Below are 1,153,433 nucleotides of genomic sequence, written 5' to 3' on the forward strand. Positions count from 1 at the left end.
CATGTAGTTCATGCTATAATGGAGTGTAATTTAATTTTTGTTGTAGTCAACCCTTTGGCCTCTGCTATCCTTTTTTCCAGTGCTTGGCATGTAATGGAGACTATTTTTAAAATTAATTAACTTATCCAAAATAAAGCAGATAAAGAAGAAAGACCAAAAATCACATATTTAAAAACACTGACTTGAAATAAACTATGGAAGGAGAAGAATTAATTTTTTTCAGTAATAACCAGGAGGCTGCAAATTAGCATAAAATATTTTCAGTTCTAGATATGCATGTCCAATTACATAAATCCCATAACTCTAAAACACATGATCATAAAATAAGAAAGAATATGAAAAAGAAAAATTACAAAATATCTAGATCATGGAAACATGAGTGGTAAGGAGAATGAGATTACAAAAAATAAATCTTGCCAGACAAACTCGAGTGTTCAGGAAGAGGTCCTGAAGGACACAGAAGGAACCAAAGGGGGACCTTGATCTGCAAGGACTTCAGGTCTCCCTTTCTTCCATCGGCACAAGGCCCAACACTGAAATCCCAGGTCTCTTCTACCCCTGGGATCTGACCTTTTTGCCTTTGCTTGCTCTGGACACCAGTAGGAAGTTGTGACAAATTAAGTATTCCTACAGATTCCTAATACTCATTTTAAGTCTTACACTGTTAAGGGTCCATGCTGACTCCCTATACTGCCCAGTTAAAGGACAATTGCAGTGTCACAGTCTCTAAACAGCTTGCCCAGCACTTCTCAGGCCTAGCCACAGGCCAAGCAACAGTTTATAATGGCCACACCCTTGGTCAGGGCAGGCACCAAATAAGCACTTTAAACAGTCAAGGATTCAAGCCTCTCAGTAGGCTGAGGCGCAGTTTATAAGGCCTGCCCGTCAGTTCAGACAGAGCTTCAGAGCAACCATTAAGGGCCCAGCCGAGGGGGGGGGGGGGGGGGGGGGAAACGACAGCCTGACCAAGCAGTTTATAAGGTCCAGCCCTGGGATCAGGGCGGAGTGGACAGACAAAAGTGGTTCAATAACAGTTTTAAGCTCCAGCTGAGTGGGTTGGGTCTCCTTGGTGGTGGAGAGCCGACAAGCGTATGGGGTTTTGCTCCCACAGGGGGAAGCTTGCCACCCGAGGGGAGGAGTGGCAGGGGGGACACAGGCCCACCCACTCCACTGCATCCCAGCCCAGGACCTGACAGTGGCAGAGCAGTGGCAATGCAACATTGGGTTGGTGCAATACGCTGCCCAACCTACCTCCATCTCCTCAGCTGCCCTGGGGTTGGCTGTCCCTGGGCCGCTTCCCAGTTCCCCTCAGAGCCTACATGGCTTGGGCACTGCTCCTCGGGGTCAGCTGGGGATGGAGGTGCTGGCAGCATACCCATAAGTTCCAGCTCAGGCAGGGGCCCAGGTGAATCAGTCCAGTCATCAGGGCCCGACAAGGATCCGGGAAGTCTCGGTGAATCTTCAGACCATGGCAGCGGTCTCAGTGGCCCAGACCAGTCATCGGGTTGACAGAGGTTCTGATGGCCCAACCCAGTCCTTTCGTTGGGCACAGCATGGTTGGGTCTGTTCGGCAGCTGGGCTCCATCTTATCACTGAGCTCTTATACTCCTGTTCCCCCTGTTCCTGCTTCCTGAAGGTGAGACTGGGAAAGCCTGGACTCACCCAGGAAGGGCTCTTAAAGGCCCCTTCCTCTTCTCAGTCAGAGGGAGGCCATGTTGCTTGCCTAGACTCTTTACATACCTCTTTTAAACCTAAAAACTGAACCTCCGTGACACTGGGATTAAGGTTTTTTGTTTTTTGTTTTAAAACTTCCCCAAGCTTCTGACAATTTGTCCTAGTAGGAAAAATTCCTTCCTGAGACAAGCAATTGGTCAGATCCACAACATCCTTCTACTGTCTTCTACTACACTGTCTTCTCCTACAACTACAAGGAAGGAGGGTGGGACAGCTAACGATGCCAAATTCTCAAACAGAGGTTTAAATTAATGGGGGATGGGGCACAGGTCCAATCAGGTCCCAGCTTCTCCTAGCTGGTTAAGCATAAGTGAAGACTCCTTGGAGAAGGAGGAACTTCTGCAATCCCAGGCATGCCAACTCCACTCTGTGTTGTCCATGCTTAAGTCCAATCAAGTTTTCTACCCAACGAGATTGGGGGTGAGGTGACAGTTGCTTCACATGGTTGAACTACGGGTCTATACATTTCAAGATTCATACTTGCTACTGAAGCACATAAGATGTGCACAAAATAAGTCCAGCTGCCACATGATATTCCCCTTGGCTTCTGATAGTACAGGGGAGCTTGCATTGTTTAATTAGGCTAGAGAAAATATGAAAGAGAGGAAAATTATTTGGCATATATCCTCTTCCCTTCCTTAAAAGGTGCTGTAGTTCCATCGTGTTCTATATATCCGTGTAGTCATAGGGATATCTGGCCTTCCTATGTGCAAATTTTGTAGGGACAAATTGCCCCCATACCTTAAAAGGAAGGCATATTTCTGGAACTCTACCCCCTAATGTATAAAATGCTTTGGGATGCAACATGCTATATAAACATACAATCTTATTGTTGTATTATATACTGCTTTGCTGGGACTTGATATCTTTGGATAACTGTTTTGCCTGGACACCTCTAGGAAGATGATTCAACTGAAGGATAGAAGTTGAAGCTTAATTGGGATGACTTTAGAATAAATTTAGCTAGTGCAATTAGTTTAACGATGACTAACTAGATGTTACGTAAGTGTGAAATACTGCACTCTGACCTTCTGGTGTACAAATTGCCAAAGATTTCTAAACCTATTTTTCCTAGTGTTCAGAAGGCCTGACTCAAAGATGACTTGGGCTTTGGTGGCAACTTTCTGTTGCTACCTGGTTATATCAATATAAAGTAAGACATTTACATACTCTCTATTTAAAATGTTTTGCAATAAGAACTTGAAAGCTTTAGAGACTGTGGTTGGTCTTTTTCATTTCTCGCCTCCTTTTTCTTTTAAAAATAAAATAGAAAGTAAAATGCATAAAAAATTAAAAAACATTAATGCATGAAGCATAAAAGTTATATGAGTAACCTCACCAGTGTCAGGCAATGCAAATTTGCAATTGAATTCGCCATGCCAATGCTAGCCCATTGTACAAATATACTATAACACATTTCTAATTACATGCTCATATACTCTTTCTTGAATTGCACAATATAAATTGTGTATATATGTGTACTTTACGTGATCTTTCTATGTGCATAGCCCAATATTTTAAAATTTTGGCCTGACATTCAGAAGAACAGTTGCCTGTAGTTAACACTATAACTTCTTGTTATAGAAAGTCAGAAAAATCAGATGACCGCATGTATGCAAAATATATTTTTATTCCAATATTTCTATTTGGATTATTTTACATTGAAATTTAATGAAAAATATTTTCAGTGTTCACAAGGCAGTTTTATATTATAATCTGATATACTGTATATTAAAGGCTAGATATAGAACTAAGTGGAGAAAGGTAATTGTATATTATAAAGGATTTTGATATTTATACATTTGTTTTCATTCCGATTTGAAGTTTTTTTCAAGTGGAATGGAGCCTTAACTGTTAGGAAGTCTACCTGACAGGCCATGTTGGGTGGTGGAAGTCCTGGATTTACCTGACTGTTGAAAAGTCAGATAGGTGAACTGGAAGGAAACCAGGCAGTTTTAACAATGGAAACCTGTCTGGCAGGTAGGATTCCATCAGAATTTTGTCAAAACAGAACCATCTTTGCAGAATGTTACAATTTAGATCAACAGGGAAATTCTGACTAAAAATGTTTTTTCTGGATTTTTTCCAGCTAGCTCAAATAAACTCTGCTTTGTCTCTCTGTGTGTATGTTCAGGCTGAGAGAGAACACAAGGAGCCTTATTTGCCCCATGACTCCTTGTGTTGCCACTGGGCAAAATTAGAACACTTACTCTAGTGGAGGGCACTTACTGCTTTTCTTAGCGCCTCAAAAATGTGACCCACACCAAAGAGCATCAAAAGAAGGGGTATGTCTATATTGCATTCCTCCTTCAACAGAGGGATGCAAATGTAGACCAACGAAATTGCAAATGAAGTGTGGATTTGAATTTCCCGGGATTCATTTGCATAATCACATTATGATGCTCTTTCAAAAGAGCGCTATTTCAAAAGTTAAACTGCGGTCAAGACGTGGTTATTTCAAAAACGGCAGGCTCTTTCGAAAGATCCTGTGCTCCTGCTGTTTTCGAAATAACCGCGTCTGGACCACAGTTTCACTTTCGAAATAGCACTTTTTCGAAAGAGCACCATAACATGATTATGCAAAAGAAGCACGGGAAATTCAAATCCATGCTTCATTTGCAATTTTGTTTGTCTGCATCTGCATTCCTCTGTCGAAGGAGGAATGCAATGTAGACATACCCAAAGTAAGCAAGTGGCCCCACACTCCTTCCTAAAGCACCAGTGGAATTGGACAGATTGAATAGAGTAGATAGAAGTTTCTGACTCAATCCTCTATAAGGGTATGTCTACACTAGCTCATTAATTCGAGCTAGTTAGGCAAATGAGGCAACTGGAGTTGCAAATGAAGACCGGGATTTAAATATCCCAGGCTTTATTTGCATGTTTCCGTCCAGTTGCCATTTTGAAATTTCACTTGCGCGAACTCACTGCCCCGTGGCTACACGCAGCAGTGAAACGTTAATTCGAACTAAGTCCTTAGTTTGAATTAACTGTTACTCCTCATGGAATAACAGTTCTGGCTAGTGAAATTTCAAAATGGCAGGAATGAAAGTAAATGATAGGACTTAGTGGTACTTTGGGATCTTTGGATGGAGGGACCCTGTGCCCCAAGAAGGGGAAGTACCTTGGGCAGAAGGGATGGGGTTGGAGGCCAGACTCCCTCTAGTGGGTCTGTCCCCTGCTCCAGGGGAAAACGGTTAAAAACAGCCCTGGGAGAAGGCTGTCCTGGAAGCTAATCGGAAGTGAGCTAAAGTCAGCCAACCAGAGTCCAGGAGGGCTGTATGAAAGAGATGGCTGGCCAGGCTGAAGACACGCTCACCACAACTCTGGAGAGAGGACCTAGCTGCCTGCTAATGTAGGTACCACGAACAGAGCAGTGCTGGGAAAAGGCAGGATGAGCCAGGGAAGCCCTGGCCTGAGCAGTCCCAGGATGAGGCCCAGCAACAGGGGCCTGAGGGGTACTAGGTCTGCAGGGAGGCAGCCAGGGCAGGAGAAGGCAGCAGGCCAACAAACACCTTGCCTGTGATGAGTGGCCAGTTCAGGCTGAAGTTTTTCCCGAAGCAGAGACTAGATGATGACTGGCAGTGGATCACTGAGGCAAGGTGGCTGTATGGGGTTGAGGGTTCCCTGAGAGAGAAAATCCCAGAGTGGGGGGCACTGCAACAGTATAACACCCTGTGGGAAGGGCACTGCAGCCTGGGAGGGATGCAGTGCCTAGCATAAGGTGGTACAGCCATTAGCAGACAAACAAGTAACAGCAGGCAAGACACTGGCTGGAAGGGGGTGCCCCAGTGCTGAGCTGAGCTAATTGCTGAGTGACCAGCAGGAGGCGCCATGGTGGTGAGTCGCACCATGTTATACTCCCCTAGCCAGTCATTTCATGACTGCCACTGCTGCAGTGGCTAGGAGCCCCTAGGCTGCGCTGATGGCAGCAATTGCCAGGAGCTCCAGCAGCAATTTGAAGGATCCGAGGCTCTTAGCTGTTACCATGGCTGCTGCGGTAGTGGAGGCTGAGAGTCCTGGTGCCTTTCAAATTTTCAGGCCCCAGGACAACTGTCCCTTTTGCTCCCTCCCGTTAGCAGCCCTGCCAGACCCTTCCAGTAGGGTGCCCAACAAGGGGGAGCAAAAGGGGTAGTGATATTAAAGCACTACCATGGCAGTGCTTTAAGAAGGAACCTGCTTAAAGTGCTGCCATAGCAGCGTTCTAACATCAGCCATATACGGGCTGGTACTGGCATCTGGTTCTTACCAGTATGTCATACTGGCCCATTTTCACTTCTGGATCTAGAGGTCTTTTTTTTTTAAGTTGGTAACTTATTTTTCTAGCATAATTTGAGCCTGTTGATTTCTAAAATGGTTGTTGCCAAGCTACGTTTTGATGTTTAGATTCTCAAACTTGTAAAAAATAGGGATGACAAAATTCACCAGAAATGTTTGATATATCAACAGCGTGTTCATGAATTTGTCTGCAAAAGCACATTGTTTGGTATAATTCATATTCAGTCTATTAAGAACTAAAATGAGGAGACACACTTCATGGTTTTATTGCAGCCTAATATTCAACTTTCGTAGCATTTAGTCATCCATATATCCTAATATTAGAAACATTAATCATAACACCACTTACATTACTGTAATATGTGAAATCATTTTCTTGCATGCTTTGTATTTGTTTTATAGCACCTAATGCTTTTTAGTTAGAATAGAATTAACATATAAGTGATGATGACGGTATTTTTTTTACAAATAAAGAGAGTAGCTTGTGACACTACCTTAATTACAGTTGTAAGTAAATTTATAATAGTAAATAACCAGTAGTAAGTCTCAAAATACCCCCAGTTTGTGCATTATATGCCGATAATCAAGTAAAGATCATGTGCATGAAGTAGGTGAACAAGGACTGCATAGAATAATGGAGGCAACACCCATTAGAAAGAAACTGCAAGATGCCAAATATGGAGAGGCCATTGACAGAATTGAGTCCATCTTTCATTCAGAGTAGACAGCATCAGCTGTGCAGCACAGGAATCACTATGCCGAATACACTGTCAAAATCCAGAGGTTACAGAAAGTAAGAACATCTGCAACTGGTGTAAAATGTGTGGCAAGCTGTAGCATCAGTAAAAGATGATAGTCCAGTTTTGTGAAAATTATGGACTTGAGAAGGAGTTCTAGCAAAGGAACTTTGTTGTCAAGAAATCCCATCAGAAGTTCAGCCTAGTGGACCTTGATCAGATCCAAGAATGGCTGAGTGGCATAGGGCATGTCTTCAGCGCAGGGCAAAATTGACGTTGCTGCTATTGATGTGTCAGCATCGATTTAGCAGGTCAGGTGAAGACCCAATAAGCTGATTGGAGAGCTTTGAGTCCTTGACCACCTTGTGTAATAGCCATTGATGGACCTATCCCTCCATGAACTCATAAGATTCTTTTTTGAACCTAGTTATGTTTTTTGGCCTTCACAACATTCCTTGGTAATGAGTTCCACAGATTGACTGTGTGCACTGTCTCCACACGATTAATTACTTCAGACACCTCTATCATATCCCCTACTTAGTCATCTATTTTCTAAGATGAACAGTCCCAATCTTTTTAGGCTACCTTCATACCCCTAATCATTTTTGTTGTCTTTCTCTTCAGATTTTCCTTTAAAAAAAAAAAAAAAGATTGGATGGCCAGAATTGCATGTATTCAGGGTGTGGACATTGCATAGATTTAAATAGCAATACTTTGATGTTTTCTGTCTTATGTGTCCCATTCCTTATGGTTTCTACCATTCTGTTAGCTTTTTTGACTGCCACTGAACCATTGAACCCATGTCTTCAAATGCCTATCCACAATGACTCCAAGATCTTTCTTGAGTGGCAACAGCTTATTTAGTCACTATTATTTTTTATGCATAGTTGGGGTTATGTTTTCCAATGTTCATTATTTTGCATTTATCCAACATTGAATTTTGTTGCCCAGTCACACAGTTTTGTGAGATCCCTTTGTAAATCCACAGCTGATTGTGAAAGTTATCTATCTTGAATAATTTTGTACCATCTCCAAGTGTTGAGATTTGGACACCCCGGACGTCCCATCATCTCAGGTATCGGCACTCTCACTACTAGATTATCCAGCTATGTAGACTCTCTTCGCAAACCCTATGCAAACAATACTCCCAGCTATCTCCAACATACTACTGACTTCATGAGAAAACTACAAAACATCAATAACCTCCCTGATAACACCATCCTTGCTACCATGGATGTAGAAGCTCTATACACCAACATCCCACATGAAGACAGATTACAAGCAATTAGAAACACTATCCCAGAGGATACCACTGCCAATATGGTAGCAGATCTATGTAACTTTGTTCTCACCCACAATTATTTCCAATTTGAGGACAACTTATTCCTCCAGATCAGAGGCACAGTCATGGGTACCCGCATGGCCCCAAAGTTCGCTAACATCTTTATGGCTGATTTAGAACAATGTTTCCTCAGATCCCATCCCCTTTTCCCCCTTCTCTACTTATGCTACATCAATGATATCTTTATGATCTGGATCCAGGGTCAAGAAACATTGGATGCATTCCACAGAGACTTTAACAACCTACACTCCACCATCAATCTCAGCCTGGACCATTCTACATGAGAGATCCATTTCCTGGACACCACAGTACAAATCACCAATGGTAAATTAGATACCACTCTTTACAGAAAACCCACTGACTCATACAGTTACCTACATGCCTCCAGCTCCCATCCAGAACACACCGTACGATCCATCGTCTATAGCCAAGCCCTTCAATACAACCACATATGCTCTAATCCCACTGACAGAGACCAGAAACTTCAGGATCTCTACCAAGCATTTATAAACCTCAATTACCCACCTGAAGAAATAAAAAAACAAATTGAAAGAGCCAGATGAATACCCAGAAACCTTCTACTTCAAGACAGATCCAAGAAAACCAACAATAGAACACCACTTGTCATCACTTATAGCCCCCAACTTAAACCCGTCCAGCACATTATCAATAAACTACAACCTATACTGGAACAGGATACTACACTCTGAGAGGCTCTGGAAGACAGACCCATAGTCTCCTATAGACAACAACCTAACCTCAGGATGATTCTTACCAACAACCACAGGACATACCACACTAATACAAACCCTGGAACTTTCCCTTGCAACAAACTCCATTGCCAGCTTTGTGCACATATTTACTCTGCTGACACCATCTTTGGACCTAACAATTTCAGTTATAAGATCAAGAACACATAGCCCTGCTCATCCAGAAATATAATTTATGCCATCATGTGCCAACAGTGTCCATCTGCTATGTATACTGGACCAACTTCTCAGACACTTTGCCAAAGAATCAATGCACACAAAACAGACGTCAGACAGTTTCACAAAGAAAAAACAGTTTCTTGCCATTTCAACTAGACTGGGCATTGTCTCAACGACCCGACCACCTGCATCCTGCTTCAAAGAGACTTTAACACAAGATTTCAAAGAGAAACCTCTGAACTGTCATTCATGCTTAAATTTGACACTTTACAAATGGGCCTTAACAAAGATGCTAATTATTTTACCCATTACAAAGATAGTTTCCCCAATTATCACCTCTAATATCATTATCTCATAGACAGTAACCTCCCCTCCCCCATCCTTCCTCTGTTCTAAAATCTAATTTGTCTATTTTATATGTGTTCACTTTATTTGATTGTATCCCTTTGGTATATATGGTCATGCCAATTTTCTTCCACAATTTGATCTGAGGAAGTGGGTCTGGCCCACAAAAGCTCATCATCTAATAAACCATCTTGTTAGTCTTTAAAGTGCTGCATAGTCCTGTCTTTTGTTTCAGCAAGACCAGAGTAACACGGCTACATCTCTATTACTATTCTCCAAATGTTGCACTTCACTATGTATCTTTTTCCCCAGATAATTTATGAATATGCTGAACTGGTCCCTGTCCAGATTGTTAGGGGACCCCACTATGTTCCTGTCTCCACTGCAAAAAAATAATAATTTATTCCTTTTTGTTTGTTTGTTTCCTATTTATATAAATTACTGACCCATGAAAGAACCTTCTCTCTTAGTGCATGATTACTTAGTTAATTTAGGAATCTTTGAGGAGTCTTGTCAAAGGGTTTCTGTACAGAAGTAAAGCTGTCTGGAGCCTAAACTTTGGAGACCTTGCAGACACATTTGTAAAAACCGTACACAGATCTGGAGCAAACTTCCACAGAATAAATATTATGTTTTACAAGTACTACAAGGAATCTATTAAGGGTGATAGAATGCATAAATGATCAAGAGACACAAGATCCCTCCAAAGCGTGGTGGAAGGTAACTTGATGAATTTTATTGTACTGCCAAAAAAAGGGGATCTCTCAATATTATTATCTGGGTGGCTAATGACACAACCACCACATGATAGAGAAGATCATCATTCTGGTGGTTTTAAGGATAAGGCTGAAGTATGGTGCTCAACAGCAACAGTTGACACCAATCAACTGTATGCTCACCAGGAAGGAGCAGACGTAAGAATGATTTTACACTGTGTCTACTATAAGGCTGTCAATGTGGTTGTTTATTGTTTTGCTGGCTCACTATTGAAAAATGACATGTAGATAGCTTTGGATGAAAGCTGGCCCATCAAAAGAACTACAGTACTTTCATATTCATGCCATTTCTAAGAAACTACGATGTGCACCCACTTCTGGCATGCTGAGTTTTATGCTCTGACTCATTGTTAGGCTACCTCTTTTATACCTAGATACAGCAAGAAAACCACACAGCGAGTTTTTCATTGACACCAGCCACTTCTAACACACCATGAACAATGTGACCTGGACTCAGCAAAGATGAAAAGTGCAGAAGAATTTATTTGGCTTGCCTGAGGTCCACTTTGTTCATATGTTTGTGATCATCAGAAGCTATGCTCTCAGATAATGCTCTTCTGTTCTACATACAATGAGCTCATTATCAGGCACTAATTTGAAGACATGTCCACCACTCAAATCTGATACTTCCTCTGCCAGTACAATGGGCTTGGACTTTGGAACAGAAGAATGGAGGACTGATGCCAGAGGTTATGTAGTCATCATTGCCAATAGAATACGTGGAAACAGTATTCTGTGGCTGCACAACAAGGTATAGAAGTCAGTGACACAAATACAAAATACTATGATTTGTTTGTACAGGAGTATGCAAATGTAGAGAACTGGAACAAGGTACTTAGTGCTTAAGAACTTAGTGCTTAAGAACAATATTGGCAAATAAGTAGATGAAAAGTGATTCAAGTTACTACCGTATCACTTATTTTCTTAAAACAATATATTAAACATGTGTGCTTAACACGTATGCATTAAAATGTTTGTTAAATTTTTATATAAGAAAATATTTTCACTTGCTTTAAAAACAGATGTTTTCTGAGTGTGTGTTGTACTTCTGACAGTTAAATCGGCTTGTATATTTTTGTTCCAAGGTGTTAATGCTCAAGTCATGAGAGCCATGTCAACATGCACTTTCATGGTAACTTATAAAAATATTTCTAGTACCACTAGCAAATAAGAAGGTGAAATTCAGTAGCTTTATAACAAGGTTGTGCATATTATTTGATCATTTTTATTATACCCTACAGCTTACTGAAATATGTTAATTCTAAACGAAAGGGAAATAAAGATTAACACTTCAATGATTACCGTGTGTAATTTTGTTCCCTTTGAAGGGATCATTATACACAACATAGAGCTTACCAACCATATTTGGATTCACTATACCCTAATTATCTTTATAAGGCTAGTTATCAAATTATAACAAAGTTAGTCAAGATTGAGTATGGGATGCATGCCTCAGCTGCATCCTGAGAAGTTCGCTATAATATGAGGTTCTCCCATATGAGGATTATGGTTGTTCTACAATTCTTCTGTAACCTGAGCATCTTAAAACATTGCTTTTACTGTTTCTGCTTGGTTTCTCTGGGCTTAGCTGGTTGCTTGTCTGCCGTGTAACAGAACAGCTTTCCTATTGGCTCCTGCCAACTGAGTTGTGCAAAACTCCTGCCAGTCATGTTGTTCCATTCTGTGCACCATCATGCACAGATGGATTTACACTGGTCTGATTTTGCACATTTTAAATGGTTAGATAACAACTAGCTTGCTTTCCATCAGAATTATTTATGACTACATTCATTTGGCACTATTTTGGAAGGCTTAAAAACATACATAATCTTTGTTTATGTTTAAAGATGATAGTACATTTAAAACACCCCTTTGCTTCTGCTGCATTTCAACAGGCATTTACATATAAAAAACCCAACTGAGTCAGATAACAATTATGGCGAAGTGGCATCCTATTGGGGGAGCTGATGGGAATTTTTTTTCAATATCAGAAAGTCAAGTTCTTGCAAACGCTTTCAATAGTCCATAGATTTTTTGCTGAGTATCTCAACTAGCTTTTTCTGAAAACTTCAAATGACTCATTCTAACCAAAATAAGGTCTAAATTGCATAAATTTAATTTTGAAAATAGAAACAGCTTGGCTAGAAAACAAACAAAAAGTGAAACCATGCATATGTCTCTCCCTCATTCATCAGCCTTTGTAAACCAAAATCAGATGAAGTAATTTAAATAGTTTTTCTAACACAATAATATGAATAACAATCCTAGTAGCCAGCAATTTGGATCCCAGATTTTAGCCTGGGACAGATATAAACAACTAGCTATTAAGGATCCAGATTTGAAACATCCTCTTCTTTTTTACAGTTTATTGGCAAACCTGATATAGTTTAAGCTTACTATTTTCTCAGTTGGCTGATGAGAGTAAATAAGATGTCGGATATATTCAAAAATAAAGTGGAAGAACTTATTCTTGCAAATCTGATCTGCACAGCTCTTAAGCTTGTGCATAATTTTAAGCATATGAATAATTCCATTCAAGACAATGGTACTACTCAGGTGATTAAAATTACACTTGAGCATGTTGGGTTAGAGCTTTACTCTGGATTTAGTCTTCACAATGTGAACATGTAAGCAAGCCCTATTACTAATAGCAATTTTTTGTAGGATGGGTCCTTAATGCTATAAATGCCATAATGTATCTGTTATCTATATTACTGGATGGTGCTCATAAGTGATTGTGCTTACATAAATTGCATTGCTCATATGATAACTCCTATGTACCTTTATGTAAGCACAATCACTTATGCATCTAATGTCACTGATTGTACCCATAACGATTTATGCTCAGATTTATTTCAAGAACGAAGAGGGAGCCCACTTCTAAAAGGGGAGGAGGCACTCAAACCATAATCTTTGGTTAGAGAGATCTGAGACATGAACAGATTCTGGATGGTTACACAGCTTTTGTCACCACTCTGATTATGGTAGAGCAATAAAGAAAGCAAAGTGAAAGTTGTTTCAGAATTTTAAAATGGATAGGGTAAATATTCCATCTAATTCAATGTCAACTAATATCAAACTGCCAATAGATAGAAGTGTGGCATTGCAGCAGACAACTTGGTGTGCTGCACAGATTCACAGGAACTCATGCTTTTACATTATTTATGCCTTAACATTCGTTGGTTGTCTCTGGAGCAACAGGTGAAGTTCCTATGGGAATGAAGTGCTTGAATTATGCATTGCTATAGGTACACATATACCAGGGTTTAGAATACTGGATTTCCTGGGGCAATATTTTTATGGTAACTAGGGGACATTGGTTCTTCTGTAGGTCTTTTACATGCTGTTCTGTACCAAAAACAGGAACTCCAGTACCAATGATCCTCCGGTCTGCAATGTCCGATCTACCTTGGGATATAGATGTGTGTATGGGTGAAGTACATGGACCAGCCTTTGTGATTATACACTAAGGGTCTTTGACTTCACTGGGAATACAACATATAAAGAATTTGTATACTCAAATCCTTAAATTGTTAGCTGCAGCGCTCTTGTTATTACAAATGGCAATGTGTAATTGGCAAATGTGACTTCAGATCTGGTTTTAAGGTTGGGATTACTCATTTGTCTGACTAATAATAATTTTGGATGATAATGTTCATGCTTTGGTTTTGTGTTTTGTCACTATATACCTGCTTAGTAAACATTCTTATGACTAAGAAGGCCAATACGATTAATAAATATAATACCAGTTATTACATAAATACAGGAGGGCAAAAGGCAATTTTATTAAAATAATGGTTCTCTTGCCTGTTAAGCCCTTAATCATTTTTCTATCATACTCATTTACACATGCAAATGAAAAACAAACAAAAAATAAGGAAACAGAGTGTGGTGTCAGAGTCAGTTCACACCATCTGCAAACTTAAACCAAGATTTGTATATATTTAAGCACATGGAATTTGCATGACTTGTTGCAGAAAAAGTAGATCTGGTTTAATCTTGACCTATGTAACTGAATGAATAGAATAGCTTAGTCTGTATGTAGAAAGAAATGTTTCTGAATCTGGTGGCTAAATACAGGAACAAAGTTAACCAGCTAGCAACCACCTTTGATATATTTTATTGTGGTTTTGTGACTTGTATATTCTGGCCTGAGTCCTTCTGAACTGTCTCCTTTCACTGGCTGAAGAAATCCTTCTGGAGGGAAAATGAAGCTTCCAACCAGAGTGAGGAACAACCAATAGAATCTTTTCTGCCCGCCTAATACAAGAGAAGTGTCAGAAGCAACGTCAGCCTCTGTATATGGCATTCTTTGATTTGACTAAACCATTTGACACCATCAGCCATGAGGCCCTGTGGAAGATCCTGCAACTCTTTGGTTGTTTGCCAAAGTTCATCAATATATATCTGTAGTGGGCTGGAGTGGCCACCCACTGAGCAGGGGGAGGAGCCCCCTCCCGGACACCATGTTGGGCTGAGGCTAACCCCACCCTGTTACTTGACCAGAAGCCAAGGGGAAGGCCCAGGACTATAAAAACCCAGGTAGCAGCCTCAGTCAGGGCTGAGCCTGCCAAGAGGCTAGAGGCCTCCCCTGGAATCCCAGCCTGGGGAGGTGGGGTCTGAGGCCTGGCCAGGGTCTCCTACTTGCCGGGGCTCAGAGATAGACTACCGGGGGCCAAGGGTAGCCAGTCGACCCTCACGGGACCAGTGGAGGACCAGCCTGACCTGGTACCCCAGCGCCTGCCCTGGAGCCGGGAGAAGCAGCCCCAGTGACCTGGACTGGAGACACTGCCTGGGAACCCCACGGATCCTGACCCTGAGGCCTGGCCCTGCCGCCTGGCACTGCGTGCACCAAGAGCCCAGCTGAATTCCAGTGATCTACAAGCAGCCCAGGACTGGACCGGACCACCCCAGTGGGACGAGACCCTCCTGGACTCCCTGCTCCACCGCCCAACACCCAGGTACTGGCTGTGGGGGAGAACGGAAGTGGTCAAGGGGTTAGTGGAGGCTGGTAAAGGCCACAGGCTGGCGCATTTCGGGCTGGAGCCCCACTGGGCCAGAGCATCCTACATTGCTGCCCTAGGGCCCTGGGCCAGGGCGCAGTGGAGTGGGTGGGCCTGTGCCCCCCCTCGCCACTGCCACAGGCGACCCGCCTGCACCACTCCTGAACAAGGAGCTCCCGTGTAAACTGACTGTTTGTTTGTTGCTACGTCTTGTAAACTGACTGTTTGCTGCCACACCCTGCAAGGAGACTTGGGCCTTGTCTTAAAGGGGCAGGGTAGTGGGCCGCAGTGGCCACCCACTGGTCAGGGGGAGGAGTCCCTCCGGGGGGGGGCGGGGGAAACTGACTACAATATCTTTTACGCAACAACATGCAGGCTGGGATACTCAACACTTTGAGATCAAGCATTATATCCATGGAGAAGATCAGAGAGCCCAACGTAAGGAGCGTGCCCAGGCCTACATCAGCACCACTGGTGTCGGCACCAGTGGAGTGAGAGACTTCACATGCAGACACTGCCAGAGTGTTCCTTGCCAGAATTGGCCTAATTTCTAAACATTGCACTCATCAGTTATAGGTTTCCAAGGGCAAATCTTACTCGATTCAAGGGATCCCAGAGAGAGATTTTATTGTGGTTTTGTAACTTGTATATTCTCTTAGCTAAGACTCAAACCCAGGAGCACAGGATTGCTAGGAAGGAAACCATATGAGTCTCATTCCCTTGGCTGAGTCTATGAGATATATGCTAAGCTTTTCTTTTGATAGAGGCTATTCTCTGCATTTTCTGTGACAGATATAAACAGCAGAGTAGAGACAGCAGAGAAACAGCCCATTTATCCATTCCAAAGTCTAAAGGCCTGATCTAATATCTATTGAATTAAATACAAAGACATCCAGTGGATTCTATATACTGTAAATAGGATTTTCTAAACCATACTTAGTTCCCTCATAACCAAAAGAAGATGCAATCATAGACTCAGAGTTAATGGTAGGAAAGAGACACTGCATCCAACTCCCTGACAGTGAAGATTTGTTCCTTACATCAAATTGTATAGTGTTTTATTCGGGCCAGTATAAAATTCTCAAATGGTGGTGATTTTACCTATTTTGCACAGCCTGTTATGTTTCACTGTTAGAAAATGCCTCCTGATATTCAGCCTTGATTTATTCATTTCTTAATTGTAATCCCTATTTATTATACTAAACAGTTTCTCTACATCCTTTTCCTTCAAATATATGAAGTCCATCTAATACTTGTGTCCATGTAGCTGTTGCTTACTCACATTATGGGGTACATATTCAAGGCAGTGGTAAAAGGTAAAGACAAAGTTATGGTTGAGAAAATGCATTTTTGTGAGTTTCTTACCTATTTGGTGACTAAAGGATATCATTTTTAAAGAGTTCTTTGACTTTTCTGTAAGAAGATATTTAAAGCAAAAAAAAAAAAAAAACCCCAACTGCACAAATGCATGTTGATAAATGAACATACGAGAGCTTTGTTGGCATTAAATACAAAGAACTTAACTCACTTGAATAGCTATCATGATCTAAAAGATAAGTAGTAAGAGGTGGAATTAAAGGATATCTCTTTTAGCAGGTGACAATTCTCTAATCTCTATAAGGCCAAATAAATAGAGTGTTCACCTCAGAAAGATAAAGATAAAGAGACAGAGAAGCAAAACCTGTGAATGCTCTGCATGTTTTATTTAAGTGCCACAGAGTTTATGGTCATTAATCTTGAAAACAAACCTAATACTTTGTTGATTTGTATTTCCTTAGGAAACTTTTCCAAGTCACTACAACATCATATTCTAGAAGTTTCTCTTTAACCCCATTTTACCAGCGCTCACCAGTGTCTAAGCAGTCCTAATAAAAAAGGTTCAGACCTGCCCAGAGAATGTGCAAAATTCACTCTTGGTCCACAGTATCTCATTGACTTCTATTACTGGCTTCTCTTGATGTCTACAGCCTGCTACATGTTGTAATGGCAATAAGGAAATCAGTTTGTTTTCTCAGATGAAAGGGATGAATCGGAGATGAAAATTCCTTAGTTTTCTTTACTTCTGTGTTCACTTCTCCCTGTCTTTGTAAAAGAAGCTATTTGTCTAAGCATGAGAGAACCTAACTCCCATGCTACGCTAGGACCTTAGTCCGAAATAAGCGCCCCAAGGTCGATTCTGTAAGCAATGCATCCACACAACCAATCCCATTACTTCAGAATACGAGGCCAAAAAAATCAAACTCTATAGTCCTTTTTTTGATGAGGACTAATGCTATTCCTGAACTTGTAAGACTGAAGTGACTCTAGTATGGATGCTCCAGTGTTGCTAATTAGAACTAATTGGCCTCCGGTCTGCCTCCTGCATCTCCCCAGAATGCTTCCTGGGGCTGAATCTGAGATAGCACATCCACATTAATGGAGCCTGCCTCGGACTACATTAGATTCTTCACTGTAGTGAAGCCACAGAACTTTGAATTTGTAAAATTGGGCGCCAGAAGTCAAACGTAGTAAATTTGAAATAATCTCCTAGTGTAGACATGGCCTAAATAACTTAACCAGAAGGCAGACTTCATGATAATCATCTTCGCAAGACTTACCTACTAATTTTCCAAAATTTTTATCAGGGAGGGCTGGAGATGCAATAAGGATGCAATAAGTTCACCAAAGGTGGAGAATTAAAGAGGGTCCTCTTTCTCAGAATATAAATAGCCCTCATCGGTTCACTTTAGTTTAGTAAGCTTGACTGACCACTAATACTTTGCAGTGCACTTCTGACCACAGCTGAGAGGAACTGGGAGGGCAGATCAGCAGAAATTTGGAAAGGAAGTAAAAGTGCCCCTAAATACTCCCCTCTCCAAGGGAAGAAGAAGTCAGCCTGGTTATCTTCTGGGGTTATGCCAACTGTTCTACACTTCTTCCATCAGCACAGGGGCACGCAGACACCTTTCTGCATCCCGTTGGTGCATTGCCCCTTTAATCTGCACTCTGATGCTGTTGTGCTTCAGAATCCAGTACTGGACTGAGACACAGTGGGCACTGATTGAGGAATGAAGTTTCCCACAGACAGCACAGGGTACATTGACACATGCAGCTTCATTCTCATGTACAGTGACGCCAGTTTACACCACTTTGGCTGTAAATATAATCTTTCCCACTTTGGAATTTGGCCCCACCTTATTGTTCCATAGTGCCAAGTGGCATCAGTCAAAATCAGAATAGGATTTCAAAAGTACAAATTTAAAAGTCTAATAGGGGTAACAGAATCAGCAATGAGCAGCTCTGAGATGCTTCTTCTCTGGGGAAAGAAACCAAACCTTTCCAAGTAGATTTTTTTTCTCTGAGAATTGGGTGTATCTTGCTTGCCCTCAGTAGTACCTGGCATGGAGAAGAGGGGGGAAACTCACTGTGGCTGCACAGATGTCTCCAAAGCCAGCAGTGGGAAATATGATGAGTAGAAGTGACTGTCCCATAGAGGAAGGTTATACAGTAGGGAGCCCAGGGCGTCTTGTCGGCAGGAACGTCTTGAAGAGAAAAAGTGTGGAGAGCAGGTGAAAAGATGTTTATATTCTCAGTCTGGATAGTAGAACATATAAGGGATACTCAGCTATCACTATCAGAAATACCACATCATTTTTGGTATGTGGTGTTTTGGATTTTTTTTTACAGTTATTGGTAGCAGAATCCTGCCTGTCGTTACAAAGCAGGCTACTTGATGAACTCAGCAAACCCTTTTCATGTTGGAAATGGATGGCTGATGGTTACCATGAGTTTTATTGTCTTTCCTAGTAAAGAAGGTCCAAAAGAGCAAACCTTTGGGGAAAAAGTAGAGACGAAGCCATTTTTGTCTCTGAAAAGACAACAACATACCTCTCTTAGGGTATGTCTACACTGCAAAGTTAATTTGAAATAACAGCCGTTCTGTGCTGTGTACACACTTAATTGGAAATAGGGGGCCTCCAGCCCTGCCCAGTTTCCCCTGGTGGTGATTCTGGGCCAAACCAGGAAAACTCCTCTCCTCTCCCCAAGCCCCGGAGCCCTTAAATGGGTAGACTCTGGCCAGACTACACGTGCCAGATCCAGGCCTGCCAGCAGTCTCTGCCCCTGACCCAGTGGCCCCACCATGAGCTGGGCAGCCAGTGCCAGCCATCCATCCCACTCCCAGTCCCCCAGCACCCAGGAGCCAGCCTGTAGATGCCGCACTCCCTCCTGGACGAGTGAGGAGATCATGGACCTCATTGAGGTTTGGGGGCAGGCCCCCAATGTCCATGATCTCCACACTAGATGGAGGAACGTGGCCAACTACGGTCACATAGCTGCCACCATGGCCCAGAAAGGCCACAGGCATACCCAGGAGCAGGTGCGCCTGAAAATTAAAGAGCTGTGACAGGGGTACGCCAGGGACACTCGGGGCAGCTCCCCAGCAGGGGCAGACATCTGCCCCTATTTTGACACCCTGGACTGCATCCTGGGGGCTGGTGCAGTCCATGCCACCTCAAGGGGCAGTGAGCCGGGATCGGAGGGCCCTGACCAGGGCGCAGAGGAGGAGCTGCTATGCCAGCAAGACCCCCGAGCAGTCCCAGGAGAGGAGTCAGCAGGGTCGTCCGGTGAGGCCACACCATGTAAGTGCCGTCACTGTCCCCTTCCCGGGGGGGAGGGAGAGGGAAGGGAGGGAGATCAGGGACCTCGCTTATCACGCAGCAACCTGTGCATGTGCGATCACGTGCCGTGCCACCCTTGGCAGGTGGCTGCAGCCGCCTGCCACACAAGGGCCATGGCCTGATAGCCACAGGTGTGTGTGAAGAGACCTGACATGCTCTTGACCCCAGGGTGGGACACAGCAGGACGCCCTCCCTTCACAAGCCCCCTCTAACATCTCCCCCCCACCTCACCCACACTATACACAGCACAGAGGCATGGGTGTGGTCTAAGGGCAGTTCCCACTCCTGGGAATAGCAGGACATTCCTACCATGGCCTCTGTGCAAGCACAGCAGCTCTGACTGTGCAGGGCACGGTCATCCTCACCTTGGAGAGGGGGGCTGGGCTTCACCCACTGTGTCCCCAGAGAGAACTGACCACTTCTCTTCTTTCTCCACAGCCGCACCAGCTGCACATGCAGGGCACACCACCCCTCCTAGGACATGCTCCGGCAACCGAGGGCTCCACAGGACGACTGCAACACAGCAGGGGTACCGAGAGCAGCAGCTGGGGGCCCTGCGAGCCTTGACCCGCATCATGGAGCAACAGGCACAGGAAGAACTGGAGTTCCGGAGGGAGCTGCTTGCCCAGGGTCGTGCCATCTTTACCCATCTGCAGACCCTGGTGCAGAGCATGCTGCCTCGAGCCGCTCCAGCGCCTGCTGGCCCCCCCAGCTACGATTCCTCCTCCCACTTCTTCTCTCCCTCCTGCCTCTTCCTCCTCAACCTCCACACACCCCCACCTCAACCTCCACACCCTCCTCCCCATCCCCCCGGGGACGCCAAGACCCCCACACCCGCTGTACTGGGAGACATGTGGCCCAACGTGACCCCCACCCCTGAGCACTGAGCTTCCCCTCGTCCTTCCTCCCCTTGCTTCCCCCTTCCAGCTCCCTCCTCCCAGTTTCCCCTTTCCCCTCTCCCACCTTCTCTCCTCCCATTTCCTGCCTCCTTTCCCCAGTCTCCCCAGAGATTCTTCTCCCCACCACCACCATTTTGTTAAATAAGCAGAGTTTCTATTTTTGAAAAAAAGTTTATTTTATTTGACATCAGGAAGGGGGAGGTATAGGGAGGGATAAGTGGAAGGACGTGAGGGAGGAATGGGGCACAAGCCCCCAGTGGACAGACCGGGGAGACTCTTAGTGCTCCTCAGGGCCCCCTGGATACTGACAGTCCCCCGATGGACCTCCCGGATGGCAGCCTGCAGCAAGTGCAGTCAGGCTGATGGCAATGCGTCCACAAGATGCACCAAAGTGCACAGGGGCAGCTCTGGCTCCCTGTGGCAGAGTGCTGTGTTGTCCTGAGTGAGGGCAAGCAGAGCATGCAGAGACACAAATGTTTTGCTGTCCCTCATCGAAGTAGACAAGCAAGCAGGGAAACCTGAGAACTGTCTGTCCGGGGTGGGGATAGTGTCCTTTTAAGCACAGACCTCAGATAGCCTGAGGCAGCAGCCCCATACATTAAGTCCTGACCTGATGCCCTGCCGGCACTGATTCTGGCCAGCCTTAACTTTGGTTCAGGGTCCACTCGGTGTGGATGCGCTATTTCGAAATAGCAAAACGCTATTTCAAAATAGTTTTTGTGTACAGATGCGTTATTTCATATTAGCTTAATTCAAATTAACTATTTCAAATTAAATTAACTCCAATTAACACTGTAGTATAGACATACCCTTAGAGTAGTAGGAAGAATAGCATCCAGGAAAGGATGAAGGTGAATACAGAGCTTTCTATGAGCACAGCTGTGTTAAGTGACATATATTTGTAAATAAGAAGAGTTGCTAATTTGTTCTCTGATTTTATTCTAATATCTCAGAGGAATAAAAATATTCTAATGATTATTGTCCCTAATTGCTTTAACATTGTTTAGGATACATAATTACCTTATTTTATTTTCTGTTTCATTGTGTAAACATGCCACATTCTGTCAACTCTTTCAGTCTCTATAAAGGAACAAGAAAGTAATCTTTTAGATAGAGGTTTGGCAGTTAATATCCTGTGGTTTTCAAAAGACTCATTAGTTAACTTTAAGAAGAAATATAGTTAGATTACAGAAGTAAGTGTTTAAAATTTCCTCAATTCATTAAAATACATAGCATTCTTAAAAGTGCTATAACTTACAGACAAATAAAAACAACGTATCACTTTCCTTCTTTTTAACATATTGGTATGGTCCCCAAACCTAGCCTGAACAGTTATACAGCATACATTAAGCAGATTTCTTAAACCAAGAAATCCCAGAATACTCTGTAGTAACATGAACAAGCCCCATTTATTACATTCTGTGTCAGTTTTATATAGGTAATATTTAATAAATATTTGGGTAACCCCATGCAGCCAAAATACTGCTAGCTGCCTCCTTAGCTATTTCTGTAGATGTAGGAACATTTTGCTGAAATGTTTTAACTACAGCTATGAAAACTTGAAAAACTCTGCCATATAAATAACCTGTCTTCTGTTGCTTCCAAAAAACCCCAAATCCCCTAAGCCTAAAACCCTTCAATCTCAAAAGCCGAAGGGCAGCTTAATTTACAACTATAGGCTGCAAATAAAAAATATTACCACACCTGGGTGAATGTTGCTTTGAGAGACTGCAGGCATCTATGAATGAGAGAAGCCTAAGGAGTGAAACAAGGTCATTGTACAGGAGATCTTACATTTGTAGCAAACAGCTGGCTGCAGAGCAGTTTTACCCATTCCTTACTTGGATATAAAAAACAGTCACCATTGTATAGTAGTTACCATTTTAAAATATCACCATCTGTTAACAGTGACTACATAGTGGTAGATGAGCTTACTGTAGCTTTCCCCTATAACAGAAAAAAGAGATATCTGAAGAAATGCTGCTGTGTGGTGACAACTGCAAAGGCTGACATCATGACCTCCACTGAACACACATGCAGTTTGTATTCCCAAACAAAATACAATTAATTAAAAAGGAGTTAAGGTGGTAAATACAAGCCAATACGCTACACAAGGATCAACTCCCAACAACCCCACCACAGAAGTAATCCTCAAAATATATTGGTCCAGGGTCAAAATCTACTAACCCATCTTTGCAATAAGATGATGGTAATGAATTTAAGAACTAATGATACTTTTATGTGCCTGGCAAATCCCAGGCAAATGGGATATTAGAATTCTACAATGTTTTAATAAATTAAGAAAAAAATTAAAAATGAGAAAGTGTAGACTGGGAAAATTTTAAGATACCACACATCATTTTAACTCTATCCGCTGCACTTTGGTCTCTGTTTCCTTTCCACATTGATAGATGAGTGTCTGTGGTAAATACACAGCTATCACCAGCATGCCCCTTAGATCTGAAACTCTGTTAATTGTATCTTGTTGGTTTGACCCTAAAATATGAAAAACTAGCTGGGTGAGCGACAACTTAAAGGTAACATACAACTATATTTCTAAAAATATATGTAAAAATGTAAGATGTACTGGCTTTTTAAATTCTCAACCCTTGGGTATTAACATTAATCTTAATTCCATTTTAAAAAATTGAACAATAATATACAGGACTCAAACTGGCAAGACTTAAGTTTATGAGTAGACCTATTGATTTAAAATTACTTGTGTATGAAGCATTTTGGAATTGTGGCAATAGTTATCCATATCACAAAATGGTCACAAAAAGGAGGTTGATAAGTTATTTATGTGATAAAAGCCGAAAACTCATATTGTTACTGAAAATCAATGTTAGAACATAAGAACAAACATACTGGGTCACCAAAGTTCCATCTAGTCCAATATCCTATCTTCTGACTGGCCAATGCCAGGTGTAGCAAAAGGAGTGGGTAATCATCAAGTGATCTGCCCTCTGTTGCCCATTCCCAGCTTCTGGCAAATAGAAGCTAGGGACACTATCCCAGCCCCTCCTTGCTAATAGCCATTAGCTTTACCTTGATATAGTGAGGTCCTCAGCCAGCTATTTTTAAAACTCATGAATGCAAATTATCTGGACCTGCTGATTTCAAAATGTCTAACTTTAGTAGCTTCTGTTTAACTTCTTCCAGTAAAATGAAAACAGTATTATTACTGTATGATGAAAATGCATCATCTGCTTTTTCCCCAAACACAGAACTGAAATATTTATCGAACATCTCTGCCTTTTCTTAATGATAATCCTACCATTTCTGTCTAGCAGTGGCCCAATATCATTGTTCAGATTCTTTTTTGTGACAATATATTTTAAAAACTTCTTTTTATTTTCCTTAACTCGGTTGCCTATGATTTCCCCATGTGTACCTTGGTTTCCTTATGAATTTTCTACAATTCCTAACGATTGATTTATATACATTACCCAATTATAATGCATATTTTTCTGATTAAATTCTTGCCCCCAGCTGATTTGACACTGTTATGTATACATAGTATTCCTTTCTTTCAATTTCTATATGCTGCTCATCTTCTTAAATCATACTTAAAATCTACTGCATTTAAAATCATGATTAACATCAAGTCCTGAGTGGGACTTTAAAGGCTACTGTCACATAAATAATAATTACACAAATAACTGTCTCATACTAAGAACAGTTTCAGCCTATTAGTCCATTTAGATATATCTATATCTAATAATATCTCTATATATTATTTATGCTTTTTGATTGACTTTACAAAATGTTTAGTAAAAGGGTGAAGTCATTATTACTATTTGTAGATGTGATAGTGAAACTTCCCTGAAATAAATTTGCAAGCAGGGGTAAATTTCATAATATAACTATCAAAATATGAACCCTTTTTAAATGGGGAACTGATCTCATGTGTTCACTATACAATCACAAAAAGACAAGGCCAAAATACAAGTGTGAAAACTTTAATCTTTTATAAGTCAGTTATCATTTCCACGCTTCTCAGCTAAAAGGTAGAAAGAGATTTCTTTGTGGGGGGGGGAGGTATGTGGTTTTATAAAATGAGTTTAACATGCTGATATGTTATGAAAAATGATAACAATGTATATTTATCAGTGAATGATACTACTTCCTGTGCCATTCATTATGATAATAACATTAATTGTGATGAACTATCCAGGTATTCATGTAGATGTAATGCACAGTTCCATAGAAGTTTCACCGTAACTTAGTATGAATTAATGTCCACTTAATGCAAAGTGTTACTGAAAAAAATACATTTGAGGACTTTATATAGTGTTATACTCCTTAACTGTGAAAGAAACTGAACAGAGAAGAATGATACTGAATAGAATTCCTGCATAATAAGTAAATTCAGTTAAATACAGAGTGCACTTAATCCAATGGTGAAATAATGTGAGGCACTCAAAGCTGTTACATTTTCAATAGCTTAATCAAGAAAATGTTGAGACATTAGGATTGTGGACAGGATTGGGAGTCCTTCATATGTTGTTCTTAAATTTAACAACCCAATATAACAGACAATAATAACACTTTGCATTTATATAGCATAGCTTCTTGTATCAAAGATCTCAAAGCACTTTACAATCATTAATAAAGCAAACCTTATTGTATTATACGGCATAACTGCCTATTATTGGTTCAGATCACATTCCCTACCATGTGAAAGAACTTGCAGGCAAGTGCTCTCCAGAAGAAAATCTCCATGAGGATCTATTTGTGGGCTACCTCTCTAGTTGTTCTGTTGGGAAGGGTAAAGTTCCTCCCACATCACTCAAGCTGCAAAACTGTATCCCAAACTTGACAGATCCACAATTAACAAGGAGACCAAGGGCATCCTGCACAGAGACCCTGTGCCACTGTCTGCCCCCATATTCCCCTGGCTTCCTCCCAGGCAGCAGGGCTCCACTGCATTCTAGTCTTATGCCATTCAATCCATTTTCATGCCAAATGATAATGTTCTAATTGGGAATAATTTAGCTAAGATTTCATTAGATATTGTCTTAAATGGTTGACTGAGGAACCAGTACAGCATATGAAATCTACAGATCTTTCTTGATCTACTAATTTTATCTGTTTTTTTTTTTAAATAGAATGAATATTTTGGCAGGATTTATGGTGGATTCCTTGAAAGTGCTTAGCCACCAAGTTCTATTTTTAGGCTAAAAAGACATTCAAACTCTTTCATTGATCCAGGTAATATTTAATTATTCAATTATTTAACTAAAGTGCAACATCTTCAATAGGTGAGATTGCAAGATACCCACATTAGAATATTTTGTAGTCTAGAGGTTGGACACACCTGTGAGGTGGCTAATCTCTGTTCAAATCACTTCTTCTCAGCAGGAACCTGGGGGGTCTCTGATATCATAGAGGAGTATCCAGTCCCTTAGGGTAAAGGTTAAAAAATTAGACTTCTACTCCTCCCCAACCCTTGATATTTTGTTTCAGTGTCCACATGCAACTTAGGTTGCCAATGCCTATCTTCCCTCTCCAGTATATGGATCAAGGTGGTAGGATACTCTTCACATTTATTCTTCAGTTTTATGATAAAAGCATACTGCAAACTACATTCAGGTATCCATTGTATGTTCACACATCAAGCAAGCTGCAAATCTCTTCCTGACCCCTTAACTAAAATTAACTTGTTCTACTTTTTGCAGTCTTTAATATTTCCTGCATGTATTTGATGATTCTGTATTCTTATTTAGTTATTTCCCATGTTACACATTACCATCCCAAAGTACTAGTCCCTCCTTTTCCCCTCACATACACACAATTTTAAAGCAGTTAATTAGCTACCAAGAAGCATGGTTACTCTATCTAATAAATATAAGCATAACTAGAATTGTTCATGCCATCACAAAGGGGAGTGAGGACTAGTGATTAGAGTAGGGGACTGGGAGTACTTCCTCCTGGGTTTTATTCACAGGTCAAGTATCTTTGCCTTAATAAAATACAGTTTATAAAGTGCTTTGAAACAATTAAAGGTGATAAACAATTAAAGGTGATAAACAAAAATAAGGTGCTAATTATTATTATTAATTATTATTATTATTATATTGCATTTATAATTGAGATATAAAAAGAAACCCTGGATCTACCACTACCTTGTTCCAGATACTTGAATGTGTGGAGTCCTTTCTTTGTGTGCTGCTTAGTGCCAGCCACTGGTAGTCTTTCAATGCATATGCAACCCTTGAAGTCTTTTTCAGCCTGTCCTGGCCAGCAGCCTATCAACTGTTCCACAAACAAACATATATTTCTCTCTCTGTGCATCTTTCTGCCTCTTCTTTTTTCCCCCCTTTTGTTCCATTGTGCAGGCAATTAGCTATTGACTCCTTAATGAGCCAATTTTACTCCAACCCACAGAACTAATTTGCTGCTCATAAATCAATTAAGTCCTCTCACATAGAGTGGTTTGTCATATTTACAATATCACAGCTCTTTGTATAGAAAGTACAAAGGTAACGAGTAATTTTAGAAAAAAAAATCCAGTCCAAATTTTGTGGTGTTTCTGTTGAGCTGCAATACTACGGGGTTTGTTACGTCAGTTTGGGAAGGGGCAACTCAGAGTGACAAATGTTAGAATCACCAAAGGAGGAAGTGAGACTAGAGAGAAAATTAACTAGAGTTGTTTGCATGTTTTTAATAAGCAGCAAATCCTTTAGAATAGTGCACTCTCATACAGTCAAACTTTTACAGAAAAGTTTCCTTATATCTTTCAGCTTTTCTAATCTTAGGCGATGGCCTTTAAAACAAACAACAAAACAAAGCAAGAAAATCTTTTAACTATTGGAGGGGGAAATAAAAGAAGTTTCAGAGATTCAGTTCTGAGAATCATCTAAATGTCGAGATGGTTATGTGAACATTCGCTTACCTTACCTGCAACAGTAGCCTTTGGTCCCTGGAACATGTGCCATACATGCAACATACAGCCCCACAGTAACCACGTGCATTTGTTTGATCCTCCTGCTGACTACACACAGGCAATCTTTCAGATATATTTGGTCTTTAAATGGCCTGAAAATCAAGCTAACAACTTTCTAGGCCTGCAGTGAAAAGGATGATTGATACTCTTTTCAGCTTGTTCATATTTTTGATATTATTTGTTTGTATTACAGTACGCTAAGATGCTCCAGTTGGGTCTTTAGAGAACAAAACTTTTTTCTGCCATTTCCTCTTTAAATTGCACAGCTAAAAACTGGGCATCGTGTATTCAGTAAAATCCCAGGAAATTGTTTTATGGTCATTTTCATTCCACCCTAAAAATAAATGTTATAGCCATATACAGCCTTCAGATTGGGAACAGCCTATGTGGTAAATACAAATATATGCAAATAGTATGACCAAAGTTATTTTTATATGTGAGTTGTAATGTACAAAATACTCACATTTCATTTTGGTTCATTCAATAGTCCAGATATGTAACAATATATACTACTTATATACCTTTAACATATTAATTTCTGTTCTGATCTCTCCCTACCCCCATTTGGGGGAATAAAGAAATCCTTTTTCCTTGTAAAGACTAGAAGAAAAGTGTGTCCCCACTTTCCAAAGGCAGACAAATACTACAAATTCTTAGAAGAATTGGCCATATCTGATCTTCTGTTATGGGTGCATGGATTGGTGTTAGGTTGGGGATTTATTGGCTTTGCTTTTTTTAACCAATCTGATGAGAATTCAGTGCATCAAATTCTTTCAGTAAGGTATGTCCTGAATATAGAAGCTGGGTAATCAAGCTATTTAGGACATGTTGAATGAACCAGCTCCATTAAAAATGAGTAGATAGTCACTGTTGTACAATATTTACTGGCAGACTAACCAAAACTAAATGTTTTTCTCATTAATTTAATCCCTTGATTTGCAAGTGAAACATTGACATGGGCAATGCACTAATTAGATCCTTATGCACTAAATGAATCACACAATGGTTATTGTTAGCTTCTTTTTAAAAAAAAAATCTTATTCAGTACAACAAATTACTGCTGGGGGGGCACAATATATCTCTATTATATCCAAACTCCTTTGGATACTGTATTTTTGACTGACCGGGTTTCATTTGACTCTGGTTTCTCATTGCTGAACAGAGGCCAAAATCCTTCCAGGGCGGAAGATGTCCTTCTCTGTGGCGTAAGAACAGAAATTCCAAAAGCTACACAGAGAAGAGCTGCCATCCATCAACTTGTGGATTTTCCAATTATTTGAAGTTGTAGCCATGAAACATATCTTTATCATTTATAATGACATGGACTACTGTAATTCTATGTACTATAGCAGTTCTTTAAGGATTTTCTGTTCACTGAAGCCTGCATCTTGCTCTCCACTCTCTGTCCTTAATGTCTAGGGCCCTGCTTTTCAATATGGCAGCTGACTCCTTTGATCTCTGCAGCCACAGCATATATACTTACACAACAGCTGCTCCACTGAAAAGATGGTGACGCGATATAAGGAACTGGGGGCAGGATTTCAAAGAAAGAATTAATGTCACTCAGCAAATTGGGTACTACAAGGTGCAGAGCATTTGCTACAATAATACTTAGTCATCAATACACAATTCTGTAATCAATAGTTTTAGCCCAATAAGTGGTGTATACAAAAGTGCACCAACTTTGAGCATGGATTATACATTGTTAGTAATATGCTAGTGTTTATAGCACCTCATTAGGCTGTAAGAGTTATAGTGATTGAACTTTTGTGTTTGTTTAAAAAATGCCATGGTACAACATTGTAGTCTTTCTGCTGCAGTAACCACCGGTTGTTACAAATCCCTTCATGAATGTATTATGGAAAACTGGGGCAGAGTTCTTTACTTGTTAGCCACACGCATGCCTGCTGGGATTTTGTACTAGCGAACAGTGAGTAACATTTTTAAAGCCAGAGTACAGTAGAAACCTGTTCTACAGAAAGTAGCATGTTATACAAAACTAATTTTCATTAAAGTATCCCCTGCTGTTATGTGAAATGTATATTGTTTTGTTATTTTTCAGGCAATTCATTTAAAGGATTCATTTTCCTACCATATTTCACCTGCTGGTATCCTGGAAATAACTTATTTTAACAGTTCTATTCTTTTATTGAGAATTCATGCAAAAAGGTTTCACTGTATTTCTCGCTATGGTCTAGTGCACAGAAAATATGTTCTTTAAACAGATTAAGTGTTCATTTAAATCTCCTCTGGTTTATGTATTGATGTTAGCATAAGCAGGAAATGCCTTCTGCTATAACAGATGTACAGCCTGGAAACCCACAAGACCATTTTAAGTACCCCCCACCCCTTTCTCACCAATGACACTGTGGCATCTTTTAGCTGGGTAGGATCTTTTGTAATTTCTCTCAAGCCATTGTTATACATGTTTCTTGCAACAATAACATGTCTACATTTAGGAAGGGGAATCTGTCGCCACCACTAAGTTTTTGGTGATATTTTTCCTTATATTTCTGGCTCCTGATTTCTATAGCATTTTGAGGGAAAGAATATTCTTGGGAGTGGGGGAGGGTAACTGAATCCCAGTATTCAAACTACAGCAACTTCATGTTACAATAGATACATTTAGTTCTCTAGTCCTTACTTTATTAAGAAGACATTGGATTCAAGAGCTTTAACTACCTAGCCTTAGTTAATATAATGTATTCCAATATAATAAGTTAGGGTATGTCTACACTACCCTCCTAGTTCGAACTAGTTCCACGAGGTGTACCGGTAGTTCGGAGTAGGAACCTAGTCCGAACTACCTAGTTCGAGCCCCGTGTAGCTGCGCTACACGGGGTTCGAACCAGCGGGGATTTAAAAATGGCGGCTCCCCGCTTATGCAAATGAAGCCCGGGAAATTCAAATCCCGGGCTTCATTTGCAAGTGCGGTATGCCTACATTACCCCGCTAGTTCGAACTAGCGGGGTAGTGTAGACATACCCTCATATCTCACTTTGCAGAAATCAAAGGGGCTTGTTAGCAATTACTAAGTAAATCAAAAAAATTAACAATGTATGTTTAGGAAAACAGCTACACTGATAAAGTGACCCACTGATAAAGTGACAGTTGAAAAGAAATATTTGCAAAAATAAGTTCTTAGAATTCTTTTATTATGGATCTTGTATATTTTAAGGAGGAGAGAGAGATTTTGACATTTAAACATTTTTGCCTGGCGGGTGGTTAGCCAAATGAAGGACAGACAAAGCAAAGAATTTGGTTTTCAGTAGCTCTCTTCTTGTCTAGGCAAATCTCAAACTGAGCAGGTAAAGATGTCATGCCAGCACTTCTTGTCCTCTTGTTTCCTTTTCCTTACCCTACCCATATAGATTCTCTTTCTTCTCCCTCCAACTCAACGGACAGACAGAAAGAAAAGGAGGGAACATCTGGGAGCAAAGCAATGTCAGAAAGAGATACCAGACTGTGGTAAAGGAGAGACAGCAGAAACAAACAGAATGGAAATATAAGAGAAAGGAAAAGAGAAGAAAAGGTCAGAGTTATATTTTTCAAAGAAAAAGGAGATCTAGAAAGAGGAAGGGATGTCTGGAAAAAATAGCCATGGAATCTAGGAACGTTATCCTTAATATTTAAACAACCATCAACATTCCATCTAAATCCATTTATAAGGTCTCTGACCTTGATAATAACCAATGAATTACAAGTTTACATTCGAGTTTAAGTGTCTGGTAGGAAAGAAGTGAAATAACTGCATTATTCTGGAGAGGGCAGATGAGGCTCCAGCTGTAGATAAAGGGCAGAGTAAAGTAGCACCATAATTTTCAAATGGGAGCATTGATTTTAACATGCCATTCCCCAAAAAATAACAACCTAATGCCTGCATGGATATGAATTCTGACGAACAACACAACTGAATAGCATCTGGTCTACCTCATGCTCAGGCCCACTGATGGGAGTGCAAGCAAAGGGGGGCAGTTGCCCAGGAGCCCAGTGATTCAAAAGAGCCTGGGGCTCCCAGCCACTGCCTCCACTACTGAAGAAGAGGCAGCAGACAAAGCCGCAGGCCCTTTAAATCGCAAAGCACTTCAAGCAGCACTGAGGGCTGGCTAGGGAGTGGGGCACACTCCTGGCAGGCTGTCCAGCCCTACCCCTTCCACCTGAGGCCCAGCCCCACCCAGGACCACTGAGCTTCCCCCACCCCCTCCATCCTGTTCAGAGGCCCAGCAAGTCTATCAGCTCCCATGCCCATGCTATATCTGAAATGTTTCTATTTCTTGAATCAAATTAGAATGGATAAACGGTGCACATAATTAGCCCCATTAACTATTACTGTTATTTCCTGAAGATCTCGTTGTGGCTCGAAATGTCTCTCTCACTAGCTGAAGTTGATCCAGTAACAGATATTACCTCAGGCACCTTGATCTCATCACTGTTATTTTTATTTTCCTTCCCCATCTCCCACCTATTGCTTGTAGAATCCTGTGGCAAATTAGATGGTAAGCTTTTTCAAAGCATGGGACTGTTTCTTTCTTTTGTTTGTACCGTGCTTGGTATTGTGGGTCCCTGCTCTTGACAATAGTCAAAGTCCTCTGTATTTCCCACACTGTTCACAGTGATGTATAAAACTTTAAACACAAAGCCAGATTGGTTTGGGAATTCATTATAAACCCCCTCCTTTCCCTCACATGTAGGCTGATTAGCCAAAATGTTTTCAGAATCAGGAAATATATATAATTTCAGTGCTAACCCAGGTGAGACTTGGTAGGTGAGGTTATATCCCTGCGTGCAGATGTCAGCTTTCTTTCCTGCTAATAAAAGCAGAAATATTCCGCTGATTCACATTCTCAAAATATGTTGCAGAATCTCTTTTTGCATGGATGTCTGCAGTTTTATGCGTGGAGGATATTTTTAAAAATGTACCAAGTAAAAGTAGCTGTTAATATATGATGAAGAAGTAAAAAAAGAAGCATAATTGACTTGTTTCTCCCAGCAGGCAGAAAGTCATAGTTCTGCATCTGCTTGGCCAGTAACACAAGCATGGAAGAACCTAATATCAAATCTTTGAACCTAGTATCAAATCTTTTCTCCCTATCATTAAAGGCATTAATATTCTTCCCCCATCTCATGTGATACAAATCATCATCTGTTTTCTGTGTGAATAGCTTCTTGCTACTGAATCAGATGAGAAGTTAAGGGAGTCCAAATTCATTAGGCATACTCTATAAAGTTCATGCTCTAAAGTTTTCAAATGGCTGTTTGTGCAGTGGCCCATGAAAGAAAAATCTCCATGCCAAAAACTGATCTCAATTGCTGGTTATTTCTGAATGGTTGGCTTTCGTGATCATGGTAGATGTATTGCTCTAGCCCTTAGAGCATTTTATGTCCATGTTCACAGGTCCTCATTGGGCAATACTGTACTTCATATAATTCTGAGGTCTTGCACCTGTCTACGTTTTCTCCATGGATTGGCAGAGGAATGCCACCCATGTATGACACACATATTTGTATACTCAACATATGAAAATATCTTTGCATTGTTGAATTAACATGTTGTAATACCATTTCACTGGTGGCAAAAGGTATCATCAAGGTGGTTTTTATCCTTTGTTTTTATGTGGGATTATTTGTACACGACAAAACTTCCTGCACAATATTTCATTATACATAAAATATTGTATGAAAGAGATGGACATTGCTTTCTTGTGTGGCAATAATGGCATCTTCTGGAAATTAGAAGCTGATGTTGTTATCTTAGCTGTGAAGTCTCTAGATTGTTTAAACAATGGATGCTAGCAAACAAGAATTCATCTATATAAATATCCTCAGAATATTAATAAAAGGGCTTATGGTATCATTGAAGCAAATTCATGGTTTTTATTGAAACAACAATCTACAGACACTTCTTTTTGCAGCATTCACTGTGCTCTACTACATAAATTCTCCTCAGAAACAAAGCAGGAGTCAGTGATGCAGGCTTTATGATGCTTCCGGGTGTTACTAACAGCAGCAGACTATGATGTGGTACTTCTGCTCAAGATCATTCTCCCAGAGAATGATGTCACCAATGAAAGTGTCTGGTCTGGAGATAAATCCCAAGACTTAATACTGCAAGATAAAAGCACACAAAGAGCAACAGCTGAAATAAGCCACAAGACAGATACAGAACATCAAGATACATTTTCCATAGTTTTCTTGCTTATTTGTTTATTTATTTATTTAGATTAAATAATGATAAAATATTCTAAGCAAAAATTCTCATAAAAATAGTGGATTAACTCAGCCAGCCAATAAATCAAAGGAACCTAATACCCACTTTAAATCCCACCTCCACATACCTTTAATTTCCCCCCAAAAGTCTGTCAGATTAATTGCTTTTGCAGTGTGCCTATACTGCCTATCAACTTTGGACCATGGAAGAAAACAAATTTTCAAAGTCCCAGGGCTCACACTGAGAATGTCCTACTGGCAGCTTTCTTTCTTTTATAACCCACAGTATCCAACTTGAATCTCTTGACTGATCACAGCTATGCAGGATGTCATCTGGGAGGCTGTCAGGACCAGTCCACTTGGGGTTCAATAGATCAGGACCCTCTTACCTGAAAGTGTACCCAGAGGCTAATAAATATCCAGTACATTTGTCCCTTAATGTTTTGAATCATAAGTAAAATCTGCCCCTGAAAGGAAATATCATAACTCTTGTCCATGTGCAGACTGTAAAAAAATTGACTTGCTTACTGCTGTAATATGCATTGTACAACTGCCTGGGGTCTAAATTTGCCAGCAGTTGTGAATTATGGGTAAACACTCTCTCAATCAATGGGACTGATTTTATCTCCACAATCTCCTCTGGCTGTGTCCTTCTACTCACCAACATGACTTGAGTCTTGTTTCAGCCAGCTCACTGTCATCCATATCCCGATCCCAACAAGCCATCCATTGACTGAAGCACTGAACCACACCCTTGGCTTCTACAAGAAAGAGACTTTACATCTGGATGACACAAGCAGACTGAAAATATTGCACCACATGCTTCCTTATAAACCCCAAATACATCATGATCAGGATCAACACCCTGTGGTATCACACTTGTGAGATGAGGAACAATTGCCCATGACTACCATGTAGTCATTAAAGGACTTTGGGGGGATAATTATAATATTTAATAGGCAGCACCCTGAATTGCACACTATAGAAGCACACTGACATAACCTAAGGTGGCATGGCAGGATAGGAGATTAAGTGTGGTCAGGATGAGGGAAAAGCATATTTTGAAGGTCTACTGGGTAAATTGGTGGAGACACCAGATATTCACAGAATTAATCAAAGGCTTATTTTTGTGAATAAATATTATCCCCCAAAATCAATGTGGTTTAATCTACTTGTTCTGATTTTGTGCCTCGTTAAGTTTTATGGACTGTAGGTTGCAGTCCATTTGAGGTAGCTACTGTGCACCAGTTCCATTGCCACTCACCAGCCTATGTGGTAAGACTCCCTCCTGTATCACCCTTGCAGAGAACTCCCAGAACCCAGCCCAGTTACCTGAGCTCCGCATTGAGTTTAGCCTTTGTTTGGGATCATAAATAAACGTTATGTTGTTTATCTTTAAGATACTATGCATCATGTTGATATTTGTTTGAAATGAAATTAAGTTGTGAGTAAAGGAGCAGTCATGCAAAGAGTTATGGCAGATCTATTGATGAATTCTTGTTTAGAACAGTGGGATTTTTTTAAGGGAAGGGATCAAAATGCTAGACCCAAATTCAGTTATAATATTCCATAGAAATATATTGTATTTACTCTTTACAATTTTTACATTGTATTTTGAATTACATTTCCACAGAAAGCTACACTCCCTACATTTCCTCAGCTTGAGATGCATTCACTCCTCAGTCCAAACACCAAGGTGAGCAAAATTTCTATGAGTCTTTAACTATGGATGCCATGAGTATTTTACACTGTATTTTACAATGAAAAATTATAAATCTTTGCTTCTGTAGGTTCCATAAATATCCCACAACTATGGTGATGAATTAGAAAAGCTATTCATCTGGGGAGGATAATTTAAACTACGATTTGGCTCATAACAACCAACGATCACTTTAGAAACAACCTTACAATAGGTGCATTTGCTGCAAAAGTGCATACATTGTTTCTGAAATGTATATCAAATTTATTGATGGTGTAACACAAGGCTCAGCTTAAAATAGGAGCTGGGTTAGGCCGAGGACCAGTAAAGATCTTGCAGAAGTCCACAGCATACTTCCTCCTTCCCCAGTATGTTATTTTAAAATGCATGGTATAATAAGGAGCATTGTGATGGAAATGGTGGACAATTATCATATCAAAAGACTCCTGTAAGTTCCTAAATTCCCTACAGTATGCCACTGACCAAGAGTGAACATTTATTTAATGTTTTTTTTCTCTACCAGTCCTGTTGAAGGCAGATCTGAGTCTTGACCACAACGAAAACTGGTTGTTGATTAACCCATATGGCCTGTCACCTAAGAGATTTGTGATGTAAAATATTACTTGAACTCTTTAAATAAATAACTGTAATTTCCACTTAATTGATTTTTGACAATGAACAACAATTATTCAGTGGTAATTTACCTCAGGATAGAAGCTACTAGCATAGCAATCGGATATAAACTAGTGAGGAGGATGCAGTAAAAGTGGTGTGTATGAGAGAAAGTCTCCATTTATTATGGGTTAGCTTACATTTGCACTGTAGTCAGCTCAATACTGTTTCTTTTTCCTGCAATGTAATTATCACAGACAACATAATTTAGAAGGAAACCTTTGAGGAAACATATGGAAGCCTGTGCTATGCAAACAATAAAGATCCTGGTTTGAGAACAATTCTCTTGCCCTGCTTTTAGGGTTGTGTTTATTATTACTACAGCTCCTAGTGATCTACTTGTCACATCACAGAACAAGCAGAAGTGCATGGTCCCTGTCCTGAACAACATAGAATCTAAACTTTGCAACCTAAACCACTTAGAACCATTAAACAATGCCCTGTAGAAGCCCACTCTTTGTACCTTTCTGCAGTCATTTCCGATTGTGTCCTTGTAATGGGGCAATTACCCCCTCCAGGCATAAAAGGGGTTAAAATCAGCCCTTGGAGAGGGCTGTCCCAAGGAACCAGAGTGTGTATGTGGGGGGGGGGGGGGGGGGGGTTGGAGAGACAAGAATCAGCCAATCAGGTCTCATTTAGCCCCTACAAAAAGGGCTGTTGGTGCGGAGGAGCACACCACAGACAGGGCAATGCTGGAGAAAGGCATGCTGAGCAAGGACATCTCTAGCCTGAGTAGTCCCAGTCTGAGGCCCAACAATAGGGACATGAAGGGTATTAAGGCTGCAGGGAAGCAGCCAGGGTAGGCAAAGGCAACGGGTCCACACTTCTTGCCTATGATGAATTGGCAGGGTCACTCAGACAAAGTGGGCATAGGGGGTTGGGAGTTTCCTGAGGGTGAGAACCTCAGAATGTAGGGCACTGCAGCAGAGCAGTGTCTAGACTACATCCTGAGGCTGTGTCTAGACTACATCCCTCTTTCAACACAGGGATGTAAATTAGACACGTCAAAATTGCAAATGAAGCGGGGATCTAAATATCCTGTGCTTCAGTTGCATGATCACGTAATGGCACTCTTTTGAAAAAGCACCATTCGAATGTAAAACTGCGGTCTAGATGCGGTTCTTTCAAAAATGGCAGACTGTAAACAGGATCTTTTGAAAAAGTCTGCCATTTTTGAAAGAACCGCATCTAGACCGCAGTTTTACATTCGAAATGGTGCTTTTTCGAAAGAGCGCCATTATGTGATCATGCAACTGAAGTGCAGGATATTTAAATCCCCGCTTCATTTGCAATTTCGACATATCTGTCGAAAGAGGGATGTAGTCTAGACACAGCCTGAGGGAAGGGCTCCACAGTTGGGAAGGGACATGGGTCCCACTAGAAGGTGCTAGGGAATGTCTACACTTGATTCCTCCTTCAAGGGAGGAATGCAAATATAGACATCCAAAACTGCAAATGAAGCGGGGAATTAAATATCCCGTGCTTTATCTGCATAATCGTGGACTGCTGCTTTTCCGCAATAGCACTATTTCGGGACATTTAAACTCAGTCCCTGAGGTATTATTTTGAGAGAAAACCCTTCCCTTGAAAGAACCCTTACTCCTCAAAGGGCGTATCTAGACTATGTGGCACGGTCAAAAGAAGATATGCAAATTCCATGGGAATTTGCATATTTTCTTCTGATCACACTGTCGAAAGCAGAGCTTTAGAAAGTGAAAGTAATTAAGATGCAGCTTTTTCAGAGAACCACTCCCTTCGTTGAAAAGCCACTCTTCCTCTCAAAAGGAATTTTCATATCCTCCTGTGGAATTTGCATATCTTCTTTCAACCGTTCTGCGTAGTCTAGATACGCCCTAAGACATGGCTTTTTCTGTGAACCCTCCCTTTGTCAAAAGCCACGTAAGCCTCCTTTTTTGAGGAAGAGCGGCTTTTTGATGAAGGGGGCAGTTCGCCAAAAAACCCACGTCTTATTTACTTTCACTTTTGAAAGCTCCACTTTCAAAAGTGCAATCGGAAGTAAGATATGCAAATTCCCACGGAATTTGTATATCTTCTTTCAACTGTAGATACGCCCAAAAACTGAGGTTAAAGCATTATTTCAAGGGAAGGGTTTTCTCTCATAATAACCCCACGGGGACCAAGTTTGATGCTCCGAAATAGCGCTATTGTGGAAAAGTGGCAGTCTGCGATTATGCAAATGATGCATGGGATATTTAAATTCCCACTTCATTTTCAATTTCAGATGTCTACATTTGTATTCCTCCCTCGAAGGAGGACTCAAGTGTAGACATACCGGTAGAGAATAGACACATAAGTAACAGGAAGCAAGACATCATCTGGAATGCTCCAAGTGTGCTCCAAGGCTGGACTGACTAGCCTTGGAGTCCAAGTGGCTAGCAGGAGGTGTTGTGATCATGAGTCACAGATTGCTCCAGTCCTTTATCTATAGTTCATGATTTTGTGCTAATTCTAAGTTTTGTAAAAATGATTCTTCTTCACCTTGTTTCAGTGCCTGTCTGAAGGGCTATTCTACTGATTATACATTGCCCTGTTATGCTAACTAAAATGTATTGTAGTTATGCTAACTTATAATTAGTACTAATAATTTGTATTATGATACCAAAGGATTCAAAACAAGACTGGGACTCCATTGTGTTAGGCATTGTACAAACATAGAAAATACAGTCCCTACCAAAGGGTATGTTTACACTGTAGATCTATTTTGGAATACCGGAAGTATCCTGAAATAGCTATTCCGCATTTACTATAGCAGGCAGTTATTTTGAAATAGATTTAAAAATAACAGGTGGCTTATTCCAACGTCCTGATAACCTTAGTTCCAGGAGGGTTAAGGGGCATTTTGGAATAGCCAGTTATTTTGAAATTCGGCACTGCGTAGACAATGCAAAATTATGAAATAAGCTATTTCAAAATACACTCAAAATAAGCTACACCGTTTGTGTAGCACAAATTGCGTCGCTTATTTCGAGCTAAGGGTGCTGGGTAGATGTACCCCAAATGATCACAATTTTGTAGACAAGTCGGGAACAGGGCTGGAAGATGGGATATAATCTATAAACTGAGTGATGATCTGCACGTCTGTGATTTTTTTTATTATTGTTTTGTTTCAGTGCTTGAGGGATTTTTTTTTAAATACATAAATGGGGTTTATTGAGAGGGGATTAACTGAACAAAGAGTGACCACAAAAGGAAGTTAGCAAAAGGAGATGGGGAGAAGAAGAGAACCATACATGGCAGTTGGAATGAGGGTGAAGTGAAGAGACTGTATAAGAGGAATGAGATGGGGTTGGAGTAAATATTCAATCAGCACAAGCAAGAGAACGGCCAGAGGAAAAAATGAAAAAAACTGTTGTGCACTGATGGCATTATCTATGTCTAAATACCTTTGATGCAGATGCTTTTCTCTGTGCCCATGGCTCTAGCATACAGTTAGACATTTGTTGGTTTATTTGAGAAATAAAAATTACCGGGAGTAACCACTATATTAATCTTTTATATTTAATAGTATAAAATTAGGATATTGTCACCAGCTTGTCTGTAAAACTTATGACTACAAGTTGATGTTAGGGAAGTTATGAGAGTTGTTGTATCATGGAATTCCTCTATATGCACGAGGAATCCACTATTTGCTGACAAGCTTATAAGCATGTCTCTCCCAGTCCAGAAACAATGGAGAGATGGTAACCTTAATGATTGTGCTGTGGACTGCGCAGCTGATATGCTAAGAAATTTTCTGGCACTGAGAGAAGCTATTTCCTCCAGCATGTCTGCGGGGGGACTAGTGAAGCGAAGAGTGGGGAAGCACCAGGAACAGAGCAATTAAACCAGATATTGTGGGGATGGGGAGTTTATAAACTCAAGAAACTTCCTGAAATAGGAAGAGGAAGCTTTGGACAAGAGAGGGAAGAGTCGGGTACATATTTTTAACAGAATGATCCTGTTGCTAGGGTCCAACTAAGGTCAGAGAAAGTCAGTTGGTCAGGAAAGACTCCATGATTCAGAAGAGAAGTCATAAGCTGCAAAGGAAAGATCCTGGAATCCAAGAGGTCTCTGCCCATGTCCTAAAAGTGCTCCAAAGTGGCAAGGAAGTGGAGGCAGTGAAATGAGTGTAGGTGTGCTTCTTATTTTGTGTAGATCTGTGTATTGCTCTTGCTACTAGGTAAAAAGCGGTGGGCTGTGTCTACATTGGCATCCCTTTCCGGAAAAGGGATGCTAATGAGACACTTCGGAATTGCAAATCCGCGGGGGACTTAAATATCCTTATTCCTACTTGAAAGGGATCTCCATGAACTTGAAAGTAGGAATAAGGGATCCTCCGGAAAAGAGCTTATTTTCCGGAGAATCGTGTCTACACTGGCGCTTTTCTCCGGCCAAAACCCCGAGTCGGAAAAAAGCGGCAGCCATGTAAATACAAATGCCACAGGGAATATTTAAATCCCCCATGGATTTGCAATTCCGAAGTGTCTCATTAGCATCCCTTTTCCAGAAAGGGATGCCAATGTAGACACAGCTGTGGTGTTTTAAAACAGTGTGTCTGCTTGCTTGCTTTTTATTGTCACATGCCCTTGAAGAGGTCAACATTAAACCCAGAGCATCCACACAGCTGAACTTCTGGAAGAGGGTGTATTAAAGCTAAGAAAAAGTCTCAGGGGTCATCATTGGTTTAGGAACTATGCAGTTGGACCATGTAGTATCAGAAGAGGTGCAACTCCTCTGTCTAACAAGCCCTTTAGAGGAGACATTGTACTGAGAAAACTGTTACATAGAAGAGAATAGCCACAGAATCCACTCATGTAATCTGTTTTAGCTGGAACTGATTTATATCAGCTGAGAATCTAACTCATTGTCTACATTGGAATGCGGTTGTAGGATCGCGTGCTATGAAGCTGAAATTGGAGGAGGAATTCAAGGTGGCAGCTAGCATTCCTCTTGGACTCAGGTGGCATGTGGATTTCACACTATGTGTTCAGCATGGCCAAGATTGTGGCTGGTCCTCCAGCCATATACAAAGAGGTGTGAAGTTACGAGGATTATTATGTAGTATGGAGGGTGCCAGCCATGGCTATGCACTCATTCTGCTTCTCCCCAACCCTTTTAAAAAGTATCACTAGAAAGAGGAAGCCAAGATCATGCCCAACTGACTCCAAGACAGGTACTGAACTCTATAGAGGGGCTTGAGATGAAGGAAGAGGTTCTTGCAACTTGAACATGTCCCAGTGATGTCGGACAATGGCAGGAAAGCAATAGTCAAATAAATGTAAGCAGAAAAGTTAGGCAGTGAGAAATATCGATGTCGCCTAAATTCTTTACAGCCTATCTGAAAGAAGTTTTCTGCAAATGGAATAAAAATGGCAAAAGATGTAGACACTTGAGATTTACAGTCAACACTGTCCTTATATCAGATGAGATAATCTTGGAGGATAAATGTCCATAATAAGAAAACTGCAGCAAGAAAGTGCAAAGGTTGAAGTATGTACACATGAAGCAAGCACACATAATGTAGTTGCATTGATCAGAAGTAGTGCCTTCTGCAAAAAAGAAGCAGCCTAGTAAAAGCTGTTGATAAATTTAATATATGTTTTCAGCATAGCTATGGTAAGAACAGAGGGCAAGTTCTGAGAAAAGGAAAATCAGAAAGTAAAACTGGGTTGGAGCACTCATAAATTCTACAGTTTTCTGAAGAATTGACTCTGCTGGTTCTTCTGGTATTTAATAAATATATTCTCTAACCATGATGAAGTGGAGCAGAAACATAGGTCTCCACAGAGAGGATTTTAATACGGAGAAATAAATTATTAGATTTCTCACGGAGAGTCCTGATCAATGCATGAGTTTATATCAAGCAGATAGCCAGGAGACTATTCAGATCTGACATTTAGAGCAGTAATTGATGCTAATAGGATAGCTTGCTAAAAACAGGATACTCACTGTCACAAAGCAGAGTCTGCATCACACCTAGTCTCTGGGCATCCTAATGCACAGAGCTAACTAGTAGGATGTCCATTGGACTACACCAGCTTATAGGCTGGAAAAGTCAGCAGACCAGCTCTGAAGCCCAACTGCAACAACACTTCATTGGCTGCTTAATGCATGTGCTAACAGTTGTGATAGCCCCTGTGTGTTCCCAGACCTGTCCCTGCCTAGGACCTCACCTTGCCTCATTCCATGTAATTTATTTTTGACCCTTAGCATCAATTCCTGACCTCTGGCTCTGGCACCTGACCTCTGATTCAGAGCTCTCATTCCTGCCTGCTAATTCCTGTTCACAGCAGTAGGCTTATGTGCCCATGGCCTGGTCTCCAATACTCAGTGGAGAAAACCAGATGATAGAAAGCAACTGGAGATAAAAAAGAGGAATGAAGGCTGCCAATAGGTAATAAATAGGTGTATGATCACAGCAGTTTGCCAGGATGAAATAGATGCCTGAAGCATAAGACCAAAAGGGGAAAACAGTAGCTTTCAGTCTCTTCAGATGCTGGGTAATGTTGCTGCTGTTAAACGCGACACTATAATTGTTAAACTTGGTAGAAGCTTTATGCTTTCAAATAACTTGGAATATAGTATACTATATTATACCAAAATAGTTGTTTAAAAGAAACTAGAATGACTGACTGAGAAAGGATAATGACAAATCTCGAAGCGAATTGCTGCAAACATCTGCTGTGGCTGTATCTTTAAGGAGGAAACATCCTTCTTGAACAGTGAACTAACTTATTCTTTTCAAACTGTTCTTGCAGGGATAACTGTAAGAAAAAATCTTGGTTGCATGAGGATTTCAGAGGGACAACATGGTTGTCTGTTGCATGGTCTGTATCTCGCTACACTTTAGTGCCACAAAAAAGCATGTAGGAGGTGAGCTTCTACCAATGAAACTCATTAATTAGATGCCTATTACATTTTGCTAGTATAAGTCTCCACATCCCTTTCTTCAGTAGAATTCAAAGAAAGGGGAGGGAGAAAAGTTCAAACCAGTCATCTAAATTTTGTGAAAGTCTCAAAAATAACCAAGAAAGGTACTTTTCAATAAAGTAATTCTGTGACTGTAAGCTCCTCTGAGCTCTTTAGTGCTGTTGCTTGGAGGGTGTGGTAATGACGGAGTACAACTAAACAGAACAAGAAACGTGAGTGGGAGTATTTCTGGAAGTAAGTATGCCTGGCTGCACAGCATGAATCTGATACAATATGACTGAGCGACTGATTCAATATGGCTGAGCATGGGTAAAAGGGCATACTGATTCAACACGACTGCAAGGATAAAAAAGCACATGTACTATAAAGGATTCTAGCTGGATGTCAACATACAAGAGAAGTTGAATGGAAGGAGAAAAGTGAAAGAGTGGGAACACATCAGAAATGTAGTGGGACACCAGGGGAACACGTTGGCTTTCCCAGAGGTTCCAGTCCTGATAATCAGTAGAAATTACCTGCTACAGTATTGGCTTTTAAGACATTACCAAAGAACACTATGTCTTATTGCAGCTGATTTTGTCAATTCAGATAAACAGGGTGACGAGCTATCTTACATACCAAGTTAAATTGTGACAAAGTACCCAACTTAATCTTTCAGGACCTTATTCATGGGAGGCATTGTCTGACTACTCTAGACCAGGTTATGCAAATAGATAGAAAGGGACATACAATGAGCTGTGTGTGCTACAGTTATTTTCATCTTATTTTCTCCTACGTTAGAATGGTGATTTTTATCCTATACCATACAAAATATATTGCCCCTTCCTGCTGCTTATGACTTACATGATTTCCTATATGAATTCAGTGATTCACTAACTTGCACTGCAGTTATATCTATCTGCCGTCATTAGGCCTGATTCTCCATTGCTTCACAGTTCACATAGGCAATTGGAGCTCACCACAAAAGTCTGCAAATCTTCCTGAGTATCCTCTTTTTATCCCTCCTTTAAAACTCTCCTTTGCCATGATGCCTACAAAAAATTTACATGTTTAGGCTACTGATCTGCTACAACTACTGCCTAGCATTCTGGGCCGTATTATTTTGTTACTCCTTTGCACCCTCCAACCTGTCTGTATCCATTTGATGTCTTGTTTTTACATATATTTTAAGCAGGGACCATCTTATCATTCCTTGTACAGCATCTAGCACAATAGGATTCTGGTCCATGACCAGAGCTTTTAGGGGCTACAGTAATACAAAATAATAAGTCAAGTGAGTCCAAAGAGATAACATTTTATCAAATAAGACTACTCCCCAAACTTCCATCCATGTTAGCATAAATATATCCACTTTGCCCTCAATTGCTAAAAGTCAAAATGATGATGCAAAGCACTAAAGCAATATGGCTCTGAAACATGTAGGCTTTCCTGATGAGAAAGATAAGGATAGATCAATTTGCTTAAGGCTTATCTACACATAATATTGTATTGCTTCAATATACTAGTATAATTAAAGTAGTACAACTCTCTCTGTACTGTAGATGCACTTTTACCACAACTCTATTACCAAACCACACACACACATACACTCCTACCTGATATAGGTGTGGCACAAAAACCAAAGGTAAACGAGGCCTAAGAAAAAAGTAACAACAGAGAAGAAGATGCAGATGTAGTAGAATGAACGTTTCCTCACCTCTTGCTTCTTCCATCTTTTAAAATGTTCAAAAGGGGCTGAAGTGCCCAACTCCTCCTGAACATCAATGGGACTTAGATGGTTATTGCTCTTAGACCTCTTTGAAAAGCCCAGTCTGAACCCATATATTTCCTATTTCCTGAAAACTTCATCTGACTTTTTTGTATCCCAACTTGTGGAAGCCCATCCATAAAGACACCACATTATTGGTTTATTATCTTTATTGTTGGTAGATGTGGTTTTTTTTAATTGTTCCCCACTTCAAAGAATTTCTTTAACAATGAGAGCTCATAATAAAGGAATTCCTTTATTCCTTTAGTAATAAAAGAATCATTTTAAGCCATCACTTGGGTCTCAGATTGAGCATTCTTTTCATTCCTTTTCCATGTGGACTTAAACTTCCTTTTTCTGGGACCAGAAATAGTAAATGTTGGGAAAGTAAATATAGTCATATATGTATTTCCATTCTGATTGTGAAAGGCTGGGCTGAAAATCAGTTCTCCATAACTGCACTCAGTGCCATGGAGACATATAGTTTAAAACTTGATAAATAGGAATGAAAGGAGGAGCAACATTTTCAGCCAACTCTCTAAGCCACAAGAATTCTCATCAGTTAAAATAACTATCCTGACTTCTGGAGATTCTCAAAAATTAAACCAAATCTGTGACTCTCCCATTACTAGTTAAAAAAACTGAATGGAGTAGACTTTGCAGCTCTCTGCTTTGTCATGTTGTCAGCCTCTTGGATAATACAGCAGATGGTAACATTACTAATAAGCTTATTTAAAAGAATACAGGCTAACCCCCCAAGGGAACATGAAACCCCAAAATAAAAAGTGCAATGGAAGATATAGGAATCAAACTCATGGCAATTGTGGGAGGTCCCAGATAATTGGGAAAAGGCAAAAGTAATGTTAATCTTTAAAAAGGGGAAGATTGAGAATCAAGGGAATTACAGACTGGTCAGCCTCACCGTTGTCCCTGAAAAAATGATTGAACAGGTCCTCCAGGAATCTATTTTGATACTCTAGGAGAGGAAGGTGATCAGAACCAGCTAATGTGGTAAGAGTAAGTCATGCCTGAACAATTTAATTGCCTTATATGATGAGAACTGGCTCTATGGATATGGGGAAAGTAGTAGATGTGATATACCTTGATTTTAGCAAAGCTTTTGATATGGTCTCCCAGAGTATTCTTGCAAGGAAGATAAAGAACTATAGCTTGGATGAATAGACTATCAGGTGAATAGAAACTGGCTAGAGATAGGGTCCAGAGTGACCTAGACAAATTGGAGGATTGGGACAAAAGAAATCTGATGATGTTCAACAAGGACAAGTGCAGAGTCCTGCACTTAGGGCAGAAGAATCCCATGCACTCCTACTGGCTAGGGACTGACTAGCTATGTGATATTTCTGCAGAAAATGACCTGGGGGATTTCAGTAGACAAGAAGCTGAATATGAGTTAACAGTACACCTTTTTTACCCTTTTTACCAGGAAGGCTAATAACATATTGGGCTCCATCTGAATGGGTATGTCTACACTACAAAGTTAGTTCGAACTAACGGATGTTAGTTCGAACTAACTTTAATAGGCGCTACACTAGCGCTCCACTAGTTGGAATTTGAATCGAACTAGCGGAGTGCTTAGTTCGAACTAGGTAAACCTCATTTTACGAGGATTAAGCCTAGTTCGAACTAGCTAGTTCGAATTAAGGGGTGTGTAGCCCCTTAATTCGAACTAATGGGAGGCTAGCCCTCCCCAGGTTTCCCTGGTGGCCACTCTGGCCAACACCAGGGAAACTCTATGCCCCCTTCCCGGCCCCGGACCCCTTAAAGGGGCACGGGCTGGCTACGGTGCCCGTGCCAGGTGCAAGCCTGCCAGCACCCAGGGTATGTCTACACTACCCCGCTAGTTCGAACTAGCGGGGTAATGTATGCATACCGCACTTGCTAATGAAGCCCGGGATTTGAATTTCCCGGGCTTCATTAGCATAAGCGGGGAGCCGCCATTTTTTAATCCCCGCTGCTTCGAACCCCGTGTAGCGCGGCTACACGGGGCTCGAACTAGGTAGTTCGGACTAGGGTGCCTATTCCGAACTACCGTTACTCCTCGTTTCACGGTAGGAGTAACGGTAGTTCGGAATAGGACCCTAGTCCGAACTACCTAGTTCGAGCCCCGTGTAGCCGCGCTACACGGGGTTCGAAGCAGCGGGGATTTAAAAATGGTGGCTCCCCGCTTATGCTAATGAAGCCCGGGAAATTCAAATCCCGGGCTTCATTAGCAAGTGCGGTATGCATACATTACCCTCCTAGTTCGAACTAGGAGGGTAGTGTAGACATACCCCCAGCCAGCAGACCCTGCACCTGGCACGGATCGAGCCACCCACCCGATGTCCCCCAGCCCACCCCCTCTTCCCGGGACCAGGCTGGCGGCTCCCGGGAGCTTGCCCTGGACCGCAAGAGGCGGGCACCTTCCTGGGCTAGTGCAGACATCGTGGACCTCGTCCACGATCTCCGCACTAGGCACAGGAAAGTGGCCGTCTAGGGCAGGAGAGCTGCCAGCCTGGCCACCCAGGACCAGGTGTGCATGAAAATCAATGGGGTCCACTGAGACCCCCGACCCTGAGCCCTGAGCTTACAATGGCCGTCCTGGGTCAGACCAAAGGTCCATCTAGCCCAGTAGCCTGTCTGCCGACAGCGGCCAACCCTAGGGACCCTGGAGGGGATGGACCGAAGACAGTGACCAAGCCATTTGTCTCGTGCCATCCCTCTCCAGCCTTCCACAAACTTTGGGCAGGGACACCACTCCTACCCCCTGGCTAAGACTACTCCATGGACCCAACCTCCATGACTTGATCTCACTTCCCTTTAAACTCTGTTCTAGTTGTAGCCTTCACAGCCTCCTGCAGCAAGGAGTTCTGCAGGTTAACTATTTGCTTTGTGAAGAACAACTTTCTCTTACTAGTTTGAAGCCTGCTACCCATTCCTTTCCTTTGGTGTCCTCTAGTCCTTCTTTATGGGAACTCAGGAAGAACTTTTCTGAATGCACCCTCTCCACCCAACCCCTGCTTTTAGAGACCTCTATTCTGTCCCCGCTCCATCTCCTCTTTTCTAAGCTGAACAGTCCCAGTCTCTGTAGCCTCTCTTCATCTGGGACCTGTTCCCAACCCCTGATCATGTTAGTTGCCCTCCCCTCTCCCAGCCTTTCTCTTCCCCTCTCCCACCTCCTTTTCCCAGTCTCCCCCAGTTTTGTTCAATAAAGACAGAGTCAATGTTGGAAGAAACGTTATCTTTATTTTGTACATCAATAAGAAGGGGGGCTAGGGAAGGGTAAGTGGAAGGAGGTGAGGAAGGAATGGGGTACGAGCCCCCGATGGGGAGGACTGGGCTGGCTCTGCGGGCTTCTGGGGGTGGAAGCTCTCCTGCAGCCCCCCAATTGTCCCTCTCCCCAGATGGCAGCCTGCGGCAAGTGCAGCCGGGCTGATGGCCGAGTGGTGTGATGTGCCCAGTGTGGGTACTCCGGGCACTCCAAGCCAGAACTTCTTTGCAAGCGGGGCACCCCTTAGAACTGTGTGTCCGGGGTGGGGGTTGGGACCCTTTAAGCGCAGCCCTCGGCTAGCCTGAGACAGCATCTCCATGCTCTAAGTCCTCCTCTTATACCCTGCCGGCACTGCTTCCGGCCATCCTTAAGCCCTGTTCAGAGTCCACTCAATGTGGACTTGCTAGTTCAAATTAGCAAAACGCTAATTCGAACTAGTTTTTAGTTCTAGAAGCGTTAGTTCGAACTAGCGCTGTAGTGTAGACATACCCTAAGAGCCTTGCCATTAGATCGAGAGATTGTTCCCTCTATTCAGCACTGGTGAGGTCACATTTAGACTATTCTGTCCAGTTTGGGGAGCTCCTACTACAGGAAGGATGTAGACAAATTGGAGGGAGTCTGGTGAAGGGCAACAAAAATGATTAGGGAGCTGAAATGCATGACTCATGAGGAAAGGCTGAGGGAACTGGACTTATTTAGTCTTCAGAAGAGAAGAATGAGGGATTTTATAACAGCCGTAAACTACCAGAAATGGGGGAGGGAGTTCCAAAGAGGTTGGAACTAGGCTATTCTCAGTGGTAACATGACAGAATGAGAACCAATGGTCTCAAGTTGCAGTGGGAAGGAGGAATCTAGGTTGGATATTAGAAAAAACTACTTCACTGATGTAAGCAGGGACTGAACTGCTGCTTGCTATCAGCCAGCTAACAGGAGAGAGCTGCCCTGGGGTGGGTGTGCCGACTACAATTGTTTAGCTCTGCAAGATAGTTAACTGTTAACTGTCGATATGTAAATACTGCTCATGCCAGGATGAGGAGGGAATACGAGGTGCGGCTATGTAAATCCAATTCAGCCAGGGCCGATGGAGGATCAGTGTTGGAATGGAATGTGGTGTATTGTAAATAATTTGGGGCTCTTGCGGGAGAGTCACAAATCATGCTACCCCTAAATGTGGGAACTGTAAAACATGCCACCAGTGCTTGCAGGAGAGACACCACCAACGCTGTAAGAGGTCTCCGATGAACAAGCCCCCCCCTTCCAGAGTTGAGTGGACTAAGCTGGGGGGGAAGGGTTAAAGAGCTTGAGTCAGCCTGCTTCACACCTGCCAGGTGTGAGCTGTAAGACTGGTCCAACCTGCCCCTTTTCCCCCCTTTGTGTTAAGGACAGACCTAAAACAGACTCCATGAGGAGTCTTTTTGCTAATCCAGGTGGTGGCTAAAGAGTTGAAATCACCAAGAGCTGAAATTACTGGTATGGCTGGGAGTCAGACCCATTTCAGCCAGTGAAGCGGTGGCGGCCAGCAGAGTGGCTGGTGGGAATCACTGGCTGGTGGCGTGGCGTGGCGTGGCATGGCTGGTAGGAGCTGCGACCGGCAGCAAGAAGTGGCGACCAGTGACATGGCATGGCTGGTAGGAGTGGCAACCAGCAGCAAGGAGCGGCGGCAGGCGAGGAGCAGTGACCAGCAGCACAGCATGGCTGGTAGGAGCAGGGGCAGGCAACCAGTGGAGCATCTGGTAGCGTGGAACGAGACAGCTGGTGGAGCGTGGCAGAGTGGCTCGTAAGGTGCCCCCTATCTATCCCCCCACCCCCATTTCTACCCAGGTTAGGAGGTAAAACCCTGCTCGTGAACTTTTGGACTCTGGGTGGCACTGACCAGGGACAGAGACTTTGGGGGTGTTGGACTTTGGAACTTCAGGTGATTCTTGGCTGGGGAGGGGCTTAGCTCATGTTTGGGTTATGAACTCTGTTTGTGGTATTTTCCCAAGTTAATGCCGTATGACCTCTCTCTCTGTTTCATTAAATGTTTCTTTCCTACACTCAGACTCTGTGCTTGCGAGTGGGGAAGCATTGCCTCTCAGAAGCACACAGGGGTGTGTGAATCTCCCAGGTTACTGGGTGGGGACTTGAGCCGGTTCTGTGTGAGAGGGACCCCAAGATATTGAACCCAGCCCTGGTTGCTGCCAGGCCTACCCGACAGAAGGATTACGCTAGGAAGGTGGAGAAGCACCGGAATGGGTTGCCTAGGGAGATAGTGGAATCTCCTTCCTTGGAAGTTTTTATGTCCTGGCTTGACAAAGTCTTGGCTGGAATGAGTTAGGAGGGGTTGTTCCTGCTTTAAGCGGGGGTTTCATTTAGATAACCTCCTGAGGTCTCTTCTAACCCTAATCCTCCACAAGTCTGTGATTCTATGACAGAGAAATTCACTGCCCCGTTAGATCAACAATCATCTCATTTGGAACAGGGACTTTGTCCTTATCTCTCTGGTGGAAAGCATGCTATATGTATAAACTATGATTATAAAAAGACAAAAATTCTTGCACTTAAAATTAGAATGACAGGTTGTATAATTATATAAACAGTAGCATCACCTGAGCAGTTTCAGTATGTACCATATGTTCTAGAATTCACCACAGGTGTTCACCTGTTTAAAAATCCCACAACCCTAAATTTAAAATATGATTTTGGTGTACTCATTCTCTTTCACCAGGTTTTATTTAATATGTAATTATGTGAAACAACATTTCCCCTTTTAATTATAGGGAAATGGAACAATTCAGGATTGGAACTTTTATTTTTATTACCAGGCCTTTATAGTGCCACAGATGCTCTGCAACATTTACCATAATCTTCCTTGGAGGAGGGATGAGATGTTTTCTGGAACAATACCACAGTACTATAGTAAATGAACTGAATTCTACAAGGGCAACATTCTGTAATGCTGTCACAGAAAGATGGTGGGGTGGGATGTACAGACTCCTTCATATGGCCACAAGCCTGAGTCACTCCCTTACCAGTTTTTTGAACAAAAGGATTCGCAGCATCAGCCTACATATTGGAATAGATGGATTACTGTGAAAGCGTGACTCATGGAAGATTCCCATGTAGCTAAAAGGAATTGGAGAAAGGGATCTTTGAGTCTGGCTTACTGAAGGCAGCTTTGATGCATTTTGCTGGCTCAAATAAGGGAATTTTGTCTAAAGGAAGGGTCATTGGCAGAGGCAGAGGGAACCTCCCTCCATCTACAGGATGTTTAGGGGACTCTAGTGGTACAAACCTAACATAATTTGCAGGGTTTGACTCTTATATTTTTTTGTTTATGTATGTTTTTCTTTGAGTCATAAATAGCCAAGTAATCTCTGAGGGTATGTCTACACTACCCTCCTAGTTCGAACTAGCGGGGTAATGTAGGCATACCGCACTTGCAAATGAAGCCCAGGATTTGAATTTCCCGGGCTTCATTTGCATAAGTGGGGAGCCGCCATTTTTAAATCCCCGCTGGTTCGAACCCCGTGTAGCGTGCATCTAACATGGAACGAGGTGTACCGGTAGTTCGGAATAGGAATCCTAGTCCGAACTACCTAGTTCGAGCCCCGTGTAGCCGCGCTACACGGGGTTCGAACCAGCGGGGATTTAAAAATAGCGGCTCCCCGCTTATGCAAATGAAGCCCGGGAAATTCAAATCTCGGGCTTCATTTGCAAGTGCGGTATGCCTACATTACCCTCCTAGTTCGAACTAGGAGGGTAGTATAGACATACCCTGAAGCATTGTGCAGGATATCTGAGTCTGTTTTGTTTGCTTTTGTGACATCTAAAACTATTAAATGAAGTCTCTTTGACAATGAGTTTCTTGTGTTTACTGCAGGAGACCATTTTGTGGTTTTAGGTGGTGGCCTAGAAGTAGGCGTGGTCTCTGTTGGCTAGATGCTTAATTGAAGTCAGTCTGTACATTTCAGCTTTATCATATATTTCCATCTCTCAGCAAGGACTATTACTAATATCAAGTAGTTTAGAATGAACACAGAACTAGAGGTCAAGAGCTCTTTGTTTTAGGTTAAATACTTAAAATTGCGAGTCTTGTCTGGACTGGAATAAAACAATATGTTAGAAGCTGTCACCAGATGCATTGCAAAAGTCTGGTGTAGATGAAATCTTTAATTTGTGCCATGTTGGTCAAAGAAAGCCCTGGAGGGAACATTATCTCTACCTGTTTAAAACATGTGAAAGCCCACAGTGCCTGGTCTACTCTAGACTTTCCAAATGTCATTCCTGAGGGCATTCTGGGCCAACAAATAAAAATTCTGTGCACAATTTCAAAATTTGGCAAAAATACACATATTTGTTAAATGTAAAGGCTCTGGCATGGCATTGGAGAGGAGCAGGCCACTGGCAGCACAGAGGTGGAAGATCACCCCGCAGCCTCCCACCTCCCACTCTTGGACATGTACTCAGCAGTGAGACTGCACCCAATCATGACACGGCACAAGGACAAAGTCCAGCTCTGATACAGCCCAGGTCCCTGATCCTCCATGCCAGGTAGACCAGGTGTGAGCATGCAAGCTCAATAAAGCAGGATCCAAGTGTAGTGAGATTTAGCATTGGGGAGGAGGGAAATCCACGTGTGGATTGGGAGGGTTCTGTGTGGGCCAATTTGGGTGTGGGTGGCTCAGTGAGGGATCTGGGTGTGAGAGGATCTAGATGCACAGAGGCTTATTGGGTGGCGTTCTGGATGCAACGGTAATGGGACTCTGCTGTGGGGCTTAGGTGAATGTGCATGGAGTTCAGCCAGGGAGAGGTCTGGGTGTAGTGGAAATAAAGCTTGGCAGGGGGATTCTGGTTGTGGGGGCTCAGTGGGTTTTCCAGATGATGGGGGAGTGGGCTCAATGGGGCACGGGTCAAGTTGCAGCTGTTGCAGTAAGGGTCTAGGTGTGGGTGGCTTATTGGGGTAGTCCAGATGAGGGGGGAGGATAAAAGTGTGTATGGAGGTGAGGTTTGGTGGGTTGAGAATGAGGAAGTTTAGATGAAAAGGGGTTGAGCAGATGGGGGAGCAACTCCCTGTACAGGGAACCCTCCCCCTGCAGTTGAGGAGAAATGGGTGCTTAAAGGAAAGGGGAGTTTGTAGAGCTTCCTGCAGCTGAGGAAGAAATCTGGAAGGTTGAGTCTCACCCAGCCCCAGATGCCATGCAGGGGAATAGGAAGTTCCATTCTTCCCATCCCAGCTGGGACTAGCAGAGTAGGAGCCACTAGACAGATCTTGACCCCTGTCGCACAGTGACTTACTTCCCTGCCAGCTGGCAGAGCCTCTGAGACATCCTACTGGGAAGGGCTACATGATCATTCTTGTGGCTTCCCTTTGCTTCTCCATCAGAGTAATTTTTCTGTGAAAAGCAAAGAAATCTTCCTGGGACATATATTCTGTGTGTGTGCAGTGGCACAAAATTCCCCCAGGAGTAAACTGTGTTAGAATCTGTTTGTTTTAACAACACACCTGTAAATCCTAGTCTAGATAAAGCCTCTGAGTTAGGTTCACCCCTGCTGGTGTAAAATTGTGCAAATTGCTAGTTGGGCCTACTGCACCCGGAGAAGAATGTATTGTAGAGAATGGCAAAGCAATGCTGTCATCATCAGCTTCTCTGGGGACTTGCTAGAGGAAGACAGCTTCCATATCTAGCTAGAATACAACAGCTTCTTAGCTGGCAGAGGCTGCATCAAGAACACACGCCCCCCAGTGCCTCTCACTGTGTCGTGCTGAACACATGTAAGATCCCAAGGGGCTTCACTAGCAAAGTAAATCTGGCACTCTATGGCAAGGTTCCCTATTTGTACACTAGGACAGTGATACTTACCTATCTGACAGGGCTATTGTGTGGATTAATGGCATCTAAAAGTCTCTGAAGCTACAGATTAAAATTTAAGATCCAACTATTTATGCTACCTCCTGCAGTAGGTTATGGAAGCTTTTGTCGAGCCCATTTGGGTCTTGTAGAATTATAATTTGGAAACACACAAGATAATTACCAACAGCTACACTCATCCAAGGGAATAATTAGTAACATAGAACTTCAAAAAAATTGAGTGATTCACTTCCTCACCTGCCAAAAACTGGAGGTTACAGAAAAACGTGAGGAAAAAAAACCTCTTGAGAAAATATTACTGATGAATAGAAGAGCTTCCTCAAAGGGGAAGACATCTCTGGAGAATGTCTCAGTATTGCAGCACTCCTGGTTTGTTGGAGTGACCTTCAAACACTCTTATTACATGGGGAAATCCCATTGCTGATGAAAGATTAATTCAGTAATTCGTCTGGCTGCCATGCTACAAGTGGCTCCCTCAACCAAGACAGAACACCTTGCACCTGCTCCCCTGTTTCTGATAGAGACTGCCGTGCCTCGGTCCTGCTAATCCTCTCATCCATTTTTTAAAACCTAAAATCAAACATGAAATGTCCCCGAGCTTGTGAACTTATTATAAAAGCTATTTTTTTTAAATAAGGAAAGTACATCGGAGTGACCTTCTTTGACTGTAATCAAAGAGAAAAGTCATTCTTATGTTGTGCTGTCTACATGCTGGAGGCTGCCTTCTTGTTTTACCTCCCCCAGGTTCACCTGATTCAGAACCTGTCACTTTCTCTCTGAAGAGAGAAAAAAAAAATCCCATACCACTCTGGGGAATTCATAACAGATAAACACTGGCTTACATAACAGGTACTGGAGAGATGGGAGAAATAACTCTCAGTGTATCCTATTATCATTGTGATAAAGTATAATCCCAGTTGACACTGTTCTACCAAGGTTAAAGCAATTCACTGGTCTTAAAATGTTACTGAAATATCCCTCTAATGAGCATCTTATCTTTTACATCAGTATTCCAGAACCTACCACTATATTTATCAGCATATGACAATTTACCCCCTTTGTGTTTCCAGTTAACGCCGAATGTGATATTTTATATTTGTTAAAGAAGTACTATTAAAATACATTTAAAAAAATCAAACCACGTTCAAAAATAAGGCGCGATTGTGGGGCGGAGGAACACTTTTTTGTTGAAACTTTCGGAAATGCTTGGGATTTACAAAAGTCAGATGTAACAAAACAATAGCTGGGTCTGAATTCTTCTCTCACTTCCACTGATCTTCGTTAAGTCAAAGGATTTACGCTACTGTTAAGCTGCTGGGTGATCAGGAGCACACTGCAAATGTGGAAACAGATACCAGCACTATAAAACTGCAAGCAAATTGCAGGTAGTGTCTCTCCCAAGGGAAGCGTGCTGCATACACACAACACAGAGTGCTGAGAAAACTGTTCCCAGAGTATATCCTTAATGGAAAGGAAGCAGAGCCTAATACAAATGAATTTTGTATCTTGCACCCACAGTTGGGTTAATTTTAGCAAGGCTTTTTTTTTCTGTTTTAAATTCAGTGCTTCACTTCCCTTGAACCACGAGGTTAAATACTTCAAATCACATAAGTGCCCTAATATTGTGAAGGTCCAGTTGAATAATGAGGACTGTGAGTCGAAGCATTAGGAATGCAAATTATCAGCTAAGTGACAACTGTTAAACTGGATTTACTAATAAATTGCCTCTATTTAGCAGTCATTTATACAGGAACCATGCAAGTGTGGAAATGGTGGGGGGGATGGAGAGCTTAAAATCCTCTGGAAACATTTATTGTCTTGTCCTTTCATTTGTCTTCAAAGCAAATAAAAGAATCACCTCGGGAAATACACCACTATAATCTATCAGGGGACCATCCTTCACACAAGTAAATATAATAGGTATAAAGAAAAATATTGAATGAATCTTGTCGTACACGATCTAATGAATTATATAATTCCATTATCACACAGTGAGAGTCCATTTGTATATACTCTGTGAGTCATGACTAGTGGATGGATTATGGTATATACATTTCAAGTGTCTATGTAACCAGTTAATGTCACACAAATTAGGAAACTGCTAGAACTTGTTGAAATAGTTCCAGATATCAAGTTAATTTCTCTTCTCTCCTCCAAGAGAAAAATGTCGTTTACATTCCACAGCTTATATGAATTTAAATGTGATAAATTAGATGCAATTTTAAAACTCAACATTCTACACTCCAGGTATATTAATTCATGAGTTTTCTTGTCCTTTGAAGTCATCTTGTTATGAAATGTATTTTTTCACCAAATGCGTATTTTAAAAAGTTCTGGAAACAAATGAAACTTTCTACTTGATTATTAGTCATGATCTGCCTTCATGTCTACATTCCCTTACTAGCAGGTAAATTAATAGATTATTATGCATTTTAATGAAAATATTATATTTCTCTAAGAAAGGGTCTAATATACTTTGGGCACCGTGCCAAACATTATGGATGTTAAGATGATACTTAATCAGTGCAGAATGGCAAATATTGCAATTTTAATGGTACATATTTTATCTATGGTAGTTATACCATAAATTGAAACTTGAGATATGACCTCAAATTAGAAACAAACCAATAGAGTCTGTCCACTTCCTCCTTGCATCTGTGGAATTTATTTATTCCATTGTCACTACAAAATTCATTGGGTGAATTATTATTTACATTTTATATAACTAATTCTTTACTACTGACTTCAATAGGTGCAAGGCTTCTGCAAAGCATGGATACTGGATACTTGCCTTGCTTGCCTATGTAATTTCTATGATCTTCCTATGTCAGTATTTTCCTTTATATGATCTATGCCAATGCCATGCCAAAAACCAGCAAGACACTAATGACAATATTAATGACATTGAAGACAGCCAATAACATTTACAATGCTATTGGAACCAATAATGTTGCTCTCACTCACTGCAATTGTACTGCAAGCACTTTTTGGTGGATTGCATATGTCAAATTTGTTGTTTTGTTTAATAAAGGGTCTAGCATACACTGGGCCATTAAAATTACATTTATTCTTTAATGGCACCATGCCCAAAATATATTAGACCCTTTCTTAGAGAAATATAATATTTTCATTAAAATGCATAATAATCTATTAATTTACCTGGTAGTAAGGGAATGCAGATATGAAGACAGATCATGACTAATAATCAAGTAGAAAGTTTCATTTGTTTCCAGAACTTTTTAAAATATGCATTTGGTGAAAAAATACATTTCATAACAAGAAGACTTTAATATGGAATTGAATGATGTGCACTAGCTACAAATGTATTGAAAGGTGGCTCATGAGTATATCTAGTGTATCATACATGTTTCTGATGTAAAATATCTGCATTTATAATGAAATAACATTTTTACCAATGAATAACTTACCAGCCAAGCTCTGACATAACCTTGTTTTTGTGGTGCTATGATCATCATTATTTCATGAAGTGTCTTCTACACAAAGAGGCATAGCACTGTATATTTTCTAGATTATTCCTTGAGAAGTACATGATGGAATGGGTACACTCAGCTGCTTTGCTCTTGGCAGTGGGAGATGCATTTCTTTGGCATGTGGAACATTACTTTTTTTAGGATAAAACAAGCTTTGTTTTCAGAGTAGTTGCTGGAATTTATCTTTCTGCAAGATTTAAAGGGGTCCAGGACCACCTGCACCACTTCTACAGGTCCCTTTGAATAGCCAAGACCCAAGGCAACTACTCTCTTAGCTCCCCTCACCTCTCCTATCCATTGGCAGGCTTATTACACAGTTTAAAATCAGAGCAATGACAATCACTTCATTTGAATTTCTCTGGATTTACATGATGTACAGGGGAATGAGCCCAATATAATTTTATTCTTGTCATTTATGTTTGCTGAGTAGCTCCACAGAATTTCCCCTTCTTCCCTAATATTGCAATGAGTTGTCTGGAAGTATTTATAATGTAGCATTTATTATTATCACTATTTATGTTATTATTGATATCCAGTTCCAATATAGTATTTTTTTCATTAGTAGATCATAAAATGCTTTACAAAGCTGATAAGTACCACTAGCCCCATTTTACAAATAGGGAAACTGAGATACTGTGGTGAAAACTAGCTGTCTTCCAAACTTCTTCATGCAATGTTTTTCAAAATACAGATCTCTATACGAGCTGTTTACAGTTCATCAAGCACATGCTGATGTGAGAACAATGAACTATAATACATGCTGACATGTATAATTTTAAATTATCTAATCACAAACCCACATGTGAAGTGAGTATACTGTACTGCATTTATCCAAAGGGTCAGCCCCATAGAAAGAGACATTTTTTCCCTTGTGAAGTGTCTTTCACAATTCTTTTCTGAAGTAACACTGAAGAGGGAAAGATATCCTGTCATGAAAAACTGATCTGCAACAGACTGTGTGCATTGGATGTTGTGAAAGTGCAGTAGAACACACACATCTAAAGAGGCTGAAATAACACTTTTGGAATACTAAGTAGTTTGTTTAGATAAAAACAAACATATAATTTAAAACTTCTCTAAGGAACCATCTTGCTTGATTTTGAATTTCACACTGCCCATTAATAACTCAACCACTTACATGAATTTGGTCATGTTCAGTCCCTGACATTCAGTTAATATGACTTTGACTGACTGCACTGACTACAGGAATAATTCTGAGAAAACCATATCTGATAAGATTAAGGAAGTTTCTTTTCTCTACCCTTTCCTGCCATCTCCTCTCCTCTGGCCCCTTAGCACTAACACATTATGCTAAATTAAACTTAATTTCCTGGACCAAAATAATATGGACATTGGAATATTGCCTGCCATTATTTCCTATTGCAAACATGTATTTTGAACTTGTCCTAGTTGCAGTATACATTAAGATGTATAATTCCAGTATTAAAATATATAAATCTTAATGATGGAAATCACTCTTGGGTTGAAATTAGTTAATAATTAGTACATTTATGTTTTTTGTCTTTTATGTTTTTTGTGAATGAACTTTAATCTCTATGGACATAGGGGGCTAATGGCACTGGCTCATCCCTGCCATATGGTACACAGTAAGCTATTTAAACTTTCTATTTCAATTCTTCCAATGCATCTTTACCCTGAGTTGAAATTTCGTTATTATTCTAGTCCCAGGCGTTTCTTGATGAGAGACTAGAAGTCATGCCAAATTGCATAGTGCTTTTACATCAATGAGTATTATGAAAATTAAGGCTCTGTGATTTTGTAAGTGTATCTGATAATATTTCCAAAAATCCAAGCTGAACACAGTTCAGCATGTTGACACAATGCTGGTATCTGACACAATGTAGCTTCCAGGTGGCATGCATAGTTGTACCTAATATATTCAACAGGCTAGTGGGTAGCACTGCAGGCCTGGATTAGTGCCAGAATAGTTGAAAAACTCTATATGAGAGAGTATAATTGTTTCTAGAGCTTGGTCTCACATTGTACCATCCTTCTACTTGCATGCAAGCAGCAATCCCTAAAGACAATGGAACTGCTATTGTTCTGAGGAGGGACAAGGTGAGGGAATTAAGATCTTTTATTTATTGTTATTTCAAATATAAGTTTCCAAGAAGTCCAGCATGCCTGTGGAGTGTGTGTGTGTGTGTGTGTGTGTGTGTGTGTGTGTGTGTGTGTGTGTGTGTGTGTGTGAAAAACTTGCACAGGTGACCATGCTTAACAATTAATTTCTAAAACTTGGAAGTGGTAAGAGTTTTCAGGGGGACTGAGGGTGGAGAGAGTGGCTGAGCCTAACATTTTATTTTAAGAAGGGCTCCATCGACATTTTGAATCTAGTCCAGGTTGCTGTTGTTGACACCTTAAAGAAGGGCTACACTCCAGTTTACGTATCATTGGATAAAATGGCACATTGTTTCCCACCCATCCTAGAGCTAGTAACACTGGTTTTAGATGTACTGGGATTCTTTCTGATCCAGCCTTTCTCTTGTTTCTTTGATTAATTAAAGAATTCCCATACTACAGCAGCACAAATAAGTGTCAGCAGGATTCAAATGATGGTGAAATGTGCTTTAGGAAGGATCTATGTTTGCCACATTTCTGCTTCCTTTTCTTTTCTCATGTATACTGCTACAATATGTTGGTGGTCAGAGGGATGGGATTGGTAGAAGAATCAGTCAATGCCTCAGACCTTGAGGAATGACAGCCCTTGTAATTTTGTCCTAGTTAGTGTGACTACAAATATGACTGTTCATAAATACCTAACTCTTTTTATTTCACTAAACAATATTAACTTTTTAGTCAGACCACTTTGTTCAGAAATGCTCTTTACTGTCTGATGTATTCAAAAGGTCAGAAAATTCATCCATATTTTATTTCTGGATTTTTAAAAAATTCTTCTTGAGCTCAGCACAGATTGTTACATTCTGCTCAGACACAAACATTAAAATCTGACACACTCAGAAGACCAAAACCAAGAAAATGTAATGGATGAAATATAATCCTGGAGCAAATGGCATAACTCCATTACAATTAAGTGAATTGCTGCTCTGAACACCAGATTTTGCTCAAGCACTTTCTTAAAATGTATTTTATGTTCTTTTACAAAAAAAAGGTCTTTTCCTTTTGTGATACATTCCAGGTACCATCTGGACTGATGAACAGCTGTGTCCCCTCATTTCTTCAACCTGGAGTGCCTTTTAGTCTGCCTCACTTGAGAGCTACCACTTCTGGGCTGCTGACACAGAGCACTCCCAGTCCCAGATTTTCCACGGCAATGGACATCTTATGCTGCCCAGCTCTCTCCTGGTCAGTATAAGCTCATATAAAGGAAATACACAAATCTTGTTATCCCAAACGGAGTTTCCCAAAAACTGCAGTCCAAACAAACTGTTTCATTGTGTCATCTAAATCAAGTTTATTAACTACAAAGAGAGATTGTAAGTGAATACAAATAATGAGGTGTAAAAATGAGAAATGTTTACAAGAAAAAATAGAAGTAAAACTCAGATAATGCCTAACTTAAAACAAAGTTGAAGCAAAGGTCTCTCTCTCACCACATTTCAGCATCTTACTGGTTGAGATTCTTTCAGTCCATATCCCTCTTCCAGTCCAATGCTGTTTCCTTTGTTCTTCAGGGGTTGTGGGTACCACAGGCAAAGAGAAAAGGAGGAGCTATTTAGGGCATCTGCTTTCAATTCTTATAGCTCTTTCTTCCAGAACCATCTCCAGATGAGGTTCAGGAGATAGAAAGGTGTGTGTGTGTATGAAAATCCCAACCTGCTTCTTTGTCAAGATGTAGAATTTTTTTGGCCCACACTCTCTTTTCTGTCAAACAGTTGCCATTTTCCCAGTTGATGGTCCATTTGATTTTTGCTGATAGCTGGCTAAGGTGTTAGTTTGCCTTTTATCTCTGGGAAATTGGTTTGGGGCTGCTTACCAGACTTGGAATATGTCTCAGTTATTACATACAGAAGAATCGTATAACTTTACACACAGTGATGCCACACACATTTTACCAGGACAGTAATGAACAGCAAACTGAGTTTTCAAATGATGTGTCACAAGGCATATTTTATACAAAATGTATCTTGTGACAGAGGTGATCACAAGGGTACACACCATCATTCCTTTAAAATACAAAAATAAGCTTTTTATAGACACTACTTTCTCACAGACAGAGAGATACATCACTACCACTAGAGCCTTTGGGGAAAAAAACACTTCCCATTCTCACCTGTGACTGTTATAGAACCTCCAGGTCTGTAACACAGGATAGAATTGATATTTAGTGTGTTTCCTTGCATGACACTTTCCAAGAAATCTTTGATTTCACAGTATAAAATCATAGTTGTGCTGGCCTTGAGCTCTGAGAAGAAAGCAAGGGCTAGATTGTGGCATAATGTTGTGTAGGAGAAAGAATAAAGCTACATTGCCTCTGCTGGTAAATGGGAAGACATTAATTCTTAGGAATATATGAACCTCTTGCTGTTCCAGGGAGTATAGGGGCAGTTCACCCACTCTAGCAGCATGTTGAATCACTGAGACTCTGGTAGTGTTTTCTCAGGCTGGTGGTTATCACCTCCGTCTGCTCTTTGAAAACCAGCAGCTCCATATAGCCTCTCCTTCTCCAGGATGCATTAGACATAGACCTAACTGCTACCATAGGTGCTATTGTTGAAATCCCAGGCCTGGCTTACTGCAAAATGAAGCAGATATAATCACATTCCCAGCTACGCTTTGATATTTTATGTCTTCAATGAGAAAAGAATCTGCTCTTGCCCTTGACACATGATCAGACTCTGCTTCAGCTCTCTCGATGCTAAAATATATATCTCAGTGAGATAGATTTGGCAGTCAGAACTAGTGTCAGCTTTTTCAATAAGATTAAGTAGGCTGGGTGGAATTGATGCGACTGTTACCTTGAGTCCTCCTAGTATGATTTTGACTTCCTTTCTCAGTGGGTTGGAGGGAGGCCACTGGTTTGACATGGTAGCTTGGGCCAGGGAAAAAAGTTATCTAATAAGGTGGGGAGGTGTTCAACTATGCTGGAGATTAGCCCCTCAATAATCAGTGCAGATTTGCTCAGTCTCTGGACAGTCTATCCTGGTTTGAGGGGGCCAGGCACTGGTAGTATGGAGAAAGGCAATTAAACCATCCACTAGCTGCATTTGGCACTGGGAAAGCCATACACAGTTAGCTAGTTAACGAATCCTAAAGAACTACAGTAAAAGCCGAATCATATTATTGCCAAAGGGTTGTCTTCATGGTGCTGCAATGCATACTAGAGGAGTGTGATTTTTAAAGAGCACTAAAGTGATACACAAGAGGCTTTTGTGCAAAAGGAGTTGTGTAGACTGTTCCTTTTTGCGCAAAAAACTCCTCTTACACAAGAGCTGTTCTTCCTAAAAAAATGAAAACATGCACTTAATTATGAAAATGAAGCACGGCAATATGCTAATCTGTGCTTCATTTGCATAAGCTTTTGCAGATGAAGAGTACAGTATAGACGTAGCCTAAGAGTGCATTCTGACATTTGCAAGGTTTGAGTTAAGAATGATTTGTGGTGGAAGTGATTTCCACATCCAAGGGCCTTCCTCTGAGAACATCATACTGCTGAATCATTCAAAAGTGGACCTCTCTTCTCTCAGGTGTGTCCCTTTGGAATATAGAAAGGTGCAGAGACAGATGGTCACCCCTTAATAAAGATGTGTTTTTTACACCTCTAGTGTCAGTTACCAGGCTAAACATCCACTCATGAACATGTCCATGGAAGTCTAAAAAGCACCTGGGAAAAGCCATGGCTGCCAAAATAGTCATACGCCTTCGGTTTTGAAACATATTCTATATAATTCTGAAGTCCCTTCAGGTAATCTGTTGGTGACCCTGACACCAGACTTGATATTAGTTCAGTAAATCCTCAGAGGAAAGCATTGGATCTGTGAAGTGGCTTATGTACCCCCATCTACTTTATTTCAGGAACCACATGCTGTATGATATAGGTGAATGGGAAGAAGTTTGATCTATCTGTGAGGTTTTTCCTGTATTCTTTTTTCTAGCTCTATCCATGACTTGCCGTATGACTTTGAGTAACATTGCAGGCAGCAAAAGCTGCAGGAGCTCAGCACTTTTGAAAGACAGACCACTTATTATTTAGGATCCTGTTATGGATTTAAGAATCTAACCTTACACACCCACATTTTGAAAATGTCAGCATTTATTTAACTTACCTCAGAGGAGAGCCTTTATTTGTAATTGCAGCATTCTTTTAAATCATTGCATGAAAAATGTCACATGGAAATTGCTGTTTCCATAGTAAAAATAATAAAAACATTGAACATATTGTGAAACCCCCTGAAGGAAGTGAGAGGTCTACTCAGACTAGCCATTTTTATAAAATATGTGCATCACATATTTGGCAATAACCTTATCTGGGCCACCCATTCCATTTCAATAAATGTAATGTGACCAAGAGTGCATATACAAGGTAACTCTTTTCTACACGAACGAAGTCTTGAAGGAAAATTTTTATGGAAGACCTCACAGTTTCAAAATCTGGGCCCGATTTTTCCATTCATTGTGTACATAACACTCTCGTTGAAGTTAGTGCGTGTTTTGAGACATATCAAGACTAGTGGATTGGGCGCTGTTATTACATTGCAGATTCACAGAGATCTTTTTCCTTGTGTTCTTTACACATCTCATCAGTTTACCAAAGAACCTGCATAGTTAGCTACTATATTGACTATGCTGTTATTTTAAATCAAAGGAGGTAAGGCACGTGTGTAGCCCATAACACAGACAGAATCCCCACAGCAGCAGAAAAGTGAAGCCACCACCCCTGTTAATATGTAATGGATGCTCTCTTCTCAATCTGTGCCTCACTATTCATTGTACTAGCTAAATCCATGATATAAATAAACTGAAAGCTTAGCAAAATTCAAAATGTAATGAAGACTACGGGGGGTGGCATATGGATTTTAAATAGATTTTCTATCAGCTCTAGTTCTAGATCCCATTTTTCTCTTTGGAACAGGCCCGTCCAAGAACTAAATGTTCACAAATTGTAGACCTTTTAAAGAAACAATCACTTTGCCAACAAGACACACATGAGAAATGTAGACCTGTCTCTGCTTGGCATCACTGCCATCTCATGGATTAATGAATTCCATGTCCTCTAATTCCCCCTTCTTATGCATCTTTTTTTATTTGAGTAGCCAAATGTATCCAGACTCATTTTAATAAATGTGAGTCATTCCCTGTATTCAGGAGGCAGGGCTGTTTATGTTGTAAGTAAGTACACCATTAGCAGTGCTAAAAATAAACAAGCAATACCTGCAGGAAAACCTATACAGTAAAATGACACACATTGCTGAGCACCAAAAAAACAAAGAAGCCCTTCCAAACACGCTATATGCTATTTCCTTGTACTGTGCTTTAAAGAAACAGGGCCATATTTTGATCTCCATTACAATGGACTTACTCTGGATTTTCACAAGTTTAAATGAGAGAATAATGCCCCTCAGTTGTTTTAAAATGAAATTTTTAATACAAAAATCTTGAACTATAACATAGCTTTTATTCAAGCATATTTTGTAGTAAAACACTAAATACTAGTGTTTTAATTTATGAAAAACAGACATACAGTTCTTGCTAGCCACTGAAACCATCTTTTTGTATTTAAGTAACCATTTCCTTTTTGTCCCCAGAAGATTGCAAGGTCAACTTGACATTGCATAAATAAAACAAATATGACTGAACTGTGATGTGATGGGACAGATTCTGGTGGATTCCCTTTTAAAAAAACCTCAAGCTCATAAATCACTATTTGACGAACAATATGTTCTATGATTTTAATTTCTTTGTGGTAAATATATAAATAGACACTGACAATGAAGATACTTAGAAATCAAATTATACAAAGATTAACCTCCATGTGTGTAAAAGGCTAACAGTCTCATTTTCTTATCTATTGAAATATCAGTATCAAGGGTTATTTTAAAAAAGCAAAATGTCTTTAGTTTACAATAGGGGCTAATCATTCTCTGTTGAGCAGCTCTGTTGAGCATTTAATTTAATCATGATTATCTATTGATGCATCAGCTCCACAATACTTTTTACTTCACTCCCAGATGATGGTGTGTCCTCATGGACTGAACACGACACTGTGTTCTACATTCTTATGCTGGCTCTGTCCAACTCTTGGGGCTTGTCTTCACTTACCCCAAGATTCATAGAATCATAGAATCATAGGACTGGAAGGGACCTCAAGAGGTCATCGAGTCCAGCCCCCCGCCCTCAAGGCAGGACCAAGCTCCACCTACACCATCCCTGACAGATGTCTATCTAACCTGTTCTTAAATATCTCCAGAGAGGGAGATTCCACCACCTCCCTTGGCAATTTATTCCAATATTTGACCACCCTGACAGTTAGGAATTTTTTCCTAATGTCCAATCTAAATCTCCCCTGCTGCACTTTAAGCCCATTACTCCTTGTCCTGTCCTCAGAAACCAAGAGGAACAAATTTTCTCCTTCCTCCTTGTGACACCCTTTTAGATATTTGAAAACCGCTATCATGTCCCCCCTTAATCTTCTTTTTTCCAAACTAAACAAGCCCAGTTCATGAAGCCTGGCTTCATAGGTCATGTTCTCTAGACCTTTAATCATTCTTGTCGCTCTTCTCTGTACCCTTTCCAATTTCTCCACATCTTTCTTGAAATGTGGCACCCAGAACTGGACACAGTACTCCAGCTGAGGCCTAACTAGTGCAGAGTAGAGAGGCAGAATGACTTCACGAGTTTTGCTTACAACACACCTGTTGATGCAACCTAGAATCATATTTGCTTTTTTGGCAACAGCATCACACTGTTGACTCATATTCAACTTGTGGTCCACTATGACCCCTAGATCCCTTTCTGCCATGCTCCTTCCTAGACAGTCGCTTCCCATCTAGTATGTATGGAACTGATTGTTCCTTCCTAAGTGGAGCACTTTGCATTTCTCTTTATTAAACCTCATCCTGTTTACCTCTGACCATTTCTCTAACTTGCTAAGGTCATTTTGAATTATGTCCCTATCCTCCAAAGAAGTCGCAACCCCACCCAGTTTGGTATCATCCGCAAACTTAATAAGCGTACTCTCTATCCCAATATCTACATCATTGATGAAGATATTGAACAGTACGGGTCCCAAAACAGACCCTTGAGGAACTCCACTTGTTATCCCTTTCCAGCAGGATTTAGAACCGTTAACAACAACTCTCTGACTACGGTTATCCAGCCAATTATGCACCCACCTTATCGTGGCCCTATCTAAGTTATATTTGCCTAGTTTATCAATAAGAATATCATGCGAAACCGTATCAAATGCCTTACTAAAGTCTAGGTATATGACATCCACCGCTTCTCCCTTATCCACAAGGCTCGTTATCTTATCAAAGAAAGCTATCAGATTAGTTTGGCATGACTTGTTCTTCACAAACCCATGCTGGCTATTCCCTATCACTTTATTACCTTCCAAGTGTTTGCATAGGATTTCCTTAATTACCTGCTCCATTATCTTCCCTGGGACAGACGTTAAACTGACTGGTCTATAGTTTCCTGGGTTGTTCTTATTCCCCTTTTTATAGATGGGCACAATATTTGCCCTTTTCCAGTCTTCTGGAATCTCCCCTGTCTGCCATGATTTTTCAAAGATCATAGCTAAAGGCTCAGATACCTCCTCTATCAGCTCCTTGAGTATCCTGGGATGCATTTCATCAGGACCTGGTGACTTGCTGACATCTAACTTTCCTAAGTGACTTTTAACTTGTTCTTTGTGAATCCTATCTTCTAAACCTACCCTCTCTCTGCTTGTATTCACTACGTTAGGCACACCTCCAGACTTCTCGGTGAAGACCGAAACAAAGAAGTCATTGAGCATCTCCGCCATTTCCAAGTTTCCTGTTACTGCTTCTCCCTCCTCACTAAGCAGTGGGCCTACCCTGTCCTTGGTCTTCCTCTTGCTTTTAATGTATTTATAAAAAGTCTTCTTGTTTCCCTTTATGCTCCAGAGATCAATCTCCCAGGATTTGATTTAGTGGATCTAGGAAGTACCCACTGCTGATGCCACCCCTGTTGACCCTGGTACTCCAGTGGGTTACATGGAGTAAGGAAAGTCTATAAGAGCGTTTCACCCATCAACCTCCCACAGTGGGGATGATGCAGAAAATTGACTTAAGGTACATCGACTCCAGCTACTCTATTCTCATAGTTGGAATTGCCTATCTTAGGTTGACTTTCTCTGGTAGTGTAAACCTGGACTTCATGTGTGGGCTTTCCTTCTCATTGTTTAAGTGTTTTTTCCTGCAAATGTGGATAACAAACGTCAGGAGGACTCTATTTGCTTCACAGGTGGCCGTGAAGATCATTTAGTTAATGTTTGTAAAGAACATATAATAATATAACATAAAAACCTCTTTGCAAAGATTTTGCCAAAAAAGAGAGGTTTTGGGAGCTGCTCAACAGAGAGGTTTTGAATCAGCCTGTCCATGTCTCATTGTACTTGATTATTTACAAACTGAAGTTCTGTTCATTCAAATGTTCACAAACAGCTAATTTATGGCCCCTAACTGAAACCTCTTAAGTGAAGGAACTAAATTCTCTTTGGAAAAAAATTGAAATCATTAGGTTGGGTTAGGTCAAAGGTTACATTATCCATTCCAGGAAAATAAAACATACCTTTTGAATTTAGAAACAAAGCCTGAATAGCAAATAATCAACCAAATACACACTGCAAACTGTTTACAAATAACAATTCATAGCTCAAATATGTACATCAAAACTATTCACTGAAACATTAACAAATGAGAAAAAAAGTGACTTATCCACAGACAATTTCCAATTAGGAAAAAAAAGGTAAAATTTGAGAAACAAATTTTGCAACTAATAGTTTGACTAGCTCTGAGGACAGAATTTGTAATGTTTCAGAGGGGTAGCGATGTTAGTCTGTAAGGGTGCATCTACACAGTACCCTAAACTTGAAATAAGATATGCAATTTGCTCTGGTATCCCAAAATAGCTATCCCACATCTATTAAATTCACCCATTATTTTAAAATATTTTTCGATATAACAGGCACGCTATTCCAGCATCCCTGTAACCTTTGTTCCATGAAGATTAAGGGAAGTGTTGAAATAGTGCATTATTTCAAAATTTGGCACCGTGTAGATGCGTCTTATTTTGAAACAAGCTATTTCAAAATACAATCAAAATAAAATTGCAAATTGTGTATCTTATTTCAAGTTTAGGTTGTTGTATAGATGCACCTGAGGGCTACGTCTAGACTACATCGCTCCGTTGACGGAGCCATGTAAAATAGTTTATTCGGCATAGTCAAGGAAGCAGGGATTTAAATAATCCCCTCTTCATTAAAATAAAAATGGCCGCCTCCCTGTGCCAACGATCAGCTGATCCGGCACAGCGCGGCAGTCTAGAAGTGGATCTGTCGACTGGGGAAGCCTTTGCTAACCGATCCTCTAAACCTTGTTTCACGAGGCATAAGGGATCGGTCAGCAAAGGCTTCCCCAGCAGACAGATCTGCATCTAGATTGCTGCACTGTGCCGGATCAGCTGATTGTCAGCACAGCGTGGCGGCCATGTTTATTTTATGGAAGCGGAGATTATTTAAATCCCCACTTCTTTGCCTATGCTGGGTAAACTAGTTTACATGGCTCCATCGACGGAGCCATGTAGCCTAGACATACCCCTAGAGTGCATCAAAAAAGCGATCTGCTTTTTCAAAAGATATCATCCACACTGAATAGTCACTATCTCACATTTAAGCTGTGATTACTATGGATGGAGTGGCCACCAGGGCACCTGTGCTTTTTCCTTTTTCCTCTTCTTTCGAAAGAACTCCCTCTTTCCCATTCACACACGTCTTTTTCCAAAAGAGCTCTGTTAGAAAAAGTCTTCTTCCTCATAGAAAGAGGTTTACCAATGTCAGAAAAAACCTTATGTTTTTTCTATTTTTTTTAAAAGAACGCAATCGCAGTGTGGACATTCGGAAAAATTGCCATTTTTCTTTAAAAATTCTGTAGTGTAGTCATACCCCAGTCAGCTAAATTGTTAAAAATCTGTTCCTAAATGCTTATGAAGTGTTGAGCGTTTTTCACAAACTTGTCTTCATTGCAACAGTTAGTTCAAGTTTTCCACTTAAGATGGCCTACTTCAACTGGGAGCAGTGACACTACAGAGCAACACTGGACCCACACAGAGGGATTTGATTAGCAGTACAGAGTGTCTAGATTAGCAGTGTATAGATTAGCATTTGATGAGTTATGCTAATTTGAGCTGTAACCCTTAGCTGCATCTTCACTGGAGCCTCAACAGCACTGAAGCTTTGTACCAGGTCCTTGATGGGCTAAGGGGTTTGGGTATGAAGCACTAATTATCTCTAACTAGAGATTTGTGTGGGTGATCAAGAGTCAGGTTACAGGCAACATTAAAGTTATGCCTTCAGTTAGCATTGGAGAGAAGGCAACCACTAAATGCCAAATATTAGTTATGTCTATAAACTAAATATATTGGTCTTTTGTTTTTGAATATGCAATCCACTTGTATTAAGTTTTGTGATGCCTCTCAATGTAATGCTTCTTGATGCAGCTAACTGCAAAGCATGCCATTTATCGAATCACAAATGTAAGAAATGTTTGTTTTTGAAAGGGAGATAGTCTTCCCAAATTCAAAGACACCTTCATCACTCACAGGTGGAGCTATAGGTGGTCATTTGAAACCTAACTGGAGCCAGGTATATTTCAATTAGAAACCAAACTGAAGCAGATGAGTTTTTAACTGAAAACAAAGTTATGAAATAATAAATATAACAGCAACATAGAAGCTGGGTCTCTCCCGTCTGTCTACCCATATGTAACTGTAAAACAAACAACCACCAAACTAATTAGGAGCTGGCACTATTAATGCTGTTAGGGGCCATCAGTGAAGGCCCCAGAAAACAAAATGGTTCCCTGCTTTCCTTTCCTTTATTTTTATTTTTATGCAACAATTGTTGAAAAAGCAGAAAAAAGAGAACGTTTAAAAATAGGGCCTGATTCAAACCTATTGAAGACACCCTTGGGGTTCACTTGGCTTTTGAATCAGGAACTCCTAGTGAATACCTTATTTGGTTTTTTTGTTTGTTTCCTTTTAAATCTGTGAAATGTCTATAGACGGAGTATTTCATGAATGTACGGTATGAAATTTCTGTTTGTGAATAATTCTTCTTCTGTATATTGGTCACGAGCAGTTCATTGTGAGTTTAGTATGTAAATTAAACCAAATTGATAAACAAATACATTTTAAAAAGAAGAACTTTCATCCCATATGCTGATCATCACCATGGTCATTCTCTTTGTATATATGATGCCATCTATTTCTTCTGTCTATATGGTTGTTGTTTGTTTTCTCCTTTTTTTTAATGCATTCTGAGTGCAAGTTTTGGAGCTGGTTTTATGTTTCTCTTTATATTGTATAGCACTTAACTGCCTTAGCATATTTTGGGTGGTACTGCAATACAAATAGAAGGTCTTTTATGGACACAAATATTGAGTGGTATGTCTCTTACCTGACTGAATTAATGGAACTCTTACAAAATTAGGATTCCAGTGAAAATGCATAATCTAATTTAAAGTTAACGTTCCACACACATTTTGCAATTTTCAGCACCTTAGCAAACACTTCTGCCAATAAATCCACTTGCTAGAAGTCTGGTGGAAAGTAAACACAACAAGATGTAAACCCAATTGATAGGGATTATATTAAAAAAGGAATTAAAGAAATAACATTTTCGTATTTTACACATGCAGACACACCTTCTAGGGCAACAAAGGCTAGCTCGTCTTTGGCCTGTGAAACCGAAGCAGCTGCACAACAGGCTTCCTTGCATTTAATTTGCTTTCTTACTGCTTTGTCAACAAACTGGTTCCCCTAGGTGATTCTGGCATGTCCTTGGAAAAGTTGTAAGACTGGTTCCACAGCATAAACATGGCCAATGGATAGTGTGACAGATTTACTGCTTCTTGTTCCCATTCTAATCGCTGCCTACAACGTTATCCATACTTTGTTACCTTTCTTTCCAGAACTTCCTAAAGCACCTTGTTACTCCTTTTCAAAATCATTTATTTGCTTTCCAGCTACATAGAACATGGGCCTCAGGTGACCTAGGTGACATAAAGGTAGGAAATATGTACAGAACAAGCCACAATGAGGCATGTAAATGTTGCTGCATACACACTACTAGGAAAAGGTGTTACTAGACCTCTCATCATCAATCTAGTCATGGCCAAATTTTAGCATGATTCAGGAACATAGTTAATCTTAACCAGCCTCACTACAAAATAGAAATGTGGCTATAAGACAAAGGACAACCATCTTGTAATAGTATCAGAGGGGTAGCCGTGTTAGTCTGAATCTGCAAAAGCGGAGAGGAGTCCTGTGGCACTCCTCGCCGCATCTTGTAATAGGGTCCCCAAATGAGAGGTCTTGTAATGTAGACAAGACCATAGTTTCTGCTAATGCCTTTCCTTGCTTTATGTTAAACTCAATTTCCTGTTCTAAGACAGGTCTCTCCATCAGCGGGTCCTGCAGCACTAGTCAGTTGCAATAGGTGGGGTCCTGTTGGAATTCCTCTGACACAAAAAAGCTGTTTCAGTTAGTTGAGCCAGTACTGCACATTCTGCTGAGGTTGAAAGTTTTAAATGTAGCTATGGCATAACAGCAACACACTGCAGTACAAATTGAGCTCTTGAACCATCAAACAAAGCACTCTTAGAAGTGGTCAGAGAGTGAATAATGTTGATCTGAGGCAAGGCTTAGACAAAATATATACCCGAAGATGCTGAAGCTCAAAGCCATGTTCCAGTGGCCCAGGGGATAACATTTGAAACCCTCATGATGGACTGGGTATAAAAGTTCCAAGGGTATAAAAGGGATATAAAAGTTCTTTCTCTTATTATATTTTCTTTAAAGTTTCTTGGAATGTGGCAGAAACTCTTTAAATTCAGCATGAACAAAACTAAGTTAGCTATTGGATGACTTTTGAAAGTTACTGAGAATGTGAGGGCTGCAGTTTACCTGGCTAAAGGTCAAATCAAAACTATGTGATGCAATAAGTGAGGGCAACTCTTTGGCCTTCAGCTGTATCTTTACTGTGAGATGTGTTTCCTGTTGGCAAACTTTGCATCATAAGGATGAAAGAAGAGATAGAGAGCGAGACTGAGTGAAATTGGTTCCTTCTCTATCCAGAGGTGATAAAATGATTTTATAACCTTTTTTAGCAATAAATCATAGTAGATATTTTTTTTTCTACAAAACTTGGCCAGCCAGTGAAGTTTAGAGAGAGATAGGGGTAACTTTAGTTTTGTGTTTGGGGTTTACCCAGTCACCAGTTTGAATTATGAGTAATTCTCAGAATGGAAAGCCTGACAATTACAGCTGCTCAACTAAAATGGAAACTTGTGAAATTACTCAACAGCTTCCAACAGGCTCTGATGCATGTATCATCATGTATCCTGAAATAATACACACCATAAATCACTCTCTGCCATATATATTCAGCGCAAATTACAATATAACAATCACTATGGTCAAAAGCAACTTACAATTTTGACCCACCTTCTATTTCCCTGATTGCCAGAAGGTCAATGCTCAGCACTTGATGTAAATCAGGCCAGTTCAAGGTGTTTAAAACTGAGCGCCAAAACAGAGGCACTTTGGGAAATATGAGCTCATTGATCCAGTGTTCTGCTTTCACTAGATGTATGATTCCCACTTTGACTCCAAAGGACTTTTCATGTAGGGGAAAAACAGAACAGCTTAGTTAAATTCTAGAATGAGAATAGAAATTTACCCACATGTTTGGCATATATATAGCCAGCATTTAAAGATATGAACTGTGAGTCTCAAAACTTGAGTAATATCATTATTGGTCCAGTAAAACAACATATTATGCTTTTTTGTTTTTAAGCATCAATACGGCCACCTCAGAGAAGAAGCAGCATTAGTCTGTAACAGTGAGTCTTTAAGGGGCCACAGGACTCCTCAATATCACCATTTTCTTCATAAAATGGATAAGTCATCATAATACAAAATAGTTGTCATAATAACGAAATAATTAGATAATTAATAGTGTGTGCATTAAAGGTCTTAGTAAGTCTGGCTTTTCTGATTGGTCCTTATTTGACAACTAATTGCCTTGAAGTTACATCTGTATGTGCTTTCTTAATTATTAACTGCGAATCTCAGTAATCACCATGATTTTACTGATGGCATCTGAAGCACAAAATCAATTTGCTTCTCTAAGGTAGGGAGTTTGTTTAATTAGTAGCATCATTTAATAAGGAGAAAACATCACAACACTATGTAATAGTATCTCTTTTGAAAGTGCCTAAACCAATATGCTTTCATTGTTTACATTTTCTTTGTGTGTGTATATGTGTAGAAGATTTACCTAGCTCAGTCCCTTAACTCAATTAATTTTTGTTTTTATTTATTTAAATTATTGCTCTGGACCAGGGCTGGGAATGAGGGGGTCAGTATGTAGACTTCCCTGGCAGAAAGAACTAGCCTAGTTCTCTCTCACCACAGCAGCTTTGAGCCAGGTAAGAAGCACCTCTCCATAGCCGCTGCAGCTCCAGTGAGCACAGAGAGAGAAGGTCTGCACGTCCCTCAACTGGGACAGGTCATGGTTCATCTGCCCCTGGCCTTCCCCAGCCAGGTTGAGGAAAGGAGCAAATTGTGCACTTTTTCCTCACTTCCTGATGAGGGGACCAGCCAGCAATATCACTATATGAATGGGGAGCTGCTGCAGCCCTGCCTCCCTAAAGGTTACTGGGGGAGTAAGTGGCTTGGGGCTGGAGCAGTCTCAGACAGGCAGCACATCCTCACACAGGCCCTTTCACCTGCCTGGTGTTTCTGTCTCTTTTCTGCATGGCTTTATGTGTCCCCATAGGAATTAGGGGAGGGAGAACTTCAGCCCCCTTTTCTCCTACATGATCATAACCAGGGCTCGCCAAACCATGACGAGCCCTGCTCGCCAGCCACGCGGTTCAGCATGCTGCACATGCGCAGACTGCGCTGCACATGTGCTGACCGCACTGCGCAGCTGTGCCGACTTGTAATCTACTCGCCACGGGCAAGTAGATTACATTAATTGTCGAGCCCTGATCATACCCTTACCTTGCTTTCAGCTATAAGAGGAAACTGTATGCTGTAATTTGATGTTCCTAGCTCTTATCGTTTATGAGGAATTCTTGAATAAATGGATGGACAGACAGGCTCATGCTCTCACACACAGACAGACAAACTCTCTCAGATATACAGTAGATTAATAGATTGGTATCTTTATGATTACTTAACTATATTATTTGAACAGCTGTGTTTATTACAGAGAATAGTATTAGCATGAATACTAATAGAACCATAAATATATTTTTAAATAAAAAGAAAAGACATTTCTGTCTGTATACTCTAGTGATCATGATCTAGCAAAGGATGTTTGGCCAGTTGTTTGATTTGTACAGACATATAGGCTGTGTCTACATTGGCATCCCTTTCCGGAAAAGGGATGCTAATGAGACACTTCGGAATTGCAAATCCGCGGGGGATTTAAATATCCCCCGTGGCATTTGCATTTACATGGCTGCCGCTTTTTTCCAGCTCGGGGTTTTTGCCGGAGAAAAGCGCCAGTGTAGACACGATTTTCCGGAAAATAAGCCCTTCTCTGGAAGATCCCTTATTCCTACTTTCAAGTGCCTTTCAAGTAGGAATAAGGGATCTTCCAGAGAAGGGCTTATTTTCTGGAAAATCGCGTCTACACTGGCGCTTTTCTCCAGCAAAAACCCCTAGCCAGAAAAAAGCGGCAGCCATGTAAATGCAAATGCCGCGGGGGATATTTAAATCCCCCGCGGATTTGCAATTCCGAAGTGTCTCATTAGCATCCCTTTTCCAGAAAGGGATGCCAATGTATACACAGCCATACAGTCACACTCAATACACTGTTAGTCTTGAGGCTGAAAACATTGTAGTGAGTGCAATCACAGGGTCCAAAGGTGGACTAAGGTGAAATTCTGGAAGCATTTCTCAATTGAAAATGAGAAAGATATTTTATGAACTATAAATAATTGATTCAAGTGTCTGAAAGAGAAAATGACCCCGGAAATCTGAGGTCTTTAAAGAGGGTGTAGAATCTGCATAAAGCACTTTCTACCAGGCTCTCAATGCAAACAAAATACTACGATAGATTATTATAATAAATTTCAAAGACAGAGTAGCTGCTGTTCCACTGTAAGTGCCCAGCAACTGAATGGATTCTCTTCTGAACTGATCTTTTACCATGTAATTAGAAAAGATTCCCTAGAGCAGTGTTTTCTGGACAGATAGGCACACCGTAGTGCAGTGGTAGGCAACCTGTATTCCATGAGCCTCATGCAACTCATCGGGGTTTTGTGTGTGGCCCATGTGAAATTTTGTTTACTGTTGCCCATGCACAGGGTTGCCAGATTCCACTGGCTTATGTCCATGTCATTTTTTTCCTACTGGTATTACTAGAGTGATATGCCCATATGATCAAGGGCACGTGAAGTGAGGTGTGTGCTAATTGCATTGGCTGTTAGAGCTGTATGATCCCTCTGCATCCAGTCAAAGAGCTGTTATGGTTGAAGCAGCATACCCTGCAAATTCTAAGTACACAAGTGCAGTTAGCACAACTGCCATAGTCTGGGAGACTGTCTTGCAGCCCATTGAGATGAAGCAGGGAAACTCATGCCACCTGCTCACTAGCCTAGGCTGCCCATTTGCTGCTGTCTTACCCCTATAGTGTCACTATCACCTGAAATGATGAACTCTCTTGAAGCTTGGGATGACCCTATCCCAGCCATTACCTCCCTATTACAACACAAAGCAAGAAAGCAACTTGAAAGGTGCAGGCTAAAGACCAGCCAAGTGCCTAATAATGGCAAAAAAGCAGCAACCTTTTTGTATCAATCACTGTGAGATGCTGCAATTATATACCATTTATGTAAATTCTTAAGAAGATATTTGTGCTGATACATTTTCCCTTTGTCCCACTTCACAGCAACAAGCAGTCATCTAGCCTAAAGGACTAGTTTTGTCAAAATGTGTAATATTTCTGAGAGGCACTGTATAGAAGGCCTGGAGCCTCCAGGAGCTTTCAGGTGGCACTGCTATACCCATTAACTAAAGGTGTCTTCTTCAGCCAGCCAGATCTGTGGGCCAGTGGAGCATGGGGAAAGGGCCTTAGCTCCATCATTTCTTTGTAGGTAGCTAACAATGCCAGGAGGGCTGCTCATGGGAGCACATTGAGTGCAAGAAGTGAAGGCTACTTCCCATCTACTTTTACATACTGGTAAGCTGTCTAATATCAAATGAGGCTAATGAAGCTGTCATAAGACATCTATATGAACAAAAGAGGATAGTTTGAAAGAGTAGCATTGTACTCAAACCAAAGGTGTGCTTTGGTCCCTCTATATTTCATTAAAAATAAAGCTCCCATAATCTTTCAGTAACAAAGAGTTTGTATTTATTGCAGCTGCATGGCAGCCAGGCTCTCCATAAGCATAATTTAGGGCTCACCACAGAAGCTTTGAGCCTTCAGTATGAGAAAGCAGATTCTAAGAACATGCAATGAGTTTATGGGTTGGCGCCCAGATACCATGGTGAAGGTTCATTAACAAGAAAAACACAAATACAAAGGTTAAACATAATGTTAGATAATCTGAAGTCTATTGGAAGTCTGTTACCTAAAATGCTGGGTTTCTACAGTGCAGTGTGTGGAAGTCTTCAGCCACTGGACGACTGCCTGAGTTTGTGCGGAACTTGGCAGGATTTCTGTAGACTTAGAGCCATAGTTTTTGGATCCCTTTACTGAGCCTGAGGTGTGAGTACACAACTTTGCACAAGTGCCACCACACTTTGCAGTTGATAACATGAAGGCCAAATACAGTCCTCAGAGGCACACATGCCTAGGCCCTTAAAAATGTGGTTTAGGAACCTTTCTCTTGGCAGTAGTCCTCCACCCCTCCAGCAACCATGCATATGGTAAAGTAGAGGATTGTGGAGGTGGTAGTTATTTCAGAAGCTTTGAACCTATTCTACAGGAAACAAATTATCCAGAATGATAAAACTTTACTTTAAAATAGCAATCAGGCTGACTAATAAACCCTCAGCTATTTTTAATGTAAAGATTGCTACAAGTTCCAATTCTCACTGGTTATTTTGTTTTCTTCTTTTTTTTATTTTATTCATCTCAAGGGCAAAAAGACTGAATATTAGACACTATGTATATGCACAGTTGTATTATTTAGAACCTGCTTTCATCCTCAAAGCTCCATTCATGTTACTGGGAAGTTCTGACTGTAGAACATGCGGCCTGCAGTCCATTTGTTTGTGGCCCATGGTGCGGTTTGGATTTATGTGAGGCTCAACACACGGCCCGTGCGTGGGAGCCAAAACAAAAAAGTCATCAATATAACAGTCTTCTGTTGACATGGACTGTCGTTGTTCATTAAAAATGCTGTCATACGGGTGGAAATCGGGTAAATATTGCATTTTATTAATACCAGTAGAACTGACTTATATGGGGCCTGTGTGTTGTGTAGTCTTGCTTAACCTTTGTATTCATGCCTGTCAGTGTGAAAGAAGCTGTTTGCATATATTTGCATATATATGCAACCACACTTAAGTTGCAGTTCTCGGCATGTGCTGTGATTATTATTGTAGCCTCTGGGGCTTCCAAAGTTGAGTAGCCCTGCTGTAGAATGACTGAAGTATTGTATTTAAGGCCAGATTTGCCCTGCCTGGTCCTTGGCCAGGAAGCAGTGGCAGCAGTGTCACAGGGAGCATTCCCTCCTCTCTTATGTGCCAGGCAACATTCCAGTTCCTATCATAATGATGTGCCAAACCATTGGTTTCAGTGCACCAAAAAAAGCAATCTACTGATCTTCCAATCTGGTGAGTTGTTTTTGGCCACTATTGAATCTGGATTAGTGGTAAACTGGTGACCATTATCCCACCCCATGCCTGGAAAACACATTGTGGTCAGAAAATTATGGGAGATCTTTTTCTGAAAACTGGGAAGAAAATGATTTAACCATTACCAATAAAGAAATCGACATGCCATATACGTGACTGTTTTAAGTATTGATCATGCAATGGTAAAAAATAGTGCTGATATAACCTTACTGAGATCTTTAATAGCTTTAAGCAAACAAAGCAAATGTCCATCAGATGATGTCTATCAGATGATGTACACTAGTCATATGCCATTTGTCACAGAATATTTGGGCTGAAAGTCTAGATCTAATGGCAATAGAAAGCTATAATATCTTCAGATGCTGTAGATGACACATATATGGAAGCAGTGAACTGAGTTCCTTATGTTCCTTTATTGTATATACATATTTCTCCAACAGTTTTTGAAGTATGTTTTTCCAGAGCAAAAAAAGCATCAGACTCGTGACATAAAGCTTTTCATTGCTGCACCAAGGACTTGGGAAGAACTCATGAGTTAGTCAGTACAGATCTTGTATTCCTGTGTGCAGAGCAGAACTATTATTATTAGAACTGTTATTAGAATACATAGACTTTCATAGCACTGTTGAGTTCAAAGCATTTTACAAACATTAACTAATTATGTTATTTAGAAAATAAAGTCATATCTATCCTATAAAAAGTTTTATGGTTCCCAACTGAAATATTAATTGAGATTACATAGGAATAAAAAGAAAACAATATACTGTAAATGCTTGTTGTGGACATAATTAAAATATAACTCCAAGGAGAATTTATGGACCATATGCTTCTGTTATGAATTAAAGGTTAGCCAGCACATATATTGAATATTTGTGGTTATTAATGATAATGATTTCATTTTACATGTTCCTAGAACATCTGTGCAGCTGTTCAGACATTTCACTTCTGACCAGACATCCGACTTTACTGCCAGTGAAACCTCATCCTAATATCTAAGGATATGTCTACATAGCAGGGCTAAAGTCAAATTAAGCTATGCAACTGCACCTACGTCAATTGTGTAGCTTAAGTAGAAATAGCTTAATTCATCTTTTGGTGCTCTCTACACAGCAGAAAGTCGAAGGAAGAACACTCTTCTTTCAACTTCCCTTACTCCTCGTGAAATGAGGGTTACCATGAGTTGGAGTAAGAAGTCCTCCAGCTACACATTATTTTGAAATAAAGGCTTATAGTGTAGATGTGCAAGATGTTATTTCAGAATAATGTTAGTTATTCTGAAATAATGCTGCTGTATAGACATACCCTAACGTATTTGTTTGGAGGGGTTTTTTTTTGGGAGGGGTAGGAGAGGTTGCTTTTATTTTCCTATTTTTCTCTTCCACTTAGCTAACCCCATCAAAACCTTACAAATAAGTACCATGAAGGTTATTTTAGGATTTTCAATTCCTTTTGGGTGCCTTTGCTTTGATTTTTCAGGAATGTATTCTTTACTTGCTAGTGCTTAACAGACACAATTGGACGTTAAGAGCTGTGGGCTATATTTCTGAATCTACTACTAATTTGGTGAACAGCCATGCATAGGGACCTTACTATTATATTGTGGCTCTACAACACCTCGGTCTTGGTCTCTTGCTCACTACAACCCTCTGCTCATTAACATCCCCAGAGCCATGTTTTGAAAATGAAATGTTTTGAAAGTTAAAGAAAAGGAATCTAAGGAGAATTTTGAAACAGTGACCACTAGTATATGGTGAAATCTTTGACTGGTTTTGTCAAAGCTTCAAAGGAGTCTAACAGAACTGTTAATATTTCTGACAATCCAGAACAACATTGGTCATTTTCAGGGCAAAGTAGCTAAATTGAGAGACGATAGATTATTGAAGGAATTGGTTATTTTTAATATGGCATATATTTATTGATTTTAATTAATGGGGTGGAGGAGAAGGAGGAAGGGTACAGAGCAACTCCTAGTAGGTAGTATGGATCATCAAAAAAAATTTCCTGCATGTTCCTCCTACCTTTTGCTTGGACATTAACAAGTTATACTAAACATATAACATGACCTAGAAGATAATCTATCAGATGAGCCTGCTAGGTTTAGAAGATTCGTGATGCATATGCCATTACAATAAGCATTGTTGGTTCCAATATCCTCACTTCACACATCATCCTGTTCTGGTCTCTTATGATCTTCAGAACAATGACAGAGGAGCCAAAGAAAAATAAAAATGAGAACTTAATTAATCCAACAGACCAGCCACAATTTAACAGCAGAAAAATTAATGAAGTCTATTTGAGTTAAGGCTTTAACGGGTGTGACTACAGTCAGCAACCGTATCCATATGGAAGTCTGGGACTTGGAAGGAAGGCTTGCAAGTACAAACCCGCCTCCTCATCTCCAGGCTCCTGAGAGAAAAAAAGAGTATAACTCTGAATGCACAAAGCTATCTGTTGTACAGCACAAATTTTTGAAAACTTTCTGCATAATTGTGCCATCCTCACAAAGCAATCCTAGTAAATTTCACATACTATCAAGGGAAAAAATGGAGAATCACTATGTAAAAAGTCAAGCCAAGAACCTTAGCTATGAGTGAGGGTCACACAGTGCAGCTTGGAGGTGACCTTTGTGTTGCCTGATCCTGGCTATGTAGCTGGCTAGTTTTTATAGTGCAAACCTCATGCTGTTCTCACTGCCAATGGTCCCTGTCAGAAACCATTAGGGAATAAGAACACTTTAGCCATATCTGCCACACTGGTAGTGTGAAGGGAGTAATGCAAGAGCTGCTGTAGTGCAAGACCACCTGCAGAGGGACACACAAAACCAGAAGACCCCGTGCAATGAAACAGTTCTCTTGTGGCTGACAATGTCAGCTATAGAGCTGAATTACATAGGCAGTGAAATGTAACACTTCTGCAATCCAGAAGAGACTCTGAGCATCATATTCATAGAATCATATGACTGCAAGCAGTCATTTAGTCTAGTCTCCTGCACTCATAGCAGAACCAAGCCCCATCTAGAGCATCCCTGACAGATGCTTGTCTAATCTTCTCTTAACACCCTCCTGTGATTCCATTACCTCCCTAGGTAATTTATTCCAGTGCTAACCATCCTGACAGGATGCTTTTCCTAATGTTCATTCTAAACTACATTTGATGCAATTTCAGCCCATTGCTTCTTGTCCTATCCTCAGAGGTTAAGGAGAACAGTTTTCTCCCTCTTCCTTGTAAAAACCTTTATGTTCTTGAAAACTCTTATCATGTTCCCTCTCGGTTCTTCAGACTAAACAAACCCGTTTTTTTCCATCTTTCTTCATGAGTCATGTTTTTTAGACCTTTAATAATGTTTGTTTTTCTTCTCTGGACTTTCTCCAGTTTCATCACATCTTTCCTGAAATGTGGCACCCAGAAGTGGGCACAATACTCCATCTGAGCCCTAATTAGTGCAGAGTAGAAAGGAAGAATTACTTTTCATGTCTTGCTTACAACATTCTTGTTAATACATCCCAGAATGATGTATTTTTTCCTCAAATATTTATTTTACACTATCTGAATACATTTATTTTTTATTATTGTATTTCAGTGTAACTATGAAAGATACCACAATCATTCCATTTAATTACAAAAAATGAATACATCTCTAAAAACAGTTTCAAACATTTCAAAATAAGATGAATAATTAACCATCAGATCAGAAGCCACTATCAAATGAAAGCAAATTAAGGGCTCATTGTTGCAAACATATTCATATAGGTAACTTAACTGAACTTTCAAGAATTTTAACATGAATGTTGCATTCACACAAAAAGAATTCAAACTTGACGTTTGTATAAATAATGTAAAGACCAGCTAATGTTATTCTATATTTACATGATCTTTTTCTATTTTAAAAGTTTTAATTGTTCAAGAAGCAGAAACTTTATCATATGGTCTATTATACAATACAAAACCTGAAGAATCAAAGCAACCAATTCATGAATATCCCAAAGGCTGAAAATTATTTGCTGAATTCATTCACCCCATACTTAGGAAAATCAAAGATATCTGCCGAAAAAGGGTTTGATTCAGTAATTCCACTAAACAAAAGAGGAACAGAATAAGAACTGAAAGTAGTATTTATATCAGGTCTAATGTCAATAACATATGTAAAAAGAAGAGAAGAAAGAAAGAGATGCAAAGAGTAAGTACAATTAAATCTGACAACAGTTCCTATGATCTCAGGTCAGTTAACCACAAAACACGGATTTGTCATCTGTACTGGAAGAAAATATTTAACATCTTAGGGTATGTCTACACAGCAAAGTTATTTCACAATAACAGCCGTTATTTCGAAATAACTATCCTAGCGTCTACACAGCCATTCCGTTATTTCAAAATGACTTTGAAATAGTGGAGGGCTTATTTCAAAATTAGTAAATCTCATTCCATGAGGAATAGTGCCAATTTTGAAATTACTATTTCAAAATAGCAGGCCTCCAGCCTTTCCCAGGGTGCCCTGCTGGCCACTCTGGGCACAAACAGAAAAATTCTTCTTCGCCCTCCCCTTCCTGGAGCCCTTAAAGGGCCAGAGTTTGGCTACAGTCAGTTGTGGCTAACACCAGGCCAGACAGCCCAGAGCCACTCTGCTGCTGCTCCTGAGCCTGCATGAGCCAACAAGCCAGTAGCAGCCAGCCCTCCACCGCTCACCAGGACCAGTCTACTAACTCCCAGGAGCCTGCCAGGGGCTGGAAAAGGTGGGCACCTTCCTGGTCCAATGTGGAGATCATGGACCTCATTGAGGTTTGAGGGGAGTCCTCCAACGTTCATGATCTCCGCACTAGATGGAGGAACACGGCCGTCTACAGCTGCATGGCTGCCAGCCTGGCCACCAAAAGCCACATCCGAACCCAGGAGCAGGTGTGAGAAAACCAAGGAGCTGCAGCAGGCCTATGCCAGGGCCACAGGGGGCAGCTCCCAAATGGGGGCAGACCCAGACACCTGCCCCTATTATGACGCCCTGGACTACATCCTGGGGGGCGGGACGGTCCATGCCCCTGAGGTGGTCATTGACCCTGGGGCAGAGGGCCCTGACCAGAGCATGGAGGAGGAAGAGGGCGGCCAGGAGCTGCAGGAGCCCAGAGGGAGCATGCCACGCAGCCAAGGTCCCTGAGCCATCCCAGCGGACCTGTCGCCAATGCTGTCCGAGGCCGGGGAGGCAACAACGTGTGAGTGCCATCACTGTCCCCTTATGCGGGGGTGGGAGGGGAGGGAGACCAAGCACTACATGCGTGGGCCTTACTTGCCACAGGTCACGCAGCAACCTGTGTATGTGCTGTGCCATCCCTGGGGACGTGGCCCCAGTTGGCTGCCACACAGGGGCCTTGGCCTGTTACCCACATGCGTGTATATATGAAGTTACATGACATGCTCCTGACCTGGGTGTGGGAAGCTGCACAATGCCCCCTCACACAGAGGCAGGGGACTCCTCCCTCCCACCCCCACACTATATACAGCACAGAGGCATGGGTGCAGTCCTGGGGCAGCTCCCACTCCCGGGGATTGCAGGACATTCCGAACATGGCCTGTGTGCAAGTGCATCAGCTACGATGGTACGGACACCTGCCGTCCTCACCTTGCAGAGGGGGGCTGGGCTTCACCCACCGTGTTCCCCGTTGATAACTGACCACTTCTCTTGTTTCTCCACAGCTGCAGCAGCTGCGAGTGCAGGGTGTGCCACCCCACCCAGGACATCCTCCTGCACCCGGGCACTCAGCAGGCTGACCCGGAACCAGGAGTACCACCAGCGGCAGCACCTGGTGATACTGCGGGGACTGCACCACACCCTGCACTACCAGGTGCATGAAGACCTGCAGCTCTAGTGGGAGAGCTGGCGGGAGCTGCTTACCCAGGGCTGTGCAATGTGCAACCATCTGCAGACCCTGGTGCACAGACCCTCCTGCCACTCCAGCCCCTGCTGCCTCCCCAGCTACCGCTTCTCCTCCCATTCCTGTTCCTCCTCCCACATCTTCCTCTCCCCCCCAGGGACGCCGAGGCCCCCGCACCCACAGTGCTGGGAAACAGGTGGGCCAGCAAGACCCCCAACCCTAAGCTTCTCCTCCCTCTTCCTCCCCGTACGTCCCCCTTCCAGCTTCCTCAGCTCAGGTTTAGCCCTCCCCTCTCCCACTCTCTCGCTTACCCTCTCCGGCCCTCATTCCCCCACCTCCACCCCAGTTTTGTGCAATAAAAGAGAGTTTGTTTTCATCCACATGTGTCTTTATGGAACATCAGGACAGGGGGCTAGGAAGGGGTGAGTGAAAGGACATGAGGGTGGTGAGGCACAAGCCTCAGTGAGGCACATGAGGGAGACTTTAGTCTTCCTCTGGGTGGAAGCCCTCCCGCAGGGCCTCCAAGATACGGACAGCTCCCCGATGGACCTCCCGGCTAGCAGCTGTGGGCGGCTGTGTGTACAGGCCGACAAAGTGCTCGGCCTCTTCCATCCAGGTTGGCAGGAAAGCCTCCCCCTTCCTCTCACATAAATTGTGCAGCACACAGCAAGCTGCCACCACGTGAGGAATATTCCACTTGGAGAGGTCCAGGTGGGTAAGGAGGCATCTAAAACTGGTCTTCAGCCAGCTGAAGGCACCCTCCACCATGATGTGGACCCTGCTGAGCCTGGCATTAAAGGCCTGTCGGAAAGGGTTGAGGTGTCCCGTGTAGGGCTTCATAGGCCAGGGATGTAGAGGATAGGCCGCATCCCTCCCCAGGCACACAGGTATGCCCACATCCCTGACCCTGATGTGGTGCTTGGGGAAGAAAGTCCCAGTGTGAAGCCTCTGGCACACGGAGGAGTTGCGGTACACCCGCGCATTGTGTGCTTTGCCAGACCAGTCCACGTTAATGTTCACGAAGTGGCCCGGTGGTCAGACACAGCCTGCAGGATAACCGAGAAGTATCCCTTTTGGTTTATGTACAGAGAGGCCTGGTGGTCCGGGGCCGGGATGGGGATGTGTCCCGTCAATTCTTCCCCCCCCACACACACACAGTTGGGGAAGCTCAGGGCACCAAACTCCTTGATCACCACGTCCACATCAGTGAGGCAGATGACTCTACAGAGCAGTACTCTGTTGATGGCCTTGACCACCTGCAGAGGGACACACAAAACTGAGAGTCACTGGGGTTTCAGGGTGGCTGATGGTGCTCCTTCCCCGCCACTGACTCATGCCCCCACTCCCCAGGAGCAACCCCCCTGCAATCCTGGCCACCATGGGCAGTTCTTAGTGTGGGCGGGACAGACCAAACTCTCCCGTGGAAGGGACTTGCACTACCTCCCCCCCTTTTCCCTAGGGCAGCCCATCCCCTCCTTGCACCACCACCACGCCTCCTGGCACAGTGGCCAGAGACTGCCATACCTGCATGAGCACTGCTCTGATGGTGGATCTCCCCGCGCTCAACTGGTTCCCCACGGATCGGTAGCTATCCAGCGTGGAGAGCTTCCAAAAGGCGATGGCCATATGCTTCTGAAGGGGAATGGCGGGCCTCATGTGCATGTCCCGTCACTGCAGAGCAGAGGCAAGCCACTCACAGAGCTCGAGGAAGTTGTCCTTCTTCATCCTAAAGTTCTGGGTCCATTGTTGGTCTCCCCAGCACTCCAGGATGATGTGGTCCCACCACTTGCTGCTGGTGTCCAGATGCCAGATGCAGCGGGGCACACTGGCATCCAGGAATTGCAGCTGCTCCTCGACATACCCCAGGAGGTTCTGGAGGACAGCCTGGGGGTCGGGCTGCAGCAGATGCTGCGAGGCAGTCTCCAGAAAGTGCTGCCAGGCTTGCAGAAACACATCCAAAAGAAGCAAGAGAGTGCCCAGGGGCAGCTCCAGCTCCATGGTGCTGAGTGTTGTGGTGTCCCGAGTGAGGGCAACCAGAGCACACAGAGAAAAAAATGCTTTGCTGTCCCTTAGTGAGATAGGCAAGCAAGCAGGGAAACCTGAGAACCGGCTGTCCAGGGGTTGTCCCTTTAAGCATAGGCCTCAGATAGCCTCAAGCAGCAGCCACACAAAGTAACTCCTGACCTGATGCCCTGCCAGAAGTGGTTTCAGCTGGCCTTAAATGCAATTCAGCATCCAATCAGTGTGGACGCGCTATTTCAAAATAGCAAAAAGCTATTTCGAAATGCATTTTGTGTGTAGACATGTTATTTTGAAATAAGCTATTTCGAAATAACAGTTTCGAAATAACACTGTAGTGTAGACATACCCTTAGAGAGCAATATAACCACATTTTGTGCAGTCACATAATCATCAGAATAATAACTCATAAAACACATATTTAAAGGTAATAATATATAAAAGGCATTCACAAAATATGTATTGTTAACCAAGAATCATCTGATCCTTTCAGGGGGTATGTCTAGACTACATGCCTAAAATAGGCTACCCAGCATAGTCAATGAAGTGGGATTTAAATATCCCCGGCTTCATTAAAATAAAAATGGCCACCACGCTGTGCCGGCTCAGCTGATTGTCGGCATAGCGCGGCTGTCAAGACACGGATCGGTCGACAGGGGAAGCCTTTGTCGACCGCTCCTGTAAACCTTGTTCCATGAGGCATAAGGGAGTGGTCGACAAAGGCTTCCCCTGTCAACCAATCCACGTCTTGACTGCTGCGCTGTGCCAACAATCAGCTGAGCAGGCACAGTGTGGAGGCCCTTTTTATTTAAATGAAGCCTGGGATATTTAAATCCCCGCTTCATTGACTAGGTCTGGTAGCCTATTTTGCATGCCTCTATTGGCAGAGGCATGTAGTCTAGACATACCATCGATGTGCAGCTCTTTTCTTGAGTAGAAGTGGTGTAGGGGGAGGGAGCAGTTGCTTGCACACTGTAGGGGTAAGAGCATTTATCCGCATCCATTTTCACAGAACCATTGAAAGAGCTCTTCGTGAATCAGCAAATGGGAAAAGGGGGAGCAAACAGTGGGTTGGGAGGTAAACACCATCTACACACCAAATCTGTGAGAAACCCATTCAAGGGGTTAGCACGGCCTGACTTAATCCTCAAAGGAGTCCTCCCAAGCGATAGCAAATGAATCACTGGCTCAGAGCCAGATCGCTCAGCACAGTGAAGGATTAGGCCCACAATGATTTGATGAAAGTTCTGCCTTATGAGTTCTCTGAGGGCATGTCTACACTAGGAAATTATTTCAAAATAGCTAAATTTGAAATAACTCTGAAGTAACTATTTCAAAATAAGCTTATTCTCTGAGGAAAGCTGGAGTACAGATTTCAAAATAACCAGCCTGTTATTTTGAAATAACAGGTTTGGTAGTGTGACACAGCTTATTTTAAAATAAGGGGGTTATTTCAAACCCCAGGGCTGGGGTTCTTCTTCTGCTTATAGAGTTTGGGTTCCAAGTTCCTGCCCTAAGTAAAATAGGACACATTGTGCCACATTCATTCATATTTTGTATATCTCTATGGTTGAATTTTTCTCCCAGAAGCACAACTTTTTAAATCCATGTGCTTTATCAAGCAGGCATTCAATGTCCTTTGATATCACTGCATATGCTTCCTACCCTGTCGGCTTCATTTCAAAATCCAGTCAAAGCATGGAGGGGGAAAAATAAGCCATTTTTGCTTTTTCTTCTTTGCCCCAGTTTTCGTCACAAAACCTTTGGCCTTTGCCACTCTCCTAAGATCTTGTCTGCTTTGTGTGACACATGAACTGTGTGAAATTATCTCTGAGTGCATTTAACCCCTGCCCATCAATCCATTCCAAAAGCCTCTTTGGATTCAGTGTACCAAAATTCAGGCATTCATTGCCCCTCCTGTGGTGTTTAGCTCAACGGTTGGCTGGAAATATTAATACCATCTGAATGATCTGGTCTTGAAAGGACATTTCAAAGGAAGGCTAGCTCACCTCTTGGCCAGAGTACAAAGTTCCAGAATGAGGGGGGGAAGTGCAGCTCATTTCATCCTGGATTTCCTTACTTTCCTATACCTCCTTTTGTTGCACTAACGTTTTACAAAACATTTTAAAGGGAATCATTAATTCGTCAGACATATTTTACTCATCTTCTGAAGAGATTAGAGTAATGGCTAGTTACCTACATTTTCCATTACTGTCCTCTCCAACAGCAAAAAACAAAAAAAAGTATTGAAATACCAAGTGAAATACAGGATATAACTGCTGTAGTCTTTCTAGTGGAAGATTATATATATTTTCAGCAATTTCAAACTCTGCCAACAATGTGGTATTATTTTTCTCAGCATTATTTGGCTCTGCTCCAAAATTACATCTCTGCTGATTTTAAATGGGGTTGCCTGTACTGTACTTTTGGGGGACTAAGAGTGAGTTTTAAAGTTTCTATGAACAAGGAGATTGAAACTGAAGGTTTTGTTTGAGTTTGTGTGTGGTGCTGTTTGCTTTTGTTTTGCATCTCTTTTGCTCTCTCATTCCCTTTAATATTTTCCTCAGCCCATTTCCTCATAATGATTCCCTTCCTCCGTCTCTTGCAAACCACTTCTCATTTCTCCTCTCTCTATCTCTTTCTGAATCATCCACTTTTCCTCCTCCTCCTTCACTTATTTAATGGGGTAGACCAACACCTCTCCAGAGAACTGGCATCAGACAGGAAAAGGACATGGAGTGCCACAGTGATTGTCCCATCATATAGGAGATGTTTTGAAGAGATGCAGAGCTTAAGGGAACTGCCTCCTAAATCAACACATCATAAGAATTTGAGGTTGTAATGGCTCAGGTTGGGAGCTGCATCCCTGATCTTTCCAAGAGACAGGCTTTAATATTCACTCTTACTTTAGATTGATCGCCAGGATACCACATGCCATAGTCTCACCATCTGCCACAGTTACAATGTGGGTGGTGGCCAATGCTCCCTTGCAGTCCCTCACAAACGCACACCCACAGATGACAAGGTCTTCTGCCTTTACCTCTCTCCATGTAGAACTCAGGGGTCCTATCAGTCTTGCTCTGGCCCCGACAGTGGCAGTCTCCCTGTTTCCAACTGTGTTAACATGATAGACCCAGTGGCAAGACATTCTGGGTGCCTGTGATCAATGGCTTACCACAGTGATTCACAAGAGCTCTTTCCAAACAGATTTAATGTTCATTGGCCCAAACGTACCCAACAGAGAAACAGCAGTTCCGGATGCCTGGAGTTTGCCTGCAGTTCACCACTTTTCTCATAGGTAAGCAAACCCAGTGCTCTCTGCTACACTGTAACCACTGTTTCATATTTTCCTCTCACATACACGCACACACACATGCGCACACTACCTCCTTTGATTTAACTCCATATTGACAGATTATCTCAAGCAGGTAAACTGAAGTAAAGATGCTATTTATTAAAAAATAATAGTGATAACTTTAATATTCTCCACAGTGGTGAAGGGAAGTCCTAGCTACATGAGGCAAAGTTATCTGTGTTAAGGATCTTTCCATCTTGAGACTTTGCTGGGCCATCGTATTCATTGGCCGCTAGCAGGACTCTTTCAGGAACCTTTTTCGCATTGGTCGGTAGCAGTTAGAAAAGCATTTCCTCAATGGTCGGTAGCAGTTAGAAAAGCATTCAGAGCAATAACTGCTTGAAGCAGAATTGCCTTATGTTTGGACTGATACATGGAAATCCATGGAATCAGCCACAGATGCACTGCCCTTTTCTTCTTCACTTCCTAAGTGATTTTTGAGTCACCCTCAAACTCATGGCACAGCAACATCTGGGGCTGACAGAGAATTATTCCATAAAAATAGTATTATTCTCTTTTTGGACCCAATTCTCAGCCCCCTCTATGTTGTCTTGGCTTTGAAAGACAGAGGCACAGTCTAGTCTCTTAAGTAAGGCTATTAGAACTGAAACAGATTTACATAAGGCAAAGGAGAGCCACTCACTCTCAACTGTGTCTGGTGAAGCTGCCATTAGACTGCTTCCAGCTGGTTCTCAAAAGCCCCAGTTCAGTTTCCTTTAACATGAGTTCTGCTCTTAAAAGCACAGTGCACATTCTAACATCTCCCCTTTCCAGAAAGCACAGTCCCAAACAATTAACTTTTATCCAGTTTCAGTACAAATACCACAAGCTATTCAAGTTTGTTTGTCAGCTGCTCTGTGCAGCCTATTAGATCTATGCAGCACCATTTCAGTTCTTGCATGACCTGAATCAGCAGACTGATCCATTTGCTGATCTGAAGGTTCTCTCAGTGCTTTGTCCTGTAGTTGTATTTGCCTCCTATGTCTCTCTTCTTCAGGAAGATGTTGCAGATGTCTCCTGTTCGTCTGAAACAAGTACCCTTCAGGAGTCTGTACTTCATGAGGTGGTGGTAAACCTCACAAGTCACTACTTCCCTCTGGGCCCAGCAAGTATCATCATGAATCTACACAGCACATTTGGACTTCAAAGGCTCCACCACACTGGACCCATCATCAGAATGCTTCTTACCATGTTGTTTATAGATGCCAAAATCAGTATTACTATGAGGGATTACTACTAAATTGAGAAGTCTTGTCCTAACCTTCGTGCCAAACAATATAACTGCAGGTGACTATCCATGATTCACTGGTGCTACTCTACAGTTCAGTATAACCAAATATGGAGCTATACCAGCATCAGTGACCTCTCTCAAAAGTGGTTAAACAATTTTCACACCATTTTCTACAAAACCATTGGATTGAGGATACTTGGGACTTACAGTTGCGTGCTTACCCACAGTTGTTTTGTAATTCATGTCCATAAAACTGTGGATCATTATCACACATGATAACTTCAGGGATTCCATACCTGGAAAATATGGATTTTTATACCTACTGTAAACAGGTTTTATGTGGTATTTGCAAATGAAATAAATCTCTGGATAATGAGACTACTAATCAAAATGAAAACAGTAATTGCTTACATATGTAAATAAAACCACATGGCCTTCAACTGTTCATTGTTTATGAACGTAGGCTCTTTTTTCTGGTATTTTTGAAATGTTTCACACATTTTAACAGTTGTATTTATCTTGTTCATTCGTGGCCAATACATTATCTCTTTGGCTCTGCATTTACATTTCTTCCCACCCAAATGTCCTTCATGTAATCGTGAGAGCAAGTCAGCTTGGAATATCATATGTACTGCTATGTTATTTCCTCCAAACACTATGTCATCAACACCAGTTCCACTTTGAACTAATAATATGGACTTGGTATGTATTGTCCTCATCACCCTGTGGTCATTGCCTTAATCATCCTCTATAAAGTCTCATCATTAGCAGTAGCCTCTACTTTCTGAGATCAGACAATTCTTTTTTGTTAGGTTGACACGCACTATGTCAGGTTCCATTTCTATTTCTACCACAGTTTTATGAGATGCTTTGAACAATTTGGCTACTACCCCCACCTCTTTTCATGGTTTGCTTGCTATTATTAAACCATACAATTGGAGCTGAAAGAAAAACTGTATTCTGGGTGGACTGTCAGCTAGCCCCGTCTTTGCAATTGAGATCAGAGGCTTATGGTCTGTTTCTGTAACAAACAGACTTCCATAAATGAAGATATAACCCATACACCTGCTTGGAGTGGTCTGTCCCATTTAGTGGCACCAAGCTCACTTACAGGGAGAATAATGAGTGAGCTCCGTAGCTACCAGCCAGCTGCCTTTTAGCTTATACACAATGCTCCAGAGGTCCATGTTCAAGTCCACCTGGAGATGACTGAGAACTGTCAACATTATAAGCACATGGATTTTTTTTGTCAAAACGTGTAACTAACAGAGGCAGAACCAAACTACAGAATTCTAGAGCTGAGTGTAGGAACCTCCACAGCTTGAGCGATGAAGCCAGCTGGCTCTGAGTTTAGGCCGTAAAGCTCACTCATTCTTATCTTTTGCTGTAAGTGGTCTAAGTGCCACTACATGGGACACTAAGGCTACATATAAATTACACCCCTCTGTCAGCAGAGGGATGTAAATTAGATGTACTGAAAGTGCAAATGAAACCGGGATTTAAATATCCTGCATTTCATTTGCATAACAGCAGCCGCTGCTTTTCTTTGAAATGGGGCTTTAAAAAAAAAAAAAAAAAAACCAGCAGTTTAGATGGGGAATTTTCCACAGAAATGCCCCATTTCGAAAGATCCTGTACTCCTCAAAAAATTGCTGTGCTTCATTTGCATAATTAATTAGGGGCCATTTTGTACAAGAGGCTTTTGCGAAAAAAGGAGCTGTATAGACGACTCCTTTTTGTGCAAAACCCCCCTCTTGCACAAGAGCTGTTCTTCCTGAAAAAATGAAGAACAGTGGCTCTTCCACAAGAGGGAGGTTTTGCACAAAAAGGAGCCATCTACACATCTCCTTTTTGTGCAAAAAGCTTTTTGCACAAAAGGGCCTCTAATTAATTATGCAAATGAAGCATAGCAATATGTTAATCCATGTTACCCAAAAATATTCTCACTGGAGACCACCCAGGGTCTATCACTAGTGCTCCCTTGTGGTGTTTTGCGACATTCTCCACCAATTAATATTACCTTAAAAATATTCTCACTGGAGACCACCCAGGGTTACACTCGTATGGGTTTATTTCCACTAAATAGAACTAAAGAGGAGAAAGCAGCTACCAAAGGTTTAAGCTAAAGAAGCTGAAACTCTCTCTCTCTCTCTCTCTCTCTCTCTCACACACACACACACACACTCCATTCATTCACTCATTCACACCCATTAATTCCTGCCCTCAGGCAATCACACACTTACACAGACATATAGGTTGCAAAAGGAGTCAAGGCATGTGGATCCTGGAGGGTCTGTCTGCTCATCATGGCTGGAGAAGCTGGTCAGAGAGAGACACTGGAGAGGAGCTTCTCAGGATCAGTGGAAGGAAAAAGAGAGAGTCTCACATGTGTTCCTTCTCTTTATGTAATGTCTGAATGGCTCCTGTGACTCATTCACCTTGTCATCAGGGAGCATGCCCAGACTTCCCTTTATCCAGCAGAGAGCATGCCCAGACTGTGATGACTCATTGCCATGTGGTCTATTGTTCCAAGCCTTCCTCAAACACTCACACTCACACTCTCTTTCCATTCACTCAGGGGAGAATGCAGCTTAGGGAAAGTTACAAGCAAGGTGGCAGCATGTTACAAAGATTACAAAGTTGCAGTTTACAGTAAGTTTGAGAGTTACACAGATTGCAAAGATTGACAAGGATCACAATAAATTGCAATTTAAAACCTTAGACATTACAGTTTGGTGTAGCTTTAGAAAATCCATGTATATAAATCTAGTGAGCTCAGGCGGAGGCTTTTTTATGCACAATCCACACTTCATTTGCACAGGCTTTTGCGCAAGAAGGAAGCAGTAGGTATGTGGGTTACATATGAACCACGATTAAAGCTTACTTTTCAATTTGGATGTAATGGCTTCTGTTTTTGTAGGAGACCTGGATGCATCCACCACTTGTTTCCAATGGTCCTCATATTTTTGTAGCAGTGTTGTTTTTATTCCTACTTTGGAAGCAACAGTGGATATGTGGTTTGCTGCAGGCTGTCAAAATATCCCACGGCAGGGCCTTTCTGAATCAATTGTTTGAAGTTATCAAACTTTGTCCAGGATACCATCCCAAGTCTTACATAGACTATTCTTTTGAATGAATATAAGGAGATTGCTGGTTACTTTGTATAGTTAAATCAGCTATAAATGTACCAACATAATTAACCCTTCTTATAAATCTCTGTATTACCTCCTTATTTTCTGGGACTGGCATATTTGTTATAGTTTGTATTCTGATAAAATCAATACATACCCTATGTTTGATTAATCTTTCTCCTAATCAGGTAATTTTTCTGAGCCTGAATTTACATTTTTATTTATTCTGCTTCAAGCCTACTGCTCTAGCCCCATCCAATGCTCTCTTTAACCTGTAATTGTGTTCCTTTATTGTGCTGCCCGAGATAAGATAATCATCTATCTAAGTGCCTTCAATTCCCTAGCTATTTGCTGCATAGTTCTATGAAAGATTTCTGAATTTTAGGCCTCACAGTATTCTGAGAAACCAATATGGAGCCCTTCTCATCTAGGGGAATCTGCCAGAATCCAGACTATGTATCTAAAGTAGTAAAATACTTTGCACCAGCCATATCCCCAAAAATGTTTTCTTTAGTAGCTAACTAAAAATGTTATCTTTTGATATATTTGTTAAGATCTTTAGTATTTAGGCATAATTTCAATGTTCCATATCTTTCCGCCCCCTGCCATTACTAATGAGTGCACTTATTCTGGAGACTCTTCAGTTCTTCTAACAATGTCTGTTGTTATTAAACTATACAGTTCTTTAAGTTTTTTTCTCAATCTTACCGTAATATTTCTAGCAGCATGTACAATAGGGCATTTTGGTTCTGTTAGTTCAATTTTCTATTCGGATACTGGTTTCTCTATTCCTCCAAAAAAATTCCTGGTACTGTTCCTCTATGCCTGTGGCTCTTTTCCCTTCTGCCATGTAAACTCTTTGTATCAGGCTAAACACTTGACATGTTTTAAAATCCAATACTGTGCTTCACTCCCTTAAGCTATCACCAAGTTTGTCATTTCTATTTGATGTTTTGTCTTTATTTCCAGTACACATGTACGAGTAGGAACAAGGTCCCTATTATAAGCTTTCTGTTCAACCTGTTTGCTTACCATGTTACTTGTTTCCCCCCCCCCTTCAACCTTTAAACATTATTATCTGATATACCTTTTATCTGAACACCATTGTCAAATTTGTAGGTTATACAAGTTCCATTAGTCTCTCAGGAAATTGTCCATTCATCTGTTCCTTCCTATTCAGAGACAGCTCTTCCATAGAAAACCTCTTTTGTATTGCTGTCTGCACTCTTTTCCTGGATTTCTGCATCAGCATGCAGGCTTTACTTTCTCTTCTGCAATTGTTTATCCTGGTTGCAAACTTTGGCAAAATTATTATATTTCTTACAAATACTGCAGCACTCACCAGAAGCTGAGCATTGCTGAGATCTGTGTCTGTGCCCACATCTTGTGCAGTCCTATAAAATGTCCTTTGCAAACTCTTGTGCTTTGCTTTTTCAAGTTTCTTTTGTTCTGTCCTGACTTACTGATTGACAGGTTTTTTTTTCTCTTGTCAGTCTATCCAGAGTATCAGTTTCCTGTTCTCCTTCAATTATTTTTATTCAGTTCACAGTTATTTTTATTGTATGACCAGTTTTACTGCTTTTTTCCAAAGTGAGATCCGTATCTTCCCAAAGGTTTTCATTTTGTTTCTGTTTTGTTGTTGTTATTTGTTTGCAACTTTGGATCTCTGATTCTAATTACAGTTTTATTACTTCTAGCCAAATCTGTTAACTGTTCTTAGTGGCAGGTTTGGTTCATTGCTTTTAGCCATTCCTTTATCTCCCAAGGTGAAATTTTTACCTTTCAAATCTCTCACTTTTTAAGGGTATATAATAGTCTTCAAATTCCTGCAAAATTGTGTCCTAACTTGCTCTCTCTGCCTGACTTAGTAGCATGCTATTAAAGACAGCGACTGCCTCAACTCCTGCAGTGTTGAAGAAGATAGCTATTTTCTACTGGTCGCACTCTGTTTGAATCTCTACCAGGAGTGTGCAGCATTATCTGAAAGTTTCAGCTCCTTGGAGGCTTTTTCTGTCTTCATGATGTCTCCCTCACTCCTTCAAACAGACCTCTTTTGTCTGTCCTCCCTTCTACCTCTCCCCAATCTGTTGTCTTGTACATTCATAAGGAGGCACAGTCTGAATTCAGAATTAAGACTTTATTAGAGCTAAAACACAGTTTCATAAGACAAAGGAGAGCCAGGTGCTCCTAGTTGTGTGTCTGGTAAAGCTGCCACTAGATTGCTTCCAACTCATTTTCACTCAGTTCAGCTCCCTCTAATTTGTACTCTGCTTTCAAAGGCACACTGTGTATCCCTGACATCCTCCGCTTGCAAAAGTAGCAGAAAGAAACTGCTCCGATATCTTTTCTCTCTATATATATTTTAAAGTTTTTCCTGTTGGACCACAGAATGTTCCTGCTGAGTGACAGAATGACATCATCACGTCATCAGCGTCAACAGGCTTGGGGGAGGTGGGGATTAGCAAGCATAGCAAGCAGAGGGCACATCCCCCTAATATTATTTAAGGTAAGTTCCAGAGCATAACCCTGCTCCAAAGAATGAATGTGTCACAATACCACAACCACCAATATCCACAGGAAAAGCAAACTAGTCTTAAAGATGGGCCTTCTATTTGTCACTACAACATGACAAGGTCCAATTCCATTCCAGCCAGCAACTAGACAAATCAAGTAAAAAAGGTCACTAGAGTCTAGCCTAGCTTTTCAGACTACTGAGGGTTTCTCAATATCTGGCAAAGCTACTTCATGTAAGGTATGATACATAGCTTCAGCAATTTCAAACTGCCCAAAATGTGGTATTATTTTTAAAAAGGGAAACAAATTAATGAAGGTCACGAGAGGTAAATGAAAATATGTCACAGAATGAAACCCATAGTTCCAAAGTTCTTAATAAATTAAAATGAACAAAAGCAATTTACAGAGTGTTTTATCTATGTCACTCTGATGAGGTTGTATATTGGTGTGATATCATAATTTGGCTGTCTTTGACCCTGTCTCTTGGCAGCTCTTGCTCTAAAAACATTATGCACAGATCATGCCAGCTCACAAAACTGAATGCCAGAGGCCTGCTTTATTCGGGCAGCAATCAAGGGGACTTAAAAGTTTACACGGGGACACGTACATTTATTTTCCAGGGACAAAATCTTGAGGTGTTTACTCCTTGATTTCAACAGGAATTTGTGTTGGTAATCACTGAGTAAAGATGTCAAGATTTGGCCCCAAAATGCACAATATGGAGCTGTTTTCAATATTTCCTAGAAAATTATCTTTGTTTATAAATGTATTCAGATTTACTTTCATCTTTCTCCCTTTCTCCTGCCCCTAAAGATAAATGAATTCCTTTACATGTTTGCACTTGTGAATTCATAGATTTATACACTCATGCTGCTTTAATCCCTATTAAACTAATCTAAAGTCATATCAGGCCAACTATCAACAGTAAAAAGGATTAGACAAGTCAGTAGATCAGATATAGAAATGATTCTGGACACTTTTCCTGTCTACTCTTCATGCATTTGGAATACTAGTTTTACACAAATAAGTTTGTCCTTGCTAATTCCTTTGTTATTTAGCAAATTCACAAATAAAATCAGTTTGTAGAGAATCAATAATGTGAAGTACAGCAGACAGAGTTCTTAACAAGGGCTTTTCACGCCTACGAAATCAGTTCCATATTAAAAATTCCAACATGTGAATTGATTACTTTATTTCAATTTATACAGCAAAATCTAGATATTTAATTGCCATAAAACACTTCTAAGAACTTCTCAAAAGTAGCTGGCATCTCATTAAAAACAAAAGCATATTCCTTGTAAAAACCAATCTGCGCGTATGTCCATGTTTACAATTTTTCTTCCCTCATGATTTATTAGAATATAATAGAATTATGCAAAAAATCTGCACCAGTCCGTGGTGATTTTATACATAAGTTGTATTATTCCTGTTTATACTTCAGTCCCTTTACACTGTGCTAGCATTGTACTGAAGCCTTAAGATGAATGTAAATTATTTAAAACCATTTAAAGCCTTTATATTGTAAGAGTGGCATAAAAGGAGCCTTGGATTAAATGACAATAAGGCCTGTTCTGCAGAATTTTCAGAAAATAATTATGTTTTCAGTTTTCCTTAACACTTCCAAAAGTTAATGATTGACAGGAAGAGAGACATTAAAACACCTATAACATTATTAAAATGAATTGCTGGCAGAATTTAATTCTTCAGAAATTATTTTCCTACGGATGAAAATTTTGAATATTGGATTAAAATTTTTATATCATATATATAATTTCTACTCAATCCATAAACATTTGACTAGGAAAAAAATGTTGATAAAATAGTTTAATTCATAGTAAATTCTGCAACAACTGATCATTTTATTTTGAGAGAATGGGCCTGATTCACATTTATGCTAAAAATCCATTTTACAGATCTGATAGTGTAGAGGTATCTTGGAAGTTTTAGTCAGTCCCAAAGGCTTTTTAAAGATAGAAATATCTAAGGGCCCGATGATACAAAGCTTTAGTCATCTAAGTGTCTGCAAAACTGTGGACTCTTACATAGATGGTTTAAAATAATGATCCTCCTTGGATAAGTTTCAAATTCTGGGTATTTTTTCCAGTATATTTTTCCATTTCACTGTAGTAATTTTGAAGGGTGTTTGAATGCCTATAGTGGAGACAGAAGAGTTCTATTTATTCACACAAGTTACAGCATAGGTGGTATGATGTGGACACTTACGTAGCACGGACCGAGACCACCAAAATTATGTTTCTTTTGCTAATAAGAAAGTGCAGCCTCTTACCTTTTGAACTTTCAGAATGTGAAGTACTTTTCCTTGTGAAGCATCTGCAGAAAGTAAGTTTCTAGTAGGTGACACTCAAAAGGTTCATACAGATACCGGAAAGCATCTAAAACGATTAAAAGATTATGCAAAGCACTTAATTCAGCAAATCAGGCTAGACAACTAAAGAGATCCAGTTTTTTGTTGTTGAGGGTTTTTGGTTTTGGTTTTTTTTGGCAAGACTTATAGTATGTCTTTTCTTATTACGTGTTGATATGTGTGTTTCAAGTCCGGACTGTCACAAGGAAGAGAAAAGCTTTGAGAAAATTAACACACGGAGTTTGATGCAAACTTTTTGACGTTCAAAACACATTCAGGTTTGTTTCAAATACTTGAACTTGCCCCCAGCATTCTTTTTTGGTTATATCTATTCTATAAGCTAGGGATATGATTCCCCTGTTCATGTAGACATACTCTCACTAGCTCTCAGCACACAAGCATGAATATGAAGAGCTGTGTAGCCAAGGTAGCACAAGTAGTGGCTGCAGAAGCATAGCTTGGCAGCGCTGAATATGGCCCCAGCAGATTCAAGCAGGTTTGTAGTGGGGTTCAGTTGTGCCTCCACAGCTGATACTGATACCTACACTGCTATTTTTATTTGTGCCAGCCCAATGCGGAATCACACCTATCAGTATAGACATTATCTTTAACTGATTCTGCTGTAGCACTAGAGGACAAAGCTGAGAAAAGGCAAGAACAGGCTGCAGTAATCATTACTGTTAGTCTCCAACCTGTGGGAAGAAGTGAGGAGAGGGGACAATGACTGAGATATGAGGGAAGCAGCAGGATGATGGAATCACTGTTGGTGGTTCTGATGACCGCAGAGCAGTTGCACCTCATGTTTTCTATGTAAGTAACTACATAATATGATTACAGGTAGGGCTAGTAACTCCACCTATAACTATGAGTGTTCAGCATGTCCCATCATATGATCCTATTTGCAGTTGTTTGTAGTTTTGTGAAACTATAATCATTTGGTCCAAAATTTTTCACGCTGGGTGCCCCTGACTCACGCTGATATTTTGCTTTTTTCCTGTGTTGTTTGTTATTCAGCCACTTCTGAGAACAAGGCCAAGGGAAAACGTATTGTATTGCCCATGTTAAATAAATTGAGAGCTTTACTATGGAATGCTCTAGCATCCCCTCACAGTGGAGCAGGGAGTTGAAGTATGCGGAGGGGGTGGTGATCTCTTTGTACCAGGGTGTGCCTTTTGTCAATCCTCTGAAAATCCACCTAAACTGGAAACTTTTAAAGAATCATGGTTTGCCCTTGCTCAGTAGACACTGCTCATATTCTAGTAGCGAAAATCATCAAAAAGATTCCTTCTGCATAGTGCATGCTTGAGCCTCTCAAAGTTCCTGCAGGTGACCAAACTGTGTATATGCTATCCCCCAAGACAGACTAAGCATGCTCCAGCCCAGAAATATGGGGGCTCAGAAGGACTGTCAGGTGGATATTGCTCCTACCTGCTCTGAGCAGGCAATGAGTCAGCTACCAAAACTGCAGCAGGGAACCTGTCTCTTTTGTGTTTTCAGAAATCCCCACCTGGCACCCAGGCATCATGGAAGAGGCAGACATATGATCCAAATGCAGAGAGGATAGCAGGGCTATGTCTACACTCGCGGCTTCTTGTGTGAGTAATATGCAAATGAGGCTAAGCATGGAATATCACCGAGCCTCATTTGCATACCTAATGAGCCACCATTTTTTTTTCAGAAGAGGCTCTTGCGCAAGAAGGAGCATCTACACTGCCCCTTCTTGCGTAATGCCTTTCTTCCTGAAAAGTAATAGGTGTAACAACGGTGGCTCATTGCGATATTCTACACTTAGCCTCATTGGCATATTACTTGCGCAAGAAGCCGCGAGTGTAGACATAAAGCCCAGGAGTAGAAAGACCAGACCAGCAGGCGTAGTAATGATTGAGGTGAGGTGTCTGGTGAGCCTGGGGCTGGAAAGGTGAGAGAGAAATTTTGATTAAAAGGGGGAGAATGGGACTGATTGGTAAACAAAACTGGGCCTGAGAGCTTGGCATTGAAGACTGGGACTGGAAGCTCATGTGGGATATCTGGAGGGGACTGTTGCTTGAGGAAAGGAACACTGAAATTGGATGAGGAGCTATCAGGAGAGGAAAAGACTGGAACTGGTTTAAAAAGGAGACTGAGACTAGGAATTGTGGAGAAACAAGAGAGGAGAGGACAAGAAACAGGTGTGGAAAGCAGTTAGGATAAGGGATGGGAAAACTGGCACTATCTGAGCAAAGAGACTATAAAAAGAAATCAGAGCCATGGCAAGATACTGAGATTGGATGAGGAGATTGGGTAGGGACACGAGCACCAAGAACCAGAGGGGAAAGACAGATTGTCTAAGAAGGCGGGAAGGGAAAACTGATACTGTGGGCAAGGAGAGTGGGAATGAGAGGGGCAGAGACTGGGAGATGGAAGGAGACTGGGACATGTTCCCAGAGACTAGAAGACTCACAGAGGAGAGGAGGATGGCAAAATGTCTCATTGCCCTTCACTGCTGGCTATCTCAGGGTGACAACATACTATTGCTATAATTTACTCTGTTAGCTCAAGGGGCAGATGTCTGTGCAGTAGAGCTAAATATTCCAGTCCCTTGGTGACTTACATAGTTGTCAAAAGGATGCCACATGATGAAATTTCTGGGGCATTTTCAATCTGCTTTTTTTAAAATCTAGAAAACTACACACAAAAATATATATGAATAGCTATTATTAAGATTGCATGGTCAAGCACTCAAAAATTAGGAAATGCCATAATCAAGGCTGCCTGTGCAACCTTGTCTGAGGAAGAAGAGGCTTGTCCATAGGCTCCCTGCCTCATTTGTTGCAGAAGTTGAAATGTGTATCTGTGTAGTGAATAAGATAGGAGACTACAGCAAAAGGGAGGTCTCCTAGTTAAGATATTTGAATTCTGCACAGGGGAACTTGATTCTATCTCGGCCTCAGGCACCGGGATGCTAAGCAAATCACTTAAACCAAACTTTTCACAGAAGGTCACTAATTGGATTTGATTTGCAGAAGTGTTCACAACTGCAACTAAAGTCAGTAGGAGCTGTTCTTCAATATCCTTTTGACACCAATCTCTCCATGCAATTGCTCCATATTTGTAAAATGGGAATAATACTAAGCGGGGGACTACAACTCCTATCAGCCCTCCTGTCCAGTGCACTTCCCTTGGCCAGAGAAAGCTAAAGGTCCTGAAACAAGTAATGATTGGGGCTGTTGGTAATGAGAACCACATGCAGGGAGCTCAGAGCAATCAGAGGAACTATGGACAGGGCTGAATGTGAAACCAGTTGTGACTGCCTGACAGCACAGGTGGGTACAAGTCTGTGTGGGACTAATGGGGGAGCAGCAACTGCTGGGAAGGAAAATAGTGTAAATGATCCTTAGGGAGACACTGTAACAGAGCCTGCTTATTTCCTTGAATAGCAACTGAACTGGAGAAGGCACCAGAAGTCATAGGCCTGAAGAGCCCTGACTCCCAGTTGGACTGCCACAGGTACTCAAACAGTTTAAACTGTACTTGATTAATCCTCCTCAGCTGGAGTATTTGCAAACTTCCTCTTTCCTAGCAACCCCAGTAAAAACCTTTAGCTTAGCCATGTGTCTGAATAGTTATGCAGGGTTAGCACTTACAACGCCTGGCTGCTGAAGCACTAATAGTGCTTTCCTCCACATCCTAATATGCTGGGCATGATTAGCACCTGTGGGGTTTGGGTTACAAAGTAACCCCCAAAATTATAATGCTACTTCATGATCTCAGAGGAGTGTTAAGAAGATTAACTAATTGATTTTGGTGTAATATGGAAAAGACCAACAGGCAATGAATCTGTTTTCAGAGCATGGTTTCTATAATGTACTCTGTGTAGTAAGTAAGGTATAAGGCACACACTCAATAAAATACTGCTGTTTATTAATTATATACCATCCATCCTGTGCACTGAATAAGACAGGGAATGAGTTTAAAAAAAACACACGTCTGTGATCATGTAATTAAAAATTATATCAGAATGTGTTCATTCAAAAGAGAAAAGCTAAGACAGGCAACCTTAATTCTGATATTTCCTATATTGAAATGATTGACTTTTTTCAACCTTAATAATGTTCTGTTAATATAGTTTTTGTCTGTGTGATTTTTTTTTTAATATATACCTGTTGCCTTTTGCCCTCACTTCTTGTTGCGTGATATTTATCATATGAATATAAGATTTTCTGGGGCAAGGTATATGTCTACCTTTAAGTCTAGAAAGCAGTTGAGACATTTTTAGGCACTGCAGCAATATATCTATGATTTTATATCACAGATGGAGCATAACTGGAGGAGGGCATAAGCAGATTCACTCTCAAGAAACAAGATGACTCTTTTCATGCATTAAGTCTTAATACTAATGCACATGGGAAGGGAAACAAAGAAAACTTGACATTAAGGCTGGATGGGGGCTAATTAAAATGTTTTCAAAAGTTTTATATGAGGCACTCTGTGTATGGCAAGAAAAAGTGTAATAAATACATTTAACTTTTTCCGTATGAGTGTAACTTAAGTTGAGTAATGTTGTGTATGAAGTCAATGTAGGGAGTGAAGTCAATGTAGGGAGTGACAAGTTCTGAGCTGTATGGAAAAAGATGTAACTGAAAAGAAGTTGGGAGTAGCTTTTTAAAACAGTCATTGTTTGACATCTAAATCTGGGGCTTTTGTAATTGGGGAACCTGGTTCCTAATATTGGGCATGGACTTTCAGGACTTCGGCTAGAAGAGAGAGTCTAGACAGTGCCAAGACAGGTTATGCACTGAGCCTGTGGGACAATTATAACCCAAACAATGACAATTCACAAAGCGACAAATGGAAAAGAAGTGAGGAAGAATAATGACATTTGGTACTGAACCATATGTGCGTGGTTTGAAAGACATGACTGAATTGTTTTTGGTGCTCTATTATTCTGACATTTAGAATGAGGCAATTTTCCATTTCCATTAATATGCTGCCAAATAGAAGGGGAACTGTCGCAAATTTGAGACTAAAGAAAGCTGTTCCTCAAACTTGTACTAAGCATAATCAATTCACTCACTAAGCAGCAGACTCTTTTATAATGTATTCTAGAAATGGTGGTTATGAATTATGCCTCTTGAATAATATGGTATGTATATGATGATATAACATGAGCTTTTTTGATCTTTTTGGGGATCATGTCTTTGTATACGTCTGTACATGAATTAGTACAAAAGGATTCTGATCCTGATTGGTCCTTTGGCCATTTTTTGTAATAATAATAATATGTTCATTTAATACTAAAGTGATAAGCATAGCAGTATGAAAAAGTATTGCTAAAATGTAACAAAACAAAGCCATATTTAATTTATCCATATTATTTAATTCATATAGAAGCAGAGAACCTTAGCTTCTCGTCTCTGAGTTTCTGGAAATACCTTCTAACTTGATCCCATTTAGTATACAGTAGCAATTGAAATACATTATTACCTGATGCCTGTTCAGTGATCTAAGTCCAACTCCAACAAACTATTTCACTTATCACACCAATGTCTATCACACAAAAAACCAGCACTTTGGACACCTTTTTTGAGATTCTCAGAAGAGAAATCAACAACCTCCAGGACAAGTCTGAGGTATAGGTAGGGGGCAGCATGAATAAACTTGCTCTGTTTCCCCCTTCATTCTACCTGTCCTGTGAATAACAACAAGTGGGATCTATTTTCCATTCCGTTAATAAGCACTAAATTCAGTTTCCTTTGAAGGAAACTAAGGTAAGCAAATTGACCTTACAAAGCCAGCTTTTCTGTTTATATAGAATACATGATTTTTAGTCTATAAAGTGCTACCGGACTATTTGTTGTTTTTTCAGTTTATCTATTTGTATTTTGTTAAGGTTCAGGGTTTGCTGATCATGGATCCACTCTGAGGCAATGTCTACTGTGCAATGCCACTGCTGATTATTTTCAGGAATAAAATTGTGCAAGAGGGTTTTTCTTGTGCAAAAAGGCTCGGTGTAGACCACTCCTTCTGGCGCAAGAGCCTCTTCTGCAAAAATGGCGGCTCATTACATATGCAAATGAGGCTCGGCGATATTCCACACTTAGCCTCATTTGCATCTCTCTGGCGCAAGATCGTGCCAGTGTAGACATAGCCTGAGAAAATTAGTTGGGGGTGGGTGGAGGATATTCAAATGAAGCTTTGAAAAGCCATTGGCTTTTCAAAGCATTACTAAGCGAAGAAAATCATAGCTATGGGGTTTTTTTAAGTTCATATATGCCATTTCAGAATGGATGAAAAGTTTTACAAAAAAGAAAGGTGATTGAAGGTAACAAGCCACAGATTCATAATGCAGGACCTGACTTGACTAAGATATTCCTGATACATTCATTGCCTTTGCCTTCTGTGTGATTCTCTGCTTTTCTGCTGAATGACTCCTGCTGTAGTATGCTGAAGTCCAGATGGTCTGCTTTCAATATGCTTAAGAATACCCTGAATCAGTAATACTTTCCTGACCTTTATAGCATCAACACATCTCTCTGTATGATGGATGGGCCCAATGATAGCCCCCTCTTCTCCCCCCCCCCAAAAAAAAGTAGCAACATCCCGTGGTCCAAAGAGAAAAGACATGGGAGTGACTTTTTTTTTTTTTTCAATAACACTTCTCTGTCTGGGTTTTCTTTGACTCATTTACATGTTTCAGCATTACTCAAAGGATGTCTGACCCTGTAAATATGGTGGGTCTGATATAGCTCCCAAGGGCTATGTCAACACTGGCAGGTTCTTGTGCAAGAACACCTCCACACTGCCATGTGCTTTTGTGCAAGAACATCTATGGCAGTGTGGCTGCTCTCTTGCGCAAGAAAGCTCTGATGGCCATTTTAGCCATAGGGCTTTCTTGCACAAGAAACCCCTACCGTGCGTCCACACTGCCCTCTTGTGCAAGAGCTCTTGCGCAAGAGAAATTACACTTGTTAGAAAAGAGTATAGCTCTTGTGCAAGAAGCCCTCTCTTACCAGGCTTTACTGTAAAACTTCTTGCACAAGAGCGGGTGGGCAGTGTGGACTCTCTGCAGAACGGCCATTCTTGTGCAAGAACCTGCCAGTGTAGACCTAGCCAGGAGTCCAAAAGGGGTGTTTCTGTTGATTTTGAATGGGACCTGGTTCAGACCCTGAGTCAGTGCATTCTTGCCTAACTGTACATGAATTTCTGTAGTTTTAATACATTTGGCAGCATTATCCTAAAACGTCTCTTGGTGATGAGTTCAAATATTTATTTCCTTTCTGTAGAGTAAGCTCAGGTGCAATTTCTTTCTTCTCACTTGGGTCAGTAGAAAATCATCCAACTCAACCTCAGCATGGAGCTATCTACTATGCTATCACCCTCAAAAGTGCCTGGATCCAATCATGTGCATTTCTTTCTTTCTAATTAGGAATAACTTCGTCCTTCCTTGCCTAAGAAATTTTGGAAGCCTTTCTAAAAACTTTTTTTTTTTTTTTTTGCTAGCATGGTAAAGGTTAAGGAAAGACATAAGCTAATAAGACATTTCTAATTTACTTAAACAGTGTAAAGTAAATTTATTACTAGGTATCATATGGACAGACCTGAAATCCTTAACTTATCCAGGTGGACCAAACTAAATAGCAGTATGATACTGAAGAGCTATTTCCCCTCAAACACTCCACCAACATATCTCAATATTATGCTGTAGGATTCAGCTCGTACTAAGAGGTTAGCTCAGTCTCTGTGCATATACATTTGACAAGCTACACAGAAGCTACCAGCTAATAATAACTTTTAATAACTTCTGTTCTGGCATGGATTTCACATGTTTCGCTATGGGGCCCATTGAAAGTTCCCTGATTACTTTCATCTTATTAGTTTTGCCACTAATAGTCAAAAGAACCTCCAGGTTATTCCTTTCTTTCTGTGGAGGGGACTCAATATCTTAAGTTTGAACCTGCACCCTACACATTAAAAAGCTTTGAATCTCAAGTGACTGGAGCATAAATGGACCATGAGGATGTGTCTGTGCTGCAATAATATCCTACAGCTGCCCTGGATGTCTCTCCACTGCAGTTTTATAGCCTGCAGCCAAGCCAGAGTCATGGGTGCATGGCTTTTTTTTTATATATGTATTGCAGTTTAGAAATATCCATATGAGCGGCTAAGCCAAAAATAATAGAATACTAGAACTGGAAGGGAACTAGAGAGGCCATCGAGTCCAGTCCTCTGCCTTCACTGCAGGATCAAACACCATCTAGATCATCCCTGACAGGTGTCTGTCTAACCTACTCTTAAATATCTCCAGTGATGGAGATTCCATAACCTCCCTAGGCAATTTATTCCAGTGCTAAACCACCCTGATATTAGGAAGCTTTTCCTAATGTCCAGCCAAAACCTCCCTTGCTGTAATTTAAGCCCATTGCATCTTGTTCTATCACTAGCCGTTAAGGAGGATATTTTTTTCTCCCTCCTCCTTGTAACACTCTTTTAGGTACTTGAAAGCTGCTATCGTGTCTTCTCTTTTCCAAACTAAACAAACCCAGTTCCTCATCGTGTTTGTCTATTGACAGACTTGGAGCAAAATAACTAAGGGTAACTCACATCTTTAGTCTTTTAGTGCGATTCTATACATGAATTCTCGTATTTCAGGCTGGAAGGGACCTCAAGAGGACCAAGCACCATCTAGACCATTCCTGATAGATGTCTATCTAACCTGCTCTTAAATATCTCCAGAAATGGAGATTCTACAACCTCCCTTGGCAATTTATTCCAGTGTTTAACCACCCTGAGAGTTGGGAACTTTTTCCTAATGTCCAACCTAAACCTCCCTTGCTGCAGTTTAAGCCCATTGCTTCTTTTCCTATCCTCAGAGGCCGAGGAGAACAATTTTTCTCCCTCCTCCTTGTGACAGACTTTTAGATACTTGAAAACCTCTATGATGTCCCCTCTCAGTCTTCTCCTTTCCAAACTAAACAAACCCAGTTCTTTCAGTCTTCCTCATAGCTCATGTTCTCTAGACCTTTAATGATTCTTGTTGCTCTTCTCTGGACCTTCTCCAATTTCTCTACAGCTTTCTTGAAATGTGGTGCCCAGATCTTGACACACTACTCCAATTGAGACCTAATCAGCAAAGAGTAGAGTGGAAGAATGACTTCTTGCTCACCACACTCCTTTCAATGCATCCCAGAATATTGTTTGCTTTTTTTTTCCCAACAGTGTCACACTATTGACTGATATTTAGCTTGTGGTCCACTATGACCCTTAGGTCCCTTTCTGCAGTACTCCTTCCTAGACAGTTGCTTCCCATTCTGTATGTGTGAATGATTACTCTCTCATTACTATGCAGAGTATTAAATATTCTTCCCATATCTTCTTGGCAACAACCACTGTATTATTTCAGAAATAATTTATAAACTCTTTGTAATTTTCTTAGGGTCTAGTATAATCAAGGAAACTTTTTTCCAAAATCAGATCCATATAATCAGAAGCCCCACTTTCTGAAGGACTAACTTGTGTATGAATTACTGAATTACCATAGGAGACCTGTCTTTTAAAGGCTTTTTTTCCCACTAGTTCCTTAGTGGAAAGAAACTAAAATAATTATGTTCCCTTTCCCTAAGTCCAGTAATGTGCTCTCTACTTGACTTATAGACTGTGCGCTAACTTCTCCCTAATTTGGAAGAATTCATAGTACTGAATATTCATATAGCATATATGATACAGACATTGAACCCAATTTAGTAAATGAATACTTGTAATTTCAGCAAAGCCCCTCTGAGAGATTATTATGCAGATTTATGAAGGAATATTGCTGAAGCAATTCTTGGCTGTGTTTTCAGCCACTAAGGACTTAAAATATGTAAACCTAAAATAATTTCAGACTTATTTACTGCTGCTGAACTTTCCTGACATCACTTCTCTCACCATCTTGCATCCAACTTTCCCTCTCTTGTCCTTGCCCTTGAACAAAGAGCCAGTGTCACAACATCTACAAGTGTTGCCAAGTTACAATCAACAATATCCTTGCTGCCACAGTGTCGGCAATCTGTTCCATTCCTATTGCTACAAAATTGCAATACAGACACAAGGATGTAAGGACACAGGCAAGCGTGTGGTACTTTGTCACGCAGGGATATAGAGACTTGGAGTCAGACAAACCCATGAGCTGGATATTGATATTAGTCATGATGAATTTTGCCATATGATTTGTTTTGTGAGTATGTCTAATCATCATTGGAGCTACTTGCAAGGAATGGGATATTTCAGCAGTAAACTGGAAAGGTCTGATCCCGAATCTTTTTTGACTTTGTTTTGGAGATCAGCTAACTTGCTGTAAATTCACTTCTGCATTAATGTCATTTTAAAAGGATAGTAAGCCCACCTTTTTTGCAGTGACCTCCAGAACCCAGCATATTGCTACTTCAGTTTTGCTCCTTTAATTGTCAGAGTAAACTTATTGATGCTTTTCAATATTATTTTAGTATCTAATAGCCTATTGATCTCTTTGTGAGGTCTCTGGCATTGTCACCAAAAAAATTTAAAAAGCAGCTGTAGTAATAACCAATCTCATATTGCAGTCCTGCAGACACAATTCATTAAGGAAATGAGTCACCATCAGCTTATCTTAATTGTTGAAGGCAGAGGGCCAAATACTGAAGTTTTACTCATATTTTACTCTCAATTATTCCTGAGCAATGGGAGTTTTGGTGGAAAGAAAGATTAAGATCAAAAATTCAGGGTTTAGCCCAGAGACTTTGAGGCTACTGTAAGAGTTAAACCTAATATACTGTAAATAGCGTGCTTCTTCTCAGTTAGGATTCTTGGTATAAAATACAGTACCATATGTTATAAGGAAGTGAATCTTAAAGGCCAACTTCTGCTCTTGGATTCAGCTCTCAGTGACTTCAGTGGTATCCCACTGCAGTGGAGGCTGGTGACATCTGCAAATGGGTAAGCAAACATGACAGCGCCTCTATGGGGGATCTGGGAGAAAGAGCCAATAGATTATTCCTGAAGTATTTGATGTAAATTGCTGCAATGTGGTTCATTTATTTTTACCCATGTTTTGCATGTTGAATATGCACACGTACATACTGAACATCTGCTACACATTTATATAAAATAGGAGAAGCTGGGCTTATGGGCAAAAGAAGTTAAACAGGCCCTACTGGAGGGTCATATTCACTTTCCTCAAAAAAAAAAAAAAAAAAAAAAACCACCCCCGCAGTGAGAGACAAAAAGAAAAGAAGTGAAGATAGGCAAAGATGAGAAGAAGCTGCAAGAAGGAAACAGTAACTGAAGACAAAGAATTGAACACAATCCATTTCTTGTTTATTAGCACAATATACAAGCTTGCAAAATAAGATGTACACCTATCATTTCATCCAGTGTCTTTCTGAAAACAATGCATCTTATTTTGCAAGCTTTTTTGTTTATTAGCACAGTATACACAAAATAGTAACAGGAGACAAAGATGGAATGTAATCTATTTCCTTCTTGCAGCTTCTACTTTTTTTTTTCCTTTCCTACTTCAATTATTCCTGTGCTTTGTTTCAGCTTTCACATTCTTTTTGTCTTATTATTGTGTTCCTTCTATCACTTGTTCTTGGTCTCCCTTTCTCTTGGAAGAGACTAGATAGATGGGTTACGACTCGTGTTTATCTCTTAGGCCACGTCTATACTAGGAAACTATTTCAAAATTACTAAATTTGACTTAAGAGCTCCCGATTTTAACAAATTTGAACTAACACGTCCTCATTATGGGGAAGCACTGAAATTAGTCCGAGGCAGGCTCTGTTAATGTGGATGCACTCCCTCAGATGTAGAACCCCAGGAAGCATCTGGAGGCCAATAAGTTTGAATTAACAGCCCTGGAGAGTCCACACTAATGTTATTTCAAAATTACTATTTCGGAATTAGCATTACTCCTCATGAGAAGCCGGAGTAGAGAGTTCAAATTCTGCATCATGTTATTTTGAAATAACGGACTTGGGGGGAGGAGTATTTTGAAAAAAGGTCCTAGTGTAGACCAGGGTTTAATGGGAATATGCTGAAGTGTGAGCTCTCATAAAAAGTGTGCAAGGCAAAGATTAATAAGAACAAAACTCTATCAGTTGGGGGGACTGTTTTCTTTCAGGCTGGTTCATTGTAGGAGGGAGGGAAGACATTAGCTTTTAAAAAGCACAAGGGCGTACACAAACTACAAACCATCATGAAATGCACCACAGAGAGAGCTTTTGATATTAAATATGGAAAAGTGATTTTTAAAAAAATCACTCCTTCCTGTGTGCAATCCCTAGATGATTACAGGTGCAAGTAAAACCTGAGAAGTTGATAGAAACTCAGAATGGTTTATACAATGCCATATGTCATATTAGCTGCAAAATAATGAAAGCCGAGTTGTATTCCTTGTAGGATGAATCACAACTATAATTGACTAGACCAATAAATTATACATAGCATGGGAAAAATATTCTCATTGACAGGATTCTGCTTTAACTGGACTGAGAAGCATGGAGTGGTCTAGAGAAAGCTCTTTGGAAGTGCTGCTGTGAGTTTAGTATACTTTAGAATGGTATCAAAAAAATTTAAATGATAAACGTGGGAGGTGTGTTGAACATAAGATTAGTAAATGGCAAAGTGATTCCACAAAGATTTCTGAAGACTAATGTAGCAATCCTCCCACATATACTTCATCTCTTCCTCCTAGTGTGAATGCTTTACATCATGTGTCACCAGTTTGGGCCTGCTTGATGGTTGTTGTATGTCATTTAATAAAAGGACTCTGTTTTCTGTTAATGAAGGCAGACTTAGTATTGAAAACTTATTTGCCATATCTCCAAATAGTAGTAGATCTAGCAGTAATAGTAGTTGGTAGTTCCAGTGGTCAAACAGAGTTTTATAAAGTTCAAGCAAAATACAGGACTATGTAGCACTTTAAAGACTAACAAGATGGTTTATTAGATGATGAGCTTTCTTGGGCCAGACCCACTTCCTCAGATCAAATAGTGGAAGAAAATAGTCACAACCATATATACCAAAGGATACAATTAAAAAAAAAAAAGAACACACATGAAAAGGACAAATCAAATTTCAGAACAGAAGGGGAATGCGAGGGGTGGGGGAGTGTCCTTGTATCCTTTGGTATATATGGTTGTGACTATTTTCTTCCACTATTTGATCTGAGGAAGTGGGTCTGGCCCAAGAAAGCTCATCATCTAATAAACCATCTTGTTAGTCTTTAAAGTGCTACATAGTCCTGTATTTTGCTTCAGACCAGACTAACACGGCTACATTTCTATCATTATAAAGTTCAGGCAGTGAATGTGAATCTTTTTAAGAAAAAAAGGCATTCCAGATAAAGATCAAGGCCTCCAAGAAAGTTACTACAGTACCTTTGAAGTCCCACCATTTTCATAGAAAAACTGCAACACAAAAGGTTTACGGGAGTCATTTTCAAAAACACCTAAGGGATTTAGGAGCATAAATCCCATTGCCCTGTGTTCACAATGTTGCATTTTCACAAGCAACCATGAAAATTATTAAATGTATTGCTTACAGGTGGCTTTGTATATTAAACTTCTGCTGTATTATACCACTATAATTCATGCTTTGATCTGTGCCAACCTTCAGAATTCTGCAATTGAGAACACTTCCAGCTTGGCTTTGATATTTTTCCAAATTGTTTTTTCCCATCCATCAAAATGAGCTTGCTTTATTAACCAGTTGAAGATTTGGAGATGTGTTTTTACAGGAAAAGGATTGTGGTACAAATCCTTAAATAAATAACAGCATAATAAATGGAGCTACAGAACTTTACAATAGATATTTTCCCAAGGTTGTATACAATTTAGGTGTGAAAATTCCCAACACACCAAATTTACAATAGGTACAAATGAAATCTCTAACCCAGTATTCTGCTCAAGTCATTTATAGTAACAAGAATTTAACTTGTAGTATGGAATAATAGAAATTAGAGATGGAAAAGGTTTAATATGTCATCTGAAATGTGCCTCCCAGCTCCTGGTTTCCATATGGTGCTCTCCTTAAGGGACCCTCTGACTTTGAAATTCCCACACCATTGCAAAATAGTCTCTGGCAGGGCATGCAACAAAATATTATTTTCTCAGTATAAAAAGCCTTGATCTATGTACTCTATGATTTGATTGTAAACATATTTCACTAAACATTCTATAGTCAATATTAGAAAAGAATGCTACATTGATTAGTTAGGATTGTGGCCATAAATCACCTTCTGATCACTAATTTGTGGGGAGTATCATAATCATCAAAAATTTTAAGGAAACCATTAGGCCTATGAATCTTTTACAACCATTTGTGAGCAAGTGACACACAGACAGCATACGGGAATTTTTTAAAATTGTAAACTACTTCCTTTGTCGGTGTTCATGCAGGCCTGTCCTGAGGCGGCATTTAAAAAACACACACACACCCTGCTACTATAAATTATGCACCAAGTCAATAAATCTATATGTAATTTTCTTTTGTTAAAATGAAAAAAAAATTGCATTTAAGTGTGGTCCCAGTTACAAAAAGTGTAATCAGACCTTGTTTGAGCAAGCACGCTAGCCCAGCATTTTAGAAGCCCTGTCCCCACTGATTGTGCAAAACTGTATCCTATATAAACTAGACATTTCCTACTGAAAAGCATACAAGTCTTGAGCATGCAAGCTTAAAACTTGCTCTCAAAGAAGATTTGTGAGAGTAAAAATCAGTCTTTCAAAAGTTTGTGAATAGTGTGCGCCACTGCAGTAAATTCATTTTAAAATTTCTACAACTGCTCAGAGAGCTTTTTTATAGTCTGTTCACCCAATTCTAATATGAAAGTTTTCATGTTGCTCCTCTCTTGTTTTTGAACAATGATCTGAACTATATGCCAAATCATTTAATTTAAGCAAAAGCACCCCTTCCTTCCATTTTTTTACCTAAAGAAAGTCTGTCATTTGGCTTTGGAACATTAAAACCTCTTTTCCTCGTTTATCCCTTCTCATACAAGGGTGCTAAGTAAGTCCCAAACCACATGACTAATGCATCCATCACTTGATCTACAAGATCAAATTTCTCCTCTCATTGTTTGTTTGCCCTTAGTATGAGAAGGTTACCTAAATGGCCCCCCTCTTAAGCTATCTAATTAGGCTCCAGAAGTGATTCGTGATCATATAAAATCTTATTTCCTTGAGATCATCCTGTCCTTAAGACTTAGGCAGTTGCTCACACTGACTAGCAGATGGTTGATGAGAGTCTCTAACTGTAGTGTCTGGTCAGGTTATATTGAATATGAAGAGAAATCCAGTTAGTGGCACCAAGTTAGGATCCTTCTCACAGAATATTAACCAGCTGCTGCTCTAAAAACCCAGGGTTTCGCCCTCCCCCCCCCCCCCCCCCATGGATGGAGTAGAAGAAAATCTCGTTTCTCTTTTAAAAGTTGAATAATAAAGGTATTTGTAAATGTAACGTAAGCAGCAATCTTGCAGAAGAATGGATTAGATAACATTTCCGTCTATAACTTATAACATTTTTATTAATGTCTTAATGGCAATGTATCCAACTATACATGATTGAGCTTTTGGGGGGGTGGGCGAAAGGAAGTCAAATGCCTCTTCACTGTTCTTGTCCTCCAAAAAGATAAAGATAATCTTACAAAAAATCTGAAAAGCTCACTACATATATTTTTTTTTCCTAAATGTCATTCTGACAGATACTGGATATATCTTTAGGGACCATGTTGTATTAAGTTTATATAGCATTGAGGGCCAGGAATTAGATACAGGAGGGAGTGTTATCAGAGGTCTTCTAGGAATCAAAAACAGAGGGGGGGGGGGGGAAAGAGCCATTTAAAGTAAATCGCTTAGGTTGTAAACATCTCCAGAGAGGTATCACTACCACACCATGGAGTCTTCCATATACTCATTTAAACTGTTTTTTCCAGAATCAAACAAATAAAAATGACTTTTTATATTAAAAAGGCTGAGCTTAAGCCGACTAAGGCTTTCTTTTCAATCAAGCATATGGATAGGACCTACTGCCCAGTGAGGACTCCAATTCTTGCAGAAGGCTTGGAATGACATTGGCCTGCTAAGGCCACATAAGACTGATGGATTATATCTGGTAAGCTTTTAGCATGTGTATAGGAAATTGTACTGGTGGGGTTTTTTTCCTTCCCCTTCACATGCTTGCTATAATGCCTTTCCTTGAAGTGCTTGCTTAGAAAGAGTTGTGTGGTAATTTGTAACAGCTAACAGTGCTCTGTAGCTCTCAGAGAAAAAGCAAATCCTAAGTGTTTGCATTTGGGCAAACTGACTTGCTGGGGCCATCACTGTGGATGGGAAGGAGCTTTGCAGTTTGGGGGGAAAAACAGTTAAGGAGGGAGGAGGAAGCGGACGATGGCTAGGAGCTGATCTGGAAGTGCCGCGGGTCCGGCCCCGGGTCCTGCGCCGCTTTGCTCCCCATCTCCCTGGTCTGCTGGCTCCCGCAGCAGACCAGGGAGACAGGGAGCAGCTTTTCTCGCCCCGGAAGAGGCGGGCGGCGGGACCAGGCGTCCCGCCGCTCCAGTCCTCCGGGGCGAGAAAATCCCCGTTCGTATCTGCGGATCCGACATAAGTCGGATCCGCGTAACTCGGGGACTGCCTGTATTTGGGCATGTAAGCTAGACACATTCTTTTGTTATCTCTTTGTTCCCCACTTAAAAGTACAAGTTAGTCACCTGCATAACACTCACCCAGCTCTAAGGTACTGGTGAAAGGTCCTCCACACCACTTCAGCCAGGTCGGGTGGTTAATTAAGACACCTCAGTTCAGCCTTTAGTAGAGTCTCCATACCTACTACTTGCAGAGGGATATTTCACTTGCATAAGATGGCCTCATGGGCAGTAATCCTGGGATAGGCCAGAAGGTTTCATGGGATATTTAAGTATGCTGAGTGGGAACAATTGGGTCTGCATCTACCATTTCCTTTTATTATCCACAGTAACAGCCATGGGAAAGCTGCATTGATTAGAATATTGTTGGGGAGACAGCTACCCTAGTCCCGGAGTGCAGAGAGAAACTTACATAAGAATGGCCATACTGGGTCAGACCAAAGGTCCATCTAGCACAGAATCCTGTCTTCATCCCCCAACCTGTGCATATCGCCCACATAAAGCGCAAGAGGCTATAAAAATGAAGTGAATTTCATCTAAATAAATCACATAAAAGTTCAAACATAATAACAAAATTCCTTGTACAGCTGTAGCTGTTCCTTACAATATATGGGCCTAGTTCTTCTTTCACTTACAGCATGGTAAATCAGAAGTAACTATTGAAGTCAAGGAAGCTGAATAAAATTAATACTTCCTCTTCAAAATCACGGTGTAAATCAGAGAAAAATAAGCTTTCTCATAATTTTTCTTGCATCATGCTTCAGGAATTTCAGAGATGGTCCAAAATTAAAAATAAGGAACAGGAAAAAAGTCACAGTTTTGAACCTAGGAATACAGCCAACTTTTTTTTAGATGAATTCTTAATTTAACCAGTCCAGTTCACCTTTCTCTTTTTAAGGAGAACCACTCCCAAGATGTCCAGTTAAAAACACTATGATTTTGTTTTGTTTTGTTTTTGAAGCCTGAGGACAGAAAATGATAAATTAAATGGCTAATTTCTGCATATGGATGTAGAAATTACCTAGGACATAATATTGAGATCTGTGGGTATGTCTAGACTACATGCCTCTGGCGACAGAGGCATGTAGATTAGGCTACCTCGCATAGGAATATGAAGCAGCCATTTAAATAATCGCCGCTTCATTTAAATTAAAATGGCTGCCGTGCTGAGCCGATCAGCTGTTTGTCGGCTCAGCACGCTAGTCAGGATGCTCTGCGGATGACATCAAAGTCATTTGTCGACCGCCCCAGTAAACCTCATCCCACGAGGCATAATGGAGCAGTCGATATATGCCTTTGATGTTGACCGCGGAGCATCCAGACTAGCATGCTGAGCTGACAAACAGCTGATCAGCTCAGCATGGCAGCCATTTTAATTTAAATGAAGCGGCGATTATTTAAATGGCCACTTCATATTCCTATGCCAGGTAGCCTAATCTAAATGCCTCTGTCGCCAGAGGCATGTAGTCTAGACATACCCTGTCAGTCCTCTTCATTTGCTGTATTTTTACCTGAGACAAAGGCTATTTGTGTGACATGGGGCTCAAAAGCACAGTTTTGTTCAAAAGTAAAAGGCAAAAAACTGAAATAACATGGAGGGAGGCAGCTCAGACTATATTTGCTATATACCATCTGCACTGAACCCTGAGGTACATTATGTTCTTCATTCTCTTGTCTGTGCTACAGAGAGCTATTCTGGTGTGTAAACCATCATTTATCTTCTCTTTGATTCCTTTTATCTGACCTTTTTCAGGATATAGTAGTGTAACACTCATGCTATGCCAGTCTCTAAGACCATTTGAGGACAGGCCTCGTAAAGCCTGTCTTTCAGATTAATCAATCACCTTATTATAAGAGTAAATCAAAGCTGTTAAACTCAGATTCCCTCAGAAGGTCAAATGAGGGAAGAATAAATCTTATCCTGGCAAGAACGGTATGAACAATTCTTTCAGTCCTTCCCCTTTTTCCGTTGCCTTAAAGACATGACAAAATTGTATCCTGCATATACCATTTAGAGAACAAAGATAGCAAAAATATGGTGATATGTGGAGTGTGCTTATTGGATTGCCTCTTAATCTCTTCTCTGTGAATAATTTTGGACAAGTCCCTCATTTATGTCATGGGAAAGGGAAAGTGAGAAGGGAGGAAGAGGTGATACTTTTATCTCTTGTATCTCATTTCCACCTTATGGCAGCACAGCCTAGGAGTCAGAAGATGAGCGTATCAAGTGTTTTAACAGAAGATGAGCGTAATAGTGTTTTAACAGCCTTGATTTTTGTTTAATTTTACATCCATAGTACTACATTTTGAACAGTGGAAAAGTGCCTCCACCACCAAGTGCATGCTATCTACAGTGGCATGGAGACTCCCATAATATTCGAAGATGGGAGGAGGGCGGAGGGGCAAGAGACTGTAGGTTAAAGATTGTCTTGTTTCTAAAACAAATCTTACCTTGGACTCTTCCGTGCTTCTGAATACCCTAGTGACCTCAGCTGTGAAAATACTCCTTCCTTCTTCCAGCTGGCTTGGAGACTTCCCTTTTGTGACAGCAGAGCTTAATTACTCTAACACACAAGAGCTATGTCTACACAGCAAAGTTATTTTTGAAATAACAGCTGTTATTTTGAAATAACTTTATTAGCATCTACACATCCAGTAAAGAGCATATTTTGAATTTGGTAAACCACGTTCCAAGAGGAATAATGCCAAATTCAAAATAGCTATTTTGAAGTAAGTGCTGTGTAGACACTTATTTTGAAATGGGGGCCTCCAGCCTTTCCAGGGTGCCCTGGTTGTCACTCCAGCCTCAACCAAGAACACTCCTCGCCCCCTCCCTCCTGCCCAGAGCCCTTAAAGGGGTTGACTCTGGCCACAGTGTCTATGCCAGCTCCAAGCCTACCAGCCAGAGCCAGCAGTCACTGCCCCATACCCAGTGGCCCCAAAACATGAGTCAGAAAGCCACTGGCAGCCAGCCCTCTACTGCTCCCCTGGAACAGTCTGTCTGCTCGCAAGAGCCTGCCAGGGCCCGGAGAAGGCAGGCGCCTTCCTGGTCCAGGGTGCAGATAATGGACTTTATTCAGGTTTGGGGGGGATGCCCCCAGTGTCCATGATTTCCTCACTAGATGGAGGAACGCGGCTGTCTATATGGCAGGATAGCTACCAGCCTGACCGCCAAAGGCCACATGTGAACCCAGAAGCAGGTTTACATGAAAAGCAAATTGGTCTGGCGAGACCCCCAACAGTGAGCCCTGAGCTTCCCCTCCCCCTTCTTCCCCCTTCCAGCTCCCTCCTCCCAGGTTTCCCCCTCCCCTCTTCCACCCTCTTGCCTCCTTTCCCCAGATTTCATTTCCCCCCCTTCCCTGCCCAGTTTTGTTAAATAGAGTTTGTGTTCATGAAAATATATGTATTTTATTTTGCATCAGGGAGGGGTAAGTGGAAGGACGTGAGGGAGGAATGAGGAACAAGTCCCCAGTGGGGCAGACCAGGGAGGCTCTTAGTGCTCCTCAGGGTGGAAGCTCTCTCGCAGGGCTTCCTGGATACTGACATCACCCCCACTCCCTCTGATGGACCTCACAGAAAGTGCAGCCAGGCTCACAGCAACACGTCCACGAGAAGCACCAGAAGCAGCTCTGGCTCCATGTTGCAGAGTGCTGTGGTGTCCTGCGTGAGGGCAACTAGGGCACACAGAGACAAAATGCTTTGCTGTCCTTCACTGAGGTAGGCAAGCAAACAGGGAAAACTGAGAACTGGCTGTCCATGGGGGGTACCTTTTAAGCATGGGCCTCAGCCTCAGGCAGCAGCCATACAAAGTAACTCCTGACCTGATGCCCTGTTGGACCTGGTTCCAGCTGGCCTTAAATGTGATTCAGCGTCCACTCAATGTGGACATGCTATTTTGAAATAGCAAATAGCTATTTCAAAATGCATTTTGTGTGTAGATGCGTTATTTTGAAATAAACTATTTATTTTGAAATAATGCTGTAGTGAAGACATACCCAAGGAGTGCTACTGCCAACCTTATAAAAGATCTAGTTGGTTCAACAACATAGGCCAATAAGAACATATTTCCCCAGTAATCCACTCTTTGCACTGGGTCCCACTGATTAAAAAAAAATACCCAAAATGGTGAGAGCAGCAAATAATGAGAGGGCAGGTCATTGTGACAGAGATCTGGATCAATTGGTAAGCTGGGCACAAGCAAATAATGGTCTGTGTAATGTGGCCGAATACAAATGTATACATCTGTGAATAAAGAATCATAGGACATACTTCTAGGAGATGGGGGTTCTGTCCTGGGAAACAGTGAGTCTCTAAAGGACTTTAGAGTCATGATGGATTATCAGCTGAACATGAGCTCCCAGTGTGACACTATCACATTAAGCCTTTGGCCATACTTGGTTGTGTGAAATGAGGGAATTATTACTAGGAGTTGAGAAGTTCTATTACTGATGTATTTGGCACTGGTATTATTGCTAGTGGAATTCTGTGTCCGGTTACTGTGTCCACAATTCAAGAAGAAAATAGTTAAATTAGAGAGGATTCAGAGCCATGACAATGATTTAAATGATTAGATAACATGTTATAGTGAGAGACTCAGGAAACACAATTTTTTTAGTTTAACAAGTTTATGGGGTGACTTGATCACCATGTATAAGAACCTACATGGGGGGAAAAGAAAATGGACAATAGTTGACTTTTCAGTCTAGCAAAGGTATAGCAAGATCAATGACTGGAAGTTGAAGTGAAGTGAATTCAAACTAGAAATAAGATACACATTTTTATGTGAAGTAATTTTCCATTGGAATAACTTCTGAAAGATTGTGGTAGAAATTTTTAAATAAAGATTAGGTGCTTTTTAAGAAAGAGATACTCTTGTTCAGTTTAGAGTACATTTTAAAGCAGTCCAATGGCCTGCGTTATATTGGAGGTCAGACTAGATTAGCACAATATTTCTTTCTGGCTTTAAAATATGACTCCCAGGTTAAATGCAAGGTTTTGAATGGTCAAATCCCTCCAAGGGACTGGTCCAAAAGTACCTGAGGGACCCCCCACACTCTGCATGGCCATCCAAAACAAAAGCTATTTTTCATACTAACAAACATATATTTTATGCAAACTATTTAGGGCTATCGTTCCCACTTCTGCTTTCCCAAGCCCTCACTTCATTCCAATTTTCTCCCTCTGACAGGCGCTAGCTTTCATGGGCATAGTACAATGAAGACCCACTTACATACACTTTTATTGATGCTCAATAGTCTGAAAAACCAATTACATCTATTTACAGACAAAAATGCCAAATTTAGTAGCACAAAATCTTTGAAAATTAATTGTTAAACTATAGTGGCATCTCCACATAAATGAGGATTTAAGCTTTGAGGTTATTGGTGCCTGGCAATATCGATATGAAGGTGGCAGCCATCCTATTGTAATCATTTTAATTTGTCAGAAAGGAGAAATCGTGTTGTGCTTAGGCATAGACCCCAATTTAAGGGTCCTTCAGTTCAGTTCCAGCACTATTGCACAGTTCCTGTGTGATCTTGAGCAAATCCCATTATTCCTCAGTGCCTCAGTTCCCCATTGTAAAATAGTGAAGAAGAAGAAGAAGAAAAATAATTCTTCCTTTCTCTAACCTTCATTTGTCTTGTCTCATTCGTAAACTCTTCGAAGAATTGTAACTTCTTTGAATCTTGGTTCATGTTCTGATTTTTTTTTTTTAAATAAAGTTGAAGACTTTCCATGAATTGTTCTTTCTCTTTTCAATCTACCATGGATTTTTGAAGCTTTTGCAAACACACCCAAAGAGACAAGAAGATGTGGGACACAAATGAGATTCCTGATCAGAAGCACCTGACAATTTAACTATTTTCTTTTTAAGATGCAGCTCTTTTAAAAAGAGAGAAATTTGCTGACAGTGTGAATAACACAAGCACAAACAATGATTGGTGGTGGTGGTTGTTCTATTTACAGTGCTCAGAGTCCATAAGGGTACTTTCTGGAATAAATACAAAGACATTGTCCCTGCCCTGAAGAGCTTCTAATCTAATCTAGTCCCATTCTAAGGTACCCATCTCTACCTATTCGTTGTTTAGCGACCTTCCACTCCTAACCCAGGCCTCGTGAATTCCAGAATTTTTTTTCTAGACACATAAGTCAGGTGTGACACCACTCAGCAGCAAGCTGCCTATGTTTCTTTGTGAATCTAGCCCCATGCGACAAGTGAAAATAAACTGTAGGGGGCAAGTGACATGAAGGATAAAGGTTATGACAAGATGACACTATTATTCAGTATAGAGATGTAAAAATCTTGTCAGCTCAATTAAAAGTACAGGCAGTCCCCAGGTTACGTACAAGATAGGGACTGTAGGTTTGTTCTTAAGTTGAATTTGTATGTAAGTTGGAACTGGTACATATTGTAGGGGAAACTCTAGCCAAACATTTCTCCAGAGCTCAGTTTTATTCTCCCACACCTCACTTCCCTCAGTCCTTTATTCTCAAGCTGAGGTGTCTGCTGAGAAAAGCCGCTCCGCGTCTCCCTGGTCTGCTGCGGGGAGGGGGCGCTAGCTTCGCATCTCCCTGGTCTGCTGGGGGGAAGCAGCTAGTGCGGGGTTGCCTCACCCCGTTTGTAAGTAGGGATCTGATGTAAGTCGGATCCATGTAACCCGGGGACTGCCTGTATACGGGTTTGGGGAAGGGGGTTATATTTTAAGTGACCTTTGTTTTTGTTTTGCTGAGGATAAGAGTGATTATTATTGATTGACCACTTGTGCACATCATGAAAAGTGTGAGTCTTAGGGAAAGATTTATATGTATAATGGGCAGTGATTGGACAGATCAAAATTTGAAGGGCATTCCATGAAAAAGAGACAGCTGCAACAGAATCAGTGGAACATTAAGGCTAGCATTATAACAGAGGACAGAAAAGGTGGTGACATGGTATGAATCTAAGCTGGATAAGTAGGTAATAGTTATGTCGCATCTCAAAGGAAAGAAAAAGTAGTTTAAAATGATGCTATCAACTTGAAGTGTAATTCATGATTTGATATGGATTATATTACCATGTGACCTGGTCTTACACTCATGGTTCCTATTTTTAAATGCATGTTTTGCTCCTGTGAAAGACCACCACAAGCAGCAGGGCAAGCTGACTAACAGACTATATGGAAGAAAAAATGAGGAATTAGATGCTATCAAGTGCACAAAGTAAACAAACTGGAAAAAATTGAGAAATACTTTTCTCTCATCTCTTTCAATTATAGCAATATTAGCAATTACAATAGTAGGTTGGCAAAACCAATCAGAAATGTAATATAAGGGATGGTGTCCCTTTTAATTGATGTATTGGAAAGAGAATATGTGAAGTGATTAGTGGGTAATAAAGCAAAGTGAGGCATTATTGAATGGCAAGTACTTATCAAACCTTAGACAAAGAGACATACAGAGTGCAGGCACACAACAAATCAGAACTTCTTAGTTGTAGTTGTTTCTAGTGACAGGCAAACCACGAATGTAAAGATGGACCAATATCCTAAAACCAAACAGCTCATATTTAATGGTGAGTTGAAATCCAAACGTGGATCCAAATACACGTTTCACAGCTGACAGTTTTTCTGTAATAGGCAAAACCAAAAATCTGGATCTAAATTCCCCAAATTTTGGTAAGAGTTCTAGAGCTAAATCTAAATGTTGTGGCTCTCGCCCATTTCTGTTCAAAAGGACTGTTGGTTTTATTCGATTAAGCATTCTCAAGTTCAGATATCTGTCTGAATTCTACCTGAACAGTCTGTAGCTCCAGGAACTCTACATTTAGGAAGCATGACACTCTCCCAAAAAAGCCAAATTCAGTGCTGGCCAAAAATTATCAAGAAAATATCTTCTCTGATGCCATTTTAGCTTTTTCTGCTCCTAATCCCTGCTAGGATTAGGAAGTGGAGAAGTAGAACATTGTCTGGAATTCCAGCAAAGGATGATCTTCTGCATTAATTTGCCTAGGAGGATAAAGCTTTGGGCTGTTTCTCATTTCGTTTCAGGCAATTCATGTGCTGTTCTGACAAACTTTCATGGCTAGAGCTGTTTCTCTGCATTACTTTAAAAATACTTTAAAAATCAAGACATGTCTTCTAGCAGTTTCCCATGGAAACAACTTCCAACTGAGTGTTGTTTCTACGTTCAATGTTTGGCTTCTTTCATGTACCCCACTGAAGATGCTGTTTCAACAATAATAAAAAAATTATTACATCCTATTCAACATCAGACATCAAAATGCACCCTAATTTTTTTTAAATGAAAAATGACTATTTCCCGTAGGGTTATTTCCTAGATCAAGTGCATATCTCAAATCTTTGTATAAAACTGAATTTGCCTCAAAGCCCTGAAACAAGACAGTCATTATAATTCATAATGCATAGATTTTTCATTAAATGCATATTCTAGATGCAAAAATATGTGCAAAATATTATCCGGTAGTCTGAGTACTCTGAAAGTTAAAAGGTCTTATCTGAACTCCTCTTAGATCACTGGAAGCTGAAGGATAAGCCATATGGTAAATCTTTCAAAGGATAATTTTCTCTGGACTTAAAATTGTGTCTTCAGTGTGGCCTGTGATCTAAATAGCAGAGAATACTTATGTTCTCCATATGATATAGGTAATTATCAGGCAAACATATTTTATAGGCTGCTTTTGTAGATTTGCTAGAATTTGATTTATTCACAATGATAAAAATCTATTAACAAAAGTCATTAATTTCCAGAATGTAGTGTTTTACATCTAAGTAGCAGCATAAACACATTAGGTGCTTTAGTTAGATGCAACAAACCTGAACTGGGACATTCATATTGGCACTCCTCTCCCCATTTGCTGAAGTGTAAAAATCATTAGTAGAATAATTCTTTTCAAGATATATTATATTCCAAATCATACTTTATGAATAATCCATTATTTTAAAAATGAAATCTTTCCCCAAAATGTCATTGTTTAATGGAAAAAAAAAATAGAATAACCAACTTGGCAAATGTTGTATGTGAAATTTCAACAGAAACTATAAATTATATTAAATGACCAATAAAATGTTCAATCAAGAACTCATTTTAAGATATGTTGTTAATGAACTGTATGTAATGATGCTCAATCAAAACCCGACACCTTCCATGGGAGAAAAATTCCACAGGACCTTAGGAGCACTATTGTTCTGAATAAAAGATAACAATAGAACATCACAATTAATAGCTTGCAGTCATGTGGAATTCTCCAAGGAATCCCAATTTCTAAACGAGCTTCATTGTTTCTCAAAAAGCAGCATTATGCTGCATGGTATTGCTAAAGCCTTGAACTTGATCAAACATTAAGACATCGTTTGTCAGGCAGGTTTTGTTTGTTCTGGAGTTTTGATAATTTTTTAAAAGTGAAACTTTTCCAATAAAAAGACAGACTACAAGGGAGACTACTGCCTTCCAGCTTTTATGCACCACTGTGATTCTGAAAATACATATTACAATCTAGGAGAAAAGCTCGAACAAGATAACTTCACTAGGGTAGATACATCATTGAAAATGTAAATAGGATTATATCAAAATGCATAATAGATTAATTTTATATAGTACATATTTGATTTGTATTATTTGATGTATGCTAAATAATTATAGAAGTACCTGTTTAAATCATGCTTTGGTCATCATTTCTAAATTTTCCTGGTAAAGTTATAGAAGATCGAAAGAAAGAAAGAAAGAAAGAATAATCCTCACTCGGCAAGCAGAGAAACTACTTAAATTATCTGCAGTTGTTGTCAGCAATTGTCAGTATAAAGTTGTTAATAGTTTTTACTATACATTCCATGTGTATTTTTCTCTTTAAGCTCCCCCTTTAATTGTGCAAACTTACAAACTTACCCAAATGTGTATTGCACCTATTACAAGACACATCAACAAATATATATGAATTTTTTTAGCCCATTAGTCAGTTTCATTTAGGTATCTAGTAGGGATGTTAAATTTAGTTTAGTCAACTAATCAATGGAATTTCCATTCACCAATAAATTAGTCCAGTGTTTCTCAGCCATTGGTACAAGTACCCTTAGAGATTCTCGAAGTCTGGGAGGCGGTGAGTCAACACAACTGAAATTTAGAGAGAACTGAATTTTTAATTTAAGTTTTATAGCGCTTCATTATTTTTGTACTTTTTGCACCAAAAATTTAATCACCCACCCAGTTATGATTAAGTTGTTTAAACAAATGTGTTGCAATGGTAGGAAAAAAATGTGTGTGTCTGAAAACTGTAGGTACTGGGGGGTACTTATAACTTTTTTTTTAAAGGGGGTACTTTTTAAAAAAAAAAAAAAAAAGGTGGAGATGCACTGAATCAGTCAAGAAGAAGGGGAGCCACAGTGGGTTAGCTCCCAGCCCCAGTGTCGTGGCTCATTTGCCACTCTGGCATGATGAATGCAGAAGTGGAGTCCCGCAAAAGTACCCCAAAAACTTATCTTTCCAGGCTTTGGTATAAAACTTCCCCCCAAAATCCTAAAACCCTAGATTTTGGGGATAAAAATCTGCTGCCACCACCCAAGTAATGGTAAGAAAAACCAGGGAAGAAATCACTTGGAAAATCTCAGCCCTAAAGTAAAACCAGGACACACAAAATAACCAATACCAGGTTAATAAAAAAGAAAGAACTTTTATTATCACCACAATACTCCTGTTATAAGCATAATGACTAGATGGAAAAGTCACCAATTAATATACTCATGGGGAATTTTCTCATGGGAACAAAACTTAGTTACAAAAGAGGGGAAACCCCATTTCTAAATGCACAGACATGAGATTCCCATTCCCAAACAATAAAACTTAATGGATTTATCTAAACTTTACCCTACTTACAGATAGTGAAGAATCTTTTCTTAGAGAGAGATGTGTTGTCTGTCCCCCTCAGTCTCTGGAGAGTCAACTGCCCAGAGGCAAAGGAGGGAAAATCCCAAAATTCCTTTGTCTCAGTTTGAAATCCCTATCTGCATTTCTATTGGCTGACTGCTATCTGGCTAGGTACAGTTAACTTTTTAGTCCCCAGGCTGCTGGCTAACCCTCATGGTCATGACAAAAGGGGTACTTTATAAAAACAAGGGGGAGAAACACGAATTAGTCAATAAGTGGGGGAGCCACAATGGGGTTAGCTCTCAGCCCCAGTGAGCTGCAGCTCTGTCTTTTAAATATATTAACAGGCCGTGCACATCAGCCTGGGCTTTGGTTGCTCGACTTTGGTATGATAGTAACGCCTGCCGTGCAGTTTGAGGGGGAGCTAGCTGATGGGATCAGTCCCGCTAGTATCCAAAAGGGGCTGGAGACGTTGGACGTCCACAAGAAGGATAAGGGGATGCATCAGGCCGGATGGCTGTTTCTCAGCACGCTCTGCCGTGTGCGTGTGAGGAGAAGGAGGTGTTACAGCGAGAGGTGGCACAGCTTAAGGAGGAACTGGACACGGTTAAAGCTCTGTCTGGAGTACAGAAAGCCTCCTTAGAGTATGCACAGAAACAGACAGCAGAGATGGTTCAGAATCTGCAAGTTATGGCTGTCCGATATGCCAATCAGAAGTATAAGTGCAACCGAGACTCCGAGCCTTCACAGGCAAAGGTCTGTGCACTCTGGTTCATTGATTGGGACCCCACCACATAGGATGGGGATATTTGGGATTCAGGGGGGGCACACAGGGAGCCTTGAGGCCATATGTTCCCCGATCATCATGCAGGACAGATCCCACACAAAGTAACCGCTCTGGTGGACATTGGGGCAGAAGTGACTGTAATCCATGGAACCCCTAACCCACACAGGGGGCAGCCTGTTGTAATCCAGGGTTTGGGAGGCCCTGACCTTCCTGCAGTTAAAACTACCTTAAGATTGGGAATTGGAAATCTCTCCCCTCAGTCTGTCCTGTTGTAATTGCAAACACTGGAGGTGAATACATTCTGAGCATGAATGTGTTAAAAGGCTAGCAACTCTCCCTGCCAGGAGGGTTCTTTGCATTTGGTGTCTGGGCACTGACCGTGGGAAATGCTAAGTGGGAACTAGTAGTTGTACCTCCACCCCCTTGCCCGGTGCATACCAAGAAATACCGTATTCCGGGGGGAACAGCAGCAATCACGGCCACCATTAAGGATCTGGAATGAGCGGATGTAATCCGCCCTGCTGTGTCACCTTTCAGTAGTCCTATTTGGCCTGTTAAGAAAACAGACGGCAGCTGGCATATGACTATTGATTTCTGGAATCTGAACCAAGTAGCACCCTCACTCACGAACAAGCTGCCCAGTTTGGAGGAAGTTGGAAAGCAGTGATAGATCTCACAAATGCTTTCTTTTCTATTCCCTTAGGCCCCAAATCGTAAGATCCGTTTGCCTTTACCTGGGATGGCTGGCAGTATACGTTCACTCGGCTGCCACAGGGGTATCTGCACTCCCCCACTCTGTACCACAGGCTGATTGCCCGAGACTTAGATCAGATCCTCTCTGCCCTCTGGTATCCAGTGCCTGCAGTATATTGATAACGTGTTGATCCAGGGAGGCACCAAAAAGGAGGTAGCAGAAGCTTTGGACGCTATCCTGAACCACCTTAGGGAACACGGTTGGGAGGTTAACAGAGATAAGAATCAAGGCCCCAGTGAGTGTCAAATTCCTGGGCATAGTATGGACAGGAAAGCAATGTGTCATGCCAGAAGTTGCAAAGAATAAGATCTTAAGTGCAACTCAACCCTCTTCAAAAGAGAAAACGCAGCGCTTTACTGGGTTATTGGAAGGGCTTTATCCCCCACCTGCAGGCCATTCTAAGACCCTTGTACAAGGTCAGCAGGAAAAAGGCTACCTTTACATGGGAGAATGACCAGGAGGAAGCTTTTCAGCAAGCAAAGGCAGCAGTAACAACTGTCCTCACCTTGGGGCCGTGGGAACCAGGTCCTGTAGATTTGCAAGTCTCCACCCAGGGGAACTAAGCTGCCTGGAGCCTGTGGCAATGCAGCAAGGGCGTCGGGTCCCTTTAGGGTTTTGGAGTAAAACTCTTACCGGGGCCAATGCTAATAACACTCCCTTTGAGAAGCAGGTGCTGGCTTGCTATCTGGCATTATTAGATACTGAGCATGCCACTCAGGATCAGCAGGTGTTGCTGCGCCCCGAGCTCCCTATCTTGAGCTGGGTGTGAAATATAGCTGCTCCCCGATCAGTTTGAGTTATGGCCAGCACTCTGTTAAAGTGGAGGTGGAACATCCAGGAAAGAGCTAAGCCTGGACCCTCATGGGTTTCCCACTTGCATGAGTTAACAGCACCACTCCCAGAGGGAGATAAGGCTGAACAGCCCATCCCACAGCAGCCGTCTCCGCTGCAAGGGATAGCAGTGTGGGGCTCTCCTTACAGTGCTCTGACTACCGAGCAGAAATAGTTTGCCTGGTTCACTGACTGGTCTGCCCAATACAGCAGACCCGGAACATACAGATGATTAAAGAAGGCACAGGAGGATCCAGCCAGCTAGCAGAATTAGTGGCTATACACCTGTCACGCAAGCAGGCAATAGAGCTGGGGGATGAAACATGCCTCCTTTACACAGAATCCAGTTATGGCTGTCTTAGACTTACTCTGGCTGGCTCCAACTAGCTACCAAACAGTTCCATGGGTCCATTTCAGTAACTAGGGATAAGTGAGGCTCACGTCACACCCCCTTCTCAGGCTGCTCCACCCCAATGCTGGAACTGGAAAGAGAATGCTATAGGAGTCACTACAGCAGCTCTATGGTATAAAAAAATTCCACTCCACTGTAGAAATCCTTTTACCAGTTTGAAATACTGAATTTAACTTTTTTTTTTAAATACAGGATTTATGAAAAGTAGGTTGAGCCCAAAATCAGCCCATTTGTCATCCTTTGTGTTTCTTATATTTAAGTTAAATTATTTTATTGGATTTTCTTTGGCACTCAACAGTACCTCACTAATGAATTTATCCTCTGGAAACTAGGCAGGTTTGTGCACGACATCACACACAATATGTATGACCAAATAGGGAAGAGAATCCAGAACTGTCATATCTCAGGACTATGCTTTTAACCACAAGGCCATTTTTCCTCTCAATCCATCAGCCCATTCCTTAATTTCACACGTGCAGAGTTGATTTGATCCTATTATTGTCAGCTATTCTTTATAGATTTAATATAATTAGTCATTTTGTTTTTCAGTTAAATATTTTTCCCCAACTAATGATTTTTATAGGATTTTTCTATTATTTTGTTTCTCCGCAAAAATGGATGGACAATATTTTTTTCAGTTTCAAGTCTGATCCCTTCTCTTGTGCTTCCATTTTTTAACCTTTACTTTCGATTTCTTTTTCATACCCTGTAGGTCTTATAAAATATAAAATAAAAATGTAATGAAACATTCAGAGGTTCTCTCGCCTTGTGGGTCTTAGGGATGCAAGAGTGTGCTGATGTTTCAGCTTGCATTTTATTACTTCCAAGAGGGTGCAGGGAATAATAATAAACACCTGCCTGCACTTGTAGACTTACAAAAGTAACATGTTCAAAGACTCTCACCTCAGCTCTGAGTCACAAACAGATACCTAAGGGGAAAAGGTGGGGTGCTTATATTATTTTTATGTTTCTTTCCTCCTTTCCCCCATGAAAGTATTTTTAAAAGTTTGTTCAAATACCTTGCTCAAGTAATATTTACAGGATTTTGAAATGGAGAAAGTTGTAAGATTGTCTTAAGAATTATTAAATATCGTATCATTCATCCCTAGTTTGTCACGGTCACATTATCCTAGAAAAACTACCCTGGTTTAGTTCCTGCATTTTTTTTCTAAGTCTTTGTTGAAGATGGATCTCCCCACCATTTGTTTTGCAACTTTAAATTTCCTTCTTTCATGTCAAGCTCTTCTTTGTCACATTCTTTCTCCAGGTCACATGATTTTCTGCGGGGTAACCTAAGGTAATCAGTCCAGATCAGAGACTAAATGAGATTCCACCAGAAAAATCTGGTCTAAATCTTTCTCTTGTGCTCTTTCTCACTGTCTAAGAATAGTTTTTAGGTGTAACTGCTGCCTGTAGGTTATACCCATGCATGCAAACAAAGACATTGCATAATTTCAGACTCATTATGTGGAATCAGAAGTATTACCAAGATAAAGCAGTCTAAGAAAGGATGATAAAGTCCTGAAGTTTAATGGAGTTCAGTTGCTCAGAATTAATTAGGAAAGTGTGAAGCTCTGTAAGGTTTGTTGGAAACTTAAGAAGCATTCAGAGCATATTTTCAAGAGTCCCTTGAAATCCACAGTTTAGAAGGGAAAATGCTATTGGCCAGTCTGGGTTGAAGAGAAAGGTCAAGTCAAATATAATGTTTAGATACCTATGTTAGCTGAAAAGGGGGGGAAAATATGACATACTACAGTAGTTTGCTAAATATGTATTCCCAAATGTAAACGCATTGTTTGCTTGCTAATATTCTGTAATAGGGCAAGGGCTAAGTGAAACCATATTTGTAACTGTGTTAAAGTTGCTAGATAAGGATTGTTCATTGACTGACATGGGTGAAAGATTTTGTGTTGGGAGAGGTGTTAAAGAGTGTTGAGAGACGGATGGTGGCTGACCTAAAACTCTGATCATTTAAGCATTAATGAGCTCCACCAGGAATGCATAAGCAAACTGTGGGTTGATAAGCTAAGGAGCTCATTATCCCACCAGCTGGGGAGACTTGTTAAAAGCACAAGAAGGAATTTCAAAGGCCTAGCAAAACTCAGAGGAAGAAAGATTTTAAGGTGATTACCAACCAAAAAAGACACCCAGGGCTCTTTTTGAGGGCTCCTAGAACAGGAGAGACAACTGCCCTATTCTCAGTAATGTTTGGGAGAAGTCCACAAGAAGCTGATAAATCATGAAGCTGAGCTTGATTTAAACAAAGCAGCGTTATTGCTGGCACTCATAAAATGGCACAAACCCATCCAAAAATCCATGTCTCCAGAGGAGGCCATTTAAGGAGAAACACACCTCACCATGCAAATGTGCACATCCAAAAGAATACATGTGATGGTTACATCATCTGTACTTGGACTGCATAGTTGTGATCGTGTGCCCGTGACATGATTAAAGAGAGCTTTGGCTGCAATGGAGTCATCCTCACAGAGGTTACCAATAGAGAGAAATCTCACCAGGTAAGTAGATCCCCAAAAGAATTCAAACAAATAAATAGATCAAAAAGCCCCTTCTGCCTCCTACCAAAAAAGTGATTGGCTATGTGCTGACTTGCTGGAGGTGCAAGATATATGAATGCACTATACTAGATAAGTATAAAGGAGATGAAATATTAAATTCTACCTTGTAGACAGAAATACTTCCAGTTTTGGTTTCAGAGCATGCTTGAATCTTAAATAGATCACACTGACAATAACTCGGGGAGATACACTAGTTTTAGTGTCACTAATGCTTGCTAAGCTAAAAGACCTAATGGAAGAATATAAAAATGTATTTAATGGAGCAGAGCAGTTTCCTGGGAATACAGGACTAAAATGAATCCTGTTATACATGCTACATGAAAAATCCAAATTGCATGGAGAGATACATGGCTAAAAGATTTTGAGATTTAAAAACTGTAGGAAAACCATATATATACTCCATGGTAGGAGTGAAAAAAAAAACATGCATGACAAAGCTGCATCCATATCTAAAATCCAGATCTGAATTTGGCAGTCAAGGATAAAAATTACTGCATGGTGGTATTTGACAAATGAGAGTTTAAATGAGAGACCCAAGAAGATCTTGCCAAATGAAGCCATAGGCTGCCAGTGCTGCAGGTGCTATGTATGATACAAATAAAGAGGGGATGTGACAGTTAAAGTTTAGTAACTTGGGCTGTGTAAGTCAAAATCTGGAAAGCAGTAGTTCAGGCATCCACATCTGTTATTTCCATGAAAATAAACTATGCGTAAATCAAGAGAGCGAGAGTGACCCAGCATGATTTAGCTACAAGTGTATCTGCCAGTACATGTAAGAGAAAAGTTGCAATGGAATTCTGAGTTTAAACTATCCAGAATAATGATGGCCCTGCAGAAATGCAATATTGTGGATAAACCAAGATCTGACAGGGATACAGGCGGTCCCCGGGTTACATGGATCCGACTTACATCAGATCCCTACTTCCAAACGGGGTGAGGCAACCCCGCACTAGTGTCTTTGTTTAAGGTCACTAAGGGAATCTTAAAACATGCATATTGCTTCAAAGAGACTTTAACTCCAGACTTCAAAGAGAAGCTTCAGAATTGTCATTCATGCTTAAATTTGACACTTTACGTATGGGTTTAAACAAAGACTCTAATTATCTCACCCATTACAAAGATAGCTTCCCCAATTATCACCCCTAATGTCATTACCTCACAGAAACTTCCCCTATTTATCACCCCTATGTCATTACCTCACAGAAACTTACCTTCCCCTCCTCACCCTGACTCTGTTCTAAAATTTGATTTGTCAATTTCACATGCGTTCATTTTTTTTTTTGATTGTATCACTTTGGTATATATGGTTGTGCCGATTTTCTTCCACATATTGATCTGAGAAAGTGAGTCTGGCCCACGAAAGCTCATCACCTAATAAACCATCTTGTTAGTCTTTAAAGTGATACATAGTCCTGTTTTTTGTTCCTGAGTCAGTAATAGTTATGTACATTACTGTAATAGATGACTTGCCATTTAAAGTTGAAAGATTTGTCATTCCATGATCACTGAAATCAGAAGTGACAAAGACAAAAACAACAACAACAAAAATCTCAGGACATATTAGAAAAATATAAATGTGGAACCATGGAGCTACTGTTTTGGCCTGCTATTAATGTACAAATGGGAGAGCAAGCTTGCCAGTCCCTCTCTTACATCAAGATTGAAGACTTGCCTTATCTGTAAGGGGTAAGCGTGTGCAAACAAAACTGTGATTGACATAGACAATCTGACAATCAGAGCCACATTATGCATATTAAAAGATTATTTGCTGTGGACTGGCAATGGAGGATTACTTCAGAAATATTTGTTCAAATTGCAGGACATTAATTTTAGTCCATTTGGTTCTGATTATGACTCAAGAAATTTTAATTTCAGAACAGATGAAAGTTCTGTTTGGCATGATGATTTTGCATCTCTGCCTGACCTAAAAGTTAAAAGATATATCATCTTTGTTACTTGTGTTAGTTGTGGGTTTGTTGTAAAGCCACCTGAAAGATTGAATATACAAGTATTTGGTCTGATGTTAACGTTTTAAATAATGTTGAATGGTAAAAAGTAGTGATCTGGAATGTTAAATAGCAATATTTTAAATCTGTTTTAAATATAAAATTGATAGGGCAGACCCTATACCCCTGAAGTTATGACAACTTGTATCTGCTGAAGTCCTGCCCGGAGAAGAATTTGTTTCTGCTGTATAAATGGGGGATGTAATGTTGTTGAATCTTATCGCAGATATAGTCATATCAGTGTCCGTTTTATATACGTGAATGAGAGAGGAGAAATGCTTATCAGTTGTGTGGAAAAGCTTTTTCAAAGATGAGCATATTACTAGTATTGCCCTACCTAAATATGTCTAAGAAATATTTCTTATATGTAGCTGCTGCCTATGGACTACATCTACATACATTTTAAAGAATTACATCTCTGTATGTATATGTATTAAATGTTTACAGGGCTTTTTTCAGGACAGTCCCCCTACATCTGAGGATGGCTGAAACTGACAACCCTTACAAAATTTCCTTTCTTTTGAGACCCCTTAGAGTCAAAGTTTCCCAACAGTTCAAACAGAAGGGCTCTGTGACCCTGTCTGTCTAAAAAACATAGCCGCATGGACACTATCTGGTGGTAGAGCTCCTACTGGAGTCAGTTGTGCTGTGTGCATGGTGGTGCTTCACATGACATTCTGCTACATGCTGTTACAAAGGTGGTGTGTGTGTGTGTGTGTGTGTGTGTGTGTGTGTGTGTGTGTGTGTGTAAATTATACGTTAGATCTCTGAAGGCTTCTCTATTCTCTTTTTCAGGCTGTCCAGCCATCTGCTGGAGCCAAAAGACTATAATTATACCATGTGGACCAGCAGGTGTATTATAAAGGGTACCTAGTACATGTCAACATCTATGATAATGCATACTAAGTGCCTTTTAGAGTGCACCAACAGGGTCAGCCTGGAGCAGCTAAAGTGTAGCATGTTAAAGAACTTTACAAATCAGGCCTCCCTGGTATTTCTTGCTGCATTGTGTAGACTGGCTGGCAGGATTATCCCCATGCACCTGGACTGGTACAGAGACTAAAAAAGGGAAACTATAATAGGCATACAAAATATTGGTTTAAAAAAACATATTTCAGTGTATTTTACTGTAATATAATGGTAAAACCAAAAAAAAGCAGTCATGTAGCACTTAATAAATCATCTTGTTAGTCTTTAAGGAGATGAGCTTTTGTGGGGCAGACCCACGAAAGCTCATCACCTAATAAACCATCTTGTTAGTTTTTAAAGTGCTACATGACTGCTTTTTTTGTTTGTTTTACCAAGATCAGACTAACAGGCTACCTCTCTGTTACTTGTAATATAATGCACATTGCACAGGAACATGGCACAATTCACTCTTCGTGCTTGCAATAAAGACTCAGGACTTGTTCCACTCCATCCAATAAAACCAATAGATGCTCTTTCTGTTTCCTGGGTAATCACATTGGTTGTAATAGTTACAAAGTAATTTTGAATTGTTTTTTTTTTTAATCTCTTAATCAAAACTGCATTCCCTTAAACAAAAAGCAGAGTATAAAATCTACGGTAATAAAAAGTCTCAGCCAATTTGTTTACAAATAACACGTGTTTTAAAAGTAATTTCTCAATTATTTCTAATTGTTCCAAAATGCATCTCTCTGATTGTTACCATGGGAAAGCACATGCTTACTTAAATGAATATCTAATTATGATTTTTGTGCAAGACCTTTAAGAGTTTGTTGTATTTGAAGCCTTAATCTTTCATTCAAAATAAGCTAATCAGAGAAAACTATTTACATGTCGATTATTTAGCTTGCAGTGCCTGTGTATTGCAGGTGCATTTTTGCTGACCTTGACTATAACAAATAGGTGTAAATGACATTCAGGACCCTGTGCTTCTGTCATTAGGGGTTCTTTGTTATACTACAGGAGATGCATTAGCATAACACTGAGAGTACAGTATTGCAGGTGAAAGAGAAACCTGAAACTCATGGATATTACAGATTAACAGCTTTGGCTCAGGTTCTTGAGGCACTGAGCCAAGTCATAACAAAAAATGTAGGTAATATTAAATACAAGAAAACCTCCTATATTAGCACTAAAGCTCAGATTAAATTCATAAACGGAAAAAATGTTCTGAGTTAAGTCTACTTCAGGTTTAATTTTGAATTAAAGGAATCTGGTCAGATAGAATTTTATAAAATGGACTAGGTTTGGGAGAATTTTCCATTTTTTTTAAGTCTAATTTATAAAAGTGACCTTTAACTATATGTCATGGATTTAAAAAACAAAAAAAAAACCACTTTTTTTGTTTGTTCGGCTACCTTGTGGATAATTATATTGATCTCTGCAGTCAAGCAAAGCATGATCTGGGATCAGTGGGAATAATTCTATTAACTTCAGTGGGCTTCAGATCAGGCTGCAGTAAAATTGACTTAGGTACAAAGTTGCCAAATGGCCACGAACTAAAGGAATTGGAAAAAATATATAGAAAACTATTTTTAATTGCAACAACTCAAATTTTCCAGAAAGAGAAATAACTTCTCAAGTTCTCTTTAGAGGTTAGCAATTAATCTTGCAGTTCAGTTAGTGATTTTGTTGTGGACCTGAATTTGAAAAGTATTATGAGTAGTAGTTCTTCATGTGAATAAATCTCTGCAGTATCTAGCCCTATATATGCAGTGCTTGATCATAGTCCACCTTTCTCGTTTAGTTAGTTTTATTCCTTTTTAATTGGAGTCACCTTTGGATACTATAAAGAACCTGGGTGACAAGTTAAAATTTGTTAGATAATAAAATGTTTATAGTAGGGTGATCACCTATCCTGATTTCCTAGGGACAGTCCTAATATTCGGGGTTTATTCTTACATAGGCACCCCTCATCCCCCATCCTGGTTTTTTACATTTGCTGTCTGGTCACCCTAATCTATAGTGAACCCCTCAAAAATGAGGTTTAAAAATAAAATACCAAAACCGCCATGTTCTAAGTGATTCTTCATCATTAGATATGGAGAATAAAAAGTGACATTTGCTCATGTTGCAATTCTAAATGTAACTTTTTTATTATTCCTAGCTTCTTTTCTAGACCTTTTAATAATTTTTGTTTCTCTTCTCTGGACCTTCTTCAGATTGTTCAAATCTTTCTTGAAATGTGATGGCCAGAACTGGATACAGGATGCAAGTTGAGGACTAATCAGCACAGAGTACAACAGAAGAATTACTATTTGTGTCTGGCTTATGACACTCCTGTTAACACATCCCAAAATGATATTTTTTTCTTTCTTTTCTTTTTTTAAGTGTCACACTATTGATTCATTTTTAGCTTGTGGTCCATTATGACCTCTAAATCCCTTTCTGCAGCACTTTTTCCTAGGTAGTCATTTCCCATTTTCTATGTATGCAATTTGGTGATCGTTGCTAAGTGGAATACTTTGCATTTGTCCTTGTTGAATTTCATCCTATTTACCTCAATCCATTTAACCTCTTTGCCAGATCACTTTGCACTATAACCCAGTCCTCGAAAGCACTTGCAACTCCTCCCAGCTTGGTATCATCCACAAACTTTAAGTGTACTCTCTATCTATGCCATCATCTAAGCCATTGATGAAGATACTGGAAAGATCTGGTCCCAAAACTGACCCCTGTGGAACCCCACTTGTTATGCCCTTCCAGCATGACTGTGAACCATTAATAACCACTCTCTGGGAGTGGTTATCCAATCAGTTATGCAGTCACCTTATAGTAGCTCTATCTAGATTGTTTTTCCTTAGTTTGTTAATGAGAAGGTCACGCAAGACTGTATCAAGTTATTTAATAAATTTTAGGTATACCGCATGTACTGCTTCCCTTTTGTCCACAAATTTACTTTTAAAAAAGCTGTTGAGTTGGTTTGACATGATTTGTTCTTTACATATCCATGCTGACTTTTACTTATCTTATTATCTTCTAGATATTTGTAAATTGATTCCTTAATTATTAGCTCCATTATCTTTCCCAGTACAGAAGTTAAGCTGACTGGTCTGTAATTCCCTGGGTTGTCCTTATTTTCCTTTTTATTAATGGGCACTATACTTGTCTTCTGGAATCTCTCCTGTTTTCCATTACTTTTCAAAGTAATAGCTTCAATATCTTGAGTCAGCTCCTTGTGTATTCTAGGACACATTTCATCAAACTGTGTAACTTGAAGACACAGATCTAACTGAAGTAATTTTAACTTATTCTTTTCCTATTTTAACTTCATTGGCATTCACTATTGGATGACCACTCACCACCAACAACCTTCTTGATGAAAACCAGAACCAAGAAGTCAGCAAGCACCTATGCCACTTCCACCTTTTCTGTTATTTTCTGTCTCCTATCATGGGCCTCCCTGATCCTTGGTCTTACTCTTGTTTCTAATATAATTGTAGAATATTTTCTTGTTACCCTTTATGTCTCTAAACATGGAATAGTATGTAAGATTCATTGAGACGTACACATATATGAGACTATTTTAGTTTTAAAATAACTAACTATAGGGCTATCGTATCAGTAAAATTCAGCAGAAAAGAGAAGATTATCACTTGTCATTTTATTGGAACTTTTTCCATTTGTTTTTTTATCTCTGTTGTATTCTCTTAGGCAACCCTGCTTGAAGACTCTTTCTCCCATTTTTTTTTCTTCCATGTCTCTCATTAAGCCCAAACACCAGACAATAAACTGAAAGTCAATGAATAGAATGACTTCCATCTATCGGACATTACTTTTCATGCATAAAAGTCCAGCCATATATTAAATATTCTGTTATAAAAATTAATAATGAGTTATGGAAATGAAAGGACAAATAAATGGCATTGTAGCTTGAAAATGCACCAGAAAAAGATCTCTTGCTAATCTTGCCATTGAAAACTTCAGTTAGCTCACAATTTAGAATGAAAAAAGCAGCATATGTTCTTACATGTCGTGAACTCTGGGCAGCAGAACATAGTTTATATAGTTTTTATGCCAGCTATATAACCCACATCTGATTTTATGGTCTTTTGTGCACATTGTCTCACCCCCCCCCCCTGGCTATTTTTTCAGGGCCTAGTCCATGGACAAAGGGTTTTTTTCATTTGTATGAAAAGGCCTTTCTATCTGCCATGGGGAGATGAGGTTCAGTTCTGTCACAGCTCCACCCGTAGTGCTGAATATGTGATCCGTGTAGATGTTTGAAAGCAGGTAACTTATATGCTTCACAGTTATGGTCACAATTTCTGCTTCCCCAGTCAAGCAGTGGTTCTGTAAAGGCAGAGACCACATATGCCCTCCAAATAATCTGCCTCTTTCTGGGTAGCACTTGCCTCTGCTGATTCTAAAATGATCTCTAGTTTTTGTATCACATAGGACCAAAAGTCTTCTAACAAGTCCCAGGAGACTCTTATTCTTCTCTTCATGCTGCTGCTATGCTGCTACCCTGATTTAGACTGGCCAGCATATAGGATTGCCAACCCTTCCAGTTTTGCTTGGAGACTCCTGGAACTGAGCTTAATCTCCTGAAGGCTACTTAACTCAATCTGGGAGATTTAAAACGACTAAAAGTCTGGTAGCACAGCATGGCTAAAACAGTTTCCCTGTCTGGCCTGGCCACTGTGCCACTCCCAGAAATGGCTGGCATGCCCTGCAGTCCCTAGATGAGAGGAAGCCAGATTGTCTCCATGCACTATGCCTGCCCCGAGGGCTGATTGGGCAGCTCCCATTGGCTGGGAACTGCAGCCATTGGGAGCTGCAGAAACAGTGCCTCTGTGCAGGGGCCGCATGCAGAGCCACTTCTAAGGACCACATCCACCTCAGGACAAAGGGATGTGCCAGCCACTTACAGGAGCTGCACAGGGCCAGGTCAGGCAGGGAGCCTGACTATGCTGCCCATATTCTGTTATCCCAATGTGCATGATGTGAAGTAAGATGATTAATTTTCATCCAGTAGTCAGATGACTTGTATCATTTGGCTGATGAGAGCATGGCTTAACTGCTAGCTGATTTCCAGGCAAAAATCTAAGTTGGCAATTCCGACTTATAATCCGTAAATAGGCCTTGATCGCCTTAGAATCCACCTTTCACTTCTCATGATTCCATGGGTAGTTTGGATCAGCCAAGACATTAGTATTCCTCTGTTTGTATCACGTGGGGATGGGGAGATGTCCCTTGAAAAAGTGTCCTTTCCCACGTGACTCGTTACTGCCCAGATCTGAGTATCTTCAGAGCAAGCACTGTTTTTGTTGTTTTGTTTTTTTTAAAACTTGCTGTAGTTACCAGCTTAGGCATATAGCTGGGGAGAGGATTCCTTCAACAGTTGTCGGTTCAGGAATAGACAACAGATAAGCACCTTTAGAAACTAATAAGCACCTTTCCTCCCATCTAGTGGCCCAGCTTACTCCATGTGTAGAATTCTTGGATAGCTGTAAATGGCATGTAGCACAAATAGAGTGGGGTTTCAACATTCCACCATCTCCTACTCTGAAGGACAGTTCAGATGCGGCTGGTATTGCCACCCTCAAATGCTCAACAATCATGAGACAGTGTAAAAATGGTAGATTTGATTTCTTTTGTTTGCCTTCTACTTTTTGAAACTTAAGGGTGCATTGGGGTCACGTTTTGAAATTTTCTGCACAGCCACAAGAGATAGAAACTTTTGTTTCTTTAAGAATAAAGGGTGATATTATCACACATCCACTTGGATCCAGGAGCTAGGGTATTAAGGAAAACAATAATTATCATAAGACTCGGCACAAAATCAAGTGTTGGCAATACTACGGTGCTGAAGAACTTTTGGTACCCTGGCACATCAGGATAAAAGTGGCTCTGATATGGAGGCATAACAAGTTGAATTCCTATTCCTTCTCCGCACTACTGCCTTTTCCTCTCCGCTTCTCCTCCAGTCTGTCAGTGCTCCCCACTTATTGTTCTCTCTGTCTTTACAAATATACACTGTCTGTAGCTTTATAAACGTTAAGCTTTGGGCAGAGCAACTGGTTCACAGGTGGGATCTCAACTGAGTGGCGGAACAGAGGGGTCTTTCTGGATGTATTTAACCAAATCAAAGGAGGACACTATGCTGACAAACTGACAGCTCTTCTTTATCTACATGCCCAACTGCTGGCAGCTTCTTTTGATCGTCCCAATTATGAGAGGCAAGCTTAACCAATCAGGAAGATAGAGCATGTAATAGGTAATTTTACATGCCAGGGCTATGTCTACATTGCATCCTTCTTGCACAAAACCCTATGCAAATGAAGTGTGGATTAGCATATGGCCATGCTTTATTTGCATAATTAATTAGGGGCCATTTTTGCGCAAGAGGCTTTTTGTGCAAAAAGGAGCCATCTACACAGCTCTTTTTGTGCAAAAAATCCCTCTTGCGCAAGAGCCGTTTTTCCTGAAAAAAGTTGAGAGGCTCTTGTGCAAGAGGGGGGTTTTGCGCAAAAATGCCCTCTAATTAATTATGCAAATGTAGTATGGCAATATGCTAATCTGTGCTGCATTTGCATAGGCTTTTGTGCAAGAGGGATGCAATGTATATGTAGCCCAGGTGTGCCTGCCCACAAAGCCAGACAAATATCAGCCTTGCAAGATTTATGCATAAGCTGATAAAGCAAACTAATGTGAATTCAGTTATGGCAAAATATTGGTACAGACAGAAAGCTTTGAACAAACCCTGGTGATTGATTGGCTTTGTGCAAAGCCCAGACCCTTTGTAAAACCTTTATTCCACCCTAACTAGTGCATCTTTTTCAGACCAAACAAAATAAAAATGACAAAACAGTAAAGGTGAAATTATGCACAGAGTCTGTGTGAAGCCTGTTTACCACTTCAGCTCCATGATGGGCCCCCAGCATGGTTTAAAAGGGTCTTAATAAGTACAAAAGCCATCTGCAAGCACTCTGCCCAGGGGAGGGAATTTCTCCCTAAAATGAACAGATGTATGTTTTAAAAAAAATCTCCACAAACAAAAAACTCGTATGACTGATGCAGACACGCATACTATATTTCTCCCTGAGATAATCCAGCCAGAGAGCTTTTTCTCTTCAAGTTCTTCTGCATTCTTCTATGCTTTGTGTAACTTATACTCAATTAATGCCCTCCATGCCAGAGATGCATTATGAAGCCTCAGTAAATTCTGCAGTATTGTCACAGAAGTATGTGATACAGTAATGGCTTGGTTTAGAACATTCCCCCTCCCATCTCTACTCTAACAAGGAATTTATATTAGCTAAGGTCATGGAATTTGAACAAGGAGATATCCAACTGACATACCCCTTCGATAGGCTATGGAGATATACCGTATTTTCCGGCGTATAAAGCGACTGGGCGTATAAGCCGACCCCCTAATTTTTTAGTTAAAAGATAGGGTTTCGTCTTATACCCCAGCGCCCCTCCGCCTCCTTTGCTCCCGGTGTCCCTGGTCTGCTGGAGACGGTCCCCAGCAGACCGGAGGCACCGGGAGCAAAGCCGCAGCAGCGGCGGGGTCCCGCGCCTCTGAGGCTTTGCCAGAGCAAAGCCTCAGAAGCGCGGCACCCCGCCGCCGCTTCGGCTTTGCTCCCGGTGCCTCTGGTCTGCTGGGGACCGTCTCCAGCAGACCAGGGACACCGGGAGCAAAGCCTCTGAGGACGCCCCGGCAGCGGGACAGCCCCGGCGCGCCTAGGCTGCCCCGCAGCCGGAGCCCCTCCGCGGCTTTGAAAAGCCTCGGGGGAAGCCGGCGGCGGGGCATCCCAGGCGTGCCTGAGCTGCCCTGCAGCCGGAGCCCCTCCGCGGCTTTGAAAAGCCTCGGGGGAAGCCGGCGGCGGGGCATCCCAGGCGTGCCTGAGCTGCCCCGCCGCCGGAGCCTCTCCGCGGCTTTGCAAAGCCTCGGGAGAAGCCGGCGGCGGGGCATCCCAGGCGCGCCTGAGCTGCCCCGCCGCCGGCTTCCCCCGAGGCTTTGCAAAGCCGCGGAGGGGCTCCGGTGGCGGGGCAGCTCAGGCACGCCTGGGATGCCCCGCCGCCGGCTTCTCCCGAGGCTTTGCAAAGCCGCATACCCGGCGCATAAGATGACCCCCGATTTTGGGGGGATGTTTTTTAACATCAAAAGTCGTCTTATACGCCGGAAAATACAGTACTGCCTTTTAAAACATACAACAACAAGATATTCAAGCCCATGGCAATTCACACTGATCCACAGATACAAACATCTATCCAAACATGTACTTGTAAATGAGAACTACACTTCAAAACTGGTGATAGATTCTGACTGTACAGTTACTCAAGGGAGCCTTGAAAACTTGAACTTGTATTTTCCTGTTTAGCTAAATGAACCATTGTTTTATAATAAACTTGTAATACCTATTTTTGTAATCTAAATATTCCTCATTCTTCATGGCTCTGTGTGCCCCTTCTCTTATGTGATTGTGAAACGCTTCATCAGTTAAAGGTACAGTGCTAGTGCAATTGGGAATTGGCCCAAAACCAAATATTGCTATAATTGTGAGCTGGAATAACGGACCTATAATTGCACAGTAGCACAATATAATTTCAAAAGTCCTGGCAGTTTGGATCATTTTTCTTTCTTTGCTGGATATCTCCTAACAAGTGTATGAATTCTTGCCCCACTACTACTTCATACCCTGAGTTCATAACAGCATATTTCTAAAGATTAGACTTAAAGAGAAACATGGAAATAGCATATCAGCTACCTCTCAGGATGGCTGCATCAAATGGCCTCCTATCTGTCCAAAACATACGTTTAATGAAGGAGATTTAATCAACATAATGGTTTTCAAAAGGAGCTTTTGTGCCCTTAAAAGCAAACCTTAAAGTGATTGATCTATCCACTGTGGTTCTCTTGAAGATATTAATTTGTGAACCTATTTCATACCTAACAACTGAACTGTGAACTTTGCTTCTGCACAGTATATTAGGTTGTGCTCCCAAAACCCTAGACAGCGCAGTGGAAAAAAACTGGAAAAGGCAGTTATACCTCATTCACATCACCTGACTCTCATCTGTTCTTGACCCAAAGTTCACATTCGACTTAACTTACAAAATGAAACAGATATATAACAAGGGAAGCACGCAGAGGTGGTAATGGCTTCAGGCTGAATTGCGGAAAGAACTGGAGCAAGGCATTAGCACACAGAAATCACAATTCAAGGCAAAAGTAAATCAAATATAGTGAAAAGGATGCAATGTACCCAAGGATTTGGGGAAAGGGACAGTTATCCTAGCCCTAAAAAAGTTTGTCTGTAAGATTATTTCTGATATAATTTTCTTTGCTGTGTGTTTTCTTGAACTGCTCTAATTTTGCAGTACGCCTTGTAACATTGTGCCTGTTCTGTTGCATGCAACAAACTGACTCATCAAGTGATGTATTTTTACTGCTTTGTTTACACTACTGTACCAGCCCTATTTACAGTACAATAGTCCACTGCAATGTCTTAATAAAATAAAAATGCAGAGGCACTAAAGACAAAATATCCTCATCTTAGCTGTTCCCATCAGGACTTAGTATGCCCTGCACTTATTCCTTAGTAGGTCGATCTTATAGTCTCTTCTAAGTACTAAACAATGGTGCTGAATTCTAATAATCTTAGAGAAAAAGTCCCCGTGTCCTTATGCCCCAGTGACGTCAAGAAATCAGAGAGAAATATGGGCTTAGCTCTGAAAAGAGGATGGATGACAGGAAAAAAAGTAACTCAATATGATAATAAAAAACCAAATTTGCATAACCTGGCATGCTAAGGAAAAATATACTATAAAAATAACACTGAGTTGACCAAAGAATGTGCTTGCCTTAAGTGTTGTGAAAAGTTTTTAGTGTTCTCTTTTATTTTAAAAACCGGTTGAACTTTTTGCATCTGCATAATCAAGGAGTAGTGTGAAGTGGGCAAGTTTTAACTGCATGACTCTGCTACTGCACTCAGTCTCAATTCACTATCCCTCCTATTCTAGTTATGGGGCTTTCCTTGGCTGAGATTGCAAATTAAGTGGAAATAAGTGAAATTGCAATGTGATTTTTGTGACGCAAAGAAACACCCCCTGGAGACTATATTGAGACCACAGAAATCACTTCATGCACCATAAGCATTATCTGAACACAATTCTGCACTGCTCTGCAGTGTACCATTTGCAGATTTGCCATAGATGAGATCATGAATTTTGAAATGGAGGTGGGGTCATCTAGCTAAAGGTAATGTGTCCAGTGCTCAACTCCTGATAGCCTATTCTAATGCTCACTAATCAGGGACAGGAATAGCAATGGTGATAAGCAGCTACTAACAGCCACGTCTCACTGCTTTAACCAGTCAGCTATGCAGACAAAATTTGAAGAGAGCTGATGGGAGCAACCAATGCACCACCACTAATCAGGGAATTGCTCAAGACTGAGTACAACTCTGAAGCTACTGTTACAGTTACATGATAATATTCATAAATGTAATCCCACTGAAATAGTGGAATCACCCAACAGAAAAGAGAACTCAAAGCAAAGAGCTGCTTAAGGAATTCCCAGCTAAGTTCAATGACTTCATCTTTGACCATAGACCATAAACAACCTCCCAAATCGGTGAAATAGTAACTTTCTTCAATGACTACTCTAACTGCCATGTTTCTATGTAGCTTGTTTGTTCTTGAAAATATTCTGGGTGCAATTTTCCAAATGGGTAAAAACACTTGACAGTGCACAATTGCACATATCCAACTGCATGTTTAGTTTACATTCATAGTTAGCACAGCTATGTGGACGAAAACAAGCCTTCACTCTGCATTTGTAAGCAACAAGCATCCAGAGGCAGTTTTATTTCATTCAATTGTACGGGAAGCCTGATTCGGATGGGGGAAGCCCCCCCCTTAGGCAGATCTTTGAATATGAAGTTATGAAGCAGTGTATATACTTTCCCACTACATATACCAACGGCTAACAGTTATTTCTTAGTTCCTCCAAGATGCTACCTAATCTCAAGGTCTTTGCTGGAGTCAGCATTCCATCCTTATCTTTGAGAGTGAAGCAGAGAAAGTGTCTCTTAATCTCTCACTCTCGCGTTGTTAGGAATCAGAGTGAGGCTGACTCTTGCTCTGCTACTGACAAACTTAGATGACTTCACACATCCCTTTTTCCCCTTTTCTTTGCCTCCACACTCCCCTCTTTTGTGCTTTCAGCTACATGCAGAAATCAGGTTAACAAATATATAGTTCATGCATGTAATTTGTAATTTTCATGCAAAAATTTAGAACAAAACTATTTAGTAGCCCCGAGTCTAGCCCTTTCAAGAAAATTAGGACCTCAAAGGCTACGACTGATTCAAAGGAAATGTAATATAATAGGTATAGCACTGGAACCCAATAAAGAAAGTGCTGTTAGTCAGAGCCTTCTGAAAGCAGGAATTCACTGGTTTTTGTGGGAGTAGAAATTTGTTGCTCCTAGAACAAAACTTTACTACTAGTTCCATAGCAGCTTGTGTATAGAAAATCTCAAATTCCTATAGTCAAATGTCACTGCAATATGAAGTGCTGCAAATATAGGCCCTTGTTTTAAAATGAGGAAAAAAAAATAAAGAAAAGCAAAACCAAATGTACAGCAAAAGTCCCTTAACAAGGACATTTAAAAATCAACACCCAAATGAAGGTCATACATATGGTTTGCTGCATTGCTTGATAGCAACTCATTTTATTAGTACAATTGAGCCTTGTACAATCTACCCTTGACATCACTAGAAGGTGAGAATAGCTATACAAAGGATATAGCAGAACCAGGATTAAAGCAAAAGAATTGAGAGAGATCAAAACAGCTCAAAAAACCATGGAAATAAACTTATTTCATGTACGTACCTTTTTTCCAGTGTAGTTACCTTCACATTAGGGGGTTGTTGCAGAGATTTTACCTGGATTGATCTTAAAACAGTACCATTCAGACAGTACAAAAACTGCGCACACAAGTCCAGTGACCCATCTGCAGTAAAGGAATGCAAGAAAATGGACTTCAATGTGAAAAGCAAGGGGTTGGCAAGATATGGGAGGGTGAGGATAACCTAACATAAGACAGATAAAGTTAAGTGAGAAAAGAACTCTTTATGGAAGAGGACCCAAGGTATTAGTAAGTCATGAAGATAACTACTTTAATGAAAAGTAATAATTTTCATAAGCTTCATCTAACCATTATCTTTTACCATGTTGTGGTTTAGTCTTGCCTGTGCATTAGGACTAACCTTATTGACAAACTGTTCTCAATCATCCCATGTTGAAAAATCACTTGTTAGATGTGTGTGCTAAGAAATGAGCATATCACATATATCTGGGCACAGACTTGGCTCCAGGGGAATCAAATGTACTAGCAGGGCATATGCTATTACATTAGGTTGACATCTAGCACTGCAAAATTAGGTCCGTAGACATCTGTTTGGGAGGCCATTCCCTTCAAGACCTGAAAACATGTCTTATTTCAAAGAGACTTTAACACCAGATTACAGAGGGAGACTTCAGGACTTGTATTTATGCTTAAATTCCACACGTTATGAATGGGCCTTAATAAAGATGCTAATTACCTTACATGTTACAAAGATAGCCTCCCCACCTTTTGATATTCGTAGTAACTCCAGATTAGCCACTTATTGACTTACAATAAGCTATTTCTCGTAGAAACTGTCCAGTTTGGCCAATGTACATGGCAGGGAGGCATTGCTAGCATTTGATGGCATATATCACATTAGTGGATATGCAGTTAAATGAGTCTCTGATGTGGTTGTTTATGTGGTTTGATTCTGTGATGATATCACTTGCATAGATGTGTGGACCACGTTGACACCGGGACTGATTGCAGGGGTGGGTGGGTTCCTGGATGAGTATGATTAAAGTGTGCTGAATGGTTACTGGAAAGAATGTTTGTGATTAGGGGATCATCTGTAGGCGAGGATCGGCCTGTCCCCCAAGGCCTGTGAGAGTGAAAGATCATTTTCCAGGAAAGATTGTGGATTGTTGATAATGCGTTGAAGGGATTTCAGTTGTGAGCTGTAGGTGATGACAAGTGGTATCCTGTTTTCTTTTCTTGGACTGTCTTGAAGTAGCTGATGTCTAGATACTCTTCTGGCTCTATTTGTTTTTTCACTACTCTGGGTGGGTATTTCAGTTTTAAGAATGCTCTATATAGATCCTGTAGGTGTTTGTCTCTGTCTTTGGGTTGGGAACAAATCTGGTTGTATCTTAGGGCTTTGCTGTAAACAATAGATTGAGAAATGTGTCTTGGATGGAAGCAGGAGGCATAAAGGTGAGTGTAACAGTCAGTAGGTTTCCAGTATAAGATGGTGGAAATGTGTAACATCTAACTGTACTGTAGTGTGAAGGAAGTAGATCTCTTGTGTGGACTGGTACAGGCTGAAGTTGATAGTGGGGTGGAAGTTACTGAAATCCCTGTGAAATTTTTCAAGGGTCTCTTTCCCATGTGTCCATATGATGATGATGTTGTCAATATAGCGAAGGAGAGTAAGGATACTAGGGGGCGAGAGCTGAGGAAACGTTGTTCAAGGTCAGCCATAAAGATGCTGAATCATAGACTCATAGAGCTGGAAGAGACCTCAGGAGGTCGTCAAGACCAGCCCCCTGCCCAAGGCAGGACCAATCTCAACTAAATCAACCCAGCCAGGGCTTTGTCAACCCGAGACTTAAAAACCTCCAGGGATGGAGATTCCACCACCTCCCTAGGTAACCTATTCCTGTACTTCAGTACCCTCATAGTGAAATTGTTTTTCCTAATGTCCAACCTAGACCTCTCCCACTGTAACTTGAGACGATTGCTCCTTGTTCGGCTATCCGTCACTACTGTGAACAGCCTCTCTCGTTCCCTTTGGAACCTCCCTTCAGGAAGTTGAAGGCTGCTACCAAATCCCCCTTCACTCTTCTCTTCTGCAGATTAAACAAACCCAAATCCCTCAGCAGGAGTGGCTTGAGGCCGGCTGCGGCAGCTGGCGCCCCAGGCAGAAGGCGCAGTTGGCGCCCCCGCCTGCAAGGCCATCATCGGGTGCCCGGGCTGGCGGCGTCCTAGGCAACTGCCTAGTTTGCCTAGCCTAATGGGCTGCCCCCATCCCTCAGTCTCTCCTCATAGGTCATGTGCTCCAGCCCCCTAATCATTTTGGTCACCCTCCGCTGGACTGTCTCCAGTGTGTCCACATCCTTTCTGTAGTGGGAAGCCCAGAACTGGACACAATACTCCAGATGTGGCCTCACCAGAGTCAAATAAAGTAGAATAATTACTTCTCTACATCTGTTGGCAATGCTCCTCCTAATACAACCTAATATGCCATTAGCCTTCTTGGCTACAAGGGCACACTGTTGACTCATATCCAGCTTCTCATCCACTGTAATTTCCAGGTTCTTTTCTGCAGAACTGCTACTTAGCCATTCAGTTCCCAGCCTGTAACAATGCTTGGGATTCTTCCATCCCAAGTGCAGGACTCTACACTTGTCCTTGTTGAACCTCATCAGATTTCTTTTGGCCCAGTCCTCTAATATGTCTACATCACTCTGGACCCTATTCCTGCCCTTCAGTGTATCTACCTCTCTCCCTAGCTTATTGTCATATGCGAACTTGCTGAGGGAGCATAAAAATGTTGAACAAAACAGGTCCTAAAGCAGATCTTTGGGACACCCCGCTAGAAACTGGCCACCAACCTTACATTGAGCCATTGATTACTACCCATTGGGCCTGACAGTCTAGCCAGCTTTCTATCCATCTTACAGTCCATGTATCCAATCCATACTCCCTTAACTTCCTGGCAAGAATATTTTGGAGACCATATCAAAAGCTTTCCTAAACTCAAGGTATATCACATCCACTGACTTTCCCATATCCACAGAGCCACTTACCTCATCATAGAAGCTAATCAGATTGGGCATTCTCCAAAAACTTCCTGGATTTTCTTTGTACTGCTGCATCGGTCTCCCAACAGATGTCAGGGTGAAGTCCCCCATGAGAACTAGGGCCTGCAATCTGGAAGCTTCTGTCAGTTGTCTGAAGAAAGCCTTGTCTACCTCATCCACCTGATCCAGAGGTCTATAGCACACATCAACCACAACATCACCCCAGTTGCTTCCACCTCTAAACTTAACCCATAGACTCTCAACAGGCTTTTCCCCCTCTAAATATGGAGCTCCGAGCATCCATACTGCTCTCTTACATACAAAGCAACTCCTCCTCTTTTTCTCCTCCTCCCGTTCTTCCTGAACAGTTTGTACCCTTCCATGACAGTGCTCCAGCCATGCGAGTCATCCCACCAAGTCTCCGTTATTCCAGTCAAATCATAGTTCTTTGATTGTGCCAGGGCTTCTAATTCTTCCTGTTTGTTTCCCGTGCTTCTTGCATTTGTGTACAAACACCTTAGATAGCCAGTTGATCATCCTACTTTCTCCATTCAAATCAAGGGTCCTTCTTTGTTGCTCGTTTCTCCTTGTGTTTCTTCCCCATATCCGACTTCCTCACTTACCTCAGGGCTTTGGTCACCGTCCCCCAATGGACCTAGTTGAAAGCCCTTCTCACTAAGTTTGCAAGCCTGCCTGCGAAGATGCTCTTTCCTCTCTTGGTTAGGTGGATCCCATCTCTTCGTAACAATCCTTGTGCCCGGAACAGAGTCCCATGGTCAAAGAAACCAAAGCTCTCTCTCCGACACTACCTGTGCAACCACACATTTACTTCCTCAATTCAACTATCTCTACCTGATCTTTTTCTTCAACCAGAAGGATGGATGAGAACACCACTTTGCGCTTCAAATTCCTTGATCCTTCTTCCCAGCACTACGTAACCTGCTGTGACCTGCTCAAGGTCATTCTTAGCCGTATCATTCGTTCCTACATGGAGAAGTAGGAAGGGATAGCGATCTGAAGGTTTAATCACTTTCGGAAGACTCTCAGTCACATCCTGAGTGCGAACTTCTCGAGATTGCAGGTCTGGATGGCTGATGGATGACTCAGTCCCTCTTAGGAGGGAGTCCCCAACTACCACCACTCGTCATGGAACCCCCATCTCTAGAACTACGCATCCCATGGCTTCCGGTAGATAGTGTTCCCTTCTGATTTCTTCCCTGAGAGGTCCATGCAACAGCATTCTCCACCGCAGTGTCTGTGAAGAGAGCCTGAAAGTGGTTACTTACCTCTACATGAATGGGGGAGAACTGAGTTGGCTGCCTTCTTCTTCTAGAGGTTACATGCTGCCAGTTTTCTTCCTTGTCCTATACTGCCCTGACTGGCTCTTCAGCCTGCTGTGCCTGCAGGATTAAACGCTGCCTTCTGTTGAGGAAGTCTTCATCCTCTCTGATGGAACATAGAGTTGATATTTGGGCCTCAAGTCCCCTAATTTTTTTCTTCCAAAATGGTGACCAGCTTGCACTTAGTGCAGTTGCAATCCCTGTTTTCTTCTGGGAGCAAGACAAACATCAATATCCATACCTACCTTCCTTCTGAGAGATTGCTCAGATGCAGGGGCGGCCCGTGAGCCTAAGCCTAGAGCGCTGCTAGCCCGCGCACAGTGATGACGTCACAACAGAGTGCTGGGGCATCCCGTGATGATATCATGGCTATTGATGGCTGTTCAGGGGCAGCGCCAATTGTGCCGCCCGCCTGGGGCACCAGCTGCCGCAGCCGGCCTCAAACTGTTCCTGCTCAGATGTTATTCAATGCCTCCTTGAAGGGCAGGAGTGTAGCAAAAAGATTTTAAAGAATGGCGAGTGTATCTCACCCCCTTCCCACTCCCCTTCCCAACTCCCTCTCCAAACTCCCTGTTAGCAGTTGCTGTTAGTCGCTGACTCACTCCTTTATAAAGCCCTGGACTGCCTGATAGCGCCTCCCCATGATTAAAGCTCAACCAATGAGCAGAGGCTTCTAGATTTCAAACCCTAATTAGAAGCTCACAGCTTCCACCTGCCAGCCACAGCACACACTCCATGAGGTGGGAAGGAAAAAGGGCGGGGGGGGGGAAACAAACAGCCAAGCACAAGCTCAGCAAATAGCAAGTAACCCCCAAACACAAACACACACTACAGACAGCCACTTCCCTCAAGGGTCCTGTATTAGCTTCCTCACCAGGAGAACTCCCTCTCCAAACTCCCTGTTAGCAGTCCCTGTTCGCATGCTGACATATTGTGAGGCCATGCGGCTGCTCATAAGGCATCCTCAGCCATAACCCATTCTAGGTGCACTAGTTTACAATTGTTCACCATTACTGCTTGTTAACTTTAAGAATGTCTTATCACATTCAGTGTATATAGAAAAATATTCCCATTATGAGATACCAAGCTATGCACTGCACATACCGTCAACCTCACAGAAAAGCTACTGCTGGTGTTGCTACTGTGGGAGATGACAGAGAGAGGTACTGGCAGTAGAAGGAGAGAGGCTTAAAAGACCCCAAAGTTTGATGTGGGGACTACTGGGAGACCTCAAATTAGGAGCTCTCCTTCACTCGCTGGATTAAATATCAAAGTGTTTTGTTCTCCTGAGCTGTATACACAGAATTGTTATATGTACCTGGAAGGAGGTGACTGACTGACTGGTACCCTTTGAGTCTTCAATAGTCCCATCAAATGCCACTGTGGCTTAGAAGTACAGGGTTATAAGATACCTTGATCACCACAAGAAGAACTTAAGTCTAATAAAAACAGCTACTTAGAGTTGTTGTGCATGTATATCTAGTCAGTACCTCTGGAACACGGGTTTCTCTGACAAATACAGAAAACTAATGTGTGGCATGTGAATCCTGTTCCCAGAGTATAGTGGCTGCACTCCCTCATCTGCCTGAGTAAACAGGTTCATCACTTCTGCTTGTCTCTGACAGCCAGCTTTCCTTCCCCCCTTGTCCCTAACTTCCTGCCTCTTCTCCTCTCCAATTCTTTAAACCTTCCTTTCATACTCTTTCTCCCATTTTTAAGTACTGAACCTGCCTCAGCCACATCAGCTGCCTGTTTTTTACAACAGCAGCTAACCAGAAAGTCTACAAGCCAAAAAAAAAGGCCTGCCCCATGAAAGTGGCCAAAAAGAAGACATGTTAAGTTGCCTCTGTCTGTCACAGACAAGAAAATGAAAATAAATGGGGATGACCTATGCTCTAATCCACCTTTACAATCTACCTCCATTGATTGCATGAGCTCACTTGCGTATGGTTTGCATGTGCCCAAATATCTTTTTGGAATATTATGTGCATTTTTCCTTTCTATTTGTGGGGTCATCCACTTATGCATCTGGATTTGCTTTCATGCACGTCTGAAAATGTTTCGCTATATCTAGGCCATTTGAGAATTCTTTAGGCAAAACCAGCAGTACTCTGAAAGCCTTGTTAACTGATTTTACCTTCTTCCTAGAAGTTATACCATGAATTCTCTTTTTCCTGAGGCAGTATCTCTTTATCTGAGGTAGTATCTCCTTCTTTATTTGCATACTTAGTCACTTCAAAGAAAACTGCCTTGTAAAAGCTTAACAAAAGCAATAAAACTCATTCTGATTCACACTTTTAATGTGCTGTGTTCTAACACAGTGGTTTCTTACAATCCCTCCTTCATATAAAAGAAATCAGTCACCTAACTAGCCTTTCGTTACATATAAAGCCTTAGCAACCAAAAGTCCAATCACAAATAGAAGCAACATTCAGCTTTTCCATTTATCCAGGACACAAATGGAAACACAAAACCAGCAGACAGACACATTTTGAAATACTCTGTATTCTTTTGAGCTATTTGTGTAGAATTATCCACATCTTAAAACACTTCAAGAACTGTATGTTTAAGCCTCAGTGTATGTATTGTATAAGTATAATAAATATATATTTTGTGCTGATATTGTAATCCAAATTGGCATCACAGTTTCAATAGTCATAGTGAACTAAAGGACCAAAGTCTTAGACATCATAAAAAAGTGCTTTGAATCTTTACATTTCAGCCCATTCCAAAGCCATTAAACAAGGTAGGAATATAAGTTCTCCTTCATGGACACATGTTCTCAAACATAAGAATGGCCTTACTGGATCAGGACAATGGTCCATGTTCTGACAGTGGCCATTACAGATACTTCAGAGGGAATAAACAAAACAAGGCAGTTTACTGAGTGACCCATCCCCTAACATCCAGCTCTAGCTTCTGGTAGTTAGTGGCTAAGGGACACAATGAGGACTGGGTTACATTCCTGACCATCTTGGCTAATTGCCTGCCATATCATGTATAAACTTAACCCAATTCTACTTCTGGCTGTCGCAACATTCTTTGGTAACAAGTACCACAGGTTGATATTGTGTTGTGTGAAGAAGTTCTGTGTTATGTTTGTGTTAAACCTGCTGACCTATAATTTCATTGGGTAACCCCGGATTTGTGTGTTACATGAAGGAGTAAACTTATTCACTTTCTCCACACCACTCATGCTTTTATAGATCTCTGTCATATTCCCACTCAGTCATCTCTTTTCTAAGATGAATAGTTCTATTTTTTTTTTTACTCTCTCCTCAATGGAAGTTGTTCAAAACCCCTTATCATTTTTGTTGCCCTTCCCTGTACTTTTTCCAAGTCCAATATACCCTTTCTGAGATGATGCGACCAAAATTGTGCTCAGTATTCAAGGTGTGAAATGCACATTAATTTATTTACTAGTACTATGACCTATTCTGCCTTATTAGCTACCACTTTCATAATGAGCTTTCATTGGCACAGCCCACTTGTTCTCAAGAAGTGGGCTGTGCCCAGGAAAGCTCATGATACCATCTACATGTTTTGTTAGTCTTTAAAGTGCTACCAGACTATTTGTTGGTTTTTTTCAGTTTATCCTATACAGACTAATTCAGCTACCCCTCTGACACTTTCTTAATATTTCCTAAAACTCTGTTAGTGTTGTTGACTGCCACTGAATGTTGAGCAGATGTTTTCAGAAAACTATCCATGATGGATCCAAGATCTCTTTCTTGAGAACTAATTTAGACCCCATCATTTTGTATGCATAATTGGGGTTAATTTTTCGATGTGCATTACTTTGCATTTATCACCATTGAATTTTATCTGCTATTTTGTTTCCCAATGAACCTTTGTGAGAACCTTTTGTAACCCCTTGCAGTCAACTTTGGATTTAACTATCCTGAGTAAATTTTTGTCTGCAAACTTTGCCACCACAATTTTTTGCCTTTTTTCCAGAACACTTATGAGATAATCGACTACTCAGTTACATCCCTAGTAGACTAACCAATAAGAATATGCTTATCAATTAATTTAGTCAACTACTTGCTTCCCCTTCACCTTTGCTGCCTTTGTATCACCTTGCTCCCCACCCACCCATGCTGCTGGGGGAGAGGCAGGGAGGCTGCCGCAAAGCAGCCTCTGCCCACAGCAGGCCCAAGCTGCTCCACATCTTGCAGAGCCGCCTCTGTCCGCGGTGGGCAGAGACTGCTCAAGCAGCAGCACTGGCCACAGACAGAGGCTGCTCTGGCAAAAGCCCCTGTCTGCTGGGAGCCCTGTGGACAGGGGCTGCTGCCACAAAGCACTCAGTGGCCATAGCAGCCCAGGCTGGCCACGGACAGAGGCTGCTCTAGCTGTGTAGGCAGCCTGGCTTAGTCCCAGCCCGCCACTCACTACCTTCAAAATTCAGAGCCACAGCGGGGGTAGGTCCCAGACCCAGTGAGAGCCAGGACTGAGCCAGGCTGCCTTTCCTTATTGACAGGGCTCGACAAATAATGCAATCTACTCACTCATGGTGAGTAGATTACAACCTGGAAGAGCTGGGTTCGGACGATCTGTGCATGCGCAGAATGATCTGCGCATGCGCAGATCACCGGACAGCGTGGTTGGCAAGCCCTGCTTATTGACGAATCAATCGACTACTCGATTAGCCAATTAACCACGTCTTAACATCCCCAATATGAAACAGCACTAACAATTAGGGGACCATGTTATTTACCTCTCTCCACACTGAAAACTGACCATTTATTCCTAGCTTTTATTTCCTATCTTTTAACCACTTACTGATCCATGAGAGGACCTTCCATCTCATCCTATGACTCTTTGCTTAAGAATCTTTAGTGAGGGACCGCATCAAAGACTTACGGAAAGTCCAAATAAACTGTATGCACAGGGTTATCCTTGTCTACGTGTCTGTTAGACTTCCTCAAAGAATTCTAATATGTTAGTGAGGTATGATTTCCCTTTACAAAAGCACTGTTGACTCTCCCCCAATATATTGTGTTCATTTGCATGTCTGATAAGTTTGTTCTTTACTGTAGTTTCAGCCACATTTTCTTGGTACTGAAATTAGTCTTATTGGGATGCAATTGCTAGGATTGCCTCTAGAGCCTTTTTTAATGGTGTTGCATTAGCTATTCACCAATGAATGAGACTAGCTTTAATTTATCTTGTTTTGTTTTGTTCATTCAGGAAGACCAGTTTTATAAAAGCTCAGACTTAGGAGCCAAGTTCTTTTAAGAGAAACGAGTCTCTCTAATTTATCAATATGGTAAGCTGACTTCACTTAACACAAAACTGGGGCTTCTCCCTTATGAAAACAAAGAATCCACTTCTTCACTAGAGTAGGTGTGAAGCTTGCAAAACCCTGTATCTTTTTAATATAATTGTCTGACTTCAGGTGCTGCTTCTACATATAACCTTTCTGCTAGTAGATAAAATCCAAAATCTAGGTCAAATATTCAAGTGTCTTTCTTTCCATTTCAGTAGCAGATGGATTGGTTTATTACAGATTCTAAGGGCCATATACTAAGGAAGATCTTTCTTGAATTCTCCATACCCCTGAGAAAGGGGTAGATCCTTGAAGAACAATTTCTCCTTTTCTTTCTTCATCAAAGATTTCTCTCTCCTCAGTACATCCAGTAGATTTTAGTTTATTTTTCTAATTTAAACCGTCTTTCCACAATGCAAATAATATTACACACACTTATATAATCCCATGTGCATTTTACACACACACATGCTCTCTCTGTATCAAATTATTGTAGAATAACTATCTTTGAAAAATGACTGGTGGCTATGCATAGATTACAGACATAGTAAAAGATTTTAAACCTGCTATTGCTCAAATGTGACAAAGACATTTCATGAAAGAAATTAAAGAAAAATGCAGGAATCTTAAAATATTGTAGGATTCTTTCCTTTATAGTAAATAACTATTCCTGTATCCCCAGTTTCATGCTTGTTTATTACTGTTAAAATAATTTAAAACAATAAAATTAAGGGAAAACTAATTTTTATGGAATGTAGGGTCAACAACAGGTAGCTCCTTACAATGAGGGGCAATTGAGATGTATGGAAAAGAATAAAGGCTTCTATAAATCTTGAACTGCTCCTAACAATATGAATTCCTTGTGCATATACCTGCATCTTACAGAACTGGCAAAAGAATTCTTATAAATTTTTTAAAAAAAGAGCTTATGATAGACTCTGATTTCAGAGAAAAGCTATGGTTAATTTGTGATTCTTAATGACAGACTGTTATCAAAGAAGATTGTTGGGATAAAATTATCAAAGAGATCAACCTACTAATTCCCAGGATCTTTAAGTAGTATAATCTTAGAGTAATGCAGGTACAATGTACGTGTCCACATCAAACCACTTTAGTGATGACAAAGATGTGGAGCTAAATAAACTCCTGAATTCCCATAAAAAGGAAAGCTAGAGAATGTCAAAAACATTACAGAAAGCACAAAGTTTGATATCAGAATGAAGATGAATAAAACCAGAATCACAAACAAACCAGCATGTCAAATCCAAAGGTTTCATTATTGTACTAGAACAACAGATGACTTTGCAATACCTATGAGAGCAGATAAGTATTAACTACAGCATGAAAAAGATGAAAGAGATTAACTAGCTATTCAGCCTGTGTGTCCTTCCTGCCCTGTCCTACAAGGCTGTGCAATGCAATTTACTTTTTTATATAGAATACTTAACAGTCTCATAAAATGTTTCATATGGAGAGCCAGAAAAGGCATCCACAGAGCTAGAGAGAACATAGAGAAAACAAACCCATGAGGACAGAAATATCCATGGATAATTGTGGCAAGTCTACAGAGGTTTCCTGCTTTCCATGCCTCCCTAAAGAATCTGCAAATTTTTCTTTGTGTTTTCTACTCTATCCATCTTTGCTTCTATTCTATCCATCTTTGCTTTTGCATTTGAATATCAGAAATCATTGTGAGATGCAAATAGTGTCATTCCAATATATTTATAACTGTAACTTATTACCTCAAACAGCAACAACAAAGGCAGTTAAACAGAAAACAGAAAACTACAAAAACTGCACCTGATAATCTCATCCTCTTAGTGTGATTACTCTATTAAATATAAATTTGAAGTGCCCTAGCAAACAGAAGGTAGAATATTCACTGCTTTTCAAATTCAAGTCCTGAACCGTATAGAATATTCTTTAAATGAAGGAATCACAAGATATAACAAATATATCCAGCTACACCAAAGAATCATGTTACCTGGGTGTTTCTAGTACATCAGTCAGCTGTGAAAGGCTTAGCTACTTTTGTATATAAAATGTTGCAGTTAGATTTCCAGAATAATGGGGACATTTCTTGTAGTGCTATAGTATCAGGCTCCTTGTAGACTCAGGAAGTGAACAGCCTACTATAATAGACATCTTTGCAGACTGAAGGATAAGAAACCTTCAGCCAGAAAATGTACCACGATTATGTGAGAGAACCATGAATCTCGGAAATGCTTAACTTCTGTTGATTCTGTGGCTTTTTTCATAACAATTAATGGCTGAGAGGAAAAAAAGAAAGTCCCAGTAAAATATGGTAACAGAAGTCAAACAGTGATCCCTAACTGTACAGAATCTGGGGAGGAAAGAAAAGAGGCCAACATGGGAGAAGTACATACAGAAGCAATGGAGTCAGCAGCTTTGGAGTCAGTGAAGTAAAGTGGAACTGTAACAGGGCCTGTGGTCCGTTTGCTGATACGATGAAGCTGAACAAGTCTATAACAAGCTACAGAAGGAGGTTCTATTGATTAGGGCATTGCTAGAGTGAGGGTGGCTTGTCTTGAAGGTAGCTCTTAAAAGGCCAATTTCAGTGAGGCCCCTCCATAAGCCTTCCCAAGCAAATTCTCCCACAAGCCCTGATTCTGGTACCTTTCATCTTGATCCTGTATCCTACAGCAGAGTGATAATACTCATGAGGCTCACAATATATATCAGAAGTTCATGGGAAGGATACAAAGTGTGTTTGTATAAATGTTATAGAGAAGAAACTCTTATGCAGGAGTGGCTAATTTTGAGGGCAAACCTTGGAAGCACAAAAAACAAGAAGTTAAGGGAAAAGTCTCCAGCATTTCTTTTTTTCAAGAAAAAGGGTCCAGATCTTGCCTACAATGATGTGCATAACATTCTCCAAAACTCCTGTAGGTCTTCTAATTTGTCTTCATGAGGTATCAAAAAGTGAGAGGTACTCCAGCTTGGAGTATATGCTACTTTTGAGTTTTGATGGTCATCTGAAAGTTGCACAACAATTCTTATTTTCATGATTTCAACACTTTGGTTGAGAGAGGGATTTTTTGATGAAATCTACTGTGGTTCAACATAGGTTTTTGTTTATGTTAATTCCAACAAAATACTTGATCTTGGTAATCACCGCAGGCAGTCTGAGTCCTTAGGGCCCTGGGCCCAGGCCCTGGGCCCAGGCCCTCCTTTTCCCCCCCTTCCGCGTGGGGGAATGTGACAGATGAGGAGTACTCAATGGTGAGGGGCTAGAGAGCCTCGCATATGGAAGACCTGATGTCCCCGGACGGGAACGACGTGGGCAGGTCTGGTCGTGATGGACTCGCATCTTCCCGTCCCCCTTCCTCCAGGGCAGGAGAGGGGGCAAGGCTGTCACAACTTCAATGGGAGTGTGCAGACCTGAGCCTTTCATTTTAATTGAAAGATCAACCTCTTATATTGTACACACAGCTAACCTTTGAATCCTAACACTCTGAAATTGTCACAATAGTTTTATACTAAGTGAACTTCAATTATTGCTTAATTAGCACTGGTGTACACTAGGGAATAAGTTTGAATTAAGATACATAACTTCAGTTATGTTAATTGAGTAGCAACGTAACTTGAATTTTGGCACCGTGCACACTGCGGGAAATTGAAGAGAGCATGTTCTCCCTTCGACTTCTCTTACTCCTTGTAGAAGCAGGACTACTGGCATCAATGGGAGTGTCCTCTCAGTTCAAATCAGTGTGTCATCTCTAGACCCGCTAATTAAAATCCCGGAAGATCGACTGCGGTTGCTTTGATATTATCTGTAGTGTAGACATGCCTGACAGTACAATTCTTATGAAACTACTTATTTCATTCATGTGTGTCATGCTTATTTTCCAACTAATATTAAAATAATTTATGATTTCCCATTTAGGGCACATCTAAACTACATTCCTCTTTCAAAAGAGGAATGTAAATGAAGCATCTCAAAAGTGCATATGAAGCACTGATTTAAATATCCCACGCTTCATTTGCATATTCGCGTCCGAGCACTTTTTTGAAAAAGGGTTTTTTAAAAGTAAAAGCGCAGTTTAGATGGAGTTCTTTTGGAAATAAACAACCTTTTTTCAAAAGAACCCATACTCCTCATTTTTTCAGGAGTATGGGTTCTTTCGAAAAAGGGGTTTTTTTTTCCAAAAGAACCCTGTCTAGACTGCTCTTTCACTTTCGAAAAACCCTTTTTCAAAAAAGTGTTCGGATGCGAATATACAAATGAAGTGTGGGATATTCAACTCTTTGCACTTTTGAGGTTCTTCATTTACATTCCTCTTTTGAAATAGGAATGTAGTCTAGACATAGCCTTAGTGTGGAATCCTGTCACATGGAACTGACACACTACTGAATTAAAAAGAAGAATTACTGTACATAGCAGACATCAAGGTTATAGTAAGCATATTAGAAAATTATGTCATTAGAAACTGGAAATATGTGCATAGATCTGTTCACAACTTTCTTGTGTCTGTATATTCTATTTAAGAAATAACATCATTTCAATAAGTCTATGAAGTTTCATTAAAATAGTAAATACAATAAAATGTTCCCGGTTACTGTTTCCGGATTACTTTTATAAGATTCATAGAATTTTATGATGGAATATGATTTAGTGGTTAGAACAGATGACTAAAAGTACAGGGCTTCTGAGTTCTATTTCATACTGTGCAAATAACCTTGGTCCTCCACTTGTAACCAGTGTTTCCTGTAAGCTGTACACTTGTGCGGGCTCTCAGGAGAGATTCAAAAGTTGCCCAGATAATTAGCAGAGCTTCCTCAGCTAGGTTTTTTTGTTTTTGATGGTGGTGTACATTCTCACACACAAATATTTATTCTGCACATAGATGGAAAAGATGAGAGGGAACATTGCTTGTAACATGCTCATCACAATAGCATCTAGGAAACATAACATATCAAAGTTTACATGACATCCAGAGATTTTCTCTTCTCCGTTTGCTTGCATTTTGCATGTCCTTTGGAGAATAGTCTCTTGGTGAAAGGAAGATATTTCTGTGTGTGTTCTGCCATGTACACTAAAAGAACTGGAGGAGGAGCTCATCCTAATTTTGGTGGTAGGGAGTTTTGTAGTCATGAGTGCTATACCAAAAATTATTTGCTCCCATGTCAGTATCTCTAAGGACTTCTTCCTGGACACCATTGGCTATACTTCCCAGTAGGAATAGTATATAAAAGAAGTAGTTCCTGAAGTGAGCAGACTCAAAAGGATTTGTATATGAGGACTTGGACCTAGGACTATATTCAGAATCTGATGGTGAGCCAGTGTGTTGCACAGAACTCCAGTGGTTCTCAACATGGGCCATATGGCTCCCCAGGGGGCCACACCTTACTTCTAGGGGGCCACATGGAAAAGAATGGAACATTAGGGGACCACAGTAAGTTTCTGAGGAGGCCACCCAAACTTAACTGCCAGGCATATGATGAATGAGGCTCAGAAGGGGGCCATGAGCAAAAAAAGGTTAAGAAACACTGTTATAGACGATGTGCATTGATTTTAGTTCTTTTGTGGATTTGTGTCCTATTCATTAAAATAGTGTAAAAGCCAAGTTTCTCTCGTGATTTAAATAATCTTCATTTATGATTTGGTTATGATGTCATTCTGTTGTTTTCACAAACAGAATTTCAGCCTATATAAATAAACTGCAAACAGAATTACTCAGAATCATTAACATACTTTGTGACTTAAGTATGTAATTTTGTTGGTTTTTTGGAAAGAAAACAATCTCTTGCATTCCGTGGGGAAACATGCCAACACCTGATAAACTTAGCAGTAGTTAAGGGACAATTGATCTAAACATTTTCCCACTTAATTTCACATTTGTGACATTACTATAAAGAAATGTTTTAATATTCCAATCAAGATTTCAAAATCACTAATTTATAACAATAAAAATGTAATTGGCTTGAAATCTGTGTAGCTCAAAAGCTTGTCTCTTTTTTTTTTTTTTTTCCACCAGTTGGTCCAATAAAATATATTACCTTGCCCAACTTGTGTCACTAATGAAAACCAAATGGAATTTTTTATCTTTCCATTTTACTTTGTATTAGTATTTTCATAATCTTTTATCACTTCAGATTTTCTGGCTTTTTAAAACTTTTTCTATTCATGTCATGTTTTTCTATTGTACACCTGTGCACCACTTTTATGGAAGGCCTGTCTTGATTGGTTTAACTGAATCATGATGGCCATGTGACTTTTAAACTCTACTGAATTTATTCATTCAAATAACCACAAATAAAATAATGTTGATAATCTTTTAAAACTATAGTATTTTTAATTGACTACAACATAAGAACATTTACAGTACAGAGACTACATTTAAATGAAAATATAAAGTTTGAGTCTAATCTCATATCATTGTGGTCACATTGGTTTCATTCGAGCTAGTGTAAGAAAGATCAGTCTAAACTGATTGAATGTAGACTTACCTTAGCCTCTTGGCACTCTTACCAGGTTGACCTAATCTGCCCGAAAAGAGCATATGCATTCTCTTACAATTATTAACTTGAATAAGGCTTGACCCTGATCCTATATTTGTGCCAAATAATATTTTTGTTGTCTCTTGCATTGCTACAATATAGCTTTTCAGTTCTAAGCTAACCATTCAATATAGAGCATACTTCATATGGAAACTTTACTCAGCTATTTATTTTCAGATCTTCTAAATTAACTTTTACTTTGGATCTGCATATGGTCTATCTAGCCTTTCTCACATTGATCTTTCTCCACATTTTTTCCCTTATACAGACCTCAATCTAGTAATTCTTTATTTTTACCTTTTTTTCAGCCTACTTCCTTCTCACATTTTGGCTCCTCAGTTGTTAATTATCCTTGTGCTTATCTCTTGTTCCAGATCTATTTTAAAATGCTGTTGGCTGAACTATCACCTGTAACCACTTTATCCACGTCTAGCTTGCATGTAACCCCTTTTTGGCTTTTTTTTAACTAGTTGTAATGGGAGAGAAGGTGTAGTGCATGCTGTTTGGTGACATGATAATATAATTGTATGAAAATCACAGTAGCAAGTGAATAACTACACTGAACATTGTGGTTTCCTCTCTTTAATTTTTTTGTTACATGAATGATTTATATAGCTAATTTATATTTGAGTATCTGCATATTTATAATGGAGCCATGTGTGAGATTCCACTCCTGGGAAGGAAGATTGAGCAGAACTCTGATGAATTCCCATTGCGGTCATTTAGGGCTCCCATTTACATCATTGGCACAGGATTCTGGGCTGACTCTGAATGAAACCCTGCAGCTGCAGAGCCCTAAAGCTAGTAGCACCAAAGAGTACGGTCCTGGTCTTTTGTTTTACACCAGGAGTATCTCCAGGGGTCCCTCTCCTCTTTCCTCACTCTGGTTGTCTGAGCTCCCTTTCAGAGCTAGTGACCAGGGAGATACCTTCACATACAGTTTAGCACACATGTCCTCTTGCAAGTGTCTCTTCACAGCTGTCTGTCTGTCATTTAGCAATCTGAGATGCCAGAGAGGGACTGTGCATGATTGATGGCAGTTGTACCCTAATGTCTCAGACTCTACCCCTGCAAGGGGGGAGGAATTCGGAATCTGTTTAACCTGTATGTAGCAACTCTGGGCCTGCTTTCCTTTCTTGGCAGCTGCAGACTCCAAGCATGCCAGGTATCTCTACGCTTGAGTGTCATCACATTGACGCTATTATGCCGAAGTATAGGCCCAGCAGCAGCTCTATGCAATTAACTCTTGGCTGGTTATCTAGCCATATTAAATTCTTTACCATTCTCAAGATGGTGATCTGTAGTGAATGGGTTGAAACTGAGGCACAATCCTTTCTGCTCTTTACTCAGCTAATTTATAAATGATTCTTTATAAATGTAGGACTTTTAGGCAGACACCTTGGTGGTATTATACCCCATTGCCATAGGTCTATAGCCCATCCCACAGTCCTTACATCTCCAGCAACAAGATGAAAGGGTGGGGGGTGTTAAACTGCTTGAGTGCAGAAGGGGAGGGGCTGGTAATTTGCACATGCATAAGCTATGCTGTTCAGTAGCTCCCACTCATGGCACAATTGGTGATCCCCCTATTTCCTTCCAAAGCACAAAGCTTCATTTCTCAGAGGCCCAATACAAAGCTCCCTTAACTAGCTCTTTCCATCATATACTGGATTCAAAACATCATCCTGTACATGCATACTCCTTTGTAAACAAAGGGATAAACTCTGTGTCCTGGGGTAGTGATCAGCAAGCACTAAGAGGTAATGGAGAGGTACATATTTCATTCCTCTTCCATGGAGCAACACTGTGTGTTAGAATCTACAGCAACTCTCCCACGCCGTAGTAACCATTATCAAACAAAGCAGCTAACTCTGTGTTCCCCCTCCTTCAGTGGAGCAGAGAAGCCCTAATAAGCACTAGGGTTTAACACTAATGACCTTAGTACTTGCATAATGTTAAGACAAACTTGTAAGTGTTACTGGAACTGATTCAAGATAGATCCTCAGGAGTGCTGGTTACTGTATTGTAAACAAGAACTAAACACCACGTGTGTAGTAGATACCAAAGTATTAAACACATTTTTCTACTTAAGGCGAGGAGTTCTATTCAGAGAATTGTTTTCTGAAAAAATGAGTTTGCAATGACTAGTAGAGAGAAGAGCATGGCAGTATTTTAAGATTTTTTTACTTCTGAGTTGTTTTAATGGAATATAAAACCTCCTTTCAGCAGCAAATGAGAATAAAGTATTGTATTAAATACAGTTTAAGTCAAAGTTTAAAAATACTGCCACTTGGATTGTGATTTCATCTCCCAATTGGCTGCCTTTAACCGTATGGGAATGTTTATACCTAGTCATCTATATAACCTGCTATCTCTGTTTTGTTTTTGTGTATTAGAGTGAAGGCTTACAGAAATCTGTGCTGTGCAAATTCTTTGTTTTAAAACATAATTGCCATTTATAAGTAGGGATTCTCATCTGCGGAGGTGTGGACAGCCACTGGGGATAAATATAGTAGAGCTTGTCTATCCTATTGTGGAAAATTGATCTAAGTTACACAACTTCAGATATATGCATAACATAGCTCAAGACAACGTACTTAGATTTACTTACTACAGTAGCTTCACTGCAATGTGTCGACTGAGACTCTCTCCCGTCGATTCCCCTAATGCTCTTCATTGTGGTGGAATATTGGAGTTGACTCGAGAGCAATCAGCGGTTGATTTATCACATTTATACTAGACATAATAAATCAACCCCTGCTGCATCAATCGCTGCCACATCGATCTGTCCTATGGTGAAGATATGCCCCTAGACAGCACTCGCTCTTGTGCCTAACAACTAGTCTGTCTGCTTGCGTGCATACAAAGATGGGGCAGTAGGGATAGGCAGATTTTTTTTCTGAATCAGTTGAAACTAGTTGGTCATCTTAGCTATAAATTACACCATTAGATAGAGAATCCCAGTGTTAAAATATTTAAAATCTGTTTTCTTTCTGGATTGGCAAGATGTAGTTAAAACAAATAAGTAAATTTTACACTGATGTGATATGAATTACTTCTCTGATCTATTGATTAGTTGTTAGATTAAAACCTTTCCATAAGAATGTGAGGAAACCAGAGAAAAATAGAAGAAAAGGAGATCAAATAGGTTTATATCACAGCCTATGTATTCTTGTGGAGCTCTTTTACGTCTTGGTACATAATGATAATGATCTAAAACAGTATGCTTTAATCAAACCAGTAACTATTCAATTTGGTCATATTATTCCAGTTTTTTGTATACCAGAAGTCTTGTCAGTCACGAGATGCTTTTCCACTGAAGAACAGGAGATGTAATTTACCTCTCATTAATCATAAAAGCCTTGGGATGAATTTCTGCCCACAGACCTCACTCCTAATGTTATTGTAAAGGGATCCAACTTCTCTTACATATGATGAAAGAATACATGTTTTTGGCAATCCAGCTACAATAAGCTTTTAAACATCTATCTTCATGTATTATATCTTGGTGTTATAGAGAATACTAAGGTAACAAATTTTCTCTTCCTTGCCTTTATTCTCTGGAATGAGTTGGCCCATGAATTTTCCTAGTTAATTCCAAGTAAATGGATAGTACTTGTGTGCAAATCTGACCACCAGAACACTTTCTAGAATATCAGAGCTGTGTGTCAGAGCATCTCACCTCACTTAATGTGTGAGAAATGACATTGTTCCAGGGAAGAAAAAAATCCACTCTTTTACTTGATCTATGTTTATCATTTATTTAATATATTTTAATAACTTACTGAAAGCATTGTAATCAAAAGAACCAGTCTTGTTTATTCTTTTTTATTATAAAGAATCCATTTGTATTTGCTATGCCATGATAGTAAACAAGTTGAATATCAGTGCTTGTGGTTACCCAGAATGTGAACTACAAGTATCTGTTAGTTCCACTCAAAAGAAGGTGTATTCAATCTTTCAACATTTAAAACTTACATTTAGAAGATTGGGGAGTATAGGAAGACTGAAAGGAAGAGCAAATAGGCAACCATTGCTAGCTACATCAGTTTAAGAAAGCAACAAATTGGTAGATCCTATTTTTTTTTATGTTTTTAAAAAAAACCAATATTGAATCATACAATGGCATAAGATTTCTGAATGCACTAGCAGACGGCTTGATCATCACTTTGTGAGCTGCCCTCTGTAAAGGGTAGCACTTTGTTGCACTGCCCCCGGAACAGCCTGAGAAGCAGGTTGTGATTCAGATTGTGAGACTACTTATAATTCATAATAATTTTCACTCGGGAATGGCCTATTCTTGAGTAAAAAATAACTAAATGCTACCTAAGAGAGCACAAAGTTCTGTGTGCAGCACAGTTTAATTAACAAGTTTACAGTCTTGATCAAAGACGAGTCAATTTACTATTGCTTTAAGTTTTCAAACTCACTTTATACAGTTTTTGTACTTGTATCTCAAAAATTATAATTTCAGTGCAGTTAGCCAATATTTTATTTTATGTTAAGAATTTAGATGACTTAATATTTTACCATTTAAAAATAACGCTGTTTGAGTAGAGTTGCAGAACTTTCTTGCAGATTACTAAGATTAAGACTCAGACAGGAGGAATTATAGGCTGCTATTTTACAATTATTTCCAAAAGATACCTTCACAGTGTTTTTCAATAACTAGTTTCAAGTGTCAAGTTTTGATCTAGTTCTTAAGTCATAGATATGCTTGCAAATTTTCTTTACAAACTTTAGAGTTTCATATAAAAAAAATCAGTCTTCATTCACTTGCTTTTTCATCTTACTTAATATTTTACTGCTTGGCAATTCACAGGAATCCTGTGATACTGTGGATGAAGAGAAGAGAATGTATACATTAATTGTTTTACTACCAAAATCAGTAAAGTAAAAAAAAATACACAACTAGAATTGTAAAAAAGTTATTCAAAGAAAAGCTTCTAGTTTAGTCACTGTGGTCACTTGGATTGTTATTACATTAGTCTTCACTCTCAATATTAGCTACTGCAAAATCTGAGAGCACTATTCAAATTAAAACAAAATATTTCAGTTAAACATTTTCTTCACTTTAAAAGCTGATTATGATTGCAATCAACATAGCTCGTTTTAAATTATTTTACAATGAGCTGCTACAGATTAGTAGAGAAATATATGTTTTAAAGTCTGCAATATTACTGTTAGTTAATACAATGTAACTTTCCTCTTACTAGCTCTTGTTATAAATGACACCATTCATTGCACAAATTATAAGGAACAGAAAGTGATCTGGTGGTTAAAATACAAGGCTGAGACTATAGGAATCAGGGACCTACATCCTATTCTTGTCTTTACCACAGACTTTCTGTGCACTCTTAGATAAGTTACATAAGTTTTCTGTAACTTCACTTCTCACTCTGTAAAAATCTGTCTAGGTTCTTACAGTGATACTCATCAGTGATCATCACCACTGGATACTTATGGATAAAACTAATGTGAAATCAATCACTATACTAGGTCTAGGTTTCCTACTTATTTTTCCTAAACAAGTTGAGGGTTTGTAGCACTTGTTATCCTAATCTCAAGCCAAACTCAGGCTAAATGTGTGTTATGTTGTTATAATAGTTTGCTTCAGTCTGTTCTGACTGAAAGGTTTCTACAATTTTGAATTTGTTTTCAAATATTTGTTAAAATAGGAAGCTCACTGTAGCTGACTACTTCCTGTTAATGGTTTCAACAAATTGGTATTTTCTGATGAGGCAGGGAAAGGTTAATGGAAAAAATTGTGACCGGCTACACTAACTTTCACTTAAGTTATTTATTATTTCCAGAGGAAAATGACATCCAAGATTTGGATTTAAAAATGTTTGTGATTCCTAACATATGACAAATATTGCCGCTTATTTAAAGCAATTTTCCCTGACCCAGAACTTTGGTTTAATAGAGAAAAGAAATAGAGAGAAACAGGAAGAAAAGAACTAGAAAGAAGTATAGGACAATTTTTAAAAGTCTATTCTTGCAGTATTTCTGATCTGAACAAAAGCAGGAACTACTGAAAAAATCTTAAGAATAGGTGTGTGTGTGTGTGTGTGTGTGTGTGTGTGTGTGTGTGTGTGTGTGTGTGTGTGTGTGTGTGAAAGAGAGCAATTCTCAGACTGAATAGGCATAGATAATATGAATGTTTTGAATTTTTGCTCTGTTCAAACTAAACCTCTGAACTTCTCAAGAGTTTTTCATTACTAGCTGTGACATTATTTTAAAGCTTCTCAACTACCCTGAAATGACCTGCAAAAACACTCCCAACAAAACATTATGATTCAAATTGATCTCATAAAATCTATAATCAGGCAGGTTTTTTTAACACACTTATCTCCGAGTGTGGTAGCCTGTTTGTGAAGAAATTTAATTTCTGTGATATTTATTAAAGATATGGAATACATTGTATTTTTAGAAAATGCTTTCTTGACTAAAGCAGTCATAACACTGACTATCTAAAAGGAATGAACTTCCCAAAGGAATTATTTTAGGTTTCCAAAGAGATTTAAAATGTAATTTAATCTTATGCCAATTATGAACTGCTACATTAATACACATCACTAATGGCATATGGTTTGCTTTTTAGTCAAAATTAAGGCAAAGTAAAAATACTTAGCTGTAAGGTTTGCTTTCTATCTCCTACTTATTCGTTAGTGCAAAAAACCACTTACCTTGGCTTTCCATATATGGTATTTTACATCACTAGAATTATGGCAGGGAGTATGTAAAGGTTGAGTCAACAGTTCCATTATAAAACCATATTTTAACTGGTTTATAATTCAGCCATAAAAATTCACTCTAGACTGAAACTTGGCATATAGAATCTCAATCTGGAATGTACTTTTATCACCAATATTTTCTTTTTATACTGTTCAGCTGTTTTTTCAGTTATCTGAACAGCATATAAAATAAGACTACTAGAGTGGCTGGGATAAGAGGGCAGAGATTACATTTATTTAAGCTTTTCTTTATAAATAGCAAAGCAATGAAATACAGGAGAATTTATTAACAAAAAGCATCATCATTCACAAAGATATACATTGGGTTGAAGGCAACCGTGTCAATACAGGTCAGTACTTCTGAGCCAGCAATGCTCCTTATGTGTGCAACTCACCTAAAATATAAAGATCCTTTTTATTGGCCTTTGTTCCATTTCCAAAACCTCATGTGGAAAGAAAGGAGGGGGAATAATTAAATAAGAAGCCTCCTTGGAAAGCCAAAGCAAACAGCCAGAAGGCCAGCAGAATAAAAGACCCATGTGTGGCAGCAGCCAGAAAAGACTGGAAGGCTTTTGGCCATCAAGAAATTATAAAAGTCTGGATAAGTGAGTATATGTGGTCCAGATTAGAAAGAGATTTTGCTCCAATTCAGATGTTTCTACACTTGTTATAGAAAATGCACTGCTGAGTTAAGTTAGTCTTTTATATAGCAGATTTTGGAAGCTCCACAGAGTGAGACATTATAAGTGAATTATAAGTGAATGCTAAAGAACTGCCATAAGTATGTTGGTCTTTACTGTATTTGAAACTGGTGAATATTTTTTAAAAAAATGCCTAAGTGTCTTACATTTGGTCCACACCAAAAACTTAGATCCAGTTAATGATATTGCTAAGAAAAAAAATCACACCCTTGGAAAACATAATCAAATCAACCTACACCCCAGTATAGACACCGCACTAGAGACAAGGGTGAGATTTATTTCATGGCTAAAAAGACTCTTTCCATCAGTGTAGGAAGTGTCTACCTCACAATAGAGTAACTGCAGCACTTCTAATTAAGATAGGCTTCTAAGTCCCATTTTCAAAAGTGACTTAAGGCAATTATGCATCTAAGGCCCAGATCCTCAAATCTATGTAGGAGGAAAAAATTAATGGGAAGCTGGCACCTAAATATCCTTGGGGAGTGGGGTCTTAGTCACTTCTGAAAACTTCACCTTTTGTTCACCCGAAAACTATAAAAATAGAGATGCTTATGATTTTAAAATACTCTGATCTCTTTAAACCTGTCTCCTCCTGAGAATTCTGAGAGTCACTTGTAGCTGGGGTTTGTAACCAGCACTAGGACTGGTTGCACACTGTGATTTTTCCTGAGAGTAGCAATGGGGAGAAGTAGCCATCTGATGAGAACAGGCACTAAAACAAGGCCAGATATCTGTAACTGTGGCCTTAGGGCACATTTCTGTTCCCTTTGCACCACAGAGGGTGATGTGACAAGAGCTCTGCCTCTTTGAATAGTGCAGCTATTTCAGACATGACACTCAAAAACAACAGCTGTGAAGAGACAGCGCTACTTAACATTTGCTCTTTTTGCATCATCGGAGCGTCTTAAATCCAAGATTTTCAGCACTAAAAGGAAGAGCCTATGAGTAACTCCATTAGAAGCTCTAATAGACACCTATTCTTCCACTATTTGATCTGAGGAAGTGGTCTGGCCCACGAAAGCTCATCATCTAATAAACCATCTTGTTAGTCTTTAAAGTGCTACATTGTCCTGCATTTTGCTATTCTTCACAGACATTCAAGCTAGTCAAAGACCTGCACGCTCTTTTTGGGGTTACACATGTGGGAGGGAGTTCACCAGCAGTGGGGCATTATGCAAATTCATCCACAGGAGGCCCACTAAGTCACTGCTGCCTTAGGGAATGTTGTGCATCCTCCAAGATGGACAGATTTCCACTTTAGAAAGGTAGTTAGTCATACAAGCAAATGGTTCAAACTCCAGATATTTATAGAAATGCTCTTTTTTGAAAAAGCGAGTGAACTTTGATCTTGACGTTAGTCATCTTCAGCATTACACTGGAATTCCCATCAATTCCTTCAGTCAGTTCCTTTGCAGCTGACACTGTCCTTGGACCAATGCACTATATTTTAGTGTGTCACTGTAGGTATGGCCCTGTCTGGGCTATGATTATAAATTTTATTAGATGTTGTGGCAGCTTTGTTTCCAGTAAACCATTCAATGAGGATGTTTGGAAATCATGCAACTCTTGTATTAACACTTGCTGTAAAGAAAAATAAACCTGTGGGTCTAGCACCTCTATATTTTCCTGCATTTTGATAATGTGCCAGAAATCCTTTTATTTACAAATATTTACCATAAATGTAGTGTTATTGTCCATGGTCCATAGACAGGTCTAGATAGTACTGAGTCCTGCCATGAGGGCAGGGGACTGGACTCGATGACCTCTTGAGGTCCCTTCCAGTCCTAGTATTCTATGATTCTATAATTCTATGGTTTTGTTATTGGTTTTGTCACAGTCTTTTCCTTTTTCCTTATATACTATCTAGTTAGGCATAATCCTGCAAAGGATACCATGTGGGCAGGCCCTTATGCCCCTTTGTAGGATTTGGTAAATTCAATAGATCACGTTTTTCTCCCTTTATGTTCTATTTCTTTGTAAAGAACTTAGCTTTTTGTTTAAACAATTAAGAATACTTTCATGCATTTTCTTCATACTAATCATAGAAATACAGGGCTGGAAGGAACCTCATGAGATCTTCTACTCTACCCTCTCACACTGTGGCATGACCAAGTGCTAAACCATCCCCAGCAGGTATTTCTTGAACATGTCCTTAAAAGCCTCCAGTGACAAGATTCCCTTGGAAGCCTATTTTGGAGTGTAACTACCCTTATAGTTTAAACATTTTTTTTCTTAATTTCTAACCTAAATCTCCCTTACTGCAGATATAGCAGCTTACTCCCTGTCCTATCTTCAGTAGACACGGAGAAAAAAACTAATCATCTTTTTATAGGAGCTGTTAATGTTTTTGCAGGCTTATTAGGTCTCAGTCCATGAGGGTTTTTTTTCTCACAACTGAATATGCCAGTTTTTAAATCCTTTCTTTCCTAAAACAGTTTTTCTAAGCCCTTTATCAATTTGTTGTTTTCCTATGGCCTCTTTCCAATTTCTCCACATCTTTCTTAAAGTGTGGCACCAAAACTGGACTTAATACTTCAGCTGAGGCCTCATCAATGTTTAGTAGTCACGGACAAAATATTAGCCTTTTTTGAAACTGTCACACTGTAGCTGATGCAATTTTTGATCCCCTGTAAACCCAGATTCTTTTCAGCAGCACTACCACATAGTCAGTTATTCTCCATTTTGTAGCTGTGCATTTAATTTTTTTAATTTCTAAGGGTAGTACTTTGCACTTGTCTGAAATCAATAAATTGGTTTACAATGCAGGAACCAGGACTTCTCAGTCCGGTTCCTAATTCAATCCACCACACTGCACTGTGGAGACATAATACACCCTCGTAGGCTTTCCTTAAACTATCTAGTATCCTAAATTGATGGGGAACATTTTACTTTTGTCATCTAATTCCATTATTAAGGGAAACACTACTTTTCCAGATCTATCTCTTCTTTGTACATGGTTTCATGTCTATGTCTAGTTGTGTAATTGACAATAGAAGTATTTGGTACTGTTCTGGGGAGTGGAAACATTTATTTTTTCAAAGGATTCAACTCAGAAGTATTGTGCCCTCCCCCGCATTTAGGTCTGATCTGTAATACTGAAGGGTTCATTTACATAGTAAGTTACATAGAAAGCTACAGTGTGAATCTCTACCGCTCCAACTTGCTATGTAGTACCATCCCATGTGGGGACTGCTGCAGTGTAGTGAAAGCCCTGGATTGTGACTTGGCATGCTGTGCTTTCAGTAGTAGTAAGCTAAACCACACTTCAAGATCTTCCCTGCAGCAGTGTCTGTGTAGGAGGTGCACAGTAGATGTACAGTTAAGCAGTATCTTGCCTTGCAGACAAACTCTTAGCTGCAGAAAATGTGTGTGTGCACATGTACACATGAAACACACAGGGTATGTCTACACTACCCCCCTAGTTCGAACTAGGGGGGGTAATGTAGTCATACGGAGTTGCAAATGAAGCCCGGGAAATTCAAATCCCGGGCTTCATTTGCAACTCCGTATGGCTACATTACCCCCCCCCCCCCAGTTTGAACTAGGGGAGTAGTGTAGACATACCCACACATACTCACGCAGAATGAGTCTGGAAACTGCTAAGCCTTAAGCCTAAATTAAAGGTTCTCCCTTGAAATACAGATTCCATCAGCTCAAAAGTACCATTTCTTTGCATTTCTTTTTTTGGGGAAAAGCTATGAAGAAGATATCCTATTGGACTGGTCCACATAGAGTATAATGACCTATTATTGTGAACATGTGGCAAAGGTTTGTGCGGTGGCTCTAAAGGTTTCAACCCTGCTGATGATCCACATGTGTGTCAATATGATGCCCCATGATAGATTTTTTTGTTAATTTTGCTTTTTAAAAAAATACATGCACAAGCTATGTCATGAGAATATTATTATGGTTGCAAAGTCAACTCAAAAGATAGCAAATGCCCCCTTATGTGCAAGCAATATGACACAACTTCCACTTAAAACATTTTTTTCCTGGAAGGATGGAAAGGGGGGAAGAATTCATATTAAAAACTGGTCAAAAATTCTCATTTCTGCACAGAGCTCCCGCCTAAATTCAGTCTCTCCCTAATAACTTACAGAATAAGCTCTCCTGCTCAGGAGTTATTGGTAGAGCCCTGAAAATCCACAGTTATCCACTTTAGATCCATGGGTATCTGCATCTATAGATGTAGAGGCAGTTATCTGGAGCTCATTTTTGTGGATGCGGATATACATTTTGTATCCATGCTCTATTTACTGGAGTCCCCCTCTCTACATAGTTTAATCAAATATATAGATCTTGAGTTGGGTTTTCCTTCCTAGTGTACCAGTAAACTTTATGCAACTGCCCCCTGTCATCTATTGGCCTGATCTAGTGACTCCTACAAAAAGCCATTTTATGACCAATTTTCCCTATCAGGAATACATTACTGCTGTTTCCCTCTTGTCATTTTTCTGGTGCTAATCTCTAGCTGAACAATGTCTATTGTGGATAAACTCAATTTAGAGTTTGATTGACACTTTTACCAAGTATTACAAATAACGCCCTTAGCTTCACCAACTGTTCACTACATTTTTAACTTCCTTATATATTATGGCTACCTAGGAAGCAGTTTTGCTCTTCTACTCCCTTTATCTAAGTTACTGCTTTTCATTAATTTCTTCCCTAACAATCATAAATTCTATGTAAGAAAGCTCTGTAAGCCTAAAGGAAAACAATCAAAGAGCTAGATTTCTAGTTGCAGAGGAAAATTAAGGGCCTTAATAAAATGGAGCAAAGTATGATAGAAATGGAGTAAAAAAAACTACACTGCAGCTTTTGACTGTCTTGCACAACATGCTCTGAAGACCTTGCTCACTGAAAGGAAGCTATTCCCCAGGCAGCATCAGGTTTAGTTACGTTAGGATATAATGCCATGAAAATCTAAGTCAGATAGGAACATGAACACCTAGAGAGAGAATTCAGAGATTAATCAATTAATCCACACCAAGGTTCTCCTTTACTTTCATTGTGTGACAGCTGATTTGTGTAGATCAATCTGTTTAATGTGGGAACAGCTAGTCTTTCTTGTGGAAAATAAATTTTCCAGATCACTGCTCCAAGAGACATCCTACTAGCCAGTCAAAGTACTTCCAATAACTGTTTTCATTATCTGGTAGTGTTAGCAGTGCCATCAATAATCACAACAGAGATAGCGAAGACCTGGAATATGATTTAATCTGTTATGGTAACATGAGATTAATGACTGAGCATCATCAGATTGGTTTCTTTTTTATTATCATCCCATTTTATGCCTTGTAAAATATTTGGTATAATTAGTTAAGGGATCAAGTTGCAGCAAAAATTAACTCCAAGTGCTAGAATGAACATCTAAAGCCTGACTTGGATATCCACCGTGCATATCTTCTTTGCAAATGGAGATTGACCCAATTGTATTCATTGTATCATTGAGATGGTTGGCCTCCATACCTTGGATGCAAAGTATAAAGTCCCTAAGTGTTTTGACTAATTAGCCAAAAATTACTTGTTTGTAAATTTCTACTGTAGTATAAAGCAGCAATAACTGCTCTATATTTAATCAGATTCCTTTTTCAGAGTTTTATTCTGTCTAGATTTTAACTTTCCCAGGTATAAATGAATCCACTTGGCATTACTGTATCATGCCTCAGGGTACAGTCTTTCTGAAGTTTGGCAAAACATCAAACTAGGAATTAAAGTTGTGGGGCTTTAAATAATTCCTTTTCATTGTTTTTTTTTAATTGTTCCTATCTTTCTTTACCTCATACTATCTTCAGAATAGTTTGGTTTATGAACTCCCTGGGGACTTTTTGTTGAACAAAGTTATCTTTCATTGTGTGCCTTTGGGGGCAGAGTAGTAGGAGAATTACAAAGAAAGTAGAGAAAGATGAGAGAGATGGAATGTAAAGGGCTAACCAGCAGCTCATTATAGTAATGGCGTAAAGATGTGACACAAGACGCTCTTTATTCCTGAATCCTCGATCAGGATTCTCTCTGGCTCAGACCAAGTACCAGAAAGATGCATGAAGTGATGCACCATGAGAGATTCAGAAAGTGACAGAGTTAAGACAGGAAAGGGCAGAGTTCTATTAAATTGCAAAAGATTAAAATGTTTTAGATACAAAACGTCATGTATTTAAAGTTGGGATAAAACCCTCCACCTCCATCATCTTCTACACCCACGTTCCAGTCAGATGTATATCACACATACAGCCTGTCCTTTGTGATGTTATGAAACACTGCAGGATGGGAGCTCCATGATGGTGGGCCTTAAAAATGCTGCAAAATCTTAAGGTTTTTGCAGCAAAGTTTTTGTAAGTGCTTCAAATACAATCCAGCAAAGCCACAAAATATTGTTACAAACATTCTCTGTTTATAGCTAGCACGTCTTTTAAAAAGTCACGTAATTGGAAACGAGTTTCTTAGGGATTTGGCCACTTTCTTATGCTCCTTAATTGTTCATCTACTATCACCCCAGACAACTAACATAACTTATCTTTGCCCCTAACATTGGCAAAAATACATGTAAAGGTCAACATTACAAAAATCCCATTTCCTTTCCAAGGAATCTATTTCCAAAGTACTAAAACATGAACATATGTTACAACATTACTCACAGTAAAAAACTGCATATGTTAGTAGCTACACATTATAGTTAAACAACAAAATTACAAGGTCTACATACATTTACGTAAACCTGTAAAAACACCATATAATCAACGTAAACAGATCAATCTAATTTGATTCATAAAAATGTTATTCTACTCCATCTCATCACAATAGGAAAAAACCCCAATAAAACTCAGTTATATTTCTTTCAAAAGCTTTCCTATGCATTTAGTAAGAAATATATAACATCAGCAGTTGCCAACTCATGATTCTACTGTAAATCTTATGATATTTGAGGGCCAAGTTGCAGAAGACCAACAGAAGTAGGCAGACAGCTTATAGGAGATGCCCATGTGTGAAAGGACTGCAATATTGCACCCAGCTGCAAGATGGGATTTGAGGGGTCAGTGCCCCCTTACAATTCTAAACTTATGTAGTATTACCTTTGGCAAAATTGTTAATCTACGACAATAATAAGCCAATTTTGAGTTGAGCAATGAAGAATTATTGTGGCAATGTGTAGGATAAGGAGAGGGGGGGGAAATCCTGATTCCACTCAAATTAACCACAGTAGAAATAGTATAAAACAAGCGCTATGTCTACACTATGAGTTCTCGGCAAAAAATATGCTAATGAGGGACTCATTTGTATGAGTCACGATCTCATTTGCATATTTTCTGCTGATCCTTTTTTTCACAAAAACAAGCAGTGTGGATGTTTTCTTTTTGCACAAAAACCCCTTTTTCCTCAAGATCGGTATACCTGGGGCATAAAGATCTTGAGGAAAAAGGGGTTTTTTTGCACACAAAAAAAGTCCACACTGCTTGGTTTTGCGTGAAAACGGATCAGCAGAAAATATGCAAATGAGACTGCGATTCATGCAAATGAGTCCATCATATGCATATTTTTTGCCTAGAAATCTAGTAGTGTAGATGTAGCCAAGGAGAGCTACTTTACAAAACAAAATAAGAGCACAGAAAAGTAGGTTACGTGTAACTGCACCCAGCCTGCACCATGCTTTCTATCCCTTGCCACATTATATTAACAATAATATCCTACGCCCTGACCCACAACCTGCAGCCACCTCCCACATACTGAACCCCTCATTTTGGCCCCACTCAAGAGCCTAAGGAGGAGCCCACAAACTATTCTAACTCAACTCCCTCAGAAGAGTTAATCTAGCCCTGAGGAGATGCCCTGAGCATTGGCACCCCGAGTCCCTGAGATGCATGAGTGAGGTGTCTTTTTTTTTTTTTTCCTGCTTATCAGTTGCTGGCCATGTCTGTGAGAGTTTATTTGCTTGCTTCTCACTTTCATGTGGTTCCCGACTGATTTCTCTGTCTGTCAGTGCCCTTCCATCCCAGAAAAGGTTCCCCACCCTTTGTGTAGATAATACTAAATGGTGCCTTGAGAGGAAGGGACAGGATGAGATAATTTCTTGAGGTCCCTTCCAATCCTGTGACTTTTATGATTATATGTGATTCTAAATACAATCAGGTTCTTTTCTTAGTTACAAGGTCTTAATCTGATACAACACTTTCTCATACCAGAGGAGTCACACCTGATTTACACAAGTGTAATGGATATGAGAATTTGTCTTTTTGCCCCAAAGTGGCACCCATGGATATACATCATTAATTTGATCCTTTTTTCTTGATCTCACTGGCAAAAGTATGCTCTATCTTATCAGGTAACCAATTACAAAACACCCCTACTACTAATTCCCAAAATATGCAGAATTATGGTGAACATTGTAAAGCTAATATGGCATGCAAGATATTCTTTAGTATCTATGATCTATCATCATTTCTCTTAAAGAGAAAGTAAGATGCATTAATTATCTGTAACTCAAAATTATATTATGCATTAATACAAATTAAAAATCAGTTTAATCAATAGAAGAATGAATTAATGTCCTTGATACCTATTTTCCTTCAGAAATGATTACGTATAATTAAAGACTTAAGTCTTTTCAGAAAATATGAAAATCAAATTTTTTGAATTTTTAATTGTTTGAGTTATATTTGTGAATAGTATTAAGAAGGATAGAATCATAGGGCTGCAGGAGGTCATCAAATCCAGCCCCCTGCTCAAAGAAGGACCAATCCCAACTAAATCACCCTGGCAGGGCTTTGTAAAGCCAAGACATAAAAACCTCTAAGAATAGAGATTCCACCACCTCCCTAGGTGACCCATTCCAGTGCTTTACCACCCTCCTTGTGAAATAGTTTTTCCTACTATTAAACCTAGACCTCTCTCGCTGTAACTTGAGACCATTGCTCCTTGTTCTGCCATCCCTCACTACTGTGAACAGCCTCTCTCCATCCTCTTTGGATCAAATCCCCCCTCACTCTTCTCTTCTGCAGACTGAAAAGAAGCCCAAATCCCTCAGCCTCTCCTCATGGTCAAGTGCTCCAGCCTCCTAATCATTTTGGTTGCCCTCCACTGGACCCTCTCCAATGCGTCCACATCCTTTCTGAAGTGAGGGGCCCAGAAATGGATGTAATATTCCAGATGTGGCCTCACTAGGGCCAAATAAAGGGGAATAATCACTTCTGTAGATCTGCTGGCAATGCTCCTCCTAATGCACCCTAATATGCCATTAGCCTTCTTGGCTACAAGGACACACTGTTGACTCATATCCAGCTTCTCATCCACTGTAATCCCCAGGTCCTTTTCTGCTGAACTGTTACCTAGACAATCTGTCCCCGGCCTGTAACAATGCATAGGATTCTTCCGTCCCAAGTGCAGGACTCTACACTTGTCCTTGTTGAACTTCATCAGTTTTCTTTTGGCCCAATCCTCTAATCTGTCTAGGTCACTCTGGACCCTATCCTTGCCCTCCAACATATCTACCTCTCCCGCTAGTTTAGTGTCATCTACAAACTTGCTGAGGGTACAATCCATCCCCTCAGCCAGGTAATTAATGAAATTTTGAATAAAACCAGCCTTAGAACTGTTCCTTAGGGAAAAGCCGCGTAAACCTTCTTTTTTGAGGAAAAGTGGCTTTTCGACGAGGAGGGGAGGATTTTCACCAAAAAAGCTGTGTCTTAACTACTTTCAAAAAGTGCGATCGGAAGAAGAGATGCAAATTCCTGGGAAATTTGCATATCTTCTTTCGACCATTCCTCGTAGTCTAGATGAGCCCCAGTTTACCTCCCTCATCCAGTAAGGGCCCCACACCTTCTCTGATCACCCTCTTATTGCTAACATGCCTGTAGAAACCTTTCTTGTTACCCTTCACATCCCTTGCTAGCTGCAATTCCAATTGTGTTTTTATCTTCCTGATTACTTCCCTGCATTCTTTAGCGATATATTTATACTCCTCCCTAGTCATCTGTTCAAGTTTCCACTTCTTATAAGCTTCCTTTTTGTGTTTAAGATCACCAAGGATTTCCCCGGTAAGCCAATCTGGTCGCCTACCATATTTGCTTTTCTTACCATCGGGATGGTTTGTTCCTGTGCCTTCAATAAGGCTTCTTTAAAATACAGCCAGCTCTCTTGGACTTCTTTCCCCTTCATGTTAGCATCCCAGGGGATCCTGCCCATCAGTTATCTGAGGGAGTCAATGTCTGCTTTTCTGAAGACCAGGTGAGTATTTTGCTGTTCTCCTTTCTTTTTTTGGTCAGGATCCTGAAATCTACTATCTCATGATCACTGCTTCCCAGGTTTCCATCCGCATCTACTTCCCCTACTAGTTCCTCCCCGTTTGTGAGCAGCAGGTCAAGCTGCGCATGGCCCTTGGTCGGTTCCTTCAGCACTTCAGGTTCCTTCAGGATGATGAGACTGTTTGTTTGTCTCCTAACAATATTTAGTCTAATCATGTTTTATAAATATCCTGTTCAAATTAGTCATCACTGGGTGCCTAAAGTTAGTCTCCTAAAATTGTAATTAAGCACATAAATAAAAGTGCAGATTACCACAGTTCCTATTCACTTTATCAGGATTTCTGTGTATGCAATACTTGTGAAAATAAGGGCCTCTATAGCTGTGTCCAAGTATAAACAAAAGTTTTGCTTTAAGCAGCCAGTTTGGAAAATGTTGGCCTTTGTATCTTTTATGTGTCTTTTAATAGGTTAATTGGTGATTTTGTTGCTGTTGGGTTTTATTACGTTTTACAGATTTGGGGGCTTACGTGACTTAGGACCACCAACTCCACTGGCTTTCAATGGGGCTAATGGTTATAAGCCACAGTCAATTTTAAACATGCTTTTTTCATGGTTTTTATAAAAAATAATGTTTAATGGGTTTTTAAAGAATTTTATGTAAAGATTTTTACCCACAAAGGCGTATTTCAGTGAATGCACTTATCAGTCTATGGTGAGATCTGCTAGAGTTTAGAAAGTAGGATTGTTATAATTAATTGTTTACAGTTGGCGCATCCTCACAAGGAAAAACCTGTCAGATTGCATTTCAACCTACCTGGACATAGTCTAAATGACCTGACTTACATGCATCTTTCTTCAAAGAGACTTTAACACCAGATTACGGAGAGAAACTTCAGAACTTTCATTCATGCTTAAATTTGATACTTCACGAATAGGCCTTAACAAAGATGCTAATTTCCTTACACATTATAAAGACAGCTTCCCCTCTTATCACCCCTGATTAGCCATTCATTGATTTATAAAGAGCTATTCCCTCCTTCCCTCTCCCTCACCCCACTTTCTGTTCTAAATCTGATTTGTCAGTTTAATAATGTTCACTTTTTTCATTGTATTCCTTTGGTATACAGGCAGTCCCCGAGTTACGCGGATCCGACTTACGTTGGATCCGCACTTACGAATGGGGCCCTCTCCCTGGTCTCCAACAGACCAGGGAGAGGAAGCAAAGCGGCGGGCGGCGGGCAGCCCAGACGCCTCTGGGCTGTCCGCTGCCCGCGTGCTCCGGGGCTTTGCTCTGCTTTGCTCCCTGTCCCCCTGGTCTGCAGACCAGGAGGACGGGGAGCAAAGCGGCGGAACACGCGGGCGGCGGGCAGCCAAGACGCGTCTGGACTGTCCGCCGCCCGCGTGCTCCGGGGCTTTGCTCTGCTTTGTTCCCCGTCCCCCTGGTCTGCAGACCACGGGGACGGGGAGCAAAGTAGAGCAAAGCCGCGGAGCCCGAGGGCAGCAGGACAGCCATGGCGCGTCTGGGCTGTCCCGCTGCCCCCGTGCTCCGCGGCTTTGCTCCGGGCGCCTGTGGTACAGCAGCTGGGGCGCTGCCGGTTGGTCCCGTTGTGCCGCTCTGGGCGTTACAGGACCAACCCGGCAGCACCCCAGCTGCTCTGCCCCAGGCGTCCCCAAGTCAGCTGCTGCTGAAACTGACCAGTGGCTGACTACAGGAAGCCCCTGTCCGGGGCTTCCTGGAATCAGCCGCTGATCAGTTTCAGCAGCAGCTGACTTGGGGATGCCTGGGGTTCTAAGTTGAATCTGTATGTAAGTCAGAACTGGCGTCCAGATTCAGCCACTGTTGAAACTGATCAGTTTCAGCAGCAGCTGAATCTGGACGCCAGTTCCGACTTAGGGACTATAGGTTTGTTCTTAAGTTGAATCTGTATGTAAGTCGGAACTGGCGTCCAGATTCAGCCACTGTTGAAACTGATCAGTTTCAGCAGCAGCTGAATCTGGACGCCAGTTCCGACTTACATACAGATTCAACTTAAGAACAAACCTATAGTCCCTATCTTGTACGTAACCCGGGGACTGCCTGTATATGGTCATGCCAATTCTCTTTCAGAATATGATCTGAGGAGGTGGCCCATGAAAGCTCATCTTGTTAGTCTTTAAAGTGCTACATAGTTTTTCCTTTTGTTTTAGCAAGATCAGACTAACATGGCTACCTCTCTACTACCAGTTGGCTCATGACTGAGTCAACACCTAAAAAGTTAGTAAATCAGGCACTTACTAGCTTCTGACTTTTAAGCCTACAGTTTAATATTTATATTGATGAGAAATAGCTTTGGCATTTTGTATTTCAGTGCTCTACATTTATTAGTATACCATAAACACTTTCAGCAACAACAAATCTTTTCAATGTATAGACCCAAGCACTTTTCCAATTTATTGAAGTGCTGATATTTCCAGAGACAGAAAATGATTAATCTCATTAAATGATAAACTCAAAGGTGTGTTGTTTAGTTATTGTGTCAAAATGTACATAAAAGAATGAATTTTTGTCTTTGTAGTGATTTAACTGGTTTTCATTTATCATCATTTTCAGACTAGATGATGTAATATTATTGAAAGCCAAACCAAAGCTTTTCCTCTAAAAGGAAGAATGGAAAGTAATATAGAAAAGCTAAGAAATGCATCTCATTCATAAAGAAATTGTGCCACTAGAAAAATGTGTGCTAATTAAAAATATATAAATGAAATAGGAAGCAGCCAAGTGGACAGGATGTTGATATTTTTAAGACAGAAATAATGAAGCTCATTTGAATGTATAACAAAGATAGAGTACATTTAAATAAAATGCGCATTGGCAACCATGCTTTGGTTTTGGCTAAGTCTCAGCCATTGAACTTTTATATAAGGAGAAAACCCAAACCACCTATAATTGCCTTTTTCAATTAATGGCCCATAAGATAAAGCAGCCTTCAACTTGAAATAAACATTTTTAATAACTGGCATCAAACATATCTCTAATCCAACTTTTTCCATACTTGTACACTTCAAAATATTCACATCCTGAATTTAGATATGTGAGAAGCATGAAACCTCAGCTTTCAGAGGATGATGTGGCACCTTTTGATAAGTAAATTGCTGAAGAGGAAGTTGAAGTTGTAATTAAGAATTTAATATCCAATAAAGCTCCAGGTCCTGATGGGTTTTCTGAGTAGTATTGTAGAGCTGTAAAGCAAACATTGGTCTCTGTTTTAACTGAATTGTTTAATGGAATAGTCAAGAAACAAGCTTCATGAGAGGGGCAAAATTGTTGTCATTCTTAAAGAAGGAAAAGATCTTACCAACTGTGCATCATACTGATCTCTTGAATTAATGTGGATATGAATATACATGTCAACATGCTAGCAAAAATATTTAGGGTCATCTTGTCCAAATAAGTTCAGTCTCTCCTGTCTGGATTAGTTGCTGGCAGGTATCTGATAATATCGGAAGTACTCAGCATTTGATTTATAATTTTAATTTTTAGAAATTTTTCCTATGAGTTGCACTCTTTAGATGGTGAGAAATCTTCGACTGTCTGAAGTAGGGCTATCACGGACAGATTTAGTAAGATTTGGTTTTGGTAATCAGTTTTCTACAAGTCTATTGGTTTGTCCTCAAGCGACCCAAGAGCACACATTAACAACAAGGTTAATGTCAGCAATACATACAGTGTTTATTGGAAAAGATCTGGATACGAAAATCCAGCTGAAATGGTGGGGAAGGAATTTGGACAAAGAAATTAATCAGGATAAATCAGTCTCTATATCGGAAAAAGGATATACATCTTTAATTTCTGTCACTCAAAGAATTTATTGGGCGGCATTTGACAAGCCCAAAGAGCCATCCTCTTTTAGCTGTTAGGCAGGCATTCTGTTTGAGGATTGCAGGGAAAGAGGCACATAGTTACACATGTGGCAGTTGCACCCAGGAATCAGATCGTTTGGAGAAGAAATTATTAAACAGATTCATCTTATGACAAAATGCCTGCTTCGTGGGGTCCCTTGACTTGCTTATTTAATCTCCAGTAATGGATCTATGTTTTAAACAGCACAACAGATTCATTTCTTTTATTGCTAGCAGCAAGACTTTGTTTTGCACATTATTGGCAAAATGTAATTTCTCCTCCTTACAGAAATGTGGTAAAATATGAACTGTCCTTATAATGGAAGAGCTTTCATACTAGTACATATAAAAGAGAAGTGCCAAAAAAAAGAGCATCTATTCAGAAATATGGTTAACCTTCTTAGCATAGTCAGAAAAGGAGGTTTCCACAGCCAGCAAGCCAGAACCTTAAGACAGTTCTTGGAATATGAACTTGATTCTGAATAAGCAAAATGTTATCATTCTGCATTGCACATTACTTTTTATTGCAACTTTGCTGCAATAAAAAGCTTAAAAATCAGGTTATTTTACATTTCCAAGTTTCCAGCTCACTTGTCAGGTTCATCATAAAAATTATTCCCTTGTTTCTAGGACTTAAAAATATAATACAATGAAAAACATGCAAACACCACCATTAGCATTGTCCAGCAACACCTGCCTGCAAAACCTAATCCTCACAGCAATATGAAACTACAGACAAGACCATGCAGGAAGCTAGGAATCAATGACTTTCTCCCTTCTGGTGTTTGCTTGGTGTCTCACTGAGTGGGTCTATGAGTATACTCCCTTTCATAACCAATAATGGGGGAACAGGATGATCTAATGATGATTTGCGACTCAAATGAGGTGCTGCACCACTGGAAGAAGAGGGAGATCTCCTAGCCCCTGTCTCCTGAGCATGGGCTCAAGAGGGTGTGAATGAAGGAAGTGGGGAACCTTCACTGATTTGTTCAAGGAGAATCAAGACAATGGGATGATGAAGAAGGATTTTGTCACTCTAGATGAGGAGCAAGTAATGGAAGCATCCTCCCCCACACTATGACAGGCCCCTGCTTGAAACATCCCTTGGGTGTGAGGAAAGAGAAAAGGAGTGGATACCCAAGTGTGTGGCTCCTACCCCATCCTCCTTTCCACTCCTTGCAGACCAAGATAGGGAAAGCCAGGTGGGAGGGAACTGTGTATGAGAGCTCTCAATCCACCCACACTTATCATAGATGGCATAGCATGAACTTAGTGGGAAATCTCTTTACTAATGCAATTACTGTGTAATCAAAGGAACTCCACATATTTGCTGGCCAAGTTGGGAAGAATCTGACATCCACAGAGGGATCACTCTTGCATGGGACCCCAAGGAGGGGGGAGTTTACCCATGGTTACTTCGATTCAAATTCTCACTATACCATTAGTTTCCTGTGTGAGCTTGGGCAGGTCACAAAGCCTCTCTTTGCCTTAGTTCTCCTTTTATAAAATGTGGATAAAAGTATTATACTACCTTGCATGGACACTGTGAGAATAAACACATTTTAATGATAGTTAAGCATTTAGACATTGCAGGAATGGGAATAGATAAGCATCCTCAATAGTTGTGCTTCACGTCCCAGTGTTTGAGGCTACGTCTACACTGTGGCAGTTTTTCAGAAGAGGAAATACAAATGGAGCACTCATTTGCAAATCTCACTCTTTTATTTGCATATTCTCTTCTGATCCTTTTTGCAGAAGAGGTTTTTGCAGTAAAATCCCTGTGTAGATGCGGGCCATTTGTCGGAAAAACCCCATATTGCACAAGATCCTGTAAACTTCATTTTTTTGAGGAATGCTACCACCACTCCTGGCTACCTCTGCGACACCACTGACTTCCGGAGGAAACTTCAAAACATCAGTAATCTACCTGAAAATACCATCCTAGCCACTGGAAGTAGAAGCCCTTTACACCAACATTCCACATGAAGACAGATTACAAGCCATCAGGAACACCATCCCCGATAATAGCACTGCACACCTGATTACAGAGCTCTGCAACTTTGTCATCACCCACAACTACTTCCAATTTGGAGACAATTTGTATCTCCAAGACAGTGGCATGGCCATGGGCACTCACATGGCACCACAATATGCCAACATCTTTATGGCTGACCTTGAACAATGTTTCCTCAGCTCTCACCCCCTAACACCACTACTTTACTTATGCTACATCATAGGGACCCACAGAAAAGAGACTCTCTTGTTGAAATCCTTGTGAAATTCTTCAACTTCCACCCCACTATCAACCTCAGCCTGGATCAGTCCACATGAGAAATCCACTTCCTGGACACTACAGTACAGTTAAATAATGGACACATTTCCACCACTCCATACCAGAAACCCAGCAACCGCTACACTTACCTTAATGCCTCCAGCTTCCATCCCAGATACATTTCTCAGTCTATTGTATACAGACAAGCCCTAAGATACAACCGGATTTGCTACGCACAAAGACAAAGACAATCACCTACAGGATCTTTATATAGCATTTCTGAAACTGAAATGCCCACCTGGTGAAGTGAAAAAACAAATTGACAGAGCCAAAAAAGTACCCAGACATGAACTACTTCAAGACGGACTCAAAAGAGAAAATAACAGAACTTCACTTATTACCTATAATCCACAACTCAGACGCCTCCAGCGCTATATACACAATCTACAACCATCTTGGAAAATGATCCCTCACTCTCTGAGGCCTTGAGAGAAAAGCCTATTCTTGCTTACAGACAACCCCCAACCTGAAACACATTCTTTCCAGTAACCATGCCACACAACCACATCATAAGCATCCAGGAACCCAGCCCTGCAACCAAACGCAATGCCAACTCTGCCCACATATCTATACTAGCGAATTCATCACTGAGCCAACAACAGAAGCTACCAAACCAAAAGGTCATTTGACTGCACATCCAGTAATCTGATCTATGCCATCAAATGCCAGCAATGCCCTACTGCTATATATATTGGACAAACTGGACAGTCTTCGCGAGAAAGAATCAATGGACACAAATCAGATATACGTAAAGAGAACATACAGAAACCTATTGGGGAACACTTTAATCTTCCTAATTACTGTTTAAAAGATCTTCAAGTGGCTGTCTTGTCACAAACCAATTCTACTAGCCAGATACACAGAGAAGAATTAGAATAGGAATTAATCCGCCAATTCAATTCTCATGCTAATGGACTCAATCATGATGAAAGATGGTTGGGACACTATCAATCTAACATTCAATAAAGGTGCAAACAGCTCTTTGTGTAGATTCCTTTGTTAGGAAGGATACTATCTATTGACTTTGATTCTTATCTGCTTCATTTTAACTACCCAATCTTCAGATACTTACTGACTCCCAGCTCTACCTTCCTATTTTTCCCTTTGATTTTCCATACCCACTTCTCCCTGTCTCCCACTCTCCTCTTTTTTTCCCTTCCCCTCCCCCTCCTATTTATTTTGGGTCTGCACATACTAAACTCAAATCATCTGAAGGAAGTGGACTGTGCCCATGAAAGCTCATGATATCATCTACATGTTTGGTTAGTCTATAAAGTGCTACCAGACTATCTGATGTAACTTTCCCTATGTGAAAAAACTAATTAATGTATATGTTGATAGGAGTAGATTCTTAGTTATGACTAATCACAAGAGCTTTCTCCTAATAGTATATTAAAAGTTGTGACTCTCATTAAGACTTTAAACCTTAACCAAAAGCAACTGAAGAAAACACATGTTGCTTCACATTTAGGCATTTGCCATTCACATTGGGGCTGACCCTTCAAGCCTTGCTAAGTGATTTTTAACAAGTTTTGCCTCCACCAATGCAGCAGGGCTGATTCAATTATATGTAACATTATTCCTCTTTTTAATTTGAAGTGACATTTTAATTTATTAAATCTGCACAAGGCATCTGCACCACCACTTGGGGAACTGAAAGTGTTTGATAAGTAACAAAAAATTAGATTTTATACCAAATGTGAAATAGATGAATGTTATCCAAATTCTACACGAGGAAATTGAAGCTCGGAAAAGTTAAGTTATCAAGAGCACCGAGCAAATTGATTGCATATGTGAGACTACCACCCAAATCTATACATTTTCTTCAGGGAGTAGATGTCTTGGCACAAAAGTTTTATGCAAATGTTACTGAATATAAAATATCATACATATTCCATTTGCTTCCAGACAATCCCATTCACCCTCTCACCCAATTTGTTTTAAACTAATTTTCCTGTGAGAGAAACTGTAGCAAAATGCCACACAGTTACTCCTACCAGAGTAAACTAAGATCCAGTGAAAGCTATTTTTTAACTTACCTAAGTGGTTTTATTGCCTTATATTAACCTGGAGGGAAAAGAAAGTTAAAGTCAAACTAGTTTATGGTTTATGACTAGCGTTGATTCTGGATTTAGGTGTGCCTCCCAATATCAATGCTGCCAAAAAAGCCTGCAAGCAGGAAGGAGACATTTGAAACTGTTTTAGCACTTGGTGAACCAGGATGCTGGCAGAAGGGGAGGGAATGGATCTCACACAGAGCAACACAGTGACATTTAGAAATATTTACATTTTAAAATTAAATCAGCCTCTCTAGCATATGACTGATACATTTTGAAATAAAAATTGAATGTTTTTGTCATTTTATCATGCTGTCCTATTTACATTCATGTATGTTAGTTGCATGTAATGTGGCTCAAAAGCTTTCTAACAAAGAACAACTAGGAAGTCTCCATTTGGTAGATGATATTTCTAAAAATGCATATATCTCACATGGACGCATTAGGACAGATATATTTCACGAGGGAACAGCACGAATATTTATATGTGATGGAAAATGTATACAATACAATTTAGTGAATATTATAGAAACAGCTCCAATTAATATTCTTTGCAATTTCTAAACACTCACTATTTGTGTCAATGATTCTGTGTTTGCATACTTGTGACTATTTTAGCAATGGATTGGACTCACAGGGTATGTCTACATTACAGCGTTATTTTGAAATATCTTATTTCAAAATAGTAATTTAGAAATACCTTACTTAGAAATAACACATCTAGACACAAAATGCATTTCAAAATAGTGTTTTGCTATTTTGAAGTAGCATGTCCACACTGATTGGACACTGAATCGCATTTAAGGCCGGCCAGGACTGCATGCCCCTGTGCTGTATGTAGTGTGGATGTGTGTTGGGGGGGGATGTCCCCTGCCTCAATGTAGAGGGGACTTTTGGAGGGAGGGCATCCTGCTGTGTCCCACCCCAGGGTCAGGAGCATGTCATGTCTTTTCACACAGGCATGTGCTAACAGGCCAAAGCCCCTGTGTGGCAGCAAGCTGGGGTCACATGCCCGGGGTGGCACAGCACGTGCTCGCACATGCACAGGTTGCTGCATGATCTGTGGTCAGCAAGGCCCAGGTGCGCGGTCCCTAGTCTCCCTCTTCCCCCCCCCCCATAAGGGGACCGTAATGGCACTCACATGTTGTAGCCTCCCCCAATGACACCGGTGACAGGTCCGCTGGGATGGCTCGGGGGTCCTGGCTGCACGGCACACTCCCTCTGGGCTCCTGCGGCTCCTGGCCCTCCTCCCCCTTCACCATGCCCTAGTCAGGGCCCTCTGCCCCAGGGTTGATGACCACCTGGGAAGCACAGACTATTCCACCCCCCTCAGGATGTGGTCCAGGACGTCAAAATAGGGGCAGCTCTCTGGGTCTGCCCCTGTTTAGGAGCTGCCCCCTGTGGCCCTGGCATAGGCCTGCCGTAGCTCCTTAATTTTCATCTGAACCTGCTCCTGGGTTCGGATGTGGCCTTTGCTGGCCAGGCTGGCAGCCATCCATAGATGGCCGCATTCCTCCATCTAGTGCGGAGATCATGGACGTTGGAGGCAACCCCCCAAACCTCAATCAAGTCTATGATCTCTGAATTGGACCAGGAAGGCATCCGCCTTCTCCTGCTCCTGGGAGCTGGGGGCCTGGGCCTGGGGAGCGGTGGAGGGCTGGCTGGCACTGGCTACTTCGCTCATGCTGGGGCCACTGGGTCAGGGCAGCCAATACAGTTTCTGGGCTGGCAGGCCTGGAGCTGGCACAGACACTGTGGCCAGACACTTACCCATTTAAAGGCTCCAGGGCGGGGGGGGAAGGAGAAGAGTTTTCCTGGTTGTGGCCAGCGGGGCACACTGAGAAGGACTGGAGGCCCCCCCCCCATTTCAAAATAGCCCCTATTCTGTGTCTACACAGTTCTTAATTTGAAATAGCAATTTCAAAATAGGCGCTATTCCTCATGGAATAAGGTTTACCAAGTTTGAAATAAGCCCTCCACTATTTCAAATTAATTTTGAAATAGCGGTTGGCTTGTGAAGATGCTAGTACAGTTATTTTGAAATAACTTTTCTATGTAGACATACCCACAGAAAGGTTTGTAGAAACAGCAAATTTTAAATAACTGTCACAGAATATGTGGAAAATTAATTTTTAATTTGCAAACATAAATGTTCTTACCAGAAATCTGTTCTAATGAGAGAACCTCATCTATTCAAGGAACAGAACAGACTAGTGAAGGAATTCAGCTCAAATTTTGGTTGCTGAATACTTGTAACAACAGCTCACAATCTGCAGGCCAGGCATTGTCTCTAGAAACTATGCCATAAATATCACTGGATAAGAACAAATATTAATTGTAAGTTGCTGGTAAGAAATTTGCAAGCTAAGATAAATTACTTGTGACTCATTTCCTTACCTATAGCTTAATGCAGTTAAGTTAAGCCTACCATACATAGCTGTGAGTGAGATGCGTGGGAGAAGGAGTTTTTCCCTACGTGACATGTGAACAAAATTAGAGCATCCACGCTCAAGGAAGTGTCAGTACTGTTCAGGAACTAGAACTACGCAGGCTACCCACAGTCCCTCCCTCTTTATTCTAGGAACAACTCTCTGAAAAGAGGGAAGGAAGGTGACCACAGTTCTGTCCCCTCATTGTGATGTAGCCAGCAGAATTGGCCAAATATGCAGGGGGGGGGCAATATGTGGCAAACCAATAGCTAGGAAATCGTAATATTCCCTGCATTTCTTCTTGCATTCTTGCAAAGGCTAGAGAATTATATGTCCTGTGCCTGCACTGCTCATGACAGTAACTCAGGGCTGTGCAAGCTCTATGCTTCTATCAGAGATGGCAGACAACACCTCATCGTGCATAGATACATGGGAAATTGAAAACAGGCACAACATTTGTGTGTGAGAAATGATATTCTATGATGGAGAACATTGCATTATGGAAAGTTGATCCATTGCTCCCAATCACTCCTGCACCATGCTGTGCATCAACACAAGCACTCCTTGTTAGTACACTCAGCAGCAACTCAATGAGCCAAGTATTCAGATGCACAAGCAATAGACTAATTGTGGCGGCCATATGCTGTTGTAACTTGTGGCCACAAAATTTAATTGTCAACACGGCCCTATTTTCACAAAGCTTCAAGGACTGAAATTTTCAAACCAAAATTCTAAAAGGGATCAGCAGTGGGAAACCTTTTTTTGGGTTGGGGGCCACTGACTCACAGAAAAATCAGCCGGGGGCTGCACATAAGTGAGAACTGGAAAAAAAAACAACCCTTCACTGATGTGGCCCCCTCACTGAGAAGCAGAAAGACACTGCACACATTCCCCTCGAACAGCAGGGCTGGGAGAGGGGAGGCAGGCGGGGTGGACAGCCTAGTAGATTTTGTGTGCTCCAGCCTTCAGGGAGACAGCAGGGGGGCTGGAGCACAAGTTCGGGCTCTCCAATAATAGAAGGTGGCCCTGAGCTTCAGAGGCCAGATCTAGGCAAGCTGAAAGCTGCATCCAGCCCACAGGTCTGAGGTTCCCCACCCCTGGTATGTGTATAACTAGGCCAAGATTTGTTTGACAGACTCTTAAGTCATTATGAAATATTTAGGAGCCCTAGTTTATGTTTAGATTTTATAATAAACATAAAAAAGAACAGGCAAAATTCATATAGGCTGGAAATGAATGATATTTTTTAATGGAAATTCATGCAGTTTTACTTATAACTATTCTGTACAATATGGAATTTGTCAAATTCAGACTTCGTGTATTTCTACTCTACTGGAATCACTATGCCGCAAGTGAAACTTATCTTTTTCCTTACAGTTTTATAATAAATGACTTAGCGTCTCAGCTGGTGTATATCAGACTAACTTTATGATCATAAATGTTTCCTGGGAGAAAGAAAATAGAACAAAAGGAAGTCAGAAATGCCTGACTTTATGGGAAATTGCTATAGAATTTAATAGAAAATGAAAACTCTTTCATAGACTTTAAACAACCAAACATAACTTAATAGAAAGTTATATAACTGCTGTGGAGTTCTATAAAATGTTTTAATAATCCTAGAGTGCGGCCAAACATTCTTTATTAAATTATATGGGATTTTAGGTTCTTTATTTTAAAATTTGCTACATTTTTTTGGCCTCTGAGGGTTTATTTACCATTAACTTTCGTTTTACTATTTCCATAATGTTATTCTGAAGAAAAATCATAGATCTGAGGAAAAAATAAAACCTTTTTTTCCTTACAAATTGACTTTGGGTGTCTTGTAAACTATGGCAAGTTAAGTCTTCGGCAAAATCAGCCAAACACCTAAAATAGTGCAATTTGATACTCTCAAAGATTCACAAAACAAAATATGTATTTCAGAATAAATAAAGGCATTTTAATGGATGAAATCATAAAAAGAAAGTAACTGGTTTATGCAATCCAGATGACATATGGCTTTGTATATGGTAGAACCTGCTTATGGTGAACTTGAATATTGTGACAACATTTAAAGTTGAATTTTGTGTGTAATAGTGTCTGATATGAGATCTCTTCAATGAGGCACATTTCACTGAGGGTACATCTACACTGCACGCTTATTTTATAATAAGTTATCCCAGAATAGTTATTCCAAAATAGCTTATTTTGAAATAGCCCATCTACAGTGAAGGGAAGCCTCAAAATTATCTGAGGCAGGCTTCCCTAATGTAGACATGCTATCTCAATTTAGAGCCCCAGGAGGCACTGGGGAGAAATAACTTAGAATGGCCCTGGTAGGGGCTATTTTGAAATAGCAGAAGTGGAGCATCTACACATGCTTTATTTCAAAATAACTATTTCAGAATAAGCGTTACTCTTTATAGAATGATGTTTACAGATTTTGGAATAATCCGTCCATTATTTCAAAATAATTACACAGAATGGCTGTGTAGGCACTCGCATTGTTATTTTGAAATAATGCTAGTTCTCAAAACAACAGTGCAGTGATCCTTAGCGTTCAGTGTAAGTCCCAAATTACCTGCATGGCATTTCACTCCTCTAAGAAGATTTGAAACTTGGTTATCAGCAGAGTGAAGCTTCCCTTTCTGTTTTTAGAGACTGGTAAAGTTCAAGTTACGTCAATGGGAGAGTTCTCATTGAGGGCAATGGGCACAGATGTATGATCAAGTTTCATATGTTGGTGTTATGATCCTAATTTTTGAGAAATGTAATAATTAATATGTAAGTAGAAATTATTACTTCAAGAGCTGGAGACACTCAGCATCACTTAGGATTTGGCTTAAAAAGAACTGGAAGAATAGATTTAATTATATGCATATTGAGGGCATGAGCCTTATCCCGGTGGAGTCCATGGGGATTTTGCTCACTGACTGGAGTGGAAACAGAATTGGGCCCTAAATACATCAGTGAGTCTATTAAAATCACAAAACAATGTCAAATCTAGTTACTACTGAACAGCACCAAAACAACAAATGGGTGCTAACTTGTTTTTTTCTAAGGTGGGACAAATACCATGGGTGTAAATGTGTAAGTGTATTGTATGAACTAGGAATGAGCACTTCCATAGATTATTAGTAACTCATTTCTATGAATCTACAAAGAAAATTTTGTGTGTAGCACTTTGTACCATTCTTGACTTTTTTGGTAATGTAATAGCCTGTGGCACAAAAGAATTACTGCATGCAAATTTGTGTTAGCTACACATTTTTATGCAAGACGTATTATCTTTGATTTTAGGAATAGACAATCCCATTTATCATAAATACATAATAAATCACTATATATTTTTTATTTATACATCAAACACAGTTCCTTCTTCTATCCATAATTTGGATTTGGAGAAACCAAATGTATTTTTCTACATTTCATAATTTCCAGTAACATTTTGCAAATGTATGTCAGCCCTTCAGATGTTTTTGCAGCAGCTATATATAAAGACATTTTAACCCTGTACAGTCTATGGTCCAGATTCTGCTGTTGCATACACATGATATAGTCCAGCATCTCACTCTTATAAATAAAGTTATATTTGCATACATAAAATCTTTCAGAGTCAGGGACCACTTTTGTAATTATATAACACTCCCTACATTTCTAAACATTCTTTTGTCATCATAAAGTCCATGTAATTAAGGACCAGTAATGATATCATACAGATACAACATACATGCAAATAACAGAGGAATGTTAACCTTCTCACTCTTAAACTTGACTGATTTAAGAAAGGAGAATTTGGAATAGATATATACAGGCTTCACAGCAAAGTTTACTTCTGGCGGAGATCAGTACTTATATTTTAGTAATGCCTGCTAGGTAGGATGCTTAACACTTACTCCTGCGCCAGTTCCTCACCTACACCATCAGATTCATCCTCTGAGATGTATTTTCTGGGCTTTTCCAGGATATTAGAAGATCGATACATTTTATTTAAATCTCCTGTTTTACAATTATCTCCCATAGAAAAAATAAGACTGAAACTGGATCCCTCACTTTTGATTTGCCCTTTTCTCTGTAGTGTCTTGGTGAGATTGTCTTTAATTTTGTCATAAATATTAGATTTTCCTTTGGAAGCAGCATGTGAAACGGTGGAATCCTAGGTGGTAGAAGTGTTGTCTTTGAACACAGCACTGGGGTTCAGAATTCTTCAGTTCTAATAGCCATGACCTTAGGATTCTAGATGCGCACAATAGGTGTAATAGCATTTAGCTGTGTGTCAGAAGATTTGGGAGGCTTAATTAATGAATGTTTGTAAAGCAATTAAAGATCCTAGAATGAAGAGTGGTAGAAACAATAAATATAATTTACTATTATAAAGCATTTTTCTGCCATTTTGCCCACCACAATTTTGTCTTCACCTTTTGAATTATTTTTATCTTTGCTATTTTTCTAACAAAATAACAGTTTCCTTTCTGAGTTATTAACTAAGCTAGTTCTTGTAGTTGTTCTGCATGCATTATTATTACTTAATTGGGCTCAAAGGAGAAGGGAAGTATTTTTTCCCCCTCTTTTATGTCTGGCATCCCTCAGATCTTAGGTAGTTTAATTTTTAAAGTGTGAATACCAAGATGTTTTTTCTTGCAAATTCTTTGTGCGCAGCCATTACTGCATTCTTCTTCCTTGGATTATAATTAGTTATTTACCACTGTGCTTTGGGTAGATAGCGTTTAATATGGCTAACCAAATAGACACTGTACTTACCTTAGGGTCTGAGGGGACAACATTTCTGCCAGGTTTGTGATGGGTTGAAGAAGGTTCCCCCTAACAAAGCATCATTTCTACCTTCAATTAACCCTATCAGAAGAGCCCCCAAAGAAGATTTCAAAGGTTCAGGCTTTGCAGCTGGAAGTGTATCAGGAAAAAGTATGTTTTCTGTGCTGATCCCTCATTTCCTCCTAAATTAAAAGGAGATTTTTGAGAGCAGCAGCCAGTGGGGAAGCCCCTGGCAGTATGTTTCCAAGAGGCAGGTTATACAGGAGTTCAGAGGCCAGGTGAGTCCCATAGCAAAGTAAAAGTAAAAGTTCTCCATGCTAAGCTTTGGCACCCACAGTTTCCTAGATTTTGTACTGGTTTGGTGGAATGAGCTTGGAATTTGAGGGAAAAAAATTCTGCAAGGGGAGAGTCAAAGGGAAAGAGAAGGCTATATCAAGCTTTTCCCTTGGTTTCCTGTGTAGCCTGCTAAAAAGAAATTCAGGCTCTGAATTTTGTGGATCACATTGCAACACTGCTCCTAGTAACACAATGCCTCAAAAGTCTTGCGTAAGGGAGAGAAGCAGGCTGTCCATAGAGGACATGAAGTGCCCCAGAGTTTCCAGACACTTATGCCAGAGTAACCAATTTGATGATGAGAGGGCAATTGGATGATATAAACTTCTCAGGCTGACTCAACTAGTATGTCCGGCTGACGTAGCAAAATGTAGAAGTTCTTTAAACTAACTCCAGCATATAGGCTGTGTCTACATTGGCACCCTTTTCCGGAAAAGGGATGCTAATGAGACAAGTCAGAATTGCAAATGTGGGGGGGGATTTAAATATCCCCCGCGGCATTTGCATGAACATGGCTGCCGCTTTTTTCCAGCTCGGGGCTTTGCCGGAGAAAAGCGCCAGTCTAGACGGGATCTTTTGGAAAATAAAGCCTTTTCCGGAAGATCCCTTATTCCTCTTAAAATCAAGAATAAGGGATCTTCCGGAAAAGGTTTTATTTTCCGAAAGATCCCATCTAGACTGGCGCTTTTCTCCGGCAAAGCCCCGAGCCGGAAAAGCGGCAGCCATGTTCATGCAAATGCCATGGGGGATATTTAAATCCCCCGCGGCATTTGCAATTCCGACTTGTCTCATTAGCATCCCTTTTTTGGAAAAGGGTGCCAATGTAGACACAGCCATAATGTATATTCTTAATAGGTGTTTCCAGCTGGATCAAAGTACCTTTCTTACTGAAATAGCTAAATAAGTCCTTGGCCAATTTTAAAGCATCTTTTTACTATAGTAGGAGGCATAGGCAGCTATAGAAATGGCCAGAACACATTTGATTACCTTCAAATTACTTTCCAAATTTCCTCTCCTGCAAGAGTCATTTTTGATGGTCAATTTTTCTTGTTTTTTTTCTTCCTGCTAAAAAACATAACTGTAAGCCTGGTAATACAAGAGAACTAAGGGAAAAGTTAGGAAAGGAATTACCAGACTCCTCAATAAAATTGCCACTATTCTATGTGATATCTTCTGAGAAACCAACAACTTGTAGCATATTTGAAATAGATTCCACTTTGCCCATCCCCAGAGAGCATCAAAGAAACTATAGCCATGGGCCCAATCCTCTGAAATCAAAAGTCTCATTAACTATGCCCAAAGCAGCTTCTGCATCAGACCCTTTATCCATTTCCAATTTCACATATTCTCACTTTGAACTTAAGAGACTTTTTTTTTGGTAAGTTTATTACTTAAACCTAAAGGGCCAAAATCTTTTTCACCACCTCCATTGATGGTTGGAGTTGTTTGGATGTACCTGACTGTATATAAACACTTGGTAAATGAATTTTTCAATTTACTTAAAAAGTGTAAAACCAAAAAAAAGCAGTCATGTAGCACTTTAAAGACTAAAATGATGGTATATTAGGTGATGAGCTTTCGTGGGGCAGAGCCATGAAAGCTCAACACCTAATAAATCATCTTGTTAGTCTTTAAAATGGTACATGACCGCTTTTTTTTATTTTACCAAGATCTGACTAACACGGCTACCTCTCTGTTACTTTTCATTAAAAAATGTAGAATTTCTTGATTTGAGGGCTTAATATAAAAAGTCATCTACTTATGTCAGTACTGCTCTTTCCAGATATCATAGCAGCAAAATGATTGGTTGCCATTATGGAAATGAAATATGAACACCAACTCAAACCTCAAAACACCATCCCTATTTTCCCAGGAGATTTAGACACTAGGAGATTGAGGAGCAGAGGAGAGGAATGCAAAAACCAGGAGGCTCCCTGGGAGAAAATGGAGACTTAGTAGACCTGGACTGTTTTTAAATTGTGCGTTCCGTGGAACAAGGACTCATTTGCTAAATGTTTGTTCAGTACCTAGTACAGTGAGGCTCAACTTGACTGTAGCCTTTAGATACAGCTGCAATATGAGTACTATTAAGAAACAATGCAGACGTTACTGACTGGAAACTCCTTTGGCCTTCTAAGAGATTTGTTCCCACATAAGAATTGGGAAATAAACTGTAGAATTTAGCCTACTTTTATTTTCCAGTGGGATCCAAAGAAAGTGATTTTCCAGAGGTTGGCAATAATTTTTGGTGGGGAGCCACTCCAAGATTTTGGTAAGTGGTCAAGGGCTGCAGTTTGCTGTGGAGGAGGTGCGGGGTCTAGGGTGGAGATTGGGTGCAGAAGAGTGGGTAAGACAGCTGAGGATTGGGCTAGGGGTAGGGAGATCACACAAAGCTTCCCCCATCCCTGCAGAGCAGAGAAACATAGGGACTGCACTTTAAACCATGGCAGCTGTGTGTCTGAGGGTCCCGGCAGGATGGTCCATGGGCTGGATCCAGCCCTGTTCTCCACCATCAAATCAAAATTCTCCACAAATGTGCCTTAATAGTACCATTTCATTCTTGCACTGGAGCCAGATCTGTGTTTTTTGCCATGAATCTTGGCCCAGCAATCCAGCAAAAAGAGGCTGTCCAGTTAATCTAACTAGCTAGCTAGCTAGCTAGCTAGTTCGTTCTTCCCCTCCCCCAAGATGGGGAAATCTCAAGGTAGTGTAGAGTCAGCATAGACAACAATAGGTTTCAGCACTTCAGTGTTAACTGCAGGACACAAACTACACAAGATGGAGTGCCACTATCTCCTGGTTATCCCTTACTAGTGCAATGGTTCCCCAGGGAGCTATTGTAACTGATTTAACTTAGAACAGCAATGATTTAAGCTCTTCACACATAACACCGCTAATAACCCTAACTTTGCCCCCAAACATGTGACAATCAGAAATATAGTACCTTACCCTTCCATCACACCTCTCTATCAGGATTTCTATTCATATAGTCCAAGCAGACATTCAGTGTGACTGTGTCATCAAAGTGATAGGGGGAGTGACTACTGCTGGCTCACAGAGATTGCCCTGGACACATTGAACGGCCTTTTCTCTTTGTTTCTAGCTGCAAAATTGAAGAAGCTAATAATGCTGATGGGGATTTCCTAAAATTCTACAGTTTAGAGAAGAGAAAAACTCCCTTGCTCCCCAAAAAATAATACAAGGTAGTTTCATTTTTACAGAGAGTAAGTTAAGGTTGAGCGGTTGTGAGTGAAAGGGCTGTGCATTTCCTTGTTTTTGTACATTTGTGGTTTGTTTATTCTTGCAACAATAACATTCTTTGGGAGATTTGTGAGGAGATTTTAACTGAGTATTTCCTGGTTTCTGACGGGGGGGGGGGGGGCAGTTGTCGTCCCATATCCCGCAAGGGTATGAACTGAAAGAAAAAAAAACCCCACTATTGTATGGAAATATCTATAACTCCCTCTCAGTGATTTTTGTAAGTGAAAACAGCAAGAGCAATTCAGCCGCAATTGTAATTGTGGAAGGGAATAGCGAAACCCAATTTTCTTGGCAATATGAACATTTTTTATTTTTCTGTTTCTATATTTTTGGCTCCCACCCTGCTTCAATGAGAATAACACCAGTTAGGTCTGAATTTGATTCTATGAGATGGTTGCATTGGATTCCATTACATAAGGCAATATGTAAGGAGGCTTAAGGTTAAAGTTGTTTCTCTTCCTCGATTTTTATCGAAATAAATAGCAATTTAGATATTCATTGGATTCTAAAACAAGATGATCTCTCAGTTAATTTGTCTATGATCTGGGACAATGAACCAATCACTTTGCTCTTGGGAAACAAAATCTTAGCTCAGGGTTAACAGGTGTCATTTAAATGTTTTTGCTGTAACAGGATCTAAGGGAGTTTCAGACATATACAGGACTAAATCAATATCCTCTCTCTTTTTCTCTCAACTGTATGGCTCTGCTCCTAATTTCATTTATACCAGAATAAATCTGAAGTAACTCCACTGAAATCAAACATGTAAAATCTGATTCTAAAATCCCATAACTTTTTCTTTTCATATAAAAGGTACAGTGCAAAAGTTTGTTTTAAATTATGTCTACTTTTTTTAATCTAACACCCGATTTACATCCATTTATTGAACCACAAGCTTCTGACCAGACTTGGGGGAAGGGGAATAAAGCATTCTACTCATCTGTTACCCACGCTAGTATAGAATTTGGGGAAAGTAATAAAACATTATTTAAAAAATTATTTCACTTCCCTGCTACTTACAGGAATTAAATTGGGAAGTGACTTCTGTGCAAGATTGTGCTGAATTTCAGAAGGGTGTCTCAGAAAGGGCTGATGCAATCCCAGTCTTTTTGGGAAAAGCTTTCTGAAAGACTTTTTCATAGTGGGTTTCTTTAATGCTTTCTTATAGTTGGAGAGAGACATGGTTTAAGAGCTCCTCTCCATATGAACATAACAAAGGGGTCTTTATGTTGATGCTCATGTAAAAATAAATAACTAAGAAAAATCTTTTATTCAGTGATTTACTATATGCTTTTCTATATGCCCAGTGGTCATACTTGCAATTATAATGAATAAAATACATGTAAGGATTTTAATGATAAATCCGCTTCCTCATCCCACCCCATTTTTTGTTAAAGCTTTATTGATTATGCTGGTATGATCCCTTTTGATTAAGCAGCCAAATGTCAAATACTGATTACCTTTCAAATAGCAGAAATATCACTTGAATAGAGGTAACAACTCATAAGGTGTTAAAGGTGAAATGTCAAGTAAAAATGCAAATTGCCCTGTGTGGACATCTTGTATGGGAATTCATATTCTACTTAGCTATTGTACTGAAGCAGCATTCATGGTATGTTCCATGTCCTGCAATAGGGGACTCTGCACCTTGTATCTCTATATATCTTCCTAGTGCCTGGCACTGAGGCATGGATTTGTCCATTAGAACTAGTTGAGGATTTACAGTGGAATTTACTGAAAATATTATTTTTTAAAAAAGCATATCACTTCCATGCAGCAAGCTGGCATACCACGTGCACTTTCAAATAATACTGTCTAGTGAACTCAGCTGGGGAAACTTTTTGCACAGTACCAAAAATATAAACATAAGAGACTATTGGGCTGTTACTGTACATTGGTTACATAAATACATGGGAATTGCACCAACCCAAAACATGAGTGAATTGTAGGAAATGAAAGATGCACCTAAAAAAATAAACAGGGTTAAAGTAATTGTTGCATAAGAATAATTGTGTTAAATGATTTTATATTCTAGTTGTACTATGTTACAGGAATATTGCAGGAAGGGAGGAGCCTGTCAAGTAATAGGTGTAACGGCATTGCCAAGAGGGTTTTTCTTGCGTAAGGAGGGGCAGTGTAGATGCTTCTTCTTGCGCAAGAGCCTCTTCTGAAAAAAAATGGTGGCTCATTAGGTATGCAAATGAGGCTCGGCGATATTCCACGCTTAGCCTCATTTTCATATTACTCGTGCAAGAAGCCGCGAGTGTAGACATAGCCATGGAGTGCATCTAGACTGGCAAGATTTTGCGCAAAAGCGATCGCTCTTGCGCAAAAACTTGCCAGCTGTCTACACTGGCCGCTTGAATTTGCACAAGAGCACTGACGTTCTAATGTAAGAATTCAGTGCTTCTTGCGCAAATACTTTGATGCTCCCACTCAGGGATAAGCCCTCTTGCGCCAGTGTAGACAGGAACCTTAATTTTTTGCGCAAGAAAGCCCAATGGCTAAAATGGCCATCGGAGCTTTCTTGCACAAAAGCGCGTCTGATTAGGCATGGATTCTTTTGCGCAAAAGCACTTTTTGCGCAAAAGCATCCATGCCAATCTAGACGCTCTTTTGCGGAAATACTTCCGCAAAATCATGCCAGTCTAGACGCAGCCAAGAAATCCATCCCCTAAGGATTCTCCTTGTGTAAGGTGTTCTCAGGTGCTGCTGAGAAACAGCTGCTTCAGGGTCTCCTGTGCTTTCATTCCTTCTAATTGCACTGCAACATCTAATGTCTAGGTGCACTGAATTCACAAACTTTGGATTTGGCATATAGGTTCCATATATGATGGAGGAGAGAGAGAAGCTTAACAATGGGATCCACAGAAACCAGCGTGCTAGACGAGGAGCTGCTTGAACTAGCTGATAGCCAGTGCTTATGGTAGAGGTCCTAAACAGAGTCCCCCTCAAGGCCTAAGTGTGGGCTGCAGGGAGGTGCCTATCTCTGCTTGCAATTCACAACCAGGAACCCTGTTTTGGAAGGGAGATGGCTAAGCTGCATCTTGCAAGAACAACAGCAGCAAAATGGCTGACAGAAGAGGAGGAGAATTTCTTTTTAATGGTTGGGGGGGGTCATTGATTAGGTTACTCATCCAGGCTCACTTCCTCCCTCTGATGGATGTGGAGAAGAGATCTGAACAGGAGTTTCCTACCTCTTAGATGAGTGTAATAATGACTGGAGTCATTCTCACTCTGGTTCTAGCCAATGCCTATTTAATTATTTACACAGAGGGGAACAGCTTCAGCAGCAGAGCTTGAGAAGCTCCCCCTGTAGCCCAATAGTTGTGAGCACTCCCTGGAAAGTATAAAATCTCTGTCCAGAACCCTTTTGCACCCCCGCTACAGACTGGAACTGCATCACCAGCTCTTCACTTGCTTGCATCATTGACAGTGGGAGCTGCAGAGGAATGGTGCCTGCAGGTGTGTGCCAGTCAACATGGAGCCAGCTGGGCTCCCCCGACCAAACAGGAGCTGTTCCAAAAAAGTGCCACTCCCCCAGCCCTGAAGTACCCTCCTGCATTCTGACTCCCACCCAGACCTCTTCACCCCCTGAGCTCAGAGCACTGTTAAAGCAGCTCAAGTTTCTACTGGCAAGAAATGGCAGCAGGAAGAGGAGGGAAAGGGGAAGGAACTAGAGTTACCAGGTACTTTAAAAAAAAATACCAGACATGGCGGGAAAAAAATTGGTTGAGCAAAAAAAAAAAAAAAAATGGGGGACCAAAAAATAAGGGAGGGAAAGTCACTGCTGGACTTCTGACCAAGAAAAACTGAAAATACCAGACATTTTAGGACATTTTACATGATTTTTGGTATTTGGGGGCTTTTTTTACTGGACAAAGGCAGCAAAAACCAGACTGTACAGGTGAAAACCGGACACTTTGCAACCTTAAAAGGAACAAATATCTTCCCCTAATGTGAGGTTTGTGCTGAATCTTAGGGTGCATCAACACAGCACCCAAAATAAGATACTCAATTTACGCTACACAGCTGAGTGGAGGGTTTGTGGATCTCAAATCTGGCACCTAAATCTCTTTGTATATTTAAGCCCCTGTCACTGTCACCAAGAGCTGGTTGAGAAAAGTAATATTTTTATGAAACAAAGGAACAAGCTTTGAGGGGATGTTGGGTTTTTTTACTTGACTATTTTTGTATGTTTATGAAGACAAAATTACTAATTACAGGATTAAAAATTTTGTTTCAGTGGTGAAAACATTTTCTCTCTCTATTACATGGTTTTTTTGCTGGGGAAAAAAGGAGGGAAATTTTTAAAACAGGAGGTGTTTCTCCCTTTCCACAACACGCTCACACTCTTTACACTGCATAAGATGGGATGAAAAGGTTTTTGAGAGAGAGCAGCATAAGGTTTTCCCACCAAAAGAAAACAAAACGTTTAAAAAAAACTTTTAGACAAAAACTTTTTTCATTTAAAATGTAGACAATGCTGTGAAAATGGGCATTTTTCACAAGAACATTTTTATTGATGGAAAAGCCTTAAAAAAAAAACCTGATGAAAATTTAACCATCACTTATGTTGTCTCTATTCATCACATGTATATCTTGATTTCTTTTTCTTTCCTTTAGGAAAGCTCATTATTTTAACTTTTCCCTCAAAGGAAAATTCTTTCAGTGTGCCCCTTTCAGTTACTGACTTCTGCATTACTTACCTTTAATTCTTCATTCAGAAATATTATGGATGCTTCTCCTATAATTGACATGTCATACTGCATAGAGCTCTGCCTTTTAATGGTGTGGTAATGGAAGGATTTTCTGCATGCTTCTTCCTCTAAACTCTAGTCTGCAATTATTTTGCAACTTTTGCTGCTGTTTCCACACACACACACACACACACACACACACACACACACACACACACACACACACATTCATAATGCCATTTCAAAGCTGCAGTGAAATGTGAGGCCTTCCTCAGTCAATTGCCTCTGTTCTCAGTGTGGATTCTATATTCTAATGTGTAACTTACTTCAATGATATATAATTGTAAAGCAGGTAGCATTGTGACAGCTTTCTTAATTGAGCCACATAAGAGGAAATGGATTCACCTTCATGTTGATTTATTTTATGAACTGGATGATAAATGTTCATATAGAAATGTTATAATTTCTTCAAATCTTTCATCATCAGGGTTCTGTGGAACCTTCAAAGTGCACAGCACACTGTTTTTACTCTTGTTAAACCCAGCTGAGCTGGAACTTTTCTCTTGTGCTAGCTCATTAACTTCAAACTATTGCTTCAGCCTGCATTGGCCAGGCTTCTATAGAGCCCTATTCAAAAGGTACCCATTTTTTCAATATTTCTTGACATACTCTCTGTGCAACTGGGCATGTTATAGTGTTCACACCACATGCCTAACGCTGCTCAGGTGGAAACTGAAGAGACAGCAGTGTCTGTATCACACAATGGTAAAATCTGTGGGGTTGGGTTCCTTTTCTCCAAGCATAAGGTTCTTAAATGCTTATTGCTGGGTGTAGTGCTTAGTGGAACTTTGAATACAAGGCAACTATGCACTAATAACTCTGTGTATCATAACAGGGTTTTGTTTTCTGATACAGCAGTAATTTTAAAATAGCGCCACTTTCAAAAAGAACCATAAATACAATTAGTAACTTTAAGCAACTTGGGGACTATAATACTAATATGAATTGAATCTGAAGATTTCTTATGAATGCCTTATGTTTTTTCCTAACCCCATTTATAGGGTTTTTTTCTCTTATTTTAATTTTCATAATACAATAGTTCTCTTGTCTATTTTGGATGTATTCCACTGATATTTTCAATGTTCTGAAGTTTAATGCATTTCAAAATAATAAAATGTTGGTCAGTAATATCTTTTAGCAAATTCTCTTAGAGCTGGGTGAAATTAATTTTGGGGAAATACACCAAAGCTTTTTACAAATTCAGGTTGAATTCAGCAAATAATTTCAGCCAAAAATACTCATATTTTTTTTCAATGTCAAAACAAAATGACATTTTGAAAGAGCATTTTGTTTTAACAAGTTTTGCCTTTCTATTTAGAAAAGGATAGAAAATAGGACCCAGAATATCTTACTGCCCCTGTATAAAACTATGGTACGCCCACATCTTGAATACTGTGTACAGATGTGCTCTCCTCACCTCAAAAAAAGATATTTTGGCCTTGGAAAGGGTTCAAAAAAGGGCAACTAAAATGATTAGGCGCTTGGAACGGGTCCCATAGGAGGAGAGGTTAAAGAGACTGGGACTTTTCAGTTTAGAAAAGAGGAGACTGAGGGGGGATATGATAGAGGTCTATAAAATCATGAGTGGTGTGGAGAGGGCCGATAAAGAAAAGTTATTTATTAGTTCCCTAAATAGAAGAACTAGAGGACACCAAATGAAATTAATGGTGAGCAGGTTTAAAACTAATAAAAGAAAGTTCTTCTTCACACAGCGTGTAGTCAACCTGTGGAACTCCTTGCCAGAGGAGGCTGTGAAGGCTAGGACTATAATAGAGTTTAAAGAGAAGCTAGATAATTTCATGGAGGTTAGGTCCATAAAAGGCTATTAGCCAGGGGATAAAATGGTGTCCTTGGCCTCTGTCTGTCAGAGGCTGGAGAGGGATGGCAGGAGACAAATCACTTGATCATTGTCTTCAGTCCACCCTCTCTGGGGCACCTGGTGCTGGCCGCTGTCAGTAGACAGGATACTGGGCTAGATGGACCTTTGGTCTGACCCAGTACGGCTGTTCTTATGTTCTTATGTTCTTAGAAACAGTATTTCATTTTGAAAAGCAGCTAATTTTTAAAGGGTGAAAATAATTCATAAAGTGTCTTGACACCAAACAGAAAATTGGGTAGGAGAATAGTTTCAGGTAGAAAAACCATTGTGTTTGACCCTATTATTTTTTTCTCTCTGAGTTTTGTAGCAGCAAGAAAAAAATTGTTTGGGTTTGAACAAAATTGAAATGTTTAAAATTTGCCCCTCAAATCAAAACAAAATATTACTAGCTCAGTTCTAGATTAACTACATATTTTATATCCTTGCACGGTCCTCTACTTTAGGAGTTTAAAAAAACACTATCAACAACAAAAGGCCTCTAACAATATTTCTAAAGATACGTGCTATGTTTAGACTGCAGGCTTCTTTTGGAAGGAGCTTTTCCGGAAGAGATCTTCCAAAAGAGAGCATCCTCACTGCCAAAACACATGGAAAAAGCGCTATGCTTTTTCAAAAGATAGCATCCATTCAGTGTGGACACTATCTCGCATTTAAGCTGTGATTACTATGGATGGAGTGGCCACCAGGGAACCTGTGCTTCTTTCCTTTTCTACTTTTGAAAGAATTCCCACTCCCCATCCACAAGCACCTTTTCCCAAAAGAGCTCTTTCAGAAAAAGGCTTCTTCCTCATAGAAAGAGGTTTACCAAAGTCGGAAAAACCCGTCTGTTCTTCCGATTTTTTTTCCCAAAAGAATGCGATTGAAGTGTGGATGTAAGTGAAGTTTTTTTGAAAAACGGCCATTTTTCCAAAGAAACTCTGTAGTATAGACATAGCCATTGGGTTAGATTCTTCATTTGGAATTAAACTGGTGAACTTTCATGCCCATGCAGAGTCCCACTCATGTCAATCAATGTTAGGATCATCATATATGGATCAGATACATAGGTTTGGGCCAAAATTTATCTATAGCTAGATAAATAGATCAACAAAGCAAACTAAATTTTCCATTGATGTCAATGGGACCTTTGCCTTTGATTTGAATGGAAAGGGAACTAAACTGAATATAATAACAAGCTATTTTAAATTTAATAATATATCAATTAAATTAGGTAATTAAAAGCTCATAGAATGGCATGTTTCTTCTTTTTTTTTTTCCTGGAGGCCATCCTCTAATATGCTAGATTTGCTTTAAAGCATGGTTATCCACTGAAAAGGTGGTGCGGTAAGAACATCGTTGTGTTGATTAATGTTTGGTATCTTTCAACAACTTCCAAATTACATCTTTTTCAGTGTACAGTTTAAACCATATTTTTGTTGTCATCTCTGCAAACTCAGACTTAGCTCTGAGAATCACACTATATTCTGTGGCTCTGACATCACCAAAAATAAAGATTCTCCAGAATATATCTGACTATCTTAACTGAGCATTTGCATGTTAACACTGAATAGATGTGCATGTAATGCAATGATCAGTGAATGTAAATGAGATAATCAAGTGCACAAATGAACATGTGTGTGCACCAATTTTCTGTGAATCATGGGCCTCTTTATGAAGCTGTTCCATTTCAATTAACTAGTACTAGGGTGAGATGGTTCCCTTTCTAGGCCAGTGATGGGGCTTCTCTAGTGTGTAAGGGGAGCTGCTGGGTCAAATCTCCTTTCTGCTCCCTGAAAAGGGGGTGTGGGTAGAGGGATGTGCTACAGTCCATGTGCACACCTAGGTTATACAGTTAGCGATGGTGATGGAGGCTGGGGGGACCCCTTGAGCTTGCCTGTTGAAGCTGATACACTTTTGTTAAATATTAATTGAGCAGCAGCAACTTTGCATTTTACTGTCCAGCTATCTATCTTGTTTGGTGGTGCTGCAGGTTTGTATACTCCCTCTGCCTGCTTTAACAAGGGCTTTGGAGGGGTTTCAAACACAGTTATGTTGCATGTGCCCTAGATGATGTGGGTCTTACTTCCCTCTTCCCTGTGGAAGCTGTTTAATTAAATGTTGGTTAGGCCAGGAGCAGGGCCGGCCTTAGGCCAATTCAACCTACTCCCCCAAATCGGGCCCCGCATCCTAAAGCTGCAGTCCCCAACCGGTCGATCGCAATCGACTGGTCTATTGCAAGGCCTTGACCAGTGGCTCGTGAGGCGTTCGGGGCACCCCCACCCCCATTCTCCCTCTGCCCCCGAGAAGCCCCACTAGCTACCTCAAGCGTAGTGCCGGCTTCCCTGGGGTGGACGGAAGTCCTTCCTACAGCTTTGCGCCACTTCTGTGGACTCTGGAAGTGCGGTGGCTGCTCCCCTCCCCACAGCTCTGTAGCTTGCCGGGCAGGGGGTGTCAGCCCCGAGGAGGATCGCAGTGCTGGCGGCTTCCCTGCAGCACCGTGACTACAGGACTCAGGAGAGGTGAGTCAAGTGCAAGGATTTTGTCTGCGCTGCGGGAGGGGGTTTGGCCCTGGGGCAGTCGCAGGAGGGGTTTGGCTCCGGCCTCTGGAGCAGGCGTGGGACTGCAAGAGGGGTTTTGGATGTGCTGTGGGAGGGGGGTTTGGCCAGCTTCTCTCAGGGTGGGGGAGAATCCTGGGAGGAGGCTGTGCAGGGGAGACTCTGCCCCCACTCCCCTCCTGTTTCCTCTCCCCAGCTGCAGAAACCTGTCCCCACTGGCACGCTGTTCCCTCTCCCCAGCCGCTGAAACCTGTCCCCAGTACTATGTCCCCTGATCCCACCAACACAGTTGGGGCCACACTAGTGAAGCTCGGGGGGCGGGGGTTGAAGGGGTTGTTTTTGCATCTCACTTGTGTGGCCCCAACTGACTTTTCTGTGGGTCAGTGACCCCGACTCAAAACAGTTTCCCTGCCCTTCTCAGAAATAAAGATAATGCAGAATCTTTTTGTGTTTGACATAATATTTTATTTAAAAATGAAGCCTGGCCAACAAACCCCCAGTTGGGGCCAAGCCCCCATCTGGCCACAGCATCATTGCACTCCCCTTTCCCCCAGACCCTACATCTGAAAATCAGTTGTACAACTATCAAAACAAATTATTTTCCTAATATGAAAGTGAAAATCTATAATTAATATTCTTCAAGAACATGGTGACTTCTATCAATGGGTGTGTCTAGACTACATGGCTCCGTTGACAGAGCCATGTAGATGAGTTTACTAGACATAGCACAATGAAGCGGCGATTTAAATAATCGACGCTTCATTTACATCAAAATGGCTGCCGCGCTGTGCTGATCAGCTGATTGTTGGTAGATGGGGATCAGCCAACCCCAGAACCCTTTGTCGTCAGATCCTGTAAACCTCATTTCACTGAAAGATTTTGCTGAACAAAAAGCAAAGAAGATAAAGTTTTAAAAACATATAGGTGAGGTGTACAATAAAGTCCCTCTTAACCAACTTTGATATTTATAATAACCAACTTGATATTTATAACATATGACGTAATGTACCAAAACTCTTGTGTGTGGTGTGTTGGGTTTTTTTTTTTTTTTTTCTGCTCAACAAAAAATCCTGGGTGCCGGGGCCCTGTCAAAACTGTTCGAATTGGGCCCCACACTTCCTGAAGCCGGACCTGGCCAGGAGTAGCTTCTAACTCCCTCTATAGCAAAAAGATTTGGCGGTGGTCTTGGACCGTCATTGCAACAGGTGCCCGTCTGCCTTGGTGCTTGTATCTGCCCCTGTTCCTTGATAGTCTGCTTTCTTGTTTGTTGAAGCTGTTCTGCTTAAGTGAAATGTGCTTTGGGCCAGGCTCGTGGCTACCCTCACTCTCTAGTCTGGTTACTTAAACAAGACAGAAGGAGACTGTAGGCATTTCATATGCATTGTAAATAGTGACTGAGGGGCATTTTTGATAGTTTGATTTTACCAGAAATAGGAATGTATTATTGAGAACCAGCCTTGAGAAAACTAAAGTCCTCACTGATCATACAGCCTGCCTCAGAGATAAAGTCCCTGCAAACTGAGCCCTAAAGATTGGACTTAAGGTCAGGAGGAGATATTGCCCAGCCATGGACAGGTGGCAGCCTTGTGGTCATCCATGATTAATTTGCCTGTACCAGATCAGTAATAACTTTGAGGAGCTTTTAAACTCCTGGAATCAAGCCATGCAATGTGGTCGTGGACATTCAGCGCTATGGCCCCACGCTGCCAAGCATGTTGTTAAGAGCCCTCAGGAACCCTGACAGATTCGCAGCACTTTCAAGCAAGCCTGGGTTGTTTAAAGGCATTCCATGAGAACCAAGTAAAATCCCCCATTTCCAGACAGTTTCAAACTCTCATCTGGTTTGGTTTAATTTTGTGCATTCATTCTAACATGAAACGTAAGGTAAAGTGTGTGGGTGTGGGCATACTCCTTTCCATACTGAACAAATATTGTGGGGGGGGGAGGGGCATACTCCTTTCCATACTGAACAAATATTGTGTGTGGGGGGGGAGGGGCATACTCCTTTCCATACTGAACACATATTGTGGGGGGGGGGGGCATACTCCTTTCCATACTGAACAAAATATTGATTCTAGTTCTGGCCTATTTATGAACTCATTGTATAAGAGCCTTCAAGAGGAGCACTATAGGAGTTTCCGTAATCTGTGTGTGCTTGTACAACGTTTTACCTTATTTATATAAGCTGAAAATCTCTCCTTAAGTTGCTGCCAATGTCAGAGTCTCCATGTATCTGTGGGACACAGCCAGACACACAACTGGAATCTGTCTGGCTCATGTATGGGTTAATACAGTCTTGCTAGAATAGCATGGGCACCAAGTACTGTAGGCAGGAGGAGACTGAGCATCCCCAAACAGCCTAGTGTGGCCCCTCCCCCAGGCCAGTGCACTTCCCACAGGGACTTGGGGTTGTCCATCCAGTACTCTGGGGCGAAGAGCCCTGGGGCTGCAAGTGCACTGGCTGTGCAACCCAGAAGCTGTGTGATGAAGCTGTAGCAAGTCAGGGTCATGGGCCACAGTGGACAATGCTGGGATCATGGATCACAGTGGGCATATTTTGGCCTCCTCTAGGGGAGAGGGAGGTAGAAGAGAGGATCACAAGGGAAGGGGCCGGGGCTAGCTTAACAGCTTTCAGATCATTTACAATGATCCCTGGGGAGGAGAGAAATTATACCATATGACCTGCACCTGCCATTTAAAAGGTGTCAGCTACTCCTGTAGGGGATGAGTTTCTGTAGAGTCAAGAGTCACTGAAAATAATTGAGTGGGAAAACTGCATGTGTCTTACAGTCTATTAAGCACTGCTGTGTTCCAACACAGAACCAGGTTTCTAGAAGAGCTTAGCTCCCATTAGCACAACTTAGGATAAACTTGATTTTCAGAACCACCCAGCCCCCATTGTGACAGTTATGGTGAAAGAACTCCAACCAATGTGTCTTTTTACTCTTTTGAATATCTGGCCATGAGTGTGCATGGTGAGCAGTTTTGAAAATCTGGCCCGTGCAGTACATCTAACTCATGCAGACACTGAAAGGATGCTTCATAAAAGAAATTGCAGGAGATATTGTTGAAGGCTTTGTCTCTGGCTACTGAAATAATATGAACCAAGCGTGTTTCATGAAATGAGACTTCTCTCAGAACATTAGGGAAAGTAAAAGAAATTGGTTAACAAAAGTAGAAAACAATGGAATCAGAGGCATACTTTGAAAATATTAAAGGGCAGGTCCTGATCATAATTACAACAGTAACCTCAATTTGTCTTTTTAATTTTACTGTCTTCAAAAAGCAGCTTTGCTGACCTCCAATTCTGGAAACGTGTTGCTGTTTAGAGTTCCCCATTATGGAGCATTATAGTCCTCTTCAACACTACTGGAGTCATTCCTGTAGAGAGAAAAGAAAGGATGCTGGTATTGGAGCTACTTTTGAACATCATATTTAGGAAGACAAGTGTATCACTAAACTGCACACTGTGAAGCCACAGCAACTTAGGCAAGACTTTAATATTCATCATCACCAAACTGCTGCATCAGCGAAAAGCTTTAGGGAAAGGTGTTCAGGGCACAAACTCCAGAATCACTCAGCCATTTGGGATGGAGGCAGATATCAAGCACTTACATTAGTGAGTGAAATATGCAGAACTGACAGTGACTGTCACTGGTGGCCAACACACGTTTTTACTCATAAATATGCGGTGTAGTATGCCTATTGTCACTATCTGTACATCCCTTTGGGGAGGTGACAACATCAGCCTGCATGAGCATAATGACTCAATTCTGCAGTTGCTTCTCAGTTTCAATATTAGTTGCATAACCGTGCCCCGTATGCTAACACATCTTGTCCATTATGGGTGTTCTTATTCTGGTGGATATGAAATGTTTTCATAATCATAAACTGTTTGCTTTGGGTTTACCCATTAGAAGGCAGACACAGGCCAAATGCTACAACTCACTTCAGTATTTGTCTCTTGCTCCTGTGTCATCTGGCTATGGCAATGTGTGGACAGCTGCATATTTTTCTGCCCTTTGCATTTGTAGAGGCTTTTTTGTCATTCGAGGGTTGTGCAGTGACTTGTTCATGTTCTGTGAGTTTAGTGCAATTAATATGGTAGTACTCATTCCAGGAAAAAATATATTTTGCATATCTGTGATTCCCCCCCTCCTGCTGCTCTGTTACACTTGTGTTCCATAGTCATCACTAGAACTGGTTAACTAATATTAACAGGGCTGCATGAATAAAAGCAGAAAATTTGGCTTGATGTTATTTGAAGGGCTATAACATTAATTGTTTGCATAGATTCAGACAGCCATTTGTAAAAAGGACTGTGAATTTCAAGATGCATGGATTCTAGGATCTCTTCTTATCCAATCAAGAATTCACATCAGAAGTGCTAAGTTTCTTCATTCCTTATTCTTCATTTTGCTTCGTTCCCCCCCCCCCCCCCTTTGTTTTGCTGTGTAGAAAGAAAAAAGGTTGTATCTGAGGCTATGTCTAGACTACAGAAAAACTCCGCCGCATCCAGGAAACACATCTGCTCTTCTGTTGTTTTTTTTTGTGGAAGAGCAGACTTGCTCTTTCAGAAGCCCTGTCTTCCTCCTTCCATGAGGAAGAAGGGCTCTTTCAAAAAAGGAGGTTTTTCCAAGATTTGGCCCAGTGTAGATGGGCCAAATTTCAGAAACATCTCTTCCAACAAAACTATCAGAAAAAGGTACGCAAATTGTGGAGCGCAATTTGCATACCTTTTCTAATAAAACATTATAGTTTAGACCTAGCCTGAGAAATGTTAGTAGGAAGTAGTGTTAAAGTACTAGCCATTTTAGGAGGTGAGTGGAGCGAGAAGAACGATGACCCTCAGATTACAGGTCTGATGTTGTGGTTTCAATGTGCACAGAAAATTGCAGGAGTTAGGAGGGCTTAATAGGAAACATACACATTTCAGTTTTGGCTATATTAAGTTTAAATTCATGATGGGATATCTATGAGACAAAGCCAAGAAGACAGGCTACAATATGGAATCAGATTAAGGTAAACAGGTCAGTCTGTGTTTAAAAAACACACACAATGGACAAGTATGCAAAAACATTCTCCAGCTCAGTTTTTATATTGCCACCATCACCATAGTATCTGAACCTAGAAGTGTATACAAATAGAAATATTAATAAGAATATCCCTCCCTCCCTTTTTTCCTTCTTAACAGATAGTGGGTTTTTTTGTTTTTCTTCTACTTTTCTCTCTCAATTGTGAGCAACTTGTGTGGAAAATTTAGTCTCAAAGACTCCTCAATTCTCATAGATTCCAAGGCCAGAAGGGAGCACTGTGATCATTGTCTGGCCTCTTGAATAACATCAGGCCATAGAACTTCCCCAAAATAATTCCTAGAGCAGATTTTTTAGGAAAACGTCCCAACTCGATTTAAACATTGTCAGTGATGAAGAATTCAGCATGACTCTTGCTCACTAATTACTCTCACTATTTAAAAAATATTTCCAGTCTAAATTTTTCTAGCTTCAACTTCCAGGTACTCAATAGTGTTATACCTTTGTTAGCAAATACTGTTAGCAAAAACTTGTTAGCAAATACTGCTCCCCATGGAGGTACTTATAGCTTGTACTCAAGTTGCCCCTTGATCTTCTCTTTTTAGACTCAAGGAACTCAGTCCACATAGCATATCATTGTTAGGCATATTTTCCAATCCTGTAGTCATTTGTGTGATGCTTTTCTGAACCCTCTCCAGTTTACCAACATCCTTCTTGAATTGTGGCCAGCAGAGCTGGACACAGATGAGTTTTTTGCATTTAGAGAAGAGTATTGCATTTACCTCTGAATGTGGTGAGGTTGGCACTTCTGACCTCGTGATCCACATTATTGCTTGTGAGAGCAAGTTCTATAGTCTCAGTCCACCTACAGAAATTTGTGTCCAGCCACCACAAGCCATCCACTTTAGATAATTGTTTCATTACTCTAGTGCAATGCTTGCTGTTGTAGGAGGCCTCAGTTGTGGAGGTAGTAATATAAAAAGGTAATATTTTTCAGGTAAATAGAGCCAGTCCTGTGGAAGTGATTCTCGTAACATCAGTGCACTTTGAATCTGGCCTTTAGTGCTTATATTTTGATGCATGTAGATTAAGAAGCGTTATACTTTTTAATTTTAACTTGTGAAACTATTTTCGTATTGTGTATAATTTCTGTTACTGTCATTAAATAAATGATAAATAAACTGTATTGGTTATCCGTAAGAGGGCACAATCCAAAATATTGCTGTTAAAATATTTTCTTCTAAAAGCAAAAAAAAAATAAAAAAAAAATTCCTAACACTTCTTCCTTCTTAATTGAAGCATTTAGGACTTCTTAAAATGAATATGCTCTGGGTTTGCCTAACAATTATTAGATTCAAGTCAGCAGAGATTCAACACTGTTAACAAGTCAATACAAAATGTGTTGTTTGTCACTGAGACTGCTGTCAGATTGCATGATGCTTCTTCACTTGGCTTCTTCACCAGTCTGTTTGAGAGAGGTTTTAATGATTCAGGCAGTATCAGGCTTATTCAAAGAAACTCATGAAAATTAAGAGTCAGATTGAAAGTGATCTGATGAGGTACTTTTTGATGATCATAAAAAGACTTACCCTATGATGATGAATTAATCCCATCCAGAAAGTGAGTGTTGTTATATCATCTATGACAGCCTGTTGGCCTGAGTACACGATAGTCTTGGCACTTCCTGAAAAATATTGACGACAAGTGCAGTTCGGCACTGGGGAATATGATTCTGATAGTTTTGCATGGCTAATGTGGAAGAGATCACATAATTTGTGAGTCATGCAAAGAACAGAAAAGCATCATTCTTCAGTGGTCCACACCTGTTTGCTACTTCCCCTCGTGTTGTATTTTATATAATTCTAAATGTGACACTATCCAACAGTGGTTCCAAAACAAATTATTGGTGACCAACCATGCTTCTGGCAGAGTTCATTGTCAAGAGATATGCTCAGATTCCACAGTGATGATGAATGGAATGCAATGGCTTGATCCTGACAGATGCTGAGTACCTCTAATAGTTTGGGTTATCTTTCAGAATTAGGTATTAAATACATAGCTAGATTGGTAAAAAGATAAGAAAAAAGGGAAGATAAGAAAATGGGTGGTTTTGGCTATGTGGACAATGGCCTAAGATGGTCACTAAGGTTTCCTGTGAAATTTTATGCTATCTTTTGTTAAAAGCTACTAGTCAAATATTATTGGGAATCCACTAATATTAAACTTCAAAGGGACTAATCACACGCTTAAAGCTAAGCATGTGATTTAATACTTGGCTGGACTGGAGATCAAAACAGGTCTGTTTGTATTTGCATTGGGACTGTCCGTACAGCACAGACCACGATTTACAATTACTTGGACAAATTTAAAGGAAAAGGCTTCCTCATGTGATAACGAAAAGCTTTTATGTATTATTTCAGAGCAACACAAATTAAGTAGATTAATGTTAACATTTCCTTTTAACTTGGTGTATGAAATTGGCAAAGAAGAAGTCAGCTTTGGTGCATTAAAACGTACCTCAGCAGTTAACAATATGGTGCAATATGACATACCAGTTTCCATTTCATGTTGGCAAGGGAGTTTCCAAGGATGAGCACAGAGTTAGGAGTCAAGAAATACTGATTTACACAATTTCTGCTACGTATTTGCTGTTTGGCCTTATACAAGACACTAGGTCTATGTAAGACACCCAAGTTTATCAGGACACTATCTCTCTGCCTTATCAATAGAGATGATGATTTTTATTTACCTATTTGCATAGGTGTGGTGAACATTACTTAGTCAATGTTCCTGTAATACTTTGAATGTATAAAGGTCTTAAAGTGATTGTTTTTATGCTTTGTTAGAAATCAAAGCCTTTCTCATGACTGAACTCCAGGTTTGACTGGTATTCAGTTAGTTTTGCCCAACAGATTCAGCAACAACTTATCTTTCTAATTGCCCTCTGATCTCAGACATCTTTGAACTTCAGTTTATCCCACAATTTCCCGAAACTCATGGCTCTATGAAGTGTGGTGGTTAACATTTGTTAGGCCCCCTGTTTCCATCTGCTGCCAACAGCCACTGCTATTACTCTAAATCTCTCTTTTCTAGAGGATACTGGTCCTTTTCCCATAATCTTAGGAAATTCTATGCAGGTTTACGTTCCACATGGTAATCTTGGGAAAGGGGTAGGTGGGGTTGCTAGGACCAATCAAATTATCAATGGTACACAGATTACACTATTGTAATTCCTGACTAAGAGGGAGCATGTCATGACATGCAATATATACAGAATATTTTTTTAAAAACCCACTATTTCTATTTAGTGCCAGACAATGGCCTCCCCTTAAATTTCACGCGTCTTTTAATCCCTTATTCCCTACAAGGTGTTTCAATTGAACAATTTTTATTGATGAAAGAAAATTTTCAAGCTACAGAGCTCTTCATCTTACTTAATTATAAGGCACTTAATGCAGCCCTGACAGAACTTTCATCAAATGCCAAATGTGAAAAAAGAAAGCCAAGATCTGTTTTACAAATCTGATGTTTATACACAAATAGCCAGTCAGGGGGCTAAATTGACCTTGGGCCTCTCCTTCTGAAAAGCTGGCCTCCAGTTTCCACCCTTACCCTCTGAAATCAGAGAGCCAACATGCTGATTTGTTTATCTGAAATGCAAAGTAAAATTTCTGAAGGGGGGCTTATATATCATATGTCGAACTCACTTGCTCTTTAGTGCTCTGCTTCCAGCAACTGCCTGCTGCTTCAGGAAAAGGCAGTAAATCCCGCTACAATGCACATAATGCTGCACATGAGAGAACGATACACCATGCCACATTCTGCACTGCTACTTTTGACATGTCTCAATCAAAATATTGCACAAAAGAGGTGAAGCTAAAATTAAATGTTGAAATGAAACTTCAAAAATTTTACAAAATGAAAGTTTCTAAACAATATTATACAAATACTAGAATTTGATTTGTGGGAAATTTCAATAGTTGTTTTCATTCCAGTTCAGCATAAAACAAAATTAATAAATATCAAAGTTTCCCACTACATGGAGTTTTGAGTAGTCATAACCAGTTCCAGAAGGGGAAGAAGAAGGCAGTTGGCAACGGGGCACCCATTAACTCCTATGTCTATCCATAATGCTGATTCAAACATCTATTTAAAAATCACAATGTGACTCAAGGAACAGTTCTTTTTTCACAACCAAATATGCATTTTCTAATAACATAGTCAGACCTACTGTGGGTGAAGGGGGGGTGGAGCAATTGCCCCTATGTCCAGCTATTCAAAGGGGTCGGGGGCTCCGGCTGCTGCTGCCTCCACAGCACTAAAAGTGGTGACTGGTCCCAGGCCTTTTAAATTGCTGTCAGAGCACTGTGTTCTAGGCAGAACTAAGGGCCGAGGGGATGCCATGCTTCGGGCAGCACTGAAGGCTGGCTGCGTTTGGCCCTGCTTCTTCCATGCCACCCATTTTTCCTTAAAACCTTTTCTCTCCATAATTAAAGTGGAAGCTATCATTCCCCTATAATCCACACTACTTCCAAATATCCTCTTCAAAGTCTTCTGCCTCCTAAGGGAAGTATTAAAACCGTGTGTATTTGTTCCGCAGACTTATTCCTACTGAGTTTGTGATCTTGTCATCTGTCTATTAAAGAGACTCATTTTCAAGGAGAATGAAAAATGGAACTCTTCTATTATGAGAGACTCACCTCTGTATGCCTCATTGGTACCTTCAGCTATCATGACAGTGGCTACCTAGCAACCATGTCTTTCTAGTCTAGACAGCTTTGTGTGTGTGTGTGTGTGTGTGTGTGTGTGTGTGTGTGTGTGTGTGTGTGTACACTCCAGTAGAGGGACGGGGAGATGCCCTTCAATATTAATTTACTTGGCTGTGATAAGCTAAAGCATCTCCTTTTAGAGAAATTTAAAGAAATATATTAACAATATGGAGAAACAAAAGAGACATATTTGTCATATAGACGTTCCTGTTGAGTGTACCTCAGACTGCAGGATACAAAAATTGTAACCTGTTGCAAAAAACCTTCAGAACATTAAGAAGTACAAAAGTATCTTCTGATAACAATAACAAAATCAGCACTTTGTAGTAACTATTCAGACCGCTGCCAGTATGTGTTATTTATACTTCTGCTAAAGGAGGAATTGCTGTAATTCCTTTAATGTTACTGCATAAAACACCGACTTTTTTAACAGAAGGCAGGGGGAATTAGTTGTGCCTGATGTTCATATACAAAAAGCAACTGAGGTAGCAAGAAGGTCAAAGACAGAGGAACCTGACTTAACCCTGAACTAGGTTAATCATGAAGTTGTCCCCCAACTACAAGCAAAATTACAAAGGATTATATACATCACAGATCTTACCTAACTTTTTCCAAGCTATAAAGAAACAAAACCTAATGAAGAAGAAAATCTATTCCTCTTCATATTCCCATTGACACAGCTGCAGTAATTCATGGGAGAATAAAATCCTTTCAAAAATGTGAAATATGGTTTCACATTTAAACACAACACCATGGTGTTCTGAACATAGGCTTTTGTTAAATGTTCTCTCAATGAGCTTTTTTCCCCAGTGTTCAAACGTCAGACCAGTTCCTCCACTGCATCATTTTCACTTGATACACAAAAAGTGTCAGGAATACAGAAAGTTCAGATAAGGAGTTCATGTTATATGACATTATTCAAAACTCTTTCACTGGTAGTTGTTTTTCCCTGTCTCTCATTTACAGTTGGCTCATTCTGGCAGTTGTCCCACATGGTGTTATTCATATGACTGACATCATCAAGTGATCCAACCCCGGTTGCCCATTCCCAGCTTCTGACAGGATTTCTGCCCATCCTGATTCATCCGTTGATGGACCTATCCTCCATGAATTTATCTAGTTCTTTTTTGAAACTTTGTATAGTTTGGGACTTCACAACATCCTCTGGCAAGGGGTTCCTCAGGTTGACTGTGCATTTTGAAAAGGAATACTTTCTTTTGTTAGTTTGTTTTAAACCACCTACATATTAATTTCATCTGGTTCTTGTGTCATGGGAATAAGTAAATTTTCCTTATTTACTTTTTCCACACCAGTCATGATTTCATAGACCTTTATCATCCCCCCTTAGTCGTCTCTTTTCCAAGCTGAGAAGTCCCCATCTTTTTAATCTCTCCTGATATGGCAGCCATTCCATTCACCTAATCATTTCTGTTGCTCTTCTCAGAACTTTTTCCAATGCCAGGATATCTTTTTTGAAATAAGGTGACCTCATCTGCACAGTATTCAAGATGTAAGTGTACCATGGATTTATACAGCAGCAATAAGATATTCTCAGTCTTATTCCCTTATCCTTGTAATGATTCCTAACATTCTGTCTGTCTGGTGTTTGTTTTTAACTGCTGCTGCACGTTGAGTAGGTTTTTTTTTTTTCCCCCCTCAAGAACTATTGACAGAGACTTCAAGGGCTCTTTCTTCAGTGATGTGACTATCTTAAGAGCAGTGTGCAGGCAACACTTCTGAATATCAGGCCACTTTGGTTAGCAGTTTAAATATGGATTTAAGAATCTAACTTTAGACTCTCAGGCTTGAAAGTGTGATCAGAATATGTAATTTATTGCACTCATACAGTAAATGCTGTGGTTAAACTATACACAAAATGCAATTAAAAATAAATCATATTTAAGCAATGTTGTATTTTTAATGGGGCAGAATGAAATTACTATGATTTAGTCAAGATTTTTCTTTAGTTATCAAAATGCACTTCAATTAATCTCTGCTGTAAGCCCAGAGAAACCAGTGAAAATATACCAGGGATGAATTTGGCTCAATTTTCTAATCCATGGTTACTGCAGGAACCAAGAAACCTGATTTGAGGATGCCCGATTCCTTGCTGCACTCAGGCCCAGATCCTCAGATGGTATTTAGGCTTTGAACTTCCATCATGGAAAATACCTTTGAAGATCTGGGCCACAATGATACTAGTACTCAAATTTGGAAAATTAAACGCTTTATCTCAGTTTTCCCATCTGTAAAATGAGAATAAAAACATGCTTACCTCACCAGAGTGCTGTGGCTTAATCAAGTTTGCAAAGCTCTTAATGATCCAGGGGGATATGATCATTATCATTAATTAGAAAATTATAATTTAAGATTAATCTTTGATTCTAAGGAGATTTGATGCATTACTATTTTTTATTACACCTAATGAGCTTTGATTGGTTCATTTTCTTTGTCTGCACTTTTGAAACAAGAAAAGGTCATACTGAGGGCTCTGAGGTGTCTTCCTGGTATCAAGAATTCTATTATGCATTAAACTGGTACAAGTCTATTAATTTTTCAAAGGAGTATAATCCTATTCTTTAGTTTTCAAGGGAAAGCAGCAACTACCTCAGTTAATTACTGTTGCATTGTTAGTACCCCAGAGCAAGCACAATTAGATGTTCCAAAATAATTAGTAATGCCTTAGTAGAATGACTATAAACATATTTATAGTAACGACTAAGGTTAATTGGCAAAACTGAAAATAAGTGTAATAATTTAGCAATTATTCAGCACAGAAACAAAAAAAATAGTAACAAAACGCTGAATCCTATTTACAAGCCAGCATGAATATTTGTAAAACTAATAAATATGTATTTCAACTGCTGTGTAAGTAGATATCAAATATATCAATAACAAAAAAGCATTATCTAAGAGTCACCATCCAAATTCAATAGATGTGCAGGAAAATACACGTTGAAAAGATGAGAAACAGCTGTTAAAAGACCCTGATTATGTATTACAGATATGTGTCATCCTAACCACATTGCAGTAAAAAGGAAAAGAAAATATCCCAGAAGAGAACTCATAGCAAATAGCAATATTAGGGCATGTCTACAACAGGAAACTGTTTTGAAATAACTAAAATTGATGTAATAACTTCCAAAATAACAAAATCTAAATAGTGTGTCTACACTACGGGAAAGCCTTGAAATTAGTCTGAGGCAGGCTCCTTTACTGTGGATGCACTACTTTGACTTAGAGCCCCAGGAAGCATTGGGGAGTAATTACTTTGAATTACTGGGAGTAGTTATTTCAAAATAGCAGCACCAGATCATCCACACTAACACTATTTCAAAATAAATAATTGTTATTATCTGAGGAAAGCAGGAGTACAGATTTCAAAATAACCAGACTGTTTTAAAATAATGGGCTTAGTGTGGATGCTTTGCTTATTATTTGTAAATAAGGGGGTTATTTCAAAATAATTCACTAGTGTAGACCAAGGTTTAGTGATTTCCTAATTTCCCTTGTCAGTGATTGCTAACATTTACTCTCTAGAATCAGAGGCGTAGCCGTGTTAGTCTGAATCTGCAAAAGCGACGAGGAGTCTGTGGCACCTTATAGACTAACTGAAGTGTAGGAGCATAAGCTTTCATGGGCAAAGACCCACTTCGTCAGATGTACTCTCTAGTGTACTGTTCCTTGGGGCAACTTTTGGTAGCATATGCAAAGAACGTCAGTTTACAATAACATTAAAGCTAGTCAGATGCTAACTAGGGAAATCAAGAAAAAGACAGTTAGAGATGGAAATATTGGAATTACTAATCTGGGGAATGTGTGAAGGCAGACAATACTGCCAGGTTAATAACATTGGTAATTATGGTGACTAAATATAATTAGAATGATCATCTATTATAAATAAAAAGGTATACATTTGTAATCACATTCATATTCAAAATAAAATGTATACCTATTCTTAAAAATGTGCTAATAATGTACTGATTTAAGGAGTTTGTCTTGAACCACTGAGCAGGTGTGACTGAGATTACTTGGAGCAAAAGAACAACTCCGACAGCATGTATGTGCATTCCACTTTTCTCTTCACTCCAAACACTGTTCATCACACTGAACACTTACCCCACTGAACCACTTGATCCTGGTAAATACAGAGCAACTTCTACTTAATATAGCAATATGTCTTGAATTACTTTTTATACTTACAACCCAAATTAGACTAGATGAAAACCTGGAACATTCCATGTTACCTGCAGAAATGTCTCGAACTCCAACTTATCACATGAAAACCTGGGCCTGTCCCAGGAAAGCTAGGACAGATAGTTGTATAGTACTCAAAACCATATTAGATATTGCATTGTTTTCTTCTGGCATGTAGTAATTACTAGTAGCAGAGAGGATACATGACTTAAATATAAAGCATTTGGCAGAGCTAGGAAGAGAATTCAGACTCCGATATCATCTTGCAACACCGATACTTTCAAAATTTCAGTTTTGCGTCATTATTATAGACGTATTCTGCCAGAAACCTGATAAACTGCAGGTGTAATTATATCAAAACAGTCTGATAAATTTGCTAAAGGTTTTGCCACCAATTTAGACAGCATAAAAACAACCACAAATTGCTTATGTTTTCCTGTATTTCAAATATTTCATTTTTCCCACACTAAGGTTGAAGTTTCTTAACAAAAGATTATATTTATTAAAATTGTGCATAGTGAATTTATTGGCAATATTGTACCTTCATAAATGAAGTTGCTATACCTTTGGCAGCTGGTCTGATAATTGTTATTAGCAAAACAAGTAAGGATCAGACTTCTAGAATAACTTTATGATGGGGCTGGATAGTACACATCAAACATTTGCCATTTTCAGCAGGGAAAATGTTTCTAACTCTCATTCCTAACTTTCCTCTAACTTAGATCAGTATTAAACCAGTACAGCTCCATTGATTTTAAGGAATTTACTTCTACTGATGTAAATCAAGAGCAGGAGTAAAAGCTGGGTCATTGATTTGAAAAACCTCTTAACAGCCACGTATTCAAGGAATGCATCATCCAAAATTAAGTTAGGGGAAGAGGGAAATTTATAAGACTCACAAACTATTCCCAGCAGTCAATAAGTATTTGTACTCTATCACATGAACTTTAAATCCCTTCCTTTTTTACATCATTTTATAGGAGTTAAATTACTCCTGCTTATTACACATGCACAAACCCGACTGACAGTTAAAAATACACAGCAAAAAGACAAAAATATGTGTCTTAGATTGGACTAACTTGGGATACTGCCTGATGTGCTGTGATACTACTGAGCCCATATTGCTAGCCTGGGCTCCCTTTAACTCTATCTTGCTGAACCAGGAGCTTATGCCTTCTACAGCACACACATACATACAGGCAGGGCTGCAGTCAACTGCAGAATGATATAGACACTGAGATCTGCTTTGGGAAGGCTCAGCTTACAGGACGTGCCATAGAACCCACGTGCCACCTCCCTTGAAGTGCAAACCCAAAATTATATGAAATTTGCCTCCTGCCTCAATATGGAGGAAGATGTGCACAATTCCCCTCCCCCCATACACAATTAAAAATGACATAAATTGGATTATATGGTTTTAAAAAGCAATGTTAATTAACTGTAAAAGATGGAATGTAAGTGGTTAAAGTGGTAGAAAACAGAAAAAGAAGCAGATTAAGAAAATAAAACAAAGCATGAAAACTAAGCTTGAGTTACTAAAGAAATGTGTTACAAATAATAGTTCCTCACTCTAGATATTAGAATAATAGAATCACAGAGCTGGAAGAGACATCAGGAGATCATCAAGTCCAGCCCCCTGCCCAAGGCAGGACCAATCCCAACTAAATCAACCCAGCCAGGGCTTTGTCAACCTGAGTCTTAAAAATCTCTAGGGATGGAGATTGCACCACCTCCCTAGGTAACCCATTCCAGTGCTTCACCACCCTCCTAGTGAAATAGTTTTTCCTAATGTCCAACCTAGACCTCTCCCACTGTAATTTAAGACCATTGCTCTTTATTCTGCCATCCCTCACTACTGTGAACAGCCTCTCTCCATTCTCTTTGGAACCTCCCTTCAGGAAATTGAAGGCTGCTATCAAATCCCCAATCACTCTTCTCCTCTGCAGACTAAACAAACCCAAATCCCTTAGTCTCTCCTCATAGGTCATACACTCCAGCCCCCAAATCAATTTGGTCGCCCTCCTTTCTGTAGTGGGGGAGAGGGGAGGGCCAGAACTGGACACAATACTCCAGGTGTGGCCTCACTAGAGTCGAATAAAGTGGAATAATTACTTATCTACATCTGCTGGCAATGCTCCTCCTAATGCAACCTAATATGCCATTAGCCTTCTTGGCTACAAGGGCACACTGTTGACTCATATCCAGCTTCTCATCCACTGTAATTCCTAGGTCCTTTTCTGCAGAACTGCTACTTAGCCATTCGGTCCCCAGCCTGTAACAATGCTTGGGATTCTTCCATCCCAAGTGAAGGACTCTACATTTGTCCTTGTTGAATCTCATCAGATTTCTTTTGGCCCAATCCTCTAATATGTCTACATCACTCTGGTCCCTATTCCTGCCCTTCAGAGTATCTACCTCTCCCCCTAGCTTAGTGTCATCTGCAAACTTGCTGAGGGTACAATCCAGCCCCTCATCCAGATCATTAATAAAAATGTTTAACAAAACTGGTCCTAGAACAGATCCTTCGGGCACGTCGCTAGAAACCGACCGCCAACCTGATATCGAGCCACTGATCACTACCCTTTGGGCCCAACAGTCTAGCCAGCTTTCTATCCATTTTACAATCTATGTATCCAATCCATACTCCCTTAACTTGCTGGCAAGAATATTTTGGAGACCATATCAAAAGCTTTGATAAAGTCAAGGTATATCACATTCACTGATTTTTCCCATATCCATAGTGCCAGTTACCTCATCATAGAAGCTAATCAGATTGGTCAGGCATGACTTGCTGTTTGTGAATCCATGTTGACTATTCCTGATCACATTCCCCTCTTCCAAGTGCCTCAAAATGGACTCCTCGAGGATCCCTTCCATGATTTTTCCCAGGACTTAGGTAAGGCTGCCTGGTCTATAGTTCTCTGGATTGTCCTTCTTCCCTTTTTTAAAGATGGGCACTACATTTGCCTTTTTCCAATCATCTGGGATCTCTCCTGAGCTCCACAAGGACCGGTTTCTGGCAGCGTGCCCCAAGGATCTATTCTAGGACTGGTTTTCAAAGTTTTCAAAGATAATGGCCAAAGGCTCCGCAATGACATTTGCCAACTCCCTCAGTACCCTCGGATTCATTAAATCCGGACCCATGGATTTGTGTATGTTTAGCTTTTCTAAATAGCTCCTAACTTGTTCTTTCCCCCACCAAGGGCTGTCCACCTCCTTCCCCTACTGCATTGTCTAGTGCATTAGTCTGGGAGCTGACCTTGTCCATGAAGAAAGAGGCAAAGAAAGCATTGAGTACTTCAGCTTTTCCCACATCATCTGTCACTAGGTTAGCTCCCTCATCCAGTAAGGGCCCCACACCATTTCTAATCACCCTCTTATTGCTAACATGCCCGTAGAAACCTTTCTTGTTATCCTTTACATGCTAGCTGCAATTCCAATTGCGCTTTCACCTTCCTGATAACTCCCCTGCACTCTCGAGCAATATATTTATACTCCTCCCTAGTCATCTGTCCAATTTTCCACTTCTTGTAAGCTTCCTTTTTGTGTTTAAGCTCGCCAAGTATTTCCCCAGTAAGCCAATCTGATCGCCAACGTATTTGCTTTTCTTGCTGTACAATGGTTTCTTCCTGTGCCTTCAATAAGGCTTCTTTAAAATACTGCCAGCTCTCGTAGACTCCTTTCCCCTTTATGTAAGCATCCCAGGGAATCCTGCCCATCCATTCTCTGAGGGAGTCAAAGTCTGATTTTCTGAAGTCCAGAGTATGTATTTTGCTGCTACTCTCTTCTTCCTTTGGTTAGGATCCTGAAATCTACCATCTTATGATCACTGCTTCTCAGGTTGTCACACACCTCTACTTCCCCTACAAGTTCCTTCCTGTTTGTGAGCAGCAGATCAAGCTCTGCATGGCCCCTGGTCAGTTACTTCAGCACTTATACCAAGAAGCTGTTCCTAACATTCTCCAAAAACTTCCCGGATTGTCTGTGTACTGCTGTATTGGTCTCCCAACAGATGTCAGGGCGAGTAAAGTCCCCTATGACATCTAGAGTCTATGATCTGGAAGCTTCTCTCAGTTGTCTGAAGAAAGCCTCGTCTACCTCAACCACCTGATCCAGTGGTTTATAGAAGACACCAACCACAACATCAATGCTGTTGTTTGCACCTCTAAACTTAACTCACAGACTCTCAACAGGCTTTTCTCCCTCTATATATGGGAGCTCTGAGCAATCCTAGTGTTCTCTTGCATACAATGCAACTCCTCCTCCTTTTCTCCCCCACCTAGTCTTCCTGAACAGTTTATACCCTTCCATGACAGTGCTCCAGTCATGCAAATCATGCCACCAAATCTCCGTTATTCCAATCAAATCATAATTCTTTGACTGAGCCAGGGCTTCTAATTCTTCCTGTTTGTTTCCCAGGCTTCTTGAATTTGTGTACAAACACCTTAGATAACCAGTTGATCACCCTACTTTTTCCATTTGTGTAAGGGGTCCTCCCTTGTTGCCCGTTCCTCCTCGTGTTTCTTCCCGGTATACAACTTCCTCACTTACCTCAGGGCTTTGGTCACCATCCCCCAACGGACCTAGTTTAAAGCCCTCCTCACTAGGTTTGCAAGCCTGCCCATGAAGATGCTCTTTCCTCTCTTGGTTAGGTGGATCCCATCTCTTCCTAACAATCCTTGTGCCCCGAACAGAGTCCCATGGTCAAAGAAACCAAAGCCCTCCGACACCACCTGTGCAACCACGCATTTGATGATCCCTACCTGGACTTTTTCCTTCAACTGGAAGCATGGACGAGAACAACACTTGCGCTTCAAATTCCTTAATCCTTCTTCCCAATGCTATATAATCTGCAGTGACCCGCTCAAGGTCATTATTGGTTCTTATCATTAGTTCCTACATGAAGAAGCAGAAAGGGGTAGTGATCTGAAGGTTTGATCAGTTTTGGAAGACTCTCAGTCACATCTTGAATGCAAGCTCCTGGAAAGCAGCACACCACTTCTCGAGATTGCAGGTCTGGAAGCAGATGGATGACTCATTCCCTCTTAGGAGGGAGTTCCCAACCACCACTACCAGTCTTCTTCTTTTAGGGGGTGGTGGTCGTGGAACCCCCATCTCTAGGACTATGAATCCCATGCCTTCCAGTAGATGGCGTTCCCTTCTGATTTCTTCCCTGAGAGGTCTCTGCCAAAGCATTCTCCATCACAGTGTCTATGGAGAGAGCCTGAAAGTGGTTACTTACCTCTACAGGAATGAGGGATACCAGATTTGGCCTCCTTCTTCTAGAGGTTACATGCTGCCAGTTCTCTTCCCTGTCCTGTATTGTTTTAAGTAGATTCCTTGACAAGCCAGGTATCTTTCCAGCCTGGGTTACTCATTTCTTTCTTCATTCCACCTCTTTCCCTTTGTTTCCAGGCATTATTTAATATCTCTTATTGAAGGAAAGGAAGAGATGGAAAATACTGAAGACCTCAATTGTTTTCCTCACCCTCCTTATATAGTATTTCCTTAAGGCATGACTCCTTTGTTTTTCCCTACCTCCCAGTGGAAAAGGTCAACATTCCAAGATGGAGTTTAGTATCAGGTGACCAAGTCGTCTAACTCTATAGTATCACAGTGTCCATGAGTCAGTGGCAATATGGAGGGTATGCAAAAAGACCAAATCTTTTCATAGTCCATTGTTCTCCCTGATGGGCAATTAGTCCTGTCTCACTTTTGCATTGTTGAGCCTGAAGTGTTAGCAGTTGTCATCACCCAAAGTAGCATAGTTGAAATACAGATACATAATCAATATCCCTAACTTCAGACACAAAAATGATGCAGGCATACAAACTGGATAATTATGTTCAGTAAATTATAATCTTTCCAATGGTACCTACTTGAGCCATCTTCCATAAAGTACATCTCAGTTATGTCGTATCCATATCACAAACATATTTTCATAAAGAACATGGAGAGCAATATGTGAGCCTTCATAAGGAATTTTTATCTAAACTACTGAGAAGTCATTTTTGTTTCAATGTGAAGCTCCTTTTAGGACAGTATTACACCTGGGATTAGAGAAAGTGTTGTCAGAAAATGAAATCTTCTCCCAAAGATCAAGCACTATAGCCACCCATGTGCTTTGCTCTGATTAATTTTACATTAAATAATATTTGTTTTTAAATTTGCAGCAGTGTTTAAATTTGGGTTAAGTTTCTCAGGCAGCATATGCCGAAAGGTGTCCTTGTGCATTCAGTCATTTGACTTCACATTCCCTGGTGGTACTCTTCTAAAACTGTTACAGAATGTATCGGTTGCATATTTCATTTGTTTCCAGAAAAAAGTAATTAGCTGAGTGCTTAATTAATTGAGTGATTTTTTTTTTCCTTCATGAATCATGGTCAGCTGACTGAAGCCTTGATGACAGCTAGTAATAATTGATTAATACATTTATCAGAATAACTACAATGTCACCCTGTTATCCAAGTACACACACCTTGGAAATACCCAATGGCCTAATGTAAATCAGTGACTTTCACTGAAGTTAATGGGATTATTTTTGTTCTCACCAGTTGAGAATGCGGGCCAATATTTTTATGCAGTTCAAACCGCTTGAAGTCCTATGGACAAATTTTGCCCTAAGCTAAACCTTATGCAAATACACTTACAAGGTAGTACAGGATGCACATCAGAACAATTATTTGCCCTTTAATTTTGATGAATTCATGTTTCTGGAATAAATCATTTAATAACACCTAATATACCTAAAATATTTTAAAACTGCACAAAGGTTTGCACTTCAAGGTTTCTTTTATTCAAGCATCTCAAACTATCTCATAAAGACAGAAGCAGGAGGAAACTGAGGCACGGAAATTAAGAAACTAGTGGGGGTAGGAAATTTGGTCTCCAGACATCCAGTCTCCTGTTCTGTACCTACCAACAGCTTCAGACAAAAATGTGTCCAGAAGAATGTATAAATTTGTGTTGTTAGTTCTGCTAGTGTCCAAGAAAAATGATATTCTTTTGAATCAAACTTACTGGAATTCAGCTCCCCCCAAAAGCTCTTTCCCACTTTAGCATTCTCTGTATTTTCAGAAGGTTTAGATATTCCAGTGATGGATACTAGCAAATGCTGAGATAGTCAAGCTTAACAAAACAGGGAATGGGAAAGACAACGAGGCATACTACAAACTGGGCTATCAAGTAATTGACATGATAGAGACTCAGCAGCAGCATAGACAACCACAATCCCACTTACTCCACACATTACACTCTCCAACACATTCACGCCCCTAATTTATTCATTCCATACTCCGCATTCTCCTGCTCATTCGTTCTATATTCACTTCCCACGTCTACTCTTAAGCAGTACCTACCCACTGTGACAGGGTCTGCAAGGTACAACCTAGGGCACAGTGGTGTCCCTGTTCTATTAACTCTCTAGTCTTTCCAAGTGCTTTTATAGTGACAAGCAGTAACCCCCTGCAAGCACTGTTCTCACTTAGTCCAATAGCATGTGAAGCCTGACCAGTGTAAGTTCATTACCCAATCCACTCCTCCCCGTGATGTGGAGAGGACACATACCAAGCCTTTGTAAACTGAGTTAAGATTTCCCAAATACTTCTACCAAAGCACATTGTTTTAGGTAAAATATAAAACAGATTTAATAACTACAGACAAATAGATTTTAAGTGACTATAAGTGATAGGCACAAAAGGTTGAAGATAGTTACCAAAGAAAATAAAAGGTAAGTGCACAGTCTAAATCTTAAGCCATTTTTAGACAAGCCATTATTTGGATCAAGCAATTTTTCTTTCAATACTGCATGCTTCAGCTCTTAATACTGCCTTTCCCCTTTTAAGCCTGGGACCAGTCTCCTCAGTTCAAATCTTTGCCCAGCATTCTTGTTGCTTCCAGCCTAGGTGGAGGAGGAAAAAAAGCAAAAGCATGATGCCATTGTCATTTTATATTCTTAATGGAAGACATTATCCCAGGCATGCCTGGTAGACGTTGTTGAGTCACAGGGTTGATAATTCCAACTGTATGGTGCTTGCACAACTGTCACTGACTTGTAAATCCTTTGTTTACTATTCCCCTGCTGGCCAATGCCTGGTGATGATCATTCACCTTCTTGATGCTTGGTCACCTTCTTTGTTGTTGTCATCACTGGAGAGTTAGCATTGGGTGACTCCCAAATTCACAACATATTTCAACAACAACCATACTGCAAAATTTCATAACACATTATATATATGAAGGTTATGATCTTTCACTGTCAGATTCTCCATACATTTATTCCACACCAAGCTCCACATTCCACACCCAGTTTTGCATTCTTCAAGAGTCCACACTTATCCATTCACCCCCTGCTCCACTCCCATTCATTTTATAATCATGCTCTCACCATGTTCTTCCCACTTCTACATAGTTATTCAATCTACCTACAACATCCCCACAGCTTACTCATTCCACACATGGTCATTTATAGCCATTCATACTGAATACACACACTAACCATACTACACACTCAGGCTTGATTCAAAACTCTTGCACTCCGGTTATTTAATCCTCAGACAAACTCATACCTCTTCTTCTGATACTCCTTCCCTCCATAAGCACAACCAGTCATTCTAAATTCACACCTATACATCTGCCACCAATTGGAAGTAAGGTGGGAAAAGAAATTCCATTAACCCTTCCCAGAACCTACTGAGAATGTAGACAGAAAAGAAAAGGTCAGCAACAGGCCTTACTTTCAATAAGCAGAGCCCCCAAAAGTACAAGGGGACAGCACAAGTCCTATGCACTACTTAAATCCCATATATTTGAAGGCTTGTGAGGGATTTAAATGGTATATAGGCCATGTTCTGGTCCTCTGCACACAGAGTCCATTTCATCCTCGGAGCTCAGACTACATGGTGGTTTGGGCTTTGAATCAGGCCCAGAACAAAGCACTCCAATATTGTAAACGACTATCCATTTATAAATAATTACTTTATTTATTTTATTTAAAAAACATTTTCAAAATAAGTATTTAAATTAATTTTAATTTTCATGCAAAAAGCTCATTATTTTTATTTTGTGTTGCCAGTCTGAAATTGCACTGCATGCAGCTTTTCTCTTCTTTCCTAATAAGCAATCTAAAAATAAATGTTGCACACCTGCCTCCTCCCTGTATATTTAAATTTATTCTAAGAACCAAACATGTATACAGTACTTCATTAAAAGTTCTACTCAAGCCAAGGTAGGAAACATCATATACATTGCTTATTGTCAATCACCTATTGACTTCCTCAAAAAGTTCAGATTACTTTAGCATGATCTACATCTTTGTGAAAACATTTTGGCTGGCAATTATAGTGTCAAATGCCATTTCCTCTGTCTGTTCTTAATGCTAGCTTACTTTTACTTGAGCCTGAAGTTGTGCTAACTGGTTTATAGCTTCCTGATTCTTTTCCTTTTGAAAGATGAGAGTAACATGAGTAACCCTCCAGTCCTCTGCAATTACTCTGGCACAGACTGACTATGCACATCAACATTTGGAACAACTGAAAGGTCAGTTATGACAATCATAGAACCACATTCCAATGTTTGTGAAGATACCACACCTTACTCTTTGGTCTTCAAGGATAATCCAGAATTACACAGCCAAATTATACTATCTGTTAAAGATCCAGCATTTTGGGGAATAGGGGTGCCAGTTAATCAAAAATCCTGATTAACTGGGAGAGCTATACGTTACCAATGGAATACCTATTTTCAAAGAATTAGAATAGAACAAAATGAATTAAGTATAAAATAGTACACTGGTACTCACCAATCCAATAGTAGTACTGCAGTGCAGAATGGTTGGTTTCTTGAAGCACTTAGGTGTATGCACATACATTTTCTATAGAGTGGGTTATTTTATGACATTTCATGTCACTAAGGGCAGTACATAGTATACATCCAGATCACTAAAAATACACTTAACACTTAAACTATACTGACCATAATTTAATCTTTCTTTGGTTCAGACAGCAATTCAGGATCTTGCAGTGCATCTGGGTTCTCATTAGCAACATCAATTATCATTGTAGATGCAGAAGTTATAGGAGATTGGGCCCCTTTTGCTGCCCCTCTGGGCTGACCTACATGACACCATGCTTTGCATACCATATTGGGTATTTGGATTCTGAAGTTGGCACACTCAAGTGATTACACTTCCATTTGAATGTGATCTATACTGTACTTATAAGGGACTTAATCTCATGTACTTTAAGGCACAGTAAGGAGATACTAAAGTAGAAGTAAATGTAACTTATACCCACTTTAATGTAACTTCACATAGCTAGAATGATATAAAGGTTTTTTTTAATGAGAATCTGGTCGATAAATTATGTGGACATGGGACCCAATCCAAAGTCTTTAGAAGTCAATTAAACCCTTTCCATAGACTAGAATGGAGCTCGCAATGACCACTTTCTTTCTCATGTACTGCCCTGTTACTTGGTAAGGCTGAACCAATGTCATCAAATCGACATCTCAACATCGCTCACTGAAGTCCCATATTGAATAGCAATGGAAATTGATTAGAATGAGTTTTTAGATAAACCCTTACCCATAATGAGCTAAACTGAGCTCCCCTGGCAGTGGAGCTAACTCCACCTCCTGTATTTCACTGCTACCTACTACCCGGCAACATTAAAAGGCAAAAATGTAAAACAACAAAATGATTTTAATGGATTGTATAATTTAGCCCTAAGAACTCACCCTTGCAGGATACTATTGAGAAAAATATGCCAGCTACAATGCAGTTACAAAGGCTATTAATACTCCTGCTTCAGGATATAAACTAATCACTAGCTAGGGTCACAAAATATCTCTAGGATAAAGTTTACAATTGTGCAAAAAGGGTGTATTAAAAGGGAATTCCACCTTCCCCTGGATTAGCTTGTATAGGAGACAAGTTACTGGAATAGATTGGTTATCGTTCTGTTTCAGTACACATTCTTTTCTTCCTACAAATATACCCTATGAAAGACTAATATAATAAATCATAGAATCATAGAATACTAGAACTGGAAGGGATCTGAAGAGATCATCAAGTCCAGTCACCTGCCCTCACAGCAGGACCAAGCACCGTTCAGATCATCCCTGACAGATGTTTATCCAACCTGCTCTTAAATATCTCCAGTGATGAAGATTCCACAACCCACCTAGGCATTTTATTCCAGTGTTTAGCCACCTTGACAGAGAGAAAGTTTTTCTTAATGTCCAACCTAAACCTCCCTTGCTGCAATTTAAGCCCACTGTTTTTTGTCCTATCCTCAGAGGCCAAAGAGAACTGTCTCCCTCCTCTGTGTAATACCCTTTTAGATCCTTTGAAAACTGCTGTCATGTCCCCTCTCAGTCTTCTCTTTTGTAAACTAAGCATGTCCAATTCTTTCAATCTCATACATCATATTGTCTAGACCTTTTATCATTTGTGTTGCTCTTCTCTGGACCTTCTTCAATTTCTCCACGTTTTTCTTGAAATGTGGTGCCCAGAACTGGACACAAGACTCCAACTGAGGTCTAATCTGTAAAGAGTAGAGCAGAAGAATGACTTCTCATATCTCGCTCACAACACTCCTGTTAATGCATCCCAGAATCATGTTTGCTTTCTTTGCAACAATGTCATACTGTTGACTCATATTTAGTTTGTGGTCCACTATGAACCCTAGATTCCTTTCTGCGGTACTCCTTCCTAGATAGTCGCTTCCCATTTTGGGCATGTAAAACTGATTGTTCCTTCTTAAGTGGAATACTTTGTATTTGTAATTATTAAACTTCATCCTATTTACCTGGGACCATTTCTTAAATATGGAGATATACCTATCTCATAGAGCTGGAAGGGACCTCAAGAGGTCATCAAATCCAATCTGCTGCTGTCATGGCAAAACCATATACCATCCCTGACAGATTTGCCTTAGATGGCCCCCTCAAGGATTGAACTCATAACCCTGGATTGAGCAGGCCAATGCTCACACCACTGAGCTATCCCTCCCCCTTCAGTTTGTCCAGATCATTTTGAATTATGACTCTATCCTCCAAAGCACTTACAACCCCTCCCAGCTTGCTATGATCTGCAAACTTAATAAGCAGACTTTCCATGCCATCATGCACCCACCTTAAAGCAGCCCCATCTAGGTTGTATTTTCCTAGTTTATTGTTAAGAAGGTCATGAGAAACTGTATCAAATGCTTTACTAAAGTCTAGGTATATCACGTCCTCCCTTATCCAGAAGACTTGTTATCCTATCAAAAAAAGCTATTAGATTGGTTTGACATGATTTATTCTTTACAAATCCATGCTGGCTGTTACCTATCACTTTATTATCTTCCAGATGCATCATGTGCTTAGTTCCAGAAATAAAAAAGAGACCTTATAGAAAATCTGTTCATTACCAAGCAAGTTTTAAATATTTTGTTAATTTTAATAGTATGGTTTGTTTCATAGGAGCACTTGGGAACTCATATAATGGACCAGAACCCTTGGACTACACAAATACCTAACATAAAGAAAAAATGTTTCTGCTCCAAGAGCTTACCATCTATTATCTTTGCAGACAATGGAAAACTTAATGGTCATGATAGTTTTGTCAAAACCAGAGTTGGTGCAACAGTCCCTGAAATATGATTCACAAGAGAAATTGGGGATATTGCATAGCTACATACACCTGTTCAGTAATGACTCAGTGTAATTAGGAGCTTTTGAAGCAATTAAATAATTGCACTCACAAAGAAAAGAAATTTGTAATATAGTCAATGTTGCAGAATACTATTGGACTCATTGAATTTATATTATGTCAATGCCCTTTAGTCTGCACTAAACATGCTGGAGCTTAATCTGGTACAAGGATACAATTCTTGTTAAAGCCAGTGAGGAAGGAATGAAGATCCATACTATGGTATAAGTAAGGGAGGTTTTCATATAAGGTTACTTTCTTCTTGTATTTACAAATATTTGTCATGTACAGAAGAATACACTGCAAGGTAGTTCACCAGATTCACATACACTGAATTACTCTTTCAGCAGAAGCTTCAGAGGAGTAGCCGTCTTAGTCTGTAACTGGAAAAACTTAGAAAACAATGAATAGTCTAGCACATGTTAAATTGGCGTCTGGAGGGCCGCATGCGGCCCATCAAAGTTTTTTATGGCTTGCCAATAAATTTTGAGAAAGACTGAAGTGCGGTCTACTAGCCGCTCAGATCACATGGCCGAGTGCAGGTTACGCTGGCTGGCCGCTCTGCGCAGGGTTCCGCAGCGACTACTCAAGGCCAGTTGGCTGGGCAGCTCTGCGCACGACCCCCAGCATGTGGTCACAGACGGCCAGCCACTCTGCACATGCCCCCTCCTCCCCTAGCACGTGGTCACAGCCAGCCATCTTCCCTGCAGGCATCAAGAGCCTGCTCACAGCTGGCTGCTGTGCTCCTTAGGCCCTGGGGTGGCATGAAGTGGTGCAGCAGTGGCAACATGACAGTGGCGGCTCCAGAACCCAGGCTTTAGGTTGTGGGGAGGCTGGGAGGTGCCTGCCTCTGAGGGGAGGCATTAGGTTGGGGGGCTGGAAGTCCTTGGCACTGGGGGAGGGAAGGAGGCAGGTATTAGGTTGGGGGGGCTGGAATTCTTTGGCTCTGGGGGAGGGGGAAGGCATCAGGTTGGGGGGGCTGGAAGTTTTTGGCTCTGGGGGAGAGGGGAGGCATTAGGTTGGGGGGGGGAGCTGGGAGTTCCTGGCTCTGCAGAAGGGGGGAGGCATTGGACCACAGCTCTTTATCTCTTTGTAATGGCATTACAATACTTTCAGTATTATTTCCTTTCCTGATGAATTCAGTGAAATCCTTTCCTTATGGATTTCACTCTCCCTCTTCTCCTTTTAACATCTATCATGCATTGAGCAAATGTTATTTTTTTGTGTGTGAAGCTGGTCAAAAGGACAGGAAAATTGGGTCTCTGTCTTTGCAGCAGCTATGCTTATTATTGCCTTTTCACATTTTTCAAAGTGTTAATAATTCTGTTTTTTAAAATAGTGTTTCAACCATTGGTCCTGGTATTCAAGACCATGCTCTTCTTTGTAATTCCAAGATCCATTCCTAGTGCTTTTAAGATAGAAACAATATTCACCACTTTCCAGTTCTCTACCATATAATTTATTTTGATGAGATTGCTTAACTTAATTAGCAGCTCACCTAGTTCGTTCTGAAATGTCTTCCAAACACATGAATCATTTCATCTGCACCTGTTGCTCTTAGATTTATCACTTTGTTGTAACACCTGATCTTAAATATATCCACAGAAGTTCAGGAACAGTTTATGTGGAAAGGAAATTACTTAGCTTCTTTGCAATGTCTTTATTCTCCTTTAATTTTCTGTTTACTCTCTGCTAGTCTAGCAAACTCAACAATGTCTCTCATAGACTTCCTGCTTCTTAGAAACAAATATTTTTGTAATGTTTTGGCTGTTTGCTCATCAATTCCCACTTTACAAACCTGATATCTATCTTACATTTTACCTATCCTTATTTCATTTTCTGCTCTATAGACTTAACTATAGACACTGTGCTTCTTTAAAGAAAATTCAAAGGCTATTGTTTGCCAGGCTGAAGCAATTATTCTGAGATACGAGTCTCTCCCTTATTGTTTGGGACAGACCTGAATTTTTAGAACTAAAAAAAAAACCCATAATCCTCTGAAGTAAAAAAAAAAAAAAAAAAAAAAAATGAGGAAACCATACCAGAGATCAACAAGCTGGAGTTGTGCTAATTTACTTCTCAGTTCAGTTTAAGTTTACAAAACTCACAAGACATAATAGGGCAGTAGTGTTAAATTTAAAATACTAGTGTTGTGTGTTGGTTTTTTTTAGTGTGAGAATGTTACAGTATTTTTAAAGGTTTTTCATTATTAGCTTTTTGTGCTATAAACATTCCTTAGCTAAAACATAATCTAATAAATAACTATGACTTTCTGACAAAGTAACTTTTTTTTTTCTTTTTTTGCTTGACAAATTGGAAATGGCCCTGTTGCCCTGAAAGCTATCAGTTTTCGTTTGTGTGGCCCTCAGTAGGCTTCAAGTTTGACATGCCTGGTCTTGCAGCACCCATCTACATGTTTTGTTAGTCTTTAAGGTGCTACTAGACCATTCATTGTTTTTTAAGTTCTTTCCGCAGAAGCATTCATATTAATGAGACACTTTAAATGCAGGTAACTTTTTTTGAGAAAATAAGGAGCAATATCCCAATTAAATTGCTGTGATTCTTGAGCTAAAACTCTAGAAAAGGATCCTGCTTTAAACTAGAAGCAATGGCCCCTTATTTTGTGTATTTTTATTTATAGATTATATGATTTAAAAATAAGATATGACTTGATCATACACCATCATATGGGAAAGGTACTTTGAAGGATTTCAAAATTTTCTGTACATCAATGTAACTCCATTGACTTTCATAGGCTTGTGTCAGTTTACAACAACTAAAGGCCTAGCCCACACTATGGATATGTCTACACAGCAACATTATTTCAAAATAACTTAGTCCACATCTACACAGCAGGCAGTTATTTCAAAATAATGTCAAAATACTGGCAAGCTGGAGGACGTATTACTTCAACTTCTGTAACCCTCACTGTATGAGGAATAAGGGAAGTCAGAGGAAGAGTGCTCTGTTTTGAAATAAGTGCTTTGTAGATGCTCCCAATTTTGAAATAAGCTATTTCAAAATAAGCTATGCAATTGACAAAGCTCAGTTTGCGTAACTTATTTTGAGTTAAGCCCTGCTGTGTAGATGCACCCTTGGTGTGTGAAAGAGGTGCAGTATTAGTATTTTCCAGACTAATATTTTCAAGATTTCTCCTTTCAAAGTATTTCTTAAAGTGTAAGCCTTTTCAAGAAATGTTTAGAGTGTTATACATTATCTTTACAATGTCTGTTCATGTCCCTTTGAAAGAGATTTGACTACTTATGAATTGAGACATTAGTCAATCCATTAATAGGATTTAATCCAGCCAACAGACGGACTCTGAAAGTATTGAAGGAAAAAGACATAAGTCAGGAACATTTTTTTAATGAGTAGTAAATGATTTTTGACCCATTTCCAACTCATTAAAGTCTCTCGATCCTGCCTAAATCCCAGCCAGAATACCTTAATAGCCTTTAGAGTCACAATTGAATTGACTTTGGAATTAAACTTGTAAAAGTCAGAAGTAGCATACTTTAATGACATAGGAAATAAGGGTAATATTTCATCTTTTATTGTCTAACACTTAAAAGTACTGTTCATTTTAAATAAGAAAAATTATTTTAGGACTGAAAATATTTACATTTAAAACAGATAACTGTAGATTTCTTAATTGATTTAGTCTTCCATATTTTTACTTGAGAAATAGTATTTACAGCATATCAATTAAGAGGAAAATTGCCTTAACCAAAGAGAGTATAAGACTTCACCAAGGGTGTTGAAATGTTTTTATCCTCAGATAGAACATTCACACACACAGAAATAAAATTGTCTCATTTATGACTTGTAAGAAATATTTTTACTGTGTTTATCACTTGTGCATGCATATACACAGAATGGGGGAAACCATTATGATTGCTTTTACCAGAAATTCTTGTTTATTTTATGTTTTACTTTGTTATACTCTAAGAATAAGCTTTCAAAACACATGAAATACTCCAGTTGCTGGTAAGACTCTTTCCTTTGACTGAAGTATGTAACTGCATTGACATCCTACTATGATTTTCCAATATCCATATTCATAACTTGATTCCTATCAGATATATAAGCACAACATTCGTTCCTTGATTAAGAATGATTCTGTATGTGATTTCCATGAATTTCAGCATTTGATGTCAAGTTTCTAAATGTTTAGTAACTGTAGACATGCCTGGCAGATCTCTGTTATAAAAACAGCCATACTGAGTTAGACCAATGGTTCACCTAGCCCAGCATAGGCGCCAAAAGTCCATGGGTAGTACAGAAGCAGGTTCACATTTGAGTTTCTTCAGAATTCTTCAGTGAATACTATCTAGTCCTGCTATCTTATTACTGTTTAATGTATTAATTTGTTCCAGAACCCCCTTTGTTTCAGTCTGGTACAGTTCCTCAGATTTGTCGCCTAAAAAGAATCACTCAGGTTTGGGAATCTCCCTCACATCTTCAACTGTGAAGACTGAAGCAAAGAATTCTTTTGGTTTCTTCTTAACCATCTTATTTTGACTTGAATGCTCCTTTAGCACCTTGATCATCCAGTGGCCCTATTAGTTGTATAATGGACTTTAAAAAAATTGGTGTTACTTTTTGATTCTTTGGCTAGCTGTTCAAATAATTTTTGGCCTTCTTAATTATATTTTTGCACTTCACTTGCCAGAGCATATGCTCCAGTCTATTTTCCTCACTAGATTTAACTGCCACTTATGTATTCCTTTTTATCCCTCATTGCTGCTTTGACTCTTTTTTTTTTTAAGCCACAGTGACACTTTTATAGTTCTCTTACTATGTTTTTTAATTTGGGGGATACTTTTAAGTTGAGCCTGTTATAGAGAGAGTTCTCTCTGTTTTAAAGGTAATATGCTGATCTTTGTACCTCAGGGGGCTTTTTCCTTTAAAAAACAATACAATAGACAACCTGATGTAAGACATTAATGTTTTGTACTTTCTCTAACAAATCACTATTGATTGCCTGTTTGATCAAGAATTGTATTTTCAAAGAGATGCCAGAACAGATTTCCATTTTTTCACACTCTTCTATTTTCTGTTCTATCTATATCTGTATATCACACCTATCCCTGTGATATGTGAGTGCTTTTCATGCCTCTTTTGCTTTCTGCCTTTGGGACACACAATAAAGACATTTACGGAGATGATAAATAATGACCCAGAAGTCATGCCCTTCTCAATACCTCTCTAAATCAAACATACTCAGCTTTTTAGGTAGAGCTCATTACAATGATCTAACCACTAGATGCAAAGGGATAGGTGATGGTTATGAAGTTGGCCTCAAGGAGAGAATGCAATTGCCTGATCAATATCGGACACAAAGTATCTGTCTTGGTCGCTGTTCCTATCTCATCATTTCAAATGGGTAGAGGAACTGAAAGAGACCCCACAGAGACTGCACACCAGTATAAGAATTTTATGCATATATCCTTAAAAACAATGAGTAGTCCTGTGGCACTTGAGAGACTAACAAAAGTATATAGTAGCAAATGGGTTTTGCCCACAAAAGCTCATGATGCTTTCATTGCCTTTGAAAAAAGGGGAGTATAACCTGCTCCAAGTCATCTAATTCTTTCCTGCAACCTACCAATATCTCTTCAGTTTTAGTTGCAGTAAGTCTCAGCCAGCTAGCTTTCCTCCTTGTTCTGCTGCCTCATAGTGTGCATAGATAATGTTTATGTATTTATATACAGTACCTAGTTTTGAATGATTACATGTATCTGAAATTGAAATTTAATTACAAATATTAACAGTTATTTGACAGTGTGAACCCATGTTTCAGTGACTCTGAGAAGGGATATAGCAATCTTCATGGGATTGAGGTTTGGAGTTAAATCCCCACAAGTGGAATCACAATCCTCTCAGGCACTCTCATCTGTGAAGATATCGTGTGCAGCTTAGCTTAGTTAGGCTGAGAACATTAAGGTGAGTTGGAGCAGCTCTCAAAGATAGGGAGGGAGGAGAGAAGAAGGTACTTAGAAGGTTGGATATGGTGCTCTTGTGAGAACATGTCTGTCTTGTTTTGCTTACAAGTAATTTTTGGCGTTTAAGGATTTAAACTGACTGAAGGGAATGTGTCTTTCTGGTTACACAAATGAGAGTTATTTGCCTAAACTGGGTTTTCTATAAAGTAATATGCTCAAAGTGAAATTCATGCTGTATGCAGTGCAGAGCCAGCACAAGATCTCTACATCCTTGGTTTTGAGAGTTTCACTTGTCTGTGAGAGGCATGAACTTCCACTTTGCATGCACATTATAGGATCTGTCACAGTTTTTTGTAATAAAAACTAATAATAAATCCATATATTACTAATACAGGAGGATCTGTGTAGTGAATTCTTATATGCGTTACCATCACATTACTGGTAAGTATATCTATTGACTCCCTGCTCCCTATTCCACGAGGTACACGTACATGTGTGTGTGAGAGAGAGAGTGAGAGACTTTTGCTGGTCTAGCCCCAGTTTTTAGTAGCTCTCTTCTATAGTGTTTTATTTACCTCATGTCACTTCTCTTTAGCTTTCACTGTGTTTTTTGCCATATTCTTTTTATACGCTTTTGTGTCAGAGTAAAACAATATTGCTGCCAGAAATTCTCAGTGACATTCTAGATGACTCCTCACTATGAGGCTATGTCTACACGACGAGTTTTCTTGGCAAAAAAATGCAAATGAGGAACTCATTTGCATGAGTTGTGATCTCATTTGCATACTTTCTGCCAATCCGTTTTTGCGCAAAAACAAGCAGTGGGGATGTTTTCTTTTTGTGCAAAACCCCCTTTTTCCACAAGATCAGTAAACCTCCTTTTTTGGGGCATAAGGATCTTGTGGGAAAAGGGAGTTTTGTGCAAAAAGAAAATGTCCACACTGCTTGTTTTAGCACAAAAACAGACCAGCAGAAAATATGCAGATGTGACCCTCATTTGCATATTCTGCAGAGAAAATTCATAGTGTAGACATAGCGCAAGAGCCCTTGACTTTGCTGCTTTAAATATAAGACTTGGGTTAGTTGTCACCCTGGAAAGCAGTAATTGACTAGACCTAGCACATGCTGCTTGCCACCAGTATACATTCATTAGTTACACAGCATATTCATGGTAGTCTTAACTTTTGTAGACAGAACTGTCTCACTTGATCCTTCATTCTTCAGAACAAAACCTACAAAATTATGTGAAGACAATGACCCTAAAATAGTAGGTCTTTGCTATCTCAAACTTGGTGATATATTTTTCCTTGTTGTAATTCTGATTAAATGTTGAATCTCATTCTGAAATTGTCAAGGTTCTATACATATGATAGCTGTATGAGAATGATTTTTATGGCAAATTTAAGAATTCAGTGTCAAATGGTAGCAGAACACCAACCATATTATATAGGCTACAGTATTATTTTAGCTACAGTATTCCATTTTGAATGAGCTCTCACATCATGGTGACACATGCCTAGCATTATTTCATTCCAGGCAGCCATCTGTACTGATACTTTTAGCCAATAAATTACCACCAGGAATTAGTTCTTGGGGATATATTTTCCCTGCAGTATGATGAGAAATAGATCATTCTTTTTAAAAATAATGGATAACCTGTCTCTCTTGCTTTCGCCTTCATGCATTATGCCTATAATCATAGTTTCAATACATCTAATAGCATTTCTCCACAATCAATATGAGAATGTAACCTTGGATATTAATTCCCACTTGAGAAAAGTTCATTGCCAATATATATCTATCTAAATGGTTGACTGCAACATTTTGAAGATGCCAAAATTGTAAATATGGCCAATAGCAAGAAATTTTTTTTTAAAGATCCAAAGGAAGACTAATCCAGGTGGCTTAAAATGAAATATAATTTTAAATATACAGTTCAGCATAGACAAACATAGAATAATGATAATAGGAACAATTAATCAAAATATGGGATGTCAAAAATTAATTTGTCACACAATATGTTGAAAAAGGAAAAAATATTGATGTTTATCATGAAAAAAAATCCCTGAAGCATTCAGCCCAGCTAAAAAAAATTATATGGCAGGCTATGATTTTGGTATGGACATTTTCACTAAAAATCACAGGCAAAAGAAAAAAATAATAGATTTACTGAAGTCCAAGCCCCACCACATGGGGCAAAAATCCACACGTGAGCCTTGCTGCCCAGGACTGAATTATTGGAATTTTCAAGAAGTCACAGAGGTCTTGTAAAATCACAGAATTTGTGACCTCCTGGCAGATTTGCAGCTCTACTCATAAGTTAACAATCTTGGACCAGGTGTCCATTTTCTTCTATCTAAAATATATTATCTCCTATAGAGACAGAGACACCAATTGTACTTTCCAAAGATAGTGATAAATAAGGGCAGGGAACAGCTAACAGTGCAAATGCACATGAGAGGTTCAGCATTCAAACCAATAGTTCAGACCATATGAAAATTTGTGTTTATATCTCCTGATAGTTTTTGTTGCATTAGAGGGAGATAAGGAACCCGTGAGATGCTTAAAGCAGTAGTTCTCAACCAGGAGCTTGGGGTCTCAGGGAGTTCACCAAGCAGGGCAAGCATTAGACTCTCTAGAGCTTGGGCAGAAAGCTGAAGCCCCACTGCACAGGACTGCAACCCAGGGTAATGAGCCCCACCACCTACAGCTGAAGATAAAGTGTTAGCAATGTAACTTCCCTATGTTCCCTTCTGCATGGAACCATGGGCAAGTGTCCTGCTTGCTACCCACTAAGGGTATGTCTACACTACCACCCTAGTTCGAACTAGTGTGGTTAATGTAGGCAACCGGAGTTGCAAATGAAGCCCGGGATTTGAATTTCCCAGGCTTCATTTGCATATTGCCGGGCGCCGCCATTTTTAAATGTCCGCTAGTTCGGACTCCGTGCCCGTGGCTACACGCGGCACGAACTAGGTAGTTCGGATTAGGCTTTCTATTCCGAACTACTGTTACTCCTCGTGGAACGAGGTGTACCGGTAGTTCGGAATAGGAAGCCTAATCCGAACTACCTAGTTCGTGCCGCGTGTAGCCACGGGCACGGAGTCCGAACTAGCGGACATTTAAAAATGGCGGCGCCCGGCAATATGCAAATGAAGCCTGGGAAATTCAAATCCCGGACTTCATTTGCAACTCCGGTTGCCTACATTAACCATCCTAGTTCGAACTAGGGTGGTAGTGTAGACATACCCTATGGCTTTTGTATGGAGAAAACCAGTTATTTTGGTACAAATGTGCCATGGAGTTTTTATAAAATGTTGGTGGGAGGGAACCTCAAAAAGAAAGAGTTTAAGAAGTCCAGGCTTAAAAGACAGCAGTCTTGTAACATGTTAAAGGGGGGAGAGAAATTGTTTCCCTTCAGCTGACAGCAGTTTGACACTGACTTACAGAAATAATTTTTTAAAATAAATTTTTGTATCAGAGATTTTCTAGCCAAACTAGTGTTTTAATCAGAGGCTTCCCCAGTAGCTAACTCCTCTTTGAGAAGAGTTAGTTTTAAAATTTAAATTAATAACCTCCATGCCTTTGCAATTTGGGGATACCAGGAATTGGGCAAAGGAGAAAACTTGATAGCGGTGAAAAACATGAAGTCTCTATTATCCCTGATTAGTTTTCTGGGACCGACCAACAAAACAAAATGACAGGAGTTTGAAGGTCTTCCCTACACACCTGAAGGAATTTCAGAGAAACTAGTCAATCAGAGAAGGATTGGAGATTTGTAGTTTCTGTTGCAAGGGAGATTTTCTACATTGGGAAAAATACATGTCCTTCATAGGCATTAATTTTCTTTCGAGCACCCACATAATTCCATTTACAATAAATAGTTATTGTTAGTGCTTGGAAGAAAATAGGCCCATTAGTGAGGCCTACCTTATCTTTCCCAGGAGAGAATATCTATCCCTAAATGGAGGATAGTATTCATGAACCATCAAATAATTACTGTTGCAATTCACAAATTTATTATTCCCTGTCTTGGATGTAGTGTAAATGTTTGGAGAAATTATGCAATATTATGAAACTTGTACTTTACATAATAGTCCTCAACCAATTTGTATATCTGAATGATTTACAATTGGTACAGATATTATCATGAAAATATAGCTTGTGTTTTCTTTCTGTACAGGGTGGCCTTTAATTCTGTGCTGTTACCTTTTGAAACATATCATTGTTATGATGATTGCAATAAGCCTACAAAACAGACTTAGTGGGAGGGAACAAATTACAGTAGTGATTTAAGGAGGCAACAAAACTTTGTAATAAACCTTCCATAGCAGTCACGTTATAGATTTTTGAAAACATTGCTTTGTCAAATTAAAGCATAAGGTGTTGCAAAAATTCAGTGAGGGGGAGGGTAAAAAAGCCTAGAGAGATAATTAAGGCATCTACTCATTCTAGGGGCATCTGTTGTTAATTCTAAAATATACTTTTTAAAAGGTTCAGATTTTCCCCTCTGTCCTTGCTCGTTCACACCAGACTCCGGGAAGTGTAAAAGGGGCTTCTCACCACGTTAGCCCTGTGAGGTCTGCTAAATATCTTGGAAGCTCAGTATAGAATCTCCCCGGAGGCTTAGACTGTTTACTTTAAGGCTCTTCATCATGCTCTGGATTAGGGATATTAGCATGAGTTTAGATAACATGTACACCCTTTTAAAGCCCTTAACATTCCCAGAATGGAGAATCTGGGCCTAATCTGGCCCATTTCTACATTCAGTATTTCTGAAAAACTGCATACTTTAAATGCATACAAACCATAATTGCTTGCAAATATGTGCTGTAGCAGCATAATCTTTATAAAGTACAAAGATAGAGAAACAGAACCCAATGTGAGATAAAGACTTAAAAGGAGGGTAATTTTTTTAAAAAAATCAGGAAACTTAAAATGCTGTGAGAATCATTCCTTTAGTTTATTTCTTTCTGCATCTTCAGGTATGGGAGTCTTCATTTCTTACGTAAATAACTTCCAACAACATGACTGATCTGACATCAAATTTGTGCAAAATATTAATAATTTAGAGACTAAAATGAGTGACATCTTTTGAAATAAGAAACATTTCCGAGGTATGGGAGAGGGATTTCTTTGTAACCTGTATCTTGACAGTTCATTATTAACCTTTTTTTTAAGGTATTAGGAATAATATTTTGAGGCAAATTTCATAGCAGATCATAACTAATGCTGCATGAAATGCTCTGTCCCTTCTTGACCTTCTAGTCTTCCACGGGACAGTAAGTAGAAGAATAACTTTAAATGAGGATTCAAATATTAATTTCAATATAGGGTTAATAACTACTGCAAATACATTTACAGTAGTTGGATATGAAGTTGAAGTAAATGGAGCATTTAAAGAGAAATAACATGTCATCAGATGGGATGGATAATTACAAACGCTGAAGAACCTGTGGTTAATTAAGAGCGAGAGAGAAAGAGATTTGAACAGGGTTCCTTTTTCAGAGCATCAAGAAGCAAAGAGTCAGTCAGCCTTCTAATCCAACCTCCCAAGCCACATATCTAAGTCCATTCAGCATATTAAACAAAAGAATGCCATGTGATAGCAAGGAGTTTCTTAGAATTGAACCATTTTACACCTGAGGGGACAGCTGGAACAGTTTGATGAAACAGCAGTCACAAGCAGTTTGGCTGTCATCTTGAAATGGTCTACCTGGGAACTGGTCCAGAGCTGTTTTCTGGGATTTTAAAAGTTGCATTCTGCATCAGGGAATTATGGGTTTTACTTTGATCATATAACAGAATTTGCAGCCAAAAATGCACATACATGCATATGCATTTAGAAAAGAGCACAGTATACTGTGGTAAATATTTATTTACTAACAAGGGAATTAACTTTCCTAGAGATCAGATATACTTGACCATTTGGAAACCATGGAAATAATACAGGAGACAACATGGTGCATGTCTCCACCACCAAAGTTCATAGGTTTGTTGTCTGTGAAGCACTTTAAAATGATAAAAGGCACTTTTTATCTTCATTTTAAATACAGTTAATTTTTATTTCAGTGTTATATGTACACTCTCCTTTGGTTTCAGTTATTCTGTCTTCCACTATGATCATACTGAAGGAAACTATTTTGTTCCTCTCTCAGAAAATGTGAGTAAAAATGTTGGAATACTCCAGGGAAAGCAATTTTCTGTGAAAAATTACTTTGTATCTTGTCTTATAAATGTAGGCAGGAGCATAAAAGGGGGTATTTAGTCCAAGTGGTAATCTTTGCAAGAGAAAGAGAGAGATTAGCAGGCATGAAATGTTCTAAAACCTGTGCTGCAAAGCACTTCAGCTGGCGTGCATTGAGTGTGTTTAGCTCAAACTCTGTTTCATTAGAAAAGATAAAAAAAGACACTATCAATAAATGTATTGAATTCCCTATGTTTACAGTGCAATGTACCACAGCTGGACATCACCCTCTGAGCACATGTGGCTCTCTGAGCTTCCATTTGATATAATGGCACAAAGGTGCAATGCTTATAGTATGGCTAAATTTGGTCCAATATGTCCACTGTCTCCTACTTTGCTTTCATAACCCCAGATAAAGGGAGGAAGTGGAAAAAGGTGTTCTTCAGTGGTCACTTTTCTAGCTATTTGGAGCATGGGGGAGGGGATGCTGGCCCATGACTAGGACTCCTAGAAGCTAATGTGGTAATATAAATAATTAAAATGAATAAGGGGAAGGATCCCAGAGACTTCAGTCCTGTTTACCCAATGCTCCCTATTTTGACTTGCATATGGAAGGTAGTGTGAGGAGTACCCTCCTTTTGGGACCTGTAGCTACCCCCAAAGCTGCAGGCAAGCCTAGGACTATAATTTGATTATAATTTTCATGGAGAAATGGATGTTTGGATATAACTAAGTAAAGTTACAAAGCTACACCAAACAGTATGTTCCCTAGATTTGAGTATGTTTCAAGGGTGCTCCCTTTCAGATAATTAACACAGATCTCTCACTCTATTTTTCCCTTTATCCAGCTGTGTGTACACAGATTTAATTTCCAAAGTCATGCAAGCAGATTCTGGTGTGCTTTAAAATGCGGAAAATAATTGGGCCCTAAGGTCATTTTAGATCTCCTGATTGAAGAGAAGGCCAAATGTGCCTCAACTTATGCAAATATCAGAAAATGAAAAAAAGCCAACTGTGGATAGCTCTAACTGGGAGGCCACCTAAATAGGCAAATCCCCAGATTGTAAATGCAATCACCATTCTCTCCATTGTGAATTAGACATGTAGTTGTACTTACATATTTGCATATGGCTAACTTTATGCAAATCAGACCCAAAAACTCAGGCCCAGTTTTAGAAAAGTAGCATACTATAAGGAGTGCCTGCTTTAATTAAACCAAACTGAGAATCTGGGCAACAGGACAAAATGCACCATACAGTATTTGTAATCACTAGTACAGCAATTTATTTGTGCTCATTAATCAGTACACAAGGAACACACTTCTGATTCCATCTGCATGCCTAGGGTAATTCACTAATATGCATGCCACCCAAGTATTGCCGTGGCTTGAAACATACATTATGGTGACAGTACATGTCATACACTGGGATTTCCCTGTACAGGATATCTGACAACGACATGAGGATGCTGTCCCAGAAATACTCCTCAATTATGTGTGAGTGTGATTAGTGGCAGTGCACAATCATTTAAATGAGTTTGAGTATTCTGAGTGCTTGTGTTACATGCATGGATATGTTCTCTCGGTTTAGAGTAAGTGATATGGGAGCTAGATTTTGTCTTTTTTACATCAACTGAGTCTGGTATTGTGAGAATTCTTATAACTATTAGCCAGTGTTTCTTCCTGACCTTAACATTATCAGATTAACAGATCTAATAAATGCATACAACTGCCCACTGTATGCATCAGCCTTAATCGTTAGATTTACTACTGAAGGAAGAAATGTAGTTAATGTAATGGGTAAGGCAGATATCATTTTGATAGCAGGAATAACATTGCCCTTAGAACCGATTTTACACTGTCAGAAGTTGTGTCCTGTCTTCTGAAAAAGTTTGAGCACCTAAATCAACAGCTTTGCCCAGTTTTCACTGTTTTTTTCTCATGTTGAGAAAGTAGCTTTGAACAAAACGTAAACCATTCAGCTGTGTACGTGCCATTGTTCAGCTGGTAGACTTCTAAAGCAGGTGTTTGAGGTGAAATATCTTTAGTCGGGTCTATGACTGTGTTCTTAAGCATCCCACAATACCTGAACCTTAGGAAAAAGCCTCTGGCTTTTTAATTTTATTTCTCATGGGTTATTTCATAGATTTAATCTATATTGAAGATGAATGACGAGTGGTGTGGAAGGGCAGTTCACCACCTGTAGAGGGTGGAAGCACCTCATCGTGTTATCAAGTGAACAGAGAAGAGGCTATAGTTGAGCCCCTACCTGAAAGGTGGCTAGTGTTTGTATTGAATTTAGGCTCCCTGCAACAGATACTCCCAGGGGAGCATGAACCAGGATTTTGACTCTCCTTTGCAAGTGTACAAAAGAGGGGGAGAACCCAAAAGCCCTTTTCTGTCCACCTCAATGCCTTCATACAGGAGCAGACATAATTTAGCTCTCATAATAGTTTGGACATCACCAAAGTCGGGGTGGAGTAGGGGAACGGGTGTTCATTAACTCTTCCCTAAGTTCAAGTGGTAACTATGTGGCAGCCTCTACACAGGGAGAAACCTGCCATAAGATTTCTGCTCCACTGCATGTCAACTGAGTCAGACTGATCTGGGGAGTTTCCACTAGCATGGTGCCACAGAGCAGAGTGAGGCCAGGATCTGTCCCTTTATTGGTTTAAAAGGGAAAGTAAGCCCCTTTGGTTCTAATGTAAACACACTTATCTTTCCTTTTTGCTCGGTGTAGTAATTGACATCTCTCCTCCATACAGAAATATTGAGTTGCCCAGACTCTTACGCTTCGTACTGTGTCCACTGTGTGATCTTTGGGGATGAAGGAATGAAATTAGGTCATGACTGATTTTGTTTTTGTTTTGTTTTTTGGCTTCAGTGGGTATTTATTTGGCAACACTGAACGTGACTCTAGATCAGGAAGGCAGACATTCTTTGAAGTTTATACAAAGTGTTTGAGGAGGTATATTCCATACAGCTTTCGAAATGTACTGAAAGATAAATAACCTTGTTGTGCAACTTTGTTTGGAACTGTTAATTAAAATTAATTAACTTGCTACTCTGCACTGGCTTGTTTCTGTGATCCAGTTAGTCCTCTCTGACCTACTCCAGTCTAGGTCTGATGAGGAACCAGGAAGCCAATGATAAATTGAGGTTTAGAAATTTACTGCATTAAGTGGTAACTTTCTAGGTATTTTTTTATTTAAGACATGGCCATAAACAATAGGAATATGTTGGTAGTTCTGGCAAAATATGAAGGGATTTCCCTCCAAATTCTGTGGAATCTCAGTAAGGTTGGGAGGTACTTTTATCCCTCCTGTATCTGGTCCTACTCTTATTGTATTATGATGCCAGTTATCATTGCACCATAATCACATAATCATAATTGCACCTCTGTTACCTTGGGCTACTTAGCTCTTTTTGTTGACTTTTGTCACACACCTAGACTGTAAGCTTTTGGAGGAAAGTACTCTCATTTCATGATAATGGGTGCAGAATCTAGGGCAACAGGGCTCCAATCATTGATACATGCTTCTAGATAGTACTGCAACAGTAATAGGTAGTTCAAATATTTGTTAGCTTTCCCTCCTGCCAAAGTTTTATTGAAAACCCAACTGTCTCACATACTCTTCAAACCACACCCAGCAAAGCATGATATGATTTCTTTGTGAATCATTCCCAGGTTTGTTCTGACAAGATGGTTGCTCACCTGCACTATATATTTTAGTAATAGAAGGGCAGATACACTAATACATTCCTGGTGGCTTGCACTAGTCCAGTGATGCAGAATTACTCTAAACCTGGTCTAACCACTAGTTAAGGCTCACTTACAGATCTATAATGAGGAGCAGTGAAATGGGCTGGTGCTTACTGGTGAAATGTTCCCTAATTATATTATCTCTACAAACAGTTACGTTGTTTGCACTAGGTGTGCAGGGCAGGTTGCAGAGAAATAAAAGTGACGACTAGAGCTGTTTGATATTTCTCCCTCAAAATTTGAAAACTTCAATCAGCTCCAGGGACAGTCTCTGCAACAAGGAACTTGCAAAGTAAGGAGATGAATTATACACCTAGGCCTCGTCTACAGTAGGAGTCTAGGTCAAAACTGTCCGCGTAAGGTTGACTTTCTAAACAATGAGTCCACACTACCAAGCCCATTCTGTGACTTTAAGGGCTATTGAAGTTGATTTTGGTTGATTTCACTGGAGTAATGCAAAATTTGATTTTGCATGGTCAACTTCATGGATATTTGGACCCAGCATTGAGAAAGTCAAGGTTCTTGGCCCCCAGAGGCATTCCACAGTGTCCCGCTCTGACCAGAAATTGAGCCTCTACTTTTCTCTAGATGAGCAGGAAAAGCACCATGAAAGTTTGAATTTCATTTCCCATGTGACCAGCATTGCGAGCACACCTCAGAGCAGGCAGCGCACCTCGGCAGCACACATGGCCATGATTTTGAGTTCAAAGTCCAAGAGTTCCTGTTCCTAGGGGGGCAAAAGAGTGCCAGTGTGGAGTGAGCAGGAGATCTTGGACTTCATTAAGGCACAGGAAGAGGAATTCATTTGCTCAGCTCTGAAACAGCAACAGAAACGGCAATATCTACATGAAGATCACAAAGTGCCTGGTGGAGAAAGGATACTCTGGGGACTCCCAGCAATGCCGTGTTAAAAGAAAGGACCTGAGACAGTCCTATCACAAAACAAAGGAGGCAAATGGATAGTGTGGTGCATAGCCACAAACATGCCACTTCTACAATGAGCTGCATGTGATCACTGGGGGAAAATGGGGACCTGACCAGTTTCTCAAGCCAGACCATGGAATCTGCCCAAGACACTCAGGGCAACAACGTGGAGGACAGCATGATGGTGGAGGGTAGTTGTTCTCTTTACTGGGGTTCAGGCTGCCCATGTAAGGCTCCATGAGTCATGGGAGCAAGATGTAGGCTGGGTCACCAAGAATCACTATTGATATTTCCACCTCTCCAATTCTAATTGTCTATTTTCTGATGAGAAAATAGTTCCAACTTGCAACTTTCTAAAGAGGCATGAATTCTAAAAGATGCACCCCTTGTGGTTTATGTACTCCTTGGCAAGATGGTCGGGTTCCAAGGCGGGGATGTGTATAGCATCTGTTGTCCCACCACAGTCAGGGAACCCCATCAGGGCACAGCCATCCACTATAGTATCTACATTTGCCATAGTCACTACTCTCTGTAGCAGAGTGATATTGATTGCTTTGGCTAATTGGACTACAGCCCTCACTGTAGATTTCGCCACTCTGATTTGATTCCCAACTGATCAGCGGCTGTCTGAAATTACAAGTTTCCCCAGGACAATTGACACATGCTTCTCCACTGTCAGAGCAGGTCTCATTCAGGTGTCACTCTGCTTCAGATGGGGGAAAGCCATTTACAAGTTCCATGAAGGTGACCTTGCACATTTGGAAGTTTTATAGCCACTGCTGATTGTCCCATACCTGCAGCACTATGCAGTCCCACCAGTCCGTGCTTGTCTCATGGCATCAGAACCAGCATTCCACTGTTTCCAGAGGATCAAATGCCAACTGTGTTTCCAATTCGCTCACCACAAGGACTTGCCTATACAGCGTTCACATGGCACCAATAGATGAAGATTCCTCCTCATCCTCTTCGTAGTGTTTATGCTCTCGAAATGCTGCACCAAGGTAGACATCAATGTTACAATACTTTGATGCACAATGGTAGCTACAAGGGATTGGATTGGTCCTGCTTTTAGCAGGAGGTTGGACTCTATGACCTCCTGAACTCTCTTTCAAACCTATGTTCTATGAAGGAGGCCATGCTTGTGCTGCTATGGTGTCTGCACTGGTCACAGGACAACAAGGGCATAAAAACACTGTTTCCTGTTGATCTCAAGCAAGGGGGAAGGGAAGAAGTGAATGAATTTATGAAAAATGGACGAGATGAACCCAGAGCCACCCCGCTGCACAGTTTTGATCCCTGTGTGCACCAGGAGCATAACCCAGAATGCAAAGTAATATAGGCACTGAGGGATAGCTACCCACAATGCATCACTCTCAAAATTAATGGCACTCTTCCTACTGGGGATGCACTACTTTGAACTACATTGAATTCTTGCGTACGTGGATCTTTGACTTTACAAACTTGGGTGGAAAGAAATAGATCTTAATAAATTTGACCTTATCTCAAATTGTAGACATGGCCTTAGGGAGCAGATCAGCACACAGGGGAGGATGACACAAAACATCACCAATCTCTGCTCCAGTATATGCAGGATTAAGGTGTTAAGGGGTTAAAATATCCATGCAGGATCATTCTACAGATTCTTCTATAGTCCATTAGCCACTCAAAGCTGCTTCTGCAGCCATAGATCTTCCTAACCCTTCATTTAATATTTCATGCAAAGAATGAGGATTAACCTGCTTTAATGGGGCTTTAACTATGGAATATTTGACATAAGTAAATGATCATTAAGCAATGATCATTGGTTATACTTTTGATCTTTTTATACCTATTGGAAATAATGAAAATTGAAAGAAGAAAGGAAAAAAAAGAACAAACATCAGTACTCTATTGCCCAGACTCCACCATCCTTCAGTGTTACTATTATTATTTCCTGTAGCTCAGATCCACTTACTTCAATTAGAATGTCTATATGCTTAAAGTTGTGTGTGTGTTTTAACTAACTTGCTGAATTAGGATCTTGAATCAAGTAATTTGTAATCTTATTCCAATTAGTCTGTCATCTTTTTTATCTAGCAGTTATTTAGAAAAAAGCTTTAAATGATTTGTGCAAAAATTGTTTCAGCAAAATCTATACATTTTAATGATTCATTATGAAAAATAGAAACAAAACACACATCAGCAGGAACATTCTGATTATAACAAATTGCTTGTGTTTTCTTAGTTTTGCATATAAAAATTAGGATTTTCATAGCCCTTACTTTCAAGAGTTACTTGCATGTTCATGAAAAATGTAAGGGCTTTATCTTTAGTATAAGGGGATTTAGAAGCACTCTGTAATAATCATTTGTAGATTATATGTCCTTAAGTTTTAAATATTTACAGAAAGAAAGAGTAAGGGCCTAATTTAAAGAAAAGCATTAACGGCTTAATTTCAAAACATGATTGCACAAACATGTAAGTATTTGCACATGTAAAATGGATAATTGTGCATCCAATTACCAGTTTATATGAGGAGTTATATAAGCATGTGTGTTGGTTTTGAATTTAAAGCACAGCCCCATATGAAGTAGTCCAGTCTAGAGGAGATGAAGATATGGATCATGGAGCAAAACCCAGATACTACACAAAAGGCCACAACCTCCTGAACAGATCAGAAGAAATTAATGTGTCTTTACTGCTGTACCTTTGTGATCACTCTACTGCAACTGGCAGTCTAACCAGACCTTCAAATTGCAGGCTTTGGTCACAAATGTTAGCTGTATAGCTTCAATCTGTGGGACAGTTATAAAACCGGACAGCTGCCATAGTCACCTCAGTCTTCACAGAATTTAGCTTCCACCTGCTCACTAGCACCCATGGTCCAGTTGTACCCAGACACAGAAATGAACAGTGGGTTATCAGGGTGCTAAAAACATTTGAACACCAATCTCATTAAGAGCCTGCTCCACTACCAGTTGAGGTCAGTGGGAAGACCCCCATTAACTTCAGTAACCTTTGAATTAAGCCTAATCCTCCAATCAGCCAAATATATACACCGAGTCAGAGAGGTGACAGATTTTTATAGTATGGGACATGATTATACCCTCAGCACATAAGCAACTAACCAATATTACCTCTGGGACCTCTGTGAAAAGAACCCAAGCCATAGAAGTGTAGCTCCCATCTTCTCCTGAAGGATTCAAAGCCCATCAACACCTTATAACTATCAAAGACAGTAATAATTCTACCAGTATTAGTATTGACAGCTGGTATAAAATCCTGGCATCACTGAAATCCTACTATTGTCATCAGCGGAGACACTATTTCTCCACTTATCCATCTGAGGGGGGAAAAAAATCAGCCAATGCAATAAAAACCATCTTTAAGCTGTATCCAACTTGGAATCCCAATTGCTCAGGCATCCAGAAAAACCGAGTTCTCGTGTCACAACATTTTCCATCATTATAACCAAAAAATGAATATTGAAAAGCAGCCCTTTTATCCACTATGGACATACTCCAAGAATTCTGGTAGATTAGAGAAGGATTTTCCTTCAGTAGACATGATAGATTGTCCTCATGTCATCTTCAGTCTGGTTTATAGTTTTATTTTACATTGTTTCAGTTTTTCCGGGATGGCAGTCGTGCTCACTGACCTGTAATTCTTTGTGTGACCACAAGAATTTTTTTAAAAATGCAAGCATAAAACCTTTAGCTGATCTCAGTCACAGTTTGTAGCTTAGCTGCTTCATTCACAAATTCTTGGGTCAGCTTCTGATGCCTTGTTGCTCTTTAATTTATCAGTTTCTCCTGGTATATCTTCTTTTAACAACTCAGTATTTAATAGTGCCTTATCTCTACTACCTGAAAACAGTTAGCATCTCCTTCAAAATCCTCAGATTGGCAAAGATATATGTTCCTATGAATGATCTGCCTTCAGCAGAAGTTTGGTCTTTTAAGGGACTCCTTGCCATTCTCGATCCCCTCCTATCATGGGATTAGCTTCATCAGCTCCATGATCTGATCAGCTTGTTGATAGGCCACCTCCACAATGACACTATATCATATGTTGCTAAATAATTTCATTCCTCCAGATACCGTAAATGCCTCAATCATTGAGAACTTTACTCTGTGCTTACGATTTTAGGGCAATCAGATGTATAACATGTTTTGAGTCATCATATGCCAAGATGCAGACAATCAATTTTAATAGTTCTATAAAAATTAGCTGTCACAATGGAAGGTTATTAAATGCTGCCAGATATCCTAATGCACTGGAGATCTGACTAGAAGTCCTGCAACTCTAAAAGGATACTCTATTCTTTTTTTTTTAAAGCAATTACTACTGTGATGAGTATAAAACACTGTAGGAAAGTAGAAATAGACACTGCCACCACCACTCCATCTTAATTTGCTAAAGAAAAATGTTTCATCTGATACAAAGATGAAACATGATCATGTGTCAATATGTTCATAGAGAAACCCCTGTTTGTTCCAGCACCACATCAAAGGCCACATGAGGAAATCTAACACCACTATTTAAGAATCTAAAATTCCAATAGGGAACTCTGAAAAAAGAAAAGCCCAAAACAGATTTAAGAAGAAATGTATAATGCCCTACTAGTCACTTTAAAAATTACATTCCTTGTTTGTAACTATCTTTGAAGAATGGGACTCTTAATTGGACCCCTTACCATATCTTACTGCATTTGAAGCATTAAACAAGACCCATCTGGATTCTCTGTGGCCTGCAACAGACCCCAATGGCTATATTCCTTTGAACCGGTGAACTTCACAGATCAGAAAAGCAGAGGAAGAAATCAGGAGATTTGTTGTATTTCTAGCTCTGCCTCAGGCTTCCTACATATGCAATCTTGGCCAAAAATCAGTCTAAAGACTCACAGCTGGCTATGTTAGCCGACTTGAGACAAGGTGCAGTTTAAATCTGGTGAAAACATTTGGGCTCAGGTTCGTGCTTAGGCTCTAGGACCTCCAGATTTCAGGCCAGTCTGAGTCCAAATGTCTACCCCAAAATTCCACAGCACTGGCCCAAGTTAGCTGACATGGACCAGCTGTGGGTGTTTAATTGCCATGTGGATGTATCCTAAGCAATGGGGTAGTCAGTAGGCAGACTGCAAAGCAAATTCTGACCACCATACACTTTTGAACAGATCCCCAAATCCTTTTATTTACTTATAATTGTTGGGGAGGAGATTGTATCATTTTCTCTGGAGCCGGAACTTTGACTATAGGCTTGACCAAGAAATGTGATCCTTGAGAAAAAAATAGCTTACTACCCTTGCCCTAAGGCCCTGATTCAGCAAAGAATTTAAACATGTGCTTAAGCCCATCTCTATTCAGAAAACATGTAATCAGTGTTGGCCTTATGGGAGAACAACCATGCAGGGTGCCATGGTCAAGAGACAAGGAGTGAGACTAATTGGCTTGCGAGGCCACAGGAGGCAGCTTGAGGCAACCGAAGAGGGAGGCAGTGGGTTCTGGACGGGATAGAGGTTGGAGGCAGGGCTGTCAAAATACAAGTTTTCCCAGGGCATCATATTCCAAGGCCATCCCTGCATGTAAATAGACGCTTCAGTGCCATCGGCTTTAGTGACTTAATTGGGACTTGTGTACAGGTTTTAAGTTAAAACCCACTAAAGCGCTTTGCTGAATCAGGGCCTTAATGTTTTTGTGCCTTAGTTTCATGATCTATAATGAGGGGGCTGCGCCCCCTGCTCACTACGCTCGCCAACCCCCCTCTCAGCCCTTGCCACTGTTGAGGAGGGTCTCAGGCTTCCCAGGCCCCAACTCTTCCCTTCTGCCCCCCAACCATCAGGGGGGATCCAGCTCTGAGGCCACCCTGTCCAGGCCCGGCTCTGAGCCCCCCTCAGTCACCAGGAGGGGCCAGACCCAGCTCACACCAGGCCTGGCTTTCTGTCCCAGCCACCTGGAGGGGCCAGCCCCAAGCCCTCTGGGCCCAGCTTCCTCCCCATGGCTGCCAGTGGTTTGGGCTGGGTCCATCCAGAGGCTATGCAGCTCCTGTCTCCCCTGTTCCCCCCCCCCCCCCAGCACAGCGGAGAGGCGACGGGGGAGGCCGCACGCTTTGCGGCTTCCCAGAGCACAGAGGGAAGGACATGCGGCTGAGGATGGAGCTGAGGATGAAGGGAAGTGCTGGGGTGTGCATAACATCACTGTCATCCCACAGGAAACTTTTTTTTATTTAGATATAGATATATAGAGAGAAATGCCTTAAAACTTTCATGGATACTGTAAGCTTATATTAATTATGTTTGTAAAGCAAGATGGGAAGCATTAAAGGATGCTTAGTACTATAATTGCATTTAGTGTAGTAAATGGAGAAAGAATTTTGGAATACTGAGCAAGTTTAGAGATTGTAAGAGGCTGTTCTGTATGTTCAAAGTCTCAGAATTGCAAAAATCAGGGATTCCGCTAATGAGATTATTAAAAGAGAATGTTGCATCATTTGTCACTGGTGCTCCCTCAGAAGTGCATATCTACAAATAATGGTTTATTTGGTATTAACTCTTAGTACTCAACTTTGGAAAAGGGAACAAATTTGTCTTAATGAAAGTAGTGCTTTATAACTTTTTCCAGATCTGGCACTACCTGTCCTCAAATAAAGATGAGTTCTGTTATTCACTTCAGTGGTAGCAAGTATCGGGCACTTTTCTCCTTAGCCTCAGTACAGCTGATTGAAAAGTTTCCAGTGCAACCATTTGTTGTTGGCAAATACTGATTCAACAGAATTAAAATTTTTCATCGGAAAGGGCTGATTTTGTCCAACTGTGTGGAAAATTACTAAACTCCAATGAGAGGCTTATTATAAAAAAGGAGTCATGAATCAAAATGAAAAGTTTTCAAAATGCTTCATTTGCAAAAATGCTGAGATTTCAACTTTGGCCCATTCTGAGTTTAACTAGATTTTAAAGTTATGGAATTTCTGATGGGACAAACATTTAAAATGTTCATTAGCAACATAGGTTAAGTAAAGTACAACCACCAGATGACAGTTTTAACTCTTTCATCTCTGCCTTTTCAGAATGTTTAGTGTGCATTGTGCAGGCTCTTACCAAGTGTTCTGTCTTGGTTTCTCTGTTTACCTCTTCCCTTCCTAATGCATTCTGTAAAAAATACACTGTCGGTAAATTCATGAAGGTGTTATGATTAGCTCATGAAGATTTCAATGTAATATATATGAAAATCAGCCTTGTGCTTATCACAGCACGGTGGGAGGGGGTGTTAAACTGGGCCTTATTTCACAAATAAGTAGATGGTCAAAAAATACTTACCCTCTTTAAATTTTTTTCTAAATACTCCACATAAAAGCACCATGAAACCACTTCTAAAAATAAATAAATAAAGTGCAAAGAGCCAAATACCATAAAGCTCTGAGTAAACGTTCATGTAGTACATTTATGTGTACCAACTACAAGATATGTATTTCCCTAGAAACACCTAAGAAACAAATGTTGGTGTGAATAAATGTTGGTATTATAACTCACCTACCCTCAAAAGTAAGAAGGTATTACAGTGCACAAGAAATATTTTTAAAGCATTATTTCAGAAGGATTCAGGAAAGAATAGGTTTCAGTGACAAGATCAGAAAAAAAGTTCAGTGTAAAAATGATTGCAGAGAAGTTAAATCCGATATTTCTGAACCCATAGTGACAAGTACAGTATATTTTATAGGACCACATACGCATCAATACTGAGAAAAATAGGTATAACCATCTCAACTCTGCATAAGAGCCCTCAGCATATATATAGTTTTCAGATGGTCATTACTGTGTCCAAAGGAAAATGTTAGACTACAGATATCTGAGTGATTGAAAAACTTGTGTTCTTTTTCTACTAGGGCAAAATTCATCTTGCTCTTAACTTCTATTTTGATGTAGTGCTCTAAGAGCAAGAAAACATGTACGGCTTTTACTAAATTCTTTTATACCACAAACATTTCTTCCCAATGTGTGACTTGCACAAAAAGAGGTCTGAAAAAATTCAGACTACAGAAACACGTGGTTTGGATTCAGCTGATAACAGCTGTTACAGGGGCTATACTTTAAGAATGTTTTTTTGAGGATGCTTAGATAGCAGGGTGATTGGTGACCTAGAAAAATGTATATAGATAAAGAGTTCAAAGTGCATGTTTCTGATTTCCAGAAACAGGCCTCCTAGTTATTTCATTAACTGAATTATATACACATGATTTTCCTACCTTGCACAATTGTTCCTGCTATAATTCAAAAGATTAGTTCACAATGTTGCACATTTGAAAACTGCCACTTATTCTCAATAGAATAAGACATATCATATGCTAGACAGTCCAAGTTATGTCTGCTTTTTTCAAGAGGTTACATTCCAGAACAAAATACAGGTGGCAAAAATTGTCCCATGCATATTTTTGATGTAAAAGTAGGGCATCTGATTTTAGTTTATCTAATAAACAGTGATAAAACACCCTGATTTACAAAGGGGGGTGGAGAGAAAGTATAGCTAATAAACTCTGGAAGACCACAAAAAATGGTTACTTTCACTAAAGAGTTTGTCTTAATAGAGCAGTAATATGGACTCCAGGTATGTGCCTTCTAAAGTGCACAAACATCTTGCATATTTAATTGGTCTATGTAGACCCTGCTGGTACACACTAATTGTTCCATAGCACACTTTAACATTGTGCTGTTTGAAACAATACCATATTAAGGCACACTAGAAAACATCTCATTACTAATTTACATATACATAGATTGTGGCAGAGCCCCAGCTTTACCTCAGGGGTCCTGCATTTCTAGTTGGTTGGCACTTGCCTCAGAGGCTTGGTGTGAGCCTCTCTCTCTCTACTGAAGAATAGCATCACAGACAATTGAGTTCTTTTTAGTCCCAACCTCCCCTTTTCGGGTAGTCTCTATAATGGTGCAGGGAGGGTTAGGAAAATCAAGGCTCACCTTCTGCTTCAGGTTCTAGCCCAGGGAGCCTAATGAGAGCAGGTAGTAATTCTTCTACCACCAGAGCTGAAACCTTTCCCAGAATCACTTCCCCCAACCAATTCCTCCCAGTATCTTTCCCCTGGTACCAGACCACATCCTTCTGCTCTTCCTCAGCATATCTCTTCAGTCCTTGGCCTTCTGCCCTCACTGAAGGGAAGCCTTTTATAAACTAGCTCCTGCAGGTCCTTAATGGACTGAAGGTGTTATGATTAGCTCAGTGGTCCCCAACACGGTGCCTGTGGGTGATATGGTACCCGCCGGGGCATTTATGTGTGCCCGCCGAATGATCTGGGCCGGCCCTGGGTGCGTGGCGCATGGGTGGCCGCTGCCCCAGGCATGCGGTGCATGCGAGGCCCCACCCTGGATGCACGGCGCATGCAAAACCCTGCCTCGGACACGCGGTGCGTGAGTGGCCCCGCCTCGGATACATGGCGCATGAGCAGCCCCGTCCCCGGGCACCCGGCAACCACGAAAGGTTGGGGACCACTGGATTAGCTTGTTTCTTGCTTTTGGCAGATTCTTAATTAGCTCTAAGATCCACCTTCCTTTGCAGCAGCTTCCATTACCCTGGTTATCTAGGGTACGTCTACGCTGCAGTGCTATTTTGGGATACCAGAGGTATGCTGAAATAGCTACCCCGCATCTTTTCAATGCGTCTGCTATTGCAAAATACAGCGAATGCGCTATTTCAGCATCCCTGTAAACCTTGTTGCACAAGAATAAGAAACGTCTCGAAATAGAGTTTTATTTCTAAATTTGACACTGTGTAGATGCGCCAAATTTCAAAATAGCCTGTTTTGAAAAAGAATCAAAATAAGACATGCAATTTGCTTAGCGGAAATTGCGTATCTTATTTCAAGCTAAGGCTGCAGTGTAGACGCACAGGAAACAGAAAACTATTTGTCCAGAGGCCTTCTATCAATAAGTATATATAGTGACAGGTCTGAAAAGAAGGCTTTAGAAAAGTAGTGAAGAGGGATATAAAAGGCTCCATCTATTTTTGCGGAAGAGGAAATGCAAATGAAGTGCTCATTAGCATTTCTTGTGCTCTCATTTGCATATTCTCTTCCAATCCTTTTTGTGGAAGAGGTTTTTGTGCAAAAAAGCGCTGTGTAGATAGCGCCTTTTTGCGCAAAAACCCCCCTTTTGTGCAAGAACCCTTATTCCTCATTTTTTGAGGAATAAGGGTTCTTGCACAAAAGGGGTTTTTTGAGCAAAATGGCCCCATCTACACTGCATTTTTTCCCACAAAAACCTCTTCCGCAAAGTCAAGCCAGCCTGGGCTGATTAGGGCACCTAGGGTTAAGGAAAACCAGTTGAGATTGGCTATAAAAGGAACTTGCCTGCAGTTGGGGGATGGGTAGAAAAAGGACAGAGGAAAGTGCTGCTGAGAGTAGGAGGAAAAGAAACAACAAGTGGACACTTGGAAGAAGAACGGGATAGAAGGAAGGTGCTCAGGAAGGTGTAGGGAAGTATCCCAGTGGTCTTGGTGTTGTCTTGTAATAGGTGCTGAGGACTCACATAGGCAGCTACAGAGCCCTGGGCTGGAACCTGGAGTAGTGGGTGAGCCTGGTTTTCCCCCAACATCCAACTCCCCATTTCAACTCAGAGAAAAGACTGTGGAGATTGTTCTCCCTTTATATCACATGCTGGTCAATGATGAAAATAGGTCAGCAAACAGCAAACTAGCACTTTAGGTGTGGTGCCTAGAATTGGGGACTGCTGTGAGCCTAGAAGCACAGGACCCACAGAGTTTAAGTAGGAGCTTTGTCATTACACACACACACACACACACACACACACACACACACACACACACACACACACCAGAACTTTTAATTATATGTGTGTGTGTGTGTGTGTGTGTGTGGAGCCTGGTAAAATCCTGATTTTTCTGGACATCTGCACAGAACTAAAAAATTATTTAAAAAACCAAAACTGAAATTCATAAACTCTGAAAAACAGAAGCCCTCTGTAAAAAGGTATGTCACATAACTGTTCTGTGACTATGCGTGCCAAGCTGTGCTGTATCAGCTGCTAGCTTTTGATATGTCACTTTTCAAAAGCAAGAGTGTGATATGTCTATTACTTCAAAACACACACTTGTCAAATTAAAAAAAAAACACACGTCGCTGCCTTTCATGTGTTATATTATATTTTGTTCTCTCACTCCTGTGGCCAGATTCACTCCTGCAGTAAATCCACTGACAGTGTTTTTACACCCTGACTAAATTTGTCTCCTAGTGTATATAAGCTGTTAAAAACAACTGCACCCATTTTGTATTCAGTGTTGTTTTAGCCGTGTTTCCCCAGAACTGAATAAGAGCTCTGTACAATCTTTGAAGCTTCTCTCTCTTACCAACAGTTGTTCAAATAAAAAATATTACCTCACTTGTCTTGTACCCATTTGGCTCATTTTAAAGTTTGAAATTTCAAAACATGATGCTAAATTCATATAGAGCAATACAAATCTAGATGATATATATACACATTGAGGGGCTAGTTCATGCAGCATTATGGTTTTTATATTATGCAATCTCAAAGTGCTGGTACAAGACACACAAGTGCAGTTTTCATTTAAGCAGGTATATGAAGAAAAGATTATACCATATGTGCTATATAGTTGCTTTTTTCATTGCTGTAGAATCAAATGAATCCAACTATCAAATAAAATCCATTCTAGTGGTCATTCTAGAAATCACTGAAATCTCTTCAGGGAAGTAAGAGGCAGATTAACAATGTAGTCTAATTGCTCACAAACCCCCTTCTCCCACACACACACGATAAGGATAACAATATTTCCCAAAGTGAAAAAAGAGACACTGTGTGAGGCTGAGCCCCTCCACCCCACCCCGTTCCTGTGCAGGGCTGGCTCAACTTGCCTGTCACCACCATTATATTCCTCTCAAACGTTCCTCTTTGTCCCCAGAATGGCACACCACATTTGTTTTGGCAAAACTGGGCCTTTGTCCTGTCTGCTTTTGCTAATTGATGATCAGTTGGCAAGACCTAACAGGATAAAAACCCTCACTTTTATGAAAATGGCAACCATTTTAATAATGGTTAAAACTCAGTTTAAGCTTATTTGTGATTAAAAGGGAGGGGATTCACTAAACTATTCCGATTCATAAGCCTCTCCTTATATTTTATTATGAAGAAGTTTTTTCCATGCAAAATAGACTGTTTTGACTTCAGAGACAAACCCAGAAAAGATCCCACCTTATCATTAAATTCTACTTATGAAATGAAGAATCTACTCATCTGATGGATTTGGTTTTACCCATGAAAGCTCATGGTACTATATATATATTAGTCTCTAAGGTGTCATAGGATTACTCGTTGTGTTTAAAGTTACAGATGAACATGGCTACCCCTTCGAGGCTATGTCTAGACTGCAGGCTTCTTTTGTAAGAAGCTTTTCCAGAAGAGATCTTCCAAAAAAACTTCTTCTGAAAAAGAGCGTCCACACTGCCAAAGTACATCAAAAAAGCAATCTGCTTTTTGGAAAGATAAGAGTCCACATTGAATAGATGCTATCTTGTATTTAAGTTGCGATTACTATGGATGGAGGGGCACCTGTGCTTTTTCCTCTTTCCTCTTGTTCAAAAGAACTCCCTCTTCCCTGTCCACACACGCCTTTTCCTGAAACAGCTTTCAGAAACAGGCTTCTTCCTCATAGAAGGAGGTTTACCAATGTTGGAAAAAACCCTCTGTTCTTCAGATTTTTTTCGAAAGAACGCGATAGCAGTGTGGATGTAAGTGAAGTTTTTTTTCTTGAGCCAAGTATCACTTCAACCAACCCAATCTCCAGCTCTTATGAAGACCATTGAGAGCTGCAAGAGAACTATAGAGTCAGCCTCCTGTAAGTACAGTATTTTAAGACACCTTGCCAGTGAAAATGGTCCAGTACACGCTAGTTCTAAAGCCCCACCTTCACCTCCAAATATGGTCAGTGACAAATTAAGTATCATCCATTTTAAACTATTTGAATAATCAAGCAGCCTAAAAAGGCTTTTAGCTTACCTGCTTGCTATTATGTAAGTACAGAGAGGGAGCTAATGGGAGGCCAGCTATACCTCCGTATCTGTCCAGTTCTCTGCCGCAGAAAAGGCTAATTAGAGCATCTCCTGCTAAGGGGTGCCATTTAGGGGAGATTATGGGGTGCTAGAGCCCCCCTGAAGATTGAAGTTCTGCATTTCATACTTCAGACCTGCTTAAGAGCAGTGTGTGGGGTGCATGCACTTTAACTGCAACAGAGCTTGTGCTGCTCCCTGCTTTGCCTTTGGAGCAGGGAGTTTGTTTATAAACAGAGGGAAGCAGTGTGATTAAGAATAACAAAAGGCTCATCATTCAAATAATTGAAGAATGGTTCGATCATCATGAAAACATTGCCAGGTACTCTATTTAAAAGACAGGAAACAAAAGATAAAAATAAATATTGTGCTTCAGGAGTAGGTACTGGGACCAATATTATTCAGCTTATTCATAAATTATCTTGAAAAGGGGGTAAACAGAAAGGTAGAAAATTTTGCAGATGATACAAAATTACTCAAAATAGTTAAGTCTAAAACTGACTACTTAGAACTACAAAGGGACCACACAAAACTGTGTGATTAGGCAACATAATGGCAGATGGAATTCAATGTTGATAAATGCAAAATAATGCTCTCAGAAAAATATAATCCCAACTATACATACGAAAATGATGGGACCTGAATTAGCTGTTATCACTCAAGAAAGATATATTGGAATTTTTGTGGATAGTTCCCTGAAAACATCAATGTATAGTGGCAATCAAAAAAAAAAAAACTAAGAGGATATTGGGAACCATTAAAAAAGGAATACATAATAAGACAGAACATATCATATTGCCTCTGTAAAAAGTCATGGTATGCCTACATCTTGAATGCTGCAGGCAGATCTGCTCACCCCAGCTAAAAAAAAGATATATTGGATTTGGGAAAAGGTACAGAGAAGGGCAGCAGAAATGATGAAGAGTAAGGCATAGCTTCCATATGAGGAAAAATTAAAGACTGATGAGACTTTTCAGCTTGGAAAAGAAAAGACTACAGAGTGAGAGGGGAAATGTTAGAGATCTATAAAATCATGAATGGTGTGGAGAAATTGACTAAGGAATGTTATTTACTCCTCCACTAACACCAGAAGCTTTCCCAATGAAATGCATAGGCAGCAGATTTAAAACTAACAGAAATTATTTCTTTGCAGTCAACCTATGGAATTCTTTGCCAGGGGATGGTGAAAAGACCTAGACTGTAACTGTAGCTGGGAATAGGTGACAGGGATTGCTTAGTGATTGCTTCTTCTGTTCATTCCTTCTGAAGTACCTGTCATTGGTCATTGTTGAAAGACAAGATACTATACTAGATGGACCATTGGTCTGACCCAGTATGGTACTATGACTTCCTTATACAGAATCTAATGTATCTGTTCCCTGCTGTAACCCATTAGACCCCACTCCACTTCCAGACCTGAAAGGAACCCAGGAATCCTGACTCTGTGTGTGTCTCTCTCCGCAGAGTTAGCACAAAATAATATACATTAAAATGTTAAGACTAATCAACATCCCTAAAGTGACTTTTGACAAGATGTCAGAATATATTAGAATTAGAGCTGAATGGATGTAAATGTATTTAATTTTTTCTTTTATATAAGATTTAGATACAATGCTCCTGTCAGTTAATTATTAAGCTATCTGCCATAAATTAGAGTTTTCAAGTGCCTTAGTAGCCCAGGGAAGAAGGTGATGTGTAAGGGGAGAGGGAGGGGGACAGATAACACCAAAATCTGAAATGGCTCTTGCTGCTTCTTCCCCCTGGTCCTGCTTCTCCTTCCCCCTCCCCTGACGCATCCCACCCCAAGTCTGACACACATTCTGAGCCAAGAGTAAAATAGGAGACGAGCTAGTTAATACAGCTCTTCATCGACAGCAGGTGCTGGGGAATTTCCTGCTAGGGCACTGGCCATTTTGCACAGCCTGTGAATTGAATAAAGAAAAAGGTGAAGACAGAAAATTTATCACTCCCACGGAATGTTTTCTTATGATGCTTTCTCAAGTGCTCTATAGCAAGTACATTTAAAATGCAATCTTATTTATCCTGAGAAAATTATTCAAGTATTAAAGTAAATTAAACAAGTATGGCCTTGTTTAAATCTCATATCTTTCTGTTTACAAAGGACAAAATGAAGTAAACTTTCAGACAACTGTCAGTTAGAGCAAGGAAATGCAAACACTGAGTTGCGTACAAATTTATCTTTTGCATTTAACAATGAATATATACTTGATTTTATCATACTCTTTATTGCTTTTGGTTATCCTGCCTTAATAAGCCTTGACATTTTAAATCAAAACCTTTGAACTATACACAACTCCTTCTTATGCAATAGGACCTAAGCACAGTGCTATCTTTTACCCCAGCTCTGTAGTTGTAGCTAAGGGTCACTGTCCTTGACTCATGCATGAAGGCATCCCCATAAAATTAGGGGAGGGAGATACCACTGAGGCACAACCTGATCCTGAGATCCTACTGAAGGTCTCAATTCATAAGCTATATGCAGATTGTGTAAGGATTATTACAAATAATTATTGCAAGTAATTACACATGAGCAGGCCCACTGATGGCGGGGGGGGGGGGGGGGGGGAAGGGGGGCAGGGAAAAGGACGTATCTGCCCTGGGGCCTGGTGACTCCAAAGAGTCAGGACTCCCAGCCACCACTGATACTACTGTGGCACTGGCAGTGCCTGGTGCCCTGGGCCCTTTAAATCACCACTGGAGCACTACACTGCATGCTCAGGGTCAGTGTTCCCTCTAAGCTGCACAGCAGCACAGCTGATTAATCAGCCTCTTCCAGTCAGAGGCTCAGGGGCTGACTGACTGGATAGGGCTGATTAATCACGTATGAAGCAGTGCAGCTTAGAGGGAACACTGCTCAGGTTGTCTCTAAGGGCTGAAAGGGAAGTGTGGCACATTCCTGATAGTGCTGAGGGCTGGCTGTCATGTCCCTGCCCCTTCTGTCTAAGGTCCCACCCATTCCAGGAGTGCATAGCTGTGCCCCCCGCCCTTGCCCAGGTGCCCCAGCATGGTTGTCAGTGCACCAATGCATGAGTCCATACAGGGGAGCAAAACAAGAAACCACCTTAATAAGGTGGTTCAAGCAACAACCATCTGTGAAGACTTCCTGTGCCACATGGCTCCAGTGGAGTCAAAGTGAAGATATAGCCTCTGAACAGATGTCCTTGTGCCTCCAGCACATCTCACAGACCAACTAAGATCTTTGGGTTTGAAAAGCCCCTTCATTTTTTGCGAAAATGCAGAGCTCATCCCTCCAATGAAAGAATTGTCAATGAAATCACACAGGGTGTTTTCTTTTCCCACAGTCCCTTTCTTGCGTGAGCTTTTTATGTATGTTAGTTATTCCTCTTAAGTTAAAGTGTTATCCTGAATTGTTATCCAAACATGTCAGAGGCTAAATAGGTCACACTGACAGGAGCAATAGATTAGCTTCCCCTGAACTTTTCCAAGGCATCTACCTCATTGCCAACTTGTATCACTTCTATTGTTTCATGCCTGTGCTTGTTTTGGTATTTCACTCCAAGTCATGTTGGTAAATAAAAGTTCATTACAGAACTAACTTTAACGTTTGGCCTAATGAGGCTTTGAACCAAAGGCACAAAGTTAGTGTGTTAATCTACTTTACTACCTAACCCTCCATGGTTCATAACTCAGCCATGAATGTTTGTTTTGAGCAGAAACTTGTTATGCAGGTTCTCAGCCTGGGAGCAATTTCAGGGTGGAAGGAGAAAGCGCATTCAGGCAGCAATAGTGCACAAGTTCGCTGGAGGAGTGGGAGTGGTTGAAGGATAGGAGGTGGGGTGGCCTGGGGAGCAAAAATGGGAGAGGGAAAGTTACAAGGCGTGTATCTAATATCACATTGGAAAATTTGGTCATATGTTTTGTCTGCTATTGTTTGTTTGCCTTGACCTTTTTTAGACTTGACTTTCTTTAGAGTGGTGCCTGTGTTTTCCTATAGCTTTATACAGGACCTAGCCCTGTGTGCCCTGCCTGAGGAGTGATGTTAATATAGCAAAGTAATTACTAATTACGATAAAATCCATTTGGTGGCCTTTCATTTATACAAACTGGACACTTTGTGTTTGTCAGCACACATTTGTATATTTTTAATAATAATAACCAGGATTTTTATTTTTACATAGCTTTAAAGTTTTTAAAAAATATATTCTATTTGAAGTACTTATGACACTCATTAGAATGTCTCAATCTCTAATGTTGTTATTCTCACAACACTGATGTGCTAAGTGTTTTGACTGATGTCACACAGAAAGTCTCTGCTCGAGCAGACACACGAACTCGCGTCTCCTGACTCTGAGGCTTTGTATTTGACTCCTAGACTACTCAAAGGTGGACTATAAACTCTAAAATTAAAACATAACATGAAAACGTTACCTGATCTTGGAAAATGGACTTCTGTATATATGTCACGTTTCCCTGCATAGTTCCTTAGTTTTATTTTGGTTTAGGGTCCCAACTTTACATTAAGGATATTAATGGGTGGATCAATAAGAAAAATAACATTAAGGAGAGGTTTTCTGTTATCTTAAATTCTCATTCTTTTCTGATGGAGCTTAAGACAAGTCTCAGAGAACAAACTTCTGATTTTGCTTACATTACAATTTCTTTCTACAAGCATTTGTTCTTTGGGTCTTGGTTAATTATTTTAATTACAGTCTGCCTACAGTTTGAAACTTTAAATGAAAAGCTCAGAACATGAAAATAGCATTTAGAAAACTGTATAAATACACACACACACTTCTTTTTGGTCAAATGCATACATGCAATCCTCCCCCTCTCCCCCTCCACACACACTGTAAGCATGTAAATATGGCTGTTATGGATTATATGGGCAGAGGCAGATTATTAGCTGAAGCCAGTATTTGCCAGACAGAGGTGCAGAAGGAAGCTGTAAAAAAGGGACAGTAGTGGATTCCATACTATAGAACCAGATTTTGGCAGCTGGCTAAGACAGCAAGAAGCCAGTTTACTTCCCAGGGCTTTCTAGGTATGTTGACCAACCCCCCTTTCTTTTATTCCAAAAGCAGGAGGCAGCATAATGTCACTGTCCCAATTTACTCACAATGGAGAGTTATCAGGTAACTCGTTATACCACCTTTATGACTGATTAGACTTAGGTCAGCAATCCAAAGCAGCTAGAACAGACGCCAAGGATGGGAGGAGGGGAGGCATAATGTCTACTATAATGTGCAAGTACACTGTGAAGTGTACTCTTTAAAAATATGAAATAAACAAAAGAAAATTGCACAAAGTTTCACATGCACAATTCCACACAGTGTTGAGGCCCCCTTGAAAATGTGGGCCTTAGTTCCAGTTCCACAGGAAGCTCTGAGCATAAAATGATCAATTATCAGTACACCAACATAGCCTTCACCTTCAATAACAAAGTGAAAAAGGCAATGCTCATATCATAATAGCAGCTATCTATATCATCACGCAGTTTCAGTTACAAGAGAGCAAGAGCGTGATCTGAATTAAGCATGCCAATGTTATCGGTGTGATCTGAATTAAGTATGCCAACATTATCATTATGGAATGCGGGTGATGCTGTGTCACACAGGATACCATTCATGGTGCAGGAAAATGGTTATATAGCAGAGCCAAATGAACACAGCAGTCAAAATCAGTCATTTGCACGTAAACACTGGCCATGCAATCCCTTTTGCTATAATTCCATACAACACTATTGTAATAGCAAGTTAATAGCAAAGTACTTCACATATAGTCTTACTAACCAGTCATGTCTTCATGGGAATCAAACTATATCATCCACACCCTGAAACTAATGAGGGCCTTTTGGCCAGATAAATTACAGAAGAGCAACTGTCAGCAACCAAAATCACTTTGAGTGGTCATGCACCTACATCTTGACTTGCTGAGTCACTAACAAGGAAAATAATGAGTTGTTCAACACGTATAGCTTTATTAAGTATACTGTATCAACCAAGTCAAACTACATGACCCATTGTCATGTCTTAAAGAAAATTCTTCAAGTATGCAGCATCTCTTATACTCCCATCAAGCCACAAATATCACAAGAAAATGCATGAAATATCTGGCACTGAGAGCCTGCCAAATGATAATCCATTAGTGCAAAACTCATATAGCTCAGAAGTAGGTCCACACCCATAAAAACATTGGCTTACTCTACATAATTGTAGATGTGCAATAGACAGAAACAGTCTTCATATCTTTACACAAAATATTTAGACTCAATCAAATGCAGGCCCTTCCCCACAAAACTGAGATATAAGATTCTTGCAAAGTGGAATGAGGTTATGAGTATCTGCAGAATACCATGAGAGGAAGCCACTTCTTTTGCCAAAAGTGTCTGGCATATGCTCTGAATATATCGATTATCTCCAGTGAATGTGCCACCAACAAAAGTAAACAACCCTACTGCTCACCTATAGAGTTCCCATCCACAGAAGAATTAGAGATCAACTTTTCAATTATTCATGGATTTTGTGTCCAGACTAGTACAGTAATCTAGTGACTTCTTTCATAGTACAGGCCATAGAACTCAATTACCGGAAATGGTCTTCTAATGACTTGTAATAGAACCTGTGCATATCCTTCAGAGCAGTGCATCTCAACAGGTGGGTCATGACATTGTGGGGAAGGTATCACAAAAGGCAATTGGGAAATAGAGTGGTCGAGAGGTGATAAAACTAGAATTAGGTATTGTATTGGAATGTAAAGTAAAGAAAATCTCTCTCCCTGCTCCACAGAAACATATTTATCCTTCAAGTATTCTGTCAATCTTTGGAAAGACACACATAAATGAATTATATAGACTTATCATTGGTATCACTGATACTTTTAAAGTAAATGTAAGGCAATCACTTTTTTTTTTAAACTTCAGATAAAGGTTTGCCAACCTGAGAAGGCTGAAACAGAGATATATCGAGTTTTGGTCTAAAAAACTGAATCTTGTGGTAAAACAAATCTGAGCTGTCTACACTGGCCCTTTTGCCCGAATGGGAACAGCATAATATTTCCTCAAAAAGCACTGATTTCTTACAGTAGGAAGTCAGTGCTTTTGCGGAAATTCAAGCGGCCAGTGTAGACAGCTGGCACGTTTTTCCGGAAAAGTGGCTGATTTTTCAGAAAAATTGGCCAGTCTAGACACAGCCCACGTGTTTAGGGCCCAGTGGGGGATGATCCCTGAGGGAAGGCACATAGGTATAGCCCAGCTGCCTAATACCAGGGCTAGGTGGTGAAATCTGAACAAAGTAAGCGTTGTGGCTGCCTGGGGACAGAAGGACCAGTTGCTGGGGGTTGGGATAGTCTTGGTGGAGGGAAGCATGAAGGAAGCAGACTAAGTCCAGGATAGGGGGGTTCAGGTGCCTGTGAACCCCTTTCCCCCAAGAGGACTAGGCTCTCTACCCTGGCTCCTATGTCAATGTTGAGCCTATGCTGCGCTGTACCTCGGAGAAGCAATAAACCCTTTTTACTCTACTGCTGGCGGATAGTCACATCTGGCTGCGAGGGGGGGGGTGCAGAGTCGGGGGCTCCCTGATGCGCCACCACAAAGTCCAAGTCTTTTTAATCTCTCTTCATATGGGACCTGTTCCAAACCCCTAATCATTTTTTTGCCCTTTTCTGAATCTTTTCCAATGCCAATATATCTTTTTTGAGATGAGGTGACTACATCTGTACACTGTATTCAAGATGTGGGTATACCATGGATTTATATAAGGGCAATGAGATAGTCTCCATCTTATTCTCTATCCCTTTTTTAATGATTCCTAACATTCTATTTGCATTTTTGACTGCCACTGCACACTGAGTGGATGTTTTCAGAGAACTGTCCACAATGACTCCAAGATCTCTCTTTTGAGTTGTTGTAGCTAACTTAATCCCCATCATATTGTATATATAGTTGGGATTATTTTTCCAATGTGCATTACTTTACATTTATAAACATTACATTTCATTTGCCATTTTTTTCCCAGTCACTTAGTTTGGTAAGATCTTTTTGAAGCTCTTCTCAGTCTGCTTTGATCTTAACTATCTCTGGTATCATCCAAAAATTTTGCCAACTCCCTGTTACCTCTTTCTTTAGATCATTTATAAATAAGTTGAATAGGATTGTTTCCAGGACAGACCGTTGGGGGACTCCCACTAGTTACCTCTCTCCACTCTGAAAATTTACCATTTATTCCTACCTTTTGTTTTCTGTCTTTTAACCAGTTATTAATTCATGAAAGGACCTTTCCTCTTATCCCATGACAACTTACATTACTGAAGAGCCTTTGGTGAGGGACCTTGTCAAAGGCTTTCTGGAAATCTAAGTACATTATATCCACTGAATCCCCCCCTTGTTCACGTTTATTAACCCTCCCAAAGAACTCTGGTAGATTAGTAAGGCATGATTTCCCTTTACAGAAAACATATTGACTTTCCCTCGACAAATTATGTCCCCTTCACCTGCCTGGTGATTCTATTTCTTTTCTGTATGATTTTACGCATCCCTGTACACATCAGGGTGGAAGCTTCAGCCCCTCCTAAACCCAACCAAACCCTTACCTTATTTTAAGTTAGGATAAGAGGAATCTGCCTATCAAATTTGGTTGTCTTAGCTCTTACCATTTAGGAAGAGATCTTGAACAAACAGATGGACTGACAGACTCACTCACAGACAGACAACTCTCTCAAATATATGGTAGATTTGTTTCCCCATCAGTTACCTTTTTGTTCAAGAAATTGCACAGAAATAATACTTCAATAATTATTTTGAGAGTATAAAAATGGACTTCTGATGTTTTCCATGATGTGAATATGCAAAAATTGGTGTGTGAAATTTGAATAGAACTCTAAACCTAGAACTGAGGAACCCCGCATTCTATTGCTGGCTCTGACACTAGCCTTCTGGATGAGCTTGGGCAAATGACTTTGCTTCTCTGTGACTCAGTTTCCTAATTCGTAAACTATAGCTAATGATACTGACTTCCTTTAAAAAGGGCTTTGAATAAAAAACACTCAGTATTCATCAACCTCCACAGGATTCATGAGTCCACAGATGTATACTAGCTGATCTTCTGGCCCATTGATTGAGCTCTTTTCACTGTATTTCAGAAAAAATATAGTCTGAAAGAGCTAAGGGCAATTGTCTTTCAACGGGATTTAATAGCAAAAGTAGACTGAAACTGAATGCCTTTTTTACCATGCCATTAAATGGTCTTTGCATACAACATCAGCATTGCAATTTTGCAGATTTAATGTACCAGTGAGAATTAATAACATTTGCAGTTTGCCGCAGCTTGCAGAGCACTAACAAGGTCTTAGAGCTAGTAGCTTGATCACTAATGAGTTAAAAATGTAAGATGATTAATATTCTTAGACAACATTTTATTAGCTACAAAAGACTGAGAAATTTTGGACTTTCATTTACAGTGGATTACACATTTTCCATGGGCTTCTGAGGCAACTAAGAAGTCAGTTTTGACACCTATCAATAGCATAGAATGGTTGTTTTATTGTATACACACTGAATCAAACTCTGAATAAAAAGAAAGCAAGCAAGAAAGAAAGAAGCCTTTGTCAGTTAATTAAAAACAATAACATAAAATCCCAGAAAATCTATGCTATGTCCAAGGAACACGTCCACTTTTTTGGACCAATTTTTGAAAAAGTGGATGCGTTCTTTCACCATCCCTGTAATCCTCATTGTATGAGGAAGAAGGGATGCATCAAAAGAGGAGGTTTTTCCAAAATTTGGCTCCATGTAGACGGGCTAAATTTCAGAAAAGCCTCTTCTGAAAGAAAAGTGGGAAAAGATATGCAAAGTGCAGTTCACAATTTGTGTATCTTTTTCTGACTTTTCTTTGAAGTCTAGGCATAGCCAGAATGTGAGTCCTTCTCAAGGAGACATTCAGTATTGAGATTAATTATTTTATACCTTGGATAATATAGTATGGTTTAACCAAATAGAGAACCAGATGACTTTGGAAGGCTGTTCCACTTATACAAATACAAATGTTCCATTTAAAAAAGTCACTTTCAACTTTTCACAGTACAGGGAAACTGGTGAAGAACCACAGTTACAGACATACTTTGTTTCATATAAAAAATGTTCATAGTAAGTTAATGTAAAACTCTTTAGAGGGGTAGTTTAAATAGCTGATGTTATTTTGAATGCTTGGAACCCATTTCATTTAAAGCAGGTACAGATTTATTGTTCTGGCGAAAATGTATACATAATTATAAAAAATGCAGACATGACATAAACTCTTTATCACAGGATTATCTTCACTCCCTAAGATCTACATTGTGACATTACAATTTGTCCTGTGTAAAGCACAATGAACTGTTGTCACTGCAACAGTCTAGTCTTGATGCTGCTATTAGAAGAGAGAAAACTATGCTAGATGTAGAGTTGGTGCAGGGGAAGGAAGTAAAATGGGGAATTCCCTGCCCCTTCCATCCACCTGCATGAGAGGAAGAAACAGACATGTGTGGAGTCTCTTTTTTCTTCTGCACTACTACCAGTGATATAGTGCATAGGGGGTAGCCTTGCATATTCTTAACCTCTGTGCTATCATGATGGCTGGGCCATGATTAGCTCCAAATAAAGAGTGTTATTGAAAGTGTTTCTACCCTTGAAATACATTTTTAAACCACAGAAACTCCCATTTTTGCTGGCTATTGTGGTTAGTCATGTCACTATGTACTCAAAATTCTAAATTTCATAATAGCCACATTATCAGTACCCATTAATATTTATATTCATAGGTTTCTAAATGGAGACATGGTCACTGAAAGAAACAAATAGATGCAAGACTGGGTGGGACATAATTACAAACTGTTCACATGAAACCTCTTCTTTCTGAAGCGGTGCTCAAGATGATTTCCAGGCTCCAGATTATCAAATAGCTTGATACAGAGCCATCTATAAATGAGCTTGAAAAGGGAATCACCAGCCTAGCACCCAGAAAGGGTGACAGGAAAATATGGAATTTCAGCTGAAGTACTGACAGACGGAGGACAGGTTGTGCTTAAGCATCTGCACAAAATCTTGCTTGCCTGCTGAAAGAAAGAAGGATAGAGATGAAGGATGCCAACATCATAATGTTATATTAAAACAAAGGAGATCAGAGTGATTGTAACACCTACAGAGGAATTCTTTAGTGTTGGTAGCAAAGTATTTGCACAGGCCCTTTTCAAAAGACTGAGATTACTTGTTGAGCATGTGAGCAGAGAATCAGCACAGCTTTCATGCCAGTAGATCCACGGTTGGCATAGCCTTTGCATGAAGGCAACTGCAAGAAGAGTATCAATAACAAGTGGTGTCAAACTGGGATGCATTTTGGCTCTGACACTCTGGTATAGTCTTCTTTGTGCTGTTTCATCATGCTTTCTCTTCTAGCATTGCACATCTCCATACAAGATCAGATTGAAAATCTTTATCACATGTTTAAAAGCAAAGTGCAAAGTTAAATATCTGCTCATAAGGCAGTTCCTTTTCAGTGATGATGCTGTGCTCATTACATACAGTGAAGAGGACCTCCAGCAATTTTGCAATAGCTTTGTGCTAGCTCATGATGGCTTTGAATTAATCATCAGTCTACAGGCAACACTGATTACAGGGTGTTGACTACACCAGAAGGATTAATAGGTAGCACCACACAGGAATCTGAGCACTAGTTCTACTAACTTGTACTGGATAATCTATCCCTAGGTAACAACCTTAACTCTTGTACTGAAAAGGCAACTACCACATTTGGCCAGCTGACCAAGGGAGGGGTAAAAGGTAATTGACACTGAACACCAAAATACTTCCAGGAGTATTTTGCACACACTACAGTTTGGTGCTGAGATTTGTACCAACTTCTTCAGACACTAGAGAAAGCTGACACCTTTCATTACTATACTGTCATCACCATATTGTAACTATCAAGTCAGAAACCAGCGTTCTTGATGCTGAAGTACTTGAAAAAGCAAAATTACCAAATTGGTCACTATTCCCAAACACGAACATGTCTGTTGGCTGGGGCATCTTCACCACATAGATGATAGATATATTCCAAAGAGTTTCCTTCATGGAAAACTTCTCTTTACTCCAAGGCCACTTGGCTGACCTAGTCTCAGGTTCAAGAATGTTGCATGAGGGATGTAAAAACTTTCAACATTAATCCAGCACCCTGGCAATATGCAGCAAGTAATGGGCTACACTGAAGGTTTGTGCTGCTCCAGTGAGTCACAGAGGTTGAAGAGATGCTGTTGAGAGATTGGAAAGTGAAGAAAGCAAAAAAGGAAGCACAGACGACCTCAAGGATTAGCATGGTATTAGCTTCAACTGAGCCTGTGCTTTACACCTGTTTTATTATTGGTAAGAACTGTCACTCAAGAATTGGACTATTTAGCTATTCATGATGCTGTGATATGACATTAAGGGTTTGTCTACACTACATTGTTATTTTGAGATAACTAGCATTATTTCAAAATAACAATGCAAGCATCTACACAGCCATTCCATTATTTCAAAATAACAGATGGCTTATTCTGAAATCTGTAAACCTCATTCTACAAGGAATAATGCCTATTCTGAAATAGCTATTTCGAAATAAGGCCTGTAGATGCTCCACTGCTGCTATTTCAAAATAGCCCCTTACCAGGCTCATTCTAAGTTATTCCTCCCCAGTGTCTCCTGGGGCTCTAAATCGAGATAGCACATCCACATTAGAGAAGCCTGCCTTGGACAATTTTGAGGCTTCCCTGGAGTGTAGACGTGCTACTTCAAAATAAGATATTTTGGAATAATTACTCCAGAATAGCTTATTTCAAAATATCTGTGCAGTGTAGACGTACCATAGTAACCACGCTGCTTTGGCATTTATACATTATCTTTTGAAACTGACAGTTGTTATGATAGCAAGGGATTGGTGATTTTGTTCAGATAAAATTAAGTAACATTTTAATATCCAAACATTTCTGGTTTAATGTGCTGAAATAGCAGAAGAAATTTTGAAGAGTAAATAGGTTTAGTTAAGATAAGCATCTCTCTCAAACACCATTACTAACTGTATTAACTGACTCCAAAGCAGATTTCATTCTAGCCCACAGTTTGATTCTGATACCAGCTCATAATGGCCAATCAGAAGTAATTCCACTGAAGTCAATGTAGTTACTCTGTAAAACAGGTGTGAACTAAGTGAGATCAGAATCGAGTCATCTAGGGTATGTCTACACTACAGGATAAGGTCAAATTAAGATATGCAAATTCAGCTACGTTCACGAGCCGCCCGAGGCCGGCTGTAGCAGCTGGCGCCCCAGGCGGAAGGCACAATCAGCACCCCCTCCTGCATAGCCATCAATGGCCATGATGTCATCATTGGGCGCCCTGGGCTGGCGGTCCTTAGGCAACTGAGTCTGCCTAGGATCACAGGCCGCCTCTGGCTACGTTAATTGCATAGCTGAAGTCAAAGTACCTTAACTTAAATTTTGGCACTGTCCACAGTGCAGAAAGTCAAAGGGATAATACTCTCCCTTCAACTTCCCTTCCTCCTTGTGAAAGCAGGGCTACTGGCATCGACCACAGTGTCTCTTTCAGTTGGAATTAACATGTCTTCACTAGACTCTCTAATTCAAATCCTGGAAGGTCAAGAGCAGCAGTTTTGATCTTCTCTGTAGTGTAGACTTGCCCCTACTTACAGATTTACATGTTTCCAAACCATTCTCTGATAAGTCTGAAACCAACTTTATTATTTTGTTTTTTTGGTTTGTTTGGGTATTTTGTTTATTTGTTTTTAAATATAAGTAGCACCACTTCAACCATTTTTTATTGCAGAGAGCATTTGGGGGAGGGAGGTCTGGGAAGGCAGAACTATCATGCTAGGGAACAGCTCTATAATTCTAAGACTTTGTGTTTAAAAGTTTACATGTATACAGGGTTAAGATTAGTCCACTACAATAGTATATTCTGGTAAATTATGTTATTGTTGGAACAAAATAAAAATGTATTTGATCCAAAAATTGTTCTGGATAACTTCTTTTCACAAACAGGCATTTCTGCATAGGTTTTCTAAATTTTTATATAATGTTACAGCATTCAAAAGGTACCACTATAGAGCTGGTTTACAGAGTGAAAAATAAGTATTTTAATGGCTACATATATATATAGGTGCCAGGAGTCTCCTGACCTTGCACAACTTGTACAAGGACCTGTCTCAATTAAAATCATTCAAAGTAAGGAAGAGGTTCAGAGCTACTCATGAGGAGCAGAGCCAAGAAGCACAAGACTTTCTAATTTGCAAGCAATTAGTTCATATAAATATATAATTAAAATGAGGCTTCACTGGAAAAAAAAGCATTAATACTTTTTAAAAGAAGCAATTACAAATAGTCATTCTAGTGTTTGCTGCTCAACTGTGTATAAACTACTTCATAGAAAGAAAGATTCAACGTGTGCTTTATACTGCTCCAGAATTTTGTTTATAGTGCAGCAGCCTCAGTGTGAATTCAGGACAGCTTCTCTCTGATGTGATCAGCCATTGAAATTGCTCCTGCTCCCTACAACCAGCCAAGCCTCATATGTCTGTGCATACATTTTCCTGAGGTGCAGCTCTCCCATTAACAGTCTAATCCAAAAGAAAACAAATGGGTAATTTCCACAAAGCAGTAACATCCCACTTTAAATTCTTTGGTGAAACTATGAGGAGCCGTATTTATAAGAACAGTAAGTCAAAATATTTAAGCCCCACAAAAGCATGCATTTCCACTGAGGTTAACACATTTTTCCAAGGAGTTGTTTGGGATCTATTAAAGAGTCAGTTTGATAAGATGGACACATATTTAACATTTTTCAAACACACACAGAAACAGCTATCTGTAAAAAGGTCCAGGACTACCTCAACATCAAGATGACCTGTTCAGTGGAAAGGTCAGCCTACAATGCAAACCTTATACAGAAGGATAAAAACTGCTGCAGAATGGAAAGATAAAGAACTGCTTGCAGGAGATACCTTATTTCATACCAATGATCTCCCACCTTGTTCTCCACTCTTAGATGTAGTTCAAGACACGGAGAACAATGTAATCCACAAGAGTTATTATGGAAACACCTATTTCTTAGCTACAGGACAGGATCCAGGGATTTTGCTATAGGTATGTTTTGATGATTTATTACCATACTACTGTATTTATAAAGCATGTTGCAGATTTGCAAGTCAATGTACCATTATTATCATTGCTGTGCTATTATTTGTGGTAAAGTGTGCACCCAGTGAACACCACAGTCCAACTCTATAGCAGTCTCCTCTACACTGTCATACATGAGGTCTTAGAGTCAATGAGTGAGAGTCAGGGTCAATACATATGCCAGGACATGGTCCATCAACCATTTTGCCCTTCAGAGAAGCGATGCAAAGGCCTCAGACCCAGAATATTTTAATCTTGACAGTGGAGTGGCTCTGCTGCTACTCCACACTGCAATTCCTACACCCTGCATGAAGAGGCTCAACATCTAGCATGCAGGTGACAAATTAAGACAAAAATGTTCAATCATGTGTAGGGCTTTCTACTCTGTCCTGGGGCAATTGTTACCCATTACACCACTTAAAAGAGAAAAACAACAACTTCAGCCAACTCTCTTTACATAAAATTGAGTTTGTTTTCAGTTTCCCAGCTGACTTACATTATGTTTATAATCAATTTCCTAACTGCTCTGCCATGCAAACACATGGTTTTGGACATGGGCATGCCAATTTCTGTAAAAGATCAGGGAAGGTGCCATGACTTTACATGCTCTTAGAAGTATTGCTTCTGAAAGACAGCACGCTAGATATAGGGATCATTCCATTTGGCAATAGTGAACATTTTGGTGCCATTGCCAGAAGCACCATCTTCAGGAGTGACTGATACTTCTTTCATCTTTCAAACTCTGACAGAGATCAGCTCATATGTATACAAACCAGCTAAAAGGTTTTTAAAACCAGCTATGTTTTTTGGGACCCCTGAGCATACTGTTTTGAAAATACCTGAAATTTGCTGCACTACAGTGCCCTATGTCTAGTTTCTTATGTGTAAATGAAAAGACTAACTCTGTGCCATACTTATTATTAGTAACTTTTTATCCTATTTTAAAAGAATAGCCCACTTGCTTCTTATAAAAATAAGACAATAGGCTACTAGAAGGAGAAATACAAACCCAGAAATTCTGTGAAACTCCAAAGACAAATGATGAAATCCAGCCTTTATTGGTTGAAGTAATAATGGAGAGAACAGTACTGGGCCTTGTGTTGGTCACAAGACTTTCACTGCTGTCTCTTGAACAAGCAACTCCCTCACTCGATAGGGTCACACTGCTTCAGATGCCATGGATTGTCAGTGTGCTTGTTGCTAGCTGAAGCCTGGTCATGCCTTCTATTCAACTACAACTCTTTGTGGGTCCTGATTCTCCAGCCAGAGTATTACTGGAACCTGTTCTCCGGAATTCTCTTAGGAATTCCACTGCTGATGCATGGGGGAAAGGCTTACTATATACCCTCTTCTCTTTCCTAGTGAACCTGAGAACAATATAGTATAGCACTAAGTTTTATAAACACATTTCAGGAAAAAAAAAAACACTTTCAAGAAATAGTCTAATCATGTTCCATTCCTTTGGTGCTTGCTGTAATAACATTAATCATGATGCACTCAGTCAGTGCTAATGTCGATGTTATCTGAATCTGTGTAGAACTGCCTCTAATTCAGCATTAATTAGCTGAATCATTATTTTAGAGTGTTACTGAATTATCTTACGATTACCGCCTAACTTGGTGCTTGTAAATGAGACAACAGAAGGAAATGGCAATACTTTTAAATGTACTTAAAGTTAAGAGGGTATAATAAACACATCATTCTTTCCTCTTTAGAAGGTTCTTCATTATAATGTTCTATGAGATGTAAACCTGGTGTGATTCCTTCCACCTATAAAGCTTGCAGATTTATTAATTGTAATAATTTCAAATACAAATTAATATTATTCAGATTTATTATTCTGTAATTTTTCTTCATGAGCACAAAAGTAATCATGCTGCTTCTCCATCAACCTAACGCTAAGGACAATTGAATTTCCTCTGCCCAAAATTGCTCTCTGAAAGAAAGAATCATCTACTAATTCCCATAATCTCTCTGTTTTGTTAGAAACCCATCTTCCCTAATTCCCATCACAATCAGACCTAGTCATTACAGTCTAAGAAGCCCTGTTCCTGCTTGGATGAGGTACAGATTCATAGAATTCCACATGCATTTTATTGTCACTAATCATGCTCCTTTATATACATATTTGGAAGAAAATTCATCAGAGTATAGAATTGCAAATGATAATGTACCATATGCTCCTGCTTTATATATGCTGAAGTAATGGTAACCAAAAGAACTGCCAAAGCAAATAGAAAAAGTTTTAGAGCATCTAATTGGAATAACCCAATACTCAGCTGCATACATTTAAAACTGATTCTGGCTAGAACTCAGCAGAAGTATAAAAATAAAATATATATATTCATTCCCCAGGACATACATTCCATTCACAAAGTGGTGTGGAAAGGAGGCAGTAATGATGATTCTGCTACTGCCTCCTGTCCAACCTTTAGTCCAGTGATTAGGGTGCTTAGATGGGATATGAGACCTCTAGGTTCAATTCTTCTGTCTATGGAGAAAGTATCTGAACTTTGATCTAATTTACAGAAGAACATGATAACAATTGGCTATGAGGAGAGCCTCTCTCTTGTTGAAGCTGTTCTCTCTAGAAAATACTTTACTAGTCATTGAGCCAGAAAAAAATGAGCATAACAATGGTTCTGTAGCATGAGGGTTAGGACATTTCTTAGGAATATAGGAAGTCTATAATCCCGCATCTTTCAGTTGTTTTGTGAATGCAGTTCTTCCTTTCCTTTTCTCTTAAAAAGTTCCCCGAAATTAAATGTTTTGTTAGCAAAAAGTTCCTATTGGGTCAAACTTTTTTTTTGATTGACCAAAATCTTTTGGAATTTTCAAGTTAAGTTCAATCAATTTGTTTTTTAATTTTTCAAAACTTCAAATGAACCAAAGGGATCAATTATTCATTCTATTCTAATTTGAACACTTTGTTCAGCCTCCATGTGTAAAAGAGAAACTACGGAGTGCATAGAAAATACCTTTTATTAAATAATACTCCGAGCATGAGCATATATATCTACACAAATACAAAGAAGCATTTTAACAAATAAACCTCCTATCATTCTCAGAGTTTCCACGATCACTTTATTTGGGCAAAAGAGAATATCTGGAAGATCAACAAACTTATATCACTTAGGAAATGAATGTTGTGCAACAGGTTTTACTAGGAAGCATACATTTCTTTCATGCTTTAGTTTTTGAAAGTATTTTCAGAGATTTGCAGCAGACATTTATAGTCTAAATACTCACATGCTTCTTCCGTGGGAGTCACTGGCATAACTGAAGCCTCTCCCTTAATAGGACTGAGGACATTAAAGTACTTAAACAGCTAAGTAATCCTAAAAATGAAACAAAGATCAATATGTAGATATGAAAAATTAAGATAGATACTTGAAAATTCTTTGTCATAGATGTATTTTCAGCTTTCCTGTTCTTGATAATACATCCTGTGCAGAACTGAAATAATGAACTAGTTTATTGTGTATGATTGATTTATGCCCCCAATGTATGAAATATTAAACAATAATCTCCCTTAATATTTAAAGAAAGTCATGATTTTCCTGTCTTACTATCTGAGAGTAAGCCAGCTATTTATTAGGGTTTTCTCAATAGTTCCTAGAAAAAAAGAGTCTATTACTATTATACTTGCTCTTCTCATTAAAATCATGATAACATTCATTCCTCATAATATGTGGTTTAACTCATAGGAGAAAACACAGTACAGTTAAACAGTTTCATGGTAAACATAGCTTACAAAAGATACGGGAGCTACATATGACTATGGTTTCACAAGTAACAGGTGATTTTTCTTGTGGTTACCAAAATAAGCTTTCCATTTGTGATGGGGAGAAAAGCCTATACAGGCAGAGAAAGAGTTAAATGGAGCCCTAAACCATTAGTGCACCTGTTTGCACTCAGTGGGTGGGCAAACAGGCCCAATTTAGGATTAGGCTGACACAGAAGAGAGGTGGGGGTGGGGAGAGAAATTCAATGTCTGAATTAAGGATGAGTCCCAGATGAGAGGAACAGGGTGACTAATAAAGGAAGAACTTCAGGGTAGTAAGAAAAAGTTAAGTAACTAGGGGTGAGAGTAGGCTTGAGATCAACTTTTGAGAAGGAAAATGCTAGTCAAGGATTAGGTGAGGTTTTGAGAATCAGAGGCAGAGTAAATGTCTATGATGAGCCTTTGCAAAAGGATACGGTGCCAGGAGGCAGGTGAGGGGGGTAGTTTTGTTGTTTAGGTCTTGAGTTGTTCTTTGTTTTTGTTTTATTTATATATTTTATTTATTTTGAGTGAATAGAGGGAGCCTTGTGCAGAAGGTAGACAACAAATGTGCTTCCTTGGAGATCTTTCCTGCCAGAAAGAGCTATCTAGAGCTGTGCAAGAGGTGAAGAATCTGTGAAGGAGAAAGCCCAGAAAAAGGCTGAATTCAACAGCGGCTGAATCTGGACGCCTGGGACAGAGCAGCTGGGGCACTGTCGGATAGGTCCCCACTGCGCCACACCTTGGTGCTGCGGGGACCAACCCGGCAGCGCCCCAGCTGCTCTATCCCAGGTGCCCCCAAGTCAGCTGCTGCTGAAACTGATCAGCAGCTGATTCCAGGAAGCCCGGGGCAGAGCAGCTGGGGTGCTGCTGGGTTGGTCCAGTAGCGCTGCACCTCGGTGCTGTGGGACCAACCTGGCAGCCCCCCAGCTGCTCTACCCCAGGCGTTGGCAAGAAAAGCCTGGTCTGCTGGGGGGGGGGGACGCTAGCTCCGCATCTTCCTGGTCTGCTGGGGGGAAGTGCCCCCCGCGCCGCCGGAGGCGGCAACAGTGGGGGAGGCACCCCGCACTAGCTGCGCCCCCCCCCCATTCATAATTAGGGGTCCGACTTAAGTCGGACTGATGTAACCCGGGGACTGCCTGTACTTGAAACTGCTGTTATGTACCTTCTCTGTGTTATCTTTTTTAAAAACTGAATAAGCCCAATTCTTTCAGTCTTCCCTCATAGATCAACAAAAATGATCAAAGGTCTAGAAAACATGCTCTTCTCTGGACCTTCTCCAATTCTTTCTTGAAATGTGGTGCCCAGAACTGGACACAATACTACATGAGAGGCCTAATCAGCGCAGAGTAGAGTTAAAGAATGACGGTGCACCCTGGTATGAAGAACTGGTGTAAAGTTATTGAACTACTGTTCCGTAGGATTTTCTCCTATCCCAGAAGAGATCAGACTGAATGCAAGGTACAGTAAAGTCTCGGTTATCCGACCTTCACTTATGCGACCTTCTGTTTTATCCAACAGTGCTGCCTGTCACATGACGGTAAGGGGCTCCAGGGACACTTCATACCACAATTGCCTTGCTTTCCCTTTTTCCAGGGCTGGGCAGGAACTCTGGATGGCAGGTCTGTGAGGGCTCCCCTCAGCCCAGCATGCAACGTGGACTCGGCAACCTTACTTGCCCACCCCACACCTGGGGCAGCTCACGCCCGCACTATGGGCTCGCCCGGCGCTCAGGTATGCCGGGCCTGGTCCTGGCCATCCTGCCACATTAACAACTCTGCTTTTAGGAGGGGGCCTGGACCCGCTCCCCCCTCCAAAAACTTTGCGGGTGGGGGGAGAGGGAAGGAGTGAGTTGCCCCCCTGCGGAGCAAGCCCAGCTCCCAGCTGGAACAAGCGGGGATTCTAGGCCAAGGCAGGAAGGGAAGGGGGAGGCAGCGAGGGGAGGGGCCACCGCAGGCCTGAGGAAAGGCAGGAGTGCCGGGGCCTTGGGCACATCCGGGCGAGGAGGGAAGAAGAGGAAGGGGGAGGATGCTTTTAGAAGCGGGCCCAGACCCACTTCCTCCTCCCAAAACTTTGCGGGCTGGGGAGGGGGGGAAGGAAGGGAGTTGCCCCCCTGCAGAGTGAGCCCGGCTCCCGGCTGGAACAAGCGGGGAGTCCGGGCCGAGGCAGGAAGAGAAGGGTGGCAAGGGGAGGGGCTGCAGAGAAGCAGGAGCACCGGGGCCTTGGGCACGTCTGGGCAGCCTGGGGGAGGAGGGAGGAAGAGGAAGTGGGAGGACACGGTCCCTCATGAGGACGCAGCATCCGGAAACCACCGGGGAGGGGGCAATGTGTGTGCCAACAGCCCCCGAGACAAAAAACGGAGCCTGCCTGGGAGGCCTCCCACCCAGCCACTGCCACTGCTGCTCTGCTCCCACCCCTTGGCCAGAGCGCGCTGGGCCCTAGCACCATCCCTATTATTCGACATTACCGTTTATCCGACCATCCTCTGTTCCCGTTTTATGTCAGATAACCGAGAATTTACTGTAATTGGAATGAGAAGAATCATACCACTGGAGCAGGGAGTGCTGGAAGAGTAGCCTACTGTGGTAGCCCACTAACATGAGCCTCTAGTGTTGTCCATATACTATAGACTAACAATCCCCTATCCTTGGACTAGCAGCCTCCAGTTCCCTCTTGTATTCTAACTCTTCCCTACTTATCCCACTAGTGTAAGATTGATGGTGATGTCATATGAAAATAGTGAGGATGTGGCCCTCTAATAAAAGAATACACCATCACTTACCCCTGCAATTAACAGCTGAAACAAACTGGCTTGAGTTCATTATTAGGAAATATGACCTTACTGCAACAAGAAGCCTATAAAAGTCTAGGGGACGGGAACTTCTGCATATATTCTGCACTGCTGGGGTGGGCCAAAACTGCAAAATTCATATCTGAGTTTAGGTTATTTTCCAACTCCTCCCACAATTTGAGCTGTGTTGTGATTTGCAATATTGCAAATGATGATAGACATATTAACCAGAACCTGGATCTGAGTCTGAATTTTGAAAGCTCACCCAAAACTGAGTGAGATTTGGGGTTCTGCAGCATGTCCATCTTTATCTGAAAAGCCTGTAATACAGCTCCCTGTTTTGACTTTATTAGCTTTGAAAGAAGTTTGAGTATGTAACTTTATTCATTACTAAATGCAATGCTTTCGAAAAAGGTAACTTTGAAGTGAATCCATTAAAACAAATGGTTGTGTCTGGCTGGAAACCAGTAGTTGTTTTTCATGAGTAACTGCTCACCTATGACTTGAAGCAGTATCTTAAATATAACATGACTTGGAAATGCATATGAAGTAAAGCTCCCTTTCTACCTTTAAAAAAGGACAACATCCTTGGACTACAAATGTTTTATGCACACTATATTTGGAATGACTTCTAAGGACAGTGTTATTTGTAATGCATTTTCAGTAGACTGTAGTTAAAGCTAAATTCCAGGACTATGGAATAGACCAAGCCAGCAATGGCCAACCTAGACTAGTGAGTGGACCACATGAGTGGCCCTCCTTAATCTCAGTGGGCTTCAAGATTATCACCACCAGGATAGGATACTTTTGCTATCTGCATTTGTGTACCTAGAATTTGTGGGGTGTGCCTATCAAACCATAGCACTGTTGTGATTGGATGTAAAGGGAACACAACTCTCAGTTAATGTTGTGCACACTCAGCCTGCACCTTGCGTCATGTGCATGTCTCTTTAATAATATTGGTAGAAAAACTATCTAGATGGAAACCAATGCAATCCGGCAACCCTGCATGCGGGCAAAGGTACATAAAATGTCTTTTGGGCCACACACAGAACCCCAATAGGCTGCAGATTACCCATCACTAGATTAAAATGTGCTCTTTGCTCCCTTGCCTGATCCTCCCTGGCTGATAGGTATCCTCAAAAGTCACTGTATCAGGTTCACTCACTTTTACACACGGCTTCTTCCCTCAGGGTGGCTTGTAGGGAAGTCACCGGCTGCTCTGACGCCAACACGCCCCCTTTGGGTGAGGTGTTCTTTTCAGGTCACTGCCCTCCGGCAATGACCACTCCGCTCTTGGTCTGCACCCCCTTCAGGGAGGAGAGTCATTATTCTTGCTTTGGTCCTCCTCCAGGGTCCTCCCTATTCCCTGGGACCCCTAGTTCTTCCTGGGAACACCCAGCTTCCTCCTGGAACACTCCATTCCTCAGCACCCTCCTGGCCTCAGTGGCCCACTGCCAGTCCCTCACTAGCCCCTCCGGGCAGACTGCAGTTTCTCCGGGCCTCTTCTCCCTGGCCACGGGCGTGCCTCTGCCTCCTCAGTTGCCTCCTGCAACCCTGCCTTGAAGTCTTATGGCCTAGGGCAGGGGTTCTCAAACTTTTTGACACAGGGACCAGTAAATCCATTCACAAACTTTTGGAGGCCTGGTAATGTTAATTTGCATATTCATTAATCAAATGATGAATATTCAAATAAGTTGTTTCCAGTCCTCACAAAACCCCCAGTGCCAGCTTTAGCAAAGCTTTTGATATGGTCACCCACAATATTCTTGCCAGTAAGTTAAGGAATATGGATTTGATAAACGGACTGTAAGACAGACAGAAAGCTGGTTAGACCAGGGTTTCCCAAACTTTTTACTTTAGTTGGAACCCTTTTTTTCCAATTATATTTTTGGGTGGCAAAAAGCAGTAACACATAAAAAACAAATTGAGAAAATACCAGACATATAAAATGTCTGGTATTTTCTCATTAGGTAAGTTGTATTATTACTAGATGTATCAGTTTGTAGTTTCGAACTGCCTGGCTGGTAAATGTGCTCAGGCTGCATGAGTGTGTCTACCAGCCAGACAGTTCGCAACTACTCGAGGGGTGTGTGTGTGTGGGGGGGAGAGACAATAGAATCCCCGCGCCGGACTAACTCATCCTTTGTGCGGTTGGGCAGCACCCCAAGATCTACATATTGCCAGGTCAGTCCCACTCATAGACTCATAGACTTTAGAGGATCATAATGGTCCCTTTTGACCTTAGTCTGACCCACTGCAGGCCACAGAATCTCACCCACCCCCTCCTAGAATAATCCTCTCACCTATATCTCAGATATCGAAGCCTTCAAATACTTTGAAGACCCCAAGATACAGAGAATCCTCCAGCTGTGATCTGTACCCCATGCTACAGATATCAGAGGGGTAGCCATGTTAGTCTGAATCTGCAAAAGCGGCAAGGAGTCCTGTGGCACCTTATAGACTAACTGAAGTGTGGGAGCATAAGCTTTCGTGGGCAAAGACCCACTTCGTCAGATGACTTGCATCTGACGAAGTGGGTCTTTGCCCACGAAAGCTTATGCTCCCACACTTCAGTTAGTCTATAAGGTGCCACAGGACTCCTCGCCGCCCATGCTACAGAGGAAGGCGAAAAACCTCCAGGGCCTCTGCCAATCTACCCTGGAAGACAATTCCTTCCCGACCCCAAATATGGCAATCAGCTAAACCCTGAGCATGTGGGCAAGACTCATCAGCCAGACACCCAGAAAGTTCTCTGTAGTAACTCCTATCATCCCTCCATTGACCTATTTACCTCTGATAATGGTCAATTAGTTACCAAGATCATGTTATCTCATCAAACCATCCCCTTCATAAACCCATCTAGTTTAATCTTGAAGCCAGATAGATCTTTTGCCCCCACTACTTCCCTTGGATGGCTGTTCCAGATCTTCACTCCTCTAATGGTTAGAAACCTTCGTCTAATCTCAAGTCTAAACTTCCTACTAGCCAGCTTATATCCATTTGTTCTTGTGTCCACATTGGTATTAAGCTTAAATAATTCCTCTCCCTCCCTGGTATTTATCCCTCTAATATATTTAAAGAGTGCAATCATGTCCCCCCTCAGCCTTCTTTTGGTTAAGGTAAACAAGCCAAGCTCCTTGAGTCTCCTTTCATAAGACAGGTTTTCCGTTCCTCGGATCATCCTAGTGGCCCTTCTTTGTACCTGTTCCAGTCTGAATTCATCCTTCTTAAACATGGGAGACCAGAACTGTACACAGTATTCCAAATGGGGTCTCACTAATGCCTTGTATAATGGCACTAACACCTCCTTATCCCTACTGGAAATACCTCGCCTAATACATCCCAAGACCGTATTAGCCTTTTTCACGGCCATGTCACAATGGCGGCTCATAGTCATTCTATAATCAACCAGGACTCCAAGGTCCTTCTCCTCCTCCGTTACTTCCAACTGATGTGTCCCCAGCTTATAACTAAAATTCTTGTTGTTAATCCCTAAATGCATAACCTTACACTTCTCACTATTAAATTTCATCCTATTGCTATCACTCCAATTTACAAGGTCATCCAGATCTTCCTGTATGATATCCCGATCCTTTTCTGAATTGGCAATAGCTCCCAACTTTGTGTCATCCACAAATTTTATCAGGACACTTCCACTTTTGGTGCCAAGTTCAGCGATAAAAAGATTAAATAAAATTGGCCCCAAAACTGATCCCTGAGGAACCTCCACTCCAGGCCGATTCATCCCTCCCCCCTGCTGTGCCTCTGGCCAGCCCCACTTCCCTCAATCTCCTCCCGGGCAGCCAGTTCTTCCCCACTTCTCCTCTCAATCTCTCTTGGCCAGCCCTCCTTCCGGTGGCCGCTTCTTCCACTCCCTCCACATCTTCCCCAGCCAGTTCCCTGCCCCCAACCTTGCACCCCCCCCAGCAGCCCTGCTTCCACCAGCCACCCAACCTCCCCAGCCTGCCCCGATTCCCCCATCTCATGCTGCTTCCGGTGGCCAACTCTCCCCTCCTCCTCACCCCAGAATCTCCTGGCACCTGCACCTTCCCTTAGCCCTGCACCCTCCTGCTGCCTCCCCTTCCCTTACTGCCCCTGCCCCCTTTTTCCCTAATACCCACCCCCTCACCACTCTCTACCCCATTCCCCTCCTGCCCCTCTGTGCCCTCACACATGACTTGCTCTATCCTGGCCTTCCTCATGCCCACCCCTTCTTTCAAGCTTTCTCCCAGCACTTTCTCCTCCAGCCCCCAGTGCCCTTCCCCTCTCCTCTCCCAGCATCACCTCTCCCACTGACACCTCTCTTCCTGCCCTTTCCCTCATTGTCTGCACTTTGCCCCGTGGCATTTGTCTCTCTCTCCTGCACCCGGTCCCTTGGTGCCTTCCCCTTCCCCCACCCAAGCCCCTTCTCCTTCCACCCCCCACCTCCACCCAAGCCCATGCCCATGCCCAAGCCCAAGCCTGCCTAAGTCTGCGCCTCCGCCTCGCCACCCAAGCCTGTTCCCTACCTTCTGCCTTCTACATTGCAGGGCTGGAGGCCACACTCAGGCCCTGGAGGCCCTGCCACATGCCTCTGAAGAGTTTTAAAATCCCGGGCTGTGACATCACGTCACGCCAACGTGCATCACCGCACATGGGCGGCAGCAGCAGTCGGTGAGGAGGAGCCGCACACGGTAGGGATGCTCTGGGGGCAGGGTGGGAGGACATGCGGGGGAGCCGGCGCAGGGGCCCAGGCCCACTCTAGGCAGAGCCAGGGGAGAGACCCAGCTCCACGTATTGGTGGAGCAGGGCCCCCAGCTCTGTAACTCACTGGCACTTCCAGGTTCAGGGGCACGGGGCCCAAATTGGCCTAAGGCCGGCCCTGCCGGCAGCCACTAGGTATGCTGAGGCCCGGTATTTTTTTCCCGCAGCCCGGTATCAGGCCGCTGCCTATAGTTTGGGAAACACTGGCCTAGAGCTTCTCTGGCTTGAACTCCCCCACCCTACCGCAGCTGCCTCTGTGCATGCTGCAGCTGCCTCCTTGCAGCCCTGGGCCTCAGGCCAGGTAGCCTGGGTTCGGTAGACCAAAGCCTCTCTCATTGCAGGCCAACAGGCTGATCTATCTCCTCCTCTCAGGAGCTGCTCTTATAGCCCTCAGCTGGGCCCTCCTTATCTGCCACAGCTGGGCTTCCCTCACTTCAGCTGCCAGCCCCTTAACGGGCCAGTGCAGGGCAATGCCCTGCCACAGTCACCAATTAAAGATTCACTGCCCTAAAGGGGCTATGTTACATAGGAACAAGAAGGCAAGGGTTCTAAAGCCAGCACAGAATCAGACTCATAATTTATTGCTGCACCAGGATCACTTGGTAGCATTTCTGGACAGAATGGCTGTTTGTTCTGGGAACAGTTGGGAAAGGGAAGAGTCATGAACATTTTTCTTCTGTTGCTGTCTTTCAAGGATTGTGCTTCCTAATTGTCTTTAGCAAGAAAAGTGAAGTGGGAGAAGTTTGGACAAACTTCAAAAAGCCTCTTCTAAAGGTTCACATAATTAATTTAAAAACAGACTATAGAAGAAATAGTAGATAATATGACAATAAGTGAGCAAGTTAGAAAAGTACCTTTTTAACTTACTGGATTAGTTCAACATAATGGCTGTGTCTAGACTGGCAAGTTTTTCCAGAAAATCAGCCGTTTTTCTGGAAAAACTTGCCAGCTGTCTACACTGGCCGCTTGAATTTCCGGAAAAGCACTGACGATCTCATGTAAGATTGTCAGTGATTTTCCAGAAATACTATGCTGCTCCCGTTCGGGCAAAAGTCTTTTTCTGAAAGACTTTTCTGCAAAAGGGCCAGTGTAGACAGCACAGTACTGTTTTCCGCAAAAAAGCCCCGATTGCGAAATGGCGATCGGGGCTTTTTGTGGAAAAGCGCATCTAGATTGGCCATGGACGCTTTTCCGCAAAAAGTGCTTTTCTGGAAAAGCGTCCTGCCAATCTAGATGCGCTTTTCCGAAAATGCTTTTAACGGAAAACTTTTTCGTTAAAAGCATTTCCGGAAAATCATGCAAGTGTAGACGTAGCCATAGTGTTCTCCTGATGCCAGGGTTCTATTTTCTGCCAATGTAATGGATTTGTCACTAACCTCTTCTATTTCGAACAGCAGGTCCTAGTACTGCTCTCTTTAGCCTGAGTTGTCTACCAACAACCACATAAACTATTCTTCTTGTTCTCTGACTTCTTTTTAAGAAAGTGAAGTCTACTCTAATTATGGTAGCTTTTGGGACCTAAAGTATTTTTTTACACTGATTGATTCTAATAGTTCTTCCTTTTGCGCTTATTAGAACTTTCCTGAAATGTAATACCTCCATCCTGAATTCATTCAGTTTCGTGGTCATGATACTGTAGCATGCTTCTCTAGTATTCTCCTCTTCCATATCTGTAAGATGTAAATGTAGGATGACTTTTCTCCGCTTTTGGTTTATACTTTCTCTCCATACAACAAAATCTAGTAATTTCTTGTCCTACCGATCTGCCACAAAAATGGTATCTCAAGGCTTTAAGTACCAGGAATGTTGATCCAAGTTTTTTTTTCCTCCTCCAAGTCCAAGTAGTCTACAGTAGATGACCACTACTATACATATGGTTTAACAAGTAGTCACCTTCTTCTCTTTCTCTTTTGATACAGTCTGGTCTCCTCTCTCTTGACATTCCATCTAGGAACTCCTCCTACCAGGCTTCATTGTTCTTCTAAATCATAATCTCCTTCACTTTCTTACTTCTGGTTCTCCCTCCTTATTTTTCATATTCCTTCCGTAGAGACTCTCTCATTGGTGTACTGTTATTATTCTATTGAAATAAAACTCTTTTAGACTTGTTTGCATATTGAAAGTTTGAGTTAAATTTTCCTCTTCCTCAACTATCACTTCTGTCTTCATGTTTGTAATTTACCAAGCATAGTGAATCATAGTTCTCAAGATACCTCATCAGGAACATAAAAAAGAGTTCTCCAAAGGATCAGGTACAATGTTTCTGCTAAAACATATTTCTATGCACAGTTGCTACTTTTCAGTCATTACTGAGAATGATACTGAATACATGAAATATTTCATGGTATGTAAGTGATCATGTTCATTTTCCAACTTTAGTGGTTACTCTTGCGTGAACTGGATCGTATTCTTGTCAAATTGTTCATGGAAAGCAGACTTTAAAGTTGCATATTCAAATATGGTAAGGGTAATGCCAAACTTCAAATGCGAATGTAACACCCTCTTTTAAAGGAACAGAAAACAAGTGGAGTTAGACATCAAATATCTTGAGAATCTGGAATACTGTGACTTGAGTAAGCACATCTATGCAACGCAGTTTGATCCTGAAATAGTTGTGACTAAAATAAAAATACTGAAAACAAGATTGAATAACAAACTGTAAGGGAAGCATGAGCTGCTTGTTTCCTCATACACAATCAAATAATCACACAATCATCCTCATGCCAAACTGTCTGGAACAGCCCTGTTTACTACTTTAGGGCACTAAAAGCATAGGTACTTGTACACAGGGTGCCCATAATCTCATTTCTGTCCCTCTCCTTTCATCATGCTCTTGTGTGTGTGTAGCTGGCATGGGTGCTGAGTGTAGGGCAGGGGTGGGAAACCTTTTTTGAGTCGGGGGCCACTAACTCACCAAGAAAAAACAGTCAGGGGCTGCACACAAGCGAGAAACAAAAAACAAACAAACAAAACAAACAAATGTGGCCTCCAACTGAGAAGATACTTCCCACATTCCTTGTGCAATCCAGCTGAGTAGATTTTGTGTGTTCCATCCCTGTGGTAGGGTAGTGGGGGGGGGGGGGGAGGAGCTGGAGCACCAGTGCAGTCTCCCCAATGTTGGGAGGGGACCCTGAGCCTTGGGGCCAGATCCAGGCAAGCTGGGAGCCGCATCCAGTTCCTCACCCCTAGGCTACGTCTAGATTACATCCCTTTTTCGGAAAAGGGATGTAATTAGACGTATTGCAATTGCTAATGAAATGAGGATTTAAATCTCCCGTGCTTCATTAGCATAAAAATGGCCGCCACTTTTTTTCGGCACAGAGCTTTGTTGGAGAAAAGCGCTAGTCTAGACACTGATCTTTCGGAAAATAAAGCCTTTTACGAAAGATCCCTTATTTCAAGAGAGTTAAGTGGCCCAACTTTCTAATCTATGCAGGATGAATCTGAAGGTAAATTGTGGCCCAGCTCCCAGGTTATTTTGTGGAAGCTGGCATGCTGTGTGAGCGGCTCCTGCTAGGGCACAAGAAAATCTAAAACTCTTAGCCTTGGTCTGCACTAGAGAGTTATTTCAAAATACGAAGTTAGTTATTTTGAAATAACTCCTGCTTTCCATGAGGAATAATGCTTATTTCTAAATTATTATTTCAGGAGTTATTATTTGAAATAAATAATGTCCAGAGGGTACACTATGGGATAAGGTTGAATTAAGATATGCAACTTCAGCGACGTTAATTGCGTACCATAAGTCGAACTACCTTAACTCTACTTTGGCACAGTCCAAACTACAGGAAGTTGAAGGAAGAACATTCTCCCTTTGACTTCCCTTACTTCCTATGGAAGCAGGAAGCATTAACCAGAATGCCCCTGTCAGTACAAATTAGCATGTCTTCACTAGATCCATTAATTCGAACCCTGAAAGATAGACAGCGGCAGCTTCAATCTTCTCTGTAGGGTAGACATACCCTTAGAGTGCATCTACACTGCACCGTAATGCAAAATAAGATATGCAATTTGAGCTATGCAAATTACATATCTTATTTCAATGCTATTTCGAAATAGATTATTTTGTCATTTGGCGCTGTCTACACAGCAACAAATTTCTAAGTAAAGTGCTATTCTGAAACATCCCTTACTCCTCGTAGAAGAGGATTACAGGCTCAGAATAGTGTGCCTGAAATAACAGGCTTGTTGTGAAGATGCTAGATAGCTATTTTGGGATACAGGCAGTCCCCGACTTACGCGGATCCGACTTATGTCAGATCCACAGTTACGAAGGGGGCTTTTCTCGCCCCGGAGGACACGGACTGGGGGACCTTTTGGTCCCGCCGCCCGTGTACTCCGGGGCGAGAAAAGCTGCTCCGCGTCTCCCTGGTCTGCAGATCAGGAAGACGCGGAGCAAAGCCGCGGAGGGGCTCGGGCAGCGGGGCAGCCCAGGCGTGCCTGGGCTGTCCCGCTGCCGGCTTCCCCTGAAGCCTGATCAGTTTAAGCAGCGGCTGACTTGGGGACACCTGGGGCAGAGCAGCTGGGGTGCTGCCCGGTTGGTCTCCGCAGCGCCCCATCTGCTCTGTCCTAGGTGTCCAGATTCAGCTGCTGTTGAAACTGATCAGCGGCTGATTCTAGGCAGCCCAGGGCAGAGCAACTCTGCCTCGGGCTTCCTGTAGTCAGCCGCTGGTCAGTTTCAGCAGCGGCTGAATCTGGAAGCCAGTTCCGACTTACATACAAATTCAACTTAAGAACAAACCTACAGTCCCTATCTTGTACATAACCCGGGGACTGCCTGTACTCCTATATTCCGAAATAGTGTTGCAGTACAGATGTAGCCTTAGAGACCAGTTCAAAATCCCCCGAGGTCAGCAGGAGACTCTTTCATTTAACTGTAATGGAGGTAAAGTGTGTCCTATGTTATCACTTCCTTAATTATAGAATATATTGATTTCATCAGGCATGTCTGTAGAATTCTACATTAAAGTCAGATTCCATCTAAATTTTTTCTCTTGATTCTTGAAAAATATCTTTAATCCACAATATTACTGTAATTTAACATATATAATTTTGGAATTCTACATTCCTCATACCATAAGCAATGTAATATTTACAGGCAGTGTGCCACTGTAAAGGAAACTTTGTGGACTCTTGAAATCAAAGGAAATTAGCTTTGACATTGTCATTCTAACTTGGATATTTATCTGTTCCTCAGATGAGTGCTTCCTTTAGAATTTGTGAATAGCAACTAAATTTACTAAACTAGAGTGATTAAATGTCCTCAAACTTGCATCTGATATGTGATGGAAGATGTTTTGTTCTTTCTTTACAGTGTAAGTACAGTATTATTGCACTCAGAAAACCTTTAATCAGATCAGATACATATAGTGTAAAAATGCTAGCAGATAAATATTGAGGTTCAATTAGTTGCAACAAGTGTTTGGAAATTAATACCAGACTAAGTCTGTTCCACTAATTATTTTTTAGTTCTGGAATTTATAACTAATGCGAATATTAGTGCATGTTGTATACAAACTAGAAATTGAAAATAGGTACACTGATTTGTACACAAAGTTCTGGATGTTATTACTTGTGCAATACCTACCTTATCCTTGTCAACAAGCCCTAATACTTTAAATGCATAGGTCTTTGCAGAAAGTTCTGATTTGGAACTAAACTATCAGTAAAAATATTATTTGAAATCTGCTGGAAACATGTATTTTCAAAATGCATGTCTTGGCCCTGCACACTAGCATGTGGTTGATAATGTCAATATGCATTAGCAATGGAATTGTACTATACTTAGATGTGGTTGAACTACCTCTATGGGCAGAGCCATTAAAGAGCATTTTAAAAAAAGAAAGAAACTGGGCTAAAAGGGACTATGTCCTGTTCAGCTAAAACATCCACATATATCTATAATTAGTATAAATTGTTCAAAATAGACTGTAAATTAAATATTTATAGAAAGTAGAAAATAAACATACAATACAGAAAATATTACATGTTTTTATTGCTGAAAGACTTTTAAACATTTTGATCATGTATCAAGAACTTTTGACTTTAATAAAATTAACCATTGGGTTAGAGAAGATGTGTATTTCTCTCTCCTTTAAAGGACTGCACCTGTTTGAGAGGGAAAGTAACTAATTTATGAAGCCTAACCACTTAGGCTGCATCTAGACTGGCATGATTTTGCGCAAAAGCATTCATGCCAATCTAGACGCACTTTTGCGCAAGAAAGCTCCGATGGCCATTTTAGCCATCAGGCTTTCTTGCGCAAAACATTAAGGTGCCTGTCTACAAGTGCTTTTGCGCAAAATCTTGCCAGTCTAGATGCACCCTTGGTGTTTTTTAATTAGTACTACTCCCCTAAAGGGTAACTACAAAGCAATTACAAACTTCCAAACTCATGACCCTAAACAACAGAAATAAACACCGCTAAAGGAATAACATTTTTTGAATATGAGGTAGTTTGTGGGGTTTGTTTATTTAGTTAGTTAGTTATTTCAGCAAGACTGAGTATAATGAGAAATGCCCAGTTGCCTCAGCTGGAACCAATACAAAACCTCACCTGTTTTTGAGTTCTCAAACTAGGGCATAGGACCTCTAAAAAAGTACAATATGCTGAATTTTGGATTAGGTTTTCTCAATTCAGAAAGCATAGTTGGATGGGATAGAAAATGTGACACTTGCAGAACTTTGGTGTGTGGCAATAAATTAGCCAGAGCAAATGTACTCATCTTTAGGAATAAAGATGACAACTGCCACAGGTTGGTTTACTCTTGTCTGTCTGTCAGCCCACTTTCAATGTCATGTGTCTGATATGAGTTTATCTCTCATCTAATGCAAGAGAAGGGAATTTCTCATATAAGATGTCACATTACTGCTCTTGACCTACTTGGAAAACTATGACTACATGCTCTGCATTTGCTTATTGCTAGATTGCTGTGAGAGACAATAATACAATTTTGAACATATTACTTGTATATTTGTATATTTCAAAATTATATTAATATTTTATTAATTCCACATTTATCATTTCACCATAGTACTTATGGGCTCCTGTTTTTAGTGTCATAGCCACAAGTGTTTCTCTTGATTAAAAACTCCAAATTGCATTTTATTTCTTGATGCTTTAATTTGGCTTTTTAAATTCAAAAATATAATCCTATTTTTCTCCAAAGTTATCTGTTGGTAACAGCTGTTAAAATACATATAGTGCCAACCACTGACACGTGATATGCTTCTGTAAGCCACAAGCAGAAAAAAAGATAGGGGTTTGCCTTGAATTTGGGGAAAACTTGTGAGCATCCTATAAATGCCCCTCTGAAGTATGCTCTTCTTTATGCAGCTATCATTACATATTATAGAAAATAGACACAACATTAATACCAAGACAAATTGTCTGATATGATAAAATATGGAGGCAATCACAAACTCCTGATGTCAGGACCCCTTTCCATTACTTCAAGGGTCATCTATCTTTCCCCCTCTTATTAAGGAAAAAAGAGAATTTGTTAACAATCACTTATTATAAACTTATGCAAAAGAAAGGAATCTTTAATACACAAGGATAACAGGATCAATACTGTAATATAAAATCACACTGATTTGCATGATTAAGAGATGAAAGAGTGGTTTTAGCTGCCTGTGAACTGCAATTTCTAGCCCATACTTGGTAGCTCTGTTTAAACTACCTGTATTCTGAACCAGGCTTGCTAATGAGGACAGAAGAGAATAGAAGGTTCCTAATTTTTGTTAACCTACGTATTGATAGGTTTCACCTTTTCAGCTACATTATGCCTGAATGTAGATTGCTAGTGTGGGCATAATGAAATATGGTTTTAAATAACATGTGCTATTGAATTTTTGTCATCCCAAAGTCTTGCCTTGCAACTGTCTTATGCTTGTTTAACCTTTAAGTTAATCATAAACTTTAGATGGCTGCTTAGCATAGACAATAACTGAATTAAAGAGGGGCCCACTGCCTACTTAGGCTTCTGCAAATGCATAACTTGACTTTTATGAGTAGGGTTGTGAGTCAACTGACATCTGGAAAATTACTCCTGTATGCGGGAATACAATGACAGCCCTGAAGGGTCAGATAAATGTGCATGAAGTGGGGCATGTGCTTAAACATCTGACTAAATCAGGGCCTTAAGGGGCAGCCACCTCACCAACTTTTTCTCCATTAAAATTTATCATAATTTGTAAATTTGACGTTAATGTTTTACTGACTTCTTGAATTTTAATCTCATTCTCTTTAGCTTTAGTGATCACTTTTTTTAAATAGATGAATCTTTCCTGTGTTTGAAAGGTATGAAGGATAACAGTTACAAAGATAAGTAGTTGGTGGTATGCAGTATAATGGGTATTATTAATAGCTCTGTTTCACAGTTGTGGAAAATGAGACAGAGAGGTTAAGGCAAAACATTCAGACTTGTGTTTGGGGTGAAGTCAAGTTTTGGCACCTACATAAATGGCCTGATTGTGCAAATATGACCCTTCTGTTACTCTCATGGGAGTTCACGGTAGCTACAGGTGCTCAATATCTCACTGTAAGGAGCTAAATATGAGACTTTTGACCTAGTGATTTAGCAGAGGCTATCAACTAGCCAACCCACAAATGCCGGAAACAATCTGTAAAATTCTTTTGTTTAGTGTAAATATCTCTAACCTCAGTTACATAATTCTTCAATGCTGATGTAAATAACTTTTGTCCTTAAAAGCCAGGGCTGCAAACTTGATAACTCCTGGGGCTAAAGTGAGGGGCTGTCCTCAAGATCAGGGACAGCCAAGCAACATTAATTTCCCAGTCTCTGAGCTGACATTTAGTCCTTCATGTATGTGTTCAGTATTCGGGTCATGCTGCTTCTCAACACTCTTGAGCTGCCTCTTGCAGCCACCTGTTGGATGATCAGCAAAGATGGTTTGGCTGCAGGCAGTTTGTGCTGGTTTTAGCACCAGCTGTGTTAATTTGGTTTAACCTGGCTTCTACAATTGTGAAATGCTGGGGGGAGGGGCATCTTCCCTTAAGAGCTGGTACAGCTAGGGCTGTGGCTTTTCAGGACCCCATAGGCCAACTCAGGTGTCCTTCATTCATGCTTAGTCCCCAAGGAAAATTCTCTAACGGCTTTCATTCCTAATGAGTGGCTTGAGCAGGGGTGCGGGGGGAATTTGAATGGGAGTGTCTAGAGCCATTCTGTAAACCCTCGAGGTTAGAAACTGCTTGAAGACCCGGCCTGTATCTGCACCCTCCCTCTCCACCCTACCCCCTAGCGTTTTCCAGGCGCGGGCACAAGCATCAGGAGGAGGGGGTGTCGGCAAACTGGGCTGCCGCGGGGAACCAGACCTTACCAAAGGGAGGGCGAAGGCCGCCAGCCCCCAAGCGTGGAGCTAAGCTCCCGGGAGCAAGCCAGCTGCGCTTCGTGTCAGCCCCAGGCTAACTTCCATCATCGCTCCAGCGCCGTGACAGCGCGAGTCCGGAAGGGGGTCCCCCCCCTCCCCCAGTCGAGGGCAGACCCGGCCCGTCACGGCCCTTCCAAGCCAGGGCAGAAGGTGGCTCCCGTCTCGCGTCCCCTCCCGGAGCCGCGGCGGTGGCCTCCCCTGCCCTCCACTGCCGGGCGGCAGCAGCAAGCGCTGCTCTCCGCCCGCCCCGCGGTGCGGCGTGGCCCTTCCCGCGGGCCGGGCCTGCTCGGCTCGCCTGTCCTCCGCCCCTCTAGGTGTCTGGGCTCCGGCGCGGCGCGGCCGGAGCGACTCCGAATCCTTGCGGCGCTCGCTCCCCCTGCCGCCGCCGCGGGGAGGGCGGGGGTGGGCTCCGGCGCTTCAGACTGCTGCTGTGAGAGCCGAGAGACACGCTCCGCCTGGAGAGAAGGGAGGGAGCGATACTCCTCCCCCCACCGCCACTCTGGCCTGCCTCCCTCCCGCCTTCCTTCCTCCCTCTCCTCCAGCCGCTCCACAAACCAGGAACCAGCGCCAGCGGCAGCCTCCTGTGCGTGAGAAAAACACGGGGACGCCAAGCGGAGCAGCGCCAGGAGGAGAGGGAAGGTGAAGGAGGACGGACGCGGGAGGGCAAGCACGGCGGGCTTGTCAACATAAAAAGGGAGGAAAAAGTTTACACCGCTGCCACTCTCGCCCCCTCCCCCTTCCGTGGCGGCGTCGCCGGGAGTTTTATCTGGAATGACAAGTTTTTTTCGGGGTGGCTCTTTCTCTTCCCACGCTGTCGGGTCCGACTGCCCCCACCAGCAGCGCACGAGGGTGTAACACTCGGGGGGAACCCCCCCCCCCCCACAAACACACCCAACCCTTCATGGTGGTAGCTGTCACCCGGAGCAGAGAGGAGCTGATCTGGGTGGACTTCACTGTTTCCAGCTCTCCTGTTACGGTGCTGCAGCCCCCCGTGGGGCTAGCGTGAAAGAGGAACCTCTGCCGGGGTTTAGGGGTGTGATTTTTTTTTTACACCACCTTCTTCCAGGATATAACCAAAACCACCTCGAGCCTTTTCAGTCGCATCTTCACCATCATTTCCTCCGAATTCTTGCTGTTTCTGCTTGTTGGATGGCTTGTTGGCGGTAGCTCGGGGTCTCGTCTCCTCCTCCCGCCCCACCATGTCCTAGAAAAGGTGAGTGCAGTCAAATCACTTTACATAGAGTCCTAAGGAGAAAGGGCGGGTAGAGAGCGTTTCTTTACGGTGACAGCAATAGAGCAAAAAAGCAAGGACCAGATAGGTTAGTTTTGAGGGCAGGGTATTAAGAGGGGAGAACTAATAATTGTGTCTACGGAGATTTGCAACAGAAAAATTGTCCAGGTCAAGATCAATCCTATTAAAATTACTTAACTTAGGTTTTTTTAAAAAATAATGACCACTGCTTAAACATAACTAAGTAGCAGCGGTGTCCTCTCTGGGTAGCACTGCTGGATCTGGGAGGCTGGCTCATTCCTCGGCCCATGTCTCCTGCTGGGAGTGCAGATCAGTTTTTGGCAGAATATTAAAACATGGAAGGCACGTGACTTTAAAATAATCCTAAAGGTAAATACAGTTAGTGCGCCCATTTGGCAAAAATGTCTAAATTCTATGTCGAATTTTTATCTCAAACCGCTTTTATGGTACGATTCGTCTGCAGGTTCCCCCCTTTTCTCCAGCGTACCTCTAATTTTATGGGATTTGCTCGGGGCGTGAGGGACTTTATTCATGTCTGAAAATTAAATGGGGAGAAATGGGATCAAAAAGGGAGTGTGTGGGGGAGTGTCTGGGTTAGGCTTTAGCTGGCGAGAAAGAGACTCTGCACGGTTGTTGCTGGTATCAACCTGGAGAAGGAGGCATACATTTCCATCGACAGATTAGGATCGCCCATCATTATTGCTGATGTGCTTTAAAGCTAAAGGTTAAAGGATGTTTATATGGAACTTCAGAGAACTGTATCCTTTTAAATTGTATATTGTTTGTTTCCTCTTAAATATTTATAAACTTTGGAAACAAGCAAACGGGGAAGGTGAAATTAAATGCTTCAGGCTCTAGACAGAGACTCGACTTTTGAAACAGTTTTATTGCCCCCATATCATTACCCTCACCTGAAAGGAGGGGGAGAAAATCTGTGCGCAGCATTTACAAAGACTACAAGAGTAATAAAATGAAGCCCAAAGGCAAGCAAAGGACAAGTCCTTGAACCGTAGTGAATGTCTCTATTTTAAATCCTTACCGCATCGAATGCAGGCACACTCGTGCATTGTTTGAATACGGAAACTGAAATAGAAACGTGATAGTCTTGCTACACCGGTTTAGAGGTGATCCTCGTTAGCACAGAAAGGAAAAGGCTGCGTCCTTCCAAATTTGCTCGTCGGCTAGCGTAGCTGCTCACCTTGGCGCAGGTGGAGTTAACTTGGTCTCCAGGAGACTGCGGTAGGCGGGGATAAAAGGCTCCCTCTCTATAGACCTTAGTTTCTAGTTCTACCTGTTAGCAGTGCCGCAAAACAGAGCGGAACCAACCCCGCTCCCTAGCCTGCCTGCCTCCCGTCCAACGGGGAGGAGAGGGCGGGGAAAGCGAAATGAACAGCAGGAACCCCAGCAGAGGACACGCACTCAGCGAGAGCCCTGCCCAGACTCCGTTTGGAGGGGGCCTCCCTCGTTCTGGATTCACCTAAAAGCGGTTTTTAAAAATATTTTCCCCTCGCTAGTTTGCAGGGAGATGTTTAACTCCTCCCCCGATAGCAGCGGGCCGCCGTCCTGACTCCTCTCCGACTGGGGAAGCGAACTGGAGGGGTGCAAGTTGCACTGGGGAGAGGTAGCGTTTGTCCCAGGCTGCGCGCTCTCTTAAGCAGTTCCTGTGGCTTTAAGGCGAGATACATTTTCCAGCCTGTGTCGCAGCAACTTTGTATCAGTCATGTCGCCCGCCGCTGACTGACAACAGCTTCCGTCCAATGAGAAACCCGTCTGAGTCCAATAGCGCGTCTCTTTTTTTCCCCTTCGCCAGTGGAGGCAACCGAAGGGCGGGTTATCAACTTGAACTTTATCTGAGCATGTGACATGTTTTTAAAAGGACTTGGCACCTTTTTTTCCTCCTCTGCCCTGCTCCGTGTCATTGGGCGACAGGTTAAGAGGGAAGTCCGCGGATGTACCTGCTGGCGAGTAATTATTTCCTGCTTTCATGTGACACCATCAACATTTTTTGGCTTGGATGTTGGATTTAGGTGGGTTACACTTTTATGGAAATGCGGACTGTAGCAACAGGTAGAGACAGACAGCGCAGGTGTCCGGGGGAAGTACTGGTGTAAGCACAATGCAGGACAATGTAGCACTTTAAAGACTAACAAGATGGTGTAAGCACAGTCAGTCATTGTATCCACTTTGGAAAGGAGGTAGGGCTTTGAGAGTTGTTTTTTGTTTTGCAAGGGAAGAGGTTTCTTTTAGAGCAGGAGATGCTGGATGTTTTTATTATACTATGATTTGATTTAGGTTCTCTGTGGGTTGTGTTTTTTTTTTTTAAGAATACATATGGACATTTACAAGTGAATCTTGTACCTATGTTTTTCCAAACTATGGGAGATTCTCTTTGCTCACCCAAGCCTCTAAAAGTTTTATTTTTTGCATTTTACAAAGCAATCCACAGATCAGATTTGTAATTGGGTGATGTTAGGAAGAGGCCAGTAAGTTTCAACAACTTCAAGTATAAAATCTACCTTAAATCTAGATGGAAGTCAAACTGAATACATTAAGTGATCTGTTTGTTTTTTATCAATCTGTAAATTGTTTCACATATACATTAAGTAATCAGTTATATTTCATAGCTGTTTGGTTTCAATGAGGTTTCATCCTCAAAATATTTTTCTTGATTTTTTTTTTTTTTAAAATCTGGCATTATTTTGTTAAGTTAGTCAAAAAGGACTATTATGTTCCATTCTTGGCCTTTTTATTCAGATGCAGTATACAAATCCAGTTGTGCATTGTAGCCTAATTTTCATACACTAGATTAGAATTGTGTGTCTCGAATTTAGCTAGCTGTGCCTATTTTTTATTATCTAGTGTATATACATCTAGTTTTTCTATGGAAAAATCAAGTTAGTTTTTAAAATCTGGGAGGACATGAAAACATAAAGATATGTATAGTAAATGAAGTATGGAAACTTATATTGGTAATCTAATATATATGTGAGTGTTTGTCTGTTAAAGAACTCCTAAACGATAAGAGTTAGGGCAACCAAATTTGGTGTACAGCTTCCCCTTCTCATAACTTGAAGCAAGGTAGGGGTTTGTTTGTGCCAGAAAAACAGGATGTGCCTGGAATGGGATTTATTTTCAGAAAATCATATAGAAAAGAGACAATCACTTGGCAGGTGAAAGAGGCTGTTTGGGGATGTGCCCTGCATCCCACCTTCCATGCCTCCTTTAGAGAAGGCAGGGGGCTGAAGCTTCCCCCACCCCATCCCTATAGTGGGGGGACAGGACTTTTTGGGGTCAGAGGCCACTGACCCACAGAAGAATCAGTTGGGGATTACACACAAGTGGAAAGTGCCAAAAAAAAACAGACTCCACCCTCACTGACCAGACATCTGACTGAGAAGGAGAGAGATACGCCCCATGTTTCCCTCCTACACCAGAGCCTGGGGGGGAGGGCAGTCTATTAGATTTTGTGTGTTTCAGCCCTGTGGTAGGGCAGTAGAGGGGCTGGAGAACCAGCCTGGGCTCCCCAATACTAGGGCGAGGTGTTGAGCCTAGGCAAGCTGGAGGGGTGCACCTGGGCCTGGGCCTGAGATTCCCTACCCTTGTTTATAGGGACTTTGTTGGCAGTTCTTCCATGTCAGGGAGTATGGGAAAGGTTCAGCTTGCTGCATTCCTCAATCTGCCTGGGGAGTGCAGGAGGGAAAAGAACCCGGACCTGCCCCCTGCTGCGATGAGAGAGTTAGGGTAGTCCTCTCTCTCCTGAGCCCACCCCAGAATAATGATTTAAAAGAACCCAGTGCATTTTCACTTTTTCCAAAAAACAAAAATTTGAGTTAAGGACCCGAGCAACACTGGGTAAATTTTCAGGTTATTTATATTTGTGTAATAAGAGCTTTCTCAGAGATCCTAGTCTGAAGTCTAAATTCTGAGTTTATACATGACAGAATGTTGTCTTGAAAATAATTAAATCGTAAATTAAGCATCTTATCACTGTAGGATAGATGAGAGGAGGTGATGGGTATTAAGAGAAAAATCTAAATTAAGCATAGGCATCTTTGATAATTAACACACATGGCAAGGAAAATAAGGATTAGATGAAAAATAAATGATCTGTTTAATATAACAGCTTTGTGTTTTTTTAGAGCAAAAATTCATTTTTTAAATTCTGACTGCAAATAGGTAAATGGAATTCACTTAATGTTTTCAAAATATTTTATCTTGAATCAATAGCTTAAAGAAATAAACACAGGAAAATAAGTAGAAATCTTAAAATAATAGAGCAACTAGGAATATTCTGCCCTCCCTTTTGTAATGATCTATGTCTTAGGACAAATGGTGCAATAAATATATACACTTTTTTTTCCCTCTTCAAGGGGCATATATACCCTTGTGTTCCATATGCAAAACCTTTTTGCAGAATTGCTGTTACCCTGTGAAATGCTGCTCAAGTAACTGGGATTGCCTGGGAATAATTGATACAGAATGTGGTACCATATCCTTAAATTTACAGGGTAAGGATTTGCAGCTGTCTGTCTGAGAGAGACTGGACTAATCAGTATTTCATGTGTAGATGGTTCTCCTTGGACTTGGAACAGCCAAGTCTGAGGATAAAACCTATATCTCCTGAGTAGTATTACATCGGGAATCATCAAAGTGGCCACAGATTAATAATACTTAAATTGAACTAAAATAACAGTAGAAACAAAGACAATTTTATTTCCAAGTTTTAAATATTAAAATTCAAAAAATTGGGATTTAGTTCAGATTTTCTTATCTATGTACAGGACTTCCTGGTACTATGTTATTTGTATTTGACCATTGCTGAGAAAAGGGTTTTATACCTGATTGTCTGGATTGTTGGACTGCAAAAACTACATTTTATTGATGTGCTTGGTGAAACACTTAAACTGTAGATATTACTGCTTAAGTACATTTTTGAGATTTGGGGAATGGGTATGTTCACAATACAAATATCTATAAAATGGCATAATCATAATTTCCAACATAAATACAGTCCCTCCCTCTATTAGCAGCAGTTGTAGCCCAGAGTCTAATTCACTTCTTAGACATTTGTAAAAATAAATACACATGAAATATAGATAAAACGTTCATACACAAGTCCGTGAATTCTTGGAACAATTTTTTCTTTTTTAAAAAAGCAACCCAAAACCTGATCCCATCAGCAATCCTAAATAGACATCTTAGCATTAGTGCTCACTCAAACATTTGTTTAGCGGCAAACAGCTTCCTTTGTGATGTGGATTGTTGCAGAATTTTTTTTTTTTTTTAAGTTTAGATTAGGATATATAGAAATCTTTGTAAGCTTTTACTCTCTGAAAATATATCTTTGAAATAATGGAACTCTTAGTATACCTTGACTTGCCAGCAAGTAAAAGAGGTATACATTGGATAAATGGACTGTAAAGTGGATAGAAAGCTGGCTAGATTGTTGGGTTCAACAAGTAGTAGTCAAGAGCTCAATGTCTGGTAGGCGGTTGGCTTCAAGTGGTGTACTGCAAGGATTGGTTCTTGGGCCAGTTTTGTTCAACATCTTTATTAATGACCTAGATGAGGGGATGGATTGTACCCTCAGTAAATTTGCAGATGACCCTAAGCTAGGGGGAGAGTTAGTTACTCTGAGAGAAGGGATAGGGGTCAGAGTGACCTAGGCAAATTGGAGGATTATTTGACAATAAGAAATCTGATGAAGTTCAGCAAGAAGAATGCCAAGCATTGTTACAGGCTGGTGACCAAATGGCTAAACAGCAGTTCTGCAGAAAAGGATCTGGGGTCTATAGTAGATGAGAAGTTACATATGAGTCAACAGTGTGTCCTTGAAGCCAAGATGGCTAATGACATATTTGGGTGCAATAGTAGGAGCGTTGCCAGCAGATATAGGGAAGTGATTATTCCCCTTTATTTGTAACTGATGAGGCCACATCTGGAGTGTTGCGTCCAATTCTGCGCCTCCGCATTGCAGAAAGGATGTGGATGCATTGGAGAGTCCAGTGGAGGGCAACAAAAATAAGGGTGCTGGAGCACATGACTTAGGACGAGAGGTTGAGGGATTTAGTCTGCAGAAGACTAGCGTAAGGGGAGGGGAGTGGGATTTGATAGCAGCCTTCAAGTAACTGAAGGGGGGTTCCCAAGAGGATGGAGAGAGGCTGTTCTCAGTGGTGACAGATGAACAGAACAAAGAGTCTTGTTAGTCTTTAAAGTGCTACATTGTCCTGCATTTTGCTTCAGCTACCCCAGACTAACACGGCTACATTTCTAGAACAAAGAGCAGTGGTCTTAAGTTGTAATGGTAGTGGTTGGGGGTAGGATCTTGGTTGGATATTAGGGAAAAACTATTTTACTAGGAATGTGGTGAAGCACTGAAATGTGTTACGTAGGTAGGTGGTAGAATCTCCATTGCTAAAGGCTTTTATGTCACAGCTTGACAAAGCTCTGGCGGGGGTGATTTAGTTGTGATCTGTCTTGCTTTTAGCAGGGGTTGGACTTGATGACCTCCTGAGGTCTCTTTCAACACTAAGATTCTATTATAGCTTCTGGATCAGGGAAATTGCCACTTAAGCTGATGCAGGCTTTGACTTCTTAAACTTTTTAAGCTTGTGTCTAATGCTTTGGCACTCATGATGAAATGTACCCCTGTGTTGTGATGTCTATGCACCACTCAAGTCCTATGGCTTAAATAGAACATAAGTGCTACACAAATGTTCAGACCTGTGCAGAGGCCCAATAGAGGTTCACACTAAATCCATATCCTGCTTTTTTGGTTTCATTGAGAATTGGGGGTGCTCAGCATGTCTTCAATGTGTTTCTTTAGGTATCTAAATATAGGTTTACGTGGCACTTAGGCATTCATACATTTAGGCTTTTATGTTAGAAAATTTTAACCTGTATGAACACCATTTGGCATGTAAGACAACAGTGTATTGAAGACAATCAAAATGTTGACCGTGCAAAAAATCCATTGGCAACAAATATGCTTTTTCATAATTTTTCATGCAGCCCCTGTGGCTAAGGCACAGCTGTCTACTTTAAACCTCATCCTTGGCAGAACTGCCAACACTGATAAGCGCACATAAGTTTTTACCTGTTCTATGACTTTATTGTATTTCAACACTTTCTGTATTTTTCTTTTTCAAAGATGCATGTTGTATTCTTGTTGTTTATTATATGTCCAAATGGACTCCATTTCCTTCCCCTAGGTAGGAAGGAGTATAACCATAAATTCAAATGTCAGTTAATGATGTCATCTGTATTAACTAAGAATGGTAGACAAGTTGGAGATTGTGAAATTGATCATCTTACTTAATGTCCTGATTAAGAACATGATTAAAAGTGATCATGAGTCCATGCCCCCTTGTCTTACACCAAACTTTGACTTATATCAGTTGCTTGGTTTTCCAATGATTCTCATTGTAGTGCAGGAGTCCTCTTTCATAGCTTTTATAATTGTAATTACTTTGACTTTCCATAATGATTTCTTCCAAGCAGTATTACTCTCTGGGTCTGGAAGCAACTGATTTAATTGAGTAGACCTCTGAAGGCAGTAGAAATGAGAGGAGTGGTGGGGTTTTTTAATTATTTTTTTAAGGTAGCAGGTTTTAAGACACCCCAATTTAACATCCTGCTCTCCTTCTAATTTCTTCATTATCAGATTGGCTGCAATTGAAAAGATTACACTGGTGGGGACACTGTAGAAGATAAACACACAAGATGCCAAAGAATACTGTTGCAAACACCACCACAGTAGGGCCAACCTAGAGACTGATCACTTACTAGATGGTGGAACATTGTATGCAGGGACATGACAAGGCAGGCCTTATTAGAGGAGCAAGTTATAGATAGGGGAATCAGTGGTGATGCAGTACTGCTCCCTGTCTTTGCCAATATGCTTTTGGCTTTGGAAAATAGAGTTTGGAAAACAGAGTCCTGATCCTGAATTTCTCTCTCTCATGTTTTTCTGTTTAAAAAAAAAAAATCTTACTTTTAAATTATTTTGTGTAGGTTGACTACAAACTAAGTATGTTAAGAAATGGGTAATTGATTAATCGTGTCATTGATAAAATTTGTTTTGACGACACGATTAGTCACTTAGAGGAGGTGAGGTCCAGGAGCTATCCCCGCTGTGGTTCTGCAGTTTAATGTAGTAAACATGTAGGCAGCCTAGTTCCTACTACATTTAAAGTGCAAAGTCACAGTGGGGGTAGGTCCCAAACCCGGCACGAGCTGGGAATGAGCAGTCCTGGCTCACGGCAGCTCACTGACGGCTGCACCTCTTCCTCCCTTGCCCCTCTGTCCCCCCCTGCCCGTATTGAGGGAGACAGTGTTGGAGAGAACTGGCTTTTAAGCTGCTTCCCCCCCCCCCCCCCCCCCCGCTGCCTCTGAAACAGTAAGAGGGTGGGAGAGAGTAGTTACTCGACTAGTCACAACTCGACTAGTCACATCCCTACTACAAACTTTTTTTTTAAATGGGCAGTTTAATTCTTTAAATAGATTAGGCATTAACGTTGAATACTGAACATTCAGTTTAAAAATAGATTTTTTTGCATCAGGCGTGGAAGTACATCATTTTGTGCATATCTTTTTAAAATCACTAAAATAGTCACTGAATGAACATCTAATTCAATAAAGCCTCTCTTTTTTTCAAAATGTAGGTATAGATTGTACGTTTTATGCACAGTAATGAATAAACAACTGTTCTAGGTGAGGAATATTTTGGCTATAGTTTTTTTGTTTTTTTTTCCTGGGCACAGGTCACTTTCTAAGGGTGTGACTACACTGCACCCTTACCTTGAAATAGCTTCTTTAATGTTGAAATAAAGCGCTGTTCCGAAACGGCCCTTAGCTCTTGTGGAATGAGGCTTACAGGGGTGTTGGAATAGTGAGCCCATTATATTTCAAAATAATGGGCATGCTCAAAAGACGTGGAATAGCTAATAGGCTACGTCTACACAAAGGAGCTATCTGGGCTGGCTGGCATAGAGGGAAGTGTGGAACCATGGGTCCATTCACTGCCTGTCCCTCTGGCTTGCAGAGAACAAATGAGTAGGCAGGAGGTGATTTGAACACCCTCCTATTTATTAGCACGGCTGTGTTAGGACTAGTCAAAACCTATGGCTATTGCTGTTTTTAAAAATAGCATTTATGATGTTAAACTGCATATAAAAATACTTAACATGTGGTGATAGGGTACACTTTATTAACATCTCAGACTTTTATAATTTAACATATATAGCAATGCAATCATTTACTAATTTTACCTTTTTATTTTTCCTAGTTATGGAGACAAAAGGATACTACAGTTGCCCAGAAGGCTTAGACATGGAAAAACGGTGGGGTCAAGTTTCTCAGTCTGTGCAGTATTCTTCAGGTGCTGGAGAACAGACTGATGAGAGTAACTATATGGAGATTGTAAACGTAAGCTGTGTATCTGGTGCTTTTCCAAACAGCAATGCTCAAGGAAACTCTAAAGAAAAACCTGAACTACTCCCTAGCCTGCAGCAAGATAATAATCAGCCTGGTATTTTAAACTCTGACATCAAAAGTGAGTCAGACTCAAAGGAACTTTCAGCAACTGTAGCTGAATCCATGGGTTTATACATGGATTCCATACGAGATGCTGATTTTACCTACGATCAGCAAAATCAACAAGGGAGCATAAGTCCTGGAAAGACTTATCAAAATGTTGAGCAGCTGGTAAAACTCTACAAGGAAAATGGCCACTGTGCCTCTCCTTTAAACAGTGCAAATAGACCCTTGAGATCTTTGGTATCAGACTCTGGAAACTCTATGAATGGTGGTCTCATCCATACTATTGTCAAAAGCCCTGTAACGTGTCCTGAGAGAGCTCCTTCGGGCTGTAGTCCTCAGCGTATGACTTCAGTTTGTAGCCCTGCTGGATTTAACTGTGTATCTTCAACTACTTCTACTAATTTTGTAAATTTTCCAGTGCACAGCCCAATCAGCCAGGGAACTCCTTTGTCATGCTCTCCCAACATTGAAAACCGGGGCTCTAGGTTGCACAGTCCTGCACATGTTAGTAATGTAGGATCTCCTCTTTCTAGTCCTATAAGTAGCATGAAATCACCAATTTCAAGCCCTCCTAGTCACTGCAGTGTGAAGTCTCCAGTCTCAAGTCCTAACAATGTCACTATGAGATCCTCTGTGTCCAGTCCTGCAAATATGAACTCAAGGTGCTCTATTGCTAGCCCTTCCAATACAAATAATAGGTCCAGTCTCTCTAGTCCAGCTGTTAGTACTGTGGGATCATCTATCTGCAGCCCAGTAAACAATGCCCTAAGCTTCCCTGCTTCTGGCACACCTTCTGGACCTAACACAGGCCAAGATACTATTCCTAGTCCAGAAACAAAAGACAAAGGTGCTCAAGAAATCACATTTCCTAAAATGGAGAATGCCATCTCAAACAATTGTGTAGCTGGTCAGATGAATCTTGTTCAGTTTATAAAGCCTGACCCAGATGGAGCGTTCAGTACCTCATGTGTTGGAGAAAACAGTAAAATTAACTCTGATTCCCCATTTTCAGTACCAGTAAAGCAGGAATCAACTAAACATTCTTGTTCTGGTGTCTCTTTTAAAGGGAATCAGGGAGTAAATCCATTTCCATTTATGGATGGTTCATATTTTTCTTTTATGGATGACAAAGACTATTATTCTCTTTCGGGAATTTTAGGACCACCTGTTTCATCATTTGATGTAAATTGTGAAAGTAATGGGTTTCCAAATCCAGGCCTGTCTGTGGGTATTAAACAGGAGCCTAATGATGGCAGCTATTTTCAGGAGAGCAGTATGCCATCCTCTGCCATTGTTGGTGTTAATTCAGGTGGACAATCATTTCACTACAGGATTGGAGCTCAAGGCACGATATCTTTATCACGACCTCTTGCTAGAGAACAAACTTTTCAGCATGTGAGCTCATTTCCTCCAGTCGGTACACTAGTTGAGACATGGAAATCACATAGTGACTTATCATCCAGAAGAAATGATGGGTATCCAGTTTTAGAATACATTCCAGAAAATGTGTCAAGGTGAGCAAACTGAAATCATGTTTTTCATACTACACAGTGTCTAAATAAATGATTTTTTTTTGTACAATTTAGACTTCATAGTTTTTTAAATTTCTAAAACTGCATTCATATTTTTAGGTGCATTTCTATGATTTACTAATCAGCTTTTTCATTTAGGTTTTAATATAAAACTTGCCTGTTTAACTTTCAATATTTAAATAGTGAACATTATTTTATTATCATTAGGTATGGTACTGTTAGTTAATGTATTGAGCTTCTGTGGTGATATTTGTTTTTAATAATGGAGCTTGTTTCTTTTACTCTCATGTGCCCAATACTGGATATTCTTTCTTAGTTTTCACTTTAATGCTTTGTACTGTTGGTGATGGTGAGAAGAAAATAAACAAAATGGAAATGGCACATTAGGGACTTAAGTTTCTAAGTTTTGTGTTATGAATTTGTATTTATTTTTAATTGACGAAATTTAAAAACTGAGGGTCTGTGGCACACTTTTTCTGAATCATGATTGTATGAACACTGACTTATACGTACAGATAATGGAAGAGAGCTTTACAGATCCGACACATTTGAAACAACTACAATCTGGTTTCCTCACTTCTCGTTGAAGTGAAATATGCAAATATTGAGTTGTACACTATTTTTCTGAATCATAAGTAGTCATGCTTTATTAACAAATGGAGTACCCATATAATTCAGATTGAGTAACCTTTAGAATAACAGGAGATGTAAAAGAAGTCTGTAAGTGAATTGTTGATGGTATATATTTATCATAGCTCTGTAGTAACGCATAAGCACTTACATAATGCTTTTCAATCTGGGATCTCAGTGAATTTCATAAAATGGGTATTATATTTATTTTACAAGTGGGGGCACTGGGAATAGAAATTTGAAGGCCTTCTCTGCAGAGATAACAGCGGACCTATCATGAAGCACTGGGTGCATTTTTATTGTGTTCTCTAACTTTGCTCAGAGCACAACTGAGCTCTATATTACACCTTGTACTGTTGCTACTACCAGGTGAGATACACTGGTGAACTGCTTTGACAACTCTCATGCTGTTTTTGATCGTGAATGCAGCTAGATCAGCTTGTTGAAGGTTGTGCAGAGTAGTCAGAGGAAGAGTTGGGGACAGAACTTGAATTTTCCCATGCCAGGTCCTTTGCTTTGATCAGTTGATTCCCTTCCTTTGTGTGAACGCAACACTTTATCTTTTCCTTCATGGGGCTTGGGCTAAGAAATCGCAATCTATTTTTCTGGCTTTGATCAACTTTAAAAAAATAAACGTTTTCATTTAAAAAACTCAACTAGATTAAACTGAAAAAAGGATAATCTGTCTACATGAAGCCTCTGAGGCAAAACACAGAATTAAAATGTTCTTCCCCAAGCCTAATAAACATGTACAACTCGTATCTGGTCATTCTTCATCCACCCTATCATTTTCCAAACCATATTTCATTTTTGCTTTGGCTGTTCCATAGAGCACATAATCTGCTGGTATAATATGCATTTTCTGGTATCTGCAGGGGCAGATGACCGTTTTGCGGGGCCCCGGGCAGCATAATTCCGCGGGGCCCACCCTTTGCCACGGCGCATGCGCAGTGATGCCATGCGCAGCGGTGCCACTGCGCATGCGCGTGGCTTTCTGAAGCACGGGGCCCGGGGCGGCCTCCCCGTTCGCCCTGCCCTATATCCGCCCCTGGGTATCTGTCTCAGCTTAAAAAGTATATATTCCACCCCAATGCAGTACACTTGAGATTTGTAACTGGGCACATTTAACTTTAAATTCTGTTTACTGTATTCTTGAATAAAGATCACCAGAGGATTAGTGACATAAGTGGGTGGGGAGGGGGAAAGAGAAAAATTCACATTGAGGTACCGGTAATTACCTTGGCAAATAATCTTATTGACATGCATGTAAATACTCTCATGGATAAGTGCTGCTTATCATGAACAAGGGTAGCACAAGCTCATATGTTACAATGGCTCCTGTGTGTTTCATAGAGTGGTGAGCAGCATAGGCTAATGTGTGCTCCTCCTTCATTTCAGAGGGCTACAAAGATTGTCATAACCAGGGCTCGACAAATCCGCTTATCTACTTGCCCGCGGCAAGTATATTTCAGCCGGTCGTCCTGTTCAATGGCTGTTCATGCGTGCGCAGTGTAGGGTCTCTCACATGCGCAGTGTGGGCCTGGCGAGTGGTTTTCGCTGCAGTTTGTTGAGCCCTTGTCATAGCAAAACTACCCTGTCCCGGGAGACTGTCTTGGTTAACTGCGCTTGCATGCCTAGAATTTGCAGGATGTGCTGACTGAACCATAGCAGTGCTTTGCGAAACCTGTGCGCTCGCTCTGCATCAAACTATCAATGTGGAGTGCAATCAACATGCACCTCACTGGCTTTACGTGTGTCACTTTAGTAATACTGGTAGGGGAAGAAACCTACATGGATAGAAACTCAGAGGAATCTGGCAACCCTGTGAGTTGGCAGTAATATACACAATGTCTCGTGGGCCACATGTAGAACCCCAGTGGGCCTGCAGTCGCTCACGACTGGTCTATTTAGACTGGTAGGAAACTAATCTGTGCCCTCCGACTAGAATCCGAACACTTGATACGGATGTCAGTATTGTCCTTGGTATGTATGAGCCAGATCCTAAAATTTGTAACTTGCGTATACTGCTGCATCTGTGCAGAACCCTGTTGAAGATGTGGTGCTTTGCTTGGGCATAGAAGTCCACCCCATATTTCAGAATGGGGCATACATTATCATTTCCCTAGCATAACGCTACTTGATATTAAGGCAATACTACTATTCAGCTGCATCTGTAATTGTAGAGCCATTCCAAGCAACCAGGGTTCAATCATAAGCCTTATTTACATACTCCCTTCCTATAATTTAAGGGAAGCAACCTGACCTGAAACAAATTGTTCTTGGTTTAAAGATTTTATTCTTTGGATTGAAGTCAGAAAGAAATTATAGACTAGTAAATTTCATAGCTAATTTTGAAAGTAGAGTAAATTCTCTTGGATATCTTTTTGAATTAAAAACTGGTTTTGGGTTTTTTAACTTTAACGTGTGTTTGGAAGGACTTAAGTTTATTTGCTAATGTGGTTGTATATGGTATAGTATTTCATGGAGAGAGGAATCTATTTTAAGAATAGTTGTCTTGGGATACATCTAGACTACAGACTTTTTTCAGAAGGAGAAATTTCTTCCAAAAGAGAGTGTCCACACTGCAGAAGTGCATCAAAAAAAGCTATCTGCTTTTTTGAAAGAGAGCGTCCAGGCTGAATGGACATGCTCTCGTATGTAAGCTGTGATTGCAGTGGATGGAATGGCCATGAGGGCACCTGTGCTTTTTCCTCTTTCCTCCTCTTCTTCTGAAAGAACTCCCTCTTCCCCGTTCTCACACAGCTTTTTGCAAAAGAGCTCTTTCGCAAAAAGGCTTCTGCCTCATAGAATGACGATTACCAATGCCAGAAAAAACCCTCTGTTCTTTCGATTTACTATTGAAAGAACGTGCTTGCAGTGTGGACATAACTCAGGTTTTGTTGGAAAAATGGCTGTTTTTCTGACAATACTCTGTAGTGTAGATAGGCATACCCTCAAAATACAACCTTAACTCTCTCCATCCTTATCCACTCTATTAATGAGGCAAATAACTTGCATTATTGCTAGTCAGCCTTCTTAAAAAAAATTCCTTAGTTATCTTGGTGCAAACAAGCAACTAATATTTCTATGCATTTAATAGCTAATAGTAATTTGGATAGTATTGGGCTAGTTCCTCTCCTTACCAAGTAAAAATCCTTTGTGGCAGTCCCCCAACATTATCCCAGTGGAAAGTTGGGATTTGCCTGTACATCCCCCGCAAAAAAGACTAGTCACTGGCAGAATGACTCTCTGGTAGCTATACTACTAGGAACTCCTAATTGCTGCCTGGGGGTCCCCAAGTAGAGCTGGGAGTGAAAAAGATACACATTTTCCTTTTCTGGTCCCGCTATGATTGTAGCTTGCCCTCTTCTATTCCCCCTCCCCTTCTCCCGGCTCATCCTTCTCCCGGCTCATCCTTCTCCTCTCCAATCTGCCCAATCTCCACTTTTTCCCCTAATGTAGTTTCCATTCCTGTGCTAGAGTGGAAAGATCTATGCACAGATAGTAGAGGAGAAACAGTCCTATAGCACTGACTTACATTTGTGATTCAAACCATGTTCAGAGACAAAAGAGTATTCAAGTTTCTTATTTTCTAGAGTTTACGGGACCTTTTAGGCCAATGCCATTTCAATTTGGTGGGTGTCATTTTTACCTCTTTTCAGTTGGGTCCTCCCACTCCCCTATCCCAACACACACACGTTATTTTGAAGAGTTTTTGCACCACTCATTGAGGAGGCAGACCTTTCTTGTTTTACTTTAAATGTTTGGGTTTGGGCCTTTATTCAGGAAAGCATCCTCATTCAGGATTGCAATTCAGTGAAATTTAAGTTAAGAAATTTAGCCAAATGTTTAAAGCTAAGCACTTAATTTTAAGGGAGAAACTTTAATTGACTTTCAGTGAACCCCTTGCTGATTTTAGTAACCAAACCAAAACCTGAAGAATGCTTGTGTGATCTTTAAAAATGTTAGCAGCTTATATTTTAAAAAGACGTGTATTAAGATTAGATTTGTGTATTCTCTTGTTGATTCATTCACTTGTAGTATTTGTAGTCATAGCAATAGTTTGATACTTAAAACTGAAGTGTCAATAGTTTGATACGTAAAACTGAAGTGTATTAGAGTAGACATGCTAGAATATGTAACATGGCCCTAGTCCTGAAAAGCTACTTTGTAGTCATAGGGGTCTGCCTCTCCAGATTGTTGCTGACCCTGCAGAGCATATCTGCTTTGTACCTCTAACATAGAGTGCTAAAAAGAAAAACCCATATTGTGCTATCGTAGTTTGAGCAGAATCATGATTTTTAAATGGATAGTTCTGGTTAAAAATCTAGTGCCACGATATCACAAATATTTTGTAAAACTTTGTTTTAAATATTACCTAGAATAGTCACTTACTGAAAATCCTATCTGACACAGATAATGGCCTAACAAACATTTTTTCACTTTATAATTCGACTTGACCACTGTTTAATGGAGGATATGATAGAAAAGTATGAAGCTGCTAAGCTATTCTCCAGAGTTCGCAGGATTTTTTCCTGCCATAGCTTCCCCCAAGTATTACTACATAGAGTTTGTCAGTAAGTGACAATTCAATTAAAACTACAGTATCACATGTACATCTGACATCAAATGTTCAAAGGGTTCCTTAGCTGTATCGAGGCACATTTATGTGCCCAGTGGTCCACTGTTTTGTTTTCTGAGTTCTCTTTCTATTCATATTTTGCAGACACATAACACTTAATTTACAGGTTTCTCAGAAAACTTTACTTTTGAGACTTAATTTTCAATGAAACAGTGTTAACACAAGACGATTTCTGTTGGATGTTGTATTAAAAAAAATCTCTGTGATAGGCCCACATAGAACAGAATACATGACATGGTCATTTGTGCCATAGAGAGCTGCATGTTTAAATCTATGCAGCCACAAAATTGGCTTTTTAAAGTTTTTAATTTTTTTCTTAAGAAAATCTGGAGGTCAGAAGGCCATGGAGTACTGGAACACTTACGGTAGAAACTTAATAATTTGCCCTGAGTATTGCATTTCTTAAACTGGTAACTGAAAACACACACAACTAGGAGAAAACTGCAACAAATTTACTTGATTGATTTATTATGAATTATAGCTAAATATTATATTCAGTAATAAAAGACCTTTGTTACAGAAAATTCAGCAATTAAATCTTTGAGAGGCAGAAAGACGGCACCAATTTTGTGTGCTGAGAAAGTATGCAGATGAAAAATCCAAATGAGGAAAATACTACTGAAAATCCATATTGGTTGATAATTTTAAGAACTGGAAGGTGATTTCTAAAACCTCCTTTATGAAAATAATTACAGCCTTAAAGATGCACTATAAACATGAATATTTTACTGGGCATTTGATTGTTATAAAGATGGGTTTGCATAAAGGTATGTTTATTGAAATAGAATAATATTGCAAAGACTTTATTCAGGTAGTACTCAAATGGTCTAGAGTGGGAGTGTTGTGGGAGGCCTAGACTTAGTAAACCATCCTAATAGCGCAAAACATTTAACTTTAATGGAACTTAAGCATCTGTTCTATAGGATGGATTTAAATACTTAGGTGCTTTATTTAGATCATCATTGAGTTTAGTATCTACATTTTGTAAGGTGTGCTTCTGAAAGGTATTTTGTTGACTACTATCTCTTGTCATAATAGCAGAAGATAGAACTGATGTAATCCTGATATGAAATTAGAATTCATTTGGGAAATGTTAAAGGTGTACATACAGACTTAAAACTGTCCTCTGGTAAATATATGTTATGATGCGGGTAGATAAGGATGGTGAAAATGGGCACTGATAGATGAAAAGGAATGTTCAAAGGCAACCTATGAAAAACACTTCCAGTTGTAAAATTCATTCAATATTAATTTGATATAACTCACATGTATGCAGGGGAGCCAGCAGCTTCTGCAAGCCTCTGGAGAAGATGTGTTTTGAGAGGGCCCTGCACATATCTGGTGTTACATTGGTTTACTTCCACTGAAGCCCCTGTGGCTGAGGTGGAAAGCATACAGCTTGCTCCATGAATCATAGGAGTAGACCATAGCTCAGAAAGTTCCTATTATCTATGAGACTTATGTGAAATTCAGACATTGAATATACTTTGTCAAATAAACTTTTTAAATTGTGGTTTTGGCCTAATTATTTATTGCAAATGAGGGTTTATGAAAACATTAAAAAACTCCTACGTTCTTTTGTTGAAGGACACTCTCCTATTTTAAAAGAACTTCTTGAAAAATTTATTGTAGGGATTTAAAAAACAATACAGTAAAATCTGTGTTATCCAGCATGCCTGGGGATTAGGGCATTCTGTTTATCTAAAAATTCTGGTTATCTGAGGGTCCCACCAACCGAGGAAAAAACAATGGACAATAATAGTAAAACTCAAGTTTTTAATATTGGAAGTTTTGTAGTGTGAGGCAGTTGTTCTCACATTTCTATTTTGAGTTAAAGATGATTGGCTTAATTTTTTATTAAATACTAATCATGGTAAACCAAGTTAGGCCTGTGGACCTGAAGATGTGACAGTATTGTGGGTGGGGGCAATGCTGGTTAGCTGATTAAGAGTGCCAGATAACAAGGTTTCACTGTGTTTGTAAAAAGATAATTTTAGTTTTTATAGGAAATGTTCTGAGTAGCACAACATGTTTATGAACTTCTCAGTTTAAATTGTTTCTTTGGCTGTATATTTTTTGCAAGAGTCTGTTGCAATGTAACTCAAAGAAGCAGAAGTTCTCAAACTGTAGGCAGGTCAGAAAAGGCTAACTTTAAGTTGAATTTTATTTCTTAAATTGTCAGTTTTAACACATTCTAATGTAATCTAATAAGTTAACTGTTGCTACTCTAAGTCTAAAGTATGTAAAGTACTCAGCTATTTCTCTTGATTAAGGAACAATACTATTATACATTTTAGGTGTTAGGGAAATAAGTCGAGTACTTCATATATTTTAAAGAAATACTTTAATTAGTAAATAGAAAAGAATAATTTTTCCTTGGTTTGGAATGTTTAAACAAACTGATCAGAATTAACAGATAGATTACAAAAAACTCTGAGAAATATTTACTCTCCTAGGCTGTGTGTTAGAATACTGGGTTATTTCAAAATAACTGATTTTGAAATAACACCTGAAATTATTTAAAAATAAGCTTATTCCTCTTGACAAGCAGGACTTACCATTTGTAAATAACAAGCCCATTATTTTGGAATAACATTCTTTGTAGTGTGGATGCTTGCCTTGATATTTCAAAATAACTCCCAAGTGTAGACATGCCTAGATTAACATCTGAAACTCCCGTTTTGTGTGGTTAGTGAAGGTTGACAACAGATCAAGGTGTCGTGTAGTCCTAAAGGTAAAAACAAATGTGTTTTAATTTGAATGTTTTGATTTTTTTTAACATTCTAACTTCTAAACAAAATTTTGTTTACATACAGAAGCATAACTATTTTTCAAAAGGCCACCAGTCAAAAATATTGAAATGAGTACTTCACAACATCCTTTCCTCTTTTCTGGCATTTTAACTCTGCAAACATTTAAAAAAATCATCATTCAGACCCTCCAGTTACAAGATTTTTAAATGTTTTTTTTAACCTTTACCTTTATGATTTAAACTTGGGGAGAAGCCCTCAGTTATCTGATGTGTGATTATATCAAATTCAAAATGCAACTTTAAATGGATGCTTCTCCCACTCCACTTGTCAGAGGGGAAATACAGTTACTTATCTGATTGTGAGCACCATCAGTTCTTTCCTATCCACCTTCCTTATAATTACTGTCTCCTTCTCTTTCTGCTCCACCCTTCATGTTCCTGGCTGTCCCAAGCATTTGGTTCTTCCTGTGCTTCCCTTGCTTTTCCGGATTTAGATTCCTATCAGTCAGTCTCTTTTTCTGGCATTCATATTTCCTATCAAACCTTCACTCTCCCTTCTGTTCCTGACTTTCCTCCACCTCCTTCCTTATGCCAACATGAGAAACTTAAAAAAAATCATATTGTGCATCTCATGATAAAATCATAAGTTGGTGGCATTGCTTTACCCACAGACCTTATCCTTAAACTCTCTTACCAACATGTCCATTTGCTCTTGGCTGCCCCATGCCTACATCCACATACCTGCATCTCTGCTTCCACCCTATATTGACTGTCACAATTTTGTATATCAGCATCCACCTTATTTCTGCAGGAAGAGAAAACAGGTGCTTCTATCTGTGCTCTGATTCTTCTGTCTGTCCTGCTTTTAGCTATTTGAACCCCAGTGCTGAACTTTGAGCAGACAAAAAGAGCAGAGTACAGAGCAAAACTCCTCTTCCCTTGGCCTGACTGCATTTCATCAGGATACTGATAGGAACTCTCAGTACCCATTTTTAGCTGCACTTAATGCACAAATGCATTTCATCTGCACAAATGTTAGAGAATCTTTGTCTTTCTAAGTTTCTGCTTCTAAAGCATTGTTGTGTAATGCAGTTCTGTTAACTTTTGCATTAATATAATGGCTGGACCCTGCTGTCATTGAAAGGAATGAGTTTTGTCATTGATTTACTTTTAGGCATCCTTGTTCCTACTGCATGGGGGAAAAGTCACTAAATTCTAAGTTTGTCATGCTTTTTTATGTGTATATTTTTTAAGTACTTCTGCATCGCTTGGTTTTTAATTGCTAAGCTGTCCTGTCTTTCGGGGTGGTTTTTTTTAACATCTTTTAGTGCTTAGATTTACTTTAACTGAGAATGCACTGCATATTTTATTTGGGGCAAAACATTTTATAAGAATTTTATATCTAAAATTTTTCCAAAAATCTTAATAGAAAATAAGGACTGCATAGATTACATAACTAATATTTTAGATGTCCTTTTTAACTTTGAGTTCAGAATTCTTCAGTTACATACTTGCTAGGACAACATTTTGTGTAGTCTGCTATTAATTAAAATATAACTTGCTTTTTTTCTGAATTAAACTTTGTCCTTTTTTTGAATTGCTTTAATTACCTTTAGCATTTGAAATCAGCTCTTTATGAACCATGCTGTCTTGCAGGGCATTTTAAAGGTGAATTACCCAAGGAAAACATTAGTGTCAGTTTGTGTTGTCTGACAAGAAATTATGGTTGTCACAGTTAGTTAGCATCTGCATTAATTTCTCTTAAGCTTAAGCAGTTTTGTGCAAATATTGCACCTCACCCAAGGACAAGATGATATCTGATATGAACATATTTAACAATTGTGGTTGCACTGAAAAACCTTCACATCAGATGGAGGATGAAAATTTACCTTCCACCTCAGGTTATGAAGATTGCATCTTCTACGCTACTGCACACTGGGAGTAAAGTTAGTGTAACTTTATACATCTCCTGATGGGCAGTATAGGCTACCAGGATGTGAATTATTTATTTAACTTTTTAAAAAACTAAGCAAAGAGATTCAGCATGAAATCTGTTTTTGTAGGTGCAGTTTAATTATGCTTCTTCGGTCAATTTTTAAGCATAAGCCAGTAACAGGGAATAGTAACTAAATTTGTCCATAGTGCAATTGTAGTTTACCTAAATACAGGCAGTCCCCGGGTTACGTACAAGATAGGGACTGTAGGTTTGTTCTTAAGTTGAATTTGTATGTAAGTCGGAACTGGTACATATTGTAGGGGAAACTCTAGCCAGACATTTCTCCAGAGCTCAGTTTTATTCTCCCACACCTCACTTCCCTCAGTCCTTTATTCTCAAGCTGAGGTGTCTGCTGAGAAAAGCCGCTCCATGTCTCCCTGGTCTGCTGGGGGGAAGCAGCTAGTGCGGGGTTGCCTCACCTTGTTTAAGTAGGGATTTGATGTAAGTCGGATCCATGTAACCCGGGGACTGTCTGTAGTCAAACAATAGAGGTTTTTCTAGCCTTTTTGCTAATGGTTTTTTTTCTTTCTGAATTCGATGTCACCCTTACATGATACTGCAGTTATTTAGAACATGTAATAGACTACATCACTTTTTTTGTTGCTACTGCCTGAAATTGCATTTTTATAAAAAGAATAGTAATTTAGCATTAAGTAGATACTGTACAATAGTGCAATGCTGAAATGTATGCCTTGCATGAAGGTAGAAATAACTTCTGATATTTTGTTTCTTTTGCCTGTTATTCTTCAATATATGCTTATTGAAACGTATATGCTTATTGAAACGTATTATGAAACACGCTAGTTAAATAATCATGTAAACTGTGCTATTACTTATCTCATAAGGGTGCAAACAGAATGGAGGCACATTAATACAAAGCAGTAAAACTCCAAAGTATTATCTTTTGGTGCTGAAATATCACAATCTTTGTTCTTTCCCTTTATTGTTCAAAATACATTGAACTATTTTGAAGAAGAGGTTGCTCTTGAAATTTGGAGATTGCACTATGGGATTCTGAAATCCCTGAAATTGGTTTGAGCAGTTGGCTAGGCAAAGAGATGGTATGTTCAGAAAGAGTTTTTATAATCATGCTTTGTTTCACAATGGCAGATTCAGGCCACAGTGAAAAAGGAATAGCAGTTATGTTTAGTTGATTTTTGGATGGATCCAGAAGCCTGTATTTTCAAAAATGTGCATTGGAATATTCAGAAGGGCTTGCACAATTTGGGAAATTGTAAATATACATGTGTACTTCAGAACCTCACTTGTGCACTGCTCCCGTAAACTTGGCCATTTTGAAACTTTGTGTCATAGTCTAAAAGTCCCAGTTTACTCTGGCAACATCTTGTCTTTGAAAATCAATCTTGGTTTGTATACTTAGCTCTTTTATTAACGCTGTTCTAAATTAGAGTGATAAAGGGAGTATTTTAAGAATAAGGTTTATTCCTAGTTCAAGGACCACTGGTGGTTTTATTTGAAAAACATCAGAATTAAAGCTGGAAAGGAAAATTGGCCTTTTTTCATAGGTTCTTTGTAAACAGCACCAAATTGAGGGAAGGAGATGTTGTACTGAGACGATGCATCGTGGCACAATCTTGTAGCTCAAGAGACTAAGGACTTGGCTCAAAATGAGATTTTAGCATTATTTCTGCCATCAAAAGAAAAACCCCTGCACAACAGGGCACAAGTCTCAGGTGTTTTTGCTTATTTGTTATGTACAGTGCATATGCACTGTATATCTATGAGTCTTGGTATCTTATACCGATGATATGGAGAGTCTTCACAGAGATTTTGTGCCTTCCCTGCTCCAGGGAAACCACATGCATACAGGCAGAGGGGGAACTTTTGGGAGAAGTGAGCTGGGATTCCCTGGCTAAACACCTCCCAGGAATAAACTGTATAGGGAAGGTGGTGGCAAAAGCCGAAGACTGATGCTGTCCTGGGAGGCCAATAGGGAAATGAAGCTGCTCCATTCATAGCTTTGCAGCCCTGAGGAAGATTCTGTTCTTTCTGTCCCTAGTGGACAGTTTACACTGTGTTTATTCAGGTGTCCTGGGAGGAGGATTGCACTTTTTTTTTTTTTTTTTTTCAGTACCAAGGCTTATTTAAGTTAATAATTAAAAACAAACATTGGTCAATAAACATTCTTTAAGGATTTGGTTTACAAAACAGTTACTTATGACTAGCCCGTCAAGGCTTTACATCAAGCCTTTATCATAGACAAACATGTTGTAAAATAGGAGGTAAAACCCCATTTCAGTACGATTAGTTATGTAAACCCTGTATCACTTAGCCATTAGATTCCCTCAAATACACTGTGGAATAAATGAATAATTTAAATGAATTCAATTATAATTTCTTAAATCCTCATACGAATTTGTGCAAACTAACTGGAAGATGAAGTGTGTGTGTGTGTGTGTGTGTGTGAGAGAGGTGAGCAGTCAGACATGTCAGCTTCTAATCAGTATATGGAAGTAAATATTGAATGCAACCCACAATTTTACTACCACTGCCTGGTAACATTATTTCACTGCAGGTTTTTTTTTTTAAAGGTATCTGATTTGTACTTGTTTTGTAACCAGCCCTCTTATTTCTGGAGATTTATAAACATTTATAAAATCAACATCTTAGCATATGCACAGTGTGCCTCAGGTGGCATGTGACCAGGATTCATCGCCAAATTTGGTCCACTGGTTAGATGAGGGCTGGGCAAAATACCATCTACCGGATCTGGACCACCCTGCCAGGACCCTTAGACACACAGCTGCTGTGGTTTAAAGTGCAGTCCCTATGTTTCTTTACTCTGCAGGGAAGGGGAAGCTTTGTGCAATCTCCTCAGCCCCAGCCCAATCCTCAGCTCTTATTAGCCAGAAACAACTGGCCAATAAGAACTGCTCTAGGCCAAACAGCCAGCCAATCAGAGATGAGTGATTCGCCTGGGCATTGGAGACAGCACAATCCTCTTCCCCCACCTGGGATTGAGATCCACATGGAGGGAACAGCCTGTATTTTCAATCAGTCCTGGGGGTGCAGCGGGTAGTGAACCCAGCATGTTTTGGGAGTGCTGCTGGCAGGGAGATGCTAAGGCAAGCGCCTTTCAGCCAGAGCCTGCTTCTGGTACCCCTGCCCCCCCACACCACACCTCTCTCCCCCAGGTCACTATCCAAACCCTCTTCCCCAGGTTGCAACTCTCTCCTACCTGTTAGTCTGTAAGGTGCCACAAGACTTCTCATTGTTAACTCTCTCTCTCAGACCCTGTATCCCCTCCTACAATCTTTCCCTGGGGCCAGAATACTCTCCTGCATCTAAACACCCTTTCAGACCCCACTCTCCTGCATCCCAGTATCTTACCCCATACACCCTTCTGCACCCAACCTCCACCCTATATCCCACACCACTTCCACTGAAAAGTGTGGCCCTTGACCACATACCAAAATCTTGGCATGGCCCCCTCCCCCTCCAAAAATTATTGCCCACTCCTGGATTAGATCATTGGCTTCTTCAGACTGGGCTGAGTACAGATAGGGAGTGTGACATGACTATTGATCTGTTGCTCTCTCCACTATCCCAAATTAACATTCAGACCTAAACTACATGCTTTGTGGCTGATTTAAATATGGGTCAATGGCAGCAGCATTCTGCAAAATAAGATATGAAATGCTGTTCTTCATTTCATATCAAACTTTTGGTGGGAAGAGAGGGTGCTTTAGTTTTGACACTGGAATGTTTTCAACAAGTGTAATTTTTATTTTTTTTAAAAAAAGCAAGAGGGAGTTGTACAGAAACTTACATGATGAAAAGAATGATCAACTATTAATTTTTTTAATATTGTTAAGTGGGACCAGTGTGCAACATTAATTGAGCTAAGATTGCTCTAGTTTTACCAGTGAAACTCACCTCTGTGAGGTGGGCCAGCAAAAGTGACACCATTTGGTCTGAACTTGATGACCTTCAAGGACTCATTACAGCACTTTCACTTCTATACTAGGTGTTTGGAAATGGATAGGAATTGTAATTGTACCCATGGGAAATTATTCAAGGAGGAAAGAAATTTGAGGTGGGTTATTTTAAATTGATGCACTTATTTATAAGCTATGTAAGAAGTGCCAAGAACATATGTATGGGCTTCCTTTTTAGCACTACTATAAATAAAAATAGTCTGAGTTAAGTCTCAGAGTAGGACAATGAGATTTAAGTGACAGGCCTTGTGCTGGCCTCTTTACAGGAATGAATTTCCCCTATTTGAGATCCTCAAACAATTAGGCTCAACATATTTGTAGTCCAACATAGGAAAGATGAACATTGAGCATGAATTCCTCCATTGCAGCTTCATCAACTAAGCTTAGTACAAGAGCAGCATCATACCATGAATTGTTGTATGTTTTCAAAAGCTTGCCGTAAATGTTACATTGTTTCCTAGCAACAATTGTAAGGATAAATAAAATCTCATTCTGCAAGATATTACTTCCATAGCACACGCTTATTTTCATTTCCAAAGTTAAATTTTTCGAAAGAGGACCGCTCAAATATGCTACCATATACAAAAGAATCAAGTATTTTAAGATTTTTGTGTGTCTGGTGACAAGTAAACTCAAATGTTAATTTGTGGGTCAGGACTGCCTTTTGGTATGAGATGAAACCCTGTGCTAAATGAGGTCTCCAGATACTTCCACAGTATAATATTAAGACCGGGTATATGAATTGTATTGTAGCATTTAATTCAAGCAGGCCTGTATATACTATATTTTGGGGCTGTCTACATATCCAGTATAAAGGGAGAGAATATGCATTAATCCAAATTAATCTGCAGTCAAGTTTTGCTCAGAGTAGGGGGGGAGAGAAGGGAGGAAGAACAAAGAATGGGAAAAATTGGATTGATTGGTTTACGTCTGAGTTTTTTGAGTCTAGAAATGTCCCATTGGACTTGATTTTCCCCAGAACTAATTATAAATAACCCAACATGCAGGGAATTGGCTCTGCCCCAAGAGGGGGGAAAATGAGGCCTATGGAAAATCTAGCAGTGGAATCAATAAAGTAGAAAATTCCTACACTGGGACTTCAGTTTGTTTGTCAGAGCTGGATATTCTGAATAAAAACATATCAGCAATCTCATATAAGCCTGTAAAAGACCCAGAAAAGTATGCTAAGGAGAAAAATAAAGTTATAAAGAAGAAAAAGGGATATGTTACACTCCCATCTCTATTCTTTTTTTTCTTCAACATCTGAGGAAGTGAGTTGTAGCCCATGAAAGTTTATGCTCTAATAGACTAATTTGTTAAAGTGCCACCAGACCCCTTGTTGTTTTTTCTCAGGCAAATAGTTATTCACTTGCATAAAATGTTGGTAGGAGTGGGTCCTTCAATTGCTCTGAGATTTACTTTACCAAAAAAAAAAAAAAAAGTCAATGAAGAACAGTGTTTACTATAGAAATTTTATACCTCTCTGGATGGGATGAAACTAATGACAACTTTGTTGCTGTTCTGACTTCTGCATTGTTTTTTAAAGTAATGCATCTCAATTCTGATTCTATACTGAATTGTTATTTTAACAATAGGGGTTAGAGCAATGAATGACATCAAGAGTATTGTTACCTATGACAACCATCACCAAGTTTTTGTGCCTGCTTTTGTTGTAGCATAAAAAAGCAAATAGAAAACCAAATGCAATAAAATACTGAAGTGCCGAAACACTTAATGCTACTCTGTGACCCGACAGTTTCATTATAAACTTAATTTTTGTTCAATTTAATGCTTGTAATAATAGTTTTAAAATCCTTAGTGCATTTATTCTCAGTTTGTAGTACCTGTAACGTACTTCAGCTTTTCTGCATTAGTGAGGTCATATACTAAGAGGATGAGAACAAACATGATATTGAGGTGATGAGTGCAGTATAGAGAACCTATATCAAATGGAATAGAACTGTTATCTTTGTCTGCCAAGTAGTATACTGAACCACTTTTTGACTATTTGAATATTCATAGCAATAAAACACAGAATAAGGTAGCATTGAGATTTTTTCATACATAATTCTACAGTCTGAGCTCAGAATTATTTCAGTAGAAAACCAGAAAGGTTGGGGAAGAGATTAACGAGTAATTATTTTAGACAGCGAAAACAAGCAACTTGATAAAAGTAGGTGGTTTGTTCTTTCTCTGTTTAATTTCAAAGTAATGCATTTAAATTTGTCATGTACCTTTTTTGAAAAAAGAAAGCAGCAGCTCTGGATTTAGTGATGTGTGAGTCATTTCCAGTTTCTCGAATACTGGTGTCTCCAGTTTTCAGGACTGAAGGGCTAATGTCATCCTTGGATGCATAAACAGGAGACTGTGAAGTAGAAGCAATTATATTATATTAGCGATTGAAAAGGGCCTGGGGCCCTGCTGCCCCCACTACTATGATAGTGGCTGGGACAGGAGTCCCAGGCTCTCTAAACTGCTGTCAGAGTGCTGGGTGAGCTGTTCTTAGGCTAGGAGGGTGGGGGGAGAACCTACCATGATCTAGGCAACGATAAGGGCTGGCTGCCTCTACCTTCTGGAAATGTGGAGCTGAGGAGGCAATAACTTTTTATGCGGGGCACTCCCTGAATTGCGTAAGTGGTCAGGGTGCTCACTCTTCCATGATATTAATGGATGAGGTGCAGGATCTGGGATGGAGCAAGGGATTGGAGTGAGGGGTCTGGGAGGGGTAATGGGTATGGATGCAGCAAAGGATTCTGGACAGAAGGTGGAACATAGGAGGGGGTGCAGGGTCTGGAAGAGGGTTGTGACCTGAGGCAGGGGATTGGGGTGCAGGAGCAGGGGCAGAGAAGGTTTGGATTGTGACCTGGGGTATGGGTGCAGGAGGGGGACCAGAGAGTTGGGAGGGTGGAAGGACCTGAGATGCCGAGTGCAGGCTCTGGTCAGGAGGTGCTTTCCTATAGGCGGCTCCCAGGTAGGCTCCATGCCTTCCATAAACCCGCACACAGCTTAAAGCGGCTGGCTGAAGGGCAATGTGCTTTCTGCATGCTCTGTGGGGAGGTTGGTGCCCCTCTTCCAGGCCTCCCCTGGTCCAGAAAACTCCCTTGTCTGGGACTAGTCAGGTCCCAAGCAAGCTGGACCAGGGAGGTCCAACCTGTATTTGATAGTGAGCTCTTCAAGCAAAGGTTTGTACAAAGGTATAACCTTTATTCAAAAGTATAACATAGCATATGATATTTGAAACTAGATCATTTCAGACTAGGGGGAAGAAAAGAATGAACTGAGGGTAATTAACCATGAAAACAATTTACCAAGACTTGTGATGGATTCTCCATCCCTGACATATTTAAAACAAGATTGGATGTTTTTCTAAAGAGAATTATGTTGGTGATGTTTTCTCTGTCTTGTAATCTGAGAAGTAAGGACTAGATGATCACAGTGGCTTTCTTTTACCTTAAAATCCACATCCTGTATTTGCACTAACGTCTTAATCCTATATCCACTGAAGTCAGTAGGAGTTTGTCTGCAAGCTTCAGTTGGCACAGGATCTGGTACTAAGGTTCTGAATTTGCACAGACTTAAGTACTTATTAAAAACTTTAAAAAACAACAAATAATCTAGTAGTACCTTAAAGATTGACAAAACATGTAGATGGTATCATGAGCTTTTGTGGGCACAACCCACTTCTTCAGATGACAATGTGTGCTGTGCCCGTGAAAGCTCATGATACTATCTACATGTTTTGTTAGCTTTTAAGGTACTACTAGATTGTTGATTTTAAAGTTTGTCCTGTTACAGACTAACTCAGCTTCCCTCTGAAGCTTTTAAGCACTTATGTAATGTTAAACACATGAGTATTTTTGTTAAAGTCAATGGGACTACTTGTGTGTAAACTTGGATGCCTGACTCTTTGGAGGATCTGGTCCTTTCTGTTAATTTGTATCATTACAGATGTGTTTATTTGAGTGTAATATACAGTGTTTAATTTGAGTTGCTCTTTCTTGCACATGGAAAATGTGCTCTTGTTGTTCATACTATGAATTCCTTTGAACCTTTCAAAGCCTCCCGCTAATGATTCAAATCTTTCATTATTTTGTGATTAATTGTGGAGCTATGTACAATATCAAATCAAAATCCCCATAAGGCCTCTTTGAAGGAACTGTAATCTGACCTTTGATTTAACTGCCCCACAAATTACTTATCTGGTGGATATGTGGTTTTTTTTAACATCCTGCTACATTTGGATCAAGTCCATGACTTACTTTCCAAGATATCTGGAGAACAGAGAACCTGATCAGTTACTTCATTCCTTGCCCAGGTTCATCCATTCAGAGAACTTGCAAGGCTGCATGTTAAAGTCTATATAAAAAAGTGGTGAGTGCACTGTATCTGTATATTACAGTTTTAGTACAGATTTTTCTTGTCCAAGTCTGATTTTTCTTTCAAATGTTTGTGCACTGGTAAAGTACAACTTAGTTATGTACAATAAAATTGTTGTGTGAGAGAAGAGTTGGGCAAACAGCTCTCTTTGGTAGATGTTTCATGCATTGTTCCAAGTCATGGTTTTGTAAAAACAGATTTTGCCAATTGGGATCTAAGAAGAGGCTACAGACTTGCAGATTTATAAATAAAGTATAGGATACTGTATTAGATCTCCATAGAGAAAAGGTCAGTGGATGTCATATCAGTTCTGCTATGGGAAACTATATTAAAAACTAGAAACTATAATATATTATTTAGAAACACTACACACAAGATGGGCTGAGACACAATTGCAGAGTTTTATTTCCCTGTATTTCAGCAGCAATTGGTTTCTGGCTGTAATGCTATTTGTAACTGTTTCATGAAGCAGTAAAGTAAATTACTGTAGTGTACCAGATAAAATCAGATCCTGATTTTATTCTTGAAAGTCATATATCAGTAGCTGTTTTTAGTTTATAAAAGTATGTATGTATAAATCCATGACACACACACCTTTTCAATCCCAGAGGTCATTTTTAAAATGTGAAGACTGGAATTTTTTTTTGTACTTGTCATCTTTTAAGAGTTGTACAGTTATGCATAAAATATCTGGAATTTTTGTAGATGTTGGATTCTCATAAAGGCCTCTTGTGTGGTCTCCTATCGAAGGAACTGGTCTTATGTCTGAGTTAGTACCTTTACTTAAGAAAAGCATTATATTTGGTCCCAAGGGTTTAAAAATGTTTGCTGTTAGCATTATTGGCACTAGTTTTCCCACGTACTTTAATTTGAATATTTGTACACTTTCAATGATCTGCTTCAGAATTCTTAACAGCTTCCTTGTTAGGAAATTTTATGAAGATTTTGCACAGAAAGTTCCATATCACCTTTAGATAGGCTAGTTACTTTTCAGAAGGGTCTTAAACACAATACTACAGTGACTGGACTGCAATTTTCACAGGAAAATATTTTAAATCAAACACAATAAAAACTCCATGTTTTAAATTTGGAGGAAAAAAAATTGAGGTGTCTTGGGTATCTCAGGGCCACTGCAGGCAGGAAAGGAAAACAAACAAGTGCAGGAGATCTGGGCAGTTCTTCCACTTGAAAAGAACGATGGAGAGTCAAATTTTATAGCCACCACTAATAGATATGAATATCACAGTGAACACGTGATAATTACACACATCATACTTAAATAGCTGAGCCATTTATCCAGAGTTATAGATCTTGTATAAATTGGCGCAAGGACTACATTTTCTGGCATATTCTGAATAGTGCTGAACACACAGATGATGTCCACTGAATAACACAATGTCCATAATTGTCAGCTTCTTGGACCATGTGGATGCAGTTTGTCTTTTTTCTGAAATGGAGCTGACTACAGCAGAATCCATAAGAATCTGATATATAATCACATCTAAGACTTGTACAACTTTCTTCCTTCCTTTTCTAAAACTCAGACTAAAAAAATGACAAAATGGTATTCTTGTTAAAATCTAAAACTGCACAGCAGGCATTTCTGTACAGATCAGCTTGGGGCAGAACCTGCTACCCACTGGCAGTTAAATGCTCTCCTCTCATCTGACTCATTCTTTCTTTCTTCATCCTTCGTGACCTCTGTGCTGCTTTTCATACGGTAATCCATGACATCCTTCTCAGTCATGTGGGACCAATTGCTGGAGTCTCAGAGCTGGCCGCCTTGATTGTGCTTCCATCCATCAGAGGCTTTCTAAAATTTATTTTAAATGCAGCAGATCAGGCTAGCTCCCTGTTCACTGGACCAGTCTGAGAGACCTGGGTTCTACTCTCATCTAGCCCCCTCATCCATCCACTGCCTGTATGACTGCAGGTCAGTGCCTGCCTCTGTCTGGTACAGAGTTTTTCAAAGTCGTCTAGGCACCCAAAGATGGAATTATGCATCTTTTGGGGTTTACAAGGCACCAGACTTCCGGGTGCTTTTGAAAATCACACGAGGTACCTAAGTACCTCTTGAAAATTTGGCTGTTAGTCTCGCTGGGCCTCAGTGTCCCATCTGTACAGTGGGGATAAAAGCACAGCTCTACCTTACCAAAAGGGCTGTGATGTGAGGCACTCAGATACACAACAGTAGTGGGCCGGCAACATAAGTGCCATAAATAGTGGGAACTTTTCCATGCTACTCCTATCATTCCCGTGGGTTTTGGCCCCTTTTTTTCACTTGTGCTTCTCGCAAGTTCCTTTTTTCTAAATGTAACATTAGGTCAGAGGGTTTGGCTATACTACTTGAGTCCCTTGAGTTCCCTTCAACTTCCCACCCCAGTCCCTGGAGGGATTCCTGTTTTAAAGGATCCTTAACTTAATTACCTGTCTTTTCTCATCTTAATCACCCTGCCGCTGTTGGTAAACAAAGCACTGACTCCCTGCCCCAGGGACACCAACTGGGAGAGACACCTGCCTGGAGAACTCAATAGTTCTGTGCAGTGAAGAGCTCTGCCTGGGAGTGCACCTCCTGTATGAAACTTGGGGAGAGGGACAGTTGCCCCTTAACCCTATCTAATTGGCAACTTTGGATAAGTGTTTGTTTCAGCGGTTTAGCATTGTTTTTCATGCTGAAAGGCTAGTTTCTGGAGTGGGTATGGTTAGAAGACAATGAATTAGAGAGCGAAAAAGTTCTCCAAAGATTCCAGAATAAACGTGGGTGATAGTTGTTTTGAAATAAAGCAATCATGTGTATTCAAATTGAAAGATCGAGTATTTGTTAAAATATGTATATCGTTCAAACATTCTCTCCTGTTTCCATGAACATGTTTTTTTGAGCTGGCTCCTACATATGGGTAACTTAACATTGTTGCAATTTAACTTACAAATAAATGATCCTTCCTCAGCAGAACCATATTCAGTATACTCTGTGTGAGATGAGTGGGTGATTCCCCAGAAGAGTCCCTTTCCTTCTTCACTCAAGTACAAGCTGGCAAGTTCTAGAAAGTTGTGAGGAAGTTGACTGCTCTGTGCAAAAGAAGTGCTGGTAGAGGAATCTGTGCTTTGGGAAGGAGTAGAATAATCTTGGATAGACTAGAGGTCATTGAAATCGAGTTAAAGCTCTGCCTCTTTCCCTTTTCATGAGGACAGCAAGGATACACTCATGGAGACCTGGGATATACCAGATGCTTGAAGTTCTTTAGGGCTAAACACGTCGACTCACTTTCTGAAAGATGTTTTGAGTTCTGAGAGCCATGCCGGTGTGTAAAACTGAAGTCACCATTCCTGAAAAGGTGGCTTTTTGATAAAACCTCAGGTTTTAGCTTCATGCACTTAAAGTACCAGTAACAAAACTCAACACACTCCACTGCACCTTCTTCTCTCTCTGGGAGCAGGAGAGGAGAACAAACAACATGTGATGGATAAAAGTCACGATGCTTAGTGCACGACTGGAAAATGCTTGAATGTAAGTGTGATGAGCTGAATATTATAACTTAAACAGAATAGGCTAGAATGATGTTCCCTCATCACCTCCAGTTGCTTTATCAAACAGGTAAATGAAAAAAGTCTGGGCCAACCTTTGTTTGGCTTCCAAGTTTTTTGTATGTTTTTGTATGGTGCTGGGTGTTTATTATTTGTATTTCAGTAGTGGTTAGAGGCCCCAATGTATTGACTTTACAAATATTAGACAGTTCCTGCTGGCATCCCTGCTGTTTACGTCAGACTTGTTGCCATGCCATTCACAGGAAGAACATTTTGGGGAGGCCTTAATTCAAGCTCATTAGAACTTCCATATTGAGAAGAACATTTTGGTGGAGGCAAATCTTGATGGTTACTTTTTTGGCTCACCAGGATTGTTAATATCCTCATGGATATATTGCCTCATAGGGCTTCTAGCACGTGATCTTGTAGCAAAGCTCCAAGGAATGGATTCAAGGTGGCTGAGTTCACCAAGAAGGCTATGGAGCTTTTAAAAGTAATGGCTGTCAGTCTCTGCAGATCTGTTCCTTCCCCCAGCAACAAGGGACAGGAGAGGAGGTTACGGTGTCACTGGTTACTCTTCCATGATATCTTCAGCTTAGTTTTCCAGATTCTCATAGGCTTGCCCAATGTATCATTTTATTTTCTGCAAACCGAACAAGAAGCAATGAGACTTGCTCTTTACCATTTGGGTATCAAAAAGGTTTTAAGGGCCAGAGCGTGTGCATTTTACAGGGAATGTATTTTTTTCTACTCTTTTTGTAGTGTCAGAGAGGGGACTCTGAGTCAAGTGTTAAATCGTAAGTTCCTCAGTCCCCTCCATTTCCTTCTTGTTGTCAGCTTACACTCTTCTTTCATAAAAATACAAACAATATTCTAGGGTGGCTGCTAACATAGCTTTTGCTACCGCCTGGAACAAATGGTTTACCATTAAAATGATTTCCCTTTAAGCATGGAAATTGGTCTTACACTAAAAATAAGCTTTTTGCTTGTATTCATTTATCACAAACACATATATAAGAGTGCTTTGAAAAATCCCTTCCCTCTCCCCCACGTACTTCCTACTTAGCACTTTCTAGGTGGTGGTGAACATATCTCAGAATGAAGCCTGAAGTGTGTACATCTTAATGCTTTAAGTAGGTTACTTGCATTGTAAGACTCTGTTTTCCTGTAATTGTATACGTGCTTGTATTTTTACCCAGGACTACTGGAGAACAATGCTGTCTCCTCCCCCTAGCATCTAGTGGGTTTAATTAAGCCAAAGACTTTCTGAGAGCGTTAGATGGGATTGCCTGTTTGTTAGATAGAAATGCATGTTTTATAGTCCTGTTTACTGTCTTTCCTGTAAAATTCAGAATACATTCATTTAGAAATGTTTTTGTTTTTCCCTTCACTTCACTATATTACTAATGTATGCTGGCTTTATACAATTTTTAACCTTCGGCATCAGAGCTGACTATTTTAATGTAAAAGTTCATTTCAGAAAATGAGAGATCTATCCAAAAGGAAAGAGAAAAAGCAACAACAACAAAAGTGTGAGGTGAGAGGGAAATGGTGACTACAGGCAGTCCCCAAGTTACGCGGATCTGACTTATGTCGGATCCGCAGTTACGAACGGGGCTTTTCTCGCCCCGGAGGACGGGAGCGGCAGGACGCCCAGATGCGCCACGGTCCGCCGCCCCCATCCTCCAGGGCAAGAAAAGCTGCTCCCCGTCTCCCTGGTCTGCAGGGAGATGGGGAGCAAAGCCTTGGAGCACGCCTGCAGCGGGACAGCCCGGGCGTGCTTGGGCTGTCCCCCTGCGGGCATGCTCCGCGGCTTTGCTCCCCGTCTCCCGACCAGCAGACCAGGGAGACGGGGAGCAAAGCCTCGGAGCGGGACAGCCCAAGCGCGCCTGGGCTGTCCCGCTGCGGGCGTGCTCCAAGGCTTTGCTCCCCATCTCCCTGCAGACCAGGGAGATGGGGAGCAAAGCCTCGGAGCACACCAGCAGTGGGACAGCCGTGGCGCACCTGGACTGTCCCGCTGCCCGCGTGCTCTGTGGCTTTGCTCCGCATCTACCTGGAGCAAAGCCGAGGAGGACTTGGGCGGTCCCGCCACCCCCGTCTCCCTGGTCTACTTGCGGGGGAGGGGTGCAGCTAGTGCCCCCCCCCCCCCAGCAGACCAGGCTTTTCTTGCATACCCCTTGGGTAGAGCAGCTGGGGACTGCTGGGTTGGTCCCGCAGCGCTGCTCCGGACCAACCCGGCAGCACCCCAGCTGCTCTGGCCCAGGCGTCCTGATTCAGCCTCTGCTGGTCAGTTTCAGCAGTGGCTGAATCAAGAAGCCTGGGGCAGAGCAGCTGGGGTGCTGCTGGGTTGCTCCAGTAGTGCCGAGGAGCCGCACTACTGGAATAACCCAGCAGCACCCCAGCTGCTCTGCCCCAGGCGTCCCCAAGTCAGCCGCTGCTGAAACTGACCAGCGGCTGACTACAGGAAGCCCGAGGCAGAGTTGCTCTCCCCAAGGCTTCCTGGAATCAGCTGCTGATTAGTTTCAGCAGCAGCTGACTTGGGGACGCCTGGGTTTCTTAAGTTGAATCCGTATGTAAGTCAGAACTGGCGTCCAGATTCAGCCGCGGTTGAAACTGATCAGTTTCAGCAGCGGCTGACGCTAGTTCCGACTTACATACAGATTCAACTTAAGAACAAACCTACAGTCCCTATCTTGTACGTAACCCAGGGACTGCCTGTACTTACAAAAAGCAAACCCTCAAATTGTACTCAGTATTAATGTTTTCCATTCAATGAAATTTTTAAAGGTGAATTCTAGCTGAGGTCTTCATGCCTCAGTTACAATGTTTTGTACATATTTCAAATTAATTCCTCTAGTATATGTGACTTGCATTTGGGACACAATGCACATGTCCCTGTTGGAAAGGTAAATTAAAAATTTCAGGCAATACAGTACCAATCTAACTCTTGCTAGTCCAGGCAACTCCTTATTTCTGTATTAAGTCTTTAAAAGAATTGTATTGACTTGTAGTGATTTAGAAAGTGAAATGGCACTTGCAGCATAAAATTATTTTGAGACAATCTCCTTATTTGAACTCACTGAGTTTCTTTAAAAAAATACTGTTCTACTGTGAGCTGCTACTGTATATGAGACCAGAATAAAAATGATCCTGGCTGGCAAAAGAAGAGAGGTAGTTGGTAGAAAACTTGTGTGTTCTCTCAAGGATACTGCACCAGATGAATGTGGACACACAAAATGTCTTTGTTGGAAAGACAGACCCTGGAGTCCAGATCTGAGAGAGAATATAGAGAATTTAAAACAAAAACAATGACAACTCTCTTTATTTGTTAACAAAACAGTTACCAAAAATTCATTTAGAAGGTGTTTGTTCTTGAATTGGAACAAACATTTCAAATTGAAATCTTCAGAATCTGAGGTTGCTGTATGGAATATGAGGATCTTCAATGAATAATTAAACAAGTAATAGCTAATAAAATATACAGCACAGAAATTGTAACTGCCTTAGGGATGAATGTTTTTCATTATGTTTTAATTGTTGGCAGTGTTGACCTTCAAGGTCTCTTTCTGGCAAATGATTTGTTATAGTAAGGATGAGATCACTAAGTATTTTAGCAAACTGCATGATGCAAATAGTTTCCTAATGTTATAGAGCATTGATGTGATAAGAGTTTGTTTTCTTAGGTATTTGTTCTCAATAGTTAGTGATTCCTTACACTTCCCTCCTACTCTCTCCTCTCCCCCCCCCCCCATACCTTTAGCTTTGTCATACCTTTGCAGGACAATGACTATAGGTAGTGCAGTAGCAAGCATTAATAGTACCCAAGGGTTCTTGACAGGCTCAGAAAAAGAACAGGTGACTTGCAATTAAATATTACTGTACTGTAAAGTATCTGAATCTTGGCTGCTTGTATTATACCAAGAACAAATAATGATTTTTCTTGTTTGATTCATGAAAGCATCTGTATAGGAATTTGTAGGAAGTGAATGTCTATAGTCTTTTTAGTAACAGAAATGTAGCTGTGTTAGTCTGGTGTAGCTGAAGCAAAATGCAGGACTATGTAGCACTTTAAAGACTAACAAGATGGTTTATTAAATGATGAGCTTTCGTGGGCCAGACCCACTTCCTCAGATCGAATAGTGGAAGAAAATAGTCACAACCACTATTCGATCTGAGGAAGTGGGTCTGGCCCACGAAAGCTCATCATCTAATAAACCATCTTGTTAGTCTTTAAAGTGCTACATAGTCCTGTATTTTGCTATAGTCTTTTTAGCTTCCAGAGCCTGTATTCAAGAAACAGTGTTGCCAACTTTAGCTAGTTATATACTGTAACTCTGTATTACAATTTCAGTGTTTGCACAGATATTTACTTTATATTTTTAGTACCTACCAAATATTGCCAAGATTAGTATTTACCAATCTTCTATATTTGCAGCAATTAAATATACTGTTTGGTCCTGTAGCAGATACACCTGTGTGTATTGGTTTAACCATTTTTGTGTGTGTGTATGGCTTCTCTTATCCAAACTATACAATAAGGTATTTGGCCAGTTTTATAGTCCTAAATAGCAAATGCTTATTTTTGTAAATATGTACCTGCTGAATTTTTCAGTGGTTACACATTTACATGTGGAGGGGGGAGGTAGGAGCCGGTGTTCACGGGGAGCCAATTTTTAAGCTGGCTGGCTTCTTGTGAGCACTGGCTCCCACCTATCCCCTCATCCCTCCTGCTGCCTTTGATACAACAGCAGAAGTGTGGGCAGGGGGGCCAAGTGGCTCCACGGAGCTGGTACAACCAGGGAGCTGACTTAAAAGCCAGCTTCCTGCATGTACTGTCTCCCCCTGTTCCCCTTCGTGCTGCTGCTACTGTGTGTCAGCAGTGTGGAGGAGTGTCTGTAGTTGTAGGGTTAACCAATCATCCTGGGCTTATCGGTTAATCATGTAAATGACTACATGCTAACATTCCTAGAACAAACTGAAGAGTAGTGATTTGTTATGAGAGAGAATCTTGCTCACATTGCTGCCAGAAAATGGTCTGCTCTTGTCAGTCATACTGATGACATAAGAATTAATATTGAAATGAAAATCCAAAGAAATCTTTCTTTATTACAAACAAAGAATTGCCATGGGCCTGAGAAATATGTTGTGCATATTCTTGGACTTAAATTTTACCTACCACAGATTATCTAATGAGAAAAATCTACTAGATATAAAACATTAGCTGGTGGGGACTTTTTATATGACTGTTCCACATAAGGATTTTTTCTAAATAGCTGCTGTGTAAGACTCACATTTATTTGGCCTTCAATCTGTAGCCCCAATAATTGCTCAAGCAGTTCCTTTGCTCCTTTGTGGTTAAAAATTTGAGGAATGTTTTCCTATATGCAGATTGATATCAGAAGCTGACCTGTCACTCAAACTCACAAGATAGTCCCATGGAGTCTGCAGGGAGTTCAAAATTGTTCTGCTTCTCCAGAACAACAACTTTTATGCTCTTTTCCCAAAATTTTCATTGGGAATACATCATAATTTATTTATATTATCTAAAGATAGAGTCCTTGTGATTGTGACCAATAAATGTATCTTACTACTTGTTACTGGTGCCCATTTTACAGGTGAATGAAAGGGGAAGGTGAATTTTTTTCAAAGAAATAACCTAATATAGGAAGCATGTCTATCAGCTGAATTGAGGGAGAAGATGAATTAAGTCAGATAAACTAGTTAAAATATTGTATTTATTAACTCTTCTACCTTATAAATGGAGCCCGTGACTCAGTTTATTTACTATGTTTCCATTATTTTCATGAAATACTTTTAGTATAGTACCTGCACATTTCCATCGGGGACAGGACTTGCTCCTAAGTATCAGGTGCTGTTTCTATTTCTAGCTGCATGAAGAAGGGTGAAAACAGCTGGATTTTGATCTAAAAACTGGAAGAAAACAAAAGACTAGAGTTTGTTTTTAAAAAAAATCTTGTCACATTTTGAATGGCGGAGTAGCTCTTTTCTGAGCTACTCAAAGAAGCCACATTATGTCTGCAAGTGGCCAGTGAATTTCCCTGGCTATTGGAAATTTCTCCACTGGACAAAATTAGTGGAGTTAGCTTCTGAGCCAGCCACATGACTTCCTGTTTTGATGTAGGATGCTGTGTTGCATGGTGGAGGGGGCATACAGAAGGTGAGGGAAACAGGGAGTTCAAGCTCACTTATTTTGAGGGATGTTTGAATATATTTTGCAGCTAAATATGTAAGTTGCTTCTTTTAGTAGTAATCAGCTTAGTGAATGGTTAAAGAGCAAATACATTTTCATGATCTTTTTAGGCAAAATGTAGAATTGAAATCTTATCTACTTGTTCTAATTAAGAACTCTGACCAGCGCGACAATCTCATCTAAACTCAATTAAACCTAACCTCATGCTTAGTGTATTGCCTTATGTCATCAGATGGATTACACCATTCCTCTATTTAATTTTAGAGGTGGCTGTATTTCAGTAGTAAAGTGAATCCTCTGTGTAAACTGTACTTTGCTGTAAATGTAGAAGTACTCCAGGCGGTCGCATTTTCAGTATTTTGAAAAGAGGCAGTGCTGGTCAGAGGAACCCCAGTTAACGACCTTATTCTCTCTGTGCTCATGTCTTGCGCACATCTTAATATTTGTTATAAATGGGTTGTTCCTTTTGAAAAGATATGCAGCTGGGTGACATCAGCTTACTCTAGGTAATGGAGACTGTATTGTGTTCTTACCTCTTCTATAATTCTCATGTAGATATTGCAGCAGGAGAAGGAGCTGGATAGATACATGTGGGACTCTGCATGTGAAGCAGTTCCCTGTAGTCACTGTTTCTATACCTTGTTTGAGAGGAATGAAACCATTTTGTAGTTCTATGCTGGCTATTCCTGTTATATCATGTGTCGGTCACCAGCACCTTGGGGAGTGACTGTGCTGAAAGCTAATATGTGGCATGGTAATGGATGACAGGCATTGAGATTTGACTTCTGACCAGTGCTATGAGGTCATGAGACCCACTGTTTACAAGGTTTATGACTGAACAAGTTACCACAGCTAAAGAAGGGTGTAGGCAGACCCTTGAAGGCCTGTTCAGGGTCTGCCTACATTTAAGTCCCATTATTGTGTAGGCAGACCCTGAACATAACAGGCCTTCAAGGGTCTGCCTACTCAGTAATGGGACTTAAGTCAGCTGACCCATATCAGGGAACTTTGAGCTTGCATTTTAACCCTATGTTAAGGATTATCTGTCCTGTGCTCAGGCCTAAGGCTCTGCACTGGGGTGTGGATGCTTTAGACCAGAGTCAAAGTAAACCTCAGCGTTGATACTCTGTCTAGTGTTATGAATGTGTTGCACTGTGGGGCAACCCACCTTGTTTCCTAAATGTAGTGCTTATAAGGAGCACATGAGTACATGACCTGCATAATTAGTTTATTCCATGGTTGTCTCAGAAGAACCACTGTAGTTTGAGAAGGCTTTGAACTGCCACTTAATCTAAGAATTTGGCTCTCCACCTCTAGGCTGAGTCACAATCACGGGAAAATGCCCATATGCACCTATTCCAATGATTAGCACATCAGCCTCCAGAGCTGTCAAAATATTAAATGATTCTTATTTTTTAAAATGGTACATTAAATGAAGCTGTTTTTGTTGGATGAAGGTGTTTTTGAAGCTTGATCCCTAATATAGGTTTTGGGAGGAAAAACATACACACAGCCTAACCTGGCTGCTGTCAGCTCCAGAAAGGTGAGGTACATCCCCAGGACTTGGGTGCACTGTGCTCCAGAACCCCCTGGGGATCCCCTATCTCTGTCCCTACTACAATCTGGGAGGCAGGGGTAAGTGATCCTGTGAGAAAGTTTCGGGACTGGCTCCCATTTACTCTTCTCATAGTGCATGCTGCTTGGGTAGCTCTGCATATGGGAGCTCAGGAGCAAATTGAGGAGCAGGCGCCAAGCAGAAGCTTTGGAGGGAGGGTTAGTGGTAGAGCTTCTGGCTTAATACAGGCGGGGGGGGGAGGGGGAAGAGATGACCTCCAACATTTTGGGAATTGCCTCCCCACCTATCATCTTTGTAAGCTGCTCTGGGCAAGTTCTGTGCAACAGCAAGGAGGAGCTGCAGAAGACGGGGGGGGGGGGGGGAGTTTTGGGACTAGCTGCCTTGAGAGTCCTTCCAGAATGCAGCCCTGGGGAGGTCTGGGTGAGGGACAGGAAGCAGAGTACAGACCTAGTGCTGGATTTAATGCACAAGCTAAGTAAGCAATAGTGTAGGGCCTCTGATTATGTGGGGCTCTACATATAAAAAATTACTAGCTTTTAATTGCATCTGCGCCTATGTACCAATATATATGCAAATATAAAACTTTATTTCTAGTTTCATTGTCTTTGTTAGATTAATACACAATTGTTAGTAATGCTATCAGGCCTCTTAAATGTGACACATCTTGGGGCCTCAGCGTGTCTTAATCTGTCCCTTCAGGGACCAAGTAGCTGCCCTGAAGGGAGGTAGTACAGAGATAGTATGGAGAATAATGAATGCAAAACCATAAAGCTTGCAAAAAATCCTTTATTTCATGGTTACCTCCTATATTTAAAAAAAAAAAAGAGTATGAAGTCAGTAAGAGCATTTAAAACTGTGGGAACACCTATCTTAAATGTATATTGCTTGGCTTCAATTTCTAGGGACAAAAATGTGACACTATAAGCTGACAAGTCTTCCTTTAAAACTGAGGCTTACTATCTGTTTATTTTATTGAGCATTTCAAAATAGCTGAACTAAGAGAAATGTATAGTATCCTTGTTAATGGGCCATTTTAATGGGGAGAGGCAGAGGATCTTCCACAGCTGTTAGCCTGGGAAGCAGCTGCCAGCTGCTGTTCAGTCCCTGCTGCCCTGGACCAGCCCTGGGAAGTGTTGCTGGATGGCTTGCATGGCTCTGCCCTGGGCCAATGCCGGGTAAATCTTCTAGTATGTACTTATTTATAAGGTGAGATCATTTTCTTGACTCCTTCACTTAAAGTATTTTGAATACTCCAGAAATGGATAACCAGTACTTGTAGTATATAAGTGGGACATCTCTGAGGAAGAATATAAAGAAACTGATGTCAAAAATATTTTCCCGTTTTCCCTCATCATCTGTCTCCCATGTCTGTATTTTGGTGGACAACTTGCTTTTTTGATTCTTCATTTTTCTCTGAGACACCATCCTTGAAACTATGGTTGCTTGATTAGCAGAACTCTTAGCAGCCATACTTTAATTCAACTACTGCCTTATCAACCAACCAAAAACTAAGAAAAGCCTATTGTCCCTAGCCAAAAAAAGTTGATTAAACTTGACAAACAGCTGACTTATTTTTCTGTCATTCTTTAGTACTAAGTTATCTTTACTTGAACTGGAATGCCTTTATGATGTATCTGTCTTTGGCACAGAAAGGAAATTGGAGGATTATGGTTTCGGTCAGGTGGGTTACTCAGTGCAGAATGTGTTGTGTTAAAAATATGTATTCAGATTTATTATGACTTTACTATCTGTAGTAATTTGGGGGAGATAATCTGTCCGTAAATTAGTTCATGACCACAATTCTTTCAGATTTAACTATTGGCCAATATTGATTATTATTTTAATACTAAGAAGACATGTATGCCAATTTGTATAACTCATCTGTTGCTATAAATGATTTGTTAAATAATTTGTAAATAGTTGAACAGATACTGTATGGATTGCTGCAACACGTTCACTCACTTCATAGAATAAATGTATGCATTTTGTAGAATCAGCTTTTTTTAACCAAAACTCTACAATACTTGTGACCAGTGAAAAGAAGCCAAAAGGTATTTAGAAAATTGACTGTAATAATGGCTATTTCACAAAAGCTTTAATGATAAAAAAGGTCGCTTTATTTTTACATATACAATGCATAACACATCTGTCCTACTCTAATTGTATAGATAAGTCTAGCATCTCCATCTTCATTTAAAGTATGAAAACTTGATACTAAGAACAAATACCAAGAATGACTAAAGATTATAATTCCTACAAATGAAAGAAAAGGAAATAGGTGTGATTACAGATATTGTTTCTGAAAAAAGTACTGTGAGAAATACGTAATAGTGAAGTAAAATGTTGAGAAGCAAATACCTATTTATGTAGAAGAACGCCACATCATGAGAACATAAAGCATGCCTGAGATGAGAGGCTTAATACTTAGAAACCTCCACCTGTTTCATGTTAACTAAATTTTACTTTCATTCAATTAAAAATTCTAAGCTTAAATTTACGACCTCTAGTAGCATAACAAAAGTGACTGGCAAGATCACTGTGTAGTTTCTGGGCTATTCACTGTATAAACAAGAAGTTAACAGGCTTTATAGTTCCTTGTATATCACTTATAAGGAGACTTTTTAATAAAATCCTTCTGTATCACACATTTGCAACTGTACATTGTGCAGCTGACTGCTTATTCATTCAGGGGTCCATTTTTTTTTTTCCTGTAATGAATAGCAGGATAAGAGCCTTAAAGCCTGATCTAAAACAACTGAACTTAACTGCAAGACTACTATTGATTTCTGTCAGTTTGGGATCAGGATCATATTTAATTCTTTGCTTGTGACCTTGACTGCTGACCTTTAGCATTTACATTTTTATAAATGTTGTTTTTATAAAATAATTTGTGATTTGATACAATTTGCAAAATATGTAAGATTTGCTTAGAATTGTATTCTTCTGATGTGGTGATTTTATAAATGTTGGGGAGGATAATCAAAGTAAGAAATGTTTCAAATACTGAAGTCTCCATTTTTATGCAAATGTGGGTTCTTGTATTCCTGGCAGCCAGAGGGAATTTTGGGTGCAAAATCAGACCTGCTACTTGCAAATATTCTACAGCATTTTAAGTATATTAATATGTTTTGTTTCAAGGAAAAGTACAAGCTAAACTAATAGCTTTTAAAAATTATCCTGAAAAACACAGTGATCCTGACAGTATTTTTTCCCCTTTGGTTTCTCAACTGCTCCATTCCTCCTCTTCCTTCCCCTCCCCCATTATCCTATTCACGGAGGAAAATAGAACCCATTACCAAAAGAAGGATTATTATAGTGATGTAAGCCCTATTTCTTAAACAACATATTCAGTGCTATTGTCTAATATTAGTTTTTCTCTACAGTAACCCATTTCACCTGATTAAGGTTTTGGCAGAAACCTGGACCAGAAAGGCTCTAAGGCTTAGACCTGGAAAGTTTCAGCATTGAGGCCACATTCTGGGTCCAATTCTGCAAGATCAACCAGTTTCAGGCTTCAGAGTTGCTGTGATGTCAAAGTTTTAGTGCCTTTAAAAACTTAAAAAAATGACTGGTCTATCAGCACCTTAAAGACTAACAAAACATGTAGATGGTATCATGAGTTTTCATGGGTACAACCCTCTGATGAATGGAGTATTAAAAGTTCAGTTCCAAAATAAATAGGGGATGAGGTGGGGGAAGAAGGAAGGAAAAAATAGTGAATTAGAGTGTTCATGTTCTATGAAGCTGATAGAGAAAGTGCAACTTGTTCTTAAATATCCATTGTTTGGTTGGTTAACTCATTAGGATGTGGAAGGTAGCCATGTTTTGTTAGTCTTTAAGTTGTTGCTAGATTATTTGTTGTTTAAGTTTTTCCAGTGACAGACTAACTTGGCTACCCGTCTGAAGCTTTAGTGCCTTTAGTCATTCAGTTTGTACAACAGGAAATGTTCAACATTGAATGAGACCTCATGTACACTGAAGCATGGACATTGGAAGATGATACTCAACATTTCTACCCAGTGCTAACTCTGGGGATTAATCAGCCAATACTTCTGGTACCCCTAGCTCTCTTATGATAGTGATGTTAGACCAGATAATTTTGATACAGAGGCAGCAGGATATGGGTCTTACCCTCTTTCTCAGTTGTTGTGTTGGTGGTGTCCCAGGTCATTGCACCAACCAATGGTAATTCACCACATCATTCTGACTGATGATGGTTAGTGTCCTTGGTGATAAGGAAGTTTTGGATGCATCGGAGTGTATAACAATTCCCTGGTGCCTTCAGCTCATCTAAAGATCACCTCAATGCTGAAACGTCCAGCAAGCATCAGGATTGCTTTGAAGTTCTGCAAGTTTGTACTCACTCCACACATGCACAGACACTGTTGCAGCTACTTGAGATACTGTGACAGCTACTTGGGTGGAATAAGCTTGTTACTTGGGCTATGTCTAGACTGCAAGCCTTTTTCGAAAGTATCTTTCGAAAAAGCCTCTTTCGAAAAAGAGCGTCTAGACTGCAAGCAGTACTTTCGAAAAAGCAAGCCGCTTTTTCGAAAGAAAGCAGTGAGTGAGTCTGGATGCTCTTTCTAAAAAGCCATGTTGGCATTCAAGAACGCCTTTTTTCGAAAGAGCACTTTCGAAAAAAGGCGTTCTTCCCCGTGAAATGAGGTTTTCCGCCGTCGAAAGAAAAGCCGTGTTCTTTCGATTTAATTTCGAAAGAACGCGGCTGCAGTCTAGACGCAGGTGAAGTTTTTTCGAAAGGCTACTTTTTTCGAAAAAAACCCTGAGTCTGGACACAGCTTTGGATACCAACTACAATACTGTGAATAGAGACGAGGGTTTATCCAAAAATTGAACCTTTTCCTAGAGTATTAAAAGAATGACTAAACTCATTCACTTGATGAATCTGAGAAATTTATGGGGTATGATATCAAAATACCTTGAACAGACACACCCACAAATAGAATGAAAGTACCTACTATCCTTATTCTCTGCCAGATGGTAAAGTTTGAGGCATTATTGTTCTACTGCCCTGGCTAACTCTCTGTGGTTCTTTTTGAAAATATCTCTTATCCTTATCTTGTCCACTTTATTCTTCCTAACGATAGTCAAGGGAGGGAGACTGATGTGAGCAGCATCTAAATTGACTTGTACTATGGCACAAATGGCCCTGAACTTCAGCTTGAAGTACTGGATATTCTTGAACTCAGGGTTTACTAGTCTGTAGTGCAGTGCCAGTTCTAGCTGTAGAAGGAGTCTCATACATACCCAAAGAGAAAGCTGCCAGGAGTTTGAGGCTGACATAAGACACCATAAGTCATATGTAGCTGGCCTGGCACCTTTTGTTGTCAGCAACAGGGCAATGATGGCAGCTGTCTTTGACATGGATTCTTTCAGAACTGCATGGCTGCATTTGTCACTAGAATATCTAATCACACTGAATCAGGAAAGTAGGTGCAGTGTTTGTGTAAATGTTTCACGTTTTCTTAGCTGCTTGGAATGCTGCTCAACTGCCAGTGCAAAAAAAAAATCTGATATAAAAAGGATGGATCACATGGATTCTTTCATATGCTCCAACAGAAAGTGCTCAAATGCCTTTGTTTTATAGTTGAGGATAAAGATAATTTTCATTAAAGTCTGACAACTGTTTTAGTCCTTCAAAAAGAGGATGAAGGTGGTAGACAAGTGTTTCTGCAGCATTGTGAGATTCATGAGAGGATGGTGAATATTATATCCCAATTTTTGAAACTTTAGGTACAGTGTATTGTAAAACATTAACGGTGAATAAAGTTGATGAAAGTTGTTTGTTCTTTTCAATACCTATGACGTACAACATTTTGTACATGCAAGGTCACCTTTCTCTTGGTGGCAGTCATTTCAGCTTGCAAAGTAACTTTCTGACTCTAGTCACATGAGCTGACTTCCTAAATTCTTCAGAGGAAAAAGGCTCTAGATGCAGGCAGTGACACAGTTCAACATTAGTTGGTAAAAATTGACTTAATGGGACACTTTCTCTGATCATTTAGGCTGTTTTGAAGAGCCCCCCCCCCATTTTTTTTAAACTCACATGGGTAATTTCAGCAAAGTTCTTCCCACAAACCCAAAAAACAAGGTATCTATGCTTTATCTGGGGAGGTTTAAAATGCCTTTGCATTCCAACCCTGGTCTTGCTTCATTTAACACTGAATCTCATGGCTGTCAGCTGAGTAATAATTCTTCGCTCTTATACAGTACTACTTGGGCAGTAGCTCTCAAAGCACTTTATGAAGGAGGTCAGTACCATTTTGTAGATGGGAAAACTGAAATATAGGTGGGTAACATAATTTCCCAAGATTATCCAGCATACCAGTGGCAGATCAAGCTATAGAAACCAGGTTTCCCAAATCGACATCAGTCCTCTATTTGCTGCTTTCTGTTAAGTAGCTTGTTACTGCAAGATCAGGTGAAGGCCTCTTTTGTAAGACACATATGTTATTGCAGCTGACCTCTGTTCTGTACTCAGCAAAAGAATGTCAATCAACCAAGTTTCCAGGGCAAGATCTAGATTTGTTCTCTTTGTGTGTGTTTAATCTATGCATGTGATTTCTTACAGAGATATCCCAAACTAAAAACTATACATTTATTGCCCACTAAGGCTTTTCTGGGTGGCAATAGCCATATTGTATATAGAACAAAAGCATTTATATTTTGCATATTTACTTGTTTAGATTTTTAATATAGTAATAAAATATGTACTGTTTACTAGATTTGCCTAAATCAAATATACATTTCTTAAATCAGGGTATACGTAAAATAAGCCACACTTCACACCGTAAAGCTTACATTGACCAATATCAATTTAGGCAGATAAAAGTACTTTCACTCCCAAGAAGTTTGTTCTTCGTCCATTAAAGTTTTCAAAATACAAGAGACTTGCATATATACAAGATAAATTCATCCAGACTGTTTCCGACCAAGAATTACCTACAATTTTTGTATTTATAAAACTGTCCTGAATTTTAAATCCAATATTTCAAGACCATCCCGGACTGGAAGGAAGTGTATGCATTCCACCAAAAAGCTGGGAATATCTTCTTTTGAACATCAAATCCATTTTTAGGCTACTAGATACTGGAGCTTGAAATTATCACTGGCTAAGAACTGAATATTGTTGTTGGACCAGTGTAAATTTTATTGTGACCTTGAGGTGTAGGGAGGGGCCAAAGAGTGCACATTTAGGGAAGGGGAAAGGGAAATCTTTTAAGGTGGGTGGACTTTTTTCTAATTTGTTTTAAATGGCTTATTGAAGCTGCTTGGAAATTTGGAATACTGTCAGAGGCAGACAAATGTGTAGGTGAAGTCATCAAAAGTGCATGATAAATTGCACAGCTGTGATAAATGCCACATATTGTGTGGATTGATGTTACCTGTACATAGCTGGAAGTCTAAGTGCTCTCCATTTTGGGTGCAGAATGATAGGCTGACTGAGTGAGAGTTGAATACTTCTGAGCGCTATCCCTTATTCCTGATTTTGTTGATCCTGTCCATGTATTGATTCTTTTCCCATAATTATCTTATTGTCATTCACTTTTTCCCACTTGCCTTCTCATTCATTTTTCCCATTATTCACTTGTTTAAATTTTCCTCTTCTTTTTTTCTGTCCTAATCCAGGTCATTTTTGTCAGTTTCCCTTTCCCACTTTCATTGTGTCCCAGTTGCTCTCCTCTCTCATCCATCTAGTCATTTTTCTCTCATCTCATTTCCTCTTTCTTGGTCCCTCATCCCGTCTCTCTTCCCATCACTAATGTGCGTCTTACTCACCACTCCCCTTCAGTTCTCTGTGCACTCATTTAGTCATTCAAAGCTTCAAGGATCTTCACTCTCCTTTACTCCTGGTCTGAAATTGGGAAAGGGGATGTCATGATTTTCACTCAGTCTGTGGGGATATAATGAGATTTTCTTCATCTTGCAGGCCTGAAGGGATTAGAGCTGCCAGAATCTGCTCTTCCCCTCCCAAATCTGAAATTAGGGCATCACTAGGATCTTCATCCACCACTTCCCACCCAACAGTAATGAAAGGAGGCCTATGTTGTTGGGATATTTACTGCCCCTACTAGACAGGGAGCTGCACTGAGACTTTCATGCCTGGGTGGTCTGAGTGGAGCCATAAGGATGTTTACTCATTTTGTTTTGGGGCCTAAGGTATGGATCCTGTTCCTGAAAGTTGGCAGGCACAGCAGAAAGCAATTGTTCTTATCTTGGCTCCTCTTGCAATCCCTGATCTGTGATTCCTTCTCTATAGCTTCAATGCCTGGAATTCCTTGCCAAGTATCTCTGGAGGAGCCACTTAAGCACATAAATGAGGGAACCCTGGTGCATGTTGGTTTTCTTATTTATTCAACATACCTTTGTCTTGCTTGCTGTTTCTGGCTGTATACTGGAGTCTCTTATCTTTTTAGACGCTTTTGAGGCTTCAAGTGTGGGAATCCGTTGTGGTAGATATTTTCCCAGAGAAGGTAATTTCTTTGTTTATTCATCCTTGAAATAAATCTCAGAGGCTGCTGAAATTTCATATTGGTGTTTTAATTGGCTACTGTTATGGAGTTATTTTTGCCCCTCATTTCAAAGAAGCTGTTTGAATTACTACTGGGAGACTATCTACCTCAGCAAGGGAGCACCAAAATCTCTCTAGAAGGCCAAATAGATTCAAACATGGTGAAAGAATTTTGCATGAGGTCTTTAGGTAGATACATAAATACCCCCAAGAGTGGTAATCCCCCAAGAAATACATCTTTAGAGAAGAACATGTAAGAGTTCATAGTTATAGCATAATTCTTAGGAAAATAACCATGTTCATATGCTCTCAGAAATGAGGTTTAAACCCTCAAAAGACCAAATTCTGTTGGTGTACACTAGGGAGGTATTTTGAAATAATGAGCAGAGTGTCCATACTACCAAGCCCGTTATTTTGGAATAACTCCTGCTTTCCATAAGGAATGAATGCTTATTTCAAAATACTTATTTTGAACTAGCAGTAGTGTGGCCACTCCACTGCTGCTATTTTGAAATAATTACTCCCCAGCGCTTTCTGGGGCATTAAGTGAACGTAGCACATCCACATTAAGGGAGCCTGCCTCTGACTAATTTTGAGGCTTCCCTGTAGTATAGACATGCTATTTTGAAAGTTATTTCTGGAGTATTTCAAAATAATTTCCTCATGTACACATGCCCTTCTGGTACAACTCTGTTGAAACTAGTGGAATTAATCAACAGTGAATTTGGCCCTCAGAGTTAAGTTTGGAATCTAGTTTTAGCCAGCCCTGTTGTATAAATTGCTCAGAATTTCCAGGGGGTAGCTGAGTTAGCCTGTACAGGATAAACTTAAAAAACAAAAACTGGTCTGGTAGCACTTCATAGACTAACAAAACCATGTAGATGGTATCATGAGCTTTCGTGGGCACAGCCCATTTCTTCAGATGACCGGAGCTTTGAGTTAGGATGTGCAGACCCAAAATAAATAGAGGAGAGGGGAGAAGGAGGAAAGAAAAAAAGGAGGGAGGGGGGGGGAAACAAGGAGCAGAGGTTATGAAAATTGCTGTTAAGTATCTCCAAATCCTAGCTGATGTAAAAAAATATACATACAATATACTTCCAGGTTTGGGAGAGAGACAAATATGAACTAAACCACTTTAACCAGTACATGACTTTCTTATTGAACTAGTTGGCTTTAATAACTTAAATGGTTAATGACTACTACCCTAACTTTTCTTTCCTTTGCATGTTCTTTTCTGAACACGTTTTGAGTTTTCTTAATGTTCACAAAAAGAAATGGACTGTAAAAAGGGTTTAGTTGTATGAAGTTTTACTTTCTTTTTGACTATTTTCAAGAGTACATCTGAAGTACACAAAACCAGCTACACCACACTGAATCCTTTGTCCTTCCTGTTGGGTGAAACAGTAGATAGCTTACTGTATAGATGGATGGCTGCCAATCTGTGGCGCAGATTCTTTTTCTAATACTGGAACCTGGCAAGAGATCAAGAATTGCAGTGCTTCCTTTTTATTTACTTTCTCCATCTGCATTAGAGTTCAGTGAATAAGAGGCAAATACAAATGACTTAAATGTTGAGTGAAGGTTTCATATTGACTAGCTATTGCAAAAATGTTATTTTCTTCCTGATTCTTTTGCATTTTTTCCCATTTCCTTTTGATGAAACTAGAAATATCAGTTACTTCATCTGGAATAGATTAAAGCATTGAAAGGGCAATGCAGAGATTTAAGTGAGAACTGAATATAACGTATTATGCATAATATAAAATATCAAGTCAGAAGACGAAGTGCTTGTGCTTTCTGCTAACTCTTCAGATTCATGTCAATAATATGCACTTCATCTATGACGAGAAGTTTTATAAATGTTTTCTTTCTGATAAAATAAAGATTCTTGAGAGAGTTCCTGAGTTTTCTATTCTGAGGCTTTATATAAAAGAAGTACAGGGAAACTAAAAAGGAGAATATAGTTCCTCCAGTGGGTTTCTAAATGCAAAGCATGTCTTGAAGTTACTTTTGTTTTCATACCAGGAAGAGAATAGGAAATGTTATTTTTGTCTCATTGTGTTAATATAGTGGGCATTCCCTATTAAAAATAAGGGAAATGAAATGACTTTTTATTTATGTAAGATGTACTAAAATGTTCATGATTTATACATAAAATTCTGTAAGAATATAATTTGAAAAGTAAGTAAGGCGAAACATGACATTTGAAATATGGCTGTGTGTAAAATTGGGATTTTAAAGAAATACTATGAAATCTCATAATATAGTGAGCTAGCTATGATGCTCAGCTATAACATTGTGTAACATAGCTGTAATAAATTGTATTTACCCAGTTAGCAATATATAGCTTCAGCATATGTGTTAGTTGCCTGATTAACCTGGAAATATATTGTACGCAGAGCTAGGAAAGGTATTTAACAGCAACAAATATCTGTTTTATACAGTTGTATATTATGGCTGATTTAGGTGCTTAAGAGTCACATTCTACACATTTAATTGTGGTTTCTAATGTTAATTTGCGGTGCTGGGGTTATGAGAAGGGGGTTCTCTCTACCACGGAATTGCTCTCTCAGATTGGCCAGCTCATTAAAATCTTTGTGCCTTAGTTCCTCATTTAAGTGGGGATAGTATTATTTCTCTCCCTTAGAGCAGCATGGTTCAGATAAATCATTTGTGAATGTTTCTGAGTCATTGAGATGCTACTTGCCAGGTACTAGGGGTGTAGAATTTCAATTAACTGGCTAATCGACTAGTCAATGCAATTTGCATCAACTATTTGATTAGTCAATAAGGGCATCTCCACCTTTGGACTGTAGCAACAGATGCAAGGCTGTTGCTACACTTCAAAGGTGAAAGTGCTGCAGGGAGCACTGAGCCAGTGGGGGGACTCGAGCAGTTCCCCACGGTGTTTCAAAGCGGCAGCGCCGCATGGAGCCCAGGGTTAGGAGTTAGTTATCTTTTTATCCTTTATATTACCAAGGCGATGAGTCAGGCTTACTTCCCTTCCCAAGGTTCCTTCTGGATCAGGCTGGGGCAGGCCCTCTTTGTTCAGGGAGCCAGCCTGTGAAATCCATAATGGTAGCTGGTGTCCAAATAAGTAGTGAACAATGACATACCTGCCCCTTACAAAAAAAAAAAAAAGTCAAGATGCTTCACAGAATCACTTTGGATTTCTGAAGTAAAATCAGCTAAATTGGAGCTCTTCTCTCACCCCCAGTAAATAAATTCAGCCCTGCAAATAGCTCTCTTGGTATAATTCTTGCCAGTAATCCCCTGCTCCTTATGACAACCTTTATCTCTTCCTTAATCTTCCTTCATATGCAGGTCATAATCAAATGAAACCTGTCCATACTGGGTGGAAGAAAATACCCACCATCTTTATACACCAAATGCATTTCGGTTGAAATGTCATTGGAAAATTCAGAAGATTCTGTTTTCATAAACCACTAATTGCTGTAAATTGTGTCCATATCTGATGTTATAATGGATACAATTCACTGGTGTGTTGCTGGATTGATTCATTTGCCAAAAGCATAGATGAAATGCTAGTTAAAATAGATTTCCGCCCCCTTTCCCCCGTCAAGAAATGTACTCTGCTATTGTTTCTCTCTTTTTGGCTCTCTGGACCCCACATGAGAGGGCTACAAGCCAAGATCAGCCTAACCTTCACATTGTGGCATTCACTGGTGGTGGAAGAATAACTGTCCCATGTTGCTCCAGAATCATCAGAGCACCTCAGAGAATATTATTTAACATACACAAATTTTGGGGATTTGGGAGCTGTTAGGCCAGGGGTTCCCAAACTTTTTGACACAGTGACCAGTAAATCCATTCATGAGCTTTTGGAGGACCAGTAAAATTCATCTGCATATTTGCATATTCATTAAGCAAATGATGAATATTCAAATATGTTGTTTCTGGTCCTCCCAAAGCCCCCAGTGCCAGCATTAGCAAAGCTTTTGATACAGTCACCCACAATATTCTTGCCAGCAAGTTAAGAGAATATGGATTGGATACATGGACTTATAAGATGGATAGAAAGCTGGCTAGATCAGGTTTCCCAAACTTTTTACTTTAGTTGGAACCTTTTTTTTTAGTACTGTCTTCTGCAGCCCCAAAAGTATAAACACGTTAAAATGAATAAATTTTCAGTCTTCACCTGGCTGCATCCTCCATCCAGCCTTGGCCAGAGCTTAGGGGACCCGGTGCTGCATGGGCACTCCAGGAGGTGGGAGCAGGAGGAGACTGGGGGTAGGGTAGCTGTCTAGAAGGGTAGGGTTGCCAGGTGTCTGGTTTTGTACTGGAGAATCTAGTATTTGAGGGTTTTGTCTGAGAAACAAATTGAGAAATTACCAGACACATAAAATGCCTGGTATTTTCTAATTAGGTAAGTTTTATTATAATTAGGTGTATCAGTCCTTAGCTGTGAACAGCCTGGATAGTAGATGTGCTCATGCTGCCTGAGTGTGTCTACCTGCCAGGCAGTTCATAACTACTCGAGTGAGGGTATGTGGTGGGGGGGTGGGGGGGGGAAATGGAATCCCCAGGCAGACTCACTCCTCTGCCAGGGTCTGTAGGGTCTGCATGTGCCCAGGTCAGTCCTGCTCTCCCCTCCCCCCGCCTCCCGATCTCCCAGTCAAGCCCTGCTGCCCCCATCCAGCCCTGCTTCTGGCGGCCAGTTCCCTCTGCTTCCCACCAATCTCCCCCGGTCAGCCCTGCTCCCCCAACGGCCCCCCCCAACCAGCCCAGCTGCCCCTGTTCAGCCCTGCTTCCCGCAGCTGGTTCTCCCGTCCTCTTCCTCCTGTTCTCCCTTGGCCAGCCCCCCCCACCCACCATTCATCCCTGGTTCTGCCGCCTGCCCTTCTCGATTTCTGCTGGACAGCCTCGCTACCCCCAACCTTACTTCCACCGCCTGCCCTCCCCCCATCTCCGCAGGACAGTCTCGCTGCCCCCAACCCTGCTTCCGCCGCCTGCTCGCCCTCTGCCTCCTCCCCCCCCATCTCTGCGGGACAGCCCCGTTGCCTCCAACCCTGCTTCTGCTGGCCGCCCGCCCAGATCTCTACAGGACAGCGCTGCTGCCTCCAACCCTGCTTCCTGGTGGCCGGTTCTCCCTTCCCCCCTGCCACTACCTCCTCCCAGTCCACCCTGCTCTGTTCCCCTACCGGCAGCCACGCTGAGGCCCAGTATCTTTTTCCCGTGGCCCGGTAATGGGCTGCGGCCCATAGTTTGGGAAACGCTGTGTTAGGCTACAAACCCAAGGAACTAGCTTGAAGGAATCACACAAAACCTTAGAACTCATGTCACAGATGACAAATCAGGTTGTGCAGATTCACTGAGAACACGATGGTGGTGGCTTAAATTAATAAGCAGTGTGTTTTAGGAGCAGGAGATTACCATGTGTGCACTCTTTTAGGATGACGGTTTTTTTCTTTTCATGAATGTAAAATAAGGGGGAACAAATAATTATTTATTGGCCATCACATACTGTGATTTTCAGTTGTCTAACCCATGAGGAAAAGGTTTTTAGGCTTTTTTTTCTCTTCACTGGTAGAACAACTGAGTAGAGGTTCCAGGTGTCTGGTTTTCAACCAAAACACCTGGCTGAAAAGCAAACCTGGTGGCTCCCAGTCAGCACTGCTGACTGGGTCATGAAAGTCTGGTCGGTGGGGCTGGCAGGCTCCCTACCATGCAGTTCCTGGAAGAATTGGTTTGTTCCTCTGGCTCCTAGGTAGAACAGCCAGGGGGCTCTGTACTGCTCCTGCCCAATGTGCCGGTCTTTCGCGCCCATTGGACAAGAACCACAGCCAATGGGAACAGTGGGAGCCTTGCTTTCAGGTGAAAGCAGCTCCCAAAACTGTCTGGCTGCCCCTCCACCTAAGAGCTGAGGAACTTGCCATACCTTCTGGGAAGCCCCCCAAGGTAAGTGCTACCTGGAGTCCGTACCTCTCATCCCCTTGCACCCCAAACTTCAGCCCAGACCCCCCCTTTCCACACTTTTATCTCTGGCCACCTCCTGTGCCCCAGTCCAGTTAAAATGAGCCAGTGATGGTGGGATGGGGAGAGTGAGCCACAGAAGAGAAAAGAGTGAATGGTGGTAAGGCCTCAAAGGAGGGGTGTTCAGTTTTATGTGATTAGAAAGTTGGCAACCCTATGACTGAAACAGGAAAAACATGTGATAGCCCTCAGCGTATAAATAAAAGTGTGTTTATATGCAGAATAGAAATGTTCATAGAATCATAGAGCTGGAAGAGACCTCAGGAGGTCATCAAGTCCAGTCCCCTGCCCAAGGCAGGACCAATCCCAACTAAATCAACCCAGCCAGGGCTTTATCAAGCTGAGACTTAAAAACCTTTAGAGATGGAGATTTCACCATCCTCCTAGTGAAATAGTTTTTCCTAATATCCAACCTAGACCTCTCCCACTGTAACTTTAGATCATTGCTCCTTGTTCTGCCATCCGTCACTACTGTGAACAGCCCCTTTCCATGGGTTTTACCTGGCTACCTGAAGTGGAAATTCTGAGCCTGAACTGCTGGCTAACATTAAAGCAGAAAACGTGTGTTTGTTTTCTTGCTCTAATTTTGAATACACATAGGCTGCTGATATATACAACTACTCACAGTGAGTGAATCCAGTTAAGTATCTGTATTAGTATTTTCTGGATCATGAGCTTATTTTATGACTCAATGGCATATCATAATTGCTTTATTTACTAAGATATGCTCTGTCAACTTCATCTATTGCTGCTTTCTGCTATGACTTACAGTACTGATTGACACACTTTTCTGACCTTGCTAATTATCAAGCAATCTCAAAAATGAACTTGTAGCCCTTTGCTTTGAGGAAAAAGTATACTTTGGAGATTTACACAAAATATAATGTTAATATAACAGAAAATACTTTTAACTTGCTAGAGTTCAAGTGAGAATGCCCTTGACATTGTCTTTGTTTCTTATTGCTGAGGAATGCAAGGAGTGAGGTAAATGAAAAGGTTTATTTAGTTTTTCACCTCAAAACATTGATGCAACCTGGCTGGTTGTTTTCTCAGAAAGCTTAAAATGAAGGAGCCAGAGGTCAAGCTGAAGGGCATTTCTAGAACTTTTAAAAGTTTATTGTAAGATTAGCAATATATTACTTGTTTCCAAAGAAGTATATGTTTTGAGTGTATGTGCATTATGTCTGTTTCTTGCTCATACTATGGGTCCTTCACCTTCCTGAAAAGGTGGCCTCAACTTGTAGAAAAACCTTCATACAGATTGTATTGTAAGAATAAATATTTATCCAGATAATGGTTTTTTGCATTATTTCATTTATTTTTACTAGTTTCTGCTTAGTTGCTATACATCTTAAGTTACTTGGTCAGCAGCATTTCAGTATACCATAAAGTTGCAATGCATTTTCCATTAAAACAATTTTCACATGTTCGGGACTTCCTGAAATATTTTCTTTTTTTGTTAGGTGACATTTTCTATGCTTGACTTCTGTATGAGGTGTGTTTTGCTTGGAAGGAGTAAAAAAACCCTTTGACCGTTTTTGCAGTTTGAGTGAAAAAATGTTTTTTTATTATATAAAAAAATCACTTTTAGATACAGAAATGCAGAAGTTTGAAAGTTGTTATGAATACAGTCTTCATTAACGTGCATGCTTGAAGTAAAAAAATAATAGTGATTAAATGAGAATCACAGATGGAGAAATACTTATTGAGCACTTATAATAGAAAGCTTTTAATTGGTTTTTATGTGCGCATTTAAAGGCTTTGATCAGTGGGTTGGAGTCACAAAGATGATCTGTCGGTCATTGTATGATCTTTAGATCAACTAGATGCTATTTCGGCCTCCATCTTCTAAACTTTGCTTAGCTGGCTCATGCTCTAAAGTGCCAGTTCAGCAGCTGTCAAGTTGCCCCTGTGCTTTGTACTCCATAAACTGTTCCTATTTCAGGATCCAAAAGAGGGGTGGCACAAGAGGTGGCTATGCCAGGTTTTGTTACCTCCTCAACTGTGCAATCCCCTTGTGTAAAGAGAACATCTAGGTATCTCAACTTCCTGTCCCCTTTTGACACAGACAAAGAGACTGCAATAGAGGCAGGGGCTGAGCATACAACATGGTGCATGCAACATGCACCTATTTCAAGTCTTCTCTGATTAATTTAAGGATTTAACAAATTTTTAATATTTATCTTTTGCTGAAAGTTAAGAAATTAAATGGACATCTATGTTAATGCTATATTATGACTGCACAATGAAAATCTCATCAGAATGCAAAAGTATAGGTTCCACTAGCAAAAATAATTGTCACGTTTCACATATGCATAATTTTCTATCCCGGTTTTTCCTTATTCAGCATACAATGTAATAGCTGTCTATTTAGGTCTTATATGGATACAATCAGAGTAGTACCAAGCACCTCATAAACATGAATAATGTTTTCTTCACTACATCACTATGAGGAAGTGGAGCATTATCTCCATTTCACTGAGGGAGAATTGAGGCAAAGAGATCAAGTGACTTGCTAGAGGTCACAAATTCTGCCATTGCTTGGGACTGAACCCAAATCTCCTGAGTCCCAGTCCAGTGCCAAGTACAGGTTGCACCTCTCTAGTCTGGCACTCTCTGGTCTGGCAACATCCATGGTCCAGCATGATTTTAGTTACACAGATGGCCACAACAATAAGTGGACAAGTTTCCCCTGGTGCCATAAAAGTTTGTTTACAGGCTCTGTGTTCTGTGCTGCTATATAGCTCTTCCTACTGTTCAAAAGCAGAAGTCTTGCAGGGAGCACAGGGTCAGCAGGGACCTCCGACTGGCTCTGTGCTTCCTGCACCATCTGAGACTTTGAAATGCCTGATGGGGCTCTTGTACATTTCAAAGGCAGAATTGCAGCAGAGGTGGAGCAATCAGAGACTGCTTCAGTCTCCACTCTCACTGTTTCCCCTCCTGCACTTCTGCCTTCTCTGCCCCTCCACAGAGATGATGCTGGGGGGAATCATCTTTTCAGCCAGCTCACCCCAGTACTGGCTCCTGCTCCCCTCCTTGCTGCTTCTCTCTAATATAGGCAGCGGGGGAGGGGAGAGTGACTAGTCACATAAGCTCATGCTTATTGGATAGTTGACTAGTCACTTAACATCCCTAGTTCAACATCAATCAGGTCCTGAGGGTGCCAGACTAGAGAAGTTGAACTTCTATATTACTGTTTGATGCACTTAACAATGCATGCATAATTGTATGGGATGTTCAGGGAGACTAGGCTAACATTACTACTACTTAATTTTTGCTGCCTTCTACTCTTTCTAACATTAATGGTGTGCAACTATTGTGATCCTTATGAGAGAGAGTGAGAGTGTCCCCTTTGCCAAAGATTGCAGGGAGAGTAGTTACTAATAGCCCCAGCAAAAAATGGTGGTAGGCCTTGAAAACTCCAACCAAATGCCTGAAATCCCTGATGAAGCTGGGGGTTCACTGAAAATTCCCCCTCTAGTGATGGGTATGTTGATCTTTGTTTTGGGGAGATAGTGATTGGTACATGGATGGCTGCAAGAGGACAGTGAAAACTGTTGCAATCTTAACTATTGTAGAGCCATCAATCTGAATGTATTCATTCTATATTTGCCATTGGTGCTGAAATAGTTGTCATGTTGGCATTTTTAAGAAGTATAATTTGAACCTCTCTAGTCCAGGACCTCTGGGACCTGATGAGTGCTGAACCAGAGAATTTGCTGAACTATGGGAGGCAATGTTGTTGAGTAGCATTATCAACACTTCCACTGCTTACTGAGCTCTTACAAGACATTTACATTTAGAAGTAAATTGAGTTAAATAACAGCACAGAACACTGAGAGCCAGGACTGGTGGCTGCAAACAAACTTTATGGGACTGTGGGAAATTTGGTCATACTCATGATAAGTGGGCATCTGGCTATCTAAAATCATGCCAGAGCAGGGAAGTTGTTGGACCAGAGAATGCTGGACAAGGAGGTTTGACCTGTAGTTCCATATTTATTGTGCCACAGTGAAATATCTGATCTGTGGCTTCCTTCCTCTTCTGTCACTTTCAAGTAATTTCAAGCACTATTCCTTTATAATGTAGATGGTATATATTTCCAATTGTAATTGAATGGCTATTACTTTGAGAGAGCTAATGAACTGAAGAACTCAAGTTGATCGCCTTGTTATTCAGCCCTCTAGCTTGTCTTTAAATTCTTGGCTAATCACCCTTTATACATGATTGCATAACTAGAATCACTTTTGGTACTTGAACATTTTTTTTTATTTTAATTCAAATACAAAATACTGTTAATTTTCATGCATCTTTTCAAAAATTTAATATTTGATTTTGTTTGAAATAGCCTTGGTAATTTGCACTAATGATGGAGACGCCCTTGCAAATTTTGTAAACTGGTGAATGAACAAATAAAAATATCAAGACTAATGCATAACAAAATACACGTAATGCATGTGAGTATAGCTTTTTTAAAATTTAAAACCGTTCATGTTGTAGCAAGAATTTCTGCATTATATTTTGTAAAAGCAATATAGTTTTGATAAAATATGACTTCACAGCCAAGATGGAAGGAATGCAAAACCACAACTCTGCTTTTATATCACTGTTCAACAGTGGAGAGAAACTATAATTATAGGGAGCATGAGAGTGTGTATATTGACTGCACACATACCAGTGTGAATTAGTACTATGCAGACTTATTTAATTAAATATTTATGGACTCAGTGGAACTTGTAAGAACTCAGTTCCTGTCAGGAGTTGGCAGTTTGATTCCATTTATAATGTTGAGATGCACCAATAAATTAAACAGAAGTTACCAAGTGTGTTTTTACCCTGGATTGTGTGGAGAGCACCCTATGTTCATGGATCTGCCCTTAACTGTGAGGAAAGAGGATCAGCTCCTGATGCAGAATCTGGGATCTATGGGTGGGATGAAGTGGGTCTGGAAACATACACTTTTGTCCATCCAGCAATCCTGTGGGGAGTCTAATGCAACCAAAAATTTTAACAATGTTCTGCTGATAATGTTCTGTGCCAGGTGACTGTCTTTTTAAAGCCAAGCAAACATTTTTCTTGCTTGCAGGTTCATGATTTTATTGTATGTCAGAATTAGTGGAAAAAATTCTTCCCCTAACCCATTAGCTACCCCTAAGGGGTGGCTTCCCTGGCAGTCTAGCCTTTATATAAGTACTGTTCTCATACTTTTTTTTTTTTTTTAATTCCTCTTTGACTGCCAAATTATGTCACTCTGTTGCGGATCTACAGTCAACAGTGTTTCATCTTTGCACTCTTATGAACTGTCTGTACCTTGATTTCTTCTGTCACTGTTAGGAATCAAAGCGTCGGATTTGTTTACATACAGCATCTCAGCATGTAGAATACATCTTTGGATGCTCCCTGACTAGTAGTGGGAAAATTTGGTTGCAACCCACCTCCTTTGTTTTGCTGTTTCTCTCCATGCAGGAGTTTATTGTACTGGCAGGATAGCTCCTTATCAACAAATATTTTCAGTAGCATATGGTTCCTTATCTAATAGCCATGTGGTACTTGGAACCTTACATAGAAATAAAATACGGACTTCAGAGGGATGCCAATGTGATTTGAGATGCAATCTCCAAATTTTTAGTCGTAATTATGTTACATTTGAAAGACACTTTCTCTGAGGACCAATTATTCAATACACTAATTATACATTAATTGCTTTCTTTGCAGTATGCTTTGCTAGCCTGAACATAAGACATTTATAATGTGACTCAACTATGTTGTCACTATATATCTAAACATTAACAAGGAGTACACCGTTATATTGGGCTATAAACATCTCACTGTAGTTTTAAATTTGCTCTCATCCCGTAAGTCCAGTGGGTCCTGTAGGAAATTGTCAGGCTCCGGCTGCTCTTTCTTCTGCATTTGTATTATTGGCCATCAAGGATTTTGTACAGAGGAAAGATGGAAGTGAAGGAAGCCTAGCATGGTTTGGAATGGATGTTTTGGATGAGTGAGACAAAAGATGTAGGGTATGGAAATGTGTTTATTTTGTATATTTTATATTTTGAGAATGCACACAGACTTTCATGTCAGGAGTGTTATCCATAATATTATTTTGTAGCTGAGCCCTAGTGTAATCAACTTGGTAAACACTATCAACTAAGTTTAGTGACAATAGCAATCCTTCCAATTCTTCAGAAATTATATAGTGCTGTAATTGGAACACACAGGATAGTGTTCAGAATATTAGCACTATTGTTTTGCAGATACAGCACTGACATAACATTTGCTGTGCATTAAAGTTTTATTCAGTTACGCAAAATGTATTACAAAAGCTGTCAAAACATTTTTTTGTTTTTAATCTAGTTCTTCTTTCCTCTGAGAGGTTATTTTCACAACCCACTTCACCATATTTTTATTAGACTGGAAAAAAACTGCATTATTGACACTTTTTTTGTTTTATTTTAAAAAGTGCAAAGCAAATTGAGAAGTTTAAATGCACTACACACACTGTTTTAACCCTGCCCCGCCTTGAAATTATAGCTGTCCCACAAGAACTTTGATATGTATGTCCTAGTAGGGAGTCTTCATAAGAAAATGTATTGTAATAGGACAGAAAGCTATACAATTGATAACTTAATTTCACAAATTATTCTACAGTAACTGCTATGCTTCTTTTTGAGCCTTCATGTCTTTCTTCCACTGATGAAAGTATTGATTTTGGATCATTCAGTCCAACTTGCAAAATTCATGTCTTCAAAATAAGAGCCTTGAACAACAATTAACCTACAACACAATGTAAGGACTTTAATCTTCTGGTTTTCATACAGTCCACACTTTCACCCCCATCTATTTAAATGAAAGCTATCCAGTCAAACACTTTGTTTTATAAAATGACTTTATTTCTTATACAGAAAGTTAATTTGCATATGTATATGAAAGAATGGATGCACACATGCACTCTTTCACAGTAGTGTTTGGTCTGAGTTTGGATTTTAATAAAGAAATACTTTATCATGCGCATTGTGTTTTCCATAATTTTACCAACAAAAAGTAATCTTTCATGTCATGCAAAAGTACTGGTTACTTTCATACAGTAATGTGGGGATGATATAAAGCTCACCTTGAGGGAAAATGTATGAGTTGCTACCTTGTTTGTTTGGAAATGTACTTGTTCTTGTGTGATTGGTAGGAAGTTTTGTAAATCTTGTGATGTTTTTTGATACTTTATTTTTCCCTCTGATCTATAATATAGATCCCTTCAATGGATTACCACTCCCTCCCTCCCCCCAGCCTCCTCTTTAGGGAATTATGGGTTCAATAATATGATAGTACTTTCCTTCGATAGTAATATATACTTGTATTATCTGACTGTTTTTAAATGTTAGCCTCCATCTTAAAGACTTAACTGTTGGAATACTGGAAGTAGCCAAATAGTTTGGTAGGAGCAGTTGGGGGTGTACCTTTCTCAGTCCAGTCTTTAAAAGTATAATGTGTATACATTTAAACTGCTTGTGTTACAAAAGAATTTCCCTGCTTCCAGATATTTTTGAAAAACAATCTTTTCTGTGAAGTTAAAGTGTATATTAAACAGTTTTGAACTTTAGAGTCTGTTAAAGCAAAATTCTACATTGTATTTTAGCTATAGTTGTGCATAGAAAATTATTTCTGCAGTAAACAAAATGAACTACCGGTAAATCCATTTCCAGAGTGAAAATGTGATTCTTTTGATTTAAAAGTTTGGTGCTGAATAGCCTGTTCAAAAAACAGATCAGTCAGGGGAAGTAAGATGGGTTACTTGGCCATATTTTTCACACCAGAAACTCTAGTGACTGAATGTGAAGAGAGGATCCTTTGAGCAGATCCTTTTCTTAACAGGCTGAAGTCCTGCAGCTCCCTCCCTGCAGGATTCCAGTGTAGAAAGGTAGAATCTGGGTAAGTCAAAAGTTCCTGTCCACTATCTTCCACAGCCCAGCTGAGGGAAAAAATGAGACTCATGTTAGAAAGTCAGGAGCTTATTAACCTGAACTTTCCTTCCCCAGAATGGCTAGTTTTTCTACAGAGATTTTTTTTCTTTATTCAGGAAGTTGGCCTAACAGTAGAACCAGTGTAGATATCCTTTTGGTATTTGGGTTGGGTATCTTTAAAGCAAGATGTTTTCTTTAGCTTACCTTATTTAATTATGTTGCTGTTTCTTTATTTACATTATTAAGAACTCTGAAAATAAGTTTGCAATACAGTTTTATCAGCAGTGAGCATCTCTGGTGGTCTAATCTGTTGTAGTCTTTTTGAGGTAATTGGCCCTAATTTCTATGGGTTGCTAAGGCATATAATATATTGTGGAAGATTACTCTGTAATCACTTGATTACTCTGTGTCCAAGGAGCTGCAAATTCCCTCCATGGTTGACCAGGCATGAACAAAATTACTGCTATTCTGCCCTCTAAAACCTCATAAAAGGGTGTATAAACTATCAAACTTCAGGAGCTAAAGAGATAACCAAAAGAAATATAGTTGGGGCCAGGCATTATTTCTCTTTATTTTAATGTAAATCTGGTCCACAGATGTTGCTGGACCTGAGAATCCTGATTTTGAGAGTTTCAACCTGAACTGCTATGCCAGGAGTAATTATTTTAGTCAATGGTAATCAAACAAGCAGATGAACAACGATGGGAATCATTTATGGCATTTGGGAAAAAATGGAAGTGGAAAACTTCTAAGAAATAGATAACATTTTTATTATAAATCTCTCAAACTATTAAAAGGCCCAGTACATGACATGTGCTTGTGCTGGTGACTGATTAGCTTCAGTTATAAAATTTTATGTTTTGCCACTTCCTTTTTCTTTTTCCTTTCCTTCTCTCTCTCCTTTTCTTGTGGTATTCTATTTCTCTTCTGCAAACAGCTAGACTGAACTAGAGCATTCTCTGTTTTCCATTAGGTCTGATTTGCTACAGCTTTCTGCCTTTAAATTACTTCTGAACCAAGGAGTCTGGCAGGGCTCTTGGAAGGCATTTGAGGACAACTACTTGATCTGGAGTTCAGCCATGTACAGTACTTGAAGGCATAGAACAAAGCAGTATAAATTTGGATTGTTTTAATAAATGTTTATGCTCTTCCAGAACAGCCAGTAGAATTAAAGATTTTTATTAGGACACAGTATGTAAATATTCACTCTTATTGTATCAGGAAAAGCATTTTCTGTATGAAGAGAAAAGCCTATTTAATGGCCTTTCCTTGGTAGTGTCCTTAATCTAACACTTTTTTATCTAATCATAGCAGATTAAGCACACACAAATTGCTAACATCATACGTACTTAACAAAAAAATTGAGGACTGATCAGTTTAATCACTTATGATCACTTCTGTGACAGCTTTGCAGCCATAGCTGAAATTCAGTCTGGAGAAAAGCAAATGCAAATCTTTATAATCATGAACAGCAACTCCATTTTGAGTGTAATTGTTTTAATATTTTATGCCGAATTCTAACCTCACTTATGCCCATGCAGCATCCTGGACTTCAGGGTATTGTATGGTTGTGTAAGAGAAAGCAATCTTTGTCAATTTATGTGCTTAAAAAGAAGTTACTCAATGAAGAAAATTCTAGATTATCTACTTTAAAACAATAATAGTTTAGTGCCAGGTAGCAGTTCTCATCTGTAGGTTAAGGGTGTGTGTGTGTGTGTGTGTGTGTCCGTCCGTCCGTCCGTCCCCATCCTATTGTTGAAGAAACAGAAGCGAAGTGAAGTGATCTTCTCAAGTCAGCAAATAGGTCAGCAAGATATTGAGATGTGGATTTTATTCCCAACTCTTAATTTTTAGTGCCCATTCCACTGGATCATATGGTCTCCTCTTACTAGTTGATTAACCCCTTATGAAAGTATCAGCACTGATATCTAATTTTGATAAAGTGTTTGGGGGAGAATAGTGGCATAACACAGTAGGGATGTTAAATTTCAATTAATCAGCTAATCAAGTAGTCGATAAGGGGGACGTTTTACTATCCCGCTCTGGCTCTTGTACATTTCAAAGGATGAGGCACAGCAGGGACTGCTTCAGTTTCCACTCCCGCATTTCCCCTGCTGCGCCTCTGCCTCCACTGCACCCCCACAGAGATGGTGCTGGGGGGAAACCAGCTTTTAAGCCAGCTCCCCCCCCCCTTGGTGCCTCTGATACAGAGGCAGTGTAGGGAGGGGAAAAAGGGTAGTGACTTGACTACCCAATAAGCCTAGTTGACTAGTTGCTTACATCCCTATAACACAGAGAAGAATATATTATTAGACTAGCGCTGAAGCATTAAATATTCTTTTAAAGAGGGGGCCTCGGTCTATGTACTTATTGTAACTTGAGTTAGCTGCCTCTTATTCTCTGCAGCTTGTCTTCCTACTGTAACAATTTCATTGTGCCTCCAAAAACTTTTATCGTTACACATTTTCTAAATGCCGCCAGTATTTTTATGCACACTGCTTGGTGTATACAATCACTCAGTGTATTGCTTACTTTCCATGTGCAAAACAGAATTTGCACATGCAAATTTAACACATGTGAGCTCTTCCCATATAGATTACAATTTCAGTGTGTGAGGCAAATGGGAGTATAATTGTCTCAATATTTTGTGCCAAATTCTTGAAACTCTTTGAAAATTTGGCACAAATAGATGGTGCAGTTTTTTTTTATGTCTGTTGTATTTGTAGTGTTAAAGGTGATAAATTCTAAATTAAGGGCATTGCAGATGAACATGCAGAATAGCTCTTTGTTTTTAAGACTGAGAACTAAGTAACTGCTACTGGAAGCAGTGTGGTGTACTTAAACTACACTAAAGATTTTTGGCTCTCATGAAACAACGCCATATTTATTGTATAGCTCAGATTTGTTATTTGCTCTATAACTTTGTGACTTCCATGTCTGCCCTACCAGTGTACTACTCAGATGTGCTGCTTAAGAAGGTTATTCTGACTTTATAAGGCAGTTTGATTAACATGCAATGAATATACCTCTGAGAATTAGAAAATCTGGCCCTTTATACTCTGCTTTGCAGTGTTTATTGTTCACTTGATGAAGAAATACTAGAGTGCAGTGTGTGCTCCTTGTCATCCTTTCCAGCTCTCCTATATGTCTCTCTAAGCTAGGGCTGCTAGAAGCAAGGTATTGGAGCTGGTTGTCCCTATACATTCTGAGGCCTCCCCCATGTTGACTGAATCCTGATGTGGAGCGGTGCAGGTGTTTTCAGTTCCAACAGCAATGCCAAGGCAGCAGGTGGATGGTGCATCTGCTCTACATTGTGTAAAGGCCTGATCCTGCAAAGTACTTAGTATCTCTCGTAAGATGCTCATTACTTTTTGCGAGGACTGTAGAAAGGGAAGGTACACGAGGCATAGAAGGAAGCACAGAATCTTTCAGCCTCATGCCCCTACTCTTCAAAATACATTTTTGTTATGTTGTCAATGAAGACCTCTTTCACAGCCTTTACTTTCTTGTGAGGAAGAATGTTTTGTAAGTGTCTCTTTTGTGGTGAACTCTTGCCCAATGCCCTCCTAATTTGAAAATATAAAAAACCTCTATTGATTTTAATCAGATACTCTTCTAGTGTACTGCTAGTACATCCATATTCCTTGCATAGAGTACATCTTAATTAGTAAAATATATCATTTTAAAATAGGTCTTAAAATATGTCCTATAAACACAGAATTCCCTAATAGCTCTTTTACTAGGTTGATTAGGCAAAAAAATACCATTATGCTGGTGCTACTTGAGAGAGTGGGAGGAGCCTGAAGAATGGAATGTTTCTTTCATAATCTTAGAATGGCATTTTTTTCTTTCCAGGAATAGATTGACAATGTGCCTTTACTGGGCCAAAAGTAGAAATATTTTACATGTGAATCAGTTGCATTCATAGCAGGTTCACTTAAAGTAGCATGCTTCCTTATGCCAATTAAGTTTGCAGCAAAATGAGTCACTTAAAATAAAAGGCAGGAAAGTGAACAAAAGAAGCATGTAGCTATTTGTGTGTACTGGAGTCACATGATTTAATTAGAAAATAAGAAATATGTTTTCAGTTTTTATAATGCTAAAAAATGATTAAGGTACCTAGAGAGGAAAAAGCTACTTTATTTTTAAAGGCTATTAAGAGTTATTAAAGCCAACATTTAACATATTCAGATATATGGGAACAATATTACAAAGAGGACACACTTTGAACACAATCAGTAGTTATGTGACAAGAGGAAATATAACAGAAATGCAGTTTTCCAAAGATGGATTTTATGGAAAAGCCATCTGTTAATTGCTTGACAGATACTCAACACTTTATTTCAAGAAAAGCAGGGCCTAAAGAAAGTCCTGATCTGTACCTAAAACATAGGTTGATCAACATAAGTCAGGTTTGTGGGGAAAATTCATGTACTATGTGATGTAGTTAGGTTGAACTGATATCCAGTGTAGACGCAACTTGGTTGATGGAAGAATTATTCGCTCTGCCTAGCTACTGCCTGTTGAAGGTCTTACTGTAGTGATATAAAAATCCTCCTTCCCCCCCTCCCCCAACCACTGTAGGAAGTGCCTACGCAACACTGCAGAGGCTTAGCTGCAGCTGTGCCACTGTAGTGCTGGTAGTGTAGACATACCCTTGCCGACTGACTTTGAGCAGCTCTGCCACTGTTAATTTTCTCAGCCACTCAGCTTATTTGATTCCTAGCCCATCACTGTTCTGCCTCTTTAATTTCTCTGTTGAGAGGAGCTTCTCCATGCTTCACAGAAGTAATTCTGTTAGAAAAAAATGCTAAGGTATTGTCTACAATACAGTTTTTTTCTTCTAAGAAGCAAACCACGGTTTTAAACAGCATGGAGTAACTTGGCAGTGCTCAGTGCATTCCTCATTTGTGTTCTGCTGCAGAAGAGTGAAACAGATTGGAACAATACAGTGGTGATATTTAAAGATTATAGCACTATAGTAGATTAATACAGTTGTAGTAATATGACTCAATCGTAAGAGAATATTCCTTAAGCTACTACAATGCAGCTTATTTGTATTAAGCTGCAATACAAAAATAGGTAGGATATTTCAGTGGTAGGTACAACAATTGCCTTCCAGGCAAACAAAACAAACAAAAAACCCCAACAACACAGTAAACAGAAATAAAAGAGAAGAGAGATGAAATGTAAAAGCAGTAAAGATTTTAAGTATTCTCACAGCATCTGCTGGTATCAGTGGGGGAGAACTGAAGAATGCAGTAATGAAGGAAGGGGAAAGTGAGTGGAGTTTAGTGTCAATCAGATTAAAGTGTATAGGAAAGTTTTTAAGGTGAAAGTTGAAGAGATTAATTAAATTGCATGAAGGAATTTCTGATAGAAGAGAGAACAAAAATGAAAGGGCAGCCTCCAGCTGGGTAGTCACAGGAATGGGACAGTGAGGAATGCATGAGTGGGGAGTAATTGGATGCTAGATATAAGCCTAGAAATTTAGGGTCATGTGAGTCCAAGGAGAGTTTTAAAAATATCAGGCTTGTGACATGAACTGGATTCAGTGATGGATATAAGTGTGTTGCAGTTGACATAGTTATAACTCTCATAAAGTTTTACTTTCTGGAGTTGGAGTATAGTCCGGTAACAGAATTCTTGATCCCTGCAGTTTGAGTCTAGATTTTATGAAGATGACAAAAGAAAAAAAATGTGCTACTTGAGATGGGATATGCTTGAGGCATGAGTAAGGATTTAAACAGAGGATTACAAACAGAGTCTGGAACGGAAACAGGCAGGCTATCTATTCTCATTTGCTCAGACATCTTCTCACCATGATTATTGGTCTAGATACTGGTGTCAGTCTGAGTAGGAGGTGAAGGGGCTACCACTCAGCCCTATGCAGTGGTGCTTCCTGTTGGGTGCCCAATCAAAGCATCTAATGGCAGCATGCAGGTGTTCTTGGCTCCCATGAAGGATTTTACACATACATGCACACGCGCACAAAGGGAACATATTCTCTTTTCTAAACTAAACACACCCAATTCTTTCAGCCCTCCTTCATAGCTCATGTTCTCTAGACCTTTAATCATTCTTGTTGCTCTTCTCTGGACCCTCTCCAATTTATCCACATCTTTCTTGAAATGCGGTGCCCAGAACTGGACACAGTACTCCGCCTGAGCAGCAGCGGCTGGAACCCAAAAGCTCTTTAAATTGTTGCTGGAGCCATGGGGTGGTACACTCTGTGTGGTGCTTAAGGAGTGGCTGGGGGACTAGTTCCTAGCCGTAGCCCTTCTCCCCAAGGCCCTGTCCCTTTTGGAGGCCCAGGGCCGCCACCATCCCCTGGCCAAGTCTGTCCTTATGTCTTTAGCCCTGTATATAAATAATAAAAACACTTATATCTAAAGTGCTTTGTAATACACCCTTTCCTTATAATGTGTATTCTGGTAGAATTGCCTGGCAGTTCTGGTAGACCTACACTGGTAGTGCAGTTTCTGGGGGGGGGTTTCTTCAATGGTGTCCTTTCCAGCTTGAGTAACCTCCTACATTTTGTCTGTTTCATTTCTAAGCTCTTCAGGGCAGGGACCATGTCTTTATATGAATTTGTGTTTTAAGGGAATCTGTATGCTTGGTTTCTAACACACTAAAACATAAAAATGATAAAATCTGATAAAGAAAAGCTTACTGAACTATTTGTGTAATGATTTTTCTCTCCCTGATGGAAAGAGATGTCAATCCATAATTTTTCCCCTAGTCTTTCACAAGTAAAGTGAAGAAAATCCACTAACCTTGAAATTCTCAGAGAAAAAATATAAAAAATTAAAATGAAATATAATCACTTAATCATGCATTTATTAAGAAATGCCAGATGGGTTCATATGGTCATCTAGTCTGACCTAATGTATAACACAGGCCATAAAACTTTCTTGAGTTAATTCCTGTTTGAATGAGGGCGTATCTCTGATCTAAAACACGCTTCCTTATTGGTCCTTCCCCAGCTTGCAGCTTCACAAGAGAGATTATTGCAACCTGAAAAATGTAAATGCTGTCAAAGAGCCTATAGATAACATGAGCAAGATTTATCAGAGTAGTTCTATTGGAGTCATTGGGCCAGACCCTCAATAGCACCAGTATATCTGTCAGTAGCAATCCCCTTTAGCAGCCTTTCTCTTTTTGTTTTTTGTAGCCAAGTGGTCTCAGTTTTTCTCTGCACTTTGTTTTCAGAATGATCTTCCTCCTACAACCCTATCTCTGATGTTCCACAGGGCTCTGAGTTGAGCCCCTTCTTCTGTCTGTGCCTAATCTGAGTCACCCCATCTCTTTAAACCGTTTTAATCATCCCATGCATCGGGATGAGTCTTACATCTACTTCTGCATTATTGTCCTGTCATGTGCTAACCAATCTTGTTTTTTAGATAAACCTTCTAAATCTTTACCTTTTTTCCTAGTGTAGACATGCCTACCATTCTTTTCCACCCCAGTTTCACACAGGCGTGTGCTCTGTTCTTTTTCTTCACTTCCCTTGTTCAGGCTTTACTAAGTGTTGCTGCCTCTTTGTTTAAAAGTATAGAAAATATAGCCAACATAATTGTTCATGTCCTACTTCTCTTGCACTTGGATTACTGTAAGATCTTCCTCTCCCTTATCTATGTGCTCAATTTACTACTTTGTTCACCAGACAAACCAATTCGTTTTCTTTGAATCCCTTCCTTTGAATTTTGGCTCCCTCTTACCTACCATATCATGTATAATCTTGTTTTCTTCTTCAAGGTCTTGCACAACTCTCTTCCAACTTATGTGCATATGTATCTGAAGTAATGTTTTTTTACTAGTTCTGGCTGTCTGATACTGGAATTCAGCACTTCTAATTCTTCTTTTGAATGAATTTTTTCCTTGACTCTTCTTCATGAAGTGAATTCTCAGTGCAGCAGGGTCTCTACCTTCTTTCCTTCACATCTCTACTAAAATAGCACATTCTCTGTGATAACTGACAGACTATGATCTCTAGTTAAGTTCCCCTTCTACTCCCAACATTTTGAAAGAGGAGAAAGAGGTAATTTAAAAATAGTTTACGATTAGGCATAACAGTGCTTATTATTTCACTTTGAAATAGTTTTCAAAATAAAATCTGATCTTCTACTATGTAAACAATAACTATGGCTTCTAAATAGCCTAAATCTACAATACTGAAAATAGTATTTTACAATTTTGTAAATATGGACTTGACAATGAGTTTAAAAATCCTCCCTAGGAAAAAAAAGGAACAGGTGAATAGCAGCTAGGAATTCATTGCCTTGTGTCAAAGCTTTAACATTGTTCATGGCATTCTATTTATATCTTAATATTCTCATGCATGTGAAAAGTGAGCTATTGTGCGTAACAGACTTAAAGACTAAAAAGATAATTGACAGTTTTTTGTTGATTTAAGAATGTCATGTGTTTTGCATGATATAAATTTGTAAGCTGTTTGCCTATAGTGTGATCTGTCCAATAAATTGTTCATGACAGAAGGTAAAGTGAATGAGTCAGCCCATCAAATCATAGTTCACGAGTCTATTCTTTTAAAGTTTGACATGCTCATGCTGTTTATAGAATATGTGTTTCGGTTAACACCACCTTTGAATTGGAATCAAGAACATTTGCCTCTTGACACAGTTCACGTTGATGGGCTTAGAAATGTGTGGCATCCGTTCTGATGTTAGAATTAATGAACATCTTTCAAAAGACAAGTTGGGTAGACAAGATACTGGTCTTGCATATGACACGTCCTGTGTCTGTGAGATTGTTTAGTCCGTTCTCATACCTAAACTTCTTTAGTACTTATAAAATGCTGCATGTTACAGAAATGCATTGGCAGAAAGCATTCATAAATATGCAGTAGTATATTTGGGATATCTTCAGGGGTGTGTGTGTGTGTGTGTGTGTGTATAATATAAATAAAATCAGCATTTCTCTAAAGGTTATCCCAGGGGGATTTATAAAAGCACTTTTGGCACCTAACTCTCACTGAAGCCAATGGAAGTTAAGTATCTTAACCTATTGAGGCACTCATGAAAATCCCACTAGTCACCTATCTACTTGGACACTTATTTTTAAATATTTTTGAATATCTGGTCCTGTATGACTTCCTCATGAAGATGCTTCTCCCTTAAGAAGGGAGATGGTCTCAGGGACCATGTGTACACTGCAGCACTATTTCAGGATACCAGAGGTACCATAATAGCTATTATGCTTCTTTTGAGCATGCCGTTATTTCATGATATAACCGGCTTGCTATTCTGACATCCCTGTAAACTTCATTCCAGGAGGAGTAAGGCACATTTCGAAATAGTGATTTGTTTCAAAATAAGTGCTGTGTTCGCAGCATCAAATTTTGAAATAAACTATTTCAAAATAACATCGAAATAAGATACACAATTTGAGCTATGTTAATTGCATATATTATTTCAACCTACGGTGTAGTGTAGACACATCCTAAGACTGCTAAACCCTGAATGTCTGGGGTATAGCCCTACATAACCCTTTCTTTACAGGAAATGTGTGTTTAAAAAAAAATTAATTACTGTGAATTTCCTGTATAGCTATAATCTAGTTGAAGAAAATATTTTGTGATGGCTAAAACAGATTAGATTAAAAGCTATTTTTGGAGCATTAAAACTAACAATATGCCCATAAATCAAAATAGATATATACTGCATGCTTGGTATATTAAATTATTTAGTAGATTCTTTTTCTGTTAATCAGGTTTATTTTTGGGGGAGAGACGGGAGGAAGGGAGAAGAGCTTGGCCCACTTAGTGCTGAAAAAAGCCAACTTTATTTTTTGTGTCTTCAAATTAGTCTGTTTTTCATTGTCTATGTTCAGTTTGGAAAGTATACAGGCCTCTTTCATATATAATGTAATATCTGAAGCAGTATTTTTTGCAGTTTAGGCTGACTGATATTGGAATTCAGCAATTCTATATTTTCTATTTTGAATAAAAATATTATGGTGTTTTTGTTAAAGTGGTTCTCTGTGTATGTATAACTCAGCATTGTATGGGTCTTTTTACTCAGTTTTTGTTTTTTTGTAAAATAAAATGAAAATATACATGCTGTATTTAAAATCATTGCTCTGGGGTGGGACTCAGGATGAGGGTTCAGTATGCAGGCAATCCTGAGGAGAGCACAATTGCACAATTTAATCTGTTTATAAATGTCCAAATTCAGCCTTTAGACAGAGGTCATAATCAAATATTTTACTTTTAACATTTGAACTGTTGAAAAAAGATAAACTTTTGGAGTTGTAGCAGCAGAGCCAAGTGAAGACCAGAATTTAATTTTAGACTTCATGGAACAAATTCTGTCTTCAAAAAGTTTTATGGATGTGAAGTCAAAATAAAGGGGAAGGAAATCTACATGTTAATTTGAAAGGTACCCAACAATTTAATGCAGTTTAATTTTCCTTTTAAAATTATTTGTTCCCTATCAAAGATAGCAATGAATGCATAAACATTTTGTTTAAACTTTTACTGTGTTTCATATAAAAATATAAATTGGAGTTGTTAGCAAGGAATATGTTTGGCTTACTGGGAAGTTTGAGCTAATGAATATTGTGAGAGACTCCAGTGCAAAGTTAGGTTAATATTTGTTACCGATCTGACTGAAGTTGATTTAAACAGAGTAGCCAATTTAATAGCTGAAAACATTGTTTTGTCTCCAGATATATACAATTTTATCCAATAACTCACCACTGAAAGTTTCACTTTTTTTGGCTTTCCATGTTTCCATCCTTCAATATGGACTGGCTAATGTGTGACCCTTCTGGAGGGTGAGGGTGGAGAAGTCTTTTCACATTTGAATGCACTAGTAGACTCAGTCTGTCTTATCCCCAGAGAAAAGTCCACTGCCTTTTCTTGTTTTCCCTCCTCCCAATTTTCTGAAGAATTGGGCTGTGCCCAGGAAAGCTCATGATACCATCTCCATGTTTTGTTAGTCTATAGAGTTCTACCAGACTATTTGTTGGTTTTTTTTCAGTTTATAAGTCATATTCTCTAGACTTTTAATCATTCTTGATGATTTTCTCTGTACATTCTCCAATATCTCCACATCTTTCTTGAAACATGGTGTCAAGAACTGCGCACAATACTCCAGTTGAGGTCTAATCAGCGCAGACTAGAGCAGAAGAATGACTTCTCGTGTCTTGCTCACAACACTCCTGCTAATGCATCCCAGAATCATATTTGCTTTTTTTGCAACAGCATCACGCTGTTGACTCATATTTAGCTTATGGTATGCAATGACCCCTAAATCCCTTTCTGCAGTTGCTTCCCATTCTGTACGTGTGAAACTGATTGTTCCTTCCTAAGTGGAGCACTTCGCATTTGTCCTTATTAAACTCAGATTCAGATTAGAGAAATCTTAGAAGCAAGAATGACTCATGGTAAAGAGGGGTTTGCACGGATCCTTTATTCAGGTAAACTATTGTAGGAAGTGCTGTAAGCCAAGCAACCACTCATGACTAATTATGTAGCTTTGTTTGTTGCACCCATAGTCTGCAAAAATAAATCAGAACTAGGGTTCAAATCTGCATGTGAAATGTAATGATTTGCACGTGCATTCTCTCTCTCATACGCACAGGATATATATTTTGAAAGAAAATTTCCAGCACATAACTTTATATATAAAATCCCCTTCCATCTCAAGGTGCCTGTGGGATAGTACAGTAATTTATGCTACAGATCAGAAAAACATTATTCAAAAAACAAAACAAAAAACAATGTGATGAAACTACATAAACTATCTTATCTTCAGATTATGAAAATGGGAAGCAATTTGGCTATATTTTCTCCTTGAATGTAATCTGGCAACATGAATAAATGGCCTACAAGGGAAAAAAGAATGGGAGTGGGGGAGAACAGCCTTCTTGAACACTATTGGTTCATAGAGGGGAATCCAAGTCGGAACCTTTCTGATCTATTTGGGCAAATCAAAGAAGATACTTTTTTGCCCAACTGAATTTTAAAATACTTGTCTTTCTAAATCTTGTTGTCACATGAAAAAAAATCTAAATTTTTGAATAAATGAATCATGTTTTAGTAGCAGGATGTACTCTTCAAGCTATATCCTAAGTGGGCTAGCAGTCTGATTGTTTGTTTGAACAATATTCAGTGCAGATAATAGAAGGCTGTGTCTACATGAGAATTCAAAAAAAAGTTGAAGAACTATATTTAGAAATACAGGCAGTCCCCGGGTTACGTACAAGATAGGGACTGTAGGTTTGTTCTTAAGTTGAATCTGTATGTAAGTAGGAACTGGCATCCAGATTCAGCCGCTGCTGAAACTGATCAGCGGCTGACTACAGGAAGCCCGAGGCAGAGTTGCTCTGCCCTGGGCTTCCTGGAATCAGCCGCTGATCAGTTTCAACAGGCTGAATCTGGACACCAGTTCTTACATACAGATTCAACTTAAGAACCCCAGGCGTCCCCAAGTCAGCTTCTGCTGAAACTGATCAGCGGCTGATTCCAGGAACCCCGGGGCAGAGCAACTCTGCCTCAGGCTTCCTGTAGTCAGCGCTGGTCAGTTTCAGCAGCGGCTGACTTGGGGACGCCTGGGCAGAGCAGCTTGGGTGCTGCTGTAGTCAGCTCTGGTCAGTTCCAGCAGTGGCTGAATCAGGACGCCTGGGGCAGAGCAGCTGGGGTGCTGCCGGGTTGATCCAGTAGCGCCCAGAGCGGCGCTATGGGACCAACCGGCAGCGCCCCAGTTGCTGTACCACAGGCGTCCGGAGCAAAGCCGCGGAGCACGGGGGCAGCAGGACAGCCCAGACGCGCCACGGCTGTCTTGCTGCTTGTGTGCTCCGCGGCTTTGCTCCCCGTCTCCCTGGTCTCCAGCAGACCAGGGAGATGGGGAGCGGAGCAAGCGGGCAGCGGGACAGCCGCGGCGCATCTGGGCTGTCCGCTGCCTGCGTGCTCTGTGGCTTTGCTCCCCGTCTCCCTGGTCTGTTGGTCTCTAGCAGACCAGGGAGACAGGGAGCAAAGTCTCTGAGGACACCAGCAGCGGGACAGACACATCTGGGCTGTCCGCTGCCTGCGTGCTCCCCGGCTTTGCTCCCTGTCTCCCTGGTCTGCTAGAGACCAACAGACCAGGGAGATGGGGAGCGGAGCACGCGGGCAGCGGACAGCCCAGACGCGCCGTGGCTGTCCTGCTGCCGGCGTCCTCAGAGGCTTTGCTTCCCGTCTCCCTGGTCTGCTGGTCAGTCAGTCAACCAGCCTGGGACTGCAGTTCAGGTTCCCGCAGAGCTGCTGGCTGGGAGCTGCCTAGTTAAGGACCTCCCAGACAGAGCCTGCCCTATCCCCTCTTTCCCCAGGCCACCACCCAAACCCTCTGTACCCCTTTTCCCCCCTTCTCCCAGGTCACAACTCCCTCCTAGACCCTGTACCACCTCCTACATCCCTCTTGCAGGCCAGGAATCCTTTCTCTGGACCCTGCACACCATGATCTTGCCTCAGATCACAACCCCCTCCTTCACTTAAACCCCTTCTCAGACTCTCACCCTTTCCTGAAACCCAAACCTCTACCCTAAGTTGCCTTCTGCACTCAACCTCTGTCCCAGACCATGCACCCTCTCAACAGAAGTGTGGCCCTTGACCACTTGCCAAAATCTTGGAGTGGCCCCCCATTACAAATGTCCTGTCCCTGTTGTAGAGAATGTTTGGAACCCTGGGTTTAAACAGTTTAGTCCCTTTCAAACCATTTGTGTGAGGTTTTTGTGAAAGTCATCAGTGCAGCCCTTTTCCATCTGTTCTGTTCATACTTGTAGAATGAAAATTGTCCAATGTTTTACTGATGAAAACAAAATATAGCATCATCTCCGGTTCAAAATTGCAGTCAATTTTTTTTCTATAGCAGAGCACTTCTTAAATTCCTTCAACCCAGTTTGTTCAGATCAAGACTATAAAATTCAAAAAAACTGCCTCTATGGATTTCTTAAACCATTTCAGCAGAGCACTGTGAATTGCAGAGTTTTATACCACTAAGGGACTTCCCCATTTTCAACAAAGTTTCAGAAGTCTGCAGTAAACGTCTCTAAAGTTACTTAACCAGCATTTCAAAAAGTACTCAAAGGGAATGTTCCACACTGGGGATAAAACATATTTGGAAGTTTCTGGGCCAAAACATTACATGTTCCTTTCCCCATATAAATACATAATATTTTCCATAAAAATCCTTTCCAGCAATGTACTGCTTGATGAGAATATTGAAAACTATCTGTCCATTGAGATGGTTAGGGGCATACAAAATCTAGCAACAGGTAATAATGTCTTTTTTTTCCCCCCCAGCAGGACAGGATTTAAATATAAATGTAACAAGGCAACATAAGCAAAAGGAGTAATTAGAGGATTGCTGTTCTGTTTCACTCAGCAAGGAAGGACTATCCAGTGGTTGGGCAGTATGTGGCCCATCGGTTAGCTACTTGCAGGCTGCCGATGCTTTATTTACCTGCACAGAAACCATTGATCCACAGCCAATGGGAACTACAAGCAGCTATACCTGCAGCCTGCCAGAGGCTAACAGTTTCTGACCTGCAGGCCATTTATTGCCCACCCATGGACTAACCCCACACCAAAGTCTCTTCCAAGCTCCTTGCCTAAGGGGGGGGGGGGGGGGTACAATTTACTAATTTAAATAAAAACTTACAAATGAATATGCACATAGCTACTCTATGGACCAAACACAGATTTTTAAAAGTGGGACTTACTCCTCACTTCAAACTCAATATGCTTATTTTATTCTGGAAATATCAGCTTTTCCAAATATTATCCTTCTGGCAGCAAACCCTAATGAGACATTTCAGGCAAAAAGCTTATTCTGAGCAGAGTGTTGCCCAAACTGAGGTTAAAATGGAAAGCCATTTTTAGCTTTTGGGTTGATGGGTGGCATTTAGCCACTTCCTAGATGAAAGGAAAAATGAGGGAGCTGCATGACCCAGGAAATACCCTCTGAGAATTTTCCATGGTTGGTACTGTACAGTCTTTTGCCTGGTTTCTCTGTGTGCAGAGAGAGTGCCTTCATGTTTGCCTATTGCTTTGTATTCTAATCTGTACTGTTCAGATTCTGCTGTCTCCCTATCTCTCTGACCTCCCAAGAACACATCTGGAGATTGAAGTGCAAATATTGTATGAAGGTGAACTAAAAATACTTTTTGTTCTATCCTTTTTACGCTGGTTATTTGTAATCAAATAATACAAATTATACATAGCTCACTTGATATTTAGGGTTGCAATTAAAATCAATATATTTGAAAATTTAGACAACATCAAAATACTTACGTTCTGTAACTGTTTAATGTGATTCAAAATTTTAATTTTTTTTAAACCTAGCAATTCATATTTTAAATCATTTGACAGCCCTACATTATAGTAATATGTTTCTGGTCAGGATAATAATTTTAAATCTTCTGGTGTAATCTACTGATTCTGCATATGTCTGTGTGCAGATTAAGTCATAAACATCATTCATTCCTTTTCTTAATTGTACTGTAACAGTGGTAAGAAGAGTGGCACAAATGTGTCAGGAACTGTGGATGAGAATATTACTCTTTGTAACATCTGGGCCACGGTTACTCAGAAGCATAGGCACAGACTTCCCCTCTAGCTGAAGGTGATGGAGACCTACTCTGTCCTGCCAGTTCCCAATCTCGCTCTGCCTCCTACACAGTGTACCCCATTCCTTCTCCTCCCCAACTCTCCTGGATCTTCCTGAAAACCATCAGTCAGCTGTTTGCAGTGCTCCAGAAGAGCTGGGGGGGGCTGAAGAAGGACCACCAGTAGCCAAGAGTCATGGCGGGGAGGGAAGGGGGTAAGGAGGCTGAGGGCGAGCTTGGCTTCCAGGGAGTGCTCAGGCAGGAGGGAATATAGAGGAAAGATTCAGCTTTGATGTAAATGGTCTGATTAGCTAAACAAAACACTTTTCTTATTTTCAGTAGTCTGCCTGTGTTTTCATGGCATCTGAGTTAGACCCTTCAGTTGATAAAGTGAAATAAGTTACAATTATTTTAGATATTACAGGTCAGTCATTTCACTGAAACCATGAACCAAAATTATGTTGAGTGGTAGAGTAAGAAACATCGTAAAATTATATTATTCTTCAGCCTGTGAAAATTATTATTGCAGATGATCTAAGGACCATAAAAGTAAATTTTTCCAAGATCACGTGTTGTCATTTTCTCAAACATTTTGTATATGTATTTATATTACCAATCTTCCATGTGTACGTATGTATTTTATTCAATCTAAGCATAATTCTGCTATAGCAAAGTATCTTTTAACTTCAGGACAGCCAGAACCTGCAAGCATAATAGAATAAAAATACAGCAGATAAATACAATTTGAGATCCTTTCATTTTAGCAGTCGTTTTCACTCTTTGACAATATATAATTTGCTACTGTTCATATTGGTGTTTCTTATTTTTGGAATAAATTAACTTTTTTCTTGTCCCCCAAGTACAATGGTTGCGAGTCCCTAACTTATTTTGTTTTAACCCATCACACAGTAAGTTAGTAAATGGTACCCCCCATAACAACCTTTGTCATGCCCTGCTATAGTTGTTCTGTCTCTACTTCTCTCTATCCATTCACACTCTCCTTTTGTTACTCCATTATTTGTCCACATTATGGTTTTGGTTTGTTTATAATTTTTTTGCCTTACCCTTTGCCCCAACTTGTCAAACTATTAATTGGAGAAAAGGCATTGCTGGTTTGTTGGGGGCACATGCTGTAACGTCGTATCTCAGCTATGAGAGCAGATACTCAGCGTTTAGACTGGTGAACTATTTCCTGAATCTGTAATGCTGAATCCTTGAACTGGCATAGTGTCAATTTGTATTGAGCAATAACGTTTCAAGAAACTGTTCATTGCTTTATCCACAGCAATGTGTTTGTATGGGGAATATGAATATTATTCAGATTCAATAATATTCATTCTAATATCTGCAAAAGTGGCGAGGAGTCCTGTGGCACCTTATAGACTAACTGAAATGTAGGAGCATAAGCTTTCGTGGGCAAGGACCCACTTCGTCAGATGCATGTAGTGGAAATTTCCAGAGGTAGGTATAAATATGCAGGCCAGAATCAGGCTGGAGGTGACGAGGTGGATCCAATCAAGGAGGATGAGGCCCACTTCTACTAGTTGATCTGGAGGTGTGAATTCCAAGAGAGCAGAAGCTGCTTTTGTAGTTAGCCAGCCGTTCACAGTCTTTGTTTAATCCAGTGTTGATAGTGTCAAACTTGAAGATGAACTGTAGCTCAGCAGTTTCTCTTTGAAGTCTGGTCCTGAAGTTTATTGCTGCAGGATGGCTACCTTTAGATCTGCAATTATGTGTCCAGGAAGATTGAAGTGTTCCCCTACAGGTTTTTGTATGTTGCCATTCCTAATATCAAATTTGTGTCCATTGATTCTTTTACGTAGGGACTGTCCAGTTTGGCCAATGTAGATAGCAGTGGGGCATTGTTGGCACATGATGGCATATATTACGTTAGTAGATGTGCAGGAGAATGTACCAGTGACAGTATGGCTGATCTGGTTAGGTCCTGTGATGGTGTTGCTGGTGTATATATGTGGGCAGAGTTGGCACCGAGGTTTGTTGCAAGGATTGGTTTCTGAGTTCGAGTTATTATGGTGCGGTGTGTAGTTGCTGGTGAGAATATGCTTCAGGTTGGCGGGTTGTCTGTGGGCAAGGACTGGCCTACCTCCCAAGGCCTGTGAAAGCGAGGGATCGTTGTCCAGGATGGGTTGAAGATGACTAATGATGTGTTGGAGAGGTTTTAGCTGAAGACTGTAGGTGATGGCCAGTGGTGTTCTGTTGGTTTCTTTCTTGGGCTTGTCCCGTAGCAGGAGGCTTCTGGGTACACGTCTGGCTCTGTCAATCTGTCTCCTCACTTCCTCGTGTGGGTATCGTAGTTTACAGAATGCATGTTGAAGATCTTGTAGGTGTAGGTCTCTGTCTGAGGGGTTGGAGCATATGCAGTTGTACCTCAGTGCTTGGCTATAAACAATGGATCGTGTTGTACCCAGAACACTAAATGTTTTGTAGAAGTTTCAGAGAAAACAGAAATGGGTGTTTAGAGAAATCAAGTGTGTATAGTTAAGGCAGTGTTTAGAAAACACTTAATTTTGTTGGAAAATCAGTTGCAAGTTGTTGTTGTTAGTGCCAGTAATTTGCAGAAATATGGCTGCACAACCTGGTTCTCTTCCATCAAATTTGTCTGGCTGGCCTCTTTTGATTTTGTTTTTATTGATGAACATATTCTGATAACCAGTTAAGATATTAAACCAATAAACATAACTGTCTTCATGGATATATCTCTGTCCTTATCATATTTGCCCATAGAACCTATAGATGTTCAGTAATTCTGGCATATCAGCTTCACCGTGAGAGAGACAGGGTGCATGAGGGGTTTTTTTTTATATTGGACCGACTTTTGTTTTGATATTAAGGTATGTCTACACAGCAGCATTATTTTGGAATAACAAATATTATTCCGAAATAACATAGTCCACATCTACACCTGGATAACCGTACTCAGAGTAGTTATTAATGTTTCTCAATCCTGCTGGAAAGGCATAACAAGTGGGGTTCCACAGGGATCTGTTTTGGGACCGACTCTTTGGGACCATATTGGTTGGCATTATTGTATTACCTTCCTTTTCTTTCTCTCTCTTCTATTTTTGCCAGAGTATCAGGATGATAGGCCTATAATTACCCATATCATCTTGTGTATCGATTACACATTAACTGCTTTCTTCCAGCCTTCTGCAACTTCCCCAGTATTTTAAGAGTTATTCAAAAACAACAATCTAAAAAGCTCTTTGGCCAGATTTTTTTAAAACTCTTAGATAGAAGGTAATGAGAGCTGCTGATTTTAAATGTTTGACTTTAGTAGCTACTTATTACCATCCTCCTGAGTCCCTGTTTCTTTATAGTAATAGAGATGTAGCCGAGTTAGTCTCTGATTTGTCAATTTTATATGGGTTCACTTTTTTTTATTGTATCCCTTTGATATATATGGTCATGCCAATATTCTTTCAAAATTTGATCTAAGAAAGTGGGTCTGGCCCATGAAAGCTCACCACCTAATAAACCATCTTGTTGGTCTTTAAAGTGCTGCATAGTCCTGTCTTTTATTTCCTTATATTTATATAGATTTTACTCCCACTGAAAAGTCTTCATTGCATATTACTGTGTTTTGTTTCTCTCTAGTCATCTTAACCAATTTGTGATTTTAAAAAAAAAAATTCCTAACAAGCAGTGCGTTTCTGCAAAAGGTGTGGGGGTTTTTTGTTTTTTGTTTTAAAGAGATTATGTATTTGTGGAGGGAAGGGGCCATACAAGTATCAACCTCTAGAGATTGGTAAAATTTCTCAAAACCTTTATGATTCCAACATCAGAATTGATACTTGGGCAATGGAAATGGGTCCAAAATGTAATTATCTAAACATGATTTTTAATAGAGATCATGTGATGGAGAAGTTTTGATCAATGTAATAAATATGTTCTTTGAGGGCAAGTACTATTTGCCTATGTATGTTGATGAGGCCACAATCTTGATTGGGACCTTTTGGAATTACTGCAGTACTACTACTGCTAACTAATGCATAATTGATAAACAGGATGCCTAGAAGTAAAAAATCAGAATCCAGAAGCTGGGATGTATCTGGACATAAAATGTCAAACTCCATCATTCATCATCTGTATGTTCATGGTTCAGCATCAAAGGATGGTAGTTGAACAGGCTGACAGACTTTCACATGGACTGTGCTCTTTTATGATTACTCTCAAAACAAATCAGTATGAACTTTGTGCTTTATTGTTTCAAAGAAAAAACCTGTACAGGGTTACTTAGGGTTTGGATCTCACATAAGTGTAATTTTCTTGCACAGAGATCACTTTGCCTGCAGAATGAGAAGTGTTGCAACCCTTTAGGGCTGTCTGCTGCAAACCTGGCTTATATACCAGTTGTTATGTATGTATCAGGGATGTGTAATATGCTAATGAAAGAAATGGTCTGAATTCTGTTATACTCTGTCTGACACTTGAAACGGAACTATCACTGGAGCCACGTAAGTAGATTCCCAGCACCTTTACAAGGAAAGGGCATGGGATAAATTTATTACTATGTATGCTTACAAGTTTAATTGAACTATTCCATTATAGTTAGGCAGCTAGTACAACACAAATTTCAGGCATATCTTAGGACATCTGAAGTACAGCTCTAAAAGAAATTGTGAACTGATGTTTTTGGAAACTGGACTCATGCCATCCAGGTGTTTTATGATACAGGTTAAGTAGTCTTCTCATCAGCGGTGGATATAGGGCAGGGCGAGCGGGGCGGCTGCCCTGGGCCCCGAGCTTCAATAGGCCCCGCGCACGCGCTACTACCTGTCGGTTGTGGCCATGGCGCATGCACGAAATTGTGCTGCCGTGGGCCCCATGCTTCAATAGGCCCCATACCCTGGGCCCTGCAAAACTCTCATCTGCTTCTCTGTCTGATACTTTGCTGCTTCTTTTTGCCAAAACACTTATGCAGTGATTTTTCTAAAGGCCGAACGACCGTTTGCCTTATGGTTTTGTTTTTTACTACTTCCCTAGAATATTTTCTCTTTCCCATTAAGTTCAGTGTTGCACTACAGGCAGTCCCCAGGTTACGTACAAGATAGGGACTGTAGGCTTGTTCTTAAGTTGAATCTGTATGTAAGTCGGAACTGGCGTCAGCCGCTGCTGAAACTGATCAGTTTCAACCGCGGCTGAATCTGGACGCCAGTTCTGACTTACATACAGATTCAACTTAAGAAACCCAGGTGTCCCCAAGTCAGCTGCTGCTGAAACTGATCAGAGGCTGATTCCAGGAAGCCTTGGGCAGAGCAACTCTGCCTCGGGCTTCCTGTAGTCAGCCACTGGTCAGTTTCAGCAGCAGCTGACTTGGGGATGCCTGGGGCAGAGCAAGGGGTAGGCAAGAAAAGCCTGGTCTGCTGGGGGGGGGGGGCACTAGCTGCACCTCCCCCCCAGCAGACCAAGGAGACTGGGGTGGGGATGCCCAAGTCCTCCACGGCTTTGCTCCGTCTCCCTGGTCTGCTGACCTGGGAGACACGGAGCAAAGCCGCAGAGCACGCAGGCAGCGCGAGAGTCCAGGCGCGCTGCGCTGTCCCACTGCTGGAGTGCTCCGAGGCCTTGCTCCCCATCTCCCTGGTCTGCTGGTCAGACCAGGGAGACGGGGAGCAAAGCCTTGGAGCACGCCCGCAGCCGGACAGCCTGGGCGCGCTTGAGCTGTCCCCCTGCGGGCGTGCTCCACGGCTTTGCTCCCTGTCTCCCTGGTCTGCAGAGAGATGGGGAGCAAAGCCTTGGAGCACGCCCGCAGCCGGACAGCCTGGGCGCGCTTGAGCTGTCCCCTGCGGGCGTGCTCCACGGCTTTGCTCCCTGTCTCCCTGGTCTGCAGAGAGATGGGGAGCAAAGCCTTGGAGCACGCCTGCAGCTGGGGTTGGGGCTGCGGGGCAGCCCAGGCGTGCCTGGGCTGCCCAGCTGCCTGAGCCCCTCCGCAGCTTTGCTCCGCGTCTTCCTGGTCTGCAGACCAGGGAGACGTGGAGCAGCTTTTCTCACCCCGGAGTACACGGGCGGCGGGACCGCGAGGTCCCGCAGTCCGTGTCCTCCGGGGCGAGAAAAGCTGCGTTCGTAACTGCGGATCCGACATAAGTCGGATCCGTGTAAGTCGGGGACTGCCTGTACTGAAAATGAGGAGTATGTCTACTGAGGTAATTAGAGTTAATCCAGTATAACACAACGTAAAATTAAAATCAGGCCTACTGACTTTAAGGTAATTCCAAAATGGGGATAAAATTCTGTAGTCTCGATTTAGAACCTGACTCTGCAAAGAACCATTATTATGCATATGTTTATCCTCCTCCCCACACCTGTTGATGTCAGCTGATATACTTGAAGCTTCAGGGGGTAGCCAAGTTAGTCTGTAAAGGATAAACTGAAAAAACAACAAATACTCTGGTAGCACTTTATAGACTAACACAACATGTAGATGGTATCATGAACTTTCGTGGTCACAGCCTACTTCTTCAGATGACCGGAGTTTTGAGTTTAGGTGTCCAGACCCAAAATAAATAGGAGAGAAGGGAGAGAGGGAAAGTAAGTCCTTGAGTAAGGGCTGCGAGATTTGGGCCTAAAATTGCTTATGGTGGATTTTAAAATAAATCAATCAGTATATTTCTCCCACCTAAGGATTCTCAAATTTCCTATAATTTTAAGAGAAAAGTCTACTTTCCTTTCTGATCTGTTCTTCATGTAATTTTTTGCAGCAATTCAAGTGTATTGAAGAGCTGACTTATATTACCTATAGTAGAGAGAACCTAATATTTTTGAGAGAACTTTCACCAAATCATGGTCTTATAGCATTTGCTTGTTTCTTTGTTGTTTAACAGTACTACGCATCCGGATTGATTCTTTTTTCCACTACTGCTGTCAAACTAAAGTTTTATACATATAAAAGTGCATATAATCACAAAATACCTGTCATTCTGAACTGCAGTTTAGAAACCTAGGACTAGCTAACACATGTTTAAAATCTTTTTTCTAGCAAAATCATGGCCTCAGAGGTATTATACTCCCTCCTTCTTCTGAGCCTAAACTAGTCCCCCCACTGTTAATGAAGTGACCAAAGCTCTTTGAATTCTTCTAGAAGAAGAGTAAACTGGAAAGTATCCATTACAAGAGTGATAGGATATGAATCACTTGATGATTTCCTGTTCTGTTCATTCCCTCTGGGGCACTTGGCATTGACCACTGTTGGATGACACTATACTAGGCAAGATGGAAAAAAAAAAAAACCCAAAGAACAAAAAAGGCCCCTCGACAACCATTTTCTTTAAAGTTTGCAGACATTAGCATGCCCACAGAAAGCAGAATTGTTGTGTGAGAGAGGTGTCATTTTTACATAGTCACTTCTAAGAGAAGAACTGCACTTTATGTATACTTGCTTATTTAGTGCATATAGATGTGTGTTATTTTAGGAATGTGTTAGTTTTAAATTAAAGATTAGCAGTTAGATATTCTTTGTACCACAATGAATATGCACTGGTTGCAGGTTTCATTTGCTTGTGTTAGGGTGTCAGCAAAATTTAGATACACTGTATGGGATTTAAACTCAGTTTTGCTTACAAGATCTGTTGGCACAGATGGAGAAAAAAAGAAGAGTATTGAATATCAGTGGATCTTAACTTTTTGCTTAAAGTGCATTTAGTTAATAAGTAGGGTACAGAGATTCCCCCAATAGACTAAAATGTTCATATTGAGTCTCTTTTTTAAATTGGTTATAGAGATCTATGCACTGACTTGAACTAGTTGACACGCATGAGTGCACATCAATAATTGTTCTGTATAGTACTAGGTTATGTGGGACATGGTCTAGTGCTGTGCATCAATGTGAAACTTTCTAACGGAAACTCTGCTCAATGTAACTGAGAGAATCTTGGGCTGTAGCTCTCTCAGCCATCATTGTGACAGATTTGAGAGCTGGGGGGAAGGTTAGAAAAAGAAGGAATTGGAAGGGTGTAATTTTTGTACAATTACTTGAAATGTCCCTGCCACATACCTTCGCAAACTATTCATATAAACAACTAGAAGTAGTGCACTGAGGGACTTAAATGGCAGGCTTTTGAAGTATCAATATGGGGTTTTTTTTTGTTATTTTTAGTACGTGATTCATGTTACATGCAGGTATAATTTTAGTCTATAGTGGGATAGAAGAAGGTCATTTAAACCTGTGGTTCTCAGACTGTGGATTGGGACCCCAAAACATGTCACATCTTACCCTCTCAGGGGTTTGCTTTGACTTGCTGGGTCCCAAGGATGATGCTAAAGCCGAAGGGCTTAAGGCTTGGGCAGTGGGCAGGACTATAAAATATCAGGATTCATTGGGATGCCATCAGCCCCACCTGCACTCCACTGCTAGCCCTACTCTAGCTAGCTTGCTCTACCTAGTCTGTTAGCCCCAGATTGCCCCTTCTTCCCCAACCCCGCTACTGGCTTACTGTGTCCCACTCCACAATCCCCTAACCACCTCTTGCTGCCTCACTTCCTTGTGAGACACAACCCCCTTTCCCATTGAAAGAACCCTTGCTTTTTGTTTCACATAGGGATACTAGCAGTGTTCCCTCTAAGCAGCACAGCTTCATAGGTGATTAATCAGCCCTGCCCAGTCAGTCAGCTCCATGCCCTGAGCCCTTGACTAGGCAGAACTAATTAATCACCTGTGAAGCTGTTTTGCCATGCAGCTTAGAGGGAACACTGGTTACTAGGTGATCAGTTTTCGACTGGAATGCCTGTTGGAAGAGAAACCCTGGCAGTTCCAGCCATCACCATTGCAACATGTCTAGCTCCTATGTGTAGGGGTGACCAGGTGCTGCATCAGCCCTAAGTGCTGGATTTGCAGCTTCCGTTGTCAGGAAACCATGGCCAATGGGAGCTGCAGACTGGGCAGTAGGCAGAGCCACCTACTGGGGTGAGGAGGACGAGACCTCTTGCTGCTGCTTCAGAGAGCTGCTTGAGGTAAGCTCCACCAGGAGCCTGCATCCCTGAAGCCCCTTCCACCCCAGCCCTGACTCCCCCCCCCCAACTCCTTTGGCTCTGCTCCCAAGCCTAGAGCCCCCTCCTGCACTCTGAACTTCTCATCTCTGATTCCAGAGCCTGAACCCTCAGCCAGAAACTTCACCCTCTCCCACAGCCCAACACCCTGAGCCAGCCAGTGAAAATGAGTGAGTGAGGATGGGGAAAGCAATCCACGTAGAGGGGGGGAATGGAATGGGTGGAGGTAAGGCCTTGGAGAAGGGGTGGAGCAAGGATGCTTTGTATGAGTAGCATACAAAGGTGGCAAACCTAGGCTCACTACTTGCCTCCTCACTCACCCTCTGGCCCCTCCCATTTGCTTGCCATTGGCTCACCACTTGCCCCTTTCACCTCCCTGCACCACTTGCCTTGCCACTCATCTTCTCACCTGAACAAGACAAATGGTATTCGAATTATACACCCATCAGAGCATGTGCTAAAATGTTAAATTTTGGGGCATTATCTGCTCAACCTAGTAGCAGGACACAGGTTACAGTCCTCCTGCCTGGGGCTAGAGGCCTTGAGCTTCAACTTTGGCTCCCCTGCCCAAAGTGGTGGGGCTCAGGCTTTGGCCCCATCACCCAGAGAAGTGGGGCTTGTATGGGCCCAGGCTTCAGTCCCCCCTACCCGGGTTTGTGAATTAATTTTTGTTGTCAAAGGGTATTGTGGTACAATCAAGTTTGATAACTCCTGATTTTTCACAAATAATTATGGGAGCTTTTTAATACTACTTGTCCTATAAAATTGCTTATTTTAGCAGAATATGTAGTAATGTATTTGTGAGTGATTTGTTCCCACTTTACCATGAGTCCACATTAGTGGCAATTAAGAAATGCTCCTGTTTATTTACAGCTCTGTGAAATAATATGGAGCTTTAAGAATGGACCTGCAGAATTAAAACAACCTTTTATGGGTTTTTTTAAGTGGATACTAAATATAACTAGGAAACAATAACAAATTAACATTTTATTTTATAGTCTGCACAAATGCTTGCTGCAGTTGATTTGAAAAATCACTTGTAAGAATGTATTTAATAGCAGAGAAATTTCATAAAATCCATTATTTTAAAAAATAGAAATGCTATATTCCTTTTATCTTTCATCTTCCTACTATTGTAAATGCAGATCTGTTTTCTCAAGGATTCTTTTTCTTTTGGTAATAAATCTAAATTCCTAGATTCATAAAGGTTAAGTTCAAGAGGGAGCAATAGATCTAGTCCAGTGGTTGTCAACTGTTGTCTGTGCGCTCTTGGGGGGGGGGGGGGGGGCGGACTATGAAAATATGGTTTCAGATTCCATTCCATTTTTCTGTTCAATCAAAATTGCTGTATGTGACTACCCCACCTATGGGTCAAAACCCAGAAATGTTGTCACTTAGGACACTAAACCGTAGGCTTCTACTCTTTCTCATATTGCCTCAAATACCACGCCAAACATATGTAACATTTATAGTGGAACTTGTCAGTTTTCAGTCTAAGATTTCTGTGATGGGGGTTCATAGAGGGTTAATTTCCAAAGGAGGCTGTAGCTCCATTCCAAAATGTTAAGGGTCTGCAAATGAAAAAAAATGAAAAACCACTGATTCAGTCTTATCTCCTGTGTATCACAAACCATTACATTTCACCTAGTTACCCTTGTATTCAGCCCAATGATTTGCATTTGACTGACTAAAATCTATTTACCAAAACCACATTGATTTTTTTTTTAAGACTGCAAAAGATAGAGAATCCACTGTTTTCCTGGTCGTTTGTCCCAATTTTTAATCACTTTCACTGTTTGAATTTGGCTTCTAGAGAGTGAGAATGATTAAAAATGTCTTAGTTCTTGTAAGGCCTTTTTCCTTACAATTTAAGGAGTGCATTGAGTGCTCAGTATTTTCTCCTTGTGAAGATACTATAATCAAGTCACCGTTTAGTCTTCTTTTTGATAAACAGGTTTCTCTTTCAGTCTCTCAATTGAATGGTTTTTCTGCAGCCATTGGATCATTTTTGTGTCTTTGTTTCCCTTTAGTTTAACATTTTTTAAAATGTGGACATCAGATCTGTATGTAGAATTCCTGTATTGTTCTCTCCAATGCCATATTCAGAAATAAAATCCTCTCCTTATTCCGTCTCACCACTTCCCTGTTTATATTAGGTATGTTAAAATCCATGTACAGGGAGTCCCCACTGTAAGTCTCCCTGGTATATATCCGTTCCACACGAAAGTTGTGGACGTTGATAGGAACTGATGTGTTATAAGTCTTCCCATTCCCCGCTATAAGTCATGCAAAACATTCCCCCCGATTTGCTGAAATGGAAGTCAGCCGTGGGGGGAAAAAAATTCCTGCTTTAAGTTGTTTCACACTCTAAGTCCAAGATGCGTTCCAAAAAACTTGGACTTAGAGAGGATGGCCTTTATGTTTGTAAAGTGTAACCACTGGATTTTTTCAATGGTTAAATATTTACATGCAGGGAGCAGGCAGAAACCTGTGCTCACAGGGAGTGGCTTGTGGGGGGGCCCATGGGAGGTGTCAGTGTGGAGCCAGCTTAAAAACCAGCTCCCCACATGCACCAGCTTCTGCTGCTCTTCTTCCCTTCCTTTCCTCTCTCCTTCTGTGCTGCTGCCTCTGATACATACTGTCTGTACTCTTCATTTCCTGTGGGGCACCTACCATTGGGCAGAAGGCAGGATACTGGGCTAGATGGACCATTGGTCTGCCCCAGTATGACTGTTCTTATGTTCTTAAAATTTCATCCTCAATTTCATCCTCACATCACATTATCTTGCATATCTTCGGATATAGAACAGAAATATTTATTGAAAATTTCTGCCTTTTCAGAATCTTTATTAACAATCCTGCCGTCTCCATTCAGTAATGGGCCTGGGACCATAGCAGAAATTTCTTTTGTTCCTAATACTAGGGATGTTAAAAGACGTTTAATAAGGTAACTGTGTAACCGTGAAAAATCTTAACTATTACACAGGCTGTGAGCTCTTCAGTATAAAGCTTAAATAAACTCCATACTGCAGAGCCCGCAGGAAGCCTCCCCTAGAATGGGGCTGCTAGCCGCTGATGGCTCTGCTTCCAGGGAGGCAGCTTTGTTGCCACAGCTTGGGAAATTAGCCTGTTTGAAGAACCAGTTATACAGGGTGGACCTCCCTGGTCCCACAACCTGACCGGTCCCAGATGAGGGATTTTGCTGGATATGAGGAGATATTATCTGGTCCCCCTGCTACTGGACTGGCTGCCAGCTGGCTCCTCCCCTGCACCCTGCCCTGCTGGCCCTCATCCCTCTGCCTTGCCATATTGGGCACCCCAGCATCAGCCCAGCTCCCAATGCACCAGGTTCTCAGCCCTCACTGCCCTGCCAGCCTCTTAGCTGCCAGCCCACCACCAGGACACTCTGGTCTGGCAGGACCATGGCTATTCCAAGACCATGGCTATTCCAAGACCATGGTTGCTGCCGGACCACAGTCTCAGTTTACAGAGGTTCAAACTGCATTATTAGTTGGGACAGTCCTATTTTATATACGGAATGTAATCAGGTCATGATTGTTGGTCTCTAGGAAATCACTAACTTCCAGTTCAGTAATTCATCTTTATTCACTGCAGTAGTGTCCAAAATAGTTACCTTGTGCTAGCTGCAGTACCTCCTGTGATAGAAAAATATGTACACATTTTAGATGCCCCAGTGATGTATTACTAATGGTTACATGTAGCACCCCTATATGTCTCCAAAGTTTAAGTCCCACAAAACAGGTTTGTTGTTTTTCTTTCAATACTTCAGAAGTGGGTGCTTAAGAGTTCATCACTCATGCTTGTTCTCTAGTTTGATTCTGTTTGTAACAGACCCCCAGCTGCACCCTCTTCGGGACATTTTTAGTTATCGCTGTCACTGTTCAGGGCACCTGCACCTGTACTTCTCTAATTGTCCAGCAAGTGCACTCACTTTAAGCTCCCCGGCTGTTGTCATTCTAAGTGGAGACCCACATCTCAGTCTCTTCTGATCTGGGTATTGAAAGTCTGCCCAATTTCCTGCCTTCAGTATGCTATTCCAAATAGAGACAAGTTACCCAAAGAGGCCGCCTTGTTTTTCCTCAGAGACTGTTAAAAGGGTTAATTGCTACAAGTACCACACAGGTCTTTCAGTCAAACCTATTTTATTGTGTAAGTATGAAGCACTAGAGAGAAATAATACAATAATCTACTAATTACCCAACAAATCCTTTTTTGTTTGTTTGATCTCTGGAGAATCTCATTTGAACTAATATATGTACACCTCTCCAGGGCAGGTGAGTTCCTCAGTTATCAGCCCTTTGAAATAGATTAGCATCTCCTTCCTACTATAGAAAGTATACAGAATGCCACGTACACAATTGCATTTTAATAATGTGTACCCCAAAGGTATTACATTTATCCTTTCAAGTTAGCACACAGAAATTATTAAAACCTTTTTTTTATAACATTTATCTCCAATCCATAAGGTTTGTTCAGGATATTACAAGGTATTATCAGTCTGTCACAATCACATGGATTTATATGTAGTCAAGATCCTGTGGTTTTGAATTCTAAGTAACTCTAAAAGAAATGCCACCAACTCACACCTCTTTTACACATATTATCCTTCTTAAACAAGTTATAACTAGTCATTTTAACATTCTAATTATGCGTTTCATCCCTCAAACTTTCAAGAATGCCAATTATATCACTTTTTTTCATCAATAAGCATTTTCAGTTGCTCTTGCTTGTTACCCAGACTCTTAAATTGATACAAAAAGCAATTGAAAAAGTGCAGTCTTCATATTGCTTCAGTCTATTCATGACATGCTAATTTTGTGTTTGTAGCACATTTGCCACTTTAGCAATACAAAGGGAAGGTACTAGTTTAACATCCTCCTGCCCTGGTCTCCAACTGAGATTAGCTCCTCTGCCTGTGAATTGCAGGTCATCCTGTTCATAGGTGGCACTCTATAAGATGTACACTGTAAACTAAATTGATAGATGTTATTTAATATACTCTGCAAGATTTCTTTTAATTGATCTTTTATTAAAAAAGTTTTAATAATTTCTACGTGTGCTGGCTTCAAAGGATAAAATAATTGCATCATTATTTTTAATAGCACTTGGAAGAGATTCTTTTCTTTCTAATTTTATTCAAAATCATACAGACTTAAAAGCACTTTGCATGAATTCTCAGTTTTAAGTACTTTTTTCTTCTTAAAGTACAATTTTAAATGCTTCCTGTACAGATTCAGAAATCCAGACAACCTTGTCCTTGCTTGGATGCCCTTCATTTTATCTGGTACAGACTGTCAAATATAATGTGGTGGCTCAGATGATAGAGTAGTCCCGACAGTAAGTATTCTGTTAGAGGAAAATACATCAGCATGAGATGATAGTGGTGTATGACAGAGAGAAGGATCTGATTACAATATTTCAAACTTAAAAATGCCAAATGGCCCCATTACAGGTCCAGCTATCAAAAATGCTTGAGGGGAGAAACATACCTCTCCAGGAACTGTTGTTGCATTTTCTATTCATGAGTTCAAGTGCTTCATTTGCCTTTCACAAATTTTGCAGACTTGTATTTGCTCTACATAGTTTCTAGAAATGTCTAGAAAATGGAAGATAAAAAAATAAACCTCTTGACATTACTGAGGATACTATCCTCTCTTTATTTTTGCTTCAATATGAAATTGCTGTTTGATATTTGCTATCACAGAGGCTATGTCTAGACTTCAAACTTCTTTTGAAACAGATCATCTGAAAAACTTTTTCCAAAAGAGAGCGTCTATACAGTAAAAGCACATCGAAAAAGTGATCTGCTATCTCACATTTAAGCTGTGATTACTGTGCTTTTTCTTCTTTCAAAAAACTCCCTCTTCCCCATCCACACAAGGTTTTTTCCGAAAGAGCTCTTTTGGAAAAAGGCTTCTTCCTTGTAGAAAGATGTTTACTAATGTTGGAAAAACCCCTCTGTTCTTTCGTGGTGTGTTTTTTTTTTTTTTTTTTTTTTTTTTTTTTTTTTTTTTGAAAGAACGCAGTTGCAGTGGGGATGTAAATGAAGGGTTTTTTTGGAAAAATGACGGTTTTCCAAAAAACCTCTGCCATAAAGGCATACCCTACGACTATGATTTTATCATGGAGGCTGCAGAAGTCATGGAATCCATAACTTTCAGAGACCTCAATGACTTCAACCCTTGGTGGCTAAAAGCTGCAGGATGCACTGCCTTTGCACTGCACCCAAACTTTGCTGGGGTTCAGTAGAGAATTGAGCTTCTTCCTAAGAGTAGAAATGGAGCAATTTGAAATGTATAGAAGTATTATTGTTATTGGTCTATGCATCCCCTAGTTTCAAAATGGAAATAAAAATACTGATTTTCAAAAAAATTCATGGCATTTTTCACAGCTCATGAATATTTTCCTTTATCTCTTTACATTTTCAAAATAAGAACTTTTTAATGATTTTTAATCTTTTGACATTTTTCAGAACTATACTTTGCCTTATCCAGCAAGAAACTGGAAACTGCACTGGGACTGGAACTTCAAGTGGGGTCCCACAACTGGCCAGCCACTTCAGACATTTTGGGAACTCTGCACCTGAGCATCCCATATTGTCATGGATATTTTTTTAGTAAAAGTCATAGACAGGTCACAGGCTTCTGTGATTGTTTTTCCCCCATGAATTTTATTAAAAATGTGACCAAATCTTAGCCTTAGTTATCACTTCTTCAGTGATCCACAAAAGGGGGGATTTTAATGTTTTGTAATGCATTTTTTTAAAAATAAAACATGAGCCAGTATGTGCTATATGCCTTTGGGTATGCATATTGAATATTTAAAGTCAGCTCTTGCGTCTAAATAACAAATCAGAGCTGTAATTTCAGGGAAAGACATGGGGGGATTTCACTTACTGGAATAGCAACTAAAAAGCAAAAAAGGCTGTTATCTGCCAAATTTTGTTTCTTGCCTTTGTCATTACTTTTGAATGTAGTAATGAAACACTTTTTTTTAATTTTAAATGTGTGTTTTTCACAGATAAATCAGCTACTCTTAGAAGGTTCTGCAGCTTCACTTATTTTATAGTACTTTAACTGCATCTCCTAATAGTAATGTGTAATCTTCTTGTTCAAATCTTACAAAGGCTGTATCTAAGTTCAATTTTGTTTTGCTAGTATAAACATTTAATCCTACTGAGAAGCGAATCCTTCACCAAACTAAAAAGAAAATTAAGTTCAGGGGAATGGAGGGCAGGCGGGAGCTGGTCACCCATTGCGTCTCCAGTGCATGCTTCCCTCCTGGCCCTGCCAATTCTCCCGGATTGGACACCATTGCAGTAAATGGATCTGGTCCAGGAAAGTTGACGACCTTTTTCCCCACAGCTTCAGACCTCTTTTTTTCCCTCTCCTCCCCTGTGCAGAGCGCTAGTTTGGTGGAGGAAGGGATGGACTGACCGAGAATATTTTATTGCCTCTATATGAATGCATGGTACACGCACATCTTGAATAGTACATGCAAATGTGATTACCCTCCTCTCAAAAAGATGAATTGGAATTGGAAAAGGTATGAAAAAGGGCAAAAAATGATTAGGGGAATGGAACAGCATTGGTAGTAGGAGAGATTAAATAAGACTAGAACTTTTCAGAAGCTTCAAGGGCTAGCCTAGTTAGTCTGTACAGGTAAACTGAAAAAACAACAAATAGTCTGGTAGCATTTTAAAGACTTAACAAAACATGTAAATGGTATCATGAGCTTTCCTGGGCACAGCCCACTTCTTCAGATGACCGGAGTGTTGGATGTCTAGGACCAAAATAAATAGGGGACATGGGAGAGGGTGTGGAAGAAGAAAAAATTGGGGGAGGGGAAGACAAGAAAAGGCAGCGGGTAAAAAATATATCAAGGGAAAGCAGAGCTGGAAAGCACCTAAAGACTAGATAGTCAAAGGGGGAAGATGATAACCATTAATTAGCAAACTACAAAGAGTCAGGAAACACTTAAAAATTGATGAAACATCTAGATTGGTATCATGAGATTCTTCAGAGACAAAGAACCATTGTCGCCTTCATTGTTGATAGGTAGCTAATGACCTAATCATCCAGTATCTTTATTTAATCCAGAGGTGTGAGAATTGAACTTGTGAATGAGCTGAAGTTCTAGTCCTTCCCTGTGTATTTGGTTCCTGTAATTGGTTTGTAACAAAACAGCTTCTTGAAGATCTGTTAATGCATGCCCAGGGAGATTAAAGAGTACCCCCATAGGCTTTTGTATGTTCCCTTTAGGGATATCTGATTTGTGTCCATTAATCTTTTCATGTAGGTACAGTCCAGTTTGTCCAGTATATATTGCAGTGGGGTATTGCTGGCATTTGATGGCATAGATTAAATTACTGGATGTGCAGTTGAATGAGTCTCTGATTTGGTGGCTTATGTGGTTTGCTCTAGTAATGAGTTTGCTTGTATAGATATGTGGGCAGAGTTGGCACTGTGGTTGAAGCATGGAAAAAAGATGACTAAGTGGGGGGATATGATAGGAGTCTATGAAACCATGACAGGTGTAGAGATAATAAATATATAGGTTTTATTTACTCCTTCTCATCACACAAAAATTAATGGTCACAAAATAGGCAGCAGGTTTAAAATAAACAAAAGGAAGTATTCATACAACACACAGCCTGTGGCCCTCTTTGCAGAGGATGTTATGAAGGGCAAGACTATAATAGGGCTCAAAAAAGAACTAGATACATTCTTGGAATATAGCTCTATCAATGGCTATTAGCCAGGACAGGCAGAAGTTGGGAATAGTTGACGGGGATGGATCACTCGATGATTACCTGTTCTGTTCATTCCCTCTGAAACACCTGGCATTGGTCATTGTTGGAAGAAGGGAAACTGGGCTAGATGGATCTTTGATCTTAGCCAGTATTGCCATTCTTATATAGTTTCTATAATTCCAATATTTCCTCAGTTTTTTTGATGCAATGTATTTGTATGTGAGCAGATCACATTTTATGTGTTGGTTGAGATGGTATTAATTCTTCTGTTACATAATTTTATCTTCAGCAGTTGTGGGTTTTTAAAGGTTTTTTCCTATGAAATTATTTAAAGTGGAGAGAAGATGACAGATTCTTGTATCGAATTTTGCTTCGGTGCCTATTTGCTAGAAGGAAAAGTGAACACTATCCTTTCAGATTAGTGCAGGACCATGAAAATATGTATTTACGGGTAGATTCTACATCTTTTTCTTAGTATAAACTAAATTTGAAAGAGGCAAAAAGTAGAATATGTAGATGAGAGGGTTTTTTTTCTTCAGTGAAGTTAAAGGATTGTGCACAAAATATGGAAGACCTTTGGTGGTATTCTCAGAACAGACAACTTATGAAGGATAAAAACTAAGCAATCAAAGAGAGCAAGAGAATAAAATATTTACTTTCCAAATTGAGGTCAGAAAGCTAATGACTGTATGAAATCATTGTCTAGTTACATGAAGATTTTACTTTACTGACCAAAGAAAGAGACTTTGATGGGGGTGTATCTGGCCCTTTCAGGCCCCTTTCTGGAGGACTACATCCCATCCCTGGAAAGGAGCAGCCTAGCAGTGTTGCCCGGTCTTCCTCCTGGTCTTCCTGGAAAGACTATGCAGAAGCAACCAATCAAAGCCCAAAATCTTCATACTTCATTCAGTCTGAGTAAGACTTGCTCAGAGGGCTGAGCCACTGAGGGATGCACCAATCAAGGCCAATAGCCTGTGGGAGGCACCAAGGCCAGCAAAGATTGTAGTGTTACACCCAACTGACAGGAGATATGAGATGGGTTTGTCCCTTCTACAAAGGCCCTCAAGATTTCTTATGGTCTGTAGTTCTCAATGAGAATTTCTTCATATTACAGTTTCTCCTTGCCAATAACAGGGTGGAGAGATTTTTGAAACCTAACATGCCTTGAGACAGATAATCTCCCTCGAAATCATAACCGCACATCAGCCTTCTTCCAATTTTGGACTGTATCGAACACACTTGTCCTTTGGATTTATGGGGCCCTATACAGTAGTATTAAACTGGTGCCCCTATGCCCAATGACGGCCTGGGGAAAAGGATGATTATCTTTTAGAGATGTCATTTTATAATATTAAACAACATAGTAATGAATTTTAAAGCAAACTTTAAACTACGATCCTGTAGACCCGTGGTCCCCAACCCAGTGCCCGCGGGCGCCATGGCGCCTGCCAGGCTCTTTACATGCGCCCGCGGAGCAATCTGGGCTGGCAGGTGCCAGCCCCGGGCGCATAGCCGGTCCCGACCCTGACCCCCGCCCCCGGGTGCGCAGCGCGTGCCCTGGCCCCGGCCCTGCCCCCGGGGGCGCCGTGCGTGCACCGGCCCCGCCCCCAGGCGCCCGGCGGGCGAACGGCCACGCCCCCTGGCGCCCGACAACCTGAAAAGGTTGGGGACCACTGCTGTAGACTAACACATTAAATTCAGAATCTGACTGTTTATACTGGGAGTTGGCAAATGTCTGTTAAATGGCTTCATTGCCACTTAGGCTTTTTCACTCTTAAATTAACTCGATCCTCTCTGGAGGAAGCAGATCGAGAGAACCAGGATAGGAAGAGGGATGGGATAGGTGGACATTAAGAGCAAGTGGTGCTCAGGTGTCCTTCCGCATATTGGTAAGGACAACCCTGGTAGGAAATACAAGATCTGCATCCTCCTGAAGATTGTCCCTAGAAATTTCCAACATTCATGGAGACAGTGACAAAAGAACCGTAACTTATCTCTGTTTGTTGCACTTTAACAACTATGGAAGTTTAAATAGGCCAGAAATAAATTTCTGCACTTGGAATACATATATCTCTTCTTAGGCTAGCAATGCCAGTATTAGGCCAAATGAATCAGCCATTGTGAATAAGAGCTGGGTAAATGGTAGCTAAATCAGCAATATTTTATTCAGTTGCATTGAAAGGGTTCTTGTACAAGTGCATCTGATTGTAGCCCCACCTGCAAAGAATAACAAATTCTGTTCCAGACATTAGCACTGAAAACGGAGAATGGACACCCTATCAGGTTGGATCTCCAAGGTTAGTGGCAGAGAGGCTAATTGAAATGAGGACATGGAGGTAGAAATGACCACATCCTGAGTGCAAGTCAAATTCAAAGAACTTAAAGGAACTAAATCAGGGGGCCTGATAATTGCCTTCCAAGGGGAGTAGTGGGGACAAAAATCCTAATGGGCTTCAAGACTGAGCTTGAGAAGTTTATGAAGGGGATTGTATGATGAGATTGTCTATAGCTTCATATATATCCAGTGGCTGGTGATGGGACACTAGATGGTCGGAGGGCTCTCAGTTACTACAGAGAATTCTTTCCGGCTGGTGGGTCTTGCTCACAGACTTAAGGTCTAATTGATTACCGTATTTGGGGTCAGAAGAAATTTTCCCCAGGGCAGATTGGAAGAAACCATTGGGGGGAAGGGAGGGAGTTTGCCTTCCCTTACAGCAAAGGGAACTTGCGGGTTTAAGTTGTATAAATGGTGAATTCTCTGTAATTTGAAATCTTTAAAATCATTATTTGAAGACGTCAGTAACTTAACCAGAGGTTACAGATCTATTACAGGAATGGGTTTTGGAGTTCTGTGGCCTGCAACGTGCAGGTGAGACTAGATAATCATGATGGTCCCTTCTGATTTTGAAGACTGAGTCTGTTATATGCTTTTCTGTCTTTTCACCTCATATCTGTGGTGACCAGAAAGATCAGCCAGAAGTGAGATTCAGTTATTTTGATTACTGCTAACTGGTCCATGTGCTGTTGGTTTCCATGATTGATGCACATATCAGAATTTCTATTGCAGATGTTGAATCAGAGAATCAAAGAACACTAAAACTGGAAGGCAGCTGGAGAGGCCATTGAGTCCAGTGCCCTGCCCTCACGGCAGAACCCAGTATAATCTAGACCACCCCGATAAATGTCTATCTAACCTGCTCTTAAATATCTCCAGATGGAGATTCCACAACCTCCCTAGGCAACTTATTCCAGTGTTTACACACCCTGACAGTTAGGAAGTTTTTCCTAATGTCCAACCTAAACCTCCCTTGCTGCAATTTAAGCCCATTGCTTTTTGTCCTATCCTAAGAAGCCAAGGGGGCCAATTTTTCTCCCTTCTCTTTCTGACACCCTTTTAGTTACCTGAAAACTGCTATCATGTCCCCTCTCTGTCTTCTCCCTTCCAAACTAAAAAGGCCCAATTCTTTCAGTCTTCCTTCATAGATCATGTTCTCTGGAGCTTTAATCATTCTTGTTGCTCTTCTCTAGACTGTCTCCAGTTTCTCCACATCCTTCTTGAAATGTGGTACCCAGAACTGGATATAATACTCCAATTGAGGCCTAATTGAAATCCCTCAATCAAACTGGACATGATACTCAAATTGAGGCCCAAATGAAATCCCTCAGTCCTTCATTAAGATTCTTTGAACACAGACCCACATCTACTGAAAATTACTTCCATTATCTTGAACTTTCATGCCTTTTACAAAATGGTTACTCTTAGGAGCTGATTTCCCTTTTTAAATCTAAAGAACTGACAACTAAACTTGCAGAAGTATCTGGAGATCCTGATATTTATATTGTATGGCAAGAGAGAGAAACTTCTGAGATTGCAAATAAAGGTTTTTTTCAAATCTCTTCTAGATATTTTCTGTGAGGGCCTGAGCTCTTGTTCTTGAAATTGCTATGCATCTTATTTCTCCCAGTTTTAGCTTGTTCCTTCATTCAGTTACCTCCTATTATCTCCTGTAGCTACACAGACCGCAGTGCCCAAATCTGATGCCAAGCATGGATCTCACTTCTATAGTATACCCTCTTACTAAGTCACATTTCTAATTGCTGGATGGAGCAACTTTGTATCTTCTGACTCCAGAATTTACCTTCCCTTGAATACTCACATTGGTTTGTGTGCTTAGGGGACTTTCCATTAAGCAACATTACCTCAGATTATTTCAAGACGTGCTAGCAAGGCCAGCCCCCCTCTCCTTTCCCAAAACCCTTCCAATTAAAATAGTCAATTACCTGCCTTTTGTGTGCACTAAACGCTCTAGTATTCTGGGGGAAAAAAATCAGACTTCAGATTTGGTCAAGGCGATACAATTCTCTGTCCGTAGAACTAAGTTTTTCTGTCATTAAATAGGGATCTTCAGTGCTAAGTGCCAATGTCTTGCATATCTCAGTTGAGTAAGTCAACTAGCTTTCAAGCTCCCAAAGCATATAATAGAGATTATCATGAATGTAGAGGATATTGATTGGCAGATTGCAATCTGATGTAGGGAAGAGTCTCTTGACTGCATCCAAGTTTTCAAAAATGTGGGAGAACAGCAGAACCAAGGCAAATGCAACAGTGAATTATCATTTTGTTAAAGAAAAAGTTAGGAAAATAATTTTTCAGTTTGAAGGATTTTTGGATTTCAGAGAGACATTTTCAGGTTCCCATATCTGAGCAAAGTAGCAGGCTGGATGTAGAGAGTACATGGTGTTTGCTACTTCTGAGACATTACACTTGCCAAGAAAATGTAGACTGACTATGGCAAAGTTTTCTGTGTTTAGCCCATAATGGAGAAAAACTACAAAAGATAACTAGATGTTATCCCTTCTAGTCCTGTCCTCTCTTGGTACTTCACATATATATCAAGGGCTCATTCAAGGTGAAGTGACCTGTTAACATCCCTGCAGCCACAGGGAAGAAAGAAAGAGACGTGGAAAACGGGAAGGGCAGGTGAGTTGCTAGTAAATTATAGTTTGTTGAAATAAGCCATTAACCCAGTGTTTTTATTCAGTCTATGATTTTTGCTAGACACTTAAGTTATGAGTTTAAACTCCCAAGCTTTGTTCATGTTTCTTTTGAAGATGTGGACTGATAGGTCAAGTATATTGTGATTGCTTTGTGAAAAGTGTTCATCCAGAGCTGATGTGGTGTTTGCCCCCCCCCCCTTTTTTTATTCTTCTGTATGAGCTCATTCAAGAGCACAGTGACTGCTTTCATCTATGTAATTGTTGTGGCATTGAGCGCAATGCATGAGGTGCGCCACATGTCGTAACATGTATGTGTAGGAGCCATATATCTTTAAAGGTATGTTGTAAAAGGTGGTGATCATTGTCTGCAGGTTTTGCTTCTGTTTTGGTACCATGTGTTGGTCTGTGGGGAAGATTGCTTCTGGTAATGTGGTTGGGAGGTTGTTTGAGGTTAAGAAGAGGGGAGGTCAGGACATAATTCTTTCAGGATGGCTTGCAGTTTTTTTGCTGATGCCCCATATAGATTCCAATGTATGCTGGTGAGTGACAACCAAGGGCGCAAAGTCAAAGGGGGATCACTTCTGTATAATTGGTGTTTCCCAGAAGCATTTTTTAGTTAAAAAAATGACACAATTCCTTAAATTGTCAGTATTTAATAAACTAAGTACGCAGTTTGCAAATACGTATATTTACATAAAAGCATGGTAGGTGGAGCTGGTTAATCTGCCTATGAAGGTGGCCTATCTTAGTGGTTTTCAAACTTTTTTTCCTCATGACCCAATTAAAGAAGATGGTTGATTCCCACAATGCAACATAATTTGGGAGTGTGGGCTATAGGGAGGGGCTGAATGAGCACTTTGGGGTGTAGAAGAAGAGTCCAGCTTTGCGAGGGGGAGGGTAAGGGCCGAGATAGGAGGGGCTTATATTGAGCAGCTCCCTATCAGCAGGCATGCAAAGACTGGCTTCCTGCCTTTCCTGGCACCACAGACCATGCTTTGCCCCAGAAGCAGCCAGCAGCAGGTTCCCAGCCACTGGGAGTGCAGAGCTAGTGCTCAGGGCAGTCTCAATGTCTAGAGCCTTGTGCACTCTTGTCTCCCCAACTCTCCAATCTAGGAGTCAGGCTTGTGGTGCAGGACAGGTAGGTAGCCTGCCTCAGCACTCCCACTGATCACCTGGTCCCCCTGCAGCAACAAGACCCAGTGCTGGGTTGTGACACAGTTCAAAATTCACTGGCCTATCTCTTTACATTGTAAGATCCTCTTTTCAGTTGCACAGAACTGCCAAACTTTTAAACAAATGGTGTGAAATTTTGGAAGACATGAGTCTTCTTCAGGCTGAACTTAAAAAAAAAAAAAAAGAAAAGAAATTCAGCCAAACCAGTCCAGCCATTTCTGAGAGCGAGCCAAGAGAAAAATAAAACAAAAAAATCTGGTAATCCTTTTCTTTTGGAAAGGCATAGTGCGCTTATGCTTTGGAGCAGGGAATTGAAACACATTGCAAGGGAATGGCTTTTGTATCATAGATGTGCCTTTTCCTTTGAAATTTAGGGAGTGTGTGTGTGTGTGTGTGTGTGTGTGTATTCACTAAACATTCTTTTAAAAATGTTCTAAAGTGATTTCAGTACTTTATTTTTTCCAGAACAGATACTAAATGTAATTGTATCACTAGCTCTCAAAGTTTTACCAGGAGTATTGGAGTATTTTTTCCTGATTGTGGATTGGATTTAATAAACATTAATTGTATCTCTCTTCACATGAGTCAATGGTTCTTTTGAGATTCACAGGGGGCAGTAAATTACTTAGGGGAGAGCAAACAGATTGCTGATTCATTAAGAGTAATTCTGTGATTTAATAGACTTATATTACATAACAACATTATGCAATTCTTGCATTCCAGAGCAACAGTTCATTTCTAGCATTTTGACGTGTTGTGACTAGAGTCTGAATCCTGATAGCATTTAGCTTCTGGCTTCCAACCAGTGGACAATGACAATATGTCTGTTGGATGGAGGAATACATTCTGCAGTCAAGTTATTTGGTGATCTCTATACAAAAAGAAAACTAGATGCAGTGCACGTGCAAGCTTGCTCACACTGCACATGCTTGCTTTTTCTGCTGTCCTCTAATGCGAGCTGCCATGTCCTTGAAGAATGTGGAATAGACAAAATAAAGCATCCTCCAGCTTTTATTTAGTCTCTGCCATTTTCAGGCCACTGTCCAGATGTACAATTACTACATTTTTCTTTTCATACTGTAAATTGTAATAATAATTTAACTTCAAGCTTCAAGTCACATTAGTTTGTGTTTTAAAGTTAAACTGAACCCTGAAGGAATGCCAGGATTGGTTTTTTTCTGTCTAGACTTGAAAAATTTAAATGATTTTATGAATTCAGAATGAAGGGGAACATAGTTTTGAAATTTCATTAATCAAATAATGAAAAAATATTCTTGTTTTTAAAGGCCTCTGAAACTTTTGAAACATGTAATAATACCTCTCAGTATTTAAAGAACTATTGTAACTAAAAGATTTTTTTTTAAGTTTAAAGACAAAACAAACAAGATCATGTTAGCTTTAAAAAATACTACAAAAGAATTGGGATTTTTTTTGTTAAATATTTTATGATATGTTTACTAAGGTAAGCTGTGTGTTTGATCTAACAGATGGTTTTTGAAACTGACCATAAAGATCTCTGAGCAAGATATAATTCACCCATGTATCTCCCAATAATAATGAGGAAATTGGGATAATTTTTAAAATGGCAGCTAATTTTTGTGCCTTCAATTTTGCATGTGCAAGTATTTGCAAATGAAGACCTCTATATTTTCATAGATCAAATAGATGCATGATTTTGTGTTCTTTTTGTGTATTTTTAGATAACTACAGATCCAAATTTACGTCAGAGTCCTTCAGCTGATTCTAGAATATTTTGTCCATAGACATCCCTGAAGATGTCTGGGGGCTTCATTTGTGTTTAGGATTACATTTGTGCAGATCTGACTGTGATACTGAGGCCTTAGAGACACCAAAGAGGAAAGCCTCTTTGATAATTTAACCTTTAGCTGACATACTTGCCCCAAATTACACTTACTGATCTTTATGAATAGCATCCAGAAATGACATAGTCCCTTCATCTGTCTCTTATCATTTCTTATCTTTTACATCCTGTTCTGCACATGTATAATGCCATTTATGATAAATCTAAATCCTTTAACGCCTGCTTGAATGTGTTATAGAGATACCAATTATGACCACATAAAGTAGGATGACTGCTGTAAATTGGCTTTATACAAATCAGCCTGCCAGGTCTGCCACAAGTTAAGATGAAATCCTGACCCATTAAGGCAATGGTAAAACTCAAATAGATTTCAGTGGGTCAGGTTTTCACCCTTGATCTTTCTGTATCTTATGCTGTAAATTGATGATAAAGCCTACGGTGCTTTGAAGTATTAACAATAATCAGCTCCATAACTAGGGCCAAACACTGCTCTCCCATGTGCATTCAAAAGCTTTATACAGTATGTTGTTTCCTTTTGTTTCAGATGTTGCTGATTCTGATTATAAACTGCTCCTAGTATACTATAAGCTCTATTGGAATACGAATTAATAACTTTAGCAAGATCATGTATTTCACTGTGTATCTTTGTCATAAATCCTACTCCTTCTGCCTCAGAGAGATATTGGTCTGCTCTAGCACCCTGGTTAGAATTAGTAAATTCTATGTATTTAACAATATTGCAGAAACATCTATAGATCTTCCTTGGCTGGGGGGAAACACCTGACAACAGGAGAACTCAAAAATAGAGGCTTGCCTCTGTGTCAGATCCAAGGCCACCCCTCTGTCTAATATCTCTCAATATTTTTAGTCATCACTCTTTTTGCCAAAAACTTATCGTCATTTTAACATTCTTATTTTTCAAAAATGTCCAGTTATTATTTTTTTTTAGCATGGGCTGGATTAATCCTTCCTATCCGGTAGGAAAGAGTGGTTCCAGCTTTAAAAAAAAATAAATAAAAAACTTGAACAGTGGTTCAGTCCTCATCTCCCATCAGTGCTGGTTTTGTGTGTAGTTCAACAGAGGCATAAAGGAGGGATTTTGGTCAAGGGCAGCACCTTCTTTCTTCTTCTTTGGCTTTCATTGCTTCTGGACACCTCACCAAAAACTGCAAAGACTTCGTCTCCCGATCCAGCTGGAATATACTATTAAAACCATTTATTTTGCAGTTAAAATTACATCATTTTGTAATTGTTCTGCATATTGCACAACTCGCTGAAAAATGGGCATTAGTGGAACTAAAAGCTTCAGGGGGGTAGCCGAGTTAGGGTACGTCTAGACTACATGCCTCTGTTGCCAGAGGCATGTAGATTAGGCTACCAGACATAGGAAAATGAAGCGGCAATTTAAATAATCGCCGCTTCATTTAAATTTACATGGCTGCTGCGCTGAGCCGACAAACAGCTGATCAGCTGTTTGTCAGCTCAGCGTGATAGTCTGGACGTGCGGGTGTCAACATCAAAGGTATTTGTCGACCACCCAGGTATACCTCATTGTCAGCCGACGGTCAGGGCAGTGTGTGTGTGTATGTTTCCGAGAAAAGGTTTAACGTCCGTGCCTTTACTGCTAGGACCGGGGTCCCATCGCAGAGGGTGGCCAGCAGGCCAACAGACGCCCCGTTATATAGGAAGAGCTTATTACATCTTAGATTTCAGCTGCTAGAATTTCATAATTCCTTCGCAGCGGGCAGCCTTGAGGAAAGACTGAAAGATGCCCCAGTGGGTCCTGTCACCTGGGAGTGACACAGATCCAAACGCCCAAGCTCTTCCTATAACTGTCCCTTTAGACCGGCTGAAGTTCTTTTAAATTGTGCTTGGTTCTGTTACAGCAACTGAAGGAGGCAGGTTAAAGCTTAAACAGTTACAGGTTTATTAAAGAAGCTTATAAATCATATGGTTACAATGGCTATTGCTCTATTTCTTAACTATTAGCAAAATATAGGTCTTAAAATGGTTACAAAGAAGATAAAGATAGAAAAATAGAAATAATGGTACCAAGCAACAGCTTACTCTTTCTATGTGTACACTTAAGACAGAGGACCACATCCAGGTACCATTTTTACCCCCTTCTGTGCCTCTCGACTCCAGCATGTCGGGCCAGGGCCGGTCCCTCAATTCCTAGGAAAGACGAAAATACGAGGTGGGCGTCCCCATAGAACCTCGGGAGGTCAAACACCTAACCCGACCAGCAGGTAGAGGGTAGAATAACACTCAAAGTGAGTGTGTACTGGGCCCATCTTTTATAATCATGGGGTCACGTATTTCTCTTTCTTATCTGTCATGCCAATTGATGCTGGTCTGTCTGCTGTGAGACCAGTTCTTACAAGGGAGTTGTGAACTTAATTTACACTTGTAAGAGAGATTTGAGGTGATTAAATTTTGAAGTACTGGACATTGTTTTCTCAGTGGGAAATTCCTCTTCCTGGGACTGTGTGTGTTCGAATCAACATAGGTGCCAGCCGCAGCCTCGAGGCCAGCTTATTGACTTAGCTGCTCTCTATCCACATATCTGTGTTTCAGCTTCTCAGGATCAGATGAGCCAGCATAGACTATGCTGATATTATTGCTCCTTCTCTGCCCTGTGCTTCAGAGAGGCAAATAAGATGGATGATATGGAGGCAGGCTGTCTGGCCACACTCATCCCAGGAGGCATACCTGAGTGGTAGACAAATACCTTTGATGTCGACACCCGCGCGTCCAGACTATCGCGCTGAGCCGACAAACAGCTGATTAGCTGTTTGTCGGCTCAGCGCGGCAGCCATGTAAATTTAAATGAAGCGGTGATTATTTAAATCGCCGCTTCATTTTCCTATGTCTGGTAACCTAATCTACATTCCTCTGGCAACAGAAGCATGTAGTCTAGACGTACCCTTAGTCTTTAAAGTGCTACCAAATTATTTGTTGCTTTTTAAGTTTACCCTGTACAGACTAACAAAGCATGTCGATGGTACTATGAGCTTTCGTGGGCACTGTCACTTCAGATGACCAGAGAGTTAGATGTCCAGAACTAAAATAAATAGGAGAGAAGGGCAGTGGGGACAAGAAGAGGTAGTGGATATAAAAAGAAATCAAGGAGAAAGCTGAGCTGGAATGTAACAGGAAAAACAAATAGTATATAAACACCTAAAGACTGGATAGTCAAAAGAGGCAGATAAGAACCATCAGTAGGCAATAGAGAAGAAGAGTACTAATACCAGGTACTATATAGACAAAAGAATCATTGGCAACTTCATTGTTTCATAGGTTGATAATGTCCCAGCCATCGGGTATCTTTATTTAATCCATTAGCAAGAGTATCAAATTTGTCAATGAATTGTAGTTCCAGTCTTTCCCTGTGTATTTGGCTTGTGGAATTGTTCTATAACAAAACAGCCACTTGAAGATCTGTTAATGAATGCCTTGGTAGATTGAAGTGTTCCCCGACAGGTTTTTGTATGTTCCCTTTATGGATATTTGATTTGTGTCAATTAATTCTTTTCCGTAGGGACTATCCAGTTGGTCCAATACATGTTGCAGTGGGGCATTGCTGACATTTGATGGCATAGATTACGTTCTTGGATGTGCAGTTAAATGAACCTCTAATCTGGGGGCTTATGTGTTGGTCCGGTAGTGAATTCACTTGTATAGATATGTGGGCAGAGTTAGCATCGGGACTAAAGTCAGGGATGGGTACCTGGATGTTTATAATGGAGCTGTGTAGCATGGTTACCAGAGATAATTTGTTTCAGGTTGGGAGATTGTCTGTAAGCGAGAATAGGCCTTTCCTTTAAGACCTCTGAGAGTGAGGAATCATTTTCCAAGATAGGTTGTAAATTGTGGATAATGCATTAGAGGGGTTTAAGTTGTAGACTGTAGTGAATAACAAGTGGAATTCTGTTTTATCTTTTGGGTCTGTCTTGAAGTAGTTCATGTCTAGTCCTTTTTTTGGCTCTGTCAATTTATTTCACTTCTCCAGGTGGGTATTTCAGTTTTAGGAATGCTTTATATAGATCCTGTAGGTTTGTTTCTGTCTGTGGAATTGGAGCAAATCCAGTTGTATCCTAGGGCTTATGTCTCTGTGGGATTGGCACGAATCTGGTTGTATCTTAGTCCTTGGCTGTATACAGTACATTGAGAAATGTGTCTGGGATGGAAGCTGGAGGCATGAAGGTAAGTGTAGCAGTTGCTGGGATTCCGGTATAGGAAGGTAGAAACTTGTCCATTTATTTAATTGTTCTGTAGTGTCCTGGGAGTGGATTTCCTGTGTGGACTGGTCCAGGCTGAGGTTGATGGTAGGGTGGAAGTTGTTGAAATCCCCATGAAATTCTTCAAGGGTCTCTTTTCCTTGGGTCTATAGGATGAAGATGTCATCGATGTAGCTTAAGTAAAGTAAGGGTGTTAGAGGACGGGAGCTGAGGAAATGTTCTTTAAGGTCAGACAAAGATATTGACATGTTGTAGTGCTATGTGTGTGCCCATGACTGTGCCACTGACTTGAAGAAACAAATTGTCTCAAACGGAAGTAGTTGTGGGTGGGACAAAGTCGCAGAGTTCTGTAACTAGGTGTTCAGTGCTGTTATCGGGGATGGTGTTTCTGATGGCCTGTAATCTGTCTTCATGTGGAATGTTGGTGTAAAGGGCTTCTACGTCCATAGTTGCCAGGATGGTGTTATCAGATTCCTGATGTTTTGAAGTTTCCTCAGGAAGTCAGTGGTGTCGTAGAGGTAGCTAGGAGTGCTGGTAGCATAGGGTCTGAGGAGGGAGTTGATATAGTCAGATAATCCTGTTGTACATGTGCCAATGCTTAGGATGATGGGTTGTCCAGAATTTCCAGGTTTGTGTGTCTTGGGTAGCAGATAGAAAGCTCCTAGTTAGGGATTAGGGGGTGGTGTTGGTGTAAATTTGTTCCTGAGTGGCATCATTGTTGCCGGCAAGAATAAATCTTAGGTGCGACACTAGGTTCTCAAAGTACAAAGACATGCTGTACAGTAATCAAACATAAGCAGTTTATTTTTTGACAGCTATCAGCTGTGCCTCTTAACTAAAAGAACATGATAGGAAAAGTGGCATTCTTACATCTCTTCTGCTACCTGGGGAACCCCGTTTCAGCTGCGGATGAAGTAGGAGATTGTCTCAGCTTCTGAGGCACTGGTACTCAAAGCCCATCGGTAAGGTCCAAATTACTGTGCTCTGGTGCAGCTTTAAATACTGTTTCTCTACCTTGTTTGTGGCAGTTTGGAAATTTCCGGGGGTTAGTCATTGCTTGTGTGGCTCAGCTGTACTGCTTGTCCTTTGACTTTGTTTACGTGATCAGTACATTTAGTTAAACAAGGTCAAGTTCCCACCCTTATCTACAATTCGTTCTTGCTACGATGGCGTATGTTATTAGAGGCTTGCTTCTGGTCATCAGTAGTTGGGAGGAGAAGGGGAAGGCAGGCCTCACCACTTCTATACTTCACACGTACAGAGTTCTTCTGCAGTTGACCCCTACAGTCAGGGAGCTTCAGGAGCAGTTGTTTCGGCTGTTTTTGATATTTTTTAGTGGGATCACAGGCGAGGCTTGTAGAATCTGGTATTAGTGAGTTGTCTTGTTGCCTCCGGTTCATAATTGGTCCTGTCCATAATGCATGAAATAAATAAATGGCAACTTACATTCTTGCACAAGGTACCATGGAGAAAAAGATCCAGATAGTAGTTATTGATCAGTGTCTTCCAGCTGGTTTAAAAGAAGAACTCGAAAGTAATTTAGGTGCTATACTATATTTAGCCTATCTTAATGATTATTGTCATTCCCCATATTCATATGGCAGAGCATTCCCAGTGGAGGGACGTTGCTCAGAATGGAAATGTATCCCACAGGTGGCCACAGCAAGTGCAAAGACCTGGAGGGTCTGATCCTAATTTATATTATGGTGCTTTGTACCTGTAAAATCTATTTTACTGCCCGGACAATGTGCAAATGTTAGTATAAAATGAGATTCATCCCCACGTTCTCTTCGCAGATCACCCTAAATTCCCACTAAACATTACCTTGGGAGTCTAGGGGGGAAAAAAAAGTAACCTAATATGAAGAAAAAATTAAGTTAACTTATGTTGAAGATTTTAAAATGAAATGCCAGTGTTCAGGAACCGTTGTTGCTGTTTACTGAGTAAATGGGATACTGTTATATTAAATGGTGGGATTGAAGGGTACAGAATAGACATGAGACGTGAAGTGATTGGCCCAAACTCACCCACAAGGTCTGAGCGGGGGAGCAGAAACTATGTCTCTTGAGTACAGTGTCTTATCCACTAGGCCACAATGCCTCTATCAGTGCTGACTAGAGACGGTTAGTCAACTTTGTAATTTTGACAGTAAATGGAAAACCTCTTCTATTAACATGTTGCTGTAATTTTTTTAATCTTAAAATGAGAGTGAGCTATTCAGAACAGACATGTTTTGATGAATTTCTAGTCCCAAGCAACCTGCATTTTCACAGAAGAAAGCATTCAGTTTACAACAATGGAAACTGTGGCAGAAAAAAATATTATGTAATATTTCATTATATGGGTAAAATTTCTTTTTGCCTAAAAGGAATTTTTGAATGATTGGCTCATTCATCCTTATAGAGAAGTACAGTTCTTTGTCCTATCATTAATATAGAGAAAATAGTGTTAATTGTGGAACATGATATTTTCAATGTTTAATAATCCATCTTATATTTAATTTTAGTTTGAGAATGAATAAATTAATTTACATATCTTTAATTTTAGTGGTGGAAAAAACAAGCAAGCTATACAACTGGGAGCATATAAAATCTCACAGCATCTAAGTCTAGAAATAGAAAAAGTCTTATAGAATTTAATAATAGAAAATGATGACTCCAGTGTAGGTTGTTTAAAAAAATTATACTATTTAATAGAAAATGACATTCCTGATGTAGGCTTCTATAGGATGATTTAAAACACCTATGGAATTGAAATTAATGGCTAATGGATTTATGTTTTAAGTTTTTAGAGTAATTTCTATAGAATCCCATCACTGTTTTATAGAATCAAATTGATTTAATATTTACCAAATGCTTGAAAACTCCATAGGGATAATAACAGAAAGCAAAAGGCAGGATATTTTGTCTCAATGACAATTTGTGTTGGGCTTCATTAAATTATACAGGGTATTAGAAAAAAGTTTATTTATTTAAAACTCATATATTTTTGCTAGGTGTAGGGTTTTTTTCTATTCTCAACATAGTAATGAGTTGAGTCTAGAATGTTTCCTTTTAGCAGAAGAGTTTAGTAAGGAAAATGCTTGAAAATATAAGACTCAGAGCTACACAACCTTTTGTGTGTCTTCCCACAATTCTGGGCTTCTTTTTGCATAGGAATATTAAATTTAGATTAACTAATCGAATAATCAGTGGGATTTCCATCAACTATTCGATTAGTCTGTAAGGGGACCTCTGCCTTTGAACTGTATCAAGAGTTCAAAGATCCAGTGGGTATCTTGTACATTTCAAAAGGAAGCCCTGCAGGGAGAGTGGGACCCTTCTGGCCCCATGCTCCCTGCAGCACCTCAGCCTTTTAAATGCATTTCAAAAGCAGACTTGCAGCAGAAGTGGTGCAAGCGGAGACTGTTTCAGTCTGTGCTTGCGCAGTTTCCGCTGTATCTCTACCTCCCCAGCCCCCCTCAGAGACCGTACTGGGCGTAACTGGATTTTAAGCTGGCTCTCCCCAGCACTGGCTCCTGCTCCCCCCTCCCCTTGCTGCCGCTCTCTGATAGAGGCAGCAAGGGGGGAAGCGACTAGTCGCATCACTAGTCGATTATCTGATAAGCTTCCGACTAGTCTCTTATATCCCCGCTTTTTGCAGGATTTCTTTTATACTCAGTAATATGTTAAATAAGTTCCTAGAAGCTAATAATACATTTTCTGTTAATTCCTGACATGAAATTGTTTGATCCTATGTGATATGTGATTCTGATCTCACACCAATTTTACATCAAAATAATTTAATTGAATTGAGCAGATTTACACTAGTATGTGATGGACATGACTCAGCTTACTTATACATAACTAGAAAGATTTACTCGGCATTGCTCAGGTCCTCAGGTTATGTTCCTAGGGCAGAGCATTTTACCTTGCTCAGGTCCTGTAGTGATCTTTTTACTAATATTTCAAAAGTGGTTAACAAACACATAACAGGTGACTGCTTCTGAATTATGGATGACTAGACTTTTGTCACTAAATCTTGATTATAGATGACTAGATTAAAATGTTTAAGGATAATTCACAAATGTGGGCTTTAGCACAAAAGGATGCATAGTATTCAGACTGCATAGTATTTCTTCTTGAAAATGAAAATAAAAAGCTAGTTTAGAAAGATTCATATCATGCATACATTGAGAATAGTTCTAGAAGAAACAGCTGCAATTGTGTGTGTGGAATACAGACCATCAGGTACTACTTCCGCTCTTGTTCCTCACAGTACATACTGAGACCTCAAGAAACATTTCTTCAAGACTTGATTTTAACCAATGACTACAGAATTTCTGTTTCATCATAACCTAAGTTGAATTAACAAAAAGTGGCTTGGCTGTTAAAAGATAATGAAACCCAAAGGAAAATCTAGATCTAGAAACTGGAACATACCAAAGTGTCATCTGCAGCTCTTGAAAGAAAAATAGTTAACTTATCTGAATCTTATCAATCTTGTCTTTATTGATGAGGTACCATAGTGGAGTAAGAGAAAAACCCTTGATCCAATAGCTGACGTTTTAAAAGAAGGAATTCAAGAAATCAGATTTTAAAAAAAGAACATAAGCAAGTCACTGAGAGAAACTTGTGAGGTAACTGTGGAAATTCAAGAAACAAGTTTTAAAAAGGGAATGTTGTAAATTGTTCTCAATCTTGAATCTGAATCTTGTTCTTAATTGAGTTAGGTACTGTTTTGGGTGAAATTCCACTCTTTTGGGGAAAGGGGGGAGTTCAAGCAGGTTGCTTTTAAAAAAATGGCCTTCAAAAGTTGTTTATGGGTTTGGAATATTAGACTAAAATCCTGGGGAAGATAGATGCATGATATCCACATGTCCATGATAAATTCCCTGAGTCCTGCAATTTATGACATGGTTCTGAAGTTTATCATTTGGTCCTTGTGTGTTTACATACATACTTACATAGTATGTCTACTTAATGAATCATTTTTGTATAAAAATGTTAGGCACTCTATACTGCAAAAGTGACATTTTAAGATGTGCGAATGAAGTGAGAGTGCAAAATATTGTTTGGAATGGGCTCATTCATCATATTTACTAAAATGTCCTTCCAAGAGCAAATGAGTGGGATGGCATTGACTTTTAAACAGGCTCACTCTGGCTAATTTCTGTCTAGTAATTCTGGAATTCTAGATGATCAGTAACAACCTAAGAAGGGGTTACTTAGTGACTCTCATCAAAATAACACCCTGGATTGCTGCATTGTGTCCAAAAAGATTGTTGCGTAGCAGAAGATCATATAAAATGGCTTCTCAGATGCTTTAATAAGGTACTTGTGGAAAATGAAAATACAGAATACATAATCAAAGAGAAGTAAATACTCTACTTATGGTTATAAACTTGTTGAACCAAGTGGAGAGCTAGCAAACAGGAGCAGCTAAGGGGAGTTTTTTGAGGGAGATATCCAGGTAAAGGAGGAGGGATTATGTGATCCTTGGGGTAAGTGGTTGCATGTAGTATGTGTTTGTGTTTGGGGTGTGCTTGATGCTTGCCTGAAAGATACCCTGTGTTGAGCTTGTTTGGAGGATTGGGTGCTGAGTCTAGCAGCCTGCTAAGCAAGTCTCAGAGCTAGTGAACAGGAGCAGCTAACAGGAGAGTTTGAAGGGGCCTAGAAACACATAACATTCTTTACATTAAACCAAAACCAAAACCACCTGATTAAAAAAACTATCAAGAAAGGAATTAGCTCTAGGAGTAGAAAAAGAGAATGCAGGCAGAAGGCCAGTAGCAGAGAGGGGGCTATCCAGTTTATTGCACTCATTGCAGCATGTATTATTACCTGGTTTACATTCAGATGACATGTGTATGCATTTGGTGCAAGGAGCTCTTTGCACTCAAAGACCACAAATAGGCTTTGGAGACCATGGTGGCTGAACTGAAGGATCTAAGGGAGGCAGAGAGGTACATAGATGATACTTCCTGGGATACAGTTGAATGGTCCCACCCATGGTGAGATACACTTCTGTGCTGTTGAGGAGGGTGAGAGGCTCAGGGAAGGACAACATTCAACTGAAGCAGAGGGCAATGATCACATTTGGGTCCCTGCTTCCAGATGATGTAGTATCTTGAACTTAGGATACCTCTCTGGGGGGAGGGAACTCCAGTCATTAGGAAAAGACAGGTGTTAATAATGAGGGATTCAATCATTACAAACATAGATAGCTGGGTTTGCAATGATTGGGAGAATTGTATGGAGACTTGTCTGCCAGCTATGAAGGTTGTGGATCTCTTGAGACATCTAAATAGACTTACGTGTAGTGCTTGGGGAGGAGCTGATGGTCATGGTACATGTAGGTACCAATGACGTAAGGAAGGATAAGAGACAGGTTCTGGAGGCCAAATTTAGGCTGATAGGAAAGACATTGAAATCCAGGACCTAAATGGTAGCGTTCTCTGAAATGCCTCCAGGTCCATGTGGTGGGCCAGGTGGACAGGCAAAATTGCTGGGTCTCAATGCGTGGATGAGACGAGGGGGTGAGATTTTTTAGGAACTGGGAAAAACTTTTGGGAAAGAGGGAACCTAAACAGGAAATATGGGCTTCACCTGGACCAAAATGGAACCAGATTGCTGGCACGTAAAATTAAAAAGGTCATAAAGAAGTTTTTAAACTAAGGACTAGGGAAATGCTGACAGATGCAGAGGAGCACATGGATCAGACAGACATCTCTTCGGTGGTCGTCTATTAATAGTGATTCTCTGTCTCAGTAGGAAGAAGAGTATGGAAGATAAAATACGAGTACGATCTGATGAAAAACAGTCAAATGAAAGTTGCATGCAAGGGCAGACAGCTAGTGACAAGTTTTTAAAGTGTTTGATACAAGCACTAGAGATCTAAACAATAAAAGGGAGGAGCTAGAGTGCCTCATATTAAATGAGAATATTGATATAAAAGGCATCACAGAAACTTGGTGGAATGAGGATAATCAATGGGGGACAGTAATACCAGCATACAAAATATAGCAGAAGGATAGGATAAGTTGTACGGAGGGGTAGGAAGTAGCAGTATATGTGAAAGAAAGTGTAGAATCAAATGAAGTAAAAATCTAAATGAACCAAATTGTTCAATAGAATCTTTATGGATAGTAATCCCAAGCTCTAATATGAATATAGAAGTAGGGATATATTACTGACCAGGACACTGATAATGCCAAGGGAGGCTACAGAAATAAAAAGTGCAATAATAATGGTAGATTTCAACTAGGGATGTTAAATTTAGATTAATCGGCTAATCGAATAGTCGATGCAGTTAGCTTCAACTATTCGATTAGTCGATAAGGGTGCCTCCACCTTTGTGCCCTGGGGCTGTTGCTACACTTCATAGGTGAAGGTGCTGCAGAGAGAATGGGACCAGCTGGGGACTCAACCAGCTCCCCACTGGCCCTGTGCTCCCCACAGCATTTCAAAGTGGCAGCGATGCATGGATCCCGGAGTCACACAGTGTTTAAAAATGGCAGTGCCTTGTGGAGCCCAAGGTCTGGCCCTGGGCTCCACATGGCACTGCTGCTTTGGAGCACCCTCACCACTTCCCTCTCGCATTGCTGCCTCTTTCTGATAGCAGCACCTGGGGGGGAGAGGGGGAGCAGCTAGTAGACTAGTGTGTCAGCTATTATTGGATAATCAACTAGTCGTTCACATCCCTAATTTCAATTATCCCTATATTGACTGGGTACACATCACCTCAGGATGGGATGCAGAGATAAAGTTTCTTGACACCTTGAATGAGCATCTGGTTCAGGAACCCACAGAGGAGAGATGATTCTTGATTTAGTCCTATGTGAAGGACAGGGTCTAGTCCAAGAAGTGACTATGGACCACTTGGAAATAGTGACCATAATTGAACATCCCTGTGGTGGGAAAAATACCACAGCAGCCCAATACTATGGCATTTAATTTCAGAAAGGGAAATTACACAAAAATGAGGTTAAACAAAAATTATAAGGTACGGTGCCAAAAGTAAAATCCCTGCAAGCTGCATGGAAACTTTTCAAAAAGACCATAATAGAGGCTCAGCTTCAATATATACCCCAAATTAAAAAAGAGTAGGAGAACTAAAAAGTGCCACTGTGGCTTAACAGCCAAGTAAAAGAAACAGTAAGTGATAAGGCATTGTTTTAAAAAGTAGAAGTTAAATCATGGTGAGGAAAATACAAAGGAGCATAAATTGCTCAGAGGTAGTATAAAAATATAATTCAAAAGTTCAAAAAGGAATTTGAAAAGCAGCTAGTTACCAACTCAAAGTAATAGCAAAAAAAGATAAGTACATCAGAAACAGGAAGCCTGCTAAACAACCAGTGGGGCCACTAGATGATAGAGATGCTAAAGGAGCATTCAAAGCCAAGAAAGTCATTGCATAGAAACTAAATACATGCATTGGTCTTCACAGCTGAGGATCTGAGGGAAATTCCCAAATCCTGAGGAGTCATTTTGGGGTGACATCTGAGGAACTTTCCCAAACTGAGGTGTCATTAGAGGTGGTTTTGGAACAAATTGATTAACAAAACAGCAACACGTCACCAGGACCAGATGGCATTTACCCAAGAGTTCTGAAAACTCAAATATAAAATTGCAGAACTTCTAACTGTGGTTCATTACCTATCCTTTAAATCAGTGGAAGATAGCTAACGTGACTCCAATTTTTAAAAAAATAGGTTATCCTGGCAATACAGGCCAGTAAATCTTAACTTCAACCAATTTGTTCAGTACTGAACAGAATTGTCAGACACATAGATGAACATAATTTGTTGGGGGAAAGTCATCATGGTTTTTGTAAAGGAAAATCATGTCTCAGCAGACATGATTAGAGGTCTTTGAGGGGGTTAACAAGGAAGTGAACTAGGTTTATCCAGTGTATATAGTCTACTTAGTTTTCTAGAAAGCTTTGGACAAAGTCCCCACCAAAGGTTCTTAAGCAAAGTACTCTATCATGGGACAAGAAGGAAGTGGCCTCTCATGGATTGATAACTGGTTAAAAGACAGGAAACAGTGGGTAGGAATAAATGGTTAGCTCTTTAAAAAGAGAGACATAACTAGTGGTGTTCTGCAGGGGTCAATATTGAGATCAATCCCTATGCAACATATTCATAAATGATCTCGAGAGAGAGTTTAACTGATACTAAACTGCTCAAGTCAAAAGCAGACTGTGAAGAGCTTCAGAAGGATCTCACAAAACAAAGTGTGACTAGGCAACAAAATGGCAAATGAATTTTAATGTTGAGAAATGCAAAGTAATGCATGTTGGAAAACATAATCCCAGCTATACATACTAGCTATTATCACTCGAGAGATACCTTGGAGTCACTGCAGATAGTTCTCTGAAAACATCCACTCAATGTTTTAAAAAAAGCTAACAAAATCATTCAAAGTGTAGGATTTGGTGGTGATGGGGGACTTCAACTATCCAGACATATGTTGGGAAACTAACACAGCAGGGCACAGATTATCCAATAAATTCTTGGACTGCATTGGAGACTATTACTTATTTCAGAAAGTTGAGAGAACTAATGGGGGAAGCTGTTCTAGATTTGATTTTTAACAAATAGGGAAGAACTGATGGAGAATTTGAAAGTGGAAGGCAGCTTGGGTGAGAGTGATTCTAAGGAATGGTAGAAGAGAGAACAGCAAAATAAAAACAATGGATTTCAGGATGGCAGATTTAAGTAAACTCAAAAAGAGAGCTCGTAGGTCAGGTCTCATGGGAAGCAAAACTAAGAGGAAAAACAACTGAAGACAGCTGGCAGATTTTCAAAGGGACAGTAAAGGCCTAAAGTAAACTATTTCCACTGTTAGAAAGATAGAAAGTGTGGCAAGAGACCACCTTGGCATAACCAGGAGATCTTACATGATCTAAAGATCAAAAAGGTATCCTATAAAAAGTGGAAACTAGGTCAAATTACAAAGTATCACTATAAGTAAATAATGCAAGAGTGCAGGGGCAAGATTAGATTAGAAAGGCAAAGGCACGAAATGAGCTCAATCTAGCTAGAGATGTAAAGGGTAACAAGAATATTCTACAAATATATTAGAAGCAAGAGGAAGACCAAGGACAGGGTAAGTCCATTGCTCAGTGAAGAGAGAGAAATAATAACAGAAAATTTCAAAATGGCAGAGCTGCTTAACAATTTATTTATTTGATGAAGAAGATTGATGGTGATGGCTGCCGAACACAGTGAATGCTAGTGAAAATGGGGTAGGTGTAGAAGTTAAAAATGACTTAGAAAAGTTAGATGTCTTTAAGTCACCAAGGCCTGATGAAATGCATCCTAGAATACTCAAGGAGCTGATAAAGAAGGTATCTGAGCTTTTAGCTATAATTTTTTTTAAAGTCATGGGAGCTGGGAGAGATTCCAGAAGACTGGGAAAAGATGAATATAGTGCCTATAAATAAAAAGGGAAATAAGAACAAGCCAGGAAACTACAGCTAAGACAGTTTAATGTCTATGACAGGGAAGATAATGGAGCAAGTAATTAAGGAATTCTTTTGCAAACACTCGAAGAAAATACGGCAATAGGTAACATCCAGCATGGATTTGTAAAGAATAAATCATGTCAAACCAATCTGATAGCTTTCTTTGATAGGTTAATAAGTCTTGTGGGTAAGGGAGAAGCGTTGGACATGGTATACCTAGACTTTAGTAAAGTATTTGATACAGTATTGCATGACTTTATCAACAAACTAGAGGAATACAGCCTAGATGGGGCTATGATAAGGTGGGTGCATAACTGGCTGGATAACCGTACTCAGAGAGTAGTTATTAATGGTTCAGTAATGCTGGAAAGGCATAATAAGTAGGGTTCTTCAGGGGTCTGTTCAGACCAGTTCTGTTCAATATCTTAATCAACAATTTAGATGATGGCATAGAGAGTACACTTATTAAGTTTGCAGATAATATCAAGCTGGGAGGGCTTGCACGTTTTTTGGAGGATAGAGTCATAATTCAAAATGATCTGGACAAATTGGAGAAATGGTCTAAGGTAAATAGGATGAAGTTTAATAAGGACAAATGCAAAGTATTCCACTTAGGAAGGAACCATTAGTTTCACACTTACATAATGGGAAAGTACAGTAGGAAGAAGTACTGCAGAAAGGGATCTAGGAGTCATAGTGGCTGACAAGTGAAACATAAGTCAACAGTAGATGCAAAAAAAGCAAACATGATTCTTGGATGCATTAACAGGAGTGTTGTGAGCAAGACATGAGAAATAATTCTTCTGCTCTACTCGGCACTGATTAGACTTCAATTAGAGTACTGTGTCCAGTTCTGGGCACAACTTTTCAAGAAAGATGTGGAGAAACTGGAGAAGGTCCAGAGAAGAGCAACAAAAATGATTAAAGGTTTAGAAAACTTGACCTATGAAAGAAGACTGAAAGAATTAGGCTTGTTTAGATTGGAAAAGAGAAGACTGAGAGGGGACATGATAGCAGTTTTCAAGTATCTAAAAGGGTGTTACAAAGAGGAAGGAGAAACATTGTTTTCTTTGGCCTCTGATGATAGGACAAGAAACAATCATCTTAAACTGCAGTAAGGGAGGTTTAGGTTGGACTTTAGGAAAAACTTCCTGTCAGGGTGGTTGAATATTGGAATAAATTGCCTAGGGAGGTTGTGGAATCTCCATTACTGGAGAAGATATTTAAGAGCAGGCTGTACAGACATCTATCAGGGATGATCTAGATGATGTTTTGTTCTGCCATGAGGGCAGGGATTGGACTTGATGACCCCTTGAGGTCCCTTTCAGTTCTCATATTCTATGTGCAGCAGCAGTCAAAAAAGCAAAAAATGTCAGGAATGATTTAAAAAGGGATAGAGAATAAGACAGAAAATGTGTAAATCCTTGGTATACTTGCATCTTGAATAATATGTGCAGATGTGGTCACCTCATCTCAAAAAAGATCTTGGAATTGGAGAAAGGTGAGAAAAGGGCAACAGAAATTATTAGAAGTATGGAACGGTTGCCATGTGAAGAGGGATTAATAAGACTGGCTCTTTTCATCTTACAAAAGAGAAGACTAAAGGAGGATATGATAGATGTCTGTAAAATTGTGATTTGTGTGGAGAAAGATAAGGAAAGGTTATTTACTTGCTTCCATAACACAAGAACTAGGAGTCACCAGTTGAAATTAATAGTAGTGGCAGCAGCCAGGAGTCCCCGGCAATTTTGAATTGCTAGATGCTGGGACATTTGTCCCCTTGGCCTGCCCCTCATTGGTGGGCCTGCATGGCTATAGGCTATTTACCGGCTGGGGTTAAGAAATACAGTTTAATACTAACTCAAATTAGTTGGACCTCAGATTCAGTTGGCTGATAAGGTGCTTGTCAGTTTTGCATTAGAAATTGGTGAGTTGATAACTTGTTTTATTGTTTTGCTCATGCTAGTCACAAAGAAGATACAATTTGTTCCTGGCTCCATGTAGAGGATGTAAAGTGTCTCCCCACCACCTACGTTGCTCTGCAGAGATCAGGCACAAACCTGATATTTGCAGTCAGGGAAGTCAAGGACTGAGATTCTGACCTCTATGAAGGGCACTAGTGGGATAGGATAATGGCTTCTTTTGACCAGCCTCCTGTGCACCTACCGGTATATCTCTCATCTGCACAAGGATAAAAGCCACAGATGGCCAACTCAACCTTGCATGGCTCTGACTCTGAGACTAAAAATTGCTGGATAGACATTTGGGCTCAGGCAGTAGCCCAAACTCTGGGACCTTCAACCATCACAGGGACAGTGTAGATGTACAGATAGAGCACTAACTATTACTAGCCCTGTGCATTTCAGAATTTTAGATGGTATAAAGTTTCTCTTATCACTTTGGTTTTTGTTCAAGTGCTTATACTGCACTTTGTACACCTGTTTATAGCAGAAATCATTTAAGCACTTGCTAAAACATATTGTCAAAGCCCCTTTCAGGTTAGCCATAAAATGCTTAATGGAGCAAAGAATGTATGTATTCAGGCTCTTTATTAGTTTTAATTGTGTTCTCTTTGAGGGCCATCTTTGTCAGTTCATATTACTGTGAATTAACAAAATCAATGTGAACTGCACAGTCATGCTGTATAAATAATCTTGAAAGTCTGCATGTTATATAAAGCGTATAGAAACTAAGATCCAGTAGTGGCAATGGCTAAGTATTTAATAATGCACATTTGCCTTGTGCTAATCAAAAACCTGCTTTTACATGCAGAATTTTGCTGATTCCATGGTTAAATACATAAGTAGGCACACATGCATATAAAATGCACTTCCAGGTAGATGTCAGTTTAACCACGTGGTTGCAGATTTTAGAGGATTAATAGTCAAACATGAAAAGGAAGGAATTTGGGAACATTAAGCCATTGGACCTACTCCTGTGCTCACTGATGTCAGTGCAAGTTTCCCCCAGGATTGGGCCCCAATTAATTTAGTTAATGAAAGCTAGATTCACAAAGGGGCTCTAAATACTCCCTGTATATCCTGAAGTCCAACATTTAGGCACCACTGGCATTCACAGAATGACCACTCAGGTTGCACTTAACCCTTTGGGCACCTAAAGCCTCAAAGCACCTAAGTCCAAATTTCTGCTAGTGGGTGTATGCTAATTTACCTGAGTGCTGACACCACCAGACTGGCTAGTGTCCAACTCAGGTGAAAGATGCAAATGAGACATTTCCTTGCCAATCTCTACATTGGGATCAGATATAACTTGAAAAAAAATGCCGCAGAGCATCCAGGGAGGGCCAGGCTTTCACCTTTAGGGCAAGAAGACCCATGCATCAGGGTACTGATATGGGTATTGTACATAAGTTTTAAGAACACTCACACAAAAGAGGAAGAGCAGTTGATTGTTCACTGCCCTGTAGCAAGACCACTAACCCAGGATATGAGACCTGGGTTCAGAGTTGTCCTCTTCTTTATTCAAAGCAGGAACTTAGGGTCTCCCATTCTTTATGTAAGTTCCTTGTCAATTGCAATATTCTTAAATAGTCATTGGGCAAGCAAGAGAGTACGTGTGACACTATAGCTCAGTGGTTAGGTCACTCACCTCAGAGTGGAGGGAAACCTGGATTCAAGTCCCAGCAGAATCAGTGTGGGTTTGACAGACTGGGAAAGTGCTCTCTCCACTGTGATATTGAGTATAAAGCAAAGGGTGGGCTGCTCCTTCTGATCTTGAGAAGATTATCCTGGCTTAGGTGCTAACTCTAGGAGAACTCACAGATGTTCCTGAATGCAAATAGCTGCCTAACTCCAGCCGGGAGTGGAGATAGGTGCCTAAGATCTTTGAGGGTTGGAGCTTAGAACCCCCATCCCACTTCACCCATTTAATTTCCCACTTAAGTGACTCCATGCTTCATTTTCTGGCCTGATTTTAATTCTCTTTTTAGGTTTCTAAGTCTTTGTACATTGGGAGCTTTGTGTTGTGTGTAACAGTGAGTGGAAGAACATCTAAAAGTTGTGCATTGCCATAAGAACAGCTTCCATATGAGGAGAAATTAATAAGATGGTGACTTTTCAGCTTGGAAAAAGACTACTAAGAGGGGATATGATAGAGGTCTATAAAATTATGAATGGTGTTGGATAAAGTAAATATGAACATAAGAGTAGCCATACTGGGTCAGACCAAAGGTCCATCTAGCCTAGCATCCTGTCTTTCAACAGTGGCCAATGCCAGATGCCCCAAAGGGAGTGAACAGAAGAGGTAATCAAGTGGTCCCTCTCCTGTCATCCATTTCCAGCCTGTGACAGAGGTTAGGAATCATTCCTACCCATCCTGGCTAATAGCTATTGAAGGACCTAACCTCCTTGAATTTATCAAGTTCTTATTTGAGCCCTGTTAGGGTACATCTATATATAGCAACATTATTTTGAAATAACTAGCGTTATTTCTAAATAACTTACTGTGCACCTACACAACAGGCAGTTATTTGAAATACTGTCAAGCTGGAGGACTTCCTACTCCGACTCCTGTAACCCTCATTGTATAAGTGCTGTGTAAATGCTCCCAATTTCAAAATTAGCTATTTTGAAATAAGCTACGCAATTGACACAGCTCAATTTGCGTAACTTATTTCGAGTTAAGCCCTGCTGTGTAGACACACCCTTAAAGTCCTAGTCTTTGACAAGGAGTCCCTCTGACGAGGAGTCCCACAGGTTGATCGTGCACTGCATGAAGGAAAAACTTCCTTTTGTTTTAAACCTGCTACCTATTAATTTAATTTGGTGACCCCTACTACTTATGTTGTGGGAAAACTAAATAACTTTTCCTTATTCATTTTTTCCACGCTAATCATGATTTTATAGACCTCTATTATATACCCCTTTAGTCTCCTCTTTTCAGAACTGAAAAGACCAAGTCTTTTTAATCTCTCGTCATATGGAACCTGTCCCAAACCCCTAATCATTTTTGTTACCCTTTTCTGAGCCTATTCCAATGCCAATATATCTTTTTAGAGATGAGGTGACTACATCTGTTTGCAGTATTCAAGATATGGGTGAACTATGGATTTATATAGAGGCAATAAGACATTTTCTGTTTTATTCTCTATCCCTTTTTAATTATTTCTAACATTGTTTGCCTTTTTAACAGCTGCTGCCCATTGGGTGGATGTTTCCAGAGAACTTGCCACAATGACTCAGAGATCTCTCTCTTGACTAGTTATAGCTAAATTAGTCCCTATCATTTTCTATGTATAGCTGGGATTATTTTTTTCCAATGTGCATTACTTTACATTTGTCAACATTAAATTTCATGTGCCATTTTATTGTCCAATTACCTAGTTTTGTGAGATCTTTTTGAAGCTTTTCACAGTCTGTTTTGATTGTAACTATCTTGAGCAGTTCGGTGTCTGCAAATATTGCCACCTCACTGTTCACCCCTTTCTCCAGATGGATATGTTGTTCACCACATAACACAAGAGCTTGAGGTCATCAGATGAAAATTAATAGACAGCAGGTTTAAAACAAACTAAAGGAAGTATTTCTTCACACAACCTGTGGAAGTCTTTGGCAGAGTCAAGACAATAACTGGATTTAAAAAAAAGCTAGATAAGCTTATGGGGGATAGATCCATCAACGGCTATTAGCTAAGATGGACTGGCATACTAAACCATGCTTTGAAGCGTCCCTAGCCTCTATTTACCAGTAGCTGGGAATAGCCCAATCAGGCTGGATCACTTGATGAATACCTGTTGTGCTCATTCCCTCTGAGGTACTTGACATTAGCTACTCTTAGACAAGATACTGGGCTGGGTGGATCATTGGACCGGTATGGCCCTTCTTATAGTCAGTGCTCAGTCTCTTGTATCTGGCCCTGGGTTTTGTTTTGTTTTGTAAATATAGGATTCAGTGAAGGATTTGAGGAGTGAAGGGAGATGGACTGTGGTTATGTAAGATGCAGAACATATGATTTCCTTCCTTGCAATTACTAAAGGAGAATTACCAAAAGTATTTGCTATAGGTATCAGTCAGTGATTTCTGTTCTAGTCTGCTACTTCACCAAAATTTTCCATGGCAGTTGTCAGGCTGTTATTTCTCACTCTAATGCATAACAGAAGTATTTTAATGGATTCAAAAGTTAAAGAATAATCTTGTACTCTAACTCTGCTACCTGACAGTGTTTGCATTTTCCATGAAAAATGAGAAAAATATGGAAATATTGCAATTTTTAGTTTCTTTAAAAACATGCAACAATTTTTGGTAACTGGATTTTGTGTAATTAATGAATATTTATTAATAGACTAGATTTCATTTTACATTAATTACAAAACAATTTTACTGCTGCATAATTATAATAGTTTTAAGAATGGAGCTCGTTTTATTCCTAATTACTTAAAATGTTTTGAATTAGCATCTCAAGAATTAAAAGCAATTGTAAAGAATTATGCAAAAGGTTTCAAATCCTAATTTTCAATATCATAGTTTGTGCATTGAACTGGGAGGCATGGCATTTTAAATTTCACTATTTTAAAATGTTGGAACCGCATAGTGTAAGTGAAGTAAGAACTATATCGGTCTGCTATTGCAAACGTTGGAGTCCTGCCTCTGATGCTCTTGCAGCATGTGAACTTTTCCAAGTCACTTATCATCTCTGTCTTCATCTTCCCATCTCTAAAATAGGTAAAATTCTAGCCAGATCCCAATAGTATGCAAAGTTTGATTAATACTTGTAAAAAAAACTTGTAAAGATGTTCATAAGTATTGAGTGCACTGTTACGAATATCTGTGGTGACAAAATTCCAAGATTGTCTTTGTTGCTGTAAAGGCTAGAATGCCAGAGTCCATGAGAAGCCATGGAAACAACTACAAGCATCGTTGAAACTTCTCTTTTCTGAATGTTGCATGGTTTAGTCATCACTGGTATTTACCCTTTGTTACCATCCAATTTTTAAATTCTCAACTATTTTAACTTCACAGATTGCACTTTTGCAACAGCAAAACTTGTATCTATACCAACCCCAGAGGCCTGGGCAATTGTTGTACCAGAGATAACTCAGCAACCACTCACCACTAATTGCTGATTTACTTGCAACACTTTCATTGGTTTTATGAGGGAGACAGCACAGATGATGGATTACTTGGCCCAGTGGGCATAGCTGTGCAGTGTTGTGTGTGTGTGTGTGTGTGTGTGTGTGTGTGTGTGTGTGTATATATATATATATATATATATATATATATATATAAAATGTGATGTACAGTCACAGATGGGAAAACTTCCTTTATTACCAACTCCAAAGTTTCCAAACATATGTGCCAAACCTCAATAAATCAAGATGATGATATGATTTCGGTATCTCATTTCTAATTTTTAAATTCCCCCATGCCTCCTCCCACCCTGATTGTAACATACTGTTGTCAACACTCCCAAATAGGGTTGCCAGATGGTTTAACCAAAAATACTGAACATTCTCCCCCTCCCCCCAAAGAAAAACCAGGGAAAAAATTCTATTGAGGGAGAAAAAGGGGGGTAGCCTAAAAAAAGGACCCCGAGAGTTAAGCAAAACATTAAAAAAAAAAAAGAGCATTAAATCAGCATGGTCCCTTTAAGTGTGTACAGAGTCAGAATAGGATAGGAAGAGGGGAGGTTGAGCACTAAGACCCTGGGGAGGCATTGCTTCCCCTTGCTTCAGGTCTTTAAGCCTTTTGCCGGTGGCCATCTTGTTTTTTGATTATGCCAGAAGGCAGCTTCCCTGCATAACCTGGGGCAGGGACTTGAGGGTGAACCCGGGGCTGGGTCCAGTAGTTGAGTGTGTCGTAGGTGTCCGGTATTTTCACCTCCTGGCAGAGAAAAAACTCCAGAAAATACTAGACATTTTAGGTGTCCGGTATTTTCTGAATTTTTTTACTGGACAGGAAGCGAAAATACCAGACTGTCCCGGTCAATACCGGACACCTGGTAACTACTCCCAAATGTATCGCAGTGTGTTTGGCTCTTGCTGCTGGCAAGTAATCCCCCCTCTGTCCAACCTAGCAGGGCTGCTCCAGTACCATTTTTTCCTCCCTTCCAGGCTGAGGGAAGGGGCAACTCTTCTAAGCTCCTTTTCAGGCCTGGTGTGAATGGGTTTTGTTCCTTAAGTGTAGGGAGAGAAACCTCTGCCTGTTTCTTATATGCCTCTTATTGACTGTTACTTGTGATGTATTTGGACAGGTGATGACAGTAGCCTATTGTTGCTGTTCTGCAATAATAGGCTGGCATAAGTGGTGGGAGTCCAAGGTTGTGCCAACTCAAATCCATCTCTGCCAGGTGTAGTACCTTGTCTGCTGGTATGACAGACAGGTGACTGGGCCAAATTTGAGTGGCATTGCAACCTGGCATATGGGCTTCTGTTCCTAGTCCTGGGCTGCTACTATGTGGTGGAGTCTTTATCCATTAGAGACCACAGTGGAAACAGAGACTCAGAAAAGTAAGACCCTGTGTGCTAGGTCTTAAATTTGATCAAATCACCCCTCAATTATACCATCCTACTCTGATGATAGCATCCCATTGGCAATAGTGCATCCTGACCACCTATGGTCAGAAAGCCGGGGGGAGGGGAGATGGCCAAAGTCAGATTGGAGCCAGGGGGAAGTAGGTAACTATCACTGGATGCAGTTTGGTGATAGAAAGGTGACTGAGCCAATAAGTCATGTTATGATCCAATGCATGGACTTCTCCTCTTAGACCAGGTTTACGTTTTGGTGGAGAAAACTATTGTAGCTCAAATTCAGCTACAACAGTTACATAGCTGGAGTTAACGTACCTTAAATTACTTTTTTTTTTTCTGGCGCAACCTCACAGGAGGAGGTTGATGGGGAAACCCTCAGTGTTTGATTTAGTGAGTCTTTACTAAACCTGCTAAACTGAACCTCGGAAGATTGATGATCAGATTGTTGATCTTCTGGTAAGACAAGGTATAGATCCTCTGGTATAGACAAGGCTCCATCTCACCCGGATCTGCTTACTTCCTCCCCATGTCCACTGCTGAGGGTAGAGGCTGAGCTGGAACCTGTTTGGGAACTGAAAGCCAATCAGTTGATGGAGAAGTGATAACTGGATTATGCCCACACCAGTTAGCTCCCAAGTCTGTGATGAGAAAGCAAAGCCGAGTGGAATGATGTGACGCAGTAGCAGCTTTACTAAAAGACTGTACCCCTCAGTGATCTGGTTCAGTTTGGGGGGGGGAAATCTCTGAGGCTGAGATTTGGATGGGCCAGATACTAATTGAGTGGCCGGTGGCCCAGGGCTGTGACTCTTCTCAACCCTCCTCTTCCTTTCCTCAGCAACAATATTTGTTTTCCTTTGCCATTTATGAAATTTGTTGCTTAAAACAAAGCTAGGTTGTTTCCAGTCCTGGCTAAAATCCTATAACTTGTGAAGAAATTATGATTGCTGGAAACATTATCACTCACTTTCTTTAAATAGACAGGTGCTTAAGAGCTTTGCTGAATCAAGGCCCTGGTGAGTGAGGCTATGACTGCAGGTTACAAGCTAGCTATGTTAAAGTTAGCTCAGTTGTGAGTGCTGGAGCTGCATCACTTACTTCTCTCTCCTTTGCGCGCACACTTTCTCTCTGTCACGCAAGTCATTTGTCATGCTGACCAAATTCTGCAGCTGCTCCAAGTATAGTTTTCCTATTGACTTGGAGTTCCATGCACAGGGCAGCTGTTTTACAAAATCAAATCGTAAACCACTAAAGCATTTTAATTGGCTTTTATATGGATTTGCACTCTAAAGCCTAAAAGTGCACTCCTAAATATAAATGTATTGTGCTCAGACAGGTCAGCATCAGTTTGTGTGTTCACCTGTCTGTCTTGCTCTGGTTATATTTTCTTTATTTAATAATAATCTGACTTAAAATAATATGAATATTTTTACTAAACCAAGAATTACCATATTTTTTGTTGAGAGACTCACTTTCACAATGTACCTAAAATTTCAGATGATGTATGGAAACACATTGTTTAGAAATGCCTTGATAGAGCATGTACTAATAATAGCTTAAGATGAGACTGGAATGCTACTCTAAGCATTCTTTTGAGAAGGTAAGGCAAGTCAGATAGTTTCATATTTCCTTTCAGTAACACTTAAGGTAGCATATCCTACCTCTAGAAAAAAAAATAGTTTTATTTCTCTACAATAACTTTTTATTAACATATTAATGTAAAATACATTGCTGAAGCATATCAAGTTATAGTGGTGATATAAGTTTTTAAAATGCTTATGAACTGGAATCCAAATTGTATAGATCTGTATCTATAGTGTTAACTCATCGTATCATAAATTACAAGGAAATAATAATTTACAGACATTGATTACATTAAATTGTTTCTTTTCCTTTTAGTTTTTTTCATTCTGTCCAAACTTTCCTTTTAAGTCCAAAGGACAGTTCACATAGCTAAGAGTATATGGAATTAGAATATAAGTGCTTGCTCATGTAGATTCCGAGCAAGTCTGTGCATAATATGTGCACAGTTGTCCAAAGGTTTTTCCCCTAGTGGTACCCATCAGGTTGGTTAGAACTGTGTCTTCATAGCAGTGTATGTAGGTACTTTCTGACCCCCTCCCGCTTCAGCTCCTTCTTCCCTACCAGTGATGGTTGTTGGAGCAGGTCTTCCTTTACTGTAGCATGTGATCCCCAATGGACTTTTCTTATACCTGTAAGTATTCAAAAACTTAGCTGTAGTTCAGAGTTAGCTTAGATAAATTTCAGTTGGGTGATTCTTCTCTCCCTCTCTTCCCCTCCCCCCCACATTTTCTTCCTAGAGACCAGAGCATGCCTCTGTCTCAGGGGGTTCAGACTTTGTGGGTCATGCCTGTGCGAAAGGGAGACCTGCAGAACTCATATTTGGAAGAAGTCCATCAGGCTGAGAAGTGCAAATTCTGTAGTGGCTTCTACCCAAGAACTAAGGAGAGGGATTCTAGTGAATTGCTCCTTGTAGATCAGCCTTTTGTCCCCAGCTAGCAAAGGCAGCATCTGACCCCAAGCCCAACACTTCAGTGCAGAGTATGCTAACCCTAGTAAAAGAGGCTTTGGCATTGAGAGAGGACTTCGGCACTGTGACGTAGTGGGGGGTACCTTGCTGGTTGCTATGCTGGGCACTGGGTTGTGAGTGACCTCCACTGGCTGCTGGCTGCAGCATGGCCCAGCAGGGCAGGGGATGAGTCGTCATGCAAGGGGGCTTCGAACCTGTCTGACCAGTTATCTCCCAGGGAGCAGAACAATGGGAAGAAGGGGAGTGGAGCCCTGAGTGGGGGCAGGGCTGGAAGTGAGTTAGTCAGGTTTCTGGCTTGTGGTATGGAGGAAGCAGCCTAGGTAACGGGCTGGGATTTAGGGGCCCAGGCTCCCCCATCTCAAGGGGGGCTGAGGCATCCTAGGCCTGCCCTGTAGCCAGATTATATCTGTGCTGTGCTGTATCCTGGAGAAGCAATAAACTCCCTCTATTCTACTGGCTGGTGGAGTCTGTCCATGCCATTACGAGGGTGCAGGAGATGGGGAAAACCCCAACGTGCCATCACAGGCTCCACAGACCTTTTTGGCACTGCCATTTCCCATCATTGAAGACCTTCAGTGGTGCCCCACAAAAGAAAGGAGACCAACAGAGGTTGCTCTCCCACTAGAGCAGTGGAGAAAGGAGGCACCAGTGGGTGCATCTTGCGCCGGGACATCCTGCTCCAACTCTGACTCAGGTGGCACTGTTGACTCTGGCCTCATAGGGAGGTCTGTAGAGTCTAGGTCTAGTAAAATCCCCGCTGTGGGAGTGTCAGGAGGAGGACTTAGACCTTCCGTCCATGCTGGACAACTTTGGAGGTAGCTAGAGACTTCATAATGATGATGGCGCAGTCCCTTGTATGGCACTGACTCTGGCACTGGAACCACAAAGAAGCACAGTGCTTTCCAAGGGCAAGCCAGCAATGATAACTTCAGCACCAATCCCTGGAATTAGCTTGTTCGGGTCTGCCTGGATGGCCAAAGTCAGAGTCTTCATTGAACTCAGAGGTGGAGTCCTACACCTCCTAGGTAAATCTTGCACTGTTCTCTGCACTGCTTCAGACAAGAGGAAGGGCAGTCATTGCTGATGATGCCAAGGGCACTTCAGTGGCAGGCACTGGCCCAGTGACCATTCTGGACTCAATGAGCCTACTACTAAGTCCAATGCCTGGAGTCCAAATGCTTGTTGATGGTTTTGGGGGCATGTTTTGGGGCCATTATTGTCCTCTTTAGCCCTGGAACTTTCACAAGGCCAGGGGATGGATTGACACATGTACCAGTAAAGAGATCACAATTGGACCCAGTACCAGGACCAATACCAAGACGAGCATGGCTCCAAAACCAGCACTGTTCCCAACACCATGCAGGTTGTTTCAGCACATGGGGGATCCCCACAAGCAGTGTTCCCGGTAAGCTGTGCGCTTTTGCTGCTGACTGCTCAGGATAGATTCAAATGCTGCCCAGCCAAATAGTAGGCCACACCGAGGGTGAGTGAACAGGCATTCATACCGTTATGAAGGCACAAAGTTCTTCCCCCTTCTCCCCTTTAACCATGGAGGAAAGAGATTGGCATTTACCATGATGCTTCAGTAGCACCATGGATGGGGCAAAGACACCCTGGAGAAATGATCAGGCATCAGAATGTGAACCATGGGGTTGGTCTCCTCCAATACTTCTGCCTGTGTGCCTAAATTCTGAACAACTCATGGTCAAAACTGTGGTGGATATGCCTACCCCAGTACTTCATCAGGAGAGGATGAGGAAGATGCCTGCAGGGGCACTGGGTCTTTCTGACCCTTTGGCTTGTAAGCAGTGTTCCCTCCTCTCTAATCTTTTCCATTCATAGGTGGATTTTTTTCCATCCCCGTGTGGAATGCATTTTTTTGTGCACTGATGCATGTATGACTTTGTACCACCAGCAGAAACGAAAAACCTAGCTGTGGTCACTCTATCTCTGGTGATGGAGGCTGCCAACCAATAGGAAAGGCAAAAACACCAAGACTGACTCTTAAATCCAAAGAGGTGAAAAGCTGGATCTCTTTGATAGAAAGGTGTATTCTATTGAGAGGTGCTAGCTTTTCATTGCTAACCAGTCAGTGCTTAGCTACATTTTTTTACTCATGGAGCATGTTGTCCAATTCAAGGAGCTACTGCCGGAGGACTCCTGCTCAAAGTTCTTGAGGAACGCAAAGTAGTCGTGAAGACCTCCTTACACACCTCTCTGAATTTTACCTCTCTGAAGTACAGCAATCCATACTATGTCAACAGCCCTAGGCATGGGAAAGATCTCGTGGTTTCAGGTATCGGGACTCCCATGTGAAATCCAGCAGACAATACAGGACTTGCCTTTTAACTGTTCAGAGCTTTTCTCAGAGCAACCAGACTAACTTCCACAGCCTGAAAGATTCATGGCTGACTGACATCCCTGGGACTTCAAATGCCAGCCCTCCAGAGGGAGCATTTTACATTACGCCACCACCTGCTAGGGATATGAATGACTAGTGAACATGCTAGTTGACTAGTTGTTTCCTGCTCCCCTTGCTGCCTCTATCAGAAAAATTGCGCTTCAAAGCGGAAGTGCCGTGTGAAGCCTGGGGATTCCCCCGCTGACCCTGGGCTCCACGTGGAGCTGCCACTTTGAAATGCTGTGTGGAGCCTGATGCCAAGCTCCCTCATTTCAAAGTGGCAGCACCAGAGTCCCAGCTGACCCTGGGCTTTGAAATGCCATAGGAGCACGGGACCAGCGGGGAAATCCCCCACTGACCCCATGCTCCCTGCAGCGCTTTTGCCTTTCAAGTGTAGCAACAGCCCTGGGATGGTGCTCTTATTGACTCATTGAAAAGTCAATGGAAATTGCATCAGCTATTCGATTAGCCAATTAATCGACATTTAAAAACCCTACCACCTGTCCCTGACTTCTCCCCATAGCTAGGTCTATAGCAGGAAGCTGGGTAGGAGAAATTGACAGAGATCTTCTCCATCCTCTAACTAGTGTTCAGCATTCAGTGAAGAAGCCCTGAGCTTCCAAGCCAAACTTGGGCATGACACCCAGCAGTGGTCGCTGATCCTTCTCCTCCTTTCGTAAACTGTCTGTTCCATTTCTACCATGCCTGGTAGAAATCACCTTAAGCAATGGGACTTGATCACCATAAAATTGGGAGATTGTCCAATTTTGTTTTCTTTTGCCTCTCCACTTCCTTTTATGTTTTCATGTCAGAGACCCTTCTTATGAACAACTCCATGTAGCAAGTGCAATTATTTCTACTACGGGAAGTAGTATAGGAGTGCCATCAAAAGTTTAGGTTCAATTCCTGGTATTTCCTAATTCTGAAAGCTTAGGGTGGGCTCAGACCCATTTTAGGCCTGTGAAACCTACAGATTTATAAAGAAAAAAGTTCTGTGTGGTCTTCCATTATCCCCTCCCTGGATCCAGGAGACTGGTACGCTGCTGTTGACTTGAAGGACACATACTTTCACATGTCCATAGGCCTGTTTTACATACTATTCTTCCACTTTTGTGATCAACAACGCTCACAAACAGTTCATGGTTCTGCCCTTTGGCCTTTTAGCAGCCCCTCAGTTATTCACCAAGTGCATATTGATCGTGGCAGCCTTCTTGCAGAAATGGCAGGTGCAAGTATTCCCATATCTCAATGATAGGCTAATGAGAGACCACTCCAGGGCTCAAATGGAGGCTTGTGAACCTAGTTCAGTTGATCTATAAGCTTGGCCTGATACTGAATGTGGTAAAGTTGACTCTATCCCCTCTTCTGAGGACAGAGTTCATTGGAGCACACTAGGCCATGGATCTGTCCCTTTCAGGCTTGGCTAGCTTTACTGTACATCCTGAACTGAGACCGCATAGGTAAGTTGGCCTCATTCAGTTCTCTAGTTAAGTTCCTCAGGTGGTGGCTCAATCTGTAGTGGTATGTGTGGGAGTGCCCTTCTTTGGGTCCCATCTCTTGCCATGTCTAGCCAAGGATCATTCACACGTAAGGAATCAGGACTCAAGGTATCTGGTCCCAAACAGAACTTTTGCTGCACGTCAATGTCAGAGAGCTATGTGCCACTCGTCTTACTTGCCAAACATTTCAAACCCATCTGCAGGGCAGGTGTGCATCAGTATTGACAGACCACGAACAGCAGCACTCTTCATGAATAAAGATCATGGTGCTCACTCCCCTGTGCCAGAAGACCCGCAAGTTCTGGGACTTCTGCATTACCCATTCTATACATCTGCAGGCATCGCTCTTTCAGGACTCTCAAAACGAACTGGCTAGTCATCTCAGCAAGTCCTTCCATAATCATGAGTGGTTCCTCTGCTTGTATGTCATAATCAAGGGTGTAGTGGCTGGAGCCGGGAGCCCTTCGGGCTGGAGCGATCTGCTGCCTGGGATTCTGCTTAGTCAGTTAGCTGGTTAAACATAGGGCTAATTTAACATTTAACTGGTTAACTGATTAATCAGGATTTTACATGCCTAGTCATAATCAGCATCATCCAGAAGTGAGAATTTCCCTAGAGAAATCTTTTTTCAACATGGTGCAAAAGGAAGTGTCAACAGTTCTGTTCTTTGCTGAATCACATCTTGGATTCGTTCACAGATGCATTTCTCTTCCATTTCCTCAAAAGACTAAATAGACTTTACCCTCAGGTAATAGAGCTGATTTCCTTCTCCCCCCCCCCTCCGCCCCCCCATGGGATCTCAACCTGTTGCTCTCAAGGGTGATGGGGCTTCCTTTTGAGCCCCTAGAAACATGCTCTCTCATCTGTCTTTCCTGGAAAGTGGCATTCTTAGTGGCCATAACTTCTGCCATGAGGGTGTGAGAGCTTAAGGCCTTGATATCTCAGCCCTTTGTTCTGTCTTTTACAAGGACAAGGTACAGTTGTGTTCACATCTGGTTTTGTTACCAACTCCATGTGAATTGGGAGATTTTTTGTTCAGTGTTATTCCCTAAGCCACATGCTAATAACCAGGAATGGGTGCTGCACTCCCTGGATGTCAGACAAGTGTTAGCTTCTTTATGTTGAAAGGATGAAGCCATTTTCAAAGTCAGCCCAGCTATTCATTGCAATTGCTAAGTGGATAAAGGGGCTCCCAGTTTTATCCCAAAGGATCATGCCACGACCTTAACATTGACTACACACTCCCAAAGGGCATCCTTGGTGGAAGTCCCCATTAAGGACATCTCCAGGCCCAACAGTGTTCTCATCAAGCCACTTTTACATCACACTGTGCCCTTACTCAGTAAACCAAAGATGGTTCTTCATCTGGCAGAGTGGTGCTGCTGTCTATGACGACTCCTGGGAACTGCTTAGGAGTCACTTACTTGGAATCAACATGAGCAAGCACTTGAAGAAAAACAGTTTCCTACCTTCTGTAACTGTTTTTCTTCATGATTTACTCATGTCCATTTGAAGATGTAAGCCTCGGTTGAAGAAAATGAAGAGGTAATGTTTTGACAGGGACCTATATATGCTATTATGAAGGCACAACTCTCCAGGGGGCTCCAGATCTGACCCACCTGTGCACATGCCTACTTGGAATGGATATGAGCAACTCATCTCCAAGACCAACCATTACAAAAGGTAGGTAATCAATTTTTGTACTGTTCTGATGCATAAACTCTTAGCCCAGATGGTTTGTTTCTGTAGCTTTGTATTTTGTTTGTTGTAGGTTTATTTGATGGTCCACCAGCTAATTGGAGGGGTTTGTGTGGGGTGGGTGGGGTTTAGTATTGATTGATTTCAGCTCTAGTAGTGCTTATGCAAGTGGTCTTTAGAAGTCAGTGGGACTACTCACATGAGTAAAGCTCATAGGACTGGCTTTTATTTGACTGGTTGGAAAAGAGTGAGTGTTTCCATGGTAACTTTTTTTGTGCTTTTGTGCTTCTTTCCCCCCTACATTTGCTTGGCTGTTTTGGATGTTTTTCTGTGGTGGTATTTTAATCCTCATCAGCCTGGGGCATGAGCTCTAGGTGGTTGTTGTTGTTGCCATTTTGAAGTATTTAATTTGTTTTTCTTTTAGCAAAGTTTATAAAATTTTTGTTAGTGAAGAAGGCTGTTATTGCTGCTTTATATGGGTACTATACTGATTATTGTTTTGGTTTTTGAATATATAATGCGCTCAAGTCAAACAATGTGTGCATAGTAAATTATTAAACAAATAAAATTAAACCAGGTATTGACCCTTTCATGTGCTTCCATACCTCTTTTAAACTGATGTCTCTTTGCAATTGGTATTCCATTAGATCACACTCCTATTATCAGATATACCTGTTACATTTTTGCATCATTGAAAACTAATTTTCTTTACCTCTCAAGTTAAGGAGTGTCTGAGCTTCAATTTCATTTCTGATTGTCTAATGGTGAAAGTTTTTACTGAATCTTCTTTCACATGGAAACTGTATTTCATGAATGGGTTGAGGATATGAAAGAAGGTAAGGTTTTTGGGAGAAAGGATAGGGTTTAATTTAGAAGTATTTTCAGCCACTAGTTACATTAATGGTTGCACCTCACTTGGTTTCCACATCAGCCTCTCTTTCCTTCTACCTTTTGCTTCCATTTTTTCTCATCCCAGGAGTCCTAAGCAGCATAAGAAAATGGTTATGCAGTTTCTTCCTTCCTTTGTAGGAATGGTTTTTCAGTGGTGCCAGCATCAGCAGGTGAAACTCATTTGACTTAATCTGTTTTGCAGTTCTAAAATATTGCTGACTCTGGCATCACCTAGAAAACATTCTGCAAGAGTGCAAGTGTGACCAGGATGTATAATAAATCTTTTCGGTTTTTGAGTAGAAAAATGTGAGAAGGTGAAACAAGGGGTTCTCAAAGGTTTATTTATTTTTTGCTCTTTTTCAGTGCAGTGATGCAGTCCAAGAAGGAGTTAAATGAGTCCCCCATAAATAAACATACAATAATTAACTAGAACCTTTTTATGGATAAACTTCTGTTCCTGCCTTATCTTGCCATACAATAGATTGTAATTTATAATCAGCACACAACAAATGCCAAAGCATGCATTTAAACTACACTAATTCTATAACTTGAACCTGGTATTAAAAAGTCAAAGAAAATGCCTTATCATGATTCAGTGTTCCTCTCTCTTATGCTTTAGTTGGGAGATTTGCTAATACTTGTATATTTCTTTCCCAGATAAACCATCCTATTTGAGTAGATAACTGTATTAATGTACCAACCTCTCTTCTCCCCCCCCCCCCCCTGCAGAACAATGTATTTTATTTCCCCAGGTTGTTGGATCTTATTACATTATGATAGTGATTAGTGAAAAATGCATATCAGAAGAATTTTAGGAACCCATGTTATATTTTAGAATGTCTACAATCAACAGATAAGTTGTTGAAAACTAGATTTATTCTTTTGGGGGGTTAATACTGCTACATTTCAGTTCACTGAAATTTATCTATCTACACATATTAAATTAATATTTTTGCATAGTCAACAGATTACTATAAGGTAAAATCTGAGTGGCTTAGTGTCTGTTTGAGGACATCTAAACTTACTGCTTAAAGATTTCCGTAGATAATGTATGATGATGCTCCATTACGACAAGGTAAACATGTAGGGCCTTATCCTGCAAGGCTGGCTTTTGGTAAGTAATGAATGCCCTCAACTTCTGTTGAAGTAAATGGGATTTGAAAATGCACAGCACCTCACAGAATTAAACCCTTTGCTTCATTTACATCAGTGGTTCCCAGCCTTTTTCAGGGGACCCATTTTGACAATCAGGAAGACTTGGTGACCTAGGGCAATTCAAAAAATGTGTGAATGGCTCCTTAAGAGCCACCTGGGGAGATACCTGGTGACCCTTTTGAAATGTAATGGTGACCTATATTTGGTTCCTGACCCAGAGGTTGGGAAACCCTGATTTATGTACAGGAATGGTTAAGCGCAGTTTGTTTTTGCAGGCAAGGGAGCCAACAGCTGGGAGGCGGGGCATGACTCTGGGCTCCTGAAAGGGGTGGTGGAAGGAGCAGGGCTGGGGGCAGACAGCCCTCCACATTGTCTGGAGTGCAGAGCACCCCCCCCCCCCCAATCAGAAGGTTTCTCAGAAGGTTCGGTGCAGTGTTCTGATGTCAATTTAAAGGGCTGGAATCCCCAGGCCCTTTTGAATTGTTCAGCCCCTGAACTACCTCTTTTTCACACCCACCCCCTTGTCGGCGACAGGGATGTAGTAGTATAAATTACATAATAGTGCAGTAGTATAAATCGTTAACTGGCTTATCAGTTAACAGTTATACCAAGGCTTCCAGCCCTGCTCTTTGGGAGCCAGCTGTCACTCTGCACTGCTGGCTCTGTATCATACTCTGCAGTACACCATGGTCGCCAGTTCTGTGGGAGCAGGGCTTCAGGGTAGAGCTGGAGCATGCTGGCTTGCAGAAGCTGGGTTTTCAGGCAGGAACCAGTATGTGCTGGGAGCCAGGCTAAAAGCTGGCTTCTGGTGATAACTGGCTTCTGAGGAGCTGGCTGCTGCCTCATACTTCAGTGTCTGCAGTTTAAGCTTTATAGTAAGAGCCCACAGTGTGGAACAGCTGAAATTATCAGTGGTTAAATGGTTACCTAATTAACTGCTTTTGAACATTCCTAGTTGGTGGGCCTGTTTGCAGGCTAACCTGAGTACTGATGCTTTCCTCTTGGTGACTCAAAAATGAGAGATGTTCTCAGTTTCAATCTGCATAGCTAAATACTTGCAGCTCTAGTGATTTTTTCCAAGCTTTAGTTTATCTCATTTTGAGCTCCTTTGGGGTGTGTTGTTTCAATCTATACATAGAAAAACCCTTAAAGTCAATGGGACCCAGACATGTGGAAGAAGCAGAGGGGGAAACAGGCCCCTGTTGACTTTATTAAATAAATAACTTGATGTTATTAAAAAATGGGAAAGGTGGAGTCAGTGAAGGGCCGGGGCCACGTAGGGGCCAGGCTCATGCATATGCCATCATTTTTGCTTTTTGAAAAGGTGGTCCCAAGTGTGTTACCGGTCCAAGTGAAAGCAGCACCTGAGCTTTAACTTTTAACTCCAGTCAGGTCATCTAACATAGAGGCACCACTAACTGGAGTGACTGACGAAAGGATTATAGCTGTGGGCCGGGAGATGCTTTAGGGGCAAAGCTGAATAAGAGGACAACTTAACTGCAGTGAACACACAACCCTCATGCTCACATGACTCGTTAAGCAGTGCTGCATTGGTGAACTTTATTTGTAGCACCAAAAGTCTTCAGTGCAAACTGTTCTGGATTGTGAATTTACAAAAGAATCTCTAGGAATGAGTTGATGAGACAGGAAGAGGCTACTGGCAAACTACATTTTTGAAATGCTTTCAATCCTTGTAACTTTTGACTGTTTGGGTTTGGATAAGAATAAGATATTGCCCACCCCCATCCTTACCTCCACCTTCAGCTTTAGTTCAGTAAGACTTTATTATTTCAATTGTAACCTGCATCCAATTTCTCTGTGGCTATTTTTTATAGATTATTGGAAATTACAGCAGCAAAAGGAATAGTCAGTTATGCTAAACCAAACCTGTAATTAATAATTTACATCTAACCTTAAAAACCTTAAAAAATTGGAACAAGTTAGTTCAGGTTCAACATTATGACTTGAGAGCAAGCATTCCAAACAAGCTTATCACCAAGGAGGAAAAGTTTGTTAAACTGTATTTCTGGTGTTGCATCTGGTTTGAGAAGGATAATAACTCATATAATCAGCTTTCAAACTGGTGGATTATCTGATTTTTTTTTATTGACTCTTCTTTACAAAATCTGTTATTTTTAATTAATATTTCGTGTAAATATTACTTTGGCCAACTTACAAAGGCACCAATGAGTTTGATGGCAATGGTTGGTCAAGGTCACTATTTAACAGCCATTTACACTGCTGAAAATATTAAAACACAATTACTATACACTGTAACCACTGCTATTGGAACATTCTAAACATCTATTTTAGAAATCTGTAAGAAGATAGATATCTGTTTGAGTTTATGGCTGTTTCATAGATCTCTAGGCTATAACACTTATAAAAGAGTTATAAAAGCATATTCTATTCTATTCTATTAATTGTGTTCAAGTCCTGCAGTATTTTTTGTGGTTGGAAGAGTCAAAATACATGTCGGTTATTCAGGTATGCTGCAGCACTTCTGCATTCATCTCAATGTAGATCTTAATGAAGGGTATCCGCAGGTAGAGTTGCTAATTTCAGATTTCACTTCACAAGAAATTTCAATTTTTCAAAATTTTGCTTTAATTCAGAATTGGTAAGAATAACCAATAATGTTATTGATTTTAATGCTTTAGAGGGGTAGCTGAGTTAGTCTGTAACAGGAAAAACTTTAAAAACAACAAATAGTCTAGTAGCATCTTAAAGACTAACAAAACATGTATTACTGATGGTATCATGAGCTTTTGTGGGCACAACCTGAGTTGTGCCCACAAAAGCTCATGGTACCATTGATTTTCCCCAAGAGCAGCTGGGGTGTTGCCGGGTTGGTCCCTCAGCCCCGAGGGGCAGCACTACGGGACCAACCCAGCAGCACCCCAGATGCTCTGTCCCCGGCTTCCCCGATTCAGCTGCTGGTCAGTTTCAGCAGTGGCTGAATCTGGGAAGCCGGACGCAGAGCAGCTCCAATTGTCCGGCTGCCCGGAGCACTTCTGGGTTCCTGATGGTGCCGGACCATCAGAAGTGCCGGAGCATTGGATGCTGGACCAATGGAGTTTTACTGTACTGCAGAGCCACAGCAGGCTTCCCTTATCGGCTACTTGTGTAGTTGATAAAAATATTGACTGTGCAATTAGTGGATTACCTGTCTCTTAACATTCTTAGTTTTCACTAAAAAAGTTAATGAAGGTCAGATATTCAATATTATCTACCGAGGGGAAGGAATGCAAGACAAACTACGAAAAGAACAGTTTAAAAATATTTAGATGAGGTAGAGGGCCCAATGAAATTCATTCTAGAGTGCTTAAGGAGCTAGCTAAAGCCCTCTCGGAGCCATTAGCTATTATCTTTGAGAACTTCTGGAGGATGGGAGCAGTCCCAGGAGAATAGAGAAGAACAAACACAGTAATATATTTAAAAAGAGGATCTGGAGAATTATAAACCAGTCAGGCTAACTGGAATGCCTGGAAAAGCAACTACACTGGAGCAAATTATTAATCAATTTGTAAGCATCTGGAGGATAAAAGGGTTTTGAGGAATAATCAGAATTGATTGGTTAAAAACAAATCATACCAACCAACCTGATTTCCCTCTTTGATAGGATTAATGACCTAGGGTAATGTGATGGAGATGAAAATACTACTACAAGGTGAGTGCTCAACTATAGGAAAGACCATACTTAGAGTGGTTAGCAGTTGGTTTGCTGTCAAATTGGGGGGGGGTGTACCAAGTTGAGTCAGTCCTGGGTCTGGTACTAGTCAATAACTGGCTAAGTGCTAGTAGTACTGCAATGGATCTGAATAGGAGTTGTCCATGTGCTGGAGCTGCAGAAAAGGCACAGTGTGCTTCTGGGGTGTATTAACAGGAATGTTGTATGTAAAACACAAGAGGAATTGTCATACTCGATGTGGCACTGGTAAGGCAGGCCCCACACGGGGCACCATGGTATCCAATTGTGGGTAGCACAATTTAGGAGAAATATGGACAATTTGGAAAGAGTCCACAGGAGAGCAACAAAAAAGGTAAAAGTTTTAGAAGACCTGATCTATGAGGGAAGATTTAAAACCTAGGTGTGTTTAGTGTTAGGAAAAAAGACTGAGGGGGGACCTGATAACATCTTCCAATATATTAAGAGCTACCCTAAAGAGGAAGGCGATCAGTTGTTCTCCATATCCACTGAAGGAGGGTTAATCTACAGCAGTGGAGAGAGTTAGATTATATACTAGGAGAAAAACTTTTTAATTGTTAGGGTAGCTAAGCTCCGGAATAGGTTTTCAAGGGAGGCCATGGGAGTCGCTATCGCTGGAAGCTTTTAAAAATAAGTTGGACAAACCCCTTTCAGGGATAGTCTGGGTTTATTTGAACCTACTATTGCACAGGGGACAAGATAATTTCTCATGGTTCCGTGTGTGTGTGTGTGTGTGTGTGTGTGTATCCATGTGACCAATGTGCATATTCTGTTAGAAACCCAGATGCCTTGATTAACATATAATGCCACCTGCATGTAGGAACTGCCACCTCCTAGCATGTATATGCATGCGCTTGACAAATGGCCAACACAGTGCCCTCATGTTTATTCCCAACAGCCATGGAGGTGGGGGAGAGATCTTGCAAGTCTGCACGGGTCTTATGAGAACTGGCCAGCAGCAGGGTGATGGTAGTGCTAGTACAGAGCCTGCGAGACTGGGAAACTGAAACAACCTTCTCTCACCTATCAGGGGACAGCCAATATTTTTGCATTATATTTGTTGTTTGTCTATGAATATTGACTGGCAAATTAATATGTTTGTTTGCATAAGGATGTGTGAATGAAAACAAAGGGAAAATTAGTTTTGTTACAACCTTACCAATGTCCTTATTTAGCAAAATACTTAAGTATATAGGTTAAGTATAAGCATAAGCCTTTGCAGGTTCAGGCCTAAGTTAGCCATTTTTCTTCGGTGTGTTTTTTCTGAAACCTAGTTTTATTTCAGCCATATCCAGATATAGCTTAATCAGACTTAGAATTGGATTTTGAAAAATATTTAGTACTTGTTTAACTGAATAAAAGCAGTGGTAGAACTCCTACACTTCTTTGATAATTTAATTTTCTATTGATCTCACTACCATTTCCCCCACAAAGAATGTGTTACCTAAGCAAATTAATTTTTGGTGTCTCTTGACCTGTAGAAATAGCTAATTTTGCCAAATATATGGTTTTAAGAATTCAAATAAATCAACTGAACTGAATAATGAATCAACTGAACTGAACGTCCAATACTACTAAACTGTCATCCCTATAGCTTTCCATAAAATTCTTCAGTGTGATTTTTAAAATCACAATTCTTTGGACAGTATCATTTTTGTTGGCATGAGCACATGGATTGTAATATGTCAGATTGACAAGGAAGGGAAGATAATATCCTTGTTCATCTAATTTAAAACAGGAGAAACATAGAGTTCTTAAGGCAAATGCAGTTTCAAAGTGAATATACTTTATTTCCTAGTTTAGAAATATACTGTTTATTTTCATTCCTAAATTGTTTGTTTTTTCAGTAAATGTAAATCTGACAGATTTAATAATATCTGGTTGAAACTGATTTAGAAATGCAGTTCTGTGGAGTGAAATGTTGAATATTTGGCCTGGAGTTTTTAAAAGTGCTTGTTTCTCATGGCCAAGTCAAATCATTGAGGAAAAACTTGACAACTTGATTATAGGAGTGCTTTAAGAGGAAAAAAAGGTGCAACCATATGTGCATCCCTGTTGAGTATGAAATAGCTTCCGTGAACAGAATGACTGAATTCAAGGTTAGCAGCATGAGTGGCAGTAAATTTTTAGAAGTAATCACTTCTACACTCTTTCCATGTTGTACACACAACTATACCTACTGTATGAAATAATTTAACATCCTTTTAAAAAAAATTAAAGGTGAAAGTGACATGCAGGAACAAAGCAAAATTATTTAAAAACAAACAAACCTAGCATTATTCACTTATAATCCAAATCCTGTTCCAAACTTCACTGAAATGGGTGGAATGTTTGGGTGCAGAAGGAATCTACAATTAAATATATAGTACATAGTGGCGTTGGATTGTGCTTGGTAGGAAAATATTGTTTGGGTATGTAGTGTCAAGCAAGAGCCAATGATTGCCCTTCTGGGTCTGCGCACTTTTTGTTTTGTTTTTTGTGAATTCAGTGAGAACAGAATTTCAAACTTGTTGCTAGAATTAGTTGGGAAATAACTTTTAAATTTTCTGAGATAAAAATCTTCAGCACAAAATCAAATTAAAAATATTTTGGCTGAAAATCAAAATAGTTTTAATTCTGAAATGCCATTATGGTGCCTCGTGTAAATTGTATTTCCAGTGTCTCATGCTCCTGTGTAGACCAGGTTTCCTTATCAGGTTACATTTGTCAAATTAACTGCATTCATGTACGATTCGTGGTGCATTATGGAAGTCAAATCTGGTAGAGCAGCCCAGTCACTGCTCTGGAGAATGGGGCAACAGTATTTGAGAATCAAAGTATTTTATGTTTCAGCCAAAATCTTTAGGGGTTTTCTGTTGAAAACCAGCACATTTTTAGTTTTCATGTATTTTTGACAAACAATTGAAATAGTCTACTGAAAGCAGATAACTTTTTGCCAAGTCTCCATAGTTTAAACTCCATTTTTTTTATCAAGCAACTGTTTTAACATAAATTTTTGACCAGTCCTGTTCATTATTGAAGCAGATTAAGTATCCAACTATAATGCTTAAAAATATTAAGTTATAAGTGCAGCTTTGGTGGTTTAGTTTACTCTGGATTTCTAAAATGATCATCCTGTAATGCTTTTTCTGTTGTAGGAGTGGGATATATTACTGACTAAAACTTGAGCAAAATGTCATGTTTCTTATTCAGATACATTTGTCAAGCTTTCCCGTCTTTATAATAAATAAAATATTGCCATTCCCCAACAATTATCAGACAGTGCTACATTGGTATATAATGAGTGTATCAATAGCTTTATAAGGGCTAGTAAACCTAACAGATTACTATAGATCAGACTGGAGGAGCAATATCATGTACAGTGTTGTGATTAATATCTGAGTGCTGAGATTTAAAAGGCAGAATGGTTTAGATGTTAAAGCACTAGGCACTAGAGTCCTGGGCTCTACTCTAATTTGAGCTATTGACATTAATGATGTGACCTTGGATAAATCACTTGACCTCCTCATTCAGTGAAGTTGTAAATTTGGTACACTGAGAAAATGTGCTTATAAAATATTACCATGAATTAAAAATCCCTGAGTACTGTTCTGCTTCATAGTGAAGAACAAATAAATACATATTTTTGAACTTGGGAATTTTAGAAGATACATTTTTGCTGTTAATATCAAATTATTCTGCTACTGTAGAATACATTTTAGCAGATATGTGCAAATTAGAAATAGCATAGCTATTTGGAACTTTGTCTAAAACCCTTTGTGATTACTTTATAATGTTTATTGGTTGACAATATTAAAGGTAGTGAAATGATAGATTATACTTGCCAAGGGTAGCGATGAGATATTAGGGTCCAGATTGTGCCTTGTCATTGGTATAAAATAGTGTCAGATCTAGAAGCCTTCCTTATTCTTGAGCTACTGCTCCTTTGAGCACAAGAACTGGCACTAACATAACCAATTGCTTAAACTTTCCCTTAACGTGATGAGCATTTTCCAGACCTGCAATCACAACTTACTCTAAGTATTCTTGAAGTACAGTGACTCTTGCAACTTCCCTTGGGGAATACCTCAAGATTGCCATCTATTGAGGGTTATGCATGAATCTCCACTTCAATCCCAAACCACCATGTGCCACATTTCTGAAGCTGGGTTTTAAAGATTCCAGTCTGTATGTGAAGTTTCAGAACCATTTGCCTATACCTCCAAAACTTCTTTCCCCTATTCTGGCATGCAAAATATTATATAAAATGCTATTAAGTTGCTTAATGAAATATAATATGAACAGAAATATTAACTAGCTGTTAACTTACAGCATAATATAGCAAGTCAGGGTAGAAGAACTGCATAATGCATCACCTAAACTTTAGTGAACACTTGTATTGCTAAATTAAAGATTGTTTTATTATTTTATTTGTATTTGTTTTAGTCGTCTACTATCAGTATGCACAAATGGCATTGATAGGTTATGGGTATTTTAAAATGAGCAATAAAAATAGTTCATATGCTAATTAAAACAACTGTGATTGTATGCAATCAGGCAATGCCAGAAAGAGTTTTGCTTCTCTAATTATTAGGTGTTTACAGTAATACACTTTGTTACAAATTACTAATTGTACTTTACATTATGGTCAGTGTGACTTGAAACATTTATTGTTTCTTTGTTTTCCCCCAGCTCATCACTTAGAAGCGTATCAACTGGATCTTCGAGACCTTCCAAAGTATGTTTGGTGTGTGGGGATGAGGCATCTGGATGTCATTACGGGGTGGTTACCTGTGGCAGCTGCAAAGTTTTCTTCAAAAGAGCAGTGGAAGGTAAATGTTCATGTGGGTGCTTCTTTTATTTACTTTCTGATGTTATATTTTCATGATTAATTCTGCAGTAGTGTTAGTCTGAAAATATTTGTTGAATTAACACAGTAGTTATGCGAATATCACAAATATACCTAAATCTTTCATGAGCTATAAGAGAAGTTTGGGTAAAGATTGGGAAGTGTCCCATTGTGCTTCACAATTCTGTTAGTACCATAACATGTAGCTTCTATGCTATATTACAGTGTTTCCCAAATGGTGTTCTGTGGATCCCTGGGATTCTGTGAAGTGAAAATTAGGGTTCCGTGAGAAAATTCCATTACAACAACATTTTATGATTAAAAAAAAATTAATATTTAAGCATTTATGATTTTTATTGAAAACAATTTTCATTTGTGTTGATCTTATGACCTTGTTTAGCATTTGTTTATTATTATCTATCTTACTTGTGGTCTACTTTTTCAGCTCAATGCATAAGACTGTTATTAGGGGTTCCGCAAAATTCTTTTGAATTTAAAAGGATTCAGTGGCCAAGTAAAATTGGGAAACACTGCTCTATTAAGAATTACGCAGGTCAGCTATATAAACAGACAAATGTGCCTAGAATTCATTTAATATATATTCCCTCTTGAAATAAGGGATAAGGGATCTTTCGGAAAAGGCTTTATTTTCCAAAAGATCAGAGTCTAGGCTGGTGCTATTCTGTGGCAAAGCTCCGTGCCGAGAAAAAGCGGCAGCCATTTTACGCTAATGAAGCGTGGGAGATTTAAATCCCTGCTTCATTAGCAATTGCGATACGTCTAATTTACATCCCTTTTCCGAAATAGGGATGTAGTCTAGACCTAGCCTTTGAGTAAATATAAAATATTTCCGAGTGGCAGATGTTACGTTTTCACTCTGATGATTAAAATTTTTTTCAGACAAACACCACTGAAGTGTATATTTATTAATGTTTCTGGCTTATTATATCTCTGTGTAGATATATGCAAGAATTTGCAGTAACTCTGTATAATGTAGAATATAGAAAGTAAGAAGTATGATATTAAACATATTAATTATGGAAGTGCTACTTGGTATTTCTTAAACTTGAGTTTTTCACTTAACGCAGGTATTCAGGCACTTCATTATGTATGAAGAATACAGCAGTCCTCCTGAAAACTATATTGCATAGCCTTTGAGTGAATTTTCTGAAAATTTACAAATAAATTGGCTAATTACTTTGTTAAAATGTATATTAAAATGATCCATTAAGATATTTAGAATTCAGTGTTTCCTCCTTTCTCTTAAATAATCTTAATAACAGAATAATGCGGACTTTTGAAATATCTGCTTATAGATCTCACTCAAAGAAATCTTGTACACAGGCTATATTTGAAGCATTTGTTAGGGTTAATGGACATTTTCATGCCAAGGTTCCATTTTCTTTTTAGTTTGTCTAAACTCTAGAGAAATGTCTAATTGGAACTATATCACTCTTATTTTACTGCTGAACTCTACCTTCTAAATTTGTGCCTTACATCATCCTAGTAAAAGACAAATATTTTATGAGGCAGGCATCTTATATTGTTCTAATTCTTCTTCTCTAGAATAATTATCTCCTTAGGGCCACACCAAAGATTGCACTACATAGCTTTATTTTCCATACTATACTGCATATTTGCTGGGAGATTTCTGAGTTCTTAAGATGGAAGATCTAGCTTCTCAGAACAGAGAAGTTTACATTGCTTGCCAATTAAATTAGAAAATTCCTTATTTTCTTTAAATAAGAAGTCATGATTTTTCATGGATTTCAGATTTTTCAAATAATGCTCTGAACATTGTACCTTTAGACCTACCGTATTTTCCGGCGTATAAGGCGACTGGGCGTATAAGACGACCCCCTAATTTTCTAGTTAAAAGATAGGTTTTCGTCTTATACTCGCCGTATAAGACTACCCCCCCTTAAGAGGCCAACCGGCAGCGCCCCTCCGCCTCCCCGGCTTTGCTCCCGGTGTCCCTGGTCTGCTGGAGACGGTCCCCAGCAGACCAGGGGCGGGAGCAAAGCCGAAGCGGCGGCGGGGTGCCGCGCTTCTGAGGCTTTGCTCTGGCAAAGCCTCAGAGGCGCGGGACCCCGCCATGGCTGCGGCTTTGCTCCCGGTGTCCCTGGTCTGCTAGAGACGGTCCCCAGCAGACCAGAGGCACCGGGAGCAAAGCCGCAGCAGCGGCGGGGTCCCGCACCTCTGAGGCTTTGCCAGAGGTGCCTCTGGTCTGCTGGGGACGGTCTCCAGCAGACCAGGGACACCGGGAGCAAAGGCTCTGCCCCGCTGCCCAAGCCCCTCCGCAGCATTGCAATATTGTGCTATACTTTTCTACTCCTTAGCAAGTTGTCTGTATTTCCACCTTTCTATAGGATTCCTTTTTGAGTCATTAAGACACTCCTGATGGAGCCATCTTGGCCTCTTATTGTTTTTCCTATATTTCCTTTACACTGGGATAGTTACAAATTTGCCTTTAATATTGTTTCCTTCAGAAACTGCGTACTCTCTTCAACTCCTTGTTCCCATAGATCAGGGCTACTCAACTTTGGAAGCCCTGAGGGCCACAGTGATACTCTCAGCACATGCTGAGGGCCACAGTTTAAGTGTGGTTACATATACATGCAAATAGCTTTTCACATTGACAGGCCTGAATACAAAGCACTTACTGCAATGTCCTGGTGTTCTGGGCACCTACTCCCTGGGAGCAAGAAACACCGAAATCCTGTACCCTGTCTGTTCCAGCCAGCCTGTCCACTTACATGTTTCAGTGCTCACCCTGCCTGGGAGACACCTCACCACTGTGAAGCGTGTTCCCGGTGGAGGCCATGTTCAAAGGATCCCACCTGCGGGCTGCGTGTTGAGTCCCACATAAGCCAAAACCACCACAAGGGCCACAAACAAATGGTCCATGTTGAGTAGCCCTGCCTTAGATTTTCTTCCTATGGGACCTTAAGAAAAAGTGGTCTTGTTTAATTAAGACATATATTTTTGTTGAACACTATTTTATTCTTCGTGGCAATTATTTTTATTAGTAGCATGGATTCTGAAATGCATCCATCTTCCTCTTTCAAAAAATATGTGACTGCACTGGATACACAGGTAATGGCCATGCTACTAATGGAGGATACATGAGGTCCCAGAAGAAGGGTAAACACAGTATCTGCCATTAAAAAAGGAAGCAAAGAGGACCTAGGAGATTGTAGACCAGTCGGCTTAGCTTCAATACCTGTAAAGATACTGGAATAAAGTATTAAACAATCACTGTGTAAGCACCTTGAGAATAATAATAAGGAATAGCCAGCCTAGACTTGTCAAGCAGAAAACATGGCAAGCCAGCCTAATTTCCTTCTGTGGTGGGTTTACTGACCCAATGGTAGGAAGGAAGCAGCAGATGTGATATATCTTGATATTAGAAAGTCTTTTGACACTGTCCTACATGGTATTCTCATGTGAACAAACTTGGGAAACAAATTCTAGATTAAATTACTATAATGTGGGCACACAACAGGTTGAAAAAATCAAACTCAACGAATAGTTATCAAAGACGCACTGTCACAATTAGGCTGTTATAGTTGGTGGGACCCCACAAGGCCAGTCATGGATGCAGCACTATTCAACATTTTCATTAATGACTGGGATAATGGATTGGACGGTATACTTATTAAATTTAAGAATGACATGAAACTGGGAGGAGTTGCTAGCACTTTGGAGGGCAGGATTAAAATTCAAAAACACCAAAACTAATTTGAGTTCTGGTCTGAAATCAGCTGGATGAAATTTAGTAAGAGACAAGTACAAAGGACTTCATTTAAGAAGGAAATATCAAATGCACAATTACAAATGGGGAATAACTGGCTAAGTGGTAATGTTGAAAACAATTTGGGGGATGTAGCGCATCAGAAACTGAGTACAAGTCAACAGTCATCAATGATGCAGTTGCTAAAAAGTCTAACATCATTCAGCATTGTATTATCAGAAGCATTCTACATAAGACTGAGGAGGAGATTGCACTGTTGTGTTTAGCACTGGTGAGCCCTCAACTGGAGTATTGTGTCCAGTTTTGGGTGCCACACGACAGGAAAGATGTAGACATATTGGAGAGAGTACAGAAGAGAGCAACAAAAATGACAAAAGGTTTAGAAAAATATCAGTAAAAGTTTTAAAAAAAAAAAGCTGCACATGTGTATTAAAGACTGAAGGAGAGAACCTAGTAAATTTTCACATCTGTTAAGGGCTCTTATAAAGAGGCTTGTGATCAATTGTTCTCCATGTCCACTGAAGGTGAAACAAGAAGAAAATGGGTTTAAGCGGTAGCAAGATAGAATTAGGTTACATATGAACATTTTTCAAACTATAAGAGTAGTCAAGCTCGGGAAGAGGCTTCCAAAGGGAGATTGTGTAATCCCCATTACTGGAGGATTTTAAGAACAGATTGGACAAAAACCTGTGTGGGATATCTAGGTTTACTTAGTCTGCCTTAGCTCAGAGTTTGGAATGGATGACTTCTCATATTTCCTTATAGCTCAATATTTCTGTGATTCTGTAAATCTGGGGGATTGCTAGGGAATACTCTTTACACAAGGAAATTTCCCACTGCATAATTTGAGGCTTGCTTTGCTTAAACTGACCGCTGGATGCTGTACGCTAAGTATTTTACGTGCACCACAATGAGCAGCTTATACTGATATACAACCTCTGGTATAGGTGTGCATAGCATAAACCTCCAAGTTTCCCTTCAATAGGCTTCAACTGAGGGGGGAATCTTTTTCTTTGATGGCAACTTCTGAAGGTTCTGAACTCCAGAAAGAATTTTGACCCACCAAAACCTTGGGCTCTGAGATGGTTAACTCAAGTTTACGGATGATTCTTTATTGCCAGATTGTTTATTAGAATTGAAGATAATAGACTAGATCAAAAGATCAAGGTACCAATCCACAGGCAATTCAAGGCAATTACAAGTTTGCCTATGCAATCCACCATGGTAATCTTTTTGCCAGAGGAAGATGCCAAATCATTTTATCATGAAGGATTATGATTTTTTTCCAGCTAACTGATTCACTGGAGGACGGGTGCAGTTCTTCTGGCAGGCAAAGGTATTCTGTAGCCATTTAGCATCAGGCAAGATGCATGATATTCTTTCGACAGAATTACTTTATAGTTTCCCTGTCCAGAAAGCGTACCACTTTCCCTCTTTTTGAAGATATATAGTATGTATTTCAGATTTAGGAAGTTCAATTGCCTTGCCATATTCTATTTGAAGTATACTTCTGAGACTTCCATGCTTCTAAATTGAAATGAAAGAGAAATTAAGGTGTGTCTGTCACAGTTCTGGGGCTGCTGGTCAGGTCTCATGCTGCTTTGCCATCACTTTTCTTGGGGAAGGGACCTGCACTCCTCTTCCTCTAGATGGGGTACTTAGGCTTGCAGTCTTCCTGTGCGTCATTGCGTTTATTCTAAAGATGTTAAGGACTAGTCCACTATCCGATAAGCAAATGCTTATTAGATAGTCGAGTCGACTAGTCGATTCCCCACCTTGCTGTCTCTATCAGATAGAGGCAGCAAACAGGGGGGGGAGCGGGGGAAGAGGGTACTTCAAAGCGGCAGCATTGCACAGAACTGACCCCGGGCTCCATGTGGTGCTGCCCCCTTTGAAATGCCATGGCGCGGAAATGCGTGTGGAGCCTGGGGTCAGCTGTGGGGGGGAGGGGGGAAGCCTCCCTAGTGGATCCCAGGCTCTGCGTGGCATTTCAAGGCGGCAGAGCTGTCTGGGGTCAGCGGGGGACTCTGAGTCTCCATGCGGGTGCTTCCACTTTGAAATGCACAAGGGCTCTAAGGGCTCTTGTGCATTTCAAAAGGTTAAGTGCCTTCACAGAGCCCAGAGTCAGCAGGACTTCCTGCTAGCCTCGGGCTGCATGTGGAGTTCCGCATTCCTCTTTTGAAATGTAAAAGAGCCCCAATGGGGACTCTTCTACATTTCAGAGGAGGAATGCGGAAGTGCCTATCAAGTAGTCAATGGAAATTCCATTGAGTACTCAACTAGTAAATTACTCATGTGTTAACATCCTTAGTTTATTCCCAGCAGGTCTGACATTTTCCCTGGCTTGACAGTTTTGCTGTCTCTCACAAGGGGCTATGATGATGTGCGCTAGTGCCCAACCAGCTTTCACAGACAATAGTACATTTTTTTTTTTAGGACAAACTACAGAGAAAACATATAAGACAACTATGTTCTGTGTGGGAAATCTGACAGGTTTCAAAATCCTTCAAACCCAGTTAGCAGGGTTTGTCCTTTAGGCTACAATTTAATGTCTGTTTTAGATCACAATGAGGAATTCCACAAGACTGTTCAGGTGGAATTGTGGGCCTTTGTTTTCCCCTTACTTCCTGAAACAGGTGAAATGAGTCAATGCTCAAATGATGGAGTCCGTTTCTGCACAGGGTGACATTTCAAGCTCTGGGTGCCTGCTAGAACTCTGAATACCAAACCAAAACAATCCAGTAGACACATTTTTATTTAGAACAGAGCTGAAATATTTTTGGTATTCCTGACAAAGAAAAAATGGGAAAAAACATACATGTAGAACTGAATGGTTTGAATGTCAAGTTGAAACGACATTTCAAAATGAAGTGTTAACATTTTTCTAAACATAATGCCAATTTGAATTATTGCATTTGAAAAATGCAGTTTTGAAATAAAATGTTGTAACTGTTATGACATTTCCCAAATTTGTTTTTTCAGCCAAAATTATTCACTGAATTTTTTTTTAGCTAAATTTCTATTCCTTGGGTGGGAGGGGGGAGAAATCACTCAGCTCTGGAATCTTTGTAAGTGGCTTTGGTCACTTTGCAATTTCCCCTTCCCTTCTGCCAACTGCAGAGTCCACAAGAAACCCACCTAAGCAGCCAGAAATACAAAGTTTTATATGTAAACACATTGATACAAAACTCTAATTAATATTCCACATACTTGTAGCATTGAGTACACCTCAGTGTACTAGTTTTTTTTTAAATTCTCATGCTTCCCAGTCATGCTTCTGTCACACAATGTCTTTCTTTTCTTAAAATAAGGGATTAGGGTAGAAGATAATGAGAAGCATTCCAAAAAGCAAAATGAAATGCTAGAGCATTCTTAGACTTTGCTTAGTTAGCAAAACTAAAAAAAGAGAACTTCATGAGTAGAAGTTCATTTAAAAAAGTATTTTGATGAAAACTAGAGAAGTGTTTTATTGCTTAAAAGCTGTATTTTTTCCATGCTGAATAAACTAAATTTAAGAGATTTCTTTTACTACCCTTATGTGATGTTTACTAGCAAGGATTACTTTTGTCTGCACCCCCATCACTAGAATAAATTATATACACAATCCTTTCCTGTGCTTCCCTGCATTTTCCTATTCATTCTGCAGTGTTGGAGCCAGTATTTTTCCATCATAGGCTGCAGTTTTCATTTTAACTATTTTTACAAGGTCAGTGACCTTTCTGAATTCAACATTGTTCTATACAAATGTACATACCTTATCTCTGTACCTGTATGAAATGGAATCTGTTCCTGACCTGTTGTGCCAATTTGAGTTTACAATTTGAATTTGCAGCCTTGCCACACTGAAATAGTGGTTGAAGGGCAAGCTGAGGGATGATCTACTAAGGGTAGATCCAGGTTCACCTGAATGCTGGTTCCTAATGTGATATTTCCATACAGCTGATATTCCATGGCTTACAACTGCAAAATAAAAATTTTACTGATCATTCCTGGTTTTCAAAGTGCCACCGGATTTCAACTTTTTCATGGAAAGGAAGAATCCTTCTCCGCCCTTCCTCCCTGGAAGGCAACAATGCTGAGTGGGGGTAATGGCTTCCGTTATTTCCTGCCCCTGACTGGATGCAGTAGCTGAAACCTTAGGAGGCTTATGGGAGGGGGGGAGTGGAGCCAGAAATGACAACAGCTGCACCAAAAAAAAGGGGGCGGGTGGGCAAAGTTTAACATAAGTAGAGAAAAAATTAAATTAAATGCAAGGCATTTTACAGTAGGTCATTTACAAGTTATTGAAGGAAAAAAGTGTTCCGTTGCTGCTATGGATGTGTGTGAACTGCATAGCAAATTGCACAGTGAAACTGAAAGCCTGGGAATAAACGTTCTGTACAGTACTAATGGTACTCTTTTTGGTGCTATGTTCCAGAAAAATCCTTCAGCTGATGCAGTCTCTTGGTTTTAAAACTAGCAAGGAGTGTGTGACAATTCTCGCAGCTTCAGTGCCACAGGGAACCACAAAATGAGGCTGTTAATGACTAGAAAAGTGGGAAAACACTGATGCTTTCACAATAAGCAGATCTAAAAACCTGCTAGTGCTTTTTTTTTTTTTTTTTTTTAAATCTCTCATATTGACTTTTATTTTCAAGATTTCTCAGTGATTTCAGTATAGGTCAGGTCCTAGTAACCTAGTGCTAAAATGTGCCATTTCCTGTAGTTTTAAATCCTCTCCACCTTAAGACTCCAAATTATAACTCCCATTCTTCTGGCTGATAGCTTAATCTGCTCATGAATGACTGTGGAATAATTCAAGTCATTCCCTTCCTCATGGCTGCTTGCCCTAGACAGCAACCAGCAGGAACCTAAGTACGTACTTAAACCTGGGTTTCCTGGATAGCCCTGAAAATGCTATAAGTATCAGCCATAATTAGTTGTATTTTTTTTGTTTTGTTTTATGAGTACAATTTCTTAGTTTGTTTCAGGGTTAAAATTATATTCATCAAGGTATAATCTTCCTCTGTACTCCCAATTTCTGATTAACAATGACCTCATGAGCTCTTTAAAAAACAACAAATAGTCTAGCAACACTTAAAGACTAACAAAACATGTAGATGGAATCATAAAAGTTTGTGGGCACAACCCACTTCATTTGACTGGACTCATGGATTCTGATAGTGAGGATCTATATATCTTAGATATTTATGTAGCTTTCATAATCATAGTTCCTGAATGTATCACAATCTTTTATTTCCTCTCTGTACCTTCTTGAGGTGAGGTACAACAATTACCATTTCACAAATGGGGAACTGAGCCCTACAGAAACCAAGGTCTATATTGTCAGAAGTAGTTGGGCACCTAAAAACCCACTGATATTCTGAAAACTGCCACTCAGCTGCCAGCTTAGTTCATAGAATTCCTGCCTGTCAGCATTCACAAAGCCAACTAAGCATGGCTGCTTCCTACAGCTAGCAAGGTGCTTAAAGCCCCAGTTCAAGCCAAAGCCCCAAAAGTGGGATCTCACACAGTAAGTTGATCTTGTTGTAATCCTGCTCTGAATATGCACAAGACCTCATACATGTCAGCTGCTACAGCAGGAAAGCTGAAGACAAGCCACTGATAGGGTGAAGGGACAATACAGCACCTGCAGAAAAGACATCTGGGCACACAATGCTGAGCAAATTGTAGGGCGGTGAAGATTTAAGTTGCAACTCCAAATTGGACAAAGCAGGAACTTGAGCATGTCTCCCACATCCCAAGTGAGTGCCCTAACTACCAGGCTGTAGAAGCATGCCTCTCACTCACTCTGATGTGAAAATCTCACAGCATGAGGAAACTACGTATAGTGAGTAGGAGACCAGGACTGTTTCTGCTTCGAGTGCCTGAGCATCCTAAGCAGCAAAACTGGCTTAGATAGGCATCTACTTCCAGGAGGAGATTCAAGGCTGAGGATCCTGAACCAAGAGAGGCACTCATCTCTGGCTTAGCTCAGGTGCCTGAGCTATTTCCTGTACATTTCATTCATAGGCATCTTAGGCACATTCCTGCTCAGCTTGCTGGTGTCTAAGGATCCCTTGCCTAGGCACCTGACTCTCCCAAGGTGTTGTATAGGGAGCCTGTATGCCTCTCACAGGGAGGAGGATTCCATAGGCAGCAGACTGAGTAGGGGTTGGGTAGGTACTACAATGCTGAGCAAATCTGGACCCAAGTGTAAGTGATTTTTCCCAAGGTTACACAGTCTGAATTAGAGCAGGGAATTGAGCCTAGGCCTCCTAAATCCTAAACTGGCACTCTAAGTATTCTTTCTCTAATAACAGGGAGGTGAAGGCTGTATTTTTCTATCATCAAATTCAGGTCAAAAGTCTCAACCATTAGTTCACTGTGTACAAATGAATACCTGCAGTATATTCACTTAGGAGGAAAAAACACTTTTTTCCTAACTGCATTAGTTTATCAGAAACAGTAATATTCATTTTGGGAACAATGAAAGATATTTAAATGGGGTGCTTACTTCATGTACTGGAATGAAAGTAACCAGTGATATAGAAAGAAGGGGGGAGAAAAGGGATGAATAAAACAATTTAAATTTGGGATGTGACACAGTAATGGTGATAATCCCAGATACTGCAAAAGGATGTGTTATGCCTCTGTTGGATCATCTTGATGTAGAGTATTTGATTGGTGCATGAAGATTTAGAGTAATAATTGCTTAGTCCTAGTGGCCAGTGCAACTAATCAGAATACTAGCGGGGTTTGAGCCTGTCTGGAGAACAGGGAGCTAGTGGTGGGGAAAAAAAGATACTCTTCAGAAGATTTGCCGGGCAGAATCTTAAGAACTGTAAAGTTTAGAGAGAAAGACAAGGGAAAGATGTGTTTAGGATATATTTGAAAAGCCAAATTCCAAGCCAAAATCAAGGCAAAGCAAACTTTTTTATGTTTGTATAATGTATTTAGAACAGAGTGGGAACTTCAGTTTTACAGACTAATACACATAATATGGAAGAGGAAGAAGTGTAGGACTTTTTTAAAATGAAGATCTGCATGACTCATCAATCCAAAAATATTTGTCAAAAAAAGAAAACCGTGAAATGCCATCAGATGATTTATTATTTTCTGGATCAAACATGGTTATATGGTGAAATAATTAATTCTTCTCCTATTGGCTTCTGCATATTCTCATTTGTAGGATGCTTTTTTCCTTAGTTGTCTTTATGGGTACCACTGAGCTTTGGAAGCTTCCAGAATGCACCCCTTTCTAGGACTGCATAAATACCCTTTCGTCCTCCTCGATAGGTGCTCAAATAAATTACAAGCTGAAGTTATCAGTCACTTAATTTTCTTTCTTTCCACAGCTAGCTGTGGCCATAGAATCTCTCTCCTGAAATCTGGCATGACTACTCTGATTGTTAGAATGCTGCAATTTTAGATTAAGTAATTTAAGTAGTTTATACATTGCTACAGTTTAACTCACATGCTGAGTTCAGCATTTATACCCAGCTTATATTCTCTGATCCAGAGCCCAAAAATTTGGGGTGAAATCCTGGCTTTATTGTACTCGATGGCAAAACATATTGACTTCACTGGGGAACAAACTTCAGCCCTGTAGAAAACTGATTCCTCTTCTAACAGGCATCTTACTACTTATTATACCTTTGATGCTTGCTTATTTATATGAAATCCTTCCTGTTCATATTGTTGCCATTAACCTTGTTACTGCTGCTTCTTCTTATTAATCATGTTTATAACAGTAGTGCCTACAAGGAACACCCAAGATCAGAGCCCATTTTGCAGGCACTGCATAAACAGTAGTAGACAATCCCTTCCCTGAAGAGTTCATAACCTAAATAGCCAAAAATCAAGGGGGAAAGGATATAATATATAAATAGAGCATTCAGTGTAATGTCAACAAATGTGATTTTTCTGGGAATTTCACTAAATGGAAAGACAAGGGAAGGGAGGAGATGAGAAGGACAGAGCAGGAAGCACTGAAAGGTTTGAGGGGCAGGTGTGGATTAAGGCTATGATGGAAGAGAATGAGACAGAAGCTGGGAAGGAGTTGAAGTAAATAACCAATCAGCAGAGAATAGTAATATTTCTACAGTTTTTCCTATATTTTTATGTCCATGAGTCCATGCTTTACTTGCTTGTGCAGCTACTCCTGTTAATTTCAATCCCTGCAGTTTAAATTCTTCCTCCAAGATCACGTGGTGGAGGATGAGGAGCATTGTGTGGGTCTTTGTGCCCTTTGAGTGCAATGACCTCTCTCCCACAATTCTGAATCCAGGGGTGTTGTGAGGGTGTGAGACGGGGTGCTGTTTCTGCATCTGTTATGCTGTTTTTGCTTCTGATCTATCAGTTTCTCTACTTTCAGTATTCTTGCAGATTATTATACATTTTCATTAGTGTCCAGATGCCAACAGCAGAACAGTGGGCTAGGCACATCATAGAACTGGAGACAGAATCCCTGCCCTGAACAGAATAGGTAAAACTCATGTTGCTCTTCAAGAGGCTGTGTCAGTAAGCATCAGTGTAGAAATGCATCTTCAGGTGTAATCAGAATGTGGAAGGAATGGAGGCATTTCACAAAACTTCAGGGAAGCTTCACTTTTTTTTTTTTCTTTTGAGACCTCTTTTTACTTTCTACCTATCATCTTTTTATTCTTCTGGTGTAAAAGTCCCAAACAAATGCTGCCTTTATAAAAGTGAAAATTATGCACCAGTAATACTGCTTTTTTGAAGATACCATCTTACAGTATTCTCATTTGCTTGCCAACCTATCTCTATTTTGACTTTAGAAATTACAGTTCCATTCAGAATAGTGATAGAAATGTAGCCGTGTTAGTCTGGGGTAGCTGAAGCAAAATGCAGGACAATGTAGCACTTTAAAGACTAACAAGATGGTTTATTAGATGATGAGCTTTCGTGGGCCAGACCCACTTCCTCAGATCAAATAGTGGAAGAAAATAGTCACAACCATATATACCAAAGGATACAATTAAAAAAATGAACACATATGATTTGTCCTTTTCATATGTGTTCATTTTTTTAATTGTATCCTTTGGTATATATGGTTGTGACTATTTTCTTCCACTATTTGATCTGAGGAAGTGGGTCTGGCCCACGAAAGCTCATCATCTAATAAACCATCTTGTTAGTCTTTAAAGTGCTACATTGTCCTGCATTTTGCTTCAGTTCCATTCAGGTTTCTTTTTCCTTCTCTCTGACCCATGTTTTGATTTTAGTTTATCATCTTAAACTTTTCTTTCTGTGAGCTTGACATTCTGCTCAAAGAATTGTCTGAAATGTTCCAAGAGCAGCATTTATGCTTTATACTGGCTGAATTATAGCAGCAATTAGGTGACTTTATCTAAACTTCTACCCTTATACTGCTGCCCTTCTAAAAATCCTTTAAGAGCCAGGCACATTCTGCCAGTATTAGGCGAGGTAGCTCAGGCTAGGGATGTTAAAAAGTGGGTAATTGGGTATCCAATAAGCAAATGCTAGTCACTTCCACCCTCCCTTTGCTGCTCCTATCCCCTCCCCCGGGAAACTTGTGTACATTTCAAAACTGGCTTTCCTTGTACCGTGTGCAGCCAGTGGGAAGTCCTGCTGACTCGGGGTTCATTGCAGATGCTTCCACCTGGGGGCTCTTGTGCATTTCAAAGGGTAAACACTCTCTTGGAGCCCGGAGTCAGGGGACTCCCAAGTGCCTATCGACTAGTTGAGTAGTCAAAGGAAATTCCATCGACTACTCGACTAGTAAATTCACTGCTATTTAACATCCTTAATAACTATGCGAGCATCTACACATCTAGCCTGTGGTTTTGAAATAATTTTGAAATAAAGGGCAGCTTATTTCAATGTTTATAAACCTCCCATTAGATGCTAAAATGGATGTAAAATACTCCCATTATGATACACAAAATATTGTGAGTTTTTCATTTTAATTCTGTTCATCTCAGTTTCCAAAAAAAGCTGTAGTTAACCAAAGGTTCAGTGCACTTAAATCAAGTTTATTTTGCTTGTGCTTCATTTTAACTCTAACTGAAAGCTTGATCCAGGATGGCGAAATGCATTTTACACTCTTTCTTGTTAGTTCACCTGCATTCATTCTGCTATTATAGCTGAATGTTTTCTCTGCTAGTGCTATAGAGCCCATCACCTAGACTTCAGCTGTAACTAAGCTGTACAACTACAATACAGCTTTTCATTTATAATATACCCAGCTGCTCATTTTAATTCACCTGGAACTTGCTTATGTAACATTTATAATGCAGGAGAGCACTGGACTGGATGTTTTGTATTTTAGAGGTTTCAGGTTTTCTACATGCTCTGGCATAACTCAGTTTTTTGTTTTTAACAAAACCAAAAATAAACACTGTGTTTTTTTGCATAGGAAAAAACTTCAGATTGGAGGTAGACATATGGCAAACAATTCTTCCAGTTGTTGGAACAGCTCTTTATTACAGAAATGGGTATGGATGATATTGAAAACTAACGTTACTTTGCTGAAGAGATTCACTATTTGATACTTTGTGTGGGCACAGATCAAAAGAACTGAGCTGTAACTTTTCTAAAAGGAACATTTTAAACTGCAGTTTTTAACATTTTCTTCAAACTTTGGGTTTGTTTAGCCAGAAGGTGAAAAAACAGTTTTTAAACCTTTATTTTAGTAGGCTATGATTAGTTTTAAATTATTCAGTGATTAATATTTAAAGAGAAAAGAGTACTTTGAGGGGTTGGATCACAGGGATCCCCTGGGGTTGTCACCGGGTATGCCGGTCATGCAACTGAGCTATCTTGAGCATTCCACTACTGTTCTGCTGGATCAGAAGCTCTCTCCCCTCCAGCCCAAGGCACAGAGTTGGGGCAACAGCCCTCCAGCAGAGCAACACAGACACTGAACCAGCTCAGTTCTGGGAAGGATCACCTATAAGACCATTGACAACACTTAGGAACACAGCCCCCCAAAGAGGACTGGAACCTTAAATAAATCTATCATACTCTGTGTAAAGGTTTTACATAGAGAACGTTTGTAAGTGATAGAAATGTAGCCGTGCTAGTCTGGTGTAGCTGAAACAAAATACAGGACTATGTAGCACTTTAAAGACTAACAAGATGGTTTTTTAGAAGATGATTCCCCCCCCCCCCCCCCCCCCCCCCCCCCACCGCATCCCCTTTCTGTTCTGAAATTTGATTTGTCCTTTTCATATGTGTTCATTTTTTTAAATTGTATCCTTTGGTATATATGGTTGTGACTATTTTCTTCCACTATTTGATCTGAGGAAGTGGGTCTGGCCCACAAAAGCTCATCATCTAATAAACCATCTTGTTAGTCTTTAAAGTGCTACATAGTCCTGTATTTTGTTTCAAAGTTTATAAGTTTGCTCTCTTTATCAATGAAAAACATATACATGTTGCTTGCTTCCGTCCCTCCCCCTTCCCGTGTAATTATTATTTACACTGGGCTCAATAATAAACAAGAGTGTTTATTAAGTATAAAAAGCAGGATTTAAGTGATCGCAAGTGTAAACATACAGATCAAATTAAGTTACCAAGCCAAAATAAACAAATCACATCAGCTAATACTAATACACTAGGGGCTCATTTAGACTACGGGGAACGGTAGAAAGAAGATATGCAAATTATGCGGGAATTTTCATATCTTCTTCCGATTGTACTTTCAAAAGCAGAGCTTTCCTCAAAAAAGGAGGTTTATGTGGCTTTTCGACAAAGGGGGGGAGGGTTTGCCCAAAAAGCCACGTCTTAACTACTTTCACTTTTGAAAGCTCTGCAGAATTTGCATACCTTCTTTCGACCGTTCCCCATAGTCTAGATGAGCCCTAAGAAACATGTTAGATGCAAATTCTTACTCTAATGGGAGTTCTAATGGGGTGCGTCTAGACTGGCAAGATTTTGCGCAAAAGTGGCTGCTTTTGCGCAAAAACTTGCCAGCTGTCTACACTGGCCGCTTGAATTTGCGCAAGAGCGCTGACTTTGTAATGTACAAAATCAGTGCTTCTTGCGCAAATACTTTCACACCCCGCTCAGGAAAAAGCCCTCTTGTGCAAGAATACTTGTGCAAAAGGGCCAGTGTAAACAGGGAAGAACTGTTTTGTGCAAAAAAGCCCCGATGGCTAAAATGGCGATCGGGGCTTTCTTGCACAAAATCGCGTCTAGACTGGCCACGGATGCTTTTGCACAAAAGCATCCATGTCAATCTAGACGCGCTTTTGTGGAAATACTTTTAACGGAAAAACTTTTCCGTTAAAAGTATTTCCGCAAAATTATGCCAGTCTAGACGCACCCATGGTCTCTTACAAGCTAGGTAGCCTCCTAACTTGGATCCAGTCCTTCCCCTGTTTCCTCTTAGATGTTTCCAGCAGGCATCTTGGGTGGTAAGTGTGGATCTTCAGGCACCTGGTTACTCTCTCTATTGTTTGGTTTTTCCCCTTATATCAGTTTTGCCCAACTGTCTTTATCCTCAGTTCAGTTTTTTCTCACCTTGAGAGGAAAAGTACCAGATCCAAAATGGGTTGCAGCATCAGATGGCATGGTCACATGTCTTTGTAGGATACCACAGTTTGGGCTTTCAGGATAAACAAAACCATTCACTGGTTGTTGACTTGATTAGCCAGCCATTAAGGCTGTCTGTGGGTTTTTTGCCAAAGAGGAAATGCAAATGGAGCACTCATTTGCATATCTTTTTCCTATCCTTTTTGTGGAAGAGGTTTTTGCAATAAAAAGCCCTGTGTAGATGGGGCCATTTGTTGGGAAAAACCTCTTTTGCGCAAGATCCCTTATTCCTCAAAAATGAGGTTTACAGGCTCTTGCACAGGGCTTTTTATCGCAAAAACCTCTTCCACAAAAAGGATTGGAAGAAGATATTCAAATGAGTGCTCCATTTGCATTTCCTCTTCCGCAAAAAACCCGCAGTGTAGAAGTAGCCTCAGTTCCTAAAGTATAACTAATGGCTTTTACTCGAATACCTGGACTAATAAATCACTTCCCACTTAATATTTCTAATTTCACATACTATTTGTCTGCATGTATCTTTCTTGTATGTACAGATTCAGAGGATTACAACTTTTAAGATGATGTCACATGATGAAGATGTTTTATGTGAAGTATAAACTGGGCTTTTTCATATTCATGAACCACTTTTCATAAAGCAACGGGTGGTGGGCATGACAAATGTGCTGCATTTTTGAAAATGAGGCAGTTACCGTATATTCCGGCGTACAAGACGACCTCTGATGTTAAAAAACATCCCCCAAAAATCGGGGGTCGTCTTGTACACCGGATGCCCCCCCGCCGGCTTCCCCCGAGGCTTTCAAAGCCGCGGAGGGGCTCCGGCGGGGGGGCAGCCCATGCGCGCCTGGGATGCCCCCCCGCCGGCTTCCCCCGAGGCTTTCAAAGCCGCGGAGGGGCTCCGGCGGGGGGGCAGCCCATGCGCGCCTGGGATGCCCCCCCGCCGGCTTCCCCCGAGGCTTTCAAAGCCGCGGAGGGGCTCCGGCGGGGGGGCAGCCCATGCGCGCCTGGGATGCCCCCCCGCCGGCTTCCCCCGAGGCTTTCAAAGCCGCGGAGGGGCTCCGGCGGGGGCGCAGCCCAGGCGCGCCTGGGATGCCCCCCCGCCGGCTTCCCCCGAGGCTTTCAAAGCCGCGGAGGGGCTCCGGCGGGGGGGCAGCCCATGCGCGCCTGGGATGCCCCCCCGCCGGCTTCCCCCGAGGCTTTCAAAGCCGCGGAGGGGCTCCGGCGGGGGGGCAGCCCATGCGCGCCTGGGATGCCCCCCCGCCGGCTTCCCCCGAGGCTTTCAAAGCCGCGGAGGGGCTCCGGCGGGGGCGCAGCCCAGGCGCGCCTGGGATGCCCCCCCGCCGGCTTCCCCCGAGGCTTTCAAAGCCGCGGAGGGGCTCCGGCGGGGGGGCAGCCCATGCGCGCCTGGGATGCCCCCCCGCCGGCTTCCCCCGAGGCTTTCAAAGCCGCGGAGGGGCTCCGGCGGGGGCGCAGCCCAGGCGCGCCTGGGATGCCCCCCCGCCGGCTTCCCCCGAGGCTTTCAAAGCCGCGGAGGGGCTCCGGCGGGGGCGCAGCCCAGGCGCGCCTGGGATGCCCCCCGCCGGCTTCCCCCGAGGCTTTCAAAGCCGCGGAGGGGCTCCGGCGGGGGGGGGGGGGGGGGCGGCAGCCCAGGCGCTCCTGGCGGCTTTGCTCCCGGTGCCTCTGGTCTGCTGGGGACCATCTCCAGCAGACCAGGGACACCGGGAGCAAAGGAGGCGGAGGGGCGCTGGGGTATAAGATGAAACCCTATCTTTTAATTAAAAAGATAGGGGGTCGTCTTATACACCCAGTCGCCCTATACGCCGGAAAATACGGTATTAATGTTAAAATAGAATTTAGGAACCTAATTTTCAGAAATTAATTAATACAATCTTGGCAGGCATAAAATCACAGAATCATAGAAATATGGGACTGTATTGGATCTCAATGGGGCCAGTTCCTTGCACTGAGGCAGGACTAAGTATTATCTAGTTCTGATCTGTTCCTGACAGATGTTTGTTCTAATGCTTAACTACCTTGATAGTTAGGAAGTTTTCTTCAATGTTTAATCTAAATGTCCCTTGCTGCAACTTAAGTCCTTTACTTCTTGTCCTTTTATGTACTTGAACACTCTTACCCTGTCCCCTCTCAATCTTCTTTTTTCCATACTAACCACACCCTTCATTTTCAATGTATCTCATAGGTCATGTTTTCTAGACCTCTAAATATTTTTCTTGCTTTCCTCTGGGACTTCCTCCTATTTGTTCACACCTTTTCTGAAGCATGTTGCCCAGAACTGGACCCATAAATCCAGCTGAGGTCTTAAGAGTACTGAGTAAAGTGGAAGAATTGCTTTTTGTGTCTTGCTTATGACATTCCTGCAACTAAATATTTAACAATGAATTATTTATTGTATTTGTTTCATAGACTTGGACTATATAATACAACATAATTTTATATTTGCACTCAGACATTCAGTCGTTTAGTCATCTACTTCATCCAGTGCATTTAGAATGAAAGGGACTTAGGGTTAGTACTTTCAGTTTGACACAAGCAAATACCATTCTTTACAATGTTGCTTAAAATTAGATAAATTATAGTTGCTCATATTCTCTGATACAGTGGCATTATAATGATGGACTACTATACAAAGAATAAGTACTCTTTGTTTGTTATGCATTAGGATCTAAAATGAAAACCCCATTAGAATCATCATTCCATTTAAAAATAGTAGTTTGAGATTTTCTGTCATGTTAGTAATGGCCTAATCATAGGAAAATACTGATGCAGTGGTAATCTCAGATTCTTGAAGGAGACTGCTGCTGCCAGTGATATTTGAATGATATGACACCAAAGAAATAAGTGGGAAATAGATGAATTCAAATGACAGGATCTCACAAATGTTCAAATGGTTTAGAGAGCCATCGGAATGAGAAATGGTCTCCCAATCTTTTGCCGTGTCATCACACAGGTACTCCTGTGCTGTACAGTATGTAGGGCAGCTAGAAGTCATTCAAATACAGTAGGTCTGTGCAGTGAATTCAATTACATGTTTGTCTTAATGTAACAGAACAAAATTGCATATGGCCTGCACTGACTTGTGGTATTCTAGACTCAATTTACTTTGGGAAGCAAAACCATTTTTAGATCAGAATTTTACTAAGAATGCCTGCCAATTGCTCTATTATAATTCATTTAAGAGGAGAAGACTGCAATATCTTGTGACTGGAAGGCATAAGAAAAGAACAAAGGGTATAAACAGACTAAGCAAAGCATGCTTATTTATTAGCACACGCACAAAATTATTTTATGATAAAGCATGAACAGTGGTTGAACAGCAATAATTTTTCAAAATTATCTTTTAAGAGATGACCTTACTTTTACTTGAGCATTTTCAGGCACTCAAATAGCATCAGCACTTCTCCAGTTGTTTCTAGGAAACTTTATTGCCCTTCAAATCCCTGCTCATGAGTCAATTTATTTAGTTTGGCATTACTCTACTACTAACTTCAGTTCTGCCTGGCCTCCTGATCAATCCTGCACCATTTTCTGCTGTTCTTCCTTGGTGCTGAATGATTTTTACTAATTCATCTCTACTCCCCTCTTCTCCCAAAAGTTTTTAAAAATTAAATCTGTAATTTATTAGCTCTAATAATGTAAGAGCAATAAGACACCGTAGAGAATGAGGAAATATCTATTACTTTTATAGATATCAGGTGTTGCTTAGTTTACTTGGTCAGTTTTTTACTGATGCTTAGCTGGACTCAAAGGGTTAAGTCAGAGACAATGACTTTAATCCAATCACCATATTTTAAAGACCGTACACATGAATTCCTTGAAAGCTCCACCTCCAACTGAAGTCTCCCTGACAACACCAGGGGAGGGAAGGGGAAAAGATTGCAAGGGAGAGAAATAAACCAGCTCTGCTCAGAAAGCAAATGAAGGGGCTTAGAGAGAAATCAGGACAAGATGTTTAAACTGGATAAAACGTGGGCATCTGGAACACACAGAGAGCATACTACAGCAAAGTCTTTTGTCCCAATCTAGAAATGAAAGTAACTTGTAGTAGAACTCACTAAAGCTGGCAAAGAAAGATTAAGGTTTAAGTAAAGGGAAATAAGCGTATAGACCTTTTCTGTATTAACACTTTATGTGCTGCTTTTGCGTCAGTAAATAATGTTTTGTTTTGAAGGTGCTAGTGAGCCCCTTTAATCTTTTTGGTAGTCACAGATTCCTGGAGGAAAACTGTGTACAGGGCCAAAACTCAGATCTACTCTAGGGGAGGGAGGACTAATGGTTCTACCTGGAGAGATGTGAATATAGCAAAACTTGCTCCCCAAAGGGGTATATTTTAGAGATGCTAAAATGGATGTAAAATGCATCTCACTCTCTGACCACAACAGCCACACTGTATGCCAGTGTTTCCCAACCAGGATTCCACGGACCATCATTAGGGGTTCCATGAGAAATCGTAGAATAAATAACACTGGGTGGGGCCTGGAGCGTCTGTCATGCCCTTTGCCTCTTGCCCTGGCGCTCGGCTGACTTCTGTGCTACCACACGGGAGCAAGCAGTGCAAGAGGGCGGGGACTTCTGTGCTGCTCAGTCGGGCCACCACACAGGAGCAAGCAGCGCAAGAGGTGGGGACTTTGGCACAGCTCAGATGGCCTGCTGCGTGGAAGCAAGCAGCCATTTGGGCTCTGTGAATGAGAGGCAGGAGGAGGAGGAAGAGGAGAAAAAGAGAGAGTGAGGCAGGAGGAGCAGAAGAGACAGGAAAAATTCTCCAATTTTTTTCTTACAATGTAAGCTGACATATAAAACAGCTCTTTACAAATAAATTTTCTTAAAAAAAATTTAGCTGTCAACTTTTTCTGGCCAAGCAAACGTTTTCAGAGGTAGGGGTTCCTCAGGATATGAAAAATTATTTTAGGGGTTCCTCCCTGGGGAAAAAGGTTGGGAATCACCGCTGTATGCTTTAGTAACTGTTGATTGACACCTTGGTGCTTGCAGCTCTTACAGTGTGTTCGAGGCATGCGCGTTTTGCCTGCTAATGTACTGTACACAGTTCGGCTGATTGCTGTGTTAATTTAGAATTCAGCCAAATCATAAAATATAGAAACCATTCTTTCTGTATATTTTTTTAAATACAGGTTAAAACACTGTAGTCTGGACTTCTTTTGTCAGGCAACCTCTGTGGTCCAGCATCCCCATCCATGTCTCTGGCCTGGAGTGCTCACGGGGGGAAAAAATGGGCCCTGTGCTCAGCAACTCCTGCCCTACTCTCCCAGAGTTCTGCATATTCCTCATTTGCCATGTTCAAGCTCAGGGAATGGGAGATAACTGGGGGAAGAAGCAGGGTAACTGCAAAGCCCAGCAGCTGGTGGTGGCAAAAGGGCCAGCATTGACCTTCCCTGGTCCCTGGCAAATTCCCTGGTTAGGGTCCCCAGAGTGCCGGATAGAGAAGAACAACCTTTATTCTGTTTGTCCAGGGACTTTTCATGTCACATAAGCATATGTTGCTGTTCATTAGAACTCTCAAGTGACTGATTAGCTGGGTTAGTGTAATTTGTAATGTTGGTCCATTTCATGATCTCAGAAGCATGATTTCTCCTTATGCCTCACTACATTTGCAAGCTGTCAGCCATGTCATGCCTTACTGTTTAATTATGAAGGTTAAATAACCACTTCCCAGCAATAGTGGAAAGAGAGGTCAACAATCACAGATTAAACACAAAAGAGCTCTCACAACTTGTCTTAATCCATCACAGGCAAGAAATTGCACAGCTCAAGAAGGCAATAACTTCATCTCCACACCACATAAAACATACACCTCCCTATCTTTAAAGTTCATCCTATTTGTTGTTCAACCTATCACATGCACTCCCAATTGAAAAGATTAAAACAGTTAAACCAGTTACCTAGTTAAAGTCAACACAACCATAGGGATGTGAACAAATGTTCAATTTGTCAGTGTCTATTGCAGGAGTAGAGTTGTAGCTATAATTTGATTGTAATATGTGGAAGTGATAGTTTAGCTCCAGAGCCTAAGCAGATTTTTATGATCATTTAGTAACCCACATGACTTCTAAACTTTTCTTGTATTTTCATTTCTCTAGAATGATGTATTATTTGATAATATGCATCTATTTTATAGAATTTAAGTGTCCATTCATTTTAATGGAATTTGTTAAAATATCCATTCTAAAGCATATATTAGAACAGATTAGATCAAATTTATTTTCCCCTTGCCATAGTCTGAAAGTCCTTTTTCTTCCTCTGCTTTCCTAAAATCTTGTAATATTTAAAAAAAAACAGAGGATGTAACACATCAATGTTGGCAACATATAATCTGTAGCTAAAATATAGACTTTTGTGAGAAGATGTGTTTCTATTGAAATTGGAAATTTATGGAGATTGTGACCACAACTGAGGATAGTCAAAATAATGAGGAATCTGGTGGCATCTTAAAGACTAACATGTATTTGGAGACAAGCTTTCATAGGCTAGAACCCACAACTGATGAAATGGGTTTCAGGCCATGAAAGCTTATGCCCAAATAAACGTATTAGTCTTTAAGGTACCATGGGATTCCTTGTTATTTTTTCTGAAACAGACTAACCCAGCTACCCATCTCATACTTGAGAATAGTCAGGAATTCAGTATAAGCATAGCATTGACATTTGAATACGAGTCAGTTTTTTGAAGCAGTTGTGAAACAGTTTGTAGTACTGATTAGATAGACCCTGACAAGAAAATTAGGGGGCCCGGATTCCTGTTCCTCATATACAGGTTGCTGAGAAATTCTTTCCTTAATATGATAGAAATGTAGCTGTGTTAGTCTGGTGTAGTCCTGTTTTTCCTTAATATGAGTCTGAGCAAACTTAACTTGCATATGAAATTGGGAAAGAAGTAGTATCAGACTTTCATTTTATTATGTACAGGCAGTCCCCGGGTTACATGGATCCGACTTACATCGGATCCCTACTTACAAACGGGGTGAGGCAACCCCGCACTAGCTGCTTCCCCCCAGCAGACCAGGGAGACGTGAAGCTAGCGCTCTTCTCCCCCCCCCCTCCCCCCCCCCAAGCAGACCAGGGAGACGCGGAGCAGCTTTTCTCAGCAGACACCTCAGCTTGAGAATAAAGGACTGAGGGAAGTGAGGTGTGGGAGAATAAAACTGAGCTCGGGAGAAATGTTTGGCTAGAGTTTCCCCTACAATATATACCAGTTCCGACTTACATACAAATTCAACTTAAGAACAAACCTACAGTCCCTATCTTGTACATAACCCGGGGACTGCCTGTACTTCGCTCATTCCTGCATTGCACCCTCTGTGGGATGCAAGAAGGGATGGAATATGCCCTTAGCCATTGTGTCCTATGTCAAAGGCAGGAATGCCTGCTGCAGTTGCACGTGTTGAGATCAGTTGCCCCCTTCATCAAAGAAACCTGAGAGACCATTGCTAGCGGGTTGGAAAGAGGAAAACTTTAAACAGTGAGCTTTTATGGGCACAAACCACTTCTTCAGGTGAATGGAGTGGTGTCCACAAAAGCTCATGATACCATCTTTATTTTTTGTTAGTCTCTATGGGGCTGCAAGACTATTTGTTGTTTACGTTTTTTTCAGTGAAAGGATAGTTATTTAATATTCCTTTTTATCCTTCAAAGTGTGTGTGTTTCTATAGGTGTTTACTGTAAACACTTCACTGCATAAAAAATTATTAATTTCCTCATGGGGACTTCTGAGGTGCTCTCAACATATTTCAGTGCTTGGGAAACATTGATGAATTTTTCACAATATTCCTGTGAGATTAGGGAGTATCATTTCCCCCTTTTTCCAGATGGTGACCTGAGCCACAGAGGGATCAAGATCAAAATTGTCAAATGTCTCCAATAATTTTGAGTGCCCTACTTGAGATTCTAAGGGCTTATTTGTCATTTTTATAGTATTTTATATGCATTCAAAGCATAGCAACTAATCACCTTCAGCTACAGTGATGGAAAGAGGCAGACTTGGGTTTCAGAGGTCAGCTGTCTCATATTAGATTCACAGTAAATGAGAAATACTTTAGTGACTGAACACTTTGGTTTGTGTGACTTACCAGGCATCATACAGGAACTACGACGGAGGCAAGGATGAACTCCAGTTTTTCATAGTGGTATGCAGCTTCTTAATGAGACACTGCATTCTCTGCCTCATTCAATACACAACTTCCAGTTTCAGCAACAAGAGGCAGAAGTTCTATTGAAAATAGCATAATTAACAACAGAAGTCTGATTTATCCTCAGAGCAGGCCCATCTTGTGTGCTGAATAAGGCAGGAATCCCATGGAAAACATAATATGTAAAGCTCAATGTGCATGTATAAGGGGGGGAAGGAGGCATTAAGGTTGGATAGGCAACCTTTATTATATTTCCTAACATTCGAGTTCTTGAATTTAAAACATTCAGTTTCTTTCAGCATAAGTTTCAAAATTTAAGTTGTGGTGTTTTAAAAAAAACAAATTGAAAAACACAGAAATTCTATCATATTGAACCAAACAGACCCCTAAAGTGGGTTACCAGCAGGCTTTAGGTCTCCAGATATCCCTCAATCACTTGAGCAAATTGTGTAACTGATAGTAGTAGTAGGTTGTTTCTCTGTGAGTCCTGCCACAGTAGGGAGAATGTAGGGACCCAACCACTGCTGCTGCCCTGCATAAGCCCCCTCCTAATCCCCAGGGCTGTGTCCCTTGGGGAATGGGGTTCTGTGTAGAGAGAGAGAAGGCGAGGTGGTGGCAGAAAGGAGTGGGGCTTAGGGTTGCCAGATGGTTTCATCGAAAATACTGGACCTCCTCTCCTCCCCCCCCCCCCCCCAAAAGGCACCAGGAAAATTTTGTTGAGTATAAAAAAAAAAAAATGCTGGTTCACCGAAATGCAGTTGTGTCCCCTGCCACTTCCCCCCTCACCCCCATCACATGTCCATTGGGTGCCAAGCCGTGAAAAGCAGAAAATACAGGACATTTTGTATGTCTGGTATTTTCTCAATTTCTTTTCTCAATTTCTTTACTGGACAGAAGGTTCAATACCGGACACCTGGCAATCCCTAGTGGGGCTTGGACATGGGTTTCGACACACCCCCTTGGGCTGCCAGGTCTCCCAAGCCAGATTGTGAAAATGCTTCAACCCATAGATTGTCTGTGGACCAGGAGATTGAGACCACTGCTCTATATAGAACAGGGTAAAATACAGTCTTCCTGTATGCTGCTTGAAAAAGCTGGCTGTAGGGCCCTGATTGTCTGAACAGCTGCGAGCCTTGGGGAAGAGGCTTTGCACATTGTCCCTTCTTCCAGCCTAATCTGGTTTCCAGGCAGTGGGAGTTTCCTGTTTGAAGAACAAGCAGTGCGTGATGTACCCCTTATCCACTAATTCAGGCTTGCAAGTGTTCACAGATGCACATATGGCTCCACGGGCAGCTGTTCTGAGTGGCCTGCTAGGGCATGGCAGGTAGGAAGCCTGTCTGTGGAATCTGCTGGGATGTTGGCCAACAGTCGCCCAAGTAAGCATCTCCCAGCAAGAGCCTGCCTCTAGCACCCCAGCTCCTCCTTCATACTTCTATGCCCCTACCCCATATCACCCAAACCTTTTGCCCTTCCTCCTGCACCCATATGACCCCATTCCCTACCCCAGGTCTCAACCCCCTCTTGTCTTAGGTCACAAACCAAGCTCCTGCACACTCTTCTGCACCCCATTCCAGGTCAGAAGCCTCTTTCACACAAACTTCCAACACTCCCTTGCACATTCCAATCCCTTACCTCAAGCTCCCTTCTGCACCCACCCTCCATCCCAGATCCCATTCCTCCTCCATAAATACCATGGAAGAGTACAGCCCTTGACCACTTACCAAATTCTTGGAGTGCCCCCCCCCCCCATCAAAATGTATTGCCCACCTCCGCTATGGACTAAGCACTGGAAGAGTCTTTGCCTGGTGGCTTTCACAGCTGGTCACTGGCAGGAGATGAACGGTGAGATCCAGGACTCCTAGGCTGTGGAAAGGTGTGTGCCATAGCAGTTTTAGATCTTGCTGACTTTTCCTACCCAAACATGGCTGTCCTCTGTTTGTGTCCAACCCACCCTCTCCTCTTCTGTCTGCCTGCAACCAATGACTCCTGCCCCTGCAGTTCCTACTCTTCCTCAACTCCTGCCCCCCTCGCTGATCACTTCCCATCTCCTACTACCCTCTCACTTTCTGTTTCTAGCCATCTCAATACACCCATCCCCCCCGGAACTGCCCCTACCAACTTTCCTCCTACCCCCTGGGCTCTTGCTTCTTTCCTGTTCACCTGCGACCTGAGCTCCTGACCATCAGTTGTTCCTGCCTTCTTTCCATATACACTTCTATCTCCCTTTCACTCCCCTTTCATTGTTCTGTCCAGGTTCCCGCTCCTGTTCCTGTCCCTCTCCTTCTACGTTCCTCCTCCAGCATCTGTTGTTCTTCCCTGCTCTCTAGATCCCTCAACCCATGTTTCCTCCTATATTCTCCCTCACTCCTCTCATTTGTAATTAGGTAGCATCCTCTTTCTCGTGGTTTCCTGACTACCAATATTGAGAACACAGAAGAGAATCTCACCATGTGCCACAGCATAATTTGACGATTATAGGGAAAGTTCTTTTCAATTCCTGTAACCCTTAGCTGGAGCATGCTCTGTGCAGAAGGAATAGGCAGAGAGAATTTAGTTCTAAGAAACCCTTACAAACAGGTGCAAACTGAGATTTTTTTCAGAGCTTGCAACTTGGCCAAATTTGAGCAAAGTTCACGGAGAGACAAAAAGTAATATTTTTGACACTACATTTTAAGTTTCTGCTCCAAAGCATGGAGGTGCTAGTGCTTCTCAGCAAAGCAGTTTGAAGAATTATTTTCCCTATGGGCAAACCTATATATTTTCCCCTACTCTCATTCTCAGAAATGGCTGAACTGTTTTAGCTGATACTTAAAATTCACCCTGAGGCAGACATCTGGTATGGAAAATTTCAGACTAACTGCTAAAGTTGGCAAAGTTGTAAGCAACTGAAAACAAGGTTTTATAATGGAAAGTATTGGTGCAACCTTAACTATAGGTAGTGCCATCACTTCCACTGTTAATGTTCTGCTTTTGATAGAGTTCATACGGTCTGCAATATGACATGTAAATTACTATTCCATTCATTTTGACATGCACTGTAGAAAATAAAAAATACTTTAGATATTGCAAGTCATGAAAGTGATGATTGACCATGCAGTCATTTTATCTTCTGCCAGAAACTTAAAAAATGTATTGCAAAAGGTCCATAATATAAAATCAAAATTATTGATACTCTGAAAGTGAGAACTGTTGACTTTATGCCAATTCTTACTTCATTCCCATAAATCTAGTACTCACCCTTTTACACAGAATTCTGTTTCAGGTAAATGCAGATATATCAGGAATACCGAGAAATTAAAACACATTGCTAGCCTAAAAATAGCCAAGCTCAGCATACCTTTCAGATTTGCATGTGCAATATAATTTAGTAATACAGTGCTGACCTTTGATAAGCACTTCAGATTTCTATCCTTTGTTGAAAATGAGACTCTTTCTATAGTAAGTCTCATATTACTCGCTGGAAATTGCTGTCATTGCTTTCTGAGCTTCCTTCTTTCAACACCTCTGTATTTATTTTCTTTGATCTTGGAAGTCTAAAACTTGCTCATGTATAATACCAAAAGTAAATCTCAGAAACTAATTCACAAGCAGAAACTTGCTTAAGAATGAAAGCATCTTTCATTGGAGTTAACTGAACTCAAAATTATGTTTTATGACTTTTATGAAAAGTCTGAACCTTTAAACTTCTCTTCCCTTCCCTTGGAATTGAACAGTTATGGAATCCAACCAATCCCATGTTATCATATAAACATTAATTACAATCATCTTGCCTGATATATATCACCTACAGTGGAAATCATTGTTAAATCATCTAGTCAATCCCTGCCAATGCAAGATTGATTGCTGCTGTACATATTTAGTGCTTTCTCAAGTTTTGGGTACTGAACCTATAAAAACTGACTAACCGGTATGTGCTTAATGTTACGTACTCCCATTGGTTCCACTGATACCAATGAGACAACTTGTGAAGTTAAGAATGTGCACAGGTCTATCCAGGGTCAGGCTGTAGTTTTAAATGTCTCAAGCAATGGAACTTCTACCTTTTCCCTTGAGCGACTATTACATGGTTGCTGTCAGGAAATTTTCTTCAATGGCCTAACATTTTCCTGTCTTAATTGTATCCTATTACTCATAGTTAAACCTTCATTCACCTCTTTTAAATAATACACACATGCTTAAAATTAGACATATGTTTAAGAAGCCTTCTGAATTCAAGCCTTGGCATCTTGCAAGTATACCTAGGCTTTATATCCACTTTTGTTGTCATTTATGGCATATCTGCACATTCAGTGCTGGCATAAAAAAGCCATCTCTGAGATTGGCAGAAGCTATGTTGGTAGGAGAATCTCACCGACAAACCACTGTCCACACCACTGCTTATGTCAGTGCAACTTATGTTTTAGGGGGGTGTTTAATTCACACACCTGAGCGACATAAGTTCTGTGGATATAAGCTGTAGCATAGCCAAACTGTACACAGATAAAGCCAGGGGAAGTAGAACATAAGAGGGTGGGGGCACTAGCATCCCACAGTGGAAATATTGGAGGAGGAGGGTTGATGTATGTTTTCAACTTGTGCCCATATCTCATGGAGGCAAGAGTGGGACCCAGGAAGGGGAGAAAGGGCTAGAGCAGTTGCCACAGTGCACAAGATCAGGTCTGGGGAATAGGTAGGAATAGCACTCCTGTCCTAGCCACCATGGCTTCTGGAATAATGGCAAGAGAATATGAGCCAGCTGGCAGGGCGCCCGCACCTGGGTGGGGGATAGATGAGTGTTGGAGCTCAAGGCGCCAGTCACCGAGGAGTTGGGTAGAGCACAAGATACCACCCACTGAGGAACAACTGTAGGGATTGTGGGAGTGTCCCTTCCCATCCTGGAGCTGGCTGCCCTCCTCACCTGAGGCTCAGTAGCTCCCATTGTTCCTTTGCCATCCTCTCTTGCCCCATAGCTTCCTCCCCTCCTGTATAAATCAATTCTTGTAACCTTCCTTTGTAAATCACTGCCTCCTGCTAATTACTTCTGTTTCACTTCTCTGAACCCCCTCCAATTTGTTTATAACTTTCCCATAATGAAAGTGCCTGAACATAATGTAGCAATTCAGGTGTGTTTTCAATAGGGCTGCACAGAGAGAGAACTATTATGCCATCCTGCTCTACATCATAATGGCTCTGCATGTGCAGACCAAAATGTCATTGACAGTTTGTGCTATCATCTTGCACTGAATTATTAAGGCTAATTTGTCCTCTTATCCCTAGGTTACCTCCAGCATTACTGCTTTCCAAGTTTCCCTTTATTATTAACATTTTTGTGGATTATTCCCTGATGCATTTTCTTGCATTTTTTTAAACTTGAACTTCCATTTGATTTTTTTCTTCCCATTTTCTGACTTCTGCAGATCCTTTCATGCAATTTCCCTGTCCACAATAGTGTTTGCAACTCCTCTTCCTGCTTTGAGTGCTAATGAAGATAGTTAATAATACCAAACCCCCTCCCCAAACCCAGCAGTGTCTGGGTTACCCCACTAGACATATCCCTTTAACCTGGTAAATCCCCAGTGACAAATTCTCTGCCGTCATCTTATCTCTGATAAGTTAATGTGACGTTACTATAAAAATTCTCACTTAGGGGACTGACATGCAGCAGGTAAATCTTGCCCCAGTAGACACATAATAAATATGAACTTAAGTGTAATGATTTTTTCCCTATGAGTGAGAGTAGCTCTGGGGAATAAACTGAGCATAGTAGTTCATCAGTGAATGAATAAAATAGGCTTCATGTCTATAGGCACTTCAGATTTCTCGTTGTTACCTCTCTAATCCCCACCCTTAAAACTCTGTCTTAAGCAGGGCCGGCTTTAGGCCGATTCGCCCGATTTCCCCCGAATCAGCCCCCGCGCCCTAAAGCCGGAAATGTGCTGGTGTGGTGGGTGCACTGTGGGAGGGGGCGTTGGCCCTGGAGGAGGAGCATGGCGGCCTTTTTTTTTTTTTTTTTTTTTTTTTTGTCTTAGCAAAAAATCCTGGCTGCCGGGACCCCGTTGAAACTGTTCGAATTGGGCCCCACGCTTCCTAAAGCTGGCCCTAGTCTTAAGGAACTGTCTGTGTAGTTCAATACAATCAGTGTTAAATCCATCTTCTACCTCCTTGCTCATCGAGGCACTCTTGGCCGCACAACTAGTACAACTGTGCTATGCCAGGTATGAGGCTGGCTATTGTAGGGTCACTGCCCGCAAATACTATTTATTCTACAAAGTGGATTTTTAGACTTCAGGGCCTGATTATCCTTTTGCCTTATGTAGTCATTTAAACATGTACAAAATGAGTATAAATAGATTAGTATCTTATCCTGGAGAGTTTTACACCCACTTTGTACAGCTATAAGTGCCCGCGAAAGCTCATGATACCATCTACATGTTTTGTTAGTTTTTAAGGTGCTACTAGACTATTTGTTGTGTTTTAAGTTTTCCTGTTACAGACTAACTCGGCTACCCCTCTGAAGCCTTTAAGCAAGGAGGCACGTTCATCTCTCTAGTGCCAATGGTGCTGATGCTGGGACACTAGAGGGACATTTTTCGGGTGTAGTGGGGACTGGTGTTGACCATGACAGAGGCTAAGAAAGCACCGAGGGCTTTCTTGAATTGTGCCCCTATTTCAGTGGCCCCTGAGGCCTTGCCAGGTATGCAGAATTGCAGGAAGATTGATCTGGCTTTAAGACATTCCCTCTTGCCTCTGCTCTGTATACACCAACCTGCCTCCAGTTTGCCCAGATTCACATGCCTATTCTACTGCTGACATATCCTGGGAAGCATCTTCCTCCTTAGAGAGCTGCAGAGCTGATGAAGCCAGCTCTAAATCCAGGCATAGTGGTTTCCTGGAATAGCCGTATTCCCAAGAGTGACTTTATGCCTGTCCTAGAAACTCTTCATACTATTCTGCCAAACATGAAAGGGCTATAGTGACAGGATGAATCAGGCTTACAGTGTTTTTTTGCATTCATCTTTTCATTTGTATTTTTAAAAAGTTTACTTCACTTGCATCCATTTAATGTCTATAACTGAATTATTCTAATTTGTTCTTTTATGGTAACTAACTAATAATCACTCTCACTATTAAAAACATAATAATAATGATTTCCACATAATTTCTTAATTATTTTTGAATGTTGGTTTTGGCTATATGCCAATTATAGCATCATCACACCGCTTCAGAGTGCAAATTAGTGGGACTGGACTAATAAGTTGTATGAAACACAGTGTCATGTTTCATTATAATTCACTTACCAAAGTAGAAAAACCTTTTAGTACATAAAGTTCATCAACTTTTCAGTTTGTTTGATCTAATCTTTATGTATTTTCAGATGCAAATGTGCCTTTCAGGGAAGTGTTTAATACAGCTGTTTACCAGTTTCAGAGTTACTTATAAAACAGCAAGACTAAATCATACTTCATAGGTACTCCAAATATTTTAGAGAAAATGTAGGGTCTGATTGTTGATTCATTTTCAAAGCTATGAGTCTTGAGTATCTCAGTTACTGTGGTGTGAAACTGGTATACTTACAAAACAATCAATTTTCTTTGCAACTTTCCTTTAATTCTTATTGTTTTTGGGGGGACAGATGGTCCAACTTTTTCCCCATCTTATTTATAAAATATGTTGGATGCTAATGGAATCCTGTCTTTAATCTTCATCCCTTTTCATAGCTGTCAAATGTTTTATAGATACCAGCAGCATTGCTTACCATCTGTAATATCTGAGAATAGATTTAGATGGCTGGGAAAAATTGTGAGATAGAAAGACATTGTTGACTGGCACAATTCTCCAAATACTCCCTATCTGTCAAAGTGTTTAAATACTCCATTTGCTTTTATAGGACTACTCACAGTTGTAATTCTAGATCTGGTAGTGTGTAAATACAGGGCAGACTCTGATGATGTTTAATTCATATCTGATTTTAATAAGAAAATTGCTTAAAATTGCCCCAGAGCATTTTCATACTAGTCATACTCTCCTCTTAGGCCTTCATGTGTTGAATTCTTTTTACCTTAATTCTTGGAAGAACCTGTTTTCATACAATAGGGCTTTTAATAACAAAACTGAAATAAAATTATAAAAATCACCGATGTTTCTCTTTGAGACAATAAATTGGAAAAAAAACTTTTTTATAAATGAGAATATTAAGGATGGACATCAGTTTCTTCAGATGACATTCTCTTTGTCTCTGGAGTGAGTGTTATCTATAAACAACAGTGTTTAACTGAAATTGATCCTTTGGTTTAACTAAACAAAACAAATTTTGAAAAAGTTGTCAGTTAAACACCATGATTTCTGATAGTAAAATGAAATAAATGTTTTATGCCATGGCAATACTATAGTTGTGCTTTGAGAAGACACTTCTGTTCCAAGTCCCTACTTTCTAGTGTTTTGTTAAACTGTTACAATAATTTGTGCTCATGCTTGTTATTACATACATACATACATACATAGATGAATTTTTGTGGTGGGAGGGAGAAATTTGCTAAAATTACATCTTGCAATTTGAATTATGTCTGCAAGGAAATCGGTTCTAAAGCCATTAAAAAATTAAGATGGCTGCTTTAGCTTAAAAGCTGTTTGGTTTTAAAACTTCATACTTGCTAACAACTTAGGGAAGGCTTCTATAAACCCTTTCCTGTGAGAGTAAAATTACTCATGAGTGACCCGTGAGAGAGGTTTATAGTGCTGAATGAGGACAAATTACTTTAACATGACTGAAGCAATCTATTTTGGGAACAATGAGTTTATAGTTATTTGAAAATTGCACATGGGACATGTGCAGTTCAGTACTTTCATTCAGTGTTAATCACTCTGAACCTGGTCATTTGATTGTGCCATACATTGTTTTTCCTTTCTCTTTTTGCTTTAATTATTAGTATCTCTGAGAGACATTATCATGAAGTTCAATGAAAAATCTTCAGTAAAGAAAATAAACACCCAGAATTCAGGCAATTCAAAATTGTGGTTGTCAGTAGCTGCTTGGGAAAAGCATTATGCTAATGTTAAATATAAATATTTCTTTCCCCTTTCCTGTACCACAGCTTAACTCTCTGGTGGGGCATAAACCAGGCTTTAGTCTTCACAGGACTTTCATTCAGAGAGAGAAAGACTACAGAGATATCTCTCTGAAAAAAGAAAAGTTATAGGGCTTCTAAAGGATAAATATTTACTAAATCCATATCGGTAGACATGCAAAAAACTTTACTTGTAACCCACAAAAAATCTATAAATATTGTCTGTTACTTTGTAAAGATAACACTGTCAGGCAGGGTTTCCCACCTTGTTACTATCACAAGTTCAATGAAAATATAAACTAGGTATATACATACACTCCTGCAAGGCATGACTCAGTCTCTGAGACTGGGAACTGACTGGTTTTCCTTCTTTAAGGAGCTGGCATTCCCTACACAGGGTTTGGACATCCTTCAATAAACTTCCCTTGAGTCTTTGCAGTCTCAATCAGCAATTTGTCTCACCAGCTACAAGTTCTAAATTTTCTTCATCAGTGGGGTGAAGGGATTTTCAGTCTTAATCCAACAAAACAGCAAAGCCCTGGAATGCAATACTTACAGGAGACGCATTCAGTCCTTGGATTGTCCCCCTCTGCTGAGTGCTTAAGTCTGGTTTCCATTCCTACTCTTTAAAGTTCTCCTTCTCCCTGTAGATTCTGACAGGCTGCTTGCTCAGAATGGGAAATCTCCCAAGTGGCTTCAAACAACTAATGAGCACACCTAGTGCCCATCACACCCAATTTCTAGATGATTCTGGCCCATCTGGCAAAGTCACTCTGCCCAGCTCTGACAAGTGTGTAGTCACAAAGGGTATGTCTACACTACCACCCTAGTTCGAGCTAGGGTGGTAATGTAGGCAACCGGAGTTGCAAATGAAGCCCGGGATTTGAATTTCATTTGCATAAAGCCGGGCGCCGCCATTTTTAAATGTCTGCTAGTGCGGGCTCCGTGCCGAACTACCGCGTGTAGCCGCTGAATTCTGTGGGCAGAGCAGCAAGACTGAAAGTTCTGCAGCAGCCTCAGATTAATTTTTAATTGAGGTTTTTACTAATTAAATATGTAAATGAATAATACAATTAGTGTAGTATTCTTTAAGCTAACTTTTAAGCGTGCCATGGAATTTTATATTAAATATGTATCTGATATCTTCAGATTTCTCTCCTTCTATAACGCACGAGTCATGTGATTAAACAAGAAATGACATTCCTAATATTAAGTTTAAAAAAAAGTCATCCTGAAGAAGTAAAAGATAAACATGAGCCCCCTATTTGAAAAACTTTCTGTGGGTTATATTCAACTATTTGATTGCCTAATATTAATTAGGTATTCAACAGTTCTGTTTTCTGAATCTCAAGAGACAGAGTTTTTTTTTTAAGTTTCCGATTATCATTAATGGATTACCTGTAATGTTTAAAGAAAATTATTTGCTATTTATGAGGTTCCCAGATGAATATATTTGCCAAAGCATTTATTGATAGTATTTTAAGTTATTGCTGCCATCATGAATTTATCATACTCCCACTTTGAGCCTTAGCACAATGGGATATACAAGCAGCTAAAAGGCAGTACCGGTATTGCCCCTCCAGCCTTGCTGTGTCTGCTCCAGCTGGAGAGGTGAGTTAAAAGGAGATCAGAAGCCCATGCAAAGGGGAGGTGGACAGGTTGCAGAAAGAGGAAACTTATCTAGGAAGCAAGACAGAAGGTTGACCCTGACAGATGCTCTCAGAGCCTGTAAAGCCCATTGGCAGTGCCTTCTCCAGTTGCCATCAGAAAGTCCTGTAGGACCCGGCTCATTTAAACTCTTTGTTAAGTAATTAACTTTTTAGACTGTTGGAGCCAGGGTCCAAATTGAAGGAGCATATAGCTATGAAGTAGCCCAGGGCAGAAGACTTAGGTTAGTTAGTGTGAGGGAATATGAATAGTGAAAAGAACTGAAGAAAAGATGCATCATGTAATAGAAGCAACACTAGAAAATAGACAAGAACAGAAGTAGGAAAAATGTAAATCTGAACCATAGTAAATAAATTTGCTTTATAATATATTTAAATATATTTTAAATCTATGATTAATTTTTGTACATTTTGTAAATGAAGATGTTTTCTCTGCCTTAGCTATTGTACCCATACCCCATTCTATTTCATGATATAGATTGGCCTCACTATTGTTTATGAGGAAGTGGGAAACACAGCCGCCTCCTGCGTCAGCAGACATGTTGATCTGGAAATGATATGGTCACACCCCAAGGGAGTTATAAAGAATATAGGCCATATGAGGACTCCAGAATTAGTCTGAATCCTGGAAAAAACTAAAAGATCGCTATTTCTTTTTTAAAATTATGTACAATATATATGTATTATATGAATTCTGTGCTTTTTTTTCTTGTGGCATTTATAAGCATCATAAGCCTTCACCATTCATAAATGTCAGCATCTGGGAGCATTGTTTATTGCTTTATTATGGTCAGACTGGACTGGTTTAAACAGAACTGAGAAAGTTAATTATCAAATGTTTCAGTAAACTCTAACAATAAGTAACTAGTTATTGAAAGAGGGTGACTTACTGTAGATTCAATATTGTTATGCTGGGGGGGGGGGTGGAGGATTTGTGCATGCAATTGACTTTGGATTACAGAATTCAGAGGGACTGCCCTAATCTGTTTCCCAGGTTGTTCTAACCAGTTCAAGAGCAGTAAAACAAGGTTATGTAATTGACATGTGATGTAGCCTAAAATAGTGACTGCAAACATAGGCTGCTGTTGCTGGGCAGTTGTCAGCTGCTTAAAAAATTCTTTAACAGTACAATGAAAATGCAGTTCAGATTTAAATGGAGTCAGTGTAAGGTATTTGTATTCTTAATACCACAACAGTAGTGACTTTTCAAAAAAATGAAATTTTAAAGGAAATTGAAAATATACTTGATCATTTTGATTTGCATCAGCATGCCAATTATACATCATAAATCAAGATTTGTTGGACAAATGCAATTTGTTCCTTTCTAGAAAATGTGATATAACTTTTGTTAAACATGTCTTTTGGTATTACATATATGTTTAGCAATATATTATTTGTATAATAATTATTATATGATAGGATAAAAAAGATTGAGTGATACACTTTGCCAAACAAAATAAATTGAAAGGATTACAGTAATAACATTGATTTCAATAAGTATGTGGAGATTTCAGAGCTGTCTGTGATGAAAATTACATTTCATATAACTTGCTGATCACAAATGGGATCTGAGGTGGGCAAATTACATGATTTTTGTCTGCAGGAGGAAAACTCCTTCTGTAGAGTTATACTAGTGAGAATTGGAAGAATGGGGGAGGGGTGAGAGAATCCTGGGTAGGGGCAATTTTGAGAACCAGATTTTCTAGAAGTAAGTAGTCTCTCCTCTTCATTATGTCATTTTTTTCAGTGTGTTAAACATTTCATTCTGTTCCATTCACCTAGTTAAATAGTACTATACTTACTTTCAGAATTAATATGGAAACCAAAATCTGTGCAAAACTGAGAGAATAAGGCAGTACAGGAGATGGCAAGAGCTGCTTTTGTTTATTTAGTAAATAGTGCTAATTAATGGGAATGGGTGAAGCTTAATATAGAACTACATTCATTGAGCTCAGGACACTCTGGGTGCACCTACACTGCACTCATAGTGCAAAATAAGCTATGCAATTTGAGCTACGCTTATTTTGAATCAATTTCAAAATAGCTTATTTCAAAATTTGGTGCTATCTACACACCACTATTCTGAAATGTCCCTTACTTCTCGTGGAATGAGGTTTACAGGGATGTCAGAATAGTGAGCCCATTATATTTTGAAATAATGGAAGAGAGTTAGTTTCTGTCTGGGAGCATGGAGGAGACATACTAGGGAAAGGGGCTGGAATTTAGGGGCCCAGTCTCCCCCATCTCAAGGGGGGGGGCTGAGGCATCCTAGGCCTGGCCCTGTAACCAGATTACATCTGTGCTGTGCTATATCCTGGAGAAGCAATAAACTCCCTCTATTCTACTGGCTGGTGGAGTCTGTTCGTGCCATTACAGGGGTGCAGGAGACGGGAAAACCCCCAACGCGCCGTCACAGAAGTAAATTGGAAAAAGACGTGCAATTTACAAACCACAAATTACATTTCTTTTTCCCAATTTATTTTTATAGTGTAGACCTAGCCATTCTCTTCTGACCCCTCTTTTATCACATTACTAACCCCAGCATAGACTTCTTGATCACTTCATTTCTGTTACTGGACCAGACAAAGTTCCCCCCGCTGTTGGTTTGGAATTTATAGCCAATACAGATTCTGAAACTTTCCATGAATTTATTCTGACATTTGATCTGAGAGATCTACAACTTTAACAAGGAAGAAGTTTTTTTTTCCTACTGAGCTAGACAAAGCAAAAATCTTTTCCAATCAGTTTCAGTAAACTGAACATTCTTTGAACATTATAGAAATTTCCATTGAGACTATAGACAGCAGAAGTCCAGGAAAATAATTACATTCCTTGAATTTTCTTGCTCAGACTTTGAAAAAAGAAAATGTAATGCTACAGAAGGAGAACGAAAGCATGCAGAGAGAACAAATTGCAGGGCATGAGGATATCGGTTTAATTTTGTGCCATACAAAACCAAAAAAAAAAAAAATCTAGGAAATTCACAAGTCAGAAACTGTTCTCAACTCCCCCTGTCACACTTGAAGTATCACAGTGCATATTATACATGAATATGTACATCTCAGATTATCTAAACTTGAGAACTATAAACAAAGTAATTCTGACAGCTATACTTTTAATGTGACAACTCTGTTACATTCTTCTTAATAACTAACCGTGTGGTACCTATTTATCTTTTATGTTGAACAGTTAATTTTCCAGGCATTTTGGCTTAGCTATTTTAAGTGAAGCAAGGGTTACCTATGTACATATTCAATAATGGCATTTGCTAAAAATTACTTCTACCCTACTGCATTGCTATGTGGGAAATCCTAGAATACTAGGACTGAAAGGGACCTCAAGAGGTCATCGAGTCCAGTCTCCTGCCCTCATGGCAGGACCAATACTGTCTAGACCATCCCTGATAGACTTTATCCAACCTACTCTTAAATATCTCCAGAGATACAACCTCCCTAGGCAATTTATTCCCATGTCTAACCACTCTGACAGTGGAAAGAACTTTTTCCTAATGTCCAGCCTAAACCTCCCTTGCTGCAGTTTAAGCCCATTGCTTCTTGTTCTATCCTCAGAGGCTAGGAAGAACAAGTTTTCTCCCTCCTCCTTGACACCTTTTTAGATACCTGAAAACCACTATCATGTCCCTTCTCAGTCTTCTCTTTTCCAAGCTTAAACAAGCCTAATTCTTTCAGTCCTCTTTCATAGGCCAGTTTCTCTAGACCTTTAATCATTCTTGTTGCTCTTCTCTGGACCTTCTCCAGTTTCTCCACATCTTTCTTGAAATGTGGTGCCCAGAACTGGACATAATACTCCAATTGAGGCCTAATCAGCCCAGAGTGGAGCGGAAGAATGACTTCTCGTCTCTTGCTCACAACCCACCTGTTAATGCATCCTAGAATCATGTTTGCTTTTTTTTTTTCAAAAGTGTCACTCTGTTGACTCATATTTAGCTCAAATTTGATTCTTTTTCTGTTACTTCTGAATCCACTGTTGGCTGAATAAACTGGACAAAAAGAAAAGTTGAGTTAAGATAACCCTGGCAATGTTAATTTGTTTCTCGGAAGAGACATATGCTTTAAAGTTCTAGCTACCACAATTATGTCAATTTCCTTGAGAAAGTCTTTTGCTGAGATCATCAAAATAGTCCAGAGCCTGAAGGTATTCTGGAATTCTCACCATTGTATGAATCACTAGTACAGGAGTCAGCAGACCACAATCCATGGCCTGCATCTGGTCCATGAGATGTTTTAATCCAGTCTTCAATCTCCATCTAGGAAGCAGAGTCAAGGGCTTACCCTGCTCCACAGATATGTGCAGCACCTGAAAGCAGCAGCATGTCTTTCCTCTGGCTCCTGCACATAGGAGCAGCCAGAAGGCTCTAGTATGTGTGCAATCCCTGCCCCAAGTGCCAGCCCTGCAATTCCCATTGGCTGAGAACCACAGCCAATAGGAGCTGTGGGACAGTGCCTGAAGGTGGGACAGCATGCAGCGCTGTGTGGCAGTGCCTCTGCAGAGAAGCCAGAGGAAGTACTTGCTGGTGCTCCCTGGAACTGTTTGAGCTAAGCACTGCCCAGAGCCTGCACCAATAATCCCCCTCCCCTCTACCCGTGCTGTGATTCCCCTCCTGCTCTCAGTCCCAGCCCAGAGCAACCTCCTGTACCTCAAGTCCCTCATCTCTATCCACACTCTAAAGCTCACACCTCCAGCCAGAGCCTTCACCTCCTCCCTCACCCCAACCCCAATTTCATGAGCATTCATAGCCTGCCAAACAATTTCTATACCCTGATGTAGCTCTCAAGTCAAAAAGTTTGCCCAACTCTTGCTCTAGTAAATGTGACTCTTTTAAGTGGTTTCTTCCTATCCTGTTAATGACCGTCCTATTAGATGATGATTGGTCATAATGCTTTTGAGATGTCTAAGACATAGCTTAGAAGGAAACGACGTCCTTGAAAAAGTAAAACAAAAGGAAAAAATATGTAGCACTTTAAAGACTAACAAGATAGTTTATTAGGTGATGAGCGTTCGTGGGGCAGACCCACACACGAAAGCTCATCACCTAATAAACTATCTTGTTAGTCTTTAAAGTGCTACATATTTTTTCCTTTTGTTTTACCAAAATCAGACAAACACTGCTATCTCTCTATTACCTTGAAAAAGTGTAATTTCAGAATGAAACAGCCCATCTATAGCACTGAGGCAAATTCACAGTCTCCATTCTAATCTTCAACCTGATATAAGGAACTCAGCAAATCTACTTAAGAGACAACTTCTCTTCTAAGGATCATGACCTCTTATGTCAGCTTCTGTCTTCAGAAATCATGCAGCTGTCAAACATTTTACATGAGTAAAATCAGGAATGTAAGACCCTGCTTTTTTAGTGGCTGGCCATAAATATGGACTCACTTTCTCAAGAGTGCAAAATGACCTTGAATATTGCTGCTTTCAGGACAAACTGTAAAATGAACTTAATTGACATAGTCTTTCAAAACTTCAATAAAATATTAACCCTACAGTAAGAAGAGCACCAGAGATTAGAATCATGTTGAATTTAATCATGTGTTTATATAGTACAGTGGATGACCATGATATATAAGTAGGTAGCCCCATCCCCTCTCCTCTTTTTCTCTTCCCCTATTTAATTCTTATCCTTAAGCTGTCATTCTCATTAGGACAAGCATACTGTGGTCTCCTGTATTTTTAAAGAATCCTAGCCTTGACTGTATCTCCCCTTCAAACTATCACCTAATCTCTTTTCTCTCCTCCACTTCCACACTCATGTTCTCTGCTATCAATGTCATCTCTAGTTCCATTCTTTTAATAGAATTCTTGATCCTCTTCCATCTGACTTCCACTTTATGTGCTCCACTGAAACTGCTCTGAAATTGATTCAGTCCTGTCACTGAAGTTCTGGAGTTTGTTTCTAAATCTTGCTGCTTTTCTCAAATCTCTCCTTTTCTCAGTCAAAATCTCATAATTAGAGCTCTGTAGGGATACAGATTTTGTATCCCACATCAGATCTGCATCCACAAAAAATGATCTGTGGCTATCTTAAGATTTGCAGCTTTAAATACAAAATCTGAATCTGCATCCATCTGTGATCTGCAGAAATGATCTGTGGATTTAGATATCTGTCTTCAGATACAAAGCAGATATTCACAGATCTGCAGGGCTCTATTTATAATTTCATATCTCTTTTCAGCCTCTCTTTTCTGGCTTTCAGTGCTGCAATCTTGCTTTCTTTGGCCTGATGTAAATTATGTAGCTGAAGGTGACGTATATTACATCATGTTTTTGTGTTGTCCACTCAGGATATGTCTACACTGTGTTGTCTACTCAGGCTATGTCTACTCCATAGAATTTTTCCGGGATACCTCTGGTATCCTGGAAAAACTCTGCTGCATCCAGGGAACACATCTGCTTTCTTGGAACAGTTTCCGAAAAAGTAGGCACATTCTTTCGGAAGCCCTGTAGTCTTCATTTTATGAGGAATAAGGGATCTTCTGAAAGAGAGAGTTTTTCTGGCATTTGGCCTCATGTGGATGGGCCAAATGTCGGAAAAGCCTCTTCCAAGAAGAAAAGCGGTAAAAGGTACACAAATTGTGGTTCACAATTTGCATATCTTGTTCTGGAAAAAGAATGCAGTGTAGATATAGCCTCAGTGGGAGCCCGTTAGCTTCCCTTACTCCTTATCAGGAGCAGGAATACCAGTGCCGATGAGGGTACCCTCTGAGTTCAATTTAGTGGGTCTATACTACTCACACTAAATTGAACCCCAGAAGATCAACTGTGGCAGTGTCGATCTTCCACATAATGTAGACATGCCCGTCTACTCTATTCAGAATGTCTAAAATCACCATCTTAGCCCTATTATAGTCACTACATCAGCACCTTCCTAGCACTCCTTCCCTGACTCCATCTTTTCTCCACAGCCAATACAAACTCTTGTCTTTATATTCAGCGTTCTTCCTAATTTATTCCCTCCTATCTGACCCCATAAATTATTCTGTTATTGACTTCTGCTTTCTCCAGTATTCCCAGGCTCTGCTGCCCTTCAGTCAGTGCCTCCCTTGAACCCCTTTTTTCCCCAACTGTCCTTTATGAATGGGAAAAGCTTATCTTCCTTCAAATCTCACCAAGAGACTGATTGTTACCAGCAAATCTACAAAACTTAGCCTGCTGATCGTTGCTGGATAGGTGACATGATGTGCCTATTTCTCTTTCTCTTTTTCCTTTTCTTTCTCCCTTCTCTACAGCATGTCACCACAATTAATAAATAAATAAACAAAGCCTACAATACATGAAACAAACCATATTAAAACACCACTGCTTGAGCACTATTACCATTTTGTAGTACTCAGAGGGCAGTTGGGGAATCGAGAGGAAAGGAGAGAGGGAGGAAGGAAGCCAGCCAGCCAAATACATTTAGGCATTTAAGGATGCAGATAGGCACCTGGCAGGATTTTCAAAAGTGCCCATTCACCTATTGAAATCAAAGAAAAGAAGGAAGTGGGATGGGATATACTTTTGAAGGATACTTGAGAAAGAGTTGTGCTATGTAAAATATTACATTTTATAGTAACACAATTTTGAATTGTTTTTCTTTTTTTTTAAGCATTCTACAATTTTAATTGCAAATATATCTAAACACGGTTTCTTAATTATGTAAAAAGTAAACAAATAACTAAATATTTCAATTCGGGGGGCCAAATAGCTATTTTTTAGTAATAAAATATTTTCTATTATTTAGTTTTTATGCATAGGGAGTGGATGAAGAGGGTTTGTCATTCGTTTGTTGTGAAGCTTGAACATATCAAAACCAGTGCACACTGCTAGAGCAACATCCGTGGTCTGGCATATTAGCCTGATGTCCACTTATCATGGGTGTGACCAAGGTTTCCCCAGTCCTATAAAGTTTGTTTACAGCCACCAGTCCTGGCTCTCAGTGTTTTGTGCTGTTGTTTAGCTCTAATTTACCCTTAAATGTTTTCTAATTGCACAGTAAGCTGTGGAAGTATTGGTAATGCTGCTAGACTATACTGACCTCTCGTAGTTCGGCAAATTCTCTAGTTGGTTTCCTGAGGGTGCCGGATTAGAAAGGTTCAATTTGTATAATTTCTGCTTCAGTGAAAACTTTAAAAAAATCTACAGTAAAGTGTTTTAAAATATTTCTATATTTTTATCCAAGTAAATTGGCATATGGAATTGAGAACTTTAAAGATTTAGCATATGGCATCTGTCAGTGGACATACCTGTGCAATTTAAAAGAAAAGCTGTTTGCATCATGTATTAGTTGAAATTTTCAAGGACATATTAGTTCATTTTTACTGAATTTTAATTTCAGTAAACATTTAGCAAGAAAAAGCTTATATGGTAATTGCAAGCTAACCAAAGTATCTTAAATATGACTCATGAAACTGTTCAGGTATAGAAGGAATATGTCTTATGAAGGACACAGTAAGACAAGGATTTAAATCAAATAAACATTTCCACAACGTATACAAAATATGTCCTATGTAATTATCCTGAAGTACATAAATGTTAACCTACTTTTACTAAGCTCATCAGTTTTTGAAAGCCATAATGAAAAATGTTGACTTAACAGGTGTACAATTTCATAGAACAAACTGCCTTCAGGGGAAATCTGCAGAGGGGTTCATTTTGCAGTATCAGAGCTGACTTGTCATATTAATAGCCTGCACCCGCCTGTGAAAGCCTAAAAATGGTATTGCAATGCTCCATGTTGTACAAAGGACATTGTGCAAGACACTGAAAAGCTGCAGTACTGAACAATCATACACACATTCCCAGCAGAGAATATTAAATACTTCAAAGTTATATCAAAATTAAGGTTTTTAATGACACTCTTAGTATTCAGCATTACTTTAACACTTTTTGCTTTATTTTTAGACTTTAATTCTAATTTACAGTACTCTTGCATAATATTTTAGATGTACTTAAATCAGTAGGCAGAAAATGTATTAATAGTAATTAAATACAATATTTCTAAACGGCCTTCATTGTGATATCTTTCTGTTACACAGGTTGATTTAATGCACAAATATATTATATTATATTTGAAGTAGGTTTTCCTTTTAAGACTAGCCCATTATTAGTATTTTAGTAGGCGTATTTCAACATCAGATAATTGTTCAAGTCATTTTCACTGTATTATCCAGCGTGCTCTAATTTAGTCTCTTTCTTTGACATATATTCATGAATGGGGAATGGACTACCCCAAAGTTCCAGTCTTTTTGTCAGAGTTGTGCTGCAGGTAGCAGAGTTTTTATTACTTAAGGTTACCTAAACTTTTACATTTTCATTTTATTATGATTTATTTCTTGTCTTATAGCAGCATCTAGCAGCTCCAAGTGAGACTGACTCCCTGCTGTGCTAGATGCTGAAAAAACCGTAAAAGTTCCCTGTTTTACATCTCAAGTAGACAAGACAGACATAGGGCAGGAGGGAAAACAGAGTTACAGAAGTCTTGCCAAAGGCGTGGAATATCCAGGAACAGAACCCAGTTCTTCTGAGTCCTAGCTCAGAGTGCTCTATTGAATTGTAGCCTCATATTTGCCTTGAGTCTTCACGGGAAGTTATTCTGCCTTGTGGAAAGCAGTTACCTTTGCTGTCAGCAGCTCCCTGGACATTTTAACCTTTGTACCTCCTATTTGGAAGAAATTCCCCTCTGGCTATATATCCTTATCTCATTAGTGCCCTAGGTCCCTGCTTTCTTTTGTCTCCAAGCCCCTTGATCTCTGCAATCCAATTTCTACTTGCTCCTCCATTTGAATTCAAGTGCTCTTACTGACACCAGTATAGAGCTCTTCCTAGACATCACTAATGACCTCCTTGATCTAGCCGTATCCTTTGCCGAAATCCATCATTTCAGTGCTACAGTCAATTCTCTTGTGTCTTAGCTTTATTCCTCCTCCTCTGACCACCCGTTCAGAATCTGCTGAGTGGTTCCTCATCTCTTCTCCACAATCTGCCAGTGTTTCTGATAGTACTGTTCATGGCCTTTCCTCCTCGCCCTGTCTATCCTTTTTGTGAACAACTGCATTCACTCCCATATTTTAGTTATCTTTTTTGCAATGATAACTCACAAAACTACCTCTTCCCCCTCATTTACTCCACCCTCCAGCCAGCTTACCTCTCTGACATCTTCACTGGTAGCTCAAATTCAGTAAAATGAAATCTGAACTTCTCCTCTTTTCTCTCAAATGCTTTCCCATCGTAGTTCACAGTTAATACTTGGTTGAATCTGTTGCACAAACTGACAGCCTCAGTTTTGAATTTGACTTTTGTCTATTTGTCTAAATCCATGCTCTTGGCAAATACTGTCATTTCTTTCTCTATCCCTTCTCTGAGCTCTCTCCAGTCCTGCTACAAAATCTCTTTATATACGAATAGGATATCTGTCACCAGAGCTACTGCAAGCTCATCTTCTTCTGATGTCCTCAACATTGCATCACATCCTTTCCAGGACAGTCTGTATAAAAGGATGTAACCAACATCACTCTTACATCACTCTGACCACGCTACACTAACTCTTTGCTGCTATCCTCTTTCCCTCCACATTATATTTAAGCATCTCATTTATTTAAAAAAACTCTTCATAATACTGTCCCCACATACAATTCTGCTCTTATTGCCTCCTGTTCCCCTACTATCTAGAGTCCTTCCAGTCTCTAAAACTGAACATCCTTTTATATCCTTCCCACACCCTCATCTTCATGCTTTCTTCCATTGCTTATACTTCTTTTCTTTAATTCATTGTGAACTAAACATACTCTCTCTTCATTGAAATGTATCCGTTGGGCTAGTTTAATAACTGCATACAATTGGAGTAATGCATTGGGGATGCAGATACTTACTTGCACAGATTTCAGAAATTATCAGTCACATGAGAGATAACTAATTAAAACAAACAAACTGTTTAAAAAGATTGAATTCTGTATTACATCTGCCTTGTATTGTCTGCTTCTAATTTAGAATGTAACACTTTGGGGAAAGGACTTTATTTTTGTACAGAGCTTTGTACTTATTTTGCTTACGTGACTTGTAATGATGATACGATTATAGGGGTCCCCAAAAACCTCAACCCCAGTGTATCTGAGACCATAAATAATCAGTTTAATCCTGTTTATAGGATAAAAAAATGCAACCAAGTGATAGAAATATTCATCTCCTTATTTAAACTGAAAGGCTTCCTTCCTGAAGCAAAGGCTGTAGTGCAATGGTTTCTGTTTATTTTGGAAGCATGAAGGAAGATTCTGTGAAAGGTCAACAAGGTACATAGAGAATGGGAAGCGAGAGTCAGGAAATTCAAAATGACTGCATACTGAATGGGAAATATTTATATATACAGTATCCAACTGACATTCTGTTTTTTGTTTTTGGTTCATTTAGGGCAGCACAATTACCTATGTGCAGGAAGAAATGACTGTATTATTGATAAGATTCGAAGGAAGAACTGCCCAGCTTGCCGATTACAGAAATGTTTACAAGCTGGAATGAATTTAGGAGGTAAGCATAACACTTATAGTTCTTTATTTTAATAAGCAAAAATATTTTAACCACCTTCTCTTTCTATACATAGCTGCATAATCCCAAATGTTTCAGGTAGAATTGCACTGAGATAAATGCAGAAAAGCTAATAAACCTTACTGTCATTCTAAATCAGTTTTTGGGAGATGTATTTTATGGCTCAGAACAAGAAAAGTAGGTGTTTGTTGATGACAGTAATTTTAGTGGAACTTCACATAGCTAGGCGTGTAGAAGCTTCAGGAATTGTCTATGGGATTATAGGTGCTGTCTCTGTTGGCTCTTGGGCTTGAACACCTGTTGAAAAAAAATTAGTGGGCTCTAAGCACCCACTGGCAGCTAGCTCCCCCTCCCTCCCAGCACCTCACGCGCCTAGCAGATTAACTCCTCCTTGTGCCTCACAGTGCTTCCCACCTGTCACAATCAGACGTGGCATATCCGAGTGCCCTCCTGGCTTGGAGGAAGCCAGCATCTATGTATGGAATTTTTTGAGGTGCCAGTGGTGAACGTTCTTGAGATAATTTAAAAATATTGTACACGTTAACAAAAGACAAGCTCTTGCAAGTTATATCTCTCAGCTTTTTTGTTAATGTCTGTTCTAGTAAAGATTGAAATCTGCTGTAGTTCGAATATGCATTTATATGATAGCTTAGTGCTACCTAATTCTTACTGAAATAACACGATTTAAAGCATTTTCTGTATAATACAATTATCACAGATGTTCTGAAAATCATGTGCTTGTTGTCATCGTCATGGCAAATCCCAAAGGGAGTTGGTCTCCTTGTAGATTGAGTGCCACCCAGATTGATCTCTGGCTAGGTCCTTAAGATAGTCTGACTGGATATTCAATTTGTGCCCCTCACTGGGGATCTTATCATGCTACTGAAGCCGCTGTGCCCATGTAATCACTGCATGTGTAGTAGCATTCTTTGGTACGTGTATTTTGAAATTCATCAATCTTTCATTGTAGAAATATAATAGAACTGAAACTGAACCATGCTGAGGGAAGTGTTTGGTGAATTCTGCTTTCAGCATCCTCATTTCTGATCATTTCCAGCCACTTGATTTAGAGCAGCTGATGTAGATGATGAGAATAATCATCAATACAATACAATCAATAAGAACATCAGTGTTCTTCACCTTTTCCCAGTGCCTACATTTCAGCTCTGTATAACAGAGTTGATATAAGGGTGGTTTTATAGCTCAGTTTCACAACTTTGTTATCACAGGGTACGTCTAGACTTTATTGCTATTTTGGGATACTAAAATAGCAATGTTGCGTCCAAGGAACGCGTCCTCTATTTCGAAATACTTTTCAAAATAACGGATGCGCTTTTTTGCCATCCCTGTAAACCTAGTTCTACGAGGAATAAGGGATGGCTCAAGAGTACTTTACTTTGAAATTTGGCACCATGTAGACATGCCAAATTTTGAAATAACCTCTTTTGAAATTAAATCGAAAAAAGGTACACAATTTGCTTAACGCAAATTTTGTATTTTTTTTAATTTTATAGTGCAGTCTAGACGTAGCCACAGTGTCCCTTATAGAGGTTACTGAAGGACCCAAAGTGTCTGCCTTACTGGTGTCTGCATCTTTTGAGCATCCTCCTGTACTGTACATGATGCTGCCCAAATATTGGCCAGTTGCCAGGTCCTCGAGGCTCTGTTTTGATAGATTGACACTGAGGTGCTTGGAGTCAGTAGCTGGAGGCTGCTTGGTGGTAATGCCCAGAAACTCTCTCACTGGCTGACTCTGTTCTTTTTGCTCAGAGAAATAATCTCAGTGTAATTTCTCACCATCTAATTTGAAGGAAAGATTTAATGAAACCACAAACTAAATCAAATATGCCTTATGTTTTGGCCTTCTAAGGGAACTTACTTTCTAACCAAATAGGTTGTAGTTTAGGACGGGGCCTATAGGAGAACTGCTGCAAACTCAAAATTGCAGTCCCTAGATGTCATCTTGCAGAAAAAGTACCTCTCCTCCTAGCGTTAGTAAGGAAATTGACTCTCCTTTGAATCTTGATCTGCTGATCCGAATGAAAGAACCCAAACTCTTATTGAATAGTCTTAAAGCATATTACAGTTTAAAATGTGAAAGTTAGCTGCCATCTTACTTCATCTCTGTAATGGGAAGCTCTTTCCTAGCAAACAAAAGTGGTAGAATAATGTAAAATCCAGGGTAAATAGTCCATATTTTCTCCAATAAATGCAATTTTTTCCAGAACCTCATGCATTTTACTGAACATTTGACACCACTGATCTTTCTCCCATAAAAATATTCTTTTCTGTTTTTGTCATAATAAACACTCCTGTGTGTGTATTTTGAGCATATACATTTTGCCTTAGAGTGTGTTCGTATTTTTTTAAATTTAGTACTTAGAATTATGCTTAAACATTTGTACCATGTTTGGCAACTTTACAAAAATGTATCTAAAACAATGCATACAAAGCTGAATAGATCTTTATATGAACACTCCCTGAAGTTAGTATAGCTATTTTCTCATTTACCTTATTTTAAATTATTAAAATTGTAACATCCATTCTTGTTTTATACTCTGGTAGTCTTTGGACAATTATTCATCAAGTCACCACATGATGATTTCTTCAGCAAGGTTACTCCACAGTCTGTCTGATTTTATGATAAGGTTAATTATTAGTACAGATTGGACCTCTCTGGTCCAGCACTCTCGGAACCTGACCAGTCCTGAAGGAGGGAATTTGCTGGACCAGGGGAGGTCCCCTGCTACTGGTCCCTAGCCCACCTCCCCGTCCTGTTGCCTGCCCTAGCCACCTCCCTGCTGGGGTGCTATGCACCCTGCAATCCTGACTGGCACAGCCCAGGCCCTGCTATCAGGGCTGCTGCATCCCTGGCCCGGCTCTGCTACCAGGGCTGCTGCATCCCTGGCCCCAGCTCTGCTATTGGAGCTGCAGTGACTGCCACATCCTCAGCCCCGCTACTAGTGCTGCTGTGGCCCCACATGTGCTACTCTGCCCCAGTCCCACTCGAAGCCGTCAGTGCTCTTGCCATTGGGGCAGCCAGGCAGGACTCCCTGGTCCAGGAATATCTCCCATCTCACTCCCACTCCCATCTGTCTGAGATTCAGATAAAGCCAGCATGTTCAAAATGCATGCTGGACCATTTTCATCTGTGCTTTTTTCCCAAGATACTGTTATTAATTTTCAGTTAATTATGAACCAAATGTATTTAACCAGTTCTGAAGTTTTCTTTCTGCATGTATTATGGTACAGGCCCACAATACCCTTCTTCCTTTAATTCTGTTAAAAAATTATAACTTAGGTTAAGGTCTGTCATGGTTTGTCCCCCGCAATAACAAGAATTTGATAGCCTTAAAGCTAAATTAAATATTGTTAATACATGTAAGATAGATAGGACTGATTGTCCATTTGAAAAGTGACCATTTTACTACCAACCCTAATAAATATCCATGCCTTTTTTTTCCTGTTGAAACTGAATGAAGTATTCAGAGAATTAAGACAAAGCCAATAGCACAAATGCTTTTTCATGCTGTTTTTTCAATGTCTTAATCTTGATCTGGAGATATTATCCTGTGACTTAAAAAATAGTTTAGTCTCCATGTACGTTAGACTTTACAATCATATTTCTATAAAGAATGACAGCTTTGTGGAAAGGGTAACAGCTATGCACTAAGAACTGAATTGAGAGCACACAGGTCACCTTTAGGTCCCTATCAACTTGAGTGTAATTTTGCTCCGGATGAAGAAGTGAAAGACTATCATATTATCAATAGCCCAATCCAATTTTTCTTTGAGATGATCTTGAATACACATGAGAATATTTCAGTAAGTAGAACTAATGAGTAACAGAATCCCATACATGAAGTTATTCACATATGTAAGTGAACACAAGATCAGGGCCTAACTTACAATTCTGGCAGTGGAAACTACAAATCTGATATAAAAAATATGTAAGTCATCTCTCTTCTGTGGAAAAATTCAAACGAAAACATATTTTCAATTTTTGGAAGACAGAAAGGGAATAGGGATGAACTGACATGATTTTTTTTAGTTGAAAAGTTAAAAAGCTTTTGTCTAATATGAAAAGTGTCTGCAACCATTTCATTTTGGTTACAATGCCTGTATATTTCCCTCGTATAGCATATAAATTGATCCTACCATGAACTTTAACCTAAAGTTAGTCTGCATATTGGTACCTTCCATTGTGCAGTGAAACTGTCTCTTAACAGAAGTAGTAAAAAACCCATTATGCATTTAAAACTTCAGCCTTCACAGAACACTAGGAAATCTAACTTTTGTAGGGAACAATCGTACATTAATAGGGAGATGGACTAGCTAGCCTACTAGATCCTTTCTCTTTTTAATTTACACAATCCTGCCTAAATGTTTCAGAGTTGTCTGATTTTTCCAAGTCCTAAACTATACAAGATGGAGATAATTTGTTCAACTGTGTGTGTGAGGAAGAGAGAGAATCATCTTTAATTTGAACCTTTTTATTATTTCATTAAACAAAATTTCTGTAGCTGTTCCAAAGTATTAATGTTTTAATTTGAACATGCACATTAATCTGATTTAGCATAACGATATGTTAGAATGGAAAAAGTTAGAGAAACTGAATATGCAATCAGTTTTTTGCCCTTGAGTAATCTACAATTTTAAATTTCACAAAAATTGTATTTGAGCATATTACCAAATACTATTTCACCTGAATTATGAACATCTTACTTTTGTCATTTATATTTAGATAGAAGTCATGGAAAATTAAATTATCTTTTATTTCCAAAATGACATTATTTCAATTCAGGTTTAGCCCTGTTTTCTAAATTCTATATTAGTCAAATTTACAAAAGAAGACACAAGAAGATTGCAAGGTTTTTAAAAAGCAACAGTCTTATGTCCCAGGAGAATGTTGTAAATATTATGTTAAATTTTAAGCTGTTTTGTTATTTTTAACATCTATTAATTTTCAGATGTTCATTAGTTGTGTTTCACATGATGTGCATGTTATTTTACCTGTTATAGCTAAACACATTCAGATTTCATAGAATTCAAACAAGTTATGGTGTTTAGTCTTAAAATCTGTGACCTTTGTCTTGACGAAAAAAGAAACAGGAAAATCAATTGTAAAGTTCAATTTTATCATTTAAGTCAGGTTTAGTTTGGTCTGTAACGTAATCTTGAATCTTTGTAGTCTGCAACCACTCTACCTTGTGCTGTGATCTTGTTAGGTCTCATAAATTAAGCAGCACTGGCTCTGCTTGGAAGAGCAATCTGCAAGCCAATCCAAGTTGCTGGATGGAATTCTGAGTGATAGTTCAGTAGGTGATTTTTCCCCTCTCATTCAATAGTAATGGGTCTTTATGGTGTTATGAAGCATTATGTCGCTGGAGAGGCCATTTCTTGAACGATATGTAAACTAAATTATTTGGTCATCTTCCTATGCTTGCTTTTTCTTTCATCATCACCAAAAACAATAATAATATTAATAATAATGATAATAGTATAACCTGTTAGAGGCACATTTTGCTATGCATAACCTTCTCCCTGGATCTTGTTTACATTGTTCTAACAATTCAGTTTCCAACAATGCAAACAGATCCAGAGGAGAAGGTTAGGAATAGCAAAATGTGCCTCTAATGGTTTATATTTTATTTTTTATTTTATTTATTACCACTTTTAATCCTAATTCACTTTCTGGTATGTTCCATGTGAGCAGATGCTCTTTCTTCCCAAATCATTCTGACTCCTTACTTTGTCAGTGGCAGAAATTCTGGAATCCAGAACTTGATTACCCAGAAAGTTATTACCATATTTATAGCTATTTACAAGGAATAGTCGTGATGTTTTAGCTTTTCTTGAAGAGATAACAGAAGATAATTACAAACACATTTAGCTACTGGAACTGTTCAGAAAGTATTGAGAGAATGATGGCAGGAATTCAAGATTTTGGGAAAATGCTGACATCTGACCTTAAACTGATGAGCAAATTATGCATTTTAAAACTAATTTTGAGAAAACTATATTCTGTTCTTTACATTTTCTTTACATTTTCTTTCTTTAGTTTTATTTTATTGCAGCACAGGAAAATACATTACAATAGTTTATAAACTATAGGTATAAATATAAAATGTGAGAACATAAATACCAAAGTTTGTGACCTATCCAAAACTCCATTAACTACTATCAATAGCTACATAAAACCCCCCATAAAGTCTGTTTCATGGGATAGAAGATAGTCTTTTTATATTGATATCAATCATCTTAACTGTATGAATTACTGTATGAACTACTCCATGCCCTCTTCCTCCATCTATGAGGTTGCTCTTTTGGGAAATTAAGGTACTAGTAACTCCATACAAGATGTCTTTTGCTCTTTTTCCTGAGAGAGCACTTATTGCTGCATTGAGTTTTACACACTTTAAATTGATCCAGTAGAGCGGGTCCTTCTACTAATATCTCAACCAAAATATATTGTTCAAACTTTTTATTTCTTATCAGCATATATGCATTATTTCAAATTGCCTTAATTTTTAACCCGAATTGATGTAATGATTTTTCAAGTTACTCTCTTATTTCAGTGAGGAAGAACTGTAGGGTATCTTGGCAAATTGGAGTGGATGGTAAATGTTAGACTTGTAATTGACTAATTTATGCCAATTTACCACTTGGGTTTTGCTTCTAGTTCTTTGTAAGACTTTTATGTGATGAACATAAATAACAAATGTATTTATTATACAATGTAATACTCCAAAAACACTAAATGTGACATATAATTTACTAATGAATAAATAAATAGTAAGACATTAATTATATGAACATCTGAACAAGAATGATTAAGCCTGACTTTCAGCAAAGATATTTTCTTTCTTAAACAGATATTTTTAATTTCTTTGCATATTGGATTATCATTTAAAAATGTAGTTAATGCATTTCTCCTGGGCTTGATAATGAAAGTTCACAAAAAGATGCTTCATATGCTAAAAATATTAGCAAGTTTGCAATATGTCTGTTTTGCTGGTTTTTTCCCCAAGATATCGTATATGGACACATCTTCAGACTTCTAGCCATTACTTATTAAGCTTTTTTTTATGGATAAAGCTTTTTAATTTTGATTTTGCCAGGAAACCACTAATTGACAGTTGGTAAAACTTGTTCCTTCATAGAGGAATAGAATCCTATGAAGCTGTTGTTTGTCAGTTAATCATCACTTTGAAGATTGCTAAAAATGTAAGCAATACATTAGAAATTTTTTCTGACAACCTAAATGTTCCTGTAAATGGTGTTTTGAAATAGGTTTTATTTTACACTGTAGCATCAGTTGCAAATGACTCCCTAACATTAAGGTCTGTATATATAATATCTAGCTATACCAAATGCAAGATTTCAAAATAAGTTACCTTCAATGTGGCCATTTTCCTTTTTCACTTCAATGTCACAATATAGTTTTATTGACCTTGATTTGTCAGAAATTATAGATGATTGAAGTTCACACTAACACTTTACTTAGATGTTTAGGAAAGGATATAAATAGTCACATTTATAATTTTTAGGCATAATGCTGTGATGTAGTATGTGCACTGACTATATCTATTTTAACTTGCAACTCAGAGCCCAATTCTTTTCCTCATGCCAATCCTGAGTTTAAAAAGGGGGGGGGGGCTATGGGAGAGGATTATTTACATAGGGTACTCTGTGACCATAACTGCATCTCCAGGACAGCAGCGGCTCCACTTGTGAAAAGGAGAAAGACTAATAGGTCTGTGTATTCACTGATCCATGTCACACGTTGCCCTCAAAAACACCTCTGTGCTATGGCATTGTGGAGCATAGCTCTGGTATGCACAAGATGTGTACATCCCTGCCTGGGCTCCCTATCTTCTGAGCCCCTCTTGGACTCAGAACTTCACAGCTTCTGCTGGCTCTCAGGTTTTACCCACCTGTAGAGGGGCATCAGAATTTTCCCTTCATGTACAATTTGCATTCAATTTTGAGAATTGCTTTTTATTGTTAGCTCCAGGGTTCATTATTTAAGTGATTCAAAAGATAGCTGCATACAAAATAGTAAAACAGAATGGCGTTTGATCCTTATACAGCAGGGCTGAATAGAAAGACTAATGTGAAGTAATATCCTCTAATAGAACAGTTTGCATTCTTCCACAAGAATAGGTTTCATCATTCTAAATTCCTGTTAAGTATCAAACATGCTTTAACTAGCGTAGAGGGGGAAATTAAACAGTTTTATAAATATTATTCTGTCAGTATTTCTACTTACAAAACTTTTGTTAACCTCAAAATGGAGATCAGGGACATTTTTCCCTTGGAATGTTGAGGTATGAAATAATGCATATTGGAAGTAAATTGTAACAGTCCATAAATACCACTATTCCAGGCATGAGGGTCCTTTATGGTGTTTGAAGGAGAACAAAATCCTTTCCTGGACCTTTGCAGCAAAACCATCACTTATACTGCATCCGGGGGCTGTAAAAGTAGCCACTAGAACTCTAGAAGCTGCCTATACAGTGGTTTTTGGTCAGTGAATCTGTATAATCTCCTGGTTTATGGACCCCGGATCTCTCTGCCTGCCTCACAGTCCAGCTTTGTACAGGCTGACACTGAACAACAATATAAGGGATGAAGATTTCTTCCAAGCAGCTTCTTTACAGCCTCTTCCTGTTTAGTAGAACTCTATCAGTTCTCCTGTCTTTCAGGCATTGTAACAGGAGGCAGGATTTGTCCCCAGTTACAAAGTTGTTCTGTGTCTGCTTGAGAAGAATGTACAAATAATTTTAAAAAAGAAAATACAGTAATAAACTGGAACTGAGAGTCAAATAAAATGTCTAAAAACTAGGACGCCGGTTATTTAACTGCAGAGTCCAGAGTAGCTAGAAATCAAGACAAGGCTAATAATTTAATTACAGAATTGTTTAACCACAGTTCCAGAGTATGTATCCAGCAATATTAATTTAACAATCACTGTTGGCAGCTCCACTATTATCCTAAACATTCAGGCTCACAACATTGGTATAATTTGCAACTCCTCTCCTTCTTTCCCACTGAAGCTCTCTAAATTTTACTACCTCTTTGCTTTTCCTTCTCTTTTTACATATATTTTCTTCCTTTTTCACCTTCTTCCTCAAGGCTTTTCTGTGTTCTGCTCACTTTGTTTGTTTCACCTTCTTTTTCCTGAAATCTTTTTCTAACATAGAACTGCGTGCCTTTCCACTTCATTCTGTACTTCTTGTCTCTTCCTTACGTCCTCGTTATTTTTTGTGGCCTATAATCAATCTATCACCTGTTCTGTAGTCTTTTCTCTCTCATTTTCCCTTGGCTCCTCTCCTTCTCCATATGCAGACTCTGTTCCATGTTTTCCGCTCAGTGTGTGTTGAATGGGAGAGAAATGACACACTATTCTTAGGAGGGTGCCCAACGTCCAGTTTTTAACTAGGATGGCTGGTTGAAAAGGGACCCTGGAGGCTCTGGTCAGCAGTGCAACCCCATTGGGGAGACCTTTGCCCAACTTGCACTCCCAGCCCAGAGACCTTACCCCACACAACTCCATGCCCTGAGTGGTGAAGTGTGGGGAAAAATGATTGGGGGGGGGGGAGCAGGAAGGCCAGGGCTCAGAGAAGACCTTGGGAAAATACCGGGGCAGTTTTATGTGGTTAGAAAGTTGGATAAGAACTCTAACAAGCATTATTAAGTGGGGCTTTAGGTGACACCTATAGCAGTGTGATGTTGTAAAGCTGTTTGCTCCTCTCTCTTCTGTTTCCAAAAATATTGGGATGGTGCATCACTATTGACTACAATTTTTTTTTCTGGATATGGGTGAGGCTAAGATCCTTTTAGCCATGATTAGCCTTACTACTTGTATTCCAGCAGAACTTTAGCTAACACAGCTCTAACTTTAGCAACATTAACAAGTCATTAGCTGCTCAAACAATAATTAGTTTGTGATGGGCAGCAACCAAGCTGTTCTTTGAATACATCACTTATGTAGAATTTGTTCTTACCTTGTGCAAGGAGAACATCGTTACAGGTGCTTCTGCATTTGATTTTGTGCTTTTATTGTAACTACAATTTTCTTTAGAAAACATTTTTGTGGTTTTTTAAGGCAAAAAAGCAGAGAAAAGGGAAAAATTACAAGGGATCCCATGCTATTTAGATGTGTGTCAGCATGGAAAGAAAAAAGTATCTATGCATTTGTGTACTAAATAAATACAGCAAAACACAATACCATACCATTGCTACAGAACCAAATGTTTCATATTAATGCTGTCCAATATTTGTGTATGGCATTATCCAATATTAATAGCATTCTATTTTCCAGCATTTGTATCTCCCTATTATATGTCAGTGATGAAACTGAAAATTATTAATTTCAAGTATATGTAAGAGTTCATTAGAAAGTCATATTATATGATACACATTTGACAATATAAAATACAGCATATCTATGTCCAAAAGTATGCGCAGTGCTTTACAGATCATAAGAAGACAAAACTCTTACAGATCATAAGAAGACCAACTAATCAGGCTCTTTTACTTTCACGAGTCTCAAATCTAGATTCCAAATCTTCACATGGCTTTACAAATTCCCCAAACACCTCTCCTAGGATAGTGGGCTTAGTCTTGCTCTCATAGAGTTCAATTGAAGTTTTATTACAGGATGCACCTCTAAAATCCGTGATTCTGATCCAGCAATGACCATGGCCAGATTTAGGAGCTGGGTTGGTGGTGGAGGGAACAACCCCCATTAGAGCTGGTGGAGGGGAGCACAGCCCCAGTGGCAGCAGGCATGGCACAGCGGGAGGGTGCAGCCCCTCCTGGCTGAGCCTGGAGGCAACGGGTCCTGGCCAGCCTACATAGCAGGGAGCATAGCTCCACCTGGGCCAGAGGCAGCAAGACCAGTGCCTAGGAGCATAGCCCAGACTGGAGCCTCGGAGTCTGGTGGCAAGAGCACAGCCCCAGCTGGGGTCAGCATGCTGGGGAGCATAGGCCTGGCCCTGGGTATGAAGCACATCCCCAGTGGGGAGTAGGTTGGACCTCCCCTGGTCTGGCAAACTTTCATTTGGGACTGCTCAGGTCCCGAGGGTGCCGGAACAGGGAAGTCCCATCTGTATTAACTTCCATCAGATTGGGTCCATTGATTTTAACCAGGCTCTCATTTGTTTATTTCTCCATTGTAATAATAGTGGTGGTGGTGGTGGTGGTGGTGGTGGTGGTAGTAGTAGATAATCTCTGATTAAATGTTATGGAAGTGGACATCTATTTTAGTTGCACAAGTGAGAAGTAGGAATGATTTTTCTGATCTCTTTTTCTGATACCATATTTGTCTTCTACAGAGATGATTAGTACTGTAGAATGGGAATTTTACTGTATATTGCAGCTATACTTTTTGCATATGGGGGGAAGGGGTTCAACAAAAGATGTGGAGTAACATGCCTATAATGTTATTGAAGACCAGAGCCTGCCTGAACCTGCTGTAAGGAAGGCAAAACACACAACTGCACTTGGTCAGTATGGTGAAAAGGGAAAAATTCCTTCCCAGGTCCCCTCAATGGCGAGGCAAGAGTAATGCCCGCAGCAGATATAGTTAATAATATGGTATGTTGATCACCTGAATAGGGAGGGGGGCTAGGTGCTGCTGAGCCAGCTCTATGTGAAGGGAGGGTCCAGGCAGAGGATGACCTTTCAAACCCCTCATTCCGGGGTAGGAAGTCACCCACCACACAGACCCTTTTTTCACTAGTTTTATGTCTCCCCCTCCACCTCTGAAGTCATTACAAATCAGTCTCTCTTGGCCAGGCAAACAAATACCTGCTCAGCTCAAGGTACAAGGTGGTGATTTTCCACAGGTTTTTCCATTATGTTGTATTTTGTATTCTGGTGCCTAAGAATATTAAATATCTAAAAATCCTGATCTAACAAAAAATCTTTGTAAAGCATTCAAACTGTTAAAGTCAGAGTCATTTCCGAGGCATCTTTCACCACACTTCTCCTTTCTTCAACTAATTAATCTGTTTCAGAAAGCCTTAGGAATACAGGCAGTCCCCGGGTTACGTACAAGATAGGGACTGTAGGTTTGTTCTTAAGTTGAATTTGTATGTAAGTCGGAACTAGTACATATTGTAGGGGAAACTCTAGCCAAACATTTCTCCAGAGCTCAGTTTTATTCTCCCACACCTCACTTCCCTCAGTCCTTTATTCTCAAGCTGAGGTGTCTGCTGAGAAAAGCCGCTCCGCGTCTCCCTGGTCTGCTGGGAGTGGGAGGCACTAGCTTCGCGTCTCCCTGGTCTGCTGGGGGGGAAGCAGCTAGTGCGGGGTTGCCTCACCTCATTTGTAAGTAGGGATCCGATGTAAGTCGGATCCATGTAACCCGGGGACTGCCTGTATAACAATTTAGGATCTGCTATGCAGGATCACAATTGTGAAAGTCTTGTCCTAACCCTTAACAGTTGGAAATTGGCTTAAGCCCTGGAACAGGAGGTTTTATAACCTTTCTGGGAAAAAAAATTGTTTTTCATGGACTATTGTAACTTTTGGTTTTCCTGTTATCCATGTAAGTGTGCAATCGCTCTTTGAATATTGACATTGAATTTCTTGATATGAATTACATACCTGTTTCTAAAGAAAATAATTATATGGTTTGAGCTTTTGATTAGCGGTTACCTTTATTCAGAATTCCTGCTGATCTGCCTTGTGACTGTGTTCAGTTTAATGGGATACAGGCAGAAGCTATGATTTATGTTTTCTCTCTAATTTTGTCTTTATTAGTTGTATATTTGGTAGTCCATTTAAAAACAAGTGTGAAACAAAGCTTTAAAAAGTATAATTAAATTCTCAGAGGTTCTCAGAATCTTCTGTCAGTGGCTGCTGGTCTCTACGCGTGCACGTACATAGCACTCTAAACTCGAAATAAGATATGCCATTTGCGCTATGCAAATGGCATATCTTATCTCGAACTTATTTTGAAATAGCTTATTTTGAAATTCGGAGTGTCTACACAGCGCCAAATTTTAAAATAACGCACTATTTCGAGCCATCCCTTGTGCAAAGACATTTACCGAGATGGTGAAATAGTGTGCCCGTTATTTCAAAGAATATTTTGAAATACCAAGCAGCTTGTGTAGACTCAGAGTAGCTATTTTGGGATATCTCTGGTATCTCGAAATAGCTGTGTAGTGTAGATGTCCCCTATGAGAATTATCAAAACCAGTTGAGCTCTAGAGTCCTGGCATGAAACCAAATGGGGGGAGGGAGGAAGAAACCCACAAGCCCAATTCTTTCTACTGTGAACAGGACTATGAAGAAGTAATATTTTTCTCCTTTTTGTTTTGATGGTACAATGGAAGAAAATGAAATTTAAACACACTTTTTGTGATTTATATTGTTGTGGAAGAAAACTTGAGAGGAAAATCAGAGGATTTATATCTTGGTTAAATGAGTTGTCAGTTTAGCTAAGCTGCTCTATGTTCGTGGGAGCTACCAAACCAGTTCAGTTAGCATTCTGGCATGATCCCAGATGAAAGTATAGTTTCTGCTTCTGCACACATGAAAGATGCTTACGATTTTTGTTCTTAGCTTCATTGTGCTAATGGTATTAAAACAAAGAGCTTGAAAAAAAAAGCAGTGATATTTGATCCTTTCTTTATTCCATCAGGCCTATTTTTAACATTTTTCAGTGAAGAATGGCACAGTTAACTCATTATCAAGTATTTTGCTGAACATGGACATCCTAGCTTTGCTCTTGGGATATATTGGGTTGCAAACCATGCTGATTGAGCTTTGGCTTGCTAAAAAAACTTAATAGTGATAGAGTTTACATTTCTTATGTACAGTGTTGTGCATGTAAACTGCATTCAACAGGGAAGAAATACATTTTCACTTACTTAACAGGAAATTTAATAAGCTTTGCTTGTTGCCAGTTTGGAGCTCACTGTTTATTGGGGGTGGGTTAAAGAGTAAGTTACCAAAACATAAGATCAACTGTTGCTTTGGAGGGTGTGTCTGTGTGTGTGTGGGGGGGGGGGGGGGAATCTTATGAGAGAGGAAATTTTCATTCTGAGGCACCTAGGGAAGCGAGATCAAAGAGAGGTTGTGTTCCACTGGTAGGAAGGCCTTTGAAGCAGGGTTTAGTTAGTGGATATCCTTTAGTTAGTGGATGTACTCTTTGCAGCTTACTACAAAGTTAGCCACAGGCCATTATTTTTACATGTAATATACCTCCTGTTTTATTATTTTATCAGTTAAAGTTAAACTAGAAGATGGGATTCAAGGATTATTTTATCCATTACAAATCTAAAGTTTTATTTTGGCATTTTATTTTTATTTGTACTGGCTGCTTGTAGTTTAACAAAGTTCTGAATCACTTGTATTTTTAATTATGCCTTTTCAAAAAGGAATTAGAAAATATCTTATGGTTAAGGTTTAAAAAAGAAAAAAAGAAGGCAATAACACTAAAATGGAATAATAACTATAATCTGTTAGGCAGTACTATAGAGCTGCTTGAAGTGTAGGAGTATCTTTTATGATAAAGTGAACATATGGTAAGCTAAGGGTAATATGAATATTTTTCAAAATGGATTCACTGATATGGTGAATTAAACACTAGTGAGCAAAACATAAATAGGGCTATTTTCAGAAAATTAGTCTCTCATTTTACTTTTTTCTATTTTTTTTGTATATATATTTGATTAGTTTTACTATAGTAATTGTAATAATCAGGTCTCAGACTGACATGCTAATGTCATCACATCCATAGTGATAGATTACTTAGTTCACTAAAGGATTTACTTCTCTATTTGTACTTCTACTCAGAAGTATTGGACCTAAATGATTGGATTAAATTTTTGCACTTTGTAAAGTTTCTCAATATATTACAGACATGGCAGGTTAAATAACTGAATTTTAAATTATGACAAGCAGCTTTTGATTCAAAGGTAGCTGTGTATTTTTTCCTTTTATAAAATTGCAGTTTCCCTCTGGTTAGGGTTGCCAGATGGTTTCAACAAAAATACCGGACACACTTGATATTACATCACAATCTACATTACATCTTATTTAGAAAATCCCGGACATTTATATTTTCTCATTTATATTTTCTCAATTTGTTTCCCGAACAGAAAGCTCAAATACTGGACTGTCCGGTTCAAAACCAGACACCTGGCATCCCTCCCTCTGGTTTGCACACAAGTTGGCATGTCCATGGTTATGTCAACACTACAGTTTCTGCATAACATCCCTAAGGCTACGTCTACACTGCACAGGTATTTTGGAATAAACTATTCTGGAATAGTTATTCTGAAATAGCTTATTTTGAAATAGAACATCTACACTGCAGGGAAGCCTCAAAATTAGTTCGAGGCAAGCTTTCCTAATGTAGACGTGCTATCTCGATTTAGAGCCCCAGGAGAAATAACTTAGAATGGTTCTAGTGAGGGGCTATTTCAAAATAGCAGAAGTGGGGTGTCTACATACACACCTTTTTTCAAAATAACTATTTCGGAATAGGCATTATTCTTTATAGAATGAGATTAGAGAAGTCGGAATAAGTCGTCCATTATTTCAAAATTATTTTGAAATAATGGAATTGCTGTGTTGATGCTCGTTATTCAGAAATAACTTTGCTGTGTAGACACACCCTAAGATTGCAGCTCTGGTAGACATACCTATGCTAGCTTTGTTCTAGATGCAATAGCGTGGGCTTCAGCCAAGGCTATGTAAACTTGTCCAGAACCCTGAGTATGTTCTTCGGTTGCTAATCTGCATCGCTGTGTCTTCACTGATATCTCAATATGCCAAAAGCTAGTGCAGATTTGCCTATTCACACTGCAGTTGCACCTCCGATTGCAGTATAGACATACCTCTAGAGAAGTAAGTAAAGACTAAAAGTACAAATATAGTCTACAGAAAAAATAATAAAGTGGAATGCAACTTTTTTATGGACCATAGTGTATGGATATTTTACAGTGGTCACATGAAAGAGATTGAACGTGCACTTACTACTGGGTATAGTATTCTGTGTTGAACTTGTGAAACATCCTATTGGCCTCTATAAAACTACTCCCCAGTACAGGATCTAACAGTAGGGCCAGGGCCAGGATCTTGAAGGCCTTGCATTTTGTAATATTGCCGAAGATGCATAGTCACCACGACAGTGATGGTTTATGTCCCCAGAAAGCCTACAATCTAAATGTAAGACGTGAGACAACAGATGGTGACAGACAGATGAATACAAAGAAAAATATTATTGGTCAGCACACCAGCAGCCTGTTTTTGTAGGCATCAAGGAAAAAGTGTTTTAAGGAGGTTTATGAAGGAGAATACTGAAGTGGCTTTGTAGATGTTTATGAAAAGCTCCTCTTAAGCATGAGGGATAACACTGCAGAAAGCACAAAAGTTTTCATTCTGAAAATTTAACAAATGACTGATGTAGGCTGGCATCATGGTCTAGTACGAAGCAGGAATCAATATCTCAGTAGGGAATTAGAGATATTTAACATGGGGATAGACTCTGAAAAGCCTTGACAATGTTTCACTACAAGTATATTATCTTTGATAAAAAGTGGGAGCTATTGGAAGGAGGTAAAAACAGAGGTGACATGCTCAAAGCAGTGGACTAGGATAATGATCTTAGCAGCAGCATTTTTAATGGATCAGAAGGTGAGACTGCATTTGACAAGACAAAAGAAAAGGTGCAAGATAATGAGAGCTTAGAGTTTTAGCTATGTGGATGGGTAGGAAAGGTGGTATCTTAAGAATGTTATGCAGAAAGAATTGTCAACGTTTAGACATAGACTGTTTATTTCGATTGTGTTCTTCCTTTCAGTTTTCTCTCTTCATCACATATTGTGTTTTAAAAGATGTGTACAGTATCTCAGCGCAGTCCATCTTCATTTTAAGAGACACATATAGGAGTGCTTTCAGCTACAAGTAATATGCCTGTGACAGTATTTCAGTCCTTAGTTTACTATGGTGGTCTATTTTGTGCTTTGTTTACCAGGAGGCAGAGTCCTTTGGCCTGTGTTAGATAGAAATCCGATTAGATCAGGGGTCGGCATAAGTGGCATGCTAGCCGATTTTGAGTGTAATGTGTGGCAGGAACTCAGCCCTCCTCCTCCCCCATGCAGCAGGGTGTTCGTGCTACCACTGGAATCTTGTGGCCTGTGTGCAGCTGCAGATTGAGCTGTGCATGAGCAGCCAGTGCTCTCCTCCTTCTCTGCCTCCCCAACTCATTGCAGGGCCACACAGCAGCGAGCTAGTAGAAGATAGGTGAGCTGCTGGTGTAGGAGAGGGGGGCACATAGGAGCTCAGCCGAGCAAGCTCCTCCAGCAGCCAGGGTGGGACTTGGGCCATATGGCTGCGGCAGCTGCTCTTTCAGCAGCCAGTGCCAGGGCCTCATGGCAGAGCGGGGCTGTTCCGGGAGCTGCAGCTGGAGTCAAGCCAGCTGGGGCATCCTCACCATGTCCCTGGTTTCTGATCCATAGCAGCCACACGACCCAGCTGGTGGGGCTGCATGGCAAGTGGCTGATTTGGGGCTGGAGCTGCTCCAGGGGCGGCCAGGCCACGTGGTGGAGTGGGACTGTTCTGGGGGCCAGGCTGCTCCAGGAATGATTAGGCCGTGTGAGGAAGCAGGCTGGAGCTGGGCTGGGGTGTTGTTTTTCTGCTTTTTCTACAAGTCCTAGAACGGGCAAAAAAATTGAATTCACTCTGGTGTAGGGCTAAGCATTGGCCTGGACCAGAGGTGGGTGGCCAGCGGACTGCACGTGGCCTACTCGGGTCCCATCTGCAGCCCATGCTCCCCCCTCTGCTCAGTTACCTCACACGCCTCTCTTGCACTGGGGCACATGAGCTTTGCTCTTCCTACATGACCCCCTCCCAGCCAGCACTTTCAGAGCACCGTAAATCTGTTGATTCATGCTCCATCCCCTCTCCTCCCCCTCCCTCACAGAGCTTGAATGCGGTGAATCAGCAAAGCTGTTTTGCAGTCTTGCATCTGGTGAAGCTTCTGTGGCAGTTATTCCTCTATGCAAAGGACAAGGAAATGTAGCTGATAGTTCTGCAAATATGAGGAACAGTGAGCCACTTTATGTGTGTGGAGCCCTGCCCTCTGCACCCTACATCCTTTCAATAATTGAAAACACACCTCTGTTACTGTTTTCTGACAAGAAATGACAATATGCACCAAAGGAGTAGAAATGAGGACAGTATTTGCTGTTTTAAAAATGATGGTCCAAGTTTAGTGATGGTCCAAGTTCACTCTAAGGCCTTGTCTACACTGGTACTAAAACCTGCCTTTTTGCGACAAAACAGTGAGAGTGTTTACACTGCAGTGCAACTTGTATCACCTGTAGACGATAAAAAATTTCCAGTCCCGCGAGAGACTTTCTTTCCCCCTTTCTTTATTGTTAACAGAGCCAGTGAGAACTCCACGGTTGGTTGGTTGGTTTGTTTGTTTATTTGAGAGAACTGGCTTCTGCCAGTATCCCACAATGCCTGCCCTGATGGCTGTAATCAATGTTTTGTGATCTCTGCTGCCCTGCAGGCATGAGCATGCCCCTTCCCTTTTAAAACTACAGGAAGTATCTGACAGCTAAGTGAGCTGCTCTGTTTGGGGAACAAAGAAAGAACAAATTGTTGGAATGCTTCTGTTCTGCCCTGCTAGCAACAGGCAGTCTGCTTCTGCAAGGGAGGTCTGGAGAGACTACTGTGCTGCTTTGACATTCCTTATCATAGAGAGTTCATAGAGCTATGAGGAAATCCCAAGAAGCACAGGGATCAGCTCTGTGTTTCCACAGCACTGCACTTTGGGATACTTACTCACATTGCTTTGCTCTGTCTGTCGACAGGGTGCTAACAACGTGGCCATGAAACATCAACAACAGGAGGCAGAAAAATGGTTTTGACCAGTTTTCACTTTTGGCGACTTTTGCATATCAACACCACTTTCGTCGTCAAACCTTGCCTGTGTAGGCATAGCCTAAGAAAGCACTATTAAAGCTGATAGGTAAAAATTGACATAGTGGCAGCAAGTGAGAAAAGGTGAATTAACACCAGAGAAAGAGATGTTTTACGTTTCTTGGCCTTAGGGTTTTTTATTTTACTGATTATATATGGTCAGAATGTAAATTCAGAAGCAGCCAAAAGAGATGACGGAGTCATGAGATGAGACAGTGCTAGGGCAGGAAAAAAGAGTTATAATGACAAGCTGGTTTGACTAGATTAGACTAATAGGCTGATAAGTGACTTTTGATCAATGTATTGAAATGGAAAATAATAAGACTACGGGCTTAAATTGATTACCAAATCCAAAATGAAACTAATGACCATGCAGAAAAACTTTTGGGTGATGGATGATTAGGATAAAAACCTAAAAAACAAATCAAATCCACTTTTACAATGTTTCATGTATAGTAGACTTCCGATAATCCGGCCCCTTTAGGACCCAGGGAGTGCCGGATTATCAGATATGCCAGACTATCAGAAGGGGGGGCTATGAGGGGTCTGGGGTGGAGTGGGGGGGATGCGCCCCTCGGCGCTGCGGGACCAACCCTGCAGGACCCCAGCTGCTCTGCCTCAGACTTCCCCAAGTCAGCCGCTGCTGAAATTGACCAGTGGCTGACTCTGGGAAGCCCAGGGCAGAGCACCCAAGCTGCTCTGCCCTGGGCTTCCCGGAGTCAGTCGCTGGTCAATTTCAGCAGCGGCTGAATTGGGGAAGCCAGGGGCAGAGCAGCTCCAATTGTCCGGCTGCCCGGAGCATTTCTGGGTTCCAGATGGTGCCGGACCATTGGATGCCGGACCACTGGAGTTTTACTGTATATTGAAAAATGTAATTAGGAAACTGTTTGTTTGAATGTATAGAAACATGAACAATAAGTTAACAGACATTATTATTTCACTGTTGAAATGATACAACAGAGAACACCAAAATGATTCATGATTGTAGGAGAATTAATTGTTATAAAATATGAAAGGTAAGCCTTACTTATTTTTTAAAATGTATTTGAATTGATGAGGGGGGAAAGGTGAATGTGTGGGAGAGAGTGTCTAAGAAAAACATTGTAGCGCTAGCAAACACATCAGTTTATTTGTATAGCTTGGATTTAAGTGAATAAGAGCCTGCTTATATATTCTTCTCCTGGCCTAAGTTCCATTGTTGACTGTGTTCTGGGAATGTCTGGTTTATTATTGGGTAAAGAAAGTTTCCATGTTTTTTTTTTTAACTGAGCTAATCATTTTATGTCTCTGTAAATAAAGGTTGTATCAGATTTCTGTGATTGCCTTGTTCTTCTTTTCAGCCCGAAAGTCCAAAAAGTTGGGAAAATTGAAAGGGATGCATGAAGAACAGCAGCAGCAACAACAACAGCAGCAGCAACAGCCTCCACCCCAAAGCCCAGAGGAAGGGACTACATATATTGCTCCAGTAAAAGAGCCATCTGTAAACACAGCACTTGTTCCTCACCTGTCTGCCATTTCACCAGCACTTGCTCCTTCCCCCATTATGATCCTTGAAAGCATTGAACCCGAAATTGTGTATGCAGGATATGATAATTCAAAACCAGATACAGCAGAGCACCTGCTATCCACTTTAAATCGCCTTGCTGGCAAGCAAATGGTTCAGGTGGTAAAGTGGGCAAAGATACTTCCAGGTAGGAATGTATTTTATTTTAAAGCTTTAAAATCTTCTCGGTATTAGTAATAACCACCTAAATAAAACAAATGTTGTGTTGCTAGAAATAAGAGTTCTGTTTGGGACTGTTTAAAATATGCCAGTGGAGGTCTCTTCTACACTACCAGGGTAAAGCAACTTAAGTCATGCCACTCCTGCTACATGAATAATGTAGCTGGAGTTCATGAAGCTTAGGTTGACTTACTGCCATGCGTTGTTGGGAAATGCTCTCCTGTTGACTTACCTTACTCCTTTCATTCCAGTGGAGTACTGGAGTTGACCGGAGAGTGCTCTACAGTCAGTTTTTCAGGTCTATTGAAGTTCTGCCTAGTCGACACACATCCTGCAATGATTGCAGAAGCATCCAAACTTGATAAGTGTGGACATGGTCTATAATTCAGTGCTATAATTGTTTCACTGAATACTTTGTAGAAATGTAAACTGTTGGGGGAAGAGAGAGGTTTTTGTCCTAGTTTGAGCAGCTATAAGGTGCTCCACAAAACAATGCACCTGAATGTTGATTGTAGTTTGTGATTAATCATTTTGTTCTTCAGGATTTAGAAACTTGCCTCTTGAGGACCAAATTACACTAATCCAGTACTCTTGGATGTGTCTATCATCATTTGCCTTGAGCTGGAGATCATACAAACATACAAACAGCCAGTTCCTCTATTTTGCTCCAGACCTGGTCTTCAATGAGTAAGTATATGTTAATTGGCCTTTCCAAAGCAAGATGGCAAAGTTCAGTTTTTATAATATTTTTAAATATATACATGGAGTATGAAAAATTCTGATAATCCCAATTTGAAATATATACATAAAAGTTGAGCAACTGAAAACTTTCAGCAAAGCTACCTTACCTTCTTCCACTTTTCTTTGTGAATGCAAGTGCATGAAAAAATGTTCCCAAAACAAAGATATTTTGTTGGCTTTGAAATATGACTGATATACAAAAAACAGTTTATTTTTGGTACCTGTTATAGTTTGGAAGAGTATCTAATTTTTAGGAAATGTTAATGTTTAAATTGTGAGATTTGCCAAGCAGATTCAAATAATACTTCTTTTGTTAACATTATACAGCTGCTCGGTGTGTTTTCATGACAATCATAATTGCCTTTCTTTGCAGTCATGAAAGAAGCCAAAATGTTTTTCTATAACGAAACCTAATTAGTTATATGATGTGAAAAAACGAAGACTGAAGGAACTATTGTTTATATTTTTAAGTTCATACTTTAGTGCTTTTTACTTGCTGACTTAGTAATTTAATTTGTTTGTTCAGAATGAGAGGGTCAAGAAATAAAAATAAGCAGTCAGATTAGAATAGCATCATATCCCTCATCACAGATGAGAATTCTTTCTAAAAGTATGAAAGAGGAACAACCAATAAAACAAGAGAAGTGGTGAGAGGAAAAAACAGTAAAAAAGAATGGACAAAAATACAGATTTCCAGCTCAGGTCACTAAACTATTCTAAACCATTTCTCTTGGATAATCTACTGCAAAATAATATTGGTACCATTTCTGGCCATGCATATCCCTGAGCAAAGACTCGAGGGCTTGTCCAATTAAAAATACTTCTAGATCAGGGGTTGTCACACTGAGGGGTTATGACGCCTCAGGGGTGATGAGGATATAATTTAGAGTTTGCAATCTGTCAGTCTTTAACCCCCAAACCCACTTCCCTTCTAACCTAGGTTAATAGGGTTAAATATAAAAATGTGTTTTAATTTATATGGGGGGGGGGGGGTAATGGCCCTCAGATGCTTGCTATGTGAAATGAGTCCTCAATATAAAAGATTGAGAACCACTGTTCTTAAGTCCACAGAGGCAGCCAGAGGTATGCTCAGCTCACAATATAATTGAAAAGTTAAAGTAAAGTTGAAGGGATTAAACTAAGAATGTAGTTTTTACTAATATTTATCTAAGAAGATATCTGTCATTTCCATCACTGGAGCACTGCTGTTAGTTCACAGGGTCACATATTCAGTCAGTTACAAGAAGAAAGACTCAGCAGAAGGCAAGTGAAGCTGCAGCATAATTAGTGTTGACATACATTTTTAAGGGTGCAGTAAAACATACCGTGCCAGTTGGAGTTTTTTAATTGATAAGAAAAAGAAACTATTGGCCAATGTATTGACTTTGGAAGGAAAATGCTTCTAATAATTAGCAATCCTTTTAAGCTATGACTTCAGGCAATATAGCACACTTTTAGCTAGTATTCTGAGTTGTAGTGCAATATTTTTGCATTATATAAATTAACTCTTGCCCATATAAAAAAAAACATTTCCATATATAAAGCCCAGTCCTCATTCTTCAGAGGAACCTTAATTTTCAATAAAATACAACTTCATTTTGTGCAGCATCTTTTGTATTAAATCCTTTGAGGCTTCTGCAGTTGCAAAGTTTGAAATTAATGAAAGCGGAGCAAGCGAGGAATTAGAAACATATTTCAGATGAGATTTGAGCAGAGGAAGTGTAGAGATGCAGAAAAGCTCTTTCAGATTTCAGGAGCTGCCAAGGTGGCTCTTGCACTTACAGTGACGAGATTACGTGACTGTGTAGAGGATTAGGCAATACTAAGAAACATCAGAATTTTTAAATTAAAATCTAGTAAATTAGAACTTAACTGTAGCTGTGAGTTTATTTTAAATCTGTATTTTATTAATTGTACATATTTTCTTTGTAAACAGAACATACATTGTCTGTCTTATTGTGTTCCCAATCTGCTCTCATAGAATACTCGTGGAACCTGAGACCATTAAGATTAGTGTTGCATAACGTACTGTAAGACTACAACTACCTCTGAGTGACCTTTAGATGCTGAAGCCTGTAATTCTTCCTGGTATTCTGATTTCTATAGTAACAGTAAGGAGGATAAATGCAACTAACTAAGCTGCATATTTAAGATCACCAGATATGTTTTGACTACATGTGTTTGGGAGGAAAAAAGATGATTCTTTAGATTTTGAATTCCTATCAAAGAGTTTAGAAAATCACTATTATATTCAGCATTTCACATGGGGTTGAATATAACCCTCACAGATCTGATAGTAGTCAGTTTTCAATCTGTTTCTTCAGTAGCATTTGACTTTAGGACAATCTTGTAAATTTTTAAATATAACAGTCATTAAGTCACCCTTTCTTTTCTTTTTTGTATAAAAGATCTCAGAGTGGTAGCCATGTTAGTCTATAACTTTAAAAACAATGAATAGTCCTGTGGCACCGTATATCATAAGCTTTCATGGGCAAAACCACTTCTTCAGATGAGCTGAAGTGGAAAAACCTGGGATCCAAGAATTTATAACAGAAAAAGAAAGGAGAGAGGAAAAAAGACCCGTCAATCGTAATGCCAGTGCTAATAAGACTAATTGAATGGGCTGGAAGTGTCCCATGCTCAGCTTTTCATGTAAATGAGTTATTAAATGTACAGAAGCTACACTTGTTGCTATCAGTTTGATAATGTTCATACTTTTACTTCATAAAAGGCTAGACTTTGCTCACCTGTCTGTGAAATGTTCAACAATCATGTTTGATATTCTGTCCGTAATTTAGCTGTTTGCATACATCTTCTGACAGGACAGAAATTGAGCTCATGAAATCTGAACCATCAGTGCAGTGAGAAATGGGCAGGAACATGCAAATCTTTATCAGTGACATCTGTAGTATACATGTTAATTCTTTATTTTCCTTAAAGATCAGTTCACATCCGATTAATTCCAAATTTCATGGCATGATCTGCACTTCAAAGGGTAGAATCCTATTGATTTGGGGGAGAACTGGAAAAACTAGAAGGGGAAGATGGAGCCCTTGGCCTCTGGTTAGCAAGAGCCAACAGCTTCAACCAGTTTTGTAATTGCTTATAGATCTAAGAACCAGTGATGACAGCCACAAGCAATTTCCAGCATAAAATGACCCCCCCCCATCTATACTATTTGTCCATATAGCCAGTAGAGTTTAAAATGTTGACACCTTGAATGACTTCTTTCCTAAGCAGAAAGAAAAGAAATAGGAATGGTGGGGAATAAGGGTGTGCACAGAATCACTGGTAGGGCTGGAATGAGGACTGAGGGATTGCCTTGGGAAAGGGGGAAAAGTAAGGCACTCCTTAAGGAAGCCAAAGTGCTTCCTTCCACTGCCTGCCCAGAAAAAGCCTTATGATTTCTGAGGCTATATGAGGACAGGGGGAGAGCACTTCTTTTCATCACTATTGAACAGGAGCATATAGCCCAGAGGTGGGAAATAATTTTTGATGGGGGGGAGGGGCACTCCAAGATTTTGGAAAGTGGTGAAGGGCAGCACTCTTCCATTATATTAATGGAGGATGCAGGGTCTGGGATAGAGGTTAGGTGCAGAAGGGAGGTCAAGGTAAATGAGTTGGGGCAGTGTGGGGTCTGGGAGGGAGTCTGGGTGAAAGGAGATGTTGTGACTTGAGGCACTGGACTGGGGATTTGGGTTGTGACCTAAGGCAGGAGGAGGTTATGGCCTGGGGCTAGGTACTGGGGTTCGGGAGGAGGTATAGGGGTTTAGGTTGTGACTTTGGGCAGGGGATTGGGATGCAGGGTCCAGGAGGTAGTATGGGTTCAAGAGAGTGACAGAGGTTTTGACTTATGTGGGGTAGAGGGCTTGTGGGGAGGGAGGGGGCTCAGGTGCCAGAGGCAGGCTCTGGCCAGAAAACTAGGGTTGCCAGATGGTTGAAACAAATATACCGAAACTCTCCCCCCCCATCCTGCCCCCCCCCCCCCCCAAAAAAAACCATCAGGAAAAAATTCTGTTAGAGGCGGGGGAAGAGGAGGAGGACCAAAGAGTCGTTGAGCAAAAAAAAAAGACTCTAAGGACTTATTAAGCCCCCAAAAAATTAAAATAAAATAGCATGTACCCTTTAAGAGTGAGTGTAGGGATAGGAACAGGGGAGCGGTTGAGCACTAAGCATTGCTTCCCCTAGGTCTTTTGGCCGGCAGCCATTTTGTGCTGGCAGCCTTGGGGATCCAGGTAAGCATGGGGGCTGGTGTTGGGAGCTGGGGAGGGGGGAGAGGCCAGGCGCTGAGTGTTTGTATTGTGCCAGGCGCCTGGCATTTTTGCCTCCTGGCTGGGGACAAATTCTGAAAATACCAGACATCTCAGGTGTCCGGTATTCTCTGAATTTTTTTACTGGGCAGCAGGTGAAAATACCTGTCTGTCCAGGTGTATACCGGGTACCTGGCAACCCTACAGAAGACTTACCTGGGTGACTCCTGGCCAGCAGCCCAGAACGTTTCTCAGATAAGCTCTCTGCCTTCCTCACCCCCACACAGGCTGCTGGGGCCATGTGCTTTGGTGAATAAGGCCATTCCCATTGGCCAGAAATTAGCCAATGAGATTGTGTTGTGGGTGGGCGCAGCGCATGAAGCACCACTACCTCCCAGGCTCACAACTGAGAAAGAAAAACGGACATGGCATCCACTTCGAGCAGTGTTGGGTGCAGGGCAAGCAGGGAGTCTGCCTGAGGCTCCAAGCTGCATCCCTGGGTCGGATCCAATGGCTTGTTGGGCCAAGCAGAGGGTGTTCTGCGTAGGCCTCGTGTAGCCAGTAACTGCCAGTCTGGGAGACAGTGTGTGGTTGTGGACCTGTAAGTAGATGTCAAAATGCTGTTTTACTGACCTTATACCGGAGGAGGGCCTATATGCATTATGGTGTAGAGGTGCATATTTCCATTACTATTGAATGTAGCACTGCAAAAGTAAAAGTTTTAGTAGGAAGAAAATATTTGTGTGGTTTTTATTTTTAATGTGGAACTTTTACCATAGTAGACCATAAATGGATAGGAAGATTAGTGCTTTCATGTCTTCTACCTTGATTTCCATTAACTGCATACTTAATTGTTACTTATGTCAGACATTTGCTTTTATTATTTGTTTGTATGCTTTTATTATCATGAATTTTTAGGTTTAAATAATTGGATTATTTTAATTATTTTAATATGAATCCTAATATGAGTTTTATAAAATTTAATATGTTTTAAAAATGGAAAATGATGTGATGTTACATAAAAATTGATGGAATCCTTAGCAAATCTTAACATTGTAGAACAGATGTCTTTATCTTCTCCAGGGAAAAACGTAATGTATTATTAATGTGATGTTATAACAGTATTTCAATGAAGACAGATTTATTTAAAACCAGGGGCATGTGTATTTCTTCCTATAGTCTGTGGGCTGATTGTGGCTTAGTCACAACACATGCTGGATGGAGGTGCTATGCAATAGCAAACTCCAGGAATTTTAGCTGACTGCACCAGAAGACTTCCTGGGAAAGCACTTTCCATGTGGAGTCTTACTATTTTTGAAGAGGGTCCCACATGCATTTCCACTCTCAGCTGGCCAGCAAGGATAGTCCCTTTTTGGGAGTAAGGTGTTGCTGGGAATGCTGGCCTCATGTAAAACCTGTACACCCCAATCCCACTGTGGTTGGCCCTTCCTCTCACACTGACAGTGGGCTATGCCGTCCCTCCTTTTCATAAACTCAGAAGCCAGAACCTGAGTGGGGTGTTGTAAAAGTCACTAGTTTAAAGCCCTTATCTTCATTTGGCCAACCAATGTCCATTTCCATTAATATATTACCAGAACAGGCAATTGGCAGTCAGCTCCTGGAATTAACAAGAATTCTAACTGTTCAGCAGCTGCCTGCTAGTCAGTTTTTATTTGCCCCAAAAACAGACATTTGATTGGTGAAAGCAAGCCCATCTGCAAGTGGTTTAGAATAATAACTAGTTTACGAATTTTACCTTCATTTGAGGGAAGCAAAACATTGCTCATCTTCTGTCTATTTCCATGAAAACTAGAGGAGCAACAGCAGCCAGCAGTTAATCAGTTAATTTCTGTTACAGGGTTAGCAACTGAAATTCTTGTTTTTCCTAAGAAACTATAGACTGCTGTCCGTTCCTCTGTTGATAGGTGTGTGGTTTCAGGGAAGACACTTAGCTGAGACCTTAAGGCAGCTCTGATTCACTTAACATCCATTCCTGATTCTGCACTCTCCAGGTTTGTTAGAAGGGCTTTCTGGGGAGACAACCCTAATTTTTGGAATGTACTTATTTCAAGTACAATGAAAGCCTATTTATTTAAATTACATATTGTTTATTTTATTCATATAATTTGGGTATAAGTTTGTTCCTAGTAATAACAGTGTAAGGGATCAGCTTTTTACAAGCATACTTGCACTTTTGCATACAATGAAGCAAAGGCACACCTAACACTAGATGTGCACTTTTGCTTGCATACTTTGGAAAGTCTGAGTTGTATTTAATAAGATCTTTGTGGGCTACTCATGCAATTTATGTTTACAATTCTTAACACATTGTTATCATTGTAAGCACTGTATACCAAATGTTGTAGTATAGTAGGAGATGAATATATATCATACCAATATGCTGCTTATACACATATACAAATAGGGTGTTTGAGGATAAATATGATACTGTCTCTGACCCAAAATGTTTTCAGTTAAATTTAGCAATAACACCACCAGAGGTAGCAGCACAGAGTGTGTAGGGGGATGTGGGAGGACAGAGTGTACGCTAATAAGATTGTGTATTTACTTAGGTTTTTACACACACATGTTGTTGGTTCCATTGCTTGTGTTAAATATTTTCTTTGTTAATAAACAAAAGTTGTCATTGGTGACAGCTTCTTCAGAATATTTACATTTTTAGTGGCCAAACCAATAATTTTTCAATAAAGGGAATGGGTGGAAAAGGAAAATAAAGAAATAGGTATCTGCTTACATCAGCATCACTTGTAAGAAAAAAGGAATTGAAATTCTTTCATTGATAAGGACGCACAAGAGAATGAAACACAGATTTTAAAGCTGCTATTTTATTTTTTAACTTTAATGCAGAGGGAGAGGAGGTAGAACTAGCTTCTATAAAATACCAGGTAGATTCTTGGACCCAGGGCCATGTAAAAAGGCCTCCATGCCTTTATTCAGCGTGTAACCTATATTCACAGTGGGGTCTTGCAGCCCAACCCCTAGGATTGAACTCACTTCTGAACTCTCTCATCTGACCAGTTTCTTTGCACTGCCTCATGGTATAGGTCTTCAGTTCTGATGTTCTGAAAAACATATTAATTCAGCAGTAAATAGTTCGTAGTTTTATTCTGCTAGTTTTATTCTGCTATCAGCTCTCAACTCTCCCTTCACCTTCAAGAGTGGAAGCTCATTCCACTAGAGCTCTTGCAACAATTGTAGTGCCTCTTCAAGACATGGACCAACACACACTATTTTCAAATTCACTAATTCTCGGTCTATATTTGAACACAGTGTGGATAAGAGACTAGATAAATAACAATAATGAATAATTGAGATCACAACTAGTAAATATCTCTTCTTTAAGCAAATATACATCAATAAAAGAAAAACACCAATGACAGAAGCAGAAAGAAAATGTAAAAAGAACTAAATAAAACAAAAAAAGTAACAATTTGTATGCTTAGAATCACATCATTTTTGTGCTAATAAATATTATTTGGAGTTGACCAGGGCAAATAGGTAAATAACTGACAGCAGAGCGGGTGGGATTAAATGAGTATTAATTATATCTGGGAGGGGCAATACACTGTTCATTTCCTGCTTTCAAATACTAGGCATTTAATTGGTTCCAGTGTAGGTTCAGGATTTTAACCACAAACCAAGCAATAATTCAGAAGAGTCTCCCCCACTGAGTCTACCCTGGGGGTCAGTTCTATTGTAATACCACCTTCCAGAAGACACACAAGGGGGATAGAGTGTCAGGGGCCTGGAGCAGGGGCTTCAATCTATAAGGCTCCTTCCCTCCCACGGTCCAGCTGTGAAATTACAAGTCTCATTTATTTCTGGAACTGACCCTTTTACCTGCCCCGGATACGGGCGGCAAGTTGCATCAGTTATCACAAAAGTGTTATATGAACCTTGAATCCTGTTATTTTTAATCCAGTTGTCGCTCCAGGAGGTTAGAAGGAAGGTGGGGAAAAAAAAACAAACACACCTTATCTGACCATATTCTAATTTGCAATGGGAAAAACCAGATGATTGATCAGACCAGAAGCATCATAAGCCTCACAACTTCTAATCTTAAATTAAGGGAAGAGGAGGTGGGGCAGCTAACTGGCGAGTAACGGTTTGTCTACACTGCAAAAACAAACTCATGACACCAAATCTCAGAGACCAGGTCAGTTGGCCCAGGCTTGCAGTTCTTGTGCTGCATATCTAAAAACAGCATAGAGATTTGGGTTGGAGCCTGGGTTTCAAGACCCTCTCCCCTCCTCAGGGGACCCATGCTGCAGCATTTTCACTATTTATAGCCCTATGAGCCTGGCTCTATTGACCCCGCCTCTGGACTTAGTGTTGCAGTGTAGATGTATCCTAAAAGGCTTTATTAAAGTCTGATCTAGTTTAAACAGATGGGAGGGAGGGGCACCTGGCAGACAATCAGCTGGCCCTTTCCTTTTTTATGCAGCCAAAAACTAAGTGGAGAACCAAAGGTGGGTAAGTAATATACCCCTATATATCCCGCTTCTGACACTCATGCGTTTTGGACTTCTCTCATTCCCTACTGTACAGCCACAGGGTCCTCCCCTGTTAAAGGCGGTGGGAGGGTAGAGGAATAAGAACTGAACTGAGCACAAGATCCTTCATTGACTTATACATAATGATGCAGCATGTGGTACCAGATGCAAAGTCAGGGGTGTTACAGCATAGTTGTTTTTTTTGTGCATTAGCAATTCACAGACTGCCCTGCTACACTATCCAAGCATCACAGCCTGTCGCGTAACCCCCAAATCGTCCCACTGCCCAGCAGGCTGGTTGCCCCGTTGCTGGACTAGTCTGAGTGGCCAGAGGAATGTTCAGACAGGTGCCAAGGCCGTAGGTGCAGTCCCCGAGTGAGAGGCAGGAGGGGGAGGAGAAGAGAAAGAGAGAGAGAGATCAGAGGCTCAGGAGAGAAGACCAACATGGAGGAGAGACCTGAAAATCCCGTCTTATGATGGGCTAATTGGCTAGTCTTTATATAGAAGATCTACTCAGACATCGACAAACCAAGGACAGTCCCTACCCCTGAACATATCTGCTCTACCGCCAAACTTCCCTTGGGCGGTGTACTCATAAACTTGCACACCTTAATCTGGAACAATGCTCATTAGGAACCCTGTGTATCTTGTAAACCAGGGGTTGGCAACCTACAGCACGCATGCCACTTATGGCACCCAAGCCGATTTTCAGCGGCATGCAGAAGGGAGCTCAGCCTCCTCCGCTGTGCTGTGGCTGGAGAGTGCTCCCTCCTCCCTACAGCAGGTTAGGCTGTAGTGGAGGAGGCAATGTTGGGGCTGAGCCTCCTCAGCAGAACCTCGGCTGGGACTAGAGCTGCCACTGCCATGGCCACATGGTCCAGGGCCAGCCCTGGAGGCTGGAGGGGCCACAGCTGTGCAGTCCGAAGCCAGCCCCGGACGGGCCGACCCAGAACCTTGTGGCAGTGGCACCTCTGGCCTCCAGGGCTGGACCCAGGCCACATGGGCCACAGCAGCGGGGCCTCCAGGGACAGCCCCAGACCACAATGGCAGCGGGGCCTCTGGGGTGGCCTTGGACTGTGGCAGCAGGGCCACTGGGGCCAGACCACATGGGCCCTGACAGCGGCACCTCCCTCTGGGGTGGCTGCAGACGTTGCTGCAAGGTGGCATGAAGCCAGGTAAGGTCCTCCCTCATGCCCAGATCCCCCCCCCATCCCACTCCCCTCACTCCTCCAAGACCCAGCACCCCCAGCTTCCTCTGACACTTTCCCTTGTTCCTGCACCCTCTCTCCTGGCCAGACACCCCCACCGTGCTCCTTCATCCACGTTGTTCCTGCATCCTCTTTCCTGGCCACACACTGCACCCTTCCTTGCTCCTGCTCCCTCTACCTGACCAGACACCCTACTCCCAGGCTGCTTCTGCCCCCCTATCTCCCACCCAGGCCTCACAACTTCTCCCACTTCAGTACCCCACCTCCCTCCCACATCCTGTACCTACTTGCTGGTAGCCCTGTCTCACACACTGAACCCCTCATTTTTGCCCCTATACCAGAGCCTAAGTGGGTCCATAAAATCCACTAACACTGGAACCTCAGAAAAGTAAATCTGGTCTATGGGAAGCCCTGAACCTCAGTCCCCTCCTTCCCTTCCTCTCACCCCATGAGGCTGGAGAACCAGAGGAGCGAGGTATCTCAGTTGGGGCCACATCAGTGAGTGTTGGGGGTTTGGGGAGGAGTTTATTTGCTTTTCACTTGTTTGGTCCCCAAATGATTTTTCTGTGGGTCAGGATCCATGACTAAAAAAAGGTCCTCCACCTCTGCCATGATTTGTGTTGGACATAATATTTTACTTTATTTAAAATGAAGTTAGATAAATTAACATGAGAAAGTTTAAAATGCTTAATCTGTTTCATAATTTCAATTAAACATTCTCCCTAGCTGCAGCTGGTTCAGAAAATAAGGTCACTGTACCCAGCTTTAAATTTTTAGAGATTGCCTAGCTCCTAGAACTGGAAGGGACCTTGAAAGGTCACTGAGTCCAGTCCCCTGCCTTCACAGCAGGACCAAGCAAGTACCATCCCTGACACATTTTTGCCCCAAATCCCTAAATGCCCTCTGCAAGGATTGAACTCACAACCCTGAGTTTAGCAGGCCAATGCTCAAACCAGTGAGCTATCGTTTCCCCCTTGCCCTTGCTGCCCCGCCGCCCTCCCCCCCTTTTTCCTGGCACACAGATCCATGAATAAGTTAAATCTCAGTACACCTCTTATGAAAGGTTTCCGACCCCTGCACTAAAACATAAGATCTTCATCTTTATTTATTTATTAATGAAGCTGCCATAAGTAGGACTATTATTGACTTTTCAAAGTATCACTGGCACTTGGACCCATACATAGAGGAGAATAAGTCAAATCTCCGCACTCCACCTCTGAAAGGTTGCTGATCCCTGTTGTAAACTTTCTAACCAAGACTTGCAGTTTTAGATAACCCAAGCTTGACTCCAGATGTACAGAACATTTCCTTTAAACATGTGTAAACATGAATTTCAAACATTAGCTTTAATAATTTTTGTATAACTTTCTTCAAACTCCCATGAGCCTGGTGGAATGGTTCACAGTCTCAAGATCAGGGGTGGCCAATAAAAAAAGGTGGCCCACCAGGGTTAGTGCCTTGTGGGCTACTGCTATATTTACCTGCGCCGCCACAGGTATTGAGTGATCATATTTCTTATTTGCCATGGACTGCTGTTCCCACCAATAAGAGAGGTGGGAAGCAGCACAGACTGGGACACCACAGAAGTGCAGGTGAATATAGAAATGGGGGCTCACCAGGGACTAGGCCTGCAGACCAGATCCGGCCCATGGGCTGGAATTTGCCCACCCCTGCTTAAGAGTCAGTCATTGCTGCAATCCTAAAAGAGGAAGTGTTTTTGAAATATTTCTTTATTTCAGTTTAATATTCTGTATCTTATCTTCCACATCCTTACTTGTATGTAGAGCGTATTCATGTACATAAATGGTCTAATTCAAGTCATATGGATTGTTGTATCAATAAATTATATGCTGAATAAATGTTGCAGCTTTAGATTTTAAGCTCTTTGGTGCAATGACTATATCTTTTACCAAGTTTTGTACTTTGGGTACTTAATAAATAATAAGAGTTTATCTTGTTTGTTTTGCTAGTAAGAAAGTCTAAAGGTATTCTAGTCAGTGTTCAAAGTGTTGGAAATGCTTCCTTGTGATTTTTCTATTCCTTTTCATCTCTCTGATCCATGATGGATCATGGCAAATTAAAAATAACATGGCATGACTACTTGTAACTAAGCTAGAAGGCTTTACAAAATCTCAGAAAGAGGATGGAAAGAAAAGAGAATGTGAAGTACACTCAAGAATGTGGAGGCCATTTTTCAGCCTCCAGAATAAAAAGATCTAAGGAAACAGAGAAGTCTTTGTTTGCTTACACTATGATTCTTCCTTTTCACAAGCCAGTGTATACATTTGAAAAGTCATTTTGCTTGGTTAAAATAGTTAAAATTAATTAAGTCACTGTATTATGTGACTAAATATTTTGAATAAGCACAGAAGAATCAATAAAAACTGGCTAGTGATCATTGAACAATCATATTCCTCTATTATACATCTATATTATATTCTAATATTACAAGTGAGGCAAGCAATCCAAATCCTCATGGCTGTTTACCTTTTTGTCTTGCAATAGCAATTTAAAAACAGCAAAGTTCTAATTAGCACTGTTATTTTAATACAGGAAAGTTTAGTCTGAGATTTTCTAAGAAAAGAGCTACTTGGAGATGTGAAGAGAAAGTAGAATTTGGTTTGTTTTTAACTATGACTAAGAAATTTTTATCTCTAATATGGTGTGGTATGCTGACACATTATGTAACTTCTCTTAAAATAGAAAAAGCTCTATTGGTTAATAAGAGTTTTGTTTATACAAACTACCTCATTTCAGACCATCTCATGGGATTACAAAAAGGCATTTTCTTCTTTATAAAGGCACCATCAATATATATGCTTTGTCAGCCATTGGTAGTCTAGGATAACAGAAATGCAATAGTTTAACTAAATACCTGGAAGTTCCTTGTACACTCTAAAAATATTTTCCATTAAGCAGTTCAGTGAATTATACTAAACTCTAACATAAACTAGAAAATAATTTATCAGATTCACCTTTATTGTAGCACTCATTTGTCTTTGTAGCTTGACCTTATATGTTGCCAGGAAAGTAATTGGAACAGCTTTGGAAATGAAAGTTATTTGGGGTGGAGGAATGGTAATGCTAGCAAGGCAGAAAGTTAGAATAGCTGGAGCATTATTATTTAGACCTGATATCCTCTTTAATACCCAGATGTCCATCCATAGCATTAAGCTGCTAACTCCTTCATGGTCTATGACAGTGATTTGAAGGAGATAACAGGCAGTCATGCATTTAATTTTATTTTTATAAGCCACTTGCCTCAATTTTTATTCTTTTCCTAAAACTGTCAGCTATATTTTTGCAATAGTACACCATCCAAAATGATGTCAAAGTCAAGATGTCTGTATGTTGACAGAATTCTTTGACTGCCCTGAACTTTGTGTAAAAACTGACCATATACTTTATCCTTCCTCTTCCCACTCTATTTCTTTCCCTCACACTACGCACACACACTTAGCCAATTTCCTGCTGTACAGTGTGTGGAGTTGTGCATTTGATGAAAAGTATTACATGAAGGCTTGGATATAGCAGCCAATATGTCTCCTTTGGAACACTGTTGCCTTTTCCCAGAAAAGAACTGAAAGGTCACTGCAGAAACGTATCTAGGGATCATAGTGGACCACAAGCTAAATATGAGTCAACAGTGTGATGCTATTGCAAAAAAAGAAAACATGATTCTGGGATGCATTAACAGGAGTGTTGTGAGCAAGACACGAGAAGTCATTCTTCCACTCTACTTTGTGCTGATCAGGCCTCAGTTGGAGTATTGTGTCTGGTTCTGGGCACCACATTTCAAGAAAAATGTGGAGAAATTGGAGAAGGTCCAGAGAAGAGCAACAAGAATAATTAAAGGTCTAGAGAACATGAGCTATGAAGGAAGACTGAAAGAACTGGGCTTGTTTAGTTTGGAAAGGAGAAGACTGAGAGAGGACATGATAGTGGTTGTAAGGTATCTAAAAGGGTGTCACCAGGAGGAGGGAGAAAAATTGTTCTCCTTGGCCTCTGATGATAGGACAAGAAGCAATGAGCTTAAGCTGCAGCAAGGGAGGTTTAGGCTGGACATTTGGAAAAACTTCCTGTCAGGGTGGTTTAACACTGGAATAAATTTTCTAGGAAGGTTGTGGAATCTCCGTCTCTGGAGATATTTAAAAGCAGGTTGGCTAGACATCTATCAGGGATGATCTAGCGGTACTGGGTCCTGCCATGAGGGTAGGGGACTGGAGTAGATGACCTCTCAAGGTCCCTTCCAGTTCTAGTGTTCTGTGATTCTATGACATTGACAACCTAATTTTGTATTTAACTGTCTATACGGGAGGGCTAAAGTTGAATTAAGCTATGCAACTTCAGCAACATCAATTGCATAGCTGAAGTCGAAATAGCTTAATTCAGCTTTTAGCGCTGTGTACGCAGCAAGAAGTTGAAGGAAGAACACTCTTCCTTTGACTTCCCTTACTTCTCATAAAATGAGGGTTACCATGAGTTGGAGTAAGAAGTCCTCCAGCTTGACATTATTCCAAAATAAAGGCTTGTAGTGTAGATGTGCACTATGTTATTTTGGAATAATGTTAGGTATTCTGAAATAATGTTTCTGTGTAGATGTACCTTATATGTGTTGTTTCTAGTATCGTCAAAACGTGTATCTCAAATCTGTTTTCAAATGATATTTTTCCTTATTTCTGTAGCCGTTTTCCACTAAGATAGTAGTATCCCTACTTACCTATAGTAAGTCCAGTTAACAAAAATTCCTGATTCAGTGAAATCAACTTATGTTCCAATGTGCCTCACAGCTTAAAATGCGGCGAGGAGTCCTGTGGTACCTTATAGACTAACTGAAATGTAGGAGCATAAGCGTTTGTGGGCAAAGACCCACTTCGTCAGATGCATGCATCTGACAAAGTGGGTCTTTGCCCACGAAAGCTTATGCTCCTACACTTCAGTTAGTCTATAAGGTGCCACAGGACTCCTCGCCGCTTTTGCAGATTCAGACTAACACGGCTACCCCTCTGATACTTGACAGCTTAAAAAGACTCTGCTGTTGGTCCTGTAAGGCTGGAATGCAGTGACAACATTTAGAAAGGTCAGCTAGTTATAAAGTGGCCGTATTCTCTGTTTTCTCATTCCTACAGCATATAGCAGAGGTGGCCACTCAGGATAAGATGGAACACATACAATCTTTGTAGGACATCAATCTGTTGCTCAACAAGAATGAGCTGCAGGTTTTATTGTAGAGCTTTGTTGGCTGCGTATCACTGGAAGATTGCACTTTGGCTTCCCGGACGTGTGGGTTGCCATGTGTGGATTTTGTTATGAATTTGCATTCTCACCTGCTTCTGTTCTGTTTTTCCTTTGCAGAGAGAGGATGCGCCAGTCTGCAATGTTTGAATTGTGCCAGGGGATGCACCAGATCAGCCTGCAGTTTGTTCGCTTGCAGATTAGCTTTGAAGAATATACAATAATGAAAGTTTTGCTGCTGTTAAGCACAGGTAGGTTAGCTTCTATTGTTACCCAGCATTCTTGCTCATTGTTAGATGACAGATTGGGTTAGTACCTATAATTCAGAAAATGATACAAGGCATTTAAGTACAAGAGTAACAAAAGAGGAAACAAATATTGCCCTGGAGGCTAAGGAGTTCACAAGAGAAGGGATGGAAAAACAAAGAGCCCCACTTCCTGACTGCACTACGTCAGAGCTCAACTGCAGTTCCTGCTCCCCATTACAGCAGGGCCTGCTCTTTTTGTTCAGGTCCTATATCCTGGAAAGGATGATAAGGAAGCAGGGCTATAGTCCTGTCCCTCCATGAATGAACCAACAGATTTAGTCAAGCATATCAAGGGAGCATGCTGCTTCTCGTAAAAAGGAGAACCTGCTCCCCTACATGCTGGGGAACTGGGAGGAATTCTGATTCACTGAGCTATAATTGTCTTCAACACAAATGACTTAAAGGCCCCTTGAAGATTGGAATGTGACAAAACAAGTCTAGTGCTAGTATCGAGTACAGTGAGTGTGGCATGCTATAGTATATACTACACAATATTGCTTTTTTCTTAAGCTGCAGCTTGAATTTCAGAGACTTTCTTTTTGTATTGAAGAACTGCCACACAGGACATGTTGATATGCTCCCAAAGTTCAGACCACAGGAGCGTAAATTGCAGTGCACACTGAAGTGCTGCTGCGGTACCTCTCCAGTGTGATCTCTGGGGGTGCCAATTTAAAAGGTTTCTAGTACACTTCAGTGTAGCCATGTTTGAGGAGGCCTACACTGTTGCAATCTTGGGATCCTTAAGTTCATGCCCATGGAGTCCATATGGGAAAGTTACAGCACAGCAATTCAGTGCGAACTGAACTTCACACCTCCATAATCCAAATAATAGGGGAGTATAGTCATGCCCTCAGTGTTAATGACAATGATGTTTAATAATCTTCTGTTCCTATAGATTTAAAGAATTACAACCCCGATACAATACACATGTCTGTAAAACATAAACATTGGAACAGCATGACCATTTTCAAGGTTCAGAAAAGGGCAACAAAAATTATTGGGGATTTGGAATGTGTCCTATATGAAGACAGATTAAAAAGTCTTGGACTTTTCAGGTTGGAAAAGAGGAGACTAAGGGGAGGGGGGATATGATAGAAGTCTATAAAACCATGACTGGTATGGAAAAGGCAAATAAGGAAAAGTTATTTACTTATTCCCACAATATAAGAGCTCGGGGTCACTATGAAATTAACAGGCAGCAGGTTTAAAACAAACAAAAGGAAGTTTTTCTTTACTCAGTGCAGTCAACCTGTGGAACTCCTTGCCAAAGGATGTGGTGAAGGCTAGAACTTTAACAGGGTTCAAAAAACAGCTAAATAGATTCATGGAGGTTAGGTCCATCAATGGCTATTAGCCAGGATGGGTAGTAATGGTGTCCCTAGCCTCTGTTTCTCTGGAGGTGGGAGACAGGGAAGGGATTATGTGAGGATTACTTTTGTGATCCCTCCCTCTGGGGCATCTGGTGTTGGCCACTTTTGGCAGACAGGATACTGAGCTAGATGGACCTTTAGCCTGACCCAGGATGGCCATTTTTATGTTCTGTATTTCCTTCCCCATCCAGCCTGATCCCCATCTGTTTTTGTGAACAGAAACTTTTTTCTTTTTGTTTGATTTATTCAGTCACGTCCCAAAGGATTGTTTACAGCATCATCTCTTACTTTGGTGCTTTGTGATGCCCCAAATACTGGACTGTGACATCAATGAATTAATTAGGCAGGAATTCCCCCATCACAAGAGGAGTCCACACGTGGCCAGAGGCCCATTGCATTTCCTGCTTTCTACTTGTGAGCTATTGGTGCTTGAGAAAGAGCCTGAGACTGCTCTGACCTTTGTGGGGGGAATACTTTGGGTATGTCTACATTGCAGCTGGGAGTGAGCCTTCTGACCTGGGCTTGAGCTTGTGCACTAAAAATAGCAGTCTGAACAGTGAGGCTTGGACTAGAAATTGGGATCTCAAGTCCTCCTAGCCTCATAGGCACAAAAGGCAAAACTTCAGGCCAAGACGTAACATCCATACTGCTGGTTTTAGCATAGTAGTTCATGACCCAATAGCATATATCCGTCTGTCTGGCATGGGAGACTCACTCCCAACTGCACTCACCCTTCAGATCCTGGCCAGTTCCGTACTATAACCCCTCCTCTGCCCTGTGAATAAGGGAACTCCACAGCAGCAGAGTAGGGCAAGCCCCTGCATCCTGACCCCGCTACCCACTGGAAGCACAAGGCAGGCAGAGATGGGTAAGCCCCAGCACCCCAATCCTGCACAGAGTGGAACAAGCCCCCGTGCTCTGACTCCACAACCTGTTGGTGCAGCAGATAGGCATAGGGGCCAAGCTCCCTGAGCCCAGACCCTGCTCCCCACTGGGAGTAGTATGTCAGGCAAGTTGAGTAGGGCTAGCTTGACCCCATTCCTTGCTGGGAGCACTGGGCGGGCACTGCAGAAGCGCCCTGGAAACAGATAGAGGCAAGCTCCAAGTGCCGTGTGAGGAATGCTGGTGCGCACATTTACAGGTGGCTGGTCAGTAAATGTCTATCCTTCGCTTCCCACAGACCAGCTGGGGGGAGAGAGGAAAGGTTGGCACATTGCTGCTATCCTCCATCATTTTTCACCCACCTGAAGTCAGGGCATATAACAATGTGGCAGTAGCTGTTTCAGTGAGATAGACACATATTATTATTCTTTTCTGAAGAGTTCATTGCAAGACCATACTGAAAAATAAATTGCTTGGTTCAGTCTGAAATGGACAATGATGTTCTTAGAAAATCTACAAAAATTGTCAGCTATGGAATATTCTTAATATTTACATTGTGTAACTTTAAGTGGGAGGAAGAAAGTAGGATAAAAAGAAATAAAGATAGTGGTGATGCATATAGAGTATTCTCTGTGATCAGCAATAATTCCAGTTTCTAATACCTTCACTTCACCTTGAGACTATATTGTAATAGAAAATACCATGCTTGGTTTTATTTCTTTTTTGTTTTTTTTATTGAATCATGTCACATGTAGTGTGCTGCTTGTTTTGAAACTAATATGATGACCACATCAAGGAAGTTTCACTCTATTTAAATGTGAAAGAAACCACACATTACATCTCAATTGTTTTCTTGCCTTTCCCCAGCCCATAAGTCTTGGAAGATTGCCAGTATCCCTTCTGAATTTAATAAGTAAAATCAGAAACACTAGGCAGACTTCACAATTTGGTGTTTTGCTTGAGTTCCTTTTATTTGTGGTTTATTTCTTCCTTTTATAATCTGGCTGGGATGATAGTGCAGTAATTTTCAAATACAACAGTAAACAAAGAAATAATATTTGACAGAAATAGAAGCATGGATTTAATTCACAATTTTATAATACATCAGAAATATAGGAGTGTTAATCAAAAGGTCTGTTTTCCTACTTTTAATTGGATAGATTTGTGAATATTGAAGAAATAGTTAAGTGCTTGCATATTATGTAAGAGCCATAGCATATTGTACGTGTTTTATTTTTTACTGTAGGAGAGTATCTCTCTTAATAAAGGTGGTGAGTGTTTATTCATTTGGTCTGGACTTTGGTCTCAAATTTATTTAAAACAGTGGTTGCTTTGTGTTAGCTGTCTTTCATTGGTGTGTGCCTTCAAATGTATTATTGCAATGGAAAATGTGTGAAGAAATCTATTTATCATTGGTTTGCAGATTAACACAATACCCATTAGCTTGTTTAAACCAGAGGTTCTCATCCTGTGGTCCCCCATGCATTTGGTGTTGGTTCACAGTGTGCCTCCTGTTCAGATGATTTTAGATCTCTTCCTTATTTCCCAGTGATAAATTGCTTTAGTAGGCAGATAAAAATCTATTAAATTCATTCCTAACTCTATTCCATGAAAGAAATGGTGGTGGTAGCCACATGCACATTCTGGGTACATCTATACTGCATTGTGTGGGAAGGGGGAGAGGGGCATGTGTGGCAGATGAGGCAGCAGGGGACCTGGCTCACTCCAGGTCTGGACTGCTGCGGTTGTACTTTTTAAATGTAGTAAGAGCCCCCGCTGCAGTTCTGCCTTTTAAATGTAGTAAGAGCCAGGCAGCTCTTACTTTTTAAAAACAGAGGCACAGAGGTCCAGACCCGGCACAAGCCAGGACTGTTAAGTTCTGGCTCACGCTTGGTCCCCCGCTGTGGTTCTGCCTTTTAAATGTACTAAGAGCCAGGCAGCTCTTACTACATTTAAAAGGCAGAGCCACAGTGGTCCCAGAGCTGGCGCGAGCTGGGACTACTCAGTCATGTCTCTCAGTACCCTGGGAGCTAATCCAACTGTAACTCTACAGTTTAAATGTAGTAGGAGCCAGGCTGCATGCACACCTGACTCCTATTACGTTTAACCTGCAGAGCTGCAGGTGGGGTAGTGAATACTCCCCCTTATTGTGAATTAGCTATATATTTACATTATTTTATACATTTTTATGCTCCAGTAGCCTAATATGAATAATTTAGCATTTAAGGTATTTGGAGATATGCGAAGGCATTTTGTTATCACGAGTGGTTTGCTGGTGATCTATGGAAAGATTTGCATTGAGTGGGGTGGGCAGCAGGCCAAAAAGTTTGAGAGCCACTGTTCTAATTAGGAATGTGAGTCAGATTCATCCTGTGAGGCTTGGGGCTCCCCCTGTAGCAGGAAGCTGGTGCTAGTGCTCTGAGCACATGGGGGAGGGAGAGGGGAGTGCAGGGCTGGAGCTCTAGAGCAGGCTTCAAGCTGTATAAGGGGAGCAAGTCCTGAGCCTGGGACCCCCCTTCCAAATGGTCACAGACCCTTAATGGTCCGTGGATCACACTTTGAGAACTACTGCATTAGAAATTAAACTCACTTGAAGCATTTAATTTTTGTATTGAAAAGCCGAGTTAATCCATCGAAGATTTTACATTTGTGGCTCAACAATCTCTAAACAACTTAGTGAATACAGAAACATCATGACACTGTTGAAAGTTATTGGTAAGCTTTTCAAAGGAATGTCCAGGATTCAGTTTTGGTCTAATCCTACAAACATTTACTACTGGGTATAGTATCTACTACTGTGAATAATCTATCTGAAGTTTCTAAATAGACAATAATACGCTTGTTAGCATAACTAGTTCCACAGAAGTCCGTCAAACTGCTTACAGAAATCAGGACTAGAGTGCAACCTCAGAGTTTCAAATATCAGAGTTACAAACTGACCAATCAACCACACACCTTGTTTGGAAATGGAAATGTGCAGTCCAAGACAAAATAAGCAGCAGAGATTCCCCCCGCCAAAAACATAAACAAACAAACAAAAAACCAGTACAGAAAAACTTTAAAAGACTTGGTAAGGAAATTGTTTCTGTATTTCTTTCTTTCTTCTGAATAGTAACATTTCAGGGCTGTATTGATTCAATGTTCAGCTATGCACTTTTGAAAGAAAAACCATAAAAATTTTTGTTCAGAGGTACGAACATCCTCCATTCCTGAGGATTTTGTAATTCTGAGGTTCTACTTTATGCTAATGGGCTTTTTGCTAATACAGATAAGAGTTTTAATGGGGTATTAGGAAGAAAGTTTTGTTGACACTGAAAATATATTATCTTGTCAAATCTTTAAGCAGAATGTAGGCCTTGTCTGTACTATGTAATGGATTGATGCTTCAGTAATCGATCCTCCGGCTGCCTGTTTATCATGTCTGTTGAAGACATGATAAATCAGTCTCCAAGCACGCTCCCATTGATGCTTGGTAATCATAAGAACATAAGAATGGCCATACTGGGTCAGACCAAAGGTCCATCTAGCCCAGTGTCTTGTATGCTGACAGTGGCCAATACCAGATGCCCAGAGGGAGGAAACACAACAGGTAATCATCATGTGATTCCTCTTCTGTCATCCATTTCCAGACAAACACCAGTCCTACCCATCCTGGCTAGTAGCCACTGATGGATCTAAGCTCCATGAATCTATCTAGCTCTTTTTTGAACCCCGTTAAAATTCTAGTCTTCACCACATCCTCTGGTAAGGAGTTCCACAGGTTGACTGTGTGCTAATCCACCAAGACAAGAATAGCAGCTGGCATCAATGAGCAAGCAACTCTCACTGAACTTACCGCACAGACGCTGTAGTGAGTAGGCTGACTTCAGCTATGCAGCTTGTGTAGCTGAACTGGATCCAACAACACTGAGTAGTGTAGACAAGAAAAAATACTCTCTTGTTCTGCATTAGCATTATGGCTTTCTTTAAGATGTCACACACATGATCAATAATGTGTTCACCGTCTAACAGCTTTGATTGACAAAAATGTGTTATTTGATGTAACTTTTCCACACCTTGCAGATATAATTTAAATAGAGTATCAAAGCAATTGTAAGTATGTGATGTACATCTTCTCTTCCCCCAGGTATAATGTAGTACTCTAGTAGTTGTATGTAATGTCCTCAATTCTATAGGAAGATTCCTACTCCTTCTGCTGTCATTTTATGCTAAAGTCAAATGTGCTGTATTTTCAAGATGATAAGCTGCTCTACTTTAGCCCTTCTTCATACACTAACCTGGAAAGAACTCTTGTATCATTTGAAAATGTTTGTAATGCTTCTACACAACACCAGGACACTTCTATAACCCTTCAACCTTTATAATGTAGATAGTATAAGAATATTCAATAAAAAGAACAGTAATACAAAGATGTCATTTTACTGACAGTTCCCAAGGATGGCCTCAAAAGCCAAGCTGCATTTGAAGAAATGAGGGCAAATTACATCAAAGAACTAAGGAAGATGGTAACTAAATGTCCAAGTAACTCTGGACAAAGCTGGCAACGATTCTACCAACTGACTAAGCTTCTGGACTCCATGCACGATGTAAGTATTACCCATCAGGGAGTTTGTAGTATATTGGGTGGTAACTTTAAGAAGGATTAAAGAAAAATCTTTTCCTAAAGGTAAACTAGTAATTTTTCATTACACTAGCCAGCAGGGAAGCAATAGCTAATCAGTCTTCAAAGAGTCTGTTAGAAATTTTTGGACAAATTTAGGGGAAAATTGTATATAAAGTTGTTTATTTTCTAATTTTAAGGGCCACATTCTGATACTTTTATCCATGTGAATTGTATTTCACACCACAAATAGTCCCAGTGAAGTTGACAGAACTATTAGTTGTCATGTTATCCAATGTGAACAAATGTACCGTAATCTGTCCCTAAACCAGCAAATGAATTATATAAATAATTCTTTTTCAAAGAGAAAAATTAGTGAAATATGCAGTGTGTTGTTAAAACTTAAGATGCTCATGAGCCAGTTCACAATATAAGATGTTTGATTAGAGTTTTACACTTTTTTGTAATTTAAGGACTGGTTTGCTAATAAAATGTTTATTTAACTATTGAACAAAGATGTGACCCGTTCTAGCTGCTAATCTCATAAATAACTTTTTCTAAAACATTTGTTAATGGCTTAGGGTCAGTGTGGATCCCTTGAAGTTTTGCTGAACTTTGCAAATCTAACATTAATTGAATTATTATACAATTATTTCTAGCCCTCCATTTTGTTTCAAACATAATTTGCAATTGTATAGGCTTATCTTATGGTGCCACCAATTACAAGATGCATGCCTACTTTCAAGGCTGTCCAAAAAAACCATTTAAACTGTATAGCAAAGGAAAGCGCAAACACTCACACTCTCCTGATGTGGCACAAAAATAATTTTGCTGTGAGCTAGGGATGTAAGGACTAGTCGACTATCCAATAAGTATATGGTTATTGTATAGTCGACTAGTGACTCGACAAATCGCTTCCTCCCCCTTGCTGCCTCTCTCAGAGAGGGAGCAGGTTCTTGATACAATTAAAAAGCAGAAGTACAATGGGGAGGACCAGGGATGGGGCGGAGGGACCGGGCATGAGCCAGGATAGCTGATTCCCAGCTCACACCTGGTTCCCCCTGTTGTGCTTTAGCCTTTTAAATGTATTAATCCATCCACTACTTGATTAAATGCAATTTAACATCCCTACTGTGAGCTGCATGTAGAACCATGGGCCCTAATTGAAGCAGCTGCATATGAATGTGTCCCTCTTTCGTACTTGTCTTAGTTTTCATTTTTGGGGACGTATTACAGTGCAGCGCAGTTTAGGTCAAATCTGTAGGAGAGCCTGAGGTCTGTTTACAGATTGTACATATGGAATTATTTTTCAAATATTGTTCTGTTGTTGAATCATTGAAAATCTCAGTGGGAGGAAAAGGATATTATTAATACTGCAGTAATAGCTCACTCTTTCGAGATGAGTTTTCATTTATATTGTGCTGGTGAAGGATGTTTTATTGTCTGGTTTGGAAGAATGGACTGGGTGATGAACAAAATTTATTTGCAAAATTTTCACATATATATCTCTACAACAGTTAATACAGTTCTCCCAATCCCCTGTACTATTTATCATATTTTTCATACATTTCTTTGAAAGTTATGTAGTGGACTTCTAAATCTTTTTTACTTTGTTTAATAAGGAGAATTGTGTGGATGGAAGGAATAGCTAACAAAATTCTACACACATTTAAAATAACCCGAAGTAATCACCCCAAATACTTCATTAATATTGTAACTTATAGTGTTTTGATCCAACACTTCAGAATGCTGTGGTATTCTATTTAATTTTGGTAAGATAAGAACTGATGCTATTTTATTATATTTAATATCATTTTAGTATAAGCAAGTTAATACAAGATTTTTAAAGAAAGTCTTGCTGTCAGCATTCTCTTTAAAACAGCCATTTGGCTGTAAAATATTGTGTTCTTTTGTGATATTTTTGTGACTTACCAAACTGGTGTTCATTTTTTCTTCTTATAATTTACTTTTTATTTGTTTTGACTTAATTGTTCCCAAAGATATGTGTAAATGCAAAAGGAGACCAAACTTGGCCAAACAACAAAGAATATTAGAATAATTTTTGCAGTACTATTGACAAGAGATGACCTGCAGTCCCCTCTTGGACCAGATCTTGTACTCCATTTAGGACTAAATCAGGAATCATCTTGTGGGTTCCAAAACCAGTTGTTCCAAGAAGCAGTCATTTAAAGTGCCAAAAAACTTTATCTCTGCATCCCATTCTGAGGTGATGTGTACCCAGTCATTATGGGGATAGCTGAAATCCCACATTGTTATTGCGGGGTTTTTTTTTGGTTTTGTTCTTTAAATTTTCATAGCCTTTCAAATCTCTCTTAGCATTTCACAGTCACTATCACCATTCTGGTCAGGCATTCAATATGATATTCCAACTGTTATATTCATATTATTAGAGGTTGGAATTACGATCCGTAAAGATACTATAGTAATAGAAATGTAGCTGTGTTAGTCTGGTGTAGCTGAAGCAAAATTCAGGGACTATGTAGCATTTTAAAGACTAACAATTGTTAGTCTTTAAAATGCTACATAGTCCCTGAATTTTGCTAAAGATACTATGGAACAGTTTGGTGAATTTATGATTTTTATTTCATTTGATTCTACACTTTATTTCACATAGAGTGCCAATCCCTCCCCGCTGCCCTGTACGACCTGTTCTGTCCTTCCAATATATTTTGTATACTAGTATTACTGAATCCCATTGATTATTCTCATTCTACCCAGTTTCTGTAATTTGATACGAGGCATTCTAGTTCACCCATTTTATTATGTAGAATTCTAGCATTTGTATATAAGCACTTTAAAAATTAGTCACTATTTAACTGTCTGCCATAACCTGATGTGATTGATGGGACTTCTTTTGACTATTTCTCATCTGATCTTACTCATATCTTCTTATCTTCCTTCCTCGCCTCTTTACTAGGACATAGAGAAAGGTCTATTAATAGAGACTCTCTAACGGATGTCTCTGTCCGATCCATGTGCTCCTCCGCACCTGTTGGCTTTCCCCCATGCCTTAGTTTAAAAACTGCTGTACAATTTTAAGTGCCAGCAATCTGGTTCCATTTTTGTTTAGGTGAAGTCAGTCCTTCCTGGATAGGCTCCCCCCTGGGGCGGCCCTAGACTAGCTGCCAGCAACTGGTGCCCTAGGCGAACCATGCAATCGGTGCCCCCACCTGCAAACCCCTCAATGATATTGCGCCACCATTTGGCACCCCATTTAACTTGGCGCCCTAGGCAACTGCCTAGTTCACCTATATGGACGGGCTGCCCCTACTCCCCCTTTCCCAAAAGTTCCCCAGTTCCTAATAAATCTAAACTTCTCCTCCCCATACTTTGCTCTCATCTACACATTGACACCTTGCACTTCTGCCTCTCTACCTGACCCTGGAAGCATTTCAGAGAATGCTACCATTGAGGTGCTGGATTTCAATCTCTTTCCTAGCAGCCTATATATGTAGCCTTCAGAACCTTTCTCCTATACTTAGCCGCTGTGTCTAGACTGGCAAGTTTTTCCGCAAAATCATCTGCTTTTGCGGAAAAACTTGCCAGCTGTCTACACTGGCCGCTTGAATTTCCGCAAGAACGCTGACGATCTCATGCAAGATCGTCAGTGTTCTTGCGGAAATACTGCGCTGCTCCCGTTCGGGCAAAAGCCCTCTTGTGCAGATCATTTGCACAAGAGGGCCAGTGTAGACAGCACAGTACTATTGTGCGCAAAAAAGCCCTAAAATGGCAAGCGGGGCTTTTTTGCGCAAAAGCGCGTCTAGATTGGCACAGACGCTTTTCCGCAAAAGGTGCTTTTGCGGAAAAGCGTCCGTGCCAATCTAGATGCTCTTTTCCGAAAATGCTTTTAACGGAAAACTTTTCTGTTAAAAACATTTCCGAAAAATCATGCCAGCGTAGATGTAGCCATCATGTTCTTCTCAGTCCTTGTCATGCAAACGCAGAGGCAACTTTTTTGCTAAAATCCTGACTCTACTGACTACTTTTCAACTGTCACCAGTATATTTTTAACTTTCATTCCATTTAGTTTTAAAGGATCAGAATATTCTTGGTCCTATGAATGTTGTAACCACAGTTGAAATCACATGTTTGTATCCCTGCTGCAGATAGAGCATTGGCATTTGCAGCACAAGCCTGAAGGGAGCTCTGTTGAATTCATGCGTATTCAGTCCCGCTGCTGCCTCCAGCTTTTTCATTAGAGAAAGGCAGCGTGTCATCATTTGTAGAGTTTAGTTTACCCTGGTGTAATGCCTCACAATGATGTCATTTCTTTGTATCTTAAGTCTTGCTTTGATTAACCTCGTTTTAAAATATCCTCTTTAAGGACTATGTAAAATAAGAAAACAGGATACTAGAAGTTTACTGTATTTTGCTTAAATAACACGAATAGCATAATAACCAAATTAGATGGTTTTACACTGCTCAGTGCTTTCAGCCTTTCATCCACATGGTGAGCATATGTGCAGACAAAAAAGTGCCGAGGTGAGGGAAAAAAGAAATTTTCAGGAAGAGCAGGTATGCAGTTAAGTATTTGAAAGTATCAGCAACTTTAAGTCATGACTCATAAAACCTCTAAGCACTGAAAACAGAACCAGAGAGCAAAGGAACAAAGTCATTCCTGCCTGGCTTTGGTGATTATATATGCACCAGTTACTGAAATATATAAAAATATACATACACACAGTTTTGTCAGTATTGTGGGGACCAACATATTTAATCCTCACTTCCTTTCTTCAGCAGTTTTCCTTTCAACCGTTTTGATGGTCGGAAGTAAATTTCTAATGATTTCATTAAACAGCATTGTTTGTACAGAATCATAATGCAGCGATGCTAGTTGATTCCACTTCCTAATACAGTTGGGAAGCATTTCTGTCTGATACCCATGATTGTTCTTGGGTACCTGAGAGAGAAAGACAGTACTTGTTTGTAGGTGAGCCACACTGTGCAGTCAGCAACATAAGAAACAGATGTATCACACATGCTGTTGAAAATTTCATTTTGATTTTCAGCATCTCCTGGAGCAAATTTGCCTTGGGAGCAAGGGTTGTATCTCGGCAATCTTTGTTTTATATAAGGAGTTTAATGTGTGTTTCAGCTGTTTTCAAAACAAAAAATGAATTCAGTTTCAATCTGACTGAGATGTAAACAGACTTTTTAGTTCAGACCGCTTTTGTTTCAGTGCAGTGTCATTAAACCCTAATATGAACCTACCCCTTGGCATGGCAAGACAAGTACTGCACTGTCATTTGCTTGTTGATATTTTCAGCTTGATAAAAATAAACTCTTTAAAGACGCAGCTGCTGAATCATTAATTTGTATGGTTCCTAAAGGGAATACTGTGCTTCTGAAGTGGATCTTCCCTTACGCTGAGACTGTGAGAACAAAGATTTCACTTCTCTGAAAAAAGCTGATATTGATGGTACAATACAGTACATCATGAATTCACAGGAGGAGAATTACTTTACATGAAAAGAGAGACTTTGTGTGTGCTCCTGATATTGCAACTAATACTAGAGAAAATGTATTCATTTTTTGCTGTATCCAAACAGTGCCTTACATTATTTGAATTTGTTAATTTTCCATTTGTTGGTTTCCATAGATGTGGTCTTAATCATAACAATATTGTAGGTAAACTTTTAGAGGAGTCATGGAGCAATTGTATATTTCATGCCATAGACAGAGATTGAGAGGTGTTTCTAAGTGAAAGCACTGGCTCATTTTGCCAGTATAGGGAAAGGGCTCAGTGTGTGGTAATATGCACCTTTGCAATCTAAAGCAGTTTTTATTACTCCTGGATGTACAAAGTTGTGGTGAAAATCATTAGGCTGAAATCTGGTGGTGTTATTCACCATGAAAATCCCACAGATGCCGGACTCGGGTCCACTATAACTGTATTGTCTCTGGTGATGGAATTTTGTTCATTCTCTGAAGATTAATATAGACCAAAGAGTATTTCATAGAAATGACAAACTGACATACTTTGGTTAATAGGGGATTAATCTTTGGAATTTCAACAGATCTTAAATATAGAGTGCAAATGCAAAGATTGGCTATTGAGACACTAATTGTTACATAAAGATGCAAGAATCTCAATAATGTGTTACTAAAAGCCTACTTTAGTCTTAAGAATGTTGAAGTATGGTTTTCGTGAAACATATTCCCTGTTCATGAATTAGGTAGAAATGACTGATTCATTAATAATTGATGGGATTAGTGAGAATCTCTGTCCCGGTTTATCATCAAATCACTCTTAAAAGCCAACAGAGGTGGTCATTATATAGATAACAGCTTTCCTGTCTTACTTCAGTAAGCATAGTAAATATTATGAATTCTGTCTTTGTAATAAAATGCACCTATAGGCACTGAAATTGGGATTTTATTTATTTGTTTGGTTAGTTGGTTTTTTGGGGGGTTCTTATGGAACAAGGTTTGTTTCATCCGCCAAGATACAAATCCACATTTTACTGCAGTCTATCAAAGTGAGCTAAACAACAACTTAATATAATTGGTAAGAGTGATCTATTGTTTTCCTCCTCTGAAGGAAGTAGAAATTATTTATTCTGTATTCTCTCAGCTAAGCAAGCACAACCTTATCATCCAACCAACTTTTCAGTAATTTAATAGTTTTTAAACAATTAATGGTTGTAAAAATAAATAATTTCTGTCCAAGATCTCACTGTTTTCTGTTTGTGAAATCAGTGGTGCCTTCATTCACACTGCTTAATTAGAGTGTTGTCGTTAACACAGCTCTAGTAGAAGTGATATCAGCACTTCCATTATAAACTCCTATTTTCACGGGGTAAAAACCAGGGGGAGAGGCATGGGATAAAATATAACAAATTCTCAGCTCAATATGATGGTATATAGCTGCTTGCATTGCCATACTTTAATTTAAACTTACAAGTACCCACTAAATCTCAGTTGCTGTAATTTAAATCATGGTCCGTAAGCAGGGGGACCAGCAGCTTTCACAGGCCCCTGAGCAAGGTGCGGAGGGGAGCTGGCTCTCTGCTTCAGAAAGCGTGGGGCCTCAGGCAGAAGGGGCAGGCTGGGGCAGCCAGCCTTCAGTGCCACTTGTACTGTGGCGCTGCCCCTCCCCTCCCAGCCTGCAGAGGCACGCAGAGCATATGGAGCAGTGCTCCAACAGCAATGTAAAGGGCACAGGGCGTCAAGCTGCCACCACCGCTACTTTTGAATCACCAGTACCGGGCAATTGCCCCCTTTGCTCCTCCTTCCTTTCCATCAGTGAGCCTGCCTGTAAGGAGGTGTCAGTTAAAGAAAGGGACCAGTTTAACATAAGCTTTCTGGCTCCTTCCTGATTAGATACAGCAAACGAGACTCCCTTTCATACAGTGTAGAATGAATCTGGATGTAAGGCTATCTAAGTCAGTATAGGGCAGCTGTCTTCTATATATGACAAACACGAAAACTGTGTTAAATGATAATTAATTTGGGTACAAATCAAGCATATAAAAGTTGGGAAATTCCTAATTTATTGTGGCATTTGAAATCTTAACTCTGCTTCCTTGTGCTTCCAGCCTTCACACTGGCAAGCAGGTAGCCTGTGGAAATATTAGGATGTGATTATCTACTTAGCAATTGCCATTATGTATGCCCACAAAGGGACAGAATTGGGGTAGCACAGACAATCATACATTCAAATTTTCCTAACTTTGAAGTACTTGCCTTTGCAGCCTTAACATTCTTAACATAGACAAAACCTTTCTGCCTGTCTTAAATTCTTACTTACCTAAATAAGGCCAATTCATTAGGTAAGTTAGAAAGTTATTTTTATTCAATCTGTAAGCAGAGTTCTAAGCTTTAACCTGAAAAGCACAGACAGAAAAAAAAGCTTAATAATGTTTAACAAACCAACAATACAAGGAAATCAGAGCTGCCAAGCTCATGCCATCTTGCCAGAGTGCCTTGTAGTGTAAATGATGAATGGCATGTTAGTTTAACATTTTAATTTCCTCTATTTTCTAGGGGTTCTTGATTTTACCTTAGTGACATTATTTTGTCTTTACAGAATTTATAGCACCAGTGGAATAGTAAAAATCAATATTCCCCTTTAAAAGGGGGAAACAAGAAGGGTTCAGGGAATTTAAAGACCAATCAGCCTAACTGGAATACCTACAATAGATACTAGATCAACTTAATATCAGTTTGTAAGAGCCTGGGGGATAATAGGGTTATAAGGAATAATCAGTGTGAATTTGTCAAGAACAAATCATGCCAAGCCAACTTAATTACCTTCAAAGGTAGAAGGTATTACAGGCAGTCCCCGGGTTATGTACAAGATAGGGACTTGTAGGTTTGTTCTTAAGTTGAATTTGTATGTAAGTCGGAACTGGTATATATTGTAGGGGAAACTCTAGCCAAACATTCTCCAGAGCTCAGTTTTATTCTCCCACACCTCACTTCCCTCAGTCCTTTATTCTCAAGCTGAGGTGTCTGCTGAGAAAAGCTGCTCCGTGTCTCCCTGGTCTGCTGGGGAGGGGCGCTAGCTTTGCGTCTCCCTGGTCTGCTGGGGGGAAGCAGCTAGTGCGGGATTGCCTCACCCCATTTGTAAGTAGGGATGCGATGCAAGTCGGATCCATGTAACCCGGGGACTGCCTGTAATCTATTGGGTAAGAAGGAGAATTAGAGGTTGTGCCTTGATTTAGTAAGGCTTTGTACCTGGTTCCACATGCCATTGTCATAAGTAAAGTAGGGAAATGTGGTCTAGATGAGATTAGTATTAAGTGGGTGCTTAAATTGAGTGAAAGGCTGTACTCAAAAGAGTAGGTATACATTGTCAAATTGGGAGGGAGTATCTAGTTCAGTCTCACAGAGGTCAGGCGTGGGTCTGGAACTATTAAATATTTTCATTCATGACTTGATAATGGAGTAGAGGGTGTGCTTATAAAATTTACAGTTGACATTAAGCTGGGAGGGGTTGTAAGCACTTTGGAGGGTAGGCTTAGCATTTAAAATGGCCTTGATAAATTGGAGGATTCATTTGAAATTCAGTAAAGGCAAGTATGAAGCACTTCTCTTAGGAAGAGATAACTGGGTCAGTGGTAGTACTGCTGAAAAGGATAGGGGCAGAGAGAGGGGGTGAATGTAATGAATCAGTATGATGAAGTTGCAAAAAAGGCTAATTTGATTCTGGGCTGTATTAACAAGAGCTCTCGGGGGATGTCTGCTCCATTGTAGAATGCAGAATGTGCACAAAGTAATGTTCTGCCCAGAATTACCTTCCCCCCCCCCCAAAAAGTGGGTTGTAGAGCTGCTGGCCACCACTTGGAGCTGTTGTACCCTGCAGAGCCCAGCTGTCAAATACAGGTTGAACCTCTGAAATCCGGTCCAGCAACATCTGTGCGACAACAGGTTTGGCAGCTGGGAGCCCCTTGCAGGCTGGGAGCTGGGAAGGCAGCCCCAGCGACAGCAGAGCCCAGTGACTGGGACTGATGCCTCAGAGGTATCAGCTGCAGTGGGGAGCTACCAGAATCTTTAGTCTGACCCAGCCTGGCCTGTCTCTCCTATGTCTACTTGCCCCCTGGAGCAGCTTCTGCCTGCCTCTGGGCCCTGCCTGCCTGGCTCTGTGCAGCTGGGATCAGGTGCACTCTCCCAGGCCCACCTAGCAGTTCATGCACCCTGACTGCTTCCCCAGCTCTCTGGAGCAGCTGTTCTGTGCTCTCGGTTGGGTGTAGGGAGGGAGGATAGGGTGTATGGGAGGAGGAGTGGTACAGTAAGGGGGGATGTTAGGGATGAAGGGGATATAGAAATGGAGGGGATGGGCAGTATAAGGGTGTGGAGGGGTTCGAGAAGGATGGGGGTGTAGGAATGGAGGAGGGGGTAGGGATAGGGAGGATGACAAGTGCAGGAATAGAAGCAGGGGGATCAAATTGAAGTACAGGTTGCTTGGGGGATGGGGGGGGGGAGATGGGGCTGGCCCTGCCCGATGGCCAAGGGGATGGGGGGAGAGCTGGCCTTTGCCCGGCAACCAGATGGGGACAAGGGAGGCTGGGCCTGGTAGCCAGGGGAAGATCCAGGCTGCTTTGGGGCCTGGAGCCCTAGGGCTGTGGGCATGGCAGCCACACCATCCAGGAGCTGTGGGCACTGAAGCTGCAGCTCACCAGGGCTGGGGCCATGCCTCCAGCCAAGCAACACTGGGGTTGTAGACCATAATGGGCCTGTTTTGGGATCCTGGGAGGGTGAGGGGAGTAGAAGAGGGGACACAAAGGATGGGTCCGGGAGCTCGCCTCCTGAGGCAGCTGAGTCACTTGCCCCCTGTGCTCTTACCCCCGTGTCATTCACTGCTTACCTTCTCACTTCTTCAACAAATGAATCAGGTATCCTATAGGCAGCAACCTCCTTTACTATGTTACCCTCCTTCATCCCAATGCAGGATCATCCTGTGCCCTGAATGAGGCTGGGGTCCCCTGAAAAGTTTGGTTTAAGTGAGTGTATTACAGGAACAATGTGGCAGGCATCTGTGCTGTACTGGACACAGACTCTTCTTCCCATTTCCCTTGAGTTTAACCCCTTCTGCCTAACCCCCTCAAACCTGGTGCCTGCCCTGTCCCTTCCCCATTCCTGAGTTTTGTCAAAAGCCAGTTCTCTTTGCCTGCCTTATCCCAGACTTCACCATGCATGCTTTTCATCCCAATCAGTCTCAGTACAAACTCCAGTCTACCTAGCACCTAACTCCCAATCTTTCCTCCTCTCAATCACCTAACTGAAAAATTCAAAGTTATGAGATGAAAAAATATTTGCTGTATTTTAAATTGCAGGTAAATATTGTTGAGCTGTAAGTGTAAATGCTAGTATTCTCACTAGAATAAATACACTCCTTTGTGCACAGGATTACTGCATTTTTATGTACAGAGCCTAGGGTTAAGAGAGCAGAATCTTAAATGCTAGGGTTGGAAAAGTTCCTTGGTTATCCATCCCAATTCCCTGCCTTGAGCAGGATCAGCTTCCATGTTGTTTGTCACTAAGATTTTTCTGTACTAGTGGGACTGAACAAGATTGTTCAGTATAGTAATTGCTTGCCCTCGTTTATCGTTAGATAGAATCTATAGTATAGATTATTTAAATTCACAATCATATGCTTTCACAACTCTGTTTTAGAGAGTCTGTTCATTCAAGAACTCCTTCTAAACCGTAAGACCATTAAATGTGGCATGCAGCTTCCTCTTATAACTTAAAGCAAAGTCAGGGTTTGGTTGTGCCAGGACAATGTGATATACATGGAATCTGATTTTCTCATAAAACTAAAAGGGAGGGCTCTGATAGCAGGGACAGTTATATTCCAGAATGACCATGAGGGAGGGCAACAAGCACAGAGGACAGTTATACTCCTGAATGACCACGTGGGGGTAGCAAGCAATCCTAGGGAGCCCCCCTCCACCTTCTCAACCTCCTGCCTTGACTCCTGCACCTCTACACAGTGCCCTGAGCCCCTACCCAACTTCCAAGCTGCTGCCCTGACTCCTACATGCCGCACACCCCACCATAAGCCCCCCTGCACCTCCTAATCTCTTGCCCTGACTCCTCCATCCCCACCCTCTGCCCTGAGCCTCCTATATCCCCAAGCCCCTGCCGTGTCTCATGCACATCCCATACTCCCAGCCCCCTGAGCAATACCAGGTAAATGTTCTAATTATATAATAGAATACATTTTTCCTTGTAATATTCCTACCAAGAAGTTTCTAAGGTAGTGCAAGATGCTGAAAAAGTATGTAGGGCGCTGCAGAATTATTCCCTCATTAACTCTATTTTATATAGGTTGTTTTACTGAGGTTTATATGGCAAAATATAGTAATGATAATATATGTATGAACATATATAAAATTTGTCCATTGTGATTTGTGAAAACATGCAATTAAAGTCTATTATAACACGAGCAAGTAGACTTAAGTTGTGCATAAGTTTGTCATGCGTCTTTAATCTTACTCTAAAACTAGTTTAATGGAATATTTTGTAATCTTTTGATTCAGTGGCACACACATTGCTATGAAGTTACATGAATGTACAAAGCCAGATGTGCCCGGCCATGGGGAACAATGATTTAACGAACTGCAGGGTGAAAATGTGCTAACTCAGACTAAGACTCAGGTCTCTTATTCACTGGCAAACAAACTGCCCAAATCTATGCTGCTGTTTTGTCCACACCATTGTATGACAAGTAATGTCAGTCAGTCCCAGGCAGAAATCATAGATGCCTTAACACATTATTAAGACTCCAGGAAATTGCTAGACAGTTGCTATTTTTAAATGCCTTTTTCTAATTCTACTACTATAACCTAGTATTTATTGTTTGTAATAAGAAGTGCATGCACAATTTAAAAGTAAAATTTACTGTGAATGCCTGCCCCAATGTAAGTTTAGCATTAGGCTTAGCTTTATGGCATTTTTATCATTACTACTGAAGGGCATTCATACCAATAAAAGTGCCTTTTGGTCGTTAGCATTCTAGTTGCCTCCTAGCCCATCTCTTCAACAGCAAATATAAATTGCGGTTTTGTGATTTTCTATGATAGAATTACAAAAGCCAGAGAAAAATATCTTGTTTTAAAGTGTCTGAAAGACAGAGAAATAAATACAAGAAGGCAGTCACAGTATTCACGTACGCATGTATAGACTGAAGTGCAGAATCTAATCTGCACTGAAGAGTAATCTGTATGAAAAAGGAAGTTTGTTATTATAAATGTTCATTGGGATCCTGCTATATTGGGATTTCAAAATGGCAGCCACAGAGTTGCTTTCTAATGGGGCGTCTACACTGCGTCCATACCCCAAAATGTGCTACGCATATTGCATAGCTTAGTTTGAGTGTATTTCAAAATAGTGCCAAATTTCAAAATAAACTATCTAAACAGCACCCAATTTTGAATTTAACCATTATTCCTAAATGTCCCTTAATCCTCGTGAAATGAGGTTTATGGGGATGTAGAAATAGTGAGCCTGTTATTTCAAAAGCTATTTTGAAATAATGGACTTGTTTAAAAGATGTGTAATAGCTATTTCAGGATACTGGAAATTTCCTGAAATAGCGCTGCTGTGTAGATTTACTCTGAGATCTATGCTAAGGTTATCTCCACATTTGCCCTCACTAGTCTCAGTAGGCTGAAGTACGATCATTAGGAAAAAAAAGTTGTAAGATGCAACTTTCAGCTAGACAATCTTGTCAAAAATTGTAGTTGAAGTTTTATAGAAACACACTGTTGTCCTTAATCTATTTAAGACTGATCTGACAATTCTAATAGTCCATTCCCACCCCACCCCACAAGAGCATGGCCTTAGTAGTAATGTAGGGTATAATCTATCAAAACGGGAAGGCAGTTACAAATAATTCTATGACAAGATTGGAAAAATAAATATTTATTTCTTTTAATGCTGCCTTTGCGATCATGATTTGGATGAAGTAAACTGAGGGAAAGTGATAGATATCTTTACACATTATAGTTTTATTCATTAGCACATGCATGCACATATACATGAATACTGCAGACCTATGTCAGCACAGTAACATGCACAGGGCCTGAATGTTCATTCCTTATTAGGCAAAGCTTATCAATTTCAATAGGTGTTCTGGATTGGGCCCCATGTTAGCTTAGTAAAATTAATCAGACTACTTGATGTACTGGGTATCTGATCGCCTGGAAAGTCAGATGCAAAAAATACGGGTAAATTTTCTTAAAATATTTCCTAGGGGCAGAGGAAGAGAGTAGAAAGCCCACTCTTATTTTTATAGATACTGAACACCCATAACTTGAATGCAGGTTAATGGGCCTTTAATAAAATATATTTAAAAAAAAAACAGGTAGCTATTCAGAATCTCTGTATGTCAAAACTTTGGTATCTGGGTTCAGATATTGGTCCAGTCCCCATCTGCAGATTTTGACTGCATTGGTTAAGTCGCACTGATTACTCCTTCTCAAGAGAAAAATAAACAGAAGAGACGATGGGGTGCACAGTTCAGTTTATAAATTGTCTAAATCCATTTTCCTTTTTTTTGCTTTTCAGCTTGTCAGTGACTTGTTAGAATTCTGTTTCTACACTTTCCGAGAGTCTCAGGCACTGAAAGTGGAGTTTCCAGCCATGCTGGTGGAAATCATCAGTGACCAGTTACCAAAGGTGGAGTCTGGAAATGCCAAGCCCCTATACTTTCACAGGAAGTGATGGAAAATGTCTTAATAGAAGAACTTTGCCTTAAGTTTCCTTGTGTTATTCCACACCCATGAAGGACCCAAGAAACGACATTTTAAATGTGCTATTTACACTTGTTCAGCAGTCTCTGACTAGTCTAAAATCATGTGAAGGGTTTGGAAAACAGTTGATCTGGATTTGGCAAGACCTAGATGTTTGAGAATTACCCCTTTACTCCTAACACTTAGCAAATGTTCCTGTTCCTCTGGATGAAAAGCCATATCTAGTCAATAACTCTTTGATTTTGATATTTTAACAGATGGAAGTTTTAAATATGCCATGTAGTTTCTGGTATTGTTTGCTTGTTTTAAAAGGGTTCAAGGACTAATACAAACTTTTTAAAGCTTACCCCTTGGTTTGCACATAAAACATAAGTCAATATGGGGCATTAATATTCCTTTCTTGTAAAAATATATACAAACAACCCTAAAGTGTAAAGTAATAACAGAACATTTGGTGTGGAATACTCGTTATCCCCACCTGCGGCATTTGTTATCCTATGTTATCCATCATAGGTGATATACACTGTGTTAAGTGTCCATTTACTATTTAATTAAAAAGGATAAGATGTTAAAACAAATGCCTCAGTTTCAGTTTATGGTATCGTGCTGGCTTTACAAATAATTTTTGCAGTCTTTTGCTGTACTGTACATTGCTGTATGTATAAATTGTGAAGGACCTGAAGTAAGGTGCAAGGAGCTTTTGTAAATGAGAAAAAAAATCTTTAATGGTTAATAGGATGAACAGGAAAGTATTTTTGAAAGAATTCTATTTTGCTGGAGACTATTTAAGTACTATCTTTGTCTAAACAAACAAGGTAATTTTTTTTGTAAAGTGAAATGTTCTGCATGCATTATGAACCGTTTACAGTGTATTTAAAGAAAGGGAAAGCTGTGCCTTTTTTAGCATCATATCTAATTTACCATTTTACACTATCCGTTGTAAATAGCCACACAACCTTTTTCAGTTATACTTAAGCCTTTCTATTTTTCTGTACATTTTTCTCCATTTTTATCTACCACTTGCAAGTATATGTGACTTGAGCACATGTTAGGAGTGCTGCTTCATATTTCTGTAGGAAACGAAACCATATTGTGTTTGCAGCTTTATGATGGTTTCATTTAACAAGACATTTCAGTCTCTCAAAAGCTTTTGCCAGGTTTATGATGTGGTGAGTTTCTGCCCTCTACTCCAGTTTACTCAAGGAGAAAAAAGCAAATCATAATATGTGAAATGATTTTTTTTCCTTTCAAAATTCAAGTTTCCCAACTTTTGTTTTTCCTTTTAATATTGAATACATGTAACCTTTTAAAGGTCCAGTTGTCACCTCTGATTTCAGGGAGTGAATTCCAATTATGGTTAAGGGAACAGACAGATCGGTACAGTAAGTATATTGGTTATATTTTGAGTGGCAAGGATGAATAAGATGTTGATATGGCAGATAATCTTGGTGGAGGTTATAAATTCAAAACATTAATGTAAAAAAAAAAGTAAGCAGACCTACATTTAAAATGAATTTTTTTCAGTGTGAACATTTCTATCTTAGTTATCCATTTTTGTCTCAAAACCATGTGTGTCCTCTGGTGTAAAACAATGAAGATGCACCTATTATGGGGGTGACTTTCACAATTTGTAAACAAATACAAAATTCTGGAGTAGAATAGAAAACAGATGAACTTTTCTGATCATCATTGATACTGATCTAGATAGGAATCAAGACTCTGAAGAATTATTCTAGGAATCAAGACTGAAGAATTATTCTAAGTGCTCTGTCTGGGCAATGGTGACCTTTTGAGCTACAGCTGACCCTTGACTAGTCAATGTAGCATTCTTACCAATGTTAATTAATAAACTCACTCGCACCCTTTCAGATTCAAAACTCTGAGCTGTGCTTCTGGCACATGCAAGACAGAGTCAACACTGCTTGTCTTTTTAAATGACACCTGCCTTATGCCCTGGGTAATCTGTAGAGGCTGTATTCAGAGGGTGGGGTTCTTATATATAAATGTATACATACATATATTATTTTCAATTTTGAAAGTCTAATTCATAGCTAGATCCTTAAATACAATCAACTAACTTGCACAGCAATATGAAAGCCACATGCCCAACATGATAAATACACTGCATGCAGACTGGTTGTTTACAGTAAAGAAATGGCCAGAAATCCTTTATTTACTTTTTTTCTTTAAACACTGATAATGGAATTTCAAAATAGCCAGGTTTTGGGTGAATACAGTCTGCATCAGCTTTTTATATTAACAAAGTTACTAGCTCCTTTTCTATCTCTAAGTAACTTTGCTTGGTTAAAATAGTGAAGCCATATTCTAAACTTCACCGTTAAATGCCTGTCCCAGTACAAATTGTTTGTTTGCTCTTATTTTTGTACCTTATTGCTTTTAATCTTGGGTCGGTACATAATTCACAAACTTCATATAATTAAAAACACACTAAATTAGTTTTAAAAAGCAATTTATATCTTTATGCAAAAACGTATGTCTGTCTTTGCAAACAACTGTAAGCAGATTACAATAAATCCTTTACTTTAATCACCTGTTGTTTATGAAACCATTCATTGAATTTTTTTGCTAGAAATCATTCAATAGATATAATTGGATACAGATGTTTTAAGAGACAGTATTCTCTTCTCCAGAACACTTAGGCAGAATAACCATCTCACTTTAGCTAACCAAATCTACAGCAAAATAAAATACTGTTTTTAGCTACAACAAAGAAATGAGTATTTTGGACTTGTTTAGAATGAAATAGGCATTTGTCTCCTGCAAAATGTAACAATGAAATTTCAAAATGTCTGTTTTAAAACTGGTCTTATGCTGATTGCATTAAATTATGTTGTTGCAATGAAAGAATGGAGGTCTAGCGCAAGAACATTGCAAACAGTTAAAATGTAAAATAGTTTTAATAGACTACAGCAGGTATTGCAGGAATACTAGATCTCATCGTGTAACTATTCAGTTGCACAAAATAAAACAGACTAAAGTTTGCAATATCAAATTCCTATTAAAAATACTTACAATGAGCTAATTCATGGGGTGGTGTTTTCACTGACTTGTTTAAACATTTATGAATTTAAACAATCTACAATTAATGCACTTTTAATTGCTTATTAAAGATTTGACTTTCTTTTGTAGAGCAATGTTTTCAGCTGGAGGTCAATGACTTGATAAAAATAGACAGCAGTTCTGAGGTCAGTAGAATGTTTAAGAATTCTTGGAGTTTAAATAGATTTTTGGATGAAAAATAAAAGCAGTCAGCACTATGGTGTAATCAGTAAAATCTATGCATAACGATGCATTTATAATTGGGGTTTGCTTCTGTATGGTTAAAGCTTTTTAAATAAATAGAAAATATTGTTTGGTCTTTGTTAATGTCTGCAAGTACACTTTTTATAAATTGTACGTATACACATGGATTAAAATGGTTTGATTGCAAGTATTCCTTGCACTTTAATCTTCACTAGCTGATGGTGCATTGATTTCCTTGGAAACAAGCCTGTGTTCACTTCCAAACAATCTATTTAGACAACATGAAATTAATTGCCATGTTACATAACTGTTGTTGCTCTTCATGCACATTGAAATCTCTTTTTACAAACAAGTCTCTTTTTGAGGGTTAGTTGTTGTAGTGCTAACACCCCCATACCGCCCTGTCTGTTGAGAGGCAACGTGCTTACGGAGGGTGGCAGGCACCACTTTGGGAGCATCCTTAAGCATGTTTGCCAATTGTTTCTCCCAGAAGAGCTGGCATGAGACTGTTGTGACATGGAAGGTGAAGCATGTCTCTCTCAGAAGACAAAGTGGCCTTCAAAAACTGTTTAATATGATAAAAATTGGAGTTAGGCATCCTTACCTCTATTTTCATTTGGACAATAAAAGTAGGAGAGTATATTCCAAATAATTAGCATTTTTCCTGGTGCAATAGTGATTGCACTAGTGTAGAATGCTAGGAGTGTGCACTCTAAACTTTTCAATTTCTGGTAGTGGCAGTAACAATTTCTGGTAGTGGCAGTAACAATCAAGTTTCACCAAAATGTTTTGGTGCCAAGAAATTTTAATTCTGCCTTATCTCCCACTGTTGTTCAGCAGAAAAGAATAGTAGTGACCTCATTAGTGTTAAGGCAAAATATAACTACCGTATTTCCCAAAATGCTAGAATGTGACAGATGTGATCTGTTGCTATAGAAGCATGAGATCATTGGTAAGGTTGTATGTTTTGGGGTACTGGTTTAATGAAGTGAGGGTACATATTTGTTATTGGCAGTGCTTTATTTGCAATGAGAGGAGCTGGAGGGTCAAGCATTTTACATTCATAACTGATATAGCAAGCTTAGAGGTGTAAGGTCTGGGAACTGCCACACCTAGAGGTGCTGGAGGCCAACACTGACATAAATAAGCACTGGTTTGGGGTGTCTGAGATGGAAATAAAAGCTTTATGGAATTCTTCAGGACATTGGGATCAACACAAAAGTGGGAAACTGTACAATTCTTTCCCCTTAACTTCTAAGTCTTCTAAAGTTTTGAGTGAATGGGAAGTGCCATATCTTTGCTTTTAAATTGTTTGCTAATATCAAAAGGGAAAATCTGACTTGCTGCTGAACAGTTTTACTACAAGAGTAGACAAGGACACACTATGTTCAGCACTGTTTCGGAAAACCATGTCAAGCCCCATTTAACATGGTTTATTATATAGAATACACTCCCTTCAGCACTAGTGTACTTGCAGCCTTGCTGTTTAATTACAGACAACCTAGCTGAGACTGGGACAACAGGCAGTTGGGGAGAGAGAGAGAAAAAGAGTAAAGGGGGGCCTGAATTATCTCCATGGTGCAATTATGGAGACCCCACACACTGAAGCTGAATGTAAGGTATCAACATAGGAGGACAGGGCTTATTTGCACAGTAACTAACTATAACAAATAACTATCAGCGGTCACCCCTCTTCCATTTAGTTACTTCATTGCTGCTTGTGTGTGTGGACACTTAATCCAAGAAAAGGGTACCCTATTTCAAGATTACATGAGTAATAGTCTTTTTTCAAAACAGAGCACTCTTCCTACATCATATCCCCACACAGACTTGCACTGACGCAACTAAATCTGTAGCACGTGAAATAGTCAGTTTGCCTATTTCAGTTCCGTTACGTAGCAAAGTTTTGAAAGCTCTGCAACATGATCAAGAACATACCAGAGAGGAACCTGCCATGAAGAATAGCAAGAATGATGATTCTTTCAGGCCTCTGATTAAACACAAGTTTCTACTGAGCCTGAACTTCTAGATCCAAGACAGAACAACAGAGGGGGAGACTGCTAGCAAGGGAAGGGAGATGAACCTTGCCTGTTGATGTTCCTGCTAATCAGAGTCCTGGCTCCTGCATTTTTCAGTGAAGGAAGTCAACAACTTCAGTCCTATGGTCCAGGTACTTACAGTTACTGGCAAGAACTGCAGCCCTTCAGGAGCCAATACTAATTCCATCTTTTCTATATGATTCACTGTCAAAGGAGGGTACTGGTCTGAGAAGGTCCCAGTAAACAAACAAGGTTGGTTAGAATGCATGTTAGAGAACTTTCACCCACCTGACAGGAGAGCAATATAGGCCTAATAGGACTCTAGCTGGAGCTACCAGTGCCCATGCTACAACAGACCACCACTGAGGAGCCAGCTGCTGAGAACCCAACCATGTTCTGCTAAAGAAAAGTGAAAATTGCTGCAGTGCTGAAAACCTCAGAGTGGAACAACCTCTGGAATGGAACAGAAGAGAAGAAAGGTCTTCTGAAAGAACCAGGAGTCACCAAATTAAATTAATAGGTAGCAGGTTTAAAATAAACAAAAGTTTTTCTTCACGCAGTGCAGAGTCAACCTGTGGCACTCCTTGCCAGAGGATGTTACAAAGACCAGGACTTTTACAAGGTTTTTAAAAAAAAAACTAGATAAATTCATGAAAGTTAGGTCCATCAATGGCTATTAGCCAGGACAGGTAAGAATGGTGTCCTTAGCCTCTGTTTGTCAGAGGCTGGAACTGGATAAAAGGAATCACTTGATGATTATCTGTTCATACTCTCTACTGGGCTAGATGGACCTTTGGTCTGACCCAGTATGGCCATTCTTATGTTCTTCACTGCCTCTTCGTTGCCCACTAATAGTTGAATGGGGATATTACTTACTTTTGGCCATAGGAAGGAGGAGGACACAGCAGCAAGCCAGGAATCAGGCACCAGTAGTTGAAATAAACCAACATGGAACCCAACCCTGACATCACACTTAAGTCTACAAGAGGCTAGAATCTCATCTGGTGGGAGCAGGAAATACAAAGCCTCAGAGGCAATGTTGTTAGCTTGCCCAATGGGGGTAGGTCCACGTGAAATGTTGTTTCCCCTATTGGAAGATGAAGTGCTGATCTGCACATTTAGCATAGACTATCCAGGAAAGTGTTCTCCAGGATTCCTTCTGGCACTGTCAAATGGGACAGAATAACCACCAAAAAGCTAAATATTGGCACACTCATAGAAGACTTTATTCTTGTCCTTGGAGTCAACGTTGTCATTAAGCAGGTCTTGGAGGGGAAAAGGAATTGGATTCAAAGAGTTGAAAGTGAGGCCCCATGCTTTCAGGAAAAGAGGCAAGTACATTATGCGCTTGAGAGGTATCTTTTTTTAATACCTCTAATTCCTGATGGCCTAACACTAGGGTTGCCAGATGGTTTCAACAAAAATACACACTTGACATTACATCAATCTACATTACATCTTATTTAGAAAATACTGGACATTTATATTTTCTCAATTTGTTTCCCAAACAGAAAGCTGATATACTGAACCGTCCAGTTCAAACCCAGATACCTGGCAACCCTAGCTAACACTGATTGTCTGAAATATTGCACTAGATGAATGGAGAGAGAGAACAAAGGCGGCAATTCCCTTGTTACCAAATACATCATAGGCTCTCTCAGCATTAGGGTGTAAGCCACCATGGAAGACCTTCCCTCTAGAGTTTCTGGAGCTGAATTCTTAAAATTATCAGGCAGTATGCTTAACTTGGCACAGTTCTGACCCAGCTTCTAACTCGTATCCTCCCTTTTACAAAATCCTTAATAAACAATTAGACAAATTAGGACTTAAAAAGGAAATTAGCATTCTCTTTCTGACCAGGAAATACACTGAACAGGGTTCTCTTCCTCAAGGTTGTGTGGAATAGATTTACATGAGGTATCGGAGGCAAATGAACCTGAAATAACAGGAAGTTCAGAATAGCATATGCAAGACTTTACAGACCTGACGGCAGTGTAGCAAACTTGATCAGAACAGAGCATGAGGTGACACTCCACACCTTCAATCTCTAATTTTTCTCTTCCCTTTCACTTCAGCCATCTGACCTAGATCAAGAACTAAGGCATGTAGAAGACAGTGAACCTATTCTGAGCCAAATTATTATGCACAGCTCGATTGTTGCTATTGCCTGTAGTTCACACTTGAAAATGACTGACTAGATTTTTAGTCAGTCACTAACTTACCTACTGTAGTAATCAACTGGTGTCAGAGTCAAAGCATAGCCTTGGCATGAATGCAGTGTCCCCTATTAGCACGCAAATGAGTGTGTGCAGATTGTAGTCCCATTGGGCCTTTTGTTGTGATCAGAGAATAGACTCCCCAGCCAAACACTGCTTTCCAAATTGAACAAGCCTATGATTTACTGTGCAGTGCTACCACTGAGATTATTTCCATAATGTATCAAGGGACAGATTTGAGCTTGATCTCATTGCAGTAGTCCTAAAGCATCTTCTGTAGAAACTCTCAACCAGAATTGCCTTAAAGCTGTATGACACAGCTCAGCCCCCCCCTCCCACTCCCCCCCCGGACAAAAAGACAGATATGAAACCTCATAGCATGGAGGAGTTCCATTTGGACCTGGAGAATAACACCAACTCAGCCCACCATCTGGAGTTCATTTGTATATACTTGGAAGATCTGTGCAGTTCTGGGCAGAGGAACAGATAATGGCATTGCATTACTTAATATATCTGCAACTTTTTGCTTTGCAAAAAGAATCAAAACCCACAAAAGCTCACTCTACTGCCATGTATTAAGTCTTAAAAATCCATGTTGTGTGTAAAGAATATTTATGCAAGAAGGAAAAGTCAGACACAAATTGCTCTCATCACAATGGTAACTACTTTGGGTAGCTCTCAGATCTGATACAGTCAGCCCAGAGTCTGATACCTCTCCCATGCACTGCTCCTCTACCTCACTGCTCACACAGTCCCATCACTTACTCCTCAAGTAATCCCACTGTAAGATATCATTTGGTACAATTAAGGGATGCACAGGGCCTATAGGAGGAATAAGGGGAGGCTTGAGCCTACGCTCTTTGAAGTCAATAGTGCAGGATCTGACCTAACATCTAGTAATATATCTAGGGCGAGAACAGAGACTCCTGCTAAGATGAGAAGAGGACACAGAACTTCTGGCATGGAAGCAGTGATATGGGTGGAAAGGACGGGAATTGCAGAGAGTTCCTGAAACAGTGAGGGATGGAAAAGTAGCCTACAGGGCTTTGTGTCAATGAGCTCATCCTACAGACTGAAAGCAGCACATGACGCACCAGGGCTACATCTACACTGGCGTGATCTTGCGCAAAAACTCTTTAGGGCAAGAGTTCTTGCGTTAAAGTAGTTGCGCAAGAGAGTGTCTATACTGGCATGTGCTTTTGCGCAAGAGCATCCTTGCCAGTGTAGACACTCTCTTGTGCAAGAAAGCTCTAATGGCCATTTTAACCATCGGGCTTTCTTGTGGAAGAAATTCATGTTGCCTATCTACACTGGCCTCTTGCGCAAGAACAGTTGCGCAAAAGGGCTTACTCCTGAGTAGGAGTGTCAGAGCTCTGGCGCAAGAAACCCTGATTTCATACATTAGAACGTCAGTTTACTTGCACAAGAACACGCGGCCAGACAGGCAGCAAGTTTCTGCGCAAGATCACGCCACTGTGTAGACACAGCCCAGTTGTATTTAGGAGACGATAATGAAGTCAGTAAGCTGTATGATGAAAGAAATGTTCTCCATCTTAACCCAGGCCTGTTCAGAATCAGCAGTGCCTTCCTCTTTACTGATTCAGCACATACAACTCGGAAGGTGCATTTCAGTTATTGATTTGTAGCAACAAGGCAGATCACTCTCCAACAACATGAGAGATGGACAATTATCAAGACAAATAGTAAACAATGTTTTATTTTATTTACAGTGATTTTTGGGGGTGTCAAACCTCTACTTTGAAAATTGCATAATATGGAACCAGGAGGTACTGCAGCCCGTAATAAATGTTAATGGGCCCTGTCTCAAAAGTAATATAAAATGAAGCTACACATGTCACAAAGGCATCTGCATTTTGAAGACACTTAAAAATATCATGCGCCCTCCTCCCCCAGGGCGATTTATTTATCTGATTAATCTGATCTAGTTACTTCCCCTCTCCTTTCAGATTATTATTCTACCTTCAGCATAAGAGCCTCTTTGCCCAGAAAATTTTCAGAACCAGAATAGTAGAGGGTTGATGTAGCATTTAACACTGGATATAAATACAATTTTTAAATGTCAATTTCATCAGCACCAGAGCAATGTAAATACTTTTAAACTTTGCTCTAAATGACAGCTAGGTTGGAGTTCCACCATATATCTCACTTAAAATTCTGGTTATCCTGCAATCTCATTGCCATTGTGCTTTACACGTGTAAAACCTGTTTAAAAAAAATTAAACTACCCACCAGCCCTCCCCCCTAAAAAAAACACCTTTAAATTACATTTCTAAAATTCCTATTTGGCAACATTTCATCTTTATAGAGATTAGGCTCTTCATCCCATTGTCAAGCTCTTCCTTGATTAAAAGCAGTCACCAAAGTGGAGAGAAGTGACTAACAAAAAAAATCCATGGATACCATGTACACCTTACGGGCAGTAAATGCAGAGAGCTACAGAAACTGAACATAGTTTTGTGGAATAAGTCCTCTCCTGCCATTTAGAGTTCCTTCAAGCCAACCTGGTTCTCTGGAAAATTGCACTACAAAAGGAAGAAAAAAAGTTTTTATTAGTGTCTACTGTATTTTTAGTACACTTGCAGCTTCAACTTGTATCTCCCTGGAAAATTCCCAGCAAAACATTAAACCTTTTCCACAGAACATAGTGAGTAAAAGAGGAGGTTTCTGAGTAAATAATTTAAATATTAGTGTGTGTCACCTAGGAGCTAAATGCCAGAGACCTGAGTTGTGCATGAGCACCAAATCTGGTGGGTTTGGTGCAGGAAGGTTGGGCATTTTTGATGAGCAGACTTAGAAGATCAGGACACGGAGAAGGAGTTTGAAAGAAATATCTGGGAAGGATACAAGGTAAAAATGCTTGCAGAGAACCACCTCAAGAGGAAGATTAGATCTTGATTCTTATCAGGGACTGCTGAATTGGCAATGTTTGGAAGTTCAGTGGGGAGCAATTAGGGTTCTAGCCAAGCATAGTAGGGGAAATTTTAGAAGTTGAGAACACGGCAAGACCAAAACCTCCTGGGGGTGGGGTGAGTTTGAAGGCTTGGAGCCATGGGGAAAATTTTACTACAAGAGATTCAAGGCATGTGAAATGTGGGAGGGAGACTAGAGACAGGTGACTTAGGCTCCAGGACTTTGATTACAAGGCTATAAAACTGCAGTCTAGACAGTTGGACTGAGGCTAGAGCTCTGGCACCCTACAAGTCAGCCAGGGCTGGCCCACAACATTTTGGCAACTGAGGCGGGGAGCTTAAATGACAACCCCAATCCCCTTGCTTGGGTCAAAACTTTGAAAGGTCTCAATTCTGCCAACTTCCTGTTCTACTCCTCTCATGGTACTCTACCATCTCTGTGCATCTTGAGCAGAGAGAGTATATGTACCAGCAGCAGACACAGTTTTCTACACTCTGGATCCTAGGGGTGCCCCCCCGCACAGTCTGGCACCTGAAGTGGCCGCCTCAGTTCACCTCATAGTAAGGCCAGCCCTGAAGTCAGCAGGATACCAGAGTCCAGGCTCCTCTCCAAGCCTGAACAGTGACACTGAAAGTTTCAAAGTGCACAAGGTCACACAGGCCAGCTGCAGGTGTCTTATTGCCAGGGCTCACCAAACCGCGGCGAGCCGCGCTGTCCGTCAATCTGCGCATGCGCAGATCGCCCAAACCCGGCTCTTCCGGGTTACAATCTACTTGCCACGTATTTGTCAAGCCCTGCTTATTGCAGTGTAGACATGCCAGCAGGCACTTCGGTTCCTTGACTTTCCATAAAATTTAGGCTTTTAAGTCACTTAATGGGGCTTGGGTACTTCTGAAAAATGTGCCATGTGCACTCTTTTTGCTCTGTCCCAAGGTGAATACTATCACCAGGCAATAACAGAATGCCACTGCTCAAGCAAGCAGTGTCAAAATAAAAACTGTAGTTTAGAGAGGACTTAAAAAGGCAGAGAGCAGAAAACTGACTTCAGATTTTAAAATGATACTTTAACAGTTATAGCAGTAATCTGCCAGCATTATTTGCAATGGAAGGTTTTCATTAAAAATTTACCAAAGGAAAAAATGTACATAGAAAAGTACCTTTTAAAATCTCTCCACTTACAGTACTATTAATAATTAGCATGCCTTCCCTCCCTTTGTCACCTACATGCCATGATTATGATGGAGGGGAGCAATCAGACAAAGTGTATACAATTCAAAGGCCCAGTTTAAGAACTCCAAAATAAGGTATTTATATAGTTCAAAGAGTTGAAGTCAATGGGAGCTGAGGACCTCTCCCAGACTGAAGACCTAAAATTGGTGGAGAAAAGAAAATCTTTGGTGAGCTACATGAGATCACTGCATTGGCAGCATTAGGAGTGAATTTTGAAGCCATTTTATGACTGTTTAGATTTCAGTGTGAAATGTTCAATACGATATTTTAGGCTGTATCCCATAGACCTTAACATTTAAAAATTGGATTTCTAAGCCAAAAATCATTTTCACCCCAAGGAAACCAGAAAGGGAACAGCAGGGATGTACCTCGCTTCTGACCCTGTAACAATAGAGTTCTTTGTTTGGGGAGTTTGCATACCATCTATCTCCATTACACCTGGCTCAAGGCAACATTGGTGTGTCATTCTTCTGAAGATAAAATTCACAGAGGTCTTGTGAAAATTAAAAAGGGACAAAGTAGTAAGTAGTAAGATCACCACACTGACATTGATCTGGCTTTATTAACTGTGCCCAGATTAATAGGCCCTAATTATAACCTGCTCTGATGCCCCATTTTTCTCCATGCATCCTTTTCCTGAGTGTACTGTACAAACACATTAACTCTCACCAGTCAGTCACTCTGCAATCATACACACTGTGTCTTTAAGTTCTCTTTAAATGCAAGTTGTTCATATCCAATGTTTCAGGAAAATCTCTGGCTAAAGAGCAGCTCTTTGGTGTCCCCTTTCTGTCATTTCTCCTCAATCAACAAAGATTACAGTCCTTATCACTTCCTCAGATCTGCCTCATTTTAAAAATACCTTGCAGCACTAGGCCTCAAACTGCTACGATTCATTACTAGACCAAGCAACCCAACAGGAAAGATGCTTTGTGTTGGCTGGGGATAAGAAGACACAATATTTGTGGTTTAAAAATACAGAGCAAAGAAATTAAAAAGAATTATGACACGACATTAACCACAGCCCAAAAAGACTGCACTATACTGCCGATCAAAGACTGATTCTCAAAAGCTATCACCTCCTGGGACAGCAGAAATACCAGCTGATAAACCTGCCCGTCAATGGACTGCCTTCTCATTTCCCACTGCAGTATCAGTATTTGTCCTTTTTATCACATAATGGAGGAAAATTTGGGGAGAGGTTCTAAGGTGAAGATCTGTCAGTTGAAGTAAAAAGAAGGGCCACAGGGAAATCTCTAACACACATGCACACACATCCCAAAACAGTGATGGACCGTACAATCTTCCCAGTTTTACCTAGTTAAGCCAAATGGCCAGGGATACCTCTAATTGCAAAAACCTATTAGGTCCATGATTTGGGTCCCTAACCTCTCTGGCTGACAGATGCTGTGACTGGATGACGGGATGGATCACTTGATCATTGTCCTGTTCTGTTCATTTTCTTTGAAGCAGTTGACATTGGGGATATCCATTTCAACAGAAATATATGGCTATCCTAGATGTTATTTATTCTACAGTGTCAAAATTGTGTCCCAGCTCTTCCCAAATGGAAAATCTCCAGCTGTATCTGACAACCTTCTAAGATGTGGTTTTGTACTGTCTATATGACAATTGCTTCCAATAACCCTGCCAGAGAATGTCTAGCCTGCCACACAGAGTGAGCAGAATGTTGGCCCAGTTTGACATAGAATACAGGGCTGTTGAAAATACCCATATACTAATGATAATACTTAGCACATTTTGCTAGCAGATTTCCAGCAAGGGATAAAAAAACAATTTATAAAAATTAATAAATGCAGCTTCAGTATCCCTGCTCCACAACCTGAGGCCTCCACAGGTGCACAGAACATGCAATGCCCATGTGTGGACTCCCTAGATCTTCCCTCCTCTCCCCGTTCCCCCAAACTGTATTGGTTCTGCTATGTCTGGAGATACCCCTGGAGGAGGGTGGGTAGGGATTTGTCCTGTAGTGGGTAGGATTTGGGTGCAAGATCATACAGTGACAGAGCCATGAATGGAATCCATACCAGCCCCGAGCCTTAATCCTTAGACCAATTACTGAACACCAACAGGTACTGTGTTAAAGTACAAGTTGGGTAGGAAACAACTGTGTAATTTATATTTTTAGTCTGTGTACATTAAACGAAAATGCAATTCTGATAAGACAGGACTCAGTAAAGCAGAAGTAACTGCAGATACTCCTGACAATTTAATTGTTCTGAAGTCCTTCTCTGCAGAATTAAATGGGAAGTGAGGAGTCCATAATCAAAATGATTAATCCATTCTTTATGGACTGTCACAATTCTCTCCTAAACAGTTTTCTGCCCAGAGTGAATTAATACTACCCTCACTGTAAACACACACACACACTACTTCATGGGATCTCACTGTAATCTCTCCCTCCCCCCCCACACCCGCCCGCCTCCTTCATGGGATATCCAGGCTACAGCTACACAGGGTTCGAAAATTTTCAGAAGCAGAAAAGCAAATTGTTCATTGGAGTCTGATCCACTCATCCTGGGGAATTCAAGAGGAAGAGGAAAAGCTATTATTGAATCTAGGACCAGGCACATGTCCATGACAATATAAGTGCTGGAAAAGCACTATTAGCTTAATCACAGAGAGGCTAACAGCAAAAGCAGAAAAAAGGAAGGGGAAAGAAGAACAGAAGAGAGAAATGCAGGAAGCCTGAAAAAACAGCAAAAAAAGTGACAGAGCTGGAGGGTGGGGAGAAGAGACAGATAGAACCCTAATGGATGCAACACCTTTTGTCAGACACTAATTTAACAGTTACTTTAATGGTTGATATTAGCTGTAAGTCAACTTGATTGATGCATTGTCATTTTGATAGTTAAGGTTATTGGTAGAGCAGCAGAATTGATGCATTATTACTTTAATTCTTCATTTGGGGGCTTATTAGGCCACATGGGAATTTAAATTGAGTAAGTGAAGAGCATGAATTGGTTCATTGGAGTTTGATTTCTGTATAAATGCACCAGAGGGTAGATACTATAATAAGTGAAGAGACAGGTGCCTTTCTGAAGGAGTCTCAAAAGAATGGCTGAAAATTAGGAGGTGGCTTTTAAAAATGTAAAGAACATTGATACCTTTTCCTTTCTGACAAAGCTTGTTTATGCTGCGTCCAAGTGAAAATCGTTATGGAACACTGTATCATCATGATATGTCTAGTTACCATCTTGACCATGTTACTTCTATGACATTTCTATTTTCCTGTCTTATTTTTAGATGATAAATTTGGCCTTCTTTTTTGCTTGCCTGCCTCTAGGACATTGAGTGATACCAAACCAAAATAAATAAAAAGCAGTGACTTCATTGGTGAGGCTGTAATTAGCTTTCACTATAAACTTATTTTTACTTCCCACCCCAGTCATGAATTTCTGAATGGTCCAACTTTTAGGAAGGATATTGTCTAAAAGTAGCATGACAGCTAAAAGCACTGCCCACATATTCAAGGGCAGAATTTGACCTTAGGTGAGAAGGATTTCACCCCAAAATTATTATCCTTGTGCAAAGCAGGAGAGCAGTGCTGGTCCAGGGGGAGCGGACATCCTGCTGGATAAACTGTACTGCTGCTCTGAAAAAGCAGCAACATAATTCCCAGATCGTGACTATCCCCATGGGCATAAAGTACCAGCTGGCAGGAGGGCCAGGCCATGAAACACCATGTCCTATTGGATGCACCAGGAAATAAGACAACTGGGTCTCACTCCTAGGATCCTTCCTTTTTACTATGAAAGAAGCTTGATCTCTGGCCATGTTAGTGCACAAGAGAGGGGAGGGTCAAAGCTCCCAACCTGCCCTTCTCCCCAGCTCGATGAGTGTGCAACATAGCGCAGGATTAAGGTCTTAGCATCTTGTGTTAAAAAGCCCACCTTGTACACCTTTGCTTCCAAAACCCAGATTTTTCCGGTACGTGGATCTCTCTCTACTAAAGATCCCTCCTAGCCATGCTAAAAAAAAAGGTAAATTAAAATAACTTGCATTAAGAGACTTTGAAGAGAACAATCATTTAGCTAATTTCTTTGTAAAAGGTCTCCCACCTAACTTGATGCAGACGTGATCTGCCTGCAAGGCAGCTCTGTGACAGGAAGCACGTCCACCCAGCACATTCCTTTACTGTGAGTATTGGAGGGAGGGAGAGAGAATGTGACTGGGGGGCCCAGGTCTCCACATCTCTTGTAACATACAGAACTGAAACCTGGAACATACTTGTTTGGGAGAATGTCTCTGCACAGCCAAACAAAAGTTTGTGCTATATGATATTTCTGCTTTAAATTAAGTTTGTTTTTTCTGGGGGGTTTCTTTTTGTTCAGTGAAAAAGATATTTTGCTGAGCTCCAGTTATTCTAGCCTGCTAAAAAGCTCAGAAGGAACATTCTGGTGAGGCTGCATGGGGAGGGAGGTGATGGAAAGATCTTGGTTTCGGAGAAACTTTCCACACACACAGTTTTGGTCCAATACAACAGTTAGTAGGGTGCACTCTGGAGCATAATAGCCGTCTTGAACTACCTTTTAAAAAATGGCTGTGGGGTCATTTTTTAGCTGTTCTTGTCTGTATAATTTTTTCCCTCTTTTTCCTACTGGATCTAAGCTAGGAACTTGGAATCCCCCTACGTAGGGGCATACATACAGAGATTCTCTTCCTTGGTGTTTGCGTATAGGTCTAAGCACATATCAGTCAGTATATTTAGCTGAGCACAATTAAATCCTTCTTTCTACTAGGACAGTGTGTCACACTTTCAGGGAAACTGCACATGTGGACCACTCCAGAAGCAGTCATATCTCTGAGGTCTCCAATCTCCAACCATCAGCTGACTCTGGGGCAGGGACTTGTCCCACTCCTCTCTCACCAGGGGCTTTCAGGCTACACAGCTTCACACTAAGATATCCCCCAGCAAGCCAGTTTACCTAATTGGCAGTGCCTGTGCATTGCTTTCTCTCAAAGGGTTAACAACTGTGCATTGCCAGCAGTTGCAAGATACCACACAGCTCTAAGCAAGCAAATTACTCAAGGTAAGAGCATTACAGAGAAAACACAAAACCAAACAGACTTAAAGATGGGTCACCATCAGTCTTATGGACCCTTATATGCCAAAGTCTTTCTAACCCTTTGGCAAAGATTGGAGGTTCTCCTGGGACAGAAGCTCCTGTCCACTGACTGGATCAGAAAAGCCACTAGGTCATCCTTTTATAGCAGTGCTTTTTTACCTGAAACCCATAGACTATGTCTGAAGGGTCCACAAAAGGCTGGCGTTGCCACAGAACCATGGTTTTCAATCTGTGGTCTCTAGATCCACACTTCCACTCAAAATGAAAACAAACAGATAAAACAGCAGTTTTTCCAACAAATCCCCTTCTTTCTTACTAAGGCTACATCTAGACTACAAGCCACTTTAGAAAGAGAACGTCTAGACAGAGAGCCGCTTTTTCGAAAGAGCGTACCCACACAGTCTGGATGTTCTCTTTCGAAAAAGCCCTGTTTGCATTCAAGAACACCTTTTTTCAAAAGAGCACTTTTGAAAAAAGGCGTTATTCCTTGCAAAACGAGGTTTACCGCGGTCGACAAAACTGCAGCATTCTATCAATTTAATTTTGAAAGAATGCGGAAGCAGTCTAGATGCAGTGGAAGTTTTTTCGAGAAAAACCTGTAGTCTAGACATACCCTTAGTCTTGAGAAAATTCAGCCTGAGCCAGTATAAGCAAACACCCTATAGGGTGGGACTTCTCTGGAGTTATTTAGTTCCAGTGATTCAGCTGAATCACTCTGTAATGGGTTGCACCCACCACTAGCAAGCATCACCCAGGGTGAATTTCTCTTTAGATATTTGAGGTGGGGCTTCACTGACCTGATCAGCCCTCTGGCAAAGTCATACATAGTCTGTGAAATAAACGACGCTTCAGGGGGTAGCCGAGTTAGTCTATAAAGTGCTACAACCATTTCCTAAACCATTTTTAAGTTTATCCTGTACAGTTTAACAAAACATGTAGATGGTATCATGAGCTCTGTCAATCTGTTTTTTTACTTCTCCAGATGTGTATTTCCCCTCTCCCCTATTTATTTTGGCTCTGCACATCCTAAACTCAAAACCCGTCATCTGAAGAAGTGGGCTGTGCCCATGAAAGCTCATGATACCATCTACATGTTTTGTTAGTCTATAAAGTGCTACCAGACCATGTGAAATAAAAGTAAGGCCAAGCCTTTTGGGGGCTCAAGTCCAACAGGGTCCTCGTTACAGAAGGGACAGAAAATCCCAAGCATTGTTACAGGCTGAGGACCGACTGGCTAAGTAGCAGCTCTGCAGAAAAGGACCTGGAGATTACAGTGGATGAGAAGCTGGATATGAGTCAACAGTGTGCCCTTGTAGCCAAGAAGGCTAATGACATATTAGGTTGCATTAGGAGGAGCATTGCCAGCAGATCCAGAGAAATGATTATTCCCCTTTATTCAGCTCTGGTGAGACCACATCTGGAGTATTGTGTCCAGTTCCAGGCCCCTCACTATAGAAAAGATGTGGACACACTGGAGAGGGTCCAGCAGAGGGCGACCAAAATGATTAGGGGGCTGGAGCGCATGACCTATGAGGAGAGACTAAGGAATTTGGTTTGTTTAGTCTGCAGAAGAAAAGAGAGAGTGGGGATTTGATAGCAGTCTTCAACTTGCTGAAGGGAGGTTCCAGAGAAGATGGAGAAAGGCTGTTCTCAGTAGTGATGGATGGCAGAACAAGGCGCAATGGTCTCAAGTTACAGTGGGGGAGGTCTAGGTTGGATATTAGGATAAACTATTTCACTAGGAGGGTGGTGAAGCACTGGAATGGGTTACCTAGGGAGGTGGTGGAATCTCCATACCTACAGGTTTTAAGTCTCGGTTTGACAAAGCCCTGGCTGGGTTGATTTAGTTGGGATTGGTCCGGCAGGGGGCTGGACTCAATGACCTCCTGAGGTCTCTTTTCCAGCCCTTGGATTGATGACCTCTCTGTTTGTCTCTGCCCCAAAACAGAACAGTGCCCCAGGTCTCCTTCCCTGGAGGAAATGTCTTTCCCCTCACAGGGCCTTTCTGACCCCAGCTCTTCAGCTGGGCCATTAAAGGGTTTAGTTCCTCCTCCTGGGGTGCCTCAATGTCCAGGCCACTTCCCTCAGAGACTAATCTGGAATTGGAGGACCCACAGACTACCCCAGGTCACAATCTGTAAAGAGCATCTTGTACTATATTGCATAGGCTCTAAAATTCCCTGGGCCACTTTCCCACAGTCCCGTGGCATCTCTACCCATACCTCAGTGCTTTGTCCAAAAGGAGTCCCAACAACCCACTCTGGGCTCCTACTCCCTCTCTCCTGCTTCTGGCAGCACTGTCCTGTCCAGGGTTCTCTAGCTGCAGTCAGCCAGCCAGCCAAACACCATCCACACTCCTACAGCTCCAGCAAAGAAACTGCAGCTCTTTTTCTACTAACCTGCTGGACCCTGATTGGCTGCTTCCCACAGAGTTGTTCTAGGCTACTTGGAGAACCTCTCTATTGCCCTTTTCTGGAGCAGAATGTAGCAGAGCAAAAAGGCCTATAGCAGGTAGCCTTAGGGCCTAGTCCATCCCATCACACTCCCCAAATGCTGTTTAGTTCCTTCAGGAGCTGCGGTAACCTTTCCCTCATGCAGAAGAACACAGCCAGACATAAAATTAATTAACTTAATGCTTCCGAAAGATTACAGAATCAGAGAAATGTAGGGCTGCAAAAGACTTTGAGAAGTCATCAAGTTCAGCCCCTGTGCTGAGGCAGGACCTAGTAAAATATTGGTTAGTACTGGATGCTGGACTGACCCCTGTGTGATCACACTAGAAACACCATCCTAATTTGCAGCAGAGTTTCAGTATCTGTCACACAGTGCATATCAAATTTCTGACACTAGTATCAAGTTGAACAGCTGGGAATAAATTAAGAGGAAGCAGGTATGCTTGCCAAGGGAAGAATTTCCTGGCTTTTCTGGGTCAGTGTGCCCCTTATTTCAGCACACAGATCTCAGCATATTTTACATTTTCAGGAAATGAATTCCCAGATAACATGGGGTCCTTCAAACTGCACAGAACTTGAGTAAGCATTTTGATCAACTTAAGTTTTGGGGAGTTTTCAGCATGCCCATGTCTCGAGTCCTCATAACAGAGGCAGTTGTAGGGTACTCTTTCCATTGGTTTGATATTTCCCAAATAGCAGCACATAGTACATCACATTCATAGGGCAATAACTTCCAAATACTGCATTATTTAAAATCCTTCATAACAGCTCCTGCTTCCACGTCCTCCCATTTTCTGTGTTCTTCTTTGTGATAGAAGCCAAACTGGTTTTTAGGGGTAGATGACATATCCAGCCCCCTCCTAGATCTTGAGGAATTTAACAGCAGCTCCTGCTAGCAGAAGGGCATAACTATAAGAAAAGCTCGTGACAACCCAAATTCCGTAGACCGAAGTAGCTGAGTAGAAGCCAGCTAAATAAGCTAAATTTGGAATACCCTTGGACAAATCAGGGTGGTTGACAAGTATGCCCTAAAAGGAGGATCTCTTTATGGACATCCATATTTACCTATACTTCTGTGTTCACAGACATATCACTTGGCCCCATGTAACACATACTCACTCCCCATATGCATATATTCACCACTCCTTATGTATTCTCCCCTGCCCCCCAACAAAAACACCTTATCCTTTTGGCTAAAATGTTGCATACTTTCTAAATCCTGAGGTAAACTTTTAGGAAAGTTCTATGGAATTATATAAAGCTAAGTGTGTAAAAAGGAAGGTTCACCTACAGAGATGCATTTGGAAGCACAGAAAAGTAAGTGCCTCATCACCTGAGCCTAGAGTATCATCACCATAGTGCTCCAATACTCTCCCAATAAAATTTATAGCAACATGCCAGAATCCATTGGGTCACAATCTATTTGTAGTCAGACACCTTAGTATATCACTGATAGTTATGATTATATTTTGTCTCCCATAGAGGAGGGTTTTCAGTTTGCTTGGTTTTATTGTTTAACATTTGTGTGCACAGTACTTACCATCTTCAAAAACTGCTCCTATTTGAAAAGATAATTCAGAGCTATGTTCTGCCTCACAAGGGTACACTGCTCTGGCTCTTCTGTTGGTAACACTGAAAATGGGGTATAAAATGAAATATACTTATTAGCTCTTTAAGCACCAAATTTCATATGCAAAATTCTGTGTTCCTAATTTGCACATATAGCACAATTACAATGTCATAGCTTGCCATTTCAACTTCTATATCCCCAATCTGTATGTGTAATCATACTTATGTATACACACTTGTGCATCTAATTTTTAAAAACAAGCTACATAGAATACTGCCCAAGGAAATTAGCAATGAAACAAACACTAGGTAAAGGATACTGTACTTAACTTTAAAATAATATTTAGCTATTGAGACCCTTTTCTTCAGGGAACTTCAGTTTCTTGTTTTTAGTGTTCCTCTAAGCAGTCCTGTATTTGAACTGTTCTAATACTTTCTTACCATACAATAGTCTTAAAAGCCATGGAAGTAAAATTTTAAGATACCACTCTAGAGATGTATTGAAGAAGTTTATAATGAAATATCAATGCAATTTTTCTAGGATAACTACAGACCTCTGCAGCTACTATGACCAGAAATCTTAAGAGCTTTTTTGGCTTGCCTTATTTTAAAATGTTTTCCTGAATAGACAATAACTGGGTACTTAACGATGCCTTATTTTGACAAAGCACCCGTGTTATTAATTCATCATTTGTTGAGGCCTGGCAGCAAAAAACTGTACAGAAATATTGGAAGAGACTGTCCCTGCCCGCACTGAACTTGCAGTCAAAAGGACAATACAGCTGTAGCAGTGTAAGAGATGGCCAGAAACGGGATCTATGACAAAGGGGTGCACAGGATTTGTTAGCCTGTCTGATTGCTTCCCTTTGCAAAGTAAGCAGTGCAGCATTCCTTTGTTGTGAGGAGGAGGAGGAGGAGGAGGAGGAGGAAGGATAATGATGGGCTTCACAGAAGAGAAAGGTTTTAAGAAGGAAAATATGAGATGATAGAGGCTAGTGTATCCTAGGTGGAAGGCACAGGGGAAACATGGGAAAAGGCACAGTGATGAGATGGGACAGGGTGAAATGAGTGAGGAGAAAAAAAAAGAAGAAAGTAGAGACATGGACAGTGGAAGAGTTATACAGAATCTTGAAGGCAAGGACGAGAAGCTTGAATTTGATATGGACAGCAAAGGAATATTGCAAGAGTTGTGCTTTCATGAAGGGGACAACTACCTGTAATAATGTCAATTGCCAAGGAAAACAGCAAGATAGATATCATATGAGCAAGAAGAACATGTCCACTTGAGACAGTTTACACTGTTGGCATCGTCCTTCAAGCAGTTATACTACAACCTTAAGCATCACGGTTGGCATCGTCTTTCAAGCAGTTATACTACAACCTTAAGCAATCTTTTAGCAAATGGCTATATTCTTGAATTTCTAATGGCTTCTGTATTACAGAGGTCTTCAACTTTTATTCATTTTGGAGATGTGGGGCACGTTGGAAATCTTAAGACAATCTGCAGAATCCCAAAGTTCGCAGACCACAGGCTGAAAACCAGTGTTCTATAGTACTAACAAACTTTTGCAGATCCCTTAAACATGGTGTGCGGACATCCAGGGATCTGTGGACCACAATAAGACTTACGTTTGCTTTTTCCTTATGGCAATGAGAGTGAGAAGGAAGTAAAGAAAACATCAACAAAATTGAAGTATACATTGTACCTTTCAGCTTGTCTGTCACTCCCTGAGACAGACACGGGGAAGGGGAAAGACGACCGTGTTGGGGTTCTGGTAGCTGAGGTAGGTATTGCAGGAGACTGTGTATTCAGCCATGAGACCATTGATGAACGAATCTGACTGGGGCTAAACGAGAAATTTTTTCAGGACCGCATTAATAACTTGCATACAAATCTGCTGTCAGAAATATTTCATGTTGGACTGTGTGACTACAGGGAGCTCTGAGCTTCTAAACTCAAGATTTATGGGGTCACAGAACTGATTTTCCAGCCACAGTTCTGAATTTCTTGGCTCAAACTATTTGTCCTATGTGCCCTACATTCCAGGATAATGAGACGTCTCTCAAATTGGTGACATACATTATACAAATGCAAACATTCCTAATGTCTTATGTAATATAGGCAGTTACAATGAAAACACATCTTGTAGGCTATTATTTGAGCTGCCACTATGCCTTTACAAATTTTGACAAATCTATTTTTAAGATCTTTTCAGTACTGCACTAAGCCATGTGCGACTGGAGGATTTCAAAAGAAGTTGCAGCTATTACAATGGCGGGCTCGTGATGCTGCTCTCAGCTCTAGTAGTTACATTTGAGCATGGCATGGGCCACCTTGGCAGCTCCACAACTCCTGACAAAGGCCAAGATAAAAAAGCTTCACCCAACTGTGATATGGTAACAATGCTCACTGTGATGCTTCTGGACTAAGATCCAATAGCCATACAATATGGGAAGTTTGCTGAAAATTCAGACCAATCAGCTTATTTGGAAAATGGAAGTGTGTATACTTAGGAGTCATAATGAAGTTTGGCATAGAAAGCCAAAGTATAAAAACCCCCACTCTTTTTTTTTTATAACCTTATTTGCAGAGCACAGACAATGTGCTCATCTGTGAACATAACTGACGAGAAGTCCCAATGACCTTCTTCATGCAGGAATATTGCATATGTGCAAGGCTGGGGGCACATGTGCCAGGCGGGAGAAATAGTCCCTGTCAAGGGTTAAACTTCCACCAAGCATCCTGAAGGACTAACTTGACAATGCTTGCATATGCTAGTCTGGCTTACTTTAAGACCTTTAGATCATGAAAATCAGTATCAAGCTATTGGTGTCTGCAAATCTGGGCTTTAACAATTTTGGGCATGTAAAAGTCCAATAATGTCCAAAAAAAGTCCAATAAGTAACCAGTAATGTAGTCTGTATTTAAAAATTCCAACGTTTAAAAAGTCATACTTATTTTATTTACTTTTAACATTTCCCACTTTAAACTAGTGCCAAGCTGATTTCTGAAACCTGTATTACAGGCATGTCCAAAGTCCGGCCCACGGGCCAATTGCGGCCCGTGTTCCGGTTTAATACGGCCCCACAGGTAATTTGGCAATATCTATCTTTTATGGCCCCCAACGAATCCATACGTATTGAGATGAATACATTGTAAAATCTCAGTTAATGTCAGTTGGTCTAAATCAGTTATAAATATATTTGACACAACATGTATACTTGGTGTTATGTTCCTGTTCATATTTTTTGAACTTAAAAGTTGACAGACAACCTTTATTACCAATAATATGTAATGTACTTTACAATGTTCCTGACATATGTTTCAGCTTCCTGGATTTTTTTTTCATCTGGCCTTCAGATATGAAAGGCAGAGTGGTTTAACACCTGTTTAGATTTGTCATCCATGTGACGAAATGAAAAGTATGCTGTTTGCAATAAACTTTGCATAAAATAGTTAATTTGCATTTAATTTTAATGGTTCAAAGAATGTCAGGCAAAATGGTCGGCCCTCACGCATGTTCACTTCATCAAATCTGGCTCTCTTTGAAAAAAGTTTGGACACCCCTGCTGTATAATGTATAGAAAAAGGAAAGAAATATTCTGGGTTTGTTTTACTCTATTGTCAAAGTATCTCAGCACCCACTTAAGTCACTAAAAGTAGCAACTACAAACAGCTCAAGGATCTTCTACCAAATGAAGTGCCTCCTGGAATTGCAGATCAGATTTGATATCCTGGTTCTCAACCAGTGAATAATGAACACATTCTTTGATGAATATCAAAAAACACAAAGAAAATCCCCTACAAAATGTATTACTTTGTTTCTAATTATTTGACCAGTCATATCTGTGGAAAAAAACCTAGCTCTGTGTGTGTATGTAAGAGAGAGAGAGAGAGAGAGAGAGAGAGAGAGGGGATATGAATGGTTAACTGTCTAACTGGTGAGCATCACACTTACCTGTGTGATGCTTCTCCGGTACGGTTAACTGACAGCCCAGCCAGGCTGGAACAGCAGCGTGCCTGCCACAGGTGGGAGACTGCACCAGCCCGGCCAGACAGGGGGCACACCACCCAGTTGGGCTGGAGCAGCTCCCTGCCCTGCCTGTGGTGTGGTAGGCCTGACCTGCATTGGGCTGGGGATGGTCCAGCCCACCCATTCCTTCCACACCCCCATTCCACTCCGTTTAAATGGGTAGGTGTGTGCGACAGAAGGATGTGTCCAGAGAGGGATAAGGGAAGAAATGAAATGCTCAAATCAATATGTAAGTCTCATGCGATGTGAAGTATTAAGTAAGGTGATCGTAGCATATCAACCAATAAGACTGTACTGCCCTCACCTGAGGCACAGTGTAAAACTGAATACAAATGTAGATATAGACTTTTGCAGCTGAGTGTGAATTTAATATTTCTAAAAACCTTTAGAACTGCAGGCACCTCTGAGCTTTGTATTACTCCATCCCCCACCTTTTGATGTATTCACTTAATATGATTCAGCTGTAGAGAAAGCACTGCAGTACTGCTCTTGAATTCGCCTGTCAGTTTCAGCTTGCTGTTACAGAGCAAGAGTTCATGGTCTATGATGCGGCAATGAAAAACTCTATTTCTGAACATAACATGGTGAAACGATCACTAAAAACAAAAATATGAAGCAGCCACCTGACCCACTTGTATTTTGCTATTTTCCTCTTTTATTATACTTTTTACATACAGAACTGGGAATTTGATTTGATTTTTAAACAGAAGTTTTTACTCAGTACAAAAAAAAATCTCTTTTCAACCACTGTAGCATTTTTTAAAGATACTTATGATATACTTATTTAAATAAAAAGAATTTTAAAGAAAGTTAACAAAAAGCCTTGTTTACCAAGATGATGATAAAAAACATACTAGTATAACCTTATCTCAAATGTAAGGCAATCTGTTGAAGAAAGCCACTCTCCTAAAGGCTAAAATGAATGCAATGTATTTCCTGGGGGGGGAGGAGGGGACCCTGACCTAATCATCTCTCTTTGAGAAGAAATGTTATTGCCTGGTATAGAGAATCTGGGGGGGGATGAGGGAACAGCCTTACTGAAAATAAGCTAAAGATTTCATACTGATATTCAGAAACAAACTCTTCAAAACAAGATTTTATTGGATGTTTATCTGGCTGGTTCCTAAGGTAACAGCTACTGAGGGGCCTCTTATCTTGAGAGCAAGCATCAGAGAGCCTATGAAAAGAATCGACACACTTAACTTTTTAGAAAATAGGTTTGTTTCAAAGAAGGGTTTGGCAATGTTGTGTCTGTCATATCACAATGTATTACTGACAAAATTCTGTCAACACGTTTTTAAAATGGTGCATTACAGTAAGACATATTTCAAAAGGTATTGCCTATTTCTAATTCAATACGCGATCCAATATGCTCCAGCACTAGACAACACACTCCGTGCATATTAAGCTTTCCTGCTGTATAAAAACTCAGACTGTTTGGTTGGGGCGGGAAGAAATACACTGCAGTTTATGCTGTCGGATGGTTGTAGTTTGAGTCAGAGCAGGGGGCAGCATCCCAAGAGCAGGAACTCCCTCCTTTGTTCAAGAAAAAGGCCCAGAATATGTACAGTGTACACATACATCTTCATTTGCACAGAAGGGTATCAGCCAACATTGGAACAGAGGTTTCTTTAAACTTAGATTGTGACATCTCAGTAGAGCAGCTAACACATTAGTGCAATGATCTTTCATGCCAGTCTGGTAAATCTAAAGCATACTTCTACAGCAGCTGTCCTAGGCTAAAACACTTTAAAATTAGAATTTAGTTAGAACAAAATAAAGCATATGTATATCTGCATGCTGCAGTAACCACTGACCAAAGTCAAAGGCTGTTCCTCTTCCAGAAATCAAGAGTAATATTTCCTAGACTGAAAAGACTAAAAGAAGAAAATAGGCTGCAATTCATAGCCCATTATTCTGTATCCCTCCTAACATGAACACAGTTTATCCCATATAATATGACACAGTGATTCTAATGCACTGTTTCTAGCTGTCTAATCCACTTTTTCAGGAAAGAACTGGCTATGGCTTGGACTGTTTTTTGAAGGAAACATGTGAGTTCAGAGGCGAGGTTAGATTGTGCTTGTTTCAATGGAATTGCAGAAATGCTGGGCAGTGCTGCTCACATACAGGCTGAATTAAAACAAGTGCCAAATACTCACAAATACCTCCAAAAATTGAAGTCACAGAGTGGATGACAGTGATGAAACAATAGCAGGCTACAAAAACGAACATGACGAGTGTATATTATTTCAGTATAATTGGATCATGTCTTTTTTTAAACCAGTTTAAATGTGTTCTTCCTCTAAAATAACTTAAAGACCTCAGATAATCACACAGAAGGAATATAACATGGTTCAAGACTGTCATTAAAGTCACCTGCCACCTGTACAGAAATTGCGAATTTGCTTCACTACCCAAAGCTACAGAAAGGAACCACATAAGGTTTCCAGTTAGGTTATGTGACTACAGACATAATGAGGCTGAATACATTTGGTAGTCAGACAAATAGGAGTAACTACGTCCAAGACTTTCTTTGTGTTCAGAACCATTGTTGTTTCCTTCTTCCCTCACCTTCTCACAGCTCCTTTGACACTGGTTTTCTTCTTCAGGATTTCAGCCATCCTGAGATTTACTGCTGCTTTGCTTTTATCGTTAGTTTCCTCACTCACTGTTCACAAACATCCAGCAATGCATTTGGTGATGATTTAGGGAATCAATCTATAGAAAACTTATGAATTCTGGTTTATTTTATTGAGCTCTGTGTACAACTCTAACTCTGATATACTATATAATTGAGAAATCTCTTCTGTTTGTCTGTTCAAGAACTCCTCCTAAACTAGGACAACCAAATTCGGTATACAACTTCCTCTTATCATAACTTAAGGTAAGGGTTTGATTATGCCAGGAAAAAGGCGTGTGCCTAGAATGGGATTGCTTCTCATAAAGCCATACAGAAAAGAGACAGAATCACCAGGCAGGTGAATGCTCCAGTCCCAAGTCTCCCAGTTCCTCCTCACCCTTTAGGGAGAGCAAGAGGGGGGCTGAAGTGTCCCCTCTGCAACCCCAATTCATACAAGGACATTGCTGACTGTTCCCCTTCATCAGGGAGTAAATGAAAGTGCTCAGTTTGCTGCATTCACCACTCTGGCTGAGGAACTTAGGGAGCAGACGAACTTATACCTGCCCCAACCAGGGGACATGCATCCCTCCCTCAACTGTGTCCACTGGAACTGTAGAGGTCATGGGGAGGCGCTTCTCACCTAGCTCCAAGATGATGTGGTGAGAGAGGGCTGGGGTAGTCCTCTCTCCCCTGAGCAGCCTATCTATATACTAATCTCCCTAGCCCAGGGGTGAGCAATAATTTTTTTCTGGGAGGGGGGGGGCGGGCAAACTCTCAGCTCCGATTGTTTCCAATAGGAGCTGAGGATTGGGCTGGGGGCACAGAGATTGCACAAACCCTCCTCCTCTCTGCAAAGCAGAAAGCCTCAGGGACTGTGTTTTAAACTGCGGCAGCTGTGTTCCTGAGAGTCTTACCTAGCAGGGTGGTCTGCGGGCTGGATCCGATAGCTTCGCAGGCTAGAGCCAGGCCCTGGCCCATATTTTGCCTAGTCCTGCCCTATCCCCTCCCCAAAGCAATGATTTAAATGAAGCATGTATATTTAATTTTATTTTTCAAAAACCAGAAAAAGAGTTAGGGACCTGAGCAATGTCAGGAGAATCTTCTAGTTATTTAATAAACTAACCATGAGATGACAAGGGCCATATATTGCACAACCTGTCTATAAGAAAACAAAATGAATTGTTAGCATTCTAGTGACTCTTCTTTGGAAGGGCAATAAGTATATGAAGGAAAGCCTGAGCTGGAAGAATCCAATTAATTTCAGGTGATCTCAGGCAGGAGGAGTTTTAAGCCATGGAATTTCCCCAGAAGAGAGAAAAAAAAAAGTGAAATGTTAGTACAGCTGTGTAAAAATACAGAGATTAGGTGAGTCAGGGAGACAAAGCTGGGGAAGGAGAGAGGAGCAAAATGGGATCGAATTTTAGAGGAATAAGAAAACTTTTTTCCTACCAAACCAGACGGATGGGAAGGAAGCGGGCTGCAGGGAGCATGGGAGATACAATATTCTGGAGGAGCAGTCATGAAACTTCAAAACAGGATTCTTGACCAGAGATGAAACACATGCACAACATGAACAGTATGGTCAAAAGCAGAGATGTTACAACATGTGTAATTGTGTAACTGTGTAACCACTGAAAATGTCAACAGTTACATAGTTACATGCAGGATGGCAGGCAGCTCCCCAGGAGACAGTGCTCACTTGCCAGTGTGCGCTGTTGCCTTTAAAGATGGCTCCCTGTGCATACCTGTTCCCACCTGCCTGATATAGAAACAGCAGCGCAGGATGGCAGTCAGCTCCCCAAGAGTCAAGGTGTGCAGAGGTACAGAGGCAGCAGCACGGAGTGGCAGCCAGCTCCTTGGAAGCAGGACCAGGAGCTGCGTGTAACCGTTTGGATAACCAACAAGCACAACTTATTGGTTACCTGTTTAAGTGGCTACACTCTTAGATCCCTAGTCACATGTAGTACTAGTCACTAGTTCACAAACTTTTTGTGTGCATTTTAGAAGCAGCGCACAGATAATACAGCTTGTGTCTATTGTCATGTGGTACATTGATAATATAATACTGGTTTTAGAATATTTTTATATATAATTTCCCATCATAGTCTTTATATATGAATTTATAGTACTATAGTAAATGAAACAATGAACTCACACTACTGTGGCTCTTTTGGGCAATGCTGACCATCACCTTGGCTCTTGAACCACTGAGATCTGAGTAGCACTGCTGTACGGTGCCTAGGGCCAGAGATCCCTGATGTAGGTGCTACTATAATAGAAATAATTAACAGCAGCTCTCTAGCACACAAAATATTGCAGAGCTCTGTGCTTTTTGTGTTATGTTTTTAAACAATGCATTTAAACATTGCAACTGCATTGCTCGTCGAACTTCAGCTGTGCATGACTGCATATTCCTTTGTTACAAATGATTACTGGATAAAACAAGGTGAAGGGCTGGCTCAGCTTGAAAATCTACACTACACATAAAAAATACTGCGTTATGTCAGATGTTCTTCATCAAAGCAATAAAATATTTTGTTCCACTTCGTGCCTTCTAGTCAAAGATCTTCCAGGGCTATTTCACACAGACACAAAAGCATTCTCATTTTAGGCATGAGGAAAAGTGAGGTACTGAATGATTAAATGACAAAAGTCACACCCCAAAGTGTTTCAGAACCAGGAATATTAAATAGATCCAATTATCATTTCTATGGCTCAAGTTATAAGATATTTCCCTTCCAGTTTCAGAGAGGAGACAACACATCAATATGACAATTCCCTTTTTGCATGGAGTTATATTAGTTCTAACTTTAAAAAGTGCAAACTTAAAAGTATGCTAAAAAGTGCAATGTGTACAATGCAGATGAAAGATCCCTCCCCCAGTCTAAAAGGAGGAATGACTAAACCCAGATCTCAAATAATTTGGAGGGACATCTAGTATGAAAAGAGGGACAAGAATGAAGTCATAGAGGCAATGCAGGGAACTGGAGGGGGACACTGTGCAGAGATCACGGGACAACAGCCACTGCTCCTCAAAAGCATCTAGGGAGTCAGCAAATGAGGTCCAGGGGAGCTCTGCCTGAATGTGTCATAGAAAGAAGGAGCAGAAGTGGGCCCCACAGTCACAGAGCATCTCCCCAGCCAGCATCCTCCTCCTGATTTTGTAGAGAGCCACTTTGGAGCATACTATGATGCAATGTCCTCCTAGGAAACAAAGCCAATTTTTGTTTTTGAGCAATTAAGTTACCCATCACCTTATTCACTGTACAGATAATAGCTCTATGGTGATTGATTTCCAACAACTACTATCCACAAGTCATAAACATCGGCAGAAACTTGAGAAACCAGATTCTCCTGAATTCCATCTGCCCTAGGCTCAGAATGGTATTTACAAGAGCTGGGCAGAGAGCAATAATTCCATTTTATGGGAGATTTAGAAATATGATTTAGAACAAAACTCTAAAACATTGAAATGCTCCACAAGAGAGAATTACTTCTCTCCACCTAACTCTACTGGGAACCCTGGCTCTAGGACTATCCACTGGGTAGGCTGGGCCAGGACCTGGGATATTAGAGAGCCCACCCAAGACTGCTGAGGAACCAGCTGGGCAAGCTGACAGGAAGTCAGGTAGGTTTAAATCTGCCTGAGAGACATGGTTCTATTAGAAACCTGACTGGTTTCCAGGATACTTTCATTAAAATTGATGTGACACAGTGGAATGTTTCAATGTAGATGCTTTGGTCAGTTCTGACAAAAAATGCCAGCTCTAGTATTGACACACAAGCGCTGTTAGAAGTTCTACACATTAGAAGCTCTACACACACCACTTTTTGTCTCTGTGCTTCCAGGAATCGGATTCTTCAACTGCTGTGCAAAGTTTAAGATAAACGGGCATTTTTTCACTTCTTTAGACACTTTTTCAGGTTAGGTTTATGGAGGCACCCAGTGGTTTGAAACAAAATAATGGTAATGTATTATGCATAAGATAAACAGGCATTTCAGGCATCAGTCTAAAACCCTTCTCCTCAAACTGCGACCCATTAGCAGAACTACCCTTCAGTTGCTACTAAAGCCTAAAGCTAAGTTTCCTTGCACACACTCTTCTGGGGTGGTTGTGGCTGGCAGATCAATGCAGTGATAAATCCACCAGCAACTCCACTGTCCTTCCCCCAGTCCACAGCCTTCCCTGAAGTCCCAAGCAGAAGAGTGTGCTACTTAAGGGCGGGGGGGAGGAGTGAGAGAGAGAGAGAGAGAGAGAGAGAGAGAGAGAGAGAGAGAGCGCGCGCGCCAGGCCACTCAAAATGTCACTAAGGAAAATATCTTTAAAAAATTCTTTCCTCAGACTTACTTCATTCACCTTTTTGCCTTTCAAGGTCAGAGATTTTTTTTATGACATTTTACATTTTGTACAAATAGTAAACTGGGGAATTCACTCAGTTTGATTTATGATAAAAAATGTCAGACTCCTTATGTTTTAGGCATGGCCATATTGTGAATTGAGCCCCAGTGTACTAGAAGTTGCAATGTCACTTTTTGTTCAACTAGAATCAAGCTCACTAACTGCTACAGAGACTATTCAAAGTGACAAACTGCAAATTAATTGAAAATACAGGCATTTTTATGTGTTAATGTATTATATAGATCTAAGTCAGACCTTGAATAACAAGGGCTATTAATTTTAACAGGCGCTATATGTATCCAAGGACAGAATTTGATCCTATGTCTTGATGATAACATCCTACAATATGTAGACACTTCTTCAGGTTAGGTTTATGGAGGCACCCAGTGGTTTGAAATAAAATAATGGTAATGTATTATGCATAGAATACTTTACAAATGTAGTGCTCAAATAAATCATCATAAATCATCAAACTGCTAATAGTAAAACACTTTGACTTTCTGCAGGAGAAAGCTAAAATATAACCTAGCACAGTGATTCTCAATCAGGGGTATGTACACCCCTGGAGGTACACAGAAGTATTCCAAGGGGCACATCAAATCATCTAGATATTTGCCTAGTTTTACAACAGCCTATAAAACAAACTACAATTTCATATTAACAATGACTTGTTTATACCGCTTTATATACTATACACTGAAACATAAGCGTAATATTTATATTCCAATCAACTTATTTTATAATTATATGACAAGAAGGCAAAAGTAAGCAATTTTTCAGTAATAGTGTGCTGAGATACTTTTATATTTTTACGTCTGATATTGTAAGCAAGTAGCTTTTAGGTGAAATGAAACTTGGCCTGTATGTGACAATCAGACTCCTGAAAGGGGTACAGCAATATGGAAAGGCTGAGAGGTACTGATTTAGCAGATATAACTGTTGGATGCAGAACTGTACTTTGAGAGCCATTTTGAAACATGTGACAGGTCAGTTTTGTACTGACTTACTCCTTTGCTTCCCATGGTTACAGCAATGGAAACCAAATATATTCACTTCAAAAAGGTACTCAATTGCATCCAAACTAGGTAGGGACAGGGAACACATTTTTATGCATGTTTGTGCCAGTGCAATAGTCTTCTCTTTCAAAGCCAACTGAAATAATGTTACTTACTGATTGGTTGCCCAGTCTGCTAGGTCTCCACTCTCCAAAATAAGGTGATTTTTGTCAATCTCAGGGGGGCTGCTAGAGATGGCAGGAGTAGGAGATTGAGAAGAGAGAGAATCCATACTGCCAGTAGGAGTATCCTCCCTGGAAGGACTGTGATTGTCAACTAGAAGAGGAAAGCATAAGGATACCGCAAGTTAGGAAGATAACATTTTAAAAAAATAATCCTGCACACAGTAAATGACTTAATTAAGCAAAGTACAACATATTATATGGTGAAATCATAACGAGAAACAATTTTAATTCTTATGAGTATTCCCCCTTCCCCGCCATCACCCTGAAGTATTTCCGAAACTATGGAACACAGTTCGCTCCACTTTTGTTAGAAGGTTACCTCTGCAAAGCAAACCAATTCAGGCATTCCTATGAGTGTTTGTTTATGACAGATTTCCTGTTCGGACTGGGATTCTTCAGGTCCCCTATCTTTGTTAAATAAAAGATTCTTAAAACAAATAATCTAACACAAACATTCTTGGTAATGATGTTTCAGCAATATAAAGCAGTAATCATAATCCTATCAAATGAAAGACTATGGAATTTACAGAGGTCACAATGGGCAACAGACCTATGACAAATACACAGTTGTGAAATACATAATATCTTTAGGACATTTTATGGTATTGCTGCTGTTAATTTGCAGCTGACCACATTGTTTTCTGGTCAGCTGGCTGTTTTACACACTTTTCCAAAAACATCACCTAGCGCGTAAAATATTCAGAGATGATTTATGTAGCTTTGTTTCTTTACCACTAGAAACCCTTCAAGAAACAAAGATCTATTTCATCGCAAACTATGACAAAGAAAATTACAGATATGCCATACCATTGTAAATTACTGTGTACAAGATCGCCAAGCAAAAAACTACATCTCATCGTATCATTTTACTTGGATCTATCTATTTACAGAGCACAGATTTTCATCTTTAAATGTATAGTTATATACATCCTTCCAGATATTTCTGAGACAGATTACAAATATTACAGTATCCAGCACAAGACGACCCCAATCTCAAATGGATCCTTTGGGTGCTACCATAAGATAAATATCCACGAGTAATATAAAGACAATCTTCACAGGATTCCCTCCATGCACCTCATTTATTCCATGACTTCCATTCTACTCCCACCAACATACGCCAACACATCTCAAGAAAGCTGTAATGAATACTATATTTAAAGTATAATATAATATAGTGATGACCTCTCAACCTCATCATTAGTTTGAGAGTTGAATATTGTGTACATAGTACTTTACATGGAAAAAAACTCACACCTATATCTTCTAACTCTATTAGTGACATAATTAATCCCCACAGAGAGTGGCTCAGTTTAATCTAATCTAATCTGAGTTGAGTGTTCTACTGTTTCACTGATTTGCATTCCTTTTCTCAAAAATCTGAATATTGTCAACTAGAAACTACTTTCGGGGGACAAAAGCATTTGTCCTCCACCTCACAACCAGTTACACCTGTCAATGCCTTCTGCTGTAAAAGCAGAAATTCATCAAAGCATTAAACTTCTCCTTCCCCAGACATCTCTTCACCAACCCCCTCAGTAATTTTGAAAGAACAACTTCCCTAGAGATTAAAATGACATACAACTAAAGACACTCAAGTGATAAAAGTGATCATCTGAAAATTTCTCCCTGAAGTAGCTACTAATTTAAGCATCTAAATTAGTCTGTAGAAGCAGAACATGAAATTCTGAGGAGGAGAATGCTAACCTCAGAAAATGAGTCTTTCAATATTCTAGCCTAATCTTGCACACTCTCAGAGCAGCTGCACCACCTTACTGCTCTGCAATGATGATGTGAGCTGATAATTCTTAGATGATGCTGTTCTAATTTGCTTGGCATGACATGCAACGATAACTGTTCAAGTGTCAGGTAAAAACTAATTCATCACATCTCATTTACAGGTATACATGTCAAAATCAGAAATACATTCTAGAGATGAACCAGTAATATTGTAATCTTATTTCATAAAGTAATTTAATTCTTTAAATAAACTAAGTTGTAACTCACATTTCCCCTTCAAGTTCTGCTTTTCAGAACCAGTTACACTGGTGACACCAGTACTCCCAGTCAACATAATCACACTCTTTTGGAGGATTTTGCCTGCTTCTGTGATGTGCTAACCACTTACAGTCACAAACTATCAAATGGGAATATAATCTATACAAATGCACACAGACAGGTCAAGAACAATGTTCTCTCTAACCTTTTCCATCTGTGTGCATTTGGGTTTAAAAAAAAAGTTCAGTAGCTTAATTGATTCCTAATATTATTATGTTTTCCTCCATTTCTTCCACAATAAGAAGCACTGTCAAGTTCTATGTGTGTAAATGTGATATTGCATTACTGGACTGATATCTAATTCTTTTAGACCGGGGCACCAGGAACTTTCAGTTCTCCTTTCTCTTCCACATCCTCTTTGTTATAGGTAGCTTATATACAGCACAAAAAAAGCAGAACATGATTATTTTTGAAGTTCTTTGCTTTTACTTAAATCAGGTAGAGGACTGCTGTCCTAACAGTTTCTTAGGTGTTCCTCAAAGTCTTTATCCTTCTTGGTTTATCTTCTTTTATGACTATCTCTGGGTGCTCTTATGAGCAGTCTGATAGCCTGTTTGACTATCATTGGTATACTGATAATGCACAAATTTCCTTTCACCAATTCCAATATCTCAGTCAATCTCTAAAACAACCCTGCATGGATTGTCCTCAAGGTAACTATAACAGGACTGCTTGGAAATAGTAACCATAATATAATAATATTTAACATTCCTGTGGTGGGAAAAACACCTCAGCAGCCCAACACTGTGGCATTTAATTTCAAAAAGGGGAACTATGCAAAAATGAGGAGGTTAGTTATATAGAAATTAAAAGATACAGTGACTAAAGTAAAATCCCTGAAAGCTGCATGGACACTTTTCAAAGACAACACATAATAGAGACCCAACTTAAATGTATACCCAAAATTAAAAAACATAAAAACTAAAAAAGAGCCACCGTGGCTTAACAACCATGTAAAAGGAGTGAGAGATAAAAAGACAACTTTTAAAAAGTGTAAGTCAAATCCTAGTGACAAATACAAAGGAGCATAAACACTGCCAAATTAAGTGTAAACATGTAATAAGAAAAGCCAAAAAGGAGTTTGAAGAAGCCTACTAAACAACCAGTGGGGCCCCTGGACAATCGAGATACAAAAGGAGCGCTTAAAGACAATAAAGTCATTGCGGAGAAACTAAATGAATTCTTTGTTACCTATCTTTTAAATCAGCTTCTGTACCCAATGACTGGAAGATAGCTAATGTAACGCCTATATTTAAAAAGGGCCCTAGAGGCAATCCTGGCAATTACAAACCGGTAAGTCTAACATCAGTATTGGGCAAATTAACTGAAACAATAGTAAAGAATAAAATTGCCAGATGCATAGAAGAACATAATTTGTTGGGTAAAAGTCAACATGGTTTCTATAAAGGGAAATCATGTCTTACTAATCTATTTAAACTAATCCTTTAAACTAGGTTTGTCGGGGGCAGGTGAGCAAAGCCCACAGGTAAGTGCTGAATGTGCGGGACTGGGAGATGGGTTGGAAATGGGGGGGACTACGGCCTATAATGGCAAGGAGAAAGGAGGGTCAGGGCACAACAGGGAGGCAAGATCAAATCAGAATCTTAGATGCCTATATACAAATGCGAGAAGTATGGGTAATAAGCAGAAAGAACTGGAATTGCTAACCAATAAATACAACTATGATATCATTGGTATTACAGAAACCTGGTGGGATGGGACGCATGATTGGAATATTGGTATGGAAGGGTACGGCTTGCTCAGGAAGGACAGACAGGGAAAAAAGGGAGGAGGGGTTGCCTTGTATATTAAAAATGTACACACTTGGACTGAAGTGGAGATGAACGTAGGAGATAGCTGTGTAGAGAGTCTCTGGGTTAAGCTAAAAGGGGTAAAAAACGAAGGTGATATCATGCTAGGAGTCTACTACAGGCCACCTAGCCAGGTGGAAGAGGTGGATGAGGCCTTTTTTAAACAATTAACAAAACTATCCAAAGCCCAAGATTTGGTGGTGATGGGAGACTTCAACTATCCAGACATATGTTGGGAAACTAACACAGCGAGGCACAGGCTATCCAATAAGTTTCTGGACTGCATTGGAGACAACTTTCTGTTTCAGAAGGTTGAAAAAGCTACCAGAGGAGAAGCTGTTCTGGATTTGGTTTTAACAAATAGGGAGGAACTAGTTGAGAACTTGAAAGTGGAAGACAGTATAGGGGACAGTGATCACGAAATAATAGAGTTCATGATCTTAAGGAAAGGTAGAAGGGAGACCAGCACAATTGAGGTTATGGATTTCAGGAAGGCAGATTTTGATAAGCTCAGAGAACTTGTAGGTAAGGTCCCATGGGAAGCAAGACTGAAGGGAAAAACAACTGAGGAGAGTTGGAAGTATTTCAAAGGGACGTTGTTAAGGGCCCAAAAGCAAACAATTCCGCTGTGTAGGAAAGATAGAAAATATGGCAAAAGACCAGCTTGGCTTAACAAGGAGATCTTGCATGATCTCAAAATAAAAAAGGAGTCATATAAAAAATGGAAACTAGGACAACTAACAAAGGATGAATATAGGCAAGCAACACGGGAATGCAGGGGCAAGATTAGAAAGGCAAAGGCACAAAATGAGATCAAACTAGCTACAGGCATAAAGGGAAACAAGAAGACCTTTTATAAATACATTAAAAGCAAGAGGAAGACCAAGGACAGGGTAGGCCCACTGCTTAGTGAGGAGGGAGAAGCAGTAACAGGGAACTTGGAAATGGCGGAGATGCTCAATGACTTCTTTGTTTCGGTCTTCACCGAGAAGTCTGGAGGTGTGCCTAACGTAGTGAATACAAGCAGAGAGAGGGTAAGTTTAGAAGATAGGATACACAAAGAACAAGTTAAAAATCACTTAGGAAAGTTAGATATCAGCAAGTCACCAGGTCCTGATGAAATGCATCCCAGGATACTCAAGGAGCTGATAGAGGAGGTATCTGAGCCTTTAGCTATGATCTTTGAAAAATCATGGCAGACAGGGGAGATTCCAGAAGACTGGAAAAGGGCAAATATTGTGCCCATCTATAAAAAGGGGAATAAGAACAACCCAGGAAATTATAGACCGGTCAGTTTAACGTCTGTCCCAGGGAAGATAATGGAGCAGGTAATTAAGGAAATCGTATGCAAACACTTGGAAAGTAATAAAGTGATAGGGAATAGCCAGCATGGGTTTGTGAAGAACAAGTCATGCCAAACTAATCTGATAGCTTTCTTTGATAAGATAACGAGCCTTGTGGATAAGGGAGAAGCGGTGGATGTCATATACCTAGACTTTAGTAAGGCATTTGATACGGTCTCGCATGATATTCTTATTGATAAACTAGGCAAATATAACTTAGATAGGGCCACGATAAGGTGGGTGCATAATTGGCTGGATAACCGTAGTCAGAGAGTTGTTGTTAACGGTTCTAAATCCTGCTGGAAAGGGATAACAAGTGGAGTTCCTCAAGGGTCTGTTTTGGGACCCGTACTATTCAATATCTTCATCAATGATGTAGATATTGGGATAGAGAGTACTCTTATTAAGTTTGCAGATGATACCAAACTGGGTGGGGTTGCGACTTCTTTGGAGGATAGGGACATAATTCAAAATGACCTTAGCAAGTTAGAGAAATGGTCAGAGGTAAACAGGATGAGGTTTAATAAAGAGAAATGCAAAGTGCTCCACTTAGGAAGGAACAATCAGTTCCATACATACAAGATGGGAAGCGACTGTCTAGGAAGGAGCATGGCGGAAAGGGATCTAGGGGTCATAGTGGACCACAAGTTGAATATGAGTCAACAGTGTGATGCTGTTGCAAAAAAAGCAAATATGATTCTAGGTTGTATCAACAGGTGTGTTGTAAGCAAAACTCGTGAAGTCATTCTGCCGCTCTACTCTGCACTAGTTAGGCCTCAGCTGGAGTACTGTGTCCAGTTCTGGGCGCCACATTTCAAGAAAGATGTGGAGAAATTGGAAAGGGTACAGAGAAGAGCGACAAGAATGATTAAAGGTCTAGAGAACATGACCTATGAAGCCAGGCTTCATGAACTGGGCTTGTTTAGTTTGGAAAAAAGAAGATTAAGGGGGGACATGATAGCGGTTTTCAAATATCTAAAAGGGTGTCACAAGGAGGAAGGCGAAAATTTGTTCCTCTTGGTTTCTGAGGACAGGACAAGGAGTAATGGGCTTAAAGTGCAGCAGGGGAGGTTTAGATTGGACATTAGGAAAAAATTCCTAACTGTCAGGGTGGTCAAATATTGGAATAAATTGCCAAGGGAGGTGGTGGAATCTCCCTCTCTGGAGATATTTAAGAACAGGTTAGATAGACATCTGTCAGGGATGGTGTAGGTGGAGCTTGGTCCTGCCTTGAGGGCGGGGGGCTGGACTCGATGACCTCTCGAGGTCCCTTCCAGTCCTATTATTCTATGATTCTATGATTCTATTAGAGTTCTTTGAAGGGGTCATCAACAAACATGTGGACAAGGGGGATCCAGTAGATATAGCATACTTTGATTTCCAGAAAGCTCTTGACAAGGTCCCTCACCAAAGGCTCTTACGAAAATTAAGTTGTCATGGGATAAGAGGGAAGATCCTTTCATGGACTGAGAACTGGTTAAAAGACAGGAAACAAAGGGTAGAAATAAATGGTAAATTTTCAGAATGGAGAGGGGTAATTAATGGTGTTCCCCAAGGTTCAGTCCCGGGACCAATCCTATTCAACATATTCATAAATGATCTGGAAAAAGAGGTAAACAGTGAGGTGGCAAAGTTTGCAGATGATACTAAACTGCTCAAGGTAGTTAAGACCAAAGCAGACTATGAATAACTTCAAAAAGATGTCACCAAACTAAGTGACTGGCAACAAAACGGCAAATGAAATTTAATGTGGATAAATGTAAAGTAATGCACATTGGAAAAAATAACCCCAACTATACATATAATAGGATGGGGGCTAATTTAGCTACAACTAATCAGGAAAGAGATCTTGGAGTCATCGTGGATAGTTCTCTGAAGACGTCCACGCAGTGTGCACCGACAGTCAAAAAAAGCAATCAGGATGTTAGGAATCATTAAAAAAGGGATAGAGAATAAGACGGAGACTATCTCATTGCCCTTATATAAATCCATGGTACGCCCACATCTGGAATACTGCATACAGATGTGGTTTCCTCATCTCAAAAAAGATATAGTGGCATTAGAAAAGGTTCAGAGAAGGGCAACTAAAATGATATGGGGTTTGGAACGCGTCCCATATGAGGAGAGATTAAAGAGACTGGCACTTTTAAACTTGGAAAAGAGGAGACTAAGGAGGGAGATGATAGAGGTCTATAAAATCATTAGTGGTGTGGAGAAAGTGAATAAGGAAAAGTTATTGCTTGTTCCCATAATATAAGAACTAGGGGCCACCAAATGAAACTAATGGGCAGCAGGTTTAACACAAATAAAAGGAAGTTCTTCTTCACACAGTGCATAGTCACTCTGTGGAACTCCTTGCATGAGGAGGTTGAGAAGGCTAGGACTATAACAGGGTTTAAATAGATAAATTCATGGAGGTTAAGTCCATAGATGGCTATTAGCCACTATGGGTAAGGAATGGTGTCCGTAGCCTCTGTCAAAGGCTGGAGATTGATAGCAGGAGAGAGATCGCTTGATCGTTACCCATTCAATTCACTCCCTCTGGGACACCTGGCATTGGCCACTGTCGGCAGACAGGGTACTGGGCTGGATGTACCTTTGGTCTGACTTAATATGGCCGTTCTTATGTTATGTTCATATAGCCATCCATTTAAATTCTGAGCAAAACTGAGTTCTTGATCCCCCTTTGCTTCCCCAGTCCTACACCTACTTCATTTTCCTCTAGAGCCATGGACAACACCACCATCATCTAGGCAATGCAGGCTCATAGACAGACTGGATATCACTCTCATCTTGGCTTTTTCTCTAGAGACATACATTCAAGCTACTTTGATATCTTGCTGCTTCTTCCTACATAGGTACAAAATTCAACCTTTCTTTTCAGTCCAAATAAACTCTGGGTCCATGCTTTAACAGACTTGTCTGCCACTCTAAGGACCAGATAGCCTTGGATCAGCCACAGAACTCAATTATTAGACCCAGCTGAGAACTGGTCAAGTGATTCCTATAAAGGGCTGAGAGAGCTCAGCTCAAAACAAGAGTCGCAAGAAGTGGACTTGTGACAGGCCTGAAGCAGTATCAAAAGATGCAAAGGGGAAGGCATCTGGGCCCCTGCAAACTGCTTTGATCAGGGAATAGGGGATTTAAGTGATTAGCGGACTATTCCATAAGCACAAACTTATCGGATAGTTGACTAGTCGCTTCCCTCCAACTTGCTGCCTCTATCAGACATGAGCTGAGAATCAGCTATCCAGGTTTGCACTGGGTCCCCCTGGCTACACTTCGGCCTGCTGGCTCTTAATACATTTAAAAGGCTGCTGTGCAGCAGGCGGGAGACTTGGCACAAAAGCTGAGAATCGGCTATCCCAGGTCATGCAGGGTCTCCCCTGCTGCACTTCAGCTTTTTAACTGTATTAAGATCTGACAGGCTCTCTAAATACATTTAAAAGGCAGAGGCACAGTGGGGTTAGCTCCTGGGGTTGGGAGCTAACCCCACTGTGGCTCCCCCACTTATCAACTAATTGACTAGTCAATGGAAAATTAATTAACTAGTCAATTAGTTGATTACATGAAATTTAACATCCCTATCAGGGAATAACTTTGTTTTGTGACTTTTGCGTATGAATAATAAAGTGTGTTCTGATGAGCAGGGACTAAGAAAGACAGACAAGGTGATTGGCCCCTGGAACTGAGAGAAAATTGAAGCAGCTACAGGAAAGATCAGGATTTGCCTTCTCCCTTTGTATTAAAGGGGGAGGAGGCAGCAAGAGGGACAGCAAACAGAGAAAAGAAAGAGAACATTGTCAGCATACTGGTAGAACAGCACCAGCAGACCCTGGCATTCCTCCTCCTCCAACTCCTGCAGAGTCAACAGCAAGAGCAGAGGTACAGCTTATGTCTCAATAGCAGTGGCAGGAATGCCATCCCCAAGAAGAGGGATGGCTGCCAAAACATCTGGAGAACTTGGCTCCAGGAACCTGTAAAGGGCTGCTCAGGCAGGCCTGGCACTAGACTGGCAAAGATGGGGCCAGCAAACAATGCTGAGGTTTTTCTCAGCACTTGTGTGTGACTGGCCAAGGATGCAAGCTGGGATGAGTTGATTTGGGAGGCATGAATTTCTGATGGGAGACCTACACAAGGTACCAAGTTTGAATAAGGAACAGGGATCTTAGATATCATATAACTCAATAGTTGTGTAACTGCATGAAATCTTACCAGTTACACAACTATTTGATAGTCTCCAGGGGTGAGGTTGACAGCCAGTGCACTCCTAGCCCCATTCCCGGGGAGCCTCCTGTCACCTCGCACAGATGCTTCTCTATCAGTGGCAATAGCACAGGGCGGCAGGTGGAGCTGGTCCGCAAGGGGAGCCCCTTTAAAAACTAGCTCCCCACACAGACTGGCATTTCAAAGTGGCAGACCCTGGGCTCTACGTGGCACTGCCGCTTTGAAATGCCGCATGAACTCCAGGCCAGCTGGGGATACCCCCACTCTGCTCCCTCCTTCTGACAAAGGCAGTGGGGGAGAAGGAGAAGGAGCAAATGCTTATCGGATAATCTACTAGTCGTTCACATCCCTACTAGAAATTCCACAAAAACACTATCCCCTCATCTTTTAAAACTCCTCTTTTACAGCAATATATCCTGTCAAGCTAACTTGATATCTTGTTTTGATGAAATTACAAATTTGGTTGATAACTGCATTGATGTAATATATTTAGACATCTGTAAGGCATTTGACTTGATACTGCACAACATTTTGATTTAAATACTAGAATATAAAATTAATATGACACATTAAATGGATTACAAGCTGGCTGATAGATTACAATTACATTTTGAAACCTAAGAATTGTCATGGAATAGGTGTGTTACTAGTGAAGTTCCACAAGGATGTATTCTTGGACGTATGCTATTTAAAGATTTTAATCAGTGATCTAGAAGAAAATATAAAATCATCACTGATAAAGTTTGTTCATTCCGCAAACTTTGGGTAAGTGGTAAATAATGAAGAACATAGGTGACTGATAAAGACAGAGAAAACAATACGCCTCTTGACACAGGTAACCCTTGACATCTAGGAACAAAGAATGTAGGCCATACTTACCAGATGGGGGACTCTATCTTGAGAAGCAATGACTCCAAAAACCAATTAAATGTGGATAATCAGCTGAACATGAGCTCTCCCTGCAATTGCATGGCCAAAAAGCTAATGCTATACTGGGATGCATAAACAGCAGTAGTGAGGTTATTTTTTCCTCTGTATTTATGCTAGAGCAAATTCTACTGGAATCCTGTGTCCAGTTCTGGTATCCACAGTTCAAGGAGGATTTTGATAAACTGGAGACAGTTCAGAAAAGAGCCCACAAGAACGATTAAAGAAAATATACCTCATTGTGACACATTCTAGGAGTTCAATCTATTTAGCTTATCAAAGAGAAGATAAAGGGGTGATTGATCAGTTTCTACCTGGATAACAAGTATTTGATAATGGGCTCTTTAAAACATTCCAAGGCCGGAAGCCGAAGCTAGATCAATTCAAACTAGAAATAGGGAGTAAATTATTAACAACCAGAGTAATTAACCATTAGAACAATTTATCAAGCAAGTGCTATGGTGGATTCTCCATCACTGGCAATTTTTAAATCAAGACAGGATGTTTTTCTAGAAGATACAATTCGGGAATAATTTCAGAGAAGTTTTATGCCTCATGTTACATAGGAGGATCAGACCAGATGATCATAACAATCATTTCTGGCACGGGAATCTATGAACGAATCTATGCTGCCTGTAAAAGCCTGTCCTCTCAATCATCATTTTTTTCTCCTTTAATTCTTTAACTACCACACTCCTGATCTTCCCCTTCGCCTTACTTCTGCTCCCAGTTTAAAAAAAAAAAAAAAAAAAAAAAGTTGTTAGACAAAATATGCAACAACACTATGTCAATCACAGCATTCAGTAAGTTTGTATGTTATTTCAATTCCCAACTTTCTCTCATCCCCCTACTCAAAATCAGAGGTCAAGGCTTGAAAGACTCAATATATAAAATGCAACATTCTTATCCCTATTAGAATCCAAAGGACTTTCCATCTAGGCATCTAGGTTAGACTTTTTTTTTTTTTTTTTAAGTTTGCTGTTGTTGCTGCTGTAATTGGAATGCATGTTCTGTTCAAAGAATATTTTGTTGCTGGCTTCAAAAACTGAAAGAAACTTTGACAAACATCAAGATTCAGTCCTTGGCTTTAATCCAAAAATTTTAAATAAGAAAACATCCATTTGTAACAAGAGTTAAGAAAACCAGGCAGCTAACACCTCTCTCAAGCAAATTAACCATTTTGTTCTGCAAACTAAGCTGAGCAGAGCTAAAGACTGCACCATCAAAAGAAAAAGTAACCCCTTTAAACTCAGCCTAAGAACATTTATGGATTAAAAAGTAGTTTGTAAAATTGAAAATTCTGTATGAATAGTATGCAATGTAAAAGCTTCACATATCTTGAGATATCAAGATGAGCACATAGGTGCTGGAAGTAGTGGTTCACAGGGTGCTGCAGCACCCCCTTACTCAAAGTGGTTTCTATTGTATACAGGGCTTGCGCTTTGGGTCAATGTCTCTCAATAACCCCACTCTACACATTGCTCTAGCACCCCTGGATGAGCATGGTAGAGAGAGATTATAAACGGAATAAAATATTTTCATACATTTGAAGGTGTCACTTTGGCTGTATAGACATGCCAAATGGGGAGATTAAAAGACTTCCACTCCTTCCCCCTCTTCCCCGACCTTTCATATTGTAATAAACAAAGTCCAAATAGGTAAATTGCAAATTAGAGTTGAGATATTCAGTCACCATAAGTAACAATTTCTCCTCAATAACACAGATATCTAAGTAGAACGTAATCTTATTTGTTTGTGAATTTATGATGGATACATTCAATGTTTACATTTAAATAGAAACTTCACAGATTAGAAATAATATATGCGCATAATAAACATCCACAGAAAAGTAAGAATTGCATTTGACACTAGAGCTTCAACATATACCGCTCTACATCACAGGATAGTGAAACGGTATGAATATATGACAAAAGGATTAGTTGTCTTACAATGTCAATACAAGTTAAAAAGAATCACATGATATGAAATACTAATCACATTATTAAGCAATGGCGGCTAATAGGTATTTTGTTATGACACAAACCACCACCTCTCTACTTCAAAAGGTCAATGGAATTCTTATGTGAATTAGATTATGAACTGAAAGGACCAGTTAGGTTAAAATGCCAACAGAAGTCAAAACAAATTACCTTACACTGTTGAAGAAGAACATTCACATTTACATAATGACAACAGAAGTCAAAGATTTTGAGACAAGATACTTAAGCTCCTAAAGGGAGGGGAAAAAACCTAGTCAACCTACTTCTATTTGCCCCACTAAAGCTGTCACATTATGGATTTGATTAGCGCAACTGTTACCATTTGCACCCCAGTGCCCAAGGGCAGGCTAACCCCTGAAAGGATTCAACAACCTAGGAAATTAGGAGAGTGGCTATGTTTGCACTGACATCCCACTTTAGGGATTCCATCAGAAAAATCCCACTATAGATCATGGTCAGGGCTTATAGGATGACTACACAGCCCATCTGTAGATTGGGTTTTGGCTCTCCTGAACCACCACCCACTTTTTGATGGTGGCTAGCTAGCTCTCTAGGGGTTGTGAATCTCTTGTGCCAATGTCTCTCCCATTTCCCACCGATCATGTTCAAAACAGCAGAAAGCAGAAGTAGTCTTTTATATGAAGATCTGAAGAAAGAATATTCAGTGCCAAAGAAAATAATAGAAGTTCAATCACCTTCTTTGCAACTGAAACAGTAAGCAGAACTCTGCTTACTATACAGACCCTGTCTGCACCCTCCAAATTGCACCCATTTCACTAAATCTGTTTCTCACTTGACTTGGCTTAGCATGTAGTTAGACTACATACGGAGTTATGATGTCTTCCATTAATTAAAATGTTAAAAAGGACTGTTGCACACTAAAGCCTATATAGATTTGCCAGATAGCGGATGACTTGTTTAGTCATCAGAATCATGCTTCTTTTCAAAACATGTGCAGTAAGAGGTAGGGTTGCAGACATTATGTAGGCCAATTTTTCTTTACGCTAAAATATTTTTTAACATATGGCTACAATTACTGACCTCACTATTTTCCTAAAGAAAGAGCAGCATTAAGTTGTTTAAAAAATGTCTGTATCTGTACACATATACAGACTATACACAATGCAGAGGGTTGTTTTAGAAAGTTTATTTTCCTCAATCCCATAATGATTCTGGAATGCTAGAAAAGCAGCAGCAAAAGGCAGAACCTGTCTGAAGATATGAACCAATCTGAAGACAAAATGCAGGAAAAGGGAATGTGTTCTTCCATCTGCAAGACATTGCAAGCTTGTGGGAATCTCAGGGCATTTCTTTCTCACTCACCCAAAATCTTTTTAATTTGTTTAAAGCATTTGTGTAATTTTTTTTAAAACCCCAGCAATTCCAACCATATTTTTGCTGCCTAGAATGTCCTAGAATTACTTTCATTTATACCAGTGCCTCTTCAATTTTCTCCTTAAAATGTAGGGTGAAGAATTTTTAGATTGCCAATTCCCTCCGTAAAAACTACACATGCTGAGGTGCAGGTCAATCTTTCACTAAGATAATGTAAAATGAAATTCTTCAAGAATCCTAATCTCCTTATCAAGCTATGGCAAACAGTTTAAGGCACCATCACAGATCCAGAGTCAGGGTATCAGTTTAGACTTCATAATTAAATTCTGAGATACGGCAAATCAAAGGGGAAATCAGATACACAAGGGTGGAATTTCTCTCTCTACTCTTTGCAGTTTATAATGACAAAGGGGAGACTCTATCAACTAGAACGAAAAACTATGGTGGGGTTCCTGGGGAAGCTCCTATAGAAGAGCCGTAAGTCATTAAAGGGAGGGAAGCTACAGCTAGAAGAGAAAGCAAGGGTGATTGCTAGTGAGAAGGTGGTGCCATGACTACACTAGTTCAAAAATCTCCATTTGAGGGAGCACTAATGCTTGCCTGCTACTGCAGGAAATTCCTTAAACCCAGATTTATGAGGTTAACATGAGGTCTATGTTAAAAGTGTTTTCAACATGCAGATAGCACTCAGCTCTGTTTTCCACTATGTTTGAAATAGAACCATGGTGTCCAACACTCTACTAGCCACACTCAAACAGCCAAATAGCTATATGTGACTAGTGGCTAGTGTGTTGGACAACATGGAAACAGAGGGTGAAAAGAACAGAATGTCCATTTTTGGTTAGACCAATGGTCCCTCTAGGCCAGTATCTTGTCTTCCAATACAGCCTCTTCCTGACTTACGAACCGGTTATGGACCAAGCAATTGGTCGTAACTCGGTTCGTTCGTAAGTCAGACCCCATAGAGTTACATGCGACCGCGCTGTTCGTAAGCGTGGATCGCATTTGTAACTTGGGGTCCACCATTTATGACAGCTTTGGTCGTAACTGCGACCGGTCATAAGTCGACCGTTCGCAACTCGGGGACCAGCTGTAGTTGCCAATGTCAGGTGCGTCAAATGGAATGAGAACAGCCAATCAGAGAGTGATCCAACCCCTGTCATCCTAAGAGTCAGTGGTTTAGGGACACCCAGAGCAAGTGGGTTGCATCCCTATCTTAGCTAAAAGCCATTGATGGAACTATCCCCCTGAACTTATGCTCTTACTGAATCCACTTACACTTTTGTCCTCCACGACATCCCCTGGCAAGAAGAACAACAGGTTGACTGCTCTGCGTGAAGTAGTACTTTCTTGTGTTTGTTTTAAACTTTCTGCTTATTGATTTCATTGTGTGACCCCTGGTTCTTGTGTCATGTGAAGGGATAAACAACATTTCTTTATTCAATTTCTCCATATCATTTATGACTTTATAGATATCTATCATATTCTCCCTTAGTTGTCTCTTTTCTAAGATGAACAGTCCCAGTCTTTTTAATCTCTCCTCATACAGAAGTTGTTCTATACACTTTATCATTTTTGTTGCCCTTGTAGAATATCTTTTTTTAGGTGGACCTGAAATGCTCACAGTATTAAAGGTGTCAGCATATGATGGACTTATACAGTGGCATTGTGATATTTTCTGTCTTCTTATCCGTTTCCTAACAGTTCCTAAGATTGTTAGCTTTTTGACTGCTGCGACACTACATATTGAGCTGATGTTTTCAGAGAACTATCTACAATGATTCCAAGATCCTCTTTTTGAGTGTTAATAGCTAAAGAAGAATGTTGCTTCTATTAGCTGGCCTCCAGCCAGGTAGCAAGGTACTGGCTACAGTTTCAACTCCCAATCACTAGGTCCCCACCATAGCACCTTCTAATCAATTACCTGCTCTGATACTTGACACAGCTGTTGGTTCCTAGCAGTTGTATTTGGAATTAGGGACAGGGGGTACTGTCTCAGCTTTCCATTGTCAGGGATAAGTAAAAAGCCTAGAAGAGAAGCCAAGAGCTGACTGGGAATGACAGGATCTAACAGGGAAAAGGAAGGGCAGAAGGAAATGGGAGAACAGGAACAGAATTTGGATAACTGAATGAGAAAAGTAGAGGAGGAGCAGGAGTAAAATGGGATGGTTCCCCTAAATCTCTCAATCCCATAATAGAGTCAGAAGCCCAGTCTCTAGACTTTTCTCACCAACAGTGAATACCACCAAAGAGACACACCATCATCCTATTAAAAGAACGACGAGGAGTCCTGTGGCACCTTATAGACTAACTGAAGTGTAGGAGCATAAGCTTTCGTGGGCAAAGACCCACTTTGTCAGATGCATGATACTATTAAAAGAAGTACTCTCATTCACTCCAGTGTTATTCCTTGTTAACAGTACTTGAGCCTACGGTTTCATTTGTTTATTTGGCAAGCCTCTTCGCATGTCTGAGTAAGGAATATTTTTTGAATGGAAGTTGCATAAGGCACAGCTGGCATGAAAGTAAGGGTATATATCAGTGGCTTCCATGCTTGGGTTTAATGGTTTGTAGAGTGCCAAATTGGCCTGCTTACAGTATTTTCCCCCCCTTGATGTGGGAGGAACAGAGAGGAACTATCTTTGTTGTTTTTGCCGGTATTTGGAAAATAAGTGTGCGTCTGGAAAGACACTTTCTGGCAGTGGATCGACAATAGATACTTCATGAGCTGGGGAAAAGCCTGCACCTGATAGTTACACAAGCACTTCTACCAGCACAGACAGAAATGGAGACAATTCAGGGCTACATTCCGTACTCCATGTTTGTAGCTTTTGGACTCGTCAATCCTACAGGCCACCATGATTATTACAATTCTGAGTCTACAGATAATATCCTACTTCCATTTTTAATAACTTTGGACAAGGCTTCTATTTTTATTTTTGAGAGGGGTGTGCAGGGCCAGTACATTTCCCCCCTTAGAGCATTTCTCTGTGGCCTGTAAAAAGCCGGCTAAATAAATAAATTTTGGAAAAAACATTTTAATTGTCTTATGTATGAAATATCAACAGAGCTCTCTTCTGAGAATCATTCTTGATTGTCCATGTAAAAACTGACGAATGCATGGCACTTTTTGGAAAAAAAGGGTAGTGTCTCTCAAAAGAATAGGTTCTAATTTCCAAGGCCATCCATCTACTGCTGAGTTTGTAAAGCTAGTATGACACACACAACTCAACCAGTCACTGCACAACCAATGCACAGGTGTCTATAACATTCAGTAGGATAGTACATGAAAGTTACTGTTGTAAAAAGAAATCTATCCCCTAGTTTCAGAAGGCTGTGAAACTTGGAGCGGAGTATAGTGTCTTTTTGGGAAAAAACCTGGTATAGGTTAAACCTCTGTAAACCTATACTCCCTTGTCCAGCAACATCTGTGATCTGCAAGGACCACAGACGTTGCAGGACCAGAAAGTCCCGGTGGAGCACTAGTGTAGGCAGGGCTGCTGGCAGCGAACTGCCAAGAGTGCCAGGAGCCCAGAACACCCCAGCGTGCCCGCAGCAAGACCGCATGGTGTACCCCATCTCCGGCACACCAAAGCGGGGCTGTTCAATGGGGATGAGCCATGTGCCTCAGCAGAGCTTGGAGCACCACCTGGGACTAGTCAGGTCCCAAGGATGCTGGACCAGAAAAGGCCAACCTGTCCAAGTGTTCTGCCGTGAGAACTGGAGGAACTGGCCAGATCTCAAAGTTTTTGTAAGGTCCCCCATTTAGTGGTGTTCTACCTGAAATATCAAGAGAATGGAAAACATCAGATTGTAGCGGTCATAATTTCTTTACCATGCAAAAAAGTTTTTTCAAAGCCCAGCAAAACAGGATCTGTTGTGACTTGGTTTATCTGGCTGTCAACAAAAACCCGTAAGCTGGAAAAGTACAATACTTTAATTATTAAATTGTATTTGCAAACATCTCCTAATTAACATGTGTAAGGATAACCTATGTGCTATCAGACTCCAGCGTAGCTAATTTCTTGAAGACAAAATAAAAATTTTAGTCGGAGCACTACTTCTCAACCTAGTATAATTATCAATAATTACTTCAGGTAGAATCCTACCTCTGAGTAGTTGCTACAAACATTTTGGGTACCCTCAAGAATCGTTATGACTAGCGTGCGCTTTAAAATAAATAAATAACCTGGCGTAGATCTTGTGCTTTCGTACCAACTAGGGGACTCTGCAGCCTGCTGACCCCTTGGCACAGCTGGTAGTTAAAGGCTAATTTCCTCCTTCCAAATGATTTTCTGGTTTGCATAATAATTCTAAGTAAAATATGCTAAGAAATTTTCCAGCAAAGGGACCATGTGAGGGACACTGCTAAGAGTCAGATCTAGATACCTATATACACTAGAGATGTTAGAAATAGTTTATTTTAGTATTTGCATAGCCACAACAATTCTTAGCAGTTACAGGGTTACTAAAATGCTCTCCCCGATGGCAGGGCTGGTGGCCAGAGCACTCCCGGTCCCACTGCCCCCCTCTGCCGCAGCCTCCGTATCAATTTTATCAGAGGCAGCCGCACAGGGCAGCAGGCGGGAGCTGGTCCATGAGGGGAACCATTTTAAAAATCAGCTCCCCGCGCAGACTGGCTCTCTCCTGCTGACTCATGCTGCTGTCTCTGATAAAACTGATACGAAGGCGCCCGCACAGGCAGCAGTGTAGGGTGACAGCAACCCCTGTCTGTGGGGGACCCCCAACCTCCCCATGGACAGAGGCTGCTTCGGCATCCCACGGAATAGCCTCTGTCCATGGGGTGCCCTAATACATACTAGAAGACTTACCTGGGACCATCCTGGGGTAGGGGTGGGGCTGTGTACCCCAGGGTGGCCTAGGCATGAGGAAAGCAGCTGATCTCGGGGGTAGGGAGGGAGGGCAGCCAAGGGGCAGAAGGGTGCTGTGCAGGCCTACCACCAGCAATCCTGGGCCTGGCCTGGGGACAGGGAGGGTCCGTAAAAGCCACACACTGGCGCTATTTGGATTCAACATGGGGACAGGGAGGGTCTGCGAAGGCTGATAACTGCTGCCCGGGGCAGGCTGCTGCCAGTCAGTGGCTTCTCTCTGGGGCACTTGCTTCCTCCCTGTGATCGTTCCACAATATAACCCTGTCCCACCAGTTCTTTCCCTTTCCACAGTATGGGAAACAATGAAATTCCAGGTACATCCTATTGTCCTGGAACAACCAATCCCTGAATAAAAGGAAGCTGCATACCAAATTTGGTGGTCCTACCTCTTATTTTTTTAGGAGGAGTTCTCTACCAGTCTCACAGACAGACAGATTTCTACAGCTATGTAGGGCACCACTAAATTTGGGGCACCACACTGGCATGCTTAGGGATGGGATGTTAAGGAGCAGTGACCCCAGCCCTCTACTCCTCTAGCCTGCATTCATGCCACCCATGCCTTCCACGGCTGCAGATGAGCTTCCTTCCCTGCCCTGCTCCAGGGTTGCCAACTCTCCCAGGCCAGATGCTATTGCAACCAATGGCACGCAGTCCAGGAGAGTTGGCAACTCTTTGCCCCATCGGGCTGCGTAGGGTATTAACTCTGATAGGGACAGCCCTGCCCACCTTTTTCTATAAATACATTAAGAAAAACAAGGTTGCATCAAACTGATCAAATCCAGAAAATACAAAATAAGAACAGCTATACTGAGTTAGACCAAAGGTCCATTTAGGCTAGGATCCTGTCTTCTGACAGAGGCCTGTGCCAGGTTTCCCAGAGGGAATGAACAGAACAAGTGATCCATCCTCTGTCACCCATTCTCAGCTTCTGGCAAACAGAAGCTTAACTCATGCCATTGTGAACTTTAAAAAAAAAAAAAAGAGGGGAGGGAGTGATTTAATGTTTAATTTCCTGTTACAACACATACACAGGATAAAATCTTCCAAGAGCAGTTATAAAATATGTATTTGTTAGCCAAGAAACTAGGAATATATGGAATAAAGCCCAACCTAACTTCTGTTCCTTTCTCCCTTCTCTACCGAATGAGGTAACTAAAAGCTTGTAAGAACATATTTAGAGCTATTTAAGTCTAACCAGTGACTGGAGAATTAATGAGTCTGTAATACATATTATGTTTTTCATCCACCAAAATGGTCTTTCAGGTACTACGATGACATAATTGAGCTAAACATTCTGTATTACTTGTACCCAATGTCAAATAATTAGGATATTGGCTACTGACAAAAGTTCCTCATAAAACTGAACAGCTAAATTCAAATTTAGAAGAAAAGTCAATATTAATGTGCAAAACAGTACAGAGTAGCTATCTATCAAACAGTCAGTTCCAAGAAGCAAAGTGTTGAGTGTCTTAAATTAATGCCTCTGTTTCAACATGCATGGATTATGCTAACGGGGAAATTTTTCAAAGGCACAAAAGGAAATTAAACACGCAATTCTCACTAATAATAAGTATGAGTTAGGTACCTAATTCCCTTTAGGCTTTGAAAAATATCCCCCAAACACATTTTAGGATCTCAGACAAAATCCTACACCACCATATTGTGACAGCAGAGTCATGACAACACGGTACCCATCCTCATACACTGTGATGACATATCACTACTAGGTTATCATGCTTCATCAAGTCATTATCACAACAAAATCCGCATGCCTCAAAGGGATCCCAACAAGTATTGATTACCATGTTAAACACAGCAATGTTCAAGTTTTAATCTCAACCTTTTCTTGATTCAAAATATCCAAACCAGGAGGGAACTGTTTCTTTGGCTAAAGGAAAAGTTGGATAATCTCTCCTACTTTGTACTTATCTCACACTCTAGTTATCTTTCCCACACCTGAGTAAGAGCTCTGTGAAGCCTGGAAGGTTCTCTCTTCCTCCAACAGAAGTCGGTCCAATAAAAGGTATCATCTCACCCATCTTGCCTCTCTCAGATTATCATTTGTTTTATTACCAACAACCCTGCTTTAGGGCCTAATTCTGTTCCCAATCAAGTCTAGGCAGTTCCCAGCAACTACATTACTACTCGGATCAGATCCTTAATGAGAGGTGCTGCCATTGTGTGGTGGGAGTTCCCAGACCCAATCAGAGTTTGGATTCAAAATAGAGGCAGTGGTAAGCTTCAAACATGCTCAGCAGCCACTCAAGTTATATAAAAAAAAGTTTCAATTCAATATTAAATGTATAATTGGAGAAACTGTTTACAATGTCTTTTAGTTTGTCAGCACATTCTTTCTTCAGTCAGCAGGGACCATACACCAAGTAATTTGTTAACTTTTTTTAGTATATACCTCTCGTTTCATATATCTTTTTTAAAAAAGGAAGAAAGAAGCAGAGCTTCCCTAGCTCACCAATGATTTGAAAGATACTGTAGACATGCTGAGTCTCTTGCAAACATTTCTCAGAGCCAGCTGTCTGATACAGTTGTGCTGAGTTTGTTTATTAAACCTGCATGTACAGCTACAGTAAGCATCTCTGGTGCTTCACTACCAAATTCACCATATGAGACTGGTGATCTAATGAAAGTGTATCGATAAATCTCATATAAGCACACAACCATCTAGTCTTCATTTTCTTCACTCTAATGTTAGCTGGGTTTCATGTCTTGATTCCATGTCTCTTCATGTGGTAGGATAATTAACTAGCTACATTAAGAGAGAGGAAGGCAGTAAAATGGAGAGGGTTTCCATACAAACTGAGTACTAAACTTGCCTTTTCAGAACTACACATGTCCCCACACCACAAGATTTCAAGGAGATGATCAAGTCTGGGGTTAAATGCCAGGACAAGCAGGACACTCTATATACCATACTACATTATAGGATATTGCCACATATGGTATATCCAGGATCATTTCTTGCTTCTCGGCAGCATAGATCAGGATGCAAGTATTTACTGCCTCTGAACATCAAGATATTAAAGATTCAAATTCAGTAGCAGTATTCTTCAGTCACTGGGTGAACTGAGCCTTTAATCCAGATGAATTTAACATTAGAGTGCATTAGCTCTTCTCATAAAAGATTTGCTCTAATTTTAGTTCTCTCTCCATTTATTTTATGGTTGCATTTTCAGCAGAGGTCATACAGTTTTCCCCAAATGAGAGCTGCCTTTTTTAAAATGAGGGGGCAATTATTCCTCAGTTTCAAATATATATGAGAACATTCCCTCTTTGCCTCCCCACTTTTCCATGTCTCAAATGACAAAAAGAAAAAAAATAGAAATGTGAAATGGAAAATTACTGTAGACTCACATAAGAGATACAGCAACTTCCATCTGCTGCCAAGACAGACAATATAATTAAAATCTTACCATTATCAAGCTCAAGACAGAGATTATATACAGCCAGAGGCCGCTTATTACGCTGCCCTTGTCTTCTCGATTGCCTTGGGGGGGCATTTGGAGGAGATACTGACATAGAGATTGGCTCAGAGAAAGTGGCATCAGGCAGGGTTCTGAAAATCTGCAATCAAGAACACAAGAGGCATTAATTATTTACCATGAACAGCAACCTGTGCAATGCAACTATAAACCATTATCAAACAACATTTGTTCTGGATTTCATTCAAAGACAACAGGAGCCAAAAATCCATTACTTCAAGTTTTGGGAGTGTGTCGTGGGTCTTTAATGAGTGCTTTAAAAATAAATACATACATACATACAAAATAAAAATAAGCAAAAGCACTGTTTACACATTAACTAATCAAGGGAAAACAATCAATTAATTCTATGAACCACTAACCAGAAAAGTAAATTTCTACAATTTCACTTAGGGCCAGTAATTTTGCCAGAACACCTATAATAATTTTGAAAACGTATGTCATACTATCATATTAACCCCTAAAAACAGCATGCTCTTGGAGGGAGAGTATGGAGGAAAGTTGTCATGATAGAGGCAGGAGTAGCATATTGTTTTGGAACATCTTCAATTAGCTGTTACATTGTGAGTCATGAGGCACACTTTTACTAACCATGACGATACCCACAAAGACACCACACAAGAGACTGCATTTCCTTTAGTTATTTTATCTTTTGATTTATGACCTTTGGAACCTCAATATCCAACATGCAGCGTCGAGCCATTTCTCTCTGCGTAAAGCAGCAATGCACAGATGATCAAATTTCCTGCATCTTTTTTATTTTTTTACTAATCCATGATGCTGATTTACTTATAAAAGCTGATCAATATGCCTATGTAGCATTTAATAGCAGCCTTTTAAATGTGGTAATGGAAGATTCATTCAAGACAACACTGAAGACAACAGACATGCATGTAGCTTACAAAAAATGAAGTACAGTATTTCCACTACATCATATAGCAGCACAGCACAAATGGTGAAACAAGATACAAATAATCTATGGCAGGGCTACTCAACTTTGGAAGACCCAGGGGCCACAATGATACTCACAGCATGTACCAAGAGCCACAACTAAGTGTGGTTTCATATACATGCAAATATATGCTTCTTTCACACTGACGAGCATGAATACAAAGCAACTCCCACAATGCCCCAGCACTCCTGGCACCTCCTCCTCAGGAGATAGAAATGTAGACACTCTGTACCCGTCTGTTCCAGGCAGCCCATCTGCTTGCATCTTTTAATGCTCACCCCACCTGGAAGACGCCTCACCATTGTGGAGCATGTTCCCAGTGGAGGCCATGTTCAAAGGATCCCACCCACGGGCCACATGTTGAGCCCCATGTAAACCGAAACTGCACTGCGGGCCGCAAACAAAAGGGCAACAGGCCATATGCAGCCTGCAGTCCACAGTGTTCTTTTGTACTGGAGTTATACGCAGACAAAACATTGTGTATATTCAGGAGTGACGCGAGGAGAGCTGCCGGGAACTGGCACCCTAGGTGGAATGCCAGATCGGTGCTCCCACCTCCACAGCACTCAGTGGTGTGACGTCATCATTGGGCGTCACGTTAAACATAGCGCCCTAGGCAACTGCCAAGGTTGCCTACATCCACGGGCCACCCCATGTATATTACAGCAAGATGTTATAAAGAGAAAATTCATAATAAGCCTTGAGAGAAAAAACCTTTTAAGGAATAAATTCATAAAGAAATTCTAAACAAAGACTCCAAAGATAGCATATTTCTAGATTATTACAGCATGCCTCGTGAGGCTAAAAGCCAAACAATTGAACACATGGGAAGCGAGTAGTCACTCAGATAAACTACTCAGGGCACCATGTTGTATGAATTAAAAGAAACTCTTATACCGTATCTTTCACTGGCCTGTTATCCTGACTCTTGTGTGTATATGAATTAGACTGTAGATAAGAATGGTCATACTCAGTCAGACCAAAGGTCCATCTAGCCCATCTAGGTCCACCTTCCAACAGCGGCCAATACCAAATTCCCCAGAAGGAACAAACAGAACAGATAATCATCAAGTGATCCCTCCCCTGTCCCCTATTTCCAGCCTCTGATAAATAGAAGCTAGGGACACCATTCCTACCCATCCTGGCTAATAAGTACTGATTGGCCTATCCTCCATGAATTTATCTAGTTCTGTTCTGAACCCTGTTAAAGTCCTGGTCTTCACAATATCCTCTGGTAAGGAGTTCCACAGGTTGACTCTGCGCTGCATGCAGCTGGATTGTGTGCTGCGTACTGCAAGGATCTTCAAGGCAAGAGCCCATATTTATACTTATTGCTCTCTGGCATCAATGTAGGTTTACATGGTGCCAAGAAGAGGAAATGACAACGGTGCAAAATGATGAAAACTGCCCTTCTGACTTGGCAGGAAGCATATGGCATCCAAGGAAAAGCAATGTTGGAAACAGCGATTGACTTCCCTGAGGAGCAAGGTGGCATAATTTAAACCCATGCCAGCTCCTCTTTTACATGCCTATAAATATTGATTGATAAAATAGAAACACTGCATACGTTTGCAATACAGTTGTATGTATAAATAAATAAATAATGTGCACACAGAAAACAATCTATGTATTTCCAGTACAGGTTGATCCCTGTGTAGATGCAATATAACTTGTGGAGCCAGTCACAAAGCTCTAACTGTGCTCAGAGTTCTCAAGCCATTTCTTAAAACATGATGCAATGCATAATATCAAATATAATGTGCACACAAGGTATTTGGCTAATAGTGCTATACTGCCCTCTTATGAGTAAATGCAACAAAGCTGAATTAAACAAACTCATGAATATTTCTTCTGAAAAAGTACAGAAAATGCCAAAACTTCTAATAGAATTATTTCCATTGATTGATTATTACATTTGTGATCGCTGGCAAATAGTAATCCACCTAGAAATTTTTTAAAGAATTCAGTGTCTTACATTCTCCACTATGTTCCACAAATGTGTGTTTGTTTAACCCTATCTACAACTCTCAGTTCAAAACTGATGCCCTGGGTAGGAAAAGAAAGCCTTCTCTAGGAATAAAGAGATTAACTTGCCTATGTGTATTAGCTTGACTTTACAAGAGCTGTGCTAAATTTCCTTGGTTTTCTATTTCGGTACTCCACAAAATATTTCAATATGTCCCAGTGAAATTACTGGACTAAAAAGCCAAGCAAGTTTAAAAAAAGAAAAAAAAAAAAAAGGCAAAACATCCTACAAGCAAATGATAAAAAATACCTCATTCAATGAAACAACAAGCTAAACACATGCACAATGTCAATGAAGTGGATCCAGGAAGTAAATCCATCCAAAACTTCAGCTGTAATTACGAGCATGATGGAAAAATTAGTTTTTAAAACACTATAATATCACACAAGAGAAATGAACAGAAAGTAATGAAACTGCCTTGCAAGCCCAAAATAATTGTGCTAATGGCTAGAAAAGCTAGTGCATTGAACTGGGGAAGCAGAGAAACACATGAAGTTGTCACAGTGACTCACTGCTGCACATTGTCATATGATCCCCATCAGTATCCTTTACAAAACAACATGTGCGTAAGCCCCCAAAACAAGAGAGACATATCAACTCAAATCTTCTCCTTTATGTCTACGATTCCTGAAAAGTTCAGTTTTATAAACTCTTGCTGGAATTGCCCATGTTAAATGCTCAGTCCTTCATGCATGTATCATCATCTGTTTTATGGGACAGAAGTGTGTTATATGCAAAAATAACTTATTTTGGAATGGCTTAGCCAATGAAGCAGCAAAATTATGCACTGCTGCTTCATAAGGGCCTGATGCAAATTAATTAGCCACTTCAAGACTAGGTCAAACAAATATGGTTTCACTAATGAAGCCATGGAATTGGACAAAGCCATAACCTCATCTCTTCCTTCACTCACTTCCCCAAACTGCTCAGATATTCCAGGCCAGAAGGTAGGTTTTCTTTCTGGAGTATGGAAGGTTAAAAGGGAACATTTCCAGAAATGGTGCATTTTAAATCTAGGGCACACAAATTAGTTTTAGAGAGCTCTTGGGCTGAACAATACAGCCTGTACCGCCCTACCACCAATGGCATTACACTATAAGTACAAGTAACCATTTTAGCATTACTCTGGCCTTTTGCAATATGGTGCTTTCTGCCAGATTTCAGCATTACCTCCATCTTCACAGCTGCGGACTTTAGAAATTTCCAAGAGTTCTCCAGTTAATGGGACATAGAGAGGAGAAATTCAAACTCCTGACCTTCAGCAACATACCACCTACTGTAATTAACACTTCACCATGGGCCCAAACCTTCAAATGCTGCTTCCTGATATGAGCAGTCCTACAGAACTCCATTCGACAAATTCAGAGCAGTAAGTTTTTGCAGTATCGGGCTCTTTATATGCTAAAATCATACAGTATGTATGATAGGAACTAATTAGCATAAGCTGAATGCAAAACTAGGTTCTTTTGCAATGTACGTCCTTAGAACATGTGTTTCGGGGTTCATCTTTCTGCTTTCAGTCTTTTCATCTAGTCAAAAAACTCAAGCCTTTTTCTTTTTAAGTGAGTTTCCTCTATTTACGCAAGTAAGATCTATAAAGTAGCTCTTCATAGTTAGATCAGTCTTTTCTACAATAGTAATTTGTCTCTGCAGGCCAAAGTTGCAGCTCACTCCACAGTTTCTCAGAGTCAGTGTCTGCAAAATAAGCAGAAGGGCCCAACTTTCCCCTCAAAGGTATATATGTAACTGTCATTGACTTCCCTTTTCTAACTTTCGCCAAGTTCCTGTTACGGACTTCCCTTCTCCTTGTACAGGCATAAAGCAGCCTCTCCGTGTCATGCACTTGGGAGGGGGGTGGAGGGTTAGTAATCACACAAAGCATTTGGCACATAGGAACATGGAGCAACCAGCTACTTTGAACAGCCCAGGGTTGCAACAGGCAGGGAGCCTGCGTGTAGGTCCCACTACGCTGCTGGCTGGGAGTTGCCTAGGCAAGTGCCTCCATGCCAGAGCCTGCCTCAGACACTCTACCTACTCTCCAATTCCTTGTCCCAGAACATCACCCAAACCCTCTGCACCTCTCTTGCTCCAGGTCATAGCTTCCTCCCCCCGACCCTGCATCCCAATCCTCTGCCCAGGATCACAATCCGCTCCACCCAAACTCCCTCTCTGACTCCATACTCTCTCCTGCACAACAATTCTCTACCCCAAGCTTCCTTCTGGACCCAACTTCTGTCCCAAACCCTGAACCCCCTCCATAGAAAAGCACGGTCCTTGACCATTTACCAAAATTTTTGAATGCCCCACCCAATAAAAATTATTGCCCACTCTGATGAACACACACCAAGTGGGTGAGGTAATATCTTTTATTAGATCAACTTTTGTTCGTGATAGTTCTGTGAGGCTCAAAAGCTTCTCTCTCTCACACCAACAGAAATTAGTCTAATAAAAGATATTATTTCACCTTTCTGAAACAGAAATTCCTTTAATCATGTCTTAACTGATACTTGGCTAATGCCTAGACCCACAGATGTTCAGATTTATTGGGAATTAGAACAATATATTTAACAACAGTATAGTTAAACTGTGAGAAAAGGAGGAGGGTGTTAAATTACATTTCTTCTGCACCCACCATCTGTCCCAGACCCCACACCTTTCTGTAGGAAAGTGCAGCCCTTGACCATTTACAAAATCTGGAAGTGACCTTTATTTTTATTAATCATTTAGATATCATTTGAGGTGTTCTAAATGCTCTGTAGACAAGGAGTCCCTGCCCTGAAAAGCTTAGTGTAAAGTGGTTAATATATGAACAGAAGAAGGGATGATCATGTAAGTGATTGGTAAACTTTCACATGTATTATCAATTATACAGTGTGGTAGTTTACAGAACACTTTGATGCTTTAACTCAAAGTACATTGTGGAGGCTTAACTGACTAGGTCTCAAGAGTTTATTTCTAGGTTTATCAAGTCACATGCAGACTGGATACATGGTACAGCTAATGCAAATATATTTAACAGATTGGAGCGCCGTCTCAAGCAAACCACCAGCAAGCAAGCAAGCAAGCAGAGCTAGGATGACAATACTTCACAAAAATCATTATTCCCCTGTTACTCCACAGGAGTATACCTTCAAGTAATCACTCACATGGATTCCAGAAGTAATGACAATCCATAGATTTGCATGTATAAACACAACTACAGGAATGAACTCTGGCCACGAAATTGCCTGATTTTAGTAGGGATAAAAACCTATTACTCAAACTTCAAGAGTACAGGGACATACAGTAACAATGTGATTTTTATACATGGGAGGCTATAGCCAAATTGTGCTGGATTTGCAATAAAATACTAACACACTGCAACTTAGTTCTCACTGTTGTTACTATCATTCATCTACCAGTGTGATTTTATCAGCCTTAAACCAGTCTGCCAGACACTGAAGCTCATAATATATATGATTTATGCAGGTATGTACCTAACCTGTCTGACTACTAAGATACCTGAGCACCAATACAATTATAACAGGTGGCAATAAAAAACTACTCTCAAGTCTGCCCCCGATATGCTCATATGGAATGAGAGAAAGATTTATTTTTTAAAGATTGTTTCAATTTACTTTTAATGTAGGGATTTCTTACATACACTTACCTTGTTGCTAGGTTAGTCTTCAAGTCTCCTGTGGAAAAGCTATAGGAAAGAGATGTGCCTCTTTGGTGAGCTTTTTAAGCACAGAGATGTTTCACTCATTTCTTTCTGTTCTGTAGTACAGAAATAATACATTACTGAACTCAACACTAACCACCTTGGCTAATACCACACCTAACAAATCAAGTCTCGCTAAGATGAAGGGTGTTAAAATACAGATCATCAGCTAATTGAGTAGTCGATGGAGTTTCCATCAACTACTCAATTAGTCTATGGAGGGGGCACGCGCTACCCCACTTGCGGCTCTGCAGTTTAAATGTAGTAGGCGCTGGGCTGCCACCTGACTCCTAGAATAGTAACAGAGATGTAGCCATGTTAGTCTAGTCTATCAAACAAAAAACAGGACTATGTAGCACATTAAAGACTAACAAGATAGTTTATTAGGTTTCCTGACTCTTACTACATTTAAACTGCAGAACTACAACGGGATTAGTTCCCCGGGGCAGCACAAGCCAAGACTAAGCAGCTCCTGTTCACACCGCCCCGGGAGCTAACCCCACTGCAGCTTTTATAAATGCTGTAAGAGCCACCTGGCACTTACTACATTTAAAAAGCAGAGGCGCAGCATCTGGGAGCAGGCACAAGCCAGAAATCAGCTAATTTCCTGCTCACAACCAGTCTCCCGCTGTGCTTCTTCCTTTTAAATGTAGTAAGAGCCCAGAAGCTCTTATTACATTTAAAAAACAGAGGCGCAGACTCTGGGACTGGGCGCGAGCTGGGATAGCTGATTCCCAGCTCACACCCAGTCCCCACTGAACCTCTTCCTCCGCTGCCCCCCCCCCCCCCCCCCCAGAACTGGTGCTGGGGGAACAGGCTTTTAAGCCTGATAGAGGCAGCAAGGACGGGGAGGGAGAGAGCAACTACTTTGACTTGACTAGTCACTTACATTCCATACTTAGATCATTCTTTTACTATAGTTATTAAAATTTCTAAACATGGATCTATAAGGTTTCTGGATGCATTTCCTAGAGTAGCCAAATTCAACATGTTCCTTCAACTGCATTCCACTAACAGATGCCACATGGCAATTGACACAAACATTTTGTTGCAGCTCCCCATACTGAACAGATGGTGTTAACAGACAGAATTCCAGATTAATAGCAACTCCCTTCTAACTCATTCTGCTTCCAGATTTCTAACTCTTGCTAGAGCTCTTGCTTCTGGAGCCCAGAGAAATTGCTGCCACAGAAGCCCCAAATCAGCTGCGCTAATTCACAGTTTTTGAGTCTGCTATGTATTATATACATACCCGCTACTGATTGGGTTCTTAACTCAATTTTTGTTTTTTGGAAAATAAAATGAAAATGTACATGCTTCATTTAAATCAGTGATCTGGGGTGGGGTGAGGATTTCAGTATGCAGGCTGCCCTAGGGAGAGAGGACTGCCCCATCCCAGTCTCCATGACTGCTGCAGCTCCAGCAGGCACAGCTGGGGGAGGGATACATGTTCCCTGGGTGGGGCAGGTCCAGATTCGTCTGCCCTATGTGCTCTCCAGCCAGAGTGAGGAATGCAGAAAACTGTGCACTTTGCTTTGCTCCCTGATGAAGGAGAACAGCCAGCAATGTTCCTGTATGAATGGGGAGGGGTGGAGCTCCAGCTTGCCTGAAGAGTGGAAGGCTCTGGGCTGCGGCAGTCTCAGATGGTGGGAGCAGCACACTGCTTGCCAGCCCCTTTCATCTCCTATGCGATTCTCTCTCTTCTGTATGATTTTATGAGAAGCAATCCCATTCTAAGCACATCACATTTCCCTAGCATAACCAAACTCTGTCCTTCCTTAAGTTATGGTAAGAGGAAGCTGTACTGCTGATTCCCAAGTTACAACCATTCGTATTTCCAACCAACCTCCTATACAGGCGGTCCCCAGGTTACTAAACGAAATCCACACTTACAAACAGCACGGCTGCATGTAAATGAATGTAATCCGACTTATGGACAGATCGAGTTACGACCTAGTGTTTGGTACAGAACTCGTTCGTAAGTCAGGGACAAGCTGTAAACCGAATTTGGTGACCCTAGCTCTTACTGTTTAGGAGGAGTTCTTGAACAGACAGACAGAATGAGTCTCTCAAATATACATTAGATGGAACTGTGGCCACTGCTGTTATACTAGGACACCAATATAGTCAATGTAGTCTCTCTGGTCTCAGGCCCAGATAATTCAATGAACTGAAGTATGTTTACCAGAAGCCATTCTAGGAAAGGAACCTGACTCCACACCATCTTCTTTAGATTACTAGGGGATGAGTTCAACCAAAAGCAGTGGAATGGAAACAGTAAGCAGAAAAGCTGGGTGAGATGAAAATAAGGGAAAATATTGGGGAATTTGGCCATAACATTTTGGAGGAGCAGAACATTAAAAAGACGGTCCTAAAGTTGTTCCTGGTATTTGGCAAAACCCTAAGGATTCTTAGAGTATTCACACATAAAATAAGCAGTTATTTTAGCCCTGACCATACACGCAATAATCACAATACTGTAATCTGACATCTAATCACATTTACAGGATGCTGGAATAGTAAGGTCACTCACGGTCCTGGACTGATGGCTCTCTGCCACCAGGATAATGATCTCTGTTACGGTATTATAGTTGGAGCGCCACAAAACATTCAGTGCAACAAACACTAGTTTCTATCTAATAATTTCCCAGCAATACATGAGTGTACTACAATTGCTAAATAGAAGAAAAAATGACACACATACATTTCAAATTATCTTTATTGAACAACAGTTCTCCATCTGGACCAAGAGTAAGGCTCTGCCCAGATATCCTACAAGCCCAATGCGCCTCCCTACCTTTCCAATTTACAAGAATATGTTCCAAAGTAAATAGTACTTTAGGGCAACCTCATCATGTCCAGAATTTCTTCTTTGCTGGTTTAGCTTTTGTGGGACAGTAATAAACTAACTGGGTTTATACTCAGAAACCTGTACAAAAGCAAAAACAAAAAACGTATTAGAAACATAGCAATGCTCAGAATAAAAGGCAAATTATATGACTGGTTCACAATATGAACTTACTCTGCTGGAATTTACATTCAGTTTATCCCTTGAGGCAATGAAGACATTAGTTGTGCTATTTCTTCATTCTTCTGCAACATAAAGCAACAAAGCAGGCATGCATAAGTCAATGCTTTAGTATAGAGAGAAAACCAAAAAAGTGTTGGGATGTGCAAGGTGAAATATAGGGAGTATGCTATCTAACATTGATAAAAACTTCTGCAAAAAGGACAACCCAATCATCAATGGACAACTCAACCACCAAAGTCATCTTTTAGGCACAATTATGGATCATAATTCTAACAATGAGGGGGAAAAAAAATCAATATCATACAATCTTCTAAGTATTATTTATTAGCTAAAAACATTGCTATAGAAATTATAGTACTGCTTAACTAATGCAAAAGATTAACATTTTGGACAAGTTTTGCTAAATATTATTTTAAAAACACATCTCTTCACCAATGTTATCATTCAAGTAGATGGCTAAAATTAAACATTTAATTTTTTCATAATACATATTTTTAAAAAAATCATTCAATTTAGATGGTAGTATATCAGTTTCACTTGTGTCTTTACACAATAGCTAGTTTGTTTCACTTTATTTCCAGAATCTGATGCGTATTTCCTAGAAATAGGAAAATATTTCTATCCAAACCAAAACATTATTTTAGTATGGTTAGTTTGATTAAAAGAGTTAATTTGAGTTTGATTAAAAGATATTTATTCTGCACAGCTTTAAAAAAGGTTTTTCACCAAAACCTAAATTATGACTGGCCAATAAAATTTAACAATAATTTAATGGAACCTGTAAAATTGCTTACCCTCTCAGGGTCACCACTGTAGGTGGTCCAGTTACAGGCAGATCAGCCTCACTAACAAATGGTCCAGCAGCAACAGGTCATGTGATCTTTGATGTACTGATTCCAAGCCACTGTACAGGATGCAAACGTGCACCTCTGGATTTCAATGCTTAAATCTCATTGTAACTCACTGTATACGATTATACAATATCCATAATTTTAAGGCTGAAAAAAATTTCTGATCAGTGCAACCAAGTAGACTGCCTAAACAATCAATGAAGGAAAAGTCATAATTATAGTGAAATAAGAACCATCATTGACTCATCTAGCCTATAAATATTGGTATTTATTAGGTGGGGCCTAAGTATAAGTATAGGCAATATTACAATGAGCCTACAAGCCTCAAACTGATCAAGGCATAAGGCCCCCCAAAATCCTAACAATTAGATAGCCAAGAGTAAACCTAGATCATAAGATATAGCACAGAATGTTGACTGACGAATCTGCAGGTAGGTAACTATGAGATTCTAGTTTATACCAACTTCGAATATTTTAAGTTAGTAAAATATAAAATAGTCACCTGATGTCTGACTCCTGGTATGCCATGCCAACTAATTGATGTATATAGGCTACAAGAATTAATATCCTATGAAAGAAGGGTACCCAATATGAGTTAAGGAGAGGAACTATAAATAAAGAAAAGGGGTGAAACGTCTGAAAATGCATTAGGCATAGTGGCGTTAGAACAACACATTATAATATATACCAGGAGGCCAACCACTGATGGTGATGATGAGGAAGAACATGAGGGGGAGAAAGACCATGACTAACATTTTAGTTTGTTCTGCAAGGGATGGTTTCAATATACGGATGTTGAGGTATATTGTATTATCTCATTGAGAAATGTGTCTTGGATGGAAGCTGGAGGCATGAAGGTAAGCCTCAATCTATTGTATATAGCTAAGTCCTAAGATACAACCAGATTTGCTCTGATCCCACAGGCAAACACAAACACCTACAGGATCTTTATAGAGCATTCCTAAAACTGAAATACCCACCTGGAGAAGTGAAAAAACAGATTGACAGAGACAAAAAAAGTACCCAGACATGAACTACTTCAAGACAGACCCAAAAGATAAAACAACAGAATTCCACTTATTACATATAGTCATAGCTCAAATCCTTCCAACGCATTATACATAATCTGCAACCCATCTTGGAAAATGATCCCTCACTCTCAGGGGCCTTGGAAGGGAAAGCCTATTCACGCTTACAGACAACTCCCCAACCTGAAACAAATTATTTCCGGTAACCATGCTACACAGCCACATCATAAGCATCCAGGAACCCAGCCCTGCAATCAGTGCCAACTCTGCCCACATATCTATACAAGAAAATTCATTACTGGAGCCAACAACATAAGCTACCAAATCAAGGGATCATTCAACTGCACATCCAGTAATTTGATCTATGCCATCAAACGCCAGCAATGCCCCACTGCTATATATACTGGACAAAGTGGACAGTCCGTACGGGAAAGAATCAATGGACACAAATCAGATATCCGTAAAGGGAACATACAGAAAACTGTTGGGGAACACTTCAATCTACCTAACCACTCTTTAAAAGATCTCCAGGTGGCTGTCTTGTGACAAACCAGTTCTACTAGTCAAATACACAGAGGGGCATTGGAATTACAATTCATCCACAAATTCAGTTCTCACTCTGATCATCATCTCCTCAATCGAGACAATGGAAGGCTGGGACTTACCAACCTAACATTCAATGAAGGTGCGAACAGCTCTCTGTGTGGATTCTTGTGTTAGTTCCTTTTGATCCTTACCCGCTTCCTTTTAACTATCCAATCTTTAGGTGCTTATAGGCACCAGCTCTGCCTACTTGTTTTTCCCTTTGATATTTTCATTCCCTCTGCTCCTCGTGCACCCTTCTCTTTTTCCTTCCCTCTCCCTTCCCTTCTCCACTATTTATTTTGAGTCTGCACGTCCTAAACTCATAAATCCAATCATCTGAAGAAATGGACTGTGCCCACAAAAGCTCATGATACCATCTACATGTTTTGTTAGTCTATAAAGTGCTACCAGGCTTTTTGTTGTTTTTTTAAGTTTATCCTGTACAGACTAACTTGGCTACCCCCTGAAACTCCTTAAACTGTGTGGCTCATGTTTATATTATAATGCAGAAACTATACATAGATTCTAAACCAAGAGACTGCTATCTAACAGACCAGCCGTGGGAGAGGAGAGAAACATAAGGTTAAAATTTCTATCCTTTGATCAACTAGAAGTTATGAGTTTGCAGACTCAGACTTTTCTAAAAGTAGCATTCCTAGTGAAGGAACTCCAGCTTTCTCTGTATCCTGCTCTAGTTCCATATTTTACCAATTCATGATACGAATGCTCCTGATAGCAATGAACAGACTGCAATAAGTCACCAAATTCTGTTGCTATTCAGAACAGAGAGAGTTCACAATTGATATTCATGGATTAAAACATCTGTCTTTGGAGTGAGCAGAAATGCACCATCTCATTACTTTACTTTAATGCTAGTAGTATTTGCATCAATGAGAATAAAAAAAAGGCAGGGGTTTCCCTTTAAATCATAGCCAGATATAGCACACTCCACACATCTTGTTTACTTATGATAGAATTAAAGGAACAATTAATGCCTTTAAACAAGAGGGTGAATTACTCAAAATAATCCTATTTCATAGCTTTCCCAAATGTAACACACATATTTAGTTACTAAAAGAGCAAATAAAGAATTCCAAAAGAAAATTTGAAAGTCTCTTTCTTGGAAAAGAGAGTAACAGGCAGCTGCAAAGATAAAGGGGAATGTTATAAAACTGAGCTAGGTTGTCGCCAAAGAATAGCTTCACCAAACTTAACTAGACAATTCCTCCATTTTATCTTTAGCGATGAGAGTTTCCTTAGATCCCCAAAATGAAACACAAGCATCTGTAAAAAATTATACATGGAGAATACAGGCAGCATTCAATCTGTCCATTGAAGTTTGAAACATGGGAGTGAAATGGTTTAAACCATGAACTTTGAGAATGGTGCCAGACCCTACACAATAAAGGGAATTATATGCATTAGGTCTTGACTAACACAGGAAGAATCCTGCTACTATTTTTCCTTCTAGGCAAATCCTTCTAGGATTTGTATTTAATTCAGTTTGTAGTTTGCTACTCCTTTAAATAAACATATCTTGCGCTCTCCAATTTATTTGTTTACACATCTCTTGTCATTTATTTTATACTTAGCTCCCATAAGTGCTTTGGGAATACGGCCCATATATTAATTATATTGTGTATAGCATTTACCACAAGAAGGCCCTGATCTTGACTGATGACAGATGGCATGATCACAATACAAATGACCACTGAATTTTAAAAGGTGAGGGCGGGAGAGAGGATTAGGCTGGTCTGGCTGAATGAAGGGAATGGTGCTTTATGTCTGGGGGCAAGGAGAGATTAAAACTGCTGCAAAATATTGCTGTCACTTGGGAATGCAGGGTTTGAAAAGGAACATCTGAGTGCTGGAAGCCTCCTCTTTGTAAAGCCAGGACGCAACCTCCCTCCCTGGCAGGTAGTAAAATACCAGGTTTGGTAATGCCCACCTGCTGTGGGCATTATGTTAGCTGTCCCTTTTATAAGGGGTTGGGAAAGAATGTTTCCCTTACCACCATATTGGCTTGAGTTCAGATGGGTTTTTTTTCCATCTTCCCCACAGAGGATTTGAGGAAGAGCTTTGTCCATTCATCTCATGATACATGGTAGGTCACAACTCATTGCTCAAGTCTTGGGTGGATGTCCAGTGCAGGTACAGGCAGTCCCCGAGTTACGCGGATCCATTTTAGTCGGATCCGCAGTTACGAACGGGGCCGTTCCTCTCCCTGGTCTCCAGCAGACCAGGGAGAGGAAGCAAAGCGGCAGAACACGTGGGCAGCGGACAGGGCTGTCTGCTGCCCACGCGCTCCGAGGCTTGGCTCTGCTTTGCCCCCCCCCCCCCCCCCGGTCTGCAGACCAGGGGGACGGGGGGGGGGAGGGGCAAAGCAGAGCCAAGCCGCGGAGCGCGCGATCAGCTGACAGCCCATGGAGCGCGCGATCAGCGTCTGGGCTGTCAGCTGATCCCGCGTTCCACGGCTTGGCTCTGCTTTGCCCCCCCCCCCTCGTCCTCCTAGTCTTCAGACCAGGGGGACGGGGGGAGGGGGCAAAGCAGAGCCAAGCCGCGGAGCGCGCGGTCAGCTGACAGCTGTCTGCTGGCCGCATCCTCCGCGGCTTGGCTTTGCTTTGCCCCCCCCCCAACCTCCTGGTCTGCAGACCAGGAGGACGGGGGGGCAAAGCAGAGCAAAGCCGCGAAGCACGCGGGCAGCGGACAGCCCAGACGTGTCTGGGCTGTCCGCTGCCCGCGTGTTCCGCCGCTTTGCTCTGCTTTGCCCCCCCGTCCTCCTGGTCTGCAGACCAGGAGGTTGGGGGGGGGGCAAAGCAAAGCCAAGCCGCGGAGCCCGAGGGCAGCAGGACAGCCACGGCACGTCTGGGCTGTCCCGCTTCCCCCGTGCTCCATGGCTTTGCTCCGGACACCTGTGGTACAGCAGCTGGGGCACTGCCAGTTGGTCCCGTAGCGCCGCTCTGGGCGCTACTGGACCAACCGGGCAGCACCCCAGCTGTTCTGCCCCAGGCGTCCTGATTCAGCCACTGCTGGTCAGATTCAGCAGCGGCTGAATCAGGACGCCTGGGGCAGAGCAGCTTGGGTGCTGCTGGGTTGGTCCAGTAGCACCGAGGAGCGGCGGCGCTACTGGACCAACCCAGTAGCACCCCAGCTGCTCTGCCCCAGGCGTCCCCAAGTCAGCCGCTGCTGAAACTGACCAGTGGCTGACTACAGGAAGCCCCTGCCCCGGGCTTCCTGGAATCAGCCGCTGATCAGTTTCAGCAGCAGCTGACTTGGGGATGCCTGGGGTTCTTAAGTTGAATCTGTATGTAAGTCAGAACTGGCGTCCAGATTCAGCCGCTGTTGAAACTCATCAGTTTCAGCAGCGGCTGAATCTGGACGCCAGTTCCGACTTACATACAGATTCAACTTAAGAACAAACCTACAGTCCATCCAGTCCCTATCTTGTACGTAACCCGGGGACTGCCTGTACTCTATAGGAAAGGTGATTAGGATGAAAAAAAAGGGAAGTGGATGGAAGCCTCTCACCCTGGATATGGTAACGTCCCAGCAGTGTGTTTGCTGGAGACACAGGGATGGAAAAGAGGGGGAGCTGGTAAAAGGCCCCGGATAATTATTTGGAATGAACATGGAGTTACCTGCCCTATACACTGTTATCTGCCGGCTAGTCCCAGACATCTAATAATAAATTTGAAGCCTGATTAAACCCATGTCAAATGTCTTTTGTCCTCCTTTCAGCTTAAACAGGTGTTGCAATAAAAGGTGTTGCCTGCACTATGTGAGAAATGCTGTGGAAGTTAATCATACACATGATTCTAAAGACATCTTCAATAAAGCCAAAGTTGATCAGAATTCATGAACAATATAGGCAGATATTGGCTCAAAATAGATTATTCACATCCACTTGGCTGAGACTAGACACAATAATTTGGATCTGTTTACTTTAGACAAAAGAGAAAAGATGGAATCTTGTAAATTCTGGCACTTCGCTCATGAAGGGAAGCTGCAGTAGTGGATAATTTCAGGGCATGCCAGTCTGAGGAAAGGGTTAACTTTTTTCACATCTTCAAGAAAGCGGTAATTACATTGTCTCATAAAACATTTTCTGGCAAATTTCCTGACTTAGGATTTCCTTTTCTTACCAAATATATTTAGCAGTGTTCCTTCTGGAACCTTCCAGTCATTTCCGTAGGCTAAACACATGCAAAGCAATTCCTTAACAAGCCTTGCCATTTAGCCCCAAAGAATTAGTCATCTGAATTCCACTCACTAGTCTCATTTCTGTTTGCATGGCAAGGAATTTTGTCAATGATGCATTCTATTAAAAAGCACAAAAGAGTACTCCATTTGGAAATGTTATATGGACTTGAAATATTCCACAGTAATCTACCACATGTGGGAATACAGATAGAAGAACTGACTATTTGCATGCAATGCATGTGTGCATGGATGTACTTGTAGTTCATTTTTTGACAGACTGCTTTTAGAGCTTATGCTTGTGTTTTGTGTTTACACGGATTTGATGTTTTATACTTTTTTTTCTTGGAACCATGTACTACAAAACCCCCAACCAGGCTAGGTTCCTTTTGATGTCAGCAGCAATTACAATCTTGGATGAAGGTCAGATACACAGCCTCCTCTAATATAAACTACTCTAAGATTTAAGTTTTTTTAAATGAATGCACTGATTTTTTTTTCAGTTAATTGAACCATCATGGAGGCTTCCTTCCACCAGGGTCTCCCTGGTACAACAACTATTACGTGGGACTTATGTCCCTAGGACTGAGAAAGGACTTTAAAAAAACCAACCACTCTATGCCCCATCTAGAGGACTCCTTGCTAAGTTGCCATCCACTAGGGTACAGCATGGATTGTTCGTGGTTGATTTTAATAGTACCAATCCAGCAAAGCATTTAAGGACATGCATTGTCCCACTGACGTCACTGATTACTTATGTGCTTAACACTAAGCGTAAGCTTAAATGCTCGATAGATTAAGGTCACATTGTCGCCGGAAGCAGGGTGCATAAACATAAGCATATGCCAGGGCAAGAGTATTCAAAGTAGATTTTTTCAACAACCTCAGTGAAGTTTTATGTTATACCTTGGCCGTCCATTATCCCCGGTCTTCCTGGCAAAGGGTACTGAGGTGGCATGTCAAGCTTTCCAACACTGAGACAGATCTGTTAAGTCTAAGGTTCCCTCTCCCCTTCTTTGGGGATCTGCTTCTCCACTCTTCCTTGAAGACAGGTGAGGGAGACAAATTTTATCTTCAGAGATGGCTTCATCTCCTAGTCCTAGAGGGTCTTCAGTGCTCCACTGTAATAGTGCCCTGCTATCAGTCATCAGAAGTGTTGCTAAGCACACCTGGCTAACTCTGCAGACCTGCATCTCTCTGCTTTGGTTTTCCCATCTGTAAGGAGGATACATTTTCCTTACATTTTCCTTACACCTTTTATGACTACTGCAGAGATTAGTGTCTGTAGAGTGTTCTGGGTACAAAAGTGTTTTAAGTTTTAGAAAAATATTAAAATACTACTCTATATCAAACTATCTTTTAATTTTAAATTTTAATTTATTTTTTAATTTTAATACACAAATACTGTGATACATCTACTTAAAAATTAAATGATAAAGATATATTCAAATATTAGTACTTCATTCTAAGTTCCCTGTTAGACTATATGACATGACATATAGATATATTTTAACCTACATAATATCCAGTTAACTGCCCTTAACATTTATAAAGCTGAAGAAGGAAAAAAGAATCAATAAATTCTTAATTCTTCCAACAGCAATTAACATAACTTTTAAAAATAAACATGTTTAGATGGCATTTGCCTATGGATTTAATTTTCTAAATTCTCTGGGGGAGATGTCTCATTCTTTCCTTACTACTTTTTGCTCTCTTTCCTTAGCAAACTCCAGCTTCCTTCTTTCCTTATGGGACTCTTGTCTGGCCCTTCTCTCAAGGTTTTGGTTTGTTTTTTTCTTCCTTTGTAAACTTCATTTTCTCCTCTTTTTGTAATTTCTTCTTACTATTCTTTCTTCATACTTACACTTCTCTATTTTCTTGTCAATGAGAAGTAATATTATCTTTTTACTCCCCTGTAGTATCTTTTTTTATTATTATTTAATTTCAGCTTTTTTTTCTTTTTTTTTAAATGGAAGCTTAATTTAGGGTTGAGAAACCAACACGCTTCACGGTAAGGTATGCTTATTCAGTGACACACAAGTAACCCTTTCAGATAGTGATGGTTACATTCATTTCCCTGGACTGTCTAATGACAGGCTAAAACATTATGCTGCTTGGTGACAATGATGTTTACTTTCTTCATGCTGCCAGATACTGCAAGAACACTCTTCCTGAGTGCATATATCCCCAATGGTACCCGGGGCAGAGACCATTAGGACAGCTCTTATCAGGATCTGGAGGCCAGAACAACTGGGAAAAAGTTAAACAATACTCCTGAGCCCCCAGGAGCAATAAAAGGAGATACACACATCAAGGCCTCTTTCATCAAAGGATGGTATTAATTATATTTACTATAGTAGTTCCTAAGAACCAAGGAAGAATGGAACCCTACTGTGCAAATGCAAACTAGTAGATGGCTCTTGCGCTGAAGAGTTTACCCTCTAAACCAGGGCTACTCAACATGCGGCCCATGGGTGGGATCCTTTGAACATGGCCTCCACTGGGACCATGCTCCATAATAGCGAGTCAATATAATGGTCTTCTGTTGATATGTGTTTTAGTTGTTCAATTCCTAGACGGTCATTGCTCATTAAAAGTTCTGTCATATGGGTGGAAATTGGGTAAATATTTTATGAATATTAGCAGAACTGACTTAAATGGGGCCTGCATGCTGTGTAGTCTTTGTATTCGTGCCCGTTAGTGTGAAAGAAGCTATTTGCATATCTATGCAACCACACTAAGTGCAGCCCTCAGCATGTGCTGTGAGTATCATTGTGGTCCCCGGGGTTTCCAAAGTTGAGTAGCCCTGCTTTAAACAGACAGGTGCCAGTGACTCGTTCACATCCCTAGCTGTGTTTAAAACCGTCTGCAGAGTAACTAGCCTATATACAGTCAGGAGTGGCCCGAGGCCGGCTGCAGCAGCTGGCACCCCTGCCTGAACCACTGCAACAAAAACTACTATAATTCTCTTTTGCTACCACCATTTGGAAATACATACAAGATCTGTAAACAAGGTGAAAGCTGCACTGATTGTTTTCCAGCTAGAAGAAAATAACGTACTCAACAATGCTTAAAAAATAGCTTCTGGATTAAACAAGCTATTCTTATTCCAGGGCAAAGCCCAGAGCCACTTTTTTCTTCACATATAAATTGTATAAAAGTTCTCTAATTAGGATTCAGTTGAGTGATGATGGCTGTTACTGCACCACTATCTCAAAGCTAGTAACCCTAACTAATTATTTCTCTTACTAAAAATGAGTTGAGATCCTTCAACAAAGCTGCCCATACGGCAGTGCTAGAGAACACTAATGATGTTTAATGACAGCTTGACAGCATCATAAAAGGTGGCACGCTCAGTTTTATCATTTTAACTGATTAAAACCTACTGAACCAATTGAATTTGGACTGGAAAACCTGGCTCAGTACTCACTTCTGAAGTTATGTTTTGTTTTTTTAAAATGTTAATGCCAATGAAAGGAGAAGTTTCTCTGCAGAATGCTAGAGGCATGCATTGGGCAGGCACAAGCTGGGTAAGTGTTACTTCAAACTTCACAGTGCACCGAAGGCCTTGTCTACACTAACGGGGCCATCATCTTACGTTCACATAACTGAAGTTGTGTGAATAACATAGCTTAAGTGGATGTACTTAGATCTGTTTACTGTGGTGTCTTCACTGTGGTAAGTTGACAACTGATGCTCTCCTGTTGACTCAGCTTATCCTTCTCGTTTTGGTGGAGTACAACAGTTGATGGGAGAGCGCTCAGCTAGACACAATAAATCTATCTCCAAAGGATCAATCGCAACCTGTCAATCCAGCTTGTAGTGAAGATGTGCCCTCAGTCTTGACCTGACAAAACTACTACTATCCCAATTTTAGATTCTATGATTTAATTGTTAGCAAGGAAACAAATTTACAGCTGAATGAAATGTCACATCTCTACATGTTTAACGTGCCAGGATTGTACCCACAGCTGCAGACTGTCTGCTGGGATTTTACCAAGATTATAAATAAAATAAAAATAATGTGAGTCTCTCTGGAAAATCTGACGCACATAGAAGTTTTGTTATCAAGACGACTATGCAAAGATGAGCACCTTCCTGCTAATACACCTGACTGCCTACACTGCCAACTGTTTGGAAGCGAAAGAAAGAAAATTCATTTTTTAAAGAAAACATGTTAATCTGATATGTAATGACTATGATGCCCTTATAAGTGTCTGCCTGCCAGTTTGGTCATCATACACCAAGTCCATCTTAGAGATTCCTGTCAGTCTGGGTGACAGCTGCTCTGTGCATGACAGAAAAGGGTCAGTCAGACAGACAGACCATTGCTGGCAAGGGTAAAGGCAGAAACTAAAAGCCCTTCTAAGAAAAAAAATATAAATTATGACCCTTCAGGATCCTAAAGAGGCATAAAAGATTAAGTTGTATAAGCTGATGCTGTATCACTTTATTGTGCCTTCCATTCTCCACTTCTCTGCTACAGTTCTTTTTACAGGAAACATGAAAAACCACAACAACTGCTGGTTCAAACATTCAACCAGTGACTAGTTCCAAATGAACTATAAGCAGCTGAGATGACAAAGAACCAGCCTGGTTTTATGCTTGTAAACCTTGTTTAGGGATCTAGATAAGCAGGAGTTAAATAGACCCTAGCTTGGAGTCAGAGTGTATGCGCCCATATGGCAAACCAGTACCTTTTACAGGAAGCTTTTTGTTTTTGGCCTCCATAGTCCAACCTTTAAATTAAAATATATTGAGAGAGAATTACAACAAACGCGGAGGTAGCTTTAAAAATAAGAACCAACATTATATTTGGGTTCTTTTACAGAACCTGAAACAATTGTTCCAAGGGAGACAGACAGTCCAATTCAGATGAATGTAGACTAACTCAGGGCATGTCTACACAGCAGTGTTATTTCAAAGCAATGAAGTTATTTCTAAATAATTTCAAAATAATGGGCATCTTATTCCAAAATCTGTAATCATCATTTTACAAGGAATAACGCCTTTCTCAAAAGAGTTATTTTGAAATACGGCATGTGTAGATAGGGCAGCTGGAGCTATTTCAAAATAAGTGGCCTACAGGCTTCCCACAGGTGCCCAGGGGGTCACTCTGTCCACACTCATCAGAACTCTATAGTTTCCCCTCCCCTGCAGCCCATAAAACTGCAGACTCAGGGGAAACAGTTTGTGGCACGATGTTAGCGCTGCTGACACCATGCCACACAGCAGCGCCCAGCTCAGCATTCCCTGCCATGGCAGACCCCAGCATGCCACTTAAGTCCCCCAACAGCTGCAAGCACAGCTGCAGGCACTCCCAAGCCCCTGCCCGGAGACAGAGGCGAGCCCCATCCTGGACTGGTGCGGAGATCCTGGATCTTGTTGAGATCTGGTAAGACAAGGCTAAACTTCCAGGATCACCGCACCAGGCACAGGAACACTGATATCTACAGTAAGATGACTGACAGCATGGGCCAAAAGGGCCACATGAGCACCCCGGAGCAGGTGCGCATGAAAGTTAAGGAGCTCAGGCAGGCCTATGCTAAGGCTAGGGAGCACAGCTCCCTATCAGGGGCAGCACCCCAGACCTGCCCCTACTTTGATCAACTCCACCCTAGCCTGTGCATGTGGAGAGCCAGTCCAGAGGACTCTTGTGCTCCTGCTCACAGGGTTTCTGGAGAAGCCTGTTTTATTCCCAGCTCTGTAGTGGGACACCCTCCCACCACAAGCCACCTCTAAAGAGGCTGGGGTCATGGACACACACATAGCAGTGTCATTCACGGCACATGGGCATACCCGCTCTCTCGGGGCAGTATTTGCTCCTTAGCAGGCATAGCAGAGGACACCGAGCTCCTGCTAGGAGAGCCTGCAGGGAGGGGAAGAAAGTGGAGGGGACCCCAGTAGCACCCTCCCCGGAAAGTGGCATCTGCGACTCACACAAACCTCTCCCAACACCCCTCCCTCCCCCCTGCTGGCAGGGACAGAAGTCCTCTCCTTCAAGACACCGCTACTGCTGAACCTAGCCTGTGTGCAGCATGGAGGAAAGCCAAACCGTTCCATCACCCCTGTCCTGTTACCCAAAAAATTCCCACTGGGTTCCACTAGTATGGATGTATTGATTGAGGAATTAACACTCCACTATATAGTTATTTAAATCACAGCTTCATTTTCCTATGTCTAGTAAACTCATCTACATGGCTCAGTCTACGGAGCCATGTTGCTTAGACATACCCAGAGTGTCCATTCAGTGTGGACGCTATCTTTCGAAAAAGCAGATCACTTTTTTGATGCGCTTTTGCTGTGTAGATGCTCTCTTTTGGAAGAAGTTTTTCCTCAAAGATCTCTTCTGGAAAAGCTTCTTCAAAAGAAGCCTGCATTCTAGACATAGCCTACGCCATGTGTTGGCAGGACCTTACAGTTTAATGTATTTCCAGAAAATCCATGTGTAAAATCAAGTAATAGCTCGAATGGAGGCTTTATGCAACAAGTCCCACTTGCAAGCTCCTGGCCTGGCTGGCATATTCCCATGCCTCCTTGTCCCTGGGACATGGGGGTAGCAAGGCTCCTCCCAGGGACATCTGTGCCCCTGCAGAAAAGGGCCCACTGTGAAAGCCACAGATGGCCTTGCTCCAAGTACATTGCCTTCAGTTGACCCAAGACCTTTTGATGTCACCTCAGAAATGAGGGTAAGCTTCATGTACTCTGTCTCCTGGGATGACTGCCCTTCTCTTTGTTCTTTACTGCTGGATCAGCTGTGAGTTAGGTGCCTGCAACACCTTCTGTGCCAGCTTCCCAACTCTGTGGGAGCTACTGCCACAGACGAGCCTGTGAGGGCCTGGAGCAGAAACATGTGTCTTGCCTACATGGTCTCCAGCGATCTCTGGAACTGCGCCGTACCACCTGGTGGGAGCTGGCACAAGAGACCCGCCACATGTGTGTGGCATACCCAGCTGCCATCGACTACCTGGTTGCTACCATTGAGCAGATGCCCTCCCACTCCCACCCCTCCAGGTTCTCCCTCTATCCCCCCTTCCTCCTGTGGCCACTGAAGTGGTGGGACCACCTGAGGCAGGTGCCACTCCAAGCCCCATCCCTCAGCCTCTCCTCCCTCCCCAGATTCTTTCCCCAGTCCCTCCCTAGTTACAATTACCCCAACTGAACAAAAAATAGAGTTGTTTGGTTCAAAACAAAAGGTCTGGTTTATTTTATCAACAGGGGAGGAGTGTGGAAGGAAAGGAACAGAGGGACAATGCAGAGACCCCTTGTGGGGAGGCCCAGGGGAGAGGGTCACAGCTGGCCTGGTCTGAAACCCTTCCTCAGGGCCTCCTGGATGCACAGAGCCCCACAGTGGGCCTACAAGATGGCAGCTGTGTGCAGCTGCTCAAAAGCCCTGGTGAGCCGCTCAACTTCTGCCCCAAACTCTGGCAGGAATGTCTCCCCCTTCTCCTCACAAATATTGCGAAGAACATAGAATGCCACCACCACATGGGGGACGTTCTGCTTGCCAAGGTCCAGATGGGTGAGACAGCAGCAGAACCCCTCTTTGAGACACTCAAAGGCACCCTCTACCACAGTGGTCTCCAACCTCTATGTCCAAGATCACTTTTTAAATGTCAGAACAAGCCAAGATTTACTGCCCCATCCTTCCCCCAAAAACCCCACCTTGAAGCCCTGCCCTCTGTTCTCCTCTTCTCCATCACTTGTTATCCCCCAGGTCTTATACACTTTTAGGATACAGCTACACTGCCGCTTTTTTTTTTCTTCCAATTCTGTCTAGACTGGGCCAAATGTCAGAAAAACATCTTCTTTTGGAAGCCCCTTTATTCCTCATGGAACGAGGAATACAGGGGTTACTGAAAGAGCACGTTTGCTGTTCCACTAAAAGAAGCGGAAGAACAAACACATCCCTGGACACAGAACAGTTTTTCCAGAATACCTCTGGAATCCCGGAAAAACTCCTGCAGTCTAGCCATACCCTCACTGGGTTGAGACAGGATGTGTGGGCTCTGGGGTGGGAATGAGGGATTTGGGTGTGGGAAGGGGTGAGAGGTGCTAGGGCTGGGAGGGAATCTGGATGTAGGAGGAGGCGGAGAAGGGGATGCTGGCTCGGGGAGAGGGCTCCAGGATGGGGAGTGTTGGGGTACTGAGCAAGCCACATGCTTGTGGATGTGAGGGTGCAGGAGTTTGGGTTGGCATATGTGAGGGGCTCAGGGCAGGGAGGTTGGGAGTAAAATGGGCAGTGTGTAGATGATGCAGATTTCCAGGTGTGTGGATAGTGCAGGAGTGTTATGGCAGAAGACTGAGGATGTGGGGGTGCAGGAGTTTGGGGATGTAAAAGACTTAGGACAGGGGGTTCCAGTGTATGATAGGCTCAGATCTACGGTCTTGGGAGGGGTGGGGTTCCAGGAATGTTATAATGCTGCGGCCAGATGGGGACTTGGCCCCAATTGGGGGTTTGTTGGGCAGCCTTCATTTTTAAATAAAATATTATGTCAAACACAAAAAGTTTCAGCATTGTCTTTATTTATGAGAAGAGCAGGGAAGCTGTTTTGAGTCAGGGGTCACTGACCCACAGAAAAGTGAGTTGGGGCCACACAAGTGAGATGCAAAAAAATCACTCCTCCAATCTCCGCACCCCCTGCCTCACTAATGTAGCCCCAACTGTGGTGGTGGGAGCAGAGGACATGGTACTGGGGAAAGATACTAGTGGGTGCTGGGGCAGGGGACAAGGTGCCAGCAGGGGGCAGGGTGCCAGTGGGTTCTGCAGCAGGGGACAGGGTTCTGCGGCAGGGGACGGGGTCAGTGGACAATAGAAAATAACGCTGCTATGTAGACACACCCTCAGAGAAGTGATGATGTTGACATTTCAAGTGTTACCTATTTCACTGCTCAAAGCAGGTAAGAAAGGAGAAAAGATTATCATATTAATTTCTGCACAATCTACTGCAACAGTTTATTTTATAACATGAGTGAGAAGGCTTGGGATTTGCCACCTCTTTCTGCCAACCACTCCAATTAAGAAGAAATTATATCCAGGAGGAACCCAAAAGAGCCAAGCAGGTTCTCTCAGGCCTCACCAAAAAGGGGACAGGGGGTAAATTCAGGATGCCAAGGTGGGTCCAAAAGGCTCACTAAGGGTGGGATGCTTACTAGAACTGCAATAATGGGGAACCAAGAGAGGATGCATGATGCTATTTTGAATGTCTCCTCCAAGAAGCACTGCGTGGGGTACTTTAACTGGAAGCAAATTCTATTGTAACTTTTATACTAGAGAGCAATGACTTAAGAAAATGGAAATTTTAAATGAGAATTTTTAAATAAGAATATTATCAATATTTCTCAAATAATGCTTTTGTTCTATAAAGCTCAAAGTCTGAATCCTGTTTTACAGCTGAGGAAAACAGGCACAGAAAGTATAAGTGGTGTGATCAAGATCACACACAATTGATGGCAAAGCTGAAAACAGATCACTTACTTTCAGTCTATTTACACATGCAGTAGACAGGAGTTCCCTTCTTTGTGCATGTGCAATTGTTCATGACAACTCATGTGTATACAACTAGCACAGATGTATGCATTATGAATAAATATGCATCTGAATATGCTTGGTAAGTATGCTGATAGGTCAGTTTGCATACACAAAAGTGATAATTTTGGAGACAATGGGGCATATGAGAAAAACCTCTATGTACATATGTAAAATTATATGCCCATAAAACGTAATGTTTACTTCACGTAACATTCAATATATACTTTATTAAGCATTTTTTAAACATAGAGTCTTACCTTCTCATGGTTTTCTATAAGGATTTCCACCACAATATTCTGAAACTTTAGGTCCATAAGAGCTGCCACGGTTTCTTCCTGCGGCCTCATTAAGGTTGGTCCAAATACTACTCCTAAATTTGCTACAGTCATTAGATTTTTCTTGGCATGGTCTGAAACACTTTTTCAAAAGAATTGGAAGACAAAAAGCAGGAAACAAGTTATGAAAATTCCCAGTTCTCTTGAAAAATATAGTATACTTTACAAATGAAAACATTTCATTTCCCTAATCCATATTTTAGAAGTTTATTTTGTGCAAAGTTTCTCCAAATAAAACAATGTTGAATTTTGGAAAGTAGAAAAGCCATTCTTCCATCTGCATTTAAGAAGAAATAAAAGTTGCCATTTATTGAACTTAAATGTGTACAATGGACTTAGCCTTGGGCTTTGGTAAGTGTGAAACCAACCTAATTTTGCTAACAAACCTTTAGTATTCTCATTGCCAGAATTTGCACAGAGAAAGTATAAATTGACTCTCTCACTACAATCAAATCCTCAATTTCTGGCAGAAGTGCTAAGTAAATACTTGCATAACTTCATTAACAGATTAGATTTCTGCTCTCCTTTCCAAAACACACACTGCATGAGTCAAACTTCTCATCTATTCTGTAGGTTTGGTGCCTGGTATTGTGTCTAATATCATCACAACCAGCCTTGGCTCCAACCACAATTAATTTAGCCAACTCTAGATATAACAAGAGTTTCAAAGGGAGAAAAAGGTCTCTGAAAACTAATAAAAGAAGCCATGGTGCTTACTTCGCTAAATGTTTCACCAAAATGTCCAGCATCTCTTTGTTCTTCTCTGGAAGTTTATGAACCAAGAAGTGGATAGCATTAACTCTGGACTCAGGGCTGCCACTTTCTATAGAACAGAAACAACATAGTGTATATCAAAGATAGAAATCCTTCCTCACCCACACACCTATCTCAAAACAAAACATTCCTAGCATACTTTGGTTTTGCACTTAGATCCTATCCCCAAATAGAGCTTAATTGAATACATATACTGTGTCTTTCAAGGCCTCCTGTTCTAGTGCTACCTGTCCATTTGTTATTTCAATCTACTTGTAAATGGATGCCTTTTCTCTGTTCATCTATTTTTTTTTTAAATGCAGATATTCTTCTGCATCACACATGTGGCTTAGAAATATACTGCAGAGCAAAGGTTCATGTTACAAGCTACAGAATCTCATTGTGAAACCAAAGTGCGAAAGGATGCTTCTTTATCCTTTTGACATTTATTAATTATCCTTATCTTTTACATTGAGCTTGGTTGGTGCTACATAGCTCTTGACACTGCTTCAAAACACCTTGCACTAGAAATGGCACTGGAAAATAACATCCAGAGAGGACTAAAAGGTTCAGAGGAGAAAAACTAACACCTTTTGAAGAGGTAGGCCAATAACCCTCTCCAGGCTGCAGAGTCAGATTACCAGGATAAAGGATTCTTGATATCAACTACATCTCTCTCTGCTGTCAGTAGAGTAATTGGTAGCAGAGCCTGGTGTAAAGCAGCAATGGCTTCTTTGAATGTGCAAAGAAACAAACAATTTAGGCCATGCAAGTTCTTAATTAGCTGAAAACAAAGATTTGTAAATAATAAAAAAATAAATCAGCTTTTTTATTTTACATTATTATTTGGCTTAAAACTAATTCTGAAGAATGATTTATAGTAAGGTGAGCGTAGAGACCCTATGTTTTTGTAAGTTAGTACTGAAAGCAAGGTACATATCAGAAAACTATTATGGATGTTATGACACACTTTGAATCTGGGAAGTTCTAATATTAATACTACTCCACTGACTTCACTATCCTAAATTTACTCCATAAGCTAGGCAATTACTATAAGAGAACATGCCATTTTTTCTTAAGAGTTTCTTTTACTAGATTTGGAAATATTTTTAGTAGAGAACATTCTTGGTGGACCTTCACTAAGGAAAATGCCATCTACAGTTTAAACTTCTGAACAGCCAAATTCAGAATGTCTCCAAAACAATCAAACTTTCTTCACAGTAAAAGTCCTTCTGAGTACTGTGGAATCCTGAACACCAGATAAAGTGACCCTTCATCAAATGAATTTGTCACTGTCAATAAATACTTGTTAAGAGAACAGGGTGGAATACACTCTGCTACAATGTAATACAGTACAAAAAAAAGGAATGGACTGTATTTTTATAACTTAGGTTAGAAAGATACTTGGAAGTTTGAAAAAAGAAAAAAAAAACCCAGAATGGCTGAAATTCAAATAGTGATGTTCAAGTATCTTCTCCTTGCTTGGTAAGTGTAGCCATTATACATGTGGGCCTCATACATTTTTAGTATTTGTGAATACTGTATTCTTAAGACCAGTAAACACACATCTTCCAGGAGACCCTAATAAAATGGAGTGGAAGGAATATAGAAACGTACACTGTTATTTCCTTTAGGAAAAGGGAATGTTTTAAATCCTGTATCTTGCAACTCTTTATTCACTCATTTATCTAAATGTCGTGAATTCTACTATGGTCTTCACCTTAATTGCAATGTATAGCAATGAATTTCAAGGGCTAACTGTGCACAAGGTAAGAAAATATTTCCTTTTTATACATAAACAATCAGTAAAGATTTCTCTCTTTTTTGACATATGAAAATACTCATGCAAAGACTACAAACTAGCATTCTGCTGTTTTCCCCTTCCCCCCCCAATCTTTAAGACTAGCCAACAACATTAAAACAATTGTCCTCAAAACGTTACTTTAATTTCAATTCTCATGGAGTGCCAGAAATGCCACAGGCTGGAAAGCAAATCAGCTAAATATTGGTTGGCTATTTTGCCAACATTTTTCCTTATGCAACTTCTACCCCCTCCAGACAATTCCATTAACATTAGACACCATGCAGCTGATCTACCAATACACTTTTCTACCTTCTCTAAATCTTTACTTTAACTGCCATAGTTTAATTTGGCTTGTTCATTCCTTTCTTCTAGTAATATACACGGCACCTGTAGGCCAGCTTGGATACAGACCTCCCAGAGAGATGGCTCTGAAAACAAGGATCATACAGCACTTTTAAGATCCAAGGGAGCTCTTTCTCCCCCCCACCTCCCACAAGCATACTGCATCCTATTAAATTTGTTTCTGTATAAATAGCTTAAGGAAATGAAAATATTACCATCTCAAACTACTGTAAGAAAACTGAAAATATAATATTCACTATGGTACAGTTAGTATAAGAGGGGGGAAAAATCCAAGACTTCAGAATTTGAACTAAAAAATTCTATAAATCAAAGCAGAGTGAAATGCTCTAAGCTAAGCAAAATTTTTCCCCATGAACTTGTACCTATGAACATCTATATATGTTTAAGTGTATATATTTCTATACGCTGTGTCTATAGATAATACATTGATGGTATACTCCCATCTAACTTCATATTAAATGGTTTCAATTTTTTCCTATACCTCTTATTTATTCAGCTGAAATGAGCAATTTAGCTGAGAGTACATTTTCAATGTCTGCTCCTGAGTGCTAGAACAGTGCTATTATAAAATAATTCTATTTGAACTATAATCAAATATTTACTGGCAGGAATGATGAACTCTCCGTGCAACTCATACGTCATTAGAGGCTCTGGAAGACTTCTGGAAGACAAAAACAACATGGAATCATTAAATACAGTAAGTTCATGTACATTTGTTTCCTATTCAGAATCAATACAAATAGAAAGCTTTTCAATGAGAAGCAGTCACCTCTCCATGCAGGAGAGGGGGGAGCTTGCAGGATTTCAATGATTTATGTAGTACAAATTGAAAGTGTGACATTTAAGAGTACAATCCTGGGAAAATAAAATGGTTAAACACAAGACCCAAACGTGAGGCCTCCAATGTAGTATGAACACTTTCCATACATTTTGAGATTTACTCATCCGAAAGACAAATATAGGTATTCTACGTATCTAGTTGTTCATCCGTTTCTAACATGTTGTCACTGCAATTCAGTGTTGTGGGTCTGTGTCCACTTTAAGGGCGCATTGAGCAATTGGGCTGCAAGAGTGGGAAGAAGGAACTTATCTAAATGGAGCTAAGGGAGGAAGAGGTCGTGGCTGGATCTGTATCCACACATCAGTTGCGCATTTTTGGAGAAGCCCTCATTTTATCAATGAGGGGACAGTAGTACCCATCTTCTCACCACTGGGATTGAAAGAGAACGTTTTCTCAGGATCTGCTGGGGGGCACTGCATAAGTCACCTTTTTTATTTCAGGGTTGGGAAGTCATTTTTCTCCAACCACATAACCGGAGAAGTAAAAGTGAGATTTTTGCCTTGTTCCTCCTTCTCCCTCCTCCTCCCCCAAACAAAAGTTAAAAGTGGACTATATAGAAAAGGGGCCTGGTTCCCTGCTGTGCCAGTCAAAGGAATCTTGAACCACTCCCCTCCTTTATAAATCCTTCACCAAGCCATTTATCTGGTCCATTTATCTTGTATACCTCCCCTGCTTGACAGCCTATTTACATATGAGTTGCATCATCACAGCCTAACTTCCTTACTTATTCACCATAACAAAGCCCTCCCTGAAGCACCAGAGGGAAGGTGTAGCTGTTGGACCCCCCAGGTACCAGCCAAGCTGTTCCTGTCCCTTCCCTGCCCAGAACCCCACAAGTACGCTGTCCCCCCGCCGCCCAGAGCCCCATGAGAACCTTGCCCTGAACCCAACTAGTTGTGCTTTATTTTTAATTTTGAATAAATTTTTATACCAAGTTTTTGTGTTTATTTTTAATTTTAAATTACGAATTTATTTTTTGTTTTGTTTTTTGTTTTTTTGTTAAAAGGGGGATTGGATGATGGTAAAGAAGAGTTGGGGAGGAGTGAGGGTTTCTCAAAAATCAAGAAGGAGGTGTGAAGCTGTAAAGTTTAGGAACCACTGATCTAGGCCAATCTGGTGGTGAGGGAAAAATTTTCTTCCCAGCTCACATCAAAAGAAGCAGGTCCTGACTAAACCTGGCATTTTCCCAACTCACGGAGAGGGAGGATAGGTGCTACTTTAGTTGATCAAGAGAAAAAGATCTTCTCCCACTAGGATTGTCCCTATTGAACTCTTCAGATCTTCCAGTGCCTGAGGATGAGTCAGTAGTGCCATGCTGACCCACTCCCCACTTGCAGCCGCTTCTTACCCTTGTTTCCTCTTCCAGCTGTGGAGTTCTATATCCTCTTCCTCAACAAGCCAGACCAGAGTATCCCCCATTAGCCCTACAGCCCAGTTGGAGGTAGACAGAAGAAGATATCCCCTAAGGAAGCCGGGTGTGTGGTTTCTAACACCTGGTAGAACACCCCTCCACTAAGGATGTTAGGCGGTGGGTAAATCCACTAATTGTTTACTCGATAAAATTTTTATCAACTACGTGATTAGTCGATAATGAAAGGCTTTCCCCAGTCCCAGCCTGTGCCAGGTACAGGAGCTATCCTGGCTGTGGCTCTGCAGTTTAAATATAGTAAGAGCCAGACGCACAGGCAGCCTGGCTCTTACTACAATTAAACTGCAGAGCCACAGCAGGGGCAGCTCCTGGACCCAGCATGAGTTGGGACTAAGCCAGAATTGCTCAGTCCCAGCTTGCACTGGGTCCAGGAGCTCCTGTCCATGGGGGAATCCCAGCTCTCCTCTGGGACCCCTCATGGATAGGGGCTGCTACTGGAGCAGCCTCTGCCCGTGGTCAGCCTAGGCCACTGCAGACAGGGGCTGCTTTATGGCAGCCTCCTTGGCCCCTCCATGCCCAATGCTGCTGCCTCTAATAGAGGAATCATCGCAAGGGAGAGCAGACAGCAGGAGTGCAAGAGGGAACTATCTTTTAAGCTGACTGCCCCCAGAACTGGCTCCTGCTTCCCTCCCTTCCCACTGCTTCTGATACAGAGGCAATGGCGGGGAGGGGAACAAGTGGTTGAGTAGTTGACTCGACTACCCAATAAGCCTAGCCTTAATCAGGTAGTCGACCACTCGCTTACATTGCTACCCTCCCACACACTTTTTCTACCACTCCTGCCCCTCGTATAAGAGGATGGCAAGGTTGGAGACACAATTTTTCTGTGTCATGGCTAGGAAGGGGGAAGTCAAACAGCTGACTTCTCAAACTGGGAGAAGTCTTAAAGGAAAGAACATTGATCTGTACTGTACAATTTATTGCTGGATATTCCCAGATACTGTAAGTGAATAAAGTTGAGGGTCAATTAAACCATATCTATGGAATGCCATCTTCCTTCTTGCATGGCTGGCATAACAGAGCAGATGACCAGATGTCTCGGTTTAAAAATAAGGAAGTGTAACAGAATATTTTATTACATCAAATGTAAGGGAATATATAACATCCTCTACGCTAGAGCTAAATGAATAATCATGGTAGACTATACATTAATATACCTTTTTAGTACATAGATATTAAGGAACAAAACATCATTTTTTAAAATTTGAACATGCATATTTTATGAATTTTTGTTGTCAATATTTAACTATGAACTGACCACAAACAGTTCTGTGCAAACATTTTCTATTTGAGTTGTGCTGGTGAGTGAGTCACAATTTAAGCACAAAAGACACTGCAATTAAGATTACAGAAGGAAACTTTCTTTCAACAGCATGATCTTTTTCTTGCAGAGAGGACTGAAAAATTGATAGCCATAATTGTCAAAACAGACTACTGATTTAGGGTTCTTCAATTTTTGGCTAACTTTCAAACATTAAGGGATCTAATTTCTAAGAAGTGCTGCGTGCCACCATCTGAAAATTATTCCCCTTAAAATGTTGCAAAATTCCTAGTAACATAAAAATCACTATCAATGAAAAAAAATCTTATTTAAATAACAGCAACTACAGAAACACTTGACTTTTTTTTAAACTCAAGTTTATCAAGTTCACTCTATTCATGTTTTAAAATAACTGCAGAAAATATCCAAATTTTATGGATGGCCAATATTAATTTGTTTTGTGCGTTTAAATAAATATTTCTTCTCCCTGAAGCCTCTAAACTATACTTCAAGAACCAAGGTTGATAACTTCAGAATTCCTTTGCCTTTTATTAGTTCACTTTACTGATATGAAAAGTATATTAACTTTCCTGATATACATTTTAACATAATTCAGCTGCATATCTTAACAGGGAAGAAGAAAATTGGTGTGGACACAGAACAGACCTAAACCTCTGAAGATGCACTTCCATTTTTTTCTCCTAGCAATTCATAGTTCCTTGGGGGTGGAGGGAGTAGCAAAATATAAAGCTAGTCAAATTTTTCAGATTTCAAAATATAAACAATTTCAAATTAGCTTTTAATACTATTTTTGTAATTTTTTTCTCCTTTTTTTTTTAACAAGCTGTACCACAGTACCATAAGGAAGAAATACTGCTGAGAAAAGTCTAACCTGACTGGAAACAGCACATTTTATAATACAGACCAATTCTGCAGACTCCAGATTTCCAGCCAATCAGCCAAACTCTTATCTCTTCTGAAGATTTTGAAGTTTGTCAGTCATTAAACTGCTCTTTGTGACATTATGAACTCCCCTCTATCCCTAAAGTAAATATTGTGCCTTAAATAAATGTGGATTTGTATTCAGTATAGACCTCCATCCAAACAACAGTAAAAACAAATGACCAAAACAATAATAAAACTTCATCATCTATCAGTGGTAAACAGAGTTCAATTATGAATAGCTAACAAATGGAACCTTACCTCAGGTACTGCTTCATAGCACTAGTAATAGTCTTCACTTCCCAATCTACAGAGTTTTCCAGATCAATTTCACTGCAGGTTTTTGCATCTAACAAATGAGCAAAAAAGAAAAACAAATCTAAATCTTTACATACTTTAAAACTTTTACCAAAGTTAAATTCATGGGGAAACTTGTATCTGTGAAATCAGACAATATTATAATAATCCTAAAGAAAACCACAGAAGGTAAGGTCCCTGAATAGAATTTGAAGTCAATAATTAAGAAACTTTTGTTAGTTTAAATCCAAAATTGTCATCTCCCTCTTAAATGTTAAAATGGAAGTAAGATAGAGAATACAAAATACACTTCCATCTCTTTTGAAAATTTACTTTCAAGTGCTTTTAAAACTATTTCGCTGATTTTTTTTTTCTCTTCAGTGAGCAGCACAATTAGACTAGGACTTCATTTGAAATTTCTTTATAGGAGGAGTTATTTCCAGGCTTCTTTATTTAGAAGGGGGCAGGGAGCTTTCAATACTGGAATATTCATGAAAATACAAAAATCAAATTCACTATATAATAAAAAGGAAAGGAAAGGAAAGGAAAGGAAAGGAAAGGAAAGGAAAGGAAAGGAACAAATAATAATGATAGTTCTTTATTTCATGAAATCCACATGAGCCCAAGGAATCTGTTCAAATATAGTAATACCTTGAAAGTAGATTTAAAAAAATAAAAAAGACACTTTGGTGCTTCTGTTTAAGAATGTTGCACAAGTTGATACACAGCTGATTGCTAAATGAAGACACAAGCCAGGCCAAAGACTGTGCAGTGCCCAAGGCAGCACACCGAGCGGCAAAGTCGCGCTGCTCCCAGCTGAGTGGGCAGGGCCAGGGGCTGGGCAGCGCAGGGCCGTAAGTGACCACCTGGTTGGCCATGCCCAAAGACTGGGACTGCAAAGACATTACTGAAGTGAAAGAGAAGAAAGGAAGTTCTGTACTGGGAGGCTGTCCCTAGGATTTAAGATTAATCTTTTAATTTTACTTTTACAAGTTTTTAGCCAAATGGAAAAATAATTTGGCTTCCTAACTACTTGTAAATTCCACAGAAAGCCACTCATCTTTTGCCTGTTTAGTTTTTGCAAAACTAATCATAGGAGTGATGAAATTGACTTGTCAAATGTCTGAGTAATCAACAAGGTTTTCTGTCTGAGAAAAAGCAATACAAAACATGATCACTTTACAGAATTTTTAAAATAAACAAAAATTGATAGCTATTTTACAGTTAAAACATAACCTGTATGAAGCCAAGATGTCTTGCGCCTTTAAGCACTTCAACATTTTTTTATTACAACCACTAACAGCAACATGCAAAAAACTATAACAATGGTAATTGACGTGTATTACATTTTGATTCCTACACTCCTAAATTCACTTGTTACTGTGCTTGTTAGACAAACGACCCATACATTTAAAAAATCAAATTACAAACCCTGATTAAAGGTGCAGTCCTTTCTAACTGGGACTAAATAATTATGTTCTAAAAGCTGTGCCAACCAAGTATTTCTGTAACTGAATATTTGCTCTCATTAAATCAATTATTTAAATCTTATTTTAAAATACTAGTTAGATATTTTCTGTCAACTTGCTACCAGCCAACCACGATCCAAAAACCTAAAGGATGTCTAAATGGAACCTTTTATTTTCTTCTTTCTGACATATCTTCCTCTGCTCTGAGAATCACATTCTTTCCACTGAGAAACAAACCTTTCTACTGACTTCATGGAATAAAAAGCAGCTGTCACATCAGAAACAAATGACTCTAGTAACTATGTTAGTAATCCACTATTAAATTTTCACTGTTTTCAAATAATTCCTCAATCATCACTGACTCTCCTTTACAATCAAATGGTGCACTTGGTTGTGTGGAATTTGTTAATGACATATTTGAAATTCATACTGGGAATAATCATCCTTAAAAACCATTAGAAAAAGTATTTTTGCTTTTTAAAAAAACAGCGGGAAAGGATTTCATTAACAACTCCTCAGACAAAACACTAGAACTTTTCAAAGACTCCCTTACCCTCCAAAAAAATCAGCAATGATATCTCAAGACATAAAAATCAAATACTTTTCTTGAATCTCTGATTCTGTCGTCTTATATTTAAACAGTTTCCTTTATTCTACATTACCACTACATTCCATTTTTTCCTAAACATTTAAGGATCATATTTGCAAGGGATCGCAATAGGATTTCAAAATTGATGCTAACAATTTTGTATATACAACTGTGCATGGCAAAACTAAAAATACACCCAAGAATTGCACCTGCAGCTGCAAATAGTTGTGTGAAGACAAACAATTTTGTGCAATTTTAGAGAGTTTTTGAAAATTCAGCTTTAATTCTTAATTCCTAAAATTTCAGATATTGTGGAAATCGGGCTTATGAAACCAGCAAGGTTCACAGAGCTAGGTCACGAAGAGCAGCTTTGTTTCTGGTTTTGATTGTAATATGGCCACTGTGAGAGTTTAAATGTACTATAATACACTGTGTATAAAATTGGAATAAACAAGGGATTCAATGCAGTAACTTTCACAGCTGTTTTAAAATGTAGGTGGATTTGCAAAGTTCTTTTGTATGAAATATGATACCTTGCATTTTATATGGCAGTCACTCTCAGAATTCAAAACTGAACCCATCGACAGAACATACAAGATCTTAACAGCCACATCATCATAAAAATCACTTTATAAAACATGTTCCTTTGTACAAGTGATGTGAACAGGTAACTGGTTAATCAGTTCTCCAGGCAGTAGCCCACCATCTGCAGACCTGCCGCATGCTGGGGCTGGGTACGGGAACCAGCAGAGCCAGCCCCAGCCTCAGTATGGGCTGCAGGGCTGGAGCCATAAGATCCCACTAGTTGGTTAACACATTAAACGTTAGATTATCCTAATGTTTAACTGATTAACTGACTAACCGGAATTGTGTCCCCCTACTTTGCACATTGCTGCACTTAAACATACTGTTTATTCTGTGACTTATACATAAAGTAGTGAGTGGAACTGAGTATCCTGCTGGCTGCACTACAACAGTGCAGACAAAGACTTATGACTGATGACTTCAAAGTAAAAGTCCAATGGCACTTTAAAGACTAATGACTTTATTAGGGGATTATACATTTGTTAGTCTTTAAAGTGCCACTGGACTCCTCGCCCACAGACAACCCGCCAACCTGAAGCATATTCCCACCAGCAACTATACACCTCACCACAGGAACCAAACCCTGCAACAAACCTCAAGAGCCAACTCTCCCCACATATCTACACCAGCGACATCATCACAGGACCTAACCAGATCAGCCACACCATCACTGGCTCATTCACCTGCACATCTACCAATGTAACATACTCCATCATGTGCAAGCAATGCCCCTCTGCTATATACATTGGCCCAACTGGCCAGTCCCTACACAAAAGAATAAATGGACACGAATCAGATATTAGGAATGGCAATATACAAAACCTGTAGGAGAACACTTCATCTCTCTGGACACACAATAGCAGATTTAAAGGTAGCCATCCTGAAGCAAATAAACCTCAGGACCAGACTTCAGAGAGAAACTGCTGAGCTGCAGTTCATCTGCAAATTTGACACCATCAGCTCAGGATTAAACAAAGACTGTGAATGGCTAGCCAATTACAAAAGCAGTTTCTCCTCTCTTGGTGTTTATACCTCCAGATCAGCTGCTAGAAGTGAGCTTCATCCTCCCTGATTGAATTTACCTCGTTATCTCTAGTCTGATTCTTGGCTGCATATTTATACCTGCCTCTGGAAATTTCCACTACATGCATCTGACGAAGTGGGTCTTTGCCCACGAAAGCTTATGCTCCAATACATCTGTTGGTCTATAAGGTGCTACAGGACTCCTTGTCACTTTTGCCGATCCAGACTAACACAGCTACCCCTCTGATACTGGACTCCTTGTTGTTTTGGCTGAAACAGACTAACATGGTTAGCCTTCTGAAACCTTCAAAGTAGTAACTTGTTATCCATGTTTATAATAAATTAGAAGAGTAATTTAATATCAATTTCAGGCAAAAATGAGACTTTTGTTTACAAAATGTTAGCCTTTGTCATTCACATTTAAACAAGACTATTGTTGAAAATCAGAACAGACAATAAGTCAATTACCGAGTGACAATACTGCCTGTTTTACAGAACTGCATGTTTTTGCTTTAGATTAATTTAATTTATGATGATAAGTAAGGCTTGAGTCCACACATTTTTACTTTGTTTGGAATGTGGGATTCTTTCAGAGAAAGGTATTATAGAAGCAGTCCCAAAATTAAGATCTTTCCACATTCCTTTCATATACATGGTTTTACAATATCTTTTCCAAACAGAGACAAAAAGGCTATATGCCATCAACACCCATTCCTAGCATCTGAAGTCTATTTCCTTTCTTCTTCTTCTTCATTCATTCATCATGGACCACACACACATTGGATGGCCTATGATAAATAAAAGTAGCTGGAAAACAAATTGGGATCTTATTTTAAAACGTTAATAGCCTGAAAGTTAATCAGAGATAGGTTTTTGTTTTATTTTTAATGACACTGGAAGGAGGATTTTATCTGAAAGGATACTTACACTCAAACAAAAAGGTATAGATTGATCAAATATTTTAGATTCTTCTCTATGGCATAACAAACAGAAATCCTTCTCTAATCTTCCTTGAAACCACATAAAAGTAAGTATGCTACCAGGATTGCATAGTGATACTTTCAATGAACTACTGGACCAGGGGAAGAGTACCTGTCCATAACATTACATGTTCTCTGTTTGATGTTTCTTGCTGTCTTGACATCAGTATAATCTTTGATTTTCAAAGCATTACATCAATCTTGGAAAGGAGTAAAAAAGTCGCTCTCATTTCAAAATTAAGTAAAAGCAGATGTTGGAATCTCAATAAAACTCTTCCAGCTGCTACCGAACCACTGGAACCTAGGTCTATTTAATTTGGATACCACTAATGGTAAAGAGGAAAAGTCGACTGCCAAAACTGCACACCCTAACTAAACTAGCGAGTTGAAAAACAAAAACAGTCCATACTGGCAAATGCATTTTAACAAAGTTCTTCCACTGATGACAGGTAATTGTTTCCCTGATTAATGACTAAAAAAAGTCTTTAATTATAATACTGCTGAACAGCCAAAAGAACCTGTTGTGTGTTGGTTAATCTTGGTTGATGCTTCCGAACACTCCCTTCTTGTGGCAATGCTTTAAAATATGGACAGGTTTATATGCAATGACAGAGGGCCTCAGGGCATTGTTAATATTGATTAAAGTAAGATATTGTATAAATTAATATTTAGCAAGGTCACGATGACAGATTGATATGACATTCAGGCCCTCAAGCCTGAAGTCTTCTTATCACTCCTGAAGACACAGCCTGCTTTAAAACAAAAAACCTTACAGGTGGCACTGAACTGACAGCAGCGTATAATATAAAAGCGCTTTGTCATTCACATAATGTCTGGGGTAATGAAATGAATTCACTTTCTGGTTTCCTCCAGTTTGCTGTGCCAAAGAACACTATGTTATCAGCACAGATGGAGCATGCCTGGTTCTGGAGAAGAGCCTGGTGCAAACTGCAAACAAGCTTCTCTGAATACCAATGAATCCCTGAGAATCAGACCCTTGCTGTCAAGTGACAGGTTTGGAAGCTCCATAAAAATGAACGAATCCCCGTGGTCTTGTCCAACTGCATGTACTTTCAGTGCTCGGGACAGGAAATTTGGAAATGCTGCACATTGTGCAGACATGGTTATAACTCTGGTGAAAGATACTAAGCAGGTGAGGAAATGCATCCAGATGCCTGCACTTTTCCAGTGGCAGTGAGGGGGCAGGAACAGTCTGACTACTGGGACTACAGGAGTATCAAGTTTTCCAGAAGAAAATTTGGTGTAGATATGTGTGGAGCCCAATTCAGAGGGAGGTAATAAGGTAATTCATAAGGTATTATACAAGCTCCATTGGTAAGTGCACGTGAGGGAGTCTAAATAAAGGCTTGTCTTCACTTAGGCTACGTCTACACTGGCCCCATAAAACGGAATAGTCATGCAAAGCAGGTAAGTCAGAATAGGGAAATCTGCGGGGGATTGAAATATCCCCCGCAAATTTAAATAAACATGTCCGCCGCTTTTTTTCCGGCTTGGGGAAAGTTGAAAGTAGGAATAAGAGATCCTCCGGAAAAGGGCTTTATTCCGGAGGATCGCGCCAATCTAGACCCTTTTTTCCGGCTTTTCCCCAAGCCGGAAAAAAAGCGGCGGACATGTTTATTTAAATCCGCGGGGGTTATTTCAATCCCCCGCGGATTTCCCTATTCTGACTTACCTGCTTTGCATGACTATTTCGTTTTATGGGGCCAGTGTAGACGTAGCCTTACAGTACCGTACTCCTCTTGTCAGCATAGTTAATCCCCCTCCTTAAGAGGCAGTTGCTAGGTTGATGGCAGAAGCTGTCCCATTGATTTAGCACTTTTCACATGGTGGGGGGAGGTTATATTGGTATAACTAAGTTTGGATTTTTCATACCTTGAAGTAATGTAGATAGGTCCATAATGTAGACCTGGCTTGAGTCTACAGGCATGAATAGGTTTGTACTAAAAAGTGAAATCAGTATAGCTACATCTCCCTCAGGGGGTGAAAAATCAAAATTCCAGACAGATGTAGTTAAGCCAACTTAACCCCCAGTGAATACGAACTAGGTCAACTGAAGAGTTCTACCAACTCTAGTTACTGCCTCTCAGAGAGATGAATTACTTACAGCAATGGGAGAACCTTTCCTATTGCTGCAGAAAGCCTTTTAAGTGTTGATGTATGTTAATGGAGACTATACCAGCATATCTGTGTTGCTATATCAGCCTAACTCCATAGCGCCCCACAGCACACTCGTGACTGGTTTTTCTACTGCTGCGTGAGTACGACCTCGACCAAGGACAGTGGCTGTGCGGAAGGAAGCATTCTTCCATCAACAAAGCTGCATCTACACTGGGTGTGGGTCCTTAGAGCTACCTTGTTCGGGGGTTATTCTTCACCCCTTCACCACCATCTCTGACTAAAGTAGTTAAATTCGCCTAACATTCAAATGAAGACCTAAAAAGCATCACGTACACATATGTTATACCACTTTAAATATACCAGTATGTAAAATGGTACAACACCCTTAATGTGAATGCAGTTATATCGGTATATATGTGCTCATACTGGTATAGCTTATCCCCCAAAAGAAAGAAAGTTATACTGGTATAAGCACATTCATACTGGAATAACTGGGTCCAGAGGCAGGCCCTATACCTGGATAATGTTTTTTAAATCATATCCCTAATTGACATATTAACATGGATACAAATCCTGTGTGATGCTGAATGGAATTTTATTCACCATGAGCCAAAAAGGCAGAAGACAAAAAAAAATTCCTTACATATACCCACTTTTCTCCACTTCCAGAGACTCTGGGTGTAGATTATTTTAATTTAAACTCAGGCTCCTTTAAACCTACTTACACCACACCTAGGATTTGTCCCAACAGGTCCTTTTGGCTGTTTTCTTTGTTTAAACTGGCAGCTAAAACTTGCTTGTCTTATTCAGCCAAGAAACAACTGTGAGTGCAGGATAGAACTATTTGCATGAGTAAGGCAAGCTAAAATTTGACCAATAATGAGGGGAACGCAAAAGTTACATAAGATCTCAACAATGAAATTAAAACAACCATAAATCAAAATACAAACATGATTGAAGTTGTTATAAAATAGAGGCATACCCATCAGCAAACTCAGAAGTCTCTGGACCTTTGAACTCACCCCCACAACTCTGTATAATCCTTGGTCATTTATACCTATTGGAGAAGAAAACAGATCAGTTGGAGCACTCAAATTTACAGCAAATACAACTTTTAAAACTTTCAAATGCTAAACAATAAGTTTTCCTCAAAGCTGCCTTTACCACATTGTTACTCATGACTATAAAAACAATGCACTGCAAACAAGCATCTATCTTATTTATTATCATCCTTATGCTCTCCATTCAGATGAATTCAAACTAAATAAAATGCTGGTCTTCAGGAAAAAGGGGCATGAACATTTTTTTCAAATTAACTGACAAAGGACATTCAGAAATAGTTTTAGGGTTTTTCCTTGATCTATGAGCTCTACCCTAAAAACTCAAACCCCGGGTTTTCACACATCAGTAAACAACGCTCTTTCCTTAAGATACAAGGCTTGGTTCCAAGGTGCTCCCCACACTGGGTATACTGAGAGGAACCTAACTCCAGGACTGAGGCCAATACTTTCTTTTCTCTCCTCTATGTGGGAAGCAACCCAAACAGCTAGATGAGCATAGCCTTCTGCTCTCCAGATTTATTCAGCTCTGGAACATGGACTCTGAATATTTTCTCTTGCTTTCCACTGCCACTGATTGTTGCTTATCTTCCATCTGACCACAGGCCTCACCATTGCAACCATTTAGCTGCCCAGCCTCATTCAACATGTCATTATGCTACTCACTTTCCTTTCACCCTCCCTTATCGTTTACCCTTTATTTAATCCCTTTTCACTTCAACATTCCCTCTCCCCCCCGCGCATAATCCCACATAACCCTCCTCCAAAAAACTACGCTTAAATAAAAACATTAAAGAAGTTGAAAAAAACCCTCACAAATTGTATGCCCACCTTCACCCTGATCACTTTGCCTGGATATTGAATCCCTTTATCCCATCCTTTTATATGTCTGTACAAAACACATCCCAGTAGTGGAGATTCTGTTTGACTTTGGGGCTTTAATGAAATTCAATTTACAATAACCAACTCACTAATTCCTGATATATTATGGACCCAGAACTGGAAATGCAGAAATTCTCCAGTGTATGAATATTGAGAACAACCTTTATGTTCTCTTTTTAACTACATAGTAGGTTTTGTGTTATTGGCTCTTATTTTTCGTATTTTATTGTTAGTTAAGAACACAACATACAGAGGACAATGATCTGTGGTGAAATTCCAAATTCAACAGCAGTTCCAAAATAGAACAAAAAAACCAAACAAACCACAAGTTAAACTAGTCAAACAATGGAATGCTTATTCCTAAATAAATATTAGATAAATGTCAATCATAAGAGTGCTTTTTTTGTGACAGTACTGCCTGGTACGCAGTACCGGCACCTACAGTCAGAGCTCAAAAACTTTTCCCCTGGAGTACTGGCATCATTTTTTTTAATACACAAAAAAAAGCACTGATCATAAGTAACATTCACAATAAATATTATTCTTAATGAATTACTCTAGCAGCTTCACAAGAGAGACACCTCCACCCACTGCCTACTACCCTCAGTGGTCAAAACATCTTGAAATATGCAAAGTCCTCCATATTTTCTTTCTTCTTCTTCGACTTTCTTATTGTTTAAATGGCCATGGCGCTCATGATATTATAACATACATTTATAAATACAAAATTAACTTTGTATACCTCTGGATTTTCCAGACAGTTCTATGTTTAAGACTAAGATCATCACCACATATGTACTACATACTGCCTAGAAAACTGCTAGCAGGAAACAATTAAAATAATCAGACCCACCCAAAACTAGGAAGCACTGGAAATCTTGGGGGAATGAAGAGGATGCAAAGCAAAGAGCAATTCTTGCTTGAATTTCCCTGAGAACTCCCTGGGAAAGCCCACAGATATATAGATCTTTGGTAATAATATTCATCTTTTTAATGTTTTGCCAAATGGCACCAAGCCTTTTTGCAAGAAGATCCAACTTTAGTTTCTTGTGCTGTAAAAGGTACTTTTCTATATAGTGCACAAGAAACAAAGAAAAGTTGAAGCAACTTTCTTACAATTAAATCTATTTTATTGGTTTTGCTCATCTCAAAAACTTAAGCTGTCAGGCTGTATATTGATTTACTGAACTGCTAACATTAAAACTTGTAAGAACAAAATAGTCTTGACTCAAAAAGCATTGGTATCTTATGTTTAAAAATAATTAAGGAAATTCCACAGCAACTCATTAGTTGATTTTAAAAACAGATGTGCTGCTATAAAGTGTCTGAAATGATGGTAATATTGAAACTAGGATGGCACTTTAGCAATAATATTCTGTGGTGGCAATTACTATCAGATAATTGATCAAGTTCAAATTCATCAACCTGAAAGAAGCAACGCTAATTGCTAATGCATAATGAGAGGTGCAGAAGGGAATTAATGCTTTTCAACACCATTTTTATTTTAATGAAATTTTAAATAAAACACACAAAAGCATGTTGATATATTATTTTAGATTTGAAAGTTTTAATTACTGAAGAGTAACTGAAACGGATTCATTTTAGAGTATTAGCTACTGCCCACTAAAATGTCAATTCTTATTGGTTCAGCCAGAAGTAGAGGCCTTTGAACAGAGCACTATCAGCAGTTTTGGGTGCTGCAAGGCTCCCCACTTCATGTTCTAATTCTGGCTCTTGAAGCACCAGGGCTTGACTTGGACATACATGGTTTCTTAGTAAAACAAATTTACTATTAGCAAAACAAGCCCATTGTCTCAACTGTATGCTATAGCAGGCAGGGTGTGTGTACCAATTACAGGCAGTCCCCGGGTTACGTACAAGATAGGGTATGTCTACACTACAGCGCTAATTCGAACTAACTTAGTTTGAATTAGTTAATTCAAACTAAGCTAATTCGAACTAACGCGTCTAGAACTAAAAACTAGTTCGAATTAGCGTTTTGCTAATTCGAACTAGCATGTCCACATTAAGTGGACCCTGAACAGGGCTTAAGCATGGCCGGAAGCAGTGCCGGCAGGGCATCAGAGGAGGACTTAGAGCGTGGAGATGCTGTCTCAGGCTAGCTGAGGGCTGTGCTTAAAGGGTCCCGACCCCCACCCCGGACAGACAGTTCTCAGGGGTGCCCTGCTTGAAAACCAGTCCTGGCTTGGAGTGCCCGGAGTGCCCACACTGGGCACATCACACCACTCGGCCATCAGCCCGGCTGCACTTGCCGCAGGCTGCCATCTGGGGAGAGGGGGCAATTGGGAGGCTGCAGGAGAGCTTCCACCCCCAGAAGCCCGCAGAGCCAGCCCAGTCCTCCCCATCGGGGGCTCGTGCCCCATTCCTCCCTCACCTCCTTCCACTTACCCTTCCCTAGCTCCTTTTCTTGATGTACAAAATAAAGGAGAATTGTGTTCAAAAATGGAATCTGTCTTTATTGAGCAAAACTGGGGGAGACTGGGAAAAGGAGGTGCGAGAGGGGAAGAGAGAGGCTGGGAGAGGGGAGGGCAACTACAATGATCAGGGGTTGGGAACAGGTCCCATATGAAGAGAGGCTAAAGAGACTGGGACTTTTCAGCTTAGAAAAGAGGAGACGGAGGGGGGACAGGATAGAGGTCTCTAAAAGCAGGAGTTGGGTGGAGAGGGTGCATACAGAAAAGTTCTTCATTAGTTCCCATAAAGAAGGACTAGAGGACACCAAAGGAAAGGAATGGGTAGCAGGCTTCAAACTAGTAACAGAAAGTTGTTCTTCACAAAGCAAAGAGTCAACCTGTGGAACTCCTTGCTGCAGGAGGCTGTGAAGGCTAGAACTAGAACAGAGTTTAAAGGGAAGTGAGATCAAGTCATGGAGGTTGGGTCCATGGAGTGGTATTAGCCAGGGGGTAGGAATGGTGTCCCTGCCCAAAGTTTGTGGAAGGCTGGAGAGGGATGGCACGAGACAAATGGCTTGGTCACTGTCTTTGGTCCATCCCCTCCAGGGTCCCCAGGGTTGGCCACTGTCGGCAGACAGGCTACTGGGCTAGATGAACCTTTGGTCTGACCCAGGACGGCCATTGTAAGCTCAGGGCTCAGGGTGGGGGGTCTCAGTGGACCACCTTGATTTTCATGCACTCCTGCTCCTGGGTGGCCAGGCTGGCAGCTCTCCTGCCCTAGACGGCCACCTTCCTGTGCCTAGTGCGGAGGTCATGGACGAGGTCCACGATGTCCGCACTAGTCCAGGCGGGTGCCCGCCTCTTGCGGTCCAGGGCAAGCTCCCGGGAGCCGCCAGCCTGGTCCCGGGAAGAGGGGGTGGGCTGGGGGACATCGGGTGGGTGGCTCTGTGCCGTGCCAGGTGCAGGGTCTGCTGGCTGGGTGCTGGCAGGCTTGCACCTGGCACGGGCACCGTAGCCAGCCCGTGCCCCTTTAAGGGGTCCGGGGCTGGGAGGGGGGCATAGAGTTTCCCTGGTGTTGGCCAGAGTGGCCACCAGGGAAACCTGGGAGGCCTTAGCCTCCCACTAGTTCGAATTAAGGGTCTACACAGCCCTTAATTCGAACTAGCTAGTTCTAACTAGGCTTAATCCTCGTAAAATGAGGTTTACCTAGTTCGAACTAAGCGCTCCGCTAGTTCGACTTAAGTTCGAACTAGCGGAGCGCTAGTGTAGCGCCTATTAAAGTTAGTTCGAACTAACGTCCGTTAGTTCGAACTAACTCTGTAGTGTAGACATACCCATAGGGACTGTAGGTTTGTTCTTAAGTTGAACCTGTATGTAAGTCGGAACTGGCGTCCAGATTCAGCCACTGCTGAAACTGATCAGTTTCAACAGCGGCTGAATCTGGACGCCAGTTCTGACTTACATACAGATTCAACTTAAGAACCCCAGGCTCCGCGGCTTTGCTCTGCAGACCAGGGGGACGGGGAGCAAAGCAGAGCAAAGCCGCGGAGCACGCGGGCAGCGGACAACCCAGACGTGTCTGGGCTGTCCGCTGCCTGCGTGTTCCGCCGCTTTGCTTCCTCTCCCTGGTCTGCTGGAGACCAGGGAGAGGGAGGGCCCTGTTCGTAACTGCGGATCTGACAAAAGTCAGATCCGCGTAACTCGGGGACTGCCTGTATGTGCAGCTTAGATGAGAGGTTTTCTTAATAGACACCCCTAATGCAAGCTATTAATGTAGCTGCAGAAACAACACGTTTCACGTCCACTTATGTAGTGTGGATGTGCTCATACATGCACACTGGCAGATCAAGGTAATATCAGGTTGTTCTAGAGGAAAGTTCCCTACTTTCTCCTCACCAGAAAAACAAAAATTCTTACTGAGGAAAAACAGAGATGACGGCTCACTGCTGCCATCTGTCCCTACATCTCAGAATGGTTCTGCCGCAGTACTGAAGTAGAAATTTGTTATTAACCCTTTGCACTGACATTTTATAGAATGCCACCTAATGAGTGCTCAGGAAAAATAGTCTAACACAGGTTTTTTTTCCTATTGGAAGAACAGCACTCTGACATTTCTAGAATTTTTTCTCTCACTTTTATTATCAACTAAGGTGCTGAGCTGTAAATCAAAATGGAACAACAAAGAACATTCAGTCTTGCTCACAGTTATTGTATATAAGAGTTGCATTTATGCAGAGGAAAATATAGGCTCAAGGAGGTTTTTTTTAAATATACTGATTTAATAGCTCAAGTTTTCTAACTTAGTAAGTTACAGCTATATCTTTATGCAGCAGCTCACAAAACTTCTAGTCTAGTTGCTAATACTACTTTGAGTTGAAGTATAGGTTTTTTTATTCAAAGTGACTTATTTCTTCTCAGCTTGATAAAAATGAATAACAAACTGAGAAAATCATTCAGCCATTGACAATTTAATGCTCAATATGTTTTCATTTTTTTTTCATACCAGAGTTTTCTGCTATGACATGACAAGACTATTCTCAGTTTCCACCCACACTAGACTGTCCTCTCTTTCCTCCCACACGAACCTCACACCCATTATGATTAAAAGAGATAAAACATGGCATACAGAAACAGACTCTGAGGAGCATCTGTCTTCTATTTTCTTTTATTGAACATTACTTTGGCAACTTACTCTAGTCACAGTAAAAGTTGTTATAAGGTTGAGTTTAGTGCATCTTCACTTCCCTAGGTATAAAACCTGGAGGTTTGAAAGTCAACATTTTTCTTCATATTATTATTATAAAAGGTACATCAAGGAGACTTGCTGAAACTCTTTCATCACTTAATGCTCACACAGCTTACTGGACATCAGTAGAAATGCAAGTGCAGAAACTGATCTTCCATCCTTATGAGAGCAACAGCACATCTCGTTCACAAGGCAAGATTTTGTTTTTAAATACATCTTGCGTATGTTCAGAGTCAATGAACAGATAAGCAACAACCATGACTTTGTATACAATTTCCAAGTCATGTTTTCCTCAGGCCAAAACTGGGTGTACTGTGGTTTACTAAATAGCAGACATACTGCCTACACCCACCCCTGAATATTTATTTTTGAAATTCTTAATAAAATTAAAATAAGAAAGAAATATTTTGTTTTCAATATTAACCATCACTATACATTTCATCTACTATATATATTGAATATAGTAACTATATTAAAACATTACTAAGGTTACAAAGTCAAGCACTCCAAAGATAAGAAATTCCGGAATTCATCCCCTTTGTGTGTATGCATTGCGATATGATCTTCAATTGCATCATCACAATTCTTTTCCCTAGAGACTATACCTCATTCAGGCACAGACTAGACAAGTGATAGGAATGAACAATAGTTGTGTAGGAAGATTGTTGTCTGCTAGACTCCTGCTTCACATGTAGCATTTGCACTTTTGACTCTGTAACTTGTTAATTTAACATAGCTCTGAGTGTGTAATTTCCTAATTTAAAAACAATGTACATCACATGCATCATATTGGCAATTATGTGGCTCATCAGCAGATCTACCACACAGATCCCTTCTACTTGAGCAAACAGGATAAATCAGTATTTCTTAAACTGTTTTCCGCGGCACACCGGTGTGCCACAAGGCTATTGGAGACATGCCACGGAGAACAGCAGAGTTCAAAATGGCCACCCTTAAAGGGGTAGGCAACTTTATTTTCCCCCTGAATAACTTTTCCCCCAATCCTTCCCCTCCCCTCCCCAAACAAAAAATCCTTGGTGTTCCTCATAAAAAAAAAATTGTTTGGTGTTCCTCAGTCTCAAACAGTTTAAGGAACACTGGTATAAATGATAGCAGGAGCAGGTTGTCATTCTATATGTGGACCAGCATTAAAGGAGCTTGTGACTTCCCCACTGCTGTGAAGAAAAGCATATGTTTTAAGTCTTATTTACATATTATCAGCTTGATGGTATACACACACACACACACACACACACACACACACACACACACACGATCTTAATCTAGATCAGAGGTTCTCAACCAGTTTTCATTTGTGGGGACCTAGATTTCAAAAGGAGGTGCAGAACCCTTTGGAAATCTGTTGACTAGATTCATCATTGAAATCTGTTCAGTCAGTTTGCAGACTCCTTATACATAATCCATGGGCCACAGTTCAAAACCACTGTTAGTAACTAGAATAATTGAAATCATGGGTTAGACTAAGGAAATCTGACAACTTATTTTTAAAAGCAAAAAGCACAGAATAATTGCAGTTCACATCTAGTCTAATCTGAAATTATTCAAAAATCTATCAGAGTCAATTGATGTTAAAAGCCAAGTGAAAACAGTTCTTGAGATCTTTCTTTGTTATTAATGGTTAAGTTCCCAACTTCACAAAAATACTTGTATTTATCAATCATATGAGATTCTAAAAATACAACTTGAAAACTGCTTAGTAAGCAAGATCCTGCACGGTCAGTGGATGTGACAGCCATTGTTAACGCCCCTGTATCCTATTAGTAAAAAAAGTGACATACAACACAACTGAAAGATATTAATTTTCTGCTCTGTGCAACATTATTCACTCTACAGAACTAGAAGTTCCAGTATGGTCACACTGGTAAACTCATCTTCAGGAGCATTAAGTTGGACACATTTAGAGGGGAAGAAAAATTCATATCCTGAAATTCCAATTGCTCTTTTCATGTCAAGAAGAATGCAGGAGAGAGGGGAGGGAAGAAAATTACCACTTTTCATTTATTCTTCTCTTATAAGGAAAAAAAATGAACCCACATTAGTTTATTCCACTGTCCAGCCTCATTAGACCTTGTTCTCTTTAAAGACAAGTCTTTCAATATACATTGTACCTTTTAAAAAGTAAAAAGCTTCAATAGCATCATATAAAGCCCCTTATATATTCTGCAGAGTGAGGAAGAGTAGGAACTCTACAGTACATACCCCTGGATAGTGCCCCCGTAACCACTGGCAAAATATAAAACCTCCTGTGTGGTAGCAACGGAGTCATCCCCAGAACTTTTTGCGCACACTCTTGGATTGCATGAAGTTTGACAGAAAAGCGTGGTAGACTATATGCCTACAGATCAAGGGTGGGGGAAAAGGGCATTTGCGGGCCAGCCCACCAAGCCAGTGGATCTGGCCTGTGGCTGCCCTGGTGCTCTCAGGCCAATCAAGACCTGAGGATGGAGAGAGCACGAGGTCTCCTCCCTCTGCAGCACCTTGAGGAAACAGCCAGCTGTTGCGATTCTTCAGGGAGGAACTTTACACACTCCCCCAGGCCAATCAGGCTCTATGGGCGTGGGAGCAGAGAAATCTCCTGGTCCCACCCCTTCTGCCCAAGGCCCTGCCCCTTCCGGGGTGGCTTTGGGCCACTTCAGAAACTTGTGAAATGAACCCCTTTTAAAAATTATTGCCCACCCCTGATACAGACTCTCCATGGGGGTTTCCTCAAGAGTACAGGATACACTTTCATATAAGCAATAGCAAATTCCCCTAGACCAAACAAATCCTACATCTTGGCAGGAGGCTAGATTAAATGACCCTTGTGGTTTCTTCTAACCCTTTAGTTCTACGAATCTACCCAGAACATAACCACAGCTAAATGGCTTCTTCTGCCTCTGGACTCCAGAAGATCTAAGCTCTACAGTGGGACTGGTGAGACTCTATATCAGATCCACTCACACACACCATTCCCACTTTCTCCCAGGCCTCAGCCACTTGGCCTTCCCTCATGAGCAGTAGCACTTGGCTGAGTTGATCATTACCTCTTGTTTCAACGGCACTGATGCATTTTCTCAGAATTGTGAACCCTATCTTATCCAACTGTGCACCTATGAAGAAAAACAGTTTGAGAAGGTTTTAGGCACAATTATTAATACATTTGTCATCTTTCTCTCAGATAGCATGTCTATATAAACACATGCAGCAAGCAGGGGTGTAAATTTACAGCATTCCAGCATGCTTCACACTAACTGTCTGCGTAGATGCTCCAGACACTAACTGTCTGAGTAGATGCTCCAGACACTAACTGTCTGTGTAGATGCTCCAGACACTGTCCAACACATTTCCACCTACGTCTGTTTCAATCCATAGTACATCAATGCACACTAAACAACCTTTAGCGCACCTCATTAGGGGTTCCCAGGACAGTTAGTATGCAACACACTGGAAAGCTGAAGATATATACCCCCACTTGCTGTGCAGTAAGTGTTCACGCAGACATGCCAGAAGATTCAAAACCTCAAAGCCAATATAGTATTGTTTTCTTGGAAGAGAGAAATATAAGAGCCCTTCTACAGACAGCTCTCACTCAGGCAAAACTGAGAAAGATTTCCAGGAGTAAGCACTTGGTTACGTTTTCTAGAGTTTTTATTTTCTTATGTATCTGTACAGACCCAGTGCTGCAGGCCCTTGTTCTGTGGTGTAGTAACTTCAGGAGTCTAGTCACAGTAGTAAGTCTTTCCAGAACTGGACCTTTAAACCACATTCTTCTCCTGCCAAAATATGGTTCTAATTAAGAATATTTGCTGCAAAGCAAGACAGACTAACCCTAAAAAATTCTCAGCTCATTGGAATACATCCTGCAGGATCTTGCATATTTGAGTACTTGCTTTATGCAGTGTTGGTTTTTGAAGGAAAACCCCAATTCCTAAACCACATCCATAAAAGTAAAATGTGCACGGAGGTTTTCTGTTGGAGAACCTTCAACTAACAACCAAAAATACAATAACTATATTTCCATGCTTCTTTAAATAATTCTATGATATTCCCTTTTAAAATCAAGTGAAAAATCAGATGAAGAGAAGTCTCATGTGAACTTGCCCTTTATTAAAGATATGATTACATCAATTTTGAAGCTAAAATATTTTAATTTTTAACAACTTCTTGAAATGACACCCTGAGGTTTGAAATATTAAATTTTTAATAAAAAATCATTATTTATAGCTTCTTAGCTATAATTTCAACATACCTAAAAATAGATCCAATGCCTCCTTTAAAAAGTATTGTACATAGTGAATACAATCTAAGAAAGGTAACTCAACTGGACAAGAGAGTGCTTGTACAGAAGATATTGTATTCTATATAAAATCATCCTATCATCCCCAATGAAATATGCTTTATGTCATAAATAAGCCAAAAGAATTCCCACACCACTGTCTAATCCCTTTTAGATTAAACCAAAACATAATTTAAAATCTCATATTCCAAAACCACATTTCATCCAACCATCTACTCTTAACCCTTCATGTTTCAGGATCATGCTTACAGTGAAGGTGAAGAAGTTTTTCCGTTCACTTAATAGTGAGCAAAATAAATCCCAATATTACATACAACACACTCGTTAACCCCTGAACACAAAGAGAATAGCTACCTTGATTATTGGGATGGTGTCAAATTATTATGATTGATATGAAGGAATATGATCAACATGAGTTTGAGATGTCTAAATTGGCTAGAGAATTCCTGGATCAGAGTTCTCAAATTAGTCTATATGGAAAATTATGAGTGTGAATGGAAGAGGTGGGGGGAGGCGAGGTGCGCGCGCATGCACATGTATGCGTGCGCTTTGTTTTTTCAACATGGAATTTTGGAACATATCCACTGAAGGACAACTCACCAAGTAAAGAAACCACAAAAACATGTGAGCAGTGAGGTTGGAACAAGCTGACCCAGGTCAAAATGACCTTTTGGGATTGCACCGTACCAAGAGCCCAAATGAATGATTGATGGAGGGGTACATGTCAACTGATCTTTGGTCTCTGTCCATTTTTCAGTTCCTTCCATAGTATTAATCAGAAAAATGAGCAATGAAATACCCACAGGGCATATTTCTGGGACATGTGACTCCTTTGAGAAGAAGAGGCATAAATGCTAAGAAGTGTTAATTTGGCTCTAACTCAATAACTAACATCTGAAGAGTTGTGCGATGTTGCAAGACTGAAGGTCTCGGAGCAGCCAATATGCTCCGACAATGAACTTTTGAATCAGAGGACCTATGGGTAACTAAGACCTTACTTTGGAGGACATATGACAGATCAAGTAAGACAGGAGAGAAGAAAGTCAAATTTCCATCTAGGACTGTTAGCTGTATCTTCATTGTTTGCCAATCAAGATTCTGTGTAAAGCCAACATAGTTACTGAAGGTTTATGCTCAGTGAGCTGAGGCTTTTTAGAAAGACATATTTTATAATTTTTTAATGCTTATGTAATTATTTCTACAATGAACTGCTGTGCATTGAGGAAGTTAAATCCACATTTTCATTGCTACCAATAATAATCTGCCCAGCTGTGGCCCTTAAAAATGTGTTTCAACATTCATCACTACCTCATGCTCCAAAGGAAAAGGCCAACAGTAAAAAAAATACATATATATTTTTGAGTGCCAGATCATGGTTCCGTTTTTGAAGACACACAAGTTTTGATTCTCGTTGCTACATTAACTCACTACTTTTGCAAAACTGCTATATTTTATACTATTATGTACATATGAAATTAATCTTTATGCTCTTGTTTCTGACTGCCATACAAATTTGGTTTTCTTATGCTTAGAAGTAAATTGTACTCTAAAAGTACTTATTGTATGAAATGAGTTGATATGAACAGGGATGTTTTTTTCTCTAAGCAGGTGAGAACTTAGACCCCCAATCCTGCAAACACCTATGTGTGCGTTTAATTTTACTCCTGTGAGAAGAACCATTAACTTCTGTGAGATGGCTTATGTTAGTCGAATTAAGAATGAGCATACAATTTTCTCAGAATCGTGGCCTAAATTATGACAGTTAAGATCTTTTTAAAAGTGCGTAACCTCTTGTTAAACATTTTATCTATGCATTTCAGAATTTAAATGGTAAACATTTAACATTTAAAAAAAACCCTAATATTTATTTTTAAAAAGTATAAGCATGTTTAATATAAGTATTAGTTTAAATAGTAGCTCCAGGTACTTACTTCCCTCCCGTTTTGTGTTAGCTCTATTCAAATTGATGAACAGCTGATTGAAAAATAAAAAAAATGTGAGTGCTCTGCAGTAAACAAGTTTATACAATCAGAATCAAGATGCTTCCTGCTTAATGCCAGGCACAATTTCAGCACTTGACGGCTAACGAATACTGGGCCTCCCTTGATACAGTATGTTAACCTAGAGCAGACAGAACAACAATTTCCAGCTCATGGGGAATTCAGATATTTGACATTTGTGTTTGTTCCCAAGAGCATGAAGTCAAACTATTTAAACTTTTGTGGAATGACATTACGTTTTGGGTTGGATCAACATTAAACTGCAACCATTTAAGCTACCACAGAGCCTTACAAGAGTTGTAGTTAAGTGCCCTATTCCCCCATTCTTCTCTATGCACAGACTTCCTGGCTGACTACATCTTTTGTATATGCACAGCAATCTGGCCAAGGAGTTCAGCCTACAGAGGGCATTGGAGGCAAAAAGCACTTGTATTACATCTCTCAAGTGGCATCATGGCAACTAAAATACATGCAAATGTTCATGTCAGTTCAACCTAAACAATACTTTTCAATTAGATTTTTCCAGAACTACTGGCAACTCAACATTATATAACGGCTGAATTTTGCTGGGTAAATCAAGTTCTGGTGAATTATAACTGGGAATACGAAAGTGTAACCATGTACACTATTAACCAAAGAGCTTGAACTCATTAGTTAACCTTCAGGGTTACACAAAGGCTCCTGGTAGCCCCCTGCGCATGAATTTAAAGCAGGCTCCCAGTGCACATCAGCTCCCAGGGAGCTGCCTGATCCCCCTTTACCCACCTTCCCACCACTGCTGCATCTGTATCAGAGGCAGAAGCACAGGGGGCCAGGTGGAATCAGGCACTCACAGGGAGCGGGTTTAAAAGCCAGCTCCCCCAACTCCTAAGGAGCTAAATGCAGCCTGCATGTAATCACTGAAATTTTCAGCATTTACAGTTACTTAATCAAATGCATTTTAACATACCTAATTATAACAAGAACAGCCTAACTGCAACTCCAGCCCATTTCTGAAGTACCTTCATGTGAACCAGAAACAGGATGACCAATTATTAATGGATTTAAAAAAATTATTTTCGAGACAGACCCTTATTTCCCAGTGTACACTGTATCTTTTGAAAACTTATGGAAATACTGTCACATGATGGCTCGTGCAAGTCTCTTGGAATAGAGTAGATGGTTATCAGGGAAAGTGATTAAGTCTACATTTACCATTAACTAGAATAGTCATATCATCATTGTAATGGCATCTATTTATAAAAAAAAGACAGTTACCTGCTCTGTAATTGGCGTTCTTCGAGTTGTATTGCTCATGTCCATTCAACACAGGTATGTGTTCCTGTCATGGGCACTAGTGCTGAAAGTTTTTCCCTAAGCATACGGGCTGGAGTCTCTAGCACCCCCTAGAGTGGCACATACTTATCACACTATATAGGGTACCCCTGGCTCAGCCCTCTTCAGTTCCTTCTTCCCAGAACTCCAACAGAGGAAAGGAGGGTGGAAGATTGAATGGACACGACCAACACATCTCAGAGAAAACCAGCTACAGAACAGGTAACTAACTGCCTTTTCTTCTTCAAGTGATTGCTCATGACTATTCAACATAGGTGATTGTAAGCAGTATCTGCGGCAGTAGGGTTGGAGTTATGTACATGCAGACTGCAAAACAGCCTTGTTGAATGCAGCATCCTCTCTAGCCTGTTGTGTGAGGGCCTGGTGAGATGTGAAGATATATACCAATGACCATTTTGCTGCCCTACAGATATCCTAGATCAGGACATGTGCGAGGTAAGCCTGTAAGGAAGCTTGAGCCCTAGGGGAGTGGGCCCTAATTGATTCTGGTGGCCAGGCCCCACTAACTCATAACATATGAGGCTGCAAGAAGTAATCCATTTAGATAGTTTTTAGGAGGAGATAGGGGAACCCGTCCTGTGCTCTGCATAGGTCAGAAACAGCTGCGTTGAGCTGTGAAAGGCCCATGTCCTCTCCAGCTAGGTCTACACTGCAGAGGGTTTGTTTTTTTTTTTTGAAAAATGGCCATTTTTCTGAAAAAACTTCACTTAGGTCCACACTGCAATCACATTCTTTTGAAAGAAAATTGAAAAAACAGAGGGTTTTTTCTGACCTTGGTAAACCTCTTTCTACAAGGAAGAAGCTTTTTTCCGAAGCGTGGACGCTATCTTCCGAAAAAGCAGATTGCTTTTTCGATGCGCTTTAGCAGTGTGGACATTCTCTTTCAGAAGAAGTTTTTTCGGAAGATCTTTTCCGGAAAAGCTTCTTCCAAAAGAAGCCTGCAGTCTAGACGTAACCTCTAGGTAGAAAGCCAGCACCCAACACACAGCCAGGGTTTGGAAGTGCCTCTCCTTGTTGTTCATATGAGGCTTGGAGCTGAAAACTTGCAGAAAAAAGTCCTGGTCCACATGGAAGGCAGAAAGGCGGGTGTGGCTGAAGCTTTATCTTGCCCTTGAAGAACCAGGTATATGCAGGTTCCAACATCAATGCTGATACTCTTCTAGCAGAGGTAATAGCAATCAGGAAAGCCACCTTGAAGGAGAGAAGCGACCTGAGCTTGTGGCTAACAGCTCGAACAGTGATCCTATGAGCCATGCCAGAACCAGGTTCAGGTCCCACTGAAGGAAAGGGTCCCTAACCTGGGGGATAGAGCCTTTCCAGGCCCCTTAAGAACTGAGAGGTAAACCCATGGGAGAAAACCGAGCAACCTTGCAGCGGTGGATGAAAAGCGAAAATAGCTGTCAAGTGAGCCTTGATGGTGGCCAAGGTCAGGCCCTGGTGTTTCAGGGACAGCAGGTCATCCAGGATCTCCTGAAGGGATGCCTCGTGAGGGATCACCAGCCACTGCTGCACCCACATGGAGAAACGGGTCCATTTAGACGCGCACGTGGAATGCATTGAGGGTTTAACTTGTGTCCATCTGTTCTGTGAACAGGGTCCCTATGTCAAATGGCAGGTCTTGAATGGAGTTCTGCACCTATGGGGACAGACCCAACAGGAGGAGCCAGGCTGCCCTCCTCATACGAATGGCTCATGCCATGGGGCTGCTGAGTCTGCAGTATCAGATCCCTGTTTTAGAGCCACCAGTGCCACGGAGGAACTTTCCTCAATGAGGGCCTTAAACTCCTTGAGACGCACTTTGGGCAAGGAGGCCTCGAATTTTGCCAGCGCCAACCCAGGTGTTCATGCCATATAGTGCAAACAGAGCCTGGTGGTTTGGCACCCTCAGCTGAAAGCTGGCTGAGGAGTAGACCTTTCTCTCAAAAGCAAGTCCAACCTTTTGGAGTCTTCCTTGTTAGGGGTGGGCGCTGGCTGACCCCGGCACTCCCGGTGGTTCACAGACTCCACCACAATGGATTTGGGTGGTGGGTGGGTATAAAGGTAGTTATGCTCCCCCCTACACCGCTGGGACAAAGTACTTCCACTCTGCCCTCTTGGCTACTGGCAGAATGGAGGAGGATGTCTGCCAGAGTGCCGTGGCAATTTTGGCAACCACCTCATGAGGTGGCCAATGACACACTTCCTTGGTCTGCTTGACCCAAGACTCCAAACAAGACCAAGGATTCCTGCACCACCTCAGCTTGCAGCCCCAGACTATTGGCTACCCTACTGAGTAGGTCCTGGTGGTCCTTCACGATTGCCTCATCACGATTGCCTCATCTTGCGATGAAGAGGTAGTAGCTAGGGACACCTGTTGAGGGTGGCAGGAGTGGGTACCGTGAGGCCCTGGTGGCACCAATAGGGCTTGGCATGCACCGGCAAATGAGTGGGTAACCTGGGGCTGAACCAGGAAGCCTCAGGTAGTCCATGGGCACCACTGATCTTGGGCATCGGGGGTGGAAGTGGCATGACACTTATGTCCTGTGTGGCCTGGAAGGTCTCCGGTGTGGAGGGAAGACAGATCTCCAACACCAATGATGGCAATCCAGGCACCACACTCACTGCCTTCTAGATCTTCTCCGGCCTATTTGCGTGTTGATCGCCCTTCCTCCCCTTGTCCTTACAAGGGAACTTGTCTCTTCCCGGCTTCCTAGCAGGGGCCAGTGGCAATGAACAGTGCTAAGCTGTTGACACCAGCAGTGAACTGCGGTGCCGGGACCCATTGCTGAGTCTGATCGCTGGTCTGACGGACATAGTGCGAATTCCAATCAAGAGCACTTTAAGCCAAATATTATGATCCTTAATATTCTGGAACAGAAGGACCTGCAAATGAGAAACTTGTCCAACGTGTGTTGTACCCCCAGTCAGCATGTAGGTCACTAACTGGCATGGGCCTGTGACACGCAGCACGGGCTTTGAAGCTGGGTGAGTGGGACATGCCCTGTTCCCCAGGCAGAGTCTTTCACAGAAGTTAACAGTTCGCAGGTACTTCACAATTTGGTAAGGGGAACTTGAATGAAAAGGGAGTGCTTGCTGTTCCAAGTACCATCACTGGCTGTAAGAAGGAACTGAGGAGGATGAGGTTGGGGGGCACCCCATATAGCGCGGCATGCATGTGCTACTCCAGGGGATGCTGATGATCCTGGCCCCAGGGGTACTGCTTAGGAGAAAACTGCCAGCACCAGTGCATGTGGCAGACACCTATGCTGAATGTACATGAGCAATCACTCGAAGAAAAAATCAATTTTTGCTGTTAAAATGAAACACCACAGTTTCACCACAACCTTTACAGACCTCTATTGTGTGCTAATGTTTTATTTCACTGATATTCTTTTTCAGTAAATGTATCATTTTTCAAAATTATGTAAATCTGGCATAAGGGGACTGCAGAAAATTTGATCAGAGAACAAAGATTTCATCATTAGACTGTAACTGTATCTGGAAAATAATTCATATATTATATTCTTACAGCTTCTTTTCCATCCAATGCTTCCATCCACAACTTTCTATCCTCCTCAGAAAAGGCCTGCATCGTCACAGGAGTAACAAATCTATAGGAACACCAATAAAGGAAAAATAACTACATTGGTTTTTTATTAGCCAACACATATAACATCAATTTTGCCTATTTTCCAATGGTGCCTCCAATCACCATCATGAAAATCCAACATCCAAGGACAAACTTTGTCTTTGTTAAATTACAAAACATTGTTCACCTTTGAAATTGATATATCCCAGAAGTGAACAAATATTGTCCACATTAGGAAGACAGAAAAAAATATCAATCCACTATATACCACTTATTTAAAGTAGAAGTTTGTTAATTTCACCAAAAACTGAGAATTAACTCAACTACTTTTTGGTTCTCCAAATTAATTTCAGCATTTCCGGTCCCCAGTGGTCCGGCATTGATCAGGTCCCAAGGGTGCTGGACCAGAGAGGTTCAACCTGTAGAAAAAGTAGGGGGATGGAAGGACTTTCCAGGCCAAAAACTGTTTTTCAGAGCTTAAAATGGCCATTTAATATTATCCAATTTCTACCATGCTAAATGTACAAAACTGAACAAGTCTGAAAGGAAAGGAAAGCAGGGAAAAGGCTGAACTAGCAAAAGGACCATGCAATACTTTAGCATTTTCCTTATCTCCATTTTAATTGTGAAAGTCAAAATCCAGTGTACCACTTTTATCTAATGTGCTTACTCCTTCTCCTTGCTAGAATTATAAAAGTGAAGTGAAAGCACTGTAACTGATCTCCAACTAATAATTCAAACTCAGTACATTTTCTAAAGGACATTGTTTGTAGGCCATGTTGAAATTAAATCAGAAAGTCTAAAAAGAAATGCAATGCCCCCAACACAGATGCACATTCTCTCGCTCTGTGTTGCATTTCAGAAGAATGGAGCATCTCAGGAGAATCATCCGTGTTCTGTATTCGTACAAAGCTATTCTGTGAGAGATATTTATTCCTTCCCCTCCTCCACAATGGCTGTCTGCATTTAAATGTTTCAATTCTTAAAATTTGCCACTACAGGTAGAAACTTTCAACTGGGATTCTCTGGTCTGACAATATCCGTGTGATGTTCTAGGACCAGAGAGTCCCGCTGGATAGCTAGCACTGAGAGCCCTGTAGCCACACGTGCCAGCAGGGCTTCCCAGCAAAGTAGTGGGAGTCCCATGCGCAACAATAAGGCAGCAGGAACCAGGTGAGCAGAGATTGCAGGGCTGCTCGGCATGACAGCAGGAGCTGGGCACTGCAGAGACAGCCCAGAGCACCTGTGGGGCTGCCGGGTGCTGCAGCAAGAACCGCGGTGTGTACAGAGGAGGCGGGGCTGCCAGGTGCTGCAGCAAGAACCTGGTGGGAAGACATGTGTTATGGCATCAAGGCATAAACTACAGTCATTAAAAGCCTCTTATCAGGGTGAATAGCATACAATGGGCTAGAATAAATCTTTTATGGAGAAGTGCAGGTATTTTTCAGCTTCTGCTGCAAAGGCAAAAAGTGTGCATGTTGCAGACATAGAAACAGTATGAAAGAATGAAATATGGGTGATCTGTCCAACTGATATGAAAAACGTTAAATATGGAAAGTTTCTAACATCTTCCACTGTCACTGTAATGACAAGTATGCTGAAGTTTAACTATTTCTCAAGAAATTGGAGTACTTAAAAGCATTAAATGGATTCCCACAGCACAGACCTATAATTAAGTTGTGAAAATTTGAGGGTAGAAAAGCATCAAATGTGACATGAGCTAGTAAACCAGAAGAATTGGTATCTGTTTGTTGTTAGCTTGAGGCAAGTTTTGGAGCCTGAGTAAGCGTAAAGGACAAGCACAGCTTTCTGATTAAAAGAAAATAAAAGTTAATGTCATGCTAAGAGAGCTTTGAAAACAAACAGATGCTAATTGGTTGTTAAACCTGAGATTATTTCCTAAAAATTATTGGGGTATTCAGGCCAATAGGACACACAAAACCTAGGACCAATGGTTAGCCTTTTGACTATTGGTGGGGGGAGAGAAGGAAAATATCTGAGCAATACATGGCAGCGCTGTTCAGACTCCTACTGATGAAGCTAGGGCAGCTGCTAAGCCCCTAAACCAGCTGTGACCAGGCCTCTACTGAGTAGCCAGCACAGCCTCTATCTCCAAGAGACACATCTCAGTACCACAAGAGACAACTTCGTGTACTGGTCACAGTGAACAGGAATTGGTTCTGTTTTTTCCAGGGGAAGATAGGCATTAAAAACTATTGGGCAAGATCAAACATACTCCATTCCGGCGCACTGACAATGACCACACAAGACTGAACAATTTGAAGTCTACACACTGTTAGAATGGCATTAATTGGTGAGTTCAGGAAGCAAGTTGGAGGGGCTGAAAGGCAAGAGCTGCAAAAGGATGAAATCAGAAAAATATTAGAGAGAAGCCACAGAAAGTGACAGATTACTCTGTGTATAAGGTCACAGAGAGCACCAGCATCACATCTTCGGAAGACATGCCAGAGTCACAAGGAATGGCAAAGAACAAAATAACATTTTAAAAAACAGTCCAGCTCTTATTTTAAAACATGTTTCTAGAACCTATGGATTTCTTCACACTCTCAGAAGCCAAAAGAGAGTGACAGTAAAATCTGTAGCTTCGCTGAGGTCTGATAAAGTATTATAATGTGTTCAACACTGGCATAGGGCTTAATAAAGAGGATAATTTGCATGTGTGAGATTAGCCACTAAATCACCCTTAAAATCCATGGTTATCCACTTCATATCCACAAACCATTTTTGTGGATTGGAAGCAGATACAAATTTTATATCCATGCTAATTAATTGGGTGGTTACAGATAAAAGGCACACAGGGAAAAGTCTCTTCCCCGGGATACCCAATCAGTGTAAGGGAAGTTTTGGTTATATTTGACCATGTTATCCATAAAGATACTCCAATATTCAGTTTAAGTTAAGTATTTTGGAGCCTAAAACCCATAACTGGAAATTCATGGGACTCTCCTACAATGTTCCTCCTAATCTCCCATCCATGTGTGGAACACATTGTTATGTGCATCAACACATGTGAACGTGCACCAGTAAAAACAAAAGCCTAGTTGCAGGCACTCTGCTAATCAGCAGGGCAGCATTTGAATCTCTCCTGAGTGGCTGCATAAGTGCACAGCTTAAAGGGAACTGCTTTCTTACATTCTAACTTACATTATACATTAGACCTACTCTAGTCCAGTGCACAGAGAGAACTGGTTAACCAATGGAACACAGCTTAACCAAAGCAATATTTTTGTAATCACAGTTCCTTTCTAAACTGGCTTCTCCCACTTTGACACTGATCAAAGTTGAAAACATAAAATTTGACATTTTAAAATATTAGATTGCTATGACAGGCAAAATGAATACACATTTTGAGATAATCCAATAGAATGCAAATGGAGTCAAACTGGAGAGATGGCGGTAGCATTGAGTGGGATGCATCATGGTACTCTGTGTAATGGAAAATTAGCACAGTAGGGTCTCTGTTATGAACACCTGAAGGCTATCTGTAACTCTGAACATTAACTTAATACAGCTTTGTAACTTTATTATGCAGAAGGAAAATACTGCTTTTATCCACATTAATTTAAATGAAACAATTACCGTTTCCTTTCTTTTTAAAAACTTTTAAAATTTTTCCTTTTTAGCAGTTTATGTTTAACATAGTACTGTACTATAGTTGACCTTTTTTGTTGTTCTTGTTGTTGTTGTTGTTGAGAGTGTGGAGGGGTTCTGCTGCTGCTGCCTGATTGTGTAGTTCTGGTTCCAAATGAGGTGTGTGATTAACCAGTCAGTTCATAATACCGATGTTGGTAACTTTCAAGTTCTACTTTACGTTAGACTTTTATATGGCCTTTGCATGCCACAATAAGAATAAATGACCCGGTTCTAACATACTCAAAATGCAGTTTTGTTGTACGTCTTTTGTTTCTGCCATGAGCATACAACAAACCACAACAAATCTCCATGGATCTCTTACCTCTAACATTGAAGAGACAGAGAATCTGTCTTTTGGTGATGTGAATCTGTCTTGGACTTTTGGTGATGTGAACTTTTTAGTAAACAAGATCATGACAAGAAGTGGTCATGAATGCGTGGATTATCCATGGTGACCTTTGCAAACCATCACCATAATATGTGTTTCAAATACAGTTACAGCCACCACTTTCTCATTATTATTGTACTCAGTCCTAGTGTGCACAGAGAACAATAGTGCATGAGTCAAGAAATAATGCACCTATTTATGCTTTTTTCTACAAAGTGAAAGCCTCAGGCAATGTTTGCATTTGAAGGTAGATTCTTACTGCCTCATAACCTTGGATATTCAAGCTAACCAAAAAGCCATGACTGCCCTGTTTGGATACTTCTCTAATGATGATTTACTAGCAGAAAGTCATTTTATTACTGTGCATTTGAGATCCTCACAATGAGAAGCAGTATAAAGAATCCAAATTACTATAAACATTTACCCTGATGCTTTATTTAGTACATTTTACCAGCTTACCTGTCTGTAGCTTCTATGTCAAAACAGAAACGCCTATCTATAGTATCCATATTTCTTTTGGTACAGCATGTAAGGAAGAAAATGTCCCCATCACCCTACAAACAAAAGTTTGTTTTATATGCTTGATGTAATAGCAAAAACTGAAATCCAAATGATGTCACCTGACTATGATGAACCTTGGCGAGGACTCGCTGTTCTGTCCTCAGCAGGGAGGGGCTCATTAAGCAACTGCAGGACTGTGCTGCCGTACAGCTTAGAGGGAACCTTGCTAGGAGTCTAACATCACTTAGGCTGACATCATTTAAGCACTTATGAAAATTTTACCCAAGCAAGCTCAACATATTTATACATTTAAAGAAATATATATTTTAATAAGAATGTTTAAAACAATCTCGCCTTTACCCATCGTATATGGCTACACTCTTCCATTGCAGTGCAAGCCCTGGGGACTATTAAAACTAAACAGGATAAAAAACAGAGCAGGATGCTGCATCTGCTAGAAGATTGACTGGAAGATTTAAAATGTCTTTTTCACCTTCACATTTACTATTTTTGTAACAAAAACATATTTCATTTATACTAATGCCATCATTTAATACTGGGCTGGGCCCTGAAAGATGCTGACTGCCCTCAATTCCCAGTCATTTCAATAAGGAATAAGCGTATTCAGCATCCAACAAAGGACTGAAACCTGAATGTTCTAGATGTTATCAAGGAAAGCTTAAATTATATTTCTAATTGTGCAAATTGCATTCCCTCTTAAACATTATTTAAATGCTTCATATTCCAATCATCTCCCCCTCCCTGGGACTATTCAACTGTCTGTCTATGTTCCAAGTCAAAAACCTAATGCTACTATACTTTCTCAATTCACACTTGGGGTTTAATCAGACTAATCCCCTTTAAATTCCCTTAGTAAAAACCACATACAATGGCACAATAAGTGCATTTTAGATCTCTCATGTTCTCTATTTTTCCAAAACTAAGCAACTAAAACGTATACAGACTCTTTATCTATTAAATCATCCATTATTTTAGGTTACTGTCCTTAGAGGGCAAATTATAAACTACAAGAAAAAGAGATAGCTGACGTATCTTCTCTAACATATCCTCTCATTTAGATACAGGACATGAAGTAGTATAATGAAATGTACTTACCATTTTCCCTCCTGACCTGTGTTCAAATGGGATCATGGTGAATTTCTTTGTCTCCTTCCTATACATGCAGTAATGTTTTATCCAACTGGAGCCAAATGGGGCAGGTCCTTAAAGAAAAATCAAAGCATTAACTCTATATTATTATTTAAGATGTTTGGTACTCTTCCCAGTTTACATAAATCTACTTAGCCTATCATTACATTCCTTTTAAAAAAAACCCCACATAGATGTACCAAGTTCAAAGTTGAAAAATACTTCTGTTAAATCATGATAGATGTTAGCCTGTGTCTACTGTCCTGTAAATTGTTGCATGCTGTGTTCTGTTCTCATTGATATTTGCAATCTAATGGAAAACAGCTCTTACTAGTTGAGTCTCCATCCTTCCCCCTTCTCTGCTAGATAAAAGAATTTTTGACCATTCAATTGCTTACGTAATCCTTGTTCTAAAACAAAATGCTGTCTGATACATTATATACAGGCAAATTCTGCTTATCCAGCTACCTGAAAATAAGTGAGAGTATCCAGAGCACTGGATAATCTGATAATATGTGAATTCAAATTCCAATATGAATTTCATATTTAAAAAACAAATTTTAGGTAACCTGAATTAGAACTTTAGGCACATTTGGTTCCACAGACATTTTTTACCTATACAAATCAAACACACACCAGAGAATACTGTAACGTGACTCATGATCACCTCAATCTTTTATAAGAGACCCTGGGATCTTTTATCCACAAGAGAGATATTGCTGTAGCTATCCAGGCCTTTCACGATAATACACTTTACTGGAGTTAGTCATCTTTGATGAGTCCATGATCACTTAGCTAGTACAGACCAACTTTGAGTAGGGTTGGTCATCAAGGGTATGTCTAGACTACATCTCTCTGTCGCCAGAGGGATGTAAATTAGGCATACCGACATTGCAAATGAAGTGGAGATTTAAATCTCCCGTGCTTCACTTTAATAAAAATGGCCACCACATTTTGCCAAGTCAGCAGTTTGTCAGCAAAAAGCAGTTGTCAGGACGGGGATCGGGCAACAAAGAAAGCCTTTGTCAGCCGATCCTTTATATTTTGTAAAATTAAGTTTACAGGATCGGCCAACAAAGGCTTTCTTTGTCGGCCGATCCCCATCTTGAGAGCCGCTTTTTGCTGACAAACTGCTGACTTGGCAAAACGTGGCGGCTATTTTTATTCAAATGAAGCGCGGGAGAGTTAAATCCCCGCTTCATTTGCAATGTCGGTATGTCTAATTTATATCCCTCTGTCACCTGAAGGATGTAGTCTAGACATACCCTAAGAGAACAGAACACCAGTGTTTCAAGCTCTACTTTAACTGGTTCTGGCTCAATCCTAGTGCCAGTAATCATCTTTCCAAATCTACATGTTATAACACCTGTTACTTTAGGGACCCTCTCACCTTATGTTCTATTACAACAGCTGAGATCAGCAAGGTTGCCACAGCTACTGAAGTCTGGAACTCATTTTTTTGGACATCGGCAAGTGAATTCTCTAAGGCCCTTTCCATCAACCCTCACTCTCCAACATCACAGCTATGGCTTAAACTGGATATACACATGGGTTACACTGCACAGACTCACTTCTGAGCCAACTGCCATGATTCTCCTGATCTTATGACATTGGTATCCCAGAACCAGAGCACCAAAATCAAAAGTGCAGCTTTCAAGTTGGAACATAAAAAAAATGAGCCCAGCCTGCTACTGAATCACTTCCCCCAGCAAAGAGCAATTGCCCATGGAAACAGAAGGAGCTGCCACTGCAGAAATTCCTGCCTTGTGAACAGTAAGGAACCTTTATTACTACAACCTATTTGCTAGGACAAAAGATCGAAAAAGTAAGAGTTCAGCCCAGCGTATGATCAGAGCAAGGGAGCCAAGAACCCAGTTTTTCAGTATGGTTAGTAAGCACATCTTGAGAGACTATAAGACTTTCTTCCCACCCAACCTGATCCTAGTCAAAGCTTAACTTTAGTGAGATCACCTGAATAGCTTTTTTTGTCTAGTCAGCCTCTTTAAGACTATACTTTTATATTTGTTTACTGCTTCAAAGCTTAAAGTGTTATTTTAAAATTAGGATCAGGATGTTTTTAATCAGTTTGGTTCTTCTCATATTGTAAAGTAGATAGGTACCACATTCATCTGCTATAGGCACTGTTATTATTAAACACAGGTAGCAGAAATGCCTAAAGGATAATCAATTAAATCCATGTGCAATCCAAGGAGACTATGTCCAAGCACAATGTCCCACATTGATATGAGGAGAAGAATAAGCTGGTCAAGAAACATTGCTTGCTCGTACAGGCAGCCTATATAGACCACACATCTGTATTAAAGGTGACTATCTGGGGGGAAAAAATTAGTGCTTCCTTAAGATTCCTAGCCAGCTGCCAATCTAGTACTTAGCTGGACAGTCTGTGCAACAACAACAAAAAATAAATCTAAACATTTGGCACCTATAGATGGGGAGGAAAGCATTAGAAAATTAAAATACACAAAACGTATTTGGCAACTATTTTTAAATAAAGCAAGAAAAGAAAGGAAACAAGGACTCAAAACAGTGTTTTCTGAGAGAATTGAGTCATCAGCATGATTCCACAATATTGGAGTTTAAAAAAATGCTTTTTCAGGACTAGAATGTAGTAGTATAAAACAATGACTTTGGATCCTTTCAAGGAGCATGCAGAATCTTTAAACACATGACACTCATTTCATACATGACCTCATTTGCATCATACAAGATGTTCTTGTGGTTATGCAGTTAATCAGCATTTACTCAGTGAGAGAAGTGCCAGCCTCAGGTTAGATAAAAATTGTCATTAAGGGTGTCATACATTTAAAAGTTTAAATGAACAAACTTGTTTAAAGTCAACATCTGACTTCACACCCATTTGTCCAGATCACTATAATCATTTAAATACACTGACAGTTGGATTGTGTGTTCTGGAATGCATCACTAGGAAGTTCTTTGCATAGCATCTGTGTATCAGCACAACAGGATTCATGATTTTTTTTGCTGTTCAACATTCAGCCTCTTTTATTAAACAATAAGAACACAGCTAGATAATGAAAGCACATAGCTGAACTATGGAATAAGAGCTGTAATCCTCAAAATGTAACTGGCCTGATTTCAAAGATACTGAGCATGGACTAGTCCCATTACATTTCTTTGAGAGTCAATAATGGTCAGCCCTTCAATCTGGCAGCACAGAACTTCCTCCCAGAAGACTTCTTGATATTTGGAAGGATGGCTTGGACCTTCAAGTAGTATCTCTCTAGGTCTATTGCTCATCCAAAGCCAGGCATAAGAGATACTGGGTTGGACTATTGGTCCTAACCCCATTCTGTAACAGTAAGTGGATGCAGGGGATGGAAAACATCCCCAGAACTTCCTCGGCCACCAAGGAACTATTAAGAATACTATCACTTTATCTTCCTGAGCACAAAATGCAGTAGAAGGAGAATGGGAGGGTAGGCATATATCCATGGGCCTGACCATTGTTTTAGGAAAGCATCCCCTCCAATCCTGAAGCAAGCTGAGCACACTTCTTGTTTGATTGAATGGCCAAGTAGTCCCAAGATGAGACCTTCCATTGACAAAATATCATGGATCGTGGATACATGAGTGCTGATTTGTACATTCCTTGTGAAATAGCCTGCTGAGGCTGTCTGCTAAGGACTTCATCATGCCCAGAAACATATTGCAGAGAGGGGATCCATGTTGGATATACCAGTTCCAGAGTTGTATTGCCTCTTCTGATGGGGCATCTGTCCCGCACTGGCCCTATCAGGGTTAAAAACCAGCTCTAAGAGAGAACAGAGTGGAGCTCTCAGCTGAAGCAGATATAGCCAATTAGGGCCCATATTTTGGGCTGTATAAATAAGGACTCCTAGAGAAGGAGAGAGAGACACTTGCTCTAGCTGGGAACCTGACTGCCAGGGAAATTGGAGGCTTCCTGAGACAGAACAGTGCTGGGAAAAGGCACGCAGAGCTGGGGAGCTCTGGCCTGACCTCACTCCTAGACTGCAGGGCCTGAGGCAATGCATGAGGGTACCAGGGCCGCAGGGACACAGCACAGATAAAAAAGACAGTAGGTTCACACTCTTTGCCAATGATGAGCAGCTATTTCAGACTGTAGTTTGCTTCTGAAGTAAGGGGCTAGATGAAGACTGGCAGTAGGGTCACTGAGGCAAAGTGGGTATAGAAGGTTGGGAGTTCCCTGAAGGGGGAGGACCCCAGAACATGAGGGCACTGCAGCAGGGCAGTACCTAGAGGGGAGTGTGTTGTAGTCTGGGAAGGACACGGATCCTAATACAAGATGGCAGATTCTGCCACAAACAGGATACAGTAGGTGAGACACCAGCTGGAAGGGAGCACTCCATGGTAGAATTGAGCTAATTCCCCAAATGATCAGCAGGAGGTGCCATGGCAGTGAGTCATGCCCTATGACACCTTCCAAAACAGTGGTTTGGATCTTGCTCCCCGTCCTGTTTATTTATATAACAAACAGTGGTTATAATGTCTGACAGGAATAGAAAAGTTTGCATGCTCCGCATACTATTTGTAGCTTAAGGAGTTTGATTTGGCACAGACTCTTACGAAGTCTGGGAACTTTAGAGAGACACATCCATGATGAATGAATATTAGGAACCCACACAAACGTCGTACTCTTCTTCCACCAGGTGAGAGATGCCCAGCTGCTGGGAGCAAGTAAAACACTTTCGTCTAAGGAGTTTTTGTTTGGAATATAGACCTCAGTCAGCCAGATTTGGAAAGTCTGGTGAAGGCAGCTCCCATGTGTCCTGTAAGGACCAAGGCAGAGTGGACTGTTATTAGATTGAGGAGTCAAAATTGAACGTTGAGGTATTCCATCGCAAAAACCTATCCTGTGAGAAGTAGGCCCTGGCTGCAACCATGTACAGGACTGTTCCTATAAGTTTTATAGTCATTGTGGATATTGAAATGGACTTTACTGGGTTTAATTGAAGACCCAAGAATTTGCAAAGGATGAAGCAGTTTAATGAGTACTGTGTGCTGGCTGAGAGTCGCTCTGGTCTAGAGAACAGGGTCGCACTATTCCCTCTGGGAGTGGACCCCCCGAAGGGGCTTACCGCAGAGGCAGGCATGCTGAAGGCCCTGAAAGGCACCATCTGAGAGGCAGAGGGGAGGACCCTCCAGGTGGGGGGGGAGGGGAAATCTCCTGAAGAGGCAATTTTCTACAGTTGGGGCTTCCCAAGGAAGTTAAGACAATGACTACAATTAAGAAGTCTTTTTCATAACCACTAAGGTCATCATGAAGTGAGGTGCCATGTTTGCTGCATCAAATGATGCATACTAATATCACTTTATAAAGGATAGCCTGAATTGGGACGAAGGAGATCAGATGTCCTGATTTTACAGGAAGAGTCCCAATATTCAGGTCTTTCTCTTGAATATTGCTGCCTATTAGCTCCCCTCCCTCCTCTCCTCATTTTTCACATTTGCAATTTGATCACCCTAATGAAGACATTTCAGTGATAACTGACTGAGAAATTCTGACAACTCATTGTAGTTAATATAGTTGTACTTTGACATAACTGCCTGCGAGTTTGCAATAAGAAACAGTAGGCTGATGGAAGAAAAGGTCTCTCTTGAAAGTCCCTGTCCAAAGGAGTAGATTTTGACCAGTCTAGTCTGTTCCATTTTGTTACTGCTTATACGGAGAGTTCTGGTGTGGGTAACAGAATAAATATCTTTCTCACTTAAGGTATGTCTACACTAGCCCCCGAGTTTGAACTAGGGAGGCTAATGAGGGCAACCGAAATTGCAAATGAAGCACAGGATTGAAATATCCCACGCTTCATTACCATGTTCCCGGGTGGTCGCCATTTTGGAAATTAACTAGCCCGGAATAACTGCCCGTGTCTACACGCGGCAGTGAAACGGGAGTTTGAAGTAAAGCCCTAACTCGAATGATCTGTTATTCCTCCTGGAATGAAGTTTAACAGCTAATTCGAATTAAGGGCTTTACTTCGAACTCCCATTTTACTGCCGCGTGTAGACACGGGCAGTTATTCTGGGCTAGTTAATTTCCAAAATGGCAACCGCCCAAGGAACATGCTAATGAAGCACGGGATATTTAAATTCCGTGCTTCATTTGCAATTTCGGTCACCCTCATTAGCCTCTCTAGTTCGAACTAGGGGGCTAGTGTAGACATACCCTTAGAGAACAAACTATTTCTTTTTAATATTTTCTATTACTATTTACTCCTCTGGGGAGTAGAGGCACAGATGGCTAGTATGTGTCAAATGTCTTTAGCAAACTGCAAAGTAGTTTCAATAGAGAATGCTCCTTTGGAAGGAGTGCCTGACTGAAGAACATCCAGGAGCTTGTATGACTAGGGTCCTGAAACTCCTCTAGCAGGACGTGGAGGGTGAACACAAGTGATAATATAAAAATATATCTTACTTTTTTCCTGCACATAAAGGTAGCCTTCTATAGTAAACTGATTTGCTCTTTTATGTTCTTGAGGATTCCGCCTGATTTTGTTCATGAGCTCCTCCACTTCCCATCTTGCTCCTTCAAAACGATTTCTTGTCTAAAAAGAGAAAAAGATATTTATCCTGGTCCAAAAGTAGATTGCTATAGCCATCAGGAAACAGGCTATCCCCAACTGCTATTGCTCTGCTGCTAGCCAGTTTGGTTTGAAAAGCTGAATGTGGGTAAAATGGTGGCAGAGATTTCTGAGGTGTTCCTGCCTTTGAAAGAATAGGGTTTCCAAACTGCACTGGGGTTATTACTGAAATTCATGTGGCCATAGTTTGCTTGCCCTCCACAAGGAGCATATTAGTATGTAAACTAAAAAGGTACTGCTCTATTTTCTTTCAGGCCTCTGAAGACCACATCAACACGACTGCACTGGAAAAGCTTATAATGCTGGGGTTTTCTGCCAACTGGGAATCTACATTCAAGGACAGGCTGGGACACTAGTCCCACAAAATGACACTGCCATAAACAAGAGTTACCCTCCCCACTATTATTCTAAAGGCAACAGTTCTCAAACTGTGGGTCAGGACCCCAAAGTGGGTTGCGGCTCTGTTTTAATGGGGTTGCCAGTGCTGGCATTAGACTTGCTGGGCCCAAAGCCCAAGTTCCCCAGGGCTGACGCTAAAATCTTCAGGCTTCAGCCCTGGGTGGTGGAGCTCAGGTTACAGGTCCTCTACCTCGGGCTGAATCATTTGCGCTTTCATAAGCCAGGGCAAAATAGGGTATGTGGGGTTCCCTAGAATAAGGGTTCTCAAACTTCATTACACCATCCCCCTCTACTGATAACAAAAGCTACTACCCAACCTGAGGAGGAGGGACTGAAGCCTGAGCCTGCCCAAGTCCTGCCATCCTGGGTATTGCAGATAGAAAACACTAGGTCTAGAGACCCATTTGGATCTTTGCATAACTGTGGCTTGCTGTGTTCTTCACAGTCTTTGGGAAGCAGAAAGATGAGACACTTCTCCATCATGGAGCCAAGACAGTGACAGACTGCTGAACCACAGTACACGCTGCCACAAAATGCAGCTACCATAGCTGCAGCAGGATGCACGTAACACAGAAATTAGAGCTGCTCTGGGCTCTCATCTCATGGACCAATGGAAGATGGAAAACAATATCTTATATTAAGGTGTTTGTGCAGTACATTGGTAAGGTGGGATTGGTGAGACTGTCATGCACTGTACTGCTTAAAAGACTTTTGTGATACAGATTCAAATATTCTAAGGCCACACATGACCATTGAGACCATCTAGCCAGACCTCCTGTATAGAACAGGCCATACACAGAACTTCTACTCTAGGAATTATTATGGGGATTTTTTTTGAAAAGCATCCAATATTGATTTTAAAATAACATCTTCTGTGACTCTACGCTGCTGAGGGAGATAGTGTTACTTTATCAACACAGAGAGACACTTTACAGTGGACAATGCCACGGAGCTCCACACATCTTTCAGGGTCTCATTTTCAGCATCACCTCTGTCTCTACTTTTCAGTCTCCTCCCACATCCAAGGCTGTGTAGTGGGGCAGAGTGGCCACCCACCGACTTGGAGGAGGAGGAGGAACCCCTCCAGCCGCCTTGTTGACTGAGCCTGACCTATCCCGGACACCTGACAGGAAGTCAGAGTGCAGGCCTAGGGCTATATAAGCCCAGCCTCTGGACTCAGTCAAGGCTGAGCCTGCAGAGGAACCAGAGGCCTGCTCAGGGTTCCCGGCCTGGGAGGCTGGGGTTGAGGCCTGGCCTGGGCCTCCAACCTGCGCTGAGCCAAAAGCCGACTACCTGCTTCCCGCCTGGGAGGCTGAGGCCTGGCCTGGCCCGCCTACCATATTAGACTCTGCAGAGGACCCAGGGGGCCAGCCTGATTCCGTGTATCAGCCCACGCCCCAGAACTGGGAGAGACGGCTGCTGCTGTCAAGGCTGGAGGCTAGGCCGAAGATCCTGACAGAACCTGACCCTGAGGACTGGCCCAACCACCTTACCCAGCCTGCACTAGGAGACTGGCTGAGCCCTGCAGACCTGCAAGCAGCGGAGGACTGGACCGGACCGCTGAAACCCTGGACTCCCTGACTGCACAGCCAGAAACCCAGGTGCTGGCTGAGAGGAAGAAGAGAAGTAGCCCAGGAGTTAGTGGGGGCTGTTAAAGGCCCCAAGGCCAGCACGTTTCAGGCTGGAGCCCCCGCTGAGCCCATAGCAGCCTTCACTGCTGCTCCTAGGGCCCTGGGCTGGGGCGCAGTGGAGTAGGCAGGCCTGTGTCCCCTCCTGCCACGCACCTACTAGATGGCAGTCTCCCCCCTTGCCACTGCCACAGGTGATTAGCCTGCACCCCTCCTGAACAAGGAGCCCCCAAACCTGCTGTGGTTGTTTGCTGCCACATCCTAAACCAAGGGCCTAACCTACCCATAACGGACGGGTAGGATTGCCAGGTGTCCATTATTCACCTGGACAGTCCGGTATTTTCGCCTCCTGTCCGGTAAAAAAATTCAGAAAATACCGGACACCTAAGATGTCCAGTATTTTCTGATTTTTTTTCCCTGGCCAGAAGGCAAAAATGCCGGGCACCTGGCAACCTTACAAACACTCAGCACCCCGCCTCTCTTCTCCCCCCCCCCCAACCCCAGACTTACCTAGTTCCGCAAGGCTGCCAGCACAAAATCGCTGCCAGCAAAAAGATCAAGGGGAAGCAATGACTCCCCTGGGTCTTACTGCTCAACTTCTCCACATTCCTATCCCTGCACTCACTCTTAAAGAAGACATGCCGTTTTATCTTATTTTATTTATTGATTGATTTATTTATTTTGCTCAACAACTTTGGTCTCCTCCCCATTTTTTTCCCCCTTCAACAGAACTTTTTCCCAGTGTTTTTTTTTGGGGGTAGGGGGCGGGTGTTTGGTATTTTTGTCTCAACCATCTGGCAATCCTAATGATGGGTTCTGTTGCTGTTGCGCCCTGAACCAAGAGCCTGGCCGCATGGCATCAACTAACTGTGTTTGTTATTGCCACGCCCCAACCAGGGCCTGGCCTTTCTGTATAAACTGACTGTGAGTGTTGCTGCCATACCCTGAAGCAGCGCCTGGCTGGGCTTTAGAAACTGTTTGTTTGCTGCCACACCCTGAACTAGGGCCTGGCCTATCTGTAAACAGGCTTTGTTGGGCTGCGCCCGCCTTGAACCATAACTGGCCTATACATAAGTTGACATTGGTTGAGTGCTGTCCCACCTGATGGAAGGCCAGGCACGGACTAGTGACTTTGGACTTGACTTAAAGGGCCAGTGAAGTGGGGCAGAGTGCCCACCCATTGACCCAGAGGAGGAGGAACCCCTCTGGGAAGCCAAACGGGTTAGAGGCTGTCACAAAGTTTTGCCACTCTTTTCTCTAGAGCATTTTGAAATCCAATTCAGCTTTTCAGTTATAACATTTATAATATTAGCCTTTCTACTGCTATATATTTGCACTTTGGGATGCACAAATTGCTGCTGTTCAGTCCATCTAAAACTTTCCTACAAAGATTATTCTTCTCTCTCATTACTCTGACCACATCAGTTCCCTTTTTGAACTTCTCACTGCCTCATCTTCACCTACAAAACCCTACTCAACAACTTCATCCCAGCCTATGTTTCAGACCTTATTATATCCTGTCCTACTTCACCTTTTTGCTATAATTCCAATATCAGACTTATTGCATTTTTACAATCCTTCTCTACTTATACCTTTTATGCTGCCATCTGTGCTTGGAATAAATAAATCTCCCAAACCCAGTCAGAAAGACCCCTTATTCAATCCCCTCGAGAAAGGGTAACATCTTCCAGAAAGCCCACAAGCACAAAGTCACAATCAAAGTCACAATCAAAAAATTCCCTCTGCAACCCAATACAGTGGGTGGGTGAGTCCATGGAAAAGATGAACACGAACAGAAAGGAAATGCAAGAGTAGTGAGATCAAAGATGTGAACTTACATAGCCATAGAGTATTGGAACACTCTTCCGCTCTTTCCCCTTTTCTGCCCACTACTGTCTGTTCTTCTGACTCATCAATTCATGTCTATAATTAGATTGTAGCCTCCTAGAAGTACTGTGTCCTAATTTCCAGACATCCCTGGAAACCAACAATCGACCAACAAAACAAGTGTTGCACAGGCAACAGCATCTAAGTGGTCTTAAACAGAAGCTCTCTACTTCAGGGATGTAAGTACATTGTTCTTCAGAGTAGGGATATAAAAGAATAGTTTAAAAAAAAAAGTAACAGTTACACACACTGCAGAATTTGCAGTATAAGGCTTGTACTGCAGAGCCCACAGTGCAGCTGATTCCCGGGAGCAGGACCAGCAGCCTAGGGACGTTAGATAGTGGATAACAGACTAGTCGACTAACCACGTGAATTCTCAGCTGTTAGTCCACTACTCTATAGTCCCCGGGGGTGGGGCCGACAGCCAGTGTGCTCTGGCCCTACTCCTGGGAAGCCCTCTGCCATCCTGCATTGCTGCCTCTGTATCAGAGGCAGCAGTGTGGGAAGCCAGGTGGGAGGCCGGTCTGCAAGGGGAGCCAGTTTAAAAGCCAGCTCCACGCATGAACCGGCTGCTTGCCGCCCCACACTGCTGCCTCTGATACAGTTGCAGAAGCGCAGGGTGGCAGCAGACTCTGTGTATGGGGGGGTCCAAGCTCCCCACAGACAGAGGCTGCTGGGGGAGAAGGGGAAGGAGACAGGGGAGGCTGCCACAAAGCAGCTTTTGTCCACGATGGCCCAGACTGGCCATGAACAGAGGCTGCTCCGACAGCAGCCCTGTCCACGGGGAGCTCGGAATGCCCCCCCTCCTGCGGACAGGGGCTGATGCCATGAAGCTAGGGCTTGCCATGGGCAGAGACTGCTTCGCAGAAGCCTCTCCTGCCTCCCCACTACTGCCTCTGATACAGGCAGCAGCACAGGGCAGGAGGGCACCATGAAGCCTGGATACAGAAGCAGCAAAAGGGGTATGTGCAAATGCAAGTAGCCAACTAGATTAACCAATAAGCCTAGGCCTATCGGTTAATCATCTAGTTGACTACTCGTTCGCACCCCTACAGCAGCCAGGAGTCAGTGTGCACCAGGCACCATGTTATGCATCAGCTCCTGGTGCACAAAGGTCCCCACTCCCACGGGGCTGTCTCCATTGCAGGCTCTGCAGTATAAGGCCAGTAGAGCTCACTGGGAGCTGGCTTATGCACACCGGCTCCCCGTGCCGGCCCAGGTCCCGGGGAACCAACTGCACTGAAGGCTCTGCAATATAAGCTTTATGCTGCACAGCCTCCAGAAGCAGGGCCAGCAGCTCGGAGCCAGTAAAGAGAGTAATCATAATAGAAACGGATAAGTTAATGCTTATCAGTTAACCATTTAAATGGTTACATTCTTGCAGCTCTACTTCAGAGTACTACTTTCAAAAAGTAGCATCTGGTTCTGAATCTCCATGTCATTCTTTCTTTGGCTTCTTTAATGCCAAAGAAATGCCAATAAGTGTGGCAAACACCATTAGGAAGCCTGGCTCTCTCATTATATCTTCTTCAGTTACCCACAGTGTAGTTTGAGGTAATGACTTAAAGTCAATCCAATATGAATTCAGATATGTGACCTTAAAAGATGAAAAAAGGAGCTGTATTCCTTTGCCAAACCTCTGAGCCAGCCAACTGCACATAATTAAACTTTTAATTGCATTAAACAGAAACATGCCTAGTGTGAACATGAAAGAATATAAAAGCAAATTATGAAAATGTGTCAGAAAATATTTTAAAGAGTGTTAGAGAACACTAGGTGGCAGGATTAGCTGCAGTCCGAATTATTGCACAATAGCTCATTCAGTCACATAGTTGTTTAGCCAGAAGATGGCACTATAATCCCAAAGTTTCTCTTGATTAATTCACTAAAACAAGTAATCCAAATATACAGAAAACATTATTCCAAACATTTGCAAATGGATTAAACATAAAACATCTTGACTTACATTCTGAATATTGATCTGCAGAGCCATTTTGTAGTGATTAAAGTCTTTGGCAAGTTCATATCCCTGATGATAGAAAGTGAACATACCCTGAAAAAATGATAGCACCTAGAATACAAGCAGAAGAACTTTCTTAGAATAGAGAACACCAAATGCCATCCAAGGATTGCTGTATTCTCATTAAGTCTTTATAGAAGCATTAAAAAATAAGTAAATAAAAACTCTCAGATTATTTTTTAATAAAAATATTCTAATTAATATCTACTGTTCATGAGAATCTATTTAGATAAAAATGGCTAACAACATGATTAATATCTGTGGAGCATGTCTTGTTTCCAGTCACAAATTGATCGAGATAAAAAACAAAAAAGAAATAGGGCTGTTGACTAATGAAGATAACTCACACGATTAAATAAAAAAACACTAAACTAAAATAAAATCAATCAATCAGTTTTAGTTGCACAGTTAAACAGTAGAATACCAATTGAAATTTATTAAATATTTTGGCTGTTTTTCTACACTCACATATATTCATTTCAATTACAACACAGAATACAAATTGTACAGTGTTGTTATACTATTTTTATAAATATCTGCAAAAATTAAAATAAGTTGTATTTTCAATCCACCTCATAAGTATTTTAATGCAATCTCTTATCAAAGCACAACTTAGAAAAGTAGGGGGAGTTGTATTACATAACTGTATTAAAAACAAACAAATGTATAACTTTAAAGCCTACAAGTCCACTCAGTCCTACTTCTCGTTCAGCCAATCATTAAGACAAACAAGTTTGTTTTAGGGATGTCATTGTGCAGACAACTATATGATTAACTGATAAGCCTGAGCTTATCAGTTAATCTTGTCCACTACATACATTCACTTCCCCCCTGCAGCCTCTGTATCAGAAGCAACAAAGGGGAGCAGGGAGAGCAGGAACCAGTGCCCATGGGGAGCGGGCTTAAAAGCTGTCTTCATGGGCACTGGATCCGTCTGCTCCCGCATCCACAGCTGTCTCTGATAGAGGGGCAGCAGTGCAGAGGATGAGGAGAGGCACCTTGTTCATATCAGCTCCCGCAATCCTGCCTTCCCCCCACCTTGCTGCTTCCTACAGACATGGGGAGGGAGGTAGGCAGGAGTTGGAGCTAGGGGGAGCTAGCTTAAAAGCCACAGCTATATTTAAAAGGCATAGGCACAATGGGGAACTTGGGGAGATTCCCCGCTGCACCTCTGCCTTTCGGGACCTGGCACAAGTAGGGATTGCTTGAATCCCCACTCCCCACAGGTTCCCGGCTACGCCTCTGCCTTTTAAATGTAATAAAAGCCTGACAGCTCTTAATACATTTAAAAGACAGATGCACAGCATCTGGGACCAGGCATGTGCCGGGAATCAGCTGACACCAGGCTCACAACCCAGTCTCCCTGCTACGCCGCGCCCCCCCCCCACCTAATGGAGATGGAGCTGGAGGGAACCAGCTGGAGCTTTTAATCAGCTCCTGCTCCCCACCTTGCTGCCTCTCTCTGATAGAGACAGCAAAAGGGTGGGGAGTAGCAACTACTTGCTTACATCCCTAGTCAAGATTTGAAGAAATTTTAGATCAAGTCCTTGCTGGAGCTCAGCATAAGCCTGGGCAGAATTTTTATGGTTTAGCTTGAAGCAAAGTGCGACTCATTGGTTTTCTTACACACTTTCAACCATGACCAAGTTGTCATTTCAGACTAAATGAAGCTGAACCCAAAAACCCCAGAATGGAAACATGCTGTTTGGATGATTCAAAAGTTATGTTTCAGGACTGAATTCAATCAATACAAACTCTTTCCCCAAAGACCCTGTGAAATTTTGTCCACCTCTGCCCTTAATACCATAAGCCAAGGTCATCTGAAGAACATTTCCAGGGCTTAAGCATGGCTGTACTCAAAACCTCGCATCTGTCACATTATTTTTAAAGTGAGCAGACAAATCACTGGTGCACCCACGGAGGGGCTGAAGCAAAATATAGGACTATGTAGCACTTTAAAGACTAACAAGATGGTTTATTAGATGATGAGCTTTCATGGGCCAGACTTCCTCAGATCCTATTTGATCCCTCCGCCAGCCCTTCTCTCCGCCCTGTGCCCACTCCTCCAGTAGCACCACTCTGATCGTGTGAGCTACCCCTCCTCATCCCCTCTCCTAAAACCTTCCTCTACACACCTGCCTTGCCTCTCTCTTCTGGTGCTGGTCCCGCCCCTGCAGGTGTCTGCCCTTCTGCTTCACCACCAGAATCCTTTGGCACCTGCACCCTCCTGGTGCCTCCACCTTCCCTCACTGCCCCTGCCTCCTTTGCTCTCTTTTTCCCTGATGCCCACCCCCTCACCACCCTCTGCCCCCGTTTCCCTTATGCCCCTGTGCCCTCACACATGCCTTGCTCCATCCCCACCTTCCTCATGTCCACCCCTTCTTTCAAGCCTTCTCCCAGCACCTCCCCCTCCCCTTCTAGCCCCCAGTGCCCTTACCCTCTCCTCTCCCAGCATCACTCTATCCCCCCTCCCACTGACACCTCCCCTCCTGCCCTTTTCCTCATTGTCTGCACTTGGCCCCCTGGCATTTGTCTCCCCTGCACCCCTGTCCCTTGGTGCTTTCTTCTTCTTCTCTTCCTGACCTCCTCCCCTCGGCACAAGCCCCTTCCCCATATTTTTCCCTTCCCCTCCCCCCCACAGTCCAGCCCCTTCCCCTCCCCAGGGGCCAGCTCTAGGTTTTTTGCTCCCCCAAGCAAAACATTTCCCTCCCCCCCCCCCCCCGTCGTCTTTTACACATTTGCATTTTGCAGTGGTGTTTTCTTTTTTTGTTTGTTTTCTTTTTTTGTCCCAGCATTTTAGCCTTATAAATAACAAATAGCATTTTCATTCATTTTTTTTCCATAAAGGCAAAGGCGCTTCAAGAGAACTACCCCTTTCACTCGCTGCTGGGTCACAGCAGCCCTGTCCAGACCCTCCCTATGGGCAAACACCCTTCACTCCCGACCCACAGAGGGAGCAGGGTGCAGGGACAGCACAGAGCCAGAGAGGTGCAGGGAACAGTGGGGGAGCAAGATGTGATGGAGGCACGGGGAATGGGACGCGGGGAAGAGGAGGGGCAGAGGAATCAGGGTCTAGGGGCAGTGCAGGGAACGGGCAGAACAGAGCTGAGGGGACAGGGATCGGGGGGAGCAGGGTGCGGGGGTACGGTGGAGGCACGGAGAATGGGACGCGGGGAACAGGAGGGGCAGAGGGATCAGGTCTAGGGGCAGTGCAGGGAATGGGCAGCCCAGGGTCCGGGGGCAGCAGAGTGCGGGGTGTAAGGGTGGCGCAGAGCCAAAGGGTCGCAGGGAAGAGGGAGAGCAGGAGGTCCGGAGTGCAGGGGTGGCATGGGGAATGGGCGGCGTGGAGACAAAGGGGGGTTGGGGCCGTGGCAGGACTGGAGCTGGTGAGGTGGGCCCTGGCTGTGCCGCGCGCTGCAGCCAGCTCCCAGGGACACGCGGCCAGAGCTGAGCTGCCGCGGCCCTTTAAAATCAACGGGGCCAGGTCACACCAGCATCCTGGCGTCCTATCCCGCCTCCTTGTGCCGGAGCTGCACGCAGGCAGCCCGGTGGGAAGAATCGCCGCACTTCCCCCTTCCCAGCAGCGCTCTGCTCCTCCACCGGCCGGCGGATCGGATGGGGTCACGCTGCCCGTGGTACGGGCCTCAGCCAGCCCATCACAACGGCCCACCGGGCCAGTCCGCCCCTGCACTCGCCAGCTGGAAAAATCTACTCGCTATGGGCGAGCGGGTGAGTACATTTGTCGAGCCCTGCACACACATCATATGAAGAATACAGGCTCTGTTCTTGTATTGCAAATGTTCTCTGTCTGGGAGAGAGCAATAGGCCTGGACTGCCTATTGTGAGGAAGGATTGTTCGGTAAATGGCTGTGCTAACTAGCACTGCTCCATGGACAATGGCTCTCGGAGTGGCCAATACACACCTGAGGAATGCGTCGGGAAACTTGCAAACCAGCCAGTGCACAATGGCTACTTGAATGTGAAACAGAGATCGGTCACTTGATCATGTGACCAGCTCCAGTTTGGAAGACACCAGGGCTACGTCTAGATTGGCATGATTTTCCAGAAATGCTTTTAAAGGAAAAGTTTTCCGTTAAAAGCATTTTCGGAACAGAGCGTCTAGATTGGCACGGACGCTTTTCCGCAAAAGCACTTTTTGCGGAAAAGCGTCCGTGCCAATCTAGATGCGCTTTTACGCAAAAAAGCCCCAATCACCATTTTCGCGATCGGGGCTTTTTTGCAGAAAACAAATCTGAGCTGTTTACACTGGCCGTTTTGCGCAAAAGGACTTTTGCCCGAACGGGAGCAGCATAGTATTTCCGCAAGAACACTGACAATCTTACATGAGATAGTCAGTGCTTTTGCGGAAATTCAAGTAACCAGTGTAGACAGCTGGCAAGTTTTTCCGGAAAAGCGGCTGATATTCCAGAAAAACTGGCCAGTCTATACACAGCCCAGGAATATAAAAATGCCATGAGGCTGTCTCCATCTTGTCTTCAATCTTGCTCCGGATTCCAGATGCAGCTTTGCTAGGGACAGAGAGCTGGGAAGGATTGCTGACCCATCCTAATACAGGATGTACACCAGAGACTTCTAAGCTAGCAGTTTGTAACATCTCTGCTAAGAGCCTGCAGCAAGAATTTGGTAATTCCTTAATCTTACTCTGAACCTATTCTTTCTTTTATTAATAAATGTTTAGATTTTAGATTCTGAAGGACTGGCTCAGCGTGCTTTTGTGGGTAAGATCTAAAGTATAAATTGGCCTGGGACTCCGGCTAGTTCTTTGGGACGGGCAGGATCTGTTCAGGTAGGTGAGATCAGGTTTTATAACCTCTCACCTGTGTGTAAGGCCCGGGACTGATTGTGGCACAGGGAGAGCTGAGATCTGAGGGTTTTGCTCATGAGGCTTCCTGCTGGCTATCTTGGCAGCTGAAGTGTTCTGTGTGATTGGTTTGTGGCTTATTTTGGGAAAGGTCTCCCGTAGAGGGCTGTAAGCAGCCCTGGTTTTGAGCAGCTCGCCCTCAGCGGTGCCTACACCCAGTCCAGTCCGTCACAACATCAAGGTAACTAGACTAGCTACAGTTACAGTGGTGCCTTTCAGCTAAATCAGTTTGTCTCTCTCTTTATACTGGGAGCTTGCATAAATGTAACAAGATCATTTTTAATTATACTTTGATAGCCTGTTATTTGAATTTTCTTAGAAAACAGAAATCAGTTCTGATCCTCTTTGTTTTTCACCCACTTATGCTCCATCTCTCCACTTTGTCAAAGCAATCAGGTGTTGCTTTCTTTATACAGAATTTATTACACACTACTTACAGGTTCCACACACTCAAATTTCTTCCGTTCCTGTATCTCCTGCAGCTTGCACACATATTCTAGTGACAGCTCATAAAAGTGTTTTCTATTTTGCTCCACCTGGAAATCTGCCTACGGAGAGAATAGAGCAGTTTTAGGTTTCACAGACATTACACAGATAGAATCTTCAGCTCTACATACATGTCATTCTCAAGCTAAGTAATAAGGCTCTCCAGGCAAAAGACTCTCCCCAATTGTTCATTACTGTAAACATCATTCATTACTGTAACTTACTTTGGATACATTAACAGCAATGCCTTTTACCATATGCTTGGTTGTATTTTGTTTCAGAAGGTGGAGTGTTCTTGGAAACTCACATGACTTTTCATTTTAATTGCAATGCAGATCACAAACATGTCAGTGCAAATATATACTTAAATATCACACACAAGGGCCCTGCACAGATACAGAGGGGATAAGAAGATTCATGCCTAAAAGATGTGAACTGCTTATATTCAACCATAGTTTTTTTCATTTAAAATCTTATAGGCATTAAATAAGAGCACATTTTGGTTGTTGAAATATTTAATATTCTGATTTGTTTTCTAGCATTTCGAAAAACAAGAATAAGAAGTTACATCTAATAAGTTTTAAAGAATATTTTAATTGGTAATAAAAGAAATTGGTGTAAGTGAACTTTGCTATTGAAAATTCCATCAAGAAAATTAAATACATCTATTTTTATTTTCTATACTTTGAACAAGTGGCGCTAGTACTGTTAATAGGCATCTGTTCAACACTGCTCAAAGGCTGCTCTTGTTTTTCTGCTCAGGTATCATCTCTGTTTTAGAGGTTTACAAGTTTCCTTACCTTTAGACACACCTCAATACGTGGCTTATGAAAACATTATTTTCATTTTTCTGTATCAAGTTGTCTACAGTATCTGATCAATTTAGTAAGAACAATTTCTACCCATGATTCTACAAACATTTATGCATATGCTTCAAGTTAAGCATGAGTAGTGCCAATGTACTTCAATTGAACTACTCATCTATTCAAAGTTAAACACATGTAGATTTGCAAAAGCATGGTCTAACTTTGAGAAACACAACATGCAAAGACAATATGCTGAAAGTCTGACTGGATGCTCAAATTCTTATGTAACTGGCGGACTATGAAAATGGTTTTTATGAAGGAGAATGGTGGGAACATTTTGTTAGGAAAAACCTTAAATTTGGGAGAGTGATAAGTGTTCTTTAATATATGTAGAGCATAGAGAAGCAAAATAGAAAACCAAGCAATCTGGGAGATTTTCCTTCTGTAAGATAAGTCTTCTGAATACAAAGGCTGAAAAAAGCTTCCTTTGCTCATCTTCTCATACCTTATTTACTGGTCCTTGAGAAACAGAAGCTGACAAAATCTACTGTGGCCGGGCCACTGAGGAAACCAAAGGTATGCCAACAAAAAACAGAGATTTTTAAGTCTTGACCTATAGAAGGCATCAACATTCTTTCCTCCTCTCGGGCAGCAACATTTGATCAGGTTCTCCAAATTAAAAAATAAAATCAGCATGCGAGTTGTTGCATTTAGTATTCCATTATATCAGTCAACCCAATCTACATATTACAATGTAAGCATATATGCAGTGAAACCCTGTATAAATGCAGGTTTCTCCACACACTGTTCATGCTTCACTACTCCTTTAACTACCTGTAAAAGTGACAAAGATCAGTAATGTTACGTATATGAACTAAAAATATGTCTGAGACCCAACAAACAATGGTAATGTTCTACTGGTAATGATTTTCTTAAAGAAAACCAAATTTCCTTGATTGAAGGCAATTGTCTTTCAACAGCCTAAGTGTTCTTTTTGTACTTTATTAAGTATATTTAAGTACTAAAAGCAAAAAGGAAAGATCTTCATTTTCAGTGACTGATGAAGAAACAGCAGCAGTACCTCTAATAGTTGTGGCTCTTTCTTCTTAGCAGACAAATTTAAATGCTTCTCTAACAAGCTGTAGTTTTTCTCTGTCTCTTTGTCAAATTTCTTCTTTTCCTCCTGCAAGTAAAACAATCAATTCAATATTATTCACTTAAATATGAAAATACAAGAACAGTTCATCTGCTCACTTGTTAAAGTTCTAGGTGAGAGATGTAACAGCAGCAGTGAAGGACAAACACCACAACATACTATGCCACCTAGTAAATGACAAGTGACACTTTAAAAAAAAATTAAATTTAGACTGAGGACCTAAACTGAATTAAAGCCCAATTACACTAATGACAGAAAATAACTCCTATTAACAAATGAGTGAGCTTTTTCCAGTGTAAAAACAAAAAAAGTCTGTAACTATGGTTAATGTTGCCAACTCTTGAGATTTTATTGTGAAACTCACAAAGCTTGCCTTGTTTTTAAAGCCCGGCTCTTGGTTTTATGATTATATGAGAACTGCATCTTTCTTTCTTTTTTAAATTATGTAAGTTTTTAGCCCTTACAGTGGCAGAGAAAAGCTTGAAAATAAGACCAACATATCCCTTATAGCAAAGATACTCAGGTTGAGGTTTGAGAGCCACAAGTGGCTCTTTAATGCATCTCCTGTGGCTCTTTCTAGCAACCGATATTAAAAGAGTGTGACTTAATTATTCACCAATCAGAATACATTAACTATGTTACTAACCAACTGTAGCTGGTAAAATAATACTTGGTCATTTGTTTTGCTGCGAGAATGCTCAAATATTTGTGCTCTTTCCCCTCTCCTCCAAAATAAGATACTTCCTAATATGAAAAACTTCACCACATACCAGTACTCTATTTAAATTCAGATTTATTTAGTCAACTGTGAAACTTTGTTTCCAAGAGGTCAGTTCATTGAGGGCTCAGAATTGGACCTGACCTGTCTAGTCCAGTCTCATTTACCAATATGAGTTAAACTGTTTAATATTAAACAGCAGTCATACAAGGTGAACTAAACGTTCAGTATTTGCTTTTTGTAGTGAGCATATGTATTTTTCCTACATCAAATATATTTACTGTTCTAGATTCAGACACAATAATTCTGACTGTATTATACTTGGAAATTTTGATACTATGCAGTGTTATCTTTCCAATACCATCACTAATGCTTCAGCATTTCCATTATACTACATTTTAATAATTCCAGAAAAATATTCTTCAGACTTCCATAAAACAGATTTTTAAAAATGTTCTATTTAAGCTTAAAATTTAGCAATATAGGTGTTTTGTTTAAAATACAGTTAAAATTCCACAGCAAGAGCCTGAAGTTCCTAAGCAGTTTTTTGGGGGTGGTCCTTACATTTGCTTTAAATAGTTGTACCTGTGTGCAGTTGCCTAAGCAAGGACTGTATAAAAATAGAGTAAGAGCCTAAAACTTGTCCCAAGGAATCTCTGTTGCTATTATGCTTGTGGAGAAATGAACCTTTTGCTAATGTTAGGAGACCCAGAAATCAATTCTCTTAAAAAAAGCCTTAATATGGATACATATGATATATTTGTAGTCCCCTTACTAAAGGGGCCTCTGTTTTATTCTAAAAAGACCCTGTGTGCTACAATCCAGACTACAATTCCCATGAGCCCTCGGAACAAAAGAGGTAGGAGGGACTCTTGTGAGAGAGAGGAGGCTCTCTCCATGTGCTTGAAGAAAGAGGCCTAGCAGTCTGGGACTCTGCCTTGCAGTTTAGAACCAAAGGGGGAGCCAGGCTGCTGCCAAGGACACTGACCCAGTGCAGGGGCTGTTGGAGTGCAGCTACTAGATGCCTGTTGGAACTGGGAGTTAGCAGGCTGCTTCCTATAGGCACAGTATGAGGCAGTAAGTTTGGGCCTTGCTGGAAGAGTGCTGCCTGGGACAGAGCTGCTGTTTAGCCTGGACCAAATCCTCACTACAGCTGCAACATCAGCGCGCCAACGCAAGCAAGTGTCTGGGACTGAGTCTAAGGGTGTGCACACTCTGGGATGGGGTCACTGTTGTCTAGCTATATAAGCTTCAGTTATTGTTATGTGTTTTGTTAATGCTATTCCTTGCTATTCTGTTAATCCCTGTTTATTTAAGTTAAGTAAAGATTGTTTATTTTAAAGTATTCTGTTAGATCCAGCTTTATGTTGGAATGAGTATATTCCTGGAGGCTCTCAAGGCACCAGTGTGTGTACAAGGCCAGCCAGGTAGAGGCATCGCCAGTTTACATTCATTGCCAGCAAGGGACTGCAGAAAGGGGGGTGGATAGGGCTTTCCCCAACTAAACACCATCACCACTGGGGTGCTCAGGATCTCTTTTAGGTTAAAACATCTGGCGCCCAGGCACACCTGTGAGTGTGACCTGCTCCCCAGTAACTGGGAGAGGAAAAAGGGGGTCACATATTTATTATGACCCTGAATCTATACAAAGTTTTTCATTCAAAAGTCTTCTGAAGCATTTTTCAAATCTTGTGTACTGAAGGCATATATTTGGGAATCCTTTTGGCCACCACTGAAGTGTAGCCTCTTCCAGGGTGGAATAAGTAAGCTGTTTAACAGTGGATAGTAAAACTGTACAAGTTGAGACACAAAGTGGGGAATGAGGTATCCTAATGAAATTGTGTTGAGAAATTCAAGGTGGCAGAAGACAGTTACCCAAGCAAATATTTGACATGACAGCAGGGTTAAACACTGGTAAAAAATGCCAAGAGTGTTTTTAATGATTATAAATGATCAGCAGTTCTCATCTAGAAGACAGCAACACCCTTGACCTGCTGCTCACAAACAGGGAGGAACTAGTAGCGGAAGTAGAGGTGGGTGACAACCTGGGAAGCAGTGATCATGAGATGGTAGATTTCAGGATCCTGACCAAAGGAAGAAAGGATTGTTGCAAAATACACACCTTGGATTTGAGAAAAACAGACTTTGACTCCCCCAGAGAACTGATGGGCAGGATTCGCTGGGATGCTTACAAGAAGAGCTGGAAGTATTTTAAAGAAGCCTTATTTAAGGAACAGAAAGAAACCATCCCGATGTGCAGCAAGAAAAGCAAATATGGTAGGCGACCAGATTGGCTCACCGGGGAAATCCTTGGTGATCTTAAACACAAAAAGGAAACTTACAAGAAGTGGAAACTTGGACTGATGACTAGGGAGGAGTATAAATATATTGCTCGAGGATTCAGAGGAGTTATCATGAAGGCGAAAGCACAATTGGAATTGAAGCTAGCAAGGGATGTGAAGGGTAATAAGAAAGGTTTCTAGAGGCATGTTAGCAATAAGAAGGTGATCAGAGAGAGTGTAGGGCCCTTACTGGATGAGGGAGGTAAGCTAGTGACAGATGATGTGAGAAAAGCTGAAGTACTCAATGCTTTTTCCCCTGTCTTCACAGACAAGGTAGCTCCCAGACTAAAGCACTAGACAACGCAGTAGGGGAAGGAGGTAGACAGCCCTTAGTGGGGAAAGAACAGGTTAGGAACAATTTAGAAAAGCTAAACATACACAAATCCATCGGTCTGGATTTAATGCATTTGAGGATACTGAAGGAGTTGGTAAATGTCATTGCAGAGCCTTTGGCCATTATCTTTGAAAACTCATGGAGATTGGGAAAGATCCCAGATGATCGGAAAAAAGCAAATGTAGTTCCCATCTTTAAAACAGGGATGAAGGACAATCCAGGGAACTACAGACTAGTCAGCCTTACCTCAGTCCCTAGAAAAATCATGGAGGGAATCCTCAAGAAATCCATGCTGAAGCACTTGGAAGAGGGGGAAGTGATTAGGAATAGTCAACATGGATTCACGAAGGACAAGTCATGCCTGACCAATCTGATTAGCTTCTATGATGAGGTAACTGATTCTGTGGATACGGGAAAGTCAGTGGATGTGATACATCTTGACTTTAGCAAAGCTTTTGATACGGTCTCCCACAATATTCTTGCCAGCAAGTTAAAGGAGTATGGATTGGATAAATGGACTGTAAGATGGATAGAAAGCTGGCTAGACTGTCAGGCCCAACAGGCAGTGATCAATGGCTCAATGTCAGGTTGGCGGTCGGTTTGTAGTGGCGTGCCCCAAGGATCTGTTATAGGACTGGTTTTGTTCAACAACTTTATTAATGATAGAAATGTAGCCGTGTTAGTCTGGTGTAGCTGAAACAAAAAACAGGAATATGTAGCACTTTAAAGTCTAACAAGATGGTTTATTAGGTGATGAGCTTTCATGGGCCAGACCCATGTCCTCAGATCAAATAGTGGAAGAAAATTGTCACAACTATATATACCAAAGGATACAGTTAAAAAAAATGAACACATATGAAAAGGACAAATCAAATTTCAAGAAATACAAAAACATCAAGAATGACATTTCTAACTTAGAGAGTCTCAGCTCAAGACAAACATCGACACCGACTAACACCTTGCAAGACTTTTGTTCCACCAGACAAGAAATCTACTATTTCTACACTTCTATTCCCTACAACAAAGAAAAGACAAACTTTCTAAACTGCTCCACACCACAGGCTACAACAGCAACTACCTCTACCCACCGGATAATATTGTTAACCTCTCCACCTACAAACTCAATCCAGCAGAAGAGTCCGTCTTATCCCGGGGTCTCTCTTTCTGCCCCACGTCCCCCACAAACTGAATACAATTTTGTGATGACCTTGAGGCTTTTTGTTGCCGCCTCCGCCTCCGAGAATATTTCCAAACCACCAATGAACATCAATCTGACCTACCAGATCCCCCTATCGACACCAAAGGAAAAATAATTCTATATGGACTCCCCCTGTCAGAATTACAATCTGGATTTCTATATACAAAGCGTCCGCAACAACGCACAGACTGACATTATTCACAAACTACAACAAGCGACACAATCTCAGCAGCGCTGAACACCATGCCATTCAATGTCCCAAAAACAATCTGGACACTATAATCAAACCAGTTGACAAAGGGGGTGCTGTGGTCATTATGAATAAGGCCGACTATAACCAGGAGGCAACCAGACAACTCTCCAACACCACATTTTACAAACCTCTCTCCTCTGATCCCACCTCAGAATACCAAAAGAAACTACACTATCTCCTTAAAAGCCTCCCTACAGCTACTCGGGAACAAATCCACACAGAAACACCTTCTGACCCCCAACCAGGATTGTTCTATCTCCTTCCCTAAATCCATAAACCTGGATACCCCGGACGTCCCATCATCTCTAGTATCGGCACGCTCACAACTGGTTTATCCAGCTATGTAGACTCTCTTCTCAAACCCAAAGCAACAAACACCCCCAGCTATCTGCGAGATACTACTGACTTCCTAAAGAAACTACAAAACATTGATAACCTCCCCAATAACACCATCCTTGCCACCATGGATGTAGAAGCTCTATACACCAACATCCCACATGAAGACGGATTACAAGCAATTAGAAACACTATCCCAGAGGACACCACTGCCAATCTGATAGCAGACCTATGTAACTTTGTTCTCAACCACAATTATTTCCAGTTCAAGAAGAACTTATACCTCCAAATCAGCGGCACAGTCATGGGTACACGCATGGCCCCACAGTATGCTAATATCTTTATGGTTGACCTAGAACAACGTTTCCTCAACTCCCATCCCCTTTTACCCCTTCTCTACTTACGCTACATCGATGACACCTTTATGATCTGGATGCATGGCCAAGAAACACTGGAGACATTCCACAGAGATTTTAACAACCTGCACCCCACCATTAATCTCAGTCTGGACCATTCTACACGAGAGATCCATTTCTTGGACACCACAGTACAAATTAGCAATGGAAAATTAGACAGCACTCTCTGCAGAAAACCCACTGACTCAAACAGTTACCTACATGCTTCCAGCTCCCATCCAGAACACACCATACGATCCATCATCTATAGCCAAGCCCTTCGATACAACCACATCTGCTCTAATCCCACTGACAGAGACCAGAAACTTCAGGATCTCTACCAAGCATTTACAAACCTCAACTACCCACCAGGAGAAATAAAAAAGCAAATTGAAAGAGCCAGACGAATACCTAGAAACCATCTACTTCAAGACAGACCCAAGAAAACCAACAATACAACACAACTTGTCATCACCTACAGCCCCCAACTGAAACCTGTCCAACACATTATCAATAAACTACAGCCTATACTGGAACAGGATACTAAGCTCTGAGAGGCTCTGGGAGACAGACCCATAGTCTCCGTGGCTGTGTCTAGACTACATGGCTCCATCGATGAAGCCATGTAGATTAGGGTTGTAGGCAAAGGCAAATGAAGCCGCGATTTAAATGATCGCGGCTTCATTTAAATTTACATGGCTGCCGCGCTGAGCCGACAAACAGCTGATCAGCTATTTGTCCGCTCAGCGCGCTAGTCTGGACGCTCCCCTGCAGATATCAAAGCCCTTTGTCGGCAGCCCTGTTATTCCTTGTGGGATGAGGTTTATCGGGGCTGCCGACAAAGGGCTTTGATGTCAGCAGGGGAGCGTCCAGACTAGCGCGCTGAGCGGACAAACAGCTGATCAGCTGTTTGTCGGCTCAGCGCGGCAGCCATGTAAATTTAAATGAAGCCGCGATCATTTAAATCGCAGTTTCATTTGCCTTTGCCAAAAAAAACAAATCTACATGTCGACGGAGCCATGTAGTCTAGACATACCCCTATAGACAACCACCTAACCGTAAGATGATTCTTACCAACAACCACAGGACATACCACACTAATACCAACCCTGGTATCTTCCTTTCCAACAAACCCCGTTGCCAGCTTTGTCCACATATTCACTCTGCTGAGACCATTATTGGACCTAACCAAGTGAGTTATAAGATCAAGAACACATATTCCTGCGCATCCAGAAATATAATTTATGCTATCATGTGTCGAAAGTGTCCATCTGCTACGTACAATGGACAAACATCTCAGACAATTCGCCAAAGGATCAATGCCCACAAAACAGATATTAGACAGGATCACAAAGAAAAAACAGTTTCTTGCCATTTCAACCAGAAAGGACATTGTCTCAATGACTTGATTACCTGCATCCTGCTTCAAAGGCCTTTTAAGACTACACTTGAAAGAGAATCCTCTGAACTGTCATTCATGCTTAAATTCGACACTTTACACTTAAGTTTGAATAAAGTCTAATTATCTTACCCATTACACACATAGCTTCCCCAATTATCACCTCTAATCATTAGCTCACAGACATTTACCTGCCCTCCCACTGCCCTTCTGTTCTGAAATTTGATTTGTCCTTTTCATATGTGTTCATTTTTTTAATTGTATCCTTTGGTATATATGGTTGTGACAATTTTCTTCCACTATTTGATCTGAGGAACTGGGTCTGGCCCACGAAAGCTTATCACCTAATAAACCATCTTGTTAGTCTTTAAAGTGTTACATAGTCCTGTTTTTTGTTTCATCTTTATTAATGACCTGGATGAGGGGATGGATTGCACCCTCAGCAAGTCTGCAGATGATACTAAGCTAGGGGGAAAGGTAGCTACGCTGGAGCGTAGAGATAGGATCCAGAGTGACCTAGAAAGATTAGAGGTTTGGGCCAAAAGAAATGTAATGAGGTTCAACAAAGACCAGTGTAGAGTCTTGCACTTGGGACGGAAGAATCCCAAGCATTGTTACAGGCTGGGGACTGAATGGCTAAGTAGCAGTTTTGCAGAAAAGGACCTGAGGAATTACAGTGGATGAGAAGCTGGATATGAGTCAACAGTGTGCCCTTGTAGACAAGAGGGCTAATGGCATATTAGGGTGCATTAGGAGGAGCACTGCCAGCAGATCTAGAGAAGTGATTATCTCCCTTTATTCAGCTCTGGTGAGGCAATATCTGGAGTATTGTATCCAGTTCTGGGCTCCCAACTATAGAAAGGATGTGGACACACTGAAGAGGGTCCAACAGAGGGCGTCCAAATTGATTAGGGGGCTAGAGTGCATGACCTATGAGGAGAGACTGAGGGATTTGGGTTTGTTTAGTCTGCAGAAGAGAAGAGTGAGGGGGGAATCTGCTAGCAGCCTTCAACTTCCTGAAGGGAGGTTCCAAAGGGGATGAAGAAAGGCTGTTCACAGTAGTGACTGATGGCAGAATGGTCTCAAGTTACAATGGGAGAGGTCTAGGTTGGATATTAGGATAAACTATTTCACTAGGAGCATGGTGAAGTACTGGAATGGGTTACCTAGGGAAGTGGTAGAATCTCCATCCCTAGAGGTTTTTAAGTCTCGGCTTGAAAAAGCCCTGGCTGGGTTGATTTAGTTGGGATTGGTCCTGCCTTGGGCAGGGGGCTGGACTTGATGACCCCCTGAAGTCTCTTCCAGCTCTATGATTTTACCCTCACAAATGAGGTATTGGTTCTAGGTATGCTAAATTTTGCATCGACTATTCGATTAGTCAATAGGGTACCTCCACCTTTGAAGTGTAGCAACAGCCTTAGTGCGAAAGTGCCTGTGGAGCCTGGGGTCAACTAAGGACTCCCCCACTGACTCCGGGCTTCCTGTGGTGCTACCAGTTGGAATGCCACAGAGACCCCAGCCCCTCCATTCCCCCGCGTGATGCCTCTTTCTGATAGAGGCAGCAAATGGGGTGGGGGGAGCAACGAGTCAATTAGTCATTCAGATCCCCCTAATTGGTTCAATATTGATTTTTGGGGGGTAGGGACTAACTGTGGTACAACTAACTCACTTTTTTTGTTGTTTAAAAGGGGACCAATTACTGAGACAACTTTTAAAACATGCTAGACAAAAGCCCTGATTGGCTTGTGAGCACTGAAAAACTTCTCATGGACTCCAGAAGATTAAGTGAAGGCAGACTTGGTGTCTTGTTTTATTGTTTACAATCTAGGTTAGAGCATTTTCCCATCGCGTACCATTAAGAGATTCTTGTTCTGAGTTGAAAGTGAATCAGGAAGCAACATTTAGTGGCTGAATAAAGAGGGAAATTCTTCACTTTGGCACTGAACAAAGTGGAATTTTACCTTCCTGGTGGGGAAAAAAAATCAGCAACCAAAGTTTAGGCAGGAGGAAACAGACCTGTTCTATTTCAGAAGCACTAACTTTTGGCTGGGATTGCATTTTGGCAGATTATAAACTAAGGAATTTTTGCAGACAATTTGGCTTCTTGCAAAATTTTGTTGAAATTGTAGGGGGAAAAAAAGTGTTTTCTGTGTCAGAAACTATTTAGAAAGTTCACCATGTCAGTGTTCTTGGTAAAGGGAGATTTAAGCATGTTAACCCTTAATTGAAATTTCCCTCTAATTTTTTAGATGCCATTTCCAAGTGAAACCACAAAAGGATCAAGTAAAAGAGCCCAAGCTCTGACATCTACAGAGTTATTAGACAATTTATTATGGTGAGTTTTGGGAATGTACACAGCAGAAGGACAGCGTTAAGAAGTTTTTCTTAACAAAAAAGCCCTAAGTTTTTAAGAACTGTATATAGGAGGAAAAGCTACAAGGAGGTAAACTCTGTCTCTACTATTTCTATCGGTAAAGAATGGTTTAATACAGGGAGTTTAAGTTTCATTATTGGAGATAAATATGACAGATAGGAGAGGCAGCAATCCTTAATCACAAAGAGCCAGGAATTCTTTGGAACAGGCAGAGACAAGCTAAACTACTCACCCTCCCAACCCACCACCCTAAACAAATCAGAATCATTATTTTTTAATAACAAGTTATCAGTTTAACTTCAGTAGAAAATATAAGATGAAAGGGTATGACATTGAATTCCTTAAAGTAGGTAACAGAGCAGGTTTTTAAATATGCAAACAAGTGAATATACAGCTGAAGATTAGGGTCATCCATTAGCAACACGAGAACGTTCTTTGTGACATTTATCCAAGACAAAGACGACCAGGGAGAGAAAAGGACACATTCCTCCCCTCTCAATACATACTTTCCATTTGATTCTGAACCAAGTTCCCAAAGAAAAAAATTGGCATATAAGATAAACACCACCACTTCTATCTACTCTGCCAAATGTGTGTCATGAAGATACTTTGACCAAATAGAGAAATGAAACTAATCTATTTTAAAAAAGGCAAACAAATAAATGGGAGACAAACCTTTACAGCTCCTAGTTGTTCCTTCCTAAATTTTTCCAAAGGTTTGATTAGCGTTTCGGTAACACTGAGTGCCTAGAGAAAGAAAAATCAGAGTATATATAGCATAATATCCAGAGAGGAGGAAGGCAAGTCATTTTAAGCTCCCAACTGAAAATAAACATAAAATTAAAAGTTTTATAAATTTTCAAAAAGCACCTAAGTGAGTTAGGAGCTTGAGCCCCATTTAAAAAACTCCTATGGCTCCTACATCACTTGAGAGATTTTGAAAATGTTATTCTTCAACAAAAAATTATTTCCCAAGTTGAGCATCATTAACTGTATGAATAGTCTGATGCAAATAGAAGATTTGGATGAGGTTTCCTCCAGTCTTTCTGAACAAGGCAATTGTTTCCTAACAATCAAGCTCTGTCCCATTCATTCACAAAACACTTCACATCACATTTTTTCTTTATAAATTACAAGAATGACTTTACACTTGGGGGCATCAAATCAAGGTATTGCCACAAATGCAGTACTGAAGAGCAAATCACTCTTCATATACAGGCAGTAGTCCCACCTGCCAATTAAGCCTTCCAATCTATTTCTCATATGCTAAGTTTAATTGTACACAAAAAAACACCTTGCATTAAAAGATTACTTAGGTTGCAGTCATTTTCAAAATTTAGGAAATGACACATCTACTGTTGACCATGTAGCCTTCATTTCACACCCTGCATGTTCATCCTTTGCCCTGAAAAAGACCAGGTTTGCACAGGAACATTAGGCCACAAACTGTTACCTCCCCCAAGAGTTGAAGAAGGTCCTACTCTACATGGTACTCCCAAAGTGGTGGAAATGGCTGACGTCAACTGCTGGGAATGGAGGTGATGGGAGGGGATCCTGGCTCCATCCACATCCCCACACACACTACAAATACTCCAGTTACAGCTCTTTCCAGTGCAGGAGTGGCCATGCCTCACTCTTTAGGAGGCCTCAAACTTTAGAACACTCTTTATATGATAGGCTGCTAACATTTTTCTGAGAAATGAAAGCAAAGCAAGGAATGTCAATTTTAACACTAACTGGGTGAACCCTAAATTCATATCATGGGATAAGCAAAAAGCAAGTTACTAGCCTCGAGGCTCTGTCCCTGCTGAATATTAAAAGTGTAAGCAAAGGAGGTGTATGGAGGTGTAAAAGCTTTTCATAAAAGGCATACAGGACTTTTTAAATGGGAAATGTTAGGCAACCTAAATATAAGCGTTGCTATGAGCTCTCTTGCTAATACTAAAGAGTTCAAATAAACTTCAAACAAGCTTTTAAACACTAGTCACCAACAGCAAAGGAGAATTATAAATTAGTGAAACTGAACAGGCTTGTCAAACAAACAGGTAAGTAAACAGTTAACTGGACTCAGAACATGATCAAAAATCCAATTAAAACAGCTCTCATCCAAGCCCAGCATTTGTTGGAATAAGGGTTTTATGCTGTAAAAGAGGATACAATGAAATACTGTAAAATTTACCCATGTTGGTCTGGGCATGCAAGGTAAAGTACTTGTAAAAGAAATTGAACTCTGATTATTTTCTTCTATATTTTTAAAATAGCTTTCCTTTGTTCTTCATAAGGCTTTCCTTACCTCTATATAGCAAGAAGAATTTTACCCTCATTTAATTGCATGTATGAATCATAATCTAACACCTTATAAGTTTAGACAAGCCAGCATGGAAAATTCTCACTGTTCAGTAGTTAAGCTAACCTAACCCTGTGTAGACACAGCAAAACTGACTGAAGAATTCTTCTGTGGACCTAGCTGCTCAGAGAGGTGGATTTCTATACTTCATAAGAACATGAGCAGAGTTGCATATGCCCAGTCCTCCCACTTCTAGGTACTGTAAGTGGGAGAATGACTCATTAGCCATCTTTTAGCTGTAATCCTTACTTCTACACTGAAACTGAAGCGCTAGTGTTGTAGTTTGCCATGTTTCCTGCAAACACCTCAGGCCAATGCTCCAGAGATATCCCTAGAAATCTTTGGTTCAGTTTCCACTATGGGAGTTGCCACCTGCCACACATTGAAAGCATGGACCAGGAGTAGTTCTATTAAAAATGGGCTCTTTAGAGTAGAAGAAATTTTTAAAAAGCAACTCCATGCATTCCAGTACTCTGATGTTTGTATAAGAAATCTTCAAGACAACCATACAAGAGAAAGGAGACATCTGACAATAAGTAGACCGTATAAACTATTGGATTGTATCTAAGTGAAACATAAGCCAGGCCTGATACCATGTGATTTCATTCCTTCTATCAGAGATCACAGCCAGCCTGTAATAAATTAACCCATTTCCTAATGTTATTTTAAACATTATTTCAAGCTACCATCAAAGTGGTTTGATCAGGGGAACTATTTCTAAATCAACCCTTCATGGAATTGCATGGTTTGGGCCATTCATGCTCTCACTGGGAAAAATGGAAGCAGGCTAGGGTTTTGCATTTCTTAACATTCTTAAAAGCAAGAGTCTTGGCACAGAGAAGAAACACTGGTAGCAAGTCCTTGTTTCAAATCTCAATTTATTTTCCAGTTAGTGAAAGCTTATGATGTGGTCCAAAAGACACTCACAGATGTCTCCAGTGACTTGTATGCAGCTCTGTGTTCCATTTTGAAAGAACACTTTGCATCCATTTTATTGGCTAAAGGCTCACAGAGTTAATAAGAGAATATAATGAGCTGAGAAGATCAAAATGCAACAATATTTCATGAAGACCTTCTCATATAAAAAGGGATGTGTGTGAGGAAGGATGGTGATTTTCAATGAAAGAATATAAAGGCTATCACGAACAAATTTTTTGGAAGCTTTCCCCTTTTAAGGAGTATCTTCAACAAAAGTTTTTATGGACAGAAATATCTTCAATGAAACAGCAACAGGAATCCAGGAAGAAGAGGACTCGAGAGCGCCCATGAGATTATTAGTTTTGCAAGCAAAAATATGTAATGGTTTCCAGTTTGGAAGGGAAAGAGGACTGAAGGAAAAATACCCCTTGTAAAAATCAGTTTTCAGATGGAAAACCTACGATGTGAGAACTAGACAGTAAAATGTAACATAAAACAGGTCTAGATGTCAGGAAATAGAGACTTCTCTAAAGTTTGCCCTTTAAGTCAGCAACTAGTTTACCCTTGTTCTCAAAAAGAGAGCTGGCCCACAACATTTTGGCACCTAAGGTGAGGAGCTCAAATGATGCCCCCATGCCACCTTTTCTCCTGCCTGCCTGTTATGTCTCTTGTGCCCTCCAGCACAACACTCAACCATCTCTGTGCATCTAGAGCAGAGAGAATACATATGCACCAGCAGCAGACACAATTTTCTACACTCTGAGTCCTAGTGGCACCCCCACACACACAGTCTGGCACCTGAGGCGGCTGCCTCAGTTTGCCTCATGATAAGGCCAGCCCTGCTCAAAGATCTTATATACTTCAGTCATAACTCATTATGGAACTAATTTCTCCTGTTTATTGTAATTCATCAGGGGATGAAAAAGCTGCACTGAAAAGGAAGGAATCCAAGTGACAGACACAGCTGCAATGTTTATGATCCAACATTTCATTCTCATCAGTTGACTCCTCTTCCACACACACAACTGAATAAAAACACCTCTAACTACCACCAAAAACCACCTAATACCAATTTTAAATGAAAATCAAACCTAGTAAACTGAAGATTAGGACTGAAATTCTTTAGTAAATGTAAGTCATCTCAGGTGAGCGGCCGAATTTCAGAAAGTGATGTACTCTTTAAAACAGGGGTGGGGAATCTTTTTTCAGTTGAAAGCCATATTCCAGTGAGAATCAAAACAAAACTCCTCACTGACTGGGTCAGGGGCTGCCATTGCTCCAAGGGAGTTGAGGATTAGAGCTGCTGGCATTCATGCTCCACCCCCTGAGTGGGGTAGGGTGGCACTGAGGTTTGCCGGGGCCCGAATCCAAGTAAGCCAGGGACCAAATCTGAGCCATAGGCTCCCCATCCCTGTTATAAGGTGTCTGAATTTAGGCCACCACAAAGTCACTATTCACTTTCTGCTCATCTTGACCTAGGGGTTGTCAAAAGCTAACTTTACCAGGAAATGGGAGTGGTGGATGAAGCAGAAGAGTAAAGTGTTTAAGGTCTTTATATTTCTATATTATATAAACACAAATACACACACCCTGTAAACATGCACATATAGATTTTACACAGCACTGAACTCACAGCCCAAGGGCCACAGTGTTGCTTTAAGTCACTCTGAGAGCTTGACTAAATTACAGAGGCAGCAGGGGAGGAGGGAGGCATTTGGGTGCTGATACACGGTATCGGAGGCAGCAGTGTGGGAGAGGGGAGCAGGCAGGAGCCGGTACATGCAGGGAGCCGGCTTTCAAGCCAGCTCCCCACAAGCAGTAGTTCCCACCACTCCCCTCCATTGCTGCCTCTGATATAGAGGCAGCAAGGGGAGGTTGTGTGTAGTCGTTAGGATTAACTGATAAACCTAGACTTATTGGTTAGTCATTTAAATGACTATCCACTAGCATTCCTAATAGACTCTACAATGGAAATAGTAACTAACTATAATTATCAATGGTAGAGTTAGAATATACAAGTAAATTGACTGGAAAGAACACTCTAAAGTAAATTGGAAGACTCTCTTTTTACTTAATTTACATTAATGGCTCAGGATAACACACTACCTAAATTATTTTTGTAATCCTGAACCAGTCAGATATGAAGGGGGGTGACAAGAGGATGAATTATGTTGTTCGCAGTGGCGGCAGATGAACAGAATAAGAAGCAATAGTCTCAAGATGCCACGTGGGACATCTAGATTTGCTTTTAGGAAAAACTATTTCACCAAGAGGATGATGAAGCAGTGGAATGGGTTGCGAACATAGGTGGCAAAATCTCCATCCTTAGAGGCTTTTAAGCCCAGGCTTGACAAAGCCCTGTCTGGGATGATTTAGTTGGGGTCAGTCCTGCTTTGAACAGGGGATTGGACTAAAAGATCTCCTGAGATCTCTTCCAACCCTAATCTTCTATCATACTAGAACTTCCTGTATTCCACGCATTCTTAATATAAATAGAAATATTTCCAGAATGGCCTCCAGAGGCAAAGTGCCCTGCTTCATATTTGCCTCAGGGAATTTCAGTAAGTTACAGGGTTACGGAAAAGTGCAATTTGTTTTATTGAGCCACTCTATAATTCAAATGAATTCTTGGGTCAATGCCAGGATTTTCTTTTCACAAAACCTAGTAAATCCCTCGGTATTTAGAAACCTGACCTTTGCAACCCATGTAAGTCCTTAAACTGAGAACAAAAATAAAACTGCTTGAATGCAGTTTAAATATCTAACATGGTAGCAGACCAAATGAGTGCATTTGTGGTAGACAGTATGAAACATTTTATGAACTTAAGATTCATGTCTACACATGTTCTAATTGCTTTGGGAAACTATGAAAAATATACCCCCAAAAGCTTTTTATCCATATTTAGAATTCAAAGTCTGAAATATCTGCATTTACCAGATAGATTTTAAAATCATTTTTACCATTTGCTGAATACAAAACACATTTAAAAGATCAGCAGCCTATTAAGTATACGTGTCAGTAATTAAGCAAAAGGAATTCATAATATATATCTTATCTGTAACTGTATTTCTTATCTGAGCTTCTCTCAGCTGATATCAACACCACAGTCAAAGCCATTTTATCAGTCACAAGCCTCCACACTGCCTTTTGGGATAGCAAAGAAAAATAAATGCCTGATAAGGGGATGCTGGTATGGCAAGAAGTCCTTTGTGAAAGGCTTTAAAAACTGTAGTATAAACATTGCACCACAACTGAAAATCTTTATAGCCCTGGTCTGGTGCCAAATGGTGTGGGTGCATCACGTCCTAACATTCCACTGATTTCAAGAGAATATCTATGGAACTTTGGCATCATTACACTGTTCACTGAAGAGCCAAAGAAAAGTAGTCAGATCAGCAGTCCATTTCTCCCTAACACCACACAATTTTTTTTTCCTAGATACTAATCCCGTTGTTCTTTTTCCACCTGCCCACTTTAATGGCGATTCAGTTCTAAAATATTTACTAGAGTATATCATTGCTCATGAAAGAAACCACATCTCAGCAGAAGTATTCAGTCTCCATTTGAAATTATTCACTCCCTGAGGAATTTTGTCATCAGCTCCTTCACATTTGAACATGTGTATTTTATGATCTTTTCCATTTCAGTTAGTGTTTTCTATAAGGCAACCAGCACCTGGTACATGTGTAGTGTCATATTACCTCCTTACCTGCAAACAGGCTGCACATAATAAAGTGGAATACAGGCAGTCCCCGACTTACGCGGATCCGACTTATGTCAGATCCGCACTTATGAACGGGGCTTTTCTCGCCCCGGTCTCCCTGGTCTGTTGGGGGGCGGGGGGTCCAGCAAAGCCGCTGGACCCCCCCCCCCAACAGACCAGGGGGACAGGAGCAAAGCCGCCCAGGTGGCGGGGGTCCTGCTGCCTGGGAGGCTTTGCTCCTGGGCAAACGAGCAAAGCCGCCCAGGCGGCGGCTTTGCTCGGGTGTCCCTGGTCTGCTGGGGGGGTCCAGCGGCTTTGCTCAGGGGCAAAGGAGCAAAGCCACACGGGCGGCGGGGTCCCTCCGCCTGTGCGGCTTTGCTCGGGTCTCCCTGGTCTGCTGGGGGGGGGAGGGGGCGCAGCTAGTGCGCCCCCCCCCCCCCCCAGCAGACCAGGCTTTTGTTGCGGGACACCTCGGGTAGAGCAGCTGGGGTGCTGCCGGGTTGGTCCTGTAGGAACCTACCGGGCAGCGCCCCAGCTGTTCTGTCCCAGGCTCCAGATTCAGCAGCTGTTGAAACTGATCAGGCTGATTCCAGGAAGCTGGGGGCAGAGCACCTCTGCCTCTGGCTTCCTGTAGTCAGCCCTTGGTCAGTTTCAGTGGCAGCAGCTGAATCTGGAGCCAGTTCCGACTTACATACAAATTCAACTTAAGAACAAACCTATAGTCCCTATCTTGTACGTAACCCGGAGACTGCCTGTACCATCGTCACAGCACAATTGCAATGTCCAGAGATTATATAGCCCACAGTAGATTCTTTGAATCCTGAGTTGCATTTTGCTACATGTTATCACTGCTAGAGAGCTGCTGAGGAAATCTGTGAAATGTGCCACAAAATTCCCCCATTTTCAGTGCTGCATTTGGTACTGGAATATCCTATGATACAGCCTGAATAATTAAAATTAAAATTTGAAATAATAATTTTAAATCTTACTTAGTATTTATCATCCTGAAGTATACCAAATAATTGTAATAGCTATATACATACAACTCTACTAATACAAAGCCATAGAGGTGGAAGAAAACAGCTATATGGGTGCTATTTTTTACAACCTTGACCAGAGCAAAACACTCTTATAGCACAGAAATTTGTGATATCTACTATCCATGTAACACCATTGCTTAGAAAGTTCTCCACATGATATTCAACGTGTAAGAGGAAAGGCTGAGTGCGCATGGGTGTAGTTATGAATCCAACTCCTGCACATTAACGAGACAAATGTGCAAGAAGAACTGATGCTCATTGGGTTCCCAATGCCCCAGCTGGCTTCACAGATTTACACTAGAGATGTGAATGGTTAACTGGTGGGGGCTGGATCAGCCCTGCAGGGCCCACAGCAGGAACAGCCCCTGCCCACAGAGAACCTGGCCTGGATGCTGTGACTGTCCAGAGCAGCCCCTTTTCATGGGGGGGGGGGGGGAGGACCTCTCCAGCCCACTCACCACCCCTTTAGTTGATTAGCCAGTTAAACAATATGTTAACCAGTTAACCAATTAAACAGGATTTTGCATCCCTAATTTATGCAAGCAAAATGTTTCCATTCATACCAGCCATGTGCAGCAGGGATTTCTCCCTGCTCCTACCTCCAACACATTCCTCAACAGCTCCCAATTTGTCTGTTAATTATGATTGATGCTGGCAAATAAGCACCTGAAACACAGAATTTCTACACAGAATTTCTAGAAATTAATACCGTACTGGAGATGAAGAACAATGCTGCTCCAAAGATAAGAAATCCATATATTAGATTCCACATTTGTGATCAATAAATCAATGCAAATCTGTCACATAAATCCATCTAATTCCTGCAAGTACTTTGGTCATCACATATGTGATTTCAGGTGGAAAGAAAATTAAACCTATTGAAAAAAAGCTAAATTACAGTCTACCTTAAGAGAAATGAATCTTTAAAACACCATATTCCTCGCATTAAAATAAGTAATAGTGAAATATGTTACCTGTCAAAAATTTCATAAGCAATAAAATAATGTCTGGAATTAGTTACCAGATGTAGAGTTAAAAAGTAGATGCCATTATGATGTTACAATTTAAAGTTACAGACCAAGAGACCAGCAGTAGAAAACACACATCACATGTACGGTAACTAATGGCAAATAATTATTTTTTAGTTTTGACATTTTAATTATCATTTAGGTAAAGGACAATTACTAATGTGTACTAAACTTCAGAAACAAAATTATTGAGCGGGGATGCCTGGCATTTCAAGTGAAATCTCTATATTTTTTCTAAAGCACCTTTTACTATAACTTTTAAAAATTAGTGAGCTTAAAATCTCAAATTCTGTGAGGCAAAATTAGCATTAATCTCCCTGTGATGGAGTCCCATTTTTACCATGTTCATATGCTGTTCATCTCTTGCCTTGGAGTGCCATACTCCCGTGTGTGCAGGTAGGTGAAAGGTCATCATAGATCTCTCAATCATCCCACCCCACACGAGATGGAATTTTAATTTTGCAGTACAAAACCTCATTTTAATCATCTATTGTATTAAGCAGATGTATTAAACCTGCATAGCCAAAAAACATTCCAATAACCTTATTTGATAAGCAAGGAAGACACCTTTACCGTTACATTTTCCTTAAAGATGTGCTCAAAACCAATCCCAACATCCTGCTTCATAGCACAACTACAATGGAATAGATGTGAGTTCATCAACTGAAGTCAAAGAGCAAGCTAATCTCCTGGTTTCTACTCCCCATAAATTCTGCCTCCAATTGTGGAACAAATTTGGTTATTCAGCTCTCATTCTTCTCTGTATTTTCACAATTGTTTTTAATTTGTCCTTTTCTTTAGATGGTACCATAGCTTTTTCCTTTTCTTCTCATTGGCTACGTCTACACTGGCCCCTTTTCCGAAAGGGGCATGCTAATTTTACAGGTCGTAATAGGGAAATCCGCGGGGGATTTAAATATCCCCCACGGCATTTAAATAAAAATGTCCGCCGCTTTTTTCCGGCTTTTAGAAAAGCCGGAAAAGAGCGTCTACACTGGCCCCGATCCTCCGGAAAAAAGCCCTTTTCCGGAGGATCTCTTATTCCTACTTCAAAGTAGGCTTCAAAGTAGGAATAAGAGATCCTCCGGAAAAGGGCTTTTTTCCGGAGGATCGGGGCCAGTGTTGACGCTCTTTTCCGGCTTTTCTAAAAGCCGGAAAAAAGCGGAGGACATTTTTATTTAAATGCCGCGGGGGATATTTAAATCCCCCGCGGATTTCCCTATTACGACCTGTAAAATTAGCATGCCCCTTTCGGAAAAGGGGCCAGTGTAGACATACCCATTATGACTGTGCACAAGGAACACCAGAATATCAAGGCTTTTTTTAATCATAGGACCTTCGACTTAGCAGCTCCATGTCATGCAATCTCTCCACCACAAAACATGTTCAATACAGAATGCAGCATCCCTGGTCAATTTACACTAAGAACTACCTGCTCACCGCCCACTGATTCAAACTCTTTCAAGAGATGTGGCTCCAAACCAGGCCAGCATGGCAGAATTTCACATTTTTCCACCCCTGAGAAACCATGTCTGTCCCAGGCTTCTACAGCCAGAAACAAAATGAAGACATTAAAATTGGAAAGAAAAGCAGGAGAGAACTAAACTGCTGAATTTGTTCCAATGATGAATGCAGAGCATCTGGCAGGCAGGATTAAGTAGAATAGCTTAGCCTCAGAATTTGCTGTCTATGTTGAGCCATATTTGGCTCTCTCAGAGATGAAGACCTAGCCATCAGTCACAGACTGGGGTAAATGTTATGATCCAGAATATATTAAGTTACACAGAAGGAAGACAGAAGTAGAAAGCACTCCATACACCAATTAGGGGCTAATTTCATGTTTCTCTGTCTAACCCACATGTAGGTCTTTGTCATGTTCCAGTACCTGGCTCATTTGAGACTGCTACTATGGCAAAAGACCAGCTTGGCTTAACAAGGAGATCTTGCACGATCTCAAAATAAAAAAGGAGTCATATAAAAAATGGAAACTAGGACAACTAACAAAGGATGAATATAGGCAAGCAACACGGGAATGCAGGGGCAAGATTAGAAAGGCAAAGGCACAAAATGAGATCAAACTAGCTACAGGCATAAAAGGAAACAAGAAGACTTTTTATAAATACATTAAAAGCAAGAGGAAGACCAAGGACAGGGTAGGCCCACTGCTTAGTGAGGAGGGAGAAGCAGTAACAGGAAACTTGGAAATGGCGGAGATGCTCAATGACTTCTTTGTTTCGGTCTTCACCGAGAAGTCTGGAGGTGTGCCTAACGTAGTGAATACAAGCAGAGAGAGGGTAGGTTTAGAAGATAGGATTCACAAAGAACAAGTTAAAAGTCACTTAGGAAAGTTAGATGTCAGCAAGTCACCAGGTCCTGATGAAATGCATCCCAGGATACTCAAGGAGCTGATAGAGGAGGTATCTGAGCCTTTAGCTATGATCTTTGAAAAATCATGGCAGACAGGGGAGATTCCAGAAGACTGGAAAAGGGCAAATATTGTGCCCATCTATAAAAAGGGGAATAAGAACAACCCAGGAAACTACAGACCGGTCAGTTTAACGTCTGTCCCAGGGAAGATAATGGAGCAGGTAATTAAGGAAATCCTATGCAAACACTTGGAAGGTAATAAAGTGATAGGGAATAGCCAGCATGGGTTTGTGAAGAACAAGTCATGCCAAACTAATCTGATAGCTTTCTTTGATAAGATAACGAGCCTTGTGGATAAGGGAGAAGCGGTGGATGTCATATACCTAGACTTTAGTAAGGCATTTGATACGGTCTCGCATGATATTCTTATTGATAAACTAGGCAAATATAACTTAGATAGGGCCACGATAAGGTGGGTGCATAATTGGCTGGATAACCGTAGTCAGAGAGTTGTTGTTAACGGTTCTAAATCCTGCTGGAAAGTGGATAACAAGTGGAGTTCCTCAAGGGTCTGTTTTGGGACCAGTACTGTTCAATATCTTCATCAATGATGTAGATATTGGGATAGAGAGTACGCTTATTAAGTTTGCGGATGATACCAAACTGGGTGGGGTTGCGACTTCTTTGGAGGATAGGGACATAATTCAAAATGACCTTAGCAAGTTAGAGAAATGGTCAGAGGTAAACAGGATGAGGTTTAATAAAGAGAAATGCAAAGTGCTCCACTTAGGAAGGAACAATCAGTTCCATACATACAAGATGGGAAGCGACTGTCTAGGAAGGAGCATGGCGGAAAGGGATCTAGGGGTCATAGTGGACCACAAGTTGAATATGAGTCAACAGTGTGATGCTGTTGCCAAAAAAGCAAATATGATTCTAGGTTGTATCAACAGGTGTGTTGTAAGCAAAACTCATGAAGTCATTCTGCCGCTCTACTCTGCACTAGTTAGGCCTCAGCTGGAGTACTGTGTCCAGTTCTGGGTGCCACATTTCAAGAAAGATGTGGAGAAACTGGAAAGGGTACAGAGAAGAGCGACAAGAATGATTAAAGGTCTAGAGAACATGACCTATGAAGCCAGGCTTCATGAACTGGGCTTGTTTAGTTTGGAAAAAAGAAGATCAAGGGGGGACATGATAGCGGTTTTCAAATATCTAAAAGGGTGTCACAAGGAGGAAGGAGAAAATTTGACAAGGAGTAATGGGCTTAAAGTGCAGCAGGGGAGGTTTAGATTGGACATTAGGAAAAAATTCCTAACTGTCAGGGTGGTCAAATATTGGAATAAATTGCCAAGGGAGGTGGTGGAATCTCCCTCTCTGGAGATATTTAAGAACAGGTTAGATAGACATCTGTCAGGGATGGTGTAGGTGGAGCTTGGTCCTGCCTTGAGGGCGGGGGGCTGGACTCGATGACCTCTTGAGGTCCCTTCCAGTCCTATTATTCTATGATTCTATGATACTGCTTCCAACTTAAAAAAAAAAAAAAAAGACCACCACCAACACCCCCTCCTCCACACACACACACACACACACACACACACACACACACACACACACACACACACACACTCTGAGTAAAATGGGTAAGGATTGTGTTTTGGAGCTACAGCAGTCCTGCTTAAATCCCTGCTGATGATCCAACCAATGTACTGTTAGTGGTTGTTTCACACGTTTTGCATTTTTTGGTTCTCAGTATAATATGCAAACCTAATGTTATACCAATATACTGTATGTTTTTTGACTTAAACTGTTACTACAATTCTGAGCCAATGTATTGTCACAGCCTTCAATATGAAAGGCTTTTTCCTTAGTGAGAAGCAGCTGCTACTTATAAATCCAGAGTAGTGAAAAAGATTGTGCAATAATAAATCAATTATGCTAACATTTTGCTGATTAATATCATGGCAAATTATGCTGGCTGGTTCATAAATTAAGCCTTCTTACAATTGGTTTGCAATAAAAGATTGTTGCACTCACCAAGATTTCTCTTTGCTCTTCCAGATTTTTTAAGAAATTTGAGAACTCGCACAGGGATGCATCTGTAACATGAAAAGAAAAAATGGAATAGGACTGCACAACAAAAATCAGTAATGCACACATACCTATACATACCTATACATCTTTCATCATCTGTCTCTGCGTCACCAATGAATTCAAATTTAAAATCCCTCAAAGAGTGGGCAAACTTTCTTTGGGCTGCCGAAAGGTCTGCAAGGCAAACAAAATCCTTTAGCAACTTGAATGTTATTTAAATTTAATTGTAGAGAAATGTGTCATATTATATCTTTCAATAGGTTTCAGCAATACAGAAATAAATCACTTCAGAAGTAGAGTTCCACCGCAATTTTTAAATCCTATTTTAAAGACAAATACAAAGCATGGCAAATATCTTGTTCAAAATTTTTTTCAATTTCCTAGCCAGTTTCTGCTGCTTTTATTGATAGCATTTGACTATTACTGACACAAAACTGCTGTTGCTTTGCAGACTATTTCCTTCCTTCAGGAAGGTACTGGATATATTAACTAGTCAAAATTCTGTTCTAAGTTACAATATCAGAATGTTAAACAATCATCCAATATTGTAGCTGAGAGCAAATCATATGCTTTTCTATTTGTCATGTCTGATTATGGACGTTACAAACTCTCTCATGTACATCAACCCTAAAAAGTAGGCCTCCAAGGACAAGAGGATCAAAGTCCCCATGCGCTCTTAACTTGAAATAAAGATTCTCTTCACATTTTCATACTCCACCAATGTTAAGAGCAATTTGATATATTTAATCTTTTAGCTATCTCATGCCAGTCAGAAGGACTAGGAGTGACTTATGTAACACACTGTGTAAACATTTTATTCTCAGGATTAGTTGGAGCTGAAACACAAACTGTTTTTACATCTCTTTAGCAGATATTGTTTCCAGTCTGCTGTTTTTCCCAGTTACATAGATAACACCACCTCTGAGTCCAAAGGTTACATTGTACTGTGCGGTATCAACTTATTAAAGGAATACCATCCATTTCTGACACATCTTAGCAGGACGCAGACACAAAAGCCACAGATTTTCTGTTCCCATCCCTCTTTCTTAAAATTCCTTTCCTCTCACATCTGGTTACTTTTCTCCCCTCCCTCTTACACTCCTCTCCACATACCCCTGCACACTGTTTGGATTTTTATCATCTCAGGACAATATTGAACTCCTGGCTGGGTCAGAGCCATGTGACTCCCTGGGAAAATGAGAAAATCCAGGTGAGGGAAAAGTGAGGCAAGGAGCCCCTGCAGCACTATGCTCAGTCAGCTGGAGGAGGGGGAAATACAGGCCAGGAACACTCTATGACAGGGGTCTGCGACCTACGACTTTAGAGCCAAATATGGCTCTTTTGTCTCTCCCAAGATACACACAATTTTTTAAATTAAAATGAAAAATTAATTCAGAATTTTAAAAATGCATAATTACTCATGTCAAGTTGATTTTTTTGTCTTTCACAAAATATACAAAATGTTTATTTTAACAACCATTCATCCTCTCCACTCAAAGAGAATCGTGAATATTCTCTTTACATCTGATTGGTCAACAAAACTTTCCATCATCATACGTGATGGTGAACTCTGTAACCCCCAACAGTAAAAATGGCAAAGAGGAAGAGAGAGATGACGAGTACTAAAATATTTCAAAAGGAATGGACAGACTTGTATACATTTGTGAAAAGGTCTGGATTTCCACACTGGTTCATTTGTAATTAAAGAATGTTCTCAAATGAAAAAAAATAAATTTCATGACAGAACATGCAGCATTTGCTAAAAAATACCCTGAGGGTGGTTCACGAAAAAAACACATGCAAGGAGCTGCAGTGAAAAATGAACACTGGGGAAAATAGCCTGCTGGCATGGTCAATAAAAGGTATGGAGTTTAAACTCTGCAAGTTTTGTGGGCTTATACAGCATTATTCAAGAGGTTACACTTTCACTGACAGGGATTACATGAAGAGACATGCTAAAAACTGATCATGAAGTAATTGACAAGTTTCACAACAAGAACAAAATCTTACAGAAAACTCAACACATGCCATTAGCAGGGAAAAAAAAAAAGAAGGACAGAGCTATGAAAATGGCCCATCAAATTGACAAGGAACAAATGTAAAATTTGAGTACAGCTACTTATTTTTTGTTTGCTTTGGACAAGACAGACCAACATATGTGACATTAATCAGTTGTGCATTCTGGGATGATATATTTTGTGGAAACGTGTGCATGAAGAAATGATTGAGATATACCAATGCAAAAAAAAAAAATCAAATAAGAAGGGGTGGGAATATCCTTAAAATTGTGATCAACTTTGTAAATGAGAAAGAAATACAGTTGGATAATATTGTGTCTATGTGTACAAACAGTACACCTAGCATGGTCAGCAAATACAGGGGATTCCTTACTCATCAAAACAGCTGAATTGCCCACTTTTGAACTTTCAATGCACTTTGTGGAACCGAACTTGGAAATGTAATGGGACTGATCATTTGCATTGTCAATTGGATTCTTGCCTTAATCACCATCAATTTCAGTCACTGCTTGAGGAAGTAGATTCCCAATATCCCCATCTATTAATGCACAGTGTTTGCTGATTATCTCATGACAAAGTTTTGTGTTGTTACGCTGCCTGTATTAATGAGATTAAGTCATTTTTTATGTGAATGATGTTAAAACACACCAAGGTTTCAGGCTATGGTTGCTGAAGTTTTTATTATCTAATCAACATTACTGGTCATTTGAATGAATCGAACTTTAAGCTCAAGAGCAAGGAAATACAGTCTTGAGGCTGCAGCAGGCGGTGCTTGGATATGAGTAAAAATTGACTGTCTTCATTGAAGATGTTGAGAGAGGGAGACTGGCACATTTTGAAAGACTATGAATGTTTTGTGATTTGCATCAGAGAGAATATCCAAGTAACAGCCTTGATTTGCAGCAGCTTGCTGGGTTTGTTTCTGAGCTCCTAATGGCATTCAAGTCTCGTTTTGTTCACTTTTGCAAATACAGGCATCTTGGTCAGTGATTTGGAAACAGAAATAGCAGATTTCAAGGAGTTTGATATCTGGGTGGAAAAATTCATCAAGCTGATTTCTGATTTAGAATGCCTTGCTCAACAACATGTAGAGCTGGCAAAACTGCATCAATGGGCTGACATGAAGAAATTGGAGCACAATGATAATCTGATTCTGCAAACTTAGAAAGAAATCAGTCACGTACACCACTATGCAGAATGACAGCTTGACCTTACTTTCAATGTTTGACTCCACCTATGTGTGTGAGCACGATCTCTCATTTGAATCACAGCAACGGTAATTTGCACTCACGACTGACAAGACACCGCCTGCATGAGTGCATGAAGCTGAACTTGACCAGTTGTGATGTAAATTTCAAAGAAATGTGCAAAAAGATGCAGTAGCAGAAGTCCCATTAAATAAAGTCACTGAGTACAATATTTAATGTATGCTATTGTTATCATTATGTCAATTATTAGTAATATTATGTTGTATATTTTCAGTCATTAAAATGGGCACTCTTATACTGGCTCTTTGACGACCACTTGTTCTCAATATTGATGTAGTTTGTCTCTTTGGTTTGAAAACATTGCCAACCCCTGCCCTATGGTAACGTCCGTCTGCCAATCTTTATGTCTGGGGTGCTAAAATCTTTGAAGACTGATAAAGAGGGGGGGAAATGCTACATGAAGAAAGCAATCAGAGGACAGAATGGTTACCTATAGTCCCATGTTGCAGAGCACAATGATTAATTACCACAAACTGATCTAATATATAAACTCTGTACAAGCCATGGAATTGTGGGGAAGACGACAAGTACACAACTAGGAAAGAACCAAGCATTCAAGCATTATTTCTAAGAGTGCGATGACCATTAGAGAGATTCTTATCTACAAAAAGGATGTTTGAATTAAATGATTCAACAAGCTGTAGGAGCCTAAGCATACAAGCATTGTTGACAGAAGGCTTTTAATTGTGTTTAGTCAATAGACTGCCACCACAAGATTTACCCTATCAGTTTTGGATTCTTTATTCTATTAATTTACATTAAAATTAATTTCTATTTTTCTTTCCTATGCCAAATATTTTCCTACCATACTTGGATTTCCTTTCTGTGATTGGAGACAATCACTGGTGCACAGTTGTTTCCCTGGGGAAAAAAAATGAAACTTTGCCTCTTTCTCCTCCCACAGACAGTGCAGAGACTAGGTAACAAAACTGAGCACTCAGTTGAAGACATGGGTAATAAGAGCAATCCCCAAGACAGCGAATCTAGAATACAAATGTAGACAGCTCAGCATAGGGAAAATCTGAAGACCAGGATGAGGAATAGCTCTGCGAAGGATTATTAAAGGCTTTGAAAGGGCATGGGTAAAGTAAGATCCTTGAGAGGTATGTGTCATTTTGATCCTGTCTGGAAATAGGCAATCAGTTCATCATTTCTTCTTGTACAATCTGCATGCTATAGAAAAAAGATAAAGTTACTGATGTAATTACCACAAATATTGTAGAACTCCATAATACGTACTGACCCCCTCAGAAAGAATATGTGGCAATGCACATACACACGTGTTATGCAACAACAATGTGCACTATTAAAACTACAAGTTACAAGTTTCATAGACACTAACTCTCAGACATACACTTCCTTGCATCCTGTTCAAACAATAAGCATTATTTAGGGTTTATAGCATCTGTGCCTCAAAGGACTCCGCAAAAGTACTTCACAAAAGGGATGTTAACATGTACCCGGGGCTCATCAGTTAACCCTCACAGTTATACGCACCCCTCCCCTCGCTGACTGTGTATCCCACCTGCCTCCACACACACGGCTACCTCTGTGGGAGGCAGTAGTGTGTGGAGTGGGAGGGTGGCTCCACAGAAGGCAGAGGCATCAGAGGAGGGGTCACAAGAGCTGGTGTGTGTGTAGGGAGCCACCATCCCCCTCCCTTGCTGCTGTCTCCTACAGAGGGAGCAGCACAGGAGGCAGCAGGTGGGAGCAGATACCCACAGGGAGCCGGCTTTCAAGCCAACTCCCAACGTGGACTGGTTCCTGCCCAGCTAACTGCCCCCCTCCAGCACTACTGCCTCTGTATCACAAGCAACAGCACAGGGGGCAAGCAGGAGCTGGTACATGTGGAGAGCAGGCTTTTAAGCCAGCTCTCTGCAGGTGCTGGCTCCTACAGAGCCACTTCCCACAGAGGCAGCAGCAAGGTGAGGAGGGAAAATGTAGGAGCTGGTACTAAAAAACCGACTCCATGCAAGCACTGGCTCCTGCATGTAAATGGTAACCACTGAAAGTTTCAGTAGTTACACATTTACAAAAACAAACATATTTTAACATCTCAACTTCACAAGAGCAAAGGCCTAATCCTACAAGATGCCAAGCATCCTCAAACCTTTCCTTTTGGCCTTCAAGACAATAATGAAATTAGGTCACTAAACAACTCGTAAGAACTGGCCCTCTCTTCACATGGTATACAGGCAGTCCCCGGGTTACGTACAAGATAGGGACTGTAGGTTTGTTCTTAAGTTGAATCTGTATGTAAGTCGGAACTGGCATCCAGACTCAGCCGCTGCTGAAACTGACCGCCAGTTCTGACTTACATACAGAATCAACTTAAGAACCCCAGGCGTCCCCAAGTCAGCTGCTGCTGAAACTGATCAGCAGCTGATTCCAGGAAGTCCGGGGCAGAGCAACTCTGCCTCGGGCTTCCTGTAGTCAGCGCTGGTCAGTTTCAGCAGAAGCTGACTTGGGGACGCCTGGGGCAGAGCAGCTGGGGTGCTGCTGGGTTGCTCCAGTAGCGCCGCTCCTCGGTGCTACTGGACCACCCAGCAGCACCCCATCTGCTCTGCCCCAGGCGTCCTGATTCAGCCGCTGCTGAAACTGACCAGTAGCGGCTGAATCAGGACCTGGGGGAGAGCAGCTGGGGTGCTGCCGAGTTGGTCCAGTAGTGCCCAGAGCAGCGCTGCAGGACCAATCAGCAGCACCCCAGCTGCTCTGCTCCAGGGTCCAAAACAAAAGCCTGGTCTGCTGGGGGGGGGGGCACACTAGCTGCGCCCCCCCCCCTCCAGCAGACCAGGGACACGGGGACCAGAGCCGCAGCGGCAGCGGGGTGCCGCGCCTTTGAGGGTTTGCTTTGGCAAAGTCTCAGAGGCGCGGGACCCCGCCGTGGCTGCAGCTTCAGTCCCGGTGCCTGTGGTCTGCTGGAGACCGTCTCCAGCAGACCAGGGGCACCGGGCGGGTTCCCGCGCTTCTGAGGCTTTGCTCTGGCAAAGCCTCAGAAGCGCGGGAACCCGCCCGGTGCCCCTGGTCTGCTGGAGACGGTCTCCAGCAGACCAGGGGCACCGGAGCAGCTTACGAACGGGGCTCTCTCGCCCCGGAGCTCGCAGGTAGCAATCCGCCACCTCGACCTCCGTGGCGAGAAAGCCCCGTTCGTAAGTGCGGATCCGACGTAAGTCGGATCCGCGTAAGTCGGGGACTGCCTGTAGTATAAAAAAACCACATAACACACCTATACTATTTAGCAGCACTGTACAATGGCTTAAGTGGTAAAAGAGCAACAGTGTGTTCAGCTGACAATGAAGCAGGAATTTAAGAAAGTAGATGTTAGCTATATTACTTCAGTGTTGACAGTTGTTACCAATGTGGAGTTCTGTCAGATATTGATAGAGGATTGGCTGTGTGTACATGCTCCCCTTGTGTGTTGCATTGGTTCTGCAGATAGGTCTATCTTGGCTAAGGTTGTCTTGCTGTGCTGGCTAAGGGCCACACAATTAGATAAGGTACAAAGGTACCCGAGCCAGGTTTACTGTCAATGAAGTAGTGTCCTAACTTCCTGGATCAGATGTCTACAATTAGGCTAATGGGTGTAAGCTTGTTGCAAAGGACTCAGTTCAGAGATTTTCCATTGCCCCTCACCTCGCCTTAACTCTTTGTCCAGCTATTTCAACCCGTATAGACTCAGACTAACAATCTGTGATACACGCCTTATGTATCATTTTGTGTGTTTTACAATGTTTGGTACCTCCCTCCCTTGTACTTTCCTCCTGATATTTCAGACAAAGCATTTCTATTCACCACCTATTCTTGTGCTTTCATTCCTGATGTTTCAGACAAAATATTACTATTCATCACTTTCGTTGACCTATTTTATCATGAGCTAGGTTGGGATTTGTATTGTCCTGGTGGAATGTATTTACATGTTCCATGTGTATTAGCAGTGCTTAGCAATATTGATGCCACGTTCACGTCACAGACACTGACTTGCAAGCAATCAGCTGCTTCTGACAGAGCCTGTTACTCATAATGTAACTTTTACTGACTTGGGTTCAGGTCTCAGGCCTTACACCAAGCCCTTGCTTCAGGCTTTTTCTACCAAAGTAGAATGAAATGGCTTTACTTATTATAATTTTTCCCAGCAGTATAGTATGCTGACAACAGGAGGAAACATACAATAAGCAGGTTACTGAAAGTCACTGCTACCATCTAATGAGAAAACATTAAAAACCAAACAGCCCTAAAACATCAGTGTTTAACACCATTTAGTGAAACATGTCGAATACCAAAATATTAGTTTCAGGCTCAAAACAGTCTTAATTATGATGGATTGCTGGCAAAAGTTAAAGTTACATCACAGAATTGTGTGTAAACAGGGAAAGAATATGAAAGTCTGCCAAATGTTTTACTACAGAAAAAAGAACCTAACAAAATCGACCACAGGAAGGCTTTTAATTTTCTGTATAGCTGGAACTTGTATGGAACTAATGTATTCTAAAATACCAGGAAATAAAGACAGGTGTTTCTGAAATTGGGTCTCTCGTGTCTCACTTTTTTCTGGTAATAGTTTTGCAAAACATACACATGGAAACACTCATCAACTCCCAGTGTATGTTACAGCATAATTAAAATTTACACAAAACCTATATTTTTCCCACTTTAGAATTTCTGAGTAAAATACTGTTTTCTAACTGATTTAAACTGTGCCAGTTTGAAAGCACTCCATTAAAACTGTGACATTGCTATTTCCTAGTCAGTAACCTACCTGCATGATACCAGATTCCAATGGCTCCATTTACTCTAACGTCAACAGTAACTTCAGTGTCATCAATCTGAACTGGTGCACTAAATAATGACAATATTCTTTGCTAGGTAATGTACTCAGACTTTATATATATATATGACAGCAAATTCACACCAAGTTGCAATAGCTGTATGAAATCTAATGCTGACAGTTTTCATAGTATTCCACTCACAGCAGTCTCTATTGGTTCCCCACATCATTGTCATTCTTTGCAAGGAATTGTATTCTCTGCCTTTTATTTTACATCACCAACGTACACAGCTTCTTTAAAACATTCACATGGGGGGGAGGGTGGCGAACAAACAAACTTTGTTCAATGTTAGTTAAGATTGATCTTTTCCAGCTTAATTTTTTCCTCAGGTGCAGAAAGGGCACCATGTAGGTTAGCAACTGCACTTCTGTATCTCTACCTACAATAATAAAAAAAAATCATGAACTCTTCTTACTATTCTCCTTCAGAACAGTCTAAGCTTCACAACTGACATACGGCCTTAAAGCCAACATACATGCCAGTACATATTAAAAGCAATACTTTATTTACTACTTTTACAGTTTACTAGTTTCTCTTTTTGGATCTTAAACACACACATACACACTTTAACAATAACTATTCAGGTTTTAAAAAATGCTATCCAACAATGGGAAAGTGCTTCTGAAAAGTCAATATCTGAGTGCAATCGTTTGTATAAAACATAGAAACAGATGCACCAGTTTACATCTTGCACAAGTTGAAGATTATCTTTACAACTGTATGTGTAAACAAAATTCAATAAAGTGAGCACTGAACCTAATATAATCTAAGCAGTTTTGAAGTTTGCCAAAGTTGTAAGCAACTGAAAAGCAGGGATGTATAATGGAAAGCATCTAGCAACCTTAAATGGGGACTACTTTACCTGTAACTGGAAGTTCTTTGAGAGGTGTGACCCCTGTCTTTATTCCACACATGGGTACACATGCAAACCACATAGCAGAATCTGGAAATTCATTTTAAGTGAATGGCAAATGCATGCTCAGTTGCTCTCCTCATGCTCCAACCTGAACGCATAAGAGACGATATAGGCAGGTGCCTCTCCAGTTCCTCCTCCTTCCACAAGTAAGATAAAATATGAAACAGAGGAGAAGTAGGATGGGTAGTGGAATACAGATTAGACCACAAATCTCAAAGAACTTCCTGTGTTAAGTTATCTCCATTCCTTGAGTGCTAGACTCGATGGCTACGTCTACACTGGCCCCTTTTCCGGAAGGGGCATGTAAATTTCACGAGTCGTCGTAGGGAAATCCACGGGGGATTTAAATATCCCCCGCGGCATTTAAATAAAAATGTCCGCCGCTTTTTTCCGGCTTTTAAAAAAGCCGGAAAAGAGCGTCTAGACTGGCCCCGATCCTCCGGAAAAAGCGCCCTTTTCCGGAGGCTCTTATTCCTACTTCAAAGTAGGAATAAGAGCCTCCGGAAAAAGGCGCTTTTTCCGGAGGATCGGGGCCAGTCTAGACGCTCTTTTCCGGCTTTTTTAAAAGCCAGAAAAAAGCGGCGGACATTTTTATTTAAATGCCGCGGGGGATATTTAAATCCCCCGCGGATTTCCCTACGACGACTCGTGAAATTTACATGCCCCTTCTGGAAAAGGGGCCAGTGTAGACGTAGCCTAAGTGTATTCCATGTGAATGACTGACAAGCAGTGGAGCGTGAGGAGGCATTCATTAAAGTTGCTTTGAGAACTACAGTCCCTACAACTGCACCTACCAACTGGACCCTGAACTAGAGCATATTTTTTGTGAATGGAGATCCAGGTAAACACTCTGCCCACATGTCCATATTGCATACTTCCTGAAGAGATTTTGAGTAGGCAGCTTGTGCTCTGAGCTAGGGGGCCCTTTACCCTTTTGGGTGGAAAGATACATGCTAAGTGGTAGCCCATTATGAGACATTCTGATAAAATATTGCTTGTCCTTATGATATTTCTGCTTTAGCGGCAAATAATTGTCTGATTGGTTCGGTCCTTTACCGATAGAATAAAAGGGCTCATCTGATATCCAGGAATGAAGCATTTTCTCATCAGTGGAAGCATGACATTCCTAAGAAAAAAATGGCTGTTTGCCTCCATCGTAAATTTCTCACGAAAGTAGTTTCTGAATCCCATGTCAAAGGGAGACCGTCTTCATGTGAGAAATGGTGTATTGTGGACTGGCCATCAGTGCTTCCTTCTCACTGACCCTTCTAGATAAAGTAATAGCAACCAAAAGTGTGAACTTTGTGGCAACATGGGATATAGCACATGAGGCCAGACTTTCAAATAGTGGTCTGACAAGATGAAATTCAGGTCCTATTGTGGAGTAGATTTTATCAGCGGTAGGAAAGGTGCTGATGATGCTTTTCAGGAATCTAAATGTTATTGAGGAAATACAAATGGAACACCCAATTATGGGCAGGAGGAAGGCATAAAGTGCTATGAGATGGACCCAAATTGAACTAATGGACAATCCCAAATTCGTCATGGATGGGAGATCATTTAAAAATGACTGATTCAGAGAAAGACTGATTGTTCCTTGTCCTGGCAGAAAAGTCTCTCTATTTAGATAGACAGCACTTCCTAGTGGAATCTTTTCTGCTCTGAGTGAGAACGCATTGGACAGCTTTCAAATATGATCATTCTAACTCTGATGCCCTTCCAAAAAACAGGCTATGGAGGTAGGAATGTAAAATCCCATTTAAAGTGTTAAAAACAAACTATATGTTTATCAGTTATATGTTAACCAGCTACCCCTAATCATTGCTTTACTGGCATGCTTACTGGGGTTAACTGATTACCTCTTTACATCCCTAACATGAGGTAAAGTGGATCTGGATTGGGGAGTCTGGTTTTGCCATTTTCCTGAGTTGCCCTGAGAGTCATGAGCAGAACTGGGGAAGTTTTGTGGAGTTTGGGAAGTCAAGATACCAGGAGGGGACAAACTCCACATTAGTCAATTAGTGTTCTGTAATTGGATTACATCAACAAATGTGAAACCTTCAAGCACTATATACCAGATATTATAACAGTGTTGTAACAGATGGTTCCCTTGGGCATCCCACCTATTTAGCCACTCAAGCAAGACTTCCTTTGTGACAGACGATCCTTTATATATTAAAAAAAAAAAAATCACAGTAATATTCAGATTTACCCCCGTCAATTGCACCTTAGACCCTACACTTAAGACAATACTGATAGCCAATCCTATAATTAACTAACTAGAGGTTTATTAAGTAGAACAAAATTGATTTTTCTGCATCTAAAATCCAACCACTGCAGCACAATAGTAATAACATGAGAGTTTGGAAATTAAAGACTGGAAAGAAGAGAAATTTTCTATTTTCACTGTCCAATCAGACAGAACTACATCAAATAAACAGCATAAATAGCTAAATGAACTTTTGCTATAAAAATTAGTTAATTCTTAGTTACCTAAAGACATAATAGGTTCAGTGTTTCTAATAAGAATTAGCTACTGTTAATAAGGGTGGATTACTACGATGGAAGAGATCTATCTTAAGCAGCAATATGCACACAACATATTTTATTTTAGTTTATTGTCTGTATTTTTAAATTAAAAACAAGTGGTGTTTTAACAGTTGTACAATTAAGATCTATCATCACTTTCAATGCATCTTGAAGTCAGTAACAATGTTGTAGACTTTCACAGTGGAAAGAGTTATGACTTCAGATTATAGAAACTAAAGATAAATATTTGTATACTAATGAAAATATATACCTTATTCCCTAAATATCCTGCTCAGCAGAAGAAATATTTAAGGCTTGTTTTGTTTAGCATATTTTTATTATTGGAGGGGGGAGGAAATACACTATATTTTGGTACTTGTCCAACTAATTAACACTTGGAATAAATCAGCTGCAAAATCGTATGCTTTATGAGGAAATGCTGCATTGATATCTTGTGAAAAAATCATCAGGTTACCATGTCTATAAATAATTTAAACAGGAATTTTAAAGTATAAGATAAATGTAACAGGAGCAACCACTATGTTACTTTTGAGGAGTCCTCTGAGAATTGGAAAATATTATATACATTAAAACCTCAGAATTTCACATACCTCAGGAATGGAGGTTGTTTGTAACTGAAATGTTTGTAACTGAAGAAAATGTTACCATTTTCTTTTAAAAATGTATAACTGAACACTGAGTTAATACTTTGAAACTTCACTGTGCAGGAGAAAAATGCTAATCCTAATCCACCACACCACCGTCTTTCCGCATTTCCCCATGCTTTCCCCACGCACCTTGTCCGACCCCGTTGCAGAGGGAACAATGGTGGCCATTCAGGACACCTAGCACACACAGGAAAGAAAGATGACCAGCAGTAGGTCCTAGGAAATGGAGAGCTAGAGCAGTCACGCACTCTGTCAGCAGGAGAAGAGGCTCCATTCCACCCTCTCCATTTCTCACCCAGGCCTGGCTTGCAGAAAGAGGTGCCAAGTGAGCTGGACACATGGTTGGTGTGAGGCACAGCAGAAGAACAAAGCTTCCTTCTCCTTGGCAGGCTGAACAGAGCAAGCCTTAGGCAGCTCAGCATTCGCAGAAACTGGGTGGGTGGGAGCAATAGCATGTGGCCTCCCCAATGTCTCTCCTCTGTTGGGTTGCGGGAGAGAGAAGAAACAGTCCTCTCTCTTCCTCTCCTCCCCCCCAAAAACAATTACACTCATGTGTGCAGTTTGTAACTCTGGTGCTGGTATCTCTAAGGTTCCACTGTACTGTATTTTTTAAAATGGGATTAAATAAAGATACAGAGACTCACACCCTACTGAAACAAAACCAGCTAAGTTTTTAAACACACAGTCTGAAGTGCTCTTCTTCTTCAAGAAAAGTGTGTAAGTGATACAAAATTATTAACCCTACATATTACCTGTTTACACAAAGTCATCCATGATGGAAGCACATCTAACTGGGATTTAATACTCTTCGAGCAATAATACACCAAACTATAATATGAAAATAGAGTTTTCAAGCATGTTTCCATTTATAACTCTCTGATGCTACTATAGTACTGAATACTGTACAGAAGACACATGCCAGAGACTGTGCTGCAAAAACAGTTTGATCCTATCTTCACTGTACACTGACTAGTGTAGGTAGAAGACAAAGGAGGACAGCAAGACAAAGACATACAGCAGGGGCGCAAACATGAAATAATTTTCCCTCTTTTAGTAGCAGTCGTCGTCTGTGTTAGCTCTTACATAAAGAAACTTAATTTTGTAGAAAAAACAGTATTTGCCTTACAGAGGTGTAAATCCACTAAAAAAATCCAAACCCGCCACTACCAATCCAAAATTTGTTTTTCCACGTAAGAAAACTAGATGGTGCAATAAATAAGGTACTGCTTGCCAACAGTCAACTCTTAGTGTGCCTCCAAAGCTGCTCTCCGCCACACCACTCCTCACCTCTAATAAATGACCTGGTGCCAGGCAGTGCAAAATCAGCAGCCTGACCACTTCCCTCTTCACCTTGCAGATCTTAAACAAACCACAACACCACCTGGAACACTTGGCTCACCAAGATAACGTCTAATCATAACATATTACTACCAGCCCTTTAATTTCATAGTCATGTCTGGCTTCATGAGCAAGGAAAGCAAATATAATATTGTCTCCATGTGTTCATGCTTTGCCATGAATTACGCATTTGTTCACCTGGGGTGGGGGAAAGGGAAGGGAAAAAAGGGATCACGTCATTAGAATCTGTACCATAACACACACCTACATAAAAGGAACAAAGAATTAGTGTTTCACTGGCAACCTTATATCAGGTATTTCCTACCTTTTCAGTGCCAGGTGTCCAGTATTCACCTGGACAGTCCAGTATTTTTGCCTCCTGTCCGGTAAAAAAATTCAGAGAATACCGGACACCTAAAATGTCCAGTATTTTCTGATTTTTTCCCCGGCCAGGAGGCGAAAATGCCAAGCACCTGACAACCCTATAAACACTCAGCACCCGGCCTCCTGAGCCCCCCCCCTCCCCCCCCAGCTCTCAACACGCCAGCCTCCCAACCGCATGCTTACCTGGTTTCGCAGGTTAAATTTTTTTTTAAACTTAATAAGTCTTGGAGTCCTTTTTTTTTTTTTTTTTTTTGCTCAACAACTTTGGTCTCCCCCCGCCCTTTTTTTCCCCTTCAACAGAATTTTTTCCCGGCGGTGTGTTGTTGCGTGTGTGTGGGGTTTTTTTTTTTTTTTTTTTTTGGAGGGGTAGGGTGTTCTGTATTTTTGTTTCAACCATCTGGCAACCCTATTGATATGGGGTGGGGGGGGGAGAGAGCCTTGCTATCTCATGGAGCCTTGTCCTTTGAAATGTACAAGAGCTGCCCATGGCTCCTGGACCAGCGCAAGTGGGACTGTTTCAATCTCCATTCACACCATTTCCCCACTACCCTCTGCCTCCTATGCTCTGTGAAGAGATGGTGTTGGAGCCAGCTTTTAAGCCAGTTCCCCCTAGTACTGGCTTCTGCTACTCCACTTGCTGCTTCTCTCTGATGGAGACAGCAAGAGGGGGAAGCGACAAGTCGACTCATCACTTATAGCCCTAGTCAACAGCCACAGCCCCGCTGCCAGGCAGCTTGTGGCCCCAGCCGTACTGATTCTGCTGGGCTGCTGTGGCCCCAGCCAGCTTCCCCTCCCAGGATACTGCAGCCAGAGCTGCCAGGAGAGACAGCCCCACTCATGCTACTGCTTCCCAGGCTGCTGTGGCCCTGTCACCACCCAGACTGATGTGGCCCCGGCCAGGCTTCCCCCCTCTTGGGCTGCCATGGTCCCTGCCTGTGAGGGGCAGGCAGCTGCTCCAGCCCCCACAGTTAACTGTTAACCAGTAAATCCACTAAGGAAAGTACAGTCAATCAGTTTTGCACATACAGAATGGGAAGTGACTGTCTAGGGAGAAGTACTGTTGAAATGGATTTAAGGGTCATAGTGGACCACAAGTTAAACATGAGACAACCGTGTGACACGATTGCAAAAAAGCAAACATGATTCTGGGATGCATTAACAGGAGTGTTGTGAGCAAGTCCTGAGAAGTCATTTTTTCTGCTCTACTCTGTGGTGATTTAGGGATCTAATAGTGCAGTCGATCAACCGATAAACAAAAGCTTATAGGTTAATGCTATAGACTACATGCATTTCCCTTGCCCCCTCTTCCTGCCTGTAAATTTTTTTAGCAGGCTGGCCAGCAGCCTGGCTCAGTCCTGGCACAGGATGGGTCCAAGACCTATCGCTGCTGTGGCTCTGCATGTAAAGTGTATTAGGAGCCGGGAGGACAGACAGCCAGGCTCAATCCTGGCTCATGCTGGGTCCAGGACCTACCCCAGTTTCAGCTCTGCATTTGAAGTGTATTAAATGCCAGGAGGGCAAGTAGCCCAGCTCAGTTATGGCTTGCGTCAGGTCCGAGAGCTCAGATCCCCCCACTAGACTGACTCCTGCCACTTCTTTCTCAGAAGCAGTAGCACAGGTAGACAGGCAACCAGTCTGCGAGGGGAGCTGTTTTTTTAAACTGGCTCCCCACACGGACCAGCTCCCTCCTGGCACCCCACGCTGCTGCCTCTGGCTGTTGGCCTCACCTCTGGGAACTATAGAATAGTTGACTAACAGATAAAATTTCATGAGGTTACTGGACTATTCAGTTAACTGATATTTAACATCCCTATGCTGATTAGTTCTCAACTGGAGTACTGTGACCAGTTCTGGGCACCGCATTTCAAGAAAGATGTGGAGAAATTGGAGAAGGTCCAGAGAAGAGCAACAAAAATGATTAAAGGCCAAGAGAACATGACCTATGAAGGAAGACCAAAAGAATTGGGCTTGTTTAATTTACAGAAGAAAAGACTGAGAGGGAACATGATAGCAGCTTTTAAGAACCTAAAAGGATGTTACAAGGAGGAGGGAGAAAAATGGTTCTCAACCTCTGAGCATAGGACAAAAAACAATGGGCTTAAACTGCAGCATGGTACATTCAGGTTGGACATTAGGAAAAACTTCCTACGTGTCACGCTGGTTAAGCACTAGAAAAAATTGCCTAGAGAGGCTATAGAATCTCCATCACTGGAGATATTTAAGAGTCGGTCATCCTTACAGATGTCTGTCTAATCTAGATCAGGCACGTCAAACAAGCATCTGGAGGGCCGCATGTGGCCCGATCAAAGTTTTTTGCAGTCTTCCACTACATAATAGAAATATTGGAAATTATGTTTTTTGTTTAAGTTCTATGGCTGCAAGTCTCAATGGAACCCCCTGTGTCCCCAAAAGTTTTCACCGCTTTGCAGTAGAGTTGGTAAACCATGTAGCAAAGTTCTGTCCAAACATTTTTTATGAGAAATTCTTCTAAGCATGATGCCTTTATTTGGAAGGTTTTACAGTAAACTTCCAATAATCCGGCACCTTTAGGACCCAAGGGGTGCCGGATTATCAGATATGCCGGACTATCAGAAGGGGGGGCCATGAGGGGTCTGGAGTAGGGTGGGAGGGGGTGTCATCCCAGACCCCTCATAGCCACCCCTTACGATAGTCCGGCTCTGCCCCAGGCGTCCCTGATTCAGCCACTGCTGGTCAGTTTCAGCAGCAGCTGAATCGGGGATGCCTGCAATAGAGCAGCTGGGGTGCTGCCGGGTTGGTCCCGCAGCACCGAGGGACAGCGCTACGGCACCAACCCAGCAGCACTCCAGCTGCTCTTGGGGACGCCTGTAACAGAGCAGCTGGGGTACTGCCCGGTTGGTCCCACAGCGCCAAAGCTCTGCCCGGGGCTTCCTGGAATCAGCCGCTGATCTGTTTCAGCAGCGGCTGAATCGGGGATCCCTGGGGCAGAGCAGCTGGGGTCCTGCCAGGTTGGTCCCGCAGCGTCGTCCTTTGGCGCTGCGGGACCAACCCAGCAGCACTCCAGCTGCTCTGCCCCAGGCGTCCCCAAGAGCAGCTAGGGTGCTGCTGGGTTGGTCCCGCAGCCCCAAGGGGCAGCGCTACGAGACTAACCCGGCAGCACCCCATCTGCTCGGCTCCCGGCTTCCCCGATTCAGCTGCTGGTCAGTTTCAGCAGCAGCTGAATGGGGGAAGCCTGTCTGGCTGCCCCAGCACTTCCGGGTTCCTGATGGTGCCGGACCATCAGGAGTCCCGGAGCATTGGATGCCGGACTAATCGAGTTTTACTGTACCTATAAATGTGCATCCTCAGGCTTTCAATCTCCTTTCATCATTTCTCACACTTTTATTATTAATTTAAAACATCTTCCTATCATATTTCTTTATAAATTGGTGACAAGATTATCAGAGCACAGTCAATTTGTTGCCATCAAGCACAAAGAGACACAAGGCTAAATCCTATTCTCATACATCTGAAGTGACGTCATTAAAAGTCGCTTCATTTACACCAGCTAAACTGAGATCAAACGCTGACCCCAGAGTCCCCGACATTAACTTTAATGGGGAAGTTAGAATTTTCTGGGGACACTGAATTGAGTGACACCATGACAGATAAACCCTGGGTGAACTGCAAGTGTTTGCAATATCTTAGCAATTCCCTCTCCCTTATGTCAGCTCTGTTTGAATTGGAAATGAAGGTGAGTCACATTTAGAGTAATCAGTAAACATGCTAAAATTCAGGATAGATATTCAAAGTAGCTCTTTTTTCAGGGCAGGATTTTTTTTCTTTTCTTTTCACAGCTAATGGGAGTTGTGATGGTGTGTCCAATCTACACAGTATTGTAAAGAATAAAGTGCAGCCTGCTGGCCACTCTGAGCATATGGCCAAGTGCAGATCACAGCTAGCCAGCTGCTCTGTGGACGGCATCAAGCGCTTGCTCACAACTGGACGCACTGCTCACACGTCCCAGCACATGGAGGAAGAAGTATGGCGGTGGCAGCAATGGTGGCTCTGAGTCCCAGGCATTAGGTTGGAGGGGAGGCTGGAAGTGCCTGGCTCTGGGGAATAGAGTGGGATATTTTGCTAATATTTTGGTTTTTATTTATTTATTCCCAAATAAAATCACAAAATGCATTGTATTAATTTTATATCAATAAATATGTTTTTTTTTAACAAATCACATGAATAATTATATGTTAATGCGAAATCTCAAACTTACAAAGTATCTCAAATTTTCAGAGAAGCCTGTTCTATTTGATTAACCGCTGTCTATCCTTGTTTTTATTTCAACAAGTTCCGTATCTCATAAAAAATTAAAAAGTACCTTAAATTTATTTTTAAATTAAAATATATGAACAAACAATAATTTTACATATCAAATTATTGTACTGTAGTCAAACAAGACCTGAATTTTTTTTTTAAATATACCTAAAAGAATCTATAATAATAAATAATTACGCCTTTCCAATAGGAGTACATTTTCTTTGGTGGCCCTCAAAGCTATCAGTTTTTGTTTGTGTGGCTCTCAGTAAGCTTTGAGTTTGACATGCCTGATCTAGATGGTGCTGGGTCCTGCCGTGAGGGTGAGAGACTGGACTGGATGATAACTCAAGGTCCCTTCCAGTTCTAGTATTTTACGAATCTGCCTGACAGCTCATCTTAGAAAGCTCATGTTCAAAGGTATTAATTTTGGCACACTACCAAACTTTTTCTGAGTTCTACAAGCACGGAAAAGGAAATGGCCATTTTCCACATTTTAATCTCTCAGCAAAACCTAAACAAATTTTATACGCCAAAGAAAAAACATTTATCTAGTCCGATCGCTCTTCCTACCTACTTAATTACAAATGTTTACTGCAAACAATGGAGGTAAATGCTTCCATAAGGAGGTCACAAAAAACTGGAAAATGTCAGGCAGCCAAAACACAGGAACTGTTACATGCTTCCCCTGTAATAAATACGCATGCACTTAAATTACCTTTAAAACTTATTCAGTTCAAGAGATGTTTTCAAATGCCCTGTACAGATACACATTTGTGAAATCTATTGTAATGACACTGTTAAACAATATTACATGTATATGAATAAAACCTTCTTAAAAAGTCATTCAAAATAGGTCTTCTTCAGTCAGCACAGCATACATCTGAAAATAGTGTCAGCTGTATGGAGCCCCTTCCTATCAAGGAATCTTTTGCATGTGAAGACAAAGCCAACAAAGAGATCAAACTTGCAACATACTCTGAAATATTAGAACAATTGCACATGTCAAAACAAGTGTTCAACATTCCTGCATATTTACAGTTAGAGAGTACTAGGCCCCATCTCCTGAATATTAAGTATTATACTAAAGTCAGAATGAATCTGACACTAAATTATATTTCCACCAGTTCCCCCCATTCATTTGCTCCATGAAACTTGCTGTGGCTGAGTTTGGGTGATCTGTTTAATACAGAGAATTCTCTCAGATGTCTGGATCATGCCCATATGCTCCAGGTCTATCTGATCACTACATATGGGAAGGGAATTTTGCCCAGAACAGATTAGCAGATACCCAGGGGAGTTGCAGAGGTCATTTGCAGTCTTAAACTACTGTAAATGGCAGTGATTAAAAATCTTTCAAAGATAATCTGAAGACTTCAGTAACTCAATCAGAAGCTATAAGTCTATTACAGGAGAGGGCGGATGAAATTCTGTAACTTGAAACATGCTGGAGGTTAGATATTGTGATGATTCTTTCTGACATTGAAGTCAGAGTCTTTTGATTAAATGAAGTGCACAAAAGCTTTTTTCGTTCAAGTATTTTGGACGTATTTATTAATTTTGCTCTCTTAATGCTCCCTCTACCAGACATCTTCCTATCCCTTAATAGGCAGAAGCCCAGCCGCACTTACAGCAGCAGTTTGCTATGCAGCACTCCATCCACTTGCTATTTTATTACATCTGAATATAGAACACTGAAAAGCTCCCAGTTGTGTTTTTAAATAAGCAAGTTAGAACAGTACAAAATGTTGCTGAATGACAGTCTGGCAACTTATAAGGAGGAGGCTCTCTATTTGTTCTTCAGCTTTTCTTCCATACTCTACTACATAGACTTCAGGCACGTGTTTTTGAGATTAGATTCTAACTGGGCACCAGAAAGATCTAGCACTCAAAAGCAACATCATTAAATTGGCCCAACCAATCAGAATGTGTCTTTGAACAATCAATCATAGATAATAGCAATTTCTCCAGAATCAGGTATGTTGTTCAGTGATAAATCCCATTGTCTTTGGAAACAGGTGCCAAAGCCTCTCATAAAATGGCAGTTTGATTAGTTTACATGTGACTCTCATGCTTTAATTATTTCTATCAATCAACAATTTGTTAACAGCAAACAAAGAATCTTACAACAAATAGCACACTAAGGATTTTGTTTTAATAGATTTTAGTGACTTTATATTTTTGTATCAAGAAATGGTTTAAGCTAGGGATGTTAAAGTGTAACCATGCATGGTTAACCGATAAACAAGGCAGCAGTCAGCTCCCTGGGAGTAGAGCTGCAGGCAGGAGCTGGCTGCCACCCTGCACTGGCTGTATCAGAGGCAGCAGCGAGGGTTACGGATGTAACAGTGTAGTCTATTAACCCAAAAGCTTACAGGTTAATGCTATAGACTACACACATTTCTCCCCCTCTCCTTGTCAATACATTTTTTTAGCAGGATGGCCAGCAGCCTTGCTCAGTCTTGGCTCACACTGGGTCCAGGAGCTACCCCCACTGTGGCTCTGCATTTAAAGTGTATTAGGAGCCAAGCAAACAGGCAGCCTAGTTCTGTTCTGGCTCGTGCCAGGTCCGGGAAGTTAGACCCATCCTGCGCCCCTCCCTGGACAGGGGCTGCTGCCACCCCGTGCTGCTGCCTCTGTATCAGAGGCAGCAGCACAGGGCAATAGGCAGCTGGTCTGCGAGGGAAGCTGGCTTTTAATGGTCTCCCCTCCTGCCTGGCACCTCGTGCTGCTGCTTCTGATGCAGAGGCAGAAATGTGGAGTGGAAGGGGGCTCCTCAGGAGTGAGGCTGGAGAACGGTGGCTACCAGCCCCATTCTTGAGGAATAGTTGAGTAACTGATAAGAATTCATGAGGTTAATCAATTATTCAATTAACCAATATTTAACATCCCTAGCGAAGGGCAGAAGCTGGCTCCCCGGGAGCGGGGCAGCAGACAGGAACCAGATGTTGCCCCGCACTGCCCGTGTGTGTAACCACTGAAAATCTCAGTGGTTACGTGGTTACCCAATCACCCACTTTTTAACATCCCTAGTTTGAAGTATAAAACATTGGAGTTAAGTCTTACTCTAATTTTGGTTTGCTGAAATATGTGCATTTGTTATACTATTGTTAACTATTAGATAAGAATAGCATTTAGTAACTTTCAAGAGTTCATGCTTAATAGAGTTTCCAATATTAGTTTTGGTGGTACAGAACCTATAGAAATTATTTACCCTATATTTTGTGTTAATCATTAAGTTAATCTCTCCATCTCAGCTGCATAATTAGGTATTTTGATTTACGAACATGCTGTTCCCCTGCATGAGATAAAGCAGTCTGGCTTCATTCAGAAATTAAGTTGTATTGTTTTAGGCAGTGCACTAACTATATCCTCCCTCCTAGAGCACATCTTCTGAATTGGGAATGATTGTTCTCACCACTTTCAGAATACAAAGAGCAAATTATATAATAGGTGTCAGGCAAGTTATTCTTGTGAAGGACTGCTTAAGAGTTTCACTCTTGGCAGTTATGTTAAAATATGTTAAAGGAAAGGAAAAGTTTCATTAAAAATGCTTGTGTTTGGGAAGTTTCTCTTACAAGTTCCACATAGATGACATATTTAGATTGGCAAGAGCCATCCTTTTATTATGTGTTTTAATTTGTATTTAGCACAGTGGGGCTCTGCTCATTTCTGGGGTTCCTGGCCATCACCACAATAGATAAGTAAGACTAAAACAACCAACAATCTGAAGATGGAAACAATAATCCTAAATAACAGTTGCTACCTTGACCAGTACATATAATTTACTACAACACCACAAGAATAACCTCATTTCTTTTCTGTTTTCTTTTCTCTTCAGCATCTGAGGAAGTGAGCTGTATCTCACGAAAGCTTATGCCCTAATAAACTAACAAATGTAATTAGGGTAAGGATCACTGGACTAATCTTTGTTTTGGCTAAAACAAAGTAACACAGCTACAGGCAGTCCCCGAATTATGCGGATCCGACTTATGTCGGATCCACAGTTACGAACGGGGATTTTCTCGCCCAGGAGGACTGGAGCGGCGGGACACCTGGTCCCGCCACCCGCCTCCTCCGGGGCGAGAAAAGCTACTCCCCGTCTCCCTGGTCAGCTGATCTGGAAGCGCCGCGGGTCCGGCCCATGTCCTCCGCGGCTTTGCTCAGCGTCTCCTCGGTCTGCAGACCAGGGAGACGCTGAGCAAAGCCGTGGAGGACCGGAGCCGGACTGCGGCGCTGATCTGGAAGAGCCGCGGTCCAGCCCGGGTGCTCCGCCGCTTTGCTCCGCGTGTCCCTGGTCTGCTGGGGGGGGGGGGGGACGCAGCTAGTGCCTCCCCCCCCCCCCCAGCAGACCAGGGAGACGTGGAGCAAAGCCTGGGACCTGTGGTAGAGCAGGTGGGGCGCTGCCGGTTGGTCCCGCAGCACCGCTCCTTGGCGCTACTGGACCAACCCGGCAGCACCCCAGCTGCTCTGCCCCAGGAGTCTGATCAGCAGCGGCTGAATCAGGACTCCTGGGGCAGAGCAGCTGGGGTGCTGCCGGATTGGTCCAGTAGCGCCGAGGAGCGGCCGCGCTACTGGACCAACCCAGCAGCACCCCAGCTGCTCTGCCCCAGGCGTCCCCAAGTCAGCCGCTGCTGAAATTGACCAGCGGCTGACTACAGGAAGCCCGAGGCAGAGTTGCTCTGCCCCGGGCTTCCTGGAATCAGCTGCTGATCAGTTTCAGCAGCAGCTGACTTGGGGACGCCTGGGGTTCTTAAGTTGAATCTGTATGTAAGTCGGAACTGGTGTCCAGATTCAGCCGCTGTTGAAACTGATCAGTTTCAGCCGCTGCTGAATCTAGATGCCAGTTCCGACTTACATACAGATTCAACTTAAGAACAAACCTACAGTCCCTATCTTGTACGTAACCCGTGGACTGCCTGTACTTCTCTGAAACCCATTATATATATATTATATTTATGCATGGACACACATTCTATGGAGTGAAAAGTTACCTTGCTGAGAAAAAGCCATGTTAGGCCTTCCACACAGTTGTGCAGGACTGCCAGCAAAAAACCCTCTGGCTTGAGGGTATGACTACTCTAGCCATGGGGCGATCTAGTAGAACTTGCAAAGGGCCAGTCAGCATCACAAAAAAAATAGCCCTGATATAGGGTAACTAAACTTTGTATTGAAATCCATGCTGACATGGCTTATTTCCAATCCAAAACCAGATGACCCAGGCAATGCGGGGGTTGGGGAAGATCGTCACCCTTATGTAAGTCTACACCATATGTCCTACTTTGGATATTAACTGGCTTTGATATAAAACAGGGCAACTACAGTATGTTTTCTGTCAAGACATCCAGTTTCCACAGTGCTTGGCAGATCCAAGCAATGACTTCATTCTTAACACCATAAAAGCTGCATTGGTGCAAGCACTGCAGGACTACAGAAGTACTCTGGTGTATCACAGGCAGCAAAATTACATAATACATGCCCCTTATTTTGGAACATCAATGTCATAGACCATAATGGTGAGGCCATAAGTCTATTCCCTATTTTACTTCAGCATAACTCACAGAATGGGATTCCCTTGGAAAAGGTATTTTCTCAAAAAACAGAAGTACCAGTGAGTTTAATGGGGCTTACTCCAAAATTAAATGCACTTTAAGTGCAGTCAGCCTTAACTTTTTTGATAACTTGATTTAAATCAATTATTTAAATCTCCTTGTTTTAAATCAAATGCACCCTGACAGAAAGAAGGTGGCTGCTGGCCAACCATCCAGCTCTGAAAGTAAAACTGTCACCAGCAGCACCACTGCAGTAAAGGTGGCCTGGTATGATAGTGCCATGGAAACTGTACCCCTCCCCAACAGACTCCTCTATTTTGGGAACTTTTGTAATATGGTAGCTAACATGAGGAGGAGGAGGAAAAGATGATATCTGCCCCAGAAACACTTTTAACTACAAATGAATTAACTAAATAATAATTTAAAAATCACTCTGTGAACACAGTATTACACTAATTAGGCATTAATATATGTAAGGTGCAAGGCTATTTAATACCTACAACAAAGAAAAAAAATCACAAAAAAGATAAAATTAGCTAGCCTTCAATATTTTAAGTCCAATTTCTCTTTTTCATGAATGATCAGGTGCTACGTCGAAAACAACTTAATTGATTCAATCGTAATTATATCTGGAGTGATTTTTTCAGTATTCAACATGTTGGCATGTGAGTCATGATCAAGGAAACACAGCCAAGACAAGTATCTTGTATAATGAGCAATAAGGCCATTATTATTTGTTTTGATAGACTGTTGAGTCACGTGGAGCCCCGTCAATGCCTAATCCAATACTTTTCTTCCCTTTCTTATCATTTAGGCTACGTACGTCTAGACTGCAAGCCTCTTTCAAAGGAGATTTTTTGAAAGATACATCAAAAAAGCCTCTTTCAAAAAAAAGAGCGTCTAGACTACAACCAGTACTTTCGAAAAAGCGGCTTGGTTTTTCGAAAGAGAGCACCCATACAGTCTGGATGCTCTCTTTCGGAAAAGCACAGTTTGCATTACATAGCACCTTTTTTCAAAAGAGCACTTTAGAAAAAAGACGTTATTTCTTGTAAAACAAGGTTTTCCGCGGTCAAAAAAACTGCCACATTCTTTCGATTTACTTTTGAAAGAACACAGCAGCAGTCTAGCCGCAGGGGAAGTTTTTTGGAAAAAAGGCCACTTTTTTTAAAAAAACCCTTTAGTCTAGACACGCTCTTAGGGTATTATTGGCAGCCTATTTAAGTCAACAGAAATCTTTCCATTGCTTTCAATGGACTTGAGCTCAGGAGCCTTGCTGTTGTTGCCTACCATGATATATCTTCTCACTATGCATTATCATTTTGCTGAAATTTCTGGGCACGTCTACATTTATTCCAAAATAAGCTATTCCGGAACAGTTATTCTGAAATAACTTATTTAGAAATATCACATCTACACTGCAGAGAAGCCTCAAAATTAGTCTGAGGCAGGCTTCCCTAATGTAGACATGCTACTTCGATTTAGAGTCCCAGGAGGCACTGGGGAGGAATAACTTAGAATGGCCCTGGCGAGGGGCTATTTTGAAATATCAGCAGTGGAGCGTCCACACGCGCCTAATTTCAAAATAGCAATTTCAGAATAGGCATTATTCTCATAAAATGAGGCTTACAGATTTTGGAATAAGCTGTCAGTTATTTCGAAATTATTTCGAAGTAACGGAATGGCTATGTAGATGCTTGCATTATTTCGAAACAACGCTAGTTATCTCGAAATAACGGTGCAGTGTAGATGCACTCTGTGACTTTTCTGATCCCACATCCCTTTTAATACCTTTTCCAGAGCCCTTTTGTTTCTCTGTTTAAAACTATGTATTCTAATCATGACAGTTCTCCTCTTTTGTACACCCAGTATTTTGTTTTTACTTGCAAAAACCATTTGCTGACTCATGGCGGGGGGGCTGCTAGTGTCATTCATTATTTTAATGCTGCTGCTGCATTCATCTATTGTCAATGCATTGGATCACAAGAAATGAAATGAAAGATAATCAGAGCGCAGTATAAAGAAAGCCAATACCTTTTCCCTTTTATTGTTTCTTTTTCCTCTCCATTTCTTCCCCAAAGTCCATTACTGTTAAATATAAAGTGTGTGCCATTAGCAAGCACAAATCGCTTAAGGCACAAAGCTGTTGAAACTGCAGTTCAACAAGGAAAGAGCATGAACTGGGGAAGCAACCATAGAGCACAGATACCAAAGCAAATATCTGTTCCCTCTCTTGGTTGATACTACTGTCTGTCTCCACATACAAAAGAGGAGCACCTGTTATCCATACAGGTTGAAACTATATTCTCTTAACAAGTACATTACAAACAAGAATAAAGTGTCCCTCTGGGAGGATGTCATTCAAATCATTGCAGCTGACCAAACTCCAGTGTGGATTACCACAAAGGAAACAAAACACCTACTAATTAAACTGATGTTTCATTCAAAATGGCCCTTTCTGTTTTTAATCAGAACAAATTATTTTGCCTTGTACAGACTTGCAGATTTAAAAAAATATTGGTAATATTCTATCTGAATAGCTGAATTTGTGAACAGAACTCTGCATGCACACCTTTCAGTCATTATTATGAAGGTTTCAAATCTACATCTAAAAAATGTAAGATCAGGTCTACACGAAAAAGTTAGGTCAACTCAGCTACATCACTCAGATGTGAAAAATCTGTATATCAGGCTATGGCTATACTGCCTTTTGGGGGGAGGAGGTTGGAAGAAGATAAGCAAATCACGCTCACATTTGCATAGAAGCATAGAATACTAGGACTGGAAGGGACCTCGAGAGGTCGAGTCCAGTCCCCTGCCCTCATGGCAGGACCAAATACAGGCAGTCCTCGGGTTACGTACAAGATAGGGACTGTAGGTTTGTTCTTAAGTTGAATCTGTATGTAAGTCGGAACTGGCGTCAGCCGCTGCTGAAACTGATCAGTTTCAACCGCGGCTGAATCTGGACGCCAGTTCTGACTTACTTACAGATTCAACTTAAGAAACCCAGGCGTCCCCAAGTCAGCTGCTGCTGAAACTGATAAGCGGCTGATTCCAGGAAGCCTGAAGCAGAGCAACTCTGCCTCAGGCTTCCTGTAGTCAGCCGCTGGTCAGTTTCAGCAGCGGCTGACTTGGGGACGCCTGAGGCAGAGCAGCTGGGGTGCTGCTGGGTTGCTCCAGTAGTGCCGCTCCTCAGCGCTACTGGAGCAACCCAGCAGCACCCCAGCTGCTCTGCCCCAGGCGTCCTGATTCAGCCGCTGCTGAAACTGACCAGCAGCGGCTGAATGAGGATGCCTGGGGCAGAGCAGCTGGGGTGCTGCCAGGTTGGTCCGGAGCGGCACTGCGGGACCAACCCGGCAGCCCCCAGCTGCTCTACCCCAGGGGTAGGCAAGAAAAGCGTGGTCTGCTGGTGGGGGCACTAGCTGCACCCCCCCCCCCCCAGCAGACCAGGGAGATGGGGGTGGCGGGACCGCCCAAGTCCTCCACGGCATTGCTCCGTCTCCCTTGTCTGCTGACCTGGGAGACGCGGAGCAAAGCCGTAGAGCACGCGGGCAGCGGGACAGTCCAGGCGCGCCGCGGCTGTCCCACTGCTGGCGTGCTCCGAGGCTTTGCTCCCCGTCTCCATGGTCTGCAGGGAGACGGGGAGCAAAGCCTTAGAGCACGCCCGCAGCGGGACAGCCGGGCGTGCTTGAGCCGTCCCCCTGCGGGCGTGCTCCGCGGCTTTGCTCCCCATCTCCCTGGTCTGCTGGTCGGAAGACGGGGAGCAAAGCCGCGGAGCACGCCCGCAGGGGGACAGCTCAAGCGTGCCCGGGCTGTCCCGCTGCGGGTGTGCTCTAAGGCTTTGCTCCCCTTCTCCCTGCAGACCAGGGAGACGGGGAGCAGCTTTTCTCGCCCCGGAGGACGGGGGCAGCGGACCGCGGCACATCTGGGCGTCCCGCCGCTCCCGTCCTCCAGGGCGAGAAAAGCCACGTTCGTAACTGCGGACGTAAATCGGATCCGCGTAACTCGGGGACTGTCTGTAATCTAGTGAGGGATTTTTTAAAATAAAATAAAATAAAATAAAATAAAATAAAATAAAATAAAATAAAATAAAATAAAATAAAATAAATAAAGGATTAAGAGTTTTCAGCACAACAATGTAATCCATGGCTGGAATTCCAATGAAGGTATGAGAATCCAGTGACTGGTAAAGTACTTGCAAAATCCAAATTAGCCACATTGGAATCTATTTTTAGCTTTGCTTGATGAACATGACAACTACAAGCATCAGATTAGCAGTTGTGCTTTGTATGGAGAAGGGTACTACCTTGATGTTTATTTTTCCTCTTAAGATGCTGTCAGGGAGGAAGGATAACCAAAACACAAGTTAACAAAAAAGATGAACAAAGAGGGCTTTTTGCAGGAGTAGGTCTATATCTTGAGCATGAGAATTCAGTATCACTGTAAGGTGCTGAACTGACTGTCCTATTTATCAAGTCTTCCATTCATCCACAGGAAAAAGAAAAAGGTACATCAGTGATGTCAGCAGAGCAAACTCCTCACATTTCCTTGCAAAAAAGAGCCTTACACCTGACCCAAGTCGGACTCACTGCCACAAGAGGGGCAGTTTGGTCTCCATATCCTTTCAATGCTTGGCCTTTCCGCTGAAGTCATCAAAGTAGTTGCCAATTCTGATAATAATTCCCCTGTTGTCTCCCACCAAGTGTTCACTTATCCTATAGGAACAGAACTGAGAGTACTTAATGTATCATCTAGCTAGTAACTTTCCAATTACCTCCCACCTGGGTTGAAGTTGAAACAAAAAAGATACAGAACCTTTTATCTATATATATTTTAAATTGACTTGACATCAAGTGACACTGTTACTTTTTTTCTTAAAGGGGAGACACTTTGTTACTAAAAATATGACCTGGAAAACATGAGCAAAACCTGAGAACATAATGTTTTGTAAAATCTGTCAGTCTGTTCCCCTTTCTCTGCTGCTGAAATACAAGTGTTAAATGGTCTATATTTCTTCCACCTACTCTAGCCTCCCTTTCAGATGTGATCAACTGATCTAATATACTTTGTCAAAAATACTGTCACATGCAACAAAAACAAGGAGCCCTGGGCATCCCTTGAAAACCTAGCCATTTTATTAAGTATGTAGGCGAGTAGTTGACTAACCGATATGCCTAGGCTTATGGATTAGTCAAGTCGACTACTCACATCCCCCCCCCCCCCACTTGCTGCCTCTGTATTAAACAGGCAGCAAAGGGGGAGGAGGGAGAGCAGGAGTCAGTACCGGGGGGGAGCTTGTTTAAAAGCCAGTTCCCCCCAACACCAGCTCTGCAATACTGCCTGCCGTCTTTCCCCCACTACATGCATTCCACCCCCTCCTTTGTTGCCTCTGTATCAGAGGCAACAGAGTGAGGTTGGGAGGAGAGGCTGGCTGTGGACAGCTGCTGCTTTGTGGCAGCCTCCCCTACCCCCTCACCCCACACTCCTGCTCCAGCTGGGCAGGCCTTCCGGCTCGGTCCTGGCTTGCACTGGGTCCAGTACTAAACTCCCCTGTAGCTCTGTAATTTAAAAAGCAGTAGGAGCTGGGCAGCCTGTCCCCTGGTTCCTACTGAATTTTAAATTGCAGAGCTACAGCGGGGCTTGGTCCCGGACACAGCGCGAGCCAGGACCGAGCTGGGCTGCCTATCAACTACTTAATTAGTAAATGACACTAAGCTAGGGGGAGAGGTAGATATGCTGGAGGGCAGGGATAGGGTCCAGAGTGACCTAGACAGATTAGAGGATTGGAACAAAAGAAATCTGACAAGGTTCAACAAGGACAAGTGCAGAGTCCTGCACTTGGGATGGAAGAATCCCAAGCATTGTTACAGGCTAAGTAGTAGTTCTGCAGAAAAGGACCTGGGGATTACAGTGGATGAGAAGCTGGATATGAGTCAACAGTGTGCCCTTGTAGCCAAGAAGGCTAATGGCATATTAGGGTGCATTAGGAGGACCATTTCCAGCAGATCTAGAGAAGTGATTATTCCCCTTTATTCAGCTCTGGTGAGGCAACATCTGGAGTAGTGTGTCCAGTTCTCCCCACTATAGGAAGAATGTGGACACATTGGAGACGGTCCAGCGGAGGGCAACCAAAATGATTAGGGGGCTGGAGCGCATGACCTATGAGGAGAGACTGAGGGATTTGGCTTTGTTTCATCTGCAAAAGAGAAGGGAGGGGGGAAGATTTGATAGCAGCCTTCAACTTCCTGAAAGGAGGTTCCAAAGAGGATGGAGAGAAGCTGTTCACAGTAGTGAGGGACACCAGGACAAGGAGCAATGGTCTCAAGTTACAGTGGGGGAGGTCTAGGTTGGATATTAGGAAAAACTATTTCACTAGGAGGGTGGTGAAGCACTGGAAGGGGTTATCTAGGGAGGTGGTGGAATCTCCATCCCTAGAGGTTTTTAAGTTTTGGCTTGACAAAGCCCTGGCTGGGTTGATGTAGTTGGAATTGGTCCTGCGTTGGGAAGGGGGCTGGGCTTGATGACCTGCTGAGGTCTGTTCCAGCTCTATGATTCTAAATTAACCTCATTTTAATATCCCTATTTAGCACTACTGTGATTTCTAAAACAAGAAAGAAACACAACAGTGATAAGGCCACTAGTAGAACACTGCACCTATACCGTAGGCCCTTCAACAACAACAACAAAACACTTGACTACAGTCAGTATAACAAAGCTGAAAAATAAATCTGCCCACATTGGTATTTAATATAACATTTTTAAAACCTTCCACAGAAAAAATTCTTGAACACTGAATTCTTCAGCGTTTAATATGTTTAATTATCTGACACAGATACAGTTTTCAGCAGAAAAACAACATATTTTTCCTGTCTAGTGCACTCAGAGCTAGAATGCAACATGTTCTGAAATCCTTGCCAAGGACAGAGGCTGCTCATGGGATGGCAGGGGCCTCCCCTGGAGCACACTGTCTGCTGGCTCTGCCCCCAGGGACTATCAAATAATTGTGTAACCGATAAGATTTGGTGCAGTTCCAAGACTATTAAATTAAACAATATCTAACAACCCTATTACAGATGCAAACAACACTGGGTATGTGCGCTAGTGTATCCATAATTCATCCTCCACAAAAAGCAAATGAATACATAAACTGCAAAGGGTACTATTCCATGATTATGCAGGCACTGATCAGTCACAGATGCAGGTTCATGGACACCAATACACTGATGTGCAGTATATTAGGGCAATGCAAGTTTCCAGAAATTTTTTGGGTATGACTTTACCTTCTTAGTCAAGAAGGGCACTTATATTTCTTCCAAATGACTCTTATCAATCAAATCTGTCCTCGCTGTTTTTCTACAGAACATTGCATCCCCATTCCTGCCACAGCTTATGAAACTGTTTCCTGACTTCAGAGGACCTGGCAAAAGAGGTTTCAGTTACAAGCAATAGGGATCATGATAGAATGTACATCTGGCACACTGAAGGCAAGCGGGCATTGCTTAAAAATTATTTGAACGCCAGTTTTGCCAATCCTGTTTGCATTACTGTGTAGTGCACAACTGTCTACAACATCTGTGATGCAAAAGGAGAACAATTTTGTCAGGAGTAGATTCAAGACACTACATGCAACCAGAAACAAACACCTATTATTACTGGGGTATGAACCCATGCACAAAGCAAGTCAGAGAAACCTGGTGCACTCACATGATCAGTTTGCACAGTGACATGGGTGATAAAGAATGAACTAGGGATGTGAAGGACTAGTCGACTATCCAATAAGCAAATGACTTACAGATAAGCAAATTCCGTAGGGCTGTTGCTACACTTTAAAGGCAAAAGCACCACATGGATCCGAGAGTCAGCTGGAATCCCCAGCTGATCCCGTGTTCCGTGTGGTGCTGCCGCTTAGAAACGCTGCTGAAGGAGCCTGGAGTCAGGCTCCCCATAGCATTTCAAAGCGGCAGTGCTGCAGAGGCTGGGGTCAGTGGGAAGTCCCCAGCTGACCCCGGGCTCCAGGTGGCGCTTTCACCTTTAAAATGTAGCAACAGCCCTAAGGCTGTTGCTACACTTCAAAGACGGAGACGCCCTATTGACTAGTTGAAAAGTTGATGCAAAATGCTAGATTACCCATAATTTAACATCCCTAAAATGAACTAATATAGTTATTAATTATTGGAGCCGCTTCAGCTTACAAATATAATAAAACCTTTTAACATATCTCTATGCACAGGTTTTGTACTGCTGCCATGAAATTACATGTTTATGAATTTAGGAAAACCTGTTTGTGTAGCCGTGGGACTTTTTCCTGTTTGCAATCAAAACACTATTTGAAACATGTATTTACATAACATTTAAAAAACATTTATGGCAGACCACCTACTGTCAAGAGACAAAAGACAATAAAATAAAAGAACCAAATTGGTAGAAGTGCAAAACCAGCAAAATGTATACCATGCCAAAACTTCAGCTTCCAGTGGTAATGGAATGCATGTCCCAATTGTGCCTCTACTCCCTCTTCTTTCAGAAATATGTTGCCTATGTGGGTCAGGTTTGTGGAGGGGTTGTCTGCTCTACATGGTATATTCTATCATTCCACAAACTGCTAATTGTATGGGTCATGGACCAACCAACCTCAGAATGATCTAACAACCGCACAAGCTGAAGGACATGTTTGCATGGGAACACAAGCGCTTACTGTAGATACACAGACCTTGGACAGAAGCTGATGCTGCAGCTGAGGCCTGATGCCTATTGACATATAAGCTAGCAATTTCTCAAAAAGGTCTTTGTGCTGAACTGTGTCTGCCGCCCACCCTCAATCTCTGCTCATATTCCAGTAACTGTTCAACTATCTCTCCTCATACTGGGCTGTCTCATTCTCCCTTTGCAATTTCCTTTCCTTCCTTGTCTCTGAAACTCCTACTCTTCATCCAGCTAGACTAAGGGTATGTCTACACTGCAAATTCGAACTTGCAAATGAAGCCCAGGATTTAAATATCCCAGGCTTCATTTGCATGTTCCTGGGCGCCGCCATTTTTAAATGCCTGTAGTTCGAACTACCTGCCTGCGGCACGGACTAGGTAGTTCGACTTAAAGCTCCTAATTCGAACTACCATTAAGCCTCCTTACAGGTTTATACCTTACAGGAGGTATAAGGTAGCTCGAATTAGGAGCTTTAATTCGAACTACCTAGTCTGTGCCACGTGTAGCCGTGGGCAGGTAGTTCGAACTACGGGGCATTTAAAAATGGCGGCGCCCGGGAACATGCAAATGAAGCCCGGGATATTTAAATCCCGGGCTTCATTTGCAAGTTCGAATGCCTATATTAGCCACCCTAGTTCGAACTAGGGTGGCAGTGTAGACATACCCTTATAAGGGTGTTAAATTTAGAGAAACTAATCAAATAGTCGATGGAATTTGCATCAACTATTAATTAGTCGATAAGGGCGCCTCTGCCTTTGAAATATAGCAAAAGCCCTGTCAGCTCTTGCTATATTTCCAAGTCAAAGCTCCGTGAAGAAGCCTTGCTCTTGCTCTGCCAGTTCCCCGCTGCTCTCACACACCCCCCGAAACGGTGCTGAAGGAAACCAGTTTAAGTTGGCTCACCCCAGCACTGGTACCTGCTCCCCCACTTGCTGCCTCTCTCTGATAAAGGGAGCAAGGGGGAGGGGGTAAGAAGTGACTAGTCGAGTCACTAGTCGACTAGTCACTCACATCCGTAACCTAGACCACAACATCCTGCAGCATTTCTGCCCTGATTCTCTTCTCTTTTACTTTGGTTCAGTGCCAGTTCTCGAGACTCCTGGTTCCTTGTCTGTTCTCAAAAGAAATGGAAAAGCCTGCCAGGATAAATGAAAGAACACACTATTGTTTGAACATGGGAGAGCAGATTGAAAGAGAGAAAGGGATTCAAAACTTTAAGCTCTGCATCATGATAAAGGTTGATCTTTTTTAAAAAAAGGACCTTTTTTTAATTCATCTTTATTCACTGACCCGCTCAGAAGCTCCAGTAAGTCCCCATTCTTTGTCCTCCCATATATGCAGCTGGGATAAGAATGTATGCCTATCAAGGTCCAAGTGCCTAGCTTTGATTTCAACATCCTCCTTTCATGCAGGACAAACTTTGGTGGTCATAAGGTTTACAGAGGTGGCTGAAAAGAGGAAAGAATTCCTATTCCAGGCCAGCGGAAGACTACCATCTAACTATGCAAAGGAGTTTTTTTGTCATGCAGTGACTAACCACCATGTCTATAGGACTCATGAACTATAGACGTGGCTATACTAAATATGTCTTACCACAGAAACTGACTGGTTGTCCAGAGTGCCTACTCTGCAAGAAATTCATATATTAAACCAGTCAGGAATGAGGGGAAGGGGAGAAATCATTAAGAGACAGACTCTTTACAGACCTTTTACAATCACCATTTACTGACTACAAGTTGCAAGACTTCGATTTTACGTCGCTCATAATAGAGAGAGGTTGAGTTAAGGTAAATGGAGTTAATGCATATGAAAAAGTATTTAAGTGCAAATAAAATCAGAAGGGGCTGTGGTTTTATGTACTTCTTATCACCACAGTGATATATCCTCCACCAAGTTTTCTAGCTCACTACCAATTTTCAGTAATATAGACCTGGCCCCTTTGTTACCCAGAAGTTTGATGTCCATTTGCTGTATTCCTTTCTGCTGGTAGTTTTAGAATGCTGAAAACCAGCTAAAATTTTTCCTAAAAATTCAGTTGGTTCACAGGCTTCCCACCACATTACCTTTAAGTCTACAGATACCCAGGTCTACCTTTTCCATTCCTCAGTTTTTTGGGGGGAATCCACAAGAGTGAGTGACCATCTCATTCACTGAAAACTTTCCCTCTTCCACCAGAATCTGTCTGAAGCTAAACCAACTCCTAAGCAGGGCAGAGCTGTGCTGCCTTTTAAGGGATGTGGGGGTGAGAGGAAGTAATTGATGCCATTTGACATTATAAACAATGGTTTCCTGTATTCTAATCATGAGTCCAACAACAACTGTGTTTACGGTGAGATTGTGTAATTTTTTCCACCCTAGCCCCCTCAATCCAAAAAGAGTGGAAGTAGAAGGGTGATGATTAGCTTTTAAATGTAGTGTCAAAGCACTACATAAGTTCTGAAAGGAATGTGCATGGCATGTGTGTGGTAGAAAAGGCAACAGATTATGCTGTGGGGAGAGTTTAAAAAAAAGCAAAAAACAAAAAAAAACAAAAAAAAACCACACACAACAACATAAAAACAGAAGGGATGGACAACAGAGAATGGAGGTCACTAGAAAAAAGTTAAAGGAAAAGAGATACTATTCTACACTGAAAGGGAAAAGAAAAAAAACTACTGAAGGACACACAGGAATGAGAAAGGAAATGGGATGAAAAGGAATGAACAAGTCCATGATGGAATGAGAGAAGAGTAGGCTAAAGAAATGAGAAAGAACAAACAAGGAAAACCCACAACACAACTAAGCTTACTTTATACACCTTCACTTGTCGCACTTCCCTGGCAGACAAGACATTCTACCCTATCCTACATATACTACTACAGGTTGGACCTCTCAAAACTGAGTCTCCTTCATCCGGCAACATCTGTGGTCCAGCAGGACCATGGGTTGTTCCTGGATAAGGGAGCTCTGGCTGGGAGCCCCAGTGGCTAGAGGGCTGGAGGCTGGGGGCCGGGGGCCCGGTGGGACTGGGACTGGCGCTGGCGCTGGAGCCCCGGGTAGCACAGCAGTGACTGCAACAGCCCCAGTAGCAGACCTGGGGATGTGGCAGTCACAACAACAGAGCCAAAGGTGTGGCAGCCACGATAGCGGAGCCAAGGCCAGAAATACAGCAGCCATGACAGCAGGGCTGGGAGGAGGGGGTGGCGGCTAGGGCTAGCAGTAGGGCTGTGGGGGGGGGGGTGGCCTCTGGGGCCGGCAGTGGGGAGGGAAGGTGGTCTGGGAGCTAGTGACAAGGGACCACCTCTGGTCCAGCAAATTTCCTCATTCAGGACTGGTCAGGTCCTGAGGGTGCCAGACCAGAGAGGTCCAAGCTGTAGACACTAGTTTTGTGTTCTACACTTAAACGACACAAGATTGTACAAAATAACCCAAGTTTACCATAAATAGAAACAAAGCAACTCCAGCAGGCCCCAAATCCTTTGACTAGCGTTCACCAAAAACAAGTTTTGGCTAATGTTCACACAGCTCTGTGTTCCATTGGACACTTGTCTTGAAGCAAAGATGACTGGTAGAAACTCAAAGACCTCCCTTTTCTGCCCTTTAAGTTTTAAAAAATAAAAATGAATCTGATGAGTGACCCCAAAGAATTCTCACCAACCATCCCCAAAATCCTGAGGCCAATTCTGGGCCTATTAATATACAGAGCAGAATGAGATACATTTGTTAACAAAATTTGTTTTGGGCACCTACTAAAAGTGTTAAAGGTTGGCCTAAAGAGAAATAACTTGATAGCTTCAAGTATCTACCTGCTATTCCCGAGTTTTTTCTTAGATTGTCTAAGAATCTTTTTTTATTATTATTTTATCCATACTAAAAGGTTACATAGCTACTGAGGTTCTGTTCTTCTACCAGTGATGTTCTCACAAGATCACAAGGGTGACCTTTTTCAAGCATCAGTGTATTTTAGGCATGAGGCTGGACAGAGGAACTCTATCCCACACCTGTTGAAGAGCTCATTTCTGCAAATGGCACAATTAAATCAGACAGACAATAATCTAAACCACACAAACTGCTTTGCATGTTAAAAACTGTACAAAACATGAGATGAAGTAAACAAATGATAAAAGTTCTCTCCCTAAAAGACTATCTGTAATACTAATTTGGACATTAAACAGAGGTGGGTGGGAAAAGAACGGTTACTTACCTGTAACTGTTGTTCTTCGAGATGTGTTGCTCATGTCCATTCGAAGTAGGTGTGCGCACCACGTGCACCGTGTCTTCCGGAGCGTTTTCCCTAGCGGTACCCGTAGCGCTGGCAGGGCGCCTTCTGGAGTGGCGCCACCATGGCGGGGCATAAGTACGCCTGCCTGTGCTGCCCCACTTCAGTTCCTTCTTGCCGGACACTCTGACGAAGGGGAGGTAGGGTGGGAGTCGAATGGACATGAGCAACACATCTCGAAGAACAACAGTTACAGGTAAGTAACCGTTATTTTCTTCTTCGGTGGTTGCTCATGTCCATTTGAAGTAGGTGACCACCAAGCTAACCCCACAGAGGAGGGATCGGAGCAGTCATACCACAGAGTCATGAAGTGAGGTGAACAATAAACTGATTTATTTGAACAATTCAACACTGATAAGGTACCATTTAAGAAGAAAGACAACAGGAAACATATTTACATAACAGATTCGAGGACTGCAGAGCCCACCCTTGCATCCTCCCTGGCCTGCTGAGGTAGCGCATAGTGTGTTGCAAACGTGTGAAGGGAAGACCAGGTGGCTGCCCTGCAAATTTCTGTGATCGGTACCTGGGCACCCTGGGTGGGGTTTTACTTGCCAGGTGATAGCATTCTGTGATGCATTGCACCATCCATCTTGATAGCCTTTGTGTGGAAATAGGCGACCCTTTGACCCTGTCCCCGAATGCAATAAACAACTGTTGTGATTTACGGAACGGCCTGGTCCTATCAATGTAGAACACCAGCGCCCGCTTGGCATCCAGGGAGTACAGAACCCGCTCCTTAGAGGGGGCGTGGGGTTTTGGGAAAAACACCGAGAGATAAATCTCCTGGGACAGGTGGAATGGTGATAACATCTTCGGGAGGAAGGCTGGATGAGGCCATAGCCTTACATTGTTACTGGAAAAAACAAGGTAGGGCGGGTCTATAGTTAGCGCCTTTAGTTCCGACACCCTTCAAGCCGACGTAATGGCCACGATAAAGGCAACCTTCAATGAAAGGTGCAGCAGGGAACACGTGGCCAGCGGTTCAAAGGGAGGTAGCATAAGCCTGTGGAGGACCACGTTAAGGTCCCAGGCGGGAAGCGGGGCCCTCACCGAGGGGTACAGCTTTTCCAGGCCAGTAAGAAACCGTTTAACCACCAGGTTAGAAAAAAGGGAGACTCCTGCCGTACCAACATGGAAGGCGGAGAGAGATGCCACATGGACTTTGATAGAAGAGAAAGATAGGCCACTAGACCGAAGCTGGAAAAGGTAGTCAAGAATAGTTGGAACAGGAGCTGAGGACGGGTGTACTCCTCTCCAGGACACCCAAGACGAGAAGCGCCGCCACTTGGCAGCGTACAACTATCTAGTAGAGGGTTTCCTGCTACTGAGGAGATCCATCTGAACCTCTTGGGAACATTCCCTTTCAGGTTGGTTCAACCACGGATAAACCATGCCGTTAGGTGGAGAGACCGGAGATCCGGGTGAACCATGATCCCCTCGCCCCAGGGTTGAGTTAGCAGATCCCGGACTGGAGGGAGTGCTATTGGGTCCTGGACAAGCATGTCCACCAGGATGGGGAACCAGAACTGTCTGGGCCACCTGGGGGCTATGAGAATGATTGAGGACCGAAAAGTCCTCGCCCTGGTCAATACCCTGGAAATTAGGGGAAACGGGGGAAAGGCATAGAGAATGCCCTCTGGCCACATGGTCGTCAGGGCATCCCCCAGGGAATATTTCCCCATTCCCAGCAGGGAACACTAGCTCCTGCACTTGGCATTGCTTGCCGAGGCGAACAGGTCTAGGCGGGGATAACCCCACCTGCGGAAAAACTGGCGGAGAGCAGAGTCCTTGAGGGTCCACTCATGGGCTCCAAAGGATCTGCTCAGCGTGTCCACTAGCAGGTTTTTGCACCCCGGGAGTTATTCTGCTTGAGGCGTGATACCGTGCGTGACACGCAAATGCCAAAGTTGCAGGGCCTCTTTGCAGAGGGGAGGTGATCGCGCCCCACCCTGCTTGTTGAGGTAAAAGACCACCACTGTGTTGTCCATACAAACCAGGATCGAGCAGTGGGCAAGCCTTGGCAGGAAGGGTTCGTAGGCTCGCCTCACCGCCCACAATTCCCGGACGTTTATGTGTAGGGCTCGTTCGGAGAGGGACCAAAGGCTTTGAGTTCTGTGTCGCCCTAGGTGCGCTCCCCAGCCCAGATCGGACGCATCGGTGACCAGCGTCAGGGAGGGAGGAGGGGTATTGAAAGGGACCCCACTGCGTACCACAGGTTCCTGGGTCCACCATAGGAGGGAGTCCAGAATTACTTTGGGCACCGTAATTATCGAGTCCCAAAGACCCCTGGACTGGCTGAAGGCCTTCGCCAACCACACCTGCATGGGTCTCATCCGCAATCTGGCATGGCGGACCGTGTACGTACATGCCGCCGTATGGCCTAGGAGCCTGGAGCAGACCCAAGGGGTCGTTATAGGGGACCGAGTTAGCCCCGAGATCAGCTCCACTATGGAGAGGAACCTGCTCTTGGGCAGGAACGCCCTTGCCACTCCTCGAATCGAGGAGGGCTCCCACAAATTCTATGTGTTGCGAGGGAGTCAGGGATGACTTCTCAACATTTATCAGGAGTCCTAACCTTAGGAAAAGGGCTCTTGTGAGTGCCACGGGAGCTTCTACCTGCCCGTACGAGCGACCCCGGATCAGCCAGTCATTGAGGTACGGAAACACGTGCACCCCTTGTTTGCAGCAACCACCGCCATGCATTTCATGAATACCCTCGGTGCCGTACATAAACCAAAAGAGAGCACCGTAAACTGAAAATGGTATTGGCCCACCATAAACCTGAGGAACCTCCTGTGGCTGGGTCTGATTGCCACGTGGAAGTACACGTCCTTGAGGTCGAGAGTCACGTACCAGTCTCCTAACTGTAGCACTGGGATGACCGATGCCAGAGTCACCATTCTGAACTTGTGGTTTACTACCGCCTTGTTTAGATCTCGGAGGTCCAAGATGGGGCGGACCCCTCCCTTCGGTTTGGGGACAACAAAATAACGGGAGTAAAAACCCCTTCCTCACAGCTGCGGAGGAACCTCCTCTATCGCTCCTTTTTCGAGGAGCGCAGACACCTCCTGACAGAGGATGTGTTCGTGAGGAGTGTCCCTTACTAGAGATGGCGACGGATGATTTGAGGGCGGTGAGCCTAGGAAAGGGATAGAGTAGCCTCCACTTACAATGTTCAGAACCCAGGCATCTGAAGTTATTAAGGCCCAAGCATGGGCAAAAAGGGATAGCCTGGCCCCAAACAGGGGGCCAGAGCAGGAGATTGGTATGGGACTCTCGAACGAGGCGTCAAAACTGAGGCTTGCCCTGATGGGAAGGACCGTGAGGACCTCCATGCTGGGTATCGGTCCTGGGGCGACGACGTCGACCCCTAGCCCCCTGAGGGTGCGCGGCCGCCCCGGAACCTCCACCGGAGGCCCGGGAACGGCACCTCCAGTAATCCCCACGGGGGATCTGGGGCTGCGCCCTTCCCTGCTGCCTATAGGGAAGCTGTCGCCGCTGCAGAGCCGGCGTGTGGATGCCCAAGGACTTTAGGGTGGACCTAGTGTCCTTCAGGGTATGGAGCCTAGAGTCGGTGTGCTCCGAGAACAGCACTTTGCCCTCAAAGGGCAAGTCCTGAATTGTATGTTGCACATCCGGGGGAATTCCCGAGATGTGGAGCCATGCCCCCCGACGCATAATGACACCAGTCGCCATCGTGCGGGCCACTGAATCCACAGTGTCCAGAGCCGCCTGGAGAGCAGTTCATGAGATGACTTTGCCCTCTGAGGCAACAGCCACGAACTCCTGACGGTCCTCCACAGGGAGTCTGTCTCGGAACTTTTCGACGGCCTGCCAGGTGTTAAAGGCATACCTACTCAGCATCGCCTGCTGGTTTGCGATGCGGAGCTGTAACGCCCCCGTAGCGTAAACCTTACGGCCCAACAGGTCCAGCCTCTTAGGCTCCCTAGCCTTTGAAGAAGGGCCCGGCTGAGGGAGTCTTTCCTTTCGGGCACAACCAAGGACCCGGGGGTGGGTTGTGAGTACAGGTAATCATGCCCCGAGTTTGGGACGTAATAATGCCTCTCGACCCCTTTTAAGGTAGGGGTCAAGGTTGCCGGCGTTTGCCACAGAGCGTTGGTAATCTTTTATACCGTTTTGTTAAGCGGTAAGGCCAATCGCGCAGGCGCATCTTCCGTGAGGATGTCCACCATTGGATCCGTGTCCTCGATGACAGGTTCCACCGGAACATCCAAGTTGGCAGCCATGCGGTGGAGGAGGTCCTGGTGTGTGCGGGCATCCATTGACGGCAGACTCGGTGTAGGGTCTGCTAGCGCCTCGTCCGGGGACGACGATGACACCGACTCCTGAAGCAGCACAGGAACAGTTGTCGCCAGCTGCGGAGCCGTCTGAGTAGCTTGCACTCCCGATGGGTCCACCTCCGGTGCCGGCTGTTGTGGTGCCGCTGGATCGGGTTGAGGTGCCCGGAGAGGGGAGGGAGGGGCTCGGGACAGACACGCCGACGGTCTGGAACGGTGCCCTGAAGTCCCCGACCCCAGAGAAGGAGACAGCTGACCTTGCCACTGATGGTACGCCCAGAGGGTCCAGAAAGGCCACTGTGGGTGCGAAGGCCACGTTTGTTGAGTGTGGTCCCTCCTATGTCTGGACCTGGATCTATGGGTAGAGGATGCCCTAGAGGAGCCCGAACGGACGGAGGAAGCATTCGAGTCCGAGGAATAATCTGACTCCGGTCAGGGTGGAGCCGATGAAGAAAGCGGGACAAACCTTGCCATTGACTCGGGCTTACCCGCATGAGCACGTCGTGGCCGGGGGACCCATGCCCTGTGTCAGAAGGCTTGCTGACGGTTGCGGCACCAGGGGACCCAGACCCGGTGCCAAGGGTTCTATGGCACCCAGTTGCGGTACCGGGGTGCCCAGGCCCGGTGCCGGTTGAGATGCTGCCCAAGGCTGCGGCACCGGGGTGCTCAGGCCCAGTGCCGGTTGAGTTGCGGCCAGCGGTTGCGGCACTGGGGTACTCAGGCCCGGTGCCTGATGAGACCACTGCGTCGATGCCGGTGCAGATGAAGGCACGGAGACAGACGCCGGCTCCTGGGCAACCTCCCATGGAGGAGAGAAAGGTCTGAGTGGACGCCACATGACTACTCAGATGCGGTACCGGCACTGCCAGGCGGGGAGCTGGCAAGGAGCTCAACTGTATCTCAGTTCACGCATGGCTGGAAACTCCCTGAGAGTGATGGCTCGGCAACGAGAAGGATGCCGGAGTAGCGATCGGTACTGACCCCACATGGGGTGGTCCCGATGCATAAGCCACTTTAGCATGCCGACCTGGGCCATGCTGGGGTGAAGCCGTAGCCAGTCGAGCCTCCGACGATGGTGACCTCGACCCTTCCGAGTCAACCGAGGATGGAGGGGAGGTCGTGAGGCTAATAAGGTCCTGCGCCGCCTCAAACGTATCCAGCGTGGACGGGCGGCGTGGAGGTAGGCAACCAGGACTACCTAGGCCTCCTCGGTGCCGACGGTGCGGAGGGGACGAGACGCGCACCGGAGAGCCCACAGTGCGGTGCCCAGCCGACGTTGTCTTCTTCGAAGGGGATCTTCCCCGAGATTTCTTCACTCTCTTAGTCGGAGGAGAGTGTGATCGGTGCCGAGAAGTCGACGCCGACGCGTGGTGCCGGTGAGGGGCGTCCCGCGTGGAAGCCAGTGCTGTTCCGGCGGCACCAGCTGAAACGCTGTCTCCATGAGTAGCAGTTTCAGGCGGGAAACCCTTTCTTTTCTGGTACAGGGCTTAAAGGACTTGCAGATTTTACAGGCAATAGCCAGATGAGCCTCACCCAAGCACTTAAGACAGCTGTCATGTGGGTCGCCCCTGGGCATAAACTTCCCGCAGTCAGCGCACATCTTGAAGCCTTGCGGCCCTGGCATTCCTTACCCCCAAGGGAGAAGGAACAAAGCAAAGAACCTAACTGTGAGAACTATTTACAAACGAATGTGAGAACGGGAACCATTAACTAACTAGTAGACTGGGAGATATGGAGACGCTCCAACAACCGTCGCTGCGGTAAGAAGGAACTGAGGTGGGGCAGCGCTGGCAGGGGTACTTATGCCCCGCCATGGCGGCGCCACTCCAGAGGGCGCTCTGCCGGCGCTACGGGTACCACTAGGGAAAACGCTCCGGAAGACGCGGTGCACACGGTGTGCACACCTACTTCGAATGGACATGAGCAACCACTCGAAGAAGAAGAAAGAACTAATATTGGGAACTAATAAATAATAGAAGAACTAGAGGACACCAAATGAAATTAATGGGTAGCAGGTTTAAAACTAATAAAAGAAAGTTCTTCTTCACACAGCGTGCAGTCAGCCTGTGGAACTCCTTGCCAGAGGAGGCTGTGAAGACTAGAACTATAACAGAGTTTAAAGAGAAGCTAGATAATTTCATGGAGGTTAGGTCCATAAAAGGCTATTAACCAGGGGATAGAATTGGTGTCCCTGGCCTGTTTGTCAGAGGCTGGTGAGGGATGGGAGGAGACAAATTGCTTCATCACTGTCTTCGGTCCACCCTCTCTGGGGCACCTGGTGCTGGCCACTGTTGGCAGACAGGATACTGAGCTAGATGGAACTTTGGTCTGACCCTGTACGGCTGTTCTTATGTTCCCACCCACCTCTGTTTAATGTCCAAATTAGTATTACAGATAGTCTTTTAGGGAGAGAACTTTTATCATTTGTTTACTTCATCTCATGTTTGTGGGATGAATAAGTGGTCTTATTTTGGAGTATCAGGCAGACAGGGTTAATCTGATTGACTGCGAGGTCTTTCAGCCCAGCCTCTTTCCTTCACTCTGTTCTTGCCACATATTTAACAAAAATCAGGCCAAAGCAAAAGAGGACTTCGTTTCATTGTTAAAAAGTCTACGCTCATAAGCAGAGATATACGGGTTTAATGACTACATCACCTTAGATGATTTACATAAAGATTTTTAAAAAAACAAAACAAGTCATGAGACAGGAGGTGTTACATCTGAGAAACCTACTGACAATTTTTTCCTCTTCTATGTAGCCATTTTTATGGTACAGTAGTAGTTACTGAATATGTGAATAGGGGTAATCAAGAAATGCAAAAGCTAAAATACTTCTCTAAAGGAAACAAATGTATTTCTTGAGAGAATTAAGACGACAAATAGCCTTCCCTCCCCCACACACCCCATTTGTTAGTTTGTTTTTTGATTTTTTAAGCAAAATGATGAACTGGAAGGAGAGATGCAGGAGCAAGTTCTGTAGGTGAAGAATTAGCAGCTGTGCATTATGTTGCCGAAGGGTGTTCCCTATTGGTTTTAATTATCTACCTCTCTGCCAACCTGGCCTTTACCAAGCATGGGAGATTAGTTAAGATGTCCAACTGGCACGTTTGGATGCAGGCTGATGATTTGCTTGTCTGAACAAATGTCATCAACTGAAGCTGTAGTTTCTTCATTTGCAGGGCCTGTTCCTGAAGTTCTGATACTAATTCTCCTTCCTGATTTTCAGTTAAAAAAACACCACCACTATATATAAGATGTTTTTTAACTTTGGGGCATTGTAACTCTGTTACTACAAACTACAAGCACTGACACGTTATTACAACACAACCCAAGACTTCCACCATCAAGTTCAATCCTCCTCCACAGGAATGGCACTGTTCTAGAGCAGAAGGTGGCTTCCATCAAACTAACCGCTATCGCTTGGGGAGGTGGTGTTCCAACAGCAATAGAAAAACACTTTCCATCAGTACAGGATGAGTCTACACCATGAAGTTATATCAGAATGACTATGGTACCATAGGTACATTGGTACAGTTTCAGTAACAGACATTTACTTAGGCTACGTCTACGCTGCCACTTCACTACGCTGCAACTTTCTGGCTCAGGTGTGTGGAAAAAAAAAACATACCCCAGAGCACCATAAAACTCCAGTGTAAATAGGCTCCCAGCACTGCTAACTCCCCACTAATGGAGTGGTTTACATAAAGCACTAGAAAGACTCTCATCACTCCTGCCATGGCAACACCTTACACTTTAAAGTGCTGCTGTGGTTGCGCTTTAATTTTAGACATGTAGACAAAACCTTAGCTTCCAATTAGGATAGAAATAAAATATTCCAGCATGTCTACAGTATTATTTTGGGTTTTTTTAAAAACGGCACTCTCCATCACAACAAGGACACACAAAGCAACCTGGAATAAAGAACTACAATACTGCTTTTTGAGTGATTTTATCTCTATCCTTTTTCTCTTTATAGTTTTGAGGATAAAGGAAAGTAATAGAATAAAAGGTAACAGGCAGTCAGTACAGTGAGAAACTTTTAAAAAGTTACAAAGATTAATTTTAAACAGAAAATGTGTCATTTATTTGGGAGGAAAGGGAGAGCAGAAAGAAATGATAGTGCCACTGCTCCAGGTTTCCTTCATAAGATGCCTCTTCTTATACATTTAATTTCTCTCTGTGGTTCATGGCCTTGGTAGGCTTGCTGCTACTGCTCTCGGGACCTATATTCATTTTCTTTTCTTGAAGAGTCTCACTGCTGTGGTTGTGTCCTGCAGTAATGGGAAGAGATACCCAGTTTCTAGGCCTTAAACTGGAGCTTCCTGATTTAGTTACAGTTCACTTCTCTCTTTGTTTCCCCCATCTCTAACAGTTTTCTTATTGGAAGACAGACACTCCAATGACAAGTTCAATGGACGCTATTATAAAAACAGAACTCTGCTGTTGCTGCCTCTGCTCCTTTAATATGTTCTCCGGGCTACACGAATGAGTGAACTATGATGCATGGCTTCCAAACAGTATTCACACTGAGTAGCTTACAAGACAATTTACATATTTCTGCCCTTCAAAGGGGAAAGAAGGGGCATCTTCTTCAGAAAAATAGATTTAAAATCACTGCATTTGGGGGCAATCTAGAACTTAATGGAAGTGGTATGCAAAAGCTGTGTACATTCACAAAACAGATCACTCCTACTGTTGCAGCTCTGTTCATGTGAAATCTTTGTGTTTGGCCTCATCCTGTTTAAAGCACCATACAGTGACCAAGAGCAAAAAGCTTAATTGCAAACCTCTTTCTGAATTGTGGAGCTTGTAGGATGAAACAATTTTGATCACGATGTTGTTGAACTCTATTCAAAGAGAGTTTACCAGCTGTTAATTACATAGTCTATATATTATATGGTATAAGAAGTAAAAGATCCAGTTTGACATTGATGGAAGAAATATTTTAATAAAATATGCATGGAGGAGAGAGCCATCAGTGACGTACCTAGCCTCTGTCAGAAGCTGGGAATGAAAGGCAGGGGAGGGAATCACTTGATGATCACATGTTCTGTTCCTCTGGGGCACCTGACATGAAGCATTGGCCACTATCAGAGGACAGGATACTGAGCTAGATGGACAGTCGGTCTGACCCACTATGGCCATTCTTATGTTAGCGACCTAAGGAATAAGATTATGCTAGCTACAAAAAGCAAATATTCAAATCCTTGACTTTGGACTTTCTTCTCTTTTAATAGATCTATGATGTTGACCATCATCAATTCATGCAAAACCCCCAAAAAGTGTCTCGGTTGCACTGCAATGTGAACACTCTCCAGGTTCTGTCGCCAAAAAGGGCTTTTGGGAGACAAAACTTGCCAGTGTAGACAAAGCCTTAAGAACTGACTGCAATAATCAACATTTCAAAGACTAAAAGCTCCATCCTTCTTTTTATGCAATGAGCCACAAAGAAAAGGAGTAGCTGAGCTCCTGAACTGCTGCTCTGACACATTATTCCTTCTCAGAGCACAGGCATGTGGCAATTTAATTCCATGAGAGGAAGCAGACACCATAAAAAGGTGTGGCAGCCCAGGATGCAGGCAGACCTGATCACTCTTGTTTATCTTATTTGTGTTAACCAACTGCAAAATATTCATAATGAGGAAACAACTCCCATTATCAGTGCTTATTACGTATCTTCTCTTCCCCAGCCCACTATAAAAATCCTCCCTCTCTGCATTATTGCTTCATTTCTCAGGAAGTGAGACAGCTGTCAAGAAGTCTTATCCTTAGTTATCATATTTACCCTGACTCATTTTATCTTTGACACGAACAATCAGGCTACAGAACAATAAGAGGACCTAAGCTGCAGAATCTACATACATACATAGCAGCTGACACAAACACACAAAAATGTGATGTGCCTGTGAGTGTTTGGTTATTACAGAGCAAGCTGATCCAGGACTGTAATACAAGTTGAACCTCTCTCATCCGGGACTCTCTGGTTCGACAACATCCGTGGCCCAGCAACACCACAGAGCCCCGGCCACAGAGGCTGAGAGTGGCTGAGAGCAGAGTCCGTCTGGTCATCAGCAGCCTGCAGAGCCAGTGGCCTGATGGTAGTGAGTCAAAGGAGAGGCTGTCATCCCACGAGGACGGGGTCAGGGAGCCCCTGGAACAGGAGCAGCAGTGGCCCTACACGGGGCAATGGAACCCCAGGAGCAGCTGCTACCCTACATGGGGCTGGGAGCAGAGCCCCATGAGTAGGCTGGGGGGAGCAGAGCCAGGCAGGTGGGCCAGAGGAGAGGTCAGGCCTCTGGGTTCTCCCGGAACAGCAGCCAGGAGGCCTGACCTCCACTGGCCCAGCAAATTTCCTTGTTTGGGACCACTCAGGTCCCAGACAAAGGATGTTCAACCTGTACTTTTCATGAAACAGGGAAAGATGGGGCAGGAGTGTCTGGGGGGGGGGGGGGGGGGGGGGGGGGGGGCGATCACACACAAAAAATCTGAAATGAATATTTTGGGGCAGAGGGGGGAGGAATCCCAGTAGAAATGACAATCACAAGCTAAAGGATACCTCTGACTCTTCAGAAGACAAAATGTTCACATGCACACACACAAGTATGTATTATCCATGACAAAAGATGTCACACAGAAGTAACATGACTTCTCTGAAGATAATCTGAAAACCCACATGAGCAGCTATGAAATGAATGTCATTAAAATTTTACTATTATGGATTTAGATTTGTCACTCTGGCAAATCAATTTAAGTTATTGTTTATGTCATTTTAATAGTCTCATATTACATACATTAAGTACAATTTTAAAAAGTAGTAAAACATTAGAAGACATTTAAAGAAAACTTTCTTTGTAATAAACTGGAAAATACCAATTAAACAAGACATAGATAATAGCTGAATTCAACCAGCACTCCTTGCCACAAATATATGGAATGTTTGGATAGCATATTAAATTCACTCAGAGCCCATGCCACCGAACATAAAAACAGCTTTCCCATAAATTGACTCATCTGAAAGCAGTAAGTCAAATTTTCACACTTACTGGAAGAACAGAATACAAGTGCAGCAAATCATCTCCACTTCATATTGTGAGATGACAAGAAATACATCTCCTATAGAAGAAACAACTTCCATCAAGGCAATAGGTTCTGATGGTAGAAAACCTGTACTTGTTAAGTTTATCTGCAGTTCCTAAGTGGTTACCATGTCAAGAAAGAAGAAAATTTAGTTGAGAAGATAATCCCTGCACATGGGACTGAAAGCTAAAATATAAGTGGAAAGTGCATAAGCAGAGAAAGGCCTTTGTTGAAAGATTCCCTCTTTGCTCAATTTCAGCAAGCATTCCAAAATAAGACTAGACCTAAACAGATGACTCAGGAATAGATAAAAGAATAGCTATTAGAGGGTGTGGCTGGCCAATTTTCTAAGTGGGAGTTTCTGTACAACATTGTTTTGAAGATTACTTATTTAAATATGATGTGCATCATATGATGGAGACAAGGCTCTTACAAGCTGACTAGTACTCAAAAACATTTCTAAAAACTGAATAAACCATTCCATCTAATCAGCTCTGATTATAGTTACATCAAAAGACCAAAAGTAACAGCAAAAGACCAAAAGGGGAGCAGGTCGGGGGTAGGCGGGAGAATCACATCTCTATACAGTAGTACAGGCCGAGCCAAAGAGTTTGCGGGGCCCAAGGCAAGACACTGGGAGTGGGGCCCCGGGCCTGGCTGGTGAATGGTGAATACTCAGCAGTGTGGGCCCAAGGCATTTGCCGTGCTTAACTTCCCCTAGGGCTGGGCCTGTAGTAGTATGCCACAGTCAGGAACTTCAAAAAGGCATCAAAAAATTAAAGCAACCAGCTTACCACACTCCTTCCTGTGACATAATCAAGTACTACAAATATATGGCTGAATAAGTCTTATTTTCCCAGAAAGGCTGCATATTTCAAATAGTCAGGTTGGGTATCCAAAGCAAAACAATAAGCTCACTTGTTTAACTGTAACCCTCGCCCACTCATCCTTCCGCAGGAGCTGGCAACATTTCTGCAACCCCTTCACATGAACAAGGGTATTTCCAACAAATGACACAGAAGTGATTTGCTACTTGAACAGCTATTCTAGGACCAAAGTAGGTCCCTAACAAAACCATACAGATAGTAGAAAAAAATTGTTCAGCCCATAGTAGAAGCAGCATAACCCTTCTGGATGTGAGCTACACATTTCACACTATTGGAAATACCACAAAAAGCAGAGCACTGTAATAGCAATGTAGAAAAGCTGGATTCAGAAGAATCTGACTACATGCTGATTTCAGATATTGAGCTTCCACCTACAGTAAAACAATACAATCACCACACTTTTTTCTATTATGAATAATGCTGACCCAACAATAAGTAAATTTCAAATGATGTAGCCATAACCAAAAATTACTTAAGAACAAACAGGATACAGACAATGAAGATACATAATTAGTTATGATGCAACCAACCAGGACAGCTGACTGTACCTGGAATATCTTTAAGCGCAATTTTGGATGAATTTTAAGTGAATGGGAAGCAGTCGTTGAAAGCATTCCATAATGTGTACTGATTACTCAACTTTCTTAAACTGGCTGAATTTTGTATAGTATTTTACAAAGCACACTGATAAGTTACACAGCACAAACTTTTTAAAAACATGTTTATTTACATGCAAACACACAGAGCAAGCATTCAATATATACGTACACATCAAACACTGCACTTCCTCATCCCCGGCCCCACCCCAGAGCCCACATCCCCAACCACAGTCCACCTCCCTTCCCTTCCTCCCCCACACTCCAACTCCCTACACCAGCCCAGAGCTCTTTTCTGTGCACTGAACTCCTCATTTCTGGTCCTACCTGCAGCCCACAACCCCTGCTAAATCCTGAACCCTACTTCCCTAGCCTAGTTAAAGTGAGAGATGGTCAGGGAGAGCATACAATGTAGGGAGGGGGATGGAGCAAGGAGAGGTCAGGGGTAAGGGAGCATGTCATAAGTGTTCAGTTTGTTGTGACTAGAAAGCTGAAAACCCTGCTAACCTCCAGTGTGTAGATTTACACCTGGAATCCAAAGAGCAGCAGGGCACCCAATGGATAGTGGGGAACCCAGATGGCAGCTGCCCAGCTTAAAGCAAAGACCTGGAAGCAGCCCCTCTGGGGAACTGGCTTTCTTGTCAATTTCATGATTCTATAAGGCCTATGCCTCTTGCAGAAATGGGGTTACATTGGAATAATAGGGTAATGGTTCCCAATCTTTTTTACACCATGGATCGGCAAACCCATTCACAAACTTTCAGCAGACCAGTAACATTGTACCTGCATAAAATGTTACCATAACTGATTGCGTGTTACTATTATTGCTAGATCAGATTGATTTTTTTAAAGAAATTTTGGAAATATTTGCAGACGTATTTTCTTTGTTATATGGACTTTTCTTAGGTAAAAGCATGTTCAAATGTCATTTGGAATCCTTTCAGACAGACATCTTGTACAAAAAAACACCCAAACCAACAACGAAGACAAGTTGTACAAGGCACCTTATTAGTGGCCTAAGATTCCTCTTTCATGGTGGCCTGTGTGTCTCAACCTTCACAAAGCACTGCGAGGGCCGCTACTGGGAGTGCGATCTGCTAAGAACAGGGTATTGAAGGGGTGAGAGTCCTCAGGAAAGAATATAGGCTGTAGCTGTAATGTTGGCAGGGGCAAGCCTCACCTACCCTTCACCCCCCTGTGCAAACCACAACAATGGTCATGGAAGCAGCAGCAGTAGCCCTCTTGGTTTCCTTTCTACCTATGGACAAATGTCACTAGAACTGGTACCGGGCAGTGGTCCCACTCCCACCGTGCCTCTGGATGCTTCACTGAGCTTACTGTAACCCAGCAAGGGGTTCCCCTTGCTGATCTGATCCACCTTGCTACAGGCTGGTATCTCACCTTCCTGCACTGACTCAGCCAGAAGCTCGAGTCATCCTCAGATAAAGGTTTAAAGCTCCTGAGAGCAGGGCTGCTGCCTTGAATGGCTCAGCCCAGTGGGTGTTCTCAGTTCCAAGAATGTGCATGGAACATGCTGTGTCACCGGCCCTTGCTGCTTTATTATTGCACCATGGACCAGTGCACATCTAGTTCTCTACCTGTTCTCCCATAAAGTGTGTTCCCCATCACTGGTCTGAGGGCCTCCTGCTTTACTGTGGCTGGCCCAAGAATGTGGCTGTGTCCTTCCGCCCGGCACTGGCTGCATTTCACACGTATACATAGTCACAGTTCTCCCACCGTGCGTTCTCTCCTCCCTCCCCAAGCACATCTCGCGCCATCACAGGTAGAGGCGGGTGCGAGCCCCGGTAGGGCTGCCATCTTATCTGGGTGGGGGGGTGGAGGAGGAAGGGAAGTGACTCCTGCTCTGCCTCAGCTCCAGCGCCACTGCCAGGCAAAATCATCCACCACAGCTGCTAGAGCTGGACTGCCGCAAAGAGGTGGTTCAGCTCCAGCAGCTGCCTCAAGCCTGGCGGTCAGCAGTTCCAGTCCACAGACTGGCAGTTGAGAACTGTTGCAGTAGGGCACTTAACACTGATAGGAGCAAGGCCATAATGCAGACACTGACATAAGCTGCCTTATGATGACTTCACTCTGTAGCGTAGACCAAACCTAACACAGCTGAGAAACTAAAATATATTTATTTGGGTAAAAAAGCTAGCCTAGCAGATAGCCCATTGGGCTGGAACTCAAGAGGCCCGAGCTCAGTTACCAATTCAGGCACAGTTCTTGGCCAAATCACTTAATCATACTGTGCCTCAGTTCCCCCCATCACATAGGTGGGAATAATACTTGCTTCCCTTGTTAGAGTGTTGGGAAGATCCATCAATTATTGGATCTGAACTTCCAACACTCCGGTCATCTGAAGAAGTTGGTTGTGCCCACAAAAGCTCATGACACCATCTACATGTTTTGTTAGTCTTTAAGATGCTACTAGACTATTTGTTGTTTAAGTTTTTCCTGTTACAGACTAACTCAGCTACCCCTCTGAAACCCATCAATGATTGTGAGGCATTCGTACTATAGTACCGAGGGCCTTCCAAGTAGATAGGCCCAAATATCTGAACTTCCTTCTAGCTGTACAGATGTTACAGGTGTTTTGATAATGAAATACCAGAGATATTTCACCATAACATAATTATAATGAAAATAACCTTAATCAGTTTTACAAAAAATGGATAGTTTACATAATGTTTACCTCACTGCTCTTGTTGTGTTTCATGTAATACGCTGACCAAGAAGCTGCAAGATATGTGAAAACATCAACCTGTTATTAAAGACTGGTCCAAAGTGTTTGTTTATTTTACTTTTCAAACTAAAGCGTCTCAAATTTAAGACATATCTCTGTATCAAAGTTTGTACAAGCACTTGCATAATCCTGACTGTGGCCTTTGGGTATTACAGATTGAACCTCTCTAGTCCAGCACCCTCGGGACCTGACTGGTGCCCATCCAGAGATTTTAAGCCAGACCACAGGAGGTCAATATTGTGTAGCAGCATTAAAGACACTTTGACTGCATAGTAGGCTCTTAGAAGACATTTAGAGATTAGAACTAAACAACAGCACAGAACACTGAGAACCAGGACTGGTGGCTATATCAAACATTCTGATACCATGGGAAATTTGGCCACACCAATGATAAGCGGGCATTCAGCTAACTAGAATCATGCCAGATCATGGATGTTGCTGCATTAGAGGGGTTCAATCTGTACAGCAATATAAAAATATTAAAAAGCAGAAGCTATTTTAACAAATATTGTTTAGTCACTCATTTTAAATCAACTATCTTAATGGAAGCAAGACCCAATAATTTAGAGCTAGATATTTATCATAATCATCGTTACTCATCTTTTCACTCATTTTTCACTTAATATCCAAGAAAGTTCAACGTTGCAACCCCAAATGGGAACATATACATGCGGAATTTCTGCAGGGACATTTTTATTTTCTACCCTACTGAACCACATTCATCCACCAGATAGCCCTTCTGGGCACTGAGCAAGCCTGTCAAAAGCATATTTATTAGCCAATTAGAGATAGTAAGTTTTAATATGTGAAAAAAATCTGACAAAACTGACATCTACATAGCTTCAACTATTAGACAAGAAGATTTCCAACTCTAGGTCACCAGTTCAAATTCAGTCCAGAGCATTAGTGACTTGCAGCTGTCAAGCATCCAACAGCCATTTAGAATCACAGAAAGAGTTCAGATATTAAGTTTCACTTTCATAATATAAAATTACTGAAGATTTAGAGTTAACATTTAATTTAAAAAAATAAACTACTGAATGACACCTATGCAACATGAATGTCAGGACTGGACAAAGCTAAACATACTTTGGCCAATAAACATACTTTCCTGTAAAGCTTTCTAGGTATGGGTCTTTGACCTAAGTATGTGTAGGGGAGCCTGGACAACCACCTCTTGATCAGAACAACATCATCTGCATTGTCCAGCCCTGCCTTAACCGGACTAACAATGGCTGCCTTGACCAAAGTGCGGCTTCTAACAAAGCAAACCAGGCCTGATTCAAGTCTCATGCATGAAAGCATGTAGGCCAGGCTAAGGAGGGAATGCCTTAAGCAATAGTGTGTAGGGAGTATTGGTATAGTGAAACCATGCCAAGAACATTGGGAGTAACTGGTATGTAACTGGTACTGGTACGTAACATTTCTAATAAGTGAAAATCACTGATGCAGCCACAGACGTGTCCATCAAGTATAGCATAGTTTGAATAGCAGGCGGTATCCCAAATAAGGGCATATACAATACATAAACAATTGGTAGATTTTACTAGAACTACCAAGTCTCACTTCGATTATCTTTTCTACACCTACTTTTATAGCAGTGGAAGGAATTGGGTAAAGAGTACCCACTACCTTACTCGCTGCAACTAGAAACTGTGCTTGTTCCTACCGACCAATACATTGTGGATGCCTCTGCCCGTGGAGAAACAACAAGGCTATTACCTCCTGTCTGATAATCATCTGACAATCGTAAGGTCTTAGTGGTGGAACAATGTGTGATTTATAGAAATAAGTACATGTATATCCCTATCCTTAAAATTACGTATCTTGTGTATTTGTCCTAGATGTTATATTATTATCTGTGCTAACTATCCTGTGTACTGAAATAGATCTGTGTAATCTTGCACTGCTCTCCTTTACTACTCTGTACATAATAAAGTTAACAAGAGCCTACCTGAGGTGTTTTTTACTGGCTCCTCTCATATCCAAAAGCCGAACCACATGACAGGAATTTCCATCAACTACTCAACTAGTCGATAGGCACTTCCGCATTCCTCCCACTGGGGCTCTTGTACATTTTAAAGGAGGAATGCGGAACTCCGCATGCAGCCCCAGGCTCCATGCTGTGCTGCCACTTTGAAATGCCTCATGGAGCGAGGCTGGGAGTCCCCCGCTGATCCTGGGCTCCAGTGCAGCTTTTCTGCAGAACCTGGGATCAGCTGTGTACTCCCAGAACCCAGGGTCAGCTGAGCCCCAGATCAGCTGTGCAATGCTGCTGTTTTCATGTCCCTTCCACACCCGCCTTTGCTGCCACTGACAGAGGCAGCAAGAGGGGGAATCAACTAGACGACTGACTAGCCGATAAGCATTTGCTTATCAAATAATCGACTAGTTGTTAACATACCTACTTTGACCACTTTTTCTTTTTACTAATCTCACAACCAAAATGCTGTATCACTAATATAGTGTACCTCCTTACAAACATCTATATTTCTTCTTCAGCAGTTAGATTGCAGATGAGGACTTTGAGATGTAATTTTCCTTTATCTACACCACAGATGTGATTATTTTACTTTTTTGAGATTCATTTAGTATCAAGTACTCTGTCATTGTACTCATACCTAGAATGGTTCTGATTTCCAAAAGGAAAGTAGTAAAACAAAGTTAGTGGAATTAAATCATTTTGCTAGGATATTAATTTCAAGAACCATTTGTGTGCATGGAATTTACATCCCAGAAAGAAGGGAAGTTCTCAGTCACTGAGAAATCTACACTCTAAACATATACTAAAAGTTATAACTGATCATGGAGACAGGGGAGAAGATGAAATAAGATAAAAGCGGAGCCAAAAGAGACACCATAATAATCAAAGCATTATTTACAATAATTACACCAGTTACTGTGATTCAGTTTAAATACAACATAAACAAAGCTATGTTTACCTTACAGCCATACAGACTCAGTCAATACACCACTAACAGCAGCATAATCAGTCCTTCCCATTTATCTTCCACTTACTTGAAGCACTGCTGGTCAGCCAACCAGAACCAACACTTTCCATCAAGGTATAGCTAATCTACCAGAAGCTAGGGCGAAGGAGTCTCTGGCTGCCTGTGTAATGCAACAATGCTCAGAGTAAACCAGCAGCTAGATTTATATTATGAAGAATAATGTGTGCGTAAACCAAGCGAGCAGGTAAAGTTTATATCAGACAGCTGCAGACCCACCTAGTAATTAGCAATGGATTCACTTTCAAGGAGGTTTTAGGCACAGGCACAACTAAAAATGTAGGGAGGGAAAACTAAACAAAGGAACTAGTCACAAGGTGACAGGTTGCTTTTTAGGGGCTTACTGGATTTCAAGATTTATTGGACTATAGGAATTTACTCAGCAATCCACTCAGCTGATCCTAGCCCAGAGAATGCTGACAGTTAAAGTTGTTTCACCTCAAACTCTGCCAACAACTTGTGTGACAGAGAGATAAGGAAACAGAAGAATTCTTGTTGGTATTGCTTTCAGTTAGAAGCCAACATTTATGGGCTTTGCATTTCTTTAACCAAAACAAAAGAAATTAGATGTTTAGGCTGCTGTAGGAAACACTGTCTGATAAAAATGGTGAGAATATCTGTGATTTTGGCTACCAAGTTTGCCAATGTTCTTGCCCACTTTTCCTGCTTAGATGTTTTCTTCTGCTAACCTTTTTTCCACTGTCATTGATTGACACTTAGTTGTCATATTAAAAGAAACTAGTAGTAGCAGTACTAGTATGTAATAGATTAAATAATACAGACAGAATATAACATTATAACCAGTTTAACACTTCCCTCCTGATTTGTTTTTTTTTTTTTTTCTGAAGGACAATGTTACCGTGTGCCCATATCAGAACTCCCTACTGAAAGAGGAGGCTAGGCTCTTGCCACTAGCTGCTGCTAACTTAATCAACCTATAGTGGATGTACTGTCAAACTATGCAGAGTTTTGTTTACAAATGAGAAACTGTCCATTGTTTTTTAATTAAATGTGCAAATCTCCAATTAACAAAATGCAACCATGGCAAGTTAATACCATATTTCATCATGGGACAAGTCAGCTATTTTTGTAGGATTCTTAGAGGTTTTCCTTTTTTCTCTAAGCAAAGTGACCAGTTCATTGTGCACAAACACATTCACTGCTAGAAAGCCATGTCTTCAACACGACTGCCATGCCTGCATTTCAGGTATTAGCTATGTCAGAATTAATTACCACAAAGCTTGACAAGATCCTTCACATCATTCAATGTACTTGTAAAGGCCCTGGAAAAGGGCACAGTAACAGATCCTGTGCAGGTCAGCAAGGCCTGTACTTCTGCTGACAAGCCTTTCAATAAATCGCTGCCCCATAATCACTGGCTAGCAGGCCACTAAGTATACTGTCAAGTTTTCAGTTACCTGAGATGCACAAAAACTAAAATGTCAGCTTTATGACTAAATGTTTCATTTGAAAAATTCCATGAGCATCATCTCATTAAGATGGCACTGTGTATGTAACCCTGAACAATAGATTAGCTTGACATGGTATTTGCTTCTTACTATTCTACTAAGCTTTACATTTAATTAAATAACCATATTTAACAACAGCTGCATATCAAGAAAGTGGCATCTCCAGATTGATAGTTTTTTCATTAGTAACCTACTTCCCATCCTTTTTCCAGTCCCCAAGCTTTTCCATGGATGCAAATGTGTGAAACAATCATTGACTTGCATGGACTGACATTGCACTGAGTACGGTAGCTATTTTCCAAAAAACATTGTTTTGTTACCTATTATAACATCTCATTGGCAGTTATGGTCCTGAGCAACTAAGCTCTAGAGATGAGATTTCTAAGTAAAAAGGAGGAGACAAACAGGTTATTCTGATAAAATGTCTTTCCTTCTTTATTCCTGAAGAAAGTGCATTGTTGTGATTAATATGGTGTCTTCCTTTCACATGCTCTTATGATTTCATGGTTTTTTACATTTCCCATAAAAATTGTGTTCAATATTAGAACTTTATATCTGCAATTCTAGAAATTCTAGCTTCATAAGCTTAACTTGAGCTTGAAGTTCAAAATATGGATTTGTGAAGACAATAAGAGGTAGGACTTGGTTGGTCTTTGATATTTTGAAGAGGACCCACAGAGATCATCTTTCCAAAAGAGCTCCAATGTATTATTGAGATCTTAAATTGGCCTGATGTTTTTCTCTATTAATTTGGAATATATCTGAAATATAGTAAATTCCTTTTTTAAAATTTGCCATTAAAAATGAAAGCTATAGAATACTGTATTTAATATATATTTCAATGAAGTTTTTAGTATGTATTCCCAAACTAAAAAAAAAAAAAAAAAAAGTACGGACCTGTTAACAGAGCACAAGTATAAAATATTAACACTATAAAAACACTTAAGTTTCAGTCAGTCTCCCTTTCATGAAAAACAGAAGCAAATTCTTTATTCCAGATTTAAACTGCTGGATCTTTGTGGATGATCAACAAGTTGCTAGACTGTGACTGTGCTGAAATACAGTCCAACATATTTACATATTGCAAAATGCTACCCTGTAAGTCAATTATACAAAAAACTTCTCCCATCCAACTATAAAAAGTTACCTTAAGTAAAATATAGATATATATCCCTTCAATCTGCCACTGAAAATATATTTGCCTGTGACAGACATTTTAAAGGTTAGAGTTTGCACATTCATCCAATTAAGAAGGCAGAATCAGAATGTGGTTCAGGGTAAAGTACATTAGTATGTCTGACTGGCAAAATTCCACTATAAACCAGAATGGTTAGAATACTTATGGGAGAGGGGTCCCAGCTCTACTTGTGCTACAATCAGCTCACCTCCCCGGATGGAGAGAAGCTAGGAGGCAAGCTAAATTAAACCTTTGGAGGAAGATCAGAGAAGGCTGTGAAGAACCAGATATAAGAGGCAGCCATAGGTTTTCTCCAAAAGGAGAAGACAGGCTCCAAGAAGCCCTGGATAATAAAGGCAAGCAAGAACGCCAAAGACAAGATAGAAGAGGCTCAGCAGAGAAACTGAACAGAGTATGCTGACGAATGTCTGAAATTTAAGAAAACAGACTGTCAAAGTCTGTTTGATAATACTGGGGAGACATATGTGCTTCATATTTACTAAGGACAATGGTATTCTAGGAACCAGGCTGGAAGGCCACAACACAGGCTGGCAGGCAATGCCAGTTAAGGTGACTTCAGGAAACATCTGAGCCAAAAGTTTTGTATTCCTTTTGAACTTTATATCAATAAACAAAGACCCAAGAAAGGGTGTTGCCACTGCATACCTGAAAGTCTTTGTTGGGTTACTAAGGAAGGGAAACTGAGGCAACATGTGTGAACTGAGACCAGAGAAAGGTGGCACAGCAAACACTGGGATATATGCTATATTCTTATACATGTAGAAGGGGAGGAAAACTCTTACAGAATTATAATTCTATAATTTAAAAGTCATTAATAGAAAGAGCTGGAACAGCAGTTCTGTTACCATTAATATTCACAGGCTTCCTTGCTTCAGCTACAATAAGCACACCTGAGCTGGGGAAGGGAAACTTTCATAACCAAGATATTAGGGATGTGAAGGACTAGTTGACTATCTGATAAGCAAATGCTTATCGGATTGCCAACATGCTGGTCGACTAGTTGCGCCCCCTCCCTTGCTGCCTCTTTCAGAAAGAGACAGTGAGGAGGCGGGGGGTAAAGAGGAGGAGGTACTTCAAAGCATCAGTGCTGTCTGAAGCATGGGGCCAGACCCCAGGCTCCACGCAGTGCTGCCACATTGAAGTGCCACATGCAGCCTGGGGCCAGCTGAGGTGTCCACAGACTGCACGTGGCATTTCAAAGCAGCTGCACCACAGGGAGCCCAGAATCAGCTGGGGACTCCCCCACTGATCCTGGGATGCACGTGGCACTGCCGCTTTGAAAAGCCACAGAGAGCATGGCGTCAGGCTCCTTGCAGCTTTTCAAAGTGGCAGTGCTGTGTGGAGCCCAGGATCAGCTGGGGACTCCCTTGTTGACCCGTGGCTCCGTGCAGTGCTGCTGCTCTGAAATGCTGTGGGGAGCCCAGCATCAGGCTGCACTCAGCATTTCAAAGCAGCAGCGCCGCATGGAGCCCAGGATAAACAGGAGTCACCAACTGAACCCAGGCTCCCTGTGGCGCTGCCATTTGGAAATGTCGCATGCAGCCTGAGGACACCCCATCTGGCCCCAGGCCGCAAGCAGTGTTTCAAAGTTGGCAGCAAATGAAACGACTATTCGATTAGTAAATCGATATTTAACATCCTCATCAGATATATGGAAAAGGCATACATGTTTAAGGCATAGGAAAGTAATGTATGCATCTGGGGGGAAAAAAGACTGATGTGGGTAGGATCTAACTGAAACACAACATTCTGAAAATTCTGCTGTGCATCTTTAAGTTGTTTCTTTTAAATTTTTGCCTAAGGTCATTTTCTCACTTGCATGATTGCAGTCTTTTTGGACTAAGGGGAAAAAAAACCTATTCACTTTCTTCTCACCAACATCCAGTGTTTACTTACGTGCCAAGCAACTTGATATGACTGTGTTATCTTTATCTATGAAAAAACAATTTGTATGTATACAAAGTGCCATATATACAAACACCAAAGTTTGTATTGTTTCTACAATACAAATAAAAGCTAATAATTAAGGGAGAGAACTTTTAAAAAGCTTACTTTTGAAGTACAGACACAGAAACTGTTAAAAAAGTTATTATACAGAAAAAGCTCATTTACAGAATGCACCAGTGCCTAGTGTCACAAATAGCTGGCCTGTGCACAATTTAAAGGACACTTTAGAAAATATGTTGGAAGTAAGAAAAGGGAAAAGAAAATAAGGCAGACAAATGATAGTGCAAATGTAACCACCACCAAGGCGGATTTGAACCTAGGAAGCTGACTCTAGGAGCCTCTACCCTCTGAGCTAAAAGCCAGCTCGCTCCCAACCCATGCTGTAGAGGTCTCTTGATCTTAACTGTTGCAGTGGTCTAGGTGCCTCTTGCAGTACTCAGTAACCACACCTAGGTGTGTGGGTTACACAAGGCCATTCAAAAATCTTAAACATGAAGGAGAACTTTGCAATCAATAAGCACTTGGAATATGGGCTCCTGCAATCAAGATGCAATAACCTAGCCATAACTAAACAAGCACATACAGTAGTAAAAAACTGGATACAGGCAGTCCCCGGGTTACGTACAAGATAGGGACTGTAGGTTTGTTCTTAAGTTGAATCTGTATGTAAGTCGGAACTGGCGTCCAGATTCAGCCGCTGCTGAAACTGACCGCCAGTTCTGACTTACATACAGATTCAACTTAAGAACCCCAAGCTTCCCCAAGTCAGCTGCTGCTGAAACTGATCAGCGCTGATTCCAGGAAGCCTGAGGCAGAGCAACTCTGCCTCGGGCTTCCTGTAATCAGCGCTGGTCAGTTTCAGCAGCGGCTGACTTGGGGACGCCTGGGGCAGAGCAGCTGGGGTGCTGCTGGGTTGCTCCAGTAGCACCGCTCCTCCGCGCTACTGGACCAACCCAGCAGCACTCCAGCTGCTCTGCCCCAGGCGTCCTGATTCAGCCACTGCTGAAACTGACCAGCAGCGGCTGAATCAGGACCTGGGGCAGAGCAGCTGGGGTGCTGCCGGGTTGGTCCAGTAGTGCCCAGAGCGGGCGCTGCAGGACCAATCCGCAGCGCCCTAGCTGCTCTGCTCCAGGGTCCAAAACAAAAGCCTGGTCTGCTGGAGGGGGGGGGGCACACTAGCCACGCCCCCCCCCCCCAGCAGACCAGGGACACGGGGAGCAGAGCCGCAGCGGCAGCGGGGTGCTGCGCCTCTGAGGCTTTGCTCTGGCAAAGTCTCAGAGGCGCGGGACCCCTCCCCCCCCCGCGGCTGCGGCTTGAGTCCCGGTGCCTGTGGTCTGCTGGGGACCGTCCCCAGCAGACCACAGGCACCGGGACTCAAGCGGCAGCAGCGGCGGTTCCCCGCGCTTCTGAGGCTTTGCTCTGGCAAAGCCTCAGAAGCGCGGGAACCCGCCCAGTGCCTCTGGTCTGCTGGAGACGGTCTCCAGCAGACCAGGGGCACTGGAGCAGCTTACGAACGGGGCTCTCTCACCCCGGAGCTCGCAGGTAGCAATCCGCTACCTCGACCTCCGGGGCGAGAAAACCCCGTTCGTAAGTGCGGATCCGACATAAGTCAGATCCGTGTAAGTCGGGGACTGCCTGTATAAATAAAAAACTCAGACACTGTATATAAAACCGCAACCACATCATGCCTACACTTTTAATATTAGAACAAATATTGTCAAACAAATTGCCCAGGAAATGTTACTCAATGTTACAATACCACATTAAGAATTTTTAGTTGGGTATACTTTCATAAATTTGTAAGGCACTTTTGTATTTGTTGTTTCCTGATGATTACATATAGATTATACAAATATCTGTACAGGCAGTCCCCGAGTTACGCGGATCCGACTTATGTCGGATCCACAGTTACGAACGGGGATTTTCTCGCCCCGGAGGACTGGAGCGGCGGGACGCCCGGTCCCGCCGCCCGCCTCCTCTGGGGCGAGAAAAGCTGCTCCCTGTCTCCCTGGTCTGCTGGGGGAGCCAGTAGACCAGGGAGACACTGAGCAAAGCGGCGAAGGACCCGGGGCCAGACACGCGGCGCTTCCAGCTGATCTGGAATCAGGACTCCTGGGGCAGAGCAGCTGGGGTGCTTCCAGATCAGCACCGCGGGTCCGGCCCAGGTCCTCCGCCGCTTTGCTCCTTGTCTCCCTGGTCTGCAGACCAGGGAGACGCTGAGCGAAGCGGCGGAAGACCCGGGCCGGACCAGTGGCGCTTCCAGATCAGCGCCGCGGATCTGGCCCGGGTCCTCCGCCGCTTTGCTCCGCGTCTCCCTGGTCTGCTGGGGGGGGGGGGAACACAGCTAGTGCCCCCCCCCAGCAGACCAGGGAGACGTGGAGCAAAGCCCGGGGCCTGTGGTAGAGCAGGTGGGGTGCTGCCGGTTGGTCCCGCAGCACCGCTCCTTGGCACTACTGGACCAACCCGGCAGCACCCCAGCTGATCTGCCCCAGGAGTCCTGATTCAGCCGCTGCTGATCAGTTTCAGCAGCGGCTGAATCAGGACTCCTGGGGCAGAGCAGCTGGGGTGCTGCTGGGTTGGTCCAGTAGCGCCGAGGAGCGGCCGCGCTACTGGACCAACCCAGCAGCACCTCAGCTGCTCTGCCCCAGGCGTCCCCAAGTCAGCCGCTGCTGAAACTGACCAGCGGCTGACTACAGGAAGCCCGAGGCAGAGTTGCTCTGCCCCGGGCTTCCTGGAATCAGCTGCTGATCAGTTTCAGCAGCAGCTGACTTGGGGACGCCTGGGGTTCTTAAGTTGAATCTGTATGTAAGTCGGAACTGGTGTCCAGATTCAGCCGCTATTGAAACTGATCAGTTTCAGCAGCTGCTGAATCTAGATGCCAGTTCCGACTTACATACAGATTCAACTTAAGAACAAACCTACAGTCCCTATCTTGTATGTAACCCGGGGACTGCCTGTACAATGGAAATGATAGCTATTCTTCCTACTGACAGTTCCAAGGAAGAATTGTAGGCAGAATAGATATGGTCCTAAAATTAATTGCCAAGGGATTTGGCAATGAAAAAGTAAACAGATTCTGGGCAGCTATTACTGATCTAACGCAACAGTCAGCTAATGCTCCGATAAATAAGATTTAAGCCACACCTAACAATCTCATTTCAAATCCTGAAGTATAACTCATAACTACACGACTTGAGGATCTGACTCTGTAAAGTTCACAAGAAATAAAGCAAAAAGAGGGCCACATACACTCTGAATTCCCAGTGGACCCCAAAGAGGCCATTCTTTGGGGGGGTATGACTTCTTCCCTCTCATTCTTTGACATTTAAACAAGAGGACAACAAAGACAGGGGCTATCTAATCTTTTTGACAGAGACCCTTGCTTCTTCCCCCAAAATACATCTGTGGACAGGGGAGTTAGAGCCATGATGGCAGCAGCAAGAACTCCCAACACAGGGTTTCCACAGAAAGGGCTCTAGGCTCCCAAGATCCCACTTGAAAATGCTATAGAATCTGCCCCCAAACTACATGAATTAGGACAGTGGTTCTCAAACGTTTCGGCATTATGCCCCCTTTTTGATGTTTGAGAAACCCTCACACCCCACCCCAAAATTGCAGCAAAACTTGTTGGAAAAAAAGGGGGGGGGAGCGGAAGAACTGACCAGGGCTGAAAAACAGTCCGGGCCAGTGTAAAAAAAGGGTGCCAGTACACCAGGGGAAAAGTAGTTGGTCTTTTAAGAGCAGAACAGTCACTGCCCTTTTACGGTGGCCATTTTGAAGTTTGCCCAGGACACTCTATCCTCCCTCCGCTCCAGCCAGTCCGAGCAGCACATGTTCCGGCGGACGCCCAAGCCAGGAAAAACAGAAAATACCGGACAGTTCACATGGTATTTTCTGAATTTTTTTACCGGACAGTCAGGGTTCTTTCTTGGGGGAGGGAACTGACTGGGGAGTGGGAGGCTGGGTTGCCTCGTGCCCCCCTGGAATTTCTTCATGCCCCCCAGGGGGCATGCCCCCCAGTTTGGGAACCTATGAATTAGAAGGTTCCTAGAAAGAAGATGGCAAGGTTTCAGAAATCACCACCTTCTTTCCAGAAACCTCATCATTCTTCATAGCTGATGTGAACTATCGCATGGTTATTATCACTGCTTATATTGATCTACATGGTGATACACAGTTCGTATTAGGAATTTCTATGGTTCTCATTACCATTTTTAAAACCAACTTATAAGACAAATTTAAAGTCATATTAAATGTGCATTTAATTCCTTAAGTCACAAGAAACTGTAGTGATACTTGCTTATTTTGAAGCAATTCTAGATAAACTGTGAATGAATTACTTCATACCCAAGGGCTAGTCCTGGTCTAAATGAACCAGCCCTACTACACCCTCTGATTTGATATGGACTTTCCCCTCTCCTCATGTGTGCTCCAGCAGACAAAGTTACGACTAAAGAAGGAAATCTGGGCTTTTTGCACATATTTGACTAGTCTCATTGACTTTAAAAGTGACTGAAAATGAATCCCACTGGCTAAATCCCCCATCCCAGCAAGACTGTGGTAGGCCATAAATGCTGCAACTTTTTTATGAGGGTCAAAGATGCGTGAAGCTACAAAAGAGGATGTCTCTCCATATTGGCTCTGTAGGCATGTGGAAGGAAGGTAAATGGACAGGATAGGTCAGGAGTGTCTGCACTGGTGAAATCTACTCATAGAACACAGATATTACTGTGGTGAGCAATACAATAACAGCATTAGGATTTTTTGGGTCAGCATGCAAAACAAAGTTTTGGTCATCCCACATCAGTAACAAATTTCTATTCAGTGAAATCATATGACTGGAAACTTTGGACATGACTTAATAATAAGGCAATTCTCTAAAGTCTGACCAAATTGGAACAGACTAAAGTGGGGATGAAGAGAAAACAGGAAAATTACTCTTGCAGAAACTCCACGTGCAAAACTAATTTGCTCTGGCATTGTACAAAGGTTAAGGATTAAGAATTTAGGCAGAAGCAATCATCATCTTTTTGGAAGGAGTTACAATACGTTCCAGGGTAACATTAAAATTAAAACGATTATGATGTCTTCTTCATTTCAACTGTGAGTGTTCCTACAGCAAATGATTTGTTGTTTGTGTGATAGCCACTCAGATGGTGTTGATCTAAAATGAAACTAACTTTTTCAAGAAAGCAAAAGAAGAGAGGGGAATCTAAAATCTAATCTTTTCAGCCTAAAAATATAAAAAGGCAGAGTATTCTAGTCCACTGAGTACAAGGAGAAGGGTTTCCTACTTACTAACTCCAACACTGATAGATTTGCTGGTTGACTATGGGTAAATTACCTTCTTTGTGTCTCACTTCAGCCATCTGCAAGATGACTCACAGTTCATCTACCTCACAGGCTACTGAGAGGTTTAATCAATCTCTCTAAAATTGTTTAACATTGTTTTAGCATTTCTATATGAAAATAAAATAAAAAAAACAATTTAAGATTCTCAGTCAAAAAAAGGTGTTACAATATATACACTTGATTCATAACATGACTATTACAAATGAAACAAACAAAATCATTATCAGTCATTTAAAATGGGTGTGGACCCAGGCAAACCCTGGCTCAATGTTTACATTAAAAAGTATCTCACCAATCATTTGTTATTTCCATTTCAGGCTGGTATTACTTCCAATGGGAGTAGTAACTGTAGTTTCCTGTCCAGATTTTATGTACATACCAATAATACACCTCCAAGCTGTACATTACTTTATTACAGATTAAAATGAAAACAGAGAGGGACTGAAATTCTTTGTAGTTCACCTACATCACTGATACTAAATAATAGAACATACCGAACCACTAACTAGTAAAACCCCTACAATAGTTATGCACAATAGGGTAAGTAAAGAACAAAATGAGTGTACTAACTCTAAATTTCCTTATTTTTGCCCATTAGTTATTTTTTTGGATGCTCAAGCCATTTTCTATGTCTGTAGCCTCCAAACATATAAAACAGGGTGACCGGACAACAAAATGTCAGATGAAATTCTATGTTGATAAATGCACATTAATGCACATTGCAAAATAATCCCAACTAGACAGGCAAAATGATGGGGTCTAAATCAGCTGTTACTACTCAAGAAGGATCTTGGAGTCACAGCTTTTTTTAAACATCCACTTGATGTTCAACAGTCAAAAAGTTAATGTTAGGAACCATTGGGAAAGGGAAAGATAATAAAAACAGTGACTATCATAATGTCACTATATACCAATAGTATGTCCACATTTTGATTAGTGTGTGCAGTTCTGGTCACCCCATTTCAAAAAGGATAAAGTGAATAAGAAAGTGGTATTTGTCCCATCACATAACATGAACTAGAGATCACCCAATGAAATTAACAAGCAGTAGGTTTAACAACAAACAAAAGGAAGTACTTCTTTGCACAAAAGTCAGCCCATGGAACTCATTATCAGTGGATGTTGGGAGTGCCAAAAATATAACTGGATCCAAAAAAGAATTAGATAAGTTCACAGAGGATAAGACCATCAATGACTATTAGCCACGGTGATCCAAGATGTGCTCTGGTGCATCTTAAGCTTCTGACTGAGAATGCTGCAAATGGACAACAGGGGATGGATCACTTGATGATTATCTTATTCTGTTCATTCCCTTTGAAGCGTCTGGCCTGTCTTAGAAGACATGATACTGGGCTAGATGGACCATAGAACTAACTCAGTATGGCAGTCCTTATGTTCCTATGTAATTATAACAGTAATAACACTTCGTACTTCTGCGAAAAGGTTCTCAAAAGCACTGAACAATCTCAACAGCTCTAAGGCATGTACCATATCATCCCCATTTTACAGTCAGGAAAAAATGATAAAAAGCCAGAAACTAAGCAGTGCCCTCCTTGAAAGTGGCTTAAACCCTTCTCATGGCAAAATGGGTAACGCAAGTCAAAAATCATACAATATTAGAAGCTGATAACAGTGAAATTCTTGTTGAGGCTACACTCTACATTGGTACCACTGGTGAAGCTGCACTGATGTTAGTAATGGTGAATTTGAAAAGAAACACTAGACTTGTAAACCAGGCCTACAGGAACCAGAGCAACAGGCACTGATAAGTTTCTCATGAATGAGAGACTATGAACAGAAGATGAGAGGAAACTAAACAGAAATATATATCTTTTCTATTAAAAAAAACAAAAAAGAGACAATATATCAAAGGAGGAGGAGAGAGAGAGAACAAGAACACAGAAGATATATACATGGAGATAGGGAGTAAACAGCAACGGGATGCAGAAGAATGACATGAGCTGGGAAGTAGCAGAGAGATTTCTAATCGCCAGACTAGCAGAAGGGAGAGATCCCATGTCTCCTCTTCCCTCCAAGTTTGGAAGCACTCTTTTCCAAATAAATTCCATAATGACTCCACCTTAGTTCCTATACTTATCACTTCTGGAATTCCAACCAGTTCCGCCCATGCAGTGACTCAAACTGAAATCTCAACAGCTGTTCTTATCTCTCTCAACTACTACACTAATAATAGTTTTCAGGAAGCAATGTTCCAATGAGAGCAATGCTGAATAATCTTATGATATGAGAGGCTAACTCCTGACCATTAACAAAATATAATTTTTCCATTAAAAAAAAAGAACCACCACATCAAGCGTGTCTGTGAGGCAGAGGCTTTCACAGACCAAATTCTAGAAATTTCTTTAGGGCTAAAAGTTCCAATTCTTTTCAAAGTCGCTTATTTATTTTCAAACGAGAGCCTCCAAGTGGCAGAATATTTCTTCCAAATGACTTTCTAGGTCAGGGATGGCCAAACTCACAGCTCCTTAGCTGCATGCAGCTCTTTTATAGTTAAAGTGTAGTTCAGAGCTCGCCCCACCCCAGGTCAAGCCTATTCTCTACCTACCATATTGGTGGGAAAATCTGGGCTTTTGCCTTGTGGATGCGTGGTGAAGCTAAGGGCTTCTGCCAGAGACAACTGGTGCCTGCTAAGAGTGAGGGTTTACTCTCAGAAACCCCAACATGAAACACCCAGGTGTTAGAGAAGGGGTGGGCAATAACTCAGCAGTGAACCACTAGGCTAAGCTAATATTTACCTGCCACTGCTATATTTATAGGGTTGCCAGGTGTCCAATTTTGAACTGGACAGTCCAGAATTTGAGATTTCTGTTCGGGAAACAAACTGAGAAAAATATTACTGAGAAAATATAAATGTCCGGTATTTTCTAAATAAGATGTAATGTAGATTGTGATGTAATATCAAGTGTGTCTGGTATTTTTGTTGAAACCGTCTGGCAACCCTATAAATTTACCTGCAGGGTGGCAGGTACTGGAGGTCACAGCTCCTGTTGCCGGGAATGGCAATCCACAGCCAATGGGAGCTGCAATCGATAGTATCTGCAACCACAAAGGTAAATATAGCAGTGGGGCACGGACCAGGAGCTAACCTTGCCAGATGGTATCCAGCTGGTATTTGCCCACTCCTGTGTTAGAGCTATATGGAGAGGAAGCCGCAAACAGCTGGGAATTGCAAGGAGGAGCCAGTGCTTGCACTCTGTGGGGAAAGGCAGGAGAAAATGTAGGGTCTCTCCCCATAGCTCCCAGCTTTTTGGCAGCTCCATCAGGTGCAGTTTAGGGAGGGGACCCTGCAGCACCACATGACCAAGTGCGGCCAATGCATTGCTCTTGCTTCGACCCACAGGGGCCTCCCACAGGGCTGAAGCCCTGAGCCCCAGCAGGAATGCCCCAACTCTTGAACTTCTGAAGACTTTCATATTTGCCAGGTGTCTGGGATTCACCCGGACAGTCCGGTATTTTCACCTCCTGTCCGGTAAAAAAATTCAGAGAATACCAGACACCTAAAATGTCTGATATTTTCTGATTTTTTTCCCCAGCCAGGAGGTGAAAATGCTGGGCACCTGGCAACCCTACAAACACTCAGCGCCTGGCCGGCCAACCCACCCACCTCCCCCGGACTCCCAGCCCCCTGACCCTATACTTACCGGATTCCGCATGGCTCCCGGCACAAAATAGCTGCCAACTTCCCCTGGGTCTTAGTGCTCAACCGCTCCCGTTCCTATCCCTGCACTCACTCTTAAAGGGGACATGCTGTTTTATTTCATTTTTATTTATTGCCTAATAAGTCTTGGGAGACCTTTTTTTGAGGGGCACAACAACTTTGGTCTCTTTCCCCCCCTTGTTTCCCCCCCCCCCTTCAACAGAATTTCTCAGTGGTTTTTTTGGGGGGGAGGTTCCAGTATTTTTGTTTTCATCCATCTGGCAACCATATATGCAACTCAAGGAGTTAGTCAGTTGGACAACCCTGTTCTAGGTCCTGCATGCTTGCATGCATACACATACACACCAGCAGCAAGCTATATTTAATGCACAAACTATATCAGGAAGGTTCATACAAGCCACTTTGTTAAGAACAGGAATGAAAACATTGCGGTGGGAGAGGTTTGGAGGATGAATGGTGGGCTGGATATAAACAAATCTAGAAACATTTCTGCTTATGTAGCCATATTTCTTTAACTATTAATCAGATGGAAAAACTAATTTATCCCAAGTTGCTCACTTCACTCAAGCCAAGACTAAATCTTTTCAAGTTATTCAGATGTTATTTGATGACATTATTACATCCAGCGCAAAGTAGCAGAAAGAAAGGAATTCTTTATAACAAAGCATTTTGTGTTGCAAATCCTCTCAGTAATTAAACATTTAGGCACACCAAAGAGGAAGAGGAAAAAACAGGTATTTTCTTTATACACCACCATCTCTAAATACTGAAGATATTTTTATTTTTTCCATAAGGCTCAAGTGTGGTTTTCATTAAATGTATGGGCTTATAGTGAGAAGTTAGTATTCCCCAATTTTTCCTCTTTAACTGCTGATGAGTATTCCCCATAAGAAAATTCATTGCACTGTCTGAAATAAGTACTGTAACAGCAAAAGCCAAACACTGCTGACTGAAGTTTCCACTCCAAGGGTCAGCATAGAGAGTGCTGTACAGCTGCTCTGTGAGCTCACAGAGCAATCTTCTCCAACCAAGGACATCTAAAACCTCTCTGGTATGAGGATAAAGGTTGTCTCCCATCAGATTCTATTTCTAGCACATTTCTTAGTAAGGGGAATGTGTTCCACTTTATAACATTGCAGTTTAATTCAAATACTGAATGTACAGGTGATCTGAAGTGAAGAGTAAGAGAGGTCTTGGAGAACTGTCACTGCACAAGATAATATATGCAGATAACGGATGAAAGTTCCAAGTTTACATAGTGACTTGGTACTGAGCACTCTTCTATGGCTACATGTATAGTAGGAGAGAGGAGTGTAATTCCCCAGCTAGCGTACACATTCTGACACTAGCTCTCATTGAGCTAGCATGAATAAAAGCATAGCTGCAGGAATGGCAGAGGCGGCATGACAGAGCCACCAAGCCAAATCCAAATCTACCTGAAACCTATGGGTATGTACTCGGCATGGCTTGGCTGTGCATCTGCTGCCACAATCTGTGCTATCATGGCTACATTACTATTTATACTAGTGTTAGCTCAATGAGAACTAGCGTGAGTATGTGTAAATGAGAAGGGGGAGTCAACTCCCTAGCTTGTAGTGTAAACTTCGCATATAGTACTCACTGATTCAAAGCATTTCACACATGCTAACAGTTTAGAGTAAGCTAACAGTTTAATAGAAGTGGAAGATAACTAAGCGAAGGGAGTTACCCAAAACCACACAGCAAATCATTCATAGATTCGAAAGCCAGAAAGCACCACTGTAATCATCTAGTAAATATGACCGTGTATAACACAGACTATAGAACTTCCCTACATAATTCCTATTTGAACAAGAGCATTTCTTTTAGAAAAATATTAAGAGAGTCATGAATAGAACTCCAGATATCTACTCCCAAACCAATAGTGTCTTATCATAAAGGATGCGTCTAGACTGCAGGGGGGTTTTCGGAAAAACGGCTGTTTTTCAAAAAAAATTCACTTACGTCCACACTGCTGTTGCATTCTTTCGAAAGAAAAATCGAAAGAACAGAGAGTTTTTTGAACATTAGTAAACCCATTCTACAAGGAAGAACACCTTTCCAAAAGAGCTTTTTCAGAAAAAGGCATGTGTAGACAGGGAAGAGGGAGGTCTTTCGAAAGAAGACGAAAGAGGAAAAAGCACAGGTGCCCTTGTGGCCACTCCGTCCATAGTAATCACAATTTAAATGCGAGATAGCGTCCACACACTATCTTTTAAAAAAGCAGATCACTTTTTCTACGTGCTTTGGCAGTGTGGAGGCTCTCTTTCGGAAGAAGTTTTTTCAGAAGATCTCTTCCGAAAAAGCTTCTTTCAAAAGAAACTTGCAGTCTAGACTTACCCAAAGTCCTGCTAAACTGGATTCTTATGACTTATCAAATTCACCTTTTATTGTCAAGTATCAAGCTTAGTTCCTGACTTGCATTTGTTGGGTGGCATTTATAAAATAAGTAAAATTATATTACTGAGTTTTCAACTTAATTTTAAAAAAATGTTCTGGCCTTACTTACATAAGATTGTGAAGTACCTACTTGTTTACCGACTCTTTGGGGAGACCTGTATGAAGGACCACCTCATCGCACTGATGGAAAAGGCCACCACTTATGCACTTCTGGAAAACCATGTAGTTTGTAACAAGGACATGAGGAGAAACAGCAGCAGCAGCTAGAATAAGCCTGCCAGAATTATAGAATGAAAAGTGAAGGCCCTCTCTTCTCAGTCAATCCAAGCTGCTCTCACTACCACCAGTTCTACTGCTAACTGCCAGCACTGTCCATCCCAAAGGGTTATGGTCAGTCCTCAAAAACATGTTCTTCATATCACGCAAGAGTGTGCTAATTCTAAACATAAGGCCAGTTAATTGTGTGACATCTAATGCTGTGGGGAGACTTTCAACAAGCAGAAGAGAGCCAAAAGCACAGGTTTTAAAAACAGATTTAAATGTATTATTATTAGTTAAAATATAGTTTGAGAAACACTTTTACTTTAACTCTTCTAGCTTCATCATGTTTTGTAAACACAAAAAACTCCCAAACAATGTTTTCTTTTTAAGGTAACTTACCTCGCAGAGAAGAAGTCACTCTTGTGGCATGAGTGCTGAACCATCTATTAAACAGGAATTAGCAACTATTCAGACTGTATAAGCCATAATAAGAATTTAAAATAATTTAAGTTGGTTTTAGTTACAGGGAGTTGATTTTAGAGAAAAAGATTTGACAGAATTGGGGGAGAGGGATGAAAGTATGGGAAAAGAATTATAATAATATAAGTTGATCTCAAAGTGCTTCAAAAATGTTAATGTATTTATCCTTACAAGTATCAGAGGGATAGCCTGAATCTGCCAGAGCATGTTAGTCTGAATCTGCAAAAGCGGCAAGGAGTCCTGTGGCACCTTATAGACTAACAGAAGCGTTGGAGCATAAGCTTTCGTGGGCAAAGACCCACTTCGTCAGATACATGCATTTGATGAAGTGGGCCTTTGCCCACGAAAGCTTATGCTCCAACACTTCTGTTAGTCTATTAGGTGCCACAGGACTCCTTACACCTTTTATCCTTACAAACACCTCTAAGAGGCAAGGAAATACTGTTGATCCCCTATTTTACAGATGAGGAACTGAGGCACTAAGAGGATAAATGACTTGCCCAGGGTTGCATAGGAGAATATTGTACTGTAACAGTACTATAAAAAAAAAAAACATTTGGAAGTAAAATATTTACTCAGGAAGAAGAGCTTCACATGGTGCAGTTATACCAAAATAGTTTTAGTGAAATGATCATTCCACTATAGCTATGGCTGTCAATTTCCCCGGTAGATAAGCATGGAAGCATACAAATTCACTTTTTAAAATAAAAAGCATAAAAAAAAATCATTTTTTTTTTAATTACACAAAATTATATCTTCAAAGACAAACATTCTTTGAAACAACAAAATGTTCACACTGCATTTTATGTGGACTAATCAGTTGCTGACGCAGCCACCTGAGTTACAGAACAGTACCAATACAAACTAGGGCTTGAAAAGTTTGTCCTAATTCCATCGTTACATTGCAGCATGTTCCTTCAATTATTTACAAGTTAATCTTTTTAAGAATGAGGCTTTTCCTAACAATTCATTCTTTCATTGTAATCCTGGCTGCAAGCTCTCAAGCACATCAATTTAACAGGGTTTTTGTTCTATCGCACTTTTTTAAACATTCAAATATCTTTAATGCTATTGGAGAGTACAGCTAGTGTGCAGCTTGCATTTCCCTACAATCACTGAAAATTCAAAACTATAGAATGGAACCAAAAGAAAAATTAGGCTATTTCTTATGGGCCTTTGCTTAGGAGGGGATGCACTTCAACTCAAATCACTCACATTTTCAGATCGAAAGAAACAGTTTTAACTTTTTCTAGGGCTGCAGTGACTAAGGATATTAAGAGGCAGGTATTTGGATAATCGTGTAGTCAATACAATTTGTATCGACTACACAACTAGTCAATAAGGCAAGGCACTCAGAAGGAGCTACCCCCGCACAGCTTTGCAATTTAAGTGTAGCGAGAGCCAGGTGTGCAAGCAGCCTACTGCAGAGCCGCCGCAACAGGGGTAGCTCCTGGACCCGGAGTGAGCCGGGGCTATGCCAGGCTTGGTCCAGTGGCCTCTGTCTGCAGGGGATTCCAGGGGCAGCTGGGGACCCCTATAGTCAAGGGCTGCTGCAGAGCAGCCGCTTTTCGCGGCCAGCCTAGGATGCTGTAGACAGGAGCTGCTGCTGGAGCAGACTCTGTTCACAGCCCCCGGGGCTGGCCATGAATAGAGACTGCTCTGCCAGCAGCCTCCCCTGCCCCTTTCCTCCCGCCCCCTGATAGAGGCAGCAGTACAGGGAGAGAGGCAAGCAGCACTGCAGTGCTGGGAGAACCAGTTTTTAAGCCGACTTCCCTCAACACCAGCTCCTGCTCCCCATCTCCCTGGCTGCCTCTGATATATATAGGCAGCAAGGCAGGGAGGAAATGCGAATAATCAACTCAACTATCCGATAATCCTAGGCTTATCCGGTAGTTGACTAATCGATTACTTTTTTACATCCCTAACAGTGAGAAAAGTTCAATAGGAAATGTAGCTTCTTCACCATGCAATTAATTCCTACTTATAAACAATGCATACGTGCAATTTTAAAAAAAGACACAGAGAAAAGACTGGCCTTGAAAAGCAAAGAATACTTGATAACAGCATGCTGGCTCCTGACATACTTTTGTTCAGGACATCACTCCCAATTTCTGCTACAAAAATTCCTATTTCCATTAATTCTTTGCTGAGGCACAAAAGCCCTATACAAAGATTAGGCATTGCAAAATACGCATTTTATCTTGCTTGCTTTTTTCTCTGTGATGGACAATACCAATAACCCCATCAAACCTTCAGCATACAAAAACGGTGTACGACTAGAGTCCAATTACAACCTTTTGTTTTTAAATCCAGGACTTCGTCCTACCAAGAAAAACAAATCAAATTTAACAGGAAAATCAAAAATTGAAGCTCCTAATGAGCCAATGATCTCCATCTGTGCTAGTCTTCCCAGACATAAGATCAGGCTTAAGTAGGTGCACTTTGTTAAGCATGTGAAAAACAGAACTACTAAGAAAATGCTTTATTTTATTTAAAAATCCTTTCTTCCATCGCCCCCTTTTGCAGATAGCTTTTCCTACTACTACTTCGCTCTCACAAGAATGATAAGTTACTTCCAACAATTTGAAAGAACTCATCAGTTCAGTATAAAGCAACTTTAAGCATATAGCTCCTCAAGGTGAGAGCAACAGGGGGAAAATATTTCATAATGAGACAAAGAAATATAGAAAGAAAAGCAAAAAAGTTAACTCAATCTAGAATAAGAGAAGCATCACTCACAGCACAGAATGATAGCATGACTACCTGCAAAAGTAAGCATGGAAAAAGTTCACACCCAGTTTGATTTTCAAAAACTTTAAAGCACACATTTTTTTCTGAAACTAGAACTTGTAGTAAGTGCATGCCTTATCTCTGCTCTGCTTTTTAAGGGCTTCAGCTCTATTTCCTCTTTCCATTTCCAGCATGAGGACCACACCACATTACTGAATGTGCATTCTTATACTTTACTTTCCAATCAGCATTGAACTAACCAGGCCATCCACAAATGTTGCTAAGACCTAAAAAATCCTAGTACAGGCAGTCCCCGGGTTACAGACAAGATAGGGACCGTAGGTTTGTTCTTAAGTTGAATTTGTATGTAAGTCGGAACTGGTGTCCAAATTCAGTAGCTGTTGAAACTGACCAGCAGCGGCTGAATCGGACACGCCTGGGGCAGAGCAGCTGGAGTGCTGCTGGGTTGGTCTGGTAGCGCCGACCCTTGGCGCTACTGGACCAACCCGGCTGCACCCCAGCTGCTCTACCCCAGGTGTCCCCAAGTCAGCCGCTGCTGAAACTGATCAGCAGCTGATTCCAGGAAGCCAGGGGCAGAGCAGCTCTCCCTCAGGCTTCCTGTAGTCAACTGCTGGTCAGTTTCAGCAGCAGCTGACTTGGGGACGCCTGGGGCAGATCAGCTGGGGTGCTGCAGGGTTGGTCCAGTAGCGCCACACCTCGGTGCTGTAGGATCAACCCGCCAGCCCCCCAGCTGCTCTACCCCAGGCGTTGGCGAGAAAAGCCTGGTCTGCTGGGGGGGGGGCACTAGCTGCTTCCCCTCCCCCCCCCCCCCAGCAGACCAGGGAGACGCAGAGCGGCTTTTTTTGCCACGGAGGACACGGGCAGCAGGACCACCGAGACGCGCCGCGGTCCCGCCGCCCACATCCTCCACGGCGAGAAAAGCCTGGTCTGCTTGGGGGAGAGGGGGGTGAACTAGCTGCACCCCCCCCCCCAGCAGACCAGGGAGACGCGGAGCAGCTTTTCTCGCCGCGGAGGACGCGGGTGGCGGGAATGCCGAGACGCGCCGTGGTCCCCCCACCCGCGTCCTCCGCGGCAAGAAAAGCCGCTCCGCATCTCCCTGGTCTGATGGGGGGGGGGGGAGGTACTAGCTCTGTGTCTTCCTGGTCTGCTGGGGGGAAGCGCCCCCCGCGCTGCCAGAGGCGGCGACAGTGGGGAAGGCACCCCGCACTAGCTGCGCCCCCCCCTCAGTTCGTAACTAGGGGTCCGACTTAAGTCGGACTGACGTGACCCGGGGACTGCCTGTATACATTAAGTGTGGAATTTTTCTGCCTGAAGCTCAATAGCAGTTCTCCAGTTTCACCCTTAATGCAGTTCGAATCTCCAGCTTGAAACTAAAATCTCCATAACAAGTCCATCCTACTTTGTAGTGTCTATGACAGATTCATATTCTGAATAACATAAGCTTTCATTTTTCTTAAAAAACAAAACAAAACAAAAAAAACACTGTGAATGAAGTCTACCAACAGCTCTGAGAATTATCAACTACTCCACTCATTCCAATTGAGTCTGAATCCTAATAATGACATTAATAACCAACATCTCAACAAGTAAGAATTGGTCAAATGTATGCACAAAATGGTCAAAAGAATTAACTATAGTCCTAAAAATGACCTGCTTCATTCCCTACCATTACCAATTGAGCCAAATGGGCAACAACTTCATAAAATAGCTGAACTAATAATTATTAAAGATTATCATTCTATGACAGGAAATGAAGTGAGGTTGTGAGGGATATATTGGAAGTTGCTCCAATTGAAGACAACTGAAGGAGACTAGGCAACATTAGTATGCACATGTCCAATAAGAGACTTGAGAAATATATTGGTAGGATAGCAACCATCATGTAAAGTAGAGGCCAAAGACTTGGTACATGAACTAGACAATCAACAGACTTTAGGGAGATCAATCTGCGTAACATCCAGGCATACAATCATGAGTTTTGGAAAAAAGCTATAAAAGTTACCAACCCCAAATACAGAAGTGACAAGAAAGAAGACAGTGGTGATTATATCAAGATTACATGCTATGTCTGATCTTTGGGCAAACCTCTCCTTGACATTAAGGCTATCGCTCTAATGTCATAATCCCAGCTCAGACCACATTCAAAAATTACAATTTAGCGCTCTCCACAGAATTAAATCGACATTTGTATTATAGAGTAATACCATCCCATTTACATAAAAGTAAATACCTCTTTTGGGTGGGCTGAATGGAAAGACTCTCAAATCGCTGTCTTACACAATAGCAACTTTTTCCATTAGCAGGGAAGTTATGCTAATGTTAACTTCAAGGAACATTAACAAGAGTGGCTCTTACTGACTAAAAAGAAGCTAAAGACTGTGTTCTCCATGTAATCATTTCTTAAAATGAAGTCAGATCAGATATGCCCCAAAATTACAAAACCTAAGATCAATAGAAGTGTTTCCATTTTATTTTTAAATTTCATTTTTAATAAAAGCATGTAAACATTCTTGGCAGCATTTGCAACAAACCAGCACTGTGCTAGGGCACAGGGATGCAAGTACAAAGTGGACTAATTATTTTCCACTTTGCAACCATAGAGAAAGTCATAAGATAAACCAACAGCATAATCACCCTACTGAAGAGCAAGTGAGATATTTAGAAATCTGTTTCAGTAATCTACTATATAACTTGCAATAGAGATAGTCTTTTCCTTTTTTTAATAATAGAACCAACCATTCTAAGAATCAATATGTTCTCTGAAACACTTACTGAACAGCCATTTAAACTACAGAAATTACAGTTTTTAGACTAAATGCTTTTTCTCCATTTCTTTACATATTTTACAAATTAATTCCAGCATAACTATTTCAATTGACAACAGTTTCAGAGCCTGAGAGCTAGTGCACATTACACAATCCTACTAGTGGCTCAGTGGCTTCCGCAAGTTTAGTTGACTCTCTCATGGAAAGCCATAAAAAAAAAACTGGTTTTGATCAAGAGTCACGTAACTCTGTTCCTCAAATGTTAATCTGAACACATGTTGTATTGGGGCCATATATAGGTTATAACCATTAATAGTGTTCAAGAGCTTTAAAGTGTGTATTTGAAAATATTGTTCATATCAAACTAATAATTCATTTACTTACTAAATATGTATCCCTTCAGTATCTCTCTCAAATGTAGCGACTACCTCTATTCAGAAACAATCCTTTCAAAAAACAAACTTTACAGCACAAATGGTAACCATTTCTTGACTAGAATCCATTGATATTTCTACTATAAATGTTTCATTCATTTTAATAGCAAACACTAAATATGGGAAAAGGGAAGCGCAATGAAGACAGATCAGTGAATAGCTAAAACCACTGTTTGTGTATTCATTCTTTCTTTCCAGTGTTTGGTTTCAAGAACCAATGGCACTTCAATAATGCAAAGTTTTAAGAGGAACCACAAGAGAACTTACTGATTACCTTTCAGATTCAGAAAAGAATTAAAACTTGGCGTGTAAAGCAACATCAATAAGTCTGCTCAAACTGAAAACTACAAACTTCAGTTATGGCTGCAGCAGAGATAGTTTGTTTATTGGTAATATATTCGTATACCAACATTAACTCTGCAACTTTTTGAACCAGAGGAGAAATCATTGCCCAGTATAACAGAAAAGGAAGGCAAGAAGGGGAGCAGTGACAACTCCTACTTTCAAGACAAAAAAAGTGGCATAGGCTTACTACCTCTTAAAATGTGACTCCATATAAACAATGTCATAGTCACTTACAATTGTGTCTCAAACAGGAAATGGGACTTATTAAATGATATGGGCATATCTGACATTCAGCAGAAGATGGAGGACCATCATGAAGTTTCTTTTCAGCTGTTGCTCTTGTTTTTTTCCCCCTTTCCTTTTTTTAAAAATAAAGGAAACCCTGTATTTATAAGGGTACAGATATGATGCTGTTGCTGACATGGGAGAAATTATCTTGAATAACTCAATTTACAGAATAAAATGTAATTTATACCTGAAGTTGTATTTACCTTTAAATAATTTCCCATTCAAAAATGAAATCCAAATAGTTTAGGTTGAAATACACAAGCAGCCCTGGTAATGAAGAGCTTATGTTAATGTATTCTTAAGATGAAAATCAGCTACTACCAAATACTGTCAGCGTGCAAGAAATGCCTATGAGATACTCATAAATACTGGAGGAAAAAGGCTGACAAAAGCTGAAACAGCTACCATAAGTAGAGCCATGGATGCAAATACCTGTGGATATCCACACATTTGCTGAGTTCTAGATACAGTACAACATTTGTATCCGCATCTTTATCTGCAAAAAAGTTAGAAGCTGATAATTGCATTGCACGGATGTGTATACCCATGGATTTGCAAGGCTCTAATCATAAGGGCAAAAATCCACAATTGCACAAATCCAGTCAGGATGTAACTAATTTTCTTTAATAAATATATAAACACAATGGCACCCTCCACCACCATACAACTTATCTACTCAGAAGAGCTAACAGGATGAAATGACAACACCGTAGGCACAACTTGTGTTGCAAAAGTAACACTACGTATATTAAAGTAACTCTATGGTTACCAAGGAAACATGTTCATTCAATAGATAAGGTGGAGAACATCTTACATTGTACAAGAAATTACCTCACCTCATCTCTCTAATATCCTGAGACCTGCACAGCTACAACTACACTGCGTACTGTCATTCAAAGCTTTTCCAGTTCATTTAGCACTCCTTAAAAGTTATACAAGTTGAACCTCCCTGGTCCAGCACCTTCAGGACTGGAGTCTGAACTAAGGAATTTGCCAGACCAGGGGAGGTCAGTGTCTGGACCATCCCAGGACTCTCCTCCTGGCTGCTTCACCAGGAGAACCCAGAGGCCTGACCAGCTCCGGCCCCACCTACCTGATTCTGCTGCCCCCATCCCATTCGTGGGGCTCCCCACCCCCAGCCCTGCACAGGGCAGCAGCCGCTCCAGAGTTCCCCGCCCCAGTCCCCCGGGGGGCTCCAGTCTCTCCCTGAGCTCCTCTACCCCCGGGGACTGGCCCTGCTGGCCGCCATCTACCAGAGGAGCTCTGCTCCCAGCCGCTCTCAACCCCTGCAGCAAGGGCTCTTTGGTCTAGCAACATCTGTGGGCCTGCTGGACCATAGATGTTGCCGAACCAGAGAGTCCTGAATGAGAGAGGTTCAACCTGTATAACTTTTTCACGTGAAGTTTCATGCGGGCCAGAAAGGGAAATTTTGGAAAAAAAAGATTCAGAAAATAGTGGTTAGCTGTTTTGAAGAGGGTGGGAACAACTACTTTTTACAAGTTTTGGAACATTTAGAAATATTTGTATGTCACACTTCAATCTAAAACAATTATTTGGATTTCAAATCTACATAATTTGGACGTGCATGCATGCAGTCACCAAAGAACACATCTTGTAAAATGCAGAAAACATGTAGGCCAACAAATAAAGCAGAATTAGAAATAAGTGAAAAAGGTATGATGTATGCCAGCTCCTTTGCTCAGTTATTCAGTGCCTGAGATGCACATGTTCTGCCCTGCTGCCACTTGGATAAAATGAGATTGCTGGGGGGCGGGGGAACCTTCTACTTCAGAAGCAGCCATTTAACCTAGTCCATGAACAGTCTTCTAAGTCCCCCTCTCCCCACAATTTATATAAAAGGTGACATCTTAGAATCTGCTGGTCCCTAGTGGATTTTCAAATTTTACAAGCTTTCAAGCGAGCAGTGTAGCTTGAGGCAGTGGTTTTCAAACTTTTTTTTCTCTTGACCCAGTTGAAGAAAATTATTGATGCCCATCACCCAACATAATTTGTTTGGAGTGTGGTCTCCTGAGTGAGGATGAGAGCTTTGGGGTATAGAAGGAAGCTCCAGCTTTTAGAGGGGGATGTCAGGGGTGACACAGAAGGAGCTTACCTTGAGTGGCTTCTGGTCAGTGATGCAGTGGGGGTACTAAGGCAGACTTCCTCTCTCTCCCAGAAGCAACCAACAGCAGGTCCCCAATCAATGGGAGTTCGGAGTTAGTGTTCGGGACAGTGTACGTGCGCTTTCCCTCCTCCCCCCCACACACACACTCTATCTAGGAGCCAGGCATGCTGCCAGCTGCTTCCAGGGTGCAGCAGTCTGCAGTGCCAGGACAGGCAATGTTTCCTGCCTTGGCACCTCCAATGGGCACCTGATGACTCTGCAGCAGTGAGATCCAGTGCCTGACAATCCATGACCCAATACTCGGTTGCAACCCATTGTTTGAAAACCACTGATTTAGGGAACATAGTCCCAGCCTATGTGAAAATCAAAATGAAATAAACATGTTTGTTTACATTATCATTGGATTCAAATAAGCATTTATGAACTACATTAGTCTGTTTGAACTAGGGATGTTAAATATCGGTTAATTGAATAGTCGAGTAACCTCATGAATTCTTATTGGTTCCTCAACTAGTCTATAGTCCCCGGAGGGGGCCGGCAGCCAGTGAGGACCCAGTGTGTCACTGAGGAGCCCCTGCCATGCTGCATTGCTGCCTCTGATACAGAGCAGTGTGCCAGGTGGGAGCTGATCCTTGAGGGGAGCCAGTTTAAAAAACTAGCTCACCTTGCGGACTGGCTGCCTGTTGCCCCACACTGCTGCCTCTCATATAGGAACTAAGCCAGGCTGCCTGCCTGCCTCCTAATACACTTCAAAAGCAGAGACGCAGCGGGGGTTAATCCGGGATTCGGCATGAGCCAGGACTGAGCTGGGCTGCTGGCCAGCCTCCTAAAAAAATTACTGGCAAGGGCGGCGGGAGGGGGGGGAATATGTGTAGTCTATAGCATTAACCTATGTGCTTTTGCTTATCGGTTAATCGACTATACTATTACATCCCTAGTTTGAACTTAAAAATTTAAGAAGTTACATGAACGCAACACTACAGACAAGAATGTAAACACACAATCATGCCACTAAGAGTTATGGTACCCACAAAAACCATGATGTAGCCATCTTTGTGCATCTGAAACCCCAACCATGACATTTCATCAATTTGATCTAGCCAGCTACCTTGAGCAGGCTAGGACTATGTTCCCAAAGCCAGCAGTTTTCATACTGCACTGGGTCTCATTGCTGCAGGGGGATTAGGTAACCAGTGGGAGTGCTAAAACAGGCTTCCTGCCTGTCTTGGCACTGCACATTGTGCTGCACCCCAGAAGCAGCTGGCAGCAGGGTCAGCTGCTAGATAGAGTGGAGGTGGGAGACAAGAGTGCACAGGGCTCTGTGCACGGGCCCTGCCCCAAACCCTAACTCCACACTCCCATTGGCTAGGAACCTGCTGCTCGCTGCTTCTAGGGCGCAGCGTTGTCTGCAGTGTCAGGAGAGACAGGAAACTTGCCTTAGCATCCCCGTTGCGCCACTGAAGGTAAGCCCCCCTGTCGCACATACCCTAGCTAAGTTTCAGGACAGATGATACACAGGCAAAGGCAGTGGTGGTACTGTGTAGCATAGACACTGTAGGTACAGCGTGGTATGGGCTCGAGACACATACACTAAGGTAGGCCTGTGCCAGGAAGTCACAGATGTAAGAGAGGTTACAAAAAGCTCTCTTAAAAGGGAGCTGCTACCAGTAGCAGGCCTGTTATCACTTTCCCACGATCACAAGGGCAGGAAGGTAGCAGTTTCTTCACGCTGGAATGGGGGGGGGGTGCAAAGTAGAGCAAAAGGTGAGGAAGGCGATGCACTAAATCCAATTCACAGCAAAGCCTTTCCTCACACGCAGCGCAAACATGCTAAGAACGGCCTGAGGCAGGCTCCTCTTCCAGCTGAACGCGGCTTGGCACCTCTTGCAACCTCCCCCCGCCCGCGCCTCAGCCGGCAGGAAACCCTGGCTTTGTGCAAGGCGCCCCGCCAGCTGCCGTCCTCGCTCAGCTCGCGCCCAGGGTGACAGCGGGGCAACCCAAAGCCTGCAGGGGAGGATGTTTCCCCTGCCCCGCATCACACGGCGCTTAGCAACACTCCGCTGTAGGCAGCGCCGATTACTGCCCCTGCAAAACCCCGCTCTTGGGTCTGCAACCAAATGGGGCTCCTGCCCCGCCGGCCCCTCCTCCCTTCCCGCTCACTTTTGGTTGCAGCGATGAGATTCTTCCCATCCTTCAGCAGCTCCTTGATGAACTTGTTGGTTTTCTCCAGTTCAGCCTCGTGGGCTCGGATCCTCTCCCTGAACCAGGGGCTATCCAGATAGCAATCGCTGAACTCCAGCGGCTGCAGTCCCATGGCTGCTGCCGCTACACCAGCCGCTCAGCTCCTAGCAAATCCCTCTTCACCAAGCAGCAGCAGCAGCAGCAGCCTCCAGAGCCGATCCTCCGGAGAGCGGCCCGCGGTGCCTCCCAGCTGCAGCCAGCGATTCCCCCAGGTGAACAGGCAGCTGGCACGCTCCGACCACGGCATGGGAGGCGGGCCCGAGGCCAGCCGTTCCCTGGACTGGGGACTCTTGCAGCAAAGGGCGGGAAGGGGGCGAGCGGCAACTACCCCGAGAGCTTCATCAGCTCAGCGCCGCCCGGCAGCGCCTGGGGCAGCCTCCCGCCGTGGGAGCAGCTGGGAGGGCTAAGCGCGGAGACACTGCCCAGCTCCCGGCAGCCTCCGCCACAGGCAGCTTCGGCATCCCAGCCCCGCCCCGCTTCCAGCTCCACCCTGCCAACTCCCCGCCCAGCTCCGCTCTCTCCACCCGCCGGCGTAGGGCGCCTTGCCCGCTCCCAGCTGCTGCGCTTCCAAACTCCAGGCGCCGCGCTGCGTGATTAGCCACGCGTGAAACTGCCGGAGAGGGGCGGGAGGGGCGCTTGGCGGCGGGCTGGGTTGGGTGGTGCCCGGGACTTGAATGGCTGCCGCCCTCAGCTAGCACTGAACCAGCTAAGCTGTGTGGCCACTATCGCCGGTTCCACACTCAGCGGTAGGTTGCGCACACTACAGCCTGTTGGCTGGCCTGCTCCGCTCTCAACTCCCAGCACCCCCTGACCCACTAAAGGAGAACAGGACTGCCGCCTCCTCTCCGCCCTGGGGCACTTCCTGCCCCGAAACCGGCTTGGGTCTGTCTGCAGTCCACAGAGGGTAAATGGTGCTGGGATTAGAAGATAAGAACAGCCGTACTGGGTCAGACCAAAGGTCCATCTAGCCCAGTATCCTGTCTGCGGACAGTGGCCAGCACCAGCTTCCCCAGAGAGGGTGGACCGAAGACAATGATCAAGTGATTTGTCTCCTGCCATCCTACTCCAGCCTCTGACAAACAGAGGCCAAGGACACCATTTTATCCCCTGGCTAATAGCCTTTTATGGACCTTGCAAAGTTTGTGGCAAGGGTAGGTGGGTCTCCGAGTTTGTTAAAAATATATAGTATCATGAGCTTTTATGAGCAAAACTGGCTTCCTCTGATGGGAGGGGGGGGGGAACCTCACAACATAAAAAGAAAGGAGAGGGGAAGAAAAAATACCTGTCAATTGTAATGTTGGTGCTAGTGAGGCTAACTGAGTGGGTTGGAAGTGTCCCATCCTTCTTGTGAATCTCTAAAATGCCACAAGATTACTCCCTTCTTGTTGTTGTTGTTTTTTAAGTTACAGACTAACAGAGCTACCCCTCTGAAAGTTTGTTCAGGAAGGTTCCCTTTACTCCACATTTCTCTGCCTTTCTGGGACTTTGCACTGAAGTAACTGGAACTCTTAACCAAGGCTTGGAAAGTGGGAAATACTTTGGTGATATAAACCACAAAATGCATGTTATGGCCTTGATTCACACTTAAGTCCTTCCATTTCAAATTCCTATTTAAGTATATGATTCTTGGGAGCAAATACTGAAGCACCTCATCGCTCAAGAGGACATCTGTATTTGGCTTTCATCTTGATTTGGGGGAGGGGTTGGGTTTTTTTCAGTATGTTAGAACTTCATGAACCCGTGAAATCTATGAAGTGAAATAGCTCTGACAGTACAATAACTGGATGTACTCACTTAGATGCCAAGAACTCTGTCTATTCTATTTATTACAAATTATACTTACAAGGACTTAATTCCTGATTTTAAGGGATATTTTTAGATGGAGCCAAGTAAAGAAGTATGCAATTTGTCCAGGGATATTGTGGACAGTAGGTTTTGTTTATTTTGTTTTGCTTGTTTATGCCATCCTTTTATAAAGGGTCTCCTTCAGGTATTTCATTTTGAGTTTACATCAGGGCCATAGCATAGGATTTGGTTAACAATCTGATCTTCTTACATCTGTTGCAAATAAGATGCAGTACAGGCTGTCTTTGTAAAAGATAATGTTGAAATACTTTCACAGAAGATGAGCATAAAAAGATTACAAAGGAATTCTGGAAGCTCTCAAGTGATCAACTCATCACCAGCATTTTCTAATTCAATCAAACCCAAGAATGTTGTTGCAAATTTAAGACAGCATTAAACACCAGGGCTATGTCTACACTAGAGCCTCTTGCACAAATAATGTGCAAATGAGGTGAAGCATGGAATATCACTGTGCCTCGTTTGCATAATTAATGCAGCTCTGTTTTTGCGCAAGAGGCTTTTTCAGGAAGAACAGCTCTTGCATAAGAGGGGGTTTTGCGCAAAAACTGAGCCTCATTAATTATACAAATGAGGCACAACAATATTCCAGGCTTCACCTCATTTGCATATTTTATATGCAAAACAGGCACAGTCTAGACATAGCCCTTGGGTATAACAAGCAATTTAAAACATGCATATACATTTCTTACTTTTTGACTGCCTAGATTCTTCATCTCCAAAAGTTACTCATAATATGATCACAGCAAATGAAATTAGATACACTTGTCTAAAAGTATATTATTTAAAAATCCAATGAAGAACAAAATAATCTGCAAGTGCACCATCAGAGATGATGGCCCGAGGAAATTAAAAACCACACAGTGAGGTAGACAGAACATGTAACACTGGTTAAAGGCCAAGATTGGTGTGTTTATTTTTCAGTATAAAATATCTTATGTTAGTCATATATTTTACCATATTCCTCTTTAGTTTAGTCCCTATGAAATTGTGAATTTCAACACAAGAATTCTTGCATTTGGAAGTTATACATGTGTAAGGGCAGCTCAACATTCTTACCTTGTTGACCTAGCTACATCACTTAGGAGTGTAAAAACTCCATGCCTTAGTGACATAGGGTTCCCAACTCTGTAGCCTATTAAAATCTCCAGGATTGCTTTCAAGAGCCACCAAGAGATTAATTCTGGGAGACTCCAGGCCAATTCTGGAGGGTTGGCAACTGAAATAGTTAGGCCAATTTAACCCCCACATGTAAACAGTGTTAAGAATTCTTTGGTTGTCCTGTCCACTTGGGATGTTAAATTTAGATGAATTGGCTAATCGACTAGTGGATGCAATTTGCATTATTTGATTAGTCAATGGGATGCCTCTGCCTTTGGCGTATAGCAACAGTCCTCCAAAGCAGTCCCTAGGGCTGTTGCTACACTTTAAAGGTAAAAGCACTGCGGGGAGCACGGGGCCAGCGGGGGGGCTCAAGCAGCCCTCCCTTACCCCAGGCTCCATGCAGCACAGCCACTTTGAAAAACTGTGGGGAGCCAGCTGGGTCAGGCTCCACACGTCGTTTCAAAGCGCAGCACCGCATGGAGCCCCGGGGTCAGCAGGGGAGGTCTGGCCCTGGGCTCCAAACGGTACTGCTGCTTTGAAGCACCCTCTTCTTCTCCCCCCCCTTTGCTGCCTCTTTCTGACAGAGGCAGCAAGGAGTGGGGGAAGCAACTAGTCATTTAGGCTACGTCTAGACTGGCATGATTTTCCGCAAATGCTTTTAACGGAAAAGTTTTCCGTTAAAAGCATTTGCGGAAAAGAGCGTCTAGATTGGCATGGACGCTTTTCCGCAAAAGCACTTTTTGCGGAAAAGTGTCCGTGCCAACCTAGATGCGCTTTTGCGCAAAAAAGCCCCGATAGCCATTTTTGCGATCGGGGCTTTTTTACGCTAAACAAATCTGAGCTGTCTACACTGGCCCTTTTGCGTAAAAGCTTTTGCGCAAATGGACTTTTGCCCGAATGGGAGCAGCATAGTATTTCCGCAAGAAGCACTGATTTCTTACATGAGATCGTCAGTGTTCTTGCGGAAATTCAAGTGGCCAGTGTAGACAGCTGGCAAGTTTTCCACAAAAGCAGCTGCTTTTGCGGAAAAACTTGCCAGTCTAGATAGCCCTAGTGTGTCCTCTATCCGATGAACATTTGCTTAGCAGATAGTTGACTAGACATTTGCATCCCTACTATCTATGCCTCTCTCAGAAGTGGATTAACTACAGCCCTGGAAAAACCCCACCCTTGGCTGTAGTTGAGTATTTATACTAAAGCACTATAGCTACAGCTTTATAGCTGTGCTGCTGTAGTGGTTTCATTTTAGACATTACCTAAAAGGCTTTATCTACACCAGAAAATTTAAGCTGACATAAATTGCTCTGCATTAACATTGTCTCACGCTGATCTGAGCACCCAATTGGGCTGACGTATTGATACCATCTTCCCCGGTTCCCCGAAAAGGTAGTGAGCCATAGTCAATGTACTGAGATCAATGCAGGGCAAGTTTAGAGGCTGTCTTGTTTATGTTGACCCTAAAAGTCCCTCAGCAGCTGTCCCACAATGAGTAACACTGAGTAACCACTTTACTCACAACTGTGAACTCTGTTGCCCCACAGTCACGGAAACTGGAAGATGGCTCCAAATCTCCTTTAAAGCCTGCACATTTTTTAAATACCTTGTTCTGAATATACTGTTTGGCAAGCACACCTAGCAACTCTCCATTGTTGTGTACAACTGCTTCACTGACTATGACAGCTACACACTCCAGACATGCTCCAGCTTGGCAAAAATAAGAGATATTGTATCTTTCGGGCTGATTGCAAAACAGATGCAGGAGAAGGGGTACAATAGGGACCAATAGCAGTGCCATATGAAAGCAAAGAAAATGTGTCAGGCACTTCAGAAGGCCAAGGAAGCCAATAGTCAATCTGATGCTGAATTTCAAGCCTTCCACCTCTACAAAGCATGCCATACTTTGCAGAGACACTGCCACCTTGCCATTGTTGCCAACCACCAAGAAGCTCAATTTTTAAAGGCCTCTGGTGAGGAGCAGGAGGAGGAACATGCAACTTGTGAATCCAATAATGCCACTAGCCATACCAGTCCAGTCAGTCCTGGCAGTTAAGTCAAACCCAGTGCAGAGGATGGAGCCTCAGGTAGGAATGTAACTGTATTCTGCATTACAAGATACTGATGGCACCACAACTATCCACAGCTATCTACTTTTCATTTTTCTACTTATTGTAGAAGAGGTACTAAGAGAGAGAGTGTTGTCATCTGCTTTTCAGTCCCCTTAGACTTAGGAGGAGAAGGGGGGCATGCTAAGTTCCCAGTTAGCTGTGTAGCTGCACAGATGCCTATTTAGTGTAATGTAGGTGCTCAAGGAACCCATCTGGAGACCTGCTACAGCTGTGGAAGGGCTGCCTCATCCCCACTCCAACTCCATAGCTGGAGGAGGGATAAACTGAAGCCAACACCATGCTCAACCTGCTGCCGCTGGGGTGCCTTTCTCCTGGCGAAAACCCAGGCTCAGCCTGAGACCTGCTGCACTCTTGGTGGCCCAGCCCCAGCTGTGCCAGGGGCAGCTTAGATCAAAGCTAATCCCCACTTGAACTTGCTGGGGCTGGCAAGAGACACCTATCCTGCCTCCCCAGCTTCAGAGCTGCCACAGCAGGGAGAGGTACCTTCCCCCAGGGTCTACATACTGCTGTGAGAAGAGAGCACCCTCTTTCATCCCAAATACCTCAACCCAGCCCCACCTTCTAGCCTGCATTTCCAGCCAGTACACCTCACACCTCTGCACCCCAACTCTGTGCCCCAGGTCTGAGCCCACTCCCATACTCAGAATTCCTTGGCCGTACACTGGACACACAAGTTTTGTGATGTGCACCAATATGAAAGTGATGCATCGCACATCATCTCCATGTTGGTGCACACAACAAAATTTGTTCAGTTCATGGGTGGGAAAACTTAGAGGGAACACTGTGGCTACGTCTACACTGGCATGATTTTCCGGAAATGCTTTTAATGGAAAAGTTTTCCGTTAAAAGCATTTTCGGAAAAGCGCGTCTAGATTGGCTGGAAGCTTTTCCGCAAAAGTACTTTTTGCATAAAAGCGTCCATGGCCAATCTAGACACGCTTTTCCGCAAAAAAGCCCCGATCGCCATTTTCGCGATTGGGGCTTTTTTGTGGAAAACAAATCTCTGCTGTCTACACTGGCCCTTTTGCGCAAAAGTTTTTCGGAAAAAGACTTTTGCCCGAACAGGAGCAGCATAGTATTTCCGCAAAAGCACTGACAATCTTATATCAGTGCTTTTGCGGAAATTCAAGCGGCCAGTGTAGACAGCTGGCAAGTTTTTCCGCAAAAGCGGCTGATTTCCCGGAAAAACTGGCCAGTCTAGACATAGCCTGTGGGTATGTGGAACAGATTGTGTATGTACATGGAGATGTCCCATGAATCCTGAGAAATCTCAAAACTTTCATAGAGGAACTTTGCAATTCTTTGCCAAATGTTTCTAGAAATTGAAGCTTTATTTCTTCCTCTGTAGCTGGACACTTTTTCTTACCTGTTGGTAGGCAGTGTTACAACACAGGCTAGCATAGGGGCGCAAGTGCCTTAGGGGATTAGCAGCAGCTGTGAATGAATTAACTGCTAAACCAGCACTGCCTGAGGAAAATGGTGGCAGTATTCTATGCCATTACCCTATATTCATAGGTTCGTGAATCTAAGACATTCCCTCCTCAATTCTCACACCATTATGAGCCATACTCACCAGGGTTCTTGCTGTGAGTGGTGACATGCACAAGCACTCTGAAGCAGAAGTGTTAATAAGCATGTCTTGTTTAAAACTTGGGGAACAAAGGAAGGGAGTTCAGTAGCTGAACTTTTGCTTCCCCTTGAGACTGTATTGACAATGGTGCCTGTATGTGTTTTATCTGCAGCTGCTGCCATTGCAGTTTTGAAAGATTTCCCCTCTCTTGCAGAAGAACATCTGACACAAATAAGGAGAAGAAAGATATCAGGGTAACATATTCAATGAGATCCTACAAGCCAGTGCACCCTCAGGCCACTAGCAAGGGCACTAGAGGGTAAACACTGCAGAGAGTCTGATATAGGGATCTTAAAATGTGTGTAATTAACTGTGTAACTGCAAAAAATTTCCCTGGAGGCCAGGCCAGTGCGTGCCTGGAGCCTGTTTTTAAGCCAGCTCCCAGTGTGTTCCAGCTCCCGCATAAGCTTTCTGGTTATCCGTTTAAACAACTGCACTCTTTATGTTCCTAGTCTGGACAAGGAAAAGAGAGGTGTCCTAGCAGGAAAAGGAGAGGGAGCTTCATCAGAACACAATGTGGGCTTTTCAGACCAAACGTGCTGCCGGCTCTTGAGAACCTACAGATTCCATAATCACAGGCTTGCCTCCCTTTGTAGTCTATTGACAATTCTGTATCAGTGCTTCTCTATACCCCTACTCAACATTCCATATTGCACTAGAGGCTGCATCCCTACCTCTGTGACTCCACCCAAGGAAATATCAAAGATAACCACAGCCTCATATCTCACCTGTGAAAGCCATGATTGCTGTATCTTCAGTTTAAAAGGGACATGAGTATTCTTATCCCTTTATTTAATTCTTTCCATTAATTTTTAATGAATTTCCTTTTAAATTGCACAGATATTTCTTTGCATAGGTTTTGTTACTGAGTAATGTTCTGTTTTTTGAAAAACAATTCCTCTTTATTGTTTACAATAACAATTCTGCAAACATCTATTTATTTGTTACCATACAATAAGAGGTAACTCACAGGATCAATAACAAACAATATAACAATAATAAATACACAACAAGTGCCACAAACTTAATAGGTGCATTGACAGTGTTATTTTCATAGCAGGGCTGTCAAGTCATTACAAAAGTAATTGTGATTAATCGCGCAATTAAAAAAATTAATTGTGTGCGCTGCCTTTTTGAAACGCTGTGGCGGCATTTCAATGGGACAGCACTGCAGGGGCCGGGATAAAATGGAGTCCCCAGCTGATACTGGCTCCGCCCCGGAAACGCCATATTTGAGCATTGACCTGCTAAACCCAGGGTTGTGAGTTCAATCCTTGCGGAGGCCATTTAGGAATTTGGAGCAAAAATTTGTCAGGAATGGTACTTGGTCCTGCTGTGAAGGCAGGGGACTAGACTTGATGACCTTTCAAGGTCCTTTCCAGTTCTAGGAGATAGGCACTATCCATTAATTTAAAATTTAACTTACTGGAAAACCATCCACTGTGTCCTTCACATGGCCCATTCCTGTATTGCAAATTACAAATAGTAACCCTGCAACACATTTACATGACAATAGCCCCCCACTGTGAATTTTCCAACTCCAAAATCATTTCCTACTTATGAGTAGTTACCTGTCATTGCAAGTTTTCAGTGTGGTCACTGATCCCTGCTCCACTGTCAGTGCAGCTCTTAATCTGGCATCCTTGTGCTGGAGGGCTTGGGCAAACTGGGCACAAGATCCAGGAATGTGGCCTTTCACATATGAAAGTTCTGCATCCTCTGCTTGTCATCTCAAGTTTGCATTAGGATGCGATCCCACCGATGAGTGCTTATTTTTCAGGCCCAGAATTATCTCCATTATCTGCAGCTACTCTGTAAACGTCACCAACAACTTTGAACAGGCTCTTGCTATAGCTCACAACAATCTGTTCTCCAAAAAATTATCATGTTTCCCACTGATTCAGTTCTTTTTACTACTCTGCAAATCCTGGAAGATAGTACGTCCTGTGCTTGCAATACTTAATAGATAGCAAACAGTAAGTAGTCTTGGGTTTGTGGGAATCTTTAATAAGGCATGAAAATTATGGGAGATAGTTGACATTATGGGATGGAGACAGTTGTACACTTGAAAGCTGAACCCTTCCTCTCTTTTGCACTTCGCAGCTCATTTCTTCCACCATATTTCAGTCCATTTTCTTTATCTTCCAACAGAAGAAATATTTTCAAATGTATTATAATCCCAACAGATGCTACCAAGATTTTGCTGATCCAGAAATCCTACAGCAAAGAGCCAATCAGGTCACAACACTATCTAGCATAGAATTGTTATTAGTATTTGGATTCTGATGACACTTAGAGGTTCTAATCAGACATGAGGCTCTATTGTGTTAGGCAATGCATACATACATATTGAAAACACAGTCCCCATGGAGAAGTGGAAAATTTACTTGCATTCTACCTTCAACAGCTAGCAACTAAAACAGCAGTTTTTCATCAACTGATGTGTAACACAATAGAAGAAATTTCCCCAAAAAGCACTGCAATGATTATAATGCAAGGCATAAACCAGGGTGAGGAACCTTAGGCCCAGGGACCAGGTGCGGTACCCGACTTGCCTGGATCAGGCTCCCAGAACTCAGGACTCCTCCCTGCCAACATTTGGGGAGCCCATGCTGGCACTCCTGCCCCCCGCATGACTGATTTTTCTGTGGTCAGGGGCCCCAGACTCCAAAAAGATTCCCCACCAGTACCATAAACAAACAGTAATATTGTATATAAGTATTAAATTTATTATGTATGTACAACTATTCAGTTTTGTCCCAGAAATTAAATTTCTTTTCAGAAATCCTCATATTTGCTATTGGAAAATATAATTTTTACTTTTGCAGGAGAGCGTCTCTATATTATTTTTATATTTTTTATCATGGTCATGTTCAGCTGTAAAACTACAGAATATCCAAGAGAATAGCAATTTACTCTTCTTTTGTAATGTCATATTTTACAAAATAAATCCAAATGAACCTGCTTTTGCTGAGCCTTAATTTCAGGAAAAATGCCTTGTTTCTGAAAAACTGCAAAAACTACCTTAATTATAAGTAATCAGGATTGTGATGGGAAAAACTATGGTGTATTATGCAGGAAGTAATATAGTAAGCAATAGGATACTGTAGATCGTGGGACCCTGTATGAGAAGAAAGTGTGTTCTTCATTTGTATAATATCTCATGAACCCCATTATAGAGCACTAAGCATTGTACTGAGTGAATTTGAAAACCCCACCATAGTCGTTATACAGGCTAGGGCTGTAAAAGAGTAGTCGACTGATCGCGTTCCCCCACCCCTGCCGCCTGTATGTCAGAGGCAGCAAGGGTGAGAGCAAGAGCCAGTGCTGGGGGTGCTATTTGCCCCCACCCTGGGTGTGGCTGCCTCTATCAGAGGCACCAGGGGAGGCTGTTTTGGCAGCAGCCCCATCTGAGGAGGGTCCCAGACCAGTTGGGGCTCTTCCTGGTGGCTGGGGCTGGCAGCAAACAGAGGCTACTCCAGCATCAACCCCTGTCCGTGGTGGCCCAGGCTGGGCACGAAGAGAGGCTACTCTGCAGCAGCCCATCCACAGGAGGTCCAGCTCCCTGCTGGGACCCTCCCACAGACAGGGACTGCTGGACCTGGCACAAGCTGGAACTGAGCAAGCCCGGCTCATTCCTGGCTTGGACCATGTCTAAGAGTTACCTCTCTGCGGCTCTGCAGTTTAAATGTAGTAGGAGCTGGGCTGCCTGCATGCCTGGCTCTTATTACATTTAAACTGCAGAGCCACAGCAGGGATTGCTCCTGAGCACCTTCTCTTATCGATGACACAATTACCCAATTACACACCTCTTAACATCGTGAATACAGGCTATATATACAGTAAGAAACATTAATTCTGTAACCTAAGGGCCAAACTTCCAGTCATGTCTGTTTCCTTTCCAAGGTAGATTAGGCTCCATGCATTCAACATTTTTCCTATGCAATTTTGTAAACAAATGTAATTATGCCATTCCTTATTTTGTAGTGTGGTTTTATAGAATTGTTTACTTACAGTTTTTTTTTTAAAGCATTTACTCAGTATTGTGGAGACACCTACTGGAAATGTTAAAATGAAACATGGAGTTTTTACAGTATTGTTACATGCTGTTGCTATGATTTGGAGCAGGATAAGCTCCACCTAAAACAAATGTTAGTGTTAACCCACTCAGGAGTTTTTGGGCTGGCCTAGGTTGGGTTAGATTGTTTTGGGTATGTGGGGGTATGGGACTGGGAGAGAACATATAAAATGATCACAGATAAGAACACAGAGGAAGAGAAGCAAGAAAATGCCAAGGAACCTTTTAAGCACGGTGTGACCCTGGAAAAAGCTAGAGAGTTTTTTGAGAATGGTGTTGCCTACAGGGATTTATGGGGCTGGTAAACTAAGAAATTAGTCCTTTTTTTTTCTTGGCTCCTTTTCTGATCAGACACACCGGACATCATACATTCCTTGTAAATAAACAAGATTGCATAAAAGAAATATCTGACCACCACCAATTTCTATTCCCAACTGGACTACACCCTGAGCCTCAATCTTTGACTGGCCACTTGAGTTGAAAAGAGGCAATATCTTCCTTTCTTAAGGAGTTCCACATCGTCCTCTTTGGCAGTTGGTTAATGTGATATAGCATCCACATGAGATTTGTATTTATGAGGCCAAACACTGAACCCAGTGCTGGAGACTTCCGGTAGGGACTGAAGGTAGCACTAGCAGCAGTGCTGGTATTTCAACTTCTCAACACACCTACTTCACAAGCAACACCGACTTTCAGATCTATATTTGTAGATCTATAGTATTTTCCTCTGCAATAAAAAATGTGACACACAGGAATATTGGGAAGAGAATAAACTTTATTTCCATGACTCATGGTTATAAAAGGTTTTACACCATCAGGAGAGGTCAATATCCATTAACTCCATTGGACATTATTACAGCCCCTAATTTCACCTTGCCTCTCAACTTCCACTGTTTACTAAGGTGCGTGGGCACAGGAGTCCTAAAACTCTGTTCTAACCCCTTGTCAAAGTGAAACCAGACCACATTCTGCTGGTAGCTGATAATTTTCAGTCAGGTGGGAAAAGGAAAAGATCTGGTCCTATTAAGTAAAGGCAGAGATCCTGAAATTTTCTGCTAAAAATCCAACATTCACATTTTTCACTTTCCAAATACCCTAAAAAACCCACTGAGTTAAGGACTACTGAGGAGTGACTAACTCAAGTGATTTCTTGCATTATATATTCTGATCGCTACAGAACCCTATATGCAGCTATGACTATATTATATTTGAAAGTTATATTCCCTTATATAGGAATTTAAGGGAAGAAGTCAAAAGATAGAGTTTAAGGCCTGAAGAAACCACCAGATCATCTAGTCTGATTTCCTCTACATCACAGGCTACTAAACACCACCAAGCTACACCACCACAAGTCAGCAACAAGAAAGAAAGTGGCAGAATGTGGAGAGCCTCAGAAACCCTTCTGAGGTTATATTAAATGGATGTGAATGGAGGTGGGAAACTCTATAATTGGTAGGAAAAAATGTAAATTGAATGATTACAATGAACTCAAACATGACATTAATAGAAAAGAATAAGATCAGTGTTAAAAATTAAACCTACCTCTATGAAATAGGCAGATTTTAAAATAATTTGTTCATCTTATGGTCTTTCTTGTGTGCATTTGATCCATTACTAAAACCGTGAATCATAATAGGTTTGCTATATTAATATATGTACCTCAATGTTTCAAACTCTCAATTTTATTTAGTGTTATTCAGAAAACCTCAACCCCTTGATTAATATGAATACCTAAGAATCTCACAAAATTTCTCTAATGGAATTTCACAAAAATCGTTAATGGACTTCATAGTTCTGGAGAAGAGCTTGAACATGAGCTAATCCTGCTGTGGCTCTGCAGTTTCCCCCTTATTAACTAATTGAATAGTTGATAAATCCCATTGACTACTCAATTAGCTGATTAAATGCAATTTAACATCCTTTTGCAGGATAGCTCCATTGTGAGGAAACTGGCAGAAGCAAGCAGTAGAGCTGCATATGAGAGCACTTGTAATACAAACAGCACATTGATAGAATTATCTACCACCCCCCTCAGAAGGGTAACCCTAATAAATGAGCGTATTTCAAAGTAATGGGCAAATCTGCTAACAAACCCAGACTTAAGTCCATAGGTACCTTTGAGAATCTACCCCTAAGTCTCTAAAATGTGATCATACTATGTATTGGCCTAGTTTCCTTAGATCCATGGTGTCCAACCAGTTCTGAAGCAGTAGCCACTATAGTGGCAACTGCTATAGAGAACTAGCCCTACTCAACCGGCCAAATAGCTGTGTGTGACTACTGGCTAGCATTTTGGACATCACAGCTTTAGGTCTTCATAAAAATGTGAACATCCTCCCTTTTTTTTTTCCCTCAAAACACTTCAGTGTTGTCAGCAAAACCATCCCTATCAGTAGATGTGTGTGCTCTTGCTTTACTCAGTCACTGACATCACAGGGCTGGCTGAACCGATATATTTATTAAAACAAAACAATAAATGGTCTGGTAGCACTTTATAGACTAACAGAACATGTAGAAGGTATCATGAGCTTTTGTGGGCACAGCCCACTTCTTCAGATGACCGGAGTTATGAGTTTGGGATGTGTACAACCAAAATAAATAGAGTAAGGGTAAGGGAAGGGGAAGGGGAGAAAAATGAAGGAGGGTGAGAGACAGAGCAGCAGTAAGTATCTTAAGATTGGATAGTTAAACCGAAGCAGATAAAAATCAAAGTCAAAGTCAACAGATAGTCTCCCATGTCAGGAAGGATACAACACAGAGAGTTGTTTGCACCTCCAATGGTTGTTAAATTGGTAGTGTCCCAACCAGCTCTCATCAGGATTAAGTCCATTAGCATGTGAATTGAATTTGCAGATGAATTCTAATTCCAATGCTTCTCTGTGGATCTGGCTTGTAGAACAGGTTTGTGACAAGACAGCTACTTGGAGATCTTTCAAAGTGATTTGGAAGGCTAAAGTGCTCTCCATTAGGTTTCTTATGTTTCCTTTGCGTATATCTGATTTGTGTCCATTGATTCTTTCCCACAGACTGTCCAGTTTGTTCAATATATATAGCAGTGGTGCACTGCTGGCATTTGACTACATAGATCAAATTACTGGATGTGCAGTCCTTTTGTTTTGGTGGCTGATGTTGTTGGTTCCAGTGATGAATTCGACAGTATAGATGTGGGCAGAATTGGCATCTTTTTTGGTTCCTGGAGGCTTATCATGTGGTTATGTGGCATGGTTACCAGAAAGAATTTGTTTCAGGTTAGGGGATTGTTTGTAAGCAAGAATAGGCTTTTCTTCCAAGGCCTCTGAGAGTGACGGATCATTTTCCAAGATGGATTGTAGATATATTTATAACATTGCTCTCTTTACACTCTGATTCAGCTATTAAGTGAGTCAATAGGAAATTATTTGCCAAATAGCTTGCCTAAAATGAAAATACCCCATACAGCTTCAGGAACAAACAGACAGCAAATCTATAACTTCCACAACTTCTTTCTGGATGTTTCTGGGGCAGGTAATCAGTTTGCACATCTGCTGAGACAAAATAGCACACTGTTTTAAGTGAGCTGAATATATTTTTGTTGCTACCTTTAAAACTGTGTCCTCACACCTTTGTGAATATTGCAGTAAGAGATTTATTAATATAAGCATCATAATATATGAAATGTGTGAGACCATTTTTCTGGGATTACAGTTAGTAAAAGAAAGTCTACAATAATGAGTGGGATTGAGATAAGAGGAATCTTTACAGATAAAGCATCAAAAATATGAGTCAACTGATTAATCATAATAGGACAAGAGTGTCAATTTTCTATATATTGCTTATAGAGGGGATAAATGTACAGTAGACCAGCCCCATGCACAGCTGGATCTAATGACACAATCAGACCTTCTTCCTTCTGATCAAGAAAGATATCTTGACTAGTGCAGGAGAGAGGGCATTAGATCAGCTTATATTTTAACCTTAAGCCATTTCATCAGGCCAAAACTGCTGATACCTGTGCAAAAGCTTTTCTACAGAGGAATGTTGTGATGAGTGAGCACTGCTTCACTTCTCCTCTTTGGCCTTGAAAAATCAAATGCCACCTATATAAGATCAGTAGCCTAAAGCTCACTTACCACTCTTTGTACTTTGGAAGCATTTTTATATGGAGTAAACTGAGGTGGTAATAATTTAAGTACTGAGTGATTAATTAACTGAATGTTTCAGCTACTCAAATGGAAACTATTCAAAGAGAGGCAGAAAAAGACAGTGGACCGAGAAGGCCGCTGAGAAGGGAAAAGTAGCAGGTTACCTCCCTCCTCTTCTGCCCTATGCTTTGGTAACCAGTATTGTACAGGCTTGAGGAGAAGCTTCATACCAGGGACAGGGAACCATTTTTGGTCAAAGGCCACTGACCCACACAAAAATCAATTGGGGGCCACACACAAGTGAAAAGCAAAAAACCCATCTCATTGACCTGGCCCCCAAATGAGAAGCAAAATATCAGACACTTACCTCACTTACCCTCCACTCAGGGTGCTGGGGTTCTGCTTGAGCTCCAGCCCTGCAGAAGGTGGGGAGGGAAGGCACTGAGGCTCAGAGACTTGTTGCAGGGTTGGAGCAAGCACTGACTCACCCTGCTGTTGGGGGAGCCCTGAGCTTCACTGTAGGCCAAACCAAAGTAAGCCAGGGGCTGCTCTGGCTCACAGGCCATAAGTTCCCCATCTCAGCTTTACACTGTGTAGACCAAACACTTGTAAGTCACATTGTAAATAAAGTACACGGTATTGAACTTGCTGCTAATATCTCTCTACTAGACAAAATTTTAAAATGTTAAAGCCAGGTCAACGGGTTGATGATTAATAGTTTTTTTGAGAAGAACTGCTGCAGTCTTCTGTGGTTGCCCTTAGAGATGTTAGCTATTGGTTAATTCAATAGTCAACTAACCACAAGGATTCTTAGCAGTTAGTTGACTATTCTATAGTCCCCGGGAGCAGGGCCAGCAGCCAGTGTAATTCAGCCCCACTCCTGAGGAGCACTCTCCCATTTTGCATTGCTGCCTCTCTCAGAGTCAGCAACATGAGGTGCCAGGTGGGAGCCGGTCTGTGAGGGGAGCCAGTTTAAAAACCAGCTCCCCTCACAGCCTGGCAGCCTGGCGCCCCGTGCTGCTGCCTCCGATGCAGAGGCAGCAGCATGGTGTAGCAGCAGTCCCTGTCCACAGGGGATCTGAGCTCTCTGTGGATAGAGGCTGCTGAGAGAGGGGAAAGAGGAAAGGGCAGGGAAGGCTGCTCCAGCACTAGCAGAGCCACAGACAGAAGCTGTTGCCAGAGTAGCCTCTGCCCATAGCAGGCCTGGACTTGCTGTGGGCAGAGGCTGCTTCGTGGCAGCCTCCCTTCCCACCTCTATCCCCCTATGCTGCTGCTTCTGACAGAGTCAGTAGCATGGGGGCGGAGGGCAGGCAGCACCATGGAGCCAATGCTCCAGCTTCCCCTCCCCTCTCCCCGAGTAGTTGACTAGATTAATTGATAAGCCAAGGCTTAATGGTTTATCGACTAGTTGACTACTCGTTCATATCCCTAGTAGCCCTAATTACGATTCTCAAAACTAAGGCCATGTTGGCTCTGAACAAGAGCATCTACACAAGTGTTTAAGGTGCTGTAACTTATGTCCATTAATGTTACACTTTAGCGTCACATCATATAGACAAATCTTTAAAAAAGTAAAGAAATAAGGGGAAAAACTCAGTTTTAATTCCTTGAATCTAAAATGTTTTTAATTGGTTTTCCATGACACCAAGCAGGCATTCAGCAGCAAATACTTCTGGTGGCAAAGGATCTCTTTAACCTCACAATTGGTATCAGTTTTCAAGACACAAATAATTTGTCTAACATTTCAATCAGCATTACAGTCTGTGTTCTCAGTGCAAAGAAAATGAGTGTTTCTGCCACTGGGTAAATAACGTGCATTAGCTATCCCACTGTAAAAACACAGCAGAGACAAGGTGTTACACTTTGGTTCTGTGATGTGATGGGAGCCTCAAGGGTTAAAGCTGACTACCCAGTGAAAACTACTGGATGATGGTGAAACAAATTATTTTTATTAAGTGGAATGATTTTTTTTTTTTTTAAATCAAAACTAACAATTAGCAAATGGGTTTTTTTTTTAAACTAGCAATTGCCCAATGCTTTTACAGGGTAGAAAACCCTAAACTTAGCTGTACTTAACTAACTACAAACTTCTTTGATTACAATTAACTATACAAAATCACTGTCTCTGATTTGCTTAACAAAAAATACAAAAACAAAGACAATATAATGATAATAAAAACTTTGTCCAAAGCCAGCCCCTCTATGGTTATTTTAGGGCAGCTGGTGGAGTTAGTCATAAATCTACTTTTACAACTTAACTCCTGGGCTTCTATTTCTAACACTTATACTTAGCCTAAATACAACACTACTATACAACACAAGATTATACAATTTATACAATGTGGTTAACAGAACTTAGACACATTTTACAGAATTACACAGTGAAATTAACACAATTTAACTATTAATTAAACCAAACATTTAAGCAATACTTACAAATCCAGAAACAACAACAACAGAAAGACACACTAGAACTCGGAGCATGCTCAGGACTCGTGCACCCCTATATTTGACTCGAAGGGTGGGGAGGCAGCCTCAGGGTGATCAATCCTTTAGCCGGGCAAAAAAAAGACACGTGCCCTCAATACACGGAACCTCCGTCGAACAAAGGGGTAGAGGGTCTTTTATACAAAAATTCGGTGTCTGATGCCATGCTAGGGTCTGCATTTGGCAGGGCCTGATAGGCTAGTGATGAGGTAGTATGACAATACTGCCCTATAGGAATTTTCGTGATGTATGCGTGATCCCCTCGTGGACAGGACCAGATGGGGCATAGTTAGTGTGAGACAACTGTGTTTTATTACCCTATGTTTACTTTTTCCCCTTGCCCCTAAGACCAGTCAAGCTACGGTCAAATGAGGCTTATCTGTAAATTCAGCTAGGTGTTATCTAGTTATGCTTACCTCCCTATTTTCTTGGTGCCTTTGAGTTCCAGGATGCCTATAAGGTCAAATTCCATTCACAAAAACTGCATTGTGCTTCCCATGCTTCTCTGAGTATCTGGGTTTTGTGTGAGGGGCCTTGTGTGGCAGGATGGGCTATACGCGAAGGCCGTGGACAGAAAAAGCCTGCTTTACAACACAAAGCACTTTGGCAATGTCTCCAAAACACGTAAGTGGAGGCCAACACCATGCCACCTAGGCATCTAATGCAAAGAAGTAAGAGGATAATTTATTTTTTTAAATCTGATTTTTTGTTAATACAAAGCAGTGCATATGTTAGAATGAAAAACAGCACCAAAATGTATTCTAGCCTTTTAAGTATGCTACATATTTTGTTTTGTTTTTTCAAGTGACAGCACATACCATTACCCTTTGGGTGTGTGAGTGTCTCATGCACCAGAGTCAGATTTTTTCCTAAGCAGCCTGAAGTATAAACGATTCAGTAGAAAAATCAACATACGCAGCAAAAGCAGGGCTAGGGGGCAACGGGGCTGTCCCGCGGCGATGGGGGGGGGGGAGGTGCGGGCGGCGGAACCAGGGCTGGACAGGAGCCGGGGGGGGGGGGGGTGGCTGGCTGGGGGAGATCAGGAGGAGGACGGGAGAACCAGCCACCGGAAGCAGGGCTGGAAGGGGGCAGCAGGGCTGGACTGGGGACATCAGGAGGAGAAGGGGGGGGGGGGGCGCAGAGCAGGACTGACCTAGGCACATGCAGACCCTGCAGATGAGTGAGTTTGGCCAGGGATTCCATTTTGCCCCTTCTCCCTGCCCCCCCCCCCAACCCTCCCTGGAGTAGTTGCAAACTGCCTGGCAGGTAGACACACTCAGACAGCATGAGCACATCTACCAGCCAGGCAGTTCACAGCTAAGGACTGATACACCTAATTATAATAAAACTTGCCCAATTAGAAAATACCAGGCATTTTATATGTCTAGTAATTTCTCAATTTCTTTCCCAGACAAAACCTTCAAATACCAGACTGTCGGGTACAAAACTGGACACCTGGCAACCCTACCCTTCACTCTCCCTCCTGGCCAGATACCATACCCCAATCTACTCCTGCTCCCGCCTCCTGGAGTGCTCATCCGGTGCCGGGTCCCCTCATTCTTTTTTTTATATCCGTTTATATTTTTGGGCTGCAAAAAACAGTACTGAAAAAACAGGTTCCAACTAAAGTAAAAAGTTTGGGAAACCCTGGTCTAGCCAGCTTTCTATTCATCTTACAGTCCATTTATCCAATCCATATTCCCTTAACTTGCTGGCAAGAATATTGTGGGTGACTGTATCAAAAGCTTTGCTAATTGGGGGCTTTGGGAGGACCAAAAACAACTTATTTGAATATTCATCATTTGCTTAATGAATATGCAAATAAATGTTACCAGTCCTCCAAAAGCTCATGAATGGATTACTGGTCCCTGTGTCAAAAAGTTTGGGAACCCCTGTACTAGAGTGCACAACAGATTTAAATAAGTGGCTTCTTTGAAAGATGTAACAGCAAAAGTATGAAGCTAATGCACTCAAGAGGCTCAGAAACAAAACAAAAAAATTTAAAAAACCTAAATGTCTTCTTTTTAATACATTTGGGGGAGTATAAAACTAATAATTTTTGTTGCTGTCAATCTATTAGGCCTATTTTTATACCTATATTTAGTAAAATTTACAGTAAAAATTGCCTCTGAGAAGGATTTCATACAAGAAAGTCTTATGAAAAGATTTTTGAAGGTATTTAGGGTGAATAGAGGGTTTTTCAAAAGTATCTAGGTGGTACTTTCAAATTCTAAAAATCCATTGAATATTTGGGAACCAAGTTCTACATACAAGTGGGGACATCATGTGAAAAAGCATAAGGTGCTGCATAGAGAGGCAAAATAACAGTTGACAAAGGGAACTCTTGTTAAATTTAAAAAACAACAAATAGTCTGGTAGCACTTTAAAGACTAACAACACATGTAGATGGTATCATGAGCTTTCGTGGGCACAGCCCACTTCTTCAGATGACCGGAGTGTTAGATGTCGAGAACCAAAAATAAGGAAGGGGAGAGGGGAGGGAAGAGGCAGTGGGTATATAAATATCAAAGGGAAAGCCCAACAGTATGTAACAGGTAAAACTGATAGTCTATAAGCACCTAAAGACTGGATAGTTAAAAGAAGCAGATAAGACCCATTAGTCAGCAATTAGAGAGGAAGAGTACTAACACCAGATTCTACACAAAGAACCATTCGCACCTTCATTGGTTGGTTGGTTGATAGATAATGTCCCAGCCATCCCTGGATTCAGACCACTGGCATGAAAATTAAACTTGTAAATGAATTGTAGTTCCAACCCTTCCCTGTGTATCTGGCTTGTGGAAATCCTCTGTAACAAAACAGCAACTTGAAGATCTCTTAATGAGTGACCAGGTATATTAAAGTGTTCACCAACAGATTTCTGGTACAAAGGTGCCAATGATTCTTTGACTAACAAAAGATGTTGTGTTAGTATGGTAGCACTTTAAAGACTTATTTGTTGTTTAAGTTTATCCTGCATAGACTAACTTGGCTACCCCTCTGAAGCTTGAGAAAGTTTTGACACTAACTCAGGAAAACAATCAGCCTTGATGTCATGTAATTCAAAGTAATAAACTTGTGTGTTAAAACAGAATTAATAGCACACTGCCAACAGATGGCATTATACAAGAAACATTGGAAAATGTGACTGCTGAAGCTACTAGCAACTATTAATTATTTTCAATGACTCTTTGCTAACAAACTAAACAGCACTACGACATCCATGTCCATAATGTTAATGAAGATATATAATACAGTTCTAGAATGAATAAAAATAACACTTTAGAAAACATAATTTAGATTGGAATTATATTTTACAGTGGTTTAAAAAAAGGCAGTCCAGTTCAGACATTGAGAATTGCCGGACAAATCTGAACTGTCAAGAGGATGTATGCAGACAGATACATTAAAAAAGCATGTAAAAACTAATTTCTAGAGGTGGGGTGTACATATGTAAAATATCAGACACACACAAGTCATTTAGCAGCTGAGAACATTGTATCAGATAGGGAAGAACTGTTTTGTCCAGACAAGAATGCAGCCCTTGAAGGTAGGTGCTGAGATCTGTTATGGAGGGGGGAGGAGGCGGGGGAAGTGAAGGGCCCTGTGCCCCACATACAATGTTATTTCAAACACTGCCAATGGATCAGGTCATAGAATCAGAGCTGGAAGAGACCTCAGGATGTCATCAAGTCCAGCCCAAGGCAGGACCAATCCCAACTAAATCAACCCAGCCAGGGCTTTGTCAGGCCAAGACTTAAAAACCTCTAGGAATGAAGATTCCACCACTTCCCTAGGTAACCCATTCCAGTGCTTCACCACCCTCCTAGTGAAATAGTTTTTCCTAATATCCAACCTAGCTCTCTCCCACTGTAACTTGAGACCACTGCTCCTTTTTCTGTCATCTGTCATTACTGTGAACAGCTTCTCTCCATCCTCTTTGGAACCTCCTTTCAGGAAGTTGAAGGCTGCTATCAAATCCCCCCTCACTTTTCTCTTCTGCAGACTAAACAAACACAAATCCCTCGGCCTCTTCTCATAGGTCATAAGCTCCAGCCCCCTAATCATTCTGGTCACCCTCCGCTGGACCCTCTCCAATGTGTCCACATCCTTCCTGTAGTTGGGGGCCCAGAACTGAACACAATACTCCAGATGTGGCCTCACCAGAGCCGAATGAAGAGGAATAATCACTTCTCTGGATCTGCTGGCAATGCTCTTCTTAATGCAACCTAATATACCATTTGCCTTCTTGGCTGCAAGGGCACACTGTTGACTCATATCCAGCTTCTCATCCACTGTAATCCCCAGCTCCTTTTCTGCAGAACTGCTAACTTAGCCATTTGGTCCCTAGCCTGTAACAATGCTTGGGATTCTTCCATCCCAAGTGCAGGACTCTACACTTGTCCTTGTTGAACCTCATCAGATTTCTTTTGGCCTAATCCTACAATTTGTCTAGGTCACTTTGGACCCTATCCCTGCCCTTCAGCGTATCTACCTCTCCTCCTAGCTTAAGTGTCATCTGCAAACTTGCTGAGGGTGCAATCTATCCCCTCATCCAGATCATTAATAAAGATGTTAAACAAAACCGGTCCTAGAACCGAACCTTGGGGCACGCCACTAGAAACGGACTGCCAACCTAACATTGAGCTGTTGATCACTGCCCGTTGGGCCCGACAGTCTAGCCAGCTTTCTATCCATCTTACCGTCCATTTATACAATCCATATTCCCTTAACCTGCTGGCAAGAATATTGTGGGAGACCATATCAAAAGCTTTGCTAAAGTCAAGGTGTATCACCATCCACTGACTTTCCCATATCCAGAGAGCCAGTTAGAAGCCATCATAGAAGCTAATCAGATTGGCCAGGCATGACTTGCCCTTTGTAAATCCATTCTGACTATTCCCGATCACTTCCACCTCCTCTAAGTGCCTCAAAATGGATTCCTTGAGGATCCCCTCCATGATTTTTCTGGGGACTGAGGTCAGACTGACTGGTCTATAGTTCCCTGTATTGTCATTCTTCCCTTTTTTAAAGATGGGCACTACATTTGCCTTTTCCAAATCATGTGGGATCTCCCCCGATATCCACGACTTTTTGAAGATAATGGCTAAAGGCTCCTCAATGACATTTGCCAACTCCCTCAATATCCTCGGATGCATTAAATCTGGACCCATGGATTTGTGCTTTTCTAAATAGTTCCTAACCTGTTCTTGCCCCACCAAGGGCTGTCCATCTCCTTCTCCTACTGCGTTGTCTAGTGTATTAATCTGGGAGCTGACCTTCTCCATGAAGACAGAGGCAAAGAAAGCATTGAGTTCTTCAGCTTTCTCTACATCATGTAATAAGCTTAGCTCCCTCATCCAGTAAGGGCCCCATGTGCTCTCTGATCACCCTCTTCTTGCTAGCATGCCTCTAGAAATTTTTCTTGTTATCCTTCACATCCCTTGCTAGTTGCAATTCCAATTGCACTTTTGCCTTCCTGATAACTCCCCCGCATTCTCGAGCTATACATTTATACTCCTCCCTAGTCATCTGTCCAAGTTTCCACTTCTTGTAAGCTTCCTTTTTGTGCTCAAATTCACCAAGGATTTCCCCGGTAAGCCAATCCAGTCTCCTACCATATTTGCTTCTCTTGCTGCACATCAGGATGGTTGCTTCCTGTGCCTTCAATAAAGCTTCTTTAAAATACTGCCAGCTCTCCTGGACTCCTTTCCCCTTCATGTAAGCATCCCAGGGGATTCTGTAACGTGGTTCCCCGCCTTCTCATCAATATGCATGAGCAGTGACACGGAATATGTAATGACTGTCATGAATGTACATAGATGGTTCTAGTTTCTGCTGCACATATCACCATGTGCTGCTGCACACGGCACGCAAGTAGCTGCACATGTCACCATGTGCTGCTGCACACAGTACACTCACCCCAGACAGTTAGAAGCTGTTTATTCAGACACCCAATCAGAGACCTTTGTTTTCTCAGACAAGATCCAATGAGTTTAAAGCTACAGCTCATAAATATTCATGAGGAGAGACTACTTAAGTTCTGGTTAACCTTTCCCGCTTGTTCGCTTCTTCTGCAGCGTTCCACCCTATCCCCTGTCCATGTCTATAGATAGCTAGATTAGTTAGAGGTTCATCATCGAGTCTGTCCGTTAGTATAGTGCATCGGTTCTACGCTCAAGCGGCCGGGGTATTATATCATGACGGGAGGCATCGTGTTAGTTTAGTTAGGGATTTTGTGTATCCAGTCTGGGTACAGGAGTAGCTCGTCTATCGCCGGTTCCAGCTGAAGAGCGGAATCAACCCGAAGGCCAGCGCCAGGCAACTTACCAGCAGTGAATCCTGCGTCCAGGAGTGGAAGGCCCTGGAGGAGGACTTCACTACCTGCCTGCATTCCACCTGTCCCCAGGGTCTACGAGGGACCGCCTCTCTGTTCCTCGCCAGAGGAAGGAGCCTACAGCTTGAGGTCGAGAGCACTGCAGAGGGCATTGCTGCGAGGGATCACCTCTTAGTCTCTTGCTAGAGACTTTAATTAGCCAAAGGCTTGAGAGACAGGTGCATCATGTCCACCGTCGAAAGCTGGATAGTGTAATTATTGTCTGTGTAATCCTTGTGTTTGTGGGGTACTTTACTATCCTCCTATTTCTTCTTGGGTTGGGATATTAAGAGTGTTTACCTATTTCCTTGTTGTACCTTTTAAATTTCTACAATATATGGTTTGGCCCCTTTAAATTGCGTAACGTTTTTATTTCTCTGCGGCATGTTAATCAACAAACACCTATGATAGATGAGGTTTGGTGGTATCTGCAACTTCCACTGAGGTTTAATTAATTAATTAGTAGTAATCAGATTGCAAATCTAGGCTTAAGCATCCTCAGTGTAACAATTCTGCCCATCAGTTCTCTGGGGGAGTCAAAGTCTGCTTTTCTGAAATCCAAGGTGTGTATTTTGATACTCTCCTTTCTTCCTTTGGTCAGGATCCTGAAATCTACCATCTCATGATCACTGCTTCCCAGGTTGTCACCCACCTCTACTTCCCCTATTAGTTCCTCCCTGTTTGTGAGCAGCACGTCAAGCTGCACATGGCCCCTGGTTGGATCCTTCAGCACTTGTACCAAGAAGTTATCCCCAACATTCTCCAAACACTTCCTGGATTATCTGTGTACTGCTGTATTGGTCTCCCAACAGATGTCAGGGTGAAGTCCCCCATGAGAACCAGGGCCTGCGATCTGGAAGCTTTGTCGGTTGTCTGAAGAAAGCCTCATCTACCTCATCCACCTGATCCGGTGGCCTGTAGCAGACACCAACCACAAAAAATCACTGCTGTTGTTTGCACCTCTAAACTTAACCCACAGACTCTCAACAGGCTTTTCTCCCTCTATTTACTGGAGTTCTGAACAATCATAGTGCTCTCTTACATGCAGTGCAACTCCTCCTCCTTTTCTCCCCTGCCTGTTCTTCCTGAACAGTTTATACCCTTCCATGACAGCGCTCCAGTCTTGTGGGTCATCCCACCAAATCTGTTATCCCGATCAAATCATAGTTCTTGGACTGGGTCAGGGCCTCCAATTCTTCCTGTTTGTTACCCAGGCTTCTTGCATTCATGTACAAACACATTAGATAACCAGCTGTTTGCCCTACATTCTTCATTCGAATCTGGGGTCCTCCTTTGTTGCTCGTTTGTCTTTGCATTCCTTCCCAGTATCCAACTTTCCCCACTCACCTCAGGGCTTTAGTCACCGCCCCTCTACGAACCTAGTTTAAAGCCCTCCTCACAAGGTTTGCAAGCCTGCTTGCAAAGATACTCCTTCCTCTCTTAGAGAGGTGGATCCCATCTCTTCCTAACAATCCTTGTGCCCAGAACAGAGTCCCATGGTCTAAGAAGCCAAAGCCCTCTCTCCAACACCACCTGTGCAACCATGCATTTAGTTCCTCAATTCGACGATCTCAACCCAGACTTTTCCTTTCAACAGGAAGGATGGACGAGAACACCACTTCCATTTCGAATTCTTTGATCCTTCTTCCCAGCGCTACATAATCCGCAGTAACCCGCTCAAGGTCATTCTTGGCCGTATTGTTTAGTTCCCACATGGAAAAGCAGGAAGGGGTAGCGAGCCGAAGGTTTGGTTAGTTTTGTAAGACTCTCAGTCACATCCTGAATTCGAGCTCCCATCTCGAGAGATAAGCAGCACACCTCTCGAGATTCCAGGTCTGAACGGCAGATGGATGACTCAGTCCCTCTAGGAGGAAATCCCTGACCACCATCACCTGTCTTTTTCTTTTGCGGGTGGTGGTCATGGAACACCCATTTCTAGGACTACTCATCCCATGCCATCCAGTAGATGGTGTTCCCTTCTAATTTCTTCCTTGAGAGGTCCCTCCCAAACCATTCTCCACCGCAGTGCCTGTGGAGAGAGCCTGAAAGCGATTACTTACCTTTATAGCAATGGGGGATTCCTGAGTTGGCCTTTTTTTCCTTTTAGAAATTACATGTTACCAGTTCTCTTCCTTATCCTGTACTGCCCTTTCTGGCTCTTCTGCTGTAGCCAGACACAAACCCCATCTTGTTTTTCCACAAACCCCATCTTGTTTCCCCCCCCCCCCCCCGAGAGCAAGAGAAAGGCAGTCAGCCTTTGATGCCCTGGGAACACAGGTGTGCTGCCTGTCCCTGACTCTACCATAAACAGAAACCAGACAGTAAATGGGCTAGCTGATGACCCGGGGCCTCCCGTCGCCCTGATGGCTAGTACCAGTAATTGACACGCCTGCACTGTCCCAGGAGAGGAATCTTCGCCCATCACATACCAGAGGTGCCCATTGTCTGCATTTTCCCAGGTGTAAATTATGCTTTACACCCTTCGTGGGAAACTTGGCATTCAAAGCCATTTTTCCTAATTGGCCACTTAAGAACAGGAAGAAGCCTACATGACCCAAGGGGTATAAAAGAGGTTCAGCAGCCCACCCCATTTGAGCTCCAACCATCTATACCTGCTGGCAGGTATTGATTGTCTCCCGAGGTCTGTGGGACGCCCAACCTCGCCCTACTTCTTCCCGAGGGATTGAGAGAAAGACGCTGGCCACGCCAAGTCTGGAACGCAGGGGTGAGAATATATACCTGCTATGTGTCTATTTTGCATGCATTTAATAAGAGCTCAGAGAACCAAAAGGGTTTCATGGTACCTGTAAGTGACTTCTTAGTGTAATTTCTGTCCTGTCCTTTGTAGTGGCTGTGTTATCTGTAACACAGCAGTAGCATTTAACAACTAAGTTTACCCTGTAACAATAAAATAGTAACTGTTTAAGTTTTAACCTGACTCCTTCAGTTGCTGTAACAGAACCAAGCACAATTTAAAAGAACTTCAGCCAGTCATAAAGGGACAGATATAAGGAGAGCTTGGGCGTTTGGATTTGTGTCACACTCAGGTGGCACAATCCACTGGGGCACCTTTCAGCCTTTCCCCAAGGCTGCCCTCTGCGAAGGAACCCCTGTGTTCTAGCAGCTAAAATCTAAGGTGTAATAAGCTCTTCCTATATAACGGGGCGTCTGTTGGCCTGCTGGCCACCCTCTGCGATGGGACCCAGGTCCTAGCAGTAAAGGCACGGACGTTAAACCTTTTCTCGGAAACACACACACACACTGCCCTGACCGTCGGCTGACATCCGCCTGCCATGTTTGCAGGACTAAACGCTGCCTTCTATCAAGGAAGTCTTCATCCTCTCTGATTGAGCATAGGGTTGACACCTGGGCCTCCAGTCCTCTAATTTTTTCTTTCAAAATGGTGATCAGCTTGCACTTAGTGCAGATGAAATCCCTTCTTTCTTCCAGGAGGAAGACAAACATGGCACAAGCTGTGCAGGTAACAACAGCAGACCTATCATTATCCACACCTGCTTTCCTAGAGAAAGGATTAAAAAGAATGGCAAATATACCTTATCCCCTTCCCAACTTCATCTCAAAACTCCCTGTTAGCAATCACCTGATCACAAACTCCCTGGTCGCTGACTCACTGCTTATAAAGCCCTGGACTACCTAATTGCTCAGCCAATCAGCAGAGGCTTCTAGATTTCAAACCTTGATTAGAAGCCAACAGCTTCCAGTCACAGCACACACTCTGTGGGGTGGGGGGGAAGATAGAGGGGTGTCAAAGGAGGTGAGAGCAGTCTTACCTCCTGCTTCTTTTGAGTGGGCCCTGTAGGATGATAGGTCCCTATTAAGAGGGTTAATAGGTAGCATGTTTAAAACAAACAAAAGTTTTCTTCACGAAGCACACAATCAACCTGTGGAACTCCTTGCCAGAAGAGGTTGTAAAGACCAAGACTTCAACAGGGTTCAAGAAAGAACTAGATAAATTCATGAAGATTAGGTCCATCGATACTTATTTGCCAAAATGGATAGGAATGGTGTCTCTAGCCTCTGTTTGTCAGGGGCTGGAAATGGATGACAGGAGACAATTTCCTGTTTCTGTTCATGCCCTCTGGGGCATCTGGCACGGGCCACTCTTAGAAGACAGGGTACTGGGCTAGATGGACTTTTGGTATGATCCAGTAGGGCCCGTTCTTATGTTGTTGCAGCTCCTTTTTCAGTTTCTCCAAAATCTTCTTAGGGTGTGGTTGTACTTTTCCCTGTACCTTCTGATCCTAGCAAACCTCACCCATGGCCCCACAGGGTTATGAGATTCCCCCCCCTTATCAATATCATCCTGAGGGCCATTCATCACATGACAAGGAGGAAGCCAGACTCAGGGATTAGCCAATCAGGCCTCTGAACACTGGGCCCCTGGGAGGTGTCCACTGATTCCCTAGGTGCCTTTAAGGAGCACTGGGCGCTGTTGTGGACTTTCTGCTCCTATTGAGCCTAGAAATGTGAAAAGTTAACTGATAACCATCACCCTAAATGGGTAATGTTTACAGGTTCTGATTAACCAGTAGGGGCTGGAGCAGCTCCCTGCCTGCCCTGGGCAGCCCAGTGCAGGTAGCAGCTGCTCCAGCCGCGTAGGAGAAGCAGCCCCTGTCAGTAGTGGGTTGATCCCGCCCCTCAGCTGCTGGCTCTCCAGAGCCAGGGGCAGCCCTAGACTAACTGCCAGCAACTGGTGCCCTAGGTGAACCATGCAATCGGTGCCCCTGCCTCCAAACCCCTCAATGAGATTGTGCCACCATTCGGCGCCCCCATTTAACTTGGAGCCCTAGGCAACCGCCTAGTTCGTCTATATGGACAGGCCACCCCTGCCCAGAGCCCTACCTGCCCGCTCCCAGGGAGGAGGCTTCAGGGCGGGCTCTGCCGTTTAAAGTTAAAATAAGCTTTTGCAGGGCCCACGCTGGGATTTTTTAGCAGTTACCCGGTTTGCTTTTGTACACAAATTTTTACATCCCCCTTGGGAACCCTCATTTGCAGCCTCTCATCTCACCCGCTGACTGTCCCCAGCCTGGCGTCCATTTGTTGCCTGGGCGTAACAGCTCTTCGCCGCCTGCCCCAGTACCCCGCCCATCCCTCTCTCTCCACCCCTTTCTGATAGCCCCGCCCCCATCCTAGATTTTGTTCCTCGGCCCCTCCCGTCCCAGGGCGCAACCAGCACAGACCGTCGCCCCCGCGTAAGGGCACCGGAGTCACCAGATGTTACTGAGCATGCGCCGTTCTCCCGATCACATGATAGACGCGCCACCGCCGGGCGGCGGAAAGTGACGTTAGCCCGGCCGGGTGAGCGCGCGCCGCGACCTCCCTGACACCGAGGCGTCGCTGCTGCGCGAGAGCCGCGCACGGCCTGCGGGGGAGCGGCTGTCGGTGCGAGGCAGGGTCCGCCCGGCGCGACAATGGCGGCCCGCGGGTGGCTCCGGAGCCGTGTCTGGGCCGAGCCGCGAGCAGCCAGCCCCGCCCGGCAGGAGCGCTGAGGTGACCAGCCCCCGTATCCCGCCCCCCACCGTCCGCCCCGTGTGCTGCGCCTTGCCCGCCTGGGCCGCTCTCCGCCCCGCCCCCGGCGGCTGCTACCCAGACAGCAGCGCGTCTCCCCTCACGCAGGCAGGAGTTTCCCCCCGCGCGGGTTGCACCTGCCCCTCCTCGCGCTGCTTCCCCCAGGAGACTCTCGCGCCTTCCGCAGGCGCACACACGGGGTGGTGCCTCGAATGCCTCTGTAGCCAGGGCGGGTTTAAAGAATAAAATACAACAACGGACTAGTCACGGTGCTAACCAAAAGTTGATGGATGGTGCCTGCAGCGTGTGACCAAAGAAACACAAAATAGAGCAGACGGGTACTAAGGAAAATGTTTCCCCTCAGGACTTGGTAGGAGAAAAAATGCTCCCACGTAAATACGTGTGGATGTGGTTCTGCACAAAGTGCCAGCATACCTCTGGGGCAGCTTTCTCGTGTCCAGCACTCGTTTCCTCCAGCAGGAGTAATATTCCTTCTAAAGAGCTAATCAGTAGATGGATATAGTTTAAAATGCCAATATAAACATCACCCGAACTTTTACTGATCTGTTTTCTCTTTAGGTAATCCATCTCTTGCAGATAACTATGTCATGTGATGTCTGTGTCATACTCATGTTACATAGGCAGATGGATTTACATAACCAGAATAGTTTATGAATTTTCATATGGATTACTGTTATTTCTTTGTGATGTAATCTTGAAAAATCTCTGCTGTTTTGAGAACTTGTTTTCCGTACTATCTTTCAGTCTTGGGATATAGTCTGAAAATCCTGCAAGAGCAGGAACCAAGTAAGAATTTAAAATTAAAGAGGACACCATTTCATAAAATGTGGCATAAGATTAAACTATCCACAAATATATATGATATTTTATTGTTAAGGAAAAAGTTGTAATAACTTGTTGCTCTTAGATGTTAACTACAGGTTGGACCTTCCTGGTTCGTCACCCTCGGGACCTCAGTGGTCCTGAAGGAGGGTTTTGCCAGACCAGAGGATGTCATTTCTGGCCCCCTTGCCACTGCCTTCACTCTGGCCTGGACTCCCAGCCAGCTCCCCACCTATCATCTGGCCCTGCTCTTCTGCCACAGCAGTCCACGGTCCGCTGCTGGGGCTCCCAGCTCTTCCATGGCACACCACTGCCCCATAGCAGGTGCTCCTGCCCCATCAACCCTGCTACTGCAGCTGTGGCCCTGCTAGCATGCAGTCCTGCTGCCGGGAGTCCCATTCCTTTCTCGCCACTGCATGACAGACCACTGCTCAGCCATCGGGGTTCCCAACCCTGTCCAGATTAGTGGGGCAGCACCGGCCATGCTATTGGGGCTCCTGGCTTTGCTAGCCCTGCTGCGGCAGCCTGCAGTTCCATTGCTTGGGCTCCTGACTCCACTGCAGCAGAACACTGCCAGGCCTCCCAGCCCACCACAGCAAATTGCTGCCCCACCAGAGCCTACTGGCGTTCCAGCTGCCCTGCCATTAGCTCAGTCAGACTCCCGTGGCAGGGCTCCTAGCCACTGGCCTCGCTGCAGCCAGCCTGGCTGGGTTCCTGGCTGCTGCTTACTGAGTCTGGTCCAATAACATCCGTGGTCTGATGTTGTTGGACCAGAGAGTCCCGGTTGAGAGAGGGTCAACCTGTACAATGTAGATTGTTCTCAGCATCATTTTATAGAGACTATTTTCTTTGGGTATATACTATTGGAAAGCTTTAATTTATAAATTTTGTGGATAGCTAAGCATAAGTTTTTATTTGTATATAGAAATTTATAAAAACAGTTTGATCTTCCAGAGATCTGCTAAATGGTTTTCAAAAGTTTAGCAGAAAAAAATTGTGCAGTTTTAACCCTTGTAAATACTTGTACATATGCTTAACAATGGAACTATTCAAAATGTGCAAAGTTAATCACATCTTCAACTCTTTGTAAGATGGGAAGGTGAGGGCTTCTTCACTCTATGCTAGAATTTTAAAATATTTTGACCTATTACTTTTATTTACAACTTACAGTTACTCATGAATAATAATCTTTTGTTTTGTTTTTCTGTATTGCAGTGCACAGTTAATTTTCTTCAAAATGCCCAACTCTAATGGCAGATCTCACCGTGGCCATCGAGGTAGTCGAAAAGCTGGCAGACATGAACTGGTTTCCACATCTTTACAGAGTGCTCAGCATTGTCTGGAAGATCAGGATTTTGGAACTGCATATGCCCACTACCTCCTGGTACTAAATCTAGCTCCTGAGCTAAAAAGTGACATCAGGGTGAGTGCTTTTTTAATTATTTTAGGTAGTCCAATCTCAGTTATTTTATATTTTTTTTCATTCTTAAGAACTTTCTATTGAACAGATGTTGCTTTTATTTTGTAGGATGGAAAGGAGAATTAAAGAGATATCAAGTAATAAGTGAATTTAGGATTCTGTAAAATGAGGCTCTGTTTGAACTGGCTTTCACTGTACAAGCTTTCTACATACAGCTCTGTAATATTTTACACTGTGTGCTTATTAGTGGGAGGGATAGGTGGAATAGTAGAAATAGACTAACTGGGAACCTAAACTAGGGTTTCCAACATTATGTACTGTTTAGGAAATAACTCTCCTTGCATTCATTTCAAGACTAATTTCACACTACCTTTTCTGAAATTTCCAGTGTCTTCAATTCCTTAATTTTTATATGTGTATTACTTGACTTAGCAATGTGTGCTTTGCTTTTCAGGAAACTTTTCAATTTACCCTCTTCAAATGGGCTGAAGAGCTAGCTTCTCTTGCACGGATTCAAGATTTATTTAACTGCTATGAACAGGCTCTGGAACTGTTTCCTAATGATGAAGTAATATGTAATAGTATGGGGGAACATCTCTTCAGGTTTGTAATAATCTATGTTCAGGTTTTTTTTTAATGCATTATTTATTATGAATTAATAATAAACATATAAGGACCTGGTTCACCTTTGCTAAATAGGGGCATCTTTGAGCATGGAGACAATGTTAAATATGTAATATTGAATTTCATATCTGTTAAATCACTATAAACTTATACAGTAACCACTGTTTAAACATACTGTTCTGAGAAATGCTTTTGGTCTTTACAAATAATAATAAAAAATACTGTCTTCCAAATGTCATTTACTAACTCTCACAATAATTATTTAATAAAAAAATAGACCAAAAATGATTGAAAGCCACTGTGAAGGCTATGGTTTCAGGTAACTTAATTTTTGTAAGTGGTTGTGTTCCACGCTTCTGTGGGTGTTATGACGATCCTCTACCTCTGTTCTCTTCTGTTCCTCTTAAGATCCCACATTACAACCAGTTAAGATAAAGGAGGGCTAGTTCAGAATATGAACACCTTGTAAGTCTCTCCCTCTTGACTACTTTGAGCTTTAGTCTTTGTTTAACAGTGTAAGGCATTTTTCTTAGCTGTGCAGTCCCCGAAAAGTGCTGCCCCACAGTGCTCTCAAGTTCCTACCATCATGGTATGATAGAATAGGACTTGGTCTTGAAACCATAGTTCCTACTAGAAATCCAGATTACTTTTTGGAATAGTCCACTCTGAATCTCTTTTTAAAATAAAGAGCAATAATAAAGAGCATGTTTTTCTGAAATTTTAAAAATGGTTGATTTTTAATTGTTCCTAGATAGAGAATTTCAGCCCAGAGCAATTTTTATGGTAATTATAGTCTTAAAATTGTGGTCTATTGGAATCACTGGTAACTCGAATTGTGATGAGCTATCATGTCATATATTACACCTGGATTGGATAAAATTTAGTGTGCTCTGATTTTCAGAGATTTGACATGAAAATTCTCTGATTTTCAGAGAATAACATTCTGGCTTGCATTTCTGATTCATTGTTGCTATTTTTGTTGTGCAGATTGTCCTTATGAGATGCCACTTGTTTTACTGCGGCTAAGTCTTGGATGAAATTGTGAAGTAGGAATGCATAGTACAATAAGACTGTGTCTAGACTGGCAAGTTTTTCCACAAAAGCAGCTGCTTTTGCGGAAAAACTTGCCAGCTGTCTACACTGGCTGCTTGAATTTCCGCAAGAACACTGACGATCTCATGTAAGAAATCAGTGCTTCTTGCGGAAATACTATGCTGCTCCCGTTCGGGCAAAAGTCCTTTTGCGCAAAAGCTTTTGCACAAAAGGGCCAGCGTAGACTGCTCAGACTTGTTTTGCGCAAAAAAGCCCCGATCGCAAAAATGGTGATGGGGGCTTTTTTATGCAAAAGCACGTCTAGATTGGCACGGACACTTTTCCGCAAAAAGTGCTTTTGCGGAAAAGCGTCCGTGCCAATCTAGATGCTCTTTTCCGCAAATGCTTTTAACGGAAAACTTTTCTGTTAAAAGCATTTCCGGAAAATCATGCCAGTCTAGATATATCCCAAATGTTATATTTTATTCATTTTTGCATTGTAAATCACAGAGTAAAACCTTAAATCATGCTTTATAAGCTAACTTTATCCTTTTTGAGACAGAACCACCATATCACTGACTTCGGAATTTAAGTTTATATCTGTAAAAGTGAAAACATAGGAATTTTGCTTTATAACTCAATTTTAGCCAAGTAGCTTACTTGCTTTTCTAGTGAAAACATTGTTATAGAGGAGCAGATTAAAGGGATCTTTGTCTGAAACAGTCTTGTAAATGAAAACGTCTTATTTTCGATCTTTTTAAATTAGTTAGTACTCACTTTTGATTGCCCAATGTGTACGTCCCGTCTGTCACGAAGACATAGTCCGTAAAGCAAAATAAAGTTGTTTTCAAATTGTGACTAAACATTAAAACCATTACTACCTAACATTTCAGTAGTGAATGTCTACAAATGTCATTTTTCTCCTAACTACTTCAATTTTCAGGCGTCTGGCAGCCAACTGCATACACTGTGCTTATTATTTGTCATTTTTACTGTTAGAATGGGCTTTAGAGATGAAGCAGCTGGATATTTCCACAAAGCACTGAAGCTAAATCCTGACTTTGCTGATGCAAAGGAGAATTTTTACCGTGTTGCAAACTGGCTGGTAGAACGTTGGCACTTTATTATGCTTAATGACATCAACAGGAATCTAATTTATCAGAAAGCCATTGAGAAGGTGGTCCACTCTGGTTGCAGAACTGTTCTAGATATTGGAGCAGGAACAGGAATACTCAGGTTTGTCATAAATGCATGTTTTACGTAAACAGTATTAATATAAATATACTTGATTTTTAGCAGACATTATGTACATTTAAATTATATAAAAAACCATGACAATTCATTTTATCATATTACTAAAACAAAGCTTAAGAAAGGAAAGAGACAGAGTTGTAACTGTGCAGTGCTGTGTCTGGTATCCACATGCTGATTTAGTTCACGTTCATTCAGTCACAGTGTTGAATTGGAAAACATAGCTCGTAGTGATAAACTAAATAGTTTGGGCTCCTATTGTTTAAAAGAGAAATGACTAAGGAGTGATTTGGTCATGGTAAATAAGTACCTACACAAGGAAAAATTTGATAATGAGCTCTTCTGTGTAACAGATAATAGTGTGGTAAGATCTAGTGGCTGGAACCTGAAGATAGACAAATTGAAAATAAAGTGTGAATTTTTTAAAAGTGAATTCACTGGAATTAATTCAGGCATTGAAGTAGTCTTGCGCTGCCCCAGAAGGCATGGGGTCTTGCGTGGAATGGGCAGGCCTTTAAATAGCACAAGGTGAAAGGCTTTGCACCTCTCTTATGGCTCAGGCATAACGTTAGCAGGGAATGGGAGCTGTGAGTCCTTTCAATTCCTGCTATTTAAAGGGCTCATTGCTCCCAGCCTCACTGCTCGTGTGGGAGCCGGGGATGTTAGGGCCATTTCAACTGCTTCTATTCAAAGGGCTTACGCCTTCCCCGCAGCTGCCAGGCAACGAACTGCGCGACAGATATGGGGAAGGTGTGAGCCTTTTAAATAGAAGCAGTTAAAAGGGCTTGCGTGTGTCTGGCTCCCAGGCAGTGTGCTGGGAGGCGGGGCCTAGAATTGCCATGCAGGCCAGATTGAAGCCCTAGGCAGGTCGCATGCAGCCCACTGAGAGGCTTTTGTCCACCCCAGGACTAGATGATCACAGTGGTCCCTCTGACCTTATAGTGTATGAATTACTGCCTTTATATCATACATATAACCTTTGTAGTAGGTTTGGACAAACTGTACTTCTGGTATGTCCGGTATCCACATGCTGATTTAGTTCATGTTCCCCAATGTATACTGGGGAAATCTGACATTCACCCAAGTCCTATAGTTTGCATTAGCTCTAGTATTCTTAAGAATATGAAATAAATACTTCAGTAGATGTAAATATACATCTGAATTTATTTTAATTCAGACTTTTCTTACCTAAAATAATTTATAAGCAAAATGTGGACAAGAATAAATTAACTTCTGTGGTGATTTCTGTTATTTTGCAGTATGTTTGCCAAGAAGGCTGGAGCACCTTCTGTCTATGCTTGCGAGTTGTCAAAGACCATGTATGAACTTGCTTGTGATGTGGTGGCAGCAAATAATATGGAAGGAAAGATCAAACTTCTGCATATGAAGTCTCTTGATATAGAAATTCCAAAGCACATACCTGAAAGGTAGTTTAGAAAAGCCTACTGTGATATTTTTTTAATTTCAGTTTTGTTCATGAAAGTGGAAAAACCTGTAACCGAAGAAAATAGTTGTCTGTTGAGATGGTATTTACAAATCCCCACAAAATTTGTCTTTGTTAGATTAATATTTCTCTGTCATAAAAGATAGAGTTTTTAACAATGTCATAAATAATGTTTCACTGTTCATTTGAGTAAACTCCATTCATTCAAAACCATTTACCTAGCAAGCAAAAGAATTTAGGGCAAACAAACCTGAAAGGAGAAACACAGAGGGAAAAATAGAACATTAATGCAGTCAGTTAGGTCAGTCTCTGCTTGTCAGTCAGGGACCTTTCTCCTCTTTTTCTTTGTAATTTTTGGCAGCAGCTTTTGTGTGTCCTGATTAGGGATGTTAAATAGCGATTAATTTTGCTAGTTGAGTAGCTGATAGAATTTCCATCGACTACTTGATTAGTCAATAAGCACTTCCACATTCCGCCTTTGAAATGTACAAGAACCCCGGCAGGGACTCTTGTACATTTCAAAGCTGGCACACCACGTGGAGCCTGGGGTCAGCTTGGGAGTCCATAGCTGATCCCAGGCTCCATGCGGCGCTGCCACTTTGAAATGCCATGAAGAGCCTGATGTCGGGCTCCCCGTGGCATTCAAAGCGGCAGGGCTGTATGGAGCAACTGACCCCAGGCTCTGTGTGGCAGTGCCGCTTTCAAGTACCCTCCTCTTCTCCACACGCCCCCACCACCTCTGTCTGAGAGATGCAGCAAGGCAGGGGGAGGGAGGACCTAGTCAACTAGTCCTTTACATCCCTAGTCCTGATAGGACTTGGAAGTCTGATTAACTTTCTAGGTCCACTCATTTGCACCAGAGCCTGTTATTTAATAACTGTGAAGCTCTTTACATTATAAAGGTTGCAGGAGAATAATTTTACATCATCTTTCAGATTAAATTCACTATAGACATCTACACACGCTTAGGGTTGCGAGCCCTCCTGGATTAGCCAGGATACTTATCAGAATCAGCATTGATCTTCTGAAGACTATTGAAAGCTGCTAAAAGTCTGGTCAGTAGTGCAGCAGGGCTAAGTCACACTCCCTCCTGCCCTGGCTCCACATGGATCCCAGAAATAGTCAGTATTTCTGGCTCCTAAACATAGGGGGGCATCCTGGGGGTCTCCATGTGCTACCCTAGGAACCACAACTAATGGGAACCTCAGGGGTAGTGTCTGCAGGCAGAGGCAGTACAGGGAGCCACCTACACACCCCTAGGAGTCGAAGGGACATGTTGGTCACTTCAGGAACTACCTAAGGTAAGCACCAATCGGACAGAGCCCACACTGCTCACCTCCAGTGTCCCAATCCTTTGCCCCAGCCCTGAGCCCCACCCTGCACCTAAACTTCCTTGTGGAGCCCTCATCCCCTTTCACAACTCCAACTCCTTGCTCTGAGCCCCCTCCTGCACTCCAAACCCCTTTCTAATGGCTTGAGTCTAAGAATAAGTTTAGAGGGATAAAGTTTAAAAAAAAAATAAAAAAAGGAACACCATCCAGTATAAATATGGAATGAATATGATTTCAAAAGGTTCGTTTATTTACTAAGTTTAAAATCTATTACATATTTTGTTTAGGTGCAGTGAGAAGATAAATTACTATATCAGGTTAAAGCAAAAACTTCAGAGTAATTTGGATTTTTAAAAAGTTAGTCTCGTTTTTAATTTGGTATTTCTCAAAATATATATACTTGACTGGTAGAGTAATGTTAATGTGATTCTAAAGTCATAATCTTGTCTAACTTCCTGTATAATGTAGGCCAAAGAATTTCTCCAATATAATTATTTTTGAACTATGGAATTTTTTAAAAAAACTCCAATCTTGATTTAAAAATAGCAAGTGTTTGAGAATCTATCACAACTCTTGGTAAGTTCTAATGGTTAATTATCCTCACTGTTAAAAAAAAAAAAAAATTAAGGCCTTATTTCCAGTCTAAATTTGTCTAACAGATTCTAGTCATTGGACATTGTGTCCTAGAAGTTTGACATCTTTGTTTCTTTTGAGGGCCTTTATACTTACAAATTATTTTTTTTACATTTTTTACATTTTAACCATGTGGCTAATTACCAAATGTATTTATATTTGTTAATTTGTTCCAGTACATCTTGCACTTAAATTCTGTAATTAATTGTAATGTAAGTTTGGAAGATGTTTCTGATATGTGGTAGGTCTGTGATGCCATAAACAAAGAATTTTAGCTTCACTACTCAAAGGAAATCTGTGGTATTCAGGAGTGAGACAAAAGGTAAGGGAATCTGCACTTTAGGTGGTCATTTCATGGTGGCCTCTAGGAGGCTGGTGGAGACCTACCTTTGTCCAGACTCTCTCCCCCAAGGTTGAGGAAGTTTAAGCAGCACAGAGGACTGCTTTAGACACTGGACTGTGTCGCAACTTGGTTCGGTGATGTGATGGGAGCCCCCAGGGGTTAAAGCCGACTACCCAGTGAAAACTACTGGATGATGGTGAAACAAATGATTTTTTATTAAACAGAATGGTTCTTTTATCAAAAATCAAGTGACTTTTAAATGAATTTTAAAACAAGCAATTGCCTAATGCTTTTACAGGAGGGGAAAACTGAACCAAAATGCACTTAACTGATTACAAACTTTGTGATTATAATTCGATTATATTAAATCACTATCTCTAATTCGCTAAAGGCAGCGTAGCATGCAAGCAAAAAATACAAAAACATAGCCAATCTAATGATGATAAAAACTTCGTCCACAGCCAGCCCCTCTATGGTTATTTTAGGCAGCTGGTGGAGTTATTAATCTACCTTTACAACTTAACAACTCCTGGGTTACTATTTCTAACACTTATACTTAGCCTAAATACAACGCCACTACGCAACACAAGATTATACAATTTACACAGTGTGGTTAATAGAACTGAGTTACACTCTACAGAATTACACAGTGAAATTAACACAATGCAACTATTAACTAAATCAGTAACAAATATATGTAAGCAATACTTACAAATCCAGCAACTATAACAACATTAAGACACACTAGAACGCGGAGCATACTCAGAACTCGCGCACCCCTATCTTTGACTCAAAGGGTTAGAAGGCAGCCTCAGGTGATCAATCCTTCAGCCGGGCAAAAAGACGCGTGCCCTCAATACATGCAGTCCCCGGGTTTGTCAGCCGACGGTCAGGGCAGTGTGTGTGTGTATGTTTCCGAGAAAAGGTTTAACGTCCGTGCCTTTACTGCTAGGACCGGGGTCCCATCGCAGAGGGTGGCCAGCAGGCCAACAGACGCCCCGTTATATAGGAAGAGCTTATTACATCTTAGATTTCAACTGCTAGAATTTCATAATTCCTTCGCAGCGGGCAGCCTTGAGGAAAGACTGAAAGATGCCCCAGTGGGTCCTGTCACCTGGGAGTGACACAGATCCAAACCCCAAGCTCTTCCTATAACTGTCCCTTTAGACCGGCTGAAGTTCTTTTAAATTGTGCTTGGTTCTGTTACAGCAACTGAAGGAGTCAGGTTAAAGCTTAAACAGTTACAGGTTTATTAAAGAAGCTTATAAATCATATGGTTGCAATGGCTATTGTTCTATTTCTTAACTATTAGCAAAATATAGGTCTTAAAAATGGTTACAAAGAAGATAAAGATAGAAAAATAGAAATAATGGTACCAAGTAACAGCTTACTCTTTCTATGTGTACACTTAAGACAGAGGACCACATCCAGGTACCATTTTTACCCCCTTCTGTGCCTCTCGACTCCAGCATGTCAGGCCAGGGCCGGTCCCTCAATTCCTAGGAAAGACGAAAATACGAGGTGGGCGTCCCCATAGAACCTCGGGAGGTCAAACACCTAGCCCGACCAGCAGGTAGAGGGTAGAATGACACTCAAAGTGAGTGTGTGCTGGGCCCATCTTTTATAATCATGAGGTCACGTATTTCTCTTTCTTATCTGTCATGCCAATTGATGCTGGTCTGTCTGCTGTGAGACCAGTTCTTACAAGAGAGTTGTGAACTTAATTTACACTTGTAAGAGAGAATTGAGATGATTAAATTTTGAAGTACTGGACATTGTTTTCTCAGTGGGAAATTCCTCTTCCTGGGACTGTGTGTTCGAATCAACATAGGTGCCAGCCGCAGCCTCGAGGCCAGCTTATTGACTTAGCTGCTCTCTATCCACATATCTGTGTTTCAGCTTCTCAGGATCAGATGAGCCAGCATAGACTATGCTGATATTATTGCTCCTTCTCTGCCCTGTGCTTCAGAGAGGCAAATAAGATGGATGATATGGGGTTATAGTCTGTCTGGCCACAGGGTTACGTACAAGATAGGGACTGTAGGTTTGTTCTTAAGTTGAATCTGTATGTAAGTTGGAACTGGCGTCCAGATTCAGCCGCTGCTGAAACTGACCGCCAGTTCTGACTTACATACAGATTCAACTTAAGAACCCCAAGTCAGCTGCTGCTGAAACTGATCAGCGGCTGATTCCAGGAAGCGTGGGGCAGAGCAACTCTGCCTCGGGCTTCCTGTGGTCAGCGCTGGTCAGTTTCAGCAGCGGCTGACTTGGGGACGCCTGGGGCAGAGCAGCTGGGGTGCTGCTGGGTTGCTCCAGTAGCACCGCTCCTCGCTCCTTGGCGCTACTGGACCAACCCAGCAGCCCCCCTACTGCTCTGCCTCAGGCGTCCTGATTCAGCCACTGCAGAAACTGACCAGCAGCGACTGAATCAGGACCTGGGGCAGAGCAGCTGGGGTACTGCTGGGTTGGTCCAGTAGTGCCCAGAGCGGCGCTGCAGGACCAATCGGCAGCGCCCCAGCTGCTCTGCCCCAGGGTCCACAACAAAAGCCTGGTCTGCTGGGGGGGGGGGCACACTAGCTGCGCCCTCCCCCCAGCAGACCAGGGACACAGGGAGGAGAGCCGCAGCGGCAGCGGGGTGCTGCGCCTCTGAGGCTTTGCTCTGGCAAAGTCTCAGAGGTGAGGGACCCCGCTGCTGCTGCGGTTTCGCTCCCGGTGCCTGTGGTCTGCTGGGGACTGCTCTATCTTTTCATGCTCACCTCCCTGTTCTTAGATACCTACAAGGTTAAATTCCGTTCACAGAAAGCTGCATTGTGCGCTTACAAGTTATGCTTTCTCAGAGTGTGTCAGTGGCCTACATTTTCTGTGAGGGACCTTTCTGTGGCAGAATGGGCAATGCTCATGCGAGGCCGTGGTCAAAAGGACCTGCTCTGCGACAGACTGAAGTAATTATCTGTAGGGCCATGTTACAACTGCTCAAAGTGGATTCTAGTTCTTACATATTTCTTTGCAAAGCATCTCAGACTGATTACTGGCAGCTGTCACAATGATTTCATCCTTAGCAAGTTCAGGTTCTCTGGTAGCTTTCAGAAAAGGGCATCAGCATCTTTTTGTTCAGATTATGAGAATTTTAATATTGGTAATTTCATTTTGGCTTTATTCACACTTACATGTATTCGTGTAGCATTAGTATGTTTTCACTTTATTTTCTGTTTTTGTCTTTAAGGGTGTATTTACTTGTTCTACAATCCACTCCACATCCCAAAAAGCTGTTAGTGTAGGCAGACCACAGTTTAATCCAGCATTGTAGTTTTCCACACATCTGGTTAAGAGTTGTTTTCAAATGGGATTCTTCTGGGAAGCTGTAAATTTAAATAGCAGAAATCTGTTAAGGGTTGCTGGTATGGACTCAACACTATTTTACAGAAGCTTATTCATTTCAGTCTTGCTGCTGTTGGTTGTAACAATTTAAGACAAATCTAAGATTAATATAGTTGCCTTAGTTTTTAGTCTCAAATTACATTATTTTCATGTCTATCTTAGAAGTTTTATTTTAAGTATAATTATAAAATTGCACTGTTTGAATGCTTTAGCTTAATACATAATAAACTGATTGATGATGGAGCAAAAATGTGATGGACTCTCTCTCTAATGCTAATTCACTGTTAAATTCATTTTACATATAAGCATGAGTTCTGGGATATGGTCTGCCATATTTCAAGTCTGTTTGAAAGATCCTGTTTATTTTTGTGTTTCACATAGGTTCTTCCCACACTTAATGATTCATAAGTATTATCTGGAAAGTTTCATGGTAAATTGTTGCTCAGTGTTTATAAACTTATCTATATTTTGAATAATGTGTTATAATAACAACAACATGAAATGTGTCCTTCTGCTGGATGTGTTTTGCTTCTCAGTTACATTAATTAATATTTTAAAAGCACAGCTTTTATCAACATCTAGATTCAGTTTACATTTGTATTTTTCTTTAAAAGGTTTGGCTTCTAGAAGAAATTTTTAATACCCATTACCATTTCAAAACTGTAACTACCTTTTCTTTAACAACAATTTTTCATAGGGTTTCTCTGGTTGTCACAGAAACTGTAGATGCAGGTTTGTTTGGAGAAGGGATTGTGGAGAGTTTGATACATGCTTGGGAGCATTTGCTTTTACAACCAAAGGTAGGTGATAAATTCAGCTGCTCATAAATCAGGACCACATTGAGACATACATACATGACACATCCTTATATATGTTCCCCTCTTTCTAATGCATAAAGAGTTAATGTTTTGTTTTTAAATTTTAGCCACTTAATGTTTGTGAAAGTGAGGTTTGACAGCTTTGTTAGCACAAGTACTGTATCATGTCTGTTGTATGTGAATAGACAAGCAGTGACACAGCCCTGTGAATAACACTGCCTTGTTGATGTTTTTCGACACTAACCTGGCAGTGTAGGGAGGGTAGTTCAGTGTTTATGGCCCTTCAGTCCTTGTCCTTTGTGTCTATCATTGGTGCTGATAAGGATGACATTTGTAATACATATGTAGTGCAACCTGTAACAGGTTTCAGTCTGGCTTGCACCTCTATAAACCGGAACTCTCTTCTCCGGCAACATCTGTGGTCTGGAATGACCACAGACATTCCAAGATCAGAAAGTCATGGTGCGCGGTGGAGGGTGGGGAGCCAGGAGCCCTCCGTAATGCTCTGGGGGACTGGGCAAAAGCCCAGAAGCCTTGCACTCGGCTCAGCTGGGTTGTGGAGGAGAGAGGGTGGAAGCGGAGGGATGGCTGGAGCTAGCATGTGACTCCGGCATGCCATGGGGGACAGCTGGGAGCTAGCATGCAGCTCAGCTGGGCTGCAGAAGCAAGGGAATGGAGGCGAGAGCTGACATGCTGTTCAGCTGGGCTGTGGGAGGAGCCAGGAAGCCTGTGAGTAGGCCGCAGCAAGGGAGCTAGATATTACCTCCCCTGGTAGGGTAAAATCCCTTATCCAGGATAGTCAGGTCCTAAGGGTGCTGAACTAGGAAGGTCCAACCTATAATTAAGTATTAAGACACTACACAGCTACCAAAAAGCCATGCAGTAGAGTCTAGGCTGGATTTGAAACAGCAGCCTGAAGAAAAAGAAAAAAAAAAAAGGCTTCACTGTGACTGAAACTAGGGAAGTTAAAATGCAGTTACTTTCCTAATCGATTAGTTGACAGATTTTCTGTCGACTAGTGGATTAGTCAATACAGGTAGGCAGTCCCAGGGCTCATTCTGGCTAACGCCAGTGCATAACCTCCCCAGCTGCCACTCTGCATTGCACAGTGTAGGGAAGCCACGCACAAAGGCACTGAGTCGGTCCCTGTTCCATGCATTTCTTTTCATTCATCACCATGCGCACGCACGCACACACACACACACACACAACCCCCTTTCCTCCCCCCCCCCCCCACCAGGCTGAATGAAAAGAAATGCATGGATCAGGGGCAGCATGTGCACTGGCTTCTCTCTGCTGTACAGTGCAGAGCTGCAGCGGGGTGGGTGGGGGGGATACAATGGCTCCTGCTTATCAGTTAGTCGTCTAGTTGATTGTTGCTAACATCCCTAATTGAAACCAAATTCATCATGTATGTAATTAATAGAAACTAGTATACCTCTCTTTCTGCTTATAATACTAGAGAACATTCTTTTACAATCTGTTAAATCTTCCATTTCATTCTCATTTAATATTTAATAGTTCCTTGGTGATTAATTTGAAAACCTGGAAGATGCCAGTGCCTCTTTTGTGGAAAGGAAAGTTTGCTACATGCGTCTTGCCTTTAAGACTATGTAAATGTAACTCTCCCCTCAAAACCTCTACTGTGTATTACTTGTGTCAACAAACTTCTGTTTAGGTCCTATGAAATAAAGGGATTGTAGGGAATAATTTCTGGACATGCTGGGTGCAGGTGAAAACAAGCAGAGGATTTATTGGTTCACACAGCTGGTGGACTACTCATCAGGGGTTAACCCGGTGAGCACTAACTTAACCAAAACATACATTAGATTATATAGGTAGCAGATGGATGGAGGAGAAGTGATTTGATAGGTCTAGCAGCGGAAGTGAGATATGCACAGAAGCCAATGGTCTACGACAATTACACAGTATCTCCGCCCATTGCCAGTTAAACATGTTATCACTAATACAGGTGTTATTCCTAACAAACTAAGTATGCCAACATAAACAAAGGCATGTTGATGGTCGTTTTGTCGGCCGGAAATATAACGCATCTCCTGCACGGGTGGTATTGCCTTGGCGCGATCTTTGGGATCCAAGCTTATTTTCTAGGAACAAAGTAGACAATGAAAAACAATCCTGCACGGTTGTTTGGTACCAACCTTATCAAAGTGAGGCCCTTTTAGAATGTGGTTGCCAGGGGATCTAGGGTCACAGTAACTGTGGTACTGTATGTTTCCCAGGGCTGGCCTAATACTTTCAGATTTGAGTTTGTCAGTTCTCAGCAAGATACCATGGACTGCCTCAATTTACCCTACAGGGATGCAGTCTGTGAAAAATTTCCCTCCCAAACTAAAAGAAAAATATTACCTTAAAATCACCATTTAGGTCAGAGGTGGAAAAGAGACAGTTAGTGGGCCGTATCTGGCCCAGCACATTGCTGGATCTGGCCCATGGCCAACTGGCCTGCACCCTTACTACACTGCAGCTTACGCTGTTTGAAAAAGCTGGCCTGCTGATTGCTCTGCACACTGGGCAGGGATGGGAGAATTCGTGCACTGTCCCCATCCCCAGCAAAATCCCACAGTTCCCATTGGCCAATTTCCAGCCAATAGGAGCTGAGAAATTTTACTCGAGGTAGGAGCAGAGAGCAAAGCATCCTTTCTCCCCAGTGCTGGAGCAGAGCCATATGGGAGTATCCCACCCCGCAGACTCAGGTTCCTGCTGGGCTGCTGGCTAGGAATTACCTAGATAAGAGTCTCCCAGATGCAGCCTATCTCTGGCACTCCCCTCATCTCATTTCCCCCTGCATCTCTTTCCCCCCTGCAGTTACCTGCTCCAGGTCATCAGCCCCTCCTACTCCCATCAAAACCCCCTGTATCCTCTCCCAAGGTTACAACTCCCTCCCAGATCCTGCACCCATTCTTACTCCCTACCGCCAGTCCAGAATTGTCTCCTGCACCCATACCCACTCCACCCCATTCCTCTATCCCAAGCTCCCTTCTGCACCCCACCTCCAGTCCCAGGTCCTAGACCCCCTCCATAGAAGTGTGGCCCGTGTCCACTTACCAAAATCTTGAGTGGCCCCCCCACTAAAAATTATTACACACCCCTGATCTAGGTGAAGGGTTTTTATCGGCTGTATTAGAAATTGATGACCTCTTGTGTTAAACAGGAATAGTTTGGCATATTCATTATGCATGTTTTTAACTAACCTTTTGTATTCCTTAAGGTTAGGATCAGATGGATCAAATAAAGGGTTTAAAATTATAAATTACAATGAACTACTGTGTCAGCAATTGAAAGCTTACGTATAGCTCCATTAGAGGGGTAGTTTTAGAAGTACTAACAATCTAATAAATATTTTCTTCTTCTGATTCACTCTTTCTGCCTTGTTCTGTGTTGTCATTCAGTGAGTTCATACGTATCTACCAGCAGCTTGTTTATGTTGAAACTGTGAATAGAGCAGAAAAGACAATTAACAGAAAGCCAACTTATATCTAAAATACAGAGACCTGATTAGAACAAGATAAGTATGGAAAAGAAATACAGTATTTGAGAAAAAGTACGCAGTAGGGATATAAATAATATGTAAAACGAATAAACATGTAACCTATTAAACTTCTATCAGGTAACATTTAATCAGAGAATGAAGATTGCAGGGTTTATACAGGACTCTGCTGTGACCCTGCCCCTGGGATTTCCCTCCCTAGCATCCTGGATGACTGCCCAGGGTTCCAGCAGCTCTCCAGCTCTGCACCTGGGAGCTTTGCCACCACGTGGCATTGCAGGATGCCTGGTAAGCCAGCTGCCAGCCCTGCACCCAGTGTTGCGGCTGCACACTCCACTCCAGCAGATGGGATCCCAGGTGTGCAGGGCAGCAGCAGAGTTTAATGGTTAACTGAAATCAGTAATCATCAAGCTTATTGATTAACTGGTTAGACTTTTACATTTCTACTCTGTAGTTGACACAGAGAAAACAACCAATGCTGAAAGAGGGTGGAAAAAGTAAAGTAATATAAAACACATATTGAAGCTATTACTTTCCCAGTAATTAATTTAAGCAAGATAAGCAGGGGATAGATTGATAAAACCACATTGTTTCTCTCAGACATGCTCTCTAATCAGTTGAAAATTCATATTTGATACAGATTGGTATTACTGAGAAACAAGGAGTTACAGAAAAAATATTATTTTACAGTTAAGCCTGAAATTGAAAGTGGGATATTCTTCAGGCAGATACATTAGGAAAAATTACTACCTTCTAGCAAGTGAACCTTTAACATGCCAGCAATTTGTTTTGATGAAAGTATATGTAGCTGTGGATGCAATAGTTTCAACAGAGTATTTTGAAATACTGTGGGAAATGAAAAAATTGGGAAAATAGCTATAGGTTCGAGCTCTAGAGTATTCCTCCTTCATTGTGTATATATACTATACATTTGGCTGTTTTTCCAAGAAGAGAGACATCATTTAAGTCACTGTATTTGCTCAAAAGTTGAATTGACTGCAATTACATTAAAAATTGAAAACATAATTAACCTTGAGAATATTTATTAAAGTTTTTGAGATAGTAATGACGGAGACACAGAAATAACAAACTTAAAATCAGCAGTACCAGAAGAAATAGATCTTCATCCCACTGTACCATCTTATTTATTTACATTTTCACAGCCTAAAAATCGAGACTTTGGCACAGAAGACTATGGTCAAGTTATTCCTGCAGGTGCTATTTTATTTGGGATGGCAGTGGAATGCAAAGAGATACGCAGACATCACAGGTGTGTTTATACTTTGACAAGATATGGAGCTCACATGTGACAGATTTATGAAAAGAAATTTGATCATTTTAAACAAAGGGGGATTTTTTTTATTTATTTTACACAAATATATGTATGTATTATGTGTGTAGTTTAAATGAGACCCTCAACTTAAGCAGCAGTGCAAAGTATGAACAGAATTCTGTATGGTTGAGTGACTGAGCTGGTTCTGATGAACTTTTAGATCTGTATTGGAGTTGTCAAAATTCATTTGGGGATTGTAACCTTGGCAAGTTTTTTTTTTTTTTTCTTGCCTTTGGTATTGCATTAGACTTTATTTAGACCAGTTGCAAACGCTTTACTTTTTCACCATATTCCAGAATGGCTTCTCTTACCTAAAAGACAAACCTCTCCAATGAAAGAGCATTGTTTATTAATCTGAAAACATATTGAGACTGGGAAAGAGAGTGCATTATAGTTTATGCAGTATGGATTATTGTAGTTTATTGTTGAAAACTTCAGCATTATAATCATTCATAGGCCTTGATTTGTTTAATTTAGGATTGATTGTCGTTTTCTTGCTCTCTGTTCCTCCTTTCCCCTCCCAGGGTGGGAATACAAGAAGTTGCCTGTGTGCATTTGGCAGAAACGGTAGAGTTCTGTAGTCCAATTCATGCTTCTGTGAACTCGGAAGAAACTATTGAACCTTACACCACTGAAAAACTCAGTAGAGTTCCTGGGGGGTATATGCCTCTAACAGAACCCTTTCAAGTCATGACAGTGGATTTCAACAATCTGGAGGTAATGATTTCTTCACTGGTTTACACCCTAAAATGCAAGCAAACAAAAGTGTAGGGCAGCTGATGCAAAGGCAAAATTTTGGCTTGTCTCTAAGGATGTTTCTTTATTGCAGTTATGTTGGATGTTAGGTAGCTGAGTTTGAGCACCCAAGTTAGCCTACGCTGGGTGTGAACAGACATGCTATAAACCCATACCTGAGTTCATGTGTGCTTGCTGGGACTGCACTCACCTGTGTATATCACTAAGACTTTTTAGGATATATGGTTCCTTGTGCTGCAGGATCTTTCTCATTGGATTATGGAAGAATTTTTTCCTTCTGGGTTCATAGAGGGAAATAAAGGATAGGGGCTGGAGAACTGTTAGTGCTCAAGTAATTCAGCTGCATTCTCATTCTCAAAGTGGGAAGGCTCCCAGGAAAAGTGGCATGTGAACTCCTGGTTGTACCTCTAGTTAGGTTAACTTAGCATCACTAAATTTTGGTGAGTGGGTTTTATATGTGGACAGAAGCAAAGATGGGGACAGGGACAACACCCAAGAAGGGTCCTGCAGTAACTGCAGTGTAAAGATATGTAAATATATCAAATGTGTTATATGTTTGTCCATGTGCTCTTGTCTCATTGCTTCATTTTTACCCCTAGGATTGCAGTATATAAATGAGTTGTGACTGATCATATTTCCACTAAAATTATAGGAATGCATTTGAATTGTTGAGGATGACACATGAAAGGGTATATTTCAAGTCAAAACATTACCACTTAACAATGAGCTGTTTATAGATAATTGCAGTAAAGGGTGGGATAGGAAGCTCCTTGTGTCACCATTCAACCAACTTTTGATATTTTTCCCTTATGGAAACCATCTTGTACATTTATATTTTGACAATGCAAATAGGTTTATTTTTTGTGTATGAACCAAATACACCTGAATTAAGATGTAGGTCTCTGAGCCAATGATGGCCTTGCAGACTGCAAAGGCCATATAATTTGATGCTCGCTCATGCATGTTCTGATTTGTTGACTCATGGAAAGGAGATTGCACCAAGTGATACGAAAGAGCTTAAAATAATTGTTATATAGATACAAATTATTCTTAGCTAGAGATTAGTTGGGAATTGCTGTGTTCTGTATCGGTAACTTTCCCTGTTTACCTTTTCTGACATTGGAAGTCAATAAATGAAGAAAAGCACTTGAATATATTACAGGGAATATATTATATGCTGCAACAACCACCTCTGGCTTCTCTCTGATATACTATTAGTGTCTTGTCAAGTGCTTGATCTTATACCTGATGTCCTCAGTTTGTGACAATATATATACATTATTAATCTTACATAATTCATTTTATAAGATCTTTACATACATTTTATAAGATTTAGAAATGTGAAACTCTAAACATTTTATTAGTTAGATTTTCAAATAAAGCGTGCTCCAGCCTTACTGTATGAAGAGGTAGGTGAAAACAAATGTATTCAGTTTCATTTGTTTGACACAAGTGAATACTCATGAAGGTGCAACTTTTTGCCATAAAAAATCTGAAGCTTCTTCATACATTGGCAACTCAGTTACTCTCCCCCCCCCCCATGCCCAGTGTTGGTTCTCAAACCATGTCATTCAAACATATTCTGTTTTAAAATAAGATTGATAGCAGTTGGGAGCTGAAATTTCATATCAAAGTACAAATTCAAAAATAAAATGAACAGCTTCTGGGATTAAATCTAAAAACATGCTCTAAACTTACATTCTCAATAGTAAAAAGGAACGTGATGTACATCCCATTTTCAACATCAGGTAGCGATCACTGTTGGGGAAAGGCATACTTAAGTTTTATTTCTCTTTTTACCGTTCGTGATCAGGAATTGAAAAGCCTGGCAACTAGGAAGCCTTGCAAGATCAGCATACCTGTCACTCAAGAAGGCATGTTGGATGCTATTGTGGTCTGGTTTGTACTGCAGCTTGATGATGAGCACAGTCTGTCTACAAGTCCCAGTGAGGAAACTTGCTGGGAACAAGCAGTCTACCCTGTGGAGGGCCTTCCTGGTATGTGGATTTTCCATGGCAGAATAAACTTTTTTTAAAACATTTTGTTTGACCATAACAAGTCTTAAAAGGATGCTATCAATTTGCCTCAGAGTTAAGGGATCACATTAGGGGAAAAGGATAAAACATCACTAACCACAGCAGAGTCCTTATTTCTCTTTTTTTTTAGGCTCTCTGGATATTCTTTGCAATTTTTACATCATTTGTAACTAAACCTTTCCCCAACCGTCACTATCCCTCTTCTCTGCCTATGGTTTCCTCATTAGTAGATGGAGAATGATTCTAGTGTAGCTTTTGCCTCCTAAAACCACAGATTAGACATTTGTATGGATATTATCTTATAATTAATAATTTCCCTTATTAATGTACCATTTGTAATGTTTTAATAAGATTATTCAGTAAAACCTGGAGACACTGTGATGATGGAAGTATGCTGCCAAGATTGTTACTTGAGGATCCAGAAGATTTCTGTTTTGACTTCAGAGTACGTGATGGACACTGAAAGGGAGAATACACTGGCTTTGGGCAATGAGGCTGAACTATGTAGTGCTCTGGCTGGTCTTAAAACTACTAGTAAACTGGATGGCAAGGGGCAGGAATGCGTGCTGGAATCCACTGAAATTGCACTTCTGAACAATGTGCCATACCATGAATGCTTTAATACTGCTATTGGCAAAGTGCTGTCATCCTTGATCCCATGGAAAGAATCTCAGGCAATGGATGTTGATGGTCGTGGCAGTCAGATGAATTTTGAAGAGAGTCAAAACAAGAACACATATTCAACTCATGACCCTTTATATGTATTAGATGTGTCTGAGGGTTTTTCAATTCTGCCAATAATTGCTGGCAAACTTGGGCCAATTAAAGCTTACAGTTCTGTTGAAAAAGAGCAGCATCAAAGAGCCCTTAACATAATTTCAGAAGCCAACCATTTCCCTAAAGATACATTAGAGTTTTGGCTCAGCCACGTGGAAGATGAGAATGTGGTGTTACAGAGACCCCAATCAGACAAACTGTGGAGTATTATAATTCTGGACGTCATAGAGACTTCAGGTTTAATCCAGCAGGAGGTGATGGAAAAGGCAGCAATATCCAGGTACTGTATGACATTTATAAATCTTTTGAAGGTGAGAGAGAACCTTCCTAGGAACTCCAAACTTCCACTTACGTGACCAATATAGATATTTTGGTCAAAGACAATCAGATAAATTATTTAATTTTTATAGAAATGTATCACTATATGATTTAAAAAAACCTAGGAAAAATCTTATGCTTGGCATAGGGATGTGAACGACTAGTCATTCTCCCGCCCCGCCCCCACCCCCATTGCTGCCTCTATCAGAAAGAGGCAGCTAAAGGAGTGGGTACTTCAAAGTGGCAGCACTGCATGGAGCCTGGGACCAGACTCTGGGTTCCATGCAGCACTGCTGTTTTGAAATGCCGCATGCAGCCCGGGGCCAGCTGGGAATCCACAGCTGGCCCGGGCTGCACACGGCGTTTCAAAGTGACAGCGGGGTGTTTCAAAGCAGCAGTGCCACTTGTGGAGCCTGGGGTCAGCTGGGCACTCCCCTGTTGACCCCAGGCAGCGCTGCCACTTTGAAATGCCACATGGAGCCTGAGGCCGGGCTCCCTGTGGTGTTTCAAAACAGCAGCACCGTATGGAGCATGGGGCCAGTGGGGGACTGCTTGAGTTCCCCACTGGCCCATGCTCCCCACAGCACTTCCGCCTTTGAAGTGTAGCAACAGCCACGCTTCAAAGGTGAAAGCGTCCTTATCGAATAATCAAATAGTTAATACAAATTGCATCGACTATTCGATTAGCCACATAATTGAAATTTTGCATCCTCAGTTTGGCATATTAAAAATCCAAACAGTGTAGAATTTGATAAGATATTTTAGATTGGGAGTCATCTGAATAGTTGTTGGGTCCCAATTCAGGGAATTGTAACACTTCTGACTTCAGTGGAACTTAAGTGCCCATCCTGAATTAAAACCTTAATGCAGTAAGTTTAGTTGTCTTAATAACAGGAGAACAGATTTTGGCATTAAATATCTTTCTCTCTGTTTATAGGTGTTTGCTTCACTCTGGAGGAAAGATATTCCCACAATATGTGGTGATGTATGGGATGCTCGTAGAATCGCAATCCTTAGTACTTGAAAGTGCAGTTCAAGGGACTGAACCCACACTTGGGTTTAATATAGCACCTTTTATCAACCAGTTCAAGGTAGGAAGTTAGTGAGATGTTTCAATATCAAGCATAGCTCTCAAAATTCACAAATGCCCAGTTCAGGGCCACAACTTCGATACAAGGAGTCCATAAGGAATTTTGGAAGTTTTAATAATGTTGGAATAATTTTTTTCAACATATTTTATGACCTAATTTCTGTGCATAAATATTGATGCTTCAGATAGGACAGAAGTCATTTGTGGCCTGACATGGAGAGCCGTAAAAGTTATGACTTCCAACACTTCAGTGTTCAGAAAAACAACTTTGGTAGGAGACTTTCCTTTGATACAAGTTGTACCAATCCAGGTTTTAAAAAGGATTAGAAGTGATAGTTATTTTAGCATTCTAATGCTATATCATTCACAAATAGAAAGTTGCTGTTGTATAATTAAGCCTGAAAGCCTGGTGTATTCCTCCTTAGGTGCCTGTTCGTGTGTGTTTGGATCTTTCCACATTACCATGTATGCCCTTAAGCAAGCCAGCAGCGCTTCTAAGACTAGATCTCATGCATCCCTATTTGAACAGTTCCAAAAGAGAAGTAAAGGTAAGTAGAGCGCACACCATTTTTTTCAGTTCCTCGTGATCATAGTTGAAAAGTTCAGTACAAAAGCTACTTCAGTACAGACCACTTTTGAAGTAGATTTGAACAAGCTTGAGCCATTGCATTTTTGTTGTTGATGCATATGTTGCCATAATACAAATAAAATCAGAATTGAAAATTAGATTTCTACTTCCTTAAACATTCTCTTTTCATTTTCAGGTGCAAGTTTGTAAGTCTGGCCAAGTCACTGCTATCCCATTTTGGTATCATATACATCTAGATGATGATATTTATTTGGATACATCAAGTGATTCCTCCCACTGGAAACAGGCCGCAGTTGTTCTTGACAAACCCATCCTAGTTCAACTTGGAGATGAACTTGTGCTCAGCATTCAGCACTATAAAAGCAGTGTCAGCATCACAGTAAAACAGTGAAGAGTAGTCACCAGAAACTGGTTCACATATTGAAATCAGAAAATGATCTTGGCTTAAATCTAATTATCTATGCATGCTAGCAGAATGGATCAGTACTTGAGATGTTAAATACAATATGAGCCTAAAACATAGGTTTTATGTATTGGTCCAAAAGGGGTTTTTATTATTGATTAAAAAAATGTTTTTGATGAGGACCTACTGATGGAAATACAAGTGATTGTGCATTTTGAACTGTTATGGTGAAGTCATATCTTGTTCTGTAGCAGGAAATTTCATTAACTGAATTGATTACTTTATTTCTAATTTTCCCTTGTGCAAGCTACAGAGGAAGCTGTTACTTCTATGGCAGGCATACTCAGATACCTTAGCAGTAAGCACTGTATAAACATCTACGTTCATAGAATGCAATCTTATGAAACTAGATCCTTCCCTCAATCCCCCACCTTTTGTGGCAACTATTTTAAGTTACACTAAGATTTATTAAGGAGGCAATTTTAAAATAAACTCATGAGTACCATGTGTGACTACAGTCCCTCCACTGAAACTGTTTGTTTCCTTGGTTGTAGGCTCCACTGATTTTGTTCTTGAGTCACTGCTACCCCTACAATTGCAGCAGCATAAGTTTGATCACAGGAGAACTTAACTCTAAAGCAGTGGTCTCCAACCTTTTTACACCCAAGATCACTTTTTAAAGGTCAGGGCAAGCCAAGATCTACCCCCATCCCTTCCCCAAGACAACACCCCTTCCTTGAGGCCCTGCCCTCTGTGTTTCCCTCCTCTCCATCACTTGCTGTCCCCAGGCTTTACTCACTGGGTTAAGACAGATGGTGTGTGCTCTGGGGTGGAAAGGAGGGATTTGGGTGTGGGAAGGGGTGAGAGGTACAAACTCGGGGAGGGAATTTGGGTTCAGGAGGTGATGGGGATGCTGGCTCAGGGATGTGAGGAGTTCAGGTGTATGGTGGGCTCACGGTTGGGGTCTGCGAGAGGTACAGGAGCATTGTGATGCTGCAGCCAGATGGGGGCTTGGCCACCAGTCTTCATTTTTAAATAAAATGTCAAACACACGTTTCAGCATTGTCTTTATTTATGGGGGTGGGAAGCCTGTTTTGGATCAGGGCCACTGACCCACAGAAAAATCTGTGGGGACCACCCAAGTGAGATGCAAAAAAAAAAAAAAAAATCCTTCCAAAGCTTCCCAAACCTGAGTGATGTGATCTTAACTGCAACACCTCACTCTCCTAGCACTCCAGCCTCTGCGGTAGGGTGGGTAGGATGAGGGTTCAAAGCCTCAGACCAAATTAACTCTTCTGGGATTTTGTGGGCACCCCTACACTCTGAGGTGGGGCCAAAATGAGGGACCCAGTGTACAGGACAGGTCTGCCAGTAAGTGGGATAGAGATGGGGGTGCAGAATCTGGATGGAGAGTAGGGTACAGGAGCAAGCTAGGGATAGGTGTCTGGCCAGGAAGGAGGGTGCTGGTGGGAGTCTGGCCAGAGAAGAGGTAGCAGGGGTAGCTTGGTCAGTACCCAGGGGTCTCTAGGGATGAGGATCTGTGGGCAGCACTGCAAGCAGCACATATGGCTCCTTTTAAAAAATCCAGCCATGCCATATCCTGTGCCACCATTTTACCCTTCCATGTCGTCGTCCCCCCCCCCCCCCAGCCCTTCATCTGGAGCACAGGGAAGAAAGGGAAGACAAAGTGCACTTACGCTCTTGTGGGCAGGGAAAGAGTGTACTGTGTCTTCTCTTCCTTCCTTCAGTATGCCATTTGGGGTGGGCAAGGGTCCTGAGGCTCCACACCATATCTGGCTTCTCATGAAGTAGGCACTTCTCCATCCCTGCCCACCACTGTGCATATGTTTCCTGAGAAGCTGGGTCTGGCACAGAGCCTCAGGACTCCCCTTGCCTCTCTCCCCCCCCCCATATGCTGCAGGAAGCTGGAGCTAGCTCCATTTTTGCTAGAGGCAGGAGGTTGAAGCTCCAGAATGAACTCCTAGTCTGCTAATAGTCTTGTTCCTCACAAGGGCTGTGTCTAGACTGGCTAGTTTTTCTGGAAAATCAGCCGCTTTTCTGGAAAAACTTGCCAGCTGTCTACACTGGCCACTGGAATTTCCGTAAAAGCACCGACTTCCTACTGTAAGAAATCAGTGCTTCTTGCGGAAATACTATGCTGCTCCCATTCGGGCAAAAGTCCTTTTGTGCAAAAGGGCCAGTGTAGACAGCTCAGATTTATTTTCCGCAAAAAAGCCCCGATCGTGAAAATGGTGATCGGGGCTTTTTTGCAGAAAAGTGGGTCTAGATTGGCACAGACGCTTTACTGCAAAAAGTGCTTTTGTGGAAAAGCGTCTGTGCCAATCTAGACGCTCTTTTCCAAAAATGCTTTTAACGGAAAATTTTTCTGTTAAGCATTTCCGGAAAATCATGCCAGTCTAGACGTTGCCAAGGAGTAAGAGAAGTCAAAGGGAGCACGTGCTGCCATCAACCTTCTGCTGTGCTAGTGACCCTAAAATGCAATTTAAGATAATTATGTAGCTGGAATTAAATATCTTGTCAACTGTCCCTCTTAATGTGGATCAGGCCTAGCTGGCGCGTCTCATTTGATGAGAGAAAAGCAATGATCAAAACTGCTTTTCCACGTTAAGATTTTTTTTTATATATATATATATATATATATATATATATATATATATATATATAGTAATTATTTCTTGCTTTCCTAGTCTAACTGATCAACTTTAAAGGGAAAATGTGTCCCATGGGACTAATTTCTAATGTGCTGTACATGGACTGATCCATGTAGAACATGCTAGTGGGCATTAAAGAATACCTAGTGTGCTTAATATAGTGCTGTTAGTATGTTTGAGCACCACAATGGTCTATATATAAAATTAATATGCCACATTGCACTTTAGAAATCACACCAGAAAATATCGCTGCTCTATGCAGAGAAGCCCTCAGTAGATTTTTCTTTGTGCTATGTTTACAGTTTACTAGCCACACATGGCTAGTGTGTTGGACACATCAACCACTTGTAGATCGCTTGCTGCAGTGGAGACAAGTCCCAAATCACCAAATACTGGGCTCTTCAGTGCAGGTTTTAATAATCCTTCAAGTGACAAATACAACTGAACACAAATGAGAGGTTCCTTGTCTTATATCAAAGGCAGTTTTCTTGCCTAGAAGTAGAGACTCCAGACAATGTTTATTTTTTTAGAATCATAATACAAAGGATCTGAGTAGGAAAAGGAGAAAGATCCGAAGCTGCAACCTTGAGTTACTTGAATCCAGCATACTAAGAAATGGGAGGAGGAAGTAGTTTTTCTGAAAAAAAAAAATGGAATTCAGCAAGTTGAGTGCTTCTCTGTGGAACTGCAACATCTGATTCTGAAAGAAAAATCAGAAACATGAATAGGAGGCAATAGTTACCATCATATTCAATTTTCAGAAAATACTGCAAAATAGGATGGGGCAGTGGAAACTAGTGAGACTATGTGGCCTTTTCATCCTCTGATTTTATTAATGAATGACTTAAGAGCTAATGTTGAACTCTTGTGAATGTCTTCCAGAAAAAATATGACAGTGAACTATAAAAAATGGATTCTACTCTAGAATTTATCTAATTTTATCAATAGCTTTTAAACATTTTGGAACTGGAGCACACCAACTTAGACTGGGACATTACATTTTCAAGAAGATGAACAAGGGTGGTACTGAAATTTAAAAAAATCATTGAGATTAAGAGAAATGGCAGGGTCACACTGCCATATAAAATAAATTCCATCTTAGTTAAAATAATTTGAAAAAAGTGGAGGGAACACTAGACAATCATAAAAACCCTATGCCAAGATGCAGGATTTGCTGTGCCTAAATCAGGGCTACTGTCACACCACCTGTGGGCTGCTGCCTGTTTGCAGCGCACAGTGCAGTTTGGGTTTACGTGGGGCTCAACATGCGGCCTGCAGGTGGGAGCCAAAACAAAGTAGTCAATATAATGATCTTCTGTTGATGTGTTTTAATAGTTAAATTCCTAGACTGTCATTACTCATTAAAAGTGCTGTCATATGGGTAGAACATATTGCATTTTATTGTTATAAGGAGAACTGACTTACATGGGGCCTGCATGTTGTGTAGTCTTGCTTTAATCTTTGTATTCATGCCCATCCATGTGAAAATCTATTTGCATGTATATGCAGTCCTCGGCATGTGCTTTGAGTATCATTGTGGCCCCTGGGGCTTCCAAAGTTGAGTAGCCCTGGCCTAAATCATCCAACACAGATGGCTATCCAGCATGTGTGTATATTAGAGCCCAGGGGGAAAAATATTCAACAAGGGATAAAAAAAGGAAGCTAGTAATTCAGGTGAAATACTAAACAGGCAGGAGAAACATCAGTCGCTCTCCAGCAATTAAACGAATATGAAGTTAAATTTGGAAATCTTGATTCTCCACTGCCTTGTACAATCTACCTGTGTAAAATAAAATAGGAACAGACCCAAATTGCTCTTCTTACCATCTGGCCATATCCTTGTAACTTATCTTCCGAAGGCCAACTTTGCTACTATCACCTATACCAGTAACTCAAAACTGCCAGAAGCATTGAAGCTGAAGAGCACAGTGGGTAGGGGAAGGGGGCTGCCAGAAGGGCATTCCCTTGAAGACGCATGTACTTCTGGAATATACCCTCTTTACCCAATAATCTCAATTAGTTAACACTGAGATTACAAATCCCATCTATTTTCTGACATTTAGAAAAATAAAGGTGAAGTTTAGAACTGTGTGAATCTTTGGTCTTGAGCACACCAGTTACCCTATCTTTGCCACATCATAGGAGGAGGTTAAAGGATCTATAAATGTATTTTTTTTAAAATATGGTTTTTATGTGAAAAGGCTCCTGGGAAGTGTTTGTAGATAAAAATCAAGACACATAAGCAGGTTGGTATTCTGTTTACTAAATCAATCCAGGTGTATTTTATTGCCAAAATTCCTTTTCTCACTTCAGGCCTCACTGAAGACACTGAAAATGCTGAAGAAGTGTTTGGATTAGCTGCATTTTAAGATCTTTTTGAAAGGGGGAAGGAATTTCCCCCCACACCATAAATCATCTTGGATGTAACTAGATTTCAGAAATAAATCAAATACAAGAGACAATTAACACATTTAAATAAAACCTTTATTTGCTTATTTACAATGAAGGCAATGAATCGGCGTATTGAAAGTGTGATTTGTTTTCTTTTCTATCGAATTCAAATACGTTAAGTACATACTCCACTTCGGCTATAAAATATGCAGCCTAGTGAATAAGGCAAAATATTTACATAACACTAGTACTGCAAAAAGCACTTTTAAGATGAATTAAACAGTTAGAAGTTACAATTAAAAATCTGTAGAGTATCAATGCTGGAAAAAAGTACTTTGGTGGAATGGTGCAGATACCACTTTTAAAAGCATCTAATGCAGCTCCACTTTTCTTTCTCTATATAAATACCAAATTGCAAACATGCAATGCAAATGCAAGTTTGATGTTAAGATAGAAAAAATACACCCCAGGGTTAATGAGACTTGCGAAAAGTCCTTAGAACTCTGATATAAATGCCAATATTCTTGATCTGAAGTCTGTAACAGTATATTAAATATTACACTAGCTACTTGATTCCACCTTAGTGAATATCTTAATTTTCCTCCCAATGTGTCAAGTTTGCTACTGAATTTGAACCTATACAGAGGCATAAGATAACAGCACATCCACAAACAAAAATTTATAGACAAAACATTTTGTTGGGAAATACCCTACTTTGACATGTTAATGATTTTTAAGAGAAAGGGGTAAGTTCATTGTAGTTCTAAGTACAGAATTCAGTTTCTTCAACTTATGAAATGTTTTTCCTGTTTGACACTTTGCAAGCTGAAGTATTCTTATCAGGATGCATATGAAGTAAGTGTTATTCCCATTTTAAAGAGAGAAAATAGTGGCAAAATGTAAATTACTTTCCTAGATTTGCAATTACAATACATTTCTGGCTTACAGTCCTGTGCTCAGACTGTACCTCTCTAGAAGGCATCCCAGCAACTCAGTGCTGCCATGCTAAGTGTGGTAAATGGGGGTGTTGGGCTTAGTCTCTTACTCACAGGCTTAGTTAGGCCAGTGTATGGAGAACTTTTTTAAAAAGGATGTTTTGGCTGATGCCCAGAATATTATTGGAAACGAGAGTATCTTAATTAAGGATGGGGTGTGTGGAGCAGAGTTGGGAAGGGGAGAGGGGAAGTACAGAAGTCCATTCTGACACACATTACTACCAACTCATTGGAGAGAAACTTAATATAAGAAATCTCCTCTATTTAGTTGCTTAAATTACATTCCTGAAATCAAGTCCCCCAGTTAGAAGCATTATCTATATCCCACACATTTGAAGAGCAATAGAGTATTTGTTCACAGATATCTTTTGTGCTAAGAGTTTAATTTTTATGCCTTTTTTATGCTAGGCACTATAGTGTTTTCTAAATATTTTAACCCTCTTAAACAGATTATTAAAAATCTGAGCTAAAAATTTAAACGGTGTGCATGTTTTATATTGAACTGATACATATTCAAATCCATTATGGAGTTTAAACAAATTCAGTATTCAAAACTGAAATTCCAACCACTTACTTTGTTCCTGTTTGTGAGACAAGTTGCAGTTTATCCAGCTAACAACTACTCCTTCAAGAGTAATAGAATATGTCATCATGAAACTATGTTGTAGGAAAGTACAGAATAGGTTCCTTAAGCACACTCAAGTGGAGATGGGCTTAACTTTTATCCAAAGGCTTCTCAGGTGTACTATGTCCTGGACCAAGGGAATCCTCATTCTCTTCTGCAACAATAGCATTATAAATGCCATCAGATACTGTGGTTGTTGTAGGTGTAGTCAGAGGTGTCACAGTGTGTCCAAACCCCTGATAGTGACCACTCATGGGTGAAGATGGCATAGAAGCAGCATCAGAAATTGGGTCTTGAGTAGATGAAGACAGTAAACTTGTATGCTCGTTTTGTTCATGATCCTCTTCAAAAAATATTTTCCTTGGCTGTCCCAAAACTGTCCTTCCTAAAGTTGTTCCAAATTAAAAAGTATTATTTATTATTTTTATAGCTCCAAGAGTGTGTTTGGTAGATATCAAGTACAAAATAGTAAGTGGGCTACATGAAACTGGCCTTAATATGCCAAAAATTGAAGATGAGAAAATTAAGCAGCAATATTAGGAAAAAAGCTAGTCAGAAAACAAATCACTTCAGCAAATCAGAATTAAAACATGCCACTAAGTATTCATATCTTTATCTCTCACCCTTACCTAAATAATTTTTACTCCAAAACAAAAATATTAAATAATAATAAACACTAAAACAAAACACACAATCCTGCCCTACAGAATTTTTATCCCAACAAGGGTGAAGAGCCAAAAACCACTATATCTACTAAAACCTTCACTATTGCTATCGAATGTATGTGTAAAGTGCTCAGATATGGCAGCAATACCAGACCTTAAGGTATTTTATAAAACTGATGCATCATCCAAGTACTTACCAACATTTCGAACCTGTTCAGATATATCTGCCCTAATATCAGAAATATCCCACATTGCAAGAAAAGAATCAAAGCATGATCCTTCTTCAGCTTCTTGGACATAAGGTTTATAGGTAAAACTGTAGTGATGAGCAATAGCAGCAAAGAACATTTCCACACAGATAATAAAATCCTGCAACAAGGAGAGAGACACACACTCATATCTAGTCCTGCAAGAACATCACCATGACAAAATGTAGATTCCTAGATCTCTATTTCCAGAGCAAAACTGGCAGGAACACTCTGAGCTTTGGAAAAACAATGCTTTGGGGCACCAATAGCTACTCCTTGTGCACCAGCAGCACTGCAAGATATTGGCAGATTGCTCTGACAACCAAGCTTACCACAGTGTTTCAATTCGGCACTTTGTGGCATCCAAGCCCATATCCTAACTTCCTAGAAGTGAAAACTCAGTAGTGAATATATTGTGACAAAGCATTCAAAAATGTATTATTTATGTTAAAAATTCTCAGTTGGGATTAACTAAAAAAATATTTCTGCAATACAAATAACAGGTGACAACGTGCTAAGTAACATTCTTCACTCATTTAAGATGAGTTGCATTGCTTACACATAATATCCAATATGCAGCAGAAATCTAGTCTCATTGGAAACATGAGTGTCTGTGAACAAGCAATCCTGTTTCACTTGAAAAATACTCACTTTACCCCTCTACCAGTTCCCTGTAAGCAGGGGCTGTACTTACCTGTAGGCCTGTGGCCACAGCTTCTACACTTTGCCATTCCCAGGTGCGTTTTTCAGAAATAACTCCAATTTTCACCAGCAGTGCTATAAGTACAGCTTGCCTATAAAGATTATTATTTGTATTATAGTAGAACGTAAAGGCCCCATTATACTAAACACATTTCTAAAGAGTCCCACCCTAAGAAACTTACAATCTAACAGATGAGACAAATGAAAGAAAAATGGACACAAAGTAGTACAGTTTCCCAGGGGATCATGCAGAACAACAGTGGAAAAGTCTAGACAAAAAAACAAGCTTCCCGAAGTCCTAGGTTCACTGCCTCTGCACTGGAATACATTGCTGCTCAGAAACACAATAAGTTATTCATTAGCCTCACGTAACTTAACACCTATAGGCTATGTCTACACTGGCGCATTATTGCACAAGAACAACTGTTCTTGCGCAAGAATCCACAGAGTGTCATACTGTCCGCCTGCTCTCGCGCAAGGAAATTTAGAGTACAGCGTGGTAAGAGAGGGCTTCTTGCGCAAGAGCTAAGCTCTTTAACAGGTGTAAGCCCTCTTGCGCAGGAGAGCAGTGTGGATGCTCGGCAGGGATTTCTTGTGCAAGCCCTATGGTAAAATGGTCCTTAGAGGTTTCTTGTGCAAGACAGCGTCCACACTGCCATGGGCACTCTTGTGCAAAAGCACAGCTCGCACATGGCAGCGTGGACGTTTTCTTGCGCAAGACTTCTTGCACAAGAACCCTTGCACAAGAAGCTTTCAGCGTAGACATAGCTATGCTGACTGTACATTAGTCAACCAGAGTTATAAGTAAGGCTTAGAATATAATCCTGAGGACATCATCCTAAATCCTAAACATTCTAACCCATTTTAAAAGTTAGGAAATTCTAGTTTTGTAGATGAATAAAATATAACAGTTCTTAGTCTCCCACAATATAAAGTTTACATAGATACTTTATATTTCTTTTAAAGAAGCTTGCTAGTTAAATTTTTATACAAATTTTAAATATAACTTAATTTCAACAATAGTACATTTTTGTAGTTTAAACAGAATGCCATAGTGGGTGAGACCAATGGCCCAATCTAGCCCAGTATACTGTCTTCCAACATTGGCCAATGCTAGTTGCTTTGGAAGGAATTAACAGAACAGGGCAATCATTGAGTGATGCATCTGCTGTTATCCAGTCCTATTTTCTCGTAGTCAGAGGTTTGGGGCACCCAGTGTGTAGACTGCATACATCAGTGACCTGAACATTCCTAAGATTGTTTCTCCTGTGAGAAGCCCTGAAACAAAAAATATTGATTAAATATTTTACTTACCAGAAGGAAACAAAGACTACCATCTTCACGCAAAGAAATTTGCCAACAGGCTGGATTGGGTTCAGCTCTTCACGCAGGACTTTATAAAACAGCACGAGGCAATACATCGCAAACTAGAGGAAAAGAAAAATTCTTACCTTTTACAGTTTTTAATTACTTATGTTTACTTTGTACATAGTTATTTTAAAGCAACTGTTTTATTATGTAAAATGTTTCCGTACAATGCAAGAAAAAACTACAGATTAGTTTTAGTTTAGAAGTTCTTAAATTCCCTACTTTATCATTTTTAAAAAACTTACACTTGAAAAATTTGTTTAAGTAATATGTCATATTGACAATCCTTAAGAGTAAAGTCTTCTATCCACAGAATAAGGTGTCACAGAAAGTCACCATGCAAGCCTCACTGTGTTTTATCACCAGTACAATTCTAATATGTACAAACCACTGCTACTAATATTTGACTACAATGCCACACCTATTCAGACTTTGCTGAGAACACCAACGAGACTGTCAATCCCAAATGTGGCAGTTTATGATGCTCACCAATAGTGAGAATAATTACAAATTATTTCATTTACAACATGGCAAGGAAAAAACAGTTGCAAATGACTTGTAGTGACTGACTACAAACAGACTGGACTTGAACCAAAGATGTAGTGATGAACGGATGTATATTATCTTACTAAAACAAGGAGGCTGTGTCTAGACTGGCCAGTTTTTCCAGAAAATCAGCCGCTTTTCCAGAAAAACTTGCCAGCTGTCTACACTGGCTGCTTGAATTTCCGCAAAAGCACTGACTTCATAGTGTAAGAAATCAGTGCTTCTTGCAGAAATACTATTCTGCTCCCGTTCAGGCAAAAGTCCTTTGTGCAAAAGGGCCAGTGTACACAGCTCAGATTTGTTTTCTGCAAAAAAGCCCCGATCGCAAAAATGGAGATCGGGGCTTTTTTGTGGAAAAGCGCGTCTAGATTGGCACGGATGCTTTTCCGCAAAAAGTGCTTTTGCAGAAAAGCGTCCATGCCAATCTAAACGCTCTGTTCTGAAAATGCTTTTAACAGAAAACTTTTCCGTTAAAAGCATTTCCGGAAAATCATGTCAATCTAGATGCAGCCTAAGTCTTTTCATTCTCTCTCTACCTAACCACAATGGCAAATTTCATATATGTTCTACAGAAGTGTTTAATAATGAAGCAAGCAAATAGTAGAGAATGACTTTTTCCTTCTATTATACATGTAGTGGGGATCTAGTAGATATGATTGAGAAGATTTTAATAAAAGTTTCAGCGATCCTGCCAATACTTGAAAATCTTAATTTTAACAAAATACCAAAAATACATTTGTGATACTCACCAGTTGCGACATGTTATTAAAGATAACCAAGTAAGTCCAAGCATTTTTGAAGCTAAAGTTCCCTTCATCATATACACCAACCAACTCACAGATTCTGGAAGAAAGTTTGATGTTAACCATTATACAAATGAGCCTCTTTTCTAAAAGTGCTACTTAACTTGTATCCCAATGACCAGCAGTCAGAATGTAAAAACCTATGTTCATTAATACCAGTACTGAGAGCTAATACAAGAATGGAAGAAATACAAAGCAATATTTATGGTAGTATTTTTACAATGGAAAAGAAGCTATACCCTTCTGATATGGGAGGAAAAAAAAAAAAAAACACTCCAGTTTTTATTGGTGAGGAACAGGAGCTTAAGTGGGCAATTTTTATCTATTTAGCAGAATGTGTTTCCATTTAAAGAATTAAACTTCTAACCATTATGGCTGTGAAGATAACCTTTCAAATATGAAAACTTATACTGAATGGCTACGTCTACACTGGCCCCTTTTCCGAAAGGGGAATGCTAATTTTCCAGGTCGTAATAGGGAAATCCGCGGGGGATTTAAATATCCCCTGCGGCATTTAAATAAAAATGTCCGCCACTTTTTTCCGGCTTGTAGAAAAGCCGGAAAAAAACGTCTACACTGGCCCCGATCCTCCGGAAAAAAGCCCTTTTCCGGAGGATCTCTTATTCCTACTTTGAAGTAGGATGCTCTACTTTGAAGTAGGAATAAGAGATCCTCCGGAAAAGGGCTTTTTTCCGGAGGATCGGGGCCAGTGTAGACGCTCTTTTTCCGGCTTTTCTACAAGCCGGAAAAAAGCGGCGGACATTTTTATTTAAATGCCGCAGGGGATATTTAAATCCCCCGCGGATTTCCCTATTACGACCTGGAAAATTAGCATGCCCCTTTCGGAAAAGGGGCCAGTGTAGACGTAGCCAATAAGAGTTGTCTGATGCTGTTTATATTTTTGCTGAGCATAAGAAGAGCTAAACTGGTAAAATAATTATTGAAAAGACTGAGGCTTCCCAAGCTGCCTCACCAAGTTCCAAGGATAACTGCTAAAAGAAAATTCCAACATTCTCCTTTTCCTAGCAGCAGCAGCAGCAAATTGGGGGCACTATGTTTTTCATCTAACCACTGTCCCAACCACATATTTCTGGTATATAGTCAATTCTTTTGAGCCCCATTACAGGAGGCCTGAACTGAAATGCATGTTTACCACCTGCAATGGATTCAACAGTATAAAAAGTTTCCATTTGTTACCATGTGAAACCTAACACGGACACATTTTAAACACACATATAGCTGTTTTAAATAAGGTCTATGCAATAATTCACAAAGGACACAAATATTTGCAAATCATGCAACACTAACAACAATTCAAGTAACTTCAATGTTAAATGCAGTTTTTATAGATGTCATTGGTTTTATGATGACTATGTTTAAGATTTAAAGTTATTTCAGAACTCCAGGAGAGTGCACAGTCAAATTCCCTGCATCCAAAGTTTCACTCACTTTCAATGACTAACATGTAATCTGAGAAATACTTGTTTGACAAAAAGCAAAGGGAAGGACTAAAAGCCTCCCCCCAAGTTAAATACCCATTACCCCAACTCAGGAAATGATAAGCGGGGGTCACAGAGAAGTCACAAGTTAACAGTCAATTCAGCTTGAGCTCCACTTACAATACAGCAAAACAAAAGAAGTTATGCTTTTAGATTTCATCAAATCAAATATAAAAACCAACTGTGTAAAGAGTCTTTTCCAGTATAGCTCAAAGATTATATCCTAAAGACAACAAATTATTTATGTGCATACTTACAGAGCAATAATGGTGGTAAATGGTCTGACAACAGTGTACTGCAGCACGCCTAGCTTACATCTAAATAATAAAACTCTGCAAACAAACATAGAATTTATTATTTAAGAAATGTAAGACATCAATTGATGAAAAATTCCTGTCCTTTTCTTCAAGCTAATCTACTTCCAGAATGTTTCAGTAATTAGCTCAAATATCATACAACAATTAATAGAATCATGAAAATGTAAGGCTGGAAAGCACATCAAGAAATCATTCACTCCAGACCCCTGCACTATGACAGGATCAAGTAAATCTAGACCATCCTTGACAGGTGTTTGTCCGACCTGTTTTTAAAAAACTTTCAATCATGGAGATTCTGCAAGCTCTGCTAGAAACCTATACTAGAGGGCTGTCTACACACTGGCCACTTATTCTGGAAAATCAGCTGCTTTTCCAGAATAACTTGCCAGCTGTCTACACTGGCCCCTTGACTTTCCGGAAAAGCACTGACGAGCTACTGTAAAATCATCAGTGCTTTTCCGGAAAAACTATGCTGCTTCCGTTCGGGCTGCTTCCGGAAAACTGTTCCGGAAAAGGACCAGTGTAGACAGCACAGATTTCTTTTCCGCAAAAAAGCCCCGATTGCGAAAATGACGATCGGGGCTTTTTTGCAGAAAAGCGTGTCTACATTGGCACGGACGCTTTTCCGGAAAAAGTGCTTTTCCGGAAAAGCATCCTGCCAATGTAGACGTGCTTTTTCCAGAAATATAACGGAAAACTGTTCCGTTTTAAGCATTTCTGGAAAATCATGCCAGTGTAGACGTAGCCGAGCTGTATCCTCATTACTTACAAAGATTTTCCTAATATCTAACCTGCATCTCTCTTGCTCCAGACTAAGCCCAATACTCCTTGTCCTACCTTCAATGGACACACAACAACAACAACAATCTTCTTTATAACAGCTGTTAACTTATTTGAAAATTTAGCAGGTGCTTTCCCCCTCAGACTTCTTTTCACAAGATTAGCAATACTCAGTTTTTTAAAACCCTTTTCTCATAGGTCAGGTTTTTAAACATTTTATCATTTTTATTGCTCTCCCCTGGATTCTCTCCAATTTGTCCACATCAGTCCTGAAGTGTGGTGCCCAGATCTTGACGCAGTAATCCAGCAGAGCCCTCACTAGGGATGCGAAAGTGTAAACCCGTACACAGTTCACTTATGTGCCTGGGTTACATGTTTACACAGAGGTGGTGGAGGGCAGTGGGCTCTGCGAGAGCTGGTATGCTTAGGGAGCTGCCACCCCCCACCCTACGTGTAAAACATGTAACCACTGAAAACTTTAGCAGATACACATCTACCTTAATAAATGCATTTTGACATCCCAAGATAATACCCCAGAATATTAGTCTTTTTGCAGCTGCATCACATTGTTCATCATTCAATTTGTGATCCACTATATACCCATGTATTTTTTTCAGCAGTATTAGCACATTGCTAATTACTGTCTTTTGTAGATGTGCATTTGAATTTTTTTCTTCTGAAGTGAAATACTTCGCACTTATCTTTACTAAATTTAATTTGGTTAATTTCAGATCAATTATCCAATTTGTAAACGTACGTTTGAATTCTAATCCTGTCCTCCAAAGGGCCGGCAATACCTCCCAGCTTGGTGTCAACTGCAAATTTTATAAACTTACCTTCCATTCCCAGTTATTCATGAAATATTGAAGAATACCAGACCCAGGACTGTCCATTCCTTGACAGATCTGGCTAAATGCAATCCCCACCCGCTAGCTTGACAGCAAACCATTGCTAACTACTAATTGAATAGAAACGTATTCTTAGAACCAGCTGTGCCCTTTAGAGTAATTTCATCTAGACCACATTTCCTTAGCTTGCTTAGTTTGAGACTACCAAGCGGATCCATGTTAAAAGCCTTACTTAAAATTTTTTTTTTTTTTTTTTTTTTTAAAATCAAGATATATTACATCTATTGCTCCCCATCCCCATCCACTAGGCTAGTAACTCGCTGGTTAATGCAACCCTCTGTCAAGATTCCTATATAACTTTTCCCCTAAGATTTTCTTCCCATGAGCTCTTATCAATTCTGAGTTTGCTAAAGTCTGCTTTTCAAGCCAATTCTGCATCCCTTCATTTTCTTAGAATCATGAAATCTATCTAGCACAGGACACTCTCTGTCCCAACCTCAGATTTGCTACCAATTCTTCTCTGTTGTGTTAGAAACAAGTCTAAGATGGCTGTCTCCCTGTTTACTTCATTTTCGGGAACAAAACAAAACACAAAAACAAAAAAACCCCACCGCCCCCCCCCCAAAAAAAGGCCAATACATTCGAATAACTTATTAGAAATCTTTTGTTTTGCTATCTGGGTAGTCAGAACGCACCACTACTATCAGGTCTTACTATTCTGGTATTTCTGTTGTTAGTTCTAGAAATGCCTCATCCCCCCTCTTCCTGATCTGGTGATGTTTAGGAGACTAGTACCATCAAGTTACCCTATTTTTAACACCTTTAATCTTTACTCAGACTCAAATGGTCTGCCTCCCTCTAGATCTCAGAACAAATGTATATATTCTTGATGTATAATCTAGGGATGTTAAAGACTAGTCAACTGTCCAATAAGCATTTGCTTATCAGCTACTCTGTGGACTAGTCAATTTCCCCCACTCCCTCTTGCTGCCTCTATATGATCGAGGCAGCAAAGGGGAAGAGGGGGAAGGGGTACTCAATAGTGGCAGCGCCACGGCATTTCAAAGGGTGCAACCGTGGAGCCTGGGGTCAGCTGGAGACTCCCCAGCTGATCCCGGGCTCTGCACAGCATTTCCCCAGAACCCGGGGTCAGCTGGGGAGTCCCCAGTTGACCCCGGGCTCCATGGCGCTGCCCTTTTGAAATGCCAGAAGCGGGGTTTTAAAGGGGCAGCTGCCCCACAGCTGATCCTGCTGGGCTCTTGTGCATTTCAAAGGAGGAATGCGGAAGTGCCTATTGACTAGTTGAATAGTCAATTGAAATTCCATCGAGTAGTCAATTAACTCCATTTTAACATCCCTAGTATAATCCAACACCTCCTCTCATTTTACCTGACCTGCCCTTTCTGAAAAAAGATATGCCTCCCTAAACCAATATTCCAGTCATGAGATTCATCTCACCAAGTCTTTGACACCATCAACCTTTCCAGGCTACTATACCCCTTTCAGAAATTTGATTTGTCTTGTTTACCCCCCAAGTTTCACCTCACTTAAAATTACAAAAAAATCAGACATAAAATACAAAAGTGTCAATATTAATGAAAAATATTACTGATAATTTGCTTACTCTCTCATTTTCCATAAAACTAAGTCAACTGAAATGACTATGCTGTACTTAAATTTCATATATAGCATACAGAGCAGGATAAACAAATCATTGTCTATGAAACCTTAGTTTTTACTGACTTTGCTAGTGTTTTTTACATAGACTGTTGTAAAATTCGGCAAGTATCTAGATGACTTGATGTACCTCCTGGAAAACCTGAGAACCCCAGGGATACATGTACCATTGATTGAAAACCACTAGATTATGGAATATAGATGAGCAGATTGTTTTGTTTCACTCTATAGGACACCGATGCTTCCTTTTCTTCAGCAATAAGAACCTGACCTTTACACAGCACAAGAGAGTTCTATTTCTGATGTTCTATGTGTTTGCTAACAATGTAAAAACATTTGCTTTTGATTTCTTAGTCATAAAACAAGGTTATTCTGAAAAAAAATCATGATATTCCAACTTACCAAAATATCAAACAGAAGAAAGAGGACATATCTATCAGATGAAGCAACTAGAAACATGATCAGTTAATGGGCCAAATCCTGCTCATGTTACTCACATTAGCTGTTGAAGTGAAGTCAGTGGAGCTACACTGCATGAGTAAATCTACAACAACAGGATTTGGCCCCTGCTCTAGGATACTGCTGGAAAAGAGTTTGCCTCAAAAAGAGGAAAATTTAAGAGAATAATCATGGAGAACAGGTGCATGTTGCTTTCATACCTATTTTTGGAAAACAAGGGAGTCTTTCGGTGTCATAAGTTAATTAAAAAAAAAAATCTAATTCTGTAATTTTTACAGATACCTGAAAAGACTTTCCACAACTACTTTAAGCTTCAGTTCAGAAGTGGTAAACCAAACCACCTGTACTGTGTGCACATTGCAAATTGATTTAACTAGGCAGCATCTACTATAGTACTAAGTATGAGCAAGCATATTTTCTGTATCAAAGTGCACAGCATTAAACATTCAAGATATTAAAAGAGATATTATAATGTACTTACTCTCCCATAGCCCATGATGGACAACAACAAAGGGGAGGTAGATGTTTCTGCTGATCTTTGGCTTCTATGATTAATACCAGATTTGGATACCGGTTGGTTAAATAATTTGAAAGGAATACCATAAAATTGTAGATGACGTATGCTTCATAGCATTCCCTACAGGTATCCACATATATTGCAATGTTGGGATATTTCAAAGCTATCCACTATAAGAAAACATGGAAACATTAAAAAGTTGCATTCAAATAAAGTAAATGAATCCAAGTATAGATGGAATACTTTTCATATAAATTACTTTTAAAGACAATATCTCTGACATAATTATGCATAAGCATCTTTTGGTAGTTAAGGCTCCAGAAAATTATATAAGCAGCAGTATGTCAAAGTAATTGAAAACCGTATATTATATAAGGGAGAGAGTTAAAGTTACATTTCATTTTTCATTCCATAATCAGGCACTATTTGGTTAGATAATACTGGAACCCTATTGTTGTTGCCCTCACCTCAGTCAGAGCTTAGAATTTCCCGACTAGAGGATAACTGGTCTGGGAGCCCCACAATATTGAGCTATTTTCATAAAGCCCGTAGGAAAAGTCGCATTATCCCCATTTTGTATATGAGAAATTGAGGCACAGACTAAGTGGCTTGCCTAAGATTACACAAGGGAAGAGTTAGAATATTGATCTGAACCCAGATTAGAGTCCCAGTCCTGTGATTTAATCACAAAAACATCCTTTTTCAAAGGAGTTAAAAAGAGAAGAGATTTAAGGCAAGCCACTGAGCGTCTGCAACAGCACTTGTGACTTCCTGGCCCTCATTCTTTTTCTCCTTGCCCAACAGTAAGCAGTAGCAGGGTCCCTTCTGCCAGGCAGGACGTTCCCTCCAAACATCTGGAAAGGAATCCTAAATGTTCTGCAGCACCAAAAAGGACTTAAGATGCATTATGAATACAGTTTCTATCTTCACTGTTTTAGGAAGCGCTATATACAGTAGCATTTTTTTAGTATATGGTGAAATTTCAGTTTTCAGAGGTTCATAGATCTGTCAAAATACAGTTTTCCTTAATATACCCAAGCACTTTGTAGTGAAGGCTACTTGCATGGAAATTTCAACTTTCTAATCCCTTGTTTCAGAGTTGAGTCCTTAAAGAACAGCTGCAAGTTTATAATGTGAAAAGTTTATTTCACACAGACACCTCATAGCTCCATAATAAAGACTTTTGTTTAATCTAAATAAGAAGTCTTACTTTCTTTGAAATGCTTCACATCTTGGAGTTTGCCTGAGTTATAAGCAACCAGAGGTTTGGATTAGAAATTAGGCAACTGTATCTTTAGTAGAGGCTTATTTGCAATGTTGCCACCCATTTGGCTGTGCTTCAGTTAGACCATACATAACATGGGTATAAGTTTTTAAATATGCTTGTCACATTTCTAAAGATACTCACCTTTTACACAGCTGAAACATCATATCTGCAGCAAAGTCACATAACCTATAAATGTATTGGTTTAGCTAACTAATAATTTCCATTGTGTTCTTTTTTCCTGATCTTTGCAGATAAAAGCTATATGAAATATTCATGTTTGGGATGAAGTTTTTTTAAACTTGTGCTTTACCCAAAGACAACTTTTTTTATAGAAATCTGAGCAAAATCTCCTTCAGTCAAAGAGGGAGAAGACACGCAATTTCTCATTTAAAAACCATCACCAAGTCTAATTTTTTGAGCATCAAAAACACTGAGGAAATATGACAAGGACATAATCCTCACCGAAGAGTATATTTGTAGTTTTATGCACGGCAAAAATCTAAAATAATTTTCCTCTACCAGCCCCTTCTCATGCCACTCCACTTCACAGAATATCCCCGATAGCCTCTATTGCTGTACACTCCCTCCTTGGCCAGCTAGCTCCTTTGCTATGTCCCTTCACATTCCTCTCTTGAAAAGAGATTAAAAAAATTGAAGAATTCAGTCCTTTGACTGCAACACAATGTACTACCAGGATGGAACTAAAACAGATCTTCTGACCCCTTTGTATCTAAAAGGGGTTTGGAATGTGGCTCAGCGCTGCTGTCAGAAACGATGTACTGGGCAAGACACTTACTGGGACCCAAAGATGTGCACAAATGAAGATAACCTCTGTTAGCAGAGGTTGACACCTTAGGGTTCTCCAGGAGTGGAGAACAATATTTTCAGTGGAATTTTAGGCTGCTCATTTATTCTTTGGGGAAAATAAGCCAATGAAAGCCTTCTAGTATTCAAAAGACTCAGAAGTAGCCACGTCAGTTTGTAACTGGAAAAAAAACTTTAACAAATAGTTCTGCAACACCTTAGACACTAACAAAAAATGTAGATGGTATCACAAGCTTTTGTGGGCATAACCGGCTTCTACATCATCTCTCTCCTTTGGATCCATTAACTAATAAAGCTTAAAGAAATAACTTTATAAATAAAAATCCTGCCAACAATCACCAGTCCTAATCAATTAACACATATCACTAAGGCACAGAATCTCTGAAAAGGCTGGACATTACTGGTCTGTCTGGTACTGCTGTTGAACTGAGGGGACTAGAGCACCACTCCCCTTTTAAAGACTTATTCTTAGGAGAGTGAGGGGAAGACTAGGAAGGTGGATGAGTGTGGTTCAGCAGACACTGCTAGCAGAAGATCCCCCCACCAGAGCAGATTGCTAGCATAGTAGGAGTGTGCAGAGGTCATTTGAAGAAATGTCAGGTTTACAGCAATGATTTCACATTAGCATTGTTCTGTGAAGTATTACATTGGTTTCCATTTCTCTTTCCCTCAGAGCAAGCAAAACACAGTTGTTCAAACAACTGCAAATTAGAGACTAGAAAGATCATACTTACACTGTCTAAACTGTAAATCGGCACCATCCATAGAATCCTGCATCAATGACAAAAGAAGATCTGAGATTACTGCAAGTATTTTCATCACCAGGATTGAAATTTAATATTAGCAGCAAAGAATATGCAAAGTATTACCTTATTATTGGTTTTTGTAATTCAGGTTGAGTATAATGAACTAAGTGTTGCAATATTCCCCAAAGAGAAATTGGTATAGTCATCAGCAGAAAAATTCCAGCAATAAACCATGCCTTGGTGTGAATTCCAACCTTGGGAGGGAGGGAGGGAAGAACAGATAAAAAAAAGTAATGGTAATTTACTATACTGATATCTCTACCATTTTAATCAGTTTTAAAGTATTTCTTAATTTCAGAAGCCCCTTAAATAATACAACAGCATTACATACTGAACATATAAAATACAAGATAAGAGGGGATTCAGTAAACAACTGTAGGCGTGAAAGAGGTGTGTTTAAAAGTGTTCAACATCAAGTAATTAAAAGTTACCAAAATAAAGTGTACTTGATACATGCGAGGAAAAAAACAAAAGACAGAAATACTGATCCAGGGAGTGATCCCACATTAAGTCCTTTTTGGTTCTTTTTTTCCCATGCAGTAGTGGCCGCAAACCAACCTAAAAGAAACAACTTTATAATAAATTGAAGTTGTTTATTAAAAGTAACAATGGAAGGAAATTAAAATGAATATGGGAAATATGACTGCACTAGTATGTTGATTATGCAGAAATTAACACACAGAGAGAGAAAACACAACACTAGTAAGTGCAAGTTCAAGAAGGAACAACTAATTAACAATCCAGGTTGGACTTTCCTGGTCCGGCGCCTTCAGGAACTGTTTGATCCCAAATGAGGGAGTTTGTCGGAGGTCAACTCTGCCTCTCTGCTAATGGCTCCGCAGGCAGCCCTGGAGCTACTAGGACTCCCTGCCACTGGGTTTCCCAGATTCTCTGGTCCAGCAATATCTATGGCAGGACCACAGAGGTTCAACTTGTATTCTATTATACGTGTAACAATGTCATTTTAAGGAATCAAATAAAAGTGTACATTACTCAACTGAGGTAGACAACACTACAAATCTGTAATGTAATTTAACAACCGTACTTAATGAATGAGTATTGTATATTTAACACAGATTAAGATGTGAGTATTTGAGTCATAAAATAAGTGGCTGCAGTTTCACTAAGTTTCTATACATCAGTGCTTTCCAACTTTTTTCATTTGCAGACACTAACAAATTTCAAATGGAGATGGAAATCTTAGATACAGGAGGTCCATGGATCAAAGACTGAAAACCACGGTCATATGCTAATGCAGTTGAGCTATACTAGGTCATTAAACGGAGTTAAAGAGATTCAATAAAACTAAAGAAAAATACCACCATTAAACCAAATAAGCTTATGGCCAAGTGCTGACTTTTGAGAATGCTTTTAGAAAGGAATTTTTAACACTGCTTGTGAGATCAAAGAGAACAGCTTCAAATCACATGGTCACTGTAAGCTCAATGCCATATTTTTAGTACATACACATTTATTTATTGTTTCAACAGTCATGAGATGTTGATATATCAAACAGAACAGCCCCAAATACCATAAAGGCTATGCAGTTTCAATTAACTTCAGATCTTCAATGCCTGCCATTGCCCAACACAGGTGTATAAGGTTTGAAGTTATTGTTCAATGCAACAGTATAAAGCTGAGGTTTAAATCAAGCAAAGTGAGGCAGGCTTAAGAAGAATGGTGGGGTGAGACAATGCAAATCCAGTGGATAGAGAGAAAGGAAGGTAACATTTCTGAGAGAAGCTTTTAGATGTGAACATAAAATGGTCAAGTTTAAAATGCAGAAAGGAGAACAGAAATGTAACTTGCTGTCAGTGCTTAGATAAAACAAGGAAATTTACTTATAATCTAGAAAGGAGCACAGCTGTCTGAGTTAGAGATGTTAGCTATCCCGTAATTGAATAATCTCTAGGGCTATGTGTACACTGGCAGGTTCTTGCGTAAGAACAGCTGTTCTTGCGCAAGAACCCGCAGAGCGTCCACACAGCCCATCCGCTCTTGCGCAAAGTTCACAGTAAAGCATGGGAAGAGAGGGCTTCTTGCGCAAGAGGACAGTGTGGACACGCAGCAGGGGTTTCTTGCACAACAAAGCCCTATGGCTAAAATGGCCATCAGACCTTTCTTGCACAAGAGAGCGTCCACACTGCCATGGATGCTCTTGCGCAAAAGCACATGGCTGTGTGCATGTGTTCTTCTGCAATAGTTCTTGCGTACTACGGGTGGGGCTGGAGGAAGCTGGTCCATGAGGGGAGCCAATTGAAAAATAAACAGCTCCCTGCACAGAATGGCTGCCTGCCACCTCTGATACAGAGGCAGTGGCATGAGGTAGCAGCAGGCCCATCCACAGAGGGGTGGGGGCCAAGTTCCATGAGGACAGAGGTTGGCCTGCGACAGCAGCCTCTGTCCACAAGGAGTTCAGCCCGAACCCAAGGAGAGAGGAACTGCTGCCATGGACGAGCCCCTGTCCGCAGTGGGTCCACTCTTGCTGCTTCACAGCAGCCTTCCCTGCCCCTCCCCACTCCTGCCTCTGATGGCTTAAGTAATTCCCCTCAGCACCAGCTCCAGCCTGCCCCCCTGCTGCCTCTGTAGAAGACAGCAAGGAGGGTGGCAGGCAGGTTCACAGAGCTGGCACACAAGGGAAGCCTGCTTGAGAGCCTGATCTCTGTGCATATCAGCTCTAGCCTGCCTCCCTCACCCTCTCTGCTGCTCTCTTTCTCTCTCTATCAAAGGTAACAACATGGCGGTGGGGTGGGCAGGTGAATCTGGTGCTTGTGGGGTGCCTGCTCCCGCATCCTTGCTGCCTCTGATACAGTAAGGGGTAGGTGAGTGCATGGAGTTGATAGTGTATAACTGAGTAAATGATTAACTGATAAGCCTGGTCTTATCAATTAATCCTAACATCCCTAGTCTGATTATGAGAATTTAGACTTCAGAATTAATTCTGATAGTCAGGAACACTTAAACAAGATAAAGAGAGAAGAAAGCACTACATGATCTCAGAAACAGATAAGGTGGAAATAAGGTAGATGTTGTGGTAAGTATTTCCCTCATGCACATAGCATAAAGCACAGGCAATGAAAGAACAAGGAAAAAAATGGAGGTTACTTGGTCTTAACTCACTTAGGGCTTATCTACACTACACACTTACGTTGATTTAAGGATGCTTACGTTGACTTAATTATGTCAGTGTCTATATTAGAGGTTTCCTCCCCTCAATGTCAGTGAAGTACTACACCAATTTACTAAGCCTCGGTTTATTGGTTAATCCTAACAGCTAACTGCGCGCGCGCGCGCGCACACGCGCACACACACACACACACCCGGCTGCCTCTGGGTATGTGGCGGTTTGGGGCTTTCTCTAAGCTGTTAGGTAGCAGAGTGAGGGGTTCAAGATGTCGGAGGGTGCTCCAGACTGGAGCTGAGAAGTTTGGAGTGGAGGATGGAGTTTCAGCTCTTGGACAGAGTTTGGCTGCAGGAACTGGCTTAAAGCTGGGGCAGCGGGTTGGGGTGCAGGAAGGAATGAGAGCTATAGGCTCACACTTGGGTGCTGCTAACTTCAGACTATTTAGTTCCCATGACGTGGCAAGGTGGCTGTATGCAGTGTGCATCATCCATGGCTGGGGTCACTGCCCCCCACAGCTCCCACTGACCTGACAACAGAAGCTGCAGGGACAGGCTCACTCAGACTCAAGAGCGTTTCTGATTGCAGTGTACACAGCTGACTAGCCTGGCACCCTAGCTTCCCCCTGAAGAGGGATGAGGTGGCACTTGTGGTTCCAGCTCGATGGGAGGGACTGTTGGCACGGAGACTCAAGGCTTCCTGCTTGCAACACTGAGACTTGCCATGGGCCAGATCAAATTAGGCAGGAGCTGGATTTGGCCATGAGCTGGACATTCCCCACCACTAGATCAGACTATTAAACTAGTATAAATGCATTGAAACTTGTACAGTGTATTGTATTGACAGATTCCCCATTCATGCTTGAGTGGCAAATGACTCCACTTTTAAAGAGAAAACCAATATAATCACTTATGTCTGAACAGTTAACCCTCTATTGTTAAAATAAGAATACTGATCCTAAAGGAGAACAAATGCCTACTTCTCCATTGTTTACATTGTGCTTTTGTACATGTTTACATTAACATGTGGTCCTTTCAAATAAGCGCAAACTAGCACTAAGAAAAATTTAAGACTTAAGAGAGCCAGACTCCTTGCCTTAAGAGTTTTCAATTAACTTTTCTGCTGTCACATCACTCAAACTAATTCTACAGGCAGGGTTTGTAAATAAGATTTTGGGTTTATAAAGGTAACGTTGCCGCTAACTACAAGAAGGAACTGAAGAGGAAATGAGCCTACAATGATTGCTTTGAACAAGCCATTAGATTGGTCGCAGGAACAGATGGAAGACTGAAATCGGATAACTGTTGCCAAAGATGCACAGCGTGTGCCACTAAACAAGAAAGTGATGTTACTACATACACTCCGTTTTTACCGGCGGTGGTGGAATGTGTAAACTTTGGATTTCAAAGCCCAGCGCCGTGTTGACGCTAGCCTGCCGAAGAGGGGGGAAAGCCCATGGGCGTGTGCTCGCACCAGCGTGCCCGCGCTAAGGACACAGTCTTGCTTGTTTATTTCATGCCCGGAGCCTGGCCCGGCCCACGCACGCCCCGGCCCATAGGCTCTGCTAGGGGAGGGGGGAAAGGCTCGGGGGCCGCTTACCTCCAGTTTCTGCAGCTCCCACACGCACAAGGGAACCGCCACCAGCAGCCCCACCACGTAGAGAACAACGACCAGGGGCCGGATCCACCGCCGCCAGTTGCCGCAGGTGCACGGCATGGTCCCGGCCGCGGCGCCTCGCTGTCTCCACCCGGGGGGCTCAGGTGCTGGGAGCCGGCCTGGAGCGCACGCGCGGCGGGGACACCAGCGGCCGGGACTCGCCGGCCAGCCGGCCCATCCCACCGACACCTGCGGGACGCAGCGCGGCCCGGCCCCTCCCCGGCTCCGCCGCACGCGGGTGCTACGACTCCAAGCAACAACTTCTCTCGGCGCCACTTCCGCCCCGGCTCCTCACTGCACTTCCGGCTTCTCGCAGCGCACCACTGATTGGCTGCCAGTGGGCCGAACCTCTCGCGAGCCCATCCCCATTCCAGACCTGTGATTGGGCAGCAAAGGCGTCCGCCCTTGTGGTGGGCGGGAGGTTCGAGTGATCCATGAAACGGCGATTGGTTAATGCGTGTTTTACCCTCCTTGCGAGGGGGTTTCCTGCACCTGTTCTCCCCCATTGGTCTAGTGCAATGGTCTGTCCCAGCAGAACGCGTCCCCCGCGGGCTGCGCGTGCCTGGGGACAGGGAATGCGCCCGCAGCAGGGCAGGTTCTCGGGGGTGACGCCTGTTCGGTGAGGAGCGGGCGCTGCTTCAGCTAGAGAGGCGCGTGTGTCCGCTTCTCCTGCCAGCCGGCGCTGGGTTTCTAGCTCATGGGGGTGAAATCACGTGTGGTCCCTGCAGCTCAGCTCCCAGTTCGCTAGTAGCCAGGTGCCGCTATGGGCGGGCATTTTGTTTACACGCTCACATTGCTTAAAAGGAAGGTGGATGGTTTTATTAGTCCTCTTCTTAAAAGACACCTTTGCCCTGCATTGTAAAGAGCCCCAAAGCCTTGGCTCGACGGGAGGAGGGAGAAGCTGTATGTTCTTCGATTGGGTCAGTCAGCAAACAGCTTCTAATCCTTTGGTCAAGAAAACAAGGCAGGTACTTGCACAAATGCAAAACGGGTGGGCTTAAAAACTCTTGAGTAGTTTTCCATGTTAAGTGTGGCAAGCTTTTTATCTACGTCTCGTTTTTCTAAAGGGGGTGTGAGCTAACACTGGCTAATATGCCAGCTTTTTATTCTAAATCAGATGTTTAAATGACTGTATAAAGTATTGGGTAAGCAAAGTGGGGTCAAAAAATTTTTTTTCCTGCATCACAGAGAAGGAGGTGGGAAGGCACTAAGGCAGGGGTGTCCAAACTTTTTTCAAAGAGGGCCAGATTTTATGAAGTGAACATGCGTGAGGGCCGACCATTTTGCCTGACATTCTTTGAACCATTAAAATTAAACACAAATTAACTATTGTATGCAAAGTTTATTGCAAACGGCATACTTTTCATTTCGTCACATGGATGACAAATCTAAACAGGTGTTAAATCACTCTGCCTTTCATATCTGAAGGCCAGATGAAAAAAAAATCCAGGAAGCTGAAATATATGTCAGGAACATTGTAAAGTACATTACATATTATTGGTAATAAAGGTTGTCTGTCAACTTTTAAGTTCAAAAAATATGAACAGGAACATAACACCAAGTATACATGTTGTGTCCAAATATATTTATAACTGATTTAGACCAACTGACATTAACTGAGATTTTACAATGTATTCATCTCAATACATATGGATTCGTTGGGGGCCATAAAAGATAGATATTGCCAAATTACCTGTGGGGCGGTATTAAACCGGAACACGGGCCGCAATTGGCCCGCGGGCCGGACTTTGGACATGCCTGCACTAAGGGATTAACCCACATAAATTCTTCCACTCAAGCTACATATATAAGCATTGGTTGTATTTGATTGTAGCTTTGCATTGCTCAAATTGTCTTTGCGAACAGTCATGTTCCCCTGGCATTTAAACATTAGGGAGAGACTTTCATCTTGCAACACAACTTGGAAACTGGGAAAACAAAACTTTGTCAGACTGCTTAGTTAGAAGGCAAGCTGATAATATGAAGAGCTGGCAGTGCATGATTCTCTCCCACCCCCACTCAAATTTAAGGACCAAGGTACCCTAAAATACCTCTCAATAATTTACACAGGTTTTCCCACATGTGGGCTACATCTAGACTGGCATGATTTTCCAGAAATGCTTTTAACTGAAAAGTTTTCCGTTAAAAACATTTTAGGAAAAGAGTGTCTAGATTGGCACAGACGCTTTTCCGCATAAGCACTTTTTGCGGAAAAGTGGCCGTGGCCAATCTAGATGCGCTTTTGTGCAAAAAAGCCCCGATCACCATTTTTGCGATTAGGGCTTTTTTGCGCAAAACAAATCTCAGCTGTCTACACTGTCCCTTTTGCGCAAAAGTTTTGCGCAAAAGGGACTTTTGCCCGAACGGCAGCAGCATAGTATTTCTGCAAAAAGCACTGATTTCTTACAGTAGGAAGTCAGTGCTTTTGCGGAAATTCAAGCCGCCAGTGTAGACAGCTGGCAAGTTTTTCCGGAAAAGCCCTGGCCTCACTGCTGCGAGAGGGAGCCTTGGGCTCCTGCCTTCCCTATCCAGCCAGAGCACTCTTACTTTGGTGCAAACACACCCCACCATGGTCCCCCTTCACACACAACCCTCGTGTATGGGCCTGATATATCAAACATACATCTTTGGGTTCCTTTGTCTTTTACATAGAAACATTCATCCCTTTCTTTTAAATTTTGTTCCTCGTGCACATATCCCAAATTTTCATGGGCCACACACAAACATCTCAGTGGTTTTCCATTGTTGGTTTTCTTTATATTCCCAGGGATGATGATTCATCAAATGCACAATTAATTTTTTTGTTAGCTGGATTCCCATAGGTATCGCTGAATAGATATCAATAGTTAGGGTAAGGCAGAGGTGGGGAACCTCAGCCTCAGGGGTTGGATGCGACTCCCAGCTCACCTGGATCCAGCCCCTGAGCCTCAGGCTCCCCTCCCCGTCCCAGCATTGCCGAGCCCCTTCCCAGCATTGGCACTCCAGCCCTGTTGCTGAATCACCATGGATCTGGAGCACACAAAATCTATTAAGATGGACTGCTGTAGGGTCTCTTGTATGAGGGAACTGTGAGGAATGGCTTTTTCCTCCTCAATCAGGGGCCACATCAGTGAGGGTTGGTTTTTTTTTGCTTTTCACTTGTGTGTGGCACCTGACTGATTTTTTGTGGGTCAGTGGCCCACTACCCAAAAAAAGGTTCACCACTCTTAGGTTAGGGTGTACAGTTATTACATATTCTTGTAGAACCATTTGATCTTTGTTTAGGGTAAAATTTACCAATTTCCATCATGCCATTAATTGTCTCTCCCCTTCTGTAACATTTTTCCTCAACATTTGCTTATTTCCAAAAGCAAATTTCCTTGTATACCTTCCCAGATTATTTGAATGAACAACTGCTGATTTATTTCCTGGGCATGTGTTCAGGCTAATGCTAGGGACACATTTTATTGTGTTGATCCCATAGTTCCTGCTAACAGTGACAAATCCTCCCCCCCCCCCCCCCTGCTGTTGCCATACTGGCAATATTCTAGAAAATAATTGTTGTCCCATTCCTAATTTTGATACAGATGCACTGATAGGCTTTCCCAACTTTTGTATTTCAGTTGTAACAAAACTTAGTTTGTTTGCCAATACCTCTATGTTAGTGGCATCCAGTACAGGCAGTCCCCGGGTTACGTACAATATAGGGACTGTAGGTTTGTTCTTAAGTTGAATTTGTATGTAAGTCGGAACTGGTACATATTGTAGGGGAAAGTCTAGCCAAACATTTCTCCAGAGCTCAGTTTTATTCTCCCACACCTCACTTCCCTCAGTCCTTTATTCTCAAGCTGAGGTGTCTGCTGAGAAAAGCCGCTCCGCGTCTCTCTGGTCTGCTGGGTGGGGGGGGGGGGGGGGGGTGCTACCTTCGCATCTCCCTGGTCTGCTGGGGGGAAGCAGCTAGTGCGGGGTTGCCTCACCCTGTTTGCAAGTAGGGATCCGATGTAAGTCGGATCCATGTAACCCGGGGACTGCCTGTACTCCCAACTCCTAGTCCAATTCCACCCAAAACAGTTTCCAATACACCTCTTGGGGTTCTTTTTCTAATGGGTTTGTCAATGTACCATAATTTTAGCCATGCTGCCCACTCCTTATGGAATGTTTGTACATATGGGGTGCATTGAGGTATGACCATAAACGCATGTAACCCAGAAAGGTCCAACTCCATTTGCTTTGGAGATCATATTGGTGATATGACTTGCTCTCTGAGATCCAGTTTTACCACATAATGTCCATAAAATGGGTGTCGTCTTGATTTTTTCAAGGGCTTCCCCCCTGAATTGGATTAACTCTTCTGGGAATCCAGGGCTTGTTGATTTTGTGGGACCCTGAGGTTCTGGGGTGAGGACAACAATAAGGGGTTCAAAATGTGGGAAGGGGATGCATGGGAACAGGCTGGGGTCAGGGTGCAAGGTTTAAGCAGGATGTAGGATGCCGGAGGAGGGTGAGGATTGGGGGAGTCTGGGAGGGTGGGAAGTGTAGGAGAGAGATGAGGAGTTTGGGTGGGAGCTCGGGGTACAGGAGCAGGCTGAGGATGGGGGTGCAGGATATGGTTCTTGCCTTGGACTTTCTGTTCTCCATTCTGTATACTATTGGAGTGATGCACATGAAGGTAAGGGAGCTTTCAGAGGGGTTAGCTTAGGGATGTAAGCAAGTAGTCAACTATACGTGCATTCCCGCCCCCTTCCCCACCTCTTGCTGTCTCTGATACAGAGGCAGCAAGAGGGGACCAGGAGCTAGTGCTGGGGGGAACCAGCTTAAAAGCAAGTCTCCATGGGGGGAGGGGAGACAGAGGCATAGTGCGGTACCTGCACCTTTAAAATGTAGTAAGAGCGTGGTGGCTTTGTCACAATCTACATATATAACTACATATACCCTAAGGTCCATGAAGGTACTTAGGAACCAAATCCCTTTGTTTTGTTCCACTGCCGTCCACAAAATTCCTGCTTGTCTACCACATAGACTTGTAGATGCCTACAGTGCAAGGCAGGGCATGTGCAAGGCAGCCTTATTCTTTCTGCCCAGGTACCTACCTCCTGCATAAGTCCAGAACGAGTCACAGACTAAGGATATGTGTTCAGTTACTCCAGCTGTACGCAGGGGCCTGATCCAGTAGGTGATTTTTGAGAAGCATACTGGATTATGCCCCTCAGGTAAATTAATAGAAAGCAGACAGGGAGAGGGAAAAAGAGAGGAGTCTTTACCCTTAATCTTTTTATTAGTTTATCGGTTCTCAAACTTCATTGCATCACAACCCCCTTCTGACAATAAAAATTAGCATATGACCCCTAGGAAGGGAACTTAACCCTGAGCCTGCTTGAGCCCTGCCATCCCAGGTTGGGGGACCAAAACCTGAGCCCACCGCCTTGGGCAAGAGGGGCCAAAACCAAAAGCCAAGGGTTTCAGCCTAGGCAAGAGACCTGTAACCTGAGCCCTGCCACGCAGGACTGAAGCCCTCAGACTACAGCTTCATCACTGGATAGTTGGGCTCATGCTTTGGATTTGGTGCTGGGCCTTAGCAAGTCTAAGTTAGTCCTGGTGACCTCTTTAAAATGGGGTCCCAACCAACAGTTTGAGAACCACTGAATTAGTTGTTAGGGTATTTGCTGACCCAGGATCTGGGAAGCTCTCAGCTCAGGTTCCTTCTATTCCTGACAGGGATAAGAGATTTGAACAGGACTCTGCCACCTGTTAGGTGAATGCTGCAAACACCAGGCTATAGAGTCATTCTTACTATTTCCCTAGCCCATTAATGTTTAAGTATATGCTGGCAACTCTTTCCAAAAAAGGGTGCTCAGCACACACTCCACTGACTAGTATAGGCAGCTCCTTGGGGATTACATTCTGATGTGTGTATTTCTCCACATTCATTGTAAAAAAGCTTAGGCACCCAACTCAGATTTTGTGAAACTGACCAGCAGCAGCTGAATCAGGACGGCTGGGGCAGAGCAGCTGGGGTGCTGCTGGGTTGGTACAGTAGCGCCGAGGAGCGGCGCTGCGGGACCAACCCGGCAGCGCCCCAGCTGCTCTACCCCAGGCGTAGGCAAGAAAAGCTTGGTCTGCTGGGGGGGGAAGGGGGAGCACTAGCTGCACCCCCCCCCCAGCAGACCAGGGAGACGTGGGTGGCGGGACCACCCATGTCCTCCACGGCTTTGCTCCGTCTCCCTGGTCTGCTGACCAGGGAGATGGGGAGCAAAGCCATAGAGCACGCCCGCAGCGGGACAGCCCAGGCGTGCTCCAAGGCTTTGCTCTGTGTCTCCCTGTTCTGCTGGGGGGGGCTCCCCCCCAGCAGACCAGGGAGACGTGGAGCAGCTTTTCTCGCCCCGGAGGACGGGGGCGGCGGGACTGCAGTGCATCTGGGTGTCCCGCCGCTCCAGTCCTCCGGGGTGAGAAAAGCCCCGTTCGTAACTGCGGATCCGACATAAGTCGGATCCGCGTAACTCGGGGACTGCCTGTATATGTTATGTATTACAGGTTGGACTTTCCTGGCATGCCCCCCGCCCAGCCCAGCTGAGTTGTGCGCTGCCCCTCCTACACGATGCAGGCTCCTGGACTCCCTCGCCCGTGAAGTGTACCAGGTTCTGCCAGACCACAGAAGTTGCCGGACCAGAGAGTTCCAGTTTATAGAGGTGCAACCTGTAGTTCTTAGCTGAAGTCAGTAATTGGATTCATTTCTAATACCTGCAGGGATGAATTTCTAATTAGGCACAGTAGTGGTGCCAGCATTTTAGGGGCATCCAGAAATTCAAATTTTGCCGCTTTGCTGCTTCCAGAGTGGGAGCCAGCTACTAGCTGTTTATGGGCATAATCTGATTCCACTCCAAGGAGGAAGGTGCTGGTCACTACTGGACTCCCTCAAGAGTCTTAAGCAGCATCGCCTATTGCCATAAACTCCACAAGAATTGTGGTGGTCACAGGGTTGGTCATATAGACTTTATTCTGAGCTCTTGCCATCCTTGCCTATTGTGTTCTATTTTGCACTCTTGTATTTTATGCTTCAAAGGCAGCACTATCTCCCCAACCTAACCCGGTCTTTTTTTAAGCTTCTAAGCCTAACTTGGAACACATAACCTAATTATTTCCCAGCTGCGAGTCCCTGCCTGAGCTGGCTTTGAAAACTTATTCCTGGCTATAACCCAAAGAACTCCATGCCATTGTTTGGCTTAGTACAGCCTTTTTCTGTAAAGTCCCCAGCACATCCTTTGTTCCTGAAGACTCTGAGGTTCTAGTTAATTTGCAAGGCTTCATCTTTGTCAGACTATCAGATGATTTTTCTACTATTCCAAGTGCTTTTTTTTCTGTTGGATTCTACTGGGTGTCATTTTTCTTTCCCCCACTGTTACATTTTATTTTAAAAACAATACAAGGGGTGATGCTGTAACTGATCACCTGCAGCAAGCACTGTTCTTTAATGTAGGGACTGAGGAAAATCAGTTCACCATCACCCCCATTGTTACAGTTTCATTCCCTCTCTCTGTAATTAATTCTTTTTCTCCCCTCCTCCAACTGACATAGAGAATTTAGGTTCTAGCAACCCACCCACTTACAGCATGTGAATTTGACCCTACCACTCAAAAAGACACCTACAAAACTAATATTTAGTTTGAAAGGAAACAATTTAAGCAGTCTCACAATAATAGTCTGGTTTGTTTTCATCTCTATTTCCAACAGCTAATGAAAGCAATGCTTTCTCGACATTAAATAAAAACAACAGGCCAGTTTATATCCTTGGCAGCACTAGTGTCAATTTTTAGCCACTCTTAAAAAAAACTTTATAGTAACATTCAGATGCAAAGACCTTAACAGTTCTTTTAATTGGTTAAATCAGTTAATCTTTGCTATTTAACTTATTTCTTTTCCTGGATGTTCATATTCTGCAAAATCAAGTAAGAACAAAATCTTTAAGCAGAATGAGACAAAGCTTTACAGTTTAGTGTAAATGTGAAATGTAAGTACACTATAACATTCTGTTAAAGTATTACACTATTAACCAAGATCATGGGTTGATAAAGTCTCTCTTTTGTGAGCATCTATAGAAGTAACACTGGTGATCTGATTATGATCCATAATTATTTTGTTTCAGTGGTCTAATCCTGCTCCATTGATGTTATAATTTTGTATTAATAATACTTTTCAGTGGTTATGGGTTTTTTTCCTTTTTGGATTTGGCTGCTGCATTTATATGATAATTTGTTCATCTTGAAATTAAAGATATGAGAGTTTCTGACAATTTTGGGATTACTAATAAGAATCTGCTTTTGAAGCAGGGTCTCCTGTATAACCATCTCCTGTGTAGATACTTTATACGAAAATGAGATTGGAGGGGACTTTTTCCTAAATTATTCCCTTCTCACCTTCTCCCATGTCTGTGTTGTTTCTAGTTCCAGATACAGTGTCTTGTCACTACACGATCATTTGCAGAAGGTGTATTTAATTATCCAAAATGTCCCAGAATCTTTAATATTGTTTTCATTCATATTTTAAAGGCTGTGCCTGAGTGGATGATGGAAAGGATTCTGGAGTGGACAAAGGGTGTGTCTAGACTACCTGGTTTTGTCGACAAAAGTGGACTTTTGTCGACAAAACAATACCAGCGTCTACACTACCGCGGAGTTCTGTCGACATAACGTCGACAGAACTCCGCAGTTTTGTCGACGCTGGTATACCTCATTTTACGAGGCATAACACTTTCTGTCGACAGAACTCTGTCGACAGAAGGTGTTATTGCCTGTAACACTGCGTCCAGACTACGGAGTTCTGTCGACAAAGCGGCTTGCTTTGTCGACAGAACTCCATGTGTCTGGACGCAAATTGTCGACGGAAGTTTTGTCGACAGTATCTGTCGACAAAACTTCCGTCGACAAAACGCGGTAGTCTAGACGTACCCTTAGATAAGTGCATAACACAAAACTGAGTAGAACAGGGTCCTCGTTTGGCAAAGGCAACAAGGTGGGCAAACACTACCACTATGGAGCAGAGGTTGGGATCTCACGTACTTTCTGAGCCTTAGAAGTCAAAGTACTCTTCAGGTGCTCTCCAAAATTAATGCTGGGTTAGGAGGACATTGGACTGGACCCAATAATCTTTTTCCACCTCTGTGCTCTGTAATTCTGTGTGGTGGGCTAGATGATTGATAAGGTATATATAACTGGCTGAAACTGTACAAGAGAGGCCATGATGTTACCTAGCAGGTTATTAGAGCAGTCAGTTAATTTGTTTATATGTACGTGTGTGTGTTAGGGCTGCCAGGTGTCCGGTATTGGACCGTACAGCCTGGTATTTGCGGCATGTGTCCGATTAAAAAAAACCCAGAAAATACTGGACATGTAAAATGTCCAGTATTTTCTGTTTTTCGGACGGCAGGCCACTTGGGACGATCTCCCCCACCATGTATGGTGGAAGCGGGGGAAGTGTGGGACTTTAAAGGGGCCATGGCTCTTTTTTGGGGGGGGTATGGGGGGGTTTTTTTTTTTTGCTCAACCAATTTTTCCCCCGCATTCAGTATTTTTTCTGAAACTATCTTGCAACCCTAGTGTGTGTGTGTGTGTGTGTGTGTGTGTGTATATATATATATAATCAGCACCGTAAATAAATATAATCAAAATTCTAAATAGTGTGAAAGAACCTTTTTGAATATTTTGAAGAAGACAGATTTAAAGAAATCAAACTAGAAGAACTTTATTTTGTTTGGAACTACAAGAATTTGATGGTTCTAATGTATGAAAACAAATCATATCCTAGAAAAATCCTTTCTTGAACACTATTTTTTTGAACACTATTTGGGACCATATTCTATTGTCATATTGTTGTGGCAGACTCCCATCGACTACAATTGGAGGTGCAACAAAGAACCAAATCCCTTCCTGATGTAACTTCGTGGTCAGAAATGATTTAACCACTGGGATGAATCAGGTCCAATGAATAGAAGAATATACCCCTCAACTTACTCAGTTCTTGTGAGTTGAATGCTATGAACATTCTATCCTTCAGTCTCATTTCAGTAACACAAGGGCTATGTGCGGCATGCATTCACATTCTCACAAGTTGATTCTTCTTTGTGAATTTATAATGTTCAGAATACTGTGCAGTGAAAAAGTCATAACTGATGTATAAAAGAAGGAATCACTTTTCAAGTGCTGTGTGCATTGTCATTGAACTAACACCATGGTGTGGATGTAATGCTACCTCTAGAATGCACTCACAAACTCCCTTGATTTCAAAAGGTGTGTACTATTACTACCCAAATATTACTAAGATCAAAGGGACAGAGTTAATATTTTCTTTAATTAAATCTCTATTGGAGAAAAGATTAATACTCTTACTCCAGTCAAACAAAACAATAGGGAAGAGCTCTACTGGCATTATTTTCCATTACAGGAAAGCCATATATAAATTACTGTCCATAGCCATCACTGTGCATTCTGATGAACTTCTTAAAAGAGATTTTAATGGTGATAGAATTATTCCTTACTATATGGTCCTTGTAAATAATTTGCAAAGAAAGTAGTTGACCTGTTATAATTTCAAATTGAATTCCACATGGTATATATCATTCGTATAATATACTATTACACATACTTATATGCAGTAGGTATTCTAGCTTTTCTAGAACTCTTACCTTTTATTTTTTATTGAATAAGTATATGCCTTGATGCTTGTTACTGTGCTGCCCACCTTGGTCATGTAAAACTTTGTGGTGCCAATAGGGAAAGAACTCTGATCCTCCTGAACCAAAAAACAAGCCCCTTACGTCTTAAAATGGGGTAGAACTTGTGTGCAGTCTGTAATACTCTGTTGATCAGTCCTGTTTCGTCCAGAAGAGAGCATTGGGTCATATTAACACTAGTCATTTTGTTATGGTATTTTTACTTTATTAAAACTTTATAAATCATTTTAAAACTGAAACCAAAATAATGTTTTAAGCACCATAGGTTCCTTCTTTATCAATACTAAACACTCCTTTATTTCCAATCCCTGGCTTCTGTCATGTTTGAATATGATAATGGTGACACCAGTACAAGAAAGTTTGATCTTTGCTATGAGAATCTGGTAAACTACTACCATCACATCCTGCCTACTTCCTTGCTTTTTTGTGGATGGTCACTGAAGAGAATGGCTGTTGTTTAACTCCAGAAACATCTCTCATGAGCAGCATGTGAGATAATTTTCAGTTTGGCTCCTTTGCTCAGGGTAACACCAGCCATCTGACTGTATCAGCGGGGGACTTATTATTATTACTATTATATTATTATTTATTATATTATATTATTTATTTATTGCTAGGTTGATTGACAGTTTTAATCATGAATTCTTGTTACAGTGAGTGAGCATCTGTATTTCCCTGGTACTGCACTTACTTATTTTGTTTTTAATTTAAGTACAATGACTCAAAGTATATTGTGGAACATAAAGACCAGAGGCTATATAACACAGAAAACAGTGGCCATAAAGCAATCAAACATAAATAACTCACACCAGGCCTCAAAAGGACACATCTATCAATGCTTTGACTTGTTACAATATACAAAGGATGGGTGCCAAGTGTTCTTAAATTCAGCAAGCTTATTATGAAGTCTTGCTCCAAGGAAGTAATGTCACATTCCTGTCAACTTCAGTAATATGAAAACCTTTACAAAATTTCATCATATATGTCTAGCAGCATAGAACAAATATCTTTTAATTGATCCCATATATCTCTTAGCCAAAAGTCCAACTGTCACCTAGGCAGCTCCAAAAGCATGACAGGTTAGGATTCACAGAACACTGGAGGACTGTTGGGTATGATTGGGTTTAGAATGGTATTTAAACAATATAAAGGAATAAAATCTTGCCCAGAATAGCACAGGTAGAGGGTAAAAGATATTGCCTTTGACAACCTTAGCAAGCAGACTTCAACTGAATACAGCAGAAAGAATACACATAATTGCCCCCTTGCCTGCCAAAGTCATATGACAAAAGTAAAGGATCATCTCAAAAGTTATTTTTTCTAATACTAAACAAGTTTTATATAGAAAATAGTAATATGTGCTCTCTAGGGATGTAAAATCCCATTTAATTAGTTAACCAGTTAGATGTTAAGTTTAACTGATTAAACAGGAGTGGGCGGGATAGCCCTCCGTCCCACAGCTGGGTGAAGCAGTCCCGGTGCCATGGGCAGGGACTTCTTCAGCCTGGCTGCTTCCAACCCTGCGCTGATTACCTCTTCACATCCCTAGTGCTTTCTCCCCTCTAACAAGTAAATACCTAGTATATCCTTATTGCTGAGACGATGGCAGTTTTTCATCTCTCTCTCTACTCTGTTGAGCTTTTGTGAGAACATTTTGTTTTCTGCCTCCTGCTTGGCTTCCTGCTATCGTTTTAATGAAGTAGACTTATCCATCTAAGGTCTGTGCTGCTGGGATCTTCTTTCTCCTTTCTCATTTTAGGAAGGGAACAGGAGGAATCTTCACATCCCACCCAGTGCTGTAGAGAGCTCATGAGGATCTTCTCTTCCATTCCATAGAGAAGTGTTTCTCAAAGTGGGCTGCAGGAAGTGGTGGCCTTGGCCACACTGCTTCCTGTGGCTCCCGTTGGCTGGAAATGGTAAACTGGAGCCAAAGGGAGCCATAAGGCTCCATAGCTACTGACTCCTTAGGTCCATGGTGTGCAACATGTTAGCCACTAGCCACATGTGGCTTTTGAGCGGTTGATTGTGGTTAGTTCACTATAGCAATAGCCACTATAGTTGGACACCACAGCTTTAGGTAAACAAAGCAGCATGGACCTGCTAGCAGCTTTCCCAAAGTGGGAAAGATCGTGTAAGAACATGATTCCCGGAGCGAGGACAATAAGAGGAAAATTAAATATCATGAAACTTGCAATAACATTGTAAGAGTTGCCAGCATTGAATCAGAAGGGAGCAGAAAGAGCAGCAGGGAATCCAAATAAGAAGGAACAATAGCTGGGAAGGGTCGTGTCTCTGAAGCTATGTTGCACCGCACACTTATTTAGAAATAACTCATTATATTTTGAAATAACAGAGTGCGCATCTACACAGCAAGCCCTTTATTTTGAAATAAATTCGGGCTTCTCACTCTGATTCCTGTAACCCTCATTTCACAAAGACTAAGGGAAGTCGAAGGAAGAGTGTTCTTCCTTCGACTTCTAGCTGTGTAGAACAGTGCGAAAAGTTGAGTTAAGGTACTTCAACTTTCAGCTAAGCAATTAACATAGCTGAAGTTGCATATCTTAACTCGACATAAGCACACAGTGTAGACATACCCTGAGTGGCCTGTTTCTTCAAAGCAGCAGCTCCTGCTGCAAAGGTCTGCTTGCAACTAACTAATACCGGATTTGGAGAGAAGACTAGACTGAAGCAGCAGGAAGCAAACCATTTACAGTGAAACCTTTGTTATCCAGAAAACTTTGTTAACCGGCATTGCTCCTAGCCACAATACTATCACATCTTCAGGCACACAGGCCTGGCTTGGTTTACCATTATTGGCTAAACAATTTTTTATTTAAGAAGTACTAATCATCTTTAACTCAAAATAGAAATGTGAGACCAACTGCCTCACACTACAAAACTACCAATATTAAAAACTTAAGATTTACTATTTTTGTCCATTGGTTTTTCCTAGGTTGATGGGACCCTCAGATAACCGGAATTTTTAGATAATCGGAATGCCCTAATCCCCGAGTGTGCCGGATAACACAGGTTTTACTGTACCAGGCAATATCACTTGGCTTGGTGGCTCAGTCAGAACCTGTGGGAATGCTTTTAACAGGACAGGGCAATGTACAGTGGAACACACTTTGCTAATTCTCTGAGCAGAAGTAAAAGCACAGCCCAGGCTAGTGTATGCTGCTAATGGCGAGGTGGACGCTAACCAGCTGGGGTACAAAAGATACCTCATTCCCCAGGGGATGTGGGATATCATGGTACATTGCCTAGCAAGTTAGCCAGGTCTACCCCTTTTTGGCTTGTCATCTTCTCTTGGGGTGTGTCTACACTGCACTGTAACTCAAAATAAGATACACAATTTGAGCTTTGCAAATTGCATATCTTATTTTGATGCTATTTTGAAATAGCTTATTTCGTCATTTGGTGCTGTTAAATTTTGAAATAAACCGCTATTCCAGAATATCCTTTACCCTAATGAGAATAACGGGCTTGCTGTAAAGATGCAGGGTAGCTATTTCGGGATACTCCGGTATCCTGAAATAGTGTTGCAGTGTAGACATAGCCTTGGATACTATGAAAGGCTTCTGGCCAACTACATGTATGGGAGAAAGTTGCATCATATTGCCATCAATCCCATCTGCCCAACAGAAATAAAGAATACAGTTTTAGCTCCTATCAATAAACAATATTCTGTTTATAGATCTATTGCTTTAGCAAGTGTACATCTTACCAGGCACAATATGCTGAAAAGAGTACTGTTATAAAGCCATTATCTGTGTTATCAGATGCCCTGAGGAATATATTGTTCTGGGAGAATGATTTGCAACCATCCAATCATACTAAAGTAACTTAGAATGGAATTGGGCCCATGAATGTTCAAGATTTTCAGTGGGTTTAACCCACAATACTAGTAATCATTCATAGTTCTCCACTTTGCAAAAGAGAAGTAAAAAGCTAATTAATTGGGGTATTCAGAGATATCACTTACCGATATTTTTTTAAATGGATCACTAAAATATTTGATTATTTTTAAACACTTCCAACTCCTGATTCATCAATCCAGCATACAAATTTCAATGATTTAACTGTTACAAAATGCACCGAGACATTTTTATATCCTGCTCTCATTTGGTTAGCATTACAGTTTTATTCAGCATGTGAAATTTTAAATATTTTCTTGTACATCCCTTCTCCTCAATTATCTAACAAAACAGAACTCGTATAAAGGAAATCTTTTATGAGACAAAGATATATTGTGCTACTAACTACTGTGAATTCTGCTTAAAAACTGATGTGATAACAGAAAGGTTTTTTTTAATTAAAAAGATACATGAAAAGACCTGAATACAGTAATATTTAACATCACCATACACCTGGATTATCTCAGATCACTTAACTCTTGTTACTTTTATAAGGTAAGGTCAGGAAAAGACTTGAAGCCTTACTAATGCAGAAAAGTGATTGAAATAATATGCAAGAGAAATGCAGTAAAATGTGGTAATAGCCAATAGGGTGTGCTATAGTTCTAAAATTGAAGCCAAGCTATATCTAAGAAGTGACTACTGAGAAAATGACTGAGAAATTAGTCTAGTGTAAACATAATACACTAATATTCTCTTTTGGAGGTCCCAGAAAAGAAGTACAGAATACACATTTAATGAGGGAAGAGAATAGAGGATTTGACAGGTGATTTTTAATAAAGGATGATCACTGCAGAAATGGCATTAATTCAGTGTAAACACTATACTATATACCGTACATTATATGTAAATATACATACATATAGTAGATATTTCAGGTTGCAATTATACTATGAAAATACATTGATTCCTCTATGGAAAACTAAATGTATGTGTGTATAGTTAAAATTTGAATAGCATACATATGTAATCTGTACAAATATGTGTAATACAGAAAACTCCATTTGCTTTCTCTGTTCAGAATTTGCTGATGATATAATTGAAACTTTGTTATTGATCTTCTCTGGTTTGCACTAAATGTAAGAATATGTATTAAACAGTGTTTTGTAAATGATACGAATATGAAATAATTCATGTTTTTTATGAAAATTTTGGAACCATTTGTGATGATGGAAACTTTCCTACTATGGCTTTTAGAATTAGCCCAAATTTGTGTTGCCAGTTACTTTTTGGTACTTTCACATCTACAGTGTTTCAAATGCTAGAGTTCTCCAATGTTAAGTTTTTAGATACTGTCACTGTGGACAACATACTTTAAAGCAGTGAAGATGGAGAAAGACGATACAAAGGAACACAAAATATACAATTAAATGTTTGTTCTCTCCTGTAAAAATATTTTGAAAATAATATACTTTCTTATTACAACACCATAGGAATTATTTTCTGGTTTATTCTGCTCCAATTTTCAGTGCTGATTTACAGTCTCCTTCAGACTTGTTTTAAATAAGCAACCTTAAAAAACAACTGTAAAAGAAAAAAAGATTTAAGAATCTATCATGGCTCTACAAGCCACAACGATGGTCTGAGTGGGTTGGGAAGACCTTTGAATCACCATCAGTTCTTGGAGATATTCGGTCTTTGGAACATTTTGGTATATGCAATGCTTCTTGATGGCATGTTACTTCATCTTCTTTCTGGCTTTTGTTTAGTGTTGCAAGTTTTACAGCAAAAGCATAAGGTGAGACAAAACCCTATCAGTGATGTTCTGTATATACATTAATGCTAATATAGGCTAGAGGGCAGAATGGGCAAAATGACCTAGTAGGTCTTTTCTTTCTTAAATATCTGTTTATTTGACTGCGGTTACTTTCAAAAACATTAAAATGGACTATTTCCAATCACCCTCCATATCTCCACCCAAAAAATATAGCATATTAAAAATCATTCTTTTCCTGTTCCCTTTGAAAGCAGTAACAAAATTTCCTTTTAATTCAATGGAAGTAGAGTGTTGGAGAGGAAACCATGTGTCTATTGGGAATGGATACCATTTGTACTTAGTTCTAGAGCCTCCTACATTTCTGTCAAATCTATACAGCTGTCTTCACTTTAAAACAAATCAATTAAAAGGAATCTCTTTGTGAATTTTAACCTGAATTCTTCCCAGAAGTGTTGTGTAAAGTGGCTCAAAGAGCTGCTGAAAAAAGGACAAGAAAAGCAAAAAGGCTTTTGTGTTCAGAATATGTGCATGATTCTGCTTTTATCCTCACATAGATTTATTTATTGAAAGTTTACTGTTATAGCTTATGCATCTAATTAGATTTAATCATTTATTGTGGAATAAAATTATAAAGACAAATATTCCCTTTCTTTATAAACAGGGGCATAGAAAAACACAAAGCCATATTTGGATGATGACAGACTTTGATCCCAGCAAACATTCAATATAAGCAATGATGTGACTGGAAGACATTCTTCTTGCAAATACATTTCAAATGAATAGCTATTAGCTATTAATGGGAAAAGTTTTTTCAGCAACCATAAAAACAAGTGAAAACAAAATGCCCTTTTGAAATAGTAACATTGATTAAACACAGTAATACTTATGTGCCTGTAGCAAATTGTTAGCTTTTGTGTTGGCTGTGTAGAGAAATCCGTGAAACAGACTGAAATCCCTGAACTGGGCCCCTGAAAAGAAAACTCTTCCATATTTTAAAGTGGCTTTTTGGGCCTCTTGAGTCTTTCTGGCACATCATTCTCAGATCCTTATGGACTGGGACTCTGCCAAACAGCTCTTTTCCCACAAAACTCAAGTAAACTTTCAGTGCTGGACAACATTTCCCAAAGAGAAATATATTGTTTCAAAATACCTACATTGCAGGAATTAGCCTTCAAATGAACCCAAAGGAATCTTTTACTCCATTTTCTTATCAATTCAAGAAATTCAATATCTGTGTTTTGTAGTGTATTCAGTATTTTAACTCGCTCATACTGAAGATTTCTTTTGCATTGATTTACTTTGTATCAGCAAAGTGTTCATCTAGCACTCCCTTTTTATAAAACAGACACAGTTATTTTAATCAGAAACATGGTTTGATTTTACCAAATTCTAAAAGCCTTTCTGAGGTAATTACAATCACAGTAAGGTTGTATGCAACTACAAATATTTCAGCTAATCTTCAAACAAAAGAGGGAATATTATAAATATTATGAGCCAAATCCTGCTCTGAGTTATACCAATTGTAGTTATAGCTAGTCTCAGGCTATGTCTAGACTGCAGGCTTCCTTCAGAAGAAGCTTTTCCAGAAGAGATCTTCCGAAAAAACTTCTTCAGAAAGAGAGTGTCTGCACAGCAAAAGTGCATTACAAAGCAATCTGCTTTTTCGAAAGATAGCATCCACACTGAATGGATACTATCTCACATTTAAGTTGTGACTACTATGGACAGAGTGGCCACCAGGGCACCTGTGCTTTTTCCTCTTTCCTCTTCTTTTGAAAGAAAACCCTCTTCCCCGTCCATACACACCTTTTTCTGAAAGAGCTCTTTCGCAAAAAGGCTTCTTCCTTAGAGAAAGATTTACCAATGTCAGAAAAACCCCTCTGTGTTTTTCAATTTTCTTTCGAAAGAATGTGCTTGCAGTGTGGATGTAATTCATGGTTTTTTTGGAAAACGGTAATTTTTCTGAAAAAACTCTGTAGTGTAGACATAGCCCCAGACTCCTTGTATTTAGCTGGGTTACTTGCTATGGGTTCAGATTTATAGATTTTCAAAAGTGCTCAGTACCTAATACATTTCATTCTGTATCAGGCTATTTATGTGTAATTTCATTTGCATCCATACCCTTCTTCAAATTTATATAGCAGCTGAAGGAGGGGATGGGAAGAGGGGAGAAAGTGTTTGTGTCTGTATGTGAATTTCCTTTTAAATAATTTGTGGGGAGTTGCTGTGATGTGTTCTGAACCAGCTACAAACAAAGGGGCAATTTATTGCCACAAAGTTTCCAATGTGCCCCAACTTGAATTCCACACCCCACAGAACTGGGAAAGGAGAAGTGAACATTACCATTTCAACTTGTCCCTCAGGCTTTCATACCCTCATGACTCAGGAGCCCACTGCAGTGATGGGTTTGACAGCATTGTCTGAACCAGAACTAGCATTTCCCTGAGTGCAGTCCCTACTGAATTCGTTGGAAGTTGTTCACCTGTAACTGAGGACAGAGTTTGGCCTTTTGGCATTTGCAATACTGAATGTCATAGTTAAAAGACTATATTCAGCTCAGAGTTACACTAGTGCTATATCTGAAAGGAGAATTTGGCTCAAATTCCAAGTGTCTGAGTCTACTCTACTTTACTAGAGCAAAGCTTCCATTGATTTCAAAGAATCAGACTCAAAGCATAAAATACCATTGAATTCAAATGTAGTAAGATTTAGGAGAGCACGACTGGCCTAAAGATTGCACACTTTCATTGTAAAGCCCTGTTTCATTTGTTCATGCAATTTTCAGAAATAATGCTCTGAAGTCTAAACTTCCTATACTTGCTTTCTATGTTCAGCCCACAGGTGATACTTTGGAGAGGGCAGTTTGAAGAAAACCATTCAACTGTTGTTGCAATTATAGTCAAAGGACAAAATGTATTTCTTTACCTTTAAAAAAAGGAAAACATTTTAGCTTGCCATTAACACACAAACAGAATCCCAATCTTGAACATATTTCACATTTGATATTCCTAAGTGAGAAGTTGTGACTTTGTAGTTTTGAAGAAAAAATACAATTTTTAGAATTTATTCTTTTGTATGTGCAAGCATGAGTCTAAAATAGTGGAATCTATATGCTGTCCAAGAGTCAGATTGAGCTGTAATGTGGGGGTGAACAGGATCAGATATTTAATATAAATTTTGAAGCATCTAATCTTTCACTTAGGAAAAAAGAAATACTGTAATAGCCACAGTGGTTGTGAAGAAATCCTTCCAGATGTAAAATGATTGTGACACAATTCTGTGATATCTATGGTAAGTCCACAGGGAGTCAGAAAGCTCAGTTTCTAGAGATCTAAAATGTCCAGTTCAGCTGGACACTGTGTTAATTTTGAAGCCTAAGTATGACAATTTAAACAGGGATTATACACACAAATTATTTTAAAAGATCATTATTAAAGTTGCAAAGCTAGCTGCTCAAAAGTTAGTCAATACTAGTATTAAGAATGCCTGTATAGCCTTAATTTAGCTTTGGTGTGTGTGGCACTCCTTTAAATCTTTAATTGCATGATCATCTACTCTTTTTTTCTTATTCCTGCTGCATCATTCTGGGTATGTCTAGACTACAGAGTTTTGTCGGAAAAACAGCTGTTTTTCCGACAAAACTTGAGTTTTGTCCACACTGCAAGCACGTTATTTCAACAGTAAATGGAAAGAACAGAGGGCTTTTTGCACAAATGGTAATCCTCATTCTACGAGGAAGAAGCCTTTTTGCAAAAGAGCTCTTTCGCAAAAAGGCGTGTGTGGACGGGGAAGAGGGAGTTTTTTCAGAAGAAGAGGGAAGAGGAAAAAGCATAGTTGCTCTGGTGGCCATTCTGTCCATAGTGTAAGCAGGGTCTAAACTACTGCTTGCTATCAGCCAGCTAAAAGGAAAGAACTGCCCTGGGGGTGGGGGTGCTCACTCAAATTGTTTAGCTCTGCAAGATACTTAACTGTTAACTGTTGATATGTAAATACAGCTCATGCCAGGATGGGGAAGGAATCTCAGGTGTAGTTAGGTAAATCCAATTCAGCTAGGAATGGAATGTGATGTATTGTAACTAATTTGGGCTGTTGTGGGGGGGGGAGGAGTCACAAATCATGCAACCCCTAAATGTGGGAACTGTAAAATATGACACCAGTGCTTGCAGGAGAGACACCATCATTGTAAGAGGTCTCAGATGAACAAGTCTCCTCCTTCCAGAGTTGGGTGTACGGAGCTTGAGGGGAACGGCTTGAGCCAGGCTGCATCATGCCTGCCAGGTGTGAGCTGTAAGATTGGTTCAATCTGCCCCTTTCCCCCCTGTTTTAAGGACAGACCTAAAGCACACTGCTTTTATTATTCCAGTGGAAGCTGGAATCTTTTGCCAGTGTAGGTGATGGCTAAAGAGTTGAAATCACTAAGAGCTGAAGTCACTGGTTTGGCCTGGAACCAGACCCATTGCAGCTGGCAGGAACAACTGGCAGGCAGCCAGTAGGAGCAGCAGCTGGTGGGAATGGGCGGCCGGTAGGAGCGGCAGCAGGCAACCAGCGGAGTGGCTGGGAGGAACGGCGGCCAGTAGGAGCGGCGGCAGGCGGCCAGCGGAGCAGCTGGCAGGAACGACTGGCAGGCAGCAGGGGCAGCACACAGGTGGCATCACATTAGGCTCTATGAAGGAAGTCATCAGGGTGATGTGTTTGGGTCTGCACTGACTGGACTGAGCTGTAAGTGGGGCTTTTGAAGTGGGATATGGGGAAAGTTTGGGTAAGTGAATGGAACCCTTACCTTGTTGGACTAGTGAACCTGAGAGGCCAAGGACATTGCTCAGTCCATTTGAGCTGGGACGGTTACTTATGGGGAGTTAATGCCATGTCACTTCTCTCTCTCTCTCTTTCATTAAAAGTTTATTTTCTACACTCAGACTCTGTGCTTGCAAGTGGAGAAGAGGCGCCCAGAGGTGTGTGAATTTCCCAGGCTACTGGGTGGGGGCTCGAGCTGGTTCTGTGTGAGATGGACCCCTAGATATTGAACCTGGCCCTGGTTGTTGCTGGCCCTACCCAGCAGAAGGGTTACAATAGCAATCACTGCTTACATGCGAGATAGCATCCAGGCAGTCTGGAAGCGCTTTTTCAATGCACTTTTGCAATGCGGACGCTCTCTTTTGTAAGAAGTTTTTTTGGAAGATCTCTTCGGAAAAAAGCTTCTTGCGCAAGAAGCCTGTAATCTAGACATAGTCTCAGTGATGGCGAGTGTTCATTTAATGAACAGCTATTCTGTATTTTGTTTTCTCTTGAGTCCTCGTGGCTTATTCACTGTAGACTATTTGAAACCAATTCTGAAGACAGAATTATTAATTTTCTTTTTATGGTACTCATCAGTATAGTATTGGAGCACTTCACAAACATTGACTAGCTTATCTTTTCAACACTCCTGTGAGATAAATAAAAGTTGACAGATGGGAAGTGAAGAAACAGAGATTAAGGCAAAGTTATCTACTGATTTGGGTGGCTTGTGTGAGACAATTAGGATTAGATTTTAAGAGTTTTTAGCATTATATAACACTTTACATGTTCAAAGCATAGCTTTCATTGACTTCGGCAAATCAAACTCGTGGGTCTCTAAACAGATACCCGGAAACTGAAGAACATATTATTAGAGACCAGGCATCACATAGGAACTCTAGGGCAGAGGCGGGATTGGATCCACTTCTTCAAGGCAGCATTCAGTTGCCTTACCCTTAAGACCCTTCTTTCTCTTCCTGCAATGTCATGTCTCATTCACTGCATACCTTCCAACTTCTGGAACAAATGAAGCAAGGGTTTTACACATAAAGCTTCCTTTACTACACAACCAGGAGTCATCCCCCCATCACAGGTGCATCGTGTGCCCTGAATGAGGCAGCAGTCCTGAGGAAATAAGAGTATGTAATCATGTAATTGCGTATCCTAATACATACACACACAAAGAGGGCAAATGAAAGTTGCACAGACAACCTTATTTGTGGCATTGCCTCATTTTTGAGTGCTCCACTTTGCAATCTTAATATAGTTCTTTTAACATAATATCACATGTCTAGTAATTTCATAGACATTTTTAAAAAGTGATGTAAAAAACTAAAACCCTATACTGTGGCAGCATGGACAGCAGATAATGAAGGCAAAGGAAGGCATTGCCTGCCAATTGGGGTTCAGGCAGAGGGACAAAAGCTCCATGGCCCAGCAATTCAAAGGGGCCTATGACAGCAGCCAGAACCCCAGGCTCCTTAAATCACTGCTGCAGCACCACGCTATGTGCTCCAGCTAGCACTGAGGGCTGGCAAGAGGGGGAGGCAGCAGCACCCTCCAGACAGCACATAGGGCTGGCTGCCCTGGCCCTGCCCCTACTGCCTGATCTGAGGCCCACCCCTTCCAGGAGGGTAGAGTTGGTCCTCCATCTTGCTCTGCCCCAGGTCACTCCCTTACCTACCTTTGTGAAGCAGGCTACTCTTGGACCAGCACTGGGTGTTAGTGGCTGGAGGGGAGAGGATGGTCAGGAGTTGGGTCTGGAAGTACAGGCCATGCTTCTTGGCTCTCTGGCGCTTTAGGGCTGGGAAGTTGGGTGTCATATGGCTGCCTGGTAGGGGGTGAGGAAAGCTGGGACCATGCTGCTTTGTAACCCAGTACTCGGGGATTGGGGGTGTGAGCAAGTCTTGGGCAGACACCAGCCAGTGGCCACAATGGAGGGGAGCAGGACTGGGGCCAGCAGCTACAATGGAATATGGGGGGCACAAAAGGGGGGGCCTTTGACAGAAGGGGTGTGGCTCAGTGTTCTCTATAAGCTGAGTGCTTAGGTGACCACCCAGGAGAGGTGGTCACCTAAGCACTTAGGGTATATCTACACTACCACCCTAGTTCGAACTAGGGTGGTAATGTAGGCAACCGGAGTTGCAAATGAAGCCCGGGATTTGAATTTCCCGGGCTTCATTTGCATATAGCCGGGCACTGCCATTTTTAAATGTCCGCTAGTGCGGACTCCGTGAAATGAGGAGTAACGGTAGTTCGGAATAGGAATCCTAGTCCGAACTACCTAGTCCGTTCTGCGTGTAGCCGCGCGGCACAGAGTCCGCACTATATGCAAATGAAGCCCGGGAAATTCAAATCCTGGGCTTCATTTGCAACTCCGGTTGCCTACGTTACCACCCTAGTTCGAACTAGGGTGGTAGTGTAGACATACCCCAAGGGTGAAATGCCACCGATCTGATTAGCAGAGCACCCACAGCACCCATAACTAGCAGCATGTGTTTCTATTGGTGGTGCACATCCATATGTGCACCAGTGCACATAACACATTTTATTCCACATATGGATTGAAAAAATTAGAGGGAAAATTCAGGGCTGGGCACCTAACCTCCTCAAGCCAGATATTCATCCACTGCCCATGTGTGGGAGCAAAGTGACACCCAGGGTTCATCTGCAGGGCTGAAAAATTTAGACCTATCATTGAGACCTCTGTCACTTGAACAAATGGAGTAATTGAGCATAGTAGTAGGCTGTAATCCTCTATATGGACCAGCGCTAAGGGGGCTGAAATATGAACTTTGCCAATGGATTTTACAGATATTTGCTGACAGCAGCAGAAAAACAACACTAAAAGATCTTTGGTTCTGTTCAAGACTCTAATGGGCTCAAACTATTTTGCCAGTTTCTCTGAAGCATGTGCTCTTCTGCATTATCCCTGTCCCAGTCCTTTCTCTTCCTTATCCCTTCCTCCTTGTCCTAGTCCAATCTAAGTCACCAAGCCAGTCCAAGTTTCCATTGCTCAGGCTCTTCATCCCACTTCCAGGACATTCTTACTAGATTAATATGTACTAAATATTATCTGTGTAGCACCCTCCCATGTGGATCAGTTCAATAGGTCTTAGATTAAGCCCAGAGCTAGAGCACGGGGGGAGGAGGGAAGGAAAGGGGGAGATTGCTGAGTTATTGAAGATCCTGAACCCTGAATTAGAAGCTAAACCTAGATTTCATCATCCTGTGTTTTGTATTTGTTCAGGTGGATGTCAAAGATGCTGCTCTGTTTACAGTTACTGGAGGTTGATGGTTTTCATTTCAGGCCAAAATTCCTTAGTAATCACTACATCAAAGAATATGTGGAGTCAATTGTTGCGACTATGGAGGATTTGACGTCTGAAGCAACCTGGTAACTTACTGGCTGATGCAAATAAATTAAACACATTTATACTCCTCTCAAAACAATTTAATGGAAAGAATGATCAATTATTCATTGTGGACATCATAGTCATAGTTATAGTAACAAGCAAATACCAATGTAAAGTCAGCAGATATTTTCCTGTGGACCTTGTAAAATTGTCTTCTTGAGTCATTCCTTGTGACTGTGATAGAAAACAGAACCAAATCCTGTAATGGTGTCAGCATTACTTCAGCTACAGAACAGAAATCTGACCTCTCATGGCCTGGGGACCATGAATTGGAGGCAGCACATGGTTCTTGGGGAATAACTGAAAGAGATGAAAGATAGTGTGAAACACAGGAGCCGGCTCCAAACATCCAGCCTCCCTAGGAATGAACCTGAAATATACTGTTAATACATAAAAACAGCAGAAAATCATATATGTAGCAACGTATGTGGCTCTCCATCACAGTAGTACCAGAGCAGAGAAAAACTGAGGCCAGTTCTGAGCCTCTTCTTATTGTGCATTAGCTGCTGCACAGAGGCTGCAAAATTAGTTAAATCAGCTCTTGGAGAATTCTTCCAGCTTGGGGGTATGCCAGGACTGTTTTATATTTCAGCTAATCTGAGACAGTGGAGCAATCCAAAGGTGCCTGTTCAAAGACTCTGATGGACCTACTTTAACTTACCCTGGAGGCTAGGGCTAGAATCCTTGAGCTGCAGAGGTGGAGTAAACTTTGAATAGTGCAGCACAGACTCAGAACCTAAATGTGTCACATAGGAATTCTCTGGCAGAGCCAGGAATTGAATTCAGTTCTACCTGAACCTTAGCCCAGGACTGTAACCACAAGACCATCTGTGTTCAGTTAAAGAGTTCAGCCACATAACTGATTGGCAGGCTAATAAAAAGATTAAAAAAGTCCTGTCAATTATGTAGGAAAGGAAGAATGAATGTATCAGCTAGATTTCAATTAAGTTAAAAGCTGGGTAGTAAAGTCTGAAGAGTGGGTTACATAATATTTTCTCACAAAGATCTGGTTTATCAGAGGAAATGGCATATTCACATTAAAATATGTTGATCCAGTAACTTCTTGCTCAGGACATCTAACAGGACAGGCTTTTCTTATACTTGTATGTTTCTCATTTCCATTTTTGTAAATAAGAAATGCTTGCTGTTCTGACCTTGGAGATAACCTATCAAATAGAAGTAATGGTTTGATACTGCTCCTATTAAATTGAAGTCAATGGACTACTTCAATGTACTTCATCTATTTCAGTGGAGCAGGAGCAGGTCTTACCTGAATAAGATTAAAATATTTTTAGACACTTTTTCTTGAAGAGATGAAAAAAATGGTTAGTTACTTAGCAGTAAACATAATTTAACTCTTGAAAATACAGTATAATAATATTTACACGTTATTCAATAGAAAGCAGATACCAGAATCACTGCAATAGCTCTCTTAGCAGGAAGAGTCCTGGATATTCTATATCAATTGTGTTAGCTTAATCAAGATGAGGATAAATTTCTTTTGGTAAATTTTCATTGTGAATCATCATACCCACTTCCCATTAGCATGGTGTAGTGGCTGTCTCTCTTGAACAGTATTTTACAGAACATTTTTAAGTGCTTTAAAAAATGGAATTAGAAAAAACATATATATTGATTTGTTCACATTACTTGAGCAATGGAGTATAGAATTTGATGTCTATTTTAATGAGGAAAAATAATGTAAATAAATAATGCTTTTATTTCTCAGCAATTCACCCCATATTTTGCAGCAACTGAAGCTATTTACAGACTGCATTCAGCATAGTTATTTACCAGAGAACATTGAGATCCCCATCACACTTCCAAACCACCTACCATTAAAACAGTATCATTAAATAGGCAAGGTACAAATTTAACACAGAGGGCTCTTTTTAGTGGAAATAAATCCAAGTGGTAAGTCAACATCTATTTACAGATAATCCTTGTTCAGACCCCTGAATCTTTTGCTATTTAATGGCATTGGCACAAGTCATAATTTGGTAGATGGGAAAGATTCATCTCAAACAAGAGCATACTACCAGTTCTCACATGTCAAACTTAGTTGTACTGAAAAAACTGGAGTGGACAAGTTAGATTGCTCCATAGTAAAATACAATTATAGCAATACTTAATCCAGTGACTCACTTGTTCTGACATGGAGGCATGTTAACTTTATATGCAGATGACCAGTTCTCAAAGGACTCATCTTATCTGTACAGTCTGGTTTTATTCTCTTCATGAACAATAAATATATAAATTGAAAAGACTTACGAGGAAACTATTTGTCTGTCCTTTTGAGAAATGTTACTATGAATGTATGTGCAAATCAAGAGACTTAGCTGGACACTTAGGCTACGTCTACACTGCAGGCTTTTTGCGCAAGAATGGCTGTTCTTGCGCAAAAACTTGTGGAGCATCTACACTGCACGTGCGTTCTTGCGCAAGTAAGTTTACAGTAATGTGTCAGAAAAGAGGGCTTCTTGCACAAGAGTTATTCCTTTCCCCATGAGGAATAAGCCCTCTTGCAAAATGGCCATCACAGCTTTCTTGCGCAAGAGAGCGTCCACACCGCCAGGGATGGTCTTGAGCAAAAGCACATGGCAGTGTGAATGCACTCTTGCTCAAGACCTTTTGTGCAAGAACTCTTGCGCAAAAAAGTTTTTGCACAAGAAGCCTGCAGTGTAGACATAGCCTTAGGGTATGTCTACATAGCAGCATTATTTTGGAATAACTGACATAATTCTGAAATAAAGAGCACATTTATGCATCAAGCCATTATTTCAAAATAATGTCAAGCTGGAGGACTTCTTATTCCAATTCCTGTAACCCTCATTTCATTAGGAGTAAGGGAAGTCGAAGGAAGTACTCTCTTTGACGTCCTGCTGCGTAGACAACTCCAAAAGCTGAATTAAGCTATTTCGACTTCAGCTACACAATTGCGTTTTGCCCTGTAGTATGGATGTGCTCTTAATTCTCAGTCTGCATGCATAATCATCAGGACTATCTTAGGGGTGGGTGATCAGGACTGTTGTCCCGGTCACCAACATTTGGAGGCACCAAATCCTCTGGCTTATTTATTTGTTTGTTTCTTTGTTTATTTGTTTTTGCATGTGCCTTTTGGATGTGTGCAGGATGGTTCCAGAAACATTTTCTTCCATGGTTGACAAAACACCTGGGACTGGCCTTGAGGTTTATGATAATTGCATGTGTATAGAACTGAACATATATTTTCCCCATATTGGTCTTGGGATTCCACAAAACCTAAAAGCCTTGAACCTTAAACAGCCAAAGTAATGAGACTTTCACCACTTCTCTTCCACTGCTCTCGTTTAGCAATTCTGAAGAGTCACAGAAAGAGTTTATTTTATCTAACTGACCAAAAATCTTTATTAAAGTAGGGAAAAGCCATCTGATCTTTGAATTTATTCTGTGTCTTTCTGCTTTGCTGTGGAACTTCTGCCTAGAAATCCACCCCTCTCTTTGGCTGAAAGAGTACACATATAAGTGCAACGGCCTGATACATTTATCTCTCAGGATGTTTTCTTCATAATAAGCCAAAATTTTCCTTTTCTGAATTTAATTCCATTGTTCCTAGTTACAGTCTCTTATTACCCTAAATAATTACTATTTGTTCTTGGTATTTACACCATTCAATTATTTGTGGATTGTTGTATTTGGGAAACTGTTGTCTCCATTAATCATTGCTTAGCTAAGTTATGCTATATTTAGTGCTTTTAATCTTTTTTTACATAAACCAGTCTCTTCATCCTCTTCTCTTTGTATTTTTCAATTTGTTTGTATTTGTCTGGTATTGTCGGGAGTACTGGAACAATTTGTAGAGAGGTGGTACTGGGAGTCCTTGAACAGAACTGTAAACCCTGAATATAATGGAAACCACTTTAGGCCAGGGTGTGCAGTAGCACCCACATCCTGGTATCCCTAGTCCCAGCACCTGTGGGTACTGTGGTGTAAGGAGATGAATGCATCATTCTACCTACCATACCTGTGCCAAGTCATGATGCCTGTGCCTATGCATCTCAAAATTGCATGTCTTTTTTTGTTGCCATATCACATTAATTAATGGCCAGAGGAGATAACTGGAGAGTGACTTTTCTCCAGTGCACTGAACTTTCAGATCCCTTTCACGATACCACAAAGCCAAACAAAGTAGGTGGGCTCAGCAGTCTGAGATTTCTCCAAGATGCTACGCAGTTGACATTATAGTTGTTATTATGAACTAGGGGGACATATCTTTTGGGGCCTGCAGGAGTCAGTTCTGGATCTGGTCCTAAACCATATTTTCATTATTGGCTAGGACAGTGGAGCAGAGGGTATGCTTATAAAATCTATGGATGACTCTAAGCTGGGAGGGGATGTTAGCTCTTTGGAGGCCACGATTAGAATTCAAAATGACCTTGACAAAATGGAGAATTGGTCTGAATTCAATGAGATAAAATTCAATAAAGGTAAGTGGAAAGTACTACAAGAAGAGAAGGAAAACGTAGATGCACAATTGCAAACTGGTGAATAACTGGCTAGGCGGTAGTAGGCGAGTGGGGTAAGACATTGAATGTAACAGTGTGGTGCACATGTGCAAAAGGCTAATATCATTCTGGAAATTTTAACAGGGGTGTTGTGTTGTATGTAAGGACCTGGAGTTAATTGTCCTGCTCTACTTGGCACTGGTGAGGCCTCATCAGGGGCACTGTGGCTAATTCTGGATTCCACACTTTAAGAAAGCTGTGGACAAATTGGAGATTCCAGAAGAGTGTTACAAAAAAGATAAAAGGTTTTGGAAACCTGACCTATGAAGAAAATTAAAACAAACAAACAAACCTGGGCATGTTTAGTTTTGAGAAAAGAAGACTGAGTGTATGTCTGTAGCCTTCAAAAATGTTAAGGGCTCTTATAAAGAGATGGGGAGAAATTATTCTCCTTGTCCGCCATTTGTAGAATAAGAAATAATGGGCTTAGTCAGCAGCATGGAAGATTTAGGTTAAAGATCAGGAAAAACTTTCTAGCCATAAGGGTAGTTAAATTCTGAAAAGGGCTTCCAAGGGAGATTGTGGGATCCACTTCATTGGAGGTTTTAAAGAATAGTTTAGACAGACATCTGCCACAGGTTGTCTAAGTGGTATACTTGGTCCTGCCTCAGCATAGGGCTCTTCCCAGCCTTTCACTTCTATGATTCTATGATACACAGGAATGAAAGACATGAAGCCCAAATTCTGTTACACAGACCTCTTATGCCACTTCAGTAGCATAAAGGAGCCTTAAAGGAGATGAAAACTGCTACCTAATAGCTCCTCCTGAGGGCTCTGTTTGGCTGATGAAAAATGGAGGTAAGTGCTCTGTGCTAGCCCTAGTAGAAGGATGTTCCAGGAATGGTTTGGTGGAGAAAAGGAGAAGGCAGTACCATAATTTAATGCAATTCTAGAATTTCAAGTGGCAGACATTATTATTGGACAGATAATGGAAAGAGTTTTGAGGAGGAATTTGAAGGAGGAGACTGAATGATATATAGGATCAGGGGAGTCATTTCAGTCATAGGGAACAGTATGGAATTACCTCTAGAACTTTAAGAGGTATGAGCAAGAATGTGGAGTTAGTGCTGTATGAGGTCCCTGCAAGAACTGAGCTATCACACGGATAGATTTGGTAGACTGAGAAGTTGATGGGCAATATAAGAGACAAGTTGTGATCTGGGGAAAGCCTTGAGGATGAGGAATTTGTATTTAATGCAGAGCTTGTCATCAGCCTTGCTGCATATAAACTACTCAGACAAAAAGAAAGGTATTTGATTATTATTTGCATTAGAATATTTGTAACCAAAGCAGTACTTGGAATACATTTTGAAAAGAACCCAGTGAGCTCAGTATCGTTCTTGAGCGGCATTTATTACGTCTGACAGGCCTTCCCATTTTCTCCTGAAACCCTCAGTAATAAATAACTCCTCCCCAGTCCAGCAGATATTAAACAATTTCAGGAAACACTTCAATTGCAGTATAGTTGCAAAGCAATGCACAGGACAGATTTAAAATGACATTTTCAAATAGGAAATAAACAGATAATTTATTAGAAGTAAATAATTATATTAATCTGGTTATATTAATTATATTAAAAGGCTGTTAATTAGCCAATAATTGAAGCATAGCTTTGCATTCTTTTCTTATCTGAGGCCTGTTTTATCCCAATAATTATTTAGAAGTATATAGAACAACTCTGTGGCATATGGTAAGAAGTGTGTCAGTTTGGTTCATTCATAGAAAGCACCTTTGTCTGTGTGGCATATTTCCCCACTTGACAATTTTCCATGCGTACAAAACAAGGCTTATGAGATCACTTACACACGGTAAAAGCTGCAGAGTGGGAATGGCTTTACATTTCAGTTCTCATGCAGTGTTTAGTTAGTGTAAACTGCATTTTCCCAAAGCCTATACAACACATATCTGGAACAGCTGAATATATAATCAGCCACAGGAGATGAAACTTTCAGAAAGTGCTGTATACATTTCATAGGGAAACTGAAAAAATGCCAATCCCAGAGGTCAGGTCTGTATCAACAGAACTGAAAGGTTTTGACTCAACAAGATAAAACCCTACTGAGATACTTTGTTTCTTATATGTATCAAGCATTCAGGAATAGAGCAGATTATAGCCCCTGCAACAACAAATACTAAAGCCCGATCTTGCAACTCTCACTCACATGACCAGTTCTACTGATGTTTATGGGATGAGCTGCATGAGAAAGGGTTAGAAGATGAGATATATGCTCTTTATCTGAGGAATATAAACATGCTACCATGCCTCCTGGAGCTCCATGATAATGCAAGCATAGAGAAAAATCTGTGACATGTTTAAGGGGTACTACATGGTGCCCCACCCCATCCCACATATGACTAATTATGTCATTCAATGTGACTACAAACATGTTTTGTTGTTGATCATTTCAAAATAGAAAAGATTAAGAAATCTATCAAAAATCAAAACTAAGATAGAGTTGATAGACTATGTAAGGCCATTTATAGCCCAAAGAGTTTGGAAGCCTTGGAAATGGGTCTGATCCTTGTTTAGCTCAGCTTTGTACTCAATACATTGTTGATAATCATCTTTTACATATTAGATAGCACTGATCAAACTCTTAATTGTGAGTAAGTTACCATAGGATTTTAGTCACTTTTTGGTCTTGTGAATCATTGAAATAGACTGATTTTTATGCTTGTATTCACAATTTTTCCTCATTTAGCAACAGCTTATGTGAAAAAAGTTTAGACTTTTGGCAATATATGAACTGTTCACATAAACTAAATATTATTTGTGGTCTGTGTCTGGTCATTTAAGTCACATGGCATTGTTACTGACCTCCGACTGAATAAGGGATACCATTTAGACAAACAGAATAAGTAATACCTTAGTTCAGGCACAGCTTCCTTTGGTTTTTTTTTGTTAATCATTCCCTAACCAGCTATGCATAAATAAATAAATTAATTAATTAAAATTTTTTAAAAATCTAATTTGTACAAATGTTCACAAAAAGGGACATCTTCTGAGGGGATGGGTTTCTTGGCATTGGAACCATTGTTTTTCTATAACACCTGCACCCTAATCATCAGAGGGCAGGATTGAATTTAGGACTTCTCGAGCTTAGTGTATGAGCCTATACTGCCTGAGCTAAAACCAATAAGACTCTTAGTTAAGGGTCTACAGCACACCCTTTAATCTGTCTCTCTCTAAATGGTCTTGGCAACATTAGATGAGATAGAACACCACATCCAGGAGAGGGGTGGGCTATATACTTTCCCTAACTGAGGAAGCATGTCTTGAGCATCAGAGACTTCCCTATTGAAATCCCAGTAAAGCCACCACTTTGTAATACAAACAGACCCTGGTCATCAGCCGGTGGGATTGAACATGGGACCTTTGGAGCTTAGTAGATGAGTCTCTACAACAGGGGTGGGCAGTAAAATGGCAATGGTTCACTGGGGTTAGCCCCTTGAGGGCCACTTCTGTTATATTTACCTGCGCCTCCACAAGTATGGGTGATTGCAGCTCTTGTTGGCTTCAGATCACCGTTTCTGGTCAATGGGAGCTGCCGGAAGCGGCATGGACTGTGACACCATTTCCTGTAGCTCATACTGGTCAGGAACAGCAATCCATGGACAATGGGCAATGTAATCACCTGTACTTATGAAGACACAGGTATATATGGTGGTGCTGACCTGCCAAGGGCTACCTGGCAAACTGGATCTGGCCTGCAGATCAGTATTTGCCAATCTGCAACATGAGCTAAAACCCATGTAACACTTAGCTAAAGCCACAGAACACACTCATTAATCTCTCTCTAAATAGCCTCAGTACAAGTCGATGGGAAAGAACACCATATACAGGAAGTGTGTGGTTATATTTACACCGTACTAATGGGGGATTAGATATGGAGCCTGGGGTTGAATACTGTTAAAGTTATTAATCAGATAATTTATCAGGTATAAGAAAGACAATGTTAGTTGAATAACACACTTGAAAATAATAATTGACCAGCTGTAATGGTAAGGCTCTGACTGCACCAACTACTATCATAATAGCGGTTCATACTCTTTGCCTCTTCCCTAACACTGATGTTAGTGCACTTATCTCCCATTTGATCTTCAAGATCTTGTGTAGGCAGTGCAGGTAAGACTGCTCAGGGACTTTCAAGTGATGTCTATAGGTTGTCCAGGTTTCAGACCCATACAATAGTGTGGGAGGTTGATGGCTTTTATAATGGAGATTGCTTATCTCCTAGAACTAGAAGGGACCTTGAAAGGTCATCAAGTCCAATCCCCTGCCTACACAGCAGGACCAAGTACCACCCCAATGAATTTTTGCCCCAAATCCCTAAATGGCCTCCACAAGGATTGAACTCACACCCCTGGGTTTAGCAGGCCTATGCTCAAACCACTGAGCTATCCCTCCCCCTTGATAGACAAGAAATTTGGTGTCTGTTCGAATGTCATGATCTTAAAAAACCCTGTGCTGTAAATGAGCAAAGGCTGCACCTGCACTGATCAGATGATATTGGATTTCTACATCAATATCTGCCTTGAATGAAAGATAACTTCCAAAGTAGAGAAAATGATCAACATTCTCCAGTGCCTCTACATTGATTTTAATAGAAGGGGCATGTGGTACCTTATTTGGAAAGGGCTAATGGAGACTTTGGTCTTCTTGATGTTGAAGGTGAAACCAAGACTTGCGTAAGCATCAGCAAACACATTCATGATAGTTTGAAGATCATTCTCTGAGGGTACATCTCCACTGTGTCACTATTTTGAGATACTTCCAATATCCTGAAATAGCTATTCCACGTCTATTGAGGCAGCCCATTATTTCAAAATAGAAACAGGTGGCTTATTCCAACGTTCTAGTAACCCTCATTCCATGAGGGTTGCGGTGCATTTCAGAATAGTGAGTTATTTCGGAATTTGGCAGGTCCTGTTTTCGCAGCTGAAAGTAGGATACCGTAATGTGGGAGGACAATGGAAGTGTTCTGTGGACTTGCTAAAGGATAACTTAAAGAATTGCAACATTGACGTTGACACTTGGAAGACACTCACTCCAGATCGCTCAAAATGGCGAGAAATCTTACACAGTAGCTCCCTGCATTTTGAACTTGCCCACCAACAAGCTGAGGAGAAGAGGCACAGGAGGAAGGTAAGACTGGCAGTAGCCTAATCATGGGCAGCAGCAGCCTAATCATGGGCAGCAGACTCCTGCTGTGCCTGGAAACATCTGTCCTCACTGTAACAGAACTTGTGGTTCAAGGATCAGCCTTATGAGCCACCTAAGGGTCCACAACTCCCATGGAAGATGATCATACTCAGCAGCGAGTGATCGCACATCATCATCATCAGTGGTTCATAGTGTTCAATAGCCTGTCTCTGATATGGCCAGTATCAGATGCTTTGGAAAATGCACTGGACTCTTATGGAGCACCTTGTCCATAGAGGAAACTTATTCCTAAATACAGGAAGTTAATAGTTGGCTTATGTCCTGAAGCATGAGGATTTATATCTCTTTTTTATCATAGTTAATTTCACTGAGTTCTCATTGGCCATATAAAAGTCTAATCTCATTTTGTTATCTTGGCTGAGTTTGAAAAAATGATGTTGGCAGGGACAGTAGTTACTTTTCCTGGAAAAAATCAGTAAATTTCCCCTACCAGTGATAAACATGAGTATTCATCTGTCCCCAGAGTTGGACATTACATTTCTATTAAAAACTGACCCTAACAATATGTGACCTTTCCAGTCATGTTATTTATCGGTGCTTCTGCATTGGACTATACCATAGACCATACAGATGGATGCTTTATTCATATTTTTGTAGCTATTTAAAACCAAACTGAACAAGAAATTACATGAATGTTGTTCAGGGCACTGTAAAGGAGGTCTCTTTTTACATATTTCTTTTAATATTTTCAAGAGCTTAAACCAGGAGTGGGGAACCTCAGGCCTGGGGCTGGATGTGGCTGTCGGCTTGCCTGGATTCTCTCTCTGAGGCTCAGGACCCCTCCAGTATTGGGGGGCCCATGTTGGTGCTCCAGTGCCCCCACTGTCCCACTGCAGGGCTGGATCACAAAAAAATTTACTAGGCTGGGCCCCCCTAAGCTCTACTACTGTGGGAGGGGAATGTGGGGAGTGTCTCTCCTTCTCAGACAGGGGCCACATCAGTGAGGGTTTTTGTTTGTTTGTTTGTTTTTTACTTCTCACTTGTGTGTGGCTCCCAACTGATTTTTCTATGGGTCAGTGGCCCCCAACCCAAAAAAGATTCCCTGCCCCTGGCTCAAACCTTGGTTGCCTCTGTGTCTAATTAATTGGAATGAGATGGGATATTTCCACCAGTGCTCTATAGCAGTGTTTCTGAAATTCAGAGAAAACTGAATTTTTGTTTTAAGTTTTACAGCGCTTTATTATTTTTGTATTTTTTACACCCAATTGCCCACCTGGCTACAATTAAGTTATTTAAACAAATGTGTTACAATGGTAGAAAAAAATTGCTTCTGTCTGAAAACTATAGATACTGGGGGTACTTACAATTTTTTTATAAAGAAAAGGTTGAGAAACACTGCTCTGTAGGGTGAGTTTACAATTGCTGAACTGGTTGAGAAAAATAAAGGTTTTGCATTAACCAGATTTGAATTGTTTACATAGTAAGCTAAGTATCAGAACTTTTAATTTTAAAATGAAGAATGTGAGTTAGACCTTCATTATTTGATCCTGGTATTTTCTCTTCACTAGACAATGATTTAAGCTTTAAAAAGTCTTAGGTAGCCCACTGTGGCAAAGTTGTGCACTCCTCCAATTGTGTAGATGCTGCTACTGAACTTGCACATGCAGTTGTAAAGATGCTTATTTGCTAACTATGCCCACTACTCCTCTTCAAGGATAAGAATATTTCCCTTGCTTTTGTAAATTTAATTTTAATCCAGATGGGGCTATGGGTTAGGGGCTACAGAAATCTGTTTTCTAATTAATTTTATTCTAAAATGAAGGTTTTAAAAGTATAATATCTTTTCTTTGCTTTCTGCACACTTCCAGGATGTGGAAAATTGTGGACTCTGTAATGATAAATGGCAAAGATGGCCAGAGTTTCTCAAGTTACCTGAACTAACAATGAGTATTGTCTCTGGATGGCTAGCAATATGTAACAGCAATTGCAACAATGTGGTGTAATGTGGAGATGAAAGAAAGCTTCTCCTCAAGGCCCCCACGGGCAGCATACAGTCAGCATACAATGTAAGCCTATCAAACATTACTGCATGGAATTTAACTGGGTGCCAGAATGGACAGAAATATATTGGTCATTCTGTCATGCAGTGATAGTAAACCACACAGGACCTGCAGATATGGATGATATTCCTCTGACAAAAGTATGCGCTGGATTTTACTGTTTTATTCTAGGAGTAAATTTAGTCATTTAACCAAATGCCTGAGCCTAATTTTCAGTCATTAGACCAAAAGTTTGGTAGTTTTCATTAGTGAAATTCACCAGTGAAATGTTCATTTGACTGACTGATAGGGTTGTCAGGTGGTTTAACCAACAATACTGAACACCTCCTCTCCCCCCCCCCCAAAAAAAACCCACCAGGGAAAAAATTCTGTTGAGAAACAAAAAGGGGGAGACCAAAGTTGTTGAGCACACACACACAAAAAAGGACCCTGAGAGTAGTAAAGCCAAACAAACAAACAAACAAAAGCATGGACCCTTTAAGAAATGCTTTTGAGGCTTTTTGGCCCAAACAAGCTGCCGGCGGCCATCCACCATCTTGTCTCCCCTGTGGAACCAGGTAAGCACCTGGTATTTTTGTCTTCTGGCCGGGAAAAAAATCAGAAAACAATTTTTACAGGACAGGAGGGGAAAATACTAGACTGTCCGGATCAATACCAGGCACCTGGCAATTCTACTGGCTTAAGTTAGAATGTTGATAATTTGACGGTCGCTATCCAAACTACAGGACTTGATTCTGAACTCCTTAGGGAAACCGTAGTAACAGTATCAAAGAATTCAATTTAAAAGCTGCTTTGGTAGAGCATTATAGCGCTCAAGGGAGGATGACGGAATTGCTGGCCTCCTGAGAATGGTGGGGAGAGTGGCTTGGTACTCCCAGAAAAGGCAGGACCTCAAGCAGAAGGGGTGGGGCTGTAGACTAGTCTACTCCCTGCCTGTCCTTCAATGCCACTGTGCAGTATTCCACCCAGGGCTCTGGAGGCAATTTCAAGGGCCCTAAGCTCTTTTAAATCACCTGGCTTCAGGGCAGTTGCCCACTTTGCCTCCACCCCATCAGCAGGCCTGTGCATTTCTCTCTATTCAAGTACAGGCAGTCCCCGGGTTACGTACAAGATAGGGACTGTAGGTTTGTTCTTAAGTTGAATTTGTATGTAAGTCGGAAGTGGTACATATTGTAGGGGAAACTCTAGCCAAACATTTCTCCAGAGCTCAGTTTTATTCTTCCACACCTCACTTCCCTCAGTCCTTTATTCTCAAGCTGAGGTGTCTGCTGAGAAAAGCTGCTCCGTGTCTCCCTGGTCTGCTGGGGAGGGGCGCTAGCTTTGCGTCTCCCTGGTCTGCTGGGGGGAAGCAGCTAGTGCGGGGTTGCCTCACTCCGTTTGTAAGTAGGGATCTGATGTAAGTCGGATCCATGTAACCCAGGGACTGCCTGTATTGGGTAACTTACACTATTTATACTTTATATTGTATCAGGATACAATTCAAAGGTGTAATTCCTTGTTTCCCTTTTCTCCATAGCTTCCTATAACTGATTTAAGAAGCCCTGGACATAACACTGGTACATTAGCTGAATGGTGAGGAAAAATATGTGCTATTACTAAGTTTTAAAAAACTGATTCAGCATTTCTAAATCATTTTTAACATATAGAACAACAATTTGCAAAACAGGGTAAGACTCATTTTCTTACAATCCAACACAGTAAAGAGAAAACATGTGTCTCCAGCTCAGCTGGTGGGAAGTCTGGAGCAGGAAACTAGGAAAAACAGATGCTTGGGTGTTAAGATTTATTGATGTTGGGTTAGAAGAGAAAGGGAAAAATGGGACCCTTAAATATTTTTATCTAGGATTGGTCTCTGAGGCAAATCATTTCCTTCTCAAAATACTAGAGAAGTGAACTTTGGAAAGTCTCTAAAATACTTTAAAAAGATAACCAGTGCAAAATAATACATGGCCTGTAGAAGTATAGATACAATAACACAAGAAATCATAATAAATGTGAGAAATGACTAGCAACATATGATATCAGTATCTGAGAACACATGGAGATCTAATGGCCACCATATTTCCCCAAACTCTCACTTTTTTCTTCCTTCATGTCTCTTACCAACTTGCAAGCTTTCTTACCAACTTGCAATTCCTTATAATAATTCTTTCAGCAGATACTGATGCTCTCAACAAAAGTTGCTTTTAAAGATAACTTAATTTCCTAATAAGCTTAAAGTCCTGCAATTCAAAATATTATTCAGTCTCCTGAGATATTGCTGTTTAAAACATACTCTGCTTCCCAAACTTTGTTTTAGGTCTGTGTAGAAGGTTCCCTTTCTCTTTCCAATAGTTTCAGCAAAACTTCAGTAAAACTTCTGTTAAGTTCAGAATTGCTAAACCCAAGTGTTCAGAAATCATCAATAATTCCCTCAAAATTATGAGATTATTTTTAAAATGTTAAAAGTGTATTTTGGATGCTTTTTATTTTCCTTCTGGGTTTTTGAACCATTGGGATCATGTTTTTGAGGTTTTTCTACAAACTATAAGCCTATAGACTTTTTTTTTTAATTTAAATGAAAGTCTAGAGATCATGGGTTCCCAAACTGGGGTGTATGCCGAACTTCTGGGGGGGAGGGGCATGAGGTGACCTAGCCACACACACACCCATCAATCCCACCCCAAGTTTTGCTGCTATTTTTTTGGGAGGAGGGGCGTGAAGGTTTCTCAAAAATCAAAAAGGGGGCATGATGCCGAAAAGTTTGGGAACCACTGGTTTAGATCAGCGGTTCTTAACCTTTTTTCCTTCACGCCTCCCCTGAAAGTGAACTTCACGTTCACACCCCCCTGGGAGCCATTTTGTGCACAGCCTAGCCCCTCCCCCTCACCTGACAGGAAGCTAAGGGTCATGGCTAGGACTATAAGAACTCTGCCAGGGAGCTCAGTCGGGGCCCAGCCTGCCCAGAGCTCCTGGCTGACGAGGCTGAGACCTGGCCCAGGCCTCCCACAGCCGCCTTCCCTCAGGCCAGCGAAAGCTTCCCTGCTTGGGATGCCGAGGCCTGGCCAAGCCGGCCAGCAGGGCTACTTTCTGTCCTAGAGGAACCCGAGGCTCTACTGATGCCTGACGATTCGGAGGACCAGCCTGAGCTGAAGACCCGGCTCGAACCCCGAGGCCTGCCTGAAACCTGGGACCTGACGAACCAGCTGGACGCTGGACGCAGCTGTCCGAGCTAATTCCCAAGTCCGACGGCTGGTGGCACTGTGGGGTGAGTGAACCCCGTTACAATGCCTAAATGAATAATATGAGCTTTTTACTTTGAACCTTTTCCTAACAAATTTACGTAATATTTGAAGATGAAAGTCGGCAATGCTTGCGTACTGTTATTGTAGTGTGTCATCACATAGGCCTGATTGATTCGTACTGCTATTGTAGTGTGCCGATCTCTAGAAGTTAATAAGAAATTAATGTTTATAATTTTAATTCATAATATTAATTATGAAGAAATCTAAACTTTAGAATTTTATCCAGTGAGAATGCAAGGAGCAAAGAGATTGACTTCAAAGGGGTAGCAACTGAAGGCCTGTAACTTTGCAAGGAAGGTGAAAGGTGGAGCAGCAGAGTCTGTGACTGGAGAAGAAGATAAAATGGGGAACCTGTTGAGGATGTGGTGGGATAGGGAGCAGAGGGAAGCTAGCTGAATGTATTAGGGATCTCTGTAAAGAATGAGTGTGTGTGTGTATTGGGGAGCACATATCAGAAATATTTTTTATGGCTAGACATGGTATCTAATTACCAACCCTAGTCCCATTATTTGTTTTGAGCACCAGCCATCGCTGTCTAAAACACAATGCCCCCCGGGGGCTGATGCTGGGGCAGTGCAATGCTACACCACTGCCAACAACCTGTGCCAAACAGGCACAGTTTGGCCCACTATATAGAGCAGTTGCTTTTGTAAGAATCAGAGATTCCAGCATACTAAACAAGAAGCAATGTGAACTTTTGTTCAGGTCTGCTGTACAGAATGTTCCTCTTTTTTTGTATAGTCATTTGAGCGTGTGCTGGAGTTTAAGCTATGGATGGCTGTAAGTCTAATGATCTGGAAAGAGATGGGATGTTTTTATTGTCCATGCTTTGAACAGTGACTTTACTATAGAGATTAAAAAACAAAACAAAACAAAAAAGCCAAAAAATATCCAGTCATAGTGTGAAAAGAAATTGCCCTTCACATCTTGGAGCTACTAACCTTCAGGGCAAGGCCCACCTTCTCTCCCAAGCTTTCAGAATTGGGGGCCCCAACGGTTGGATGAGTTTTATGTCTGTTGTGGAAAATTTCAATTGTCAGTGTATCGTTATCGATTAGGACAGGAGAAATGATCCCTTATACAGTATTACAATGTTTTATTGTCCTGCTACACTATGGAAGTGCACTCTGAGTGCAGGGTGGGAGCTCCTTTATGCATTTATGCACTGAACTCAATGAGTAAAGAAGTCATTTGCTCCAGGGAACTAAGCCAGAAATGAGTTCAGGCTAAAGGCCAAATGAGCACTTGCAATGCTAATTGACTTCAGTGGTATTTGCAGATGCTCAGTTCTTGTAAGGGCCATGCGGTAAGGGAAATACAGGCACTATAGAATTGAGGGATGGGCGTACATGATTGTGGAAACTGATGGACAGCAGGGAAATATAGAGGCCAGAGGAGCATGGGATAAAGGGTGTTTGTGGGTGGAGGGGACAGAGCAGTCCCTCCCAACCCTGCATCCCCAGGACCATTCTGCAGACTCCCCCAGTTTCCCCGTGGGACGCAGGGGATAAGTGGAAAGGCAAGAAATGATTTGGACTAGATTTGTTAGTATTCTGCTGAAACAGCAGTATTGGAGAATGAACTCTATGGTCTATGTAAGAGGGGCTTGTCAGTGACCCTGCTTGCTGTAGCTGCTATTGACATGGTTCACATAGGTGGCCCCATCCTTTGCCCCATGACCTCCTTGCTTTGCAGTTCAGGAGAGGAGTCTCAAGCTGTTCAACTGGTGCTATCTGGAGGTTGTACAGAGGGGCTGACGGGCCCTAGAATTAGAAACATAGGGCTAGAAAGGACCACAAGGTAATCAGTCTAAATCTCCTACCATGATGCAAGATTTGTTGTGTCTAAATCATCAGATGGCTATCCAGCCTCCTTTTGAAAACCTCCAGGCTATGTCTACACTACAAGGTTTTTGCGAAAAAACGGCCATTTTTGCACAAAAACCGGTGGAGCGCCCACACCTTAAGTGCGTTTTTGCACAAGAAAATCGACAGGACAGAGGGCTTTTGCTGGTAGAGTTATTCTCTTCCCACGAGGAATAACTCCTTTTTGCGCTACAGCTCTTGCACAAAAAGACAGGTGTGGACATTCTGTAGGGGGTTTTGCGCAAGAAACTCCTATCGGAAAAAGCACGGGTGCTCTGATGGTTATTCTGTGAATTACAGTCAGAGCTTTCTTGTGCAAGAGTGTCCATGCAGTGTGGATGGTCTCTTGCACAAAAGCACGTCGAGGTCTGGACGCTTTTGTGCGAGAAGTTTTTGTGCAAGAACTCTTCTGCAAAAGGCTTCTTGCACAAAAATCCTGCAGTGTAGACTAAGCCCCAGTGAAGAAGCTTCTGCAATTTCCCAGGGCCATCTGTTCCATGATCCTATTATTCTTATAGTTGGGAAGGTTTTCCTGAAATTTAATCTAAATCTGCTATGCTGTAGTTCAAACCCATTACCTCTTGTATTGCTTTCTGTGGCAAGAGAGAACAACTTTTCTCCATCTTTTTATGACAGACCTTCAAGGATTTGAAAGTCACTAACATGGGCCCCTCTTTTCCAAACTAAACATACCCGCTTTCTTCAGCTATTGCTGAAAAGCTGGCTCCCCGCATGCACTGGCTCCCACCTGCCCTGCCTCGCGCTGCTACCTCTGGATCAGAGGCAGCAGCGTGAAGAGAGGGAGGCTTCCTGTAACAGTCTAGGCTCATCGGTTAAACCTACAAATGGTTAGGCTTTTGCATCCCTAGTTTCAACTTTGCTTCCTGATTTTATGTCAAGATGTATAGAATTACCATAGGACAATTCTATTTATGTAATACTTTTAGATTACTAAAGAGCAGAAAATATTTGAGAGAGAGAGAGAGAGAGAGAAAGACACTCTTATGTGGCTTGTTGAATTGTGTATTAGCAGGAATATATGCCATGCAGTATTTTCATTTGAGTAGAAGGGACAAGGAGAGTTATATTTTCAGCTCTTGATAACAATTGCTGGAGAGATATGATATGTATTTTGTTGCTGGACAGACAGTACAACATATACCAATACCATACAGTAGTTTGCAGTACAAGATGGTGAAATGAATTAAATGCAAATCTGCATTTTCAATAGTACTACAATATGCAGACTTTTCAAACTGGAGCAATTTGTTCCCAGGCCCACTTTATTCTCCTTACTTCAGTTCTAAAAGACGTGCATGTGGTAGAAGCAGCACAGGAGACAGAAGCAAAGTGAAATGCTTGTTGTGTCCTTTAACATACCATTATATATCGTACTTTTCCAGCTCAATGATTTCATGCCAGTACTTGTATAGAGCTGTGTGTTTGTATGTGCATGGGGCTCTTAGAGTATTTTGAAAGCACTAACGAAAAGCCTTTTTGAAAAAGGGAATGAAAGAGGGAGGTGTACCTTTAGGTTCCATCTAGACTGCCCCCTCTTGCGCAAGAAAATATGCAAATGAAGCAAAGCGGTGACTATTGCCATGCCTCACTTGCATACTTAATGAGCCACCATTTTGCTCAAGGGGCTTTTGTGCAAAAGGGAGCCATCTTAAGGCTCCTTTTTGCGTAAAACCCCCCTCTTGTGCAAGAGCCGTTCTGCCGCTTTTTTTTAGGAAGAACGGCTCTTGCTCAAGAGGGGGGTTTTGCGCAAAAAGGAGCCATGTAAACGGATCCTTTTTCCGCAAAAGCCCCTTCTGCAAAAATGGTGGCTCATTAAGGATGCAAATGAGGCACTGTGATATTTACTGCTTCGCCTCATTTGCATATTTTCTTGTGCAAGAGTGGGCAGTCTAGACGTAGCCTTAGACTACATCTACACTGAAGGTGCGTTCTTGAGCAAGTAAATTTACAGTAAAGCGTCGGAACAGGGCTTCTTGCGGAAGAGTTATTCCTCTCCTCACGAGGAATAAACCCTCTTGCGCAAGAGCTCTTCCACAAGAAGGCAGTATAGACAGTCAACAGGGGTTTCTTGTGCAAGAAAGCCATATGGCTAAAATGGCTATCAGAGCTTTTTTGCACAAGAGAGTGTCCACACTGCCATGGACGCGCTTGCACAAAAGCACATCTCTTCCACAAAAGCACATGGCAGTGTGGAAGCACTCTTGTAGAAAACCTTTTGCACAAGAACTCTTCCGCAAAACAATCCTTGTGCAAGAAGCCTGCAGTGTAGACGTAGCCTAAGGCATGAGTTTCCGAATCATGATTTTCCGAAAATGCTTTTAACGGAAAAGTTTTCCGTTAAAAGCATTTTCAGAAAAGTGCGTCTAGATTGGCAGAATGCTTTTCCGCAAAAGCACTTTTTGCGGAAAAGCGTCCGTGGCCAATCTAGACGTGGTTTTCCGCAAAAAAAAGCCCCAATAGCCATTTTCGCGATCGGGGCTTTTTTGCGGAAAACAGTACAGTACTGTGCTGTCTACACTGGCCCTTTTGCGCAAAAGTCTTTTGGAAAAAGACTTTTGCCCGAACGGGAGCAACATAGTATTTCCAGAAAAGCACTGACAATCTTACATGAGATTGTCAGTGCTTTTCCGGAAATTCAAGCAGCCAGTGTAGACAGCTGGCAGGTTTTTCCGGAAAAGCTGCTGATTTTCCAGAAAAATTGGCCAGTCTAGACACAGCCTAAGTGTATAAAAGTGGAAAGTGGCAACTACTATGGACAGCTTGTGAGAAGATTCATAGTATATTATGCTGAAAATCTGATCAAGTGACACTGTGGCTGTTTGTGTTTTTTGATGTCTAACCATGACCAAATCTTAGAGGTAAACAAACCTGAGCATTATGATCTTTACCTTACTTCACCGGTTGCAAGTAAAAGATGGACAGAACTGGAAAAATACAAAATTACCTGTGTTTACATCTAAATGTGTGTAAAGACCCAGAGGAATTTGGAATTTAGAAATTGTATTTTTAGACAGACCAATAACTCAAGAATAACAGTAGGTACTGTAACCTATGAGACTGCAAAAGCATGAAGCAAGAAGCAATTGATTTTGGCAGCAGTCAGATGTGCTTAGAGAAAAAGTATCTTACTGACTCTGGACGAGGTCTCAGAGGTTATTTTATTTCATCTTCCTTTAGAGAAAGTGCAGGTGACCTACATTTTAGATTTCCCCCCTTCGCCTACACTGTATTGTGTTTTATTTTATATCAGCATTATAAACGTTCCCTGATTTTTTCCTACACAGATTGGGGTGATAATTGTGGTGGTTTCTGTTTTTATAAACCTTTTATACTGCTTCATCCCCTCACATTTTGAAGATAATTGCCCTTATTGAGTCTTTGGCAGGCTGCGGAGCGTAAATTAGAGATAATTGATGATCTAAGTTTTGAATGGCAGCTTACCTTGAATGAATTAGGGCAATGTTAGCATGCAACCTGAGTGTGTTTCCTCATAAAAATGTTTGTTGTGTCTTGAGGAAATTTCAGAATATTCTAGCAGAAATCTTTGTTTGCATAATTCTAAACAGTAAAGTTTGATTTTGTATCGTGTCTTCATGAAATTGTATCCCACTATGCTAAAATGAAGACAGTCAGATGGGCAGCAAGGGAAAACAGTTTTTAGATGAGATTTGAAATGCGAGAAAGGCCATACAGCAAAGCTCTTCCAGATTGTAGGAGCTACATGTGAAGAATATCTTGAAGAAACAGAGACAAGATCATGTGAAAGAACTAGGGTTGCGAGGTGTCCGGTTTTCACCCAGACAGTCCCGTATTTGCGGGCTCCGTCTGGTAAAAAAAAACAAAACAGGAAATACCGGACTATTTCCTGTTTCCCTGGGACGGAAGCCCGGCGGGGACAATTTTCCCCTGTTGCATTGGGATGGGAGGGGCACTAGGGGGGCCTAGCTCGGGGGGGGGGGTGCATTGGGGGTTAGTGTGTAGCCCCAAACTGGAGGGAGTGGTGCAACTTTTGCTTAACAACTTTGGTCTCCCTCCCCCTTTTTTTTCCTCAACAGAATTTTTCTCTGTGTTATTTTATTTTATTTTTTTGGCGGGGGGGGGGGGGGGGGGAGAGAAGGTGCTTGGGTTTTTTTGTTAAACCATCTGGCAACCCTAGAAAAAACAGAATGGAGGCCTATGCTAGATCACTGGAGTGACAAACAGAAACAACATTAGCAAGGCAGGCAGGAATACATTTAAGTTAAAACAAGGAGGACAACACTGAAGTGGTGTTTGAAATGAAAGCAGTTCCAGTGGACTGATTAAAACAGGACCATTGAAGGTATGAGAGAAGTCTGTATATGTGGGTACAGGTGGCAATTGTGGAGGCCCCAGAGAAGGGAGCTGTGATAATAGAAGTAAGGGGAAATGAGGGCACAAATGGATTTCAAACATTGGTGTACTCTATTAATGTTGCAAAGAGAGCAAAAGATAGAGCTGCAGCCATAGAGTACGTGAGAAAAAATTGGCTCAGGGATGATGGCAAAGGAATAGGTAGCCCATTCGTCCTGGAAAAGCAGTTCTGTGTATGAGGCATGTAGGTGACAATCAAAGAGAACAGAAATGGAAATGATACGTGTAAAAAATAGTAAAATTATAAATGAGGGTAGTTGAGTGAGGAGTTAGAGGGGGTTGAGAGCTGAACGTTGTAGGACTCCATAGAAAACAGTTGTATAGTGGAGAGATGGGATCAGCATCTGGAAAAGCCAGGTAGGGTTTAGAATAGATGAAAGAAACCTTTCCATAGCTATTCAAGAGGGAGAGGTGATGGTCCAAAGTGTTAAAAAATGTGCTGAGACAAAAGGAGGAAGAGTCTTCACCAGAAGGATTAAGGCCATTAACAATGTGAAAGGAAATAATGTATGTCCCATGGCTAGAATACAACCCAGTAGGCTGCTGTGTGAAAGGCATTTAGAGAGAAATGACTGAGAGCTCCTTTTCCAAGAATTTTGCAGAGAAAGGAAAGGCTTAGAAATAAAATTAGGTGATACGGGATCAGAGGCATAAGACGGATTTTTTAGCTAGCATGGCTAAAATAGGAATACAAGTTGTACCCAGTGTTCCAAGTGGGTTTGTACAGCCCTCCTTGCCATAGCTTTATTGGAGCTAACATGAACACAAGGGCTGTGTCTACACTGCACCCCTTTTCCAGAAAAGGGATGCAGATGAGACAAGTCGGAATTGCAAATGAAGCGGGGGATTTAAATATCCCCCGCTTCATTTGTATAAATATGGCTGCCGCTTTTTTCTGGCTCGGGGCTTTGCCGGAGAAAACCGCCAGTCTAGACGGGATCTTTAGGAAAATAAACCCTTTTCTGAAAGGTCCCTTATTCCTGATTTTAAGAGGAATAAGGGACCTTTTGGAAAAGGGTTTATTTTCCGAAAGATCCCGTCTAGACTGGCGCTTTTCTCCGGCAAAGCCCCGAGCCGGAAAAAAGCGGCAGCCATATTTATACAAATGAAGCGGGGGATATTTAAATCCCCCGCTTCATTTGCAATTCCGACTTGTCTCATCTGCATCACTTTTCCGGAAGAGGGGTGAAGTGTAGACACAGCCAAGGGGCAATCACTGCAGTGTAGACATACCCTAAGGTTGTGTCTTCATTGGCATGATTTTGTGCAAAAGTGGCTGCTTTTGTGCAAAAACTTGCTGCCTGTCTACACTGGCGGGAAGTTCTTGCACAAGAACACTGACGTTCTAGTGTGTGAAATCAGGGCTTCTTGCACAAGAACTATGATGCTCCCGCTCAGGAATAAGCCCTCTTGCGCAAGAGGCCAGTGTAGACAGGAAACATGAATTTCTTGCGCAAGAAAGCCTGATGGTTGAAATGGCCATCGGAGCTTTTGTGCACAAGAGAGCGTCTACACTGGTATGAATGCTCTTGCACAGAAGGACATCCCTTGCGCAAAGGCACACACCAGTGTAGATGCTCTCTTACACAAATACTCTAATGCAAAAACTCTTGCGCTAAAGAGTATTTGCGCAAAAACTTGCCAATGTAGACATAGCCTAAATGAAGGAGTAGAGATCAAGAGAATAGAGTGTATTGGAAACCTCCATTCATGTTGAACTGTGTCACATCATAATACATTCTTTCAGTCACTGTGGCATTGATGATGTCAGAATACAAAGAAAGTCCACTATGCCAAAACTCTCAAAGCGATTTATCATTATGTGTTCCTTCTGATTACTGATACAGTTTGGGTGACAGGCTGTTTTCAAAGAAAACAGGTCTCCTTCAGTAGCATGCTTTTGAGCATTATTACAGAGCATTGTCAGATTATATTTAAGCTTTTAATATATTAGCACACATTCATATGTGTATATGTACACATGCATATATGCCATAAAGACAAAAGCACAGAAAATACATAAAGTAATTTACAGGACATTTTAATATGCACGGTGTATGTAAACATTTGAGAAATTGTGCAGTGGAAGTCACTGGAGTAATTTAATATTTTGAGTTTGTTGGCAGGCTCTCATTTTCCATTTGAAACACAACTGGATGTTAAGAACTGCATTGTGTAGCTATGGCTATTGCCTTTCAGTTTGGCAAAACAGATACTATAAATCTTAGGGAAGATTTTTGCAGCAGGCACATTATATATGATGGAGCTATATTTCATTCCTCTATTTAGTACATTTGCTGAGTAGGTAGCATTTTAACAGCCAGACAATGCTTTTCAAGCCATGTAACCAAAAAGTTGACAATAATGAAGAGAAAGTTTTATCACGTTTACATATATGCAAGCAATAATTTCTATACATTATATTGTCAACTGCATTTATATGGTTAATAACCCCAATAAAACATCAAACTCATTTTAAAAGTTTGAACTTTGTAAGCATCACACACACACACACACACACACACACACACACACACACACACACACACACACACACACTTCAGACCATATATATGCATAACTCCTATGGACTCCAACAGGAGTTTTGCCTTCACCTGCACTGTAACTTCAGGTCACAATTTGTAAGTAGTATTGCTGAAATTTAGTGACTATCTTCCGAGAATAGTTTCAGTTTATTGTGTTTCATTGATAATGCCACACACCACTTCAATTAAAAACCTAAGCAGATAAACAGGCCTAGGAGTTAAACATGACTGGCTAATTATAAATGTGATTCAAGATTCCTTTTTACAAATGTTTGCTCTTTTGCTGATATAGAAAAATATATGTGTCTATGTAAAGGGTGTTAGAATAAATAGCACATTATAATACCTTATAGCACAGACTGATGCCGAAAGTAAGTGCCAAACGTTGGTGCTATTTTTAGATGGGCTATTCCTATCTTTGAATAGTGAAATGCTAATTTTCCAGCTAATGGATTGTCTCATTTTGCAAAATTAAGTAAATAAAATACTGGTGTGGACTGACATTTCCAAATAAAAGTTTTTGAAATTCATGCTAAACATGCTTTTATACAGAATATATTCATCACTTGCTTAAATGTTTCCTTTTAAGAAAGTGGCAAAAGGACAGAGATAAACTATAACCTCACAGATTCCACATTTGACATCTTCTGAAAATCCCATGGTGACTAATTCTAATCAGCCATCAAGTAAAAAGATCTCTGGGTCAAAGACTGCAAACACTCTGCATAGTGCTGAGTCTTGCATTTTTCATAAGATGATGAATATAATTTTCATTAACACCATCAAGAAGATCCACAGATTTGCAGTTCTTTAAATTCATAGTCATGAAATCACCTCTGAAATCAGGTAGAAGGGCAAAGAACTTCTGAATGAAGTACATTTTGTGGAACACTCTGTGGATGTCCTGTTTAAACCGCTTTCATGTGACATTTTTCCTCCTGAATTCTGAAGTAGTCTCAGTGTCCTTCAGTATTAGTTTATGCTGTCCTTATGGCTGCTTCGATCTGTATTGTGGTTATTTAGTTCTTGGTTTTTCCACTGAATGCTTGTTCCATTCATTGGTACTGAAGTCGTTAGACTTTTGGATTGGTAACAGCAACAGCAGAGACATGACTGAAAGAAAAAGGGTTCCATATAACATAAATTGCAACTCTCTGTGGAACCATATTCTGCCTTCTGACATGTGTATGGGTCTCCAAGTAAAAAAGTGGGACCTGCCCATCTTTGTGCTACAGAATTAAGATCTGACCCTATTCTCCTTATTTAGGCAACATTTTCACTTTAGTGAATGGGAATTTTGCCTGAGGAAGGCATGTAAGTGGAGATCCCTTCCCACCACACTTCTCAAGTATAATGCATTGTGTGATACATTCTCCATTACAGTAGATTGTCCTTTCCTGTCCTGGAAACTAGGACAGTGATCCAAGACAAGTACTAGTACTAAGAGAGTGGTGAGGGTGGAGTTGACCTTCCTGCAACTCTTACATCATTTTCCTCTTTCCCTCCTCCTTTCCTTCCATCCTTTCTAAGAAGCACAATGGTTCAAAAGAGAGGAAGAGCAGGAGCAAACATTTTTTTTTAATGCTAGGGGCATGGTGAGGATGTTGATTCAAGCCTATGCTGCTGGACTCTGCTCAGGCTGTGAGACTCCATGACTGCTTGAAATGTGCAGGGGCACAATCTGCTCCCTCAGACTCTTCCCCCCCCCCCCCCACGGAAAACAAAGTTGGATCCCAGCAACTGGGATTCCTGACTCTTCTCCAGAGAGGAAAGGGAAGGGAGGACTGGGATTCCAGCCAGACTAGTGTCCCCTCTGGGAGGCAGCAGCAAAAAAGCTTTGCCAATAGGCAGAACTAGACTAAGTTAACTCTATTGTGTATTTGTGGGCTAGAATGTAAAATAACTGTATTGGTACTGCGGTAAGGTGATAACATGGGAGAGTATCTTGAATGTATTGTTTTTGGTATGGGAGATATGGGGTGCAGTATGGGGGCGGGGGGAGAAGCATAAATTAATTGTATGACAAGAGACAGGGCTGGCCTGTGCTAATTGTAGTGGGGCTGGCAGAGAGGCCGAATTAATTATATTAGAAGCAGCCTGGGTAGGTTAAACTCTATTTCCAGCCCCATTTCTCAAGGTGTCCAATGAGAGGTCCAGGCAAAGATCCTTTCCATAAATTCACCAGTTTCCAAGCACCCTGGGCAGGGATCAAGCCCCCTGCAATCTGTAATAGATTGCAAACCTGGTTTTATTTTATTCACATAGTGTGAAACTATCCTAAAAAAAAAAATCTCCAAATTAGTTCATGTTGTGCTGAACACAACAGAGGTGTTCCACATCAAAACCATTAGTCACGTGATTCATTGACCTGTGCCACACATTGGTAGCTTTGCTTTCCTTTCTTTACATATCTTTCTAACAATAGCTAAGGAAATGATACATATTTTGAAGGATGAGTTGGTTTCATAGCCTCCCCCAACCACTTCTTTCTATTCTGTTCTTAACTCTCCTCTCTCACTTTACTACTATTGTTCTGAATGTGTCATTAAGGAAGCACCAACAACAGCAATGTAGAGGCACAACGTGATAACTAAAGGCCAGAAGCTGATACTGGGAGAAAAATGATCAAATGAATTCCACTCCATATACAGTCACCTAGTGGGTAGACAGTACTTAAGATGTTTCACTGAATGTTTGCCTTGGTCTACTTTGTCAAAATTCTATTTTATTGGTTTAGTATCTACACTGCATGTATAGTTTCAGCTCTCATTCTGGTATGTGCTATGTGACCTGCTAATAAAATTAGATAAACTTCATATCCTTATATGCTTATCCTTAAACTTAATGATAAATATAGATATTTATCAAGTACTTTAATAGGGCATGTCTGTGGGACATCTACCTAAAAATGTCTCATTTCAGAAATCTTACCTGGAAACAGTTTTTGAACTTCTTGCTGACAAAATAGAGAGCTATAGGGTTTATACAAGAGTTCATGGTTGCCAGGTTAATGCTGATGTAATCCAGTGGCAACAAGAAACTAGGCAACAAAAAAAGAGAAAATAATTACAACTCTTCACACATTCTAAGTGCATAAGCATCACACATGGATAATTTTCTCTGATGCAAATGCCAGTTTTCTGTAATTAGAAAAGGCCAGTCTGAAATAACTAGTCAGACACTCCAGTTTGGAAAAATGAGAAGAAGGTGAATATAATGGCAATGAGCCAAATTCTGCTTTATCATTTAATCTCATTGAAATAGAAGCCCCTAAAGCTGAAGGATACAGCGGAAAGATCATAAAATGGAGGACTCAGCACATACAGTCTTCTAGTGTCTGGCTCTGACTGGTTAAATTACCAGTTCTCACAGTTGCATGCTTAATCACATTAAACCTCCAATAACATATCACCCTATCTTTTTTTCATTCTAAATGGGTTGAAGTAAGAAGTTGCAGTACCTGAGCAATTCACATCTGTTAGGGTCCCTTTCATTGTACACCATTTTCTTCAAAATTCGGCTCAAATGGAGAGGGAACCAGCAAAGGGCAAAAATTACTACCAGGCAGAAAACTGTCTTAGCAACTTCTCGACGCTAAGGAAAAAAAGCAAATAAAAAGATATTTGATATATATCAGTCACATTGCTATGTCAGGGCAGGGAAGTGACAGTCACAGAAAAGTAGTCACACTAGATAAAAACATACTCTTAAGATTTCTCTTACCTAATTCTGCAATCTTTGTTCATGCAAAACTCATGATTATTCAGGGACAACTATTACATTCATTGGGAATTTTGCATGAGCAAAGACTGCAGGCTCAGATTGTTTCACTTGACTCTTATCAATGCAGACATCATACCCAACAGGTGTGGGCTAGTGAAAGGAATTGTGTGTGGGGTTGAGAATAGAGGTGTTGCCTCTGCAGTTGCCACTAGAATATAACATGCACGGTAAGCCTCTGTTGTTACAATTTTCAGCCACATAACTTTAGTTAATCTCCAAATATGACTTAATCTTAATTATAGCTTCTTTCTTGTAATAGCAGTTATATCAGGTCTTATATTACGATAACTGATTTCTGTCCCAAGCAATTTCTGTCCCAAGCATGGCTACAGCCAAGAGCACAATTAAGTGTTAATGTGGAAGGGGAGAAAGTGTGAGAGCAAAAATGGAAAGTAACCCACATTTTTATAAACTGAGGCACAAATACACCTTGGCTAGGCTTTGGGAGTCATGAGGTGGGAGAAATTTTCTGTACCAGTATCTCCTTTGGCCCACCTGACTATGGCTCTGCACCCTTTCAAGCACAGTTGTGAAGGGTGCTCATACAGAGTCCACTTTGTATTATGAAGGGGTATACACAGTGGGACTCACTCTTATGTACAGAGATTACACAGGGGTTCAGCCTTTAGAGGATTATTCGCAGCTGGGGACAAAGAGATAGGATTGAAGGGCATGAGGTAGCACTTGCAGCTTCCTCTCAGACCATAGATGCAGAGTTTTAAAAAGGCAGCCCAGAAAAAAGCTGCAAACCAAATAAAGTAAGATCTGTGACTGACTTTGCACAATAATCAGTGTTTACATTAGACTTCCTTTGCCATTCAGGGTTGCAATGATGGGAGCATTAGTGTAAACAAGCCCTTGGTGTTTTTATCATTTATCTTAAACTATTCAGAGCAGGACAAGATAAGAGTGTGGTAAAAATGCTGATGGTGGCCTAAACCTTGTGCTCTCACTGTTTCTGCCATGAGTGCACCAAAGGGAGATTTCCCAAAAAAGTCTAGTACAGACAAAGTCAAAGTGTTTATAACCAGGATGCAATACCTCTTTCTTTAGCTCTTTTCAGGAAATATACAATATTTAGCTGTAACTAAAGCATAAAGGACCAGCAGAGCCTTACGTTTAATGGTAAAAATTCACAAAACAAAGCTTTATAGCAGGATTCTAGGGAATTTAGCCAGTACAGATTTAAGGGTAAAGAGCAAGGCTGTCAGACTTTCATAGAAAAGGAAATAAACTCTGGTTAGTCTCTTGAACATGCAGTCTCCGGTATCTGCCCATTCTATAAATTACTCTTATGTTCTGGGTTTGGTTGAATACCTCAAGGTCAAAAGTCATCTATTGCCTCATTTTCTAGTCCTGGAATTTATTTTATTAAAACATGTTTTGAAGTGTTTATAAACCAACTTTCAGACACAGCAGCGCAGTTTTCCAGACCGTGGCTTTCCTAATATTTACCTGCTTAAGATGTTCGCTGAGGGCAATTCTCAGGTTGCTGTTCCTTCTGTTTAACATTTCACAAGTCATTAATGTGTAAAAGACAGCAGTGCATGCTAGTGGCACACAGAAATAAAATCCAAACAGCCACCAGTCCTTGACATTTTTGTAAAACTGAAGATGAGAGAGAGGGGAAAAAAAGGAGGATGAATTTTTTTCTAATGCAGTGCAATAGACAACAGAAATATAAGTGAAAGAGTGGTGGTTGATAGCAGTTTTTCTGAGCCTATTAACTGCAGTGAACTTGATGCATTCTTGTACCTTCTAGAGTGTTTGTGATGGAGTGGAATTCTGACAGTTTGCACAAGATTCTTTCTGAGGCACCATCAAGGCATTTCCCAGGGAACAAGATAAATATATCTAAAAATTACTCCTGACTTACCAGATGTTAATTAGCTCCAAGTTTTAAAAGGTTAGAATTAGCAATAAACCTGTATTGTAATCTCTGTGTGACTGAACTCACCTGTTATGACTAAATGGAAAAGTTATAAGGTATTCTTTTACCAGGGATTGTGTATTATTCCCTTGATTACCATGCTATTTTTTTATATCTAATGTAGAGGAATCGTGGAGATGACCTTTAGAGACAAAACAGACATTTGGTTGTAGTATAAACATTCCATTTTCCCTGGGGATAACCTGTCTATAACTTTGTTACAATCTGTCTCAAGTCAGAAATTGCTGCTTGAGTAAGTGCTTGCTGGGTATTTATAGTCATTCATGCAAATCAGCGCTCAACACTTACCACACAACTGATTTGCCGTATTGAAACAAACTGCAGGTTGACTCCTAAATCCCAATTCCACAGCCCCCAAAATGCATATTAAACCTCTAGGATAACAAGTCTTCATAAGAGCCTTTCTCAACAAAAATAATTTACCTTGTAAGGGTCCGTAAATGTTTTTTATTCCAAAATGGGTAGGTTAAAAATGTCTTGTAAGTGTAATTACCCTCAGCTATCAGTGGATAGATTACTAGTTGGTTTGCTTACGTACTGAGTAGATAGAGGCCACTTAATATGTGCTTGTCTGGAAAATGTGAAGGTTAGGACTAGCTGCTTCCAATGGCTTCAGCTTCTGGTTAGTGTTAACCCTTTACTTGGGGTGCCTGTTATCTGACTTTCATGGTGGGAAATCAGGCTCACTAATAACCTTCTGGTATTTTCTTATTTAATTTTAAACTACTGGTAGAGATTTAGGAGCCATATTATATTTGACAGCGCATTTACAATTTTATTCCTCTGTTGGCAGCTATATTTTCAAACTGGAAGACATGCTGTATTCTATTTTCCTTTTTTAAAGAAGAGCTGTTTTAATTACCACATTGTCTATTGAAATATGCTATTTTAAAGACTTCCTGTCTATAGATTATTAGTTGGTGTGTTGGATGTGTCTCTCATACTCTTTCACCTCGCTACTTTATTCCTAATGAATCTGATCTTACTTGTAGCCTCACAGCTCCCACACCAAAATATCATGTTAATAATGGAGGATTATGTGACTCCTAACTACTGTAGAAAGAAGTCAAGAGGACTGAGATCTTATTTATGTTTGATTCTGAAGAGGAACAAAATTAAAGCTATACTGCAGATAAATTGACCTGCATTTAATGAGGCTGATTTTTCATGAACTCTACCAATAAAGCCATAGATTACATGAGAGAAGCATAAGTTATACTAAGATAAAGCTTTCACTCAGGACAGGTAGAATGAATGGAGGGACCACTGATCAGAGGCCTGACTCTGAAACCTTTATGCATATTGACTATTATACCAATATTCAGACTGAAGCCTGTGGGACTGTTAGTAAGAAGGTACTACTCAGATAAGTTTTTCAGGACTGAATCGAATAGGACCTCTCCTCTAGAATGATTTTCAGTTTTAAGTAGGGTTTTAAAGCTCAGTGCACCCAGTTTCCAATGGATTTTCCCACTAGCTGGGATATAAACATTGGTGAACTTACTCCTCCTCCTGTGGTAAAGTCCAGAGCTGAGAGGTGGTATTGTGAGGGAGGAGTAAAGGAGATAGTTGAGGAGGAAATCTCAGGGGAACAACTTTACGTTCTAGATGGGACCTCATAGGAGCACACCTAGAAAAGCTGCTCAGGACATATGATGAATCAGCACACATCCTTCATGCACTGGCCAAAGCCCCTTCCTCATCTGACTTTCTGAATTGTGTTGATTGGTTCTTTTCTCGTTGCCATCATGTGGAGGAGGGGATTGTGAGCTCTTTCCATAGCTGTATTTTCTATGGGCAGAAATTCCACCATGAGGGATGCACAGCCTGGCTTCTGGTAGCAGAAACCCAAAAGAAAGGCAAGCCTCACATTCTGAAATATTTTCGCTGCTTGGGCTGGGCAGGTGTAGATTTCCATTTGACACCATTGTTGGCAGAGAGACAAGGACTGAGGAGACAGAGGGAGAATTATTTCCCCTGCTACAGGATGTTCCTCCAGATCATTCTTGAAACATCTTGGTGTGGGAATGTAAGGAAACTTCTGTGCTATTATCCATTGTGGACTTGTTCTGTACTCAAAAGAAACACCTCACTTTCTACAGTTTCCTATCAAGGACCTCTCACAAGCACTATATGAGTGTGATAACAAAAACTTCAAATGAACAACCCCCATACAACCTGACCAACATGTAGGCTCTGTATGAAGCATTTACTTGGTGACATGTCCCAAGTAATAAAACCCACAGCAAGATGTCTGTAAATGATTAATTAAAGAATCTGAACTGCAAGAAACTTACATCAAAGTGCCAAACTGGGCTGATTTAAGAGAAATAGGCATCCTTTTGTTTGCCTTGTAACTCCACATGGAACTAGTTTTCTACAGGAAATGTGCATTTTAAACATGTTTCCTAATGCACTCAGCCTCCTGGGATTCATGTCCTAGCATGAGTCTTTCAAGTCTTTCAAAGGATAATTCTTTAAGGTCAGATTTACTTTTATTAGCTGCAGCTGAATGTGGGGATTCATGACTAAAAATTAATATATTTATGTATGATTCCCAGATTTTAGTAGATAAATACAACTTTGTTTCACTCTTCAGTTCAACATCTTGCAAGTGTCTGTATTCTAAATGGCTTATTGCAAAAGAAGGAACTTTGATTACTTTAATGTTATACACACCGTTATAAACTTGTTTGTATTGTTGAGCATGCAGGTAACAATCTGTTCATCTTTGTATTTGAAAGGTACCATGACAAAACCAATTGCTTCCGGAATAGCCAATATAAAGGAGAGAATCCAAATGGAGAAGATTTCAATAGCAGTAATCATGGGGATACCAATTCCCTGAACACGACTCCAGGAGGCAACTGCTCTGTACCTAAAATAAAGAGATAAACATGATATTTCAGCCATTGGCCTATTTTATTTTTAAAATCTATAGCTCTTGGGTTGTTTTAACATGGCAGGGATAGTTCTAGATTCTTTGAACTCCCTTGAGAGATAATCTTAGATCTATGTTACCTGTGTAATGACAGAAGATCTCACTCATCCAGGAAACCTACCCCCCATAGGCCACCAGCAACATTGCATAGCAGATCAGGAGGCTGGTGGCAAACTGATAGATGCAAATGCTTATACCTGGCATCACCATATCTGCAGGTAGTTAAATAAATGTTTTATATCCAGGGTAGGGTAGAGTTGTCCATTTTCATAGACTAAAATACTGACCAAAACAAAACCAAAAAACCTCTCAAAATCCAAGCAGGAAAATATCTGTGGTTTTGGGGTTTTTTTTACTCTGCTTAAAGGGCCATCTTTCATGTATTTTAAATGTTAAGTTACTGGGCTTTATAGAATGGGATAATTTCTATCCTGGTCTCAGAATACAAATAGCTGGGGTGAGCGTTAGTGCTATTGGCAGTATGTCAATTCAGTCTCAGTACCCACATCATTTTTCCTGTGAGAAACTGAAGCAGAGGGTAACAGAGTCTGAAAATAAATCCATGCTAAAAACTACACTTTTCCCTATAACTTAATCCATTTTTAAAAAGGTTATTTTTCAGCAACAGGCCGTGGTTCTCCAGCAGCAACAATTCACATGTACTTAGCCTTTGTAACAGGTTAGCAATGTCAAAAGCTGGACTTCAGCAAACAGTATATTGTCCCCATAATAATCTGGAGTGGCCTGGTGGGTAGATTTCTTTAATCTAAACAGTTCCATTTTTGCAAACTATTTATGCTTTGTTTGTTTGTTTTTCTTCCCAAAACAGTAATAAATAAATATAAAATAATAATTCCAGGCGGGGAAGTATGGGTTTATTATATTGTCTGTTGAAGAAGCTTTTTCTGAAGTTTGGGAAACAAAATAGGCATCCTAGAAATACAGTACTGTCCTTCTCCTTATGCCATAACTTGGGGTATACACCACTGAAACAGTAAAAATTCCATGTGTGTCATTATAGGGCTTGTGGAAGTTCCATTAATGAGATGGTGGACTGATGAATTTATCTCTTGCAGTAATAATTGGAGTTAATTGAATCGATGGATACAGGATTGGGTCCTTACTTGCTGAGGAAAACTCTGTTCTGCTGTCTAATAGAATAATAATGGAGAATACAAAAGTGGAAGATGCAAAGTGGCCAGTAGACTATTTAGACTAGAATCTCTCTCTCTCTCTCTGGTGTATATACAGGGTCAATTGTTGCTTTATACGTAAGCTCTTCAAGATATTAAAACACATTCTATTTACAATCAGATAATTTTTTTCTCTTTTTCTGAATTTGGTGTTCTTTCTATTCTTTGAAAAACAGCATTGCCTTTCTGTTGAATTCTTGGCTTTCTTACAGTGGCGTGGGAACATTTTTAATAGTGGGGGTAAGGGTGCTGAAATCCACACCCTTTAGCCGGGTCCACCCCCCCAGCTGAAGCTGGGAGCAAAGCCTTGGCATGCGGAGCTGGTAGCAGAGCCCCATGGGGCATAAGGACAACAGCAGAGCCTCTGACACATGGCCAACACTTGGGACCCTGGCACGTGGGGCCAGCAGCAAAGCCCCAAGTGCACAGGGTGACAGCTGGAACCTAGTTCCCATGCCTGTGCTTTCCTATTATGTTGTTTACCCACTTGCTTGGTCCTATATCACAATGTTTAACCCTTCATGTCCTTTTCCGAATCTCTCTGCTTCCTTTATTCAGTCTTATGGCTACGTCTAGACTGCAGGCTTATTTCAGAAGAAGCTTTTCCAGAAAATCTTCTTTTGAAAGAGTGTCCCCACAGCAAAAGGGCATAGAAAAAACAATCTGCTTTTTCAAGAGATAGCGTCCAATCAATGTGGACACTAGTTTGCATTTAAGCTGTGATTAGTATGGATGGAGTGGCCACTAGGGCACCTGTGCTTTTTCTTCGAAACCTCTTCTTCCAAAATAAAACCCTCTTCCCCAGCCACACATGCCTTTTTTCGAAAGAGCTTTTTCAGAAAAAGGCTTCTTCCTCATACAAAGAGGTTTACCACTGTCAGAAAAACCCCTGCGTTATTTCAACTTTCTGCCGAAAGAACGCAATTGCAGTGTGGACGTAAGTGTAATTTTTCGGGAAAAACTGCAGTGTAGACATACCCTAAGGGTACGTCTAGACTACATGCCTCTGGCGACAGAGGCATGTAGATTAGGCTACCGGACATAGTAAAATTAAGTGACGGTTTAAATAATCACCGCTTCATTTAAATTTACATGGCTGCCGCGCTGAGCCGACAAACAGCTGATCAGCTGTTTGTCGGCTCAGCGTGATAGTCTGGACGCTCCCCTGCCGACATCAAAGGTATTTGTTGACCACCCAGGTAAACCTCATCCCAGGAGGCATACCTGGGTGGTCGACAAATACTTTTGATGTCGGCAGGGGAGCGTCCAGACTATCGCACTGAGCCGACAAACAGCTGATCAGCTGTTTGTCGGCTCAGCGCGGCAGCCATGTAAATTTAAATGAAGCGACGATTATTTAAATCATTGCTTCGTTTTACTATGTCCGGTAGCCTAATCTACATGCCTCTGTCGCCAGAGGCATGTAGTCTAGACGTACCCTAACCTGTTTAGGCTCCGCGTTCCCCATGCTGCATGGGGAGCGCACAGGCGAAATGGTTGCTTACACTACTTGCTCCCCCGCGGCGGCCCGGCTAAGCGGCGCAGAAGTCAGCCGAGCGCCACTGCGGGAGGCGAAGGGGGGGCGGGGCAGTGACATTCACGGCCAGGGGATGCGGCTTGGAGCTGCTGTCACTCTGCACGTCACCGCCCTGCCTCCCTTCACCTCCCGTTGTGGTGCTTGACTGACTTCTGCGCCGCTCAGCCAGGCCACCGCGGGGAAGCCCAAATGGCAGCTTGCTCCGCTTGCTCCCCCGCAGCGGCCCGGCTGTGTGGCGCAGAAGTCAGCCAAGAGCCACGGCAAGAGGCGAAGGGGGGCGGGGCGGTGACGTACGTGGCCAGGCCCCACCCCTAGCCATGTATACTCGGCTGACTTCTGCGCTGCTCAGTTGGGCCACCACGGGGAAGCAAGTGGCACAAGCGGCCGTTTGGGCCCCGTGCTCCACACGCAGCACAGGGGCTGGCCCCATGTCCCTGGCTGGGGCTGCAGTCCCAGGGGCTCGCCCTGTTGCCTCTGGTCCTGTTGTGCCAGCCCTGCTACCACCAGGGCTGTGCTCTCCACACCAGCCCAGCCCCAGAACCTGGCCAGTTGGGGCTCTCTGGTTGTGCAATATCCATGGTCCTGCCAGACCACGGATGTTGCTGGACCAGATAGTCCCAGATTTCAGAGGGTCAACCTGGATTCCAGTGTCGGTCTCACTAATACTAAATATAGAGGTAAAATCACCTACCTCATTACTCTACTCCTCTGTTTATATAGATGGTAATAAACATTATGTAATCATCACAACAAGTGTAGTTAAATCCTGTAGTTAAATACTATAAGTACTACCACCCCCATGTTACAGAAGGGGAAGCTAAGCAGAAAAGATAAGTGATTTGACCAAGGGCAAAGAAGGAGTTAGTCAGAATCAGACTTTGAATACAAATATTCCCTTGCTCTCAATCCTGTGCTTACTCCACCAGATCACACTGGTTCTCCTGCTATTGATCTCTTCTTTGTGGAAAGAGACCACCATGGCTTCTCACTAGAAGAGCCAGCTCAGCTGCAGCCAGCTGGGTGATGGTTGGAAGGATCTTTATGGCAATCATTCAGTCCTGTGGTTTATTGGCATAACCTTGCCCCTCTGCATAGAGCCTGAAAACTGGGCTACTAGATCAAAACAAGTAACCTGGAGTTAGTGTTCCACACACTACAGTATGCAGTAAAGGCTAAAAAAGACCTTCTGCATAGAGGAAAAAATCCTTAATTTCACTCTTTATCTTCAGATCATTGTTTGGGACAAGGCAAGAGTAAAAGCACAGTGGGGACAACCGCCCTGAGTGACCTAAATTTTGGTAATATAGGTAGTACTGTAGACATAGCTTTAGTTACAGTCAGACTCAAGCTGTAGTCATCACCATGAATCAGAGTTTAAAAAGGCCTGACAGGGATTTGCAAGAAATGTGTGTTCCCTTTTGAAGGACAAACATGTGGCACTGTCTGCCAGCCTCTAAAAGCCCTCTCCACATGTGAGCAGCATTGTTCCCCCTGGGCATAAACAGTTAAACTTTAGTACACCACTTATGCTGGCCCGTTTCTGTTTAGACATGGGTAATGGGTAGGTTTACATAATAGACAAAGCTAGGAAAAATTCTTGTAAAAATTAAAACTTTTCAGGGTTAACATCCCTGAAGGTGATTAGAAGTGCAATAGTGACCAAAGATGTGGAACATGGGCTCTTTTCTCATTAAGTTCTGCCATTTGAAATCATGGAGGCATGTGTAATTGACACCAACTGTGGGGCTGGAGGCATAAAACAAAGCTGTTTTATAAATGGCCATGTATAACTTTTCCTGATATTTGATTACGTATTGCTCTGGAGAAGCAGTTCTAAAAGCAGCGACACTTTGTCTTTACCTCCCTTTCAGAGAGAATTTTGCTGGAGTTTGAATCAATGTTCAGGCTTCTTCTCCAGTAAGATCTCAGATTTATTTTGTATTTTAAAAAGGCTTTTAATATGACAAAGGAGGTCCAAGGGTTTTTTTTAGCTTGTTACTTTTAAAAATAAATACAGTTTTTGTTTTGGTAATTTACAGTGCTAATTGCTCATATTTTACTGGAATACATCCATTTAGCGTGCTATGTGGTTTCAACAATTCCAGAGTTCTTTCTGCTGCTAACCCTGGTTTGGAAGTTCATAACAAACAACCTCTTGATTTGTTTTTACATATACATTTATTTTGGATGACAAAAGATGTCCAATAATCTCTGATAACAATATACTAATAGCTGTCATTAATACTGTTATTATACCGCAATCCACGCTTTTGTGCTTTGCATATGATCATTAATTAATTTGGCAATAATAAATGAAGCCTTTTCTTATGTAAGTCATGCTTATTTTAATTATTCCCTGCTTTATCAAGTCCTAGTTGAAAATATTGATAACTTTGATTCATAATTTGACCACATATATAAGAAATGACATTATGTTAATGTAACAATGCCAGGCTTAAAGCAGCACCTCAAAAAATAATGTTGGTTTCGTTTTGCAACATGGAACACAAGATGCACAATAAAAAATTACATAATCCACAATTGACATAGTAGTATCTGTCTTTGAAAGGGAGCTTAACATAGTGCTTTAATTCCTATTTCTTTAATTGAACACCAAAACTGGGGGAAAAAATCCTATAAAACTCCATCCAAATACTCGATCTGAGCACTGGAAAAATAATTTTATCTCCCAAATGATGTGGGAATGATACTTGCTTCAGAGTAAAACTTTTTGAAGTCGAAATGTGAGATCGTGAGAGAGTGCTCCAAGGAACAGCTCCTATATCAACACCATATGTGGAATGTATAGTTTATGGGCCAAATTCTGAGTACTGTGTTCCCATTAGGCCCTATGCTACTCTCACTAATACTGCTGTAAATTGTGAGTAACTCCACTGCAGTCAGTTATCACTGATACGATATTTTACAAACATTAACTAATTAATCACTCCAAGAACCCTATTCTTTTTCATTGAAATATAAGAATCTATGTTAGCGTGTTGTTAATTCTCAACATTAGCATTCCTCACCAGGGTATCAATATGCTCATTTTATATCCTTTGCCAAGGGCACATTATGTGGGGGGCAAACAAACATATAGGTGAGATTCAAAAGTAAAACTGGATTAACCCCAGTGATATAAGGAATTGACCCAGAAAGGCTAAGCCCAAATTTTCAAATGAGGGTGTCTAAAGTTAAGTACTTAAAAGTGACCACTAACTTCAACTTCTTTAAAAATCAGACCCCATTTACCTAAGTCAAATGGGACCTGTACTGACATCAGCAGGAGCACTGGATACTTTTTGAGTGAATCCCTAAAAATAAGGACACTTTTATTTAGGGGCCTTTATATGGATTTAGGTGCTTTAGGGACCCAGGTTTGAAAATTTGGGCAAGAGACATTTGTCCATGGCCACAAAGGAAGTGTCAGCCAGGGTTAGAATCTGGGGATTGCTTGATTCTAGTGTTGTGCTTTCAGATCACTTCCCACAATAACTTTAGCAAGTTATTTGTCCTTTGAAGGGAAAAATGGGATTCTAGTTCAGGCATTTTTTTAAAACAATCCTGTAAATTGCCATACAACAAATCTTATATATTTTTGAGAGTATGTACAATAAGCAGACCAGTGGCATAGCCACACCATTCAGTGTTCTCAGTTTTAGAACAGTTACAAGTGAAAGGTCTCAGAGAACAGTGCCCAACAAAAGGATAAGAAATACTATACCTGTCCACACTAAGGGCACAGAGATTGAGGACTGTGATTCCCACTGATGCCTTCTGTATAAAGGGGAGGAATTTGCAAAGAAACAGCCCGAAATCAGAATCCCCAAAGGGCCACCGCTGAGCAAGAAGCTAAAGAAAGGACATAAGACAATCAGAAACTTTGAATTGCAATGTAGACAGCGAATACGTAACAGACGGTAGTAATGACCTGTCTTCAGACACAGCCCTAATAGCCCAACATTTTTTATGTTTAAGCATTTCTCTTGGTAATGAATGAAGCTGAGAGATAATTCAGACACTGTAGAAACATGAAGGAATTAAGGAGACAGTTTAAACATAAACATTCTGAGGATCCCTTCCTAAAATGTTTCAGTCTCTGTTACTACAAATAATCAAATTCAGCCCTGCCCAGATATAAGTGGGTGCAAAACCCCTTGTGTCTGATTTCACCGGGGCTGAATTTGGCCTAGAGTCTAGTATTCAAGGCATGATGCACTTGAGAGACGAACAAATATATAGGATCATGAGCTGAAGTTGTGGTGGGTGACAATAGAAAGGCTTGTGAGTGTATGCATGACTGACATCAGTATGGAATAACATTTCTTTCCTGTAGGATGTATTAACATAACACGTGAATAAATTGATTCATGTGCATGATTAGGGAGCCAACAGTAATCTCTATCCCAGCTGTCATTTATTCTTTGAACAAATAAAGATGCGTACACAGCTTTGAACCTTGTATTAATCACACTTAGTTCGCTTCTTTGAAGTAGGTTGTATTATAAAGAATCTTATATATACAATAGAAATATAATGCATATGAACAGGTTAGGCACAATCTGACTGAAAATCTTAAATGACACCAGCCTTGTTCTAAACATTGGCCAGTCACAGCGTGAACTGGGGCAGACTTTAGGAGAATTGATAATGAAATCCCAAGTTTCATGACATTTCCTGTGGATCTGCTAAGCACACAAAATACACAATTGTGGCTCTTCCAATCAAAAAAATTCTGGCATGTCAGAGTGGAGCTACCTCTGAGCAAGGCACAATGGTGAAAGATGGGACCAAGGAATCACTTTCTTCTGTTATACAGCTACACACAAATTAGCCAGAATATTGGTGCTTTTGCCTTTTAAATACAAAAGGAAAGTGTGTTAGTACTACAAGAGGGTCTAGACTCCATTATTGCTGCAGTTGTCTTTAAAACCAGGGAATAACCTTGTATATTAACTCTGCTACACTGTATTAAGAATGTTGGGCACAACATTTTTTTTTCCAAATGTTTGAAGTGACACTTTTCAAAAAAACTGTGGGGGTCTCTGATTACTCAGATTTGGAGGGATATTTTATCTGTTCAGACTTTTCATTCCATTTGAACATTTACATTTTCTATGGCCAAAGACATGTTTCTCTAGAAATCCAAACCCTTCCCCTCCTAAAGCAGACTGATCATGGGACTGCAAGTTCCATGGTAAACAACACTATCCTATTTGTACATTTTTAATAGGAATCTTTTCTCCTTTAACTGCATATAAACTATGTAAATACTGCAGAGAGGGACCCAGACCAAAAATCCCAGGTCTCAATACTCTCTGCTGCTGGAAAGGTTTAGAATATAAGCTTGGTTCTGCTTGTTGTTGTATTCTACAAGGTTCTGAGCATCTCACTTCCTCAAGAAATGCTCAACACTTCCAGATGTGATCAGTAGAGCAGCATACTTGTGTTTAACCAAACCTCAGCAGACAGAATGCTGTCATCTTTTCAGTTATTTCTCACTTCCATGAAAATGTACACCCCACTGATATCCTAATAGGACTTGAGTTTGAGCCATTGTAAATAATAATAAATGAAACGATTAAGTTTCACTAGCAATGTACTGACCTCTGATCCTAGCTGAACTTACAGAACGTATTTAACAAACTACAAGCTTCAATTTTGTAAAGGAATCATTACGTGCACAGGAAACATATTCTACCTATAGTAGGGTATGTTCTTGTAGGGGGAAATCTCCTGGAGTCTAGCTCCCACCCATAATACTCTGGATAACCCAGTTAACCCCTAGAAGACCATTTTACTGCAGCCAGCAAGAATCTATTCTATATGGAATGGCACTCTCTAACAAATATTTGCCAGGTATATATTTGCTTTTTCTTAATAATTCTTCTCTTGGATGAGGCCTTCAGTCCATTTCAGAGGCCAAAGAACAGCCGTTGAAGATGGAAGGCCTTAATCTGTAAGATTTTTCACTTCCAATGCTCCACAACATAATTGTCCAGCCAGTTATGGAGACATGGCTCCAACTGCGAAATTCAGGTCAAGGTTTGTCTAGTGTTTGAATTAGTGGGTCTAATGAAGACCCGCTAATTTGAACTGAGAGGGCGTCCCTGTCAGTGCCAGTACTCCTGCTTGTCATGAGGAGTAAGGGAAGTTGACAGGAGTGTTTGCTCCCATCGATCTCCTGCTGAGTGGACAGCCCAAAAACACTATTTAAGATATGTCAACTGCAGCTATGTAATTATCGTAGCTGGAGTTGCGTATCATAAGTCAACTTCCCCATTAGTGTAGACCAAGCCTCAGTGTTTAGATCTGGACCAAATAACAATAGCTTTTACTTCCTACTGCTGGAGGTAGGATTTGAAGTGGCACTGTCATGTGGGAAGGTTTGTATTGCTGTTATTAATCCTTTTAGCCATCAAGTCATCCAAACATTTATTTACCAGTAGAGTTAACACTTAAGAGTTAGTGGAAACGAATTTGTATTTTGTAGTGACTATCTGAAACTCTGCTACTACAAAGCAAACATTGGCTTCAAAAAGAAAAGTCTTGTACTTGAAAAAGGTTCATTTAGTCACTGGTTTTCACAATGAGACCCTGTCCTGGTTGCAGCATGTACATTTCCTCTCAACTCCCTAGGAATCTCTCCTTTTGCAAGATGAAAAGTATTTTATTTCTTTTGTTTCTTCCTTTCTATTTTTCCTTAGCTGAAGTAACACTACTATGGAATCATTACACATCCCTTTTTAAGTTGATTTTAATAAAGATCACTGGGATCATAATTAATTTATTTCATTTACAGACTAATTTTGCAGTTATTTTGGTGGGTAGTTTCCATTATTATTCAATCCTGGCTATGAATTTCTTACTTTCCTTTTAGAGTAGGTGTCAGGTTTTTCCTATTCAAATATCCTTAGAATCAGTAGATCTACTTGCACTTGCATTATTGTTATATCAGCGCAATCCAATGGCCTCTATTCTTCCAGTTTCCCAACAGGATACAAATAACTCCTAAGAACTTCAGTAGGAGTTATATCCTTTGCATGATCCTTTGGATCAATTGATTTTAATGGAATTACTTCTGATTTACATCAGCATGAGATGAAATTAGCCCCATTGGGCCTGATATCTCATTGCCTTGCATATGTATAGTCTGTGCACAGTGTATGTATAATGGCACTCAAGGAACAAGCGGAGAATCAGGCTCACTATCCCTCCTGGCATTCTGATTCTCCATAACGCAAGCTGGCTGTGTCTACACTGGCAAGTTATTCCGGAAAATCAGCCGCTTTTCCGGAAAAACTTGCCAGCTGTCTACACTGGCCACTTGAATTTCTGGAAAAGCACTGATGATCTAATGTAAAATCATCACTGCTTTTCCGGAAAAACTTGCCAGCTGTCTACACTGGCCACTTGAATTTCTGGAAAAGCACTGATGATCTAATGTAAAATCATCACTGCTTTTCCGGAAAAACTATGCTACTCCCGTTCGGGCAAAAGTCTTTTTCCAGAAAACTGTTCCGGAAAAGGGCCAGTGTAGATCGAGGTTTTTTTGCGGAAAAGCGCGTCTAGATTGGCCACGGACGCTTTTCTGGAAAAAGTGCTTTTCTGGAAAAGCGTCCTGCCAATCTAGACACGCTTTTCCGAAAATGCTTTTAACGGAAAACTTTTCCGTTAAAAGCATTTCCGGAAAATCATGCCAGTGTCCGCAGCCGCTGTGTCCACGTAGTCCCCGTAGTGATCGCTGTACTTATGTTGACCTATGTTTTAAGCCTCACTGTCAAATGGATTCTATTTCTTGTAATCTCATCAATAGTCTCGAAGGTTACAGGACATGTCCCAAAAGAAACATGTTTTCCCCTTGTGTATTTCACAGTCACAGGGTAGTCTGTAAAATCAAGCTATGGTGCAATTCCTAAGACAGAACCAAGTGCCGTCAACAACATATTTTTACAGTGAAATCAGAAACTGTGATTTCAAGGTTCTACTCTTTATATTCAGAAAAATTGAACAGCCAGCCACAGATTCCAGAGTATCCCCCTCCCTTCTTACTACCTGATTCTGGAGTATTGAAGCAAACAAGGCAGAAGTGTTGAAAACATTCCAATGGAATAATGTTTAAATGTCACTCAGCTGGTTTTACTTTGCTGGTCTTGCTATTTAAGTGCCATTAGTGTGCTAACTGCTGTATGAAATTCAGATAAAAACCAGACGCATAGTCCAGGTCCCAAGCAATTTACAATCTAACAGACATGAATGTTATAGTCCTATTATATATGTATATACTAAGTACATGTGCACATAGGTAAATCTTGAACCTAGGACCAAGTACATATCCTGCATTTTGTTCTGGATATGAAATGGCTCTGTTCTGCGCTGTAGGTGTAGGTGGCTGGAATACCAGACATTGTGGTATTTCTAGGCATGGTTTGAGCCCTTCCCCATCTCCTGTGACTTCACATGGTACCTGTCAGGTTAGCCACACGGAGGATGCCATTTTTCAGAGTATGCCAACCTGGCCCTGCCAGCATGACCTCATGCTCTCCCCCCGCACCCCGAAGCTGAGCTCTGTTTCACAGAGGGTCTGTGCTTTTGACATAGGGACCTTTCCCCTTATGCAGTGGAATAGTGTAGGTTTCATGGCCAAAGGATCTTGTTGCTGTGGAGGTGGGGCTGGATTTGCCCCTTTGTGAAAAGAGAGCTAAGCGGCTTTGTTAAGCATCGAAGACTCCCACAGCTGTACCTCTGGAAGTGCAAGCTGCTTGTCACAAGTTGCTATTATGACCCTTATTTTGAAAAAGCCACAAAACCCTTGAGATGATCCATGCAGCTAGAAGCAGAGTAATGTGATGTTTTTGCTTACAGCTCTGCTGTTTGTAGAATAAAAAAGATGATTTTGGTCCATATTTCCCTCCTGCCCAAAACTGGATGGAAGAAAACAAACTAATAGAAAATATCTTTAGCTCTTCAACAGCCATATTGCTTTTTTTCTCTCCCTGCTCTGTGAGATTAGTGGAGGGAGCATGAACGGGAAGCAGGGAGTTAATCTAATATGGGACCCACATTATCCCAGTGTTAATTTGTAGATTTCCATACAGCAGGACACCAGCCATCTTTTCTCTGGCCGTCCACTAGTCACTTCTGGGTGAGTATACTATCACGGGTGGTCACCCCTCATGTTTTATAGGGGATCAGAAATCCTGGAGCTTCAAACAACACTAACTTTAAACAATGCATACTTCAGTTCTTTGCAGGGAACATATTGCTAGTTTTGCTCCTCCTATTCCATTTTCTGTGAGGACAATGCGCTGTCTCTAGGTTTTGTGAGGGGTGAAAGGCCATGTGGAGAAGTAGGGAGTATTAGTAAAGCCATTACGTTTCCTCCCCTCTGCACTATCCCACCAAATTTTTTCAGATATTTTAATCCCCTTTGTCCCGCTAAGCAGAGATGGCAGTGAGCGACATGGATTCTGGCAATGATATAGTTGGATTCCTACTGTTTTTTTCTTCCCTTTTAGGCAGTGAGATGTAACTATGGATGCGGATGTACAGGCCTCACGCTGAAGCAGAAAGGTTACATTTCACAGAGATGCTGAAAGCGCAGATAATGAATGCCTGGTTCTGAAGCAAACAGCAGTTAAAGTTTTTGAGTTTGTTTCTCTCTAAAATTCTTGTACTATTATTTTACAAAGTCTGCCTAGTGGTAAAGCATTCTTTACAATTCTAGATATCTCCCTGGTGATATTTTCATTGTTTACACAGTATGATTAGTTGCTCTTTTTATATGGTCTATGGTGTTGGCAAACGTCCCCTTCTTTTGAGGTGTACTGTACTTCAAGCTGTGCTGCTCTTCTTCAGAGAAATTATCTGTTAGGTATGCTTGTGTGAATGGTAGTTTGTTGAAAAGATTTTTTTTCAGTCCCTAGGCAAAGTGCTGCTTTTATTTTTCTTCCAACTGTGTTGCCTTTTGTATGTTGCTAAAAGAGAGCGACAGTATTGCTAACGAACTGCTACAGAACCAGTGAACCCTGGATATGCACAGTCGGAACATTCCCTTGTTATCTGACTATTTCAACTGATTGAAGAAGGAACAGAGAACATTCTAAAACACATTCTTGTTATACCTAGGGCACCTAGCTTCTACACGTGATCAATGCACTTAGAAATCCACAGACACCATATTTTAGAAGGAAGAAAAAGGAGGAATTGGTGATGTGCTGGGTGAGGAGAACTTACTGCTTAAGGGGTCTCTGTATGGCTTATGATATACAGCTGTGAGTAAGAGATGATGAAACTCTGTACCCCCACATAGGGACCTTTGGTAGGGATTGTACCACAACTCTTTTGAGTGCAGTGGGAGCATATGGGTTGTACCCTTTCTTTAGGTTGCTGTAGTCTGCTCCCACAGAGCACGTGGGAAAGACAGATCCTTGATCCTGACTTGTACTGGCCCCTGTTGATCTTTCTGGGGTGATTTGTGCCACTAGGCTCATTAGGATGGAGCAAATCCTGTGTCCTCCGAGGCCATTGTATGCAGGCATCAGGAAGGGAAGACTCATGTTTCCCCTGCTCTCCCAGTCATCCATAGAGTTACGCACATTCTGACCATTAATATACTGAGTTCTGCAGAATTTGTGGGTATTAAGCCACTACTTCTTAGAAGCACTGAGTGGAAGCTGGGATGTAATCTGTATGCACTCTACTCCTAAAGGGGCTAATACTTAATGGGAAAAATGTATTGCCAAATCCTGCTTTAAATGGGAGTTTCTCACCCAAGTAAGAATTGTAGGGTTTAGATTTGTGTTTGCAGTGGGCTTTGTCCTGAACCCCTTTTGCATAGGATCCCCTTTTGTGATGCTACTTGCTTAAGACTCATTTTGTTTCATTGTCATCTGCATGGTGGAGTGTATGAATTGTGATGGGGGAAAAAAGAAACCCAGCTAAGTGTACCAATACTAAACATTGTGGCTACGTCTAGACTGGCATGATTTTCTGGAAATGCTTTTAACAGAAAAGTTTTCCGTTAAAAGCATTTTCGGAAAAGAGCGTCTAGATTGGCATGGACGCTTTTCCACAAAAGCACTTTTTGCGGAAAAGCGTCCGTGCCAATCTAGACGCGCTTTTGCGCAAAAAAGCCCCAATCGCCATTTTAGCCATTGGGGCTCTTTTGCGCAAAACAGTACTGTGCTATCTACACTGGCCCTCTTGCGCAAATGATTTGTGCAAGAGGGCTTTTGCCCGAACGGGAGCAGCATAGTATTTCCGCAAGAACACTGACAATCTTACATGAGATCGTCAGTGTTCTTGCGGAAATACAAGCAGCCAGTGTAGACAGCTGGCAAGTTTTTCCGCAAAAGCTGCTGATTTTGCGGAAAAACTGGCCAGTCTAGACACAGCCTGTGACTTTGAGTTAAATCCTTGAGCATTAGCTAGGGATAGATTGGTTTAGCTCCTCACCTGACATTCAGAATTTCTGTTGCTCAGAAATGCTAATTGTCAACTAGGAATACCACAACACGACTTCCTTCAGTAGAAAGAAAAAGTCAGAGAATTCATGCTATTTACCACAGGTTGGTCACATGCTATTTACCAGAGGCATGCCTCTCACACTACTCAGCCTAATGCTGCTATACACAAACTGCTGAGGTTTGGATGCTGGCGTGACTAGAACATAAGAACGGCCATACTGGGTCAGACCAAAGGTCCATCTAGCCCAGTATCCTGTCTGCTGAGAGTGGCCAGCACCAGGTGCCCCAGAGAGGGTGGACTGAAGACAATGATCAAATGATTTGTCTCCTGCCATCCCTCTCCAGCCTCTGACAAACAGAGGCCAAGGACACCATTTTATCCCCTGGATAATAGCCTTTTATGGACCTAACCTCCATGAAATTATCTAGCTTCTCTTTAAACTCTATTATAGTCCTAGCCTTCACAGCCTCCTCTGGCAAGGAGTTCCACAGGTTGACTACACGCTGTGTGAAGAAGAACTTTCTTTTATTAGTTTTAAACCTGCTCCCCATTAATTTCATTTGGTGTCCTCTAGTTCTTCTATTTAGGGAACTAATAAATAACTTTTCTTTATCGGCCGTTTCCACACCACTCATGATTTTATATACCTCTATCATATCCCCCCTCAGTCTCCTCTTTTCTAAACTGAAAAGTCCCAGTCACTTTAACCTCTCCTCATATGGGACCCGTTCCAAACCCCTAATCATTTTAGTTGCCCTTTTCTGAACCCTTTCCAAGGCCAAAATACCTTTTTTGAGGTGAGGAGACCACATCTGTACACAGTATTCAAGATGTGGGTGTACCATAGTTTTATACAGGAGCAATAAGATATTCTGGGTCTTATTTTCTATCCCTTTCTTAATAATTCCTAGCATCCTATTTGCCTTTTTGACTGCTGCTGCACACTGCGTGGAAGTTTTCAGAGAACTGTCCACGATAACTCCAAGATCTCTTTCCTGATTTGTCGTAGCCACATTAGCCCCCATCATACTGTACATATAGTTGAGGTTATTTTTCCCAATGTGCATTACTTTACACTTATCCACATTAAATTTCATTTGCCATTAGGGATGTAAAAGAATAGTCAATTAGTTGACTCCCCAGTAAGTCCCCGGGGAGTCAAGTCAACTACTTGCATTCTCCCCCCAGCACCGCATTCCCCCTTCCCTGCTTAAAAGCCTGCCTCTCCCAGCACCATCTCCGCGATGTCACCTGCCTCTCTCCATGCTGCTGCCTCTAAGGGGGGGTAGGGGAAGCTCTTCTGGCAGCAGCTCCTGTCTGCGGGAGGTCCCATCAGGGAGTGGACAGGGGCTGTTTGACCTGGTGTGAGTCAGGACTGAGCAAGCCCAGCTCAGTCCGGCTTGTGGCAGGTTCAGGAGCTTCCCCGCTGTGGCTCTGCGGTTTAAATGTAACAGGATCCAGACTGCCTGGGCACCCAGCTCTTACTATATTTAAACTGCAGAGCTGCAGCGGTGGTAGCTCCTTCTGAGCGTCTTCCCTTATCATGTAATCATTTGTATGTAACCTAATGGTCCAGAGAGTTTAAAACTATTAAATGAAAGGCAATGAGTCATACATCAACCTTATTTCCTAGGTTACTTTTGAATGACTAGATCTTTGCTTTAAATATACATTAAAAGACACATAGGCTGGATGGTCAGCCCATGTTAAAATTGTAACAGAATGTGTTCCATGGAAGCTCAGTTGTTTTAGACTATTTTATTTATGTTTTAATAATAAATATTTGTGAAGTCTTTTTTTAACCCCCATCACATACGACTAAATCCTTAACACTTTGCCATATTTTACATCATGGTTGCGTCTAGATTGGCATGATTTTCCGGAAATGCTTTTAACAGAAAAGTTTTCCGTTAAAAGCATTTTCGGAACAGAGCATCTAGATTGGCACAGACGCTTTTCGCAAAAGCACTTTTTGCAGAAAAGCGTCTGTGCCAATCTAGACGCGCTTTTCTGCAAAAAAGCCCCAATCGCCATTTTTGCGATCGGGGCTTTTTTGCAGAAAACAAATCTGAGCTGTCTACACTGGCCCTTTTGCGCAAAAGCTTTGTGCAAATGGGACTTTTGCCTGAACGGGAGCAGAATAGTATTTCCGCAAGAAGCACTGATTTCTTACAGTAGAAAGCCAGTGCTTTTTCGGAAATTCAAGTGGCCAGTGTAGACAGCTGGCAAGTTTTTCTGGAAAAGTGGCTGATTTTCCGGAAAAACTGGCCAGTCTAGACACAGCCCTTATGTTCACTGCTCCAGCAATTTTTACAAAAAATAATGATCCAGTTTTTTATTCCCTTGCTACATACAAGTAACTCTCATGGACTTATAAGCATCAGAAGATCCCTGGGGCAGGGGGGGGGGGGGGGGGGGGCGGAGATTTGGGTCCAAGTAGTGTAAAGACAATATAAACTTGATTAAAACTGAAAGTTGTCATAAGACCAATGTTTCAGTCAGTAAGGGTTTAGGCCATTCAGAAATCATTAGTGAATATTGCTAGAACGTTTTGGGGGAAGTCAGTCATGAGGAAAAGACTGCAGAGGGTTTTACCTACGAAAGCTCATGATATAATATGTTTGTTAGTCTCTAAGGTGCCACAGGATTTCTTGTTTTTATGAGGAAAAGAGGTTACAGGATAATAGCAGTGAGAGAGAAAAAAGTTCTAGAAGATCTTTGAGTCCAACTTACTATCAGGGCATGATCAGAAAAAACCTAAACATGAAGGGCCAGATCCTCAGATGATATATATAAATCTCCCCTATGTTTGCAGTATTACTTCATGTTTAATTAGTTCAAACTACATGTTACAGGAAGGGTCTCAGTTGGAATTATAGTGGTGGACTATTTAAGAAGAGATAAAACTTCAGATTGTGAGAGCATCCAGAAACTTATCTCCTGCAAACCACACTCCAACATTTTGATCAGATTTATAGAAAAATATACCCAGTTCTTCACTTTTTATAATAGCATATGACTGACAATTAGTAGATTTGCTGCATTTGAAATTTACATTTTATGAATGTAATACATTTAGATTAATTAATTGTTCATGATTGCATATGCATTATAAATACAAAGAAACTCAAAAGAAACAGATTTTTGATAGCGTGAATAATAATGGAATAACTTTCCTATAGAGGAAACTTATTCTTAGGATCAGTGATTTACTGTATGGTTAATGTCCTAAATTATGAAGGTTTCAATCTCTTACACATTTTTATCCTGTGTTACCTAATTGTGGAAGTCTTATTATCAAGATAAATATTTGCACTCTGATGTTTTGGGCAATTTGCCTAACTAAACAGTGAAAGATCAGATCTATAACTTATAAAACATTTGAAATCATTTATACATAAAAGATTGTGTTGTCTTAATTTGTCATGGAAGCAATTTAATACTATCTACAGCAGAAAACTGTTCTGGCCCCTCCAACTCCAACTGGTCTGGCTTTGCCTGAGTTTATATGGCTCATCATGAAGATGACTTCTGAAATATAGACTCTTAAAATTTACTTCAAAACAGAGAGTGTAGAAAATCTTGTAGCTATCAGAATGCACTTAGATGCTGCTGTGGATTTTAGGATTCCTATATGTAAGGGGTCTCAGACTCCTGGCTTGAGGGCCACCCCCAGCTGGAGTGATTGTGCAATCCAGTCTGGGACTCTCGGCAGGCTGGTGGAGGTGGGGTGTTGTCTGATACTGACCCCCAAACCTTACCTCTTCCCGACATCATCCTGCCTTCTCCCCCGATGGCATCCCATCCCTCGAGGAGGCAGCTTTGGGGATCACTGATGCCAAATGGCAGCCTGGTACCATATGGCGGCAGCAGTTATGCCCCCTCACTCCTTGTGGTGGCAGGAGCCACAGGGAAGTGAAGCACAGTACAGCAAGTGCATTTGCCCAGCCAACTAACAATATGCTTCGGGCTTCTAAGTACAGGCAGAACCAGGTTACGTATAAGATAGGGACTGTAGGTTTGTTCTTAAGTTGAATTTGTATGTAAGTCGGAACTGGTACATATTGTAGGGGAAACTCTAGCCAAACATTTCTCCAGAGCTCAGTTTTATTCTCCCACACCTCACTTCCCTCAGTCCTTTATTCTCAAGCTGAGGTGTCTGCTGAGAAAAGCCGCTCCGTGTCTCCCTGGTCTGCTGTTGGGGGAGGGGTGCTAGCTTCGCGTCTCCCTGGTCTGCTGGGAGGAAGCAGCTAGTGCGGGGTTGCCTCATCCCGTTTGTAAGTAGGGATCCAATGTAAGTCGGATCCATGTAACCCGGGGACTGCCTGTATATAATATGTTGTATTTCAACCACTAATTCATGTTGCAAAGTTAAACACTCAAAAATTAAAACATGGCAGAATTAACCATAATGCAACTTTAATTCTGCTCCTTCTGTGCATGAAATTCTTAACACCAGAAAAGTAAATGGCAAAACTCCCACTGACTTCAATGAGACAAAGATTTCAAATACAGTCTCTAATTACATAGAATGCTAGAAGGGACCTTGAGAAGTCCAGTCCCTTGCCCTCATAGCAGGACCAAGCACCATCTAGACCATCCTTGACAGATGTCTGTCTAACCTGCTCTTAAATTGTCTAGGAAGGCTATAGAATCTCCCATCACTGAAGATATTTATTCCAGTGCTTAACCACCCTGACAGGAGGTTTTTCCTAATGTCCAGTCTAAACCTCACCTGTTGCAATTTAAGCCCATTGCTTCTTGTCTATCATCAGAGGTTAAGGAGAATAATTTTTCTCGCTCCTTTTTGTAACACCCTTTTAGTTACCTGAAAACTGTTGTTATGCCCCCTTTAAGTCTTCTTTTTTTCCAAACTAAAGAAACCCAATTCTTTAAGTTTTCCCTCATAGGTCATGTTTTCTAGACCCCTAATCATTCTTGTTGCTCTTCTCTAGACCTTCTCCAATTTCTCCACATCTTTTTTGAAACGTGGTGCCCAGGACTGGACGCACAGTACTCCAATTTTGGTCTAATCAGTGCAGCACAGAGGGGAAGAATTATTTCTCATATCTTGCTTACAACACTCCTCTTAATGCATCCCAGAATTATGTTTGATTTTTTTTTGCAACTGTGTCACACTGTTGACTCATATTTCGCTTGTGGTCCATTATGACCCCTAGATCCCCTTCTGAAGTACCCTTTCCTAGACTGTCACTTTCCTTTGTGTATGTGTGAAACTGATTGTTCCTCCCTACGTGGATTATTTTGCATTTATTCTTATTGTACTTCATCCTGTTTACCTCAGACCATTTCTCTAGTTTGTCCAGATCATTTTGAATTATCCTTATCTTCCAAAGCATTTGTAATCCCTCTCAGCTTGGTATCATCCACAAACTTTATAAACATTATAATGCGTTTTCCAAAAGAGCCAGAAGAGTATTTTGATAGTGTGAGTTAGGGGCCTTTTGTTTGTATTTTGTGTGGTGATTCTAGTCTGTGAAGCTGCTTCATAATGATGCATGGCATACAGCAGGACCAAGGTTTCGAGATACGGATGGCTGGGTGAGGTAATTTTTTTTTAATTGTACCAACTTCTGTTGGTGAAAGACACAAGCTTTTGAGCTACAGAGAGCTCGTCAGCTCAACCTGAAACAAAATATTTCATTTTGATTTTCCTGATGTAGAATTGTGCATTTTTTGGGAAAGTTAAACTATTGCCATAGAAGATTTCAATTTTGCAAAATTTGTATCTCTCTGTTGAAAAACAAATTAAATTGAAAATTTTCATCTACCTGTATTTGCTACCAACTTCTACTATAACACATGCATTTTTATGACCACCCCTTTGGCTTAATTCTGGTCACACTCATTTAAAACCAATGTAATACTATTAACTTAACTTAAATGGAATAACCTCTAATTATGACCAGTGTAAATGAGATAAGAAACAGACCCTGTATCTTATTTCATACATATATATTATATTTGAGTAACCTTGTTGTGGGTACACCTGTATTATAGTTACGCCTCGAATTATAAATCACAGTATACATTTTTAAAGAGTGTTATTTTCAAAATCTGAGCTATTTGCTTTTTTATTTTAAAACCCATTTTAGGCCCCTTTAGGCATGTACTGTATATTTTAATTCATGAAAAAAGATCTATAAGTGAGATGAACAAAATCCAAAATTTGCCAAAATGTTTGGGGGTTAAATTGTTTATGTTATAGCTGGTTTTCATCTGGTAGTCTATGGACCCTCAAGGGTTTGCAGAATATATATAAGGGCTCCACGAAAGGTGGCTGTTCCTATTGAACAGTGGTTTTCAACCCGTGCTTGGCAGAGCCCTGGGGGTCTGTATGTCATGTCTAAAATTTCCAAAGGGGACTCTATTTACTTTCAAAAGTTTTTAGGGATCCATAAGTAGGGAAAAAAATGTTGAAAGGTGCTATTGTATGTTGTTATGCCTTCTTTGAGGTCCTAAGGAAAGAATAGTCATAATAACCTTAGTAACGTGTTTGCTTTGGCTAAAGTGAGAAAAAATTTACAAACATATTTCAAGGGTTTCTAAAACACATTTAGGCAAGTATCAATAACAGCCAAATGTTTTGATACTCATGAGAAATAACTAGGTTCCAGTCCTATTCTTATTTACTTCAACAGCAACTGGATTAGGGCCCATGAGAGTTTTTTGCTTATTTAAAACATGTTTTTTTAAAATCTATTTCTAATTGTAGTTCTGTCTTTCCAGCCCACAACATATTTCAAGTGATATAATCATTCAAATTTATGGTCAAATTTGGGTCAGTAAATGTACAACACAATATAAAAGGCAGACTTTTGTGCTTTTGCTTACTTCCATTTAAATCTATGCTGGACGACATAATGTAGTTATATTTAAAAGAGTTGTTTATAATCCTTCATGTATTTTGATAAATCTAGTTGTTAAGAAACAACTTTTAGATATAAATATACGTGACCTTAACAATCATGTCTACACTGCAATGCTATTTCGGGATACCAGAGTATCCGGAAATAGCTATTCCACCTCTTCACAACAAGTCTGTTATTTCGAGCTCACTATTCTGACGTTCCTGTAATGATGACTCCTTATTCTACAAGGAGTAAGGGATGTTTCAGAATAGTGCATTGTTTCAAAATTTTGCACTTTGTAGACAGTGCCGAACGACGAAATAAGCTATTGTGAAATAGCTCAAATTGCATATCTTATTTCAAGTTACAGTGCAGTGTAGATGCACCCAAACTGATTTGACTCTCTGCCATGAATGATAAATTCAAGCCTTAACACTCAACTCTATTGACATTCTAGAAGGGCTATTAAGTCATCCCAGAAAGATTGTAAATCATAGGGAATATTTTCGATATAAACAAAGGAAAAATAGGATGTGTTTCCAAAATAGTTGCTATCAATTTGATTCATAAAGAGAATGGCAGTCTTTTCAAACGCTGCTCTCTTTGTTGAAGTATGCCCTTTGCTAGGTTGCTGAAGGACACCATTCAAAATCAAATTTGAATAGATTTCATTTGTAACTAGTTGCTATTAAATACACAAAGACACACCTTGCTATGGCAGGTCAGAATAACTTGCAAAAAAAAGATGTACTGTTATCTTCATAAGGAGAAACCTAAAAATGGTGTCTTGACGTTTGCTTTTAAACATAGACTGTTTACCTTTCTTTATACTTTGCTTATGAATAAGTAGAAAAGCAGCGACAGAAGCAAACACGCTGTGAACTTGTTAAAGAATAGCAGTTAAAGTGTAGCCGTTGTTTCTTCCTACCTTATATACATTGATAGGAATATCAATGACAATATAGAGAAGGTCTCCTAGCGCCAGGCTAGCTATCAGCGCATTGGGGCCATTCCTCATACACTTGTTCTGGTAAATGATCCTCAGCAAAGTTGCATTCCCAACCAATCCAATGATGAAAATAATACAAGAAATCACTGTGTTAATGTATTTGAAAGTGGCCGCAATTTTAGTCCTTTGGGCGCAATACAGTGTTTTGTTGGGCACCACAGGTCGGATAGTAGTAAGGAGTAAGCTGGGCTCTATTCCAGAGTAAGTGGTCAAGTAGTTTCCAGAATCACTCAGATTGGCGTAATATCCATCAGAACTGTCGCTGAGGACACATCCAGCCACAAGAAATAGCAAGGCGACCTTTAAACAAAAGCTTTCCATCCTGAAGTCTTGAATGGCAGCCACATTCAATGAAATAGTTTTCAATATTTCACTGTGATCCTTCTCACTTCTTCACCTACATGGAGAAACAAACATAAACAAAGCACAGATTAACAATAATTTTATTTCTCATTTCAAAAGAAGTGCCTCTGCAGCTATCTTGAATAATAGATTACAAAATGAGACAGAAAATCCCCATGGCATTTGAAGGCTAGTGCTAAAGAAATGCTGCCATATCACAAAAGTGTGTAGGAGTATTTGTCTACATAAGGGATAAAGCATTCCAGACAGCAAGTGGTGGATAAGAGTTTTGTCACAAGACTTAGGCTTCCAAGTGAAGTAAATCAGAATGTGGTGTCTTGGCAGCATTACAGATACTTTATGGATACTAGCATTTACATTTTTCCGTAGCTAAATTCTACTAAATAAGAAAGCCACAACTCTAAATTCATAATTAATTGTTTAAGGCCAGAATGTATTTATTATTATTATTAGTTTTAATATTTGGTGAACTGCAACAATGATGGTAGAGACCTATTTTTCTTTACCTTAATAATTAGCTGGCTTCTTACATTTATATATAATTTTCAAATCCAGTTAATGAATTAGGTAGTTCATTTTAATGCCAGATCCAAAGCCTTCAGCAGTAAGTGGAGAGACTCATAAGGACTTCAGTAGGTTTTGAATCAAGCCCTTAATGCTTTTAAATCTGTTACATATGTATCTAGTAGAAATGTATCCTGGACATTTCAGAATTCCAGTACAGCCCAAGTTCAGATGTTTAGTCATAGATAAGCCCATTATAAATGCGTAAAAAAGCAAACATGATAGATACTTCATACATAATACTTGGCATGGAATCCCAAGGAAAACCCCATGAAATCTGCTGCTTCTAAAGGATACATTGGTAGCGGGATGTTCTTCCCTCACAAGCGTGACCCGAGTTAATAGAAAAGTCTGTAGCCTACCTACTGCAGAAGAGGATGGTTATCATCGCTATTAGGAATGCTGCATCATGTAACAGGTTACAGAAAAACCTCTCTAGGGTTCTCTTGTGAAGTGTAGTGCGCACTTTCAAGCACCAAAAATTTCTCCCCCTTCCCTTCATCTCAGTGACAAACTCTCACAAGACATCCCTGTATTTACTAGGATAAAGTCAAGAGCAGCATTGAGCCAAACAGGAGATTAGAAAGTTGCATACTATTAGTAGGAGAACCTGAATAAAGGAGTTGCAGAGGTAATGAATTAGTTAATGAAGTAATTAGAGAGTTAATTAATTCAAGTATATGGGGAGCTTCCCCTCCTATTTTTCCCTAAAGGATTATTAAACAAAGAATAACAGTGAAGAATTTACAGTAGGAAGCAATGAGAGAGGTTTCATTGACACTGGGCCTTTGTTACCAATATTTTAGTACTATTACCTACTATGTTCTTCCATTCCAGTAGGTGGTATGTAAAAAGTCATGAGTGCGTAATAGGAGCACATGTGTGTGTATGTGTATTTTGCATAGGGTATATGAATGCCTGTGTTTGTTCTCAGTGATACAAATTCAAACCTGCTACACTGGAGTAGCTAAAATCATAATCTAGTCTGTTATTTGATCTTAAAGACTAATGAACTGGATTTCTGTCTAAGTTTATTTTAAAAATGCTTGTTCTATTGGCACCTCAGAGCCACTAGCAATTTTTTTGCAATGCTTTCAATTTAGGATTATAAAGCACTTTTGTAAAACTCAATCATGCTTAACAATATTTTTTGTCAGTCTGATATTATTATTAATACATTATTATTATTACAACCATTTTACAAATGGGGAATACTAAATCACTGACAGTTGTGGTGACTTGATCTGTTCATACAGCAAATCTGATGCAGCCAAGTATAGAATCCAGATTTTCTTACAGCTAGTTCTATGCTTTGAACCATGTAACTAAACTTCTCTTTCTTGGTTTATGAACTTTTTAGGTGCAAATGTGATATATTACTTGTATCCCACTTAAATGTGATATCAACATGGCAGTTATACAAACCACCTGAGGAACTAAGAACAAAATACCTAAGACCCCAAAAAGAAACTTTTCTTGAAGGGGTACCAAAACCAAAACCAAAAAAATTCCCAAGAACATGGATTCATGATATACATATTCAAGATATGGAGCCATTGACAAATCCTCCATTACTATGTGTTTGTTTTCAGTGTGCCGATATGCATGTGTAATAGTAGTGCAGTAGCACCCCTGTTTATGTGCAATACAATAATACTTGTGTTAACTCTCTGTAATGAACATTAACCCATTCTATTTATGTAATGTCAGTATCTAGAATAGCTAAGGAATTTCTTTGCATTTACAGGCCATATGCATGTGGTGTCAGTGTGTCATTAACACAATGGTACACAAAATTTCTTATAGCCAGCATGGGATGTTGAGAAGAAGACACCCAACTTCCCAGCAACAATTATTCTGCTAGGAAGAACAAAGTCAGGACAATCCTCATGCCAAGATTTCTAAAAACAAACCCGGCAATTTGAAATGATTTATTTAATTGATTAAACACTACTGAAACGTATTAACATTTAATTCATTCAATTAAAAATGCCAAAAGGCACATGAAGTTTAAAATGGGATTTAATAAACTTAATTGGGACAAAAGTTTTAAAGCAATTACAATTAAAAATACTGAACAAAATAATTTTCTCCTGGCTAGTTCAGACTAAGCAAAGTGTAGTTGACTGTGGGGTAACTGCCTTTTCCCCTTCTTCCAACACAAAAGAGAATACTCTCGCAGTACTGTCAAAAGATCAGTTCCAAAATGCAAGGGGCGATGCATTACCACTTTCAGCTAAGGGTATTTGACATGTTCTATGCATTTTAAACTTTTGTTGTTAATAACATTTGTTGCAAAGATAAAATAAGATGCCTGATAACTAATACACATTTAGTAAGTGATAAAACCATACCATGAAGCTCCCTCTAGGCTCTCTCACCCTGGGAACATGCAGCTGCTTCTCTCCCAGTTCCGTGCATAGGAGACTGCAAACTCACTCCAAGTGTAGTTCAGGCTGCTGCTGAGAATTTCCTCTGTGTGGCTTCTCTTGGGAAAGCCTTACTAAACCTCCTTTCTCAGTGTGACTGGGTGGGATTGGAAATCTCCACCTCCACTGTATCAGCAAGAGAGAGAGAGAGATGTTAGAACGTCCCCTATTTCTGTCCCCTCCCCCAGTCACCCCCCCCCCAAAAAAACCTCCAACTGAGACCGAGACCCTGCCAATGTTGAACACAAAGGCTGCCTCCGGGGCACAAGGGAACACTGAGTTCTTTAACCATTTCCTCCCTAATGCTGGGTTAATTTAAGCAATAGAGCTTAGAAATCCGCTACAGTAGCTTTCTACTTAAGAAGCCCAGGGCAGCCTATTGAAATACTGGACAAATGAGTGAAATAGGAGGCATTAGAAAGATAAACAGCAAGGGGAAAACATTATCTCCAGGAGATTTCCATGACCTTTGCTTTCTACGTTCCCATTTGTTATGATTAAAAGCCTCTTATAAGAGAGTCACTAAAATATGAATTGTAAAATGTTTAAAAAAAACCCTGACTTTCCAAAGTCAGATTGTCCAGAGGCAGAATTCTTCAAACTGTGAACCATGGCGAGCTTGGTGGCCAATACATCACCCCTTCCCTGTTTCTAATTGCTGAATTTCACTGACATAAAAAAAGTGAGTGAAAATACTAATACAGCTGTTTTCTAATATGTCCTGGTATTACTCTTCCAGGTGAGCAATAGTTTGCGTAACTGTAGCTGCCACAGAGATGTTATATGTTTGTGAAAGGGACAGTGTCCATGAGACAGCCTCTCTATTACAATGAGGCCAATGCTATCAAAAGTTTGAGAAGCCCCACCTTATGGTCATAAACCTTTTTCATTCTGAGGAAAATGTTATTATCTCACTGAAGGTGCCTGTTTCCACACCCAGGACCTAAGGCTCAGTAAAAAGCTTGGGCTAGGATAAGTGTCGGATGAAGGTAATCCAGGAATGCAAGCACACTACAAACCAGGGTTCTGTGGGTATGTCTACATAACAACAACTAAAACGGCATGGCTGGCCCATTCAAATCCACTTGGGCTTGTGGAGCTTGGGCTGTGGGAATGTTTCATTGCAGTGTAGACATTTCTCTGGGCTCAGGCAGAGTCCCAAAGCATGGGCTCCACCCACCCCACAGAGTTGCAGAGTCTGGGTTCCATCCCTAGCCTAGAGTACAGAGCAATAAAACAGCCCTACAGCCTGAGCTTGTGGTGGATGGCATGGACCAGCCACCATTTTGTATACGCTGTGTGGACATATCCTGTCTGGCCCAGGGTCTACCAGCACTTGGTATGACAAGAATAGAGGGCCCCACTTTTCTCTTAGGCTCCGTCTACACTGCACCTCTCTTGCGCAAAAGCCTATGCAAATAAAATGCAGATTAGCAAATTGCTGTGCTTCATTTGCATAATTAATTAGGTGCCGTTTTTGTGCAAGAGGCTTTTGAGCAAAAAAGAGCTGTGTAGACAGCTCCTTTTTGTGCAAAACCCCCCTCTTGTGTGAGAGCTATTCTTCCTGAAAAAATGAGGAAGAATGGCTCTTGCACAAGAGGGTTTTTTTTTTTTGCAAAAAGGAGCCGTCTACACAACTCCTTTTTGTGCAAAAGCCTCTTGCGCAAAAACGACCCCTAATTAATTATGCAAATGAAGCATGACAATATGCTAATATGAGCCTCATTTGCATAGTCTTTTGCACAAGAGAAGTGCAGTGGAGACGTAGCCTGGGAGAAGCAGAATCATCAGGACCTTTCTCCAACCCCCAAGAATGGCATCAGGGCCCATGTCTCTTTGAGAGCAGCAAAGATCCTCTTTGTCTAATAGGGAAGCAGAGGGGGCAGCAAGGGATAGCCTGGTCCTTAGCCCAGCACTCGGTTGAGGTACCCCTGACTTGGTAGGTGAGACAGTCTTACAAAGAATGTTCTGCTGGGATGGGGCCTCCCCATCCCAACCTGAGCACTTTGAGCAGTGGGTCTTAAAGTAATACACCACTGAAATTAATAGGGCAGTTTACTCTTCTTGGAGTCATTGCTTCAGGCTCTCTGCATACTCATGCAGATGTCATGGTATTTGTTACATATAGTTCATGTTTTCAAACTCTTCTTTTAAGCCAAGAGGGCTGGATACATTTTTTAAAATGAAATTTCAGATTTTGATGTAGTCACATGACTTCCAGAGCCTGCATCTTGGCAAAAGTCTGTAATGTCGATGTTTTAATCCAGCACTGGATGAGATGATAGGATACTCGATGAAAGCGAAGCAATGTTGTCTTTGAGTGCCCTACTAACGTCTTTTGAGATTTTGATTTCAAGAACTAATTTTGCCTTCCCAGTTGGTTACACGAGATTTTTATGATTGTCTGTGAACTTCTTTTTTTGAGCACTAAATGGCAACCCTGCTTAATTGGATGTTAACACTTGCAGTTCTAAAAGAATAGGAAAGAACAGGGACAGATTAGGAAGAATGGATCAAGATGGTGGAGCCACACAATCTACAGAATATGGAGATTTGGTAACCAAATCATATGAGAAATTCATATGCACTTGTGCTGAATATTGGATAATAAATTCTAAGAAACCGAAATGTCTCTAAAATCCTGAAAAGACCGACAGTTTTCAGTTGGCTAACAGCAATGGAAAAAAGAGCAGTGCCATCTGAGTTAGTTCAAACAGGTAGTGCAAAAAAACCAGTTTGCCTGCTTGGTGAATACAAATAGTGACTATCTTGAAGTATAATCTGTTGTTTAGAAACTCTTCAGTAGCCTGAAATTTATAAAGTCATGCAGGCAAGCTTAACTCAACATAGCTGAAGACATGTTTTCCATTAAGTTAATGCTGGTCTGTAATTAAATTGGCAATACTGTTTGCCAAATGAAAGGCAGTTCAATCATTCATATTTATTAGTTCTATGGTACATACTTAGAGTCACTGATATGTTTTTATTAGGTATCAACTTCTATAAAAATGGCACTGACAATCATTAACTATCCAGAGTGAGTGCGGTCTGCACTTTCCATATAATCCACAGACTATGCATTCGTTAAGGAGGCCTATAAAAATACCATTTATATCTTTCTCATAGACTTACTAAGCATTCTGAACATCCTGTTCATTTACTGTCCTTTTCTTATGCCTAACTTATTGAATAAGAGTAAACTTGTGTGCTCGAATGAGACCAGAAACTCATCTTACAAGTATGTTCCAATTTATAAACTAATCCAATCATTCTGGAAGATTCAAACAACATACTCCTGGTTGTGCCGTGTTTAATTGTATGTTTTTAATATTAAACACAATAAGAAAATTTCATAGTATTGGAAAGCTTTTTCTCCTGCAAAAATTATAATAAAGTTATAAAAAGAGGAGAGAGAAAGAAATGGTTGTTACCAGAGTACATAATTCTATTATTGACAGCCTGTCTAGTATTTGTATAGTGTGACAATATTAATGTATCGTTAACTAGAAGATGTACGCAGCATTGTTTGGGATCTTATCTCTATTATTATTATTAGAAAGTAAAACAAAAATATACATGCTTCATTTAAATCATTGTTCTGGGGTGGGGCTGGAGATATGGGTTCAGTATACAGGCTGCCCCAGGACACTGCAGCAGCTTGGGGCCAGGAGAGAAGTGCCTCTCCATGGCCACGGCAGCTCCAGGCCCTGCAGCCAGTGGAGGAGTTCATGTCCTCCAGCTAGGGTAGGTCCAGATCCATCTGGCCCTGCCCTCCCCAGTCAGAATGAGGAATGAAGCAAACTATGTACTTTGCTCTCACTCCCTGATAAAAGGGAACATCCAGAAAAGTTCCATACAAATTGTGTGGGTTACACTAGCCCTTACCACTTAGGAGGAGTTTTCAAACCTTAAGCACAGATGTAGCTGTGCCAAAATAGAGCAGTACTCCAAATGTCTCAGTTTTCTCATCTTATTTGTTTGGCTCATCTTAGTTCAGTCAAACAGAAAAGAGACAGAGTCACCAAATCAAGTACATTCCTCAGAATTGACATAACTGAATGAATGTTGAAGGAGACTGATCCACGGTGAGCCTGAAAAATAGGATGAACCTGCAATAGGATTGCTTCTCAATAAAGCTTACCAAAAAAGAGATAAAGTGGAGAAATTTGGAGTATTGCTCTGTTTTGGCACAGCTAAATCAATGCTTAAAGTTTGAAAGCTAGAATAAAATCTTAATGCAAATCACGTATACTAAAGCCCTTTTTGTTAAAACATAGCAAATTATAACAGTATAGGGATGAAGAAAAAAATACTCTTAATGGAAGTCCCATTTTAAAAAAATTACCAAAAACAAAAAAGGAAACATTTTAGCAATGCCTTTTTGAAGAAATCTGAAATAAAAATTAATTTCATAAAAATAACACTATATTTTTGAAAAATACAATCATTTAAATAATAAACTCCAAACCCTTAATTAAGGACCCGAGCAACGCTGGGTAAGTGTGCTAGTATATTATATATGGAGTGGCTTAAAAATAAACCCATTTTGGGCACTGATCTCCATCTTTTTCATATAGTTCATGTGGCAACTGAATGTTACACCTGTGTTTGGGTATACAAACCTCACGCCACCATGGAAGGGATTAAGCAGCTGCTTTGGATCTAGGCAACCCCAAGCATACATGGCTCAAAAGGGGGGCAGGCCAGCTCAGTCCTTAGAAAGCAGACTGTGAAGATGAACTGGCCAACATTTCTGAGCTTCTTTGGTCTGAGGCCTGACAGTAGTGTAGACAAAGCCAAAGAGAAGAGAGTTGTGAAAGGTTGAGAATGTATCTCTGATGTCCATTTATTTGGTGTCTTTACCCAATGGAAAAGAGGACTTGTAGGAAGTTGATCCAGGGAGGCAGCAATATAGTATTTTGGTAACGAAGAATATAGCTCCGTACATTGGGCCCTGCTTTGAAATATGGTGGAGAGGATTGACCTGGAATCCCCTACCAACCCCTAAGGGGTGGCAAAGGCAGAGCACATCCCTGATTGAGGGAGCCTAAGGGAGAAAAAGCCCCAAAGCCTGAAGGACAAGACATTGAGACCTCAACCTAGAGGGCTACACTGTTGCTGAACTCTTTACATACCCTGAAATGGGGCAGACATGAAACAGTCATCTGATCAGAGGGGGCTGAGTCATGGAAGGACCAGGATCACTAGAGGACCAGAGCGATGGTCAAGAGGGGCATCTTCTGCATCCCTGTTATTGTACCTATGACCCTTACTTTTGACCCTGTTCTTCATTAATTGTCCTCATCCTCATTTGAATCCCAAGTCTTCCCCTTCAAATGCAGGTAGGCTTGTGTCTGCTTGCTTCCCAGACTTCAGTATGCGTCAGCAGTGGCACCAGCAGAAAAAAGACCCACCAAACCCTGGCTAACCACTAGATGAGCGAATCTCTTCACAAAATCATTATTATATATTCTGGGAACCCACCCCACATAAGGCTACCATTGTAGGTAATGGAATATAATATGTGAGCAAAAGTGTGTACCAGTAGAGATGCAAAGAATGAGACGTTTTAACTGATCTAATATCGTACCCAGTAAAGTTTGTAAAAACTTGATTTTTATAAAATTCACAGAAAGTCACTGTTTTCCAGTAAGTGCTTTATTTATAGTAAGTTTCCAGTAATGACATATTTATTAATCCTTCTTTACCTAAATGATAAGCATAAATAAACCCTCTCTTCCTGAGCCAAGTACAGCTTATTCTTTCCCTCCTTTCATCATGTTCCCAGAGTACTATAGCCACTATTAACACACAATTATAATTCACAGTAAATTCCAGGGAGGACGTCCTTATATTAGCTCATCATAATTAGGTGGATGTTCAGAGTACTGCCACTGACGAGTTTCCATGATGACCTTGTGTGGGCCTAAGCACAGGGCTGTGATGGCATGTGAGGAAGGGGTAGAGGATTCATGTTTAAATGACATAGGAAAGCCAACACCTTATGCAATTGGTTCAGGAAGAGCTGCAGTTGCTCTCCAGCTCCTAGATGAGAAATTAGTCAGGGGTTGAGGTTGTGAAATGGGCTTTGGAGCTGTGTTGCAATCTGTACTGGTTTCACCATCCCAGAGCATCCTCCCAAGGTGTGACTCAATATTTCAGATACTCTGCTTTGTTCTCTTTCTCAACACTTCAGAAGCCTGGTACAGTAGCGACTTGGCCCTTCTGGGTTATTTATAGCCCAAACAAATTGTATCTGACAGATAATGACACAATCTCTTCTGCCCCTCATGGGCTCCTCTTCAACCTCACTTTCCTTCCAAAGCAGTGGAGTCCCTCAACAAATCTTTTTTTTTTTGGGGGGGGGAGAGTGCATTTTCCTCCTTTTCTCCTCGTCTTGAGATTTTAGTCCATTTTACACCCTTCCCATTACTCCACTTTTCTGCAGAACATCAGTCTTCATGACCTTCTTCTTGAAATCTTGCCCGTTTCAAGGCCTACTAAAGCTAATTCTACTTCTTTCCCATAGCTATCTGGCCACTTGGCTTCCATCAGGCTCTTCTCAGTAAATGATTTCCAGGCCACCACCTTCCTGAGTATATTTTTCCCACTGCACTTAACTCCTTACAATAAATATCTCCTTCTGAGTCTGACTCACCCTCAAGATGTAACAAAGTAGGGCTCAAAGAGACCTAAGGTTCTTGGTTGGTGTACTGTTTATACACTCACTCCTCACGCAGTCTTACTCGCTATCCTCCCAAACCTCTCTGTAAGCTACTTGGATGGAGTTTGACTTCTCAGGCTCTCAGAGATTGCACCCTATGAAAGATATAGAACTCCTCCAGTTTAATATACCTTATTACAGTTGTACTAAACTTGATCATCCATAGATTACATTCTCTTGTATATAAATGAAATTATTTTAGAGAAGAATAATACAAAAGCTATTATGAGAAAGGAGATCACTGGCACTTCAGCATGCACCTTGGAGAATCGCTAACCTGAATCATTTACTGTCTTCAATTACTGTCACTTCAATTACTGCTTTCTCCAGGAGTGGGTTTTTTCATATTTTGTGTGATATTATAGTTTAAGAATAAACTCAAGAAACTCTGACTGGAAGAGGCACAGAGTGCTGCTCTATGTTACTGTTTGTCAGCACCGAAGCATTGGAGATATAAAACAATATAATATGTTTCCTTCCCTCTTTAAATATGAAATTTGTTACAGTAATTTTCCATTTACTGGAAAAAATTTATTGAACACGGAGACTCAGCATCATAAAGAATATGTCTTGTCAAGCCATTCTTCCCTCCACTTCCCTACCAAATTGAGTCTAAGATCTTTAGTTTGAAAAGACAAGGGGATTTTAAGAAAGAATATAGGTAGTAATAACTCTCTGTACTTTTAGTCATCATATATTTGACAGGTTTCTACCTCTCCCCCCACATTACCTTTTCTTTTGTCTTACCCACTTTTTGCCTAAGTTTTTCACTGTGTGGTATCAGAGTCCCTTTGACCTTTCCTAGACCACTCAGGTATCAATTCTGGACTCTCACATTTTTTGTATTATTGACCGTTTTTAAATAATTCATTTAATTTATCCTTACCGGAATCAATAAAATAAACAACTAACTAGAGATTTCATGCCTTTTCCTATTTTTAAAAGGAACATACACTTGTTAGGCATTTAGTACATATCTAAAATCATTAAAATTTTACAAAGTGAACAAAAGAAAAGTCTTAATATGTATATCCATGAAAGCTTTTTCTAAAATAAAAAATTTTTAAAAAAATAAAAGCACAGGAAGGAAAAAAGCAGAGAGGAGAGAAAAGAAAAGCATCTTACCTCATAGACTGTTACTAGCCAAATGGCGGAACCCCTATTCTTTCACCAGATGGAATCATATATCATAAAGTATTAAATTGCATTATATTTCACTAAGGTTTTTCTAACCCCATGGCCTTTTATGGAATTACTAGCAGATGTGTCCAGCATTACTTGGGCCTTTAACCAAAGTAAAATTTTGTTTTTCAAACTGAAAGGAAAGTGTACATGCTTTATTTAAATGATTGTATTTTTCCAAAAAATGAAGGAGAGCTGTTTGTATTAATGAAAGAAGGAAAGTGATTCTACATTAGATAGAGCTTGTTGCTAGACAATATGTGCAATGTTTCTGTCTTTTGCTAGAATGAAAAGAGGATGAGGATGCAGGAGTGAGGGCACCGGGCTGACAGGGTTGGGAGGCGCCGTGGGCCAACCCTGACCTCCGGTGGCCCCCGCTCCAGCCTGCAGCCTGTCTGCAGGGGGAAGGGAGGCTCTGCGGGATAGCCCTGGCTCCAGATGAGCCTCCCCTGCCTACAGCTTGTCCTGGTTGGGCTGTGTTCCTTGGCCACAGACTCTCTTCAACAGCAAGGGCACTCTCCTAAGGGGGGTGGGCCCAGTTCCTGGCCTCTTCTGGGAATGCACCTCTTGCAGGGGTGAGGGTGAGTTGTGCTTCCTATCCCCCAGTATGGTTCTGGGGTGCCCAGAGCAGCGGGGCTACTGGTCCAGTACTCTTTGGTGCAGGGGGGCCAGTTACCCACTCCAGTGGCTGGTAACATGCACAGCCCATGCTCTAGCTGGCCATACTCCTAATTTGTGTGGCTGTCCTCTGTGTCTACTTTGCAGTATAACGTCTTGCCTCTCTGCTACCTCCCTTTCCATGTTCAGGAAAACATTCCTATTCCAGGCACTTCTTGTTTTCCTAGACAGACATGTGCACAAACTCTCTAACATATACGTGGAGATTCATTGTGGCACATTAAACAGTAACTGGGGTACGTCTACACTGCACCTCTCTTGCGCGAAACCCTATGCAAATGAAGAGCAGATTAGCATATTGCCACACTTCATTTGCATAATTAATTAGGGGCCATTTTTGTGCAAGAGGGTTTATGGTAACTAAAGCCTTAATTCAGGTAATTAGTTCTTTTATGATAAACTTTGTCTAGCAGAAGGATATGGAGAAGATGAAAAATGTTTATTAAAAAAGGAATGGAGTGTGGGAGACCACCTTTACCTCTGTCCTTCAGGAAGATACAAAGCTATGCCTTGCCTTTTATTTTTATATTTTAAATATTAAACCCATTGGTAAATGATGGCTTTTTACATTAATCTGGAATCTAAAACTTTCTTCACAAATTTACAAATGATGAACCTTAGTACAATTATCTTCTGTCTTTGTATATAGAGAAGGTTTCATTTGGCTGTTTTTTGTTTTGCATGCTGTGAAAAGTTTTGAAAACAAGCTGACACTATTTTTAAAGGGAGGGAGAATGTTTGTTTCTTGTAAACATTGTACTGTCTTCAAGTATTTGTTTTACATCATCTCTTCTTGGAATATGGCAAAACCAAAAACGTTTCTGAGAGGTACAGTGTAGGGGTGTGAGTGAGAGGCTACAGTTTGTCTAAAGAAGTATTTAAAGTTTTATAGAAGTTTAGGAAAATTATTTTTTCTGACTGGTCTAATATGATATTTCATAAAATGGGAAAAGAGTAATTGGTTTGCAGATAGTTCTAGTCTTTTTCCTTATTATGGCAAGACATGTGATTAATAAAATTCAAATAACTAACCCCAGATTAGTAAACTAGTGAATAACTTCAGAAGTGGATTGATTTAACTTGGTGGTATTACCTTGTAGCTATAAAATACTTGTTTTGATTTTAACACAGTGCTTTTTTTTTTTTTTTAAAGAAGTTAAAAATTTCCTTGGAGATTTTCATCTATGGCTATGTCTAGACTGCAAGCCTCTTTTGAAAGAGGCTTTGTCGAAAGCCTCTTTCAAAAAAGCGCGTCTAGACTACAATACGAGGATCGGAAAATTGATCCGCTTTTTCAAAAAAGAGCGTCCTGACTGCTGGACGCTCTTTCGAAATTAAAAGCCACCCGGAACCACTTCTGCTAGGGCATGGGGGCAGCATTTCCTTCCGGGTGCTGCTGCCTGCCCTTTGCAGAGACGCGTGGTTAAAGGGACGCCCCTGAACACCCGTTGCTCTGCTTCTGCAGCTGCCTTTGCTGTCCCTCTAGGAGGTAAGCAAGGCATTGCAGTGCTGGTTTGGAGTGCTCAGCTTCCTGGGACACTCTAGCAGGTTTTTTGTTTGGAGTTTTTTTTGTTTTAGACCTGTTTTTTTGGCATGGAGCCAGAGCTGCCCCTGGGCCATCATACTGCAAGTGTTGCTGCATCTGCATGACACAGTCATGAGGCTACTTCCCCATCTGGACCCAGACCAGAGGTACGAAGGGATCGTCCATCATGCAGCCCCACTGCCCTTGTCTCCAAACTTCTTTGTGGACAGGCGTGTTTGGAGGCTTGACACCAGCTCTGACTGGTGGGACCGGCTCGTGATGGATCTCTGGGATGACCAAGACTGGCTACGCAACTTCCGGAAGCGAAAGACCACTTTCCAGGAGCTGTGTGCCTGGCTCGCCCCTGCTCTGCAACGGCAAGACACCCACCTGTGGCCCGCTATCCCCGTGGAAAAGAGGGTCGCCATTGCCCTCTGGAAGCTGGCCACCTCCGACAGTTACTGCTCCGTGGGACACCAATTTGGAGTGGGCAGGTCTACTGTTGGATCCATCCTGATGGAGGTAAGTCATTGTCTGGGGACAGTCACAGTTTGGGGTGGGGGGAAGGGAGACTGTCAGGAAGGGCAAAGTGGAGTGTGAGTGGGAGGGAGCTCCTCCACTCACCCTGAATTGTTGGGGGGGGGAGTTCTGAGGAGGGGATTCCCGGGGTGTTTGAGAGGGAAGGTGGGCGGTGGGTTCTCCTCCTAAGAGATAAGGCACCCCTTCTAACATTTAGTTGTCTGTCTCTTTCTGCAGGTGGTGAGGGCCATCAATTCGGAGCTGCTGAACAGGCTCATCTGTCTAGTAGATCTGGACAGCGTCATGGCCGGCTTTGCTGCCCTTGGCTTCCCGAATTGTGGAGGAGCGCTCGATGGGACACACATTCCAATCCGTGCACCGCTCCATCGAGCAGCCCAATTCATTAACAGAAAGGGCTACTTTTCTATGGTCCTCCAGGCTCTGGTCGACCATCGTGGCCAGTTTTCTGACATTAGTGTTGCGTGGTCAGGGCGGGCACACGATGCCCGCATCTTCAGGAACTCGTACCTCTACCGGAGGCTTCAGGCAGGAACATTTTTCCCGCATCACGACTTTGCGGTTGGGGATGTGCACATGCCGGTGTGCATAGTGGCTGATGCCGCCTACCCCGTGATACCGTGGCTGATGAAGCCCTACACCGGCCACCTGGATGTGAGCAAGGAGCAGTTTAATGCTCACCTTAACCGGGCTCGCAACCAGGTGGAATGTGCGTTCGGACGTTTAAAAGGGAGATTCCGGTGCTTGCTCACACGGCTAGACATGGGGGAGTGCAACATCCCTGAGGTGGTGGCCACGTGTTGTGTTCTCCATAACCTGGTGGAGAGGAAAGGGGAGGCTTTCCTACCAGGGTGGGGTACAGGTGCTGATGGTCAGGAGAAGCACTTTGCCCAGCCCCGGACAGCTGCTATCCGCCAGGCTCACCGGTCTGCTGTTTGCATATGGGAGGCCCTACGGGAGCAATTCTCAATTGGAGGCCACTGACTCTACTGAGGGACTTCTGCCTGGGGACTGGGCCCTGGCCCAATAGAAGCTTCCCTCCACAACCCATCTCCTGACCCTGTTTGGAGAAATAATAAACACCAGGGTTTGTCTCAAAAGAATAAGTTCTGTTTTATTTTTTTAAATATCACTCACTGGAAAATAGTATAACTGTTGCAAACATAAAAAAGCTTTTGTTCATTTTTGATGTAGAAAATATACTTTCATGCCAAACTATGTACAATAAACATTTTGTTTAACACATTCCTTGTCATTTAACTGGGGTGATGGGGGTGCTTGAAACCTGGAGGGGGGAAGGGGACTTGAAACCTGGAGGGGGGAAAGGGATCAGGTTGCACGGTGCTTGCCTGATCTCAGTCTTCTGCTTGGGCCTCGTGTTTGGGGTCCATCATGGCCATGGGATCGGGTGGTGTGCCTGTCGGTTGGCTGGATAACAGCGGGTAGGTGCTCTTGGGACTGGGAGGCCTGGGGGAGAGGAGGACCAGGGGGAGAGAGGGGCTGGGGAACTGGGGGGGCTGGGGGAGAGAGAGGTCCAAGGGGGGAAAGGGATGCTGCTGTGGAAGGGGGATTTGGTGGGGCGGGGTGGGTTGTTGGAGGAGCAGGACCAGGCACAGGAGCAGGCAAGCCGCAGACCTCCCTGAGAGTGGCACTCAGGGACGTGCGCTGCTGGACCAGCTCCTCCATCAGCCTGTCATGCCACTGATCCTCTGCCTCCGCCCTCTCTCGCAGGATGGTGTTGAGCTCCTGCACGGCCTCCACATGCTGCCTCGCGATGTCCACATACACATGCCTGTGTCTGTGGCTCCCGTGACCCCGAGATGGAGGTGGGGCTGGGGTGCTGTGGCCCTCTTGCACGGCTGGTCTGGCTGTGGAGGAAAAGAGGAAGACATAATCAGTCATAAAAAACTGGACTATGCAGCACTTAAAATACTAACAGGATGGTTAATTAGGGGATGAGCTTTCGTGGATCAGAGTAACACGGCTACATTTCTATCACAATCAGTCATGTGTGAAACAGCTGTCCAAAAGGGCATGCCCTCTCCTTGAGACAGGGGAATCAGACATTCTGAAGGTAACACCGTGTGTGACCTGGGCATCAGCCTGAGCATTACAGGTTTCCCTTGTGCATCACCCACTGTGCACCCACCTACCCCCTCCTCCCCCGGGTGTTACACAACCTCACTGCACTCACCTGCTGCTTCATCTCCGGCATCAGATGACACCTGGGAGACCTCTGTGTGATTGGCTCCAGGGTGAGGGTCACCGTCTCCTCACTGTCCTCCTCTGGCACCATGTCCCCGTCTCCAGACTGCTCTGGGTCCTGCTCTGGCCTGTCCACCACAGGGTCCGCCAAGCCTGACTGCATGAGACGCCGTGGTGTGCGTGCTTCACCACCACCCAGGATCTGGTCCAGCTCAGTATAATAGGGGCAGGAGTGGGGAGCTGCCCCAGAACGGGAGCTATCCTCCCTGGCCTTCACATATCCTTGGCGCAGCTCCTTAACTTTGGAGCGCACCTGGTCCTGGGTGCTGGGGTAGTGTCCTTTCTGGGCCAAGGCCTCTGCTATGCGGCCATAAATGTCCGCATTTTGCCGCCTGCTTTTTAGGGCTTGTAAGACCTCCTCCTCTCCCCAGAGCTCGAGAAGGGTCTTGAGCTGTGGCCCAGACCATGACAGTGCCCGGCATTTGGAGCCCCTGGCTGGGTCCCCAGAAGGCTCTCTAGATGGGCCAGGAGAGTCTTGGGGCTGGGACATGCTGCACTTCACCAACGGTGTGCTCTGGCTGCTTTGCTGCCACAAGTGGCTGTGAGAGTGCCTGTCCCTTTAAGAAATGGCTGCAGACAGGAACCAGAGACATGCAAGGCATGCCCTAGATTGTCCACCAGGGCTTCTTCCTGGAGGCCATTATTTTCGAAAAAATGGCCTCCCCGCGTCCACACTCACTTATTTTCGACGGATCTCCGTCGAAAAAGGCGTTCTTCCTCATGCAATGAGATTTACCGCCGTCGAAAGAAAAGCCGCGTTCTTTCGATTTAATTTTGAAAGAATGCGGCTGTAGTCGAGACGCAGGTGAAGTTTTTTCGAAAAAAGGCTACTTTTTTCGAAAAAACCCTTGAGTCTGGACACAGCTTATGTGGCTCCCAATGGCTTTGTACCTCGTCATTCTATTAGGTTTCAGGTTAAGTCACAGCTATTCTTTTAGGGTCCAACATGTATCTCACATACAAAAGTTGTTGCTTTTGAAGTTCTTCCACAAAATATCATAAACATGTAAGGCAAGCATATTTGTTATGTTACGGTCTCAGAGGGCTAACCTTGTAAGTCTGTATCTGCAAAAACAATGAGGAGTTCTGAGGCACGTTAGTCTTGTTGTTATGTTATAGAGGTTTTTTTCCCCAGTCAGAAATGACCAATTGTGATTTTCTTGACCTGGTATGTATGCCCAGGCCTCCCCAGGCAAATTTGCAAAGAATCTCATTTGTAATGAAAAAATGTGTCTTGACTCTATCAAATATATGCAGGGTATACTGGAAAAAAAGGAGCTTGTCATGACTACTTGAAATTTCTCCTTGAATCGTACTTGATAAATGTTTTTGAATAATAGAAAACTTCCCAACAGCAAGAAGCTAGATTATTTTTAAAAGGCCTTGATGTTGGTTCAGTCATGCCAAATAGTTATTTAGGTTTAGAGTAACTCTTTGTCAAAATACCCTAATTCATAACTATGTCGCAGCCCAGGGGAGGAAACATTTTAATGAATCAGGATAAATAGGGTTGCCAGATGGATTAACAAAAAATACCAACCCTCCTCCCAAAAAACAGGAAAAAATTCAGTTAAGGAAAAAAAAAGGGGGGAAACCAAAGTCGTTGAGCAGGAAAAAAGGACCCCGGGAGGAGTTAAGCAAAACAAACAAACAAACAAAAAACCACCCAGCATGGCCCCTTTAAGAAACGCTTTGCTTTTGAGGCTTTTTGGCCTTCACAGGCGGCCAGCGGCCATCTGCCATCTTGCCTCCCTGCGCCAGGCCGGACAGCTCCCCTGCAGAACCCAGTAAGCACCCGGGATTTTTGCCTCCTGGTCAGGAAAAAAAAATCAGAAAATACCGGACATTTTAGGTGTCCGGTATATTCTGACATTTTTTACCAGACAGGATGCTTTTTTTTTTTACCAGCCTGTCTGGATAAATACTGGACACCAGAGAACCCTAAGGATAAACAGGCTCCAGAGAGAAGAGTTTAGGGACCTGTGGCAGAGTCGCCATCCCCTTGGTCTAAGACACCTTCTGGTCCACGAATCAGCCAGAGATGCTTCTGGAGCAGTCACCCATGCTTTTATTGTTAGTGCCCACCACCTTCTACGTACAAAGCTTACAGTCAATTCAGCCAGCTCCTCCGTCTGCCTGGGTGTGAACTCAGCCACACCCTGGCTCCATGCTCCTCCTTGCCCTCTCCTGGCTTCCTTCCTCTGCTGAATATAGCCCTCTTCCAGTTAGGCTCACTGCTGCTTCTAATAGCCCTTCAGGTCTGGGCTTGCTCAGCTATTTCCCCTCAGCCTCTTTAGCCAGGCTACCGTGGCAGATCTCTGCCTTAGCCAGTAGTCTGTCTCAGGACCATTAGGCTATGTGTACACTGGCATGATTTTCCGGAAATGCTTTTAACGGAAAAGTTTTCTGTTAAAAGCATTTTCGGAAAAGTGCGTCTAGATCGGCAGGACGCTTTTCCGCAAAAGCACTTTTTGCGGAAAAGCGTCCGTGGCCAATCTAGACGCGCTTTCCCGCAAAAAAGCCCCGATCGCCATTTTCGTGATCGGGGCTTTTTTGCGGAAAACAAATCTCTGCAGTCTACACTGGCCCTTTTGTGCAAAAGTTTTTCGGAAAAAGACTTTTGCCCAAACGGGAGCAGCATAGTATTTCCGCAAAAGCACTGACAATCTTACATGAGATCGTCAGTGCTTTTGCGGAAATTCAAGCGGCCAGTGTAGACAGCTGGCAAGCTTTCCGGAAAAGTGGCTGCTTTTCCAGAAAAAGTGGCCAGTCTAGACACAGCCCCAGTGTCTTAAGATATAGTCATGTGTTGGGGACATTAAAAATTGCACTGCTCGACAGAGAGCATGCTTTCTTATACACTCTTCAAGGTATTTGCATATTCACCCACAAATGGCTGATCACGTGTGAAATGGCAGGCTCTGGACAAATCGTTCTTCCTACTCTCTGTTTCAGTTTCTTAAACTCAGGGGGAGGTTCATGGACTGATATTGTTCCTGCTGAATAGGGATGTAAAGGGGAGGGCTCTTTGCAGCACTCCCTGCTTTCCCCCCTTCTCAACTGTACAATTTGTGAAGCAGCTGGGCACAATCGGGCCTGATCTCAATCCATTCAGCCCTGATTCAGTAGTCCTTTCTAACTTAAGCACATGTTTGACTTTAATCCAATTGATTTTAATGCACTCAAATGCTTTGCTGAGCTAAGATGGATTTACATATGTGCTTAAATATGCTTTTCTGATTTGGGGCCTTGAAGGGGCAGCGTGGTTTTTCCCACTGATTTCAATGGGAGCAGGTTTGGTTTCTTTTATCATAAGATCACAGTCTAGAAACGATAAATCTATCTCTCTCTCTCTCTCTCTCTCTCCCTCTCTTCTCTCTCTTTAAAAAAAACTGGGTTTTTCTTCAGTAAGATTAGATTTTTGTGAGTTTGGTCTGAATATATCAACTAATTCAGGATGAACGTCATAAAAGACCTGGAATGTTTCCCAGTGAATAAAGCTCTTAATTTAAACTCTCCTGCTATGCATGCAAAATGTTTCTTGTCACAGAGAGCACAGTGTGTTGTCTGAGTCCATGAAAGTAATATGGGAAAATAAATATGAATGACCTTTTAAATGTTGTGGTTTTCAATGTTTATAAAATTATTTTTAAGTGTTTTTTTTTTGTCTTCAGAGTATGATTATGAGTAGGAATATGACATTGCAAGTACACGTAATATGTAACAATTGCTTACAAGTAGAGTGAAATGATACAGGTTCTCTTTACACTGGTCTCCTAGTTGATTTATAAAGCCTTAGTATTGTTTGGCAGTTTTATGTCTTCTCAGTCTGGCTCATTCCATTTAATTTCCATTAATCTAGTATGGATCCCTCTCTCATCCACATAGCGGTCGTTCATGAAGGATGTTTTTATTATTGCTATAAAACATATGCTATCACATCAAAGAGCTGGGAGACCAAGTATGGGAATACCTGAACAGTGAGGGGGACATGTCCCTCTTCGCTCCCACTAGTTGTGGAGGCGCCTGGATACATCAAACCTTCTTTAGTTGTTCTACATTACAGAAATGCTAATAATTCCAGGAAAAAGAACCAGGTTATGGTTCCTCCCTTTAGTTTTTTACTGCATCAAATCAAACATTTCCTGGATAATTGAAATTAAACTGACATTTCCTTTGGAGACCTATTAATAATGATATTCATTTACAGTAAATAATAGAATATCAAAATTAAGAGACTGTTTTGAAATCCTCCACATTAATCATGAACACCATGCCAAATTATGTTTGGTTATTTTACTGAAACAGAAGTTTTATGAGTTTTGATTTTATTGACTCCATCTATAATATATTTACAGTGCAGCTATGAACCTTTTCCCTACTGGGAGCTACTCGGCACTGCTGAAAGTCAGACTCTATATGGAACTCATCAGTACCTGGCTACATGAACAGCACACAATATATGTTAAATCTTGGACCCATCAGGATAACACCACTAATCTTGAGGATTCTAAAGTAAGGGTTAAGAGTCAGGGAGATTTGGCTCTCATTTCACTCCTATTTTCCCTATCATCTCAGATCATCAGGAGCTTTGTTTCTCTTCCTGCTCCTTTCTCTCTAATGAGGCCCTCTTATATCTTTTCTTGCCTCATATGGGTACCAGAAGGCTCCCTGCCCCGGTTGGCTGACATCCTCATATTGCTGGCCACCATTCCACTCTGCTGAGGAACCAATGGCTTTTCTCTTCCTACTCTCTCCCACCACTGCAAATGTGCCAGTTCTTTCTGTCGCCAATCCTAAAGATTGCAGTTGCCTGATCATCCACTAGAATAGCTGTGAGGTGACTCCAACCCTGTGTCCCTCTGAATCCACAGGGTGTTTCAAGCTCCTGGAGCTTGTCCCAAATTTAAAGGCCCTAGACACAGTCTCAGGATTCAGACTTTCTTTCTGGCACCACTCTTTGAATGTTGGAACATGCTTCCTAGATGCCTACCCCACTAGGCACAGCACTGACAATACCATCTAGTACTTAAATATACCTCTCACCCAGAACTTTTCATCCAAAAGGTGTGATGCTTTAACTCTCTCAGAGGAAAACAGCTTTTGGTCTGGTGTACAATGTAACATCTTTATCCTCTATCCTTAATCACATGAAGCAGAGAATAGAGATGATACAAAACAATAAAACATCCTAAATGTAATGTCCCTCCGTAGCTAACCTTTCTTTTTGGAATTCTTGGGGAACCATGGATTCTAGTAGGCAGACAGGGAGGGTCCTCACACCCTTACTTACCCGGCTCCTGCAGCAGCCTCCCTTATCTTAATGTGGTACAAAATGACGCTTACTTCCAGTTTGCCCCCTCCCCCCATGAGTCCTTTGGAGACTACTGCTGTTCTTCCTTTTGGTGATTATTTCCACTGCTCTCAAAACCCCCTCTCCTCAGACAGGAAGAGGAAGTATCTTCTCCCAGTTACAGCAAACCCATTGTCACAAGGGGTGCGTCTAGACTGGCAAGATTTTCGCAAAAGTGGCTGCTTTTGCGCAAAAACTTGCCAGCTGTCTACACTGGCCACTTGAATTTGTGCAAGAGCACTGACGTTCTAATGTAAGAATTCAGTGCTTCTTGCACAAATACTTTGATGCTCCCACTCAGGGATAAGCCCTCTTGCTCAAGAATACTTGTGCAAGAGGGCCAGTGTAGACAGGCACCTTAATTTTTTGCGCAAGAAAGTCCGATGGCTAAAATGGCCATCGGAACTTTCTTGCACAAAAGCACATCTATACTGGGCACGGACGCTTTTGTGCAAAAGCATCCGTGCCAATCTAGATGCTCTTTTGCAGAAATACTTTTAATGGAAAAACATTTCCGCAAAATCATGCCAGTCTAGATGCAGCCAAGGTGTTTAACTTTGAACAGACCATCACTGAGCGTTGATCTCTCACCATTGGCTCTGGCCAGGTACAGACATGGCACAGCTGTGTTATGCTGTGTTGTAGCTGTGTTGGTCCCAAGGTATTGGAGAGAACAAGTGGGTGAGAGAACATCTTTCATTGGACCAACTTCTGATGAAAGAGACAAGTGTTTGAACTACACTGATCTGAAGAAGTTCCACCACATCACACCATGGGAGTGGGATGGATGATTTTTAACAATGCCCACATGGGCATCTGGTCTGTAGGCAAAGAGAGGCTCAGCTTGCCCAAAGCTGGAGCCATGCTGGTCCCGCCCCACCCCTCCCTGCCTCCAAAGGCAATGTGGGGTTGCTGTGAAATGTTTAGTATGGTTCAGGTAGGTTCCAGGGTGTTTGGAAAGGCATAGTAAGTAGCAGGGAGCCTCCTCAGCAGTGCATATGCATGGCATAATCCTGAACCTGTATGGCAAAAGGCTCAAATTATTGTCACATGGACTCTCAACCTGCAGATCAAACCAGAGAGGCAGCCTGCTCTGCAAACACCTCACCAAGCTTGCTGTGTTTCTGCTGCTACTTGCTTGCTCGCTGGTCTCGTCCCCTTCCCTGCTTGGCCCCTCACCCTATCCAGCCCCCCTCCCTGCATCTTGGGCCAGGGTGGGCAAAGTGGGCTTCCTCCTTGCTGCCCCCTTCTCCTCCTTTGCATTCTTTCTGCTTGGTTGGCTCCCTCCTTTGCTAATGTGTGGAGTGGTGGTGGTGTGTGGGAGGAGTGGGGGGGCACTGCAGCCCTATAAGCCCTCCAGAGATAGCTGCCCATTCCCCTTCTTTTCTTGTCCTCTCCCTACATGGAGCATAGAGAAGAAAAGGGGATGAGGAATCGGGGGGAGCAGAAGTCTAGCATGCAGTGTCCCCTCAGCAGCATCTGGGGCTCCCTGGTTAAGCAGGCTCATCTAGCCCTTACCCTGAAAGCCCTGCTCCCCTAAACCTGGACTCACCTAACAAGCTCATCCCACATCCAGGCCCCCACTCTACTGAGCCCCAGGAAGCTGCACCTGGATCCCTTATCCTAAGAAATCCCACTTCCCTAGCACCTGGACCCTACACCAAGCCCCACCTCCTCCCGACTTCTCCACTGAGCTCAACCAGAGTCCCATTGCCCCTACATCAGAACCCACCACTGAGTCCCTGTGCATCCAGATCTTCCATTGAGCCACTCACACCCAGACTGCCCCACACCTGAATCACCCACAATAACCTCTCCACACTTGGCTCATGCTGGGCTGAACCTGCCCAGCCACACCTGGTATGCCTGGCACAAAGGGGCAGGGCCAGCCTTTACACTGTGTTAGAGTCAGCTGCAGCCTCACTGCGGAGTTCCTGTACTGGGGGAAGCTGGGGTTTCGAGGTGATCTCCCCACCTCAATGCAACCAGTGGCCTGTGCTCCTCTCTGCTAGAAATGTGAAAACTGGGTTTTTTTTTAATGGCCTTCCTTTCATAGACTTCCAGTGTGACATTGGACCCATCATTTAAGGCTTGGTCTCAAGAGGAGTTTTTCCACTGATTTAAGAAAAACAAGAGATAAGAAACTTAATTATTTTGTGCCTCAGTTTTTCTTCCTGACATGGCTGTGTATGGGGGACAGATTCTAGAAGAGTATGATGGTTTGGCTTAATACCATATGAATGGCCTTTAAGCATGATAAGTGAAAGAAAGCAGGTATATAAGGAAGGCAGGCCTGGGAAGAAATGGGGATCCCAGTAAGAGAAAGATAGGACCAGTCAGAAGAGAAGAAGCAGGGTTCCTTTGGAAGGTTCTAGTGAGGTAACAAAAGACCCAACCTAGCCCTGCTTCCCATTGACAAGAAACACTTCCTTCATGAGGAATAGTAATAGAAATGTAGCCGTGTTAGTCTGGTGTAGCTGAAGCAAAATACAGGACTATGTAGCACTTTAAAGACTAACAAGATGGTTTATTAGATGATGAGCTTTCGTGGGCCTTCTAATAAACCATCTGTTAGTCTTTAAAGTGCTACATAGTCCTGTATTTTCCTTCATGAGGACAACCATATTTAGCCACTTCCAAGACTTTTGAAACTGAACAATCTTCCTAATGCTAAACAGTTGGGAACTAGAGAAGTATCCCAAGAATTAAAAGAAAATTTGGAAGGACTTTGATACTGAGAATAACTGTTAACCATGCTGGACATTATTATACGCTCATCATTTACTTTTTATTTGGGTTTCTTTTTTTTTCTTGCCACAATTGCTAATTCGCACAAAGATTTGTTTTGAACCAGAAATCTGTTCCTTCCTAGTCTGTCTTTTCTTCCTATTTGATTCTGCAGTGAAGTAATATGTGCTTGACTTTTTTAGACATGCTGACCAATTATGACTCTGGGTGAAGTCAATGGGAGCTGCTGAATCTAAGCACTTGACAGTCAGAATCATGATATTACATTTTTGACAACACATCAATTTCAGGGCAACAGACTTGCATGTCACGAAAACAAACAAACCTGAAACAAAAAATCGCATTCACAGCACAAACAAGGCCAAATTTGTTTGTCAGGGTGAAACAGAAGAATTGGATTTGCTATAATAAAAAAATAATAATAGAAATTGAGCACTGTTGGGACCAGTGCAAAACCTGTACACAATAGAATGCATAATGAAAAGAGCTTTAAACTTTATTCAGAATTATTGTGAATGTAGCCAAAAATACTGCAGTTTCTTTGCTATAGTTGGTGATTAAATAGACCTGCACATGTATTTGATGTGACAACAAACAGAATAACTTACATTTAAAAAAAATTCTTACTTCTGTTTATCTCAGTTCATAACTTTTATGTTAACAGTAATTGCTTTAGTGTGTTGCCCTATTTAACTTATTAAAAGGCAGTTTTTAAATGTAAGGAATGACTACACAAATATAGTACAGGTTGGACCTCCATGGTCTGGCACCTTTGGGACCTGACTGGTTCCGAATAAGAGAATTTGCCAGATCAGGGGAGGTCCCCTGTTATCAGGCTTCCAGGAACCCACCAGCTTCGCTTCTGGCCCCAGCCATTTCCCACTTCCCTCAGCCAGCTGTGCTGCCGGCCCTGGCTGAACCCCTCAGCCTTTGGATTGCAAGTTGTGGTGTTCCACCTGAGTCCCTTGCCGCAGGGCTTCAGCTGCGCTGTAGAACTCCCTGCGCTGCCTGAGCCCCTGCCATGCTCCTGGCTGTATTGCAGGTGGCTCATACAGAGCTGCTCCCTGTAGCGATGTGCTACCAGTAGAACCCCAAGTTCTCCCTAAGTAGCACATCGCTATAGGGAGCAGCTCTGTACAAACCACCAGAGCTCCCCGCACCACCTGAACCCCCTGTTACAGGGCTCCTAGCTATGCTGTGGGACTCCCTGAACTGCCTGATCCCCTCCTGAGGGGCTGCTGGCTGCACCTCCGGAACTCTCCATGTTGGTGGACCCCCTATTGCAGGGCTACTTACGCCACCAAAGACACTGCTGCAGGGCTTTCAGATGCATTGCTGGATTCCCTGTGCTGCCTGAGCCTCCTGCCCACCATTGGCCTCCCTGCTCCTGGGCTCTCTGGTCCAGGAACATCCATGGTCCTGCCAGACCACAGATGTTGCCGGACCAGAAAGTCCTGGATTAGGGAGGTACAACCTGTTCATGCGTTCTTTGAACCATTGTTTACATCATACTTTCCTAAGGAGAAACATCTGGAAAAACACTTTCAAGTGCCCCATAAACATAAAACTTATTTTTCTTAATCCATAAGTAAATGATATACTAAATTTTAAGTAGGCTAAATTTAAAGCAGTGGGAATTTAATTTTCTCTTTAGCAAGATGAAAGCTCTATGGCACTTTGAATTATGAATTTACTAAAGACTATACATTTCCAAATTATATTTTGCTCAAAGTGTGGTTTCACATTATTTTCATTTCTATATTACAAATAAAAATTCTAGCCTCCCTCTTAGCCTTTTTAGAATTGTTGTTCACTCAAGTCTCATTGAAATCTTTACAGTGGAAAGTTTATGTTTCTAACCCTGGTATGTTGCGAGATGCCATTTTACTATCATCACAATCTAAGGGGTTGTCTACACTGGCACGTTTTGTCACCAAAAACTACTTTCAGCAACAAAACAGTGAGGGTGTTTTTAATGCAATGCCACCTTTGTTGGAAAACCGCTCATTTTTGGTGACAAAAAACGTCCAGCCCTGTGAGAGACTTCTTTTCTTTTTCCCTCCCTTTGCTGTCAACAAAAAGCCAGTGTGGACTCTGCTGTTTGTTTTGTCAAGAAAACTGGCTTCTGCCAGTATCCCACAATGCCTTTCCTGATGTCTGGTGCTCAGTGTTTAGTAATCTCTGCTGTCCTGCAGACATGTGCTTCTCCCCTTTCAAAGCTCCAGGAAGTAACTGACATCTGAGTAAGGTGCCCTGTTTGGGGAACAAAGAACAGATCATTGGAATGCTTCTGTTCTGCCCTGATAGGAACACAGCAGCAGGCAGACAGCTGCAGGGGGAGGGCTGGAGAGACTAGTGTGCTACTTTGACATTCTTCAGCCTGGAGAGCTCACAGAGCTATGAGGGAATCTCAAGAAGCACAGGGATCAGCTCTCCCTTCCCATGACACTGCTCTGTGGGATATTTACCCACATTACTTTGCTCTATCTGTTGACAGGGTACTATCAATGTAGCCATGAAATATCGACAATGGGAGGCAGAAAAATGGTTTGAACATTTTTCACTTTGGGCAACTTTTGCATGTCAACAGCACTTTTGTCACCAAACCTTTCCAGTATAGACATAGCCTTAGTTGGTGTGAATGGGCACAAGTCTATTAAAGAAAATGTAACTTTGTTGATTTGCTGACAATGTTTCTTTATAAGCAGAAAAGCAATTTTAGTTTAATTTTAAGGATTTACAAAATGTATTCTTCTTCCTCATTTGGTATTTACAAGCTCAAGAGTTTAAAATAGTTTTAATATTTTTTTAAAAAGAGATGTTATCTAAAACATTTCACAATAGTTTTTCTCTAAAATATATCATATATAAAGAATCAATTATATGTATTTGTCACTGATGGGTAACTATGGTCATCTTAGACTCAGGCCCGTAAACGTTTTCAGAAAATTTACTTCAAACATGTTCATATTCCTTTTGCATTTACATTTCATGAATGATTAGCCAAGTGAATTTATTATGAATGGAAATGTTTGCCCATATGAATATTGTTGAAAAGTTTTGGTAACTCTAGTGTTTCAGTCAGACACTATTCTAAGAAATTGAAATTTTGACATTGTGATCTGCATCCAGTCAAATCAGCTTTAATTTCAAATACTGAATATGTGCACTGAGCAGCCTGTAAATGAACTTCAGAAAATATGTATTTACAGACTATTTTCTGTTCAGTAATTTAAAAATGAATATGAGAACTGAGAATAATAAATTGAGGAAAAATTACAATTTTGATAGATAATTAGCAAAGAGTTAAAATATATTGACTATTTTCTTTGTAACTTGTTATTTATATAGCTGTAGCATGAAGAGATGAGGGTCAAAATTGAGTCTGAATCTGAATGTATATAGGTGTCAGGGTTATTTAGTGTTTTTGGTTGCATGTTGCATCTACTTCGAAAATTCACGATTTTTAGTTTTTGTTTTATGGTGCTCAAGTCACTTCCTATGAAATATTAGGTAAAAAAGGAATGGAAATTTCAAAAGAACCACTAAACTCATGAGAGTTTAATCTATTTTGGATTAAATTATTTTGGTAAAATTGAATCTAGACTAAAACACTAACTCCACTTTGGCCATAATCTTTACCTGGACCTAGGTTTGAATATTGATTCCATCAGTTAAATCTATATTATAAATAGAGCTTGGGGGGGGGGGGGAGGAATCAATACAATGAGAGAATATTCTGAATTTTGTTATTGTTTTCTTAATTTAAAAAAATGTTAAAATGTCAAGATTTTTTAAAAAAAGTTCATCAGCCATATAGTTGGTCAACCCCCCCAAAATGTTTAGACACACTTTTGTCATACATTTTCTGTTTCTTTTTCTTTTAATTGAAAATTGAATTTTCAACAACAACAAATAATCAAGAGCTCTGTATTTGGGAAATCACAACCATCTCTATTAAATAATATTTTATTTCCAGATATTTTAATGGCTTTCTTTATACTAAAGAACTTAATTTCACATCCATGTATATTTAATTATGAAAGTCTGTACAATAAATACTAGCTTATTGAAAGAACTTGCCTATTGTTCAAAATTCATGCACAGTATTAAAGAATCCCTCCCAAATTATACAAATGTAGAAAGAAAGCTTATATGACTATAGTTGCTGGTATTTGGCTAGACTAAAGAGAAGCTCATCAAGCAGATATTCCATAGATTGTGAAAACTTAATGAGTCTGGTATTAATGAACATGTCTAGACTAAGTACTCTCTAGAGAAAGTGGCAATAACTGTTGCTTCCACCAAAGTAATAGGACTAGGTCTATGTAGTTTTCTAATGAATACAAACACTCAATTGCTTTTTATTTTTAATGAAGAACTGCTCTTATTATAACACTGTCTGCACATTTTACTCTAACGCTGCATCTCAAAGAACAAAAATCTTTTTAAATATAGTAAATAGAAGCTGATAGTTTAATTCTTTATGTCCTGATGGGGTTGTTTGACATGGTATATTGAGGAAATGCGAGCTTGAACAAGTGTGTTCGATAGCTTACTCTAAAGATGATGGAATTCAGGCTCAGCCTGCTTCCCAGTTGAAATTTGTTCTTTAATGGTGGACCCTATCTCCACCATCATAGTGGATCTGTTGCTTACAAGAGTGTCCCTGTAGAAAGTAGCAAGTGTATGGGGAGTGGAGTATATGATTATCCAAGGGACAAGAGGGCTCTGTTTTATTCAAGGGTTTTAATATGAGATTGGGAAGCTTGAAGTGGCCTTAGACTCCTATTAGCGGCTAATATAGTGTGCAGAGCAGTGGTTTTTACCCTGGATGGCATTGTTTAGAAAATAAAACAGCGTGTTGCACCAGCTATCACTTCTACATAGTCCTTGGTCAGTCTCATGTAGAAGGACTAGAAGTATCAGTTTGATAGAAGTTGCCTGTTGTGGTAGGAATGGGTATGGCTCATTGCTTTGAGAAGATAGTGAGTAAGATTACTTTAGCTACCAGGGCCTGAGGCCTTTGATCACCGGTGGCCAAATGCTCTCAATAATAAGAAAGATAATATTTAAAGCTATTTCCTCAAAATAGTTTTTCCTCCTCAAGTGGGGTCCATCTGGCCTGGATTGTGCTTGAGATAGCTGCTTTTCATGTTAGTCCTCATCTCACACACCTATTGAATTACTTGGAGGATCATTGTGTCTTGATCAATTAAGGGTGACTTCACATAGATGCTATATAAGACTGGAAACAGGGTAAATCCCTGAAAGACTCCACATGAGAGAGCCTTTGAGTTATATCACAAGTTTCTCTTCTCTACTCTGGCATCTCTAAGCCTTGGTCTACCCTTATAACAAGCAGACCGTCCACACTGAAATAAGGGGCTGGTTGTTTCGAAATAATAACTCTTACTTTCCTTGGAGAATAAGCTTATATTGAAATAGTTATTTTAGGAGTTATTTCAAAAGAAGTTATTTCAAAATAATTTTCTAGTATAGACATGCCCTAAGAAAGGAACAAAAATAGCCATCTTAAAGGAGTTTTATCTGCATCTACCAGGTCCCATTGGTGGTCATATTTCTACTACTAATTATTATTTGTTATGTTTGAATGCTTTACAGACTCTCTGCCTGGAAGAGTTTGCAGCCTAAACTCAGACAGGACACAATAAAAGAAGATAATAAACAGAAGGAAAGAGTGAGATAGACAAGATTACAATGGTAAGATTATGAGGTGCTTTAGTTAAGTTTTAGATATGTCTTGACAAACACACACTTAGGGCATTCAAATGCACTCATAAATTTTGTACTGGGACTCCCAGAGGGTACAGTAAGATACTGTTTATGCACAGTTACTACAGGCTAAAGAACATGCTCCATTATTATTGGAAGTACATAATTTAAAATGGTGGTGCAACTCCCACCAACAAAGAAGAAATCAAAGTTAATCCCTTAAGAGACACTTTACTACAATGAGAGGGACTGCCACAGTATCTAGGCAGAATACAGGGTTCTATATCTGTGTCTTCAGTGAATGTCAGTAAATGTCAAATGTCAAAGAAAGTCACACAAGTAAATTCCTGCACACGGTGCTTGTTTTGTCTACTACATAAATCAATTATAACTGACATATATACATAATATGTAACTGGCACAATCAAGCTGGCAAGCTCAGCAGAGAAGCCAAGGACTGAATGGGCATAAAAAGTGAACAATCTTCTTATCACTACATGTGGTCCTTTCAAGTCAAGGTTGAGGTCTGTTGGCAAATCCCACATGTGTGGGCTTACACTGTACCTGCTATTGTGTAGTTGTTCAATGGATAAATATAGGGTTTCAGTCTCCAGGTGTGTCAGTTTGTAAGTATTAAATTAGCCACACACAAAAATAATGAGTGCATCCTGGAGAGTCTTCATAGAACTAAGATAACAATCAAGCTCTGTTTAAATTGGCACTTAGAGGTGACTGAAAAGGTAAACACTTGATATCTCTTTCTCACATACACACACACACACACAGAGCAGTTAAAACCATTGACATTTTAAAATACGGTATGCTGTCTGTGTCTAATGTCAGGTTTTCTTAATAGATGATACTATGTTTTCAACCACTTACTAAAAGCCAAGCTCATCCTGAGTTTTAAAATGAGACTGAACATGGTTGTGTCCAGATCAGTGCAAACAAAATAGTGAATTTCTGCCAGTGTGTGGCATTCTTCTGTGCTTTTACAGGCAGTTAGCAGTTGCTATCTGACTTCTTACAGTGACATGGCTCTTCTTTCCTAATTCAAATTAGAAACTTTAGAGAGGGGTAGCGGAGTTAGTCTGTAACTGGAAAAACTTAAAAAACAACGAATAGTCTAGTAGCACCTTAAACACTAACAAACCATGTAGATGGTATTGTGTTTTGTTAGTCTTTAAGGTGGTGTTAGACTATTTGTTGTTTTTAAAGTTTTTCATATTAGAAAAAACTACAAGAAGAGTAAAAAGCTGTGAAATTGTATAATTTGATTAGAAAATCACTTAAAAGATCTCTGAGTAATATATTGTAGGTAAGTAACTCACATTTACTAACAACTGCTATAACTTAAAACAGCCTTCAGAAAGTCTTCCTCAGTGAATAGCATCTTATATATGATAGTAGCAAGGCAACAATCGTAGTTGATTTTACTAAGCTTTGGAATATGCTACAGAGTTAGGTCAGCATAAGGCAGTTATATCATGTCTACACTAAAATATAGTTCCCACAAATGTAATTTGTCCGCTACACTGACTTAATAACTCCACCTCTGTGAGATGTGTAACATTTAGGCCTATCTAGTTAGGTTGACAGTGTTGGTGTAGATGCTCACTCCCTTATATTAGCTGTTGTTGCCCTTCTGAATTCATCCCATAATACCTCACGCTGACAATTAAATTGGTACAAGTGCTGCTGGTGAGAACCCGCAGTGCTGAAATCAGGAATGTAATATGGACATGCTACAAATGTAATTTGATTACTGTTGTGAACGTTCATCAATGTAACTTAGATTGACTTAATTTTATACCATAGACTTACTTTCTTTAAGTGAACAAGGTCCAGTTATGAAGTCTTTTTTTGGGCAAAACTGCCTTTGTAATTAGTCATAGTTTTGTGTGAGGTAAGGACTGTAGGGTCAGATTTCCAATACTGATACAATAGACTATATCAAGAGCTTCATAATTGTTACTCCTTTAGTGATGGCATCTTTTTTACTTATGTTTATAATACCATATGTTCTATAATTTAATAGAAAGATTTAGTTGTAAACTAGTTTATAGAGCTAGAGTACAGGTGGTAGAAAATAATTATTTACACAAGGAAGCAGCTGCCAAAGAAGATTCTTGAATTTCTGTAACCCCTCTTTTGAATTAGGAAATGATTAGGTCAGATTTGTGTTGAACAGATGTTGTTACTAGATGCTGAACCATAAACCAAACTTTTTCTGGTTCATTCCTACATATTCTTTAGCTGATTCTTAACTAACACAGGGCATATCATGCTGCATCTCTTTGTGTCACGTTGCATGACATATAAGACAAAGTTCTGCTCGTATTATCATCCTAAAATGGAAGATGGCATTTAGGTCTGGCTAAAAAATCCTGTAATGTTTGCTTTAAAAACAAACTAAAACAAAAAAAAATCTTACATTAAAAATTACCGTGTTTCTCACAGATGTTATTGTAACCTCTGGCCATAGATTTATCATGTTACAAGTTTGTCTCAATTCAAATGTTTTAATGTAATGGTTAAGAATTAGTCAAATCTGAAGAACTATTGGAGATAAAGAGGTAATCTTCTACTCTTTTAATGTGTATTTTGCTCATTAAAACTTACTTAGTATCAGATTGGAAAGATTTATCTATTTCCATATATCCATGACTACATCCAGCTATGGAATACATCTTAATTAGGGTAATAATTAATAGTAATAAAGAGAGGGAAAGGAAGATATGGGAGAATTTCAATGGTACCAAATAAGACCTTTTAATGTAGTGGGGTACAGCCTATGAGTTGGATTTGGCTCATCTAACATTTCTGTCTGGCCTGCCATGACTCCCAGTAATTGAGGAAACTACTACAATAGAGGTCAGCAACCTGTGGCTCTGAGCTGCTAAAAGCCCCACGGCATAGCTTGGAAACTGGCCAATGGGAACTGCAGAGCAGGTGCTTGAGGGTACATGCCATGCAGGGTGACCTGTTGCCCTCCTCTGCCCAAGGGGCATGCAGAAATATGTCAGTAGCATCTACTCTCTTCCATGAGCAGTGTGGGGCCACTGCATGCAGGCAGCCTACCTGAGCCCTGCTGCACCACTGGGAGCAGCCCAGCCAGAGCCTGAACTTTGCACCCCCTTCTGCACCACAGCCTCCTACCCCAGGTTAGGACCTCCTCCTGGCCCCAAACTCCCTCCCAGATCCTGTACCTTTTCTATTAATATAATGGAAAAGTATGGCGCATGACGACTTACCAAAATTCATGGGCAATCGTTTCCCCCTGTGGAAACTATTGCCAACCTTTGGTCAAAATGATGGTTTTATTTTTTGATGCTGGAAATGTAATCTGAATACAGGAGAATATTCAGAACGTGCTGAAACACATGTAGATTCTCAATGGAAGAAGATGGTGATTAAGGGTGGAAAAGTGGGTGGGAAGGGGGAGAGGTTTGGGGTGAAGAGAGGGATAGGGTAATTTTGGGGAGTGGGACGAATGGAGGTGGGTGGATAAGAGAGGCCTTAGGGGTTAAGTGGAATAGGAGGGAAGGAACACTGGGATGGAGGGCAGATGAGTGTTAGTGACAGAAGGACTGGTGAATAGGCATAAGGCTGCCTGTCACCCTCACATATAATGTTTTGCCTGCTTAAGAATTTATCATGAGGTCAACTTACTTTATTTTGTAATCAAGAATGTCATACATAGATGCAAGAAAACTTGTCAGAAAAACTGAATCTGTCCAAGTAGCAAGACTTATTGGTATCTCTGAAGGGTTGTGTTAAGATCATGTCTGATAAACCGAAAAAAAATGGGACTGAAAATAAATAAACTAAAATCGGTATGTTGAACACTAGGCATTTGTATGGGACTTTTGGATCTATTAACTTTAATGGAGTTGCTTCTGATTTACATGGGCATGAGATAAAAATCACTTGGCCTGATTTTCCATTGCTTTGCATATATATAGTCTGTGCAAAGTGGATGTATAATGCTACCAGATCAAAATGGAACTCAAGGAACGAGACAGTGGAGGATCAGACTTAGTATTCCTCCTACAAGTTGGACCTCTATGGCCCAATGCCCTTGGGACCTGACCAGTCTTGGATGAGGGATTTTGCCAGAGGAGGTAATTTCTGGCCCCCCTACTGCCAGCCCCACAGTCCTGGCCACTGGCCTCCTGGCCGGTTCCTCTCCCCACCACCAGCCCTTCCTGCTGGCCCATAGTGTTCCCAGCCACCAACTACTCTCTGATCCCTGCTGGACCACAGATGTTGCTAGACCAGATTCCCAGTTTAGAGAGGTTCAATCTTGTAGTGTTTTGGCTTGTCATAATGCAGGTCATGTCTCCACTACAGGGAGAGCACCTACAGCACTACAGCTATGCCAGCACAAATCACTTTGTGTAATGCAGCCTATAACAACAACTATTGGAACCCCATCTCCCTGAGCTAGGTCAATGGAAGAATTCCTTCATTGATGTAGCTTCATTTACACTGGGGTTATTATGGCATCGCTATGGCACTCAGAGATGTGGCGTTCTTATGCCCTTGATCAGACTTGATGTCAGCCAAAGTTTCGAGCCTCGCCGTCAAATGAATTCTGCTTCTGCAATCTCATGAGTAAAGTCTCCATGGTTTCAGAGCAGGACACTTCCCAAAAGAAATATGTTTTTCCCCTTGTGTATTTCACAGTCAGTCTGTTAAATTAAGTGCTATGGTGCAATCCCTTAGAGAGAACAGAGTGTCATCAGCAACATATTTTTACAGTGAAATCAGAAACTGAGATTTCAAGTGATCCAAATTAGGGGTCATCTGAGAAAGAGGTTCCTGAGATACAATACCCCAAATAAAAGAGCTTTTCTTAAAATTCACAGATTTACCAAGGTTTTGTGTGTGTACACATGGCTTCTAAAGTGCTAATGGTTTAATTGGACAGAAACTGTAGCGTGAGCTGGAAATAGCGTCAGGGGAGGGAGGCTAAATATTGTGAGGAGAAGGAGAGAGGCACATCACTCTTCTTTCACATGCTTACAATTACTGCAACCACCATATCATAAAGCCATCAAGTTCTTGAGACAGACCATGTCTGAGATGTCACTCACAAGCTCTGTTAGCAATTAAACAATCTGCACATTTCAAAGCAGGATCGTTATCTTTGTTTCACTACAACAAAGTGTATTTTATGTGAGTAGGTGGGTAAAAGCTCTTAGGACTCATCTAGGACTGGTGTGGCCGACTGGAAAGCATAATAGACTGGGCTTTAAAAAATGTTGGTTCTGTTCCTGGCTCTGTCAGTAACATGCTGGGTAACTCTGGCCAACTAATGTCTTTCTGTGCCTCATTTTCCCCACCTTTACAAGGCAAATAATGATGTTTCCCTCCTTGAGATCTACTAATGAAAACCTGTATGTAAGAACTATGTATTATCGTTACCTGTTCACATGAGCTTCTCAACTGAACATTGACATATTGCTTAAATGACCACTAACATTTCTGTCAACTTTTCTCTTTCTCTTCAAAAAAACTAGGAAATCAAATTTCAAAAAGCTTCATTAATAGAGTTAAGATGGCACATGGATAGCTCATGTCCTTTCATAAAGTTGAATTCAGCAAAACTCAAACTTAACCATGTCCATGCAACGTTAACTCTGCTCTCTGAGAAATACCCTAATAACTGCATAACACTTGCTCACACTCTTCTTTTGCCCTGTACTGAACAAGAACTCTCTCCACTCACATATTTGTCCTAATCCACAGAAAAAATGCAGTTGCTTAATTTTACAACTCCTTCAAACCTTTGTACAACCCCTTCACTGCTATGTACATGACTCCAGCAAACACTACTTTAACTTACCTCTGTTAAATTCATAGATCCAACTTATCACTCAACTAACTGCTCATAGTCCCCATGGTAGAAAGAACCATGTGTCCTGCTAGTGGTACTCCATAGACAATGCAGTGCCAAAATGAGGCATCCTGGTTCTCTCAAGGTACACATGCATTTGTCTCCTCTCACATACATAGAGCTGAAGGGGAGGTGCTCACTACTGTCCCCCCAGCAGATACCAACAACAGTTCTTCAGTGTATAGCCATGCAGCTAAAATGTAGCTTTATGCTAAGTAATGTGCCTCAGTGTATTTTGCCAGTCACCCTTTCTGAAAGCAGAAAGGACCTTTTACCTTACCATTGGTAAAGGTGCACCAGCCAGAATATTGTGTCTAAAGCTAATTCCTATGCAGGAATAAAGTCTTATAATTTTGTTTTAAGTTTTAACATTAGTACTATAAAATACATAAAAGGGTATAATAATTGGGTTTTTTAAAATGGTAATTTAATGTCCTTGTTCAAATGTCCATATGCTCAGGCTATTTTCTGAGGCATATTAACCTGTCCAAGAGAAAAATGAAGGTACATTTTTTTTGCACTGCAGGCTAGCACAGGGGAATTTGGCCAGTATTCTTTTAAATACCACTGGGCACCAAGGAGTTTATGCAATACCCTTTGCATATGGGAAAACTATAGCAGACTTTGTATCGACTCAATAGAGGGTGGTGCCTACAAGGTTTCATCCAATCCTTGTGACTTCAGTACTGAAATAACAAAGCTAACATCTAAGTCTTTCTAAAAAGGAAATGGTATATAAAGACAATTCAAGGGCCTACAACCTAACCGTACACATGCACACAGTATTACAATAATCTTACAAAACTGTTCACAGAGTACAGAAAACTGTGGCTATACTGGGCTTAGTAGGTGGTAGAAGAAACTAAAATCTGTGATAGAAGAAACTAAAATCATTCTATTTTATAAAGATTGATTCTAATTTAGTAAAGTAACTTCTGAGGACAATTGACTTTTCTATGTAATTCTTTTAAATTTTACTTTAAATAAAATATATAGTATGTTAGCATCTATATAGCAAGTTGCTTGTGGGATCTGTTAGCTGTCAGGAAATTGGCAGTAGTCTGTGATATACTTGAATCCAAAAGCCAAGAAATGAAAAGACATGCAAATAGCTAATGGGGCTGCTTACATAAATAGTTACTCAGATAGGGTATGTCTACACTACCACCCTAGTTCGAACTAGGGTGGTAATGTAGGCAACCGGAGTTGCAAGTGAAGCCCGGGATTTGAATTTCCTGGGCTTCATTTGCATCTCGCTGGGTGCCGCCATTTTTAAATGTCCGCTAGGGCGGACTCCGTGCCGCGCGGCTACACTCGGCACGGACTAGGTAGTTCAGACTAGGCTTCCTAGTCCGAACTACCGTTACTCCTCGTGAAGCCTAGTCCGAACTACCTAGTCCGTGCTGTGTGTAGCAGCACGGCACGGAGTCTTCACTAGCGGACATTTAAAAATTCAAATCCCGGGCTTCATTTGCAACTCCGGTTGCCTACATTAACCACCCTAGTTCAACTAGGGTGGTAGTGTAGACATACCCATGTGTACTTTTTTGCAGGATAGCCCCCTGTGCTATTGAATCTACTAACATTTTTTACATTACCATTTACATTGAACTAAAGCAGTATCCATACTGTAATTATTCCTGTTAAGTACCACTCCAAATGTTGTTAGAACTCTTTCTGAATTATGCAGATATTGTATAATTATGTTAAATCACTACAGATTCATCTTTAGGGTCAGATTCTCAACTAGTGTCAAAAGATGTAGCTCCATGACTTCAGTGAAGCTATGCTTCTTTATGTTAGCTGAGGATTTGGCTCACTGAATATAAAACATATGTGTGGTTTATATCAGAACCTTGTCTCTTGTAAGTGTTATGCTGTTGTTTATATTTTTTACAAGAAATAAATTAGTACATAAAAACTCTGAGGTAAAACGTCATGAAGATATGGGTACAAAATGTACTTGGCTGATGGGAAATAGGCAACAGGAAATAGTGCATATACGGGTTCTTTTATGAAGGAAGGTCAAATAAACAACGTAGCTCAGCTTTATAAACAAATACTTAATGGCAGCCCAATGTGTACAAAGAAACTAAATGTGTAGTAGTTCTTTAATATTTCATTGGCTAAGGGCTAGATTGAGAGAGTATTTGCAGAGTTGTGTAAGGAGTGGCATGGAGCTCTATCATTTCTAGAGTTGCTCTGGAAAGAAACGGTGACTCAAAGAGACATCCGAGTAATAAATTCTGTATTACTCCTGTTTTGCACATGGTAAGTATTTGGTGTCAGCCCACTACCAGGCATAGAGAAGAGTAGTCTTTCTCTCTCCTCAGCCCACCATTATATCTTTCTAGCTTTGCTGCCTGATATATAGAGGGGGGACTGAGCCATAGATCTGCCTTCTCCCTGCTATCTGTCATAGTTCCTTGCTCTCCTAGGAATATTGGCTACATAACTCCTGTTCTCTTCCCATGTCTGAACTCAACTAAGTCCTATGCAGTAGCCACGCATGAGGTGCAGTTGGGCTTCCTTTATTTCTCTGCAAAGCTGTTTAGGACTCAGGCCAGCCCTTAATAGTATTTGCCTTCTCTCCTTTAGGGTACGTCTACACAGCAGTGTTATTTCAGAATAACTAATGTTATTCCAAAATAACATAGTCCATGTCTAGACTAGAAGCAATTACATCATTATAATGTCAAAATAATGTCGAGCTGGAGGACTTCTTATTCCGACTCCTGTAACCCTCAATTTATGAGGAGTAAGGGAAGTCAGAGGAAGAGTGCTGTTCCTCAGACTTCCTGCTACGTAGACAGTGCCAAAAACTGATATAAGCTATTTCGACTTAAGCTATGCAATTGATGTAGCTGAAGTTGCGTAGCTTATTTTGACTTTAGCCCTGCTGTGTAGATGTGCCCTTAGAGGACTGTGTGAATTAAAATGTTGATGCCTGTCTTCCTAGAGATGTCATATTTGAATATAAATTTTGAATTGTATTTAGTTACTTTTCATGAGGCCACTGAGATTTAGGTACATGTATGCATCCCAATGTGTTCGTTATGACTCTTGGGTCCTCTAAAGCAGGTAGCAAAAGTTACCAGGCAGATGACTAGAAGCAAGCCCAAGATTTACAGGAAGTCAATTATAAGACCTCCTGCTTCTTAGGTAGAGGCAGGGGATGGGAGAGCTGACAGGAAAGGCTACTTAAAAGGTATAGCCCTTCTCCTCTTGAAGTTGGAAAACCTTGGGGCTACGTCTACACTGGCCCCTTTTTCGAAAGGGGCATGTTAATTTCACAGGTCGTAATAGGGAAATCCGCGGGGGATTTAAATATCCCCCGCGGCATTTAAATAAAAATGTCCGCCGCTTTTTCCTGGCTTTTAGAAAAGCCGGAAAAGAGCGTCTACACTGGCCCCGATCCTCCGGAAAAAAAGCCCTTTTCCGGAGAATCTCTTATTCATACTTCAAAGTAGGCTTCAAAGTAGGAATAAGAGATCCTCCGGAAAAGGGCTTTTTTTCCGGAGGATCGGGGCCAGTGTAGATGCTCTTTTCCGGCTTTTCTAAAAGCCGGAAAAAAGCGGTGGACATTTTTATTTAAATGTCGCGGGGGATATTTAAATCCCCCACGGATTTCCCTATTACGACCTGTGAAATTAACATGCCCCTTTCGGAAAAGGGGCCAGTGTAGACGAGCCCTGGGTGTGTCTTACTCAGTTGTTTGAACTGATGTGTTCTAGTTTTGAGTTTGTGTCTTAGGCAGGAGTGGCCCGAGGCTGGCTGCAGCAGCTGGCACCTTAGGTGGGGCGGCGCAATTGGCGCCCCTGCTTGAACAGCCATCAATAACCGTGACGTCATCATGGGGCACCCCATGACGTCATCATTAGGCACCTGGGCCAGCGGCACCCTAGGCAGCTGCCTAGCTCACCTAGGCTAATGGGCCACCCCTGGTTTTAGGAATAAAGTAAGGCCAGTGAAAGGTGAACTGAAGAGACCTGTAGCTGGGATTTATTTTTTCCTTGCCTGGCTGGTGAATCTGCTATCTTGGAATATTTGATGAAGCATATCAGAAGTGCATTGCATGAATACACTGTGAAAAATGACACTTCTCAAACTGCTGTTGTGCTAACATTGTAGAAACATATAACGAAAACTATGCCCTAGTACAAGTATAGAAATCCCAATGATCTGTTTTTATAGGGCAGATAGGTAACAAGATGGTTAAGGAAAGCCTGTGGACCAATTGTCCCTGTCCTGCTATACCTGCAGATGTTGTCAAGCAAGCAGACAGGAGTTAAAGGAGGAGACCTAGGCCAATTCAAGGCTGACTAGGAAGGGAGCAAAGTTCTCCTACGCCCTCAACAAGGGAAGCCTGGTTCCAGCCATACAGTGTCAAATCTGGAAGAGACATTTGGTAAATGGGGTAACTAGGCCTAGGAAGATGGACAGGAAAGGATTCACTGCATAGAAACGGGTGTTAAAGTCCAAAATATAAAGGAAAACGATGAGTTAAAAATCAGAGGCATGCTAGAATGCATCAACTAAACGCTATCTTTCTGCTCAGGGCTTGTTTCTATGCAGTGAATAGAAGCTACAGGACTTCAGTGTGCCTTAGCTAGTGGACAAGGACACCACAGCATTGGCTTTGTGAGGGGACACACCCAACTATGGGTACCTGCAAGGATGAAATCATGCTGTGATAAGCTACAAGAGAGCACTCTCTAGGCAGCTTAGCTACAGGCACAATGAATTCATGGGACCAAATTTGGTACAAGGCAGCCTGAAGTTCAGAGGAGCTGCATGCATATTCTCAATTGAGCTGAATTTGAACCCTGAGGATTTTTCTGAAGATTTTTTATTCCAGTTCCTTTGGCCTCAGTCAATAGTTTTGGGAAATAAACAAGGTGAACTATATTTAAAAATTAGCATTGTACATTTAGAAAAAATGTTTATTTTATAATTTTTCTTCTAAACTGTGTTTGGCATATTATTGTAAGATATTATTAATTATGTGAATATTACCATTTGTGCCACATGACTGAAAGTGCTCTCTGAACCTCGACAGAAAAAGAGCTTTATAAAAATGCTGTTGAACTGAACAATTTACAAAAAATTAAAATAGAAACATGAAAATCTTTAAATTTTGAAAGGATGTGATGTCATTGTGGAAGTCTCTCACACATCTAAATTGAGTCCACCTATTGCCCATGGTAAGCTTAGCAGAAATATATATATTTCTAATTTCAACTGATAATAGTATGGTGTACTTGAAGCATTCATTTCAATTAGTATTGATTTAAATGTTCTTAGTTGCACAAAATTGTGGTGTTTAAGTTTTTTCCTCCAATTTTTATTAATTTAAATTTTCATGGCTGCAAGGCATTATGCAGAGGTTGTTGGACAATAATAATTTAATGAGAGTAGATGTTGAGATTCAAAAAGCTAAAGCTTTATAGTTAGCAAAAGGCAAATTATCAACCTACTGTGTCAAAACAGACAAAGTAAATACACTTAAATCAAGCGCTTGTAAGTTCTCAGGCAGCAATTTTCTTTCTTTGCTATGTGTAAATATCAAAGTATTTTTCTGTTGATTTGTGTGAGTGTAGTGAAATCAACATTTACCAACATTTACTGTTAAAAAATTAAATCCTTCCAAGCCTGTCTATGAGTAACAAAAGTTTTCAGGCGGGACCACAATATTCACTGAGGGCCGGATTGGCATCTTGAAAACAACCTCAAGTAGGAGACAGCATGTAGTAGCACTTCCCAAAGTAGAAAGAAGAAACAGATTTGTACCTGAGAGTCCTTATTTGGTCTGTGTTTTTTCCTCTTACATCATGGAGGAAGAAAACTATCCCAACCTTTTTTGTAGTCCAGTTTACTTTCTTCTTTGTGTTCTCAGTTGCAGTAGCTCGTGCACAGCATGTGTGTGTGGGTGCATGCGTGTGTGTGTGTGAAACTCAGACTCTACTCCACTCAACTGCATGACCCAGTGGTAGTCGCTCTCTTTCCAGCACCATCCATTCCAGTGGTAGCCTGTATAAAGCACATGGGGTGCCTTGCACACCTTTGCAATCCTTAATGAGACCATAGCAAGGATTACAGTTTGGTCCCAATAATAATCACAGATGTTGGACAATCGATATCCTTTGAGGTCTTCGATATCCTTGGCTTCCAACAGGAGTTGAAAGTATTCAGCATCTTGGAGGATCTGAAATCCTGAAACTGCCTTCTTTACTCAAGTTGCATATTGGCTTACTCCAGAAGTGTTGACATATATGGAAAGGCAACACCCTCAAGCGTAAAGGTGAAGGGATCAGGCTGTTAGTTAGCACTTTAGTCCGGGATAACATAAACGCTAATAGTCATGCAGCTCCAGTTCAACTTCGTGGGTTTCTTGTAATTGGCACTGCAATTTGAAGGGCTAAAGATTACAAATACTTTCAAAATGGTAATAGTATTGTTGGAAGGAATGTTTCTTGTTCTCTGTGTATAAACATGCTGTGAAAAGGTTAGTAAGCCTTTAATGGCAAGGGGAAATAAACACACTAGTTACTTCAGTTTGCAAGAGAGAAACTTCTGAAAACATTTATCTTATGGACAAACTACTTCAACGTTGAACTTTTATAATAATTAAGTAAACACAATGCTTTATCTTTTCAGGTGCAAGTGGCCAAAGAGTTTTCTAGGAGACTGCCAGAGAGGCACAAAGAGGGAGAAGAAAGGGTCACCAATATTATTTGCTAATAAAGTGATCATCTTGGTGCTTTGTCTGTTACAGACAAAATACACTTTATGGACCCTCAGCCACTTCCTCCCCCTCTTGGCTCACCCAGCTCCACCTCCGTTGGGGGTCCCACCCCTGAAGTCCTAGATTCGCCACCCCCCTTTTTGTCCGGGCTCCCTCTCTCTCCAGACTCTTTTGGTCCCACTTCATTCTTAAGTCCTTCTTCCCTCCTTCACCTATTCTCTTCCTCCCCTTTTGCATCTTTGTCCTCTCCCTGTGTCTCCTCCCTTCTCCCTTTTATCCTCCCGACTTCTGCCCCGGGATGCCCTGTGACGTCACCTGCTGCAGAAAGTCCCCTTCTCCAACGTCTAGGTCAAATGGTGCCTGGTCATCTTCCTCCACAGCATTCTGGGCGCATTCCTGGCTATTCTTGGGTTGGGGCCTCCCCATCTCCACCCCAGGGGCTGCCAATGTTATGCCTTGGTCCCTCTCTGTTCCCTGGGAGCCCTCCTCTTGACCCCACCGTTTTAAGGCTGGTGCGAATCTGGGCCAGTCACTGCCCAACAATATCAGGTACGCTAGTCTGGGAGTGAGGGCAAAGTTACAGCGGTTCTTCCTGTGCTCGTCCCGAAGGGTGACCCACACGGTCGGGTATGTATGCACCTCTCCGTGGATACACTGCATCCTCACAGGTCGGCCGTTTGGTCGATCCTTGCCACCAAGCTTGCCCAAACCATCGTCTTGCCACAGCCTGCGTGGTTGCCCGGAAACACCGGGAGAGGCAGACCCTTGCGTGGTGCTGCCGCCGCCCACATCTCTCTGGCCGGCCCTACACGCGCCGGCCCCATCAGCTGTGGTGGCATATGGTTGCCCAGCAATCACAGGCGAACTGGCCTATTGCGTGACACTGCTGGCGCATGCGCCGTCTGGCCGCTTTGGCTCAGCCACACGGGGTGACAGCTGGTGCCCCACTGTGTCCTGCCGCTCATCCCCCAAAAGGAGGGGAGAGCTGCAAGTGTGGGGCTCTGCCACCCCGTCACAGGATTTAATACAAATGCAGTGGGACCTAAATTGTACATGTTGAGGACAGAACAATGACATCACAATCAGAAGGACTGAAAGAAAATAACAAGAAAGGCATGTGAGTTCCATGGCCTGCAGCAAAGCCAGAGCAGAGGTTAGAGAAGAGGGCACTACAAGCATAAACAACTATACCAAAATTCAGTGAATGGAGGATGAATTGCTGCAGTGATTGGTTTCATTTGAAGGAGCAGCTATAGGGGAAAAAGGCTATTTAAAAGACAGCTTAGGAGAAAAGCTGTGCACATCATTGCTGGCTCTGGGAATATAATGTGAAACAATGATTGATTTTGTGCTGCTAGTTCCGAAGTCTCACACTCACACTAGGCCAAATTCTTCTTTCACTTTCACTGGCATAAATCCAGGGTAATTCCATTGACTTCAATTAAGTTGGTGGGCCCTAAATTTGCAAATATGTTCCAAATGCTGTCAGCATTGACATTAATGGGGTTACTCTAGATTTATACCATGGTAACTGAGAGCAGAATTTGTTCCAGAATGTGTATAAACCTCCATAATGAAACCATATGCTGCCTAATTTTCAGGTTTTATTACCAACCAGAAATTCAGGCTTAACAAAAAAACTGAACAAGGGTTGTGAACATTTCAGGAAAACCTGAGTTAAGACATCCTTTTTTTTGCATTTACTAGGTTGGGATTTATTAGTTTCATGCTGAAACCATATGAAAACAGTTTAGGGAGATTTCACTTTTCTTTGAACCTAAATATCAAAGTACAATTCAGTGGGCAATGGATTAAAATTGAAAGAAAGAAAATATTAACCATACCCAACATGAATTGAAACAGCTGAGCTTCTTGATGTAGCCAAGTCAAAACCTTCCAATATCTGAAGGAGCCTGTGCCTCATACAAACAGTTTGAGATCTGAACGGATGGATTATTGGGGATGTTTAGAATTTGGTGACTGAAACATTTCTTATTTCCCCAGACTCCTTTTGTCTGAAAGCCAGATCTGCAAGGTTAAAAGGCATAGCCTGCTGATGATTGCTTACTTCAAAGACCATACCGTGAGGCTCTACCCCAGAGATCCAGTTGGTCAAATCCCAGAGTGACTGGTTATCCCACTGGCCTTATTTAAACCAGCCGCAGGAACAGGAAGCTGTCTAAACAACTGGGCTCTGCTTTGCTCTGGAGCCTCCTGGCTTGAATTCCTGGTATTCTGTCCCAGTGTGACTCCTGGCACCTGATGTGTGATTCTGTCCTCCTACTTGTTTCCTGCTTCAGGTGTCTTCTGTCTCATGACTAGTCTCTGACTACTAAGTATAACCATCCATCCATAACATTTTTGTTCTTTACACAACAGCTATGATATGAAAGGGACCACAGGGGCATGGTGGGGTCTAAATACCCACGTTGGCCAGATGCATGCAACATGCAAGGCCTAGCTATCTACGTATACAAATTGCTGCTTTAGCTGGTTTCTAGACCATAGGACTTAGACATAGGGCTTACAAGCTCTTGCCTTGGGACACCTTCTGATCCACAAATCAGTGGGAGACCCCTTCTGGTGCAATCACCCGTGCCTTTTATTGTCAGTTTCTCACCAACTTCTATTTACAAAGCTTTTGGATTACAGCAAACTCAGCCAGCTTCTCCTTCTGCCTGGGGAGCACAGCCACATCCTGGCTCCTCACTCCTCTCTCTTCACTTCCCCTCTGCCTAATGAGGCCCACAGCTGCTTCCATTAGCCCTTCAAGCCTGGGCTCACTCAGCTGGCTGTAACTGGCCTTTTCAGCCAGGCTGCAGCGGAAGAGATTCTACTCAATGGCTACGTCTAGACTGGCATGATTTTCCACAAATGCTTTTAACAGAAAAGTTTTTCCATTAAAAGCATTTGTGGAAAAGAGTGTCTAGATTGGCATGGACACTTTTGCGCAAAAGCACTTTTTGCGGAAAAGCATCCGTGCCAATCTAGACGTGGCTTTGCGCAAGAAAGCCCTGATCACCATTTTCGCCATCGGGGCTTTTTAGAGCAAAACAGTTTTTAGCTGTCTAGATTGGCCCTCTTGCACAAATACATTTGCACAAGAGGGTTTTTTCCTGAATGGGAGCAGCATAGTATTTGCAGAAGAACACTGACAATCTTACATGAGATTGTCACTGTTCTTGCGCAAATTCAAGCGGCCAGTGTAGACAGCTGGCAAGTTTTTCCGCAAAAGCAGCTGCTTTTGTGGAAAAACCTGCCAGTCTAGATGCAGCCAATTTGTGTACAGTCTGGGTGCAAAGATGCAAAGCAGGCCCATTGCTTCATGGAACTTTCCTCTCAATCCTCCAATACCCATTCCAATAATTTTTCCTGAGATGGGATGGCCTGGCTTTTTATGATGGCTCCAGCCTCCCATTTGTGCTATATGCCCTAGACCAGTGGTCTCCAACCTTTTAAAGCATGAGATCACTTTTTGAATTCAAGTGCATTCCAAGATCTACCTCAAACCCTAATATGTGGTCCCGCCTCCTTTGTGCCCCTTCTCTGAGGCTCCTCCCCCTGCTCACTCCATCTTCGTCCCCTTCCCCATACTCCCTCACTTTCATCAGGCAGGGCCAGCGGGTTGGGGTGCAGGCTCTGGTCTTAGATTAAGTAATTTGAAGTGTGAGAGGGGCTCTGAGCTGAGCTTAGAGCAGGCAGCTGGGGTGCTGGAGGGGTTTCTAGGTGCAGGCGCTGGGATGGAATTTGCATGCAGGAGTGCTCAAGGTTAGGGTCACGGCTTGGAGTGCAGGAGGGAGTTCATGACTGGGGTAGGGTTTCAGGATTTGGGCTCCGACTTGGCACTGCTTACCTCAGGTGGCTCTTCAGTGGTGATGCAGTGGGGCTAAGGCAGGCTCACCCCTGCCCTGGCTCTGCACCACTCCCAAAGGCATCCAGCAAACTCTTTTCCAAGTCCTGTTGTGCCCCCAATCTGCTCTGTGGAAATAGTATAGAGGGTGGGAGAGGGGGCACTTGACATCAGCACCCCTCTTCTCCCTCCCCTATCCTTCACAGCAAGCAGGAGGCTCCCGGTGGTGGAGGGGGGAGGCAGCTCCAAGGCAAAGAGCAGGAGTTGTGCAGCAGTGGGGGGGAGGGGCAGCTGAAGTGCCAGCACTTGATAGCCTCTTGGCCAAACCTCTCAAGATCACCTGCCAGAGGCTCCAAGATCTGCCAGTAGATCCCGATCGACTGGTTGGTGACCACTGCCCTAGAGGCATGAGGAGACTTTAAAAAATGCAGGGAATGGTCTGATTTGCACACAGAATTATTCCCTAGTTCCTCATTTTAAAAAACAACCTGGAGAACACAACATGCGGAGGGATGTTGTGCTCCCCCACATTGAGGCGGGTCAGGAGGTGCCTGAAGGCGCATTCCACCTACATGTGGTTAGTGCCCAGGCGGGCATTGAATCGGTCCCTCCTGGGGTTCAGGTGGCCGGTGTAGGGGTTCATGAGCCACAGCATGAGGGGTTAGGCTGCATCCCCCATGCTGTAGAGTGGCATTTGTATGTCCCCCCCTGAAAGTCATGCTGGTGGGAAGAATGTGCCAACCTCCAGCTTCTGGTAGAGGCTGGAGTTTCTAAACACGTGGGCATCATGCGCCCTCCCCGACCACCAGACAAAAATGTCAGTAAACTGTTCGTGGTGGTCGACCAGGGCCTGCAGGACCATGGAAAAATAGCCCTTTTGACTGATGTACTGGGTGGCTCAATGTTCTGGTGCTCAGATGGGGATGTGGGTTCCATCAATGCCCTCCCCACACAGTTGGGGAAACCCAGGGTGGCAAATCCAGCCATGATGGGGTTCAGGTCACCCAGGTGGATGACCCTGTGCAGCAGGAGAGAGTTGATGGCAGTCACCACCTGCAGAAGGAGACAAAGAAAGACACAAAACAGAGAATCAGAGGGGGGCCTGAGCCCTTTGGAGATCCTCACCCTGCCTCCCCTCCCAAACTCCCCAGGAGCCACCCCCTCTAAATTGCCCCCCCCCCCCGCACAGGGACTGTGTGAAGGCGGGACTGCAGAACCCCCCAGGGAAACTGCAGCATGGCAGTATCAGGCCATCGCATGCCCAGAGGCAGCTCTGTGGCGTCCAAAAACTGGGCAACTAGAGCACACACTGCAAATGCTTTGCTGTCCCTCAGAGAGGTAGGCAAGCAAGCAGAAGAAGCTGAGAAATGGCTGTCCAGGGGGGTCTCAGCTAGCCTTAGGCAACAGTATCCGGAAGCAACTGCTGATCTAATGCCCTGCCTGAACTGGATCTGGGTGGCCTTAAATGCGAGGTAGCATCCAATCAGTGTGGACGCTATCTTTCCAAATAGCATATCACTATTTCGTTGCACTTTTGCTATGTGGATGCTCTCTTTCGAAATAAGCTTTCCCAGAAGATCTCTTGTGTTAATGTGTGCAAAATCTTGCCAATATAGACATAGCCTTTTTGTCTTGGCACAGAATATGTTCTTTGCCTCTCCCCCGTCCCTTTGACCCTTTGCTTTAACCAAAACATTAGAATCACTGTTAATCTTTTATTCTGGCAGACAGTCAGGTAAAATGGATTTCACTCATATAAATACTTAAAGCTCTGTAAAGCATTTGACTTGTTACTACATGACATTTTGATTAGAAAACTAGAACAGTACAAAAATAACATGCCACACATTAAATGGGTTAAAAACTGGTATGTAGGTCTCAAAATGTAACTGTAAATTGTACCTGGGCTTTTCTACAGTGGAGCTCTGCAGGGCTAAGTTCTTGGTTCTGTACTATTTAGCACTGCAACCAAATAATTACTGATAAAGTTTGGAGATCACCCAAAAAGTGGGGGACTGGTAAATAATGAAGAGGACACATCACTGTGGCAGAGAGATCTAGATTGCAAGGTAAATTGGGTGCAAGCTGACAATATATTTTAATACAGTGGTATGTAAATATATATACTATGAAAGAATGTAGGCCATACTCAGAGCTGCCAACAGAATGGCTAAGTCCCTGGGCATGGTGCGACGCCTCTGAAAGAAGCAGGGCTGTGGGTGGAAATGGCAGGGCTGGGGGTTAACCTTCTGCAGCCAACCCTTCAGCACAGTCCAGTCTGCACCACCTGAAGCTCTGGCAGCAATTTGAAGGGCCTGGGATTCCGGCTGCTGAAGCTACCATGAGAGTGGCAGCCAGGTGCCTAGGTCCTTTTTAAATGATCGGGCCCTGGGGCATCTGCCCCTTTTGTCCACACCCCCCATTGTTGGCCATGGCCACACTTACAGAGTGGGGACACCGTATGTGGAAGCAGTGACTCTGAAGGCACAGTGAAGACATGAAAGTGTAGTTACACTTTGCAAACTGACTGTTAAAAAAAAGATTCCATGCCTGTTATCTCTCAATGACTTCTATATCCAGTTTAATCAATTTACTTTTTCTAATTGCCAGCCATGCAAATTCTGCTTCAGATCTGTCAAAGCTGTGTAACATCTGGCTTACGTATTATTAAAGATCCTGCATTTAGAACTTAATTATCAATTCTGCTGATGGGAGAGCTAGAAGACTAGCTAGGGCACTCCTGTGTGTAACTTTATTCCTGTTACTAGGCAGAGCAGCACTCTCATTTACAACTGTTTAGCTTTCCCTGTCCTGCACCCAACACTCTGCCTGCACTATGCAGGTATGGCTACATAGCTCATGACAGCGAGCTTCCCAGGCTGGGGGTGACACTTAGCAGGGCTCTCATGAGCACTCTAACAGGCTTCAGAGCTTGAGATGCAATTTTAAAGCACTGTCTGTTATTAGAGTGCTAGCATGAGCCTGGTAGCCCAAGTCTGTCAGCCTGGGCCGGGAGGCTTGTTGCTTTATGGAGATAACCTCAAGAGGATCAAGTCCACTCAGTGCATATCTTGACATCTAGCACTTTACCTTTCTTGTGTCTGTATGTAACTTCACTTTGCGCTTTGAAACAACGTAGATCATTCTCTATAATCAAGGCCTATATGGTATCTCCTACTTATATTATTTCCCTGCAAGGTAATTAAATCTAAATGAAGATCATTAAAAGATGTAGGAGCCTATTTATCAAAGAATGTAATCCAAAGCCTGCTGATGTTAATGGAAGCCTTTCCATTGACTCGGTGGATTTTGGATGAGGTCCAAAAACTCCTTAAGGAGTTTCTATATCACTTTTATCATTTAAAATGCTCGCTTAGCCTTCCCATCTGTTCATAAGTAGTATAATCTGTGCACTTACTGATAGTTCTTAACGTCTGTATTCGTTGAACTTTTATGTGTCTTTGATGTTTGAAAGCACAGTTATCAGATATGTATCAAATGCAGAAATGTTCACAGCAACATACAAAATATTAATGTATAAATAAGAAATGATAAAGGATATTTATAAATAAGGATCACAAAAGAGGAAGTTGACTTACTTTAAATTTTGTATCTGTTTTCTGTGTTAAATCAATGTTCGGTTATAAACCTTTGAAGGAATAACCGTGATTTTTATTCACGTTTATGAACATTTCAGAGTTATAAACAACTGCCATTTCAAAAGTGCTTATAACTCTGCAGTTCTCCTATAAGACACATTTTCAGAATTTATTAATTGTAGCTCTAAATTCACATTTAGGCACTTTTATGGAAATGGAGTGGTTTTTCAAAAATTTTGAATTCTATTGTAGATTTCACTGAAGACCATGGGAATTGTATAGGCTCAACATCTCTGCAATTCAGGTCACTTTAGCCTAAGTATGGGTTTAGGAGTATAACTTGAGACAACCTTTTCTGGAAATGTTAGCCTTAATACCTTTAAATCCAGACAAGAAATGAATAAATGAATTAGTACCATGAAATCTCATTTCATGATTTGAAATATACTATAGTTTTATCTCATGAACAACATCATTAACTAACTTTAATAACAGAGGTCAATTACTGCTAAATCATTCTTTCTCTCCATAGCCTATAAAGTGTCTACAGTATACTTTAAACATTGCATTTGTTTCTTTCATTTGGTGAGAGAGAAATCTGTTGTCCATAAGTACAATATAATAGTTCAGCTGACACACATTAGTAATTTCACTCAGCTATGCACACCATTAAATTCCTCTTCATCCCCATTGTTATATTGCAACAATGCAAAAGAATTTGTCAGATTCATGGGAAGGAAAGTTTGTTTCTGATTTTGATGTGCATAACAAATTAAAATCATCCATACATATTGAAAAAATTATCCTAGCATTCTAATACTATAGCTGCAAAGCATGTGATTATACATTGAACTATAAAAAGAATCACTGTTTTTATTCCGTGTGATAAGATTTTGACATTTCAAAGAGTTTGTGTATGGATACATGCAGAATTGTATGTCTGGAGGGACTTTCTTTTTAATATTGTGTTTTACTATTTCCAGCACTGGTCTGGCCTTTGATCACATACCACTATAATCAGTGTACCTACAAACCTTTACTATGTGAATAGTTTATCACACACTACCTTTAGTTACATAGACTAAGACATCTTTGGGTAGAAATGGAATATAGGTTGAACCTCTCTAGTCTTGGCAGTCTTGGGATTAACCAGAGAATTTGCCAGTCCAGGGGAGGTCAATATTGTCTAGCAGTAATACCAACACTTCCACTACTTACTGGGATCTTAGAAGACATTTAGTGGTAAATTAGAGCTAAATAACAGAACAGAACACTGAGAGCCAGGACTGGTGGCTGTAAACAAATGTTATGGGACTGCAGGAAACTTGCCCATATCCACGATAAGAGGATATCTGGCTAACTAAAATCATGCCGGACAACAGATGTTGCCTGACCAGAGTGTGCTGGTCTAGAGAAGTACAACCTATACTAGGTTTTTAAAGGTTTGGATGCTTGGTTAACTGTGGAGACATAGCCAGACTTCCTTGTTCTGGAAATAGCCTGTTATTGCTCATTCTTATTCATTTTTATTACTTCTATGTCTCAGCCAAATCGGAAATACTATGAGAGCAACCTTACTCATGGTCCTTTTATTTCACATGCTTTTTCTTCTCATATTTCATTCACTTCATGCTTTGCATATTCCTTAAAGGGGAAAGGTTAAAGAACATTTTGTATTAGCATGTGTATGCTTATGTGTTTAGCTTTAATCCTAAAGGAAGAAAATTGTTGTGCATGTTAATTATTTTTGTGTATCAGATGCAGGCCTTAATCAATATCCAAGAACAGAACTTTGGGGGGAAGGGAGGTGGAGTGTTTGAATTCCACATCTAGAGCAAGAGAAATTTTTACAGCTAGTCACTTTGGGCCAGATTTTTAAAAGTATTCTCTTGAAGATGAGGAGGAGCATCTAATAGGATTTTCCAAAAGTGCCTAATCAGATTGGACACTTAATCCCGTTGATTTCAGTGGGACTCTGGCACACAACCAAATTACACATTTCTGAAAATCCCAGTAGGTTTTCAGTGGACCGAACCAAATGCCAAATCTAAACACTTCCACACTTTAGTCAGTCTGAAATTCATATCCAGATCAGAATCTTACATTATTAACTTATATTTCCTGTACCCCAGTATAAATTACTTACATATTGCAGCTCAAAGTACTACAATAGAGTTACTGTGGACTTAAAATAACTGGTATTTTCCCATTTACATATTTTACAATGCCCTTATGCATAGAATAGGTTCATGCAACCTTATTGGTTAAGAAAAAATTGAATTGTGATGTACATGTAGCTTTCTAACATTGCATGTGGCTTGAGGTGTGTCATCTGTGGTATTAGGAGTTTAGTGGTCTTGTTTGCTTTCATCACTGTTGTTATGGATTTTGTCTGCCTACAATACCTGCAAACGGATGGAGTGTCTGGCATAGTGATTGGCAATGTTTCATTTTTGAGCTACAATTATTTTGATATAAAAGGCTTAAACTTACAAGATTTTTGTATTTGACATCTGAGGATCTAAGCTGATGAACACATTTCTATAATTGGCTCAACATGATTAAGGGCCTACATGATTTATAAAAGGTTGCATACACTGCTAATATAAAGGAACATGAGCAAAAGCAAATGCTTGGCTGGGGCTCTTAGCCAATATTTTGTCCATTGTAGCACCTCCATTTGCAAGTACTTTTCATACATTTACTGTGCTCTGGACTTTGGCTCAGGGACTCGTTTTATAAAAGGGTTTCAAGTTGGTGCACCCAACAACTTTTTGTTGTTTAAAATCTTTGAGCAAATCAATATTTTACTACTTCTGCTCTGATCTCGATGTCTCTGCAGGTAAGTGGCTCCAACCTTTGTACCACCTTGACCCTGAGAGGTGGAATTTTATTCACATGACTAGCTACTTTCAGTGTCAGTGTAAATTAAGTGTCATTTTCTTCCAAGAAGTGATCAGCTCATTGTGGGATAAAGCTCTTAGAGACTTCTGAGAAACTAAAAGTCTCAGCTCATCTTGACTGTTTTAGGTTTGCTTTAATGCACATATAAAGCTGCTTGCTTGTGTCATTTCCTTTGTTATTTGCTGTGTACTTGTGAAACAGAAGGCATGAGTTATGTCTATGTTTTCAAACTTTCAGCTGAAATTTACCTTCCCTTTTTACTGCTTTCTGAATTGATTGTGTATAAATGTTTTATATTAGGCAATAAAATGAAAGAATTTTGATAGTATTGGGAAAAGCCTTAATGCATCCAAAAATGCAATTTCATTAACTTGCCCAGAGATGAAATATTACAGCAGGGCACTTGTCTGGAGACAGATATTCAATATGTAGTTTCTTTTAGATTACATGAAGAAAATCTATAGGGAAGTGGTAGCTGATTCCTCTTTTGGGGAAGGGAAAGGGGAAGACTGGATGAACCAGGAACTAAATGTGTTCATATGTCCATGCGAGTGTTAAAATAATTGTCTCATAAAGATTTTCTAGGGAAATCATACTTGAGAATTGAGAGATGTGGACAGATTTAGAGTGATATACTTATATGACCATTGTCTGCATCTTCATAAACTGTTCATTGTTTTATCACTTACCACAGTCCCTAAAAATGGGAACCTAGCACCACATTTTCTGAGTTGGAACTGATATTCTAGCTCTTTGGTAAAGATTGTTTTCAAATTGGGACCAAGTTTTATTTTCAGTAGGCTTTCTTCTGATTCCATTTGCACCTGACTTCCTCTGGCACTTCCTCTGGCTTTCCTCCTCACTTACACTGGTGTCAGTAAGAACAGAATTAGTCCCTATTCTTCCAGTGGGTGTCCTGGCTTGTAGAATAGTAATAGAGAAGTAGCCGTGTTAGTCTGGTCTAGCTGAAACAGAAGACAGGACTGCGCAGCACTTTAAAGACTAACAAGATGGTTTATTAGGTGATGAACTTTTGTGGGCCAGACCCACTTCCTCAGATCAAATTGTGGAAGAAAATTGGTATATATGGTCATGCCATATATCAATTTTCTTCCACAATTTCATCTGAGGAAGTGGGTCTGGCCCACGAAAGCTCATCACCTAATAAACCATCTTGTTAGTCTTTAAAGTGTTGCACGGTCCTGTCTTTTGTCCTGTCTTGTAGTGATCAAATTTGCCACTAACTTACAGAAACCCTCTTGCACAGTAAGATGGTTAATAATAAAGGGTTACTAGGGGCTTAACTAAGGACAAAATATGAGTTTCACTTACTGAACATCTAAATCCAGATGTCACCTTGTTCCAAACAGTTGCTGTGAATAACAGTAAATAACTAATTCCATTCCAAACTGGATTGCAGTGTTTTTACCAGAATCTCAATCCTAGCCCCTTTCTCATTAATAGATTCATGAAGTGTTCAAACTTCTCTGGATATAAATACAGTCCCTCACTATGTCATTAATAATTCTAGACAACAAAGGAAATGAGGCCCCTGCCTGGCAACAATTACTTTCCAGATTTGTTTCTTTATCGCTAACAATTTTTGCTCACCATGACTATGGCATTGTACTAAATGTCCAAGCCAGCTTAGGAAACACTGGTTTGCTAAAGCTACTTTGTATCAGGTAAGAGGGCATGTAAATAATTCCCCTTGCAGTAGAAAATTCTCCACTGGTGGAAGGAGCACTGCTGCTTTCTGCACCAGCTGCCCCTTGTACTGCTGGTATAAGAGGAAGTAGGAGGCAGGTTGGAGACAAGGTATAAGCAGAGCTGGGAGGGATGGGGCAGTGTGAAACTTCACTACCCCCTCTCTTCCACTGGTGGAAGTCCTCAGGGTTGGAACTTGTATGCCAGTGCTGTATATTAAGGCTTTCCTTGTGCATCTCTGAGTTATGCTGGAGTTGAGCAGTTCTAAGCCATCTTTCAGCTCTTGGCAAAGACTGGACAGAGTAAAAAATCAAATTCCCAGAGAACTGTGTGCCACAGTTTCAGGGTTAAATGCACCTGTATTCCAACCCTCTCTCCTCCCCGTGGTGCACTGCAGGAGTGCCCAGTAAGGTCTCAGGTGTCCAGTCATCACCTGTCTCTGGACCCTTGTCCCATGGTTTCTACCTGGGAATTTAGTACTGCACAGCTCGTGCCTTATACCCAGACAGCCAGTCTGCTGAGAGACGTGTGCTTTGCTTTCTCTCTGAAGGCTGTGACCAGTATACAGGCAGTCCCTGGGTTACGTACAAGATAGGGACTGTAGGTTTGTTCTTAAGTTGAATCTGTATGTAAGTCGGAACTGGCGTCCAGATTCAGCCGCTGCTGAAACTGATCAGTTTCAACAGTGGCTGAATCTGGACGCCAGTTCTGACTTACTTACAGATTCAACTTAAGAACCCCAGGCATCCCCAAGTCAGCTGCTGCTGAAACTGATCAGCGGCTGATTCCAGGAAGCCTGGGGCAGGGGCTTCCTGTAGTCAGCCACTGGTCATTTTCAGCAGCTGCTGACTAGGCGACACCTGGGGCAGAGCAGCTGGGGTGCTGCTGGGTTGGTCCAGTGGCACCCAGAGCGGCGCTACGGGACCAACCGGCAGTGCCCCAGCTGCTGTACCACAGGCGTCCGGAGCAAAGCCGCGGAGCACGGGGGCAGCGGGACAGCCCAGACGCGCCGTGGCTATCCTGCTGCCCTCGGGCTCCATGGCTTTGCTCTGCTTTGCTCCCCGTCCCCCTGGTCTGCAGACCAGGGGGATGGGGAGCAAAGCGGCGGAACACGCGGGCAGCGGGACAGCCCAGACGCGCCGTGGCTATCCTGCTGCCCTCGGGCTCCGCGGCTTTGCTCTGCTCTGCTCCCCGTCCCCCAGGTCTGCAGACCAGGGGGAGGGGGAGCAGAGTAGAGCAGAGCGGCGGAACGCGCGGCCAGCTGACAGCCCAGACGTGTCTGGGCTGTCAGCTGGCTGCGTGCTCCGCTCTGCCCCCCCCCCCCATGGTTTGCAGACCAGGGGAGGGGGAGCAGAGTGGAGCAGAGCAGAGCGGCAGAACGCGCGGCCAGCTGACAGCCCAGACGCATCTGGGCTGTCAGCTGGCCGCGTGCTCCGCTCTGCTCCCCCCCCCTGCAGATCAAGGGGAGGGGGAGCAGAGCGGAGCACAGCAGAGCGGCGGAACGCGCGGCCAGCTGACAGCCCAGACGCTTCTGGGCTGTCAGCTGGCCGTGTGCTCCGCTCTGCTCCCCCTCCCCCTGGTCTGCAGACCAGGGGGAGGGGGAGCAGAGCAGAGCGGAGCGGAGCAGAGCAGAGCGGCAGAACGCGCGGCCAGCTGACAGCCCAGAAGCGTCTGGGCTGTCAGCTGGCTGCGCGTTCCGCCGCTCTGCTCTGCTCCGCTCTGCTCCCCCTGCCCCTGATCTGCAGAGGGGGGAGGGGGGAGCAGAGCGGAGCGCGCGGCCAGCTGACAGCCCAGACGCATCTGGGCTGTCAGCTGGTCGCGCGTTCCGCCGCCGCTTTGCTTCCTCTCCCTGGTCTGCTCGAGACCAGGGAGAGGAAGTGCCCCGTTCGTAACTGCGGATCCGACGTAAGTCGGATCCGCGTAACTCGGGGACTGCCTGTATTGCCAACAGTCACGTGTTACCACACAGTTGTTTCTACAAAGCAAAATGTATAGTAATATAAAAGCCAAAGTTCCTATATACATGCTAATAGCTTACCAGAGGTGACCCATTTCATATACGCCATGGCTATGTCTACACTGGCATGATTTTCCGAAAATGCTTTTAACGGAAAAGTTTTCTGTTAAAAGCATTTTCGGAAAAGCACGTCTAGATTGGCAGGATGCTTTTCCACAAAAGAACTTTTTGTGGAAAAGCGTTTGTGGCCAATCTAGACGCGGTTTTCCGCAAAAAAGCTCTGATTGCCATTTTCGCGATTGGGCCTTTTTTGCGGAAAACACTACTGTGCTGTTTACACTGGCCCTTTTGCGCAAAAGTCTTTCGGAAAAAGACTTTTGCCCAAACGGGAGCAGCATAGTATTTCCGGAAAAGCACTGACGATCTTACATGATATCATCAGTGCTTTTCCGGAAATTCAAGCGGCCAGTGTAGACAGCTGGCAAGTTTTTCCGCAAAAGCAGATGATTTTGCAGAAAAACTTGCCAGTCTAGACACAGCCCATCAGTCAGATGAGGGCTGTAATAGATCAAAGTCTTTCAACACTTCTATAATGGTTTAGACCCCCTTGGACAGAAGGTCCTGTCCATTTGCTTTTAAATGAAATAAGTCTTTTGTCAAGCTCATTTTCATATGTAGGTCTGAAAGGATTCAATTTTTATCAGCAAATATATTTCCATTATCAGAATTTTCAGACAAGCAAAAAGAAAAATGCTGCTTGAGAGTCTGATTTAAGGAAACTTTTGATGTAATGTGGACAGTTTGTGTTTTTTAGTAGTTATGAAGCTTCAACTTTTTTGAATCTCAGTGTCTGTTGTTAAATCATCTTTCCCCTCCATAACATCCCACAACTGAAAATTGGATAGATAAAAATAAACATTGGTATTTAGGGTTGCCAGATGGTTTCAATAAAAATACCAGACACACTTGACGTTACATCACAATCTACATTACATCTTATTTGGAAGATACTGGACATTTATATTTTCTCAATTTGTTTCCTGAACAGCAACCTCAAATACTGGACTGTCCGGTTCAAAACCGGACACCTGGCAACCTTATTGGTATTTGTCAAACTTATAAAAAATAAAAATGGCCTACTTTTACAGCAAAGCCCTTTCTTTGTCTACTAGTCTCAGGAAAGCCCAGCTAGAACTACAGGGTCTTCTTCGATCTTCCATGATCTTATGAGGTGTTCTTGGTACCCTGCTGCATGCAGTTATGTTTTGTGAAGAGGACACTGTCCTTTAAAATGCTAGCTCAGAACTGACCTTCCATAGTTTTGACCTGCTCCGAACCAATATTCAGTGGTGCAAGCAGGGTATCAAATCCCACTCTCACAAAGAGTAGCTCTGCAGAAATCAGAGGGGTTTTGGCTCATGTAACTCAGCACAGAATTTGACCTAGAATGTATCAAACCACTGTGGGAAATCCCGTAGCTTGTGGGAAACGTCTAACCTTTCCTACACTTTCCCATTCATTGCCTTTCAGGTTACTGTCGGACTACTGGGATTCTCCTCTCAGAAACCCAAGACATATATTCCCTAATATAAATATACTGAAACAGAATTAGGCATATGTCTTATCAGCATTGTTTTTTTTCCCTTCCCACAAAGGAAAAAGTGGGTATAAATTCAAATTACTTCTGAATCCTACATTAGCTCTAGCTCAGTTACTCAATATATTCTGTATTTATGAACAATAAATATAGGAAATCATTCAAACAGAGTGTGATTTAGCTACTGTTATCTTCAGATGGCTGACAGAGCAGAATAATGGCCTGGTTCTGTCTGCTGACTATAAATAAACTGGAAAATAAAAGGTCAGATTTTCACACCTTTAGCCAGTGTGAGCAATACTTTACTTTATGAGCAGTCCCACAGCAAATCAGTGTCACAGTTGGAATTAATACCTTGCTCAGACAATCACCGCAGCTTGTGTTATTGAGCATCTTTGCCCTGTGATCAGAAGTCATGCTATCAACTCAGCTGGTATAGAACTGTTCTTTACATTTCATAATTTGATTTGGGGGGAGGACTTCTCAAAAATCAGTGTCTTACAGGTTAGGTAGTATTAACTCCAAGAACTGAAAAATCAGGAATCTGTTTCCTAAAAGTCGTAAGATTAGCTTTAAAAATGATTTAAAAAATTACACCTGGGAATATTTGCATTGAGGTGACATTTTCATTTTTGCCTGTGAAAACATGAGGGCTAGAATCTCTTTCTTGTAAAGTGAGGGCTGAGATATCTTTACAATTGCTTGACTTCAGAGGCTGCAGCTTGTAGGAAAACACCAAACGAAGGGTATGTCTACACTACAGCACTAATTCAAACTAACTTAATTCGAATTAGTTAATTCGAACTAAGCTAATTCGAATTAGTACTTCTAGACCTAAAAACTAATTGGAATTAGCGTTTTCCTAATTCAAAATAGCATGTCCACATTGAGTGGACCCTGAACCAAAATTAAGGCTGGCTGGAACCAGTGCCGGCAGGGCATCAGGTTAGGACTTAGAGCGTGGAGCTGCTGCCTCAGGCTAGCCCAGGGCTGTGCTTAAAGGGACCCGACCCACACCCCAGACAGACAGTTCTCAGGGTTTCCCGCTTGCTTGTCTACCTCAATGAGGGACAGCAAAGCAGTCCTGTCTTGGAGTGCCCTGAGTGCCCACACTCGGCACATCACAGCACTCGGCCATCAGCCCGGCTGCACTTGCCGCAGGCTGCCATCCGGGAAGGACAGTCGGGGGGCTGTCAGGTTCCAGGAGGCCCTGCAGGAGAGCTTCCACCCCGAGGAGCCCGCAGAGCCACCCCAGTCCTCCCCATCGGGGGCTCGTGCCCCATTCCTCCCTCACCTCCTTCCACTTACCCTTCCCTAGCCCCCCTTCCTGATGTAAAAAATAAAGGACACGTGTGTTCAAAAATAGAAACTCTCTTTATTCAACAAAATGAGGGGAGGGGGATTAACCTCTTGGGAGACTGGTAAAAGGAGGAGGGAGAGGGGAAGAGAGAGGGTGGAAGGGAGAGGGGGAAACCTGGGATGAGGGAGCTGGAAGGGGGAAGCCAGGAAGAAGGAGGAGGGGAAGTATAAAACTATGGTATGCCATATCTTCAGTACTGTGTACAGATGTGGTCTCCTCACCTCAAAAGAGATGTTTTGGCCTTGGAAAGGGTTCAGAAAAGGGCAACTAAAATGATTAGGTGTTTGGAACAGGTCCTATATGAAGAGAGGCTAAAAAGACTGGGACTTTTCAGCTTAGAAAAGAGGAGACTGAGGGGGGATAGGATAGAGGTCTATAAAATCATGAGTGGTGTGGAGAGGGTGCATAAAGAAAAGTTCTTCATTAGTTTCCATAATAGAAGGACTAGAGGACACCAAATGAAATGAATGGGTAGCAGGCTTCAAACTAATAAAAGAAAGTTCTTCACAAAGCAAATAGTCAACCTGTGGAACTCCTTGCCACAGGAGGCTGTGAAGGCTAGAACTATAACAGAGTTTAAAGAGAAGTTAGATAAAGTCATGGAGGTTGGGTCCATGGAGTGCTATTAGCCAGGGGGTAGGAACGGTGTCCCTGGCCTCTGTTTGTGGAAGGCTGGAGAAGGATGGCACAAGACAAATGGCGTGGTCATTGTCTTCGGTCCATCCCCTCCGGGGTAGCAGGTGTTGGCTGCTATCGGCAGACAGGCTACTGGGCTAGATGGACCTTTGGTCTGACCCAGTACAGCCATTCTTATGTTCTTATGTTCTAAGCTCAGGGCTCAGGGTCAGGGGTCTCACTGGACTAACTTGATTTTCATGCAAACCTGCTCCTGGGTTCACATGTAGCCTTTGGTGGCCAGGCTGGCAGCTATCCTGCCCTAGACGGCCACTTTCCTGTGTCTGGTGTGGAGGTCGTGGACGTTGGAGGCCTCCCCGCAAACCTCGATGAGGTCCATGATCTCTGTACTAGACCAGGCGGGCGCCCGCCTCTTGCAGCCCCGGGCAGGCTCCAGGGAGCCGCCAGCCTGGTCCCGGGAAGAGGCGGAGGGCTGGGTGGCAGTGGGTGGCTGGCTCATGCTGTGCCAGGTGCAGGGTCTGCTGGCTGGGTGCTGGCAGGCTTGCACCTGGCACAGGCACCGTAGCCAGACCGTGCCCCTTTAAGGGCTCTGGGGCTGGGAAGGGGGCAGAAGAGTTTCCCTGGTTTGGCCCAGAGTGGCCACCAGGGCAAGCTGGGAAGGGCTAGCCTCCCACTAGTTCGAATTAAGTGGCTACACAGCCCTTAATTCGAACTACTTAATTCGAACTAGGTGTTAATCCTCATAGAATGAGGTTTACCTAGTTCGAATTAAACTAGCGGTTTGTATGTGTATCGCCTATGAAAGTTAATTCAAACTAATGGCTGTTAGTTTGAATTAACTTCGCAGTATAGACATACCCTGATTGATTAGAAGAGTTAGCGGATCAGTTTTAAGCCCAGCCAAAGCAGCTACTCAAAGGCTATGTCGACACTCATGGCTTCTTGCGTGAGAAATATACAAATGAGGCTAAGCGTGGAATATCACCGAGCCTCATTTGCATACCTAATGAGCCACCATTTTTGCAGAAGAGGCTCTTGCGCCAGAAGGAGCTGTCTACACTGCCCCTTCTTGCACAAGAAAAACGCTCTTGCGCAATGCCGCTACGCATAATAACGGCATTGCTCAAGAGGGTTTTTCTTGCGCAAGAAGGGGCAGCGTAGACAGCTCCTTGTTGCAAGAGCCTCTTCTACAAAAATGGTGGCTCATTAGGGATGCAAATGAGGCTCGGCAATATTCCACGCTTAGCCACATTTGCATATTCTCACGCAAGAAGCCGCGAGTGTAGATATAGCCAAAGTACTTGCCCATGGCTCTGATAGTTCTACCCTGCTTCACTCCAGGGAATGTGGATGGATTTGTGTGTATGTGTGCACGCTCTAGTGACTGGTCTCTTGACTATGGCTCTGACTTCTGTTCTAACCAGTAGGCATGATTTTTGCTCTACTTACTGGGCATTCCTATCCACTTCCCCATCACTGACAATATATAAGTTGTCTATTGTATGGTTCATTTTATTTTTAGAAGTTAGAGGTTCTAAAAAGTGCTTCAGAGTAAAGGTCAGTTGGATAATTTGCTCCTTTTCCCTTCCTTTTTATTTATCATTGTGCAATACATCAAAAATGATGTCATCTCTGAATGGATGTCAGTGTACAGTGTGCATATGTAAAATGTAACTGATAAACTCTTTTTAAATCCCTCTCGATCATTTTATTAGAAAGTGCAAGAGGCTGGAACCTTGGAGCGGAGGTAGTAGATCCACATTCCTTGTTTCTAATACATATTTTAAATGAAGGGGGAATATTTTCATTGCTTAAGACAGAATTCATATAAGTGTATTTTAGCTCCTTGCCATTCAGGGATTTCAATAAATCCCACATATTCAAACACTCTCTTCTCACGTGTTATTTTGAGGTGCAATGGCAAGACAGCGTACATTTCATGGACAGTATAGAAGAAAAATGAAGACAGTGTCCTGCACATTAAATGATCAGTTAGTGTAATACAGAAGTTATATCTAAAATGTATTTCAAATAATAATACTTCTGCTCCTACTACTGAAAGTTATCTTTGTTTTTCATTTAAATATGATGGCTATCTGACTTATCTTGTATTTATAATGACACACATTCTTGCTCACATTTTTTTTCCCCTTGCAGTAACAACTAAATTTTCTGTCAGCTGTTTCCCCTCCCCTGTATCCACTCTGTTCAATTACCATATGTACAAAATGCAGCTGTAAGATTTCTGACTAACCCTGGGTCCTGGGAACATACCACCCTTTTTTCATCTCTCTGAATTAGTTTCCTGGACAATTTCCTGTCAAAGATCATGAGACTTGTCCTTGAATATGAGAGTGATCCTCTCCTTTCACTGCACTGAAACTTTCTCTGCTTAGTTAGCTGAAGCATATTCATGGAACTTTTCTTATGTGGGGAAATACAAACAAGTTTTCCTCTACTATGCATGTACCAAGTTCTTGGAACTAGACACCTTGAGATATTCCAGGTTAATACTCAGCACATAAAAATTAAGAAAGGAGTGTGAGTGTCTTTTTTTTAAAAATGTCCTAACACAGTATCTCCTGGCATTTTAGAAGTTACATTGAGATTACTTATGAAGAGCTTTGTTACATATAGCTAACAACAAACCAAAGCACGGGAAGGAAACATCATGTAATGGTCAAAACACTAGACTGGGCTAATGCTGACTCTACCTTGACTTAATGTGTAATTGAAGACAAGTCACAAATTTTCCAAAAGTGGAAATTAATTTTGAGTAAGTATCTGTTGTGTCAAGATTATCCTAGTCTGATTTTTTTCCCAAAGTTTCTGAACAGCAGTGACTCAAGATGATGGTGTCTCAGGTTGGAAATTGAAAGCTGCTTGTGAAATGTTTGACCACAGGTGTATTGTCAGGCTTTATTCTGGAAAAAGATGGGGACTAAAATTCTGAATCAGAAGATATAGATCCAAATTTCTCACTTGATCCCTACAGTTCCTAGATCCAAATTTTGTTCCTTACAATGATCTCTAAATTATTTTAAGCTATTTTAAGTAACTAGAATCAAGGCACTATGTAAGGGTCTAGTCCAAACCCATTCACGTTTATGGTACAGTGTAGCGTTTCCACTCTCTTCAGTGAGCTGTGGAGAAGTCTCCAAATCACAAGCATAAGACTTTGGCCAAGATTTGGTCCTGCTACTGATTTATACAATTCAGAGTTGTATTTGGGTCATCATTATATGTTCAGTTTCATGGACAATGGTATTTATATTCTCACCGTCCAGTTACTAGTACATTTAAAAATTCTGCTAGGCAATGGATAAAAATATAAATTCAAATAGAAACACCTACTGGTCACAAACTACAACTAAAAATGGAAATAAGTATATTTTGCTTTTGAAATTTCTTAGCTCAACCTAGGTAAAGTGGAAATAAGGGGCCTGATCCAAGGGTTGTGGAGGGCAAAGGGAGCCTTTACTTTGGAGCCTGCTCAAGCAGAATTTTAAAATACCAACCAATGAAACCTCACTTGCTTCAGCGTCCCAACCTTTCCCCTCCACTTTCCAAATACAACCAAGAGCATAGTTACTCTGTACAACTGCACAGTATTTAGCTGTTACCTTATTCTTTTCTGCTTTGTGTAATCTTTTCCATAATTTGTTAAATCTAGTTGTTGTACCATTTGTAAGCCATTTTGGGAATTATTTTATCCCCAAACTTTCTTACCTCACTCCCCCCCACCTCCATGGTTGGGAGCAGGCCCATAGCTCTGGGTGGGAGGATGCAAATCAGGGGCTGAGGTTGGGGCAACAGCTTGATAGGTAACTAACTACTCAACATGACCATACTACTGAGTATGACTAAGATAATACTTTGTACAAAGAGTATTGGGGCCATAGGAAGGACTAATACTATATAGTACAGTCCTGATATTGCAAACTCACTCCATGCACTTACTAAACCCAGAATTAAATGGCACTCAGGTTGGGTCTGCACTAAAAATGTACATTGTTATAATCAAGTTGTTCAAGAGAGTGAAAAATCCATACCCCTTAACGATGTCCTTATACTGACCTAATGCCTGGTGTCGAGTGGCAGGCTTCTCCCATCAACATGGCTTCCTCTTATGTGGGTGTTGCTAATCCACCTGCCCAAGGAGGAACTCTCCTTTTGGTGCACTACAAGCATACAGCTGCATCAGTGCAGTACTTTATATGTAGACATGCCCTCTCATAGCTAAAGATACCTTGTGACTAAGTGGCTGTAGGATAAACCCTCCCCACCCTTACCATCAGGGCACCCCTTATCCCTCCTGCCCTGGGGCCGCCCGGAGAGGCAGGACTTGAACCCACAACCCTGCCCTTTCTAACCTCTGTGTACCTAGAACTCATTAACTAGGAATATTAAAAGTAACAACAACTTTTACTAAGTCAACTATGAGCAGGATTTATAGGAAGCAATTTTCCAGTGAACCACTTCTGTTAATATTCAGTAATAATAAACCCTGCCATTACTACAGTGCGTGAAATATCAGAGAGCTGGACGATGACTCAACACATGGAGCTCATTCTGCATCATCTCATAAAAACCCACACTGCTGCAGTCTGCAGCACTTGGAGTTTTGTAATAAAGGAGTTTCATGTAAACTTATACTTTGTGGTTTTAATCATTGCAGCTTCTCACAGAATTCAAGCTGTGAGCATGGTATAACTCTCCCATATACCATGTGTTCTCCTGCATACATTGGTATAAGACCAAAACCTTGAACTGAATCTTTCTGTGTTTTTATATTCAAATGTCCTTAAAGGAATTAAACATCTAATGTTGTGTCTGGTCAAATGTTTGGCATCTATAGGGTGTTTCCCTAGGTACTGGATCTCAAAACTCTTGTTTATTCTCTTGTCACAGATATCCCTTTATAGGAGATGTATCTTAATGGATCATTCCTGGAGGTAGAGAGTAAATAGATTTTGACATGGGGGATACATATGAAGTATTGAAGTGGGGTAGAACAACTAGAATTGCTGTGTGGTGATGTTTTTAAAGTTTATCAGAAAGGCCACTTTCATGGCTGCTGCTTTGCTTGGTTGGTTTAAAGGACGATGTGTCCTTGCTATGAAGACAGCAACTATAACAACAAAAATCTGTTTCTATTTCATTAGGAACTTTTAGTTGGTTTCAGTGGGCAATAGTAAAAAATACCCAATCAATTTTTCAGAGAGCTTCCAATATACTTAGGTCTGTACTGTAAAACTTAAAGAAAAGATGAGGGAGAAAATATCTTTTTATTGGACAAATGTCTGTTGGTTGCAGAGAAAAGTTTTTGAGCTGTTCTTCAGGTCTGGGAAGCCTTATTTTATTCCCGCAGAAATATCCCATGAGTAGAGATTCTACTGAGAATCTGAGAAATGAGAAGAAAGCGTTGGAGAATTTTTATTTTTCTGTGGCCAATTTTTTTAAAGGTAGATTATAGACATCTAAATCATATCCAATATCACACTCAAATACTAATAGATATATGTGCATACAGTAGCTAAATGCACACTTAACTACTTTCCTAGTTTATCAATTACCTGATTTGTATTTTCCAAATGCCTATTTGCATTTACAAATATAGGATGTTTGGATGCAATGGATATTGTAAGTTTTGCCATTTAGGAAGGCTAATGTTTTTGGGTGGATTAGATATACTGTAAGGCTGTGTCTAGACTGGCAAGCTTTTCCGCAAAATCATCTGCTTTTGCGGAAAAACTTGCCAGCTGTCTACACTGGCCGCTTGAGTTTCCGGAAAAGCACTGACGATTTTATGTAAGATGGTCAGTGCTTTTCCAGAAATACTATGCTGCTCCCGTTCGGGCAAAAGTATTTTTCTGAAAGACTTTTGCGCAAAAGGGCCAGTGTAAACAGCACAGTACTGTTTTCTGCAAAAAAGCCCCGATCATGAAAATGGCTTTTTTTTTCGGGGCTTTTTTGCGGAAAACCGCATCTAGATTGGCCATGGATGTTTTTCCGCAAAAAGTGCTTTTGAGGAAAAGCATCCTGCCAATCTAGATGCACTTTTCCCAAAATCCTTTTAATGGAAAACTTTTCCGTTAAAAACATTTTCGGAAAATCATGCCAGTGTAGACGTAGCCTAAGATATTGGCAAATAGAAACCTACTCTCAATTTATGTTTGTGAATCATCATTTCTGTATGAAAATCTAGGATGTGTGAACGTGTATTGCAGGTTCTATTTACATCTAAGCTATATCTGCTTGAGTAATCATGAAAGGGTTTGTTCAATTAATACTGAGATTTATTTTAGTTTGTCAGCACTGCATTACTTTCATGAACAAAATCTCTGACTAATTTGATACATTTCTTGAGTTTTTCAAATAAGAATTATTTTTATTCCTCCAGTCTTGTGCCAGACAAAAGTATTCGGTGTGCCTTTTTGAAAACATGGCCCCATTTGTTTGGGATATTTCTTTGTATTCTGTGTGCCTTTTTTGTTGTTGTTCTTTTGACATTGTGGCTGTGTATTACCTACTATGTGACTATATTTCAAACAGGAGAACCTCCCATATTTAATCTATTATTTTTGACCATGAATTCAAAGTTCTTTCTTAAAAAAAAAATAAAAGCAGCAACTCACTGCAAAAGGAGCTCATCCTGCTGCATTATAACGGCAAGCACACGCACATTTAAACACATATGTATGACAATGAAATGCTTGCCTACGATTACAGAGAGAATACGCTGAACATACTGAGGATATGTCTACACTAGCCCCCTAGGGTATGTCTACACTACAAAGTTACTTCGAACTAACGGACATTAGTTAGAACTAACTTTAATAGGCGCTACACTAGCGCTCCGTTAGTTCGAATTTAATTCGAACTAACGGAGCGCTTAGTTCGAACTAGGTAATCCTCATTCCACGAGGATTAAGCCTAGTTCGAACTAGCTAGTTCGAATTAAGGGGTGTGTAGCCCCTTAATTTGAACTAGTGGGAGGCTAGCCCTCCCCAGGTTTCCCTGGTGGCCACTCTGGCCAACACCAGGGAAACTCTACTGCCCCCCTCCCAGCCCCGGACCCCTTAAAGGGGCATGGGCTGGCTACGGTGCCCGTGCCAGGTGCAAGCCTGCCAGCACCCAGCCAGCAGACCCTGCACCTGGCACGGCTCGAGCCAGCCACCTGATGCCCCCTAGACCTCCCCCTCTTCCCGGGACCAGGCTGGAGGCTCCCGGGAGCTTGCCCGGGACCGCAAGAGGCGGGCACCCGCCTGGGCTAGTGCGGACATCGTGGACCTCGTCCACCACCTCCGCACTAGGCACAGGAAAGTGGCCGGCTAGGGCAGGAGAGCTGCCAGCCTGGCCACCAAGGAGCAGGTGTGCATGAAAATCAAGGTGGTCCACTGAGACCCCCCGACCCTGAGCCCTGAGCTTACAATGGCCGTCCTGGGTCAGACCAAAGGTCCATCTAGCCCAGTAGCCTGTCTGCCGACAGCGGCCAACCCTAAGGACCCTGGAGGGGATGGACCGAAGACAGTGACCAAGCCATTTGTCTCGTGCGATCCCTCTCCAGCCTTCCACAAACCTTGGGCAGGGACACCACTCCTACCCCCTGGCTAATACCACTCCATGGACCCAACCTCCATGACTTGATCTCACGTCCCTTTAAACTCTGTTCCAGTTCTAGCCTTCACAGCCTCCTGCGGCAAGGAGTTCCACAGGTTGACTATTTGCTTTGTGAAGAACAACTTTCTGTTATTAGTTTGAAGCCTGCTACCCATTCCTTTCCTTTGGTGTCCTCTAGTCCTTCTTTATGGGAACTAATGAAGAACTTTTCTGTATGCACCCTCTCCACCCAACTCCTGCTTTTAGAGACCTCTATCCTGTCTCCCCTCCGTCTCCTCTTTTCTAAGCTGAAAAGTCCCAGTCTCTTTAGCCTCTCTTCATATGGGACCTGTTCCCAACCCCTGATCATTTTAGTTGCCCTCCCCTCTCCCAGCCTCTCTCTTCCCCTCTCCCACCTCCTTTTCCCAGTCTCCCCCAGTTTTGTTCAATAAAGACAGATTCCATTTTTGAACACAATTCTCCTTTATTTTGTACATCAAGAAGAGGGGCTAGGGAAGGGTAAGTGGAAGGAGGTGAGGGAGGAATGCGGTACGAGCCCCCGATGGGGAGGACTGGGCTGGCTCTGCGGGCTTCTGGGGGTGGAAGCTCTCCTGCAGCCCCCCAATTGCCCCCTCTCCCCAGATGGCAGCCTGCGGCAAGTGCAGCCGGGCTGATGGCCGAGTGCTGTGATGTGCCCAGTGTGGGTACTCCGGGCAATCCAAGCCAGGACTGCCTTGCAAGCAGGGCACCCCTGAGAACTGTCTGTCCGGGGTGGGGGTCGGGACCCTTTAAGCACAGCCTTCGGCTAGCCTGAGACAGCATCTCCACGCTCTAAGTCCTCCTCTGATGCCCTGCCGGCACTGCTTCCGGCCATCCTTAAGCCTGGTTCAAGGTCCACTTAATGTGGACATGCTAGTTCGAATTAGCAAAACGCTAATTCGAACTAGTTTTTTAGTCTGGATCCGTTAGTTCGAATTAGCTTAGTTCGAATTAAGTAATTCGAACTAAGTTAGTTCGAATTAACGTTGTAGTGTAGACGTACCCCTTGTTCGAACTAGGAAGGCTAATGTAGGCATTCGAACTTGCAAATGAAGCCCAGGATTTAAATACTGTATCCCGGGCTTTATTTGCATGTTCCCGTCCAATCGCTATCTTTAAATGCCACTAGTCCGGACTAACTGCCTGCGGCTATACGCGGCAGTTAAACGGTAATTCGAATTAAGTCCTTAGTTCGAATTACCTGTTACACCTCATTCCAAATTAGTTTAACTACCACGTGTAGCCGCGGGCAGTTAGTCTGGACTAGTGGCATTTAAAAATAGCGACTGGACAGGGACATGCAAATAAAGCTCGGGATATTTAAATCCCGGGCTTCATTTGCAAGTTCGAATGCCTACATTAGCCTCCCTAGTTTGAACTAGGGGGCTAGTGTAGACATACCCTGAGGGACTCTAGCATTATTCAGAACTTTGGCTGAGTTTTAAATTGCCTGACGTAAAGGTGCAATTAGTCATTTGTGAAGCTCAATTACAGAAAAGCATCCCTTATGACACATCTTGTAGCTGAATAGTTTGGCCTGTATCAAAATCAAGCTCGATGACCTATTGTGTGGGTGAGAGCATGAGAGACTTTTTTTCTCCTTCACTAGTCTTAAGAAACAATAGACTATATAAATCTGGCTGTCTAGCACCACTTTTTTAGTAGAAAAGGAAAGGAATACATGGAATTAGTCACTCAACTGACAGCCCTTGAGTCTAAAGAATTCAATCCATGGTATATCCAAAGCAGATATGGATGAGGCAACTGCAATGAAATTTTCTTGCACAGTTCCAAGTATAGGTGTATGTTCAACCTTCAATAGTAGGAGGGTACTTCAGCCTCTCTGCTCTTTTAACAGTATAATGCAGTGTCACTGTTGTCAAATGGGGTTGGTTTGGGCCTGCAAGCTTTACCTAGTCTATTGAGACTTCCAACAGTGAGTGCCAACTCTGAGTGTGTAAGTGTGTTTCTTACCTAGTGGCCAACCTCTGCTTCTAAATATAGATTTCCAGTGAAGTCCAAGGAGAGGACTTGTATCAAGTGGCCCTAGCAGCTTTCTACCTGTCCTATCTGAGAATGCTGTAGTGCTCTGACAAGGCATGCACTGATAGAGGAAATATATTTTTGATGCCTAATCAAAGTTCAACAGCTTATTTCACAATGGCAGGTATAAGACTGACTGATTAGCCTTCCATTCTGAGACAAGAAAAGGAGCTTGAAAAGGCTAACTTTGCTGCTGATGTTAAGTAAGCAGAAAAATGTGTCCTACTGTCTAGCAACATCTACATGAACAAACTTCATAGCTACAATTCACAGTGCAGTTCCATTTTAAAGGGCAAAAGCTCTAGTGTAGATAGAGCTCCAGTACTACTACTTAAACCTACTCTGACAACCTTAATCTACTGTATGGTGGACAGAGCATGAGACCTGTCTACATGTAGCTTTTTCCACTTCTACCTCTGGTTGAAGGTGGAATTATAGCTACAAAGTTTGCAAGTGCAGATGAGGCCATTAATAATCATGACTAATCCCATCAGAGTCTGATATCGCCACTGCGGCTTGACTGGTGAGAGACGTTTGACATTGACAGATTTTTTTGATACTGTTCCAACATAAGAAAGCTAAAAAAACCAAAACAAAACAGCAACAATAACTGTGTATTCAGTAAACTAAATAATTAGCAAACATGGTAAGAGCTTGTAGTGGGGGAGGCGAGGAGTATAATTTTGTGGCTAATGTCAACACCCAAAAGCTACAGATGGCATTCAATTCCTATAATTCATGTATTGTTTTTACTCAACATTGTAGTACAAAGAAAGGGTGTATGGTACACTAAGACATAATCCCAAATAAAAAAGGGAAATAGTTCTCTAACAGCTATTGGCATTGGACCCATTTCAGAGGTCAATGAGTTTTTTGACTTAAGAAATAATTCTGCTCAAGTTGGGGCTAACTGAAACGGAATCCAACCCAAATCTTTTGCCTATCTTTTGAAATGAAGAGGGTTTTTGTCTTGTTTTGTTTTATTCTATCCTTTTCCGTCCCCTTCCCCCAATATACATCCGTCACTTTACTTTCTGGATATAGGTAGGACCAAAATTGAAAGCGTTGAATAGTAAGAGAGGCTGATCTCATATTTTCAGCCAACTGACTATAAACTAGAAGTTGTAACAATAATTCACACTCCTCTGATCCTTCCTGTCAGATGATGTGCTAATGATTAACAAGCATTAGTGACTTAACCACAAGGCCATCCTTCCTCTTGAGCTACTAGATTGTGACTCAGGTGACTTGACTTCTCTTCCTGACTCTCTGCAGACTTCCTGTTTGGGCAAATCAGTTCATCACTTTCTGTGCCCCATCTAGTAAATAGGGATAATATTTTTCTATCTTAGAGGGGCATATTGAAAACAAAATCATTAATGTTCACAAAGTGCTCAGAAAGTATAAGGAAGGCTATGTAAATACCTAGACAGGATAGCTAAATTATAAGCATTATTACCATATTTTAAGGGTATGTCTAGACTAAATGGCTCTGTCGACGGAACCATGTAGATGAGTTTACTAGACATAGGAAAATGAAGTGGCAATTTAAATAATTACATCAAAATGGCTGCCACGCTATGCCAATCAGCTGTTTGGCAGCACAGCGGGGCAGTCTGGACGCGCTGCGGTCGACAAGGGAAGCCTTTGTCGACCACTCTGGTATGCCTCGTGAAATGCTGTAATTGCTGGATCACATTTCTTCTGCTGGTATGTTTGTGAAAGATTTCTAGAGGGTTTAGCCCAATTTAGTGTAGCAAACTGATTCAGATAAATGTCAGGAATGTCATGGCTATTTACCAAACCAAACTTTTAAACATTCTGGGTTTGGTCCATCACTACTGCAAGTGTTCCTTGCTGAATTGCAACACCTTGTGACTAGAGTTATTCATCATAGAAAACCATGCCCCTGTTACTTAGACATTTGAGCAACTTTAATGAAATTGTGCTTCTCTTGAAGGGAATGAGGAAATAGTCTAACATAATTTTCTCATGAGCTGAATTAGTACATTTTTTATAAAATAGGGTCTGGATTTGAAATCTTATTAAAGTATATTGAGGCTATTGAAATGGACACTGTTATAGGAACACATTAGACAAGAGTGGTTTTAATTTACTGTAAAGACATCAGTCTGTGATATGCCTGTTTATTTTCTTTTCCTTTTTTTTGTTTTGCTTTAATAAACGTTCATAAAAATTTTAGTTGAAACAGAATGTTCCTCATAAAGTCTGTAATTCATAGTAAATAAAACAATAGACTATTGTTCTTCTGTAGTAAATGAGCAAAAACATGCAAGGGAATGCTAACTGAGGTTCTGAGAACTGGAACACATTTGTATGACCTCATGACTGATAGGTTCTCTTCCTAGCAAGATTCTGTCTGACTGGGAACCCATGACAGCTCGTTTAAAGTTTGGCTAGAAGCCCAGGAGCAAAACCAAAGCTTAGTTAAATGCTATATTCATTCAGAGTTTTAATTTTAAGGTGAGCACATCAGCAGCAAATAGGTGCGCAGCTGAAGAATACATATTTCTTCTTTATGATGCCTCAGTCTAAATAAAAAATGGTAAACTATTCCTTTTTCCCTTTGAGACCAAATCATCATTGTCGTAAGAGTTGAAAATTTCTGAATAGGTTAGGGAATGCTTGTTTGTTGAAATAGATCTGTTTCTCAAGAATGTGTGGATCTAATTATTTTGATTCCATTTTGAAAAGATTCAAACACTTCATTTTCAGTGTTGAATCACTTCAAAATAAAAGTCTAAGTATTAATGTGAATATATTTAATACTGTGATGTGGTGTAAAAGAGCAATTAGTGCTCTTGGTGGCACCTGGATTGTGGGTCAGCCCCATCTGAAAATGAAGTCAATCTGATGGCGGATTGTGAGTATGAAGCAAGGAAGGCAACAGCTTTTGTGAGCCCCTGAACAAGGTGTGGGGGGCTGGGTAGGTGTCCCAGAAGGGGAGGTGTCTTGGGTGGAAGGGATGAGCCAGCCCTCAACTCTGCCTGGACTGTGGAGTGCCTTTTCCCAGCCCTCAGAGCATAGGTGCCATTTATGGAGGACTGGGGGGGAGGGGGGGGAGCAGTAGCCCTCCCTTAATGAGTTTCAGCCTCTGGATTTCATACTTGAGGTCTGCTTAAAACTGCATGCCCTGGCTCCAAAGGCAGCTCTGAACTGCAAAAGAGTTTGGGCTGCTTGCAGTTTTGCCTTTGAGGTAGGGAGTTTGTTATAAAAGGAGGGAGGCAGAATAACAAAAGGCTGGGCATTCCAGTAATTGAAGGATTGTTAGATCATCATGAAAATGTTGCCAGGTACTTAAAAGATGGGGGAGGGAGGAAGAGTAGTAATGATAGTTGTGCTGCTGGGATTTGAATTTAGACCAGTACTGTTAAACTTTTAAAAGTTATTGAAAAAGGGGTAAACAGGGAGGTAGCAAAATTTGCAGATACACAAAATTACTCAAAACAGGTAAATCCAAAGCTGATGACAAAGAGTTACAAAGGGATCTCACAAAACTGGGCAATGGGGCAACACAATAGCAGATGGAATTCAATGTTGAGAAAGGCAAAGTATTACACATGGAAAAAATATAATCCCATCTACATACACAAACATGTTGGATCTAAAATAGCTGTTACCACTCAAGAAAGAGATCTTGGAGATCATTGCGGATAGTTCCCTGAAAACATCTGCTCAATGTGCAGTGGCAGACTAAAAACTAACAGAATATTGAGAAACATTAGGAAAGGAATAGCTAAAACAGAAAATATCATATTTCCTCTATATAAAGTCATGGTATGCCACCATCTTGAATACTATATGCAGATTTAGTCAACCCTCTTAAAAAAATATATATATTGGATTTGGAAAGGGTACAATATGGGCAACAGAAATTATTAGGGGTAAGGAACAATTTTCAAATGATGAGAGATTAACAAGACTGGGATTTTTCAGCTTGGAAAAGAAATGACTAAAAGACGAGGGGATATGTTAGAGGTCTAGAAAATCATGAACAGTGTTGAAAATCAGAGTAAGGAAATGTATTTACTCCATCACTAACATAACACAAGAATTAAATTAAATTTATAGACACCAGATTTAAAACAAATTATTTTTTCACAGTCAACTTGTAGAACTCTTTGCCAGGAGATGGTAGAAAGGCCCAAACTGTAACAGGGCCAATTTGATCCCCTCCCCCTTCCCTCTGGAATTTCTCATAGAGCTGATCAGAAACCAGAATGTCTGCTTTAACTGCAATTCCCAGGTTGAGCAATTGGGATGGTTAGATGCACAGGAAGCAGGGAATAGTTCAGTCACCCACCTACCAGAGTCCACTGTGTAGCTGCACCATGGAAGTTACTTCTACCCAATCACTCCATGCTCTTGGAGACCCCTTTAGGAGGATTGGGATGGACAACTGGACACATTATATAGTAATCAATGTCCTTGTCTTGGGCTTGCCATCTTTACGCAAACTGCTGGCCTGCCGTGTACCAAGCCTTCCAAACCCAGCTCCAGTTGTGCAGCAATGACATCTGGCTCTGCTAACAATAGAGATGCTCTGGAACCAGGAGGCAGCATTTTTGTTCCCTTTAAATCTTAAAAGTTAAAATTAAACCAATGGGTAACAAGATGTCTCTGTGTGAGCTTAGTTAGCTCAGGTCCTAACAACTGTGGGCGCAGCAAGAGTTAGAATGATCCTTCTCCATGCCTGCCCCTCCCCTGCCCCATCCAACATTTTCTTATCACAGTACCTGTAGGGAACCTCTTCCCTGTGGGGGATATGAGAGCATAAGCTTCCTCTTTAATTGCTAACCAATGATCCTTATCTGCTCCTTGTAACTTTCCAGTTTTTAGGTGCTTATAGACTATCAATTTTGCCTGTTACATACTAACTTAGTTTTCACTTTGATATCCACTGCCTCCTTTTGTCCTCCTCCCCCCCATTTTCTTCCTCCTCCTCCCTTCTTCCATATTTATTTTTGTTCTGGACATACAACACTCCGGTCATCTGAAGAAATGGGCTGTGCCCACGAAAGCTCATGATACCATCTACATGTTTTGTTAGTCTATAAAGTGCTACCAGACTATTTGTTGTTTTTTAAGTTTATCCTGTACAGACCAACTTGGCTACCCCTCTGATACTTTCTCAAAGACAGTTGGTTTTTAAGAGCTTCAGGTATGTGATCATTTACAAAGATTCATGCTGTAAAATACCCCTTATTCCTATTTTCAGTGGACAGCCCCCTCCTGCATAGGCTCTTGAGAAAATGCACCCTGTCATTTCCCACTGCCTTTTTATGATTATCCAGGATAATTTTATCCTTTACTTCTAATGAGCTGCCTCGCTAGCCCATTGCAAGCATCCTAATGATAAAAAGTTTTCCTCACTCTGAGAAGACTATAAATGCTTTGCTCATGCAGAGCCGGTTTTCAACTAGTGCTGCTGGGCAAAACTTTTTGTCAAACATTTTTCAGCAAAAATGTGGATTTGGTAACAACACCAAAAGCATTTTATGAATTTGGGTTGATTTTGCGGAATTTTTCACACTGGAGACAAACTCTGAAAACATTTTTTCTTTAGCATTCTGGAAACAACATTCCAATTTATGAGACAGGTCAAAATCACTTAATGTAGAAATTTCCTCCAATTTTATTAAAAAGCAAATAAGCTTCAAAATGGCTGAAATTGATACAAAACCACTTTATTTTTAAGTTGAGCAAAAGCATTTTGTTTGATCTGGAATACATTTTCTGACTTTCTCCCATTAACCAAAAATTTAATTCTGGGTTGGACATTTTTTTTCCAGAATTGCCACTGAGCTGAAAATTCTGTTGTTTGGACAGCTCTGCTGCCAACTGGTTCTGCAGCTTTGCCTGTACTCACTTCACTTCACCATCTAGGCCTGCCTCTTCATAGTCCCCATTCTGCACTACGTAACTACAACTATCTGTGCTCATTAGGCACAACTACAGTACTGGTCCTCACAAGAGCAGCTGCTCAGTGCGTGCTGTCTGGCTGGTCAGCCCTCCTTCTGGATTATCCTGCTATCTACCCTGTGTCTCTTTCTATATTTGCTCCCCACACACCAGTTGACTCCCTGCTGCTCCTTCGTTTCTTTAGCTGTAACTTTTTATCTGTCATCCCTTCAACTCTGAAAAATATTTAGTAAAGAAGCACTAAAATAAACTTTCTCCTCCCTCACCAGCCAGCTATTGAGGGTTATAGCTGAAACAGAAGGGATTAATTTTACAAATGGGTTTGTGGCAAGTACAAAATTGCTTCATTCTACAGACTCCTTAGCACTCATTTAATCTTTCTTTTTTGTTTTTGCTATTAAAAACATCTGCCTTTTGATTTTATTAATTTATTTTAGTTCCTTACCCATTGCTAGAGGGAAAGGAATAACTGGGGAGGGTGTGTGTTATAAACTGTCTAAAAACTGATTTGGACATTGGTTCACCTGATTGAATATGAAGTTTAGTTTGGAGATGCGGGTAAAGATTTGAACCCTTCGGCTGGGTAAAGGGTTTAAATATATTAATCTAACTCTTCTGCCAGATAGTGCTGGCAGCAGCCAGGGCTGGGTTCAATATCTAGGGGTTCCTTTTCATCTATCTCACACAAAACGGGATTGAGCCCCCACCCACTAGCCTGGGAAATTTACACACACCCCTAGGCGCCTCTGAGAGGTAATACTTCCCCACTCGCAAGCACAGAGTCTGAGCGTAGAAAAGAAACTTTTAATGAAAGAGGGAGAGAGGTAACTGTAGGGAAAATACCACAGAGTTCATAAACAAAGCATGAGTAAACGTTCCAGCTCAAATGGATTGAGCAATGTCCTTTGCCTCTCAGGCCTACAAGTCCAGCAACATAAGTGTCCTATTCACATGCCCAGACTTTCTTTGTACCCCACTCATAGTTGCTGCCCTTGGTCAGGTAGATCAGAGATCAGAGGTGTTTTTCAGAGCTCACCTCCCACCCTTGCAGGGTGGAGATAGGAGGCATCTCACCCATTCCGTTGGCCACTCGTTGCTGCTCCTGCCAGCCACCCCACTGACTGGCTGTTCCTGTCAGCTGCCCCATTGGCTTCCTGCTCCTGCCAGCCACCCCGCTGCTGTCTGCTCCTGCCAGCCGCCCTGCTGGCCACCTGCTCCCACCAGCCACACTGCTGGCTGCCTGTTCCTGCCAGCTGCTGCTTCCATGATGAGTCTGGCTCTGGGCCATACCTAGTGATTTCAACTCTTTGTCAGTTTCTCAGTGATTTCAGCTCTTGGCTCACTACCTAGGCTGACCAAAAGATTCCATCTCCCACTGGAATAATATTTCAAAATAACAAATAGACTCATGGAGTCAGTTTTAGGTCTATCCTTAGAATGAGGGGAAAGAGAGACAGACTGAACTAGTTTTATAGCTCACGCCTGAAGGGCACAAAGCCTGCTGGTTCAGGCTTCTTCCCCCCAGTCCAGTCCACTTGAGTCTGGAAGGGGAAGGCATGCCCATCTGAGACTCTTTAGAAAGACAGTGTCCCTCCTGCAAGCACTTGTATCATATTTTACAATTCCTACATTTAGTGTTAACATGGTTTGTGATCCCACAACAGGCAAATTAGTTACAATATACCACATTCTATTCTAACAATTGACCATCCATCAGGCCTATAGCACTAGCTGAACTGGATTTACATAACCACACTTAGGATCTCTTTCCCATTCCAGCATGAGCTGTATTTACATATCAACAGTTGATTATCTTGCTGGCTAAACAACTGAATGAGTATAACCACATCCAGGATTCCTTTCCCCTTTCAGCTGGCTTCATTGGAAGCAGTGGTTCAGACCCTGCTTATATTAATATAATGGATTTATAGTTTTGAAATTTTAAACATTGGCTCTAACGCTATTTTAAACTAAGGCCTTGATTGTCCCTGACCCCAACATGAGTCCTTGGGGGAGGAAGGAAGGAGGGAGGGAAGAAGAGTATGAAAAGAACTTCCGCATCTTGAAGATCCTCTGATGCCTCTGTGCAAACTTCCAAAAGAGGGGCATATGGGGGAGAATTGGGGAAGCTGGGTCTGTTCCCTGGCTTGTGAAGCTGGCATATAATGGGGTGGAGAGCATACCTCCTATGACAGAGGCTCTTTCCAGGCTGCAGCTGTGCCCCAGAGCTCCACACCATCCCAATGCAGACCATATTACAATCCGGCCCTAAATCTATCTCCGTCCACTGAATCACCTTGAACTTTAATTAAGGACTGGCTTATTGCTAAACTCTGAAGAAGGATGTGATCCAAGCCAAGGTCAGCATTTTGGAATGGGTTAGTAAAACTATTCTTCCAGCTTCCTGTCATACTTAACCAACTTCTGTCTAACTCCACACCACTACACATAGGACCAGTGAGACATTTCCTAGGGGCCCCTCAGAAGACTGACTTTTATATAAGAGTCAGGAGATCTTTAGGATGCCATGCATCTCCTCTGTGTAATGTGGAGTCCAAAACTGCTGCTGTTGGGCTCTGTGAACTGACGTGGTTTACAGGGCTTTATTTTCAAGGGATAATTTTTCAAATCACCAAGTTTTCTAGAACTGTTAAGTTCTTATCCCTCTACGGGTTTTATGGGCATTCTGGTGCACCCAGCACAATGTTGGCACTACAGAACTGTAGCCATGAACAACAGAACCTACAAAAAACCCTACACTATTTTTTGTTCTGTGTATCTTAACCACAGAATCCAGAGTAGCCAGAAATATTTATATCATATTTCTGGGCAAAATTCCACGAGGAGTAACAGTTAATATGAACTAAGGACTTAGTTCAAATTAACGTTTCACTGCCGTGTGTAGCCACGCGGCAGTGAGTTCGGGCTAGTGAAATTTCAAAATGGCAACAGGACGGGACCATGCAAATAAAGCCCAGGATATTTAAATCCCGGGCTTCGTTTGCAACTCCAGTCTCCTCATTTGCCTACCTAGTTTGAATTAACGAGCTAGTGTAGACATACCCTAAGGCTGTAAAGGCCCATTAGCAGAGAAACAGTGGAGCTTAACCTTCCAGTGGACATGTGAGTCAGCCCATGAATGATGGAGACAGGGTCTTTCAGAAACGTGACCAGTGAGGCCGAGAAATGAGAGGGTCCTGCTCCATGCCCCTGGAAAGGGCAGGGCCTTGAGCGGAAGAGGCAGGGCTGATGCTAGGCAGCCCTCAACACTACATGGAGAGCAGTGCACCTTCCCCAGGAAGCCGTCAGTGCTGCCTAGAGCATGCTGTGTGACGCTCCAGCAGTGAGTTAAAAGGCCCAGGCTTCACATATCATTACTGCTGCAATAGCAGCAGCACCTGCCAGTAGTAGCTCTAGGCCTGCTTTGCCCCTCCCCCGTGCCATCGACAGACCTGCATGGGACCTTGTCACTTGACACTGGACTCCATCTTAAACCCTGTATTCTCCATGAGAAGCTGGGAGAGGGACAAACTGAAACAAAGGGTTCCTGCCTGAGGCGAAAGTTATGTAAAGATGGGAAGTAATATCATCTTAGTCATCAGTTCTCCCTTAGGACCACACCCAAGAAGACTGCTGGAAACATCTAAGACTGAACTGAGCAAAGGATTAGAAGGAATCTTATTAGAACAACTTTGAGGGTGGGAGATTACATGTAATTTCTTAGGGTATTAAGCTTAGCTTCTGTGTTCTGTTTTACTTTGTTTAGTAACCTGCACTGTTCTGTGTGCTATCTTCTATGTTCACTTAAGTCCTACCTTTTATATTTAATAAACCACCTTTGTTTATAAATAAATTCAGAGTAAATAATTGATATTGGGGGGCTAGGAGTCTGTGCATTTCTCTTCACACAGTGAAAGGGCGAATTTCATGAATATATATGGTACATATTTATGTACAGCATAACACAGATTTATCTAGTATTCAGCTCCCAAAGGGGCTGGGTATCTGAGTGCTGGAGACAAGTATCTCAGTGGTTACATGTTGCAGCAGGCTAGTGTGTCTGACTCAACAAAACAGGGAACTGGGGTCCCCAGCTGGCAGGGAGAAAGCTCAGTAAGGTCTCAGCACATCAGGTGATAGTCCCAAAATGCGTCTTGACCAGTCATACTGATCTTTACAAGTATCACTCCCATGTAAAGAGTTGTGTGTGTGTATACTTAGAAATATGTTCCTAAAACATCTATATTAAGGCAAGGTTGACAATCTGGTTTCTTTGACAAGAGATAAGATGTGTGTATCTTTCTTTCACATTTGAATTACATCAACACAATGGAAGCTCTGTTTGCACATTAAGTCACCAGGAAAAAACAGACTGACATGGGGGATGAGAAACCAACAGAGGGGAGAGTATATCAGAATAAGCAATGAGGAAGAAGAGTGAATGGGCATTTCAAAAGTTCCTTAGAAGGAAACAAGGAGGATCCTTTTTCTTATCCTTCCCTGGGGAAGCAAAAAGGACAGTGCTTTTCTGTGTTCATGGACGTTGGATCCTGGGCATCCTGGAATCTTAGGGTATGTCTAGACTGCATCCCTCTGTTGGCAGAGGGATGCAGATTAGGCAGGTCAACATTGCAAATAAGGCAGGGATTTAAATATCCCACGCCTAATTTGCATAAAAATGGCCACTGTGTTTTGCCGACTCGGCACTTTGTTGGCAAAAAGCAACAGTCTAGAGGGGGCTCTGTTGAGAAAGAAAGCCTTTTTTGACAGATTCCTTATGCCTCCTGCAAGAGGTTTACCGGATCTGTCGAAAAAGGGTTTGTTTCTCGACAGATCCCCCTCTAGACTGTCGCTTTTTGCCAACAAAGTGCTGAGTCGGCAAAACGCGGTGGCCATTTTTATGCAAATTAGGTGCGGGATATTTAAATCCCTGCCTCATTTGCAATGTTGACCTGCCTAATCTGCATCCCTCTGCCAACAGAGGAATGCAGTCTAGACATACCCCTAGTGATGCTGGAAGACTGCTTTAGGTGACAAGTTGCTTTAGACAAGGATTTAACCTGTTAAGATCAAGTTTAGAGTCGAAGAATTGTGTGAGATTTTTTGTCTTTTAATCTTAACCTTTGCTAAACTTGTATCTGTTTTCACTATAAACAGATGAGGGTGCTGTGCTGTTCCATTGAAATGGATATTCCATGGAATCAAACATGCTTCTGTTCTGAGTGTCATGTTCCTTAATTACTGAAAACATTTAAAAACAATGAATAGTCCTGCAGTGCCTTAGAGACTAACAAAAATGTGGATGGCATCATGAACTTTCGTGGGCACAACCCATTTGTTGTTTTTTAAATTTTTTCAGTTACAGACTAACACGGCTATCGCTCTGGAATTATTAATTCTTGTGAGTGCACAGTGACAGGCTGGATACTGCAGTGGGATTCTGGCAGAAGGCATGTGGGGTTGGGGTGTATCTGTAGCTAGCCTAGGCGGATGAGGTCTGTGGAGATCTGGAAATAAGTGTTTGTCTGTGGCCAGAGGCTGTTTGTTTCAGGGAGCTGAAGTACAGCAGACACCAGTAGGCAAATGCTTCATGCTAAGTGCAGGTGTACCATGGGGGGCAGCAAATAATTCCAAATGGATGTGCTGCTGCCTGATCCAGTTTTGTGACATCAGCTCTGCTGCCTCTGATCTTCACAGAGCCTGTGGTAAATTTGAGTCTGTTTTGCCACCTCTGATCTGCTGTGATGTTTGCTGGTCTGGCTCCATTACAAAACCTACTGCCACCAGTTCAACTTAGTCTCGTTCTTCAGAATCATTCCAGTTGGAGAAATCTGAACCACAAAGGCTTCCTGGGACTGAGTTTCTGTTCTCTACGATGGAGCCCACTGCCCTCCCTTGTGGAACTTCAGTCCTGTTTCTAAACCAGAGTCTACTACTTCTGCATTCAGGGCAATTCACTCACTCTAGGCCTATTTCCTATGCCCATTCCTATATTTCCTATGCCCATTCATGAGTTCAGTTACAGGAACAAACTAGTGTCACTTCTGTGATCAGAACATTCACATATTCCAACTAAAGCAATGACACACAGTGTGAACTATGTATCACCGATATTATAATGAATGTAAATGATAATAGTCAAAGATTGATTTTTCCCCTAGAGGTGGAACTCTCAGCGCCCTCTTTAAGCCTAATATCTAGAGTTGATATCAGGAAACAAGTTTCTCTCCTCTATAATTCTAATGTAATCGGATTCTTGCTCAAGTAACTAAGCATAGTAATAAACTCCACAAAGACTTCTGCCAGCCCCTGATCTCACTTTTTTTTGGGTCAGTGCTGAACTAGATAAAATATTAATTCAAATGATTGAACAGACTTTGACACTAATGTGCTTAAAGGTTAGGCACCCTGTTGAATCAGGGCCAGGTAGCAGAACATCTGAGGCCAATAAACAAATCGCTGACAATAACTACAACTTTATTTTTTGCAGCCTTTGTTCCCAATCTACTCTTTTGTCATACTTCCCCACATACCTTCATCTCCTACATCCCTCTCACTTATCTTTGCAAACTAGCCCAGGTGTGAGCTTTGCATGCTGGCAAGTCATGAGCTAACACAATAGAAGCCCTGTTTCCAAGACCGTATTGTCCATCCATTCAGAAAAGATGAATCATTGTTCCCGCCACCTGCATCAGCATGTTATTTGCCAAATGTTTCCCTTTGTTCGGAAACTGATTTTCTAGTGATGTTTGATTTGGGCAATGAGTCGAGTAACCAGTGGAATGGCAACTCCTGTAAAGCACATGTGAAACACAAAGAAGATCTCTTGCCTGCTGTAATATAGAGATACAAAGTCTGAAGCATTTCTCTCTGACAAAGGGGCTAATTGGGACTCGAGTGGCCTTTTCTTTCTATAGCCCATGGTATGCATGCAGAGTCACAGCCATGAACTACTTCAGAGCTTTCAATCTATTTTTTCATCCTAGCTTTTTCATTCTTAATGGTTAATTCTTTGGTTTTTATTGCTCCCACACACCTGATGTAATACAGGTTGATCCTCTGCGGTCTGGAAGGACCCTGGATGTTGCGGGACTAGAGAACCCCAGCAGCAGAGGTGGCCAGCAGCGTAGCAGAGCCTGTGGGGCAGAGGAGCCCACAGCTGGTGGGACTGCAGGGCTGCTATAAGGCTGGTAGGGCCGCTGGGAGCTCCAGCAGGGCCAGGAGCTCTGGCAAGACTGCTGCAGCTTGCGAGGTGAGAAGGCTGGGGAGAGGAGCCCAGTGGGGAGGCTGGCACCCCCCTCCTCCCAGGCCTCCTCGGTTTGGAAAACTCTCTCTCTAGTTTGGAAAACTGTCAGGTCCTGAGGGTGCTGGACCAAGGAGTTCCAACCTGTAGCTGAATTGCTGAAGATCAGTGTCTCTTTGTTTTTTTTTTTTCTGAAGCAACATTTTCCCTTGCTTTGTTTTATAAACAGTTTTTAAACCTCCTAACTTGTGTCTGTTGGCAGGATCTCATGTGTGAACTGTGATGCTCATCGCTCTGACAGAAATTCCCTGGGTTGTCCTCCATAAAAACAGCAGCTGATTTTTCACAGAGAAAAACAAGTCTATTACTAAAGCTGAAACAACAAGGTCTGCACACTTTGCATTGTTTTTGTGCAAATTCAACTTGCTTTTGGTTAAAAACCATTGGTTTGAATATTTTGGAATTATGATATATTATATCCATAGAAGACCCTGTCCTTTTTCCAGTATAGGCAAAGGTCTTCCTGTGGAAAAAGTTTCAGGCTTTTTTTTTATGTTAGGAGGCTAAGGAATGCTGATGACAGCCTGGTTTATGCTCAGTTCTTCTTATTTCTCCTCAGTAAAATTACTTGATTTTGGTACTTCCTTGGGTTCCCTCTGCCTTTTCCTGCAAACTCTAGATAATCAGCAACAACCATTTTCCATTATGTAGGAGCCCGTTCCTTCAGTGCACCGAGGTTGATGGGAGCTCCACGATTAGTTATCTCCCAGGCATTGCTCAGTACAGAACCTACTTCAGCATTAACAAGGAGTCTGGTGACACTTTAAAGATTAACAAATTTACTAGGGCGTATGCTTTCATGAGCTACAACTTACTTCTGATGCTGAAGAGAAAAGAAAGGGAAAAAGAGGAATAGAGAGATGGGAGTGTGACATCAACTCTAATTAAATCAGGGTATGTCTACACTAGCCCCCTAGTTCAATCTAGGGAGGCTAATGAGGGCGACCGAAATTGCAAATGAAGCACGGGATCCCGTGCTTCATTAGCATGGTCCCGGCTGGTCACCATTTTAGAAATTGACTAGCCCGAAGTAGCTGCCCACGTCTACACGTGGCAGTGAAACGGGATTCCGAATTAAAGCCCTAAATCAAATTAGCTGTTAAACCTCATTCCAGGAGGATGTAGACGTGGGCAGTTACTTCGGATTAGTCAATTTCTAAAAATGGCGACCGGCCGGGAACATTCTAATGAAGCGTGGGATATTTAAATCCCACGCTTCATTTGCAATTTCAGTCACCTTCATTAGCCTCCCTAGATTGAACTAGGGGGCTAGTGTAGACATACCCTCAGAGTGGAGAAGGTGAGAGTACCTGATGGGAAATGGCCTATTGTAATGCGAGCACTTCATGTATCTATTTAAATCTTGTTTCACTGTGTGAAATTTGCGTATAAATTCCAGTTCATCAGTTTCTCGTTGTACTCTGTTTTTGAAATTCTTTTGCCTGAGAATGGCAACTTGCAAGTCCAAAACTATGTGTCTAGGGAAATTAAAGTGTCTCCTAACCGGTTTTTGCATTTTGCCATTCTTAATATCTGATTTGTCTCCATTTATTCTTTTGCATAGAGACAGTCCTGTTTGTCTGATGTACCCAGCAGAGGGACACTGTTGGCACATGATGGCATATATTACATTAATAGCTGTACACATGAATGAGCCTTTGATGGTATAGCTGATGTGGTTAGATCCAGTGATAGTGTCACTAGGGTAGATGTGTGGACAGGACTGGCAATGGGGTTTGTTGCAGGAGTAGGTTCATGGATTAGTGTTTCTGTTGTGGGTTGTGAAGTTGGTGGTGATTATTTGTCTCAGGTTAGGGGCATGCCTTTGGCCTGCCTCCCAAAGTCATCTTCAGATATAGTATTTGAATCAATATATTAGGCACTTTTCTGTTTAAAGTTTTGGCTTATTCAAAGAAAATCCAAAAATAATTAGCGTATGTTTACAGCTTCATAACTGGGGGCCTTCATCAAATTCCTAACTGGATACAATAGCACAGACTATCCACCACAAATGACAAAAACCAGCGCAGAGATCAAGGACTAGCTGATTATGGAGACCAACTATTCTCTTATCAGTGAAAGTAGGAATCATGGGCATTATGAGAGTAATGGACACACAGAAAACCTATTGTCATTAGATATTTATCTCAAGGGGGTCTGAGTACATTATGGATAAGCATAAAAAAAACCCTTAAAATACTCAGTAGACTAGAAGAGTATAATTACACTGTTCAGGATTTATTCTGTTGCGATATCCATATGCCTGCAACACTGCATCTTCCCCTTGGACTCCTTTGAAAACCATTATTGAGGATGCAGGAACTAGCCCCAGAAATAAATGCTGTAGCCCAACTAACAGTTTGGGTCTGTCTATGCTGCAAGTAGACACCCACAGCTGGCCCCTACCAGATGACAGGTTTGGGCTAAGAATCATAGAATCATAGAATACTAGGACTGGAAGAGACCTCGAGAAGTCATCGAGTCCAGTCCCCTGCCCTCATGGCAGGACCAAATACTGTCTAGACCATCCCTGATAGACATTTATCTAACCTACTCTTAAATATCTCCAGAAATGGAGATTCCACAACCTCCCTGGGCAATTTATTCCAGTGTTTGACTACCCTGACAGTTAGGAACATTTTCCTAATGTCCAACCTAAACCTGTTAAATTTCAGGGTCTGTTAAATTGCAGCCTGAGCTCTGAGATCCTTCCAGCTCGCAGGTTCCTAGAACCTTGGCCTGAACATCTACCCCACAGTTAAACAGCCCTCTGAACCTGAGTCAGGGCCAGCTTCAGGGGTTTCAATTGCAGTGTAGTAATTTGTCTTACCACAGAGAAAAACCTTAGTGCCAAGGACCATTCAGAGGCCTCTGTGTGGTGTCTCCCATCTTCAGTATTGGTCATATGCACCTTGTGCCTGGTAAGTTGCAGAGCTGCTGCTGGCAGATCAGGGCTGCTATACCAGATTTGGATTGGCTAAGAGCTTCCTTTATGGAGAGAGACACAAGATGTGTTCTCTTCAAGATATTTTAATGCACTGACGGGTGTGGCGGTGATTAGCGCAGATTAGATATGTTACACATGATGGCCAAACATTAGAATACAGTTTTAGAATTCCATCACAGCACAAGTACAGTGTGCTGAGTCCCCAAGAAATACTACCAGCCCTTTGTTAAAATGTCAGGAATCTTCTGTCCCTTGTAGTCACTAGTGCTTGATGCTCAGTTTTTGCTGTGTTGCCTGGTGTCTGTCTACACTCACTGAGCTGGTTCAGAGCTCTTCTGCTAAATATAGATCTGCCTCCTCCTCCAGTAGCACACATTAAGCTTGTGTCTCCTCTTTACAGCCTCACACTAGTGCCAACTGATTAGCTGAGATGTGGCCAGTTGGCCTGTACCTACCTGTCCCTGTGTAGGCATAGGGAATTTCTACTAAGTGGTGACATTCCCGTCTTTCTCCATAGGAGGTAGTATGGCAACAGAAAGTTGGGGCTGGCATTTCTTCCTCCTATACTAACCAGGGCCCTTCTCCGAACCCCTTGTACACAAGAGGACTCCTCCAGTTAGGCCTGGACCCTTTGCACTGCAGGGGGGCTCCACAGCCTTCAAACTTCAACCTGCTTTCCCATGTTATTCAACAGTTAAGCTTCTGGAAGAGCTGGTGAGAAAACACAGACCCAGGGCACATCTAGACTTGCTTTCACTTTTGAAAGAAGATATGCAAATTTGGCACGAATTTGCATATCTTCTTCCAATCGCTTTTTCAGAAGAGGTTCTTTCGAAAAAGAAAGTAGTCTAGATGTGGTTCTTTCGAGAAACTTTTTCAAAAGAACTGTGTAAACTTCATTTTTTTAGGAAGAATGGTTCTTTCGAAAAAAAAATTTTCTCAAAAGAACTGCATCTAGACTACTTTCTTTTTCGAAAGAACCTCTTTCGAAAAAGCGATTGGAAGAATTTGCATTGAATTTGCATATCTTCTTTCAAAAGTGAAAGCAAGTTTAGACGTGCCCCAAGAGGTTAGTAGTTTGCAGACAATGTCCATCTTCCATGTGAGAGAGCAGTCTACATTTTATATTGTTGAGATGAAATCACCTGGATGGCTAAAGCTGAGCCCAGGTAAATCTGGCATGTGATGCTATTGGAAGAGGGAAGTGCTCTTAGTAACTTGCTCATGCTATAACTCCCAACTCTTGATGACATCTGCTGTTGTACTATCAAGTTGGATGGTAGCTTTTAGCTCTTTTGGGACTCCTCCATGCTATTGCATGGCCAGATTGCTCTGGTGGCAAAAAGACATAGGCCTGGCTGCGGTGATTTACACATTTGTGACTTCCAATTTGAATTTTAGGGTATGTTTACACCGCAGCTGGCTCAGCTGATAGTGTGCGGATAGATACCTATCCTCTGTAGTGGTGTATGGGGTGTTCATGGAGGGGTAGCACCTCTGGTCGGAGGACACGCCATACTCCCTCGGGAGTAGTTCGTCCACCTTTGGTCCCCACTTGACACTCAGCTCTCACCTGTGGCTCCAAGTAGCATGCACAGTGGCCACACCACGGGCAACGGCTTCGACTGGTCGGCTGAACCAGGTGAGGGTAGCCGATGGGCTCTGAACCATCGGTGAGTTTTTGGGCTTGTCACCCAATGCACGTGAAGACTGGATTTGGCGGACTGCGCAGAGGAATCACCATGTGGTCAACTGGCAGAAAGGCGATTTCCAGCAATGCTTTGTGGACAGCATAGAGCATGGCAAGACACGTAGAATGCCCTGGTCATCCACTGCATCTAGCTTCCATTCCAGCCGTCTTGACTATGTCTTGCCACTGGAGAAATGGAGCTTGGACGAGAGAGTGAGGTTGACGATGTGCAACTCTCCCTCACTTTAATCAAATTTACTCGCAAGTCACCCATGTTATCATCCATTCCTTCACCCTAAGTCCTGCGGCGATGGGCTAGCTGCGAAATGGCAGGTGTGGATACACTGGCGGCCGCAGTGGCAAACCTGCACTCAGGCGGCTCAGGCCATAGGGTTGTCTTCCACTGATCTGAAGCAGCAGTGGTTTTCCGCAGCCACCTGGGCGACGGAGCAGTCCTTTTTAGGATAGCGCTGCTTATCTCCGTAGTCTGAGGAAGGGGCTAGAAAAGGTGCCCTAAAAATGCCTGCTTCACCAATCCTGACCAGCTTACCGCGGCTGGTGGGAATCCTGCTTATGCGGTCGAAATACAAAGAAAACCGGTAACACTCCACTCATTCTTGGAGCGTGGAACATACGTACCCTTATGGATCATATGGATGCCGACAGACCCGAAAGGAGAACTGCCCTGATTGCCAAGGAGCTTGCTCGCTACAAGATTGATATAGCAGCTTTGAGTGAGACCCAGTTGGCAGAGGAAGGACAGCTGACTGAAATTGGAGCACGTTACACCTTCTTCTGGAGTGGGCAAAGAATAGACGAATGCCGCAAGTCGGGAGTTGGATTTGCTGTGCAGATAAATCTGGTGAATAAGCTATCCAACCTACCAAGAGGAATCAATGACCGGCTGATGGTGCTGAAGTTACCTCTGTCTGGGAAAAAGCAAGTCACATTCATTAGTGCTTTCACACCAACATTGACTAACCCAGAAGACATCAAGGACAAATTCTACCAAGACCTGGAAGAGCTGATTGCTACAATACCAAAGTCAGACAAGCTGATTGTCTTAGGCGACTTCAACGCCAGAGTTGGTACTGATCATGATTCCTGGAAGGGAGTCATCGGTAGATATGGCATTGGTAGCTGTAATAGCAATGGACATCTGCTCTTGAGGACATGTGCAACAAATGATCTCCTGATAACTAATACCGTGTTCCGCCTGTCCAAACATAACAGAACAACTTGGATGCAGCCCCGCTCAAAGCACTGGCATCTAATTGACTATATAATAGTCCGTAGGAAAGACCGACAGGATGTCTGTGTGACCAAGGCTATGTGTGGTGCCGACTGCTGGATGGACCACAGACTGCTCATCTCAAAGATGAACCTTAGGATTCAGCCCCCCAGACATCCACAAGGCATCATGGTCCCAAAACGCCTAATCATCTCCAGACTGAAAGACAGCGGCGTCCAACAATCACTTGCTGATGCCCTGGCATTTAAACTGGAAGCCACTGGAACTGACGCTGATATAGAGCACAGCTGGGCAGCTTTCAAACAGCTGGTGTACTCCACTGCCTCCGAGTTAATTGGCGTCACCACAAGAAAGCACCAGGAATGGTTCGACCAAAACTGTGGAGAAATCAAGGCATTGCTGGATGAAAAACATTGTCTCCATCGTGCCTACAGCAGTGACCCTAAGTCTGTAGCAAAAAAAGTTGCCTTCACCATGATACGTCAGACTGTACAGATGAAGTTACGTGAGATGCAGGACACATGGCAGAGCCAGAAAGCCGATGAGATCCAGGCCTTTGCCAACAGACACAATATGAGGAACTTCTACAATGCTCTTCAGGCTGTGTATGGCCCAGTCACATCTGGTTCAGCCCCTCTCTTGAGTGCAGATGGTAGTACTTTGCTCACTGATAAGGAGAAGATCCTTAATCGCTGGGCAGAGCACTTTGCTGATGTCCTTAACAGGCCCTCTTCTATCAACGAGGAGGCAATAAACCGCCTACCTCAGGTGGAGATCAACGAAAGCCTGGCTGATCCTCCAACAGTACTGGAAACTCAAAAGGCCACTGAATTGCTCTCCAAAAGTAAAGTTCCTGGAGCTGATTCTATTCCAGCTGAAATTTACAAATCTGGTGGACCCAAGTTAATTAAGAGGCTTACTGAAATGTTCTGTGAGATGTGGAAACGCATCCCGCAAGACTTCAAAGATGTGTCTATTATTCATCTATACAAGTGCAAGGGAAATCGCCACTCTTGGGACAACTACAGAGGAATCACTCTGCTCTGTGTTGCAGGAAAGGTCCTCATCAGAATACTTTTAAGCAGACTCACACAGCACCTTGACTAAGGTCTCTTGCCGGAAAGTCAGTGTGGCTTCAGGAAGGGACGGGGTACTACTGACATGATATTTGCCGCCAGATAACTACAAGAAAAGTGTCAAGAACAGAATATCCAGTTCTACACTGTCTTTGTGGATCTAACTAAAGCATTTGACTCTGTCAGTCGTGAGGGCCTCTGGAAGATTATGGCCAAATTTGGATACCCAGATACCTTCATTGAAATGGTGAAGCAGTTCCATGACGGCATGCTTGCCAGAGTCCAAGATCGTGGCAATTATTCAGAGCCATTCGCAGTCACAAATGGTGTGAAACAGGGATGTGTCCTGGCCCCCAGTCTCTTCAGCCTTATGTTCTCTGCTGTGCTGATTGATGCCTTTAGAGAAAATAATGTCGGGATCGACTTGCGCTACCGTTTTGAGGAGGCTTTAGACCAGAACCAAGGTTCAGGTCAAGACCATTCGTGACTTTCTATTTGTGGATGACTGCGCCCTCAACTCAGGTATGCAAGCAGGCATGCAACACTGCATGAATCTATTTTCCGCAGCGTGCATGAGCTTCGGCCTCACGATTTCCACCAAAAAACCCAAGGGTCTGCATCAGCCCATTCCTGGCTGTGACTACACTGAGCCATCCATCACTGTCAATGGCCAGAAGCTCGACAACGTGGACTGGTTTACATATCTTGGCAGCACTCTATCGAAGGCAGCCAACATCTATGAGGAGGTGAATACTAGAATCGCCAGAGCCAGTGCAGCTTTTGGAAGGCTTCAACTTAATGTTTGGAATTGAAGAGGCATTAAGACTGAGATCAAGCTAAAAGTCTACTCGGCGGTCGTCTTGCCCACCCTCCTCTATGCTTGTGAGACCTGGACTGTATATAGTCGTAATGCGAAAAAGCTGAATCACTTCCACCTGAACTGTCTACGGATACTGCTGAAGATAAGATGGCAGTATAAAGTTCCAGATACTGATGTTCTTCTACAGGCTAATATGACAAGCATCCACACCATGCTTTGCAAGGCACAACTCAGATGGGCTGGCTATGTTGTGCGCATGTCCGATGATCGATTGCCCAAGAAGATGCTCTATGGCGAATTACAACACGGCAAGCGATCTCTTGGAGGTCAAAAGAAGAGATTTAAAGACACCCTTAAGGCCTCCCTTAAGAACTGTAACATAGATCCTGGAAATTGGGAGAATATTGCTGATGATCATTCCGCCTGGCGCAGACGAATACATGATGGTGCAATAGCCCACAAATAAAAGAAACTGTGTTATGCTGCAGAGAAACGTCTTCTTCGCAAGTCCAGGGCTGGTATCTTCTCTTCCTCTGGTTGGCAGTCCGATCTTCCATGTCCCGACTGTAACCGTCAATTTCGGGCTTGGATTGGACTAATCAGCCATCCGAACCCACCCCCCAACTAAACTGATGATACTGGGAGGTCCTCACCGACCTCGATGGACGAACAGCAACCTATCCTCTGTCAGAAAGGACAATCATGATTGGCTAGTCTGACTTCCTGCACATTTCAGACCACAGCAAACCTCAACTGTAATGACCTGTAAGACCCCTAGTTAATGGCTGAGTCTTCAAATCATGATTTAATTATTTCTAATTACAGAGAATCCAACATTTACACTAATTTAAACCTGCAAGTGACTTGTACTCTATGCTGAAGACAAAGTGAAGAACCACCAGGGTCTCTACCAGTCTTCCTGGGGGGGGGGGGGAAGTTCCTTCCAGACCCCAAATATAACCATCAATTAGACTCCGAGCATGTGGGCAAGTTCCACCAGCCTAGCACCTGGGAAATAATTCTCTATAGTAACTCAGAGCCCTCACCGCCTAGACATATGCTAGCTCTACTCAAACTAGTGTGCTAAAAATAGTGTGCCTGCAGTGGCACAGATGGGAGTTGGGGCTAACTGCCCCATACATGGGGGGTCAAGTATCTTGACCGTGGGAGGCTATCCTGAGCTGCTACCCATACTGCTATTGCCACATTAGCAGACTAGCATAAGCAGAGATAGGGGGTGTATATCTTCCCACAGGGGGAAGACATGCTTCCAGCCACAGCAGGGACAGACTTTTATTCACAAGAGTTAGTTAGTTCTCCTTTAGCTGAAGTGGTAGAAGCTTGTGCATGTAGTGCCAAAGGTCTTGCTGGTGACTGGGTTGTCTGTGTATATGTGACTACAGATATAGACAAAGTGACTGGGATTCAAGTGTCTTATAGATTATTTAGCAGCACCAGAAGCCTCCTGTTTATTTTGGTGTAAGAGGGAAAGAGAACATTGTTCTAAATGTTTAAAGTGATCAAAGAGAACGGAAACTCCTACTGTCATTTCTCTTGGTGAGCTACTCCCTCTTATACTTCTGTTTGAGACACTTATTAGTCAAGGCCAGATAAACCATCTCATGCTCTCCTTTGTTCTGTGATGGTTCTTGGTGATTTTTTTCTGTTTGGCAATTATGACTTGACTTGATTCACTCATAGAATCACATTAATCAGTGTTTGTACCAGTGTCTTGAAACTGAGTCCCACATAAAAACCGTTAAGTATGGAAGTAAATGGCACTTTTTTCATCAACAGAGCCCTCTATATACAACAGCGGCCAATTTATATTGTTCAGACATGTAAGGATGAAATTGGTCAGGCTAAATCAACAGTTTTATTGGATTAATAAATGGCAATATAGGATGAAACTCAGAGGGATTCAGCTGGATAAACTAGATACTTTTCAATAGTCTTTCAGATTCTTTATATTTCTCCACACTAAATGTATATGGGATAAGCTTAGGAGGTCAAGAGAAAATAAGCAAAAGTCAAAGAGAGACTTATAAAATAAACAGCACCATCTGGTAAATGACTTCCTTCTTCCTTCACAGGAAGAGTTTTTGTTCAATGCAGTGCATGTGAAATGTTTTTCTTGGCATGATTATAGGATTAATGTCCATCAATCTGGGAACAGAGCTCATACAGTTTTATTATATTCTTATTACTTGCATAACAAGCCGCAAATCTGGAGGGTTACATTTAGAAGCCATGTGTGGCAAAGGACAACAAACTCATTTTTTATGTTGAACTTTTATAAAAATCAAAAGTGTATTCCCCTATAATTTGGGAATTTGATGAAGACTTTTCCTATCTTTGTTCTGAATTACACTACTATACTGAAAGAGTCAGAGCATCACAGCTGTTATTCATTTCAATTAACATCCTTAATTAAACCCCAGAAATACTGAACACCTAGTACTAGAAGGATCCCAGAAGTACAGTGGCTCTCACTTCAGGCATGAGGACCCTGGGAGAGGAACATCTGCCCAAAGAAGGTTGGTGACACCAAACATCAGTGGCATTGGATAAAAAGGGCACATATCTAAAGTGATGGGTTTATCCACTGGTTCAGTGAATTGCTGCAATAGCTTATGTTGACAGGACTTTTGGTGAGACCAGGCTGCAAGTTAAAGCTAACCTTCCCGGGGGGAATAGTTGAGGTTGAGTGGCAGTGCAAACTTGAGAGTGAATCCTTCCTGAAATTCATTTTTCCTAAACAGGGCAAAGGTGCAGTTTTAAGAGCATTGAAGAAAAAGTCCCTAATCTCTACAAAGGGAGGTTTAAAAGTTCACAGGCAGTTTGTTTTCTCAGTCAGAATACACATACTCATCTAAGTACTTCACTGACTTCCTCTAAGCATGTTAAGACTTCAGACATTGGTAATGAAGTTTCCTGTGGTCTTTTGCACTGCTTGTACTTCGTTTAATAGTAAATAGTTTAATTGGAAGAACAGAAATTATCCTGTCTGAACTTGGGTATGTTTGGACAAAATGGAAACCAAAGAGAAACTGTGGGAGTTGCTGGCATTTGGACTAAAATGTGTGCTTTAGTTTGGACTCAAATGCTGTGCGAAAGGCTGTTTTTAATGTTTTTTTTCAGTGATGGGCTGAGAGATTCTGTGTCATTTGAGGCCACATAGAAGATGCATTTTCCATGCTTGCAGGCAGCAAGGAAAGGGAATGGGGGAGAAAAAAGATGTGTGGAAGCAAATAACTTTTTACTATACATAATTCCCTTCATACACAATATTAAAATAATGCAGGATACAGGGGATGTGAAGCCTCTGCATCTGGAGTGTCAAATTCTGCCTGCCTTTCTTGAGTAGCAACGATGACTAAGAAAGCAAAATGTGGCCAATACAGTGAAAATACCATCAATGCAACTCCCCAGATTAGTTGCAATGTGGTCCTGATGCAAGTGCATCAGGTTGGCTTCTACAGTGCAGTCATCTCTCATTTAAATCTGGATAGTGGAAGCACACTCAGGATCTCTACGCCTACATTTATAATTAAATGTATCTGTGTTCTTTGCTGGAAGCAGAAGAGTCCTCTTTATTGGCAATTTGGGGTGAATCATACGGTTGTCCTGATAACAGGAGATAGTTGTATTTAACTGTCATCTTTGATTAATGTCCTCAGGTTACTTCTTATCTACCAAAAATGACCCCTGTCTACAGGCTTCTCATGTTAGCAAGGGCAAAAGCCAATTTCTTGGCCTTTATAGTTTGGGTTGAAGGAAGGTATTGGGAATACAAAGCGGCAGTGGAGTATGAAAGTCTGGGAACAATTATTTCTAGTTGATCAACACGCCAAAAAAAAAAAAAAAAAAAAGAGAAGCAGGAAACAAACTGATTTAAGGAACAACTTGTCTATTAAGAAATGTACAATAGGTTTATTTCTGTCTGGCCAAAAGAAATGAATAAAAAGCAAAGGAAAAAATTGTTCTGTTTAAAAATTAAAACAATCTCAAGGTAGATCAAAGGGGAGAAAAGTCTCAAACTTCTCAGGGAGTTTCAAAAATGCAATGCAGCCATTCTGTTTCTGCTTTCTAAAGCGCTCTGCTGTCTGTCCTTTTTCTAAAGGCGATATAATCATATATGAAGGTAAGAAAATGGTTCCTTAAAGAAAGGAGACATTCCAAGATGGGTAACATTTCAATTCATTTTAAAGTTGAGCATTAATCAAGTGTACGTCTGTGGGATAGCGTGCGCAAATTGTTTAGCCCTCGGAGTTCAGGGCAGGGCTGTGCCCTGCGGATAGCACAGGGAGAAATTCTGCTTCTAGAAAGAATTTTTCTACAATGCACAACAGCATGGACATATGAAATGCTGCAGCCCTGCAAAGGGTCCAGAACAACCACTGACCTCTCCAAATGCCCTGATTCCACCATGCTTCACCTTTTCTATGGGGTGGATTTCATGCCTAAGGGCACAGAAAAAGTAGTTTCTGCATTCCTGAGTCCAGGGTCTTAACTTACATAGACTGTATGGTAAGGAGGATTACCTGTACTTTCCCGTCCTCACACTCCTAACAGGGCCAGCCACAATCTAGCTCGGTAGTCTCCAACCTTTTTAAGCACAAGTTCACTTTTTCAATTTAAGTCAATCTAGGAGCAACTTCAAACCCAAATACGTTTTTCCTACCTTCTTCCCCACCCCTTTTTTGAGGCCCTGCCCCATTTCACCCCTTCTCCAAGGTCCCACCCTGCTCACTCTGTGGACACTGGGTACAGGAGTGGAGGGAGGATGACATCTTGACATCAACACTCTCCTCTTCTGCTTCCTCTCTTCTACACAGCAATCAGGAGGCTCTTGGGGGCAGCTCCAAGGCAGAGAGCTGGAGCAGCAGAGCAGTGGCTGGGAGAAGTGTTGTGCTTGATAGCCTCTTGGCCAAACCAGTTAGGATCACCTGTCAGAGGCTCCAAGATCTACCAGTAGATCCTGATCTACTGGTTTGTGACCACTGATTTAGCTCTATGGCTATTGTCAGGCACTGCTCTACCGTTATTTAAAAGTCAAAATAAGTAAAGATACATTGTGCTGCTTTTAAAAGTAGTACTGTATTGGGCTGATTTATTGGGCAGATTCTTTACTGATCTGTTCCTTGCATTTTGCACCCATTTTGCTGAGGTTCAAATAAGGTGGAAGGTAGTGGAGAATACAGCCCTATACTACCAGGTCTTGTGAGGAATCCCTGTTGACTATGCAGCTCCATGAAAGGGATTGGACTCTTGATGTTTTGCTTAAAGACTCAGGCCAAACTGTGTAAAGATGAATGGAGGAAGAAGGCACAAGCCATCTTCTCACTTTCTCCTCAGCACAGGAATAGAATATGAATGTTAAAACCCAGGAGGCCAGTACCTCCTGCAGCATTATACTCTCAAAGTGAGCTGATGGCAAATTCGTAGCCTCACTTCCTTCCACAGTAGCCAATGGAACAGTTTTCTAATGTATCAGTACATGCTGCATCCTGTAAAGAGGCCGACCAGTGGTTTCTCGGCCTCTGTGCTCCCCTGCAATCCAGAAACATTGGGCCTCACTCTGCACCTCTAATAACCATTCATTGTTTTGAAAACAAGAATAATGTCACCATAAATTCATATTTTAAAGTTATTGTATGAAATAATATGTACGTAGTTATGATGAATACAGCTGGTTACTTCCTGTTGCAACTTTTTTAGATGAAATTTATAACTTCCTGAGGAAAATTTTTTGGCAAGTTTTGAATTAATGTCTTCCTATATTTTGGATACCTCCAACTTTTTTTTTTAACCACTCCATGGTGAGTTTGTGTGGTATAATTAGGCATAACTACTAAGTCGAGAACATTGTTACAAGAAGGATGATTTTAACAAAACGGATTATGTTAACTTCTGTGCCAGGAAAGATCATGGGGCAAATAATTAAGGAGTCCATTTGTGAACATTTAGAGCATAATTAGGTGATAAGTAACAGTCAGCATGGATTTGTAAGGAACAAATCATGTCAAACCAACATAATAGCTTTCTGTTATAGGATAATAAATCTTGTGGATAGGGGAAAGATGTAGATGTGATATATCTAGACTTTTCTAAGGTATTAGATAGTCTTGCATGACTTTCTCATTAATAAAATAGAGCTGGTATAAGGTGGTTGGATAACTTTCCCCATAGAGTAGTTATCAATGGTTCACAGTCATGCTGGAAGGGCATAAAAAGGTTTTGAAACCTTCTATGTTCAATATCTGTATCAATGGAGAGTACACTTAAAGTTTACAGATGATGCCAAGGTGAGAGGAGTTGGAAGTGCTTTGGGACAAACTGAAGAAATGGTCTGAGGTAAATAGGATGAAATTCAATAAAGACAAATGCAAAGTACTCTGTTTAGAAAGGAACAATCAGATGTCCACGTACAAAAATAGGAAATAACTACCTAGAAAGGAGTACTGCAGAAAGGGATGTAGGGGTCATAGTGGACCACAAGATAAATATGAGTTAGTGTGACACTGTTGCAATGAAAAGAAAACATAATTCTGGGATGTATTAATAAGAGCAATGATCTGGAACATTTTTTGGCTCTGTTGCCCCTTGGCAAAGAACCAAGTGTCGGTAACAGACTGGGTGAAAGTGGGGCTTTGCCTGTGTCACCCATCTCCTATTACTGGCCAGGACAACAGGGTGGGGAGAGGGCTGCACAAAGTGCACCCACAAAAGGAACATGCATAAGAGCTCCAAGGGATGTAATGCTTCCTAGAGTTCCAGAAGGAGTAGTATACTTCTGATCCATTCCCCAAAAAGGACTGTGCCTATTAAGTATGAATGATTACCTTATCTCATTCCCCACACCTTCTACCACATGCATGTCCATATTGGTAATAAAAATAGATGCTAATGCAGAAAGACAGCTCTAGAAAAATATCACCAAATGAAAGAAAACCTCTCTCATGAGGTTAAGAACACTAAGACACCCATCTGATTTATGTGGATGCTCTTTTCAGAAAGATTTGAACCACTGCAAAATAACTTTTCAAGATTTTATCCTGTGTAATTGTACATCGGATGTAGAAACTCTACTGTCTGGCCAAACTATTTATTATTTTAAATGACTCTGTTTACTTTATTGTTCACTTAATTCCTGGGTGTGTAATTTTGAAGAGAAATGTTTTGAAGTATGGAATGTTAATAATATTTTAAGCTAATTCACAGAGTCGTACATGAACCTGTGATGATCCATAGTTACTCACAGGAAAAAAACCCTGTCCCCTATGAAAGAGGGAGCGTGTATGACATCTTCGGGTAAAAAAACAAAATGAGAAAAAGAGCCTGAGCAAATAAATGTCCTTATAAAGGAAAGCTGGTTTGTCAAACAGGCTTGAATTCCCTAGTAATATCTATTTACTAAACAAAAACACCTTTGTCAGGTGTTGAGTGTGAAAAGAGGGATCACGAGACCTCAGTCTTCTGAACACAGCTGTTCAGTGAGTCTACTGTTACTTCCGGCTTTAAAAGTAGATTCATGCTCGATAGACCAGCATGGATCATCTTTAGCACTGAGGGTACGTCTAGACTGTGAGGATCTATTGGAAAAAGATACACATTTTGCATATCTTTTTTCAATTCTTTTGTCGGAAGAGGCTTTTCCGAAATTTGGCCCACCTAGGGTGTGTCTAGACTGCAGGCTTCTTTCGAAAGAGCCTCTTTCGAAAGCATCTTTCGAAAGAGGCTCTTTCGAAAGAGCGCGTCTAGACTACAATGCGCGGATCGAAAGATCGATCCGCTATTTCGAAAAAGAGCGTCCAGACTGCCGGACGCTCTTTCGAAATTGAAAGCCACCCGGAACTGCTTCTGCCAGGGCATGGGGGCAGCATTTCCTTCCGGGTGCTGCCTGCCTGCCCTTTGCAGAGACGCGTGGTGAGAGGGACACTCCTGAACACCCGTTGCTCTGCTCCTGCAGCTGCCTTTGCTGTCCCTTGAGGAATTTTGCAAGGCATTGCAGTGCTGCTTTGGAGTGCTCAGCTTCCTGGGACACCCCAGCAGCTTTTTTCTTTTGAGGTTTTTCTGCTTGCAGACCCTTATTTGTGGCATGGAGCCAGAGCTGCCCCTGGGCAGGCAAGGGCCCCACACCACCATACTGCAGCTGTTGCTGCATCTTCGTGAGACAATCATGAGGCTCCTTCCCGAGCTGGACCCAGACCAGAGGGACGAGGGGTTCCCCCGTCCGGCAGCCACACTGCCCTTGCCTCCGAACTTTTTCGTGGACAGGCGTGTTTGGAGGTTTGACACCAGCTCTGAATGGTGGGACCGGCTCGTGATGGAGATCTGGGATGACCAAGACTGGCTACGGAACTTCCGCATGAGAAAGACCACTTTCCAGGAGCTCTGTACCTGGCTCGCCCCTGCTCTGCAACGGCAAGACACCCACCTGCGGCCCGCCATCCCCCTGGAAAAGAGGGTCGCCATTGCCCTCTGGAAGCTGGCAACCCCCGACAGCTACCGCTCCGTGGGACACCAATTTGGCGTGGGGAGATCTACTGTCGGGGCCGTCTTGATGGAGGTAAGTCATTGTCTGGGGACAGTCACAGTTTGGGGTGGGGGGAAGGGAGACTGTCAGGAAGGGCCAAGTGGAGTGGGAGTGGGAGGGAGCTCCTCCACTCACCCTGAATTGGGGGGCGGGGGGGGGGGTTCTGAGGAGGGGATTCCCGGGCTGTTTGTTTGAGAGGGAAGGTGGGCGGTGGGTTCTCCTCCTAAGACATAAGGCACCCCTTCTAACACTTTGTTGTCTGTCTCGTTCTGCAGGTGGTGAGGGCCATCAATTCGGAGCTGCTCAACAGGCTCATCTGTCTACCGGATCTGGACAGCGTCATGGCCGGCTTTGCTGCCCTCGGCTTCCCCAATTGCGGAGGAGCGCTCGATGGGACACACATTGCCATCCGTGCACCGCCCCATCGAGCAGCCCAATTCATAAACAGAAAGGGCTACTTTTCTATGGTCCTCCAGGCCCTGGTCGACCATCGTGGACAGTTTTCGGACATTTGTGTTGGGTGGTCAGGGCGGGCACACGATGCCCGCATCTTCAGGAACTCGTACCTGTACCGGAGGCTTCAGGCAGGAACTTTTTTCCCCCATCGCCAGTTTGCGGTTGGGGATGTGCACATGCCGGTGTGCATAGTGGCTGATGCCGCCTATCCCCTGATGCCGTGGCTGATGAAGCCCTACACCGGCCAGGTGGATGCGAGCAAGGAGCAGTTTAATGCTCGCCTTAACCGGGCTCGCAACCAGGTGGAATGTGCGTTTGGCCGTTTAAAGGGCAGATTCCGGTGCTTGCTCACACGCCTCGACATGGGGGAGACCAACATCCCCGAGGTGGTGGCCGCGTGTTGCGTCCTCCATAACCTCGTGGAGAGGAAAGGGGAGGCCTTCCTACCAGGGTGGGGGAGAGCTGCTGATGCCCAGGAGAGGCTCTTTGCCCAGCCCCGGACAGCTGCCATCCGCCAGGCTCACCGGTCTGCAGTTGGCATCCGGGAGGCCCTCCGGGACCAATTCTCCAGTGGAGGCCACTGAGTGCACTGAGGGGCTTCTGCCTGGGGACTGGGCCCTGGCCCCCAATAGAAGCTTCACTGCACAACCCATCTCCTGACCCAGTTTGGACACATCACTTACACCAGGGTGTGTTTCAAAATAAAATGTTCTCTTTACTTATTTATAATTTTGTACATATAATCCAACAATGTGGCAAAATAACAAAAATTTTCTTCATTTTTGTTGTTGCCAAACTATATACAATAAACAAACAGTGCCTTTAACCCTTTGTTTGTGCTTTAGCTGGGGTGATGGGGGTGATTGAAACCTGGAGGGGGGAAGGGGCCTGGAAACCTGGAGGGGGGAAGGGGATCAGGTTGAACGGGGCTTGGCAGATTTCCCTTTCCTGGCTGGGCCTCGTGTTTGGGGTGCTCCCCGGCTACGGGATCGGGTGATGCACCTGTTGGTTGGCTGGCTGCTGGGGGGCTCTTGGGACGTGGAAGCCTGGGGGAGAGGAGGGCCAGGGGGAGAGAGGGGCTGGGGAGCTGGGGGGGTTGGGGGAGAGGGAGGTCCAAGGGGGGAAAGGGCTGCTGTTGTGGAAGGGGGGTTTGGTGGGGTGGGGTCATGGGGTGCTGGAGGAGCAGGACCAGGCACAGCAGCAGGCAAGCCGCTGACCTCCCTCAGGGTGGCGTACAGCACCGTGCGCTGCAGGACCAGCTCATTCATGAGCCGATCACGCCACCTCTCCTCTGCCTCCGCCCTCTGGAGCAGGATGGCGTTCTGCTGCTGCACAGCCTCGACGTGCTGCCGGAGGATGTCGGCGTAGACACGCCTGTGTCTGCGGCTCCCATGTCTCCGAGGTGGAGATGGAGATGGAGGTGGGGCTGGGGTGCTGCGGCCCTCTTCCACGGCTGGTCCGGCTGTGGAGGAAAAGAAGAAGACACAATCAGTCCTATAAACTGGACTCTGTAGCACTTACAATACTAACAGGATGGTTTATTAGGGGATGAGCTTTCCAGGGCCAGACCCACTTCCTCAGATCAGAGTAACACGGCTACATTTCTATCACAATCAGTCCTGTGTGCAACAGCTGTCCAAAAGGGCATGCCCTCTCCCTTGAGACAGGGGAAGCAGACATTCTGAAGGTCACACTGTGTGTGTGTGTGTGTGTGTGTGTGTGTGTGTGTGTGAGACCTGGGCATCAGCATGAGCATGACAGGTTTCCCTTGTGCATCACCCACTGTGCACCCACCCACCTACCTTCCCCTCCCCCCCCCCGGGTGTGACACAAACTCACTGTACTCACCTGCTGCTTCCTCTCCCGTGCCAGATGACGCCTGGGAGGCCTCAGAGGTCTGGGTGACTGGCTCCAGGGTGAGGGTCGCCGTCTCCTCGGTGTCCTCCTCCTCTGGGCCCATGTCCCCGTCTCCAGACTGCTGTAGCTCCCGCTCTGGAGCGTCCACCACCGGGTCTGCCAGTCCGGACTGCACGAACCGCCGTGGTGTGCGTGCTTCTGCACTGCCACCCAGGATCTGGTCCAGCTCGGGGTAGTAGGGGCAGTAGTGGGGGGCTGCCCCAGAACGGGAGCTCTCCTCCCTGGCTTTGGTGTAGCCCTGCCGCAGCTCTTTTACCTTTGAGCGCACCTGGTCCTGGGTGCGGGGGTAGTGGCCCTTCTGGGCCAGGGCTTCAGCCATGCGGCCATAAATGTCGGCATTTCGCCGCCGGCTTTTGAGGGCCTGTAAGGCCTCCTCCTCTCCCCACAGCTCCAGCAGGCTCTTTATCTCTGCACCGGACCAGGATGGTGCCCGGCGCTTGGAGCCCTTGGCTGGGTCCCCAGAAGGCTCGGAGGAAGGGCCAGGACGCTCTTGGGGCTGTGACATGCTGCAGCAAGGTCGCCATGTGCTCTGGCTCCTTGTCTGCAACAAGTGGCTGTGAGGGTGCGCCTGTCCCTTTAAGGAATGGCTGCAGCCAGGAACCACAGACGTGCAACCCATGGCCCAGATTGTCCACCAGGGCTTGTTCCTGGAGGCCAATAATTTCGAAAGAAAGGGCTCCCCCCGTCCAGACTCACGTTCTTTCGACGGATCTCCCTCGAAAAAGGCGTTCTTCCTCGTGAAACGAGGTTTACCGCCGTCGAAAGAAAAGCCGCGTTCTTTCGATTTAATTTCGAAAGAACGCGGCTTGAGTCTGGACGCAGGGGAAGTTCTTTCGAAAAAAGGCTACTTTTTTCGAAAGAACCCCTGAGTGTGGACACGGCCCTAGACTGGGCCAAATTTTGGAAAAAAACTCTTTTGAAAGCCCTCCTCTTCCTCATGGAACAAGGAATACAGGGGCTTCCAAAAGAGCGTATTTGCTGTTCCATTTTAAAAAAAGCATGTTTGCTCTTCTGCAAAAAAACCCTGGATGCAGTGGAGGTTTTTTGGGATACACCAGAGGTATCCTGAAAAACCTCTGCTGTCTAGCCATATCCTGATTCTGGGAGGGGAATAAATGGAAGGAATGTTTGAGAAATGAATGCTCTTTGGTTGTATATCATGTCTTGTGGCCAGCTGTAATTTAAACAAATCCTTGCTTGTATATTTATTTCTAGCTCTGGCCTCAGTGTAGGCTATGTTTATATCTCAGGTGCTTCCTGTGAACTTTGTGAAACTATTAGGCCAAATCCTCAGCTGGTGTAAACAATCATAGCTCCATTGGATCTGGCCCAATGAAATACTCTCATCTCTCATTACATCTACAACAGAAGGAATTGCACTTCTAGTCCACTTGACTTTGCAATTCCCTTCTGCAGTCTATGGGTCAAATTTAGACACATGAAATGAGATGGCCAAACCCCCCTGGGACATTCATCTATAGCACACAACCACCAAAGAAAGAACACAAAGTTAAAATAACCAAACAATTTTTAAAAAGGACTAGTCTATCTCAAAATACCATTGATGTAACTATCAATCTGTGCGCCCTCAATGTAACAAAGGGCAAATCTGTAAAATGTTTGTCTTATTGCTGGTAGAAAGAACCTCATGGCAAGCCTTCACTCTTCATCATTTCACCTCCCTCAGAAACTGAGCCTTATTGTCGTTGGAAAGCATAGCTCTGTGTTTGGGAGCAGGTGCACTCTCCTGGACTGAGCTCCAGGAGGCACTGTACCGTCTTTGCAGATGCTGGAGTACGCAGTGGGGCTAGAACTGAGCAGCTATTGGACTCTAAGCACAAGGGTTGCCTGTGTGCTCAGCACTGCATAGGGGTACAATGGAGGAAAGTTCCTTTTAACCTCTTTCCATCTGCTAATCCATACAGAGGCTGGAAAAAATCTTACTCACTGTCTATAACAGGGCTACTCAACTTTGGAAGCCCTAGGGGGCACAATGATACTCACAGTACATGCTGAGGGCTGCAACATAAGTGGGATTGCATATACAGGCAGTCCCCGGGTTATGTGGATCCGACTTATGTCGGATCCCTACTTACGAACGGGGCTTTTCTCACCGCAGAGGACACAGGCAGCAGGACTGCCCTGACGCACCGCGGTCCCACCGCCCACGTCCTCCGCGGTGAGAAAAGCTGCTCCGCGTCTCCCTGGTCTGCTGGGGGGCCCCCCCCCAGCAGACTAGGGAGACGCAGAGCAAAGCCATGGAGGATGCGGGCGGCGGGACCACGGCGCGTCTCGGCGGTCCCACCGCCCGCGTCTCCCTGGTCTGCTGGGGGGGGGGGGGGCGCAGCTAGTGCACCCCCCTCCCCAGCAGACCAGGCTTTTCTCACCGCTGGTCAGTTTCAGCAGCGGCTGAATCAGGACGCCTGGAGTAGAGCAGCTGGGGGGCTGCCGGGTTGGTCCCACAGTGCCGAGGTGCGGCGCTGCGGGACCGACCCAGCAGCACCCCAGCTGCTCTGCCCCAGGCGTCTCCAAGAGCAGCTGGGGTGCTGCCGGGTTCGCACCCAGGGTCGGCGCTATCAGACCAACCCAGCAGCATTCCAGCTGCTCTGCCCCAGGCGTGTCCGATTCAGCCGCTGCTGGTCAGTTTCAACGGCAGCTAAATCTGGACGCCTGGGACAGAGCAGCTGGGGCACTGCCGGGTTGGTCCCCGCAGCGCCACACCTCGGCGCTGTGGGGACCAACCTGGCAGCACCCCAGCTGCTCTGTCCCAGGTGTCCCCAAGTCAGCTGCTGCTGAAACTGATCAGCGGCTGATTCCAGGAAGCCCAGGGCAAAGCATTTCTGCCTCGGGCTTCCTGTAGTCAGCCGCTGGTCAGTTTCAGCAGCGGCTGAATTGGGGACACCTGGGGTACAATATATACCAGTTCCGACTTACATACAAATTCAACTTAAGAACAAACCTACAGTCCCTATCTTGTACGTAACCTGGGGACTGCCTGTACATGCAAATATACATGTAAATATACATACTGATGGACCTGATTACAAAGATTAAGGCAAGACAATACAACACACAGGCCCCATTTAATTGATATTGATAAAATGCGATATTTACCTGATTTCTACTCATATGACAGCACTTTTAATGAGCAATGACAGTCCAGGAATTTAACTACTAAAATGCATATCAACAGAAGACCATTATATTGACTACTTTTTTGTTTTGGCTCCCACCCGCAGGCCGTGTGTTGAGCCCGGCGTAAACCCACACCGCACCACGGGCCATAAACAAATGGGCAGCGGGCTGCATGTGGCCCACAGCCCGCATGCTGAGTAGCCCTGGTCTATACGGCTATCCCAATTTGTCTAATTACCGCCTAGAAAGGAAGCAGTGTCTCACCCTGCTTTTTTCTACACTTCTGTAGAAAGTTTTGTCTAAAGGGTTCAGGCTTATAATAAGAGCTTGTGCAGATTTAATGACGTTATATCAAGTCACACATCCAAAGCCAAGCAATCTGTGTCCCAGGTTAGGGGAAGAGTTTGGAGGTAAAATGTGATAGTGACTATGCCAGGAGAATAGTCTTTGTTCTGAAGCCAGAAACAAGGAATGTGCGTAACGCCTTACAGTGAAAGCAAAAGAAGGCAAGGGATTCTGAAAGAAACTGTGAACAAGATGTCTGTAAAAATTAGAACTGACTTATCAGACAAGCCTGGTTTTCAAAGTAATGACAGTTTTTTCCAAACAATAACCGGTCTAGAAGCTTTATTTTTACTCTTGTTTTATTCCTTTTCTTAGCTTGCTCTTGATATGATTGGAAGGAAAGTTGGTCATTGTCTCAAGCTAATAGGGAAGAAAAGTTTTCTTCTGTGGTCCCTGTTTGTTTTTGACTTGTTTGATTTCAGGCTAGTAAGACATCCAAGGCAGATGACTTTTTTAGAATTGGTTGGCAAATAGAGTTTTTTAATGCTCTCCTTACTCCCCTCTCCCACAACTGAAAATTTTCCATGAAAAGTATACCAACATTTTTATTTGGTCAAAAATCCAATTTTTCATAGAAAAACAGTTTTGATGAAAAAATTTCAACTTGCCTTTATGGGGTAAAAGATGGCTCCTTGTGAGGAAGGGATGTGTTCTTTGTTTACTTTTCTATCTTTAGAGCCCTTCTTGAAGGCCTAGAAAGCATCTAGGATGGCATGAATGCTACCACAAACAAGGGTATGTCTACACTACAAAGTTAATTCGAAATAACAGCCGTTATTTCGAATTAACTTCATTAGGGTCTACACATTAAATTTCGAATTTAATTTGAAATAGTGGAGCACTTATTTCGAATTTGGTGAACCTCATTCTACGAGGAGTAAAGCCAAATTCGAAATAGCTAATTCGAATTAAGTGCTGTGTAGACACAATTTGAAATAGGGGGCCTCCAGCCCTTCCCAGGGAGCCAACACAGCAGGACGCCCTCCCTTCACACGCCTCCTCTACACAGGGGCAGGTGACATCTCCCCCCCCCACCCTGGCCGCACTATACACAGCACAGAGGCACGGGTGCAGTCTCGGGGCAGCTCCCACTCCTGGGCAGAGCCGGACATGCCGACCATGGCCTCTGTGCAAGCACATCAGCTCTGATGGTGCAGGGCATGGTCATCCTCAACTCGCAGGGTGGCTGGGCATCATCCACTGTGTCCCCAGAGAGAACTGACCACTTCTCTTCTTTCTCTACAGCTGCACCAGCTGCGCATGCAGGTGCACCACCCTGCCCAGAACATGCTTCCGCACCCACGGCCTCAGCAGGACCACCACCACTATGCGGCAGGGGTACCGAGAGCAGCACCTGCAGGCCCTGCGAGCCCAGACCTGGATCACGGAGCAGCAGGCGCAGGAAGAACGGGAGTTCCAATGGGAACTGCTTGCCCAGAGTCATACCATCTGTTACCATCTGCAGGCCCTGGTGCAGAGCGTGCTGCCCCATGCTGGTCCTGCGCCTGCTGCCCCCCCCAGCTACTGTTCCTCCTCCCACTCCTGCTCTCCTCCTGCCTCTTCCTCCTGAATCTCTACACCCCGCACCTCAATCTCCGCACCATCCTCCCCATCCCCCCGGGGATGCCGAGGCCCCCTCCCCCACGGTGCTGGGAGGCTGTTGGCCCACCGAGACCTCCACCCCTGAGTGCTGAGCTTCCCCTTCCCCTTCTTCCCCTTGCTTCCCCATTCCAGCTCCCTTCTCCAAGTTTTTCCCTCCCCTCTACCACCCTTTCTCCTCCCCTCTCCCGCTGCCCTTCCCAATCTCCCCAGAGTTTCATCCCCCCTCCAGTTTTGTTAAATAAATAGAGTTTGTATTTTTGAGACAAAAGTGCATTTTATTTGACATCAGGAAAGGGGAGCTAGGTAAGGGTAAGTGGAAGGACGAGAGGGAGGAATGGGGCACAAGCCCCCAGTGGGGCAGACCGGGGAGACTGTTAGCGCTCCTCAGGGTGGAAGCTCTCCTGCAGGGCCCCCTGGATCCTGACAGCCCCTTGATGGTCCTCCTAGATGGCAGCCTGCAGACAGTGCAGCCAGGCTGCTGGCAACGTGTCCATGAGATGCAGCAGAGTCCCCAGGGGCAGGTCTGGTTCCATGTTGCAGAGTGCTGTTGTGTCCCGAGTGAGGGCAAGCAGAGCACTCCGGGACACAAATGCTTTGCTGTCCCTCAGCGAGGTAGACCAGCAAACAGAAAAACCTGAGAACTGTCTGTCCGGGATGGGGGGGTCGGGTCCCTTTATGCACAGACCTCGGCTAGCCTGAGGCAGCAGCCCCACACGCTAAGTCCGACCCTGATGCCCTGCTGGCACTGGTTCCAGCCAGGCTTACCTTCGATTCAGGGTCCACTCAATGTGGACGCACTATTTTGAATTAGAAAAATGCTATTTCGAATTAGTTTTTGTGTATAACTGCGTTATTTCGAATTAACTTATTTCGAATTAACTAATTCGAAATAAGTTAATTTGAAATAGTGCTGTAGTGTAGACATACCCCAAATGATTAAGAACCCAACAATATGGTAAGCATAAGTAAGTTGATCCGTGAGGTCTGAACATATCAATTAAATTGATTTAATCAAATAAGCAAAGTGAGTTATATGTAGCATTCTATTATAACTATCACAAGTCCTTCAGGTTACCTATGTAGTATTTATCCTGCTTGAATGCATATGAAATCAAAGGATACTGAAAGATAACAACCTACAAGGAATTAAACAATTGCAAAGATAAGGCGCTATGATAATAATAAGCCTTTTCCTGAGGACAACCGTTAACTGGGGGTAATATCAACTACCTGGCTTCAGTTAGTCTGTTGAGGTGAATTCTTTTCACTAAAAACCAAGGGGAATACTAAAATCTTGAAGATACTAGTCTAAAGATGATGTGGGAGGTGGGTATTCACCACACAGTCAGATGTTATCCAGATTAACTGAGTTACACGGTGACAGAGAGAGCATGCTGCAAGCAGGCCAATATGCTTTTCCCATTCAGAAAAGTGGAGTTAGCTGGGCTTACTAATTTACGAATGCTTGCCAGGGAAGATTAAGGTACAGGTAAAGGGAAGTATGATTATAGGACTGTTTGTTCTTTTTAAAACTTTGCCAAACATGCCATGTACCTTTGGGTTAAATAATATTTTGTTTGGAAGAAATTGCTTTTGAGTCACTAATCAGCCACTTTCACAGGCTTCTGGAGAAATACTTACAGATACCAAACTCAGTTGGTCCAGTCAGGTTAGCATGGAAAGCTGCCACCCAGAGAATCAGTCTGACTGGTTGGATACCATGGTTCCACCCAGAGCGAGGAACAGGCTTGTCACCTGATGGGGTGCATTGGAAAGGCATAAAAAAAGATCTGAGGTGCAGCATGCCCGGTAACCATGACATCTTTCCAAGGTGACCCCATTTTGTGTAGATTCCCAAGTGGATTCTAAATTTTGCCAAATGTCTTCAGCAGCAGCTAGAGAAAGCAATCTATGACCATGAAAACTTTCCAGGAGGGGTAGGCCCAATTCACAATTGGAGGGCACGCTCTATATATGGATCACAAAAAAACATGCTCTCTGATCTTATTATTTAACCAGTGTACATCTTTAGCAAGATACCTAGAGGTGCCATGCCATGCCAAAATATGATGGAGCAAACTCTGCCTTTGATACACTATGTCTTGACCTCAAATGTTGTTGCATACACATGTCTGGGGATAGAAGTCTCTCCGCAATGAAAACAGTGATGTTGTTAGTTCAAATTTGCTAATATTATTTATTTGTATTAATAAACCTGTGCTTACTCCCCATCAGTTATTTGCTCTGTTCTCTGCATAACTCCCCCATTGCTTTCTTCTTGGGTGTGTGTGTGTGTGTGTGTGTGTGTGTGTGTGTGTAGGTGCATGCATAGTACGTTACTGCATACTTTGAAAGGATGCAGTTTATTTCTCTTCCTGTTCTCTTACAAGAGAGTATGAGGTATGGTATGAATGCGCAGAGTCATGTCTCTGCTGTCCCTGCCTTGTTCTCTCCTGTTAGCTTGAAGGGGGCAGTATCTGGGGAGTGGGTCTTGTGTAACCCATGAGATCTATTTAGGTTGAGCAATGTGTCTTGTGGGTCTTATTTTCTTGCTCCGTTAAGACCAGGACACAGTGTAGCCCTTAATGTTTTTTTTCTGCCTGCTAGTGGATGACTGAATGTTTTAAAATAATATAACAGTAAATAATAACTATTAGCAGCTAACTCATTCCAATACACATTTTCAGGGAAATAGTCATTCCACTACCATTTATTTAACTCTTGAGATTGGTACACCTTTTCATGGATATCAAAATACTGGTTTAGAACCAAGAATATGGTCCATGAACAGAACTCAAGATTTGGCATTTTTCTGCACCATAATAGCAGCGTGGGGTTTTGTATTATTCATCCATCTTAGTGTAAGCCTGGGCAGGCCCTGGCCAACATAGTTTTCCTGCAGAACTGTTACTTTTACCCTTCCCTTTTTTATGAGATGTTGTAATTTGCTGACATATCATCCCAGGGTGAGAAGTGACTTTGTGTCTCATCACACAGCTACATCAGCCAGTGCCTACCTTATGTCTCAGGACTGTCAGGGGCATCTGTGGTAATCCAAAGGCAACTGCTGGTTGCCCGTGCTTGAAGAGAGTGGCTTTAGAAGACCAACAGAAGCTTAGGTGGCAACCAGATGCTAGAAGTCAGCATCCTTTGGGATTTGGGCATTTTGAATTATGATTGTGATGAAGTCAGTTGGTTAAAGGATCTATTGGATATTGATAATGGATCAGAGTCAAATCACAATTAAGGGATTATGAAGCACAGTTGGAATGTTTATCATGTCTTTCTGTCAATGGAAAATTTCAAAAAAGTAAAAATTTCAAAAGAAAATTAAAAAAGCAAGTTAAGTGAAAGCTTTAATTAATCTGCCCCTCCCCCCCACTTTTTAGCCAGCTCTCATAGGCAGTATATTCTCATCCCCAGCACTGCAGCATGTTTTTTCTGACTTCTCCCCAATGTTGTTCAAATTAGCCAGTGACCCCAAGGCCTCAAGTCTTTCTTTGTGTCCACTGGTGGTCAGGACCTTTTGCTCTTACAAAGGCATGCCTGGCCTGACCCAGCTTTAGGCTCTTTCCGGCATGGGCTGTACAAACAAAAGTTAGCTCTGCTGCAGCTTCAATGCCAGAAAATAAACATACACACAGAGACGCTAAAAGCAATGAAAGTCAGGCAAATTCTTTCCAGGGGTTTCAGTTCAATCACCACAGCCTTAGTCAACCAGGGAGCCTAAAGGAAAAAGTCAAGAGTGGAAGGAAGAGTCCTGCCTGTCTTTCATGCAGAGAAGCCTGACTTCTTCATCCTTTTCAAGGCAACAAAACGTCAAGTAAGGTTGAGTTGCCTAAGGCTGCTACGCAGCAAGGGGATTTAAATGTAACCTCAGCATACAGAAAAAGGAAGTCCCTTAATTCATTCAATATTTTATTAGAAATCTCTTAATGCTGGTCTTATTCCTGAAGGTAAACATCTCAGAGGCTTTTCAAAGCCTCTGTTTCATTATTTAATAATCTGTTTTCAGTAACACAACTCCCAGGGTTGAAGCTTGTAACTACGTCCACAGGCTGGAAATATCAGCAGTCCAGGAATTGTTAAATAATTAAGATGTTGGTGCCTGAAAGTGTTAGGGCTCAAATCACTCATATTTTTATTATCCCAAACTGCTAGGGAAGAAAAGTGCTGTAAAAACAAAGATAACTCACTAACTCTTATTAAGGAAAATAAGATTGTGACTAAAAGGAAATAATTTCAGAGGGATGCTTATTGAAGAGTCCTTTATCAGTGGGCCTGATCCTAGCCCTCAATCCCTCATGGAAGACACACTCTCCTGTATGGAATAGAGACCACTCCTTTTGGACCCTCTTTATTCACCCAAAAGCTGTAAGGCTCTTTTATAACTCTCTCTTTGTAGTGGGAAGCTCCATTCAAGTGATCATGGAACAGACACTGGCTGCAGAAGCCATAGCAATCATGAGTCTACTGCAGCTACACTGCTATATTTTGTGTGTGCATAGGGTTGCCAGATGGTTGAAACAAAAATACTGAACACTCCCCCCCACAAAACCCCCCCCAAAAAACCACCAGGAAGAAATTCTGTTGAAGGGAAAAAAGGAGGGGAGACCAAAATTTTGTTGAGCAAAAAAAAAAGGGGGTACGGGACTCCAAAATTAAAATAAAACAGCATGTCCCCTTTAAGAGTGAGTGCAGGGATAGGAACAGGGGAGAAGTTGAGCACTAAGACCCAGGGGAAGCATTTCTTCCCCTAAGTCTTTTGTCCAGCAGTCATTTTGTGCTGGCAGCCTTGGGGAACCAGGTAAGCGTGGGGGGGGGGGGGCGGGGGAAGCCAGGTGCTCAGAGTTAGTACGGTTGTCAGGTACCCGGCATTTTCGCCTCCTGGCCGGGGAAAAATTCAGAAAATACCACACATCTCAGGTGTCCAGTATTCTCTGATTTTTTTTACCAGACAGGAGGCGAAAATACCAGACTGTGTCCAGGTAAATACCGGACACCTAGCAACCTTATGTCTGGGGCAAGCGGGCTGCCGGAGATAGAGTATGAAGGTGGAGGCTGTCTGTGGAGATGGCCTTGCATTTCCCCAGGATTTGTCCACAGGAGTCACCGTGTGTGTGCACGTGTGCTCCAGCTGTCCCTCTAATGGAATAATTGGAGAGAAATCTCTGAGATTGAAGTTCTGGCCAAACACATGCACAGTTGTACAAACATACAGGAAGATCCAATCCCTTTGCTGACAGGCTGACACTTAACATCTCAATCAGGAACTGAGGTAAATGAGGGATGTTTTTGAATGCCTAGGATGTGGCACCGGCTATTGTCTAATTGCAAGATGAAGGGGAGGTCAACATATCCACAAATGTCAGTAGAGGACATATGTCATGATGTTTCTTTTGAGGAACAAGATGAAGATGATGTAATCCCAGTACCAGTTACTTCTGAGGTAAAAGAGGAATACCAAGGCTGTGGTAGGAAAGAATAGAAGATGGAGAAGAAGAATAACAGAGAAGACTAAGCACTAATAATGTGTATGCCAAAGTGTGCTTAAAGTAGAAAATGTGCCCAATGACTGCCTTTATTTCAATGTGTAAGGGGACTGTTAGCCCCTTACTAAAACTCTGTGGGAGTTTTTGGTTCGCCAGCTCCCAGTGTCAAAAGGGGACAGGTCCATGAGACTGACAGACACCAGAGACAATGGAAAGCAGCCAACACTCCAGTTCGTCCTGATTGACAGGTTGGACAGGCCAGTGAGGAAAGTGAGAGGCCAGGCCCTGTCCTCCCTGTGAGCTGGGATTGTTCTGGGTCTCTTTCTGAGCAAGGAGAGAGCTGAGAGACTGCTAAGAGGAGCAAGCTGTGTGGAGAAGAAGTCCTGCAGCAACAGAGCCAGGCACAGACAGCCCAAGGAGTGCAAGCTGTGCTGAGGGGCAGTTTTGCAGCAACAGAGCCACGCACACACAGCGCAAGGAGCGCAGACCCTGTGTTGAGCAGCAGACTGGCAGTGCTCAGAGAGCCTAAAGGGACAGAGAAGCAACGCAAGGAGCTGGAGACTGACAAGGCAGCACAGCCTACAGCTGGGTGTGGTGAGCTGCTGGGTCCAGCAAAGTGTGGGGAGAGGCTCTGGGCAGGGAGATATCACCAGCCAAGAGGCCCAGCAGGCCAGACTGGGAGAGGGGTCTGGCCACTTAGAGCTTGAGGCTGTGTGGTCACTGCCAGAGCAAGTGTGTCCAGCCTGCAGCCCCCCTGCAGCACAGCCAGGGCCTCTAAGGAAGAGACTGTGGACTGTCCTTACACTCTGCAGACTGCTGTTTTGATGTCCCTGTGCTACAGAGCAGGGCTGTGTGTTCTCATTTAACCATTCTCATTTTTTCTTGTTCTTTTCTCTTTAATCAGTTGATGTTTAATAAATTGTATTTGCTTTGAACCTTATGAAATGATCACTGGGCCAAGAAAGAATGCAGTGTGAAGAGAGCACCTTGGAGTGGGGACACCCTAACTCCTGCCCCTAGTGACTACAAGGTTGGGGATTAAGCCCTAGGAAACCTGGGCCTAGCCTTGTTGGGTTTCGAGGACTCTGCTACTCTGGAGAGTGGAGGGGGAGCACTCAGAATCTGGGAAGCCATGGGGTAAAGGAAGTGGGAGTGGGGACTCAGATCCTTTTGCTGGTCCATTTCACCAGGGTGGTATAGAAGCCAGGAGAGTTCCCCACAATAGCGGGACCATTCCCCCGCTTACAAATGCAAAACCAAACTACCTTTCGCTTGAAGATCATTTGACTTCAATTATTTAACAGGGGTATGTGTGTGTGTGTGTGTGTGTGTGTGAGAGAGAGAGAGAGAGAGAGAGAGAAAACAGGGTGGAGATGGAGTGTAAGAAATCTTGAGAGAACTACTCTGTCCTCAGGAATCAGCACACATATCAGAACTACCTCTCTTGCTTGGTTTCATTGGATTATTAAAAATAAACAACAGTTGTATCCATCTGTATCTTTATTCATATGCCCATTATTTACAACACATTACATACAAGATTTGCAGATGGTGAGGGGAATGGAAATGGCTCCATTATGCATTGGATTTGTCATCTTAAATATTTTAGAGCTTTTCTATGAACTACAGTGGGAAATTTATCTGTATTCCCTTGAGCTTTTGTAGTTTGCGGTGTTTAACAAGCCAGATTGTGTTGATGTGATTATTATGGAGGAACCAGTTCTGGGAGAAGCAGGGGGCTTTCAGAACACAAAAAGCACTCATTAAAAGAACATTAAAGTTGCAAAGTATTGTCTGATCTAAGATTGCTTATGAATTTCCTGTTACTACCTTTAGGGTTGACTGGTCCTTCATCCCAGGATCAGGCCCAGTATTCAATTATTCTGTGATTGAGAACCCTGATATGCACAGATGCAACACTCACACTATGGGAACTCTTGTATATTTGCAAACATAGTTTGTGACTGTGCTATATGTATTAATAAACACCCCAGTTTCATAAGATAAATAGGGAATATGCATCTCCATTTCCATACCATAAACTCACACAACTTCTTCTAGAACAGTGATTCCCAAACATTTGTGGCATCACGTCCCCTTTTTGATTTTTGAAAAACCCTCATGCCCCCCTTCCCCTCCAAAAAAAATAGCAGCAAAACTTGTTGAGCAAAAAAAATAAAAGGAACTGACCAGGGCAGCAAAACTTGTTGGGGGGAGAAGGGGGGGGGGGGGAAGCTGCGTTACCTCACGCCCCCCCTCTGGAATTTCTTCACGCCCCCCAGTTTGGGAACCCATGTTCTAGAACAACCTGAGGTGTTAGCCATCATCTTCTTCATCTCCTTCCCCATCATCACCAGTGGCCACATAACACTGATGTTATGTTTGATGCATATTCAGTAAGGGTATGTCTACACTACCACCCTAGTTCGAACTACGGTGGTTAATGTAGTCAATCGAACTTGCAAATGAAGCCCGGGATTTAAATATCCCGGGCTTCATTTGCATTTTGACGGGCGCCGCCATTTTTAAATCCCCGTTAGTGCGGACTTCGTAGCCGCGGGCACGGATGTTCCTTTTCCTCCTTATTTGTATTTCCTCACCTTACTAATGGTGAAGTGTCTTTTTCCAATAGGTTAGTATATGATTGATCTCAACTTATCATATATGTCAATTTATCACCTTTATTATTTCTGTCTTACCAAGTTATTTGGTCTGTTCTCAACCAGTTATTTCGGATTTTTCTAAGTGATGATGTACCTGCTAAGTTTGAGGGTATTCTTGGGAATCCCTATACCATGGAAAGTCACTCAAGCTTATCATCATCTATCTAGGTGAAAGGTCCCAAACATATGAAAGCTAACTGTACTATCTGGGTGAAAGGTCCCAGACAAAAATACTAACTTTGTCTTAGCTCAGCATACAAGTCGTGACCTGCAAGTCTCTTGCGTTACAGCCAAGCTGCCAATATAACCATAAGGAAATAATAAATGTATATAGCTACAGGAAAGCAAGCAGGTTAGCCCTACAGGTTACAAAAGTCAAGGACATGAGTTACGAAATTCTAGAATTATGATTGTCCCATATTACCGTAATTCAGCTGCCTTATGTATGCATTATGATAAGTCTTTAATTGCATGAGCGCATACTATTTTATGTTTTTCCCACAGGTTTCACAGATGTTTGCTGACAGCAGAGGAATGACAAAACCCAGGAATTTTGGGTTTCATATGAGGCTCTGCAGGGTAGTGTGCCCTGAAAGGCACAGACACTTCTGCCCACTTCACCCAAGCTTGATCTAGTCTACCTCTTCCCTTGCAATTTGTTCATGTTCCAGTCTTATCTCTCTCACTACATCCCTTACCGCCCCAGGCTGGGGTCACATTTAAGGTTGCCAACTCTCCCGAACTGGATGCCATTGCAGCAAATGGCATCTGTTCTAGGAGAGTTGCCAACTTAGCCACAACTGCAGGTGGCTGTGGAGCCCTAGACCAGTGACAGGACCCTGAGCAGCAGCACAGTCTACAGGGCTGGTGGTCTGGACCACGGGGATGGCAAGTGGCAGGACCCTGAGGGATGCCAAAGCCAGTGGGACTCCAGAGGGGCTACCCAAACCCGGGATCCAGGGCTGATGGAGCTGGTCCTTGGGTGTGGGGAAGTTGGGAGGAAAACTCCTACTTCCTCTGCCCATGTGCACCAGTGTGACTCCCTGTCTAATGTGTTTCTTCATACTTCGTACTTATTCCCACTATCCCTCTGATTTCTCAGTCCAAGCCTTTCTTTGACCCCAGCCTTTGTGCTCAGTCTCTGAACCATTCCAGCACTCAGTCTTAAGTTCCCTCTTCCTTTGCCAGCTTCCTATTCTCCCAGACCAGACTCATTGTCCCAATATATTGCTCTACCTCAGGACTTGGCTCTTTTGTCATCTTCAGTTGAATCAGATAATTCTCCACACTGCCTAAGCTCTGCAAGCGGATTATTGAGAGCACTGGAGATATCTGTTCTCTGTGTCAGTGTGATATTTTTCAAATTGGACAATGGTCACATGTAATTTCCCAGATATTTTTTTAAACATCAAACTGAGAAAACAGAAATTCCACCATATGGTATTGACCCTCCTATGGGTCATCCTCCAGAGCCACAGCACCCTAAAGATGTTATTGGAGGGAAATTCCTGCTCGGACATTGGCCAGAGCATGCTGAATGTTGGATGTAATTTCTGGGAAATTGAGTTACAAAGCTCTAACAAGTTTTTATTAAGCATGCATGAACTGTTATTGTCAAAGGCTGATATCTTGATGAAATTTGAGTGGGAGCAGGGCAAGATCCTTCGCTATTAAAGTCCTTGTTCCAAAATATGGGGGGCTTTTGAAAAAAACTAATCATTTGCAACTGACTTGAACAATTTAACTGTTGAACTCCAGATTAAAAAAAAAAATCAGTAAACTGTATGAGTGCTGCAAACCAATCAAAAAGCGCTTCTGCTGTTAACATTACTTATGTCTCTAAGAAATGCCGATACATTTAATTATAAATAATTTACAAATGCTTAATAATTGAATATTTGAAGTAAAACCTTTGGTTTCATGCTCTCATCTTTTGATTCTTCTTCAAGCAATAAAATCCTACTTTTGTGGTAACTTCCATAGGCACCAGAAGTAAGTTATTATTTGTCACATTAAGGGGAAAAAAAAGGAACAACTGTTATGTATGCTGAGGTATTGAAAGCAGTTTCTAATCTAATATTTCCAAATGAAATATTCAGACCTTCAATAAGGATGAATTAATTTTACTTCTTATTTTGGGGGTTTAAAGTGTGTTTTGCAAAGACAATGAGTAAAGCGCTCTGAGCAGGACTGGTTTAAATTGTGTCAAATCTTTTTTTTTATATTATTTTCAACAAAACAATATTCCCTTTCATAGCTTACTTTCTGTAGAAAATGTTGAGCACTCAATAAAACACTAGTTTTCACTTTTTTGATGAAAAGCCAAAATGTTCTGCAGGAGAAAATAATATTTTCTGACTTCTTTTCATTTAAGATGTGTGTTAGATCCTTTTCTGAGAGGCAGAAAGACTTCTTGAAAAGAAGTGGGAAAGAGCACTTAGTACTTTTTGGTAATGTCATTCTGGCAACATAGATGATCTTACCTATTAGTCTTACTTCACATTCTGCATTTTGTCAGGACAAGCAAGCAGGTAGATACGAATGTCCTCCGAACTGTCACCCCAGCTGCTGACAAATTTTATCTGTTATAAAGTAAAGAAACTCAACACCTGCAACAACAACAGAGAACAAACATTATCAGCTGAACAAGCAAATACAATTCAGAAAACGGTTGATAGCAAATTTCTGGTCTATTGTTTCTCCATTGCTCCCTCCCTCAGTTTCCCCATCTGTAAAATATGAGTCATTATAAAGTTCTTTGAGATCTATATAGGAAAAGCACTAGGTGGCATTATATTATTATATTATTTTATTATTCTTTCTTCCTTTTGAAACAAGTCCTACTGCCCTTCAGAAAACACCTTTCTGAACTGGTTTAAGGTATCTCTAAAAATCCACTATTGAGAACTGTACAGTGTATTTTCAGAAGCGGGAATGAATGCCATGTGTAGTTTCAAACACTATTAAAATACTCTTGACATCTGATAAAGTGTTTTCAGACACTATACCAGCTAGTATTTTGGTATTAACTAAAAAAACAAAGTTTTCCATCATTAAGTTTCAACATTCTGCAATTTTCCAACAGTGTGTTTTTAATAACATTTTAATATGCCTTAGTTCATTGGAAAGGTATCTAGCATTTCCTTCAATAATACCATTTTATCCCACTGAGGTCTTTCTATCATTTGCTTTGCAATAAAGTCATGTTGCAGTTCACATTTTTAAACTTCTCAGCTACAGTGTCAGTTTTCTGTTCCTTTTGCTTCCATAAAGTTAAGCCATACATTTCCCTTCCAGTGAAGGGAGTTGTAATCATGCCCCTTATATGAAAGATTAACCCTTGTAATAGCATACTCAGAATAAACGTTCCTTGGAAAAAGACTTTTGGCCATAAAGTATACAAGAATATTTACCCACATTTTATCAGATCCACAAAAGCAAACTAGTTGAAATGAAAATATTCCCATACTCAGATACTCTGGACCTTTGGAGGTTTATAGGGGGAAACTGACATTAAACTGACAAAGTGAAACTGATAAGAAAAAGGTACATTCAAAGAGGTCAGAACAAGCTGGGGGTAGGTATCTGGCCAGGGGGAGGGGCAGGAGCGGGCTAAAGTGTGGGATCTCAGTGGAAGGTGTGAGTGAGGGGGTTGGGAGTATGGGGACTTGGCGAGCAAGGCTACAGCGGCCCTAGCTCCCCCCCCCCCCCAGCACTTCCCCCTGCCATTGGAAGGCCAGGGGCCAAACCATCCCAGCTCTCTCCCACCCCTCCGGCCTCCGTGGAGGGCCTGGGGCTCAGGTCGCCCCATCCCTGGCTCTTTCCTCCCACCACCCAGCTGCTGGGGAGAGCCTAGCTCCAAAGCTGCCCTGGCCCTGACTCTTGCCTCCCTGGCCGGCCCCAGCTCTTGCCCACCCCCACCCTCAGCTGGCCCTGGCTCATGCCCCCTCCCTCCCCGGCTGCCAAAAACAGATGATGCATTTAAGAAATGAATACCTAGGCTGCATTAAGCTGGATGGAAAGAAATACCTGAAATTGTGCTTGTGGAATTTTGGTTGAAGATGGACTGAATGTGTCTGCTGCTGGTACATACACGGAAGATGAGAGTGGGAGAGTGTAGTGAGAAAATGGGAATATGAAGTGGCAAAGAGGAGATCTGATAACAAAATCATCTTCAATAACAGTGATCACAGTATCATAGAAATGTAGGTCTGGAAGGAATCTTGAGAAGTCCTCAGGTCCTGCCCTTATGCAGAGACAGGAGAAAGTAAACCTATATCATTCCTGACAGGTGTTTGTCCAATCTGTTCTTTAAAAACTCCGATGTTGGGGATTCCACGACCTCTCTTAGTAGTTAATTCTAGAGCTTTACTACCCTGATAGTTTAGATTTTTTCCCTAATATCTAACCTAAATCTTTTGTTGCAGATTAAACCCAATCTTGTCCTACCTTCAAGTGACTTGGAGAACAGTTGATTCCTACCCTTTTTCTATAGCCCTTATGTATCTGAAGACCATTATCAGTGGTCTTTTCTCACGAGTAAACATACTCAGTTTTTAAAACCTTCCTTGTAGGTCAGATTTTCTTAAACCTTTAATCATTTTTGTTAGTCTGCTAGTCTCTCTCCAGTTTCTCAAAGGCTACGTCTATACTACGAGGTTTTTTTGGCAAAAAATATGCTAGTGTGGGACTCATTAGCATGAGTCATGACATTGTTAGCATATTTCTGCCGTTTCTTTATGTGCAAGGGGTTTTTGCGCAAAAAGAAGCAGAGTGGACGGGGGGGAGGGGGTTTGCGCAAAACCCCCGTTTTGCACAAGAACCTTATGCCTCTCCAGGTCAGGCATAAGGATCTTGCACAAAACTGGAAGGGGCAGAACCTCTGGCAGAAGGAGCAGGGCTGGGGCAGACAGTCCTTAGCACCGCCCAGATTGTGCTGCATGTCCCCACCCCCGACCCCCTCTGTCCTCCCGCCAGCCCTCAGAGTTGTCCAGAGAATGTTACGTAGGGCTCTCGTGATGATTTAATGGGCTTGGGGCTCTGGCTCCTTTTGAATTGCTGAGTCCTGGGGGCAGTAATCCCTCCCCCTCTCCCTTGTGAGCCGGCCTGCTCATGTACAACACTATGCAGTGCCTGGTGGAGTTGTGCTCTTTGCACTAATAAGAAGGTTAAATCAGAAGATAGTCCAATGGGTTTAAAAGCAATGAGGAGAATTGGATTTTTTAAGAAACCCTTACATGTAACTAAGTGGACAGCAGTTAATGTATCTGGTACACTGGGCACTGCATTTCAAGAAAGATGTGGAGAAATTGGAGAGGGTCCAGAGAAGAGCAACAAGAATGATTAAAGGTCTAGAGAACATGACCTATGAGGGAAGACTGAAAGAACTGGGTTTGTTTAGTTTAGAAAAGAGAAGATTGAAGGGGGACATGATAGCAGTTTCCAGGTATCTAAAAGGGTGTCATAAGGAGGAGGGAGACAAATTGTTCATCTTGGCCTCTGAGGATAGAACAAGCAGCAATGGGCTTAAACTGCAGAAAGGGAGGTTTAGGTTGGACATTAGGAAAAAGTTCCTAACTGTCAGGGTGGTAAAACACTGGAATAAATTGCCCAGGGAGGTTATGGAATCTCCACCTTTGGAGATATTTAACAGTAGGTTAGATAAATGTCTATCAGGGAGACAGTATTTGGTCCTGCCATGAGGACAGGGGACTGGACTCGATGACCTCTCAAGGTCCCTTCCAGTCCTAGTATTCTATGATTCTCTGTTTTCATGAACCCGTATCATACCTGGGAAGTTTGGTTTCTAATCTGAAAATAAAACATTTCCCCAAGGAAAGCTTCAGTTCAAGAGCAACTGAGCCTGAGTAATAGGCAAAAGATGCCCAGTGAAAAATGTCATGAAAAGCTCCTACCACACAGGATGCAAATATTCTTTCCAATGACAGAGATGATCAAAGGAGCAAAAGGAATTTAATTATTTTAAACTGAATTTATTGTGTACATGCTTATTTTTGTTGGCTTTCCTGCTTTAAGGTTGCTTTAGAGCTCTTGGCAAGGTTTCTGCTGTAACTGAGACACAAAGAGTGGGACCTCCCAAAGAGTGGGTTACATTCTCTCCCAGGTTTATTAGAGCAGCCTGGGCTTCTAGATAATCTAAAAATAGTTTGCAAGGGACCACTGACAAACTGGGGTCGATTCTTGAATATACCTTATGCCACATCTATGAAAGTGATGATCACTCTGCTCCTTTCTGCCTTTTTCTCCCTCCCTTTTCTCTTGCTCTCAATTAAATCAAAAGGAACATTGCCAAAGACATCAATAAAAATAGGATGGGGCCCAATGTACAAGTCCTTTTCCATTTCAGCAGGCTCACTTTTAAAGGAAGCACTTGTTTCTCCATATTCCCAATTTAATCAACAATTACATATTCAAGTTTCATAGTACTGTCCAGCTAAATAACCAATCCTACAGGAAGCACTCTGTGTATGTCACTGTTAATCTATTCCAGCCTGGAGATATTTAGGTATTAAAAGGTCAGACTTTTTCCTCCTAAATTGTGTAAACTGAGGTCCGTCAGAAAGCAGATGTTTGACTTTTCCGATAAAAATATTTCCTGTCCTCGTCATTGGGGTTTATTTATTTATGTATAGCACATTGGGTCAACAGTGGTTCTGGCCTGCAGAGAACGCCATGGGACTTTCTTATGTGTTCATAGAGCCTGAATAATTGGTGCCCTGCAGAAGCTCGCTTTCCAGGGAATGTTGAGAGAGGATGTCTCAGGCATTCCTGTGCCCTGTCATTTCCAGGTGACTGTAAAGCCTCAGGCTAAGACAGGTGGGATACAAGCTAAGCCAGCTCCCAGGGGTGGCCTAACCTTCACTGGGGGCTGAACCAGTGCCAGGATAATGAAACACAAATTATCTCCCCTCTGGTTCTGTGCACCAATACAGAAGGTGAGTCAGGTTCATGATTTTTACAGGTGAAGTGAAAGTCACCATGAGAGTCACTCTGAACAGGCCCTGCTAAAAGCCCCTTATGGCCTGGGGCACCATCAAGTAGACTGTGGTCTCCCCGACTTCTCTATTCCTCCCCTTTGTTCTGTCCAAAATGGAGAAGTAACACTATCGTGCTCATCCAAAAGTGTCACTAGCCAGTCCACATCAACTTCTCTGGCTAGAGTGACAACAGTCTATGTAGTACATTACCGATGCAAAAAATTTATATAAAAAGTTTTAAAATATTTGCACAAAACCTTTGTGGTCTACTCTATAATTCTAGTAATCTCTGAGCAGTTATTAGCCAGGAAGAAACATAAATAATAGAAGATTTCAACATTTAGAGGAAAGCAGTTCCCCACATTTTGACATTTTTTTTCCTGTAATCTCTGCGGCTACATCTACGCTGGCATGATTTTCCGGAAATGCTTTTAACGGAAAAGTTTTCCGTTAAAAGCATTTTTGGAAAAGAGCGTCTAGATTGGCAGGACGCTTTTCCGCAAAAGCATTTTTTGGGAAAAGCGTCTGTGGCCAATCTAGACACGATTTTCCGCAAAAAAGCCCCGATCGCCATTTTCATGATCGGGGCTTTTTTGCGGAAAAGAAATCTCTGCTGTCTACACTGGCCCTTTTGCGCAAAAGTCTTTTGGAAAAAGACTTTTGCCCAAACGGGAGCAGCATAGTATTTCCGCAAAAGCACTAACAATCTTACATGAGATTGTCAGTGCTTTTGTGGAAATTCAAACGGCCAGTGTAGACAGCTGGCAAGTTTTTCTGCAAAAGCAGATGATTTTGTGGAAAAACTTGCCAGTCTAGACACAGCCTGCAGCTTCAGAAACTGTCTTCATTTATTTCTTGTAAAAAATGATAGGCCTCAAGGTCATCCCCTTGCAATCAGGGCAGTTACCTTGCATAGCTCATACATCATGCCCTGGGTAGCCACAACTCCATGTCCAATACAGACCTCCAGCCTAGTTGTTTAGAAAGCCCATCCACTTTCAGGGGAAATAAAGCCGTCTAAACAACAAAAAAAAACCACTTCTGCCATTCTCAAGAATTCAGGCTCTCCTCTTGTAAGGGAAAGGCATGTCTCAGCTCCCACTTTTGTCAAAATACAGAACCTTACTCTTGGGAGGTAAAAACAAAAAGAAACCAAAAAACCCTTAAACTATTAGAATAGTCTAGCATCACCTAAAAGACTAACAAAACATGTAGATGGTATCATGAGCTTTCATGGGTACAACCCGCTTCTTCAGATGAATCTGAAACAAACCAGTTCATCATGTTCCTCAAAGGGCCATTGCAGGTAGCATTCCAAACTCTTCTTCAGCTAGTGCTACAGGCTAGAAGCCCTCTCTCTACTTGCTTCCAAATACCATCCCAGCTGAACTGAGTTCCTCTTTTACAAGGACCAGTTTCCAGGCCTGATAAGTCTCAAAGATTGCACAGATTGGGGCAAATTGCAATCAGGAATGGAAACTAGGGGTACAGGAGGTGCTGCAGCATCTCCAGGTTTTATGCCTGACTCTGCTCCTGGCCCCACACCTAGGGTCCCAGCTGCCAGCCCCCTGGAGTCACATCTACTTGTGATAAATCTTTGTGCCTGGTCACCCTGATCCATGCACTGTCATCTGCAGACTAGATTTTGGCAATTAAGTGCATCTGTGATTAAAATTACTAAGAACTCAGTTGCTCACCTCCATAGCTTCAGTGGGTCTTAAAGTGCTTCATTTTCCAGTTCTTGCACTTGCTTGTAATACTTAAAGCCAACAATAGATGCAATTGAATCAGCAACTGCATCTCTTTGTGTGATTAGTCAAGACCGCTAACCTTCTCCAGGAAAATGCAGCAGACAGCATAGGATAAAGTCAGTGAGTGCAATAGATGCAATTGAATCAGCAACCTGTGTTCACATTTCCACCTACACACACACACAATCATGACACTGCTCTCAGCCCTTGCTCTAAGGGGCACAGGCAGAAGCAAGGAGGGGGCATGGCACCATCACTATAAAAAGTATTATAGCACTACTGCCCAACACACTCATCCAGCAACAGTCACATCATCATAGCTTAATAAATCTTAGACGGGGTACTAGAAACATTCTCTGTTCATCTGGGTGTCTTTAATATAATTTCCTATAACATTTCCAAGCAATTTCAAAAGCCATCTATATGTTCCCTTTCTGCATTATCCTTAATTCTTGTTTTTACAGCTAATTTCCAACTTTTTTTTAGTTCTTTAAACATTAGAACTTTTTCTCCAATCAAGGACACTATATTGGTCTTTGCATATTTGGATTTCACTTTTTAAAGTTCCTGCAATATGGTCAAAATTTTACAGTTCTCTTCTCACAAATTTCAACGAAAGAGCATAAATCTATACTACATTCTTGACATAGCAAAACTTATTGCTAATGATGCACTTATTATCTAGGGGATTTCTCTATCTTCTTTTGACCCTATGAAAAGGAAAGAAAAACCCCAAACATCTTGATCATGAAGATCAAACTCTTGAGTAGATTCCTTCTGCACCTGCATCATGCCAAGTAATTTTTATTCTCCCTTGGCTGGGGTTTTGCAGATACTTATTTCTAAGAATCATTGACATTTACACTTCCTGCTAAAACAAAGGCACTTGGAAAAGGGATGCTAAACTCAAGGTACTCCTCACAAAGCTCCAAATATCAACAATCCAAAGGAGAGAGCAAGAACCAAACACAGAGCTGATACAGCTCCAAGGTGCAGATTCATCCACCATCTTTTAGTTCCTTTCCCCATCCATCATTTTGTATTTTCAAAATGATGCTCAGCAGGCAACATATAAGCCCATCTGCAAATGGGGACACTCCAGGAAACAAAGTTCATGAGTTAAGTGACCTCAAATTCAGAAGAAAGTGAGTCTCCACTGCAAGGTGAAAGGACAGGACAATACTGTGCTAGCTGAATTCAAGCAGATGGGCTAGTTATTCCAGGTGGTTATTCATCTGTGTAAGTCATTTTTATTTTCCAGATTTTTCCTTTCTGATGTTCTCAATTGCAGTGCATAGTGAATTTTGAAAGTATGTCAAGTTTCCTTCTTTAAATGCCATATGATGTTTACCTTCTAACCTTCTTTCTAGTGTCATTACTTTCTAGAATTCAGAGTAATCTAATTTATACAATTACATTTTTGCACTAATTTAAAATCTCATTTTGGTCCAGTTTGTGCCCTGTAGGGGCAAAAGACACTTTTACAAAACAAATTTTTGAAATAATTCAATGTACACATTTTAAATGACTGCAGATTGCCTGCCCCCAAAAATCTTTCCCAAAACTCAGTCTCTGGGTTTGGACTCTGTCCATTCCCAAGTATGCGTGGATTCATATTGCTTCTCTTATCATAATTTGGTGTTCAGAATTAAATCACAAGAGTGTTCACCTGAGCCAATTAGGAATTTGTGATAGAAAGCTATTCTAAAGAAATACAAGCAACTAAACATTCAGATCGGCTTCAATCTTCTAAAAACAAATTCTTCTAAAGAAAATGTAAACAAGTTTGCAACAATGATGAGTTAAACATGCAGAATTTTGATCTTGCTCACAAAGAATATTTAAGTGGGTATAAAGGATAGTTCAGTGTGCATCTGAGCTGATGTATAAAGTGTCTTTACTAGTACTTCAGATCTAAGCATTTCCTGCAGTCTTTTCTCTGTTAACTGCTTCCCAATAGAAATAATATCCACTAATGAATAAAACATCATTTGAGTCTCTTATAAGTACTGAGCTCCTTTTGCACACCTGGGGCATTGGACTGAGGTGCAGGGGGTTGGATTGTAATCTCGGGCAAGGTGTACAGGAGGGAGTGCAGGGATTTGGGTTGTGAGCTAGGGCAGGAGGGGACTGTGATCTGGGGTAGGGGATTGAGGTGCCAGATCTGGGAGGGGATATGGGTACAGGAGGGGGCAGAGGATTTGGGTATGTGGAGTAGGGGACAGGAGTGGGGGGCAGAGGGATGGGGTAGGGAGGGACTGTGGTGTCTAAGGTAGGCTCTGCCAGCAGCCCATTCCTAAATCAGTCTCCTTGCCTGCTCCACCCCTGCATAGGCTGCAGCCATGTGCTCTGGAGAACCTTGTGCTTTGTGGCTGCCTGTTATTGAAATAGGCAGTTCCCATTGGCCAGAAACTGGCTAATGGGATTGTGCTGAGGGCAGGAGCAGCTCTAAAAACTTACCCTAACCCTCCCGACTCACAGTTTTTAAAGAAAAAATGCCCCACAGCTGTTTTTCAGAGCCACGTGTGGGTGAGGTGAGGCCAGAGGGTAGCCTGCCTGGGGCTCCCTGCAACGTTCATGGGCCAGATCTGGTGGTTTGGCAAGCCGGCTCCAGCCCATGGGCTGTATTTTGCACAGGCCTTATGTAGTCCTTATAAACCCAATAGTCTCCTCTTCTGGAATTCTCTCTTGAATTGATTATGACTTTTACCACTAACTGTGGAAGATTACTCCAAGCCCCTGTCTCCACCTATATAGTTTGCATGTCTTTCTGTTATTTACAGCTGCTAAGCCTGATTCATATATTTTTAATATGTTATAATTTTCCTCTTCCCAAGTTTTCTGTGTTTTCAACTGGTCTCCACTGAAGCATATGTTTCTGTTTAATCATTTACTTCTTTTATTGACCTTTTAAAACTGTCAAAATAATTTCTCATGAATACATACATTTGAATTCTTGATTTTTTTCGTCTATTAAGCATATATACACATGGTAAACCACACTTGGCCTGCTGTAGAATGTTATGGTCACTCACTTGTTCCTATTCATTCCCTGAATTTTTATGAAAGCATTGCATAAAGATAGCAGTGACATCAGGATAGTTCTTTATAAAGACATAATTGAATCTAAATAAATGTTCAGACAAGAACAAGATGACGCTATATATATACACATGGGCTCAATGTTTCAGATACATTCATGTACATTTCATTGTTCTTAAAATACTACTTTTTTGTTTTTAAAGATTAAAAGTGTAAGAGAAAGAAAGGGGCTACTTATGTCACTCTAGAACTAACTTGAAAAGGGTATAGTCTTTGTTAGTAAAAGACACTTTAAATGAGAAATAAGAAACATACTAGAGATACAGATGATGGAGAAGGCTTCCTGCCTAAAGTAATTCCTATCCAAATTAGATAAGAATATGAGAAGTATGGTATAGAATACCTGGTGCCTATGTCCTCAGACTTTTCTGACTCTTCTTTCCCTTTTTTGATGAAAGCCACATTTCTTTGTGATGGGGTTGGGAGAATGGTTAGAGACAGTTTGGCTACGTCTACACTGCAGGTTTTTGTGCAAGAACGTCTGTTCTTGTGCAAAAACTTGCCTGAGCGTCTACACTGCACGAGCGTTCTTGCGCAAGTAAATTTACAGTACAGCATCGGAAAACAGGACTTTTCCCAGAAGAGTTATTCCTCTCCCCACAAGGAATAAGCCCTCTTGCACAAGAGCTCTTCCACAAGAAGGCAGTGTAGACAGGCAACATGAATTTCTTGTGCAAGAAACCCCTATGGCTAAAATGGCCATCAGAGCTTTCTTGCACAAGTGAGCAACCACACTGCCATGGACGCTCTTGTGCAAAAGCACATCTCTGGTGCAAAAGCACATGGCAGTGTGGACGCACTCTTGTGGAAGACCTTTTGCACAAGAACTCCTGCGCAAAACAGTTCTTGCGCAAGAAGCCTGCAGTGTAGATGTAGCCTTTGTGTATACTGTGACAGGATCAGGCTGGAGTACTGCAACTGAGAGAGAGAAAGGCAGCTGTAAGGCAGAAAGAGCCCTGGTCAATCAGGGGCAAAGGAGACAGGGCTGTTGTTAATTAATCAGGGCCAGCTGATCTCACTTGAGGCTGCCATGGAGCCTTTTAAAAGGAAGCCCTCCATGCAGGGAGGGGAGAGAGAGAGGGGAAAAAAAGGGAAGAAAAAAGTAAGTGGAGTGAGAGATGACTCAAGCAGACTAAGCAAGGCAACAGGAACACTTCCAGAGAGAGCAAAGTGGGGTTGAGGAGCTCCAAAGAGGGGTATTAGGCCCATCTTTTCCAGGCAGTCTGAGAGCTGAAAAGGACTGTTTTGGCAGCCCAGCCTGACCCTGGGGGCACTGGCCCCAATGCCCTTTGTGGCTGAGGGACCAGAGCTTAAACCTAGCCAAGGGCTAGTAATGCAGTATGGAGACTGTCTGTGAAAGACTGAGCAGGGTACTGGGACCCAGGAGTGGGGTTACCCTGCCACATTACCCAAATAGAAATCAGGTTCAATAGATAATGCTGAAACAACCCCCTTCCCCAGGCATGTCATAATGAAAGAGAAGTAGATGAAACAAACCGGACACTATAAAACAGACTATTTACATTAGCTAGATAAGTAAAGAGCAGCTTTGGCTGGCCTAAGTAAAAATCTAGCCGCACACAATCACCAGAGTAAGCCACTGTTTTGACAGACAGTTGAATATGTAAGAACTAAGTTTCATTTCCTAGTTATTGTAGCCATACTTCTGGGAGGAGATAATTCTATAAATGGTCTCTTCCATTTTAATTTTTTGACTCCTTCAAATGCAGTGCTGCTGAAGACAGTAGCTTAAAGAGGAAGGGGGAAAGGTCTGGGGGAGAAAATAGCTAGGGAAAGATTGTGTTACTATCTAGCCTGCTTGATCTTTAATTAAAACAAGGAACCATAAGCAGGACAGGAAATTATCACAGTAGGGAAGCTGTGACGGGTCTGAGGGAGGGGGTCGGGCGGGGAACAGTGTGGCGTGGGGCAAACTGGGTGCTGGTGAGGGGCGGTGCTGTGGGACCAAACCGGCAGCACCCCAGCTGCTCTGCCCTATGGTTTCCCCAAGTCTGCCGCTGCTGAAACTGACCAGCGGTGGACTTGGGGAACCCTTGGGGCAGAGCAGCTGGGGTGTTGCCAGGCACCGAGCAGGGGGGGCGAGGGGCGGTGCGGTGGGACCAACCCAGCAGCACCCCAGCTGCTCTGCTTCGTGCCGCTTCCCCAGGTCTGCCGCTGGTCCGTTTCAGCAGCGGACTTGGGGAAGCGGCGCGGAGCAGCTCCAATTGTCCGGCTGGCCAGAGCACTTCTGGGTTCCAGTTGGTGCTGGACTATCGGGAGTGCCGGACCACTGGTTGCCAGGCAATTGGAGTTTTACTGTATTTAAAACCTCTGTCAGGCATTTCTTCCTTAGCTATTTTTAATCTGTTTCACTAGTATTCACCTATTTTATACTTTTAACAAGCAAGATCAGTATCTGGTTTATTGGATTCAGTGTAATATTGAATGACCTAATTAAGTTCAGAAAAAAGTTTATATTTTCTTTATGGTCTAAGATTTAAAGCGGACCGTCAGATATAAGTTCTTGTCAGATATAAGTTCTTGACCCTAAGGTTTCCTTAGATGACTTATATGACTCTAAGTGATTTGTAAATTTACCTCCTATTAATATTGGGAATTTAGTTCTCAGTTGACTTAATGATTTATTGTTCGCAGATCTTGCTTTATTCCACTGTCAAATACAGATGATATGAAGCTCATTCTTATTCCTTCTACTACACATAGTAGTGTGCTATTAAAATGGCAGATGTTATGCAGGGGCACGAATATAAAATTAGTCACTGGACAAAGAGAAAGCAACCAAAGGAATATGGAACTTCAGTGACTCTTAAGGGAAAAGCAGATTATGCATTTTATTTCACATGCATTTTCCAAGTTCAAATTCTTCTACAAAGATCAGATCAATTTTCAGGAGCAAGACTGACTCTTCTCTAGCAGTATATTCAAAAGAGTATATTCAAAAAGAGAAAAAGGAAATGGTCAGATAAAGCAGATACTAAAAACTGAACTTGCTTTTGGTTTATCTAATTATACCTTTGCTCTATAACCAAAAGCTTTTCCTTTAAAAGAAGACTGTTTTCAACTCTTGAAGAACGACCATTTCCATGGAATAATTTAGTTATTGAAATTGCAACAATGTTATTCCCCTCTGACACATCCTTTGGATGGCACCTTTAGCAAAACCAGCAGTTTTGCAACATTGATATAAGTTGTCACAAATTCAGGTGCTGAATACATACAGATACTATAATAGAGCAGCATATCCAGTAGTGTGAGATTCTCTTTAAAATAAGTTTGAGGGTTTGAATCCCTGCTGTAAAGTTCCAGCTGCTACCCAGTTTGAGTTGAGAAAAACATGCTTAAGACGAGGTAGTATTGGCACAGCTGCTTTCTTTCACAGTAAGGAAACTATTTTTCTCAAGGCCCCCTTGCTAGGTGTAGGGTTTGAAAGCTATGTTTATGTTTAGAAGTAGGTTTCAGGACATTTATCAACTGTAAATTGTAGTTCAAAATAAATTGCAATTAAAGCAGATGTCACAGCATCTTTTGCTGCAGTTTATCATTGTGTTTTAAGCAACTGGCATCATTTGTGTTGCAAGCAGCAGCTTTGGAGCCCAGTGCCAGAGGTTTCATATCAGCATCCACCCTGTCAGAAGAACTGTAGTATATGAACATTTAGTCAGTGTTGTGTAGTGACATTGGAATGAGATTGGTGGGCTATAGAATCAGCACCTTAATATTTCATGTAACATGTAAATATGGCCATGGAGATATTCTCTGGCTTTGAACATCTGCACGGTAATGGTCACAGATGTCACTTTTGACACTTACAATAAATATGAGCATCAGATTCATTCAGGTGCCAGTAATCACCCCAAACTTTGGATCAGAGTCACTATCTAGGTTCTTCTATTTTCAGCTTCTGTGGTCAAGTTTTCTCTGCCTGAAACTCCCACTGAGCTAGGGACATGAAACCGAACAGCACCATCCTCAAAATGTGGTTGGCCATGGATAAGATAGGAACTGAGCAGGAGGTGAGCTGAGTTAGTTTATCTCCCAGTGAACTGCTGTGAGCAGAGCTCCAGAGTTTTAAAGTTGCCCATGCCTGATGGAATCCCTCAGACAAACAAGCAAGTGGGACAGCCAACACATCCTGCCCCTGGGATGGAGCTGGCTCCTACATTTGGAAAGCAGAATAAGGGACCTGCTAAAGGTAGAGAGGGGGAGTGGGGTCTCCAGTGAACTCAGGGAGAGGGCATCAGAATCTAGACCACAGGGTGGTGGACCCCAAACCCCCACTCAAGTCCGGGTATGTCTACACTACAGCGCTAATTCGAATTACCTTAGTTAGAATTAGTTAATTTGAACTAAGCTAATTCAAACTAACGCATCCAGACTAAAAAACTAGTTTGAATTAGCGTTTTACTAATTTGAACTAGCATGTCCACACAGAGTGGACCCTGAACCGGGGTTAAGCATGGCCGGAAGCAGTGCCGGCAGGTCATCAGATGAGGACTTAGAGCGTGGAGCTGCTGTCTCAGGCAAGCCGAGGGCTGTGCTTAAAGGGACCCAACCCCCACCCCGGACAGACAGTTCTCAGGGGTGTCCCGCTTGCAAAGCAGTCCTGGCTTGGATTGCCAGGAGTACCCACACTGGGCACAGCACAGCACTCGGCCATCAGACCGGCTGCACTTGCTGCAGGCTGCCATCTGGGGAGAGGGGGCAATTGGGGGGCTGCAGGAGAGGTTTCACCCCCAGAAGCCCGCAGAGCCAGCCCAGTCCTCCCCATCGGGGGCTCGTACCCCATTCCTCCCTCACCTCCTTCCACTTACCCTTCCCTAGCCCCCCTTCCTGATGTACAAAATAAAGGACAATTGTGTTCAAAAATAGAATCTCTCTTTATTGAACAAAACTGGGGGAGACTGGGAAAAGGAGGTGGGAGAGGGGAAGAGAGAGGCTGGAAGAGGGGAGGGTAACTAAAATGATCAGGGGTTTGGAACAGGTCCCATATGAAGAGAGGCTAAAGAGACTGGAACTTTTCAGCTTAGAAAAGAGGAGATGGAGGGGGGATATGATAGAGGTCTATAAAAGCATGAGTGGGGTGGAGAGGGTGCATACAGAAAAGTTCTTCATTAGTTCCCATAATAGAAGGACTAGAGGACACCAAAGGAAAGGAATGGGTAGCAGGCTTCAAACTAATAACAGAAAGTTGTTCTTCACAAAGCAAATAGTCAACCTGTGGAACTCCTTGCCGCAGGAGGCTGTGAAGGCTAGAACTAGAACAGAGTTTAAAGAGAAGCGAGATCAATTCATGGAGGTTGGGTCCATGGAGTGGTATTAGCCAAGGGGTAGGAGTGGTGTCCCTGCCTGAAGTTTGTGGAAGGCTGGAGAGGGATGGCACGAGACAAATGGCTTGGTCACTGTCTTTGGTCCATCCCCTCCAGGGTCCCTAGGGTTGGCCGCTGTTGGCAGACAGGCTACTGGGCTAGATGGACCTTTGGTCTGACCCAGTATGGCCATTGTAAGCTCAGGGTCGGGGGTCTCAGTGGACCACCTTGATTTTCATGCAAACCTGCTCCTGGGTGGCCAGGCTGGCAGCTCTCCTGCCCTAGACGGCCGCTTTCCTGTGCCTAGTGCGGAGGTCGTGGATGAGGTCCACGATGTCTGCACTGGACCAGGCGGATGCCCGCCTCTTGCAGTCCTGGGCAAGCTCCCGGGGCATCGGGTGGCTGGCTCGAGCCGTGCCAGGTGCAGGGTCTGCTGGCTGGGTGCTGGCAGGCTTGCACCTGGCACAGGCATCGTAGCCAGCCCATGCCCCTTTAAGGGGTCCGGGGCCAGGAGGGGGGCAATAGAGTTTCCCTGGTGTTGGCCAGAGTGGCCACCAGGGAAAGCTGGGAAGGTCTAGCCTCCCACTAGTTCGAATTAAGGGGCTACACACCCCATAATTCAAACTAGTAAGTCCGAACTAGGCGTAGTCCTCGTGGAATGAGGTTTACCTAGTTCGAACTAAGCACTCCGCTAGTTCGAATTAAGTTCGAACTAATGGAGCGCTAGTGTAGCGCCTATTAAAGTTAAATCGAACTAACGTCCGTTAGTTCAAATTAACTTTGTAGTGTAGACATACCCTCCTACAGAGACAGGTTCACACTGCAAAGCCTAGAACCAGATCTCAATTTGAATACCGAAGATCAGGATGTTTTTATGTGCATGTTTGATATTGGCCCATTTTAAAAGAGACAACAATGAAACAGCTGTTTCAAATGGTGCAATTTAGTTGTTATGATCTGGGATAAATCTTATGGATTAAGTTCAATCTGATGTGTGAACCTGCCCTTCCTTTATGATTGTGATAAGAGAGAGCTAAAGGGTTACCCTTGAAACAAGGCTACTGGAGTTTGCACAGCGTGAGTGGAGGGTTTGACTGTGTATGGTTCTGACAGTATGGCTATATCTACACTGGCGGGTTCTTGTTTAAGAACCTGCAGAGCGTCCACACTGCCCGCTCTTGCGCAAGAAGGTTTACAGTATGGTGTCAGAAGAGGGGGCTTCTTGCGCAAGAGCTATGCTCTTTTCTAACAGTTGTAAGCCCTCTTGCACAGGAGCTTTTGTGCAAGAAGGCAATGTGCACGCATGGCAGGGATTCTTGCTCAAGGCAGCCCTATGGCTAAAATGGCCATCAGAGCTTTCTTTCCCAAGAAAGCATCAACACTGCCATGGATGCTCTGGCACAAAAGCACATGGCAGTGTGGATGTGTTTTTGTGCAAGAGTTCTTGCTCAAGAACCTGCCAGTGCAGACATAGCCTGAGTGTCAATTATAAAGCAAACTGGAGTGCAAATAAAAACAGAAAGACAGATAGAATAGACAAAATAGCAAAGTGACAGCCTGTAAACATAGTGCAAACCTGGAGAAACCTAGAGAAAGGTTCTGTGTACTAGCTGAAAACATGGACCCACAAGTTAAGAAATCATTCAATTTACGTACTTCTAGTTCCTCCTGCATTCACAGAAATAGGACTCTTTCCATTCCTTGTAAAGAAACAAAATTGCATCAAGAAAATACCAGACTCCTTCATCAATTCCTAGTCCCAAGTGGAACATACTGAGGGCCCCAAAGTTTGAGTAGTGGCTCAGGTCAAAAAGGGGTAACATAATATTATATACTTCTCACCTTTAACAATTAAGCAGAAAAACAATTTTAATTCAGTCTTAACAGCACATTTAGTAGTAGTGTATGTTTAGACAAAAATAAAACTAACTTCATCTCAATAAGTGCTAAGGACTCTTTCTACCAAGATCTTATACTGCAGAAAGGTGATGATTCTTGTCAAAAATCTTAAAGGACTGCTGCTGCTTTTTTTTCTGCTTCATAACATCTGAAATCCTTTGTGACTTCACATAATAATAAATTAATCCAGACAAACCTGACACTAATGTATTGAAGCTTGAACACAGATACAATGAAGCCATACTACCTGGGAGTAGTAAAAGTATCTGCTTGCATAAGTAAGAGCGATTATGGGTGTCTATATTTCATGTCTTACTAGAAATGACTTTTTTGCTGGTAAGGAACAGAACTCCTTAAAGGAACAGCTGATGTTTTTTGTGACAAAGCATGCTCTCTCATCTGTGACTTATTGACACAAGTCCTACAGAGACAGGTTTAAGTTGCAAAGTCTAGAACCAGCTCTCAATTTGATTACCGAATATCAAGATGTTTTTATCTGTGGGTTTGATTTGTTCTATTGTAAAGATAGAGAGGCAACTTTTAAAAGTTGGGATATGTGTCTATGGATTTGTACTCCCCTCTAAACTCTGAATAGGATTTTTAAAAACGTTTGATTAAGGTGAATCACTAAATATAAAGCCTATAGACTTTGGACCAGATTTTTACAATATGTAGCTCCTCAAAGGTGTGCGCATATGCTTAGTGAGATTCAAAAGCAAGCAGGCACCTAACTCCCATTTATTTCAATTGGAGTTGGGAACCTACTAGAATTTTCAAAAGTGCCTGAGTGAATATAGATGATAAATCCATCAGTCCCTCACCTTATATAATAAAAGCTTGGACCCCCACAAATAATAAAACAAATGACATATACCATAGATTACCTCAAACGAGCAGACAAATGGAGTAGCTAATCTCTAGAACTGCAAGTTATGTGCTTTCTGTTCATACAAACCGCTGTGGGGAAGAACTGGGGCTGTCTGGGCAAAAAGACTGGAATAAGGAATTAGTGAGACTAAAGAAGGAGCCTGGAGAGAAAAAAATGAAACAAGTATTAAAATAGACTTGTAAACATGGCAATCTGACAAAACGAAATTAACATACACAATAAAAATTAATAATTGCTCCATTATATGGTGTGTCTCATACACAGACTACAAAAAGCTTTGCAATCTTGTTGATCCACAAAACAACTTTGCAATGGGGGCAAGTATTATTCCCCTTTTACGAATGACTGGAAGATAGCTAATGTGATGCCTATATTTAAAAAGGGCTCTTGAGGTGATCCTGGCAATTACAGACCGGGAAGTCTAATGTCAGTACTGGGCAAATTAATTGAAACTATAGTAAAGTATAAAATTGTCAGACACATAGATGAACATAATTTGTTGAGGAAAGTCAACATGGTTTCTGTAAAGTGAAATCATGACTTACTAATCTACTAGAGTTCTTTGAGGGGGTCAACAAACATGTGGACAAGGGAGATTGAATGGATATAATATACTTAGATTTCCAGAAAGCCTTTGCCAGGGTCCCTCACCAAAGGCTGTTAAATAAGTTGTTATGGTATAAGAGAGACGGTCTTTTCATGGATTGATAACTGGTTAAAAGACAGGAAACAAAGGGTAGGAATAAATGGTAAGTTTTCAGAGTGGAGAGAGGTAACTAGTGGGGTTTCCCAAGAGTCTGTCCTGGGACCAATCCTATTCAACTTATAAATTATCTGGAGAAAGGGGTAAACAGTGAGGTGGCAAAATTTGCAGATTATATCGAACTGCTCAAGATAATTAAGACCAAAGCAGACTGTGAAGAGCTTCAAAAAGATCTCACCAAATGAAGTGATTGGGCAACAAAATGGCAAATTAAACATAATGTTGATAAATGTAAAGTAATGCAAATTAGGAAAAAAGTATCCCAGCTATACATACTATATGATGGGGGCTAATTTAGCTTCAACTACTCGAGAGAGATCTTGGAGTCATTGTGGATAGTTCTCTGAAAACATCCACTCAGTGTGCAATGGCAGTCAAAAAAGCAAATAGAATGTTAGGAATCATTAAAAAAGGGATAGAGAATAAAACAGAAAATATCTTATTGTCTCTATATAAAACCATGGTACATCCACATCTTGAATACTGCATGCAGATGTGGTCATCTCGAAAAAGATATGTTGACATTGAAAAAGTTTCAGAAAAGGGTAACAAAAATGATTAGGGGTTTGGAATGGGTCCCATATGAAGAGAGATGACTTGGACTTTTCAACTTAGAAAAGAGGAGACTAAGAAGGGATATGATAGAGGTCTATCATGACTGGTGGGAAAAAGTGAATAAGGAAAAGTTATTTACTTATTCCCACAATATAAGAACTAGGGGTCACCAAATGAAATTAATAGGCAGCAGGTTTAAAACAAACAAAAGGAATATTTTCTCCACACAGTGCACAGTCAATCTGTGGAACTCCTTGCCAGAGGATGTTGTGAAGACTAGGACTTCAACAGGGTTAAAAAAAGAGCTAGATTGGTGGACCTAACCTCCATGAATCTATTAGCCAGGATGGGTAGGAATGGTGTCCCTAGCCTCTGTTTGTCTGGAAATGGATGACAGAAGAGGGATCAAGTGATGATTACCTGTTGTGTTCCCTCCCTCTGGCTCATATGGTATTGGCCACTGTCTGGCTGTTCTTATGTACTAAATGCAGTGAAGCACAGCAGTTATAAGAAGAGGCAGCAGGGCCAACAGCCACCATGGGTCCCTGGGCAAGATGTATGTGTATGTGGAGGGATGGGGGGGCTCCATGCTCTGGAAAGGGGGGGAGCCTCAGGCAGAAGGGGCCAGGCCACAGGCAGAAGGAGTGGGACTGAGGCAGCCCCAGCCCTTAGAGACGTGCACAGCATGCAGCACTGCACGTCAGCGGCGATTTAAACGGCTTGGGGCTCTGACAGCTACTGCTGCTGCACTAGGAGCCAAGAGCTCAGAGCCCTTTTGATTCACTGGGTTGTGGGGCAATTGCCACTATTTCCCCCCCTTTCCCCGTTGGCAGGCATGATAGGTCCGATTTTCAGTAGCTGTAAATTAATATAGCTCCATTGATTTCATTGCAGCTACACTAAGGGTATGTCTACACTACCCCGCTAGTTCGAACTAGCGGGGTAATATATGCATACCGCACTTGCTAATGAAGCCCGGGATTTGAATTTCCCGGGCTTCATTAGCATAAGCGGGGAGCCGCCATTTTTAAATCCCCGCTGCTTCGAACCCCGTGCAGCGCGGCTACACGGGGCTCGAACTAGGTAGTTCGGACTAGGTGCCTATTCCAAACTACCGTTACTCCTCGTGAAACGAGGTGTACCGGTAGTTCGGAATAGGCACCCTAGTCCGAACTACCTAGTTCGAGCCCCGTGTAGCCGCGCTGCACGGGGTTCGAAGCAGCGGGGATTTAAAAATGGCGGCTCCCCGCTTATGCTAATGAAGCCCGGGAAATTCAAATCCTGGGCTTCATTAGCAAGTGCGGTATGCATACATTACCCTCCTACTTCGAACTAGGAGGGTAGTGTAGACATACCCTAATTTAGCATCTGGCCAATTATATTTCATTACCATATGAGAAGGGACTGTCTGGTACCAATGATCATGACAGGATGGGATGCATGTTAGAGGTTGTATTTCTACAAAGTGTTGGAAAACATAACTGGTCCAAAAATATAACCAGAAATCTTGTGTATCATGAAGTCTCTGTTGAAAAACAGCTGTTTGACTAAGACTTAATTTATCAAGGAGATAATGACACAAAACATTCTTCAATACTATGTAGAGTCAATTTTTTAAAAAAAAATAGTATCTGGGGAGCTAATTAGGATAAGGTAACATCCTTGCAGCTCTGACCTCAGGCCCATTGAACAAATATGGTATTAACATCCCTCAAGATTATGAATAGCAAAGAGATGATTAATTTCATTTTGCTCAAACCTCATCTAAAGTTAGTCTGTGATAAGTAAAAGTGGTGAGTATAAATGAATGCAGCTACAGAAATCTTGAAAAAAAATTGCCTAGCCACATTGACTTTGAGACGGGAGGTGAAATGAGACACAGAAAAGATTTTGGCTTTCAAGTACGTCTGTAATTTTATTAAATTTTAAGAACAAAAATTAAAAGATGAGACCAATTCAACTGTGAGGAAAGATGCAAGTCTTCACTGGGAATTTGCACTTAGACAAAATACCCCGACACCTTTACTCATTAGTTTTGAGGATCAGCCTGGTGGTGAGATTGTGGGTCATATCCTCACCCTTCATTGCATTGGCCTTTGACCTCCCCATCAGTTTGCTGGGCTCAACTCCTGGTACTTACTAACTAGGTAATCCTTCATTGGACATCTATTTCGGTCATGACAACTAACTAAATTATAAACCACAACCAAACCTCTTGGTTACATCTACACTGTAGGCTTTTTGCGCAAGAACAGCTGTTCTTGCATAAAAACTTGCCGGGTGTCTGCACTGCACGCGTGTTCTTTCTCAAGTAAATTTACAGTACAGCGTCGGAAAACAGGGCTTCTTCTGGAAGAGTTATTCCTCTCCCCACGAGGAATTAGCCCTCTTGCGCAAGAACTCTTCCACAAGAAGGCAGTGTAGACAGGCAACATGATTTTCTAGCACAAGAAACCCCTATGGCTAAAATGGCCATCAGAGTTTTCTTGTGCAAGAGAGCGTCCACACTGCCATGGATGCTCTTGCACAAAAGCACATCTCTTGCGCAAAAGCACATGGCAGTGTGGACGTGGTCTTGTGGAAGACCTTTTGCACAAGAACTCTTGTGCAAAACAGTTATTGTGCAAGAAGCCTGCAGTGTAGATGTAGCCTTTGGGTTCTGAAAGGCATGCAAACCCCACCAAAACATGGGTTAGCAAACCCACCTATGTCTAGGAGAAAAGTTCCTTCCTGTCACCAAATGGTGACAAGCGAACCGACCATTTAACACATCAAAAAAATTCAGCAGCCTACTCCAGTCACATGATATTTCCAAAATATATGGAGAATAGGGCTGGAAGCAATGCTAAAGGAACTCTGGTAAGTGGTCAGGCTATTCCTTTCTTGGGAGGTCGTTATTCAAATCAGCCAGTCAGGTATCATGTAACTGGCCATCCAGACGCTATACTAATTTGATTTAATTCTGTATTTTAAATGAATTCCAAATTTATCTCTTTAAATATTTTTCTCTCTGATAGATTTTGCACCCTTTTATATAAATCAAGACATTTTAGAGATAAGGGTCAATCCATATAATGGAATATTTCAATAAGTACCATTTTTTTTAAACTATTGCCCATTTAAATAGCCAATTTAAACAAGACAGAATTAAGGATGCATTGTTTCCCTTTTTAGAGCTCCCAGCTATGATATTATGAATTATGGGGTCCTGAAGCTGAGGAAGGAGACTGGAAGAATGTTTTGTTTAGACTGCTACAATGGCCAATTCCTTGTCATATGAGGAATGCTGTAGGTTGGGAGTGAGGTAAACTGGAAGAGGTACTAGAAGTGCGCTGGGTGTCTGAGTGGAAATGATTTAACTTATATACGTTTTTCTCCAAATCTCTTTGCAATATCTAAGGCTTGTAGTATTTACTGCCATTTTATACTAGAAACTAAATACTCCCTAATGGACAAAACCATGAGTTTTATCACTGCATGCCTCAGATTTAAATATTTTTTACAATTTAGTTTTGAATAATCATTTATCTAGGTTTGAATACCATCTCTGTCACTAGCTTGCTGTGTGCCATACGTTTGCAAGTCACTGCACCTCTCTGTGCCTATTTCCTCATCAGTAAAATGGGATTATTGTTACTGCCTCCTTTTGCAAAGTGATTTGAACGCTACAGCAAAAAACATAAGAGTTAGTTGTTATTATTATTATTTATCGTCTCCTAACAGTGCGGATCCTGGAATGCTCTTCACAGAGAATTCCTAAAGAAATGTAGGTTTTCCCTTGGAGTTTGAGTGTGTAGCAGATTTTACTCACGTGACACTATTCGTAGAGCAGAAATGAAAGCACATGCACTAGTCTGTGCAAGATCAGGGATTTAGATTGTAAGCTCTTGAGGGCAGGGACTGTTTTTTGCTGTGGGCTTGCCTATACTTAAAACACTAGAGCTGCATTGCTAATACTTCAGCATAGACATTATCCACGCTGACGGGAGGGATTCTTCTGTTGATATAGGAAATCTACAACCTTGAGAGGTAGTAGCTAGGCAGATGGAAGAATTCTCCTGTTAACCTAGCACCATCTACATGGGGTTTTAACTCAGTTTAAGTATGCTGCTCCAGGGTATGGATTTTTCATCCTTTGAGTGAAACAGTTATGCTGGCGTACTTTTCTAGTGGAGACTAAGCCTGACTGTTTGTACAGCACCCTACGCCATGAGGCCACTATTTCAATGGGGCATCTGGTAGCTACTGTAATCTAGATAAGTATATTGAGAAATAAGTGAGTTAGATTCTTATCCCAATTATAACAGTGTGAAAACTGAGTCATACTATACACAGAACAGTCTGGACTCCATATTCTGATCATATTTGTGTTAAGGCTACTCGGATTTTTTTGGTTGTGTTTTGTTTAACATATATAATGTGCTATAGATGCTATTTACCAAGTGCAAAAGACAGTACTTGAATGTTTGAACTCAGTATGTGTATAGTATAGAATCTGCAGACCAGTGCATTATGTTCCCAGACTCTAGTGAGCAGTCATTAAATCTTATACTTTATCTGCAGCAGCAGCTTTGGAACTGCATGGAGGGCAGATCAAGTTTAGGTTATGAAAACATCTGTGTCTGATTCACTGAGAAAGAAGTTACATGGAGACAGCTCTGTAAACATGAACTTGTTCAAAATGGTTTATAATCTGGACAATGTCTGTAGCATGCTCAGATTCTTCATAATTCATTGGTATTATTCTCGTGTGCATTGCAATAGGAAGCTAGAGTTTGGACCGCTTCAAGATAATTTTTTTTAAAAAAGAGGAGTCAGTTACCTGGATTTATTAGAAAGTTGATCCATTAATTGATTTTAATAACAGTTCAGGTCAGCTCTTAAGTACCTGCATTATTAGTAATCATGATGATAACAAATAGCATTCATTTTCACAGTTTGTATGATAAGTTGCGAAAGTGCTAGTGTGCACTAGAGCTTAGCCTTAACCACTGCTAGTCACATTGTTATTGAGGGGATATAAAGATAGAGGGAAAGAGCCTATAGTTTTGGCTATCTGGGGAAGAGGAGGAATCATAGAATACTAGAACTAGAAGGGACCTCAAGAGATCATTGAGTCCAGTCTCTTGCCCTCACGGCAGGACCAAGCGTCATCTAGACCATCCTATCTAACCTGCTCTTAAATATCTCCAGTGATGGAGATTCCACAATCTCCCTAGGCAATTTATTCCAGTGTTTCACCACCCCAACAGTTAGGAAGTTTTTCCTAATGTCCAGCCTAAACCTCCCTTGCTGCAATTTAAGCCCATCGCTTCTTGTCCTGTCGACAGAGGCCAAAGAGAACAATTTTTCTTCTTCCTCCTTGTAACACCCGTTTAGATACTTGGAAACTGCTATCATGTCCTCTCTCAGTCTTCTCTTTTCTAAGTAAGCTAGTTTAGAATGTGATGGATATGTCTTTTCTCCTCCCAGGTGGTTAAGAAGCTAGGAAGGTCTGCAGTACTTGGGACTATTCTGAGTAGCTTCATTTTATCTGGATTTCTGGACTCAACACATGAAGGCCCTGCAGAAAGGTTTTGAAACTCTGCTGCTAGGGAGATTAATATTCATCTTCCTTGGCTGGAGATTCTGCTCATTGACCTACATTACTGTATGACTTGATTATTATCTCAAAGTTACACCTGAATGTTGATGCACAGTTTATATTAGTCCCCAGAAAAAGCGCCAGGAAATGCGCCACATCAGGTTCCTGGCTTGGGAACTGTTGGGTGTGAAAGGGGGTGTGGACGTGCACGGTCTTGCTCTGCTCCCTGAAGCCAGCTGCCTTTCCTGATGAACGCAGAAGAGGTGGAAATATTGTTCTAGTCCTGCTCCTTTCATGCCACTTATAAATTAGTGCTGGTGATGTGGCTGAAGTTGGTTCCTTATTCCCAGCTCGTTATTCAAAGGCTGGCGTTTTAAAGAAATTCCTCTAGGTATGTTTAAATTTTTAGAAATTTGACCCAAATAAATGAGACTGAGCTTTGACAGCACATATTCAGTGATCCAAGAAGTATGTTGTCAAAACCCAGTATTTAGGAAGAATCTGCACAATGGAAGGTTGGGGTGTGTGTGATATATGTCAGCATTTGTATAGATATAAAGCTTTGGGGCATGGAGTGGCATGCCCTAGCTAAGATCTAATAGTCATAAGGACATGTCATTTGGGGGTGATGTGACCAGGATTTTGTCATTTATATATCCTCAAATCTCAGTGACCTTTTCAAATTAAGACATAATTGTACCATTTAGCACTGAGGTCCTGTTTGCATCTCAGAAAAATGTATTTCTAAACATAACTATATACAGATATTAACATGTCCCTGGTAATTTGTTGGGGTGATTGTAAAATCACTGAACAGAGGCACTGGGAAGGAAGTTGGTTTCACAGTTCCATTGTGTCTAACAAACAAGTTAATGCTGAGTATTTTTATTGGTGATGCTGGAGAAGGCATTTGGAGTGGGACAATCATACAGGGATTCCCTGCTATAAGTCGCCCCGGTTTACATCCGTTCTGTACTAACGTCACTGATGCTTGTAGGAACTGATGCATTATAAGTTCTCCCATTCCCCAGTCTTAAGTCGCGCAAAAAAACCCAACCCCCTCAATTTGCACAAATAGAAGTCAGCTGTGGGAAAAAAAATCCCTGCTTTAAGTTGTTTCACTACAAGTCCAAGTATTTTGGAACATATATTGGACTTATAGTGAGGATAGCCTGTAATTTGATATAATCGGTTATGATAGCTTGAAAAACTAGATTTTTTTCAATAATTTCTCCAATAGAGGTATAGAATCATAGAATCATAGAGCTGGAAGAGACCTTAGAAGGACATCAAGTCCAGCCCTCTTCACCCCCATGATCCTTCATTGTTGCAAGACAATTGCTTAAAGAGGATTAGAGGATGATCACATGTGTATTTCCTGAAGCAACACTCTGCTTGTTCACTTCCTAGGCAAGTAAAATCATGTTTACATCTTTTCCTGCTCACAGCATCAGAAAACAGAGAATCATATCTCAGCCTCCATCAGAGGCACTCCCACCACAATGCATGTACACTGTTTCTCCTGCCATTACTGTGTGGTTCAAAGCCTATCCAGCAGTGTTAAGTTTTCTAGCATTAGACCCCAGCATGTAATATTTGTAATGGTTTGTCTCAGTGTTAGATTTCATTTAGCGCAGCAGGACTGTCTGCTTTTTCTAAGCCATGTCTGCTTTTTCTTTAAAGCCAAATATTGAAGCATCAAGTGCATCATGCCTGGCTGATAGCCCATTATATTTTTTTCTGTTACATACTTCAAGCTCACTATGGCACGTGATATCTCTAACTCTCTTTCCTTTAAAAACAACAAATAGTTTTGCAGCACTAAAAATGTAGATAGATGGTATCATGAGCTTTCTCTTTCCTTTGTTTTGTTGTTAGTGGGGGGCACGGTATGAATGTGTTAAAGGGATGGACTGGATGGGCATGCAAGCTTAATATTGCAATTAAAAAACCTCTAGCTAACTACAATTTTAAAGTTTCACATCATGTCTAGACTATTGATTTTAAAACTGCCACAATCACTTTATGGAACTTAAATACTGATCTAAATCTATTGAAAAGAAGGTTTCTTACTAGGAGTAATTCTTCCAACCTGACACCATCCCACTTCCAATACTATTCTGCCCTTTGCTTTACAACATACTTCTACAACAGGGTAAGAAAAGTATCCTGCCCAAGACTGAGTTCCTGGCCAGACACCGCTAGCTAGCAGATTGTTGTGGACGTGCAGAATGTGCTCAGCAGTTCTGGAATAATAAATCAATCCACCTTTCTAACTGTCTCTGGAAAGTAGAGTACAGGCTATTCCCAAATCTTGTGAACATTGTCCTGTAGCTGATGTATATATGAATTTTTATCTCCTATGCTATTTGGAATGCGCTGTGAGATATCGTGTTAAAATACCTTTTTTTTTTTACACATGATTTTTTTGTAGTACAGTGGTGCCTAAAAGTCCAAATGGGATCTTGGCTTTGTTATGCCCGGTATTGTTCAGTCATATGGTATGAGACAGTTACTACCCTGAAGAACATGCAGGTGAACTAGGTAAGACAGAAAAAAGGTGGGAAGGGAAATAGAGAGAGAAAGTGACTCACCCAACCTCATAGAAACCAGTAGAGTTGGGAAGAGAACCCAGGCTGCCTGAATCTCAGTGCTGGCAGTGCTTTGGCTACTAGGCCACTCTGCTTGTAAATAATCAAATGCCAGAGCCTGAAAATTAGGGCAAGAAATTGCTCTTCAGTACTGTGAAATCGAGGTAAGGCCTGCAGTAGTCATCTATTATGAAAGGGTAAGTAAGTAGGTATTTTCCTTTTGTACTGAAAGCTAATCTATTTAATAAATACAAAAAGCTTCAAATTCAAGCCATTTTAAAATCAAAGTTCTGTAATGTAATACTGTTACTCAAGGCTGCTTTTGCTGATTTACAATGATGCAACATTATTTACATAGTAATTCTGGTTTTCGTTTAATTGTTTCCAAAACAAGCTGATCATTCTCCTTTAGCTTTATCAGTGTCTGATTAACTTTTGCGTCTTGTCCTTGTTGTGCTCTTATTTTGAAGGCCATTGTGACAGATAACATTATCCTTCTTAAAGGGCTCTTAGATAATAATCAAAAGTATTTTCCTGTTAAAAATAAATACCATATTTTTTAAAAAGTGCTTTGTTATTCTTACTAAGGATTAGGGGAAAAGATTTTGTTAGTGGGAGTTAATACTGATTTTTTCAAGTTCATCTTATATTATCATATTACAGCAGAGTGGCTACAGAATATAGTCTTTTGGTGGTTTCCTTAAAAACTCCAGGCTAAAATGGTCAGTGGTATGAATGGATGGAGCTCCACTGACAATTGGTTAGAATTTTGCTACTTTGAAGGATTTACATCTGACAGCGACAAAACGGGTGATTGTTTACAGTGTAGTAGGTCCTTTTCTCCAGCTCCCACCCTCTATTGTGTTATCATGATTGCTCTCAGTACCTGATTCTTTTTATATATTTCTCTATGACATTGGTAGTCATGACTGATTGATTGATAAATGTCCATAAGAAAAGAGTCCCAATCCTACATCCAGTCTGATATAGGAGAAGGCAAAAATCAGTTCAGAGTTAGAGAAGTGTTTGATGGAATAAACCAGACTATATAAATAGGATGGGATCAGACCATCAATGGCTGTGAGTTCTTGTTAATGTGTGGTCTTTTTGCAGAGTAAATAGCACTTTTATCATGAAGTGAGTCATATTGAACATTGACAAGCTGGTACATATGATAGCTGGTTTCTTCATTTTTATAGCTTAAGAATTAGACTTAGCACATGAGCCAATTTTTAACTGATTCTGTATTTTCCATGCAATAGGTTAGGACTGCAGCATGACATGCTAAGTTCATTCCATTCTGTTCCTATGACATTGATTCATGTATTGGTGTCTTTTCAGGAGACGTTATGGTGTCTCTATAATGTTGTGGCTATAGGGAATCCTGCCATCATGGCCTAGTGATAAAGAGACTATTATCTGGGAGCTGGATTAAAATACACATTTGGATATTTTAGTGATAATCTGGGTGTGGTGCTTTGCCTTCTTATAAATGCCAGCAGCTTCTGCTGCTGCCTATCAAAGATTCAACACACACAGCTTCTTATTCCCTCCCGAAATGTACCAAGACACTTACCGTATGCTCCCTTCATTGTACCCATCAGTCATCTCTTTCGTCTATATGGAGAATGAGGCCTGGTTTACATGTAAAAATCAGATTAATCAAGATGTAGCACTTAGAGCTGTGAAAAATTTTTCTCCCTGTGACCAGGTCTATACCAGACCTGGAAGGTCGGCATAAACTCAGCTATGTAAATAACCTTAAGATGAGCTTAGTGCCGTACGCAGCTCCAGTTATGTAAATAACCTTAAACTGAGGTTAGTGTGGACTTGACAGTGGGTGGTTGACAGGAACAAATGCTCCTGTTGGCTTCCCTTACTCTTTGCAATTGCAAGAAGTACTAGTACCGACCAGAGGCACTCTCAGCATTCAATTTAGCAAGTCTTTACTAGACCTGCTAAATCAAATTCCAAAAGATTGATCGTCAGCATCAAGTTGGAGATGTGGAGACATAGTTAAGTCAACCTACGTCCTGGTATGGAAGCTGCTAAATTGGCAGACTAATCCTGCTTTTGACCCAGCTGCTGCCTTTCAGAGGGATGGATTAAGTACACTTTCTGTTGTTGTAGGTACCATCTACCCTCTAATGCTATAGCTGCACAGCTGAAGTGATGCTTTAGCAGCTCAACTGTAGATATGACCCAAATTGTATACACCTATATTTTATTGTGTACCTTCCGGCAGAAGCAATCTATTCTAACAAAGGACCAGTCCCGCTTTGTAAATTCACTAAAATAGATTCTTACAGAGTCCTGTTGGTTATGGTGGGTATCTGCATGTGTGCCAAGCTTAGTAACTTGCATTGAAGGATTAGAGCCTTAATGATGAAATACATAGTCTTGACAGTCAGATTTTTGCATTTGATGAGATCTTTAATATATTATGCCCTTTGTATCCAATGCATATAGCTTTAGGGACATTATTTCATTTTCTAGAAAGGAATTTGTAGGTTTTTTTTAAACTATAATCAGTCCCTGCAAGGATTTAAATATCCTTATACATATTAGTTCAGTCCATTTCAAAACTGCTATTGGTCTAGAAGATTTAAATGAGGTATAAGGAATTACCCAGTTGTACTGACCTCTGGTCATGGCTCTTACCCTTTGTTAAGAATTTATGCATGTCAAAATGATCCTAAATTGCCCTGATGGAAAAAAAATAGGGAAGAAATATACACCAGCAAGAAGGGCTTGCGTTTCATGACTTTACCCAGTGGATGTAGGGATGGTGTAAGAAATACTGTTTGTAGCTTTCCCATTTTAAAGCATCATAAAAACTACTTGTACAGCTTTGGCTAGTTGTAAATGCTGAAGATAAAGCTTAGCTCGTTTCCATTTTAATTCACCTATTCATTAGCTTATAACTTTCTCAGATAAATTCTTGCCAAATATTTGTGATGCTGGGTTTTAGCTCAGTGATCCAGGTTTTTGGATAACTTGAGTAAAATCAGTTCAGCTATTTGGGTTACAAGTGTATGGGACACATATTCTCCATGTACTCTAAATGAAATCTTCATGTTTACATGACACAAATAAAAATGATATAGTAAAGCTCAAACTAGGCTTGTTTTATAGTCCTCATTTGAGAATGAACATTAATTTACATGTTAGAAATATTAGTTCATTATTTTTAAGGTTGACATTTTACCCAGACACTATAGAATTCTCTGGTTGCATAGAATAATTTAGCATATTTGACATTAATAAATAAAAAATATTAGGCAATACCATCTGAGAGAAATAGGTATATTTATGTATGTATTTATAAAGACTTATTTTATACACCCTCCTGAATTTAGTGTGTCTCAATTGAAAAGACGCAATCAAATTATACAATCATGCTTCTGAATTATTTTTCAGCATACTGATGTTACAAATAACATCTAAGATTACTACAACTGAATGAACTCATAGCATGTTAAAAATCAGTGTGTTCCACTTTGTTTGCTTATGCACGTGACTTGATGGTACTTTGTTCATAATCAACAGTTTTACTGTTTCTCTGTGTAGACTTTCTGTTCACCTGTTCTTGTGGGTCTTTCACATATAAGCAGAGGAAATGAAAACATTTTTTAACAGGAAAATATTTCTAAAACTAAAAAATTAGAAGAGTACTCGGGTCCAAGTATATCTGATGCTACTTTTAGCTCATTGTTTTACAAAATTAATTAGATTTCAAATTGATTGTGTCCCTTTAAATTTATGCTGCTAAAACAATTTCAACAGTATGGAGGAATCTTGAAATCAGGGGTGCTTACATTTTCTTCTTTTCCTTAAAAGCAGTCAGGGAAATTAACTATGCAAGCTAATGTTTGTGCAATATTAATGTTGTGAGAGCAATAATTTAAAAATTAGAAAAATTTACAATGAAGATAGTTAGTCTCAACACTAACTTGACCAGATTATGTAAATGCAGTATTTGCTACTTCCATTTGCCTTGTAAATTGTAAACCTTAACAAATCATTCTTTGGTATTTAATCTGTTCTACAAAGCTGTGCAATTTGGCTGATGTAACATTTTCATAAAATCTGTGACTTTTGGAACCACCTGACTTTTGAGTGATCCAAATGGTTCTCAGCTCTAGAATATTCTTACATTATTAATCTTGGTGTGTGTTAGTATTTGTGTTACAGTGTGCCTACATTTGTGCTAGGCTAGCCCCATTTTGCTAGGCATTAGGCAAGCATCTAGTAAGAGGCAATCCCATCCTGAAGAGCTTGTAATCAGACAAGGGTGTGCGAAAGGAAATATTGTTATCTCCATTTTACATCTGGAGACCGGTGTCAGGGAATGATTACATTATTTGTTCAAGGTCTCCCTAGAAGTCCTCAGAAGAGCTGGTAACTGAACCCCCATCACAAAAGTCCCAATTTAGTGCCTTACTCACAAGGCATTCCTCCCTCTCAATTATCCTACATGTAATATTAATAAACAACACTAGGACAGATGTTGTCTCGTAGGCTGTGTCTAGACTGCAGGGTTTTTTTCGAAAAAAGCAGCCTTTTTCCAAAAAAATTTCACCTCCGTCTAGACTACAGACGATTTAATTTCGAAATTAAATCGAAAGAATGTGGTTTTTCTTTCAACAGCGGTACTCCTCATTTCTCTTTTTTCAAAAGAGGCTTGCAGTCTAGATGTAGCCTTACAAATAGAACAAAAATCTCCTATCAAAAACCAATGGCCATTGCAAGAGTAATAAACTCTTATTGGGAATACACTAGGTCATTGGTGCTATAACTATTTGCACCAGCGTGGAACTGCACCTGAGAATGTAGACCACTTAAGCAGGATATTTGTAGGCATATTGAAATGGTGTAATGCTATTTATCTGTCTAGGATATTATAGCACATTCATCATCACAGTGCCAGAGCAATATGCGACTTGGTATTCAGCCAAAAGTTACAGCCCAGCAAGATTGTACAACGGCAGCAAAGACTAGCGGTAAACTCTCCTCAGTACCTCACCGCCACACCATTTTAATCAATGGATTTTTTTCTTTTTCTTAAACAAATTGCCTTATAATGATCTGTCAGAATGATCTGAGGTTCTTTTAAATCATAGCCAAGAGAAATTACATCCCTTTGTTGGGAAAGATTGGGCTGGGGAAAGAGGGGATACTGTGTAAGAAGTAGGTTTTGTTTAATGTTGTTTACCATGGCTAGTAGGAAACTCAATGTCATTATGGAGTGTGCTGCAGGAACAGCTGACACTAGGAGAGTGCTGATCCCTGTCAGATGTTTGGGAAAACTCTGGGTAAATGAGAGAGCCATTAGATATTTCTCTAATGAGAAAACAAGCAGCAGGAAGACTGGCTGAAACGATATTTACAGTTCTCATGAAATTTCAAAGGCATATTAAAAAAAGAAACCTCAATCTCAGCCAGGTTCTGGGCCTCTGTCTGAGTTAGAGTTGAGAAGGCTGGGAACTGGTGCTTTCACCTGCTTCAGGGAGGACAGCCTTGGTTGAGTTCATATCGTATTCATGGCACATTGCTGCAGTATAACTTTATGGCTTTTAATGACTCCGAACCACCTCATCACTGGAGAAGGAATATGTTGGAGTTTGCCTTCACTCAGCTTGACAAGGTGATGGGAGGTATATATCCCCCTTACATGAAAACACTTGTCAGTTGTATCAAATTTGGTAAGACAAGCCCCAATGTCACCTTGAGAAAAATGTAACTCAGCTGACATCCAATGCATATGCGTACACCACATGCTGCAACACAGATTAATTTCAAGTGATATATGCAAATGCACCCTATTTTGCCTTTTTCTATTTCCATGATGCTTTCCCTCAGTGCTGCATCTTTACTGATTAAAAACATTGTGCCTCTTCTTCTGCATTCCCTGTTTAAATAAGCAATGGGGGAGAATTCTCTACCATACTATTGTACAACTTCTTCTGAGTTGTTGCCTGTTTAAATAAGTAACCTGGGAGAATTTTCTGCTACACTATTGAGTTTTATTAAAAAAAATAAATAAAAAAAATCTCTCCACACTCCTGAATCCAAAGCTCTCAAGCTCCTGTTCTAAATGTATTTTATGGTTTGGGTTATGCTGACAGCCAATCATGATTGAATATTAGTGGATTGTCTGGCTCTGTAAGCAGTCTGGAGCAAAATTATCCCTTATGTAAGTCCATTGACTTTAGTAGTGTTAGAGCACTAATGAATTTGGCCTTCTGTGTTAAACACTCATCCATTTACAGGGCTGCATGAAAACCAGACTTACAAGAATAATAGCTTTAACAATAGCTTTGCTGGGAACATGCTGCCTTCCGCAGAAGTGTGAAAATAATAATTGTGCTGTATCTAATAGCCTGGTTCTTCTTCCACTCTGCATTGAACTGCTATTGCACTCCCACTGGGAATTTCCCAGTCTCTTAAGTGCTGATGGATGAACCATTTTGTTCCATTTGATCCAATCTGAAATTTAATCCTTCTTGACAACTGAACTTGAAATCAAATTTTTTCTGAGATTTTTCTTTTATTTTCACACATCTCTATATGTCTTGGTTATAACTAAGATACTGCAAATCCTGAGAAGTGTTGATCACCCACAACTGACATGAAAGTAAACTGGATTTTCAGGTACTCAGCATATGTCAGAATAAGGGAGAGAGAGGAAGGGGAGACATTAACCCCCTTTGTTCCTTGACCCACTCCTTATAGGAGCCAATCAGAATATTGAGTTTTGCCATCTATCAATTTTTCAAATGTCTGCACTCTGATTGGCTGTCCAAATACTAGTTATAGTGCCTGGGTTCCAATATTGAGATCTTATTAAGCTGTAAATATAAAGGACCATACTAATACTGTGTAGTAACTAACTCGACATTGTTGTAAATGAGACTGTGTGTGGAGTATGGCATTATTCAAATATGGCCTGATATGATGATCCACCAAGAAGAATTCAGCAAATCATACATATGGGGGGGGAGGGGGGGAGGGAGGGAAATCTATAGTTGCACAGTAATGGCTAGGCAGCATTCTGCCTTTAGAGTGGCTGGGATAATTCAGGTGGTCTAGTAAATCTTAATTTATAATCCCCATGCTCAATCTTAACATTTAATCCTATTGTCAGGCATCATATAGTACTGACAGTAGAAACATTGTGATTGGCAGCCAGTTGATTAAGTGTATAGGTTTTTAGGGGTTTGGGTGTGTATTTAATATGGATATATGAAAAAGTCCAAGGGTAAGCGAAGGCAGTTTTGTTATCTAGGAAAGTTTCAAAGGCAGTGGGCTGCAGCAGTGGTTGAAAAAGGTCTTTATTACATTGCTGCTGTCTAGCCAAACTTGAAAATGAGACATATTTGCTCACATGGCTGGAGTTTATCATGCAAAACGAGTAATTATATTTGAATTGTGTCAGCCAACGATCCTAAAATGAGGGGAAGTCAACGAATGTTGCTCCAAGGAGAAGGGGATTATTAGTTATAATTATACTCAGTGTCCAAGAGAAATGCTTCATACTCCCCAGGTCTGTTGCAAAGAAGGGAGGGGGAAATTTCAAAGTACTTCTTTTAAAGCTTAAACTTTCTGAAGGGAGCTTTTCCTTGCAGAAATTCCAGCTAAACAGAAAGTATTATGTGGCTAGTTAAATATCTGGGGCCCCACTTGGCTTGTGTATAACTTACTAAAGATAGTCAAAATGTGCTCTGTAACAAATCTGCTGATTTTAGCATTATTCAGAATCCATGGTTTTCTTTCAATAATAAACCTGAACAGATTTTGGTGTGAGATATTAAATAATAGTAAATATAAAAATGTCTGCATTAGCCATTTGCAGAATATAGCATCTGCAGCTATCTAACAAGAGATCTCTTCTGGTGGGGAAAAACAGAGGCAATGTTCTTTAATCTGTTCTTGATATAGGTGAAGCTGGCTGTCTATAGTTAAAGTTCCCTAACACATTCCATTATAAGACCTTACAGCGTCAACCATTTGGGTTGAATTTTCCATAATGGATATCTACATCTGACTGATTTTAAGTTTCTCTAAAAATAGCTTGGCTTTTCTGAGGTTAGGACTAGGCTAAAAAGACATTGTTTTCCAGCTATAAACATTCTTACTATAAATTGCTGAGAAGCTATAGTGCCTGGAGTTGGAGATGTGTCTTTTACTCTCCCTGGACTAATCACCTAAAATTTGGCTGAGTAAGAGGCCTCTACTAATCATCATTTACATATGCTCAGTAGATACTTGTTAGAGATTAGCAGCAAAATTCTCTGATGATTTAGTCTGCAGTGAATATACTCCAGAAAACTTCCTGAAATTGCTCCTCTAGAGGTGTCAGAACTGGGAGCAGAGCAACTCTTGTATGCTCCCAATTCTCTGTCTGCTGGTGTCCGAGAGAAGGATGCAGCCTGAGTTGAAAATGGATGATGAGAAGAAAAAGGGGAAAGTTGTGGGGTGAGAGGAAGACAGAGGCAGACCGGGTTGAACAGAAGTGGGGAGAGATAACAGGGAAAAATTGATAGGTTAATAAGAGCAGAAGGAGATAGAATTCTGTGCAAGAGGGAAACCTTCCTTCAGCCTAGTTGTCCGTATATAAGAGACATGACTTCATACTATTTTTCCAATAGGTTCCTAGCTTGCTCATTCAGTGCACAGGATCGGCCCTACTTAGGGAAAAGTGGTTCTGGGAATAAAGCCACAGTATGTGCTTCATTTTTTTTCAGAAGCTAGAAGGCATGTAGTGAATGAAACAAGGCACTGCAGGAATGCAAATGATTGTCTCTCAGATGCAGGATTTGGACAAGGCCCAAATGAGTGGGATGAGGAAGAAGTAAAAGACGACACCCAGTTTACAGACCTAAGGGACAGGTCGAATGGCTGGCTGTTCAACAGTGGGATCAAGGGACTGTCTTAGAAGAAAGGAATGTTCAGGTCTGATGATGTTAAGTTTGAATAGCTGGGAAGACATACAGAAGATGGGAGAGGGGCCAACTGAAGTGCAGTATTGGATGGCTGGAAAAAGACAAGAAGAAAATTTGAGAGTGATAAACCATATGCCTACAGAAGAGAGAAGCTAAATCTAATATTCTCTGTATACTGGGATCCCAAACTCTATGAGCATGTGATGGGGATCCCTGGGCACCCTGCATGCCAGCCATGCCGTCCCCGGCGTTCTGGGGATAAGCTGTGGTGCCGGCCCAGACCTGGCTCTGCCACGCATTCTCCACAGCGGCCAGCGACTGGCGTGAGGATGCTCCAGCACCCCGCCCGCCAAGCACACCATCAGGGGAGAAGCGGCGGTGATGCTCCTGGGCGGCGCCGGATGCACAAGCACCCAAGCAGCTGGGGACGCCAGCTGGCGCCACCACGCCAAGGAGCCGGAAGGGGGAGGGACCAAGGGCAGTGGCATGGCCCTCCCTACGTTGGACACATCATCGGCGGGATGCTTAAAAGAAGTGCCCCCACCATAGGAAGCGGTCGTGAGATGGAGCAGTCAGAAGCAACCATGAGAGGAGGAGGAAGGTAGGAAGAGGGCTAGGGCACGGCTTGTGGATGCCTGTGGGTTGGTGCGTTATGGTTCTCAGCCCTACCAACCGGACCAGTGAACCAAATCCTGATCCTTAGGACCCTGGGACAGGGCTCAGAGAGGGGGTGGGCCAGAGCCCCCCTACCTTTCCCAGCTGCCTGCTGGCCGAGAAGGCCTTAAACACATTGAAGCATTGCAGGAGACTGCTGCCGGATTAGATTCGTCTGACGGGTCAGTGGCCTCACAGTTGGTGAGGACATTTGGGCACACCCGGGATGGCATTGGGACAGTGGGTGGAGAAAGGACCTCCCCAGGGGGTCCCTGCCTACTCAGTTGCTGAGCACCACATCACAGTTGAGACCACATTTGGCACCCCATTACAGCACAGCTTTACATGATAAATTCTACTGAAGAAAACCCTTTTTTCCAGAAGCTGTGCACATCACAGCTGACTTTTATTTTTAAGAGAACCCTAAATCATTTTTATTTATGGTTGGAAGTATTTATCAAATCAGTGTTTCAGAGGAAGGCAAATCATCTTAAAATTTCCAAAGTGACATTGTTCTCATTGTTCAGTGGGTGGGTTTAGGCAAAACTGGATGTTATGCAGCCAGGCTCAACTCATCTGATGTGGAACAGAGATTTAAAGCTGCTCTGGGTAGCTGTTTGCTGATTCTTCAGTCACCTTCCTGTACAGTCTGGCATCTCTCTGATGAATATTTCAATCTACTCAGTGTAATTTTTTGGATTAGTAGTTTATTTAGGCAAAGAGAAAGCCTTTTATATCACACATAAGTTGTGGTATGTCATATTATCTCAGGGTACGTCTAGACTACAGGGTTTTGTCGACAGAAGTTTTGTCGACAGATACTGTGGACAAAACTTCTGTCGACATAGAGCGTCAAGACACATTGAGTTCTGTCGACAAAGCAAGCTGCTTTGTCAACAAAACCCTGTAGTATAGACGCAACCCTACAAGCAGTAACACCTTGGGTGTGTCTAGACTACAGGGTTTTGTCGACAAAAGTGGACTTTTGTCGACAAAACTATACCTGCGTCCACACTACTGCTGAGTTCTGTCGACATAACGTCGACAGAACTCAGCAGTTTTGTCGATGCTGGTAAACCTCATTTTACGAGGCATAACACCTTCTGTTGACAGAGTTTCTGTCGACAGAAGGTGTTATTGCATGTAAACTGTCCTTTGCGTCTACACTACCATGTCGACAAAGCAGCTTGCTTTGTCGACAGAACTGAATGTAGTCTAGACGCTCTTTGTCGACAGAAGTTTTGTCGACAGTATCTGTCGACAAAACTTCTGTCGACAGAAGCCTGTAGTCTAGACGTACCCCTTCTGTTGACAGAACTCTGTCGACAGAAGGTGTTATGCCTCGTAAAATGAAGTTTACCAGCGTCGACAAAACTGCTGAGTTCTGTCGACGTTATGTCGACAGAACTCAGCCGTAGTGTAGACGCTGGTATAGTTTTGTCAACAAAAGTCCACATTTGTCGAAAAAACTCAGTAGTCTAGACACACCCTCAGTTAAAAAGATAGTTTGGCTTTTTTAACTCTGTAGGGCAAAAGTTAAATTTTTTTCTAGGCATCTTTGCATGTGCAAAATGGGCCTTCTATGTACAGTACTATTGTAACATTATTATAATATGATTAGAGAACCTCATAATCAATAGGAAATTTTGCCATATTTTGTAGGTGTGTGAGTAGGTGAAAGGGGAGGAGAGATCTACTAGATCAGTGGTCTTCAATCTTTTTAACCAAAGATCACTTTTTAAATGACAGACCAAGCCAAGATCTACCGCCCCGCCCCTTCCTTGAAGCCCCACCCCTTCCTTGAAGCCCCGCCCTCTCTATTATCCTCCTCTCCATCACTTGCTATCCCCAATCCTTATAATGCTGCTTTAAAAAAAATTCTTCTGTAGGTAGAGGTTTTTCCAACATTTGGCCTGTCTAGACTGGACCAAATGTCAGAAAAAAAACCCTTCTTTTGGACGCCACCTTATTCCTTGTGGAAAGAGGAATATAGGGGTGACCAAAAGAGCCTGTTTGCTCTTCTACTAAAAAAGTGGAAGAACAAACGCAATCCTGGATTTAGAAGAGTTTTTCTGGGATATCTCCAGAATCCTGAAAAACTCCAGTCTTAGCTGTACCCTTGCTGCGTTGAGACAGGATGTGTAGTCTCTTGGATGGGAATGAGGGATTTGGGTGTGGGAAGGGGTGAGAGGTGCAGGCTCTGGGAGGAAATCTGGATGCAGGAGGAGGTGGAGAAGGGGGCACTGGCTCAGGGAGGGGTCTCCAGGCTGGGCAGTGTTGGGATATTAAGCAAGCCACAGGCTTGCGGATGTGAGGGTGCAGGAATTTGGGTTGGGGTAGGTGAGGGGCTAAGGTCAGGAGGTTCCAGTGTTTGATAGGCTCAGATCTAGGGTCTGGGGAAGGGGCAGTGAAGGAGTGATTGTGGCCAGATGGGGGCTTGGCCCCAATTGGAGGTTTGTTGGCCAGGATTCATTTTTAAATAAAATACTATGTTAAACACAAAAAAGTTTCTGCATTGTCTTTATTTATGAGAATGGCAGGAAACCTGCCTTAAGTCAGGAGTCACTGACCCATAGAAAAGTCATTTGGGAGCAGAGGACACAGTACTGGGGAGGGGTGCTAGTGGGTTCTGGGGCAGGGAACAGGGTGCCAGTGGGGGCAGGGGAGAGGGGGCAGGGTGCCAGGACAGGTTTCTGCAGCAGGGGACAGGGTGCTGGGGGGAACAGGTTTCTGCAGAGGGGAGCAGGGGGACAGGTTTCTGTAGTAGGAGACAGGGTGCCAGAAGGAACTGGTTTCTGCAGGGGGGGCAGGGTGCCAGGGGACAAGTTTCTGGGGGGGGGGGCAGGTTTCTGCAGTGGGGGGGGGGGCAAGGGAGAGGGAATGGGGGGCCAGGAGGGTGGGGGACAAGTTTGGGGCAGAGAAGAGGGAACAAGGTTGGGGGCAGGGAGTTCCCTACACCAGCCATGGAGGGAAGCCTCCGACCCACACTCCCTCCGGACTGATCACAGGGCAGCTGGGTTGGAGCGAAGAGAAGCGGCTGCCTGGGCTGGCCATGGTGCTCAGCCAGGGTGCACCAAGCTCCACGTGGGCAGGCGCAGAGGGGAAGCCGCCCAATCAGCTGGAGCGCGGTTCAGCTGCGCCTAGCTCCAGCTGTGCTAGAGCAAGCTTCCTGGGCTGAGTGCAGGGCAGCCGGGTGGGAGCGAAGAGAAGCGGCTTCCCGGCCAGCTGGGCATAGCGCTCAGCCAGGGTGCACCATGCTCCAAGTGGGCTGGTGCAGAGGAGAAGCTGCCTGGCCAGTTGGCTGTGGCCTTCAGCCCGGAGGAGGCTGAATCACGCTCCAGCTGATTGGGCGGCTTCCCCTCTGCGCCTGCCCATGTGGAGCTTGGTGCACCCTGGCTGAGCACCATGGCCAGCTGGCTGGGAAGCCGCTTCTCTTCACTCCCAACCGGCTGCCCTGCGCTCAGCCCGGGAAGCTTGCTCCAGCACAGCTGGAGCTAGACTCAGCCTCCCTGGGCTGAGCGCAGGGCAGCTGGGCTGGAGGGAAGAGAAGTGGCTGCCCGGCCAGCTGGCCATGGCGCTAAGCTCAAACTCCACTTGGGCAGGCGCAGAGGAGTAGCTGCTGATCCGCTGGAGCGCGGGGCAGCCTCTTTCAGCTGAAAGCCACAGTCAGCTGGCTGGGGTGTTTCAGCCCTCCCGACCTCCCAGCTCCCACCATTCCTCGCAGCTACTCACCTGTGTTGTTGCTTGGTGAGTAGCTGCTCCTCCAATGAGGAAATCTAATGTAAATGTACTGCGCAGGCGCGCAGTTCAGAGAGGGCTCAAGAGCTACTCTTAGAGCCCCTGAGAGCTACTAGTAGCTCGCGATCTACTGGTTGGTGATCACAGTACTAGATTTTAAAGCAAGATTACAGCATATGTGGATGCTAATAATTTGCTTGGTAAATGATTTATGTTTTATTAAAGATCTTAAAATAAAATTTCATTTCAAATTTTAATCCCTGGTCATTTTATCCCCCATCTGCCTTTCTGGGAGAGAGAGACTGTAGTCCTATTTTTGATGAAAGCTTTCTTTTTAAGGATGTGGATAGGATTGCCAACTTTCTTGAGTGGATGAACTGGGCACCATTGCCATGAATGGCATTTGGTCTGGCCAATCAGAAAAGTTGGCCACCTTCAGATGAGAAATGAATGGAAAGCACTTAGAAAGCTGACCACCTTTATGAACCTTGGGTGAAATCACTGACATTTAAAACACTCTCTAAATCAGTCACAATGTTACACATTATTGTTCTCCTGAACATCATGGCAGCCAAAAAGTGACCTGACTTTCGGAGGTGTTCAGTCCCAGATTCCATTGACTTCACTAGAATTTGCAGCTGTTCCACACCTCTACAAATTGGGCTAAATTTTATTTATGTACCTAAATATGCAGTTAGGTGCCAAACTCCCCTGGAACATTAATGTGAACATACAGATGATTGGAAAAAAATTTATTCCCTCAACAGAAATAGGATAATCCTATTACATGGTATAAGCAAGTGGAGTTTCCAGCACTATAGACTATATGTAATCTGGATTTATAGTTTTCTTTTATTGGTAACACAAATTACATAACATAAAACATACTCTTAGCACATTCTTTAACTTCCCTCCATTAGCCTAGTCTCTAGGTTTCTCTCCCACAGAGAGACACTTCAGAGCTCCTATGCCTCATTTGTGTTAATGAGTTTCACCTTCCAGTATGAGTAAGCTATAATCACTTACACATGGGTCTCACACCTGTATGTAGATGGCTTCCCAGAACAGTCCCTTATCCTGATGCAAGATCCTAGAAACTGTCATCCTCACACACAGAAAGTTACTCTTCTGAATCAGCTACCCAGTCCCAAAGGTACATTTTTACCAACTTCTTCAGGGAAATTTTTAATCAGCTAGTGGTGCTATATTTATAAGAAACGTCACCAAGAGCCCTAAAGAGAGAAGCTGCATTGGAAAATAATCCCAATAAGAATATTTAGGTTGTGTTACTATAAATAGTGAATACCTTGGGTTAATCACAAGTTTTCCAGTGTCTTCTGTCTCTAATTCTTTGCATGGGCAATATATCCAAATGTAGGGAATTCATGGCTAAATATATGTGGGATTTATTAAAGATAAAATATATTGTATAGTCTCACAGAAAAGAAGGAAATTCTGTGTCCTGATTTCATGATTTATTGCTAGCCTTTCATGTAGAAATGACCCTAAAACCAGATACTGGAAAGATGTCTGGGAAAGAAGTGGATGAGAGATCAAATGGACTGTATAGTTTTTTACTTCATATGGTGGTAATCTCCTGTCTGTTGAACCCGTGGTGTTGGAAGAATGTGAGGGTGGAGTGTGTCTCATTTTCCCTGTCTCTGCCTTCAGTGATGTGTTGTTACAACTTCTGAAAGGGAAAAAGGATAGTATGCGCTCAGAGAGAGAAAGAAAATTCAGAAGAAATGTCAAACTAATGGGAAAATAAGCATAGCATTATTTGTGTATATTACAAAGAAAGGATCAAACTTTCAAATGGATGAAAGCTGAGGCAGCCATGACTCAAAGCTTGAACAGAAACCAATATGTGCACTTAGTTGTTTAATAGCATGCATTGTAGATACTCAGCAAATTTTCCGCTTTTCATAAGAAATATGTGCTTGTGTACACAAAAAGAGGTACCCATACATTTATTTTCATATGGACTTTAGTCTCCACCATTTTGTAAATGTGTCCTAACAAGGTATTGAACTTTAGATAAATAAAAGCAGACTCCCCCCCCCTCCAAATATTCATGTACTGAGTTACATAAACAAAAACTTTGCATGTGGCAGAGTCAAAAGGGAGAAATGCCTCAAGTTGATCTAAGAAGTCAGAGAAAAGGACATTGCTGGGAGCTGGGGAAAAATGTGGATTTGTTTTAATTAGCATTTTGCTTAAGGTCATGTCATGCTTTCTCAATTATGTCTTTGGTGTGAAGAGGCCTCTTTCTTCTTATGTATGTTTTCCATAATTTACATGGAAAGGATTCAGTTCTTTTCCAGAGGAAAGTGATGTCATGTATTGTTATGTCTTTAGTCAGGGAAATGTGTTTGTTTCTTTCCAAATCTCACTGACAATACAGTATCTATGATCAAGCACACACATGTAACACCATTTTTAAATTCTGCTTTTTTGTTTTTCCCCTGGAAATTGTCCCATTGTAGGGCATTAGAATAACTAACTCTTTGGTGTGTCAAACTCTGCTTGAAGTTTCAATAGAAACAGAAATAGCAGTGTGTTTCTCTGTTACCTTAGTCACCTTTCATTGCATGTTTCAGCAGCTCTAAAGAGTTTGACATTTGCCACATCTGGTGGGTTTTTTCATTAAGGTAACCTTTCATGTTTTGTTTGTTTGTTTAAACAATATTTCACTTTCTTTGAGTATATGTGCTCCAAATCAGGTATCTTTGTTCTATAGCAGAAAAGAATATGCTTAAGGACTACAGGCAGTCCCCGGGTTACATGGATCTGACTTACATCGGATCCCTACTTACAAACGGGGTGAGGCAACTCCGCACTAGCTGCTTCCCCTCAGCAGACCAGGGAGACGCGAAGCGGCTTTTCTCAGCAGACACTTCAGCTTGAGAATAAAGGACTGAGGGAAGTGAGGTGTGGGAGAATAAAACTGAGCTCTGGAGAAATGTTTGGCTAGCGTTTCCCCTACAATATGTACCAGTTTCGACTTACATACAAATTCAACTTAAGAACAAACCTACAGTCCCTATCTTGTACGTAACCCGGGGACTGCCTGTACATATATGATTGTTGAGACTTTCCTGATAAATATTTGTCTCCATTACTAAACTACAAACCTCTTTAGACTGCTATACATAGAATGAATTCCTATAATAACACTCTTATGCAAAAACTAATGCTAAAGAAAAAATAGCAACAATAGAAACAAATATCTAACTCAGAAAGAAACACAGTAGGATTATGGTACCCTTCTTCACAAATATTCCTCATATCTTAGACAAGCAATGTGACGGTGCCTATAAGCAGCTGTTGGTAATAGGTTACTAAACATTGCAGCTCTTTGAGTAGCCCCAAACTAACAAAGTTCATGTTGTGAAAAATGAAATACAAATCAGAGGCAAAGGAATAGGAGATTCTTCAACTATTTCAGCTAATATCACTTATTCATAAGTATGATGATCGTTATAGTCTTTTACATGAACAATAAGTGGAAGAAACCATTCTTCAGTCAATGCAATAAGGTCCCCCAAAAACGTATCCATTTTAAATACAGATTCAAAGCAATCTTATTACCAGGTATTACAAGAATGAAATAAGTCATAAATGAATGTTTATGTCAAATGACATATCTGGGGGTGATGAAGGTGGGAGGTATTCTTTTTGTTTGCTATATGGTGGACGTGATTTGACATGTATAGAAGAAGGATGATCTCATGTATAACTGGACTGGAATTCAGGGAGAGGGGGTCTGGGTTCAACTTCTGGGTCTGTCACAAATGTCCTGTATGGGCTTGGATAAGCTAGGCTCTGTGCCTCAGTTCCCCATCTGTAAAATGGGGATAATTTTTCTTTACCTCATAGGACTGTTATGAAGATAAGGATCATTGAGGTGGTAGTGAGATTTTCCTTCTAAGTATTGGCCTTGTCTGCTCAATGTCCCATACTGTACTATCGCCTCTCCTTAGGGCTACTGTTGTTCATCCCATCTTGAAATGCACTGAATTGTTTGAAAGTACCGAGTCAAGCCACCCAAGCTCATCAACTGGTGAGGGAAATTGATGGGGCTGCAATGCCAGTAGCAAGGAAGGGAAACACTTGCAAGGGAGCTTCTTTTTCTGGGAGTCTCTGGCACCTATTGGCCTGTTGGGAGAAAAGGGTGCTGAGTGGCCAGCATTCCCCAGCTCTCAAGATTTAGACCAGAACCTCTTTCAGCTCCATTCTAGCAGCTCACCCTATACATCTGACTTAGGAATAGGAGCATGGCCTGACAGATGTTGCAGGTCAAGTCATTCTTCTGTTTAGGTGGTCAGGATATAATTTTTTTCCCATAGGCTAATTGACAGAAGACAAGTTTTTTTGCTTTCCTTGCACCTTCAAACTAGCGAGCTAAGTAGGATCACACTTAGTACCTAACTGAGGTGGTGGTGGTAGTCATTCGTTGCAACTTGTGGCCAGTTTCCAGCTTCTTGTGGTTAAGAGAATAAAATGAACAGTTTCCAGAGGGAAACAAACATCGGATGTTAAGTGACAGGTCTTCGTTTATGTGATAAGCCGAGATCTTGTGGCCTTTGTGGGCCACAGTCCCCACCCAGCTGCACCCCTTTTCCCCCTAATTGTGGGAAATTGGCTACAGCTGAGTCATAGATGGTAAGCTGAGGAGAGCCAGCCTGTGTTAAGGTTAACGTGGCAAGGGGCCTTATAATGCCCTCCATTAGAGCCTGGCAACCCCAGCATTAGAACCATGGAATAGGAGTTAGGCCTGTCACTTAATTCCCTGCATGTGTTTGTCCTGCATGTGTGGCCGCATTTCTTCCTGCTTCTCCTGAGGAGGCTTGGGCCGGCTCGGGTCACCTGGCCACCTCCCTTCCCGCTGCTTGGGGGCTGGGCAGGATGGAGTCACATAGCCACCTCCCTCCCCACTGCTTTGGGGATGCTGGGGTGCGCATTTCCCCTCCCTGTGGTGGGGGGAGGTGCGCGCACACTCCGCATGCTGCTCTTCCTCCTCCCCTCCCTGTGGTGGAGGTGGGCCCTCAGCAGAGGGGGCAGGGCTGTAGGTGGGGCTGGAGGCCTGCCTCCCCCAGCCCCAGCTGCACCAACCGCCCATGGGCATAAAGCAAGGAGTTCCTCTCTGGCAAAAGAACCCACTGAGACCTGACATTTGGAAAACATACCCATGAGGAGAGACTGAGGGAAAGATCACAGATCCAGATTGCCACTAATTTGTCACAAAGGATGGGTTGGAGGAGCCCTGGCCTGGTGGGAAGGAGATCCTTGGAGATCCTAGATATTGAAATGAGATGAGCTGCATTTGGTTTTTGCTTCCATCGCCAAGTCTACGCTGCCACTTTACTGCACTGAAACTTTCTGGCTCAGGATATGAAAAAACCCTCCCTCAAGTGCAGCAGTTACAGTGCTGTAAAGCGCTAGTGTAAATGGGCCTCCCAGTGCGGCGGCTACACCCTTTGTGGAGGTGGTTTACATAGAGGCTGGGATATCTGTCTCCCAGCACTCTTGTTGTGGCCACACTTTTACTTGAAAGTATTGCTGTACTTTAATTTTAGCCGGGTACTTGAAGTGCCTTTCTGTTGTAATGAAAAGAAAGCAACAGAGCCAGTGGAAAGGATTCAAGGTTTGACTTTGAGAGCTGACATTGCTTTCTTGGTGTTATGCAATGGTCACATTGGTCTCTTGTAATACATCTGAAGTTAACAGTCAAATTTGCAGTGACTGATGTGGCTCACTGACTGGAGCAGTCTCAGCTCTCAGTATTTCACTTGAGTATTAGTGGAGCATGTTTCAGCAGTATGATTTTTTTACTCTGTTTTTCCCAAATGCTAGCCTCTCTTTTGATTTTGCTTTGACACAGAGGATTTATAATCAAATGATTGTTTTATTTAATGTAATTATATCTTTGCACTATATATTCACACTTACACAGAATTATAATATCCATTTACCTACTTCTCATTCAGCAACATTAAAACCTGCTTACAGCATGGGTTTGTTTTTAAAATGAAGCTGAACTCTTCTACATGATATATTTTAATGTATCATCCATCTTGACCTGTGATTCTGAATAGCAAGAGGTCAGAGAGTTTACTATCACTTACTCTAAAAATGATTCGATCTCAAATCATTGATACTGGGAGTCAACCAAAGAGATGCAGATGAGCTGTGATCCTGACAGAGGTATTATGGTTCAGACTTCTGTATAAAGACAAGTAAGATCAAATTTACAAAAGTGTCTTTTAAATCTTGCTCCCACATTGTGTGTCTTTCTATTCACGTTCCATGTGAAGATGGCCATTTGCATGTATTTGGGAGGGGGAGAGGAGATTCATGCACATGAAGTTGTGCTTACCTGTACCACGTTTCTAGGTGCAAGTTTATAGGCCTACCCGCTGCAGAATATTGGGCCCTAAGAAGCAGCAGGAAGGAAATAAGCTGTTACAAAAACTTGTTGGGCTGTACCAAACCCGCAGAACTGGAAAACTAAAATTTAAAGACGTTCCAATCTTGTAAAATTGGCATTTATGTGTAATGTTCTGTGCATTGCGAATCTGATGGAAGTTTATTTGTTACCTGTTTTAACAAGTACCACACCGTGCTTTAACAGGTGAGTTAAGCGACGAAATTTTTTTAAGTCCATTTTTAAAACCATTTTCAGCATACCACAGTTCATCAGTGTGAGCAAGGAAGCCTTATTTCTTTGTGCACTGGATCTTTGTAGCTGACTTTTGTGATTTGTTTTGGAGTTAAGTCAGAACTTTTTGTACCATGCAAAGGTTAATAACTCAGAACAGCCATTTGCAGAGCAAAAGAATCTGGTCTTGCTATTTCATGAGAACAGAGAGGAGATAATTAACAGCATATTGTGCAATCAACTTGTTTTGTATTGTGTTGTTACAGCAGCACTATACTGGACTGGCTCTTTGCAATGTTTTGTGATACGAGACCTACAAGATGCTTTTTATCTAGTCTCAGGATAATCATTGTTGCTAACCATGCTAGTAATAGTACCAGCCCTGATGTGGATTGTCCTCAGACATTTTCATAAAGTTAAAGTTATAATTAAGATAATCCAACAGACTTTATCCCAGGAGCCTTGAAGTAGCTGCAGAGGAATTTGTCCTACAATATCACCTAGATTTTCAGGAAAGCGTTGAAAATTTCCAACTCATATTGCAGAGGAGTATCATCTAGCCAACAGCAGAACTATTATTTTTGCTCTTCTCTCTTTGGTCACCTGACAAGGTATTTACAAATGACACTTACCTGAGACATTTAAGATCTTATCTTCAAACAGAAAGACTCAAAAAGTACCTGCAAAATATCCAGTGGTTTGAGGATGCAATTGCATCGTGGTATATGCAATTATCTCTTGGAGCTTATGCATGCATTTTGTAGAAGCAACTTAGGTTTCTGGTTTCTGCTGGAGTAGACTCTATTAGAGGGCCCTGGAGCAAGTGAGTCAATTTAAAGTTGTCCTGTCCCAGGAACAGTCCTTAAGACCTTTACCATAACGTTACTTATGCCTTACATTATGTAGCCTATCATTATTCAAATGACATGACACCATCAGACTACATTAAGTTGCCTAGTTGCTTAGCATATGTTTTGGAAGAAGACAGATGTTAACCTACAGTATATACAAACAAATTGTGTATACAGGAAAAACAGCATGGAATGGCTGATTAGGAAAGCATGGGTTTCATTGTTTCAAGTGCTGCATTTACACTGTTAATTCTAACATTCTGGCCATGAGGGTTCTTTTCCAGAGATTTTTGTGGGAAGCGAGAAATGTTTATACAATGAAAAACAAGCACTGCCTCTTAATGTAGCAACGAAAGTGCAGCCCACATTAATGAAGACCAGATATTCTCAGAGAGAAATGCACAAAAGGTCTGTCAAAGGAACATATTTATTGTGAAGTAGATCCGGTCATTCACTGTCGGAACCCTTTGCAGAGATTTATAGGCTATGTCTACACTCACGGCTTCTTGCATCAAATATGCAAATGAGGCTAAGCGTGGAATATCGCCAAGCCTCATTTGCATAACTAGTGAGCCACCAATTTGCAGAAGAGGCTCTTGCGCCAGAAGGAGCTGCCATACACTGCCCCTTCTTGCGCAAAAAAAAAAAAGCCTCTTGTGCAATGCTATTACGCCAATTAATTTCAGGAATAACGGCATTGCGTAAGAGGGTTTTTCTTGCGCAAGAAGGGCAGTGTAGACAGCTCCTTCAGGCGCAAGAGCCTCTTCTGCAAAAATGGTGGCTCACTAGGTATGCAAATGAGGCTCCGTGATATTCCACGCTTCGCCTCATTTGCATATTCTGATGCAAGAAGCCACGAGTGTAGACATAGCCATATTGTAAATACTAGAATGGTAATAGAGCCGCAATTCATGCTGATTGCTGGGCTGGTTATGAGGTTGATCCCATTCAGCTCACTTTTTAAATTAAATGTGTACAGTCCACAGTAATGACTCAAGCCCCAAATCAGTAAAGCATTTCATCACATGGTTAATGTAAGCCATGTGATGATGTCCATCCTATTCAGCAAAGCACTTAAGCACATGCTTATGCCTCACTGACTGCAGGCATTAGCACTTTACTGAAGTGGTGTCTATGTCTAGCCTATGGCATTTATAGTAGCTACACTCTTAAGTAGTGAGGACTATGGAGCTGCACTGTCATTGCTCTATCTTCTTCCTCTCCCGCCCCACAACATGCAGTGGGAGTACACAATGGACACTGCAATAGCCCAGCCTGCGTCAAATGGCAAATATTTCCCCGCAGTGATACACCATGAATGCCATGTTATGCTTAGAGCCCTGCAAATCTGCAGACCTCCACTTTTTATCTGTGGATATCCGTATCAATGGGTATGGATGTGAATATCCACAGCTTATTTATGGAGATGCGGATGCAGATACCAATTTTGTATCCATATAGGGTGCTAGCTATACTTTTCTGACACTCACTACAGTTTTCAAACACAAAACACAATTTTTTTCACCACAGTGCAGTTTAGTTAAGTAGTTGAATACTATGTGCTTTTTAACCATTCTCTTGCTTCTGGACAAGATTTTTGTTGTCAAAATAGGAAAGCCAAATTAATACATTCTATACTTCTTCACTCCTTTGCAATATTCCAGTGTATTAACAATTAACCGGCATCATCATTCAGTAAATCTTATTTTTTTTCCCACTGAAATAGGCAATCAGACTATCAATGTTGTGGTCTTTCAATTAATAACATATATCTGCCTTTGCTTATCTGGGTCTAAGTCCTGTCAAAAAATACTCTCCTTCTTTCTCTGTTGTTGGTTGTTTTTTTTTTTTAGCATCACTATTTTCTTTCCCAAATAAGGAAGCCATAGCCACAGAGCAAGACTGCCAAACTTGAGCTTTTCAGAACTGCAAATATGAAGCAGGATGCTATCTGTTTTTTTATGATGCCTTTCCTCTCTTGCAGCAAATTGTTCTGTTATTTCTATAATCCTCAGCCAGTCATTTGGCCTGCCTGCCTACATCCTTTCTCCATACTCCTGATACAGTCCTGCTGTGTAAACAAAGGACAGACGTGGTGCTGGTTCCAGCTGAACGTGAATCAAAACAGTCGAGTGTATAAATTTTACCCCCGAGTGGACCACTTTTCAAGAAATAGGAGATACCTTGCTTGATATACAGAAACAGTGATTATCTTCCCACACAGTTCATGATGAACTCTAAAACAAAACTGATTTTTTTTTCATTTTGCTGTAATTCAAATAAAATAGTTTCCAGAGATTTCAGTTAGGATTAGTCTCCTTGTGCTAGATGCTGGATAGTCCCTGAAGAATTTGAAGTCTAATTTAAGAAAAGACATATGTGGATGTATCAAATAATTGGCACTAACTGGATAGAGACTAGGAGGGCAGTGAAAGGAACATGTGGTGACTTAGAATAACAATGCTAAACTGGACTCTGGGAAATTGATTGTGCTGTAACAGCATCCACATGAGACATTATTGCAAGGCAATCTGGTGCACTGTGGATTCACATTCCGGTTTGCCACATAGACAAGACTTTAAACTTTAGTTCTCAAGAATAACAAATAAAGTATGTGTGACAAGTAATATCTTAGCCGGTCAAAAACAGATCAGAGTACACTTAATGGGAAGGGTTGCAAGTGCATTGAAGGACAGGATTAAAAATCAAAATGATCTTGACGGATGAGAGAAAAGGTCTCAAATACTATGAAGTTCATTTAGGAAAAATTGCAAAGTACTCTACTTAGAACAGAATAATCAGTTGCACACATACAAAAAGAGAAATGACTGCCTAGGGAGGAGTACTACAGAAAGGTATCTGGGGATTATATGGGTCACAAACTAAATATGAGTCACCAGTATAATACTATTGGGAAAGAAAAGCAAAGATCACTCTGGGATGTGTTAGCAATAGTTTTTTTTATGCAAGGCATATGAAGTAATTCTTCCACTCTGTGCTGATAAGGCCTCAGCTGGAGTACTATGTCCAGTTCTGGGCACATGCTTTGGGAAGATGTGGACAAAGAGAAGAAAGTCCAGAAGAGAGTAACAAAAATGACTGAAAGTCTAGAAAACATGACCTATGAGAAATGATTGGGAAAAAATGGATTTGTTTAGTCTGGAGAAGAGAAGACTGAGGTGGAATGTGCTAACAGTCTTACAGTATGTAAAAGATTGTTATTAAGAGTGATTATTCTCCTGAGAACAAGACAAGAAGTAATTGATTTAAATTGTGGCAAGGGAGATTCAGGATAGCTATTAAGAAAAACTGACTAACTAAAGGTAGTTAAGCATTGGTAATTAGTTATGGAGGATATGGAAACTCTGTCATTGGAGGGTTTTAAGTAAAGAATAGACAAACAACTATCTAGATAATTCTTAGACCTTTCTCAGAGCAAGGACTGAATTAGATGGCCCGCTGAGGGCCCTACATTTCTATGGTATATGTTTCAGTAGTGAATGTAGAATTAATCTTCAGAATTATCCAACAGAAATCATCGAGAACAGTTGGAAAGGTATCAACAATGCATGAATGCACAGTCCCTACAATGATCATTAAATAGTTCAGTTTTTGGAATATGTACAACTTCTGGAATATTTCCAATCTTCTATAATTTAGACCCAAATACTTTTACCAGACCTATGTACTGCTCTTCAACAAGTAGCTGATATAAAGTATTGCCTGGACTGAAATAAATGATTTTTTGGGATCCTCCCTCATTAATAATAAAGGATCAGAGTCTTGGTTTACCTAAATCTGCATACACTTTTATCAAGTGCAATGATGTTTCACAAATTTACTCCAACAGAGGATCTGGTGCAAAACTTTTAGATGTGGGTTGAGCAATGCAGATCTAGAAAGAACGAGATTTGAGAGAGATCCATAATGCTAACAGAACATAATTTGGAGATTTGCTTTTGATCTGCTTGCACTCAAAAGTCCACAGGCAGTACTGGGATTAGACCATGGATCTACTTGATGACAGGAGGGAGCACTCGAAAAACCAGAGAAATTAGAAATGGGAAGAAACCTGAGTAAATAAAGCCAGTGGCTAAATCACAAATAAGAGAGCTAGGCTTTTAAGAGCTGAACTAATTGCATCCATTCCTCAAACAAGAATGAATCTGAGCATGAAAATGGGAAAAATTGACAAAATCTGTATGAAATGAATCCAGAATATCAATACAACCTATTAACAGCCATGTGATAAAACTAATCAATAGGCAGTAAGGCACAGCTGCTGAACAGTGTACTTAATACCATCAGTAGTCAATGGGGAAAACACAGAGAGACTAGTAGTTTGGAGGCATAGGGAAAAACAAATATGAAATAAAACAAAGAAATAGCAATAAGGTAACATCAATAGTCTCAGGCTGAAGTGCAGCTCACATGCAAATTTAACCACGAGTGTATGGGTGATAATGTAGGAGAGGAAAGTCACTGTCCAAAATAGTAATTAACAGAAAATGAAGCAGGAGACAACACAACAGTAGTCGTGGTTGACTATTAAAAAGAGCTCCCCATTGGCTTAACGCTGATACCATAGAAGTCAATGGTAAAACTCGTCCTCCCTTCCATGGGAGCAGAGAGGTGTTAAACTAATGCTGAGCTGTACTGAAAATCTTACTCTCATTTTCTGGTACATATTACAACAGTAATGTTCTCTCTTTCTTTGCAAAGGCATATGAGGAATGTCTTCAGCAAATTCAAAGGGGCTGGATTGCAGAGTTATGGATTTCAAACACTTTCCAGCAATGCTTCCAAGAAGGTACTCTGTATTTTTGCCAAATATTTTGCAAATCTTTTTACAAGAGGTGGGTGTCACATCTGAGAGATGCATAGCTCGTGTTTCTATTCTAAGAGTTTATCCTAGTGCTGGAGGCATTCCCCAGACTGAAAATGGCTTCCGTTCAGGGTGGCAGCACACAGTGAGAAAAATGCTTTCTTCTACCAATGTATGCTTATGTAGAGGATTCTTATATATGAGTCTCTGTGCTGCTGACAGGACTGTTCACTCCTGCTCCCCCTCACATGCAGAGCTCCTGGTCCCCGTACAGCCAAAAAGAGAGCAGGTTAGGTACAGCCCCAACCAATCTGTGGGATGAGTCTATTATAATGAATGAACAGTCTGCTACATCCTAATAGGGTGAAGGCATCCAAGAAACACTATTAAAAAGAGCTCCCCAGCTTTGGGTTTTTTTATTTTTAAAGGTGCTGAGCGTAGCAATAGAATGTGAGTGATCTCTAGAAATCTGACCATTAATGTCTCTGGAGGCCCTATTGGGCCCCCAGATTGCACTGTAGCAACCTATAAGGGGATGGGGGTGGGGGGAGGAGGGAGGTTAAAACGCTAGATGCAGTTGCAGCATCTCTGTAAAAAAAAGTTCTCAATAAAAAATAGTTTAGTTTTACAAGCATTATAAGTCCTTTCATATTATTATCCAGTACACAGTATGTAAAAATAGTCTGGCCTGTAATCCCGAGTAAGAAACTTTAAACAAAAAAACGACTTTAGGTTTCTTATGTTTTTCCATTACCCCCTTTCTCCCAATTTCTTTAAGACTGAGTGGTAGTGTGATTTTTACTTGCCCTTCTGGGACAGCTTCACCATAGAAATAACAGTGGTTTTTAAAAGAATACTTTGTTTACAGACTTCTTCTTTGTGATACACTTCAGTTCCACCAGCTTGGAGACAGAAAAATCCCAGAAGGCTTTAAAACAGTTGTAAAAATATGAGCCTCCATTTCTCATTACCAGAAGACTACAATGAGATTCATGTCTTTAGGTTCCCTCAGAACAACCCATTATTTAGTTTGGAGTCAGTTTATAATTTTTTTTCACTCATTTAGATTTATGTTTAGCTCTAACATTAACCGTCTGTGCAAGACCAATTAATGGTTTCAGCATTTTGTGCTGACAGAACACCCAATGTGTGAAATAGCAGCCTTGATTCTTCTGATACACAGCTGGCTGGCGAAAGCTGCTAAACTTAGCCAGGCTTATCACAGTGCTAGCAATGGAGAGTGTGGCATTTCTGTGACAGGAAGCCAGCACCATACACTCTAGACATGCCATTCATCACTCTCCTTTACAAGGACTGAATTGGCATTCCTATACTTATCGGTCAAAATCAGTTCTTGGAAAGTGTCATCTGCACAAAATCACTGTAATCATTTGGCATGATAGCCACTGAATTCATCATGTCCTGATCGCTTAGACTGACTCTTTGCAAATGAAGAGAAGAAACAGAGATAAAGTAAGGCAGAGGTAATTCACAGAATTAGTTCCCATAGAGTTGGACAGCTCTAACACTGCATGTCACTGTGACCTGATTTCCACTTGACGCATTCAAAATGAACCTTGAAATAAAAAGAGCCTACAGCATATGGAAAACACTGAAATCAATGAGATTTGAAGGTGCTTAGCACACTGCTGGATAAGGCCCTTCTATTTGGGTGACTAGGATTCCAAATGCAAACATTAATATTATGCTGTGTTAACTGTAAAAGAAATGATTAAATGAATCTTGAATTCTGGAAGGTTTGGGCAAGTTAAGTTCTGTTTTTTGCATGAAATTCACTGTCCATAAACTTACAAATTTAATACCCAAATTAAAATAAAGCGAGTCTGAGGACCTACTTGGGCAGTTGCACATATGCATAATTTTAAGTACAAGTAGTTCTATTGCAAAGATATGTCTGAAGTGTGTGTGTAAATTGACTATGTATGTACATACATATTTGCAAAATGGGACTAATGTATCATAGCTTGCCTAGTAAGTACCGGGAGAGGCAAATCTGAACTCTCCAGTGCTCTTAATTTTAAAAATCATAATACGATTTCTTCTTCCAGTTGGGCCAGATAAAATCACCTTCAGCCTCTTTGGATCTGGCTGAATAATGGAAAAATGTATTTGAATAATTATCTGGTGGAAAAATATGCCCAAAATCACAGTCAGTATTTGCAACAAATTATTTGACAAGCTCCACTCCTGTTGTTATGGTATTGTCACTCTTACATGTGTGCTAGAACCAAGAAATTCAGAGATGAACACAGAAGAAAAATATAATGGAAAAGTGAAAAATAACTGTGACTTATAACGTCTTCAAAGATTCAGTTTGAGTTTAGGTTGAAGGCTTAGGAGGGATTCTTATCTTATCCAAAGCAGTTTTCCCTCCTTAGTGCTCACTTCTGAAGCTTGCATTGTACTATTAAACCATAGTTTCCTCTTACCTCCCCCACAAAAAAGAAATGAAGTTAATTGATGAATCACTAAATAGAGCCAAGTCTAATTCACTCAGAGTGGATTAGACTTGCTTAGACTTGCTATGAGGGGGTGAACATCCTCCCCTGGGGAAGGAGTTGGCTGCCTGTTGCACAAAGGCTGTCTCAGGACTATCCACAAGAGAGGCACTGGTGCCAGCTACAAAGGTCACTGCTTATTTGCCCCCTGGCTGAAAGAAAAATCATAACCAGAGAGAAAAAATGAACTGCAGAGGAGATGATGATGTATAGGCAGTGGACAAAAATGTGAGCTGTCATTGGGCTGTGAGGGAAGAAGAAGGATAAACTTGACAAATGGGGAAATGCATAAAACAGCATGAGTCCTGATCATTAGCGAGTCCCAATCATCAGTCAATTGATGGGTTGATTACCATGAAGATTTTTTTTTAAAGAAAGACTTCTAAAGTCTCCTCAAAATAAAAACCATATCCCCCCCATACTTGCTCAATTGCTATGCTGGAATGTTATCAAAATTGTCCAGATTACAGGTCCTATCCTAATATTGCCTCACTCCATCATATTAGAGGGCTAGATTCTCTTGTACAGTTAGCCCCCTTTACACCATTCTGGCTAGGTAGAGAGGCTTAAAATGGGATTGTCCTGCCAACAGAGGGAGATAAAGGGGGCAACTGCACAGGGGCCCAGCAATTCAAAGGGGCCTGGAGCTCAGCCGCTGTTGTAGTAGCAGCGGCAGCAGCCAGGATCTCCAGACGTCTTTAAAGTGCTGCAGGAGTGCCGCTTCATGTGGATCTGAGGGGAGGCCCAGCACTGTGCTCTGGGTCATACTAAGGGCTGACTGCCCTTGGCTCCAGCCTGTCAACTCAAGGCTCTACCCCTTCCAGGGCATGGAGGCAAGCCCCCCACACCTTGCCCCTGGACTTGCGGTGGCTGTTGGCCCCGCCGGAGGGGAGTATATTCCATATTCATTACCAGAGCTGAATATAAAAAATGTAGTATGCTCTTGCAGAGCCACAGTCCCCCAAACCAGACCCAGTATCTGGTTTGGGGAGGCTGACAGGTAAAGTTCACAAGTCAATAGGCAGAGAGAACAGCTATAGTGAGTGAAGCTGGGCAGATGTGTTTGCTTATAAGTAGGTGGTTGGGGGCTCAAGCTGTTGTCATGACAGAAGAACAGTTTTGTGAGGAGAGTTCATGTGGCCCTGGAGACAGTGAGCCTTACTTTTACAGTGGGGGATTGGCGCAGGTAAAACATAATAGCCCAACAAAACAAGGCCTATGTAGGGAGACACTGGAAAGAAGAGGAAATAGATTACAACAACAGGGTGCACCTGCTACAAGACAAAGGGAGCCAGTGCCCACCAGTGAAAAATTATTGAAAAAAGATCAGAGTAACTGATTAAGTCATTTGGGGGATTTGTCTTTCAGAGTTGGAAGAAAGAGCCAGGAGAGAAAGTGATGGGACTGAGTGGAAGGAGGATCATTAAACAAGTCTGAGCATAGAAAAAAAGAAAGCAGGTGGGCTTTCTGTACCTCTGCAAGGGACTTGGAGATATTAGGCTGAAATAATTCTTATTATTTATGGCATGGGCAAAATATGGGTGATCCTTGTGAGAAGTTTGAAGTGAGGAGTTTGAGACCTGAGGCCAGCAGGAGCCAAACTGCTCCCATGGTACAGATAAAAACTAGTGGCAGCATTAACCAGATAGGTAGGGTTTGCTGAGAATTTTCCTAGGCCAAGAACCAACCTACTGCAGTGACTTGGTGCTGAATGGGACCTCTGAAAATGGTATGTGAAATTATGCTTTAAGAGGCAGCATTAGTGACAGCTGGGCTATGTGTTTTGAAAAGCCATATGAATCTGTCTCCAAGAGTAAGAGGCACATGTGTCTTTTAAAATATTGTTTACTGGGTTAGGAAACAACTGTTGTTTCTACTGCTCTGGGCTGGTTTATGTTAAAGGTTATAAAGAATTTGCAGTGTAATCAATGCTGCCCTTTGGAAAGAAAATATGCTGGAAAAACTGAAGAGCTGTGTTGTTGTTGTACTGAAGGCAAATCCCGTAGGCCACAGCTGTGGATCTAACTAAATGTCAGCTGTAAAATGTGTTTTACCTGATGCTTTTTATTGCTAATCTAATGTTGAATTACAAAAAGAGATTTAGCCCTGTATTTCCATATCCTTAGACCAGAGCCAATCAAGACAGAAGGGCCAGGTGCTGGCAGTGTATTGGGGATGGGACAAAAGGAATTTTCTTTGGCCATCTGCCTAGTGGCTGTGGAGCTCCATGGCTTCCAATGTCCTGATGCACTCTTTGTAGTCACTGAAGGCTGGGAATGGATCCTCTGGACCTGGCTTCACCTTCTAACTAAGCCTACCCGGATTATCACCTGCATGAATTCCCAATGAGGTAGCACACCCTCTGGACAGTCTCTTTAAATCCTTCCCCACAATAGGATTGCAGAACCATTCTTGTTCTGTGGTCGAGGGACAAGCTGCAGAGGAAAAGGCAGGATTTGCCATTTGTGTGGCACTTGCCTGCAGTTATCGTGGTGGTGAATATTTTCCTTTTAAAGATTTTCTGTAAGTTATTTTCTTTCCTAGCTGCTTTAGGCCCATCTTTTCACCTAGAAACAACCTTTTGACAGCTGTCATGGCCTGTTACTTTTGTCAGTTTAATCTTTGTGTTATTAAAAGATTAAATGAGACACAAATCCCCTTGGGACCACAGTGCTCCATGGTGTTTTCTTTTGGGTATTGGCCGGAGATGATTATGGAACTAAGAGACTATGGATACTGAGACAGTGAGGTGATTTGGGAAGTCTGTGAGAGTGAGGCACAGCAGTCATGCTGAGAAATGGAAGCAGCTGGATATGCAGTCAGTGTTGGCAAGGATATTCAGAAGTGTTTTGGCAGTGATATTTAGACGTGGTGGTAGATGAACTATGGCACACACGTCCCATGTAAATATAGAAATGACACATTCTTGTGCTTTACTCTAAGGGTCTCCTCAGTTCTCGACTTTTGAAGCATGGTCTCCACATGTGATTGTCTAAGAGTACACAATTCTAAGTGAGTAAGTGTCAGTCAGAACACATCAATGTAGAATTCAGTATCCTAATTTAGATGCTACATGTATCAAATAGGCCTAAGGCCAAAAAGAAGAAAAAAGTCCTTACACAATAAGGCTGTGTCTAGACTGCAGGGTTTTTTCGAAAAAAGTAGCCTTTTTTTGAAAAAACTTCACCTGCATCTAGACTACAGCCGTGTTCTTTCAAAATTAAATCGAAAGATTTAATTTTCTTTCGACGGCGGTACTCCTCATTTCATGAAGAAGAATGCCTTTTTTCGAAAGTGCTCTTTCGAAAAAAGGCGTTCTTGAATGCAAACAGGGCTTTTTCGAAAGAGAGCATCTAGACTGCCTGGGTGCTCTCTTTTGAAAAAGCGGCTTGCTTTTTCGAAAGTACTGCTTGCAGTCTAGACGCTCTTTCGAAAGAGGCTTGCAGTCTAGACATAGCCTAAGTGTAAACAGAAGTCCCACAGTCCCACAGGTCAGGTGATTAGAGAAGGCCAGAGAATCCTTTAGCAAGGGTTGATTTTCCACTATGAGTTTGAGACTCTGAGACGGGCCCAGGAGCAAAATAAACAAGGCTTTTCCTTTTAAAACTTGATTGTGAACTTTTAAAGAGAAATGTTTGCCACTAGCACAGCCCAATGACATTCTTTTGTGGTATAAATACTTTCTGTTTTAACAGATACATTGGATTCTTTTGCTGAGTTCAGATTTTTCAGATGAATGGACACAGTTATATGTAGAAATAAATATGTTCATGTTAACATCCCAAATATTAACTGAATACAGGTCCAAACCAAAAATTCTCTGAGGCATCTCTATAGGTACCTTCAGGGCATTTCTATAGGTATCTTTCCCGCAGGCATTCTCTGATTTCCTGGGGATCTTTCAACATTAGCTAGGAGATGAATAAAAGAAGCATGAGGAATATATTGCCCTGTGTGCGTCTTCCTTCACATGCCAGATCCATAATAATCTACTGATGTGTGAGGCAGGATATCAGAGTTTCTTCACACATCACTTGGGGACTACTCTGTAGGCTACAATATACAATAATACAGAGAAGAATAAATGTTTTGTGCTTCCAAAACTTATGTTAAATCTATGCATCTTTCTGGAGTTTATGAATGACACAATTCTTTGTTGTAAGTAAAGCTTTTGCCTTGCTGAGGCCGGGGGAAGGGGGGGAGTCTCAAAGGGTTAGCCGTGTTAGTCTGTAACTTTAAAAATGAGTAGTCCTTTGGCACCTTGGAGACACACACACACACACACACATATATATAGCATCATGAGCTTTCATGGGCAAAACCCACTTCTTCAGATAAGCTTGAGTAGAGAAAAAAGTCATTGGTGAGACTGTCTGAGGAGTCCAAATTATGCTTCACAGGGTTTTCCAAATCTGATTTAATATCTGTACAAATTGGATGAAGCTGGAATACCTACTGCGTTTTTGCTATCTGTTGGTCATGGAAGTGAAAAACTTATGAAGCATTGGAGTGCATTTTTATGCTGTTTCTGGTGATCTGAACGTGGGAAGGAATGCAGGAAGCTTTCCCCATACTTTTCAGGTTCTGAATTGGTGGGGTGTGTCCCAATTCAATTTTAACTGTTACTAAATAAAGATTATGGATGAGGCTTTTATTTTTCTAATTTTTTACATCAACTCCATGTAGGCCAAGGAGAGGAGATAAGGAATGACAAATATCTCTATTTTGATTTGTTACTCATAATTTCCCTTATTATTTCCTTACCAATAATGTCAACCAATATGGTGCCTTACATTTTATAAAAATCCTTCAGAAATGAAAGTAATAGATAAGAGAGTATTCATGCTCAAAATAGTTCTAATACTCCAGAAATGCTACAACAATAGGAATGGCCAGAAAGGCTGTGTCTACACAGCAGTGTTATTTCAGAATAACATCAGTTATTCCAAAATAAAATAGTTCACGTCTACACAGTAAGCCCATTATTTTGAAGTAAATTTGAAATAACGGGCTTCTTATTCTGACTTATGTAAACCTCATTGTATGAGAAGTAAGGGAAATCGGTGGAAGAGTGCTCTATTTCGAACTAAGTGCTGTGTGACATAGCTCAAGTTGCATAGCTGATTTGAGTTTAGCTTTGCTGTGTAGACATGCCCCAAGAAAATTATCTAGAGATACATGTAGCCTTGCTTAGAAAGAAAAAAATAATTTATAGCTTAGACAGTTTCAGGAGAAAATTATGCTTCAGATATGCACAGCTGTTCTGGGGTCCCAATATTCAACTCTTCACAGCACATGTGAATGTTAGTACCATATATAGAAGAGAAGAGAACAAAGCTAATCTCCAGTTATAGAAGTTTGAGAATGGCAGATCAGGCTGAACAATTTTGAGATCTACATCAAGAAATCATTTCATGGTTTTGAAACACTTTATATTATCACTGATTCCAGTTGGTTCGGAAAGTTCACCACTCTCCAGTATGTCCTTGTTAAGGAGATATCTCTTTTTAACATACTTAAAACAGTGTTTCTCAAAGTGGTCTGTGAAACCACATTGAGAAAGCTGCTAACTGGCCGCGCCGGTGTGTTTAATTTACTGTTTGCAGCCATGGGAAGCTGCGGCAAGTGGCAGCCCAACTCACACCACTTTCCACGGCTCCCCTTGGCTGCAAACAGTGAACCACAGCCAATGGGAGCCGTGAGGCTCTATGGCCACAGCACCAGTAAATTCAACCCACCGGCATGGCCAGTTAGCAGCTTTTTCGAAGTGGTTTCATGGACCACTTTGATAAACATTGACTTAGGAATACCTAAACTCTTGGATATTAGATGGCTAAGGGTGAATGAACTGTATAACTCTCAAAATAAAATGCATTTTTTCAGAGTTCCAGCAAAGGTGTCATTTTTCCCTGCAAGACACTTTCTTGAGCTTTGTCTAAATGAGACACATTTTCTGAACACTTTGCACCGTTGCTGCAAACTAGGACTGCACTGTCAGTTTTCGTGTAGACAAGCCTTCAACCGTCACCTCCATTTTAAGTGCCTCATTAATTTCACTCTTCTTCTGTGCTTGAAATGCTTCATCCAACACTCCCATTGACTGACTTAGGCATTGGATTGGGCCCTAAATACTGAGGCCCCAATTTTTTCCATTACTTCCAAGATGCACTCAGACATAGAGACCAATGGTTAGGTACAAGGAACTAGCTACAGCTCCCTAATCCATGACTGTTCAAGCTTGTAGAAGTTAGAACAGAAAAGAGGAAATTCTCCAGATGAAATCTCTGGTCAGCTGAAGTTTGACATTGCATGACTTGTGCCAAATGAATGTAGCAGACAGGAGAATTTGATTCTGAGACACTGATTAGACAAGTACATGTCTAACTTTCAACATGGGAGTAGTTCTGTTGAGTTCAGTACCACTTTCTTAAAGTTAGGCATTTGGTTAAGTATCTTGCAGAATCAAGTCCCAAGGAATTATGTTCCAGTTGCAACCTGCTATTTATTAATACGCATAGTTGAATAATATTCTGTCTTTTTTCTTAATAGAATACTTAAATTCCTCTTGCTGTAGAAATTTCTGAAGTAAGGTGTGATTCTTTGAGGATAAAGATAGCATAATGTTTTATATGACCTGGCTAAAGATTGAACTTGGAACATCACAGAGGGCAATGAAGATTGTGTACGTGATGTTCAGTTTCTAGTGTCAAAACAATAAAACAAAAACAAATTAATCAGAATGGCTATCAAATTCAGATTCCTAGTGATATGTGTGAACAATTATGAAATGAAATAGTTTGTCCTTCCCAATGATGTGTACAAACTCAAATACTAAAAGGAAAAAGAGATTAGGGAAAAAAAGAGATAAATATGGTAATATTAAGCTGCAAAATAGCCATACATACATATTCTCCAGCACATATACATATTTTAGAGTTGTGCCCCAGTAACAAAATAGATTGTGCAGTATAATATCTTAATAGCAATAATCTAATGGTAATGATTTAATCATACACCACTAAAATGTATGTTGTCTACTCACAGCTTTCCTGTTTTTCATTTAAATGAAAAATGACTCTGAACTTGTCAGTTCCCAGCTGCAGTATTTAACCCTCTTGCAAATTTCTATCTTTTATAACACAGTGTAGATAGTTATTTAGTTTGGATTTTAGATGCCGCTTTTTCCCTGTTTGTGATTTTTACCTCCACCTCTGAACAGAGAACCTTTCAGGTCACTGGAGAAATCACTGTCCAAGATTATATATTTACTAGCAGATGAACCCGGCATTACTCAAGTCTTTAACTGTACTAATATTTGGGGTTTGTTTTTGTAAATTAAAATGAAAACGTACATGCTTTATTTACATGATTGTATAGGGCAGGGAGATGGGAGGGGGGGCTCAGAGCAAGGGTATGGGAATGCGGGGGGCCATGGGCAGTCAGTGAAGGTAGGGCTAGGGGAGGTAAGCCCCCAGCCTCACTCCCAGCCCTATCCCTTCTGATGGGATCCCACCCCCCACAGGAGTCAAGCTGCCTCCCCGCCCACCACCATGGCCCCAGAGCAAGGGGGAGGGAGGAGGGCACTTGGCTCCAGCCTCCCCGGCCTGGGAGTACCAGGAAAGGAGGAGGGTGTACGACTCCAGCAGCTCTGGCCCCTGAGCACCTACAGCAGGGTGGGGCCAGGCTGGCAGTATTCCCTCCCCTAGAATACCAGCTGCCCTAGCGGGGCGGGGGTTCATGGATGGGGTGGAGGTTCAGGAGTGAGGGCAGGGAGTGGGAGGTGCAGGGCTCAGGAAAGGGGATTCAGAGCAGGGGGCTATGAGGCTGGGGAAGTGAAGTTACCAGATGAGGGTGGCACTGCTGTGGTGGCAGGTCATCCTGTAGTGGTCCTCTCCAGCTGGAAGCTTCTCCTGAGGGGCTGGTGCTGCAGGGGTTGGCCCTGGCCTGCAGCCTGGGGATGGGGGGACAAGGCTCAGAGGGATGGCCCCAGCCTCTGCAGCCCGCAGGCTCTCTTCGCATGGAATGCAGGCTCTCGGGGCTGGCCCCTTCCAGCAGCCCCCCCGTGTTCTGCAGCCTGTCCAAGGGGTGGGGAGATCTGCAGCCCTGGGCCAGGAGGAAAACAGAGAGTTTGAGGGAGAGGGGTTACTTACTGGCATGCTTGCAGGCAAGAGGGCAGAACCAAACCCCTACTGGCCATTCCACTGATGGTGCAGCTGCTCCCAGTGGTCTCTCTGCAGGATCAATGTCCCCGGTGGGCTTGCTGCCCCCAGAGGTCACACTCATATCATGTCTCTCAGAACAGCAGCCCCTCCCTTTGCATGTTATGGAAAACTGTCCTTTTCCCAGGGATTTATTTGTTTCAGTTTGCTGCTGGCAGTTTGGACAAATGAAAAATAGTTAAATCAGAACCAAATCTGAAAATTGGAAAAAAATTGGCACATCAGAAGTTGAATGAAATATTCTGTTCAACCCTGAACAAAATGTCTTGTCTTGTTTTTCTTGAAAGAAAAAGGAAAAGAGGGCTAGATTCACAGAAGTCTGTCAACAAGAAGATTCACAGAAGTCTGACAATAAAAAGGAAAAGAGGGCTAGATTCATAGAAGTCTGTCAACACCAGGTGGTGCCCATCTTAAGGTTTAGCCTGGGAGGAAGGGGAGTACATACCTGATGTGAAGCAGACATTGTGTACTTAGGTCACCCTAATTTCAGCAAACTGCCCTAGCCCCTGGCTTATGGGATAGGCTGGTGTGGAGGCTCTATCCTTCCACTGATGGTTTGTATAAATAGTCATTAGGCCAGAGATAGTAAGTAACACTGACTCTGCAGCGTATGGGCTAGGGCATTCAACTGGGTGGTTTGGAAACTAGAGTTATGTACCCCTTCTCCTAATGGCATAGAAGCAATCTCTTATTCTTCCTCCTCATCTTCTAATACAGCATATATGAGCAATATTATAAATGATGATTGTGGCATTCCAATGGAAACCACACAGTAGAACCATGAATATGGTGGTGTGAAGCTTCATTGCTGTGTACACAGCGCCAAAAGCTCTGAGTTAAGCTATTATGACTTCAGCTACACAATTGACATAGGTGAAGTCTCATAGTTTAATTTGACTTTAGCCTTGCTGTGTAGGTGTACCCAGACAGAGTACACATGGAAGGTCTGAGCTTCAGAACCATAGTGGAAGCTGATCACCTGAAAAAACTAGAGAGTGGATAACTAGAATGCTGAAGGAGATTCAGAGGAGCCACAACATGACTGTGACTAGGGCTGTGTCTAGACTACATGCCTCTGTCGGCAGAGGCATGTAGATTAGGGTTGTAGGCAAAGGTAAATGAAGCTGCGATTTAAATGATCGCGGCTTCATTTACATTTACATGGCTGCCGCGCTGAGCCAACAAACAGCTGATCAGCTGTTTGTCGGCTCGCCACTAGTCTGGACGTTCCCCCTGTCGACATCAAAGCCCTTTATCGGCAGCCCCGTTATTCCTTGTGGAATGAGGTTTACCGGGGCTGCCAACAAAGGGCTTTGATGTCGACAGGGGGAACATCCAGACTAGCGGCGAGCCGACAAACAGCTGATCAGCTGTTTGTCGGCTCAGCGCGGCAGCCATGTAAATGTAAATGAAGCCGCGATCATTTAAATCGCGGCTTCATTTACCTTTGCTGAACAAACAAATCTACATGCCTCTGCTGACAGAGGCATGTAGTGTAGACGTACCCTATGAGTTAGAGTAATATATTTTACAGATAGGATAGGTTGAAAATGCCTATCTGCAAGCTGTCTTATGTTCTCACTATTTAGAAAGATCTATTATCACAATAAAATTGTTGCAGTGAAAGCAAAGTTGAACCAAAGAAGCTGTCTGATCTTATTTTTAATATTATTTAAAGAAAAAATACTCTAGAAGCTGTAAACTTACCTTTGGAACATTGCAGAATAAATCTGTTCCTATTTAGCACATATAAAAAGCCTGAGTATTGCCCCTTTAACTGAGGCTATGTGACTAACATTGATTACAGAAAGCAACAGTGGAGGAAACCCCATGGTTAAATCATGGGACTAATATTCATGACTGATTAATTTTAAGGCCCCTTTCATTGTTTTGAAAATTAGCCTGTTCTGTTCATTTTATGAAGGCATAGGAGAAAACCGCCTCCACTCACAGATGAATCGGCACTCCTTACGCTATCAGAACTGTGGATTTGACTCCTAACATAAACAAGAATTTTTTCTGAGTGGCTTAGCACACTAAGGCCAGCATAGCTGATCTAAGAGGAATCATGTGAACAAGGTCAAAAATACAACTTCTAATCTGATAAACTGTCTTGTGTGTATGTGCTGTCCTCTAATGTCAAACAAATCTTGCACGTATGCATGGTAGTTTTCTTTATACTATCTGAGATAATGGAACTATGTTACTGCTCAGTGTGGAAAGGTCCTTGTTTTGAGAACATTTGTTCTCTTCACATTTTTGCATGTCTGATAGCTGACAACGATCCTTCAGCACTGAGGCTATGTCTACACTACAGAGTTTTTTTGAAAAACGTGAGTTTTTCCATAAAAACTCACAGAATGTCCACACCTCAAGCACATTTTCGCGCAAAAAAATCAAAAGAACAAAGGGGTTTTTCCGGCATAGGTATTCCTCATTCTACAAGGAAGAACGGATTTTTGCGAAAGAGCTCTTTCGCAAAAAGGTGTGTGTGGATGGGGAGAAAGAGGAAAAAGCACAGGTGCCCTCAGAGCTTACTTTTGAGAGAGCGTCCATGCAATCTGGATGCTCTCTTTTGCAAAAGTGAATCGTTTTTTCAATGTGGTTTTGCAGTGTTGACGCGCTCTTGCACAAGAAGTTTTTGCAAAAGATCTCTTCCGATAAAAGCTTCTTGTGCAAGAAGCCTGTAGTTTAGACGTAATCTGATATCTGAAAATTGTTGGACTACCAGTCACATGGTACAAAATACAGACTTCTATGGGTTTCTGTTTAGAGCCACACAATCCTGGCTATCAATGTGGTTTCATTCCTCTGAGGACTGAATTCCTGTAACCATTCTTCAAGATTTTATTTTTGCATCCTCCTTGATTAAAAGGCTGTTGATAATACAACATACTTCTGGTAGAATTTCCACTAGTGCGGAAAGGCAGGATTATGTACACCCCATCCTTTGACCAGTTGCCAGATTGTTCTTATGTTTAAAGAACTTTATAAATTAGTATAAACAAAGGCCAAATTACCCCACTGATTTGGTGTCTCATATCTCACTTGCTGCTTTCTAAGATCAGTGGGTCATCTCTACAGCTACAGGACAAAATATCAAGTACAGCGGTTATCGTTAGGCACTTGCTTTCCGGAAATTCATGGATACAAGAAAGGTGCTTAAAATCTCCTTATTTAAGTCTAAATTTAATATATGTAATTAAGGTCTCCATAAATGCTACCCAAGGCCTAATGATGAGCTGGGGAAAAGACTTCAAGAGCAATCTATGTTTCCACAGACATGCCTATTCTGCTTCTGTACACCGCAAATCGAGAAAGTTGGCCAAAATGATCAACTTTGGCTACTTGGGTTACAAATCACTGTATTATTTGAGTGAAAGAGTAAAAGGAAGTGTCTGAGTCATGGAAAGCAGAACAATTTTTAACATGCTCTAATTGAGAGCATCACCCTCAACTGAACCTCACTTTCCAACTAGGGGTAGTAAGGCCAAATCCTGGTGAGGTGGAGAGTGTGTGGGGACAGGTGTTTTTTGTCATTTGTCCTGCTTTTCTCCAGTGTTTAAAGACAGAACTGTTTAGACTCAATAAAAGTCCTTGGTGAGTCCGAGGGCTGACATCATTGTTGACCAGGCCTAGGAACTAAGCCTTAGATCTTGTGTGAGGGCAGTGTTGCTGCAAAAGACCACACCAACACTGTATGGTCTGTGAGGTTCCCTGCTAACCACTGCGGTCACTAAGAGCTGGATTAAGTGGTGGAATCTCAGCATGTGACATGGCAGAGAGACAGTGGCAGCTGTGAGCTGGTTGCAGAGGCAGCAGCACAAGCATAGCTTAGTGCTCTCTTCCTCTGGATGGGAGGTGAACCCCCCACAACTACATGGCTGAACAGAATTGGCTAACTTTTCCAATTCTGAGTGGGGTGCAACAGAGGCAGAGGGGAGTGGTATGTTAAGGCTTATTCATTTTTTGACTTTCATGCTTCAAGGTGAGAAACACAGGCAAAGGACACTGCCCAAAGCACTGGGGTGAGGTGGGGAGGGGGCGTGTTTCCCTATGGTCCCATTTTTCTCCAATTTTAATGTTGGGTCTTCTTTTCCCTTTTAATACTATTTGTGTTTGCTGTACAGAGTCTCAGAATGCAAAAGATTGGAAATATTGCCTCTCAGAAGTTCCTAAAGGTGATGCTAAATTCAATGTTGCCAGATTTTGGGGTGGGGGCTTGAGTTGATTCTGTTTTGCGGTGTTAAACAGAACCCTTACATATTGACCTGGTGCAAGGGATATATACATATTAGTTTTCACTAGCCTTTAACTTATTTGATTAGCTCTAGAAGGATGATTTATTTTTTAATTGTAAAGTTACTGCAAAGCACCTCAAGAGAGACAAACACTTTGAGAGGCTAGAAAAGTTGAATAGTTGATTCTGCTTGAAAAAGTCTGCATAAACACAGTCAGTGCTCAGAAATTGCTTTTTCAAGTGAAAACTCAGCTTTTAAAGCTTTAACAATCGTCATGGGGATTCACTCCTCTGAGAAGAAAATAGAAACATAGCCTGTGAGTGACAGAGTGGCAATTGATGCTGCCTGTGAAGCAACATTCTTCAGGAACTCCACCTCATAGTGTAGTAAAATTGTAGCTTTGAGTTGTACTGCAACCAGGGTGTAATGCACATAAAGAAATAATTATTAATTGTATTTGTACTGCACAGAGCCTAGCTGTAAGATGACTCTAGTTTTTACAGTAATACAGATTAAGTGACTATTTCTTTATTCAAAACTGCAGAAGCCTACAAAACTGCATGGAGAAATTATATACCTGATTTTGGATGTGCAGTTACTGCATCTGATTTCAAGTTGGGTATCTGTGTGCTAGACACCAATTACTATAAATGTCTAACTGTGCATTTGTGCAGAGAACCTGGGGAAACCAACATACCACCCTAACATCTCAGTATTAAACTCACCAATTAGTTGAGCAAATTTTAGTGCATATTATGTATGACTCTGGGATCCTAAGATACTGAAAATCAATCCTTAAAAGGCTTAAATCAGAATTGTTTTTATCTTACTATTAAAATAATCATGGAACCATAAGAAAGTTTGATCATCATTTTCAAAACATTTACTGTTGTCTTTGCAAGTAATTAATGTGGTAGCAATATTAATAACTTCCTTAGTATGTGTCTACACTAGCCCCCTAGTTCGAACTAAATATCCCGGGCTTTATTTACATTTTCCCGTCGGGGTGCCGTTTTTAAATCCCCTTAATCCGAATTAAATGCCCGCGGCTACACGCAGCAGTCAAAAGTTAACTCCAACTAAGTCCTTAGTTCGAGTTAACTGTTACACCTCATTCCACGAGGTGTCAAAGGACTTAGTTCGAGTTAACTTTTGATTGCCGCATGTAGCTGCAGACAGTTAGTTTGGACTAAGGGGATTTAAAAATGGCGCCCAGACGGGAAGATGCAAATAAAGCCTGGGATATTTAAATCCCAGGCTTCATTTGCAACTTCGAAGGCCTACCTTAGCCTCCCTAGTTTGAACTAGGGGGCTAATGTAGACATACTTTTAGTTAAATATAGGCATCTCTATTGTGTGGTTAGCTACTTCAAAAGACAACTTGTAAAGACTTCAGTGGCTGCCACTGTTAAATTAACTTCCAATGACTCTATGAAACCAATAGAGTTTTACATTTATTGTAAAAGGACTAACGAAATAGTCATGATAGATTTTAAGATCTATTAGCTCTCTAAACCAACTTTAATGATATTCCAATGCTAATTGCTATAGTGTATATTGTGGTAGTGTCTAAAGACCAACGAGGTTGGGCCCTGCAAACATGGTGAAAATTCAGGTTGAAACTCTCTTAAACGGGATTGTCTGGTACAGCAACATCCATGTGTCTGGCATGGCTGTTGCAGGTCCAGAGAGTCCGGTAGAAGGCTACTGGCAAGCATCCCTGCGGGGCCGGTAGGGCAGTGGGCTGCCCACCGGGTGCTGATGGCAGGGCAGCAGAGCTGCTTGGTAGGGTTGCAAGACCTGGCTCATGGATTCCCAGTGGGGCTGGGAACCACAGTAGCTCAGTGGGGCAAGGAGCTGTGGCACACGGCTGCTCGGCAGGTCCTGGAGCCCCAGTGTGGGGCTACCCGGCGGGTCCCAGAGCTACAGCAACAATGGTTGCCCAGAGGGGTCGGTAGGGCAGCGGGGCCAGCAGAATGTGTGGAGCCGGCTGGGAGGCCAGTGCCCGGGTCAGGAGACTGGTGGCAGGGTTCAGAAATCACCTCTCCTGATCCAGCAAAATCTCTTATCTGGAATCTGTCAAGTCCCAAGGGTGCCAGGGAGGTCCAACCTGTATATAGAAAATGACAAGACATAACATAAGTGGTTGAAGCAAACATATGGCCTAGGGAGGAAGGAGACTGAGTGTACAAAATAACAGAAGATACAGAATTCTTTACCAGTCAGGAATAGTATTCAGTACTCACCACTTGATAACAGCAGTCTATTGTAGGCATTATGGAAAAGATGAGTTTGGGGGAAGTACTTGAAGGAGGAAAAGGTGATGGCTTTATATATTTTGAAAATGGATGTTTTTTCTGCTAAGAAGCATTCAAGACAGCAGAAAAGTGCTTGCTGGTGAAATGGAGAATTGGGCAACTAACTCTGTACAATAACACTTCTTATACTGCCTCAGTATCAGATAGTATTTGTATCACAGCACACACTTCACTTACTGAGACTGTCAGAAAAAAACTCTGACAAAGAAAATATCCTGATTTCTAAGAAAAGGCTAATGCTGCAGGTCACTAATATTAGATGTATTTTGAAAGGTTTTACAAACAGTAAATCTGAATAAATTAACCATTTTTCTCATGATGTCATTTTCACATTTGTGTTCAATGAAGAAATGGGAAATATTATTTTCCAGTGAATACTTTGTCTAGTTAACTTTAGATTTTATTCTGTTAAAATGAGTTAAACATTCAAGACTACATCATAGTTTTATTTCCTTCATGTATAGTATTTTTACACCCTCTCTAGCACTGAGCAGAGAGAGCAAAAAACATTTCAAAGTCCCACAAAATTCCAACAGGGAAGAGAATGGAGAAATATAAGTGAGGAAACCAGTTGATAGGAGAAATAAACCCCAGTCTCCACAGTTTTCTCTTTATCAGGAAGATCAAGAAAAACTTAAAAAACAATTATTAGTCTTGCAGCACTTTAGAGACTAACAAAAAAATGCAGATAGTATCATGAGCTAGACACAACCTATTTCTTCAGATGAATGGAGTTTAAGGGGTCTGGATCAAGATTTTGATCAGGAAGAAAAAGAGACATGAGCTCAAATGCATCAAAGAGGGGAAAGAGGAGTTGTGTATAGTAACAGAGCATGCTACGAAGTGAAACACAAAATGACATTCTTTTAAAGGACAATCTTGATAAAGCTCTATAGAGCTGAAATGTGTGCTCATTGGTGCTTTTCCTTTCTGTAAGTCTTTAATTAGTCTTTGCTTTGTAACTTCAAAAGGTATTTACTCAATTAAGTTTTAGTATTTGGTTCTGGTGTTATTTGAGCCCTATTTTCAGTATCTACATGGGCTTGATTTGCAGGATTTTTCATTTTGAAATTGAATAATGGAACTATGTCCTTACACCACACATCATAGTCACCTCCCTTCCAGCTAAAGGGCACAGTTAAAGAGGTCATCTCTGCACAGGATGGTTTGCCATTCTGTGGAACTTTTCACCTCTTTCCCCTGAACTTCACTGGAACTATAAGTAGTAAAAAATCAATTCTGAATTTGTCTGGTAATATTAAAGAAATCTTAGTACTGAGTATAGTCTAAGGCCATAGGCTTGTTTATAATTGCACTATCACATTGACCTCAGTGGAGACACTATGTATAAATAAGGTTAGAATTTAGCCTTGACTGTACAATGCAAGCTATTTAGGCAAATTATTTGTTTAACTTATGAATGTAGTGGCTTTACCCTACAGCATTAACCCGCTATAATACAATCACAGAGGGGTATACGTGTTAGTCTGTAACTTTAAAAACAACAAATAGTCCTGTAGCACCTTGGGGTATGTCTAGACTACAGGCTTTTGTCGACAGACTCTTGTCACTCAAAGCTTCTGTCGATAAAGAGCGTCTAGACTGCATAATGCGGATCGACAAAATAATCTGCTTTGTCTACAGAGCGTCCAGACTGCCGGATGCTCTGTCGACAAAAGAAGGCACCCAGAAGTGCTTCTAGAAGGTCACAGAGGGGGCGGCCCGTGACTATAGGCGGATTCGGCCGCCACCTAGGGCGCCGCCGCCTGAGGTGCCTGATGATTATGTCAGTCCATTGATGACCCTGAAGGTGGGGCCACCGATTGCACGTTCCGCCTGGGGCACCAGCTGCCGCAGCCGGCCTCAGGCCGCTCCTAGTCACAGGGGCAGCCTTAAAGCCCAGGCACCGCTGCATGCTCTCTGCAGAGATGCATGCTTAAAGGGATCCTCCTGGACAGCCGTTGCTCTGCTCCTGCTTCTGGCTTACCTACCTCCTAGAGGGAAAGTAAAACTGCTACAGTTTTTGCTCTGGTTGCTCTGCTTCCCCGGACACCACAGCAGTTTATTTTCAGGTTTGAGTTTCTATTTTTGAACACACGTGTCCTTTATTTTGTATATCAGGAAGGGGGGCTAGGGAAGGGTAAGTGGAAGGAGGTGAGGGAGGAATGGGGTACGAGCCCCCGATGGGGAGGGGTGGCTCTGCGGGCTCCTCGGGGTGGAAACTCTCCTGCAGCCCTCCAATTGACCCCCCTGGATGGCAGCCTGCGGCAAGTGCAGCCGGGCTGATGGCCGAGTGCTGTGATGTGCCGAGTGTGGGCACTCAGGGCACTCCAAGCCAGGACTGCCTTGCTGTCCCTTATTGAGGTAGACAAGCAAGCAGGGAACCCTGAGAACTGTCTCTCCGGGGCGGAGGTCGGGTCTCTTTAAGCACAGACCTCGGCTAGCCTGAGACAGCAGCTCCACGCTCTAAGTCCTAACCTGATGCCCTGCCGGCACTGCTTCCAGCCTTAACTTTGGTTCAGGGTCCACTCAATGTGGACATGCTAGTTCGAATTAGCAAAATGCTAATTCGAGCTAGTTTTTAGGTCTAGATGCACTAGTTCGAATGAGCTTAGTTCGAATTAACTAATTCGAATTAAGGTAGTTCGAATTAACTAATTCGAATTAAGGTAGTTCGAATTAGTGCTGTAGTGTAGTCATACCCAATGTGTTTTAGGCCCCTAAGGGTATGTCTACACTACCCCCCTAGTTCAAACTAGGGGGGTAATGTATGCATACCGAACTTGCTAATGAAGCCCGGGATTTGAATTTCCCGGGCTTCATAAGCATAAAGCCGGCGCCGCCATTTTTAAAAGCCGGCTAGTGTGAACCCCGTGCCGCGTGTAGCCGCGCGGCACGGGGTTCGCACTAGCCGGCTTTTAAAAATGGCGGCGCCGGCTTTATGCTAATGAAGCCCGGGAAATTCAAATCCCGGGCTTCATTAGCAAGTTCGGTATGCATACATTACCCCCCTAGTTCGAACTAGGGGGGTAGTGTAGACATACCCTAACTTCCTTAAACGCCATTGAAAATCCTAGCCTGAATCTCTACTAAGTCACTAGTGTAATTTTATGTAATACAGTGGAAACAGTGAATTACACTTAATCCATAAACCTTGTAATTTGCACAAAATAGGTTGATTTTTTCTCAGTAAAGATTTATTAACAATGGGACTATGAGAGATGTCTCACATTAACGCTGCATTTGTAACAGAATATGCTAGGGTTAGATTTGAATGCATTGTAAAGTGCAATCATAAATAAATAAAAACTAAATGACACTTGTCAAAACAAATGAACAGAGTACATTTTGTTACATATATGCCTAGCTTGTTCTAATGTATTTGTTCATTATTGGCTAATTTGCAAAACTCAGTTACGTACAGTGGTTCTTGCTGTCACTAGTTCCAATTAGAGAAGTTCTCTGCAATAGTAATAGATCATTCAGAACACTTCTGAGGGGACCATATTGTGTTATCGATTTTTTTTAAGTTTAAAAATCGATGGCACGATATTGTCAGGGGTTTTAAAACATGAATTTTTACCAAGCTGCACTGTATTTATTTTTGCCTTTGCACTCTTACATAACTGGAGTTCCCTGCCATCTAGTAAGAGGGAGACGTGACACAACTGTGGAACTGTCCCTCTGCTGCATGATGCACAAATCAATGTTTTTGGAGAGTTAAAACAAATCTTTTTTCCACTCATGGAGACATTAGCAAAGCTGGTCTTTGGTACACATAGATCTCCCTTCATTCCAGTTCCCAGAGAGATACCAAGTTGTTTTGTGCCAGATCTGTTTGGTCAGTAGAACAAACAATAAAAACCCACAAAAACAAAACAAAAACCCACCAATTTCCTCCAAGCAATGTTTCTCCAGTGAAGAAACCTTTATATCATGAGATATGAAAGAAGATTGAACCAATTAGATATTTGCAGGCCTTTTAAACTGGAGAGAGGGGGAGGAACAAGACTAACACTTAATTCAGATTTCTAACAATGCCATCATCACTGTGTAAGAGTTGAAATAGTTCCATTTGCTCCATTGTTGGTTATTTCATTGCTTGACAAGAAGACATGAAGTACAAGGCAAAATGGGAGGAGAGAATTAAAACTGTGTGAAATGTTTAACCTTTTAACATAGTTCAACAAGGCTTAAACTTTCTGGCAAATTGCCTAGATTTTGCAAGGCTACTCATGTTTTGTAAACCTCAAGTGCTCATAGTGCTTCTGACCCAACCCTGAAATTGCATGGAGCCAAAGCAGAAGAATCCTGCAAACTAAAACACAGTAAAATATAGAGAATATATATTTGAAAACAGTTATCACAAACGATACTTTTGTGTGAGCTCTCTGTAGGCTACTATGTCTCTAGGAAAGGCAAAACAGTGTTTGTAAAGAGACATTAGTTGTCTTAAGAACACTTCATGAGAACAAGGAGAGGGCAACAGGTCCATGAAATTTGCCGTCTTTTTATTTTTATTTATAAAATTGTTAGGAAAAAAGAAACCGAGTTTGTTTTGTAACTCCACATGGAGATATTACTTGCATTTCATTGGTCACATTAACTTGTATTGTATCTGTGCTTCACCTATGAGAAAAATGAAGGGAAAACAGGTTTTTGTAAACCATATAGAGTTTTTGTTATTGCTTGGCAATATGAATTCAGGAGCATGGCTCTGAGAAACTTGACTAAAACTTCGTTCTGAAATATAGAATGCTGATGTGGGAGCAGTGATAGGTGAACTTCAGAAGGATTGTCAGGCATCCAATCACAGCTGGCTTTCCTCTCACAAATTTCATATCCCCACAAATGGACCCATCTCTCTTCTTCATGACCATAGCATTAATTAAGCACATGAGGATTTTGGGGAGGGTCTGCAAGATGATTCTTGCGGCAACCCCAGTTAAGCTCCTTTTATATAAAATATTCATTCTCCTGCTTGTGCTTCTTTCCTGTCCTTTCTTGTAGCCAGGCATTATCGTAGTTGCTTGCACTAGCAAAATCAGTGACAGACAGGCTGGCACTGCCACTAGAACTACAAACTTACAAGGAGTGCTCGGAGAAATCAAGGGATATGTGGCCAAGGGCTGTATAGATCCCAATGGCTGGCCCTAGGTTTTAGTAGGGAGCACCACTAATGACTATGATCTTCAAGCATAAACAATGATCATCTTTCAGTCCTTATAAGCAGCATGTGTGGACATATTTTCAATGATACCTTTGCAAGAGAGAAACTGCGGACAACAACTTCATTTTAAAACTGAAAACTGGGGAGCCTTGCATTCCTACTTCCCCAAATCCTTGAGGACCAAGCCTCAGGCATCATAGTATTCACATGGCATCTCTCCATCCATCCAGTCTGTTCTTTTTGTTCTGAAAATTGGACTGAAAATCTTCAGAGATTGGACTGTCTCACAAAACCCTCATTATAGTATTTTTTGGTTTGATAAGGAGACACAAGGAGAGCAACTTCTTTCCCACAAGAATCGCAACTTTAGTCTTGCATGAAAGCAATAAGTGCCAGAATACACTAAATGTTGAACTTAAACAAAGGTTCATACTTGGCTCACAATTTAGAGGAAGATTTGAGTTGGCTCATACTGTACCAACACCTTTTTATCCCTAGCTACTTCCTAGCTAGAACATTATGGGCCAAGTTTTGAATTCCTTGAAGAGGGCATACAGGATGAGGCCTCTGCAGTTAATGAGACTTATGGAAAAAAAGTCTATTCTGGCTAAAATAAAAATGTTTATTTTAATGCCTTTTGGTAGTGTTCTAGCCTACACCGTGGCTGCCTGTCTACACTGGCCACGTGTTCTTGCGCAAGGAAACTGACTTTCTAATGTATGAAATCAGGGCTTCTTGCGCCAGAACTCTGATGCTCCAGGTCAGGAATAAACCCTCTTGTGCAAGAGCTCTTCCAGAAAAGGCCAGTGTGGACAGGCAACATGAATTTATTGCGCAAGAAAGCCCTATGGTTAAAATGGCCATTAGAGCTTTCTTGCGCAAGAGAGTATCGACAGTGGCACGGATGCTCTTGCGCAAAAGCATATCTCTTGCACAAAAGCACATGCCAATGTAGACGCTCTCTTGCGCAACTACTTTAACACAAGAACTCTTGCGCTAAAAAGTTTTTGCGCAAGATCACGCCAGTGTAAACATAGCCTGTGAGTTTAGATTTCTCGAAAGTTTTTCTGAAGTCAGAAAAACAAGAGGTTTTTGGATGGGGGCAAAATACTGTTAAGGCTTTTTCTTTCTTTCTTTCTTTCTTTCTTTCTTTCTTTCTTTCTTTCTTTCTTTCTTTCTTTCTTTCTTTCTTTCTTCTGCCACACACTTCAAATAATAGTATAACGGTTTAGGTTCAAACAGCCAGAGCCAGTTCACTGACAGCTGCCATGCATTTAAAGGTCTGATAAGAAGTATAGTCATGAACATTTGACTGAATATTGAAAAGGCAAGGAAAATATTAAAGAATGTAATAACCTTTTAAATTATGGAAATGGGCTTAATAATTTTTCAAATATTGCAAAAAATCTTTCCTAATTGTTTTAAAATAATGTTTAAAATAATAAAAGCAGCCCAAATGCATGGGGTAATAGCTACAAACATTGGGGACCAGAGTCATGTGGTCTTTAGCTTTGTGCCCCCAAATGCTCCTGCATCCTGCTGTATGTAACACATACCTTGTCATGTGCTATTACTTACAGTACATGTCACAAGACAAATGTTTGTTATTAGCAGAAGTTTCATGGATGAGTTTTACCATCTAGTTTCTGGTCCACTCCATTTTAACAACAATTTTATATTTTGCCTGCAGGCTAGAAAGCTAAGCTTGTGCTGAGACATTTCTATTTTAGCTGTCATGGCTTAAAATGAACATTTTTGTTTTTAAAAGGAACTGGAAAATATATGTGAAAAGGAAACCTATTTTGACATTTTAAAAAATTCCTATAAACAAATCACTGGTATACAGTATCCTCTACAATATATATCAGTCTTCAGTTTCATAAGAAATAGTTGAGGTAGACCTGGACAAAGTTCATTAATTTATAATACATTAGCAGATTTATCTGGTGTTGTTCAAGTTCTTAACTCAATTAATTTTTTGGGGGGAGGGTGGAATAAAAGGAAAATGCTTTATTTAAATTATAATGTTTAAAAATACACTGTTATTTTTAAGAAGTTAATTTTTATTTTGGATTTATTTATAAAAGGAACTGTTACAATTTTCGGTTTATTTTTAGTATATTTTTAAAATTGGAATTCCATCAAGATTGGTTTTTTTTTCTTCATCCCTATAAATGCTTATCATTCACTATGGATATGTCTACAATACAAAGTTAATTCGAAATAACAGCACTTATTTCGAATTAACTTTAATAGCGTCTACACAGCCAAACCGCTATTTTGAAATAAATTCGAAATAGTGGAGCCCTTATTTCAAATTAGGTAAACCTCATTCTACGAAGAATAACACCAAATTCGAAATAGCTAATTCGAAATAAGTGCTGTGTAGACACTTATTTCAAATTAGCCCTTCCCAGGGAGCCCTGGTGGCCACTTTGGGCACAACCAGGAAAACTTGTCTGCTCTTCCCCAGCCTTGGAGCCCTTAAAGGGGCAGACTCTAGCCACAGTGCCTGTGCCAGTTGCAAGCAAGTCAGCACATAGCCAGCAGACTGTGCACCAGGAAAAGCATGAGCCAGCAACCCACTGCCACCCAGCCCTTTACCACTCCCTGGGACCAGGCTGGTGGTTCCCAGGACCCTGCCAGGGGCCGCAAAAGGAAGGCACCTTCCTGGTCTAGTGCGGAGATCGTGGACCTCATTGAGATTTGGGGGGAGGCCTCCAATGCCCACGATCTCTGCACTAGGTACAGGAATGCAGCCGTTTACAGCCACATGGCTGCCAGCCTGGTCACCAGAGGCAGGAGCAGGTGCACAGCAAAATAAAAGAACTGCGGCAAGCCTGTGCCAGGGCCTCCCAACCAGGGACTGACCCAGAGGCCTGCCCGCAGTTCTAAGCCCTGGACCACATCCTGGGGGGTCAGACGGTCCGTGCCCCCCGGTCATCATCGACCCTGGGGCAGAGGGCCCTGCCCCTGACACAGGGGAAGAGGAGGAAGAGGAGGAGGATGGCAGCCAGGAGCCTGCACAGAGCGCATCCTGCACCCAGGACTCCCGAGCCGAACCTGAGAGCCTGTCAGCAGCCTCATCTGAGGCTGGGGAGGCCTCCACATGTGAGTGACATCACGGTCCCCTTATGTGGGGCGGGGGAGGGGGGAGGGAGAGCGCGTCAACCTTGCTGACCATGGAGCAGGCAGCAACCTGTGCATCTGCCATGCCATCCAGGACCTGTGGCCCAAACTGGGTGCCATGCAGGGGCCCTGGCCTGTTCCCCACATGTGTCTATGCATGAAGGCACATGACAGGCTCCTGACCCTGGGGAGAGACACTGCACACTGCCCTCCCTCCCGACGCCCCCTCTACATAGAGGCAGGGCACATCTCCCCTCCCCGCCCCCCCACCAGACTATAGGCAGCACAGGGGCTGGGGTGCAGTCCTAGGCCAACTCACACTCCCGGGGATAGCAGGACATGATGGTGCAGAGACCTGATGTCCTCGCCTTGCAGAGGGAGGTTGGGTTTCACCCACTGTGTCCCCAGGGAGAACTGACCACTTCTCTTGTTTCACCACAGCCGCAGCACCTGCGAGTGCAGGATGCAGCACTCCGCCTGGACCATCCACCCGCACCCAGGCCAGCAGGCGCACCCGCAACCAGGAGGAGTTCCAGAGGCAGCAGCTGCGGTTACAGGGATGGCAGGTTCACAGCCAGGAGCAGTGGGTGCAAGGGGACCTGCAGCTGCAGCAGGAGAGCTTGCGGGAGCCTGCTGGGAGGGGTTGAGGTGTCTCATGTAGGGCTTCATCAGGTAGGGCTGTAGTGGGTAGGCCGCAACCCCCAGCAGGCACACTGGCATGTCCACGTCCCCGACCCTAATGTCGCGGTCAGGAAAGAAAGTCCCAGCATGCAGCCTCTGGCACACGGAGGAGTTGCGGTACAGCTGCACGTCATGTACCTTGCTGGACAAGCCCACATTGATGTCCGTGAACTGGCCCCTGTGGTCAGACACGGCCTGCAGGATCACGGAGAAGTACCCCTGCCTGTTGATGTAGAGGGAGGCCTGGTGGTCCAGGGCATGGATGGGGATGTGCATC

General features: G+C 41.4%; 5 protein-coding genes, 3 long non-coding RNA genes and 1 pseudogene across 19 annotated transcripts; 3 read left to right on the forward strand and 6 right to left on the reverse strand.

The window, feature by feature from the left end:
* Positions 1-300,354: 300,354 nt before the first annotated feature.
* On the reverse strand, positions 300,355-303,667 carry LOC142829595 (uncharacterized). The gene is made up of 2 exons (XR_012904149.2): positions 303,475-303,667; positions 300,355-302,387 (listed from the first exon to the last, which is right to left on the reverse strand). It is a non-coding gene; the product is annotated as an uncharacterized LOC142829595 (long non-coding RNA).
* On the forward strand, positions 302,256-557,009 carry NR3C2 (nuclear receptor subfamily 3 group C member 2). 3 transcript variants are annotated; one of them, XM_014578934.3, is made up of 9 exons: positions 302,256-302,396; positions 311,722-313,489; positions 448,783-448,934; positions 495,488-495,604; positions 515,920-516,270; positions 516,845-516,989; positions 532,371-532,501; positions 539,239-539,396; positions 553,448-557,009. In XM_014578934.3, the coding sequence occupies exons 2-9, from the start codon at positions 311,724-311,726 to the stop codon at positions 553,601-553,603; spliced, it is 2,976 nt and encodes a 991-aa protein (XP_014434420.2). In that variant the 5' UTR covers positions 302,256-302,396; positions 311,722-311,723; the 3' UTR covers positions 553,604-557,009. The 3 variants fall into 3 exon arrangements, with proteins under 3 accessions (XP_014434420.2, XP_014434419.3, XP_006133909.3); XM_014578933.4 differs by lacking the exon at positions 302,256-302,396 and adding an exon at positions 303,860-304,462; XM_006133847.5 differs by lacking the exon at positions 302,256-302,396 and adding an exon at positions 303,864-304,462 and having other exon boundaries at positions 448,783-448,922.
* LOC142829596 (uncharacterized) lies at positions 474,433-478,628 on the reverse strand. 2 transcript variants are annotated; one of them, XR_012904151.2, is made up of 3 exons: positions 478,268-478,628; positions 475,818-475,892; positions 474,433-474,571 (listed from the first exon to the last, which is right to left on the reverse strand). It is a non-coding gene; the product is annotated as an uncharacterized LOC142829596 (long non-coding RNA). The 2 variants fall into 2 exon arrangements; XR_016349453.1 differs by lacking the exon at positions 474,433-474,571 and adding an exon at positions 475,133-475,228.
* On the reverse strand, positions 524,126-799,841 carry ARHGAP10 (Rho GTPase activating protein 10). 5 transcript variants are annotated; one of them, XM_075930007.2, is made up of 24 exons: positions 799,251-799,840; positions 716,307-716,402; positions 716,172-716,233; positions 703,409-703,480; positions 693,310-693,411; positions 691,374-691,484; positions 686,001-686,105; positions 679,955-680,084; positions 673,486-673,592; positions 672,328-672,422; positions 667,767-667,848; positions 662,855-662,897; positions 659,671-659,736; positions 650,509-650,583; positions 642,706-642,793; positions 638,574-638,632; positions 635,769-635,874; positions 634,974-635,133; positions 608,743-608,893; positions 586,653-586,812; positions 576,131-576,271; positions 574,396-574,487; positions 569,227-569,304; positions 562,840-563,694 (listed from the first exon to the last, which is right to left on the reverse strand). In XM_075930007.2, the coding sequence occupies exons 1-24, from the start codon at positions 799,402-799,404 to the stop codon at positions 563,606-563,608; spliced, it is 2,424 nt and encodes an 807-aa protein (XP_075786122.2). In that variant the 5' UTR covers positions 799,405-799,840; the 3' UTR covers positions 562,840-563,605. The 5 variants fall into 5 exon arrangements, with proteins under 5 accessions (XP_075786127.2, XP_075786122.2, XP_075786125.2 ...); XM_075930010.2 differs by lacking the exon at positions 799,251-799,840 and adding an exon at positions 771,589-773,831; XM_075930012.2 differs by lacking the exons at positions 562,840-563,694; positions 569,227-569,304 and adding an exon at positions 524,126-524,376 and having other exon boundaries at positions 799,251-799,839.
* On the forward strand, positions 697,165-699,514 carry LOC149524538 (uncharacterized; annotated as a pseudogene).
* A 12,728-nt stretch (positions 799,842-812,569) lies between the features above and the next one.
* On the reverse strand, positions 812,570-819,413 carry LOC149524539 (uncharacterized). Its single transcript, XR_016349454.1, has 3 exons — positions 816,690-819,413; positions 814,621-814,842; positions 812,570-813,653 (listed from the first exon to the last, which is right to left on the reverse strand). It is a non-coding gene; the product is annotated as an uncharacterized LOC149524539 (long non-coding RNA).
* Positions 819,414-828,441: 9,028 nt separating this feature from the next.
* Positions 828,442-853,627, forward strand: PRMT9 (protein arginine methyltransferase 9). Of its 3 annotated transcripts, XM_075930002.2 has the most exons (14): positions 828,520-828,627; positions 829,411-829,452; positions 830,704-830,911; positions 831,363-831,511; positions 833,564-833,800; positions 835,075-835,242; positions 841,642-841,744; positions 846,437-846,543; positions 847,131-847,323; positions 849,176-849,359; positions 849,750-850,455; positions 851,431-851,584; positions 852,009-852,131; positions 852,348-853,627. In XM_075930002.2, the coding sequence occupies exons 3-14, from the start codon at positions 830,726-830,728 to the stop codon at positions 852,561-852,563; spliced, it is 2,526 nt and encodes an 841-aa protein (XP_075786117.2). In that variant the 5' UTR covers positions 828,520-828,627; positions 829,411-829,452; positions 830,704-830,725; the 3' UTR covers positions 852,564-853,627. The 3 variants fall into 3 exon arrangements, with proteins under 3 accessions (XP_075786118.2, XP_075786117.2, XP_006133908.3); XM_075930003.2 differs by lacking the exon at positions 829,411-829,452 and having other exon boundaries at positions 828,442-828,627; XM_006133846.5 differs by lacking the exons at positions 828,520-828,627; positions 829,411-829,452 and adding an exon at positions 828,735-829,224.
* A 1,613-nt stretch (positions 853,628-855,240) lies between these two features.
* TMEM184C (transmembrane protein 184C) lies at positions 855,241-877,672 on the reverse strand. Of its 2 annotated transcripts, XR_012904147.2 has the most exons (11): positions 877,306-877,672; positions 872,649-872,779; positions 872,514-872,550; positions 869,652-869,857; positions 865,347-865,421; positions 863,537-863,630; positions 862,188-862,300; positions 860,866-860,965; positions 860,121-860,292; positions 859,208-859,643; positions 855,241-855,947 (listed from the first exon to the last, which is right to left on the reverse strand). XR_012904147.2 is itself a non-coding variant. In XM_075930004.2 (10 exons), exons 1-10 carry the CDS (start codon positions 877,420-877,422, stop codon positions 859,348-859,350), a joined length of 1,341 nt encoding a protein of 446 aa, XP_075786119.2. In that variant the 5' UTR covers positions 877,423-877,672; the 3' UTR covers positions 857,714-859,347. The 2 variants fall into 2 exon arrangements, 1 of the variants encoding a protein (XP_075786119.2); XM_075930004.2 differs by lacking the exon at positions 855,241-855,947 and having other exon boundaries at positions 857,714-859,643.
* A 47,339-nt stretch (positions 877,673-925,011) lies between these two features.
* Positions 925,012-960,003, reverse strand: EDNRA (endothelin receptor type A). 2 transcript variants are annotated; one of them, XM_014578935.4, is made up of 8 exons: positions 959,830-960,003; positions 956,441-956,918; positions 940,896-941,023; positions 934,180-934,378; positions 931,005-931,157; positions 929,227-929,360; positions 928,698-928,806; positions 925,012-926,879 (listed from the first exon to the last, which is right to left on the reverse strand). In XM_014578935.4, the coding sequence occupies exons 2-8, from the start codon at positions 956,840-956,842 to the stop codon at positions 926,739-926,741; spliced, it is 1,266 nt and encodes a 421-aa protein (XP_014434421.1). In that variant the 5' UTR covers positions 956,843-956,918; positions 959,830-960,003; the 3' UTR covers positions 925,012-926,738. The 2 variants fall into 2 exon arrangements, with proteins under 2 accessions (XP_014434421.1, XP_006133905.1); XM_006133843.5 differs by having other exon boundaries at positions 959,803-960,003.
* Positions 960,004-1,153,433: the final 193,430 nt, after the last annotated feature.

This window comes from Pelodiscus sinensis, chromosome 4, assembly GCF_052426305.1.
Source record: "Pelodiscus sinensis isolate ZL-2025 chromosome 4, ASM5242630v1, whole genome shotgun sequence".
Classification (NCBI taxonomy): Eukaryota; Metazoa; Chordata; order Testudines; family Trionychidae; genus Pelodiscus; species Pelodiscus sinensis.

What these genes read in the sequence shown, in the direction of transcription:
- NR3C2 (XM_014578933.4), top strand. An exon ending in CCAGACCTGGTCTTCAATGA is followed by an intron (nt 516,990 to 532,370) that starts GTAAGTATATGT and finishes TTTCCTTTGCAG; the next exon opens with AGAGAGGATGCGCCAGTCTG. An exon ending in TTCTGGACTCCATGCACGAT is followed by an intron (nt 539,397 to 553,447) that starts GTAAGTATTACC and finishes TTTGCTTTTCAG; the next exon opens with CTTGTCAGTGACTTGTTAGA.
- PRMT9 (XM_075930003.2), top strand. Translation starts at nt 830,726, where the DNA reads ATGCCCAACTCTAATGGCAGATCTCACCGTGGCCATCGAGGTAGTCGA. An exon ending in AGCTAAAAAGTGACATCAGG is followed by an intron (nt 830,912 to 831,362) that starts GTGAGTGCTTTT and finishes TTTGCTTTTCAG; the next exon opens with GAAACTTTTCAATTTACCCT. An exon ending in ATTTGCTTTTACAACCAAAG is followed by an intron (nt 841,745 to 846,436) that starts GTAGGTGATAAA and finishes ACATTTTCACAG; the next exon opens with CCTAAAAATCGAGACTTTGG.
- TMEM184C (XM_075930004.2), bottom strand. Translation starts at nt 877,422, where the DNA reads ATGCCGTGCACCTGCGGCAACTGGCGGCGGTGGATCCGGCCCCTGGTC. An exon ending in GGGAGCTGCAGAAACTGGAG is followed by an intron (nt 872,780 to 877,305) that starts GTAAGCGGCCCC and finishes CTCCCTCCCAAG; the next exon opens with GTTGGAATTCACACCAAGGC. An exon ending in TTACAAAAACCAATAATAAG is followed by an intron (nt 872,551 to 872,648) that starts GTAATACTTTGC and finishes TCATTGATGCAG; the next exon opens with GATTCTATGGATGGTGCCGA.
- EDNRA (XM_014578935.4), bottom strand. Translation starts at nt 956,842, where the DNA reads ATGGAAAGCTTTTGTTTAAAGGTCGCCTTGCTATTTCTTGTGGCTGGA. An exon ending in TGTGCCCTTAGTGTGGACAG is followed by an intron (nt 934,379 to 940,895) that starts GTATAGTATTTC and finishes TCTTTATTTTAG; the next exon opens with GTACAGAGCAGTTGCCTCCT. An exon ending in TCAGCGAACATCTTAAGCAG is followed by an intron (nt 929,361 to 931,004) that starts GTAAATATTAGG and finishes TTTTTTCCTTAG; the next exon opens with CGTCGAGAAGTTGCTAAGAC.
- ARHGAP10 (XM_075930007.2), bottom strand. Translation starts at nt 799,404, where the DNA reads ATGGGACTGCAGCCGCTGGAGTTCAGCGATTGCTATCTGGATAGCCCC. An exon ending in CAGTGCCGTTGAAACAAGAG is followed by an intron (nt 650,584 to 659,670) that starts GTAATGATCAAC and finishes CTTCTCCAATAG; the next exon opens with GTATAAATGACCAAGGATTA. An exon ending in AGGAGCAGTTTTTGAAGATG is followed by an intron (nt 569,305 to 574,395) that starts GTAAGTACTGTG and finishes CTTTTTTTTTAG; the next exon opens with CATGGCTAGGAGGGATCTTT.